Genomic DNA, 1,041,223 nt, shown 5'->3' on the forward strand with positions numbered 1-1,041,223 from the left:
ATCAACAGCCCGGGTCCCTCGGAGGACAGGGTCCGGCCCCCCGCAAGTGACCAGGCTGCGCCCTTCACCCACCCCCTCACCCTCAAAAAGCACATGCTTCGAATTCCACAAGATTCCCACAGCAGAGGAAACAAAAGCCAGCCAGGGGCCTGGAGGGTGTGGGGTGTGGGAGGGCCTGGGAGTGGGGGCCGGGGAGATGTCCTGGGGCTGCCTTTCCCTAAGACTTGCTCTTAGAGAGAAAGGGTGGCCTGTCCAGCCCCACTTGGAGCCCCCCACTCAGGGCCTGGGGAGGGAGGGAGGGAGGCCTCTGTGCCCCAGCCAACACACATGTGAGCCACAGAGCCACCCACACGCAGGTCTGACCACGCACGCAGGTGTACCCATGACCCTGTGTGTACATCTTGCTGGGATGGAACACGGGTGGACACATTCCCTAAGGGGTGCCTATCCAGGGGGAGCCTGGGTTCAGATCCCATGTCTGGAATCTCAGAGGAGTCACTCAACCTCTCTGGGCCTCAGTTCCCTCTTCTGAAAACTGAAATAGTAGTACCCACCCCAAAGGGCTGTGGAGAGGGGCAACTGAGTCAGTATACGTAAGCACTGGAAAGCCTGGTACACAGTAGGCGCCGTTTAAGTGCTACAGTGATTAGCATAAACTACAGGTATGTGTGAGGCTACCTGTGAATACACAGAGACACGCAAAGGGGATACATGTAATCCCAAAGACTTCATGCAAATACACACACGGACACGCGCACACACACATGCACACCCATACACACAGATGCATTCAAAATAGGACAATGCGTGCCCAGATGCCACAAGCGTGCACACAGTCCCTCCAGCCAGCCCCCCATCTGGGTCACTCCCTTTTCGGGGCTTCCCTTCCCCCTCTCCCGCCTCCCCCGGCCAGCTGGGTCCAGGACACATCCGGGTGCCGCCTCGGGGCCCTGGGAGCCTTCCCCGTCCTAGTGCGCCTGTGTCATCTCTCCAGTTGCAACACGCCGTCCCACGCATGGTGGTTGCTGTCTGACCACAGACACCCCACCACCCCCCTGCGCTGTCCTTCCCCCTCCCTGGGGCATCGCCTGGGGCCTGACACTGGGCCCCAAAGTAAGAAATGAGGCTGAGCCGGAAAAGAGAACACAAACCCAAACTACAGCAGCTCCTCGTGCCTCCCTCCTTGGATCAGGGATCAGCATCCCCAGCGGGACCCCTGCCCCTCGGAGTCCCACCCCTGACCCTCTGGACTGAAAGCTTTTGTGTGGGGGACAACAAAGGGCGTTTCTGATGAGGACTCAGGGTTTTCATTCCTTCAAGGCCTGCATTGTGGGCTGGCCTAGGGCATCTCCACCCTGGGGCAAAAGCGGATTCTGGGCAACATAAAGCCTCGGGTGTTTATGGGGGAGAGCGGGGAGAAGAGAGAGCCAGACGGTGGAGCCTTGCAGGCCGGGCTCCCTCTCCTCCCTGAGCCTCATTCTGCTCATCTGCATCGGGGCAAGAAAGGCACCATTGGGTGGCCCAGAACTTGCCCTTCCCACACTTGGAGAAACTCCCCCTTTATGGGTCTCCTGTGGGCCCGAGCCTTGCTTCCCGCTGGGAAGACTCCAGGTTCCCGGCAGCTAAGACACGGGCATGTGACCCAAGCTGGGGTATCAGGTCCACAGGTGCCAGACAGAGAGGGCCGGAACGGGGGCAGGAACACCCAGCTTCGGAAGCCAGACCTGCAGCCCCGCGGCCGCAACTTCACCTCAAAGGCTCCTGGCATGAACGCACTTTCTAGACCAAACTCTGACATGGCACTTCCTGTCTACCAGGGTTCCCAGCGCTTATGTACATTATCTCAGTTGACCCTCTCAACAGCCCTCTGAGATGGGCCCTATGATCTCCATCTTCAGAAGAGGAGACGAGGCACAGAGAGGTTGAGTGACTCGCCCGAGGGTGCAGAGCGGGGCTGTGTGCCCCAGCTGGCCAGCATCCCTCGGTCAGTCTAGAGCACAGTCTCCAGAGCTCCCAGCCCCCTCTGGGAATTTCCTGGAAGATAAGAGTGTCTTTTGTTCACATGAGGGGGCTCTCGGTGGGACCCCGGATGGGGAATGCTCTCCTAAAAGACCAAGCGATGATTAGAAGGAATTTTCAGCCCCATCCTTGGCCCACAGGGAGGGGAGAGGGGCTGGAGACTGAGCTCATGATCCATCGTGCCTACAGGATGAAGCTTCTGTAAAAATCCCTCAACCACAGGCTTCGGCCAGCTTCCAAGGTGAACACATTGCTGTGTGGGGAGGGTGGGGCACCCAGCTGCACGGGGTCGGAAGCTGCTGTGCTCGGGACCCTCCCAGACTTCACCCCATCGTAACCCTCCATCTGGTTGTCCATAAGCCATAGGCCTCCTTTATCATATCCTCGAGGGTACACTGGTCAACAGGGGTTCCCTGAGCCATGCCAGCAAACTCTCCAACCTGGGTGGGGTGGGGTATGAGGAGCCTCAGGGGCAGCCAAGTCAGACAGAAGTGGGGACACTCTGGGGACCTGATATTTGTGACTGGTGTCTCAAGTGGGGTCCTCTTGTGGGACCGAGCCCTTAAGCTGTTGGGTTAACTCCACATAGTCAGGGTCGGAACTGAATTAAATTAGGAGATACCTGGTTGGTATGTGGAGAGCTGAAGAAGTGGCTGGGGGAATCCCCACATATTTATTGTCAGACGTGTTGTGAGTAGAGAAACGCCTTTCTTTTATCCTCAGGGATTAAATAAAATAGAGCACGTGATAATACTCACTGTTTCTTGGTAGCATTTGCCTTAACATGGTAATGGCAGGATTTATTTGGGTTTCATGAGATAGAACTGAGTATGGGTCCTCAAATTCAGAGGATCTGTGGATTTGGAGAGGGGTAAAATATTACATCTTATTTCGCTAGCCTACAAGTGAAATTTAGTATAGAACTTCAATTCCTAATGTAGCAACACCCACGGGCCTGTGACTCTGTCACCAACAGGAATCACAGGATTTTTATAACCAATGATTGTCACTGTAGTTATACTTAGCTAGCTTCTTTTGTAAGCTGTGTATTTTATTTTGGAGCTATGGGGCACCGAAAAAGATCCTGAATACTCAACTCTAGTTACTGAAATGCATTTCCAAAACAAAGACAAAAGTGCCCAAGTGTTCAAGGAAAGGGTAGGGATGTTAGCAATTTGGAATGCATCAAAGATAGGAAGGCAAGATGGAGAGATGGCAAGATGGAGGGATGGATGGAGGAATGGATGATGGATGGATGGATGGATGGATGGAGAGATGGAAGGTTGGAGGTAGGTGGATAGATGGATGATGGGTAGATGGATGGAGGGAGATGGAGGGATGGAGAAATGGAGAGACCAAAGGATGGATGGATGGATGAGTGAATGGAGAGATAGAGGGATTGAGGGTGGACGGATGGATGGATGATGGATAGACGGATGGATGGATGGACGGAGAGATGAATGGATGGGTGGATGATGATGAGTGGAAAGATGGGAGATGGAGGGATGGAGAGATGGAGGGATGGAGAGGCCAAAGGATGGAAGGATGTGCAAGTGATAAAACAAATATAACAAAATATAATGAAGGTGAGAGGTACATGGCTGGTCGCTGGACAAGTCTTTCAACTTTTCTATATGTTTGAACATTTACACCATAAAATATTGGAGGAAGATATTTTTAAAAGAGAAGAAAGGATGACACTGAGAAAGAAAAGAACATCCAACGTATGGGCAAAGATAGAAGATTCACCTTAAGGATAAGCTTTATCAAGTTCTCGTCAAAATCAGATTACACAGAGAAGGAAAAGAACAAAAGAAGGGCAAGAACCAGACTCAGTGCAGGTCCTGAGTAACTGTAAAATGAAGGGGAAAAAAAACCCAGGTTTTCCTATAAGGAAATTTCAATGTCTAGAGCTGTGAACACGGTGGCTTCTGGTGACATGGGGACACCTAGCAGCTGAAACACGGCAGGTCGGAACTGACACGTGCTATAAGACACACACCCGGTTTTGAAGACTTGCTACAAACATGGAAACAAAAAAGGACGGAAAACACCTCAGGGATGTTTTTAAAATATGGATTACGTGTTGACACATTACTATTTTGGATATATTGGACTCAAATATACTGTTACAATTAATTTCCTCTGCTTCCTTTTCACTTTCCTAAACGCAGGTAAGAGAAAATTAAAACGGCACGCGTGGCCTGCATCACTTACATTTCCACTGGGTAACACGGGTCTGCGGGAAGTGCCCACCGTGGAAACCCTCAGTTGACAAAGACACTGCGCATTTCTCCTGTGTTTGCGGAATTGTTCTTTCGCAGTCCAGCCAGATGGGGGCGCCCTGGGAAAGGCATCATTGCTGCCCTCTGCTTACCTTCGAGCTACGTAGGGTTTTTGGGTTTTGGGTTTTGGGTTTGTTTGTTTTTTCATTTTTCTCATGGATGGCACCTCTGGGAGATACACTGTCCAGCTAGAGCCCAAGATATTTGGAAACAAAGTAAAATCTTTACATGAGGTCTGGGGGTTTCACCGGGCTGCAGAGCGGGTCCCCGGGATTTGGGGACACATCCCAGTTGGGTTCTCTGCCCTCCTTCCCCTTGAGGGCCATGTGGTTTCTGACCATTTCTGACCGGATGGCTGTGCCACCCAAAGGCGGTCACCATCCCCATATGAGGCACCGTGTGACAATCTCCTGACCCTTCTGTGTGGGCAGTGGCAGAGCCCCAACAGGGGCAGGAATGAGGATTGGCACTTCTGGTCCTAGCTTCAGATTAAGGAAACCGTGGGAGGAATCCGGCCAACGTGACAGAGGCCCCCCTCCCCGCTGCCGGAGCCTGGCATGGAGCTAAGTCAGGGCCCTGCACCCCGATATTTACCCCAAAGGGAGCCTGGGCGGTGGGGATACCTGGGCTCTGGGAAGTGGGGCCCAGGCTGGGGTAGTTGTCACTATTGTCAGCAACTCATCAGGAGGCATTTCCCGGAATGGGGACCTTTTGCTGCCCCCGCTTTTCAGAGTTGAGCCTTTTTCTTCCTTATTAACACATTTTGAGCAGGTTCCAAGAGCTGGCGCCAGACAGACATGACCTCATTTAATCCCTACAGACCCTCCAGGGAGGAGTTGTCATCCCATTCCCTATTTTACTCATAAGGAAACTGAAGCACAGAGAGGTTATGTGACCGGCCCAAGGTCACACAGCTCCAGGCCTGTATTCTTAACCACCACTCCATGCTGCCTCTTGGAAGAAAGGCCAGAAACCCAGGTAGAGCAAACAAACCCACCTCCACCCTAATACACAGACTCAAGGAGAACCCCATGCCACTGCGGGCATCACCACCTGCAAGTCACCCAGCCAGACTCCCAGGAGGTGCCCCCAGCCTCCCTAATCCTGACAACACCCGGCCCCTTGTTCTAACCCCTCCCCTCACTACCGAGCCACTAGATTTCGCTGTGCCTCAGTTTCCCCACCTTTAGAATGGGGATAATGACGGACCTATGTCAGAGTCATTACGCGGTTGAAGTGGGTTTTTTAAATTAAAATACACACATATCTACACTTATATTAATATCAAGGCTTACTGTGGTCCTTGGCACAGAGTACGCATTCAGCACTATTTAACTCCCTTACTTACTTAGTATCTGTATCTGAAGCCCAGCACAGTGGGTAGGACACCAGAGGCCCCACAGCAAATGTCACAGATCCAGCTGAGTCCCTCCCCAGCACAGGTTTTGGGGATGGCTTTCTCGGGAGCCCAGGGATGAAGCAGGCTGCGTTGGGGGCCCCACTGCCTCCACCTGCCCATAGAGCTCCCTCACCCTCCTCTGAGGGCTGACAACACAAACCCCATCCTGCCCCAGGGTCTTTGCACGTGCTGCTCGGCAGCCTGAAATGCTCTTCCTCTAATACCCTGTATAGCCGGCTCCTTCCCATGCTGTATGTTTCAGCCCACAGGCAACCCCTCACAGAACCCAGCACATGGCTCTCCTCCCAGGTGTTCCCAGCTGGATCCTGCCAGCTTAGCCCAGCACCTGGCAGGTACCCCCTGTAGGTACTCAATGAATGTCGGGGGGACGACCCCGCAAATGCATGAGCCAGTGAATGAAGCAAGAAACAAATGGGGTCTGGTTGCGATGCTTGTTTTGCAGCCTGGGAAACCGAAGCAGATTTGAGGTGACTTCACAGATCACAGGCATTGTAGGTGACAAAGCCAGAGTCATCTGCATAGCTGAGATTATTACAAGATGTTCTGTGAGGACAAAGGGACACACACACGAAGCAGACATGGTTCTAGCGGGCTTCCTCTTTGACTTGCCCTCAGCCCCCATGGGACAGGAAGCAGCACCCCAGCTGCTGAGTCACAATCAGGGGGCAAAGGACCTCATTTCCAACCGCAGCACCAGGACAGGCGTTCCAAAGACAGCTCCGTCCCCCGCCTCGGCTCAGCTAACGGCAAGGCTGCTCAGGGGAAAGATACTGCTGGGGAGGGAGGAAGCAAGAGGGAGAGGAGAGGACTGGTTTGTGGCGCGTTGTGGTCTGGACCAATGTTCATCCCAGGAGCGGGGGCTGGGCGGCAGGACCACATCATGATTCCAAGAATCACTGGGTGTACCAGGTGCCTACACGCTGCTGGGTGCCTCTTTTTTTTTTTTTTTTTTTTTTTTTTTATTTGACAGACAGATCACGAGTACGCAGAGAGGCAGGCAGAGAGAGAGAGGAGGAGGAGGCAGGCTCCCCGCTGAGCAGAGAGCCCGACTCGGGACTCGATCCCAGGACCCTGAGACCATGACCTGAGCCGAAGGCAGAGGCTTTAACCACTGAGCCACCCAGGCGCCCCTGCTGGGTGCCTCTTAATTCCTCATCGGCACCCCTGCGATGTGCACAGGACTGTTACCATCACTTTACAGGGGTAGAAACAGGGTTCGTAGAGGTTGAGGGCTTTGCTTGCAGTCACACGGCTGGCCAGAATTCCTTCGGGGCTGGACCTCCAGAGTCTCACCCACAGTGCTCTGGCTGCTCATAAACCAGCTCAGCTGCGTGCCAAGGGCTTAGACTAGAACACACCACGGCCTTTAGAGGCCACCTGGTCAAGCCGGGCTCTCAGGACGCTCCATCAGCCCACTGAGCCTGCCTCCTCTCCCAGACCCCGTGCTAGAAGCCGGGGTGTTTCTCCCACTTCTCCCTGTGGGTGGGAGCCCCTCCTCCTCCTCCTCTTGTCCCCCCTGTCCCAGGTTATTTTCCGGGATCGGGATCAGGACAGCACGGGGGGTGGGAAGAGGATACCTGACCCCTTTATTCACTGGTACGGTCTCCTGCAGTGGCCCCACCTGACCCCCAAGCCCCTTGGGAGCCCCTTTTAAAGAGGGACTGATGCTGAGAGATGGACAGACAGTCTTGGACGCAGAGGGGGGACCCAGCCAGGGCACCCCAACAGCTAGGCAAGCAGGCAGCACACAGGTGGGATGTGGACGCCCGTGGGGAACAGGGCACATACAGGACCTTATGTAACTACAGAGAGCAGAACAGGAATAAAAACGCTCTGATTTTCCACCTGCCAAACACGGCTCCCTGGAGGCCAAGTATGTTGCGTTTAAAGAAATACCAGGAAAACAGGCCTGGCTCAGCCTTCGGGAGCCTCGGAATCTTTTTTCTTTTTTTTAAACAGCTTTATCTGAGTACAATTCACATGCCATGCAACCCACCCCTTAAACACACACCGCAGTGGTTTTTAGTCTGTTTACAGAGTTGTGCTACCACCGTTGACATTAGAACATTTTCAGTACCCCCAAAAGAAACCCTGTAGCCATCACCAGCCTATCCCTTACTCCAGCTCACCGCAGCCTCAGCAACCACTACTCCGAATCCCCATCTCTATGCATCTACTTACTGGGGACTCCGTTCGTATAAAGGGAGTCGTGCAATTCGGGTTCTGGTCACGGAGCGGTCGGGGCACCTGGGCAGGTAAGACAGGGAAATGCCCACCCCAGGGCCCTGCCTGCTGGCTCAGATGTCCTGGGGCTGTAGGATTCTCCCCTCCCACCTCAAGATGCTGCCCAGGCCAGGAGGGTAGAAGAGCCCAGAATCCCAGGCCTGTCACCAGATTCTAACCTTCTGAGATGATCAGAAAACGGGACCCCTGTGGCACTGGCCTGTGTGCACCAGCTTCCCTGGGCATGGGCGGGTGAGCTAAAAAGCCATCCCCATCCAGGAGGAGTACCTAGTTGTGGTATGATCTGGACAAGAAACCGTCTCTCGGTCTTCTCATCTGTAAAGTGGGATAATCATCAAACCTTGCCCTGAGTGCTTGTGAGGATCAGGCGAGTGGACACATATAAAACACTTAGCACAAGGCGCGGCACATGGCAGAGGTCACACAAATGTTCCTCATCGGTGAGTATTACTGTTGTGGCTGCTACCCCCGGGGGTCGCCTGAGTAGACCCCCCTGGGGGGGGCAGGGGAGGAAAGTGACAGTGAGAGCTCTGTGCTCTGGAGAAATGAAGAATCATCAGATGGCCACTTTCTGGAAACTGTGTCCAGGGGCCAAGAAAACCAAGCTGGTAATCGGGTCCCATCTGTTGTCAGATGTCAGATTGTCAGATGTCACCCAACGCTGGTGCCCACAGCATGGTGGTCTTGGAGACGACAAGGAAAAGGCAATGCAGTCACACAGGGGACAGAACAAATGACCCAGCTTCAGCGGCTCTGGCCTAGGGGGCCCTCCTGGCAGCCCCTGGATGGCCAGAGGCCTGCACACCCCCTACTTGTCTAATGGAACGAAGGGCCCTGTCCCCTCCCTGCGGTAGACAGATGTCACAGTGGGGTTGGCCAGGGGCCATGGGCTCCCCACCCACACTGAGTCCACGACAGGGAAAGCCAGCCCACACGAGAAGAGAAGGGGCATTCCGGGCCCAAGTGGGGGTCTGCAGACTGCATGCCCCATATCAACGAAGATCAAACCCCAATATCTTCTAGAGCTAAAGGGAAACTCAGAGGGGATCTTGGTCCAGGGTCTCCTAGCATCAGCCATATGGACGTCTGGGGCTGGATCGTTCCCTGCAGTGGGGGCTGGCCTGGGCACCTGGTCTCTGCCCACTTGGTGTCATTCCCCCCCCCTACCCCGCACCAGCTATGACAACCAAAAATGTCTCCAGGGGGTGGGGGTGGGGTGAAATCAGTTGAGAACCACTGATCCAGACAAACCCTGTCAGACTACAGATGGGAAAACAGAGGCCTAGAGAGGTTAAGGGTTCAGAAGGGCTCCCCTCGTTGGGGTCCCTATGTGGTGCTGATGCCACACCAAAGGCTTTCTACACTTCATCCTGGAGCCCCGCCACCACCCTGGGAGGTAGGTATTACCACCTCCCTTTCAGATTTGCAACATCGGAAGCTCAGAGAGGTCAAGCAACTTGCCCCAGGCCACACAGCAGGAAGGCAAACATCAGAGCCAGACATCCCTGACTCCAACCAAGCAGTGCGTCTCCCCCACCCCTGTATACCCCTTTCTGGGAGCTGAAGGTGAACTTCGCGGCAGGAGTATTGGTAAACAGGCAACAAATGCTGGCAAATTCTTCGGTCACATCTGTCGACAAGTCTACTGTCAACAGCAAACATCTGCGTGTCTCTGCTGGGATCCCGTTGGCTCCTTCCCGTCTCTGCAGCCTGTCAGACAAGGGTGGGATGACATGCTTCCAAGCTGGTGGGCCACCCACGGCCCACGTTATCCCGGGTCTTGGTGGGTAGGCGGCCCTGGTGAATTCAGGACCATCTGTTGTGATAAAAGCAGCGACCAGAGCTGGAGGCGAACTCAGGACATACCTGATTCAACACCTGAGTTCTCCAGGTGGGAAACTGAGGCCCAGAGAGGGGGAGCACTTTGCTCCAGGCTGCACAGGGAGGAGGACGAGCTGTGTCCGTGGCTCGTTTGCTTTTCCTTAACAGCTTAATTGGAATATCATTCACATGCCAGACGATTCGCCCATTGACGGTGTCCAATTCAGCGGCTTTCTGCTGAGTTATACAATTGTCACCACCATCCACACTACAACGTCTTCATAGCCCTTCCCCCAAAATCCATACTCATTAGCAACTGCCCCCCCATTCCGGTTTTCCCCCAACTTCCCCTACCCCCTGCAACTACTGGCTCATTTCTGCCTGGATGGATTTACCTATTCTGAACATTTCCTATAAACGGAATCGTACAAGCCATGATCTTTAAGGACCAGCTTCTTTAAAGACTTTTTTTTTTTTTTTTTTTTTTTTTACTTGTCGGGGAGAGAGAGAGAGGTAGGCAGAGGGAGAAGCAGGCTCTCTGCTAAGCAGGGAGCCCGATGAGGGACTTGATCCCAGGACCCTGGGATTGCAACCTGAGCTGAAGGCAGACGCTTAACAGACTGAGCCACCCAGGCTCATGGGACCAGATTCTCCTTCACTTAGCACCATGATCTCAAAATTCACCTGTGTTAGAGCAGGTATAAGCGCTTCATTCCTCTGAAAGACTGAGTAATACTCCATTGTGTGCCTAGACCACACTGTATCCATTCACCCGGTGATGGACATTGCTGTGGTTGCCATTTGGGTGTTTTCTTGTTAATTCCCATTGATTGCCAGCTTCCCATGTGCCAGCCTGAGCACTTGCCTTGCAGACAGATCCCACAGCACTAGAGGAGGCAAAATGGCTCCCATCTCACAGTCAGGGAAACTGAGGCTCAAGGATGCAAATCAGAGCTACTCCCAGAGGACCCAACCTGGCCGCCTGGGGACTGATACAGAACACGTGATTTAGTTTGGCCTGGGAAGGATTCCTCAGTTGTCTGAATTAGCTGCCCACATTGGAAACTTGGAAGTTTTTGTGTTAAAAAACAAACAAACCAACAAAAAACGTTCTAGCTTCTTTTGAAAAAAACAAACAAACAAATAATAGGAATCACAAGATCGGGCCACACAGACACACTGCCTTTCCCCTTCTAGGAGGTTGGGGACAGCTGCTGAAGGCTGATGCGATCCCCTCAGGACAAAACTGTGTTCTCTCCTACTCCTCAGCCCACCTGGTTAGATGGGACTAATCAATGCAGCTCACCCAAGACGATCCTGGTTTCCAAAATTCTATTTTATTCTTTTAGCACTGTCCCAGTTATAAACTGAAGGCCTCGTGTCCAGGAAATCCCCTCCATCCCAGACATACCGGGAGAGTCGGTCACCCTGCTGTCTCTGAAGCCTTGTCATCTGCCGTCCCTGTCACCCAGCTCTGCCCCCCCACCAGGACCCTGCCCTACAGAACCTCACCCCTTCCTCTGTCAGGTGGCTGTTGTTCTCAGCCATGATCTCTCACCATCTCTCCTTCTGCCCACATCCTCCAGGGCTGACGCCAAGCCCCACCATCCTCAGCAAGATGAGAAAAATGAAGTCTGAATTCTTCTCTAACCTGGACTCTCCCCCTGTCCATTCATCCTTTCTCAGGAGACAGGAGGTCGTCCTGCTGGTGCAAATGTCCTTCCTTTTCTGAAACTGTGGGAGGGGGGTAAATGGCTTGGTGAGGCTTTTAACGTGCTCGTTAGCAAAAATAAGACATTAGCAGTCTCCCAGCCACCCTCAAAAAATTTTCTTAATAACCTTTAAATTTTAATAGACTCAAGACTTGGAGACTGTGAGTATGGTTCAGAAAGTTACACACTCACACCCACTTCTATTATTCCGTGGGACACAGGTCATGAATCAACACTGACTCACTCGTATAAACTATATACAGTCTGTGCTTTACTGGGATTTCCTTAGTTTTTCCTAATGTCCTTTTGCTGTTCCAAGATGCCAGCCAGGACATCATGTTACATGTAATTGTCATGTGTCCTTGGGCTCCTCTGAGCTGGGACGGTTTCTCAGACTTTCCCTGTTTTGATCGCCTTGACAGTTTTTTTTTTTTTTTAAAGATTTTATTTATTTATTTGACAGAGATCACAAGTAGGCAGAGAGGCAGGCAGAGAGAGAGGAGGAAGCAGGCTCCCCACTGAGCAGAGAGTCCGATGTGGGGCTCGATCCCAGGACCCTAGGATCATGACCTGAGCCGAAGGCAGAGGCTTAACCCACTGAGCCACCCAAGTGCCCCAACACCTTGACAGTTTTGAGAAGCATTCGTCATGCATTTGCAGAATGTCCCTCAATCGGGATTTGTCTGGTGTTTTCCTCATGATCAGAATGCAGTTGTGCATTTGCAGAGAAAGACCACTGAGAAGGAAGATCATTTTGTCACAGTGCATGTGACGATGGGTATATGTCTTCAAGATGACCTTGGTATTGGCCTTTACACTGAGCTGATTAAGGCACATTATTTGGAAATTTGCAGAGGAGACTGAGCCCTCTCCCAATTTAAAAAAAAAAGTAATGGTCAGCAAAGCCCTAAATTCTGGCTCTCACCATTGCAGACTCCAGCGGGACAAATGGGGTCCCCCAGAGGAGAGAGAGCCCCCTCTGTGAGCCGGGACTGTGTGGGGCATTTTCATTTCACACAAGAGGCTACCTTCTGGCAAAATGCGGCTCAGCCTCCCCAGTTTATGAGCAAGGCTCAGAGAAGCGACTAAAAAGCCCCGAGGTCACAGGGTGTGGGAGGCTGCTGTAGGGTCTGAATTCACCGGCTTCCCACCTGCCTCCCCCAGGTTGTGCTTGCTAAAGCTAAAGGCTGGCGAGCAGAAAGAAACCCAGGCCTCGGAAAGGAGGCAATTATACCAGCCCGGATCCTCTGTCACCTACCCATGGGGGACCATGAGTGGGGGGCTGGAACCCCATGGGTGTCTGACTTCAGAGGCCTCCCCCTGCTGCTTCTGCACCTGAGTTAGGAAACTAAAAAGGTCAAGAGATGAGACTCCGGGTGGCTCAGTTGATAAGGGTCTGCGTTCGGGCTCAGGTCATGATCCCAGGGTCCCAGGATCGAGTCCAGCTTCGGGCTCCCTGCTCGTCGGGAAGCCTGCTGCTCCCCCTGCTTGTGCTCTCTCTCTGTCAAATAAATAAATAAAATCTTAAAAACAACAACAACAACAAAACCTCAAGAGATGAGCAGCAGGACACCTCGCTCTTTAGGTGCCACCTGGCATTGCCCTTCCACCCATCCTTTATACAGGGTACACTGGGCGCTCACCCATGGGGAGAATCCTGGACCATTCGTTCAGGGAGGCTTGGCTCCCTCCCTGGATCATGCCCTGAGGCTAATCCCCATCATCCCCCCCCCCGCCCCCCGCCCCCCGTCTGCTCCCAGGCCCTCCGGGTCTCCCTTGTAAAATGGGGTAAGAACGGACTCCCCAGGACGTGGTCTTGCCTGCCTCCCCTCCCTGCGCCCGCCGCCTGTGACAGCAGCGCCCTCTTCTGGCCGGGTGCCTCTTGACACCCTCGTGATTCATCCCTTGCTCTCTTCCTCCCCCTGCAGGCCATTCCGGGAAGGGCAGCTCGGGTTGAAAGTCCCCAAGCGGGAGACCAGAACCAAGTTTCCGGATTTGGGCACTCCTGGGTTTAGATCTGGGCTCCTCCACCTACTAATGGAACCGTAAGTATGCCCCTGACCCTATCAAAAGTTAACCCAATGCTCTGTTCTTTGTAAAATGCAATATAACATTTTTTATATTTTTATTTGTGGTTGAGTTATAAAACCCTTACAGAAAAAAGCAAAGGCCCACATCTTAAGTCACAGTTCAATGAGCCTGCACAAAGAAAACACACGCGTGAGCTACGCGGGATGAAAACTGAAACACTGCTGGCATCCCAGAAAATCCCACCGTTCTCTCTCTCTCTGTGTGTCAAATAAATAAATAAAATCTTAAAAACAAAAACAAAAAAACCTCAAGAGATGAGCTGCAGGACACCTCGTCCTTTAGGTGCCACCTGGCATCTAAATCATGATGATCCCCAATCACTGTTCCCTTCTTTGTCCTCCCCAAGTGTAGCCCCCAGCCCAAATTCCAACACCACATCCCATGTATATAAAAATTAATTATATATTAATTTATATAAATATTAATGCCCTCCTCTTGGCTGTGATGTAATGTGCACTGCAAACCATGGGTCATGTAGGAAGGCACCCTATGTATGGCTCTGGGATCCTTTCCTCTTCCACACTCCCCACTCCTGGTCAGTGGCAGCGTCCTTTCCTCGTGGCTGTACTTGTAGTCCATGCTGAATGTGGTAGAATGACCAGCTAAATGACCGGTGACCAGAACATCTGGGCCTCTCTGTGCTAACATCTGCCCAGGAAATTACTGCCCCTGAGGCTTGTCCATTGTACATCCTCTATACGGTCATTTCCTCCCACCCACCCCTGGTCCCTCCCCGGGGAAGCCGCTCTCTCGAATTAGTGCCTTGTCCTCCAAATGGCCCACGTCTCCTCTCCAGTCTACCCTCCAAACTGCACTCCCCCGCTTGCAACACTCCATGGCTCCCTAGCACCTTCAGGATCAAGTCACACCCTCCCCAGCATTCAAAATAGTCTTACATCTGTTGGAATGGCTATTATAAAAAGGAGCGGGGGCAGAGATCACAGGCGGCGGCGAGGATGTGGAGAAAAGGGGACCCTCGTGCACTGCTGGTGGGAATGCAAGCTGGTGCACCACTGTTAAGGACAATACTATGGAAGTTTCTCAAAAAATTAAAAATAGAACTACCCCATGATCCAGCCATCCCACTTCTGGGTATTTATCTGAAGGAAATAAAATCACCACCTGGAAAAGATATCTGCAGCCCCATGTCCACTGCAGCATTATTCCAACAGCCAAGACATGGAAGCAACCTAAGTGTCCATCAGCAGAGGAATGGATAAAGAAAATGTGAGCTATATATATAGATATAATACCGTCCCACTATAAAGAAAGAAAGAAACCCTGCCATTGGTGACCACATGGAGGGACCTCGAGGGCATGGCCTTCAGGGAGATAAGTCAGACAGAGCAAGACAAACACTGTGTGATCTTGCTTATATGTGGAATCTAAAAATGCTGAGCCCATAGATAGATACAGAGGACAGGCTGGTGGTGGCCAGAAGCCAGGGCGGGGGTAGGGAGTACGGTGGGTGAAGGTGGTCAACAGGAACAAGCTTCCAGTTCTAAGACAAGTCAGTCCCAGAGATGTGATGTACTGTGCGGTGATGCTAGTGTTGTATATTTTGAAGCTGCTAAGAGAGTAGATCTCGAGAGTTCTCATCTCGGGGCTCCCAGGTGGCTCAGGCGGGTAAGTGTCTGACTCTTGATTTCAGCTCAGGTCTCGATCGCAAGGTCATGGGATCGAGCCCCGCTCTGGTACACGCTGAATGTGGATTCTCTCTCTTACTCTGAAAATAGAAGAAGACGACGACGACGACGATGACAAAGAGCTCTCATGTCAAGAAAAAGAAATGGTAACTAGGTGGGTGGTAGTAGACATTAACTAGATTCCCTGTAGTGATCATTTTACAATCTATGTCTTTATCAATCATTATGTCATAGACCTGTCCTCTCACCCTGTGTGATGCTTGTGTCTGGGCCTTTGCACATGCTGCCTCTGCTTCCTGGAAGACCTCACCTTTACCTCCACCCACTATGTGCCTTTTGGGACGCAGCTCAAATGTCCCCACTGCTGAAAAGACCTCTCCTTCCCACTCCTACAGGCCTCTCCTGTGCTGCCCAGAGAAGAGTGGGTTCCTCCTTCGACTTGTCCTTCAAGTCTTTGCCCAGGCTCCACCTCCTCCAGGAAGCCATTCCTGACTACCCCTACACCCCCAGAGTCCTTCCTTCAGTCCCAGCACTTGGCATGCTGGGCTAGGATATACTGGGTTGCTTTTGGTTTGTCTGCTTTTGAGGGCTGTGAGCTCTGGGAGGTCAGGGACTGTGTCTGAGGACCCAAGTGTCTCCCCCCACCCAGCCAGGGCCCGGCAGAGAGGAAGAAAGTCAGTTGGGGGTTAGTAGATGGACAGATGAATGAGTGAACAAATGAAGGATGGATGAATCAGTATGGCTAAGCGAGCCAGAGCTGACCGGCACAGGAAGGAGTGCTGAGTGCCATTTCCAGGGGGCTCTTGGCCTTATGGGACATGGAAAGGGCTTTGCTCTGACACATAGCTTGGCTTCTTTACTGCAGCCCAAGCCTTGGTTTCTCCATATGCAAGCTTGGGATGACAGTGATCCGTTTCTCAGCTGGTTGTGAGGATTGAGGGGGTCACATTGTTGTTGGTTCTACCTGCCAAGTTCTCACAGCCTGGCCCCCGACTGCCTGATGTTGGAGCTCATGGGCTGTTTAAAGTCGCCCCCATGACGGGATATGAGGAAGGAGTGTCTGGGACACACCATGCCCGGGGTCATCCAGCTGGAAGACCCATGCTCTCCGTCTCCAATCCCCTGCCACCACCGCAGGCACCAGGCTGCTCCTCTAGACCAGCACCAGGAAGCTTTGTCCTGGATCTGGGCTTTAGCCTGCCACAGGCCCTTGGACTCCCCAGCCCCTCCTGCATCCCTACTTCCCCGTCCTCCACCAGTGTCAGCCTGCTGTTGGTGGGGACAGCCACTTCCTCCACCAGCCAGCCCCGCACCCATCACAGCAGCCCTAGGACTGAGCTCAGCTGCAGCCATCGGGCCCCTGGCACCCCCTCCTGGGGTTCCCGTCAGCCTCTCCACTTCATCCCAGCTCTGAACCCAGAGCCCCCTGACAGCAGCTGGGTGGGGGGGGGGCCCAAGGAGCGAAGGAGACCCCCATACAGCCCAATGTTCCTAGGCAGCCCCTCCCTGCCATAGACACGCTAACAGAGCCCTTTTGCAGACATGGCTTCGAGGGGCCTCCCAGCCACCCAGGAAATGGGAACTCTGAGCCCTGTTTTCATAGCAATGACAGCTGACATCTACTGCGCCCTTACTATGTGTCAACCCCCCTGCGTCCACTGATTTAATCTGAAAAAACAAAACAAAACAAAATCCCCATGAGGTTGGTTCTGTTCTCCCACCTTCGAGGTGGGAAGACTGAGGGTCTGGGAGATGCTGTGACTTGCCTCCCACTGGGAAGTGTCAGAGCCAGGATTCAACCCCACCCTGGAGCCCACGCCCCATCCACCCATCTGACCTGGGAGTGGGGGGGGTACGTGGAGGGAGGGAGGGGAATAAGACCTGAGGCGTGGAGGGATTCCAGCTCTGAGAGATGCTCTTGATGTCAGAAAGTGTGCTGAGCAGGGGAGGCAGCGGGAGCAAAGGCATGGAGGTGGGAGTCAATGTCAATGTCTCTCTCTCACAGAGGGCATCTGAGGGACTGAAAGGCACCCAGATACACACACACACAGTGTGAGACCTGTCCGTGGGATCCATGCACGGGTTAGCGTGACTGTGTGTGCACACATGCCTATATGTGTGTGCGTGTGTCTGTGTGTGTGCATGCTGTCAGGAAAAAACGATGAGATATTTTGAAACAGGCGAGACAGATGGCTGGGGGCCTTGCTTAGTGCTTGGTTATCTTGGCCTCATCTTCAAGCTGTGCGAGGACTCAGTTAAGTTGTAGCGAACGGATTGTAATGCAAATGATCCTCAGCCACAGAAACACAAATAAATTGTATCCGGCACAGATACACTTGCTTATCGCCCTGTGGCTATTGACCAGCTTTGCACCTGCTTCTACATTCACACCGGCGCTCCTGATTGAGGACACACGTGTGTGATTTTTAATGCTCCTTTAAGTTGGCTGCTACGGCTTATTAGTTCTTCCATTAACGGATGAGTTAGACAGAATCTCAAGGATTCTATGTTTGCATGAGACTCATGAGTTTATAAACCTCTGTCACTGGGCTGCAAGTCCCCCGCCCTCCTGCCCATCGCCGCCTCTGACCGCACACGGCAGCCCTCTCGGGCAGGGATGCCCATGAGACATTGGTCAGTGCTTTCCACCTGCCCAGCTCTGGACTGAGCCATTTAAGTGTCTGAGCTTGTGACATCCAATGCTCCTGGGAGGGAGGTGTTCTCCTTACCCCCACCTGGCAGATGGGGAGACTGAGGCTCAGAGAGGGTGAGAACGTCAGCTCGGCAGGAAGTGGCAAGGTTGGCCTTTGAAGCTCAGCAGCCTGACTCCTGCACGTGCTGCACGTGCGGTTTCCTCCACAGCCTACAAGTAACGGGGGCGGTGGGGACCTCCCGCCTGACCTAACTCAGGCAGAAGGCAGTCTGGTTGTGAAGGATCCCGTGTGCTCGGGGTGATTTTCTGTCAACCTCTGGGACCTGGCACCTGTGACCTTTATGGGTGCGAGTGAGGGGCGCACTGTGGTGCCGGCAGGGGACCACCTCCTCCTTTCCAGCCCGACTTCCCCTCAGACTCGGTCCCACATTACCGGCCAGCACATCCCATTTGCTCCCCAGAGAAGGTGGGAACCAGGGCTCCCGAGAGCCAAGCCCCAGCACTGGCACGGAGAACATGGAACACGATCGGTCCCGAGTACTCACTGCCATCGCCAGCCCCATCCAGGACCATCGTCCTCACTCCCGGGAAGCACGTCCTGCCTCATCCCCACAGGACAAGGGAGAGGACTGAGGCCCAGAGAGGTTAAGTAACTTAGGGATGGTCACATTGCAGAGCTGGAATGAGAACTCAGGTCAGAGGGACTCCTAGTCCTGGGACAGATTCAGGCTGCCTTCCCAACGCCCACAGGGTCACTCTTATCCCAGCCAGAGCCCAGAGGGGACTGTAAGCAGTCAGCAGGGGTGGACATGAGTCCCCTGGTCTCTACCTGTTTCCTCCCTGGGGATATAGAGGAGGGGGTGGGGAGAGAGAGTCCTCATCAGGCTCTAGGCCCATCATGGAGCCCTGGGCTCAAGGGCCCAAGGGCTCAATCTCAGGACCTTGAGATCATGACCTGAGCTGAAATAAAGAGCTGGATACTTAACCGACTGAGCCCCCCAGGCGTCCCTAGGCAGTCCTTTCATGGGGAGCCGGCAGTGGGCGTGCCAGGAAGGCCAGACCCACCGCTGCGCCTTCTCCAAGTACAGTGTGGGGTCACCATGACTTCCCAGTCAGCTGCAACCAGAGCACTGCTGCTGGAGGGGTGCCCCTCCACCTCAGCCTCTGTCCCCCCAGCACCGTGACCATGCTCCCTCCACAAGGTTAGCTCATGGGCTAAACTCTGCGGTACAAGGTTAGAAAGAGCCACTCCCCTGGTGCTTCCTGTCTCAGTAAGCAGTACCTCCACCCACATGTATGCACAAGCCAGAGCACAAGGAGGCCTCCTTACTGCCTCCCTCTGCTCCCCTCCCCCACTGTATCCAAACCCTCACAGTGGCAGACTGCTGGCTGTGCCCCAACCTCCACCTGCTCTTCTCCCACAGCGATAGACCCTCCACTGTCTAGCTAGGCAAGGCCACTCCAAATTAAGACTACATCTCCCACGGGCACCTGGGTGGCTCAGTGGGTTAAGCCGCTGCCTTCGGCTCAGGTCATGATCTCAGAGTCCTGGGATGGAGCCCCACATCGGGCTCCTTGCTCAGTGGGGAGCCTGCTTCTCTCTCTGCCTCTGCCTGCCTCTCTACCTGCTTGTGCTCGCTCTCTCTCTCTCTCTCTCTGTCAAATAAATAAATAAATAAAATCTTTAAAAAAAAAAAAAAAAAAGACTACATCTCCCAGCCTCCCTTTTTGCTAGGGAGGCCACTTTGTGGCCAAGTGATTAAATTCTGGCAAATGGGGGGTGGCTGGGTTGCTCAGTTGGTTAAGCATCTGACTTTCTTTTTTTTTTTTTTAAGATTTTATTTATTTTTGCGAGAGAGAAAGCAAGCAAGCACAAGCTGGGGAGGGAGGGACAGAGGGAGAAGCAGACTTCCTGTTGAGCAGGGAGCCCAATGCAGGACTCAATTCCAGGACCCTGGGATCATGACCTGAGCTGAAGGCAGATGATTAACCGACTGAGCCACCCCTGAACTCCCAGCATCTGATTCATGATCTCGGTCTTGTGGGACCCACACTGGGGTCTGTGCGGGGTGTGGAGCCTCCCTGGGATTCTCTCTCTCCCTCTGCCTTTCCTCTCTCTCATGCTCTCTCTATCTTAAAAAAAAAAAAACCCAAAAAACAAAAAACTGGCAAATACGATGTGAGCAAAAGTGATGTGTATAAATTCCCAGTTCTGCCCTTACAGGAAAGGATATGTCCTCCTCCTTCACTCCCTTCCCTTCTCCTTTCTCTCTCCACTAGTTGTAGTGCAGGACACAGTGTGATCTATTTAGACTATAGGAACAAGGACAATAGCATAGGAATAATAGCAGAGCAATAAGGTAGAAGGACCCTGGGTCCTTAAAGCCTTGGAGCAACCAAACCAGAACCAGAACACGTGAACCAAGACTGCACACAAGAGAGAGAGAAGAGAGTTCTTTCCTTCTTTTTAAACCAGTACTTTGTGTCTCTGAAGTGGCAGCTTGGGATCTGTATTCCAACTAATAGAATCACCAGGTTCTGTGCATTTTACCTCCTAATTATTACCCATGTTTATCTACTTCTTTCAAATCTCCACCTGGAGATTCCACCAACTTCACCCCAGACAAAGGCATGACCCCCTCACTCTCCTCACTTTCAGAGTTCCAGCCTCATGGGCCTTCTGTCAATTACTTGAATGTATCATGCTCACTCCTGCCACAGGACCTTAACACATGCCACCACCTGGAACAATTTTTCCTCCTCTCGTCATCTAACCATCTCCCACTTATCCTTCAGATCTTGGCAGGACCACCACTTATTCCAGGAAGCTCTCAGTGACTGCTCTGACTATATGAGAGTCCCTTTTCTCTTTTTTTTTTTTTTTGAGAGTCCCTTTTCTGTACCCCCATAGCACCACAAACTCCTATGTGATATGTACTACAGTTAAAATTAAAAATCCCATGAGGTCCTCTCAATTTTGCTGAGAACCTAAAACTGTTCTAGAAAAAGAGTCCTAAGGAAAAGTTAACCAGAAAATTCCGTGAGATTGGGGCACCTGTGTGGCTCACTCAGTTAAGCACCCAATTCTTGGATTTCGGCTCAGGTCACGATCTTGGGGTCATGGGATCAAGCCCCGCGTCGAGTTCCACACTTAGTGTGGAGCCTGCTTGAGACTGTCCCTCTCCCTCTGCCCCTCCCCTGACTATGCAGGGGTGCTCTCTCTCTTTAAAAAAAAATACCTTAACCAAAATATGAAATCATGTATGCACATGAAAGGAGACAATCTAAACATCCACCAAGAGGAAATCAGTTGACTCAACTGTGGACTGCCACATAGGAGAGCATCACGCAGCTGTACGAAGGAGCGGGGACACTCTCCAGATACTGCGCTGGAGTGATCTCCAGGGTATGTGACTCATGTGAAAAAATAAAAACAAAATCCACAGAGCAGAAGTGTGTATGCAGGGTTTGCTGTCTTCTCATTATGTCTGGCGTATATACACATTTGCTTCTTTTTTTCAAAAATAAACAATGGAGGCAGAAAGCATAAACTAACAAAACTAGCTACCTATGAAGGAAGGAGACAACAAGTAAAGGGAACAGGAGTGGAAGTTAGACTTTCCTGAGGGTATCTCGTTTTAGAGTTCTTATTTTATAAATGTAAACTGTTTACAAAAGTGTAAAGCAAAGACAAGGGGAAAAAATCTCTTTAAATAAAATTTAAAAAAAAAAGGAATGAATAAACCTGGCTGAAAGTCAACTTGGCAACTACACTAAGAAAGATCATTGGAAGTATCTTTCAAACAGCCCTTCGTACATCCCTAATGGGCTTTATCCTAAGGACCGCAGAGCCACAAAGAAACAGAACCACAGGCAATCTTCATCTGCCCTCCATCATTCTGTAATAGGTACTAATTATATTAGTATCGTTTCTTGGAAACTATTAGCTTTATAAGATAAAGAAGATAAGAAATCACATTAATGTGTTAGAAACCAAGATTTTCTGTGTAAGAAAAAAAGAGATGCCAAACAAAATCAAAAGTTCAAGGAAGACCTTGTAATCTTAAATGTGAAGGAGTTCTCAGTTTCTCCAGCTTGAAGCCTAGATTCAACGATAACCCAAGAGCAGTGAGAACCGTGAATGTCTAGATTGTGGTCCCTAATTTCCACTGATCACCAGAAGGAACAAGACTCCTGTGAGAAACAGCTGATTCCAGGTAGAAAGCATGTAAGATGATCCTGGGCCATGCTGTCACGCAAAAATCAAAGAAACCGTCAAAGGCTATGGAGGTGAGGTCAAAAGGATGCAGGACAGGGAGCTAAGGGGCTCCCATTTAGTTGTGCTCGGCATGGTTCTAGGAAAATTACTTCACCTCATTTTTAGTCCTTACAACATGACTTATAAGAGGACTGTACAACTATGCTCATTTTACAGATGAGGAAACTGAGTCCCAGGGAGATTAAGTGATCTACCCAAGGTCATGCAGTGGGTAGGTGGCTGAGTAAGGATCCGAACCCAGGCCATCTGGTTCTGCAGTCCATGCCTTTAGCCATCCTCTCAGCTGCCTCTTCATTAATGTTAGATGTTCAGCATCAAAGCAGAAAAGGAAAATAAAAGGGTGCTTGGGTGGCTCCATTTGTCAAACATCCCACCCTTGGTTTTGGCTCAGGTCATGATCTTAGGGTCCTGGCATTGAGTCCCACATCAGGCTTTGTGCTCAGTGGGGAGCCTGCTTCTCTTCCTCTCCCTCTGTCCTTCCCCCTGCTCACTCTTTCTCTCTCTTAAATAAATAAATATTTTTAAAAGATTTTATTTATTTATTTATTTGACAGAGAGATCATAAGTAGGCAGAGCAGCAGGAAGAGAGAGGGGGAAGCAGGCTCCCCACTGAGCAGAGAGCCCAACGCGGGGCTCGATCCCAAAACCCTGAGATCATGACCTGAGCCGAAGGCAGAGGCTTAACCCACTGAACCACCCAGGCGTCCCGATAAATAAATATTTTTTAAAAAATAGGAAAATTAAAACAAAACAAAACCAGCCAGAAGCTTGAAAGAGCCCAGTCGTGGGGAGGGCCTGGGGGCTCAGTACCACGGACAGCACCCCCAATCCGTTCACAACCTCATCAGTTCAGATATGCCTAAACCCAGTGTGCTCGGGCTTGGATCAAGGACCAGCTGGGGAGTACTTGGACCCATATCTTGGTTAGCTGCTGCCCAAGCTGCCATCACGCCCAGCCTCCCTACTGGCCACTCCTCACATCCCCCTGGCCTGCTTGGGGCCACCCTGGCTCTTTCCAAGACCACCACTGAAGAGCAGGGATCACCATGTAATTCTTTGTGATGCCCAGCCAAGGGGCATTCTCACCACCCAGATGGGGACACTGAGGCTCAGAGAGGTACTGCACTGACTAAGGTCAGGAAGCTGGGAAGCAGTTGTTTCTGGTATCGTCCCCCTTGCTTACCCCTCTTTCCTCTTGTTGGCTAATTGTTGTTGGAAGGCTGAGCGTGGGTGCCGGTGGCCCATGCTGAGGAGTGAGTCACCCTCATTTTGTGTTTGTGTATGTGTCACCTCCCCAGCTGCAGCTTTGAGCTGAGGAGAGAGGGGTCTGGGCACATGAGCTGGAGGCAAGAAGGTCGCTTTTCCCAGCAAGAAAGGAGCCCCCTGGATGACTCCTGTCCTCCTCCACATCCACACCCAATCAAGTCTACGTGGGTGCTGTTCCCTCTTCCCCAAAGCCACCACCCTGGCAGGCCACCATCAGCTCTAAGAGGTGGGCAGATATGCTTTGAAGGTGGGACTGACAGCACGGTGACGAAATACAGAAATGGATATATTTAGCTACAGCTAGCTTCAATGTGCCTCTGTTTTCTACCCAGACCTAATTTTCTTTCTTTTCAGACAACCAGTTAAGATGGAAATCCCAGGCTCTCCACAAGGCCAGGAGGCTGGACCAGACCTCCCCCAATCCCCACCCTCTACCCTCGACCCCCACAACTTCTGCTCGAGGCCGTTAAAGAGGCAGGAAATCAATGATCACAAGCAAGAGCTCCACCAAGTCTGTAATGATCAAAACACGAGGAAATAAAGAGGGGAGAATCATTATAGCTTAAAAGGGATTTAAGAGATCCATCAGCCAGATGCAGTGTATGGACTCGGCCCACCGGTGTGAACCAGCCACCCATAAAAAAAACATATTTAGGAGACAATGGCGGGAAGATGCCATATTAGAGGACATTATACAATCATTAACTTCGTGTAGGTGCGAGAATGGCAATTAAATGAAAATGTGGATATTTAAGGGTGAGTTCTTATCACTCAGAGATACATTTGGAAAAATTTATGGATGAAATGACCTAAGGACGTGATTTACAGCAGGATAATCCAGTGGGGGTGGGAGGCGGGGGGGGGCAAGTGGGCGGGCCGGAGGGGGCACGGGATGGCAGTGAATCAAGGTCATCTACAGGAAGCCGCCCCTAAAAAGAAAAGAAAAGAAAAAAAGAAAAAGGAAAGAAACATAGGGGAAGTTGTATCTTGCCCAAAAGACACGTTTCACAGAATGGCAGAAAACGCGCCATGTCTGGAACTGAGCCATGCTGGCGGTTGACCGGTGCCCAGGGGAACGTGGCAGGACCTGCCCATTGGCCCACTGAACAGTGGTGACACCTGCTGATTATTATACTATTATTGTCTTCTTTCCTTTTGTGTGTCTCGGGGGAGGGGTGGGGATGAGGGTTTGGACTATAGGGAGTGGTTCAAACCCCACCTCTAACATTTCTTGGACCTTGGCCACTCACGCCTCCACCATGTGCCTCAGTTTCCCCATCTGTCAAACAGAGGATGAGAATGTCGGTCTGATGGCGGGGGGTGGGGGGAGGGTTGTTGTGAGCCACATGACCTGACACTCAGAACAGAGCCCAGCATGTCACCAGTCAAAAAGAAACGTTAGCTCTGATTACTGCTATTAGGAACTAGTGCCTGTGGCATTCTTTACTTCTCATTTGTCTGAGCAGATCTGGATTCGGAACCCCCCCCCAGGGTGGGGGAGGACACAGGACACCTGTTGACCCGCAGGACCTGTGGGGTTCCTTGGGGACACCAGGCTTGTCGACACATGGCACATACAGCAATCACGTGAGGTCTATCTTCAGAGAAAGTGCCCACAGACCTCAGTGTGGCTTTCTCTAGATCAATGATAACTTGGCACAATTTAATTTCCTCCCTTTTCCTCAAGATAGAGGGAGAGAGAACCACCACCTACAGGGTGGGTGTTAAAGCTGCCACAAGGCCCATCAAGGGGCATTGAATGACCAGCCCTGGGAAGAGAGGGAACAGTGACAGAGGATTCAGAATGGCTCTGGGGTGTCTGGATCAGATGCTGGGGAGCTGGTGGAGACATTTGTCTTAACAGGGGACATGAAAGGAGGAAAGGGACATAGGAATCTATAGCTCCTCCCGTTACAAAACTGTCCCCAGGCTCTGATGGGACTGGGCGAGCCTTCAGGACGGCTCTGAGCTGGGTTCAAATCCTGCCTCTTGCTTCCTGCCTTCCGAGCCACGGGGCCTTGAGTGAATCCTACTGTCTTCCTGGGTGTCCTGATCTGTAAAATGCCCCAGCTGGGAGGATCTGTGGGCCTCAGACCTGGTGCGCTGTGGGAGGTCCGCCCATGTGGACTTCACCGTGAACAAGAGTTCCCCTCTCTGGGGCAGGTCTCGGGGAAATCCCACCCTAGAGAAGACCTATAACCGGGGGAGGGGGAGGGGGAGCAGTCTCTGGAAAGACCCTGCGTAGTGCTGCAACGGGGCCCTACGGGTAAGGGGGTTTCCACGGTGGAGGGGAAGGGAGATTCAGGTGGCTTAAGGGAGTGAACCTCTCCCTCCTGCTCCAGGGTCACAGTCACCACAGCCTCCACCCTTGGATGGAGAGGCCTCCATCCTCTGGCTTCTTTGTTCCCACCTCCAGACTTGGCCATGGTGTATCCCCTGCCTAGAGTGCTCTCCTCATCAGCCTTCAGGCTTCAGCTCTATGTCCTGGGGGGCGGGGGGCACACCCCGACCCTTCTCCGACATAGCCCCCAGCCCACGTTGCCCCTTATTCTCCATCACTCCTTACGACACTGACGCTTCTCTGAAATTTTCATGCAATTACTTAGTTCACTTCCATGTTCCCTGCCTCCTCCTCAGAATGTCAGCTCTTCCTGTTGGCGACTTATCCCCAGGACTTGGCATGGGCCTCCTGAATGGCTGGAGGGACATTCGAGTGTAGGGCGGGGCCGAGCAGGGCAGAGGCTTCCTGAGGAGTCCCAGGTCCCCAAGGAAGCCTGGGGACAGCCGTGAGTCGGCTCCTAGCCCAGAAGGCAGGCAAGATTCCCTCCCTCCCCAGGGTCACCCAGCAGCACTCAGGGAAGGGTGGGGCTCAAAAGTCTCCTCCCAAGAGGGCCTGTTTCTGGGAGGGAGATGGGTGTTGGCTCCTGGAACGTGTTTTCCCTGGAGGACAGGGTCAGCACCCGTTGTGTCCCCCAGGCCCATGGCTCTGGTCCCGAGACTGTTGTCTGGCTGGTGACTGGTGGGCGGTTGGGCACAGCAGGCTTGTCAGACCTTGTTCCAGGCCTCACCCTGAATCCTCCCATCCCTCTCTTTGCACCGGGCTAAAACTCTTCCAAACTCCTCGTCTCTTCATCCCTGCCTCAGTCCAAGGGACTCAGGGGCTGTGGGAGCCTCCTCCCTGTTGGCCCAGCCCCTCTGATCTGTTTTCCATGAGGACCAACCAACATAATTAGCTTTTAACATTTGACTGGGGTCCCATCTCCCCAGGGATGCCAAATCCTTTCATGGCCTCGAATTTCTCTGAGGATACAGGTCCGCTGCCCTCTCACCTCTGCCCACAGCCTCTCACCCTGATCTGTGCGTCTCTCCGATATTCCCCTCTGCATCTTCCATGACCACTGGGCCTTTGCACCTGTGCTTCCTTTGGCCTGGTTGGTTGTTCTTCCTCAGCTTTCAGATTAGGCTTTAATGTCACTTCTTCCAGATATCTTCTCAGAGCCCTGGCCGGGTCACATACCTGTTACACACTCTCGTGGCACAGTATTTGCCTTTGGGGACTGTATGGGGTAGTTATATAACTATTCGTTTAACATGCCTCCTCTCAGACCTCGAGTGCCCCGGGCGTGGGCAGCCTCTCTTCCCTGCTTCTCCCAGGACCGCACCTGGTATCTCTAAGGTTGGGGGTCGGGAAGAACCCACTGTCTCTGGGCTGCACAGCTGGCACAGATTTGATCCCAGACCTCTGGGGCCTGCAGAGTAGGAGCTCAGGGCGGACTTCCTGGGCAGAGTCTTAGACAGTGGCAGGGGGAGGATCTGAAAGGCCAGGGAGAGACCCGGAGGCTGTGGGAGCAGCCCATGTGCAAAGACCTGCAGATGGGAGAGGACAGGAGCGTCTGTGGCTATGTGTACTGCAATGCAGGAGGGAAGAAAGGGACAGAGGGAACAAGGCAGGTGGAAAGGCAGAAGCCCCAGGAGACTCTGAGCAGAAACTCAGAGCATAGAGCCGCCTTTCTGCCTCAGCCACTCACTTCCCTCTGGCCTCCCAGCCCAGCAGCTCAGGACCTGTTGGAGACAGGCTTGCCAGCTCCCACATCTTCCCTCAGGAGCCACAGCAGCAGGGACAGGGCCTGGAAGGGGCCCAGGGCAGGGTGGGCAAAACGGGTTTTCTTCAGCGCGTCAGGAATCAGGGAGCCCTGCGCGGCCACCAGCTCTGCTCCGAAATGATTCTGTTTCTTGTGCACCCCCGTGGGCCAGAGTTCTTCCCAAGTGCTCAGGCGGCCCCTGGACCAAGCCCATGCTACCTACAGATGGAGAAACTGGGGCGCAGAAAGGTGGGGGCGTCAGAGTTGGGACAAGTCACCATCAGGCCTGAACCCAGAGCCTGTGTGGCTTAGAGCCCAGAACAGCATTCCCCGAAGAGCCCATTCCACGGGGGCAGTGTGGTTCTGGGCAAAGGCTCTCCCTGAGTCACATAGGGCTCGTCCGGGCTCACAATGCTCACAAGCCATCAGCTACCCAGCTAAGCTGCACCCTCACCATACCTAGGAGGCAGGCACTGTGGTCATCCTCTCAGCCCCTTCCTCTGACAAGGCAGGCACACTGCCTGGGGCCCCAGCACTGGCAGAGGCCCTGAGGATGTCCTGACAGACCCTGCTGGCTCAGGATCCCCCCCGAACAGGGAGGAGTAGCTGCCAGGGCCCAGAAGGTTCTGGGGCTTGGAAGGTGGGCTGTGGTGTAGGAATGTGCCCTCTACCCCTCTCTCATTTCACACGTGGGGGGCGGTAGGCCAGTTCTAGGTTGATTACTCGCAGCACTTTCCCTTCTGGAAGCTTCTTCCTTCCTGGAGTGAGATCTGAGAGGAGCAGAGTTCTGCCTGGACCCTTGGGCTCGGGTACCGTGTCCATAGTTCAGCCCCAGAACCAGCCCTGGCTCTGCTGGTCCTGGTCTCAGTCCCTGTGGGGTAACTTCTCAGTTTCTCCTGATGATAGGATATTATTGCTCATTTATTACTATATTATAACATTACTCTGTATTAATGAAATATGATAATACTGTACATTAGTATTTTATTGTTCTGTTAACCTCGACAGGGGAGGTCTTACAGACCCTACCATCTGGGAGTTCTAAGATCTAGGACTTGACATTTCCCTGAAAGTTAGTGGTTTTTATTTTCCACCTGTTTATAAGAGCGGCCCACGAACCTGCATTGATTTTGGGAACAGCACCCACCTTGTGGGGTTGTGGGGTCAATGGGAGGAGGTGACCCACCCTCGGGGCAGTCAGCGCCCCACAAACGCCGGGTTCTGTGACTCTAACTCAGACACATCATGCTTTGACATGTTTCAAATTAATCTTTAAAATCAAGAAATCAGAGGCACCTGGGTGGCTTAGTGGGTTAATCCTCTGTCTTCAGCTCAGGTCATGATCTCAGGGTCCTGGAATCGAGCCCCACGTCGGGCTCTCTGCTCAGTGGGGAGCCTGCTTACCCCCAATTCTGTCTGCCTCTCTGCCTGCCTTTCTGCCTACTTGTGATCTTTGTCAAATAAATAAATAAAATCTTTTTAAAAAATCAAGAAATCAAAAAGAATAAGGCATATCTGTGCGAGATGATGGGAAGCAAGTTTGGAGATCTATTTTCAAGTGAGAAAAGCAAAGAAAGGCATGTATGGAATATTACCATCTGTACTCTTAAAAATGGGGATATCTCATTCATACAACTCAAGAGCAAAAAAAAAAAAAGTGATTTAAAAATGGGCAGAGGATCTGAATAGACATTTTTCCAAAGAAGACGTACAGATGGCCAAGTACGTGAAAGTACGTGCCAAGTATGCATACAAGTACAAGGGACATGAAAAGGCACTCAATGTCACGGATCTCCAAGGGCATGGAAATCAAAACCATGATGAGGGATGACCTCACACCTGCAGAATGGCTATGACAAAAGAGACAGGATACGGGCGCTGGCAAGGATGTGGAGAAAAAGGAGCCCCCTTGCACTGTTGGTGGGAATGTAAATTGGTTCAGACACTGTGGGAAACAGTATGGAGGTTTCTCAAAAAAGTTAAAATAGAACTACCATATGATCCAGCAATCCCACTTCTGGGTGTAGATCCAAAGGAAATGAAATCAGGATCTTGGAAAGATATGGATTCACTGCAGCATCGTTTCCAACAGCCAAGACATGGAAACAACGGAAGTATCTATCAATGGATGAATGGATGAAGAAGATACAGTGTATACTTATGCCCAGGAATGCCATTCAGACATAAAGCAGAGAGAAATCGGCCATTTGCAACCACAGGGATGGAACTTTGAGGGCACTATGCTAAGTGAAATAAGTCAGACTGAGAAAGATAAATTCTGTATGATCTCACTTACATGTGGAATCTAAACACGCTGAATCATAGAAAAAAAAAGAACAGACTGGGGGTCGCCAGAAGCTGGGGGGGGGGGAGATGGGTGAAGGAGGTCCGCAGGTACAAATTTCCACTTATAAGATCAGGAAGTCCTGGGGATGTCACGCACGGCACGGTGACTACAGTTGATAATACTGTATCAACTATTTGAAAGTTACTAAGAGGGGGGTCAGAAAGAGAAAGAGAGAGAGCACAAGCAGGGGAGTGGCAGGAAGAGGGAGAAGGAGAAGCAGGCTTCCCACAGAGCAGGGAGCCCTGTGTGGGACTCAATCCCAGGACCCTGGGATCATGACCTGAGTCAAAGGCAGAAGCTTAACCAACTAAGCCACCCAGGTGGCCCAGTAAGTGAATCCTAAAAAAAAAAAAAAAAAAAAAGACTGAGAAAAATGGGGTGACCAGCACTTGAAACAGGGCTGGTTGGAATGGAGACGTGATTGGAGTCAAATACACACTGGGTTTTGAAGACTTAGTTCCCAGGTTGAAGCCCTCAGACCTCACGCTCAGTTCCTCAGAATGTGCCTGTAATCGGAGACAGGGTCTTTAAAGAGATGGTTAAGGTAAACTGAGGCAGTTAAGATGGGCGCAAAGCTGCCGGGTGTCCTTTTAAAGAGAGATTAGCAAACAGGGAGAGAAACCCACCCCTGTTTTCAACAGCACCTTGAGCTCAGACTTCCCATCTCCAGAGCCGTGAGAATGGACATTTCTGTTGTCTGAGCACCCAGCCTGCGGGATTTTGCTACGATGGCCCGAACAGACTACTTCAGTATGAAAAAACCATGTAAGGGATCTCATTAATAATTTTTAGATCGGTTCTATATCCCGGGTTTGGATATATGAAGCTACAGAAAATACATTATTAAAATGAATTTCACTGGTTTCTTTCTACGTTTTTTCCAATGTGGCTCCCTGAAAATCTCAAATTCCCTGTACGGCTCTCATTCGAGGCTTGTACCCTATTTCTCGTGGGCATCACAGCCCAGCATGGCATTTGGCACATAGGACGTGTTCAACAAACACCTGTTGAATAAATGAGTTAAATAGTTGTGTTTGGGGAGTGACTGGAAAACAGAGGGAGGGAGCCTGGCTTGTCCCTTTGATTTTACCATGAACAAGTATCTTCTTTAAAAAAAAAAAAAGGGGGTGGGGGCGCCTGGGTGGCTCACTGCGTTAAGCCTCTGCTTTCAGCTCAGGTCATGATCCCAGGATCCTGGGATCGAGCCCCGCATCGGGCTCTCTGCTCAGCAGGAAGCCTGCTTCCCCCTCTCTCTGCCTACTGCTCTGCCTGCTTGTGATCTCTCTCTCTATCAAATAAATAAATAAAATATTTAAAAAAAAAAGATCTAAAATAAAATATAAAAAAATATACCTCTTGTCTTCATATATTAAGAAAAAACAACACTAACATTTATACACTTCAAAGATGCCTCTAGGGGTGCCTGGGTGGCTCAGGCGGCCAAGTGTCTGGCGTTGATTTCAGCTCAAGTCATGATCTCAGGATTGTGAGATTGAGCACCACATGAGGTGCCACACTCACTGTGAGTCTGCTTAAGGATTCTCTCTCTTTCTTTTCCTCTGCCCCTCCCCCTGCACTCGATCGCTCTCAAAATAAAATAAAATAAAATCTTAAAAAAATATATGCCTCTCACCGGTATGGATATAATAGCCACCAGGTGCTCTCAGATGGATGGATTGCTGGAGATCCGTGACTCAGATGGCAGGGGAGATCCCTGCCCACATCCAGGCTCAGGCATGGAAGTAGGTCCCAGAGATCATGCACAATCCCCTCCCCCAGGATGAACAAAACACAGGTAGGGCCCCGGTCCAGCCCTACACACCTCTACTCATACTCCAACCCTCCTGCCTGCTTCTGGGGTTTGTCCACCTGTAAAATGGGCACATTGGGCTCACAGCATTAAAAAAAAAACTTATTATGGGAAACTTCAAACACATACAAAGCCACAGATGATAATAAAGGGAGCCTCCACACACCATCCTTCCCCTCCGCACAACCATCAACTCACGGCCAATCATTTTAACATAACCCCCCCACCTGATTATTTTATTTATTTATTTTTAAAGAGTTTATTTATTTATTTTGGAGACAGAGAGAGAGCATGAATTGGGGGTGGGGGGCAGAGGGAGAGAGAATGTCAAGCAGACTCCCCACTCCATGAGGAACCGGAGGCAGGGCTCGATCTCACGACCCTGAGGAGAAATCGAAAGTCGGATGCTTAACTGACTGAAGCACCCACACACCCCCACCTGATTATTTTAAAGTGTATCCCCAACGGCATATCACTTCAACTCTCAATAGTTCAATATGTTTCTCTAAAAGACACAGCCTCTTTTTCAAAATAGAACCACAATACCGTTATGGTATCATCACACCAAATAAATTGTAGCGTAAATAAATCCAGGATCCCTGTGGCATTCACATTTCCCAGAATATCCACACACACAAAAATAAATAAAGACCAATTAGTATGCTGTTCAAGTTAATATGTTCAAATCAGGATCCAAACAAGCTCTACACATCGACCTGGGTTTCCATGCTTCTCAAATCTCTTTATAACAAAGATTCCGGACTACTCCAGCGGTTCCTTCCCTCCTTCCACTCTTCCCTTCCCGCCCATACCCATCCCATTGGCTATGTATCTGCTGCCTAACAAATGGCCCCAGAACTTAGCGGTTTAAAACAACAAAGGCCATCCCACAGTTATTGCGTGATAGGAATCTGGGTGTGGCTTCCTCCAGCTCAGGGTCACATGGGCTGCCCCTCTGGGTGTCTGGCGGGGGCTGTGGTCTCATCCGTAGACTTGGCTGGGGAAGAGTCTCTTGGGAACTCACTCAGTAGATGCTGGTGGCACTCAGTTCTTGCGGTGTGGGTCCCTCCAAAATGGTAGCTCACAACATGGCAACTTGTTTCATCAGAGCGAGCAAAGGGGGGAGAAGGAGTCAGGGAGCTGTGGGTCTCAGGCACGTGTGCCCCAGATTCAGCTGGAGGAACTGCTGAAATGTGGCTTGATGGGCTCCAGCCCCGGAGCTCCTGATTCAGTAGGCCGGGGTGGGTCCCAAGAATGCACATTCCTAACAAGTTCCCAAGTGACCTGAAGACCACACTCTGAGAACTACTGAATTATAGGGACCTCTTCCCCTTCATTTTTAATTTCCTCATGACATTTTATCTGTTGATGGGACATTTAACATTTCCCAAGTGAGGACCCTGATTTCAAACCTGGCTGTGAATAAGAATTATTTGGAAAGCTTAAAAAATACACTTAAAGGTCCCATTCAAGACCTACTGGATCAGAAAATAGGGTAGGGGGTTCTAGAGAGTTTTTTTTTTTAATGATTTTATTTATTTGAGAGACAGAGGGATGCATGTGAAAGAGCAAGAGAGAGAGAGAGAGAAAAAGAGAAAGCACGAGTTGGGGGGCAGGAGCAGAGGGAGAGGGAGAAGCAGGGTCTCTGCTGAGCAGGGAGTCCGACTTGGGGTTCAATCCCAGGACCCTGGGATCATGACCTGAGCCAAAGGCAGCCACTTAACCAACTGAGCCATCCAAGCTTCCCTGGAGGTATATTTTTAAAGTTCTGCGTGAGATCCCTCCGGTGAAGCTACGGTTGAGACCCACTGAGCTAGGAGAACAAGGCGATGGCCCTGGAAAAATCCCTTTAATACCCACAGCCGTATCACCCTCTGATGGGGGTGTCACTCCCATGACAGGCTCTGCACTTGTATCTTCTTCTCTCAACTTCCCAAAGGCCCTGTGAGGTAGGCGCTAGGACTCAATACCCCCATCCCACAGATAAGGAGACTGAGGCTAACACAGAAGGTACTTGCCCAAGGTCACCCCATCTGGGGATTTTTAAATAGACCCACAAATTCCTTGACATCCCTTCCTTCAAAAAGTAGAGCCTTCCTCTGAGTGTGGGCTTTGGCCTCAGTGACCCATCTCCAGCGAACAGAATATGGTGGGAATGAGGGAGGGTGACTTGTGTGACGAGCTCATATGAGGTGTCCTTCTGGGTCCCCATCTGGAATCACTCAGCCATGTTTTAAGGACACTCAAGAACGGAGGCCTCCTGCCCAAAGCCAGGTGACTGAGCCACGTGGAAACGGGTCATCCAGCCTGTCAGCCCTTCCTGGGACCAAATCCCCGGCCAGCCTCTTGTCTGCAACCTCATAAGAGACTCTGAGCCAGAACCAACCAGTGGAGCCGCTCCTGAACTCTGGACCCACAGAACCTGTGAGGAAAAATGTTATCTGCTGAAGGTTGGGGTAGTTTGTGATGCAGCAATAAACTTAAACATGCCATAAGACAAAAATGGGTCTGCATGACCCCAGAGGCTCCAGGCTTACCCCTGCCCCCTCAGGGAGGGCCTTCCAAGGGGCAGGTGTGGGGGATGGGAGCTCTGTGCAGTTTCAGGCATGGGTGTGCATGAGTCCTCACCCCAGCCAGGGGAAGACCTGGGAGCCCTCTGGCCCCAGTCCGTGTCCCAGCCTGGCTGTAGACTGACCACCCCCCGAACCCCGGGAAGGTCTTCTCCTGGCAGGACCGTGTGTTTCCTGGGGCGCAGAACTGTAAGTGCCGTGGACACGAGGACATGATTGTTGGTCACCACTGAAGCTTGCAGGCACATAGTAGGTGTTCAGTAAACAGCTACCCTATGACTCATCACCCTCAGCCAGCTTCTACGGGGGGACGTGTTGGCTGATTAGAAGCCCTTTTTGCAGACAGCACACTGGGGGTCTGTCTCCTGTAGGAGACACACCATCTTGACACCCTCAGCAGGGCTGTGACACAAACTCCCAGAGGCAGGAATGTAATAATAGTAACTGTAGTGAGCAAGCTTGGTTGTGGGCTACTCAGGCCTCCCATGCGGATTATCTGCACACCTTTCAAAAAGCAAGAGCTAGTACTCCCACCTTATAAATAACGAACTTATGGCTCTGTAAAGGTGACTGGGAGGTGACAACGCTGGGCTCAAGGCAGCTCAAAGCCCTTCATCCACTGGCACACTACAGGCTTGGAGCGCATGCTGGAGTGTGCTGGGAAGACCCCAGCCGTCAGATCTAGGGAAGAGGGCTGCATGCGCTTGGGCTCAGCTGTAGATAAAAGCCCCTGAGAGCCGGGCCTTGGGAGTAATTCCTGCCTGACCCCAAAGCAACCCCGCCCAGGCCCAGGATGGCAGCTGTGAATAATGGATGACATGAGGTGGGGGGGTGGGGAACATTAGGGCCAGTGACTCATCTCTGTGGCCTCCAACTGCCCTTGAGGGAGAGGATGGATAGACGTTGCTACCAGCCTCTTGCCAGCTTCAGGATCAAAGGTAGGGGCCACAGGGGAATTGGGGGAGTGGGAGGGTTAAATGCACTGCCTGCCCCTCCTCCATTTCAACCTTTAGAAACTTCCTCCTGGAGAGAGCCATTCCCCTTCTCCAGGGACTGGATTCTGGAGGCTGGAGGCAAGGTAAAGAGATGGCTTTGATGTGTGATGGTGATGGAAGCATTCAAGTCCTCTGTCCCATGCTAGCTGTGTGCCCTTGGAGGATTTACTCGCTCCTACTGAGACTCAGTTTCCTCATATGTAAAAGGTGGGGAAGACATCTATTTCATGGAGTTGCCAGGGGCTTCAATGAGTTAATAACACAAATAAAGTCCTTGCCAACTTACCTGGCACATAGCAGGGGCTCAATAAATGCTAATCGGTGTTCTTATGCTACATACCAAGCAATGCGGGGAACATTCTGTATACTTTAACTCATGCAATCTCCAAACCAGCCAAGGGCATTAGCCACTAGGACTCCTATTTTACAGATGAGGAAACTGAGGCTCACGGACATGACGGGTAAAATCTCGTGGGCAATCCATGAGAGAAGCAGAATTTGAACTCAAAACCAGGTGAGCAATGTCTAGTATAGTCAAGAGTCCTAGTCGAGCGTCCTGGCCCACCCCACCCCACCCAAATACATCTGTCACCCTACAAAAGCTCCTAAGGTTATACAACCAATCCCTGCCTCACACCATATATACAAAAATCAACTCTGGATTGAAGACTTAAAGGCCAAAAACAAAAACCATTTAAAGATCTTTTGTAGAAATTACAAGTAAATATCCTTTAGAACTTGATATTGGGAATGATGATAGATTATGAACTCCTATGTCTAGAATGACGCTTCAGAACCTTAGGAGAAAGTACAGGTGAATCTATTTTAGACCTTGAGTTGAGAAAGACGTTCAACATCATGAGTGATCACAGAAATGCAGATCAAGGTCTCAACTGGAAACAGTTTTATACTCAACTGGCAAACATTTTCAAAACTAATAATACCAAGTGCCGGAGAGAACGTGGATCCTATGCCTTGCTGGTGGGAGTGTAAACAGTATGACGACTTTAACAAGCTATTTGCTATTGTTTCCTAAAGTTGAGCGTTCACATATTCTCAGTCCTGGTGATTCCGCTTCTAGTAAACACCCCAGAGGAACTCCCACATGCATGTAGCAGAGCCATTCACAGGAACATCCAAACAGCACTTCCAAGTAGCAGGCGCCTGGACACCACCCAAAAGGCCGTCCACAGGAGAGCAGCAGTACACTGATCTGGGGGAATACGACTGGACAGTTAAAACAAGTGAACTGGTATGGGTCGATCTTAGTTACGTACTATTACATGAAGAAATTAAGCCCCAGAAGGTTCCTACAACTCGATACATTTGTTGTTGTTGTTGTTGTTATTGTCTGGATGCTCTTGTCATGGATGGACTCGTGTCCCTCCCCTCCAAATATACTAAAGTCCTAATTCTTGGAACCTATAAATCTGATGTTATTTGGAAGTAGAGTCTTTGCAGATGTGATTAATTAAGTTTAGATGAAGTCTTATTGGGTAAGAATGGAACTAACCGATACACGGTTGACGAGTTTTTTTGATAAGGTTGACAAGAATACCCAATGGTAAAAAAAAAAGTCTCTTTAGTAAATGTTTTTGGGGGGCAACTGGGCATGTCAGATGGTTGAGCGTCCGATTTGATTTCAGCTCAGGTCATGATCTCAGTGTCCTAGGATCGAGCCCCATATCACGAGCCCTCCATTGGTGGGCTCCGGGCTCAGCTGAGAGCCTGCTTCTCTCCCCTGGCCCCTCCATTGACTCACTCATGCTATCTCTCTCTCTTTCTCTCTCTTAAATAAATAAATAAATACATCTTAAATAAATAAACGGTATTCGGAAACCTGGATATCTGCATGCAAAAGAATGACAACAGACCCCTGTCTTACACCACTCAAAAAAAAAAAAAAAAAAACTCAAAATGGATAAAAGACTTAAATATAAGATCTAAAACCATAGAACTTGTAAAGGAAAACAAAGCAGAAAATCTCCTTGACATGAGTCTTGGCTTGATTTCTTGTATGAGATACCAAAAGCACAGGCAACATAAGCTAAAATAAACAAGGGCGGAGGCTACATCAAACTCAAGAGCTTACACAGAGCAAAGGAAACAATCAGTAAAGTGAAAATAGAATCTACAGTGGGGGGGGGCACCTGGGTGGCTCAGTGGGTTAAGCCGCTGCCTTCGGCTCAGGTCATGATCTCCGAGTCCTGGGATCGAGCCCCACATCGGGCTCCTTGCTCGGTGGGGAGCCTGCTTCTCTCTCTGCCTCTGCCTGCCTCTCTGCCTGCTTGTGCTCTCTCTCTCTCTCTGTCAAATAAATAAGTAAATAAAATCTTAAAAAAAAAAAAAGAATCTACAGTAGGGGATCCTAAATATTTAAAGGACTCATACAACCCAAGAGAAAAAAAAAATCCAGTTAAGAAACGGGCTAAGGATCTTAACAGACATTTCTCCAAAGAAGATAGACGAGTGGCCAATGGATAGATGAAAAGCCGTCCAACATCACTCATCACCAGGGAAATGGAAATCAAAACCACAATGTGACACCACCACCCATCTGTCAGGACAGCTGTCATCAAAGACAAGACATAACAAGGGTCAGTAAGGATGTAGAGAAAAGGGTGCACTGTTGGTGGGAATGTAGATTGGTGCAGCCAGTATGGAAAACAGTGTGGAGGTTCCTCACAATATAACAAAAAGAACTTCCATAGGATCCAGCAATCCCATTTCTGGGTATAGATCTGAAGAAAATGAAATGACTATCTTGGAGTGATATCTGCATCCCTATGTCATTGCAGGATTATTTATAATAGGAAAGACGTGGAGACAACCTAAAGGTCCTTCAGTGGATGCATGGATAAAGACAATGTGGTACAAACATACACACACACACACACATGCTGGAATATTATTCAGCCGTACAAAAGAAGGAAATCCAGCCGTCTGCAACATGGATGAAGTCAGAGGGCATTACGCTAAGTGGAAGAGATCAGACAGAAAAAGACAAACACTGTGCGGTATCACTGATAGGAGGAATTAAGACAAAAGAGCGAGTTGCATAGAAACAGAGAATAGAACGGTGGTTGGCGGAAGCTGGGGGGAGGGGCAGATGGGGAGACATAGGTCAAAAGGTACCATCTTTCAGTTAGAAGGTCAAGAAATCCTGAGGATCTCATGCATACCATGATGAGGACAGTTTCTGGCTTAGTACCGTATACATGCAAATCGCCGAGGGGAGACCTTAGGCATTCTTACCACACACAAGCACACACACACACACACACACACACAGGGAAGCACGTGAGGGGATGGATTCATTATCTTGATCTGGGTAATCATTGCACAATGCGTATCACCTCATTACATTGTACACTATAAATATATATAGTTATATTTGTCAACTATTCCTCAATAATGCTGGGGGGGGGGGGGCAGGGCGCGAGGAAGAACTCACGTGACAGCAGTGGCAGAGACCGGAGTGATGCATCCACAAGCCAAGGATTGCCAAAGATGGCGGCCAGCCACCAGCAGCCGGGAGAGGCGGGGAACAGATCCTTCCCCGGAGTCTTTGGAGGGAACACGGCTCTGCCGACCCCTTGAAAGCGGACCTCCGGCCTCCAGGGCTGGAAGAGAAGACACTTCTCTTCAGTCAGAGCCGTCCAGTTGGTGGCCCTTTGTCCCAGCAGCCCCGGCAAATGAAGATCCCCTTCTGATGAAGTTAGTGGGGAGAAACTAAAATTAAAAACACAGAGGTAACGTGTTTGATTGCGCGTTGCTTCCCCTGCTTCACCGACACGGCGTTTCTCGCGAACGGAAGGAGGTCTGAGGGAATCGCGCGGCCAAGCAAGTCTACGGGCGCCATTTTGCCAACAGCATCTGCTGGCGCGGAGTCTCTGCATCCCATGGTGGTCTTTCTCGCAATCTTTCAAACTTTTTCATTATTTTTTTAAAATTTCTCATTATTTTTCATTATTATTCTATTTGAATAACCTCCTGATAACCTAATGATCCGACTCGGAGGGATGAAGAGTTGCACGAGGACGAGCAAAGGAAGTGGTTCCCGGAGATGGAAACTACTTCCGGCGGAAGTGCTGTGCGGACTGTTGAAAGGACACCAAAGGGCTGAGAATAGGACATAAACGTAGGGGATGAAGCAGCAGCGGGGCTTGGAGGATTGACCCCCGTTTGGAAGGAAGCTCTACGCTGAGGGAAATGGGATCAAGGAACATCACAGGCAACAGAGAAGTTGTTCATGAAAAGAAAAATCCCTCCATGTGGCAGACCTCCTTGCTGTTTTAAGAGCCTGCCTTGGGCAGCCACCGCCTAGATCAGTGGGCCACAGTCAACATTGAGGCAAGACCCTCCACCAGCAAAAGGATTACAATTCACTGAAGGCTCAGATGATGGCTAGCGTTTTTTTGGCAATATTTCCTTTTAATTAAGGCACGCGCATTGTTTTATAGACACAATGTTACTGCACACTCCATAGACTTCAGTATCGTGTGGACATAACTCTGACATGCACTGGGAATCAAAAAAAAAATTATCCGACTCGCTTTATTGCGTTATTTGCTTTACTGCATCGGTCTGGAACAAAACGGACCCTATCTCCAAGGTGTGCCTGAATACTTTTAGGAGGTACATATGAGAAAACTGCCCCCACAGGAAAGCAGGGAGTGATGAAGACAGGATTCGAGGCAGGGGTGGGATGGGGGTACCTCGGGATTAGATGTTGGCCATTGTGAGGGTCGTAGTTTTTGATTGACGGGCTATGGGGTATCTATTACGTGATTATAGTTCTTTTAATTATGGACATTTTTTTAAAAGAGCAGGTCATGCATAGACCAAAGAGAATACACTGTGGTTTGTATTACAGTGTACCCGTAATTCTATGTACCTTAAGTTCATGACCTGACTTGTACCTGTCCAGCTCATGCTGTCTCCCCAGCTGCCAGCACAGGGCTCAGCACATAGTAGGTGCCCAACAATGACTGGGTGGACGAATGATTTAGTGATTGAGGGATTACGGGCTCCAGCAGTCAAGTGTGTGGGGGGCAGGGTGAATGCCACAGATGGAAACATCAGGCAGCCCAGGGAGGGGTATAGGTGTGAGCTGATCCCCTTCCCTTGGTCTGGTCCTCATCACAGTGACACCACGGACCCCAGGAACGAAGACCAGAGCTGACCCAGGCCCTACGCAACCCATGACCACCCAGAGAGAGTTTACTTGTGGAAACAGGAGCCCGGGGGCTATCTCGGTCTCCCAGCCAGGGCTCTGCCAGGGCCCTGCAGTCTGGGGATGGTGGGGTGCCTGAGCTGTGAGCAGTACAGCTCCAAGAGGCGCCCCACCTCATCCAACCGTCTGCCACCGGCCCCAATGCTTCCGTATCCCCATACCCCCTCTACTCCCATCATACGCTGCTTCAAGGTAACTCACTTTTTTTCCCCCTAAATAGATTGATTTTAAAAAAGGAATGGCTATGTCACCACCATAAATGGAAAAGCGATACCTGTGCCACAAGTAGAAGGTGACTGTAAACATAAACAGGCAGAAAAACAACAGGTTGTGAAATTCTAGATCCAGAGTGTAGACAGAGCAAGATTCGGAGCCCAAGGCCCCCTCTCCCCTGGCTGGCAGGGGCTGAGCCAGCGCCCGGAGGGATGTCAATGCTGCAGAACAGTAAAGGAAGCTTTCTCCCCTTCAAGGAGAATTGCCGTGTGATTCAGAGCTAGGTGCCGCCTTCTCTGGCACCCACCCTAACCTCACCCTCCAGGACTCACCAGTGGGTCGACTCTCAGCCTCTGGGAGACTCCCCTCTGGCCAAGCAGTTTTCATTTTGGTTTGAAGCCTGGAATCCTTATTGAGATAAAGTGGGGGAGCCTCGGGAGCAGAGGCCGGCCCGGGCTGAGAGCTGTGGCTAGGCAGGGAGACCCTCCCCAGCAAGCCCCTCCTTTGCTCCAGCCCCTCCGGCCCCCCAGGGGAAGCAGGCACAGGGCCCGGCTGGCATGGGGCAGGCCCAGCTGGGTCCCAGCAAGCCCCAGGGAGCCAGGGTGAACTCATCCCTCGCCCTTAATTATCTTCCTGGCTACTGAACTTGTGAGACGCTCCATGCCATCAACAGGGAGGACCCCTGGGATGCTCAGGGCTGGGAGGTTCTAAGGGCCAGATGTCACCTCAGAGGGAGGTGGCAGGGGCCTGAGAGAGGAAATGGGCTTGGGGAGGGGAGCTCTGCTTCCTGCTTCTTCTCTGTAGGGGAGAAAGCTGGGGCCAGGCAGGCAGTTGAGAGTCGAGGTTAAGGGCAGGACTCTGCAGCCTACCATATGGGGATAAAACCAGGCTCAGAGCTCAGCACTTTGGGTGACCTCTAGTGAGTGCCATAGCCCTTCGGGGCTCCAAGTGTGGTTCACAAAGCACCAGGAGCTTGTGAGGAATGTAGAACCTCAGGCCTAGACCTACTGAGACAGAACCTGCATTTCAACAAGACCTCCAGAGGGTTTCTGTGCCTCAGTTTCCCCATCTATAAAATAGGATTAAAATGTGTTTGTGCCTATGTGGTGCTTGCTGTCTGCTATTATCACCACTTAGCATTCTTGTTATTGAAATAACTCACTCTGGGCAAGATGGAGGCTGGTCGCAGGTTGCCTACTCCCAGCCCCCCACACCTCAGCATCCCACAGGTGGGTTTCATGGGACAAGAAGCCTGGGGCTCAGACAGATGCAGTGACTTGCCCAAATTCTACATGGGGAAGCCCAAGTTCACTCCACACCTGTCTGACCCTGTTACTCATGTTAACAGTGAGTAGGGAGGATTGCGTCCTCTACACCAGGCACTTGGTGGGACTCCCAACCACCCCCTGATGGTGACCTTACTCCCGCCCCCAACTTCAGATGAAAATGAAGGACAGAGAGGGCTGGCTGCTTTTCCAAAGCTACTGGGCAGGAAAGGCTGGATCTGAGCCCCCTCTATGTCATGTGGCATTCCCCACCCCACCCCCCACCCTACCGCAACACACACACACACACACACACACACACACAACACACACACACACACACAGTATCCCTGCCTCTCCAGTCATCTGCCAATCCTGGCTCTGGGGTTCTGAGCCTGCCCCTCCCACGTCCTCACCACTAATGAGGTCTTTGCCAACCTAACGCTGGGAACTCGGAGAGCTCTGAAACTGGCTCCGTGGGAAGAACCTGCTTCCCCCTGCTCTGGGCTCCCAGGTGTGGATGACCGGAGGGGAGCCTTTGAAGGCAGGGCTGGGCAGAGCCAGGAGCGGGCACTGTACTGAGATGCTTGATCTGGCCTCAAGGATGGCCGGCCTGGAGCTGGGCTTCCCTCTGCTTCTCTGTCTCCCACTCCTGCTTAACCTCCAGCTCACTGTCGGCACTTGGCCCCACCTTGGCTAGGGTGAAGCTGGGCCAGGCCCGGAGGTCTACAGTGTGATCACTCATTCACTCACCATCCCTGGAGTCAGGATCTACTGTGTGTCAGATACTGTTTTGCAAACATGGCAATGCACAGAACAGACCCAAGCCCGGCGGGAGAGACACACCAGAAGTTAGTCACACGCCCTCACAGTGCATGGAGAGGGAGAATAATGAAGGGGACTGCTCTTGGGTGGATATCTGGGAGATGAAGGGCAAGAATGTTGCAGTGGGACTAAGCAGGGCTGGCCAAGTTCGGGCTGCAGGGCAGGGGTGGGGGAAGGGAGCGGCTTGGTGCAAGTGAGAAAGGAAAGAGGCCAGCCGTGCTGGAGTGGGGAGAGTAAGCAGGACCTGGCCACCAGGCCTTATGAGCTGGGCCCTCCAACTTCTCCTAGAGGCTTTGCTTGAGGCTGGGAAAGGCACTGACGGCAGATGAACACTCAGCTCCCAGGATGATGGCTCTACCTGTATTCCTCCTGCCTTCCTAGCTGTGGAGGACTTGGGCACAGAGGCCTTCAAAAGACCCATTCTCACCCCTCCTGAAGGCCCCAGCTGGCCACAAAGGGGCTGTCATCTCTCTGGACTGCCTTCCTGGGAGGACAGGTGGGGTTTGGTGCACTAACAGGCACCTTGGTGTGTCCAGGCTACAAGGCCTGGCCTGGAATTCTGCCTCCATTACGAGGAGGCTGTGGTACTTCAGCATTCTGGAGCCTCGGGTTCCTCATCTGTAAAATGGGTCGAGTGGATAAAATGTGTTGAGCCATAGTACAGCGCGTGGCGGTGGGGGGACATAATCACGGACTTACTACGTTAAAGAGCCATGATTATAAGCGGCCAAGGGGCTGCAAATTGCCCGCAGCCCCAGCCGGCACCTGAAGGAGAGCTCGGTGCTGGGAGGGTCCTTGTTGGTCCTGTTCATAGCTGTTCCTCGGCCACCGGCGAACCCGGCACCTGGTGGGTGTTCCTCAGAGTGGAGTGAACTGACGCACGAGTGTGGAACGAATGCATGAACGAACGAATGAATGACCTGCTCCGTCCCCAAACTAGGACGTTCAACTCCAAGGTCCCGCCTCTCCCTGCCCCCGCCCAGGGTTCCGCAGCTCCCCGTTTCCAGACAACACTCCTACCTGCGGCGCGCCTCAGTTTCCCTCTCTATGAGTGAGCGGGAATCACGGCAACCTCGGGGAGTTGGAGGGCGGGCTGCCGCCGGCGCCCCGCACCCACCGGCGCCCAATCCGCGCGCTGCCAGGCCGCGTCCGCCCCCCGCCCCCAGGGCCGCCAGCTGCACGCAGCCCCCGCCCCGCCGGGGCCGCCCCGGCCCCGCGCGCACGTGACCCCGCCCCGCCCCGCCGCCCCAGCGCGGGCTTCCATTGGCCGCTCCGAGCGGGCCCCGCCTCCGGCCGGGGCGGAACCGGAGATGCCCCGCCCGCCGCAGAGCGGGGCTCCTGCGTCCCGACGGTGCACGGCGGCCGGACCGGGCTGGCTGGCGGGCGGAGCCGGGCCCGCGGGGCTGCTGCGGGGCGATCGGGCCGGGCTGCGGGCGGCGCAATGGTGAGCAGAGCCCGGCGGGCCGGGCGCTCGGGCCGGGCGGGGGCTCAGGGGAGGGGAAAGAGCGGCCCCCGGTGGGCTGGGGGCGCGCGCGGGGAGGCTCGCCCGTGGGCCGTGGTGGGGGGTGGGGGGGTGTCTTTGCGGCGGGGGAGGGGCAGCCCGGGCGGGGGCGCGGCTTCGGGAGGAGGGTCTGTTCCGGGGGGCCGCGCCCGCGGGCGGGGGTTCTTTGTCCGCTGCGCTGCGGCGAGATCGGGACAAAGGAGGCGGCGGGGGGCGGCGGCCGCTTTGCGGGGAGCGGGTGTCTCCCCGCCCCCCCCCCCAGTGCCAGCCCGCCACCGCGGCCCGCAGTTCCGCTCCCCAGGCTGGACGCTGGAACGGGTCCTCGGGACGCCTCGGGGTATTTAAAATTAACGGAGGAGGCGGGCGTCCTAGCATCCCCCAGGGTGGTCCGGCGGACTCTGGGGATCAGGGGTAGGAGCGCGGGTCGTGGCGACGTCTGGAGCCCATTTCGCAGGTGGGGAACTGAGGACGGGCCGCGACGTTTGGTGCCGAGTTTCGTCGGCGATGACTGCGCGGCGTGGGCATGATTGGGTATCGTGGTACCCCGTCCTCCCGCCCCCCTCCCCGCCCCAGTCGGGCCGGCCGGAGTTGCTTCTCCAGCTGTCGCTCCCCCTCCAGCCATCGCCCAGGGGGCTGAGCCCCTTCCTCCCTCTAGCCTCGCTCAGCTCCTTGGTAGAGTGGGGGAGACGGCGTCGCCTGGCAGGGTTAAATGAGAGGGTGCATGGAGCTCGCCTGGCACCGCGCCTGCACGTCGCCCGCGCTCAGCACGAGGTAGCTGCCCGGGCGCCTGTCATCCCTGTGTCCCCAGCATCGAGCCCTTGTCACTCAGCCTGCCCCGGCGGGGGCTGCACCGGGGTTTACCAGGCTCCTGGGCCTGAAGCAGGGGAGTAGGGAGGTGGGGATCAAGAATATGACATTTTTACGTCAGGGTTGAAATCTGGCATTTGGAATCCAGGCTGCCTGGGTTTGACTCCCTGGGCGGCTACTTTTGAGCTGTGTGACCTTGGGCAATTGACTTAACTTCTCTGAGCCACAGATTCTTTATCTGCAAAGTGGGCTTAATGATAACCCTACGGTTGTTTGAGGGTGGAAGGAGAAAGGATCCGTGTGAAGTGCTCAGCTTCTCTGTGTTTGGCACATAGACTATCACTGGCAACTTTCGTTGGGCTTCTTCTGTTATTACCAAAGTTGTTTGGCCAAGTGGGTTGACCCTGTTAGAATGGCCAGTGGCTGATTCACAGGGTGGGGGCATGAGCCGCAGGCCTGGGCCCCAGGAGACCCAGACTGACCTTGGGGCAGTCCCTGGGCTCAGTCTGCACCAGCTTCCTCTTCTGCCTTCAGGGACCCTCGGGGGTTTCTGGTGCGAGCTTCCTCTTCTGGAGGATGGGGTGTGATTGGGTGGGTGATGGGAGGCGGAGAGGACCCTGGCTATATATATATATATAGCCTCAGCCCCGTGATGCTTTTTCCCATCTGCATCCGTGCTGTTCTAGGGCAGGATCCTTGTGCCATGCGTCCTTGGGTCCCAGCGCCTGCTTGGACCTGGCACAGAGAAGACATCCCATCTGCATCTTGACTGTGCCCAGCAGTATCCTGTCCACCCTCTACCATACTATGTTCCTAATCAGAAACCAGGCAGGAGATGTTTCTGGTGTGTGAACTGGGGTCCCCTGAAGGGGCAGAGCCTGGCTTGTTGGCACACCTGGCAGATGTCTTTGTTGCCCAAGGGCATGGCTTAACCCCTGGGGGCACTGCTGCAAAGCCCCGCTCCTCCGATCCCCGGGGAGGGGTTGGCTATCCTGTAAATAGGGTAGTTCCAGGTGGAGGGTGGGAGTGGTGAGGTGGTGTCCTGCTGGGCACGGTGACACTAGTGATATGCCCAGTTAAGCGGGAAGGTGGCAGGTGGCCTTGAGGAAGAGGTTGTTTGTGGTGATGGGCCTGGACTGGGCTCTCTACCCTCCTGGGAGGCAGGTCCTTGGTGGTGGGAGGCGGAGGTGATGCTAAGGGCTCACTGTCCTCCCTGTGGCACCAGGAAGGTGTGGCGCCTGGTGACATGCAAATCCAGTGCCTCCCCCCACCCATTCCATTTCCACATTTCTTATCACTGCGTATCCTCCCCGTAGCCTGGCTGGAGAGGTGAGGGACTGAGCACGTACTTTGCACACCGAGACACCAAGGCCATGAGGAGCAGTTTACTGGGACAGCCCGGAACAGCTCACTGTTCACTGTAGGGGCGGGAGGTGGGCTGGGGAAGTGGGGGGGAAGTGGGGGGCTTTGAATCTGCTCTCTTGCTAGCTGTGGTCCCCACGGGGCCTGAGTGGGTCATGTCACCTGTGGACTGGGGTTAAGGCTCAGTTTCGGGGTCTCATAAAGAGGAGGTAACTGGAACCCAGTGTTACACCGGGGAAGACCTAAGCTGGGAACTCTGAGGGTCAGCAGGCCAGTGGAAGGCATCTGTCTACCCTCCGCTGGCTGGTGGCTGAGGTGGGGACTGTCCTTTTGAACCCACTGGTGGGCAGAGGGGGCGGGGAGTGAGGAGCCCGGTGGGGCGGCCTCAGCAGACTGGCAAGGCTGGGCTATAAAGCTTGCTTCTCCAGGACCTGCGGGTGAGATCCGAGGTCAGGCCACCCTTGGCCCAGGGAGGCAGGACTGAGGGTCCACAGAACGGGGGGGTGGAGGATCGGTCCTGTATGTTTTGGGGATCCAGATGGCCTCGGGCCTCCAGTGCTAGCCTTCACCCTAACTGAGGGGCCGGCCAGGAGCTGCTGCAGAGGTTGGGGTGGGGGCATATGTTCTGTTGCCCACCCCAGAGCGCCCGGAGCTGCAGGCCCCTTCCTTTGCTCTTCTGGGCTGCACTTCTGGGGTCACATGCTGCATTCTGCCTTTTCACTCTCGGGCAATGCACACAAACTCTCTGTGCCTCAGTTTGCTTATCTGTAAAGTGGGACTGATACCAATGAGCAGTGTTCGCCACGGGGTTCTTGGGAGGATGAAGCAAGTGTATGGAATGAGTGTTAAGCGACTTTGATGTTCTCAGCGGGTGCTGGTTTCTCGCAAGCCATCCTGGGCGTCGACCCAGCCCGGAGCTGTGGCCGTCCCTGTCCCACCCTGGGCGCTTGCCTGGATCAGGGTGAGGGGGTCAGCTGACTTATAGGAGAAACGTGGCTCAGAAGGGCATGAGGGACATCAGGAGAGGCAAACCAAGTGGGTAGGTTCCAGCCTGGGCCACAGGGGGTCAGGGGGAACCAGCCAGCCACCCTCATACTTCAGACATCCCCTGGGGTCTGGTTCCCAGAGGCGCCCTCCTCTCCCTGCCTCCTAGCACATGGAGACAGCTGCCCCTTCATGGGCACAGGCCTGTTGGGAATCCACCTGCCCTCACACTCGGGCTGCCAGCTTTCTGGAGTCTCTTGGGACAGGTGTGCGGACCCTTGCAGAGGGGTCCTGGGACTGGCTTTGGGTTGGAGAGCGGGCTCAGGGGTCAGAGCTGCCGGCCACGATCCCCACGAGGGCTGGGGCTCCTCTAACTCATCACTAGGTCTCTGGGCTTGAAACACTCAGCTGTCATTTGTCGAGCATGATCACAGGGTTGGGGATCACCATGGTCACAGTGGTGTGCTGCAAGGCGATGGCAGGTGTGGGGTGGTGGGGCATCTGGAGCCAGGGTGATCTGGGAAGGAACCCCACCCCCACCCCCCAGAGGCACCCATGGAGAAAGTCCCGAATGATAGGAAGGAGCCAGTCATGGGACAGTCAGGGGATAACATTCCAGGCAGAAGGAACAGAAAATTCAGAGGGTTTGAGGTGGGAGGGCAGGAAGGGTGTGAAGAAGCCCGGGGAGGCAGGGAGTTCTGCTCCTCTGCTGAGGCCAGGGCGGGTTCTGAGCAGTGGATGATGTGAGCTGATTTTTTTAAACCATCATCTTGGGAAATACTTGCTGAGCAAATTCGGGGACAAACAGCGCACTTGGGGGCGGGGGAGGGTGGCGCCAACGGGCACAGGCCAGGCGTGCCCATGGCTCCGTGCATTTGGGGATGAGTGTCCTTCTGGCCTAGGGGGAAGGCAGCAGACAGGGTTTTGAAGTCACCAGTCCCCTCAGAGTGTCCCTTTGAGCTGGGTCAGCCTCTGCCTCAGTTTCCCCATCAGTCCTAGGACCATGTGGCTTCCCCCTGGACTGGTAGGTGCCTCCGAGGTTCTGTGGCAGGTTTGGCCCCTAGGGCTCCCCCCCACCTCAGGTCTTGCTGCTGGTATTTGATTTCCTACTTCCTGCCCCCCCCCCACACATACTTCCCCTTCTGAATTGATACTGCGTTGCCTTCCTGTCTGGGGGCCTGGTAGATGGGTAAGCACCCGAGCAGGCACTGGACACAAGAGGGCCAAGGGGAAGGACAAGGCAGGTGTCCTCCGTAGCAGGAAGAGAGGTTCACTGGGCACAACTGGCAGGTTGTCAGGGGTGTGGGGGCGTGTCAGCAGGCCTGAGGGGACAGGCAGAGAGAGGTGGTGGGACAGAAGAGGCCAGGATAGCCTGTGCACTTGGCAGCCTAGCAGAGTGCAGGGCCCCTCCAGGAGTGCACAGCCCGATGGGGGAGGCGGGGGCCAACCAGATGGCTGCCAGGGAAGCCAGGGTTACACACTGAAGCAAGTTTCTTGGTCGGTGGTGGGGAGCAGGTGTGGGCACAGGACAAGGACCCCCTCCTGGGCCCAGGTTTGTCGCCCTCTGCACTGTTGGTACTTGGGGCTGGATTCCTGTTAGTGGGGGCTGTCCCCTGCGCTACAGGGTGTTTAGTACACCCTTGGTCTCTGTCCACTCCATGCCACTAGAACCCCCCTCCCCCAACTGCCAGCTGTGACAGAGAGACCTGTCCGGCTAAAGGCCTGGAGGTCATTGTGGCCGGGGAGAAGCAGGGGATGGGGATGCGGCCTCTCGGGCCCCGTAGGACTTGAGGCTTTTCCTCTGGGCGACAGGGGCACTAGCTCCAGTGGACCCACATGGGTGGACCAGAGAGCCTCTGGAGAGGGACAACAGCAGCTTGACCCTGCAGGTGGTAAGAAGGGGGTAGACTTCAGGGATATCCCACCCCCTCTGCCCAGGACGTCTCTGCAGATGTGGGCACGGGTAGCAGGGCTGTACTCAGGGCTGGGGGCGGTGGTGGCTAGTCCCTGGACAGAGTCCAGGGACGTCGACTTAGCTGTCTTTGACCTTCAGGCACGCCTGGCCTTGGGTGGGCGGGGAGTCTCCTTGGTTTGGGTTAAGAATCACTTCTAATTAAGATGGTCATTGCTCAAGGACGCCGGGTTCCTTCCTGTATGGGCGGAAAGCCTTCCCTTCCACCGCTCCCTCCCTGGGTCGATGTCCGTCTTTCCAGAGAAATGAATTCAACAGCCAGCTCTTACGGAGTGCTGAGGGTGGCACAGGGTTTTCCCCACCCTCGAACACTTGGGTGCTCATTACTGTCATTTGCTACCTGGGTGGTGAGGAGGACAAGTTAGAAAGTGCAGGGTCTTGGGACCTGGGGAGCCTGGTTGCCTCAGTCACCTCGAGAGTCTGGGTGTTTTTCAGTCTGCCGTGCTGCCCCCTGCTGGCTCTCCGTGGCCGCTCACCGGCCCCGTCCACAGAGGAGGAATCTGAGACCCAGTGAGGTGCAGAGGCTTGTCTAAGATGGGCGGTCGTGAGAAGGTGGTGGTCTGGCGCACGCTTCTGGTGCTCCAGCTCCTGCATTGGCCAGCAGGCCCTTTCCTGCCTCTGAGCCTTCACAGATGCCATTCCCCTGCCAGGAACGCACCTCCCCAGGGGCTTGCTTGGCTCTTCCTGCTGGTTCTTCCTGCCGGCTCAACCTCGGCCTTACCTCCCCAGGTATCGCCTGCCCCGCCCAACGTAGCGTCTTGGCACCCAGTCCCCTGTGTTCGTGACACGGCACAGATGCATTTGTAGTGACAGGCGTTGGTGTATCGATCTGTTTGCAGTCTGGGTCCTGCCCCTGACGCTGAGCTCGGTGCGGGAAGGGGTCGGTCTGCCCCACTCTCGCCTGCCCTCCCCCACGCTGTCCCGAGTGCATCCTCGTTCCAGGACTGGGCTGCTGAGGGCTCTTCCCTGGCTGGTCACAGCTCCCTTGTGGACAAAGGCGGTCATCGGCTGCACCCTCTCCCAGGTGTTCCAGAAGACTTAGCTGAGTTACCTATGTCGCCTGTCGGAGCAAGGGGCTGAGGTCATGTCCCTGCTTTGGAGTCTCGCGGGTCTGGCCATCACGGAGCACGGGCTCCTCTTGGTCCCTGGGCTTCCGAACACCTCAGCGGGCTGGGCTTTCAGGACAATCCCCTCGAACAGACCCTCTTCCAGCTTCCAGCAGGGCTGCAGTGGGCTTGGGGGTCATGGGCCCCCTTTCCTGCATCTCTGGCTCCCTGGCTGGGCGAGGGTGACTCCTTTTTGGTGGCAGGAGCACCGACGGTGTCGGGGGTAGAGGTGGGAGTGGGCTGTTGGGAGCCAAGAGAACGTTCGTGACGTCCTGAGCTAGGAACGGTGAAAGCCGACCGGCATGTTTTTCGCTAGGACAAGGGCAGGATGGTCAGACTTACTGAAGACCTGATTAACAAGGTCCCCCAGTCCCGGACCCCCGAGCTTGGCAGCTCTCAGGGCCCCGCAGAACCCCCAGTGGAGCCTCACCCTGCTTTGTCTTTCAGGGCTCTCGTGTCCCGCCTGGGTTCCAGCCTCACTGAGCAGACAGCCGCACACGCTTCCTCCTGCGGAAGCCTCCCCAGGCGCTGACCATGTCTATCATGGACCACAGCCCCACCACGGGCGTGGTCACCGTCATCGTCATCCTCATTGCCATCGCTGCCCTGGGGGCCTTGATCCTGGGCTGCTGGTGCTACCTGCGGCTGCAGCGCATCAGCCAGTCGGAGGACGAGGAGAGCATCGTGGGCGATGGCGAGACCAAGGAGCCCTTCCTGCTGGTGCAGTACTCCGCCAAGGGACCGTGCGTGGAGAGAAAGGCCAAGCTGACCCCGAGCGGCCCAGAAGTCCACGGCTGAGCTGGGATGCGGAGGCCCTGAGGCGTGTCTGCCTCCAGCGGAGAGGCATGGGAGGGGCGACACCACAGATGAGCTGCTGAGGATGGCGTGACACCTGCTGGCATGGCCTCGCTGGGCTTCATCACCGCATGCACTGACTGCCGTGATCTTGGCTGTCGTCAGTAGCCAGGAGGCGGCGGCCCTGGGTGCCCCTCTGGCCTCCCGGTGGGACTGCCCATTGCAGGCAGTGGGCAGGCCTGACCTTGCCGGGGCTCATGACCCCGTAGCGCTTTTGTTACTTGAATGTTTAGCTGAGCCTGTTCTTGATGGAGCTACTACTGTAACGCCGAACTCACAAACAGAGCTGTAAATAGGCCCTGGAAGCATGTGCTTAAGCCTTTTTTGCTGATTTTTAAAAAGACCGTGTAGAGCACATGGGACTGACTGTAGTCATGATAAGCTGACTCAAGGCTGTGGGGTCGGGGGTGGGGGGTCTTAGACATGGAAGGCCCACACTGTACTTGGCAGGGGGCCTCTAATATATACGTGTGGGGGGCGGCGGGGGGGCAGAGGACGTGACATGTCTGTGTTAAGTCTCGTGGCTGACCAGCTGGGGTGCTTGGATGATTTCTGCTTGGTTAGCAATGGATGCAAGAACCATGCCCCCCCTCTCTTTTGGTCCTAAATAACCAGTTCCTGTTGAGAGTGGAGTTATTGCAAGGAAGCCACCGCCACTGCTTGAAAGCCGGTGAAGGACGGGCCAGGGCCCACGTCCCGAGGGCTGCCAGGTGGCCTGGTAGCAGAGCAGTTTCTAGAGCACGCTGAGCACTCCCCCCACTGCTGTCCACCCTCCACCCCCAGCCAGCATCACTTGGCATAGGCTTTGCTAGAAACACCAGCGCCTGTGGCTGCTACCTTTATCGGAAACCCAGCTGGCCCAGGAAAGAGGAAATCATGTTTTTTATTTGTTGTTGTATTTAATACGTTCTGCACTGGAAGGGCAGGGGAGGGGGCTTTGAGGGTCCCCCCTCCTCCTTTTCACACATTAGTTTCCTTTTTCTCTGAGCAGCACCCACTTGCTGGGTACTGGACTTCACTTTTCCCTGCGGGTCACCTAGGAGAGTCTCCTGACCCTGCTCGAAGAGCTCCGAGGGAATGAGCACCCAGGAGAGGCCCCCGGACGGCGGCCTGACAGCCCACCCTTAGTGGATCCCCGGGAGGGCGCATGGCAGGGGCAGTGAGTTTCAGGTTAAGGACAGGGTCTTCATGGTGGCTCTCAGTCAGGCCAGCACCCCCACGGCCTGCATCTTCAAGGCGTCTCTTGTGTACATGTCCGTGAACTCGCAGAGTTCGTTAATCCCACCACCATAAGCACACTCTCCACGGTTGTGATGAAAACGCGGCCTGTGTCGGCACCCTTGGTCATAAACCAGTAGCCAGCGTGGGCTTATCATGGAGCACCGGTCAGGCTGACAGGCTGACAGCAGCTCCTCTGGGCTCACCCAAGTCTCTAACGAGCATGTTGAATCATCATCTTCCTGGAACCCCAAGGAGGGAGCTGAGGGAACACTTCATTTTAGCAGCATACCCTTAAATTGGGGGTCAAACATGAAGAATTAGCTTGGGAGTTGGGATTAGGGTAGCTGGTAGCAGTCTGAGCTGCCCCCGGGGGCTACTGAGGAGCCCCGGTAAGGCAGCTGGGCTTTGGCACAGGAGAGAAGTCCCTGGCCCCTAAAACGGGGTCGGCTAAACCTAAGAATCATGCCAGAGACCCTGAGAGGGCCCGTGGGCCAGAGGGGGCCAGCACCTTCAAAGGTGCCCCAGGGACGATCAGGGAGAAGGCGGGTTTTCTGATAAAGGACCCTTGAGACCCAACATGGAAGGAGCAGGGATGTCTGATCCATTCCACTCGCATCTCAGAACTTCCAGGCTTTCTACCTCGACTTTCTGCAGCCAGCAACACGCACCCAGGCTGCCTTCACCTGGGGAACCCAGGACCCCAGGCTGGCCCCGAAACGTGATCGCTTAACTGTCAGACTTGCCCTGAGGTTTTAACCGGCACCGGTGAAGTTCTGTTTTTGACATGACGAACCTTCACTTTCTCCCAGGTCTTGCTCCTGGAGGTTCCCTCATCCCGCCTACACCCTGGTTGCCAGGGGCAACGTCTTTGCCGGGTCAGGGTCCCAGCGCACAGCGCCCGTGGGGGGGGGACCCATCGGTGGGGGTCTCTGCGAGGCAAGTGGGAGTGCCTGGAGAGGCAGCGAACAGCCACGCAAGAGCGCTCACTGTTCCTGTTGACCGATGGCTGCATTTTTAGCGCTGACGCCAGGGCCACACGCTCACATGGCTTAGTGAAGTTATGACCTCTCACGGAATTCTTTCTGAATGGCCCAGCTGTTGTGTTCTGGTCTTCTGACGGGTCAGTCAGGAATCAGCCTTTCATCCCGCATGTCATCACAGAAGCAACAGTCGGGGAGTGGGGAGGGAACTCTTTGACACTGAGCCACGAAAATCCGGACTTACTTTTCAGACAGATGTTCAAATGGGCTGTGCTATTGTTTCGGTCTCAAAGCTACCAAGTTTGTGCAATAAGTGGAAGGGATGTCATCCCTGTTCAATAAACGCTGAATGACATTCAAGCTGATTTTCTAGACCACTGAGAAAATCTTTATTTACAATAAATTTCAATAAAATTTGCATAAATATATTCCCAATGTACAGTTTTCACCTCTGATTTCTTCATGTCCTTTTAAAAGTTAGTCTGTCCTGTTCTCATTGCTCCTTTCGGACGCCAGCGTGGAGCTGCTGTTGGAAGGCGGGAGGCTGCTGCCTGGTAGCCGGGGGGGACCCGGAGGCTCGGGGTGGTCAGAGGCGGCCTCTGGGCGGGGTGGGAGGGCTTCGGCTCCATCCTTGCCCTCCAGCTTCCGCTCCATGGTTGCCACCAGGATCTTGAGCCGCGTGTTCTCGCTGAGGAGGTTCTCCGAGGCGTCGGCCAGCTCCTGGAGCTTCTGGGCCACCTCCTGGAGCTCGCGGGTTTTCTGCTCGTACAGGGCCTGCAGCTGCTCGCTGTGCCGCTGGAGCAGGCTGTGCTGCTTCTCCAGGGTCTGCTTCTGCCGAAGCAGCCGGTGCTCGTCCCTGCGAGCGCTGGACAGCTGGGCCTCCACCTGCACCTGTGCCCGCTGGAGGGTGCTGATTTCCGCCCTCAGCTTCTGGATCTCTCTCTCCAAGTGGGAGATGTGCCCCTGCTGGAAGACTGCCTCGCTCTGAAGACACTCTTTGGTAGGAGGGTTAGCTAAGTTCTGGGGGGCGGAAGCGGGGTCTGAGTGATGCAGAATGAACCTCAGCAGATTAGGAAGGGTGATGGGAAGGTCTTCGGGGTATTTCACACTGCGGTCCTTTCTGGAGACAAAGGGAAAGGGGTCAAAGGTGAGAGTCCCGTCAACATTCTTAGTCCAAAGCACACTGCTACCGAAGGCCGGGCTTCCCACCAGGAGACATGCCGAGGATTTTACTTAATGAAAGTCAGCAAGGAAAATGTTCTCTGGGCAAAAACTTCTCTACAAAGCTGAGGATGTCGCATATGCTCGTTCTGTAATTAAGGTGGCTTATCTCAAGTATGTGTCTTCCTAAGGACAAAGAACCCAGTTTCTGATAACCACCTTGGGAGAAAGACTAAAGCTCCTGGGCCCAAGCCTTGAGCCAGGGATGGAGGGCACCGGCAACATGTGGGCAAAGTGGCCTTCGCAAGCTCTGAGAGGCCCAGTGGCGTGTAAGGAAGGATGTGCTGGGGCAGGACATCACCTGCGTCACTCTGTGGCTGTCAACAGCACGTGATGCAATCGGAAAGACTGCACACTCAGCCAGATTTCTTCAGCCAACATTTATCACACATTATTCAAGGCAGGAGTTCTTAACTGGGTAACTATAAGCCCCTAGGGGCATCTGGCAACATCTGGAGTCATTTTTATTACCACAGTGGAGGAGGTATCACTAAAGCCTGACCCCTGAGAAAAAGACCAACCAAGGGACTCCGAGAAATTAAGGCTGCCCCACCCTGAGAACACAGAATAAGGAAGGAAAGTGACGTATGAATGGGGCTCCCCCAAAGCTCTGTCACAAGTCCTGATGTAGAAAATTCCTTTCTAGAAGTTGTCATTTAACTGTCTGATGACCAACATTTCTACCACATACAGGCCCCAGAGCCACCTGTTGGGCAGACTCACGAGGCTGCTGCTCACGGTTCTGAGCGTCCACACAGGTGGCCCCTCTGTGCCCTTGCACTGCCTCGTCTGTAAAAGGGGTGGTAAGAGCATTGTTGCTCTCATGGGACTGCTGTATGGATGACACCAATTAATCTGAACGCTGAGTGTTAGCCGAAAAACAATCATCTGATGCATTAGAAAACCTAACCAAGAGGAGCGCCTGAGTGGCTCGGTTGTTAAGCATCTAACTTCAGCTCAGGTCATGATCCCAGGGTTCTGGGATGGAGCCCCACATCGGGCTCCCTGCTCAGCAGGAAGCCTGCTTCTCCCTTGCCACTCTCCCTGCTTGTGTTCCCTCTCTCACTGTGTCTCTATCAAATAAAATCTTAAAAAAGAAAAAAAAACCCAACCAAGAAACCATTCATTAAAAGCTTACACACCCTCTCCACACACAAAGCCAGTGGTCAAATATCTAAGAAAAGACAAAAAGTGTTCTACTGATGGATAGCTCTTTCCCAAGGAAATAAAAATCACAGGGAAATTAAAATCACACATGCACCATTTTATACACTTACGGAGACTTTCGGATACGTGGAACAGTCAAACATCTGGAGTAAGTATATAGCCACACCCTCCTTTAAAGCAGGTTTTTCATCTGGAGAAGCTTGCTTCGAGTTGGGGCCTCCCAGCCTTTCAACAGACAACTGAAAACCTGGCCCATATGAGGCGCGGGCGGGACGGATGAGCAGAGGCCGGCTCTGCCGCTGAGCCATGCAGTGCAAACCTGGTCTCTTAGGACAGAGGAACTTAACTCCCCGGGAGAGAGCTGCCCAGGTGCCTTAGCATGTGTGCAGACGTTCCCAGGGCCAAGAACGACCCCTGTCAGCATGCTATTCTGGAGTCCTGTCCCAGAGCCATCTCTGTGAAGCTACCTACAGGGTGTGCTGACCAGCTTTCCGACTTTCTAGAAGTAGCAAGAATGCAAGGTATGAACAAACTTTCCAGAAAGGAATCATGTTGGAAGTGGAGCTGTAAAAGGCCCTGCGGTATGAGTCCACTCTAAATTCACTAGGAGTGCGTTCATGCCTAGCACCTAAACTGCTAGATATGAACATGAAGAACAGGGTGTAAGGCCTCTATCTAAAGAAGGGGGTAGGAGAGTGGGGGCAGGTGGGCTGCTCCCCTCCCAGGCCCACACTACAGTAAGCCACTGCACCCCAGGATGTCCTCAGCCAGGCCTGGCCAGAGCACCCGGCTTCCACAACGTGACGCAGAGCGGAGCGAGCAGAGCGGCTCTAAGACACTCCTGCACAGGAGAGCCGGGCCTGCCAGGGGGCACACCACGGGGAGGACAAGCCGTTCTGTGTGATTTCTCTCGTTCACGACTATAAAATATCTGCTCACCGGACACCAGCTGCGAAGCAAACACGCAGCATCCCGCCCATCACCGGTAATTCTCCTCCTAAGTAACTGTCAGGATCTTGACACGTCCCCTACTTACTGCACACATTTTAACCTAGTGGCATGAGCAGACTTCTATTTCATCGGAACCCATGCAGTCTCTTCACTAAAAATAACCTAAGCACACACATCGTGAAAAAGGCCTTTTCCATTTCCTCTCTTGTGAGCGGTCACAGCCTGCCCTTGGCCCATTTACGCCCTCTGAGCACGCCAACACTCAACTTGGACCAGCTGACAAGGAGCTTACTTCACTTCTGACAACTCTTTATTTTTAGGAAATAAGAAAAATTCCATTCCTGAGCAGTAAGGCTTTCGTTTCCCAAGCTCTGCGTGTTCACAAAGAGCGGGACACTCTCCTCACATCCGATATGTACCTTCTAGACTTTTCAGGGGTGCGGAGCTGCAGGGAGCACCCACGCTCATCCCACAGTGACCGCCTCCGCCGGCTTTCCGGCTTTCCGACAAAAGCTTCGTCCCCCACACAGCCCGACTCAGCCTCCCAGACACACAATTGTCTGTCTCTTTCAATGCGCACTCCCGAGTTCTAGCTGCTGAGAACGTCTCCATGCAAAGGCTCATGCTGGGTGTTAGGACTTTACCACCTTCCCAAACTACGTTTGAAATTCCAAAACCATGCTTCATTGAACTTCGTGCCTGACCTCCACCCCGCACAGATGAAATTGTCAGGATTACCGCCCGGGATCCCTTGAACGTGTGGCACTTTAAATGCTTCTTAGAAGGAAAGAGGTTCATCACGACAGTTAACAGAACAGGATGAGTCACACTCCGTTTTTAGTGTGTGATGTGACAGGACCCTACCACCCCAGGAAGTATTCCAGCAAAAATTCCTTGACATTAAGAGGAAAAAACAAGGAAATGATTCAATCTCTAGGAAGGAAGCACTCTCCTGGAGACACAGAAAGTATGGCAGTGGCTACAATGAATGGAAGAAGTGAGCGCAGGAGATGAGAACAGGAGACATCACATGCGGGACTTAGGAACCTCACTGAAATAATCCTGCAAATGCTTCCCCCTGGAAAGATACCGTCAGAGCCGCATGACTGGTCCCCGAGGACCCATTCTTTTATCAACAAAAGGGAATCTTTTTTTAAACAGGGAAAGTACATCTGGTTTATCAGGCTTTCAAAGGCCAAGAGTTAATTTCCCTTTTAGCGAAATATCCACATCCAACATTTACTAATTGCCAAGTCAAGCCGTCCCCTTTGCTTATGTCCCATCCCTGTCTGCTGGGCTTTCAAGGTAGCTGCTGTCATCACCGGAAGTTGGAGTCTGCTTAGACAAATGTGAAGACATCAAAGTGACAGCCCCAGGGCAGATATTCACAGAGGTCTGCACACTTGGGGAGAAGGCTCACACTTGAATCCCAGGAATGGGGTACGGTGGGGAGGAGAGTTTCCATTTCCAACTTGCACAAGAGGGACAAGGTAGTCTTCAGCAGGACCCAGCAGAAAATGATACATATGAAAGCCTGGGGCAGGCAGGGCCTGACATCTGGGGGCTCAACAATGAGCGCCTGTCCTGCCCCCCACCGTGAATGTGGGTCTTCGCTTTCCACCCACTGTAGGTTCTTATGGTCAAGAAGGCAAACAAGTTCTAATGGCCACATTCATATGCATGAGAACACACACTCTGCAAGGGGCAAAGTTCTTACCAAAACCACATCTGAGCTTGTGACCCCAAAGCCCTTTTATCCTTGGTCCCCAAGGGCACATTATTTGAACAATATATTTTATTCAAAACAGTTTAGTAATAGGTAACGATTTGCATTTCACTTCTGTGAAGTACCTTAAACACATGTCATTTTCGGCGAAAGAATCCCATCTGCCCAAATATAGAAAAAAATCAGCTTTACCTGTTGCAGGGAAAAAATAAGATAGTGGGAAGACGGTCAGCCATAACTTCCCAAGGAAGGTCGTTCTGAGACACATCAATCCTGGCAAAGGGAAAGATGAGAAAAAGTAAAGGATCAGCCCAAGACACTCCAACCTGAAATAACCTTCTCTGAGAATAGAAGAGCCCGGAACATTTTTGTGGCCACATTGACCAGCCCCTCTTAGTGGGTATAAGACCAACGCAAACTGGTTGCAATTCAGGCAAGAAGGACCAATGCTTCCAGAACATGCCACTTTCCACTTCACTTGTGGAGTGGAAGTGACACGTCATGAGAGTAAAAATGAGCTTCCCAAAAAAACCAGTACAAAACAAAATGCCTCACTGACACCTCAGGAGCAGTCCACCCACCTGATGGGGCCTGGTCAAGTACTTTAATCCCTGAATCAGCTCTGGAAAAAGGAAATCACTGTGCAAAATACATCAAGTCTCTGAAGACATAAGAAAGCTGGAAAATAAAGACTACACTCTTTTTTATATTTATATTTTGTGAATCTGGACAGGGCCACAAAACCTTTATTTTTTTTTAGCAGATTTTAGATTAATTTTCTAACACAGAAAATGATACCTTTGCTCAATTACCCACCCTGTGCTTTATTAATATTGAAGGAGGCAGCGGTCCCTCCTGCAGCCCGCACTCGGCTAAGTGCAGCAGCCCCCCACCCCAGCCCGCAGGGATCGCTCAGGCGGTGCAGAAGCAAAAAACAAAAAACAAAACAAAACAAAAAAATCCTAGAAGGAAGGAGCAGACCGTGTAGGTCCACTTGGCCAGGTGGCTCCGATGTCTGTCATCACAAACAATGCATACAAAAGATGGCAATTTTTTGAATCATTAACTTGACAGAAGTTTCTAGAAAGTATAATGGGGGTTAGGAATGAATCAGTGCCATGCATTTGTCCAGAACGATGGCCGAATTATAATGGTTTTAAACAACTGAACAAAACAGCACTCCTGCCTCTGCCTGGGACAGCCCACGTAAAATGTCAGAGTCCCATTTTTTAAACAAGTGACACTGAATGCTTTCGTTATCATCAAATACTTTTCTTCTCCTGAGTTTTACTTCAAAAAAGCAAGTACGATTGAAAGAAAAACATTATCATTAACATCCACTGGGCTGGTCGGGACCTCCTTTCTGGGATTCGCATTCAGGCTTGGTGTGCAAACCTCCACGATGTGAAGAGCAGCGCTCAGACGTTTCATATGCGACTCCTTTCAATTAATGATGTGAAACTGTGCACTGTTCTAATAAATGGGTCAATATCCCATCACACTGGAAGCCCCAATGTACTTAGCTGTTGCTTTCCTGCTACAATGACTGGCTCAGCTCCTCTCCAAGTCCTAGTTCCTTAATTCCCCAAAGTGAAATTAACTGGGGCAAAACTGTGTAACCATTTTTGTACTTTCCTACAAATGTTGCTAACATGCTTTCCAAAAAGGTTACACCCAATTCAAGAGCTAGGTCTGACATTGCCAACTTCACTTCATCAACACAAGATGCTGTCACTTAAAAGCAACTGTTAGTAAGTGTAAATGATACTCTGTTATTGTTCTAATTTACATTTATTAAACTGTCATCTCCACACTTAAGTTTATTTATACTCTCCTCCTCCAGAAGAAACCTACCCAAGTCTTTTCTTCCCCCAGGAGTCCCTCCCAGCTGTGACTCCCCCTGCCCCCCAGATGGTTTTTCACTGTGGTAAAATACACACAAAATGTCCCAGCCTGACTACGTCCGAGCCCAAAGCTGGCAGTGGTAAGTGCACTCATAATGGGGTGCAGCCATCCCCATCACCCAGCTCCGCAACCATTTCTTCATCCTGCAAAACAGAGACTCTATCCATTCAAGAGCCCCCCACTTGCCACCACACCGACCATCTACTTTCTGACTCTGACTTCACAACCTGGCAATCACACAGCAGGTGGGTTTTTTTTTTTTTTTTTGGAAGATTTTATTTATTTGAGAGAGAGAGAATGTGTGAACACAAGCAGGGGCAGGCAGGGGCGGGGGCGAAGCAGACTCCCCCCTGAGCAGGGAGCACTGAACCAGGCTTGATTCCAGGACCCTGAGATCATGACCTGAGCTAAAGGCAGATGCTAAACCGACTGAGCCCTCCACCCCCTCCCAGCGCCCATGCCCTTTTGTATCTCTGTACTTCATTTAGGACTGAGTCCTCAAGGTTCAACCACGCTATAGCAGGTGTCAGAATGTTCCTCTTTTCAAGGCTAAAAAACATTCCCCTGGGGGCACCTGGGTGGCTCAGTCGTTAAGCGTCTGCCTTCGGCTCAGGTCATGATCCCAGGGTTCTGGGATCAAGCCCCGCATCAGGCTCCCAGCTTGGTGGGAAGCCTGCTTCTCCCTCTCTCACTCCCCCGGCTTGTGTTCCCTCTCTCGCTGTGTCTGTCAAATAAATAAATACAATTAAAAAAAAAAAACAAAAAACATTCCCCTGTGCAGACAGACCACATTCTCCTCTCGGCACTTCCTTAAACCCTTGTTCCTTCTCAGGGTCTGGAGTATGAGCACCTGATTCTGAGTCCTGGTCCCTCACTTACAGGCTGTGTGACTCTGGGCAAATTACCTACCCTCTCTGTGACTCAGCTGCCTCCTCAGTAAAAAGAGATCCTAAGACCTGCTTCACTGAGTGCTCCAGCAAGCTACAGAGAAATCTCACGGCACACAGCAGCTCCTCAAATCTGGTTCTAACCACCACTTACAGCAGATCCAGTGGGTGAAACACAGATGCTGTAAAATATAGCTACTGTTCTTTTTCAAAGCCTACTTTCCTTATTTCTCTCACTGAGCCCTTTCCTAGTGGAATCTGTTCGTCTTTAATTATTTTTTGTAACTGCTTCACTTTGCAAAGTTTCCATCTCTCAAAGGAACAAGCAAACCCAGCATTCTTTGTTATTATATTCTGTCCTATGATTTAATCTTTTATGTTTAATTCTGTCTGGAAGGCTGAAGTCTAAACAAGCCCTGCCCCAAACAGTTTAGTACCTTTTCCAAAAATTCTTCATTTGATGCTTGTTTTTTTACAAAACAAGGATTTAAAAATTGTTTTGCTTAGTACAGAGGCCACATCCAGTTACCCACAAAATCAAAAAACTAGAACACATAGATATCAACCAATCCTTCCTCCTAATTTCAAGAGTGAGGAGGGAAACCAGACCTGGTGGAGAGATTTGCTCCAGGTCCCAGGGCTGGTTGGCAGCACATCGGGCACTGGGCCCCCTTCCCCTGTGCCAAGGCCTCAGCGCATGGAAGTCGGTGGAAGTTGGTGGGCACCATTCCCATGCTGTTCTGGAGAGTCGGCCAATGCGGGGGTTGTCCTAGCAACCAGGTCAGCGCTGCTCCCACACTCACCCTCCCTGAATTCAATCAGGGCTAAACACACTCGACACCACGGAAAGAACACTCAGAACGCATCAGGAAAGCTTCGGTCTCAATGAGGTTTTGCTCATGGCTTCAAACTGACAGTTCAATCGCAGCAAGCCTTACCCAAGGTTAACGAACAGCGGGCAGACCCTTGCAAACCATATGGCTAGGCCGTAAGGAGGGAAGACGGGCACAGGCCCGAAGCACCGCAGGCTCCCTTACCTCGCCACAGTGAATGTATCTGTCGGCAGGAGGCGAGCGAGCTGGATAAAGACATGATTGAGGGATGGACAGAAGCCGCACCACGGAGCGTAATAAAGCAGCAAAACGTCCTGGGGGAGGGAAAGATGGCTGTTAGTGGCCCTAGGAAATGGGCTCACATCCTCACTGTGCTCAGAACCCAGCAGGCATTCAAGAAATGCTGCTTATGCACCAATTATGAAAATTTTCATTTTTAGATCTTTCCAATTATGTGCTTTAAGGACTTTTTGCAGTTAGAAAACCAGCATGTAACTCATGCGTGTTGTGGGAGAAGACTGCCATGTGATTAACCTGCATATCAAACCTGAAGGCTCGCCCCACAACCGCGGCTCTGGGGATATTTCAATAGGGAGCGATGGTGTGATTTCTGCCTCTCCCCTGATTCCATACCTGTTTTTGGAGGACCACTTCCCAAAAGATATCAGTTGTCACTTCAGTGATTAGATGCTGAGAAGGGAACTGGGCAGAGTCACTTCCAATGAGATGCCTTTTCAAGGGACTGTAGAGAACGCTGAAGTTTTGAATAAAAGACTCTAAAAATAAAGAGAAAATGAGATCAGCTCTTCGCCAAGTATGGGGAGGGTAGCTGGCCTACTTTTGGGCTACATTTAAAAAACCGGGCTGGCTTCACAGGCTTACATTTTTAACACTTCACCTGCAGGTAAAACCCTGATCACAGCTGCCCGGCGTGGCACCGTGTGTAGCTTCGAGAGGACTCCCCAGACAGCGATTACTTAGGTAACAAAATGCTATGCAGTGTCAGATGCTCTGGTATTTACAGTCTAGGAATTCTCTTTTTTTTGCTCACGGGATCGGTCCACAGATAAGACACCCAAGACTGCAAAGATCATCATGCCACAATCTTTAAGAGATTTCAGCCTACAATCCCAAGACCTCTGAACACCACTACAAAGACAGCTACTACGCAAGCTGCCGCGAGTGGACAGGTGTCTCTCGTGCTCATTAATTCAAGGGCAGGGAGCTATGGAGCTGTGGTCTTTGTTTATTCGAGTTCTTCAAGTTTCCTTCTTGAAAGTTTAGGGAAAATAACTCAATTATATTTAGTGGGAAAACCTATAAATGAAACCCACATGCAATCCAAACACCTAACTTGACCCAACAGCTTTCCCCTCCCCATAAACTCCACTGTCCTCAGACTGCTTGCTTGTCTGTCCGAAGCAGGACAATCGGCTGCGTTCTCCCTTCTTTCTCCTTCTTCTAACTCTCTCCATCTTGAGGTCCTGATCAACACCGATGTGTTCCATACAGGGAGGAGGAAGTGTGAACGGTGGCACACACATACTAAAGACAGGTCACCGTCGGCATCGGAGTGACTTACTTGGCTAAGTTTCTGAAACTTAAAACCAAAAATTCTCTCCTCATGCGAACAAACCCTAAATCCCTAAACTGGCCCAGAGAAGGTGACTGAAGAGTCAACTCTGCAAACCAACGACACACAGGCATTTTTTAATGAGGACCCTTCAAATGTCACCAACTATAGGACAAAAAAAACTTGCGCTAGATGTATGTGGCAGAGTAGATACAGAAGATCACAAGAAATCTGAAGAAGCCCTCTTTGGGAAGACCCTAAATTCAAACTGAACATCATTATGGGCTCACTGAATGCTAAGTATATTACTGAATGGAATTATAAAGTCCAATGAACATCCCTCTAAAAACAGGCTTGTTTCACTTTAAGAAAACTCGGGGAGGGGGTGGTGCCTGGGTGGCTCAGTCCTCAGTCGGTTCTGTATCTGCCTTCCGCCCAGGTCATGATCTCAGGGTCCTGATCTCAGGGTCCTGGGATGGAGCCCAGCATCGGGATCCCTGCTCAGTGGGGAGCCTGCTTCTCCCTCTCCTCACCCCCACCCCCCAGCTTGTGCTCTCTCTTGCTATCGCTAATAAGCAAATAAAAAAACCTTAAAAAAAAAAAAAAAAAGGAACAGAAAGAAAACTTGGTCTACCAAAATGTAACTTTAGAAAACACAAATCAAGGGGCGCCTGGGTGGCTCAGTGGGTTAAAATCTCTGCCTTCGGCTCAGATCATGATCCCAGGGTCCTGGGATCGAGCCCCACATCGGGCTCTCTGCTTAGCTGGAAGCATGCTTTCCCCTCTCTCTCTACCTGCCTCTCTGCCTACTTGTGATCTTGGTCTGTCAAATAAATAAATAAAATCTTAAAAAAAAAAAAGAGAAAACACAAATCAGGAACAATTTGTAGTATCGATACAGAATGCAGTTCAGAGAGGGAGTGGTCACAGGGCCCCTCTGAACACTTAAGAGCATCACATTTATAATATATAATTTGACATTAAGTAAATCAACATTTACATAAGCTTCTCCAAAAGTGTCCAATATCAGAAACAAGCGTCACCTGGACTTAAACGAAGACGCTAACAGGACTATTATTTAGGGGTCTTTGAGTTTCCTCTTGCTTTCACACCCTCTAAAACTTGGAAATAAAAGGTTTCCCTCCCTACGGAATTCCTCCTGTCTCCATCTGGCAAACATTGACTTTCCCTGTGTTTCCACTGAGGCTGAACTAACACGGCTTTTGAATTCTCACTTCCTTGCATGGACATCAAGGATGTCAGCAAAGCCCTGGGAACGGGACAGCGTCGGTTGGTTTACTGCTGGCGCCAAGGGCAAGTTCGTGACGCTTTCCCAGAACGGACCCCCCACCCCCAAAGTGGTTTCTGCTGGTTTTGCAACAGACACTTGTTTATTGCACTTGACACTTGTCTGTTACAATCTAGGCACCCAAGGTCAGAGCAGCATTTCTCAAGGAGGCAAAAACAGCAACCGAGCAAACTGGGTTCTATAGGCCTTGATACTTGTACATCCAGACCTGAGACCAAAGGGAGGGCAGGCGGTTCTACGTTTCACCGCTTCCTGTTTAAGCTCTTTTAGAATGGCGCTGCCGTCGGGGTCCTGTTCATCAGCTCCCCAGGACGCTCCCAGCACAACAGCTCTCCACCCCACTGCCCTTCCTGCAGCCAGGGGCCCACCCCACACAGCTCCCTCCAACTCAGAAACGGGACAGGCACTGCCCATCTGGAACGTTGGGCTCCTATCTCCCCCAGGTGTTACATGACAAACTTATCCCAAATGGGGAGTTAGGAAGTTTCTGTTCCCTTTAATAGACAAAATTAGCTTCTTTTAAAATGGTGACCAAAGGGCGCCTGGGTGGCTCAGTGGGTTAAGCCGCTGCCTTCGGCTCAGGTCATGATCTCAGGGTCCTGGGATCGAGCCCCGCATCGGGCTCTCTGCTCAGCGGGGAGTCTGCTTCCTCCTCTCTCTCTCTCTCTGCCTGCCTCTCTGCCTGCTTGTGATCTCTCTCTGTCAAAGAAATAAATGAAATCTTAAAAAAAAAAAAAAGAAAAATGGTGACCAAACACAGTCTAAAGGTTTCAAGTGCGCCACAGAACTGACATCCCCCCAGGACCAAAGGTACTGAGATCCCTGGATGAAAGTTACCGGCATTAAGTTAAGCAATACTCATTCTGTTTGGGAAGGAAACTGCCCGCAGTACCTAGGGTGAGCTTCCTAAGGGCTTGTTTTGGATCCAAGATATAGTGAGATTCTTCTTTCACATCAACAATTGCGGCAAACTCCTTCACCCGAGTGGCGCTCGGGGCCCCCAGCCTCTCTGCATATAACCAAAATAAATTTGAATCCAAAAGGTAGATGTTCAGGGTCTTGTTGGTTCTGCAGCTCAGGCCTGTGAAGTCTGTGCTACTCACGTCCACTGCAGGAAAGAGATACCTGTTCTCCTCAATGTGAGGAACGGAGCCTGGGGGGTCGGCCTCACATTTCTTCTCGAGGGAAGAAAGCGCGATGGTTGGGGTTTCAAAGACACCGTGTCCAGCATCAATGAAGCCCGTCACGGCCCTGTTTATAGTCCTGCAACATGCAGTGTAGTAGCTGAAGGGGCTGTAGGAACTCAGAAAATTGCTGCACTCGATGCTGCCCGACGCCACGTGATAAAAGGTCTGCTCCTTGAGGTAGAAAGAATCCAGAGCCGCCGCCATCTCAAAAAAGCTGCACTGCGCCATGCCCACCGAGCTGGGCCGGACGCCCCCCGTGGTCTGATTGACACACAGCTCACAGACGTTGTGGGTCCTGGAGACGGAGTGCCAGTGGGGCAGCACCACGGTGTTACAGCAGGGGGACGCCGTGATCAGCGGTGGCTCCGGCAGCTGTGCGGGCGGCTCAGGCGCCAGAGGCCTGAACACCGGGCCGTCCACGCGCCGCAGGTGCTGAAGGAGCCGCTCCACCACCTGGTCCCCATGACAGTTGTTGTACTCCAAGGCCACTTCGGTGATCTGAAACACAGGGCAGAGCCATGAGAGGCGCGCCATGGCGGAAGGAGAGACCCACGGCCGCTGGGTTGGGAGAGCACCCTGGCCTGATTCACAAGAAGCCCCGGCCGGCTCTTCCTCTCCATGCATCCAAGAGGAAACCATTACACCAAGAGCTATTCAGGAAGAGGCCTGGATCAGCTTTCAGAATCATGTCACTCTCTTAACAGTGAGCCAACTGTGTAGAGCAGGAGGGGGCCTCAGAGGCAGACGTCTCCGTCCACCACGAGACAAGAACCAAGCTCCCCCTGCGACGTACCTCGAGGCTGAGGGGCCGGGGACACATTTTAAATCTCAGCTCCCAGGTGAGTGCGTTTACCTTCAGAGCTTGGTCACTCCCCCACAGGGATGACGTCTTCTTTCTTCACCCTCACTAACGGTCTGAACACGTCCCAAACAGCTAATGAGTGGGTCACAGTATTTCAAGCAATCCTGTTTCCAAATAAACACCCACCTCACAGGAGGCTTCAAATTCAACCTGCTCCAAACCACACTCATCCATCCTGCCTTCCCCCATAACTTCCCCTCCCGCTGTAGAAATCAGCATCACGCAGTGGGAACGGCTATCCCTCAAGCCCACCACCTTGGACTTCAGCAACAAAGCCGGCCCCTCCTGCGAGTCCCCACAGCCCAGTTCAGGCCGTCAGCTGTCACAGAACACCACAGCGTGCTCTCCCTTGCTTGCTTGACCTCCACACTGTCACTATTGATTTTAAAAGTACCACCCTAAGCACAGCACTCTTCTGCCGAATGACATTCGATGGCTCCCTACTACCCAGAGGATACAACTTAACACAGTCTGGCCTGCATCTGCCTTTCCGATGTCGCCCCACCCTCTTTAGAGAAGGCCGGGCCAGGACCTCCTCCATCCGACACACCCCAGTAATGCCCCCCAGGCTGAGCAGCAGGGTGGCTGCTTCAGGAGAGCTAACGCCCCTGCACCCTGCCTCACCTGGGAGCTCTGCTCTGTATCTTCAGGGCCCCAAAGCCCTTCCCACAGTCTCACAAGTGCCTGCTGAGACAGCCCTCCTCCCCCACAAGCTTACAGACCCTCATGGGTTGGGACCCTGCTGGATTTCTCCCGTTCTCCCCAGAGCCAGGGACAGAACAAATGCCCAAGATCTGGGGAATGAATGGCATCTCGGGGTAACACACATCCCCACGTCCTGGGGAGAGTAACCACTTTCCCCTCAGGTCAGTGTCAGCCTGACTAGATTGACATTTCATTCTGTTTCCAAACAACACCTTTCACTATCCTCCCCAGGTTCATAAGAAAAACAAGCAAGTCATTATAATCCAAAGGCATTTTACTCCATCACTCTCTGAAACAGAATCACGTGCTAACTCGGATCAAATCTTGCCACTTAGTTAAAAGGTGTTAAGTCACTCGGGATTTTGTTTCATGAAAGTGTGTGTGTGTGTGTGTGTGTGTGTGTGTACGCGTGCATGTGCGCAAAGCCATTTAATGAGTACTTTTCCAATTAAAAAAAAATTCCAATTCTATATATGGTATTCATAGACATTGTTAATTCAAAACATATGCCTTTGTACAGAAAAATGAACAGAATAGTTCTTAGGCATAAAAAAAGACCACTTAAGAAGATAGACCAGTGTTTCATTTTCTTTCCTCCCCCCACCCCCGCCACAAAAACATCTCAGGCCTTTGTGGCTAAGGCTCTGACAGCACACCACACTCACAAGGTCAAGCCCATATGATTCAGAGGAGCCCAGCGGCCCTCTGGCCCCATTGGGCACTGCCTGACACCCAAAGACACCATGGATTACCACTCCCACCCGTGCCCCCTGCTCCCCCCCAAAAATCCCACAAAAATTCAAGTATTTATGCAATTTTTTTTTTTTTTTACAAAAAGTCCAAGTAGGAGTATATTTACAACAGCAGGAGTCCTTAAAAGGTCTTCTCAGCTCTTTTCACAACATTGCTCATAAGCAAAGAAGCCATATAAAGGATATCTTTAATTGAAGAAACTATTTTGTATAGAGTAATGCTCTTAAAACGTAAGTAATTCTTATTTTTCTCCTATAAACTGAACTGGGTTTTACTTTTATGCCTCTTTCACACACTGGGCAGTTGTGGAAAGGCGAGTCCAGTTTCGTCTTCACATGTGAATCGCCAGAGGCCATACTTCATCTCCCATGAATTAATAAGGAAAATCTGGCACATAATTTTAAATGTGCTGTAAATGCTTTCTTCCATCTTCTTTCATCAGACAAATGTTTAAGTCAGAACAAGACAACCATGACTTTGCCCACGAGGCTCGCACACCGTGAGCACCTCAGAGCAGCGCTGCAAGAGGCACACGGACTCCTCACTGGCTGCAGGGAGCAGCTCTGCAGAGATGCAGCGATCAGTGGCCTGACGCTATGGTCTCCCGCGGGTGGGGGGCGTACGTGTGTGTCAGCAGCTGCCGGGCCCAGACCGGGGCTCACAGCGGAGCCAGCACACGGCTGTCCTCTGGTTGGTCCCCACCACACTCCCCACTAAGGCTGCCTCAAAACCCATTGCCTGGCAAGCTCCAGTGCTACTAACCTCATGTGACGCTGACCTCTCTCCACCACATCAGCTTCCTCAACCGCCTGCCCCAACTGGGCCTCCAGGTGGGCATGGGAAAAAGGCTTAAAGCGTAAACTCTCCTGTGGTTGAGGAGCTGATGAGTTCAGAACCCAGCCTGGGAATGTCCAGGTGCGGTGTTCAGGCGACCCAAGCCTGAGGGCTTCCTTACCTCTCTGCTCACACACCCCACTTCCCATCCCCACCAGCACCCAAGATCCAGACTTTACTACTTCCCACAATCCTGGAGCAGTGCTGCCTGGAAAACGGGAATCATGGGAACACACAGCTCAGCTGACATCTCTCCTCTGTCAGGGAGACTGTGCTAGCCATGATTAACCCTAAAGTCCTCAAAATCACACCCAACCACCTCTCCTGTTCAGGCTTCCAATCTGGGTCTTCTCCAGGCGGCCTCTCTGGGGGCCACGCAACCCACACCACTTCCTAACACCAAACTTGCAGGAACCTCCCCACCACCGTGCCTCTGCTCAGGCTGTGCCTTCCCTTATGTTTGCCGCAACCCATCCACATCCTGGCCACCCCGAAAGTCTGTCCCCCATACCTGCCCCGCCCACGGCCTCTCCTAATCTCGCCCCTGGCTGCCCTTAGCTTTCTGGGACACAGCCCTCTCTCCTCCAATTCCTCCTGAGTGGGGCCTGGGGCTGACCTTCCTCCACCTTGCATTAATTAAAAGCAAGCTGCAGCCGCCCTCCTGAACAAGCCTCTGAGACCGTGAGAGTAAGGCTGCCTCTTCTCCATCTTTCTCACCCACGGCTCCCTGACACAGTGCTCCATAAACATTTGCTAAAATGACCTCAAAGGAAGAGGGAAATGTACTGCACAGAACACTTTACTTGGCTAAGTAATTCATAATACTGCTGAGATGCCATCTGGTTTTCAACAATCTCAACCATACAGCGAGGTTCAGGGAATCCACTCATCTTGCAGAGACACTCTGAGCTCAGAGGAAAGGAGACACAGGAACAAAGTGGTTTAACAAAAAAAAAAAAAAGAAGGAGGAGGAGGAGGAGGCGGAGGAGGCGGAGGAGGAGGAGGCCTGGCCAGAGATGGAGGAGTTAGGACAGAGAAGAGAGATGCCAAGCAAGGGAAAAAGGCAGGAAAGCTAGCATCCTCCTGCCAGAGGCCCAAATCCAACAACCCCCTAAACAGGGGAACTGGGCTCCAGTCACAAAACACTACCCCACCCAGGTCCCTGACTTGCCCAAATTAGACAAGACAGAATTCTCCACAAAGAAATTTTTTAAAAGTCAAAGTAAAAACCCCAAACTGTAGCTGTGCCTTGGATGAAAACCCCACCTTTCCTACAAAGAGCCTTAAGGCCCTTAAGAGTAGATACAGTAAAAGCCTAGGAAATTTGGAGAGTGTCTTAGTCCATAAAATATTTGCGTAGTGAAGATTTTCTTCAGGAAGTAAGTCTTATTACTTCAAGTCATCCCTAATCAGAGGAAAAGAAACAAAAGCCATTTCATTTCTCTCCTTTCTTCCTTGAAACCAGGGTAGCAGCAGGGATAACAACTTTCACAATGAGGCTCCAGAGTATCAAAGTCAGGGGCCTGGCTGGGGAAGATCCCCGAGTCGCCTCCAGGCAGACCACCAGGCTGACACAGAGAGGCCCCGGGAGAGGCCGTGTCTGGTTAGCCAGGCCAGTGCTACACCGGCTGTCCGAAACTGGTTTGGGCCCATTAAGGGATCCTTGAGGGAACGAAAAAATAAAACCCCCCAGTAAATCCAATTTAGCAATCCCAGGCACACTCCAGTAATTGTTGTTACTCTCTCTAAGTGCCTCCAAATGATCCACATATAAAACAAACTCACACCCGGAGAGAGTGAGCGCACCAGCTGGAACAGGAAAAGCAGGAGGGGCAGACTCCTGACAGCTCTGTCTCTGGAAACCGCTCTGCTTATCTTCACAACAGGAAAGGCTTAGAGAAACAAGGGAGCCCAGTATCCCCACTGTCGTTCCCTGGCTGCCGGGTTGAGCGTGGCCACGGCTTGCCGTCAGGCCCCCTCATCCGACAACGGCGTCTCCAAGGCCACACTGAACCCTGCCTGTGCTGCTCTCCATCCCCTCTATCCCACTCCCCCAGTGGGCCGTGGCGGGACAAGAGACATCTGGTCCCACCCTGGGGAGGCGCAGCTTGGTCTTGCCTGTTCGCGCCGACTCCCCCAGACCTGAGCAGCTGTCAGTCAATGTGGCCAGCGAGGCCACAGTGGATCCCATCTGTGGCACACACTCTTCTTCTGCCCATTTATGGGAGGGAGTAACGCCACAGAAATGCAGCTGCCACTCCTCGCAGGCTCTTGGATCCTGGTGGAAATCACTCTCAACGTGGAGTGAGACACCCGAGTTCGTGAGGTTTTCCTGCTCCCTAGGAGATACCTTTGAACATCAGGACTCTTACCTCATCTATTAAAGGGTGGCTTTCGGCTAAAGGATTGAAAGGTACAAACACAAGAAGCGCGGGCCCCTTCTTCAGTTCATTGTTCAGCAGGAGGCTCTTGCCGCCGTGCGGCCGCAGCCATCGGAGGAGCGCCTCTCGATTTTCTAAGGCCCACTTATGGATGTTCTCTGCGGTGTAGGTGACCGCCTCCCTGGGAAAGACCTGCGAAGGACAACACAGGGAGGGCTGAAGGCAGGGCAGGCTCAAGAGGCCCCGACCACCCCACCGCCGCCCAGGTGCACGTAAGACGACTCGGGGCCGTCTCCTCTGCCCCGGCTCCTCCCGTCAGCGTTTCCTCCCAAGCGGCTGTGAAGAGCACGGGCAGCTCAGAGGGGCGACTCTCAGGTCACAGAGCCCTCCTGCTCCCTTCAGCAGATGCCTCAACCAAGGGAGAACTCTCCCGATCTGCTGCTGGCAACAATGGCCTCTTCCACCCTGGCCAAGGGGAGCTATTACATTTTAGTGGGTTCTTACAAAAGAATTATTGTAACAGGATCAATGAATACCCAAGGGAATGGAAGTTATAAAGTTGAGGATCACTTAGATTTTTACGCTGGTTCCTCAAAACCTGGCTCATCGTGGTGGGAGAAGCTACTCCTTAGGGCAGAGCTCTGAATCTGCATCTTCCCGTCACCCGTACCCCAGTGACTAGAGGAACACCTGGCACACAGCAGAACTCAGCAAATACTTGAACGAATCCATGCATGACCTAGAACTTGTACAAAGCCACAGATCACCCTCACGTGTATGGAATGAAGCAAAGAGACACGTAGATTTTGTGCTTTGCTTAAAGTAGGTCAACATAAAATTATGTTTGAAATTCCAATATGGATCACTGGGTTTCAAATGAAACTCCCCAAAAAAAGTGCTTTGGAGGGAAACTCCCCAAAAAAAGTGCTTTGAGATCTTTTATACTCTCCAAAACTGAGAATTAAATTGCCTCGTGACAAGGATGTCCACCGGTTTTATTTGTTAAAATACTGGAATCCCAATAGTATTTCATTTGATAAAAGGAATTCTGGGGCACCTGGGTGGCTCAGTGGGTTGAGCCTCTGCCTTGGGCTCAGATCATGATCTCAGGGTCCTGGGATCAAGTCCCTCCTCGGGCTCTCTGCTCGACAGGGAACCTGCTTTCCCTCTCTCTCTGCCTGCCTCTCTGTCCACTTGTGATCTCTCTCTGTGTCAAATAAATAAAATCTTAAAAAATTAAAAAAAAAAAACTTTTAAAAGGAATTCTGCTAAACCAACCACCAACCTTCAGAACTACAGACCTGAAGCAGTAAGCCCAGTGCGTCTACCAGGGCCATTCCCACAGCCCCAGCTTCTCTCTGTTTTATGCTCCTTCCTCAGTGCCCTCCCCTCTCAACCCATACGATGTATGTTGGTTGTACAGCATGCTACAGGAGGAGGATGGAGGAAAAAGACCAACAGTGAAAGCAGAGGAAGTAAGAAGCAGCTCAGAGGCACGAGGAGGGTGGGCGGCTGGCAGAGAAACCAGCGAAGCAGTGACTCTCAAAGTGGGGACGGCAGGAGTTTGAAAAAACAAACTCAGACATCATAAACACATTTCTATTTGGAAAACACAAAAATACATCTGACTGCTGGAATACAAATTACATGATATACAGCATGGCATCTGGGCTCCTAGGGATCTGCAGAAGCCAGGGGGACTGACGACCAAAGAGGCGCCCCGGAGAGGGCCTAACAGTCCTCCCGCAGGCATGAGACTTGCACGTCGAGTCAAGGGGAGCCCAGGTTCAGTGGGCGGGGTACAGGGGTTACACAGATACTGGTCTTCACTAAACCTGTAAGTCACACACACTGTCAGTGACATTAGAGACAGAATATACTTAAAAAAATAAACTCAGGGGCGCCTGGGTGGCTCAGTGGGTTAAGCCGCTGCCTTCGGCTCAGGTCATGATCTCAGGGTCCTGGGATCGAGTCCCACATCGGGCTCTCTGCTCGGCGGGAGGCCTGCTTCCCTCTCTCTCTCTCTCTGCCTGCCTCTCCGTCTACTTGTGATCTCTCTCTGTCAAATAAATAAATAAAATCTTTAAAAAAAAAATAAAAAAAGAATAAACTCAGTGATAGGACTGAAGCAGCAGCAATATAGCAGAGGCAAAGGGCTATGCGGGGCACAGGTCAGCAGCTCAGAAAGAGCTGAGCTGGGGCTGCTTCACCAAAAGCAAACGAAATCAGGGAGCAAAGACAATGGAAAACCAAGGCTCTATGGGGTGAGAAGCCATCAGCTTCTCACTGTGACTTAAGAAGAACCTCAAAATCCGTTTCATCAGCTAAGGAGAAGAGCATGCCACGTGATTACTCCTGATGAATGGAACAGATGAACGAAGAACATCGCCTAATGGAAGCTTCACCTCTGAGAACATTGCGCCCAGAGTAACAATTCTCCAACAGAATCATCCTGCGATTTCATCCGAGGAGGAAAACAAACAAGGCTGCACCAAAGTCGAAGAATAAAAACAAAGAATCGCTAGAAGTTACAGCTGAGAGCCCTCTAACGCATGGGTTTGCACACGGGGACGCGCGCTCTGGCGTGGGGTTGCAGGAACTCTCAATTTGGATATAAAAATCACATACACTTTCCTAGGGAGAGTGCCCATAGATCTTATCCAATTCTCAAAGAAGTCCATGACCTAAACAAGGTTAAGAACCACTGCACTAATATAAATGTGATTTCAAAATACTTACAAGTGATGTGTTGAAATGTCTATGTAAATACACACTTCCAGATTGTACTAAGGATACCAGTTTCGCAAGATGTTTATTTGTGATAACCCCAAATCGTATTGTTCCTAGGTAATCTGAAACAGAAAATTTGCCTTTATTAAAGAAAAAGCCTATGCCTTAAAACAACCACAAAATGCAATGATCAAGTCTTGATGCACAAATCCCCAGAGCAACGCTCTTTTTGGTCACCTAGCCTAGGCAGAAAAGGAGCTGGAGAACCCTCCTCCCGAAACAGACCTCACATATCCTCCTGAGTAACAACCCTGACAGTCCTGCACACTGTGTCTGCCTGCGATGATCTGACCTCATCTCCTGTGACCCCGTGCCCCTCTCTCATTTGCCCCACTGTGGAGCCTAGGGGTATGTTGTTCCATCTGGACACTTCCACTACTGGCTCCTCACCATTCAGACCTCAGCTCCAGCCCCACCTTCTCCAAGAAGCCTTCCCTGACCACCCCACCTTAAGGCAAATACTCCGACGACAGAGTCCATAAGGGGAAACTAGGGCTTCCTCTCCGCTCAAGCACTCTCTCTACCTTTACTCTATTTTTTAACAGCACTTATTAACATCTACATAATCTTGTTGATTTACTTTAATTTTCTTTGGTCCAACTTCCTTTTAACTTCTGTGAAGTTAGAAACCTTATTTATTGCTATTACCCCAGCACCTATCGTAGTGGCCAGGCATCTAAGAGATCAATAAATATTGGTTAAGTGAATGAACCTAAAATGTACAAAGAACTCACACAAATTAATAAGAAAAAGAAAGCAGTTAAACAATGCGCAAACCACAGAAGAAAAGTAAAAGGCTAATAATTACATGAAAATACACTCAACCACCCTATTTCAGAAGAAAGCAAATTAAAACAAAGTACCTCTCTTTACCTCAAACTGCCCCAAATTTGAGACACAGGAAATACCAACTATAGGTGACCAGCAGAGAAAGGACACTCTGAAGTGACGCTGGTGGGACACGTAAAGTGGCAGCCACTCAGGGGAACAAAGGGTTGCATGCTCACAGTGAGACGTGGGCAGAGGCTGCGGCCCAAACCCCACCGTGAGTCCGTGCCTGTGCGCCCAAGGTCACCTGTATGGACAGTCACCAAGAAACACTCTGCAGGTGTTCAAAACGGTGGAGTGGGGCTACTATTTGACATGAACATTTTTCCTGACACATGTGAGGGGAAAAAGCAAACTAAAGAAAGGTAAAGTGTATCTTTTTATGTTAAAAAAAAGAAAACTCACACCTTATAAAACAACATACTTTTTTTTCCTACAGGCATGTATGTTTTTAAAAAAAGTATAAGAAAAAAAAAAAAGTATAAGGACCCTGAAAGGATAATAAAAATAGTTTTGAGTGGGGGATAGAGATCAAAAGCGACCTTATCCTTAAGTGTATCCTTAAGTCTTTCCCTCAAGAAGCAAATGTAGTATGTGTAGCTAAAAATTGACTGAAATATCTAGTATTAGAGGCGAGTGGATAAGATGGTATAGGAAACGGTACCTTCTTTCCTAGCTCCATTCTGTTTTATTAGATGTTAAATAAGATACCGGTTACACTTTAGATGTAACAAGTTCTATCCAAGTAGTCCAAATATAAACTATGAAGGTACAGAACACACCAAGCTCCCAGCTTCATCCTCCGAGCCCCACTCTGCAGCAGGGGTGTGACCTTGCTCTCGGAGGAGCTGCCGGCGGGGAGGGCACCGTGTGGCAATCCCTGACACCACCTTTCATTCAAATCTGACTAGTTTAATATGACACAAAACCAAAGAAACACAGGAAGGATAAGCTAGAAACAACAGAGACTGGATACACATGGGGGGCAGGGGCAAAGATGGAAAGGAAAGGAAATGGGGTCGGGAGAACAGGGGTGAGGCAGCCTGACTCTCCTCCGGGGACACCTGTTCCTATGGAGGCTCTCAGAGCTTCAGCGATGTTTCACATCCGTCACAAACTCACAAACCAAAATCATTAAACCAACCAAGATGTGGGGGAGCCTAATGTGGAACACAAGCATTAACAAACAAGCTTCACTGTCACACCACAGAGGAGGGGTGGAGGGGTGGAGGGCTGGAGGGCTGGAGGGGTGGGGAGAAAGAGCTGAGTAACTGGAACAGTATCTTGACTGAGTATCATAAAACTAAGGACAACGAGAGCCAGATTCTCAGGGCTGGGTGGAAAAAGTTACACATTACGAGAGGAGAGCTACATGCTGGTGTTAGATTGGAATCAGAGGAAATTAATATAAACTTAGGGCTTTTCACGTGCACGCACACACACACACACACACACACACACACACACACAGATAACAGAAAGACAGCCTCTCACCTATGTCTACATGTGGGTGTAAATACATACATGTCCTGGCTCTACCTGCTCAAAGGGCCTACAAGTCATAACACCTGACACCAACCAGCACACCCAGCACCCTGATCTTGGTTTCTACATGCCTTTCCTCCATAAAAGAAACCAGGGCTCCCTGGAGAAGAGGCTGATTCCAGAGGTGGAGCAAGAGAAGTACAAAAGGAGGCGGGCACACCTTAGTGTCACAATAAAGGACGGAGCATCTTCAAAGGGTATAGGAGCTGACCCAAGATGCTCTAATGGCAAAAGCTGGAGCTCTTTGAGAAACAAAGTGAACAATGACCAGCCTTCCTACAAAATGTCAAGGTCACGCAAAACATGGGAAGACTACGGAGTTGTCACCAGTTGGAGGAAACTAAGGAGGGGGAAAAAAAAGAACTGTATGTGATGTGGGATCCCAGATTGGATCCTGGAACAGAAAAGAAAAACATTAGTGAAGACACTGGCAAAATTCAAACAAGGCCTGTGGTTCAGTTAATGATACTGTACCGATGGTAATGTCTTAGTTTTGACCAAAGTACTGTCACAAATGGTTGGTTACATAACATCTTAACACTGGGGGAAGCAAGGTGAAAGAAGAAAACGGAGGAAATCCCTGTCCTATTTCTGCAACTTTTCTACAAGTATAAAATTAGCTCAAAATTTGAATTTTAAAAAATGGTATAACATGTAAGGTCAGATCCCAAAGCCGTCAGAAGAAAAAGCAGGACATAAGACAGGGTTCGAAGGCACCACTCTCTCCAGAAGAAGGCTCAATCTTGGTGGACCGCCACCGCTAAAAAGAGAGGAGGAGAAGGAAAAGCAGCCAGTGAGGAAATGCATTTGACAGTTGGCCAATGTCACCAACATGTCTTATCAGAGCAGAAAATAAAAAGTGACAGGCTGATCCTAAAGTTGAAAGGGCCCTGTTCAAAAACCTGCTTAACTACATTAAGAATGGACAGCCTGCTGCACACAGTGGATTCAAACATGCCCAAACACATCAAAATTTTAAAACTTTACTTTTCACATACAGAGATATCTACGAAATTCACACATCTATTTTAAGTTCCTGCATATAGCGGAAATCTTGCTAGAAGAAGCCACTTAAATTTGCACTGTCATGTGTACAAGGGGTACTTGAATTAGCAGAGGAAGTTTATACTGTAAGAAAGACACAAAAAATAACACCTCTCACTCCACATCCAGAACATTCTCTGTTAAGCAGGGCTCCAAGGCTTTCTACAGTAGGGGTCTCTGCCATTTCTAAAATGAATAATTCAATCCTAAAAGTAATAAAGCTTCAACATTTTAATTAAGGACTTTGAATTTGTTGAATTAAAAATGAATTTGGGAGACGACTGGGTGGCTCAGTCAGCTAAGCATCTGCCTTCAGCTCGGTCGTGATCCCCAAGTCCTGGGATCGGGTCCCACATCGGGCCCCTTGCTCAGCAGGGAGCCTGCTTCTCCCTCTGCCTGCCGCTACCCCTATTTCTGTGCTCTCGCTCTCTCTCCTGATAGATAAATAAAAATCTTAAAACAATAAAACTAAATAAAAATTAAAATTAATTTAGAATAATGCTTTCTCCTTCCCCACCAAAATAAGGTCCAACAACGACATACGTGATCCTGTTCAATTAATTTTTTTTTTTGAAATCTCAATAAACTCTTGTTAGCCAGGTAACTGGCCAGTTACAAGTGTCTATTAACCATCCAGTGAAAAGAGTTACAAAGACCGCTGCCTAATGTACCAAGACCAGGAGAGAACATCAGGGGAAAGGCAGTAGTTATAACCAGTTTCTGTAGCTGGTCAGACCGGAAACTAACAAGGGCGAGGTGAGCACAGCATGAACACTGGCGTATGGGCCATTTGCTGCAAAAGGTGCTGAGCCCTGGGATCTGGGTCCCTCCGCGACGAGGCAGCCCACCACACACGTAGCCACCATCTATGCCCACAGGGCATCACGACATCACAGCAGAATGTCACTACTTGCGTGCTCTGAATAATAAAGAAGCTCGCTCCAATCTCAATCTTATCTACTTTCTGTACTTCTGCATAGTTCACCCCTGGCTGTCTTTGAGGGTGGGGTTCTTCTCCACCACTAACCAAAAGCTCCACCCCTGCTTCCCACACTCCCCCTAGGTAACATAGCTTCTGTTGACCTTCCTTACAGCGCCGTCACTGTTCACCTCGTTGCAACCACCAAAGGCGCATCCAGAATGGAAGAATCTGAAATTCCATCTGGTTTCTACTCAGATGCATCTGGCTCTCTTTCTGGTTTCACATCAAGATTTTTCTTTTGGGGCTTTTGCTTAACATTTTAATATCAGACTATTTTATTTTGCTTAAATCTAATTTTTAACATCAAGACTTCAGTTTACTGTTGAGGTAAAACACACACATACTGAGGCAATATATCAACTACCTCTGGGAGGCAAAATGTTAACATTCTCAAACATTCCAGAAAGAGTAACAATAGTTTCTTTGGTTAGGAAGGAGAACAGATTTTCAACTGTAGGGCGCCTGGGCGGCTGAGTCGGTTGAGCGTCTAACTCTCGATTTAGGATGAGGTGAAGAGATGGAGCCCCGAGTTGGGTTCCACACTCAGCATGGAGTCTGCTTAAAAATCTGTCTCTCCGGGTGCCTGGGTGGCTCAGTGGGTTAAGCCTCTGCCTTCGGCTCAGGTCATGATCTCAGCGTCCTGGGATTGAGTCCTGCATCGGGCTCTCTGCTCAGCAGAGAGCCTGCTTCCCCCTCTCTCTCTGCCTGTTTCTCTGCCTACTTGTGATTTCTCTGTGTGTCAAATAAATAAATAAAATTAAAAAAAAAAAAAAAAAAAGAATCTGTCTCTCCCTCTGCCCCTCCCCCTGACCTGGCTCACACATGTGTGCACACACTCTCCCCTGCTCTCCCTCTCTCAAAACCAAAAACAACAACAACAACAAAAATAAATAATAATAATAATAATGATGATGATAATAATAAAAATAATAAATTTGCCTGAAGCAAAATTACACAACTCACACTCACCACCTAACATATAACCAGGAACACAAATCTGAAACCATTTAACTCAGGGATGTGTTTGCAGGAGACTCAGTAGCTCAAAAAAAAATTGCTTTATCCTGGAACACTTGGATAATGAAGCCTATGTCGGTAGCTGCACGGTCCTATATGGTAGCCACCAACAACATACAGCTAATGAGCACTGTTACTGTGATTGGGGGGGGGGGGGGGCGGTGCGCCTGGGTGGCTCAGTCCTTAAGCATCTGCCTTTGGCTCAGGTCCTGATCCGAGGGTCCTGGGATCGAGTCCCACCTCAGGTGGTCTGCTCTGTGGGGAGCCTGCTTCTCCCTCTCCCACTCCCCATGCTTGTTCCATCTCTCACTGTTGTCTCTGTCAAATAAATAAATAAAACCTATAAAAAACAAAAAAGTGTGTCCCCTCCTGTCCTTCAGAAAGGAAAAGGTGGGTCCCTAGACCTTGTGCCTGTAAGTATAAACTGCTGAGCTTCTGAGATTAATTCTCTCTCAGAGGCCTGAAGCTAGCAGCACTCGGTGTACTGCAAAGTAAGACGGCCGAGGGTACACTGGAAGAAGGACAAGAAATGGCGCAGCTGAGCGGTGCGGAAATTTCTGTAACAGAACTAGCCATGTGCTGGCCAGGAGACATCCGTGGGAGCTAATCTCTCAAGGACCAGGGAACAAAATGGAGTATCAGGTCAAGACAAATTCTCATGAAGAGAACTGCTAATAAAAAGCATGATACTTCAAAACTAAATGCCACTGGGTTAAGTCATGTGGCTTCTAATCAGCATGGCTAAGAAGTCCCGGGTGCCCGGGGAAAACAGGTTTCACTTCTTTACCCTGGGAAGTAGTGACATTTCCAAAAAGCAAACCTGCATCGTGGCACCCTCCTGGAAACAATCCTCATTTTACTCTACACTCTGCCATTCTTACGAACTTCTGCTTTCCCACTCTTCTTTCCTAAGTTTTACACGAGGCAGAAAAAGGGAAACAACATGATTACACAAAAAGGGTAACCACCCCTCTCCCATGTTACTTAGCATTACGCAGTGATTCGTAATTCTTCAGTGGATGACCCCCCACATTTCCAATACGAAATACATTCACCCAGATGAAAAAAACCTTCAAAGAAATGTAACAGACCACAGAAAAGTTTGTTTCCAATACATGAACTACAGCAATTACTTGCATTTTGTTACCAGAACTGTGACTCTGAGGTTTGTGTACTTTCAACATTCTTAATATAAAGCACAAAGCAATTATCCAGAAACTTTTCCAGCATTTGGGCATCACAGAGAAGAACATGCACATTCTGGTCCTGGCCACAACACTGCTAAATGCTAAGGAAACACAGAATTCCTTCACTAGGACTTTTAATTTCTTGTGAATCAGGGAGGAGAGAAATGTAGTTCCAAATACATCATTTTAGGGGAACACAAACCACAGAGCTAACCATGCACGGTCACTACACCAACGCAACAGTAAATCCCTCACGCCGCCCGCCATTTCACCAAAGCACAGTATGAAAATGATCAAGTACTTCTCTTGTGTGTATTTCGATCAAAATTTTTTTTGTTTTTACACCTTCACGGAAGGAAAGACTTCAGCAAAGAAACCCATCCGTTTACAAATCCCTCCTCCATCCCCATTTAAGGCTGCTCTTAAGGTCTAACACAAAGGTAACACACCTTTTTTTTTTTTCTTGCAAACAACCCTTAACAAATATAAAAGCAATTCTCAGCTCCCAGGCCTACAAAAACAAGCCAAGGGCCAGTGCATTTTCAAACCGAAGTGTCTTTTAGAGGCGACTAGAGCACAGCTCCCTTATTTTCCAGACACAGAACCTGAAGACCAGTTGGAAGGGGTCATGAGTAGACCACCGTCACACAGGACACCAGCTACTAAAATGACTTATTAAGGGGACTCAGTCCGGGCCTATGGGAACTTCCTGTGAGGAAGATACTAATGAAGTTCAGGGGGAAATGAGACAACAATGCTAGTTGCTAAGTGGGGCCACGGCCAGCTCGTGCCGCAGGAGCTCCATCAAAGGACCAGTGGCATGGAAATCTCCATCTGACGTCCGTAATGTGCCAGACATTATATTAGCGGCACAATATTTATAAACTGGAAAATTAGGGAGGTGGATATTAACTAGGTAAAGGCAATCTAGTTAAAGCAGTATCATGGGCAAAGGCCAGGAGGCAGGAATGACCCCGCCGTCCCCTGCCCCACATCTGTGGAGAACACAGCAGTAAACGGGAGTAACGTGGTCCTGGGTTCCTATCCCAGCTCCTCATTTGCTGGTATGTGACTGCATTCGTCTGCTACCTCTGCTGTCACAAATTACCACAAACTTAGTAGATTAAAAAGAGCTATGTTTATCTCTCAGTTCTGGAGGTCATAAATCCAAAACAGGCCTCAGTGGACTAAAATCAAGGTGTCCACCTGGGTGGCTCAGTTGGTTAAGCAGCTGCCTTCAGCTCAGGTCATGATCCCGGCATCCTGGGATCGAGTCCCACATCAGGCTCCTTGCTCGGCAGGGAGCCTGCTTCTCCCTCTGCCTCTGCCTGCCTCTCTGTCTGCCTGTGCTCACTCACTCTCTCTCCATCTCTGACAAATAAATAAATAAAAATCTTTAAAAATAAATAAATAAATAAATAAATAAATAAATAAATAAATAAATAAAAATAAAATAAAATCAAGGTGTCCATAGGGCATGTTCCCTCTGGAGGCCTCCGGGGAGAATCCGTCTCCATAGGCAGTCAGCGCTCTCTGGCTTGGGGCTCCTTCGACCATCAAAGACAGCAAGGGCTGGACAAGTCCTTCTCAAATTGTGTCACTCTGACACTGTTCTTTGCCTCTCGATTCCAATTTTAAGGATCCTCCTGATGACACTGGGCCCCCTCAGATAATCCGGGATGATCTCCCATTCTCAAAGTCAGCTGATTAGCAACACAATTCCTCACGAAACCTCAACTGTCCCTTGCCATGCGACGTACTGTATTCATAGGTTCTGGTGATTAGAACACGGGCATCTCTGGGGAGCCATCCCAGTGACCTCGAGCCAGTTAACAGCCTCCTCACAGCCTGTTTCCAGAGACAGTCACAGGGCCATATTCACAGTTCCTACTTCAAAGAGGGAAGACTGGATCATGCAGATAAAGGGCCTGACTCCTGGAAAGGCTCAGCCTAGTATCAGCTTACCATACTCAGCTTTACATAAAAAATAGCTAAGTAGAGACCAGAACTGGGTTTGGTGCAGAGTTGTTTCACTATAAGCTTGTGACTTTATTATAGAAGGTGATCCCTGAGAGTTTTTAAAGATTTTAATGTTTTTAAGTTCTTTGCCTAGAGTCTTAGCTTCAAAAACATCAAAAGGGCAAGCCAAAAACCCTTAAGAAACAGGATACACACACACACACACACACACACACACACACACACACACACACCCTAAAAAGGACAATCCTCCAAAGGTAGAAAATATCACAAAACAGAAAGTGAAGATAGCATTATTTTTAAAATACACAGGTTCAAGGAATCAAAATATCTATAAATGACTAAATTTGATTCTGAGCTTCCTGCATACCTTTTGCTTACCCCAGCCCCTCTCTATGTTCTAGCTCCCTGCACTTACCTGAAGGCTAACACCTCATTCTCCTGGGAAACCCTCCCTGCGCCAGCACCACCTCCTCTGAGCAGTTAGTGATCTAATGTGAATGACCCGCCTCCACACTCCAACCACCGGGCGGAAACCGGTCCCCAGACTTGCCTGTAGGCAAGCTTACCTGTCTGCTATCCTATCTGGTGGTATTACATGTTGGGGAACTAGTTTTATTCAAAGTTGGAGCGCACAGTAGATCTTCAAATGTCTGTTCGATCAGTAAGTAAGTCGTGCTTCTGACTCTAACCTGAAGTGTGGGGCGGGGGTGGGGGGGTGGCCTTTGGCCTTAATTCTTCTCTAGCAGCATTTACAAGGCTTAAGAGATAAGTCGTAAGGGGAATAAAAATATCTCCTATGAAACATGGGGACATCCTTGCTGTAACTACAGCAACATCACAAAGAAGTCAGTTTTGGGCACAGGAACAAAAAGCATGGAATTTCTAACATACTCATTCTAATGTGTACTAATCAGTCCCCAGAGGGCCTCAGAACTCAAGGAGACAGCTAGGAAAAGATTTCCCTCTACAAGTACAGTGACAATGAATGTGATTATCCAAGAAAAACAAGTAATCCTGAAACCTGCTTCATTCACGGAGAACTGTTAAACCCAATGCCTCATCCAAACTCTCAAGAGTTAGACCCAGGAACTCAGGAAAAAAAAAAAATCTCAGAATGAACCTTCCTTATCTAAGAAATCAGTCCCCTGTTTTCTCAGTACCTCAGTACCTTTAAAAATGTCTGTCACTTACAGAATAAGATAAATCCTCCCCTCTGGACTTCTTGATATTATATAAAAGTTCACAAGCTAACGGAAAAGCGCTCCAGAAAAAGCTTTATTCATGAATAAGGATATGGAGGAAAGTGCTCTATATGCGCCCGGACTCAATTCTACCAGCAAAGCACAGCTCTGTCAGATGCCACCTGACAGAATGGGCGACCCTACACTGGAATTAGCGGTTCCTCCACTAATAAATTCCTCTTTTAAAAAATTCACTATTGGGTGCATGGGTGGCTCAGTGGGTTAAGCTTCTGCCTTGGGCTCAGGGTCCTGGGATTCAGCCCTACATCCGGCTCTCTGCTCAGCAGGGAGCCTGCTTCCCCCTCTCTCTCTCTCTCCCTGCCTCTCTGCCTCCTTGTGGTGTGTGTGTGTGTGTGTCAAATAAATAAATAAAATCTTTTTTAAAAAATTTTTTAAATAAAATAAAATAAAAAATTCATTACAACTACAGTTCCCAAACTGTTCCTTAGAAAGGATGTTCCTTAGAAAACTAATGCCACAAGGATCCATAGTCAACTAAGTTTAGGAACTCCTAACAGTGGCAGAAGAAAGTAGAAATGGCATCCTTAGTTAATGGTTTAGTGTATTTTCAAGGTTAACATTTAAGTACCATGTAAATTTCAGTTCAGCTCATTAGGATTCCAGTGTCAGGGGACAGTGAAACTCCAGCAGAAAGGCAGAGAAAGAAGAGTGCATTAGGCAGGGGCCCACGCAGTCCTGTCATAAGCGATGCCTACACTCTGGTCTGAGGAACCAGCAAGGCCAGGCAACAGAAGTGGTGGTGGGAAGGAATCCAAGGCGACTTAACATCTCACTGCTCCAATCGCTCTCACTTGAGCAATTTCAAGGTCAAGTGCCTTTATTATAGTCATTCATTCAACCTTTTAGCTACAACAGTGGTCAAGCAGGGTGTTGAAGCTGGAGGAGCAGGAGGATAAAACCTGGGCCTCAAGGCACTCAATCAAAATATTATCTGAACAAAGCAGCTCATATCCTGGTGGGAAAGTCATTTCCATAGTGAGAACACCATGCCACAGGAACAGAAAGTACAAGCAAAGGAAGGCCTGTGTCCACTGGTTGGTCAGGTTATACAATACCTTGCGTAGAATTCTTTAAGGAAACATACATGATACTTAAAGTGCTTTCAGCCAAGCGGCTTTCTAATTGAGCTGCTATGGACATGAAGACTATGACTTTATTCACAAAGTATCGTACAGAGGATGTAGCTATATAAAATAATCACTGACTCTTCTCTCCACCACCTTCAATCTTACAGATACACAAATTCACACAAAGAAGAGTTCAATATTTTCTTCAAGTTTATAGCTCCTGTCCTTGGCACACAAAGGGTACACACTAGGCAGTGCCATCTCCCAGACCACAGCTTCCCTCACTAGCCAGCACTGTCCCTCCTGTAGGCCAAAGGAAAAAAAGGACTGAAATTGGTTGCAAATTTTCTCTTTTCAAAAAGTCACTACATCAGGGATCCCTGGGAGGCTCAGAAGGTTAAGCACCTGCCTTCAGCTCAGGTCATGATCCTGGGGTCCTGGGATCGAGCCCCGCATCAGGCTCCCTCCTCAGCAGGGAGTCTGCTTCTCCCTCTCCCTCCTTCCCCTGCTGGAGGGCACTCTTTCTCTCTAATAAACAAAAAATCTTTTTTAAAAAAGTCGCCGAATCACAGCGGAATATAACAACATTTTACCAGAACACGTTTATAGCAAATAATGAAATAAGTATAAGATGGAAAAAAATCCAGTAAGCAACTTAAAAACACTGACCCCTCTACCAAATTTTCTTTAGGAAAAAAAGAAAACCTGCCTGCCAAGATCAAAAGTGGAAAGGTTCAAAGATGCTCTGCAGTCTGGGGAGAGGAGAGAACTCGGAGAGACTGGTTTCCCTCCCAATCCTGAAACACACACAGACTGCTGGCCCACAATTAATCATTCAGCACTTTGAAATGATCAAACATTAATGAGGAATGTGTAAGACCTATTATAAAAAATTAAAAGGTCTGAATAAATGAATAATCATGCTGCAACCCTAGAAAGGGAGGCGAAATGTTAGGAAGACATCCATCACCTCTAAGTCAATATATACCTTTAACACAATTGCTACCAAAACCAGCCAAATGATATAAAAGAGGATTCCACAGGACACAAGACTTAGGGGAGGCAAAGTTCAGACTTTACCAGGTAATAACTTACAAAGCAAGAAATGAAATTATATTTACTCATACAAAAAGAGGTATCTAGACCAAAAGAAAACATAGAAACAAACCCGCTTACATGTAAACTATTTTGAGATAAAGCCAGGCATCATCAAGATGAGGGAACATGGAAGCATTATTTTGTAAATGGTGCTGATTAGCCAATAAGAAGGGGAGGAAAAAACTACTGTGCTCTGTCCTCCGAAAAAAGCCAGAGAAATCCAGGTAGCATGAAGTGCTAAACAATTTTTAAAAATTAAAAAGAAAATGAACTAATTAGTGACCAGATTTTTAGGGGGGAAAAAAAGAAATCAAGAAAAAGAACCACAGATTAAACTACATGAAAATACAGAAGTGCTATATAACAAACAGTGACAGTAACACAGCTAGGAAAACAGTGGACAGAAACACCACAAAGCAGCACCGCCCATATCACCTAACAGGCAGGCCCCCGTCAATGGACAGATCAGCACCAAGACTGCGATCAAGGGGCAAAGGACCCAGATAACTGAGATGAAAGGCAAGAATTAAAACCACAAAAAGAGAAAGCAGTCAGTATTAAGTCCTCAGGCAAAAAGCCAATTTTCCATACGATAATGTGTAAAAGTTATCAAATGTTATAGAGATGGTCTTGAGAGGGACAAAGTACCACGGAACCAGATCTTAGAACTGAACTCACGCATTTCTGAGGCAGGCATGGACTCTCTTAGCACACTCCCCACACCCAGACATGAGGCTTCACATCAGTACATTCTCAGAAGACTTGTCCACTGAGGCCAGCTAGCTTCAAGAAAAATGTCAGAGACTGTCCTGGCTATTTCTAAGACAATTAAAAAAAATTAAGGCAAAGGAAAGAGGCGGATTTTGTAAACACTTGTGTGGTGCTGAACCAGGCCATCTGCTTTCTACAACAGACCAAGTACTTCTCCAGGTAAGCTCTCCATAAGCAATTGTTAAGTGAGGCAAATGTGTCTTAGGCCTCAATTTGTTGCACACAATCTAAACACAACCCTGACCTATAATTTGCATTCCAAACTATAACATTAAAAAAAGTGTGCACACGTTTCTCTTACTAAACATCTACTATTCACAAGTAAAATACTGTCTGACTTCTGGGTATGAGAAAGGAAAGTTGGGGGGGAAGAAACCAGATGCTCAAAGCAAGATTTTAGTGCACATATTATGTATGGAAAGTCATCATTCTACACTTGTCTTTTTCCTCTAAAAGTGCTTCATTAAACTTAAGTGAGAATTTACCCACAAAAATGAAGTGAAAAATGATGAATCAGAATGAATCTCAGCTCTTGCAAAGTTCATATACAGAAGGATTTTACCAGACCCCACTAGAGTCACAAGCTAGGGAAGAAGTGTAGCTAAGGTAATCAGAGACTAGATTTATTTTGACAAGAAACTGCCTGGGATCATTTGTCAGTATTAGGGATTTGACCAAAGAGGTTCACTTTGTTCTTTCAAATAGTTTTTACCCATTTATCACCTTTCCTTGCTTAAAAAAAGAAAAGAAAAAACAGGGGAGAAAAGATTACTATCTTATACTTGGAAAAGTTCTTCCAAAAAAGAAGTAATATTTTGGAAGCTGCTGCTTCTTTTTTTTTTTTTTAAAGATTTTATTTATTTATTTGACAGAGAGAGATCACAAGCAGGCAGAAAGGCAGGCAGAGAGAGAGGAGGAAGCAGGCTCCCTGCTGAGCAGAGAGCCCGATGTGGGGCTCCATCCCAGGACCCTGAGATCATGACCCGAGCCGAAGGCAGCGGCTTAACCCACTGAGCCACCCAGGCGCCCCTATTTTGGAAGCTTCTGAATGAAAAAGTAATTTGCGAAGAATCACTAGCACACAATACAAGCTAACCAGATAATAAAACATCCTTCCACCATTCCGAAGTGTCCTCTGCAACTCAAGAACTTGAAGGCTACCATCAGGTCAATGAGTGAGTGACTGCAGACTGGCCTTTCACGCACAGTTTTCACTTGAGATCTCTGGGGGGGCTTTCATTTCTAAGAACATTTCTGAGTATCGGCTTCTTAAGCTTTTTTATGCTGGCAGTATGCTGCTTTCAAAATTCAAACTTTAAGTCTTCTTAGTCACCTGAATCTGGGCAGCTCAGAGTCTTTCCAGTGGACAGACACATACTTATGTGACAGCTTGATTTCCTCTCGCGATGTCCCCAAGGTGAAAAACACAATTGCAGTAGATCCTCTATCCATACAACCCTAAGCCAGGGTCTATCTCAAAACGGCCAGTCATATGATTGTTTGATTGTACTAGTATACTATCTAATCCTCCTCCCCGCAAAATAATGGAAGCAATCTAATACCCAGTAATAGAAGGACAGTTATGTATTTTTTGGTTGATCTACTGGGGAAAAGATGGCACAGCCATCAATCTGATCGCTCACTTGGCAAAGAGTGACTGAACCCTGCTATGCGCCAGATGCTGGGGGAAGAGCATTTACGGAAGACACACAGGCCCCGCGCTCAGAAATCTCAGTCTAAGGAACAAGACAGATATTAAAACAAATCTCATAACTTCATACATAAATACAAAGTATGTTAAGTGCTATGAATGAGAACTGATAAGATACCCAACTGAGATCAGGGCAAACTGTAGAAGTGGTATCTGACCGGACCCTGTAGGATGAATCAGGGTCTGACAGGTGGAGAGCTGGACCCTAGAGGATGGGGAGAACAGACCCTAATGTGAGGAAGAAGGGGCAAGAGGGGACACCAGCTGAGGGTCCACTGGTCTAGTCCAGGGTCGAGGGAAGGGACCTGGAGCAGCACAGTAACAGAAGACACAGACAAGTGAGCAGATGAAAGTGTATCCAACAGAAAACTGACAGGAGGTCATGACTGGTACAGAGAAGAACAAGGAACAACATGAAAAGATGGGCAGGACACAATGTTTCATTTAAAAAGTAGGGACCTCAAATAATACATGATTCATTAAGTATAAATAAATAAAACAAAATTTTATTTATATATATATATATATATATATATATATATATATATATATGCTGTAATGTAACATGACTCTTATACTTGTAAAACTACTTCCCAAAGGAAATGTATTCCTAAATTATGGTATACCCAACTGGTAACATAACCACTAAAAGCTCTGACCACAACTTGTATCTATAGACTCAAAAAAGAGATCATGGCATATTAAATTTTCAGGTATAAAATACATATTTGCAGACACAGAACGATCAAGTTACAGTTTAAAAAGCTAAACATCTTAGAAAACTGTATTTGAGATGGCATAGTGTTTTGTTTGCCAATACAACACAAAACAGTGTATTTTATATACATACAGAGAAAAAGAATCGGGACAATTAAAATATGTAATCATAAGGGTAACACACATAAAAAAAGGTAACGATATACACACATCTGCCGCAAGTACTAATGTCTGGATAGGAACCACTCTTACCTTTCTTTAGCGAGTGCAGCGCTGACGTGAAGAAGGTCAGGTAACCAGGAGGCTGGGGCGAGCCACTGAACTCAAAGTAGCCGAGGACTCCGGGCTGCGGGAATAAGAGCAGAATAAGGTGACTGAGGAACCGGCGGCCACTGTGTCACAGGAATATTTTAAATCGGGACATGCCATTATTATTATTTAGCAACTGCAATTCGTTGTGTTTCATTTTTTAGGAAGCCTAACCACATGAACAAAATTGCGGGACAGGACTGAGCTTTCCCTCCATCTAGACAACCTGCAGGGTAAGGCAGGGAGACACAGAGCATTTAGAGAGGCACTGAGAGCTGAAACTTCCTTTCTTCTCCCTAAGTGGGTCTCTCCACCCTCAGAGCACAGTTCTCCTAGGTCCCTGACTAGAAACCTCACCGTCAAGTTCAAGTACTCACGCCTTTTATCTAAGTGTCTCCAGGTAAACGAAATCAGTGATTCCGGTTTTACGAAAGGTTTCTTCGTAACCTTTCTCAGATTTCTTCCTCAATCACTTCCTCCCATTCACACCACACATGCCTTCACACTTACGGAAATCAGGTTAAATGAGATTGGCTCCACTGGTGTTCCTGGTCATCCTTCCAGGGGCATTTTCCCCCCACATCCAGACCCCCGCCCCCATCCTGTACAATGGCAACCGTCCTGTCTGGTCGGGTCAGTCTGCAGAGGGTCCATCTCTTACCCTCTTGCTCCTCTAGTCCCACAAGCTTCTTTCCACCTGCCCATACCATTTCTCTAAGCTTTAGCACAGAACACTCCTGCGATCTGCCAAACCAATTAATTGTCCCCTACCAGACATATTCTGGCTCCCAGGTCAGGATAATTGCTTCCTTCTCTGAAGGCCCTGTGGCACAAATTCTGTCTGTGATAATCGCGTCTGTCCGAAAAGCCAAACCGTGAGATCCCTGGGGAAAGTGCTGGGCCTGGAGTCTGATGCTGAATGGGCTTGGGTGGACCCTTCAGTGGGAAGCCTCAGTCTCCTCCTCTGGCAAATGGGGACATTTCATCACAGGGTTATTGAGAAGAATGAGCTTGATAGGCACTAGGCAAATGTAAAGACTCCTTTCTGGCCCTAAAACACGCTCTTAGTAAGTAACTGAACTGATTTGATCGCTGGGACAAAATCAGATCCCAAAGGTAAAGCAGAAGTTTAATCTCTGGGTAAAATTTTACATCAGCATATTGCAAAAAAAAAAAAAAAAAAAAAAAAAGGAAAAAAGGAAAGTTCTGATCTCTAGTGGAACACACACTCTTTCAAATCTAAAGCACTTGCTTATTTTAAGATTCAATTCTAAAAAAATCAACTGGTTTTTAGAAACTGAATCAGAATGGTTAATCCTAACATCTAAAAAATGAAATATTTAGACATTCTAGTCAATCAGTTAATATTGGGCATAAAAGATAACAGAAATGAACACAACAGAAAGATAACAGACTCATTCCAGTTTCTTTAAATTCTGACCAATCTTCCAAACCAAAATCAAGTAGAATAAATTCACCCTATATATTAAGAAATGTTCCGTGGCTAAAAATTAAAGGAGGTCAATGTCAGCCCTCTTCCCACTTACGTTAACAGGAGGGGGCACTGGGCCCAGGAGCGTGCACCAGGCCCAGGAGCGTGCACCTGTCTACACACGTGGTACAGCTGTACGTCTCATGTATACATATGCACACGTGTACACACAGTAATGGAAGGAAGGGAAATGGGAATTCTGAGTCTTCAAGGAAAACCCAAATTCAACGTTTCAAAACGAGTATCGGGCGGACCGACTGCAGGGGTCCTCTGTGCACACCTCCCCAGAGTAAGGGTTTACTCTTGTTGACAGCTTCACAGCTGCGGTTTTTCAAGAGCCTTCGTGACTGGGATGAAGGAGCCACATCTTCAAGAGAACGGGCATTGCAATTTTCAAGCACTGTGGCCAAAGCAATCCCATAAAAAATAAGCAAACAATCTCATTTGCAAGGTTATATTCACTTCTCTCTGCCACAGAAATGAAGACCGTAAGAATCAACAACTTCAGCAGATGGTACAAAGCAACAGAAACTGTAAAAAACGAGCCATTCACAACACAAGGAGCACGCAAAGTCTATTTCAAGAGTTATTTTTCAAATATTGATAATACCATTAACGGTCTGTATTTAATTTTGAAAACTGGCAGGTTTGAGAACGAAACTTAAAATATTTCAGACAAGAAAGTGCATATTCATGCACAAGGACCTTTCTAGGTCCGGGCCCACAGTTTGCTCAGCAGCAAATAAACCCAGGGCCCACCGCCAGGCAGACGACACTGTCCTGGCCTCGAACACCTGTGAGGCCCTCTCAAGTGAGCCGGCAGGGCGCACAGGCCGAAGCCCTGCCTGCCAGGTACGAAGCCCGTACACGGGCTGTGCCTCCTCACTCGAATGCTCACCAACATGTGAAGGTCTTCTTCCCCTAGTGGCCTACTGGTCCACTCCTGGATGCTTAACTGGCCCCCAGGGGGAGCGCTCACAGGAGCTCCACTACCTGCACGTACTCGGGACCCACGACAGGAGGACGCCTGTGTGACCTCCTCTCCTACCACTCTGCCGTCTGCTCCGGCTCCACCAGTCTGAGTCCTTCCCTAGGACCTCTAACTTACTGTTCCCGCCTCCTGGAAATTTCCTCAGGGCTGGGTCACACACAGGCCTCACTGGAACTTTCTGCTGCAACGTCCTTTCCTCAGAGAGGGCTTCCCTCTCTTCTAAAACAGTTATACCATCCCTCCCTGCCCTTGTGCCTACCACATCACTCTCCTTGATTTCCCTTTGGGCATTGATCTGAAATGACCTTGTACATTAGTTTCCTAGAACTGCCCTAACAAATTACCTCGAACTTGGCCTCGATCAACAAATCTGTTCTCACAGTCCTAGAGGCTAGCATTCCGAAATCAGGAGGGCAGCAGGGCCGTGCTCTCTGCGGAGGCTCTGAGGAAGAACCCTTCCTTGCCTCCTCCCCAGCTTTTGGTGGCTCCAGACAGTCCGGAGCTTGTGGCTGCATCCCTCCCGTGCCTGCCCACGGTGTCACATGGCCTTCTGGCCTGTGTCTCTGTGTCCTCTCCTCTTCGTCTACAGAACTAGTTATTGGGTTTAGGACCCACTCTAAGTCCAGGATGCTTTCATCTCGAGATCCTTAACTAATGACACCTGTAAGGACCCTATTTCCCAATAAGGCCAATTCTGAGGTTCCTGGCAGCTAGGAATTTTGGGAGGACACGACTCAACTCCCTGCACCTTGTCTGTGCTCCGGTCTGGTGTTCATCTCGGTGTTTACCTCCAGGAAGCAGAGGGTCTCTCTAGTTCCTCACTACATAGCCGCTTCAGACAGTACCTGGCACTGAGCAGGCACAAAACAAACATTTGTTAACGAGTGACAGAATGGAGACAAAAAAAATAAATGACACAAAGCTCCTCCTACAATTTAGCAAGAATAAAACATGAGGAGTACCTACTTACAACGTGACCCAGTTTGCGTGCTTTTTTTTTTTTTTTTTTTTTTTTTTGTCAGAGAGAGAGAGAGGGAGCGAGAGCAAGCACAGGCAGACAGAATGGCAGGCAGAGGCAGAGGGAGAAGCAGGCTCCCTGATGAGCAAGGAGCCCGATGTGGGACTCGATCCCAGGACGCTGGGATCATGACCTGAGCCGAAGGCAGCTGCTCAACCAACTGAGCCACCCAGGCGTCCCCAGTTTGCGTGCTTTTAATTCCATTCTGTGGGGGACAGTATATTCAGCACCTGCTCTAATGAGGGGGCTGGAAACGGGCTATTTATAGGAGGCCAGCAAATCCTCGTCAGCATAAAATATTTCTCTGCTAAGTGAACACCATTCGCAGCGCGGCTTGAATTTTAGCAGATGGTATATACACCCTCTAGTGGCCAGAACAGTGAGCTCGGGGTGTTTCTACTCAAAGGCACTTGAAGTGTTTCTGTACTGATGTTAATAAACACCTAGAAAACTCAAAACTGTCTAATTCACAGTGCTCTAAAACTATGAGTTGGCAGAGGCAGAGCAGACTTTCACTAACAAACAAAAGGATAACAACAGGTGCCAGGCATTTTACTAGGTTTTTCTCCAAAAGGCTCAGGTTTTCTATCTCCTGGCAATTTTCCTAAGCCCCTGCTTTCCCCTCCAAAAGATTCCCAAGATTCTTCCCCATCCCACTTTAATTTAAAACAATGTGGTTTTCCAAAACCGCTAAGAATAAGGATTAATGGATGTATGCAGAATCACTGATCTTACGTGGATAAATTACAGAAAATTTGTGATAAGAATTAGAAACTATTTTAGCTACAAATACAAGATAAATGTTCTAAATAATACTGTTGGCATTTGGTGGGTAGGTTACAAGGCACAAATCAGATGATTCTGTCAAGTGCTTTAAAAAATAAAAAAGAAAACATTATTGATATAGGAGCTACTGATATCTAAGTCAAATAACTAAAAATACTAAAATGAGAACAGTCATAGAACTCATGACTTTGCAAGTGACATTCTCATCACTGAATGCTATTTCCTGCCCACTCGACTCGACATTCACCAAAACGACAATGACCCTGGCATGACTGTCTGTGTTGTCCACAAGAAATAAACGACACTTTCCTGTCCGTATCTTAAATAGGCAGGAAGAATCCTCGAGGAAGAGGGATTCTATGATTGGCATGAATGAAGAAAGAAGAATTTCTTAACATGGTTTCCAACAAGAGGACTTCAAGCTCTTCTTCTCCCTCTGCAGTGTCCACTGGCAAGTTTACTTTAGTTTTTAGCTGCATTCACTATGAGGCAGGTAGGATTTTACTTACTAACTTATTTTTAAAGAATCTCTACACCCACCATGGTGCTCAAATTTACAATCCCTGAGATCAAGAGGCGTATGCTCTACTGATTGAGCCAGCCAGGTGCCCCAAAGCAGATATGATTTCAGTGCATCTCTGAGAAGAAAAATCTAGACCTTACCCTGCCTCGATACTGTGATTATCACACATAGAACACCCAATCAATAACAGGAAATGGTGAAACCCTGCTGCTTTAACAGCAGGTCAACAGCCATGGCCCTATCCTCAATTACTATTTATTCTTAAAAACCGTTCCTAAAAATGAAGGGGGGAAAGTTACAGTCCAATTAAGAAGCAAACACCTTCAAAATTTTTCCATCCTGAAAGAGAAAAGGCTGAAAAATGACATAAAATAGCTAAATGCCCAAAGTTTTAACTTCTAGATCTACAGTGACGTTTCAACTCCAAGACCTTAAACATTTCTTCGGATACAAGCGAGAATTTGGGGAGCCAGAAGCCCTGGGCTACTGGCCAGTCTCCACTGAGGGTTAAATTACACCCCTTGTGTCCCCCACCTGCTTACTCTGTTCAGAAGGACCCAACATTTCTTTTTTTTTTTTTTAAAGATTTTTATTTATTTATTTGACAGAGAGAGAACACAAGTAGGAAGAGAGCAGGCAGAGAGAGAGGAAGGGAAGCAGGCTCCCCGCTGAGCAGAGAGCCCGATGCGGGGCTCGATCCCAGGACCCCGGGATCATGACCTGAGCCAAAGGCAGAGGCTTAAACCACTGAGCCACCCAGGCACCCCAGGACCCATCATTTCTATCTTGCACGGCTAGTAGGAAGATCAGAAGCAAAAGCACGTGAACACTGGAGGGCACTTTTGCAGTGCGGTTTACACATTCTTTGTTGGCTAATAACGAGTAATTTATGCTGGAATTTACAGAAACAAATATTTATAATATTCGTCCTGCAATGTATTTCTGTGATATTCCATAAATCAAAGGCAAAATCATTTTCCTAAAAATTGCATCCGGGCTCAGTGTCATCTTCTACATATAGAAAACTAGAGTTAATGATGAGCAAATGAGTTTGGGCAGGTTTGAGAGAGCAAGTCAAATACAATGTTTTACACTGGTTTACACATTTTAGTGCTTTAGGTAATTCAATAACAAATCATCTGAAAGAAGTTTTTGGAAGGATTCATCTGTAGGACTTAAAAAAAATTCAAACCAAGATAAAATTAGAGCATTTTTCTTTAAAACAGCAACATAAGCATATGTATATATATGGTCAGGATACACATAGTAAAATAAAAATTTATGTTAAAAGTTATTACTTTCAGATATCATCACTTCCCAAGTAATTAACACTAATGGCACAATTTTATGATGGTCCAAACTGCTCACGAATAAGTGGATTAGAGACAAATTAATTTACAATTGATCAGTATAGTTTTTTTAATGAGGGGACAATTACCAAATGCATTTCCTCAAGGTGTCACAAACACACCTAGAGACATAAGCAAAAAGCAGTGCCACTCTAACAAACCTCAGAAGTGCCACAAAAACATGAAATCATTACTTTAGCCCAATTCTGGTAAACTTAAATTTAAATACACTTGATACTGAAATCCCTATTTAAAAAACATATAAATTAGGAGATAAGGCTCTTGATCAAAAGATGTACCTTCTATAGTAAGATTTCTTTAAATTAGCAAGATCCTCAACATATTTAGGAAGCATGTTTTGCGGGGAGGGGCAGTAACAATTTGATTATAAGGCTGAACATCACGGACAGCTCTACTGATGACCAACCAACTCATTCCTGTCTCTAGTCCCCCAGAGATAACACTCCAGGATTTTCCAGTCAAGGCACTGCCTGATTTTCATATTGTCTCTGCCACTGTGATGAGCAGAAAAGCTTGCAACAATGAGGTTGTGGCATTCTGTGTGCTGCAAAAAAGATGTGTTTGTACTAACGCCTGTGAAGCATCTTCCTAAGGCCTCATTTGGGAAAATAGTAATTTACAACAGAAGTTCTCAAATGAGGCTATTTTGTACTCCAAGGGGATATCTGGCAATGCCTGGCTATTTTTGGTTGTCACAGCTAAGGGGGGGGTGGGTGCTACTGCTATCCAGTAGGTGGTGGCCAAGAATGCTACTGAACATTCTGCAAAGTGTGGGACAGCCCCCACCTCCAAAAAACTACCTGACTCCCAACGTCCGTAATGCCAAGGTTGAGAAACCTTAATTCAGAGGAATGTCCAGAAGCATACTGTGCTCTAGAGTGGGACCTCCAAAAATTCCTTTACCTCTCCTCTTTATTCAACTCTCTAAGCCGTGGTGGTGGTTTCATTTCTGGATCCAGAATTTCGCCATTAAGGTATCTTACAGAGAGTGTGCACGAAACCGAGACCATCTAGGCAGTGTCAGGATGCTTCACAAGATGAAGGGTTTCACAAGTGCCACACTGGCCTTGCCTCCCGAGTTCTTTCACCATTAATCAAATATTGTCTCTTGTCAACCAGACAATTTCATCTCCGTGAGAAGCAGCCCCGTGAAAGATAATACTAACATGATAAAAGCTATCTACCACTTCAGGAGGAAGCCTTCTAAAGGCTGACAGGCCATACAGGGTCCCATCTTGGCCGTACCCTCTTGGTCCTATTTTCAAGGCAGTCTAAACCTTGCTGCGCATCACTCTAACTCAGCGGGCCACCGAAACACACCCTTCAGGAATGTGACCAGCACATCAGTGAGTCTGATGGGAACTCAGTGTCAAACTCGGAGCATCATTTCTGAAAGCACCGCTGACAAGCAGATTCAGAAAATGCAGAGGCTAAAGGTAGGAAACCAGCCTTGCTGCTCAGTCATGAAAGGGAACTTGCCTCTCTCCTGCAGGCCCAACCACAGAGACACTACGGAGGCCATAAACAAAATAAGATCAGAAAGAGGGGCGCCTGGGTGGCTCAGTGGGTTAAAGCCTCTGCCTTCGGCTCAGGTCATGATCTCAGGGTCCTGGGATCGAGCCCCGCATCGGGCTCTCTGCTCAGCAGGGAGTCTGCTTCCCTCTCTCTCTCTCTGCCTGCCTCTGTCTACTTGTGATCTCTGTCAAATAAATAAATAAATAAATAAATAAATAAATAAAAGAAAGAAAGAAAGAAAGAAAGAAAGAGCGAGCTCTGATACGGATGTTATCGTGCATTGTCTCAAAAAAAAAAAAAAAAAAACAAACAAAACTTCCCCAACCAATAACTGACGAACCTTCTTCTTCCTCCCTCTTTCCCCCTCTAAACCTCATGGAAGCCAGAACAGTCAGGAGGGATTATATAAGCCAATTCCCTACATTCAGAGATGAGAAATCTGTGCAAAATTCAGAAGTCAGAGACTTGCCCACGTCAGGGCTAATATCCAGGCCCCCGAAGTCCTAGTCGAGTCTTACCCCTTATCACGTGTCCCCTGCTAAGACCTGGCTCAGAACTCTGGATACAAATCTCCAACAGGGCTGAAAAGAATACTGAAGTTGCCTTTCAGTGCTCTTATTATAAGGCTAAATGATCTCAATTTTTTGCCATACGTTTCTTTGAAAGGGTAAACACATAATATACAGTGTTTATTGATGTGCCATTGCTCCCCTGCCATTTCTCCCTTTATTTTTTAGGAAAAACTGAGTGAAAATGTAATGAAAAAAAAATAGAGGGTTTCAAGGAAAACTAAGCACAGTGTCCCACAGAACTCCCTACAGAGCACACCTGAAGGAAGACCTCTTCGTCCCTGCAGGTCATTTTTTATCATCTTAATTATAAAACAAAAGATTTCTTATGGAAGTAGGGAGTTCCAGCAAGCACTATGTCCATGTCGAGTTCTCTCAATAGTGCTAAAAATCCAGGATTTTCCTGTCATGCCATTTCTGTGGATAAGTTTTCCTGTATTGGGACTACATCCTGTAGGCATTTTCATGTCTTATTCAATCCCTGTCTATAGATAAAGGCACGGAGTCTTAAAGGGTTAAGCAGCCCATAGGCCACACAGCTAACAAGTGACAGAGTTCAGTGTCCAACTCCTGATTCTTCACCATTCTGCCGCACCGCCTCTGTGACCCCGTCGTCTACACAAACCTACGTGAACACCCACTTACCACACAACTACTGCAGCTAAGAGTTAAATACCCTGTTCCAGTCCCCTGACGCCACGCAAGTGAGTGATCTGGCCCATGCCACAGAAGGAGTTAGTGTTGCCAAAGGGACCGGGCCCAGGCCCCCAGGGTGGTTCCCAGCTGCCAGCTTGTCCCGGCAGAACGAGAGACAAGCCTGTGAAGGGCACAGAAATCCATCCTGTATCCACGTAAGAGGAAGGACACATTCACTCTAATGTACACTTGAGAACTTACAAGCAGGATAACTAGACAGTGACACTGCTGCTTAGAGAACCTACGTACAGTTAACACACAGTGTTTCTAACATGGCTGAAAAGCTGTAAATGACATCCCAGTGAAAGAAATTCATGTCCGATCTGCATAAACTCTCCCTAGTGCAAAAGGTAAAATCAGTGAGGTCCGAGATCATAGGATTTATGTCTCAGGTACCTACAATCCTGTGTCTAAGTATCATTTTTACATGCTGTACCCAAGTATGACTTACACTTGCTCCATTGAGTTTTTCTCTGGAACTGTACTTATAATTTATTTAGATTATTTTAAGCTTTACACTGGCCTCTCATTAATAAGTGGTCCTGAACACACACTGAAGCTCCTATAAAAATAACTTATCAGGAGATGAAGCTGGTGATGGGAAAGCAGCAGAGAAGCCATGTTAGGAATCTTTCCATTAATAAGACCTGGAAAGGGTTATGCACTTTATAAAACAGAAGGGAACATATTCCCAGTTTTTTTTTAAAAAGCTAAACTACAATGGACAAGTAAAACCAACTATTCCGTAGTAACATGCCATAAAGCATCAAATAAAATTTTTAGGAATCTGCAGATGCATATAACCTGTAAGTTAACTCTTACATGCTCTAAGCTCATCATAAGACAGACTGAAAGTCTTGGAAATTCCCAAACAAAAAATTCACAAGGTTTTACAAGTGTTCTATTCTCTTCAAACTCACTTGGCCAAACCATCCCTATGATCAAGTATCTCAAAAAGCATTTAATTGGGGCTTATCTCTCATGTGATCTTTTCATCGCTGTAAATCAGGAGGTATAAAAAAACCCTTCCAATATACACAATCCAACACAACCCAGTGAAACCTTGGGGATGGGAGGAGATATGAAAGACAGGTACCTCGTAGTTTGAGAGAAAATCTAGTAACTCTGATTGAGATGGGATGTAGAGAAGTGGTTTCATCACCCGGCGGACAAACTTCTCAATGTAAACAGCACTCATGGGGCCTTTGTATTCGATTGGTCCAAAACTAGTACCAAAAAAATAAAAATAAAAAAATAAAAATAATACACCATGCATTAAACCTGTAACGTATAACTGAAATCATCAACCACAAGACGATCCTGACTGCTTCACAGGTGAGTAGCCTTCTGTGTCCCGGGAGGTGAACGGGGGCCCGAGAATAGGCATCTTGTGTGCCAGGTGGCACACGCAGCCACGACTCTCCTGTGAGCTTAATTCAACTGCAAACCGAATTTCAAAGAACATTCATCCTAGCCTCTGGGGGGAAAAGAAAAATTCTCATAATAATATTTCTTTAAAAAACAAAACCAAACAGAAAGGCGATCCTGGCAACTGACCAAACGCTAACGGATTCCAGGATCTTACCTACATAATGGATGGCGGGGGGGAGGGGGTGGCAGACTTTCTTTTGCACATCATTCTGAAAGAAAAAACAAGCTGAGCAATTGGCCCCTGGTCTACTAACATGTACCTATTAATATTCCCACAGGCACTTACACAAAGGATCACTAAATAACCTGAAACCTATTCAAAACTTTAACAAAAAAAGATTATTGGAAGGGACAAAGTTAGGGACCTGCAAACATGATCTTATTTCCCTTCCAGGTGTGCTTAAGGATACACAGGAATATGATTTACATTGCTAAGAAATAAGACCGACTTTCAGTGACCCTCCTAGTAAGCTAATCAGAATCCTCACATGGCTTTCTTCAGTCCTGCACAATGTAGACGCTGCTCAAATACAACTGAATGGAATGTGGCAGGGTGGGGGAGTAAGGTGAAATTTAGTAACTCCATAACCATCCTTTTGTCTAAACAGAAACTGACATTAAGCTTCCTGTTAATAGCAACAATAAACAGAGCACAGTAAAGAATTACATAAATGCTGTTATCCCAATACTATATGCTAACATAAATGCACACACACACACATATAATGGGATGAGATATACACAATTCTTCTGGGTGCACTGAAAATATGATGCCAAACAAAAGAATGTTAGCATGAAAAAAGTAAAAATAGCGCTCTACATGCACAGCTGGAAGACAGAGTTAACAACTCTCTCAATTCAAGACTTACGTAAGTTTAAAAATTACCACCACCACCAACCCCATCAGCCACCAACAATTTTCAATTTAAAGGAAGAAATCAAGGAGCACCTGGGTGGCTCAATGGGTTAAGCCTTTGGTCTTAAGCCAAAGGTCTACCTTTGGTCAGGTCATGATCCCAGGGTTCTGGGATCGAGCCCCACATCGGGCTCCCTGCTCGGTGGGGAGCCTGCGTCTCTGCCTACTTGTGATCTCTCTCTGTGTGTCAAATAAATAAATAAAATCTTAAAAAAAATTAAAGGAAGAAATCAAAAAATCATCTGATAACATATTTTGTTCAGCAAAAAGGAGGCAACAAATCTGGAAATGTCATCTACTCAGGCAAGCAGACTCCTGGAGTGTCATTAGAAGGATCCCAGCGACTGGTAGAAGTTGAGAAGATATCTAGAATGTAGGTGTAGAACACACTTCACCAACACACCACAGTCACGACCACAGGACAAGCTGATCCAGGGCTGCTGAGCCTTGTAACAGAGTGTTAGAAGAAACCACTCCCTGCCTCAGAACCTTTTATAAACTTTCTGAGTGAGTGGTTATCAATACGAGCAAAAAAAAAAAATGGTATCTACTTAAAAGCAATACAGAAAGTCTATTAATTTCTCTAAGCAGCGAGTAGTAAGTACGCCATTACAAACACAGCAACAACAACAAAAACACACAGATGGGGGTTCCTGGGTGGCTCAGTGGGTTAAAGCCTCTGCCTTCAGCTCAGGTCATGATCCCAGGGTCCCAGGATCAAGCCCCGCATCAGACTCTCTGCTCAACAGGGAGCCTGCTTCCCCCTCTCTCTCTGCCTGCCTCTCTGCCTACTTGTTGCTGTCTGTCGAATAAATAAATAAAATCTTAAAAAAAAAAAAAAAAGCTTTAAAAAAAAAAAACAAAACAAAACCACAAAGACAGCAATGGTCTGTCTGCCCCGTGATGAGGCTGAGGGGCCACATTGGTAAGCACGATCAATCAAGAGAACCTCAACACCACTGAATGGTCACAAAAGAGTTTAGTTAAAGAAACGCATTCATTCATATGTGTTATGGATAAAACAGAGATTCTTAAATAGGATATGAAAAAGCTACCTCTCAGGTATCTCTGTGCCTTAACACTTGCTTGTTTTTGGTACACTGAGAATGGGGGATACTGAGTCTGAACGAACTGAAAAAGTAAAACCTAATGGGCAAAGATGAGGGGCGAGCACTTCGAGGAGACTATCAACCTCAAACTTCTCATCTGTGAAATGAGAAGGATGGACTAGATGTTTCTAAGGTTCCTTGCACGTCCTTTCAATCTTTCCATAAATCTAAAAAAACAAACAGTATAAGACAATATACTGCAGAGCCATATAACCCAAAAAGGTATTTTGTACTTGATTCAAGGGAACTTTCCTGATTTTAATATCACATCGAATCAGGCCCACCTCTGGGCAGTGGCTCGGTTATCTACAGTGGCAAGGCCTATACTAGGCACTCATGCCCTATTTCCTATCTCCAAATACTGTCTATTTCCAAGAAGAGAACTGCAGGGACCTTCGTAGGGCAAGCTTATTTATGCCATTACAGAGCACAGAGCTTCAGCATCTGCAAATGCAACAGTTCACACTCTGAGAAGTACTCTTGTATCCAGAAAGGACGTTGAAAGTGGAGATGGAGTGACAAAGTGCATTTCTGCTCAAATATTATTTAACAGCTCTTGAAACAATACTACATATGCCACACAACATTTTATGTTAGAAACATGAGGCGTGATGGAACGTGACAGATAACCCACAAATGAGAGGTTGATGTTTCTTATAAACCCTCATTGATTAAGGCCTAGGAAGTTCAGAGGGAGGGAAAAAATTAAGCATAAAGAGTACAGCTCTTACTAATGAAACATTCTTTACCCATTTACCTTCATTAACAAACTGCAAGCCAATTACATTGAACAAAGTCCAAAGTCTCATCTGTCTTCAAAATTCTCCAAGTCCGATTTCAGACATTACTTAACACTCACAGCAAGGTCTGGGCAAGATTCCAAAATCAAACACCAGTATTTCTGCAGCATAATAAACTGGCTCCTTAAGTGGGATAAAGACTAAAGGCAGCCTCTTGTCACTTCAGGCTAGGTGAGTGCACATGGGAACAACATTTATGAAAACCTTTTAGGTTTTCAAACCTCTTTGGATTTCAGGATTATGGGCATAGGACCGTGGACTCGTAGTTAAATTTTCTTCCCAGCTGAAAAGGTGCTAAAATTCCCTCCTGACTAGGTATGTTGCCAGGTAACAGGATAAGGACCTTTGTGCATTTTCATACAGTAAAATACTTCAGAACGTCTGAAATGTGTAGCCACACAAAGGGACAGGGGGCACTATCAAAAACAATGCCATACATTGTAATGGTATGAAGAGATGTTCACACAAGCAAGAAAAAGCAGTTTAGGAAATACCATTACTACACAATCCCATTTTTTTTATTTAAAAAAGAGGGTGGATCTGTATAGTCAGAAGAGGATATATCACAAAACACATAATGATTGTGTACTGCTGATAAAATACCCAGATCCTTTTATTTTTGCTTATCTGTATTTTCTTCATTTCCTACAGTAAATATTTAATACTTTAAAGCAGAAAAAAAATTCACTTTAGAAATTTACTGGAATTAGAAAACTAATTCAAAGTTCTTACCTCCGATGATACAGATATATCACAGGGAAATAAAAGAAGTGCTTCTGTTTTCTGCATTTCCCCTGGTTCCACCAACAGTTAATTGCCACAAACAACACCTGCAGAGCCAAAAAAAGGTTTCAAGTGACTATGAATAACAACTGAAAAACTACCAAGATTTTAAAGATAAAATCACAGGAATGGAACTGTTCTTCTCCGAAACAGAAAGCGAGAAAAAAAAATTATCGCCAGCATTCAAAGGTCATCATCTACCACCACAATAAACAAGACAGACTCTCATCTATGGTGTCTAGCTAGGATTCCAGTATTTTACAGTCTAGTCCAAGAGGGAAATGATTTGCTTTGAACTCTAAAGTGAATGAGCACGAGTGAGCTTTTTCTAAGCATGATTACACTAAGACTCAACGGAAAGCTATCTTTTGATAGTCCCCAACTGAGCACAGGAGAAGGGAAAAAATGTCAGCTACAAATAAAACATCACAAATATCAAAGGACCATTTTTAATGACCACACTAAAAACCAGTAACAATCCTCCTCCTCTCTCTCTCTGCCTGCCTCTCTGCCTACTTGTGATTTCTGTCTGTCAAATAAATAAATAAAATCTTTTAAAAAAAATAAAAATAAAATAAAATAAATAAATATAAAAACCAGTAACAATAAAGTAATTAAAGCTATGCTCTAAAATGTAGTATTAAGGGGCGCCTGGGTGGCTCAGTGGGTTAAGCCGCTGCCTTCAGCTCAGGTCATGATCCCAGGTCCTGGGTTCGAGCCCCGCATCGGGCTTTCTGCTCAGCAGGGAGCCTGCTTCCTCCTCTCTCTCTGTCTGCCTCTCTGCCTACTTGTGATTTCTCTCTGTCAAATAAATAAATAAAATCTTTAAAATAAAAATAAAAATAAAAATAAAATGTAGTATTAAGCAGCAAAAATACAAACTAAACACCTATTTATAGGTACATGCTAAAGTATTTAAGGAGAAGTGTCCCTAGGTCTCCAATCGACTCTGAAATGTACCCGAAACCAGATGGGTCATAGCTTAGAGGAGCGCTCTTCCACTTCGGCACTACTGCCACCTCAGCCTTCCACTGTTACAGGGCTTTCCGTAGGTTTGTTTTGGTTGTGAGGGGCCGTCCTACACACTGGATGGAGGCTTTAGCAGTATTCCCGGACTGTACCCCCTGCAGGCTAGCAGCTCCCCCGCCTCAAGTAGTGATCCCAGAGAACAGCTCCAAACACTGCCAAAGGTCCCCTGGGGGGAGAAAACTTCCTCTAGGTGAGAATCACTGACTAGAGGAATAGTAAGAGGAATAAATGACAATAAAATGTCAGTAACAGGGGCACCTGGGTGGCTCAGTGGGTTAAGCCTCTGCCTTCGGCTCAGGTCATGATCCCGGGGTCCCGGGATCGAGCCCCTGCATCGATCCCCTGCATCGGGCTGTCTGCTCAGCAGGGAGCCTGCTTCCCCCTCTCTCTCTGCCTGCCTCTCTGCCTACTTGTGATCTCTGTCTAATAAATAAATAAAATCTTTAAAAAAAAAAGTCAATAACATTTGATTTGCAGGTATATACAAAATTCCTTTACCTTTGCTATGTGAAAACATTTTCAGAATACTACTGAAAAAATATGAAGACTACAAATGAAAAGTCACCTTCAGAGGCCTTCCTTCCACGCTGGAAACAGCAATATTGCTCAAAACTTAGTGGAAGCTCTTCAGAGCTCCTTTTAGAGTCCATTTATGAGAAAAGAAAACAATATCTTTACTTAAGGTGACATCTCATTTTTTTACTCAAAAATAGGGCACAATCAACCATGTTTGCTAATTTTACTAAAGCCACGTGGCTCAAAAGATTTTTGCCTGTTTCCAAAAATAAACCCTCTCCTTTTCCCTAGTGAGAACACAGAATAATAAGCACTCAATTTGGAAGGAGCTGGAAAAAAAAATTTGAAAAAAGCAGTGCCCGTTAGCTGTGGATGGCACTATAACCTTCACCACTTATCCTGTCATCCTTGGCCAACGGCTCCACCATCTAGGTCTGAGGTCCTGCTTTCAAGAACAGGGATGCCAGAACCAGCGTGCAGAGCTGTCATGAGAAACAGCACAGGCCCCGGCATACCAGAACGCCACTCTTGTAATCACTTGTGAGGATACAGCCGCTTCAGAAGGCAACAAGTGACTGACTCCTGCCCTAAACACAGTAGATTCCCTCCTTGCTCCCCCATGTTCTCTTAATTCAGAAGACCTAGGGAATGCCTGAGGAATGAAGTGGTGACATCTTTTATGCTAACCTATTGCTTGCCTCCCAGTGCTCCACTGGAGTTCCTGCTTCCTCCCTCGAAGTGTCTGCCAGTTTGGTTATTATTAGCCCTTTTTTTTCTTTTCAAGTTAGCTCTACTGCCCAATGTGAGGCTTGAACCCACAACCCTAAGGTCGAGGGTCACAGGCTTTCCCAAACTGAACCAGCCTGGCGCCTCTATTGCGAGCCATTTTTAAAGGGGGAGGGAGTAAAGGGAGCACAGGGAACTGATCGATCCCATGGGTCCAAAGTTGGAACACAAAATATCAACCCCCTCAGAACCAATGTCCTAGGCAATGAAGAGTTCTAATGAAGAGCCAGATTTAAACAGTACTTTGCACCACATTCAGGGATCTATAATGGTTCAAAAGGCTTTGCTAGGTTGGGCAGAAAGCCTCACCAGCATTTATAACATTGTTTCTAAGAAAAACCTACCCAGAGTTCCAAAGAAACTTCTGGAACTCAGCTGCCTGCATCAGTTACCTCAGATGCGTGGTTTGCAGCAGCAGTATTTCAGAAATCTGGGGGATGCTCTTCTGGTTGCTGCAGTGACTGGGAAGCTACAGGGCACGGGGTGGGCAGGCACTGTGGGAGACAGCCCGCAATGCTGGAAACTGCTCTGCACGAGGAAAGAGTTATGCACAGCACCCGCAGAGGGGTCTGAAATGTCCTGCCCAACAATGAGGCTGGGGAAAACTTGTCTGTTATTATGCTAACCCAGGACCTAATTCCATTTTAAATGTGAATCGAAAGCTTGTTTTTGGTATTCACCGAATTTCGATTTCGTGGGAAGGCAACTCTTATGTAAACCTAAGTCAGAAAATACTTTATTTGGTTCCAGTCTTCACCAAGAGCTGTCCACCATTCAGGAAACTCAAATCAGTGAAAGCAGTGTTCCCACAGTACCTGAGTCTCTACCACAACACACCTTTACCAGTCTGCCCCCAGCAGTTCTCCATAAAGTGATCAGGACCTATTCTGCCTAAGCATTTACATCCTGAAACACACATGACCTGATTATATGTTATTTTTGTTTCCCCCCACCTTTATAATTAGTGGACTGACTCTTTAGCAATTATATGTGTACGGAAGTTTTATATCTATGAATTACTTTTCAGGACAGCAAAAGGCACCTCATAATGTAAAAAGGCAACTAGGATCCACTGGGTTGAAAACCACTGCCATACAGATGACCCATCGCCCATCCCTCTGGCCTAGCACAAAGGTATAGCTTCATTAAGTACTCGATGCATATAACTCTGGTCCATGTATTTTTAATAGGGCAACATGTTCCACTGTATTCGTGACACATAAATGTGTCTTACAGCAGAGTGCCTGGCTGGCTTAGTCTGACTCTTGGTTTCGCCTCAGGCTATGATCTCAGGGTGGTGAGAGCCAGCCTCGCATCAGGCTCCATGCTGGGCATGGAGCCTGCTTAGGATTCTCTCTCTGCCCCTCCCTACCCCTACCCCATGTTCATGCACGCAGACGCATGCTCTCTCTCAAATAAATGATACGAACATTAGAAAAAAAGAAAAAGAAAAGAAATCATCAACAAATATCAAACAGAAATTCAACTAGGCTTTTCAGCACTGAAGCCAAAGAGCATGGCACCCTGAGATGAATTGGTCTGCATCCGAAGGAAACACAGAATCTGCTCCCTCTCCGGTCTTTAACCAGCTATGACCCTCACCATCAGAAATCTTTTTTCTTTACAAAAGGCTTTACCATTTATAAAGTGAGGCTCCTGGCCTTCATCCTGGCTCAATCAGCCAGCCGGGTGAGGGGTCTCTGTGGGGGCAACCAGCCCCGCACACAGGGCGGACAGTCACCCGGGGCAGGCGGAGGGTCAGCATTACCTGGTCGGAAAGCTGGCTCGCTGTCTGCTCAATCTCTGGCCTGGCAGCGATGGACTGACCACACCACGGGGCGTAGAAGAACAGCAGCGCCACCTCCGAGTCCCGGCGAACATACTCTGCATAGTCCAGCTGCCCCTGGAAGAGGTCAAGAACCGGCGACCTCGAGGAGAAAAAGCTGACAGGTGGCTTTGCTGGTATTATCACGTCTTTCGCTCGACTAAAAAAGAGCAAACACAAACAAGTCTGCTAAGTTTATCTCCTTCTAACGACAGCTCTACGTGGAGGGGGGAATGCAGCTTAAAAGAAACAACTCTTGAATAGGAAAATGGAGTTCCCAAAATATCACCCTGGAGTAAAAACTAGGCTGTGCTAAGGCAGTATTTAGCTGAGAAAATGCAATACGTGCATACTGTGTTGAAAACGACTCTCTAATACTGTCTCCCCAGGTTGGGGCGGGAAGGCAGCAGACAGCAGAGGAGAAGGATTCTTTGAAGAATCCATGTTCTTGCCTCCTACACCCAAAACACCCCACCCTCATCTCTCAGCAACCTGGCTCTCCACAGGAGCTGCTGGTCTCCAGGGCTTTGGAACAACCAGTGAGCTTGCTCAGAACTAAGGGGAGGGAGCCCTCACGGCTACCACTAACATTTCTATGGGAAATTCTTACCATCGACTCAACTTTGCGAAAACATTATGCTTATGAGCTGGAGTTGGCCTGTACTTACACACGGCATTCAGGCAAAAGTAATGAATAATAAGGTAGATTTCTCCAGATATATATTGGGAAGCCACTAAAATGGAGTTGGGAGGCCAGAAGGGGGAGCCAACACTTCTCCATGTCAATTACATGAAAAAATGATCAATTACAGACTCTAAGGGAGAATCTTCAACAGGAGAAGGATTATAAGCCCCAACTGGAAAAAGATGTAACAACTCCTACAAAAATACTGATGACTTCAACAATCAGCCACTGAAAAACTGTCATCCCCCCCAAACTCCTGCATCTCTCCAATGGACTTTCACTCACAACCACCCCCTCCCATCTTCCTCCTCTGTAAAAGAATGTTGTTCTCATTTTTCTGTGGGACTTGCCTATGGTTTGCCACAGCCTGCATGTCCTGGATTGCAATTCTCTGCTATTCCTGAATAAATCCATTTTTCTGGTAAAATAATTAACTGTTTAATTTTTAAGATTAACAATGTCATGATCCAGAGGTTATTAAGATGACTAACAAAGTAACAGCCCATTTTACCTGGAAAACAGTCTTCCTGAGTACCTGAAGTTCCCAAAAGGGAGAGATCAAGAGAAGACAAAAAAGAATGAATAAGTGGTCTGAAGTCACAAAGTGGCCACTATTTCTCCCATCAAGACAAAAACATCTTGGCTGAGGCTGCATCCCACCAGGTGAAATGAGCTTAATGAACACCTTGAGCTGTTCACACATCTGCGCTAACATGGCATAAAACTGCTACAGTAGTTTAGCCAAGAAACCAATAGAATAAAAATAGAGACCCTAGAACATATTCAATTAATCCAAAAGGCGGAAAAGAACCAAGGAAGGAACAAAAACCAGAAGGTAAAAATAAAACAAACAGCCAGAAGGCAGGATTACACCCAACAATATCAATCATTACATTAAATATAAAAGGACTAAACCACCCAGTTAAGAGAAAGAGAATACCAGACTGGATAGTGAAGCAAGACTTACCAAATGCTGTCTAAAAGAGACCCAATTTACACATAAAGACATAGAAAGGATGAAAGCATAAGGATGGGAAAAGGTAAATTATCTAAATAGTATGCATAAGGAAGCTGGTGTGACTCATTAAGTGAAGAATAAACTGCTATATATTCTTATAATTAAATGTTACTCAACAATAAAGAACTGATACATACTATAACTGGATGAGTTTCAAAATAACTACACTGAAGAAGCCAGACAATAAAAAATACATATAACATGAATGTATCTATGTAAAATTCCAAAACAGACAAAACTAATCTATAACAAAATAATCACATCAGTGGCTGTCTAGAGTGGGGACTGGGGCAAGGAGACTGGCTGCAGAGGGGTACTGAGGAAACTTTCTGGGGAGAAGAAAACATTCTCTATCTTCACTGAAAGGATGCGGGTGGTTAAATTTATCAAAAATCATCAACGTGTACACATAAAATGTGTAATTTAACTGAATGTAAAATATACCACCATGAAGCTGATGAGAAAACATCTTGGCTGGTGTGTCTCCTCCTCTGACAACTCTACCCAAAGGATGAGACCTCATTTTTTTCTCTCAGCTCCCTGTTGGTTGCTTTTATACCCCCCCACAATTAGCAACTAATTTTACCTATGATCTATTTACTTTACCACAGCATTAATTCCCTGAGGGCAAGAACCCTCTCTTTTTCACTGTTAGATCCTCATTGTTTATGGTTCCTGGTCCTCTGAAGTTCAATAATTTGTGAAACCAACAAACCAACCCTCCTATCTCACCTGAACATATGCAAAGGCAGATATAATATAAACCCACACAGACAGACATAATTAAGAACACTCAGAATCAACGTGTCAGAGGCCCATTTGCTTTACTCGGGATGACCCTAAAGGCCACGTCATTATGTTCTATGCTCACATATGTGTTCAAACAAACCTGACATTCTGGCTTCTCAGAATACAGCAAGGTAGCAGGAAGGAAGAACAAGAAGGAAAGCGCTGCCAGCTCTGAGATACCCAGTAGACAGACAGGTACTTAGAACCCAAAAGGGAAATGTAAACACCCCAAGACCCAACCTCCTCTAAGAGGCGTGGGTCATTTAGCATAAAGGAAAGAATCCCATGCCCTCCTCTGCATCTAGAAGATGTTAGCGTCCTGAATTAAGACAGACTTAAATACGCTGCTTCCCTATTTTAACCCAAAACTATTAATATCATAAAGTAGCAGTAGCGAAAGAGCCAATCTCCTACTTATCCGCTCAAACTACCATTTTAACACTGCAATCAGGGAGCTCTGTCTATGCAAAAGATCTCCAGAACCTGAAAAACTGAGTCACTCATGCAGTAATTCGAAAAACGTTCACTAAGCAAATGGGAGTATGCTTCAGCAACCGCCCTGCAGGCACCCAGGTGACAGTAGCAAGCACCATAATGTTCTCAGGGGGTTACTTTCTCAAGGAAGACAACACGCACACAACAAACCAAAGCCCACAAAAGGATCACCGCTAAGTGGAGAATTTAACAGGGTGATGTGACAGGGGATCTTTTAAAACAGAAACCTGAATGACAGGCAGCCATGCAGAGAGATGAGGAAGGTCGTGCGTGACACGTTATTAAAAGCTCCAAAACTCCCCCTTTCGAGATGATTCTTCTCCCAGTCAAACTGCGTGTTGAGTGTGAAATAACACAGTCTGAGGGAAAATGGAGATCTGTGACAGCCGAAGGGTAACAATCCACTTAGTATTACTGCCCCGAGTGTTCAGAGCTGTTCCTCAAGTACACTGGCCAGATAAAATACGTGGCCCATGGAAAAGCAAATATTAACCAGGGAAAAGAAACACCTGCCTCTGCCCCACCAGAAACATTCACAAGTTTCCGTTTAACTCTTAAACTTGCCACAAGTTTTTGAGAAGCTCTACCTAGACCAAAGATTTCATGCAGCTTTGAACGCTCAGTCTGAGGTTTGAGAAACTCAAGAGCTGGTTGCAAGCAAAAAGGGCTGGTTGCAACTCCCAATTTTTCTGTGAAATGCATACCCTACACCTCCTTCTGAAGCGGACCTGAAGCAGCTTTGAATTCACAAAACGCAATAAAGCAAAATGAATATATGCACCATACATATATAGACACACACAACTTTTTCCCTCCAAAATCAGGGTGAAAGCAAAGGGAGTAGGATGCCATCAAGGAGATTCAATGCCTAGAAAGGCAGGTAAAATAAAGATTAAAGGTCCCAAACGGCACAATTACTGCGTCTCTACTCCAAATCAACCTCTTTTATATTATCTGGTTTGAACTCAGCTAAGCAACCAACACGGAAGAAAAATCCTATTGTCCTCATTAACGCAACAATCTTAAAAAGTAAAACAGAGGGGCGCCTGGTTGGCTCAGTGGGTTAAGCCTCTGCCTTCGGCTCAGGTCATGATCCCAGAGTCCTGGGATCAAGCCCAGCATTGGGCTCTCTGCTCAGCAGGGAGCCTGCTTCCTCCTCTCTCTCTCTCTGCCTGCTGTGATCTCTGTCTGTCATATAAATAAATAAATAAAATCTTTAAAAAAAAAAAAAAAAAGTAAAACAGAAAATGGGGGCCAGAAAGGCTCAAGTCTGTAACAGTATCATGACATCATTCAATCAAGTAAGAGTAAAAAATCAATCTCAGTCTATTGAAAGACTGTCCAGATTTGCCCAGGGCACAGAGAGAAGAGGGACAGGCAGTTCACTGGGTCACTCCTAAACCGAAGCAGGCAGGGATCCTGCTCTGCCTGCTCCAACAATTGGATTTACACTCCTCCTCCTTCCCCAAATCTCAAAGGAATTTCTTAGCTTTTTAAAGCCATATTCTTTCAGAACAAACACGAAGCATTATTTCTATAGGTGAACAAAGAGATGTCAGTAAGCCCTGGAGTGGGGTGGGGGGAACCTCTCTTCCTAATTTGAACCCAAAGACACCTGGCAATTGTATGCTGTAAAATCCTCTCTATATATTTCCTTTGCACAGTGAACGATAAACAGAAAGGTTAAGAGCCTTGTTGTACCTGACAATAAAGAATTCAAACTCCAGCTCAGCCACTTAACAGGTGGGTGTGATTTGGGCCACGTTTTGTAACATGACCAAAGCTCAACTCCTTCATCTATAACCTGGAAGGACTAGAGTACACCCAGACACTACTGGGGATTGAGATTTAAAAAGTCCATGCCAGGCTCTCAGTTTATGTATTAAAGGAATAAATGCACTGATGGAAGCTACAGTGCTCAAGGAAGCAGCTTCGTACCCCAGGCAGCACCTGGCAATGTCCGCAGACATTTTTCGTTGTCGTATCTAGGGCTGTGTGCTATGGGATTTAGTAGGTACGTGGTACAGCTCAACACTCCACCACGGGCAGGACGGCCCCTCTGCCCGAGTGCCAAGGATGAGCAACTTCCTGGTTCCTGGCAAGTGATCAATGACAGTTATCATAATTCTTTTCTCTTTCCACTAAAATTCCCAAACCTCTGACACCTCTCTGACAACAGAAGCCACACACTACGCCCGGTTAAAACGTTCCAGGCTGCAATCTTCCTCTTGGCTAATACGCCAGTCCGCTGCAACAGAGACTTATAAATTGGGGAGTCCCAGAAGATACACAGAGGACTTGAGGGACCAGAAGTACTCCTGAAGTTTAAAGAACATGTTGTATGTGGGTACCTTACCCCAAAGAGGTACAGTAACTTTAATTTTTTTCCTGTTCACTAAGGTCCAGCCTACCCAGGTCTTCTTTGCAGTTGCAGGAAAACACCCACCTCGTCCAGCCTTTGCACTTCTGGCTCCCTCTACCTTGGACACTCTACCCCCCAATCTTCCCGGCGCTAGGCCCTTCCTCCTTCTGGCGTAAGCTTCCTCTGTCTCTTGGTCACCAAGGCCTTTCTGCCCCACCCTCATCCCTTCTATCCCGGCAACATTTACAGAAGTCCTTTAAAATTAGAGTAAATTGTTTACTTAAGCCTGTCCCACCCACTGGAAAGGGGGGTGGGATTTTTATCTTCAACGCTCACCCGGAGGAGTGTTACCCACCACAGCACGTGTGGATAAATAATCGTTAGATCGATTCTCGGATTCTCGAAGGGGTCTGGGACTTTAACAGTCGTGAATCATCACACTCGAGGCGTAAGGGCAACAAGATGGGTGTTAAAATGAGGGTCCCGCAGCCTGGGCGCAAGTGACAGGTGCGCCCCCCATTAAGCCCCAACAGGTGCTCAGAACCTGGCCCACTAACTTCGATGCTAAAATGGGACGAAGGAAGGGTCCCGAGCGGCACCCGAAAACCTCGCCTGGCCGCTGGCTGGCTGGCTGCCCGGGAGAAAGTGGCGGGCACGGCCGCAGGCAGAGCAGGGTCCGGTCGGTGGCTCCAGGAGAAGCCAGGCCCCACTTCCCCCGCGAAGGCCTCTCCAGCCCCGGACCCTGTGGGCCCCGAGCCGGTCCTGCGTCGCCGGTCGGGGCCCCGGGGCTGCGGGCCGCCTCACCTGCAGGTAAACTTGAGGGCGACGAGCAGCGCGCAGCCGAGGGCCACGGCCCCGCAGAGCAGCTCGGGCCGCCGGCGCGCCATGAGGGAAGCGCCGCGCAGCCCGCGGCGGAGCCGGCCCGCCGAGGACCCTCCGGCCGGGGCCGGGCTGAGGGAGCCGGAGCCCGCGGGGCCGCCGCCGCCGCCACCCTCGTCCTCGGCGTCGTCGCTGCTGCTGCTGCTGTTGCCGCCGCCGCGGCCTCCGCATTCCGACATTACATGCTCCCTGTCGCCGGCTTTATACCGCCGCCGCCGCCGCTTCGGGCCCGAGGGCCCGGCCCGGCCCGCCGCTCCCCAATCCCGCAGCCCCGCGCGCCCGCTAACCCGGACCCTCCACGTCAGCCCCACCGCCGCCGCGGCGCCCGCCCCCGCGCAGGCGACTCCGCCCCCATCCACGGAGTCTGCGCGGACGCTGGCCCCTCCCGGCGGCCCCACCTCCCCGGAGATCCCGCCCCTCGTTCACGGAGTCTGCGTGGACGCCGACCCGCCTGACAGCCCCGCCCCCAGAGGGCCACGCCCCTCGCTCACGGATCCGGCGCGGACTGCCTCCCCGCAAGCGCCACCTGCGGCCGCCAGCCGCTGTCCCACAGGCCCCGCCCTCCGTCCGCGGAATCTGCGCAGGCGCGGGTTGAGCATCCGGCCGGTCCGCAGCGGCATCCTCCCAGCGCGGCTGTAGGGAAGCTCGGGCACCTGGCAGACGTCTCTTTCCCTGCTGAGTTTTAAATGCTGTGATGATGATGATGGCAATAGTGCCCTCGAGTCCGCACAGGCCCGGGGGGACATAGGTGCCGTGTATTATCCCCGCTTAACCTAAGGAGAATACGTGCAGAGACGAGAGGTGCTCGGGGTCCCAGGAGTGAGGCGGACGGGAGCGGTCCCTCGGCCTCGGTTTGCACGTCCGTGAAATGGGAGGTAATACCAGTACCTCTCACACACAGTTGTTTTGAGGATGAACGAGGTGATTTATGCAAAGTGCCGGGCCCACAGTGAGGTCTCGCTAAGTCTGTTACTGTAGTCTCCCAGCGCCCACGATCTGCTTCATTTAAGCGGCGTGTGCCCCAGAGCCTCATCTCCCACCACCACGGCCCTTGGGGGACTGTCTGTGCTGCCTGTACTCACCCCACAGATGGCAAGAAAACCGACGCTTGGAAAAGTCACCTAACTGAGGCTGCAAAGCCAGCAGGTGGGGAATTCAGGCTCAAAGGCAGGCTGCCCCGGGCGCCCGTGACTCACTGCTGACTCTCCGACGTCTCTGGTTCTAAACGAGAGGTCCTTCCTGAAGTTTTGTGATTATAAAGGACAAGCCAGTAAGGGATGAAATGCGGTTTGAGACTGACAGAAAGGAATTGCTTCCATAAGAGAGAGGGCCATGTGTACCTGGGGCGAAGTGAGGTCCATGATTACACAGCTGCTGGGGCCTCAGATGACTGTGAAAGGAGGCAAATGAAACTCGGAGGGGACCAGGGCAGGGTGAGTGCCGGCAAAAAACAAAAAGCACGGGCGGGGGGCACCTGGGTGGCTCAGTGGGTTAAGCCTCTGCCTTCGGCTCAGGTCATGATCTCAGGGTCCTGGGATCAAGCCCCGCATCGGACTCTCTGTTCAGCAGGGAGCCTGCTCTCCCCTCCTCTGCCTGCCTCTTTGCCTACTTGTGATCTCTCTCTCTTGTCAAATAAATAAATAAAATTTAAAAAAAAACAAAAAAAAACAAAAAAAAACCCCAGAAGCTCAGATAAGACCTCACCTGTGCCCCAGGGCAGCTGCCTGAGCCTGGTGTCTGGCTTCCAGGAATGGAAGGTGTGGCTATCCTTGCCTACCTTGTTAGGGAGCTAGGACATTCCATGTGTCAACGGCTGAGGCCCAGTACGCTGGCAGTTTATTGACACCTACCAGTTTTGCTCATTGTTTTATAGCTGTCATGTCCTTTTTGTTCCTTCTTTACTTTGTTCATTTGTATTAAGTTGGTATTTGCTAGTATCCCATTAATTAATGGTTTTAAACCTTTCTTTGGTTATATCCTTAGCAGTTGCTCTGGGGATCACTATATAAATTTTTTCCCAGACTTTCTACTTCAAATTATACTACTTTTTTTTTAAGATTTTATTTTATTTATTTGACAGAGAGAGAGAGATCACAAGCAAGGAGAGAGGCAGGCACAGAGAGAGGGGGAAGCAGGCTCCCCGCCGAGGAGAGAGCCCGATGCGGGGCTCGATCCCAGGACCCCAAGATCACGACCCAAGCCGAAGGCAGAGGCCCAACCCACTGAGCCACCCAGGTGCCCCAGACTATACTACCTTAAGTGCAGTAAGAGACAGAAGCTTCTCCAATGTAGCTCTGTTTCCTCTTCCCGTCCCTGTGCTCTTTCACTTTTTCATCTATTATATTACAAACTCGGTGATACAGTGTTTTCATACTGTTTTACATAATCTTGTTTTTATAGACACTGAGAAAAATTGTATTTGTAGGTTTTTTAATATTCACCCTATTTACCATTTCTAGTCCTTCTGGATTCGTCCTTGTACATCTGAGTTCACCGGTGTATTACTAAGGAAAACAAATACAGTCAAAAGTCACCAGTGCCCGTTCACTGTGGGTTGCGAGGACAGAATTCACCCTACACTTCTATGAGACACCTGTCACTGGCACAGGCCTTGATAAGGTCCAAAGAACTTGTGCTGCCTGGGGGTTCTCTCTTCAGACCCAGAATACCTTGTGGCAATGCAAGGTGACACCTCATAGGCCAGGAAATCGCCCTGGATTTTAAAAAGGCAATTCATTTCCTCTTCTCTATCTAGACATCTGGCTGCTGCTCTGACACCAGAATGTGCTTCTGAAACTGATAAGTTCATTTCTGAATACACCAGGCAGTCAGGGTCAGGCTGTACTGCCCTTCAAGGCCAAGTCAGCCATAACTTGTCCACATTGACCCATATCTGAGCTTTCAGGGTCACTTTTTATGCCATGATCAAGTTGCCGGAGTTTGAGAAGGGGGCGGGGAGAGCATATGTTACTCCTGTAAATCCTTTCTTAGAACCACAGAGAAATAATGCTCATTAACTTTTAAAGCTTCTAAGCATTTACTTAGCAAACAGGATGTGCCCCAGAAGGTACAGGTCGGCAGGTTCTGCAGGAGGGAAGCCTACGCCCTGAGCCTGGGCTGTCTGGACAATGGTGTTTCTGCTTCTTGGAAACCTTGTATCAGGAACCCAGAATTGGCCTTCTAGAAATTGGTATTCTTCCCCTGCAACAAATAATGAGAAATCTATATTCTGATCTCTCCAGGCCAACTAAAGTGATCCTTGACCACTCACAGGATCTCAAACTAAGTTTCTAGCAGGTATTCCAAAAGTTAAGACAAGCGACTTTTTTTTTCTTTTTTTTTTAAAGATTTATTTATTTATTTGACAGACAGAGATCACAAGCAGGCAGAGAGGCAGGCAGAGAGAGAGGAGGAAGCAGGCTCCCCGCTGAGCAGAGAGCCCGATGCGGGGCTCGATCCCAGGACCCTGAGATCATGACCTGAGCCGAAGGCAGCGGCTCAACCCACTGAGCCACCCGGGTGCCCCATCAAGACCACTTTTTAACATCTGCTTTTCTCCCTGGAGAAAGGAGTTTGGAAGAAAGTCCAAAGAAGAAAAAATGTAATGAAGGCCATCTTTCTAGACTAGACAGACCTAGTAGAAAAATAACATTACCAGTCTATTCTACAGAAAATGTCACCCATAACAGATTATCTATTTGGCAAACAAGACGCACTCCTAATGCATCCACCAAGTATGACTGGTCCCGACTGCCTTCCCACACGTGGAGAGAAACCAGTCTCTCATCTTCAAGGAGTCACAGGCAGCCTCTGGTTCTTCTAAATGTTCTCCTTGTCTCATCTCACTACCGGCAGCTACGGCCTCCTCTCCACGGTTGTTGGACTCATATACGGGAACAAAGACCCTTTTTTGTTACCCCCCAAACCCACCCATTCAAGGTTGTCACGAGGAAGTGACTTTGCGTGAGGGTGTGGAGGCTTGGCACATCACAGCCCAGCAGATCCCTGCCTTCCAAATCCATCCAGCACTCCCCCCGACCCCCATCCCCAACAAGGGCGCAGCCCTGGTAACATCCTCTGGATGTAGCAGACCCCGACCCCCACCCCACACCCTGCTGACAACTCTTCCCCCTAGCTCACTGCATCTCAGCCTCTGAAGCAGGTCAGGGTCCCAGGGGACATCTTAGCTCTGTCTCTGCCAGCCATCCTGACCATGCCATCTGTGGTCTCTGAACAACCAAAACGGCCCTACTGAAGAGTGTCGTGCCAGTCATCTGTAGAAACCCACGTCCCATGGCCCACGTCCTAGTTGGCTGTCTATCTCCCTGCTAATCATACATCTGAATGAAACACAGAAGAGCCCCAGGAGAGTTACCATGTCACTGAACAAGAGAAGCTGCTTATCAACCCAAATCTGGGAGAGAGCAGGACAGAGTGAAAAGTCACTTTCGTGTCTAATTTGCATACTATCGCTAATTGCTTAAGTAAAGGTGTCTAAAAACAAACAAAAAAAAAACCTTGTTTCAACAATTCTCTGGGAGGAAAGGACCACACCAAAAAATGAAAGACATCTATATAGAAAGTGTTTATTACAGGCGATATTGGTCCATACCATACACTACACAACACCAACAGTACAAGTGTAATCTCTCAAAATCATCATTTAAACAGCAAAAGACCAAGAAATAAAATTTGAGTCAACTGATTATTTTTCAAAATAGTCTCAATGCACATTATCCTTAGTTCCCTTATTATAGTGAAACATACAAATACAGAAAAATACCCCATTTAACATGTACTAGTGTTAAATGGTTATTTGGCTTAAAATCTGAGTTAAGAAAATCCTTTTTAGCAACCTACATACAGATAAGTAGCAAACTTTATTATATTAAACAATTTTGTTCCATTTAAAACGTGAAGAATTTCATCCATCATGTCTTCTGACCCCTAGCGCAAGTGTCTATGCTCTCTCCCCATGATGGTTCTTATCTGAAGGACCAACTCAAGGAGTCGTCTTAGACATAACCTTATCCTCTTCCCCAACACACTTCATCCAAAAGTCTGTTCAACAGATGGCAACTGGGTAGCGGTCACTTCGCCATCTGATGCCAGTGGTGCCACGAGAGCATATGGCCAGACCTGTTCAACAGCCCGTTTCCTACCTACTGCGGGGCTGCTGCTCAGGAGGTACGATAGACGCCGATACAAGCAGAAAGTCTGCGGCTCCTCTGCTATGTGCCTTGGAACACTTTCAATTTTTCTGGTCAATGCTTTGATTAGGTAACATACATAAAAGCCAGCATATTAGTTTAAATCTTTAAACAAAAAACTATATTTTCCAAAGTCATTATCATTTGGGGCGATTAAGTGATCTTTTCTTGCTTTGTTGAGTTTCATCTTTAGGGCATCCCTTCTCTCTTCCCACTCATGCAGTTCGGCGTTCCCGTGTGCGAACTTACAGCCGTTCCCTTCCGTGCAGGTGCCGTTCATATACCTGCGGGGCAAGTCAGCTTGGTGAGCGTCCGCGAGTTATTTATACAAATCCAAAAAGTGCACGCTTCACTGGCTTGGTGATTGGCATAAAACTTTTAGTTCAAAATCTTAAGCCTAGGAAAATGAATACTACATAGCTTTACATCTGCAATGGGAAATCAATCAGCACTTTTAAATATATGTCATGAAAAATACTGGTTGACTGGGGGAGGTGGCGGGGGGGAAGACCACAGTCCTTCCTGATGGAGGGGAAAAAAATCAGAAGTCACGCTCTGTAAAAGATGTCTTGGGTAGTATTGGGTATCACCTGGATCTAAATCGGGAAGTTACATATAGACCGTGATCTTGACAAAATGAGGAGCAATTCAAAACTCTGGTTTTTGGCTAAAACATTTTCTAAGGCAACTTAAAAAAAGGAGCGATAGTAACATTCTCCTTCGGCGTGAGCCGGGTCCATATACGCACTGGAACAGCCCACATTCAGAAGGCAATTTCAGAACGGCAGGGCGCGCTGTGGTTAGCCACTCACCCTTGACAGCTCAAAGACAGTTTGGGCAAATTGGAACAAACATTCCTGTCTCCTCGGTGATCTTAAGACATCTCACACCCATACGGGCAGACTAGTCAATCTTTTCATGTAACCACATGTTTTCATGAAGAAACACCCAAGGAACAACTAACGCTCGGAGCCCAAATCCCGGCATCCGCTCCCAGACCTCATCACCCCCATAACCGCTGCCCACGACAGAATGACTGTGAGTCACGTGACCGTAGCCGTTCTCAAGCGGGAGGTCGCGACAGCTACGTACCTATCACAAATACTAAAATGCCCTGTTGGAAAGCGGTGCTGCCAGCAGTACTGGTCGTCCTCGGTGTGAAAAACCTTCTCCTTGTGCTTCTCTGAAGAGATGTGGCCTTGCCACTGCTTCTCGCTGTTACAGTTCTTGCGGCACATCCAGCAGTGGAAGTCCGCCTAAAACGCACCAAAGACGCGCGTCCCTTCAGTGGGGGTCACCCGCGCCCCTTGACGGGCCAAACCCAGTTCAGGGAGGGCAGCAGAGCTAGAAACCACTTGACCTCAGACCCAGACTCGATTCTCGGGGAGCCCATCTGGTGGGGGGAGGTAAAGGTAAAGCTCAAAGTCAAAGTCAGAAACAGGACCAAGAAAAGGATCCCAGCCCCGGGAGGGGAGCCAGAGCACGGGCAGCAGAGGGCAGTGGTGATGGATTTGGCCAGGGTCCAGCAAGTCTCTGGCAGGGAGGTGACAGGGGCTGGTGCACAAATAAGCATGTCTGTGGGGAGGAGAAGGGGCCTGGTTCACACGAGGACCCTGGGAAGGATGAACGCTGTGAGGACGCGCAGAACGGACAGGAAAGCCCAGAGCTCTCCAGCTGCAGAGGACAAGCAGCCGTGCCTTTCAGGGCACACGAGATGAGCTCCTGCTATGGGTCCAGGACTCACACCAGGGACCAGAGAAGTCCAGATGTTGCGAAGACACTGTCCCCAGGGCACAGACCTACACAGAAGGAACTGCGTTCTGGTCAGTGGAAGGACCACCACAGACGTAAGCTACAGGTGTCTGGGCAGGGTTCCCCAAATGCCCCGGGTAAGAATCATTTGCAAGTGAGTAAGACAAGATTCCTGAGACTTGCCATGAGACTGTGACTTGCTACATCTAGGGGACAGAAGAAAATCTACCTGATTAAACAGCCCAGGTAAATCTCACAATAAAGCGGGACCCTGCTTTGGGAACACAGGAACACTTGAGAGGTGGCAAGGGAACCAGCGCTGTGCCTTGGCAGAGGAGATGGAGTTCAAAGGGCACATTCCTGGGACACACGTGGGGGCAAGGCCAGGCCAGAGATGTGACCCAGATCCAGCGGAATCAATTACGGGGAGGTACCAAAAAACAAAAGAAACAAGGAGCAGGGTAACGCACGCGCCTATGTCCTCTTTAAACACACAAGCCAGCCAGAACCATAGCTCAGGAAGAAATGTGTCAAAGATAGGTAAACGTAGCCTGGAAAACTCACGACAGATCTTGTCCCTCAGGGATGGGGGACAAAGGGGGTTTCAGCCCTATCTGTAAACATTCTATTTATTTCAAAAGAGCAAACACAATGAACTGTTAACATGGTGGGCTCAAGATACTCATTGTATTATCCTCTTTACTCTTGTAAAAATTTTTAAAAGAAAACCCAAACAGTAAAAAACCACAGGTGACTTAGTATCTTCACAGGACCCTGAGGCAGAAGTCAGACACCGGCATGTAAGGAGGGAATGGGGGGTGGTTAGCACCCACATTTCCGGAGCATCTTCTGAGACCCAGCATTGGCCTGAGTGTCCGGGTCCCACCCTCCTTCACTTACCCATCACAACCCCTCTCGGGGACGCTCAATGACCTGCCCAGGGCCACAGGCTGGTAAGGAGAGGCCCCAACATTTAGGTTCCAAATTCTCTGGCTTCAAAGTCAGCAAAAGGATCGAGGGAAGGATTTGCTAGCGTCGGGGGACTTAAGCTAACAGCCCAGGGCCACCAGAGAGAGGTGGAGAGACAGGAGGAGGGCAGGCAGGCAGCCAGGGAGCCATGCTGGGAGGAAAGGGACGGAAAGGAAAGGAAGGCTCCATCAGCGGAGGAAGAAAGGGGAGGAAGGGGGGTGGGGTGACCACCGGGACTCACGGTAACTTCAGCGTAATCTGTCGGCATGTGAATTTGTTTTCCATTTTCCTTGTTTGACTGACTGGTCACGTCATCACTTTTTTCATTTTTTTGACTCTTTAGCCAGAGTTCATAAAACTGCTCCATGTCTTGTACTAAAGAAAAACGAATCACTTTCAGCGGCGGAGATTTAACTACACTACTGACACACACAAGATCGTGCACAACTTTTCTTTCAGTCGGCATATATTTTTTGAGAGGAAAGCGAGAGGGCAGAACGGAGACGGACTGCATTAGGTGAGGGGAGGGGCCGTGTCCCAGCAGGAGGTGAACTCTCATGGCCCTGAACCTATTAACTCCCCGCATTGGCAAGACCCTTTGGGGGTATTAAAAAGTCAGAAACCATTAAAAGGGTATTGCTCTAGGGGCGCCTGGGTGGCTCAGTGGGTTAAGCCGCTGCCTTCGGCTCAGGTCATGATCTCAGGGTCCTGGGATCGAGTCCTGCATCGGGTTCTCTGCTCAGCAGGGAGCCTGCTTCCCTTCCTCTCTCTCCGCCTGCCTCTCTGCCTACTTGTGATCTCTGTCTGTCAAATAAATAAATAAAATCTTTAAAAAAAAAAAAAAGGGTACTGCTCTAAAAAGAAAAAAAAAGCACCTCCCACTGCTTCATGCTGCTCCCAGGAAGACCCTCACTATCACCCCCACAACCACATTGGCTACTTAACACAGCTCAGGGTCCTGCGGCAGATACGCTCCTGTCTACCGAAAAAGTCGAGAAACTCACTACCCCTGCGACCGAGATTCTGACCCTGACGGGAACCCATCAGTCGAGCCCCTCTCCCCGAGGACCCACATGCTGGGGTGCAATTTGTAACAGCACAGCTGGGAACAGGTCCGGGGCAGTGGCTACAACCTGCTTCCTACAGTAAGACCATATTCAGCATGACCGTCAAGTGCGAAGAAACCAGGTTTCTGAACCCCACCCCTGCTGACAATCTGGGCCAGCTAATTCCCTGCTGTAGGGGGCTACCCCATGCATTGGGGATGTTTAACAGCATTCCTGGATTCTCCACACTGGATGCCAGTAGGACACCCTGCCCAAGTCACGACAACAAAAACGTCTCCAAACACTGCCCAGTGTCCCCAAGGGAGGCAGGTGTGTGTCGGCAAAACTCATCCTCGTTTGAGAACCACTGTGCTAAAAAAATCTGGTAGTGAGGTTAAGGTCAAAAACCAGCTTTGTTGCCTACCCAAGTGTTTCTAACAACATGTCATCAGACTAAGAGAGATCACCTAGAAATCCTTCTCCATTCAGACCAGTGGGAGCAGGAACCATTGCTACAGCCCTGCTCTGCAAGGACATCTTCGGGAAGGCCCACCAGTATGCCCCTCCTCCAGGCAAGACAGCAAAGAGTCCCGTCTACACACGTCACCGACCGTGGACACTGGTCAGACCCGGCAGGTGACATGCTTCAGTCGGACTGGTTCTCGTAATTCAGAGACCGCAGATCGTCAACAGCTGGTAAATCCCCATCACTGTACTAGAGATTCAACAACAACGATCCCCGTCCTCGCAGGAAAACCTCTCTGGTCAAAAGTGAAAGGCTGTCTCAGGCTCCTCTCCAAGCTCCCACGGTAAACTTGCCGTTTGAGCGAGACAGACGTGCTCTCCTCGGGCCTCTACATCTGCGGCTGTCCTACCAGTAAAACCTCCTTGAGGAACTTCAAGTCCGACCTGATTTTTCGGAGGTGCCTACTCACAACAGGAGAAAGATTTAACTTCCCGGGCCACCTTTCGGAAACATGTCTGTGTCATACACATACACCTATGGATTTGTATCCAGCTCTGACCTACGCAAATACGGATCAGATGTCGGGCTGTCCCCTACTGACAATGGCACACCTGTTTCCAAGGCAAACTGCTTTCTGGGTTCGAGGTGAGCTGGCATATTTACATACAGAGAGAAAGGCAACTTCACAGCAAGCTCGACTGCACAGACCTCAAGACACAGTTAAGACGGCAACTTACTCCCATTCTCCTTCATGTAAGTCCACACTTCCCGCTCCTCAGGACTATGAGCAAAGGAACAGTTCCCGACATACTGACATTTTTTCCCAGAAGCAATATGATTGCACAGCTGTGTAAAAAAAAAATACATGAATAGGCTTTAAGACAAGGGTACAGTTAGTAAAACTGCCTACTTTTTACACTTAAGCAAAATGAGCGTCATTATCTGTGCTAACACTGAGTGACACAATTATTACACAGGATGACTTTGAATGAATTCAAACTGGCTCTAAGCCCCATAGACATGAGATGATATTAAGCTTTCTCTCTCAAAATCCTTCAAAGTAAAATCTCCAAAAGGGGAAAAAAAAGAAAGAAAAAAAGGATGGAACTAGGATATGGAATATTTTCTGACAAGAAAATGTCTACAAACGCCCTTATTTGGAGTATCTGCTTTTACCCAGCAGGGCAGTGGATCTCCACAGGGCAGATCTCTGGCCCCCTCTCAGTCTGACAGCTCCTGCTCTCCCTGCCTAATGCCCACGAGACCTCCCTGTCAGCTCCTGGGAGGTAGTGAGGAAACTGCAGACTGCTCCAAGGGTCCTAAACGGTGTCAGGAAAAATCTCAGAATTCAGCTTCCTCACATAACCCATACCGGCCGCTAACCGCAGCCGTCGTGCACTTGATATGCATTGTCTGGAGACAAGGATGACACGAGCCAGGCCATCTCGTTACACAGCGTTCAAATAACATCTCTTCTGCTTATTTGCCTTGTGTTTTTACTAAGCAAATGCGGTGAAACGGGGAGGAAAATAAGGTGATCGCCATCAGCCGAATGTAGACGGCCCTGAGAACCACAACGAGCAGGAATGAAGGAAACCTCCGTTACCAAGCTCATTCTCAAATAGCAATATGCTTGTCTTTATAGAGCATTCTAGTACTATTCACTGTTAGCTCACCTTGTGTTTCAACAGAGGCTGGCCCTGTATATCAGTTTATGGAATGTCAGAGGCTTAGCGTCAGTTTCTGCTATAAATCTAAAAGCGGTGCGGCCACCCTGAATACTACAGGTTTCCTCCCTTGGCCCAATGTCAATGCCAACCTCCCCACCACTTCCAATCCTCTGCAAAAAGTGAAACCCCATTAAGTTCTTAGGCAGGTATTACTAGGGAAACATTTACCACAGTCTCTCAAAGTTCAATGATAAGGAGCAGGGAGAAGAGAAGATAAAGGTAAAGGCCGGCCACTGTGCTGGGTTTTTACATAACACCATCTCATGTAATCTTCCCTAGGACATAATTATTCCCATTTACAGGTGAGCAAACTGAGGCTGAGTAACGTGACCAGGGCCCTTCTGGCAGATTCTGAAGCCCCGGTCTCCTTCCATCCACCTCACCATACTGTCTATACACACACACACACACACACACACACACACACACGCACACATACAGTATTATTTCTTCTTTTAGAAAAAGTATCCCTTAGCAATACCTAGTATGGTAGAAAAAAAGAGGATATAAGCTAATGGCACAGTGCATGGCAATGCAGCACGCCTGAGATTAAAGAATAATCAGTCGTCCCAGCAGCTGAACTAGAATCGCTCTCAGCTGCCTTTGTTTGAACAAAGAATGAGGATGGGGCGCCTGGGTGGCTCAGTGGGTTAAAGCCTCTTCCTTCAGCTCAGATCATGGTCTCACGGTCCTGGGATCGAGCCCCACATCAGGTTCTCTGCTCAGCAGGGAGCCTGCTTCCTCCTCTCTCTCTCTCTCTGCCTGCCTCTCTGCCTACTTGTGATCTCTGTGAAATAAATAAATAAAATCTTTAAAAAAAGAATGAGGAGTATACCCATCCTCTCCTCTTTTAAAGCCTAAGATGTCCGTGGCTCCAACAAACCTTCTTCCCCATCTACGAGGCCCACCAATTAAACCACTCCGATCCCCAGTGTAAAACCACCGTGGATGAAACACGCACACTGCCTCCTTCAGAGACTGACCTTGTAACCTGGGTACGTTCACAAAATGCAAGGTACCCTGGCTGATGGGGTATTAACCTGCTTCTTCCTCAGCTCTCTCGGGCAAGTCAGAGGGGGCATCGTTTCCAAGGGGACTCTGCAAGCCACCTGCACGGCTTCTCTAGGCAAACGGTTCTCTCCTCCTGTCCGCCATCAGGGCAAAAAAGTTTACTGCCTGTCCATGCTCCAAGTGTCTCTGTTAGCTCACACAATGACTTCCCTCCAGACCCTCTCTCGTGGAGAGTCAAGTCCAAGGCCGGCTCAGAGGGTCTGCTCAGACCTTCAAGACCACGGAAGGCAGCAGAGGGTATGGAGCAGAAACATGCCACCTCGTGAACGAAAAAGTACCCTAACTTTCAGCAGGTCTGGTACTTCCTTTCCAAAGGTTTCTGAAGAACAATGTGCCTCGAACAGTGACCATTTTTCCTTTGGGTGACTTTTAGAAAATCTTAACAAGTGGAGTATCTTTCAGCTAGTATCCACTGCTTGAGTCAAAGAAACTTCTCAATAGCATTTGTAGTAACAGAAGGCCTTGAGTTGGATGGCAAAGTCTAGGAATGAAGTTTAAATGAAATCCTTTCCCACTCACTCCCAAAGTAATTCATCTGAAAAATAAGGTTGGTCATGCCCGTGACTACTTCTGGAGCTCGCTGACTAGTTCCTTTTTTCCGAGTAACTCATACAATCCCAGTCAATCTGAAAACTGTCACAGAACCACACATACAAAAGGGGAAGGAAAACAAGAGGACCATTTAAAAATTTTGGTATTACGACGAGCATTGAAAGGGCTCCAAGTTTCAATCTGAATCACTACTACTTTCTAATGATTTGAAATGCCTAATAAAAAAAAAGTGGCTTAAAAATTACGTATGTACATCAAACTGTAAAGGCATTTGTTTCTTTGTGGGGAGAGGACGGATGTTCATCCACTTCTTACGTTCGATGGACATCACTCTCATCGCACGCCGATCTCTGGTCCACCTAAGAAACATGGAGTTCAGAAAAAACAAAGACACACTGGCACAAGGCATAATATAAAGGGACAGGTACAACGTTCGTACCTGAAGGACCAGAGATTTTTTTTTTTCTCAACCCTTCTAAAAGAAATGCCTTCCGATTCTGTCATTTCATTTCCTGTTCATATTTGTTACCAGACATTCCCTAGGAATCCTGAAGAACTGATCAAATTCAGAAAAGACACTACCAAATTTTGTTGAATTCTTCTCTACGAAATGGTAAAAATCCCTTTCACTTTGCAATTACTCCTACGTTATCCACTTTTGCTCTGTTCTCTTCAAAGTCAATCGTTTTTTCTTCTACGTTTGGTTTTATACCCATGTAACAGAGAATTATGAAATTCTTTGTTAACACACACTCTCACACACACACAGATACACTCACACACTACTTACGAGTGCCTTGCTTTTGCACTACAATATTTCCTGTTTTTGTCTGGTTCGATGACTTGGCCATTTCTCAGACACTGAGCACACACAAATTTTATCTTCATGTTAAGAGATCCTGGCATTATCTGATTGCCAAGCACCTGAAACAATTAAAACCCAAATTTTACTTTTAAGAGAGTGCCAGTTTTCGGAGAACAAAATACTGAATTGCCCTGCATCTCTTTTCTCGTGACAGCACGCAATTTCTGATACTCTCTGGTGTGATGAGTTGCCCATTACGTACACAACCAGAGACACTGAGTATATAACTAAATCTCCAACTCTCCCCCCAACGCAAGAGAATGGTAAGAGATTACAGATGCCAAAGCTCACTGTAGGAAAGCCAGCTCTGGAGGGTGATAATTCGGATTTTGTTGGGGGGGGTGGGGTTGACCTGGGGAGGCAGTGGACAGAGCAGTGTTGCCAGATGGGAAACAGCCACAGACACGGTCCATGTCCCTCACTCCCAGGTTCCCCACAGCCCAAGAACCAACTGTTATGCCAATTAAACTGAATAAGAGAGTTGACTCCTATAGGCTTGGCAGGTATTACAGGACACCTGCTTTTTTTAATGATGATCAACTAAAACTTGGGATTTTTTTCACGTTAAGAATAAGTCAGTGAGGGCGCCTGGGTGGCTCAGTGGGTTAAGCCTCTGCTGTCGGCTCAGGTCATGATCTCAGGGTCCTGGGATCGAGCCCCCATCGGGCTCTCTGCTCAGCAGGGAGCCTGCTTCCCTCCTCTCTCTGCCTGCCTCTCTGCCTGCTTGTGATCTCTCTCTGTCAAATAAATACATAAAATCTTTAAGAAAAAAAAAAAAAGAAAAAGAAAATACCTGAGCTCCAGGTACATTCGCTTCCAAATTCTGCCAATACCGTTTAGATTCTTGGGCGATAGCATCGTGTGAGATACCTGAAAATGTACAAGCCTTCCTTTAGGCTCCCCCTCTGCGCATGGACAGTCCACCAGTCCGACCACAGACTCGATTCCCTCCTTGTCCCCCACGTAGAACAAGCCCCCACCAGCGACGGATGCATGTCACGTCGCTCTTTTCCACCACGGAGTAATTTCAAACGCAGCTCCTGATGCCGTCGGAGGAATCGCTGTTCCTCACAAAAGCAGGCTACGTGAGTGAACTGGTCCCAGCAAGTCACCACACGGGGCTGTACTCAAAATAAGCCACTCCAGAAATGAACAGTGACAGTTTACAGCGAAGGACAAAATCGGCAGTGATGTGGCCACATCACGATGACAGAGGAAAATCTGTGACAGGGCTCTGCCGAAGCCTGCCTGCTTTTGAAGAGACCTTTGGGTTTCATTTAAGTTTTTTTTTGTTTTTTTTTTTTCCAATTCCAGATTTGTTTACAGGTTCTGTTATTTCCTGGCACAGCATCCAGTGATTCAGCACCTCATTCCATCCCCCTGCGCTCACCAAAAGCACGCTCCTTCATCCCCGTCCCCTTTTCCATCCGTCCCCCCACCCGCCCCCTGGGGACCACCAGTGTGGTCTTTGGAGTGAGGAGTCTGTTTCTTGGCTTGCGAGGCGACGTCTCTCCACACACAAACCTACCTGTTTCATTCTGTAATATCCAGACTTTCAGTTCTACAAGACTATGTGCATAAAAGCACTCATCTTCCCTTAAACAGCCATATCGAACCTCATGTCGACATAAATCAAGCTGACACTGGCCGTGAAAAGCACGTATTTTGGAGTATTTTACCGTTGTCTCTCGTAAAATGTGGACAAGGCACCTGAGATACAAATGGAGTGATATTTTATTGTTCTGCCATGGTTTCTCCAAAAGAAAACAAAAATATATATATGTACATCAGGTCAAGTTCTAGACTGAAAATACATCTTAAATCTTTCTCAAAAAAAATAAATGACTTTACACAACTGTTGGATTAATGGAGAGGGGATGATAACTACACATTAAGCCATAAGATACTTAAATCCTTGTCATAAGGGGCTACAAATCAATAATGCTTTTCTGTATTAAACATCAATTTAATAATCCCTTTAAAAATTCCCAGCAAATATACTAAGAGACATCTTTAAACAGTCATCATCTTTCAAAACAGCAACAACAAAAGCACAGGCCTAAAATGCCTATGGAGATACTACTCTGGTTTTATTTGGATCTAAAAACAGAATCTATTGCGTCACTATAAAAAATTAGAAACTACCAACATACTTATTGTCTTCAAACTCATGCTTTGTAACCGGGTGAGAACAAGAAGTAGAATTATCTTTATTTCTTTTACTTATCATTCTAGGCTTATGATCAAAACATTTCTGGAACAGACAGAGAAGAAGAGTTACCACAACAGCGTAATGCAAAACAGAACTTTTGTACCATACTTTTGCACATAGTTATATATTACACACTTCTACTGATAGATATTAAAATTGAGGGTTTTTTTGTATCCTTTTGGATCCTAGTCGTAATGGCCGGTGGCTGAGTGAATGGTCCCCATATGGCCAGACCAGCACTCAGTATTTTCTACTTCTGGGCTTGCGAGTCAGAAACTCTCACCGATTCTACAGTAGAAAATAAGGTTTGGAGACAGTACCTCACAAAGGAATATAAATTCCCCAAGATGCTCTTGGAGAAGTTTGAATACGGTGAGGTTGATCGTCCCATTGCCACCAAAGAAAGCCTCCCTGCTGAACGCCCCTTTCCGCTCCAGCGTCCAGATGTCGATCTCTTCTTGGCAGTAGGCGAACGTGCAGTGGCCAGAGTACCTACATTCCTCCTCAGCGGCCACATCTAGAAAGACAGACAAATGAAAGACCGAGAAAACGTGGCCACTGGTTTTTCAAAAACCAGTGACTATCAGACATGTTTAGGGTACCCTGTGAGTTTCTTGGAACAACTCACGGACAGCTTTAAGCAAGGACATGCATCTCACTGTTGGGTGGGGGGCAGGTTTTAACCCTAAAACAACAGCCCATGAGCCTGAATTACTGTTTAATCTCTGATGGGGGAAAAGGCTCTGATTCCCGCATGTGCTCCACCAAAGTTTAAAAAATCACTTAAGGACATCCGAAGCCCATTCAGAGGAAGTGATCTAACAAAAATGAATCCACGAACTTCTCTCAAAAGCAACCTAGAAGAGTAACCTTCTCAAAGCCTTAGTTCAGCGTTCTGATTCTGTTTACATTAAGTCAGGGAACTTCAAGTGTGAGATGGCTTTCTGTGGGGAATATGGTCAAAGCCTGTGTCCATCAACATCAAGAAAACTCGGCGCCTGATGGCTTAGCAGGTTAAGCAGCTGACTACTGATTTTGGCTTGGGTCATGATCTCAGGGTCATGGGATCGAGCCCTGTACTGGGTTTTATACTCAGCGAGAGTCTACTTAAGATTCCCTCTCTGTCTCTCTCTCTCCTCCCCCACCTGCCCCACCCCCCACTCACACCTGCTTACTCTCTCTCTACAATAAATAAATATTAAAAAAAGAAGTTAAAAACAAAGGTAAAAAGAATAGAAAAGAATACAAATGTCTCAACCCAAGGAACTTGCTGTTAACTCGACCTACACACTTCTGGTAACAGGAATATGGGAACCATTAGAATAAATGTAGCAAATAATTTATCACTTATGTCATGCATGCCAATTAAGTAATTATAGTACATTACCTTTACATATATAATATGGGCCTTCATAATTTGTTTTTGTTGGTCTTGGACGTATTTTTTTCCATGATTTATCTTCAACATTCTTTATTCTACCAATTAAAATATCCTTCTTACATTTATGATCCACATTAGCATGGTAAGTGAAATCCATTAACTTCGGGCCTGGAAAAGACGTGAAGAAGGATTGCGCAAAGGCACAAAAGTAACGTTTCATTTCACAGGCACATTTACAAGCAGATGCGAACAGATGGATACTGATTATTACATTCCCACAAAAATCCCATTTTTATAACTCCCAAATGTAAATAAGCTACTGAAGTAATTTGTGCCTCTTAACTGCTATCAGAGAATACAAAGTTTTATTCGACACCAGTGGCCCCAAAGCAGACCGTTACTTAACTATGAGGGCAGGAATTCTGATGGCTTCTTATGCTAAAGAACACCGTTAAATACACAACTAAGAAAGGAAATGAATTTGGGTCCAGTTTAGGATACTCTGTGTTTCTAGCACCTGACTTACGGGTAAAGATATGAAACAAATCAACGAAGACTTTAATTTTATAAACATTACATCAAATACTGGTGTTTGAATGCTTTTCCTCTAGTTCTTGCTTTATTTGAAAAGGATCACATTCTTGGGGCGCCTGGGTGGCTCAGTTAGGTTAACCGTCTGCCTTCAGCTCAGGTTGTGATCTCAGGGTCCAAGGATGGAGCCCCGCATCGTGCTCCCTGCTCAGCAGGGAACATGTTTTTCCCTCTGCCTCTCCCCACCCCCATTCCTGCTGTTTCTCAAATCAATCTTTAAAAAAAGAAAAAAGAAAATGATCACACTTTTTTTTTTAAAGATTTTATTTATTTAACAGAGAGAGAGAGAGAGCGAGATCACAAGTAGGCAGAGAGGCAGGCAGAGAGAGAGGGAGGCAGGCTCCCTGCTGAGCAGAGAGCCCGATGCGGGGCTCGATCCCAGGACCCTGAGACCATGACCCGAGCTGAAGGCAGAGGCTTTAACCCACTGAGCCACCCAGGCGCCCCAATGATCACACTCTTAAACATGTACGGGGATCAGATCATAAAGAATCTCATAAAAATTTCGAGATTTTCAAAATCAGGTAGATATTGCATTCCATATAATTCTATAAATGAAATCATATCAAATAACAGCAGACTTATCCTATTCAACTCCAATGGGCCCAAATCAGTAATTGCTGTTTGCTAAGAAAAAACTCAAACAGGGACAGGAGCGCCTGGGTGGCTCAGTCTTTAAGTGTCTGCCTTTGGCTCAGGTCATGACCCTGGGGTCCTGGGATGGAGCCCCACATCAGGCTCCCTGCTCTGCGGGAAGCCTGCCTCTCCCTCTCCCACTCCCCCTGCTTGTGTTCCCTCTCTCCCTGTCTCTTTCTGTCAAATAAATAAAATCTTTAAAAAAAACAAACAAACACAAAAACCTCAAATAGAGATGAAAGAATTACAGTAGCTGGTGTTTTCCACGCATATTTACTAATTCCTAAGAACTCACAGACTATGGACTAGCTTATTAATATCATCATCGCCTTTGTTTGGTCCTGACCTGATTTAACAAAACAGATCTGACACGCTTGTCTCAGTTCATGGGTTCCTTCGAGGGGATGTCGGGGTGTCACTGATGAAGGTGGTTTAGTAACTGCACTTCCAAAAAAGTTTCCAAAGTCATTTCTGGGGTGACTTGAAATTCCCAGGAAACTCTCAGAAGCAAACAAGTTGCCTGGTCCATTCATCTGCAAGAAGAACAAGAAAAAAAAACAAAAAACAGGGAAAAAAAAAAAAACAGCCAACAAATATTGCACTATCACTAAAGAAGGAAACAAATTTGTGAAAAAAAAAAAAAATTCTTCCTCCGCTGAAATCAGTGCTAGTCTGTCCTTGCTGCGCTTCTACATAAGAAAACGGTTTCTTTTGGTTTCCTCTCCTTGGGTCTCTAGGTCCCTCCCCCATTGCCTTTGATCCTCCTTGCGAGTTTTTAAAAGTAACAGGTAACAGTTCTGCTTCGACAGCACCACAGCGTGCAATTTTTATCCGCCCTGATCTCAACTCCCCTGTTTTTGATTCTGCTGAGCTACAGCCTCTTACAGGGTCTGCGACAGACCCAGCCTTAAACACAGAGCATTTACGACCGGGTGTCCCAGGAGAGTCTTATTTTAGCATTATTTCCCCCAGCACGTCCATTCAAGTAAGTCAGTTACTTAAGCAAAAGGCCTACGTTCAAGTTTAAGCAACGACGTATTTACAAAAGAGGAAGTGACACTTACAAGTAAAAGGGAGGAATTACTGCCGCTAAGCGCTGTTCCCTCTCTAGAAGTTGAGGTGGACAGATCTAAAATAATAAAAACACTTCAACAGACCTTCTCATTCTAATCATGTGATAAGAACATCGGCTCAGGGGCTGACTACGACTTCCCCGACTTCCCCGCGTTACTTCCCCATCCCCGTTCCAAACTTTCCTGCTCACTCTCGACACCCAGACTGGGCAGGGGACCTCCCTCTGGAAACCAAGGGCACACACAACCCTTAGACAAACTTAAATAAAGAGCTGTTTTCAGAGCCATGAGCTAAAGCAGGGCCTACAGAGCAGGACCAGTTAAAAAGACTATGAAAATCATTCATACTCCAAAAGGGAAAAGAGCCTCTCCTTTTCAAAGTACAAAGCCAGAACTCTTCACATTAAGGAAATTAGTAAGGACGCGATGACTTTCTTTGTCTCAGTCTACCACTCAATTATTCGCTCTCTGCCCTTCTGTTTCACACAAATTTAAGTTTTTCAGATATCAATCTCTTGAAATTAATCATTATGATTTTTCTCCCTTTAACCACGTAACAGCGCCTTGGAAAAAATATGAAGATTGTTATCATCACTGTTTAAAGTATATATCAAACCCGGAATTACAGAAACAGGAGTCAGACAGACCAAACACTCAGCAACCCCTTGTAAAAACTAAGATACCAGGCGGTCCGTTGACCTCTGAGAATGGAGTCTGAAACAGGAAACTCGAATTCTAGAAGTCTAATTCTGAAAAGTCTTCAGTGGAAATTACCGTTAACTATGTGCCTCGTTCAGAATTTAAAAGGGATAGCCTGTCTTTAAGGCTCTCTCAGATGGGGTACTCCTTCCTTGCCGGAAACAGTAAAAGTCATTCTGCGCCCTGTTCCCCCAAACAATAGTCACCCCACTTAACACGCTGTCTTGTTTAAGAAAGCAAACAAAAATGAGTGCCACGTACAACCCTATGTATTCCTATGCTTCTCGAGCTCCTGCATGGCACACGGTTCAGGCCAGGCCAGTTAAAACTGAAGACTGAGTTTTCAGCCACCCTGAAAATAATCCAAGTACCAACTACCCAGAGTCAAATCACTGCCAAACACGCGCTGTCTTTTTTTTAAAAATTAACTGTGATTATTTACATGAATGGCTCGATTCTTACCTCGCTTGGCATCACTCATTGAAAATGAATTTAAAGAAGAGCAGAAATCTTCCAAGGATGAAGTCAAAGGCGGGTACAGCTCTGAGAAGGAGGGCGGAGGAGCATACCTCGCACCGATGGGCAAGGTGCCCAAGAGAGATGCCGAGAAGGGTATGCTGGGGGGGACGCTGGCTGCTGGGAGGGCTCCTCTGACTAATGCTGATGGCTAGAGAAGAAAAAAAGAGTCTGTTAAAATCCAGGAAACTCAGTTACAAGTAGGCTGAACTGCTCTGAACGTCAGCACACAGACACAAAGTCTCACACTGGGCAATTACGTAACAAAGTTGAAATCAAAATCAAGATTCCGTAGAAGAATCTAGGATATAGAGCTTAGTTCTTTGCAAGACCACTTTTCTTTTCTTTATATATATGTAGATATATATAATTTTTTTAAGATTTTATTTATTTATTTATTTGGCAGAAAGAATCACAAGTAGGCAGAGAGGCAGGCAGAGAGAGGGGGGAAGCAGACTCCCCGCTGAGCAGAGAGCCCGATGCGGGACTCGATCCCAGGACCCTGAGATCATGACCTGAGCTGAAGGCAGAGGCTTAAACCACCGAGCCACCCCCAAGACCACTTTTCAAAAAAGATCAAGATGTGATGTCCGGTGCTATTTCAAGCCAGATGTTTCATTCCCATTTCCTTTCACTCTGATTTCCTTCCTTCACCCCACCGGGAGACTCCTAAGAAGAGGCCTTATTCCGGAGGAGTAGTGTGGGGGCTGGGGAGAAGGAAGGCTCTCAAGCGAAGGGAGCTGCAGAAGCCATCCTTCCTGGGGATGTGAAGGTACCATCTCACCAAGACAAATGGAAGGCTGCCTCTCCTCCCCACTCACTGCGACAGGTTACTGAGAGGAAAGTTACATACTATCCATGTTAACCGTTAGAGTTTCCTAGATACACCCTACCTGATGGCCATGGTAGAGACCAGGAAACCGAAGGTGAAGAAAGTTGCTGAAGACCGGAGTGGGAAGATGCAAAGCCCGGGGTGCCTGCCCTCTACCCTGTTTTTCCTCTACTTCAGCCGCGCTGAAACCGGCCCTGAATTTCTCCGCCTCTTCCCCCTCCTCTGTTGCTGCCGCTGCCGATATTTCAATAAACTTTATGGCAGAGATCAGTCAACTTTTTCTGCCAAGGGCTCAATGTTAAGTATCTGAGCCTGTGCCCACCACGGTGTCTGTTTCAACTATGCCACTACGTGGCTGCAATGCAAAGGCAGCCACAGACACTACTTCAGTGGACGGTCGTGGCTGGGTTCCAATAAAACTTTATTGATGTCCCTGAAATACGAAGTTCATATCATTTTCATGTGTCACCAGATACTGTTCTCCTTTTTTTTTCCTTCCAAACATTTAAAATTGGAAGCACACACCCAGCCCCCCATTCTTAGGTTGTAAGCCAGACAAGCAGCAGCCTGGGTCCAGATCTGGCCTTGGCTCTACAATTGTCCTGAGGCATTATCTCTTAAGCCCTTAATCCAAAAGACATATTTTTCTTTAAATATCAAATGCCGGGGCGCCTGGGTGGCTCAGCGGGTTAAGCCGCTGCCTTCGGCTCAGGTCATGATCTCAGGGTCCTGGGATCGAGCCCCGCATCGGGCTCTCGCTCTGCTCGGCGGACAGCCTGCTTCCTCCTCTCTCTCTGCCTGCCTCTCTGCCTGCTTGTGATCTCTGTCAAATTAAAAAAAAAAAAAAAAAAAAAATCAAATGCCTATTCTTTTTCAGGATTTTACATCTTTTTAAAAGGATTTATTTATTTATTTAAAAGAGAGAGAGGGGCTCCTGGGTAGCGGCTCAGTGGGTTAAAGCCTCTGTCTTCAGCTTGGGTCGTGATCCCAGGGTCCTGGGATCGAGCCCCGCATCGGGCTCTCTGCTCTGTGGGAAGCCTGCCTCCCCCCACCTCTCTGCCTGCCTCTCTGCCTACTTGTGATCTCTGTCAAATAAATAAATAAATCTTTTTTTTTTAAGATTTTATTTATTTATTTGACAGAGAGAGATCACAAGTAGACAGAGAGGCAGGCAGAGAGAGAGAGAGAGGGAAGCAGGCTCCCTGCTGAGCAGAGAGCCCGATGCGGGACTCGATCCCAGGACCCTGAGATCATGACCTGAGCCGAAGGCAGTGGCTTAATCCACTGAGCCACCCAGGCGCCCCACTAAATAAATCTTAAAAAAAAAAAGAGAGAGAGAGTGAGTGCATGTGCACAAGCAACCAGGGCTCCATCCCAGGACCCTGGGATCATGACCCAAGCTGAAGAGAGAGGCTTAACCAACTAAGCCACCCAGTCACCACTCTTTTTCAGAATTTTAAACACACCCTTTCCATGCTATGTGATTCCAACAGGTGTTGAGGAAAACTGGGTCATCACTAGATTAGCGTTCCTATTTTACTGAAAAAATAACCACATGAGCCTGGAACCACCAGAGAAGGACAAAAGTCATTTTTAAGGTAAGAGACCCAAAGTTTAGCCTACAGATAATACTGAAAATACAGTTATACGGCAATTTTTTTTTTTTTTAAATTAAGCCTGGGGCAACTGGGTGGCTCAGTTGGTTAAGCATCCAATTCCTGATCTCGGCTCAGCTCATGATGATCTCAGGGTCGCGGGATCGAGCCCTGCAGAGGAGCTGAACATGGAGCCGCCTAAGACTGTCTCTCCTGTTCCCTCTCCCTTCCCCCACCCAACCCGCTCACGCTCTCTCTAAAAAATAATAGTAACATGGGGCGCCTGGGTGGCTCAGTGGGTTAAGCCTCTGCCTTCGGCTCAGGTCATGATCTCAGGGTCCTGGTATCGAGCCCCTCATCGGGCTCTCTGCTCAGCGGGGAGCCTGCTTCCTGCCCCCTCCCCCACCCCACCTGCCTCCCTGCCTACTTGTGATCTCTCTCTCTCTCTCTGTAAAATAAAAAATATTAAAAAAAGAAAAGAATAAAAGTAACAGATAAATAAAAATGAGGCCTGGCTTCAAAAGAGAAGAGTAACGTTGACATTTACCAGAACAGTTTCATTGGCTTCAGGGGCTGAATCAAGAAGGTCATCTATTTCATCTCCAAGGACCATATCTCCATCATCCAAGAATGCTTCCGGCATAGCGAAGGGGGTCTTCCCTCCGTTTGCCAACACTGTCGATGGCAGAGAGCTCTCTTCCACTTGCAGCGGCAAAACGGAAGTTAAGGGCATAATGGGAACGGAGGCCAGCTCACTTCCAACTTGGTGAGAGAAGGTGGATGCAGGCACAGAGACAACGGGAACGGCTTCCTGCCTCGGAGTTAATAAATCTGTAACACGGACAGAAACGCACGCGCTCGCCCTCAGTGGACCCACAGAAGACGAGCGTCAAGAGGCAGTAAGAGAAAAAGTGCAGAGCTAGGTGACACTAGGAAAGCGATTATACAAACAAATGAAGAAAGAGAGGAAAAGCAATTCAAATCAAAGGGTAAAAAGAATTCTAAAAGTTATTTGCTTTACCCAGGAATAGACATATCCCGTTGTGAAAACGTATGCATGTTTCTCACGGTGCCCGGGCCCCTTCTGGCCAGGGCTGTGAGATGCGGGGGCGGCCGCAAGAGGTGCTCAGGGGCCGCCTACCGACTTCCAGTCAAATCTATCCCTTACCCGCACAGCCAGCAGCCAAAGTTCGTTTTGGAAATGATTCTCGCTTTAATACTAACAACCACACGGGAATCTTATCTGACGACACTACGAGGTACACAGTGTCTAAAGCTGGCACTTTCTAGATGAAGAGGATAGGTGAAAACGTACCTGGCTCGATATCTTCCACAGAACAGTTCAAAGCCTAGAAATTAAACCAAAGAGCAGATCATAGTATCGGCAGGGTTCTAGGCTACAAGCCGTCTTGTCCACGTCCCTCTAAGAAAGCAGCGCAAGTTCCCGCAGAAAGTGCACTTCCTTCCAGTTGAGATTCAAGAAACAAATGGGACGTTTGGGGCCACGGGCTAAGCAGGGCTGGTCTAGGGGCACCACTGCCTGCTGCTTGTGGACACTATTTCTCAACGGATGCTCAGGACCACGCCCGTTCCAGAGGGACTAGTCCCGCCACCGCTCACTCCCCAACTCACGATGGCATCCTAACTGCTCCAAGATGACTTACCTTTAAAAAAACAACTTGTTCATTGTGTTAAACCCAGTGACTCCCCAAATTAGTTAAGTGGCCCTGAGCCACTTTTTCTAAGAAAACCTAACATCTATGAACATCCTGGAAAACACTCCACTGGCCTTCAGGAAATGCTGGTTAAAAGATAATACTTGAGCTGTTTGTTTCTTTTTATAGGACAGGAAGCTCTGGCCAATTATGTGTCTGAGGAACAAAAAGCCCTCAAAAATAGACGCAAACCAAAAATATTAAAAGCAGAACTGCCAATGCTTCTTTTTTTTTTTTTTTTAAATAAAAAGCTATGAGTCTTACAGAAGGAATCACTTTACCTTGGCAGCCCCATTCCCAGGAACTGATTTTAATGAAAGCTGAAAGAAAATAAAGACATGAATTAAAAAAAAAAAAGAAAGAAAGAAAGAAAAGAAAATCAAGTTAAAAATAGAACTGGCTCTAAGTTACAAAATGAAATGAAAATCCCTCCTGGAGAGAACTCTGGCTTACCTCGGCCCTGACGTACGCTTTTCTTATCTTAAATCCCAATTTCTGAGCTAGTTCTTGAGTTAGTTTTATTACATGTTCATCCTGGGTGGGTGGGGAGAACAACAAAAATAAGATTAATGGAGGCTTCTATGTACTGACTATGAAGACGAACAGGCAGAAAAGCAATAAACCTATTTTGTCCAGACACTTGCTTTCTGAGCACTTTCTGAGTGCTCCAACTGAGCATGCGGACAGCTGGCTGGAAACGTTAACTCTTTCAATGCCACTTGTCCACACGGAAGCAAGGAGACGGTTATGATGTAACAACGAACTGAAGCACAAGATCCGTACCTGAGGTACCGCCAAGGAGCACTTCGCTACAGAGTCGTAAGCCTCTCTGTACCTTCCCAAGTCGCTGAGAGCCTTTGATTTCCGATAGAGAGCTTTGCAGTTACTGGCATTTAAACTGAGGACGGCGTCACACTCCTCTAAAACTTTATCGTGGAAACCCTGGGGTGTGAGACCAGAGAAAAGTTAGCCACAGCTCATTTCTTACACTGGTGACTTCCTGCAAATGCAAACCCATGGAGACCCAGATTACTACCCCCAACCCTTTTAAACTTTTGAGTCTGCTGTATCACTTTTCTTTCTGAAAATTATCTTCATTACGAAATTTCAAATATACAAAAGTACAAAGATCACTCCCCATGTACCCAACCTCCGGATCAGATAAACATGAACATCTGGCCAGAAAAGCCCCAGATCTTCAGGAAATAAAACTTCTCAGACACGGCTGATGCCCCAGGTGTCAGTCTCCTGTCCTACTCTCTCCACTAGTTACCCTTTGGCAGAGCTCTTGAAAATGTCAGCTGGAGGGGGCACCTGGGTGGCTCAGTGGGTTAAAGCCTCTGCCTTCGGCTCAGGTCATGATCTCAGGGTCCTGGGATCGAGCCCCACATCGGGCTCTCTGCTCAGCAGGGAGCCTCCTTCTCCCCCCACCTCTGCCTGCCTCTCTGCCTACTTAGGACCTTTGTCAAATAAATAAATAAAAATCTTAAAAAAAAAAAAAAATGTCAGCTGGAGGGGGCACCTGGGTGGCTACCCTGGTTAGGCATCTGGCTCTTGGTCTGGGCTCGGGTCCTGATCTCAGAGTCATGAGATCGAGCCCCACATCAGGCTCCAAGCTCAGCAGGGAGTCTGCTGGAGGTTCTCCCTCTGCCCATGGGCACGCACATGCCCCCCCCAACAAATAAATCTTAAAAAAAAACCCAAACATGTCACCTGGAAATGTAACTCCCAAACAGCTAGCCGATGAAGAATCCACTACAGAAAACAAATCTGTGAACACCTGTGTCTTCCATCGTCAATTACAGCAGACACAGCCCAGAAGCCAGACTCACACGGCAACTTCGAGGACCAGTCCAAGAAACAGAGTATTTCTAAAATCCCTAAACATTTAGCCAAAGCTGATTTTTCAAAGCCTCAAGCCACTCTAAAAGCGTCAGTATGTCTTTCTTCAAAACAGAAATTAGAAAATTGACTTTTAATGTACTATGTCATTGAGAACTTTTTTTCTCTCTAGAAACGCTGTTTTAAAAGAAATCACAACTCACCATGTTAGAATAGCAAGCAATACGATTTATATGCAGCTTTTCAATTATTTCTTTAGGGATGACAATTTCTTCAGACTTGGCATAACCAGCGATATTCAAAGCTTCTGTGTACTGGCTTATTGAGTTGTTCCAATCACGTTCCCGATAAACGTCATTGCCTTCATTAAAAAGATTTCTCACAAGAGCACGTAAATATACCTTAAAAAAAGAAAGAGACCACTTGAAGCCCTTTACGGAACAAGTCCAGGTTTAAGGAAATTTTCGTTTTTATACCAAAAACTTCCTGAGCCTTTGATGAAACAGAACAAGAAACACAGCTATAAGAAACTAGGAACCCAGAACCTGCCACCATCTCAGCGAGGGCTTCATCTTGCTCACTTTTTAAAGAGGAAATTCCATTTCTCATGGAGAGAAATGCAGCAAACTATTTGTTCACATCCCCAACTCTGTGCCTATGAGAAAGTCCTACAAGGGGAAACTCTAGGTCACAAAGAATGAGCATCGTAAGCTTCTGACCAGTATTTCTGAACTGCCTTCCAAAGGGGCAGGAACACTGAACACATCTAGCAGTTTCCTTCATGGCACCCCCCGCCTCCCAAAACAGGGTAGGATGTGTGCATCTGTGTATGTGTACACATAAAACCCCTACCGATTTCTAGGTGGAAAAACTGTCCCCTTTCTTATTTGCATGTCTGATTACCAACGATTTTCCACATTTTTTTGTTGTTGTTGTTTCTGTATCTTTTTTTGTTTCAGAGGTAGAATTTTATGATTCATCAGTTGCAAATAATGTCCCACATTTTTACAGACCATTGTATTTCCCCTTTTGTAAATGTTCACTCAAGTCAATTACGGATTGGGGAGTGGGGTGGTAAACCTTTTCCTCACCAAGGAATTGTAGTATGCACATCCTTTCGGTATGTATAAAAGTTCTGAAGTTTCAGTACATATAGAAGTTCCTTCGTGATTTCTATCAGTGCTTTAATGTTTTTAAAAGTCAAGACCAGGGGCGCCTGGGTGGCTCAGTGGGTTAAGCCGCTGTCTTCAGCTCAGGTCATGATCCCAGGTCCTGGGTTCAAGCCACACATTGGGCTTTCTGCTCAGCAGGGAGCCTGCTTCCTCCTCTCTCTCTGCCTGCCTCTCTGCCTACTTGTGATTTCTCTCTGTCAAATAAATAAATAAAATCTTAAAAAAAAAAAAAGTCAAGACCAGATAAATAGTACAAGAACAGACAAATATTCAAGTCTTCAGTCTCGTTTTGCAAAATTCCTGTCTAAGCTGACAAAGGTAGTAAAGAACACTGGACAGATCAACCTTTAACAAGGGAGGTGACTTGTGACCTGCCACTTCATCTCTCGGGAACCCAGTCCCAAATGTCAGGACTAGAAAATGAACTGTAAAATGAACGGATTGTTCTGGGTATTTCCGAGCCAAAATACTGATTCTACATCTGTTTGGAGAGAGGGAGGGAAGGGAGAAGGAAAAAGGCAGAGAAGGAAACAGAGAAGAGGGGGAGAGAGAGAGGCAGAGAGAAAGAAGGAACATTTAGAAGGATCAAAACCCACAGAGACAAGAAGCCACACGTGAACAAACAGTCCATACCAGGGCCTTTAGTCCAAGACCCAGAAAACCAGGCTTCCACTGTGTTTCTAACTAGGTTCATCTCTAGCTCTCCCCTCTTAGGATCCAGGCACCCTTTACTCCTGTTAGATCCTCTCTTCTCCTAAATTAAGAGCGTGTGTGTACTTTCCTTTGCAACATAATCTGTCCCCCTTATTTTCAATGAGCTAAGAGGTAGGCTCATGGTATTTTTCAAAGGTCTCAGAAGAAAAATTAGTGTACACTACCCTCATGGAGGAAAGACAATACAGGACAACTGTCCACCCGTACCAACAAATACCGTTGTCTCGTATGTGTATAAGACTGGCAAACTCTCTAAGCGCCCAGAGAGTAAATGTTTCAGGCTTTGTGGGCCAGATGGTCTCTGCCTCGGCTACCATATGTCATGCAAACAGCCACAGATAACATATTAACAAAGAGGTGTGGCTGGGCTCCAATAAAACTTTATTCATAGCAACAGACAATGGGCCACATTCGGCCCACAAAGCCGTCGTCGGCCAACCCCCACTAAACGTGATAGTTCTCAGGCTACTTGCAGAGCTTTTAGGCAGATGTTCCCCATCATTACCGCATACTGTTCCTGTGTTCCTGGGTATGACAGTGGTGACCTAGGAAAAAGAAACCAAGTAACTGTAATTATCGGGCTCTTATCAGGATTTCTTGATCCAGAAGTCATTGTAAAACAGGTTCTATTAGCTTGCCGCAGGTTCAAAGCACATCTGAAAGACCTACCTCTCTTTTAACACCACGACTCACATATAAGGTAGGTATGGGGAAAGAAGAATCTGTAACTCTTCCTTTATGTTCTCTTTAGTAAGTGTAACACTTTTCTTCTCCAACCTACCTCTACTAAAAGAAGGCTTAATTCCTCAAATACCAAAAAATCTGTGAAATAGCATCGAACCACTAAGAGTTGTGACTGAGTCGCTGTATACAGAGAAGGTGGTCTCCTTCCCGGGAAGAACATGGAGGCCCCTCTGCCGGGACAAGTCCGCCCAGGCCCCGGGCTGTACCATCCCGGCCACGCTCTGCCACCCTCGAGAAGGCTAGTTAAAGCCCAAGCTTCTTAACAGAAATGTTTGATTATAAAAGCCCTGCATACAAGTTCATTCTCAGTCACTTTCCAGTCTTCGGAAGTGTTCTGATGGGATTAGGTTCCAATTCCTCTCGGTTTAACATTTTCAGAGACACTGAAGGATTTTAGTTCTAAAAATCAGGGACAGTAAGATACACTTCAGGGGCACCTGGGTGGCTCAGTGGGTTAAGCCTCTGCCTTCAGCTCAGGTCATTTAAAAAAAAAAAAAAAAAAAAAAAAAGATACACTTCAGAACAAGAAATCAAAAGTACAAGAGCAAAAACTATTGCTGCATAAAAATATCTCATTTCAGACCTGAATTAAGGGCACTTATAAACCAGATTTAAGATTTCTTAATCTAGGGCACCTGGGTGGCTCAGTGGGTTAAAGCCTCTGCGTTCAGCTCAGGTCACGATCCCAGTGTCCTGGGATCGAGTGCCACATCGGGCTCCCTGCTCAACGGGGAGCCTGCTTCCCCGCCTACTTGTGATCTCTGTCTGTCAAATAAATAAATAAAATCTTTAAAAAAAAAAAAAAAAGACTTCTTAATCCAATATAAAAAGTACAGTTGACCTCTTAAACAACACGGGCTTCAACTGCGTGGGTCCACTTATAACTTTCTCTTTTTCAACAAACACAATACAGTACTGTAAATGTTATTTTCTCTTCCTTATGACTTTCTTACCACTTTCTTTCTCCAGCTTGCTTTACCTTAAAACAGAAATAATACATATAACGTACGAACATACATTAACAGTCAATGTGTTCATTGACTGTTTATGTTATTGGTCAGGCTTCCAGTCACCAGTAGGCTATCAGTAGTTACATTTTTGGGAGTCAAAGGTTATACGTGGACTTTAAATTGGCAGGGGGGGCGGTCTGCACCCCCTCGCCCCACGTTGTTCGAGGGTCAGCTGCACCATGTGCCACGAACGCAGGTACGAGTCAAGCCCTTACTGTATAAACTGCAGTCCTTCCTTAATGTTCTGCTGCCTTTTTCTTCTCTCCTCGGACACACTGGACATGTTACCCCACACATCCACGTTCTAAATGATCGATCTGAAAAGAAACAAGACATAGGGTTACATCAGGCTCCTGGACCCCAATGATAACACCCATAAGTGGTGGTCCTGCCATGCAATTACTTGTGGCCATGTCCCTCTCTGATGCCTTGACTCTGGGGTCCCCGACGCTGAGAACCCTGGCTTATCTGGATGGTCTGGGCCGCCCAGGGCACAGAAGCATCGGGTCCTCACTCTCTTTCAAGGTTCAACAGCCACACTGATTCGACATGCTCCTCCTGGACAATCACCGTGAAAAAGTGATTTTCCTCCACCCCCTCCACCTCCCCCGCTTCAGCTCCAAGTTTTGTTCCTTCCCTTTCTATACGCACGCACGCAGAAGCTGCCGCTAAAACAGTCCTGGCCTTGTTTGGCTTCTGGAAGCTCTCCAGAAGTGGAAAGGTTTCACATCCGCTTGCCTGGGAGGGAGTCTGACTTCCTGGTAAGCAGAGCGGAAACCCTATATATATTTTGTTGTACAAACTTCTGAAATAATCCTTGTGGATACAACTGATAGAATAAAAAATCTGAATGAAGTCATTCATTTGGAATTTTCTAGAAAGTAAGGGTTTACTGGCAAACGTCAACACCAGTCAAAGCTATTTGTGTCTGCCCCCCACCCCCGCCCGACCATCACTGTTCATTAAGCAATTTCCGGCAAGTTAAGGGAGAACCACAGGGAAGAGATCGGTGATAAAACACCATCTCCCAGCATCCTAAACCAGGGTTTCTCCAGCTCAGCAGTTTGGGCCAGACAGTCCTTTATTTTAGGGACTGCCCTGTGCACAGTAGGATGTTAGCAGCACCCCTAGCCAGCCCCCACTGATGCCAGGAGCACCACTCCCCCAACATGACCACCAGAAGTACCTCCAGGGTTTGTTAAATGCCCCCTGGCAGGGGTGAGGAGGGCGCACAGGTTTCCTGCATGAGTGCTGGGACCTAAGCCTCAGAGGACATCTGCTCACACAAACTGTGCACGAGAACGCATGTGGCGGATGAGGAACTTGTACCCAGGCTTTGTAGCAGAAATGTTTTAGTTTCACTATTGCTTGACATTCATAGTTTTATTTTTAAATCTACCTGTTTCAAAATGTAGGGGATAGGGATGAGCTCTGGAATGCCCCAAAGGTAGGTAACTGGTGATCACTTTTTTCATCTTTTAAATACTGTCAGTTCTAAATATTTTGGTCTTCTGCCCAAGTTGTTGCTTTACTGAAGTCTTTATATGTGAAATGATCTATCTGGGGTTGGCTTTAAAATATTTCAGCAAGGGGGCGCCTGGGTGGCTCAGTCAGTTAAGCACCTGCCTTCCACCCAGGTCATGATCCCAGGGTTCTGGGATGGAGTCGTGCTCCCTACTCAGCGGGCTCCCTACTCAGCAGACTCCCCACTAAGCCTGCTTCCCCGTCTCCGTCTCCCTCTGCCTGCCACTCTGCCTGCTTATGCTTTCTGTCAAATAAATAAATAAAACCTAACTTCCTTTAAAAAAAAAAAAAAATTCCAGCAGGGCACCTGGACAGCCTAATCAGGTGAGCATCTGACTCTCCATCTCAGCTCAGGTCCATTTTTTTTTTTAAGATTTTATTTATTTATTTGACAGCGAGAGACACAGCGAGAGAGGGAACACAAGCAGGGTGAGTGGGAGAGGGAGAAGCAGTTTTCTCGCTGACCAGGGAGCCCAATGTGGGGCTCAATCCCAGGACCCTAGGATCATGACCTGAGTTGAAGGCAGACGCTGCATGACTGAGCCACCCAGGTGCCCCTCAGCTCAGGTCCTGATCAAGTTAAAGCCCCATGCTGGGTGTGGAGCCTACCTTAAAAACAAATCAAATCAAATCAGTGGGTTAAAGCCTCTGCCTTCGGCTCAGGTCATGATCCCGGGGTCCTGGAATCGAGCCCCCCCCCCCCCCCCCCGTCGGGCTCTCTGCTCAGTGGGGAGCCCGCCTCCTCCTCTCTCTCTGCCCGCCTCTCTGCCTACTTGTGATCTCTGTCAAATAAATAAATAAAATCTTTTAAAAAAAATCAAATCAGGGGCGCCTGGGTGGCTCAGTGGGTTAAGCCGCTGCCTTCGGCTCAGGTCATGATCCCAGGTCCTGGGTTCGAGCCCCGCGTCGGGCTTTCTGCTCAGCGGGGAGCCTGCTTCCTCCTCTCTCTCTGCCTGCCTCTCTGCCTGCTTGTGATCTCTCTCTGTCAAATAAATAAATAAAATCTTTAAAAAAAAAAAAATCAAATCAGACCAAATATTCCAGCAACCAGGGAAAAAAAAAAGAAAAAGAGAGGTGAGAACGAAATAGCAGGACGCGGCCTGTGGGTGACAAACAGGGCTTCTTTCTACTTCGTCAATATGTGAAGTATTTCCAAAATAAAACGTTTCCAAAGCCCATGACATGGAAAGCAAATGGCATTACTTCTGGAGTTGTTTTTCAGGTAATCTAGCTGAAAGGGGGATGAGTGGGTGGAAATCAAACAAGACTGCCAAAAACAGGGACACCTGTCCCAACTGGCGATGGGAGTATACGGTGGGGGGGCTTCTCCGCTTCCACCTGTACATATCTGACCATTTCCTGAACAAAAAAAGTTTAAATTTCTACTTGCATGTACCAAGTTATTTAAGGAGGCACGACATGTAAAAGAAAAAGTTAAAAAATGTACTTGATAAGTGGATTGTGCCAGAAAAAAACTGCCCTGGAAAAAAAAAAAAAAGGTAAGATCCAAGTATCCACAATACAACCCAGTTGTGATTTTTTCAAAAAGGGTAGGGGGAGACTATATAGTCACATTTGCTCGTATATCCACGATACAGCTCCAGACGGAACCACCGCGGTGGTAGAAAACTGGGGACAGGCCCTTGTCATTGCGTACCTTTAAAACTTTCTTCCTAAAAAAAAAAAAAAAAAACTTTCTTCCTGAACCCTGTAAGGGAATTACGGCTGAGAAAAAAAATTTGGTATTTTTTAAAAGCCTTTGTAGCCTCTGAACCGTTCCTTGAAAAGATGACGTAAGGGACCACCAAGCCTTTTTTCTCTTTTATTTAAAGTGAGGCCAATTTTGGGAAGACTTGGTGGCTCATTCAGTTAAGTGTCTGCCTTCTGCTCAGGTGACGACCTCAGGGTCCTAGAATGGAGCCCCATAAAGAGCTCCATGCTCAGCGAGGAGTCTGCTTGTCCCTCTCCCTCTGTGCTCTCTTTCTCTATCAAATAAATAAATAAAATCTTCAAAAAATAAAAATAAAATAATAAAGTGGGACCAATTTAGGGTAAGAGCTTACCACTCAAAGGCACCCAGAATAACACCTGGCGGGGGGGGGGGGGCAGGGAATCACAGCAGTCAGGCCTGAAAGTCAGTAACAAAAGTCTACCCAAAGCAAGAACTCTTCCCTATCTTCAATGAACAGGACCCCTTCCTCCCAACCTACAGTGAAGGTGGGGAATTAGCCTGAGGTCCCTGTTGGCCTAGAAGGGATTCTGGGATCAGGATAATCCTCGGAGTTAATAGTCTTAGAGCTATTTCCCCAGAAAAGTGCCAGAAAACCTTGAACCTCGACCTCTTAAGGACAAAGGGCCGGTGGCAAAGAGCTGACAACCCAAGCAGACGATTAAGAAAAAGTAAGACGGCAGGCTCTTTTAATAGCGTGAAACACATGCTTCCTTGGGAACATAGTTACCAGGTGACAGTCAAAGGCAGTAGGATAGGGGATCTCATGTTCTTCTAGTTCTCTCCCCTGAAACTGCACTACGACAAACTGTACACAGAGCTGGGTTACAAATCTTTCTCAATGAACACCACATACCTATGTTCCACAGTGAATATTTTGCCATTTATCCCATCTGCCCATCTTTGTCCACCCGCCCGTCCCTCTGTCCATCCATCCATCCACCTTACTATTTTGATAAACTGCAAAGCGGCAGACGTCAATTATAATTCATCAGTACGCATGTCAGCACGCACATTATTACCCTAGATTTCAAAGTTTGTTTACAGTGTTTTTAAGGTAAAATGCAGAAACTTTTTTTTCCTTGTAAAACACACAAATTTCAAGGCAAGTTCTGAACAAAGGGTACACTCCTGTCATCCAGCCCCAGCCCCCCCCCCCCACCTTGATATAACGCCCTTACAGTCACTCTAGGAAGTTCCCTCAGGCCCCTTCCCCAGCCAATCCCTGCCACACCCCTACCCCTGGCAATCTCTGTCCTGATTTTCTTCCATTCCAGCTGAGTTTCACCTGAGAAATACACCCACTCCTTTCCCGTTTTTGAAAGAAAGAAAAGATAGGGTGCCAGGGTGGCTCAGTGGGTTACATGGCTGCCTTTGGCTCGGATCATGATCTCAGAGTCCTGGGACTGAATCCCACATCTCCCCCAGCCTACTGCTCCCCCTGCTTGTTCACGCGCTCTCTCTAACAAATAAATTTGAAAAAAAATTTTAATAAAAAAAGATAAACGTTTTATACATCATCTTATTTTGGGATCCAGCTAAAATCTGGCCTCGATTTTATTTTATTTTTTTAAAAGATTTTATTTATTTATTTGACAGAGATCACAAGTAGGCAGAGAGGCAGAGAGAGAGAGAGAGGAAGCAGGCTCCCTGCCGAGCAGAGAGCCCGATGAGGGGCTCGATCCCAGGACCCTGGGATCATGACCTGAGCCGAGCCCGATGAGGGGCTCGATCCCAGGACCCTGGGATCATGACCTGAGCCGAAGGCAGAGGCTTTAACCCACTGAGCCACCCAGGCGCCCCTGGCCTCGATTTTAAAGTGAGGAAGGATCTGATAAAGTTAATCCAATAGCTACTTTTCTTATTCAAACTCCGCAGAGCAGGACAGGCATCCACTCCCTCCTTGAGACTGGGGCTTCATCTCCCGCGGGGCCTCCAAACAGGAGAGCCCTGGGCCTTTCCTGGAGCCCCTCCTCTTCCCCAGCCGCACCCCCCCACCCCCGGACCTCCTCCACCCCCACCCTGCCCCTAATACTAGGACGGTGAAAAGGAATGTCTCCTCACCTGTCACTAGGCCACCCAAGCGCCCTTCCTCAGAGCAACCACCCACTGTTACGGTCTCTTCCACGTCCTGACAAAGAAATGTTGTGAAGCATGAGAGCATCTTGACTGCGGCGGTGGCTCCGTGAATCCACACAGGGGATAAAATTGCATAGACAGACACACACCGAAGTGCACGGACAACCTGGTCAGAGCAAGAGCCTGTCCTCTGGTTAACAGTATTCTCTAATCTCAGTTTCCTGGCTTTGATCCTCCACTACGGTGACATGAGATGGCACCGCTGGGGGAAATGGATGAAGGCTTCGTGGGCCTCTAGACACCACTTTGCAATTTCCTGTGAGCTTGTAATTATTTCAAACTAAAGAGTTCAAGCCACCCTGTGCGTCTGTCATTTTCTATACCATCTGGGGCTCCCAATGTGTTCTGCACTTGCTTCTGTCTCTCCGCACCTAACCTCAAAGGGCACTCCCTACCAGGGCACACGAGAAGCTGCTTTAACCGCCGGGATCCGGTTGTACCATCGCTTCTGATGATGCGCATTTGGGTCGTTTCCAGTCTCTACAGTTCACCAGGCACCCGGGACTTTTCATGTATGTGTCCGTGTGTGTGTGTGTGTGTGTGTCCGTGTGTGTGCAGATACACATACATGCGTATCTTCAAAGAAATGCCACGGGCTAAGGGCGGCATGCGTGTGTTTATATCACCAGCCACTGCCAAGGTAGAACACGACCCTGCCCCACATCGCACAGGGGCCCCGATTTTACCACTTCACGGACCACTCCTCTAGTGTTTCACTCCTGCCAAACCCCCGGTAAGAAACGTGTGACAGTGGGGTGACAATGTGACGAGCTTTCCGTCTCAGCCCTTCTGTCACTAGGGAGGCTGCTCTAAGAGTCATGTCACTTGTACTTCCTTCTCCATGAACTGTCTGCTCGGATCTTTTGCCCATTTTCCTTCCAGACTGCGCTTTGCTCATTCAGGAAAGCTCTTTACAGAGGGAGGAAAGCAGACTTTTGTGGTGTTGTTATTGTTCTTCCCCATTCGATGTCATTCCTTCCTGGTTTCCTATGCTTTCTGACAGAAGCTTTTATCTCTAAGTGGCTGAATGTTATCAATATTTTCTCTCATGGCACCTGCATTCACACACACTCACATACACCTTTGCCAGTTTGAAATTATAACTCTGCATGTTTTCTCTGAATACTCTTATTGTTTCACAAAAAAAAAAAAAAAATTTTTTTTTTAATGCAACCCACCAGTGGACTCTAAGAAGTGATGCAGGGATATGTCTAATTCCCTTCCAAAGAGCTACCTGGTCTCCAAGCAGCATTTATAAGACCACCATCTACGTCTATGCTGATATGCGTAAGGCTGTGACATATATGAATTTCTGAGCCGTCTATGATTTTTACTCAGCACTTCTGACTTGAACGGTCCCAATTCTAGGCTCTCCTGCCAATCCAAACCCTTTGCTCCATCTTAACTTTTCAGTAATGAAACCCACCTTCTCCCCCCTTGCTCAAATCAGACCCCTGGCACCACCCTCCTCTTTCTTTCCCAGCACACTTCCATCAGCCCCTTGACAAAGCCCACAGGTGACACTGCGGAGTATGTGCAGGGCCCCCCAAATCTGGCCATGGCGCAGGCTTCCTCCGCCACCCCAAGCCGGATCACAGATTCACAGATCGTACCACTCACTCACGTGGATGTCGCAATATCTTCCTTTCCTTGCCTCGGCTAGGAGCTCCCAGTCTTCTCCACTGTCCCCTCCCCCCTCCACTTCCCACACTAAACTAAAAGGAATGTTCTTTTAAACACACAAATCAGTTGTTACCGCTCTGCTTTAACTCCTTCAGGGGGTTCCCTGGGCACTTAGATAAAAAATCCAGAGTCCTTACTGGGACCTGTCATAGTCCAGAGGATCCTCATGACCTCTTTTCACCCATCTTCATGCACTCACACATTCAGCTCCCATCACACTGGGCTTCTGCGGGTTCACAGATGAGTCAAGGGCTCCATGTCTCTGGGGCATTGTGCTTGCTAATCCCTCCACCCAAAACACACTTCCCAGAACCTCACAGAGCTGGTTCCTTTTCCCCTGGAGTCCTGGCTTAAATATCACCTTTAAAGGCCTTCCCTTATCCCCTCAATTGTTGCCTTATCCCATGTTCACTGTGCTGTTTGCTTCTAGAGGTCCCTTGTCTTTCTTAGTACTGATTATCTACCAACATCTGGATCCAGGTCAATATATATTTGAATGGAAGAACGAAGGACGGGCCAAGCATAAAGGGAATGCTTCTTGGGTGGCTCAGTGGGTTAAGCCTCTGCCTTCGGCTCAGGTCATGATCCCAGGGGGTCCTGGGATCAAGCCCCACATCAGGCTCTCTCCTCAGCAGGGAGCCTGCTTCCCCCTCTCTCTCTCTGCCTGCCTCTCTGCCTACTTGTGATTTCTCTCTGTCAAATAATAAAATCTTAAAAAAAAAAAAAAGGAGAATGCTTCTTATAAGAGGCCCGAGAGTTAACACCCAACATGAAAGGGGAGGCGTGACAATGGAGGGTCCCAGGGAGGAAATGACCAGGCAGATAGAGCTGGCTGTGATGGACTCTGCCTCCTACCTGTTAGGGGAACAAGGTGGGGAGGAAATCAACACAACGGGGATCAACCAGAGACACCGATAGAGAGAAAGACCACAAGCGACCCATGAAGGAGCACAGTGATGTGTTTCCTTCCCTGCCAACAGCGGAGAAGCAGGGCAGACGCACTTCTCCCTAAATAAAAGGGAACCAGAATGGGATAGTGCACTTTAAAGCAAGAAACTCAACTAGATATAAATCTCATTGGATTATCTGAAATTTTACAAGCTGGAATATCCTCATCATCTCATCTTTCTTCTATCAGCTGATTTTAAATCTGTCACTCATTCCGAAGTTTTAGGTAAGGCAGAAAGGTGCCCTCGGTCTTCATTACAATTCCTTATTTACTCAGTGCCTATACAGTGAAACTGATCATACTAAAGTCTGGTACAAAACACAACGCTAGAAGCTGGACACTGTACTCTTACGTGGCATTTTAGCTTCACTAGACAACTTTAGAAACTAGCTCCCATTAAGAAAAGACACCGCGGTAACTGAATACGTGATTGCAACATAGTGTAGAGACAGAACAATAGCTAACACTTAGCGCCCTTACTGGATGCCAAACATTGTTCTATGTGCTGTGCATGTTTTAAATCATTTAATCCTCATAATAGTCTCAAGAGATAGGTACCGTGAGGAAATTTTGCATAGTGAAGTAACACAAGCAGTCCAGGATCACAGCTAGGGAAGTGGCAGAGCTGGGTTTCAGAGCCAGACAGGCTGGCTCCAAGCCCGAATTCTTATCCACCAGGCTATTCTGCACTGTAAGTGGCAGTGATGCCAGGAGGAGGGCGAGTAGTCTAAGTCAGCCCCGGGCTGGGCTCTGAAAGACAAATACAGCTCTGGCAGACAGGTGGGCATTTTAAGGACACTCTAGGGGGGCAGAATAAACACACCTCTGCGTACTCACACACACACACAGTGACACGCTCAAGGAACACCATTTAAGAAACTTAGAGCAGAGGGTTTCCATGGGGATGCAGCAGACTCAAGGAGGTAGGATAACAGTCCAGGGAAAATATGCATCTGGAAATATGCTTCACCCATAACATAATGTGTTTAAACACAAGAACTGAATACTAAACAGTCGTACAAGACATACACAGCAAAAGAGAAAGTGAGCAGGGTATACGCACAGTGTTTGTACTTTCTCCTACAAAGGTATTCCTAGGGGCGCCTGGGTGGCTCAGTGGGTTAAGCCTCTGCCTTCAGCTCAGGTCATGATCTCAGGGTCCTGGGATGGAGCCCCGCATTGGGCTCTCTGCTTGGTGGGGAGCCTGCTTCCCCCTCTCTCTCTGCCTGCCTCTCTGCCTACTTGTGATCTGTCAAATAAGTAAATAAATAAAATCTTAAAAAAAAAGATATTCCTAAATTTCAAGTGAAAAATTATAGTTACCAGTCCTGATTAAATTGTATCCTCAGACTCAAGCCTTTCCACAGAAAAGCATAAACAAAAAAAATGAAAAGTAGTTAAAGTAACCCTCAACCCTGCCTTGCAACAGTTAGCTCACTCTGTAACACTTACAGAAGTGTTGGGCTCCATTGTAACTCTCAGAGACTACAAACCCAGGCAGTGAAACATCCCAGATGTTCCAACACTTTCTTGAAACAATGACTCTTCTACTGGACACTTTGTTATGAGACAGATGTGAGCCCCCAAGCAAAAGTCACAATAACTCAGAGGAAGGCCTGGACTCTCCAGTTCGTTCTGGTGGCAGAGGGCCTGGAAATTAACATGCTCTTTACAGAACCCACCCATGAATACTGGAAATACTCATCCTCCATAACCGGCACGATCTCATTCTGATTCTAACCCAACCTGTTTCCAGACTCCAATACATAGCAGAGAGAGAAACTCTCTCAACAAAGAAAATTTTGAAACTTGTATTATTCTGCAAATTAGGACAAGAGCATCATTTGCAATCAGCTCAACACTTCAGTTCAGCTCAGAGTGAGAAGGACCAGGCGGGGGCTCCTGGAGAGCCTAGAGGACAGGAGGCCACATGCCATCAGGGAAGCAGGAAAAGATAAGCAGATGGTACAGGCTCCCAGCCGCCCTGCCCCACTCAGATGCTCGTTTAGAGCACTGGCCAATAGCAGTATAAGGCGAACCACATATGTAATTTCAAATTTCCAAGTTGCCACGTTCAACAAAAGTAAAAAGATACCCGTGTAAATAATGTCAACGATTTATTCTGGTTGACCGGATTAGGTTCAAAGTATTATCATCCTAACATTTTAACTTAAAATTATGAGATCTTGGGGCGCCTGGGTGGCTCAGTGGGTTAAGCCTCTGCCTTCGGCTCGGGTCATGATCTCAGGGTCCTGGGATTGAGCCCGCATTGGTCTCTCTGCTCAGCAGGGAGCCTGCTTCCTCCTCTCTCTCTGCCTGCCTCTCTGCCTACTTGTGATCTCTCTGTGTCAAATAAATAAATAAAATCTTTTTAAAAAATTATGAGATCTTTTACTGTTGGGTTGGTTGGTTTTTCCCATTCCATACCTAGTGTTTAAAATCAAATATGTCTTTTTCAGCCGGGGCACATCTCAGCTGGGTCCAGCCATGTAACTAAGCGCTCAGCACGCCCGTGTGGCCGGCGGGCGGCCACCTTCCCGCGCAGCTCGGGTCTCATGTAAGCAGATGCCCGCTCTCTCCGTACCTAGCACAGGTGCCTTCTTTAATCTCTAAGCACTTGGGGCGGTGGGCGGGGGGGGGGGGGACGACGGGAGAAATACCCGAGCGCTGAAGAACTCCCCAGCCCGGGCGCAGGCGCAAACTCTCGGGCCCCGCCGGCGCTCCCCGGCTTGACCACACCCCTGCGATGACCGTCCCCAGCCGGGCCTTCGCGCTAATGAGAACTGACAGGTCTCCATTCGTCACCGGTGGGGAAAGAAACCCAAAACCCGGCAGTCCCCATATCCCCAAGAAAGACAGGAAACCCTCCGCCGCGCGTCCTAGCTGGGCGCCCGGCGCAAAAGCAACGGTGGGGGGGGGGGGGGAGGGCTGGTTCCCCCGAAATAAACGAGCCACGCACTCGGCGCGCGTCCCTCCCGCCCCCAGACCCAAGACACTGGATTAGGGGACCCGCGGTGACCGAACAGACACAAACGACGGAAAAAATAAACTGGTGGAGGGTTGGGGGGAAGGAGGATTAAGTAAGCAGAGAGGAGGTGCGGGGCCAGCGGGAGCGCGTGCAGGCGTGGATGGCGGGGAGCGGCGGCCCTGGGCGCCCGGCTTCCCGCAGACTCGCCCCGAGGGGCGCCCCGCCGCCGGAGGGCAGGGGAGGGGAAAGGAGGGGAGGGGAAGAAGGGGCGAGGAGGGGAGTCCCAGGGACCCCGCCCGCCGGCGTCCGCCGGGAGCTGCCGGCCCGGGCGGCGGCGCGCCCTCCGACCTCCCCTCCTCCGGGGGCCGCGACCGCCCCCACCTCCGCCGCCCCGGCCCCTGGGCGCCGCCGCCCCTCCCCCGCCCGGCGTCCGTTAACGGCCGCGCGCGAGCACGAGGCGGCGGCGGGCGCGCGCCGGGCGGGGGAGCCGGGCGGGGGAGGGGCGGGGGCCGGGCCGGGGGCGCGCGGGGCCGGGCGGCGCCCACCTACCTGCGGGGACGGCGGCGCCGGCCGGCGGGCGGACAGCGGCGGGCAGGGGAGCGGACGGCGACGGCGACGGCGGGGGCCCGGGCGCTCGCTCGCTCGCAGCTTCCCTCCGCGACCCGCGGCGGCGGCTCGGCTGCGCCCGCGCGGCGCCCTCTGGCGGCTGGAGGCCGCGCCGGGCGCCCGGGAGACGCCGCCATTGGCTGCGCCCGTCAGTGTCGTTGCTGGGGGCGGCGGCGCCACGTCGGGCCGGGCCGGGCCGGGCCGGGCCGGGCGGCAGGGGGGCCCCGGGCTGCGTGACCACCGACTGCTGGACGCGCGGTTCAAATTCACGGGCGCGCGCGCGCTTCCCGCGGGCGGCGACCCCGGAGCGGAGGCGCGGGGCTTAGACCGGCGTCCGACCGGGAGCTGACCCACTTTCGGGGTTCCGGCAGCCTCCCCCGAGAGGCTGTTTACTTGTCCAGGCCTCAGACCTCCTCCGGTGCTTCGTACTCTGAGAGTGGAAACGGGAGCCCCGGAGCCACCATATTGTCCCCGGTCTTCCGGACGGAAGGGGCACGGGCGGCCCCGGGGGAGCTCCGGGAGGCAGGGCCCGCCTCGGCCTGGCTCTGGGTTGCCTGGGCTCCCCGGGGCCTGGCTCCCGGGCCTGCAGGTACCACCCCAGTGCCACGTCACCCACAGTACTGGACGCGGCCAGGTGCCCCTGTGGGCCAGGCCCGGCCCTGTGCTCCGGGGCTCCGCAGTGTACAAGGCAGAGTCCCCAGCCAGGCATGGGAAGGGGAGCAAGGTGTAGAACAACAGGGACCCAGACCATTTAGAGCAGTACAAACCAAAGACACGGAAGCCAGGTGACATGACCGAAATGGAGGGCTACACTGAAGGTGTGGGTGAGTCACTAGCAAAGGCCTCAGAAGGTGACCAGCACGCAGAGATGGGGAGTGTGCCCCGGGAGGAGGGAAGAACCAGTGCAAAGGCCCTGAGGCTGCAGCTTGGTGTCTGGGGAGCAGGAAGGGTCAGAAAGAAGAGCAGGGCCATGACCTGGAATTTGGAGTTTGTTCTGTGTGGCATGGCAGTTCCTTGACAGATCTGAATTGGGAGTTCCGTAATCTTGATTTGCATTCTAGACCATTCTCTCCGGCTACTGTGCAGAGCCTAGGTCATAGGAGGGACAGGACGAGGAACAGGGAGACTAGCTACGTGGCTCTCTCACAGTGTTCAAGGGGACGTCGATTTACAAATCAGCTGTATTAGTCTGTGTAGGCTATCCTAACAAAATGCTACAGACCTGGCGACCTAAAGCAAGAATTTTCTGCCAGTTCTGGAGGCTGGACATCCAAGATAAAGGTGACTGTACGGCTGGTTTCTGGTGAGAACTCTCTCCTTGGCTTGCAGGTGTCCACCTCCTCACGGTGTCCTCATGTGGTCTCTTCTCCGTGCACACGCATCCCTGGTGTCTTTTTCCCATAAGGATGCCCCTCCTGCTGGTTTAGGGCTCTCTCTCGTGAACTCTTATCGCCTGAATCACCTCGGTAAAGGCTTTATGTCCAGATAGTCACATGCGGGTCAGGCCTTCAACATTTGGATTTGGAGTGGACACAATTTGGTTTACAATACCAGGTAAACAGTGTGACGGAAACATTCAGGGAGAGCTGCCAGGGCCTGTGTGGCATCCGGGAAGTCCTTTCTAAGGAAGAGGCTCTTAGGGCCAGAGGCGGCTTACCATTTGGGTCTCAGCTCCAATGGCTGGCTGCTCTTGGAGAGGCCTAACCCGCAGCCCATCTAATGCTGCTCGGGAGTGTTGGGTGCAGGGTGCGGCTTGGTCCTTACAGCAGCCCTCCCTATCTGGAATGACTTGTTGAATCATCTGGGTACTTACAGCCTATCTCCACCCCACTAGGAGAGCAGAGACCCTGTTTTGTTGTGGATTCCCAGTCCCTCGTGGAGTGACTACCACTTCGTAAACCCTTCTTGAATGGATGTCTACAGGAACCTCGGAGCCAAGGTCTGTAGGTGCACAAGAGGCAACTGGCTGCAGGAGCATGTGGAGAGAATAGGAAAATTTAAGTCAGAAGATCCCGAAAGGCCATGGTGGCCAAACCCCAGAGTGCTGGATGGGGTACCAGGGAGTTGAGACCAGGGAGCTGAGACCAGGGAGCTGAGCAAGGGCCAGGCACTGAAGGCCATCGTAAAGCCACAGGAAGCTGCATGCTTTTCAAGGAACAACTCGACGGGATTGTATTCGTTTCCTGTTGCTGCTGCAACAGATCGCCACAAACTCAATGGCTTAAAACAACGCGTATTTATTATCTGACAGTTGTGCAAATCTGGAGTCCGAAGCGGGTTTCACTGAGCTACAGTCAAGGTGTCAGCAAGGCCGGTTCCTTCAGGAGGCTTCAGGAGAGGATCTCTCTTCTCACTGTCCCCAGCTTCTAGAAACCATCCAAATTCTGTGGCTCCATGGCACCTTCCCCCAACTCAATGCACGGCTCTGACTCGGCTTCTGTTGCAATTTCTCTGGCTCTCCTTCTTTCTCTCTTAAGTACCCTTACCTTTAGAGGAGTGACTAATGAACGGAGTAAGCTTTCCAGCATCATCATTGGAGTCAGAAGGGGCCCTTGCAAGCCACTGCACCCCCAGACACTGAAGCATATTCCCTGGTCCACCGTTACAGAAACTGTTCCCAAGGGCGTAATGAAGGGGTGACCCATCTCTTAGGGGCACTGAAGCAGAAAAATGCTTGAGAATCACTGGCTTAAATATGGAGCCTCAGGGGCACCTGGGTGGCTCAGTGGGTTAAGCCTCTGCCTTCATGATCTCAGGGTCCTGGGATCAAGCCCCACATCGGGCTCTCTGCTCAGCAGGGAGCCTGCTTCCCACCCCCCTCTCTCTGCCTATTTGTGGTCTCTGTCTGTCAAATAAATAAGATCTTTAAAAAAAAAAAAAAAAGTAGAGCCTCAATCTTGGGACCGTTATCACTATATACAGAAACGGACTGACCAGAGGGACAACATCAAATAAACAATAATGAAAATGAAAATGATCTGTTTGCTACCATTCCATACCTATATCAGAAAAGGAAAATTTTATAGCTCTCAGACATGAAAGACACGTGCTAAATGTTTGCTAAGGGACCACGTGATGATTGTACAAGCCACATGCGCTGACTTATGTCAACGCATCACATGAAATTCTGTGCTAGACCCTAAATGCACAGCATAAAGCAGCTAATAGCACATTCCTTCTTATGAATAATGAAGCGAATTGAACAATCCCCGTGAATCCCCCAGGCTATGCGGCTTCCAAATGAAGCTTTGATGAAATGCTGAAGTGTAAGAAAGTTACAAAATATCAACTAGATTCCTTTATTTCCGGTAGGCTGGTTGCCTGCACATCAAGTTTAATGTGTAACTAACTGCGAGCTAGCTACCAAACATGAGGTAAAGCAAGAGAACAGCAATTATTCAAGGGGAGAATAAAAAAAGCAGACACATAAATATTTGGGGGGATAATAAGAGTTTGTGTTGTTTCTTTTTTTTTTCCAGTAATTTTTAGGAGCCCTCCTGGAGGATACTCTGTACACTACTAGGAAAACAGATCTTTGCTTCTGAAGGACTTTCCTTTCCTTTTGGAATTGATACCGAGTTCAATGTCTCGGTGTATCACAGTTTCCTGCTTGTATTTGGGTAGACAATACATTTACCAGAAAAAAAGAACTCAATTCTTAGTAGCTTCTGAGAATGGAGGACCACAAGAAATCAGGAGAACTCCCTTCCTGGACTCAGGAAGGGTCCCTACTTTCCCCCGCTTTTTTCTTTTTTCCTTTCTTTTCTTTCTCTCTTCCTTTCCTTCCTTCATTCCTTCCTTTCTTTGGCCCCAGAGTTGGAAATATAGGATCCCTTTTCCATGTGTCTTTTTTTTTTTTTAAGATTTTATTTATTTGACAGAGAGATCACAAGCAGGCAGAGAGGCAGGCAGAGAGAGAGGAGGAAGCAGGCTCCCTGCTGAGCAGAGAGCCCAATGCGGGGCTCGATCCCCAGGACTCTGAGATCATGACCTGAGCCGAAGGCAGAGGCTTAACCCACTGAGCCACCCAGGCGCCCCTCCATGTGTCTGTCTTTCCTTGATAGATATTCCCAGCTGATTTTTCCTCCCTCAACTCTGATTATGGAGTTAATCCTGCCCATAGTCTCTACTGCCTCCAGCCTCTGGAACCGAGGCCACTTGGAACTGGTCCTTCTGGGACCATGGATAGAATCCAGGGAGCTTCCTGCATCTTTTCAACAAATACAAGTGCCAACTATGTTCAGGGCAGTTTGCTGGATTACCAAATCGGCCAGTCACGGTGCCTCCACTCAAGATTCTTAGAATTTAAAAAAGCTGTTTGAAGATCCTCCAAGATGTGGGTCTGGGAAATGGACTAGAGAACAGGAAGGAGCAGCGGGACCCCTGTGATGAAGCAAAACACAGATTAAGGGAACTTGATCTATTGGAATGCTGCGGCCAAGATCTTGGTCTTTTGAAATGTGAGATTGTGGGATGTGTATCAATGAGGAGAATTAACGTGACATCTGAAGGTAACTCACCACCAACACTGCAGTTGAAAAGAAACTTCCTGTCTCAATCCAAGGACACTGCTCTCAGGCTCCTTTAATCCAACTAATCTTTTTTTTTTTTAATCATACTCAAGGATCATAAATTTTGCTCATTTATATCCCTTGGCAGGGTGCCAAGGCTTATTAAGAAATTCGCAGAAGCCATAAATATAAAGAATGCACAAGTCCTCCCTTGAGTAAACAACACGAGTGTTTCCAAAAATATGTCCAAAGCCATTTTTTCCCTTCTGTGAGGTTGTTATAAAATGCACTTAGCACGAACTTACGTCTGCTGCCCTAGTCTGATTTATAGCAAAATTTAAATCACCGTATTTAAAAGACATTTGCCAAGAGGAATAAGTGTGAACACATTCTAAATCTAAATCACGGTAATCAGGTGGTGCTATAAATTTTAAATATTAATTAAAAAAAAAAAACACCGGAGCCCACTCTGTTCCCTAACATTTACCACCCACCGACATGATATTCTCCTGTCTTCATCAGGAGAGATGTTTTGGGGAACGGTCGCTGCCTTAGGTGTACAGGGAAACCTACGTGTGCATGTGTGGTCTTTTAGGAAGAAAAAAGAATTCAAAAATTTTATACATCACACACAAATGTGTTACAAAATATATATTTAAATCTGCTGCTGCTTTTCTAGAATAAACCTAACTCCCTGGGTTTTAGACATTCTTGAGTTCCATGTGGCTATGTAAGAACCTTTCACTTCAAATGCTCATTTTCCCCACCTGGTCTACATTATCAGCAAAGTCTCTGTTGCTCTTCTTGGATTAGGGGAAGTGGTTTCCAGTCCACTAGTTTACCCTCATTGCAGTGGCTTGGCACATTTTTAATTTTTTTTTTTCATAGAAGGGCATCAAAATCTAGCAGTGAAGTCCCAGCAGCCAGGAGGAACCAACCTCTTAGTGATTCAGATACCTTCTGGGCACCAGTTCCTTCTCAAGCACTTTACTGGTATTCTTTCTAAAGGTTTTGGTGGGTTGGGTCGAGAATTTTTTAGTTGCAAGCGATCTGTGAGTAGCGAACCCTACTTAAACTAGGTGAACGCAGAAAGCAAATGCATGAGCTCGTGGGATTTAATCAACCACGTGACGTTGCCCCGATGTCATCAGAACTCAGTCTTTATCCGTCTGCTGGTTGCATTTTTTTTTTAAGATTTTTAATTTATTTGACAGAGAGAGAGAGCACAAGCAGGCAGACCGGCAGGCAGAGGGAGAGGGAGAAGCAGGCTTCCCGCAGAGCAGGGAGCCCAATGTGGGGCTGACCGAGGACCCCGGGATCATGACCCGAGCTGAAGGCAGCCGCCTAACTGACTGAGCCACCCAGGTGCCCCTGATTCTGCATTCTTAAGCAGGCCGTCCCTCTAGGAGGCCAGAGAGCTCCCAGCAGGTTCAGGCTTACAGGATGTCTTCTCAGCGACCCCGTGAAGACTGGCGCTTAGAGAAACTGCCATGAATACCCCAGTCTGACTCTCATTGGCCAGAACTGGGCTGTACGTCCATCCGGAATCCACCACCGAGGCCAGGACGTGGTCTAAGATGGGTTGTATACAATCATGTTATACAACTGGGGCTTCAGTTTGGTCCTTGCAGGCCGTGGAGCTAGGGAGGGATGTCACCAAGGGACAGAAGGATGGCTCTTCCAAGCACAAGTGCTGGCACCTGTAGAAGGTTAAGGACCGAACACACGGACGTCCAAAACGGTGACTCTCTTTGTCGGAAAAGAAAATCACTGCAGTATGTCCTCTCCTGTGCCAATTCTCTGCCCTCCCTGGCAATCTTATACGTCCCACTTCCTCCGTCATCTATACTCCGGCGCTCTAACATGAGCATCCCTGGCCCAGATCAGCCCACTGAACCCCCTACGTTCGCCTACCCACAGAAGCATCTCTCCGTGGCCACCTCAGGGGCATTTCCGACATAACCAGTCACAGCCTGAACTCATGGCTTCTCCATGGGACACTCTCCTAGGGAAGTCTCCCTGACTTTACAGAGTAGGTCAACAGCCGCGGTGTTCAGCGTATCACCTCCTTCCCTCTTGGCCCTGGACACAGGTGCAACATTACATTTGTTCGCCTATTATTTGATTCCTGTTTCTCTCCCTCACTAGTCCATAAGTCAACGAAGATAAGGGTTCTGTCTGTTTTTCTTCAACACTGTACCCCACAGCGACAGGAACGCAGGTGTTCAATAAATTATTTTGTTGACTACTTTAGTATTTATTGATGAGTATCTATTTACGGAAAAACATTTTCCGCTACCATATAAATACTCTCTAGAGGCGCTGGCGAGGGGAGGCTCAGTCGGTTAAGCCACCAATTCTTGATTTCAACTCAGGTCATGATCTCACGGTCATGAGGTTGAGCCCCAAACTGGGCATGGCAACTGCTTAATGCCCTCTCTCTCTCCCTCTCCTTCTGCCCTCCCCCCCAAAAATAGAAATAAATCCTTTTTTTTTTAAGATTTTATTTATTTGACACAGAGAGATCACAAGTAGGCAGAGAGGCAGGTAGAGAGAGAGGAAGAGAAGCCGGTTCCCTGCTGAGCAGAGAGCCTGATGTGGGGCTCCATTCCAGGACCCTGGGATCATGACCTGAGCTGAAGGCAGAGGCTTAACCCACGGAGCCACCCAGGCGCCCAAAATAAATGCTTTCTTAAAAAGACCATTTGCTAATAAGAAACATCCAAAGTACAGCAGACCAGATGGGTGCTAGAGGATGAAAAGGAGTTGGTGGTGAATGTGTGCTCCTTGCCACCACTGGTCCGTAAGAGATTCTACAGGGAATTCAAAAGGCCATCCCTGGGGAGCCTGGGTGGCTCAGCCCTTAAGCATCTGCCTTCAGCTCAGGCCCTGATTCCAGGGTCCTGGCATCGAGCCCCCCATCAGGCTCTCTGTTCAGCGCAGAGTCTGCTTCTCCCTCTTCCTCTGCCTGCTGTTCTCCCTGCTTGTGGTTTCTCTCTCTCTGTCTCCCTCCATTAAATAAATACAATCTTAAAAAAACAATAAAATAAAAGGCCATCCTGATGTCAACTCTACTTCAGTAATAAAAAATGTTTTAAAAATTAAATAAGTAAAAGGCCATCTCAAAAGGATTCCTAAGTAGCCTGAGGCTCTTGGAAGAAACACAAGTCAAAGAGAATTATACTTAATTATGAAAATCCACCAACTGTCCGATAACAGTGTATCTGAACTGACTGAGATGTCAACGCGAGAGAAGGAAATAAAGCAGAGACTGATAAGATCAGAAAAGGCCAGGGAACAAAATGGAAGAACAGGGAAGGAAAAGTAAACAATGGGATATGGACTGAGCCAGGGAGCAAACCGTCCTTCACGAAACCCAGCCCTGAACAAAGTTCAGCTTGTTTACAAATGAGAGCAGCAGTGCCGGGGGCCAGTTTTGAACTATGAGCTTTTAGCACAATAAAAAAATAGAAGTAGGGGCGCCTGGGTGGCTCAGTGGGTTAAGCCGCTGCCTTCGGCTCAGGTCATGATCTCGGGGTCCTGGGATCGAGTCCTGCATCGGGCTCTCTGCTCGGCGGGGAGCCTGCTTCCCTTCCTCTCTCTCTGCCTGCCTCTCTGCCTACTTGTGATCTCTGTCTGTCAGGTAAATAAATAAAATCTTAAAAAAAAAAAAAATAGAAGTAGCAGTTCTGGGATGCCTGGGTGGCTCAGGCTGCCTTGGCTCAGGGCACAATCCCGAGATCCTGGAATCAAGTCCCGCATCAGTCTCCCTGCTCAGAGGGAAGTCTGCTTCTCCCTCTCCCTCTGCTGCTCTCCGCCCCTCCCACACGTTCTGTCTCAAATAAATAAAATCTTTAAAAAAAAAAAAAGATTAATGCTTTGGTCTGAGATTCTAAAATGAGTTATCCTGTCGTCATTGCAAGATCAGAACCAAAGTTTGATGTGTAATATTTAATACAATTTCTATGTTTTCTGTGTCTGCACCTATCTGCACAGGCATTATCTTGTGGGTATAATTAGGCAGGTTGCACAAACTATCAGCTTGTGATATGTAATCCAATCCAGGTAAAAATGGATGATTCTGATTTTGTGAGCACCGGATCAGGAAGATTTTATGGTAATGGCAGCAGCTGACATCTCCCATGGCTCCGTCCATTTTCTGGAGTCTCTTCTAGATTCTTGTCCTGCTCCAAGTGTGATCCACGTACCAGCAGCCTCAGCCCTTTGAACCTGTTGGGAAACTGATTCTGCAGATCAGGGGTAGGGGCTGAGGTTTGGCCCTTCTTTTTTTTTTTTTTTTTTAAGATTTTATTTATTTGACAGAGAGATCACAAGTAGGCAGAGAGGCAGGCAGAGAGAGAGAGGGGGAAGCAGGCTCCCCTCTAAGCAGAGAGCCCAATGCGGGGCTCGATCCCAGGACCCTGGAATCATGACCTGAGCCGAAGGCAGAGGCTTAACCCACTGAGCTACCCAGACGTCCCAGGTTTGGCCCCTCTTACAAATTCTCAGGCCATATCATCACTATCAGCCTGTGGACCACAGTTTGAGAAAGGATGTCCCTCTAGACAATGCCCCATTTGCCTCTTTAACTCCATTCCCTTTCTGAGGGGTTTTCTTTGTTTTCACCTAAAAAAGAATAGGGTACTAGGATTTCACAATGCTCCCAATCAGAAAACAAAAACAAAACTGTGTTTGAATACAGCAGCTTTGGCAGAGTCAGTAGAGCATGGAATTCTCTCTCTCTCTCTCTTTTTTTTTAATTTGAGAGAGCACACGGGAGGGGGTCGTGGAGGGTACCAAGGGAGAGGGAGACGGTAAGGGAGTGATTCTCAAGCAGACTCTGCCCTGAGGCGAGCCCCTCACAGGGCTCCAGATCTCACTACCCTGAGATCAAGACCTGAGCAGAAACCAAGAGTCCCATGCTTAACTGACTAAGCCACCCAAGCACCCCAAGCATGAAACTCTTAATCTTGGAGTCATGAGCTCGAGCCCCACCTTAGAGATAGCGATTACTTAATAAAGTTAAAATACATATATATTGCTTAACTTACTATATATGTACCTATATATATATAGTAGTTTTATATTCTTAAGTACTTTCTTCATGAATGACAACTCTCATTTAGGGAAAAGGGGGGTAAAAAAACGTTTCCATGGGCTGTGGCAGGCCACCAGTGACACCTTGTGGCCAGTTCTTATAATTACAATAGCATTTCTGAATCCCTTTCTCATGTAGTTCGGAAAAAAAAGACAATTTTTTTTTCATTTCAACAGTCTGTTTTAGTCCTATTTAAATGTTAAACTTTTCATTTTGAAATAATTATGGATTCACAGGAGATTTCTTTTTCTTTTTTTAATTTTTTTTTTAAGATTTTATTTATTTATTTGACAGGCAGAGGTCACAGGTAGGCAGAGAGAGGAACGGAAGCAGGCTCCCTGCTGAGCAGAGAGCCGGATGCGGGGCTCAATCCCAGGACCCTGGGATCATGACCTGAGCCGAAGGCAGAGGCTTTAACCCACTGAGCCACCCAGGTGCCCCTTACAGGAGATTTCTGAGAATGTATGGGGAAGTCCTGTGTACCCATGTCCCAACTTCTCCCAATGTTAAAATATTATATTCTCAAAAGCAAGAAACTGAAATTTTTCAGATTTCACCAGTTATATGTGGCAACAGCCTTCTGACATGTCAAGGGAGCCCCAGCAGACTTGTAAGTTTCTTTTATTTTGGTGGTTCAGTAATACTAAATTCAATACATACTGGAAATTCTTGAGAGTTATAACAAATGCCACAACCCACAATTTTATTGAGTCAAATGTTGTAAGAAGTATGATATAGTAAAATAAGTACTGGACTGAGAACCAGAAAGTTTGGGTTCCTCCCTTGGATTCCACATGGTTCAATAGCTTTGGGCAGATTACATCATTTTACTGGCCTATATTTTCCTCATCTGTAAAATGGGAGCACTAGTTGATTCTGATTTCTTCCAAGCCAATGATTCAAAATATATTCCTCAGTCTTTCAATTAACAATTATTTGAGTATCTATTATAGGCTTGGTGCTGAGATACATTGATGAATGGTATTTTCCTTCGAGGAGCATAGAGCCTAGGATGGTGAGACAGATCTGTAGGTGAAGATGTCCGGTGTGTTGATGGGTCTGGACCCATGCTCTCCAGGCAGAGGCTTCTTGCTGCATGTGACTATTTAAATTTAAATTTGTTAAAATTGCCTAAAATCAAGACTTCTGCTTTGGTTACAATGTAGCAACAGGGGTCAAATAAACCCCATTTCATGAGATGCCTAAAAGAACGGATAGAATACAGGGGCACCTGGGTGGCTCGGTTGGTTAAGCGTCTGCCCTCTGCTCGGGTCATGATCTCAGGGTCCTGGGATCGAGCCCCGCTTCAGGCTTCCTGCTCAGTGGGGAGTCTGCTTCTCCCTCTGCCCCTGACCCCAACTCCTGCTCTCTCTGGCAATCTCTCTCTTGCACACACTCTCTCAAACAAATAAATAAAATCTTTTTAAAGAAATTAATTAATTAATACAACAGCAACACTGCATCAAAGTTGTAACTGCCACTTTTCCTGCATCAGAAGCTGAAGCGGAGATCTATCAGCTATGGTCCCTACCTCGAAGTCGCTTGTAGACTAAAGCGGAAAACACAGGTGAAAGACTACAGAGCTGCATTTGCTAAAATAAAGGCTTACCTACTGGGAACCGGGGTGCATGGGGTGGGGGGGCTGGGGGGACGGTAGGCGTGCAAGGTCTAAGAGACAGGTGACATAGATAACACTGAATCATAAGAAGAGATGTTTGCAGGGCCATAGGAAGGAACCCAAACTCTAGCTGGGCTGAGGGAACACGCAGCTCTGAGACAAGGTCAAGGGAAAGGTAAGTCAGAAGGTCACTAAGAACCTATCTCCCCATGGCGCCTGACATTGCTTTCTGGTGACGTTTTGAATTCCATTCACTGTAAGCGAATCAAGTGACCTAATGGTATAAAACAGGGGCCCTGGGTGGTTCAGTCGGTTAAGCATTGGACCCTCGATCTCAGCTCAGGTCTCGGTCTCAGGGTCATGAGTTCAATCCCCATGTTGGGTTCTACGCTGCACATAGAGACCACTTAAAAAAAACAAACAAACAAAAAGCCTGAAAATGCTAATGGTGTCAAAGGGCAAGAGATTAGGATGAGCCCAGAAGGTCCCCAGGAAGTTAGGGATGGTTCATTTATATTCTTAATTTCCTTTCCATGTTCCTTCCAATAGCCACCATGAAGCAACCACGAACTTCTGGGAGCTTTCCAGAGAGACCCATTTTGAACTGGAGCATTGCCCCCAGTGCTGAGCTTGGTATAGGCACGTGTAAAGATTGTGGATACACACTGCATTTTATGGGACTGACAGCATTACTCGATGGTTTGTTGGAGGTTGTTAGACTAGCTCTAGTTCCGATGGTACTGGATATAATGGAATGGAGGCTGAGAGCCATACAGACAAGGATTTAAGATCCTTTCTATACAGAAAACATTAACAAAGAAATAGAAACAATAGAAAAACAGACAGTGTAACAGGAAACATCTAAGGAATTGCAGTGGTAATGAACCTCAAAAGGTATCCGTGTCCTCACCTAGTAATAAGAAAATGAGTATCCTTAATGACTTAAAACAGGCCACTACTTTTATATATAAAAGTACATATATGGATACATCAACATATAAATTGTAGCTAGCTCTCCCAGGCGCTGAAAGCAGCTTTCTCACAATGCCCAAGTCTGCGAAAACCTTCCAGGACAGGCTGGTGGGACTCTGTTTTATGGTAGTTATGGATCTGGGTGAAAACAAAACAAAACAAAACAAAACAAAAAAGCAGGAACTCCTCATGGTTTCCCCCTGGCTCTTGGCAGTGGTTTCATTTTGGCTTCAGCTTCCTTTGGTCAAGAGGAGAGAGGTTGGGCCCCCGAGTGGCTCAGTGGGTTAAGCCTCTGCCTTCGGCTCAGGTCATGATCTCAGGGTCCTGGGATCGAGCCCCGCATCAGGCTCTCTGCTCAGCAGGGAGCCTGCTTCCCCCCCCCCCCCTGCCTGCCTGCTTGTGATCTCTCTCTCTCTCTCTGTGAAGTAAATAAATAAAATCTTAAAAAAAAAAAAAAAAAAGAGGAGGGAGGTCTCCTTCTCGCCACCCCCCCCCCCGCTTTATATCCACGTCCCCTGTAGAAAGCACAGTTCACCCGGTATTTCATGGGGCTCCAGCAGCAGGACCAGGAGAGCAGACCTCCCCAGCACCCAGAGCTTTCTTAATCTATCCGCAAAGATGGGAAATGCTGCTCAACCTCATTTACTCTTCGCTTCTTTCTTCAGAGCTTTGTGGAGGTAGACGTGAGGGCCAAGACTGTACCAACCCCAAGTATACAATCGATGCCCCTGAGCCGCGTATATACGTATCAGTGAAAGCATCAGCACAGATAACATAAAAGCCCCCAGAAGTGTCTTTGTGCCCCTTGGGAATCTACACTCCTCTCTCTTCTACACCCTGGCAGCCACGGATCCGCTTTCTGTTACCGTAGATTAGTCTGTTATACATATGGCGTCATACACTTCTGTATTCTGTCTCTTGCTTCCTTCACTGAGGATAATCATTTTTTAAAAAGATTTTATTTATTTATTTGACAGAGAGAGATCACAAGTAGGCAGAGAGGCAGGCAGAGGCAGGGGGAGCAGGCTCCCCGCTGAGCAGAGAGCCCGATGCGGGGCTCGATCCCAGGACCCTGAGATCATGACCTGAGCCGAAAGCAGAGGCTTTAACCCACTGAGCCACCCAGGCGCCCCGATAATCATTTTTATATACTTCCCTTTGTTTTGAGTATCGGTAATCTGTTCCTTTTTATATGGTATCCCCATATTAGGGATTCCCATTTATTCCCTCGCTGATGGATAGGTAGATTTTCAGTTGGGGACCGTTACAAGTAAGGAAGATACTGTTATAAGGAGCGATGGCTTTTCTTTTTTCATTAGAAGTGAAATTTCATTAACAAAGACTTGAAGCATATAGAGTAAAAAAGAAGGGACCTGAAAAACTCTATATGGGAAAAAGTCAGAGAATACATGTTATCATGTATCATTTATCATGTATCAGAGAATACATGTAATCAAAGTGGGACTTTGATTCTGTTCTCTTACAGAGTTCAGTCACTTCAAAAACATGAATTTCTGTTACAGGGATGGAGAAGCCAAGGCAAAGCACTTAACAGTTGTTCCTAAAATAATCCCAATGAACTTCCTGTGGGACAGACTGGCAGAACCTGCAAACTAGCTTCCAGTTTGTTGTCACTGGTGGACACAGGAAGTCTCAGTTGGGGAAGGTATTTACACTCTCTATAACCTTTAACCAAGTCACTGGGATATTGACATATCGCCATTTTGTTTTTTAAAAAAATAGAGGACCAGTGCTAGGTGGCTCAGTCGGTTAAGCATCTGCCTTTGGCTCAGGTCCTGGTCCTGAGGTCCTGAGATCGAGCCCCGCATCGGGCTCCCTGCTCAGTAGGGAGTCTGCTTCTCCCTCTGTCCTTCCTCCTGGGTGTGCTCTCTCTCTCAAATAAATAAATAAAATATTTTTTAAAAATAAAAAATAAAGAATGCCCATCTATGTATGTTGGTGAAATTTTGTAAAATATAAGAACGGTTCAAGTAGAAATAAAGGTATTAATTACCCACCATTCAGTAATGACTATTGTTAATGACTTTCTATTGTATTTGCTTTTTTTTTTTTTAAACATCAAATTTGGGTATAGAAAAGTATTTTCTTGGGGTACCTGCCTGGCTCAGTCGGTAAAGCATGACATGACTCTTGATCTCAGGGTTGTGACTTCAAGCCCCACATCAGGTGTGAAGCCTACTTAAAAAAGAAAAGAAAAAATATATATATTTTGTGCGTATATATGCGTATTTGTTTAAATTCTCTATTATCAAACATTGTTTTCACTTTTCCCTATTAAAAAGTTTCTCTTTAATATATCCCTTCACCTTAATGAGAAAAATATTTTTAGAATTTTAATTTCTGCTTCATTTTTAATTTCTAAGATTCCTTGCTCTTTTTACTGATCTTTTCCCTGATAACACCCTATTCTTATTACATTTATACAATCTATGTGTTGACAAAATCAGTTACCGGTTGAAAGATGTTTTTGTCTGGCGCCTGGGTGGCTCAGTTGGTTAAGCATCTGTCTTCGGCTCAGATCATGATCCCAGGGTCCTAGGATCGAGCTCTGCTCACGGGGAGCCTGCTTCTCCCTCTCCCTCTGCCCCCAACTTGTGCTTGCTCTCTAGTGTTCTCTCCCTCTCAAATAAATACAATCTTTAAAATATATATATATTTTTTTCTGTTTACTGCTCCCTCCACTGCCTTCAGGCCCCATAAAATCCTTTGAGGTCCTAGTTTTGGGGGGCCCTCCAATCATTTGAAAAGCAAAGGGAAATGTTGGGGGCTTCTGGGTGGGGCTTGTGGACTGCTGTGTGTTTGAGGCTGAGCAGCTGGCATGGTAAACTGTCATTTTCTTGGTGGGCCACAAATGTTCATTGAGGGAGAACGAAGGACTCCTCTTGCGCTAGTTATCTCAACAAAGATTCTGGCAGTCTCTGGCAGGAGCTGAAGGAGCGAGGGACACATTAAAAGTTGGGACACCTGGGGCGCCTGGGTGGCTCAGTGGGTTAAGCCGCTGCCTTCGGCTCAGGTCATGATCTCGGAGTCCTGGGATCGAGCCCCGCATCGGGCTCTCTGCTCAGCAGGGAGCCTGCTTCCTCCTCTCTCTCTGCCTGCCTCTCTGCCTGCTTGTGATCTCTCTCTGTCAAATGAATAAATAAAATCTTAAAAAAAAAAAAAAAAGTTGGGACACCTACAGCTCTCAGAGGATGTGGCCTCTGAGGTTGGTGATCGTGATTGTGAAGGAGGCCAGGCCACATCTCTGTGTAGTTTGCTCCATGATCTGTGCCTCTGACAATTCACATGCACAGGCGGAAAGTTCAATGGCACCAGGCTCTCCTGTTAACAGGCATGCAGAGTTGGAAGGAAGCAAAGGTTGGGATTATCTCCCACGTTGCTCTGGGAGGCCCAAGAAGGAAGTCAAGGCACCGTGGGAAAGTAGGGACAGCATGGCATCTAAGAGTTGGGAGAACTGTCAGGTGAGGGTACAAGAGAAAGTTAAGGAGGGCAGTAGGAGACTGTGTGGTAAGAGAATGGGGCTTGGAAGTGAGGTTTCAGGGCATCACAGTGGCCATGATGAAGGTACAGGACACGCCCATGGAAGGGGGAACGGATTATTGGGGATAAGATCAGGCAGGACACTGCAGGTGCGGAGGGCCGTGAGCTGGGCATCTGTGAACATGCGTGGGTCATCTACCTGAGGCACTACCGTTACTTGAGGATACATTTAGATTTTCACATTGTGGATACAAGTGATCAAATTCAAGGTGAAAGGGGAAGTGGGGCCTGGGTGGCTCTGGTCGGTTGGGCATCTGACTTTTGGGTTCGGCTTGGGTCATATTTCATGGTGATGAGATCAAGCTCCCCCACCCGGTTCCATGCTCGGTGCTGAGTCTGCGGAGATGCTCTCTCCCGCTCCCTCTGTCCCTCCCCCAGCTCGTGCACGTGCTCTATCAATCAATCAACTGATCAATCAAATCTTTAAAAAAAAAGATGAAAGTTAATTTAAGAGGAAGGACTGGAGGGAAACTTTGGACAGTTGCTTGAGGGAACTGTGTATTTTCTGTGAGTGGGGAACCCAGTGCCAAGTGTAACTAGCAAGAAACTGAGGTCTAACCATACTTATTTGCTCCCTCAGTTCTCATTCTGGTCCACCACCTGTAACAGTGGTCTTCAAACTGGGGCACAGAGTCCCCAGGGACTTTCAGGGAATCACAGAGGCATGAGAGCTTAAAGGGAAGTTTCCAGGTCCTCAACTTTTATAGGTGCTTTATTTGTTTATTTTTGTTTTTAAGATTTTATTTATTTATAATAATAAATTTTGTTGTTGTTGTTTGTTTTTAAGTTTATTCTTAGTAATCACTACACCCAACATGGGGCTCGAACTCATAGTCCTGGGATCAAGAGTCACACACTCTCCCTCACTGAGCCAGCCAGCCAGCAGCAATGCCCAACAACCTGCAAAGTGTCCCCTTTCAAAACTGCCCTTCTGGGGCACTGGGTGGCTCAGTGGGTTAAGCCTCTGCCTTCGGCTCAGGTCATGATCTCAGGGTCCTGGGATTGAGCCCCTCATAGGGCTCTCTGCTCAGCAGGGAGCCTGCTTCCCCCCTTTCTCTGCCTGCCTCTCTGCCTACTTGTGATCTCTGTCAAACAAATAAATAAAATCTTAAAAAAAAAAACAACTGCCTTTCTCCCATTTAAGGGAAGAATAACAGTGTACAGAGGTTTGGTTTCTGTTTGTTTTTTTTTTTTTTTCTGTTAAAACTTCAGGACAGGGGCGCCTGGGTGGCATCGGGTTAAGCCTCTGCCTTCGGCTCAGGTCATGATCCCGGGGTCCTGGGATCGAGCCCCGCATCGGGCTCTCTGCTCAGCACTGAGCCTGCTTCCTCCTCTCTCTGCCTGCCTCTCTGCCTACTTGTGATCTCTCTCTGTCAAATTAAAAAAAAAAAAAAAAATCTAAAAAAAAAAAACAAAAAAAAACACTTCAGGACAGAAAACCTAGGAAAAGTTCAAAACATATATATGATACCTGTGCTAAGAAAATGAATGACTAGTGACTGGTAATCTTGTTAAACTGGTCCCACGTTTAACAATTTTTGCTTTCAAGACTTCCTCGTCCTCAAATAGAAGAATGAATAGACTTTTCAGCTCGATAAAAATAATTCAGTGGTGCGTCACTCTAAGAATTGTGCATATCTGAGCAGCTCTGAACAAAGCCAAAGAATGAGACACCCAGCAATGTAAGGTTTCTCTGAACTTAAATCTGTGAAAAAAAAAAAAAAAAAATAGCAAGCCAAAGCAGGCTGAACCGTGTCTCCTTGTAACCGTGAGGAACAGTCGTTCGTGGAAACATGTGCAAGAAAAAAGACCCAGCTCACCGAGAGAGGTGCTGCTAATGCGTACAAGTAGCAAAAAATGAAAATCTTATCAAAATACATAATATACACCATTTGACCAATTGTATACTAGTAACTAGAACTGTGTCTTAGACCAGAGTTAATAATTAGAGCTTTAGAGTCACAGAAAATTAAAATTTGAGACGCCTGGGTGACTCAGTAGGTTAAGCTTCTGCTTTCGGCTCAGGTCATGATCTCAGGGTCCTGGGATCGAGCCCCACATCGGGCTCTCTGCTCGGCAGGGAGCCTGCTTCCTCCTGTCGCTCTCTCTGCCTGCCTCTCTGCCTACTTGTGATCTCGATCTGTCAAATAAATAAAATCTTTAAAAAAAAATGGTACATTGGGGGTACCTACTGGCTAGGTCAGTGGACCATGTGACTCTTGATCTCAGGGTTGTTAAGTTAGAGCCCCACGTTGGATGTAGAAAGGAGGAAACAGAAGCAGGCTCTCCGTTGAGCAGAGAGCCCGATGTGGGGCTCGATCCCAGGACCCCGGGACCATGACCTGAGCCGAAGGCAAAGGCCTTAATCCACTGAGCCTCCCAGGTGCCCTAAAATTGCTTCTTAAAAATGAAGTCTTGGGTGCCTGGGTGGCTCAGCTGGTGAAGTGTCTGCCTTCGGCTCGGTCATGATCCCAGAGTCCTGGGATGGAGCCCCACATCGGGCTCCCTGCTCCTTCCTTTCCCACTCCCCCTGCTTGTGTTCCCTCTCTTGCTGTCTCTGTCAAATAAATACAATCTTTAAAAAATAAAATAAAGTAAAATAAAAATAAAACCCAAGGATTGATGAGGACCTCTTATTTTTTCCTAAAGTCCTACAGGGAATCTTGATGCTGTGTGTGTTAACACAGCCAAAACAGTATAGCGATTTTAAGCAGGCTCCACACCAATGTATAGCCCTATGTGGTACCTGAACTCACGACCCTGAGCTCAAGACCTGAGCTAAGGTCAAGAGTTGGATGCTTGAATAAGCCACTCAGGTGACCCGAAAACAGTAGCGATTTAAAGAGAAAGAAATGTAGACAAAGCAGACCCTTCACATGTTTAATAAAATGGCCAAAGACTCGTTTGCTATTTAAAACCCTTCCATACTTGATTAAGGCACTGGGCGGCACAGTCACTTAAGTGTATGATTTATGGTTTGGGCTCAGGTTATGATCTCAGGGTTGTGGGATTGAGCCCCAGGTCAGGCTCCACGCTCAGTGTGGAGTCTGCTTGAGATTCTCTCTCTCTCTCTCCCTCTGCCCCTCCCCCAGCTTACACTCTCTCCAAACTCTTTCTAAAAAATAAATCATTAAAAAAAAACAAAAACAAAAACAAAAAAAAAACAAAAGATAGCCACATACCTCTTGAACCCAAAAGCGTGACTCACTGTAGTGGAGATTTCCCTCACTCCTCTCGGCCCCTAGGGAGACCACGGACCACTCCCAACCCTGTCGGTCAGCTGGGATCATGCCTGAGCCTTAGAAACCTAGCAGCAATGACTTATGCCTTTTCATCGTGATTCCAAATTTTCACCAATGCCCCAACTGTGGCTTTCCCTTGTCAAAAAAAAAAAAAAAAAAAGCACATCCTGCTTAGGAAGTTTAAGTAAGTCTGCCATTTCCACTGCAGAGAACTTATGAGTGAAACCCGAGGCACAGGGGAGAGGAAGGTAAAATGCTGCCTTAAATTCAATCAGGGCCAAGCTGCAGACCGGAGAATCACTTGGTGTTGCAAAATCTTTATTTGGCTAGAGGTTGGGATGAAAACACCATACAGCTTCTCCCCTGCAAAATTACGCCCTGTAGAGAACAGACTAGCCTGACAACATTGAGTTTCCCTCTTCAAAACGGCACTTGAATCTCCATCTCTGAAGCCTGTCTGGCCGCGTCCCCACAGCACCTCGTTTCTATGGAAAACCCACTGATGACACTTGCCCTTGACAGTGAACGCACACTCGAGAGCCTATGAGGCCAGCGGAAATACAAATTCCGCATTTTAGAGACTTTTGTGATTTAAAAAGTAAATGTAACCGTCTACTTTGTGGTACCAAAATAGCAGGTGGTCTGGCTCCTGACTCGGGAGGAAGACCCACGGAAGCTTGCCTTGTTTCCGAACCATGTGATCTTTCTGGAAAGCACGCGTCACTGGCCATTAGGACAGTGCGTCCATGGCTTACAGCCAGGGATGTGGACCCCCAATCAAATCCAGGGCGAGGCTGAGCACCCCAAGAGTCACTTACTGCTTCAGAACACATCTACCGCACAGTCATGCAGAAGGTACACAGTGTACACGTGAGTAAATGCACGCAGGCGGACGACGGGTCTGGGGGAAGACGGGCATGTATTTCTTGCCTCCACCCACCGAACGCACACTGCCTCGGTGACCCACAGCCGTGGCGGACTGCCACCGAAATCAGTGATTTGGATCTCAAGGGTCCTTTCCAAAAACCCACCAAGACTCTCTCCGAAGTGCCAGAGCCGAGTGTCGGCAGCGGGACCATCCCGGGCCTGCGGACGAGCTTTGGGAGGGTTTGCACAGACGAGTGTAAAGGAGCCTCTGAGAACAGATGGCGGAAAGCGGGCGGGAAAGGATCACATCGGAGGGGTTCCAGGAAAACCAACAAGGTGGGGAAGGCCGACACTCCGCTCAGAAGCCTACGGCACGCTGTAGGAACAACCAGAGGGCACTGTACTCTCCCTTTGTCCTATTAGCAAATGCACAGAAGACCAACTTAAAAAAATGGATTTACTTCAAAACTACTGGTTCTCACGCGCACAAACGGATGTCAGAACTACTTGCGGAGGTTTTAAAAAATATTGAAGTCTGGGCCTCACTCCCGGAGAAGACTGCATGGTGTGGGGCTCAGGACCCTGCATTTTTAAAAAGCTCTTTGGGGAATGTGGATGCCCCCTTCTGCCTGAGTCTCTGGATTTTTAGGTCGACTGGGGTACTTTGGGCTTTTTGGGCCACTGTTTGGGAGTGCGGGGAGCTTTTTTCGCAGATTTACTAGCAGTGGTGAAGAACTTGGTCCCTGCCTTTTTGGTCATCTGTCTTGGGTCTTTTCTCCCCCGTGAAGAGTTTTTTTCTTTCTCTGCGTCGTCTTTGATTCTTGGCTTCTTCCCCGGGCCACTGCCTGGGGTCTTGGGCTCCACAGCCTTTGGGGTCTCCAAACCCGGAAAAGCCTTCCTCTTCTTCCCACGGGGTGTGCTGGGAGCAGGACTCTTTTTTGGAGACTTCTTTCCTGCGGTGTGTTTTTGCACCTAAGAAAAAGCAGAGTTAAGTCCAAGGGAAGACAAACCCTGAAAGTGCCCCTCTGAGAACTGATATCATGTCACTGTCATCTTTATCATGTCACCCCCCAAAGGGATACGACAGTGTGATAAGATGAGGGATGGCTTTGCCTTTTGGCGCGCATTTTGAAAGGTAACTGTTTTCCATCATTATGGATGGTAGCAAGGACCCTGGTGCTGCTCTCCCAGGTCTGGTCAACAGAGAACTGTCTTTGCCTTTTGTAGAGACGCCGAGAAGCACCCACTGGGAGCACCACAAGGAGCCTGTGGCCCAATCCTGACTCTTCTCCATCTTCAGGTGTACATTCCTTTCCTGTGGGTGAGGACAGGAGTTTCCCAAACTGTCTGTAAAAACCACGCGGGCTGCCTCTCAGGAAGCCCTGCTTCCCAAAGCAGAATGAGAAGGTCTTAGAGGGCAACATGTGCCAGGATCCTCCGGAGCCCAGATGACAGCTGCTGGACAGCACTCTAGTGACAGACGCGTCCAATATGGGAGGAAGTCAGAGAGGCAAAAACAGCCAGCAAAGCAAGTTCGCTTTTCAGTAAATATAAAACGGTAGGATTGTTACGGGAAATTTGGAAAACGTAAGAAATACAAGAAACAAAATTCTCTGACAACTTCAGCACATCATATTAACTACCTATCATTCACTACTTTCCCCCTAGAAGTGTGCATTCATTTAAAAGTCAAATGTTGGGGAACCTGGTTGGCTCAGTTGGTCAAGTGTCTGCCTTCAGCTGGGGTCATGATGTCGGGGTCCTGGGATGGAGCCCCATGTCGGGCTCCCCGCTCAGCGGGGACTGTGTTTCTCCCTCTACACCCCTCTACCCATGCTCTCTCTCTCAAATAAAAAATCTTAAAAACGAATGAATGCCAAATGTTATGCCCTTTCCCTAGTTACTTCATTAGCATTCCCAAGGGCTCTGTATTTTTCTTTTTTTTTTTTTTAAAGATTTTATTCATTTATTTGACTCAGAGAGAGAGATCACAAGTAGGCAGAGAGGCAGGCAGAGATGGGGGGAGGGGAGCAGGCTCCCTGCTGAGCAGAAAGCCCGATGCGGGGCTCGATCCCAGGACCCTGAGATCATGACCTGAGCCGAAGGCAGAGTCTTTAACTCACTGAGGGCTCTGTATTTTCTTACTGAACATCATCTCAAATTACTTATAAAAACGACCGGAAAGGCCCATGACATGTCCTCCTCTGCGCCTCGCTGGCAAACGAGAAGGAGGCTTCTGTACAAACGAATACACTTCTACAGCTCGAGCTATGCGCTAGCCAGTCAGCTATCCGCTCTTCCAACCCGCAACATGTCACATCCCGTCCCCTGGAAACACACACAGTGTGCTTTCTCCAAGAACAATTACAATGCTCCTGGGTACACAGATCCTTTGTGTCAGCCTCGAGCAGACGTAACAACTCAGAGGAACTCCAGGGACACCTGCATGAGGACTTTCACCAACATGGAAACTCCAACACCCTGACAATTCCAAGGACTGCCGCTACTGGACAAAGAACCCAATGGGTCAAAGGCAGGGCTAGCCCTGGGACGGTCACTCCCACCTCGTAAGTCCACACCTTATACCAGGGACATGCAGGCTGCACCCGTGGTGAGAACAGCCATCCGGGCCCTCAGCATCCCCTTTCTTCCTCCGCATGTTCAACAGACCTCCTCCTAGCTGGGTGGACACTGAGAACGAGGAAAAACTATACCAAGGAATCAAAAAGTTAAAAAATTCTGTTCCTTTAACTGATCCCGTGAAACCCACGCAGTTGGGATTTCCGGAGCCCACGGGGCTGGGGTGCTGGAGAGGTTTCGGGAGCACGCATGTGAGCCGCCCTGCCCTGCTAAGTTTCCTAAGGCTGATGACACGGGGGATCTAGGACTCTCCGTCAGCAACGAAACCACTGCCCACGTTTCTGCCCTGGCCTGCTCGTAAAAACCATGGGCAGCGTTTCCTACAATTACAATGAAAACCAATGACAGTACCTCCGCATTTCCTTTGGCTGGTGTCTCCCCTATCGGCACCAGCACAGGGATCTCGTCTTCGGATTCCTCCTGCACCTTCGACTGAGCTTTCCCTCGACGGCCCTCTTTCTTCTCACGGGCTCCAGACCCCTCCTTCTGGGGGGTGGGGGCAGGGGCAGGGGTCGGTGCTGTAGTTCCACTAGTTTTGGGGTCCACATCCTCCTTCTCCGGGCCCGACGGAGTCTTCCCAGCCTGTTTCATAAGCCTTTTGTTTTTCTTCTTCTCTTTCTGTTTTTCACGATACTCTTTTTGTTTTTGTTTTTTCTTTGCTTCCTACAAAAAATAAAACCGTACATGCACAAGCCCAAGCGTAACTTCAGTAAGGAACATGCTCGTTGGCATATAAACAGCAGAGACTCAGCACATGCAGCTCTGATGCACCCTATGCTTCTGCAAAGTGCCTCGATGTGTACCAACTCCAAGCAAACAAACCCCACAACCGGCACATGAGCCTCAACTCCAGTCTGGCTGTAACTCGCAGCCGAGGATGCCCGCTCTGGGAATTACATGCTGGGACTCCGAACCCGGGTGTGCAGCTGGAGCTTCCTTGAAAGGTGATCTCATTCATGGAGGAATTAAGAATTATCCTCAATTGTAGAGCACTCTGATGTGATTTATGTCTCAATGAAACGGTTTCCCAAAAACCCCCACAACTGATCACTTTTTCCTGACTTCAGGGTTTTGGCTTTAAGTGGAAACAGTAAAACGTTTCCACAGCTAGAGGTCTGTTGTCCTAACCAGAGTCCCGGTCAATAACATCCCTGACCGTGTCCGACCCATTTTAACCAGCGGTTCCAACATTTTAACCAGCAATCCCAACATTTTCTCCAAGTCCTCAAATGAATCGGACAAATGGCAAAAAAATTCAGATTTCTTGCTTCTGGTAACAGCAGTCAGTCTGTTATCCTGGGTCATCTTCCCAATGAAAATAAGTAAAAAAGTAGGGCAGAATATATTTAAAAAATTTTTTTTTTGCGGGGGGGACGCCAGGGTGGCTCAGTGGGTTAAAGCCTCTGCCTTTGGCTCAGGTCATGATCCCAGGGTCCTGGGATCGAGCCCCACATTGGACTCTCTGCTCAGCGGGGAGCCTGCTTCCCCCTCTCTGCCTGCCTTGCTGCCTGCTTGTGATCTCTCTCTGTCCAATAAATAAATCTTAAAAAAATAAAAATTTAAAAAAAAAAAATCTTAAAGGCATCAAGGAACCAACTACATACAAAACATTTAAAATAAGGATCCAGGGGTGCCTGGGTGGCTCAGTGGGTTAAGCCTCTGCCTTTGGCTCAGGTCATGATCCCAGGATCCTGGGATCAAGCCCCACATTGGACTCTCTGCTCAGCAGGGAGCCTGCTTCGTCCTCTCTCTCTGCCTGCCTCTCTGCCTACTTGTAATCTCTGTCAAGTAAATAAATAAAAATCTTAAAAAAAAAAAAAAGTGCTTAATGAACTTCCTGTTTTCTTTTAGCCTCTCTTGCCTCTACACAGGCCCCCACTGAGCCTACTCGGCCACTTAACTAACGTACCGATAAACCAAGGTACCTGTACCTCACTATGCTTTACTCACACCCCCGCTAACGGAGCTCATCTGTAGAGTGGGGACAACGCACGCAAAGCAGGACCACTGGGCAGCCACTGAAGGTCAGGCAGGAAGGGCATCTGCTCCTCTTCCTGGGCCATGTTTCTATCTGTGACGAAGCCCACTGGTATTTTAAACCCTACTCACCTTCTTCTTCTGACTGGGGGTGCATATGCCCTTGGCTTCATCCTGACAGCTGACAAACGAGGAAAAGATGGGCAGGGAAGCGGACCTCTCGGTTTTCACGTACAAGAGCTTCACGCTCTCCCACTTCTGCAACAGATAAGAAAGGTACGATCAGTGCGGGTCCCATTTCTTTTAAAGAGCAAGAGTCAAGGCATGCCCCCGTGGGACCGCACCTCTGGCAACGTTTGGGAAAGCCTCTTCGCCACGGTGATGATGTTATCGACAACGTGCTCAACCTCCATTCCAGTGTGGCCAACGCGGATAGTACTGAAATGTAATACAGCATGAGACAGGAAAGTTTTAAAAAATAATAGTAATTTGGGGCGCCTGGGTGGCTCAGTGGGTTAAGCCTCTGCCTTCGGCTCAGGTCATGATTTCAGGGTCCTGGGATTGAGCCCCGCATCGGGCTCTCTGCTCAGCACTGAGCCTGCTTCCTCCTCTCTCTGCCTGCCTCTCTGCCTACTTGTGATCTCTCTCTCTCTCTCAAATAAATAAAATCTTTAAAAATAATAATAATAATTTGTGTTTCAAAATACAGCACAGGAAGGTAAGCGAGAAACATAAATACATGATCCTGAGGAAAAAAATCAAAGGCAGAAGCGTTCAAGTCTTTGTGGTTTCACTATTTCTCTTTTTGTAGTTGTTTTATACAACTGTTATTTTGTTTAAATTCAATTAACATAGTGTACTATTAGTTCCAGAGGTAGAGGTCAGTGGTTCATCAGTCTTGTATAATGCCCGGTGCTCACAGCATCACGTGCCCTCCCTCATGCCTGTCACCCAGCTACCTCCTCCCTTACCCCCCGTCCCTCCAGCAACCCTCAGTTTGTTTCCTGTGATGAAGAGTCTCTTATGGTTTGTCTCCCTCTCTGGTTTTGTCTTATTTTTCCTTCCCTTCCCTACAATCCTGTTTTGTTTCTTAAATTCCACCTGTCAGGGGCACCTGGGTGGTTCAGTGGGTTAAAGCCTCTGCCTTTGGCTCAGGTCATGATCGCAGGGTCCTGGGATCGAGCCCCGCATCGGGCTCTCTGCTCAGCGGGGAGCCTGTTCACCCCCACCCCCGCTCTGCCTGCCTCTCTCTAATAAATAAATACAATCTTAAAGAAAAAAAATTTCCACCTATCAGTGAGATCATACGGTAACTGTTTTTCTGTGATTGACTTGTTTTGCTTAGTTTCATGTTATGTTTAAGATTTTATTTATTTGTCAGAGAGAGAGAGAGCATATGAGCAAGCAGGAGCAGCAGAGAGAGAGGGAGAAACAGACTCCCCACTGAGCAGAGAGCCCGACCCATGGCTCGATCCCAGGACCCTGCGATCATGACCTAAGCTGAAGGCAGACACTGAACCACCTGAGCCATGCAGGCGCCCCAGGTTCAATATATTGTAAAGGGAAATTATGATCTTTTGTTTTCTAGCAATGCCCTGCTCCCGAAATACCATGACCCGGAGATGGAGGAGCAGCCCTGGGAGGCTTATCAGCCATCAGCTGGAGGAAGTTCTACCTTCATTCTAGAAAACATGGGTCACACAGTTGGCCCTCAAGCTTTCCTGAGGAGGAGCTGTTCTGGAAGGAAAGACCGCTGGGAGGGATGCTTGTGTCTTTACAGTCCCGTGTCCTGACCCAGCTGTCATCATCGAAGACCAACAGATCTTGTCCCTGGTGTAACAGCGTCTGCGTGCCAAGGGCAACATGATCCCTTCAGCTGAAGCGGGGTGTAGACAGAAGCCAAGTGGAAAGCTCCACTACTGCTCAGCCACTGGGGCCCTGTTCCTGCCAGGCCCTGTCCTCCCTACCTCAGGAGCTGGAAGGCAAACTCATGGTCTGCTGGGAGTCGCAGAATGAGGATGAGACGGGGCTGCTGCTGTCACACCCCTCCAGCCAAAGACAGGGCTCTGCCCGCTGAGGGCTCACTGCCAGTGCAAGCACATCCCTGCTCTCCCAGACGGGAAGCTGACAAGAACTGAAGGGGACAGGAGAGGGGCAGGCGACGGGACAGGAGAGAGGAAAAGAGAGATAATGAGGGGAGTCGGGAGAAGAGTGGGTGTGAAAGGAGAGCAAAGTACAGCTCAGGCGTCTATACTGTCCGTCAGCTGCCCACAACTCTCCTGAAGGGAAAGAGGACACCGCTGCTCCTTCCTCTGCCTTCTCGGAGCCCTCTCCCTCTCGCAGCTGCCCACCGATCCCAGGCCCCCAGGCCTCTGACCTGCCCTCGGACCACCTCCCACGAGCCACGACTTTGATGTCTGCCTACAACCAGAGTCGGGCCCAGGCCTGACCACCAACTCTTCTCAGCAGCTTTACTACACCCAGTTAAGGGATCGCCCACCTGCAGACAGAAGACAAGCCCAGAACCATCCCAGGGAAGCAGAGTCTAGACATCCTGATGGTCACATTTTTTTTTTTTTTAAGATTTTATTTATTTGACAGAGAGAGATCACAGTAGGCAGGCAGAGAGAGAAGGGGAAGCAGGCTCCCTGCCGAGCAGAGAACCCGATGTGGGGCTCGATCGCAGGACCCTGGGATCATGACCTGAGCTGAAGGCAGAGGTTTAACCCACTGAGCCACCCAGGCGCCCCCTGATTGTCACATTTTACCATGGGCCCTGCCCTGGGCATGCAGAGGTTCCTGGGGTATCTGGAAGAGAGGCCCCAGAGCCCCCCAGTGCTGCCCTCCTGGCAGCTGCCTAACCCCACACCACAGATGCCCAGCCAGAAGGTAATTTTTCAAAATGATTCTAAATATGTTTAAAAATCCCCTCCTTCGGGGCGCCTGGGTGGCTCAGTGGGTTAAAGCCTCTGCCTTCGGCTCGGGTCGTGATCCTGGGGTCCTGGGATCGAGCCCCGCATCCGGCTCTCTGCTCAGCCGGGAGCCTGTCTCCCCCTTTCTCTCTGCCTACTTGTGATGTCTGTTGAATGAATGGATAAAATCTTAAAAAAAAAAGAAAAAAATCCCCTTCGTCGAAAGGGGAACTCTCCTACACTGTTGGTGGGAATGCAAATTGGTGCAACCACTCTGGAAAACAGCATGGAGGCTCCTCAAAAAAGTTGAAAACAGAGCTACCCTACAACCCAGCAATCGCACTATTGGGTATTTACCCTAAAGATACAAATGTAGTGATCTGAAGGGGCACGTGCACCCAAATGTTTATAGCAGCAATGGCCACAATAGCCAAACTACGGAGAGAACCTAGATGTCCATCAACAGATGAATGGATAAAGAAAATGTGGGATATATATATATATATATATACATATACATATATATATATATACATATACATATATATATATATATATATATATATATATATATATATATATATATGATGGAATACTATGCAGCCATCAAAAGAAATGAAATCTTGTCGTTTGCAACGAAGTGGATGGAACTAGAGGGTATTATGCTGAGCGAAATAAGTCCATCAGAGAAAGACAATTATCTTATGATCTCCCTGATATGAGGAAATTGAGAGGCAACGTGGAGGATTTGGGGAGTAGGAAAAGAATAAATGAAACAAGATGGGATCAGGAAGGAGACAAACCATAACAGACTCTTAATCTCACAAAACAAACTGAGGGTTGCCAGGGGGAGGGGGCAGGGAGAGGGTGGTTGGGTTATGGACATTGGGGAGGGTATGTGCTATAGTGAGTGTTGTGAAGTGTGTAAACCTGGCAATTCACAGACCTGTACCCCTGGGGCAAATAATACATTATATGATTTAAAAAAAAAAAAAAAAAAATCCCCTCCTTCTGCTCATCTGCCAAGTGCTCCAACTTAGCTGGCCCCTTGGCGTATTAAAAAAGGTGGAGCCACATTCTCTGTCCACCCAGAGAGCCACACCTCCCCAATAGGTCTCTCCTGATCTCAGAGGCCAGATGTGGGGGGTTCTACCCAGCTTGCCATCCTGATTCAGAAGAAATCAGTGTGAAAACAAAGAGACAACAGATAGCAGATGAGGCAGGACGGATGATGAATTCACTGAACAAGAAGTCAAATCAAGATTTAGGAGTCTTGGGCCGCCTGGGTGGCTCAATGGGTTAAAGCCTCTGCCTTCGGCTCAGGTCATGATCCCAGGGTCCTGGGATCGAGCCCCACATCTGGCTCTCTGCTTGGCAGGGAGCCTGTTTCCTCCTCTCTCTCTCTCTGCCTGCCTCTCTGCCTACCTGTGATCTCTATCTGTCAAATAAATAAATCTTAAAAAAAAAAAAAAAAAAAAAAAAAAAGACTTAGGGGTCTCTCCCCTGTAACGGGTAACATGATCCCGGGCAACAGGAGAGCCCAGAACCACTGACGTTCACTATGTGTTAGTTTTGTCCTCCTTGTTTCCCACAATACCTACAGGTGCCACCAGCCACACATGCCTATTTCAGTTTACATTACGTGAAATCAAGTAAAATTAGAAATTCAGCTCCTTGGGGCGCCTGGGTGGCTCAGTGGGTTAAGCCGCTGCCTTCGGCTCAGGTCGTGATCTCAGGGTCCTGGGATCGAGTCCCGCATCGGGCTCTCTGCTCAGCGGGGAGCCTGCTTCCCTCTCTCTCTCTCTCTCTCTGCCTGCCTCTCTGTCTACTTGTGATCTCTGTCAAATAAAAAAAAAAAAAAAAAAAAAAAAAATCTTTAAAAAAAAAAAAGGAAATTCAGCTCCTTGGCCACGGCAGCCATATACAGCTCATGACTCCTTTTTTTTTTTTTTTTAAAGATTTTATTTATTTATTTGACAGAGATCACAAGAAGGCAGAAGAGAGAGGAGGAAGCAGGCTCTCCACCGAGCAGAGAGCCCAATGTAGGACTCTATGCCAGGACCCTGAGACCATAACCCAAGCCAAAGGCAGAGACTTTAACCCACTGAGCCACCCACGTGCCCCGTGCTCAGGACCCTTATGCAGATCCCAGATACAGACCACTTCCATCACTGTACAAAGTTCTATGGGATGGCGCTTTTCTAGGGAACCAAGTACTTCTTAGGGATATACCTTACTTTTTTTTTTTTTTTTTTTAAGATTTTATTTATTTATTTGACAGACAGAAATCACAGGTAGGCAGGCAGGCAGAGAGAGAGAGGAGGAAGCAGGCTCCCCACTGAGGAGAGAGCCCAATGTGGGGCTTGATCCCAGGACCCTGGGATCATGACCTGAGCTGAAGGCAGAGGCTTTAACCCACTGAGCCACCCAGGTGCCCCGGGATATACCTTACTTTTAACAGAAGGATCTGGTTTCATTAACACGATCTTGTTAAAAAAAAAAATTTATATAATTATTATCAAGTGGATAGAAAAAGAGACACTGATAGCTTTGACCTACCTGCAGGAACCACTTTTAGAGATGTTTAAGACCGTTCCACCGATGCATTCATTGATCTCCCTGGATAAATTCTTGGACAGAAGGTTTACAGGTACTGGAACTCTGTAAGAACACACAGGCACTTGGAGCAGAATGTATACACATCTGCGAAGTTCACTCTGCTCAAACCCCGTTACTGGTAAGAAACCTACTTCTTTCTGTGGTAGAAATGTCTCCCCAGGTGGGACGGCAAGAGACGCCGGATTCTCGCGTCGGTAAGGAAGAAGTCAAAACTGCCCAGGAGGCGGAGCTTGGCTTCATAGGCTTTATACTCCTTTTTTAAAGTTCGGAGGGGGATAATCTAAAAAAACACAAGGAAGAGGAAAAACACAAAAAGTTAAGAACTTGAACAAGAAGAAGAAAACTGAAGCAATAACTTGTGTCCGGATCTTAAAATGTCCCAGGGCCACAGTTTAGGGAACACGTGGAGAGCACCGAGCGTGGGCCAGGCACTGGGGACACAGAGACTGATGAGCTGGGACGGCCCATAACGAAAGGACACCAGCAACTACAAACCACAGCGGGAGACGCCAAGTCACAGGCAAACCCAGGAACGTTCTGAAAGTGCTGACTGTGACCTAATGGAACGATCTTCTGGAAACTCTTCAAGATACGAAAGTTAAGGACGGGGCGCCTGGGTGGCAGTTGGTTAAGCATCTCTGCCTTTGGCTTGGGTCATGATTCCAGGGTCCTGGGATCCAGCCCGGCATTGGGCTCCCTGCTTAGTGGGGAGTCTGTTTCTCCCTCTACCCTGGCTTATGTGCTCTCAAATAAATAAATGAAATCTCAAAAAAAAAAAAAAAAAAAAAAAAAAAAAAAAAATTACTTATGTACACATTAGCTTTTAGGTCAAAACAAACAAACAAACAAAACCTTAACAGTTCATCTATCATAGAAAAGATGGAACATACCTTACTGAAGCCAACAAAAATTATAAAGAAAAAAATAAGATTAAAAATTAAATTCCTGGGGTGCCTGGGTGGCTCAGTTGGGTTGAGTCTCTGCATCAGCTCGGGTCATGATCTCAGGGTCCTAGGATCGAGCTCCGCATCGGGCTCTCTGCTCAGCAGGGAGCCTGCTCCCCCCCCCCCCCCCGTCTCTGCCTACTTGTGATCTGTCTGTCAAATAAATAAATAAGAAATCTTAAAAAGACAAAAAAAATTAAATTCCTAGCGGCGCCTGGCTGGCTCAGTTGGTGAAGCATGTGACTCTTGATCTCAGGGTCGGGAGTTTAAGCCCCACAGTGGGTGGAGAGATTATGCAAAAATGAAATTTTTAAAATGAATGAATGAATGGCTAAATAAATAAAAATAAAATCTCTAGGACAGAAATACTAGGTTAGCAGGTAGTACAGGAATGTATGACTTATCACTTTAAGGACTGACGCCGATCTTTTAATTGTCCTGAAAATATTAACCGCTCCTGACCTGAGAAATGGTTTTAATCCCATGCTTGTTCAAAAGCTTCTTGTAAAACCGTTCCGTCTTTTCAGGAGTTAAGTTGGGTTCATCCTTGGTAAGTAAACAAATATCTGTTAAATCTGATCGAATACTGTGAGGCAAGGACCTGCAAAACACAGAGATGGAACAGAGAAAGCAGGCGTTACAACAGACACAACACAATGTATGTTTCTATTCCACAGGACACAATAAATTCAGTCATTCCGACAAACTATGTCCACGCTATTTAAGCAAATACTCCACCAAGAACATTTAAAAATGTATGTAGTCTTCAATGATACGGAGAAGAGATTTAAGACCCAAGTAAACCATCACAAATACCCAGACTCCAAGATATCAACTGAGGGTGCCTGGGTGGTTACGGGTCCAACTTGATTTGGCCCAAGTCAGGATCTCAGGGTTATGAGATCGACCCCTGCACTGGGCTCCACCCAGGTGTGGAGTCTGCTTTAGATTCTTTCTCTGCTGGGCGCCTGGGTGGCTCAGTGGGTTAAGCTGCTGCCTTCGGCTCAGGTCATAATCTCAGAGTCCTGGGATCGAGACCCGCATCGGGCTCTCTGCTCAGCAGGGAGCCTGCTTCCTCCTGTCTCTCTGCCTGCCTCTCTGCCTGCTTGTGATCTCTGTCAAATAAATAAATAAAATCTTTAAAAAAAAAAACAAAAACATAATGAAGCCACCCAAGGTAATACACACGGGGTTATATTATTTTAAATATTTTATTTATTTGACAGAGATAGAGAGAGAGAGCACAAGTAGGCAGAGAGGCAGTCAGAGATGGTGGTGGGGGATGCTGAGCAGAGAGCTGGATGCGGGGCTCGATCCCAGGACCCTGAGATCATGACTTGAGCTGAAGGCAGAGGCTTAATCCACTGAGCCACCCAGGCGCCCCCGTGTTTTTGTTTTTGTTTTTAAAGGCACAATTACATGTTTCAACTCATAATTTGAGTTTGCAAAATTTCCACCAGAAACAAAAGCGCAACTGTTACAGCTCTACAGAATGACCGAGCAGATAACAAGGGCAAAAGTAGAAAATCAGAACTTACAATCTGACCCTCAGTTCTTTACTTGGAATCTTCCACAATACCACCATTAAAAAGAAATTTTCATTCTCATTCAAAAGCAATCCATTCGCGTTTTTCCTGGACTTGGAATGTGTCAACAGAGCTTCCACTGCCTTTCTAATCTGCAAAGTAGAGATATGCAAATACATTAAATCTCACTCTAATTTAGCATTTGCTCCCTCCTCTCGCCTTTTTTCCTTTTCTTTTTTTTTTTTTTCCTCCTCAAATTCTATTTGAATAGGGAACTCCACAACCCTCTGTATTAGGATCCTACAATTTGGGATCAGACTCCATCAGAAACGACCGAAGTATCCGCTCAGCACCCACTTGCCAAAAAGAGCCTCTCCCACGTGAAGGCATCGCGCCAGGTGGGAACGTGCGTCCCGCGGCCTCGATGATTGAGGCAGCGATCCCGGGAAAAGCGCAACACGCCATAACTAGCACCCACTGGGCGCTTACCAAGGGTCAGGCCCCTGGCTACAGCTCTTCACAGGCCTTGCCTCCTCTGATCCCGGGGAGGCGCCGAAGCCAGCAAGCAGAGGCCCTCTTAGACCCGAGGTCACTGAGGCTTGCAGAATTAAGCGACCCGGTCAAGCCAACGGGTAAAGAAGCAGAGCCAGGTGCGTCTCAACCTGGAACCCCGGCTGCACCTGCAATCTACCTGGGGGACCAGGCCGCAGGGCTGGGGGTCGGCAGGCGCCTCCCCGCGCGCAGGAAGGAGGCGGCAGGCTGAGCGCAGCGCGACCCAGCGACTCTCCCCAAACTCCCGGGGCGCCCGCGGGGGCGCGAAGCCCGCACCGGCACCCCGCGTCTCACAAGCCCCCAGCCACCCCGCCTTCCGAGCCCCAACGCCCCAAAGGGCCGCTCACCTGTCCTTTGTCCAGCTGCTCCACGGAGGCCGGGGTCGCGGGAGCGGAGTCCGAGGCTGCGGTTGAGGATGAGGGTGCGGTGGAAGCGGAACCCTCCATTTCGCTCGCACCTCGTGCGGCCGTGCGCGCGGTACCCGGTCTGGCTCCCCGTGCGCACGCGCGAGCTCAGGCCCGTAGCCGGAAGTTGGGGGGAGGGACCGGTCTCTCGCGTCACGTCCGGGAGCGCGGGGTCAAGACCCAGGAAGTCACAGCTGCGGCTCGAGTGAACCGGGCTAGCGTGCGGGCCTGGGGTCCCAGGGTCTCGCGTGAGGCGCGGGAGCCTCCTGGTGACTCCTGGCTCTCTGCGCGGAGGGACTCGAGCGAGCGCCTGGATGTGGGGGAGGGGCGCGGGGAGAGCGCGAGGCCTGGCCTGCCACCCGCCGCCTTCCCTTTCGGAGGCCGGGGGCGCGGGTCTCTCCTGGGCCTCCGATCGCGGGCGAAGCGTGCCGGCTGGAATAATCCGAGGCCGGAGAAGGTAGAAGCCCCTCCCACCCCGCGTCCCCCGAGGTTCCCCCGCGGCCACCTGGAGCCTTCCAGGGATGTTCCAGGCGCGTTAGGAAATACATACTTCTTCCTCTTTATGGATGGGTGGGATTAAACGTACTCTTTCCTTTTTAAGATTTTACGTATTTATTTGATAGCACAAGCAGGGGGAGTGGCAGGGAGAGCCGACAGAAGGGGAAGCAGGCTCCTCGCCGAGCGGGGAGCCCAAGACGGGGCTTGAGCCCAAGACCCTGGGATCTCCCTGAGCGGAAGGTAGACGCTTAACCGACTGAGCCTCCCAGGCGGCCATTAATCATCTTTTTTGGAAAGCAGATGGTCGTCTAGTGTACCCGCTGTTCTGTACGTTGTCTTTTCCTCCGAATGCATGTATCTTGGAGATTGTCCACGTCGGTACCTAGTGCTCTGCCTCGTCTTTAAAAACTCCCTTCTAGGGGCGCCTGGGTGGCTCAGTGGGTTAAGCCGCTGCCTTCGGCTCAGGTCATGATCCCAGGTCCTGGGTTCGAGCCCCACATCGGGCTTTCTGCTCAGCAGGGAGCCTGCTTCCTCCCTCTCTCTGCCTGCCTCTCTGCCTACTTGTGATTTCTCTCTGTCAAATAAATAAATAAAATCTTAAAAAAAAAAAAACTCCCTTCTATCGTGTAGGTGAACTGTTTATTTAGGAGCATTTTGATGGACATACAAGACGATTCTAGTCTTTTTGCAACTAGCTGTGGGCATTTTTGAGAGCTGAAAGAATGGGAGTAGGGGGAGCTTTCCATGTCTGTTGTTTCCCCCAAAATGCTCCTTCCATTTTGGCAAACCTGGAGGAAGGCTTGTTCTTCTGCTGATCTCTGATAGTGACTTTGTAATCAGCTTGTGGAAGGAATGTTTTTAAACCTTCAGCACCTGCTCTCACTCATCTGTTCTAGAATTTCATGTCAAAGGGTCTTCATTTTAGCACGGTATTCTGAATTTTGTGGGAGGCCAGGTGTGCCAGCGTTTTCTAGCGTTCTGAGAAGAGCGTTAGGGGAGTCACGTGTGAAATCTGAATTCGAGGTTGAGAACCAGACTTGTAGACCAAAGCAAAGGCATGCCTTAAAGGAGCAGGGTGGTGTTTGCAGGGAGCAAGTGGCTGGAGCAGGGACAGGCAGAGGGGAGGATAGGAGATGAGCTAGAATGGTAGCTTAGGGAATTAATTCATTGCGAGACTGAAGGTTGCTATGTACCTTGGAGCCCTCTGTAGGTATATGGTTTTTGAGCTGGTGGTAGAGAAGAAGAAGAGGTGGCCTAACTCATCTGTAGGCTTTGGGAAAGTTCATAATCTGGCTGTGATGTTGTCCTGATAAAAAATAGGACGCATGCCCAGAAATTCCTGGATATTTAAGTGATGGTGCTTCATGCCCTTCCCCTTGAGTGTGACTTGTTTCTATCAGATGGGACACAGCAGACTGTAGTTTCCACCTTGAGTATTTTTTCCCCTTGCATCTCTCTCGCCCTCCCTCTCTTTTGTTGTGTTCAAAGTGTTTGCTCTGGGTGAAGCCAGCCACCATGTCCTGACGCTCCTTGGCCTGCTGCAACCACGGGAGTGAGCACGGAAGTGGATCCTCGAGGAGTCGAACGTTGAGACGATCAGAAACTTTTTTTTTTTTTTAAGATTTTATTTATTTGAGAGAGAGAGAGTAAGTCGAGTAGGGGCCAGGCAGAGGGAGAAGGGAGAAGCAGACTCCCCGCTGAGCAGGGAGCCAATGCAGGGCCTGATCCTGGGATCCTGAGATCATGACCCGAGCTGAAGACAGTTGCTTAGTTGAGTCACCCAGGCACCCCAACCACAGACTCTCGAGAGACCCTTAGCCAGAACTATCTAGCTGTGCTGCCTCCTGACCCACAGAAACTGTGAGGCACTAAGTGTTTGTTATTTTAAGGCACCAAATTTGGGGTAATTCGTTATCCATCATACATAGCCAATGGGAATTTGTAGACCTTCTGTCTTCAAACCCATCCACTGTGTTGACGCAGAGGTCCTGGGGAGACCTCATGCCTAGCAGGTCCCACAGCAACTCATTACCTTCCCCACAGGCCTGCGTGTCCCGTGTTTTCTGTCTCAGTCGTTGGCACCACCAGCCACCTAGTTGCCGCAGCCAGCATATGGGAGCCATCCTTAACCCTTCTCACCCCCCACACACGGTCAACGGCAAAGACTTGTGTATTCCTTTTAAATGTCTCTTGTATTTATCTAATTCCTTCTACTGCCATCTTGTAGTGCAGCCGGCATCCTGTTTTCCTCCGACTAAGCTAACTCGTCTTCCTGTCTCCATTTGTGCATCTTACTCCGTTCCCTGCCCCCTTCAGTTTTCGTCAGAACGTGCAAATCTGACCCTATCAAAGCCGATCATGCTTGACCACCTCCGTGGCCTTACCGCTGTGAGGATAAGGTGCAGATTGCTCCAGACGCCTCACATATATCAGAGTTGGCATCTGTTATCTGGTATCCTATCTAGTTTAGTATTTGTCCTGAAAGAGTGCCTCAGTGTGAACAATAAATGACACGGTCATCCACACATTAGGTGGGCTTCATCTGGTGCCTCCCTCCCATGTCCTTGACTTCACACACTGCCCCCACTCCTTGGAGATCCTGCTTTCAGCTCCACACCTTCCACTCTGTCTTCATACCTTCCCACGTGCCCTGACTTCCTCCCCCAACACTGCCACCTCCACAGTTGTTGCCCCATAATTGGCCCTCCCATTAGAGGATAAGCTTTCAGAGGGTCGGGGAGAGCCAGTTAATCATAGGAAAATGATAAATGATACATGTTCACCACTGTGTCCTAGTACCTAGCACTTATCCCATACATGACATAATTAGTATTTTTTTAACAACTTTTTTTTTTTTTAAAGATTTTATTTATTTGACAGACAGATACAAGTAGAGAGGCAGGCAGAGAGAGAGGTGGAAGCAGGCTCCCCGTTGAGCAGAGCACCCGATGTGGGGCTCGATCCCAGGACCCTGGGATCATGACCTGAGCCGAAGGCAGAGGCTTTAACCCACTGAGCCAGCCAGGCGCCCCCATAATTAGTATTTCTTTAAAGAATATGTAATGCATTGGAATGGCTGAGACAGGGCTTACAGGAAACGACTGTGGTCGTCTAGGTACTGAAATCTGATGAGGGGAACAGCAGCGAGGACAAAGTGTAAGACTTGACACCTGGGTGGCTCAGTCGGTTGAGCATCTGTCCAGCTGTCGATCTCGGCTCTGCTTATGATCTCAGGGCCGTGAGTTCAAGCCTCGTATTGTGCTGCACACTGGGCATGGAGCTTACTTTAAAAAAAAAAAGAAGAAGAAAAAGGTCTGACCAAAAATTGGATATATTAGGAGGGAAATTCAGATTACTCCCAAATTCTGAATACCTGGGCACATGAGTGGTGGTGTTAGTAGAACTTGGGACGGCAGGAGGAGCAGATTTGGAAAGAAAAATACGAGATTCTTTTTCAGTATTTTGAGCTTGACATTCCAGGGGCACATCCAGGATCTGGGCCGTGGGAGAGAAGGTTCTTGAGGGAAAGAAGTAAGTTTGGAAGTCAGGGAAGGGACAGTTATAGCTGTGGACGGATGAGCGCGCACAAAGTGGGACAGGGGAAGAGCAGGGCTGTGCAGAGCCCACAGTTTGGGGACAGGAGGAAGGGAGCCACTGTCAGAGCCTGAGAAATAATCCAGGATGTCAAAGGAAACCGGGAGGGTGTTGTGTTCCCTCTGGAGGAGCGGAGATGCTGGGACAGGGTGACATCGCGTCAGTACTGAGGAAATTGGGAAGACGTACTGAATAAGGCCGTGCTGGTGGGCAGGGGGGTCACAGTGAGCTCACGGAATGCCGTTTCGGTGGAGGGATTATGAGCGGTAGCAGAGGCGGAGGAAAGATGGAACGTGGGGATGTGTGTCACCTTTACCAGGAGGGTAAAGGAAGTAAAATGACCGTGTTTTTGTGTCCCAAGGACTTCGTTAGGGTCTCAGTTGTTTTAGCACCGGGGATAGCGTGCTTAATGACACTGCCTCGTCTCTCTAGTGGCATTATTGAATTACTTGTTAGCATCTTTGGTTTCCCCACAGATGGAACCTGTGTGGCCTCACGGGACTTCGGGTCCCCAGTGCCCAACTTGTGTGTGCACGCCCGGCAGCGTGAGTTCCCAGGGTGAGCTGAGGCGGGGGAGGGTGTGAGGCCCACTGTGAACCGCGTTGTTGGTCCCCGAGTACCTCGTGGACGCGGGTTGCTCACAAACCGAGAGGACAGCAGTAGTGCGAGTGCCTCTCTAGAGTCAGTGCCCTACCCTTCCCGGGTAAGACCTGCTTGTTCCGCGAGAACTGGGGGTACACACAGGGCCCACCTGGCACGAGGGGAACAGACCGTGCTCCCAGCATGGCTCTTCCTGGTCCACTGTCTTCATTCCTTCCTCTGAAGTGGTCTTTGTGCTTCCCATGTGCTCTTAAGACAGTGCCAGCCTTCCTGTCCTTTCCCTGCCCCCTCCCTTTTGTCCTTTTGTAGGTGAGTGCTGGTTCTCCGGAATCGTTAGAGGATTCAGTGAGACGGCAATCACCTGCATAGCGCCCAGCACACACATAATAGCACAAGACTTGCCCCGAGCTGAAAATATGATGATTGGATGGATTGGAGGTGAACTATGCATCTTAGCCGCTGAAGGAGGGAAGGAGGTGCACCTGCGTTCAGGCAGGGGCGAACTGGCCAGTTAGTCAAGACATAAGACATTGTCATTAGGCCCAGTTTTCTAAAGAAGCCTGGGAGGGCGCTGGGGAAGAGAAAGCGGGGGAGCAGCGAAGTCTCGGGCAGTTAGGGGGGCCTCCAGCAGCGGTGGGGCCGGGTGAGCACCACAGGCACACTGAGTCACAGCCCTGCAGTGTGTACCAGCCCCTCCCTGGACACGAATTAGGAAGAAAACTTTGCAATCCGGCCAGCCTCAGTCTAGAGGAATTACATTCATTGAGGAATGTCATATTCAGGCCAATCTGAAAAGTGATTTCTGGACTTCGGCAGAACAGGTTCTCCGTACCACTTGTCTCCTCGCATGGAAGATCGGCAGCTGACAAGTTCTTGGAGGACCGCGTTCACACTGGTATATACCTGCTTGATGTCCTTAACAGTTCAGTACTTCTTTACTCAAATTAGGAAGCTTTTCAAGTAGCTGCTGTCAGGTGTATCATGGGAGGTCATCAGTAAAAGGTTAGTAAAAGAACTTTTAAAAGTTATTCATGAACATAATTCAAGAAAGTAAGTCAGCTGAACAAGAAACAACAAAAAAAGGACTTGGTCCTGAGGTTGAAGGAGTTGATGAGTAGAGGTATGAGTCCGGGTAATTTGCCCTGGCAGCATAGAAGTCTGTGGGGACAGTCCCACTTGGGAACAGGCATGGCTCGCCAAAGGGCACACAGTGGAGAAAGGATTTAGGATTGACAGGATCAGAAGGGAGCTCTTGTCATGTCACCACCTTTTAGGGGGACAAAATGATCTGTTTGGTAATAAAAGCAGATAAACAGAAAAGATGAAACTTTTCTGTCTCGTTTATTTATTTGTTTGCATTTCTTTCTTTTTTTTTAATTAATTAATTTATTTATTTATTTTTTTAAAGATTTTATTTATTTATTTGACAGACAGAGATCACAAGTAGGCAGAGAGGCAGGCAGGGAGAGAGGAGGAAGCAGGTTCCCGGCCGAGCAGAGAGCCCGATGTGGGGCTCGATCCCAGGACCCTGAGATCATGACCTGAGCCGAAGGCAGAGGCTTAACCCACTGAGCCGCCCAGGCGCCCCCTGCTGGAACTTCTTTACAAATAGTAATTACTCCTAAGAATCTAATTCTTTCAAAATGTCTTGATCCTAAAATTTAGTGTCTCTGCCAAGGAAATAACAAAGCTGGTCATGGAAATTGCTTTTATTCACAGACTTGTGAAGTCTGTGAGCAAACACAGAGGGCTTGAGTCCTACACTTTTATTCTATTGAAAGGGGTGAAGTCACCATAGTTAGTTTTTTGTTTTTTTTTTAAAGATTTTATTTATTTATTTGACAGACGGAGATCACAAGTAGGCAGAGAGGCAGGCAGAGAGAGAGGGGGAAGCAGGCTCCCCGCTGAGCAGAGAGCCCGATGTGGGGCTCGATCCCAGGACCCTGGGATCATGACCTGAGCCGAAGGCAGAGGCTTTAACCCGCTGAGCCACCCAGGCGCCCCACCATAGTTAGTTTTGATCTAAATATAATCATACAACAAATACTACACAAAAGTTAAATATCTCATTCACCCCATGATTTCCTCTCTAGCTCTTTTACCAGCAGACTCAGATGACCAGTAGCCTCTTAAACCAAAGAAAAGAACTTTTTGGTGAAAATGCCTAAAAATTAAAATGCACATAAATCGTAGGGCACCTGGGTGGCTCAGTTGTTAAGCGTCTGATCTGCCCTCAGCTCAGGTCATGATCCCAGGGTCCTGGCGTCGAGCCCCACATCGGGCTCCCTGCTCAGCAGAAAGCCTGCTTCTCCCTCTCCCGCTCCCCCTGCTTATGTTTGCTCTCTTGCTGTGTCACTGTCAAATAAATAAATATAAATAAATAAAATCTTAAAAAAAGCCAACCTATGTATTAGTGAATTTTAACTACTTTCACTGTTTAAATATTCAGGCATGATCATTTCCACTGAAATGAAATGTTTAAGAGCTCAAAGGTGGGATGGGGTAAGAAAACGCGCAACATTAAATGTGACTCAGTGCACACTGTGGGAAAAGTTTTCACCTAATTTTTAACAGAAGGATCATATCATAAAAAAATAGTAACTGGGCGCCTGGGTGGTTCAGTGGGTTAAGCCGCTGCCTTCGGCTCAGGTCATGATCTCGGAGTCCTGGGATCGAGTCCCGCATTGGGCTCTCTGCTCAGCAGGGAGCCTGCTTCCCCCTCTCTCTCTGCCTGCCTCTCTGCCTGCTTGTGATCTCTGTCAAATGAATAAATAAAATCTTTAAAAAAAAAAAAAGTAAAAAAAAATAGTAACTGATGGGGTACCTGGCTGGGTCAGTAGGCAGAGTATGCGACTCAGAATCAGGAACATGAGTTCAACCCCGCGTTAAAAAGAATTATCTTGTAAAAACAACAGTAATTGAATAGCAAAAAGTATACTTGTCAGCTGCAAGGTTCTTGTTTCCTTGTTTTAACTAATCTATTTCTAGCAGAAAACAGGAAAATACTTCATGCAAGGAATTTGGCTAGAACCTTGAGAAAAAGTTTAAAGGAAATACATAATCACAGTAACAAAAACTTCACTTTTAAGACTGAATTTAGAGGATGAATATAAGGAAACAAAAAATTTGCTGCTATAGTACGTGACTTTTAAAATTCTTCATATATCATCTGAATGGCCAGAGACTTAAAACAGATAACCTGTCACTAGAAAGGTTAGATTAAAAAATACTTTCTGGGGGCACCTGGGTGGCTCAGTGGGTTAAAGCCTCTGCCTTTGGCTCAGGTCATGATCCCAGGGTCCTGGGATGGAGCCCCCATCAGACGCTCTGCTCAGCAGGAAGCCTGCTTCCCCCCACCCCGCCCCACCACCCCGCCTGCCTCTGCCTACTTGTGAACTCTGTCAAATAAACAAATAAAATCTTTAAAAAGAAGTATTTTTTGGAATCTGTTTTTTTCCCATGGCCAGAGACTGGTGTTTTTTTCTTAAAAAGTCTTTTTAAATTTGGAAAATATTGTAACTTGACCATCATTTACTCTACTGGATCTGTAGTTCACTATAAAGCTACAGTGTCCGAGATATTGATGCTACTTTTTAAAGATGCATTGATAGAAACAACCTGTTTCTGAAATTGGCGTCTGTGGGCCTGATGTGTAAGATTCCTTCCCATCTTTTCCCTGCCGCAGTACAGTGCCCACGTGCGGCTGATGGCCAGACACGTTTCGAGTACAGGGTCAGATGGGCAGGGTTGGAGACCTAGTCACTTAGGAGTCGAAAATTCTGGTGAACTGCCATGGTCAGTCCCAAGCCACTTAGAACTTCCCTAATAGGAACCCCTGCTTTGACAGCAAGCTTGCTGACAAGTTGTAAGCAAAGACCGCGCTGAATGCCCGACACCTTTACTAGAGACCGATCACCAAAATCTGCAAACGAGTCCTTTCACCAACGAAGGCTTAAGAACTCAAACTCGTGGAGTAAAAGGGGGACCCAGGAATATACTGTTGCCAGGCAGCCCACTAGCCACTGTTTAATCCTGCCTCTGTTTACCATTCATGTCCCATCCTGGCACGTTAAGTTTGGCTTCTTGGTCATTATTAAAAACCCTGAACAGAGAGGGTAGTACTTCTGACAGAATCCCTGATGTCTCCCCAACTCCCCAAAGCCACATACTGAGATATAACTACGAAGCACCCCGACTTCCTGTGTAGTTGCTGCTGTTAAGCCTCAATCACCTGTGGGGTTCGGCCATTTGAGTCTGTCTCTGGGTTTCAGCTCAGGTTATGATCTCAGTCCTGCGATCGAGCCGTGCATCGGGCTCCACGTTCAGTGGGGAGTCCGCTTCTCTGTCTCTCCCTCCCCCTGCTTGCATGAGTTCTAAAATAAATCTTAAAAAAAAAAGAGAGAGAGTGACATACGACTGTACAAAGCTTTGCATCCCATGTGCAGGCAGACCACGCGTTTGTCAGGTCCTCGTGTGATTGGGCTCATCAGATCTCTCCAGATCTGCTGGGAGAGGGTGCCCAGAACCTGACCCAGAAATTAAGGACTGTACAGAGGACGGACAGACGCACTCAGAGCATGGGACAATACAGGCGATGGTAAACAGACAGACAAATCCTTCAAAAGGGAAGATGACAATTTTTATTGTTATTACAAAAGCAAATTCTTTTAACTTGAGTCATTTGAGTAATTGCAAGAGCGGCTAAGGGCTTCATCCTCACACAGGCACCAAGTCAGGCACAGTAGGTAGCTACAAATCATAAGAAAAGGTTTCTTTACCTTGGATTCCCACAGTTCCCACCTAGAGCATTCTGCCATGCTTTGGAATTGGGTTAAAAACACCAGCAGAGCTACTCAGTTCCCTTGAATTCATTGGTTTAAAAAAAAAAAGGCTAGGTATTGACCTACACTGTTCTAGTAAAAACTAGTCACTAAGTCCTGGCCTGAGAGAGATCCACATTTCCTTTACAACAGAAGAGCTAGTTAACTAAGGTGAGTCAATTTACGAGAGCCCAGTAGGAGTCCTTAAAATACGGAGACCTTCCTCTCGGGGCTCAGACCTGTCACGGAGAGCACGTGGAGATCACGAGGGGCTCGGAGCTCCGCACGCTCTTCCCCAGCGGCGGGAAAGGAGGTAGCAGGGACTTGGGCTGACATCTGGAGCACTAGCTAATGTACCTGGCAGAGGGGAGCCTCAGGAATCACAAAATGTCATTCTACCTTCGCTGTCCACAAACCTGAGGTTTCCGTGTTAAGTGTTGAAGGGCACAGTGGCATGTGTGGTGAGGCAGAAAAGACCGTTCCCATGCCGGGGGGGCTTGCTTGAGAAATGGCTCATTTTCTGCCTAATCAGACGTGGTGCCGATCTGCTCTTCCCTTAGGTTAGAGAACGTCAAGGTTCTGACCTCCACTCACATCTCCGGGCCCTTAAAACGTCCCCTGGTAAAACAACTTGGCTAGCGTAGTACGGTTTCAAGGAAGCATAGGATTAGAGGTATGTGAAATGTGTTATTTACTGAAGGGAAGACTCAGTATGTTCCAGGATACTGAAAATCAAGAATATCCTAGAGCCAAAACCATCACGAGTTGTACCACTCTCCCCAGCCTGAATTCTGGCAATAAACTGGTTCACATGGAATCCGCTGCGCTACTGCAGGAAAAGAAAAACTGTCCCTGTTCTGCTTACTAGGAAATCTAATATAACCGACTGCTAAGTTTAATCCTAGCTAGTATAGTGTCTTTTGAGTTGTGCACGTGTAATTACATGTATTTATTTAACAAGCTGCTGCCGTGGCAAGACCTCTAAAGAAAGGAAGCAGGAGTATCAGACGGCATCTTGCCGGAATCACTGAGAAATGGGCAGGAGGAAATGGAAGCCACGTTATCCGGAGACAGAAAATTGTCCCCTAAATCCTGCTGATGGTCTACCGCACGCGTGCCTGGGGGAGGATTCACGGCACACTTCACGCTGAGAAGCTAGGCCAACGCTGTACAGAACACTGAATCGTCCTACGGGCCGCTGGACGGCGGGAACCAGGACCGCGATGACGACTTCTCAAGGTTCGGAGCTGCCTGACGTTGAGCTGTCGGAAAATCCGTTTGCCCCTCGACCGCCTGAAAGCCGTCCCCGGAGCCGCAGAGCCCCCACTCACGGGGTGGCCGGCCGTCTGCGAGGAAGTCCGCGCCACCCAGGAGAGGAGCTGAAGTACCGCCCCGTGGGACAGTCATCACAGGCCGCGGGGCGGGGACGCTTGTGACCAGTCTTCCGGGAGACGCCAGGGAGTTCAGCGGATTTTTCTCAAGGGTCCATCCTGGAAGCAGTTTTTGACCAGAGGCTGGCCTTCTTCTTGGGCTGCAAAACCGCACTGATGGAAGGCGTGCGCCGCGGCATCTGTGGCGCCCGAGCCGAGGGTGCCGGGGCGTGGGAGGGCGCCCCCCGCAGAGTCCGTCCCACACCGAAAACGCGGTTCTTGTCGCGGAGGAACTAGCAGACAAGTCACCTCTTGTTGCGGGGAACCACCTGTACCTTTACAATTTACAAAGTGTTTACATTCAATTAGCACGTATTTCAAGACTTTCCGTTGAAAACAAACATACATGGGCTTAAGTATTCAAGAACACTTTACTACGCGTCACTTAATTTCACGGCAGTACATCCTCAGTCCAACTCTCCGGGTTTGATTTCACACTGATTTTCACTGGGTCAGTCCCTTTTGCGAATGAAAAACAAGAAACGGATGCTGTCCTTTCCCCTCCCCCACAGTAAGTGGCAATTACTTCAGATGTTCATTTCAACAACACCTTTTTCCCTTCGATTCAGTTCATTAATTTAAAAAACTATAAGTAGCCTAGCATGAAAGTTGTATACAGAACATTAATGTAAGAAGATGCGAAGAACATTGTGATCCTAACGTTATCTATGCGAAAGCTGGAGGAAAAAATGTTTGGGTCCGTATTACCCTCATCTGCAGCCAATGACCCTAGTACGTTCGCGTGGTCAGCCACAACCACACGGTCGCAGGGCGGGGACGACAGCACAGGGCCCTCCCTGCACGGCTCTGCAGAGCCCGGCGCCATGCGCGGCTAGTTCACACCAGACATTTCATTTCTTCATCCCAATCACTTAGCCAGGGTGATGAGAAGTTTAAAATGCATCAACTCTGGATGAACACTTCCCAAGGAACTTCCAAGTCCATATTTAACAGGGGGGTTTCTTTTAAATGCTTAGATCATTTGCACAAATGTGTAAAAAAATTCAATGAAATCTCTAGTTCACAATGACATTTGTGTTCATTATCTCTTCTGTTTTGGAGGTGGGCCCTTGACAGTTGGTATCCATGTCGTTCTGCTGAAGAGTCTTGGCAACATGCACATAATATCCTAAAAGTGTAAGTGTTTTAACAGCAAACAGAACTGTTTTTTTCTAAAATTATGCTCAATTTAAAAATGGAAATCTGTATTTGGAAATAATTTCAACAACTCTTGAGCTTTTAAAGATTCATTAAAATCCAAGCAATTGCTATTTTGTTCCTATTAACTTGGAAGTACAAAAAAGAGTCGTATGTACTGATTATGAAGCTCCCAGATTTCCCAGAGAAATAAAAGCCCAGAGGTTCGCTGACATAATAAAATTTAGCTAAACTTCATGCAATTTAATAGCCATGAGTATACTTATAAGAAGATGGAGGACATTAACTTTGCTCCGTCCATAAGATACAGCCTCATTCATGAAATGAATGGTAATTCTGTAGCTAAGAGAGCAGGGTTAAATTAAGTTTTACGTTTTCTGAATAGGCTTTTCTTTTCTGAGGGAAGGTATGTGCCATTAAATATACAGTTACGAAGTATCTTATTTAGAGATAAACCACAATCTAAAAGAGGCCAAGTCTCTGATAAATGGCAACAGCCCTCAGAATCAAGGGGGGGCTTTCAATAAACCCAGAAAGTAGCTTTTCATTTCCCATTTATTCTCATTAAAAACTTCAAAGTCGTGACAGTTACAGTAAAAAGTCAGCCTTTAAAAACCACCACAATGCTCCATTGTGGTTCACCCAAATAACAGTTGAGCAAATTTCAGCTTTATATTTAAGAAAACAGTCAATTTCAAATAACTGGGAAAAACTTTGATACTGTGCTTGATTCTACTTATCACTGTTAACTTTAGTCTGTGCAGATTCGGGTGGTTCTAAGTATGTGTTCCTGTTGTGGCTGGATGAGATTCAGCTTGGAACCAGCAAGGATCACCCAACCTTTAAAATTACTGATACAAATAGTAAACGGAGTCATCTGCAGAACTGGCACTTGCAATGGGTACAGTTTTCATACTAGATGCATGCAGCTCTTATGAATACTAAAGGAGGCATTTCTGCCAGGTCTCAACATGCTTTCTTTATTGCAAATCCCACTAATTTAACAAGTCAATGGAATTTTCCGTAGGGGTACAATTTCATTACGCTTTACTTATAAAAACTACAGCACGCTGCTCTTTTCCTTTAAAACAACTTACTGTGTTTAAGAAATCACGTTGAATATAAATTGGCAGCAAATAGCTGGCGGACCTACTACCGAAGCGGTGTCCCAGCTCCATGAAGGTATGTAAGTGGACGTATGCATTAACCATCAGAGGAAGGGGTCAAACTAATGCGTCCTTTAATACAAACTTGCGCATCGTTTGGAAATGCCTCATTTAAAGTGGTGGGGTAGGGAAAGAATTTAGAAAAGTCCAAGTCATAAAATGTGCTGTTACTTGGTAAGTTAAAAAGCTAATGCAACAATGTTACATCCAGATAAAAAACGTTATTCAAAAGCAATTCAAATACCGAAAAGGATTTCAAATTGAATATTTTATTAACACGGTAGTTGTCTGTAACATGTGCACACACTCGCACATTCAGAATCATCTGCCTGGGGGAAAAAAAGACTAAGTATGCCTAAGGGGAAAATGAAAAATAAAAAAATTCCTGTAAGTTTTCATTATTGTAGGCAATTATGTCCACATCACTTACAAAGCTATTGCCAAATCTGTCCGAGGAAGCCGAGTTTGGGAGGGGAGGGGAAAAAAATCTGGGGGAAAATTCAACAGTGGCATAGCAGAGCTCTCAATATGAGAAAGCTGACATAATGTGGACTTTTGCTGTGGATTTTTGTCTTTGCAAAATATGGGAAGAAGTTTGTCAATGGGCAGAAAATAAGAGAAGGCGGTGTGAAGTAGGCTTTTGCAGTCAATTTTCCTCACAGTATTGTGCAGGGTCATCAAGAAAATGCTTAGTCTTTCTCTGGAACCAGTTTCAGAACTTTCCCGATTGCAATGGTTTTACCTAGAAATGAAATAAAAAACCAAAACAAAACAAAAAACAGAAACAAAAACCCTTTTTCAGTAGTTAAGAGCAAAGCTATGTGAGGCATTCAAAACCATGAAATTATTTTTCACAAGGTAATTACTAAATAACCGGCTTTACCACCAGAGGCGTGACTTCCGATCAGGCAGTCTTACTGAGTGGGTCTTTAGAGAATGGCTAGACTTGAAAGGAAACATCATCTGCTGTATCATAAACCTAAGCCTGGACAAGGAAAATGTGCGATATCCGCACCATGGAATACTATTTGGCAATAAAAAGGGATGAATTACATTCAATACATGTTACAACATGGCTGGACCTCAAAAATATGCCAAGTGAAGTAAACTAGACACTAGAGACCACAAATTGTATGATTCCACTTATACAGCATGTCCCAAAAATGCAAACAGAAAGATCTGTGGTTTGCTAGGGACAGGAACACAAAGTGACTTGTAAACAGGTAGAAGGGTTTTTTTAGATGTTCCAAATGTTCTAAAATTAGACTGTGGTGATGGCTGTAAAACCCGGTAAACAGACTAAAATTCATTCAACTGTATACTTAAAATAAGTCAATTTCAAGATACAGAAATGAACTCAGTAGAGCTGTGAAGAGGGATTCTCAGTCCTATTATAAGGGGTACAAATCCCAATAGGTCACATGAAAAATCTTATAGCCAAGCTACTCTCCAGGAAAAAACAACTGGGGTTAAACATTCTTGCTACATTAATTTCTTCCATTCACCCTCTTGTCAGTTTCTAATTGGTAACTAAGATTCTTATTTTGTTATGTTATTAGGACAAAGCCAAGTAATGAGGTTCACTATTACCAGAAGAATTTAAGATAATGACTTAAAAATACAGTGAATACTGTCTTTTATACAGATTCCTCTGAATAAGGTTCAGAAGCTATATTCATCATGACATCCCCAGTGCTTATCACAGCTCCTGACGTGCAGGAGACACACAGTAAGTTTTCTGTCAAACAGAAGTGGAAGGAACTCGCAAGGTGCAGACGCTCTATTTCAAGTGAACCACAATGTTTTATGGAAAGTTTTCACACTCTTAAAATAGTTACCGGAGTTAAAAATATTAATGATCCACAGAGAAACATTTAGGAAGAACCATTTTGTTTTCATGCTACCAAAGAGTTTCATGGCCACAAGTTAAGATTTCCTCAGAACTAGGTAGAAATGGACACCCACAACAAAAAAATGACACCAAACCTCTATAAAAATCAGCTGCTGAAAGACCACAAGGTCTGTGTCCCTCTCATCCCCCCAGTATCAGCGCACTGAACATTTGTCATATTTGATTTTCAAGTGTCTCCTGACCACAAAAATGACAAAGTTTCTCTTCAGAGGCTCATATGGTGAACACCTGCCTTACAGGGTTAAGCCCTTCGACATGGGCTTTAACCACATGTACTACAAAGGGTTTCATCATAGAAATGTCTCATTTACGAAATAAAATCTCTCTCAGAGCCCACTACTTGCAAAGTATCAAAATTAAGATTCTTAACCTACAGCATATTGCTACATGGTTGGTTGTGTCTGTTCGACTCACTGAACTCATAAAATATTTATTATCGGAACATATTATAGGACACGCAACCAGGTTTTCTATGAACTTGTGATGCACGCCATACTCAGATGGAACAAGCTCCACATCCCAGAGATGCTACGAAGCATCAGTGTAAAGGCTTACCCTCATCTCGTAAGGTAAAGCGCCCCATCTGAGGGAAGTCTTTAAAGGTCTCAAGGCAGATGGTTCCCGCTGTCCTTAAGCGAGCGATGCATACTTGATCTTGCTTCACAAAACGGGGTCGAGTCTTACTTTTTTCTCCTGATTTTTTGTCTACCAAGCAGATTAAGGCCTATCCAAGGAGAAAGAATGAGATCAGTATGCCGAATAAGAGAATCTTTAAGACATGGAGTGCCAATAAATGAGTACATCGCTGTTGCCGATCAGAAATGATCAAGACAGTCTTCAAACACATACACGAACAAAACCCCAGTTAGCTTAATTATCAACTGATGAAGACTCACTGTTATTTCGACTTCCTCAATACAGGTGTGAATATGCAGCACCGCATTATAACCTGGGCAGATGATTGATTTGTGCTCTATGATCACTATCTGTCAAACAAAAAAATTCACATCTTTATCCCTGGGGTTAAAAAAAAAAGCACTGAATGTTCTCCAGCTCCATATAGTACCACAATAGGGAACTCACCGTTTCAAGATATTTTTGAGTTAGAAGTGCTGGGTCAGGTCGCCTGATCCAAGCTGGAACTCTGATATCCTCACCCCACTCCCCTTCTTAGCCAGACCCAGACTTTAGAAACAGAGCAGGTGGGACTACTTTTCTGCGGTGCCTTCCCTCCACCCCCACCCAAGGATTTACGGTAATCACTACCACTACAGCTGCTTTGGGTTTGTTCTATTCCAGATGTCAACTTCTCATAATTCTACCCAATTCTCAATATCTAAGGCCCAGTAAAAGTAAACAACCTTATATCCAGCATCAAAATCTAATTTATCATCATAGCTTGTAAGAAAACTCAAAAATTCTGTAGCTACACTGTCATTCTTCTGCGGAAGTCAGGTTGCCAATAACAGAGAAACTGTGTTTTCCTGTCTGGAAAGTTACTGACTCTGAATGAGCAGACACACCCTAATTTCCAAGGCAACTGCGCTCTATTTATGGGGAAAGACACTTTGGGCAAAATGTCTAAGTGATAATATGTATTATTAACAGGAGATTAAAAAAAAGAAGATGGGGCGCCTGGGTGGCTCAGTGGGTTAAGCCACTGCCTTCGGCTCAGGTCATGATCTCAGGGTCCTGGGATCGAGTCCCACATCGGGCTCTCTGCTCAGCGGGGAGCCTGCTTCCCTCTCTCTCTCTCTCTGCCTGCCTCTCCATCTACTTGTGATCTCTCTGTCAAATAAATAAATAAAATCTTTAAAAAAAAATAAAAAAAAATAAAAAAAAAAAAGAAGAAGAACTTGGGGCACTTGGCTGGCTCAGTCAGTAGAGCATGGGACTCAATTTCAGGTTCATGAGTTCAAGCCCTATATTGGGCATGATGACACTTAAATTCTAATTTCATTTAAAGTAAAGATCACGAAGACAGTGACAATAACAAGTTCACCTGGGCATCAAATGTACGTCCAGAATGACAAAGATTATTAAGATCACAAAGTATGAATCCTGGAAGAATCTCCTCCTCTTCAATTCCTTTCAGTCTGATTTTGAGGTTTTCACCTGGAGCTACAGAATCAGTTTCTACATCATCGGAAAGGATTCCAAGAACTTCCACATTGTGCTTAAGGAAAAAAAAAAAAAAGACAAATCAAACCCAGGACTGGGGGTTTCCTGACACATTCACTATAGAGCAGAACATAAAATGATCTATTCATTTAAAGACTTACAAGCCACATTTTTCTAAGTTTATGGATTAGCCAAAACACTTATTTGGATATAAAACTTTATTTATATGACATGAATTTTATGAAAATCCTATCCTACAAGTATAAACTGCCAATTAAAATATTAGTTCATCAGCTTTTTACTATCACATCCTAATAATTTCCAAAATGAACACAGTATTAACCAGCATTTGCCTTTTTTACCTTTTCTTTTCCTTTTGTAGGAAATCGGTTTCATTCTTTTTTTTTTTTTAAGATTTTATTTATGTATTTGACAGAGAGAGATCTCTCTGGTAGGCAGAGAGGGAAGGAGAAGAAGGCTCCCCACTGAGCAGAGAGTCCAATGCGGGGCTTGATCCCAGGACCCTGAGGTTATGACCTGAGCCGAAGGCAGAGGCTTTAACCCACTGAGCCACCCAGGCACCCCCTTTTTTTACCTTTCCAAAATTAAAACATTAAATCTAATACTTGGATTTTAATTTTATGAATGTCGTTTTGATTACTATGATTGAATTCTAGGGTTTAATGGGTACAGCTTCTATTACCTATCAAACCCAAATATCTGAAGAGTGTGCTTCACTCTTCAGGATATCTGAACAATTAAGCTTTAAAAGAATGCTATTTAGGGGCACCTGGGTGGCTCAGTGGGTTAAAGCCTCTGCCTTCGGCTCAGGTCATGATCCCAGGGTCCTTGGATGGAGTCCCGCATCGGGCTCTCTGCTCAGCGGGGAGCCTGCTTCCCCCTCTCTCTCTGCCTGCCTCTCTGCCTACTTGTGATCGCTCTGTCAAATACATAAAAAAAAAAAAAAAAAAAAAAAAAACCTTTAAAATAAATAAATAAAAATACTATTTAATGGGTACAGGGTTTGCTTTTGGGGTGATGAAAATGTTCTTGAACTTGAGAGTGGTGATGGCTGTGAAGGTACTACTTGTCCAATGGTAAAATCTACATTATTTTGCCAGCTACTGAAAAAAAGAGCATGGCAGAAAACATTAGAAGCAATACCCACAAGCATTCCCTTATTTTACTCCCTTCTGGCCTTGGAAATTTGTATTTTTAAGACACATACCACAAACCAAACAAAATAACAGCCCTCAAGACAAACCAAACTATCTCATGCTGGTAGATAAACGGTGGAGAATCCCGAATCTGTTATGTTCCACACCAGAACTCTACGGACTGTCACTTGCTAACTCTAGTAATCTCTCCCCTCTCTACCAATAAGGCAGCTTATACCTTATTGATACCTGTTTAAATTCATTCCAAGAAGTGAAAGAGAGCCATATTTGTTAGCTAAATTCAGGAAAAAAGTGCAGAAACTAGCAGTCCTACATATCCATCGTAACAATCCCTCTTCTCCAAATGTGGTTTTCTATGGCTAAATACAAAAGAGGAGCTAATCTAATCCTTAAATGAATCCATAATTTCAAAAATTAAGACTGAGACCAACAAATTCTCTTGGTTTATGAAAATAAGGATTTTGCCTGCTCTAAGTACCTCCAAGAAGTGGAATCATGGGGCCGCCCGGGTGGTACATTCAGTTAAACGACAGACTCTTGGTTTCTGCTCAGATCATTGTCTCAGGATCATGAGACTGAGCCCCATGTTGGACTCTACACTCAGCACAGAGTCTGCTTAAGACTCTCTCCCTAGGTGGATGGGGGAGGGGGTTGTAGGGTGATGGGTATTGAGGGCACGTGTAGTGATGAGCACTGGGTGTAACTGATGAACCACTGAACACTACATCAAAAACTAATGATGTACTATCCAGTGGCTAACCAAATATTAAAAAACTAAAAAAAAAAAAAAAAATCTCTCCCCCCTCCCTCTGCCCATCCCCAAAGTAAATAAACAAACCTTAAAAAAAAAAAAAGGTGGAATCATACATTATCTATTTTTTTATGACTGGCTTATTAATTCACATAGCACAATTCCCTTGAGGTTCATCAGGTTGTAAAATGTGTCAGAATTTCCCTCCTTTTTTAGGCTGAATAATATTCCACGGTATGGCTAGATCACATTCTGTTTACTACTCACCCATCCATAGAAACGATAGGTTGCTTCCCCATTCTAGCTTTTGTGAATAATGCTGCTATGAACACTGGTTCTTGGGACGACTTTCCATACTTTTGGGCATATATCCCAAAGGGGACTGCTGGATCATATAATTATTCTACTTTTAAATTTTTCTGAAGAAACCATAATGTTTCCCACAGCAGCTGTGCAGTTACACATTCTCACCCACAGTATATGAGGGTTCCCATTTCTCCACATCTTCAACAGCTATTATTTTGTGTGTGGTTTTATTTATTTTTTTTTTTTTGATGGCTGTGAGGTGTTATCTCATCGTGACTTTGATTTGCATTCCCCTAATGATTACAGATGAGATCTTTCCACGGGCTTGCTGGTCGTGTGCACATCTTCTTTGGAGAAATGTTTCCGTCCCTTGCTCCTGTTTTAGTTGGGTTGTTCTGTTTGTGGAGTTGCAGTTCTTGATATATTCTGGATTTAGCCCCTTATCAGATTTATGATATACAATTACTTTCTCCCATTTCGTAGGTTACCCAGCCATTAATTTTTTAACGTAAAATAGTCTGGCATCTGTGTCTTCTGAAATATTTAAGTCTGTTCCACGGAGACTCAGCAGGACTGACAGGAGTGGAGTCTTCGAGGCTTGCCTCCCAGCGGCAGGCGAAGCTATGCCGACCTGCTTGCTCCTCTGTATGAAGTCCCAGCTCCCGCAGACAAGCTGTGACTAGTCTAGCCTGGCCCCCAGTCCACTTGCTCGTCATGGTGAATTCTACTTTTCTTTCTACTACGGTAGAACACTCATAAATTTACCTTTTATAACCATTCTACACTGTACAATTCAGTGGCATCTCCTTGTCATTCACGATATTGTAAAGCCAACATCAGCACATAGTTCCAAAACATCCTCATCATCCCAAAAAGAAATTCTGTGCTTTCATTCAAGCCACTCCCCATTCTTCAAGCCCGTAGACTTTTGCAAGCACCAATCTGCCTTCCATTACCGTGACTGAACTACTCCTGCAATTGCTCTGAGCCAGGATTCACAGTGATGATTATTTTCATTCGACTGCTGCTGACATTCAAATTGTGTCGATAAATACCTTAGTAAAAAGATACTATGATAGGATACTCCAGTCTTCCGTGCATAAGGCATCAAGGAAACTCAAAGTATAATTTGTAAAAAGCCAATTACACCTGAGCATTATCCTAACAATGGATACATTTTCTAATCCTTTTTTTTTTTTTTTTAAAGATATATTTATTTCAGAGGGAGAGAACATACACAGCTTGGAGGGGGGCAGAGAGAGGGATAAGAAGCAGACTCTGTGCTAAGTGTAGAGCCCAATGTGGGGCTTGATCCCAAGATGCTGAGATTGTAACATGAGCCAAAATGAAAAATCAAACACTCAACTGACTGGGCCACCCAGATTTGGAGGTTCTGATGGCTGAGGCCCTAGTTTCCTACATAAACATCTTTGAAGGTGTCAGAGAAGGCCCCTCTGGAAAACAGGTAACATGTCTATAATGATCAGCAACCGAGCAGCCAGAAATAACACAAAAGAACAGTTCATGGAGACTTTATGCGTTTTAATGAAACCCATCTCAATAGTAAACAAATTACAAAAAGACAGGAAGAAAGAACTAAAGAAAAAACCCATTTATGATAATGGCACATTCTCTTCTCTCAAAATAGATTAGGAGTATAGATAGAGCACATTTTATAGTATCCAATGTAACAATACAAGAAAAAGAGAAGAAAGCAGGGATGCCTGGGTGACTCAGCTGGTTGAGTGCCTGACTTTGGCTCCGGCCCTATTTTCAGGGTCCTGGGATCCCAGCCCCACATCACACTCCCCACTCAGTGGGGAGTCCACGTGTCTCTCTCCCTCCTCCCCTCTCCCACACCTGTGTTTTCTTTCCCTCTCTCAAATGGATAAATAAAATCTTTATAAAAACTTTTTTTAAGAATTAAAAAAAAGAAAAAGATAGCAAATTATATCATGATTAAACTTGAGTTTTCATCCTGGGCTCACTTTGCTAATCCAATGTGTTAACAGAAACAAGTCACTTAACCACTCCAGAGCTCTACTTGCATCTGGTTAAAGAATGGAGGTAAAACTCTCTTGAGGATACATCTTTTAGCGCTAACGTGGTACTAATACTGGCTCTTTCCCATTTATCACTGGATAACTACAACACCTTATCTTCTGTACTAAACTGTGTACTTAATATTAATAAAACATAACCCTAGACTTAAAGTTTCTTTTAATGGAAATCCCTACATTTTTTAAAAGTTCTAACTCTTCGCTAATATTTTTAAGAGAACATCTAAATGAAAAAGAGCATTACTAATTCTCACCTTGTTTGGCATCATCACAAGCTGCTGGCCTTTACAAATAGATCCTGATTCCAGCTTTCCCAGGACCACAGTGCCCATATCCTATTTAAATGTGAAATTAAAAAAACCAAGTTAAAGACTTTTATTACTACTCTACAACAGTTCAACAACCCCAAGTGAAATCTTATGGAGCTTACTCAGAAAATCTTTAGCTCAAGTCTCAGAATTGTTAGGATTAATCCTAAACACAGGATAGGTAAAAAATATATTATCTGTCATTAGCATAAGCAATTAATTTTAGTACTAATAAGTATGCCTAAGATCTTTAAAAAAAAAAAAGCAGCACAGTACCAGAAACAGCATAAAATCTTACATATGAAGATCTCAATTATTTGTTTAAATTCCAGTTCTCTCAAAAATTTCTGAGCCAGCTTCCTCATGTATAAAATTGGAAAAATACTTAAGAAATTTAGCATGGAGCTAAAGAATCAATTCTTTGAGGAGGTCAAAGCATTACATACTGATAAAAGTTTTTAAAAAACCAAGCTGAAAATCCAGTTAAAAATAATAGTTTATTTTTCTAAAGATTAATAGCCAGTGTCGGTGAGGCTATGGTAAAAGCCGCGCTCACACACTGCTGGCGGTATTTTAGATGGCTATCGGTCAACATCCATCAACGACTGTGCAAATCCTTTGAGTCCGGAAGCTTTAGCTGTATGACTTTCTCTCTAAAAAAAATGCCCACTGGCTCACTGGGATAACAGCTTGAGTAACTAGGCCAGCTGATGAAATTATGATCCATCCACAGCACTAAGTAACATAAGGCCATTAAGAGAGAGACATCCATGCTATGTTGTCAATTATTAGAATTGTTTCTCAAAACACAAATCAATGACCCCTCCCATAATTTCCCTCCCAATCTCTTGAACATTCTGGGTACCTTGTACTTATCCACAATTGGCAGCCTGATTGGTCCATCAACTGATCTATTGAAGTTTGGCAAATTATCCAGGTAAGGAATAAACGGTAATCCACTGAGAACATAACAATATCCATTAAAGAGCATCAACATGAATATCATAATTTTAAGACTGTAATTTTACATGAAAAACACAGCTATAATACATTCTTTCCATCCACATACTCTTCTCATCCAACCCCATTTTATCTGGTTCCTCCCCTTCATTCCTCAGAAAACAAAAGTGTAACAAAACAGCCCTATAGATATAATGAAAGAGCTTCCCCATGAACTTAAAGATTTAGAAAAAAAACTTTATAGCAAATGGCCTATATCTTGAAATTAAGTGACTACATTCTTTTTAAGGAGAGACTGTGAGTGGAGGAGGAGGGCCAGGGGGAGAGAAAATATCTCAAGCAGACCCCAAGCTGAGCACGCAGCCCGACAGGTCTTCTGACCCTGAAATCATGACCTGAGCCGAAAGCCAGAGTTGGGACACTTAACCGAATGAGTCACCCAAGTGCCCCTGAAATGACTACGATCTATTGCTTAATTCTTATGGACTTTTCCAGCTCTCAAATCTGGGCTCTATAAAAATAATTTCCCCTTTAAAACTACAGTATATGAACTGGGAGGCTTACTATTGCTCAGAGAGCAATGCTCCTCAAATTCATTCACGGATTCAGTACAATCCCCATTAAAATCCCAGCTGCCTTTTGGCACAAAGTGACAGGCTGATCCTAATGTCCATACAGAAATTCAAGGGACCCAGAATAGCCAAAATAGTCTTGGGAAAAAAACAACAACAAAATTTAAAGACTCCCACTTCCTAATTTGAAAACTTAAAAAGCTATGGTAAGCAAGACTTTACCTGACAAAAAAACAAAAACAAACAAACAAAAAAGCTTTTAAGATACTCTTTCAAAATGAAACACACATCTAAACATAAGAACTAAGACTTTAATAACCTTAGAAGAAACTAATATGGCTAAGTCTTCATGACTGAATTAGGCGATTTTTCCCTAGGTCTGACACCGAAAGTGCAACCAACAGAACAAAAAATAAACTGGACTTCATCAAAGTTAAAACCTGTTGCGTCTCAAAGGATACCATCAAGAAAGTGAAAATACAGTAACAAAAAGACAACCCAATTAAAAAATGAGCAAAGGTGATGGTATTTTTAAAGCCACAGTTACTTACAGCGTTTTCTGAAATAACTTGGAAAGACAAAGTTTTTCCCCAAGACGAAAAGGTTACTTACGTGTACCAAGGACAAAAGTCTGAGTGCTCTTTAAGATTTGCTCCCGTCAGTCCTGAGCAGGGCATGAAGTGAATGTCCTTTTTGGGATTGAAGCCAACTTTTTTCAAAAATGGCACTAGTTTCTCTTTACATTCTTCGTATCTATAAGTATTTATAAATAACTCAATCATAATATAAAGCAAGTGGACTCTAGGCTCAATATTAAACAACTTCAGGTTTTAGAAAAACCCAAGGGGGCAAAAAAGCACAGGGTAGCAAAACCACCCTTTACTCCGTTCCCACGCCTGCGAACACTAGTCCCACGGCAAAAAAACTAGTCCGACAACAAAGCTCACCTCTCATTGCTCCAATTTACCGTCGGATCATCCATCTTATTAATAAGCACAATCAAGTGCTTCACACCCGCCGTCTTTGCCAACATCGCATGTTCTCTCGTCTGTCCGCCTTTCTCAAATCCAGTTTCAAACTCTCCTTTCCGAGCAGAGATGACCTATTCCAAGAAATCCACAGTTTATTCCTACATACTCAGTCAGGTATACCCCCTGAGCAGTGAAACAGCTTTCCTCTCAGTTGTCAGAAGCTTTTTGCAAAGAAAAACCAGTAAATGAGCTATAACCTGCATGCTTTTGGATGTCACAATGTCTAACTGGCTTAAGATTTCGGTAAATATTTCTTCTGATCCCCCGATCTTCCAAAATCTATGCTGCAGTTCAAACAAGTATGTGATTCAGCGCTGGTACAGTAACAAAACAAACAAAACCACCCCGCGAAACAACTGAGGCCTTAAGAAAACAGATCATTTCTTACTCAGTTCTGCACCCACGGCACACACGGTATGTACAAAGTGGACCCAGCTTGGCATTTAGTGGACACTAAACTCTGATACGGTCATAGGTAACAGCAATGGTAGAGAAAAGATGAAGCACGTTTTCCGAAGGGAATCCAATTACGAAGATTTCTTGAGCAGACAGATGAGTGAGCCGAAAGTGAAATTTGTCACTGTGCCTTACAGTGCACTCCAACCTCCACTTTAGCTTTGAGAGGATAAACTCAAACACTGAGCGGGGCTGCTCACAAATGGGCAGGTGAACCGGCAAGGTCGTACTTACCAGTACGGCCAAATCAGCTTGAGAAGCGCCACCTATCATATTCGGGACAAAACTCTTGTGGCCAGGGGCATCCAGAATTGTGAAATGTTTCTTTTCTGTTTCAAAATAGGCACGGCCCACTTCTACTGTTTTACCCTTGTCTCGTTCTTCCTGATTTGTATCTAAGGCCCAAGACAGATACCTGAAATAATTTGAAAATAAGGTTAACGTTGCTAAGAACGTAAGGTTTTAAGATATTCCTCTACCACTAAAGGCGTAATGATGACATCCAGCCTTGTGTTCGGCATACACTTAAATCATCAACAGGACAGGGGTGCCTGGCTCGTTTAGTCAGTGGGGCACACAACTCTTGAGTTTGAGCCCCACAGAGATTACTTAAGAATAAAAAAACAGTTTTTTTAAAAATCACAAACAGGACTAGGCAGAAATGAAAATCAAGAGAATGAAACTTGTATCACTGTGATTCAAACACCTGGGAACTTTTACAAATATCCAGTCAATTACTGGGTACCCCCTGATTTTTCAAAGTTCATGTGATGCCACTTCCCTTTTACAAAAGCCCTATGTCAGAAAAAATTTGGAAAATTAAAAAAAAATTAAATAAATACCTATATCAGTACCTGTTTTTGCTAACTGAAAGATTAGAGGCTTTTTGTTTTTTTAAGATTTTATCTATTTATTTTATTGAGAGAGAGTGAGCTGGTGAGCAGAGGGAGGGGAAGGGTGAGAGGGAGAGAGAATCTTCCGCAGGCTCCCCACTGAGTGCCGAGGCGGACGCAGGGCTCAATCCCCGGACCCTGTGATGGTGACATGACCCGAAACTAAGCGTCAGACAGGACAGTGTTCAGCGTGTTGAGCGTCTGTTCTACAACAAGCTGTCCCAGAGACAGTGCGGCACCCTGAGCAGTGAGAGCGGCACCCTCAAGCCCTTCCAGCTTTCCCCAGGAACTACACGCGGCATCTGCATCAAGAATGTCTGTGAGCATCTGTGTTACATCTCCATTTATTCTGTGCACCCATTATCAAGATGCGAGCCCTAGAGGGATCAGAAAAGCCTAATGGAGATTATTCTGTGGGTCTGGGGATACTCAAAAACTTCTCCATGTTAATTAATGACAACTGCTTCTTTGTTTTATGCCATTCTGGTTTACAAAAGGTTTCAAAAGAAAGCTTTACTCTCAGATGGGGGAAAACTGTATATATATACGTATTTTTTAAGTAAGCTCCAAACCCAGCATAGAGCCCAATGCAAGGTGTGAACTCACAACCACGAGAGGAAGGAAGACCTGAGCTGGGATCAAGAATCAGATACTCGGGGGTGCCCGGGTGGCTCAGTCAGTTAAATGTCTGCCTTCAGCTCAGGTCATGATCCCAAGCTCCCGGGATCTCCTGCATCGGGCTCCCAGCTGAGCTGGGAGCCTGCTTCTCCCTCTCCCTCCACCTGCCACTCCCCCTGCTTGTACTTGCACGTGTGCACTCTGCGTCAAATAAATAAAATCTCAACCACTGAGCCACCCAGGTGCCTCAAACCTGTAGAGATTCTTTTTTTTTTTAATTAATTTATTTATTTCAGAGAGAGAGAGAGAGCATGAGTGGGAGGAAAGGCAGAGGGAGATGCAGACTCTCCAATGAGCAGGGAGCCCAACATGGGGCTCGATCCTAGGACTGCGGGATCACGACCCAAGCTGAAGGCAGATGCTCAAATGAGTGAGCCACCCAGGAGCCCCGAACTATATAAGCAAACTATATTTATGAAAATAAGCTGAGGACATAAAGTCTACTTTGTACTAAGGCCAATGTGACTGTGAACTTTTATAATCACCTGGCACAAAGTATACTACAAATAAGGCTACCTAAGGATATTTTTCTTTTCTTTTCTTTTTTTTAAGATTTTTATTTTTTTTAATTGACAGAGACAGATAGCGAGAGAGGGAACACAAGCAAGGCGAGTGTGAGAGGGAGAAGCAGGCTTCCCGCTGAGCAGGGAGCCTGATGCAGGGCTCGATCCCAGGACACTGGGATCGTAACCTGAGCTGAAGGCAGATGCTTAATGGCTGATTCACTCAGGTGCCCCATACCTAAACATATTTTTCAAAAGTGAAAGTCAGTAACCACCACTTGGGAGCAAGGGTTACTTGCTAAAAATTATTTCAGATTTCCTGCCATTTGAAAATGCTTTATGTAAGTTCAGACCACCTAGAATAGTAGCTGTTAATCTAGATCACCTTATCATGTGTATTACATAGTATGTAATCCTTTTTTTTGGTATAACATTGACCATCTTTTCCCTTAATACAGAGGAATATGTTTTTTTAAATTTTTTAAATTTATTTGAGAGAGAGAGAGCATGAGAGGCGAGAGGGTCAGAGGGAGAAGCAGACTCTCCAATGAGCAGGGAGCCTAACATCCAACTTGATACTGGGACTCCAGGATCATGGCCTGAGCCGAAGGCAGCTACTTAACCAACTGAGCCACCCAGGCGCCCCAGAGAGGAATACAATTTAAAAATAGCAACAACAAAACAAAAAACCATGAATGTCCCAGTCAAATCTTAACTTTAAAAAGAGATCAGAAAGAAAACTGTCCCTTTCTCTCACCACTCAAAGGCAGCCCACTGTCAGTAATTCTGTCCATTCTTTTTATCGTTTTTGTGTTTCTTTACATCATTAATCATTCTATATTAAGTACTATCATTTCACCTGCTTTCTCCTCAAATTCCACTGTAACTTAAGTTCTACTTCTGGCTATAATAAATTCTATTAACGCAATTTTTCAGTGGTTAGGTGATGACCCTATTAAGTGAATGGTTTAGAACTTATCCAACAAGTCTATTACTAGATGTGTGGATGTTCCCAAACGTTCCCTGTACAAGTTGTGAGGTCATCAGGAGCCAATCTACTCTGTAATATAGGGGAAAGGAAACTTCTCCTCTGTTATGACACCACCTCAGACCTCACACACTTAGATAACTAAGTAGACAACAGCATTAAGCAGGCAGCGCTTCCCTAAAAGTAATTTATAGTGCCCTAAAAGTCTACTATACCAAGTTTCTCTGTTCTTCTCTTTAGCTTCTCTTTCATACTTCTCAAGTGTCCTTTTGTCAACCATTCCAGTCAAATACCTGGAAACAAAGAAAAAAGAAGTAAACAATTACAAATTATTCAGAAAAGTCAAGAAGCCCTTCAGGGGATTTCAACTCCAGAAAACAGCTATTTTAAAATAAAGGAACCACTGATGGATGCTGAAATCGAGGAAAGTATCAGAGGGGAAGATATTTACATGGTCTCAAATTCTCTCCTCCCAGATAAAGGGGAAAAATAATAACTTTAGTGCGGAGAATCCTGGCAGACAACACGTTCACCAAGCAATCCTGGCTAAGAGCGCCAGAAGTAGAGAACACACTGAGAACTGACATGAGGCACCCCTGACAGGATGCTCTGGGAAGCGCACAACATGGCCTGTGTGGTAGTCTTGCCCGACTGTACAACCTCAATCTAACCGTGAAAAAGCTCAGCTGAACCCACACTGAAGAGCACCGTAAACAGTGCTCTCCAGACTAATGAGAGTCGTGGAAAAGGAGACTCAGTGTCACAAGCCGGAGGGGACTGAGATGGAACGAGTGAAATGTAACAGTAAATCCTGGAAGCGAAAACCGACACTCACAGAGAAACTGGTGGAATTCCAGTGTAAGACCCACAGATTAGTTAACAGCACTGAACCAATGTTATCCTAGTTTTGAGGGCTGTACTACGGCTATTTAATGTGTTAACGCTAGAGGGAAGGCTGAATGAAAGGTATATGGGAACTCTGTACTAGCTTTGTAACCTTTCTGTAAGTCTAAAATTATTTCAGAATGAATTTTTTTTAAAAATTTTTCTGAAGATTTTATTTATTTGCCAGAGACAGAAAGAGAGCACAAGCAGGGGGAGCAGCAGCCAGAGTAGGCAGAGGGAGAAACAGACTCCCCGCCGAGCAGGAAGCCCCATGTGGGGCTCCATCCCAGGACCCTGGGATCATGACCTGAGGCCAAAGGCAGACGCTTTACCAACTGAGCCACCTAGGCATCCCAGAATAAAAATTTTTTAAAAATTTATTTGAGAGAGAGAGTGCAGTGTGATTGGGGGTAGGGTGTGGGGACGGCAGAGGGGTTGGGGAGTGGGGTGAAGAGAAGCAGACTCCTTGATGAGTGCCAAGCCCCACACGGGGCTCGATCTCACGACCCTGAGATCATGACCTGAGCCAGAACCAAGAGTCGGACACTCAACTGAGTCCCCCAGGCACCCCAGAATAAAACCTTTTTTAAGAGGCAAATATAAATATATAAAAGAAGTCTTGTCTAGGTAATTAAATCTTATTAATACATTTCAGTATTTAGTATTTTTAAAAAACTGTTCAAAATAGTTAATTGTAAAACAATTCCTTAGAAATACTGAACTGCTTCCCTTGAGTCAATCCAAACCAAAGCCTTCCTATTCAAGCTTTCATCTCTGTGTGTTCTCTGCAGAGTCATCTACAGCGCATGTTCCTACCCAGATGAGCACAGAATCCTAGTGAAATGCCCATGAAAATTACAGCCCATAAGGAAGACATATACATTCTCCTAATACACAAAATCTAAAGGGTCCAACACTTCCATCCATAGAGCCTTAGTTAAGGATCCTTACTTAGTAACTTAAAGGTATGTTGTTGAATTTTCAGAACTAACTGGGAAGATTACCAACTAAGATTACAAGGCAAGACAATGAAGATATGCCCTCTAGATCGTCTGATGATACAGTTTAAAGAAACAGATCTAATACAGCAGGGATTAAAATTGTAAAACCTTAAAAAAAAAATAATCTCTATCTCCAATGTAGGGGACTTAAACTCACAACCCTGAGACCAAGAGTCTCAAGTTCTACGAAATGAGCTAGCCAGGTGCACCGAAATTATAAGACCTGCTAATTTAAAAAAATTTTCTTCAATGCTAGAACCCACTGCCGAAGATCAACCATGGTGTTTTCATACTCGGACAGCTTCTGTATGTAATAAAAAGTTAAGATAACAAATTATCGGGCGCCTGGGTGGCTCAGTGGGTTAAGCCGCTGCCTTCGGCTCAGGTCATGATCTCAGGGTCCTGGGATCGAGGCCCGTATCGGGCTCTCTGCTCAGCAGGGAGCCTGCTTCCCTCTCTCTCTCTCTCTGCCTGCCTCTCCATCTACTTGTGATCTCTCTCTGTCAAATAAATAAATAAAATCTTAAAAAAAAAAAAAAAAAAGATAACAAATTATCTTAGCATGCTAGCCGGACTACCGGTCTTTGGTTAATCCACCTAGGATTTAAAGAGTTGATGAATAAGGAATAAGGAGGTTCCCCCCACCACCACCACATACCAGATTCATGTGCTGGTTTTCATTATTCCTAAGAAAATTATATTCAAAGAAAATTATGATTTCCTATAACCTGGGGTTCTATATTAGCTTTTATTTTCCTTTAAGAATTTTTTTTAAAGATTTTATTTATTTATTTGACAGAGAGAGATCACAAGTAGGCAGAGAGGCAGGCAGAGAGAGAGGAGGAAGCAGGCTCCCCGCAGAGCAGAGAGCCCGATGCGGGGCTCGATCCCAGGACGCTGGGATCACAACCCGAGCCAAAGGCAGAGGCTTTAACCCACTGAGCCACCCAGGCGCCCCCAAGAATTTTTTTTTTTTTTTTTTTTAATTTGACAGACAGAGACACAGTGAGAGAGGGAACACAAGCATTGGGAGTGAGAGAGGGAAAAGCAGGCTTCCCACTGAGCAGAGAGCTCGATGCAGGGATTTGATCCCAGAATCCTGGGATCATGACCTGAGCCGAAGGCAGCGGCTTGATGACTGAGCCACCCAGGCGCCCCTGTATTAGCTTTAATTTTTTAAAAATCTAAAATACAGCCTTCATAAATGCACTTAATGTTCCAGAAGAGTCCGACAGTGATAACAAAGGAATTTTAGGGAATATCTAAAATCTATCAAAAAATACTCGGCAAGGGCGCCTGGGTGGCTCAGTGGGTTAAGCCTCTGCCTTCGGCTCAGGTCATGATCTCGGGGTCCTGGGATCGAGTCCCACATCGGGCTCTCTGCTCTGCAGGGAGCCTGCTTCCTCCTCTCTCTCTCTCTGCCTGCCTCTCTGCCTACTTGTGGTCTCTGTCTATCAAATGAATAAATAAAATATTAAAAAAAAATACTGGCAATTATCACACTGCAAAAATACCTTCTTGACATCACCTTTCCTTACAGGTAAGGTCTTTATAGCATTTTCCGGAGACCTGTTTTATCTCCGTTGTAGGACTGTATGTTTACAATGCCCAAAATTAATTCAATCAAGTTAACTCTATTATTTAACCAAAAATACAGACTTACATTATTTGTCCTCCAATGGTTGACTTGCCAGCATCTGAAAGGAACAACAATATCAATAATGTGCAAACTACAGGCATAAAGGAAAAACAAAACAAAACAAACCCACAAGAACCCTGCTATGTGCACTATTACAATTAGCACATATAATTACATAATTTCAGCTGGAAAAGAAGCTGCCAAGACCCCTTGCGCCGACACTGACTTATACTGATAGAACTACTTTACTGATAAGCAGACTTGTTCAACAGACTGCGCTCTGACCTTCAGCTCAAAGCACAGCAGCAAAAGAATATAAATTACCCAAGGGGAATCTCAGGGGAGAGCAAAAGTAGCCAAAGGGCTGTGAACTACATTTAGGTAGTCTGCCTTTTACTAATTTTAGCAAATATAGATGTTCCTTTTCAAATTTCAAAGGAGTTCTTGCTACTAAAAAAGTAGTATGGTGTAGCATTATATTTAGGAGAAAGCAGAGACTAAGGGAAGCAAAAAAGGGCACATGATTCTGTGTTCTCTTCTCATGATTCTGGGGCTAAGTCAGATGGTCAGACAACATCTGAGCAAATTAAACAGGGTTTTGTTTTGTGCTAAACCAGTTATCTGACAAGTATCCAGAAGTCACTCCAAATTATTAATTTCCTTCGTCACACAAAATTAAACTAGGTTAGATGAAGCCCATAAAACTAACAAATTAACTGAAGTTCACGCAGAACAGGCCCGTTTTCTAGGATATTAATCACCAGATGTCGTAATATGCTTAGCTGCCATCGGGGGGTCTACAAACCATTGTGCATCCCATACAAATATACTGAAGCTTATTTTTTTCCAGCTTCCACGACATTACAAAATTATTCATCTGTCCAACAAAAGCGCTGGCAATATTTTGTCAGTTAAAAAAATCTAGCGAGTTAAAAAATCAAAACATTTCACATGAATTCTGTTCAGTTCCAATAAACATCTCCAGGTAGCGGTTCGATGTAGCTAATGATAGGTCATTGCTTCATTGCAGAGGAGGGCAACTTACCTACATGTCCGATGAATACCACATTTACATGTTCTTTTTTAGGAGCCCCAGGGGGTGCGACCACAGATTTAGGTTTTGGTATTTCCTCTTCCTCCTCCATCATTTCTTGGGTGCCCTCCTCTGGGGGTCTTCCATCTCCCAAGGAACCACCCCCTAACTCTGCTTCACTTATTTCTTCTTTGTGCTCCCATGATTCTTCCGGGGACATTTCTGTCTCCCCATTTTCTACTGAAATAAGACATGTAACTTAGTATTCTGAAAAAGACTTACAATCTGTACTGTAAAACACAGATGCCTTTAAACAAAGAGAACTTTGCATATTTAGTTCTATTTCCTAACATCTAGTGAAACATAAGCAGGAAAATCTCTTTCACAACAGAAAAGGATTACAGCTTTCAAGTCAGCCCCACTGCTGAATCAGAGCTGACTCAGAGACTCTGAGAGATTGCTATTTTAACAAAGCTTCATTTCCATAAGGACAAACTGGAAACAGGAGATGTCCCATTCCTAAGGGCGTCCCATTCCTAAGGGCCTGGTGACTGCAGTGTCAGGATGTCCTGACAAAGAAAACGGGAAAGTTTAAAATCAGAACGTGCGACTTACAATATCTTAGCTTTTCCCTCTGCAAGTCATTTGGTATCAACTTTATCAATGACTTGGGGAATCTGACACCCTTAAGAGTAACAAGGTTGCAAAAAGGAAGGAAATTTTTCACAAGGACATGGAATAAGCACAAGTCCTTCAACTGCCTTTAGTGCTCTTCCACTCAGCTTTCCCATCTGCGGTCACTCGGGGTATCGCTCGGGGTATCACGGCAGTGCTCATGGCCACCTAGTCCTGCTTTCTAAATCCCAAGAGCAAAGACTCAAAGTCAGTTTTAAATGCAGGCATTACTATAAACCATGACACTTACATTTGCACCTTACATCCTGAAAGGGTTTCATATTACTGTATTAATAGGGTCAGAAATTTTCTTACCAACAGGTTCTGAAAGTTCCATGCTAACAGCTGAATTTGAACCTAGACAAGAAATTGAGATATAATATGTATTTACAAAACAATTATCCAGGCTTCACACACCATAGACAACTTAATGTTTTCTCAATTAGACATTCAAAGGGTTGTATCATAGGAAATTACCTTCACACAATAATGACTGTTCCTCCTGAGAAGGTTCCACAGGTGCTGTTTAACAGAAATAAGTTCAATTAAAAATTAAGTCCTATACATCCATTTTCATCTATCTTTTAAAATACAGTAAAAATAGAATTTCAGTAACACAACAAAAACCTCAATAATGTAAACCAACAGCAACTAACTCAGGTGTTCAAATCAGAAGTCTCTGTTTAAAAATTCTTTTTAAACATCAATGACTACAACCGATTTTACATTTTCAGTAACTGAAATGTATTCATAAAGGTATGCTTCTTCTCTTAATTTGCTTCATAAAACTTTTCAAAGGCATTATAAGAGTAATCTGCAGCCCAGTGCAGATCAAATTACTAAGTTCTGCTCAACAGATACACATTATTACTTCTCTAAATTCTCTCTTGGTAGCTCTAGCCCAAGAAGGCTATGATTAGCTCTTTTTAAGATCCCATTATCACACATTATTACTAAGATCCCTGAATAAATTCTATTGCATGCCAACAAAATAAAAAGGACAGTCACATGAAGTCCTTGAAATGCAAAGGATCCTTTATGACATGTCAGAAATGATGATTACAACACCAGTTTTGCCCTGTGTTAGAATTCTAAGCTCAAGCAACAATCCATTTTCTACAGAACTATTTTTCCCTGCAAATCGACTTATGACATCCCCGGAAGAGAGGAATGAGAAACATATACTGATAAATTTACAAATTTGTAAATTTTTAAAAATATCTGATAAACCTAAATGATATTCCAATATGAAAGTGCCCTTGCTTCAAAAAAAAAACCTCCAAGATGCAAAAGGTATCAAAGACTCTGAAGTCACCCGAATCCTGCACACCAAATAATGAATAATGAATTCATAAACTGCAAAGCCCATATTTAAAATCACTGCACGGAAACACCTGTAAGTCTAGACAGTTTTGGGTCCAGTCTTCAACAAGGTGAAGTGTTGAAGAAAGTAATTTCCTGTTTCTGAAAGGTAAAGGGCGACCTAACTCTTCCAAAAGAAGTGACATGCTGAGTGTCCCTTGGGAAGGTCCCTGTAGAGTGGAAAGAGATAACTAGAGAGGGGGAAAAAACACCACCGGCAGAAAGACCAACATCACCACTACAGGCAAGCACGCCCCATGAACCTGTGACTGGTCCCACCAGAGAGGAGGGGCTGAGTGCAAAGATAACTGAGGCCTCATCTGGCAGGAGGAGGAAGTGCAAGGTTTAGGATGACCCCAGCCTACATCATTAGAATATAAACAGAAACTTAAAAAAAAAAAAAAAAAATCATTTGAACAAGGTCTGGGAGGAAACAGTAATTATATTTCAGATGTAACAGAGGTTACCTTTTTTTTGTTTTCCCATTTCAAAGAAAAGTTTATGGGTAGGGGAAGGACAAATTGCTCAATTTTCAGAGAAAGCCAGGCTGTGCTAAGTGAACCAAGTTCATAAGCCTCCCTCGGGCTGGAGGGGGCAGCACAGCGTTAGCGGTAAAGGGCTGACGCCTGCTTTAAATGCCGGCTTGCCACTTGGAGTTGTGAGATGCAGCTCCGTCCCTGGACTTCTGGAAACCACTTGCCATCCACCTGACAGGACCGCTGAAACAGCTACATGAGAGAATACATTTGCTTGGTGTGTCTATTAAGTAACTCCTGGCACCAAGCAGTATTCGACAGTCGACAGTCGAGTCTCTCCCCACTAACCCGCGCCGGGATACTCTCAACCCTACCAACCAGCACAACTGACTATCAAATGTGTGCCAGGCCAGACCGAGGCACCCACGAACCCACACAGCGCTGGAGGCGGGGGCAAAGTAACTCCAAATGGTTTTTAACAAGCCCTGATGCGCTGACTCATTCGATTCCCTCCAACCACCCTGAAGTCCGTAACTGCCATCACTCGCATCTAACATTCGGACAAACCCGACCCAGCTGGGCTTTTCCAACTTAGACAAGCGCCGTCTCGCCTGTCTTCAAACAGCCCCTGCTGAAAAATCACTCGATAAAAGTACACTGAGTCAGAGATGATGTAGTTAGTGTGTCAAGGCAGGAAAAAGATCATGTAGTAAGATACCCCGAACTGCGGCTGAGCTTTACAAAACCCAACAATACACATACCTGACCACCCAGTTCTAGAACCAAGTCTTAGGTTTACCAATACACAATACACACAGAGGACTGTAAGGCACTTCTCAGAATAATGACATCAGCCACGAGACCACCTCCGTGACTGCAGAATTCACCTTAATGAAAATCTGCTCACAGCTTTATTTTTCAAAACATCCTATGGATAATACGTCTGCCTTAAGTTTGTAAAGCTCACGGGGACAGAGAGAGTCAAGCACCAAAATCAATTAAGTGCTTAATATGTACCTCATGGTATTAAAGGGCCCCAAAATAAAAAGTTGACCATACCGTCCCCAAGGTGGAAAAAGGCTTTCCATGCATCCAGACACAGATCACATTATGAACCTGATGGCAGTGTTCTCGACATTTGTGAACTGGTATTTTTGCAATAATGAACGAGAAAAATCAGAGCAAAATATTCTTTTAAATTTAAACTTCTCAATGTAATTGCATCTGGCCTTCTCACATGCACACAAATACACCCAGAGGTAACCCTTTCCAGTTCATTCTACTCAGATTTTATTCATAATGCATATCACATCCTGACTCTACCAGCACCAAGGAGCCCAGGCTTAGAATTCTATTGGGGCCCAAAGTCATCTGTTCACGGTCAACAAACAGATGGCCGTGATTGCTCAAGTCCGGCACAGTTCATATTCCCAGAGAAGGAAAAGTCAGTAAACCTCCCAAGAAATAAGGAGTGACATTATGGTTTCATATTTGCCAATGGTGTTTCCATGTTCAGAAATACACCTTGTCAAGTATTCAAAAAAGGAACAAGTCTAATTAAGGGGGAAAGTAATCAGTGCGTCAGTGAGTAAACTGTCATATCCCAAATTAAAAGGGAAACTAATCCTCTGGTTCATGATAAAGGAAGATTAATGAACTAGGTGATACTGGGTACATCACCACAAATTTTAAATCCAGAAGTGAAAGATGTGACCAGAACACTGTCAGGCAATATTACCGCCTGTGCTTTAACACCGATGATGATCTGAATCTTAAAACTGTTAGAGAAGGTCTGATCCTGGTGAAATGAGGCAGACACAAAGGGCCACATGCTGTACAATTTCACGCATATAAAATGTTCTGAAGAGATAAATGGACAGACAGAAAGCAGGCTGGTGGATGTTGGAAGCTGGGAGGAAGGGAAGGGAATGAGAAGTGACTGCTTAATAGGCACGTGTCTCCTTCTGGGGTGGTGAAATTTTGGAACTAGACAGAGGTGGTGACTGCACAACACTGGCTGAATTAGTCACCTGAAAATGGTTCACGGGGGGGCGCGTGGGTGGCTCAGTCGTTGAGTGTCTGCCTTCAGCTCAGGTCATGATCCCAGAGTCCTGGGATCAAGCCCCTCATCAGGCTCCCTGTTTAGCAGGAGGCCTGCTTCTTCCTCTCCCATTCCCTCTGCTTGTGTTCCCTCTGTTGCTCTGTCTCTCTGTCAAATAAGTAAGTAAAATCTTTAAAATGGTTAATTGTATGTTACATGGATTTCACTGTATTTTTTGTTTTTAAAAGATGTATTTATTTGAAAGAGCGAGCAGAAGGAGAGGGAAAGAGAGAGAAGCAGACTCCACACAGAGCGTGCAGCCCAACACCAGGCTCAATCTCATGACCCTGAGATGGTGACCTGAGCGGAAATCGAGACAGACGCTGAACCAACTAAGCCACCCAGGCACCCCATGATCTCACCATAATTTTTGTAACAAGAATTTAAATATTTTTAAGAGATCTGATCATGGCTCTTTCAGTCGACAGAGCATGAGACTCTGTCCTGTTAGCGAAATGGTATGCTCATTAAAGAAAAAAATAAAAACATGTCAGTGCTGTCACAGAAGTCATAGTGTGTTAAACTGTATAGAAGTGAGAAATGAGTTTCTGCCGTGATGGACATGTCCTCTGTGCTGCTGACAGGACAGTCCCAGGCCACATGTGGCTATTAAGCATTTGAAAGGTGGTACCCCAACTGAGGGATGGAATTTTAAATTTGACTTAATTTCAATTAATTAAAGAGCCACAAGAAGGGGCGCCTGGGTGGCTCAGAGGGTTAAGCCTCTGCCTCCGGCTCAGGTCATGATCTCAGGGTTCTGGGATGGAGCCCCACATTGGGCTCTCTGCTCAGCGGGGAGCCTGCTTCCTCCTCTCTCTGCCTACTTGTGATTTCTGTCAAATAAATAAATAAAATCTTAAAAAAAAAAAAAAAAAAAGAGCCACAAGTGCACAGCTCTAGCTGAGCTCACACAGCTTCCTCCATTGTGCGAACTGGCCACACCTGACGCTCCACTTTCATCACACTCCAGGCCTGGCCCACCATCTGAAGGCTAAGGATCCCTCCTCAGAACTCCTCTAGGACAGGACCCTCCCTTCATTTTCAGGTGCACACACACAGATCTTCGTTCTGGTTCCCCAGGAGATCACAGACTTCCAGAACGACGGCGGTTTTCTGAAATATGGAGACTTTTTTCTCTACTCTTGTAGTCCCCACAGGCTGGCCCAGCACATGTACCACAGAAAAGAAACACACAATTGATTTTACTGAATTTTTTTCAGCTTTCTGTCTGTTTTTGCAGGGTTAGCTCCTCATGGTCTTATTAGTTCAGTTTTCTTTTTTTTTTTTTTTAAGATTTTATTTATTTATTTGACAGATAGAGATCACAAGCAGGCAGAGAGGCAGGCAGAGAGAGAGAGGCAGGCTCCTGCTGAGCAGAGAGCCTGACACAGGGCTCGATCCCAGGACCCTGAGATCATGACCTGAGCTGAAGAAAAAGGCTTAACCCACTGAGCCACCCAGATGGCCCTTGTTTCAGTTTTCTTAGCAGTCTTACGTTTACTACGTTCCCGTCAGGGCTCAAGAGAGTAAATGTGAGAGTAAATGCCATGTGCCAACTTTTTAACACGGGGTTAGAGAAACGATATCCAAGAGATGCGCAAGTACAGTGTGGTAAGGAAGGAGCCCTTCTCTGGCGCTCACGTGACCACGCAGTCTCACCAAAACTGCACACTGAGGTGTTTTTCTCCCACAAACAAAATCAGAGAACAGTAAAGGCAGACATCAGAAAGAGCCCACAGAACACGTACAAAGGCCCATGGTTTTGCTCTAATTACCTAACACTCTAAAAATAAAAGGCATGATGTCACAGTAGTGAACACAGCTGTTTTAATGATTTTACGTCATCGTTTCCTAAGACGTACGAAGACGGCAATTTCTAAGTAATACTTTAGAGCACTGTCTCCTTCTGAGAATGTTACTCGGCTCCCACTGAGACAGAACATGGAGACAGTGGCATAGCCCACACACTCGGGCTCCTTTTCTGAAAAAAACTTCTCGGCCAGAAAGATCTTTTAATATCAAATCACCAGGAAAGGGCTAGCAGAGTAACCATTACAAGAATAGCTTTGAAATCAGACCTAGATTCTGATCGTAGCTCCTCTGTTCAGTCACGGATGTCACCTTGCTAATTTCCTTAGCTTCTCTGAGCCTTAATTTTCTTATCTGTATAATGTGTTAACAGTACCTACAGTGTGGTGAAGATTCCACATTAAGCAAGTGGTAACTGCTCAGTAAATTTATGATTACAACAAGCAGTTAAAAGCCCCATAGTAATTACAAAAATTTAAGAATGAAATACAAGAAAGGCAAATTCCTGAGTGAGAAGACCCACGCTGTTTGGAGTATTAGCTCTAGGCACACCCTCCTTCCCATTATTAAACAGTGATATGTGCAGAGAGCACTGAACGAGCAGTTGGCAAATGTGGATTCTAGAATTAACCATGGCATTAAAGCTGTAAGTGACCTTAGGCCTTCACTTAGCATCTCTAGGCTTCAGCTTCTTTATCCAAAATGAGCTATTTTATTACTGCTGGGGTCACTCCTAGCCCTCACATTCCAAAACCCTACTTACTCAAGCACTTACACAACGCCACGTACCAGCCTCATCAGGCTTTCTGTAGAGTTAAGTCACACTGTATTCTTCAAACAACCCTACAATATTCATCTACGGTTTATACCCCACCTATGTCAAAAACAATTTAAGGTATACCTAAAATACATCAACCAAAACCATTTCAGGCTGCCCCAATAAGGTACAAAGAGAACAGGAAAACACGTATACGTAACCAAAATCAACCACCCAAAGGAGATGTAGACAGAACGCTTAGCAGTATGGAACACACTGGAATTCTGCAGAAATGGTCAATCAGGAAATTGCCCCAAGGACATGCACAAGTACACACTTTTTGTTTGTTTCAAGTGAAGTGAGCTACCATTACCCAGTCTGAATGTGGTCTGGAATTTGTGTCCCCACTCTCAGGCCAGGCTAATAACAGATGCTCAGAAAAACCTTAGAGAATGTTTTTCTCACCTGGGAACTAGAATTATGCTGGGAATCTGGTTCAACTTGGAGTAAGATCACAATTAGGTTTCCTCAAAACAAAGCCACTTATGAAAAAACCAAACACATCTACAGGCCAGCCATGCTTTGTTAAAATCTACTGAAAACAAGGATTCACACTTTGTATGAATCAACGATTGCAGAACAATGACTTCTCAGAACAATCAAGAACTAGGGGTGCCTGGGTGGCTCAATCGGTTAAGTGTCTGCCTTTGGCTCAGGTCATGATCCCAGGGTCCTGGGATCAAGCCCCCCATAGGGCTCCCTGCTTGGTGAGAAGCTTGCTTCTCCCTCTCCCATTCCCCCTGTTTGTGTTCCCTCCCTTGCTGTGTGTCTCTCTGTCAAATAAATAAATAAAATCTTAAAAAAAAAAAAAAAGGAATCTTCAACTTCTTGGCCAAATTCTTGCTTCCCAAAGATTTTAAGAACTGTGAAGTGAATGATGCAATCCTAAATTAGCAGGCAACAGATACACTACCAGGACTGCACTAACTCACTGCTGCTCATACAAAAGAGACAACAAGCAATGTAAAAAGAAAAGCCAGCAATGCTCATGGGGACCCGAGGCACAGCAGGGTACAGGGGCACAGACAGACAGGAGGGCTACTTGCGCTGGGAGGAACCACTACACTGTACACCTGAACCTGACACTGTGGGTCAACTGTGCTTCAAGTAACAAAGAGAACCAATGCCCTACTCCAGCAAATTCCTAGCAAACTTAGTAAAATAGAGAACATAAGGGTGGACTGTATATATAAATTAGATCTCAATTTAAAGAAAGTGTTCACAAAGAACACCTAGCAGAAAATAGCTGTGCAGTTTTACGATTCGGGGGACAGGACTGAAATGATTTACATAAGGAATCTGTGGGCAATTCCTCCTCTCAGCTTTGAAAACCCTCTACCCCCTCTGTATGGCCCTCTTACCACTTTGGGTCTCCCACAAGAGTAAAATGGGTATTTGATCCATCCCTTTCTAAGCTCCTTGAGGGATCACAAACTCTTAGTGGCATCCATTCAAGTACCCAGCAAAGCACTGTGTTCAGAAGGATATATATGTAGTGTATATATATCACTGTGTTCAGAAGGATATATATGTAGTGTATATATATAAGCAAAGCCACAGATTCGCATCTCAAAACATTCCACTAATTCCGCTAAATTCGCCCCAAAACATTATCAAACCTCTCTTTCATTCCCTTCTTTTCAACCAGAGAGACAATACTATTTTACACTTTAAGACTTTCCTCCCTGAGACACCTGGGGGGCACAGTCGGGTAAGCATCCAACTCTTCGTTTCAGCTCAGGCTGTATCCGGTATATGAGATCGAGTCCTACGTGGGGCTCCAGAGTCTGCTTGGAATTCTCTCTCCCTCTCCTGCGCCCCTCCCTCTTGTGTGCACACACTCTTTCTCTAAAAAAAAAAAAAAAAAAAAAAGATATTTCCTTCCCAGTGAACAAAAGCAGGCAAAACAAGGGTTAAAATCTGTTCTCTACATTTCTCTAACTCGCTTGATAAATTTCAACTGCTGTCTTTTCATGCAGTACGATTCCAGAAAAGGTGAAAAAAAAAAAAGCAATAGACAAAAGAATGCAAAAAGCTATGTACAGTAACTACATTAAATAAAACCTGCCTGGGCGCCTGGGTGGCTCAGTGGGTTAAGCTGCTGCCTTCGGCTCAGGTCATGATCTCAGGGTCCTGGGATCAAGTCCCGCATCAGGCTCTCTGCTCAGCAGGGAGCCTGCTTCCCCCTCTCTCTCTGCCTGCCTCTCCGTCTACTTGTGATCTCTCTCTGTCAAATAAATAAATAAAATCTTTAAAAAAAAACAACTCAAAACATTAAAAAAAATAATAATAATAAATAAATAAATAAAACCTGCCTGAAACAGGGTTTATTCCCAATCAAAATTCCTGACAGTGTGTAAAATCATGAAATAAGAGTCCAGACCCAACAGTCTGATAATCAGTAAGTCAAGGCAGGAAAAGAAATAACCAGGAAGAATAGAAAATTAGGTAGGAAAAGAAGTGATACTCCAGGAACAATACCTTCCCCTGATTTCCTCTGCTTACTCTATTCTTTTTTTTTTTTAAGATTTTATTTATTTATTTGACAGAGATCACAAGTAGGCAGAGAGGCGGGGGCGGGGGGAGCAGGCTCCCCGCTGAGCAGAGAGCCTGATGCGGGGCTCCATCCCAGGACCCTGGGACCATGACCTGAGCCAAAGGCAGAGGCTTTAACCCACTGAGCCACCCAGGCGCCCCGTCCTTACTCTATTCTTTACTGTCCCATGGAAGTCTGAGAAATCCTTGACAGAATTGTTCTTGCAAGCCTCTGGTCTTACAGAAAGAGAAACAAATCTCAAGAGTCTTATCTATTATCTATCTAAACTTACCTCTGAGTTTCCACAGGTATCGTTTAATGTAAATAAAGTCTAAGAGCCCTTCCGGACAAAACTAGTACTTGATTCTGGATCTTCTCTACTCTGGTGGCTCTGAAGAGGTCACCTTTGAGAGATGAGTGATTAACAAGCATTCACCAAATGGTGACAGCTGCAGAACTTTGTGAACACACACTAAAACCACTGTGTACTTCTAAAAGGTAAACTGTATGGGACAGGGGTGCCTGGGTGGCTCAGTGGGTTAAAGCCTCTGCCTTAGGTTCAGGTCATGGTCTCAGGGTCCTGGGATCGAGCCCCACATCAGGCTCTCTGCTCGGCGGGGAGCCTGCTTCCTCCTCTCTCCCTGCCTGCCTGTCTGACTACTTGTGCTGTCTATGAAATAAATAAAATCTTTAAAAAACAAAAACAAAAACAAAACTGTATGGGACACCCGGGTGGCACAGTCAGTTAAGCTGCTGCCTTCACCTCAGGTTATGATCCCAGGGTCCTAGGATCGAGTCCCGCATCAGCCTCCTTGCTCACAGGGGAGCCTGCTTCTCTCTGCCTCTGCCTGCCACTCTGCCTGGTCGTATGTGCTTGTGCTCTCTTTTGCTCTCTCTCAGACAAATAAATAAATTAAAATCTTTTTTAAAAAAGTAAATAAAAGGTAAATTCTATAGTGAGTTATAGCTCAATCATTAATAAAAAAAAAAAAGAAATCCTCTCCCACAAAAAGCCATTCAGCAAAACTCAAACACTACAAAATAGACCATTTCTCTTCAAAATTCAAGTTTCACAATACAAGTACAACACCTTGGAGACAGTTCTGAGGGCCTACTGAGGACTGCTGGTGTTAACTGTACTGCTTTCAATGGCACAGTTTTGAGAGATGTTGAGGGTGGGCTGGTGGAAAGAACACCACACTACTATTTTAGAAGCTCCAGCTGTTCCAAAAGTCCAGGTGCTGTGTTCGGTCTGAATACGTCTCTCCCATATCTCTATACTGAAATCCTAATGCCTAATGTGATAAAGTTGGGTGGGGCCTTTGGGAGGTCTTAGGTCATGAGGGTTGAGCCCTCACCAACAGGATTATCTTTCATTTAAAAAAAAAAAAAAAAAAAGGGCCCCTGGGTGGCTCAGCGGGTTAAAGCCTCTGCCTTCGGCTCAGGTCATGATCCCAGGGTCCTGGGATGGAGCCCCACATCGGGCTCTCTGCTCAGCAGGGAGCCTGCTTCCCTTCCTCTCTCTGCCTGCCTCTCTGCCTGCCTGTGATCTCTGTCTGTCGAATGAATAAATAAAATCTTTAAAAAAAAAAAAAAAAAGGTCCCATAGAGCTCCCCATTTACTGCCTTGAGACACCGGAAGTCGGCAGTTGGCTATCCAGAACAGGGCTCTCACCAGAACAGGCTGGGACCCTGATCTTGGGCTTCCAGCCTCCAGAGCTATGAGCAGTAAATTTCTGTTGTTTAAAAGCCACTCAGTCTGGAGTATTTTGTTACAGCAGCCCAAATAAACCAAGACACCAAGTAACCCTGATCGCTGCTAAATCTGTTTCTCATTTAACAACAGCAACAACAAAAAGACTGAACTGGGGTGCAAAGTGGAACGTCAAGTACATTCGATCACAGGAAATGTTAGTTCTAGTACAAGTAACCCATGTCTTTTGTTTTCATTCATTTCAGGACCTCTACTTTAAGGAGCATCATGTAGCCAATTTACTTGGATCTGTAGAGAATTACACTTAAATGTGTTCTACTGAATCATTCCTTTGGAAACCTTTATTAAATTTTCAAAGGATTCAAGGTCAACACATGTCCAAGTTCTGACATGGGACAGCTAAAAACAGCTAAAACAGGCATAACCAGCAGCCCTCCAGTAGGCTGAATGACACCTTGGGAAAAAGCATCTTCCTCCTCTTGTTCAAGGACCACTGAAACTACTCCCCCCCCCCCCCCCCCGCCAAAAAAAAGGAGAGAAGAAAGGAATGGAGGGAGGGAAAGAGGAAGGTGGGTAAGGAGAGAATTTTCCAGAGAAATGAGAGATACTCATTCTAGAGAGACACATTCTACAAGTCATTCATTCTGGTGCTCTACCTCTAGACAGACACCTTCAAGAGCTCTCCTGGTATTTAGTTTCCAAAACACACCCACCACAAATTTCAGCTATGGCTAACAAAAGGAAACATGCTTGCCCTACTGACTATTTCTTCACTATAAAAAACCCTGCAAATTTCATGGTTCCCCCTTTATGAATTTCAATCTAAGTGCTACTTTCAACTTTTCCCGGGCTTCTTCCAAGCACAGTTCCCTGATCTAACGGTGGTATTTTATGGACCTCAATGGGCCGGAACATGCAATTCAACATAACTCTGGACCTCAATTTAGAAAATCTATTCTTTTCTAAATAAACATCCTACAGAGGAGCTTTTTTTTTTTAAACATTAACAGGCATTTTGTAGAAGCATCTGATAAAGTAACACCAAAATAGGTTTCTGATAAAAAAAAGAAAAACCTGACACCATGTAAGGAATTTTCTTACCAACTACCGCTCCCCCACACACTTTTACAACTCCCACTTCTAGTAGTGTCACAGAGGAAAGGGTTAAGAGGAAAGCTGAAATTGGCAAATTATCAGGAAGAGAAAAGCAGTCCCCCCACCTAAGAGGTAGTGCCTAGCCACTCAACAATAGCCATCATTCCTGACCACTGCTCTAAGGATGACTGTCCTTTGATAGCTGACGGCTCCATAGGCTGGAAGCGGAGTTCCAGGTTAGACCAAGCGGTGCTGGAGCCTCCGAAGGAAGTAGGGGGGGAGGGACAAAAAGAAAATGGCTGGATAAAAGGGATAATGGACTAGTTTGGGCGGCCAAAACGGCTTGATCTAAGCGAAACAAAACAAAACAAAAAAACTGGGTTTCCTTATTCAAAAAGAAAACATCAAGTGCCTATACAAATAAAAGAAATACCAGTCAAAAAAAAAAAAACAAAAACAAAAACAAAAAACCAAATGCGAACTGTGTATCCACATATACACGGTGAAGTAGTTCTCCGAACTTTTTTTGCCTCTAGGGAGAAAACCACAGCACAAGTTTGATGCTCACCTACCTAAGAAATACCAACTTAGAACTTGAAAGAGAAATCAACAATCCAGTCTCACACACAAGTTGTTGGGAACATCTGGGACCCAGTCCCCAATACCCTGGGTAAATAATGGGAAGGACATTCCACCTTTGCCTTCCTTTCCTCTCTCTGAACTGAGACCGGCAGCTCCTCATATACGCACCTGTCTCTGCGAGGTATAAAGTTCTCTCGCTTGACATTCCTATCCATCAGTTCCTGAACGCATGCCGTCACTGAAGCAGAACACAGCACCATTTTTAAAGACTCACTTGAAACCCCAGAAAGAATGCCTACCAGCGCTGATGAGAACGGCCCAAGACGGCTACGGAGTCCTAACAAACGCTCAAGAGTGTGAACAGACTCGCTCCTGGCCCATCAACAGAGAGAAAGAGCGAGTTACACCAGGCGGCCTGAAGAAGGTACACGATTTTAACGCAAAGAAAACTCCGAACGTGTCACTAAGGAGAAAGGTCCGAGTCCCCACTTAAGAAAAAGGGCACAGACATCAAGGCAGCTTCCCAACCCAGGAACGTTTAGGGGAGTAACCCTAACTTCCTGACACTTGGCGAACTTCACAAGCCGACAAATGCTAAGGGTGAACAAGATCTTTGTATTGATGGCCAACAGTTTCTGCCGGATCACAAGGCTGCAATGCATCTTGGGATTCCTTCAGGACGGTTCCGTGTCACGGGCATTTAAAACGCAATTACAGCCTCAATAACAGAAACTGCAGCGAGAGGCTCTCCCTCCTCGGCTCAAGGTGAAGGGGCAACTCGCGCATTCGTCCTCACCAACTCCTCGGATCTCTCAACGCCCCCCTGACCCCCTCGTGGCTCCATCTGTCCTCACTTCCAGGCCTCGTGGCACTGACCCGCCGCGGCTCCCTCTCTGTCCCATACGGTCCCCACTTCCGGGGAAGGGCGGCCCCCAGACCCCGCGGGTGTCCCCCGCACGCCGCCCCCGCCCCGCCGGGCCCTCCGCGGCCGCCGCCCCGCGCAGGCCGCCTCCCCGGCCCCCGGCCGCCCCACCCAGGGCTGTCCGCGCCCGGCGCCGCTGTCAGCACTCCACGTGCCGCCGGGCCCCGCGGGGCGCGCCGCGCGAGCCCACCGCACCCCACCCCTACCCCCAGGGGTCTACGGGCCCAGGCCGGCTTCCTCCCGTGCCCAGAGGCCGCCCCGCGTGTCCCGGCCCTTTACCCGGAGGGCCTCCCGCGCCGCTGCCGGCTCCGTGGTTGGGGGCGGCGGCGGCGCCGGCTGGGGGCGGCGGCTGCTGGGCCGGGCCCCGCAGGAAGGACGGCACGAACTCGGCGGCGTGGACGTTGGGCACGAAGGGCTTGGCGTTGACGTTGAGTTGCCGGCTGAAGGCCGCACTGAGGTGCTCACGCTGGGCCTCGGTCGCCGCCGCCGTCGCCAAGGGGCCGCCGGCGCCGCCACACGGGCCCGGCCCGGGGGCTTCCATGTCCGCCTGGTCCCAGCAGTCGGGCGCCGAGTCGCTGCTGCTGCTGCCGCTGCTGCTCCCGCCGCCGCCGCCGCCGCCACCGCCACTGCCCGGATCCATGATCGGGGGGGCCGTGTGTGTGGTGAAGAGAGGGCGGGAAATGGAGGCGGGGGCGACGGGCCGGGCAGGAGCAGGCCGCGCTGACCCGGCGAGGCGGCGAGGTAGAGGGGCCGGGGGCTAGCGACACAATCCCCGGCGTCGTCGCGGCGAAGGCTCCAGTCCCAACCCCGCACTCGCGACGACAACGGCGGCAGCGGCTCAACCCTCCTCGTGTGTGCGAGCGGATCTCCTCCCACCCAACCCAACCACCTCGGACCGCCTCAGCGCCAACCCCACGCCGGCGCGGATTGACCCCTCCCCGCCACCCGTACCTTCGCCTCGGTAGTTCTTGGCTCTGCCCTTCCCCTTTCCGACTATGAAGCGCAGCAGCAGATGGAACTACGAGTTCCGGCAGCAACCGCGCGACCCCGCTGCGGTTTTCCCGGGGGCCGACGGGAGTCGGAGTTCGGAACCCCAGAGCAACCGGAAGCGGCTCCGGCTCCCGGCAGGCAGCGCGAGGAGGAGGAGGTCCAGTCGTCGCTCGGCTGCCCCACCTGTCACCGGGTGGGGGTAGGGGTGGGGGCGCGTCCTTGCGCGACACTTCAAGCGCAGGGGTAGTCCTCGCCATCCAGTTGGGCACAGGATGACGGGAGACGGAGTGCAGTTCTAAGGCCCAAGGCACAGCGGTCCCCTCCTGGAACCTCTTCCTTTCCCATCACCAGCCTGTGCGTTCTCTGCCTGCCAGGCTCCCTGCCTTGTGCTCTTTCCACCCTCCTCCTCCCCGCCCCCAGCCACATTTTGCCCTACATTTGAAAGCCGGCGCTGCGCGTCTTACATTTTATGTATTCATTTGGTAGAAGAGAATAAAGCCGTGAGACAGTACAACTTCAACTGCAGTGTGGCTCGTAAAGCGCTTGGGCCCAGGCTCTGCCCCGGTACAGGGGATTATTAACTGGAAACTTTGAATGACTCACCGTCTGTTTGACTAGTCATTTAAAGCCTTCACCCAAACTTTTCCATCCCTCCCTCCTTTCGGCCAAGGGCCTTGCAAATGAAACAGAGGATTGGCCTATTCCATGAAGTGTCCAGCTGTATCCAACTAATAGGGTTATTTTGGTGCTTCCAGCTTCTACATGCAGCATTAGGTGAAGTGGTTTTCTTCCTAACGCTGAGTATTCCCCTAGGGCTTTATTGACTGCTTCTGACTGCTTCTCACCTGGCTGAGTTTAGGTAAACATTCAGGGGGGGGGGGGGCGGGGGGAAGCAAAAGATAAATACTTAGACCCAATTATATGAAGTAGGAAAATAACGTTGTTCTGAGCACATGTTAAGTTTTCCCCGCAATTCACCCATATGGAGCCCCAGCGGGGGGCAGGGGGGAGGGTGGAGGATGGAGGGTTGGGTGGGGGAGAGATATTGTTGCTTTTTTTCAACAAGGAGTCTAGACAGAGTGCAACTAACGTGCTAAAAATTACAGAGTAAAGGAGTACACACAAAGAGAATAGGTGTTTCTTAACAACCGTATGTTATGGTCCAAAATCTAGATCTAGATGCGAATTTAAATTTTAAATACCTCTGTCTTCAAAGAGGATCCAGCCCATTAATGAAACCCTCAAAAACAAAGCTTTCAGGTACCTTTCAAAACAAATTCTATGCTAAAGTGGTTTGAAACTGGGTTTAATATTAAACTAGCAATTTTTATGAATGCTTTTTTCTTGAATTCTTAACACTTGGACTATCAAGTGATGTATATGGGAAGAAAACAGAGACCTCCATTATAACAAGCCTGGCTTTAAGTTTTTCTTCAGATCTGTGGCCAGTGGTCCCTGAACACTTCTGGACATCGATTTTTCTTTTTTCCCCTGATAAATACAAAGTTCAGATTACAGCCTGTTAATATAGTTCTCTGAAGACCCATTTAAATCTTTCTTAAGAGTGTCCCACTTTAAAGTTGGTATTAAGTGATTGCCCTCGGATTTACATAGTACTTATTAACAATCGAGATAAAAACTCAGGATCTTCCTTCATATAAGGGAGAACAGCATTGCCTTTTTTTTTTTTTTTGGACATGTAGCTTTTTGTTGTTGTTTTTAAGATCGTATTTATTTATTTGACAGATAGAGATCACAAGTAGGCAGAGAGGCGGGGGCGGCGGGGGGGAAGGCTCCTCGCTGAGCAAAGAGCCCCATGCAGGGCTGGATCCCAGGACCTTGAGACCATGACCTGAGCCAAAGGCAGAGGCTCAACCTCCTGAGCTACCCAAGCGCCCCCCTGCATTGCTTTTGAGATAAATATTTTTATCTTATATTCACAACAGGAAGAAAATACAGTGTGTCCAAAATAAAGTGCCTTCCCACTCAAGACTGGCAATCCCTAACATACTCCTTTAAAAAAAAAAAAAAGTCAACACACACATACACGCACACACACAAATGTCAAAACAAGCCGCTGACTCAAAGAGTGATCCACACTGTCCTTTAAATGCCTGATCCTGGGATGCCGTACTCCAATATGGCGCACCCATAGGGCACTGGATGACCGGTCCCTCTTCGGTTAGGTCTTCACATCGGATTAAATTAGCAGTGTCTTTGTGCCTGCGGTCTTTTTCTAGAGACAAACCCTGCTGAGACCTGCAGTTTAGAAAAGCGGTTGATGAGATTAACTTCCAGGTCCCTGAATAGGATAATCATGGAAATTCAGGGAAGGGTCCACTCCATTGGTTTTCAAAAGCCTTGACTTTCCAGGGTTGAGGCCCTGCTCCAGCAGGCAAGTGAGAAGTTCTTCTTCTTCTTCTTCTTCTTTTTTTTTTTTAAAGATTTTATTTATTTATTTGAAAGACAGAGATTACAAGTAGGCAGAGAGGCAGGCAGAGAGAGAGGAGGAAGCAGGCTCTCCGCTGAGCAGAGAGCCCGATGTGGGGCTCAATCCCAGGACCCTGAGACCATGACCTGAGCCGAAGGCAGAGGCTTTAACCCACTGAGCCATCCAGGCACCCAAGAAGTTCTTCTTGGTAATTGTTGTTGTGCTAAGATTGAACGACTTGAGGTCAGCCTCTTTTCATCTTTAGATTCCCAATGCCCGGTATCATGCCGGGCATAGAAAACAAAATGTTTCATCGAATGAATCAGTGCATCAACAGGGAATTTTCAACAATGCTGCCGTTTTATACTCATTTAGGGCTGTCGAGACACAGGACTATAAACTTTTAAGAGTTTTCCCAAGGACATCCTGCTCTGTTCTGTGACACACACACAGGGTTTGCCTGACCACTGCTTTACTTCACAACGCTGTGCTTATTCAAGGTCTAACCCTAACCATGACAGAGAATTTCCATCTTCTGCTGCAAGCCCCGCCAGCTGGCATTCCCAGTATGCTCTCTCTTTTGCTCTCTGCGGTCTTCCTCTCCTCCCTTAGTTCTTCTGCCTTAAAAAGTGAATCAGGGTCACTTGATTCCCCTTTTACTTTACCACAGGGTATTTTGTTTTGCTTCTTTGATCTAAAAGTTTGGCTTTGGGGCGCCTAGGTGGTTCAGTGTGTTAGGACTGCCTTTGGCTCAGGTCATGATCTCAGGGTCCTAGGATCCCTAGCAGGGAGCCTGCTTCCCCCTCTCTCTCTGACCGTCTCTCTGCCTATTTGTGATCTCTCTCTCTCTGTGTCAAATAAATTAAAAAAATAAAATCTTTTTAAAAAGTGAAATAAAAGCTTAGCTTTTCGGGGGTGCCTGGGTGGCTCAGTCAGTTAAGCATCTCACTCTTGATTTCAGCTCAGGTCTTGATCTCAGGGTTGTGAGTTCAAGCCCTGCATAGGGTTCCATGCCTAAATAATAAAGTTTATCTTTTATGCTTCGGAACAGGAGGCTGATATGAAAACTGGTGACCATCCCAAGGGTTTAGCAGATGAAAACGTGTGCACACAGATGGACACGGAGGTAGCAGGGCCGCTCCTGGAAATGCTTTCTGTAGAAATACAAATGCAAGTGTAAAAAGCTGTCCTTTCCAGCACTTTTGCAGCAGCTCCAAACCAGAAACAACCTAAATGCCCAACAAAAAGAAAATTCTGCTTAAATATGTGATGGATAAAGCGGTGTGGAAAAATACACAGCTATCAAAAAGGGTGATACAGACTAGGTGCTGATGGGAGGTCCCCCATCAGCAATGTATCTTGTATGTGTAGGATATATAATGGATCAGTGTATCTAGTGCAATCCTATTTCTTTAGAAGGGCCTAGATTTTTCCGCTGCCTGGAATGCTCTTTCCCTAGATCTTCACCTCTCCAGCTCATTGCCATCTAGTGCTGAGTCCTTTCCTAGCCCCCTTGGCTAACCCACATCACTCTCTACCCTCCTACCCAGTTTTATTTTTTCAGATGCCTTACCACAGTCTGAAATTCTTACTTGTTCCCGTGCTTACTGCCCGTCTCCACCTACTAGAAAATTAATTCCAAGACTCTGTCTTATTTGCTATTGTGTTCTCATGGCCTGCAGCAATGCTTGGCAGGGATAAAGTGCTCAGCAAATATTTGAGAGTAAAAGAGACATAGGTATCTCTTTGTATGTTACGAGATGTTTGAAAGCGTGAATAGTTACATATTAAATAGTTAATGGAAAGTGGATTTGTGGGGTGGAATTGGATATGAAATGGAGAGCAGCTACAAGAAGAAATTGCAATTTTTTTTTTTTTTAAGATTTTATTTATTTGACAGAGACCACAAGTAGGCAGAGAGGCAGGCAGAAGAGAGAGGAGGAAGCAGGCTCCTTGCTGAGAAGAGAGCCGGATGCAGGACTCAATCCCAGGACCCCAGGATCATGAGCTGAGCCAAAGGGAGGGGCTTTACCCCACTGAGCCACCCAGGTGTCCCGAAATTGCAATTTTTTACTACACTTTTATGTTTGGATTTCCCTACAAGAAACAAATTGCTATAAAAAATTCTTGCATCAGGGTCCTTGGTAGGCTCAGTCTGAAGAGCATGCAACTCTTTTTTTTTTTTTTTAAGATTTTTTTATTTATTTGACAGAAATCACAAGTAGGAAGAGAGGCAGACAGAGAGAGAGGAAGGGAAGCAGGCTCCCCGCTGAGCAGGGAGCCTGATGCGGAGCTCGATCCCAGAACCCTGGGACCATGACCTGAGCTGAAGGCAGAGGCATAACCCACTGAGCCACCCAGGCGCCCCGAGCATGCAACTCTTGATCTCAGGGCACTGAGTTCGAGCCCCATGTTGGGTAGAGAGATTACTTAAATAAATAAAACTTTTGGGGCACCTGGGTGGCTCAATCATTAAGCGTCTGCCTTCAGCTCAGGTCCTGATCCCAGGGTCCTGGGATCAAGCTCCGCATTCCTGCTCAGTGGGAAGCCTGCTTCTCCCTCTCCCACTCCCCCTGCTTGTGTTCCCTCTCTTGCTGTGTCTCTGTCAAATAAATAAATAAAATCTTTAATAAATGAATGAATGAATGAATGAATGAATCTTTTTAAAAATCCTTTTACTGGGCGCCTGGGTGGTTCAGTTGGTTAAACCACTGCCTTTGGCTCAGGTCATGATCCCAGAGTCCCAGGATCAGGTCCCGCATCGGACTCCCTGCTCAGAAAGGAGTTGGCTTCTCCCTCTGACCCTCTCCAACTCACGCTTTCTCACTCAATCTCTCTCAAATAAATAAATAAAATGTCTAAAAAATTAATTAATTAATTCCTTTATTGAGGTGAAATTCACATAATATAGAAGAAACCATTTTAAAGTAAACAATTCAGGGGTGCCTGGGTGGTGCAGTTGGTTGAGCGTCCTACTCTTGGTTTTAGCTCAGGTCATGATCTAAAGGTCATGAGATCAAGCCTCACGTCCAGCTCCACACTCAGCAGAGAATCTGCTTGAAATACTCTCTCCCTCCCTCTCTGTTCCTCCTGCTCTTGCTCTCTCTCTCTCTCTCAAATACATTTTTTAAAAATGTATTAAAAATAAATAAATAGGGGTGCCTGGGTGGCTCAACCGTTAAGAGTCTGCCTTTAGCTCAGGTCATGATCCCAGGATTCTGGGATCGAGTCCCACATTGAGCTCCCTGCTTAGCAAGGAGCCTGCTTCTCCCTCTCCCTCTACCCCTCCCCCCGCTTGTGCTCTGCTCTCTCTGGCTCTCTCTCAAATAAATAAATGAAATCTTTAAAAAAATAAATAAAAAGTAAAATAAATAAAAAAATAAAAATAAAGTGAATAATGCAGTGGTAACTATTCACAATGTTGTGCAACCACATTTGTCCAGTACCAAAGCATTTTTATCATGGCACAAGGAAAAGTCATTACTATTTTCAGAATGGTTCCCATTCCCATGGAAACATGCTCCCCATTCTCTTCTGCTTCCTGTCCCTGAAAACCACCAATCTCCTTTCTATCTCTCAGATTTACCTATGCTAGACATTCACGTGAAAGGAGTTACACAACAGAAAACTTTTTGTGCCTGGCTTCTTTCCTTTAGCATAAAGTTTTCAAGGTTCATCTACACTGTAGCATGAATCAGTATCATTCCTTTTTGTGGCTGAGTAATATTCCATTGTAGGCATGTACACTGCTGAAGTATCCACTCATTCACTAATGAGCAAATTGCTTTTTTTTTAAAGATTTTATTTATTTATTTGACAGAGAGAGAGAGATCACAAGTAGGCAGAGAGGCAGGCAGAGAGAGAGAGAGGAGGAAGCAGGCTCCCCACTGAGCAGAGAGCCCGATGTGGGGCTCGATCCCAGGACCCTGAGATCATGACCTGAGCCGAAGGCAGAGGCTTTAACCCACTGAGCCACCCAGGCGCCCCAGCAAATTGCTTTTGTACCTTAAAGACATTAAAAAAAAAAAAAAAGGTTAAACAGGTAGAATTCCAGTAAGGTGTAGAATCCTCAATTGCATTGTGGAATGTCAGTTACCTGTATTTGACGGTGTACCATGGAGACAGAAGATGTTACCACTGGGGGAAGCAGTGTGATGAGTACAGGGGACCTCTTGTAATACGATTTCAATTTCTCGTGAATCTCTAATTATTTCCAAATAAAAAGTTAAAAGTTTCAAAACTCACATACTAACAAAAAGCCATGCTTTCTAATCTCTCAGAGACCGCTTAGAGTTACACAGACTTTAACCTTGGTTCCCAGGTTTTACCAAAAGGCTTTTTCTACCTTCCTTAATTAAATTTGGACCAGGGGCAGCATTGGGGAAAGGGTGTTTTTTTTTGTTTGTTTGCCTGTGCCTTTGAGAATCCTATAAATATAAAATAGTACAAAGACTCACATTCAGGGCACCTGGGTGGCTCAGTCGTTAAGCGTCTGCCTTCGGCTCAGGTCATGATCCCAGGGTCCTGGGATCTAGTCCCGCATCGGGCTCCCTGCTCCATGGGAAGCCTGCTTCTCCCTCTCCCACTCCCCTTGTTTGTGTTCCCTCTCTCGCTGTGTCTCTCTCTGTCAAATAAATAAATAAAATCTTAAAAAAAAAAAGACTCACATTCACATATCTATATAGAATCCTGAGATTGGCAACTAGTAATATCTCATCACCTTGTCTCATGTTTTAAGATCAGAAATAAAACAATTCCCATACAGGGACACCTGGGTGGCCCAGTTGGTTAAGCATCTGCCTTTGGCTTGGGTTATGATCCCAGGGTCCTGGGATCAAATGCTGCATCCAGCTCCCTGCTCAGTGGGGGTCTGTTTCTCCCTCTCCTAACCCTCCCCCACTCTCATGCTCTCTTTCTCTAAAATAAATAAAATCTTAAAATAAGTCTAAACATATAACATACAAGGCAATAAAAGATCACTGTCTTGTTCCACAATTTACATAGATTATATAAAGCCTACTTTTCACTTCCTGGTTTGTCTTTTTTTTTTTTTTTAAAAGACTTTATTTATTTGACAGAGAGAGACACAGCGAGAGAGGGAGAGAGGGAACACAAGCAAGGGGAGTGGGAGAGGGAGAAGCAGGCTTCCCACGGCGCAGGGAGCCCGATGCGGGACTAGATCCCAGGACCCTGGGATCATGACCTGAGCGGAAGGCAGACGCTTAACGACTGAGCCACCCAGGCGCCCCCTTGCGCTTGTCTTTTATTTTTTATTTTTTATTTTTTAAAGATTTTATTTATTTATTTGTCAGAGAGAGAGAGAGGGAGAGAGAGCGAGCACAGGCAGACAGAATGGCAGGCAGAGGCAGAGGGAGAAGCAGGCTCCCCGCCGAGCAAGGAGCCCGATGCGGGACTCGATCCCAGGACTCTGGGATCATGACCTGAGCCGAAGGCAGCTGCTTAACCAACTGAGCCACCCAGGCGCCCCCTTGCGCTTGTCTTTTAACTGCTACTATGTTTATACTTCTTTGTTATTTGTCCCTTTTCCTACTGATGGGCTTTTAGGTTATTTCCAAACATTTTTTGTACAACAGTAGTTGTACAAGTATCAGGATCCTTTCAGAAAACAAGTTACAGAAATTTCCATTCAAACTAGATTTAGCCATAAGAAGTGCATTCTTTTACATAACTATGGTAAAAATTCAACTGGTTAAATTTTAAAGATCTTATCGTCTTTATTCAATGATTCGCGAATTAAACATCATCCCACCTGGCAGACAGAAAAGAGCTCTGAAGAGCTGAACAAAATGAAAGACTTCTATAGGCAGAAGGGAGTGGGACAAGGAAATTACAGTAGCAAAAAGGCAAATTGGAAGGATGCCTGGGTGGCTCAGTGGGTTAGGCATCTGCCTTCAGCTCAGGTCATGATCCCAGGGTCCTGGGATCAAGCCCCACATCATGCCCCTTGCTCAGCGGGGAGTCTGCTTCTCCCTCTGCCTCTGCTGCTCCCCCTGCTTGTGCTGTCTCTCTCTCTCTCTCTCTATCATAAGTAAATACATAAAATCTTTTTAAAAAGTGGGGGTAGACTTGCTAAATCATATGGTAATTCTATGTTTCGTTTTCTGAAGAAACTCTGTACTGTTTTCCACAAGGCTAAACCATTTTTTAAAACAGATCTTATTGGGCGCCTAGGTGACTCAGTCGGTTAAGGGTCTGCTTGCCTCTCAGGTCATGATGCCAGGGTCCTGGGATCGAGTCCTGCACTGGGCTACCTGCTGGATGGGGAGCCTGCTTCTCCCTCTCCCTCTGCCCCTCCCCCCTGCTCAGACACACTCTCTCTTGCTCACGCTCTCAAGTAAATAAATAAATAAATAAATAAATCTTTTAAAAAAAGATTTTATTTATTTGAGAGAGAGAGAGAGCACCAGCCAGGGAAGGAGCAGAGGGAGAGGGAGGAAACAGATTCCCCGCTGAGTGGGGAGACCCACATGGGGCCCAATCCTAGGACCCAAAGATCATGCCCCGAGCCACCTAGATACACCGAGGCTCAACCATTTTACATTCTCACCAGCAATGCTCCAGTGTTCCAGTTTCTCCACGTCCTCACCAGCGTGGATTACTTTCTGTTTTGTTTGCTTGATTTTAAAGATTTTACTAATTTATGTGGCAGAGAGTGAGCAGGACTGTGAGAGAGGAAATACAGGCAGGGGGAGTGGGAGAGGGAGAAGCAGGCTTCCCATGGAGCAGGGAGCCCGATGGGGGACTCGATCCCAGGACTCTGGGCTCATGACTTGAGCAGAAGGCAGACACTTAACCATCTGAGCCACCCAGGCATCCCACGGATCTTGATACATTTTAAAATATGAGGCCTCTATGTGAGGTCAAGCTTGAGAGCCACTGGTCTAAAGACAATCTAGTAAAAAACAAAAACTAGGGGCGCCTGGGTGGCTCAGTGGGTTAAGCCGCTGCCTTCGGCTCGGGTCGTGATCTCAGAGTCCTGGGATCGAGCCCGCATCGGGCTCTCTGCTCGGCAGGGAGCCTGCTTTCTCCTCTCTCTCTGCCTGCCTCTCTGCCTGCTTGTGATCTCTCTGTCAAATAAATAAATAAAATCTTTAAAAAAAAAAAAACAAAAAACAAAAACAAAAACTAAAACAAAAACATGTTGGGGAACCTATCATGGCATTCAGTACTGCTCAGAATGAAACTACAGAGGCTTGAGTTGGGTTTCTGTAGTTGGTACTACAGCTAACTCTAAATTATTCATAGAAATTTAGAAACAGGGTAGCATGTTAGCCCAGGTAATCATAATGGATACAAAATATGATTTACTGCTTAATTTCCTCACCCGGCACATGTTTTGGTAGAATTGGCAACCGCCACTATGGTAAGCTGACCTGGTTCTACACTTTGGCTGGACTTTCTCCCTTCATGTGGTTGGTTTTCAGTTTTTAACAGCTTGTTGAAATTCCATTCACATGCCTTACAATTCACCCATTTAGAGTTCCCTACAGGGCAGCTGGGCCAACCATCATGGTGTTTGTTTGTTTTTGAAGTCTGGATGAATGGAAATGCAGTTTGGGCTTTCATCAAACAGAAAAGCAGCAGAACCTGGGGGAGGGGGTGGGAGAGTGGGGGGGTGGGTCTCGATAAGTCACAAAAACCCATAAGCAAAGACGACCACAGTGTGCAAGGTAAGAAAGTTAATGAAACACTGAATGGAAAGCAGGGGACAGTGATGTTAAATTGGGTAATGCTGGCACGACAGCAATGACCTTGAGCGCCAGCGCTCTGTCTGAAGGAGTCCATCACGGAGTCCTGGTGCGGAATTTGGCTCCCTCAACCAGCTCCTGTGGGTTAACCGCCTGGTCGAGGAACTGCTTTGAAAACCAGTTGTTCTGGTTTTCCCAGGACTGGGAGATGCTTCCATGTGCCAATTTTCTATATCCCTTTGTAAGCTTCCCGTTTTCCAAAGCCATCCACCCAGAGGAAATGCTTGCATTCAGAGATCTTACCCAGTGTAATCCCGGTGCCCTCCTGTGACTAAAATACAGGAGGTTCAATGATTGCTCACCCCTGCTGGCTTTCCCTGTAAACGGTTTGTTCCCCTGGAGCAGAAGGCAGCTACCAGGTCACCCCTTGCTCTCCAGATCTGTGCATTTCCTCAGCCAGCCTGGCCCAGCTCTGCTCCCTGTGTTAGCAGAGCTTGGCTATCTAAGTGGCTTCAGTCCCCAGGTTCCCCTAGCAGATCGATTTACATCCGAAATAGCTGTCTCCTTACTAATGATTATTTCATTACATCCCCTTTGTGAGTGCAAAAGACCCATAATGGAGAGCACAGAGAAAGTCTGATAATGATCAGTTAACTCAAATGAAAAGTTGATTGATTCTGCAGAATTCAGGGCTCATTATTCCAGAAGTATTAGCATATTGCTTATTATGCTTTTTTAAAAAAAGATTTTATTTATTTATTTGACAGAGAGAGATCACAAGTAGGCAGAGGCAGGCAGAGAGAGAGGGGGAAGCAGGCTCCCCGCTGAGCAGAGAGCCTGATGTGGGGCTCCATCCCAGGAACCTGGGATCATGACCTGAGCCAAAGGCAGAGGCTTTAACCCACTGAGCCACTCAGGCGCCCCTTATTATGCTTTAAAGATTTTATTTATTTATTTGACAGACAGAGATCACAAGTAGGCAGAGAGACAGGCAGAGAGAGAGGGGGAAACAGGCTCCCTGCTGAGCAGAGAGCCCAATGTGGGGCTCAATCCCAGGACTCTAGGATCATGACCAGAGCCGAAGGCAGAGGCTTTAACCCACTGAGTTTATTGTGTTTTATATCTAGGAGCCTGACTAGCTTCATTCCAGGGTCCCAGTGTGTTTTCACAGACCCCTTATGGGGGGAGAGGAGGATTTATAAGAGGAATCAGGAAAACAGCAAACTTCAGTAGCTTTAAGCTAATCTAGTAAATAATGTATATATTTTGCAAGTATGTAATAATAGCAATTGTTATTTAACCGTTTTCATGGTACAATTTAGTGCCATTATATATATCCCTAGTGCTCTGCAACCATCACCACCATCCATGTCCACAACTTTTTCATTTTTTCTAACAAAAACCTTGTAAACAATAGCTCCTCATTTTCTTTCCCCAGTCCCAGGGAACCCCTATCTTATTTTCTGTCTCTATTAATTTGCCTACACTAGGTACCTCATATAAGTGCAAGCATACATTTCTTTTGTGCCTGGCTAATTTCATTTTTTCAAGATTCATCCATGTTGTAGCCTGTATCAAAATCTCATTCTTGGGCACGTGGGTGGCTCAGTTGGTTAACAACTGCCTTTGGCTCAGGTCATGATCCTGGGGTCCCAGGATCGAGTCCCGCATCTGGCTCCCAGCTCCACTAGGAGTCCGCTTCTCCCTCTGAACTTCTCCCCAACTCATGCTCTCTCTCTCTCTCAAATAAACAAATAAAATCTTAAAAAAAAAAATCTCAGTCTTCTGTAAGGCTGAATAACATTCCAGTGTGTGAATTGACCACAATTTGTTTATCCATGCATCTTTGGATGGATCCTTGGTGGTTTCCACCTTCTGGTTACTGGGAGCAATGCTGCAGGAACATAGGTGTACAATGTATCTGTCTGGGTCCTTGGTTTCAAATTTTGGGATATAACCCAGAAGCAGGAATTGCTGGAACATATGGCTATTATCTTTATTATTTTTAAGTTATTCGGGCGTCGAGGGGGGCTGAAACATTAAGCATCTGCCTTTGGTTCAGGTCACGATCCCAGGGTCCTGGGATGCAGCCCTGCATTGGGCTCCCTGCTCAGTGGGAAGCCTTCTCTCCCTCTCCCACTCCCCCTGCTTGTGTTCCCCCTCTCGCTGTGTCTCTCTGTCGAGTGAATAAATAAAATCTTAAAAAAAATAAATTATTCATGACATTTAAAAAAAGTTTTTATTTATTTATTTGAGAGAGAGCACAAGCAGGGGGAGGGGCAGAGGGAGAGGGAGAAGCAGGCTCCCTGCTGAACCGGGAGCCCCATGTTGTGGGGCTCCATCCCAGAACCCTGAAATCATGACCCAAGCCGAGCTGAAGACAGTCGCTCAACTGAGCCACCCAGGTGCCCCAGGCCATTATCTTTAGCAATCCCCTAGTACATAGTACTAGGTACATAGTACATAGTACATAGTACAGTACTAGGTACATAGTACATAGTACAGCAATCTGCCTGTACTATGTCCATTGTCAAGGGAAGAAAACAGTGCAGAGATACTGAATTACCTGAACCGGGGTCTGTCAGACTGCAAAGCTATGGCTCATTCTCTACATCCTCACACATAATCCCAACATCACCCGTGTGTCTTGATTAGGGACTCAATCCGAAATTGCACAAGTCAGTTTCTCTAAAGAATGCCTCTTAATGCTTTGCTTTAGCAAATAAGCTGTTTTCTCATCAGTTGGATTGGAAATGAATTTCTGGTTTAAAAATGTCACTGATAGGGGCACCTGGGTGGCTCAGTGGGTTGAGCCTCTGCCTTCAGTTCAGGTCATGATCCCGGGGTCCTAGAATCGAGCCCCACATCGGGCTCTCTGCTCAGCAGGGAGCCTGCTTCCTCCTCTCTCTCTGTCTGCCTCTCTGCCTACTTGTGATCTCTGTCTGTCAAGTAAATAAATAAAATCTTTTAAAAAATAATAATAAATAAATAAAAATGTCACTGATTCCGGCAGGATGGCCGAACATCCTAAAAATGTCACTGATTCAAACCCCTATTAACTTCCAAAGAAGATTGGGAGCATTTTATAACAAAAGTAGGAACAATAATGCTGAAAAGCATAAAAGGAGAGAAGAGTCAGAAACCAAGATAAACAAAAGGAAGGAGGGGGAAAGGATATCAAGATTTGTTCAGTGAATGGTATGAGGAATTTGAGAAACAAGGCAGAGGATCATAGGGGAAGGGAGGGGAAAATGAAGCAAGACGAAACCAGAGAGGGAGACAAACCTTAAGAGACTTGTAATCTCAGGAAACAGACTGAGGGTTGCAGGAGGGGAGGAGGGGTGAGAGGGATGGGGTGGCTGGGTGATGGATGTTGGGGAGGGTATGTGCTATGGTGAGTGCTGTGAATTGTGTAAGACTGATGAATCACAGATCTGTACCCCTGAAACAAATAATACATTACATGTTAATAATAAAGAAAATTTTAAAAAAAGATTTGTTGAGTGAGGAAGGCTCATGGACTCATCACAATATTTAACTCCAAGTTCCTCAGCACTCAGGGGAGATGGGTGAATTGTGTACCTCTCTTTGGTAGTAGAGTACACACTAGTTCGTTCATTCTTTCATTCATTCATTCATTTTACTTTGATTGCTCATGAGTCTACTGAGGACCTACCAGCTTTTTTTTTTTATATAAAGATTTTATTTATTTATTTGACAGAGAGAGAGCACAAGTAAGCAGAGCAGCAGGCAGAGAGAGAAGCAGGCTCTCTGCTGAGCAGGAAGCCATATGTGGGACTCGATTCCAGGACCCTGGAACCATGACCTAAGCTGAAGGCAGAGGCTTAACCCTCTGAGCCACCCAGGTGACCCAGACCTACAGGCTTTTTAATGATCCTAAAGTCATTTCCTGGAAACTGATATTAGCTCACCCAATGCAACACAGCCTACAGTGCTGGGGTCCCGCTTTCCTTCCTGGGCTCCTGACCTCCCCACATGTGACTGGCCTTCATTATTGATACCAGCTTTGCTGGGGTCCTGACAAGCCTTGAAGCACACCCGGGGAACACAGAATACATTTACTAGCATATGATGCTACGAAAGCCAACTACACAGTTTTCAGGACGTGAGTGACATTAAAGACTGTCCCTGCCCTCAGTTCATTTCACCTACTTACTCAACAGCCTCCTAGTTCTCCTGCACCTCCTCTAATGGGATTTCCTTACTCCAGATATCATCAGTCTCCTGAGAAGCAGCAAAAGATGAAAGAGAAGCTTGTACCAAGAAGGGCTGGTTGCCTTTCCGAGCTTAATTCCTGCCCGCCTGTTCTTTTCTTTATTCTTTACCCTAGAAAAGAGAGGGAGAGAAATAAAACGAGGCCACGGTTTTAGCCGTCTGTGTAACATTTTATTTAGTAAGTTAGCCTGTTAGTTATTTTTACAAGAGGCCCGATGCAAATGTTGCAGACTGTTTTCATTTGGGAACTCTAAGTGATAGGTAGGCAGGTGTCTGCTCAGCTCTTTCCCTGCAGCTCGTGTTTGAAATACTTCATGCTCTTTAAAAATCTGATTTGTAGGGGCGCCTGGGTGGCTCAGTGGGTTAAAGCCTCTGCCTTTGGCTCAGGTCATGATCCCAGGGTCCTGGGACTGAGCCCCGCATCATCATCGGGCTCTCTGCTCAGGGGGGAGCCTGCTTCCTCCTCTCTCTCTGCCTGCCTCTCTGCCTACTTGTGATCTCTGTCTGTCAAATAAATAAATAAAATATTAAAAAAAGAAAGAAAAAAAAATCTGATTTGTATAACAATAGAAATCTAGGCAAGACTTTTTAAATAGCTGCTTCTGGTTTTATCTTTCAGCTTGATTCAGGTATAATTGACAAATAAAATGGTAATGTGTTTGGGGGGGTAGGGAGATCGGCAGCAAGGTGAAGGTAGTGGGAGGTACGGGCTTTCAGGTATGGAATGTGTCAGTCGCAGGGGTGAAAATTACCACATAGGGAACATGGTCGATGGTACTGAGATAGTGTTGTATGATGACTGATAGTAGCCGCGCTTGGGGTGGGCCCAGAATCACATGCAGACTTGTCAAATCGCTATGTCATACACCTGCAACTCCTGGAATGTGGTATGCCGACTGTATTTAATTTCATTTCATTTATCTATATAGTTTTAAAGATTTTATTTATTTATCAGATAGAGATCACAAGTAGGCAGAGAGGCAGGTAGAGAGAGAGGGGGAAGCAGGCTCCCCGCCAAGCAGAGAGCCCAATGCGGGGCTCGAACCCAGGACTCTGAGATCATGACCTGAGCCGAAGGCAGAGGCTTTAACCCACTGAGCCACCCAGGTGCCCCATCATTTTATTTATTTTTAATTTATTTTATGTTTAAAAAAGATTTCAGTAACTAATTAATTTGAGAGAGAGGGAGAGAGCGCAAGCCAGAGGAGTACAGGGGGGAATCTGAAGCAGACTTCACGCTGAGCAGGCAGTCAGTCAGATGCAGGGCTCGATCTCACTGGCCTGAGATTAATACTTGAGCTGAAACCAAGAGTCCAACACTTAACTGACTGTGCCACACAGGTGCCTCTATACTTCATTAAAAAAAAATATATATGTATATGTATGTGTGTGTGTATATATATAGATATATATTTAAAGTACACAATATGATGATTTCATACCCATATACATTGTGAAATGTTGCCATAATCAAGTCTGCTAACACCTCACACAGTTAGTTGGTTTCATGTTTGCTTTGGTGAAAATGCTCTATGCAAAGTTTAAGGGCAGGGAATACTTAACTTTTATTTTTTAAAGATTTATTTATTTATGTATTGGGGATGAGTGGGAGGGGCAAAGGGAGAGGCAGAGAGAATCTCAAGCAGACAAGCCTGAGATCTTAATCTGAGCTGAAATCAAGAGTTGAATGCTTAACTGACTGATCCACCCGGGCACCCATATATGTAACTTCCTTAGAAGAATATCCGGGAAGGCTTCTAGTAGGAGGTGACCTGTTAGTTGGGTTCTGAGAGATGGATAGGAGTTCACCAGAGGAAATGATGTTCAATACGAACTCGAATAATAAGCTTATTCAATTACTAGAGACTTCGGGGAAATGTATGGCCCTAATTATAGCAGAATAAGGTTTTACTTATTTAAAATGGTTTTTGAGGGCACCTGGGTGGCTCAATTGATTGGGCGTCTGCTTTTGGCTCAGTCATGATTTCAGGGTCCTGGGATGGAGCCCCTCAACATTGGGCTCCCTGCTCAGCGGGGAATCTTCTTCTCCCTCTCCCTCTGCCACTTCCTGCCCCTGACTTGTGGTCACGTTCTGTGCTCGCTCTCTCTCACAAAATAAATAAATAACATCTTTAAAATGCTTATGGAAGGGTGGCAGAATATACCACCCCCAAATACGCCACTTTAGCATAAAGATTATTTTGAGCTAAGAACAATTGAGAAGAAACAGATTGAAGAAAAGTTCTCTCCCCTTCCCCCATTGGCCTACAAAAATCTGTGATGGTGTCTCCCCTCCCCCACTACCAGGAAGGACAGAAGTTAATCACTGGAGATGACTCTGGATGGTCATCACCAAAGGCATCCATCCGCATAGCAAACTCTGCTAATGGCCAGCCCTGACCACCATTAGTTTCTCTATTTACCTTCCCATGATTTGCTGCCTCTAGAAGTTCAAAGTCTTTATCCTTAGATTTATCACTTCTCCAAAAATGCATCGCTCTTCTGTTAAGATGCTTATAAGCCCAAGTTCTAACCACCCCTTCCTCTTGCCAGTGCCTCCACTAAATGCACAAGCTAATAAACTTTTGTTTGTTTTTCTCTTGTCAATCTGTCTTTTGTTAGTTTAATTTACAGGGAGCAATTTACAGCCAGAGAACATAAGGTGGGTAGAGGGAAAAGATTTCTTTTCTCCCCTCACTATCAAAGCAGCAGCCAGGGGTGCCTGGGTGGCTCAGTGGGTTAAAGCCTCTGCCTTCAGCTCGGGTCATGATCTCAGAGTCCTGGGATCGAGCCCCGAGCCCCGCATTTGGCTCTCTGCTCAGCGGGGAGCCTGCTTCCTCCTCTCTCTCTGCCTGCCTCTTTGCCTGCTTGTGATCTCTGTCTGTCAAATAAATAAATAAAATCTTAAAAAAAAAAAAAAAGCAGCCAGTTTGGATCCATCACATGATCTAGCATCACAGATCTAGGCTGATGGTGGGAGAAGCAGGAAAGTGGAAGAAATGTTCGTTCGGCAAGTTGACCTAGAACCACTTTGATCCTCCTAGGGACGTCATTCCTCACTCTCGGACCTCTAGAACAGAGTTCCCCTTTCTGCGGCTCAAGGACTGTTCTCAGCACACCTGAGGGCAGGGCTTTTCAGAGTTCAAGGCTATCAGCTCTACCTGCGGGCTTGCTGGGAATGCGCTCAGGCTCACGAAACGCTGGTGTAAAGGAGCTCATTCTAGGGACAGACAGAATGTCAGGGCGGGAGTGGGGCAGAGAAGGGGGTGGCATGGGAGAAAATGAGGGGAAGAGGCAAAATCCAACCCTGCAGAGCCTCAACAGTAGCAATAGCTCTCTAGCAGAGCTCCCCCCGCCCCCGTGGCCTTGGCTTCCTCCATCTGTTCTCTGCACTGAAGCTATTGTCATCCTCAGTTATTCTTATACTTAAAATGTTATGTGAGATGATTTCCCACTGCTCCCAGAGATAAAGGTCAAAGTCTTCATCATGGCCAATAAGGCCCTGCATCACTTGGCTCCGGGCTATCTCTCCGACCACTCTGCTCCCATCACTTGCTTGACCTTGACCATGCTAAGAGTACACCCACCTCAGGGCTTTTGCACTTGCTGATTTCTCGGCCTGTAGAACTTACACCCTCACTACCTACAGGTCCCTAAACGATGACAGCAAAAAGGCCTTCTCCATAGTATTTATTACTACCTAACATACAACTTATTTTACAGATTTAATTTCCTCATCATCCATCTTGTAAGGTGTAGATTTTTTTTTAAAAGATTTTATTTATTTATTTGAGGGAGAATGAGTGAGAGAGAGCATAAGAGAGGAGAAGGTCAGAGGGAGAAGCAGACTCCCCAAGGAGCTGGGAGCCCCATGCGGGACTCGATCCTGGAAGTCCGGGATCATGACCTGAGCGGAAGGCAGTTGCTCAACCAACTGAGCCACCCAGGCGCCTGTAAGGTGTAGATTTAATATCATGTCCCAGTTGCATGACGTAGTAGAGAGCTTCTCTGAAAAAGCAGACTAGAACTAGGAGTTCTGTTTATGTGTTTGTTTAGGAATTTTTTTTTAAAGATTTTATTCATTTATTTGACAGAGAGAGAGACCACAAGCAGGCAGAGAGGCAGGCAGAGAGAGAGGGGAAACAGGCTCCCTGCTGAGCAGAGAGCCCAATGTGGAGCTTGATCCCAGGCCCTGAGATCATGACCTGAGCCGAAGGCAGACGTTTAACCCATTGAGCCCAAGCGCCCCTAGGAATTTTTTTTTAAGATGTTTTTATTTTAGAGAGAGAAAGAGAGAGCATGAATGGGAGGGGCAGAGGAAGAGGGAGAGAATCTGAAGCAGACTCCATGCAGAGCACAGAGCCTGGCATGGGGCTAGATCTCACAACCCTGAGACTGCAACCTGAGCTAAAACCGATTTCTGGTTTTGTGTATATTTATACATAAAATATAATATTATATTTTATTAAATATATGCTATATATAAATATGTAATGTTTATATATATAATATAGTATAATATATAACAACATAAAAATATATACATTTTAATAAATATATATTTTAAGTAACTCTATGCCCAACGTGGAGCTTGAACTCATGACCCTGAGATCAAGAGTTGTGTGCTCTGCCAACGGAGCCAGCAGGTGTTCTGGAATTGTGTTTTTATAAAGACAACAACAACAACACCTGGATGCTTAAAATCTATAATATACTTTCATTTGCCAATCTTTTGAAGGAGGACCAAACCCTTTCCTCTAGGACAGGTCCAGGTGTTTTTTTTTTGTTTGTTTGTTTTTAATTTATTTTACAAAGAGAGAGAGAGATCACAAGTAGGCAGAGAGACAGGCAGAGGGGGTGGGGGGGGAAGCAGGCTCCCCACTGAGCAGAGAGCCCGATTCGGGGCTTGATCCCAGGACCCTGAGATCATGACCTGAGCCGAAGGCAGAGGCTCAACCCACTGAGCCACCCAGGCGCCCCAGGGGTTCTTGATCTAGTCTGAGAGCTCTAATATCTACCGCTGACTGTCTTATGCGCGAGGACATTGCTTGGAAGGCTCTGTGGTGGTGTCTGAGTTGAGGGGAGCCTGCAGACATGGTCTGGGAATGGAAATGCCAGCGGGCTAAGACCTGGGAAATGCCAAGGACAGCCACTAGCCACTAGCATGGCCTGGCCAGCACACCCAGGTGGCTCTCACCTCTGCTCAGCTCACAGTCCAGAGACAGAGCTGCGGTTGGCCAAGCTCTTGCCACATGCTTCCCCCTCCCGCCCCGCCCCAGTGGCCCTTGGAAGGCACTCATGGGGGACTGCTTGGCAGCAAGAGAAAGATTTCCCACAAAGGTATTTACTCCCACAGCCTGAAATGGATGTGTTACTAGAAAGTGGGATGGACGTAGAATAAGGAAGAATAACAAATGCCTGGACACGGGCACAGCAGGACGAATGCCAGGACACTTGTCCACTCGGCCAAACCGGCAGAATGTCACCCTTCCTGCTTGGCCCTTCCTGTAACAAATGTTTAACTCAGATCTACCATATGCAAGATTTAAAGAGTATCTGTGAACCTTCGTTCATAAGCTGGATTCACTCTTGCCGATAACCAACCTTGCAAAGAATAATCAGAATTTTGATGGGCCCTGTATATAGGGCAAAGTATAGAGAACAAGATAAACCACAGGATATCGTGATGATCCCCAAAGAGAAGTGCTGAGGTCTGTAGGTTTAAGAAGAGCCAGGGAGAAAAAGAACCTAATAGCAAGAACCCAACTTGGAGTCAGATAGACCTGAGTCTCAACCTTTTTGCAGCATTGAGCTGTGTGACTTGTCAAATTATTTAACCTCTCTGAGCCCTTTTCCTTAAAGCATATTGCTTGTGCTCAGACAGTGGTAATTAATGGACATGACCTTGATAGTAACTCCTCTATATTATTACTTAAGACAACAGAAAATGGATTGTTGCAAGACTGACTTGGGTCACGCAGGAGAAAGAACTTTCTACTTGTTAGCATGTAAATGTGTGGGACTGAAGCCCAGGGGCTCAAGCGAGAGAGAAGGCAGGGCCTGGGCTACTAGGGTAACCGGGGGGAACCACCTGACGTAGGGGCTGAGCTAGAGGCACATCCAGGTTTTATGTAGGTGATGGGCCAGGATCTCCGTGGGCCCTCGGCACCAACTCACCCCCATGCTACTTCTCCAGCTTCACCTCCTGCCTCTCTTCCCGTTGCTCTCTCTGCACTTGAGCAGCTCAGACCTCCTTTCTGATTCACCAGTTCTGCACGCTGGTTTCTCCTTCGAGTCCTGTATCCTTGCAGCTTCCTCTTCCCCGCCCGCGTGATGCCGGAGGCTCACACAGCTGGCTACTTCTCACCACTCAGGTTTCAGCTGAGATGTTACCTACCCCCTCCTCAGAGTGATTCCCAATCGAAAACTGTCCCATCCAGCCCCCCACTCTGCTGCGTTCTCTACCCCATCACCCTGATTTGTGGTCAGTTTGCAAATCCGCCTACCCGTGGAATTTATCTTTAACCCCCAGATCAACACTCAGAGCTTTTTCAGTCACTGGCGGACAGGCAGAGTGGCAACAGGTTTCAGTCTCCTCATATGCCCGTTCCGCACTGGTTTGCAGCAAGGCCTGTTCTGCCTTTTTGCTTCTGCTGTTGTACAGTAAGCAAGTGTCCTTTTCCAGAGAAGAAGGGGCTCAGGCTATCCAAAATTGATTCATGTCTATGGGTCTTCTTGGTTATTGTTACTATTATTTTTTTCAAAGATTTTATTTATTCATTTGACAGACAGAGATCACAAGTAGGCAGAGAGGCAGGCAGAGAGAGAGGGAAGCAGACTCCCTGCTGAGCAAGGAGCCCAATGCGGGGCTCGATCCTAGGACCCTGAGTTCAGACCCGAGCCAAAGGCAGAGGCTTTAACCCACTGAGCCACCTAGATGTCCTATTGTTACTTATTATTTAAAGATTTCATTTACTTATTTGGCAGAGAGAGAACAAGTGCACAAGCAGGGGGAGGGGCAGAGGGAGAGGGAGAAGCAGACTCCCTGCTGAGCAGGGAGCCCGATGTGGGGCTTGATCCTAGGACTCTGGGTTCATGACCTGAGTTGGAGGCAGACACTTAAGCAACTGAGCCACCAGGTGCCCCTATTATTACTATTACTATTATTATTATTATTGCTCATCTCTGGGCTTGGGGAGCATACGTGCTCTGAGAGTCTCACCTTCCACATTCCTTGCTATCCCCCTACCCTACCAGCCTCCTGCCTGGTAGGCCCTTAATAAGTACGTGTGGCATCAGTGAGTGAAACAAAAGAAAGAAAAGATCGGGCTGTCCCCATTCAGGAGGGAGGGTAGGAGCCAGAAGGGTCCACTGACGGGCAGGTCCATGGATGGGTGTGAGCAGATGGGAGCCTGAGTGATGAGATATGTGATGGGATAGGACCAGGTGTGGCAGGGAGGGGCTAATCCAGAAATATCCTTGTCCCTGTGGTTCTGCATACAGGGACTGGGATGGACGCCCTGCTTGGGTGGGCCTCTGAGCATTTACCAAGACACATAGGCTGTAGCTCAGAGGAAGGCGGGACCATTGTCCCATCACTAACATCCACAGAGTAGGCTGCTCTCAGGAGTCAGATGGCGTGCTGGTTTTCGCCCACATTTCTCTTTCAACTACACAAGTACTGTACAGGGATGGGATTATCCCCTCGGACAGGCGGAAATCACTGGTCCGAGATCACTGAGCCACCAAGAACCAGAGCTGAAATTCAAACCCAGGCCAGACTGGCCCCAAACTGGGACCCCTTAACCAGCCCGATCTGTTTCTCAACTTCAACCTTCCCCTGTCTGCCATCAACACTTACCATCTGTACTATTATTTGCTTTATGTTTTTTCTTTAAACCGACAGCCTTTCTTCATCAAATTTATTTTATTTTATTTTTATTTTTATTTATTTATTTGACACAGAGAGAGAGATCACAAGTAGGCAGAGAGGCAGGCAGAGAGTGAGGGGGAAGCAGAGAGCCCGAAGTGGGGCTCAATCCCAGGACCCTGAGACCATGACCTGAGCCGAAGGCAGAGGTCATGAGCCACCCAGGTGCCTCCATCAAATTTATTTTAAAAGGAAACTCTGTTACTACCATGGAGGGAAAACAAGTGTCCCTTCTTAGGGAGAGAAGATCATTCTGACAGCATACATAAAGGAAACAAGATACTGTTATCTCTTTGAGGCTCTCTGTTTACAGGGCAGGTAGCAAGCCTTGTTAGGTGTGTTAGGTGGAGGAGAATTCACCCGAGGCTGTCTTCTAGAACTGATCAAAGAGTATCTGAAAAGGGAATAATTGTCTCACTATGTGACTCTCTGTTATTCAATGCCACGCCTCTCCATTCCCCAGGATCTCCCTGTAGCCCTAAAATCAATTCAGGTGCCATCAGGCTTTGGGAAACCAGAAGGGACAGCACACACCTGTGGCCTTCTGCCCTCGGCACATCCCCTCTGAACAGCCTATGGAGGCAAAGTTCACATGATGGAAAGCTGCAGAGGGAATTTAAGGAGCCAGCAATGCAACTCCTGGAGCTGACATTTGATCCAGGCCCAGGGAATGAGCCAAGGGGTCAGTGGCGCCAGACAGTGAGTGTTCTGCTGTATTGGCTTTCCAGGAATGCATCGAGATGATGGATGGCTTTGAAAAGGGTTGTAAGGATCATCGGAGGGAATAACAATTCATAATAAGGGCAGAGTAGGGACACTGGTCATTAAGGACCGACACAGAGTCCTTAGTAGGAGAGCCAAGGTAGAAGATTGTCTTCTTGTTTTGTTTTTGTTTTGAGAGAGAGAGAGAGAGAGTGCAAGAGGGTGTCCATGAGCAGGGGCTGGGGGACAGAAGGAGAGGGAGAGAGAGAAGCCCAAGCAGGCTCCATGCTCAGCACAAAGCCCAATGCAGGGCTCTATCTCTTGACCTGAGATGATGACCAGATCTGAAATCAAGAATGGAGCACCTCCCCATCCCTAGACATTTTAGAATAAACGTACCCTCAGTTAATAGGTGGGATAAGGAAAAAAAGGGGCAGGGGAGATGCCTGGGTGGCTCAGTCGATTAAGCGTTTGCCTTTGGCTCAGGTCCTGAGATCAAGTCCCCCATCCAGCACCTTGCTTCTCCCCCTCTTTCTGACTACCTCCCCGCCTCACCCCAGCTCATACTCTCTCTTTCTCAAGTGAATAAATAAAAAAATTTAAAAAAATTTAAAAAAAAAAAAGAAAGAGAAAATGGGATAAGGAGATCCAAGGGGTCTCTTTCTGCATTCCATTTATATTCAATTATTCAGCAAGCGTCACTTGTCCCTTACTATATGCCAGTCTCTGTGCTGACCCTGGGCAGCCATACATGAATGAAACAGTCCCTGCTCTCAAGGGCCTCATGGCCTTGGTGGAAAGATACCAGTAGTGACAAGCAGATGACCGTACAATACAATGTAATAGTTGAGACCAACGGGCTTGGGACTAAACAGACCTGCCTGAGTTTGGTTCTTGCTCTCCTTCTTTCCAGTTATGCAAGTTACTTTACTTCTGTGCATCTTAGTTTCTTTATCTGTAAAATGGGGAAATCCAGAGAACTGCTTTCGTGGGTTATTTATGAGGCTTAAATGAATTAATGCAGGTCGCCCTTGGCACAGAGCCTGAGAGACCGTAAGAGCTCCATACCTCAAAATTATTATTACTGATATTTTAATCAACAGACAAGTAAAAGGTGCAGTAACATGGAAGAGGGAATAACTCTGTGGACAGCGAGGGAGGCTTCCTGGAAGAGGTGACAGTTTCTAAGTTGAGCTGTAAAGAATGACCAGAGGATGGGTGCCTAGGTGGCTCAGTGGGTTAAAGCCTCTGCCTTCGGCTCAGGTCATGATCCCAGGGTCCTGGGATTGAGCCCCGCATCGGGCTCTCTGGTCTGCAGGGAGCCTGCTTCCTCCGCTCCGTCTCTGCCTGCCTCTCTGCCTACTTGTGATCTCTCTCTGTCAAATAAATAAAATCTTTAAAAAAAAAGAATGACCAGAGGTTCTGCAGGGTTGCAGGGCATCCCAGGCTGACTGCATGGCTTGCACACAAATTCACACTCCCTTCTTAGGTGCCAGTAAAGACACAAAAAGCAGTGAGCCAGGGACACAAAATAAGTTGTTTAAATAGTTTCCCATAACCTGCTGCATTTCCTAATTACAGTGTGCGGAGGCATATAACTTCTTCAACTTTCCAGCTCTCATTTTCTGAGCTAGTCAGGGAGCCAAACCCCTTCCCCAGCTCCCTTTTTCTAAGCAGTGTTCTCAAATGTTAGTCTACAAGAGAATCACTTCAGGAATTAGTGGATACTGCAGGGGTCCAGGCTCCCATCCTGGAGATCCTGGCTCAGCAGACCTGATGTGAGGTCTAGGACTCTGCTTTTCAAATAAACGTCCTGAGTCATTCTGTTGCCACGGTCTACCCCAACACTTTGAGAAATCCTATCCTAAGGTTTCAGCTGTCATTAAAAAAATACTCACCTAGATCTATAATATAGATAGAAATTACAACCAAGCCCATAAGTGAGGAGAAAAATGATATAAAATCATTTTTAAGGTAATTTTAGTTGGCTTCAATTATCTACTAAGAACCATCTCTTTGAGTATCTATATACCCGGTGTAACTCTAAAACCATTATTTCCTTCAGCACTGGAAGTGTTTGCTGTTTCTTTGGTTCATATTTGGCTTATGTTAGGGGGCCATGATGTTAAAAAAAAAAACACAAAAATGCATATTTCTAAACCAGTACAATTTACTTTAAAAAAAATTTTTTTATAATCTTCTTAAATTTTTATTTATTTATTTATTTGAGACACACAGATAGAGTGAGAACACAAGCAGGGAGGAGGGGCAGAGGAAGAGGGAGAAGCCAGCTCCCTGCTGAGCAGGCAGCCAGATGTGGGGCTTGATCCCAGGACCCGAGGACTGTGACCGGAGCCAAAGGCAGCTGCTTAACCCACTGAACCATCCAGCCCCCCCATTTACTTTTTTTTTTTCTTTAAGATTTTATTTATTTATTTGACAGAGAGAGAGATCACAAGTAGGCAGAGAGGCAGGCAGAGAGAGAGGGGGAGGCAGGCTCCCCGCTGACCCGCTGAGCAGAGAGCCCAATGTGGGGCTCGATCCCAGATCCCTGAGATCATGACCTGAGCCGAAGGCAGAGGCTTAACCCACTGAACCACCCCAGGCTCCCTGCCAAATTACTTTTTTATTAAAAATTTTATTTATTTATTTGACAGAGAGAGTGAGAGAGAGCACAAGCAGGGGAAGCAGCAGGCAGACGGAGAGAGAGAAGCAGGCTTTCCACTGAGCCAGGATCAATCTCAGTACCCTGGGATCATGACCTGAGCTGAAGACAGAGGCTTAAGCTACTGAGCCCAGCACAGTTTAGAAACTAGAACTTTCTGCAGTGATGGAAATGTTCTGTATCTATACTATGACTAACCAGCACTCGAAATGTGGCTCAAGAGACTGAGGAACTGAACATTCCATTTTAATTAATTTAAATGGATTTAGATAGTCACATGTGGCTATCTCTCCGGACCACTGGGTTCTAAACACTGGAACCATGCTCAGCATGGAGAGCACTCACGCTGTGAAAGTCCCAGGGGCTGACACAACCTTGGGGATCAGTGAGGGCATGTCCCTCCTCCTGGGATCACCCTCTAGGTTCTGTGCTCTTTAAAGTGCACGGAAGGCAGACAGTCCTGCATTCTTTAAATGGTGATTCTCTCTCCTCCTCACATATAGTTGGATTTACCAAATTAAATACATGTATAATATGACTCCACTTTTCAAAGCATCCCTTCATGATCTTGTTTTTCTGTGACTTATAAAAAATTAAAAAACCCCAAAGGGTGGGAGAAAATATTAGCCAACCACATATCTGGTAAGAGAGTATATCCAGAATATATAAAGAACTTCTAGAACTCAATAGCAACCATGAAAACAACCCACCCAATTAAAAAACGGGCAAAGGACTTGAATAGACTGTTTCTACAAAGACGTACAAATGACCGATAAGCACGTGTAAATATGCTCCCCGTCACTAGTCCTTTGGGAAATGCAATTTACAACCATAGGAACCCTGCCTGACTGCAAAAAACAAACACAACAACCTCACGACAACCCCCAAGTCCACAAAATCGCAGAAAATTGCAAGGGTCGGGGAGCATGTGCAGAAACGGGACTCTTCGCACATTGCTGCTGGGAATGTCAAATGGTCTGACTGCTGAGGAAAACGGTGGGGCGATTCTTCAAAAATTACATGTAGAATTACCAGAGGATCCAGAAATTCCAATTCTGGGCATATACCCAGAAGAAGTGAAAGTGGGGCCTCAAACAGATATTTGTAGACTCCTGTTCCTAGCGGCACAACTGGCGATCGCCAGATGGTACCAGGAACCAAGTGTTTCTGATGGATGGCTGGGTACACGTGCTGTGGGATGGAATGGAGGAGATCTGGACACCTGCTACAACAAGGATGACCCTTGAAGACGTTATGGGGAGGGAGATAAGCCAGCGACAAAAGGACAAACACTGTATGATTCCCCTTACATGAGCTGCTTCGAGTAGTCAGATCCCACAGAAACAGGAAGTAGAAGGTGGTTGCCAGGGGTCAATGGGGAGGGATGGATGCAGAATTACCGTTAATGGGCGTGGAGTTTCAATCGGAGAGGGTGAAAACGTTCTGAAGAGGGATAGTGGTGAAGGTTGCACAACAGTGTGAACAAACTGAATGCCGCTGAGTTGTACACTTAAAAATGGTTAAAATGGTAATTTTGTTTATTTGTTTAAGATTTTATTTATTTATTTAACAGACAGAGATCACAAGCAGGCAGAGAGGCAGGCAGAGAGAGAGGAGGAAGCAGGCCTCCCCACTGAGCAGAGAGCCCGATGCGGGGCTTGATCCCAGGACCCTGGGATCATGACCCAAGCGGAAGGCAGATGCTTAACCCACTGAGTCACCCAGGCGCCCCCAAATGGTAACTTTTATTTTATGTATATTTTACTACTTAAAAAAAAAAAAAGGCAGGAAGATCTTAACACTATCTGCCCACCTTTTTAAGCCAGGTAGTTCACACACAACTATAAAAGGAAAAGTCCAGGGCACCTGGGTGGCTCAGTGGGTTAAGCCTCTGCCTTTGGCTCAGGTCATGATTTCAGGGTCCTGGGTTCAAGTCCTGCATTGGGCTCTTTGCTTAGGGGGAGCCTGCTTCCTCCTCTCTCTCTGGCTGCTGCTCTGCCTACTTGTGATCTCTCTCTGTCAAATAAATAAAATCTTCAAAAAAAAAAAGAAAGAAAGAAAAAGAAAAGTCCTGGGAGTGAATGAGAAAGAAAGTATCTCTGTAGATAGCTTCTCTAAGGTAGGGGAGGAAAGCAGTAGGGGGTGGGGTGGGAGGGTGAGGTGGGTGGAGGTGGGGGGATGAGGTGGGGGAATCCTAGCCGAAAAATTCCTCCAACCTGATGTCTGTGCAGCTCACCTTTCCTAGCCCTCCCCCTTGGTGGACGTTACCGATTTACTTTTTAGGCAGACAGAGTGCATTACTGAAGGTGAAACCCCTTGAAAATAACCCACAGCTTAGAGTGGTTATTGTTGACCCTCTTGATAAACTGCTCCCTACACAAGTAATATATGCAAATATTGTAGCTTGGCTCACAATTACAATGTAATCACCTTATAAATACATCAGTGCATCAAGTCGTTCGTGTGGCGATAGCCTCCGTTGGCACAATTTTTATTCATCCCTGTGGTTAGTCTGAAAACTTGATCTCTTTGATGAATCCAGTCACCTTGGTTTGGTCCTCTGTCTTACTCTGGTTTTGCTAGATTGTTTTCCTGAGCCTGTGAGTTTCGTAGTGCTTATGGCAACTGTAAGGAGTATAATATGAAAGATTTTACTTTTTACAAAAAGTATATCAATATATAGTAAAAAAGGAAAAAAAAACTATATTGTCAGTTATACTTCAGTTAAAAAGAAAAAGAGGGTCGCCTGGGTGGCTCAGTCGGCTAAACTTCTGACTCTTGGTCATGATCTCAGGGTCCTCAGATGGAGCCCCACGTAGGGGTCCGTGCTGGGCGTGGAGCCTACTTGAGATTCTCTTCTCCCTCTCCCTCTGCCCCTTCCCCTACTCCCTTTCTCACTCTCAAATAAATAAATAACTAAATAGACTAGAAGAAAAGAAGAAGAAAAAGAAAAAGTTAGCTTGGACCAAGGAAGTGAAAATCTGCCTTGCCACTCATCAGGCTGGAAAAATAGAAACAGAGAAAGCCATTGGAAAGTTTTATAACAACCCTCTTTCTTTGAGTAAGCACTGTCTTTTTACTAATTGAGAAAATTTGTACTATAAAGTCATTGGTAACCAGAAACTTTGTTGTTTGAAACTATACCAGTAAGAACATTCCAATGTTAATACCAAGGTCCCTTTGAAACAGAGAACTTGCCTTGATTATTTGATTTCTTATATATTTTTAAAACAATTTTTTAGAAGATTTTTATTTATTTATTTGACAGAGATAGACACAGTGAAAGAGAGAACACAAGCAGGGGGAATGGGAGAGGGAGAAACAGACTTCCTGCCGAGCAGAGAGCCGGTTGCAGGGATTGATCCCTGGGCCCCGGGATCATGACGTGAGCCCAAGGCAGACAGTTTATGACTAAACCACCCAGGCATTCCAAAACAATTTTTTAAGGATTTAAAAAAAAAATCTGAGAGAGATACACAGAGAGAGAACATGAGCAGGGGGAGAGGAAGAGAGAGAGGAAGAAGCGGACTCTTTGCTGAGCCAAGAATCCCATGTGGGGCTCCATCCCAGGACACTGGGATCATGAACGGAGCCAAAGGCAGACACTTAATCATCTGAGCCACCCAGGCACCCAGATATTTGATTTTATGCGTGCATCTACCCATCTATGCATCCATCCATCCATGCCAAACAGACTAAGATAACATTGACTAACGTTTCTTGAGCACTTATCTGCCAGTGACCACTCCAATCATTTTACAATTATCTACTTGCTTAAGTTTTATAAGGACTCTATGAGATACGTCGTAGTACTCATTCTTACGGATGAGGAAACTGGCCACAGAAACAGTAAACAACTTGCACAATATCACAACTCTGAAGTGGCAGAGGAAGGATTCAGGACAGACCCCAGACCCATATTCTCTTTTCTTTTTTACATTTTAGACTTACTGGAAAGTCGTAAGAGTATTATAAGAAATTCCTGGGAACTCTTTACCCAGATTCCTTAAATGTTAACATTTGCTACATCTGCTTTGTTATTCTCTATTTATTGCTATCAGTTCTTTTCTGAACTGTTTTAGAGTACACCACTTTGCCAGTAAGTACTTCAACATGTGTGTTTCCTGAGAGCAAGGACATAGCAAGGTCAGGAAATGAACGTTAATACAATATTACAATCTAAAATACAGATGTCATTCAATTTCACTAATTGTCCCCCAAAGTCCTATGTAGCAAACAAACAAACAAATAAATAAATAAATTCTGGGTTGTGTTGCATTTGGTTGTTATGTCTCCTTAGAATCTTTGAATTTAGAACAGATAGATCGTTCCTCTATGTGTTTCATGTCACTGACCTTCTTGAAGAACACAGTCTAGACTGTGATACAATAGCACAAAGGACACCGGCATTAACACCCTGAAGATCATCCCATCATCACAGGGATCCCTCATCTTACCTTTCATGTTAAACAATTTCTTCTTCTTTTCTCTTTCTTTGTCTTTGAATATCCAATTGCTCTAGCACCAATGTTTCCTCCACCGAGCTGTCTTTTACACCTTTATAAAAAAAAGAAATCAATCAGCCATGTTTGCGTGGGACTATTTCTATGTTCTCTGTTCTGTTCCATAGATTTCATGTTTCTATCCCTTCTCGAAAACCATACAGTCTTGATAACCATAGCTATATAGATGGTAGACGTATTCTTCCCACTTTAGCCTTCTTTTAAGAACTTGTTTGAGCTATTTTAGTCCCATAAGGAGTTTAGAATTATCTTATCTAGAACTATAAAAATAAATCTTACTGGATTTTGACAGGAATTGCATTATATGTTTATCAATTTGGGAGAACTGGCATATTTATTAATTGATATATTTTTAAAGATTTTATTTCTCTTTAATTGACAGAGAGAAAGAGAGTGAGAGAGGAAACATAAGCAGGGGGAGTGGGAGAGGGAGAAGCTGTCTTCCCGCTAAGCATGTTACCCCATGAGGGGCTTGATCCCAGGACCCAGGGATCACGACCCGAGCCAAAGGCAGATGCTTAATGACTGAGCCACCCTTGTGCCCCAAAATTGATATATTTACTATGTTGAGTCTTCCAATCCATGAACATGGTCTATCTCACCATTTTATTTAGATTTTCCTTGATTAGTTTTCAGTATAGAGGTCCTGTACAGTATAGAGGCTTTGTTAGAGTTCTACTATCTCATTTTTTAAAAAAACAAAGTATTATAAATGGTATTGTGTTTAAAATTGTGGTGCTCGGGGCACCTGGGTGGATCAGGCAGTGAAGTGTCTGACTTCAGCTCAGGTCATGATTCCAGGGTCTTGGGATCAAGCCTGCTTCTCCCTCTGCCCCTTTGCTCTTGCTTTCTCTCTCTCTTACTTGTGCTCATTCTCTCTCAAATAAATTTTTTTAAAGATTTTTATTTTATTTATTTGACAGAGAGAGATCACAAGTAGACAGAGAGGCAGGTAGAGAGAGAGAGAGAGGGAAGCAGGCACCCTGCTGAGCAGAAAGCCCGATGCGGGACTCGATCCCAGGACCCCAAGATCATGACCCGAGCCGAAGGCAGAGGCTTAATCCACTGAGCCACCCAGGTGCCCCTCAAATAAATTTTTAAAATCTCAAAAAAAATTTTTTTTGGTGCCCATGAGTTCACTGATGGTCTGTAGAAAAGGCTTTTAAAAAAATGTCTTGGTTTATAGCAGCAATGTCTACAATAGCCAAACTATGGAAAGAACCTAGATGTCCATCAACAGATGAGTGGATAAAGAAGATGTGGTATATATACACAATGGAATACTATGCAGCCATCAAAAGAAATGAAATCTTGCCATTTGCGACGATGTGGATGGAACTAGAGGGTATCATGCTTAGCGAAATAAGTGAATCCGAGAAAGACCACGATCATATGATCTCCCTGATATGAGGAAGTGGAGATGCAACATGGGGGGGTTAAGGGGGTAGGAGAAGAATAAATGAAACAAGATGGGATTGGGAGGGAGACAAACCATAAGTGACTCTTAATCTCACAAAACAAACTGAGGGCTGCTGGGGGGAGGGGGGTTGGGAGAGGGTGGTGGGGTTATGGACATTGGGGAGGGTATGTGCTATGGTGAGTGCTGTGAAGTGTGTAAACCGGCGATTCACAGACCTGTACCCCTGGGGATAAAAATACATTATATGTTTATTTTAAAAAAATAAATAAAAAATTAAAAAAAAATGTCTTGGACTCCAGGTCCACCCCCAGAGATTCTGATCATCTTGTTCTAGGTGGAAGCTGGCACTGATGTGATTTTAAAGCAGATGATTCTAGAGTGGAGCCAGGGTTGAAAACCACTGTTCAAATGAGTTTGGTTTCACATTCACTCTTTTCAACTCCCAGAATCCTCTTGCCTTGGTAGCTTTGGCCTCAGGTCAAATAACACTCCTCAGAGAGACCTTCCTTGAACACGTTATCTGAAGGAGCTTGTCTCTCCCCTAAGATACTGTCTACCTACTACTTAAAATATATATATATATTTTTTTACAGCATTTTTCACTGTCTGAAATGGTCACTGCTTTATTTCCTGGGAATCCACCCCCACTCATCCCCAAGAACAGGCATGGTTTCTAACCTACTCGCACAGTATCCCCAGGGTCTGAATTGTGCCTCGCACACAGTAGACACTCCATAAATACTGGATGAATCCATAATTAGGTTTCTTTATTCTTAGGGAGTAGCTAATTCCCTAATCACTTTGCCTGAACTTGGTATTCCCTATGTCTATATTGGTAACACATTTAGAAACGATCTTTTGAGGTTTTTATTTTATATCTAGCTAATTGCATGCTATATCTGTATTTTGAAAATGTTGAAAGTTGCACAAATATATGTTCATTATGGGAAAAAATAGAAGCAAAACCCTCAAGTTAAAAAACAAAACAAAACAAAACACCACAAAACTGTGCTAGAATATGCATAAGGGGCACCAGTCTGGCTCAGTGGGTAGAACATGTGACTCTTTATCTTGGGGATGTGAGTTTGAGCCCCAAGTTGGATTAGAGATTACTTAAAAATTACATACACACACACACACACACACACACACACACACACACACACCCAAAAGTGGTTTTGTCTCCTCTTGGTCATAGTATGTGTGTGTAGACATACACACACACACACACACATACATATCCAAGATTTGCCCGTTTGTGTATGTATATATATATATATATATAGGCAGTTGCCCATGTATCTGTACACACACACACACTTTACCATTTTAATCATTTTTAAGTGTACCGTTCGTTGGCATTAAGTACGTTCACACTGTTGTGCAACCCTCAACCATAACCACCACTCATTTACAGAACTTTTTCATTATCTCAAACTGAAACTCTATCCCCATTAAACAATACTTCCCTGTTTCCTCCTCCCTCCAGCCCCTGGCAAGCATTACTTTGCTTTCTGTGTCTACGATTTTGACTACTCTAAGTACTAAATATAAGTGGAATCATACAGTGTTTGTCTTTTTGGTCGGGCTAACTGCACTGAGCATCATGTCCTCAAGTTCACCCATGTTGTAGCGTGTCCAAACGTCTTTCCTTTTTAAGGCTAAACAATATTTGGATAAACCACATTTTGCTTAACTACTAACCCACCAATGGACATTTGGGTTTTTTCCATATTTTGGCTCTTGGGAGTGAATATGGGGCTATTGCTATGAACATTTAGTGTAAAAATATCTGTTAGTCCCTGCTTTTTTTTTTTTTTTGTATATAACCAAAAGTGGAATTGCTGAATCCTGTGGCAATTCTAAGTTTAATTTTTTGAGGAGCCGCCATACTGTTTTCCACAGTGGGGACACCATTTTACATTCCCACCAATAGTGCCTGAGGGGAGGAGGAGCAAGATGGCGGAGAAGTAGGAGACCTAAATATCACTGGGTCTCAGGAGTTCAGTTAGGTGGTTATTAAACCATTCCGAACACCTACAAACCCAACAGGAGATGGAAGAGAGGAAGAGCAGCAATTCTAGAAACAGGAAAGCGACCACTTTCTGGAAGGTAGGACTCGGGGAGAAGTGAATCCGGAGCAACGGGAAGACAGACCGCGGGGGGAGGGTCCGGCTCCCGGCAAGCGGTGGAGCAGCGGAGCACAAAATGCGAACTTGTAGAAGTCTGCTCCACTGAGAGATGTCGCTCCAGAGGCTAAGCGGGGGTGGAGCCCTTGAGGGGACACTGTGGCCTTGAGTCCCTCGGGGTTACAGAAAGACTGGGGGTGTCTGGGTGTAGCAGAGCTCGCAGGTATCAGAGCAGGGAAGCTGGCTGCAGAGACGGAGCCGAGAAGTGAGCTCTCAGCTCAGGATTACCTTAAACTGTGATCCGTGGCACAGTTGGACCACTGCTCTTTGGGCAGGGACCCCACAAGCGGCAGATCTGGGGAGACGCACCTTCCTTCTCTGGAGGCAGGAATCTGCGGGGTTTGGAGACTCCAAAGGCGGGTGTGTGTGTGCCGGAGACAGAAATGCTCAGTTGCAGGCCGGGTGAGCTGGGAGCGCGGCCGGAGACCAGGGAGACGGGAGGGACTGAAGGCTTTTCTCCGAGGACGCATTGAGCAGTGGGGTCGGAGCTCTTGGCTCCTCTGGGGCCGGAGATCGGGAGGCCGCCATTTTCATTCCCGTCCTCCGGAGCCCTGCGGAAAGCGATCAGGGAACAAAAGGTTCCGAGCGCGAACTGGAGCAAATTGCTTAGCCCGGCTCACGGCAAGGGCGGTACAATTCTGCCTCCGGCAAAGACATTTGGGAATCACTGCAACAGTCCCCTTCCCCAGAAGATCAGCAAGAACATCCAGCCAAGACCAAATCCACCCATCAATGAGAACTGCGGAACTCTAGAACCAGGGGAGAGCACACATAGAATTCATGGATTTTTTTTTTTTTTGTCTTTCAAAGTTAAATTTTTTAAATTTTATTTTTTTCTCATTCTATTCTTTAATTCTTCCTATTTCCTATTTAATGTTTTTAACTATTTTATCCTATCAATACCTTTTTAAAAATCTTTAAAAATTTTCATTATGATAGTCATAGTTTATCCCTTCATTGTATTTAACCTTAATTTTTGTATAGATATAGGTTTTTCTTTCTTTAAAATTTTGGGATACAGTTTCTTCTAATAGATCATAATATACCCTAAATCTAGCATGGCTTTGTTCTAGTCTCCAGCTTGATCACTTTCTTTCCTCTTTTTTTTTTTCCCCTTTTTTCAACCAATTTCTTATCTCGTTGATTCTTTTTTTTAGAATCTTCTTAATTTTCATCTACACTGTGATATTCCACCCCTTCATGGTGTTTACCCTTATTTTTGTATGTATATATACACATATATGCATATATATATATATATATATATGTATATATATATAGTATATATATGTAAGTTTTTCCTTCTTTAAAATGTTGGGAGGTAGTTTCTTCTAACAGACCAAAATGTGCCCAAAATCAAGTGTGTGGCTCTGTTCTATTCACCAGTCCAGTATATATATGTATACATACATATGTATGTATATGTGTATGTGTGTATTTATTTTCTTTTTTTCCTCCTTTCTTCTCCCCCACTCCCCCGCCATTTCAGGTGTCTTCTCATTTGGTTAGTGTATATTTTTCTGGGGTCATTACTACCCTTTTAGTATTTTGTTCTCTCATTCACTTATTCTTATCTGGATAAAATGACAAGGCGGAAAAACTCACTTCAAAAAAAAAAAAAAAGAACAAGAGGCAGTACCAATGGCTAGGGACCTAATCAATATGGACATTAGTAATATGTCAGAACTAGAGTTCAGAATGACGATTATCAAGGTGCTAGCTGGGCTTGACAAAAACATGAGATACTAGAGAATACCTTTCTGGAGAAATAAAAGAACTAAAATCTTACCATGTTGAAATAAAAAAGCTATTAATGAGGTGCAATAAAAAATGGAGGTTCTTACTGCTAGGATAAATGAGGCAGAAGAGAGAATTAGTGACATAGAAGACCAAATGATGGAGAATGAAGAAGCTGAGCAAAAGAGAGACAAACAACTACTGGACCACGAGGGGAGAATTCAAGAGATAAGTGATACCATAAGATGAAACAATGTTAGAATAATTGGGGTCCCAGAAAAAGAAGAAAGAAAGAAAGGGGCAGAAGGTATACTGGAGGAAATTATAGCAGAGGATTTCCCTAATTTAGTGAAAAGAACAAGCATCAAAATCCAGGAGGCAAAGAGAATCCCCCTCAAGTCCCCCCCCCCATCAAAATACCATCAATATTTTTCAAAGAAATGGAACAAATATCCTAAAATTTATATGGAACCAGAAAAGACCCCAAATAGCCAGAGTAATGTTGAAAAAGAAAACCAAAGTTGGCACAGACTTCAAGCTCTAATACAAAGCTGTAATTATCAAGACAGTATACTACTATCACAAAAGTAGGCACATAGATCAATGGAACAGAATAGAGAGCCCAGGGGCGCCTGGGTGGCTCAGTGGGTTAAAGCCTCTGCCTTCGGCTCGGGTCATGATCCCAGGATCCTGGGATCAAGCCCCGCATCTGGCTATCTGCTCAGCGGGGAGCCTGCTTCCCCCCCCCACCCCGCCTGCCTCTCTGCCTACTTGTGATCTGTGTCTGTCAAGTAAATAAATTAAAAAAAAAAAAAAAAAAGAATAGAGAGCCCAGAAATGGACCCTCCACTCTATGGTCAACAAATCTTCGACCAAGCAGGAGATAATGTCCAAAGGGGAAAAAACAATCTCTTCAACAGATGGTGTTGGGAAAATTGGACAGCCACATGCAGAAAAATGAACTGGACCATTTCCTTACACCACACACAAAAAATAGACTCAAAATGGATGGAAGACCTCAATGTGAGGCAGGGATCCATTTAAATCCTTGAGGAGAACACAAGCAGCAACCTCTTTGACCTCAGCTGAGGCAACTTCTTTCTAGAAACATTACCAAAGGCAAGGGAAGCAAGGGCAAAAATGAACTATTGGGACTTCATTAAGATCAAAAGCTTATGGACAGCAAAGGAAACAGTCAAAACCAAAAGACAACTGACAGAATGGGAGAAGACATTTGCAAATGATGTATCAGATAAAGGGCTAGTAACCAGAATCCATAAAGAACTTATCAAACTCAACAACCAAAGGACGAATAATCCAATCAAGAAATGGGCAGAAGACATGAACAGACATTTCTGCAAAGAAGACATCCAACTGGTCAACAGACACATGAAAAAATGCTCAACATCATTTGATATAGGGAAATACAAATCAAAACCACAGTGAAATACCACCTCATACCAGTCAGAATGGCTAAAAGTAACAAGTCAGGAAACAACAGATGTTGGCGAGGATGTGGAGGAAGGGGAACCCTTCTACATTGTTTGTGGGAATGCACACTGGTGCAGCCACTCTGGAAAACAGTATGGAGGTTCCTCAAAAAGTTTAAAATAGAGCTACCCTACGACCCAGCAATGGCACTACTGGGTATTTACCCTAAAGATACAAATATAGTGATCCGAAGGGGCATGTGCACCCGAATGTTTATAGCAGCAATGTCCACAATAGCCAAACTATGGAGAGAACCTAGATGTCCATCAACAGATGAAGGGATTAAGAAGATGTGGTATCTATATACAATGGAATACTATGCAGCCAACAAAACCCCTGAGGGGCGCCGGGGTGGCTCAGTGGGTTAAAGCCTCTGCCTTTGGCTCAGGACGTGGTCCCAGGGTTCTGGGATCGAGCCCCGCGTCGGGCTCTCTGCCCAGTGGGGAACCTGCTTCCTTCTCTCTCTGCCTCCCTCTCTGCCTGCTTGTGATCTCTCTCTGTCAAATAAATAAATAAAATCTTTAAAAAAAAAACAACCCTGAAATCTTGCCATTTGCAATGATGTGGATGGAACCAGAGGGTATTATGCTGAGTGAAATAAGTCAATCAGAGAAAGACAATTATCATATGATCCCTCTGATATGAGATATTTGAGAAGCAGGGCAGGGGGTTAGGGTGGGGTAAGGAGGAAAAAATGGAAACAAGATGGGATTGGGAGGTAGACAAACCAAAAGAGACTCTTAATCTCATGAAATGAACTGAGCGTTGCTGCGGGGTTGTGGGGGAAGAATAGGGAGGCTGGGTTATGGACATTGGGGAGGGAACGTGCTATGGTGAGTGCTGTGAAGTGTGTAAGCCTGATGATTCACAGACCTGTACCCCTGAAGCAAATAATACATTATATGTTAATAAAAAATAAAACAAAAAGAAAACAAAGCAGTGCACAAGGGTTCCAATATCACCACATCTTCATTAACATTTGCTGTTTTCAGTTGTTATTTTTGTTCCTATAATTGCCATCCTAGTGGTTGTGAAGTGGTATCTCATTGTGGTTTTGATTTCTAGTTCTCGAATGATTACTGATGTTGAGCATCTTTTCATGGGCTTGTTGTTCATTTGTGTATCTTCTTAGGGAAAAGGTCTATTTAAGTCACAATTCTAAGTGCCTGCCCTTCCTACCTTCTTAATGTCTTTATGTGTTGGGGTATCTAGTTTATATATATATATATATATAATATATATATATATATATATTATATATATATATTCTCCATTGTATAGATGTTCTACGTTGACTTTTTAATCAATATTATTCATTTATGGGGCGCCTGGGTGGCTCAGTGGGTTAAGCCTCTGCCTTCGGCTCAGGTCATGATCCCAAGTTCCTGGGATCGAGCCCCACATCGGGCTCTCTGCTCACCGGGGAGCCTGCTTCCCCCTTTCTCTCTCTGCCTGCCTCTCTGCCTACTTGTGATATCTGTGTCGAATAAATAAATAAAATATTTAAAAAAAAATATTATTCATTTATTAGGGCGCCTGGGTGGCTCAGTGGGTTAAAGCCTCTGCCTTCGGCTCAGGTCACGATCCCAAGGTCCTGGGATCGAGCCCCACATCGGGCTCTCTGCTCGGCAGGGAACCTGCTTCCCTCTCTCTCTCTGCCTGGCTCTCTGCCTACTTGTGATCTCTGTCAAATAAATAAATAAAATCTTTAAAAAATATATTATTCATTTATTTTAGAGAGAGAGAGCCAGCAGGAAAAGAAGCAGAAGGAGAGGGAGAGAGAGCGAATCTCTAGCAAACTCCATACTGAGCATAGAACCCCACACAGGGCTGGATCCCAGGATCCCGATATCATGACCTGAGTGGAAACCAAGAGTCGGATGCCTAATTGAATATACCACCCAGGTACCCCTTCATTATTTTATTTTATTTTTAAAGATTTTATTTATTTATTTGACAGACAGAGATCACAGGTAGGCAGAGAGGCAGGCAGAGGGAGAGAGGGAAGCAGGTTCCCTGCCGAGCAGAGAGCCCGATGTGGGGCTCGATCCCAGGACCCTGGGATCATGACCTGAGCCGAAGGCAGAGGCTTTAACCCACTGAGCCACCCAGGTGCCCAATATAGAGCCTTTCAATCCACTTTGCCCAAAGCCCCTTGGAGCAGGAGTAATATTTATATTGCCCCCACGATGTAAGAGAGAGATACATATTGCTTTTGTTTGGTGTTCAAAAACACATTTTAAGCCTTTATCCCTTTGAATTATAATTACGCTCTATTTCTTTGGGGGTTTAAATTGCCTTTGTCAGATTAGCCCAGCTGGTGGGTGCTAATCCTCATGGCTGTTGCTAAATGCTACAATGTTATAAGCTAATAAGAGCGACAAGCTTCAGACTTAGAGCAGGTCCGCTTTTCATTTCCAGCCAGGCGATTAGAATCTGTTTATAATTGCTTGGTCGAGAGACTGGCTGATTTCCAGTTAGCAAACCAGACAAATAGTATTCATTTGAAATTTTTGTTTGTGTACAAATTTAGTGTTTTCATAATTCACTTTCTAATTTAATATAAAGTCAGAGGATGATAATTTGCCGGATAGTTTCTGATACTATCTGGGTAAATATTTGCACCCTTGTTATTTAATAATTGTCTCTGCAAATGCATTTGGTTTTTGTCCCCACTTGCCCGTAGTCTTTCAGCCTTGAAGTGTTAGATGTAGCAGGGACACAAAACACCGATCTGGGAAATGATGTTCAAATCGGAATGGAATGGTCACAGTGCCTTGGCTGTCACTTTTCTTTTTTTATTTTAGGGAGGGCGGGGCAGAGGGAGAGGGAGAGAGAGAATCTTTTTTTTTTTTTTAAAGATTTTATTTATTTATTTGACAGAGAGAGAGAGATCACAAGCAGGCAGAGAGGCAGGCAGAGAGAGGGGAGGAAGCAGGCTCCCCACAGAGCAGAGAGCCCGACTCGGGGCTCGATCCCAGGACCCTGAGATCATGACCTGAGCCGAAGGCAGCGGCTTAACCACTGAGCCACCCAGACGCCCCAGGAGAGAGAGAATCTTAAGCAGACTCTGCACCCAGTGCAGATCCTGACGTGGGGCTCGATCTCAAGACCCTGAGATCATGATCTGAGCCAATCAACAGTTGGACTCTTCACAGTTTAAGCCACTAGGATCCCCCAGCTCTCGCTTTTCTCATGTCTACATGGCATTTATGTAATTCTGTCACATCACCTGTTACAAATGGATGGTCCCATTCTGGGAAAAGAGCATAAAAAATAGTGACCTAAAGCCTGAGACTCAGAGACATTTGGCTCTACCAGGTATGAGCTGAGTGACCTTGGACAAGGAATCGAATCTCTTCGAGCATCAGGCTCATCTTTAAAGAGGCATAAAAATAATAGAAGCCTCCCTCTAAGTGGGAAAATGAATGTAAAAATGCTTAGCATATACCAAGAATACAGAACTAGCTCCTCAGTAAATACTCAGTATTATTATCACTGCCATTGTTTATCACTGCCTTCAGGATCTTCCTGTGGAAATTTACAGTGGAACATCTGAGAATGAAACAGTGTAACAAGAACTGTATTCATAGTAACATTTGTTTCACTCGGTTAATGCTATTTTGGGTTCTAGCTTCCCTAGGTGAGGGACCATGGAACTTGCTTTCGTATCATCAGGGCTCTCGGCTCTTGCCAGGGATGTATCTTATCACTCCTCGTCCTTCCGTGGGTTGAAGCAGAATAGTTGAGCACTTGGCACTGAGTTTACTCTCTGGGGCAGTCACAGAGCTGGTGCTCAGTAAACACCTGCTGACTTGCCCAGGGACTTAACCATTGGGAGTTGGTGGTCCCACCATCACCATTTCATGTGTTCCCTTCTTCCTGTCTGTTTTGGGTAACTTCCCCCTTCTCTGGATGTCCCCCCGGCCATGTTTCTGCACTCGTTGATTCCATCCCCTTGCCACAGGTGGTTGGACTAACCCGATCACATCTGCAAGGACCCTATTTCCATGTAAAGTCATATTACAGGTGCCTGCGGTGGGGTGGGGTGTGAGGGCTTCAACAATTCTTATTTTGGGGGGATACAATTCAACCCCTAGGGAGGGGTTGTGTGTGCTGCTCTTTGGGGAACAACTGAAGGAGACCAGGGAATGAGGGCTCCAGTCCCAAGCTGATCCTGAAGAAGAGCATTTTGAGTCTAAGACTTGGCAGGTGTCTTCATTGGGAAGGAGCTGGGTGTGTCTGAGAAACAGCCAAGAGGAGAGCGTAGCTGGAACCGACTTCGAGAAGGAACAGAGTTCAAATAGGTTGTGGGGCGAGGGACCCAGACAGTGGAGGTTCAGGCTTCCCTGACAGGGTGGACCCTTCCCCTTATGTCCCCATCATCACGCCATGGGACAGTGTTGGCCAGGCAGGGCTACCCCAGTGCCCATTTAAACAGAGGCTAGAGATCTAGATTTTTGAAATGGGAAATCTCCCAATATTTATTTTATTTTTTTAATTTTTAATTTTTTATTAACATATAATGTATTATTAGCCCCAGGGGTACAGGTCTGTGAATCACCAGGTTTACACACTTCATAGCACATCCCTTCCCCAATGTCCATAACCCCACCACCCTCTTCCTACTCTCCTCCCCCCGGAATCTCCCAATCTTTAAATGTTAATGATAAATTCACATAGAAAGAAAATTCACTGGAGGCTGTCAGTTTGCAGGATAGAGTGGGAGGAGGGAGGGGAGTTGGAGAGGACATTTCAGAGAAGGTTTTGGAAGCTAAGTAGGTATAAAAAATAAAGGACATGTCAAAATATGGACTGAGGTGGCCCCCTGCCTCCTCACCACTAGTCTCCTCTGCTCTCCTTTCTCTTTGGAAATCTGGCATTTTTTCCAGCGTCCCCACTCACCAGCTCTGTGCTCTTATCGTTAAGCAATCCAGCTTCTCTGTACCTCCGTTTTCTCATCTGTGAAGTGGGGCAAGTCTCTTAACTTCCCTGGGCCTCCATTTCTGCTTTTAAAAATGACTGACCATGGTGGGGGCGGGGCAGGGCAGTAGTTGTGTAAGTTGTGTCAGTAAGATCCAGTGCCTTGTTCACAGTAAGTGGTTAATTACAAGCCAGTTCTTGGGATGCCTGGGTGGCTCAGCCATTTAAGCATCTGCCTTTGGCTCCGGCCATGATCCCAGAGTCCTTGGTTCGAGTCCTGCATTGGGATCCTTGCTCAGCGGGCAGCCTGCTTCTCCCTCTGCCTGCTGCTCCCCCTGTTTGTTCTCTTTCACTCTCTCTAACAAATAAATAAATAAAATCTTTTTTTTTTTTAAGATTTTATTTATTTACTTGACAGAGAGAAATCACAAGTAGGCAGAGAGGCAGGCAGAGAGAGAGGAGGAAGCAGGCTCCCTGCCGAGCAGAAAGCCCGACGCGGGGCTCGAACCCAGGACCTGGGATCATGACCTGAGCCGAAGGCAGCGGCTCAACCCACTGAGCCACCCAGGCACCCCATAAATAAATAAAATCTTAAAGACAAATGTGTGTGTTCTGTCGCTGAGTGGGGCCCTGAGGTGTGGGAAGAGGAACATGGAGATTCAACCACAAAAATGACAGGAATTTGGACGTTAAGTGCTTTTCAGGCATTAGGCACTCTGGGCTCTCTAATATCTTTGAAAGCTTTATCATTGATGGGGTCAACTTCATTGGTCAACTTGAAAGGGCACAGGGCACCCAGATATTTGGTTAAACATTACTCTGAATGTGTCCGGAGAGCGTTTCTGGAGGAGAGAAACATTTGAACCTGTAGAGAGATTGCACTGAATTGCCCTCCCCAGGGCAGTGGGCTCTTTCAATTCGTTGGAGAACCGAGGAGAACAAAAAGCAGACATGAGCGAGACGTTTTTGGAGCTGGGTCATCTGTCTTCCTGCTTTCGGACTTGGACTCACATGGGAACTTAGGCCATCCACTGTCTTGGGTCTCTGGCTCGCCAAAGTGCAGACATGGGGACTTGTCAGCCCCCATCATCACGTGAGCCAGTTCCTGATAGCAAATCTCCGTTTATGTGTGTCTCTTGATGTTTCTGTTTCTCTGGAAAACTCTGACTAATGCAACTGCTTCACCATAACTGAAAAATTTCCCCCTTTCCACCTGTCACAATCCACAGGGAAATCTTCCAAATGAAATGAGTCTGTGGCTGGTTTAATTTGGGGAGTAAAGCCAATTCATTCATTCCTTTATTTAGCCGATGTGGGTAGACTGATGCAGTCTCCTCTACTGTTCACTCCTTGGGGGTGAGGTTAATGGGTAGAAAATGCACAGGACACAGGTCCCCCGGAACTGTATGGCTTGGTAACCCTCTACCTGTTATGTTAGGTCATGGCTGTGTGCTGGGTTCTGGGGATTAGTCCTGAACAAATCTGACAGCTTCCTGCCGGTCAAGGAGTTCACCTTGACCTGTTGCGGAGTGCTGGAAACCAGACCAGTTTACCAGCCGCAGATGTGTCTAGCCTAAACATAAGGAAAATTAATAGTCTTGACCACAAACTGAAGGCTTACAGATTTGGGAGTTTGTAGGGAACCATTGTGCTGACCCTTGTACCCATCCCCTCAGCCTGGGTCGGATGCCCCTCTCCTTGTTCCTTCTGCATTCACTACTTCCCTGAGCACAGCATTTATCTTCCTGCTTGAACCTGCAACCAGACAGACCAGTTACCAGCACCCAGAGTAACTCTAGTTTTAGGAGAAGGCTGCCTGGCCAGAGCTGTGGCCTTTGGTGGAGGAATGCCATTAAGATGCTGTATCTGGAAAAGAGGGAGCTGGAGTATTAATACCCCAACCTCTTTCCTCTGGTGCTACTGTCCTGCTGGTGTCTCCCACTGGCTAACCCCAACTATAAGCAAGAGGGCAATGATGAACTAGTGTTGATGTAGCTTATACTCATCAGCTCCCCCTGGGGCAGAAAACCATGTAGAGGAGGTAGGAAGTAGATCTGGATGGGTAAATGGAGTATATGAAGCCCAGGAGGCAACTCCAAATGTCCTTTGCATGAAGGTAGAACTTCCTGACTATCTGAGAGATGGAATGAGCCACTAGATGGAAGCGCACCGTGTTTATAGACATCCTGGCGGGGTCAGGCATCACCTGGGAGACTGGGGTACTTGACCATTCAAGTCCTTTACCAAGGACTTCAAAGAGTCAATGACCTTGTGAGATCCCCTGCCACCAGCTGCCTTTCTGCTTTATCCTAAATGGGATGACAGTCATAGTAATGGTAGTAGTAGTAGTAATGATCATAATATTAGTATTAACAATCACCACCACCACCACGGCATGGAATTAACATGTGGTGGGTGTTTGGTAGGCAAGACTCAGTGCTATGTCATTTGCACATTTCATCTTATTTCTTCCTCATAACAACCCTACGAGATTTTACAGATTCCATTTTGTAGATGAATAAGTGAAGCTTCGAAAGAAGTTCAGTCACTTTCTGGGGGTCACACAGCTAGGAACTTCTAGAGTTGGGATTTGAACCCAGGCCTCTGCAGTGGGTTGGCATAGCCCAGAACCCAGGGAATAGGAGACTCTTGCAGTGAAGTGTTGGGAGGATGTACAAAGTGTCTCTGAAAAGAATAGAACTCCCTGGAATACACATCTCCAAGAGTGGGACCCAGTTTGCTGGGATCTCTCCTGGTGTACAGATGCATGGGCTTTGCTGGCTTCTAGAGTAGTGGAGGTCACCAGTTTCGGTTCTTCCTGACCATTCACGAGGCTCAGCTGGCTTTTCAGTCTCTGGCCGAATCATCGCAGCAGCTAAAAACACAGACAGAGCTTCCCCTCCAGCTGGGGAAAGGAGAACTATAAGTAATAAGCTTGGGGTTCCACGTGGAACCAGGGTCTCTTGGAAGGAGGACACTGGTGGCGGCCAAGGTCAGTCACTCTTCCTCTTTGCTGACTTCCAGGCTTGGTTTCTGCTTATCTGTGTATCTTGGCCCACTGAATGGGGATGATGCCCTCCAGGGGGGCTTCCAACAAAGATGAGCAAATTCTTTGTGCCTATAGCCCATGGCAGAGCTGGGGCTCTTGTTTTTCCGAGTGGGAATACGGGCTCTGGGACCACATGACTCACAGTGGGGAAGAAAATGATAGGATATACATCCATAAAATGGGGATCATAATAGGACATACTGCATATGGGGGTAATAAGGGCTAAAGATACCACGTAAGAAGCTTGTCTGGCACGTGCATGGTACATAGTAGTTAGTTACTCAGTTAGCATTGAATGAAAATGCCTCCCCTCCATTCCAGAAGGGGCACTGCTTTGTTATTTGACTTCCATGTATAACATTATTGATTGAATGATACCAAAAGCTTTCTCTATGTGAAGTGTGGTAATCATATGATTTACTCCCTTTAGCCTAATGGTGTCATGAATTACAATGATAGGTTTTCCTCTACTGAGCTATCCTTGCATTCCTGAGATAAACCCTACTTGATCACTTCATACTATTCTCTTAATACACTGTTGGGTTCAGTTGGCTAATTTCCTAGGGAAGCTTTTTCCCTTTTCCTACTCCCAGGTTTATTGACGCATAATTGACTATTAGAAATTGTATATACTTAAAGTGACTTGATAGACGTATACATTGTAAAATAATCACCACAACGAAGCTAATTAATATATTTCCTATCTTCTTGCATGTGTGTGTGTGTGCAGGGTTAGTAAGGACATTTAAGATCTACTCTTTTTTTTTTTTAAGATTTTATTTATTTATTTAACAGACAGAGATCACAAGCAGGCAGAGAGGCAGGCAGAGAGAGAGGAGGAAGCAGGCTCCCTGCAGAGCAGAGATCCTGATGCGGGGCTTGATCCCAGGACCCTGGGATCATGACCTGAGCTGAAGGCAGAGACTTTAACCCACTGAGCCACCCAGGTGCCCCTAAGATCTACTCTCTTAGCATACTTCAAGTATTCAATACGGTTTTGTTAACTGTAGTCAGTGTCGTACATTAGTTAGATCTCCAGAACTTATTCATGTTGTGTAACTGAAAGCTTGGATTCCTTGACCAGCATCTCCCCATTTCTCCCTCCCCTGAGCCCTTGCCAACCACCATTCTACTGTCTACCTCTGTGAATATGACCATTTTAGATTCCACATATAAGTGAGATCATGCAGTATTTATTTTCTTATGGCTGTCTTATTTCACTTAGTATAAATTGCTCCCGGCTTACCCATGTTATTGCAGATGGCAAGATTTCCTTTTTTAAGGCTGAATAGTATTCCAGTGTATAGATATATACCACATTTTCTTTCTTTTTAAAAGACTTTATTTTTAAGTCATCTCTACACACATCATGGGGCTTGAACTCAGAACCCTGAGATCAAGACTTGCATGTTCTACTGATTGAGCCAGCTAGGCATGCTATACCACATTTTCTGAATCAAGAAGAAATAGAAGTCCTGACCAGATCAGTAACAAATAGGGAGATTGATTAGTAATCAAAATCCTTTCAACAAAAAAAGCCCAGGACCAGATGGTTTTGTGGCTGAGTTCTACCAAACATTCCAATAACTAATATAAACCCTTCTTACACTCTTCTAAAAGTAGAAGAGGAACACCTCCGAACACTCCAAACTCATCTTATGAGGCCTGATACCAAAACCAAAGACACTGCAAGAAAACTGCAGGCCAATACTCCTAATGATCATAGATGCAAAAATCCTCAATAAAATACTAGTGAACCACATTTAGCCACACATTAAGAGGATCTCATACCATGGCCAAGTGGGATTTATCCCTGGACTGCAAGGATAGTTCAACACTGTGTAGGATTTTGGCCATCTACATTTATAAGTGAAATGGGCCATTGATTTTCTTGTGTTGATCTTCCCTGGTTTTAGAATCAAGATCACACCCGTCTCTGTTGTCTGGGAAGCTTTCTCTCTGTGTTTGTCTCATATTGTTTTTTTTTTCCTTTTTAATTTTTTTTTAAAGATTTTATTTATTTATTTGACAGACAGAGATCACAAGCAGGCAAAGAGGCAGTGGAGAGAGAGGAAGGGAAGCAGGCTCCCTGCTGAGCAGAGAGCCTAATGTGGGGCTCGATCTCAGAACCTTGGGATCATGACCCGAGCCGAAGGCAGAGGCTTCAACCCACTGAGCCACCCAGGCGCCCCTGTTGTTTGTTTGTTTGTTTGTTTGTTTAAAGATTTTTATTTTTTTATGTATTTGACAGACAGAGATCACAAGTAGGCAGAGAGGCAGGCAGAGAGAGGTAGAAACAGGCTCCCCACGGAGCAGAGAGCCTGATGCGGGGCTCGATCCCAGGACCCTGGGATCATGACCCAAGCTGAAGGCAGAGGCTTTAACCCACTGAGCCACCCAGGCGTCCCAATTAACTGGAGTTTAAATAAAATCTTAGAAACATGTGGAAATGGAATTTTGGGGCAATGGAGATCTTAGTGACTCTTCAGCTCCCTTAATGTTCAATTTATTTTAGCACTCTTTTTTCTCATGTCTCTCTGTACAAATTCATCTATTTTCCAAGCCATTGACTGTTAATGGTTGAATAAGAGTTCATCTAGTTCAGATACGTGTGTGTAACTCAGATATCAGCTGGAGGACTTCCCACCGCAAAATGCAAAACGTGAAACTGTCTTAGAGACACCTTCCATCCTGTGCCCGAGAACCCCCAGAAATCCAAAGTCCTGCCCTTGACTTTTGCGTCTTCCTGGGAGGTTTATGTTTTCCTGGCCACCCTTGCCGCTTGGGTTCCAGTTCACTTGTGCGCTATCTCTTTCGCACACCACGCCAAGCCCAGTGTGAATTCAGCTTCTTCAGTTTCTACAACAGGTCAAGTGGAGATTTTAGGAGATAGTGCATGGCTTTCCACTGTCCCACTGGTTTCTCATTTCCTCTCCTCCTCTTATCTCTCCTCCTCCTCCTCTCCTAGAATTCCCCCTGGGAGCCCAGTTGCTTCTCTTTCTCCTTGTCTGTGTGGCTGCCCCTTCTCTGAAGCCTGGGTACTGTAGGACCCTAAGGGCCTGGGGAGGAAGGGGAGGCTCAACTTTCCAACTCAAGCGCTTACTGAGTCATCTTGACTGACAGACAATTCCCACCCCAGAAGAAACTCTTATGTTGCTGTTAAAGCCACATAATTTTCCCCATTGTATTCTATCTAGCCAACTATTGGATATCATTTATCCAATATCCTTCCAACATCTGTGCTATTGGGACTTTACTGCGACGAGGAAAGGAGAACTGAAGAATGACTGAACCCGCGAAGATTCTATAATGTTAATAACTTGAAGAGAAAGGCATGTAATGGGTTGTATGTCCTGTACAATGGAATTCGTTCTGATACTAATTTCTTGTTCTTTCTCACAAAGGAACCATTGCAAATTGCTTAGTTTGGGCTAAAATAATATTTTGTGCTGTTGTTCAGGTTGGTGTCCCCTGGCCACTTTTAGTTCATTCTCTTCTCTCTACCTTCCTCCATTCTTATTCTTGGATGTCTGCGTTGGGGCCAGGTGTCTCCCTCCATCAACTCCTTTGTCCTACTTGAATTATCACCCCCCCACAAAGATTTTATTTATTTATTTATTTATTTGAGATGGAGACAGGAAGAGTATGTACAAGCAGGGGGAAGGGCAGAGGGACAAGCTGAGTTCCAGCTGAGTGGGGAACCTGACTTGAGGGTTGATCCCAGGACCCTGAGACCATGACCCCGGGGCGAAGTCAGATGCTTAACCGACTGCACTGCCCATGTGTCCCTCGAACTGAGTTCTTAGTCTTCCCTTGAGCAAACATGCAAAGTTCATTCCCAAGGCTCAGTCTCTGCACCAGCATTGATAAGGAGATTTGCCTCTTTCCCTTATACTCAACAAAGTGCAAGGAACAGAAAATCCAACTCAAACTGGCTTCAACTACACGAAGGATTTATTGACTCCTGTCACTGAAGAAGTCTGAAGATCGGATGAACTTTGGGTACTGTTTCGTTGGTACTCTGATGCTGTTCCTTTGCAGCCTTCTGTGAGTTCTTCCCTCCTCGGGGTCATGCCCCCTAGGCTGGCGAAAAGGTCCCAGACCTCACATCTGTTTAGAAAGATTGAGGCTGTTTCTTCATGCCTTGCTCTTTAGAGTGAGGAAATGTTTCATGAAGAGATGCTGAACAACATTCATCATTACATAAATGCAAATTAAAACCACAATGAGAGACCACTTCATATCCCCCCAGATGGCTATAATCAAAAAAACCAGAATAACAAATGGCAAGGATGTGGAGAAACAGAAACCGGCACACATTTCTGGTAGGAATGTAAAATGGCGCAGTCACTTTGCAGAAACAGTCTGGTAGTTTATTAAAAGTGTAAACAGGGGGCACCTGGGTGGCTCAGTGGTTAAGCCTCTGCCTTCAGCTCAGGTCATGATCTCAGGGTCCTGGGATCGAGTCCCACATCGGGCTCTCTGCTCTGCAGGGAGCCTGCTTCCTCCTCTCTCTCTCTCTGCTTGCCTCTCTGCCCACTTGTGATCTCTCTCTGTCAAATAAATAAAATCTTAAAAAAAAAAAAAAGTGTAAACAGAACTGACCATCTGATCCATCAACTACCATCCTAGTTATTTATCACAAAGAAATGAAGACATATGTCCCTATAAAGCCTTGTACAGGAATGTTCATAGCAGCATTATTCATAATAGGCAGATGTAGAAACACCACCGGTATCCAGAAACTGATGAATGGATAAACAATGATGAGTAATAAAAAGGAATAAATTATCAATACATACTACAACACAGGTGAATCTCGAACACATGCTAAGAGAAGAAGCTAGTCACAAAAGACACTATTGATTTCATCCCTACGAAATGTTCAGACAAGGCAAGTCCATTGGGATGGAAATTGGATTAGTAGTTGCTTGGGGCTTGGAGTGGGAACAGAGAGGACAGTAAATAGGCATGAGGTATCTTACTGGGGTGATTAAAAGGTTCTAAAGCTGTATTGTGGTGATGGTTGCATAACTAAATAAATTTTTAAAAAAATCACTGAGTTGGGGTGCCTGGGTGGCTCAGTCAGTGAAGTGTCTGCCTTTGGCTTAGGTCATGATCCCAGGGTCCCGGGGTCAAGTTCCACATCGGGGTTCCCTGCTCAGCCGGAAGTCTGCTTCTTCCTCTGCCCCTCCCCTTGCTTGTGCTCTCTCCTTCTTGAAAATAAATAAATAAAAATTAAAAATTAAAAAAGTTAAAAAAAGTCGCTGAGTTGTGTGCTTGACATGGCTTACGGTATGTTAAAGATGAAGAAGAAAAAAAAAATGAATGAAGAAGTGTTTTTTCAAATGCCACGAGCAAACCACCCCTTGTGACTCACCAGCCCAGGCTGTGGCTTGGGGAATGGCATGTACTTACTGGCCTAGGCCTCGGTTCTGGAAAGGGGGAGCCCATCCCTGGAACTAGGGTTGTGATCAGCTCCCTGGCAACACTCAGAGCATGGCTGGGGATCACTATCACTACACAAAAATCAGGGCATCATGAGAACATGGAAGTGGAAGGTTGGTGGGGAACCACTAAGGTGTCAATCACACCCAATATCGGCTGCTTAAAACCACAGCTCTATCCCAGCATTGTCTGATCTGTTACCCACATTTTGGCTCTAGGTTCTCCGTCCCATGCAGAGAAGCGAGGCGAGGGTTATGGGAAGAACCACATCTTGAAAATGAGGAACCTCAGTTAGGGTTCCTGACTGTCCTGGTTTGCCGGGGTTGGAGTGGTTTTCCTGGGATGCAGGACTGAAGGCACCAACACTGGGGAAAGTCCCAGGCGAAATGAGCAAAATGGGAGGGACTGATCATGCAAGGACTCTTCAAATAGAAATACAGAAGTACTCGTAATGAATTGGTGAATTCTGGGGTGCTGGCTGCTAACACCTCAGAAAGACAACGAGTCACTGTGTACCTCTCATGAAAGCACACTCAACACCACTTTTGAAAAAAAATTTTGAAGTTTGTTTATTTTTTTAGTAATCTCGGCACCCAACCTAGGGCTCAAATTCATGACCCTGAGGTCAACAGTCACGTGTTCTACTGAAGGAGCAGCCAGATGCCTGACAAACGAAGCTAGTTCTTCAACAAATAAACTGGAAAGGGGGAAAAACAGAGGTAGAAGGGAACCTGTCGATGACAAGACACTTAAGAAACGTTATCAACAATTGCAACATACGGATCTTAATTTGTATCCTGATTTGAACAAATTAGAGAGAGAAATTTGAACTCTAATAGTATATTAGGGGTTGTTAAGAAGTTGTTGGTATAGGGGTGCCTGGGTGGCACCCTTGGTTGGGTGTCTGACTCTTGCTTTCAGCTGGGGTCATGATCTCAGGGTCCTGAGATCAAGCCCTGCGTCTGGCCCCACACTCACTGGGGGGGGGGGGTCACCTCGAGATTCTCTCTCTCCCTCTCCCTTTGCCCCTTCTGCTTGTGTTGTCTCTCAAATAAATAAATAAATATTAAAAAATTGTTGGTATAATATGATACTGTAGCTATGTTTTCTCAGGACGAGTCCTTTTTAGAGATGCGTACTGAAATATTTACAGTTGAAATGATACGATGCCTAGGTTTGCTTCAAAATAATCCATGGGGAAGAAGGTGGGGGTAAAGATAAAGTAAACTTGGCCATTGGTGATCATTTTTGAAGCCAAATGACGGTATTTTAGGGTTTATTATACTATTCTCCTTACTGTTTGAAATGTCGACATGTTCCCTAATCAGAACAATGAAAAGAAGATACGTGGTATTCCCATCTTTCCTGGGTCCTAACCCTCCCTGCTTGGGATGGGAAGGGGTGCTGCCCTTAGTCCCAAGTAGGCCAACCCTAGGACCATGGGATCGAGCCCAGCATCCAGACTCCCTGTTCAGTGCGGAGTCTGCTTTTCCCTCTCCCTCTGCTCTTCCCTCCCCCACCCCCCCCACCCCATTCATTTTCTTTCTCAAATAAATACATAAAATCTTAAAAAAGAACCCACCATCTACTCTCAGCACCAATTCCTAAAAGCAAGAGCCTATGAGCACCGATGACATCATTTCAGAAAAGGTGCCTTTCAACTGAGGACGGTCAGCCTCACAGACAAACTTGCTTCGGTGACCTTATTTTCTCAGTTCACTTGGCACTGGCTGCACAAACAGCCTGGGGAGAGGAAGGAAGACTGGGGGGTGGGGGGCGGCTGCTCTCATTTCCCTTTTCTAGTGAGGGAAGGACTTGGATGCTGTAGGACTTAAAACCCATAGCTACTCAAGGAGTGCAGGGGAGGGTCCCCCAGTACTTGTGGACCCACCCCCCTTTTCTGAAGCTCTTTTTTATCTACTCCTACTTTTGTGTGCATGGGGGAGGGAGGGGAGTTGCGGATTCAAGGAGGGCTTTCCTGCCAGGGGCCTCTCAGTGTGGGATATTTGGAAATGAGATGTATTTTTGCCCAAGTGATAAGTAACAGCAGGCCCCCAGCAGCACAGGCCTTCTGTTGGTGCTCGGCTGACACCGAGGGCTCCTTTGGGACCACAACGTCGCTGTTGGCATAGCTGGTGCGTGTGTGTGTCCCAGACACCCGAAACCCCCATTTCAAACACGGTAACTTGCTCTTCTCCCAACCTTGCCTCCTCGCTCCTGTAGCCCACCTCCCAACTGCTTTTGATGTCTTCCTCAGGGCAGCGTATTTCGGGATCAGATATGAGCCCGTTTTCCCTGGCAACTCAGGGACGCGCGCGAGAGATCATTTGCGGTGATGAAAATCTTCTGGAACTAGAGAGAAGCTAGATAGGACAATGTTATGAACAGAGTAAATGCCACTAGTAGAAAATCATGTCATGTGTATCTTGAAATGAAAACAATAAATAGACAGACTGTCCCCTGGGTTCTTCTTGGGGCAAAGTCCTAAAGAAAGTTGCATGTGGGGGCGCCTGGGTGGCTCAGTGGGTTGGGCCGCTGCTTTCGGCTCAGGTCATGATCTCGGGGTCCTGGGATCGAGTCCCACGTCGGGCTCTCTGCTCAGCAGGGAGCCTGCTTCCTCCTCTCTCTCTGCCTGCCTCTCTGCCTGCTTGTGATCTCTGTCTGTCAAATAAATAAAAAAAAAAAAAAAAAAAAGTTGCATGTGGTTCACCCCTCATTTCTTAGAGGAGCGTCCTGAGGTCCACCCGGGGAAGGCAAGCGTTCAAGGACCCATCGCCTATTAGGCAGAGGAGGGGCAGGACTCCATATGTCCAATTTCACCCACTACCATGAACTTTAGGTCCTGATGAGACAGCCACTCGGGCCTTGTCTCCTTTCACAGTAACGGATTCTTACCAGGGGATCTGGTCGTCCTCGGTTCACAAGCAGGCACCAGACACGTTTCCTTTGGCTGTGCTGTGTCTAATAGTCTTCAAATTAATTGCCAGCATTGGAAATCAGGAAAGTTTACATAAAAATCCAGATTTCCAGCATCTTTCAAAGAGCAGCTGCTCCAGCAGCCTTGAGCCCCCATCCCCATATGGCGGTGATGGGAGCTGGGGGGGTTTCCCACTGCTCCCCACTAACTCCCACTTATCCCCAGGCCTCTGTTGTTTTTCTAATGCTCCCCTGGTTTATTCATTTCCACTGCCTGCTTCCTAAGGACTGGCACCCCTGCTTTGGCCCTGGGCTGGAGAACGGAGGGTCTCTGCACGTTTTTCCTGGGTGGCAGTGCAGCGACAGGGCAGGGTTCACACACCTGGGGTCTGTGTGTCTCAACCTTTTCTCCTCCACCTACAATGTGGTCCCGAGATGCCGCAGGCTAGTTTTGGCTACAGAATTTGCTTCTCTGCGGTGCCTGGCTTTTAAGCACCTTCCCCATTTTACAGATGGAGAGGCTATAGGAGAAAGAAACATAGGGATATGTCCAAAGAAAAAATTCTCCTGAAGCCTAGGATTGTGTCCGAGGGGGTGTGGGCATAGAGGGGCATCTCCATGCAGTGGAATGTACTCAGCCGTGAAAAGGAATCACGTTCTGATACTTGCCACAACAGTGGATGGACGTTGAAAACATTTTGCTAAGTGAAAGGAACCCGTCACGGAAGGGCACATTGTGTGTGACTTAGGTAAGGTGCCTAGAAGAGGCAAATTCAGAGACAGAAGGTATAATTGAGGTTAGGAGGGGATGGAGAGGCAGGGATGGTGAGCTGGTGTTGCGTGAGCACAGAGCATGATAAATTTTGGAAATAGTGATAATCGTTGCATCATACTGTGAACATAAATGCCACTGAACAGTTCACTTAAAAGGATTTAGATAGAGGTGCCTGGGTGGCTTAGTCAGATGAATGACTGGCTCTTGGTTTTGGTTCAGGTCATGATCTCGGGGTCCTGAGATCAAGTCCCGTTTTGAACTCCATGCCAACATGGGGTCTGCACTCAGCTCCGAGTCTGCTTGTCTCTCTCCCTCTGCTCCTCCCCTCCCCCGCTCTCTCTCCCTCTCTCCCAGATAAATAAAATCTTTAAAAAAAAGGTAAAAATGGCACATTTTAGATGCTTTAGCACAATAAAAGAAATAAAAGAAAAATGTTACTATCAACAGGAACTTGGACGAGCTACCTCTGCCCCCTCCCCCGGTAGTGCTGATAAACATAGAGAAAGGGGAACACAATGTTTAAAAAGTTCTATTGTCATTAAAGACACCAGGGACAGGGAGAGTGAGCCTTCCCTTTCAACTCTCAAGACTCAGTAACTCACGCTTGGTCTTCAGACATTGGCTTACGTGCGGCTCACGCGTCTACCTGTGGCTCACGTGTCCACAAGCTGGTCACGTGTCCACCCTTGGCTGGCTCTCCTTGGTCTTCCCCAAAACATCCACGGTGCTCAGCAGACTTGTACTGTGTCCTCCTTCAGGGTGATAATCTGATTCATGTGTGTTCTGTAAGCATCATGGTATCACGTGGGCAGGGATCATGCCCGGTGTTTGGTTCAACATTATATCCCCAGCACGTAGCCGGGGGCCTGGCACATAGTAGGCTCTCAACCAGTATTTCATGAACACAAGACTAGAAGTTCATAAGAGCGGTCAGCCAGACCCCAGTGTCTCCCAGTGAAGACCGGTGGTCAGCCTCCACCATGTGGCCCAGATGGTCCTTCCTTGATGATTTCTCCTGCTGGGGGGTGGGGGGGGTCACTCTCCCTTTCTGGCTTGCCTTATCCATTTCTGCTGTTTGCAACAACATCACCACCACCAACAAACCTTCCATGATGCAACCTCTCTGAGCCTTGGTTTCCTCATCTACGAGGTGGAGGTATCATAGCACCTTCCATTTATTCATTTTAATAAGGAGGACATGAGTGAACTCAGTTCCCCTTCACCATGATGAGGATGAAGAGGAGGAGGAGGAAGAAGAGGATGGGGAAGTTCATACCATGCATGTCTTCTATTGCTGCTGTAACAAATGACCACAATTAAGTGGTTTTATTTTTTAAAAGATTTTATTTATTTATTGGACAGACAGAGATCACAAGTAGGCAGAGAGGAGGAAGCAGGCTCCCTGCTGAGCAGAGAGCCCAATGTGGGGCTCCACCCCAGGACCCTGAGATCATGACCTGAGCTGAAGCAGAGGCTTAACCTACTGAGCCACCCAGGCGCCCCCATGCAAGGGTTCTAATTTCTCTGCATCCTCTCCGACACTTGTCATTTTTCACTCTGCGGTTGTGGTGGGGCTATTTGATTGTACAACCCCGCTGGGTGGACCAGATGTGGTATCTCATTATGGTTTCCATATGCAGTTTCCTGGTAGTTGATGAGCTTGAGCACCTTTTCAGGAGTTTATGGGCCATTTGTGTATTTTTCCTTGGAGAAACGCCTGTTCGGATCCTTTGCGTGTTTTGTCTTTGGGTGCGTTCACCTTGAACGGTCTCCATAACCGTTAAACACTGGAGGCGCTATAGAAACATGATTCATCGTGGACAGTCTGAAGTTGGTGACCTGGATTTGACTCCCAGCTTGATTGCTCATTAGTTCATGACATGGACCATTCTCTCTGGACGTGATTCCTACGTACAGTGGAGATAGAAATATTAGCTGATTCACAGGGTTGTGGTAAAGATCAAAATAGACAGTGCACGTCAAAGGTTTCGTAAGGACTTGCGTGTTCTCCGTCATGGTAATGACATCAACACTTACGAAGCTTTTCCTGCTTTATTACGTGCACACGTGATCTTATTTAATCTACACGGCGATCTCGCGAAATAGGTATCATCGCCTCCGTTTTACCAGTGAGAAAACGGAAACTCGGGGATGAAGGAATGTGTGCAGAGCTTCCTACCCAGTAAGAGGCAGGGCAGAGAGATTCCTACCTGGATCTGGCAGACCCTGGGGCCCTCGGAAAGCGTCAGTTTGGAAAACTTTTTAGCCTGAATTGCCGGTGTGTCCTCTTGTGGCTTCCGCTATTCAAATGCAACTGTAATTAAGCAAATGCCATCAGAAAGGAATCGGAGAAGAACCCAGTAATGAAATCGTCAACAGCTTCTGCAGCCAGAGAAAAACTACAGCAACCCCGAGAAAAATGGGCTCATTTCGCTCTGGGCTGGCTTCTGAATCAAGGAGTTTTTCACAGTCTTGGCAAGCGCTCCTTGTTTGGCAAAGGAGCTAGCTGGAAACCAGTGAAAGCCAAGGGTCCAGCATGGCCCACCCCCACCTCCCTGGAACCACGATTTGCAATTTCTGTGTAGTTCCCCTTGGCGACATTGGGTGTCACCTTCGAGTTGTCTGAAGCCAATAGCCCCTGGAAATGGACCAAATGCGTTGTTTTCCAAGGGTTTTGGGGTCTGTGGGATCCAGTTTTGGAGGTATGCATCCCCGGCACGCCTGCCCCCGACTCATCCTGGATAACCTGGTTTTCCTCTTTGGGGCCAAGCATTGTCTAGAAAGAAGTGAAAGCCAAGGATAAGCTTTGAGTTTGAAAAATGGTCTCCATGGTCATGACTTTTGCAACTGGCTTCTCTTCCGTTGGCGGAGGAGTGGAGAGAGTGAATTAGAAGCCCAGTAGGGGCGCCTGGGTGGCTCATTGAGTTAAGCCTCTGCCTTCGGCTCAGGTCATGATCCCAGGGTCCTGGAATTGAGCCCCGCATCGGTAGCGAGCCTGCTCCCCCCTCCCCTGCCTGCCTCTCTGCTAACTTGTGATCTCTCTCTGTCAAATAAATAAAATCTTAAAAAAAAAAAAAAAATCGAAGCCCAGTAGCTCTCAGAACCCTTAGTCCCAGACTTCTCAGCACCTTCCCAGAACAACTCATCTGCTCTTACATCCGTGTCCCTGCTAGGCTGTGAGTAACTGTGACAGTCTGGGGGCAGCAATTCTAATCCTCCCTCTCTCCCAGCCTCTGTTCCTCCTTTCCTTTGTTCCTGCATTCCCTGCATGTTTCCCGAGTAGGTATCCTGTGCCAGAAACTGGGGCAAAATAGCAAAGTTCTCTTTCTTCCTGGAACCGACATTCTAATTTCCTCATTATCGTCATGTTCCCAGCACGGAGCACACAGTAGGCACTTAATAACTGCTTTAATGGCTTGTGGATACACTTCTCTTCCTGTTCTGTCCTATGCATACTCTTTTTTAAAATTAATTAATTAATTAATTAGTTTTTAAACTTAAAAAAATTTTTTAAAATTTATTTGACAGACAGGGATCACAAGTAGGCAGAGAGGCAGGCAGAGAGACAGAGAGAGGAAGAAGCAGGCCCCCCACTGAGCAGAGAGCCTGATGCGGGGCTTGATCCTAGGACCTGAGCTGAAGGCAGCGGCTTAACCCACTGAGCCACCCAGAGCCCCTGCATATCTTTTTTAGAAAAGATTTTATTAATATATTTGAGAGAGAGAGAGCATGAGTGGTGGGAGGGTTGGAGGGAGAGGGAGAAGCAGACTCCCCGCTGAGCAGGGAGCCCCATGTGGGGCTTGATCCCAGGACCCTGAGATCATGACCAAAGCCCAAGGCAGTTGCTTAACAGACTGAGCCACCCAGGCATCCCGCCTATGCATACCCTAACACATACACATGATATTTAAATTTTAGATGGAAAGGAGATTACTTTAATGCTATCCTGTGACCTTCTCCCCTACCTAATAGTATATTCTGACCATCTTTCTATGTTAGAACATAGAAATCGACCTCAGTGTTTACATGTCCCCCAATGCTAACTGGGGTCTTTCTGCCCCTGGGAATCCAGAAGGGACTGGCTTGAACCCCAAGTCTATTCCCTAGAGAGTTTCGAGGTCAGGTTAGGACTGCTTGCGTTCTCCTGGTCACCTCCAGTCCCTGTCGTGGCTTCTGCTAGGTTTATCCCATCCAGGGTCCTTAACCAGTTGCCGATGGATGGACGCTTAGGTTGTTTTCAGTCTTTTGCTAACATAAACACTGTAGCAATGAACAACAACTTGTTCATCCTTCGTTGTATGCACATTGAATAAGTTGTTGAAGTACTGTTGGGTGAGTTTAGCAGTAGGTACTGCTGTAGATACAGATACAGCAGTATGAGCGCATATTGATGAATTCTCTTCACAGTGATGGTGCTAATTTTCATCCTGATTGGATGTCTTTGCAAATAATGGTCTTCGTTTATCTGTGCAAACACACACACACACACACACAAACTTATTTTTTTTTTTTTCTGGTGAGCTATTAATAGGAAGGAACCTTTTGTATGTTAGGGAAATTATCCCTCTGTAATTTGAAATACAAGTATCTTTTTGTTTATTATTTGTTTTTGCATCATTTTTCTAAATCGCTGGCTAGCATTCTATTAAATGGGCCTTTCTATTTGGTCTGTTTCCAATTTTTTGCTATTATAAAGATTTAATTAATTTATTTATTTTACGCAAAGTCTCCAACCGATGTAGGGCTCAAACTTACAACCCGTGACCAAGAGTCACGTGACCTACTGAGCCAGCCAGTCGCCTCCCAGCTCTTTGCTCTTATAAACTGCACAGCTCTTTACACCAATCTGCATTGTGTCTCTGAATCTAGGCTAAATTCCTAAAAGTGCAATTGCTTGGTTAAAGAATATGAACTTAAAAAAGCCTTTTTTTTTTTTAAGATTTTTTATTTATTTGTCAGAGAGAGAGGGAGAGAGAGCGAGCACAGGCGGACAGAATGGCAGGCAGAGGCAGAGGCAGAGGGAGAAGCAGGCTCCCCGCCAAGCAAGGAGCCCGATGTGGGACTCGATCCCAGGACGCTGGGATCATGACCTGAGCCGAAGGCAGCTGCTTAACCAACTGAGCCACCCAGGCGTCCCTTAAAAAAGCCTTTTGATATGTATTGCATTTTGGATAATACATTGAAAAAAATTTTTTGTTATTATTTTAAAACAACAAACGTTTGTTGGTTTATTAAAAAATCCCCCATGTGCCAGTCACCCATTCACCGGGACTGGCTGGCTGGTCTGATCCATACTCCCACCCACTTCTGCTTCTTCCCAGTTCTAGTGGAGCAAATCGTCTACAAAAATTGAAGGTTTGGAGAGAATCTATCTTTGGATGAGAGACTCACCACCTCTCCTTTTCCAGATGGTGGCAACGGAGAGTTACTCAATGCTGCTGTTTGGATGCCTTATGCACTAGGGGCTGGTCATGGGGTGAATGTGTAATCCCACCCTGATCGCCCCTTCTCTGGATCCCCACTCTGCTTTTGCAGTTGGGGGAGAGAAACGATCACCCACGAGGATGACTCAGCCAGCCCCAGGCCATTTTGGTCCAAAGCAGAATCCCCACAGACCCAAAGGCTTTGCTTCAACCATAAGTTTTCACTTACTTTTGATTCATCCCGTCCCAGACAGGCAGGAAATAGTTGGTAGTGCATGAATCATGTAGGAGACTTTTTTCTGTGCCCTTCCATAATTTTTTTTTAAAGATTTTACTTATTTATTTGACACAGAGAGAGAGATCACAAGTAGGCAGAGGCAGGCAGAGAGAGAGGGGGAAGCAGGCTCCCCACCGAGCAGAGAGCCCGATGCAGGGCTCCATCCCAGGACCCTGAGATCATGACCTGAGCCTTGTCCCAGGACCCTGAGATCATGACCTGAGCCGCAGGCAGAGGCTTTAACCCACTGAGCCACCCAGGCGCCCCATGCCCTTCCATTTCTACATGGCTTCCTTGAACAATAACCCACCCCGGTGATGGGCAAACTCCCCCATGCTGTCTCATCTAGATGGGCACTGACATCTATGTCCTGGCTGGGCCACTGAGACTCGGGGAGGGAAGGGTCACCCAGCCTCGTAAGCGGGAGTGCCTGCCAGGGTCAGTGCCTGCCTTTGTGGGCTGTTTCCACTCTTTCCACCTCACACTGCATCTCAGAAATGCTCCTCCCCGGGGAGGGGCTCCGTGTAGCCACCTGGAGGGGAAATGATGTCAGACACAGTCTTCAGGAGTGTAAAACCTTCTTCAGGGAGTTTGTGACATCACCCTTCATGCAGGCTCTCAAATGAAAAACAGGATCACTGGGGCGCCTGGGTGGCTCAGTGGGTTAAGCGTCTGCCTTGGCTCAGGTCATGATCTCAGGGTCCTGGGATCGAGCCCCGCATCAGGCTCTCTGCTCGGTGGGGAGCCTGCTTCCCCCTCTCTCTCTGCCTGCCTCTCTGCCTACTTGTGATCTCTCTCTGTTGGTGCTTCGGACAAGCCTTGGATCAAGAGAAGCTTTCCTGCCCCCACTGAGGTCAGCCCCATCCTTGGGCGCCCCAGCCGCCCGAAAAGTCGGAGGCGGATGCCCGGCCGCAAACCATCTCTCAACTCTGCTCAGGAAATGCTCCCCTGCACCGGGGCTCCCGGGTGGGCTGCATCTTAAAGGAAAGAAAAACAGGCTCATCGTCACTCTCCCCCACTCCCCACAGCCTGGCATTTGTCACTGCCCTCCTTCACTTTCTCTCTCTGACATTTCCGAACTTGCAGTGAGCCCTCCAAACACAGCTCACATCTTTTGATTCTTCTGCATGCCTGTGTCCCACGCTGGCCTCTCTTACTTGGGGAGTGACATACCCCTCTTAACTGTCGGTGGCTTCTTCTCCGTCTCTGCTGCAACCTATTCTCACAAAACAAGGCCGGAATGAGCTTTTAAAACCCACACCAGGTCTTCTCACCATTCTGCCTAAAATCCTTCAATGGCTATCTTCCCATCGTTTCAACGTAGGTAAAATGCAAACTCCTCTCCTTATCCTCTGTCAGGGAAACTGGTTACTGCCTGGCCACATGTCTCAGCTGCACTTTTTTTTTTTTTTTAAGATTTTATTTATGTATTTGACAGAGAGAGAGGAAGAGAGAGAGAGAGAGAGCATGAGAAACACAAGCAAGGGGAGTGGCAGAGGGGAAAGGAGAACCAGACTCCCCACGGAGCAGGGAGTCTAATGCGGGGCTCAATCCCAGGACCCTGGGATCATGACCTGAGCTGAAGGCAGAGGCTTAACCCACTGAGCCACCCAGGTGTCCCTCAGATGCATGTTGTTACAGGCATGTTGGCTGTCTTTCATCTCCCATCATTAGCACTGTCTGTGCAGCCCCAGTCCATTTGCACCTGTGGCGTCCTCTGCCTGGACTATTATGAATCCGGTCCTTCTCATCCTTTAGGACTCTGGCGAAGTGACTATGCCTCAGAGAGCCCTCCCTATCATCTGAGCAGATCATCCCTTCCCCTCCTTTTATTTTTATTTTTATTTATTTATTTTCTTTTTAAAGATTTTATTTATTTATTTGACAGAGGGAGACACAGTGAGAGAGGGAACACAGGCAGAGGGAGTGGGAGAGGGAGAAGCAGGCTCCCCATCGAGCAGGAAGCCCAATGTAGGGCTCGATCCAGGACCCTGGGATCGTGACCCGAACCCAAGGCAGATACTTTAATGACGGAGCCACCCAGGTGCCCCTGGTGTCTTGTACCCTTAGTGTCCAGTTGTGTGTCTAACACATAGGAAATACCCACTAGGGAGTTTCAGGGAGTCTTACCAGCTTCAGCTCATCTTGTGTTCCTTGTTCTGTGTCACGTCTATTGTCCCTGCTCTGGCTCGTCATCTCCCTGTCAATGACTGGAAGAACCTTCCATCAGTCCTCCTTGCTGCCTCACTTTTTGCCTTCTTTTTAACACAAATCTGATCTCCCTTTTCTACTTTAAACCCTTTGTTCTTTCCCTATTACTCCCTGCCAGCTATTGGACCTCGGGCCTGTTCCATGAACTTTCAGCCTCAGCCTTCGTCTTCCCATCTGTGGAATGGGAGTAATAATTGCACCTACCTGACCAGCTGGATATGAAGAGTGAATGAGAATCAGCGCAAAGTGTGGAGCCCAGTGCCCAGCCCTGAGAGCCCACCCAAGATGCTGGCCTTCGGGATTAATGTCACCTTTTTTTTCTTAAGATTTTTTATTTATTCATTTGATAGATCACAAGTAGGCAGAGAGGCAGGCAGAGAGTGAGAGGAAGCAGGCTCCCTGCTGAGCAGAGAGCCTGATTCGGGGCTCGATCCCAGGATGCGGGGCTCGATCCCAGGACCCGGGGCTCGATCCCAGGACCCTGGGATCATGACCCGAGCCGAAGGCAGAATCTTTAAACCACTGAGCCACCCAGGCGCCCCTTAATGTCAGTTTTTGTTTTGGATTGAGGCTAGAAGGCCAAGGCAAGGCAAAATGAGCCCTTTGTTAAGAGGGGGGAAATCACATATTCAAAGCTGGCTTGCCCAGCAACTGTTCAAAATGATGAAGAAGCAGTTTGCCTAGCATCTTAGCCTGTTGAAGCTTGGAGAAGTTTGAAAGCATGAGTGTGCCTGTCATTATATACACAAAACCAATACGGTAAGTGAAAAACTTAAAATAGGCTCACATTTATATTAAAATCATATAATTTGGGGACGCCTGGGTGGCTCAGTTTGTTAAGCAGCTGCCTTCAGCTCAGGTCATGATCCCAGTGTCCTGGGATCGAGTCCCACATCGGGCTCCTTGCTTGGCGGGGAGCCTGCTTCTCCCTCTGCCTCTGCCTGCCATTCTGTCTGCCTGTGCTCGCTCGCTCTCCTCTCTCTGACAAATAAAATCTTTTTTTTTTTAATTTTTTTATTTTTTCAGCATAACAGTATTCATTATTTTTGCACCACACCCAGTGCTCCATGCAATCCGTGCCCTCTACAATACCCACCACCTGGTGCCCCCAACCCCCCACCCCCCAAAATAAAATCTTTAAAAAAAAAAATCACATAATTTGGCCCATAGACATAATCTTAGATATAGAAATATAGGGATTCATTTTAATCATGGCTCGGAATTGGTGTTCCTCATTTCTGAAAAAACCTCTTAATCAGGAAATTTCAAAAAAAAATGTTTAAAATGCATGGGAACACATTTCAGAGCAATTCCAAAATTTAATGTGTGCAAATTATTCATATATTCATCATTTCATTATAGCACATCAGATTTGGGGAATCAAGTGCAGGGTAAAGAGAATATCCATTAGCTGCTTTAAAAAAAAAAAGGCCCTTAAAAGTAATGAATTTAAATATTGTAATTACCGTCCTATTGGCTCAGAACTCTCCCCAAAGCATTAGCCATTTAATAAGATTGGTACTTCTCTTTTTTTTTTTTTTTAAAGATTTTATTTATTGGGGCGCCTGGGTGGCTCAGTGGGTTAAAGCCTCTGCTTTCGGCTCAGGTCATGATCCCAGAGTCCTGGGATCGAGCCCCGCATTGGGTTCCCTGCTCAGCAGGGAGCCTGCTTCCCTCTCTCTCTCTCTGCCTGCCTCTCTGCCTACTTGTGATCTCTGTCAAATAAATAAATAAAATCTTAAAAAAAAAAAGATTTTATTTATTTATTTGACACAGAGAGAGAGAGAGATCACAAGTAGGCAGAGAGGCAGGCAGAGAGAGGAGGAAGCAGGCTCACCACTGAGCAGAGAGCCCGATGCGGGGCTCGATCCCACACCCTGAGATCATGACCTGAGCCGAAGGCAGAGGCTTAACCCACTGAGCCACCCAGGCGCCCCAAGATTGGTACTTCTCATTGATTTGAGAGATTGCTGAGAAACCTTTCTTTTCAAGAAGTCAGGCTTCCTGTAGAATTGAACTGAGCTAGTATGCTTTGGTAAGAGTCATGGAACCTGATAGGGGACTCGATCTCATGACCCTAAGATCATGATCTGAGCTGAAACCAAGAGTCTGATGCTCAACCAATTGTACCATCCAGGTGCTCCTTATTTGGGAAGTTTTCCTTTTTTTAGATTTTATTTATTTATTTATTTATTTGAGAGAGAGAGTGGGGGGAGGGGCAGAAGGAGAGGGAGAAGCAGGCTCCTGAGCCAGATGTGGGACTGGATCCCAGCATCCAGGGATCATGACCTGAACTGAATGCAGATGCTTAGCTGACAGCCACCCGGGCTCCCTTCCTTCCAGATATTTCTATGCATTTACAAACACACATGTACATATGGAAATGTACAGAGATAATGCCTGATTTCTAATTTGCATCTTTTAAAATTCAAAGTTATACATGCACACAGCCTAAAAACCAAATTGTTATACAAGACCGTTTACTGAGTCCTCAAGAGTGCCAGGTTCCGGGCTGCAGTGCCATTCCAAGTCCATTCTAAGTGGTAGCAGGAGGTAACTACTGCTACCTTTGTCCCTCGGGGTGTACCACACCCACCTCCTAGTCCCCAGCCCTGGTGTCTTCAGTATTATCTTTTTTTTTTTTAAAGATTTTATTTATTTTTTTGACAGAGAGCGAGCACAAGTAGGGAGAGAGGCAGGCAGAGAGAGAGGGGGAAGCAGGCTCCCCGCTGAGCAGAGAGCCTGATGTGGGGCTCAATCCCAGCACCCTGAGATCATGACCTGAGCCGAAGGCAGAGGCTTTAACCCGCTGAGCCACCCACGCGCCCCTCTTCAGTATTATCTTATTTGATCTTCACCACCACTCAAGTGATAGGTGCTCTCCTTATCGTCTGTCTTTTACAGACTAAGCAGTCCAAGCTCTGATCAGTTAAAGAACTTTGACCAAAGCCACATGACCCGTCACGGGGAGTTTACCAGAATCTCCAATCAGGCCGTCTGTCTCCAGGATGCGATGACACCAGAATGTCTCCTGCGGTCTGAAGTCGCTCTTGGGTCTACCTGAGGGCAACGCTGGGAGAAGAAATGTAGTGGAAGGTGAAGCAAAACCAGTGTGAAATGCTGCTTTGCATTCTGTGTCCCATGACACCTTGAATCGTGCCAGGACGTCACATGTCATCAGAGGCATGGGTCCTGCGGCTTTCTGTGCCGGGACAGGAAGCTGCCTGGAAGAGGTTCGTGCTGGAACAGCCATGCCCGTGGCATCCCAGAACCCAGCCGCGCTGCTCGGACCTTGGCTCCTTCTCCTCTTAAGTCAGTGGCCTCCTGCGTTTTGTTCTTGAATCTCCATCACGAGGAAAGCGAAGTGAGACAAGGGCGAGAGCCCCTCTTGCTTCAGACACTTCAATGATTTCACCACAAGAACTGAGGAACCCCGTCTCATTCTTCGAATCGATTCATCACGTCGCAAATGTGGGGATGTTTCCAAGTTATTTATGGCTTAAGAAAGACTTTTTTTTTTTTTAAAGATTTTATTTATTTATTTGACAGACAGAGATCACAAGTAGGCAGAGAGGCAGGCCGAGAGAGAGAGGGGAAAGCAGAGAGCAGACAGCCCGATGCGGGGCCCGATCCCAGGATTCTGGGATCATGACCTGAGCTGAAGGCAGAGGCTTAACCCACTGAGCCACCCAGGCACCCGAAAGCCTTTTTTTAAAAAAAGCTTATTTATTAATTTGTTTTTTCGTCATCTCGGCGCCCAAGGTGGGGGTCGAACTCACGCCCCTCTAGGTGGAGAGTCACGCGCTCCGTGGACTGAGCCAGCCAGGCGCCCTGTATTTAATTGTATAAGAAACTGCCCAACTGTTTTCCAGAGCGACTGTATACATTCTGCATTCCCACCAGCAGTGTATAAGAGTTTTATTTATTTACTTCCCTCACCAGTGCTTGGTCTTGCCAACCAATATGCTTGGAACGAGAGCTCACTGTGGTTTTAATGTGCATTGCCCCAGATGGCTAATGAAATCAAGTCACTTTCCATGTGGTTATTTGCCTTTTAGGTGAAGTGTCTTTTCAAGACTTTGCTTGCTTTTTAGAGAGGTGCGGAGGGGCTGAGGGAGAGGGAGAGAGAGAATCTCGAGCAGGCTCCACGTGCAGCGAGCCGGGTTCGATCAAGACATGGCCCCTTAACTAACTGAGTCACCAGGCACCCAAGTCTGCCCATTTAAAAAAAATTTTTTTTAAAGATTTTATTTATTTATTTGACAGACAGAGCTCACAAATAGGCAGAGAGGCAGGCAGAGAGAGAGGGAGAAGCAGGCTCCCCGCTGAGCAGAGCGCCCGATGCAGGGCTCGATCCCAGGACCCTGGGATCATGACCTGAGCCGAAGGCAGAGGGTTTAACCCACTGAGCCACTCAGGCACCCCCACAGCAAAACTTCTAATTGGAATGAGGTCCAGTATATCCGTATTTCCTTTTATGTTCTTTTGGTATACAGCCTAAGAACTCCTTGCTTAGCCTCAGGCCCCAAAGATTTTCTCCCACTTTCCCCCACCCCAGCTTCTGTAGATTTACACTTTACATTTAAATCTGCGATCCATTTCGAATTAATTTTTGTATCCCATATAAGCTTTAGTTTGAGGTACATTCTTTTCTTGCATATGGATGTCCAATTTTTTCTACAATATGTTAAAAAAGACTATCGTTTCTCCACTGAATTTCTCTTATACCTTTATCAAAAATCAATTGTTTGGGGGCGGCGGTGCCTGGGTGGCTCAGCTCTCCTAAACCCTCCATGGCTGCCCCCCTGACCTGGATCTGACTAATCCCTTGCCCTAGGAGTCCTGGAACCACCCCTGCAGCCAGGCCAACCAGCTAGAGGTGCGGAGTTTCTGGCTCCTCCTGTAATCTCTGTCATCCTCAGAGTCAGATGAAAACCCCCCCATCCTACTGGGCTGCCAAAGGGGCGACAGAAAGCAAACCAGCGGGCGCCTGGGTGGCTCAGTGGGTTAAAGCCTCTGCCTTCAGCTCAAGTCATGGTCCCAGGGTCCTGGGATAGAGGCCCGCATCGGGCTCTCTGCTCAGCAGGGAGCCTGCTTCCTCCTCTCTCTCTGACTGCCTCTCTGCCTACTTGTGATCTCTCTCTCTGTCAAATAAATAAATAAAATATTTAAAAAAAGAAAGAAAGAAAGAAAGAAAGCAAACCAGCTCAGACTACTTAACACCCTGTGGAGAACACTTTGCATTCTGGAAAACAGGAAGTGGGACGAATTCCTTCTCTTTCCTCCCTCATGGTCCCACAGACTGTTTAAATGTAGTTTCTCCTGCAGCCTGTATCAGTTTCCTGTGGCTGCCGTGACAAATTGTTCCAAAGGGAGTGGCCTGAAACAGCAGGAACTTATTGTCATAGTCCTAATCGTCCTAAATCGTGTTGCTGACATGGCTGCCCTCCCTCTGAAGGCTGCTGGGGAGAATCCTGCCTTGCCTCTTTCAGCTTCTGGTAGCTCTGTGGCTTCATCCCTCCAGTGTTCCTCCATCTTTCCGTGGCCTCTTCCCTCTGTGTGTCCAAATTGTCCCCGCCTTTCTCTTAGACACTGCTCATTGGACTTTGGAGGTCCTGAGCTAATCAGATCTGAAAAGACCCTACCCTATTTCCGAATGAGGTCATATATGGGCTTCCAGGTGGAGATGAATTTGGGGGGACACTACTCAACCCATTACATAGCCCTCCTGGAGAAGTCCTGCATGTGGGACAGACAGCACATGCTTTGTCTCTCCACAGTTCACCCCGAATCAGTAGCTGTTGAGAAACTGATGTATGGGTCTGCGAGGGCTGCCGCATTACATGTTATAGACCAAGGGCTTAAACTACAAAAGCTCCTCTTCTCACAGTTTTGCAGATGGCAAGTCCAAGACCAAAGCATCACAGATTGGGTTTCTCTCAAGGACCCTTTCCTGGGCTTGCAGGCAATTGTCTTCTTACGTGTCCTTATGGGGTCTTTCCTCGCTGTCCTGGTGGCTCTTTTTATATGGACACTGTTCAGATGGGATGAGGGTCCTACCCCGATGACCTCATTTTAACAGAATCACCTCTTAAAAGACCCCATCTCTAAATACAGTCGCAATCTGAGGTACAGGGTGGAGGGGTTGGGAGGGTCTCAACTCAGCCCATAACACTGATTACTCTCATTGCTTCACTCCCCTTGCCTCTCACCCTTGCTGGCTCATGGGCACGTCCCAAGTTCAGCATTAGCACCTTCATCCTTGCCTCGTGTTCTGTTTTCCAGGGAACTTAGGCCAATATAGCATCATTAGGAAAGAAGACAAAATCCTGCGGTTTAGCATCCAATCTATGTTCCCTGTCACATTGGACTTAGGTGTAATAGTTTCTGTGCTACATTGGATCAGAACACCACCTCCTGGGCAAATGCACCATTGACCTTCCCAATGACCTTGGTCTAAAACCCCCACTTCTACTCCTGCTGGACCCTGCCTGGTCTCTGCCCTGCTGACCTCCCTATTCTGAACACCAACCCGTGCCCTTTTTCAGGTCCTCCAGCTTGCCTACCCCCTTCCTGGCCTATGGGGCATTGCCTTTTGTCTTCCTTTCCCCAGAAACATTGTCCCCAGGTGGCTTGCCCAGCTGCCTTCTCTCAATCTGGTGGGTCTCAAACGGAATATTACCTTTTATATCCATTTCCTGGGAATGCTATAACAAAGTGTCACAGACTTGGTTGCCTAAAGCAAAAGAAATTGATTGCAATGTTGTAGGTCCCAGTCCCCACAGGGTGTGAGGTGTTCATGGTGGTGAGGGTGTCATAAGCCATGCCAGGACACTTCGAACACCTGTGCCCAGACCAGCAGGAGAGAAGGGGCATCACCATACTAGTGCGGGTCATTGGCCCAGTTGACAGGAAGAGGCGTGGGTCCTTGACTGTAATGGGGGCAGGGAGCAATATGCATGTAACCAGGGGGTCTACTTGGGGGCACTCCCCTGTCCCCTCTGAAACTGGGAATGAACACATGCAGGGATCTGGGCCTGAGAAAGGTGTGAGTTGCCAAGAGTTCACACCTATCAGGAGTGAAAGTTTGGGCCACGTCACCATGTAAGCCCTCCAGAACAGCTCAGGTGATGGCCAAGTTAGGGAGCTGTAGGATGAGAAGTGGAGGGAAGAATGGGACCAGGTACAGTCCAACAGTCCAACAGGTACAAGACCAACCGCAGTGACAAAGGCCTTCGTCTGAATCACTAACTTCCCTCAGGGAGAGAGGCCCATGGAAGTTGTGGCAGGCTGCTCCCCGAACATGCATGGCCACCATGATAGTGACTCTGTGATGTCCAGTAGGGAACACCATTGATTGATGGTGCTGTCTGCTGTCACTCACCACTGCTTCCTTTATATGTGTGTGTGTGTGTGTGTGTATTTATACTTACATATTTTAAGATTTTATTTAATTGAGAGAGAGAGAGATCATGAGCAGGGGTGAAGGGTAGAGGGAGAAGCAGACTCCCCGCTGAGCAGGGAGCCTGATGCGGGACTTGATCCCAGGACCCTGAGATCATGACCCGAGCCGAAAGCAGGTGCTCAACCAACTGAGCCACCCAGGTGGCCCTATATAATTTTGTGTGTGTGGGGGGGGATAGAGCACGAGCTGGGTAGGGGCAGAGGGTGAGAGAGAATCCCAAGCAGATTCCATGCCCAGGGCCAATCCTGACTTGGGGCTCCATCCCATAACCCTGAGACCATGATCTGAGCCAAAATCTGGAGTTGGATGCTTAACCAACGAAGCCACCCAGGCGCCCTGCCTTTATTAATTTTTGCTCTGTTTTCCCCACAAGACTGCAACCTCTGTTAGGGCAGGAACCCCACTGAAAAGGAACTCACTCTAGCACCTGCCGCCTGGCACAGAACCCAGCATGCCATGGGCATGTGATCTGTCTTTATTGGATGGGAGGACTTCCTCTGCTGCTCCCATCCCTCACCGAAGCCGATGGCACTGTCAGCGGACTCTGGGCCTTGTGGCTGTTGGTGTTTAAAGTAGGGACAAAAAAGCATCACAGGGAAGAGTCACTGATTTGAAAAACAAGAAACCCCCCTTCCCTGATGCCATGAGCCTGAGAATTCCAAGCAGCCAGGACCCTCTGGAAATCAGAGCGAAGCCACTTGGAGAAGTTCTAAAGAGCTGACAGGATGTGGCACTTCTGAGAACGCCGAGGGAAAGCAGGAGTCCAGAGGCAACCGACTCTTCAAAGGGAATCTGCACTGGCCTCCAGCCTTGGTCCCAAATCAAATTAGCCTTTTCATGTCCCTGAGCAAATAAGGCTTCTGAGTGATTTGCGGAGATCTGAGTGAGAGGAAGAGATGGAGGGAGGAGCATCTCTGCATTGGAATCTTCTGGTGCAGGGCTCCCTCCGGGGGGCTGCTGGGCTCTGAGCCCTTGAACCTCCTGCCTCTCCCCTCAGCGCGGGCCAGCTTCCCCCAGGCTCTGTTTCAAAGCGAAGAAGAAATGAAGCCATCGGGAGTTTGTGGGCGCTCCAGTGAGCCCATGATCCTGGTTTGGGGTTTGCTGTTCCTTTATGTCTGTGTTAGTTTTGTGTGCTTTTTGGGGTTTCTTTCAGTTTGGATTGTACAACTTGAGAAAGGGGTGGTTAGGAACAGTAGGTCTCATGATGAAGGTGTTAGCGGCAGTGAAGAGGCACTTCCGCCTGGTGGTTAATCCCATGGCTTTCCACTCTGTATCAGTCAGGAGAGACGAAGCCATGTTGCTGTAACAAAGACACCCAAATCCCATTCATGCCATGCATCTGGCCTGGCTCCGGCTGCTGTAACGAGGTGTCATAGGCTGGGCGGCTTCAACGACAGAAACTTATTTCTCACACTTCTGGATGCTGGGGAGCCCAAGATCAAGTTGATGACAGACTTGGTGTCTGATGATAGTTCTCTTCCGATTTGTAGCTGGCTGCCTTCTTGCCGAGGGCTCCCATGGCACGAGATGGTTTGAGAGAGTACATTCTCTGGTTCTCTTCTTATAGGGGCACCAATCCCATCATGAAGGCTTCTGCTCATGACCTCATCTAACCTTAATCACTGCCCAAAGGCCCCACCTCCAAATACCATCAGGCTGGGGGTAAGAGCTTCTACAAATAAAGTTTGGGCCCATTGGGGTTTTGCCGTTTGGTGTGGTGGAGGGAAGGGAATGTGATGACCACAGCCTCTGCGTTCAAGTGACACATGTTTCTTCTGCTCTCATGTCCTTGATCAAAAGCAAGTTACATGTGTAACTTCAAGAGGGATATGGAAAGTACAATCTGGTCTTGTCCTCAGAAGGAAAGAGCTGCATTATTGGCAACGGCTCTAATGATCACCAGAGTGACATGGTCTAGATGTTGTGGTGAGCGTAATTTTTAGATGTGACTAATATTTAAATCAACACACTTTGAATGAGGCTGATCACCCTCCATAATGTGGGTGGGCCTCATCTAATCAGTCGAAGGCCATAAGACTGAGGTTTCCTGAAGGAAGAATTTGGCTTTAGGAATGCCACATAGAAACCCTGCTCGGGTTTCCAGACTGCTTGGCTTGCCCTCTGGGTTTTGGATTCGAGACTGCAACAACACCAAGTCTTTTCTGAATTTTCAGCCTGCTGGCCTGTCCTGTGGATTTCAGACTTGCCAGCCCCCACGACTGTGGGAGCCAATTCCTTAAAATATCTGTCTTGGCTCTTTTTTGGTCTCAAGGCTGCCAGTTCTTAGACTGGAATTTACACCAACACTATGGATTCTCCTGGGTCTCCTGCTTGACAAGTGCAGATCTTAGGACTTCCCAGCCTCCATCATTGTGTGAGTCTATTTCTTATAATACATCCCCCCCTCTCTTTATCTATCTATCATTTATCTATCTATCTATCTACCTATCTATCATCTATCTATCTATATGAATAGATGCATATATTTGTGTACACACACACACACACACACACACACACACACACACCCTGCTAGTTATGTTTCCCTATAGAACCCTAATACAGGTGTAGAGTTCTCCTCCCAAGTAAAAAAATCTACTAAAGCCATTTGAAGAAATTGTGTACTTTTGTTTGGCGTTAAGAGCTAAAGGTCAAATGTTGTGCTGTGAAAACTTGATCATAGTTTGATAATGTGGGGAGAAGAATCATCTGGTTGGATGGAATTTTCCTTGCAGAACATGCTGATGGCTTTGGATGTCTGAGACAGTGTCTGCGTCTTCAGAGCTGTAAGCAGGTGCAGAAGCTTGGGGCTGACAGGGATTGGTTTTCTTCTTGTGTTTTACTGTGTTGAGTGAGGTCAGACCTAGCAGTGTTTTGCTGATTTTATTTCATTGACAAACTTGGTCATGAAACTTTCAAAAATCCTTATTTTAAATGTTGCTCTGCTAAGTCCCCAAATTACAGTCTTTGAGACCTGTGGGGAAATCATGGAGCTAATCTGGCCTCATTCTTCTCAAATTGTGTTCTGTGAAACATGCTCATAGGTGGTCCTTGAATAAAGGGATTCCATGGCCAAGTAGGTTTGATAAAGACGACATATGCTCTCTCTAGGATAGGAATTTAACACATTCAAAACCACAGAAGCAGATGAGATTACTCCGGAGAGGGCTTGGAAGGAAGAGGAGTGTGTGAAGTCCTCGGGTCCTGCAGCTTTCTTGTAACCATGAGGGGAGCCTGAAGGCATCACCCAGAAGACGGCATTGCTGAATCAAATGACAGAGAGAAACCAGAATCCTAAGACAAAACTCAAGACACTAAAGCTGATTCTACGGATGGATTTCTCAACTGGATGCCAGTAAATTCCTTTTTTTTCTCTTCTTTTTTCTATAGAGGGAGGGAGTGAGCAGGCAAGAGGCAGAAGGAGAGAGAATCTTAAGCATGCTCCACACTGGGGCTTGATCTCACCCTGAGATTATGAGCTGAAATCAAGAGTTAGACGTGTAACGGACTGAACCACCGTAAATACTTTTTTTTTTTTAAGATTTTATTTATTTATTTGAAAGAAATAGAGAGTCTCTCTCTCTCTCTCTCCCCCTGTGTGTGTGTGTGTGAGAGAGAGAGAGAGAGAGAGAATGAGTGAGAGGGGGGAGAGTCAGAAGGTGAAGGGGAAGCAAGCTCTCTGCTGAGCAGGGAGCCCGATGCGGGGCTCAATCCCAGGCCCCTGGGATCATGACCAGAGCAGAAGGCAGACGCTTAACTGACTGAGCCACCCAGGCATCCCAGTAAATTCCTTTTTAACTAAAATTTTATGTCATGTCTTTGAAAAAGAGTCCTGTCTTGTCTGACATCTCCCAACCTCTTCTCACTTATCTGTCTTCTCTTAGCGCGAATTTCCTCATCTCCTTACCTGTCCTGCGGGAGAACCAGCTGACCCTAAGATTCAGAATTAACGAGTTGCTCCCATCCCGAGGAGCAAAGGGAAATGCGTGACACCCCCCAGTCATGGTCTGTTGTTGTCATTTGGGCGTGAGTTGCACAATCAGCTAAACATCAGTTATGAGGTTCAAGATTTTACTTTTATTTTTGGATTGCTAGCAACCAACCCAAACTGACTGTGGCTCATGGAAGCCAGGAAGGGAGTTTACTGGAAGCATCACAGGCCTCCCGCCCGCAGAATCAAAGACAGAGCCGGGACAAGCTGAACACCGGAGCTGGCAAAGGTAAGAAAGCAGAGTTGTCCTGGGGAGCCTCCACAGGCTCTCCTCGAAATCCTCTCTGGGCTGACCACCGACAGGGTGCACTCTAGGTGCCGGCTTGAAAAGGCTGGGAGATGGATTATGTTCTAAGAATGAGAGGGAAGTGAGATGAGCCTCTTGGCCCTGGTCCCTAGGGGGCCACCCTGCAAATCAGAGAGGCTTGGTAGCCTGCCGAAGAGGGTCTGCCAGCCTTCTCTCAGGGTGGAGCCATCCCTGGGCACCTCCAAGCTGCTCGAGGCCCCTAGGGGTTGAGGGACAACCTCTGCAGGGCTTCGCAGCTCTTCAGGCCCGGGGCGGGGGGTGGGGGGAGCGGCGGAGAGGCTTCCCTGGGTGCTTTTGGCTTTCAGGACTCGCATCTGGCAGGACTCTGCCCATCAGGGATCTCTCTGACATCTTTAATCTTTCTCCCTTTCGCCGTGGTCTCTGCTGCTCATGCCTGTCACTCTGCTTTCTCTCCTCTTCCCAATGCCTCTTCTCCGAAAGACTGAAATATTGGCGTCTGCTGGAAGTTCATGTTGAGACCCAGTCCCCAGTGTGTCGGTTTTGGGACAGGGAGTCTTTGCCAGGTGAATTAGGTCATGAGGGTGAAGCTCTCTTGATCGGGATCCGTGTCCTTACAAAAGAGACTCTGGAGAGATCTCTTGCCCCTTCCGCCTTGGAGGATTGTAATAAAAAGGTGGTTGTCTCTCCACCCTCAACCCTCTTGGCATTTTAGCTTTTCCCTTAGACTTCCCTATTTCTGTCCAAATTCTGGGATTCTTCCTAGGTTCAGGAAGTGCGCTGTCACTAGACCCTGAATCGCTGAGAAATATATTTCTGTTATATCTGAATTATCTTCGGTCTGTAGTATTTTTTTTTTTTTTTAGAGATTTTATTTATTTATTTATTTGACAGACAGACAGAGAGGGAAGGCAGAGAGAGAGAGAAGCAGGCTCCCCGTTGAGCAGAGAGCCCGATGTGGGGCTTGATCCCAGGACCCTGAAATCATGACCTGAGTGGAAGGCAGAGGCTTTAACCCACAGAGCCACCCAGGCATCCCCAGTCTGTAGTATTTTGTGTCGCAGCCTGATTGGACTAAAACACCACCCTTAAAAAAAAAAAAAGCGGGTGGGGCGCCTGGGTGGCTCAGTGGGTTAAGCCGCTGCCTTCGGCTCGGGTCATGATCTCAGGGTCCTGGGATCGAGTCCCATATCGGGCTCTCTGCTCAGCGAGAAGCCTGCTTCCCTCTCTCTCTCTCTCTCTCTGCCTTCCTCTCCGTCTACTTGTGATCTCTCTCTGTCAAATAAATAAATAAAATCTTTAAAAAAAAAAAACTTAAAAAAAAAAAGTGGGGCGCCTGGGTCCCTCAGAGGTCCACCTAGGGCTCTCTGCTCAGAAAGCAGCCTGCTTTCTCCTCTCTGTCTCTCTGCCTGCCTCTCTGCCTACTTGTGATCTCTGTCTGTCATATAAATAAATAAAATCTTTAAAAAAAAAAAAAAAAAAACCGGAGCTGAGACCTCCTGTCCCACCCAGGCGCCCCCGCCTATTACTTTATTTGTAAAGACAGAAGAGCAGCTTACACACTTGCTTGGTGACAAGCATTTTCCACTCAGTGACATATCGTGCACATCAGAACACAGCTGGTGCATTCTTTTTGATGGCTGCTAGTGTTCTATCGCAAGGCCCCATGGATGGACGGGCTTTTGTGAATACAGACGATGAGGCAGCAAATACCCTTGACCCCCCGATGTCAGGCACCCAAGCAAAGCAAATCTGTCAGAAACAAGAGTGCTTCCTTTCCCAGGAGATAGCAAAGCTGTGTTCTTCCGGCAGACGTCCTAGGCAGGGCCTACCATGGCTGCTTTGCTCTCTCTTGACTCCTTAAGTACTTAGAATATGGCTTCTGCTCACAAACATACTCAAGGGGAACCAAGGACCTCCTTCCTTAGGGGATGGCCTCTGACTCTTCCGTAGAACTTGACCTCACTGCCCACCCTGTCCTGAAACTCACCTTGCTTGGCTCTTACGGGGGATGATCTCTGTCTTCCCATTCTCTAAGCGTGCTCTTCCTGTGATCTTTGTCTGCCTTATCACCGGGCAGGAGTTTGAGGGAGTGGAACCGGCTGGGTTAGCCCTTGGCCCACACCCATTTACCTCACTGCCTGGACCCCGGGGAGGAGTGGGAGGTTTTGATCAATATCTGAATTCACGACCTGTACCCCTGAAGCAAATGATACATTATATGTTAATAAAAAAAAAATCTGAATTCACATTCTGTCTTTTAAGCTCCAACCCTTCATTAAATTAAAATAATAATGCTTTTAGTTCCTGCATTTTATGTTATTATCACTATTGTAATATTTGCTATGTCTCGTTTTAAAAATATGAAAAGGTATGGGGGCATCTGGGTGGCTCATTTGGTTAAGCATCTGACTCTTGATACTGGCTCAGGTGTCGATCTCAAGTTTGTAAGTTCCAGCCCTGAGTTGGGCTCCATGCTGGGTGCTGGGCTTAAGAAAAACTACGAAAATTGGTCAATAATAACAAAGAATACAATGAAAGAGGTGCAGAACAAGTACCAATGTATAAACCATTCTGCTTAATAAAATGTGACCGACACGAGCTGAAGTCTCTTTTGGACCCCGTCTGCACCCCAGAGGTAATCACTATACTGAATTTGGAGTTTGTCATTTTCTTGCATTTTAACTGAGTCCTGAATTTCTGAGGGACCTTTCTGGATATCTCTGTATGGGTATCCCACTTGGGTTAATGCAATGTACGGTTAAATGCAAATGCAAGTGATTCCATTTAGGTAAAAAGGAAAAATATGCATGCCCTATCTTTCTATCCATCCTCAGAAAACCTTCCAGAAAGATCTATATTAGGGAGGGACCAAACAGAACACAGCAGCAAACCTGTTTGCAACTTCTGTGAGACATCAAAATTTAATTATTTCTGGAAGCTTGGACTAGGGATGGTTTTTCTATTTGCTCACTTGAGTTTTCTAAATTTTCAACGGTGGAGCATGGATTACTAATGCCCCAAACCTATCTTGCCTGATGAAGTTCTAGAACCTAGGTGAGGTTCGGTGGGCTGAGGTCCGGAGCCGATGACCAAGAAAGAATTCTTGAGACATCTTTGGTGCAAAATGGTGGTTTATTAAAGCACGGGGACAGGACCCGTGGGTAGAAAGGGCGGCTGCCCTGGGTTGTGAGGGATGGCAGGTTAAGTACCCTGCGGTTGGGGGAAGGTGAGGGAAAAGAGGGGCTTCAACGGAGCTTTCATATGCTAAAGAGGGCCTACAAGGTGCCAGGATACCAGAGGTCTTGCGGCCTGATCAATGTTGTCTTTTGGCCGGCCATTAACATCAAGATAGTGGGGAGATTCCGGTCCTGCGGGATTGTGATCTCTGCAAGTTAACTATTTGTTTCTCGTTTATGGCAGTCAGGGGTCACACATATTACCGAAGGGAGCGGGTGGAGAGGGGGTGCAAGGTGCCAGCTTTTGCTTTGTCCTCAGTCAACCTCCTGCTCCCTCATCATTGCCCTCTACCCTCTTACCAATTTAGCTTTTACCCTAGACATCCCTATTTCTGTTGGAATTCTGCTATACTTCACAGGTCCGAAACCTGGGAGGCATGCCTGATGCCCCTTTCCATTTCACTTTCCGTTGGTTCTTACTACACCTGCAGCTGGGTGGATTTCTACCTCCTCTGTTAGATTTGAAGTTCTTAGGGGGGCACAGACCTTATCTGTTTCCCTGGGGGCCCCTCATGCAGGACAGCTCAGACACAGATGGTCCAGAAGTGGTTATCGAACCTCTCTGCCTGATGCCTCAGGCTTGCCTACACACCTTGCAAGTGTCACCTGGCTTATTTATAGAAATTTCCTCTATAAATAAGATGTTTCTGTTTCAGGTGTGGTTTGCCCTTCATATTTACACTCCATCTCTGACTCTACCCCAGCCTCAAACTTAGAAACCGGAATTGGAGCTGGTATTCAAATCCTTAGCCACAGTACAAGCGGCCAGCACCCCCACCCCTCCCCGTAAGAGCTAAGTCATAGTGGTGAAATTCGTTTTTTCTTCCCTGGACATTCTAGCTGCTGTCAGTACCTTTGCTGGGGAGCGCTTGACGAGAGTTTACTTGTCCTTCCATGCTGTTCTTTCTGGGGTTTCCTTGTTTCTTTTTGTGATCAGCTTCCAGATGGCCCAGCAGTGCATCCAAAACGAGTATTTTGACAGATTGCTTACTGCTTGCAAACCGTGTCACCTTCGATGTTCTAACACCCCTCCTCCACCTTGTCAACATTATTGTGATGCAAGTAAGTAATACTGCTTAAACAATTAATTCATTGGGGTGACCTATTTTTTCTACATTGACTATTTATTCGAAGAATAGACATTCCGGAGGGGAAGAGGGTGAGATCTTTTCGAATCAAAAAAGAGAAAGGAAATAAGGCAAGTATTTAAATATTTAAATGCCAACAGAGCAAAGTAATTATTCAGAACTGAACTCAATTCTATTCAGTGCTATTAGCAACCGAGATTTTTTTATCAAGTCTTCTAATTCATTGTTATTTAGAATTTACAAGTCAGTGCTGATGAATTAGGGGAATTGGATGGCAAATAGCCCTTGCTTTGATGTGGATATTATGTTGTCAGTTCATGATCTCTCCAATACTCTTTAATTCAGTGAAAGGAACAAATGCGGTTCTCTGGACCTGTCTGGGCCTGAGCTTGATCGTTTCTTTGACGGTTTTTCTGTTGATGTTCTTGCTAAGGAAGATGAATTCGGAACCATCCAAGGACGAATGTAAAAACACAGGTTGGTTTGATGGGCAGTCTTTGAAATCTGTTTCCGAGAGGGGGCTGTTGTGAATTTCAGTTCCTTCAATCTCTCTCTCTATCTCACCTTTCCCCCCCACCTCCCATGTTGAGTAATTCATTTGGTTAGCGCCCTTTTGGGTGTGTTAGAGGACAGTTGTGTTAAATGAACTTTTGGGAAGGAGTGAGCTGTCTTCTTTTTGGTTTGTCTCTTTGCAGGTGCCCCGCATTCTTTCCTCAGTAATTACTCTCCTGAAATTCTGAGGTTTCTTTGGCAAACACCCATGTCTTTGACCAAAGTTAGCCATTGATGAAACATCTTACTCTCAGAAACTGCTAGCCAGGGGCGCCTGGGTGGCTCAGTGGGTTAAGGCCTCTGCCTTCAGCTCGGGTCCTGGGATCGAGCCCCACATGGGGCTCTCTGCTCGGCGGGGAACCTGCTTCCCCCCCTCTCTCTGCCTGCCTCTCTGCCTACTTGTGATCTCTGTCTGTCAAATAAATAAATAAATAAATCTTTAAAAAAAAAAAAAAAAGAAAAGAAACTGCTAGCCAGGTCTGCTGCTATCAGAAAAAATGTATTTGGCAAGATCCACGCGTATATTTTTAATACAGTTGTAAATGCTGTTTGCTTGGGTGATTCTTGAATTCTCCAATTTACTCGTTGCTAGAGATGAATTACCAGGTGTTCTTGGATGGATTTGAGCCGTCATTTTAAAGATTATTATCTTTATTAAGCAGCAGAGACCTAGTCTTGGAGAAGTGAATGTTCTTCACCTTTTTTTAAAAATATTTTTATAAGATTTTTTATGTATTTATTTAACAGAGAGAGATCACGAGCAGGCAGAGAGGCAGGCAGAGAGAGAGAGAGAGAGAGAGGAGAAAGCAGGCTCCCTGCTGAGCAGGGAGCCCGATGCAGGACTCGATCACAGGACCCTGAGATCATGACCCGAGCTGAAGGCAGAGGCTTTAAGCCACTGAGCCACCCAGGCGTCCCGTGAATGTTCTTCTTAAAGGCTTTTTAAGATAAAAATATTTTTGTAGCACCTTGGCCCGTGATCTGATTCCTGAACACTTCGCAGCCATTGGCCTATTTCTTGATGCTTTTATTTTCCATGTATAATCTATAAAGCACCTCATTTGCAGTAAAGTGAGGTAGATGACTGTTCCCCATAATTTACTCAAGTTTGTTTTTTTTTTTTTTTTTTTTTTCTCTTGTGCCTGGGTTCTGAGAGACAGGTGGGGAGTGATTTTAAGTGTGACATTTTGGAAGATGGAGTTATTCTGCGGGAGGCTGGGGAAGTAGTAAAGTTTACCTTCACCAGCATATAAATAGGGACATATAGAGACTACTTCCTTATATGATCCCAAAAGATTCATTATAATAGTGGTGAGCATAGCTGCCTTCCAAAAGATTCATTATAAAAATTTTTTGATTTGCTACCAAATGCTCTGTAAGGGAAGCATCTTTACTTTGAATTTTAAAGTGTCAGCTAAAGGCTCATTTTGGTGTGCTGTAACATATGGTAGTGGGTCATTTCACGGGTGTGAAGTAGGGTCAGTACCTCAATGTCTCCAAGCGCCAAGAGGGTAACCAGTGAATGCAATAGGCCAGGGGGAGGTTTTAACAGTAGAGTAGCCAATGCCCTTCCTCAAGGAGACAAGTGCTAGTGACTCCAGTGAATTGTTTCCACGTAGGAATGTCATCTACAAGTTGTCACATATTCTTTTTGTTTTTGTTGTTGTTGTTTTGTTTTTGAAGAGGCCAATTGCCTCGATTGGCTGGTGAAATCCCTTGAATTTTAAAAAAATCTCTTGGTATTTTTAAAATGCGGGCCAACATAGAACATGTAAGCAAACACTTAAAAACACTGTAGGGGCCTAAACAAAGTCTATCTTCAAATCCAATGTGGTCTGTGGTCTGTCTGTGGGTGACCTCTCGTGCGGGACATACTCATTTGTTTTGTAGGAAGAGCCAGCTCCCCACCCCAGCCCTGGACTCTCGGAGCCCTAATGTGTACTGCATGTGACTGTAAGGACCTCACCACCTGCAAGTTGGGGTTAATGGTTGTGTTTCTGTATGATCAGGCTTGGCTCTCCAGAACAAGGAGAACGCTGACCAGGAGGAGGGCTGTGCCGGCAGGAATGGCGAGGAAGTTCTGTCGAGGGGCCTGGAGTATACAGTGGAAGAATGCACCTGTGACGACTGTGTCAATTCTGAACCAAAGGTTGATTCTGACCATTTCTTTCCGCTCCCAGCCACGGAGGAAGGCGCAACTCTCCTTGTCACCACAAAAACAACTGACTACTGTCATAGCCTGCTGGCGAGCGTCACAGAGATGGAGAGACCCATTTTTACCAGATAATTAACCATTTCAATGGTTGTAGAGCGGCTTTGAAAAAACCGTATGATGGAAGGATGATGATGTATCAGATCTCGTTAGGATGATTGTACGCATCGACTGCCGATAGAGCTTTTTGTCCTGTAATTCTAGAGAATCTTTATGTTATATGGACTTCGCTACCTTATTGAAATTTGCTTGGTTTCCTGATTAAATTCTTGACTCACCGAAAAAAAAGCGCTGCAGTGTGTAGAGCCCGTGGTCCCACATTTCTATGGCTAGTTCCCTGGTCTCCTATATACACACATAGATACTTCAGGTTTTTCTCTCTCTAATGAAAGGAAATCAAGGTGATCCTATGTACTCCTGGAGATAGGAGATGCCTAGAGTCAGCTACACAAATGTAGCGTGCGATGCATGAGGGCAGGGCTCCTGACCTTGTGAGTGTTTAGTTTAATGGAGACATCAGGCATTATCAGTGTCCCATAAATAAATATGTAATTGCAAACCATGATAAAGGTATAGTACGTATCATTTTCAGATCCCAATGCAGGTAATAATAATGATAGCTAAAACTTAGCCTTACTAGGGGTGCCAAGGTGGCTCAGTTGGTTAAGTGTCTGATGCTTGATTTCAGCTCAGTTCATGGTCTCATGGGTGGTGGGATCAAGTCCTGTGACTCAGGCTCTGTGATCAACGGGGAGTCTGCTTAAGATTCTCTACCTCTCTCTCTCCCTCTGCCCACACCACCCCCCGCTCACACTTTCTTTCTCTCATTCTCTAATAAATAAATACATCTTTAAAAAAAACAAACGAGGGGCGCCTAGGTGGCTCAGTGGGTTAAGCCTCTGCCTTCAGCTCAGGTCATGATCTTGGGGTCCTGGGATCGAGCCCCACATCAGGCTCTCTGCTCAGCAGGGAGCCTGCTTCCCCCTCTCTCTTTCTGCCTGCCTCTCTGCCTACTTGTGATCTGTCTGTCAAATAAATAAATAAAATCTTAAAAAAAAACAAACAAACCAACAAACGACAAAACCCCTTAGCCTTACTTATGTGCCAGGATAGTTATTTATTTATTTGTTTATTTAATAAACATATAATGTATTTTTATCCCCAGGGGTACAGGTCTGTGAATCGCCAGGTTTACACACTTCACAGCACTCATATAGCACATACCCTCCCCCAATGTCCATAACCCTACCCCCCCCGACCCCCCCGGACCCCCAGCAACCCTCAGTTTGTTTTGTGAGATTAAGAGTCACTTATGGTTTGTTTCTCTCCTGATCCCATCTTGTTTCATTTATTCTTCTCCTACCCCCCTAACCCCCAAGTTGCATCTCCACTTCCTCATATCAGGGAGATCATATGATTGTTGTCTTTCTCCAATTGACTTATTTTGCTAAGCATGATACCCTCTAGTTCCATCCACGTCGTCGCAAATGGCAAGATTTCATTTCTTTTGATGGCTGCATAGTATTCCATTGTATATATATACCACCTCTTCTTTATCCATTCGTCTGTTGATGGACATCTAGGTTCTTTCCATAGTTTGGCTATTGTGGACATTGCTGCTATAAACATTCAGGTTCACGTGCCCCTTCGGATCACTATGTTTGTATCTTTAGGGTAAATACCCAGTAGTGCAATTGCTGGGTCATAGGGTAGTTCTATTTTCAACTTTTTGAGGAACCTCCATGCTGTTTTCCAGAGTGGTTGCACCAGCTTGCATTCCCACCAACAGTGTAGGAGGGTTCCCCTTTCTCCGCATCCTCGCCAGCATCTGCCATTTCCTGACTTGTTAATTTTAGCCATTCTGACTGGTGTGAGGTGATTCTCATTGTGGTTTTGATTTGTATTTCCCTGATGCCGAGTGATGTGGAGCACTTTTTCATGTGTCTGTTGGCCATCTGGATGTCTTCTTTGCAGAAATGTCTGTTCATGTCGTCTGCCCATTTCTTGATTGGATTATTTGTTCTTTGGGTGTTGAGTTTGCTAAGTTCTTTATAGATTTTGGATACTAGCCCTTTATTTGATATGTCGTTTGCAAATATCTTCTCCCATTCTGTCAGTTGTCTTTTGGTTTTGTTAACTGTTTCCTTTGCTGTGCAAAAGCTTTTGATCTTGATGAAATCCTAATAGTTCATTTTTTGTGCCAGGATAGTTCTATTGCTTCACCTGTACTAGGTCATTTAATGCATACAACAAATCACAAGGTAGGTGGACAATTATTACTTCCATTTTACAGATGATGGCAGAAACTGAGTCAGAGCAAGAACCAAAAACAAAAACCAGTAAATGGCAGAACCAAGATTTAAACCCAGACCTGTTTATTTATATTTTTTTCTATTTATTTTTTTCTTCTCACATCAGTTTAAGTTCACTTGAGTTCCCCATCTCTTTGGGCTACAATTTTAGTCATTAGTGGGGGAGATGGGGGGGTCCCTTCCAGGGATTGTGCAAAGGTCCTGAGGTGTTCCCTTTCTGGGGTTATGCAACAGGTGATGTTGCCCTCTGGTAATATGTTGACTTTGATCATTGCTAAGATGCCCACTGACACCACAGCACAGACCTCCAAGTCTTCGGGCTTTGTGGCCTCTGTGTCAGGTCTGGGATATGGGAAAACTTCGTGAACCCTTTTTACCCATTGGGGGCCATTCCAAGGTTCCATTCCAGGCCCTTGAGGACCACAGGAAACAATAAAGTACTAGGGTTAAGATACTGGCTCTTGGAGCCAGATTGCTTGGACTTGAATCTTGGCTTTGTACTAGAAGTTAGAGACTTTGGGTGACTGTGAGAGTTACTTTACCACTTGTACCTCAGTTTCCCAACCTGTAGAATGAGAATAATAGTATCTACTTATAAGGTTATTTTAAGGATTAAATGAACACACACAGACACACCCATTTGCATACATTCATGTGTATGTATATATATATAAGTTTTTTCATGAAAGTATCTGGTTCATAATAAATACTTTGAGTTACATTGCTGTAATGATTTTTATCAATCCACTTGAATTGTAGTCTGAAAGCAGACACACACTCCTTTCTTGTTCTACGGCTGTTATAGGAACGCCATATGGAATACTTCTCCTAGCTTCTCACATGCCCTTTTCCTGCTCCCCTCCCCTCCACTAGCATCTCCTCTCCTCCTCCAAACTAAATGAAAAAGTTTAGTTTTTTAAGGCTAACAAGAGCTGTAGACTTTCAGCTTTTGATTCGTATTCTTGGAGGACCAGGCGAAAATCTCAGAGGAAAGGAATTACAGTGTTTCAAGGGGGTGGTTAGGAATAGAATAGGTAAAACAAACTCGCAACACTCCACTTATCTTGCCTCAAGGGCCATGACGGAAAGGTACAGGACATACAAAAAGGTAGAACACATTATCCTCACAACAACTCCATGAAGCAGGTGTGTGATACTCCACCAAGAGTCACAAGGCAGGAGGATCTAAACTAGGCTTCTGGGGGTGGGAGAGGCTGGGGGGTCAATTTGGGCACATAGACTCTTTGAAGTAACAAATCAACAACAACTAGAGAGTATAATTTTGAAAATGGCAAAGAAAACCCACCAACTAAACACACAAATATTTTTATCTCTCCATTCTCTCAATCCCTACACATGGCCATGTTTTGACACGATTGTAATCATGGCATACAGACCATTTTGCATGGGTCTTTTTTTTTGGTACTTAATGCATTATCATTGGCCTTTCCCCATGTTTCCATCTTCATCATTAGCATTTTCAACTACTACAAGAGATTCCTTGTGAAGTGAGCAATGATTTGCTCAGCACTTCTGTAGTTGGGCTGCGGTGCTGTCCACTCCTTCGGTTTCATAAATAACGCTGCTGGGCAGCCTTTTCCAAAGAGCTCTTGACTTCTGTTGAATCCAAAAGATACATTCACAGGGGCCCAGAGGTTGCGTGTTGAGAGGCGGTGTAGTAGGAAGACCATGGGACTGTGGGTCACACAGAACTGGGCTGGAATTCTGGCTCCATTTCCCTGTGGGACCTGTTCCCCAATTCAGTGTTTTTGACTGCGGATCAAGACTTATTACCTGCATCAATCAACTGTCTCAGTTAGCACAAAGGAAAAAAAAAAAAGAAAGAAAGAAAAATGGAAGAGAGTACATTACCCATTGAATTGTTTTGTTAAACATCTCCTTAAATATACGCATGTGTATACTGGGTTGTGATGTAAAATGTATTTTTTTTTACTCTTGCAGGCAAAATGCCCTTTCAACCTTTCTGGGTCCCCTCTCCCATGTAGAAAGTGGGACAGTAATCTGAGCTTCCTATTACGAACAGGGGTTGGCACATCATCCATCCACCTTCATCTCTAACGCCACCACCCTAGCCCCAAACATAAGGCTTGCTGGGAAACTGACTGCAATGTCTCCCTAACCAGGTGCCCTTTCTCCACCCTGCCCCACTACAATTCATTCTGAACCCAGGACGAGTGACGGTCTTAAGAGCTAATTCAGATCGTCTCATTCCTCTGTTTAAATTCTTGCAATGGCTTCCCATTTCCTTATCCCACCACCCTCACCAGGCCCATAAGGTCCTCCATCCAGCTCTCCTACCTCCCCTCTCTCACCCTCCTTCTGGCTCCGTCAAGCCCTGAGGCAGGGCCTTTGCCCTTGGTGTTCCTTCTGGCACGCCGTTCCTGCGCATCTTCCCGCGCCCGTCTCCCAGCCATGGTCCAGGTCTCAGCTCAAAGATCGTCTTCTTAGGGGCGCCCTCCGGTACTGTCCATCTCCCCGGTTTCCACGCTTTGGTCCATTACCCTTTTTTATTTCCCTTCTCAGCTCCTGCTGCTCTCTGGAACGGTGTTGGCTCATTTCTCTTGGCCTATTCACGGTCTCCCCAATAGAGCTGTGGACCCAGGAGGGCACAGAAACGTGCAGTTCGGTCCCGCCCAGGCTGAGCCCACCAGCCCCGCGAGGGTCTCGGTCCTGCCAGGCCCCGGCCGCGCCGGCGCCCGTGTTTACCTTCCGGGTCGGGGGGGGGGGCGGGTCCGTGGCGGCGGCGCTCCACTTCCGGGGCGGGGCGGGCGGGCGGGGCGGGGCGCTGTCTCCCGGCCTGTCTGGAGCCCGGCGGCGGCAGTGGCGGCAGTGGCGGCGGCGCGGCGCAGGCACCGGCCCGGGAGCGGCACCATGAGCGGTGAGTGGCGGCTTTGCCGCTGTCACCCGGCCCGGCTGCCCCGGCTCCCGCCGCTCCAACTGCACACTCCGGCCCCCGAGTCGCGCTCGCTCGCAGACCCCGGTCGCGTCTCTCGCAGACCCCCGGACGCGCGGGAGCTGGCCCCCGGTCACCTGCACTTCTTTGGCGTCCCGAGTCCAGGCACTCCCAGTCTCCTGCGTTCTGTCCACCTCTTACCCCTGGCTCCTGGACACCTGTCCGCAGACCCCCAGTCTCTCCCAGTCCTCTGACCCCCTCGCCGGGTCACCAGTCTCCGCGTCCTCAGACCTCCCGACTCTCAGTCCCTCTTAACTCAGGGACCCCTCCCCGCCAGTCCCAGGTCCAGTTCCGGGCCCCCCAGCTCCGCCGTCATTCCCATTTCCCAGGCCCCTGGTGTGCAGTCGCTCCAGCCTGCACACGGGCAGGGTGTCGTCTCTGGGCACTCTGAGTTGGCTGACCCCTGAACCCCGGATCCCCCGTGGCTCTCGGTCCCCAGAGGACGGTGGGTTCTCCAGCCTCTTTGTCTTCCCCGCCCCTCCCATTCCCTCGTGCCCTGTCCCCCGGTGCTTTGCTGTTCCAGTCACCAGTGGTTCCCAGTTACGCTCTCAGTGTCCCTCTCTGGTCCTTGCTTCTTAACATTTTGGTCCTTTTTTTCATACTCCCGCCCCTTTGAGTTCTTTTCCTAACTCATTTGAGGTCTCCTTCGCCCGGTCCCGCACCCCTTCCCTCCTTGTTCCATACTGATCCCATCTGGGGACCATCGCGTGGCCCTTCCCGGCCCACCCTCCTCCCGCTCTCCGGGAGGGGTGTGGTCTTTGGTGGGGAGGCCGGGAGTGGGAGGGAGGTGGGTGTGGACAGCTTGTGCTCAGTGTTTCTGAAGTTTAGTCCCCAAACCTGGACGTGTATTCTCAGCCCTTCTCTGAAGCGATCTACCGGTGTTTTGGTGCTAAGTCATTCCTGGATGTTGTGTGTGTGTGCAGAGTGACTCCGGGAAGCCTCGAAGCCAGCCCTGACTGGGATCTGGATTTCCTTAGGAACACCCGCCTACCCTCACCCTGCCTACTTTCCTCTTACTGTGGAGTAGCCTCTGAAAAGTCCTTGCATCCAGCTCCCTTGGCCCTCGCCTTTCACCCAGGCGGTTCTGGAGGTTGAGGAGGAGCGGGAGGGCAAGGCGAAGGGGCTGTGTCTCTCTTAATTTTTAACTTTTGAGTTATCTCCATGGATTTTTTTTTTTTTTTAATTTACAAGTCATGCGCCTTTTGTTTTGATGTTCAAAGAGCAAGTTTTGTGAACTTTTTGGTCCTAATGAGGGAGCTGGGAAGGGGGTTTCCTGGGAGATAGTCCAGCTTCTGTTGTCAGAGCAAATGATTTTTGGCCTAATTAAATTTCTGGTCCTTGAACATTAGTGATCTTGCAACAAAGAGGTAATGAGCTGGTTTCCACCCAGAAGTTCCTACAGCCTGGTTTAAGTGCAGGCCTGGAGCCAGACAGCCTGAGTTCAGATCCTGACTCTACTCTATAAAACTGTGATACGGAGTGAGTTACTTGACCATTTTGGAAATCCCAGCAAAGTGGGGGTAAATAGTCGTACCTGTCACCTAGGCTTATTGCAGTGAATAAATAACTTTATTTAGGTAAAGTTCTTGGTACTGTTTTACATGGTATGTACATAGGGACTTAGACCAGTTGCTGTTTCCTTAAGTACCCAGCTGGGGCTCAGGTGGGTTTGTTTTCTGACTTAGCTCTGGGACAAGGGTTGGGGCTAAGTATGCCTCGAAAATTCCTTGCTTTTATTTTTTAAAAATCATTTAAATTCAATTAATTAGCATATAGTGAATTATTAGTTTCAGAAGTAGAGTTTAGTGATTGCATATCACCCCAATGCTCATTCTATGAAGTGCCTTCTTTTTTTTTTTTTTTAAAGATTTTGTTTATTTATTTGACAGACAGAGAGCCAGGCAGAGAGAGAAGGGGAAGCAGGCTCGCTGCTGAGCAGAGAGCCTGATGTGGGGTTCAACCCCAGGATCCTGCAACAAAGAGGTAATGAGCTGGTTTCCACCCAGAAGGTCCTACAGCCTGGTTTAAGTGCAGGCCTGGAGCCAGACAGCCTGAGTTCAGATCCTGATTCTACTCTATAAAACTGTGTGATGTGGAGTGAGTTACTTGACCATTCTGGAAATCCCAAGGCAGAGGCTTTAACCCACTGAGCCATCCAAGCGCCCCTATGAAGTGCCTTCCTTAATGCCCATCACCCAGTTACCCCATCTCTCCACCCCCCACCTGCTTTGGCAACCCTCAGTTTGTTTCCTATAGTTAAGAGTCTCCTAGGGAAAACCTTTTGCTTTTTCATATGACCAAGGAGACTCTGCCTCAAGCTCAGGGTTCTGGACCATTCTCCTGCCTTGATCTTAGGAAGAAGTGAAATTGACAAGCCAAGGGAAATTGATCAACGCCTGCCTCCAGAACCAACTGGACACCAACAATAACAAAATATTAAAATTTGACTTAAAAAACCATTATAAAAAAATCATTATGAAAGGAAACCAACAGATGGCTTTTTTAGGAAAAAGCGTTCAGGACGAAAGCCTTCTTTTGGAAAGTCTGTAATTGAGGACAGAAGGGAGGTCCAGGGTATTTTCAGTTTTTTCTTTCCCCCAGTTTTCTTGAGAAGTAATTAACATGCATCACCGTGTAAGTTTCAGGTGAACAGCATGATTGACATATATTGTGAAATGATTCCCACAAAAGGCCCAGCTAACATCCTTCCTCTATGGATGCAATAAAAAGGAAAGAAAGAAGAAAGGAATCTAAGTTTTTTTCTTTGTGATGAGACCGCTTAGGATTTATTCTCTTAACTCCCGTGTTAGTCATCATGTTGTATGTGACATTGCTAGTGCTTATTTATTTTATAACTTGGTAGTTTGTGCCTTTTAAACTTTTTCCTCCAATTACTGCCTTCACGTGTCTTAATACAGTTGAAACAGGGTCTCCCCACCCTTGGGATTGATGATCAGCATACAATACAATCATGTTGCATGGAGGTATTTACTCTCTTTCCTCTGTTCTTTTTTTCAATAGAAAATTTCAAACGTCTCCAAGGTGGAGAGAATAGTCTAGAGAGCATTTACCATCTCATGACCGTCCCTATATAACTATCTCTCTTACCTCTGTCCCGAATTTATTTTTAAACAATTTTTTCTTTTTAGATTTTATTTATATGACAGACAGAGATCACAAGTAGGTAGAGAGGCAGGCAGAGAGAGAGAAGGGGAAGCAGGCTCCCTGCAGAGCAGAGAGCCTGATGTAGGGCTCTGGGATCATGACCTGAGCTCTGAAGGCAGAGGCTTAACCCACTGAACCATCCAGGTGCCCTCCAAGTTTATTTTGAAGCAAATCATTGTATCCTTTCATCTATAAATATTTTCATATGTATCTCTAAAAGATAAGGACTCTTTTAAAAAAAAAAAGCTCAATTTCATTATTATACTTCTCAGAAATTAGCAGTAATTCGTTAATATCATCAGGTATTAAATGTTCAAATTTCCATAATTGCCTTATAATTTTATAGTGTGTTTTTTAGACTCAGCATCTAAATAAGGTTGAAACAATGCAAATTGGTTTGCTTTTTAGTCCTCTCTCTTTTTTAGTTTAATTTTTTTTTTTTTAAAGATTTTATTTATTTATTTGAGAGAGAGACAGTGAGAAAGAGCATGAGTGAGGAGAAGGTCAGAGGGAGAAGCAGACTCCCCATGGAGCTGGGAGCCCGATGTGGGACTCCATCCTGGGACCCCAGGATCATGACCTGAGCCGAAGGCAGTCGTCCAACCAACTGAGCCACCCAGGCGTCCCTAATTGTTATTTTTTAGTGTTTAGTAATATTCACAGAGTTGTGCACACATCACCATAATCAGTTTTAGAACATTTTTGTTAGTCCAAAAAGAAACCCCTGTACCGGTTAGCAGTGGTTCCTCATTCTCCCTCCTCTTAGCCCCAGGCAATCACCAGTCTGCTCTATCTCGCATTTACCTGTTCGGAATATTTCATATAGATTGAATCATACAATACATAGCCTTTTGCATCTGGCTCTTTTCACTAAGTATTGTGCTTCTAAGCTTTATCGTACTGTAGCATGTAACTATAGTTCATTCCTTTTTTTTTTTTTGAATACCGTTTCACTGTATGAATATTCTATATTTTGTTTAACCATTGTTAATGGTTGATGGACATTTGACTTGTTTGCACTTTTTGGCTCTTCTGAATAATGCTGCTGGGAACATTCACGGACAAGTGTTTGTGTGGGCCTGTGTTTTTATTTCTCTCGGGTCCATATCTAAGAGTAGAATTGCTGGCTCTGTTTGAGGAACTGTCAGACAGTTTGCCAAAGTGGCTGCACCATATTCCATTCCCACCAGCACTGTATGAAGTATGAAAGTTCTGGTTTCTTCACATCCTTGTCAACAGTCTTTTTGATTATAGCCATTCTAGTGGAATGGTCAGATGCTATCTTTTTGTGGTTTTGATTTGCATTTCCTTAATGATCAATGATCTTAAGAGTCTTTTCATGTGTTTATTGGCTGTGTTTAGCTTCTTTGGAGAAATGTTTGTTCAGCTCCTTTGTCCATTTTTTTAATGGACATTTTAATGGTCCATTTTTATTTTAAAAATAAAGTTTTTATTTTTTCATTATGTTCAGTTAACCAACATATTACTTTAAAATTTTATTTATTTATTTAACATATAGTGTATTATTAGCCCCAGGGGTACAGGTCTGTGAATGGCCAGGTTCACACACTTCATAGCACTCACCATAGCACATACCTTCCCCAAAGTCCCTACCTTTGTCCATTTTTAAATTGGGTTTTTATTGTTGAGCTGTAAGAATTCTATGTAATTCCTGGATATAAGTCTCTTAGATCTATTACTTATAAAACTTTTCTCCCATTTTTTTTTCTTTCTTGATTGTATCCTTTGAGGCACAAAGCATTTTTTTTTTAAGCTAATACATTTCCCTTTCATCTCTTTCTTTTTACCCCTTGGAGTTTTTGTTGAAGGAAACCGTTCACCCTCGTTGTTGCAGGATAGATTTGTTTCTTTGTGGGATTTTGCTGACGGCATCCTTTTGGTGTGGTTTGACAGGTGTCTCAGTCTCTTGTATTTCCTATAAACTGGCAGTTAGCGTCTACTCTATTTTGTAGTTGAAAATGATTGAGTCATCAGAGGTCAGATGGTTTCAAGGCCAAGTGCATTAAGTGCAAATAATCAGGAAGTGGAATGCCTAGGTAATGCATATATAAGATAAATGAGTATCCTGAGGCCAGAAACAACTATGATGACCATTAACAGGGGAGACGATGTGAATATGTGGTGTGATCACATGATGAAAAACCTCAAAGACGTTAAAAGGAATAAGATGGATTTATGCCCATCATCGTGGCTATATCTCAACATTAACCTTCTCTAAAAAGAAGCAGAGTGCAGAATTATACTAAAATATATACCTCGATGTACCTTCAAACATGCACATGAAACAATGTTTGTGTATTTGTACATGTTCGTAGAAGTAAACAAATCATCTGCTGGAAGGATACTTGCTACACGTGGGTGGTTGTCTTAGCAGTGATCCCCTTCATGATTTGTTTGTTTCTCTGTAAAGAATCCAGTAGGTAGGAATACTTGATTGCCAGCCTCTGTAAGCTAAGGAATTATGAATTTCAGGTAATGTTTTTGCTCTTACTTAGAAAGTAGAACTTGAAGGGCCGGAAAGTCATTATGATTCTCAAGCACTGTATTTCCTAAGACTTTAGATTTGAATGTCCTTGATGCTCACTTCCATCAGTAATGAGTCTGTCAGGAATTTTTAAGTTAAAAATTTTTTTAACTTTAATTTTAAGTTAAAATTTTTAAGTTAAAAACCCTGAGAGGTCAGATAATCTGTAGAACTGTCAAGCTCTAGAGGCCTGATAGATCAGGGTTGGGGACTTAGTGAATAATTTATTGCTGTTTCTGGCCTGATTTTGTGTACATTTTATTTTATTTTATTATATACAAATATAAATATATTTATAATATAATAATATAATTATATTATTATATAACATAATACATATATATAATACATGTTATATATAAAATATATGATATATTATAAATACATTTATATTTATATATACTTTATATATTATATATAAAATATATATTTAATGTATAAATATACATTTATTTAAATTTATTATTAAATTATTAAATCAGAATTATTAAAATATGTAAAATATATATTTAAAGATATATATTTAAAGATTTTATATGTAATATATAATATATATTTTATATATATATTTAAAGACTTTATTTGCTTATTTGGCAGAGAGAGACGCAGCGAGAGAGGAAACACAAGCAGGGGGAGTGAGGGAGGGAGAAGCAGACTTCCCGCCGAGCAGGGAGCCCAATGCAGGGCTTCATCCCAGGACTCTGGGGTCATGACCTGAGCCAAAGGCAGACACTTAACAACTGAGCCACACAGGCGCCCCGGTGTACATTTTAGCAGCTTTATCTTATTTTTCTGGAATGCTGAGAGTCATGGTTTTCTCTTTGGCATTGACTAGGTCCTTTCTAGCAGTAGCCTGTGTTTGGGATAAAGAATCAGCTGAAGCGAGAGAATGGAAAAAAGAATGTTTGTGGTTTTCATTCACAGCAGAAAAACTGATGATATCAACTTTTTTCCCCCCACTGAAGGCACTGGGTTGATCTGTTGTGGCAGATTGTAAGAAGTAAGTGTTCTACTGTCAGCAAATATTTGACCACGTCTATGCTAGTAAGTGGCAATGGACTGAATCTCATTCACGTCACCTCTCCTGCTTTCTTGTTGTAACCAGTAAGAACTCAAGTTCTTAGAGCTCTTAAAATATGAAACCAAAATCCAAGATGTTATGGGCTTCTCTAAGTTTTGGCAATGTGGACATAAGTCCAGATAAAGTCCTTCCATCCTGCCTCCCTCTTGTCTATAGGCCGTGCATTCTCAGTGGGAGCAAAAATTGGTTATTGAGGAAGAAAGAAATTTTAATGTTGTATGTAAAGCCCAGGTATATGTGCAGTATGTAAACAGATATACAACATACTTGTGTTATTAAAATTTCATGGAGGGGATGAACGCAAAAATGTCCGAAAAGGATCCTGGGGGGGAAGATAATGAGCAAAAACGTTGAGAAACACTGGTGTGAGCTGACGTCATGGTACCATTGCCATATAAACTTGTGTTTTGCTCTTACCCTTAGCATTTTGGGATAAAACTGCCACATTGCTATGTGGCCTTCATATTGATCACCTTTACAGACCCTGTAACCCATTATTAATCCATCATTGTTGCATGTAGTATAATTTTAAAACGATTTGTTTCTACTTGTGGAAATTTAGCTTATTTTCCTCCCTTCCTTTTTTTTTTTTTTTGGTTCCTATTAAAAGGAGTGATGCAGTGACATTTTTTTTTTTCTTTTTGTTTGTTTGTTTAAGGTAGTTTTCCTTCCTTTAGATTGATAGGTCTTTAGGATGATTTCCCTGAAATAGCCGTAACATGACACTGTTGAGAGAGTTCTTGGTTGCTCTGGCTTTCAGAGTGTTTGTAGTAGGTTAAAAGGCTGCTAGCAGGGGTGAGAACTCAAGTGGTAGCAGAGCTGGCCAGAAGTTCAGGGTTCAACATTCAGCATTTACTGAATGACAGTTCAGTGCTTCTACTATCACTTAGCAGAGGGCTGTGCCGTCGGTGTCTGTTGAAGCACATCGAACGAATGCACCAAAAAATATTTTGTTGGAGTGATGGGCGTGTTAGCCACGACTCTTCAGTTGCATGTGGCAGAGTGGGAGCTGGTTTCAGAACTATTGGAGTTTCAAGTGGCTTGTAATGGAAATGTCTGGGGGTAGGGCTGTCTTCAGGCTCAGTTGCATTCAGGTGCTTAGAGAGTCATGAGGTCTATGTTTCTGTCCGTCTGTTTTCATCTCCGTTGGCTTCATCCTCCAGCAGCCTCTTCTCCATGGAGGCAAGGTGGCTACCAGTAGCTCTTGGGGCTCATCCTACAATGTAGCAACCGCTGAGCGGAGGGTGGGCCTCTCTCCCAGTTGCTCCGGCAGAAGTCATGGGGCTGACTCACAGCAGTCTGGCAGGCTGCGTGGCCATCCTGGAACCCATCACTGTGGCTCTGGTTGCCCAGGTCTGGATGGCATGCCCAGTCCAGAGCCCAAGGGTGGCATCGGATTGCTTGTTGTTTGGATAGAGGATGAAGTAAAGGCGGAATGACTGTTGTCATTCTGAGTGGAGCCATCAGGGGAGGCCTCCCAGGGGAGGTGAGATTGAGCAGAGACCTGAGGGAGGGGGGTGTATCCTGGGTTTTGCTACTGAACAGCTGCAAAGGGTAAGAATCGCCTCTCCCTCAGGTGGGAGAGGCTGTGGGACGTCAGTTTGGGTGTGGGTGTAGCAGTTGGAAGCCTTCAGGGGGAGTGAGGACTCTTTCCCGGGTCCTGACTTCCTGTGCGCATCCCGGAGCCCTCCAGAGACCTGGTGATGCTGCTTGTCCCTCTTACCCCACCCTATTGGGCCCGGGCTCCCAGGCTTCCTACTCGGAGGGAACCTTGCCCACTGCATCTTATTTTTCCCTGCCTGTGCTGCATATTTTGGGATTTGCTCTTTCCTCCCCCATCTTAAAAAAAAAAAAAAAAGCAAAAACCCCAAAATGACATTAGAGATTATTATGAAAACATGGGACATCCCTATAAATATACCTCCCTAGAACATTAAATATTTAGATTTTTAAGTATTCCGCTTCTGTCTTTGCTCAGTGCATATGCATTTTACATAATTGCCTTGAGTCTACATCTGAATTAGTGTTTCCACTTACATTATAGCATTTATCCACGTGTCTTTCTGTCACAATTATTTAAAAAAGCGTGCATAATGTTTCACCAAATGGATATACCATTGTAGGAAGAGAAAGTAAATTCCATTTACAATGTCCTGGGATGGAATTTGGCAAACGTTTTCTGTAAAGACGCAGATAGTAAATAATTTCTGCTTCGCGGGCCATCTGGTCTCCGTTCCGACCACTCATCCCTGTTGTAGCATAAAGGCAGCACAGGCAATCAGTAAGTGAAAGGATGTAGCTATGTTCCAATGAAACTTTATTTAGGAGAACAAGCAGCAGTCGGATTTGGTTTGTTTGCTGACCCCCGTTCCAGAACACTACCAGAAAAGTTTGTGCGGCCACGATGCCGTGTTTCAGCAGTCATTGAGGTGTAGGGGAAAAAGTTTGGACTCCAACAGTCCTGGATTTAACTCCCCATGCAAGAGCCTAAGCGCGTTGTTGAGCTTCTCTGACTCAATTCCCTCATCAGAAAGCGGAAATGAAAGCAAGTGGTGGACATATAGCCCTTACTCAGTGCCTGGAGGATGGAGGAACTGTGAAGTTGGGGCTTATTCCTTTTCTCATTTCCCCCCTTCCTCCCTTCTAGCTTAGTTTCCCAGGTGTCAGGAAGGTGTTTGGATATTCTGGTAGCTTTCTGTCTGCACTGCCATGTTGCCTTTCAGAACCCACCACACTGGTGTGTTGTTAGCGGGGTGTGTGCGTGTTTGCCCCTAGCTCTACCAGCATAAAATGTTCCTTGGTGAGTTGAATAGTTATGTAAGGCTAACATGCGGCAGCTAATCTAGTAGGTTGATCATTCGCATTTTTCCAGCCTTGAGGGAAGACGCACTTCTCCTTCAAAATGTTTGCACGGTGCTATTTTAGTATTTTTTCTAAGCAGAGATTGACCAGCTGTGCCAGCCACCTGTTTTGTGAATAAAGTTTTATTGGCACACAGGCACATCCATTCATGGACTATTGTTTATGGTGGCTTTCACTCTACAAGGGCAGAACTGAGTGACCGAGACGGAGACCTTACGGCTCGCAAAGCCTATGATATTTACCATTTGTTCTTTACAGAAAATGTTGGCCCAGTTCTGCTCCAGAGTAAATTCTTTGCCTGTTGATGAATATGCTGTTGACTTGACTTAGTCTTTGATCCTAGACCTCATGAGGCCACTTGGATGGCCTGAGGCCATCTGTCTGCCTTGAAGCAGAGCCTGCCTCTTTCCATTGTGTGGCGGTGGACAGTCTTTCCTTTTGTCCTGGCCCAGCTGTGAGATTTACCCCAGAGTTCAGGGCACTAGCGCCTTGACTTTGGGGAAGAGTGGGGTCCGTCTTATCTGTTCGGGTGCAAACGCTGAGCAGAAAAAAATCACCGCTTCACTCAGCCCGTGACACGCACGCACAAGGCCGCTGCTGTGTCCTTGATCATTCTGGGCCTCTCCCTTAGGAGAAGCCTCTTGGGGAGCCCCAGAACCTAGCCCCAGAGCCTTGATTCAACAGTTGTTGAGCTTCTTCTGTGAGTTGGTGCTGTTAATGCTGGTCCACCCCGGAGAAGGCTCGCAATCTAGGATAGGCGTGAGCAGCGTGTTTATGATTCCCCATATGCTTTCTATAGGGGTCATACTAGGGGCATGATGTGGCTGGAGGGTCACGGGAGCGCCTTATAGAGACCACCGTATTGTGCCCGTGGCAGGAGGTTTTCTCACAGAAAGTGACAGTTGAGTCAGCCACTGGGAGGTTGGTTCATCTTAGTGGCCCTCTGCCATGTGGTCCCTGCCTGTAAGTTGGGCTGCCTGAGGTTAGCCTGGCCTTGTGGAGGTTGGCGGGCCTGGGCATTGGGGTAGAGTGTTGGGGTGCAGTTCCTGGGGCAAGTGATCAGTGTCTCCAGACCGCAGTTCCTTTAACTGTTACTCTGGTGCCGTCAGCACACACATCTTAGGGGTGGATATAAAGGTTTCATGTGTGCCTCAGGACAGGAAACTTTTAGCAGATCTGGCCCCAGGTATGTCATACTTGGTTCACGCAGAGTCGGCTGAGACAGTGCTCTAAAAAGTATAAGTAGAAAGTAGGTGCCAACGAGTTGACATGAACGTCCGAGTTTCTGGCTTCTCCTGAAAAACCACAAGATGGGACAACCGCTAGCTGGTGTGGCTGTGAGGTGTGATCCGCTGGAGCCCAGTAGCAGATTTCTAGAGAGACACCTGCCTTGACCTCTCAGTCCCTCCCTCACCCTGCTTTTCCGTTCTCTGCCTGATCCTAGAGGTGTGGGGGTGGGGAGCGGGGGGATAGTCTGATCTTGGTCTCGCACATGCCCCTGGCCCATGCAAGGCCCCCCTTCCTGCCCACACCTCTTGCTTCTGCTTTGGAATAGTGGTGGATGTGGGGTGGGGGGACGGTGGAAGTTACATAACAGAGCAACAGCACTGAACTCACTGTGGAGCCGAGAGCGCCAAGCATCCTGTGCCTGCAGATGGGACTGAGCATGAATTCTAGCAGCGATCACAAGTTTTATTTTGTTTTGTTTTTAAAAGATTTTATTTATTTATTTGACAGAGAGATCACAAGTAGGCAGAGAGGCAGGCAGAGAGGGAAGGAAGCAGGCTCCCTGCTGAGCAGAGAGCCCGATGATGCAGGGCTCTCGATCCCAGGACCCTGGGATCATGACCTGAGCCAAAGGCAGGGCCTTTAACCCACTGAGCCACCCAGGCGCCCCAGCAGCGATCACAAGTTGATGGTGTATCTGTCCCTTGTAAGGCGCCAGTGTGGGCTCCTGGTTCTAGGGTGAGGGAAGATGGGAACACGGTGGAGGTGTGGGTCTGTTTACGGTCTTCTGGGGACCCCAAACATGGAACTGTCTTACTACATAGCGGGTGGTCATAAAGTCTGCGGGCACAGACACTATTGTATTATTTTGTAAAACCCCTGTCTCATTAATTCTGCTAGGGCAGTGGTCGGCAAACTATGGCCTGTAGGATGAATCCAGCCCAAGGCCAGTTTTTGTGAGCAGCAATGCTCATTCCTTAATGTATTGTCTGTGGGTGCTTTTGAGATCGGAGAGCAGAGTTGATTAGTTGGGACCCTATGACCTGAAAGGCCTAAACTCTTTACCATCTGGCTCTTTACAGAAAACGTCTGCTGACCCTGGTCCTAGGGCATGTTGAAGGTTGAGGTTTGATTCAGTGAAAAACAGAAATACAGATCATCTGAGACAGCTCACTCTGCGCTTTGGACTTGGTAGAAACCCAGTGTTCACTACAGTTTTGCAGGGCGCATGGAGGAAACAAACCACACCATCATCGAGTGTATCATGTGTTTGTTACATAGTGTCAGTAAGCCATTTGCTGCCACCTGTGCTTCCAGATGCCATGGCTGCTTGTAGATGATCAGTCAGTGCAGGATGAAGGCGGTGGAGGCAGGAGGGCACCGGGCCAGAGCCCAGGGCGGCGGTCAGGGCAGCGGGGGCTCCCCCGGAGAGTCCGGCGGCTCCTGTGAAGGCAGAGCTGGCCAGGGCAGCCAAGAAGTGGGTTTGCAGCGGGAAGGGCTTGTGGGCGCAGATGTGGCTTTGAGTAAACTTGGGGGAGATATTACGACATCCTTGGGTGCTGTAAGAATTGCATAGATGAGAAGAAAAAAACGGATGGGGGGGCAGACTGGTGAGTGTCCTTGAGCAGACGAGAGGAGATGGGATTTGGAGCACCCCTGGAGGTTCAAGTTATTTAGCCTCTGAGATCCTCAGTTTTACCATCTCTGAAATGGGATAATCACATGTACTTTAGGGCAGAATTCCCTAATTGCGGCACTGCTGACATTTTGGGCCAGATAATTCTCTGTTGTGGGGGCCTGTCCTGTGCACTCGCGGAGGCATAGCAGCATCCCTGCCCGCACCCTCTCGAGGCGCCCTCCCAAGCTGTGCCAGAAGTATCTGCAGACCTTGTCAAATGTCCGTGGTGGGGACAGAATCACCCTGGGGAGAATCACTTATCTGTACCCTCATAGGGCCCGTCGTAACTACACCTCCCTGAACTCCCCTTATTTGAGTGTGTCCGTTGTTTCCTCTTAGTAGCTCCTTGATCAGAAGTTAGGGACCTCTTAGCATCCCACTGCCTGGGTGTAATCAGAAATACAGAAGAGAATTGAGCCTGGGGGCCGGGTGCTATCTGGAGTCCTCTTGTCCACCCCCCAGCCCCTCAGGGCGAATCCTACCTACTTGTCCCTTCCGCTTGGAATGTGCTCTGGGCCAGTATCTGCCTGTGGCAGCCCTTCCCATAAACACATTTTTAAAAAATTGAAGTGAAATTAAATAACATAAAACCATTTATGTTTTTAATGCTATTAAAACCATGAATAATTGCTCAGTTATAGAATTAACAGTTAATAAAACAACCATCTTAAAGTGAGCAATTCAGTGGCATTTAGTACATTCATAATGTCGTGGGGCCACCATCTCTGTCTAGTTCCAGAAGATTTTCATCCCCCCAGAGGGAGAGCCCTTTTCCATTAAGTAGTTGTGTTGTATCTGCATGGATTTACCTATTCTGGTCCTTCTCATTTTTTTAAAGCACAGCTCAAGTTCTCCCCTTTTCCAGCGAGCCTCCCTTGGCCTCAGAAGAAGGGCAGCATGGTGTGGTGGAGGGACCACTGGCCTAAGAGTTAGGCAGAGCAGGGTCTTAGCCTCTGACTTACCACTTGCTTTGTTGTGTGACCTTGGGCAGAATTCCTGGCACGCAGTGGCACCCAAAGAACATTGCCCTTTCTTTCCTTCCTTGCGCCTGCGTAGTGAGCGCATTGTAAGGGTTAGCCCTCAACCGGAGAAACACCAGAGATCACACCCGGGCAGTGGGATGCTAAGAGGTCCCTAACTTCTGATCATGGGGCTACCAAGAGGAAACAATGGACACACTCAAATAAAGGGACTGTGGCATGACTTCACTTCTGCCACTACAGAGAGAGGCAGGGAAATCCCACTGTGTAAGTGTATATGTGACCTTGATCAGGGGCCTAAGTGACCTCGTGGGTGGCAGCCGCATTTACTTTGACCTCCAGCGTTGTTGCAAGGATTAGAGAAGGAATATACATAGAGTTCCTGGTACATCTCGCTTGTTTTCCTCTCCCTAGATGCTACGGACCCTTTTTCATGTATCCCACCCAGCGTAGTGAGCACAGAGGCCTGACTGGGGAGCTTCCTTGTGCTTTAGGGAGAAAGCCAGTTGAAAGCATGTCTTAGAACCAGAGGTCTTACATCTCTGGGGTAGAGGGCTGCCAACCACAACAAGAACAATAATAAATAACACGTGAAAAGTGCTTGGACTGAGTTAGGTACTGTTCCCAGTGCACAGTCCACACTCACTTACTTAACAGACCCAGGAGGTGCAGAGGGGGTCAGTAACTTGCCCACGGTCATGTAGCTGGTGGTGAGGGTTTGAATCTGGGCTATCCCATTCTTAACCCCTGCTCCGTCTCCCTAGGAGGTCACTGAAGGCTGGATGTCTGTGGTAAAAAGGAACGTGTGGAGCCGAAGGATTCTAAACATGAAAGACAACGGGGATGCATGTGAGCCGGGTGATTAATTATTCACACTCACATGTGACTTCTGAGTTAGAGCCGCAGAGGATCACTGCATTTCTCTGATGGGTTTGTGGCCCCCTGGGGATGCTCCCGGGGGTGGGGGGGCGGGGGGGGCACTTTTACATTTTCTGCTTTCATTTAAAAAAAAAATATTTTATTTATTTATTTTGACAGACAGAGATCACAAGTAGGCGGAGGGGGTTGGGAAGCAGGCTCCCTGCTGAGCAGAGACCCCCCCCCCCCCCCCCCGATGCGGGGCTCGATCCCAGGACTCTGGGATCATGACCCTGGGATCATAAAACCGAAGGTGGCTTTAACCCACTGAGCCACCCAGGCGCCCCTCTGCTTTCATTTTGATGGTGATCTAACAAGAAATTCAAAAGAAGCCTGTTGTGGCACATGTGGTTAGTAGTGTGCACTGAGGGCCGCCTTTGGAAAAGGAAGAGGCCGGGAAGGCTGGGGCTTCCCTTCACAGAGAATTACCGAGAAATCATCCCTGGGCGGCAGTGGGGCTAGACTGGAGGTTTTTGCAAGGCTGGAGAGCCAGCAAGATTTAGCAGACGGCCGAGCCTAGAGCTAGTGGACTTGACACTGAATCTGTCCTTGGGTACTTCCCATGGGAATGGCCTTAGGTGCTCCACGCTGAGCCTCAATGCTCTGGTGAATGTGAGCCTCGTTTCCTACGTCAAGGGTTAAATGTCAGTCACTTCATGGCTTCCCCACTGTTGAGGCTCAGTGGGTAGGCGTTGCCTCCTGCTCCCCTCTGGTGGTTGCGCCATTTGAGACTGGGGGGTTCTTCCTGGCACTGGCAGGGGTGCTGTCGTGTCTCCTTGGTCACTGGAAGGAGGCAGGAAAGACCCTGGTAGCACAGATTGTTCTACCTGCCTGTCTGCACCGGGGCCCCATGTTCCAAACTGCAGAGCTAGGAGAGTGTGATCTCATGCAGAAACCAGTGCCCAGAGAAGGGAAGTGACTGTCCCTGTCACATGGCCAGCAAACGGCTTTGCTGGGATGATAACTCATGATGCCTTGTGACTTCCCACTGGTCCTCCTTCCGCTGCTCCTCATGGCCGTGGCCTCCCAGGCACCTCTTGCCGGGCGCACATACTCCCACGCCCACCTGTGCTCCTTGCATCTTCTGAGCCTCCCTTTTCTGAATCCCCAGTTAGGGCCAGGATGGCCACTGGTGCCTCTGCTGAGGTCAGGCATCCTTCTCACCTGCAGAGGGACTGCAGCCAGGGACGGTGAGTGGAGAGCTGAGGGCTGTGCAGCCTCGGATCATTCCTCTGTAGTGAACAGGCTTTTCTTCCCACCACAAGAGAGGCTTTGCCAGGTGAGGCAGGGGAGGCTGCTGACATCTCATCTAGAAAGAGCAGTAGATCAAGATACTGTAGACAAGATCAGGGATCATCTTGCGTATCAGGAAGGGTGGGGTGCAGAATCCTTGCTGTGAGAGGATGCGTCAGGAACCAGCAGCTTCAGCAGCATCCTGGAACTAGTGAGAAACACCTAGCCCCAGGCCCCACCCAGACCGCTGAATCAGAACCTGTCTTTAACAAGAGCCCAAGAGATTTCGTGTAAATGTGAAAATTTGAGAATCTCTGCACTAAAATTGATCAGTACTGAGATGATGGAGATTTTTCCTTTCTTTTTTTTTTTAATGTTTAAAATGTTTTTATTTACTTATTTGAGAGAGTGAAAGAGAAAGAGCGAGAGAGCACACAATCAGGGGGAGCCACATAGGGAGAGGGAGAAGCAGGGAGCCCGATGCGGGACTCGATTCGAAGGTAGACGCTTAACCGACTGAGCCACCTGGGCGCCCTGAGATTTTTTATTTTCATTGTACTTGTTTTCCTGATTCATAGTTAATTTTTTACATGAATTACTTTTTTATTGTGGTAAAATACACATAATGAAATTCTCTGTCTTAAGCACCTTAGGCACATAATACATTCACACTGTTGTGTGGCCAACACTGCCGCCCATCCCCTTGACTCCATCCTGTAAAACTGAAACTCTGTCCCCATTAACACTAACTCCCCATCCTCCCTCTCTCCTGTTGCCGGAAAACACCACCATAATTTCTGTCTCTGATTTTGACTACTTCTTACAAGTCGAATCATGTATTATTTCTCTCTTTGGGCACTGGCTTATTTCGCTTAGCCTAATGTCCTCAAGGCTCATGCATGCAGCATTGTGCAGAATTTCCTTCCTTTTGAAGGCTGAATAATAATGGTGCATCGTATGGACAGACCCCATTTTGCTTTTCCGTCTGTCAGTCGACACTTGGGTTGCTTTCACGTCTCAGCTCCTGTCAATGATGCTGCTGTAAACATGGGCATACAGTATCTCTTTGAGACCCCGTTTTCAATTCTTTTGGGTGTCTGCTCACATCTGGAATCATTGGGTCATATAATAATTCTACCACATAAATGACTTCTATGATAAAAAAAAATAGCAAAGCATCTCAGGGTGGAAAACCCTGTCAAGTTTCCAGCTGGCATTGCCCAAGGGCAGGTAGCGTTGTTGGATGCAGTGCTTGGAAGAAGGAAGAAAGCAAGCCTCACTTGCTCATCCTGGTGTTAGAGAGAGAAGAGCAGAAGCTAAACCCGCTGAACCAAAAAGTAGGACGTACTGATAGTCATGGGCGTCAGGAGAGGTTTGTGGGGGTTTGGGCATGGTGGAGAGGGGGAGTCTCCAACCGTCCTGAATGACACTCCAGTGTGGCCTTTCTCAAAACCCCTTTCTCAAAACCCCTCCAGAGAAAAATGGCAATGACAGCGTTCGGAAAGTCAGTTGTTATCACTGTGTGTCTGTGGCGTGTCTACACCCTGGTTTCATCTGTGCGCCTGGAGCGAGGCAAGAGCCTTGTGTGGTGGCCCCCACACAGACTTTCAAGGGGCACCGTCTTGAGTAAGGATCACAGTTCCACCAGTGAATATTCAGATTAGAACAAAACCTGTTATTTTGGTTCACGAGGCCCTTTGTGACTGGCCCCCGCCTGCCTGTCTAATCTTTCCTTCCTCATTTTTGCTTTTTGCTCAAGTCACAGCAGACTTAATTCTGGTCCTGGGAGACCAGAAGCCAAGCTCGTTCTTGCCTCTGGGCATCCGCCCTGGCTCACTGCTCTGCCTGGAAAGCTGGGCTCCATGCCTTTCCGGGGTTGCTCCTTCTCTTTATAGAGGACTCGGCTCACATGTCACCTGTGTGGGGAGGCCTTCCACCACTGCCCTGGTGAGTGGGGCCCTCTTCCTTCCTCCCTGTCTCATCACCCTGTTTGGTTTTTCTTCTTGGTATGACTCTGACATCATCTCAGTTTAGGTGACTCAGGTGCGATTTTTGCGCCTTGGGAGGCTGGTTCTTCTGTACCACTTCGCTCCCACGTCCCCAGCACTCAGCACATTGCCTGGTACACAGTAGAAGTCAAACAAATACCCAGTGGGTCAGTGCACACGCTTGCCGTCGTCTCCGGGCGTCAGGTTCCCATCTGCAGTGTGGGGATCCTAATACTTCGCTTGTACGGGGACTGTAGAAATGACACGACGTGATGCTGGCAGAGCACTCAGGGCCTGGCAGGACGTGCTCAACACGTGGCCACTGTTGTGCTCAACCGAGTGGCCCTGACATAACTTGGATGAATTGCTCACCACCTCTGCGGTGAGGCCCTGCTGGGATTCCCTGGCACAGCCCATGGTAAATTGTCCAGGCGAGAAGCAGCTTGCTGGCACTTCGGGGCTGTGGTCTGGGGCGTCTGCTCTTGCGCTCCTGAATTGAGTCTCCTTGGAAGTGACTGTGTTCTCTGTCCGGAGCCGTGTCTCTGTGGACTGGAGTCCCTGGGCCTCCTGTTGGCCCTCAGGTGTAGCTGTAGAGCGCTCTGCTTGTGCTCTGAAGTGTCCCTGCCTCACACCGTTTCAAATGGAAGTTCGGCGCATGCCATGTGTATCGACTAGGAATGCTTTTGGTCGCAAGTAACAGCCCGGCGTCCAGTGGTTTGAACAAACAGGGTTGTTTGCTCTGTGAGAGGCGGGAGGTTTCTAGTATTGGCTCAGCAGTGAAATGGTGTGTCTCTGCAGTTCTCTTGGCCTTCCCCGGGGGGCTGTTGCTCACGGCTGCAGGGTACTGCTCTGGCCACCCCCCCTGCCACCCCAACCACAGTTATGATGAAGATGTGAGGGATGGAAGGAGGAATGAAACCATTAGCGTGGTTTTTTTTTTTTTTTTTTTTTAAACTCAGGAAGGCATGGTTTTCCCCGAGCCCTCCCAGAGCCCTTCCGCTTACATCTCGTCAGCTAGAACTTCTTAAGGTCAGCCTTCTAAAAGAGGAGTAATTAGGCCTTTCAGCTTGTACCGTGGGAGGTGGCATGGGGAAAGGATGTCGGAGTTGACAGCGAGGTTAGCCGATGGGCAGTGCCGGCATGCTAGGGAACCGGCCTGGTAAGGCAGACTGCTGGTTCTCAGCTGGGGGCAGTTTTGTCCCCCAGAGGACAGCTGTGCAGTATCCGGAGACATTTTTGTAGCCACAGCTGTGGGGTGTGTGTGTGTGTGTGTGTGCGCGCGCGCGCGTGCACATACATGTTTTGCTAATGGTCTGGTGGGTAGAGGCCAGGGATGCTGTAGGCTTCCTGCACTTCACGGGGCAGCCCCCACCACAGAGAGTGATCTGGCCCAAACGTCAGTGGCGCCAAGGTTGAGAAACCCTGAGTTAGACCTTTCTGGACACAGTTTTCAGATGTGGGGGACATTCATTGAGCTGCTTTCCTGTGATGTAGCGATAGGCAGATGGCCAAACTTCACTGTAATGGTGTGGATTTTTGGTGCCTTCATTACAGAGGAGGCTGATGCCAGTTGGGGACAGTGGCAGGAAGTCTTGGCAGAAGGCTTATGTCAAACAGAACTAATGAAGCCTCATTGCATTTTAGGATCACAGAACAATGACCTGAAAAGACAGTTTCTGCTGGAGCGTCTGCTGGATGCAGTGAAACAGGTAAGAGGAAAGCTCCCATTTGACTTTGAGGTCCAGTAACAGTTTCAGGCAGTGCATGTCCAAGTCCTTTCTGCCCTTCCCTGTATGCATGGACCTACTTCCACTTTTCTTCTGGGAGCTGCGAGGCTCGGAGTGTCCCCCATGGCACGATGGAGCAGGGAGGGCAGTTGGAAGTAGTGACAGAGGATCGCCCCGTGTCCTGACTTTCTAATGCCTTTGGAGGACTCCGTCCTTCCTGATGTCCCTTTAAGAAGGGCACGGATGTCAGTTTCAGAGTCTCACTTCCACACAGTTGTGTTCCAGGGCGACTCTTCCAGGTGCTGAGGTGGTGGCTAGAGTTAGTGCCCTGTGAGCACAAGAACAGAGACGCGCAGGAGGAAGGAAGCCGTGCCCGGGGGCGCGTGGGTCCTCCGGGTGGGCTCCGCTCCGATTGCTTGATGTGATTTTTGATACTGGCTTTTGGCTGGGTGTGGAGGCAAGCTGGGACACGAGGCTGACTTTGGTGTGCTTGCCTGCGTGTGCCAGACGTGCATCGTTAACTGCACCCGCGTAAGTCCCATGCCAGGCTTTCTGCTAAGAGCTCGCCCTCTAACCCTTCCAACCGCCCTGTAAGATGGTTCCTGCATTTCTTTCCAGTTTGTGGACGGAGCGGCTGAAGCTCGGAAGGAGCCAACCATTAACTTAAGGAGTTGGAGGCGATAAGTAGCAGAGCTGGGATCGGGCGCTGGGAATTCTAGGTCGCCCACGTCTTGGAGGGCGTGGCTGACATTGCTGTGTGTGCGGTCAGCACACAGGGTCAATACTTGCGTAGAAACGTGTGTCAAGCGTTGACGTGAACTCCGAGAACTTGGCATCTCCCGGGCCTCTAGGCGTCCTGGTGTGGCGTGTGCTGGAAAGGACACAGGCTCTGGTGAAGCCGGAGCCGAGTGCCAGCTTCATCTCAAGGCTGTGTGTCCTGGGCCCGCTCCTCCAGCCTCTCTGGTCATCCCCTTTCTCTGTCATCGGGTCGCTGCTCTCCAGAGGGCTGCGGAGGGGATTGCATTTGTCCAAGGAGCTAAAGGGCCCAGCAGTTAAGTACAGAACCCACGTGAATTTCTTCGCCCCAGAAGCGGGAAATGGAGTAAGAAGATGAAGAGGCAAGTGGAACCGCTTCGAATGCAGCCATTAGACCGGAGTACATTGGAGCCTATGCCTGGAGCTGCTGCTGTTATCATTGTTGTTGTTAGGATTTGGGGAGATGAAAGTGTTGCACACAGACCTTTTAGAAGTCAGTCTTCCTGAGGAATAACTGAGGCATACAGTAAAATACACTGAAGTGTGCAGTTCCATGAGTTTTGACATAGGTATCATTTAAAATCATTCATTCATTCACTCATTCATTCATTCTTTGGAGAATAAGTTCTGGAATCTTGTGAGCCTGCCGCCCACAGGGGAGATGCCACACCTTTAAAAACCAGTGGTGGCTACTGCTGATGGTGACACAGTATTGCGAATTGAATGGTGTATAACTAAAAATGGTTAAAATGGTGAATTTCATGTTACCTGTTTTTTTTTTTTTTTTTACCACAATTAAAGAAGAAACAATGGTTTGCTTTTATCTGTACCCACCCTGGGTGAACTGTCATTCGGCTCAATTGGATGACATGGTTGAAGCTTGAATCATGCTGCCCTAATTTTATACACAGTCATAACAACTTTGGGGCCCTTTCCAAAGGCACCCATCGTCACAGACCATTTGTGTAAGTTTTAATTGTCCCTCTGGGAGCTCTCTGTTCAGCCAGCTGCTGACGTAGGGAAGAAGCTTCCTAGATAATTCGCAGAAGGCTGTGTGCTTTTGTTTTCCTCTTGGTGTTGTTTTCCTGCAAGGCTCCCCTCTGTACGTGTGGGAGATAAGGGCTTCCTGTAAGCAGTGGCTAGAAGGCTGGGTGGTCCACCATCTCACGTCTTGGCTTGACACCCAGGGCACCTGGGGTTTCTGGCCCCGTGTGTCCCAGGATCCTGAAAGCCTGTATGGGCTATGTGTGATGTCTCAGTGTCCCGTCCCAACTGCTGATCTCAGTGGCTTCTTTTTCCGTGCAGTGCCAGATCCGCTTTGGAGGGAGAAAGGAGATCGCCTCGGATTCTGACAGCAGGTAAATATGTCCCTTCTAAAACCATTTACTGTCAAGACCAAATGGCGGCCAGGCATGACTAGCTTCTGCGTTCTGCCTCTGCAGCTGAGCGGTGTGGTGATTCAGTTTGGGGGATCTGTTGTCCCATGCTGGGATTACCTGTCTGGAGTGTTTGCAGCTTCCTGTGATACTCCCTCCCTTGAGCAGTCCATTCTGAGGGAATTACCTGAAATACCTTTCTGCATAAAGTTATTTTCAGGGTAATTGATCACGATGGCAACTCTGGTGGGAGGTGGTTAATAAAGTGCAGTCTGTCAGTAGGACGGGATGTTAAGTAGCCATTAACACTGATGTCCGGGGGCGCCTGGGGGGCTCAGTCCTTAAGCGTCTGCCTTTGGCTCCGGTCATGATCCCAGGGTCCTGGGATCGAGCCCCGCATGGGGCTCCCTGCTCAGCGGGGAGCCTGCTTCTCCCTCTCCCTCTCCCCCTGCTTGTGTTCCCTCTCTCACTGTGTCTCTCTCTGTCAAATAAATAAATAAATAAAATCTTAAAAATAAATAAATAAATAAATAAATAAATAAATAAATAAATAAAATTTACATCCATACAACATTTGTTTTAAGCAGAGAAATGCGTATGTGGTAATTTACAAATTATGTATGTAGTTAAAATACAAAGTTCTGTGGATGCAGAGTGATGTCTGCGATGTTAAACCACCACTCGGGTGAAGCACCCACCGGAGTGGGAACAGAGGTAATCCTGGGGTTGAGAATATTGGGAATCCTTCTACTTTTTGATATTTTTCATATTTTTTACTGCGATCATGTGTTTCTTTTATAATTAACAAAGAAAAAAGTCCTGAAAATTGCCATTGACCTTCATGACCCAGGAAGGGCTGATGTAATTGCGTGAGCTTCTCACATTGACTGGGAGGAGCCGGAAATGTTTTGGCAAAGGTAAGAGACACAGGCGTTTGCTCTGTGAAGTCATTCAGGCCTGATTCATGGCGGCAGGAGGAGCATTCCCGCAAAGGAAGGGAATGAAGGGAACTCACTTGCTCAGCATCTGGCTCATCCTGGAGCCTGGCCACGGCCCCCACCCTGCCCAGCAGAGCCAGTCCCCTGTCTGTCCTTTCAGACCCGAGTCTGCCGTACTTGACCAGCCTCGAGCAAAGCCCGGAGTGCTACATGTTAGGATAGGCTGCCGGGACTGTTTGAACTGGTGCAGACTTAAAATTCTACCCCTCCTTTATTCTGTCTCTTTTTTCCTCTAGTTCTTCTCCCTAACACTTAGCACCAACAGCAGACTGTTAGGTTTTTTTATTTTATTGATTTCTGCCTCTCTGTGTCATAATGTCAGCTCTGTGCGGGCAGGGATGTTTGCTGACTTACTCGCGGCAGTACCCCCGGTGTCTGGAAGCATGGAGAAGGTGCTCAGGAAAGACTCACTGTCCCGGTGAGTGTGAGCATTGCTTTGTGCCGTGGTCAGGTGTTTAAATATCTGTGCCACCACGAGGTTTGAGCCCTGAGGGCAGAGGGGTGCCTCCTTTGGTGGGTAACTCTCAGCGTTTTGCATGGACATTTCATGCCCGTCACACGTTTGCTTCTCAGCACATGCTTGTGGCGTCAGATCTCGAGTCCGTTTACTGCATCAGTTTCTCCTGAGGCTCCACTCTGGGGCCTGGCCCCGGTCAGCACAGGGGTCCTGGTTTGGGGATGCAAGGTCCCCCTGCATCGGAATCATCTGGGAGGCTTACTAAACAATAATGCAGCACTCCATCCCATCCAAGACCGCTGCGTGTACGCGCACGAGCGTGTGAGCGTGTGCGCGCGTGCCTCCGTGTGGATGTGTGTGGGTATGTGGATTCAGGACTTCTTCCTCACTTTTTTTCCCCATGATTGTTCAGTTCTCTAAGTTCAACACTTAGAGAATCCATCTCTAAGTGTTAGATTAATGTGTTCTTATATAATGGAATTTACTACTAATATTTTTATTGGGTGCAGCGTTATGTTTTATAGTAGAAGTTAAAAAGTTAATTTCTTCAATGAGAGCTGTAGTTCAAGGCTAAAAGGAGTATGCTGCTTTATATTAATAGTAACAGCTATGGCTTCTTCTGGCCACTCCGGATTCATGTTGATGCCTCGTCTTTGGGACAGCACCAGGAGGAGTGGTGGTGTTATTCCTTCTTTACAGATCAGGAAAGAGACACAGAGAGGTAGGCTAATCCAGCCTCTGTGGGGCATCTGAGAAAGTTAGACCTGCAAGTGGGACCCCAGTTCCTAGGGCTCCAGAGTCTGTTCTCCCCATGTTACAGCACATTTAGTGATTTTGTTGATTTTGAAGCTGGGTTTAAAAAAATCAGTTCTTCCCCTCACCTTGAGGATTCCTTCTCAATAACAGTCTTGGTCTTATCTTTGAAATGTGTTTGGGGAAAGGTGGCGCGACCTGACCTTCATGTAGGAAAGGCCACATCACTGTCCTTATCCTGTGGGATAGCTCAACCTCAAGAGGGAAAGTCTGTGAACATTTGTTGTGGGGTCTGAAAAGATAATTGAGTCCCCTTTCTTCTCCACCACTGACAAACGTCCTGGCCCCACAAGTGATCTCAAATGGATTCTCTTCTCTCCAGCTCCCCTGCTGTCACCTTGTTCCAGTCACCATATCTCCCACAGGGCGGCTGCCAGAGATGGACTCCCTCTTTTCCTTCTTGTCCTGCTTCCTCTGCACAGAGAGTCTTCTGCAGAATGTATGAACCTTCCTGTCACCCCCGCCCCCCCCAGAGGAGAGCCTTCCCCAGCTTCTCTTTGCTCTCTGGAAAAAGACTCACATCCCGAACACAGTCTCGCTCTTTGCTCCAGCTACCCTGGCCTGGTCTTTTCTATTTTTGTCTTGTTTTATTTGTTTTTAAAGCCTTTTAATAATTGTTAGGGAAATCTTTCAGATCCCTGACACCAATTCTCCATCCCCAACCCAAGTTCTGGTCATTTGGATCTTTTTCCCTTGCGTTATACCATGGCTCAGGAAATATTTATATTTGTCCTTGGTCATTCTTGGCACTGTGCTCTAAAACCCCTGGAATTCCCAAAGTGATAAGAGCCATAAAGGTGTCTTTTGATGTGACTTTTAGAAACCTACTTTTAGAAAGTCCCAAAGGTTGGGGGCCGGTTGCCAGGAGAACCAACGCTGGGATCAGAGGGTTGGAACTTTCTTTCCCAGCACCCCCACCACTGGGGAGAGGAGGAAGGTTGGAGATGGAGTTCAGTTGCCAAAGGCCAATGATTTAATCGATCCTGCTTACGTAATGAAGGCTCCATAAAACCCCAAAAGGATGGGGCTCAGAGAGCTTCCGGGTTGGTGAGCATGTGGAGGCACGGGGAGAGGTGTTCCTGGGGAGGGCATGGAGGCTCCACGTTCTTTTCCCTTACCTGGCCCTATGCATCTCTTCCATGTGCCTGTTCCTGAGTTATATCCTTTTTATAATATACCAGTAATCTAGTAAGTACAATCCTTCTTTGAGGTCTGTGAACCACTCCGGCAAATTAACCCACAGAGGAAGTTGTGGGAATCTTCGAGATACATAGCCAGTTGGTGAGAAATACAGGTGATAACCTTGGCTTGCGACCAACATCTGAAGTAGGGGGATGTGTGTCGTCTTGTCGAGCTGAGATCTTCACCTGTGGGATCTGATGCTGTCTCCGGGTAGACGGTGTCAGGATTGAGGTGAGTTGTAGGACACCCAGCTGATATCAGAGAACTGCTTGGTGGCGTGGGGGAAAACCCACACATTGGAGAAGGTGATCAGAATCACATCTACCCTGCCAGTTGGAGGATTAAGTCAGATACTGTGTGTCGAAGTGCCAGCCAGGTGGGTGTTAGTTTCACTCCACGGGGAAGGAAGTCTGGTGGGGACAGTCATCACTCAGCTGTGACTCCTGCCCATGCTGCCTGGTGATGGGGCGAGCAGTCTGCAAATAGAAGGGAGGCTCAAATGTGAGTCAGTGAGCCTTATTGACGTTCTCTTTTGCTCTCAGGGAACAAGTGAAGATGGGAGATTGCTTTCCATGTAACTCTGGGTATAGTTCTCAGCCCCATTTGGAAGATGGAGCTCCTTAGTTTTGTCTTTTCCTGCATTGTTCTCCTGCAGGAAGCTAAGAACCAGTGTCCGCTGAGACATAATGGGTAATTGCAAGGGATTTTTTTTCTTAAAAGGCCAAGTGTTGTCTTTGAATGCCATTTTAAATTTACTGTTCTGGGCAAAGTTCTGTGCGTGACTGGGACTGGCGGCCTATGGTCACAGCTAAATTCCCACTGGTTGAATGAACATCAGTAGGAACCCTTGAAGGGATGGTCACAGCTGTTTCTGCCAAGGCTCTTTGGAAACAAGCAACAGAAATCCACTCCAGTTAAGGAAGTTGTGAGCTTACAGAGTTGAGGCCGGCCAGGTTTGGAAACAGGAAAGAGTCAAGACAGCTTTGGAAGGAAGCCTCCTAAGTTGGAAAACGGGAGCCCAGAAATGGTCTTCTGGCAGGAATGGTAAAAGTTCTGCTGCTGAAGTGACTCTCATTCTGCTCAAGATTGACTTTCTGGGGAGGAAACACCTGCTTGGCCGGTCTCAGGTCACATGACCCCCTCCCCACCGCCAGCAGGAGGATTTCCCTCCTGGCCACCAGCAGGAGGAGTTGGTGAAGGAGCTTCTTGGGACCCCACTGGCTTGCTCAGTGTAAGATGTCTACTTGGAGGGTGCCTGGGTGGCTCAGTGGGTTAAGCCTTTGCCTTTGGCTCAGTTCATGATCTCAGGTTCCTGGGATCGAGCCCCACATCTGCTCAGCCCTCTCTCTCTGCCTAGCTCTCTACCTCCTTGTGATCTCTCTCTCTCTCTCTCTAATATATACATAAAAAAATCTTTAAAAGAAAAGTTGTCTACTTGGGTTCACCATCTCAAGACAGGATCCACTGAGGAAGAATTAAACCTTCAAATGAAATCTGGGTGCTGTGATGAAGATGGCTATTATGAACATGGGCTGCCCATAGTGCCCAAGAGCTGTCCCCTATTGCTACTGCTTTGTAGTGACAGTCTTTCTTGTGACAGTACTGTGTGGTTTAAAAATGTTCATGTCTCAAAAAAAAAAAAAAAGTTCATGTCTCACTTGATCCTTGCAATGACCCTATAGACAAGCAGGAGTGGGGATGATTTCCCTACTTTTACCAGTGTAGAAACTTGGAGGCTGGTCATTTATGCAGCATTAACTTAGTTTCTAGTACACACTGGCGCTGCGGGCACAGACTTTGCTTGGGTGGGTCACGTGGTTTGTGGGTCACATAGTTTGTGGGTCGTGGAGCGGGACTGGAGACAGACTTTGTTTCTTGCTGCGGTGCTCATTCTCTGACACTACACCCCCTCCTGGTTTTCGAACACACAGTTTCCCTAAATGAGAGATTTGTTTCACTGCACGTGTAACATGATTTTAAGCGTTAAATGTCATGGTGTTAGATTCCTTTCAGTTGCCTAGTGGCTCAGTGGTTTGCCTTTTCTTTTTTTCTTTTTTTTTTTTTTTTAGATTTTATTTATTTATTTGACAGATAGAGATCACAAGTAGGCAGAGAGGCAGGCAGAGAGAGAGAGGAGGAGGCAGGTTCCCCGCTGAGCAGTGAGCCTGATGTGGGGCTCGATCCCAGGACATTGGGACCATGACCTGAGCCGAAGGCAGAGGCTTTAACCCACTGAGCCACCCAGGCGCCCCTGGTTTGCCTTTTCTTTTTCAGTCTCAATGATCTTGGTGATGAGACTTGGTTTGGTATTATCGTTAGGTAGAATTAAATGAAATTGCTCATATTTGATCCTTCTTCTTTTTTTTTTTTTTAAATTTATTTATTTGATAGATAGAGATCACAAGTAGGCAGAAAGGCAGGCAGAGAGAGAGGAGGAAGCAGACTCCCCACTGAGCAGAGAGCCCGATGCGGGGCTCGATCCCAGGACGCTGGGATCATGACCTGAGCCGAAGGCAGAGGCTTTAACCCACTGAGCCACCCAGGCGCCCCATATTTGATCCTTCTGACCTACGAAAATGACACTACCCTCCATTTCAAAGTATTATGTCTCCAGCAACCCCCTCCTCCCCTTTAAACAGGCTTCAGGCTCAGTCTTCCTCTGGCAGAGGGGCAGAGACAGAATTTAATACTTTAGTTGCATTTATATTTACTCTGTGTTTACCCACGATGCTGGCTTTCCATGTGCAAGAATGGTAGTTTCCCCCTTTAAAACAGGCTTCTTAGGGCGCCTGGGTGGCTCAGTGGGTTAAGCCTCTGCCTTCGGCTCAGGTCATGATCTCAGGGTCCTGGGATCGAGCCCCGCATCAGGCTCTCTGCTCAGCGGGGACCCTGCTTCCCCCTCTCTCTCTGCCTACTTGTGATCTCTCTCTCTAATAAATGGATAAAATCTTAAAAAAGAAAAAAAAACACACAACAAAACAGGCTCCTTGACGTGGAAAACACGAGGCAGACTCAAAACAAGTAAATAACAGTGCGTATCCTCAGGTGAAGCCAAAGCTGCTCGGCTGTTTGTGAAGAACTGGCCCGTCTGAAGCGGCGTGTGGCGTCTGGGTCTCCACGATAAGCAGCACTGTTGGGCTCACGCCAGATGCCAAGCGTAGAGTGTGGGAGGGAGATTTGTTTGATTTTCCGAGATTCCACAGCAAGAGGCACCAGTCCCCGTGTGAAGTGTCCATCACCCTTTCACGTGGGGACATTAGAGGCAGAGCTTGTTTCATCGGCTTCTGTTCTTAGAAACCTCCCCAGGAGGAAGTGGGGGCAGTCACTGGGCCCCGAAATGCATGCGTTTCTCCTGACCCCTCTCTCGGAGTTGTTCTCCTGCTCCGTGTTCCCCTAAGAGCAAAGACCCATTCCTGTGCTTCGTTACAATTATTTCGCGCTCCGCCCGTCACGCTGGCTGATGACGAGGCTGTGATGTAGTTTTTATATAATTTGCCTTTTAGAAATAATGGCTGAAGAACTCAGCAGGCACTGGAGGGTACCTCCAGGGCTAGATACGTTATTGTTCTACAGAAGCATCTTCTTCCCACGTGGGATTACCGAGCACAATCTGGAAGTTTCTCGTTGGAATCGTAAACAGTAGCCCCAGCTGCGGGGAGGCGGAAGGTGATGTGGGATTTGAAGCTGGGAGTTTGAATCTTGGTGTGGCCCGTCCCGAGTCATGTTGGTCTTTGGGCAAATTTTGACTTTGTCGTGCCCTGACGTCCTCATCTGTAAATGGGTACAGCCCCCACCATCTTGACTTGGGGGGCTTGTGAGTTAGTTTATGTGGAGCCTTTCCAACGGTGCTTGGTGGCTAGTAAGTTTCCAGAAATTGCTAGCTTTTGTTACTTTCGCTGTAATTTCATGTAAAGTGTCTCTGCACTTCGTGAATATTCTCTTCTCTGCACGCAGCGTCTCACTGCCGTTACAGGGAGGCAGTGGGCTGGTTTTGGGTGTTTGTTTCAGAACATTGAGGACTTGTACATTTTTGTGACCCTTTAGCTGACTGTGTCAGAAGAAGTCAGGAGCTTTCCCCCTCCTTTCAAAGCTTTCCAGGGAAGAGTGATTGGTTTTGGTGATTTTTCTTTACTTGTGAGGAATTAGAAACATTTCCGAACTTTTCAGGAAGATATAAAACAAAACCAGCTGCCCTTTGCGCTTCCCTAATGTTATTCTCAGCATAGTTGAAAACGGTCGTATGTATTCCCCTAGACACTTGTGAAACCAAATGGCTTTTCCAAGCATTCCTTTTCCTCTTTTAAATGTCTCTGCATGTTCATCATGTGATTTTTGTCTTCAGTTTGTCATAGGTTTCTTACCAACCTACTAGTCTGAGGTGTTGACTGGATATTCTAATTTTTCTCTTCCTGCAGAAGATCTTGGGGTTCATTAGTGGGATTCTCTCTCCTCCCTATCCTGACAACTTCATTTCCACTTTGAGGATCTGTCGTAGATAGTTCCACATTGCATATTCTTTTATTTTACTGTATCGATCAAATGAGTAGATTGCTTTTTTGGAAAAAGATTATTTTTAGCTACTGGGTAGTCTTGGGCATTTAGCAAATCTGAGCACATTTCCTGGTTTGTAATAAATAGTTACATTTGTCTGGTTTGTAATAAACAGTTATATTGTTTATATTGATAGCTATGGGAAATAGTGCTTGGCCCATGGGAAACAATATGTAAACACCCTCATTGCCAGGATCCTCATGGTCACTGTCCTGATGGTGGAGAGACTGTGAGCATGAAGTATGAGCTTTGATATCAGAGGCCCACTCCGGCCACAAATCACTAATTACCAGCTGTGTGATTTTGGACTTAGCTTCTCCAGGCCTCTGTCGTATCATCTGGAAGGCCAGACGATCATCACAGTCCCCACTTCCTAAGATGGAACAGTGTTTGATTGGTATAGCTGGTACGAACTTACCAAGACTCAATACTTTTTCTTCCTATGACTGGACATACCAGTGTTTTGGCTAATTTGGAAACTGAAGGCTAGACCCCTTGCTCATTAATTCCGCCCCGCAACAGATGTCTGTCTGTAGATCCCTACATTGGCACTGGGAATATAAACTGCATGAGTTGGGGCCCCTGGGTGGCTCAGTTGGTTAAGTGGTTGCCTTCAGCTCAGGTCATGTTCCCAGGGTCCTGGGATTGAGCCCCACATCGGGCTTTCTGCTCAGCGGAGAACCTGCTTCTCCCTCTCCCTCTGCCTGTTGCTCTGCCTACTTGTGCTTTCTATCTCTCTATCAAATAAATAAATAAAATCTTTAAAAAAATTAAAAAGTGAAAAATTAATAAACTGGGTGAGTTGGTTGGTTGCTGTCCTCAGGGAACTCAGAATTTAGTCGAGGAGATAGGCATGTACATTGTGGACAGTCTTGGTGGCCTGTAGTAATAATCATGTAGTCCAGACGTGAGAGGTGAGTGTCAGGTCTTTAGTGGTCGAATGGGTAGGATGGGAGTTCCAGGCAGCAGGTGTGGCAAGTGGGATGGTGTGAGAGGTGTGAGAACATGGTGTGAGAGGAGGTGTGAGAACATGGTCTGAAAAGTCAGGAGTTTCCTCTCTTCCTGTCATAGGGAAGTGTTTGAACTTTATCCATTAGGATATCCTTTCTTTCTTTTTTAGAAAGATTTTATTTATTGATTTGAGAGAGAAGAGGGCGAGAGGATGAGTAGGGGGAGAAGCAGACTACCCACTGAGTAGGGAGCCCGAGTCGACGTGGGGACTTGAGTTGGGGGCTCGCTCCCAGGACCCTTGGATCATGACCTGAGCTGAAGGCAGATGCTTAACCAGCTGAGCCACCCAGGTGCCCCATAGGGTATCATTTCTTAAACCATGGCTATTTGCATTTCATTTTCACAAATTTTGCTATTTCTGTATACCATCTGAGCCAGATATTGGCTTGCGGTGGAATGTGAAGGCCCTGTCTACTCTGGTCTTGTCATAAGTAATACTGTCAGTGAAATCGAAGACTGATGCTGATTATTGTCTTTCTTGGAGCACTGAAATGATTAACATGAAAACGTTCATCTCTGTTCCTCCTGAAATTGTGTCATGTCCTTTGTGCTGTGCGATGTGTAGTGTGAGAGGGAGAAAGAACAAAGAAGAACAACAACATAGTCAGGGTTGGATTTACGGAGGAGGGGCAGGGGTGGAGGGGGGCTGGGTAGGGTGAGATGGGGTCTGGCGAGCAGTGAGGGGTGGCTCTGTACAGTGGGCGGGCGGGCTGAGTGGTGGCAGTTGGGAGGAGAGACAGAAGGATTGAGAAGCCTTATGACTGAGCCTTGATAACGGGGATGGGGGGGGTGGGGGCGGGGGGGGCGGTGACAGGACTCAGAGAATGAGACATCAGTTCTCTGGCTCTAAGGTGTGGCCAGAAGTCAGACCAATTGTGTGTTGTTTTTCATTCTGTTTTGTTTGGTTTAAAGCAAGCTTTGGAGTGGAGTTTTCTTTCTCCCAGGCTGTGTCCTCTGACCAAGCTTTGAGAGCCTGTGGGCTGTGGCTTAGCGTCACTTCTGTTTCCTTGTTTCCCATTTACTCACTCCTAAGTCTAGGGACCTGTGTTCTCTCTGTTCTCTTCTTCCTGTTTGGTGAAACCAGCTCCTTCTGCTGATTCCTTCCCGGCTGCCAACTCCCATTCCTGATTCTCCGAGAGAACCCGAGGCAGTGTTTGCGTCTAGATGCAGAGCTGCTGGTGTGACTGGGCTAATACCAGTAACTTTGGAATATGGTCAGAAATTGTGATTTGACCCATTGAAGCGTTGCTTATTTTTTTTCATTTCTGACTCTTCTGATAGAACATTTATTTGATTTCTTTTAACACGCCTGTCTGCCACCTTCACACTAAACAGTGTCTCGAAGACTACTGCTTTGTGAGTTTTCACTGCTCCCCGGCTTGAGTTCTTTCTCGTTCTTTGTCAACCTTTTTTTGGCCTCTTTTTTTTCTATTTTATCTTCTTCTCCCTCCTCTGAGTACCTTATGTCCACGACCAAAAATTATTTGGTCTGGACACTCAGGTGCCCCATAAGCTTTCAGTGTTTTAAAAAGATCTTCCCAATGTTATATTGTGCATGCAATGTTTTTTAAATTTTCTTGTGGGGTGCCTGGGTGGCTCAGTTAGTTAAGCGTCTGCCTTCAGCTTAGGTCATGATCCCAGGGTCCTGGGATCGAGACCCACATCGGCTTCCCTGCTCATTGGGGAGCCTGCTTCTCCCTCTCCCTCTGCCTGCTACCCCCGCTGCTTGTGTGCCTACTTTTGCTCTCTATCCCTCTGTCAAATAAAGAAAATCTTTAAAAAAATAAATAAATGAACAATTTTTCTTATAACATTTTTATTGTTTACAGTTAAGTCTTTAATCCACCTAGAATTATTCTTCTGTGGCCTATGAGCTAAACCTAAAGCCAGTTTTAGTTTCTTCTGGATGGTTGCTGTCTTTCTCACAGATCTTTTTGGTCCTTTATTCCGGGCAGCAGCTCACTTTCACCCCATTTACTCAGCGCGGACGGAGCATGTTCTGGCCGCAGCACACGGCCCTCACTGAGAACGTCAGGCTGGCTTGATTCTCAGGTCCTGGGACCCCTGGCCCAGCAAGGGGTGGGGGGAGGGCCCTCGTATGCTGGTGCTGTCACACTGGGATGTGGGCCCTCAGCCTCAGTGCTCATGATTCTTGCTCTAGATGAATTTGCATGAATTTTCAGGGATGCTGAAGTCTACTCAAATGATGGTAGAAGGTTCCAGTGATTGAGAGAACATAATCTTTGGAACCCACTCCTTTCTCCTACTTCTGCACAAATGGGAGCCATACCATTTATATTACTCTATGACTTGCCCTTTTTTTTTTTTTTTAATTCTTTTTAGTTTTTTAATTTTTTTTTTAAGATTTTATTTATTTATTTGACAGAGATCACAAGTAGGCAGAGAGGCAGGGAGAGAGAGGGAGGAAGCAGGCTCCCCGCCGAGCAGAGAGCCCAATGAGGGGCTTGATCCCAGGACCCTGAGACCATGACCTGAGCTGAAGGCAGAGGCTTTGACCCACTGAGCCACTGAGGCGCCCCCCCCTTTTTTTTAAATAGAGAGCATGTGAGTGGGGGGAAGAGGTAGGGAGGGGCAGAAAGAGAGGGGAGAGAGAGAGAGGGAGAATCTTAAGCAGGCTCCACGCCCAGCACAGAAAGAACCTGATGTAGGGCTCCATCCGCAACCCTGAGATCATGACCTGCGTTGAAATCAAGAGTTGGGTGCTTAACTGACTGAGCCACCCAGGCACCTCAATGTTTTTGTTTTCAAACCTGGTATTATGGAGATTATTCCAGGTCAGTAAGTAACATAATGGTGCAACTTACTGTCAACGGCATCTTCATGACCGATGTCAATTCTAATCGTATAATTTCATCACTTATGAGGCACAGCTGGGTTTCAAAGATGTATGGTGGGGGGAATGTGGTGCTTCTTAGGGTTGATTAGATGTCACTTCTCATTCTCTTTGAATTTCTCTGTAGTGTTTTGTAGTGTGGAGGTACTATAACTTATTTACTGTTTGCCTGTTAATGGATATTCAGGTTGTTTCTACTTCTTTTTTTGCTTTTGCTGTTGTAAACAGTGCTGCAATGAAAATGTGTGTGTGTGTGTGTGTGTGTGTGTGTTTCTCTCACTGTCTCTCTTTGTCAAATAAATAAATAAATAAATAGCATCTTAAGGTTTTATTTATTTATTTAAGAGAGAGAGAGAGCCCAAGCAAGGGGAGTGGCAGACAGAGGGAAAAGCAGGCTCCCTGCTGAGCAAGGAGCCCTATATGTTGCTTGATCCTAGAACCCTGGGATCATTACCCGAAGCGAAGACATTTGCTTAACCCACTGAGCCATCCAGTCATCCCTGGTTTTCTATTTCAACAGTTTCCCATAGTAATAACACCTTATAAAACCCTAGCATAGATTTTCAGATTTCCCTAGTTTTGCTTGTCCTTATTTGTGTGTGTGTGTGTGCACTCATGTGTGTGTGCCTGTGTGTGTGTTGTCCTGTGCAGCATGGTCACTGCATAGGGGACAGCTGTCCACTACCACCGTCAGGTAATGGAATAGTTTCATGGTCACAGGATCCCCCTGCTGACCTTTTATACCACACCACCTCCCTCCTGTACCCTCCCTCTCCGTCCCTAACTCCTGGAAACCACCAATCTGTCCTCCAGTTCTCTAATTTTGACACTCTGAGAACATTATATTAGCAGAATCACACAGTGTGTAACTTCTTGGGATTGCATTTTCCCCACTTGGTGTGATTCCCTTCCATGGTATGGGGGCACCAAACTCTTGTTTCTTCATTAACTCATTGGAGGACATCTGGGTTGTTTCAGGTTTTGGCTACTGCAAATAATGCTGCTGTAAACATTTACGTACAGGTTTTTTGTGGGAACATAACTTTTTCATTTTTCTGAGATAGTCACCAAGAGTGCAGTTGTTGGGTAGGTGATATTTGCATATTTGGTTTTATAAGAAACTGCCAAAGTGCCATTTACCTTCCTACCAACAATGTGTGAGTGATCCAGTTCCTCTGCATTCTTGCCAGCATTTGGTAGTGTCGTGATTTCCTCTTTTAGCCACTCTTACAGGTGTACAGTCATACCTTATGGTGGTTTTAATTTACATGTCCCTAACAATGTTGAACATGTTTTCCCATGCTTGTATGCCTATATCCCCTTCGGTGAAATGTCTGTTTATGCTTTTTGATCCTTTTTTAATTAGTTATGCATTAGGATACATTCCTAGAAGTAGGATTTCTGAGTCAAAGTATATGGGCATTTAAAAAAATTGTACTGTCTAGGGCACCTGGGTGGTTAGTCGGTTAAAGCCTCTGCCTTGGGCTCAGGTCATGATCCCAGGGTCCTGGGATCGAGTCCATCAGGCTCCCTGCTCAGCGGGGAGTCTGCTTCTCCCTCTGCTTCTCTACCCTCTCATGTGCGCTCTCTTTCTCTTTCACAAAAATAAATTTAAAAAATCTTAAAAAAATTGTACTGTCTGATCTCTTTGCGGAAAGCTGAGCGATTCACATTTATATTTTGAACAATGCTTATTTACAGATATTCATGCTTGGTCTGTGATTGGTTTTAAAGCTTGTATTCCTGAATTGGTATCTTAATACTGTGACACTTTGCTGACCACTGGTGAGACTGAATATCTTTTCATCTGTTTATTGGCTACTATTTCTTCCTTTCATGATTAGTTTGTTGACTTGTTGAAAAGTTCATTATCATTTGAGTTGCTTGTCTCTCTCTTATCCGTTTGTAGAAGCTATCCATGTATTATGGCTTTTAATTCCTTTTCAGTAGTATGTGGTATAAGTATTTTCTGGAGAAAATTTATTGTTTTACCATGTTATGGTATTTTTGCCATATTGAAAGTTAAGAATCTTATGCAGGTAATAATATGAACATTTTTTCTTTTATGTAGGCTCCATGTCCAGTGTGGAGCCCAATATGGGGTTTGAACCTGTGGCCCTGAGGTCATGACCTGAGCTGAGACCAAGAGTCAGATGCTTAACTGACTGATCCGCCCTGGCACCCCAAATGAACCTTAAAAAATTTGGTTTTAGAGTATCCTGTCCTGAGGTTCTTTCGTATGTTTTTCTATTATTTTTACAGTTTTATTTTTTCCCATTTATATTTTTCCTGATCTGTCTGGAATTTTGTTCAGTTTGGAGTTTGAAATACAAGTTTATTTTTCTTTTCTTTCAGCCCTGTAGCTGGCCACTTGTGTCATTGCCCCTGCTTAAACAGCCCATTCTTGCCCATCGGAATTGAAGTGCTATTATTATTATATTTAACGTTTTCATATTTATTTGGATTTGGATTTTTTATGACAAGTTTCCCTATACTCCATCTGTATGTTTATCCCTGCACCCAAAACCACACTGTGCCAAGTAGTTCCTTGGAATTATTATTATAATCCTTGGGATTTTTATTGGAATTGTATTCAATTTATACATTAATTGATGTATGCACAGTTAACTTATGCATTAATTAATGAAATTTTTACTTTAATACATCTTATTCAGGAAAATGGTATTTCTATTTATTTTGACCTTTATACCTTTTAAGAAAATATTATGCTTTTCTTCATGTAGGACTTTTATCTTTCTTGTTTAAAACTAGGATTTATTTTACTTTTGTTGCTTTTGTAATTGAATTCCCTTGCCCCATTTTGTGTACTTAAAAAAATAAAATTTTAATGTTATAATTTCATATATTGCAATATTTTTTATTTGGGGGTTGGAAACACTTTCATATCTTTGAATAAGAGATCTTGAAAAAGATCTGCTTTTCTTGGCTTAACATAATCTAAATTTTTAATTTATTTCTAAAAATTTGTTTTTTAAAATGGGGCACCTGGGTGGCTCAGTGGGTTAAAGCCTCTGCCTTCAGCTCAGGTCATGATCCCAGAGTCCTGGGATCGAGCCCCGCATTGGGCTCTCTGTTGGGTGGGGAGCCTGCTTTCCCCCCTCTCTCTCTCTGCCTCCCTCTCTGCCTACTTGTAATCTCTGTCTGTCAAATAAATAAATAAAATATTTAAAAAAATTGTTTTTAATCTAAGCTTTTTAAAAAATGCTATTTCTTTTTTTTAAAGATTTATTTATTTATTTATTTGACAGAGAGAGAGAGAGAGAGAGAGAGAGATCACAAGTAGGCAGAGAGGCAGGCAGTGTGGGGGGAAAGCAGGCTCCCCGCTGAGCAGAGAGCCCTAATGTGGGGCTCGATCCCAGGACCCTGAGATCATGACCTGAGCCAAAGGCAGAGGCTTAACCCACTGAGTCACCCAGGTGCCCCTCTTCTTTTTTTTAATATAATTTAATTTTTTCAGTGTTCCAAGATTCATTGTTTATGCACCACACCCAGTGCTCCATGCAATACGTGCCCTCCTTAATACCCACCACCAGGCCCTCCTAACCCCCCACCCCCTTCCCCTCCAAAACCCTCAGTTTGTTTCTCAGAGTCCACAGTCTCTCATGGTTCATGATAAAAAATGCTATTTCAAATTCTCTGTAAGCATTTAAAATAGTTGTACACTTTTTCCTCACCATAACTTTTATTTTTAATTCATTTTTTAAATTTTTATATAGATTTTTAAAAAAAATATTTTTATTTATTTATTTGACAGACAAGTAGGCAGAGAGGCAGGCAGAGAGAGAGAGAGAGGAGGAGACAGGCTCCCTGGTGAGCAGAGAGCTTGATGCGGGGCTTGATCCCAGGATCCTGGGATCATGACCAGAGCCGAAAGTAGAGGCTTTAACCCACTGAGCCACCCAGGCACCCCATAGTTTAAAATTTATTAAAAAAAAAATTTTTTTTTTTAAGATTTTATTTATTTATTTGACAGAGATCACAAGTAGGCAGAGAGGCAGGCAGTGAGAGAGGAGGAAGCAGGCTCCCCGCTGAGCAGGGAGCCCGATGCGGGGCTCGATCCCAGGAACCTGGGATCATGACCTGAGCCAAAGGCAGAGGCTTTAACCCACTGAGCCACCCAGGCACCCCTGAAAAATTTTTTTTTTAGAAAAGATTGTATTTATTTATTTGTCAGAGAGAGAGAGAAAGAGAATGAGTACAAGCAGGGGCAGTAGCAGGCAGAGGAAGAAATAGGCTCCCTGCTGAGCAAGGAGCTTGCTTTGGGACTGGATCCAAGGACCTTAGGATCATGACCTGAGCTGAAGGCAGATGCTTAACCTACTGAACCTCCCAGGCGCCCTTCACCATAACTTTCAAATTGGATTTCTTCATTTGTTGTAGCGCAAGGTAGCAATATTTCTGGTTCTTGAGACATGAATACTTCTTTTTTTTTTTTTTAAAGATTTTATTTATTTATTTGACAGAGATCACAAGCAGGCAGAGATGCAGGCAGAAAGGAGGAGAAGCAGGCTCCCTCCTGAGCAGAGAGCCCGAAGCGGGGCTCGATCCCAGGAGACCCTGAGATCATGACCTGAGCCGAAGGCAGAGGCTTAACCCACTGAGCCACCCAGGCGCCCATGAATACTTCTTTAATGCTTGTTTTGGAAGGAAGCTAGGTTCAGAAAAGCATAAAGGCAAGAAACATCACCAGCAATACTTTCACCAAGGAGCTCTTCATGTTTTCACTTAATTCCCTTTAGGATTTTTTTTTTTTTTTAGCATAGTTGAGAGCATACTTGATATATATTTCACATCATGCTTATTTTGCATTTCATGTTACAAACTTGTGGGTTTTCATTGTAAGCTCTTGGTATGAGTTTTAAGGGCTAAATAGCGTTCGATTGTAAGCTGTTTATTGACCCAGTTCCCCCAATGTGAGATCCTTAGTGGTTTTAAACTTTCCCCAGGTGCAGATAATGTTTTGAGTATCTTCGTTCCTAAACCTTTACCTGTCTTGTAGACTGCGGTCCACGATTGGTATCTGCCGGGAAAATTTACAGGCTAAAGGAGGTGAACCTTTGGAAAATTTACTTTATTACACCTAAGTGTACAGCAGGGACCCCTGCAAATGGGTCCCAGTCTCTAAAGGCCAGTGGGGATTGTACTGTCCTAAGTCTGACATGTGGCTGATGCTGCTAATTGGCTGATTTTTATGGGTACAGTTGACTCCATTCCAGTTGACATCAGAGCTTTCCACATGAGGATAATCTGGTCCATTTCCATGATGTACTTAGTTTTCCCCCAAAAGGTTCCTGTAACACAGTGAAAGGAGCACTTTGAAATATGCCCTTTTTCGTAAGGTTAATTTGATGTCGTTCGGAAAAATGCAGCTTTTATTGCTGATCCTGTCAGTTGTTCTGACATTTGCCCATAAAAGGGTACAGGATTCTTAAGAACCTTATTATAGATTACTGTGGCAGGATAAGGAGTCTTGAAATACAGGTCAGAGCTCAGGAAAACCAATGCTTGCAGAATTTCAGCAGTAAACTAGTTAAGCTCACGCAGTTTCCACCTGGGCGGGTTTTGATAGATAGTTTTAAATTCAGCAGGAGCAAAGTATTTAATTTTCCATTTCTTCATTCCTGTATCAGGCTTTACTGAACACCTCAAGGGCAGATTTACTTATTTATAAGAGAGGGAGAGAGCATGTGTGCGTGATTGATTTTGGTGGGGAGGGGCAGAGAGAGAGGGAGAGAGAACCTCCAGTAGATTCCCCGCTGAGCGCAGACCACAGCATGGGGCTGGATCTTAGACCTTGAGATCACCATCCGATTGGAAACCAAGAGTTGGATGTTTAACTGACTCTGCCACTCAGGTGCCAAGTTTCTTTTTTTTTAATTTTTGAGAGCTTTATTGAAGTCTAATTTACATACCATTAAAAAAACTACCTCTTGTGAGTGTACAATGCAGTGATTTTGAAAATTTTTCATTTATTTTAGAGAGAGAGAGAGAGACAAGGGTGCACATAAGGCGGTGGGTGGGGAAGGGTCTTAAGTAGACTGTGCACTGAGTGCCGAGTCCACTGTGGGACTTGATCTCGTGACCCTGAGATCACCACCGGAGTGGAAACCAAGAGTCATCTGCCTAACCAACTGTGGCACCCACGCGCCCCCTGCGGTGATTTTTAAAATTCCATAAATTTATGGAGTTGTACAACCATCAACACACCCAGTTTGAGAACATTTTCCCTATACCTATTTTCTATTATGCAAGTTGACAGTTAATCCCCAATTCCAGCCTTAGACAACCACTAATTGACTTTTGGTTTCTAAATATTTACCTTCTCTCAACATTTCATGGACTCCTACAACATGTGGCTTTTTGGGTCTCACTTCTTTCCGTTGGCATAATATTTTCAATGCTTCTCTTTGTCGTAGTGTGTCAGTACCTCTGTTCTCGGTATTACCGAGTAATAATCCATTGTCTTGACAGTACCACATTTTAATTATCCGTTCATCTGGTCACCAGTTATGTGCATAAAAACTTGAAGTGATTTTCTTGACTGGTGCTTTTATTTATTTAAAAAAATTTTAAAAGAAGATTTTATTTATTTATTTGTCAGAGAGAGAGAGAGCGAGCGAGCGAGCGAGCGTATAAGTAGGGGAGCTAGAGGCAGAGGGAGAAGCAGGCTCCCTGCTGAGCAAGGACCATAGTGCAGGGCTCCATCCCAGGATCCTGTGATCATGACTTGAGCAGAAGGCAGATGCTTCACCGACTGAGCCACCCAGGTGTCCCTTGACGGGTACTCTAAAAAAAAAAGAAAGGAAGAAAGAAAGAAAGAAAGAAAGAAAGAAAGAAAGAAAGAAAGAAAGAAAGAAAACCTTTGCTGTTACATTCCCCCACTTGATTACAAACATGCCCAGTTCACTGACTCACAGTAGAAGTTAGCTGTGATGAAATGCCACGGAGGCGGCTGACCCATCGTAGCGTTGCCCGCATGCGTTCGCAGAGAGCATTCTGGGAAATAGGAGAGACCGAGGTGAGAAAATAGCCCCACCAATGCAGGTGCTCCTTTCACTTCGCAGGAATGATCAGACAACTGAGTGAAGATGAGAAGAAACGGAAACTTAAGCCTGACGAGGTTATAAATCAGTACCTCTCCTGTGCCCACCACGAGCTGAAGAGGTGTCGGTGCCTGTTGTTGCCAAGTGTGTTCGGTGTGATTCCCTGGTCTTAACTGGCTTGGGTCCGAATTATAAATTATACAAGATTTCCCGAGACGCATCTTTCCCCTAAATGTCCATAATGTCTGTATTCTGCATGCCCCCAGGGCAGCGAGCATTTCAGTCATCATTACTATGGTAGCCAGGCATTGTGCTAGGTGCTGGAACAATGAAGATGAATGAGGTACGATCCCTGTTATGTGGGAGCTCCGGTCAGCAAGAGGAGGCATCTCTAAAGCAGATTGTTAACGGGAGAGTTTGGTCAAGGGCTGCAGTAGAAAGAAGTTCAGAATAAGGAGGCACTCAGGAAGGCTTCCTGGTGGAGGGGACCCTTGAGCTAAGTCTCGAATGACCAGTATAAGCTCACATCCCATGGAGAAGTGAGATGGGGACATGGGAAGGGCGATAAATAGCATGGCCTTTGGCAGGGTAGTCATCATAATAATTATTATATGATTAGTACTCCCCCTGAGTTTTCTGCTGTGTTAGGTTGGTCATGACCTGTCTGCATCTAGAAGGTAATACTGATGATGTAACCCAAGCCTTGGGGGCTGGGTTTGTGCTGTTCACCTGCATTCCTTTCCCTTTAGGGGCCAGATATCTGGAGTTGGCAGGGCAGTTCCTGACTTGTACATTTGACTCAAGTAAACTAACAGGGATTGTTGATTCAATTTTTATTTTTTTAAAATTTTTTAATTTTTAAAAAAGATTTATTTATTTATTTATTTGACAGACCGAGATCACAAGTAGGGAGAGAGAGAGAGAGAGAGAGAGAGGAGGAAGCAGGCTCCCCGCTGAGCAGAGAGCCCGATGTGGGGCTTGATCCCAGGACCCTGGGATCATGACCTGAGCCGAAAGCAGAGGCTTTAACTCACTGAGCCACCCAGGCGCCCTGTTGATTCAATTTTTATATTTGCAGATGATTTGTTTCACGATCCAGGCTGTGGGTTTTTTTTTTTTTTTTTTTAATTTTAAAGATTTTTTAAATTTATTTGACAGACAGAGATCACAAGTAGGCAGAGAGGCAGGCAGAGAGAGAGAGGAGGAAGCAGGCTCCCTGCTGAGGGATGCAGGGCTCGATCCCAGGACCCTGGGATCATGACCCGAGCTGAAGGCAGAGGCCTTAATCCACTGAGCCACCCAGGCACCCCTTTTGTTAGGTGACCCAGCTTTCAGGAAGCCCTTAAATGTGGGCCTGTGTGAATGTGTAGAGAGAGTAGCATATGCACATCTCATATTTAAGAGTGACCTCTGCCTAAGAAAGAGGGACGTTTCAATATGGGAGAGTATTCTGGGACTCATGGCTCAAGATTACTCACTTAGCCACAGAAGAAGCATTTATGGAGTGTGTACTGGGTACCAGACTCTGAGCTCGGTGCAGGGGGCCAAGGGAGGAGCTGGAAACCAAATTGTGTTGTTGAGGACAGGTGTTAGGTTTGGGCTGCCAATTAGGCTTCCTTCCTGTGAGGGCCAGCTTTTCTCTGGCAGTGGTGGCCTAGAATGCTGGGATGGATTAGTGATGTCTGTCACGAGCACAGATTGGAGAGTAAACGTACTAGTGCTGGTTATTTGCTGACAATATGTTAGGGTTTTCTGGTGTACACAGATGACTTGAGTAAAGGTGGGGTATGGGAAAGAGAGGGCATTTGTCTCAGAATCAGCATGTTTGCCTTGGTATGTGGTGTATCTGGAAGCTGCTTTGGATCACTTTGGGGTTGGGTAGGGCTGGAGTACAGATGTTATTAATTATATAGTCTTACAATGCTGCTCATTATGTACTCAGGTACTGTCTCTTAAATGTCTGTCTGTAGCCTGTTTTTTTAGGTGTGAAATGGAGATAATACCTGCCTCACCCATATATAATAATGTTGATGGGAGGAGCTAATGAAATAATGGGTATGAAAATAGTTTACTGCCCACAGAGCAGTAAACCCTTGGAGTATTATTACTACAGGTGCGGAGGTGAGTGGAACAGGAAATGCCTGAAGTTGGGCAAGGTTGAGCCAGATGGTGATGGCATCAGGTCCTTTGCATTGGGTCCCTCTGCCTAGTCTGCTGTGTCTGTCACATCCAGGTTATGACTCCAAGTTACCTCCACTCAGGCCCCAGAATCTAAGCCTGTTCCTGCTGTGTCTTCACTTACCACCTCATCTGGTCTTATTTTCTTCAGAATTCCCATTAACTGAAATGGTCCAGTTAGCATCTTTGTGTATCTCCCTCTGCTAGAACCATGCACATGTGGTGAGGCAGAGACCATGCTCTTTGTATCCTCAGAGCCTCGAACAGTAGTGCCTGGTACATAGGAAGAGTTCAGGATTTATTGTTAATATTTTTTGAGGGGAGAGGGCATGGGAGAGCACTAGAACAAGTGGGGTGGGAGGGCCAGAGGGGAAGAGAATCTTCAGCAGATTCCACGCTCAGCGTGGAGCCTGATGTGGGGCTTGATCTCATGACCCTGAGGTCATGACCTGAGCCCAAATCAAGAGTTGAATGCTTAACCGACTGAGACACCCAGGCGCCCCAAGGATTTAACGCAGGTTGTGTGAGCAAATGGAAGGGCCTTAAAGTCTACAGACTCAATGGGCCTAGGTGCCCAGGAGCCCTGGGAGGATTGTAAAGAATAGAAGGTAGAAAAAAAAAAGGAATAGAAGGTAGTAGCTCTGACTTCATCTCTTTGCCAAGATGTTTGTGAAGCTCTTATTTCTTTGGTTATTGAGAAATACAATTAATTGAATCCACAGTAGTAACTTAATTGAAAGTTCATTCCATCAAGTCTGGATCTGACTTCACACTATAATCCCTTACAACAAAACAAAGAACAAGAATCAGAATTCATATACTTTTTTTTTAGTGTATGTAACAGGGCATGAAATTATACAATGTTTCCAATTTGGCAGGCTGCTGCATTCAATCTCTGGAAAGATAATCTGGTTCCTTAAACTACATGCAATATGAATTAGAGTTGGAGTTTGTGAATTGAATACAATTAGCAGCCCGCCCCTCCCCACACCAGACTGATTTGGTTTTAAATTGGCTTTCAGTTTTTTCTCCTCTGCTGGCTGGCACCAATTCCATTTTCCCTCCTTTCTCGTGAGTTGTTACTATGCTTTCAAGAGTCTGATGAATATAGCTAGGCTGTGTAGGGCTTTCTGCAGGTATGTGAAATGAACACACATGGAGAGGGGTGTGCTGAGGGGTCCAAGTCAATTCCATGTCAGTTACCGGCCCATAAATCCAGGTGTCAGGTGTGTGCACCTACCGGAGGTTTAGAGCTGGTGACTCACCCCCTTCCAGGAGGTGCCAGGGCTACCCTGGTTGTCTCTCTCCCTGCACAGGTGGACTGATGAATCACTGCTTCTCTCGCAGGGTAACCTGTCTGTGCGCCCAGTTTGAGGCCGTCTTGCAGCATGGCCTGAAGAGGAGCCGGGGATTGGCACTAACGGCAGCCGCGATCAAACAGGCAGCAGGCTTCGCCAGCAAAACGGAAACAGGTACTGCTTGGCCTGCTGCAGGGTGGAGGATGTAGCCTTTTCTAAAAAGTTTTTATTTGGTTTTTAAGAGCAGGCAAGGCAGGCATTGTGTGGGATGGGGCAGCCTGATGGTGCAGAAATCCACATGTGAGGCTGTCTTACCTGTTGTCCTTTGCAGAATCCTCAGAGCCCCGTGTTCATCTCTGGGAGCTCAGGGTCCTGCAGCCAAGGTGCTTATGTCACCAATGCCATGTGGCAGTTGCTGGGAGATCGATGATGAGTTTTAATTCCAGGCATGGGGATAGCAAGACATTTTGTAACTAAATCTGCTTTCAACACCAGCAGCAGGAAGAGCAGAATCAGTAGGTATCTGAGTGGACAGCTCTGCTACCATCCGTTTTAGTGTCGTCCAAGTAGTGTGCCGTGCTCCTGTGTGTCTGGAGGACAGGGACAGTGCTGATAATCTCTGCTAACACGTAGGAGTGCTTTGCACAAGACTGGAACTTCGTTAGTCTTTCATATAAATAAACTCATTCAGTTTTCATGACAGTCTTATGAGTAGTAGGGCTTTCATTTTCTCTACTGTACAAATGAGGAAGCTTTTTAAAGGGATGTGCTCTGGATCTGGACCTAAAAGTGTATCATGTCATATAAGAAACATTCTATGTCCTTCTTCCCCAACATTTTTTGTTTTTTTTTTGTTTTTTTTTTTTGAGAAGGAGCGTGAATGGGTGTGTGGGAGGGGGGCAAGGGCAGATGGAGAGGGAGAAAGAATCTTTTTTTTTTTTTTAAAGATTTATTTATTTATTTATTTGACAGAGAGAGAGAGAGAATGGGAGAGAGAGAGCGTTCACACATGAGCAGGGGCAGGGGAAGAGGGAGAAGCAGGATCGCCAGTGAGCAAGGAGCCTGATGTGGGACTCGATCCCAGGACCCTGGGATCATGACCTGAGCCGAAGGCAGGTGCTTAACCGACTGAGCCACCCAGGCATCCCAGGGAGAAAGAATCTTAAGCAGGCTCCACACCCAGCTCTACAGCCCAGTGTGGGGCTCAATCACATGACTGAGATTATGACCTGAGCCAAAACCGAGAGTCAGATGCTTAACTAACCGAGCCACCAGGTGCCCCTCTTCCCCAGCATTTTAAAGAGCAGGCTTTGGGGCGCCTGGGTGGCTCAGTGGGTTAAAGCCTCTGCCTTCGGCTTGGTTCATGATCCCAGGGTTCTGGGATGGAGCCCGCTCTCTGCTCAGCAGGGAGTCTGCTCCGCCCCCCCCCACCCCCGCCCTCTGCCTGCCTCTCTGCCTACTTGTGATCTCTGTCAAATAAATGAATAAAATCTTTAAAAAAAAATTATAAAGAGCAGTTTTTTTCAGACCCTGCTTGGGATTGCTGTGCCAAATTCCTGACTCTTGTTACTGTGACGTCCGTGTCACTGTTAGTGCCCCTCGTTCCCAGCTGACCAGCCCTCGCCGTGTCTGGTGGAGGTGTCTGTTGGGCATTGTCTGCCACACGAGCCCTTTTTGTTGCTTGGGACTGGTAGTCCAAGGAGCACCAGCACGTCTGTGAGGCACCGCCAGCGTTCCCATTCTTGCCTTTTCCTGTCTCAGCACGGTTTCAGCACCACCTCCTGAAGAGAGACTGGCCAGCGAGCAGAGTCTCTTCCTTGTTTTCTGCTGCCGAGAGGTTCTGGGCGGCTTCCCTGCCAATTGGAAGCAGGGGAAAGGCCAGGCTAGCTTTGCTCTCGAGGGGGTTGCCGAGGGCTTCTGTGGATCTTTCCTGCGGTGCAGTTAACCATTCACTGGTGCTGGACGGTCCTTGGCTAATGAAATTCCCCCACTATGGAATGTTTGATTAAAAACCTCCTACGGGGAAGGGGCGTGGGTGGGTTTTCAACTGCTAGGAGTCGGGAAAGATCAGATAAGTGGCTGCTTGGTCGCTCTTAAAGCCATCAGAGAGACTGTGGCAGGCCAAATGAGAAAATGAAATCGGAAGAGGAGGCGTGGATGGGAATGAGCTTGCCTGTTTTCCCTTGTCCCTGCTGGCTGCTGGCCTGGGCCCTTTCTGTAGCTTAGGACTTAATACCAAGCCCTAGAGTTGGGTGATGGGGTTGAAATCCCTCTCCGTGACTCGTCACACATGAGCGCTCTGGGACCTCCCCTCTCTGAGCTTCTGGTTCCTCATGCATAATAAAATAAGGCCATGCACAGGACTGGCTCCCAGTGTTGTGCTGAGGGCTTCCTGAGAAAGCACCTGCAAAGCCCAGGCCTCAGTACAGAGCTCCCGGGGCTGGTGCTGGATAACATGGCAGCAACTGGCCAGTTCTTGGATCCATTGCACTGAAGCCCAGATAAGTTCCTACGTTGTTCAAGTTCCCAGAGCTAGTAAATGGCAGAGCTGAGGATTCTAGCCCAGGTCAGACTGATGTCAGAATCCTGGCTCTTCTCTGAGCCCCGCTCCGCCGGCCGTGGCCCGATGCCCACTGCTGTTCCTCTGTAGACCACTCTCGCTCAATTAGCTGGATTGAAAGTGACAGGAGACCATAAGTAATGGTGAATTAATCCACAGGGCTGTTGCAGTAGCTCTGTTTAGAGATGGGAAACATTACCCTTAGAAGAGAGAAGAGCTGAATTCAAAGTAATGACTGAGCAAACGAGATTGTTGGAAATCACGCTATAGTAGATAATACCGAGCCTGCCGGGGCGGGACTGCGGTTGGTCATCTTGGGTGAGGGTTGCCTGCATGGCTGAGTTCGGAAACTGGTGCCCTTGTACGGTGTCCACATTTATAAATTAGGATATTTCCTGTTGAAATATGAATTGCTAGTTTTTGTTCACCTTGAGGATCTTGTGGCTCTGAGCCCACGTTTCCTGCTCGCTGTGGTTGGAACCCACCGCCCTATGCAGAGGGGCCCCATGCTCTAGTCCCCCATGCTCCGTACCTCTCCCTCCTGCCCCTGACAGCTTAGACAAGCGCTGTTGTCATTTTTGTCCCGCTGTTGTTCTTCCCGTTGTTCTCATGTGAAATTTAGCAGTTTTCAAGTACAAACACCTCTCAGATGATAAGCCTTTGAAGTCCATTTCTGGAGCGTGGAAATGGTTATCACTTTTGTCCACTTTTATAGTCGCTTTCTGGGGAGAGGATCTGTTAACTTCCTCCTTGGCTGTATAGCCAGGGGTCCCTTGTTTTTGTTTCTTTGTTTGTTTTTTGCTTTCGTCTTGATTTTGAATCTGTCCTTGTCTTTGGCATGTGCCTGGTGGCGGAGACCGAGTACGGTGTGTGAAGAGATGGGTGAAGCTTGCGATGACTCATCCTTCTTCAGAGGGGGGTCACTCCTGCCGCTGAGGCAGATGAGGTAGAGGAAGATCAGTTTACTCCCATCCAGGATGGAGCCTTTCACGCCTGGGCTTCAGCATTTGCAAGAGCTGACGTATTTCTGCTTTTGCCTTATTGCCAGGACGTAGTAATTTGGGGTTTCCCAAGTGTATTCATTTCTTGGAGCTGCCATGACAAATTTACACACCTTCATGGCTTAAGACCGCAGGAGAAATTGGTCCTCTCACATTTCTGGAGGCCAGGAGTCCAAAATCTAGGCGTTGGCAGAGCTGATTCCTTCTGGATGCTCTGAGGGAGAAAGCCTTCCCAGCTTCCGGTGGTTGTCAGCCGTCCTTGGCACCCCGTGCTTGTGGCCGCTTCCCTCCAGTCTGGGCCTCGGTCTTCTCATGGCCTCTTCCCTCTGGGCCTCTGTCTTCATGTCCTCTTTTCAGAAGAACAACAGCCCTGCTGGATTTCGGCCTACCCTCCTCCAGTAGTCCCTCAGCTTAACTAAGTACATCTGCAAAGAGCCTTTTTCCAAATAAAGTCGTACTCTGTGGTTTCAGAGGGACATGGATTTTCGGGGGACGCTTCAATCCTGCACACCCTGGATCCCTGAGCTGTTAACCAGTTTCCGTCCTCCTCTGCTGGTTCTGAGCTCACAATTTTTCCCTTCCAGACCTCATGGGAATTCTGAAAGCCCTGCTTCACTTCTCATCAGACAAACTCTGTAGCTGGAAGAAGCCTCGAGGGCCAAGTAAGGCTCCGAATGTAGGACTCCTGTCTGTGGGCTTGCCTTCTCTTGGGGATCTGGGTTCTTTGTTACTTGCCTTTGTAGCGCTCCCAAGTCCCCAGCTTTATTTTAATAACTGTTTAAATAACTGCCCAGCTTTTTCCCTTGTTTTTGCGGGAGACGTTGTCTGATCTGGATTCATCTTCCAAAGCTGAACGCGGCCCTTCGAGGCCACACTCTGCGTGCCTTTTCCTCTTGCTGCACCGCAGCCTGCGTGTGCGGCCATGTCCGTGGCTTGTCTGGAGATCAGGTGGCAGGTGTTCCTTCCGTGATAAACGGTAGCCTGGGCAACGGAGCTTACAGGCGGAGTCCCTCCAGTTCTGGGAGGTTTTTAGCCGGTGCCTGCATCCATCCCCCGTTCCTGAGCTGGCTTGTTTGTCTGTTTGGTGTTTTTGTTTTGTCTTTGTTTTCGCCTTAGCATTTGGGTTTCATATGTTTGTTTGTTGATTGGTTTATGTGTTTTTGACTTGGGGTATTTTGTGTTTTGACCTAGACATCCCTGAGTTAGGGAACATTGGTAGAGTGGCTGTGATTACAAACAGGCCACCAGCTCAGCTTTGTCAGCATTGTCGGTGGGCTTGGGAAGTGGTGTCCCTCCCCAGCTGAGATCCCCTTGAGTCGATGGTGCCAACAGCTGGGGTACGCAGGACCCAGAGAGGCTTGGGATGAGGTTATGCAGTGTGTCTCCTCTGGGATTCAAGTGCCAGAAGCGAGAGTCTGCTGCGTCCTGGGGTGCTTTTTCCTCTTAGTTGGACGAGTGGCTAGATTTATCTCCGCAGGTGGTCAGATGGGAGTCTGCATTTCCAGAGTCTGGTCCTGCCGTCTGCGTCTCTCTCTTCGAGTTATGTAGGTTTGCGTGAATAATTACAGCAGGAATTGGTCATTCCTTATCCAGCAGCTCTGTCCCTTCTTTCTTGCTAATGGAATTCTGATTTTGTTCATATGTTGGGCCGCCAAGAGCTTGAGGCTTGAAGCTCGCTCTGGGGGGAGTGAGTCTAGATCAGATCAGGCTAGCCATAATAATTATCAGCCTGCCAGTAGTTGCTTTCAGAATAGACACGAGACAAAATTCTGACCAAAGGGAAGGGAGAATTCTGCTTCTTTTTTATTTTATTTTATGGTGCTGGGTTGTTTGCGTGTGACTGTGATGTTTGGAGCTGTGGCAATGATCTTGTGACTGTGAAGGAGGACAGGTCTGAGGACAAAAGCCAGTACACGAAGGATAGCAGCTCAGAAAGGTAGAAAGTACCTTGGTAGTGGCACTGAGCTTCTGAATTAACCACGGCTAGACCTGCCCTAGCTCTGGACTGAATGTTGTGTGGGGATAGTAAATTTCCTAATGTTGGAAGCCATCTTGAGTTGGATCTCTGCTTACAAGCCTCCTAAAACAACCTAACTTAAACAATAGAGAAAAGCAAGACAACTTTAATAGAAGTCAAAGGCCTGTGCTCCAGAAATGAGAGGACAGTCATGACTAGCATGCTAATCTTGGATGTTTTCTGCTCCTTTTTGGTAATTTGGCTGACCACAGGCCTGGCTTCCCTGTTTGCTGATGACTCACACTGAGAAGCTCCCGTGAGCCAGGGCCTTCGTTAGACCCTTTGTTCGTTGTTCGGTTTTATTTCTGAAGTGACTATGCTTCGGGAATGACAATGTCCCCATTTTACAGATGAAGAAAATAAGGCTCAAAGAAATGAAATACTTTTCTTAATGCTCCAGCCCTAGTAATTGTGACAGAGCCAGGATTTTGACTTTGGTCTCCATGATTGTGACTCAGAAGCTCTTCCTTTTTTAGTCATGATGGCATGTTGTTTCCAGAAAGAGGGCTCTCTGGGAGACCATGACCCACTGCCCCCCAACCCTCCAGTTTGAATTCATGAGTAAATGAAGCAGCAAGTATTTTTTTTAAAAAAGATTTTATTTATTTACTTATTTGGGAGAAAGAATGAGAGAAAGAGAGAGCATGAGAAGAGGGAGGGTCAGAGAGAGCAGCAGACTCCCCACCAAGTAGGGAGTCTGATCCTGGGATTCCAGGGTCATGGCCTGAGCCGAAGGCAGTCGCTTAACCAACTGAGCCACCCCGGCGCCCAGCAGCAAGTATTTTAAGTTACGATCACTTAGAGCAGAGGTCAGCACACCATGTCCTGCCACTTATTTTTATAAAGTTTTATTGGAAGACAGCCACGCACATTCATCTACGTACTACGCATGGCGGCTTTTAGGCAGTTGTGACTGAGACCATTTTTCTCGTAAAGTCTGAAGTATCTAATATTTGGCCCTTTAGAGAAGAAGTTTTCTACTCCCTGTCTTCGAGAACAAAGGACAGGGGATCCCACTTTACCTTATCACATCATGCTCCCTTGTCAGTTGCCTGCCTACCTCCCTCCATGATAAGCTTTGGGACTGCAGGGCACCATGTCAATTTTACTTCTCCTGACTCTCCCGCTCCTAGCGTAGTGTCTGGAAATACATAGTACTTCAGTAGAAGTACATTGATATCTCATGATTTCAGTTGGCACAGTATTGTATTTCATGGTTCCTGAGGTACATTCTACCAGGGTCACTGCAGAGTGCTATAAAGGAAGTGATTAAGTGTGGGGGGAAAAGAGCAGAGATTGATTTTTAAATTTACTAAAAATGAATTAAAAGTGACGGAAAGCTACATAGGCTTGGCTTGGAATTGGAGGGTTTTGCAGACATTGGATGCCCAAAGCAGTCAGTACAGAATGCAGTGTGGAAAAATGAATGATTTTCCTTCCTGCTGGAGAAAGGAGAAAGAACCACTACAGTCAGTGCCTGTCCTCGTCCGTTGGGGACTGCTGTAACATGATGACATGGACTTAGGAGCTTATAAACAGCAGCCATTTATCAGGTTTCTGGAGGCTGGGAAGTCCAAGGTCAAGATGCCAGTGTGGTTGAGGGAGGACCCCTTTCCTGGTCCATAGCCAGTGCCTTCCCTGGTGGAAGGGGACAAGGGATCCCGCTGCAGCTGCTTTCTGAAGGACACTAATGCAATTCCACGAAGATACCACCTTCATGACCTAAGCGTCCTCTGGAAGTCCCCACCTCCTCATACCATCATCTTTAGGGGTTAGGATTTTAACATAGGAATTTTGGAGGGACACGTTCAGACCATAGTAGTGCCATTTCATGAGAAAACCTCATAATTGGATGTTCTTGTTAATAACTAATGGATCGTCATGCGGTGATGTGTGGGCAGTCCATTACAAGGTCATAGGCTGGTTCAGAACGGACCAGAGACACACCTGCTGTTACCGAGCTCTCTGTCCTGAAAAATTTAAGTCTGTTCAGCAGCCCTTGGCACCAAGGACCCTCTGACGTTGAAACACTGTTTCCCCCTCTCCTGGGGGGCCACAACCTCCTGACATACTTGCTGGTACTTTGTTGATCCTTCTTATGTATCATTTCTGCGCCCCCCCATGGAACTATCATTCACCTTCAGATTCTTTTGTTGCCTCTCGCTTCTACACACACCTACTGTCTGAGTTCTTTGGTAAAAATTGCTCTCCCTGTGTTGATTACTCGAAGTTCTGCCTGCAGCCCACATTACTCCCCGGGGCCCTTTCTCTGAACGCGTCTCTATCCAGATGCACCGCAAGCTCCTCACAAAGACTGAATCCTCCTCTCCACCCCCGTTTTGCTCCTGTGTTCCTTGCTTCGTGAATGGCTCTGTCTTTCACCTGGTTTTCCTGGACAGCCCTCGGGTTTCCTCGCAGCCTCCTTGTCCTTCCCCTCTGCCCTGTTCTGTCCTTTTGCCTTCTATCTCCATCCTCCTCAACCCACTCTGCATATTATGCCTGTGGGGAGTTCTTCAATGACCAGCCTGTTCCCTGCCCCCTACTTAAAGCTCTGTCGTGGTTCTCTTTAGAGTTGGGACAGGGGACATACTCCTTGACATGGCTTTCATGGTCTGTCCCCTACCAGCTTTGTCTGTCTCTGCTCTTCCTCTAAACCCTACCCCACACTGAGGGCTAACAGGCAGTGGGCTGGCAAGACATTGCAACACTTCTGTCCAGTTGATAAATAAATCATGACCTGAGTCCTCTGAGTTCCCCTCTGGCCGCAGCCCCTGCCTGGGGAACTCCTGGGACCTCTTCATAAGTCAGCAACTAAAGCGTTAATGCTAGATGCTCTTGGGGAGAAGGTCTTCAGTACCTCTATTTTGTCATTGCTCAGGGACCAGGTTAGGTGGCTAAGCCCTCAGTGTTGAACGGCGTGCCTGGTTTGTAGAATCCTGAAGCTGTCAGGTCTGGAAGTGCTCTTTGTTCTTACCCTTCTGCTGCCCTCCTTCCTCCTCAGCCCTCACTCATACACTAACTACTCAAACGTCTGTTCTCTCTCTTTAAAATTGTGGCAAAGTACACACAACATAAAAATGACCATTTGAGGGGCGCCTGGGTGGCCCAGTGGGTTAAGCCGCTGCCTTCGGCTCAGGTCATGATCTCGGAGTCCTGGGATCGAGCCCCACATCGGGCTTTCTGCTCAGCAGGGAGCCTGCTTCCTCCTCTCTCTCTGCCTGCCTCTCTGCCTGCTTGTGATCTCTCTCTGTCAAATAAATAAATAAAAAAAAATCTTAAAAAAAAAAAAGACCATTTGAACCATTTTAAGTGTACACATTAGGCGACTAACCCCACCATGCATCTCTAGAATGTTTTCATTTCCCCATGTTGAAAGTCCATCTGCATTAAACACTGACTCCCCCTCCTCTAGCCCTAGGCACTTGCCATTCTACTTTCTATCTCCATGGTTTGTCTTGTTTAAGTACGTTGTACAAGTCAGGCTTACTTATGTGCCACATACCTAAGGCTTAGTTCCTTTACTCTAATGTCTTCAGGGTTCATGCATTTGTAGTATGTCAGAGTTTCCTTCTTTTTTAAGGCCGAATAGTAGTCCATAGTGTGTACACACACCACTTTGTTTATTTCCTCCTCTGTGGATGGACACCTGGGGTGCTTCCATTTATTAGTTGGCCATGAACATGGCCATATTGCCGTGTCATACTGCCATGGACACGGGTGTACACATAACTATTCGAAACCCTGCTTTCAGTTCTTCTGGGTAAGTGCCCAGAAGTTGTATTGCTGGATCAGATGGCAGTTGTACATTTCACTTTCTGAAGACCCGCCAGACGGTTTTCTGTGGCGGCTGCGCCATTGTCCGTCCACACCAGCAGCACACAGGGTCCCCAGTTCTCCACATCCTTGCTAACACTTGTTGTTTTCATGTATTTCTTTTTGAGACTAGCCATTCAAATGGGTATGAAGTGGTGGCTCATTGTGGTTTTGATCTCTTGTCTCTTGAAATTTCAGATTTGCCCCTCCAAAAGTCGTTCATAAGCTCCTCACCTGGTTTGGCTGTCCTGTGCTCCTCCTCTAGGTGTCTCTTTTCTGCCCACCCTCCCCCACTCCTCAGTAGTCCGGATCCTTCTCTCATCAAACTGATTTATGGCACTTTCTGCTTTCTTGACTGTCTCTCTTGATGGTCAAGGCCTGGGTCTATTCTTGGTCTCCTCTGTAGCTCCGGTGCATTGCAAGGTGCCTGGCCACCAGAAAGGACATTCAGAATAATGACTCCAGGACCCAGACTTGAGGACATGCTGCTTCTGGTCCTGGGAAGCCAGACCCCACCCTCTGCTGTCTGTCTGTCTTCTTACAGTCAGCTGAGAGCAGGTGGTATTAATATACATCCAACTATAAAATTAGAGAAACTGACTTCCTTGATTCTCAGTGGGGATTTTTGAAAACAGTTGATTGCATTTAACTCAAAACAGAATTTATATTTTGCTTCATTGGGTCACTTTGGGTAACAATTTCATTTCTGTAGAAAAGTATTTTTGGAGGAAGCTTCATGTACCAGGAGAAGACCGGGCCCATCCTTTTGCTTGTGAGGGGAAGTCCGCTCCCCTACCCTGCCATCCCTGTACAGCTTTCAGTTCCCTCTTTGTGTTTCTCTGTCGAATTCATGAACTTGCAAATCAGCTAGTCCTGGTACAAGAGACCTTGGAAGGATGTCGGTGTGAGATCCAAAGAAAAGACTGAGCTCTGCCCAGGGGTGGTGATCAGAATGTTGAACAGCCGGTTGGGGACTGCTGGCTTTAGGGAGAGAGCCAGAGCCACAGTGCTATCCCCCTCGGGCCAGGTGTTAACCTGTGAGTTCCTAGAGTATGGGGATGTCTGCAGGGCCCTGGGGAGGGTCCTTGACTGCTGGGGTGGCCGAGGGCTTGGGCCAGTGACAAGAAACTGTCCCAGCATTTTAGGATCTCATAGAGCCAACCTGTTGCCTCTTGGCCAAGGGTGACCTCTGGCTGTTTTAAAGGTGTTTGATCCTAAGGTCTAGTAAATTAAAACTAGTAAATTTGGCCTCAAAGTTGTCAGTTTTTTTTTCATAATTGTCTGGCTTTTTGGATTCATGGGTCTTTTGCTTTGTTCCCGTCAGCCTGAAAATGACTCGTCAGCAGAGGATGAGGTACATCCCTAAAAGGAAACCAGACACAAGCTTCTAAAGTCCTTTGTTTGGCACTAGAGAAGGTTCCTGCTTCGTAATAAAGGCGGGCTGTGGACTCTTTTAGACCAGGGGTGCATGCCAGGTGTGCTATGCTGAGTTGTTAGAGCTCAGGACTCCAACTTGAGGTGCTCACAGGGGCCAGGCAGACGACAGAGACGAGCGAGGCAGGCCTGCGGAAGGCCCCTGGGTGCGTGGAGACCGTGAGTCATCTGGATGCTGCAGGGCAGGCTGGGAAGCATCCGGGGGCTCAGGAAGAAGAGAGATTTTGATGAGCAGTGGGGTGGGGGTTCACTCTTTTGCACAGAGTGGTAAGAGATCGTCTTTGTGGGACTTTTGAATAGAGACCTCAGAGAAGGAGGGAAGTAGCCATACGGTCACCTGGGGAAGGAATCCTGTTCTGTTCAGTGGGTGGAAAAGCTTAGAGTCACTTGCCTCTTTTCTCAAGTTTATTCTCTGTCCTTCCCGGCAGACTGTTTCCCAGGCTCCCTTGCCCACTGTCTTCCTGCTTGGCCAGAGGGAGGTGGTGATGAGTTTTGAAGGTGGGAGGCAGAGGGAGGCTGGAGCCTTTCCTCCCACCTCCAGTGGCATGTCTAGCAGTGCCGTGCTCCCTCTGTGGTCTGTGGACGTCCTGTGCGGCCCGCAGGTCAGGCCTCGGTCTTCTTGTTTTACTCTCCTCCTTGGTGCTTCTGCCGCAGTCTGGCTGTTGCCCATCAGGTCTGCATTTAGGAGTGGAATTGCTGGATCCTGTGCTAATTCTCTGTTTACCTTTTTGAGGAACCACTGAACTGTTGTCAACAGTGACCGCACCATTTTACATTGATACTTTTTTTTTTAAGTAGGGATGGAATTGCCTTTATTTCTCTGCAACTGAAACGAATTCTGCTATTGAATCCCCTTTCAGTGAGCTCTCACATGCTTGAACAGCACCTTTTCCTTCTGTTCCTCTGGCTTCAGGGAGGGGTGGCTTTCTGACACTGGTAATCTCTGGGTGGTCTCATTATCTCCTGTTTGGCTTTGTAGCTCTTCCTAAGTCTTTGTAACAGACGCCCCATGTTCAGTTCCTTCAGTGCACTGCCCGGTGTGGTTTCTGTTCAGGGCTGGGCAGGCGGAGCATGCTTGGCGTGTTGGAGCAGCATCAGGGAGATCGGCAAGGCTGGAGCAGAGGGAGTGAGGCGGAGAGCCGGTCGGGGTTAGAAGGCCACCGATGGGCAGCGAGCGGCGGTGGATCTTCCTCGGCTGCATTTGTTTTCCTGCTCTCCACCCACCTCCACCAAGATAATTGGCACTGTTCTGTGGAGCCAGCAGGGACATTTCGTTTTTAGATTTAAATAGACTGGACTCTTCAGAGATCACCCAGTATCTCGGATTATTGTGCATTTATTCATTCTTTAAAAATGTACCAATTTCTGAATCGTAAACTTTAAAATGGTGGATTTTATGTTATGCCAAGTTTACCACAATTAAAAAATGAACCTGGAAGTGCCTCATTGGCAAGCATAAAGTTTTTTTTTTCCCTAACTGAAAGGGAATTTAATAGCAGAGTTAATTTTAGTTGCAGAGAAATAAAGGCAAAAAAAAAAAAAAGTATTGATGTAAAATGGTGTAACCATCATTGACAAGAGTTTGGTGGTTCCTCAAAAAGGTAAACCTATAATTCCTGTATGATCCAGCAATTCCGCTCCTAAATACTGACCTAAAAGAACTGAAAGCAGGGAGTCAAACACACTTGGATATGAATATTCTAGAAGCATTATTCATAAGAGCTAAAAGATAGAAAAACCCAAATGTCTGTTGACAGATGAGTGGATGAACAAAATGTGGTATATACACGTAGTAGGACAGTATTGAGCCACAGAAACAATGAAATACCGATAAATACTAAGACAGGGGTGACCCTTGAAAACATTTCTGCTAAGTGGGAATAGTGAGACACAAAAGGTCCTATGTTGTACAATTCGACTTACATCTAGTACCACCAAAAAGTGGAATAGAGGCCCCTGGGGGTTGAGGGGGGAGGGGAGAATGGGGGAGTTACCATTTCCTGGGTATGGAGTTTCTGTTTGGGATGATGGAAAAGTTCTGGACATGGGTGGTGGTGATGGTCGCACATCCTCATGAATGTACTTACTGCTACTGAATTATGCACTGAAAAATGGTTAGCACGGTACATTTTATTATGTCTATTTTACCTCAAGTTTTAGAAAGCAAAAAAAAAAAAAAAAAACGTCAAGATTACAGACTTTTTACAAGTCTTTATTATGTGATATTTAAACCACACTTCCTGTCTTCTGGTTTCGGGAGGCAGTCCTGTGGCTGGTTGGGAGATGGCCAGGGGACGAGGTTACAGCCCCTTCTCGGGAACTCTGCTTTGCTGATCCGTTTGTGTCTCGTAGTCAGGCTCATCCAGATTTGGAAGTGACTGGGACTTGGGGGCACTTGTGCTCCCCTGTGTCTGAGGCTGGAATAGGGGACCACTTGGTGGCCTTTTGTTCCTGGAATTGCTGATATCCTGTATGGGTGATTCTGTTAGTTTTTTACTTAAAATCCCTTCCCCTTTTCTTCTTTGGCTTAACAGAACCTTGATTTTGCTCTGGGCCGCGGATGTCCTCTAGGTAATGGATTGTGAGTGATGAAGCCAGTCTTGACATTCTCTATCTCTATTCCTCTTGGTTTTCTGGGATTACTTACCCTTGCCTGAAAAAAGGGGTAACAGAGCTGGTTTTATCTTGTCCTGTTTCTTCTCCGATTGTGGCTGTGATACCCAGGGTGGTGGCAGTCCTCTGGGACGGGGATGAAGGTCAAGAGGTTGGAGATTCTGCCAGGGACAGTGCCTTTGAGGCAGCTAACCTGCAGACTAAGTCCACGAGAAAAAGAAGCCTTTCTTTGTTTACAAGGAAGGAGCCTAGTTCCTTGTAGTTGGGTTTTCTGTTTTCTCATTGAGCAATGCTGTTTTGTTTTTATTTCTTCCTGAGGATGCATTTGCCACTTGTACGCCCGTAGGCACTGCCCAGTGCCGGGAGCGTTGCCCCTCCTCTGAAATGACTGTCAGGTAACAGAAGAATGCACCCTATCTCACTGCTTCAGGCTTCTGGTCGCAGGTGACAGCAAGTCACTTGGAAAACAAGGAGCATTTCCTAACTTAAGTAACTAAGAAAACTGGAGGGTGAACAGGCTTCAGGGGCTCAGCATCCCCTGCATCAGTCTCTGTGTCTCTGTCCTGCCTCTGACTGGGTGGGTGTCCTGTCCAGGTGGGAGTGCTCTATAGGAAAGGGAGGAAAAGGGCCCGGTGGCTCCAGGCTTACATGTTTATCTGAGCTCCTACTTCTAGAACAGTGGATGGCAAGCTGCCTCCTTAAGGGATCAGATGGGAAGTATTTGGGCTCTGTGGGCCATGGGTGTCTGTAGCAGCTTCCCAGCGACGACTCTGTAGTGGGAAAGCAGCCGCAGTCAGTGTGTCTGCAAATGGCCATGAGTCTTCCGATAAAACTTCACTTACAAAGACAAGTCGTGGGCTAGGTTTGGCCCTTAGACTATTGTTTGCTGACTTCAGTTCTCGAGGGAGCCAAGGTCTCCCCTTTAGTGGTTCAGGTAGAAGTTGCGGGAAGAACCCTGTGGTCTGGGGCGGGGACCAGGCTGAGACCAGTGAGGCTCTCAATGCAGCCACGGAATTTATGGGAGCACCAAGAAACTCAGCAATCAAGAGACCTAACGTTTTCATGCAATATTTTTAAAAAGTCAAAATTAATGCAGAAAAAAAACCGGTGACACTCAAAATAACAGACAGGGTCAGGGGAAGGGTAGGGTGAGCGAGGCGGGTTGCCGCAACACCCCCTGCTTGGCCCGGTGACAGCCCAGAGTTCGGTGGTGCTGAAGGCAGCTTCACAGGGAACCAGATGGAACGTGGTTCTCCTAGGAAGGAGGGACACAGCTACTGGAAGAAGGGGGAAGGGTGCTGTTTGCTGGCTGTGCTGCCTCAGTGCGAAGCACTTTACCACGTATGTTTTCTCACTTCCTCCCCCTCATCACAAACGTCAAAGGTAGATACTGCAACCCCCATTTCACAGATAAGGAAAATGAAGGACAAAATAAGTCGCCCAAGGGCACACAGCGGCCGAACGAGAACTCGAGTCCCAGTTTTTGTCCTCCAGAGTATGTCGGCATCTGTTATGGCCAAGGCCTGTTAGAAACTTCGCCAGAAGGCCTGTGGTGTTAGTCCCCCTCTGTGAACAGGTGCCCCTGGAGTTGACTGGCCTCAACAGCCCCTTCACGGCTCTCGTTCGTGTGGGCAGATGGCGTTCGGGCATCTGGAGAACCAGAAGCCCTCACCCTCTTCTGGAATGAGCCCCGGTTTCATAGCAGTAAGAGATCGGTTTATTGCCCCAAATTAAATTACGGACACTGCGAGTGTTAAGTGGCAGGTGAGCTGCACTTGAAATAGACCCCATTAGTGCTGGCAGTGGAAGTGGAGCCCTGCTGGGATAATTCTTATCATCGCCAGCATCGCTTTGGCAGGCTGTAGAGGGATTCTGTGGCGCTAAGCAATTGGCGAAATTGAAAGGTGAAAACACACGTTAAATGTTTCGGGTGCATTCAAGGTCCGAGGGAGGTCACCCTGGTTCTCCAGAAAGACCCGATGCAGGTGAGAGTCACCTGCTTTGAGTCACGATGGAGATACAGGTGGTTGTTCGGCATGTTTTGAAACAAAGCCCCCGTCCTGGTTTCTGAGAAAAGCACTGAGTGGAAAAAAGGCTGTTCCGCATTTGTGTGGTCTCGGCTGATCTCCTGGGCCTGGGAAGAGGATTCGTGTGGCATTTCGGGATTGAGACAGAAGGTTGTCTTGAGTGAGCTGCCTTGTTGGCTTTCCCAGTCATTCCCGAGGTGTAGATTCAGACCCACCCCGGCGGCTGGCTGGATCCGCAGACGCCCGCACGCGTGCATGCAGTTGCTGTTAACAGGGAAGGGAGAGGAGGAAACAGCACAGCTGCTCTCGTGCGAGACGGTCGTCAGTAAGCTGATGGCGGCCGGTCATCATGGCCTGGCCTTCGTGCTCAGGCTCTGCTTCCCATTTCTCCAGTCACCCCAGTATCTCTGGGTGGTTCTGTACTTCAGGGCTCATTTGGAGGGAGAGGAATCTAGAGCATAGCCCGGCTGCCAGGGTCATTCTCTGGATTGGTCTCTTCACCCTCGCCCAGCCCGCTGCAGTGGAAGCTTTGTTACGGACCGACCCTCGCTGTCTGCCTGGTAGCCCCCAGCTTTGCCCAGTCTGTGGCCCCCATGAAGAATGCAGTCCATGCTAACTGAGCTGAACTGACTTATTCGAGTGAATTTACTAACCAGGTATCTAATTTATGAAGATGTGTGTGTTTCCGTTCTTTTAGAAGGAAGGTTGAAGGGTCTGTGAGCCTGTATAGCTTCTGGATTTGAATCCCCATCTGGCAGCAAAGACTCAGCAGTGTCTCTCCCTTGGGATATTGAGCAGTTGTGAACACGATCATCTTGAAGAGGGTAGAGCCCTCCGTCCCGGCACAGGCTGTCCCAGTTAGTGCTTTGCAGTCAGGCAGCTCCCAGGTCCCATGCTGCCCTGCTGCTTACTAACCGCCCGTCACTGGGTGCAGTCACCCTCCTTGGCCAGGCCTCGGCCCTGGTCTTTGATAGGGGCTGGCCTTGGTGCTTATGAGGACTGAGGTCTGATGTCAAGTCTTGAGGGCAGGGGAGGATAGTGGCTAGTGCTCCGCCCACAGTAGCGGGGCCTGCTGGTGGTGCTGGTGTTGCCGGTGATCGTTGGGAGCATGGGAAAGGTTCGATGAGCATATGTGAAGAAAATAGGTCACAAGATGAGGTATATACTAGAGTGAAAATTATGAAGATCTCTGTGCGTGTGGATGAAAAAGGTGGGATGTGAGGAGATCCAATAAACTACCTTTTGGATAAAAAGAAACTTTTTTAGCTTTCCCTTAAAGGTTTAAATCTGTTCCTATTCTCAGGCATATGGACATCTTTTCTAAGGAACTAGAAATGAGGACAGTTATGGACAAGGAGGTTCAAAGCAGTACATAGGGAAGGTTGGCAATACATCGTGTTCCCAGAGGTAGAGAAATGGTTAAAATGTGTTTCATTGGGAGGCCATCAAAAGTCATGTTTTCAAACAGCTTTACTTTTTTAGAAAATTTTCAAAAGATTTTTTTTTTATCTGAGATAGAACGAGAGTGAGAGAGAGGGAGCACGGATGGAGGGGAGGAGCAGAGGAGAGGGAGAAGCAGGGAGCCCGACGTAGGGCTCCATCCCAGGACCCTGAGATCATGACTGGAGCCGAAGGCAGATGCTTAAAAGACTGAGCCACCCTGGTGCCCCCGTGTTTTCAAAGATCTTTAAGTGTTACAGGGAAACGTTCATGATCTAGACAAGTAAAGAAACAAACCTGGATGCAAAATTACACTCTTTCTATCTTCTCTGTGCTAAAGAAGTAACTTTTTTACGCTCCTGAAAAATGCCTCAGGACTGTCACTCTACAACGACGTGCATCCCAGGCCAAGAGCCACCGTGCCCGTCCCTCTCTCTGCAGAGCCCGTGTTCTGGTTCTACGTGAAGGAGGTCCTCAGCAAGCACGAACTGCCACGCTTCTACTCCCTGCGCCACATCGCGTCGGACGTGGGCCGCGGCCGGGCCTGGCTGCGCTGTGCCCTCAACGAGCACTCGCTGGAGCGCTACCTGCACATGCTCCTGGCCGACCGCGGCAGGCTCAGGTACCGGGGTGGGCGTCCAGGGGGAGGCGCAGCCGATGGGCCAGAATCGCAGCGTCTGAGCGCCTGTGCTTGTATCCCAGTCTCCTTGTCGGGGGCATGCGGGTTCCCCTCTTACAGTCCCAGCATGTTCGGCTGTGCTGGGGGCACAGAGGGTTCGAGAATGAGCGAGGGAATGAATGCTTGTAAAGGGCTCAGCGTGGTACCTGCATACGGCCAGTTCTCCATAAGTGCTTGTGATTGAGGTGTGGGCTGTGGGGAGCGCTGCCGTCCCAGGGTACAGCCTGCTCTCACTTGGTGCAATTTTAGTTTGGCCTCCTTTCAGACCCAGTTTCTTTCTCGGTGGAAATTGGGTGTTTAGAGCTCAGTTTTGTGTCTGTCTTAACTTTGTGCTGGGTTCTTTACAATTCCTTCTGTGTTTTTGAGGTTAATTCAGTCCCAAACTGACTGAAAGAAATAGGGAAACTTTGCGCTGGGGAGTGAAGTCAATTGTTATTTAAAAACAACAACAACAGTTTTATGACGTTTCCCTTTTTTTCTTGATCGTAAACATACAGCTCACCCTATCTGTTAGTGGAGGTCAGTTTATGCTGCTACAACAAACAGCATAAAACCCTCCGTGGCTTGCGACAGCCACCTTTTCTTCTTCCTCCTGTTACGTGTCTATCACGGATGCGTCGGGCTTTCCCGTCTCAGGGTCCCAGGCTGACAGAGGTTCCGTCTTGACAGATGCTGTCATGATTGCCAAGGTAGGAAGAGGGACGTGGTTGAACTGAGCACTGGCTTTTGAAGCTTCTGCACAGAGAGATCCTTCACTTCCACCCACATTTCACTGGCCGCGAGTCACATGGCCACAGCCCAGCTCCGCAAGGTGGGGGTGTGTGGCTGTCGCCTAGCCGTGGGGGAAGGGCGCTGATTATGCATCAGCCGTGGTACTGTCAGCCACGTTCCTTTCAGAAACGTGACAGTGCTGTCATTTTCCTGTATTCGTGATGTTAGCAGTGACTCTGTCTCTGTCAGTGGCTATTACTTACTGCGCGAGAGTAGTGGACTAGACATGTTGCTTTGTGTCACCCGACGGTGCAAAGGGACAGTGATCAGTCCTGTGCTGGTTCCTTGAGTAGCTTACACATTAGCAGTGCCCGGATCCTCAACAGTGAGGATTTAATTTCAGCGAATTAATTTAATTTAGTCCAATAAGCTGGCATTTCATTCGTGCCATGATGCAGTCCCATGATTTTAATGCTGTTGTGCATCCCCTGGTTTGTCTCCTCTTCTGTTTTTTGTGCTGCTTGTGGTCACCTGGCTACCAGCAGCTTGTTAGGTGTTCTGGATTGTGCGTGAGGACTCCTGAAGTTCTCCCATTGATGGTACCTGTGGTGCCCTGTCCGGCTGCGTGCTTGGACTCTGGGTCTGACATGAAAGGCATGGGGGCCGGGACTGCTGTGCTCACTGCACCCCTGTGCTATTTGGATGTCTGGGTGCACCCCCCGGGCCTTAGGCAGTTTTAGTTGACGAGAACATTCTCCTGAATCTTACAATGAATTTTTTTTCTTTCCTTGTTTCTTTTAAAGATTTTATTTATTTGACAGAGAGAGAGAGAGAGAGGGAGGGGGAGACAGTGAGCACAAGCAGGGAGAGTGGCATAGGGAGAGGGAAAAGCAGACTCTCTGCTGAGCAAGGAGCCTAATGTGGGGCTTGATCCTGGGACCCTGGAATCATGACCCGAGCTGAAGGCAGACACTTAACTGACTGAGTCACTCAGGCGCCCCTACAGTGAATTTTCATGAAGCTCTTTCCAGTAGATCATTTGCAAGTAGTTCAGGGATGTACAACTCAACACCAAGGTCAACTAGAACAACGAGCCGTCAAAGTGAATCCAGATATTATCACAGTAGAACTCACCCAGATCACTAGCCACTTACCTACCAAGATGTGGGAAAACCAAATTCATTCACATGCATGGAAATGGGCTCCGATTCTGAAAGCATCCCAGTCTTGGGAATTGGAGGTACAGTGGCAGTGGCAGTGGCAGTGCCAGCTTTAATGTGTAGTCTGCACTCGGGCCGACGCTCTGCTGGGTGAGTGCATTGGAAGTGGGGCGTTCCTGTTCTGTCAGTTGCTCTCAGTCACTTCTGCAACGAATGCGTCCCGTCCCCTGCTGCACTGCAGGTCCCTGACCACTGACTGTGCTCTAGCCATGTGAGCTTTGACTGCATTGAGAGTTCTTTGACCTGGTAGGGAAGTCAGGGGTTGAAGATGCTTGCTTGCTACTGCTTAGCAGGTGTCGGATACAGAGCTGGGGAACCGGCCGGGGGCCCCTGCCTCAGAGCCCTGGCCAGACCATCATTGCCGGCGAGCTTGGACAAGCCCTGTAGTCCTTGCTGACCCCTTTCCTTCTACTGCCCTTGAGATTCATGGGCCCCTTTTAGCTCCCCAGCCCTTTCCAGGGGTAACTTGGGCTTTAGGTCTGCAGCCCAAGCAAGTGTTACACACAAATGCTCCGGCTGATGGAGCCATGGAGCTCTGTCGTTGTTTCTGAGATTGTCTCTTGTGGTAGCCCAGGCATGGCTCCCAGGGGTCAGCTCGGATTTCCTGCCTGTGTCTTAGAGACCTTGCTAGACTGGATGCCACCTCTCTTCTCCTTTGCTGCTTCGTCAATAACTGCATTTACATTTCATGCCTGTTTCAGTTCACTCAAGCTCGGGACCAATGAGGAGGTTGTAGGATATATACTTTCAATCCTTTGTTTATTACCGGAAGCTTCCTCTGGGCAGAGACCTTGGATCTCCATCTGGCTGACTAGGCATGGCTTTTCTAGGGAGCCGCGTGAGGGAGCTGTCTGGCTGATGGATGCTGAGAACCGCTGCTCAGAACTTCCACCTTTCTCTTTCAATTTGCAGTGCTTTTTATGAAGACTGGTCCTTTGTGATGGATGAAGAAAGGTCTAGCATGCTTCCTACCATGGCAGCTGGTAAGCCTGGTGCAGGCCAGGAGTGATGGGTCCTTGAAGCTTGGAGAGCAGAGTCGGCTGCCTGGGAGGGAATTTTTAGCTCCAGGAGAGGCTGTGATTTTCCCTGTCGCTCCCCGACTCAGTGAGTCACTTGTCACTGTCCTTTTTTTAGTGGCGTGGGTCACTGAGTCCACTTATCTTGAACTGGATACCCTGGCAGGGAAAGCATAGGGTTGGGGGTTTTGGCTGTGGCTTTGCAAGACCTGGGGAATTGGAAGCGGGAGGCCTGGCTTTGAAGCCTGGCTCTACCCTTTCCTGGTTGGTGACCTGGGGGCAGGTCCTGTGAACTCTGTCACCCTTATTTCCCTCCTCTGCCGAGTGGTGACCCTGTTAGCATGGGACTCACTTTTATAGGGCTATGAGAGAATCAGGTGTGGTGAAGAGTCACGTCCATGGTTTGTCAGTGTGGAAGCCCCTGGATGGATGTTAGTCGCTGAATCGTTCGGTGGTTTATCGTTTGCCTCTCACTCAAAGGGTGAGCCCAACAGAAGTGGGTACCTCGCTTCTTTCTTTCACGAAAGAAAGAAAAAGCCCTTCCCTGGAGGTTTACACTAAGTCCCACATATTGAGAGTTACGTTCGTCTTGTCCACTGAGGAGAAGTGAGGCTTTGATAGCGATGTCCTGGGTAGGCCAGTGCAGGGTTTTGCCCGAAGTAATAATAGTAATGATATTGGTGCCCACGTTTGAGTGCTTACTGAGCTGAGTGTTTTGGTGAGTGATTGTCTTTAATACCCTGTGTAAGAGACACTCTTGTCCCCATTTTACAGGTAAGAAAACTAAAGCTCAGGTTGTACGTGACTTGACCCAGGCCTCCTAGAAAGCGGCAGTGCGGGGATCCCACCCAGGCCGTCTGAGCTCAGAATTTATGTCTTAACCTCCCTGGGGTTGACTTCTTATTTGTCTTTGACCGAGAGGGAGAGAATTGGGAAAGACTCACCTGCTGTGATAGCTGGTGTCTCCTGACCCCATTTTGTGGGAGGTGTTTTTTTTTTTTTAATTTATTTTTATTTTTTAAAGATTTTTTAAATTTATTTGACAGAGAGAGACACAGCGAGAGAGGGAGCACAAGCAGGGGGAGTGGGAGAGGGAGGAGCAGGCTCCCCGCTGAGCAGAGAGCCCGATGCGGGGCTCAATCCCAGGACCCTGGGATCATGACCTGAGCTGAAGGCAGACGCTTAACTGTCTGAGCCACCCTGGCGCCTCTTGGGAGGTTTTTAAATCAGGGCTTCAGATCAGGGCGTCCCCTCTCGTGTATTGTATCGTTTGCTGCTCACTTACCGTGTTGGAGGTGTGACTTCTCCGTGGCTGACCCTCCAGACTTTTCCCTCTTCTGGGCAGGTCTGAACTCCATCCTCTTTGCCATCAACATCGACAACAAGGATTTGAACGGACAGAGTAAGTTTGCTCCTACCGTGTCAGACCTCTTAAAGGAGTCCACGCAGAACGTGACGTCCTTGCTGAAGGAGTCCACGCAGGGGGTGAGCAGCCTCCTCAGGGAGATCACAGCATCGTCTGCTGTCTCCATCCTCATCAAACCCGAGCAGGACACCGACCCCCTGCCCGTCGTGTCCAAGCACGTCAGCGCCGGTGAGCGGGAACAGGTGTGGGAGTTTGAACCGAGGGGTCGGGTCGAAGGATGGCAGGCCGTGGCCGAGCGGGACACACCTCGTGGGCTGAAAGCACCAAGGGAAGGCTCATGCCCTTGGGTTTTCAGTTTGCACTTGTGTTTATTTTTCTTCTCCTCACTCACTCCGAAAGGGACTGAGAGCCTTGCTGAGATGTGAAGACGATAGGGCTGGGAGCACATTCAGCTCACCGATAGCAAAATGACAGTGACGGTTTCTTGGTCACATGAAGCCCCACGAGCCTGATCTCCGTTCATTTGTTCCTTCCTCCATTCATTCATGTGTTCGTTGACTGCAGTCTGTGTGCTGGGCAGTGAACTAGGAAGATCTCTAGCGTTTAGCCTGCAGGCTCTTCTGGGTTGGGGGACGATAGATATTTAATGACAGATTATACAAATAAGTAATTATCCTTCTGATAAATGAGATGCAAGCCAAGCACGGGGTGCTGTGGAGATCGTGCACTGTGGGGGGGCGGGTGACATTTCAGTGGAGGCCAAGGGGAAGGGAGGAGTTGTCAGCTTCGACTCTAGGCTGGGGACGCCAAAGAAAGTTGATTTAGTTAAGATCCATTTTGTGACAACTTTGTGATATGCTTTGAGCCTTCTGGGAGATCCAGAATGTTGCTATAGCAAAAGAGGAGATTTTGGGTTTAAGTACGTAGTGCTAGTATTCGCAGATCTCTTTAACAAGGCAGTCATCATGGTCGTCTCCTTGGAATTATTAGTGATGGTGAAAACTCAGAGTCTTGTGGGGTCTTTATCCATCTTGTCCTCTCTTCCTCCAGTAGAGACGCCAGGCAAAGGACACAGGAAAGAGGACTGTGAGGGCTTTGGTGTGACAAAGATGTTGGAATTTGTATACCCAAGGAGTGTCCTTTTCACCGCTTTTGACACTGTCTCAGAGTCTGATACGCAGGCGAAGCCTCACTGTGTCACAGCTTGGCTTCGATGGAATGCAATGTCTGGAATCAGCTCAAAGTGTCTCATGGCCAAGTTGGACGATTGCGATGGGTGAACTGACTTCTATAAGTACTGGTCACCAAAGCACCATTGATTTCGGTTTCAGTTTAGTCTTTATTGTGTAACAGCTCCAAAATGTAGTGGCTTGAAACAGCCACGATATATTATTATTTTTTTGATCAGTCTCTGGGTTAGCAAGATGGCTCGCTGATTCCCCTGGAATCCCTCGTGGGGCTGCCCTGAGCTGGTGGCTGAGGCGGAAGGTCCAAGATGGTTCTGGTTCCGTGGCTGGATCGTAGTGCTCACTGTCAGCCGGATGTCTGTTTGTCTGCACCTGACCTCTCATGCTCCAACAGGCTAGACTGGCTTCCTTCACAGGGAGTTTCAGGGCCGCGTTCCGGGGGATCATCCCCTCCTCGTGCCCGGGCTCGTGAGCTCACCGTGAACTCTGCTGCGAGCTATTGGTGAAACCCAAGCACTGAGCCAGCCCACAGCCCAGGCTGGAGAAGGAGGTGCTACCCTCAGTGGGAGCAGCAGCGGCGTCCCTTTGCAGGCAAGGATGGACTGTGCCTGCTGAGCCATTGGCCGCCACCCCAAACTGCTGTTGTTGGCTCCATCCATCAGCCAGGAGGGTATTTTCCCAAGTGAAAGCCACTTCCGGAATGGGAACTCCCTCTGAATCAAAGTGCTTGCAAGGGACAATTGTTATGTACGCTCTGTGGCACGTTGGTTTAAATCAGAAGCAGAGTCCCACATCCATTTTGCTCAGTGTCCTGTAGACAGGTTTTGTGTGTGTGTGTGTGTGTGTGTGTGTGTGTGTTTTCCCAAGAATTAAAAAAAAAAAATCTGAAATTATTTATTTTTCAGGAGAGTAGTAGAGGATTTTCCACAATCTAGAGGCAAAACTGGCTCAATCATGGCTTCGTCTGCTCCTCTTACACCGTATCTTCTTTTGCCAGATGCCAAATGTAGAAAGGAGCGGAAGAAGAAAAAGAAGGTGACCAACATTATCTCTTTTGACGATGAGGAAGAGGAGCAGAACTCTGGCGATGTTTTTAGAAAGATCCCCGGGGCCGGGGAGAGCTCAGAGGAGAACTCCGACCGCTCCTCCGTCAATATCATGTCGGCGTTTGAAAGCCCCTTCGGGCCGAATTCCAACGGAAGTCAGAGCAGCAGCTCGTGGAAAATCGACTCTCTGTCCTTGAACGGGGAGTGTGGGTACCAGAAGCTCGACGTGAAAAGCATCGACGACGAAGATGTGGATGACAACGAGGATGACGTGTACGGGAACGTGGCGGGCAGGAAGTGCCCGGGTCACTCAGGCTCACCCGAGAAGTGAGTGTCACTTGAGCTTCTAATGAAGGCTGGCGCGTGAATGGCTTTCTATTTCTGCAGCAGCGGGTGAAGTCCGAGCCCACGGTTCATGTGTGTGTCGGGCGTTGCTCGCTTTTCTGATCGTGACTGAGGCGGAAGGAGCCTGAGCTTATACTGCCCCTCCGAGAATGAGCAGGAGGGAAGGGCGTCTGTTGGAGGGTACCGAGTATGAAGTTGGTGCCAAGATATGTGCCTTGAAATTCCTGCTTTCTGTGTTTCTTTGTTTTTGCTGCTTGGATATTCCTTGTATCTCCGCTGCTCCTAGCACGGGAAGCTCTGGCGAGAGGCAGGGTTATTCTAGAGAACAGCGGCCCCCTGGCACTTTCTGTTTATCATCCTGGGTGTGCACAGCAGGAACTCGCCTGCGTTTGCTGCTTTAACCCTGGTGGCGCAGTGGATGGTGTTCATGGAAGGGCCTCGATGCGCGAGAAGGCCGAAGGAAGAGCACAGTTTAGAGTGTGGGTCTTGGAATCAAGACAGCCTGGGTTCTTGCTGCCTAGCTCTGTGGCAGAACCTCATCGGAGACCTGGGAGAAAAACAGCACCTGCTTTCCGGAGTCGTGGTTGAGTTGCTGGCATGCCGCGGGTGGGCCTTCGGCAGCACGAAAGAACACAGGTTGGTGCTGCCGCTCTTGCTGCTCTGTAAAAACTCCTGTGCTTGTCTTACTCGGAATGCCACGTGAGCGGCTGCCTCTTTGCCTGGGCCTTGCGGTGCCCAGTGCCATCTGTCACGGCCGGCGTCAGGCGGGCATCAGGCCTGCGTCAGACAGACCCAGCCGGAGACCCTGAGGCAGGATGCAGGGCCCGGTGTCTCTGGCCCTAAGCTTCTGATGTCCCGTGTGTTCTCATAGAAGTCTTCTTCTTCCTCATGAAGCGATGCCTGTTTCTGATTCCTGCTGTCGTCCTCGTTCACACGGGTACCCGTATTGGCAGCGTGAGCTCATTGATCTTCTGTGGGAGGCGCTGCACATACCTGTGGCGACAGTGGGAACTGGCCTGGGGGGTTAGTGAGCGCCCTGTCTTCATGGATGGAAGAAGGGGATTCCTCAGAGAGCGGAGATTTGTCCGAGCAGGGGGCGAAGCAGGGATTGCGGGTAGCTTGTGCTGTGCTCCCGGGCTTCTGCTGTTAGAGAGTTGCTGTGTTTCTACATAATGGGGACTGTTGGTTGGTGGACAGATCAACACGTCACGCTTTGCTGACCGCGCCCCCCACCCCATGTTCAGTATGTAGCTTGTTGGCCTTTGCTGTTGTTCTCATTTTTGGTTTTTTGTTATCAGCCATTCTGAAGTGAATGTTTTCATGCACAAGGCTTTTTCCTACTCCTGACATGTTAGTCAGTGTTGCTTCCCCTGAAGCGTTGGCTCTGGCTCACGGGGTGAGTGTTTTCTACTGGGACCCGCATGTCGCGACCTGCCGTGTGAGTCAGGGCCTCCAGAGAAGCAGAACCAACAGGGGGGACTCCCCCCCCACCCCTTATCCATGGGTCCACTTGCCATGGTTCCCTTTCCGTGGTTTCAGTTATCCGTGGCCGACCTTGGTCCTGAGCAGGTGCTGCTTCTCCTCGTGGATCATCACAAGGTCGGTGGTAGCCTGGCCCATGTCATTCACCCCACTTTGTCCCACTGATGCCAGCAGGCGGGGTCCGAGGACCCAGAGGGCTCCCACAGGACCAGCCAAGGGGGTCCCCAGCTGCATGCAGGTTAGAAACCCAGCGCGAGCCAGCAGGACGTGAAAGCAGAGTTCAGTGAAGGCATAGAGTGTGCAAGTACAGAGTGTGAGACCCAGAAAAGGTCTGGGGGTTTTTACTGAGGACGGTGGTCTGGTGTCTGCCATCTCTCAGGCATCCAGGAGCCAGTGAGAACAAAGATGAGGACCCAGGTGTTATTCCTGGGAGCCAGGGGGTCATGGCATCAGGACGTCTAGCGCCCATGGTGTGGATTACACAGATGATGACTTCCTCCGGTCATCCTCACCAGGTCCTTCCTTAGATGTTATCTGCGCTAAAGAAATCATTAACTCCTTGTCTCCTACAAGGAAGACGTGTGCTGTTGCGTTGGGAGGTGTGCGTAAAGTGGAGACCCAGGTCCAAGCAAGAATAAGAGCAAAAAGCAGATTTTTTAAAAAAGAAGACTTATTTATTTGAAAGAAAGAGAGAGAGAGAGCACAGAAAGGCAGAGAGAGAAGCAGATTCCCGGCTGAGCAGAGAACCCAGGACCCAGGATCATGACCTGAGCTGAAGGCAGACTCTTAACTGACTGAGCCTCCCAGGTGCCCCCAAAAGCAGATTTTTATGGAGTCCTTCAGTTTCCCTGTCTCATCATCTAATAGGCAGTTTGTCATCTCATGTCATCACAAGAAGGGTGACTCCAATACAGTATGATATTTTGAGAGAGAGAGAGAGGCCACATTCACATAACCTTTTATTGCAGATTATAGTTGTAATTGTTTTATTTTATTTATTTTTTATAAGTTTATTTTATTTTATTTATTTTGTTTGAGAGAGAGAGAGAACATGAATGGGAGGGGCAGAGAGAGTTGTTTTTTTAAAAAAGATTTTATTTATTTATTTGACAGAGAGAGACTACAAGCAGGCAGAGCAGCAGGCAGAGAGAGAGGGAGGACTAGTTTCCCCATGGAGCAGGGAGCCCAATGCGGGGCTGGATCCCAGCGCCCTGGGATCATGACCTGAGCTGAAGGCAGCTGCTCAGATGACTGAGCCACCTAGGCACTCCGGGGCAGAGACAGTCTTAAGCAGACTCCACGCTGTGTGGGGCACCTGAGACGGGGCTTGATCCCACAACCCTGAGAACATGACTCAAGTTGAAATCAAGAGTCAGGCATTTAACCAACTGCACCACCCAAGTTCCCGTTCTATTTTATTATTATTGCTGTTAATCTTTAAGGTGCCTAATTTAGAAATTAAAGGTTATCAGAGGTGTGTGTGGATAGGAAAACACAGCGTATGTACAGGGTTCAGTACTTGGTGCAGTTTTAGGATTTTAGGAATCCCCTGGGGGTCTTGGAGTGTATCTCCTATAGATAAAGGACAGAACTACTGTCTGTCCATCCGTACCTGTCTGTCTAGATTTGTTTTAAGGAATTGGCTCACGTGATTGTGGAAGCTTGATGGGTCTGGAATCTGTAGGGCAGACCAGCAGCCTGGAGACCCAGGGAGGAGGCCGGCTGCTGGCAGAATTTCTTCTTTGGGGGACCTCGGTCTTTTCCTTTTACGACCTTTAACTGATTGCATGAGGCCCAGGTGAACTGGGGAGAATGATCTGATCTACTCAAAGTCTAGTGAGTGGAGTGTTCATCCCATGTAAACGTACCTTCACAGAAATGACTAGAAGGACGTTTGGTTAGACATCTTGCTACCATGGCCTAGTCGAGTGGACACAGGCAGCCTCCGCATTCTTTGTGTCTGTGGGTGAGCACGTCTCTGAGTCTATTCGCTCTGTGTGTTGTGGCTTCAGACACAGTCATTTCTCTTCCTACCAGACTATGCCACTGAGGGAGGCCTGAGGGGGAGGCCAGCTTGCGAGCCAGGGTAGCCGCTGCGGGCATTGTGATGTGTGACACACAAAACAGTGCAGGGTCACCTCTATAGGGCCCTGGGCCCTTCAGGGCCACTGGGCCTTCTGCAGATTATGGGCAGCCTCTCCCTGGCGTAAGGGGGAATCTTGATTGAACATTCTGCAGAGCGTCTTGGGGAGGAATGATGACATGGCCTACTGAGTAATCCTTTCATTTTGATTCTGAGCTAACGTTCACACGAAAGGTCTAGGAGCCTGGAGGGGCCAGAGCCTGAGCAGCTAACAGCACCACCAGGTTCGTGAGGGACAGGCGGCCTGGCCAGGAGACACCCGCTGTGGATGCGACGGCTCTGGCCACTGCAGTGCTCTGATGGTCTCTGAAGTGCTCTGTTGGCCTAGAGCTGGGTTTACGTCTCTCTTCGCTGGCAATTAAAGCCCCTCCGATGACCGAGGAAAATCTAGTCCCTCCCGCCTCAATACTTACCAGTGTTTGCTTTGCATTTTGTTTTTGTTTTTCTTCAAAGGGGGTAATATCTTTATTATAGAAAGAGGTTTTCACTTCTTATGTGACCTCTGACACCTGTAGGGAAGTGGGATGAAAACATAATTCAAACAGAATCACAAACATAGGGACAAACGTTACACCTCACTAGCAACTGAGCAAGTGCACAGTGCTTCTGGACACTGCATTTTGCCACGATTTAGAACTGGATGAAAGGAGAGCGCCCGGTTAGCACCTTGGGGGAGTGCTTGCTCTCGGCGGGTCCCAGTTGTGTAGTATGTTTGGGCACACAGCAGGTGCCAGGGGCATCCTCACGATCCTCCCTGCTGGCCTGTAGTGTTGACAGCCCTCCGGGAAGACCGTGTGATACAGAGTCTGGAGCCTCAGGAATGTTTATCCCACTTGATTTTGCCCTTCCCTGCTGGGACTGTGCCCTGAGGACAGAGTCTCGGGAAAAAGGTGACTGGGTCTAGATACCAAAGTCCACCTTTCAAGAAGCAATACTCGGGAGCCGGGAGCCGACCTGCCTTAGACCTGCCTTAACGGCCAATGATGTGTAGCTCACTTTGGAACATCTTAACATTTCAGGTGGCAGACTACTGTCTTTTTAAATTAAATTTTTAGTTTAATTTAAATTTTTAAATTTTTAAGTGTTGTATTTATTTGTCAGACGATAGAGAGCACAAGCAAGGGGAGCGGCAGAGGGAGAAGCAGTCTCCCCGCTGGGCAGGGAGCATTAGGCAGGACTCATCCCGGGACCCTGGGATCAGGCAGACGCTGAGGCCTCAGACCTGAGCCAAAGGCAGACACTTTACCAACTGAGTCCCCCAGGCATCCCAAGTTTTTAATTTTAATCCCAGTATAGGTACCAGAGTGGTCTATTAGTGTTGGGTGTATACTGTAGTGATTCATCAGTTCCCCGTGACCCTGCGGGGTCTTGAACATTTGTAGTGACCTTCTAGAGTATCTCAGTAGTGTGAAGACCAGTTTAGGAATGAATATTGAATGACAAAAGCCAATGATAAATCCTTCATTGAGTTTCATTAGGACCTCCTAAAGAAACGTATGGGGTCGCCTGTGTGGCTCAGCCCGTAAAGCGTCTGCCTTCACCTCAGGTCATGACCCAGAGTTCTGGGATCGAGTCCCACATCGGCTTCTTGCTCAGCGGGGAGCCTGCCTCTCCCTCTGCCTGCTGTTCTCTCTGGTTGTGCTCGCTGGCTCTGACAAATAAATAAATAAAATCTAAAAAAAAAAAAAAAAAAAAAGAGGGAAGTGCTAAGGACAGAGTGTCTAAGTCAGTTTTGGTTTGGGTAGTGTGGTTTTTGGTGTAGTCCCCGCCCCTCTCCTCTTTTTGGCATTTTCTGGGTTTTAAAATAAGCATCTCTTTTTCCTAATGAAAAGCAACACCTGTTATCACTAAGCCGACTGTGGCACCCGGCTCGGAATCGGTCTTCACCTTAGGAATCACTTCAGTGTAAATCATTTTGGGGGTGGCCTCGGTCACTTTTGCTTGGGTTCTCAAACCTCCGCTGCGGGGCCTGGCTTCACCTGCGCCCTGCCTGTGTTTCTGGGACGTGGCAAAATTTCCCCTTAGAACAAAGGGTGGAAAATCCCATCTGCCTGGAGCCGGCGTAGTGGCCCCTGCAAGGACGGGTGGTTTTGCTGCTTTCTCCCAAGGGGCTCACTGGGGAGTGACCTGTAGGATTCACCCAGGTCTGTCAGGGTTATTTCCCGTTTCTTGCTCACGTCTGACCAGAAGCTAGAGAGGGCTGACAGGAAGATCTCGAAGTGGCCTCTGGAAGGCCCTGACAAAGTAGCCTCAGGCCAGATCTGCCCCCAAGCTAAGAATGGTGGTTACTCTTCAGAGGGCTGTCAACAACAACTCTGGAGAAGAGTACTTGTAGCCCCGAAGCCTACACTCTTTCCTGTCTGGTCCTTTATGAAAACAGTTGTGTTGATCCCTGCTCTAAACCAAAAGAAACACGACACGCACCATGCCACATGGTGAGCAGCAGCCACGAAGCCCACTGTAATCGGATTTGGAAGGCATGGTCTCAGACCCTGAAGCCTTGGTCCCATCCAGGATGCTGAACTTGGACAAGTCCCGTAACCTCCTACACCTTGCATCTCCCGTTTCCCTCCCCTCCCTTCCCTCCTTCCCTCCTTCACCTCCCTCCCGTCCTTCCCCTGTTAACTAGGTAGGACTATGATCTGCTTTGGACTTTTTACAGCTGAGTTGCGGAGTGATTCTATAAACTTTAATGTCCCCTGCAACTACAGCCTGGTATTTATTAATGGTTCCTAGTCGTCTAGCGGCAAATGATACAGTGGGCAAATCCTTCCCAAACACACTGAGCTGAAGCAGCTAGCGTGACAAAGATAGTCTAGGTTGCCTTTGTCCTTCGTGGATAAGGTGATGATGTAACAGGTCATATGAGCCAGGGTAATGGTTAACCGGACCCCCTTTCTTGGAAGGGAACCAGACACGATATGGTCTGATTCTGCTGTTTTACTGACGAGGTTTTGAGAACCAGCGAGATGATGGGACACTAACCCCAGGTCACGTGGCTGACATCATTTCAGAGCTGGGGACGCCGTGCTTTCTCCTGCTTCAGAACTTGGCACCTGCTGTCCCCTCACCAAGCATCCCCCTTGTCCATCCTCCTCTTCCCTCTGCTCATCCTGTGCCCTCACCTTCAGCTTTCACCTCTAACCTGTGGCCTTCCTGACCAGCTCCGCGACTCTGAACTGCTGTCTTACATCTTGCAGGATTGTGTGATTCACGTCCGGGTCCCCCACCAGACTGTAAGCTCCCAAGGGCAGGATAAACCCCATTTATTTGCTGGGTGTTTGGGCAGCACGGGATATATGTGAGCACAGAGCCTGGTCCGTAGTAGGTGCTCAGCAAACTCTGGCTGGAGGAATGAAGGCATGCTGTCGGATCTGGACCGCACGCTCCCGCTCCCAGCCTGGGCCTCCCATCTTCAGTCCCGTCACGGTCTGGTTGGTTCCCAAGAGGGAACTTAAGGGAGGCCTGGCAGATGCTTGTGGTGGTCTGAGCCCTCGGAGGCTCTTCTGTCTGTCACGCAGCTGTATTCTCTCATCTTAGGCCGCTGGATGCGGACACCCACCTCTCCCAGATGCACAGCTGGGCTCCCCTGCAGGTGCTCCACGGTGACGCCGATGTCCTCTTCCCGGTCAGCGGAGTGGGCTCCTACAGCCCGGCAGGTGGGTGCTTCCTGATTCCTCCCTCCCTCCATTCATGTGCTTTGGCTGGAGTGTCTGGGTTCCCTCTGCAGACAGGAGGGAGCAAAGAGGCACGGGGCTCAGGGCAGGACTGAGGGTTTGGCTTCTCTTCTTGCTGACCCTGAGTGTTTGAGTTGCTCCCTCCCGAGGGAGGATTGGGCCAAACCAGCTGACAAGTCACGAAGGAGCCCCTGAGCCTATTTGTTTTCCTTACCAGTAGGTTTTGGGGAACTGGGCACGTACAAGCTGACCACAAATGGTAACCATTAATTTTGCCTCTTAGGGAGAAAGTTAACAGAACTCATAGCTCGGAAGGCCCCTGTACCCTTTGTAGCAAAGTGCTGGAGGGTCAGAGAGCAGCCTGCTTAGAACCTGCCGGTGGGGTGGTAAGCGTTTCCAGCGCCTTCCATTTGGTTGAACGTGCTCTCGTGTGGTTTGTTGTTTTTTTTCCTTGAGCTAGAGCAGGTCGCGGGGAGTGGTGGAGGTGGGGAGGAACGTGCGTGTGGATGAGCCCGGTGTGCCCAGAGGGCGAGTGTGCAGTGCAGCCAGTACGGTGAGTGGCACGGTGCAGTGCTGGTGGCCGTCCCTGGCCCACGGCCCCCGGCCCCCCACCCCTACACAGGCACTGCCTCCCCCTCCCAGGGCCAGGTTTAAGAAACCATCACGGTTTCTAGACGGCTCAGGAAGCTGTTGACAGTCTGATCACCAGACTCTCTGTTGATGGACTGTTGTTTTTGTCCCAGGCAGGGGACGGAAACTCGCTCAGAGAGCTGGGGTGCAGAGCAGGTGGGCCGCTGACCAGCAGCCCTCTCAAATGGCGCTCAGATAGCCCTGCCCCAGGAGCCGCAGGAGGTGGGTTACCTCTCCCGAGTGGCAGTGTCCTCTCCGGACACCGGGGCTCCTGAGCATGCAGGGCGACGTGACTCCGTCTGCTGGGCACATCTCTGGAAGGTGCGGCTGCTGGTGGTATGGCAGCTGGCATGTAGCAAGCCCGTGGAGTGAGCCCCAGCCTGGAAGGTGGCCCATTCGGACCAAGGCATCCTCTCTCAACCATAGCCTGGGAGGAAGGGCAGAAGGCTCCCCAGGCTGGCATGGGGCCAGGTGCCAGGCTAAGGCCCTGTGAAGCCTGCTGTCAGCCCTGCGGCAGTGGTGGGACCCCTGCTGTGGGGCGTCTATGGACGGGTGGTCGGAACAGAGGGTGCTCCCGTGTCTCTCCTGTTGTGCGCCCCACTCTTCCTTAGGGGGTCTGCCCCATCTCCTCTTTCCTTTGAGAGGCTGTGCTCTATCTTGCCACTCTTGACCCCTCCCCATTTGGCCTCGGCTGGATGGCCTCCTGTACTGGCAGGAAATTCTTCCTGGGTCTCCACTGATGTCCCCTAGGGGGGCTGAGCTGGTGGCTCGAGCTGGTGTCTGCAGGCCAGGCCAGCGCCAGCTGCTGCATTCCCCAGGGGACCACATGTGGCCCAGACAGCCAGTGGGCGGGCTTGGTTACCTTGCCAGGGCCCATCAGGGGCACTGCTCTCTCGGACAGGGTGTGTGAGAAGAGGCGGGGCTTGCAGAGAGCAGACGGTCCTGACCCAGCTCTGGGACCACATGACTTCCACCTGCTGACCCAGGGCCCCACTCGCCTTGTCTCCCTCCCCACCAAGGAGGCCACCGGTCGCTGGGGTGTCAAGGTGCCTGCACTTGGTGTTCGGTTTTGTTCCCAGTGGCCCCTTCCTTTCTCAGCGGGGCTCCTCTCGACTATCAGACCTGGGGGTGAGGGCTGTTCTGTTGGGTTTAGTCTTACGGAGCTCAGCGCTCTTCCTCCCTCTGTGGGCTCTCCTTCAGGGAAAGGAGCTGCTGGCTGGCCTCCAGCGTCCTCGCGGGAAGGCGTCCTCCTGGCCGCTTTCCTGCGGTCCCACCTCTGCCTGTCACCCTTCCAGACCCAGAGGCTTCATCTTGTCACTGTCTTGGGACCCCGAGCCCCAGCATATCTTATCCTCATCAGATATGCTGTGTGTGAGCCGGTCTGCCAACTTTTTAATTTACTGTAGTAACAAAGCTGCCAGGAGTCCTGGAAGCTGGTGACAGCCTCGGGGGCAGAGTCGCTGCGGGTAAGAGTTGCATAGGAAGACAAATGATGTGTGCGCTGCAGAAGATACTAGAATCAGAGCCGGGGGAGTCTGCTACCTGATTGGAAGGCCAGGTTGCTTCAAGTCCCTCCTGGCCTGATCCCCTTTTCCTTGGGGGGCCTTTCCCTGGGCAGCTGTGGGTGCACTGTCAGCATGTCTCTTTCAGACTGCTGCTCTTTTGCTCATCTCTGACTGCTGTCCCTTCTGAGCGATACCCTCGCACTCGATCAAGGTTAACAGCTTATTCTCTCTCACTCTAGCCGGGGAGCCATTTGTGTCTCACAACAGCTTTGCACACAGAGGGCTCTACCCTTAGGAGACCTTCCCAGCATCTCTGAAAGTGCCGGTGGCCATGGTGTCGCTGCCCTGGGGGGCTTTTAGCGGGAGCGGGAGGGAGGCCCGTGGTGGAGAAGGAGGAGTGATTTGGTAGCTAAATCTGGGAGGGAGAACGTGGCAGAGAAAGGGGCTCTCAACACACAAATTATACTTCTTCTGCTTCTTGGATGAGGAGGCTTTGTGGACAAGGGGGCCAGGCTTTGGAGCTGCGTTTCTGGGGTCCGAGGCTCGGAGCAGGATCACACCCATCAGGGTCACACGAGACCCGGGTGGAGGGTTCGCTCCAGTCACTCCTCTGGGCGTGGCCGTTACCTGCACACAGCAGAGCACCTACACCGTCATCTCTCTGAAGCCGCAGGGGAGCGCACCCCCGAGGTTTCTTTCCACACGAGCACTCGCCGGAGGTGGGAGGACACCCGCCTCTACCCGCTGCACGCGTGAGAACGTTACAGCTCCTCTCCTCCCCGAGGGTCCTGGGCTTAGTGTTGGGTTTCCGCAGATTCAGAGTCCGTTTCTGAGGGCGTGTTTGTTCATTTGAAACCTTGGGTCCCCTCACCAGGTGTAACGCTCCTCAGCTCCGTGTCCCACCGCGGGGCCAGCGGGCTTCCTTGGTGACGTTGGGGCAGCTCTGTGGCCGCGCTGCTCCACTCTGAGCTGGTTGATCTGGGCGCGTGGCTCCTGGAGGGTGCTGGAACCGCCTTCGGTGTCAGGGGACTGTGGTGCCCACCCGGCCTGCGTGCTGTGTGGTCCCCACCCCTCAGGTGGGTCCTGTGCCTCTCAGGGCTCATGGTTTTCTGTACGCCACTGGCGGGTGGCCCTGCTCTGCGCCAGCACCGTGCTGGGCTCTGGGGGGATCCAGAGGTGACCCCCCCCGGAGTTTTGCAGGCAAGTGGGGGGCCAAGGCACATCAACAACTCTCCCTGCTCCTGCTCCTGCCCCCACCCTGGCTGTTCTTAGAAGAACTGGAGGGATTTCTTAGAGCACACATCAAATTGCGTCATGCCCTTGCTCCGAACCCTTCCAGCTCAGTGAGGATAAAATCCAGAATCCTCATGGCTGCTCCCCCAGTCCTCAGCTCAGTGCACAGCCTGATCTCCCGTTTCTCTTTAGCTCCAGGCCCCTAGCCACGCCTGCCTGCTTCCACTTCTAGTCTCTCTCCTCCTGCCCCCTGCACACATCCTTTAGGAGGTAGCCCATGTGGTGGTGGCTCATTAAGGGCTCCTCTGTCCCCTCCTCTGGCAGGCCAGGTCTCACGTTCACACTGCCAGAGACGTCCTGTATCCCCTGTGCCCTTACCTCAGCTTGTAACCGTGTGTGTGGGTGTGTAACCACCTGGTAAGTCCTGTCCCCCTGCTACTCTCTGAGATCTGTACGGTCAGGTCCATGTCTGCCTGGTTCCAGTGTGACCCTGACCCAGGCCAGAGCTAGGCGCACAGTGAGGCGCTCAAGGATCCTTTGCCGAGTGGGTGAGTGGTGGGTGTGCAGAGTCCATGGGGATGGGGCATGCCGAAGGGAGCGGACATCTGGCAGTTGGAAAAAAATGTGGTCCAGGTGGAGACGCAGTGTAGGCAAAGGAATAAGGCAGGGAGTGCAAGGACCCGTAGAGGGAGAGTCACGTAGCTCAGATCTGCTGTGAGAGAGACCGTGAAGTGGTGAAGGACTCAGCTCTGCCCCTGGGCACAGTGCGGATCAGACCCTCGCATGTTAGCTTGCGATCTTGGGCAGATCACTGAAGTCCTCCAGGGCCATCTCCACATCTGTAAAATTAAGGTAGTAGCGCGCCCCTCAGAGGGCGCCTCGATGGTGAGTGACACAGCCTGTGTGAGCACTTGCTCTGTGGCCCCAGTGTGTCAGGCCCACTGCCGCCTCCCAGCTCACGGGGGTGTGTTCTGGTGGGACATCCCTGGGGCCGAGTAGGCCTGGGATCTGAAATGCTGGTGGGTAATGGCGGCCTTTCCTCCAGCTATGGAGTGCTGCTGTGGATGTTGGAGTCCCCGTTTTTGCTTCAGGGAGAGGAATCCGAAAGCTGTGAGTTGGATTAACAGGTGGGACAGGACTGCGGGGACCCTCTGTGGGAGACCCCTAGAAGGTATGGAGCCTCAGCACTAGGGTGGCGGTGGACACGACTGTGGACAAGGAATGGCGGATACGGGGCACCTCGAGCTCTGTGATGGAGGGAGGTGACGGCCCCGTGGAGAGGGTGTCAGACGGGAGCGCTCTGGACAGTTGTGACCAGGCCGTGGGCCCTGCAGGCGTCCCAGTAGAGCTTCCAGGCAGGCAGCGAGCCCCGTGGGACGAGGATTCAGGATTGAGGTCCCAGCCACAGGCGCGTGTTTGGGACATTGTCCTCTTCAACCTGCTGGCAGCTGGGGCCAGGACCTTGCTGGGTTTGCCGAGGGGGCAGAGGATTCTGAGCTGCGATCCAGAGATGTCTTCATAAGGGAATCAGAGGAAAGGCTGTGAGGTGGTGTGTGTGCATGTGCGTGTGTGTATGTGATGAGGGCGAGAGCCTGTGGTAGGCGGGCGGCGTTCCAGAGCGAGTTGCGCTCAGTTGCGCTCGCAGTCAGCGAGTGTTCCCGCTGAAGCATGTTTGTGCCACAACATGAGTTTAATCACGCGGTTGGTATTAAGATGTCGTATGGTAGCTGCTGGTGTTAGCCCTTCCCTAGTCGAGGAAGCCGAGTCACAGAGAGGCTAGGTTTAACGCTGGAGGCAGAGCCTGGCCCGGTAAACTCACCACAATGCTCAGAGGAGGGCAGGGGAGGCCGAGGGGGACACACTTGCTGTTTTCCTCTCAAACTTCTTTAAAAAAAAGAAAAAAAAAAAAAGAAGAGCAAGTGGAATAGCTTAACGGGGACAGCAGTGTCAAAGAGACATTTTCTCTTCAGGGTTCCCTGAGTAGACTCCCTTAAGAATGGGGAATCTCAAGCAGGAGGAGGAAACTCAGATGAAAACAGGAATGGCAGGGAGGCGGCCTCGGAGCTGTGGGCCCTGTGGTGTGCCCCATCCCCCATCATGGCCTGGCTCTGCAGTTGGCCTTGAGAAGCGGGGAGTGTCTCCAAAGGGCACGTGTTACCATGGCTGACACCGGCCTTCATGTCACCATCCAGCCTAAGGGCCGTGGCTTTGCACTTTTTTCTGGAAAGAGAGCTGAATAGCCGCTAATACGTTTATGAAGATCTTTAGTGCCTCTAGAGATTATCTGTGGGCTCCCTTCTTCTGAATGCCTTCCCCACACACCCCTCAGTGTGGGGAGGCATCTTTCTAGAAAGCAGCAGGGCACTTGGTTTTGATGCACACAGACATGGTCAGCGGTTGGACTGTGCTGCCCCCTTGCGGCTGTCGTGGGCCACTACAGCGAGAGCGGTTTTGTCCATCAGAAAGCTGATTATTATTCCCTGATTCTGAGGCTGGCTCTCAATATGGACTTCACGCACAATTCCAGGTGGCTCAAGGTCAAAAAGGTTAAGTGGGAGGATGGGGCCTCGTATCAGTGACTGCTGTCACATCTGAGATGATGGCCAAAATCACGAAACAAGTAGCAGATTAAAATCCATTGTGCAGGTGAGGAAACATTTTAAGTCGACTGATTTAGCAGATGAGGCAGTGTCTGCACTGTGTCCTTGCCTCACGGAGAGAATGAGATGAAAACAGACAGCTGACTTTCTCTCTGCGACTGCTCTCTCTGCACAGATGCCCCCATTGGAAGCCTGGAGAACGGGACAGGACCGGAGGACCACGTTCTCCCGGAGCCCGGCCCCCGGTACAGGTCAGTATTCTGGAGCCAGATTGCCTTTGGGATTGAGTTGTCTTGTTCACAACTGTGCGTTTTATTCTCTTTTAAAGATCGGAGTGCACCTGCCGGGTTGCAAGGTCAAGGCCTTATTTCACGTGTATGTCCAGGTTTAGCTTAGATCATAGAACGTGAAGTTGCCAAGGGCGTCAGAACGCGAGAGACGGTGTTTAGCAAACTTCATTTGTATTCCGCCTTTACTTTTATGGTTTTGGGGGCCATGCCTGGGTGCCTCCTCTCCCATTATGCTTGATGTTAGCATTTGATCACAATAAGGCACGATTTGATTATATAATGTCTGAGCCACTTAGCTCTTCCTGTATTTGAGAAGTGCTGAGTCTGGCATATGGTAGTATGCCCCGTATGGGTTTTCTGCTTTTCAGACAAAAGTGTCTCAAAGGGAAACAGCTGCTCAAAGTCCCTGGATGTTGGGCGGCAGAGCTCAGATGGACACCAAAATCTCCCCGATACCCCGGGAGCCTCGTTACTCTTCCAGTTTTTCTCTCTATGCTTTTAATTTGGTGCAAACTTGGGTGAATAGGGATAGATCCCATCTGCATTTTCAGCCTTAGCTCCGGGGTGGGAGTCCCTGATGACCCCGAAGCATGCTTGGTGTTATGGACAGGGCTCTGCTCCCCGATAGTGACAAGGCCTATAGGTTTCTGCATAGTTTGTACACAGTCAGGGAGGACTGGGGTTACCAGGTCCCTCCAGGATGCGGAGTCTTTTTTGCTGTTTATTTTAGACAAATACTGAGTATTGATCTCGGGGATACACACAGACTTCGGCGAGAAGGCAAATTTGCAAGTAGGGAATCCACACATGATGAGGGCTGCCTCCCGGGCTTTTAGCAGGTGCACCTGAGTACCCTTACACCTGCTCGGTTTTTGAATGGTGACGTTGTATATTTTGAGCGGCCGAGCGTAACTTCCTTCTGTCTGCCTTCTCCCAGTGTGGAAGCCAGTCCTCCCGGCCAGGGAAGCCCTCTGAGCAACCTGTTACCTTCCGCCTCCGTGCCAGAATCGATGACAATTAGTAAGTACTTTCTGAGTGTCCTCCACCAACACTGGGTGAGCCTTGGGCCTGCACATCAGTGGAGTGCCTTTGCCCTTGCTTCTGTGTGACTGCGGACTTCGTGCAATGCGGGGTAGAGCCAGGTGTGTGTGTGTACCTGGTCGTGGAATCGAAATGTGGTGTTCGGAGCTAAGCTTCCTGAGCTACAGCTAATACCCGGTGCTTGGGTGTGTGCACGCTCTAGAGGACAGGCTGCAGAGATGGAGCAGCACTGAGCCAGAGGGAAACTTGTGTTGTTTAAGGTTTGGGGGTTTGCATCCTGGAAGGTTGTCAGCTACAGAGGAATTGTGCTAGTTGGATTTCCTTTGTAGCTCTGGAGGAATCCTTTTTGTGAGGAAGGAAGAGTATGTCTCTATGTTCATTAGACACTGGGACTCCTTCTCTCTAGCCTCATGGTCCAAAATGGCTGTTGTGGCTCCAGCCATCCCATTCTCCTCCCAGGTAGCAAGAAAGAGGAAGGAGCAAAGGAGAGACTTCCTCCATTTCCTTAGGTAGAATTCAGGGTCTGAACTTTCTTAGGGAAAGAAATTACAACTTTTTTCTCTAGCTTTTGCCTGAAATGTACATTGCCTTCAGTTATGAAGGTAGAAGCAAACCAGAGAAACCATAGCAGTTTAGCAAAATGGGTGATCTTGCTTTGTGAAAGTCACAGGCGCCTGTGAGAACCATGACATGAACAAAATCTCAGAATGTTGTTTCTCCTGGACAACAGTTTTCAATGCGATAATAAATAATTCTATGTATTTCTCTATCACTTTTATTTTTTTACATTTTGATAGTTCTTTTTCAATAGAATCCATTTCCTTTGTAGTCTGGTGTGTTTTATGTGTTTTGAACTATTTTTTGAGAAGAGGCCCATGGGCCTCACTGAACTGTAGAGTGGGCCCAAACAGGTGGTACAGAACAGGTGGCCCCGTCCCAGGAGGTGCACACAGTAGCCCATCGGCATGGCCAGAATCAGCCCCATGGCCTCCCCTGGCTGCTAGGGAGGCAGAGTCCTGTCCTGCTCCCCAGTAGGGTTTTCACTGCTAGGGAAGGAAGAGCGGAGTTTGGGAGCTAGCTGGCATCCTCTGAGTAGGGGACGAAGAAGGAAGTGACCAGACTCTGTAGGGTGGGCGCTGTGGGAATGACCAGTCTGTGTCTGTAATGAAAGCGTGTGGTTCGTCACGGCTGGAGTTCAGCCATGTGGTTATCTGTAGATTGACGCACGTGGGGCACCCGGGGTAGGAGAAGTCGCTGGCTTCCAAAGTTCTGTTACTTAATATTTCTTTAAAGATTTTATCTATTTATTTATTTATTTGTCAGAGAGAGAAAGAGAGAGAGCACAAGCAGGGGGAACGGCAGGCAGAGGCAGAGAGAGAAGCAGGCTCCCCGCTGAGCAAGGAGCCTGATATGGGACTCTATCCTAGGACTCTGGGACCATGACCTGAGCCGAAGACAGCAGCTTCACTGACTGAGCCAGCCAGGCGCCCCAGTTCTGTTACTTATTTACTGCTGTATTAGTTCTTACCCTGCAATGTGGTTTTTTTTTTTTTGTTTGTTTGTTTTTTTTTTTTTTTAAGTGGGTGCACTTAAGAAAACCTGAATGCCTTTACTGGAAAAGGGAACTTTGCACGAGTATAGTAAGTGGAGAGCCACTGTCAGTTGACGGAAATGGCAGGTAGCTGAAAATTAAGACATTGGAGAGGACCCAGTATGGAGTCGGCCTAGATGTCATTGCCTGGCCCAGCTTCTGTCCGAGACCCCCTCCCATTGCTGTAAGGAGAGGCGAGTGACTGAGCAGCAGCACGAGGGGCTTGGAGATATCCTCGTGCTAAACTCAGACCTTTTTCTGGGAAGAAACCAGAAGGATTGAGAACACCCAGAAGCCCTCTTGTTGGGGGTCCCTGATCCTTTCTGCCTCGTCTTTCTGCGTCTGCAGTGCTCTCTTTCTGAGTGGGTTACACCTTGTGTAGAGATCCCAGACTTTTCTCTGGCTCCAGGTGTTTCTGCTCCAAAGAGCACCGGGTTTTGCCTTACTTGGGTCTGTCTCGTAAAGAACAGCGCCCCCGAGCTTGCGGGCTCGCACACCAGGCCTCGCCCTTGTCAGGCGCAGGAATCTTTGGGCGCCCCAGCAGTTGCGCAGCGGCATGCTTCCAGGCGGGGTTCTTGCTCCCTGGGGAGGCGTCCCCTCCTGCAGTGTCCCACCATGTCTGGTTTGTCAGAGGCTCTGGGGCCTCCTGGGCCACGTTGGGCTCGAGGAAGCAGCGGGCCCTGCTTCCACCAAAATCTCCGCCATCAGCACGCAGCGGATGACCACAGTGCTGATGGTGGAGATTTTGGCTGTTCGTCTGTCTGTACTCGTATATACCATCTTCCGGCTAGTTTTATTATTTGGTATCTTTGGCAAGTAGGGACCTACCCAGAGTTTGTCACATGAATCTCCAGATGTGTTACCACACCCACATCTTGACCCTTGATACTCTGTGCTAGTGGACTTTGTGGGCGTGATGGTGCGCTGCCTGGGGCAGGGGCTGGTGGTGCCGTGTCACCTGTGTGTGCTCTGGATGAGAGACCTGGGTTCTTTTTTTTTTTTTTTTTTTTTTAAAGATTTTATTTATTTATTTGACAGATAGAAATCACAAGTAGGCAGAGAGGCAGGCAGAGAGAGAGGAGGAAGCAGGCTCCCCGCGGAGCAGAGAGCCCCATATGGGGCTCGATCCCAGAACCCTGGGATCATGACCTGAGCTGAAGGCAGAGGCTTTAACCCACTGAGCCACTCAGGTGCCCCGAGAGACCTGGGTTCTTAGAAATTTGGGGTGGAAGGTGACTTTGATGTGTGTCCGCCTCGTCCTGCCTTTGCCCCTGTGACATCCCAGAAAAATAAGAAGAGCGAGCCTGTCTGGGGTCCAGGGTGTCAGCTGGGGTGGCCGTGACAGTACCACAGGCCGGGAGGCCTGAGCAACAGTCTCTCGTGCAGTTTCAGAGGCTGGAGGTCCAGGTGACCTCGGTGCTGGTTCCTGGCGAGGCCGCTATCCCTGCCTTGCAGGTGGCCTTTTCTGCCTGCTTCCGCGTTCCTGGTGTGTCTTCTCTGCTTGTGAGGACCCTGGCCTACTGAAATGCGGTCCCACCCTCAGGACCTCATTTAACCTTAATTCCCTCCGTAAAGGTCCTATCTCCAAATACAGTCCCATTGAAGGTTAGAGCTTCCCATGGGAATTTTGGCTGGCGGGGGCTAGGGGCCTCATTCAGTCCTGGGGAGTCCCGAGACTGTGTCCCAAGAGCTGTGCGACTCCAGATGAAGAATCCTATCCCAGCACGGGAAGCACATGGGCTTTGAGTCGGGAGATGTGTGACTCTGAGAAACCCTGCAGAGCCTGGCGGAGGGGCCCCAATTCTCTGCGACACAGAGAACCCTCCCTCATGTCCTGCCGGGTGCCTTCCCCAGCTGCACCCAGTCCTGGGTGCGGGGGCCGCCCGGCACTGTGGTGGCACTAGAGTGGGGCTGTGTCATCCTCGGTGCTCGGGGATGACAGGCGGGTCCTCTGCCGGCAGCCTTCCCCTCCTGGGGACCTCTGAAGTGGCACAGGGTGTGGTCCTGGGCTTTGTGGGTGTATGTTCTTGTCATGAAGTGTCCAAGAGAGGTTGGCGTGGTCAGGCCCACATTCCCACTCTTTCTCCGACGCCCTTTGGTAGTTAAGACCACGCAGAGCCTGTTGGGAGGAAGTAATGATTTAGCAAAGTAGTGAAGACAGTTGGCGCTCAGGAGATCACCCGTGCTTCTGCCTCTGGGCACTTGCCATTCGGGCAGGTGTGTGTGTGTGTCTGCGTTCGGGGTGCGCAGGGCCGTCTGGCGGGGGGGCGGCTGCAGCCCGCCTGTTGCCGTCTCGGCCCGGAGGGGCAGGCTGAAGGCCGGCTGCCCAGTTTCCCAGGCTTCCCCCAGGTCTCAAACCTCTCACGGCCTGTTTCCGTATCCAGACACCAGGATGCCACAAACGCCCGCTTGCCGAGAAGAGTATCTGCGTCAGAGCGGGGTGTAAGTTGTGTGAATAGCACCGCTTACCAATCTGCTTATCTGCATTCTGCTTTCTTAGCATCGTTTTCTAGCACTTTCCCCTCTTCATCTCCCTGGTCCTCCCGCCGAATGGCTGTGTAATAGTCCAGTTTACTGGGGATTTGGGGGGAGGGGATGCACCAGCCCCGTTACATTGTTTTCTCACTGTCTCCTCTCATTATAAGGAAAAATGAGAATCAGCGCCAGCCTTGGAGGAAATTTTTTTTCTGCTCCGTGTTCCTTTGTGGTAAATTCTTGGGGTGTGGGGCGAGCAGGCCAACGGGGAGTCCCATATTCATGGATTTGTTCTCAGCTGTCTCATGTTCGGAGGGACCGTGTTGCCAGTAGGATGACAGCTGCCAGTTTCCTTATCCTCCACCCTCCGTAGTCACTAACATTTTTTTTTTTTTAGTTTTTTAAAAAAGATTTTATTTATTTGAGAGCGCACATAAGCAGGGGGAGTGGCAGGCAGAGGGAGAAGCAGGCTCCCTGCTGTCTGATGTGGGGCTTGACCCCAAGACCCCGAGATCATGACCTGGGCAGAAGGCAGATGTTAGCCGAATGACCCACCCAGGCGCCCAGTTGCTAGCGTTTTCATGCATCTGCTACTTTGAGAGCCGGGAAAATGGCACTCAGAGGCTGGGTGGCTGTGCGCTCCCTGGAGGGGCTGTCCCCTCCAGGCCTTTAACATTTGTAACCTCCCCCCACACCCCAATTACATGGGTTGCTTATATCCTTCATTTGGGATCTTCAGCCCTCCCAACCTCCCAACCCTGTTCTTCCTGGTGTGGAGACCACATGGGAATGGGGTACAGAGTGCTACTTGCTGCTCCTGGCGCTGGTCGTGTGGCTCGGGGATGAGAACCCCCCCCCACCCCTCCGTACTTACCTTGGCCAGTGTGTTAGGCAGCAAGAAGCCAACAGCCTGCCCCGGGGAGCTGCCAGGCCAGAGGGGAGGACAGACACCGGTGACATGGACAGACTCGTGAACTTTGCTGGTACATCGCAAGGGCTAGGAAGGTGGGGCACGGAGGGGGGTGTCTCGGTGTGTGTCATTAAGACAGGTTGGTGCGGCAGAGCTGAGGGTGAGGGGTGAGGGGTTTTGGCGGTGGATAGTGACAGTGGAAGCGTGGCTGGGCAGAGGGGAGAGTCGAGCCGAGGATGCTGGAGAGGGCCCTCCGTCTGTTCCGATCCCAGTGGGATCGAGCAGTGGGGAGCGGGGTGAGGGTCTTAAGCCAGAGTGCTGGGGCCATGGCCACTTGCTCTTATGGCAGGTCCTGTGGCTTGTCTGCTACCTCAAGTGTCCTCAGGAGCCTGCCTCCCAGTCCTTCCTGGAGGCCCCGGTGGCCCTTGCTTGCTCCAAGGCGCTTGAAGGCCTCCCTGGGCTGCACAGGCTGGGGACTCCTGAGTTGACATGGGTGTCCCTACTCCTTCAAGCTGCCAACAGCTCCCAGGCAGTGCCCTAGGCCCCGAGCCCTTGCACCCGTCATGCAGGGGCATGCTGAGTGCTGCAGGAGAGCAGGGGGAGGACTGTTTCATGTTGAGGGGGGGTGCGACCTGGTGCAGCCACCCTGGGGTCTGGCCTTGGCTCCAGGGCTTCCTGGCTGGGTTTCCCTTCCTCTTTTTTTTTTTTTTTTTTTGCCTCCAGACTCTCTGGGACCCTGTTCTTCATATGTAAAATGTCATATGTAAAGTAAAGACACTTACTTCTGGAGACCTTTGTGGGGGATCAGTTTGGAGCCCATTCGGCAGCCCCAAGGGTTTAAGCTGTAAACCGCAGTTAGAGCCGAGACCCTTAGGATTGTGGACCTGGTCCCTGATGTTCCCATCCTGGTCCTTGGCCCGTCCATCTTCAGGTAGCAGGTCAACTCACGAGTTCAGACCTTTCTCTGGAGCAATTCCAGTTTCCTTCAATGAGTGCCTGGAGGAGATTAATAGTATGCTTATCTCCATCGTGTCGCCTGTTGTGACCCAGACTGTACACATGTTATCGCTCAGTTGTCACAGCATCCCTGCAAAGTGGGTGTGTTGGCCTTGTCTTCTAGCTGGAGGAAACAGGCCGAGGGAGGCTGTGGAAGGTCCGAGTGCCAAGATGTGGTGGAGCTGGGGTTTCCTTCCTCTCCTCCTCCTCACTGTTTCTGGAAGCCCTCCCCCCCTGCTTCGGGAATGACTGGCCCTCAGAGGGAAGTATTTAGGTCTGCAGAGATATCCATCTTTTTTTTTTTTTAAAGGTTTCATTTATTTATTTGGCAGAGAGACACAGAGAGAGAGGGAACACAGCTGAGGGAATGAGAGAGGGAAAAACAGGCTCCCCACGGAGCAGGGAGCCCGATGTGGGGCTTGATCCCAGGACCCCGGGATCATGACCTGAGCTGAAGGCAGACGCTTAACGACTGAGCCACCCAGGTGCCCCGAGATGTCCCTTCTTAAAGAAGCTTTCCTCCCCTGACCACACATCCCAAAGAGCTTGCTGGCACCACCCACTCTGTTCCTCTACGTCTGCTGATTGCAGGTTTTCGAAACGTTCCTGACCTGAACATACGGTCTGTTTTCTGTGTCCCCACAGGATGTGAGTTCCTGGAAGATGGGTGCTTAGCCTGCTCATTCACGCCTGCACCCGATGCCTAAAATCCTGCCTGCCATGGCGTTGTGGCTCAAGAAATTTTAGTTGAGGGGGTGAAGGAACGATCCAGTGTTGATTCGAGTTCTAACAAGCCTGAAAACTTTTATTTATTAATTTTTAAAGTTTTTATTTTTTTACTTGTGTGAGAGAGAAAGAGCGTGTGCAAGCACCAGCACGGGGAGCGGGAGACGGGGAAGCAGGCTTCCCGCTGAGCAGAGAGCCTGATGCGGGGCTTGATCCCAAGACCCTGGGATCATGACCTGAGCCAAAGGCAGAGGCTTAACGACTTAGCCACCCGGGCGCCCCCCCCAAAGCCTGGAAACTGTTAAAACATTTTTTTAAACTTAAAACAAAACACATTTTTAAAAAATTTTCTAAAACTTTAAAAAGTGTTCTGCAGGAATGAGCTGCAAGCCAGTCCCCTGATCACCACTACATCTCTGGCTTGGTCTATGGCATAAGCCCAGGACTGTGAGTTACACGTGGGGGCAGGGGAGCGAGTGGATCTTCTCTGTGCCCCACACCAGGGAGCAGGCAGCTGGTGCTAGCAGAAGGAGCACTAGCTTGGGGATTGAAAACTTGGTGCTGACACTGGCTCTGATAGCAGTGGGTCCCTTGGTCACTCTATGCCTCAGTTTTCCCAACTTTGAAGTGGAGGAGACCACCCTCCAGGATTCCTGGCATTTCTGACTGTCTGTCCTGGGAAAGGGGTCATCATCCCGACGTTCTCCTTTGCGACCACGAAAGAGCCAAGTCGTCAAAGTCGGGAAGTTTCTCGTGTCTTGCCTGGTCAGGCTTGTTGCTGTGTCCGTGCAGGCCTCTCCTTCTCTCCGCGCAGACGGCCTCCTTTGCAAACGTGTTGACTGTTGAGCTGACTTTGCATGACCTTGGCTCGGGAAGCTAGTAAGCATAAACCTACTGATGCTGACATTTGGCCCGTAGTTTTCCTTCTCCAGGCCAGGTGTCAGCCGATGCAGGAGGCATGGCCGTTTGGAGAGAGGCAGGGTGGGGTTTGTACGAGTGCCCGGACGCCTGCGGACTGCTTGGAAGAGTCGCTGTCTTACAGAGTTGGGAAGGGCGAGTTAACCTCTGTGAAAGGCAAATGCCACCTTTGGGTTTGGATTCTGGGTGGCCAGCAGTCCTTATCTGCACGGTTGCCGCCAAGTTTCTCTCACCAGTGCTGCTCGTTGAGACGTATACATTCTTTACGCGTCCTTTGTTTTCATAGTATTCTGGCGTGGGTGGTCGCAGCTGAGTTGAGTTGTGAAGGACGCCTTTTGGGGTGGAAAGAACACTGAGCTCAGGCAGACTGTCGTGTTGCTGTACACGAGCTCTGTGACCTTGGGCAAGTACTTTACCTGCTCTGACCTCGGTTTCCCAGTCCTGGAAAGGAAATGAAGTGTTAACCTGCTTACAGCATTCTTCACGAGGTCTGTGCAGTGTCTGGCTTGGAGCCCAAAGTATCTTGGTGTCGCATGTTTCCCTGGGAGCCGGCGGAGAGCTTCAGAGCCCGCAGAAGCCCTGTGATCGTGTGCAAAGTTGTTTTCGTGTGTTCGTGCTCACACATGGATCTTCCCTGGGGAGAATTCCTTTGCTTTCATCATTCTTCCTCAGAGGTTTCCGGACCTTGGGAAACAGTGAGGACCATGTGGATGCTTAGTTTGCCGTAACGGCGCATTGTGAGTCTGGGGCTGGTTATCCTTGCTGTGGGTCTTCCACGCCGATGTTCCTACCGGGTCAATCGCTGTCTTCTTCTTTTTTTTTTTTTAATATTTTATTTATTTATTTGACAGAGAGAGAGAGAGAGAGATCACAAGTAGGCAGAGAGGCAGGCAGAGAGAGAGGGGGAAGCAGGCTCCCTGCTGAGCAGAGAGTCCCATGCGGGGCTCGATCCCAGGACCCTGAGATCATGACCCGAGCCGAAGGCAGAGGCTTAACCCACTGAGCCACCCAGGTGCCCCCGATCGCTGTCTTCTTACCCGCCTCCCTCCACAGCTGAGCAGTGGGAGCTCGGGCACGTTATGGGGCCTGCCTGCACCTCCGTATTCTCATCTGTAAAATGGGGTGAATGATAGTCCACATCTAATAGGATTGTGAGGATGCAGTGAACTAACCCAGGACAAGTCCTGAAGATATTCCATGTGAATCATACCTTGGTAAGAAAAACTGGAAAAACATGTCGCGGAGAGTACCTGGCATGTCGTACGTGTTATTGTTGTGAACCTCGCTTGAAGGTTACATTGCTGGCCGACCATCGAAGGCAGTACCTGGGCCTTGTTGAGCTGCCAGCGGGTAGACCCGATTTCCTGTTTCACTGGCGCCCTCCCTGCTGCATAGGCCGAGACAGTTCCCTCTGCCTGGCTCTTACTCCTTAACGTTTCCTCCTAGTTGAGAGGTCGTCAGCGTGTACCCTCTTTCTGTGAGGCCGTAAGAGTGGAAACGAGGGTCAGATAGGACAGTGGTTCTCAGTGACGGGCACTTTCAGCCCCTGGAGGACATTGGGCAGGATCTGGAGACATTTTTGGGTGTCCCATGGGGATGGGGTGCTGCTAACATCCCACTGTGCACAGGACGGCCCCACAGCGGGGGATGGCCCAGCCCCACAGGTCAGTAGTGCCAGGGCCGAGACACTTCATGATAGGACAGGAGGAGGCAGCGGGGCTGTTTTCCAGGAACCAGATTTTATTTTAGACCTTTTTCATTTTTTTGACCACTTGCCTCCTGCTCAGCTCAGGGGATTGAACTTAAGAGAAGGAGGAAGCCCAATGAAACCGATGAAATGACGGCCCCAGAGAGCATTTGCTCTTGGGTCTACCTTTGGGAGCCGCCTTGTTCCGTCATTGCAGCGGGATGATTTAGGGGGGCTGGTGCATCAGAAGAGCACCTGCACAACGCGCCAGAGTACATGACAGCCGGGTCATCGTCCCCATAGCTGCAGAGACCGTCACGGGCAGCACGTGCGGCTCCTTGGGACCCAGTTTCCTAAGAATTCCTTCAGTTGGTACTTATTGGTATTCACGTCAGCCCCACGTTCCTTCGCTCCCTCTCTACGAAAACGAGTATCTACCCCTGAACTGAGTTCTTTGTTGGACCGTATGATCATTTGGGAGCTGGAAGGTGGAAGCAAGGGGCTCCGCCTTCCTTCGGGCGCAGTGCAGGAAGGGCAGCCCCGCGGCCACCAGGGGGCGCTCCGGCTCTTTCTCTGCCTTGCCCGTCCGCGCTCTCCTGCCGCCGTGGGTTGCTGGGGTCTGGGTTTTTGATGCCCAGCGCTGGGGCCTATTTTAAAGGCGAGGTGGGGGTGGTGCTGGCGGCGGGAGCAAGGGCCCTCTCTAGCTGGAGAGCACTGAGCATGCACGGAACGGTGTATCGGCCGTGAGTGCAGCGACGGTTGCCAGTGGCTTTCTGAGGCGGTGTAGGTGTCTAGCCCTATTTCGCAAAAGGAAAATAGGCTAATTAGAAAATATTTCTCCTTTGTCATTGCTTCTCATGAAATAGGGTGAATTCTCCATGGAGCTGTATTCATCATCACAGTCCTGATCATTGCCTCCTTTTCCCTTTTTGGGGGCTTGGGGGTGGGTTGGGGAGTGGTAGGTGGTAGAGAGAGGTAAGCCCAGATGCTCAATGTGATTATTTCTTCTTGATTTCTCCTCACGTTTGATACCGAGCTGGGGCAGAGGGCAGGAAAAACATCCTTGGTTGTCACTAGGCCTTGCTGAGCGGGTCCTTTTTTTGTCCCAGCTGTTACTGGACGGGATTCTCAATGCGAGTGAGGAGGTCTGGCTCATTGCCTGGCAACGCGATTCCAAACATTCCGCAGCTTGAAGAGTGCTGTAGTAACGATTCCGATTCTGAGGAGGTGGCAAGGCCCCACGGCCAGCCGGTGGCTTGGTCCAGGGCTGGACGATTCAGTTGGAGGCAGGGAGGGGGGTGGCCAGCAGGCCGCTGCTTTGCCTGTACAACGAACCCCTTGCCCCCTTAAGCACAAGGAGTGAATCCAGCTGGTAACGGCTGTCACAAGTCCTTGAGTTGGGCGAGTTTCTTTAAAGGGGAAACGCCTCACTGAAAGTCACCCGCTGGACCTGCAGTCATGGTCTTGGTAGCTAAAATGTTCCCGATGACATTTAGGCACGCCTCACTTCTCTGTTGATTTGTTTATTCCACTCACAAACCTTTACTGAGCGCCTCTCACACACTGGGCACTGTTCTAAGTGCCGGGGAGTCAAAGGTGTGGGAGATCCAGCTCTGCCACGCAGAAGCTCGGTGCCTCAGTTTCCCCATCATGAAAGTACAGGTTACAAGAGTCCCAGCACCCTGGGTTGCTGTGGGGCGTTCAGTTCACGTTACGTGCTTATGGCAGTGCGTTCAGCATGTGTGAGTTCTTGTTCCGTGGACCCTGCCCACAGGAACTTCAGAATCTCTTGGAAGTAACCGTGGTGAGAAAACCCACAAGTGAATGAGAAATGGCTGCGCGGGGGACAGGAAGGCGGCTGGGTCACGCGGGGGGGTGTATTCGTTGAAGCCTCTGGGCAGTGAGTGACTGCCCCAGTGCTCGTCCCTCTCCACTACCTGGAATGAGCCCCTCCAGAGCGGGAAATCCTAATCCGAGTGTCGGATCAGGTAGTCCAGCTTCCCCTGCTTACCTGGAACTGGAGGGTCCTCCAGCCCAGTGCGGGATGGTGTCCGTAGTGGACAAGCATGACTGTTTCCCTGCTGGTGCCTAGGGATGGGGGCTGCCGTCCAGGAGGACAGAGGAGGGAAGGGCTGAGGGGTGGGTGTGCGGCTTTGAGGCAGCCTTGGTGAGGAGGGGAGGGCTCTCCAGGGGAAGGGCAGCCATGTGCAAAGGCTGTTGAATGGGGCATCGAGGAGCCCTGCCTCCGAGCCCTGCTCAGCGCTGCGGGACACCCTGTGGGTCTGGAGGGCCTCTTCCCGCTGTCAGGAGGCCCTTGAGGAAGTGATGGCGATGCTACCTAGTCCTCCGTCCTCTGACCACACGTACTCAGTCTTTGCAGGATCTTGAGGGTGGGGCTGCTGTTAGCCCACGTTATAGAGGGGAAGTGACTGGCCCAGCAGGGGGAGGGGAGGAAATGACTCACCGCGTGCATTTGGCCCACGTAGGCTGTGCTTCAGCTGGCCTGTGTCCCAGGGCATGTTCAGGAGTCTGTCTTTCGGGGTGACCTCCTGCTTTTGGCCGGCGTCACTCCGCTGGGAAGCTTTCCCTTACCCATCGTAACCACAGGCTGCTGTGAACTATCGGGACTTTCCAGGTCTCAGTATCATGCTCCTGGGTCTTTTGAGCCAAATGTGATTTTTGCCCTCTTTTGGAATTTCATCCTTCTAGTCTGAGGTCTCTTGTGTTCCTGCCGGCTCCCTTCACAACGCAGTCTCCTAATTGGTTTATAGACTTTCGGCGTGGGTGCTCTTGACCCTCAGCCAGGAATGATCCTTGGTCTGGAGGCTCCTAGTGGGCTCTCAGCTGGGCCTGACAGTGGCTTCTGTCATAGTCTGTTGTCTTTCCGAGCTGGCCTGGGCTCTTTGCTCAGGGGATGCAGCCCCAGTCAGTCTTGTTTGAGGTAGCAGCTCTGTTCGACCTGTGCCACGGGAGAGCCGGGCCAGCTCAGTTAGTAGAGATGTGCCCCGTTACCGGGTTTGAAGTCGGGGTGGAGGTGACAGGTCACCGGAGCACTGGGCCCAGAGGACATGCCACGCCCCGGGGGCTCATGTCCTAAAAGGGGGCGAGCACCCACCCGTGAGAGGGCCTGAGCAGTATAGGGGCAGAGTACTTATGCTCTGGCTCTGGCTCATTTCTTCCTTTTCTTCCACCTCGTCTCTCTCCTGTCCTGGATCTTATGTTACCCTTATTTATTAATTTTTTAAAAAACTTTTATTTATTTATTTGACAGAGAGAGACACAGCCAGAGTAGGAACACAAGCCCGGGGAGTGGGAGAGGGAGAAGCAGGCTTCCGGCCGAGCCGAGAGCCCGATATGGGGCTCGATCCCAGGACTCCGGGATCATGACCTGAGCCAAAGGCAGACGCTTTATGACTGAGCCACCCAGATGCCCCTTAAGTGTTACCTTTAAAGAGAACTATTAAAATTGGTGTTATGTATGTGAATACGTCTGCTTGGAAAAGCCTAGAAAGTGGTAATGGGACACAGCAAAGATTTTGCCTTCCCCCTTGCTCCCACTGCAGCCTCCTCAGCCGCCCCCAGGCCCCAGCCCCTAACCTTGGTGGGGTTCAGCCTCCGGAGGGACACACTGCTGGACTTGCTCCTGGCTGGTTCTGATGGGGGATGGACAGGGCTGGCAGAGCGTCTGCCCCTCTCTCTGACATGGCGTCAGGTTGCTCAGCAGCACCGGGCTGCCTCAGGCCCCTGTACCCAGTCAGCTTTCAGGGGCAAGGGATGCAGTCCCTGCTCGTCCTTCCCTTAGGAGCAGCCCCCTCCCCTGGAATCCCCTTTGTGGCCTGGGGAGCGCCTGTTCTCCTTTAGGACTTTGCTTAGGAGTCACCAGACAGACAGCTGCAGATCAGAATGGTGGTCTCGTGGGCAGTAGAGCTGCCTGGAAATTTGTTTTAAAGCTGTGAGCTGAAGGACTTGCAAGGATGTCAACCCTGAGTTCACGGGTCAGGCGGAGGCCCCACAGTGCGGGGTCCTGAGCGTAGCCCATGGGTGAGTGAACAGCCGGTGGGCAGCGGGAACCTGCAGGGGGCTGGGCCGGGCTTGCCCATTGCCTCCTGTGTGACTCCTGAGCGGGTCGTCGCCTGCCCCTTGGGGGAGCTGTGCACGAGGGGCAGAGAGACGGGGGCGGGAAGCTGGGGGCACCTCCTCCCCACGGAGGTGGTCGCTGAGAGACCCGGCATCTCTCCAGCACAGAGCCCCTGCCTTGAGAAGAGATACAGGGTTCGGGCTGTGTTTAGGTAGGCGGTTGTGGGTGGGTGACTTCCCTGAGGCTCTGTTTCCTCTTCTGCAAAATGGGATCAGGAATCTCTGCCTCACAGATCCATGGACAGCCTTCATGAGATGGAGCCTAGAGAATGGAGCCTGAGTGTGCTGGGCGACTGGCCGGGTGTCAGACCCACGGCCCCTCTCACTGGTGGTCAGGCTGAGTTCCAGCGTGCCACCCTGTTCCCTGGTCCTTCTCTCGATAGGCACCTCTCCGGTTCTCCCTGAAGCCGGGAAACGGGAAGCAGCCATAGAAATGGGGTCCATGTGTAGCAGGGAGGTTCGGTTCCACTCCTGGGGTGACAGGCCGTAGCTCAGTATTTAGTGACCCTGACTTGGGACTTCCCGTGTGCTGGTGGTGGGGGCTTGTGGGGGGCAGAGCTGAGTGTGTGTGTATGTGTGGGGAGAGCGCCGTGGCCCAGGTGGGTTTTGACCTCTCCCGCTGAGTTTTCTGATTTATTTAGCCATGAATTCAGACCTTGGGGGAAATGAGGCTTCAGGGAACAGAAACGGATGTAGCCCATCTTGGGGTGGGTTATCTCCTGCTGCTGGGTTCCTTCTGCAGAGCTCTGCCAGTCTTGGCTCCCAGTGTGGGTGGAGCCCTCTTGGCCCCCGCCAGCCCCTGCCCTCTTGTTCTCAGGCCTGCACTGGGGTCTGGGGGAGTCGCCCTAGCATCCATGCCCTTCGGGTTCAGGGCACGCTTATGGGTTGGGCTCTTCTGAGAAAGCAAGCGGGATGTCCAGATGTGCCCGAGCCTCCAGGATGTGGCACAGACGTCGTGCAGCCCACCGCTCTGTGCCCTCAGAGCCTTGCTCCTGGCGGGTTCTGATGGGGGCTCAGAGTAGAGGAGCCCGGATACCTACCGTTACGGACCGCTGAGGCCACGGGGACTCACACAATCAAGGTTGTACTCCGAGCGCTCTGTGCAGTGGGCTCTGCTCTCGGCATGTTCCGTTTCTTCCCCTCATCCCTGGCTGCTCTTCCCAGCAGCTCCACAAGGCCGCTGTGTCGTTACCCCCATCTTACCGACGAGCAGGAGCTAGGTGTAGGTGAGGAAGGGGCTGCCTGTCCTCACACAGGTGGTGAGGGCTTGCCGGGAGCGCCTGCGACCACGAGGGCCCGGTCCCCAGCCAGGTGTCCTGCTGCCCCTGGGTGCTTGTCGCTTATTCAGGCTTTCATTCAACACGGTAGGGGGCCGACTGCGTGCCAGGTGCTGCTCTGGGCTCGGGGGCAGGTTCCCTCGGGTGGTTCTCTGTTGTGGGGGCTCTGCTGGGCCTTGGAGGACGTCAGCAGCAGCCCTGGCGTCCCCCACTTGAGGCCAGCAGCACCTCCCCCCGGTTCTGACGGTCAGAAGTGTCTCCAGACGGTGCCGGATGTTCTGCGGGTGGGCACCCCCCACCCCAGGTGAAAACCACTGCCCTAGGGGGATAGCAGGCAACACGGAGCTTGTGTTTTAATGGAGAATTTCCGAGACCACAAACATAAATAAATCTATTGGGAGGCTCTCTCCTCGGAAGGAAGATGCAGCCGAACAGGACCACAGACGGCCCATGACCGGAGGGGCTCTGTGGCCTACTGTCTCTGAGGGCCCTTCTGATGAGGGGCTTTCTGAGGAGTGGCCTGGCACGGTGAGGAAGGGAGCCGGGAGCATGCTGAAGGAAGAGATCCAGCAGCAGGGACAGCAGGGCAGAGGCCTTGGAGTGCGAGGGTGCTGAGTGTGGCTTAGGCAGAATGAGCCAGGGGCAGCGTGACCGTGGGACAGAGAGGGCGGGGGTGGCTTTTGTGGTCACTCTGCGTGGAAGGGGACTCCGGAGCAGAGGAGGGCCGTGCTGGCCACTGGGTGGAGAGTGGATGGCAGGCGGACTGGGAGGCCAAGGAGAGCAGCCGGTCAGGGTCCAGGTAGCAGAGCCTATGGGCTCTTTTGAAATTCAGCCCATCGATGTCATTTCCGCCCTAGGTTGAAAGCCCGGGCCCACTGCTGCCCGCTTCTCCCCACGTCTAGTCCCGTCCCTCCTAAACCGAGTGTGTGTCTCTTCGTCTTTGAGCTGTTCCTTCTGCTGCTCAGGCCTCCTCTTTGACTGTTTCTTGAATCAGCTTCCTGCTCGGAAGGGCAGGGATCGTGTTTCCCTATCGGAGCACCCCGCCAGGCTGAAGGAAGCGGCCTGTTCTGTTCTTCCTCCTCCAGGCCCCTGTTGCTTTCTCTTCTCGACATCCAGTTGCTCTGAGGGACTTTTCTGCTTCACGTTGCCTTCTGAGCCTTTCGTTCCCCTCGCTTCCCCTCGCGTTGTGTTTCTCTAGCTAACCACCAGATTATTGACCCCCTAATTAATTTTAATCATTTTATATTGGCAACGTTGTTGAGTCACAGCTGCCCCTTGGTAATAATGAAAGAGGAAAGTGTCTTAATGTGTCCTTGATTCCATTTATCATCTCTCCATGGTGTTCTTGTGATCATCAAATTATCGCTTAGCCCCAGAGGCCTGTGTGATCGGGGCCCTTCTGAAATTCACGGATAAAAAGATGAACTAGGAAAAAAAAAAACCCCAAAACAGTGACCTCTGCTCACTTCAGTTTCCTGGAACTGGAAACCCACATCTAAGACTATCATTCAGGATGAGGCCACAGGAAATTGGAGTGCCTTGTCTCCATCTGTGCCTATGACTTGGTCCCAGCCCTTCTGACAGGGGCCCGGTTTAAAGAATCAAGGGATGGTTTGGTGCTTGTGGGCACGTGGATGCCAGAAGAGTCTTTTCAAGGGAGACCAGATGTCGAGATCACCCTGGCTGGAGTTCTCTGGGGCCAGGTCTTTCTAAAATGTCCCCGCCACCCATGTTTACCTGGTCGTGTGGCTTCAGAATGGCTCCAGGATTCGCTTTGGGTTGAGGCCATCACTGTCACGTGCTGCCGTCGAAGTGTTCTTTGTCGCACACGGAAGAGTCGACTCACGGATCACCATGAAAACTGGGAATCTGGTGCATTTTCCTGTGCCAGTCTTTGCTAAATGTAGTTGCTGGTTGTGGTCTTTCCTGCTGTCCGCTGTATTCAGAGCATCCTCTGCCTTCCAGACATAGGTCCAAGCGGCAGAGTACGATGAGGAAAGGAAACTGGGAAGGATGCCAGAGGCTTGCCTTCTGCCACATCTGGGTGTTGGTGGGGAATGCCGGCCCGACTCCCGCAGGTGGGATGAGCTGGCTCTGAACTTGGACCCTCTTGTGTCTGAGCCCCGATCCTTTTTGCCAGTTCCCGGCTCATCACTGTAGGAGGGAGGTTGAGGCTGGCTTTGGGGGTTTTGGGGAAGTCAGCCTCCCTCCCCAGAGTGTTGGGAACAACACAAAGGGCAGGTTTTCCCCAGTTAGTTAAACTCAAATACAAAGTTGACTGCTCTAACAACATGACTTGAAAAGAGCATTTTGGGGGGAAAAAATCCATCAATATATCTTTAATGGAATTTGACCCTTTTAGTCTTTTTTTTTAGAATTTTTTCTCTTCTGAGTAGCCCTGATAACTTAGAGCAGCAGATTTCTTTTTTCCCAGGTGATTGGTGAGCCATGAAAAACTCAAACACTGTTGACAAGCGCTGTCTGTCCGGGGCTCCCTGTCCCTTCTCCCCTCTCTTCCTGAAGCCTTCAGATTCTTCGCTATGGTCCTGTCACACAGATGAGTCACCGTCCCTGAAGTGACGAGATGGCTCTGGAGAGACGAGTTTGCAGAGTCCTCTCCGTGTGGATATTAGGTTCAGGCGTTTGAGTTGAGAAGTTGGGCAGAAGCTGGGGCCAAGGGACACCAACCGTGTTTAACAGAGAGCTCCGCCGTGGGCGTGCTGCTCGGTCTAGCGTGCGAGTTGATGAAGAGCGACTGCTTTCCAGAGGCGGCCCTCCACCATCCCTCTGCACGAAGATAGCTCCTCTAGAGGGACGGGACTCCGTCTCCATCTAAATCACACTGGGGAGGAGAGAGAGACATGGAAGCAAGATTGCCACAGCTTAATGCGCACTGCTCTCAGCAGGGCCCCGGGAGGTCCGGCTTCTGTGAATCTCCTCTGCTCACTCCCACTCCTGTGGGCTGCGGGACTGCACTGAAAGGCCACCTTGCTAATGCGTTGGTTGATTCATCAAGAAATGCGCATGGTAGCACACTGGGTAGGAAGTCACCGTGGCTGCTGTGACAAAGCCCCGCAGTAATGCTGGTTTAAACCAGAGGGAATTTCGTGTCTTCCCAGGTAGCAGCTTGGGACCTGCTTCCCCTTTTATGTGGCTGCCCCTGCCGTCTCTCACGCGCTGCCCTTGTCCACGTGCCCGTGACATTCACCTTTCTTCCAGAGAGGGGGCATGGCGCCGCACTCCCAGCGTGCCTTCCCGCTCCCCGCACTGCGGCTAGCATGGGTCCTGGGGCCGTGTCTCACTGAAGGAGAAGGTGGGGCAGGTTTCCATTCTGAGCCATCATGTGGCCAGCTAGGGAAGAAGAGGAGAGGGGATTTGGGACAGCTGGTGCCCGCTCCAGGTGGAAGGTCCCAGGTGACCATGGGACATTCCTTTGGTTGGCATTAAAAAACTTTGTCTTGAAAGAATTTAAACCTCACAAGAAATGGTAAAAAATAGTAGATGATGACCATGTGCCCTTCCCCACCACAGTGTCCCCCAGTGGTGCCATCCACGGAACCTGAGTGTGTTGTCAAAACCAGAGAACTGACGATGCTTGTGTGATCTCACCCGTTTCTCGGGGAGCTGGTGTGTGTGTGTGTGTGTGTAGCGGCGACACGTGTTCTCACGTGTGTGGACCTGTGTGGCTCCCACGCAGGTGGTGCTTACCCTTCGCAGGCTGCCCGCCCCCCAGGATCAAGTCCGGGATGCTGCAGGAGCCTTGGGTCCCTGCCCAGGCTTGAGCTTGGAATGTACACAGCTCGCGGTTTGCGTGTTTACCGCGTGGTTCCTTCCCTTTCTGCCCCCACTTCTGCCGGTAGATTTCACCAAACTGGCCATCCACAGAGCGGTTTCATTAGGGCGGCACAGTGCTGGAAATATCTTTTTAATGAGTGGCCAGCATTTAGTCACTGGGCGATTTTCTTGTTTAAAAAAAAAAAAAAAAACCCAACAACAAACCAAACAACGTAACCTCAGTGGGAGAATCAGAACATCTCGTGACCTCGAGGCATTTTTTTTTCCAAAGCATTCAGCTGGAGCCTAATGGTGGCTGCGTGGCTGCCTGTTAGCAGTCCCGCCTAGCCCCACCTGCCCGCTCTGCTCACGCGTGCTTCCTGCCTGGCCGCGAGGCAGGTGCGGGTCCGACTGCTAACAAAAGCAGCTTCCTCTCTTACGGGGGGTCTTACCTAATTTTGGGGAGCCAGCTGCTCTCTAGTGGAAAGCCCAGCACCCCAAGATGAGGAGGCTCCTGTAAGATGAGCATTCTTACAGGGCCCAAGATTTAACCTCTTCAGGTTCTAATTTCTTCATTTCTAAAATGGGAGTGATCTCACCTGTTTGGTTTCTTCCAGTGAATGTCAAGTTTCAGGTGCTTTGGGAATGGTGAAACTCATTCCCGTGAAGCTGGAGCTGGCACCGATTGTGGAGCTGGGGGGAAGCTTCTCGTAGCTGCCGCTCGTGTGTTTCCAGCTGCTCCTGGTCCCGGATGGTGCTCTCCCCCCGTTGCTGCTTGGGGGCGCCCCCCCATGTCAGTTTCTATGGCAGGTGGGAGATGGTGGTGTTAGGGGCCACCGGTGCTCAGTCAGTCAGTCCCGGCCCTCTTGGGGTCCCGCAGCCCCCACCCCTGCCCATGTCTCTTGCTACCCATCTTGGTATCTGAGCATTAGTCTCAGAGAAGACTAGTTTTTCATCTCCTAAGGTAGAACCTGGCACAGATTTCTCCAAATGAGTGGGCTCTGCCCAGATGCCCCAGGCTGTAGGCCGTGAGTAACAGAGAGGTGGTGTTCAGGGCTGGTGCCTCCCTGTTCAGGGCTAGTGCCTGCCTGCCGGGCCCAGCGGCCAGGACAGGAGGGTGTTTCCCTGAGGGACCCCGTGGGAGGGGTTGGGCTGCTTAACACACCCTGGTTTCCAGAAGGCTTAGGAGCTGGGCTTCCGGCACGCTTACTGCCCAGGCTTTTGGAAACGTGCAGTGAGAGCTGACCGCCATTGCTTCCGAGGAGAAGCTAGTGTGGGAGGCCACGGCTCTGCTGTCAGGCCCGGCAGCCACGCTCTGACGTCTGCGGCTCCAGCCCCTTTACGACAGGCTGGCGGCTGAGGAAGCAGATGGTTCACACAAGGAGGCGTTTCCTCTAGGGGCCCAGGGTTTTAGTAAAATGGGACGGGCACAGGGACTCCTAAAAAGACAGACCACACACCCTCATTCTCTTCACGAGATGGTGGTTTCTCTGAGCAGAGGGGACGCGGGCACATCCAGACCTTCCTCCGCTTCTGAACCCTGCAGGGCCTTTTTCTGCACTTGGGGCAAAATCCACATTCCTGTCAGGGCCTATAAAACCCTGCTCTTTTTTCCCAAGTTCTGTGCCTGTCGCTCACTCTGCAGCCAGTCCCTCTGCCCTGCATGCGTGCCTGCTTGGGGGTCAGGGCAGGTGACTCGGCCCTTCCTTCCTCCTGGATGCGCCCCCCACCATCACCTTTCGGTTATCACCTTGCTTTCCCTCAGACTTGCCTGCCCACTCCCTCCTCCCAGACTAGTTCTCCTTTCTGTTCTTTCCCTCCCCAGCCTTTTGGTGGCGATTTCCTTCTGGGCAGGTCTGGAGCTCTGTGAAGGGGATCCAGCCCCACTCCGGCTAGTGTGGTAGGGGGCGCATAGCGGAGGCTCGGGAATGACTGCTCAATGAGTGAATGATTGGTCTTGCGAGGGGCGGGCGCTGGACCAGGTGTGGGGTGTTGTGAGCTGCCCAGTGAGGGACCTTGGGGCCGTCTGGTCCCCGAGGAGCTGCCCTTCCTGGAGTAGGTGGCTGTGAGCGGCTTCTGGCTTGTTCTTGTTGGAGGCGCAGGCGCGGGTGTAGGGGGGTTGAGGCAGTCAATACAAGGGTCTCTTCTACCTGGCTCTCCCCACCTCCTGTGGTTTTAGGAACTGTTGGCAGGTGTTTGGAAAGAGCCTGGATTTGGGCTCAGAGTGCTCAGTTCTATGTGGTGCTCATTGTGTGATGGCGGACCGGCCCCCGGGCCTGGGTGTGTGCATGGTGGGGGTGGGGGGGTGGGGGCAGCATCTCTCCCCCTCCCGCAGGGCCTGGGTGTGTGCATTGGGGGCAGCCCCGCCCTGGGTGCTGTTTGCTGGGGAGAGTGAGCCAGCTGCTTGGTGCCCTCGGGTTATTCATAACACCTGGTCCCTGCCTCGTGCTCTCAGGTCATTCACGTAACACCCAGTCCCTTGCTCACCCCCCCTTTTTTTTTTTTTTTTTTTTTAGATTTTTATTTATTTATTTGACAGAAATCACAAGTAGGCAGAGAGAGAGGTTGGAGGAAGCAGGCTCCCCACCGAGCAGAGAGCCCGATGCGGGGCTCGATCCCAGGACCCCGGGATCACGACCTGAGCCGAAGGCAGAGGCTTTTACCCACTGAGCCACCCAGGCGCCCTTGTTTTTTTTTTTTTTTTTTTTTTTTTTTTTTAAGATTTTTCATTTATTTATTTGACAGAAAGCACAAGTAGGCAGAGAGGCAGGGAGAGAGAGAATCAGGCTCCTCACCAAGCAGGGAGGCCCACGCAGGGCGCGATCCCAGGACCCTGGGATCACAGCCCCAGCTGACGGCAGACGCCCAACCCGCCAAGCCACCCTCGCGGCCCACCGCCCGCATTCTTAAGCCAGGAGAACGCTGGGCTTCTGGTCTGCGGTCTGAGTGCACCATAGAGATCCGGGGTGTGCCCTTCTCTCTCGGCGTTTCTTTGGTGGCGACGTGGCGTCCGGACTGCAGGCATCCCCGTGAGTAACTAACACGTGGGCTCAGCATTTGGAACTCCTGATACAAAGAACGGCCAGACTGTAGGTTCAAATAGAGGGAGCTGCGGTTGGGGGGAGGGTGGAGGTCATTCAGCCCCTGGAGGAAGTAGATGATGGAGGTGGTGGTCCTCATGTTCTGTCCCCGGGGACCTCTGGGGAGGGGGCCCCAGACCCAGCTGTACTTTTGAGAGTAGGCGGGCCTTCCTTCTTCGGCTTCTTAGGTCTTGGGTGGTGGGATTTTGGAATATAGGTGAGGTTCAGTGCCTGAGGTCCGGAGCCAACAACCAAGGAAGAATTCTTGAGATGTCTTTGGAGCAAAAGGGTAGTTTATTAAAGCGTGGGTACAGGACCCGTGGGCGGAAAAAGCTGCTGCACCGGGGTCTTGAGGAGTGGCCGATGATATACTCAGGAGCTGGGGGAGGTTAGGAGAAGGGAGGTTTTTGTTTTTGTTTTTTAAGATTTTATTTGTTTGATACAGCGAGACAGGGAACCCAAGCAGGGGGAGTGGGAGAGGGGGAAGTGGGTTTCTCTGTGAGCAGGGAGCCTGATGTTGGGGGGGCTCAACCCCAGGACCCTACCTGAGCTGAAGGCAGACACTTACCGACTCAGTCACCCAGGCACAGGGAAAAGGGAGGTTTCAAAAGAGGTTTCATGGGCTAAAGGAGGACGAGCCCACAAGGTACCAGAGGACTTGCCGTTGTCAAGTTAAGGTTGTGTTTCCCCTAGCAAGGTGTCAACATGAAGATGGTTGGGAGACCCTTGGAAGACCGTCACACATGTCTTGCCCAGGAGTGGGGGGTGGGGGGAGGATGCAGGGGGTCAGCCTCTGCTTTGTCCCCAGCTTGCCTTCTGCGCTCTCATCACTGGGGACAAGGATTCAGCAGGAGAGGAGGCAGGGCGTTCTGGGGCTGCTTATCTCCCGTGCAAAACCCCCAGACTCCGCAGGGGGAGAAGGCAGAACCTGCCCGGAGGAGGTTCTCCTCTGTTTGCTCTGTGAGTCTTTTCTTCCTTCCTCTTCCCTGCTCCTGTGGGGAAGGCAGCCAAAAGAAATTTGGCTGTCCAGATTTGGCTACCCCCAAGGGAAGGTGGTAGTCTCTCCTCTCACATCCTTTAGAGGATTTGATGTGGGGTGATTCTGCCCCAGGGCAGAGTGGGGGGGGACGGTTAGATGGGGAGGGGGTTGGCTTTCCAGCTCCTCCTGCCCCCTGGTGTTTTCCCACAATCTCCTTTAATCTCCATAATGGCTGCAGGAGGGGCCTACTGCTCTGGCCTTTTTACAGGCGAGGAAATAGCTTGAGAGGTTAAATCCCTCACTTGAGGTGACAGCTGGTAACTGATCTAAGCTCTTCTGACCCTCTATCTGGAGGGTTTTTTTTCTTCTTTGTTTTGTTTTTGTTTTTTTGGCTATGTTGCGCTGTCTCCCAGGGACACTAGTCCTTACTGAGAACCCACTATGTGTGAGTGATTGTCCCATCCTACCAAGTACTTCATCTCCCTTAGTCCCCAAGGCCAGCCTACAGCCTAGGTAGTGTGATCCCCATTGTCCTAGACGGCGACTGGAAGGCTCTGAGAGCATCACTAACTCCATTCTCAGTGTTCAGCGCGGGGCTTGGGCTCCGGGTGGGGCAGATCCCAGAGAGGGTGGCAGAGGCCACGAGGGCGTGTGTCCTTACTGAGCTCGAGGCGTGTTTTCAGCGCAGGGTACTTGAGCTCCCCTGTCACCAGTGTAAGCAAGCTTCCTCCCTTCCTAGAACAGGAGGAGGTCGGGCGGTCGGTGGTCGCTGGCATGGCTTGGGGGCTCATTGCCACCATGGATTCCGGTTCTTTCTGCCTCAACCTCTTATTATCGTTAAGACTAATAGTGTCCTATTCATTTCGGGTGTATAATATTCAACCATTTCTTCGTGCTCCTTCAGATAATTGTACTCCTAACCCCCTTGATCTGCTGACCCCCTGCCCCACCTTCCCTGTGGCTACCACCTGCTCTCGGTTCCCAAGAGTCTGTCTCTTTCCCTTTCGTTTGGGAATGCAATGCAAATTGGTGCGGCACTGGGGAAAAGAGTGTGGAGGTTTATCGAAAAATTAAAAGAAATACCATGTGATCTACTAATTCCACGATTGGGTATTTATGCAGAGAAAATACAGACCTTAATTGGGGAGGAAAATACACACCCCCCTGTGTTGATTGCAGCATTTATCTGTAACAGCCGGGAGACGGCAGCTGCCCCAGACTTCCTCAGTTGTTGGTTTTCGTCCCAGCGTTTGCCGCCTTGTCCTTACGAGCTGGTTGCTGCTGCTCTGAAGAATCGCCTTCATCTTGTAGAGTCCACGGGGCTTCCTGCAGGACAGGGTGTAAAGCTGAACCAGGAGTGAAAGCGCCCTCCGTCCAGGAACGTCCGAGGACTCTGATGGTTCAGTGTCTAGTTGCGCTCTTCCAGTCTGGCTGGTTCTGGAAGTCCTCCTGCTCGTAGCTCACTGGAGTCTCCATTATCTGCCCCGGGGACAACCTTCCTGCATTCTGCCTGCAATTACGGATGACCCCTTGTCGGGAGCCCTCTCGGGGCTCGGGGAGGCCTGCTTCCCCACAGCAGCAGCCGTGGAAGAACCTGGTACTCGGGACAACGTGTTTGAGGTGTCAGGGGAGCCCATCGATGGCCGTTGCTCATCAGAGTCTTGTGTTCTGAGTGTCTCTTGTCCCTCTGCCTGTTTGGGCCTCCTTTGCCTTGACTGTAAGATTCTCGAACATCCCCGTGCTTCCCCTCCCTGCTGTCCATGCGGAGGTGGCGGGTGGGTGGCTGCTTAGCTGGACCGGAGTCTCCCACCCTGTGTTCGCGGAGGGCCTCCTGTCTGCTCTCCCATCAAGTCACCGCACTTCAAAGGTGGGGAAACCGAGTCTGGGCCGGTGGAAACCCCGTGGCTGCGCGGGAAGTAAATGGTGCTGCTGGGACCCGGCGACAGGGAGCTCGTGTCCTGCAGAGCAGACCTCAAAGTGTCAAAGTGCGGGGCGGGACAGCAGAGAGCCGCTGGACCGTCTGGTGTGAGATTGGCCCATGTCCTCTGCAGCTGCGGGCTTCTGGTTAATCGCAGATGATGTGTGCGGACTGTGCGGACTGAGAATTGGCCGTACACAGGATATCACGGCCTGAGGGTGGAAGGAAGCTGTGCAGCTGATGTCTTAATTATTTGTGGGTGTTTCACATGCAATTAATCTTCCTTGCCCTCAGTTAACCCCACCACTCCGCCGTGCGTGAGGCCAATTGTGGCACATGTTGGTGCGGCCGCCCTCGGGGCCACGGCAGGCGGGCGCTGCAGACCAGCCTGGGGCCTGTTGATGCTGTCCGCATGGGGCGGTCCGGCCAAATGCAGCTAGCCGGCCGAGAGGAGCAGAGGACAGGGATGCCCGATGCTCTGTATTTGTCGGCAGGAGGCCCCTCTGTTGTTCCCGAAGAATCCCAGCCTCTCAGAGCTTGGCAGAGTCTAGAGGAGCAGCCTGTTGACCAGCTCGTTTTATAGACGCCGACTCCGCCGTGAGATGCCTCACGCACCTTGCTCTTAAGCTGAACCAGCCCAGGACCTGGAATCCTTACTCGTTCCTTGTCCTGTCTCCCATCTTTGCTGACATCCTTTTCCCGTCCCATGTGTTTCCCGGCTCGCTGGCCACTTTGTCTCCGGTGCCAGCTTGCTGTAGGTCCCAGATGGCGGCTTGTGGGGTCGGACTCCATTGGTCGCAGGTGCCGGGAACCAGCTTCGGTCCAGGAAGGGAGTGTTCCTTCTCTCCAGCCTCCGGCGGCACCGTGGCATGTGGAAAGCACTGGAAGCCCAGGGTCTGGTGGTCCGGCCTCCCTCCTCCTCTGCTGGGAGAAGAGAGCTGAGGAAGGGGGGGCAAAGCATGTCCACAACCTCTGGCCCAGCCGACTCCGGCCAGAACCTGCTGAGGCTTTGCTTCTAAAAAATCAGCAATGTTGGCCTTTTTTGGGGGCGTGTGTGTGGGGATGTAGACCAGAGCTGGTGTGGAGCCCTGGCCTCTTTCGGAGATGCGCCCCAGGCTTGGGGACCCATAGGTATCACAGGGTAGTTCTGGTTGTGGGTCTCCTTGTCATGTGGCCTGGGTTCTGGTCTGTGTCTCTTTGCTTATTGATAAAAAATGGGTTTGATTCTAGACCTTGCGTCACGAGACTGTTTGGGGGGCTTAATGGAACAATTTTTACAGTGTTTCACCCAATGTCTGGTATGAGGAGGCGTGCGTTCTGCTGGCTGCTGTTACTGGCAGAGCCCTGCTTGGTTTTCCCACCTGTAAGATGGGGGAGGACCCCACGAGCCCCATGAACTAGGGACTCATTCATTGCTTTAATATAGCCCATCCTGGACCTTCGCTCCAAGGTTAGCAGTAGATACAAAATTACCATGTGCAGGAGAAGGCTAGAACCTGGGGCCCTGTCTCCTGCGTGTCTGCTGTTCCCTTTTGGCTTGCTCCCTGTCGCCCTGAAACCCCAGGCTGCCTCTGGGGGCGCTGTGTCTCCTTCAGTGTCCCAGCGCCTACATGAACACCTGAGAGCAGGCTGGACTGGCTGATAGGAGTTGTGTGAGTATTGGGGCACATACATACCCGTCACCTTTCTCCGAAGTGGCAAAGCTGCCACAAGCTTCCCCAGAGGAACCATCATGATCTTTCGGGACAAAGGACCGAGCCCTCCCCATCTGGCCCGGCGGCCTCGTGATTGGGAACACAGGCTCCCAGCACCACAGGCTTCCCAGTGGCTTGGCTGCGGGACCCCAAGCAGGTTATTTAACCTCTGAGCCTTCATTGGCACATCTGAAAAATAGGAATGGTGACCTCTTAGACCTAGGGGGTTTTTGGGGGGCGTCTGCAAAGTTCTCTGGACAGTGGCTGGCCCCCAGTGGGAGCGTTTGAATGTTGGCATGTGCCACTTCCACATGCCAGGGCGTGTCCACCGGGGGGCCTGCTGCTGCCCAGGGTTGGCCTCAGGGTGACCCGAGGAGTGTCACGTGGGTACTGATGACCGGGTCCCACCCCTGGAGATGCTGGGCCTGCTGGTCCCGTGGTGTAGTCACAGCTTGGTTGGGGTGTGTGTGTATGTATGTGCATTTTTTTGGTTTTGTTTTATTTTTTCGGTTTTTGTTTTTCATAGCTTCCTAGGTGCTATGGTGAGTGTAGCCCAGCTAGGCTGGCACACCATTACCCCCCAGTATCTGCCATCATCTGCTCTGTCCTGGGGTGGCCGAGGCCATCTTCCCTCACTGTGTGGGTGCTGCCTTACCCTGTCTAGGCTCTGCCGGGACCAGGCCCTGGAGAGTGACATCTGGGGACGGAGGATTTGCTTTTCCCAGGGGCTGAAGCCAGGAAAGCTGCCTCTTTCAGCAGAGACTTTATTCTCCATCCACGCGCATGACTTAGCACCAGGGCAAACCTCGTGGACCCGTAAAAAAGCTGTGCAGGACAGAACAGAGTCAGGGTGTCCTCTTGTCTCTTCGTTGAAGGCAGTGCGTGAACGTCATGGAGACTGACTGGATCTGGGTCACTCCCTGGCCACCGTTTTCCAGAGAGGACCTACTGTTTTCTACATATGTGTGACCTTGTGGGAACAGAGAATTCTGGCAGCCCTGTCTCGGGAGTAGCGGGGAGGCTGCTGTGTGTGCTACCAGCATTGTGTTCCTCAGAGTCAGAAACTTCTATGGTAGGGACTGTGTTCTCCGCATCAGAGGGAGAGCGTGGTGTCTCCGTTTATCTGGGCCTTGTAGGCCTCTGTGGCTTCAGGAGTCAGGCCGGTAAAAGCTCGGGCAGGGTGAGGTCCAGCGGGAGAGGACGTGCTCTGTCCAGAGAGCTTCAGAGGGATTCTAGCTGGGCCTCCTGTGCAGCACAGGGCGCGGGGCAAGTGGCTCCCTCGGTGTTACGGTAGGATGGCCCATGTTCTCATGCCCGTGTGGGCACCTTGGTAGAAGGTACAGTCTCTTCATGGGCACCTGGGCACCTACTGATGGCGATGTGGGGCCGGGAAGAGCAGGTAGGCCCTGCTTCGTAAGCTTTGCATTTATCGGACACCGTCTAATTAACACCTGCCTTTCACTCTTGCCTTAATACCAGGCCCTTGGCTGGTTTCTGCTGTTTCTTACTGGGCCTTTCTCTGTAGAAACACTCCAGCCCGTAAGCAGGGCTGCCTGCCCAGCGGAGAGGAGCACAAGGTCCATGTGGACCACGTGGACTGTGGACCTGCCACACCCCACGGTCCTCCCCGCTTCGGGGGCGGCCGTCTTCTGCCCTGTCCGTCTCCACCGCCTGCCGGACCCCGCAGTCCCCCCGCTTCGGGGGCGGCCGTCTTCTGCCCCGTCCGTCTCCACCGCCTGCCGCACCCCACGGTCCTCCCCGCTTTGGGGGCGGCCGTCTTCTGCCCCGTACGTCTCCACTGCCTGTCTCCTCCGGAGTCTGTTTTTGAACTGGATCTGTAGCGATTTCTTGTTTTTAAGTCTACTTGCCCTGAATGAGGACGAAAGTAGGAATGGTAGGAATTGACCAGGCTGGGAGGTGAGGGCCTGGCTATCGGTCACACACATCTGAACCCCTCCTCTGTGAGATGCGGTGAGTGTGAACTGCTCTGCGGCTTCCCCGCGGGAAAGTGGTTTGGCAGTACTCCAAAAAGTACAGTAGAATCAACCTGCGACCCCACAGTTCCACCCCCCAGGTGTCTGCCCCAAAGATCTGGTAGTCGAGACCCTAACAAGTACGTGTACGTGACCGCTCGTGCAGCGCTGCTGGCCATGCGCCAGGGTAGCAGTGGCCCACGCGTCCCATCAGAGGATGACGGGCGGAAGGCTGTGCGGCTGTGCGGAGGAATGAGGGCCAATACACGCTCCGACGTGGGCAGACCTTGGAAACCTCCCAAGTGGAACCGAGGAGGACCAGAAGGTCACCTGTTGGAGGATAGGCCTTGCGGCCTGGCCGGGAGACGAAATGGCCTGGAGCCAGAGAGCAGTCTAGGGGCTGCCAGGGGGCGGGGGTGGGGGAAACTGCTGCTGTGCGGGTTTTACTCCCGAGGGGGGATGGGTCTCACGGCTAGAGCGAGGTTCCGGCTGTGCTACCAGGTGTGCGCTGGGCACAGCCGGGGGGGTCACTTTCACACTGGTTTCACGTTCTAGGAGTTTCACCTCTGTACTTGATAAAGACAAGCGGTGACTGGACCCACCCCCACCTCCCTTCTCGCCAGATACGCCCCTCTGTTCTGTGTCTTCTCCTTAAAGCAACCTTTAAAACCGTGTTTAGTTCTTAAGGCAGATACACCTCTACAAGCTAAATGCTGTGCTGACGGCTTTTTTTTTCTTTTACCTTAATGTACAGACTGTTCTTTTGTTCCTGCCTTTGCCCTTACTGTTTTCTTGGGAGACCCTTCCCTCCCCACTGGCTGAGTCACTCCTCCTGTGACTGGTGGTGTGTGCTCTGGTGCTGTCTTGTCCAGGTATGGCTGGGTGGTGAGCGACAGGGGCACTAGGACCCTTGTTGGTTTCCAAGTCGATCACTTTGAGGTTCCTGGGGAGTTTCTGGGGGGGGGGTTCAGCTCCTCTTCTGCCCCCTTCCAACTCCTTACTTCTGACCATCTCTAGGAGACCTTTTTTTTTTTTTTAAGCTTTATTTTTTTTATTTTAATGGCTCTACGGACGTGCCCTACTTAGGCGGTTTGCCTGCTAATGGCGGTCAGGGGTTCTAGCTTTGCAGCGGGGGTCACAGAGTGGTGACCCGTAGCCGTGGTGTGTTGGGCCTGCTTGGGGAGAGCCTTGTCAGCTGCATTTAAAATCAGATGTACGTAAAAACGTGGTTGCTGGCTTCTCTTGACAAGTCAGAAATGGTGGTATCCTGGGATGGTGGCCTGGAGGCAGGGGCTGCTGCCTTGCTGGGCCGTGGTCTCCCCTCCTCCCGCTGGCCCCACACTGCGGTGTGTTCACTGCCATTACTCGTAGGGCCCCGTCTGCATTTGCTTTGGGGACGCTTGCCTTAAAGTTCGTATTGAAGTCACTGTAAATACACCGTGTGTGTCTAAGAATGTGTGTGTGCGTACACAAATGAGAGAGAACCCCCACGTTTCACATGGAGAAGGTGACGAAGATCTAGAACTTGATCGTTGTTGTGTTTTTCTTCCCCTTGTGACCGTATTTCTCATTTTGTTCCCATGGGTTCCTCAAACCTTTTTCTTTTCTCGGGATGATGTAGAAACCCTGTTAAGGGTGGGGTGGGGTCGAGATTTTAATCAGATTCCTGACTTATTTTTTTTTTTTCCCTAGTAGGCAGAGGTCGGGGGAGCGGAGGCCCTATGTGGGGGGCGTGAGTCTTGAGTGTGCTCCGTCCTGCGGGCCGGCTCGGCCTGGTGCTGCCAGTGCAGGCTGGGGACACGCTTCCCAGGGACGCTGGCCAGGGTTGGGCCTTGTCTGATTGGGTCCAGGCTCTGTGGCCTGTGGCAGGTGCCTTTTCTTGGGCCTTTGTTTCCCCATTCATGGAATTGGTATAAGCCTTGGTTCTCTGGGGGCAGTAAGAATTCCAGGAGATTGTGGATTGGGGTGCCCGGGTGGCTCAGTGGTTAAGCCTCTGCCTTCAGCTCAGGTCATGATCTCAGGGGCCTGGGATCGAGTCCCACATCGGGCTCTCTGCTCTGCGGGGAGCCTGCTTCCTCCTCTCTCTCTCTCTGCTTGCCTGTCTGCCCGCTTGTGATCTCTCTCTGTCAGATAAATAAAATCTTTAAAAAAAAAAAAAAAAAAAAAAAAAAAAAAGAATTCCAGGAGATTGTGGATAGAGCATGCTGTGTCCTGGCTGGGCACACGGGGGATGCTGCGGGGTCCCTGCTGGCCCTCCGAGCGTGGCAATACGTCTGGGGGCATCCCCCCGCCCCCGCCCCCAGTCTTAACAAATTGCAAGGTAGAAACCCTGGGTTGACAGGGGAGAGGGGGAGGCCGGAAACAGAACAAAAGGCAACAAGGGCCGGATGGATTATAGAAGTTACGGAGGAGCTCGATATAGTTTATCCTTTCTCCTGGAGATGAGCGGGAGTGGGTAGGCAGAAAAAGATATAAAAAGCAGTAAGTTAAGTTTGAAAAATGACGGTGTAGGTTAAGTATATAGCCATAGAAGCATATTATTTATTTCTGTGCCTGTGCCCTCGTGAGCTCTCTTTAAATATAACTGAGTATGGGCCCCAGGGGAGCATTTGTAAAGGCTCTTTGAGGTCTTTGGGAAGAGCTGCTATATAAAGGCAAATAATTATCATACAGATCTACGTATATGGGAGAGCGTGTGCGCGTCTGCACCCATACGTCCCGACAGCGTTTAGTTATCCTGTTGATTGCGTTTGCTCCCTCTTAAAATTATCTTTGACTCCTTTGGCAAAATTAATCTTAAGATCATTCCCCTGGACGCCCAGGGCCTTCAGTGGCTGAGCATGGGCAAGTGCTCCCCCTCCCGCCACCGTCCCTGCCCCCGTACTTGACATTGGGGCCTCTGACTCCCATCATCCTTGTGTGAAGGGTGTTCTCTGTACTGTGTGTCTGCCTCTGGGTTGGTCCCTGCTCTGTTTGAAATCTGGGGTTTGCGAGGGTGGATACATGTGCTGGAGGAGGAGGAGGAGGGTCCGATTTTGGGTCCTGGTGGTGATCGAAGTATCTGTGCCCTCCCTTCCGTTCCCAAGACCCAGTGGAAAAAACTGGGTTCGATCCTGAATCCCCATCCCTGGGGCAGAAAATTACAGCTGTGACTGCGGTGGTTAGTGTTTTCTGGGGAGGTCTTGAACTTACAAAACGCAGTTGATGTTTCTACCTGGCCCATCCCATACTCGGTTCCTGGAGATGGGCAGCTGTGGGAACCAATTGCTCGTGAATTCATCCCACCTTTCACTCCTTCTTAAGGTCTTGGGTGTACTGTGGACAGGGACTGGCACCGGTGGGGGGGGCCCTGCTTCTGGCCGCCCCTCCCCTGCTCTGGGATATGTGGGGGCTTTGCTGTTTTCAGGCTGGTATGGATAAGGTGTGATGAGACTTTAGGGAAAGGCCGGTCTTGGTGGCTTGGTTGGCTGTGCAGAGTTGGGATGGCGGAGGTTTGGGACGCAAGGGCGGGTTAGCAGGGGCTCCTAGGGCCCTGGAGTCAGGCGGGAGCTGGGGTGGCCCTTCCTCCATGCCTGTGTTATTCCTGTGGCTTTGTGGTTTCTGCAAGTCTCTCTGAATGGTCTTGGCTACTACATTTGTGCACTTAGAGACCAAGTCAGCCAATGGTAAATTTACCGAGACCATAAGGATTCTTCTTAGAGTTTGGGTTTCTCTGTGGCTCTTCCCCAGTGTCAGGTGGCAGGGTTCCAAGGCTCATGTCTGACACTTCAGACACCAGCGCCTTTGCAAAACTCTGCATTTTCTCTGCCCTAGATTTGCCTGGATGGGTTTTACTGGCTCTTCTCTTTGGCAGACTTCTGCCCCTGTGTCTGTTTGCTCCTTTGTCCCAGGCCTGGCCAGCTGTCCTCAGCTCAGCTTTTAGCACATGGGTCTTGGTGGAACAACTTAGATTCGTTTGTTCTTGGCCAGATGCATTGCTCCTACCTACTTCCCCCGCCCCTTTATTTTTAGTCAGAAACTGGCCTATTCCAGACTTCTGGAGAATTCCCTCTGATGGGCTCATTTGAAGGTAAGCAGCCACCCAATGTCTCCGTGGCTGCAGCTGGAGGCCTCTGTGGGCAGAGTCCCAAGCAGGGGTAGGAGTACGACTGGGCCGGCCCCCTGGCTCTTTGGCTGCCCCTGCTGGTGGGGGAGGGTCTTACAGAAGAGGTGATCCCTGGCCACGCTACCAGAAGGAGGCTCCGAGTCCCTCAGGACAGCCTGTGGCAAGACCCAGAGGCATGAAAGAAGGGGAGTGGGTCCGCCGTGTGGCAGACAAAGCGGGGAGGAGGGCGGGAGCCGGTCAGGGTGCCAGTGTGCGAACCACACGAGGGGCCATTGACTTCGTGCTGGAGTGTCGGACATCCGTGGGGGGCAAGCGGTGGTTGAGCCCTGGGTGGAGACGCAGCCGCCCCTGGGGAACCCCTGGAGGCAGATGAAGAAGATCCAGGGCAGGAGGCTGAACAGGGACAGCTGGGGGGGGGGACCAGTGGCAAAGCCGAGGACATCCCCAGAGTGTCTGAGGCAGCAGCTGCTCCCCTGCCGGCTCACCTCTCTTGAAGCCTGGACGACAGTCTGCCTGCAGTCTGGCCGGTGAGCTCCACGGCCGGGCGTGCGTGTCCCATGGGTCCCCTACCTAACCCCAGACCCCTGCCTCCAACCCTGGACTGGAGGAGGCTGCCAGTGGGAGAGCGGAGGGCAGAGTGTCGGGATGTCCTCCTAAGTCAGGCAAACCTTTTCTTTTCTTTTTAAAGATTTTATTTATTTATTTGACAGACAGAGATCACAAGTAGGCAGAGAGGCAGGCAGAGAGAAAGGGGGGAAGCAGGCTCCCAGCTGAGCAGAAAGCAGGATGCAGGGCTCAATCCCAGGACCCTGGAATCATGACCTGAGCCGAAAGCAGAGGCTTTAACCCACTGAGCCACCCAGACGCCCCTCAAACCTTTTCTGTAAAGGGCCAGATGGCAGATACTTCAGGCTATGCGATGGGACCCTCCATTCCGGTCGCGACAGCTCAGCTCTGCTCTTGTCATGCAGAAGCAGCCGACCGGTGAGTGTGGCTGCATTCCAGGAAAACGCTGTCGTCCCTGCCCTGCCCTGTGAGGCCGCCGGTGTGAGCAGCAGTGTGGCGGCTGAGGGGTTGACCAGGGTCCCAGAAGGGAACTTGAGTGGTCTGGGATTTGAAGAGGGAAACCTGTGTCTTTTTCCTGCTCTGTTGGGTGCCCCTGAACAGGGTCAAGTTTCCTGGATTAGTTTTTTTGTTACATGGGCCCTCTATGGGCAGAAGTTGGAAAAAAACAAACCAAACCGAATAGAATTTCCTTCATGTACTTGCTTTCATGTCAAGGCCTCTGTTGCAAGATGGCGTAAATGTTTGTTCCCATACTTCTAGTGTTTTAGGGCCGCCTTTCATAGTTAAATGATTCCTTTGGATATTTATTTGGGTACATAACAGAAGCGGGGATGTACGTCTTGTTTCTTGCTCCCCAAGTGGTGACATTTATGGACCAATTCGCCCTTCCCACAGTGATTGGAAATGCTGCTCTTTATCCCAGGTCGATTTCCAGCGTTGGTGGTGTAGTGGTTAGCATAGCCGCCTTCCAGATCAAGGCTGTGACTGTGACTACGGCGACTATTCTTCTGCGTCCTTGGTCAGATTTGCTTGTTGGGTCTCTGAAGCCAAGCAGGGGACTGGTTCTGAGGTGGACGGTCCTCTGCCTTCAGCCTGGGGCGAGGGAGACCCCGGCTCAGCCAGGCTCAGCAGAGGCCGCACCGCACAGAGGCCGCTCTTTTATCCCTTGAAACGTGCGTTGTGGCAGGTGATAAAGAGGAAGCAGGTGATAGAGACTAAGACGGTAAGGAGATGTGCGGTGCCGGGGAGAGGAGAGGAAACTACAAGTTCGGGAGTGCCTCTGCTGGCGCGTCACCGGTGCTCAGAGAAATAGCACGTTTACGTGATCTGTGAAAACCAACCCCGGTGTTACGCTGGCTGTGCTGCCCGAGAAAAGTCAGCCAGGTGCACGCATGTGAAAGTAAGGCCTGTCCCGAGCGTTTGCTCGTGGGGCGCTGCCAACTTGGGGCATTTCCTGTGTTATTGTGACTGTGAATGTGCAGTGGTGGTGGTCCGGGGAAGGCCAGGGAGATCGTCTCCCAGCCTCGTTTATCCTTCTGGTTCCTGGTGTCACGGTGGTGAGCTCAGCCTTGGTCATCGCACTGTCTTCTCATGGGTGGCCCCTGGGTGGTGTGGTCGGGGTCCCTTCAGGGTGAGCCTGTGGCCCAGCTCTCTCATTTCAGTGACTGTGGCTTTTGGCTGGAAGAACATTCATGTTTTCTGGGACTTTCTGGGGACTGCTGCCTCCTCCTACTTGTCTTCCCCCCCCGTGGAACACACAGTTTTTAGCTGTCATGAGGGGCAGTATCTGGGGATTCCCTTCATGCTGTGTCCCTAGAACCCAGCCGCTCCGTCTCTTCCAAGTGACACCTCAGTCTTTGGGTCTGATTTCCCACGTTGTCCATGGTGATCTTGGTAGACACTTAAGAAAGTTCTATTACCTAGTTTGCTGCTCTAGGGCTTAGACCCCTTTAAAAAAACTTTTATTTACCAAGGTTGAGGTACCCAGGAACTCTGTAAAATCTCCTAACTCCTGAAAATGTGCTTGATTGAACCAACTCCTGCTTGGGTCGTCACTGCTACCTCGTCCCCCTCTTGCTGTCCCCTGCTGTTGAAGGAAGTGCCACTAATTACAGTAACAGGTAACATGTTGAGTGTCGACTATGTGCCGGGCCTTTTCTAAGCACCTCGCTTCCATATTACAGAAGGAATCCTCAGGACGCTTGTATGAACTAGTGACTCTCGGGACTCCATTTTGTAGACAGGGAGCTGATGTTCAGAGAGGGTGGGTAAGTTGCCCAGAGTTAACCAGCTGCAGAGTCAGAATTTGAACCCGGGTCCTAGGTTTTAAAATTCAGGACGCTGAACCCCTTCTCTGCATTTGCTGTGGTGTGTCTGCCAGGCCGGGAACTCGGATTGCCTCCTGAATTCCTCTGCAAGGAATGTGGCGTTAATGCCCCTCTGAATTTTGGCAGAGATGGAAGCCCGCTTGAGGTCACCAGGCAGGAAGTGGCTGTGCTGGGGCTTGAAGTTGGATCTGCCCAGCCGGGGAGCCTGCTGATGGCAGCTCTTCATAGATCCCTGCCCCCGGCCCTGGAGTGGAAGCTGCTGCCCCTCCCAGCTCCCCACTAAAGCGACTTCTCTCCGGCTCTTGGTCCTGCCAAAGGCCTTTTCCACCATTCTTGGCTTTAGGGCGTGGAAGGTGACTTTAGACCCTATGGCCTTATCCCAGTGTGGGTTTCCGCTCTGTACTGAGCGTCCTCATCCTGTGGTCGTGAAAACGGACAAGACTAGGTACTGAGAGTTTGCACGTCGAAGGTGCTCGTTACAGGGCAGCTGTTGCTCCTGCTATTAGTTTCTGTGGTTTTGTAGTTGGGCGTGAATAGTTTGCATCGCTCATTGTCCGTGAACCAAGCACCAAGCACCCAACGTGCTGGACTTCTGGGGACCCAAGGTGCCTGACCTGTAGTGTACCTTTAAGGAGTTGTAAGCTAATAGTAAGAGAAAGGTGGTTCATTATTGCACATTCTGCTGTTTGTGAGGGGTGGGGAAGTCCCGGAGGGCTTCCTGGACGGTGTGCCTTTACAGCTGGGCCTGAATGAAAGAGCAGCATTTTATCAGACTGGACGTTGGGCGTGAACATAAGAAAAGACAGGTTCTGACCATGAAATCCAGCGGTTTGTGGATAGGGTCAAAACAGTGCAGTTAAAATCATTCCGGAGAGTCTCTGAGGACGGCCTCTGGTCAGAAGCTGCTGTCTCTGCAGTTGAGGCCAGGCAGAGGGGCTGGCGATGCCTGGTGACCCCAGGAGGGGGCATGACACACGTGTCACAAGGCTCGTGCGTGTGGGTGGTGAGTGCTCCCTCCTGCAGAGGCTTGGCAACGGAGTGTGCTGCCTGGAGAGAGCCCTCCACGCTCCTCCCTCTGCCCGGCCCTCCCGCTTCGTGTGGCTAGGAGGGGATGCGCTGCCCCCTTTGGGTCTTGGAGACGGCACAGGGATTAATTTTGACAGAGAAAGGGAACTTGGCTAGACAGCCTGCCCTAAATAGCACATAAACCAGCTCGGTGAGGGGACAGTGAAACAGGTGGGATCTGCCGATGAATCTCGACTTTCTTTCTTCCCTCAGGTGAACTGCGACAAGCTATTGTGGCCATGATGAATAGGAAGGACGAGCTGGAAGAAGAGAACAGGTACTTGCTGACTTTTCAGGCTCCAGGAGGAGTCTCTTGGACTCAACAGCTCTGGGACAGAGTCTCACGGATGCAGGAAATTTTGCTTTGACAGGGTTGTGACCAGTGCTGTTTATGTGGGATGTACCACTTGAGGACTGGCAGGGACTGAAAACCTCGCAGTCGTGGCTCTGCCTTACAACACAATAAGAATTTGGTAAAGCAGTACTCTCCAACATCTTTTTTTAAAAAGAGACTTTGAGATATAATTCACACATTATATAATTGACCTGTTTAAAGGGTATAGTTCAGTGTCAGCAGACGTGCAGCCATCACCAGGGTCCTCTTCTAGAATGTTCTCACCACCTCACAAAGACACCCCCCCCAATACCTGTTAGCTAGCTTCCTCTGAATGCCCCTCTAGCCCCCACCCCCCGAGCCCCCAAGCAGTCTTCGGAGTAACCTTTTTTTTTTTTTTTTAAAGATTTTATTTATTTATTTGACAGAGAGGGATCATAAGTAGGCAGAGAGGCAGGCAGAGAGAGAGAGAAGCAGGCTCCCTGCCGAGCAGAGAGCCCAATGCAGGACTCGATCCCAGGACCCTGAGATCATGACTTGAGCCGAAGGCAGAGGCTTTAACCCACTGAGCCACCCAGGCATCCTCAGAATAACCTTTTATTTGAGGGCCTATCTTCTTACCATGTCACAGGCACTCAGATACTTAGTTTCCTCAAATCAGGGATACCTAGGGCAAAATGATATTTCGCTTCTTTTTGGCATGTTCAGAAGAAGCCCAGTTACAGACCGTGAGAAGGTAAAGGGCTTTATTGTGCTGGGTTCCCCGTTGAAGACAGTGGTAGCTCTCTGCCCCGCACTAGCTATGCTGCTCCCATCTGGCTGCCTTCAACGGGAGCTTCTCGACTGACTAGGGCTGTTAGTGGAGGGATTTGCCTGCGGTTGTAGCTTCCGTGAGCCTGATCGCCCTGCCTCCCTGGGGGTTAGCAACGGGTACGCGTGTGCCTGTGGGCAAGTCGTCATGTTGCTTTCTTACTCTTTGACTCAGAGCTGGAATTAAGTGTCCATGGTGACAGGCAATCACGATTGTCTTTTTTAAGCCTTATTTTGGGCTGTGCTTGACAAGCTTCTTCCTCGTCCTTAATGGAAACATGTAAAGACAAACAGCATGATTTCTAAAACAAAGGTAATTTTTTAAAAGAGAAATCTGAGCACAATTTTCCAACTAAAATAAACTTTGAACGAAGGGCTTGTAGACAACACAGGATTCTTTTTCCTTGCTCTAGCTGGAGCTGCTCTCTTGGCAGAAGCCATGGGTTCCATCTTACCTTCTAAAGAACAATAGTTCTGCCTGTCAATTCCTCCTAACCGATGGGGGAGATAATTGCACCACGTTTGTGTCCTGGGGTTCCAGGCCCCAAGAAGAGAGTTTTTCAAAGCTTGGAAGGAATGTGGGCCTTTGAGTTGAGTGAGTGATTGGGGGTGGGGGTGGGTGTCTGCCAAGTTCACAGTCACACTTCTGTTTCTCTCCTGATGTCACCTGGCATATGTGCACTAGATTTGGGAAGTTAGGTGCCCCAGAGTAAGTAAATGTTCTCTAGAAAGAGCCATTTGAGGTCCAGAAGTAAACGGGAAGTCCGAACCATGTTTGGCACACACGGTGGCAGCTTCCGGCTCTTTCTGGAAGAGCTGCCATCTTGTCTGCTTTTCAAGACCAAGGATGACCAGTGGATGTGTTTTGGAGGGTTAACTCTGAAACATGACACAGAGCAGGATCCCTGTGGTGTGAGACCGGATAAGGCTATAGAACGCTATGTCCGCTTGTGGAGATGCTGTGACCGGACGCCGGTGTGCTTGGTGGGTAGAAGTGGAAATGAGAGGAGATGTCCATCTCCGTCCACTGCTGCTGCTCACGGGACCCTGGCATCCCTGCCCTGGTTCCGTCTCTTCTTGCGTGGCTGTGACAAAAAGGTCTCCTTTCACGCGCTGCTCCTTGCGGTGGGATACCTTGAAAGGGGCTTGCCTGGGGGTCTCTCCACTGCTTGTTTGCCTGTGACTGACGCTGCTCATGGGCCATGGGGCGGGGAGGCACAGAGCCTGGGCCACCTCCTGGCTCTTACTCAGAGGCTCTTGAGCAGACTTCGGGGTCTCTGGGTCCCCTTCCACAAGACAGACTGGAATGAGGGCTGTGCAGACCCTCATGGGAAACAAAGGGGTGCGGACGTAGATGAATCTGTGTCGTGGTGTGGCGGGCTGTGCTGACTGTGTCTGAACAGATGGTCCCTCTGCTCAGGTCTTTGCGGAACCTACTGGACGGGGAGATGGAGCACTCAGCGGCGCTGCGGCAGGAGGTCGACACCTTGAAAAAGAAGGTGGCCGAGCAGGAGGAGCGGCACGTCCTGAAGGTCCAGGCGCTGGCAAGGTAGGCGGAGCAGGGGGGCCCCCGACAGGGAGACATGGGGCGGGCCATGGCTTCATGCAAACCCCAAGCACACCCTTTGCCCGCGCATAAAATTAAACAACAAAAGGCAGTGGAAATCTATGCATTTGAAATGTTAACTTAATGGATAATTATTGCATAATCTGTATGCATATGGTTTGAAATCCAAAGGTGCAGTCCCCTAGAGGGGGGGGTGGGGTGGGGGAGGTGGGGGGGTGGGGTGCTCGCTGTTCTGCAGCTGCTCCTTCGCCTCCCTCTCTCTTCCCTTCCTTTGACCCCGTGAACGATGGTCATGTGTCCCACGCCCCCTCCCCGGACAGTGTGGAGATGGTTCCCTACCGGGCTACGTGGGGCCGCCCTCTTTCTAACAGCTCGTGATCAGGATTCCTGGTCATTGTCACCAGGGGGGTTCAGCGAGGGTGCCGGCAGCCAGGCGTCCAAGGTTCGTGAGGATGCACTAAGATAAGAATGTTGTTTGTAACGATGCCACCGTGCACAGCCTTTGCGTTCATCACTTGGTTCTCCTAAATTCATTGGAAAAATTCCTGGAGGTAGAACTGATGTGTCAAAGTGCAGTGGTTTCCTAAGGTGCATAAAGGTCAACCCCTCCTCTGCCCTTTCCCCCGCACCCCCAAACCTTAGAGGCCGAGCTACTGTGTGTCCCGTGGCGGCGGGTGGGAAGGCCTGCTTCTGCCCAGCCGTGCCTGCTGGGGTCTGGTCCCACTTCTGGGTCCCTGATAACCTCACAGATGGTTTTCATCTGCATCTTCCTAATGAAGAATACAGTTAAGTCTGTTCTTAGTAAAGAGCCATTTTATTTCCTTTCCTCTGATTGAGTTTATATCCTATTAAAGAAAACTCACAATCTCAAGTCCCATAAAAATGTGGCTTTTCCTGCGTTTCTTCACATGCAAACATTTTTATGGACTGCCCTTAAGATCTATAGCCTGTCATTTCTTAGTCTGCTTCTCTGAAGCACTAAGATTTCATCTTCGTGGCTTTTATGTGCCTGGATGTGGCATTTCATTGAGGAAGTGAACTGCATGAAAATCACTTCCATTTGTTGGACATTTGAGTTTGAGTTTTTTTTTCTGTTTTAGGTAGGATAAGCAGTTTATTGGTGGCTCTTTAAAGCTACTTTAAAATAAGACCAGGAGGGACGTGTGGGTGGCTCGGTCAGTTAAGCAGCTGGCTCTTGATTTTGGCTCCAATAATGATAATCTGGGTTGAGATCGAGCCCCGTGTCGGGATCTGCGCTCAGTGGGGAGTCTGCTTGAGAGTCTCTCCTCCTGCCCCCTCCCTGCTCGCGTGTGCTTTCTCTCTAGGAAAAAATAGCAAAAACCAAACCACCCCAGGAGCTGGGGTCCTGTGGCTGTGCAGGGCAGTCCAGAGCTCGGGCGTTCACGCAACCTTACCGCCCGGGCACTGTCTGGTGACATGTGTGGCACTAGTGGCATTGTTACGTATATGTAATCGAATGTGGTGCAAGGATCTCGTATCTAGTTTTAGTTGCAACTTCTCTGCATTCCTCATACTTTGAAACGCCCTCTCGAGAACGTCAGAAAGTTGAATGACCGTGATAAGTACGGTCCCCAGTGTTTTCCCCACGGGACCACCGTTCTGTCTGGCCATGCCAGGGTTCGGGTGTAGAATTGTGCGTGTTTACGATAAAGGCTGACGTCTGCCGAGACTGGTTCTGAGTCACAGACGGCTGGTCTCGGCCATTCGGGATTGTGTGAGGAGGCTGCTTAGCCTGGAGCCCCCGCTCCATTGCTTGCCGATTGTGTTTCTGGGTCAGGGCAAGGTGAGCAGGCGCGCATTTCCTCGTTTACGAAATGGGGAGATGATCTTCTGCGCCAGAAAGGACAAAATGAGAGCTGTATCGGAGAGGATGGGAGGCTCTGGAGAGAAGCGGTTCAGTGCAGCTTATAGTAAACGTGTTTTAGTAGATGGTAATTCTGAGAATTTTAGCCCGTGAATGGAATAGAAAAAAGCAATCTCTGTGGTGGTTTTTAGCATCTGGAGTGTCCCCACTGGAACCACAGGTAGCTAAGAGTGGAAGGTGCATGAAGGTTTGCAGTCAGCAGGTACGAGGAACCTGTGTGAAATGGCACATACTCGAGCAGGAGAGAACAGGAAGGAAGCCGCTGGAGCTGCTGAATGTGTGTGTACGTTCTGGCACCGCCCAATTGCTGAGCCGTTCCAGAGAGTTCCTGTACCAGTTGCCGGAACTTTGATCACGAGGCTGCAGTCACTTGAAGGCTTGGTTGGGACTGGAGGGTCCACTCTTTTTTGTTTGTTTTTTGATTTGTGTGTTTGAGAGGGTGCACATGTGTGCACCAGAGGGGCAGAGGCAGAGGGAGAGGACCCCAGGCTGATTCCCTGCTCAGGAGAGGGCTCAGCTCCAGCATCCCAAGATCATGACCCAAGCCGAAATCAGGAGTCGGATGCTCTACTGATGGAGTCAGCCAGGTGCCCCTGGAGGGTCCACCTTCAAGTTCACTCGTGTGGGTCTTGGTTCCCTGCCACGTGGGCCTCTTCAGGGGGGCTGTGCACAGCACAGCAGCTGGTTTCCTGGAGCGTCAGTGAGCTAAGAGCAAGCGCACACGCCACACGACCTGGTCTCAGGAATGAGACCCTGTCCGTTTCCCTGTTTCCTGTTGTCACACAGATCAGTCCTGACTTAGTGTAGGAAGAGGCGGCACAGGGATGTGCCTTCTGAGAGGCAGAGATCTTTGGGGGTCATTTGAGAGCCTGTCTCCCGTGGCCACCAGGATTCTCTTTCTCCCTGGGGTGGACACTATCCCGGTCCTGATGAGGGGTTCTTCCTTCCTGTTCCGTGGGATTTGGTGGGACTGAGCCTACCACCGGCTACCTGGGCTCCAGAGCGCGGCAGTGACGCCGGCGTGGATCGTCAGCTGCTTCATTGCTTGGTCACGGCGACTGGGTCACAGAAGGTGTCAGCCACGTTGACCGGCTAAGAGGCAGTAAGAGCACTGTTGAGAGCACGGGGTGTAAGGCCGACACTGTCGGGAGCAGTCTTTGCCGCTATGTGGGCGGATCCTGACCTCAAATGGCAACAACACAGTGGAGAAATGGATGGGGCAGGGGTGGGGGGAGAAACAGGCCCGTCCTAGTTCTGTGTACCTTGAGCTCCTGGATCCAGTCTTTTCTTGAGCCGTTGTTCCTCTGGACTTAGCAGTCACGGGAACTAATAAATTACCTTTGTTACTTGAGTCAGTTTGTGAATGGTCTTTGCTGTTACAATCCTGAATCCTAACTAACCAGACTTCTTCGACTGTGTGAGAGGGGGGTGGAGGGAATTGTGTTTCCTCGGTGCCCAAGTAAAATTCCTCCCTCAGCCATCAGCCTGCGGGGTCCACGAGGACGTGTGCAGCTGGTCATGATACGGGGCGAGCGTAAAGAGTGTGTCCTGCTGAGAACACCCTGGGTTGCTCCCAGAGCCTCAGTCCAGGCCTTAGCTTCCTGTCTCCTGTTGGGACCAGCCTTAGTTTACTGTTGGTCACATCGTCATCTCCTGTTGGGGAGCTTGGGTGTGCAAAGGAGAACAGACTGGTTGTGTGATGGAACCATATCTCTGACCCTCCCGAGCCTCTGGAAAATTTAGAAGGTCGTGGGTCTTTTCTGTATCTCCTGGGAGATGACAGAAAGCAGGCCATGGTGTGGTGTGTGCAGTGAGTGCTGGCTTGTAAGGGCTGTGTCTAACCGTTGGCTGTGGAGGTGGCACAGTGACTGGTCCTGGCTGGGCCACCTCCAAGTTTCTCACATCTTCCTTTCTCGGCTCGTGAACTGGTGCATAATAATCTGAACTAATATTAATAAGCTTTTTGCTGCAGAAATCCAAACCAAATGAGCTTGGCTCAAAGGGGGAATTTGATGGTGGTAGGACCGGTCACTCTCCCCAGATGTTGCTGGACCGGGTTCTCCAGTGAGGTCATTGCTTTCTCTCCTCTGCTCTTGGCTCTGTGTGTGTGTCCTTGGGTAGGGCCTCTGCACGTAGCTGCAAACTGGTCTCTGGTAGTGCCAAGCCTTGTGTAGAACCAGAGAGGAGAGACTTTCTTCTTTGTCCATGTATATCCTCTTAGATCTTCACTGTGGCCAGGAGTGAGCAGAAGGCCGTGATGGGCTGCCTGGCCAGGTCTCCAGGGCAGGCAGTGGGCAGATAAATCTCATCTGTTACACTTCCTCATAGGTTTATGGGGAAGGTGACAGGAGCTAATGCTCCTGAAGCCCTCAGCAGATCTCAGGGCTCATCATAAATGCTCAGTGGATGTTCCCAGATTTTGTGTGAGCTGGTATATTGGCCGTAGTGGCTAGGGCTGCTGAGGCCTGGCGAGAGCTTGCGGGGCTGTCCCTTGTCCTAGTTTTCCCCTGGTAGTGAGCATCTGGGAGCCTTTGGCCACTGGCCTTCACTTGAGGTTGAGCTTCTCCCAGTGTTTTTTTCCAGCCCTGTGTGCCTAGCAAGTGTCCCTTTGAGTTGTTGAGTAGTTACCTGCTGTGACCACGTTCTCTGTGTGAGACAGAACCATACTGCTCAGTCTATAGGGGAAGGCTCGCTAAGGCTCTTGGGCACCCACTCCCATCATTCTGTCTGGCCCCTGGGGAGACCTTCACTGGCTTTCCAGTCTCTTCCTTTTGTTGTTTTTCAATTAGAGAAATGCGGGAGGAGAATGCTTTTAGTGAAAAAGGACAGTAAATGTCTCCATTGATGATGGTTTTCATCCCAACAATCCAATGGTCAGAGTGGAGAAGGTCAAACACAGTCTGTGTCCTCTTTTCTGTCTTGCCTTTGTTTGGATCTTAGTGTCCAGTAATAATTTGACCTCCTTAGCAAGCACCGAATCTTGTAGACTTGCAGTTCCCAGGCTCTAGAAGAGTCTGTATTCTTTTTTTTTAAATAAAAATAATTGGGGGAAGAAATTTGGGTCACATGCCCTTTATTGTACTGAAACAAAATGCATTAGCTATATAACCCTCGTGTAGAAGTAATTCTTAAACGAGAGTAACACTGTGATGGCTACAAAGGAGAAAGAAAAGGAATGAATCCATGGTAAAAAGTAGATTTTAAAATCTATGGGCTGGGTATGGCTTTGCTGGAAAACATGCAGTTAAGTGCTTGCCCCTACTCAGAATGCATGAATTTGGATTAAAGGCACTAAGAAGATCACAAAACATTCTTTATAAGAACAGAAAACGGAAGAGCAGAGTATGGTAAGTTCTGGGGTAAAAACTAGTGTGTTGTGTGGATATTGAACTAGATTGGTCAGACTAGAAACAAATTTCGCACCTGCGTGAAGGGCCTAGGATAATTGCAGGTGCGACAGGATGTAGGTCACTCCTGGGTGCGGGACCGCCTTGTCTCTCTGGATAGCCGGTGTCTCAGGCCCCGCTGGATAAATGCTGGGGACGGCCGTAAGTGTCTCCACACTTTTGTGTTGCGCCAAACATGAGTCACTGGGGGAGCTTTAGAAATGACGATATGCACACCTCTAGGAGACGGTGGTATCCCGGTGAGAGTCCTTAACTTAGCCCTTACCCCGTGGTTCTCATTTTCAACACAGTTTGCAAATATGCCATCAGAATTGGGTGGGAGCCTTCTGGCCTGTTTTGAGTTGGTTTAGTCTCTGATTGGCTTTGACTGAGAACTAGACCCTGACCACAGTGAATTGCCTGTTGAGCTCCCACTGTGTGTCCTGGCCTACTCTGGTGCTTCTGGGCCTCACTCCCCCCTTGGACACGAAGCTTGCTTTCCCCAAGGTCACTGGCTCTTGCTCTTGGCTGAGTCTTTTTAGCTGAATGAGCTGTGCTCTTCCTTATTCTGCATGCTGTCCTTGTCAGCTGCTGGCAGGTCCTTGATGACTTACACCAGAGCAGTCACGGATTGTTGAGTGAACGGGGTGGGACGAGGAGGAGTAGAAGACGTACGTGTCAGGGCGGGAGATAAGATGCTTAGGGGGAGTTGGGTTCCTGAAGCTTAATGCTACTGAAATTGGGTGAAGGGTGGTTTGTACTTGTGTGTTCATTTGTTGGGTTGCTCCTCTGGCATGTGTTCTGTGTTAAGCATAGGCAGTCAGATGAATAAGACCGAGCTGACTTGAACCTGTAGGTGTGAAAATTGAGGGAGGTGGGATACGCATAAACCAAGATTTTAACCTTTGGCTGACACTGGCCTACTTTGCAGCTGAGTTGGAAGGAAGTCGAGGGTAATGGTTATGGGGCAAGCCTTGGTTGGATTGGAGCCCTGCTTCTCAAGGTCAGTTGTAGGGGAAGGTGAGTAAGAAACCCATTCTGAGGGTCCTGCCGGTGCTTCTGCCACTACTAGTTGGGGGATTTCTGGTGGGAATTGTACCCCTAACGCTTCTCACCTAGAAAACTGGGACAATCGTCTCTCCCTTCTAGATGCTGTCGAAGAGATAATGCATGGAAAGCGCTAATTAGGCACATTGAGTGCCCTGAGTGAGTACTGGGTAAAAGCCAGCCGTGGTTGTTCCGGGTTTCTTGCAAGTAAATTATTCCTCCATCCAAGCTTGCAAAGAGTCATTTTTTGGAGTTAATCTAGCCTGCTGTTGCTCAGATGTAACTAACTTTCTAGTAAAGAATTCTTTGGGTTGAAGAGCTGAATGCCTCACTTAGACTTGGCTATATACTACATTCACCCGGGGAGCTTTTTTTTTTTTTTTTTTTAAAGATTTTATTTATTTTATTTGACAGAGATCACAAGTAGGCAGAGAGGCAGGCAGAGAGAGAGGAGGAAGCAGGCTTCCTGTCGAGCAGAGAGCCCGATGTGGGGCTCGATCCCAGAACCCCGGGATCATGACCTGAGCTGAAGGCAGAGGCTTTAACCCACTGAGCCACCCAGGCGCCCCACCAGGGAAGCTTTTAAAACCGTGTCCAAAACCCCAGAAGACCAACGTCCAGGCTGCCCCTGCAGACTAACTAGGTCAGCTTCTGGAAGTGAAACCCGACCTGGTGCAGTGATTCTCGTGCTCAGCCTAGGCTGACCATCCGGTGGTTCTCAGAAGCTCTCCTCCAACTTCAGTGTCTCCCCCGGGTGCCCCTGGTGATCATGGTAGACTGTAGACTCGGTTTTGGCAGCTCTGGACAGAGCCTGTTAGCAGGTGCTTCTCGAAAGCTCCGGGTGATGCTGATGCCTCTGGTTCTTCAGGACTCTGCACGGGGAAGTTCTCTGAGACCGCCTGGGCTTGGCCGCAGCTGATGGCACCTGTAATCTGTCTTTCACAGCCAAGTTAGGCATTAGTTTTATATGCTGGTTTGAAAAACAACACAGTGATCCACTAAGGATCAGCACCGGTAACATCTGTGTTTGCTTCTGATGATATTTTTAAGGTTGATTTATTTGAGATAGCATGGGAGGGAGAAGGGGGAGAGAGAAACTCAGGTGGACTCCACGCTGAACGTGGAGCCTGATGCAGGACTGGGTCCTGTGATCCGGAGATCAGACTTGAGCCAAAGTCAAGAGTCAGGCACTTAGTTGATGGTTGTATCCAGGCGGCCTGATAAACATTTTAAAAGACTTTATTTTAGATGAGGGTGGAAGGGCAGAGGGCGAGAAAGAGAACGTGCCTTAGGCAGACTCCACGCTGAGCACATAGCCTGACATGGGGCTCGATCTCCCAACCTTGAGATCAGGAGCTGAGCCAAAACCCAGCGTCGGTCACCTATCCGACTGTGCCACCCAGCGCCCCTTTTGCTGATCTTACTTTAAGCTGATGATCAGTACCATGTAGGCTGGCTTTGGGTGGGTGTCAGAGGCTCTGCGTGTGTGGTATTAGCATGAACCCATCGTCCTGCAGCTTGACTTGCTCTCCTGATGTTGACTTCGATGCTCTCATGTGCAGATGGACGCATGTGGGGCTCCAGGGCAGAATTCTGCCGTGACTAGTCAGCTGGAGAGCTCCTGAGAAAGCTCCTGTTTCTGTGCTGTTAAAAAAACAACCCCCCTCCCAAAACCACAAATACCTTTTTAAGGTGTAAAAGCAACATAACCCGAAATGGGAAAGAGCATCCCAGATCTCCCAACCCTAGCATAACTATTATTTCCCTTCAGTCCATTTAAACAATTGTTTCATAGTCCTACCGCCTCAGTGTGTGCGTGCAGTTTTTTTTTTCATAACGTTTTCTTGTGTTGCTCTGTAGATTTCAAGTTACGTTTAGACATTCCCCTCCCCCGCCCCTTGGAATATAAAAATAATTTACAAATTACAATCCTTGAGTCTAAGAGCAGTTTAAAGGAGGAAATCCCCTGGACACGAATACCATTAATGTGTTTTATTTCTTATTTATGAGGCATTTTATTCCAGTTCATTTTATGGATGTATTCATTTTACATAATTCAGATCATTCTGAATCTGTAAGTTGGTCTGCTTTGAAAAGCAATTAGCGTCCCACCATGAATACTTCCTCGTGTTATTCCCTTCTGTGGATATCCCTTTCAAGGGCTGCGTGGAGTCCTGTGTTGGGTTGCGTCCTTGTTTCTCACACCACTTCCTTAACCATGCCTCTCCACTATTCTCCCTCCTCGTATGAGTAGGATTTCTGTGAACATATATTTTTTTGGGTAAACCTTTTTGTCTTTTTTGTTTTGAAGTCCTTCGTCTAGATTTCTAGAGGTGGAATTCCCATGTTAGAAGGGCTCTGTAAAGGGACGTCTGGTGGCTCAGTGGGTTAAGCATCTGCCTTGGGCTTGGGTCATGATCCCAGGGTCCTGGGATCGAGCCCTGAATCGGGTTCCCTGCTCCATCTGCTTTGTTCTGTCACTCCTGCTCTCTCTCAAATTAATAAAATCTTTTTTTTTTTAAGATTTTATTTATTTGACAGAGATCACAATTAGGCAGAGAGGCAGGCAGAGAGAGGAGGAAGCAGTCTTCCTGCTGAGCAGAGAGCCTGATGCGGGGCTCAATCCCAGGACCCTGAGATCATGACCTGATCCGAAGGCAGAGGCTTTAACCCACTGAGCCACCCAGGCGCCCCTCAAATTAATAAGATCTTAAAAAAGGTGGGGGGATCTGTAAAAGCTCTTTATCCATGTTGCCAGAATTCTCTCCAGGGAAGAGGTGACATCTGAATGTTGGAGGGCCTGCCTCTTTGTCCTTTGTGACGGCTGTAAAGGTCTGTGCACTTGACTTGATGGTTTCCACATGGGCTCCTGTTTGGGCTGCTTCTAGTTCTCTGCGATTCTAGATGCTGGCTGAGAAGGTGTTCTTGTGCTTGTCACTTGTTTTCCCCTCCGTGAACATCTGTCTCTGTCCGTACTGGCAGGAACAGGATCACAGGGCAAGGGATATGGAAGTTTTCATGGCCAAAGTGAGGGGTTGCTGTGGCTGCAGGGTGACGCGGGAGGACTTGGGAATCAATTTTTTCACCTTTCATCACCACTCGGCTCCTGCTGTGGGGAGTGTGGAAGGTGAAGGTGTCCTTGGTATGGGTGATTTCCCCGGCTGATTTTTCTTGAGGGAGGAGAGACATGGGGATCCTCCCTCCCCCAGACACAAAGGTGGAAAAGCCAAATGTGTTAACAACTAAATTTAAAACTATAGCAGTACCTTCTGAGACAACAGGAGCAGCGGAGAGTCTGCTGATTTCCTTCACGCCCCTTTCAGAATTGCATGACCCATGCGAGTTTCCTAGATACCTATTCTGTTTGAAAACCACGGACGGGGAACAGGGGAGCAGGAGCATCATGGCATTTGTGCAAGCAATCACGGCACTAGGGAGAAAGCCATGTGCTTGTTTATTTTCTCTAATGCTTCCAGAATCCAATCAAAGACTCAGGTTTTGTTGATGAACTAAAATTCTTAGGGGGAGTAAGCAGCAAGGTATATTTGCACGAACAGCTGCATCTTGAAGCACGTGCCCACGTTGAGTGGTTACGCGTTAGAGCCATTAGTAGTCGGTGCCAGATGTTCCCCGCAAAATGTGCTTGGATTTGGGCGGTTCATTAAGATGCGAAAAATCTGCAGCTGCCCGGGGAGTAGGGAAGAAGGTTGCGTCCAAAACATTGCTGCAGCCCAGCCCATCCCTTTTCCCATCAGAGCTCTGGAGCAGGAGATAAAAAGTTACCCAAACCAATAAATATGAAAGAACTCTGATTTAAAGGTTATGATAATTATCCACGGCAGGGGGCAAGGTCCCGCCCCCCCCACCATTCATCAATGCTCTATTTGCTGCTATATGCTAATGAGAAGTAGGTAGAGCAATCTAGAGAAGTGTATAAAAATAACAGAAGGAGTTTGAGGAAGACAGAAGAGCCAGGGAAAGGAGACTGATTGGAGGACAGTAAGCACACTATCCAAAGTGAGCGCAGGCATTGGTGCTACCAGAGAGAAGGGGTTGAAATGAACCAGTCGGACCTGGCTGGTCCTGGAAGCTGGAGCCCGTTGCTCCGCTGAACGCCCTGGCGTTTCCTCTTTGTCTTGAGAGAGGCAGAGCTTGGAACGTGGTTAGTTGTAGGAAATTTTCGAACCTCGCCTTTCCGGTATGGTTCACAAGGTGGCAATTTCCATGTCACTGAACATGAAGCCCGGGTCTTAAATAGAGCCAGCGTGCGAATGCCGTAAAGGCAGTGACAGTGGCGATGACATCACTGCCAAGCTCCTTCTGGTTATTTTGGAGCTGGGGAGGGGAGCAACAGGAAGCTCAGCAGAGGGGAGATATTCTTGGCAGTGGCAGAAATGCAGTTTAAAGAGAGACAACTGTCAAGTTGAGGGATTCTGGAAGTTGGCGAAGTTTATTTGCTCGCTGCGCGAATGAAAGTTCGCAAAGTTTGTTCAGGGTTCCGAACACACCGAACAGACGGTCACCTGCCATCAGGCGGCTCCTACAGCCAAACCACCGTCACAAAAACATTTTAAGCCGAAGATCTCTTTCTCCATTTTTTTCCCCCTAGCTTAGTCAGTTAGCCAACTTATACATCATTAGTTTCAGATGTAGAGTTCAGTAATTAATCAGTTGCCTATAAACCTAGTGCTGGTCACATCATGTGCCCTCCTCAATGCCCACCACCCAGTTACCCCATCTGCCACCCAGCTTCCCCCCAGCCACCCTCAGTTTGTTTCCTGTAGTTAAAAGTCTCATGGTTTGTCTCCCTCTCTGATTTCTTCCCATCCCATTTTTTCCACCCTTCCCCTGTGATCCTCTGCGCTTTCTTATATCCCACATGAGTGAAACCATAGGATAAATATCTTTCTCTGACCGATTTATTTTGCTCAGCTCAGTACCTTCCAGTTCCACCCATGTCAGTGTAAAAGGAAAGCTTTCATCCATTCTGATGGCTGAGTAATATTCCGTTGACCATATACACCACATCTTCTTTATTTTTTCATCTGTCAATGGACGTCTGGGCTCCATCCATAGTTTGGCTATTGTGGACATTGCTGCTCTGAATATTGAAGTGCACGTGCCCCTTTGGATCATGACATTTCTGTCATAGGGGTGAATCCCTACTAGTGCAGTGGCTGGGTCATGGGATAGCTCTGTTTTTAATATCTTGAGGCATCTCCATGCTGTTTTCCGGAGTGGCTGCACCCACTTGCATTCCCACCAACAGTGTAGGAGGGTTCCCCTTTCTCCGCATCCTCACCAACATCTGTCATTTCTTGACGTGTTAATTTTAGCCATTCCGACTGGTGTGAGGTGGTATCTCACTGTGGTTTTGATTCGTATTTCCCTGATGCTGAGTGATGTGGAGCGCTTTTTCATGTGTCTGTTGGCCATTTGTATGTCATCTTTGGAGCAAGGTCCGTTGATGTCTTCTGCCCATATTTTGATTGGATTATTTGTTCTTTGGGTGTTGAGTTTGATAAGTTCTTTATAGATTTGGGATACCAGCCCTTTATCTGATATGTCATTTGCGAATATCTCTCATTCCCTAGGTTGCCTTTCAGTTGTGCTGATTATTTCCTTTGCTGTGCAAAAGTTTTTTTTATCTTCTTACTTGATTAAAACTCTCCACAGTGTAGGGATAGAGGGAGCATACCCCAGTATCCTAAAAGCCTTATGCGAAAAGTCCCCAGTGAGGATTATTTTCAATGGGGAAAAACAGAGCTTTTCCCCTGAGGTCGGGAATACAGCAGGGAGGTTCACTTTCAGCACTGCTGTTCAGCGTAGTTACTGGAAGTCCTAGCCTCAGCACTCAGACAACAAAAAGAAACAAAAGGCATCCGAATTGGCAAAGAGAAAGGCAGACTCTCAATCTTTGCAGATGACACGCTACTGTAGGTGGAAAACCCAAAGGACTCTACCCTAAAATTGCTGGAACTCACACACGAATTCAGCAACGTGGCAGGATATAAAACCAATCCACAGAAATCATTTGGATTTCCATAGACCAATAGGGAAGCAGAAGAAAGAGAAATTAAGGAATCGATCCCATTTGTAATTGCACCCAAACCTGTAAGATACCTAGGAGTAAACCTAACCAAAGAGGTAAAGGGTCTAGACTCTAAAAATTCCAGAACACTTACAAAAGAAATTGAGGAAGACCTAAAGAGATGGAAAAATGTTCCTTGCTCATGGATTGGAGGAATAAACGTTGTGAAAATGTCTATGCTACCCAGAGCGATACACACATTCAGAGCAGTCCCTATCAGCATTTTTCACAGAGCTGAAATAAATAATCCTAAAATCTGTATGGAACCAGAAAAGCCCCCCTGGGTATCCCAAGGCATGCTGAGGAAGAAAACCAAACCTGGGAGCATCACAGTGCTGGACTTCATGCCGTTACAAAGCTGTAGTCCTCAAGACAATATGGTATTGGCACAAAAAACCTAGGTCAATGAACAGAAGAGAGAACCCAGAAATAGACCCTCAGTTCTCTGGTCAACTAATCTTCGATAAAGCAGGACAGAATATCCAATGGGAAAAAGACAAGTGTCTTCAGCAAACGGCGTTGGGAAAATTGGACGACCACATGCAGAAGAGTGAAACTGGACCACTTTCTACACCATGCACAAAGATAAACTCAAAATGGATGAAAGGCCTCGATAGGAGACAGGAATCCATCAAAATCCTGAAGGAGAACACAAGCAGCAACCTCTTCAACCTCGGCTGCAGCAACTTCTTGCTAGACACGTCTCCAAAGGCAAGGGAGAATTGGGACTTCATCACGAGGAACTGTTTCTCCCAATGCAGCATGTCTAAGGCGCTCCCAGTGCAGCCTCACCGAGCGTGAAGCTGTGTGGGCTAGGGGTTGGGGAGGCCCGGGACACCCCCTACTGAGCTGTGATAAAACCCGCTTGTGAACCATGCCGCCTGAAAAGGCAACTTGAAGATGAACACTTAGGGTAGAAGAGGTTCGCCGTTGAGTCTAGTTCTGCCTTGTTTCTGCTCTGTGATCCACACGTGGCTTCTGCATCTCTTCCTCACCTGCTGGGGCCCGTAGCCCAGCGGGGTTTCCTCTGGAGCCGAGTTAATGGCATTTTTTTCTTAGTTACCGTTTTCCCTCTTCGTTGACTCCTCTGTGAAGTTTCCTAATGCGGTCTCTCTCTTGCCTGTCTTCTCTGCCCCCTTATTAGCTGTTTATTTCCCCATGGCATTTGGCACCATCTAGCCCATTGCTTACTATGTTCACGACGCTGCCTTGTTTTTCTTAGGTTGCAAGCCTCGCAGGGTAGGGACCGTTGTCTCATTCGTTCATGGATCTGTCTCAGGGACCAGCACAATGCCTGGCATGTAATAGGGCCCAGAAGTGTCTTGAAAGAACAAATGTGTGTTGGTCAGTTGTTTCTATGTTGTTGCCCTGCTGCAGTTGGCTTGGCTTTCTCAGGTCCTTTCTTGGGCTAAGAAGGCTGCCAGAGCTCCAGCTGTCACATCTGCATTCTAGGCAGCAGGAAGGAAGAAGGGGAGTGGGGGGGCGCAGAAAGTGTGTTGATGACTACTTTCTTTTTCTTTTTTTTTTTAATGTTTATTTTAAAGAGCTTGAGTGTATGGGGAGGGGCAGAGGGAGAGGGTTAGAGAGACTCCTGAGCAGGTTCTGTGCTTGGTGCCTTGCACATAGGCCTCCCTTGTTGGGAAGTCACTTTTGTTCTGTAGAAGGTTTAGAAGGTTTAGTTTTGTGGTTATTGGTATATTTCCTTACCCCCATGGTGTTGAGTAAAATGGCTTTTTTAAAAAAACGTATTTATTGGGGCGCCTGGGTGGCTCAGTGGGTTAAAGCCTCTGCCTTCGGCTCAGGTCGTGATCCCAGGGTCCTGGGATCGAGCCCCGCATCGGACTCTCTGCTCAGCAGGGAGCCTGCTTCCCTCTCTCTCTCTGCCTGCCTCTCTGCCTACTTGTGATCTCTGTCTGTCAAATAAATAAATAAAAAATTAAAAAAAAAATGTATTTATTTTAGAGAGTGAGAGAGTATATGCAAGTGGGGGGGGGCAGAGGGAGAACGAGAGGGGAAGCAGACCCCTCACTGAACGGGGAGCCCAGTGTGGGGCTTGATCTCAGGACCCTGCGATCCTAACCTGAGCTGAAACCGGGAGTCACATGTTCAGTTGACTGAGCCACCCAGGCGCCCCGCAATGGCTTTTGAGTCTGAAAGACCTTGGCTCAGAACTCTGTTCTGAGCACCTGCGTAACACACTAGCCGTGTGATATATGGCAGGTAACTTTATCTCTGTGAGCCTCAATTAAAAAAAATCTATAGAAAGGGATAATAAAGAGCCTTTTTCATGGGTGATGGTGAGGACTGAGGAACCTAACCAGGTGCGGTTTGGTGGCAGGACATGGTTTAGCAAGGTCATGGTTGAAGGCTATTCTGTATCCTCCTATGATCTCTCTCTCTCTTTTTTTTTTAACATTTCATTTATTTATTTGACAGACAGAGATCACAAGTAGGCAGAGAGGCAGTCCGAGGTGGGGTGGGGAGCAGAGAGCCCGATGCGGGGCTCGAACCCAGGACCCTGAGATCATGACCTGAGCCAAAGGCAGAGGCTTAACCCACTCAGGCGCCCCCCTCCTCCCGTGATCTTGATCACCATCGTAGCCAGTGATGGATTCCACACGCCAGGGATCCAAGGATGACAAAGACATGATCTCCATGTTCTAGAAGCTCATAGGAGGGTGCGCTAGGCAGATGAGTCGGTGCAAGGGGAGAGAGGCACGATTCTAGGCGGTAGGTTGAGGAAGCTCCAGATAGCTCGGGGGTAGTCTGGGGTCCTGAAGTCCAGGGTATATTTGGGGAATGATGAAGGGACAAAGAAGGACCTAGAGACAATTCCACACGTCCCACGGAGGGGTCTGGCCCTGATTCTGTGAACAGGGAGGAGCTGGCAAAGGCCCTGAAACAGGAGGTTCTTGATCAGGTCCGTCCTGTGGGCCGTTGCCTCTCCCAGGCCCTGTGGGGAGCTGGATCGGAGAAGCCAGGTCTTGGAGGGATGAATGTGGGCCAGAGCCGCCCGGGCAAGTGGTGATGGTGGCCACATCTACGTAGGGCCAGCGATTCCGGAGAGAAGACGCAGCGGTGAGGCCACGGTGGGGTCAACAGTGAAGGGTAGGAGGCTGGTTGGCCTGCACGTGGGTTAGGGCCTGTCTGCCCCGCAGCCTTCCTTCCCCGGGGCGAGCGGGAGGAGAAACAAACCATGAAGGAGGTACAGCAGAGGACCCTACCCTGCCCCGGGCCTGGCTGGAACCAGTGTTTTCACTGCGATGTTTAGCTCACGACCGAGCATCCTTTCTAGTGGCGAGTGAGGCAGCGTGGGAATGCCAAGCCCCGTGCCCTGTGCGGATGCCGGCCTAAAGCCTCCACTGACGAGCCCGTTACCGTGCAGTGAGGACGTCTTGAGGTGGGGTGTGCCAGCCCGCGTCGTCTGGTAGTTTCTGTGGTCCTGATATCAGCAGGCCTCAGGCCCACAGGAGGAGGTTGTTCCTTGATCACTGGGGCGGTCACAGCTTGGGAGTTGGGCTCACTGGTGCAGAGTGAGGCTAATGTGTTTTTGACTCATTTATCTGACTTGAAAATGGCTCAGCTGGGCAAGAGATGTGGTCCTGTAGCAGACGGACGTGCTGTGATGGTGTGCGTCAGGGACGTGACCTGGATTTTCTTTCCGGGTTGGCTGCTGATGAGGTTGTGACCTTGGCTTTTCAAGGACCTAACCAGGCCAGGATAGCCCTGCCCTTCTCTGCCACATGGTGACGGAATGAAACTTCATATCTGTTTGCTCCTGTTTCTTGCTTAACTGTCTGATCTTGTTATTTGCCAAACACAGAGGAGCAGAAGAGTCTAACCCACGGCACCCAGCCTCAGTGGTTACTAACATTTTGTCGCTCTGCTTCTGCCCATCCCTTCACGCTGTTTGGTGTTGATGCTGGAGTGCTTCAAATGCTAGATATTAGATCACCTGTGAAATTGGTTGTATATGAGTCTCTAACAGATAGGGACTTGTGAAAAAACGTAGCCATATGCAGCGCTGTTAACATCTTTAATACCATTAGCAAAGGTCTGTTGGTACTCTCTAGTTTCCAAATTCAAAGATACTTGGTTGTCTCTGATTCTTAGAGTGGCTTCGTTTGAATCCGTTTTGATTTTACTTTTAGAAGTATAAATCTGCCCACGCCCTTCTCATGATTGAAACCCTCTGCATTCAGGAAAAAAAAAAAATTCACACCCTTGACCATGGCCTGCCAGCCCTACACGATGTCACCTGTGCCTACCTGCCTCCTCTAGGGATCTTTGCTGTTTCTTGTGCCTGGAACATTCTGCCCCCCCCCAGGTCTTGGCATGGCTGCTGCTCCTCCCGATCTCTGAAGAGAGGGCAGCCTTGTCTAAGCAGGCTTCCCCCTTTCTCTGGACCTTTTAATCCCTTCAGGTCCTAAACTTCTGTACACGTGTTCTTGGACATGTCCTTGTGTCCTCTGTTTGATGTTGACCTCCTTCCTACTGGTGTCTGTCCCTGAGGGCGGGGGCCAGGCCTCTCTGACTGCTCCATTGTCCCTGGTGCCTGTTATGTGAGTGGACACTTGTCTGGCACAGCCCCTCTGAACAGCGTGGCCAGGAAGCCTGCCGCCTTCGTCTCTTAGCCGGGAGAAGGTGTGTCTGTCTCTCTTTCTGTAACCGTGTTGGGACAGGTTGCTCAGGCCTTCAGAAGCAGATAGTTATTCATTCTGTAATAATACTCTGTAGATAACACATAGTAGAATCTTTGGTTTCTGTCACTCTTTCCTGTTAAGAGGAGGGCCTGAATGCATATTGAAGCCCTCAGCTCCCACGTCGAGTCTGGGAAACTGGTTAACAGACCGGGAAGTCGGGACCCCTGCGGGTGAGCCTCTCAGGATTTTGTCTGCCGGTATCGAGAGGAGACCATCTAGCCTGGTGGCTTGTGCCCCAGACTTCAGAGCAGAGCTGTTTGGGAACCCTGTCTTTCCTGTGCTACGTAACTGAGTGCATCCCTTCCCCGAACCTCAAGTTGCATGAGATGGGGTGAGCCAGCATCTCCAAAGCAGTGGGCAGCAAGGTCTTCCTTGGTCTCTTCACTTGCTGCTTGGAGACTGACGTCTGCTCACAGCATCAAATTTGCTGACTGCTAGGCTGGGAAAGGAACAAGTGCGCACTGCTGAACACATAGATGCTGCCCGTTAGTTAGGGTTAAAACGTGGCTTAACATCTTTTTTCCTTTTTGTGGTTTTTTTTTTTTGGACTGGGGATTGCTTGTTTGGTTTCTTAGCAGCTCACTTACGCCCCACAGTGGCCATCGTGTTGGGTCCTGTGCTTCTGCGTTGATGGGAGAGAGAGGGGCCTGCATTGGGCAAGTTGCCCAGGGTCACACACAGACAGCAGGTTGGGCCCAAGGCCAGATACATAACTGGTGGGCTGGGCTGTGATTTGAACCTCTGCCTGCCTCCTCACTCTGTCAGGTCTCCTTGACCTCCCTCTTCACGGTCATCAGGATGGTGTTACTACCGTGTGATGGTCACAGTGTGTCTCTTTGGTGGTCTACTTTTTGTGTCTGTCCCAGCCCAGGCTGCTTGCAGTCCGTCATAATGACGGTTGACAAAGGGGTGACCTCCTGCTTTTCTTAGTTCCCAAATAGCATCTCATTCTGAACCTTCATCGTTTTGCCCCTCGAAGTCTCCTGGCCGGTCTCCTGGTATATGTGGCACAGGCTGGAAGCTCCTGTTGCCTGTGCCCATGTATTGGTTTTCTCCGGATCTTCATGGGGAACTTGAGAATGAAGCTTTCTCAGAAAGTTCTATGTAGCAAGACAGTGTGACAGGAAGACAAATTGTCGGGCTTTAAATGGAAGAAAAACAGGAGGCAATTTGTCTGATGTGTTCCAGTTCTGTTCTTTTTACCTTCTTCTAGCCTGAGTTATGGAGACAGTTTCTTTTCACTTTGAAGGTTAAACTGCTGGGAGGTGTTTTATCAGGGAATGTTCTATTAAAGCATTAAGAACAATTAGACATGGAGTCCTTTTTTATTTTTTTGCAGATTTTGACATCTAAGTTATTGGAAACTTGGCTCTCTTTTGCTCTTCCTTAAAAGAATTGTGAGAACTCTGGAATGAGATGTATTTTGGTGGGGGAGTTTGGCAGTGGGCTTATTGTATTTGCCCAGAAGGAGAAAAAAACATTTACTTCTGGAAGTGGAGTATCTTCCCCGGGCCTGAGGGGGCTTCATGGGGCAGCTGTGCCCTCTCCTCTGAGACCTTTGAGATGGATCAGGCTGGTCTTCTGTAGATCTGGGAGGCTTTTCTTCCTAGCCCTGACTCTGCTTTTTAATGAAATATTTGGGGCCTCTCTGAAGATGATCTGTCTCCTACGGGACTCCGACTCCCTTGAGAGAGGGGGTCCCGGTTTTGGCCTCCTGTCTGTCTGTCCAGGCCTGAAGCCTGTACCTAACTGAACACAGGAAATGATTGGCATCTGGAGTATTTGAGGAATGAATGAGTGTAGCTTGACTAACCCTTGTCCTCTTGCTTCCTACTCCCTCACCCCCTCGTCCTTGTACCTGTGACACCCTCTGCTGGATGCCTCGGTCCATTTGGAGCTCAGCCCCTTCCCACTGCAAGGCCACTCTCCTGCCTCTTGCATCTGTGCTGAGCAGAAGAGAAAACTCTATCCCAGGAGGAAGTGAATTTGGTGGGAAGCCTTGTGACAATGAAATTAGATGTCTGTGACTGCCTGGAAATATTCTATACATTATGTTGATAGAAGAATACTGTGTTAAGTCAGTGAATTCAGAAGAACACACGATTTAGCAAGCCTTTGGGAGCAACAGCTAACAAGAAGAGCTCCTGAAAGTTTCTCTGCTTGAGAGCACGGGAACGAGGCGAGCCAAGGACACGGTTGCTGCCAGGTACAGGGAAGGATCTGGTGTGGCCTGGAGGACATCAGATCTCTCTGATGGGCTTGCTGTAGAGACTGGTGCTATGCTTTACTGGAAGAGAAGAGGGTTGACTGGGTTGGGTGGCTGCTGAGCGCGCTGGAGGGACCCAGAGCTTATCTGATTGCCCTCGTGGAGGGGCCACACCAGCATGAAGACCCTGAGTGATCACCAGCCCTTTGACCTCTCCTGCTGTTCTCCGGGCAGCGCTGCAAGGACGGGACTTAGACCCACAGGCATGACACGATGTGGCACTCAAGAGTTCAGTTGACCTGGGTGTAGTCATGTCCCTTTGCTTCATGCTGCGTGACCTGGGGCACCTTTGAACCTGTTCCTTCGTTTGTAATGTGGGGGTGTGAACAAGCCCTTAGCCTCGTGCTCAGTGCATGGTTTTTGCCTACGAAATCCTGAACTCCAACCTGCTTGGCCCAGTGAGTGCCCAGGATGTTGTCTTCGAACACCTGCTGCTGGGTTGGAACTGTCCTCCCGGCAGGGGGACTCCTGTTGTGGGTGTCTGCAGAGACCACCTCTTGTTCGCTGTCACAGTAATTTGGACAGATGAAGCCGCCGATGACCTCTGCCAAGGACACTGGTCCGACAGAGCGCTTCTTTGGCTCCCAAGAGTGGTTGGCATCTCCACAAGTGTGTTGGCGACTCCCTGCCAAGTTCATCCCCAGCTCTGCCAAATTTCCAGGTCCTGGCAGAGCCTACAGAGAACTCCGGGGAGCTGGCTGCCGTCCCGCTTGGTCCAGGGACAGTGGCTCAGCTCTCTGTGGGTCTGAGCAGTCCCCGAACAGGAGACCTGATTCCTGGCAGTCTCTGGGCCCAGTATGGGGCAGATACGAGAGGACCTGGAGAACCCCAGTCGTTTCCGGGGCAAGGCCTTGGCTTCAGATGTTCGACTACACTTGTATCCCTGTGGAGATGAGGAATTTTCACCAAGTTGGAGACTGCCTCTCCTTGGAGCCAAGCGGAGTGTTAATTTGAGGTGGTAACCTCACCAGTAGGAGGAGGGTAGGAGCGCACAGCTCCAGGGTGCTGGCCAGGAGGGATGTAGGCACGAGTAGCTTGCTGCCACTGCTGTATCCTTTGCTTCTGGCAGACGTGAGCCCTTAGTCCCTGCCCTCCTTGATGTAGCCCCACGATCTTCTTAGTCCCATGTCTGGGCATCCATTCTGATCGGAGTTGGTTCTTTAGGGAATATCTCTTCTTTATCTTTCCTGTCTCTCTGACACCTAAGAAAGGCCCTTTGCAGAAAAGGTTGGAGTAGCCAAACATCTTTAATAAATGGGTCCAAGTCCACCCGGGGATGAAGAGCTTGACCCGAGCCCAGAGGAGCACCGACCTTGTCATGATGGGCAGGCCTGGTCCCAGGGCCACGGCACTGGTCGAGCGGACGGTCCTGCTGGCCCCTGCACGTTGTCTCATGTGCCTTCCTTGCGGGGTTCATGCTGTACGTGGCCGCCGTAGGAGAAAGTGTCTAGGCTTAACGTGAAGAAACTTGCCTGGGTGGAGAATGCTTGACTTTCCCTTGTTGGGGTTCATGACCTGTAGGAACCTGTGTCTGGGGGCTTCCATGTCCTGGTGAGCAGCCCAGCCCACCAACTTCGAAGGGTCCTAGCCAGAAAAGTGTCACAAACAAAGCTTTTAACAATCAGAGCTATTACAATTCTATATGTAGGTCATTTCCAGGAGAGGCAAATTTGTCAAGACAGGAAATAGGTGTCTGGTTGTTGTCGGGTAGCGGTTGGGAATGACTGCTAATGGATACAGGGTTTCTTTTCAGGGGGATGAAAATGTTCTGGAATGAGTGCTGACGGCTCATGATATTTGAGCATATTTATGAACTGCGGAACTATACGCTTTCCAGGGGTGAATTGTGATTTGTATCCTAATGAAAAATGCGGGACAAGTGCATGGAGATTTTAAGCAAAACAGTCCACTTTTACTAAGAGCTACTGTTTAGTGAGTACTTAAAACAGTAACTTGGTGATACAAATGCTGTGCCATTCCCTATTTCTGCTTCTCTCTGGACCCTCCCTGGGGAAAGAAAGGTGGTGGGCTTTCCCTTTGCGGCCACAGGTAGTAGAAACTTGAAAGCTTTCATTACTGACCATGCACACAGAGCAATTACTGTGTGTGTGGTTTTGAATATGCAAACTATCCTTTCCTCTCTTGAGTCCTCTTAGGAATGTTGATGCATTACAGCTGATCAAAGTACACACTGGTTGCTTTTTAGACAGAGCAGCCATCATAACTTCCATCTTTTGTTCCCACAACCCTTATTTCTGCCGAGGAGTGCATCTGTCTGTCGCCTCTGAACATCTTGTGCAGTTGAAGTTGTCCCCATGATGGCCAGTGGAGTCCCATTTTCACCTTCCGACATCCAAGGGCTTCCATATAGATGATGTCCTTTCCTGTGGCCTTAGCATCCACTCTTCCCTCCTCGTTCTGCACTCCAGAAACTGCACGTGGATGGACTCCATCCCTGCGCTCCTCTGCCCCCCACCTTCCAGTGGGGGTTCGGTCTGCTTGGTGGATGGGAGGTAGTGGCATGGGGAAGACGAGGTGGGGGCACTTATTCCTCTGGCTCCCTCCCTGCCAGGCCTCAGGCTGGCGGTGACCGTGTTCCTGTCCTGGAGACCACAGGTCCTTAGGTGTCTGCCCATGTCATTCTGGGTTCTGGTCACGGCTATCTCCCGTTGACCTTCAGGCCTGTAGGAGTGTGGCATGGGGGTGCTTCCCACTATGGCCAGCTCCTGAGTCTGTCACAATCCCTTGCTGGTTTCTTTTCACCTTGCCCATGTAAAGAGCTTCTTCATTAAACCCCACGGTCTCCCCCTTTTGACTGTGCTATCGTCTGCTGGGCTGTGACTGAACTGAACCAGGCCAGGTTTGATCTAGCTGCATGGCTTGGCACTTGGTTGTTCCTCTCCCAGAATCCGCTGTGCCCCAGATCATGGCAGATACCCAGGCTCATGGTAGATGTTACCACCTCGAAGGGGGACTCATCTGTCTACACTCCTACCCCTTCTGTTCAAGGGCCATGACGGACATACTTAGAGCACTGAGACTCCTGAAATCATCTTTTATTTCATTGGTTGGTCTTGCCCAGGGTATTCTGGCTCTCCCAAGCAGACAAGGGAGTAGCAGACTTTTCCTGTAAAGGGCCAAAAAGTAAATATTTTTGGCTTAGCAGGCTGGATGGTCTCTGCGGCAACCACTAAAGTCTGCTGTCATAGCAAGAAAGCAGCCAGAGACGAAATGGATGAGCTTGTCTTTGTTCCTGGAAAACATACTAAAAATCGAGCAGAGACTTGTGGTGGGTAAATGACCTCTTAATACAGCTATGACAGAACAACACCAAAATAAGTGTGATGAATTTGGCCAGTGGGCCATTGTTTGAGAACTATCAGCTAGACTGAAATCTCCACGAGCATTGGAACCGTATTTGTCATGTTCACTTTGGGCCCCAGGGGTTTGAGTGTGGACCGACATGTAGTAGGTGTGCGGCAAACGTTCACCAAATGCAGACACTTAACTGAATGCCTGCTCCGTGTAGGTCATTGTGTTGGACAGTGGGATCAGTGGTAAAGGAACACAGTCCTTGGCCTTGAGGTCCCTGGGAGACCGACAGATGTGCTTTATTGTGTAACCTACCTGTTGGTTCTGATGGAAGGAGATGGCTGATGGAGCCCGCAGGTCACTGAGCTCACTCTGCTGGGAAGATCAGGGACCGGCCTCCATGTGGAGGGACCCTCGAGGTGCAGCTGGAAGGATGACAAAAGGGTTGGCAAGGGGTCAAGATGTGGTGTGTTTGGGGGACAGGGCAGAAGCCAGGTCATAGAGAGGCCCATTGTGCTGTCATTTGGTCGTTGTCTTGTAGGCTGCGGAGAGCCACTGGTTGAGGCTAAGCTGAAGGAGTTCCGTGATGAGAGGCTGCCGTTGAGAGCAGCGTGGAGGCTGGGTTGGAGGGGGCTGATGACAGCAGGAGGAAGCCTCTTGCCTGAGAGTGGGTGTGGGTCTGGGGTAGGGTTTCAGGAGGATGCCTATGTCTTAAAGCTGAAGTAGATGCTTAGCCAGGTCTGGTGACTGGTCCCTGCCTTAGAACGTGGTATAGGAGGGAATGGACGGTAGGCTGATGCAGACTGTTTCTGGCTTGCAGGACAGTGGTACTGCTCCCTGGTGCCAGAGGTGGAGCAGGTGTGGATGAGGCGGGGATGTGTTCAGAGTTTAGACAGTGGTTGGGATGGGGAGAAGAGTGACAACAGGAAAGACATGGAAAAAAAAAAAAAGATTTGTGGTAGTGCACGTATCAAGAAGACAAAAGATGGTTGAGATGAAGCTGCTGGGGATGTTTGGGGAAAAGCTTCCACTTTCCTAGTCAAAGAAAGCCTGTTGGTGGTTGGAGGGCGGGGCACAGAGGAACTGAGGTTGGAAGGATGAGAGGGAGCCAGTTCTCTAATACCTGGGGGCAGCCGGTTCCAGTTAGAGGGAAGAGCATATGCAAAGGTCCGGAGGTACTAAGGGATATGTAACCTGTGCGAGGAATGGAGAGAAGGCCAGTGTGACCAGAGCAGAACACAAGGAGAGTGAGATACGAAATGAGACTGGAGTCACCACTAGGAGTCCCATCATGGAGACCACTGTGACCTGTCTGGGAAATAGAATTTCTAGTTAATGGAGACTTGTGGTTTTAGGCCAGCTTCAGGAAAACCCATGCAGCAGTGAATTGTTGTGTAACAGATTGATAAGATGTGCTTGGGAAGCCTTGGCTGTGTAGGCTGGAGGCTTTCAGAAGTTTAGCCGCTACATCCTCCCTTCTGGCCCAGCGTGACAACTTTGAGGAGATTCAGTACTGTTTACAACTGTGTTCCTTCCTGGTTGATAATATTTTTTTAAACTTCTCACTTGAGAATGGGCTGGCATTGGAAAGCTGTACGAGCAGTCTGAGCACTTGGCTTGTTTTTAGTCCTGGGATTTTCTTATTCGGGCAGTGAGACTCGGATGGAGTGTGTTTATTCATGCTGCCTTGACTGACTTCTCCCACGGCTCTCAGTGAATTTGCATCGCCACCGTAGGACTGAACCAAGGATTTGTCACATTCAGGCTTTTGAGGAAACAAATAAGAAACATTTACCAGAACTTTGGGGAAGGTACGAACTTTTTGCTAAGTGCAGAACAGATAGTTCTGCAGAGAAGTGAGGAGAACCGAGCAGGCCTCTGTTGTGGCTTCAGAGTCATTGTGAGTCTGCCTTGCAAACTTGGTTTCTCTAGGTGATCGTCCCGAAGGACAGAGGAGCCGGGGCTGCGGCCCATCCTCAAACCTCTTTTCCTGTATTGCACAGTGCTGGCTAACCGTTCAGTGGCACACACGTGGCTTGTCAAGCCATTCGGCAATTCAGTGGCCTAAGAAGATCCCTTGCCTGTCATTTTCGGTCTCGGGTCAGCTCCCTTACGCCTAAGGAAAGGGACAAAGTGATGTATGCAGGAGAAATTGTCGACCCTTCAGTTTCTGAAGGCTTACTCCGCTAAATGCTTTTTGTAAGCTTTCTTTATAGACCTATTTTTATCATTCAGACAATAAGAAGGAACACTGATTCCCTGAGCACTTCTGGAGGGGTTGTGCATCATTTGGGGCTCTTGATGGGAAATGTCAGGAAATCTAATGCAAATTGACCAGAGCAGAAAGGGGATTCCTGGACGCCTATGACTCAGCTAGATTTTGTCTTCAGGCATGGCTGGATCCAGGGTCTACCTCTGTTCCCCTCCCTGGATGGGCCTCATTCCTAGACCCAGTTGCCACTGGCAGGCATGGGATGGTCATAGCAGCTCCAGACCTCCCACGTTCTTAGTTTTATGTCCAATGGGCAGGATAGAGCTTCTTAGGTTTTAGTAGTCAAACAAAAGTCTTAGGTTTGACTCTGGTTGGCTCCTACTGGGGCTAAATGTGTGCCCGTCTCTGCGACAGTCCCTGTTACTGGGGAGACTGAGGAGCCAGCTCTGAATTTGGTCTTGAGAACGTGTAACCCATCGAGTGTGTGACGTTTCAGATTCTATCGCTTACGACAAGATGCTGTTAAATGTGGGTCAACTTAAAGACATTGAGGAAATACTAGCATGGGTGTCCTAGAACATGGTAAGACGTTACGGCAGAAGCACAGTAATGGTTAAGAGTCGGGGTCTTTGAGCCAGACTGTCCAGAGTCAGCCAGCTGTGCTGCACACTGGCTGTGTGACCTTGGGCTGGTTGCCTCACCTCCCTGGGGCCCCATTCCCAGCTGTGGACTGGGGCTGCCCTGGAGGGCTGTTGGAAGACATGTGGGAGAATTGCAACAAGTGCTTAATCACAGTGTTGAACACGTGGCAAATGGGGAGTTGCTCTCAGCTGTTGTTCATAGCCGTAGCACAGACATGGCTCAAGGTTAAAAATGTATCGTGGATATTTAGTGAAGTACAAATGTGAATCAATGAAGCATTTATTGGGCACCTACTGTGTGCCAGGCCCTGAGCAGAGTACTTGGGATAGAGAGTGAAGAGAGGCAGGGCCCTCGCTTTTGAAGGTCGGCTAGGCTAGTGGGAGAGACCCATGGGGAAACCATGCTGGGAGTGCTCCGAGGGCATTGAGGGGAGGGTGCTGTGTTAGCTCAGAGGAAGAAGTTTACCCAGAGGGGCAAGGGCTAGGGAAGGCTTCCAAGCTCTGCCTTGAAACTGCAGGAGCCAGCCAGGGAAAGACGGTGAGGGAAGGGCACTCTGCCTAGAGGAGCTGGTGTGTGCCAAGGCATAGGGCCTCGACAGCCGATCTCAGGATGTGCTGGGCAGACTCGGGTACCAGGGGCAGCACAGTGGGGCACTCCGTTTAGTTGGGGCTTTGTCCTTTGGGGCATTCCTTCATTACATTGCTCCCTCCCCCCTGACTTTGCTGGTGACTGCTTCCTGTTGGGGGAGTAGAAAGGGGACAGACTGTCACATAGCCATAACTCACAGAAACTCAGAATAATTCTGTGTGCCCTTTCTCTGTTGGAGACCCGCCACCAGTTGCTTCAAACCTAGAGTGTGGTGTGCACGTACGTCTGAGAATATGTGTGTGTTCACAATCAGGATATGGGATATGGCTTTATCGTGTGGATCCAGGGAACCCCTGGTCCATCTTAACTCTGTGAATTTAATAACTGTAATTATTGGTCTGTTTGGGCTACTTAATGATTTTGCAAAACAGAACTAAAGCCCTACTTAAAAAAAAAAATTATTTATTTAGAGAGTGTGTGTGAGCTTCGGGAGGCGGGGGAGAGTCTCTGAGTTTCTGCTGAGTGTGGAGCCTGACAAGGTGCTTAGTCTCACGACGCTGAGACCTAAGAGTCAGACGCTTAATGGACTGTGAGTCCCCCAGGTGCCCCAAAGCCCTGCTTGAAACAGTGTTTCCATCCTTGCTTTGGGTTGCTGCATGTGTCTCCCCTTACGTGCGGGGTCCGCCAGTAGTCCGCGATGGTGGCGAACCAGGACAATCTGGTGCAACTTTGCACATGGCTCGTGAGCACTGTCCCTGTCTCATTTGCATCCCAGGGATTTTTTTTTTTTTTTTTTTTTTTTTTTTTTTTTTACTTTGTCGGGGACCGTGTGATGAAGTCTTAGGTTCGAGGGCTGTACCAGGAAAATGGATTTCCTGGCTGGCTCTCAGCCAATGAAGTCATTGTCCAATTTGGAAATGGAAACACCATGGCCTTTGTCCCTGTCTCCCTGCCTCTGGAGAAACTGGATTCCTGTGGCCTGGGACTGCACCTGCTGATGGCCTGGCCCAGATGGAGGTCCCCAGTGGTGCTTATCTGCGCTGTGCCACTAAAGCAGGAGGGTCAGTCGCCCAGAGGGGACTGTGGTGAGCCACCTGTCTGGCGTCCATACTGTCAGGGGGCCTGTGTGTCTGAGGAGATGTCTGGGAATCCTTCCCTTCTCCGAGCTTACCTAGTCGCCTCTTTCCTCGTTATGGTCGGCCTTACGATCCTCCTTGTTAATGGGGCCACCATCGTGGCAGCCGTCATTCCTGAACCGCCGAGGGTGGGAGGCACGGGCGTTGATTCTGTTGTCCCTAGCACGGTTAGCGATGACCTTACTGACGACGGGGGCTCCCATTTGTGGAGGGCTTGCTGTATCCCGGGCACTCACGGACCCCTCCCAGAGCTCACTGAGGTAAATACCAGTATCTGTGCCACTTGACTGGAGACTGAGGCACAAAGAGGTTCAGTGACGTGTCTTGGGGGCCATTGCCAGGGAGGGGCTGAGCCAGGATTGGAATTCGGATGCTGACTGTAGAGCAAGGACTGGCAGACTGTGGCCCACCGTGCTGCCCTCTGTTTTCGCAAACACAGTGCTCCTGTCACACAGCCACACCCCTCTGGTGACAGACTGTCCCCGGCAGCATGGGGCCCCACAGCAGAGCTGAGCAGGGGCAGCACAGCCGGCCAGCTCACGAAGTCCGAGGCATTGACTCTCTCACCCTTTACGGGGGTAGAAAGCGTGCTGACCCCTGTTCTAGAGCCCAGACTCTCCATCACCAGCCTGTACTGCCTTTCAATTTGGAAAACAAAACCCAGGAGTTCCTGCTGGGTGCGGGGAGCCCTGGGAGTCCGCGATGAGCTGGCAGACACGTCTCACGTTCTGGTGGGGAGGCAGGCGGTCATCAGGCACTCACCTCAGTAAGAGTCTGCTTGCAGGCAGAGTCGTGCTCTGAAGGGAGAGTTCAGGCCATGTCAAGGCTGGAAAGAGACTTTCGTGCTTGTAACATCCGCGATGGCGGGCCACTTCAGGGAGGGTGCTCTTGGGAAAGGGATGCGTGGGCAGATCAAGTCAAATCGAGGAATCCTCAGAAGGAGGCAACAGGATGTGCAAAGGCTTGGAGGTGAGCAACAGGAGATAGGATAATTCTGGATGATTCTCCTTTAGATGAGGAAACGGAGGCTCAGAAGCAGAAGTAACGCTTGTCCAAGGTCACACAGCAAGGTCATGCAGGCAGTTGGACCGACTTTGATTCTAAACTGTGTGTAGTTGCTTCTCTTCTGTGTTCCTCTGTGTTCCTGTGAAGTGTCCATCTCCTTATGTGCCTTATCCCGCCTGAAGCCTCTTCCCAGAATGGGATAGAGTGAGGGGCGTCCCAGTGACCCTGCAGTGAGGCTTGTACCCTTAGCGGGCAGCCGCGTGAGTTAACTGGGGTTTGGAGACCCTGGCGTGCCTTTTCAAGCCTTGTCCACTTAACATCCCTGGTTTCCTCCTTAGGAACAACTTCTTGGGGCTTCTTTTCATCCCTTATCACAGTGCGGCAATTTGAACACTTTCCTGAGTTCGCCTTTGCTGCAGAATTTTTTTAATGATCCATCTTGAGTTATTATTAGATTGTTACATAAATTCTTATCAGTGGGTTCTGGTAGGTTGCCCTCTGAGGAGATCCTTTAGGAAGATAACAGGAATTCATAGAAAAAGGATCTGAATGAGTTCCAGTTACTTGAATGCTGGTTTCTTCTTACCCCAGATTCTTGCTGGAAGAGGCCAAACATGGCAGCTGGGGGCTGAGTGGGGAGGCGCTGGCCCACTTCTGACCGGGGCCAGTGGGGGCGGGCATTCGCGAGGGAGGGCCCACATCCGGAGGGCTGCAGAGGTGACCTTAGCACCGTGGCCACCACTAATGAGTGTGGCTTTGGGGGTGATGACCTGCCCAAAGACGGAGCGTGGTGCTGCTTGCACTAAAAATCATGGATTGTATGTGGGCAATGGGTATGTGGTGTGCTAGGTGACTTGTATCTCAGTAAACCTTTTAGTGGAAACAGGGACTGGGTGGGGTGGGGGGGGTCCCCTTGAACTCATTCAGGCTCAGAAAACAAGAACTTAGGGGGGCGTCTGGGTGGCTCAGTGGGTTAGGTTAAAGCCTCTGCCTTGGGCTCAGGTCATGATCTCAGGGTCCTGGGATCAAGCCCTGTATCCTGCTTTCTGCTCAGCAGGGAACCTGCTTCCCTCCTTTCTCTCTGCCTGCCTCTCTGACTACTTGTGATCTCTGTCGAATAAATAAAATCTTTTTATTTTTTACTTATTTATTTGACAGAGAGAAATCACAAGTAGGCAGAGAGGCAGGCAGAGAGAGAGGAGGAAGCAGGCTCCCCGCCGAGCAGAAAGCCCGATGCGGGGCTCGAACCCAGGACCTGGGATCATGACCTGAGCCGAAGGCAGTGGCTCAACCCACTGAGCCACCCAGGTGCCCCGATTTTTTTTTTAAAGATTTTATTTATTTATTTGACAGAGAAATCACAAGTAGGCAGAGAGGAGGCAGGCAGACAGAGGGGGGAAGCAGGCTCCCTGCCGAGCAGAGAGCCCGATGTGGGGCTCGATCCCAGGACCCTGAGATCATGACCCGAGCCGAAGGCAGAGGCCCTAACCCACTGAGCCACCCAGGCGCCCCTCGAATAAATAAAATCTTAAAAAAAAAAAAAAAAAAGAAAGAAAAGAAAAGAAAGAAAACAAGGAGTTGAGGGCACATGAGGTTAGGGTTGGAGCCCTCATTGCCGAGAGGGCTTGTCAGGGACCTCCGGTGGGCTTAGAGCCCGGGCCAAATGCTGTGTACACAGGCCTTCTGAGGCCGCTCGGATGTCAAATACACACATGGGTGTCTCCCATGTGTGGAACCCTTGGGGCATTTCCTCCCAGGAAAGAGCCCAGTGGGCACAGACTCACTGGGTCTGGACTGGGGCCTGGCTTCTCCGGCCTCCTACCCGAGAAACCGTGGTGCAGTCCCTTTCCCTTTGGGCTGGACATGTGGTGAGTGGGAGGGCATAGTCAGTCAACAGTGAGGGAGTCTCTCTGAATTGCAAGGGCCCCCTCACCCCATGCAGAGAGGGGCAGCTTCCCTGTGCTAGAGGATGTGGGGCAGCACGTGGGGGAGGGCGGCGGCCTGCGGGTGAAGGGCAGCAGGGCCTCGGGGAGCTCCAACACTCAGCGTGCAAGATGGCCACTGGGAAAGCGAGCCATGGGCGCAGCGGATGCAGGCCCCGGAGGGGGGTGCCCAAGGAAAGCCTGGCTCCCCCTGTTGTTTCTGGGGCCCCGGGAGCCAGTCTCGGCTGTGATGTGGAGGGGCACCGTGTCTGCTCTACTGCCATGGGAAGCATAGGGCTGTGAGTGTGTGGCGCTCGGGTTGCCTGCCCGTGCCATGTGCCTGAAGCTGGCACGTGGAGGGATGGGGCCCCTCCAGCATGGGGGAGCTCCCAGCAGGCCCAGGGCTTGGGAGAGTCTTAGGAGGACATGACCTTCGATGGATGGGAATGTGGGGGGATCGGAGGGAGTGGTGTTTACTTGCGTGTATAATTGTGTATGTGCGTGTGTACCCATACGCCCCTGCCTGCTTGGTAGAGCCTTAGGGGAAGGCCTCTCAGGCACACGGGTCATGTGAGGGGTGCCCGAGCCCAGAGGGACCATGGTGTGTTCGAGCTGCTGCTTCTGGCTCCCCGCGAGTGAGGGTGGCCTGCTCTGCTCAGTGGGACGAGGCTGGCGTGGCAGTGGGGTGGACACAGGGAATCCGGGGAGGAGAGGGTAGTGGTGATCCTGGGGGTCCCGTGGGCTTCCCCTGAGAGGTGCTGGTGGGACATAGAGGGTCCTGTGAGGAGCTGAGGAGGCAGGCTCCGGGAGCTGGGTCAGTTATGAGGAGGGGGAGGTGGAGGTTAATGGGGTCTCTTAGGAGACGGTGTATGGACCTGCGTGTGTGAGAGTGCATGTGCTTGGGGGTGTGTGTGTGTGTGCGTGTGTGTAGGATACCGGCCCGGGACTTCACAGGGAGATCTCCAGGACACCTTGATTTCCAGGTAGACAGTGGTGGGATCTACTTACGGCTCTGGAGCTCCAGAGAACAATTAGGGTTTTGAGATGCTTTTAGGGTCTTTGGGGAGGTGATGTGATTTTTGAATCAGAGATTAGTCTGGTAGTTTGGAGGAGAGCTGGGAAGACCTTTCACTTGGGCCAGGGTGCATGCTGGTGGTCTGTGGTTCCTTCTCTAGCTCCTGATAGACCCCATGGGAGAAATCCAACCCTCTTCCCTGCTTCATAGAGGCTCTCTGACAACCTGGTGGTTTCCTCCAGAAATGTGTGACTGCTAATCATCAATGAGGGTTTCACAAAGTTGCTTACATGGTCATCACATTATCAGTAAGAGCACCAAACTGATCCCGGTTCTGGAGCCTGCTGTAGTATCACTAAAGGCTTGCCAAAAGGCTAAAATTTATTTAAAAAAAAAAAAAAAAAAGAAGAAAAGAAAAGAAAAAAGAGGGGGACTGCTAGGAAACACTCAGTTACTTTCCTCTTGTAATCATCCTGAATCAGGTAGAGGTAAATGTATACTTTAGTTAGGTCTCTGCCAGAGCATGGGTTTTCTCCCTGCCCCCCACCCCAGTGTTTCTGGGGGACTCTGGTTGTGAGCCTGTGCATTTAAAACCATCTGCTGAGAGAGAAGGCGGGAGCACCCCAGCTCTGGCTGTGGCGGTATTCCAAAGTCTCTGTGGTTTCTTTGCCAAAGAAGAGTGTATGGTTCGGGGCAGTAGCTTGTGGGTGCTGTCTCTAGGAATGGCAGACACAGAGGAAGCGCTGTGTGTGAGGGTTCTGTGGATTGAGATTTTAAAAAAAGAAAAAAAAATCCAATTAGTTTACATACAACAAAACAAAACAACCCCCCCCCCCCCCAAGGAATCTATTGGTTAATGTACTTGGGAAGCGCAAAAGGATGGTGTCCATTTCTGATCTGGATCTGGGACCAGGATCCTGGAACTTTCTCGTTCTTGGCCTCTAAGTCTTAGCCCTGAGCGTTCTCTCTGGATTCACAGCTTCCTCAGGTGGGTGTTCTTGAGAGGTGGTAGACGTGACCTTGAGCAGCTCGCTGCTTTCATTCTTCTTGAAGGATCTCTACAGAGTGAGGAACACTGTTCTTCCCCCGAAGGACCCTGGCTCAGTCTGTATGGGTCACTAGGACCTCCCCTGGCTTGGTTTTCAGTTCCAGAGGGATGGGCTAGCCAGGGTGGGGTGCCCACCCCTGGTAGGTAGGGAAGGTGGGGCTACAGGATTGATAGACCCACTGGAATCTCAGGAAGGGCATCTCTAGAAGGAAGGGAATGGGGTGATCCCCAAAAGTGGGAGAGTTTCTTCCACCTGGAAACATTGGGAAGTAGAGGATCCTGGATTTTTGGTCTTTAAAGTGAAGAGTAGAGGAACTTGTCCTGGTCACAGGGCAGGGAACCCAACTTTTGAGGCTTAATTACAGTCTTCAGGTCAAATTCACGTTTGTCTAATAATCATCACAGGTGTTCACTGTTGACCTCAGCCTCTACTATGTCCACAGCGCAGGGAATGGTGGTCGCCGGTGTTGAATCTGGCTGAGGACGTCGTTCTAATTCTCAGCTCTGCTCCTTATAGGTTGTGGTACCGCAGGCAAGTCTCTGGCTCTCTCTCTCCCTCAGTTCCCAATGAATGCCAGAGCCTACCTACGTCACGGTGCTTTTGTGAGGACCGGATGAGAACCCTGACTTGGTGAACCCTGAAGTTGCTGGCAGACCCTTCCACGGCTGCTGCCTGCTGGTGGCGCTCTGGTGCCCACATGGGTTTTCTCCCCCCTCACTTAACCCCCAAACGGCAAATTTTTCTTCTGGAAATATTACACTTCCTGAGAAGTTGTGTGTGCATGTGTGTGTTTGAAATTTTACTTTTTACATACTTAACACTGTGAATGTTGTGCAAGAGTGAACTTCCGCTTGGTACCTGAGAGGGCTCTCACACGGCTTGGCTTTGCTTACCGGCTGAGGAGAAGTAGGTCATGTGTGTGTCTTAAAATAAAAGGTGGCGTATTGTTCTTGGCAGTTGAAGGGGGGGAGGGAATGGAAGGAGAGAGAGGGGCCAGGCGGAGATGGGGCGGAGGCTGTCAGGGTGGCCTGGGTGCGGCTGAGCTCTGTCCGTGCTCTGCTCCGGTGGGCAGCACCTCCACCCCTGGCCCCTGGGCCTGAAAGAGAAGGGGGTGGCACGTGGACTGGGAGCTGGGGCTGAACCTTGGTGTCTAGATAAGAGGTGTCACCTTGGTCACCATTCTTCTCTGAACCTCTTGTTCTTATCTGTAACATGGAATCATACCATGATCTTCCTCTTAGGGCTGTTGTATGGTTTAAATAAAGTAATCGGAAGCAAGGCCTTAGAACTCTACGGCAGATAGTAAGGGCTAAGAGTATAATGTTAAGAATGAAAATGAATGTCATTTTTAGACGAAGGACAGTTGACCATGCAGTTCTCACTTGAAGGGTAATGGACACTGTGATCTGGAGATAGAGAGTAACTTAAGTGAGGCGTGTCGCATGGCTCATGAGGCCGTAAACTTCATCTATAAAGGACCAGATAGTAAAGACTTTGGCATCTGTTGGCCACATGATCTCTGTCGGAACTACTCCGCTCTGCCAGTGTGCTATAAATATAGTTGTGGCTGTGTGTCAATAAAACTTTATTTACAAGATACTGTTACTAACAAAACTTGATATGTGATGGTTGTGGCTGGTTTTGGCCTGACGCCTCATTTTGCCCTCTCCCCACCACTGCCTTCCCCAAGGGGTATGTTGCAGGTGCTGAGTTCGCTGGTCGCATCTGGGTCTTGAGGCTTCAAATTCCAGCCGTGTCCCATTGTGATGTGCAGCTGCCTCCTTGTGCTTATTGGGAGAAGCTTGTCTGCCAACCAGGAGCCAAACACCTGCTTTTGGAGCCGGCGAGACCCTCTGGGAGAAGGGAAGGGCTTCATTTCCCAACTTGGGAGACGCTGGTAGAGATGTGTCTTCTCGAGTGTTTAATGTATTTTAATTCCTTGGGTGCTGGCCATGCTGCTGCAGGTTGATGGCTCAGCAGCAGTGAATGGGATGGATGGGAGTCTTCATCCGCAGTGGCAGGCTCCTGCCAACTGTCCCTAAGACAGCGGAGCCTCAGACTCCAGGTCAGCATCTCCCTGATGTCCCATGGCTACGCGTGCGTCTCCTGGGATGCAGCGGGGCCATTGGCTTTGTGCTCCTGAGCTGCCCGAATGACCCCATCGGTGGGGTGGTGGAGCTGAGCCCCTCGGGAGAGCCCCCGGCTCCCGGTCATCCTGTGACTGCTCCACTCAAGGGGCGAGAAGTCATTGGAGATTTTCCAGCCCTGACCTCCACTCAGAGGAAAGGGTGGAAAAATGGGTTGCTGCTGCCAGAGTCTGCTCTGGGCACATGGGCAGTAGAGGGGGCTTGTTGTTGGAGTCCTGCTAACTCCACTGCAGGTTTGGGCCAGGTGCCCCCGCCAGGTGAGAGCAGGACAGAGCGGTGACAGCACCCTGCCTCCTGCGGCATTCACCAACGGGCAGGGCAGCCTCAGGCCCAGCACAAAAGAATCCTCAAAGCTCATTTAAAAAACGAGGGAATGGGTGTATTTTCCACGTGATGACACTGTTGGCGCTTTATTAATAATGAATAGTAGGAAGATTAGGAGGTTACACAACGAGATGAACATGGCATCTGTGCTGGGCGCTTGTTGGAAAGGGGCTCAGTTCTCCCTCTTCGTCATAAACAGCGCGTCGAAGGAGATTGTGTGTTCGGCGGTTGAGCTCTTCGAATTTTTGGAGGAGGAAAATGGTTCTATAAATTGCAAATATTGTTCATCTATGGCAAATCTTAATTCTTTGTCCCTGAGCTAGGAGGGACATAGCTTAGTGTCCTCTCCTGAGGAGCCTAACAGGAAATGTTAATTACATTTCATTTACCGCTTAGGTAACGTCCAAAGGGAGATGGGGTTTGGGAATAATTATTTGGGGATTTTTCTATTTTTAAGGCTGATGTGTGGGGATTATTTAAATTGTTACTAATCTCACTGGGCTGCATGTTACTCCCTGCCTTGCTTATAAACTTGCCGTGGCATTTCCCCTGTCAGAAGTGGGTCATTATTTCTTAAAGACTGAATTAGGTCCTTCCAAAATCCATATATTTGGAGTCCTCACCCTTGATGCGACTTTATATGGAAACAGGGTCTTGAAGGAGTAATAAAGGATAAATGAGGTCATAAGACGGGACCCTGATCTAAAACGATGGATGTGGGTTCTTAGGAGAGGAGCAAGAGCTAGCAGGAAGGAATGCAGGCACAGAGAGGAAGGACGGTGTGAGGACACTGGGAGAAGGCGACCATCAGAAGCTGAGGAGAGTGGCCTTGGGAGTGAACCAAACCTCCTGCACTTTGGTCTTGGTCTCCCAGCCTCCAGACTGCTGGGAAATAAATGTGTATTTTGTAAGCCACCCAGGCTGTGGTACTTGGTTATGGCAGCACTAATAGACTAAGACACAATTCACTGATGGCTCTTGTCCCAGCTTCTAACAGGCATGGGTTCAAAGCCTGGGTCCATGGCTTCTTAGCTGTGAGTACTTGAGGCAGCTTAATGAACCATCCTGTGCCTCATTTTCTGTTTCTGTAAAGTGGGGATATGTCCCGGAAATGGTATATTCTGTGATTGTGTGTTGTAGTAGTGTGGGGTGTGAGGGGGTTTAACTCCATCTGAGCCTTGTTTTCCGATGGTAACCCGTATGCTGGTATTCCGTGTCCCCTGGTTTTTTATTTGTTTTGTTTTTTTTTACGCTGGGTTTCCTTGACTCCTATCTGTCGGTGATGGAGGCAAATGCCTCCCTAGCATTTATGGCCACAGTAGTGCGGTATGGGGGAAAATCAGCTGGTCCTGGGGTCAGGCCATGTGTGTTGGGGAAGGGGCCCATGCTGGCTGGCCGGTGTCTGTCTTATGGCTACAGTCGGCTCAGCTGTGTAATGGGGCCAGCGTGGAGCTGGGCTGGCGTTCTTGGGTGTTACACAAACTAGGATTCTGTGATGCCATTTTAATCCATGCGGGGCTAGATCCCGCATGGCTGTCCTTGCGGTTTTTCTCCCCCGATTGAGGGGGGTGGGTTGTATTAGTCTGTGGAGGGTCTTAATAAAAGACTTTATTGATCTTCTCTTGAGGCAGACCTTGTGGGTTTTATTCCTGCGCGTCCTCGGTGCCTGGTCTAAAGCAGGTGCTCATTTATCTTTATTAAGTTGTGTCGATACGCGATTCCCATGTGATGGAATTCATCCGCCTCAAGAATACAGTTCAGTGGTTGTTAGTACATTGGCCACATGGAGTTATTTTCCCGGTTTTTATCAGGAATATGAATGCATTCGCAATCTGGTGCTTCACTTGGAGCACTCACTCATTCCGTCAGCGTTTGCGGAGTGTCTGGTACGTGCCCGGTGAGGGCTAGTTTCAGCCCTGGGGATCCAGCAATGTCCCGGGCAGATGAAATTGTGTGCCTTTATGCAGTCCACATTCTTGTGAATTTGGGAGGACACATGCCAGGATTTGGCATTGGTCGGCCTTCCCTCTCTAACTGCTGGCTAGCTCTTGAATAGGGCTACCTAGCGATAACTCTGTCTTCCTGACCTTAGACTTCCTCGTGTCTGCCATTCCAGAAGTTGCTAATGTGGACTCTGTGTCATTGTTTTCATCTGGTCAGTAATCACTGGATGTGGGGAAGAGACCAAGGTCAGGAAATACCAGGGTGGAGGTTCCATGCTTCGGTGAGCTCTGGAGATGAGCCATGAAGGGCCCCTCCAGATGGACACCTGGTTACAGGGCATGGCTGCCATGGGGGGTTGATGATGCCGGTCTGGTGGTGATGTTCTCTTCCATCTGCTGTGATCTGTGGGTGGTTATTGTTTGGAAGGGGCTGCGGTAAGTCATAACTACAGTGGGAGATGATGACAGGCTTGAATAGGGCTCATTTGAGAGCAGGGCCCGAGATTGCTCTTGGTGCTATGGAACGCAGAGCTCAGGACACAGCAAGATCCCAGATTCCACGGACTGTCCTGGCTCTGCTGTCTTCCTCTTTCAAGTCAACCCAGGACCACAAAGGGCCAGACTCCTGCCGAAAAAGGCCTTGTGGTCCTGGAAGCAACATGGAACCCTCAACGATCAGGATGCTCATTTAGTAGACCGTTTTGTCATTTTATTTCAGAGAGGGGAATGGTAGGTTAGGGTCAGATTCACCCGACATGAGTCAGAACAGAGCTTTCCATTGTAGACCATGGGCTCCTTTCCTCCTTTTTGAACCCTCTACTCGTGGCCGTGGTCACTTGTCTTTGTGGGTCCTGAAATAATATCCAAGAGCTTGGAATTTGAAGAGTGCAGACGAGCTGGAAGGGTGTTTTGTTTTCTTTGTACAGTTGTATAAGCATGTGGACTCGGAAGGACAGTATTTGGCTAAATGGACACAGGGGCTTCTTGAGTCCCCCCCGGTGGTGGCGGTAGTCTGGGGCTCTTGTGTGTTTGCTGTCTTAGGAAGCACAGGAGTTACTGTGGGCTGTCCTAGTTCCATCATCCTGTGGGTCCTTGACATACTTTGTATGAGGAGAAAAGCATATACAATCTAGAAGAAGGTAAGTAAACTCTGTAAAACTGAATTTGAATTGGAAATAGCAATATAAGTAACGAGCTATTTTATCTTAAAAACGTTGGTGTGTATATGTATGTAGTCCTATGTGTAATTTGTGAAGGCTCAGAATAACACCAGTACTAATGCCACAGTATGATAGTTGAGAACACAGGAGACTTTGTACATATACTTTCTTCATTCTTGGAAAAAAAAAAATCCTTCTGCATCTGCATTACCTGAGCTGATAGCCAATGACCTGGTTTTTCCCTTTAATCCTTATTTAGTCTTAGTTCTGTAAGTTGTTGTGAATTCCCTAAGTTTTTCCTCCAGCCCTTTGGCTGTCTGGCTAGTCATTTGGGCTCTTGCAAGTTCTCCACGATTTTGTCGGGGGCTGGGTGGGATGCGGTGGTGTTTCCAGGAACAACCTGCTCAGACTTCCTGCATGTTGCTACTAGTTTGTCTTCTTTATACTTGAAAATAAACTTGGTGGATCTGAAAACCCTTAGATCACGTTTTCTTGATGATCTTAAATAGGTTACTATGTCTTTCGGAAGGACTTCTTTGGAAGATGGATGATAACCTAATTTTCTTTAGAAGTCACTTGTCCGAGGTGGGGGGGGGGTTCTTCTCTTCAGCCCATGCTCAGTAATTTCACTAGAGTGCATCTTGGTGTTAGTCCCTCAGAATCCACATTCCCAGGTACGTGGCATGCTCTGGTGATACGTAATAGCAAATTTCTTGTGACAAAGATTTTTTTTTCCTCTCCAGGGGCTTCTGTTTTCTCTATGTTGGATCTTATTTGTCCTGAGTTTTTGTCACTTTCTCTCAAATCACTTTGATCCCTTTATTTCCTTTTAGTTTCTTGATTTTTTTTTAAGTTTTTTTTTTTTTTTTCTTTTTTGACCTTCTAGGTGTTCCTTCTAGGTTGGTCTTCATCTCTGAAATGTTTTCTTGAGTTGACTGTGTTCTGTCACCTCATGACTGACTCGAATTCTGCTTCATGTTGTTGTTTCCTGTGTTCTGTCATTTCTGTGTGTCTTTTGAGTGTAGTTCGAAATAGAAAGTTGCAGTTATGTGGGTATTTCTGGCATGCCTTCATTACCTGTAGATACATTCTGCTTGTTACTCTGACTTCCTAGAACTTTGGGATTTTATCTAGATCCTTCTCTTGCTCTTCATGTATAGTCAGGAAAGTAAACTTCTGGAGGGAGGGGAGTTTGAGGGCTGCCTTTCCAACTTGACAGCACTCCCTCTCCCGTTTTGATGGCGTGATTAGATGCTGCAGCCTTTCCCCTGACGCTTCCTCCCCTGTCCTGCTACCCTGCCTTTACCTTGGTTGTCTTCTCTCAATTCTGGTGTGTCTCTCCTCCATTATGATTCCACTTTGGTGGGTGGTGTCCTCAATGCCGGGCCCTGCCTGGGGAGGAGTCTTAGTGGGCCAGTTTCCAGAAGGAGTGGAGGCTAGCCTGCATGAGCCCTGCCAGCCTCTCTGTAGGTCCCTTGTACTCAGCTGCTGCTGGGAGGAGGGAAACTCCCCGTGTTTCTGTTCTTGATGGTTCAGCGCGTTTCCTTCCCAGGGAGCACCCTGTGGGTGGTTGAGGGTTTTCTTGTCATGGGGTATCTTATCAGATGCCCTCGTTGCTTCCCTCCACACTCTGCTGTGCAGAAGCTGATGCCGTTGTGGCTGATGGTTTGTCCTAACCTGCTTATTAGTCACCCAGCTTTACGTGATCCGTAGGCTCGTGGTTGGGGTATTCAGTTATTATTTATATGTTTAGAGAGACTTAAGAAATATGCTGCTGTCCCTACTGTTTTCCTAGAATCTCTTCCTGAGTAGACCTTTAAAAGAATCCTAATAAACCTCCTCCCCTCTAAATAATGATTCCACCAGATAAAGCACGAAAGAGGGAAGTTGCCAATGGATGTGAAATTGAAGGTAAATAGTCAGCTGGTAACAGGCTGATTGATGACAGTGGCTCAGAGCTCATTTTCCTTCACAAAACGAATTGTTTTAGGTCCTGAGCACTTTCATTCATTCCCAGCAGTGCTTCCCTGTTTTGCACAGGACTTCCAGGGGCCAAGGCTGGGCATCCTTCAGCCCGTGACATTGCCAGAGGGACTGAGGTGCCAGGAGTCTCTGGCCAGTCACCTACAACCTGAGTGGCATCATCGGTTCCTCCTCAGTGGGGCATAGAAAGGTCATTTTGAGTTCTGCTGAGTCACTGGTCACTAGACTGACCAGTCACTAGAGTGACCAGTGGCTAACACTTATCACAGTTGTCTTCATTTCCACTTTTTAAAATTTAAATTCTAGTTAGTTACCATCCAGTGCGATATTGGTTTCTGGAGTAGAATTCAGCGATTCATCACTTACAATATAGCTGCTCATCGTAACAAGAGGTATCTTTAATGCCCATCTACCCATGTGGCCCATCCCCCACCCACCTCCCTCTATCAACCCTCCATTCCCTCTTGTTAAGGGTCTCTTATGGCTTGTTTACTTCTCTCCTTCTTATCCCCCCTTTCCCATAAGGAATTTTTTTTAAATGCCATGTATGAGTGAGATTGTAGGTTATTTGTCTTTTTCTGATTTATTTCACTTAGCATCATATACTCTGGCTCCATCCATCTTTTTTTGATGGCTGAGTAATATTCCATTGGATATATATACATATACACCACATCTTCTTCATTCATTCATCAGTTGATGGACACTTGGGCTCTTGCCATAGTCTGGCTGCTGTAAATAATGCTGCTGTGAACATCAGGGTGCATGTACACCTTTGAATCTGTATTTTTATATTGTCTGGGTGCGTACCTAGTCGTGCAGTTGATGGATCGTAGGGTAGTTCTATTCTTAACTTTTTGAGGAACCTCTACACTGTTGTCCATTAGTGGCTGCACCAGTTTGCATACCCACTAACAGTACAAGAGGGTTCGCCTTTCTCCACATCCTCGCCAACATCTGTTGTTTCCTGTGTCGTTAATTTTAGCCATTCTGACTGGTGGGAGGGGACATCTCATCGAGGTTTTGATTTCTGGTTCCCTGATGATGAGTGATGTTGAGCATCTCTTTATGTGTCTATTAGCCAATTGGATGCTTTTTTTTGAAAAACTGTCTATTCATGGCTTCTGCCCATTCTTTGACTGGATTATTTTTTGGGTGTTGAGTTTGATAAGATCTTTATATATTTTGGATAGTAACCATTTATCAGAATGTTGTTTGCAAATATCTTCTCCCATTCCATAGACTGCCTTTGGTTTTGTTCATTGTTTCCTTCACTTTGGGAAGCTTTTCATCTTGATAAAGTCCTAATAGTTCATTTTGGCTTTTTTTTCCCTTGCCTCCAGTGATCTGTCTACCAAGAAGTCATTATGACTGAGGTCAAAGAGGTTGCTGCCTGTGTTCTTCTCTAGGATTTTGATGGATGCCTGTCTCACACTGAGGTCTTTCATTCATTTTGAATTTATCTTTGTGTATGATATAAGAGAATGGTCCAGTTTCATTCCTTATGTGGCTGTCCAGTTTCCCCCACGCCATTTGTTGAAGAGACATTTTTCCCATTGGGTATTATTTCTTTTTTCATTGAAGATTAGTTGACCATATAGTTGTGGGTCCAGTTTTGGCTTCTCTGTTATGTTCCATTGATCTATCTCTGATTTTGTGCCAGTACCATACTGTGTTAATGACTACAGCTTTGTAATAGTGCTTGAAGTCTCAAATTGTGGTGCCCCTAGTTTTTTCTTCTTCAGGATTGTTTTGGCTATTCCAGGTCTGCTGTGTTCCATACAAAGTTTAAGATTGTTTGTTCCAGCTCTGTGAAAAATGCCGAGGGTATTTTGATAGGGATTACATTTAATGTGTAGGTTGCTTTGGGTAGTGTAGACGTTTTAATAATATTTGTTCTTCCAGTCCATGAACATGGGATGTTTTTCCATTTTTTGGTGTCATCCTCAATTTTATGTGTTTCATGGTTTCCAGAGTACATCTTTTAACTCTTTAGTTAGGTTAACTCCTAGGTATCTCCCTGGTTTTGGTACAGTTGCAAATGGGATTGATTCCTTGATTTCTTTTTCTGCTTCTTCATTATTGGTGTATAGAAATGCAACATATTTTTGCACATTGATTTTATATCCTGTGACTGTGCTAAATTCATGTACGAGTTCTACCAATTTTTTTGTAGAGTCTTTTGGGTTTTCTGTATAGTGTCATTTTATCTGAAAGTTTGACTTATTCTTGGCAATTTGGATACATTTTATTTTTTTTTTTTCTGATTGCTAAGGCTTATAATGGTGAGAATGGACAGCCTTCTCTTGTTCCTAACTGTAGGGGAAAGTCTCTGAATTTTCCCCCGCTGAGTATGATATTACCTGTGGGTGTTTTGTATATGACCTTTATGATGATGAGGCATGTTCCATCTCTTCCTACTTTGTTGAGTGTTTTCACAAGAAAGGATGCTGTATCTTGTCAAAAGCTTTTTCTGCATCTATTGAAAAGATCATACGATTCTTACACTTGGTTTGTTAATACGGTGTTCCATGTTGATTGGGTTTTGGAGATAATGAACCACTGTTGGAACCCAGGAATAAATCCCACTTGATTGTCGTGAAGGATTCTTTTAATGGACTGTTGACTTTGATTTGCTCCTATTTTATCGAGAATTTTTGCCTCCATGTTGATTAGGGATAATGGCTTGCAATTCTCCTTTTCAATGGGGTCTTTGTCTGGTTTTGGAATCAAGGTAATATTGGCTTTGTAGAACATGTTTGGAAGTTTTCCTTATATTTCTATTTTTGGGAACAGTTTGAGAAGAACAGGTATTAACTCTTCTTTAAATGTCTGGTAGAATTACCCTGGAGAGCTATCTGGCTCCAGATTTTGTTTGTTGGGAGATTAAAAAAAAAAAAGATTTTATTTCATTGATAGAGACAGAGAATAGGGGAGGGCGAGGGAGAGAGAATATGCAGCAGACTCCGTGCTGAGTGCAGAGCCTGAAGTGGGGCTCGATCCCATGACCTACAAGACCATGACCTGAGCTGAAACCAGGAGTTGGGCGTTTAACAGACTGAGCCACCCAGGCGCCCCTGTTGGGAGATTTTTGATTACTGATTCCATTTCTTTGGGGGATATAATCTGTTCAGATTTTCTGTTTCTTCCTGTTCCAGTTTTGGTGGTTGGTTAGCTTCTAGCCGTTTGTCCATTGCTCCCCAGTTGTCCAGTTTGTTGGTGCGTAGTTTGTCATGGTGTCTCTTAAAGCTGTATTTCTCTGCTGTTGGTCGTGATACCTCCTCTTTGATTTGTGTTTTTATCTATTTGGTCCTTTCTCTTTTCTTTTTGATAAGTCTGGCCAGGGGTTTTATAAATTTTATTAATTCTTCCCAAGAACCAGTGCTTAGTTCACTCATTTGTTCTACTGGTGGTTTTTTTTTTTTTTTTTTTTGGTTGATGTTGTTTCTATATAATTTATTTTTGTTGCAATATTTATTATTTCCCTTCTTTAGTTGGTTTTGGGCTTTATTTCCTGTTCCCTTTCTAGCTCCTTAAAGTGTCACGTTAGGTTCTGTATTTAAGACTTCTCTTGCTTCTTGAGGTAGACCTTGCAATATACTTCCATCTGAGAGCTGCTTTGCTGCATCCCAAAGGGTTTGGACTGTTGTCTTTTCATTTGCATTCATGCATTTTTAAAATTAATTTCCTGGGCAATCCATTTTGGTTGTTGTTGTTGTTGTTCATCTCTTCCTGTCTTGTTACAGTCTTCAGTTTATATAATTTCATTTGTCTGATTAACTATGGCTACTCCAGCTTTCTTTTGATGATGTCCATCGGCATGATAGATGAATCTCTGTTCCCTTGCTTCGGATCTGCAGGTGTCTTGGGTCTAAAATTAGTGTCTTGTAAGCAGCATATAAATAGATCTTGTGTTTGTTTTTTTTTAATCCATTCTGATACCATGTGTCTTTTGATTGGAGCATTTAGTCCATTTACATTCTGAGTGAATATTCAAAGAGATGAATTTAGTGTCATTGTGTTGCCTGTAGAGTTGGTGTTTTTAGGGTTGTTCTTAGGTCCTTTATTTTTTATTTTTTATTATTTTTTTTAATACCTTTTTTTAAAAAAAATTTATTTATTTATTTGACAGACAGAGATCACAAGTAGGCAGAGAGACAGGCAGAGAGAGAGAGGAAGGGAAGCAGGCTCCTGGCCAAGCAGAGAGCTCGATGCGGGGTGCGATCCCAGGACCCTGGGATCATGACCTGAGCCGAAGGCAGAGGCTTTAACCCACTGAGCCACCCAGGCGCCCTCAGGTCCTTTCTAGTCTTTGTTGCTTTGGGTCTCCCCCCCCCCCCCCCCCCCCACTCACAGAGTCCCCCTTAATATTTCTTGCAGGGCTGGTTTAGTGGTCATGAACTCCTTTTTTTTTTTTTTTTGGTCTGGGAAACTCTTTATCTCTCCTTCTATTCTGAATGACAGCCTTGGTGGATAAAGAGTTCTTGACTGCATATTTTTCCCATTCAGCATGTTGAATATTTCCTTTCACTCCTTTCTGGCCTGCTGAGTCTCTGTGGACAGACCTGCCACAGACCTGATCGGTCTTGTCTTATAGGCTTTGCTTTTTTTTTTTTTTTCCTCCTCTTTCTGCTTTTAGGATTCTTTCCCTGACCGTGTATTATGTGAATTTGGCTCTGATAAACCTTGGTGGTGGTCATCTTTTGTTGAATTAGTAGGAGTTCTCTGTGCTTAGATTTTGGCACACGCCCGTGCGTGCGAACACGCACTTCCTCAGATCAAGGAAGTTTTACTTGTAATCTGCTTGAATAAATAAACCTTTGCTCTTCTTTCTGTTTTCATCTTCTGTGACTCTTAAGATAGGAACCTTAGTCTACTTCAGTAAGTCACTGAGTTCTCTAATCTGCCTTTGTGATCCATTACCTTTGTTTCCCTCTTTCTTTCAGCTTCATTACTGCTCATGGTTTTATCTTCCTTATTACTGATTCCTCTGATTTCTCCATCCTCTTTTTTATGGCATCCATTTGAGTCTACATCTCGGTTGTAGCATTTTTAATTTCGGTTTGACTAGATTTTAGTTCTGTCTCTGCGGTAAGGGTTTCTCTAGTGTTTTCCACGCCTTCTTCAAGCCCAGCTAGTAGCCTTAAAATTGTTTTTAAATTCTAGTTCAGACATCCTACTTAGATTTACGTTGATTGAATCTCTGGCTGTCCTTTATTCCTGTTCTTCCTTTTGGGGTGAATTCCTCTGTTTTGTCATTTTGGAGGGGAAGGGAAAGGCAAAAGAAAATAATTTAAGAAATTTAAAAAAAAAAGGGAAGTACAAAACAGAAGTTAGATCCTAGGTGTGTTTTGGTCTGCTTGTTACAAGAAGCTTGTTAGATAAGTAGGAAGGAAGAAAACAGGAAAAAAATTAAAATATGTAATATATAAAATTTAAAAATGGCTTTTTCTGTATCTAATAAAAACAAAACAAACAAAAACCAAAGACAAAACAAAAGAAACCAACCCCCAAAATGCTAGATCCTGTTTTCCCTAGAGCTGAAGCTTTGCAGCCCTCTGTGACCAGTAGACTTAGTGTGGGTGAGGGGTTTGTGCTGGTCTTCTGGGGCAGATGCCTGCTGTTCTGATTCTCAGGTGGAATTGCCCTATACAGTCTATTGCTTAATAAAAGCATAAACAGACACATATATTGTATATAACATTTTTTTTCTGAAATATTGGAAAAATGGCTTCAGACATGGTGATTCCTTACCCCAACTCCTACATTTATTTCCCAAGAATAAAGACCATATCCTATATTACCATAATATTATGATACCTAAGAAGATAAATTCACAATATTTAACCTGTAGCCTGATGTGGGGAAACAAAGACAAAAGGAAAAATTAAATTTTCCTCCCGTAACCTATCGACAAGCTTGAGACAAGCAGAGTGACATTTCTTTAGGAACTCAGATGCCTCGAGGTTGGTACATTGCTAAGGGCCAGAGGCCATTTTAGCCCGCCCCCCCAGGACCCTTTGAGTCTTCTTTAATATATAAACATTCTTTTGGGGACTTCTTTTATCTCTGCCCCCCAAAGGTACATGTTGTAGCCATTCCCCAAGCCTATGACCCACTGATCTCCATCTGAAGGGTCTCATGACTAAGGTTTTATTAGACAGTTATAAATGACTTTTGCTAGCATGACCTTTGGCTCCCTCCAAGTCCTGGAAACCCCACTTCCAAAATTCCGAGGAGAATTTTGCCAACTTTAAAGTAGTTAATCAGTTAATCAGCCGCCCCTCCAGAGCCACGTGCAGCTCTTCCTGCTCACGGGTCCTGTCCCTGTGCTTCAATAAAAACATCTTTTTGGGGACGCCTGGGTGGCTCAGTTGGTTAAGCGGCTGCCTTCGGCTCAGGTCATGATCCCAGCGTCCTGGGATCGAGTCCCGCATTGGGCTCCTTGCTTGGCGGGGAGCCTGCTTCTCCCTCTGCCTCTGCCTGCCACTCTGTCTGCCTGTGCTTGCTCTCTCTCCCTCTCTCTCTCTGACAAATAAATAAATAAAATCTTTAAAAAAAACAAAACAAACAAAAAAACACATCTTTTTGCACCAAGGACCTCTAAAGAACATTTTTCTCGGCCACCAGTTCCAGACCCCAGAACACTCCAAAATGACATCACTCCCCATAGTTCTAATTCCTTTATTGTTCCTAAAATGTCTTCTTCTTTTTTTTTTTTTCCCAAGTAATTACACCCCCCACCGATTCAGGCGTTAAATGAAGTGGATGTGTTCATGACCTTGGGTTGTCGTGTTGTCAGACCCTCTCTGAGCCTGAGTTCCGTGCTGTGGGTTCCGTGCTGCATCTTGTACAAGGCCAAGTTCCTGCTTCTCAGGAACCCCTGCCTACATACAGCCATGTTACAAATAAAAGCAAGGAGGGTTTGGACCTCTTAGAGTTTCCTACTGGTTGCTGTATTCCTGAGTTGCAATCCCCTTTATAGCAAAAGGCCTCCAGTTCCCTCCTGGTCTGGAAGACCACGGGGCCTCGTCCGCTTCCTGAAGGGCACAGGATTTCATTCACCTGTGGGGACTGACCTCTATAAAGCCATCTTCAGAGCTTTGCAGGCACATTGTTCTGGGCTTCTGGAATTTTCTGGGAACCGGGAGGCCAGAGGACAGACACTGCTTATAGTGTCCATCCTAGTTTCTCCTCCTCAAAGGTGTGTGGTGGAATCGAACATAGTAGGAAAATGTTGTCATCACATGAAGACAAGCAGCAGTGACAGCCAACTTGAAGGAGCCTGTTTTGGGGTTTGTTTTGTTTTCTTTTCTGCTCAACTCCGGTCAACTTGCAGTCATTATCTGTTCAGGGAGAATAATTGTGTTTCCTCGGAGCTGTGTTTTAGTTGGCCACACCCCGTGGACTGACTCTGCGTCCAGGTGAATGGGCCTGTTGGAGCAGGCCAGGGAAAGTTGTGCTGTGGTCATGGAACCATAAGCCATCGCGTAGGGAGAGCTGTTGGTAGGAACCTGGATGTAAAACTCTGTGGTAACCTAAGTTTTAGATCCCATCTTTGCTTTGACCCAGAAATTGCTGTCCTGCAGTGGTCTCTGGAATTGGTTGGAGTGCCACTATTTATGGGCAGTGGGGCTGGGAGGGGGGCGTCTCAAACTGGAATTCCTACAGGGGCCAAGTGGATAACGGAAGTGAAGAAAGCACGGCACAGGAGAGAATAGGGAGCGAGGGGACCCTGGGACCCTGGAAAGCACTTGCCCTGCCTGAGGGGGGCAGCCAACTACTCGTTGCCACCCACGAGTGGCTCCGAGTGCCCGCAGGCCATCTGTGGTCACACACTGGCCTTTTTCCAAGATAAGTTGAAAACCTAGATCTTGGAGGCGGAATACCTTGATTTTTAATTACTTGAATCTAATAAAACCACATTGTGCACATACGCACACGTGCACACACAAACACACACACACACACCCTCTGATTGTCCCCACACCCCAGCCCCCTGAGGGTCTGCAGAGCTGGTCTTCCAGACACACAGCCCTGTATAGTAACCTTTGTCTTTCTCTCTGCTTCTTGGCCTCCATGGTTGTGTTTTGTTGTTCCTGTTACCTTTGGCTTTGTTCTGTATTTCCTGCCTGTGGTCTCAAGAGGCTGGGGTTTGATGAGACCATTGTGACTTCCTCACCTTGGCATTCAGATGCAGGATGCGTGTGCCTCCCAAGGCTTCAACAGTGACAAGAGATCCTCCAGAGCCCGTAAAACCCCCAGACGCCACACCCCCTCCCTGAAGGAGGGCAGCGTTCTAGGCCTCCCCCCATCCCCCATCATAGGCAGGCTGCACAGTAGTGGTGAGCACTCCTGCCCCCATGCCCAGATGCCATTGGAAGCCTTGGCTCCGTTCAGCAGCAGTGGTCCTGTTGGCGTTGGCACGAAGGAGGTGAGCGGGTTTCCTGAACCACGCACCCCTCTCAACTATGATATTTATCAAAGTAATAGTACTAGCTGGGCCATGTTCCTCTCAGATCCTATTTAATGGGCTGTGTTTATAAAGCACAATTGTCTGCTTTTCAGGGCCCAGTATGAGCTACTGAACCATTTCAGCCCTACTTACCGGGTTGTTAATATAAACCTATGTTTTCATTGGTTGCAGGCCTGTTTCTTCTTCTTTTTTTAACACGTCTTTTTACTTTGAAAAAAATATAAAATCTGCTGAAAAATTGCGAGAATAGTGGAAGGACTCCCATGTACCCTCCAGCCAAATTAACTAGTTGTTAGCATTTTGTCAATTTGAAGCAGATTTCTCTTTATCTATAAAAATGTTATCCTGATCATTTTTAAATGTTTGTGTTTCCTAAGAACGAGAGTATTTTCATGGATACCTATTGTGCCAAGGTAAAATTCAGGAATTACATCCCTGATCATGATAGTACGTGATGCTCCTCTTCATGTCTAACCGGGGAGGCCAGTTAAGCCCTTTATGGTCATTTTCTTGGCCTGATCCGGAATCTTGTCCAGAATCTGGCATTGCTTTGAACTCTTTTTTTTTTAAGATTTTTTTTTTTTTAATTTATTTATTTGAGAGAGAGACAGTGAGAGAGAGAGCATGAGCGAGGAGAAGGTCAGAGAGAGAAGCAGACTCCCCATGGAGCTGGGAGCCCGATGTGGGACTCGATCCCAGGACTCCCAGGATCATGACCTGAGCCGAAGGCAGTCGTCCAACCAACTGAGCCACCCAGGCGTCCCTGCTTTGAACTCTTGAATCGATTAGATCCCTCTTAATCTGGAGCCCTTCCACACGGTCTTTGTTTTTCATGGCCTTGACTTACGCATTCCTTTTCTGGCCAGTTGCTTTGGCGACCGTCTCTCAGTCTGGGTTTGTCCGCTGCTGCCTCACGATTAGAGTCAGGTTATACATTTTTTTTTTTTAATTTATTTATTTGACAGAGAGAGATCACAAGTAGACGGAGAGGAAGGCAGAGAGAGAGAGAGAGGGAAGCAGGCTTCTTGCTGAGCAGAGAGCCCGATGTGGGACTCGATCCCAGGACCCTGAGATCATGACCCGAGCCGAAGGCAGCGGCTTAACCCACTGAGCCACCCAGGCGCCCCAAGTCAGGTTATACATTTTTGACAGGGTTTTAAATTCATTTCCTCTTGGTCCGAGACACGGACACGAACTGGCACAAAGACTTACAGTCTGATGGAGGGCAGAGCGTGATACGGAGATGTGAGCGTGAAGGAGCTCTGGGCCTGGCCAGAACTTGGCTCACAGGTGGGTCTTGTTGGGCATGTGAGCTGTTTTGTTTGTTTTTTTTAATTGTGAATCAGTGTTTTAAGACCTTAAAACTTGACAGAGAAATCCGGATTCCCAGCTACTTTTGAAGGGCTTGAAGATCTGGTGACACCAGGGCCCCTGTCCCGTGTCCCTGTTGTTGAGTCACGGATGCCCGGTGCAGACAGGTGTGTGCGCTCTCCTGAGACCCCTGCCTCCATACCACGTGTGATGGATGTGCAGTGAGCATTGTCCCTGCCTGCCTCCCTCCTGCGTGTTCCTCGCTTGGCTCCTGTGAGTCTGCCATCCGAGGCATCCAGAATGGCCTTGCAGTTATGCTCTGTCTGTATTCTGTACATGGGCAAGTGTTCTTCCTGGGACCTTCTAAAGGGAACGGTTGGCCCTTTCATAGCTGTTCCTTTTGCTTGTTCTTCTCTCTTTTGGGAGGTGGTCTTACGTGGCTCTATTTACTGTTAGTGGGGCGGTTTGCATTCACTCTTACTGAAGGTGGCTAGTCACATAGAGGACCTTAGGGTGTCCTGGCCTGGCTCCCAGGGAAGCCAAGCTCAGTGAGAGCCTCCTTCAGCTCCCAGGTAATGTGGGAAAGGCTCCAACCCTAGAGGGGCCTGCACCAGCCCGGGACGAGTATTTTCCGAGGGGTTGAGGTTGAACTGGTGATTCTTCCAGTTAGCTTGGGGGAAGAGGACTTGCTGTTGATGCCTGACCTTGAAACACTCCAGGGTGGACTTGTGTGTTATTGAAGGTCCTTCCCTTGCTTGTCACATCCACGGAGAAATCCTTTTTTTTTGGGTTAGGAGACAGTGATGCTAGAGCTCCCATGTATAATTTATAAATAATGATGACAGACAAGAACAACTAACATTTACTTAGTACTTATGTACCATACACTTGATAGATAGTTGTACTTACACGCACAAACACACACACTTAATTTAATTGTGCCTTTACTATCTGAAGCAGGTGTTTCTGTTCTCCTCTTTTATAGGTGATAAGCCAGGGCCCAGAGAGGTCAAGTGACTTGCCCAAAGTCACACAGGGGCAGGGCTAGTGTTCATGTTAGGCCTGTTGGACCTCCAGGCAAATACTTTAATGACTTAAAGAACTGAAATAAACAGTAAGCTGCATTAAGTCCGTGCCTTAAAGAAGTACTCGAAAGGGTTTTTGAGTGAGTGTAAATGACAGTCAAGTATGATTCTGGCTGTTAAGTTTGGAGCCCTGTGATTTTCCTGTTGTGCTCAGGATATTTTGGGTATGTGTCATCTGTAATTAATTATACCTTCATGAGTTGCTGGAGTTCTTTGGGCTGTTTCCCTGGCTCTGGATATGAATGTGGGGCCAGTGTGCCATTCTGAGTGGAATTTGCCAGGTGGGTAATGAGATGAGGCTTATAAAAGAAGTAGTGAATGGTGGGAACAGGGAGAGAGCACAAAAAATCAAACAAGCTTTTTACGACTCCTCTCCTCCCTCCAGCTGGCAGATGAGACACCACAGAGCTCAAGTCAGAGAACAGTCCAGGAGAAACGCAGACTTCCTGGATTCGGGGCCCCTGGGGCGGTCCTGGCCCTGTCTTATTAGAGAAAATGGCTGGAAAGACCGAAGTAGTCAGATTTCTTTCTTTAACCTTTTCCCATTTTTTATTAAGACTTTATTCATTTGATAGAGCACACGAATGGTGGAAAGGGGCCAAGGGAGAAGCAGGCTTCCCACTGAGCAAGGAGGGCGACATGGTGCCTGATCCCAGGACCCTGGGATCATGACCTGAGTGAAGGCAGACTCTTAACTGACTGAGCCCCCCCAGGCGCCCCAGTAGTCAGATTTCCTGTGCAAAGTAAAGGACCACTGTTTTCTGAACTGCATGCACTGGGGGAGTGTGATGGTGCCTTGGTGGGCTCTCGCTCTGATGGGGGTTGTGCTGGGACAGTGCAATGTAGACCGTGCAGCGCAGGGAGTGGTGTTTGGGCTCAGGTGGGTCCCAGAAGTGACCTGGAAGCTGGTTAAAATGCAGATCCCAGGCCTCCTCCAGAATGCAAATGTTGAGTTCTACAGCAGGGCCTGGGAATCTGCCTCAAGGCAACTTTTTTTTTTTTTAAATTTTAAACTCCTGAATATAGCTGTTTGCTAGAAACAGAAAATTCTTCTCCATAATGCATGCAGTCATCCTAATCAGGAAATTTACATTTCTACCATCTAGTTCTTTCTTTGCATTCAGCCTTCACCTATTGTCCCAATAATGGCCTTTCTTATAAAATGATTGATTCCAGAATGACTTGTTGCATGTAATATCTCTGGACATTAAAATCTGGAACAAGAAAATCTGGAACAGATTTTTCCCCAGGATTTCCATGACCTTGACAGTTTTGAAGACGACAACAGGTCAGCTTACGGGGCAGAATGCCTCTCGGCGCGTTCGTTTGTTGTTTCCGAGATGAGGTTTGAGTCCGTGCATCTTGGTACTGACATCACCGAGCCGGGTGCGTTTTCTTCTCTGTGCTGCACACCTTCCATTTGTGCCGTAACTGATGATGGGAATTTTGATCCCTTGATCGCTCTGGTGTCTGCCACCCTTCTCTGCTGGGAACATCTTCCCCCTTTGTGGCTGTTCAGTATCTGTGGAGAGGTAGTTGGAGTCTATGTAAATACCTCATGATGCATTTAACTTTCCACTTACTGACAGGTTCTCAGATTTCTGTTTTATCAGTGGCTTATCTATTATATCAGCATTCTGATGGTCCAAGTGTCCTGGATTTGTCTAGTGGCAACCCTGATTAGTTGGCTTCTGTTTCCTTCAGAAATGACCCCATGATGACATGGCCGCCCTGAATTCCAATCCAGCACCACACTCTTGACCTCCAGTCTCCTGACTTTATGGATTTGTTACTCCCTTCTCTGAAGCAAGAACCCGGCTCCCACTGTCAGTATGTTTAGGTATTCATTTACTTTCAATTAAGATACCAGAGTTTTTATTTCTGTGTATTTTATTTTTCACTTTAAGTTTTTACTTTAATTCCAGTTTCTATACACTGCAATAATTACTGTTCAGGTGGACAGTGCCGTGATTCAGTGGGTCCACACATCACCCTGTGCTCATCATGACAGCTGTACTCCTCAGGCCCTTTACCCAGCCCCCCGCCGACCTCCCCCCTGGTGCCCGTCAGTTCTCTCTAGCTAAGAATGTTTCTTGATTTGACTTTTCCTCCTTTGTTTCCCTTTGGTTGTTGTTTCTTAAATTCCGTGTGAGTGAAATCATGGGGTATTTTTCTCTTATTTTGCTTAGCACTCCACTCCCTAGCTCCATCCACATCATTGCAAATAGCCAGATTTCATTCTTTTTTACAGCTGACTAATACTCCATTATATATCCACACCACACCCTCTTTCTCCATTCATCAGTCCGTGGACACTCACGCTGCTTCCACATATTCGCTACTGTAAGCATTTGCATCACTGAATGATACTCTTTGTCTGAATGTATCAGTTCGCTGATGCAGTCACTTACGGAAAGATGGCTTGTTTGCTTCCATGCTCTGGCAGTTAGGCATAGGCCGGCGAGGTTTTGTGTGGACGTAAGTTTCAGCTTGTTTGGGTAAATACCACGGCGAGTGATTGCTGGATCTTACAGTAGGAGTGTGTTTCCTGCTGTAAGGAACTGCCAGACTGTTGGGGAGCGGCGGTTCCATTCTGTGTTCCCACCAGCACCGAAAGAGAGTTCCTGTTGCTCCACATCCTCGAGGGGCATCTGCTGTTGTCAGTGTTGTGGGTTTCTGCCATTCTAACGGGTGTGGCTCGCTTGAGCTTTTATAGTCCTCGTTGTCTCTGAAGTCTGTTTGGTGATTGGTTTGCACACCTCCCCTGTGTTGAATCTTGTTTTCAGGAGGGTAGAAACCTAGTCTGTCTTGTTACGGCTACATTTCCGTTGCCAAAATAATGCCCAGTACGTAGTAGGTATGTGGGAACGAGTTGAATAATGATAGGCTTTCTACGACATTCTGGGTAAGTCCTCAGTATTCTTCCGTTGTTGAGGTGAGTGAGCTGAAGTGCGGAGAGGGTCATCCATGTTGCACACGTGTGGTTAGAGATTCTTCCTGTGAGACTCTCACTTGGACAGATGAAAGATGGGTCAGGAGAGTTGGTTGTCTTGGGCACGCTGCTCTTGTCACCTCTCACCTTGCTCTTACCTCTGTTTCTAGGCCTAAAATTGAGGATTAAAGTACCTTAAAGAATGGTTAGGATTAAATGAAGTAATACTGTATTAGTTCTCAACTGTTAATAAATTGCCCCAAAATGTAGCAGATAAAACAACATTCTCTCTTTTTTTTTCTTTTTAAAGGTTTTATTTATTTATGTGTGAGAGAGTTATAGAGAAAGCATGATTACGGGGAAGAGGTAGAGTGGGAGAAGCAAACACCCTGCTGGGCAGGGAGCCTGATGTGGGACTCGATTCCAGGACCCTGGGATCATGACTTGAGCCGAAGGCAAATGCTTAACCAACTGAGCCACACAGGCAACAGCACCATCTTGTCTCCTAGTTTCTATGAGTCAGGAATCTGGGCACCACTTAGCTGGGTGCCTCTGGCTCAGGCTGTCAGGAGGTGGTGGTCAGGGGTTGGGTGGAACTTTCATCATGTCAAAGGACCCCTGGGCCTGGATGGTCTTCCAGCCTGACTCACTGGGCTGCTGGCAGACCTCCTCCCTCACGAGGTGGGCCTCTGCACACTGCCCTTTAGAGATGGCCTATCGTAGAAGTCTTGAGAACAGAACTGGGTAGTCAGGGAGCACTGTGTGAGCTACCGCCCTTCCACCACCACCTACTATGACCACCACCACCACCGGGACTACGACTGCTGCTGTCCCCACTACTAGCTGTTGCCGCCACATCACCTACCAGTGCTACCGCCTTCCTTCTGCAGGTGTTGTCAAAGAGCTGGTCAGAACCGGAGCTGAGAGTTGAACCCAGGTTTGTCTGATTCTAGGTGTTTCCAGTTGCCTCTGCTACGCCCGGGAGTTGACTTTTCTGCTCTGTACCATGGTTGCTGGGGCTGGTCTTTTTGGGCCCCCCGGATTGTGAACTCCAGGGGGGTAGGGAGTCCTTGGCTCTTCTGGGCACCCTCCTGCCTTCTGCACCCAGCCCTTGTGGAGTAGATGCTTTCTGATGACCTTGTTAGTAGACCTCCAGCACCCTGTCACATGGAAAACTAAAATTGGGAAGTAGAGGAAGCTCCGAGGGGGGTTGTGTCATTTTTGTTGACTGATGCCTTCCCTTCACCAACCTCTTGCCTGACAACCAGCGAAGTTCTGCCGAATGAATGAGAATGGATTGATAGCTTTCGGACGCCGACACTCCAGCCCCCGTCTGGAAGGGGGAAGCGATTGACCGGAGCTGCGGTTGACCCAGGGCCATGCTCAGTTGCCCAGCGATGTGCACACCCTGCTCTGTGCTGTACGGAATGGAAGGCAAGTGATGCTCTGAATGTGAGCAATTTTCAAAGAATTAGAAGGCGGCAATGAAGTAGTTGAATCTAGAATTGACCTTGTTCTTGGATTCTGAAGTCAGGTCGGGATGTAAGAAGGAAACCTCAGTCTCCCATGCAATCCAGCAATAGTGACGGTGCTGCTCTTGGGAGACAATGTGGACCTCTGCGTGATGGGAGCCTGACCAAGACGGGCTCCACTGGGCTTGCCCTGCTGAGAGGTCCTAAAATGACTCTTGTCCACGGGTCACTGAGTCTTGGGAGCCTCATTTCAAACTCAAGCTGTGAATCGGCAACAGACGGCCTCATGCCCCAAAGAGATGTTCACACCTGTCGCCCTGTTGATACTGACATTTGCCTGGTCTCCTTTCTTCAAACAGGAAGGTATTCATCACAGAGCCCAGGAGGAATGCAGTTCCAGGGGCTGGCGGGGCGTGCGGTGGAGGGAGGAATGGGGACTTTTTGAATGGGTACAGTCTCCACCATGCAAGATGAAGAAAGTTCTGGAAATGGCTGCACAACAGTGTGAATATACTTAATGCCACTGCACTGCACCCTTGAAAAAGAAGGCAGTCGATCTCAGGTGTATTCTATTAAAAAAATAGACAAAGGCTGAAGAAAAGGTACAGAGAGATAGTGGCAGGACGGCAACTTTGTCACTGTTGGTTTCTTTTCCTGTCCCCTGCCTGCAGTTGGCAGATTCTGGCTTTATGGTGTCTGTCTGTATTGTGGACCCTGGTCAGTGGGGATGCCTCCCAGGTGGGCACAGCGGTGAATGTGGCCCTATCTTCTCCTCTGTAACTTACTTTACCTTTTTTTTTAATTAACTGTTTTTTTGGTTTAATGTACATGCAGTACAATTCACTTTTTAATTATCTGTTTTTAAAGATTATTTATTTATTTATTCAACAGAGAGAGGGAGAGATCACAAGCAGGCAGAGAGGCAGGCAGAGAGAGAGGAGGAAGCAGGCTCCCCACTGAGCAGAGAGCCCGATGCGGGGCTCGATCCCAGGACCCTGGGATCATGCCCTGAGCCGAAGGCAGAGGCGTGAACCCACTGAGCCACCCAGGCACCCCTACAATTCACTTTTTAAAGACGTTAAGTTATAAGACTTAAGACCTGCACAGATGAACGGAACCCCACTATCGCAGTCAGCGTGAACAGCTGTTGGCTCACCTCCAGAAATGGTCACCCGCCTCCCCTTTGCAGTCAGACCCTTCCGCAACACCTCTTGCTTGTCTCCTGGTGGTCTGTTCCCACCCCCGTCATTTGGTCTTTCCCAGAACACTGTATACATGAAATCCTAGAGTGTGTAGCCTTTGGAGACCGGCTTCTTTAATTTAGCAAATGTTTATGAGCTTCATGCAAGTGGTTAAGCATCAACAGGGCATGGATTTTGTAATGATAAGTAGCGTTCCTTTGTATGAATGTGTCCTGGGTTGTTCAACCCTTTACCCACCGCAGGGCACTTGTTCCCGATTTTGGGGGGATCATGAATAATATTGTTACAGACATTCATGTAGATATTTTGTACGAACAATACATTTTCAGTTTTCCACGAAAACCCCACAGGAGTGAGTGGCTGGGTCATTTGATGAATGTCTGTTGAACCTGATGGAAAGCTCTTGTACTGTTCCCCAGAGTTGCTGAGCATTTCTGCATCCCACGCAATGTCTGAGAGTTTCAGTTTTGCTGCATTCCCCCCAGCACTTCATAGCATCAGTAGTAAGTTTTTTGTTTTTTGTTTTTTTTTTGGTATTTTAATAAGCTTCTAGGGCTATCTCACTGGATTTGATTTGTATTTCCTTAATGATGAATGATGTTCAGCATTTTTGGCTCTGTTTACTGTCTGTGTATCATCTTGGGTGAAATGTCTGTTCAGATAGGTTTCCCCTCCTTATAAGAGTAGGCAGTGGTATTTCCTTGAGTTTGGAGAGTTCATTATATATTTTAGACACAGGTGTTCTGTTGTCTGTATGATTTATAAGTATTTTCTCCCCGTCTGCGGCTTGTCTTCTCATGCTCTTGACAATGACTTTTGCAGAGCAAATCTGGTTTAGCTTGGTTTTTTTTTTTTTTTTTTTGCTATTACAAATCATGCTTCTGCTGTTAAATGTGAGAACTGTGTGCCTAACCCAGCTTAGGCAGGCAGAGTTTCTCAAACATTGCAGGCTTGTGTGTTTTGCATTTATCTGTTGTACAGTTTGGGTTAATATTTGAATAAGGTGTGAGGTATTAGTTGAAGTTCACTTTTCTGCTTATGGATGTGCAGCTGTTCTGAAAACAAGCATTGGAAAGACCATCCGTTCTCCTGAGTTGCCTTTGTGCTGTAGTCAGAAATACCCTGTCCAGGGGCACCTGGCTGGCTCAGGCAGTGGAACATGGGACTGTTGGTCTTGGGGGTGTAAGTTTGAATCCCATGCTGGGTACAGAGATTACTTAAAATCTTAAAAAAAAAAAATTTTTTTTTCCACTTGGTCAGATTTGTGACTTTATTTCTGGACTCTTGGTTCTGTTCTGTTGGTCATTGTCATTCTGCAATGCTCCATTCCCGGACTGCTGTACTCCTCTAGAGAAAGTCTTAAAATTGGGTAGTGTACATCCTCCACAATTGTGCTTCTATTTCAAAAATTTTTTTTTTTTTCAAAATGGTTTTGATTATTGTAGTGTCTTTGCCTTGCCATATAAATGTTAGAATCCACCAGTGCATATCTATGGAAGAAAAGCTGGCATTTCGATAGGGCTTGCAGGATATGTGTGGATCAGTTTAACTGACATCCTGTTTCGAGTCTGCCAATCAAGGAACCTGCTAATTCTTGCATATGTGGTTGTGTTTTGATTTCTTCCATCAGTGTTTTATAGTTTCCAGCATATACATCTGCACATTTTTAAAAAAGATTTTATTTATTTATTTGACAGAGATCACAAGTAGGCAGAGAGGCAGGCAGAGAGAGAGGGGGAAGCAGGCTCCCCGCTGAGCGGAGAGCCCAATGCCGGGGCTCGATCCCAGGACCCTGAGATCATGACCTGAGCCAAAGGCAGAGGCTTTACTGAGCCACCCAGGCGCCCCTGCACATTTTCTTATTTATTGGAGTTACACCTACGCATTTCTCCTTCTGGAGCTAGGATGAACGACTCTTACGATTTTGCTTTTTAATTGTTCATTGCCAGCGTGTAGAAATACAGTTTCTGCCATCTGACCTTTAAAAACTCATTCTTGGAGATGTTTGTAGATTCTTGGGATTTTGTGTGTAGCGTAGTCTGTCATATGCTAGCAGGGGCCAGTTTAGGTCCTCCTTTCCAATCTGGATGCCGTCCTTGTAGCCTCAGCGCACTGGGTAGGACCTCCGATGCTGTGCTCAGTGGGAGTGTTGAAAGTGACTTCTTTGTCTTGTTCTCCAATTTCTGGGAAACCATTCAGTCTTGCACCACTAAGTATGATTCTAGGTAGAGACGTTCTCTCCCCCCTCCCTCCTCCCCTGCCCCATGTTAGATCTAATCTTACCTTTTTTTTTTTTTTTTTAAATTTTTAAAAGATTTTGTCAGAGCGAGCGTACAGTCAGGGGGAGTAGCAGGCAGAGGGAGAAGCAGGCTCCCCGCTGAGCAGGGAGTCCGATGCTGGGCTCCATCCCAGGACCCTGGGTTCACAACCTGGGCCGAAGGCAGATGCTTAACAACTGAGCCACCCAGGCGCCCTGATCTAACCTTACTCTTAAATGTACCCCCTGCCCCCCATTCACTGGTAAAGTATATTGTTGGAAAACTTGAAAATGTCTTCTAATTCCATCATTCAGAAATGAACACTGTTAACATTGTGGTTTATATATTCCTATCGTCAATCCGTAGCAAACTGTAAGTAAGGGGCTGTCTTAGGTCTGCTACCTTTGTACTCTGCTGCACTGACATAATGGCACCTCACAGATGTTCCTCCACTGAAACATATGCACTCCTCCCAGCTGTGCCGCTCCCTAGTGTCCTGCTGTAGGTGGATGCACAGGAGTGTACCCAGTCCCCCTCTCCCACCGACATTTAGTTTGTAACCAGTTCTTTTCGGATATATTCACAACACCCTCATGTAGGTGTTTTGAGACTTCTCATTCACGGGCTTTGGCTTCCTGGAAGTGGACTTGGTGTCCCGTTCTGGAGGCTGTCGAGTCATGTTTCCTAAAGCTCACCTCTGACCTGTGGTCATGGGTGGCAGAGGCTTGCACTGTGTGACTCTTGGAAGGTCAACGTCCCTCTGGACGAAGCTCGCTGGTCGCATTTGCCCAGGAGTCTACCCAGCCGAGGGACTCTGCACACCCAGGCTCAGCCGCCCTCATGATTCAGTGGGGTCTTTCAGGGCCTTGCATTTTTGACTTTGTACCTGTGCTTAATTACTTACTAAATGTATATGGAACAACGTGAGACTTTGGAGTTAATGGAAATGGGTTCGAATCTCTGGTTTGACTCCCTGGGCCACCACGTTCCCATCTGCAAAACGGGCACAGTAAAACCAGCTTCCCGAGGTGCTGGGGACCACGCTTGTGACAGAGTCAAAGAACATTGTGGCCCTGCCTCGAACTCTCCCATGTGATCCCCCCCACCGCCCCCAGGCTGCTTAACCTCTTGCAGACTCCGTTTCTTCATCTGCAAAGTGAAAGGTAATAAAATTTGGGGATAATACCAGCCCTTCCTGCAGTCTGCCCAAAGAGCCTGTGTGTGATGTCCCTGACGTGGCATCCCCCCACGCAGAGGCAAACCCGATGTGTCGTAGAGAGGAGAGGGGCTCGCCATTATATGTGTAGGCCCAGCTTTTACCTGTAGGAGGCCTTGGCCCCGAGCTGCTTCTCCCTTCTTAGCTACCACGGAGGAATTTCGAGGAAATTCCTAAAGCTGCCAAGTGCCCACCTCTGCCAAGGTGCATGCGGGCCACATTTTTGTAACAGAAACTTGGTTGTTTGCCGCTAAAATTGGTCTCCCGGTCTTGGGGGCTGTGTCCAGTCTGAAAAAGCCGCACTTCAGTAGCTGTAGGGTACCCAGTGTGCATGAACACATCGGCAGCCCTGGGAAGCCCTGGGGCGGCAGTGGGGTGCGGGGTAGAGAATGAGGCTGGTGAGCGCATCTCTCCCTGACTCTGTCCACCTGTGGTCCCCCGTGTTCTCTTTCCATGGCCTTTTGTCACCCCCTCAAATGCAGTTTAGGAAGTGCACTCGAAAATACCTGCTCTTCATACCTTTATTTTAAAGTGTAGATTCTCTGCCCCAGATTTTGGTCACTGTGCACCGGCCTCAGGGTTCGGGCCATGCCTGTGTCCCAGCTGCATTATTCTCTCTTTGGTGTTCTTTTCGTCCACTTTTGAAAACCTTTGAACTTCTTTTCAAAAGATTCTTTCTGTCACAGCAATATATGGAAAATCGGTTTCTAAAAAATCTACTAGAAGAATATCTCCGATAGGTAAACCTCTAAAATGATCTTGGGAATGTACCACATTTGGAAGGTTCTGTTTAAGTTCATTCTCTTTGTGTGCTTCTCCTCTTTGATGGAACTGTGAGGAAAGTTAGGTCCCACTGCCCTTGAGAGTGCAGAGAACTGGGTAAGTTCTCAGGGGTGAGTGGGGAAGGGGGATTTCTGCAGGTTTGTGTCTGTGAGGTTGGTTTTCCACTGCAGTTGGCTTTGGCCATGACACACCGGGTTTGCCTGATGGAACCCCTACCCCTGCTCCTCCTTGATCTATGGTTTTCTCGCTGCTGACATTGTGATGGCTGAAGGTGCCTCCCAGCTACATCTCCTCATTGGAGGCAGGTGCATGAGTTACAGCCGGAAGGCCAGATCCTCCGAGAGGCGCTAGTGTTAATGGGTGGATCCCTGACAGGTCGCCAAAGGGGTGAAGCCTGCAGCTGACCTGGAGCCCCGGTTACTGTGCTCAGGACTCGGTTTCCTTGTGGCCCACGTTCCTGGAAGGTCTGAGTGTGGGCGGTTCATAGCAACAGTAGCATCCTGCCCCTGTTTTCTAGGTGGTCTGTCAGGGTTTGATATTAAATCAACTCTGTTGGTTACAAAAAGAAGCTAGATATGGGAGGGCGGTCTTCAGCTGGGCAGCAGCCTCCTAGAATCAAAGAAGGGGAAAGGAGAAGAGGGAGTTGCCCTAAGCTCTTCATGGATGGGGTGGCAAAGGCCTCGTGCGTCCTTCTTCGGGCTCTCCTCCACACAGGCTCACGCTGCACATATTGGCAGTGTAGACGGGGTGGGGGTCCCCCCACCCCCCACCCCACAGGTGACAGGTGGCCTGCTCCGTAGCAGCTTCAACTTTCCTTCTCAGCGTTGTCTTTAAATGCTCTTAGTAAATCCTTTAAGTCTTTTTTTTTTTTAATTTGTTTGACAGAGAGAGAGAGTAGGCAGAGAGGCAGGCAGAGAGAGAGAGAGAGGGAAGCAGGCTCCCCGCTGAGCAGAGAGCCCGATGCGGGGCTTGATCCCAGGACCCTGAGATCATGACCTGAGCCCGGAGGCAGAGGCTTTAGCCCACCAAGCCACCCAGGCGCCCCGTAAATTCTTTAAGTCTTACCAAAAAACAAAACAAAACAAAAAAACCAAAAACCCCCAAACCTGAGAGACTAGGCTGTAGACGTGTTCTTTGTCTGCAAACCTCACTTCACTGTAGAAGATTAGGGAACGTAGCTGAGTAACCAGAAGAGAAAAGGCTCAAAGTAAGACCTGTGACCTCATGGCTCAGAGGAGTCTGTTGGGATACTGCCCACGTGCACAGCTGACAGGGCTCTGTGGTGCGCACACTCCCTCATGTGTGCCACACTTGGGGGGGTAATGAAGAGGGGAGGCCCCGTGGTTCTGAAGACCCAGCCTGTGAGCGGGGGCACCCAGAGCCCTGCTCATCGGGCCCCTTACCTGTTGAGGCAGACGGGTACCTGGCGAGGGGACCTGCGGTGGCGTGAAGGCCCTTGGTCGGGGAGGGGAATGAGGGAGGCTGCACCATCCTACCTGTATTTTTCACCTGCTCAGAGGGCCTCGAACCTCTCTACAGTCAGGATTCATTTAGTTAACTAATGCATTCTGTCGTCTCATGAGGTGTCAATTGAAAAGGCATTTTTAGGTTTGGTCATCATAATAGACCTGTGTAATAAGAATGAGGAACTCTCTTTGGCTCTCCTAGCCGCAGATTAACATCCTGTCGGCTGCTTGCAAATCAGTTGTCCAGAGGCTGGGAAGTATTTTGCTGGCCTGGTAACGTGCTTTTTAAGTTTATTTTTGTTAGCAATCTCTCCACCCATCATGGGGCTTGAACTCATGACCCTGAGATCAAGAGTCCCGTGCTTTTCTTTTTTTTTTTAAAGATTTTATTTATTTATTTGACAGAGAGAAATCACAAGTAGGCAGAGAGGCAGGCAGAGAGAGAGGAGGAAGCAGGCTCCCTGCTGAGCAGAAAGCCCGATGTGGGGCTCGAACCCAGGACCTGGGATCATGACCTGAGCCGAAGGCAGCGGCTTAACCCACTGAGCCACCCAGGCGCCCCATGAGTCCCGTGCTTTTCTGACTGAGCCAGCCAGGAGACCCAGTAATGTGTTAAGTTAAAAAAATTTTTTTTGGCGGGGCAGGAGCTCCCTGATTTTCATAGCCTCCTGCCCGCTACTCACTCTTAGTCCTGGTTGGCTCTTCTCCATGGCCTAGGCTGTGTGACTGCAGTGGCCGCAGCCTTCTGCATTCCATCTTAAGAGACACCGTGTGGGAGAGGATGCTTAGGAGCCTCAGTGAAAGTAGTGGGCTGGACGGGACTACACACACACACACACACACACACACACTCACACTCATACACACACACACACACACACACACACTCTCACACACACACACACACACACTCACACACACACACACACACACTCTCACCACACCACACTTTGACCCTACAGACTTCGGATTTCGCTGCCGCCGCATAGTGAGGTAAGCTGCAACCATCGGAGAGCCTGGGCCAAGGGCGGAGAAACTCTTGCTATCATCCTTGCAACTTCATGTGAATCTCTGATCATTTAAAAAAAAAAAAAACTGAATGTAAAGGACCTCAATTAGGTGTGTTGAGTTTCTTTCATAAAGCGTCCAGTGACCGGAAAGTGTTAACTCTCCCCAAAAGACAGACAAGTTCATGGGTACGAAATTGTCTGGGGTGAATTTATGGTTCCCAGAGGTGCGTATCCAGTAGTTTGATGTACTCTGCAGTTTCTCATCTTGATGGAGATCAGTTTATATTAAAAACCTTTTAATCTGTTACATCTCATTTTGAGATAGAATCTCTAAGACATTATTGAAAAATCCAAACCAGAAGGAAAGCAGCCGCTGGAAACCTGTCCATGGCAGCTGCAGAAGCGTGGAGCACCAGGGCAGCTGAGGACTGACCCGTGTGCTGTGAGCAAATCAGAGCCCGGTAGCAGACGGCACGGCTCACCTGTCAGTCTGCCTCAGTGAGCCTGTGTGTTCCGATGAGTGGGAGATGAGCTGCTGGGAACCCTTGTTAAATGAGGCCATATAGAAATGCGGAGAAATTGCTTTCCATCATTTGCAGGCCCTATGTGACTTGAATTCACACGTAGAGATGAAGAGTAGGTTGGGATGAGTGACAAGACTCTGCTGAAGGAATCCAAGAAAACAAGCTGTACGAGCCACGTGTATCGGGGAGCATTTCCCTCCCCCCAGTCTTTCCAGGACTTGTTAGTTGCTTGGCTTCAGATGTTTGCTATTCACATCACAGATGGAGGAAGTTGCAGACAGCTTTAAAAACGTCCGTGAGAGGCTGTCTAGGAGGAGGGAGGGGGTGATAAAGGGGCTCCTCCGTGGCTCATTCTCTAGGGCTTCCGAGATGAACGTAGCATTCTCAGGTGACTCCTAAGTCCTCGGGAGAGTCTGCAGCTGATGATGGTCTTTGCCAAAAGTGCAGAAAAGCAAAAGGGCAAACAGGGCTGAGGTGTTGTCAGATGCGTGGAAAACAGTACTGACGATGGGCAGTCAGAAGTTCATACCCTGAGTAAGTGTGTGGTGCACAGCCGTACCCAGGAGCGGCGTACGCATCCATAACTAGATGGAGTTAGAAACTGCCTGTGTGGTGAGTTGTTCAAGGGGACAGCCCAGCTGCGGAAAAATGTATAATACCCGGTTTTACAAAGTAACTGATATTCGAGTGTTTTGGGTTTGTAGTGATGATATGAGTATGGAGGAAGGCTTGAAACATATATACTGGGTTTTCAGCATTGGTTACCATGAGAAAGGGGGGATGGTTAGTGGATCAGTGAACAAAGCAAGAGAAGATTTCAAACAAAAAAATGAAAGGAGTGTGAAAAATGTTTCATCCAGGGAAAACAGATTTACTTCACATGTGTGGGCACATGCCTGGAGAGAGGTACGATAGGATCGCTATGAAAATGTTGCTGGGATGGATTTCAAGGTGTTGGGCTTTCAGCTGACTTGTACATTCCTGCTTAAATGTCCTCGGACTCTTTTGCAATGAGCATTTAAATTTTTATGGTTATAAAAGAAACCCAGTCTTAAAGCTGTTTTCGTATTGAGGAAGTGTTCTTTCCTATTTAAAGGCACTCAGACTCAAGACCTACGGGTGGGAGTAGTAGAATCAGAAAATGTGGAAGAGGCAACTCTCCCTGGGGACAGTGATGAGAAACCAAGTTTGAATCCCAAAGGAAACTGAGCAAAGCTCTTTGCGGCCTTGAGTACAGAGCAGCCTGGGTTGGTGTCTTGGCATTGTGCCTTTCTTATGACCTTGACCTTGACCATGTGACCTTAGTCACAGACATTAGCTGTGCCCCAATTCCTCTTCAAAACTGAGAATGCTAATTGGGTCATTGTGCCTAACACACGACAGGCATTTAAACCGTTTCCCAACGAATGAAGAATGAACGAATGCTGCTTGACTCAGTGAAGTCAGGAAGGCAGAGTCTCAGCTGTGTGGTCCTCAGTAACTGGTTGTTTTCTCCTTCTGATCCTTGTGTTTTTTTCCTCACCCTGTGTACCTGGGGAGTGAATTGGGTAGAGCAGGGCTTTGATGGGGCCTTGTATAGAGTAGAGAGTCTTGTGTGGAGGGGGGTGTGGACGAAGCTGCTGCTTCTCTTTATGACTCCGTTTCCTCATCTGTAAAGTAGGTGTTGCCACATGATGTCTGGCAAATACCAAACGTTCAGTGCCTGTGGCCATTAATAAAAAAATGAGTATTCCCCAGGCTGAATAGGTGGTTCTTAGTGTGTTTTTCCGTAAATGGAGAGAATATTGCCAAGTGCGTACCACCGAATAGGCACCCAGCAGCTTGACAGATTCAGATAATCAGAGCACAACCCGTGTCCGCATCCTGACTTGCTGGGAACTGGAACCAGTCAGGACTCCGTTACAGATGAGCAGTTTTTGCAGGCATTCTGCAAACGTACCTTTGCAAGTGTAGTCTTCTCCAGGGAGGATCTCTAAAACAAAAAATGTACTAATAAGGTGAGCCCCGTGTGTTTTTCTTTACAAAGATTGCCCCCCCCCGCTTCAGTCTAAATTGCCAGTTTTTAAACATGTATTTTTTTTTTTTAACGTTCTTGTACCTGCAGAGAAAACGAGGTGCTCAAAGTCCAACTGAAGAAATACGTAGGAGCTGTCCAGATGCTGAAAAGAGAAGGTCAAGCAGCTGAAGGTGAGGGGGAGACCGAGCCGGGGTGCGGAGGGGGCCGAGCTTTTTAATTCTTATTAGCCCGCATGCCTGGTGCACAGGAGCCAGCCACGCAGCGCGGGATGAGTACTCATGCCGATGAGGTCGAGAAACCGTGCTGGTCACGATTCTGGAAAACAAATTAGATGGAACATCCTGTTCTGTGTTCTTGCTGTGTGCAGCACTAATGTCGTAAGACTTACTTGCTGGGTCACTAGCAAGGGTTGTGTTAATTTGCGTACACAGGAAGTTCTATATCTTGGGTCTTGAGGTACTTGCCAGGGAGAGAACCTTGCGGCATGGTTAAGTCCCATCAGACCAGGGGTGAAAGCAACAGAACCCCAAAGTGGTGGAGAAACCAGGGCTGTGGAGTTGGGCTGACCTGGTTCCAGCCCCAGTTCTGGTTAAGCCCCTTCGTCTCTCTGTACCTTAGTTTCCTCATCCGTAAATGGGCTTAGTTGACAGTCCCTACCTCGCAAAGTAATCCATCTAGACATCTTAGCATGATGCCTAGTATCGGTAGTACTGAATACATTTTAGCTGTTGATACTCTTAGTCAGAAATACAAGTATAGATAGAAAAATGATCACTTGACCAAGATTGCACTAAAGGAGGCGATAACATATGCTTCCTCTCTCCGCATTTGGACTACAGTGTAATCAACTAAAACGTTCTCGGTTTAGCTGCAAGAAAGGGTATTTCCCTTTGCCTGAAATGTCTTACAGCCTTCAGCCAATTTGCCATTAAGAGATTGACTTAAACACAAATGAACTCTTAGGGGTGTAGACACTGTAACAAAGGGATGGACCCTCCAGGCTTACAGGTCTTGGGAGTCCGCCAGAACTGCTTCTGAATCCAGGCGCACCCAGGGTAATTTGAGGTGTTGGAGTTATTGGCATCTGGAAGTGGAAACCTCCCATCAATGGTAGTGGCATGGATTGACCAAGACAATGAACGTGAAGTTTGCAGTGTGGCACCTGGCCTGTCAGGGGCGTTCAGTAAGTGGTAGTTATGTTTCTGTGGAATAGAAGGAGACAGCATTGGAATCTGGATGTGGGTTGCATACTATAACAGAGAGGCTGAATTTTGTTTAAAGCTTTTGTGTTGATTACGGTCTCTGTTTGATTGGCTTCAACGTGTTGGTGATTATTATCACTTTTTTTATTACATGCCTTGCTTCGTTCATAATTGGTCTATAACTGTTACTGATCTAGGGGTTATCATTGCAGAATTAATCTCGTCTTCCTTGTCCCTTTTTCAAACAGATGTTGCTATTATGGTCCTGAATCCGTGTCACGTGTGTTCTGTGGGTGTTGGTCTTTTGACTTTCACTCCCCATCTTTGTTTCCCCAACACCTCACTTTTGTAGGCGCTCATTCCGTCTGTGATGTGTCTTGAATGAGCAGTATTTGTGTCCCCTTTACCCTTCCCAGGCAGCTTCTCGTCTCTTTGGGGCTTTGTCACCTGTGAAGAGTAGGTATTTTTCCTGTATTTTAATTTTTTGATTTTTCTGTATTTTAGAAAGTTCATTATTGGAGGCTTAGGAGAGCTTAAGGGACTCATACGTGTTATCTAGGGTAGAAGTGAACTCAGGTCATTTTCCTCCGAATCCCTGGTTCTTTGCCTTACAGAGTTCTTAAATTAGAGTCTGCTGAGGCCATCACCTGGGCAACCCACTCAATAGGACTGTTCTCGGGAAGAACGCTGCTCTTGCCACCAGTGGTTCCGTGGATCTAGGATGGGCCCCACAGTTGCACTTCTAGATACGTGACTCTAATGCCGTGATCCGTGGATGGCACCCCACTGCCTCCTGAGAAATCCATACTCTGCCTTCTCAGAACTGGGGTTCGGCACAGTAAGGATATTAAACCTCGGAAAAAAGAAGCACTGTTGGGCTTGTGTTTGAAAAACCTCAACATTATAAAATACCTTTTGGAGTATGAGCATTATGGGAGTCCTTACCCTGTGGGTACACATTTGGATCTCTTTTATCCCGGCGTGTGCTGTCTGCTCCCTCTCCGGCCTCAGTGTGATGGCATGTGGGCCGCTGTGTCCTCAGTGAACTGGCCTGACAGTTGAGCTCGCAGCGCGGCTCTTCCTGGGTGTTTGCTGAGTTCTTTTGCGCTCCGGCATTTCTGCTCTTTAGCTCTTTGTCCAAGGGGCCACTTCCTCCTGCGCGTGGCCCAAGAACAAGAGGGTCACGGCCACAACATCGGGGAGACCCAGCACGCCGTGTGATCTTAGCCCACTGGATGTGGGCGCATGAATGACTTCCGTGGAAGGACACCAAGGACTGCCCTTGCATGACTGATTTAGGGGCCACTTGACCTTTCGGTGACTCCATTTCTTCCTCTGTAAGAAGGGAATTGCAGTCGTGGCTTGCTCACGGGATTTTGGGGAAGGTGGAGGTAGGTTATACACGTGAAGCACTTAGCATCCTGTCCGACACAGGGCACTCAGTACATACTGACCACTGGTGCTACTGGTTGCTAGCTCTGCCTCTCTCAGCCCTTCTGTATGGTCTGAAAGTGAGGAGGGAAACCATATGTGCTTCACAGGCTCTTGCAAGGATAAATATTAATTAAGGGAGGTAGTTGAGAGGACATGTCCATGTCTGAGTCTGGGATCTAGAAGATGCTGTGGTGGACAGAAGGATGGTCCCCCCAGCGACATTCATGTCCTGGTACCCGGGACCTGGGGACATGCTTCCTTAAGTGTCAGGAGAGACTTTACGAATGTGGGGGAGTTAAGGATTTTGGTAAGGAGAGATGATCCTTCTCCACCCAGGTGGGCCCCAGTGTAATCACGAGGGTCCTTACAAGAGGGAAGAGGGCCGGGGAGGGAGAGATGCGGCACTAGAGTGTGGAGTGAGGCATGGCCCCAAGCCTAGGAGTGCGGGCATTTTCCAGAAAGTAGAAAGACCAGGAACTGGGTTCTCCTCTCAAGCCTCTGGAAGGAGCGCAGCCCTGCTGACTATAGTCTGTCAGATCCTCAAGACTCCTGGCCTCCTGAGCTCTAAGAAGAAATTTGTGATGTTCTAAGCCACCAAGCTTGTGGTTGTTAGAGCAGCTGTGAGAAATGAACACAGATCGTAGTTGAACTGAGACATTAATTTCACCCCTGATGGGCATGGGGACCATTGTTGTGAACGCCTTTCTCCCCTGTGTAGGCGCTTGAGGTTTTGAAGGTAGGGTTTTTAGTCACAGGTCCTGGGTGGACAAAACAGGACCTCAGGGGAGATCTGTGGCCTTTGAGTGGCTGCACACGCGGGACAGGAGAGCCCACTGTCCCTCGTGCATGTACACGCACGGTGTGCTTGTCTGGCCCAGCGTGGGTGTTTGCCATCACCGTCTGCTCCGGACTCGGGAGGTGACGCCTCCAGGCTCTATGGTTGGGGCCTCGCTGTCTGGTGGACCCTTGGTGTTCGTCTTTCTGTGTGGTCACTGGTTGTGTGTGTAGCTGTGGAGGCCGGTTTCTCAATGTCCCACAGGAGGAGTTCTTAGCGTGTCTGCTGCCCAGCACAGGCTCAGCAGAACCTTGCTTGGTGCTGGCTTCTCTTGGCCTCTCCTGAGGAGCATTTCCCCGGGAATTGGAGCTGGCTCTCGGAACAGTTAGAGAGCTGGTCCTGCCAGCGGCACATGTCTTTCCTGTAGGGCCGGGAAGGCTGGGACTGCTGTCGTTCTCTTGTGTCCGAGTGAGGCCGACGCATAGAGGGAGGAGCCGAGCCGGGTGGCAGACAGGAGCTGAGCTATTGGAGTGCCTGAATGCAGCCGTGCTGGACCTGATGGTCTAGCCCTGAGCTTTCTGTCACTAAGAGCGCTAATTCCGCCGATCTCCCCTGCCTGTTTGCAAGCTTGCATTGGGTTTCTGTAGCTCCTGTGCTCATGGCAAACTGGTAGTTCTTTCCTGGCTACGGAGTCCATCCTTTCCTCGTGAGGGGCTCTTCTTTGTTGGAGTCCGTCTTTCCAGATGATGCAGTGTCCGCTGTGTGGTGAGGCTCTTGCTCCCACTCTCCCCCTTGTTACGTACCTTCCACTTGCTGTCCTCCTCTGCCTTGGCCCTTGTATCTTACCCCCTAGTGATGGATCGAAGGTGGCATGCCCTTGTCGGGGGCTCCATTTAAGTAATCTATCGCGGGTTCAGGGACAGAGGGAGAAGAAAATGGCCCGTTGCTTGTGGCCATCAGACTCATCAGCGGCAAGGCAGGAGGTATAGTGGAAGGAAATTGACAGATGAGGGATGCTGACTAGCAATTTTAAAAAGCTGACTCTAAGGAACAGAAGAAGTTTGAAAACAAAAAGCCAGTGGCCCACTCACTGATCCCCTGTTCAACACTGTGTGCTTCCTGTTCTCACGGGTCTCTGTTTCCCGGGGCTCCCAGAATGTAGGGCAGGACAGTTGAGACCCTCTGATTCTATGGAGATGGACGGCCACAGGCGAAGGGGATTCCTAGAGCCTGCATGTGCCTTGGGCATGTGGGGCGTAACTTGGGTGGCCACATGGGTGGCCTCGAATTCCTGTCCCTGGTGTGGGAGGCAAAGCTGTCTTGGTCTGAGGCAGGCTTCTTGGGTTGCAGGGAAAACTGGCTTACGACTGTGCATGTGCTCCTGTCTCATTGGAGGAGGATAAACATGGAACTTCATGGAAACATACATCAGATCCCATCACTCTGCCTTAAAAACCCACTGCAAACCTTCTGATGACGGCTTCCAGTGCTGGCTGTGGTCTGGCTCTTGTGTTCCAACCCCACTTCCTCCGGCCCCAATCCTCCCCCTACCCCACGGTGCCACCCTGGCTGTCAGGCTCTTCCTCGGATGCACCAGACTAGTTCCGACCTCAGCGCCCCTGCAGTGAGTTGTCCCTCTGCTGCAATGCTCTTTCCCAGTGTCTAGACGGCTGATGCCAGCCTGTCGGGCAGGTCTCTGCTCAGCAGTCACGTCCTCTGACCACCTTGTGTCACACTGTTTCTTTTCCTTTTTCTCTTTCTTTCTTTTTCTTTTCTGCTCCATTTTTATTCTGTTACTTTGTCTTCCTCACAAAGCTTATCCGTACCTCAGAGTGTCTCGATGGCTCATCGCCTGCGATGTTTGCTGTCTGTGCCCCCACACTGCCCTGTGCAAACCACAAGAGTGGGGACCTGGCCTGCTCATCGCTCTGCTCATCTGTATTCAGAGTGCCTTGAGCAGTCCTTGACCCGTGGTGTGTGCGCCACGAATGTTCATGACGTGAATGACGAGAAGTGTCAGAGGAGCTGTTAGAGGACCTGGCCTCATGGCATGTACATGAGGGAAGACCCATGGCAGCTCTGGAGAGCGTGGCCGGGGGCAAGTGGAAGGTCTTCATTCCAACGCCACGCCAGCCGTGTGCCCGACCCCATGTAACCCTCCTTACGCTTGCACCTCGAATTGGGTTCTTCTCATCACTCATAGTTTGGTTTTCTCATAACTACGGTTCGCATATGGCTTCACCTTCCCTATGGTTTTGTCATTCAGAATTCTTGACTGCAGGAGTCGTAAAATCCAGTTTTATCTGGCCTAAACAACATGTCACAGTGCCTGTCTTCAGAGATGTCTTGATCCAGGGGTTCCAGCAAAAGCAGGAGGTTCCCCCGCACCCCCATTTCTCGTCTGTTTTTTTTCTCTCCCCAGTGTTGGCAGTGTGTACGGGTGTGTGTTGAAGCACCAGCCCTCTAGGGAGAAGGGTGTGATTTAGGGTGCTTGCTGATGCTCGTGGTATAAATGCCCCCACTGTGGCTGACTCCCGGCTGCCAGCACTGTGTCACTGAGGCCCGCGTTGGGAAGAGTACGCAGAAGAGTACGCACGCTGGGCTCCTGTGAACTGCTGGGCCCCAGCCCCTGTGCCCCACCGGGTGCCCCCTCTTAGGCAGGCATTCTCATGCTGGCAAGGGGCTGCCTGAAGCTCTGGGTTTAATCATCTCAGCAAACCAGCCGAACAGTGTGCTTTTCTGACCCACCCGTTTCCTTGTAAACGTCTCCACCATCTTTCCCCACTTAGAGCACAGCAGTGGTTCTCCATCTGGGCTTTACACTGAATCCCCTGGGGAGTTGTAAAAACTCCTGTGCTCGGCCACTAGGAACCACTGCCCTGGAGGACACTGCTTTCAAGTTAATGAACTTCAGGATCCGCCAGGGTGCTACAGATGTGCCAGCCGTCTGATTCCTGGCCAGCGGGAGATGTCTCAGATCAACTGAGGCTCTGTCTTTCATCTCCGATCCAGGTTTGGCCACAGAACTGGTCTTCACAGAGGCTCCACCAATTGAGAAGATGGCGGGTGGAGGGGCGAGGGGCGCGACAGAAGGTTCTTGCTACTGTTGAGTTAACATGGTACTCGGACCGTACTCACCCCTGACTCCCCTCAAGAATCCACAGTGGGTGTCAGGCACATCTCCTTTCTTTCTCTAGCCTTTCCCTTCCCCTGCAATCTTGGCTCTTTCTCTTCGTGCGCAGCGTGCCCACCCTCTGGGCGCTGCTCGTGACGCTTCGGTGTCGTCTGGCCATGCGTCCCCATCCTAACCACGTCCTGGTGCCGGCTCTTCACCCAGCCAGTCTCCCTCTTCTGGGAGTGCCCTTTCCCTTCCACCGGGTCAGGCCAGATGCTGCGTTTATTGTGAGAGCCACTCCTGTCACCAGAGAAATTTAATTCCACTGATCCTTGAGTTTGCCACACTCCTGTGGCACTTAATAAGCAACAACTGAGGTCTGGCATTGGATGGCTCACTCTTGGGGGCCTGTCATCCTGTCTTTTGGGTATGTGGTCCGTCTGACCGCACAGAGCATCTGGGTGGTCCTTGTAGACTTAGTTTTGTTTTTGTGTGTGTTGACCAGGTGCATGGTAGATGTGTGAGGAAACTTGTTGCCAGACTCCGTCCAAGTAGTCCTAGGAGTGATTTCAGAGGAATAGGCAAGTTGGTATAGACGGGAACAGCATTATCTGAGAAAGAAGAAAAGTTGGGGGAAGTGATTTTCCTTAAAGAGAAAGAAAAGAATTGTTGTTCTCCCTTTTTCCCAGGAGGGACTTACACCACTCTGCTTGCAGCCCGTAGCTGGTCCCACCCACATGCAGAGGGGTCTGGGGACTGTCGTCTCTGGCTGGTGCCAGAGGAGCCAGCAGCCACCTGCTCAGGGGAGCAGATGCTCGTGCCACTCATGCTGGGTGCACATTTGACTCAAGTGGTATCTGTCTGCAAAGCCAGTTGTGTGGTTCCTTAGAAAGAGATCTCATACTCTATGGGCTTATTTTGGGACTTAAAACCTTTAGAGTCTGGGAAGGAATGCTTGGTACCTTGTCAAGGTCTGTGGTAGAAAGACTATCCAAGGGTGCCTGGGGGGCTCAATGGGTTAAGCCTCTGCCTTCAGCTCAGGTCATTGATCTCAGGGTCCTGGGATCAAGCCCCGCATCGGGCTCTCTGCTCAGTAGGGAGCCTGCTTCCTCCACTCTCTCTCTGCCCCTCCCCTTGCTCATGCCCTCTGTCAAATGAATAAAATCTTAAAAAGAGGGTCCAAAAATGTGGCAAAGAAGTGTCTGTAGGAAATACTGATTCCATAGGAAATACTGATTCCATTGTCAGTCATTAATTGGGATGAAGAGACCATGTTGTACATACCCATTGTTGAAAGATGTTTCTGGTGTCCCCCGCACATCTTGGCTTGTTGATGGTAAGAAAGGATGCCCTTGGATTCACTCAACAGATAGGAGTTGAACACTGCCCATGTGCCAGGCACAGTTCTGGGAGAACTTGAGTGAATGAGAGATACGAGCTCTAGCCCTGAGCTGACCACTTAGTGGGGGAGACAGTGAGAAGGTAGACAAACAGATCATTGCAAATGGTTCTCTAGGAATCACCTGGAGAAATCTTTGGTTGACAGTGAAAGAAAAGGTCCCGTCCATTGGGTACCTGGAAGGTGCTAGATCCCGTGCCAGGTTCTTAGCTACAGAACCTCTCTGCAGGATTGGTGCTCTTGTCATCCCCGCTGGATACATGTGGAGAAACCAGGGCTCTGAGAGATGGAGTGGGCAAGGCCACTGTATTAGGGTGCCCCAGAGAAACGCCGGCACGCACACATACTCTGCAACCACACGTGTATGTACAAACAAGCATATGTAGAGATGTGCGTCTGTGTATACACACCTGAGTCCACGGGCCTGCCTATACCTCTGTCGAGATGGGACAGATTTAAGGAATTGGCTCCTGCTGTTGTAGAGTCTGGGAACTCGCAGGGTAGACGGCAGGCTGGAGACCCGGGGAGGAGTTGGTGGTGCAGTCCTAAGTCTGAGACCATCTGGAGGCAGGAGTCCTGGGGAGCTCAGTCTTTACTCTTAAGGTCTACAGCCTAAGGCCTGCTCCCCTTCCATCGAATGAGGCGCACCCATATTACGGAGAGGAAATTGCTTCACTCAAAGCCTACTGTTAAAATGTTATTCTCCTCTAAAAAAAATGAATACCTTCATAGTGGCATTCACACTAGGGTTTGGCCAAGTCCCTGGGTGCCGTGGCCCAGGCACATGGACATGTGGGATGAATGTGCCAGTCCTCTGCCTAGGAAGAGGCCAGGCCAAGGTTCTAGCCAGGTCTAGGCTGAGAGCGTGCTTTTCCCGCCAACCCTCCAGCTGTGTTCTCCCGGTGCTGTCGTCCGTGCTAAGGTCCCTTGCACCATCTTGGGCCCCAAAGGTGATGGTGTGCAGCGGCCGGCCAGGTGCTGCCTGCCTGTGTGGGGCAGCCGGTGTGGGGGGCAGGGGGGCAGCATCTACCCCTTCACTTTACCCAGGGAAAGCTCTGCTCCCCTTACCTCTTCTCCCTGGAAGACTGAAACCCGATGGTGTGCTGCTAGCCACGGAGGGAGCCGGCTCAGAGCAGGGGGGCCTCAGAACTGACCCTCAGACTCGGGGAGAAACCACTTCTTAGTAGCAGTGGAGACCACACGTGCCGGGAGCATTTCTTTTCTTCCTCCATGAAGGCGGTTCCTCCCACAGTGAAAGGAGAGGAGGCTCATGGAGGGAGGCCGCCCTAGAGCACTGAGGGGAAGGCAGACTTCGGTTTTCCAGCTGGTGGGATCTGGCTTGAACCTCTGTGCTTTTGACTAGTTCCAAATTCTTGGAATAATTGTGGTGGGTTTTTTTGTTTTAAGATTTTATTTGTCATCACAAGCAGGGGGAGCTGCAGGCAGAGGGAGAAACAGGCTCTCCACTGAGCAAGGAGCCCGATGCGGGACTCCATCCAGGACCCTGGGATCATGACGGAAGCTGAAGGCAGACGCTTAACTGACTGAGCCACCCAGACATCCCTGGGAATAAGTTTTTATCTCAGAGTTTAAGTGTGTTCATTTGAGGAGCAGAAATGATACTGTTGGCTTGATGCAAGCCTTTGAAGTTTCAAAGGGATCACATATGTCAAGTGCCAGGAAACTGTTGACGTCATTTTGGATTGGAGATGCATTCTGAAGGGCGTCCAAGCTGAAGGTCAAGGCACATTAGCAGAACACCTGTACATAAATTTCTCAAAGTGGGTGAATAATTGTGATAATCATGGAGTAAATGTCCTTGAAAGCTTTATGGTGTTGGTAAAACAAAATTTGTCTGATCAGCTGGTTTTCCGACCTTTAAATAAATAACTGAACTGGTAGCTCAGGGTCCATCCCCAGGGCAGTGCTCAGTATGGCAGGACCCAGGGAACCATTCCTGGGACAGTGGCCCGAACTCAAGATTTTTTTTTTTTTTTAAATGACAACTTACTGGGAAAGTCTGGGAAATAACGTACCCAACACCTAGTGTGCTCACCACCCAGATGAAACTGACACTTTTCCAGATTGATTTCAGATCAATAAAAAGAATTAATTTATAAATGTCGTTTAGAATATTCTTACTGATAACCTCTGCATGTTTCCAGATGACCGCTGGTGGCCCAGTTTGGGTGGCCTGCCTTGCTTGAGCTAATCCTGAGGATTTCAGGCGAGGGTTAGAACTTGGTTGAGACAAACCAGGCTCCTCACGTGCCCCCTCCTGAAAGGGGGTGAGGTTGGAGCAGTGTCTCCCAATGTACTGGACTGAGAATGGGAGGGGGCAACAGCCCTGAGATAAGGATGGATAGTGATGTTGGAGGTCAAAAACCCCAATGGCTGTGCAGCTAGAGTGATGTGGGAGATGGAGCACCTCTGGAATTTTTGTTGAGGAGAGGTTTGGTGGTTTTGTTGGGTATAGGGGTTGGCAGACATTGTCTTGACCCTGAATTTGCACAGCATGCTCTCTGTTTTCATTGAATTTTTATGTTCGTTTGGGCTCGTGTATAAGGTGGACTAGGTTTGGCTGCATTAAAACCAAACCAAACCCAAACAGTGACTTCCACAAGATTTTTTTTTTCCTAGTTAACACAAGTCTGGAAACAGAGTCTCATCTAGGGCTAGTGTGATGCTTTTATGATCATCAGGAATGCAGGGATGCAGGCTGCTTTTCCTTTGTGCTCCGCCATCTTCAGGACACAGTGTTTTATCTTCTTGATTGCCTCATGGAACCCAGGTGGTGGCCGGTGTTCCAGCCATTACACCTGTATTTCAGGTAGGTAGAAGCAGGAAGTGGGGAAGGGCAGAGCGGGCATTTCACAGCTGAAGTCTATAAGGATTTAAAGCTTGCAGGATAATCTTGCTTTAAAGAGCTTCTCAGGAAACCCCTCCCCCCCATAACTTCTACATACAGCTCTTGGGCCTCCCCTAATTGCAAGGAAGGCTGGGAATCTTGACGGCTTAACTGGCACATAAAGGATGGATCATGGATATTGGGTAGGCAGTCCCTGCCCCAGGTGACTTTGGGGAAGGTGAGGCTGATGGAAACTCTGGGAGAAGTTGGCCGGGGTGGGGGCTGAGAGGGTACCAGAGCTCCTCCCACCCCCCAAAGCAGCCCTCAGTCCTGTCAGTATTGAGGAAAGCTTCATCAAAGGTACAGGGGTCGTCACTGCCAGGAGATCTGGTCCCGGTTACTAGAGGTGCCTATGTGTCTCTGGGGACTGCCATCAAGGATAATGTTTTATTTGCTCGACTGGATTTCATCTTCTGCCGGATACTTTCCCCTCCTAAGTCATTGCGAGAGCAATTGCCTGGAAATGCCAGGGATCGATTCGTGAGTTTTGTTCATTTCTTTTTTATTATTTGGTGGGAAACAAAGGCCCAGAAACAGAGCAGAAGCGCTCCTGGGGCCTCCGCTCCCCCTGCCCAGGCCAGACGTCTCTTTATCATTGTCGCTGTCCCTTTTCAGGGCGGCCTCGGTGTTGTGATTGTTGTCGTGCAGTTTGTCAGTCAGTGTCTTGTTTGGTGTCTGTTCTCTCTCCTTCCAGGACGCTGACAGGGGGTTTGTCGTGTTAAATGCCACTGCGGTTCTGAAAGCTGTTGTTGTAAGTTTCTAATAATAGCTTTCATCAGGCATCCGGTCACTGTGCTTTGCTCGAGGGGGTAATGATGCCTTGTACCTCAGATGAGAGTGACTCGTCGAAATGTGTTTTTCTCAGACCGAATAGAAAAACAGACATCGTGCGAGGAGTTAAAGCTGATCTCTCCGTCTGGGGCGATTTCACTGGTTACAGCCTCAGTTTCACTCTGCGTTTCCTTAGAAATACACCTACCTCGGTGGAATACCTCCTCGGTGGAATGCCTTCTCACCTGTGTGCCTTCTGTTGACTCCGTCTCGCCCCTCCCTGCCGCCCAGCACACCCCCATTCCCAGGCACCTCTGCCCCCGTCATTCCGTCCAGCTCTGCAGTGTTGCTGCCCATTTTGTATTTTAGAATTTTTATTTCTCCCTTTCTTTCATGAGCTACTCAGTAAACACGTGTATCGGGACGTGTGCTTCTCCAGAGTAGGGACGCACTGGGTTTTGACGCTGCTGTGATCCCTGGGGGGTGGGGCGCAGCTGGCTGTTGGGCGAGGGAAGGAATGCAGGTGGCCGAGCCCTGGAGGAAAGTAACACGCATCTCCACAGGATGCGTGTGTGGATGGGGTGGCCGGTGGCAGGCCCTGCTCTAACGTGGCCAGCAACCCTCCTGTGACGCCGGTACTGTTACGGGCCCCCTCCACGGGGGCAGGAAACCGGAACTTTGAGACGTCAGAGCGTGCCCGCCGGGCCCGTGGACGTATTTGCTGTTCCTGGTAGCAGCATGGCCCGGGGCTTGGCTCACAGTGCGTGGCGGCGAGATGCTGGGATGGGCGTGTGTCCCGACACAGAAGTGATTGACACACAGTGTGTACCCCGTGGAGCCACAGCCTGGGGTGACTGGGCAGCTGCAGGAGAAGGAGCGCCCAGATTTCTCCCAGCCAGCCAAGCCAGGGGCACAACAGGCTGGGGTCCGGACATGGAGCCATGCGCCGGGCTTCCTGGGCGCCCTCGACCAGAGTAACCGGGAGGCGTTTTGCGCACGGTCTCTACCTGAGACTTCTCACCGCGCCGCTCTTCCCATTACGCTTCCATTTCTGTCTCACTCACCAGCTCCCCTTTCCTGGGACCCAGTCTCTCCAAAACGCACCCTCCTTCCCCCAGGTGAAGCCCATTAGGCGGAGCTCCGCGCTCTCTTTAATTACTTGTGCCTTCGCGCGCATCTGGTTTGTCTCATTATCCTGCCATTAGCCAAGTGCGGGGGTCCTGCTGCTGGGCAGCTGGGAACGGTGCCTGCACAGTTGGAGGCCTTGCTTCTGTGCTCTTGGCTTCCTCCTGAGGAGTAAAATGAAGCCTTTGGAATCGATAATAAGCAAACGTATACCCATGGGCCAAGAGCAGTCTGCTGACCTGGTAGCTTGCCTAAAAATTGTTCTTCAGCAACTTTATGGTTGAGCAGCAGTTTGTTTTCTTGTTAAAAAAGAAAGTGTATTCATTGTAGAGAAAGAAGAAAAGCTAAGCAGAAAGGGAGCAGAAAAATCACAAACCGTCAGGTGTCACCAAGAATCTGGAACCTTTCCTTGTAGACGGGTGCTGTGTGACCCTCCGTGGGGAGAAACCCTCCCCCACCTGAAGAGCCCAGTGATCTCTGACCCCGCTTGACACACGGGCCGCATGGGCTAAGAGACAAACTGATGGCATTAAAAAAACCACACATGGGGACGCCTGGGTGGCTCAGTTGGTTAAGCAGCTGCCTTCGGCTCAGGTCATGATCCCAGTGTCCTGGGATCGAGTCCCACATCGGGCTCCTTGCTTGGCGGGGAGCCTGCTTCTCCCTCTGCCTCTGCCTGCCATTCTGTCTGCCTGTGCTCGCTCTCTCTCTCTCTCTGACAAATAAATAAAATCTTTAAAAAAAAAAAAACCACACATGATAAGTAATTTAATAGGAAAGCCAGGCGGTGGTACAGTACCGCCGTGAGTTACAGCAGGTGTCCGTCAGCGACCAGTCACGTGCGTGCGAGTGCCCGGGAACGGGCTGGCTCTCGGGGTGCAGGCTGGCTGCTTGCTGTCTTTCCTCCTTTCTCATTCTTCTCCAGAGTAGAGTGGGACAGCGTCCATGAAGGCAGCCTCAACTGGAAACTATTAGAACGTGAGAGTGAGACCATGGGTTTGGCCTGGGAAGTCCTAGCTTTGCCCTTCGCCAGCAGTGTGACCACATTTGCCAGCCATGTGACTTGGCCTTTACTTTTCTGTCCTTGTGTTTCATTTTGGGTAGTCTCTGTTATGAAGTCTTCAGGTTCACAAATATTTTCTTCTGCACTTTCCTGCGACACGTTCATGGGGCCGCACCGAGCCGCAGGAGATACTGGGAAGTAGTTTCGGTTTTCCATCCCGATGGCTGGGCACCCAGCACAGAGCATTGGTGTTCTTCTTGCTGAGGAAGAAAGAAAGGCTGTTAGGGGACACAAGCCATTTCTGCCCCGCTTCTGGACTAGCAGCCACTGTGCTTGGGCACGAGGGGACTGGAGGTGCCAGCTTTGCCAGCTGCGGCCGTAATGGGGGCAGTACCAGTGGAGAAACGGGAGAAATAAAAAATGTGACGGAAGATTTCTGCTGAACACTTTTGAACTGTCACCCTAGGAGTCCTCCTTCGCTTGGTGGTTAGGCAGTAGCGCACTGATTTCTTTGTGTCCCTGCTTATTTATGCTGTGAATCTTGGGTGGCCTTGTGGTGTGCAAGATCGGACCGACCCATGGACAGATGGCCTGTTGACCAGCTACTGGTCAGTGCCGTGTAAATGGGGTTAAAGTAGGGTTGAGACCCAGGTGTGAGTCCTGACTTAATGCTCAGCTGGTGTCAACTTTTGGGACCGTATCCACTCGGTCACTCTATATGTAAGATGTAGACAGTGACCGCCTGGTACAGCGAGCGGTTGCATGGGCTGGAGTCTGAAGCTAGTCTTCCGATATTCTTCCGTCTCTCGTTGGGAGGGGAGAAGCAAATTAATCCGCTCAGTTTCCCATGACTTGGTGTTACCCTTCCCACCTTTTTCTTTCTTTTTTGGGGGGGAGGGGCGTGGTTTGTAGCTGGAGAGTTCTTTGTAGGACACTTGGCATCCAATTAAACATGAATAACATGTTTAAGAGTCTCTTTTCTTGCAGTAATAACAAATGGTTAAATGTGTTAGAGAATTGATTTTAGTGAAATCATGACATACCTTGTACTTCATACCTTGTTTTTTAATAATTGAATATTTTGTTGGAATCCTAAAATTGAGTAATACATACTTTCTGTAACCAGGCCAGCAATACAGAGATGTACGGAGTTAATGTCACGCAGCACTACCCATTTTAAACAACCAGAATTAATTGACGTATGTCCACTTACACGGATCCTGACAAAGGTGTATCCCTTCCCACCAACAACAATGCGATTACAGTCTCTGTTGGAAATTGGCACACTCTGGTCCATGGGCATGCCATCTGTTGGTGTAAATAAAGTTTTACTGCGACACAGCCACACCTAGTTTTTATGTATTTTCTGTGTGATTTTTTTTTTTTTCTGTGTGATTTCTTGATAGAACAGCATGTTGAGTAATACTGTTCTATCTATTGAGAGCAATAAGGTCTGAAAAACTGAAAATACTTTAAAGAAAAGGTTTGCTGACCCTTGATCTGCTTGGCCATTCTTAGGTAATCTTGTATCATGTAACAGTTGAGAATCTTGCTCTAGGTCCGTTGATGCAGATCTAAATCTTTTTTTTTAATTATTTTTATTAACATATAATGTATTATTTCCCCTAAATCTGTCTTCTTAATAACTTCTGGTTACAGTCCAGATGAAAGTCTATTTTTTTATGTTCATTTTTTAATTTTTATTTTTTCAAAGATTTAAGAGAGAGGGAGGGAGAGAGAGGGAGCACGTGAAGCAGGGTGGGGTGCGATAGAGGAGAAGGAGAAGGAGTCTTAGATGGACTGTCTCCTGAGCGAGGAGCCGATGTAGGGCTCCATCCCAGGACCCCGAGATCACGACCTGAGCCAAATCTACGAGTCCGACATTCAACCGACCATGCCCCCGGGCTCCCCAGCTGTGATAGAATTTTAAAGCCCATTTTCCTTCAGATGGAATTTAGGTCATTTCCAGGTTTTTGTGTGTGTGTGTGTGTTTAAAGATTTTATTTATTTGACAGACAGAGATCACAAGTAGGCAGAGAGGCAGGCGGAGAGAGAGGAGGAAGCAGGCTCCCCGCCGAGCAGAGAGCCGGATGCGGAGCTCCATCCCAGGACCCTGGGATCATGACCTGAGCTGAAGGCAGAGGCTTTAACCCACGGAGCCACCCAGGCACCCCCATTTCCAGGTTTTTGCTACCACCAGTGGCAACCCCGTGTACGTGTCCTTACGTCCAGGGGGCTCCATGTTGACAGGAAGGATTTACAGAGGTCCAGTCACTAGGCGTAAGCCTGAGTTCTAAGCCGGCCAGTTGCCTTTCAGTTTAAAACCAATAACAGGGGCGCCTGGGTGGCTCAGTGGGTTAAGCCACTGCCTTCGGCTCGGGTCATGATCTCAGGGTCCTGGGATCGAGCCCCGCATCGGGCTCTCTGCTCAGCAGGGAGCCTGCTTCCTCCTCTCTCTCTGCCTGCCTCTCTGCCTGCTTGTGATCTCTGTCTGTCAAATAAATAAATAAATAAAATCTTAAAAAAAAAAAAAAACCAATAACAGAAGAGGTTTTTCAGTCCTTTTCGACTAAGGCTCATAAGAAGGATGCGTGTGAATGCACACGTTCATGTATTAAGGAATTGAAGCAGTATGTTCCTAGAGCAACACTTAACCTTTCCTGTGTTTTAGCTCATGATGTCTTTATCCTTAGTTAAGGAAAGCACAGACCAGTTTCCTATGGAAGTGGGAATCGTCCTTTGGTCTCCATGATGCCCTGAGGAGAATGACTTCGGGGCTTTCCTGTAATGCACTGTCGGTTCCTGTTAGCCAGGCCATGTCACAGGCAACTGTCCTTCCCTGGGTCTTGCCCAGTCCCTCCTGCAAGGATCCTGACCACTGTCTGACCCCAGCATTCACACACACAAATATCCCCACCTGCGCCTCAACTCCCTGTGTGCCCCCCGTTGAGTACCCTGAGTTTTGACCCGGATCCCCGTGAGCGCTGTGATTTTGCTCTCGTCTCAGGGTCTGCAAAGGTTTCCAGCCTTATTGTAGTAATAGAAAATTCCACCCCCCCCTTTGGCAGACAATAGAAACCAACCGAAGCCAGTAAGGAAGTATATTATCAAGTCAAAATAGGTCTACGGTGCAGGTCTGGCTGGATCCAGATACACACAGAGTTGACCGGGAGTGTGTCTCTCTCTGCCCCTTGGTTCCGCTTGCAGGGTAGGTCTATGTCATTTCGGTCAGGTGTTTTCTCCTGGAGGCAGGAAGAGGTAAGAGATAAATGGGGGTCAGAGTCAGGAGCACTCGTCTGACTCGTTTAGAGGTATGGAATTTATCCTTAGGCTTGGGGGGCCTGGTGAAAAATTAAAAGTGGGAAGTGACATCAGCCAATTTCCCTGTTTTCCTCCTCTCAGATGAAGATCTGCCCCACGTGTTGTGTTGTTTCTGTGCATGACAGAAATGATTCTGCCTTTAGAGGGCTGGTTACTTTTAGACACCTAAAATATTTTTCTTTTCCCTTTTTTTTTTTTTTTAAATTTTCTGACATTGTTTGAATTTAATGATTCATATTACAAATTATTCATGAAAATGATCTTTTAAGCTTCTTATAATAGCTGAAATTATCCTTCCTTAGATACTGACAGGTCCTGTGATGGGTGTAATTATAAAAAAATATTCTTAGGCTAGCTATATTCTGCAGTGTTAAAATTACGCAAATGAGCGGGGGATAAGAATAGAAGCGGAGTAGGATGGTCAGATTTTATGGGAGCCGGAGGGGGGGAGGTGGCAGCTTTTGCAAATTTTCTAAAAAGGAATAAATATGTGCTGTACACATTAAGTGCGTTTCTATTACAGTCTGCCTCTATGCTTACCCTTTCCTCATCGGCAAGGGAGCGAATTAATTTTAGCGCCTTGAATTGTTTGTAGCTCCTGCCCATATATGAATCGCACGAAGGAGAATTTTTTTTTTTTCCCCCTCCCCTTCCTCTTTCTTTCTACTCAGCATTTTCTGCAGGGCACGCTGTAGTAGTCTGACGGCTGTGAGGAAAGGCTTGTCGCCGTGACAGAGAGCTGAACGGGGAGGGGGCAGCAAATCTTGATCTTGGGCCCCGGGGCGGACCTTGGGCTCACGGGGCCTGAGAAATCAGAACCTCCTCTGATTCAGGCCCCGAGGACGGCCACATGGGATGTTCACGCCTTTTATGGGGGTCCGCCTGCTTCTTGGAACTAACTGTGGCGACTCTGTAGGGAAACACTGGGCGGGAAAAGCACCAAGCCATGTTGAATTTGTTTGAGAACCGTGGTGCCCCATGTGACCTGGTCCTGCCTGCCTCTCTGAGGACTCTGTTGGTAAGACCACCTTTCTACCTCTTCCTCGGGTGGCCCCACCTTTGTGGGGGGCTGTGTGGCAGAACCCCCGAGAGAGGGGGTGGTTAGCAGGGCATCGTCGCGGACTGTACGATCTCCAACCAACTCGCAAGGAAAGCCGATGGAGTGAACCCTTAATTCCGCATCTTTGAGCTGGATCATTCGACAAAATGTTGGGTAGAGAGAGTGATTAAAAAAAAAAAAGCAAAAAGCAAACACTGAAGTGGTGCTTTTGCTCTGTGTCAGGCACTGTTCGAAGAACTGGCCGCTTATTCCATCTTATCTTAGGTGGTAGGTGGTGTTCCCATCTTTGTTCGGCAAATGAGGGGAATAAACAGCGCAAGTCGCTTGCTCTGGGTCACACAGCAGATTAGGAAGGCTAAGTTACGTTGGGGAATTTCCACTGATTCGGGGGTGGGAGCACGGGGAGAAACGCCTGATTTACCCACCCAAGAGGTTTGCGGCCAAGCTTGGGTTCTCCCTTCTCTGTTACCTCTCTTTTGTCCGCATCCCGTCTCCCATCTGGGCGGTGAGCACCCGCTGTGCATGTCACCATAGGAGGCACATGGCGCCATGTTCTCCTCACTTTGTACCTGCGCTCCCCTCCTTGCTGTTTGGGTTTCTTCCGACATGTGCACAGAACCTCCTGCTGTCAGCTGACCGGAGGTGCGTGCTCACTTCCTGCTGTATCTTAGGCCAGAGCTAAAGGCCCAGAAGCAGATATTTTAGGGCCTGGGGTTGGTCAGTCTCCTTGTCCTCTTCCTCCTAAAATGTGCGGTGTTTGCGGCACAACAGACTTCAGGCTGGATCTCACCCAGAGGGTGTATTTGTCAACCTTTGTGACAGACATTGGTGCTAAACTGCCTCTTTAAAAAAAAAAAACAAAAAACTGAGCTGTCCTTGTCCTTGCGGGTCTGATTTTTGCCTCGGGTTTTTCTTCTCACCCTTATCGTGTCGCCTTTTTTCCCTGAAGGGCCGTGGACCCACTTTTATGGTTCCTCCATTACACCCCCCCCCCCCCCCCCCCCCCCGATCTCCTGCCATTCGGGCCTGTTCTTGTTTTGCTCCAGCCACACTGGTGCTTTGGAAATTTCTCAGAGATACAGAGCTGGTGGCATGGAGGGTGATAGTGATTTGCTTTCTCATTCTTTTCTTTCTGTAGTTTCCATGGTAGACGTGCATTGCTGATATCAGAAAAAAGTCTGCTTGATGAAAAGAGACACCCCCCACCCCCCGCGCCAAGCCTCTGTGTTGGCATCAAAGGGATATTCATTTGGGACAGCTTCTCCCCAAGCTTCCAGTGCATATGCCGAGAGCGGAGTTGGGCCGGCCAGTTCCCTGGGGAATGAAGCTTTACGGGTTGTAGAGTGTTGTGCTGTCCTCGATCCTTCGGCAGCCTGGTAACATCGTCAGCCTAGGTGTCCTTCCTCCGAATCTGTATGTGGGAAGACAGAGGCACAGCTCATGCTTCTCCCAGCTAGCCAGGGGCACAGCTGGAAATTGAGGGGAGGTCTTGGGATTCCACATCTGGCATTCCTGCCATTGTGTCCTCGAACCCCGAGTAGTTCTGGAATGTTCTTTCTCAGTGTGGCTCAGGGCTGAGAGGAGGGTTTCTGGAGTCCCCCTGTGTGGAGGTGAGCCTGGCCCTTCAGCTCAGCAGCCATGTGATGTTGGTAAAACCACTTCCCCTCCCTGGACCTCTGCTTTCCCATGCCTAAGGTTCGAGATGATAACAGTGCTGCCCTTATGGGCTTGTTAGGACCATAAGATAGAAATCAGTGAGACCATGCCCTTGAACAGTACTGCCACTGCTATTTCCTTTTATAAAAATTTTCAATTGTGTAAAATACGTGTAACAAAATTTACCATCTTAACCATTTGTTAGGTGGGCACTCGGGTAGCATCAAACACAGTCACGCTGTTTCGCAACCAATCTCCAGAATTCTCTTCATCTTGCAAAACCAAAACTCTGAACCCATTAACCAACTCCCCATTCCCTCCCCTCCCCCCACCATCCTTGCTGTGCTTTTCTTATTTTTATTTTATTTTTCTTGCTGTGCTTAAAATACACACACACACACACACACACACACACAACAGGTAGAGCAGGGTGCCCTTGATGGAATTGAAAACAGCTCTGCGGGTGGACGGTGGTTGTGCTGTGGGGTGTGCTGTGGGGCAAGGCAGTGGCCGAGAGGGGCCGCTCCCCCCTTGGCTGCCCTGGTGCTCCCCTGGATCGAGGGCCTGCCCTTCCCCAGGCTGTGGGCTGAGCCCCTCATGGTCTGCCCTGGCACAGGCCCTCACACAGGACTTCCCAGCGTGTCCGCCCAGTTGCCTTGCTTTACCTCTGAAGAAACGGCCTCCCGCAGGGATGGAGCAGCTTACTTGTGGTCCTGGGGCTGACAGGGGGAGAGGGACGGAGGAGTAGAGCCTGAGCTCTTCACCCTCACCTGGGGAATGGCTTTGCTTTTGCTGGCTTCTCATCCCCACCTAGTCTCTTGTTGGAGAGCTGTGGTGAGGTTTGTTGCTCAGTTTCCCCCTCAGCCTGTGAAATACCAGTCCTCTTGAGTAGTAGGTGACGGGGGCATGTGTGTCAGACTCAAAGACTGGAGAGCTGAGTAGGTGTGGCGAGGAGTGGGTCTCCCTCCCTGCTGCTCCTTACTCCCTGTTTCCTCCTTCACTGTCCTTCGTGTTCCTCTGAGCCTCTGTCCTCGCGTCACTGAGCGCTCTGACATGTGTACCTGGGACTAGTAGGTGGGGGGGACGACTGCCACACACCAGGCCTAGTGCGGGTGTTGGGCCGCAGACACGAGACATGGTCCCTGTCCTCGGAGCTCACAGACAAGAAGTGGGGAGGTCACGGTACGGCAGGCCATGTCCCCTGAGGTGACCCCGAGAAAAGGCCAGGTGTGACAAGGGTTCCTGGAGAAAGTGCCGTATGTTTTTTGTTTTGTTTTTTGTTTTTTAAAGATTTTATTTATTTATTTGACAGACAGAGATCACAAGTAGGCAGAGAGGGAGACCGAGAGAGAGGGGGAAGCAGGCTCCCTGCCTAGCAGAGAGCCCGATGCGGGGCTCGATCCCAGGACCCTGAGACCATGACCTGAGCCGAAGGCAGAGGCTTAACCCACTGAGCCACCCAGGCACCCCAGAAAGTGCCGTATGTTTTGAGTGTTGAAGCTTGAAAGAAGTTCTGCAGATGGAAAATGGAGAGATGAGGTGGACGAGGAATTTTGGAGAAACTGCAAAATGTGCAAAAGTGGGAGGATTATCGCAACTTCCCCGTTGATCGGTTTCTCGCCAAAAGATGAATGTGTATGTGTTTGTAATGTAGCCAACAGGCACGGAACCAGACCAGCTTAAGGGTGTCCAGCTCTGCATCCTCCTAGATGCTCCACGGTATTTCGTGAAAGAGCCCAGGGACTGTATCCTGGGGGGGGGGGGGGGAGGATCTGTTAACATTAACCAGGGATTCCAATCGGGTGCTGTCCACGAGGCCAGTTCAGAGGCCAGCCTGGGTGCCTCCGGAAGGGTGAGTGCTGTCAGGTCTCCAAGATGTTCTGCTCTCATTAGCACCGAGTTTCTAGCTAATTCGTCAACTTGACCCCCACTTTCTTCAGTGAAGAAGCTTTACGAACACCCATTATTCTAACTCACACAGCTGTAGGTGGTGGTGAGAGGTGAAGATGGCCTAACGCTTAGTACACCTATCTTGAAAAGGCTTCTTTTGTCCGTATTCGTGGAGGTGTCAGAACCTTGCAGTGGGCATCCAGGGCTGCCCCTGCCTGGTGCGGGAGGCAGGGTAGAGGCCGCGTGGGACGTTGAGGTTCCTTCCCCTGAGTTGTCGGAGCATTGGAGGAGCTGACATAGGTTCTGCCCAGATCTCAGCCAAACTGTCAACAAGTCTTGTTCTTAGGTCTGAACTCTGCTAGCTTTCCTTGATCTACGACCAGCATTGACTCTCCAGCATCCAGCCCCTCATCTGTCTTGCCATCTTGATTTTAGTTAAGCCGACAGTAACACACTGGAGCTAATGAAGAGGGCCTCCTGCCTTTTAACTAACGTTCGTTAGACAGATGAAGCACTCGAGCCCTGCATTTTGCTCTTGGAAGCTGGCCAGCATCTAGCCCTCCTCCTCCCTCAGCCCGGCGCGAAGCAACTTCATCCACAGAGCGAAATCCCTCGCATACAGACGACTTCGTCGTCGTCCCACCCCTTACAGACAATTAATTCTGGTCATGATTAATCTTTTCAGTCTTGCATTATCCAACAAGCAGTCTTATTCCGTGTTTGGGAGGGCTGAAGAGTGCTCTGTGGGTTTAACGTTAATATGCAGCCACTCAGAAAGGTGCAAAACAAACGGGATTAATATTGTCAGAGAGTTTGGGATGCTGGAACCGGCGGAGGCCCAAAGTGAGGTGTGTGCTGGTGGGAAGCATGAATCACCTCGCAGCAACAGGAGAATGTTCTCATGATTTTTTAATGGCCCTCTGAAAATGAATGTGCACTATTAAGGTAAACTCTTTAAAAATTAAGGCTTTTTTAATTTTGTGAGTTTAAAAGGGAAAAGGAGAGAGAGAAGAGTCTGTAGACTGTATGAAGTGTGAGAGGCAGCCCTTAGGGCTCCCTGGGACTGCACAGAGCCGTAGAGGCTCTGTTTATTTTAGAAAGGGGCTTTGGTTTCCAGGGAAGCTGAATGCCTTGGACTGAGCCCCTAGGTTTGGGGAATATTTATATAACACCAAGTCAGCTGGCCAGCTTATTCCTTCTGTACACAGCTGGGTCTGGCTATGACTCCTGATTCTGAGCTGATTTAGAGCTGCCTTCAGGAGGGAAATTTGGACTTTAGCTGATGTTCCCAATAGGATTATGGACCAGGAGTGTGCCTGGGTCCTAACCAGGGATGCATGCTACCACCGTCTGGGGCTTCTGTAGGAGCTGGCGATGCTCTCACCGTGCAGTGCGGCTGGCTGTCCAGCAGGGGGCGCGGCGCCGCTCCTCTTTGTTGGCTTGCTGTATATCCCGGCATTCGCCGAGCGCAGAGTTCAAGAATAACCCTGCCTTTAGAATCATTCGTGTTAGGCAGATTTCTAGCCTTGCGTTTTTTGGAGCCCTCTCCCCCAACCCCAAGCAAACGATCGTCCCCTTGGTAAGGGAGCAGTGGCCCCACAGAATATGGACCCTACGTACATGCAGTGCTGGTCATACCCAAGGGGGCTGCTTTTTGGGGTCAGCTATCCCAGGGATCTTGGGGCGTTCTTTTTGTAGCAGTTGAGGCCTTGAAAGTCTCTCTCTCTCTCACACACACACACACACACACACACACACCTCAATTCAATCAGCATTTCTCAAGGGTCCCGTGTCAGGCCTTGTTGCCGGTGCTCAGTCCGTATAAATCCTTGGGACAAAAGTGAGTAAGTCATGTGGATCTTTGGTGTTCACAGTGCGGCCTCTGGAGCAGCAGTACTGGCATCACGGGGGGTGGGGGGGCATGTCTGGAATGCAGGTGCTCAGGCCCTCCCCCCACCCCCATCCTTCCAGAACCTGCACTTGCACTGACGCTCTCTAGGCGAGTTGCCCACAGGTTACAGCGGGAGAAGCACTGCCTGAAGTTCCCGTAATTGGAGGATGGATACTGACCTGTGTTGCTCTCAGTCCTCCTCCCCTGCCTGGTACAGGCATCACTCGTCAGGCTGGATGCTGCTTCCCCGTGAATCCTGTCCACACTTCACGTTCCTTCTCACACAGTGGTCCGGGCTGCGCTTGGAGCTGCGCAGAGCAGGCCCGGGGGATCAAGCTCGGCCGCTTTAGCCCCCACCAACCCCAGTCCGCAGTTACCTCTCACTGGCTAGCGGCCACATCCCGTTCCCCCTGCTTCTGCTCTTGCCCCTCCTTTCCCTCTTCCCCGCAACACAGTTCTCTTCTCAAAACACAAAACGGCCCCGCCTACATACAGCCCTTTAGTGCCGTCCCATTGCAGTTGCAATCAGACCCTGCCCGACTGGGCCTTCTGGCCCCGTCTTGTGTCCCCTCTCCCCGCTTGCCCGCTCTGTACTGCTTTCTGGCCTTGTCTCTGTTTTCTGGAGCATGCCCCACTCTCTGCACTGCAGGGCTGGGATGTATGGAATGTTCTGTCTCCCTTCGTCTCCCTGTTGTTCATGTGAGAAAGCCGAGGAGCCCAGTGCTCTGGTCCACCTGGGGCCGCCGAGCCTAGCAGAGCCCCAGCAGGCTCCTTTCAAAGCCTGAGCGAGCTGCTTATGGAAGTTAGCCCTCACAGCTGACCGCACCAGGGAGCTGTCAGCAAGCTCTCTGAGTCTCCTGTGTTCGCAGTGTTGCGAACGCTACTCTCCACCACCCCCCCTGTGTGGCTCACTCCTCCTCTGGCAGGACTGGCCTGGGGCCCGTCACCTTCCTACAGATGCCCTCTCTGGCTCTTCCCGTCAAGGAGCCGCCCCTGTCCTATCTCAGCATCCCAGTTGTGTTCTCCAGAGCACTTGTCATAATTCGTGATGAGTTTTATTTATCTGTTGTTTGGCTTGTTTTCAGTCTCTCTGTGGTGGTAGGAATTCTGTTAGTGTTATTGGCCCAACACCCAAAGCAGTGTCTGGCACACAGTCACTATTCAGTAAATAGAATTTGGGCTTAGGCTTGAATGAATTAGGGAAGTGGGAGGAGAGCCCTAAAATTTTAGCCTTGGTCTGGACCCAAGAGTATGTCTAAGCCAGTCTCTGCATTATGCAGACGGGAAAGCTGAGAGACAGAGGTCTGATCTTCCTGAGGCCAAATGGATCTGAGCTCATCAGATCCAGAGTGATTTTACTTAAATACAAGGACCGTTTTGAAAGTTACCTACCCCCAGTGGACCATACCAGCCGCAAATGCCCTATTCTTCATGCCCTTTTGAATTATTTATCTTTACAAAAAGCTTGCATAACACTTTAATTACCACATATGTGCAGTTTATTTATGTAAAGATTGCCACAGAGGCAACAAAACAAAGCATTTATGTAAATATTATCTGGTGGCTTGGTATCCCCTAGACAGGGACGTCTCAGACCTCACCGAGAGCCCCAAAAGAACACTCATCCAAAGGTAAGAAGTAGTTGAAAGCTTTCGGGTATATTTCATTATTAAATAGATCTGCTGTGAAATTGCTTCATACCTTTCTTCCCCCCCCCCCAAAAGATTTATTAGAGAGAGAGCATGTGAGTGAGCACGAGCAGGAGGGGCAGAGGGCAAGGGGGAGAGACCCCTCAAGCAGACTCCAAGCTGAGCACAGTGCTGGGCTCGATCCCATGACCCTGAGGTCACGATCTGAGTTGAAACCAAGAGTTGGATGCTCAACCGACTGAGCCACCCAGGCACCCCCAGGCCCTTCTCATCTTATTTCCTTTGAAGAATGGTGTCTTTTTAGACTCTCACATGACCTTTTCCTCAGTCAAGTAAGATACTTTCTGTGTTGTGCAGAGATGTTCCATCAGTGAATTATGTAGCAGTTGAGGTGGGGGGATTGCTTTTCCCCAATGAACAGACAGTCTCCATAGGGTGGTGCCCTGAGCCAAATCGGAAGGGGTGAACTGTGCTGCCTCTGACTTCTGCAGTCGTCCCTGTGTCATACTGAGATCTTGACAGGTAGCTCAGATGTGTCTCATACGAAGTCTCTTTGGACCCATAAGGTGAGTCACATGAATTACCTTCATTCTTCGTATGACAGGGTTCAGCAAACTTTTTCTACGAAGGGCCAGTTAGTACATACTTTCAGCTTTGTTGGCTACATGAACCTCTGTGAAAACTACTCACCCCTGCTGTTGTAGCACTGAAAGAGCCCTAGACGTTCTATAAATGTGTGGTCGTCGTTGTACATCAATAAAACTTTATTTATAAAAACAGTGTCAGCCCAGATTTGGTCTGAGGGCTGTAGTTTGCAGATGTCTGTTCTAAGATGTCCAAAATAAAAATCAGAACCAAAGAACTTCCAAAGTTAGCTTTTTTTTAAAATTTATTTTTTTTTTGATGGAGAGAGACCCACTGAGAAAGGGAACACAAGCAGGAAGAGTGGGAGAGGGAGAAGCAGGCTTCCTGCTGAGCAGGGAGTCCGATGCGGGGCTTGATCCCCAGGACCCTGGGGATCATGTCATTAGAGAAGCAGACTCAGCCTTTGGCTCATGACTTAACGACTGAGCCCCCCCAGGAGCCCCTGTTAGCTTTCATTTGTTCAAATCTGTGAAGTACCTTGAGATGGCTTTGAGGCTGCTTTTGGATCAGGACCAGGTTCTAAAACTTGAGAAACAAAGTTGTTTTTGGCTTTCTGTTTGGGCAAAGAGTCAAGCAGTGATTTATCAGGTGCAAAAATAGTTTCATTTTTCAAATAAACAATCTCCTTCTCCTCATTAGTAACCCATCTGTCGGGCCCTCAGCAGTGTTGAGGAAAGATTCCTTCATAAGCGTGGTAGAGAGCAGGATCCCATGATCCCACGAACCCTCATCACTGAGCAACAGCCCAGTTTCGGAAACCGGACTGCTCTGCAACTGGGTCCATCATCCTTGCCCAAGTGCCGGGAGGGCCCATTCATCAATTAGCGGAAGTGCCAGTCTCCTTTGAGATAGAACAACAACAACAACAAAAAAGGCTGCACCAATAGACAAATGTTGGCAATTGTGTTTTTGACTCAAGAGCAGTTGGCAATCCTTGGATGCCCCAAATGCCTTTGCGTTAGGATGGAGGGAAAATAGCCTTTCAAACCCAAAGTGGGAATTATTGTTACTGGTTCCCCTAGAAAAGATTGGGGCTGTCAGTAACTGTGTTTTTTGTTTGTTTGTTTGTTTTTGTTTCTTTTTTTGTTTTGTTTTAGAATAAGGGTTTATTTTCCCTTGGAGCAAGTCATTGAGAAGTTACACTGGCCGAGGAGGACACTGTTTAACCACATTGCTTAAATAGGGTCCAAAGTTGACTCCCTTGGGCTCCAAAGCTTGGTCTCTTTCCACCACACTATGCCAGTTCATTAGAGAAAATAAAACAGGGTTTCCTTCAGATTTTTCCATTTAAAAAAATGTAGAACTCAGGCCGTGTATGCATTTTTGTACCTTGCTTTTCCCAGTAATTATCCATCTCAAGACTTACAATCCTTTCAAGGCAGCCTAACTCCAGTTTGTAACAACTGCGTGACACGATCTAGTCCATTTCCCATTGTTAGCCTTTTTAAAAAAATTTTTTTAAAAATATTTTATTTATTTCACAGAGAGATCACAAGTAAGCAGAGAGGCAGGCAGAGAGAGAGGAGGAAGCAGGCTCCCCTGCTGAGCAGAGAGCCCCATGTGGGGCTCCATTCCAGGACCCTGAGATCGTGACCTGAGCTGAAGGTAGAAGCTTAACCCACTGAGCCACCCAGGTGCCCCTCAAATGTTATTTTACTGAAAGAGGCAGAGAATGTCTTTTGTATACAGAATTTTCCCATGTTTCTACTTACTTAAGGAAAATGTGGTGCCGTGAATATATTTGTGGTGTGAAGTGCTATGTTTTTTCTGACTTCCGTGATAGATTACCATGTTGCTTCACAGGGTCACGTCCATTTGAAAGTGTCCCCAAGCCAGCAGGACTGGTTGGCCACTCTGTCCAGCATTAACGAACGGCTACCATTTAAACACCACTAGGCAAAAATCTAACTGGTTGTATTTGATTTGTATTTCCAGAGTTGCTATGGAGATGGAATACTTTTTTTCTATATTTATAAATTGAATTTTCTTTCAGTGAATTATCAGCTCCGTCCTTTGGCATGTGTGAGAATTTCTCCTATGGGTTATATGAGGGCTTGGCATCAGTAAAGATGCTGGCTCTGTTTTGTCACCAGCTGTGCCTCCTCTGTTCATTAACCCTTTAGCACCACAGTAGCTGGCTTTGTTTTGGTGCATTCCCAGTTCAGACGTCTTGGCATAGTTCTAAATTCTCCTCCCTTTCTCGAGTGTCCTGGGTTTGGGTGTTGAGCAGCTGGCCCGGTACAGGCTCTCTGACAGTCCATACTTTGAGAATGGAACCTTCAAGCCTTGGTTGGAAGGTACTTAGAAGAGCTCAGGGTCATGAAGGGGGAAAAGCATCTGTAAAACCACGTTGAAATTTCCCTGCCGTCTTCCCTGTGGCATAATTGCTTTGATAGTGGATGTGGTTTACAAACTTGAGTCCTGGGCTTACTTTTCCTTTGGTAAAGGAAAGAACAGCTCTGGTTCTTAATCTCCCCAAAGCCTCACAGTGGGTAGCTGAAAGTTCAGGAAACCTCCCTAAGCTTCTCCAAGCTAAGCTGGGAGGAGGCGGTAATCAGTTACTGGGTGGAACCCTTTACCCTGGGAACGAAGCAGGGCTTTGAGCAGCCTCTGCAGGAGTGTGGATGGCTGATGCTCTTTGATGAGCCCTTGCTGTGTGAGCCCTGGAGGTGCTGGAAAAAGGGGCTCCGGGGTCAGGCTGGCTGCCCAGTGGGTCCTGGCCACACCCCCTTCCCCTTTTTTTGTAAGAGCAAGACAGTGAGTGTGTGAGGTGGGGGGGGGCAGGGAGGAGAGAGAGAGAATCTCAAGCAGCAGGGTCCGTGCTCAGCGCAGAGTCCAACATGGGGCTCGAGCTCAAGACCCTGAGATCACGACCTGAGCTGAAATCAAGGGATGGATGCCTGGGGCGCCTGGGTGGCTCAGATGGTTAAGCGTCTGCCTTTGGCTCAGTTACAGTCTGGGATCCTGGGATCGAGCCCCACACCAGGCTCTCAGTGCTTGGGGGAGCCTGCTTCTCTCTCTCCCTCTGCCGCCCCCCGCCATGAATACTCTCTCTATCTCTCAAAAGTGAGTAAATAAGGGCGCCTGGGTGGCTCAGTGGGTTAAAGCCTCTGCCTTCAGCTCAGGTCGTGATCCCGGGGTCCTGGGATCGAGCCCTGCGTCGGGCTCTCTGCTCAGTGGGGAGCCTGCTTCCCCCTCTCTCTCTGCCTGCCTCTCTGCCTACTTGTGATCGCTGTCTGTCACATGGATAAATGAGTGAAATCTTTAAAAAAAAAAATGAGTAAATAAATCTTAAAAAAAAAAAAAAGTCAGATGTCCGACTGATTGAACTACCCCGGTGCTCCCGCACACCCTTTTTGGAGCTGTCTACCTCAGGCGAGCCGCTGTTCTCAGCTTTATATTCCTCGTCTGCAGGGTGGGCACCAGTAATGGTTGCCTGAGGACTGTCCTTGCCAAGATCCAGTGAGGGGGACCGCTGTCGGCCCCGTACCGCTGGGAGGGACTCTGCTCTTCCGTTGCCTTCCTTAGTCCATCTCATACCACACGCCTGGAGTTTATGGAGTCCTTCGCATCTACCACCTGCTCAGGTTGTGCAGATAACCTCATGGGTTCTGGTCTTTTGAACCTGCAGGTCGAAGCAGACTATCTTGTCGCTGTGTCAAAGCCTTCACGGCCCCTTATTGCTCTTGACGGCCCCTCTCCTCAGCAGAGGCCGGCCCATGGTGTCCGCAGCGCCCTCCCCTCATCCATGCCCTTCTTCCCTTCTCTCTCTGCTCCAGCCACCCGGGCTTGTCCGTTCCTCCAGTTGGCAGGAGCACGTCCTTTTCCTTGTAGGGCCTTTGCATTGACCACGTTCTTCACTTGAAAGCCCCCCCCCACCCCCTGACCCCAAGATAAGAAACCGCCAACTCCTTCCCCTTTCTGATTCGCCTTTAGGCCCCGGCCATGGGTACAAGGCCCAAGGGGCACGGGGACAGGGCAGTGAGAAGGTGTGGGGGCAGATGATTTCTCTTACCCTTAGCTGGATTGTGGTTAAGCCTTTTACTCCCCTTCTCCTCCTTCCTCTGTGTCTCACTCTCTTTAGGTCCCTCTGGCTTGGTCTCTTTATTTACCTCAAATCTCTCTGTCCTCTCTTCATTTTTCTTCTGCTTTTTCTTCCGATTTACCCCATCCCATGGATCTTGGCAGGTGATTGGAAGCAGACCTCTCTCCCTTTTTGTCCTTTCTGCCTTGGATTTTCTCTACTATTGAAATAAGTTTGGGGAACGTAGATGCAAACTGTTGAACTCATCCTGGCTCCGCCCCCGGGTTGGTGGGTGTCGCTTGGAACCAGCTGGCACAGTGCTCAGGTCGGCAGCGGGCCATGGGTGAGCCGGTCCCCTAGGCCTACGTTGCTTAATTTGAAATTTGGTTAGGAAGCCGCACTGAAGCCTTGGCACACTGCGAGGTCCATCTTTAGTGTGTCAGACGGGAACAGTGCAGGCAAAGCTTCCCCTGGCGCCACTGCTGGAGTAGGGAGCTCTATGATGGAAATCGCTAATTCTGCCTTTCCGTTTTCTCGAGTTACTCTACGGTATTGGTGCATTTTCACCTGCACAATGTTGGGATATTCTTTGGGGCTCTTGCTTTCTGATTGAGTGGCAAGCCTCAAAATAACACAGGGGAAAGAAATGGAAAAAACCTCTGGGTAACACAGATTTGCACTCCATGCTTCTCTTATTGAAAGGAAAATTAATCAGTGTTTGGAATAGGAAAACCTTAAACACAATAAAAGTGGATGAAAACCCAGGTTGTAAATTTGATCTGGGTGTGTATGTATATGTTTGGAGTATAGATTTTGATTCATAATCACAGTTCTTTTCGGCAGGATATAGAAGCCTTAGGGAACTAAGGAGAAGCAGGTAAGGGTTTGGAAATAAATAACAATTAAGGGGTTATTGGAAAAGTACAGTTTGCTATTTCTATAGGACTTGTTTCTGCTCTGGGGAGTATGGGAGGGGGACATGTGTGACTTTTAACGTGATCTTTCTTTTTAATATATGCTGCCTCTGGTTGCATAGATAACCCAGAACTGCTTTACATAAATATTTCCCAGTGCTGCGGGTTTTGATTTTATATGTCTAGTTTCTTTACATCAGTCTGACACAAATCTCATTAAATAAATGTCCATCAGCTGTGTTCCAGCAATTACTGCACACTGTTGGTTTAACCGAAAGACTGGACGAGAGAAGAAAAGGCAGTCAGTTTCAGTCTGCGAGTATTTATTTAGAAAAAAAAAATCTTCCTTTGAATACGAGTCTGCATGAACAGGGCTGACGGCTGCTGTCTGTCCTTTGGTAAAGGATAGCTTTCTTCGAGGCCCCATCTAACAGCTTGGGTTTACAGCTTCCTGTCTGGTCTTAGGTGAGGGAGGAGCGACATGGTCTTTTGGCCTGGAGCGTGGCCTTCCTGCGTATGCCTGGGCTTCCGCCACGAGGGAAGGAGGAGGCAGTGGATGCCAGGCAGGCTGCCCTGCCTGGGCTGTAGAGCTCATGCTGGTGGTAGGTCGTGTTCATTGAGTGGTGCTATACGCCAAGAAGTCCACCAGACGCAGGAGACGTGTGGCATCTCAGTCACCAGATGGAGCCAACATCTGCCTCTGCATTTAGGGTTTGGTTGGCTCGTAGCCTTGTTCATTGTTAGCATCATCTCCTGGGTTGTCTCTAGCTCACTGGACTGGAAACACCCTGAGGACAGGAGTCCTCACACTTGTTCTGCAGAACACAGCGAGCTCAGTGCTGTGTGTCTAGGAAGTGTCCGCCGAATGTTGACACGCTAAACCAAGGCTATTTCTACTGAAGTTTGTGTGGATTTTCTTCCGTCCTTTTTTTTTTAAGATTTTATTTATTTCAGAGAGAGAGAATGAGAATGAGAGAGAGAGAGCATGAGAGGAAAGAAGCCAGTGGGAGAAGCAAGACTGTGGGACTCGATCCTGGGACTACAGGATCATGACCTGAGCTGAAGGCAGTCACCTAACCAACTGAGCCGCCCAGGTGCCCTTGTGTGGATTTTCTGACTATAAAGAGCTGTATGTTTATCAGAGATGAATTTTAAAAGCAGGCACTGGGATGGAGAAAGGAGGAGAAAAACAATCTCATCACTCCGATGTAGCCACTGTTAAGATTTTCAAAGTACCGGTTTTCAGTCTTTAATCTTTGTGTGTCTGTGTAAAACAAATTTGGATCATTCTATGAATATCATTTTGCGTTCTCCCATTTCACTTGGGATTACATCATGAGCTTTTTTGCAGGTTGTTAAACACTTTGCCTTCTCAGTCTTTGTGGCCACATAATGTCCCCTCCTTGCTACGTCCAGGCATTTTTCGTGTTTCATTGTTACACGGCTGTGGTGACCATCTTTATGTGCATGTATGTTTTGATTCTCATGACTTCTCTAGAGTCCGCTCCTACAAAGAAAATCACTAGGCCATTTCAGGCTCTTGGCAGTGATGGCCAACATGTGTCTATTGTGGCTTTGTGGATGCCCCCGAGGAGCTTCACCCCCGCTGGTACTGAGTGGTAGCATCTTTGCTCTCTGCTAATTGCATGACAATTAGAAACATGGCATGTTTCTGTAATGGTGGGATTTTCCCCAGGTTTTAACCATTTGTGCTTGGCTTGTTGCTATGAAGAGTCCATTTGTTGTCAATCTTGTTATTTTTTTTCCCCCATCAGATTTTTAGGCTTTCCTATTTTTGTTTTGGTTGTGCTTCTTGTTTATAAGAATTGTAACACTTGGCCGTATTTGTGGCAAATATTTATTTTCCCTTCATTTTTCCATGTAGTGTTTTTTGACCTATAGCATTTTTTAATTTTCACCTAATAAAATTGGTTGACTTCATTATTTTGTCCATTGATGTGGAAAGTTCTTAGAGCTGCTGAGAACGAATGTTTTCTTCTTTGACTTGCTTTAAGTTTTTAAGTCTTTTTAGTACATTTGGAATTTATGTTAGTTTAAGATGTAGAGAGAGGTTCCTACTTTGCTCCAGTCTCCCACACCCACTCGCTAATTAAGCAATTGCTTAGTTCTGCTTTGTTTAGTAACACTTATGCCTTAGGTGACTTTTAAGAAGATTAATGATTATTGACTAAAATTCTCATATGGACTTGGCCTGGTGGTCCTGTAGAAGTCACTTTTGTAAAAAAAAAAAACAAAAAACAACTGGGGGTAGGAGAAAGGAGAGGACAGTTGATTTAGTAATTGAGGCAAGGAATCCTGAAAATAACTAATACTCTTTTATAATAAGAGGGAGTTTATTGATTTAGGTAAAAAATTTCTCTGGCTTCAAGCAATGCGTGATCAAGGTCTTGGTTATTATTAGGGCCTAATCTGTCTGTCTTTGCTTGTATATCTGTTTGTATCGCTCTGTTTCTCTCTTTGTTTGTCTTTATTTCTCTTTCTCTCTTCAATCTTCAGACAGGTCAGGCTCCCCACATGGCAGTAGGATGATTGCAGGAGCTCTGGGACTTGGATCCTTTTTAGTTTGGGTCCAGTCTGGAAGACGGGGGACAGCCCCTGCTTCCATGTCACAGGACCGTGTCCCTCTTTCCTGGGGTTGTGCTGACTCCAGCATGCCTATTTGAGAACCAGTAGCTGGTGAGGAAGACTGCAAGGCTCTTGTTGGCCCAGCCCTGGAGCCGGGGCTAAGGTCAGCCCTTGGGTGGAGTCCATGGTGAGTGAAGGCTGGGGGAGAACGGGCTTCCCAAACCAAAGTTGGGTGCTCTTTCCCAGGCCGAGGAAATGGAGTCTAGGCTTCTACTTTGTAGCGCATGTCTACAGTAATTCTGTGAGTGGTGGGGCGTTCACCACAAGGGTATCTTGAGAGTGCAGAGGGCTGGCAAGGGCCCATCGGAGGGAGCTAGCAGTGCCCTGACTTTTTCAGGAGAGGGGGTTACTTTCAGTCCTAACCCCAAATCCTGTGAGCACTGATACTTGGCGCCCCCTTGTCTCCTCTCTAGAAAGCTGCTGTCTCTTCCGTGGTGCTGGCTAGAGGAGCACGAGGCTGCTAAGTTTCACGTAGAACAGGATGGATCCCAGGAATTCACTTAGGTCTGCTGTGGCTGCCTTCCGTCAGTACCCGAGAGTCCACATCACAGGTAGCCCACCAGAAACTGCAGACACTCCTGGCATTTTTGGAGCTCTGCAGCAGCTGATTTCACAGAGGAGGGGAGCGGAGCAGACATGAATGATGGTGTTGCCGCAGAGCAGGCTGCCCGTGGATGGTCAGCGCGAAACCCCACCATGCCCTGTTAGGTTACCCGCGTACTCAGGAGGAGGAACAGGCGCTTTGAAGAAGGCAGTCAGTAGCCAAAGCAAGAGGTTTCATGGAAATTTGTCACATTGTCAAGAAGCAAAGCTAATTGTTGGGCTTTTTTTCTTGTCCTTTGTGTTTCTCCAACACATAGTTCCATGGCCTTTGTGCTCCTGTGACGGGTCTTGCCAAGCTTCCCAGTAAGGGGCTTTGTAATTGAGTCGTCGGGGGGCTCAAGGGATGCCTCTTGTATGTTCAAGAATGATGATACCCTGTTCGGACCTTCATGCTGGCCTGGACACTTACTGGGCATTTAATTGAGTTAAATAATTGTGTGGTTGGGTTTCGGGTCCATCCATTTAGAGTAACCAAAGGCCTTGGTTCTGTCCTCATGGGATCTGGGCAGGATCTCCAGCATCCGTAGGTAGTACTGTTCGGCTGCTCGAGGAGAAGGGCCGCTGGAGGCGGGCTACCATCTGTGGAGGCTTTGGATGTGTATAAGTCCAGCAAGTCCGCGTCTGATACCTGGTGTCACAGAGCTCGCCGTGGCCCTTGTAGAGGCTGGGATGGTGAGAGCCCCACTAATTAGACTTACTCTGGAAAATTCCTTGGGGCAGGTACCAGTTCATGGGTGCTCCTGCTTCCAGCACTGGAACCGACTGTTGCTTGTGAGGTCAAACCTCGCCCCCAGAGGCTGGTGGGCACGGAAGAGCGAGGTTGCTGATAAACAGCCACACTCTTTGTTAAACCCTCCGGCCTGTCTGTTGAGCAGGAGACCCGAATCCTGAGAGGCACGTGGCTGGCGACACTCCTGGGGAGCGGCAGTCCGCGTGGGCTTCGTGGGTGTCCTGGCCTGAGGGTTCGATGGGTGGCATTGTGGGGGTGGCACCCGGTGTTGGGCTGGTTTTCTCCTTTATCTTTCAGCACCGGCTGGGTATCGCACGTCCACACTGGTCCGCGCACCGAGCTGAGCGTGGATGCACTAAATGTGCACTTGCTGCCCCTCTAGTGGCACGTGCTGCACGGAACCAAACCTGGGTCCCCGCACCCAGGTGGTCACGCAGCTTGTGAAGTGAGTTCCCGGGACAGGTTTCCTGTCTGGGCCCGGCTGACCTCCCAGTCCCGGCTTCACCTGCTCTGCCGCCTGGCTCTTGGTCTTATGTGCCTGGTATCTCCTTTTGCAGTTGGTGACGCCCTCTGATGCCCTGTGTGGAGTTTATCGAAGGGTAAAGGAGGGGACATCAGGCTAAGTGTCTTACGGGATCACTGGGTAATGGAACCGTGAGCCTGGTGCTCCGTCTTCTTCCCTCAGGGTGATAAAGTGGGTCTCGAATTCTGAGAATGGAAGAAGTTTCTGTTTTTTCCCTTCGTATCCTCACACAAATCACACACACTAAACAGAATTTCTTACGCTTCTTAGAAGCAAAGTCCTCTTCTCAGCACGGATGGGGACAGTGTTACATAAATGGAAGATGGTGTACGTTTTTGAGAAACCGTTCCACGGCTCTGGGAACTGTCTGCGGCCCACGGGTTAATGCGGAGGATGCCGCTTAACGTTCTGCGCAGGTGTGCCTAGCTCCCGCAGCCCCGTGTCTCACCATTTGTTGCTGTTACTTAATTTGAAATGACAGTTTTGTGTTCTCCAAAGAACAGTCACGTTTCTCCCTCCAGGTCTGTTGTGGCAATTTATTAGCGGATCTAATTATAACGTTTTATTCCGTGCGGCCTCAGGTATCGACCCACCTAAGTGGTAACAGCACGGCTTTAAAACTAAGTCTGAAAGGGCATGTTTTTTCTTCCAGTGATACAGAACAGTGATTTTATTCCCCCTCCAATAAGAATTGCTGGTGGGGACAGAACTAATCATGATTGGTTACAGCTAATCCCTCCTCCTTTTGGGATGGGTCACAGCTCAGAGGACCTGCACCGAAAACAATGCTAAGCTTGGCCATTAATGACTGAGTCCCAGAGTCTAAAGGTAGCCTTTCGGTGTCACCAGCACGGAAGGGCCAATTTGTGGTTTCTGAGAAGGATGACCCCAGCCCACTGGGGTCACTGTCAAAGACCACAGCTGCAAAGCATCTGTTCGGGTCTGGGGGTTGGGGTGTGGGTCAGGCCTGGCTCCTGTGAGGAAGACATGTTGGAGCTCAGGTCTGAAGGGAGGAAGGCGTTGCCCTTCCCACCTTCTCTAGTTGCCTCCTAGGTGGAGAAAGCCCCAGGCAGGAGGGGGCAACAGGCATCAGAAGAACTGAGGAGAGGCTGGTGTTAGAGCCGAAAGTGGGGGCATTGGGGGCGGGGGCCAGAGCACTTAGGGCCTCCCTCCTAGGTCCCAGGAAGGGGTTTGATCTTTATAAAAACCAGAATGTCTTTGAAGAGTCCTAAATAGGGCTCCGATTTGCATTTTAAGTTTGTCACCCCCTCCCCACTGCGGAGAGAGAATCGAGCAGGGCGGAGGCCTGCATGGGGTGAGCCGTTGGCCGCGGTATAGCTGTCAGCTACGCCGGCTACCGCGGTCGGCACTCGGGGTGAGGACGAGGGGAATGAAGGGAACATGAAAGGGTTTGGGAGCGGGAGAGGACAGGACCAGGAGTCCCCGGCTTGCACGCTTAGACAGAGCTCTCTCTGACCAGACTGTATTCTTCCTTTAGTCTCTCTGCCTTTGCTTCATTTCCCTGTGGCCTGCGCAGTCCATTTCTCTCCGCTTTGCCCTGGAAATGATTCTGTGGGTAAAAATAACCTTCCAACTTCGAGCAGCTCCTCTTCCCAATGAAGCGAATCAATGAGTGACTGAAATGCACAGTGATCTGTAACGAGGAAGGAACCCATGGCCCGTGCTTTGACACAGGTGCAGCCTTTCCTCCCGGAGGGCCGTCGGGTCCTCGACCCCTTTACCAAATGCGCAGCAGGGCCCGCGTCCTATAGCGGCCTTCCCCAGCCGAGCTTTACAGTATTGTTTAGTTTTCTTTCAGTCTCAATTAAGCCTGAAAAAGTCCCCCTTGCAAGCGGTCTCCAGACTAGATAATGTTCCTGAGGTGGTGTGCTCAGGCGGCGCCATTAGAGCCTGGCTTAAAAAAGAACGCCACCTGTGACGGCCACATACGTTTCCCGTTCCAGCCTCATGGCTGTGGAAGAGTGACAATCTAATTTTCATCTCCAAGGAAGGCAGACGAGAGCGAGACCACCAGCTCTGGGCCTGCTTGGCTCCTCATAGCAGCTTCTGCTGGGGCCCTGCGTCTGCCCTGGTCCCCTTGTCCTGATGGTTGCATCTTTGCTGCCGCCAGTAGAGGTTGGGTCCTGTCCCCCAGGCCTCTCGGGCTTCCCTTCCTACTTAGGACACAATTAGGCCCTGAGCACGGCCCTCACAGCCCCGCACGGTCTGGCCCGTCCCTCCTCTTCCTGTCTTTCCTTCCACCGTCCTGCCCCAGATCCCTCCCCTCCTCCCCTTCCGCCATGTTTCACTCTCAAGACACTTGTTCTTGCTGGCCCTTTGGCCTGGAATGTTCTACTTCTGTGTCCCCTTCTCCCCTTTTCCTTCAGGTCTTCCTTTAGGTATCACTTTACCCAGAGGCTCTTCTGTCTGTCCTAGTGCCCCTGACACGGCTTCATTTTCCTGTGTAGCTCTTGGCCCTGCTTGACCTGAACACGGATTTATCTGGTGGCTTGTCTGGCTCCCCCACTGGAATGTGAGCTCTCCGCGACCTGGGGCTTTCTGTCTCTCCTCCTCTGCCGGCTCCTGGGCCCAGACCGTGCCTGGCGCACAGTGTGCTCCGTGAACATTCCCGCTGGGGACTGTGTGGTCACCGCACGATCCTGTCTGGGAGAGCAACGCAGTGTTTCTGTACTGGTTTTTGCTTTACAAGTCACCCCACAAGTTAGTGGCCTGAAACAATCACCCTGTTATTTCCTCCCATTGTGCGAGACGGATTTAAGCAGGTCGTGGCCCAGATGGCTCATCTCTGCTGCCCTGGGTCTCAGCCTGTGTATCTCAGAGGACAGGGGTCAGGGTTGCGGGGGGCTGGCTCTGGGACAGTACCGCTAAGGCCTGTGTGTCGTTGCCAGCATTCTGGCTGGTGGCTGAGTCCCTTGGTTCTGCTTCACCTAAAGCCTCCACGTGCCTCACTGGGGCTCAGGCACACCTGGGCGTCTCAGACTTCTAGGGGAGCATTCCCAAAAGCCCGTGTGCAAGGCTGTCGGGCCTTTCCTTGTCTCATGCCTGCTTATGCCCTGTTGGCTGGAGCAAGTCTCGTGGCCAAGTCCAAGTGTGCGTGGAAAGTGCCCGCACAAGTGCAGGGATATTGGGAGGGGTGGTTCGTGGGGGGGGGTCTCTGCACATGGTGTGCCATTGGCCGTGTCATGTGCAGCTGCAGGGACAGAGCTAGAACCAACCTGCTGGCCTTGCATCTGTACTTATCTCCTCTCTAGTGGCGGGACTTTAGGTAAGTCACCTGATTTTTCTGTGCTTGTTTTTCTCATCTGTAAAATGGGGCAGAGGCTCCTTCATTGGGTTGTTACTGTTCTGAATATGTCTCCTGAGCTGTAGTCAACACCAGGTAAGCCACCAGGTGCCCCTGCTCCCATCTGGTGCTGGACTGTTCTGTGCTCCCATGTCCCCGTTTTGTTCTTGGCTCACTCTTCATTTTATTTCTCAAAAGTTTATTAAGTACCTGCGGGTACCAACCCAGTGCCAGAGCTCTGGGATGCAGGAGGTCCTCGTGGAGCTTGCAGGAGGGCAGGGAGGGCCGGTGAGGAGGCCACGAACCACTTCAAAGCATGATGTGAGCCGGGTGGGCGAGCTCCAGAGCTCAGGGAGCCCTGAGTGGGAGACCCCCCCCCCCCACCTGGGCAGTAGTAGGGATGGGCAGGGACGGCTTCCTGCGGGGAATCACATAAAACAGTTTCTGCAGGATAAGGTAGACATGGGCGGCAGGTTCAGGTAGGTGGAAGGGTGTGTGCGAAGGCCCAGAGACAGGAGGAAGCAGGTAGACAGCAGACCTGAAAGAATCAGAGCAGGGGGGGCCGCTGGTCCTGTCCCCGCACCCACCTACGGTTCGCTTCTTCGCCGCAGTCCTCGGAGGCTGGGCGGCAGAAGAGATGGCGAGAGCCCCAGGAGAGAAGCTGCAGTGGCCAGTTGGCTCTCAAGCTAGAAGGCCTTGCAAAGCGAAGAGGTTTCTAGAAGGAGTGGAAGTAGATGTCAGCTGGCCAGGAGCCAGCCTGAAGTACAGATGGGTTAGGTGGCTGGGGGCTCGTCGTGTGTCTCGTTGTGCCTGCTGGTCTAGGCCTGTAATGCACGGCCTGCTCGCTTGGTCTGCTGGGTGCAGGCTCTTAAGGGAACAGCAAAGGGCCTTACACACGTCCTTGGGCTGTGTTTGGGGATCAGATTATTGTTTGTTGCCATTCTGGACATCCTGACTTGCGATAAAAGTGGATCCACGTACAGATGGTTGGGTTATTGGGCTGCTACTGAGCCAGTTGTAGCACACGGGAGGTGGAGAGGGCAGAGAGATGGGCTGCTTCCTGGGTAGGTCAGGGCAGGCTTCCTGGAAAGGTGACATCTGGGAGGCCAGCTTGTATCCATTGACACGGTGGGAGGTTCTCTTCCACGAGCACTCAGGGTCACTCTTGGCTTGGCAAAGCGCATGGACAGGAGAGCTGGGGAACTGCAGGTACTCACAGAGACGACAGGGTGCTGGGGGAAATGGTGCAGTGGGGGGCTGCCCACTGCCGCTTCCTGAGAGCTGCCGCGTCCCTGGCCTGACCTCTAGGCCCTTGCCCATCTGTAACGTGGAGGCAGTAATAGTTCCTGCCTCGTGGAGCTTTGCTCAGGTTTAAATGGGAGAGCGAACTTAATATAGTTGTTATCCTGACTGTTGATACTACACATCCTCAGCAGACTGCTTTTTTTTTTTTTTTTAAAGATTTTATTTATTTATTTGACAGATCACAAGTAGGTAGAGAGGCAGGCAGAGAGAGAGAGAGAGAGGGGGAAGCAGGCTCCTTGCTGAGCAGAGAGCCCGATGTGGGGCTTGATCCCAGGACCCTGGGATCATGACCCGAGCCGAAAGCAGAGGCTTTAACTCATTGAGCCACACACACACGCCCCCAGCAGACTGCTTTTTAGGGCTTTTCATACCTAAACTCGATGATGCAAAAGCCATTAGGTAAATATTTTGAAAAAATTGCAGCCCTCCCCCAGCTCCCACTTGTTCCAAATGATCCGTAAGGATTTCCAGAAATAGTTCAGTGACACAGAAAAGTGTCCACAAGCCCCCCATCCTCAAACCTGGAAGTGACAGATGTCAAGGAACCTACTCCCACCAGGTCCCAAGGTGTTTGACCTTCCCGGTTGTCAGCTGGCAACCTGGGAGCTTCCAAGAAAGACTGGAACGTGGGTTCCCATTTAGCAATCTTATCCAGGGTCCCCTGGAAGCCTCAGCCATACCTGGCCCCCTTCCCCACCTGCTGGCTTCTTGACTTCTTGGGAAATGCGTCTTCCAGTCTCCAAGATGGGGGAATGTGCATCCTTGAGAGGAGCGATGAGAACGTTAAATCAGGTAATGTAATTGCACAACAATTTGTGCTTACTGGCTGTCTGTGAACAGGGGCTCCCCTCTGGTTCCGCCAGTGCTGTTTGTCTGTCACGCCTGTCCATGGAGGGCGACCTGCCACGCCTGCCTCAGAGCTGCCTTCAGGTGCTGGCGGCTGTGCCTTGGTCCTTCGGCAACTCTGGGAAAGCTCTCTGCTTCCCTGGCTCACACCTCTAAGAGGCAGCAGCCACTGGAGGGGCTCTGGGCGCCCAGCCACACAGAGCCTGTGGACCACCTACCAGCTGCTTCTCCGAGTGGCGTGGTGCCCACAGCGGGGAGCAGCTGCCTTTCCAGCTGTCTAATTGCTCACCAGATGCACTTGAGCGCCGGCATAACCAATCTTACTCCTTCACCCCGGCCGTCTTTCTCAGGACCTGAACTGCCAGCTGGGAAGGAGGGGTGGAGGAGGGTTTGTGTGTTGGGTTTGAGGAATTTTCAGACCCAGATGGAAAGCTGGTGGTGTCGGGGTCTCTGAGTCTTGTCTCTGGGTCTGACGATACCAAAGAAACTGCCATGTGTTCATTCAGCTGGGGCCCTCTAACCCTGCCACGTGCTGGGCATGTCGTGGGATGAGCGATAGAGAGATGGTGGGACACAGTCGTTTGGGTCCTAAGCCCTTGGTGACCGAGCACTTGCCTAGAAGTACTCGTTGATTGTTTTATTTGTCTTTCATTCACTTACTCCTTTTTTAAAAATAAATATTCATTAGCTGGTTATCATAGGCCACACTCCTCTTGGAATTGGAGCTGATAGTGAACAAAGCAGATTTCCAGACGCTGACCTTGTGGAGTTACATTCTAGTTGGGAGGAAACACCCAGTTATCAAGAAATAGGATAGAAAAGGTATGTCAGAACGTGATAATTGCTATGGAAGAAAAGTAACACTAGAGCACACAAAGGGGGCCCGGGAGTGTGGGAGAGTCTGACGTTAAACAGGGGAGGATGAACTTCATTGGGAAGGTGGTGTTTGAGCCCCGCCTTGAAGGAGGGAGCAGTGGCCAGCAGGTGGGAGAATGTGTGAGGCCGAGGGGGTGACCTGGTAACAGCCTAGGGCGTGAGTGTGCCCGGCACGCCCAGGGGCAGTGAGAGGTGACTAGGAGGAGGTGAAGGCATAGAAGCTTCCAGCGGGTCCGATCCTGTAGGGACTTATGTGCTGCTGTGAGGAGGTTGTAGTTTTTCTCTCTGTGGAATGGGGAGCCACCTGGAGGATTTGGAGAGAGCATTGTCATCTGACTTAAGTTTTTGAGGGTCATTTTGGCTGCTGAGGAGACTAGAGTGCAGGGGAGCAAGGAGGAGTCCAGGTGGGAAGCGATGGCCGAGAGCTCGGTGGGCGGTCAAAACGGTAAGAAGTGGCTGGGCATTGACAGCAAACCTAAAATGGTTTCTTTCTTTTTCTTCTCTTCCCTTCTCTTCTCTTCCCTTCTCTTCCCTTCTCTTCTCTTCTCTTCTCTTCTCTTCTCTTCTCTTCTCTTCTCTTCTCGTCTCTTCTCTTTTTTCTTTTCTTTTCTTTTCTTTTCTTTTCTTTTCTTTTTTTTTCTTTTCTTTTCTTTTCTTTTCTTTTAAGATTTTATTTATTTGACAGAGAGGGTCACAGTGAGTGTGGAAACACATGCAGGGGGAGTGGGAACGGGAGAAGCAGGCTCTCCGCTGAGCAGGGAACCTGGCGCAGGGCTCGATCCCAGGACCTGGATCATGGCCTGAGCCGAAGGCAGACGCTTAATGACTGAGCCCCCCAGGCGGCCCCTAAAAGGATTTCTTGGAATTTGGGCTGTTACATGTGAGTGAGAACAGCAGAGGATGGATGCCATTGCCGTTCACCAGGATGGGGATGGCTGTGGGCAGGGCAGGTTCTATGGGGGCCAAAGAGGAGTTCTGGTGCAGAGGTGCTGAGGTGGAGATAGCAGGACAGGCTAGAGGAGACAGGAAGGAGGCCTGTCTATCCTGGGCTGCAAATACAGACATGGAAGGTGTGCTTGAAGCCCCAAGACTGGAGGAGATGCCTGGGAGACTGAATGCAGACGGGCGGACCAGCCCTGGGGCCTCCCACATTTGGAGCTTACAGGATGGAGGAGGAGGGACCAGCAGAGGTGATGGAGAGGGGAGTGCGTGGGGAGGAAGAAGGACACCGAGAGAGAGTGGGGGGTCGTGGAAGCCCAGGGAAGATCGCGCTCGAAGCTGGAGACTGATCAGCAGTGTCAGATGCTGCTGACAGGTCCGACGAGATGGAAATAATCCAGCGCACTGGAGAAATGCCATGGCCTTTGGAGTAATCTAGTGGCAGCCGGTGGTGACATTGACAAGAGCCGGTCAGTCAAGCAGATGGTGGAAAGCCTGGTGGGAGATCGTTGAAGAGAGGAACTGGGAACAGCTGGTGCAGGCAGCCCTCCAGAGGAGGCTGGCCACGGATGAGAGCAAGGAGTGGGGGCAGTGAGGGCAGGGATGAGGAACCAGAACTTTCTTTTAGTAGTCACCACAGCCAGCGTGGAGCCCAGTGTGGGGCTCAATCTCACGACCCTGAGATCAGGACGTCAGCTGAGATCAAGAGTTGGGCGCTCAATGGTCAGAGTCATCCAGGCATCCTGAGAATAGTTTTTCTTTTTTTTTTTTCTTTAAAATACACCCCACTGTTGTGTGTTCATTCCACCTGCCTTGCCGCTGTTTGACTTAGAGTGGGGAGCAAGACCCACTTCCAGAGTATGTGGGCTTGACATCCACTGAAGTTGATGGTGGAGGAGGCAGGTGTGACCCTTGACCTCTGCATGTGTGCATGACCACCCGCCCGCTGGTCCGCTGAGCTGGGGTCCTGCTCACTGAGCCAGAGTACTTGCTCTCCCCACCCGGCCTTGAATTGCTCCTCTGTCTTCCCAGTTGTCTTAGTTTCCTCTTGCCATGGTAACAAAAGGTCAGGACCTTGGTGGTTTAAAACCATGCAAATGTATTAGTTCACACTTCTGGAGGTCAGAAATTTGACACCATTTTCTGGAGCAAAGTTGACATTTTGGCAGGATTGTGTTCTTTTCTTGAAGCTCTAGGGGAACCCATTTCCTTGCTCATTAAGATGTTGCAGCCATCACTTCCGAGTGGTTGTAGGACTGAGGTCCCCGTTGCTTTGCTGGCCGTGAGTGGGGGCACCCCTAGCTCCACAGCCGTCTTCCAGGTCCTGCACGCGGCCCCTGCATCTGCAGACCAGCAGTTGCCCACCGACTGCTTGTCACGTTTGCAACCTGACTTCCTTCTGCTGCACCTCCGCTGTCTTCCAGCCAGAGAAAGTTCTCCTCTTCTGAGGGTGTCTGTGATGAGAGGGTCCCGCTCAGGTCATCCAAGATAGTCTCCTCTCTTGAAGGTCTGTAAGGCGCTGTGCTGGGTAACGCATTCACTGGGGCTGGGGATTCACCTCCCATTTCCACAAGGAGGTCTTGTGTGTTCCACAATACACATCGAAGATAAGCAGTGGTTTCTGGTCTCACTGCCATGAGCCTGGCTCAGGCCACCACCAGCCCTTGCTGGAATGTTATAATAGCTCCCGAAGAGAGGGTCTCCTCTCTTCCAGTTGTCTTCTTTTACCGTCCGTAATTCACATGGCAATCAGAGTGACTTAAATATAAGCAAACAGATCCTGTCATATGACCTCCCTGCTTGGACTCCTCCACTGGCTTTGACTGCTCATGAGAAGATGATGGAACATTCTTCTTATGGCCCCAGAGGGCCCTGTGGGATCCAGCTGATACCCACCTTCTGTGCTTCTGTCCCTGTGCTCCTTGTTGATCATACTTCAACCACACCAGCCTTCTTTCTGTCCTTGGAGAGGCCCCCTACATCCCGTGCCACAGCATTCGCCATTTCTTTGCCAGAATATTCTCCCCTGTAGTAGTTCCCAACTGATCTTGTCTCCTCCGAGGGCCTAATCTCCCCTTGTCTAAAGAGCCCTTCCCCCCAAGACACTGCCTTCTGGTTATTTGATTGTGCCTCACAGTTGCTACCGTTGGAAAAATATCTCCTTTAATTGCTCATTGGCCACAAACCAGATGTTAGTTCCTGGAAGGCAATAGCCTGCGTGTCCTGCTCCCCATGGGGTCGAGAGCTCTGACCCACGGCCACCACTTGGTGTGCATGTGTTGTGTGAAAACATGTGGTTGCAGCATTAGAATTCTAGAACGCTTTTGGAGAGTGAGTTGTGTCTCTAAAAGAAAAAAATGCTTTCTTCTACTTGACTCGCAACACTTCTACTCAACAACACTTCTAATGCCGAACGTGTACGGACTTTCTCTGTTCCAACCGATCCCCAAATCTGGGGTCCTACAGTGTCCTACAGTGCAGTTCAGTTCTGATAGACTGGAGTTAGTGCGGACAGCACAGCCTAAGGGCACAGTCCCAGCACATGGCCTCCATTTCAGACACTGGTCTCCAGCCCTAGGTCTCTGCCTGTGCTTCTGACCAGCCGTCTCTGAATTGGAGTTCTACCACCCCTTCCTCGGTTTCAGCGGTTTGCTCATAGGATGACTCCTAGGATTCACGGAAACTTTTATTTACATTTACTGGTTTTATTATAAAAAGTATTACAAAGACTATAGTGAACAGCCAGATGAAGAAGTACATGAAGTGAGGTTTGCTCAGGTCCTGAGCACAAGGGCTGCTGTCCCTGTGAAGTTGGGGTGCACCCCCTTGCTGGTATGTGGACGTGTTCACCAACCCTGAAGCTCTCCGAACCCTAAAGGTTAGGGATTTTTGTGGATAGTTGATTGCATAGGCTTGATGGACCATGAACTCTGTCTCCATCCCCTGTCCTCTCTACCATGGATAGTGGGTGGGACTGAAGGTTTCACGCTTCTAAGCATAGCTTGGGCCTTTTGGTGGCCTGCTCCCATCCTGTAGCCCACCATGCGTCACTTCATGAAAACAAAAGATAATTCTGTCGGGAAATTCCAAGGGAGCTCTGTGTCCAGAACTAGGGTCTAAGATGTGTGTGTGTGTGTGTTTGTTTTATATTTCTTATTATATAATTTATCTGTCTTTCCACTTTAGTAGCTAAGAGGAAGAACTACTCTTTATCTGCCCATGTTGCGTGGGACTTGTAATAGTTGGGGAGTTAGTTCATGCATCCGGCATCTCCTCAGAGGTACCAAGTGTGGAGAGAGTGGCAATTTTTTCTTTTTAATCTAATATACGATCAGACACCCTTGGGGACTTCTAATTTGCCTTGGGAAATTTCCTTGACTCTTGGGAAGGGGAAGGACTTCATTCTTCTGTCGTTCTATGACTGTAATAGTCAAGGTCAAAGAGACAACCGTAAGCAGACCAGAAACATCCCGTCAGTACAGAGAGGTGGATTCAGCCCTCCGGCATGGAATGTTCCAGTTCCTTTCCCAGGTTCCTCCTCCTCTCCCTTCTGTCCTCTGCTTCCCCCAAATCTTCCTTGCTTTGGCTTCTTAGATATAATAAAGATTTTCTGGGAAGTTGTCAGGGTTGCAGAACGTCTCTGTGGGCCTTTAGAAACAGCCTCCTGGTTTGTCATGTATTATCATGTTGTTCCAGATATGTCAAAGTCTGTTTTTCACGTGGGAAGGATCCACACTTAGCTTCCAGGTGTCCAAGGACTTGTTCAGAGCACAGAGTGATCACAACTGAGCCACCGGGTCCTTCTGCCATCTGAGCGGAGGCCGTGTGGACTCCCTCCCAGCTTGGGTTGGGTTGGTGGGGTCACTGGTGGGCATGGCACCCTCTCTCCTGCATGCCTTCAGCTAGAACAGGCCTGAATTAAGCTGCCTGTGGGGAGGGCCGTGGTGCTCTGGCTTCCCTCCCCCAGCAGCCATGCTGAGAGCTGTGACCGAAGGCCCCCTGCCTGGTGAGCTTCATGGAGCCCTGGGGAGCCGGGTTACGGGGACAAGCCCTAGAAGGTCACGTGTGGCCCCTCAGGGTAAGCACTTGGATGTGCTTGTTCTCCCGTTTCCTAGTTAGTGTCTATAGGACATTCTCTCATGGCTTAAGGCATTGGTTGTCAGACTTAGTGTGTGCTTTGAAATCCCCTGAATATGTATTAAAATGCAGCTTTCCAACCTTCCCCTCAGACCTGTTGAATTAATTCTGGGAATGGGGCCTTGGACCCTGTGTTTTAATGCTTTCCACTCCCCTCCCATCCCTGTCCAGGTGATTCAGAGGAGGGCGGACCATGGTCCACCCTTATAGTGGGGCCAGTCTAATGGACCTGCCTGGGAGGTCACGACAATGTCCGTGAGCAAGCCCCTCTCCCTCCTCCCTCCGGGGGTTAGCAGCCTCTCCTGCCCCTGCTGCGCTTGCCTCTGTCCCACGTGGACCTTTGCTCTTCGCCACAAGCATCCATTTTCCTTGTTCTTCTGTCCCCTTCAGAGGTGGCCACCATGTTGAGACCTTTCCTGGGCTTTCTTTGTGGCCCCTTTGTTCTTTTCATAGTGACTTGACCTCATGGCATTCTTTAGAATTCATAAGGGACATGAGCTTTCAGCAGGATTTCTCTTCTCAACCAACCAGTCATGTCCCCCTGCTCCCCCGCCTCCACCTCCATTCTCAAAACATCAGCCATGACCTTGAGTCTTAGGGATAAGGATTTTTCTCTTATGCTTGTATTCTGGGCGTCCCTGTTTCAGCCTTGACATTGTTCTGTTGTGGGTGCTTGGAGCAGAGACAGATTTTGAGCTTTCAACATAAATTGTGTGAGCTTTAAAAAAATCTCCGCTTGACAAAATTCTCTTCCTTAAATCTTCTGTTATTACGGGCTTCTGTTGACCGGCTTTGTACTTCGGCTTCAGGTGTGAATGTCCTTGGACCCTGCTTGAGGTGCCTGCTGGCGTTACCTGTGGGTTGGATAGGTCACTGCTGAGAGCCCGGCCTTAGGTGCCTCACCTTGGGGATGTGGGTCTGTCGGGCAGCTTGCCAGCCTGGCGGCTCGAGGACCTGGCTCACTGAGCACGTACGCTCCAGCTCTCTGGCGTCTCGGTCCTCTGGCTTGCCTGCCTTGGCCTTTCTCGGCCAGGTGCCCGGCTGCAGTGGCTGTGGGGTGAGCTCAGGTTTGCCATATGCTCCAGCCCCCGCCTCCGTTTCTGTCATGCGTCCTCTGGATTTTGTGGGCTGCAGAAAGATTGGTAGAGCTGAAACTGACACCGAGTCTCCTGCTCAGTTTCACTCCCCCGGATACTGAGGCCCATGGCAGTGAGGTGGCAGTTCCAGGTCACAGAACACTCTGGCAATCAGGGGGAAGGGGATGCAGAACCCTTTTTTAGGTATGACAGTGTAAGCCACGCTTACTCTTCCACCCAGCAGCTCTGGTCCCAGGAGTTCGAAGAAAAATCTCTACACATGCCCAAAGACAGGTACCAGGCTGTGGATTGTGCCCTTACTGGACGTGGGGTCTATTCAAGAGACTGGTGGAAGCGATGGCTTTAGTGCCCTCTGGTGTCGCGGTGAGGAGGAAGGAAGCCGGTCTGCCTGTGCTGGCGGATGTGGTCACCTAGGTTGGCTGTGGGGTGACAGGTGGCTCTGCAGCGACTGCCATTTAGGTGATAAAAATCCAGCCCTGTTGGGGCGCCTGGGTGGCTCAGTGGGTTAAGCCGCTGCCTTCGGCTCAGGTCATGATCTCAGGGTTCTGGGATCGAGTCCCGCATCGGGCTCTCTGCTCAGCAGGGAGCCTGCTTCCCTCTGTCTCTCTCTCTGCCTGCCTCTCTGTCTACTTGTGATCTCTCTCTGTCAAATAAATAAATAAAATCTTTAAAAAAAAAAAAAATCCAGCCCTGCAGGGGTGCGTATGTATGTGTGTACCTGGGTGTGTAGTGTGGGGACAACAGCGAAGAAATGGGCATCGGTGGGGTGGGAGGTGCAGGACCCTCGCGGTACCCTCTGCTTGGGCACTGGAATTTTTTGATTGACCTAGAATTGATGTCACATACAGTTCGCCTGTCTCACGGGCACGACATACTTGCAGTATATTCACCAAGACATGCGACCATCGCTACTCTGAAACTCTGGAACGTGTTCTTTGCCCGGAAAAGAAATCCTTAACCTGTTAACGGCCACTTCCCACCCATGGCAGCTACAGAACTACTTTCTGGTCTGTGGATTTGCCAGTTCTGGACATCAAATTTACCCGCTACCCACCCCCCCGCCCCCCTGGCCACCAATATCGGAAAGCAGGATGCTCTGGGGAGCCTTCTGTAAGTGGAAGCGGTGTCAGGTGCAGAGCTCACCCTGCCTTCTAGAAGTTTGTGTCGTGCCCGTTGGCATTCACAGCAGATCTGCATTTGTACAGCAATAGCTTTTTTTTTTTTTTTTTTTTTTTTTTAAGGGAAGCCCTATGGATTTCTTCTACTTAGCAAAAACAGGTGGTAATTTAAATCTTTTGTGGAAGCGAAGTGGCATAATGGAAACTTGGGGAAAGCAGGGGTACCTGTGGACAGAAACGTCCTGTATGTGGATCTGGCCTCTGGTGTTTTCACTTAGTGCAATGTTCCCAAAGTTTACCCTCGCAGTGACATGTATCAGTACTTTAATTCCTTTAACAATTTTTAAAAAGTTTTTAATTGTGGTAAAATATAACAAATTGACCTTAAAGCATCTTGAAAGGTACAAATGGATGCTATTAAATACTTTGAATTGTGTCATCTCCAGATGACACATTGGGTGCCTCCCCAGACTGAATCCTCCCAGAGCGGAACTCTGTAATGCCCCACGCTTCCTCCTCCAGTCCCTGGAGACCACCTTTCCTCTTTCCGGCTCGGCGAGTCTGACAGCTGCGGGCACCTCATGTAAGCGCACCCCGGTAGCATTTGTCTTTTTGGACTGCGGCTGGCCTCTTGCCCCAAGCTCAGCGTCCCCCAGGGTCATCCGCGCTGTAGAGTGTTAGGCTTAACTTCCTTCTTACACTGGATGTGTAGACCGTATTTTGCTCACTGTTCGTCCATCGGTGGACACTTGGGTTGCTTCCATGTTTGGGCTCTTGTGAATAAGGCTGTGGTAAACATACGAGTTCTCTTGGGTTGCATTTTTTTAAGCAACACGCCTGTACTCATGTATCTTGAATTTATAAGGAAATGGGAAGTAGAAAATCCATGGTCACATCTAGAATTTAAATGTTTGTGGTTTCTGAGTGTCTCTGCTGGTATGGGGGACTGGCATGAGGGGAAAAAACCATCTTAGGGAATAGCATCCTTAATTTGTCTGAAGCTTCCTCAGGCCTTCCCTCTGGAATCAGGAATCCTGTCAGTCTCTGCCAGGCCAGAGTGATGGGGTTGCAGGGAGAGGGGCTGGAGTTTCTGTGGGGTGGTGTGATGTGGGGTTAAGACTGTGCCTCCCCTGCTTGCAGATGGGGAAGGAGAATGAAATATGTTAGTGCTTGTGACACGCTCACAATAGTGCGGGGCCCTCCATAGGCATCCCTACCTGTTACACCTGCTGTGAAGTTACTGGTGTGTCTTCCCTTCTTGCATAGTTGGCCGTCCATGAGTAGAGAGTGGGAGTGGGTGTCTGCACTCCTTTGAGAGAATTTAAACTTTCTAGAAATACAGCGGCTTAGCCTATGACCTGCTGGCTGGGTTGGGATTTATTCCGTCCGTGTTCCTGTTTCTTAATTGGCTGAGGTCTAGTGCATCTACCACAGGGGTGTGAAACTACAAAAATGGATTTTTTACCCCTGCAATGGACATGTGTTACTTTTACAATTTGAGAAAACAAAGTTATTGAAGAAACAGAGAAAACATGGAACAAGACCTAGGAGCCATGCTAAAGGTGCCTTGTCAGTTAGACGGCTTCTCCAGTAAGAGTGGCCAATGTTGGCTGACCGAAAGTCTTGGTAAGTTGGTACATTCAGACTCAAAGACGTGTTGGCCAGCCAGGCAGGAAGTATTGAGAATCTGACTTCTGCCCCATCTGACTTTGAACATTTCGTGAGTTGAGAGGAACAAGTTGGAAACTTGAAGGAGCTTCTAGTCTAGGTGGACAGACAAGATACACACCCTTGCCACATCCAGAGCCTGCTTTTGGCAGCCTTGCTGGCTGCTTCACTTGGCTCCTTGGATCCTCCCATGGTACCCTGCAGGGTGGATGGGATGATCCCGTTTACCGACCAGAAGGCCGGGCTTCGGTCAGCTAAGTTCCTTGCAGGAAGTGGCCAGATTGGGGTCGGAAACCAGCTGTATCTGACCACAGCTTCTGGGCCATTTGCTCTGTTATGTCTCTCTAAGCTGTACTGGTATGTTTCCTAAGTGCACAAGATGGAATGGCTTAGGATACGACACTAAGTCCTAGGATTGAGGCAGTTCAAAGAAATTGTCCACATGGGCTTTGGAAATTCCAGGAGTCCCTGCTAAAAACCGGGTTGTGCAGTGATTACCCAAGGATGTTTCAATCCCCGTGAATCCAGGGTTTACAGGTAACCCATTTCTGCCTTTGAGGTATATAGCCATACTGTTTTAAGAACAAATTGCAGAAGTCTCACTTGATTGTTTGAAATAAGATGATTTAAAGTCAGAATGAAAGTACTGATTGCTCTCTACTGCCCCTACAGCCCAGGTTTCCAAGCCAAGGTCGACATCTTGGGTGTGCCTTTTGTCCTTGCTCGGACAACCACGGATGCACCTCCTTGGGGTCCTTCCGAGCTGTTCCTTCTACGAAAACAGAACCACACGAATTCCTGTGACTCAGTTAATGCTTGAACCTCAACACATTTGCATTTTTAAAATGAGCAATTTTAAAGGTTCTGGAGCCTTCCATGTCACCTTGTCTCATTGCTGACAAGCTGACTCTCGATGAACCTCCACAGAGGATGGTCTGGCCCAAAGCTCTGTTGAGCCAGCACTCACACCACTTAGATCAGGGCGAGAACTCATTGTGTCTGGCCTGCCTAGCCACGTGTTTCACTCCAGCAGAAGTGGTTTCCACTGTCAAACTGCTTTTCACTTAAGGGGAGGAAACACAACTCTCACGTTTCTGTCCGAGCCTCTGCTGGACTCCACCACGTGAGCAGGTGAAAATGTGCTTGGCGAAGGGTGTGAAGACAGTTCTGGTTCCTGCCGCCGTCGTCCCCAGCTGTCCCCGTGCGTGTGATATATATTTAGATGATCTCTCGGAAAAGAGCCGAGGCTTCTGAACAGGTGAGCGTCTTTCTCTGGAAAGACCTATGCGAGATGGGAGCTTCTGCTGAAGACCTTTCTGCCTTGAAAGAAAAGGCACCCTATTTTTAATGCTTGGGGTGAGAATATAAAACACTTGAGCCTTTTCTCTTGTTGAATCTTTGCAGGAGGTACCCTTCCCATTTTACAGAGGAAGAGACAGAGACTTATAGAAATGAAGACCTAAGTCTAAGGTCTCGCTCTCCTTGGTGGCAGAGCCAAGATTTGAACCTAGGGCTGCCCTGTGTGTCTGCCCACTCTTCTGATCACACATAATTCCTCGTCTGATACTAGAAACAATAGCCCTCTCAGTCCCTTGGCTCCTGGTCCTTATGTTGAGGGTGCAGAGAACTCTGTCCTCTTTTGATAGATCTCGTTGGCATGACCATCCCATACGAGGCCGTTCTTTGAGTAGCATTCTCTTGGCTTGAGTATCACCACACAAGCCCCTTGCCTCTTTTTCTTTCTCTCTTTCTTTCTTTTTTTTTTTTTAAACCAGCGAATCCTGTCTGTAAGGTGGGTGGGTTTTTATCAAGTGTTTGAAGAATTTGGTTTCAAGTTTCTGGAGAGCTGGAAATTTACAGTATTCTTAGACCATCAGGCAACCAGCGGTGTCTGGGGGGTGCGGTTGCATGTAAGATGGTAGGTCTCCTTGCGAGTTTTGGCACAGAGTCTTGGAATTCTGGCATCCGTGGGAATTGGTGCCGTGTCAGTGAGGCGGCCCTGGAGGGCAGGGAGGCAGGTGGTGAGTGGGGAATGGTGTGGGAACTTGACACCAGGGAGACTTTGGTCTGTATAATTGGGTCCATCATTTACAGTGTTTAAAAAAAAAAAAAGGCAAGAAAGAAACCCACCCAAACCTCTCTTTTCTCCTCTCTGAAATGGAATTTGGTGCAGTGGTGTTTTGAGCCTTAAATGGCTCTCCCTCCTCTGGGACGCAGGGTGTCATTAGGGCTCAGTTCTCAGGAGCCCGTTCGGTTCCTGATGGCTGCCCCACAGGTGTTCCATGCTGCAGCCTGTGACAGTGACCACACTGTAGCGCTGGCCCCTGCTCCCGTACGGAGCAGCCATTCCTTCTCAGTGCACCATCGCCTGTCCGTCTGCTGCCACCTTCTTCCCCAGGCACTGTGTCCCGGAATCTCGTTAGAGACTCTATATTACATAAAGGTTTTTTTTTGTTTTTTTAAGCTTTTGGGGACTTTCTCCCCGCAAGAGTGAAAGTAGCTGAATAGCAGCTGTGGTCATCGGTTGCCCCATTGCTGGAAACCATAACATGTTGAGTGCCGAAGAGAGCCAGCCCGCCATGGAAGCTTTCTGAGAGATTCCAGAAGCTTGCTGCCCAGGCGGCACCAGTGTAGTGATGCTGGAGTGGGGTGGGGGCTGGTGGCAGTGCCCCTGTCTCCTGTCTGTGTCACAGCCCTGGGGCAGGGAGAGGAGCACTGTCCCCTCCCAACCCACCCCCCGCCCCCCGCCGCCGCCACCATCTGGCCTGAGTTCTCCTTAGCTTTTGGACCCCCTGAATTCCTGCCGGACCAAGATCTGAGCAGGGAAGTGAGGGATTCTCCATTACTCAGCCGCTGACGGGCGCGGGCCTTGTTCTGATTCTGTCACTTGATAGCTGTCTGCCCTTGAGCAACTCCCGAAACCCCCTGGGAAGTCAGTTTTGGGGGCTGTCACTCTGTCCCTCACTTGTGTATTGTGAGGACAGGAAATACTATAGTGGAGCTTGAGCTGCGTGCGGGCTGGTAAGCACCGCGCTTAGCTGGTGAGTGCCCCCCGGTCCAGCATCTTACTTCCAGCCGCACCGGGCCGCGTGTTCGCCTGCGTCGGGTGGCTCATCCCATAGCTTGTGGAGGTTGGCCTGTTACTGTTTTACAACCGGAAGAGTCTCTGCTTCCAAAGGATGGGTGATCTCACCCAGTCCTGCGGTTTCATCATCGCTGCCCCAGTGACTGCTAACTTGATATCCCCAACTCCCCTCTCCCTGGAACTCCAGGCTCCCATGCTACTGTGTTCTGGCTGCTTTTCCTCAGACGTTGTGTCAAACCTCGCTTGTCTGAAAACCAGACTCACTCCCTCCTCCCTGTCACACCGCCCCTTCCCCAGCTCAGTACAGTGGTAGCTGTGCTCTTTGAGGTTCCCGAGACCAAAATTATTGGCGTTAGTGTGACTCCTGTCTTCACCCCAATCCCACATCAAATACGTTCGCATCTTTTACACATCTGGGGAGTGCTCTAGCTGGAGGTTGTCTGCTAACTGCACTCCTTGCAAAGAACGGGAAGTTCTTTGGTGAAGGGAGACCTGAGCCCTGCCCCCTGCCCCCAGCCACCACACCTGCCCTCTCCGCTTCCTTGCTTATGCCACCTTCGTGTGGCTGGTAGAATGATTTTTCAGAAAAGGTCTGGTCATCCTGCCTTTTGTTCTGAACCTTTCAGGGGCTTCCTGTTTTGCTCAGAATAAAATATCCTAGCCTCCCACCCCCTGCCATGTTCTCACTCCCTCTTCTCTCTTGTATCCATTGTCCTTCAGCCTCGGTGCTTCCTTGCTGTTTCCGGGGCACCCCAGGGCCTTTGTACTTGCTCCTCCCAGGAATGCAGTCCTTCACCGCCACTTTATTTTGGTCTTGGCTCAGATGACATCTCCTTTGTGAACCTTCCCTTGCATGAATTAGCACTCATGCACCCTCAGTACTCGTGTTTTCACCGCCCTGTTAGCACTTCTCACAGCCTGCTTGATTAGATAGTTCTTTATTTTCTGAGGCTCCACTCAAGGGTGAACTCCACGTTGGCGTTCATGGTTTCCTGCATAGTACACTCTCTCTGTGGTGCCTAGTGCCTGGTGTAGAACAAATCTTCAGTTGCTAGTTGTTGCGTGAGTAAATACAAGACCCGTTCAAGGTCACTCACGGGGCAGCGATGCGGCCAGACTTGGCACTGGGTCTGATTGCAGAGCCCACGCTGCCTTCTCGAGCGTGCTCTCCCCTTGCCGTAGCCGGCACATGGAAAATTCTGGACGCTGTTATTATGAAGAGTGTTTCCTTGGCTGGAACAACTGTGGATCCCTGCTGTCTGGTAGGGATCGTTGTCACTGCACCCGGGAGGGACCTTTCTTCTTTAGAACCTTTGGGTGTCCCAGATTTCCCCTCCCGCCAGACCGGGGCTGCCGTTCCGGGACCTGGCACACAGCCTTGTCAGGACGTTCAGGGGAGCCATCTCGGAACTCAGAGTGGGTCTTTATCTTTAGCCACTGGCGTCGCTCTCACACTGTTTGCATCTGGGGTCATGCTAAGCTTGTTGAAATTGGAAGCAGAACAGTAACCTTATCATACTGTTTGCCATGCTGCTCTCCGTGGTCTTTGAAATTTTGCTTAAACTAATTGAGGCAGAAAACCCCATGTGTTCTCTGGTGCCTGCCTGTGAGACCAGCACAGTGTCTGCTGCTTTCAGATGACTTACCTCAGACACCCCGGACAGAAATGGCAGGCTGCAGGGAGGTGAAAAACTGTGTCATGCTCGCTAAGTTTAAGTGACCTGCCAACGCAGCTGACAAACCCACAGCTTTTCTGGAACATGAAAAATCGTTCTGATTGAAAGTAAGTGTTTCTGTGCTCCCACCAAACACAGTTTCGGTGTCTGTTTGGATTTAAAAAGAGAAGGCCTCCAGGTTGGGCCAAATTTTCCCGTTTGGAGTCTAAGCTACACAAAGGCCATAGCCCTCTTCCCCTCCGGCCCAGGCTTGAGACAGCCAGACGGAGTTGTGGATGGAGGCCGCAGTGAGATGGTGCCTTTGAAGATTCATGGTGAATTCTCTCGTGCTGGGTCCCCTGCAGGGCTGTCGCCGTTGCGTCTCTGCGAGCTCCTGCTGTCCGTGGATGCCACTCTCAGGTTTTGTCCAGCACGTTAAACATGACTCTTCCTTTCATGTTTGGGCCTGTCTCTGCACTTGGGCTTTCTCAGTACAGTTTCAGTTCCTTATCCGAAATGGAAGTACCCAGCCCCGTAGTGGAAGCTTCTGTCTTGTTGGGTCCTGCCCACTGCTTTTGGCTCATGGGCCTTGACCAGGGCAGGCTGTGGAGGTGCGGATGCCGGCTGGTAACTCCGATCATGGGACGGAAATGTCAGCGATGGGACTGTAGGCCGAACACTGCCCTGCGGACCGGTTTTCAAGCCTTGCGTTCTTGAACTCAGGAGCAGCTGTAGCTGATAGGAATACTGAACCTCGTTTCCCTCTTGGGCGAGTAAGTTGGCGTTCTCTGCATTTCAGACCAGTAGATCCCTCACAGGAGACGTGCGTCTTTAAAACCCCCATCACCGCCTTCAGCTGGATCCATCACAAGTGTTTGTGTTGGCTGTGGAGACTGGACTTTCCGCATTCAACCACAGCTGACGCTCGCCCCGAGGAGGGGTTGGTTGGGGGATGTGCACAAAGTGTGGGATGGGGGTGTCACGTGCTGTTTTTGGCTCTCAAACAACCGGATGTCACTTGGGCTTTGACTGCGTCGCCTTCCTTGAGCACTCAGATGTTCCACTGTTCCCACGGCAGGTGAAGTCTTCCTGGCTGAGAAATGAACAGTTGAGACGAGGTGCTTGTAACCTTTCAACTAATGACATGACTGGCCTCTCCTGCCTCACCACGTGCTCGCCTTGCCAGTGGAGAGGTGGAAGGTGTCTGACCAGTTAAATGGCTCCTTTCAGTTTCCTAATAACCCTTACGCCATGGAGATAGTTCGGCCAAGTGCAGCTCTGTGTTGTCCGTTTCATAAGCGTCATCCCTGCGGCACTGTTCTGTCATCCTTGCAACTCCGGGGCTGAGTCAGGGTCCCACCCACAGTGCTCTCTGGGGAAGTACCCGTTGAATGATTAAAGGTACTGTGTTGTTAATCTTCTGCCGTGTAACAAATGACCCCCAAATTCAGCTACTTGAAACCACAAACACGGACTGACTTCCATTTGTGAGGGGGAGGAACCCCGGGGGGGCTCGACTGCGTGCTCGGACTCTGAGTCCCTGCCAGAGCTGTGGTTATGCTCTCAAGGATTGATTGGGGAGGGTCCGTGACCACTTGGGGGGTTGCTGGCAGACCCCAGACTGCGGGTGGATACATCGTCGGTCTCTCCATAAGGCTGCTCCCGAGATGGCAACTGGCTTTGCTCACAGAGCGGTGCGGGCACCAAGACAGAGGCTTGTAAACTTGATCTTAGACGTGACGATTCATTTGCGGTAAGTGAGTCCAGCCCGTGCTCACAGGTGGAGACCAGGAGGGAGGGATCACTGGGAGCCGTCTGAGAGGCCGCCTTCCAGAGGGGGAAAGACTGGTACAGCTGGGGTTCGTTACTTAGCATTTTATACACGGGATGGAAGTTTCTGGCCTGCTTGTTAAAGCTGTGCGAACTGAACCCGGGCAACAGGAGGTCACATAGTTGGGGGCGAAGGTCGGCTGGTTAGTTTCTAAGAGACCTTTTATAAATTCATGACTATCTGGGGTCTGTTCCCTCATCTTGAAGGTTAAAAAGCTTCCTCACGCATCTGCCTCCTTCGGCGCGGGACACTGTGGCCTGCTCTTAGATGTGCCTCCAGAGGGCCTGCTGGTCTGAGGGGCGAGGGCCCGCGGCTGGGTTTCAGACCACGAGCGGTGCAGACGTGAAGCAGGTTAGATGGCCGTGTCTTGCTGATCAGCAGGATCTCCTGGTGGAGGAAGGCAGCCTCGCTCAGGCACAGATCAGGTCATTGGGAGCGCACCGGCCGGCAGGCCCTGCTGTGCACACATCTGTCATGCCTCAGATGTGTCCTAGCGCCGGGCTTCGCGAGTCAGCCTCACACAGCTTCGTGCTGGGGTGTCCGCCCTGCCTTGGCGGGCACTGCTGCTATCCGGCGGCACTTTTCTAAGTGCAGCCTCCTGTCAGATTCTGTTTTCTTACTTAGAATCCAATGCGGTGTTCTGTTGTTGAAATCCAGCACTGACACGTAGCCTTGCCGTGGAAGACCCGATGCTCCTAGCCGCCACACCTCTGCCGTGTCCCTCTCCCCGCAAGCAGCTGCTTCCAGCCTTGGAACAGGTGGTTCTGGGAGCTCTTTTGATGTCGCTGAACAGTATCGTCTGCTGCTGCTTGTTCTTTGCTCAGCTGGATGTGTTCTCCATTGATTTCTCGCCGTGGAACGTGAGGGATCGCTCCTCTGTCCCTCCAACCCCCAGCACAGGCACACCATCTTTTTGGTTTGATTCCTGGGCCATGAATACATTGCTCGGACTTGGAAAACGCCCTCCAGCTGAGCTGGGAGGTGTGTGATCACTATTTTCACACAACTTTTAAATTTCTTTTGAGTTAATATTTGAAAAAAACATTTTGGTTCATGCTGTATGAACTCATTGGTAACCCAAATGCAGGTGCTCTCTCACGGAAATCTCTGTTAAAAACAGGGCACCTGTCCGTTCGATCCTGAGACAATCTCTCCTGCAGTCCTAGGACCACTGTGGCTGGAGGAGGTCTGGCTGCTCCACAGGCTGGTTCCTCTGGTTCGTGGCTCCCACTGCTGCTCCTTTATTTAGAGAAAGTTCATGGGCCCTGGAGTGCACGATCTGCACAAGGTTGTGCCACACCCCACCTCTCTCTGAATCCAGTGTGTTCTGTCACCCCAAAGAGCAGCCCTATCCCCATGAGCGCCCCATCTCTCCCCCTTCCCGGTTCCTGGAAACCAATACGTGTTCTTGACATTGCACACGAATGGGGTCCCGCTGTCTGTGGCCTCTTGCAGCTGTTGTGGCATCTTCCCCTTCTCAGGATGCTTTTCGGGTACAGCCACATTGTGGCAGGGTGCCGTGCTTTGGTCCTTTTATGGCCGAGTTCTAGTCCATGGTAGGGACAGACCGCAGCGTGCTGACCTGCCTGTCCTCTGTGATGGCCTTGTGGGTTGTGGCCACTTTTTGGTTGTTATTAGCAATCTTCTCACTTTCATGTTGTATCCTCTATTTCCTAGAACATCTATTTTTTCTTAGATTTCTTCTGTTTTGTTTGGGGGGCAGGTGAAGATTTTGGAAAGTTTGCACGTCTGAGGATGTTTTCACCTTCTTAGCACTGGGCTTGGCTTGGTACAGAATTCGAGGTTGGAAATACTTCCCCTCCTGACGTTGACAGGATCACTTCCTTGCTTTCTAGCATATAGCGGTGGTGTTCAGAGACCCCATGTCCTTTCTGGTTGTGCTTTGTGAAAGGGCTCCTCCATGTGCCCCTTGTCACTCGTGTTCTGACACTCCCCTGCGAGGCCCGAGCGTGGCTCCCCCACTGCGCCGTGCGCTCGGTGAGCTTCTCTGTCTCCACACGCCTGTCTCTCAGTCCTGGGGCGTTTTCTTGAATTAAATTTAATTAAATTAAATTAAATGTCTGTTAACTCCCCGCCTCCCCCATTTCTTGGGTTCTTCTGAAATGATAACTCTCCATTTACGTTCTTTGTTTTCTGTCTCGGTATCCTTTGGCTCTCTTGAAATTTTCTTACCTTCTCTCCTTTGTATCCAGTGTTCCATTTCCTCTATCACAGTTTTGCTTTGCAGAAGAGTGTTTTTTTTTTCTTCACCCCCTCTGTGTGTCCTTCTTTTTTTCTTTTTAAATACCTCTCTGTACCTTTTTCAACTATACCATCTTCTCGCTCTGGGATTATTACCGATAGTTTGCTTTTCGAGTGTTCTTTTTCCCTAACTTGGGTCTTTTTCTTAGAACTTGTTTTCCTCTCTCTGTTGATTCTGGTCCCCGTTTTCCATCTTAAGAGCTCATTGCAGCTGTGAGGTGCTTTCCTGCCAGCCACTCAGAGGTAGGCGTGGGACGCTAAGAAGCGGATGGGAAGCGGTGCTCAGCTCCTGGTGGGGCGAGCCGGCTCCGCCATTTCACTGGAGAGCCCCCATGGGTCCCTTTGGGCCTTTTTCTTCAGCCTCTTACGTTCCTAGGACCACGTTTTCCCCTCCCTGCTTAGAGGTAGGTGTGTGCGGACGGACGGCTGCTCTGGGCATTGGCGAAGCATGCAAACTCAGCAGGTTCGTTTCCTCTGTTTCCCGTCGGGTACCCAGACCTTTAGCTCAGTCCGGTGCTACAGGTTTACTTTCTCCGGAGAATAAACCTCTTGTTTCCTGCAGATTGCTTCTTAAACAGACTTTGTATCTCTTCACTTTGAGCTCCATGTGTATCTCCACATCTAGAAGTGCCTCGTATTAGCCGTTTACCTGCCGTTTGCCAGTTGTCGCACGTTAACCAGGCCAGATGTCGCTGTGGCCCCACTGGAGCCGAGAAGGAGGCTTCTGCAGGCCTGTCACACGCCTTTCACCAGTGATCCACCCGCTTCTCAGCTTCTAGAATTTTGTTGTCTCGATTCCTCTCTCATTCTTGTTTTTCTCAAGGGTGATGCTGCGAGAATTTTAAAAATGGGTATTTTAATGGGACTCTGAGAGGATGGGAAGGTAAATTAATGTATCCAGTCTGTCAGCTCTAATGGGAAGCCCTTGAAATGTTCTCTTCATACCTATTTTGGGTTGTGGAGGGTCCCTGGGTCACACTCCGCAGCCATGCCTGCAGCCGTCGGGACTGCTGGGGTGGGAGCGTCTTCAGGTTGGTTCCAGCATGTTGGATGTTGTCATTCAGGGCTGTGCTGCTTTTGGGGTTCGAGCTCATTGTGACCTGATGGAGGTTTAGCAGAGGGAGCTGATGGCAGAGCTGCAGGACCCCCACTTCTGCTCAGTCTTGGCCCGCTTGCCCGTTCTCCCCAGGCTCTCAACTCCCTGTTGCGGGAGGGCCGGCCTTCATGACCATCTGCTCACGCTCTGGGGGGCATCCGGGACTTTCCTCTCCCGGAACACACAGGGAATGGAATCTGCTTAGTTGATGCTTGTTTCTGGACTGGGGGCTAATCCCTCTTCCTGATACATGCCACTGGGGGACTTCCTTCCTGCCCTTGTTCCCCTGATTTTCTTGGAATTTGCCTGCTCATTCCCGGTCCTAACTTCCTGCTCTTCCCCACGAAGTGAGCATTTGCGGATGTGTCCCTGAAAGGAGGAACAACCACCCACTGGTGTCTACTGTGCTAATAATTCCCACATTGATCTGGGAGCCAGTCTCTTGTTAGGATGTCCTTGTGTTGTCATTATGCATTGATTTTAGAGTTTCTCCTGAAGCTGCCTAGCTTCCGCTCAAAGTACGGTTTATAAATGGCAGTTCTTAGAGACTCTACCCGTACTCTGACCCCCTCTGCCATTGACATCTGCTGTGGACAGACAATGCTGCACTGGGGAACTTTCTCGTTAGAGAGAAAGAAATTGAACCACTGCAAAAGATGGAAGCGTAGGCTCTTCTGTTAATGCGTTGTCTGTTTTGCCCTGGAATGGGAAGTATTAACAAGATTATTCCCCAGACTCACGTGCATCTGTCTCTGTGACCGTTCTTCCATTTGTAAATACAGTTTATTATTCACTTCATTGTACTTGGGTAAAAATGCTGCTGAATTGAAGTCATTAGTAGCTGTGATCGCTGGGCTCACACCCCCCGCTCTCCCCCCTGCCCTAAAAAGAGCTTTCTCATTGGAGAAGCCATTTGGCAAGAAGAAAAAAAATTTTTTTTTACTGGGAGAATAACTTCCAATGACTGCTAAAATATTTACGGGGTTTCTTTCTTTCCCTAAAGTTGTGCCAAATCTTTGGAGCGTTGATGGAGAAGTTACAGTCGCCGAGCAGAAGCCAGGCGAAGTGGCGGAGGAGCTGGCGAGCTCCTACGAGAGAAAGCTCATCGAGGTAAGGCCGGCGCTGGCCCGTGTGTGTTTGCTCCCAGGGTCGGCTGCCTTGGGGACGTTGTGGGAACAGGTCCAGCCTGTTCCGCAGATGTTAGCAGTAGAATCAGACACTAGTCCCCTCGCACTGCCAACGAGACAAAACACAACGAGGTAGAAACATGAAACTTGGTGAAGAAAACTAAGAGCTGGTTCTTCAGAAAAATCTTAAATTAGACACTTTCGGTGCCTATGGCAGGGGAATAGAGAAAACACAAACATGTCATGTTAAACAGAGGAAAACAAACGCACTCTTGGATTTGGAGGAGATGAAAAGCGGGAGAGGCTGTCACAAACAACTTTGATGCAGATGAAAGTACAAATATGGGTGACATGGGCTGTTTCCCAAGACAGTGTTTATTTATCAAAATTAATTGAGGGTGTAGCCTACTTACCTGGAGAGCATCCAGAAACGGGAAGGAAGTTATAAAAATAAAGGTGGTGCCCTGGGAGGTAGCAAACCTGAGTGGTTTCATAGCGGTTTCTAGAAAGCCTTTCAAGGTATGTACAAACAGCCCGTTGCTCTTTGTACCTCCCTCAAAGCCTTCTCTGTATCTTTATGTGTATCTATGTCTCTGTATCTTGGTTCCAGGGCACATTACTTCAAAAGAACAAAAACTGCCAAAGAGCCTAGAAAAGAAACCGTGGACCAGTCTCACTCGTGCATCAGGGCATAAAAATTCTAGCAAGGTATTGCCCAGTCAAATCCAGTTATGTATGGAAGGACCGATCCCCATGAAATAGGGATTAATTTAGGATTTCAGGGATGACTCAACGTTAGGAAATTCATCAGGTCAGCTCCGTGATTGATTAAAGGCTGAACACCAGATAGAGATCTTCTGGTACCAAAGAGTCATTCGATAACATTCCTCATTCGTACCTAACAAAATACTTTGTATTGAAGTAGAGCTGACACACAGCGTTGTGTTACTTTTAAGCACACAACATACTAATTTGCTAGATCCCTGATAAAAATATTCTTGACAAAGGAGAAGGGCACTTCTTTGATAGGATAACTTTTTTTTTTTTTTTATCAGAAATCGTTAATCGCTGCCGCAGTCCGTGGTGAAGCTACCATTTCAGATAGGCAACTCATCGATAGGACGTATATGCATACGTCGGGGGTGTGTGTGTGCGTGTGTGTGTGTGTGTGTGTGTGTGTGTGTGTGTTGTGGTCACAGGTGTGGCATTCACGATGAGTCGTGAGTGTTTGTACACGTACGTGCATGTAAGTGTCTACACCTGAGTGCTTTGTGAATATTCTGCAGTGCGCTTCATGTGTGGAATCAGAAACATCCCTGCCGTTGCCGTGGAGACATAGCTGACCTCAGGGTAGGTTTTAGAGGCCGGGCCCTTTGCGGAGGAGCCCCCAACGCTTGTTCCTGGTTCAGCCTCACAAGCTTGCCGTCTGTTTCACTGGGTTCCTGGTGACCTCTAAGGAAGGGAGGTGAGAAACGATTTGAATTCTAACTCAAGGGAGCCCAAAGGGGCATGAGCTGGGGTTTGGTCTTAGCATAATAGGCGGATAGGGGAAGAGTGACAGACCAGGATGGAAGGACCCCGGGGCTGGGGTGGGGGACTCTCCCCTACTGGCCTGTCCTCACCCCCATGCCAAACCTCACAGGCTTACCCAGTGGGGTCATTGACCGCAGTTGACTGGTGGTGGTGCCAGGTGCTGGATCAACATTCCGTTCTCAGAAAGCCTGCGTAGAGGGAGGAATGGGCCGTGTACCCTCAGGGTTGTGTCAGCCTGTGTGTCTCCCCTGGGACCTCTAGTCCCTGGAAGGCAGAGACCATGTCCTTTTTGGCTGGGTATACTCCGCGATTATTTCTTGGCAAATGGTAAATGCTAAATAACCTCGAGTGCAAGTGTTTTCATGTTCCCCTAGGACACGGATGACTTAGGTTTGCTGAATGAGTGCAGAGCTGATGAGCTCCCATGGCTAGGTGCTTGGTTATAAGGACTTGGTCAGGCCTGCATGTAGTTTGGAGGCTGGTGCTCATGGCCTGGGGCTCCTGTGAGCATGCTGAGCCCTGGGTGAGGGTGGGAGGGGCAGTGATCCACATGTAGGTTCCCCCAGATAGGAAGCTGACAGGCTCATCAGCCACTCTGGCTCTGGAGGGCTCAAGAAGACTGTGACTCGCCCCTTGACCCACTGAGCAAAGCACCATAGTTCATTGGTTGGGTGGCAGGTGCGTCAGATGATCAGGTGTTTTTTGAGTTCCTGCTTTCTGCACGGGGAATGGCAAGGACAGAGGTCCTGCACAGGGAGAGTTGGCACGTTCAAGGACCAGAAAGGAGACCTGCTAGGTCTGGAACAGAGCAGGTGGGGAGAGCGGTGGCTCTGTGGCTGCTGACGTGCGTGGGCCAGATGATGGTGCCTTGGAGGCTGTGTCGTGGCCGTGCCGCCACCCTCTTTAATCGTGACAGAGTCTCACTATTTCCCTACAGACTTGAGTGATGCAGGGAGGATGATGGCGTGTTGTGAAGTGACTGTCCTATCCCCGTGCATTGGTGTTCTTGTTAGCTGTCACATCAGAGGGAGTGGTGGTTGGGGTCTCTCCTGTTAGCCTTCCTGTCTGGTCCTCTGGGACCCCCTTTCCCAGTAGTAGAGTGGGTGGCTGTTGTCGAGGAGCTGAGAGAGATGGGAGCCTGAAGCAGAGGTGTTCTCCTTTGGCATTTACTACCCTGGGCTGATTTTTCATTGCTTCCTGATGGCAGAGTGAGTGGCCAGTGATCTTTCCTCTGTCACTGTCATTAGCATCTCATTATCCGGAGACCTTTGTGGAACCCTTCAGGTTGGCGGTAATCAGGCGCTTTCCAACGTTTTTTGTGAGGCTTATCTGTCATTTAGTCAATTGTTGGTTTTTACCAAGGGCTTCTAAACACATGTTGGCTGGAGTAATGAAAGCCTGTGGGGTAGGCATTGACACACTTCTTCCCCTAGCAGAAGGGCAGAAGAAGAGGCATTGCATTTTATGTCATAGGACTATTCAAAGAACCCCAGTAGTCAAATTACTCTTTTGTGATTCATCCCAATGAAGACAGAGTTCCTGAACATTCCTTCCCTAGATGCCTCTCAGAGCCCTAAAACCACCTCGTGTGCCTACACACACATAAGCTGCACACGCCACACGAGTGTTCAGTGACCTGACCCCTAGACCCCCGACAGCTCGGTGCCCAGAGTCAACACTGTAAGCCATCCTGTAGTGGCTGGAGATCATCGGGGACCAAGGACTGGAGGTGGAGAGATTGTTCTTGACGCCCTATGATGGTTCGCTTTTGAAAAAGAGAAGGAAAGCGAAATGCTGGTAGGTGGAGGTTCATCTGGCAATAGCCACTGTGTTGGGGCAGCCAGGCGTCCAGTGCACACCCGTTTCCAGGTCCTGCACTCGGGCTTTCAGGTAGATCAGCTCACGTGGTGGTCAGCAGACTTTCTCAAGGAGGGTGCCGTTGCCAGATGGAGCTATGAGAAACTGAGTAAAGTGCCCAAGTTCTCGGCTTGGGTAGGAAGCAGGCAGGGCTGGATTTGACTCGCCCAGGCTGTCCAGCAGCATAGCACGAACCTGTATTCTGTCTGCCAGCTCTGGAAGGCCACGCTCATGGGAGAAATCAAAGGTGGACCTGGCAGAGAAGGGACCAGCACTGGTCACGGTGGAGGGCATAGGTGCAAGGAGGAAACCCAGCAGAGAAGAGGGAGGCTGCGGCCCGGGCAGAGGGCAGCAGCGCCGGGAGGGGCACACCCCACACTCTGAGTTACAGCAGAAGGGAGTCAGCTCCCAGAGGCCGGAATTACCTGCTTCTGAAACAAACGTAGTAGAATGCCAGGCTGGGAGCTCCTCGAGGGAACTGTAGATGATAACTTTTAAATTGTGTGTTAATTGCCTAACACAGTTCCAGCATCCAGTAGGCGCTCAATAAATATTGAACAGAACGACCGTCTGCTGAGAGGTTCGGCTCTTCAGTGTCCTGTTTACAGCGAGTGGAAGATGGGAATTGGGAAGTCCCGGACGGAGCATGCGTAGTACGGGGCCCCATAGCTCAGGGTGGAGGGCTGGTGGGAGTTCGCTGGGTTCTTCAGAGGAGGCAGGCTCTTCTAACACTCAATTTCAGGAGGAGTTTTAGCCCAGAGAGTCTGGAGAGCACCCCGAGGGACAGATGGACAGTTCCAACAACTTGAGCATGTGTTTACGGAGGACCTTCTAAGTTAGCCCGGCTTTGTCTTCCTTGCCCCTCTTTTCAAGGTTCACCCACCCCCAGGAGCAACAGAGTTGATGCTTCCATGAGGTGAGTCATGGAAGATGGGAGTCGAGGCAGCGATGGTCCTGAAAGGGCATTTACCTGCCTAGATTGACTTTTCTTCTTATTTAGTGGTAGTGTCATGGGTGTTTCATCGGTGGGTAGCATTAGCTCCTCATTGCCCCCAGGCTGGATGTAGGTCACAACGCTGGGTGAGAGGCAGTGTGTGTCTTGGGGAGGCTCCCAGCCCAGGGGGTGGGACAGACCTACTGAGCAGCGTCACGCAGCTGGGCTGAAGTGCAGACGTCCAGTGAGGCCTCGTGGGCTCCTAGAGCTATGTCCTCGCTGTTCTGCCGAGCTCAGGCCCTTTACAGGAGCTTCTAGAATATGTTCCTCGCTTTTTCTTCAGGGCTGTTAGTACTGAAGGTTGGGATTTCTGCTGTAAACTTCCCCATCTGTCTTGAAGAGGGAGACATCAGGGGAATTTGTTGTCACCAAGGGTTTTGAAGAGGAAAGATAACGGATGTGCCCATGAAAGACCTAGGATTCTTCTTTACCTTTTTTAGTACAATTCCTTTGGTTTAGACTTTGGCAGAGATGTTCCCATTCTCCTCCAGCAGTTGCTGTCAACAAAAACGTAAGGCAGTTGAGGGAAATTGGAAGGGGAGGTGAACCATGAGAGACTATGGACTCTGATAAACAATCTGAGGGTTTTGAAGGGGCGGGGGGGGGGTGGGAGGCTGGGGGAGCCAGGTGGTGGGTATTAGGGAGGGCACGGATTGCATGGAGCACTGGGTGCGGTGCAAAAACAATGAATACTGTTATGCTGTAAAGAAATTAAAAAAAAAAAGATATTGGAAAAAAATAATAATAAAAAGTTAAAAAAATAAAAAACCCGTAAGGCGGGTGGCATTTGGACTTTGATCCTGCCTCTCTTCAGCCCCGCCTTCCACAGCTGTGGTTGGGCCAGGACAGCTGTCCCCATCAGACAGACTGCATGCAGATCTGTCGGTTGCTGCCACGTGTTCTGGGGGGCCCTCTGGTCTTTACACCTGCATTTCTCCATTAGTAAAACGCAGCCAGTGATACCTGCTGGCAGGGTCACGTTGAGGATTGAACAGAAAGAATGTAGTTCAGTGCCTGTACTAGATGGGAGATATTTCTGTGCCTTCTTTCCTCCCTTCAGATTTTTTTTTTTTTTTTTTTGGAATGACCCCTCACCACAGCTTGCTGTCCTAGGGTGAATAAATCCAGGTTCCCCGCCCTTCTCTGGCCCGGGGGCAAGAGTGTGCCAGAGCTGAGGCCCACAGGGCTGTTAGTCCTGTGTTCTTCTAGTAGCAGCCTCCTGATTGCTCTTGTGGTTCCTCTTGAACTTGCCGGAGCTGTTCTGGTTCCAGTCCTTTCTCTGAGCCAGTTTCTCCCAGTTCTGTTTACAGTAATTATTGTTTCATTGTTCTCATCTGTTTTCTTTTACTAACATCCAAGTGCCCTAGCTCAAAGGAAGCTTTCTATCTACATACAGTTAACCCTTGAACAAAATGGGCTTGAACTGAGTGGGTCCACTCACAGGGGGATTTTTTTGATAAATACAGTATCGTACTGTATTTTTCTCCACACTTTTTCTTTAGATGACTTTAAGTATACAGCACATACAACATAAACAATGTATGTTAGCTGACTCTATGCTTGATAAGGCTTCTGGTCAACAGTAGGCCATCAGGTTTCAGGGGAGTCAGAAGTCACCTGCGGATTTTTGATGGTGCGGAGGTTGTACCCCAAAGCTCCTCATTGTTCAAGGGTCAAGTGTGTATGTGTCGGGGGAGGGGAGACAGAATATGATCAGTAGATGATGTCATTTCCCCATCTGGCCTCTGCGTACCAGGGCTCCTTTACACCTGCCTTCTTTGTACCTAAGTTTTGATCTACAGCCGCATGTCCGCGCTGTTGAGTCACCCTGGGGGCCCCGTGTTGCAGTACTGCCAGTTCATCCTCTGCAAACAGATCTGTGCTTCCTCCCATGTGCCCGGACTCGGCGAGCTGTTGATTGATTTTTCAAATTACAGGATACTTATCATTTACTGTATGAGTGTAGTTAGTCCCTGAATTTTTGCTCATGGGTGAAATAAATGGTATATTAGCAACATTTATTCTCATTATAATGGCAGGTTACTATTAATGGGAAAGTAAGCTCAAGCTGGTAAAGAACACATTCGTAATCACACGCTGCCGATAACTGTGAATGTGATCATCATTTCAATAAAATGTAAAAGGTCCTGAGGCAGCCGGGACCTTGGGAGTGGTAACACCAGCAGCGCTTGCTTCATAAATTGGCGCTAGTGGCATCCATCGTGCGTGATGTATCAGAGTCATCTTTATACAAAAGAAAGATGAGCTTTTGAATAAAGTATTGGATTCCACGTAAGGACTCAGGCTAAAGAACTCAGAGTTGAGATCGACATTAAACTGATGCTCAGAACGAAAAGCGCGGTGTGACTTTGTTTTCAGTATTTTAGTCACAAGGTGCTGAGTGATGGAGACCAGGCTCTCACCTCCTTGGGCAGGGGTTGGGCAGGGGGGAGAAGTTTGTGAAGTTTCACTTCACAGTTGAAGTGCTTGTTAGATATGAGTGAAAACTGGTGAGGAGTTGGGGGTAGGTGTAATTCTCACTAAAGTATGAATGACTAACAAGACGAAACCTCCAAGGAATTCTTAAAATCTTCTTATGGAAAAGTCGAAACATGTACAAAGCCAGAACAGTCTCATGAGCCTCTGTACTACTTCTTCTTCTTCTTCTTTTTTAACATTTTATTTATTCATTTGACATGGACAGAGAGATCACAAGTAGGCAGAGAGGCAGGCAGAGGGTGGGGGGGCCGAGCAGAGAGTCCGATGCGGGGCTTGATCCCAGGACCCTGAGACCATGACCTGAGCTGAGGCAGAGGCTTTAACCCTTTGAACCACCCAGGTGTCCCAAGCCTCTGTACTCCTTACGTGGCTTCAACAGTTAGATGTAACTGCTGACCATTCTTCCCTCATCGTGATCCCAGTCTGCTCTGCAGTCTCTCATGGTATTTTGAAGCAAACCCAATTTCATTCTGAAGTATTTCAGAATATACTTGTAAAAGCTAAGAGCTCTTAAACAGACCCACACAGTCCCATTAAAAAGTCTTTAAAGGAGGCCTCTGCCAGTCCTGGTGAATCTCAGATGGAAATATCAGTAAAGGGACTTCTTTGAATAGGGCACCTTATAGGGGGCCTCTTGCTTTTATAGATCACCTTCTCAGGGGAGAAGGAACCTTAGCCTCTAGGTCATGCCAGGTGGCCCTGCCCAGCCCGTTTCTTCCTCTCTATTCTGCCCTTGACGTGGTTTATATGGTGCTCGCAGTTGGTTTTAGCCGTAGCTGTGTCACCAGCACAGCTGCCCCGGCCCTTGGGGGTTGAGGAATTTGAAGATGAGGACGAGTGACCACGGCTCGCAAGTTTTCACTGGCGCCATGCGTTCCCAGGCCTCCGGTGTGCTGTAGCTGATAAGGGAACTCCTTGCCTCATGATGGTTTCGGGAGAGTCAGGCTGTCTCTCTCCCACAGGCGGCTCCATCAGTGGTTTTTTAAAAGGATGTTTTTACCGTGGACACTTGAAATAAAGGTAAGAGTAGACAGAGCAACATACGAGCTTCCGTGAACCCATCACCCAAAACCGTCGTGAATCAGGGCAAGTCTTGCTTCATCCGAACATCTTTCTGCTTTCCCAGCTTCTCATAGTCTTGGAAGCCAATCTGAAGCATGACCTGATTTCATCCCAAAGTATTTGGGGAGGTATCTCAAATGAAACATAAGGGCCCTTTATTTTTTTAAAAGGAAAACATTCTATAATATCTCTATCGTACCTACAAGCCAGCGATAAGTTCTTGATATCATCAAGTATCTGCTGAGTGTTCACATTTACAGTCCAGATGGATTTAAAAAAAAATATATTTATTTATTTTATTTCTTTATTTTTTAATATTTTATTTATTTATTTGACAGAGAGAGGTCACAAGTAGGCAGAGAGGCAGGCAGAGAGAGAGGAAGGGAAGCAGGCTCCCTGCTGAGCAGAGAGCCCGACGCGGGGCTCAATCCCAGGACCCTGAGATCATGACCTGAACTAAAGGCAGAGGCTTAACCCACTGAGCCACCCAGGTGCCCCTCCAGATGGATGTTTGAGTGAGGTCCACCTGGGGTCCGTCCACACACTGTGATTGGTTCATACACCCCTGTAGTCTCTCAATCTACAGGTGTCCCACCTGTATCTTCCCAGCCCCTTTCCTTCTTCACTTGTAATTCATTAATTGCAGAAACTGGAGAGTTTCTCCCATCAGTGTTTTTTTTTTTTTTTTTAAAGATTTTATTTATTTATTTGTCAGAGAGAGAGAGGGAGAGAGAGCGAGCACAGGCAGACAGAATGGCAGGCAGAGGGAGAAGCAGGCTCCCTGCCGAGCAAGGAGCCCAATGTGGGACTCGATCCCAGGACGCTGGGATCATGACCTGAGCCGAAGGCAGCTGCTTAACCAACTGAGCCACCCAGGCGTCCCCCATCAGTGTTTTTTGAGGGCTTATAATGTACCTTGATTTTTCAAATTACAGGATATTTATCATTTACTGTATGAGTGTGGTTATTCCGGGAATTGCTGCTCATGGGTGAAATAAATGCCGTATTAGCAACATTCATTCTCATTATGATGGCAGCTTACTATTACTGGGAAGTAAGTTCCAGCACAAAGCTCACGCAAACCCTCTGCGATCTGTCTGGCTTTTGGTGACATTCTGGTACAGAAGAGCAACCGGCAAACGATGATGATGGCGGTGACGGCTAGCATGCATTGTGGGCTTACGCTTGTTTCTAGGCCGTGAGCTGATGGGTCATCTCGTGTGCGGGGCATCCTTAGAGATGAGAGCGCAGGAGGCTTAGAACAACCTGTCCAAGGTCACAGGGCTTGTGTGCATAGAGCTAGCATGCGACCCTGGCTGTTGGACTCCCCACGTGCTTGCTGTGATGTGTGTTTCGTGCCTGTCACGTGGCTCCAGTCTGCTCCTGTGTGGGCTGGATGTGACCCGGTGCAGATAGAGAAGTTCTACTTGTCTCAGCACTGCTTCTCGCCTGCAGATCTTCCTTCTTCCCTCCCTCTCCTTGGCCTTCTGGTCACCCATTACTCTAGCAGGGGCATGTCTAGCCACAGGTGACACTGGTGTCCCCGTGTGGCCTGCGCCTGCTCCAGACTCATTAGCGGCTCTCCTTGCCCATCTTCTCATCTCTCTGGCAGACCTCTCGATCTCTCGTTCCCATTTCATGGTGGGGCTGCTACCCTCTGGTGATGGCGCTGTGGGCCCTGCCGTGGGCTCAGCGTTTCCACCCTGCGTGTTCCTGTCGTCTCCCCCCTGTGTTTAAGCCTCCTTCCTGCTCGTGTCTCTGCTCTGGGAGCCTGGAAGACCAGACAACCAACAGATGAACTTCCGTAAACATCAAGGAGAATGATCCACTGGTCCTTTCTGGGCTGTAGAGAAGAACAGTTGTAATTCGGGTGGCTGGTTTTTAGCTTTTCAGAGGCCTCTTTTATATTCGCTTTCCTCTTCAGAAGTGGGAAGTGGCTTCTTGGAGCTACTTCTGGGTCTCAGGAAGAATGTTCCCGTCTCTGGAGTGGTGGGTATGGGAGGTGCTGTCCTGTCGGGGCTGGCTCAGTGTTGAGAATACGCCAGGTGAAGGCCCAGCAGTGTCCCAGCCCACCCAGAACGAGGAGGAGGTGTCACTAGTCGATGGAGCCATAGCAGCGGGGGAGGGGGTAAGAGGTGGGAGTTGAGACCGGGAGGAGGGAGGCGTTGACTTTAATGCTCGCGGACGGCATGGGGAAACCGGCTATTTTCCTGCATAGACTTGAATGGCTCACCGTTGCATTTAGATGCGTGGAAACGTGACACTCTTCTTTTGTATGTTGACATAACACACTGCATGTTCTCGCTCCCTCTCCAGACACAGGTCTCACCTCCCTTCTGGTTCGTTGCCACGTCCAGATGCACATGTTCTCCCCAGGCCCGCCCGTGGGCTGGTCTTACCGGGGATCCCTGTCCTCTCTCCATCTTCCCTCCCCGTTTTCCCGGCTGCTGCCTTTGATCCTTGAGATGTGCCCCCACAAGCTTTCCCCGGGCACCCTGCTGCGCTGCGGAAGGCCGGGTTCAGTTCCCCAGGTGGCTTGTTGAAGCCCGTGTCCCCGCTCCTCGTCCCGTCAGTGCCGTGTCGTGTGCTGCCTGGCCTGTCCATGTCTTTGTTGCCCTCGTTCCTCCTCGTTTGTTCTTGGTCATCCTGGCGTGTGCCGTGAACCCTGCCACCTTAGCGCACCGAGGAACCTTCGGGCTGCAGGCGGCGGCATCTCTGCCATGCGTTCATCAGGCCTGTGTCACTGCTCTTGTCTGGGACCGAAAGGATGGAGGAGGCATTTCTCTGTCTCCCTTATGGTCGGGTCGGGACCCTGGGACTGCTGCTGGCCGCTGGGCTGTCAGCAGTGATGAGTGTCATCTAAGAAGAGGTGGTGTGAATTTTTCTTCTCGTTTCTCCTGCCGTGGTGACCTTGGAAGCAGGTGACCAGAGATGCGTATTCTGTGTGGCCTAGCTATAGGATGACATGAGCCAGCGTCCCCGAGTCCTGGCTTGGAGGGTGCTGCCGTGTCGTCCTGCTGGGGCCACTGCAGGTTGCGTGACAGCAGGAGCAGACAGAGATGTGTTCAGTCCCTGAGCTGTCAGGGTTTGCTTGTTCACTGCATCAGAGCCCCGTATACCTGGACTGTTCCCTGGAAGAGAAGTCCTTTATCGGAAGGACAGTCTGGCTTTAGGTGTGGCTGAATCGTGGGCTGTGTGTTACCAGGCTCCTGTTATACTCTCTGGCCCCTTCTTGTACCATTTCTGGGTTGACAGCGTTTTCCTTGCCCCTGCTGCCCTCTGCCCACTCACCCCCGTCACACGAGGCTGTGATGACCCCTGGATAAATGTTTTTCTGCCCCGTCCACATTCGGAGCACAAAGCACAAGAGTCTGTTTCCATTCCCTGCAAGAGCCTTGAGCTGACTCCGAGACAGCCGGCTTGGATCCCAGCCTCCCTTTCCAGCCAACTGTGGGGTCTCGTTCACACGTGGAGAATGAAGGAGGGTTGGTGGGGGGCAAATGAACACCAAGATCATTGCTAGACAGGAAATGGGTGCCGGAGAGGCGAGCCAGTACCTACGTCAGTGTTCAGTGAGGGTTTGTGTGAATGTATGAAAGAACGAATGACTGAGCGCGGAGGAGTGGACGCGTGGTTGAGTAGACCCTGGCTCTTCTCCTAGGAGCTCGCAGCCTGTGAAGGGGGTGAAACAGTAATTTCTAGCAGCAAGGGGTCAGTGAGCCAGAAGACGTAACACAGAGAAGAGGGGGTGAGCTGTGAGATCCGCTGGTGCGGGGGATGTGGTTTGCCATATCCTGGGGAGGGCACTCCGCAGCTCTTCATTTCTAAGCTGGGTTTTAAAGGCAGAGCAGGGATTTAACCAGAGAGCCAGAGAGCGGAAGGGCAGCCCAGGGCCATCTGAAAAGCTAGTACAGAGGTCTGAGCGGGTTGCGAGGAGGACATGGAGTAAGAGGTGATGGGGGCGGAAACAGCATGGGCAGAGTTTCTGTACCAGCACTAGCCATTGGTCATGCCTATTAGAGCCGTCCTTCGTTCAGTTGCTACAGCGAATGTTTCTTTTCTTTTCTTTTTTTTTTTTTTTAAGATTTTATTTACTTATCTAACAGAGAGACACAGCGAGAAAGGGAACTCAGCAGGGAGCCCGATGCGGGGCTCGATCCCAAGACCCTGGAATCACGACCTGAGCTGAAGGCAGACGCTTAGTGACTGAGCCGCCCAGGCATCCCGAATGTTTATTTTTCTAAAGCAGTGTGATTGGAAAATGTTCTCTTTTCTTGGCCTTCTCCAGTCTGCTTCCCCTGACACAGGTGTCCATGGGCTGCCACACCTCCCACCCCTTGGCCACTCTTGGCCCTTGGATAAAAGCCCCTTATGAAGCCCAACCAGCCATGACTTGTTCAGGAAGATGGTAGTTTTATGGGTCAAGTCAATGCTGTCCGAGACTTCGGTTTCATTAAAAAAAAAAAAACCCTGACATTTGGTCCTAAGGGACGATACCTAAGACTCCTAGCTTGAACAGTGCATCGTGGTCTGGCTCCGTGGCAGTAACTGGGAAACATTTTGTGGAAAGTGTTGCCGGAGGGCGCCTTGTCATTTTAGAAGCGGGACTCAGCTTCTGATGGCTTGATGTTCTTGTTTGTTTAAAGCAGCTAAAACTGTGTATCACCGGCTTGCTGTGTCCGCCTGAGAGGCTGACCCAGCCCCGTGACTCTGGTGATAGGTTTGCAAAAGCTAGAGGTCTGGCCGTCTTCGTTTGTGTGTTAAGTGCTGCTAACGTTTATCTGAGCACTTTCCCATGTGGAATGAGTGGAGATTTTCCCCAAAGTGGCTCACTCATCTAAAAATGGAGGAGTAAATGAAAGAAAGATTAAATACAAATGAATACAATTGTTACCACTGAATAAACTCCTTTTACTGTGTCAAAAACCGGACTGGGGCATCACACATATCCTTTCATTTAACCAGTAAGCAGCAGGTCAGGAACAGGCTCAGGAAAGGTGAGCGGACCGTCCCGAGTCACACCACTTGGGAAGTGGCAGAACTGACATTTTCACTCTGTTCCAAGGCCAGCAGGGGCTGCGACCCCCCAACCTCACCACTCAGAGCGAGCCTTTATGTACGAAGGTATCCCTGGGATTCGACGGCCCTTGTTGGAGGCTTAGCTTGCCATTTGTTTCCTGACCCATTTTATGACTGTCTTCTAGTGGAATACTTTCCTGAAACTTGAAATAGACCCAAAACTGGACTGGGAGCGGCTTTGAGGTTTGCTGGCCACTTCGTGCTCATTACAGTGCAAATTAATCAAGTGAATTATGTAGCTCAGCTAATAACTTGCTTTGATCCAATAGCTCTATAGAAAGAACGCTTTGAACATTTTTATTTAATCCACTTTGGGGGCATAGTTGACTGGATTTAAAAAATTAAAAGCACAAAGAATCCTTTTTATCCATTAATTTTGAGCCTTTCTGTTCTTCTGGGCGGTGTCTTCCTTCATAATTGCTAAGATCTTTGTCAGCCTGGCTAGCTTGTATGCATTCAGTGTCCATCCTGTGCTGGGTGTTTTTCTGAGCATTTTGTCTCATTCAACCCTTAGAGTCGCTTGCTGTGATGATAATACTCTCACCCACATTTTCCAGAGTAGGAAACTGAGGCGTGGTGAAGTGACTCATGTTAGAGGTCCAATGGACACTTGGTGGTAGAGTTGGGATTTAAATTCCAGACCTGAAGCTTGTAACCAGTCCCTACTGGAAAGAATCCTTCCTGAATATTCATTACAAGTGATGGTGGAGGTGGTCTGTCCCCGGGTTGGCCAGAGTGTGAGGGTTCCAACATGGCCTTGTGTGTGTGCCTTGGCTCTTTTACCTATAGCCTCTGGGAGCCTTGGCTGTCCTCATCTGTGGCCCGGGAATCATCATGTCTGATGTGTTGCATTTACACCTTGAATGAGGAACGGTGGGCATTGCTTCCTGCTGGTCCTCTTCTCCGTGGGTGGCGAGGAGGAGACTGGTCTCATTTACCTGCTGGGGGATCGACAGTGTCCCTCCTGAGTCGAACAGCCTTGAGCTCTACCAGTCAGGGAGTAGCTATGGGTCTAGTCTTCGCAGGCCTCTCTCTACTGATGGGCTGAGAATGACCCGTGTGCTTACTCAGGGACCATGAGCTGTTGCCGGTTTCTGAGGATGCACCCGTCCCCCTGAGGCCAGGGACATCCCCAGGGCTCACCTCCCCGCAGTCTGTGCAGGATCTGGTTGGCTGTGGGTTCCTGCTGCAGCCACTGCATGGCAGAAAGCCTCATCTCTGCACCCTGAGAGCTGGTCCTGGCTTCCTGCCCTGTCCTCTTCTTGGACATCATGGCTGGTCTCCAGGCTGACTCCTCCCTCCATCCCAGCTTGCCATCTCATAGCTGAGGGCCACTTGTTCCAGCCCTGGCACTGCTCTGTGGCTCTCTGGGTCTTCAAATCCAGGCCCAGTGCAGGCGGAGCCCCTGGGAGAAGACGTCTCTCCGTTCCCACCTCCTTAGTACTCCACTTCTCCTGTCCGGACGTTGATGAATGAGGATGAAGAGTGGTGGGGTCTCTAGTTCCCTTCAGGGAGACCCCCAGCCTCACAGGGCCACCTGCTTCTCTTCCCGTACTGTTCCCTGTTATAGCTTCCCCAGAGCCCTCTCCAGGCTTGCTCCGGGACAGGCTGCCCAGATCCCTGGCCACTCCTCCTCTTCCTACCAATCTCAGCGTGTTTGCTTGCTGAGCTGCCCGGCACTCTCTGTGTTCTGCTTTGGCCCCAGCAGCTCTGTCTCACAACTTCTCTGGGGGCTGATGTCACCTGTGAGGTTATGAAGGTAAATGTTACCTGTGGTGTGGGTGCAGCGAGGAGCCTAGTGGGCCCTACCTGCTGCCTTCCTCCGTGTGAGGCACATACTCCGTTTCCAGGGAGGCCAACTGAGCTCAGCCCGGGTGGACTGTCAGCCCTTTTTGCACAGTGACAAGTCCTTTTTAAAAAGTCTTTTTTCCCCCTTCCCAGAGCCTTCAGAATGCCCCCCGTTCACTTCCTTCCCTGGGCCACGTACTCAACTCCGTGGCCTGCTTTGCACGATCAATGGTACTTGAGCAAAGGAGATTGAAATAGGGTTTTGTTGTGTTTGTTTGTTTGTTTTCCCCTCCCACCTTCTCAGGTGGTTTAGAAAAGGGGTTTTTAACAGCCTGGAGAAGGGAGATCAGTCTGAGAGAAACTTGGACTTTTTTCCTACAAGGAACAACTTCTGGGCACCAGCTCTTTAATTTCCACGCACCCAAGACGAATGCTTCCAAAAAGCAGCCTTTAAAATTCAGTTCTCCTCCTCTAAGTGGGATGCGTTTGGTGGGAGCGGCCCCTTTGCTACCATGTAATATGTAGAAATGATTTTCCCTGTGCGAGGAAAACCACATTTAAATGCTGAAACATTACCTTTTTGTTTTCTTGAAAGATCTTCTCTGCCTTTGGTAGGAAAAGCTTTTAAAATTAATGGAAAATTCCTCCATCCATTTGTCGGAGCTCAGGAGGGGAGCAAGATACCGGCTTCTCTGTAAGTAATGACTGTCTTCCCAGCGTTTGAGGTTTGAACTGCCTCAGCAGCATGGATTTTAAAGCAAGGTGGTGTCCATTTGGGGGAAAGTGATCAAACTGAGTGGGTTAAATTGGCCATCAGCCGTTAAAATGCCAGTTCGCGTCTGAAACTTGGTGCCGGTAGCCTTTTTGGATGCAGGGAAAGCAATGTAAGGTGTCCACAATTTTTTTTTTTTTTAACCCATCAGAACTAGAACTCTGTGTGTGTGTTTGTAGCACTTGACAATTTCTAGATCATGGGTCCATACACCTTTTCGATAAAGGGCTAAATGAGAAGTATTTGAGGCATCACAGGTCACATGGTCTCTCTTGTACCTTCTCAGCCCTGCACAGGGGCACCCCAGGGCAGCCCTACAGGGTGTGTGAGCAGGTGGGTGTGGCTGGGCTGGTGAAGCTTGATTTAGGAAGTCAGGTGGTAGGGTGCTAGTCCCTGATCTAGAAGGTTCTGCTCCTTCACGGTGGTGGGGCTGCCGTGATGCAGAGCTTACGTGTTAGCATTGCCTACCGCCATGGGTCAGGCAGTGGACGTATTTAATGCTCTTAAATGCTTGAAGGAAGGAGGTGGTTATTGCCACTTTACAGAGGAGTAACGGGAGGCTCATCGATGTTCTAATAAAACTTAATGAGTGCCACGAAGAAGTAAAAATCTACCAGTGCAGTTCAGAGACCTACTCTTGGAGATCTTGTGCATGGACCCTGTAATTTTCCATTGGTGTGGATTGTGTTGTCTGCTCTGCGGTCATTCTGGGACCTTTCCGTCAGGTGTAGTACCTTTGGCCCAGCATAGCAGACTGTCTTGGAGACACCCAGGGTGAACACATTTTGAAAGACCTCTCACCATTTTCTTAAAAAGTGTTTCTTGTTGGAGAGGATCCATTTTGGGCTCTGGAGGAGAAAAGCCATCACAAATGAAGGGTAATTTGATTAGTCCCATTTTCACGTCACCAGAAGAGAAATAACATGATCGATCATTGGGGGGAAAAACCCACAGATGAGTAAAACTTGAGAAAAAGATAATCGACTTGCAGTTCATCTCAGAGATAGTCACTATAGACACTTGGGGGTTCGTTAGGACAACATTTTATTTCCATGTATAGATATAGTTACCTGTATCCATGTATAGATCTATAAATAGAGGTATTCTTGGTCACATAATACACTTATTTTTGACTGGAATATATTGAATTTTTCAAACTTGGAATCCTCCTCTCTGCAGAGTTGAATCACTTTAACATTGAAATCAGATCCCCTCTCTGGAGGCGTTGGTAACAGTCGGTGTATTAATAGTGCCATTTCTGGGCGCATAATGTGACCCCGCAGCAGCCTGTCAGATTTCCTTCCAGCTCATTTGGCTTTGAAAGGGTGTCAGGGTCTGTCCTTGGTCAGTTGCACATATTGTCTTCCCTCTGGGTTTGTGGGAATGAGTATAAGGTCAGACTTTCTGCTGTCTAAAAGTCTTCAAAAGCTCATTCTTTTTTTTTTTTTTTTTTTAAGATTTTATTTATTTATTTGAGAGAGAGAGAGAGAGTGAGAGAGAGCATGAGCGAGGAGAAGGTCAGAGAGAGAAGCAGACTCCTCATGGAGCCGGGAGCCCGATGCGGGACTCAATCCCAGCACTCCGGGATCATGACCTGAGCCAAAGGCAGTCGTCCAACCAACTGAGCCACCCAGGCGTCCCTCAAAAGCTCATTCTTAAGAAGTGGTATTCACCAACCCTGCCCGAAGGTCATACGGTCTATCCACGTGAGACCCTTTTGTCCTTGAGTTAAGCTAGATCATGGGCAGGAGCAAATGGGGTCTGAATAGCTTTACTGCTTAGAGGATTGTCTCACAGTTCACCACGGAGCTTTCTGCTGCGCTGAAGACTACAGGCACGCAGCTGACAGTGTCCAACCCATAGAGAGTCAGTCTATATAATGTTCTTTTTTGATTGGAAGTCGTTCGTCCATTACTAAAACCTAGATTTTAGCCCACATGTGCTAGGAAAGACACATACGGCCATGTCCCTTGTATTGCTTATAATGGCAAGATGTTCAAGGCAACTCAAATATCCATCAACAAGAGGATAAATTTAGAAGTGAAAACTTGCCTAGAAATCCATGTAGCAATGAAAATGGATGATCGTCAGCTGTGTACCTCATGAAGGTGGGTTTCCTGAATATTAGTGGCCTGAAGAAACCAAGTTCCTGCAGAGCTTGTTTCTAGAAAGATGAGAAAAGTGTAGAATGGAACAGGAGATAGGTTAGGAATTCACACTTTGGGGTAAACTATACAGAAAACCGAAGGGAGGACACATTTTAAAATCAGGGCATGGATAATGGGGAGAGGGTTTCCAAAGTACCAGAAGGTTCTGGATCTTAAGTGATACAAGCAGGGAGTTGGTACACTGGTGTTTGCTTTATTACAGGTCCTGTTTCCTAGAGCTCTGTGTTCTCGTACACTGGAAACATTCCATAATTGAAAAACTGGGTTCTCTGGAAGCTCTGAGCCCATATTCCTATACAGTGGCAGTTGGCTGGAGTGGACTTAGACTTTCCTGTTTCAGATGGTACACAGACTTCCCAGCAGTTAGTCCCTAACTACCTGCTGTCCCTACTATTCCCCTGGCTCAGTGTCCCCGGCCTGTTTTCAGTGGCACTTGAATTTTAATCTGTGTCCTTGTTTTGGTGTTCAGAGAATACAGTCTGCTGAAAATCATCATTTTTTCTGCAACTTGTGGATAAGGATGTTGTGGGTCGCTCACATTGTGTGTAATTTCTATGTCACAGAAATAGCTCTTGGTAGAAGGTACCAGGAATGATTTTCTTGACTAAGTAGTCTGTTCTTTTGGGTGCTATGAATGTCATTGATGATATTTCCTTCTTTGCCTTGGCTTCTAGGAAGCTCAGAGGCAAATGTGGGCTCATCCCTAGATAAACTGGAAGTGTTGAGGCATGTTTTCGATTCTAACCTTACTATTGGCTCCGTCTGTTTTCCTGCCTCCTTTATCTCCTCACTTAATGTAAAATTATGATTCCATAATATGCCTGTTCATAAGTGGCCGTATTCTTTTTTTGGGGGGAAAGGGGGATATAAATCATAAATTCTCACTTAGAGTGATGGCAGAATATGGGTTTGTGAGAACATTCTGGAAATCTGAACTTTATCCCGAATGTTTTATTCACAAAGCTGCCTTGATGATCTATTTCAGCCGTGTGGGTTACTAATTTTCCACGAATGAGAATATAATTAAAATACACTTAACGCTAAAATGCAACTGAACGTAATTTGATCTCCGATAATTTAGAAGGCAGTTAAGGAACTTGCCTCGCCTCAAGGCCATAATTACAAACATCCATTATCATAGTGTGACACTACCAAAAAAACCCTGGCTATTTCAGCTTTCTGATTATTGGAAATCTTTCGGCACTAGAGTTGAGAGTCCATGTGTGGTGTATGTGCAGGTCTTTTGAACGCCCACCTAGGGAGAGTTCCTATGTGATTTCATGCCAACGAGCATTAGAAAAGGGGAGGTGCGTGGGTCACAGTGGAAAGGGTTCAGTTCTCCACTCATACTAGGTAGTGCCTCCCTGAGTGCTGGGAAAAATCCTCGCCTTTTGGTTGGGTGCAATATTTGAGAACATAAATAGGGGTATGGGTCAGAAGCGGTGAGTGCCTTGACGGCACAGGTTGCTGTCCTACCTGACCATGAAAGGAGTCACTGTCGGGAAATAGCACGTCCCCTGGGAGGCAGAGTGTGGATGGGTTGGGGGTGTGGAAGGATCTACGAAGGCCTAAAACAACCTGGTTTGTTTAAGGGGCTTGCCTCTTCTTTCCTCCTTATCCTCATGGTGACAAGGGGGTGGTGGAGGGGTTAGTGCTGGGGAGGGGGTGGAGAGGGCCATGGGGAGGCTGGTGTCAGTCTTGATTGGGCACTGCTGGGCCAGGCACTGGGCTGCGCGCTCCACACTTACTGTCGCATTCAGCCCCTGTAGTGACCCTGTGAGGTTATGTATTTTTTGTAGTCTCCATTTTGGAGGTGAGGAAGCCAAGTCCATATCCCGGGAGGTGGGAGTGACCAGGCGGTGGCCAGGGGCTCATTTTCTCTTCTCCTTCGGCTGGTCACTCAGGCCTCCACACTCAGAGGGCCCCTCTCAGAACACCTGGTGTTGCCTTGACTTCACCGAGGTCACAGTGACGTACGTAGACCTTAGGTCTGGGTCAGAGGCCTATAGTGTGACGATTCGCGGCACGTGTGTATCTTGCAATGGCCAGCACAATAAGGTTAGTTCACACCTCCATCCCCTCATGTAATTACTGTGTGGAGGGTGGGGGGGACTTTTAAGATGGATTCACCTAACACCTCTCAGGTAGGTAATACAGTGTCTTAATCATAGCCACCGTTCTGTCCATCGGTCCTGAGAACTCCTCTTACAGCTAGACGTGTGTAGCTTGGGTCAGCGTGTCCCCGTTACCCGCGCCCCCAGCAGCCTTTACTTCTGGTTTCGTTGAGTTCGGCTGTTTGAGATTCCACAGAGAAGTGAGACCGTGTGGGCATTTGTCTTCCGCTGTCTGACTCTTTTCACTTAGCATATTGCGCTCAAGGTAGATCTGTGTGGTCACACGTGCAGGGTTTCCTTCTTTCTCGGACTGCCTGTTTAAACCTGCTTCCCTCTCCCCCACAGACAACCGTTCCTCTCTTACCCCTGCTTTGCTTTCTTCCATAGCCGCTATCTTCTGGTTTACTCTCGGTCTCCCCTCTTCCGCGGTGTTTTCCCCCTGGAACGTGAACTGCGGTAGGCTGCACGGTCTCTTCTGTCCCCTGCCGTGTGCCCAGGGCCTTAAGGAGCGCCCTCATGCGGAGGGGCTGATGCTTGCCGCAGACCTCTTGTTTCCCCCACCTCCTCGTGGGAAGGTGGGCGCGCTGTTGCAATGACACTTCTTTAAGAGGACTCAGACACATCTGGGCTTTTTCTGAAAGCTTAATTTCAAAATGCTGGCAGCCGATATGAATTGTAAGTACCAGGGAGTCCGACAGAATCCAGTTGCTTGCTGAATTCGACTTACAGGCTGCCCGCGTACCCCCGCCTGTCAGTCTGGGAGAGGCACCTGCCGCCTGGAGGCAGGGCTGCCCGGACAAGGTCTGTGGGCAGCGCTGTGACATCCGGACCGGAGTGGGGGCAAGGAGGCTGGGGCAGTAGCCCCACCCTTAGTGACGGGGCTCCTGAGAACACCATGCAGAGGGCCTCGGGACCTGGCCATTTTAGTTACCACTGACCTGGTGACTATGTCAAGTCCCTCCCCTTTTCGGGGTGTGTCTTGCCGTCTGCAGAAAGAGGAGCGGTGCAGAGCCCAGCTAAGTCACAAGCCGGAGCTTAGCCAGAGAAGACAGCAGTACTGATCCTGTCTGTGTTTATAATTCGGCTGTTTTGTTCATTAGAGATTTTTTTGCATTAATTTCGGTTCTTCAGAATATTGCATTAAAACATTATTTGTCATGATGAGCGAGGTTTTCGGCACCCCCTTAAGTGTCGCACCCGGCCCCTGCTCACCCCAGTCCCACCCCAATAAGCCAAACCAGATTGCTTTTGACGTTGGGGCCCATCTGGGCTCTGAAACCTCGGACACGGTACAATTACAGTTTTCTAATTGTGGCCCTCGTGGCTTTCAAGAGGAAGAGACAGCGTTTCCACCTAGAATTCTGTGGACTCGCTTGTCCTGTGATGTGGCGATGCCGGGTACCAACGAACCTTTCTAACTGTCCCTATTTATGGTCGGCCTTGACATACGCTTTGTGATCTGTTGAATGAGCCCAATCTTCAGCTGGGGAATTAGATTATAATGAGTGTTTGCAGTTTGTCCTGTCCGGGCAAAGGCTGAGTGTGTGAATATCTTTGAAGGCACATTTTGGCGCCTTTACAACCATGTTCCTTTCAGCCGAGATTGAAGGCAGCTTCTGTTTAATGACGATTGCTCTGAGTTAGCCCACTGCTAACGGCAGAGCTTCTGCTGCAGTGGCCTGGCCTTTGGGGATAATGGCAGAATGTTCGATTTCGCTTCCCCAGCACTTTGGAAGTTCTTCACAAAAGTTATTACGGATCTGACAGCCAAGGGCAGACTTGTCGGGCGAGCCGTCCTGTTGAACTCACTGGGAGTGGGAGCCCCTAGTTGAGGCAGATGGTTCGTTGTGGTTGGGGTTAGGTAGAATCCCTGCTCTGCAAGGCTTTGTCTTAAGACAGCATCGAGGGATTATGGGAGCACGCCCCATGGGCCCCCTGTGTCTGTGGGGGGTGAGACGGGAGAAGCAGAGTGGTGTCCTAGAGAGAGCATGACATTCGGAGGGACCCAGGCTGGATTCGAAGACCTGGCCCTTTCGGGTCGGGGTGCAGGTGACCGGAATCCGGCCCCTCCCTTCCCTGCACCTGTTTCCTCATCCTTCAATAACTGATGAGTGGGCTCTTCTAATAATGGACTGCAGAAGGGAGCTCTCTAAGCCGTAAAAGAAGGATACAAGTTCAGATTCTGGATACCCTGAACTGCTTGGAGTCGGAAGTTTCTCCTCCATGAAACGGAGTAGTGACTCCAAGTGCATATTGTCACGAGGATGAGTGAGTCTGTGTGTCAGGTGCCTGGCAGGTGTGGGGTGGACAGTGTGTTGTTGGGACTTAGGGAACTGTTTGCCCTTGGGTGCGATGAGGATGCCTTTCCTGTCACCGCGTGGGGTAACGTCATGAAGAGCAGTGCCAGGCGTGTGCAGTTACCCTGCATGCACATCGCGTGAATGGGGGATGGGGGAGCGGATGCGTCAAGTCCCTGCCTCAGGGGGCCGGTCTGGGTCTGTCTTTGTCCTCTGTCTGTTCTATCCGGTGGGTCTGGTACAGAGTGGGGCAGCTTTTAGTAGGTATAAGCGTCTGCCAGATGTCATCTAGGCCAGGAGGAGACCAGAAGCCATCAGTGTTGGCGTCCCCGGAGGCTTCTTGGGCTCCTGGGTGGTCTCAAGTGTATTCGAGGGCGGAGTTGCTCTGGAAGCCCGCAGGCCCGGCTGCATGTAGTCTGCCTGGCGGCTTTTCGTCAGGCACTGATGGAGCCGTGCTGGTCGTTAAGATGGTGAAATACATCCCCCACCTGTTGGCAGAGTGCTCCCACGAACTCCCCATGTCATCCCTCACTTCCCCAGCGACCTTGACTCTCTGGACTCCTGGCCTACCAGACACCTCTGCTCGGAGGGATTTTTACAGCTAGCAGTGGAAGTGCCCCTCACTGGCCACGCTGGCCCCCAGCAGGCCGATGCCTGTGGCTCCTCTGTCCCCCCAGCTGGCGCCTCCTTTTGTAGCAGCCTTTGGCACCTGTAGCCTCTGCTCTGTCCCATACCGATTGTTCCCCACAGGGACTGGGATGGTCCCAGGTTTATTTTTTTAAAAGATTTTATTTATTTGACAGAGAGAGTGCATAAACAGGCAGAGCTGCAGAGGGAGAGGGAAAAGCAGGCTCCCCGCTGAGCAGAGAGCCCGATGCGGGGCTCGATCCCAGGACCCTGGGACCATGAAGCAGAGGCTTAACCCACTGAGCCACCCAGATTCTTCATCCCAAGCACCCCTGGGCTGGGTGCTGTCGTCGACTCTTCTTTGTATTCCTTGCCGTTCTCTACAGGCTCTTAGTGCTTGTGGTGTGCAAGTCTCTGTTCTGGGTGTCAGGGATGGAAGGAGCAACACAGAGAAAGATCCTTGACTTCGTAGGTAGAAGGCAGATTGTTACAATGCATGTATAATATTCCCTGTTGCTTTTTACACGTAAGTGATGTTCTAGATGGGCACAAATTGTAGACCGTTCCCTCAGTTTCTCAGCTGGAGAGTCTTGACAGTATGTAAGGACTTATTTACCTAATGAGCGGAAGCAATAAAGAAGTCTACAAGGTATGACAGTCCTAAGCGCGATTATGTAAGCTGTCGATTATGTCAGCATACATGAGGAACCTATTAAACCTGTTGGACACAGAGAGGAGAGGAGTGAATCAGGGATGTGCAGGTCACGGTTGGCTGGGGATAATGGGACCAACATGAATGCTTATAGCAGACTATTTAAGAGGAAGCCTCGCTGTGATGGAAAGGTTGTCTGTCTTTAGGGGCTTAGCGTTGACAGAAATTTCTCTAAGATAAGATTATCCACCAAGTGTGTTTGGGAGTGAACTTGTTTTCGGAGGCCCTGCTGTGATTTCTGTACCTCCTGAGATGGGGATGGGGGGATGGGGGGATGGGGGGAAAAACCAGTGCTTCCCCCAAGAGTTGAGGGGCTCTTGGAGTCGGGTTCAGCTCCCAGGGCGTTTGGTATGAACAAAGGGTATGTCACCCTCTGAGCAGAGAGACTCCTCCTGCCCCCGCGCTCGAATGGGGGAGATGCGGAGATCCACACTAAAGTCCAGCCATTTCTGGATGACAGAATAACAACAGGTGCCTATAGGCATTGCCTGGTCTCTCCCCAGACGTCTGCCTCTCAGCAGGTCCTTCTTGATCCTCCTCTCCGAAGTAACCTGCCTTCTCCACCCTCCACCACAGACTTGTTTTTTGTCCCCACACCTGGCACATATGTTTAATTGTGTCCCCTGTGTCTTCATCAGCTTGCCTGTCTGCGTGGTGCACGTGGGGACTGCTTTGCTCACCGGGGTGTCCCAGAGCGCCGCCCCCCCACCGACCAGTTCCCAGCAGGTAGTAGGTACTTGGTAGATGTGGACTGAATGAACACACTCTCACAAGGACTCCCCTGGGGTGGGTTCCAGTGTCTGCAGTGACACTGGGGCCTGGGAGCTGAGTCGCAACGTCGGTCTCTCTTCCCAGTGGTTATGGGGCTGGAGGTGTTGTGCGGTATGGAGAAAACTGGAAGATTGCCCTTAGAAAGGCAGGGGGATAGAAGGCTCTGCCGGAGTGTGCCATTGGCCTGAAACTGACGTGCATCCCCTTCAACTATATGGCCTAAGTCACAGCTCAGTGCCAGTTGATGCTTTGTCTCCATGCGTCTTGAGCTTAATGTGGAGGAGTCAGGGTTTAGTCGGAGAAGCAGAACCACTAAGAGATTGTCCACATATTAAGCATTTGATACAGGACCTTGGGCTCACGCACTTGTGGGTACTGTTGTCTTCCCCTCTGATGCTGGAGCGGGAAGTCCTCAGGACAGGCCATCGGGGAGGGGAGAGGGCTATACAGTGGGGACAGCGAGAGCCGCCTGGAAGCCACACACTGACATGGGCTGAAGCCCAGGCCAGTCCTCATTGCCTTCCCCTGGGTGCTGTGGGTGTCCTGAAACAGCTGGCCCCTTCCTTCAGGGGGTGGACACAGGAGAGGTAGACCGGAAGGTGGAGGACTTGGAGGGTCACCGCACTGAGTGCGTAGTGCGAAAAGAAGAGAAAGCCCTGAGAGGCAGCTGAGCATTTGCTGGAGAACGTGGCCCCACAAGCCAGGTGGTGGGTTCCGATCCTGCCTCGACCGTGCGCACCTGCTGTGTCCGTCACCAGGAGCAGGGTCACTCCAGACCGGCCTCTCCTTGTCCTTAGTGTGGCTACAAGAGTCATGGCTCCTCACAGGACTTTGAGAGGATTAATTCACGTAATAACCGGGAGGTGCTTAGCATAGCCTGAGATACACAGGAAGTGCTCAGAATGTCAATACCACAATGAAAACATTTACCTTTGCGCTCTTCTCAGATCCAGCCTCCCTCTCACGTCCAAGATCATAGTTGTGCTGCATTTGGGGAGAGTCAGCTAAATGCTAGTCCCAGTACTGGAGCCTGAAAAGAAAGACGCACCAAAGGGCTCCGGCTCTACCTGTAAGGACAGGGCTGTCTTTGCGCTCTGAGGTTTTTATCCATGAGAAAAGGAAGTAGGTGTCCGTGCAAAGACTTGTGCACCAGTGCTCCGAGCACCTTCCCGTGTGGTAGCCTGAGGCTGCAGACACCCACATAGCCATCATCAGTAGGTAGATACACGAAGTGTGGTTCTCCCCTACAGTCAAGGGGAACGAACCAGTGGTATGCTCCAGGAACATGAGGGGTCCCAGTTACACTGAGTTAAAAAATAAAATAAAATCAGACCAAAAAAGAGAATATACAGTATGATTCCATTTGTAGAAGATTCTAGAAAAGGCCAACTAATGTGAAGAGTGGGAAAGCAGGTTAGTGGTTGCTTGTGATGAGGGCACGGCAAGGGGCTGGAAGGGAGGGATTGCCAGAGGGACTTTCTGGAGTTCACTACCTGGGTTGTGGTGGTGATTCGCGTGTGTCAACATAGGTCAGGACTCCCTGGTTACACACTAGGTTGACGTGTTGATTGTCAGATGTACGCCAGTAAAGCTGCTTTAGGGGAAGACACGGCGAGGTTCGTGTGGCCTCGGCTGTCCTCGCGCATGGGGGAGCAGCGGCCCCACTGCAGGAGAGCCTTCCTCAAGAGCCCCAAGGGTCGAGGGGACATCTCGGGGAGCCAGCGGCGTACTCCCCAGAGGAAAGCCCGTTATTCCGTAGCCGCGGTGTGAGGAGGGAAGAGGAGGAGGATAACAGGATGAGGCATCCCTGGGAGGACCGCAGGCTCGTTATAAATTGCAGCAAAAAGAAAGTGAACAGGGCTTCCTCCAGAAAGCTGTGAGGGCTGGTCATTAATAATCCCCACTTTGGGATGAAGCTCTGTGGCTACCAAACCAAGCTGTCCATCTGAAACGCTGCGGGGGATGTGGAGGGCTTGTTTTTCAAACTGCTGCTGGGCGAGGTGGCTTCCTTCCCTGCTCTTCAGTGTGGGTTCCCAGAGCTTGCTGGACCTGTGTCACGGCATCGGCCACCGGTTTCTGTTACAAGGGGGACAGGAGCTGAAGGCTCAGGGGGCGTCCCCCGCTCGCCCTCTGTGACTCGCGGCGTACGCTGGGACTGCGCCCGGCGTACCTCTCAGGGTGCCCTGTCCTTTCCGCTCGTGCATCGTCTCAGGTCTTTGTCGCTGGTGGTTTGCGGGAGCGTTTGGTTTTCTGTCCGTTTTCCTGCCGGACCTCAGAGCCCCACCTCGCCGAGTCCCCGGCCACTGCTCGTTGAGGGAACTAGTCCCTGTGCTATGGGTATTCAGTAAACGGAGCCACGACAGTGGAATCCCACAACCGTGGCTTCCCGTAACACAGAATATTCGTGATCTTACGGCAGTGGAGGCTTGGGGGCCATCGACGGCCGACCCCAGACTCACGCCTGTCCTCAGTGTGCAAGCTCACCCTGTTCTTTCACACCTCTCTGCCATACTCATTCTGGAAATAGGTGGTGTGATCCAGAAGTGTGAGCTGTCCACGTCAATTGCTCCTGACATGGAGGGAGGAGTGATGGTTGGGTCGCTAGCGCCGGAGAGCCTGGGTTGGCATCTTTGCTCCTTGAATTCATAGCTGCGTGACTTTTGCTGAACTACTTAGCTTGTCTGTGTCTCCCTCTGCTCAGCTGAAGGTGGAGCTCAGGACAGCGGCCGTCTCCGTGAGCTCCAAATGAGCTAGTGGACCTGAAGACGTTTAGGGCAGTGCCCGTGCCCAGGAAGCGCTGGGTCTTTGCTTAAAAACAAAAAAGTCTTTGCTTTAAAAAAAAACTAAAATCAGGTCTTCAGCATCTTCCCTGCGAGCTTTGGAAGCCAAGGCCCTTTGACACTAATTGAAATTGTGGTTGAGTAGAAAAAAAAAAAAAACCCACGAGAGGTCTAGAAGCCAGTCATGTCTGCAGCCTGAATAGATCTTGGTGGAGAAAAAGTGACACATAAGACATCACTCTGTCTGGCACCAGAAGGGCTGGAACAGCAAAGTCTCTTGTCTTGGGAACAGTCCTTAAGTGGTTTCTAGATTATGAGAGGGCTGTTAGCAAGCCTTTGTCCTGTCAGCCTGCGCTGGGGCTGGCATCTGGCGGGTGACTGAGTTCCCTAACCCCCTGGGTATATCTCCTTGTGACTGTGGGCTCGAATTTATAATCTTGGGCTGTTTCAGAATCTCGGGAGCCTTAGTGGCTGACGGCGGAGGGACACCGCTCCCAGTGATCGTGAAGCAAAGTGACAGCACCTAGGTGCTGTGAACGGTGTCCTCTGATGGAGAATCCTGGGGACAAAGGAGGATCACTGTGACATGTTGAACTTGATGGGACTGTGTTCGGGACCGGAAGTCCACAAACTTCTATGAAAGCCCGGGTAGTAGACTTTTCATGCTTTGCACATCGGATGCTCTGTGTGGCAGTGACTCAGCTCTGTTCGCTGTAGCATGAAAGCAGTCAGCGACCATATGTAAACACACATGTGTGGCTGTGTTCTCTGTGGACTCAGCTGTCTCAGTTGTGTAACCTCCTGTCCCCCCATGTGCTGATGCTGAATCCCTAACCACCCCCGTGTGACTACATGTGCAGCTAGGGCCTTCAGGGAGGTAATGAAGGTGAAATGAGGTCATAAGAGTGGGGCCCTAAGTCAGTAGGACTGGTGACCGTAGGGGACATTGGGCTACGGAAAGAGCCATCAGGGCTGTGTGCTCACAGACGAAAGGTCACATGAGGACCCAGCAAGAAAGTGGCCATGTGCCGTCCACAACGAAACCAACCTTGCTCATACTTCTGTTTTGGGCTTTGAGCCTCCAGAGCCAGGAGCAATACTATCAGGGTGTGTAACCCCCCCAGCCTGTAGTGTGGCAGTCAGGGGGAGGCCTCCTGCGGGTCCAGTAAAGCTTGGCCAGAACAGACGATGAGCTGCATTTGGCCCATCCTCTGTAGTTGCCTGGCCCAGCTCTAGAGGACGGTCCGCACTAAAGAAATCAGTAAGAAGGTTTTGAGCACACGCGCTGAGCAAGATGCTGGGGACCTAGGGAACTGAGAAATTAAGCACAAGTTCTTTGCTGGAGTGGAGTTGACATTCTCAGGGGGAGACCAACAGCACAGCCCACAAATGCACAAAAGTAAACCCAAGCTTTATTTATTTATCGGTTGATTTACCAAGTTTGTTCCTGCTCCTGAAGACAATGGGTGGTGTGATCAGGTGACTGCTAGGAGGTGGGGGTGGAGGGAGGATGGTCTGGGGGCTCTGAGGAGGTCATGCGTCAAGTGCAAAGGTCAGGAGTAGAGTGTCGCAGGCACAGAGGCAACCACAAAGGCCAGAGGCAGGAACGAGCTGGTAAGCTGGAGGGACTCGCAGGAGCCTCAAAGATGGAAAGATTAGGGTGAGCTTCCGTGGGGATGAGACTGACCTGCATCTACACTCGTGTCACAGGGAAATGGTGGCCCGTTTTACCAGAACCCAGGCGATATTCTCTGTCACCTCAGGGGCCATCTCTGCCTACCTTGGGGTGCTCTGTCTCTGCCCCGTGGCCCCTCACTGCTGCGTCCCGTTCCCCACCTCAGATTCCTGCTCCCTGTGGGCTCAGAGCGGGCGCATCTCCTTCTCTGCCTTCCGTGCCTGCGTTCTCCCCGTTGCTCTGCGAGCTTTTCCCTCTTGGTTCTTCCCCACGGCCCTCATGGGATAGAACGGTGAGGACAGGCCCGGTGCCCAGTAAGCTGGGAAGGCGGCGGAAAGTGAGGTCTTCCAGGCCCTGTGGGAACTCACTGGAGTGTTTGGAGCAGAGGCAGGTTTTAAAAGGCTCATTCAGAAAGGATGAATCCCCAAGTTTTGTAGCAACATGGACGGGACTGGAAGAGATTATGCTGAGTGAAATAAGTCAAGCAGAGAGAGTCAATTATCATATGGTTTCACTTATTTGTGGAGCATAACAAATAGCATGGAGGACAAGGGGAGATGGAGAGGAGAAGGGAGTTGAGGGAAATTGGAAGGGGAGGTGAACCATGAGAGACTATGGACTCTGAAAAACAATCTGAGAATTTTGAAGGGGTGGGGGGTGGGAGGTTGGGGGCACCAGGTGGTGGGTATTGTAGAGGGCACGGATTGCATGGAGCACTGGGTGTGGTGCAAAAATAATGAATACTGTTATGCTGAAAAAAATTAAAAAAAAAAAAAAAAAAAGGGCTCATTCAGGCTGTTGGATTGAACACAGACTCCAGAGAGGTGGCGAGTGCAAAGCCCAGGTCCCTGGGAGTTAGAAAGGATGCATTTCATTTTTTGATTTTTTTTTTTTTAAATTAAGGAATTTTGACTTTTCCTTTTCTTGTCCAGCTTGTTTCCTGCCTGCTCAGTTGGAGGAAATCTAATCCGTCATTTTCGTTCCTTTCCCCCCCGAGAAGTTGGTCTTTCCACTTGGCCTTCTGCAGGAACCCAGGGCTGGTCTAGAGAGGGCACTGGCAGGCAGGCTTCTGGTCGGGAGTGCAGGGAGGCGGCTGCTCCCAGTGCTCCATGCCCAAGCCATTTGCAGGCAGGAGCTCTGCTGGGGACTACTGCTTTCTCCAGGCCACTGGGCCATAGGGACATTACCACAGGCTGTTAGTACGTGGGGCTTCCCCTGCATTCCCATCTCGGGGTCCGGCCCCCTGAGCTCAGGGGGAGGCCTTCGCTACTATCCCCTTTTCCTTTCTCTTGGTATCTGTCTTGGTTCTATCCCCAAATCCTCACAAATAACCTATCTTTTCTGGCCATGTCCCTTCTGTGATGAGGCTTTGTGGCTCATCCCGAGGTGGGGAGTGCCAACAGCTGGGCTGCGGAGCCTAGGACCTCTGAGAACCTGGTGGCCTTCCTGGGGTTCTGTCTTCAGTATCAGCCGCCTCTCCTCCCCTAAAGCTGGGAGCACACTGCTTGTAAAGCCACAGAGAACAAACCACAGGGTTTAGATGCCCACACTGTGCTGTATGACCTGCCGACTTCCTTGCCTTGGGAGCAGCTCCGTGTACATTTAATTTCTTGATGGGGTCCGCGAGGGGCAGGGGACTCAGTGTGTATCACGCACCATCGTATATATGGTGACCTGCAATGGTAAACGTGGAGTAACTGTGAAATGAGTCAAACATGCATCACTAACTGGGCAACCTTGGACATGGTCCTTAGCTTGTCGAAGCCTTAGCTGCTTTATCTGCAAGATGATGATGCTCCCAGCACACCCCTCTCCATGCTCAGACCCAAGGGGGTACACCGGGCACAAGTGTTCTGCAGGAAGAGAATGGAGTTTACGTTCTAGTGGGGGAGACCGACCGCTCCTCCCGGGTTGAAATGAGGTATTGTAGATGAGGCATCTGTCCCAGGACCTGCTTCTCCTTATCAGCACCGGGTGTTTCTAGCTGCTGTGGGTGGACCACATGTGGTTTCCATAGTAACAACAGCTGGGTCAGCTGTCAACTCCCCAGTATGGCTGTGCTCTGCCTGGAGTTCTGACCTCCTGGGAGGCTCTTGAGCTGGCCGTGGGCGCCCTTGGCTCTCAGCAGTCCTGCGATGGAGGCGTTGTCAGCCCATTTCGCAAAGGAGTATCTGGGGCTCTGAGAGGGTGAGCCACTTCCCTGGAGCGTGCCCTCCGAGTGGCTGGAAGGCAGTCCCATGTGGCAGAGCCAGGACAGGAATTCCCATCTTGGAGTGTGCGCACACTTGGTAAGCGTCATGGTCTTGCCGGAATCAGCAGCCAGGTGGGCCCTGGCTGGACCGTAAGCGCAGCCTGGCTCAGACGACTTTCTCTGCCCTGAGATCCTTGGATGTTGTTCCTCTTGGTTTTCTGTGGGTGACAGAGACCCCACGCACACTGTATTTTGTCCAGGAATGTGTACATCGTCTGCTTGGGGTGGAAGGGAAGTGGCAGGTAGAGAGCATCTGCTTTCCTTCTGCCTCACGTGGGAGATGACGTGTAGTTGAGACTCCACGTGGAGGGAAGGCAGCACTGTGGAGCTCTGGTCCTGTTTCGTTAGCTAAGGCATGGGATCCAGCGGTTAGAATTTGATTTCTCAGGATGTGCACTTTCTCCCAGGACATTTCAAAGGACACAGAGTGTAAAAGTTTAGGGATCCCATACCACTGCTTTGGAGGGTCCCTCGTCACAGTAACAACAGTGTTTTAGCTGTCCCAGGTTGAGTGCCGTTGTTCTGAGAATCAGGGGGACAGTCGGCCTGTGATGCTGCTTTTACCCATCCCGGAACCAAGAGAGGTAGTGATCAGGTACCCAACTTATAGATGAAGCCGACGCCGCAGGAGAAGAGGACATCATGTTGGTAGCAGGCACACGATGGATGGCTCTGCTCCGCTCTTCCCACATGGGAGCTCAGGTCTCCGCAAGAAAGCTGAGAGATCTGTGTCCTTCCTTGCATTGCGAATGCTGGAGGCATCAAGTCAGGAAGAACCTTCTCTTGGGAATTTCCTGGACAGCAAGGACTGCTAGGGCTCAGCCATAATTAGCTTCTCGGTGCGGGTTTCTTTAACCTCCCCCATAAGAGAACTCAAAGCGTAGGGTGACGGTGCACCTTCCGGCCAGCTCCAGGCCTCTCTCTCCACCGGCCTCCCCTGCTCTCCAGGAGCAGAGACCTTTCGTCAGTACCCGCCCCCGACACAGTGGGTGTAACCCCGGGTCAGCACAGTGGCTCCAGGCTGACTCATTGGTGGGAAAACCATTCTTGTATTTAATGGAGTATTTGAGGGACCAGTGAATAGAGCAGATGGGTAGAGCGTACTTTTTGGCGGAGCAGACACAGAGGACGAGTGTCTATCCCTACATTCCCAGCGGAGGAGCTGAGATAGGTCCCCTAAGGCTGGTCATACTGCTGGTGGCCGTGGGGGAGATTCAGGAACATGAACATGAACCTCCATCCCACCCAGAGCTGGGTGGGGTCACTAGCCCAGAATCACACGGGGTTCCTGCTGGAAATCAGAGCCATCCCTAGGAAGGGCAAGGAATGGATGCCACCAAGTGACCACTATAGGTCCCCTGGGGTTCTGCCCCCTGGGAAAACGCAGGCAGTCTTGTCCTGGGGTAGACGGGCTTCCTTGATCGCAAATCCCACTCGAGACTAGGAATCTGCAGGATACGTGTTTGTTTGCAATCTACCTCGTTAGATTATTTATAACTTATAAAACAAAAACCAGAAACTTAAAGATGATGAGTAAGAATAACTCTACATTGGAGCTCTGCTACTTTTCAGTGCCCTGGAGAGCTGTCGGGAGCACGCTGCTCTGCGGGACCCCGGCGTGGTGCCGTGACGAGGGCTGAGTCGTTCTCACACCCCCGTGTGTCATGCCATTGCCTTGAGTCATTCCTGAGCTCCCGTCAGGGCTTGCGCTGTCTCTGCCCACCAGCGCTGATGGAATATTTTCCTTAAATTGGCTCCTGTTTTTTTAACCTAAAGTCAATTTATTTATAAAGAAAAGCAGTATCGTTTGCCACTGGGAGAGAAATTCCTGCAGAAGCACCATGATGAACACAAAACAATGGTTAGTTTCCAGCCAGAAGCTGTCGGCTGCCCCAAGGTGAAAAGGGAGACAAGCACTGAACCAAGACCGTGTTCCTGAATCCTCAGGCTGGACACGTCTGAAGAAGAAAGGGGCTTTGTCTCTGGGACTCGGCATGGCCTCTGGTGTCCAGGTAGCACCGTGTGCTGTCCTCCATCCCAAGATCTGTCCCAGGGAGGGGGTGACACTTGTGCCGTTAAGAGTGTGGGGGAGGTTAAGAGCCCTGGAGACGGATGGACAAGAGTTTGAGTATCACTTCCCTGCTGTGCCTCAGTTTCTCCATCTGGTACATGACTCTCCCTCACAGTGTTGTTGGAGTAAATGGATTGTATTTTGAAGTCTCTTTCATGTTGTATGCAGTTGATAAACACAAGCTTTTATTATTATTGGTTTGAATTATTTGTAAGTAGCCCCATGCTGTTTAGGAACCACTTTAGTTTAAAAACGTTAAAATAGGGAGGGATTTTAAGGGCCCTTTGAGCAACCTGACCTCACCGAAGAATCTAGTGAACTTCCTCAGTTTCCCCATGGGGTCTGAGATCACACTGGTCTTCAACAACCCGACTCAAGCCATCACTGGTGTCTGTTTTTTTCCCGTGTAAGTATAACTTTCTCAGGGGAAGCCAGCATTCCGTGGGCTCTTGGGGGTGCCCACAGTTACTTGAGAATGACGTCCAGGGAGCCTCCGGAAACGAGGCAGCCCCTCCCCAGCCGGGCGTGGGTGTTGGCAAAGCAAGCCCCAGTAACGCCCCGAGGGTCCAGGCTGGCAGCATTCAGGAGGGATGGAGAATAGGGGGGAGATAGGAGGGTCGCAATCCATCTGTCTGGGAAATGACCCTCCCCCCCGCCTTCAAGCAACCTAGACACCTTTTTCTGAAGTCCCAGTAACTCCATCAGGTGGCGAAGGACGCCGAAGGAAGTTAGAACACCAGAGGCAGCAGCAGCAGAGTCTCACCCAGGACACAAGCTCAGAGTGACTTCACCTAGAAGGCTCTCCCCTCCCCACCCCGCCTCTCCTGGCCCTTTGTATGACCCCCCTGTAACGGTAGCCAGATGACAGCACATTGCAGAAGGACTGCCTTGCAAGGTACCGAAAACACGCAAGGACTCCAAAGTTCGGACTGCGTTTCCCTTCCCGGATTTGCCCTGCACGGGCTGTTTGTCCCGTCTCCGGTGGGAAGAGGGCAGTGGAAATCTGAAACGGTAGCCATTCCCATCTGCCCCCTCTGAAAGGCGTTCCAAGAAGGAGCCGCACTGCTGGAAGGCCGCTTGCGGTGTCATAGCAGATCTCAAGCTGACAAGGCGACTGTGCCTACCAGGAGGGACTGGAGAGCCAGCATGAAGTGATTCGGAGGTTTGCTTTGCAACAATTAGTTAAATGCATTCTGGCAGCTCTTCTTTGAAGGGTAATTGTAATACTGACTGTTAGGGAAAACCTAATTAATAATAACAGGAAAAAAAAACTACATTTAAGTAATATTAAGGTTGTGACAAGCACTTTATAAAACCAAGAATTCAACATTAAGGTTTAGACTTGATCTTCCAACCTGTGGCCCATTGTTCCCAGGTGGTGAAGCAGATAAAATGGTTTAATTAAATATTTGGAAGGCACTTTGCTGGTTCTTCTTATTTATTATCTTGTGCAAGGTTGACATCTTGGCAATTTCCGAGAACAAAAGAATCCACAGAGAAATTGGTTTGCTCTTTGTTTCATCAGTAGGATTATATTTAAATAGAATTTTTGTCTTTTTTTTTTTTTTTTCCTTCTCTTTCTGGGTGAGGGGGCAGGCAGGGTTGGGGAGAGTCCAGAAGCATTGAATTGGATGGGCAGGGTATGGGGTCACTTGTCTAGAATGAGGTGAGTGGACTTCGTGGAAAGGGCCAGATAATGAGTACGTTCGGCTCCGTGGACAAAAGGTCTCTCTCGCATGCCCCTCATTGTGTGGACGTGGCTGTAGACCGCACAGAAACAACCAGCCACGTGCAAACACAGGCAGCGGTAGCCAACCCCAGCCGGAGAGTCTGGACTCTGGGGGCCTGGGTTAGGATTGAGGTCACTCCCGAGTCTGTGATCCTGGAGAAGTGCTTTTGGTTTCTTGGTGGAAAAAGAGGTTATAATAGTACCTAGTGTTATGGGGGGTGCAATGAAGGGCATGGAGGCTCAAAGTAGTGTGGGGGGCTGTGTGTGAGTGACTGTGCCTGCTGGCAGGGGACTGGGGGGCAGCCCCATGTAGGTGGAGCTGAGTGCATTTGTCACCAGGAGCCATTGGCAGGGACACTGGGGAAATGCTGGACTGGGGGTGGCAGTGGCCACTGAGGCTGGGGGAAGGCCTTGCAGCTCCCTGCTGGGCTGTCCGAGCTCTGGGCTGCTGTGTTAGAGAACCGGAGAGCTGGTCCTGTAGGCCAGGCCCCAGCAGGTGGGCCCAGTAGCTCCCGGGTGCAGGATTCAAGCTCCTCTATTGGTGGCGATTTCCCTTGGTTGGTGTTGATAACAGAACAGACCATTCCTCTACAGGAGTTCAAACACGTTGGGGTCTTTCCTGGTTTCTGAGCGGCCTTCAGCCTTCACAGCAGGATGGGAGCTGCTCCAGCTGAGGAACTGGGTTGATAGATTCGTCTGCTCAGGCCGCCATGACAACGTATCAGACTGGGCGGCTTAAACAATAGGCTTCGTTTTCTACCAATTCTCGCGGCTAGGAAGTCCAAGGTCAAGGTGCCGGCCACGCCAGCTTCCTCTGAGGCCTCGTCCCTTGGCTTTAGACGGTCACCCTCAGAGGGATAATCGTCCCTCTGTGCATGCTCGTTTCCTCATCTTGCATAAGGACACTGGTCATAGTGAATTAGAGCCCAGCCGGGTGATCCCTTTCTCTTTTAATCCTCTCTTCTGCAAACACTTACTTTCTGCAGTTACGGGACTTAGGATTTCAACATGAGATTTGAGCTGAGGGCACACACACTCCAGCCCACAACAGGTAGAATCATTAAGTGCCTGGAAACAGTAGGGGACAGGCTGTGCACGGAGATCTGAGAATGTGGGCCCATTCATATGTGCAGGGAGGATGAGGAGGAAAGGTCTTCAGCGGGGCCACCTGCTGGGCTCACTCCAGTGAGGCGATCATTTGGGATTGGGTCTGAGTGACACTCATAGAATACCAGGTAGACTGAGCCCTTCATGCCACCTGCCTGGGTAATGGCATCATTCTCCCGATTTACCCAGCGCCTCCCTGTGGAGTGCACCCCACCCTGGCGACCTTATTTGGATCGTGTCACGTGGTGGCATGAGCTGCGAGCATCCTGGGGTCAGAGCGGCTGGCCTGTGGCTGGCTGCATGCCCTGGGGCAGGCCACCCATTGGCTGAGCCTCCCGTCCACCTGCCTTAAAGTACTGGGGATACGGAGGAAAGCTGCCATGGGAAGTGTGTACCTCTGTGCCTCCCGCTGAGAACCTCCATAAGTGTTAGCTTTTGTTGTTGTAATTACTGCTTTTATGGTTTCACTAGTGTTACTGTTTCTCTCAAGCAGAGACGTTTCTGGCTTGTTGGTGTACCCTTGGTCTTTCAGAAAAGAAGTGTTTGTTAAAGCTGCTAACCCTAGAACGGACTCAGTGATGGGCCCACGTGTCTTAGCAGGGGTGAAGGAAGCTCTTCGAGACACGGAACAGCAAGCCCCTCATGTCCCCAGTGACTGTGACTTCTGTGCTGGGAAGGGCTCTCAGAAGACAAGCACGGGCCATGAGCCCAGCCCCAGAGCACTTTGCTCTTGGCCAGGGGGAAGCTGCAGCCAGCAACACTCCGTGAAGCTGACTGATTCCCTGGTGCCTGTCCCCAGAGGACCCAGCTCTCTGACTCATCTGTCAGTCCCCCTCCTTTGTCTTGCCACGCTCAAGCCTCTCTTGAGAAAGATGGTCGGTCCCTTCCCTCGGGCACCCTCTGAATCAGAATCCCTTTCTAAAACCGTTCAGTCGAATGTGCTTGTGTCTTGCTCTGTACGGTTGCATCTCAGACCTTGGGCTTCTTTTTTGTTAAGATTGCCCAAGACCCGTTTTAAAGTGATTTGGGCCTTGTTTTAGCCCTCTTGATTGGCCCACGAACAGACTCCTGGAGGGGTGGTGGCTGGCCATGGGCGCTAAGGGGCTGGATGAGGACGCTGCTGCCCCGCTTCTCTGCCAGCTCCCCTGCCCCAGCTTCGTTCTCAGCGGGCTTCCCTCCTGAAGCCCAGCAAGTCTGGCTGATGGCCCAGGGTGGGGTCTCAGTGGCCCCTTGGTGGGAGGGGGCAGGGCTTCGTGGACGGGTGAGAGCCTGGAGCAGGTGTCCGCCCCTGGTGTCACACACACTGGAGGTGGACAGATAATGGTTTCCCCAGGCAAAGTCTTTGTCCTGTTGGAGCAGACAGGAAGGAGATGCCGGGCTGCCGCAGCAGTGGACATCCTCTCCAGCCCCTCAGGAGCAGGGAGCTCGGAGCGTGTGGCTAGTGAATCAGAGGCATTGAACAGAGTGGTCGCATGAAGATAATCGGGAGCCTCTATTGGACCTCGTTCTGCCAATGGCTTTTGTGATTATTTCAGTGGCATAAATGACCCGAGAGTGATTCGTGCCGTCAACAGGCCTGCGCAGTAAACAGGGATGTGTATTATGTTAGCGTCTACGCTTGCCAGACGCGGAGCACATTTCCCGCCTTCTCAAGTTCACGGTTCACTGGTACGGAGTCCTGCTTTATGTCCTTGGAGAGGCGGGATAGACATGTTTGTACGTGGGCAGTGGCCGTTCTCCGTTCAGCCAACATCGAATGACTTCGCTGGTGTTTCTCCTTTGTCCTTCCTGCCCTCCGACAAAGGACTCTCTTTCCAAAGGGAGGGAGCTGTTTGCAGTCGTGTGTTTCTGTGTGTGCCGTAGGGCTGCAGTTTGGGAATGGATTGTGTGCCAGGGGTCGTCTGGAGTCGGGTTTGTAGGCTGTTGTGTAGGCGGTGCCTTTTCCCACAGACAGATGTAAACGTGTGGTCCACGTAGACAGGCCTACCTCGCCCCTCGGACCCGAGCAGATTTCCCTGAGAAGCATGAGCACAACTGCGAGAAAATACATCTGCTCTGTCTCCCAATGAAAAGGGATAAAAATGCGCCCAGTCGGTGCCTCCAGTGGCCTCGGCTTCTTGTCCTCAGATGCCACCTAGGCTAACCTTTCCCAGTCACGTGCCACCACTTATGAAGCACCCCAGGGTCAGGGCATGTGTAGAGGGGCTCCAACCCATCCCGAAACCTGGGACAGGCCAGCCTGGGGAGTCTGCATGTGGTGGTGGTGGTGGTGGTGGAGACATCGGGTAATGCTGGGACACAATTTTGGTTGTCCCAACTCGGAGGGGATGCTGGTGGCAACATGAGCGGAGGCCAGGGGTCCTGCTGACGTCCTGCAATTCACAGGGCACCCCCGCAGCAACAATTTATCGACCCCCCCCCAAAGTCTGTGGCGCCGAGGCAGGGACCCCTGGGCCTGTCTTATCCCTGGTGCACATGTGAAGAAACGGTGAAGGACGATGAGATGCTCAGAACCCCAATGGGACTCAGGGGCGGCCTGGTGCCCGAGTTCCTGCCGTCCCCTGCTGTGCTGGCCTGGGTGCCCTCGTAGTGGTGAGTGTTCCAGCCACTTCCTTGAGGCATCTTAGGCTTTGTGGGCCCTCAGGTCTCAGGCATTGTGATGCAGAAGCAGCCGTAAACCAGATGTAAAGGAAGGGCCATGGCCCTGTTCCAGAAAGGCTTTGTGTGGAGAAGCCGGCCTTGGGCAGAGGGCTGTGGCATCATCCCCCAGGCTCCCACCATGGATCCTAGGCTCATGTGAGCTGGGTAGGGGTAGGTCTCACTTGCCCAGGCCTGCCCGGCCCTTCCCCAGGAAGAGAGAGCATCTTGGCCTCAGCCGCTCGGGGCCAGCTTCCCAGGCAGCTGGCCTTGGCTCTGCTTCATTCTTGGGACCTCCTGCTTGGAGATGGAGATAACAGGACCAAAGAAAAACTAGCACCGTCTCCCTGTGCTCTGGGTCGGTCTCCTTGGGCTCAAGTTGCTTTGGCCTTGCTGTGCCAGAAATGGATTGGAGGCTGCCCAAAACTTGATTCATTCATTCCTCCTCTGTCTTGTCCTGAAAAGCACTCGGAGCAGCCTGTCTTACATACGGGTGCCGGAAGCCTGAAGTGTCACGTCACGTATGCTGTGTCCTCGTGGACATGTTGCTTCGCTTCCTCCAGCCTCAGTTTCCCTCGCTGTGAAAGGGGAACAACAGAAGACCTGAGGGTTGTTCTGAGAATTACGTAATTGGTAACACAAGTTGTTTTTGCTGCTGTTACTGCTGCTGTCAACGTCATTACTCTTCACCTCCAAAAAGAAAATGATGGTCAAGAAAAGTGAACTTCTGTTCGGCTCAGAACAAGGGGTGTGTGTGCGTGCATGTGTGCTCGCGTACGTGTGCGTGTGTGTCCCGACCTCATTGCCAAATGGTCGCATCTAGTTTTTCTTTGATGAAGTGCTGTCATCTTCCTTGGATTCTGAGCAACACTTAAGTTTTGCTTGTAGTTGAGGTGGCTTGTTAGCAGTCATGCTTGTTGGGGATGTCTGGTTAAAGCAGCTTTATGGGTGACACTTTAAATGTGTGTTATTCTCCGTGTATCCCTTTGGCCTGTTGGAGTGATGCCCTCAGATCGTCTCCTGTCCTGATGGTGTTTAAGGCCGTGGTCTCAAAGCTTGAGAAAGACCTGGCGCTCAGTGGGACGGCCGTGGGCTCCCCCAGGATCCATCAGCCAGTGCTTTGGGCAGGCGAGAAGCCCATCTTGAGGTCCGCCTTCCGGATTCCTCTGCATCGGCAGCCCCTGATGGACGCCCTGCCTCTGATTGCTCACCCAGCCTGACCTGTCGCCCTTCCCTGTTGTGTTGCTTTTTCCCGCAGATGCTTCCTCTGCCCTCACAGTCCTGTCTGCTCTCCTGTGATCTTTCCATTGGCTTCCGTTGTCCTCCTTCCTCCTCCATATCCACTCTGGTCGTTCAAGCTTCAGCTCCACCCTTCAGAGCTCCTGTCCCAGGCCAACGCTGAGACCCTCCTGGCAGCTCTGCTCCTGGCAGAGTGTGTGCTTATGCGCGTGGGCTGCTGGCGTTCACAGGGGAAGGAACAGAAGGCGGGAGGCGGAAAGGAGGACCGGGAGTCCTCAGAAGGAAGGACCGGGTGCCATGTTGTATAGTCACCAAACGTTACAGCCTCTCGGAGTGCAGGGGCGGCATTTTTCCTGTTGGAGGAGAAGAAACCCAAAGTTCAGAGAGGACATTGTTTGGCCAGTGACGTGAGATGATGAAGCGTTGAATTGAGGCTCTGTTCATTTGCTCATTCGCGTGCAGCTTTTCGTCAAGCACCTTGGTGGGTCTGGCCTTGTTGCAGGTGCTGGCTTGTGGCTGTGAACAATGGCTTCTCTCCCCGGGGGGCTTACGGTCCAGATCCAAAACCAGTCTGTCCGAGTCCGTGTCTGCATATTTTTGTCACTGGGTCGTCCGGTGAGGATTTCTTCCCAGCCAGGTGTTAAGGTCCTTGTTGGGACACTGTGTGCACCCTCCAGAGCCTGTATTTGGGGGACGGCGCAGGAGTGGGGAGTTCCCAAGATATTTCATGACAGATCGAGGAGAGAGCATGGCTAGCCAAATCCAGCCTGGTTGTGCCCAGGGACCTGCCTGAGCATAGTGGCAGCAGCCACTGACCTGGATGTGTCTGGCCTTTCTATGTCCCATGTTTTTGTCACATGACTGCACTTCACGTAGCTTCCTGGGATGCTGGTTTCCTTCTGGAGCTGGTTGGTCCATTTCTTCCACATCTGGGAGATTCATTGTCTTGGGTCACCTTTTAGGAAAGATACAAACAAAGGAATCCTCCCTTTCAGTGAAATAAGGACAAAATCACACTTTAGAGGCGGTGTCCCTTCTAAAACCGCCCCTTGCAGATCTTCAAGTTGCGGCTGAAGGCCACTGTGCTGAGATGGTAAGTGTGGATTTACAACCCTCATGTGGAGTTATTTGGATGGGTTGTTTTAAAACCAGGCACAGTGGTGCCTGGGTGGCTCAGTGGGTTAAGCCGCTGCCTTCAGCTCGGGTCATGATCCCAGGGTCCTGGGATCGAGTCCCGCATCAGGCTCTCTGCTCAGCAGGGAGCCTGCTTCCCTTCCTCTCTCTCTGCCTGCCTCTCTGCCTATTTGTGATCTCTGTCTGTCAAATAAATAAATAAAATCTTTAAAAAAAAAAATAAAACCAGGCACAGCGCAGGTGAAACCTCTTCCCTTGCGGCATCTCTAGTGGTAGGTGCTTGTCGACGGGCTTTTTGATGGAGAGACGTTGGAGACTGAGGTCTGGGGCTTTTCTTCTAGCAGGCTTCATCATCTACCGTGGGGAGTCCCACCTCAGGGACAAGCAGGACTAGGCTGGAGTTGAACGTCACCGTGTGCTGGGCACCGTGTCAAACACTGTGTGGACAGTCTTTTCCATCCCCGTGGGCCTGCAGACGGCTGAAGAAGCAATTGCTCTGATGACAAAGGGTTCTTCCCCTTCCAGAACCTGATTTGCAGGACCCTGTGCAATCAGAGATTCCAATCTGGCAAAGTCGTCTGCATCTGGCTCCCAGATCTGTTTCATTTGACTGATACATTTTTTAGATTGATTTTATGGACAGTTTTCAACAACCAAGACATTCCCCATAAAATCTTTGATTTCCAGTTTGTCTTAAGAGAAAAAAAAAGGAGAAAGATCCGTCAGCACCAGGTCTGTGCTTGCCCGGGGCTGGGTAGTGGCCACCCCTTTTCCAGGAGATGTGTCCTCGCCTGGCCTGTCTCTCTCACGGTTTAGCTGCCTAGACCCTTTGGGCATTTGTGTTGGCCCTTCTGCTTTAAATGATCAGCTTTTCCAAGTCCTTTTAAAGCAACAGTTTCTCAAATTCAATTTAGTATACAGACTTGGAGGTGCGTCATTCATTCGGCATTCATTCGGCAACTATGTTCCAGAAAACGGAATCTGCCAAGATGCTCGTAAGGGGAGATGGACTGTTGCTGGCTGACTTTTTCTGTGGGGAATGACTTCAGTTGCAGCGGGAGAGGCCAGTGGGACCCGCAGCAGCACTTCCCATAGTGATGTCCCGTGCAAGCGTGGTTTCTGTGGGCATCTCTGTATTTCTCTTTGGCTGTCGTCTTACATGGGCTGGGTCATAGGTCATAGATCCCAGAGAGCCTAGGACTGCAGGCAGGGCTGGGGCGCAGTGGGAAGCTGCTTCCAGACGTGGAGAAGAATCTGCAATTTTACTTGAAACTGTCATTGTGTGGAGTAAGAGAATTTACTTCATCCGTCAAAAACGGCTCAGTGCGGTCGTGTTCAGTAGTAGCTAATGCTCCCTGCATTTGTCCTGTGTGCCCAGCACCATGCTAGGTGCCGTACCCCGGTTGCATCCGTGCCTTCTTAGGGCCCCGTAGGATGCGGACTGCGATGATCCAGGTTTTACTAGTGAGGATGTCAGGGCCCAGTGAGGATCGGTCCTGCACAAGCTCATGCAGCTTGCCGCTGGCGGGATCGAGGTTTAACCCCACAGTCGGACCTGCCGCCTCCACCTTCTCCTGCCTCCAGAGGCGTGGGGAATATCCAAGAACACCACACCGTGGTTCTGGGTCTGTGTGTGTAACAGTGGTCAAGACACTTTGTCTTCATTGGACCATTAAATCCCAAGAAAAACCAGTTGGCATTTCGGAAGGCAGAAAAGCAATACTTAGATTTCAGATCAGGTCAGTGAGCCCATCACCAGAGACCCAGAGGCACTGACTGTTCCTAGCAAAGGCAGCAGAAGGTTGAGATTACTGAATGTTGCCATCTTGCAGCTTTCAGGGAGAAAGTTTTGGTTTGGAACTCACTGTCACACAGGTCGGGGCAAGCTACTCATAGCAGAATCTCTGCTCAGCGTCCCATGATGGCCTGGGACCCTGCAGAGCTGTTCGTGGCAGGACTTTAAAACACACAGACACACACAGACACACACAGACACACACACACACACACACACACACACACACACACACCTTGCAGCAGGGGACTGAAGCTCTGTTCGCACTCTCCTGTATCTGTCGCGACGCTGTTCAGATGGACTTGGGCACACTGGCACATCCCCCTGGCTGCTCCCGTGTTGTGTTTCCCATTCCCTAAGTGGAAAGTGATGGGGATACTGTGGTTTCTCTGTCCAGGTCTCGCGTTAGAACTGGTGACCTTTTACTACTTTGGGTCTTTGAAAGGGTGGCAAGTGAGCAACCCTTGCTTCTCCCATTCTAGAGATGGAAGACCAAGGTACAAGGAGGCTCCGTGTCCTGCAGCCATTCCGAGGCGGGCGCTAGAGGAAGCCATAGGCGGCAAAGGGGCTGAACATTAATGGAATACGGCACCAGCCAGGGTCTTGAGAATTTTTTTCTCAGTTTTCCCTTCTATTTCCTCCTCTTCTTCCTCTTCCTCCCTGCTTCCTTCATGCAAGCATTGGGGGAGGGGCGGGAGAGGGGGAGAACTGTAAGCAGGCTCCACACCCAGGGCAGAGCATGACATAGGACTCCATCTCCTAACCCTGATTACCGGAGCTGAGATGAAGAGTCGGACCCTTAACCGACTGAGCCAGCCGGCCTCCCCAACCAGGTGTTGCCTTCTTGACTGCTCCCTGCTGCCCAGGGTGGTTGGCTGTTGTGCGGACAGGAGCAGAGTCCGTGGCGCTGAGCGTAAGTGATGTTAGCTGTTCAGGGTCAGCTAGTAGGTGATGCAGCTGGGATGCAGATCTAGATTTTCTTGCCTCTGTGAGTGCTTTTCGTGGCACAGGGCCACGTTGTCCCTAAAGCTATTCACCGGAGATCTTTTAAGGGACCCACCGAGGGTCCACCTTTGCCAAGGCACCAGTTTGACTCTGGGATTTCACTGCGGTCCGGGAAAGGCAGCTGCAGATGAGGCCCGGCCCAGCAGCTCACAGGTGGTCACGAAGGACCACATCCTCCCTCCTGCCCCTCGAGCTCCCACGTGTGCGTCTCTGTCTCCGTTTTGCGCCCCCTCGCCAGCTCAGGAGCTCGCAGCCTCCGGTCATACCCCCACAAGGAGGCAGAGCCAACCTCTCCTTCCAGAAGCTTCTGCAGGCTTCTCCCCGCCCCGTCTTGTACACGCTGATGCTGCTGTCCCCGAACCAATCACTTGGGGTGGAGGGGCATCGATCCTGCCAGATGCATGTGGTGTGAAATGGGAAAGGGACCCTTTCATTTGATAATTTATAAGAGCCCGTTGTCACCTGTGTTATAGAACTATTTCCCTCACATCTGTCATTTGCCTGTCGCGTGGCTGGCTGTATAATTTGCAGGGCCCAGCGCAGAATAAAATGCTGATCTTTGTTGAAAAAACAGGATGAAAGCGTCTTCCTCCCTTCCGCAGTCTCTCACTTGTCAGGGTGTTTAAGAAAATTTTTATTTGCTCTTGGATGTCATGTTCCCTTGGGCATAGAGATAGTCATCAGCCAAGTATGTCCCCTCGCAGGCACCAGGAACCTGGGGCGTTGACTTGACCTGTGCGGGCACGTGCATGCCCAGGCCCTGGTCGGGAGAGGACCATGGAAACACTTCCTCAGTGGGTACAGGGAGGCAGGCAGCCGAGAGCCTGTGCGTTCTCTCTCCTTTGCCCATCAAACCTCACTTAGAAAGCACTGGCTCAAAGGAAACGTTACGAAGTATTTCAAGATGGTGAATATGGAGCGTTTAGCCCCACTGGCAAGGCCACCCCTTCGGGGCACAGGTCTGTGTGACCACACTGGTCACACACCCGTGAAGCTGGCCCTGGACTGTTGGCTTTGTGTATCTGGTCATTTCCATGCAAAGCTAAACACGGTCACCTTTCATTTTAGTTTCTGGATTTTGCAAAGGCAACTCGAAGGTTCTGTTGTAAGGAGGAGTCTGGGCTGGGCAGTAAGTAGCAGATTCCTCTGCAAGGAGATTGCTTTGGAAGGTCAGAGGCTATGTGTGTGTGTGTGTGTGTGTGTGTGTGTACGTGCGCACGCATGCGCACGGTATTGTCAGAGAAGGGGTGAGACACGAGGATGTTGGCTCCTGCCACCGTACTAGCTCAGATGTGCCTATTTCAGGTGAATGTGGTCCCCTCAAAGGCTTGGTCTTTGCACAGTGAGTATTTTCTTCGACTACAGCCTGCTCTTTTTACTTGAGACTCTCCATCCTTTCAGGGGAGAGAGGCTCCTACCTCCCTTTGCAACTGAGCAGGTAGACAGCCAGCCCGGCCCCGCACATTCCCGCGCCCCTGAAACACCTTCCCTTCAGGCAGGGGCCCCCATGGGAAGTGAAGAACAGCGAGTCCCATCCTGGTGAGAGCTGCTGCAGCCACATCCCCACCCCCAGTCTCTCCTTGGGATGATTCCTTTTGGCTGTCCTGAAGGCAGTGAAAGTTTGTGTTAATGCTCCTGGCAGAGCAGCGAGTTGTTTTTAAAGAGCTGTTTTATTGTTAATTTCCGGCTAAATTTACGAAGCAACGTATGCATAATACTAGTCTATCAGGACTGAAATCCCATGCCCGCTCCTTCCCGGGAACGAACGGCTCAGAGACAGGGGACATCTGCAGAGCTGTCCTGACTCTTCAGACTAACTTGACTGAGGCAGTCGTTTGACGGTCGGGGTAGTGTGGCGGGAGGAGCCCCATTTTGGGAATCAGATGGACCTGGCTTTGTATCTGAGCAGTGGGGTGGCCTTTGGCCAGTTCCGGCAGCAAAGCAGGGTCTCCCTTTGCTCATCTGTAAAGTGAGGGGGAGTAAGGCCTACCCGATGGCGAGAGGGTAAGGTGAGCCAGCTCCTGAAGACCCACGTGTTACCAGCGGCGTCTGCCGGTCCCACTGACTCACCATGTACAAATGTTCTCTGCAGCGTGTGCGGCCCCCCGAGGAGGCCCTAGCAGACAGTGTCCCAGTGTGGCTGATGTCATGGAACCCTAACACTGGAGGGAGTGGGATGCGGAGACCTGCTGCTCTGGCCCGACTCGCGTGGAAATTCTGTTGATGCTGTGGTTTTCGTTTCACAGACACCGAGCGCCTTTGCCAGACGTGGGTGTGTGTGCCCGGGAGCACGCGGGACTGACTTGGTCCTGCCCTTGTGGAGCTTATGTTCTGGCAAAGGGACCAGATGAAAAAGCTGTCAGTGAAGAAGCTCGTGTAGACCCGTGAGTTGTGGTTACTGTGTTTTAGGGAAGAAAATACCTCCTAAATGTGGTGGTTTGAAACAATGTTGTGGGCATTTGTGGCAAAACTTGCCGTCCCAGGTGTGGATGTGCTGGTCTGTCAGTGCCACATCACAGGCCGTTTCCACTCTGGGCCTTAGGTACGCACTGGTCAGGGGCCGCAGACATCCCCCAGTTCCTTGTCACCAGGTGTCTCCTGGGGACGGCCCACACATGGCATCGGCGCCCCCCGCCTCAGCTGAGGGAGCCAGTGAGAAGCAGAGAGGGCAAGGGACCAAGGGGGCGTCTTTCTCTTCTCAACCCCGTGTCTCAGTGTTTTTGCCGCTTGGTTCAGCTGTAGTCATGGGGTCGGGCCCACACTAAGGGGAAGGGATTACGTGCAGGCAGGAGGTGAACAGAAACGGGTGCTGGAAAGAGCCTCTGTGGGCAGGGTGGTCAGGGAACAGCATCCTGAGAAAGCGACAGAGCTGAGCTCCCGGTGAGGGGAAGCAAGAGAAAGGAAGGCCGAGGGCAGGGCTCCTCGGAGGGACTGGGAGACGGTTGCACCAGGGAGGAGGGAGTTTAAAACTCAAAGTGTGAAATTAGGCTCAAGGGGTTGGCGGAAATCAGTCTTTGCTTGTTGAGATCTTCTACTCACAGGGAGCTCATGACCTTCCAGAATGGCCCGTCCTGTTGAGGGTTAAATGTCAACATCAGGAGTTCTGCTGGGACTGGTCTTCTGGCCCTGGCCCCCAGTCCCTGGTCCCGGTGGCCTGTACTTGAGCCGTGAAACTTCTGGACACAGCAGGCTGCCGCCGTGTGGTGCAGTGGGCTGGGCGTCACGTCCTCCCTGAGCTCAGGGAGCTCACAGGGCTGGGGAGAAGGGCCCGGGCTCAAGGCAGGGGTGATAGTAGCCGTTCTGTTGGAGACACGGCCCACTGAAGGTTGAAGGGACTAATGATGGCCGTTGGATGGGTGTGTAGAGGCTTCTGGAGCAAAGTGCCCTGAAGGCATCTGGCGGGCGGTGTGCCGGAGGGAGAGCCTGTATGGGAAAGGAGCGAACCGTGACCTCAGGAAAGCCGTGCACCGGCCACTGGTACAGAGGGCGATGGAGCCGGATGTGGTTTGTACCTGTGCAGGCCCGGGTCCGTGATCTGGGGTTGGGGGGCAGTTTGCTCAGCTGTGGGGAATGCCTCAGAGGTGATGTTGTATTTGGAAGTTCAAGTCACGTCTGTTGAAAAGCTTTCCTTGAGCTTCAGAACTGACCTCTCTTAGTGTGTGCCCCTGGGGAAGCCAGCAGCCAGGGGCTAGTGACCCCTGTGGTGTTTTCTTCTTCCTTCCTCACTCCTGCCAGGTGTGTGCTTGCCATATCCCAGGAGTTCCCTGGAGCCTTCTGTGAGCAGTTGGATTCTTCACACCCAGTGAGCGGGCATCAGTGCCGTCTTTTCAGGGGGGACCCGAGGCCCAGAAGTTCAGTCAGCCTGCCCCAACCCACAGTGGGCATCGTGGAGGTGTGCCCACCCCGAGGCCCCCTGTCTCCGAGCCTGCCTCCTTTCTGCTGGCCACATACCTTCTTTCCCTTTTCCAAAGACTGGGGCCAGAAAGCGTCACTGGTGTCCATATAAAACATCCCCAAAGACGGTGCTGGAACCTAGGAAGCAGGCATAGAGGCGGGCTTAACTTTTCTGTGGAAGAATGTCCTATGAGCAGATAGGAATGAGGGCAGGCATTTCCTTCACTTCTAGATGGTTCCACTCTCTGGGCTGTTTGAATGACCCACCAATCGCTTTGTTGGTGATTTCTAAGCATGAACTGTGTCAGGCACCACGATTTGTCCCAGAGATCCAACAGCAAACGAGACCATGGTCCTTTCCTCAACCACACCACCTCTGGTCTGGCATGAGACCTCAATGCACAAGAAGGGTTAAGGTTGTAGGCTCAGTGCTGTGACCAAGGACAGTGGAGTAGAGCCACCATCTGCGTTCCCACTGGTGATTCAGTGAGCTGAACTGACATTTGGCGAGCCGGACAGGACCCAGGAGCCCCAGCACCATCAGCGGGCGCAGTGTGAGCTGGGTCAGCCAAGGAGAAGTCTGGCCATGGCCTGAGGCTCGTGGTTCTCGTCACCTGTGAGACCCCCCCTCCTGTGCCCCTGACTGAGGGGTCTGTCTTGGTCTGTTCAGGCGGTTGGAGCAGTAGCACTGTGTGGGCAGTGGACACCGGAGGCTGGAAGGTTCCAGATCTTGTGTCCAGCAGATCCATGTCTCAGTGAGGGCCTACCTCCTGCTTTGCAGATGGCTGTCTTCCTGTATCCTTACAAGGTGGAGAGAGTGAGCAGGTGTTCTGATCTTCTCTTAGAAGGGCATTGCTGTGGTCTGAATGTTTGTGTCCCCACCAAATCCATATGTTGAAAACCTTGTGCCCGAGGTGATGGTATTAGAAGTGGGGCTTATGGAGGGTGGTGGGGTCATCAGGACAGAGTCCTCAGGAGTGGGGTTAGCGTCTCAGTAAAGGAAGCCCCAGCACCTTCCCCCATGTGAGCACACAACTGTAACCTCGTGTAGGGCTGTCACCAGAGCCTGACCATGCTGTCACCCTGCTCTGGGACTTCCAGTCTCTGGAACAGTTGAGAAAAACATTTATTTTTGATAGTTAACCTAAATTTTGTTAGAGCAGCCTGAAGAGACCAAGATAGGCACGAATCCCGTTCATAGGGGCTTCACCCTGGTGAGCTGACCACCTCCCAAAGGCCCGGTCTCATAAACGCATCATGTAGTGGGTAGACTTGAATCTGTGAATCTTGGCCAGGGGACACATTCACTCCACACACTGACTTGTATCACGGCCAAAGGTTCTGGGTGCAGATCACTCACTGTGGAAGTAAGTCTGGGGCTCTAATGTTTGCTTTTCTAACACATGAACATTTAATATAACATTTTAAAAATGCTTGGAGGTGATTTCTCTTCCTCTCTCCCCATGTGCTCTATACACTTACTGAGCACTTACTGTGTCTGAGCCCGTCTGGGTCACTGGGGTTATGGCAGTGGACATTATAAGACCTAAATTGCTGCCCTCCTGTTGCCTACTTCTGGTGGGCATGAAGTGAGTGTGAAGAAAAGTAGTCAGCTGGTGGGAAGGTTATACTGAAGTCAGAACAAGGTTGGGGAGCCTTGGGGGTAGGGAGAAATAGTTTGTACAGTGTGGAAATGCAAGTTCATACTGACACTAGCCAGGAATAAAGACCCGTGGGCGGGAGAGAGGATGAGCCAGGTGTGGTCCATCATCTGGGGGAGGAGAGTCCTGTGCAAAGGGCACAGCAAGTGCAAAGGCCCTTGTGTTTAAAGAACAGAGAGGAGGCAAGTGTAAGGCTGGTGATGGTGTTGAGGGCCATGGTAGGAGGCAAGGGCAGAGACGGAAGGGGTTGGTCACGCTGGGCTTCCTGGTCGTGGGCTGTGACTCTGAGTGACATGGGAGCTGCTAGTGGATTTTGAGCAGGGACAGGGCAGGTGCACTGGCTGCTCTGTTGAACACAGGTGGATGGTGGGCAGGGCAGAAGATAGCGAGCTGGCCTGGGGACTCTCGCAGGAGCCCGGGTGAGACTGCTTGGTGGGTTGGACCAGTGTGCTGGTGGGAAGTGGTGAGAGGGCACGCGGGTTCTAGACTCACTGTGGGAGGAGGGCCATTGGATTTTGCTATAGGATGCATGCGGACTGTGAGAGAAGGAAGGTCTGGGAAGATTCCAGAGTTTCTGGCCCAACCAAGCACATGGAAGGCAGTGAATTGTCATCTGGTGTAAGGGGGACAGCTGCAAGGGGAGGAAAATCAAGTTTGTTTTTCAGGCCGTTTACCTTGAAGTAAATGAGTGAGCAGTTGAATATGTGCGTCTGGAGATAGACATTCATTGGTTCTCCACGTACACATGATGTTTAAAAAGACAGGACTGGCTGAGGGCACGTAAAGAGGTTTTAAATCTGGTCTGAGCAGAAAGCTTGCAAGCATGTCTTCACCCATGCACCAGATGTCGAGCGGGGGGGTCGATAGCCCCTCTCTGTGAGGTGGTGAGGGCGGCCTGGCTCCCCAAGGGCCCCCGGGACCTGGCCTTCCCCAGCTGGCAGCTACCGTGTTCAGCCCCTTCCCTCGCCATCCCGGCTCTGGCCCGGTCCCGTCCCGTCCGGTCCTGGGAATGAAAGCACAAGTGAGCACGTGGAGTTTGCCCTGGAGCCGACACAGAGTGGAAGTTTTGGAGGGGGTGGGGGATGCTGAGTAACTGCTGAGTCACGCTTCCCTGCCCACCCTGGGCTCTGTCAAGTGGGACAGGCTGCATCCTAGAGCCAAAGTCTTGTTCTCCCCGCAGCGCTTCTCCTGGAGCCGGTGAGGCTCCTGCCCTTGGAGAACCTCCAGTCCATCGCGTGATGAGTTTTTCTTCTTGGCATAGTCAGAACTCGCCCAAGGTATTTGCAGGCACTGAGTCATGGTGAGGGTCGGAGGTGGATGAGTTGTTCGGGCCAGACGTTGCCTTTTTTATGTGCTGATGGCAAGGCCTCTGTTTCCTTTGAAAAGAAGAGTGTTGGTGTGCAGGCTGCGTCCTTACCCGGGTTGGAGGTTCACGTGAGGCCAGGGGTTGCAGGGAAGGAGGGGTGCCCTCTTCAGAAGCTGGCTCGGAAATCCTGAAGCTGTTGCGTCATTTCCGGAACCCGGCCAGCCGAGAAGCCATCCTGCGTTGGCTGCCTGCCTGCTGTGACAAGTAATGACACTCTATGTTTTTACACCATCGTTATATATCAGGTGCTATGCCCTGGGCCTCACGTTCTGTTCACAGCTCTGGATAATCAGTATCATTGACATCCCATTGGACAGATGGAAAACCAAGGTTCAGAGAGGCCATGTAATTTGTGTAGGGTCTCATGGTATGAGGACTGCCTGAACCCCCAGCCCACGTTGTACTCCCATGGCTTCTTTCTGAATAAAGGACATTGTCCTAAACCTCTCGATTTACCCAGTGGCACGGTCTGGGAGATGGGACTGTATCTAAGGCTTTGTACCCCAGACCCTTACCTTACACATGGGAGGCCCACGTGTATGGCCCAAGACCATACAGCATTTCCCAGGGGAGAATTTGTGATGCTGTCCCGTGGCCTAGCAAATCCCCTTAAATAAGAAGATACTGTGGTTGGAGGGATGGTGCTTGTTCCTAACCTGATTCTCAGGGGCAGGTCCTAGGACTGTAGGCAGAAAGGAGGAACATGCCGTCATCACTGTTTGGAGATGAATGGTAGCAAATTTCTTGTGATGGGGGAGTTTAAGCAGAGACTAGACATTACTTGGTGACTCCGGTAGTCAGGACTCTAACAGGCAGAAAATCCAGTGCAAACTGGGTTTTAATAGAAGGTGAAGTCTTGTGGTTCTTGGAAACCTTGGGTGCATTTCACCCAGGGGTTCATCTGACCTTGGACCAGGCAGTGTCCAGGTCAAATGATCAAATGTCGGTGTGCTCTTCTTCTCTTGCTTGTCTTTGTTTTCTTCTTTATGGTGTTTGCTCTCACGCAGGCTCGCTAGCGCGCTCTCTATCGCTCTCTCTCATATGGTTTCTGGCAGGTCCAGCTTATAACCTGTGAGCTTAGCAACTCTGGTGATGAGAGTTTTTTTTTCATTATCTCTAAGATTCTTGGAATTGAGCCTCCCACTCTCCCTCAAGCAATCACCGTGGCCAAGGGGGTGATATGTACTGATGGGTACCGTTGGGGCACATGCTGACTGGGACCAGGGGTGTATGGTCAGCCCCCCAAAGCTACTTGAGCTCACAGCGGAAGAAGGGTAGTTTTCCAAGAAAACACAGGGTTCCATTAGCTGAAGAAGAAGGGAATGGATTCTGGATAGAGAAAACCAGGGACCATTCAACATGAGGGCCTCTGGCAAGAGGTCTTCGAGCATTAAATGCGGAATATTGGGGATGATCGCTTTTGAAAGAACTTTTTAATCTAAGATGTAATGATCAGCTTGATTTCTTAGCCAGAAAGTGTTTGCTGCTGCTGCTGCTGCTTTTCTGAGTCACCTCCGTGTCCTTCTCCTTCCCTGGGATCACTAACGGGAACAGAGTCCAGCAGCCGGGGGACCTGCTCATTGCTTCCGATGTGCAATCAGGACCCTGCAGGATCCCGCTGGGAGCTGGATCTCTTGTTTGCAGCCCCGTTCCCCATAACAGGGCACAGACACACTGTCCCGTGGTCAGTAAGCGCTTGTAACCTTGGGCACTAGGAGGCAAGCTTGTGGGAAACAGATTTGGGGGCAGTCTTTTCACTGCTGTGTCCCCAGTGTCTAAGACAGTGCTTGGCACATAGTAGATGCTCTGCAAACACAGAGCATCTCTGGGAGGCAGAGTGGGAAGAGCATCATTTGAAACTGGACAGATCTGGGTTTGAATCTGGAGTTTTGGTGGAGGTGATCTTGGATCCACCTGATAATGAGTGACGACTGGGGGACATGGCAGCTGCTATCATCCCAGAAGGCGAGGGAAGTCGCATTTGACGAACCCCTCTGTAGGGGTCGATCGTGGAGAACCACTGTGATACTGTTGCATTTATCCTCACTTAATTTGTGTGGGGCTTCAGTGACCCAGAGAAAAAGTTACATCCTTGGCCCTCTGTGGGAGGAAGAGGGGAGAGTGATGTTTGCACAGTGCTGCTGTGGGCCGGGCTGTGTTCTTAGTATGTACCCACAGTGTCCTGGTGACATGGCACCGTGCCCCTTGCAGGAAAGAGAGTACAGCTTCAGGAGTGGGACTTAGAAATGTTCAGAACTGGGGAGAAATGATAACTGCCTCTGTTCGCGAAGGGTGACCCCAGGATCAGACCCAGTCTGTATGCTTTCTGTTGGTTTGTTTTCTAAACCATTCTACCCTGTTTTTGTATCCTGACGACCCTGGGACTTCAAGAAATTTTACCAGTACACACATTTTCGTGTGTCACCAGGAGCTACAAGAGTCAGAATCCTAGTTGGGGCACTGTCGATTGAGCCCTCATTGTGTAGGAACTCCGTTCCTAGTGGCCCTGGGACATACGTGCTTTTTGGCCAGCATTTTAATGACGCACAAGTTGAGGCCCAGAGAAGCTGAGTGACTTGTCCAGGGTCACCTGACAAGTCACTGGCAGATGGGGTTCCCCATCCTGGATGTCCAACTCCAAGTTCATCCTCCAAACCACTACTCCACACTGCCTCCTTCAACGTGAGCCTGACCTTCCTTCCATACAGGTGTCTGTGTCCCCAGCTCACTGCTCGGCAGGGCGACGGTTACCCGAAGGGGGTCCCTCTTGGCTTGAGGCGAGTGCTGTGTGGTACGAGAAAGGGACTCTCTGGGGAGAAAAACATTTTTTTGATGCTCATAAAATGTAATGTTTTTCGTTTACTGTCTTTCTTTGGAAACTTGGGCATAATATATTGAGCCATGTTTGAAATATTCAGGAGGTCTCTGTATTCCTTCTGATGGAACATGATTAAGAATGCATGCTGGCCTCCCTTCCCTTCTAGAAGACATTGGAATATGACAAAGAGCCATATAATTTCAGAATTTACATCTTTATATGAAATTCTGTGCTTTCCAGCACTGCACAATAAATGTAAAAGCAACACTCCAGGGTGAAATAATTTCTGAAGAAACCTCTGGAATGGGGTGTGGATGTTGGGTACGGGGTAGTCTATAGCTTCCTGGGTCTGGCAACCAGTTCTGCGGAATAAGAAGCAGCTGTCCCCTGGTGAGTGCCTCCGTGTGCCACCCTGGGTGCTCTGAAGTCTGTTCCTGTCCTGCTTGGTCCTCCCAGCAGCCCTGCGTGCTCTGTGACAGATGGCCACTCAGTAGCTGAGGAGACAGAGTGCAGGGTGCAGGGGCTTGGAGGTGGGGCCTAGGTTTTACCTGGTTTTCCTGCCTTCTGCTCCCTAACCTCCTCCCACCCTACAAGCTTCAGCTTGGTAGAACTTCTGGAACGCTCCACTGGGCCCAGGCTGAGTCGGGGCCTCCCCTCCATCTTCCCGCTGCACCACAGTGGCCACACTGTGTGGGGACTGTTGGAGTCTGAATCCCGCGGAGACAGGGAGCTCCCTGAGGGTCCCTGCTGATGCCCAGCACCCAGGACAGCCCCTGGGACACCCACGAAGGGCCAAAGACGCAAATGTAGGGACGCACACCGGACCTCAGGAGGATCTTTGTAGAACACGGACCCCGGAGCTGCGAGAGAGTGTTCGTACCCCATGGTAGTCACGAGCATGGGCTCTGAGCTCAGATCCCAAGTTCTCTGTTGGTCAGTCTTAATGAGCACTTAGCCCCTGTAAGCATCCGGGTGCTCACCGGTTCTGGGGACGGTAGCTGCAATGCGGAGTCCCCCAGCGCGGGGGTTTTATCCTTTCGGTGGGCCACTGTATCCGCAGTGCTGAGTTATAGGCCTTGGGGGAGGGTAGATGCGCCGCAGAAACTTGTCGAACGGATGAGTCCGAGCGTTCTTGACTCTAGCAGAGGAGTTTTCAAAGAAGGGACTGTGCTGTGTCCGGGCCTCCCGTGCTCCCCGCGCATGAGCTGGTGATGGTGGGTAATGCTGAGAACTGGGTTGGCGCAGAGCACGTGCCCAGTAGATGTTCCCTCCTCCTGATGAGGGCTTCCCCTTCTCCTCCTCCTCCACTGCCTTCCCTGCCCTCCCTGCAGGCTGGAGAAGCTTTCTGTGCTGGGAGGTGGGTGAGGCCACCGTACCGCTGCCTTCCCACTCTGCGGTCCTCAGGAATCAATAGTCTCTGTGAGCCGGCCTATACTAGTGAGGCTTTTGAAAGGAGAGGCCAGCAAAGCTTTCTAAAGTAATTCTTGACCCATTTTCACAAGCTCAGCCAAACACAGTGTTTTGTACTCGTAATGGGTTATAATTACAACCATTGTGTGATGTCAGGTAAACTGCATTATCTCCTGTGTTAACAGAAGGGAGACTTTGTCCTCCCCTCTACCATTGACCCTCCCGTAATTGATCCGGCAAAGAAAAGCCCGGAAGTGTCAGGTTTTGTTGCTGACTTTGGCAGTGATTGCAAGTAAGGTGTGTGGAGATGGGTGAGATCCTGTGCTTGGTTCCAGGACTGTGAACTGTGTGGGAGACAGCATTGTCTGCTGGGTGCACGAAGGCTGGCCATGGCATTGCCACACCACCTTCTGTGGGAGCTCTGTGTAACGAAAAGAATGTGGATCTGTGTGTTAGCTATTGCAATAACCTCTTGGTGATTGTGGGCAAGAATTCTAGATTCTTTGGCTCTCATTTTCCTCCCCTGTGAAATGCCAGGTAGCACCTGGCAGAATGTGTAAGGCCACTATGTACAGTTGTGCAGGTTGTTCACTGCATAAGGCTCAGTGTCCAATAAGAGCTGTATCCAACCCATGCCCCACTCACTGAGCTTAGGCCCTGTGAGGCTGTAGCTACCCAGACTGCACACCTCTATCTGTGGCCCTGCAGATGTTTGATCTGTGTTAAGTGTTCAGAAAACAGCAGCTGCTGTAGCTACTGCTGATTCATCCTTTATGGAGACGACGTATGAATGGATCACAGGAGTTGGGGAGGGCGGTAGACTGAGATTGGAGTTAAGCTTTGAAGGGTAGCTGGGGTTTTAGGAGGTCTGTGCGGGGAGGGAGTTGGAGGAGGAGCCCGTAGTCTCATTTGGTTGGTGTCAGTCTTTCCCTTGAAATGTTTCCTCCCTCCCCTTCCCTCCTCATCCCTCCTTCTGCCTCACCCCACCTTCCATTGCTTGAATCCTATGTCTGGAAATGAACGGGAGGCCGCTGAAAGCTCGTTATAAATTTTGGGTTCTGGAGAAATTTCGGTGTAGACCAGAATGGTGTCCCATATCTCCCTGTGCCCATTCCAGGCCCCGCCCCCCCCCCAGCTCCTCTCCTGCACCAGTCCTTCTGTGTGCTAGTCCTCCTTTGCCCCCTCCTCCGTGTTATCTTGAGGTCACTTGCAGATGTAGTGTCACTGTGTGTGTCAACGTCGTTGACAGGTGTCAGGCTGAACAGGGTGTGATCTGGTTTGGGGCTTTGAGGGGGAGCTGTGGGAGCATCAGCTTGGGAATGGGGTGGAGAGCAAGACAGGCAGTGGGGGCTGTCGGGTTTGTCCAGGTGGGAGATGGGGGCGCTTCTGACCCGAGGCTCGGCTCACCGGTTGGAGGAGGGGGAGCAGACCTGAGAGAGGTCAGCTCTGTACATGGTCCAGGGCCGGGGGCACAGATGCTTCTGTTGGCGCCCGGTTCACAGCACACAACACCTGTGATGGCGTGGAGTTCTTCGTGCGTGCGGTGCTCTAAGCTAAGTACGTCTTACATCTGAACTCCTTTCGATCTCATAGAAGCCCTGTGAGATTTACACTGTTAGCAGCCTTGTTGTATGGATGAGAAACTGAGGCCTGGAGAGGTAAGAGCGATTTGGCCATAGCCTCTGCTAGGAAGGGGGTGGCAGGCTCCTGACACCAGGCACACACGTGGACACTGCGCCGGGCGGCCTCCCTGCAGAGGCTCCAGCAGGAGGGGGACAGGTGACGGGACCTGCTGGACAGCCTCGTAGCTGCCTCACGCCTGTGTTGCTCACGTGTGAACGCGTCTTTCACAGACGGCTGGAGCTCAGGGTTTTGTTTCGCTGTTTCTTTTTTTTTCCTCTCGTCATTGCTCATTTGTCTCAACCGCTGGGAAGGTGTTGGGTGCGCCTTGATAATCACGCTTCCTGTATATCCTGCCTTTGCTCTTTAAGGGCCATTAGCAAAGGCAGGAGAGAAAAGGTGTTATCTGGGCTGTTCGTGGCTGCTGCTTGGCGTGACCTTTCTGCACGGCTCGCCGCGTGTATTCTCCGAAAGGTCACGCGTCAGGAGAACCAAGGACCAGCACTGGGGACTGGGAGCCAGCAGCTCCGTGCCGGGGCTGTCACAGTTACCGGAACATCTGTTTCTCACAGGCATCCCATTATTAATGGAGGTGTTGTTTGTTCTGGTGTTTCTTCCCCCCATTGAATCGTAATCCCAGCCAAATGTTTGCAAGTGTTACTTCTCTCAAGCTCGGGGGGTCGGAACACAGAGGCGCGCTACAGAGGCGATTAAGGGAGGCTCTTTCAAGGTGAACTTATCAGCAGGGTTGCCTTACAAGCCTTTACTTATCTCCGAGCCCACACAGCCCTATCTCCGTGGCACTTGAGGATGGGTCTGTCTCAGGCTTTGGCTGAGTGTGTCACTTGACAGCTTTATGATGTGACGTCGAGGGGGGCCAGCCCTGAGTTTGCAGAGCTGCTGCCTCATCAGGGGTGGGAAGGATTGTGGGGAGCCTGAGCAGCTCCTGGGCTCAGCACCGCCCCCCCCGCCCCCACTCCATCTCTGCCCAGCAGGATCACAGCAAAAGCTGGCCTGGAAGGAAAGAGGAGACTGGAGAGGCTCGGAAGACAGGAGGCGCAGGGTCATGAGCTTTAGGGTTACTGACCCTCCACCCCCTCCTATTGACTTCGGACAGTTGCTTGCCCTTTCTGAACCTTGGTTTCATCTTCTGTGAAACGGGCATAGAGCTATACTTCCCAGATTGTAGTATGTGCAAATGAGGAGATGTCCTGGAACACCGCCTGACCCTAGAAAGGGCTTGTCATGGTTACTAAAGAGTTGTTCACCAGGGTCGGCCTGGTGAACTCTTTCTTTGCTCCTGATGACACACCTGAACAATGAGGGACAGTGTCCTCATTTAACAAAGAAGATAGTATGAATCAGAGATGTGAAAATACCTTCTCACGGTCACACGGCATGGAGTAGACGGATCCTGGATTGGGCCTCCAGACCCCTTGTTTTTCTGTACCCTGTCCTGATTTTGACCGTCCTGAAGTAATACCTGACAGTTCCTTGGGATGTCTTCATATTGAAATTGTCACCTAGAAACTGGTTTCCAAAATGTCTTCACATGAAACAAAAACCACTTTGTAGAAGGCCCCTCCTGGTGCCTGCATACTGCCAGAATGTTCTCTGGGCTTCTCCTTTGGACCCTGAATGCCACAGAAGGGCCTGCCTTAGCAGAGGGTCTTGCTTGTTCTGGGGACTGAAGATGGGTGTCTGTACAAACAGCCTGGGGCTGGGCCTGTGGAGGCTCCGAGGGCCATGGGAGCAGTCGGAGCCCAGACGGCTGTGTTCCACTGCCCGCTGGTGGCAGCCGCACCCTGTAAGGTTGACAGGACCTTTTCGTTGGTGTGTCTGTGCTCACATGCATGCACACCTGTGTACCTGCAGTGCTGCCCCGTCCTCGGGGGTGTGTGCACCTGTGTGTGTGACTGTCGCTTTCCTGGCATGTGTGCACGTTACTGTGTGCACCAGTGTACGGGTGACCGTGCGTTGTCCTGGGGACGGGGAGGGAGTGTGCTGTTGTTCCTCGCCTGGGGCAGTGCTCTGAGTCCTTGAGCCCAGGTTGGTCAGCCCTGGCAGGCCCCGTGCCGTTGAGACAGCGGCTCAGCATCCTGGTAGTGGTGGGTGGAGAGGCCTAGTAGAGAGTCCGAAACATGGCCTCAGAACTTTGACTCTTGCTCGCAGTGTGGCCGGGGGAAGGTGCTTATTAGCCTTTCTGGGGGCTCCGTTCCCTCAGTTGTGATATGAGGCAGAGGAAGAGCATTCACCTGCTGGGGAGCCTCAGTAGGGCTTCCTGGGGAGAGCGGGGAGCAGCCCTGGGGCAGAGTAAGTACCGTTGTTCTCCACCTCTCCGAGCCTAGGCTTCCTCTCACCGCAAGCGGTCCCAGTATTTCCCTCGCTGGGTAATTTATCCATCACCTGAGGGGTTGAGTGATGGAAAGAGTATGGGGTTTGGAGCCGGGAGAACCGGGGTCAGATCTCAGCTGTCACTCATGAATTCTGTGGCCTGAGACTTCCTCAGCCCCCGAACCTCACCTTCCTCCCCTGGGAGATGGGCAGGGTCAGGAACCATAGGACAGGGTCAGCCTACCAGGGTCAGAGAGGGCGACGGCCATGAGAACTTTTCCAGGACTTCTGAGACCTGTGTGTTCTGGGCTGGGGGTGGATACTCAGTATTTTACTTACTTTTCCTAATTGTCTTAGTTTTCAAGTCCAGATTGACACTATACAAGAACATGATGTACATCCATCCGAAGGAAGGACAGATATTGATAGCATCGGTGCTGTCTCGCTTTTTAAAAAATCTCTCAAGTCTTAAAACGATCCTATTTTGGCTTTCTTTTTTCATCGTCATTCGTCACTGTTTCTGATAATTAGCCCAAGACGTTGTTTCAAATAAAGCATCTGTGTTGTAGATGGGTGCCTTTCAAACTACCTGCGATGAAGAGCTGGGTTTTTAAAAACATTTAAAACATTTAAAAACATTTCCATGTCATTGCAGACTGACATGTATAATTAAAAAATAAATCTAGAAAAACCAAGGAATTCGTGGATTTCATAGCAGTATGAAATTGTGGTAAATGTTTGTAGATCTTTACTGTCAATGCCTGGTCGTCCTTTGTCCCAGATTGGTAGCTCCGCCCACTGTCTGCATCTTGGCAACCCCCACCTCCACCCCCGTTAGCCTGGCTGCAGATGGGCCGCACCGTTCGGAGCACCCCGCCGCACGTGGCGATGGCTGCTGCCTGTTGTCAGCCAGTGGCTTGAGGTAGTTTGTCTCTGGCTTGTGGCTTTGTTCATCTCAGTGAGAAGTTGGAAGCAGACAGCTGACAAGTGGAGAAGCTTCTGTGGCATCACTGTTTTGCAAATTTGGGTTGAAACCCAAATAACTTTTCTATAACTTGGGGACTAGCCTACCTGCACATCATAGCTTAGCATGTGCAATGCTTCCCCTTGGTCTGTTCTGGTGACTCCCAGATCTAAGTGAATCGTGGCCAGTGGGTCTTTTAAAAGCATTTCTTTGGACTCCCTGCCCCACTGAGTCGGCTCTTGAGAGTGAGGGCCGGAAATCTGTACTTTTCGAAAGCTCTCCAAGTGGCCAATGATGAGCTTGTTTTGGGAGCCACTGGTCCACACTGCACTACTTGCCTTCGCTCTATGGGGTACACTCGTCTCCTTAACCCCCGAAGGGCTCAGCTTGTCTCCCATAGCCCAGGATGGCGTGCAGAGAGCACAGACCGTGGCCATCCCACCCCGCCACTTCCTGACTCCCACACCTTAGTCTCAAAACCTGGCGCCTCGGAGCCTCGAGGCTCATCCTTAGGGAGACAGGCCCAGCCTGCAGGAGGGATGCGAGCGAGGGTCCTATGAGTGGATGGGTATAATCCCGGGAATAAAGGGCTGGAGCATAGTTGGTGCTCGAAAGTGGATTAAGAAAGATGGGCACTGACAGGGTCTTAGTCTTTACCTGGTGCCGTGTCCTCATCACGGAAAGAGGTTCTACACCCCTCCCTGCAGCTTATGTATGTGACACCAAAGAGCAGCCTGTGCATTTTATAAAGCTTAACGATGCCAAGACCTCGATGGGAATGTTCTCGCATAGTTTGGGGTATGTGACCAGAAGGACCTCACTTGCCATTAGAATTTGGGGGTTGTCTTGGTCTAGTTAATCAGGGAAGTGTCTAATTAGGTAGCTGAGGGAGGGAGAAGCATGATTTGCTTGAATTTGATTAGATAGAACATTCCGATATCAAAGGAAATGCTAGAGGCTTTTTTTTTTTAAATTTATAATTCTTTCGTGATTTGGCAGGTAATTATGATAATTCCTGGGATTTTCACAGACTTAAAAGCCTTTTTCACAGCCACATTATTTTTGGAAATCGTCTTCTCTGATGCTCCAGCTGGAATGGATTGCTCAGTCTTCTGAACTTCCAAAGCTTTCGTCTTCCAAAGCCCAACTCAAATGTCACCTTCCTGATGACGCTTTCCCTCATCCCTTATGCCAGGGATACCAAGTCTGTGTCATCCATGGGCCAGGTCTCTGATCACCTGGGAGTGGCTGCCTGAGCGTATCTTTGAGGAAGGAGTGCGGCAAGCAACTAGTGATGTCTGCCACGGGCCAGAGGTGGGAGAGAGGGGGGTGAGTCCGATCAATTTTCCTGATCCCATGTGGCTGGGCATTTAGGTGGGTTCAAGCCATTTGGAGCTAAACCAGTGCTTTGGGCATAGGTGCAAGTGGAGGGGCTGGGTAATTCCCCAACAGAAATTCGCCAAGTCACAGGGGAGTGATTTTAAAAGTTTGATCGATGTTGCCAAACAGCCTGTGACTTAGAAGGGTCAGAGGTCTCCTGTCTTCTCTCCAACCTCGGAAAGTGACTGAGAAGCACCAGGGTCATGAGCTGTGCACTTGGAGAGGCCGCGTCTCCAAACGGCCCTGGGCATCATGCGAGGGGCTGGGGACTGGGGCCGGGGGAAGCTGCCAAGGCTGAGGGGAGAAGTGAGGGACTCCTGAATGTTCTGTCTGGGGGAGGCCTTCTGTGATGTCTTGTCCTCTTTCCCAGTCCTCCTCTCTCAGTAAGCTCTAAGTTTGATCTCTAGGAGCTGAACCCCATGATTTGCCTGCCCTGCTCCCACACCCCCAACCGAGGGCCACACCCCCAACTGGCACATGGTTAGCAACTCTCTTGGTGACATTTCCTCACTGGGGGACAATGAGTCTGTCTCCACAGCGGAGTTCCTTGGTAGGCACCTGTGGCCCCTTTCCATCTGGCTGCTATAGACATCCCTGTCCTCTACTCCCCTTTGACGTGACCGCCCACCCTGTACAACCAGCTCTCCTTCACCGAGCACTTGTCACACCCAGACACAGTGCCCAGCCAGTTAGGTGCGGCCGCTCATGTCGGGCGCACAGTGGCCCCATGCCCCAGGTAAGGTTTTGAATCCCCGTTTTGTAGGTGAATGGCTCTAGGCTCTCCAAGGTTGAGAGACTGGTGCCAGAGCATGCTATAAGTGATCGAGTGCAGGCCTGTCTTGCACCAGAATCTGAGCCCTTAACTGCCTGTCTCAGCTGCTCCCCTACCCCAGCCCCAGCAACCTCTGGGCCTTTGCACCTGCGGTTTCCTCTGCTGGATATGCCTTTCTCTCCCCCATCTCAGGGTGACCTCCTAGAGCTCAGCATGTTTACGGAACATAGAAGACCTGTGACTGAGTGACTTTACATGCGGGGGCAGGGGGCAGGTGATGGGGTCAGAGAGGCTGGGTGATCACGAGGGTGTTTGGGTTTTACTTATCCTTAGGACAGTGGGAAGCAGTGAAGGTTTTAAACAGCAGGTGATGATACCAGATGTTGCTTTGGGAAGATCACTCTGTCTGCTTGGCCGAGAATGGACTGAAGGGTAGCTAGTGTCTGTCTCTCTGTTCCATTCCCTGCGACTCTCCGTGGCTGCTGAAAACAAGGACTGGTCAGGCGAGACCTGTAAGTGCCCCCAGAGCCTAGCAGAATCTCCAGCCGGCAGTGGTGGTGCTGCCTGCCTTTGTTTCTATAATCTCCACTTCCTTTTCTGAGGCTCTCGGAGTCTTGAATCCATTTCTGGTTACACTAGACTTGGGAGGAGTTATTCAAGGAACAGTAAGCTCAGCATGGGTTATGTAAGGTCAAAGCTGTTGGTCTCAATGGCTTCAGTAGGGGTATCTAGTCTAGAAACTCAGCTTCAGAGCCTCGCTGAGTAACAATGAGTATCGCAGTTTTAATGGTTACTTGGAATTATTTCATCAGTTTATCTCCTCCCCAGCCCAGCCCCGCCCCCTATTTTCCAGGGAAAGGAAAGCTTTGTCGGACGTGGTCAAGTCACTCTTTGGCTGCAGAAGAGAACCAGGGTTTTGACAGCTCATGATAAATACCATTTCAGGCTGGGATGTTTCGATGTTTTATGCATTTACGGAAAATCGTTTTAACACTCTGGCTTCCGCTACAAAACAAAGAAAAACAAAAACAAAGCAAACCGTTAGCTTTGCTTTGGAAATGCCGGTGGCATTTGTTGAAAGCTCTGTCTCATGGGAGTCCGTCCGGTAGCAGACATTCAGCACTAATACTGGCAGTGGTGTGTTTCCTGCTTACCGTGTGGTAAAAGGATTCTCTGCCCCGGGGAGGCTCACGGCGGATTTGGGTGGTTTCTTTGTGAAGGATCCGCACGGGCATTATTAGCAATATTGTACTTGTTTGTGAAAGACCCGAAGAAGATCGTCTTAAGCTTTTCCAATACAAAAGGAATAACACAACTGGGAAATATTAATTTGAGGTCTGTACCAAAAGCTGGTTAAAAGCTCAGTGACTTATTCTCCTGTTGTTAATTGCACAGTACTTCGAATATCTTCTGTGCCGTTCTCACTTAGCATTTCACATGGGTTTGAAAGAGGTGGGCAGCTGGGGGGCGGGGGGCTGCCACCAACAGGGTGGAGATTCACAGAGCAAGCTGAAGGAAGCCTCAGGATGTAATTGGGAGCCCGTGCACTTTGTGCTGATAGTACCACAGCTGCCTTTAGTTTCAGGTGAAGAATTTTCATTCCTTAAAGGGTCCCAGTGGTTCTACCCACTGATAAATGGAAGAATGTTCATTATTGGCAAACTAAAAAGTAAGGAAAAGTAGAAAAAATGCAAAGAAAATCTGTCCCTTGACTGTTGTTAATATCTTGTGTATTTCCTTTTATGCCTTTTACCTTTTATATAACATATCAAAAAAAAAAAAAAAGGAGCCCCCCCTTTACTCCTCCTGAGGCCCCAAGACTTAGGTTAATGATCCTTTCTTTTCCCACAAAACGTCTCCCTATACCCCTTCTTGATTCTGACATTATGTTTTATATTTCATATGTAGTACTTATTATAAGGGTCTGATATTAGGTTTGTCTCAAATAGGATATAAGGGAGAAGTGTTCTTTTGGGAAAAGCAGGGGGACAGGGCTGGGGAGACTCTCTTTTTTTTTTTTTTTTTTTTAAAGATTTTATTTATTTATTTGACAGAGAGAGATCACAAGCAGGCAGAGAGGCAGGCAGAGAGAGAGAGGAGGAAGCAGGCTCCCTGCTGAGCAGAGAGCCCGATGCGGGGCTCGATCCCAGGACCCTGAGATCATGACCTGAGCCGAAGGTAGCGGCTTAACCCACTGAGCCACCCAGGCGCCCCTGGGGAGACTCTCTTGACCTCTAAATTCTTGAGGGATTCTCTTTAAGATGGTAGCACGATTCTTCCAAGGTTCCTAAAGAGCATGGCAAGATGACATCACATCTCTCCAAAATGTTTAAATAAATTGTAGTCGAATTTGATCTTAAGCCACAACAAGATCAATCATGTAATCCGAGAAATTACTCTGTTTTGCCCATATAGGTATCATCGTTCTTTCCGTAAGTTGATAGGTGGAAAGACTTGGGGTTCATTTTGTACCTCAGTGATAGACTACTTTATGCTGGCCTCTTTTTATTTTGTTGGGATGAGCCAAAAGTATTGAATAAATGTGCCCAAAATCGAGGGCTTACGGCAGGCCCGAGCGGGCTGCACGTGGGCAAGGTGTAAGGGGTAGAATTGTGACGTCTGGCCCGGTGGTTGAGACCCAGGTCCCCGGAGTCAGCCCTCCATTGGCGGTATGACCTTGAGCTAGCTGCTGCTACTCTGTGACGTCGTTGCCCTTCTGTAAGGCAGGAGTACTAGCACCTACCTCACGGAGCAGCATCTTGAAGATGTGGGGAGCACTCGGAGGGGATGTCCCTGGCAAAGATGAGGCGGTGACCGAGGGCTCATTATGCTGCTGCAGCAGGCTCTGTCACCATCACTGTCACCATCGCCATGAAGCTCTGGCTCTGTGTTCCCAGTTTTCAGAACTGAGGTCCTGAGGAACAGGAGCATGCCATTAACTGAGTAATTCTTGGCAGGCACAACTCAGATGAGGAAGAGAGCCTTTGCTAGAGAAGTGTCCATGAAGGATAAAAACTGAAGGCCCCAAATGACCTAGTAGGGTCCTCTCCTGACCATGAACTTCAGACCATTGGTTCTATAGTAGTCACATCAACCCAGTCACAGATATGTTCGGCCTAGAGCCAGGTTTGCACAGTTCATAGGTAAGCAGTCTTGTGTCTCCAGCCCAGACAGCTTCCTGGGGCCTCGCTGATGAGTGGCAGCCCTGGGGAAGGTGGCACCCATGCCTGGGGGTGGGGCGCGGGTCTGTCCTCTGAGCCTCACCGTGTTTTGCTTGTGTGTTCCAGGTGGCGGAGATGCACGGCGAGCTGATTGAGTTCAACGAGCGCCTGCACAGGGCCCTGGTGGCCAAGGAGGCCCTCGTGTCCCAGATGAGGCAGGAGCTCATTGACCTGCGGGGACCGGTGAGTGCTCCCACCTGGGAAGGTCCCAGCCTCGCTCTTCTACCTGTTTTCCACAGTGACACTGTTAAGTTTGCCAGCTCGGTGCTGGCAATGTCAAGGAGACTGAAAGAGTGAGCTGTCATGTACCCACCATCCAGATTTTGCATGCATTAGCCTTCTCTGCACTGGGTTTGCTTTGGGCCGGAATGGGAAGAACAAACACGATGATACCAATTCTGTTTGGAGCCTCCCCTTTGCGATGTTTCATGCCCCACCACGTCCATCGTCAATATTCTGAAATCTGTGTATAGCCTTCTCCTTCCTGTTTTTTTTTTTTTTATTTTTAAAGATTTTATTTATTTATTTGCCAGAGACAGAGGGAGAGAGAGCATGAGCACAGGCAGACAGAATGGCAGGCAGAGGCAGAGGGAGAAGCAGGCTCCCTGCCGAGCAAGGAGCCCGATGTGGGACTCGATCCCAGGACGCCGGGATCATGACCTGAGCCAAAGGCAGCGGCTTAACCCCCTGAGCCACCCAGGTGTCCCCTCCTTCCTGTTTTTATATTCACTACATGAATTTCCATGAGCAACAGTCTTGGTTTTTGGGTTACCTGTACTAACGTAATGGCTACTAATGTTGTCACCGTTACTGACCTAATGCTACCTGTTTATACCTCCCTGACCCTTGTTTTTAAGTCAGTATTGTGGTTTGAGGACTGTCTCACACAGATCTAGTAGAGGATTTTAACACTGTAACTCCCTTCATTCTTTGGGCCCCTTAGGCTGGTCCCCCATATCTGTGGTTCCACTTGCCACGATCTGGAAGCCAATGACCCTCCCTCTGACGAGTTGTCAGAAGGTCATCATTAGCTGAATGCTACGTGACAACGCCTCCGTCACTCACCTCCATCTCCTCACGTCGGCGTTGTGTCCTCTCACGTTACCACGAGCAAGAAGGGAGAACAGAGGACAGTAAGATATTTTGGAGACAGGCCTCATTCACATCTTGCATTACATATATTGTTAAAATGATTCTATTCGCTGTTGTTGCTGATCTCTTAGGTGCCGAATTTACAAAGTAAACTTTGTCATAGGCATCAAATAAAGGAGAAAGCAGGTTGTACGTAGGGCTCAGGGCCGTCCACAGCTTCAGGCATCCACTTGTGGGGGTCGTTCTCTGCTTTCTCTAGATGTTCAGCAGCACCCCTGATTTCTACCCACTAGAGGCCAGTAGCATCCCACGCCGTGATGACATCCAAGAATGTCTCCAGGCATTGCCAGACGTTCCCTGAGCAGCGGGGCCAAACCCCCATGGTCGGCGGGGGTGGGGGTGTGTGTGGGGGGGTGGGTCCGGTCTCGTTCATTCAGTTCCTTGACTCTTGAGTTCTGTCTTGAAGGAAGTACCATGAGAACCGAAACCCAGTCCCGTTTTAATGGACAGTCAGGTTGTTCACGTAATTTTGCTATTGCAAGCCATGATGCTGAGAGCGTTTCATCCTCTTCTAGAGTTTATAATACCTTCTTCATTTCGAAGCTTTCTTGTGTGCTGGGTCAGACGCCCAGAGAGGAAAGAATCCTAGGCAGATTTGTTGAGTAGAGCTGTCCTCGGTGGTAGTCTTGTTTGTATTACCACACCTGCTTCTCCCCTCTGTGTTGTTTTCATTCACATACTAGACGTTACTTCCTCTATAGACCACTCTGTGTAGATCTTAAAATCTTTAAAAAAAAAAAAAAAAAAAGGAAACCATAAATAGATCACCATCTCTCCATTACCCTCCATTCTTTTATACCATCGGATATCTGTGCTCAAACTTCTTACTGTTCCATAACTTTTTATAGTTTCTTAAAAATTAGGATCCACGTGTGTTGTCATTGGTTATGTCTCTTGTGCTCTGTGTTTCATTTTAACACAGTTGTTCTGACTTGAGTAAAACAGAGGCTGCAATGTAACATCCTAGCCAGTCTTCAGTGCGAGGTGGTGTGGCCTTAGGTGTGACCCGCATCGTCCCTCCTGCCTCCTGAAGCTTGTCCTCTGCCCCTGATGTCCCATTGCCCCCTCCTCCAACCCCTGTCCACCACCATCACAAACCGAAGCACTCGCTGATGTTTCTGTCCGTGCGCCCTCCTCCTGCTCTCCTTCCACTCTCTTTCTTGCCACGTGTTTGTGGAAGACCCTGGGTCATGTCACCACCTGGAACTGGCCGATGGCATCTCACTGCCTTCTTTTCACGCCCTGCGGTTGTGTCTTCTTGGACTGGCACTTGCCAGGGGGCTGGGATGGAGCTTTAATTCTCCTGTGAACATCGCTGTCTCTGGGGCGGTGTTTCTCTTGGGAAGCGCATGAGCTCTGCCTGTCTCTTGCCCATTGTGGCAGTCCTGTACTAGCACTTCTGTGTCTGCTGCGTGGCTATTCCCTTGACACCTGCGCCCAAGGGTGAGCTCGCGCTGAGCTGCGCGGGACGGGATTTTAAGTGTTACTGAGCTTTACTTGTTTTTTGTTTTTGTGTTTTCTTTTTAAAGATCTGTTTCTGACTCCTCTGTCAGCATGCAGGGGTTCCTGCCAACACTTCGACATCCCTACCAACACTTCTGGGTGTGAGGCGGGTTTTAACTTGTGTTTCTCTCATCGCGAGTGAAGCGGACCACCTTGCCGTTTGCCAGCGCGTTATTTGGGTTCCTACCTCTTTTACTTGCGGCCTGCTCCTTTTTCCTGTCGGGTTGCATGTGTTTTCTTGCCGATTTCCAGAGGTTTTTTACCTGTCTTTTCATTTATGCATGTTTTGAATATTCCCTACCAGCCTATGGCTTACTTGCAGCCTTTTAATAAAAGGGGGACATTTTAAGCCTGTGGAAAAGGAGACAATCATTAAATGAAATCCCATCATCACTCAGCTCTGGCAGTAATCAACTCTGGGTCGTTCCTGACTCATTCTTACTGAGGTCAGTCCCTTCCCATCTCAGATTATTGGGACGCATATCCAAGTTATATTATTTCATCACAAATATTTCAGTATTTATCACTAAAAGATATTTATAGTACCATCATCCTACCTAAAAAGTTAACGATGATTCCTTAATATTCTCAAATGTCCCATCAGTGTTCGGTGTTCTTCATTTGTCTCAAAAAATTTTTTATCTGCGCTCATCGGGGTCTTAGCGCTGTGCAAACAGTGCAGTTGGGTGATAGGTCTTTTTAGCTTCCTAATTGGTACCGTACCCTCCATGTCCTCCTTCCGTTTCTGCTAATATTGAAAAACCTGGCCTTTTGAACTGTTTTCCTATTTAGTATTTTGTTGGCTGCAGCCCCATGGTAATCCTTACCATGTTCCTCTGTCCTTTGCCTTTCCTTTGAATTGCTCATTAGCTGTAGAATCTGGATCCGAGTCAGGTATTTTGGGCGGGGGGTGGGGGTACCTTGCCCTCACAGGTGGTGGTGTGTACTTCCTTTATGTGACATCAGCATGTGACTGTCACCGCCTGTGCTTACAGCCCTGCGGTACTGTCCCCGACTGAGTTGGTTTCCGTCACCCCTCACATGTCCAAAGTGTGTACAAGAGCTTTGTGGATTTCTTTCATTAGAGAGAAACGCATCTTCCTAAGAAGGAAGCACATTTCCTAAGTACCTGTTTTGCGCAAAGAACCCTCCGTGGGAGTTATTTCATCTTCATCTTAAAGCTTGACTAGGGCTTGGAGAGGTCCCGAATCTCCCAGACAGATTATGGAGCTGGAGTCAAACTCTGCTTGTCCACAAAGTCTGTTTTCTTTCTCCAGTTCTACCGGCTCTGGGGGGATGGGGAGAACAGGTATGGGTGGGTTCCCTTGGGTTACCCATTGCCCTGCCAGTCAAGGTCCCGAGGGCCCCTCTCTGTGTCCTTCCCAGCTGTGTCTCATGTAACAGACGTGGGCAGTGTGGCTTCTTACTTTCCTGCCATCTGTGGCCCCTCGCTGAGAAGGGACAGTGGGGTGGCAGGAATGGGGAACTCGCTGTGCTGACTTGTGTCCGACTGTGAGCGGACCTGGTGTGGGGGGCAGGCAAGTGGCTCCTGTGTGTCTGCCTCCCGGCATACTCCAAGGCCCGCCTTACCGGAGGGGGACTTGTTGGCAGGCGAGGACCAAGGACTGGTCCCGTTCCTGAGGATGGGTTCAGTGTGGATCCTGGAGGAGTGCCTGTGTGTCCTCTCTGCTGGAGGAAGGTCAGTGACTCCTGGCAGGTGCGTTTCCAGAAAGTGCCTTCAGTGCAGCATTCTGGCATTCTCCTTGCAGGCAATGAAAGCGGTGAACCAGCAGTTCTAAGTCAACAACTCCTGTTTTAATAGGTTGCATGTATTGACCTCTGCCCCAAATTGAAATACTTTTAAGGTTTTAGTGCTCCATTTAATCATCCATGACACTAGTGGTGATTATGATTATGATACTCTTTCGGGTAAGAGGAAACTGAGGCTCCGATATGGATTAACTCAGCCAAGGTCCTACAGTGAGAGCTGACAGATCTGTGTGCCTTCTAAGACTGGAGTTTCCTTTAAACAATTGCAACTTGGAAAATTTTGGACACTTGACAAATCCTGGTAGACCCGTGCAAAAAGGCAAGTAACCTAAAAGAGCTTGTAATGAAAAGTACATGAATCTCTCTCCTATCGCTGGCCCCCCCAGTGTTCCCCCGAGAGTCAGTAATGACCCCTAGTGTTGGGTTTGTCTTTCCAGAAATGAGGGATGCCACAGTGAGTTGTATACAGGCTCCCAAATGTTTTAGTAACTAGTTGCCTATTCTATTCACTGTTTGGAATATGACTCCCCCCTCCACCTCCAGTTAACAATGTAGTTAAGACATCTTTTTATTTTATTTTACATACAGGTCCACCTCATTGTTTTAAAGAGCTACACTGTGTTCCTTTGAACTGGCAATCCCGTAAATTTATTTAACCAGACCCCTATTGATGGATACTGAGTTTCTCAATCTTATTTTTATGATAACGGGGAGCATGACATTCTTGTGAAATCCTGCATTTGGATTAGAAGGTTGTCTGGCAGTCCGTGGGACTCCGCTCAGCTGGGTGAAGCCCCAGAGATCGTGCCTTGGGATATTTCCAGGGCCCTGGAGAGGATGATCACCACCTTCCATTCTCCTCCACCTATTGGAGGAAACCCTTTGGTGGGGCGGTGGGGGAGCCAGCATCCATCGCCAGCTCACGATTTATCAAGTTCCTGACAGTGTGTCAGGTGTGCCCTGGGTCTTCACGCTCATTCTGTCACTTAATTTTGGTGAAGAGAAGCCTGTGACAAGTGGGGGTGTTACTGTCTTTTATAAATATGGTAACTGGGGGACACCGGGTGGCTCAGTGGGCTAAGTGTCTGCCTTCAGCTCAGGTCATGATCTCAGGGTCCTGGGATGGAGTTCCGCATTGGGCTTGGAACCTCCTTCTCTCTCTGCCTGCCACTCCCCCTGATTGTGTGTTCTCTCTCTCTCTCTGGCAAAAATAAAGTCTAAAAGAAAACTATACAGCAGATGAGACAGAAGGGTTGAGGGCCCCCCCATGCCTCATTATGGTATACCACATTGATTATTATCTGTCTTCTCTGCTCCATGAGAGCAAATTCTCTGTCTCCTGTGCCCTTTGAGGCCCAGTAATTCCTGTGCTGGGCGCAAGGTAAGGTGGGCTGGCTCACCGAGTAGAGAATTGGGTGAATGAATGAAAGTTGCAGGTAGGAGGTGGTTGGAATCCAGATTTTTCCTGGGCCCCTTTGACATGCACGCTTACCTTCTCTCTGCCAGGCCACCCTCCTTTTGCTTCGAGTCTGAATACCCTTCAGGACAGTGACGTCCCTTCACACAGAGGCGGCCCTGACTGTCATCCTTTCCTGCAGGCAGGTTGTGATGGCCACAGGGAGGAGAGAGGAAAGTGGTCATTAAGGGCCTGAAGGCTCTGGGAACGGCATGCAGTTTGGTCAGTGAGCCCCAGAGGACACCTTGACCTTGCCATCATTGCCTCAGGGCCCTTCTGCTTAGCTCCCTAGAGTCAAACAGCAGGGGCCAAAGACAGAGGAATTTGGAAGCTGGGTTTCAGTTCTGGAGGCTTCTCTTCGTGAGAGGCATGTGTTAGGGAATCTCAGCCTCTCCTCCATTTCCATGGGGTCTGGCTCTCTGCTCCCCCCGGGTTAGACTTCCTCCCACACCACCGGGGTGTTGGAGGGCCTCAGGGGCAGCACGGAGTCGGCTTTATTTGGAAACTCCTGTTTGCTCTTCTCTGAAGTGAGGAGTAATGTGGCACCCCTGGGTGACTGAGCCGGAGACCGCTGGGGCAGGGCCCAGGCGTTTTCAACTTCGAGTGCACAGCGCCTGGCAGCACGGCGCACCCAGTAGGTTCTCCGTGACGGCTCGCTGCTGCGCGAGAACTTTCATCCGCGCAGAGCCCGAGAGCACTGCATGGACCAAATCATTTTTTGCAAAGATAGGAGCCAGGGACATGGTTGCTCTCAGCGCTATCTTTTTGTGATATTATAGACTTCTAAGCCAAGTCACTTATTTTAAGAATGAGTTTGGGATTAGGGGTTGAAGTTTTTTCATTTTCTTTTTTTGAATGTAAGTATTTTTAGGACTCTGCTCATTATTCTTTCTCCCCCTCTGGTGTAAGATGTGAATGAGTGCCGGAGTTTTTTCTCTCTTTCTTTTCTTTTTTTTCCTTTAGCAGGATTTGATTACAGCCCTGAGAATTCTCTGGGAGCACAGCTCCTGTTTTGAATAATAAATGGAGACAGAGAAATAGAACCTTGTAAGATTGTAAGGCAGGGAGGTCAATTAAAGTCCTCAGCGGGGAGAGCTGAAGGCCAAGCGACTCATTACCTGCAAGTTTGTCCCCCGCTCAGGAAGCAAACTTGGTCTCACTTTACATAATTGAAGCTGGATTCCTCTTTTTCCTGCCCCCACGGCGGCAGAAGCACCGTTTCTCCGTCCCAAGCACCGTTAAATTAGATCCCCTCCCCTGAGGCGGAAGAAATGACTGTGGGGTCTGACTCCAGGTGTGTGACATCACTGCCCCGTTCCCCCTCTCCCCCATCACCTGCACCCCATTACTGCACTCTTACCCGTACCCTCTCTGTCTGTTTGGAGAGGGGACTCCCCCTTTGTTAGCCGTTGACCTTGTGCTTGGTGTTCCCGTGCATTTGTATCCTCTGCGCCAGAGAGGTGCAGGTTTTCCGCCCAGCTAACAGCAGCGGGCGGGGTCGGGGGGCTGGTGTGGGCAGAGAGGTATCATGACTCAGCCCTGGGCACGTGGCTCCGTGGTAGCCCCAAATGTGGATCCCATCCTTTGTCATTTTTTAAATACCATGCCGCTTACTCTTTTATTTTATTTTACTTTTTTCCTTTTGTTCGTTTCAAACAAAATGTAGTGTCTGTTGTGCTCTAGGCCAGCACACTGGGTGGTTTTAAAGACTGCCCGTTCCTCTGTGGTTGAAGCTATCACACATTGCCACTGCCTTCCTGCAAAATGGATCTCTCCCTTTCTTGTCTCCCCGTCTCACTTTGTACATCAAAGTGGTTTTCTTTTTTTAAGCCTCCTAATCCGTTTATCCTGATATCAAAAGGGCTCTTTTGGAAACTTGGAATCGAGAGGAGGCAGTTTCCCAAAAGTAGAACAATGATTCAGAGGGTGTGCAGAGTTGGTGCTTATAGGAAAGGGGGGCATGGTGATGGAATTACCTTGAAAAATGTTAGCCTAGAGCGTGTTCCACGGGTTTCTCTGCTGTAGCACTTCTCACCATGGGGCCTCCTAGCTCTCCAAAGGGGGTAGACAGAACATGCGCTATAGGCGTTATTTCCTAGCTTTATCTCCCCAAGGAGCATCTTTGCCAAGATGTTTTTGGAGGAATGCATTTGGGAAGGTTAGGGCCACTTTACCCACATAGTAGCTAGCGAGGGGATCATGGACGCATGGTTTGTCTCATGGGACTTCCCCAGGCAAGGAGTCTCCAGGGGCTGGAGGGGAGGCGATGACGCCGTGTGGCTGTGGGGTGCAGCGGGCTGGCTCCAACTTGCCTTCCATGTACCCCCAGCTGGCCGGGCCCTTGGCCACGTGAGCTGCACCGTAGCCCGGACACCCACGGCCTCCTCCACCTGGCCCTCCAAGAGCAGGTGGTCCTCACTCTTGCTCTCCTGTTCTTTCCGTTTCTTCTCCAGCCCCCCTCTCTCTGTTCCTTCTTCTGTCCGTTGTGCTTCTCTCTCTCCATTCCTGTGCCTGTGTCTGCCGCTCTGCCGGCTTCTCCCTCTCCCTCTCTGCTCCTCTCTTTGTCCCTCGGCCTCTGCCTTTTTCTGCAGCTGTCTTTCTCTGCCCCTTCCCATGTGTGCCTTGGTCTCTGTCTGCCTGTCTGTCTCATGCCCATGCCTGAACCTTTGTCTGCAGCTGGCTCGCGCTGTCTCTGCCTTCCCTGCTCCTTCCCACGTGTTCTCCTCCCGTGAGCACTCACGTTGCCGTGCAGCGTGGAGAAGCTCGCTGTCCGTCGCAGCCGTCTTGACAAACATTCCACTTCCTCTTCCTCGGCCAACTGGTGTTCTTTGCCCAGGGCCCCCGTGAAGCAACTTGCCTTAGGATCAAGTTCCCTGAAAACCTGTGTGAGCTCTTCCCTCTTGGTTGCTCCCCTCCCAACCCCCTATTGAGCCCCTAATCGGTCTTTCCATGGCTCTTGGGGTGCCAGCATTTGTCACGTTCTCTTACCACTTTGTGCTGAACTTTGTTTCCCCTGGAGACCGCTAGCTTCTCTGAGACAGGGGCCCTGTGTTCCTCTCCCTCTTCTTGGGCTTGTGCACGGTGTCACTCCTGGTGCATGTGGTGTGTAAATCTGACCGTGTGCCTGTGGTTTCCATGGTAACACTGTTAACCAGGAACCTTGATTATCCATTAAGGTGCCTTCCTGGCTCCTGCTGGATAACAGACTTGCTCTTAATCCTTGCTCTAAGCTGCTTGGTGTTTCCACAGGACACCTTCCTCTACTGTGGAAATGACTGAGCCAGTGGGAGAGGAAGACAAGTAATTTAAAATTCAGGGGCGAGATGGATGGAAAAAAAAAACTCATCCGAAGTTTTTTAATATGGCATACTTTGAAATGAAATGCTTCCTGGGACTTTCTTGGTATCGTTAAAGCCTTCAGAGGGAGTGATCTCATTTGGGGGCTGATGCTATTTAAGTAGAGAAGCTTAATAAGAAATATATTTTTCAGCTGGGTGGCACTTGCAGAATATCTAATGATCAAGTACCAAATTGTCTGCAGCCCCACAGCAGCTCTAAACATCGTGTCCCAAATTATAAGAGGCTTTTAAATTCAGTACTTGGACCATCAGTGTTTTAATCGTCTACCGTCTTGAAGGAGATTATTTTTAAAAGTGCCATTTAAGAGAGGCTACTAAAAATATGTCTCACATAGAGGCTTAGCTTAGAAATGTTAGTTTTTTGACACAAAATCATCCAGAAAGATGCTTGCAGAACCTGCTTTAGACCTCTCTGGGCCCCAGAATAAAAGCCCCTCTTGGAGCCCAGCATCTCTGTCCATAGGCAAATGCCCTGAGTGAACACGCGCTCCTTGCTCTTAAAGCAGAGGGCCTTCCAGAGGGCCAATCTGTATCCCCTCAACGTGCCGGGGTTAAACGCTGGGCCCTGCATTGTGGCTGGCTTGCTTGTCCCCATGGGTGGTTGGGTTTCATGGGGGAGCCCCCAGCGGCTCCAGCTGACGGTTCAGGCAGTTAGCGCCTGGCTACCCAGGGCTTATGGGTGCAGAACTTTGAAAATACATTTTCATGAAGACGAGAGTTTTGTGTCTCTTGGCAAATGCAGCATGTGCAAGCTTTGCCCCCAAACGGGTCTCTTAGCGATGCAAATAGGAAACACCGGCGAGGTACAGAACAGTCCAGATTGATACACCTCGTGCTCTGTGATGATTTCAGCTGTGCATCGAGAGGGGGATTGGCCGCCCTGGCTTAGGCTGCTTGTCGGTTGCTCATGTGCCGTGTGGCTGGCTTACACGGAATGTGGCCACGTGGCAGGGCTGTGGCGGGTACGCAAGATGTGGGCTCTGCCCTTGGGAAGGTCAAAGACGAGAATCTGTTTTACCTGATTTGCATCTCTGTGATTTGACTGCTTTGTGGTTTGGTTGGAGATCGAGGTCTAGATGGCATAACTGGGCACCTTTCCTGGCCCTGATTCTGAAGGAAGAGAAGCCAAGGTCAGGAGGCAGCGGCAGGCAGTGGCAGCCAGGATGCTCTGGCGCCCACGGGACCTGTGCCCTCTTTTATTTACCACCAAGCCCTTCCTGAGGTGAGCCCGTTCTTCCATGTTGGTTTTCACGTGACCCGGATGCTCATGTTCGGGCGAACCAAAGTCCCGTGCTCAAGACCGCACACGGTATTGGTGCCAGCAGTGCCCGTTCTTATTTATGTCTTAAGGTAGCTGTGATCTCACTCCGCCTTCCATGGAAGCTGCTCCCAGGCTACACTCGTGCTTCTCCCGGGGGTGAGGGGTAGCAACCTGCAGACCCTGTGTTGCTTTATTCCCGACCATTGTGTGTTTTATTGGCTCGTAGGTTTCTCAGTGTGATGTCATTAGCATGGAAAAGGTGTTCCTGTGGTCAAGGCACTCAGTGGGGTGCTGTGATTGATCTGTGGATGTGGGTCTGGGCTGGGACTTCTGTCCCACGTGGTCAGACCGTAGCACTGTCTGGACCGCTTTTTGTCATCCTTGAAATGTACACAGCTCTGACCTGTTCCGTTCTGTCACTCCCGTGTCTTTCTAGTCTTTCCCATCAAGACGTATCCATTGATTCCTAACTTAATCTGTTCCTGCTAAATTAACACATACAGTATTTCTAAGGATACCTAACCACATGATAATACTTGTACAGACCCTGTAACTAGATAAATTATATGGACTTATTCCTTAATTTAATAAATTTTCCTCTGTGCTTCTGATTAGTTCTAACTTCCCTTCCAATTGCATGTGACTTTCTCCTTTTTTTTAAAAAAGCCTTCTTCTCAATTTTGATAATCTCTTTCTTTTTTTCTTTCTTTCCTTTTTCTTTTTTCTTTTTTTAAAATAAAGGCCTATCTCCTTTTCTCGTCTCCTGGCCCTTTATAAACTCAGGACTGCTGCTTTGGGCAGTAAGCAGTTTTAACTCAGGGGCATCTAGGTATCAGAATGACCTTACGGTTTCCTCAGAAAGCTTTCCCCATCTTATTCAAGTAGATTTATGTCCTTCCAGAAAAACAAAATACTGTTTTTGTTGTAGGTTTCATGGAAATTGAGTCCCTGGCTGGTTGGTTTATGGGATCGAGAGTATCTTTTGCCCAGATAGGTTGTGGAGTCTCTCTTCTGGGATACCAGCAGATTATGTGATTGGATTAACAGATGCATCTTGGTTAAAGGGATCCCTGATGAATTTGAAAAAAGTGGAACTGCTGGCTCCGTTAGTCTGTTCTTCTGGAAATGACCTCTTCTTGAAGGACAGGTGCCATCTTGGTCTTGCCCACCACGTTCCTGAGCCCCTTTGCCATGGGGACTGCAGAGTGGCTGTTCTTACTTTGCAGGAAAACGATCTTATCCACCAGGATTCAAATGGTTTTCTACCAGATACTCAAAAACTTGTGCATACCAATAGGGGTGGTTATGGTTTGAGGTGTCCCTTGTGTTGTCAGTTGGACATTGAAGATCTGACTTGGCCGAAGTTTCTGATGACATTGGAAAAGCCCAAGTCCCCCCTTGGGTTTTTTTTCCCCTTGGGAAAGTGGTTTCCTTATCTTCTGGCTGTCCTGGGAGCATCCCTCCCGTTGACAGCATAAGTGTATGCACCCCTCCTGGGCATCATCTCCCTTCCATCACAGCAAGGCCCACGACCATCTGTCACGCCCAGCACCCTGATACGGTGCTGATGTCTCTTTCAGCTTTGTTGTAAAAAGAATCTGGCAGATGCTGAAGCAGCACCTGACTCTCACCTCCTTCCTCGCCTCTGACTGTTGGCTCTTGGCTCACGGAGCTCTGCCCCTGCATTTATGTGCACCTGCTCTTCAGACTCTGTGCCCTGCCTTGCTTCTCCACCTTCTGCCTTTCAGAAGACATGCTTCTAATTTTTTTTTTCTAACTTACATAAACAAGAATATATTTGGGAAAGAAATGAAATAATACAGACGTAAACCGTATGTTGAAGAGAGGACAAAATACAAGTGTCCCTCTCCTAGAGATCTTTCCTAGGAAGTGGTTTGGTCTCTGTCCTTCCAGATGCACAATGCGTTTACACAAAGACAGAGGTATATACAGAAGCTTCTCTGTTTCTGACATCTGGCTGAGACATGGCTTTCTCCACTCATGAACATGAGTTGGCGTCTCTTTCCTTCCCTCTCTTCTAAATCTTTCCCTGGGGGTCCAACTTGTTTTCCAGCCCTTTGTGGCTCTGTCAGGACTGAGTTGTTTTTATCCGTCACTGCCTCTGAATTCCTATAATTCTTCTTTCCCCACCGGACCACCGATTGTATGTCTGCCTTTCTGGTGCCCTCCTGCATTTCTGAGTTGGTCCTGTTGAACTCGACCCAGTTAAATTTTCTGCCACTGGATGCAAGTTGGTTGTGCCGTGGAGGGGACCCAGAGACAGCTCACAAGTATTTGTGATGGAGTATGATGATGTGTGACAGGTGGTTGGCTCCCGAGACACATTGATTGAATGAATGAGTGAACAAAAGATGGAGTTCTGTAGAAAGGCCATTGGTGGTAGCACAGTGGTGAGTTAAGTGATTGATGGGGCTGGTAGGGAGGGTTTCAGAGGGGAAATGTTGGAGTTGGGGTTTGAAGGATGAGTAGGAGTTGGTCAGGAGGACAGGCCTGCTAGGCAGAGGGAATGCTGGCGTAGTTAGCATGGTTCCTTTATACGTCTTATGCACCGGTTTGGTGGGGAGTGTCTTCCTACTTCGGCATCAGATAAAGAAGTCCTTAAAAAAAAAAAAAAAAAAAAGAGTGGCAGTTATACTCCAGCCTACAACAGTAGGTAACATTTATTGAGTACTTAGTGTATACCAGATTCTTTCCTAAGTATTTCGTGTGCGGCAGTCAGCCCACGAAGGTAGGTACTCTCGTGTCCATTTTAGGGACGAGGAAACCAAGGCACCCGTACAAGAGGTATTGTCGCCAAGTGCTTGTGACCAGGAAGTGATGGGGTAGGCAAGTAGCGTCCTTTTCCAGTCTTCACATGCTCGTCTGGAAATGGGACTGGGGGTGCCCACCAGAGAGAGTTGTATGAGGTTTAAATTAGATGAGCTACTGTGTCTTAATTATCCACAGTAGGGGGTCAGATACCATCTCATCCTGCTCCCATAAAATAGCACCCCCGTGCTTTCTTCTTCCCAGCACTGACCGCTAGTTGGCATGGAGGTGCTGGTGTGCCGTCTCCCTCCTTCATCCTTTTATGCTTGCCTGTGTCCCCAGTGCCAGGTGCAGGCTGTGGGACACTTGCTGCACTAATGACTGGGCGTTCCCACTTCTCCCTGGAGCGTCCTGTGCATGGGTGCCCAGAAAATACTGGGTGAACGTGACCGACACTACACAGTCTGTGCCGGTTCCAGACTCCGGTGAGGGACCACGCATGTCGGTGTCAGAAGACGATCAACATTGCTGTTTTCTTTTTTTATTTGCTGTCATGTGTAAGGAGCTATCATATGTCTCCCGCCCCTGATTTTCCTGATGTCTCGATTTAAACGGTTTCCAATTTGAGTATGAGATTTTTCGTCCGTCACAGAGAGAACTCGTGCTTTCCTTGGGGGCTGTCAGAAGAAGCCAGAGCTTTGTTGGAGAAATAGTTGTTGGGAGAGCCGGGGCTGGCTGGAGGAGACGGGCCCCCTCCGTCCCGGGCCGGCATGGAGAACACCGCCCCTCCCCTGCCCGCTGGTCTCGGTTGTGCCCATCCCCCCGATCCAGCGTAGGTGACTCCTCGTTGATGGGTTCCCTGGATGCATGTCCGCATTCCCTGTGTGTCAGGGGCTCCCTGGGGCACTGGCAACAATGGGCCCTGGGCTATCCCCTGGGTCCTCTGTCTGTATTATGGAGGGAATCCCGTGTGAGACACCCACCCCATGACCCAGAGGTGTCTGAGGCTCAGAGATCCTGTGATCTTGTGAGGAGCTCCCTGGGGAGGACTGCCCAGGGAGGAGCCCTGGCGCCGTCCTCGGATCCACACTCCCCACGGTGGGGGCCTGTGGACGTGCTGTTGGGCAGGGTCATTTCCGATGGCTCGAGTCAGGTGTTAAGCTCGGTGGGCCTGCAAGGGAGGGGAGTTGTTTTCTTTTCGGGGGGTTGGGAGGCACTTTCAGCAGCACTGGTGCAGGGTCCCTGTTGCAGTAGGTGTGGGCCTTGGGTCAGGGTGCTGGTCAGCCACTGTAGCTGGAAGTCTTGAGGCTGGGGCTGTGCCGCCAGGCCGGCTGGAAGGGAGTCTCTAGACTGGGGCCAGGGCCTCCCATGGGAGTGTAACGCAGGCAGCGCTCAGAACCACAAACACATCGAGTGTCCTACAGCTCTGCACCCGTTGGCTCCGTTTTGCTTTCTATGTATAGCCGGTAGAGCTGGTCTGCTGTGTGCTAGAGTGGTTCCATTTTTAAGTAAATCTTCTAAGTCGAATAGGTACGTTGATTTAAGATAGAACATTGGTAAACACCAGAGCAAGTGGTGGATGGACGGAGCCCCCCAGCCTGGAGCTGGGCTGATGTGCGGGACACCCCCGGGATTGACCTCAGTCTCAGCGTGTGACAGCCCGGGACGTCGGCTCCCACAGGCCCCTCGGGGCTGACTTGGTGGTGTGCCAGCTCTTCCTTAAGGGTCGGCACCAGCAGCAAATAGCGCCCACAGCTCACCAGCCCATTTGTTCAGGGATTGTCCTGGTTCTTTATTTCTGCGTAACAAATTGCTACAAACCTTAGTGGCAGAAACAACCTTCTGAAATAACCGTCCTGACGATCTCACAGTTGCTGTGGGTCCAGAAGCCGCTGGCTTCCAGGCCGCAGTCAGGACGGAGGCTGGGTCTGCAGGCTGCTCAAGGCCCGGCCGGAGCAGGCTCTGTGCCTCGCTCACCGGACTGGTTCTTGCACAGACGCCTCCGTTCCTCGAGGCCGCTCAGTCTGGGAGCTTCCGCCCCTCTTGGGCTGTTGGCTGGAGGCTCCTCTTTTCTTTCTACCTCATTTCATAGCAGCCGTTTGCTCAATCCCAGTGAGCCAGCTATGAACGCGCAAGAGGCCGGCAGGGGCGGAGGAGCTGACCTCTGGAGGCGGCACCCCATCGCTTCGGCCCTCCCCGCTCAGTAGGGCAGGCCACCGGGGCTCTCAGTGCACTCAGGGCAAGGGGACCACACCAGGGCAGGAAGGCCGGGAGATGGGGACCACCGGGATGTATTGGAGAAGGCTGCTTAGCACAGGGGACTGGCCGAGCACATGTACTCCTTCACCTGGCTGTCCCCTCGCGGGGCACCGTGCGGAAGCTCCCATCGGTCCAGCGCCAGGAGAAGCTGCACCACTTCTGAGCAATCCCGGGCTGTTTTGTGGACAAACAGGATCTTATAACTGGTTCTGGTTTACTCTACGGTCACGATGCATCGGAGTCAAAATTACTGCTTCTCTCGAGTCGATGGTATAGAACACAGCGGTCGAGTGTGTAGGAATGTATGATACGGGACTTCTGTGGCAGGACTTGACTTCTGTACGGGACTTCTGTACTAGGACTGTACTAGGGCCTCCCTGGTCCGGCCCTCAAGTCCTCCTTCTGGCTTCATCTCTTCCCTCCATCCTTGTTGCTTGCTGTATCCTACCCCCTTGGAAGTAGTCTCCAGCCTCTGACTTCCCACCTATGGGGGTTGCGGGGATGTTGTCTGGTGTGTTGCCCTGCGTTAGGGCGGACTGTGGGCTTCTGAGACACAGAGGTGACCAGCCTCTCTGTTCTGGTGCCTACAGCTTCCAGCCAGGAGCGCTGTGGGCCCGGCTGGCAGGGAGAGCCCCATGCTGCCTGGCTAGGAGGGCAGTCACAGCTCCTCAGAGCCTGAGGAACAAAGGCCAAGGCTTCCCGTCTTCCCACACCTCTCTGCTTCAGTAACAGCATGGTTTTGGGCAAGGTGTGTCCCCTCTTTGAGCCTCAGTTTTCCCATCTATAAAATAGGGGTGGGTGTGTAGGATTCAGGAGTATGCTGGGTTATGTGGCAGTGACCAAAAGCTCCAAAAGGTCAACACAGAAAACACAAAATAGCATGTCCCGTTCGCATTACGTGTCCCTTCCGGGGGGCCTGGGCTTCTGCCGTCTCTTCACCTTCCACACCCAGACCCAGACGGTTGGGTAGAACAAGAGAGCCAGGCCACGCACTCTGTCTCCATGCCTCCACCCAGATAGGACACGCATTGCTCCTCTGACATTGCAGTGGCAAGGTAAGTCCCATAGACACATCTCACCACAGGTGGAACGGGGAGTGCAGCCTCGCCAGGCATCTGGAAAGAGCAGAGTTCTTTGTGGGTGCCCCTGGTGACCTCCAGAGGTGGCACCTTCCTTCTCAGAACGGTTGTGAGGATTCCATCAAACGGTATGTGCCGAGCTCGAAAGCCTGGCACCTCCTTAGTGCTCCCGGGCAGTGATGCCCGGACGTGGTCATGGCCGTGGCTGCGTTGCTGATCACAGAGGTCCAGCTTATCCGGGTGCCCATGGATGAAAAGCCTTTGTCTTCGTGATCTGGTCCTTCAGTGCCTGTGTTGGGAGGATTTGGAGTTCCCGAGTTCCGGGTACTGTGCTTTGAACTGGGAATCGGGGTGACTCTGCCGTGGTCTGTGTCCCCAGCTAGTTCCCAGTCCCTCCGTGGCAGCAGGGACGGAGGGATTTCCTTTGGGTTTTCCCTGTTAGGGCCGGACCTTCGTAGGAAGGCAGACAGAATAAAAGAAATGCTGGAACCTGGAAAGGTCCGTTGTCTCTGTCTCAGGATGCTTTCAGTGAGAGAAGCCCAGACCCTGAGCCAAACCAGGGTCAGCAGAGCAAGGACGTGAGCTGTCAGGTAACTGAAGAACTTCGAGCCTGGTGAGCAGTGGCGTGGGGCTGCTCACCCTCCCAGCCGTCGTGAAGAGAGAGAACGCGGCTCTGTCCAGTGTGGCCCCCCGAGCCCCCTGCATTCTCTCCGATGAAGGTGACTTTGTGCATGGGCCAGTGTTGAGCCAGGCACTAGCACCACGAGGACAGGGTCTGAGGATGGAGCTGAGGTACTCGGTGCTCATCCTGGGGCTCATTCCACACACAGCTCTCGGTAAGGGGGTACCCCAGGCCACCAACAGCCACAGTTTCTCCCTCTATCTTGCCCCTTTGTTTCCTTGGGGCAAAAACGAAGCCCAGCGCAGAGAAGTGACCTGGCTGCTGTCACCAGCATGTGAAAAGCAGAGATGGGGGCGGCTGTGGGTGCGGGGCTGTGCGCCCTTGCTGCTTTGACTTACCTCCAAACACATCCTTGCGAAAAGTCGTCCACTTCAGAGGGTGTTGAGGAAACAGCCCATGTTGCGAAATGGGATTGTAAAATGGCTTTTAAGTGGCCCCGTGCCTGGCGTCTGTTCATTAGCAAAACTTCATTATTTACTGCCTATTGATACAAGACAGATTGAAAATCAGGCTGATTTCTTGCTGGCAGCCCTGCTCCTTGTGTGCGATCTCTGTGGTGACAGTTTAGGGCTCTAATTGAGGGTTTCGCTGATTGGCTTCCTCAGTCATCAGCACCGGCGAGTGGGCGCTGCCCAGTGGTAATGAGGCCATTGTGTGGGTGGTTGTGGGAGGCCCTGGTGTGTGTTGGGGAAGGAGCGGTGAGATTTCTGGAAGGTGCCGCTCTGGAGTTCTGGCTCGTCTCCAGCGTTGACCATCACAGGGCAGGCTGTCCAGGAGGCAGGTTCTGGAATGTGCTATTTTGGTATTGGTGGACAGAGAGCTCAGTTTCAGGAATTCGTTCTCACTTTCTGCTCTCAGTGCTGTAATCCCTGGAGTCCTGCAGCCTGGACTTCGAGGGCTTATCTGATGCCTTAACTGTTCTCTGGGACTGATTTACTGCCCCCCCACCCCACCCCTTTCCTCCCACCCATCTGGCATTTCCCAGAGCTGACAGCACAGCGGGCTGGCTTGAGTGGGCTGAGGAAGTGATTTGCTGCTGTAGTCATCATGTTCCTCGTGGACAAGTATGTCTTCCACCAGCCCCCACCCCCAGGCTTCTGAAAGGGCTGTCCCTAGCAGCAGATGACACCAGGACCCTCTCTTATGTATTCCTTCAGGCGCTACTTGGGAGCGCCGCGTCTGCGTTGGGCCCCGAGAGACGACCCTGCAGGATTCAGTTCCTCTCACGGACGCCGTGGGGAGTCTGGCAGGGTGCTCGTATCCGCCTGCTTGGTCGCGATGGAACTCGAGGCTGGAGAGGCCCGGGCTCTGGGCGGGATGGCAGGGTGGCGGGTGCAGGCTTGGGCCTGTCTCACCCCACAGCCGTGCTCTTTGGGGACGGTGTCCTACCCTGCTGTGGACTCCGGAGCCCACAGTACCTGGTTCCCCTCCCAGCTCTGCCGCCTACAGCCCTGAGCCCTTATGCAAGTCAGGTCGCTTCTCAGAACCTGCTTCCCCATCTGTACGTGACATGTGTCACACAGAGCCTGGCACGGAGCAAGGGGTCCCTACATGTGACACATGACCACAAGTCTGGTGACTTGCAACAACACAACACATGCTTGTCCTGTCACAGTCGTGGAGGCCAGAAACCAGAAAGCGAGGTGTTGGCACCAGCGGGGCCTTGCTCACTCTGGAGGCTCAGTGGGGTGGGGGCATCCTTCCTCAGTGGGTCTGGCATCTGGCGCTGAAGGGGCAGCTGGCTCTCCTGTCCCTGTTCTTCATCCCTTCGGCTCCACACTGAGCCCCTCAACCCGCGGCCATCACATTGCTGTCCGGTCGGGCAGCTGTGGTGCTGCCAGTAATGTTGGGGTTCTCGGTCAAATGCTATCCACGGGGCTCCTGGGGCACGCAGTTGGTTAAGCGTCTGACTCTTGGTTTTAGCTCAGTTGTGATTTCAGGGACGTGAGACCAAGCCCCACGTCAGTCTCTGTGCTCAGCGTGGAGCCTGCTTGGGATTTTCTGTCCTCCCCTACCCTTCTCCCTGCTTGCTTTCTCTCTCTGTCTCAAATCTTCAAAAAACCCACCATTCAGGAAGTGGGGTCTGCTTTAAAATCAATGGAAACCATGAGGCTCTAAGGAATGGAAAATGCATGGGTCCATTTGTAGCCTGGGATAAATCATTCCCAAACGTGTGGCAAATGCAGATGCCGGCTCACTGTAAATAACAGAGATGAAGGCTGAGAAAGAAAACAAAAAGCCTTTGTTCCAGAAGCAAGGACAGGTCAAAGAAAAGGGAGCGGTGCCTGGGTCTGCATTCTGAGGCTCAGAGAGTGTAATCCTCCGTGCCCTGGCACCCACGGGGGAAGCTGGGCGGTGTCGGGTCTCTGCTGCTCACCGCAGGGCTGAGGGGCTCTGGAAGACGCAGGGACCAGGGAGAAAGCCGGCTGCCTGCTGGAGCATCCCGACCTTCCCACAAGGGCCAGCGTGCTGTGTTTGCGGTGGCTGCTGAGCAGGCGTCAAGATGTCCCAGAGAGAGGAGGAGACGGGGTGGCTTCTGGATCCTGATCAAACACGCGCTAAAGGGGCAACTGTAAAGCATGGAGCCGCCTGGTCCTGCCTTCCTGCTGTCCTAGTGGCAGGGAGCGGGGAGAGCAGTGTGGGGTGGGCGGGGGGAGCAGTGGCAGTTCCTGAGCGTTTACTAAGCTGCATGGGCAGTATGCTGGGCAGCTTGCAGACCTGACGAGGTTGTGAGCACTGGCCCCATTTTATAGACAAGGAAACCGAGGCATAAGGAGTCACTGTTAGTACCTGGCGAGACCCAGGACCGCCTGACCTTAAGACACCAGGCTCTCTGTCTTTCCCTGAGGACCTCTGCAGCCAAACTCATCAGTACAGAGCAGACACTGTGGCTTTCTTACTGGTAAGCAGTAGAAATCAAAACCCTGCAAGAGTCCTGGGAGGAAACCGTCCGGAGCCATTGCGCTTTGATTTGAGACGGAGCACGCCTGCTCATCTGCAGACGTGATCATCGCACTTGAAATAGTGAAAAACCGTCCGTGTGTGTTGTTAGCAGACAGCCCAGGCCGTCCCGTGGTCTGAGGGCCTGAGTGACCTCTTCTCCAGCCCGATCCGGGGCCTCCTTTTGTTCTTCAGCCTCTGGACCTCATTTCACAAGGCTGTGGAACTCAAACATTTCTTCCTCCCCACCAGGAAGAATTGAATGTTACCCTGAAATCACCCATAATTTCTCTGTAGCTACTCCGCCATCCGTTGGAGCAGGAGTTGGCCAAGTTCCTCCGCGAATGAACTCCAGGTCGTACATGTTTGAGGAAGGTGGGCCACGCTGTGGCTGTCGTGCACCCTCAGCTCTGTGGATGGAATGTGAAAGAGCCACGGGTGATAAATGATATGTACGTGTCCCTGTGTTCAGTGAAAATCCACTCACAGAGGCAGATGGATTCGGCCCCTGGGCCGTGGTTTGCTGACCCCTGATCCTAGAGTAGGCGAGGGGCTGAGTTCAGGGCTGGAAGTGCTCGCGTGGAGGATTTCCCCAGCGACACCCCTACCTTGCATGCTCGCGGGGTGGGGGGTGTCCCGTTTGCAAGGAGACCATATTGGAGGTGACAGACAGGGTGGGTCCTTCCGTTTGCTTGGCAGTCTGATGTCTCCAGCAGGTGAACCCTGATGCACCCACGTCCGTTCGCATCGGTGGTAAGAACTTAGACCTGTGACTTAAACATCCGTCATACCTTTTCCTGCTATTAAATGCTGTGTGGCAGCCCCTGGCAGGGTGCCAACTGGACATTGTGGTGGTGTCAGCAGGCACTTTGGGAGATCCTACACGGGCACCCCTCTTAGACCGTGGTCCCAGGGAGAGTGGCTCTGAATGCTAGGGTTCGCACAAACCCCAGATGGCTTTGGCATAAATGCTGTTGCTGCAGAAGGGGGTGTGGGGGCAGGGGGGCCTGTGGCCACGAAGCTCTGGGGACGGCTACTCAAATCCCAGGAACCTTCCAGGGCCGGTAAGAACCCCGTGTGTGGTGTGAGGTGGTAGGAGCCTGCAGCCAAGAGACACAGCCCCCGCGGGGCCGTTCCTTCCTCCTCAGGCCTCTTGGTCCTCGTCTGTAGCAGGAGTGAGCTTGGGTTAGTTGGTGCTTCTGGCTCGTGGTGACGGGCCTCTGCCTTTCCCTAGAGTTTGGCTGAGGATTCTTGAGAATTGCTTCACATCTTAGTAAGCTAAGCCTAGAGAAACCGGAGACCGTTGTCGATTTGTACTTGCCCACGTCTGTGGGTGGAAAGAGGTTGCATGCCGTCGAGATGGGGTGTGTGTGTCCGGGAGAAGTGTGCGGCTCCTGGCTCTCCCCACTTGCTTCCCTCCCAGGCACTGCTCTGCAGCCGGAGGGACTGAGCAACATGCCAGCTAGCCCGGCTCTCCTCTGCTTACCTCCCCTCGGGGGCTTCTCGCTATTTGCGCAAGGACCTGAGTCGCGCTGTTTTCCCTTGTTGCTTCAGTCCTCCTGTCCAGCAACCTCCTTCCACGTCCCTGACGCTGTCCGCCTCCCAGACGCCGTAGCTGTCCCTTTTCTTCTCCACGGACTTGCACACCGTAAGTGGTGGTAGATTGTCTGAAGACAGTCTCCCCTGCTGGACTGGATGCCACGTGAGCCCCAAGCTTTGTGTCTCCTGTGGCTGCCGCCCCCCTGGTGCCGAGGTGTCTGACCCTTAAGAGGAACTTAGTACAGTTTGTGGACTCAGTGTTTGGACGGCTGGCAGGTGTTTGCCTCCATGGGATGGAGCAGTTGGCTCACTCGTGGGGCAGAGTCTGCTGGGTCCCAGCCTTCTCTCTGTGGAGCACCCTTGAACTTCACCCAGGACCGACGGGAGCAGCAGCCGCTTAGCAGACTCTCTTTCTCTGCCAGGCACTGGCGGGGTGGGTCTTGAGAGGGCCCCTGGGACCCCTCACAGCTGTCCCATGGGACAGCCTCGGTTGCCCATTGTACCAGAGGAAGGGGGGCTCAGAGAAAGGCGGTGGCTTGTTTGAGGCAACACCGTGAAGTCAGAACTCAGTCCCAGCCGACCAAAGTCCCGATCTAGCCCTTCTTAAAAAATTATTTATTGATGAAGAAATCACAGCACGTTTTCATCTCTAAAGAGCTAATAAATACTGCTATAACTCAGAATCCAGAAACACAAAGTAGTTTTCCTAAGCCTCTGACACACTTCTCTAATGCTGCTTCTCCGATGTGGTTTTTTTTTTTTTTAAGATTTTATTTATTTATTTGACAGAGATCACAAGTAGGCAGAGAGGCAGGCAGAGAGAGAGGAGGAAGCAGGCTCCCCGCTGAGCAGAGACCCCGATGCGGGTGTCGATCCCAGGACCCTGGACCATGACCCGAGCTGAAGGCAGAGGCTTTAACCCACTGAGCCACCCAGGTGCCCCTCTCCCACATTTTCAAGCTGGATCCTGTGATAGCCTCTTTGTAAGACAGGGACATAGTGTCATTTTTCTGGGCAGAGGCTAGAGAAGTATTTCAGTCATTCATTTGATCATTCGGTTGATCAAAACTTATTTTTTCCAACATTCTACTGGAAAGTTTTGAAACAGCGCTGTTAATTTCACCATGAACACCTGCACACCCACCACGAACATTCCGCCATTACCAGCTCACTGTCCTTGCTTTCTCTTGTATCCCTCCGTCCGCTGCTTTCCCTCCCCCCCTTTATACCCCACCAGTTCATCTTTTTTTAAAATGCATCTCACAGCAAATTGCAGGTATCAGTACATCCTCATTGCACGTTCTCTGCGTTCTGACAAGTGCCTGTACCTGTGCGGCCCGAGACCCAGACCTTTGCCATCACCCCAGAATGTTCCTTGATGGGCCTTCCCAGTCGGTCCCCACCTCCTACCTCAGACTTAGTCACTGTCCGGCTTTTCCCCCCATCACAGACAGAATAAGTTTCCCCTTTAGTTTAAAATCTCCAGGTTGTGGGACGCCTGGGTGGCTCAGTTGGTTGGGCAACTGCCTTCGGCTCAGGTCATGATCCCGGAATCCTGGGATCGAGTCCCACATCAGGCTCCCAGCTCCATGGGGAGTCTGCTTCTCCCTCTGACCTTCTCCTAGCTCATGCTCTCTCTCACTGTCTCTCTCTCAAATAAATAAATAAATAGAATCTTTAAAAAAAAATAAATAAAATCTCCAGGTTGTGACGTTTATTTTTGAAAGGGTAACTACTCTTAAACATAGTAAAACTTGATAAGGTATAAAGTTGTACTGTGAAAAATACCTCTGTCTTCCTCACACCCTCGCGTTTCAGAGCCGTCCCCGTACAGGCATCCGCGGTTGGCCGTTTCTGGTGTCTTTCTGGAAATGGTTAACGCAAAGGCGTGTCTCTCTTCAGCTTCTTGATGAAAACAGAACTTTATCTGGCCTGTTGTTTTGGGTCTTACCCTTGTCACTTGCTGTCATATCCAGGAGGTCGTTTCATATTAGCAGAGGAGGTCCGTGCCGTTCTAGTACTTGTGCTGCCGGGCTCTGCTGGTACCATCTTATGGAGCCGTTTCGCTGCCAGCCCCCTGGCTCTTACTGCCGTCCGTGGTGCCGCCGTGTCGTCCCAGCAGAGCTGGGCTGCTTCTGTCGTCTGCGCATCTCCGTTACTCACAGAGAAACTTGACGTTCATTCTTAGTCGACTGGGTACTTTCCTCTCCCTGAAATTCCTTTTGCTCCAACATTTACTGAGCAACTAGTGTGTGCCTGATACCGCCGTGGGCTCTGGGAATACTGTCCTCGAGACCCTCATAGTCTTTATGGAGAAACTGACCCATCAAAACCTAATTCACAGAAGTGTCGCAGTCCACACTGGTTCACGTTTCCAGGGCTCTCAGACGAGAGTCTCGAAAACTCCTAAAAGGTCTTGTAAAGCCAGTGGTTTACTCACAACAGAGAGTCTTGGACCTCAGCTGATTTTTAAACCACACGAATGCCTCTCATTGTTCATAGAACAAAACAACAAATGAACAGATAAATCCAGAAGCCTGAAAGTGGTCCAGACCCGGGCTGGGTATCTCCTACGGGCCCAGAAAACCCAGGCTGACCCAGTGCTCAGAGCACAGGCTGGGGCCCATCTGTCCTCTGCCATGGCCGGCCACGCTGGAAGATAGCCGTGCCACTGCACATTTTGTTCCTTATTTTAAAAAATGAGAAATTGGGGTGGGGGAGCTGGGAAATAGTGGTCATTTTTGGCAGTGCAAAGTGAGGGCTAATTGCTTAAGGAGAGGCTATTTGCAAAGAGCGATGAGGGAGAAAGTGACCCTGGAAAGCATAAATCATGGGTGTCATTTCATGATTGGGACAGAGATTGGTTGCTCTGTGATATCTGCGTTTTGCCTTTTTTTCTGAACCGTAAATCTGAGAGCCGTGTAATTAGAAGAGAGAGATGACAATTCTCTTCCTTTGATTTTTCTTATCTTCAGACCGAGTTATCCTTCTCATGCGTGAAGATGGTGAATTTGCTACAAAGCAGTTTCAAAATAGATGGACATTTCAGTGTGGAAATACAGCTTATATCATCATTCATTTCATCTGTCACAAATACTGATTCCGTGTCTGCGCTGGGCCAGGCGCTGGGCCAGGCCACTGTGTGTCCCGGGGCGTGCATCCTCCTGCTCCCAGGGAGGGCGGCTGGCTACACGGCACGATCAGGAGATGATCGGAGAGGTGGCTATAGGGAGCACTTAGTTTTGCCCATCGGGGCAGCTCTCTCCTAGGAATGTGTATTTTAGCTGAGTCTTGAAGGGTGAGACAAGGGCCGGCTGTACCGACACGTTGGGAGAAGAGAGTATGGGAATGTGACTTGAGAGAATTCTTGCTTCCCACGTTATCTGAGGATTAAAGTTGTGAATACGTTGGCACATGGTAGGTGTTGAACACACGTTGGACGGGGGTCCCCTCGTCTTTGTGGATTCTTTCTAACAGGGCACTCAGAGGTTGTCAGAGACGAGTAAGTGAGGAGGAAACCAGGGTTTGTTGAAGCCGGTTGACATCATGATGGTCGGTGGGAGCCTCCCTCATGGTCAGAATGCCCGATTTTCTGTTAGTCCATGGAGACGTGATGGGTTCTGCTTGGAGTCTGTAGGCTGACGTGTATATCCAAACATGGGGAAGGACCTGGGCTTTCCTGGGGTGAAAGCCAGCCACCTTGGACTGGGTCAGGCCCGGGCCTTGTTCCTCTAGGCCTGGTGCCTGCCCAGAAATCACCCTGTGGTATCAAAGAAGACAGGCAGTGAGAAAAGCGTAGGGTTTTAGACGCATGTGTACACCTGTTCACATCTACTCTTCTTTTTTTTTTTTTTTTTTTAAAGATTTGTATTTATTTATTTGACACAGAGATCACAAGTAGGCAGAGAGGCAGGCAGAGAGAGAGGGGGAAGCAGACTCCCTGCTGAGCAGAGAGCCCGATGCGGGGCTCGATCCCAAGACCCTGGGATCATGCCCTGAGCCGAAGGCAGAGGCTTAACCCGCTGAGCCACCCAGGCGCCCTGTGCACATCTACTCCTGAGCGGCTGAGTCTTCGCGGACCTTCTTCACTGCATCAGAGCTCTCTGCACCAGCAGAGCCTCCTCACTGTGGATCTGGGTTAATTCAGTTTCTGAGCTTCCCAGAATGCAGAAGCAAAATGCAAAGACCGGGGACTTTGGAGCGGGAGGCAGCATAGCTTGGTGACAAAAAGTGTAGACTCTGGAGCCAGACCCACTTACATTTGACACCCACCTCTGTCACTTACCAGCTGAGTGGCCCTGAGAACGTTACTTTTTGGGCTGCCTGGTGCTCTACTGAGTGGTTTCGCTCTGACGGCTGGGGCTGCCGCCATCCGGGGCTCCACTGCACCGAACACCCAAGATGGCGCACCCGTTCTGGCAGTTGGTGCTGACCTCATGGCATCTCTGATTCTTCCATTTATCCACACCAAATCCTCTTGTCCTTGCCTGGGAAATGGGAGGGACGCCTGTGCTCACAGGGCTGTGAGGATTAGGATGTAGGAAGAGTTGTGTTGGGAAAGCACTTTGTAAAGCAGGCAGCCTTTGATGATGCCTGGTGGGGGTGTGAGTATGTTTGCAGTCTCCAGGCCTGGGAGTGAGGGCAACTCCAAGGAAGGGGAGTGTTCTGTGTCTACCTTGGCTGCTCCTGCTCTGATCTTGATTCTAGAAGTAGAAGGAGGTAGACTTTCTCCTGTGGTGCTGGCAGTTGCCTGATTAGTTCTTACCTCTCTTCCTCTTTCCCTTCCTATTTAAATAAGCATTTACTCAGCACAACTGTCATTTTTTTTTAGCAGAATCTCTGTTACCTGAGCTCTTATCCTAGGCTTGAAGAGTTCCCAGTCAGAAGACCAGGGTAAACCAGTGTCTGAATTCCATGTTGGCATTATGAGGGGCTATATGGTTAGCTTTTCCCACCATCCCCCCACCAGAGACCCAGGAAATCCTGAGTCAGGAGAGATGGGGGAAGCTTCTTTGCTGATGCACCCCAGAAGCGGATTCTCTGCGAGTCTCACCTGTCCCTCCCCATCCATGTGTCTGTAACACCTGAGTTATTTGTCCAGGAGGACCTGGGAATCATGGCTTCTTTGTTCCTCCCAGAATGGACTCGGCCTTTCCTGTCCCCGCATACTGCTGTGTGAGTCCCCAGGCCACAGGCGGCATGGGGACCTGCCTTGCCTGCGGGGAGGAGGGAAGGAGGGCATCCATGCTGCTTACCACTTTTTTATGTTCCCAGCTGAGGGTGAAGCAAACAGGCTCAGTCCCAGGTCTGTCCTCCAGGATCGCCTGCAGCTTCAGGGCTATGACAAGGGGTATTTGTGGCCAGTGGCCATAGAAAGTTGATTTTTCTTACAAAATACTCCCTGGCCCACACTTTTTTCCTTCCAGACTGTGGAGTAAAATGAGCTTTCTGGATGAGGACTGTAAACCCCAGAGACAGGTGGTACCGGGCCAGACAGACAGCATGAAAAGACAAAATGTTAGAATCGCTCTAAGTTTGGGTATCAGTGAATCAGCACGCAGGTGCTGTCGAGCTTGGCCTGATTTGCTAGATACATTCCAGAGTTTGGAAAGGTGACAGATTCTGTTCCAGCCAGCCTCCCCGGAACCCACCGAGACACGTCGATGTCTCCTGGCCTGCTGATGCCGGTAATGCCGCGTAATGAGAAGAAAAGCTCCTAATTCAGGAGGGTTTAATGCCTCCCAGCCACACAGATCCATTGTCCAAAATGTTCCCTAAAAATCAGCACCCCTGAGGGTTAACTTCTCTGTGAAGAAGAAAATGCCTTCTGAGAATGGATCGTTTTAGAAGAAGCTTTTTTGTTCTTAGCATCGTAAAATGATGTCTGTCCTTAAAACCCTCACCTCTTGAGTCTTCCTGGTCACCCTTTCCCTTCAGTTCTGTGGGGTCAACCCAGTCAGAACCTTCCCTGTTCCCTCAATCGATTCCCTGTGTCCAAGCTCTGTTCACGTCCAGTCTGAAATGAGGTAGAGCTAAAGGTGGTGGCGTGATGTGTGTTAACAGTGCACAAGGTGTCTTCAGAGCCCCGGAGCCCCTCCCCCAGTCTGCTTACCTGCTTCTCACATCATGCACAAACAACCTTCCCCAGACCCGGGTGCGGGCAGGTAGGCTCAGAGAAGAGAGGCCAGGAGCCGCCCCACAGCCATTCAGGAGAAGGTGCTAGAGTCCTGGCCGCATCCACGGGGCTCTGCGAGGAAGCGCGAAGGGGAAGGTGATGTCTGCTTCGTGACGTGCCTTCCAAGCCTCCCCCTTGTCCTTTTCCATCCTGCCTGAGTAAGAGAAGAGCGTTGGAAGGCAAAGTGTCTATTTTCTGGCTTTCTGCACTGCAAGTGCATTTTTGTGGCGGGGGCGGGTTGGAAAGAGTATCTTGTTTACTTTACACAGTAATACGAGAGATACTTAGTATATAATAGATGTCTGTTTATGGTTACGCGAGTCAGGCAAACAGGCACTTTCATCCGAGACAGCACAGGAAAGTTCAGGTACATCCCACACATCCGTCTGCCCTCTCTCTCCTGAGCTCTGCCAGGGTCATCCTTCCGACCTGCTTCCTTCTCACCTCACTGATACGGGGACATCCTAAGTCACACTGGTACCCACACTGGGCATGTGCAGCTCCCATGGAGACCAGGGGCTGTTTGCTGTGCCATTAAAAATGTATCAGAAACCCTCTTTTGGTGAGATAATAGGTTTTTATTTAAATGTTTAATTGGCAGTACATTATTTCAAAGCTCCAGTGATGCAAAGCAATGCTTAATAAAAAGCTTCCTTTCCAGTGTGTGCACCCACTGTGGAGGCTGCCACTCCCACCCCCTGGTGCCCACATGGTGCCCCTTTTCTAGGTGTCTTCAAGGTCACTGCTAATGCTTCTCTATGTAAAAATAAACACAACTTGATAGTCTTAACTCTCCGCTTTGGCGCCCCAGGTAGCGTGTTAGACTTGCCATCTGCACCCTGCTTAGGCTCTCACTTGATCTCTCCTGGAGATCTCATTACAGCACACGGAAAGCTGTTTTGTTCTTCAAATCACATTTAAAATTTTTTCCTAAAGCAATTGATTCAAAAGATACACTTTTTAAATCTTAATGGAAATAGAGCAAATGTAAATTCAGCCTCTTTCTCTGCATTCCCACTCCTACTGCATTAGCAATGATGGGCTCTGTTGGTTTTCTTATGTATTTCTCCAGAACTATAATTATGCTTGTATCCTCATGGGTGTGCATGTGTAACTCCTTTTTTTTTTTTTTTTAAATCTGGCCATCTCATACAGACATGTTATAATTTCCTGAATCATTTCTCTATAGTTGGACCTTTAGATTGTTCAAAAAGATTTTTTTCAATGTGTCTGAGCCACGGAAAGAGGAATGGTTTTTGTAAATCCTGGTTCGTGTCTTGGATTATTTTGTGTCGATAGATCCTGGGAGTGAGCTGTCTGGGCCAGAGCATGTTGATGTAGGGACTGTGGATGCGGCCTCACGGCTTCCCTGGTAGATGAAACCGCCTCTCGCGCCAGCCGTCCACGGGAAAAATGACACTCACCCTCACAGCAGAGCCACACTCAGCCCCGGCCCAGTTTTTTTTTTTTTTTAAACTGTGCCTGTTTTTGTTTTGTTTTGTTTTGTTTTTTTAAACTGAGCTTTTCTCAGGCTGGCGGTAGGCAGGTTTTATCCTTCCTGGGTTTGGAGGAATCGCTCAATAGGGGCTCGCTAGCAAAAGCTGCTCTTGGAGCCCATTTTAACTGCTTAGCTCCACACACGAGGGGCTCGGGTGGGGTGCTTCTCACTCCGGGCTGCCGTATGTGGGGTGAGAGATACCCCTTGGGCTGATGGGACAGATTCTCTGTTGGTGTCAAGGGTAACAGAACGCCCTGCTTTTCTCAGTAATTGCCAGGTGATTTGTACAGTGCGCAGTTCCTGAGAACGTCCCACCTGCCAGGCTCTGTTGTGCATAATCTATAGGTGGCATGTTTTATGTTCAGAATGATCCTATGACGTGTAGGACTGTCCTGCCTGTTTTCCACGTGAGGACAGTGTGGCACAGAGCGGGCAGGTGTTGTCTCCTGGCCACAGGGCCGGAAACAGCTGGAGCAGGGGTTGACCCTCAGTGGTGTGCCCCCTGAGCACAGCCTCCATGACAATGGCCTTCTCCTGCCTCAGAAGGGGGTTACCTTCTGTGTCTCCAGCCCCCTGGGAAGGGTTCAGGTTTTACCACCTTCTACCTTATAGCTGGTTTTCCCTGCCTTTGCTGAGGGTTTGGAGCAGAAGACCCTTTGAAGTTGGGCAGACCTGAACTCAGATCCGCTTCCTACAGGTGTGGCCTTGGGCAAGGTCTCAGCCTCCCTGAGCCTGTTCCTCATCTGTGAAGTGTGTTTGTGTGTTGGGGGGTTGGGGCCCTGCCCCTCCCTGAGGAAAACGGACAAACATGGCAGGTAACACGGAAGCTCTGACAGGTGCGGAGTGACGTGCGTGCTCTTGCCCTCGAGAACCCCAGCCTCCCTTTGGTCCTCCCAATTCCCATCGCCATCCTTCCAGTTGATGAGAAGCTCCATCCCGGGACGTGACTGTAGTGTCACCATTTCTGGAGCAGCCACTAGTGCTGAGCATTTGGCGATCTGCCTGACGTCGTGCCTGCCATCCGGCCAGACGGTGCCTCGTCTTTCACCCAACCCCGCTCCCGTGGGGCCCGTCTGAGTCAGCAGCCACAGCTGTGTGCTGCCTTAAATTGCTCCTGCATCACGGGCGGCAAGGGGAGAGCCGCCTGGAGCCGACATTGGCCTTTCGTGTTGACGTCCTAGGTGTGTCTGTGTGTGCGATGTTCATCATGGTGACAGTGGATATTTTTTCCACTGCTCATTTGATCTCTCGCATCTCAGATCCTAATCAGGCCTTTAGAGCTCCAGAATTACATGCTTCTGCAGGCCTACTATTATCTCAATAGGATTAGCGGTCCTCTCTCCGTGAAGAGAACGGGGATCCCTCACCGTGCCATGTTTCCATTACCAGAACACCGTCTCTAACCATCCTTCCACAAAATCACTTGTGCTTTCCCAGTGACTGCGTTTTCACCTCGGTCTGAACAGGAAATGTTCAGGGAGCACTGAGAGGCCGAGTTCTTGCGTGATGGTGCAAAACCGCGATAACCAAGATGCGTTTTTCTCTCTCCCTTCCCCCTCTCCTGATGGCAGGTTCCCGGAGATTTGAGTCAAACGTCCGAAGACCAGAGTTTGTCGGATTTTGAAATGTAAGTCCACGGCATCTGCTCACCAGGGGCCTTTAGAAATAGGACTCTGTTGTTTGGCTTGTGTCCCAGAAGACCACAGGGGGATACTAAAATCACTGTTGCAGGGTACACGGGCTGATTTGATATCTTAGAGGTGAGAGGTGGTTCGCCTGCAGACTGAGTCTGGCCTTCAGATGTGTCTTACTTCTGTTGCTGGGTATTGGAAAACAATTTTTTGGGTCAACATTTAGGATTTGGAAACTATCATATAACATGTACATTTAACTTTAAAAAAAAAGTCTCCGCTCCTTAGCAGGCCACAGTGGGAGCTGAGTCGTGGCTGAGTCCCTCACACAGGGACACACTGTGCTGGGGAATTGGAGTTTACAACCCCTGAGTTACTGGAAATAGCAGTGGTTCGGGGCATGGGTCTGATCTGTTACTGGATGTGATTCTGTCTGGTGTGTTTGACGGTAAACTCCTGAAGTACTCAGTTGGTCTTCAGATGGGGTTACCTTGGGGTTTGTACAGGTAGTTCCCTTGGATTGATAAAGCCAGCCGAGCGGGTCCCAGGTTAGGGCCCAACAGAGCCTCCCTCTGCTGTCACTCAGTTGTCCCGAGCAGAAGGTGGCCCAGCCTGAGAGAAGGTGTCATCGGGGCTAAATCTGCCTTTGGAGGGCTAGGGGCAGGCCTCGGAGCATTGACCAGAGCCAGGCTGACCTTCCCTGCTGTACCGGCTACAGGTCTCACACCAGCATGACCTTGGGCAAACCTCTAGACCTTGGGCCCTAGTTGCTTATTCATACAGTGAAGGTCACGCTACCCACCTCACAGGGCAGTGGTGGCAGTGACAGGGAGGTACTTAGGGTTCAGGAGGCCGCTCGGTCCCTGGGCGGCTGTCAGGCTGGTGTAGGGCAAAATTAGGGTAAGGGGGTTGATGTGAGGTGAAGCCATGAAGGATGGAAATCGGGGTGAGCTTGCCTCCCATGGGCCTGTGGTGGAGGGTACAGCGTGAAGAGGATTATGGGATGGCAACCCGGTGAGGGGCTGGGGTCGGGACAAGCTGGGCAGAGAGGTGAGAGCCGTAGAGGAGGGTTTCAGAGACCGTTGTGAGGCAGAAGGCTCGCCATTACAGCAAAACCCATCAGGCACTTCCTGTGGGGAGGGGTCATGCCAGGTCCCTGATGGAAGACATGAGCAAGCCACAGCCACAGCCCCTGCCCTCAAGCAGCCACTGCCTGGTCCGGCTCCAACATCTCTCTCCCGGAGATTCGCAGCCCCCTCCCTTGGGTTTGTACATCTCCACTAAAGCCAGAGGCAAGCGCCATTTTCCTCTCTCAAGATGGAGGCCAAAGTCCCTCACGTAGTTTGCACAGAGGCCACTGTGACTCCTCTGACTCATCCTGTCTTCCCTGCTCAGGATTGTTCCTCCCAGACCAGGTCCTCTGTGCCGGGCATTGTTCTCACCCACCAAATCAATCCCCTTGACAGCCCCGGGACATGGGTGTCATCCTCCATATGACACATGGAAGCCAGGATTCCAACCCATGCAGACTTGATCTGGGCTGTGCCCTTCACACACGTCAACCCCCCTGCCCGAAGCACCTGAAACCAAGAGTCAGACATTTAACCAACTGTGCCCTCCAGTGCCCCCATCATGGAAACAATGCTCTGAAAGGGAGAGACGCCTAAGGCAGCCCAGGGTGTCTCGCCCTTGCCAGTCAGGAAGGTTAACGAAAAGCAGATTGTTTGGTACATTTTTGCACTGTACCCACCCCCTTGACAGAAATGTAATGGGAGCACTTAGGCCCTGGTACCATCTGGGGGACCTTTCCAGGAGGAAAGCCATTACAGGTACAAGCCAACTTGATGGCTCAGAATTGCAGTTTTTACTTGGAGCTCTGAGGAAGTGATGAATTATTTTGTCCCCTGAAGGAGGTCTGCACCTCGTCTCAGAGCTTAGAAGGAAATGCTGCTTCAGGGGAGAACCATTTCTTTGTGAAACTAAACTGCTCCCCACTGTAGAGATGGGGAGGCCACTGAGTCACGGCATCTTTCACCATCTCAAATTGTCTTCTAAGCACAGGAGGCTGGCGCGTGGCTCTGGGCTGCTCTTGAGAGAGGAGGAGAGTTCAGGAAAAAGCATTTAGCCCTGGAATGACTCTAAGTAGAGGCCGGGACTGGAACCTCCCAGCCCTCCCAGAATTGTGCAGTACCATTTTGATGATCGCCAGGGCTGATTTTCAAGCGTTAGCAACAGTCGGTGCATCCGTCCTCGAGCCTTGGATTCCGCTGGGAAGATGAGCGGTGGTGGGTGCGTGGACCCAGAGACTCACAGTTGGGTGAAAGTCATCTCATAAGACAAAACTCGCAGAACTGACAGAACCAAAGTGACCCTTGAAGACCCCTTAAATATCCTGTGAGGACTAATGAGGTTACTGTGGGTAAAAGCGTGGAGTCCTACATTGTAGGTTCTCAGTAAATGATTTGCACTTGAATTTAAGTCTTGGCTTACTGGAGCCGTACACAGTGTTTCTGGAAAGTTGCAAGAGGAGTGTTTGTGCCCGCCCTCCGGGTTTCCCCTTCCCCACCCCGAATAGCTGTTGCTTACCTAGCCATGGATGTCCGCCTCCTGAGCCTTTTTGCAGAGTCTGATCTTAAAAATGGGTGGCAGGGTCTAGATCGAGCACAGGCAGGAGGGGGTTCGACTCCTCTGGGGGTCATCAGCGCATGTGACCCTCATAGCCGCCTGGGGGCTTCCAATTATCAGCCCCTTTTTCAGATGAGGAAATGGGTTTAGGTAAATTCTGAGTCACGGTGACTCGGTTGTAAGAATGGAAGGGCAGCCCTTGCTCATTTGGAAGTTCAGACTGTGAATGTAAAGAACACACGCGCGCGTGCGCGCGCACACCGTGTGTGCACACACACCCACACACACAGTCCCCGCAGAACAAGGCTGGGGGCTGGCTGCGCATGCTCACACTGGTCCCACGGACTCCTGTGCGCACTGGCCGTTGTCATCAGTAGCTTGTGGGTAATGCCTCTTAGAGAAGATGGTTTCCTCTCACTTTCTCGGCAAATTAAAATGACAGCTTTGGATCTTTCCTTTGGGCAGATCAACGCGGGCACTGATCAACGTGTGGATCCCGTCGGTGTTTCTCCGGGGCAAAGCGGCAAACGCCTTCCACGTGTATCAGGTGAGTCCCCGGTTTTCGGGTGGGTGTCCCCGCTCTGGCGGGATGGACAGCTGTTTGTGGCGCTGTGGTGCGACTGCCTGTTGGTGGCGGAGCGCTGTCCTCAGGCAGCATTCCGGCCACCCTGGCTCCCTGAGGAAGTGGTCCTTCCCTTGTCCATACGGGAGGGCCTGGGTGCGGCTCCTTCCGGCCGGTCAGGCCTCTTGGTGTGGCCTCTGCAGATCTGAGCTCAGACTGCTGGACCCAACATGGGGTCTGTCAACTTGTGTTGCAACCACGGGGTCCAGGTATCGGTGCGGCCTCAGGCGTGCTAGGACCTGTGGCCGGACATTTGCCACTTGGATCCCACTTGGATTTGCCACTTTGGTGTCCTCTTGGAGCCGGCGCTCTCTGCAGCTTGATGGATGGCACTCTGCCTATCTGGGAGGTTTCAGCATCTCTCCAAGAAAAAAAGCAAACAAACAGTGAGCTTGAAAAGAGGAGTCCCAGTTTCCATTTTGTAACCTTAAGTGAATCTGTTTCCTCATCTGTAGGTCGGAGACAGTCCTTCCACTTAGCTTGCAAAGCTCTTGTCAGGTTGAGGGACTTCTGGTACCCTATGTAACCTCCGTGTTCTCGTCTTGATGCTTCTCAGTTCCCAAATGCTCGGCCTGTGTGGTCTTTGGGGGCAGGCCTGTTGGCGGGGGTGTGATTTCTAGGCACAGGCACCAGCCTGACGCATGCATCTCAGCACCTCACGGACCGATGTGCTGGGGTAGGGCAAGGCAGCTCGCGCCAGAGTGACCTTAGTTTGCGTGTTGGTCTGGGCAACGGCAGTTAGCAAGTAGCAGGGTCGTGAGTATTGGAGAATCTGAGTGTTCGTGATGCTCTCAGCTCGGGCTTGGAAAGAGAATTAGACATGACAGACTTCCGTGTGTCCCCTTTGTTGTCTTTCTTCTTGAATGCCAAACCAACCAAAAACCTCTTCCCTGAGTTCTCACTTCGAGTTCTGCTTTGTGGTCATCAGAAAGCTGGGAGGCGTTGCCTGGAGGCTGGAAGGGGTGAAGCCGACAGCTTTGTTTCGGAGCAAAATTAAGATGCGATCTTGGGGCGCCTGGGTGGCTCAGTGGTTAAAGCCTCTGCCTTCGGCTCAGGTCATGATCTCAGGGTCCTGGGATCGAGTCCCGCATTGGGCTCTCTGCTCAGCAGGGAGCCTGCCTCCTCCTCCTGTCTCTCTCTGCCTGCTTCTCTGCCTACTTGTGATCTGTCTGTCAAATAAATAAAAAAAAAATCTTAAAAAATGTGATCTCACTTGAGAGGTCTCCTTGACCTTTCATGTCTGACTCTCCCCACCCCCACCCTGCCCCTAGCCCAGGATGGGGTCTGGCAGGTTGTAGCGTCTAGAAGTCAGTTATGAAATGAGACGGACACAGCCCATGTGCCGTTGCCTGGGAGATGGTTGCCACGATGGTCACGGTGGCATCTGTGCCCCTCTGCCCCTGTCCTTCATGGCTTCAGAGCTTTCCTGGGTGCAGTCCAGGAGTCGCCCGCATCAGCCAGAAAGCCACTTTGTCTCACACAGCAGGCTCTCCGAAATCTTTCCCGATGTTACCTCTGGAATGCCGCTGTTTCTCCTCTTCGCTAACGGTGCTTCTGGTTGGTCCCTTAAGAGCAAAACCCGAGCTTGTGTTTGGAAACATTGGAGAAAGCTTTTGGTTTGTGGTGTTTTTTGCTTTTTGTTTTTTAAGATTTTATTTATTTATTTGACAGAGAGGGAGATCCCAAGTAGGCAGACAGACAGGCAGAGAGAGACGGGGAAGCAGACTCCCCACAGAACAGAGAGCCCAATGCGTGGCTCGATCCCAGGACCCTGAGGTCATGACCTGAGCTGAAAGCAGAGGCTTTAACCCACTGACCCACCCAGGGGCCCCTGCGGTGTTTTTATCATAAGCGATATTGGATAGAAGGTGACTCATTTAAAATGAGAGTACCATTGGACATTATTTTTCTTAGTTTAAAAAAGTGCATTCTGTATATCTCTCCTAAAGATTTGAGATAATTTTCAGAGACATTCCTGTAAAAGAATGATAAAATAGAAGTAAAAAGTGGAATAACGGGGTTCAGGAAAATGCGAAATAGGAGAATATGAATTAAGGAAACTGTGAAAATCGCACATGTCTGTCATGAGCCCCTATGTGATTATTCTCATAGGCTGGTGAATTTATTGTGGGCTTCCTGGCAGTCTGTGTGAAAATGGAAAGGTGGCTCTTTTGGATAATACCATGGCTAATGAGAAGAAACTAAGTCAGTTCCTCAAAGGGAGCTCTGAGAGAACCTTGTGCTTCAGATTAAGCAATACTGAAGGATGTAGGAGACAGTCCCCCATTACATCCGTGTGAAAAATCGCTGTCACACTTCATCAGATCCCCCTCACAGGGGCCAAGGGCATAACCTACAAAAGGAAGCAGTTCATTTGATGAGCCAAGAGGAAAGGCTCCTCCGCATGTGTGGTTCCCTCGGTAGATCTGGGCTTTCCAGTACAACAGCCACGGACTACGTGTAGGCATTTAAATTTACGTGAACTAAAATATAACAACATGAAAAAGGCACTTCCTCACATCTGCTGGTCACATTCGAGTGCTCAACAGCCACACGCGGCTCGAGGCCACTGTGCAGGGCAGCACAGACACGGGATATTTCTATCACTGCAGAAAGTTCTCTGGGGTGCTGGGGGGCTAGAACAGTGTCTCCGACCCGAGCGTGGGGAGGCAGGCTACATCGATGTGTGCTTGGTCAGGCTTTAGAAAGACAGAGGCTGGACATGAGCTACCAAATCCTGCAGGGAGGAAGCCACTTCCTTTTCAGCTCTTCCCGGGCTTGGGGTTCCTGGGCGGGGTGGGAGGAGACCCCGAGTGTGGCCCCCATGCCTCCCGCTCTCTTCAGTCTTGCTGTTGAGCAGAGACTGGAAGGCCCCAGAGGAGAGCCTTGGCAGGAGCAGACTTGAGCCTGATCGTACACGTTGTTTTGTTTTTACTGTGTTTATTTATACATTTGCCTTCTAGTTATGGCACAGAATCCTGTTTTCCACCCACTATGGTGATGCATGCAATTTTAAAATAAAGTTAAGAAGAAACAAAGCGAGTCTGGTTTAAAAGAAAAAACAAAAACCAAAGCAACACTATAAATGATTATGCAAGCAGCAAGGGTTCGGGGCAGCGCTATGTGACCAGTCGTGTTTAGGAAACGTGAAGCAGAGGGAACAGACAGCGTACGGTAGCTCACGAATGGTGACAGTCCCCCCAGGAAGCCACAGCGGCTGCTGCCTCTGGCTGGTCTGTGTGCGTTCTGTCCAGGAGCTCACTGAGCCCTCACACCCGCCCCGTGCACAAACGCCTCTTACCACCATCTTATCAAGGAGACAGTGAGGCATGGAGAAGCATCTCCCTCAATAACACGTTTTTCGCCCAAGTAGCATTTTCTCCAAAAAGGTCCCAGTTGGCAGAGGTTCTGAGAACGAGGGTGGAGCTCTTCAAAAATCCAAGAGGCGAGGGGACAGGTAGCATCATGCTGGAGAGCCCGTCCTGAGGTTTGGAGAAGGAGCTTATGGGTGCCAGTGAGCTAAGCTAGCTCCCCGCTTCGGGTGGCACCGGGGCTTTGTTGGGAAGGGGTCAGGAGTTGTGTTTTGCACAAGGGTTTCTGGGGGAGAGGTGCCGTCCTCGGACAGGGTTGAATGTAAGATCTTAAAAAACGGTTTGTGCCTTCGAGTGCTGTGCTTTCCGCACTTGGCCCCCACGTCCGAGATGGGGGCCAGGCACGTTCGGGCACTTGGAGGAAATGGCAGTATTTGAACAATTCTCAGAACACCAGTAAAATCCATGTCCAGAACTTTCATCCATGAATATTTCTGACACTTCTGGCCCCTGCTAACGCTTGGCTGCCAGCGGACACTAGCCAGGGACAAAACGACTGAACAGCAGCAAATAAAACGGCAGAAACCGCTTACTCACTGGTCTTGCTAGGTCTTTGTCTTTCTCGCTGTGTTAACACCGCGTTGTGCTTGTGCGCCCCGTTTCCCGTCACTTCTGTGTGGTAGTTACGTTGATTGTTAATCAGTTCCTGGTTTATACCTTTGTGATTATTTGATCTTGTTCCCCAAATGGCCTGACCTCCAAACAAGATTGAGGTCCACTGTCTTTAATATTCTGCTGTTGTGTTTACAAAGGGAGGTTAGGCCTTTAAAAAAAAGAAGAAGAAGAACCTGCCTATTTTTCTCCTAAGCAAATATTACAGCCACTAAACCAGTAGGAAATAATCCACGGGTACCCTTCCTTTCTGAACCCTCAAGTCTTCGCCTTGGAAAAGAACTGTGAGCTCGAAGTACAGCCGAAACCGGTCCTCTACGTGGGACTAATTTCAGCCTTTGAGCTTAACCACCAGCAGCACTGGTTACTGGACAATGTTCCGTCGGCGCCGCCAGGCTAATTCGGTCTCCTTTGTATTAAAAAGGAATGTCGCTTTGTTTCAGCAAAGCTCTTCCCTTCTTGCCTACGTCCCCTTTCCCGGAGACCCCAGGGTGTCCCTTGGCTCAAAGGAATGGCAGTGCCCAGGGAATTCCCATCCACAAGGAAACCGTGTCCCCTGGGCAGCCATTCGGAAGGTTTCTTCCCGCGGAGTGTGGTTTTCACACGTGACGCGGGGAATCCGTTGTTTGTCCTGTTAATACTAGATCACGGGGCCTGGGAGGGCTGCGGAGGCCGCAGGTGGTGGGGAGGAGGGCGACATGGTGGCTCTCGAGGCGCTGGGCTTCTCAGCCCTTCCTTTTCATCCTCTTCCCCCAGAGGCTTCGCCCGCGGGTCCTCGGGTTCCGTGCCTGCGGCTCTGTGCTTAGGCTCCCTCCGCGTGCGGCGGTGCAGACGGGGGTTCGGTAAGCAGAGGAGCGTGAAGCAGAAACCGGACCCCCAGCCGCAGCGTCGTGGGCTCTACGGAGCCCCTGCCGTAGCAGCACCGTTCCGGGACCGGGGAGACGGGGATGGGTCCCAAGGTGGACACGCTGCTCTCTCTTGGCCTCTGGTCCCTCCTGCCACACCCGCTGTGCCAGAGGCCGTCGGGACAGGCAGCTGGGCACTGGATTGCCTGGGTCCTCCCAGCCCCCGGGGGCTTCGTGCTGTGTGCTGGCAAAACCCTGGAACCGCTGGCCTTTGCTTCTGCCCACCCTTTCCCGGAGAACTTTCCACTCCACCAGGTCCAGCACCCGCACGCCTCTGAGGTTCACAGCACGTTAACCTCCAGCTGTCAGTGGACGCTGAGGCCTTCTGACAGAGCCCGGTTCAGGCGACAACAGAGCCAAGCCCAAACAGGCTGTTTTCCTCACTTTGGACGTACGTGTCACCATGATTCTGTTATAGCTTCTGTCTTCCCATGAAGGAAGAACTATTTTTTTTTTCCTTTGACGGTGTAATTCCTTTCTTCATCCCAAAGCTATTTTACAGAGGGCCTGCTATATGCTGGGCTCAGCTGTTTAGGGAGCGCCTGCTGTATGCCGGGCTCGTGTAAAACTGCAGAGCCAGTGGTGGGCAAAGCTGCACACTAAGGTTAGCTTCTGCCGTCTCTGAGCGGACAGTCTAGTGGGGCAGAGGGATGCTATCGAGTAGACCGAACATCTTTTTGCAGGAAGGGCTGAAGGGAGGGGTGCGGATGGGAGGGACGAAGGCCGCTTGCCTAGCAGAACGATAGACCCGTTCGGTAAAGTGTTGAGCGCCGTGCCCGATGCGCCACTATGAGAAAACCCCCTTCAGTGATCTGAGAGCACTTGCCTGGGATAAGCTGTTACACCTGGGAGCAAATATGGACTAATCCTCCCTGTTCAGTGAACGTCTCTGGGCATGTTCATTTGTTCAAAAAAGCCTTTCTTTAGCATTTCCTTGATCAAGGGCTCCACGTCAGCTGCCCCAGGGGCCACAAGGAGCAAGACAGCTTTGTCCTCAAAGTTTCTGGGTCAGCCACGGAGGCAGGACCCCCATGGAAGCCCCAGAAATGGAAAGTGTGGTGTGTAATGCTCCATGAGGCTCCGTAGCATGTGCGCTCTTCTACCCGAGGGACCAGTGCTCAGAAAATAGTATGTACTGTCAGAATTGTTGATGTAAGACTCCATCAAGGCCTGAAATGTTCAGTGCCCAGACCCCAGTACCCAAGAGTTCGGCCAGCTGGGGACTGCCTGGTTGATGCTGGATTCAGTCCTGTTTTGGACCCTAGTGAGTTACCGGATTGGACCAGTGGCATTATTCACACACGTATGTCCTCGGTTTCTGTTGCCGCCGGAATCCAGGAGGGGCTAGCTTCTAGGTGCTTCCCCCCCCCCCACCCCGCATTCTTATCCTTCTGTTTGCTGGCTCACGGGTGTGTTTCCATGGGGAACCGTGTCTTGGTCAAGGGCGGTCGTGGAAGCTGAGTCTGAGCAGGCCTGGAGACTTGAATGGCAGAGCCCTCAGGGTACTACCCTCGGCTGGACCCAGCCTGACGCTCTGATGTGATCCCGGTCACATCCCCACTACAGCTCCTCAAACTGGGACAGCGTGGGGGAGGAGCCGAGAGCCCTTGTTCTGACCAGGACACTAAATCCTGAGATACACTGAGACTGAAACCAGCCCAGACTGGAGCAGAACTCTAGGGCTTCGCCGCTTGGGTCCCTTACATGGAATACAACCCAAAGAAGTGTTGAAAGCAAAGAACTTGTGTTGCTTGTCACAAGTAAGGAGGCCGGGGAACAGAGCTCAAAGCTCTGTGTCTCTCTGGTGTTCATGCCAGAAGCTTTTGTTCAGGACAGCGGAGTCGGGGGCCAGGGATTGTGACACATAAGCCATCTCTACGTTTTCTGTTACATAAGCCCTTTGCTTAAGAACACGCTTCGCACATACATGTATTATATGTTCAAAACCAGTGGTGGAAAACCCCACCTGTAGGAGGAGATCTCCGTGTTGTCGCACCCACAGTAACGGGGTGGGGGGCATCTCGGGGACTTGGGAGCTGCTGTTTCTGTAAAACAGACACACTGTTTTTCCGCTTTTGTCCCTGTCCCCTCCTTCCTCCTGCTCATAGCTTTCGGTTACTCAGAGGACGGAAACTGCTTGGAGTCTTAGCGAAATGTAACAGAAGGCATTCATTGGCTTGCCTCACGGGAAATACCAAGGGCAGACGTGCTTGAATTCCAGGGACTTGGTGTCATGAGGATTCCGTCTCCCATCTTTTGAGGAAGTAGCTTTTCCCCAGTGTTGGCTCTGTCTGCGCGCACAGACGTGCTGACATCCCCTCAGCTCAGCAGAGCCCAGCAGTGGAGACCCAGGTCTCTTCCCTGGCCCGAAGCATTCCTAGGACGGGTGCAGACGTGTGGTGGTGTGGCCCTAGCCCTGTCGGGGGTGGGGGCTGTGTCCGAGCGGATGGCGTGCTTTCAGGTTCCATACCTCCTTCTAAACCTTCGATCACTGGGATTTGGGGTATTTCTCCCAAGGGCAGTGAGGACACTCTTACTAGCAGAAGAGGGCCCAGTGCCAGCACACATCCTCGGGAGCCTTTAGGCTGTGCACGGCATGGGCTCGCCTCCAGACCCAGCTGTGTGGAAGACACCTTTATACCAGAGTTTCTCCGACGGGATAATTCTTGGTGCGTGGGGGGAGCTCGCCTGCGCCTTGAAGGCTGTTGAGCACCGTCCCTGGCCGCTGCCCAGTCACCAGCCATACTGTCCCTCCAGCTGTGACAGCCCAGGAGCTCTCCAGACATTGCCAAACCTCCTCTGGGGGCATCATCGCCCTAGGCTGACAATTGCTGCTCTACGTGGATCCCTCGAAAGCTGTTACTTTTTCTGTTGTTGATCATAAATGGGACCCTATGATGCATGCCTTCCTCCTGAGTACACAAATCTCTCCCTCCCTTCCTCCTCTTAAACTTCTGCACGTTATTTCCTAGAATGAGGGAACCATTACTTACTATTCTGATGCTGGACATTTCGATTTTCATTTCCTGGCCATAGCCAACAACGCCGCCAGATTGTTCTAGTGCAGATGTCTGTGTACATGCTGTAGGCATGTCTTACGGAGAAGTAGTTAGAAGGGAATTTGCCGAGGAGGAGAATGTATACATTTTTTTATCGTAATAGGCCTCGGTAAATTGCTCCTCCGAAGGCTGAATCAATTTTCAGTCATACCAACAAGGTGAAAGAATGTTCTGTCCCCATGTCCTTGTCATCATCGGGTGCTCGCAATCTCGAAAATTTCACCCTTCTGATAGAGGGGAAAAAATTGCATTTCCTTGATGTTTGAGTTTGCATTTTCCTTACTGCTCAGGAGGGTGGGCTCATGTCTTTGCTTTAATTTGCCCTTCGTGTTTTGTGTGCGTGTGAATTGTCTGTTGATGTCTTTCCTGGTTGTTTTGTGGCTTCGTTCATCACCCATGTGTAGGGGTGCTGTGGATAGCAATCCTCCGCCCTCTACCTTTCAGTCTTTGGCTTGTCTTTTTAGCCTGACGAATGAGATTTACTGAGTGTTCTTCTGTTACCTGGTCTTCTCATCTTGGGAAGCGAGGAGTTCCTTGGTTGACTCGCTGGGGTATACTCTGCCTTACTCTGTTGTTACAACAGCCCCGAGATCTTTCAGATGTCTTTGCCCACCTCTAAAATGGAAAGAGCATGTTCAGAATGGTGAGTTAATAACTCGTCCAAGGTCTGAGAGTAGAAGCATCAGAGCCAGGATCACTACTGGTCTCTCTACTCTGAGTCTAGGGCTTTTTCCTAGACTCCCAGGCTATCTCCAGAGGACAGAATGGAGACCAGTGAGCACAAGTTGGAGAGAAATAGGTTTTGGCTCATCTACTGATCCCTTGAACTGCCTGTTCATCTCTCTTTTTCCTCTCCGGCCATCCTGCAGTAGGCTGGGTGCTGGGGATGTTGTGAATGACAGAGACCTAGTCTTGGTCACTGACTTCTTGATGTAAGGAAGATTGAATGTGGAGAGCCGATCAAAGGCAGAGTGGTCTTACCAAGTACTGATCTTGACAAAACCCTTCCCCTTGCCACATTTGACCCTGTTCTATGCTAGAGAGACCAGATGACCTCTGAGGCCCCTTTCCAAGTTTGTAAGAACTTAACTGACACATATATCTGGTCTACATGGGCAAAAAGGACTTTTTTTTTTAACTGTCATGGCATGAAAAGTGGATACACAGTTACTCCTCCATCTGACTCCATTACTGCCCGCAGTGCAAGAAGTAGCCAACGTACTGACTGCCCCCAGCCTTGGATTTCTTGGAGGAGGCTTTGTCTGGGCCCCTCGCTGCCGGCAGAGTTAGGACAAGAGACCGAGACTTGCCCCCAGAGCAGGGTGCTACTCCATTCCACACCTCGGGGGCTCAGCAGAAGCCAGGGGCCTAGGTTCTCGCCAGGGTTCTCCTGTGGTCGTCGTGGCCGTGGCTGCCATGTTTACATCTCTAGTCTGGATCTTGCCCTGAAGCCTAGACCCAGGTGCACAGTGGGCCCTCCAGTCCAGGCTGTGACCTGCAGCTCTGGGAGGCACTGCTGCTCACCGGAACACCGGTTGTGCACCTTCCAGAGGGTCGGCTCCACGAAGCCACAGCTGTATCGTTTTGGCTTGCTGTTGTATCTCCAGTGTTTAGAATAGGGGAGCAGGCTCATTGCATGATGGATGGATGGACGGACGGACGGACGGACGGACCGACGAACCATTTTGACTCCAGTTCTCCACCCGAAGTAAGATTCTGCTAGGCCCCTGTCATCAAAGTGAGAAGTTCTCACTGTGTTGGTTCTATCAGACTCTTCTCTAAACTCCCTGGTCCTTCCGGAGTATTCTCTTGGCATAATTTCAACCCTCTCTCCATTTTCTCACCTCCATGTTGATAACTGGCCCAGTCGTGGCTGAGGAAGTTTCACCTGTGGCAGGTACTGTGCTGCTTTGCCGTGGAGTAGTGGTTTAGTCCTCGAGAGCTCAGCAGCCAAGGATGGCCTGGATCTCCAGCCGTAATCCCCAGACTCTCCCATAATCACCCGTACGCCGTCAGGGCCCCCGTCCCGGCACCTGCCCCAGGATTTCAGGTACTAGGAGCAAGAGTTCAGGTTTGGCGATGTGGGGGCCTTTAAGAAGGTCAGACAATAAGGATTCATTGAATTCTTGTGAATCAGGAACTGTGCTAGGCCCTGAGGATACATTCGTGAACATTATGTACATGATACCCACCACCCCACTGGAGTTTATAGTTCTACCAGAAAAGACACCTTGAACCTGTTAATGTACATATAACACAGAGATAAATATATCATTACAAACTCTGGATGTGCGGTGAACGAATACTACACAGGGTTCCAGAAATTATAAGAAGGAGCCCACTTAAACTAGGGGTAAGAATGGGGTTCTTTGAGAACATCCGCTCATTGCTAAAGGACAGTTCAGACTTAATGAAGTAAACAGAAGAGGGACAGTCCAGGCTGGGGGGATTGCCTTGAAGCAGGAAAGAGCTTGGTGCATTAGAGGAGCTGGGAGACTGGTATCGTTGGGGTGGGGAGAGGCGGGATGAGAAGGCAGAGAGGCTCAGGGTGCGGCAGCCAGCTGGGTCTTCCAGGGCTTTCTAGTGAAGCCTGCCTGCCTGCTTGCCTGTTCGTCTACTGCCCCATCCATCCATCTGTCCACCCGCCCGACTATCCAGACAGCCACGCACCCACACACGCAGCTGTCTGTCCACCCGTCCACCCACCCGCCTACCCGTCTCTACCCCAGCCTTCTGTGCTCCCACCGTCCACCAGCTCCCCCACCCCCACCTGCACACCTAATCGCTATTGCAGGAGCCCAGGGGAGAGGGAGTGCTGGTGGAGACCTGCAGATTGGCCACGGAGAGCAGAACAGGTGATGTGTCTGAGGTGTGAGTTCATCCGGCTTTTTGGTACCTGGGGTAGGTAGCAGGTCAGATGTGGACTCTAGAGTCAATCCCAGTTTAAACCCCCGTGTGCCTCTTTGTTTCTAGTTGGATGACCTCTTACGGTGGGGTCTTTTTTTTTTTTTTTTTTTTTAAAGATTTTATTTATTTATTTGACAGAGAGAAATCACAAGTAGGCAGAGAGGCAGCCAGAGAGAGAGAGGGAAGCAGGCTCCCTGCTGAGCAGAAAGCCCGATGTGGGGCTCGAACCCAGGACCTGGGATCATGACCTGAGCCGAAGGCAGCGGCTTAACCCACTGAGCCACCCAGGCGCCCCAACGGTGGGGTCTTTATCATTCTGCTAAGGTCCCAGTGTTCTCACCTTGAGAGATATTATTTCCTTCATAAGGTTGTTGAGAGCTTTAAATGAACACACGTCTTAGAAGTACTTAGCGCAGTACTTAGCCTACTCGGTGAATGGGAAGGACCCAGAGAATGCAGCCAGTCTTTTTTGTTGTTGTTAACATATAATGTATTATGTGTCCCCAGGGGTACAGGTCTGTGAATGGTCAGGCTCACACATTTCACAGCATTCCCCACAGCCATACCCTCCCCAGTGTCCATAACCCCACCACCCTCTCCCTGCCCCCCCCCACTTCTGGCAACCCTCAGTTTGTTTTGTGAGATTAAGAGCCTCTTACGGTTTGTCTCTCTCCCAATCCCATCTTGTTTCATTTACTCTTCTCCTACCCCCTTAACCCCCCACGTTGCATCTCCCCTTCCTCACACCAGGGAGATCATATGATCGTTGTCTTTCTCCGATTGACTTACTTCGCTAAGCATGATACCCTCTAGTTCCATCCACGTCGTCGCAAATGGCGGGATTTCATTTCTTTTGATGGCTGCATAGTATTCCATTGTGTATCGATACCCCATCTGCTTTATCCATTCGTCTGTTGATGGACATCTAGGTTCTGTCCATAGTTCGGCTATTGTGGGCATCGCTGCTGTAAACATTGGGGTGCGCGTGCCCCTTCGGATCGCCGCATTTGTATCTTTGGGGTAAGAACCCAGCAGTGCGGTTGCCGGGTCGCAGGGTAGCTCTATTTCGAGGACCCTCCGTGCTGTTCTCCAGGGTGAAGCCGTTCTTACATCGCCTCGCCGGACCGGTGCGTGCCTCGGGCTCACGCCTGTGCCTAGGATTTGAAATACACGTCTGTGGTGTGAGTCTTCACGCCCGCACGTAGGCACTCTAGACACACGGTGGCCCACAGCCATAGAAATCTGTTCCTCTCCAGGAGGGACCCAGAGCCCCTGTCACCCTCTCCTTGATTGCGCCTGGTTGAGCATCCGGACTCAGGGTCTGCCCGTCCCTGTTCTGCTGACACTAGAACACCCGAACCGGACCTTCTAATCTGGGCGACGCCACGCTGCGGGCTCCTCGCTGGGAAACGGCATGGCGGTGCCTCCCCCCACACCCCCGGCACCCCACACTGAGGTGGAGGGGAGGCAGTGCGGGGAGACCGTTGATGAGCAATTAGACAGCTGCTCAAATGTCAGCTGTCATGATTTATGTTTGTGTGATGAATGTGTTCCCAGGCCCTAGGGCATGGGAATAATAACTTTTTTATTTCTGTGTTTAAAAAAAAACTCGGGGCGGGGGGAGCCCAACTCTGTGCATTGGTGAGTAAATGCCTTTCCTAGCACGGGTGAGCCCTCCTGGGATCTGTAGGACTTGAGCTGTGCTGGTGTGGGAGGGCTTTCCCGTCCCCGTAGGTGTTCTCCGGAGCAGCTGCACCGACACCGGCGGGGCTGCTGGGTTTTGCCCATGAGCTGGGCTTTCAGAAGCCCTGGGCTCCGAGCGAAGTACGAGGAGGGTAGGGGCTGTTGCTTGAAGCTTTGGATTTTTTTTCCCCCCTACTCCTCGCAGATCCAGAAAAGCATTTTGAATCCAACCTTTAAAGGTTATCTCCTTGTGGCGCCGGCAGACTCATCCCGAGAGACTGTGAATTCCAGCTCCTTGCCAGACTTGCCCGCAGAGTGAAATTCTGTCAGACCGCCCTGGCTGTCTGCGGCAGGAAGCAGCCCCGCAAGCTGGCGGCCGTGTGGAGGCTGCGTTTTGGGGCCGGGGGGGAGAGGAATGTGTGACAAGTGGGTAGCGCGCTGGTGGGGGGTCTCAGGAAGGCTCGAAGGATGGTGTTAGGACTGTGAGCATAGCATGGTGGAGACGGAGAGCCAGTTAAATCTTCCCTCTGGGGTTGTGTTGCCGCTGGTCCACTGTGGCCCAGATGACAGGAGGCCAGTGTGGAGGCAGAGGGCCTGCAAAAGATCGACAGGGGGACGAGCTTCTGACACCCCAGTTGCCAGAATCCTGGAAAGGAAAACAAGCTGCACTTGGCGGCGTGTGATAGAGAAGACGCCACATGCTCGACCGTGGAAGTCAGTGCGTCATGTTACCAAGTCTGCCCCTCCCCTGCCTGCTTTTACTTTATTTATGAGATGCTAAATACGGAAAACATACAGAAGGCCACTGTGAAAAGTAAGCACTGGTACCTATTACGCCTTTCCCGTACCTCATTCTGATCTGAGAGGAAGCTTTTTCAGCACTGTTGACAGATGGGGACATTGAGGTCAGAGAAGCACCGTAAAACTGTCCAAGGTACCACAGTTGGTGGCTGTCAGGGAAACACTGCAAACCTGAATGACTCTCCAGCTCTGGGTTGTTTAAGAGAAGAATGCCGCTTTATTCTTGTTAACTGAGTTTCCCAAAGAGGGAGAATGTGAAATAAAGAAAATGACAATGACGATAGTGGTGATGGTGTTGGGATAGTTGGTGGCTCATGATGGGATGATGGTGGTTGATTGTTGGTACTGAAGGTTGGTGAGGATGATGATGGTTAGTGAAGAGGGTGGTTGGTGGTTGGTGAGGATGGTGGGTGATGGTGAGAATGGTGGTTGTGAGTTGGAGGAGGATGGGTGGTGAGGGTGGTGGTTAGTGAGGGTGATGGTTGGTGAGGAAGGAGGACGGATGGCTGGTGATGGCAGCAGCTGTGTTTCCCATGTACTAGACATTGTGCCAAGTTCTCTCCATGTTTTGTCTCCTTAAACTCACAAAACCGATGGGAAAGTTCTAATTATAGCTGTAGGAATAAGAAGAGGCCCTTGTTTTCCTTGAATACCCCATTTGTGTTAAGGAAAAGCATGTCAAGAAAGATCCTGGAATCTTTTCACAGCTGAGAGAAATTTGTCTACACATTACAGCTGGTTTTCAAATATTCTTCATTAAGGGCCTGGCAGTGCCTGGGGGACTGAAAACCGTGGTAAGTCTCCAAACTCCCTGACTAGATGTTTGCCTGGACGTGCTGAGAGCGCAAGTAAGCTACTCCTCATTTCCATCCCCTTGACTTTTAGGACTAACACTCAGCGCTTTGGATTTTTAGCTCTTTTAATGACAAAGGAGTTGTGACTGGCTTGGCTTCCATCAGTCCGTTTTCCAAACACCTTGGCCTTTGCAGCCCTGAGGATTGGAACGTACTGTACCCACCTGTGTTACTTACCAGCTGTGTGTGCCCACCAGATGGCTTCCTCATCTGCACGGTGTAGCTCCCGAGCATCTCTCGTGTGGGACTGAATTAAGTGAGATACATAGGAAAGGTGCCAGGCGCTGTTCCTGGCCCACAGTTGATGCTCGAGCGACCTGTGTCTTACTATTGAAATGCGGTGCTTAATCTTCACGTGTGGGCGTGCTTGTTTCTCTCGCTCTTTCTCCGTGAGCACTAGCTTCGTTTCCTCCTGCATCCCGGGGCCTAGACCAGTGCCTGAACTTACTGGCTGTTTCCGGGGACTGGTTGGTCAGGGAGGAGGACCACAGGCAGCCTCAACCATGCGTGTATCTGAGCTAGGGCCTCGTGGGTCTGACGCTTAAAAGGAAGGAGGACATGCACTTTTCGGATTATGGGAGCTAGTTTCTGCTCCCGTTTGACAGAGCAGTGACTTCCTCCCTTCGGTCTCTACCAGAGGTAAAAGCAAGAGCCCTTCAAGACCTGGTGTGGAGACCATTCAGGGTGTGGTGGCTGCCCAAGGCCTGAGTCTCACACCAGGAGGCCCCGTTAGCACAGCACGTCTTCTTCTCCACCTTAGACAGCAGTTTGGTTTTGTGCTTTTAACTGCCTGCCAGTGTGTATTTTACAAAGAAAACTGAAGCGGTAATTGAATTGTGAATGGTTTTATCTCTTGAACGTGCTGATAACATGAAGATGATAATGTTCTGTCTTAGGGCCTGTCCTCAGGCAAATAGAATCTTGATAAGCTCCCTATTTTAAGAGCCCGAGTCATCTGGTATCTGTAAATTTTTACTAATAACTAAAAATCTTCATTGGCAGTAAGGGCCAGGAAACATATAAGAGCCTAGGGGCTTAATTTAATGTGAAATATGTAGGGAGAGAATTTTTATAGCAAGCAGGAACTGGGAAATTATTTGATTGTTGAAACAGACCTTGTATCAGGGAGTAGGGTCCTGTCTTTGGGCGCACTTGTAACTCGTATTCCCTTCCCATGTACTTCCCTCCCTTGCTCCCTCCTTTCCTTCCTTCCTCTCCTCTTACGGATCCGGCACTGTGCTAAGGAATGAATTATGGTAATGAGAAAGTGTAGACCGGCCCCTTGTCATCACGGGGTTACAGTCTAGGGAGGGGAAAACAAATACTCATCAACCACACAAACAAGTGCAAAATAACAGGCATGACCTGTCAGTCCACGGAGGAATGGCTCAGTAGACCATGGCGTGTTCTCATAATGGGACAGTGGTCAGCCAGAGCGAAGCTGTCCAGCTGCGGCCGCGCAGAGCGCTCTCTCAAACGCTGTTGAAGGGAAGAAGCTAGATCGTGAAGAATGGAGGAGGTGTATGTATCAGGCGATTGCGTTCATCTGAATACCAAGGCCGGCGAGATGAATCCGTGCTGTGGGAGGTGCAGGAGAAACAGACTGGGCCGACTGGGCAGACTGGCCATCCTCCCTCCAGCTCCCGGACCACCATCGAATCAGCCGTGAAGACGACAGAAGACAGCAGCCTGCTCATGCTCCCTGTGGATGTCGAGGCCAACGAGCACGTGGCCCCGCAGGACGTGAGGGAGCTCTGAGACACTGACCTGGCTGGTCCGCCCTGTGGTAGGGTCTTGTTCCACCCGGTCCTCCCTGTGCTGCTTTGGGTGTTTCCAGCAAAATCGGCATCATCTTAACACAAAACAAAGCGGGGCCTATGGTGTCTTGGCGGTAAGGTGTGGCTGATGGGGGTCACTTAGGTGAGTGGGGCTCAGGGTTAAAGTGGGGGCCCTAGGGAGAGGAGAAGGCTGGATCACTACGCACATGCCCAGAGACCAAGACCAAAGTCTGGGCGCGTCCGATTTCAGAGAGGTAAACCGGAGTGAAACGTCTGGTCGACTGATCCTCATTAGCTTAACAAATGCCCTAAGGTTACAGGGTCTCCTTGAGGACTCCAGCCTCTGGATTACCACTGTACAGTTATTATTTCGTCAAGGGAGAGCAAGTCGTTTTGGCTCCAAGACCAGAAGGCCCATGGAGAAGAACCACGGGGCTTGATGCCCCAATGCATAAGTTCAGTTAGATGAAGTTCATTGACAAAACCATTAAAAAAAAAAAAAAGGTGGGGGTGGGATAATGGAAAATGTAAGCCGGTGTACAGCGGGGAGAGAGAGAGACCTGGTCCAGTTTGAACCCAAAGCAGGAGGCTTCCCCTGCCCTGAGAGCGTGGGTCCTGGAGCATGTGAGCAGGCAGGCGTCTGCTTTCCCCTTGGTCAGTCTTACTTCTGGGTTCTTTTCATACCATGAGCATCGTGCTGCTTCAAGGTACTTGCTTTTGTTACTGCTTTCTCATACCCTTGGACACAGTGACCCATGGCCACTGAGACAGATAGCTACCTCTGTCTTGGCCATGCGCCCAGCTGTGTTCCCTGCAGGGCCGGCTGGCTGGTCCCGGGCTACAGCAGCGGGGGGACATGGAGCCGCTGCCCCCGGCCGAATCCTGCCACTCCCCGCAGGACAAGGCTTGGGCACGGGCCAGAGACCTTTGTGAATGGTTGTTGGGAGTTACTTTCAAGAACATTTCAGTACTTGAGTGCATCAGTCAGCTGAGGCTAACTTCTGCGGTTGTAACAAACGATCCCCAGATCACAGCACCTTATAGTGTTGTGCTTACTACATGTCTGCGGAGGGTCCCTGACTCAGGATGGTTTGACCTGGGAGTTTCCAACTTCCTGATGGTGTGCAGGTGACACGCACTCAGGAGAAGCCGTACTTTGCATTTTGTGCTAGCATCTTTTCTTGGGCTGGTGGTCGGTGGTGTGATCCTTTCCGTGTCGCAAGGCAGCAGCACCTAGCACAACTCCCAGTCAGCCCTACAGTCAGGAAGGTGAACTAGCAATACGCTGAAAATCATTCTGTAGCCATACAGTTGTCCTGTCTGTCACTTTCAGTGCAGTGTGCAGTAAATCACCAGACAACAGCCAACACTTGATTATAAAGCAGGCGGTGTGTTGGGTGATGTTGCCCTGCCGTGGGCCGGTAGAACTGCTCTGTGGTTCACGTAGGCTGTGCTAAACTGCGGCGTCCCGTAGATGAGGCGCCGTACACGCATTTTCCACATGAGATACTGTCGACTTAGACTGGGTTTACTGGGGCCTAACCCTATCCAAGTTACGGAGGATGTGTATGTCCATTTGTGCTGCGTGCATAGGTCAGCGATGGTTAAGCTCCGTGTTGAGGATCCCAAGCAGAGAAGCAGTCCTGAGCTGGGACGTCCCTTCTTCTCATGGCAGGGGGAGGAAGTGAGGCCAGCAGACCATGCTTGCTTCTGAAAGCTCATGCTTGGAAGTGACAAGACACAGGACAGGGCAGGAAGAATAATCCTCTTACAGAGAAGGGACCTTCAGAGAGGACAGTCTGGTGGAGGAGTAGTAGGACAGACCTCAAAAAGTAACGCTACCTCGTTATGGAAAAAATCAGGAAAGGTAGATAAGTACTATATAACCATGAAAAATGATAATGCAGATTTTGTGTCTCAGCTTGGAAGGTTATTTTTTCTATGATAAACTAGGGAAAAACAGGTAACTAAATAGAATACATAGTGCCTTTAAAAACCTAACTATGATAGACTGTGGAATCCAGGAAACAAACTGAGGGCTGTAGAGGGAAGGGGGGTTCAGGGGATGGGCGAGCCTGGTGGTGGGTATCAAGGAGGGCACGGATCGCATGGAGCACTGGGTGTTATATGCAAACAATGAATCATGGGACACTGTCTCAAAAGCTAACTGATGTACTGTTGGGTGACTAACTTAACATAATAAAAAAAATTTTTTTAAATCCTAACCAAAAACTTGAAAAATGTATACATTAGTTTAGAAACATGAAGTGGAAAGATCTAGACAAATTGTAGCAAACCTCAGTGTCTGCAGAGCCCAGGCAGGAAATGAATCAGGTCAGCTGCTTCTCAGTGTCCACTGGTGGTCACTACACAGGAATTGGGGCTTTGTTTCTCCTCATTTTCCAGGCTTTTTAATTTCTGGAACTCTGGAGTTAGATGTTAAAAACTCTCATTTTTAAATGTTGGCAAAGGAATGAAAATGTTTAACTTGCATACATTATCAGTTTTGCAGTTTTCCACTATGAACCAGAAATGATTTTCTTTGGGTGGTGGGGATTTTGTATATTTTCCCCCTTCCTCCTTACCTGTTTTCTAACTTTACCTCAACACTGGGCCATTTGTTTGTGACACATCATGCGAAAACAAAATAATTACTAGAAGGAGAAATACATTGTAGTTACAGGAATTGCTCTTGACTTTGTAACTCTTTGTTCAGCTGATAGGTGGTGGTTAATTAAAAAAAAAAACAAACATAAAGCACGGGTCATCCTTGGAGCTGCTCCAAGGATATAGTCTGGGGACCCACGTCTGTGATCAGGAAAAGTGAAGCCCCAGGAGGAGGTCGCAGGAAAGAAAGCTTGCGTCCTTCTTGCCGACCTTAAGTATCAGGAATCTCTGCACTGGCTTGCCCAGACTCAGAAAGATGGCAGCTGTCTTACTGGGAGGAGGGAGAGCCACTGCGAGGACCAGCTCCCAGAGCAGTTGCTGAAGGAAGTCCGTGAAACCCTTAGACTCCCGCCTGGCAGGGATTTCAAGTACAGAGTTCCTCCCCGCACCACCCACCACCAAAAAAAGGAGATTGGCTGGGTGTGGGCCTGAATGTGGTAGGAGGCTGGAGGTTCCGAACCGGCTGCTGAATATTCAGGAGCAGTTTTCATTTCATTTTCCCCAACTGTGATTCCCTGCCTCACCACCCATCATGCAAATGTGATTCTCGTGCATTTTCTAGTGTTACTCTTTTCCTAAACAAGTAATCAAAACAAGGTTTTGAGCTGTATTTGAGCTGCAAATAAGTTTAGTATAAAATGCAATTATTCGCCTCAAAAAAATCAGAGACAATTTGGACATTTGAAAGGACTGAATTACCCTTAATCAGAACTCAGAATGGCATCCATTCCAAGGATTAAAATAAACTAGGACTCAGCCCTAGTTGATAATAGCCAGTTTCTTTAAAAGAAAAAAAAAATTTTTTTAAATGCTTAAAGTAGTATATGCTCATTATAGAAAAATTGGAAAATAAAGTTAGAAGGAAGGAAAACAAATGACTCTTGGCTCCAATATACAGATGCAATTAATGTGTCTTTTAGTCTTTCCTTTATGTATTCTCTCTTTAGATGGAAGTAGCCCTTGTGTGAACTGCTGTGTCCCGCTCTTTAGCATAAATTTTGCCCACATTCTTCTACACTTTATGTCAAAACCCGCTCTCACCGCTGTGTAATTCCACCACGGTGGTGACATACACTTTCTTGGATCCCTCCCTTAAAAGATAAACCGTGTCCTGTGAAAAGTTGCGAGAGTTTCTTGGAGCAAATGTGAATGCCCACTGAGCAGCACCAAACCGGAAGGGGTCAAGAGCATCCCACGGACAGGAACTGGGACAGAGTTTTTATGGGAGAAGACGTAGAGGCAAAGCAGGGAAATGACTTGGTCAGCTGTAATTTGAGTTATTTGCATTGTTCGGGAAAGCCTGGTTGGCTGTTTGAGATCGGTGGTTCTTAACCTCGCAGCTTTTTCAGGAATTGACTCTGGCGTGGGTTTTGGTGTTCTTATTCAGGCTACCGGGGCGCGACAGCCACCTCCGTCTCCTGGTCTCCTTGTTTCCTGAATTTAACAAATGCTTCTGCTCAGCGTTCAGGTGTTTTCTAAATTCTCACTGTCCTAAAGAGTGAGGGAGAACCATGTTATCCTTCAGGCATGTTAGGTACTGTAGCTTCTGTTTTCTAAATGGGTCTGCGGTTGGAGGAGGGGTGTAGCCTCTCTGGAGTTGTGAATTCGGGTGGATTCAGATTCCAGTCCTGACTCTACTATGGGCGTGCTTTGTGACCCCGGGCAACTTCGTGCACTGCACGTTGGGGGCGCTCTCACCGAGCCACTTGTGGGGTCATCATGAGGTTGAGAATAATGACTATGAGCCACTGGCCACCTAAGGGACACTTAGGTAACTTGATATGCTATCGGCCACAAGGAGCAGAAGACCTGATCGGCTGTGACCTTGAAATCAGACGCACCAGCTTTGGAATCAGATCATTCGGAGTTTACATCTCAGTTCTGCCCGGAGAGAGCAGCGACCTTGCGCAGGTTCCAGGACACTCCTGGGGCTCAGTTTATTTTGTGAAAGATTTTTTTATCTATTTATTTTAGAGAAGGAGAGAGACAGAGAGAAGGGGGGGTGGAGCTGAGGGAGAGACCATCTCAGGCAGACTCCCCGCCCAGCACGGAGCCTGATCATGGGGCTCAGGCTCACAACCCCCAACATCATGACCTGAGCCGAAATCAATAGTCAGACGCTTAACATCCTGAACCCCTAGGCTCCCCGGCTCTGTTTATTTCTTTGTAAAATGGGAATAGTGGACCAGAGCTCACAGAGGGCTTAGGAGGATGACAAGGAACTGAAAAAATGAGATTATGTGTATATTTCATATTTTCGCTTGGATCCTGCCGGGGGCACGGTGGCCATTAGAACTGCTCTCATCCTCATTCCTTTCAGCACTGCGAGTGACCTCTGCAGAGACTCCTATGGGAAAATAGGGACACCCTTCAGTCTCTTTGCAAAGGGCACATGGGAGGTCACAGAAGCTTCCAGAGCCAGTCCTTCGCACTGAGCTGGGACAAGCCGGGTGGGCGAGAGAGGCTCCCAGCCCACAGATGAGAGCCGACAGGGGACTGGCCGGGAGAACGGGTCCAGATGACAATGTCCAGGACTCCCCCCACCACGCACATGTTTGATCAGTGCAGACCCCAAGAATGTTACCCCAATGCACTGAGCCAAGAGGGCTTTGAAGAAGAGAGTATTCTTAGGGTTTTATTTTTAGGGGCCAGAGCCTTTCTCTGGTTCTTTTCGCTGTTACTAACCCGCAGTGTATGAGTGATGCTTCCCAGCTCTGTGCTGTAAGGAAAAAAACTCAACTTCGAGGCAACACATTTGGAAAGTGAAATACTCCTGCCCTCCTTAAAGAGAAATCTGGTGTTTGGCAAAGTTTCAGAAAACAAATCTCATCTGCGTTACGTAAAGTGCCCTCCGATTTTCTCCCTCAGTTGGACAAAGTCACAAGATAAGGACCTAAACCATTTTCTGCTTCGCAGTGTTGGGATTTCAGTGCCCAGTGTCTTCTGAGCTGTGACCTAAAGTCTGCCCCATGAGCGCCATCGGCGCTCACAAGCTCCTTTACGGAAGCTTGTCCTATTCGTTCATTGACTCGTTGATTCCGTGAAGCAACCAACCGAGGAACCGACCAGCAGTATCTGTGGAGCCCCTTCTGTGCCAGGCTCTGTCCTAGGCACATGGATTTAGGGGATATACTAAGGAGCCCAGCCAGGTAAGATCCCTGTGCCCACAGAACAACACATTCTAGCGAGGGGGTCAGTCAGCAAGTAAGCAAGTCCTATAGCACTGGCTTATTTGTTCAGTGAGCGCTAGGAGGCGAATAAAATGGATGTTTGGGGGAGGGGATGTAGAAGCTGCTTCACATAGGGTCAGCCCAGAAGGCTTTCGTCATTGGTTGGCATGGAGGATACGTCCTTAAGCCTATTGGCAGCCAAGGGAATTGGTCCTCCCCATTCAGTAATTCAGCAGATGGTTATTATTACTGTGTCCTTCTGTATTCCTTCTTCCAGGCTGGCAAAGCCAGTGGGCAGGGAGCTCTCGCCTGTGCTGTGACTGTGTATCACTTTAGGGAAGGACTTAGTGGGGGCTCCTCTTGGGTGAACGTGGCTGGCCTCCGGACATAGGGCATGGGATGGTGGGCCGGGCCTGGGGCCGTGTCCTGGAGGCCAAGTTGTGGGTGGAGGGGCTCTGCTGGTGCCACCGGGATGATGTGGAACAGTGTGGAGGTGGCTCTTGGAGGAAGGGGTGCCAACTGGTCAGAGCTCACCATGCTCTTCTGAAAAGAGCGTTTGCACCATTCATTTTGGACCATTGCAGAGATCTGCTCCCGCCGTGAAGGATGGCAGGTGTCCCATCCTGGTTAGCCATGGCTCTGGGCAGCTCTCATCAGTTCGGAAAAAGAAAGAAAAAGGAAAGATGTGGGGTGCACTGTCATGAAGGGAGATAGCAGTCTACAAAGTGAGCCTCCTCCCTCTGCGGTCATGTGCACTTGTTGGAGTAAATCCCTTAGTGGGTCTTCTAGGACAGACATCACGAGAATGGTAGGGCTCGGAGGCCCCGCCCAGCTTTCTGGCGTTTGCATGAAAACATTCCCACATCCCGGAACAGAAACCGACGTTTAGCAGTCCCCGTTGCCCACTCTCTTAGGACTTTGATTCCAATCATAGCTGCTTCGCTTCTGAGGATTGTCTCCTCTGCTGGACTCATCTGTCAGGGTGGGTGTCCCCCATCTCTAATTTTGAAGTTCTCTTACTGGGCATCCTTTTTATACCTCTTATACTCATTCCCCAGTCCGGGGTGATGGTCAAGTCTCCCAGGTGCCATTTCCTTCCTGTGTTTTGAGATGCTGGGACAGCAAGACTGGGCTCCGGAGGCAGACACCTGCTTTCGAGTCCTGAATGGCCTTGGGAAGCTTATTTGACTGCTCTTGGTCTCAGTTTCCTTCTCTGTAAAATGCGGCATGGCTTTGGTTTCTCCCATTTTGGTGGTAATGAGGACAACTTTGTAAGATGGTATGAAGTATTATGTAAGATAACGTATAACGGGGGTGCCTGGGTGGCTCAGTGGGTTAAGCTGCTGCCTTCGGCTCAGGTCATGATCTCAGAGTCCTGGGATCGAGCCCCGCATCGGGCTCTGCTCAGCAGGGAGCCTGCTTCCTCCTCTCTCTCTGCCTGCCTCTCTGCCTGCTTGTGATCTCTCTGTCAAATAAATAAATAAAATCTTAAAAAAAAAAAAAAGATAACGTATAACTTAGTTTCTGCAACGTGGTAAGCTCTCAGGGACCACCTTCATTTCTTTGTCCACAGTGAGAATTGGCGAGCCCCAGGATCAGAGACCTGGGCCCTGGGTTCTGCCTGCACCCTGAGGACTGCTGAGTAGGGTGTTTGGTGGCAGGAGGGGGTAGGGCCAGGGTGCGGGGCAGCTAGTGCTGTTACTTAGTCTTTTGTTCCCTATCTCTGAGCTAGAGCAGCATGCCCTGATGTGCCCTCCAGCCCAGGTCTTAGGATAACCCCCTCCCAGAGCTGACCCCCACTGCTGCACACCCTTGAACGGTTCCGTGGTGTGCTGGGAGCTTTCTGGGTCCTTTGCCCTGTGACCGTGCTTTCTACATCTGGCGTCAGGGGACCTGCTGACCTGACCCTAAGAGAGGAGGGGGTGTTCCATTTGCTCTAGGCCTGTGAAAACATCTGTCTGAACCTATAAGAAGGGGCTAGAACAGGATGTTCTCCTGGGTTGGCTTTCCCACAGGGACAGCGACCTTTTTGTTGGAGAACTCCATTGGGCCCTGGTGGTCCCCGGAGAAGGGAGCCATCCCTGGGTGTCTTTGCCGTCCACCCTGTTGGCCATAAAAGACAGGTGGGGTGAGCCTTTTGAGGGAGAGAGACTGTGTGTGACGGGGTTCCAGTCCCTCGGCCCGGGTAGGGTTGGAGGAGTCCTCCAATCTGTCCTGGGGCATGTGCAGCTCCTCTCTAACCATGCCGGCCTCTCAGCCTTGAGGTCCGCTCTGGGAACCACCGGCGGGACTCACCTTGTAATAGCTGGGGCCCAGAATAAAGGCCCTCGGTGGGAAGACCGCCTGCCTGGCACATTTCTTAGAATTCTGAACTGTTCACGCTCTAGCTTAGAGAAAGATCCCACCTACTAATCTGATGAGTGCCAAGCTGATGGTCAGGGAATTGATTGAGGAATTTTGGGAACTGCCCATTCCTAGACAACCCTTGTGGAGCCTCTACAGCCAGAGGCATAGACGAGGCCCTGGGAAGGGTGCTAGAGACCTTGAGCATGGCTTGGATTTCTTCCGTTTTTGTGAATACCTTTTGCCTTCTGTGACCCAGCCGATTCAGGACACTGTTCAGAAGACACTGGTTGAGGCAGAGATTCCCCCGACCCCCAGCACCCCCTTGACTGACAAGTTCTCTCTAGTGGCTCATCCAGGAGCGAGGGAAGCCGGGAGATGGAGCGTTTTCCAGTTAGGCACATTGCCCTGGGTCCTCTGCCGTGAGCTTCTCACTTCCTTTGTTCCGGGAGGCTCTGGATGGAAGAGTAGAGGGCCCTTGGCTGCCGCTGTCCCCCTCTCCTGGGGCTCCCTGCGTGAAGTCTGCTGTCTTTTGAGGACATGGGAGTCCAGGCCCCCAGGCTAGTCACGGGGTTGCAGATTGGCCTTCTTCATTCAGCAGCTGGCAGGCTTAGAAGAAAAAGGGGTCCCTGGTGCTCAGCCAGGGCTCACATGTCACCCCACGACTTGTATACTGAGACGCAGCCTCTCTCCAGACATGTTTTCCAGAGGAGTCCGGGCTGTTTGTTGGGAAGCGGCTGAGTGCGCCGTCGTGCTCAGCCCCAGCTGTCGCGAGCGGCGTAGGCGTGCTGGAGGGCCCGTCTCCTGCCTGGGCCCAGGCATCGGGCTGGGGGCAGAAGGCGGCGGGTTAAGGAGCTTACAGACCGATGTTTCTATTCAGAGAGTGGGGAAGGAACGAAGACAGGAACGAGGCACCATTTTTAGTACAAGGAGACGTGACAGCTTGGCGTCAGCATGGTGCATGACAGCCCCGTGCGTACGGTGTACCGCTGTGTGGCGGAGTGCGGAGCGAGCACCTGGCTGCTTTCCTCCCTGCCAGCTGCCACTTGGGGAAGGCGCCTGTGCTGCTCAGACAGGCGTTCACACCCCCGACTGCTCAGCCGCTGACCTGGCTGAGGGTTCGGGGAAGCCGAGGGGGCCTCTCCGAGCTCCTGTTGGATCCGGAAGGACTCTGGTGGGTCCCGGGTCCCTGGCCCCTGTCCGCTGTGATGTGGCTCTTGGCCCAGGCTGCATTCTGTTCGGGTGACCTTGGCCTGGCCCTTCCACTTCTCTGGGCCTCACTCTGCTTTCCTTGTCTGTGAAGGTGAGGGTTGGCCCAGGGTGACATCTATGAATTCATGAAAAGAAGGTATCAGACATTCACCTTTCTCAAGTGTACGGTCAATCACTTTGTAGTAGATTCACAAGTTTGTGCAAAACTGTCCCACCGTTGATCCCAGAACATCTCATCAGCCTCCAGAGAAACCCGGGGCACATTAGTGAGTACGTTAGCAGTCTCTCTCCGTCGCTGATCCCCCCGCCGCTTCCCTGAACCCCTGGAAACCAGGAGTCAACTTTTCTTTCTTTTTCTTTTCTTATTTTTTTTTTTTAAGATTTTATTTATTTTAGAGAAAGTGCATGAACAAGCAGCGGGGAGGGGCAGAGGGAGAGGAAGGGAGAATCCCAAGCAGGCTCCACTCTGCTGAGCACGGAGCCTGACGCGGGGCTTGGTCTCCCACCCTGAGATGGTGACCTGAGCCGAAACCAAGGCTTTTCTTCATAGGTTTCCCTTTCTTGTGACATTTCACGTTCATGGAATCACGAAAATCATACATCACGTGCCTTTTGTGTGTGGCTTCTGTCACTCAGTGTAGAGCTCGCAGGGTTCATCCCCATCGCAGCCTGTCAGGCCCCTGTGCTTGTTACAGCTGACAACCCTGTGGGTGTGAAACCTCTGTGTGGACCCAGTCACCCGCAGATGGGCTTCCGGGGTTCTCCTCTTCAGCTGCTGTGAATAACGGACCCGTGTTCGTATTCAAGTTTTGTGTGGGTGCTGACTTTAGTTCCATTGGGGCGACACAAAGGGCTGGAGTTCCCAGCTCATGCGTCACTGTCGTCGGTTGTAGCTGTCCTGGCGGTCGGAAGTAGCCTCTCGTCGCGTTGGCGACGTTCAAGTCCTAAAGGTCGACGAGGTGGAGCGCCTTTTCACGTGCTCGCTGGCCATTTGTGTCACTCCTTTAGAGGAATGTCTGTTCCGGTCCTCTGCTCATTTTTAAACTGGGCCATTTTTTAAATTTTATTTTTGAGTTGTAAGAGTTCTCTATTGTGGACGCGAGGTCCCATCAGGTACACGTTTTGCAAAACATTTTCTCCGTTCTGTGGTTATCTTTCCACCTTGCTGATGGTGTCCTTAGAAACACAAAAGTTCTCAAAACTGTTCTTAAAAATGTCCAATTTAGCTGTTTTTTTCCCCTTCTGTTGTCCAGGTAAGTAAGAATTGATCCATAAAATATTGATTTGAGTCTTCAGGGTGTCCAGGACTAGGCTAGGCCCCAGGAGAGCTTTTGTTCTTGAAATTCAGAATTCCACTATCAACAGACACCCACTAATGCAGACTTCGGGCCATTTACAGAAGAAAGCCAGGCAGAAAGGTCCCTGCAGTTCTGCTGATGTCTCGTGGGACTCCTCGAACTCCCTGAATGCTTCAAGAATCCTAGATTCTGTTCAGGGAATGGTGCTGGGCTGTGGGGTTTATCTTCGGTAACCATTGGAAGCACGTTTTCTAGAAACCTTCACACAGTCGCTTCCTGACAGCTGTGCGGCCAGCAGAGACCCTCCTCAGTCTGTCCGGAGGGGCAGGACACAGGGGACGGAGGTGAGCATCAAAGTGCCCACGTATTTCGCACTGTCTGTGGTTGCTTTCCTGCTGCAGCACGAGAGTTAACTCTTGGCGACAGAACCTGTATTTGTCAGAAAGCCTAAAATATTTACTCTCTGGCCCTTGACAGAAAATAACCCCCTGCTCCCTGCTCTACATGTCCCCCTTCAGGATGCTCAGACAGCGGGAGGCTACATCCGTTCTGTCCTGTCCGCGATGTGCGCTGAGAGTCTGATCCCATGTGTCTCCCCACCGAGCAGAAGCTCCTTGAGGGCAGTGGTTCTCTCTCATAGACCCGGATGCACAGCAAGTGCTCCGTGCCTCTCAGCTTTCTCATCTGCAGAAATGTGGCCTCCGTGTAGACGTGGTGCAGAAATTCCCTGTCTGCTGCCCATCAGCTCCCTCCCCGGCTCTCAACATGAGTCGATGTCCCCATGGTACCTCCTGTGAGCCTGACCCTGTACCGAGAGCCCGATGGACATTAAGCAGCCCCAGCCTCCGGAGCGCCCTAGGAAGGAGGTGCTATTACATCCTTCTGTTCTGCGGGGAGGAAATTGCACACTGGGGTGGCTCAGTGGCTTCCCCAGGGTTGCCAGCTAGAAGATACGTGTGTGGGGGGGAGGGGGCTTGCGTTCCAGTCCACGTTGGGGGGGCTCTGGAGGGCACGCTCCTTGCAGGGCTCATCCTGCCTCTTCCGCAGCCCTGAGTGTGCAGCTGAAACCGTAGCTCCTCATTCTGTTTGCTTTAGGACAAGGAGCTCCTTTCAGCTTCTCGCCTTCAGTTCTTAACCGCATACACAGTTGGTAATTGTTCCTCGTCGTCTGCTGGCATATTTAGCGCATTAGCCTTCTTTAATTGAACGAGTAATTTAGGATGGATCTAGCGCTCCGAGAGGCACCCATTGTGTGCTCGATGAACAGAAAGGGGAGCTAGAAGAGCTTGTCAGGAATATTCTCCGAGTAGGAGCTAACAGTCAGTGCTTGCCTCTGAAGGAACCGGCCTAGGGAGCGGGTTCCTGGCAGGCTCGTGTGGTGGGGAGCCCCTCGGATTCCTTAGGAGCTCTGGTCTTGCCTTTCTGGGGGTGTCGTCGTAGGCTGGCTGCAAGTAAGGTTAGGGGAAGGGACCCTTAAAGCGAGATCAGGATGCTGTGGCCCTAAGAACATAGATATACTGGGAAGGAAAAGAAAAGTCAAACGGACGAGAACATGGGCTCCTGTGGTTGGTGACTGGATCGGAACTGAACTACTGTAGTGTGTGCGCGCGCGCATGTGAGTGTGTGTGAGCGTGCACGCGTGCGGTCTTACTCCTTTGTTCGCTCATTCTCTCACTCAGTCAGTAAATAGGCTGATCACCGTTAGGTGCTGAGTAGACACTCACAAGTGGAAGACTCCCATCTGCGGTTTTCGTGGGACACCTGGCCCAGGAGGACACCTGGTGGCCCGGGGAGCCGGCCGCTAGTTAGAAGCTGCTCCATATTCCAGGGCCCCGGGGACTGCGGGAGGAATTACGTAGTGACGGGACTAAGTTGGGTGGCCGGATGTTGCCATCTCCCAGTAGGAGCGGTTTTCCCAGTGCAATCCGAGGGACATCCACGCTGGTGGCAGAAAGTCTGTCTGCCTGGGACGCTGGCGAGAGGGGCAGCGCCAGGCCTGCTTCCTAAAGCTCCGCATCGTACCTCTTCCACAAGGATCTGGATGAATGACATGAAAATGCTGTTTTGGTGCCCACCTTCAAAATGTGACCCAGCCTTAACAGACACCTCTATTCAGGTTCCAGGCTGAGCTCACAGGCTGGTGTCCCCTCCCTTTCTAGAAGGAGGTGTCCCGTGTTTGGATCCGTTAGGTACGGCTTCTGCCCTTGAACTTCTGAGGAGAGCCCCCTCCTCCCCGCTCCAGGTTCCTGAGGAAGAGTAGCTCATGTTGCCTTCGCCTGCCAAGTAGTGACAACTTCACTGGCATTTGGTAGGCTGCGTGTGCGCGGCGGTCTCACGGACTTGCTGGGAGCCAGAGCCCAGGACACGTCCTCCCCAAATCCGTGTGAAACATCAGTGCCACGTTCCTCCGCATTTTAGCCAAACTGTTCTTCAAACAGTTCCTCTCACCTCTTGGGTCTCTTCAGAATTCAGACATTTATTCTGCCCCCGTTTTCTTCTCCCTTGTCCCTCCCTGTCCTCCACCCGCCCTGTAAGACTCCACTGACAGCCTCTTGCCCGGCAGGTTGTCACTTGCCCTCCTCTCCACCCCCGTGGGACTACTGGGACCTGTCTCATAGCATGACCCACAGTCCATCTTCAGTGGCACTGATTGGGGCAGGTTTGTCAGGACAAGGCCGTTCGGGCTTTGGGGCCTGACCGCCAGGGTTCTCTAGCTGTGTGACCTTGGACAAGTGACTTCACCTGTCGGTGCCTCTGGTTGTGAGGATTAAGCTGTGGAAAGTCCTTTGAATCAGGACTGATGTGGACTAAGCTTTCAGTATGAAATGGTTCTTTATGACATCCTGCTTTATTAAATGTGCCCCTGCAAGTTGGCCTACATTCTTTATTTTAATCGGGCAGGAGATAAACGCTCGAAGTACCACAGACTAGGCTCTTTCTTTCAGATAATGACTGTGATTCATTCCCAAAGTATTCAGGTAGGTGAAGAAGGCCCCCACGGGCGTCAGCGTGAACCTTGGGTATCTTTCTACTGGGCCTTTTTCTAGAAACGCACAGAAATACAGATTCGTGGCTGTTTGTTGCTAGCGAATTCTAAAAATCAAAAACGAAAGCCTGGTGCCCAGCCTGGTCCTGGACACCCTGAAGACTCTCAATCGAGAATTTATGGGTCAGTTTTTACCTCCTGTCAAACTTCATTTTTAAGGTACAAAAATGAAAGTCTAGAGAAGCCACTTGGTCGAGGCAGAGATTTCGTAAATGGGGAAGAGACGCTATAAACCAGCAGCCCTCTCTCCTCCCTCTTAAAGCAAAATCAATTTCCTCTTATTGTTGTAGCAAATTCATGGAAACCAGTTGGTCAGGAGGCCTAATGGAGTATGTTTTGGAAATTCTCCATTCTGAGTTGAAATGCAGGTTAACCGACAAGGCTGTCAGCTCCCGCGTGGTTTTTCAGAGCTCACTCCGGAGATTGTTTTTGTGATGTGACTAATTAATAGCGCTTGCTTTTACTGCACAACAGCTAAAATGGCACTGCCACTCAGAGAGCCTGGCCTTCCCTGCCCCACTCGACAGACCGCAGAGAGTCTCCATGGGTGGCAGGGGTGTCCCGAAGGGACTAGGGGAGGGCTGTCAGAGAGCGTGCTTCATGTGCTTTCCTAAGACGAAAAACCCCTCCAGCTGGGGGACAAGTGCTGAGGCTGCTCTCACGTAGCCCAGGGAAGCCCCGAGGCTGGGCCCGGGGGACATGAGGACGACAAAGCTGTTGTTCCTGCAAGTGTGCTGGCCACCCTGAGCATATGATCCCTTTGCCTCGCAACAGCTCTGCAGGGCACCGACAGTGAGAACGTCGTTATCTCCGTGTCTAGAAGAGGTCTAGAGAGGTCAAGTGAGCTGAGCAAAGCCGCACAGCTTGTGGATGACCAAACCAGGGCTAAAGCCAATCTGTCTGTCTTCAAAGCCTGTGCATTTCCTGTGAACCAACCCCAACCTCAACTCTAGTGAGGCACCCCAGTTCCTGTTGCTGAAATCCCACGTTGGTTAGAGGTGATAGCGACCATAGCAGATGATGTTTTTCCATGATTCCTCAATGCTGCAGAACAGCTTTCTTAGAATGCAGATTATCAAAATTGTTCAAGGCCATTGGGCACTCCTTTCTTAAACCACCAACCAGTGATCCCCCTTGACTGCTGGGTGTCCTCTACTGGGGCACGCTCTGTTTGTGTTGCAGCTCCTTATCTGGGATGTACTTAAGGTTCTGAGCTAATGATGGGGAGAAAGGAGGTCATTTTTCCAGATATTGCTCTGGCCACAATGCTACCTAGCAAAGCCTCACCCCACCAAGGACCTCATGCCATTCATTTGGGCTTTGGTACGTGGTGCTAATTACAGCAGTGGCTACCCAGCGCCCAGAGACAGAGCTGAGACTTCGCATTAAGTGTCTGGTTTAGAGTCGTGTCTGTCTGTCTTTCTCCAACACAGTAGGCCATTCCGATAGGGTGCTTTGCATATTCGACCCTTGTACCAACCCTGTCCGTCCTCTCACTTCCAATTAAGTATCTTCCTTTCTCTTTTAGACAATAATGATTTGCTGGGCTTACACAATCACTGGACTGTACCCAGAGTTTGCTTCCCTGTGATCAGTAACCCAAGGTATTAAAATGCTTCCTTGCTGCCTTGAGGTTTCCAGTCTGTTCACATTCAAAAGACAATGTCTGAGTAGCCTCCTTACTGCTAAGGGTGATGCTCAAAGCAAGGGGTAGAGAGATGAAACATACCTCCTTACCCTGGGTGGTGCTCAGTCCAGCTAGGGAGACAGCACACAGGCCCAGCAGCAGATGGGGGGCCGGGAGGGTCACAAATAGAGGGTAGCCTAGAGCATCATGGGAAATGGAAATGGGGTACTCCTGGGAGTAGGAGGAGAGGAGGGCAGGTTATTCCAAGGAGATGATGCTTGTGGGCAAAGCTAGCAAGAGGAGTAGGATCTCACCAGGCAAAGAAGGCAGGGTGGAGAAACGTGGGGAGCATAGGCTGAGTAGAGAGGATGTGGCCCACATGGGGATCTTGAAATTAGCTGGTTCAGCTAGATAATGCAGTGCAGAGTGGGTAACAAGGTTTATATCTGGCACTCCCCCTTAGAAATGGCAGAAAGCTCAACCCAAATTGGCTTCAGCAGAAAGAGAATTTATTAATCCCTGTAGGTGAATCACCTTGGTGTAGGGCTGGCTTCAGGCACAGGTTGATCAGGGGCTCAGGCAAGGTCTGCCTGCTCTCAGCATCTCTTGTGTTCTCTCTGGGCATGTTCTCAGGCAGGCTTTCCTCTCACCAGCAAAAGTCAACTGTGGCAGCCTCAAATCTATTCTACTTCAGGTCAGTGATAAAAGAGAAAGAATCCCTTTCCCATTGTTCCCAGCAAAAGCTTCAGGAAATCATAGGCAGTCATGTGCCCATTCTTGAACCATTTGCTGTGGCCAGGGGACTGAAGGCATGAGCTGAGGGGCTTACACTTGGGTCACAGGTACGGTCCAGAGCATGTGGCATGAGAAGGCAGGTGGCAGCTTATGAAACCATGGATGGGCCACGATAACCAGAGGGAGCTGTGTGAACCGGGTGGCCTGAGGCAAGCCACCTGCATGGGCTGGCGAGGGCACTTTATCTGCCACACTGGACAGCTTGGACATTAGCCAGCATGTCAGGAGGGCCCTGGGAAGTGTTTTAGAGGGGAGTGACACGCCTGACTGGTGACGGAAGCCAGTCCTTGTGGCAGTGGAGAACTGGGGTTGATGGCGTGCCATTTGGGGGTCCTGGCAGGAGTTGATGAAGGACTGAGCTCTGGAGTGGAGAAGAGGGAGTAAACCTGCAACACACGAGGAGGCAAAACGGGCCACACTCAGTGTGCTCCTTTGTCCAGGGAGAGCCCAGAGGGGAGCTGTCCCGAGCAGTCCCATGGTGGACGTAGCCCTGGGAATTAATTAAGGCTTTTGGTCTTGGAATTGAAGCTGATTGCTTAGCTCATGCAAGCAAGGGGGAGAGTCCGTGTGCTGTCAACACCGTGGCCTCTTCCTCCTTGAGCCGAAGGTCTCCTGAGAGACTCAGTGCTATTTTTGTTTATCCAACAATCCTCTACCCGGCAGCCCACCAACTCTCGAGATTTATGTCCACGTCAGTCCTCATCGCATTGGTCTGAAGTACATACTAGGTTCATACACATGATTTCAGGGCTCCGTGAGAAGAAGAAGATGCGCTGTAAACAGAAAATTAGCCTCCCCACCAGCTCTGTCGCGGTTCAGATTCCATTTCCTTTGATGGCAGTATTGTTGGTGGGGGGCAGGAAGGCGCCCTTGGGTGAGAAGTATCAGGGACAACTCACCGAGTGGTAGCCGCCTCCTGTAACCCGTCATTTACCCGTGTGGCGGTGGCCCAGTGTGCGGGACAACCTGTGACCCTCCGTGTTTCACTTACCAACAAAAGCTCTCCCAGGCAGCAGCCTTTTGGCGCTAGGAGACTTCCCAGAGGCCGTCATGCGGCCATCATCTTGCTTCAAAGAACAGATAAGGTTTCCGACCCAAAAGGCCTTGCTGAGCATCCCCCACTCTCCCTGCCCTAAAACAAGGAGCTCATGTATCTGACCACGGGCCAGCAGCTGTAGCCGTCCAGGTCTTTTGGATCCAGTTCTGGGGAAGGGCAGTTTTCAGCTGTGTGGGCTACCCTTGAGCCCCTCTGAGCCTCAGTTTTCTCATCTGTAGGTCAGGGGTAGCTGCACCCACTGCGGCCAGTTATTGGCAGGAATGAATGAGCTTTAAGAACAGCTGGGAGGAGCTTTGCCCTAGCTTAGTACTAGTTGTAGGTCTCTGGGCGAGTTGCTGGATTCCTCTGGGAAAATGGCCTTCACAGATGACCGACCAGGAGTGGACTGGCCCTTAAGGCAGCTTTTGGCAATGCCTGGAAGCACCTTTGGCTGTCAGAGCTTGGGGGCTGCTGCTGGCCTCCAGCGGCTCGTGGCTGGAGATGCTGCCTGTCCTGCGGCACATGGGGTGACTCCCTCACCGGAGAATGATCTGGGGTTGCAAAGCTCTGATGTAATAAATGAAATGCTTAGTATACTATTGGCTGCAAACATTTCGGTAGCGAGTAGCTATCCAGTGATGGGTGCTAAGGGCCAGTGACTGTGCTAAACTTAGCCAGCCAGAGATGGAAGATGGACGTATACTGGATGGTGGTGAGGACAGTGCCAGAGCTCGGAGGAGAGTCACCCAAACCACCCGGGGCAGTGGAAGGACTCAGGGATCCTTTTTGGAGCAAGGACACTTGAGCTGAGTCTTGAACTTGGCATGAATCCTTTTCTCTTCTCTCCTCCATTTGGCCTGGCTCATGTCAGAAGAGGGACACCAGCCCTGACCACTGGGGTGTGGGGGCAGGTGGCCTGCCCAAGCGACTCCTGGCCCCCTGAGTGTCTGTCCCATGGGCCTGTGGGAGTGAGAGGAGGGCCCAGGCGGTGAGGGCATCAGCAGGCATGGCACGCCAGGATAGGAACTGTTCCAGTTGAAGATCGTGGCTCTGTCCTTTTAAAGTTGGGTTTTAAAATAAAATAACATCTTGTTCCAACTGTAGCTGTCACTTCTGTTGTTACTTTTGACACTGTTAGTAAGAGACATAATTTAGGGCTTGGCGGCGGCCTTCATTTTGGCAAATTGCTGAGCACCCACTTTCTCGAGTACAGGGGCCCTAGATGCACAGACGATTCTTAGCAGCAAGACCCGGGGCCGCCTCCCCTAGTGGCCGCGTGTGCATCCCCTCTCATCCTCTGCAGATGGGGATGTCGGAGTACAAATGCCGTGTTTCTGCAGTACCGGTAGCCTTTCAAGCAGGAGCCTTGAGCTCAGGCAGGCCCCACGGCACCCCATTACCATGTCCATGGCAGGCATAGCTAATCAATCACCACCTTGCTCAGTGCGCTCAGTCAGCTCAGTCCCGTTCTTAGAATCTGTCACAAAGTACCCGCCTGATCTAATGGATCAGAGTAGGCAGGCAACTCTAGACGAGGCAGATCTGCCATCCCTGTTCTAGCTCCTTACTGGCCAAGTGGCCCTGGGCGCATCACAGGACCGCTCCACGTTTGTCTCCTCTGCAAAATGTGGATCCTATTACCTAACGTGCAGGTTGTTACAAACAGTAGAGAGAGGTAAAGCTAGATTAAAGTGCCTAGCATAGCCCCCTACTCTATAGTAGGTACTCGGTAATTATTAACTGCTTTCCTGTTTGCATCAAACTTACCCTTCACAGACTGCAGTAGGACTTGTGGCCCATTTTTTTCCCACCTGATAATTGTCTTTTATCTTTTCAGCTGTATTTTTTTAGTTCTCAGACTGTGGGCGTTCACAGAGCGGGGGAGCTGTCTTAGGATTCGTCTTGTCTTCTGGCCTTCCATCAAGATGTGGTAGTTAAATTACAGGACTATGGCAGAGACTGCTTTTTGTTTTTCCACAATAGTCCTTTCTCACTTCCCTCCTAGTAACAGAGCCCTGGACAGTGTGCCCAAGTGGGAAAGACCGAGTTCCTCTGCTTCCCTTGTGGCTCCAGGTGGCCATGTGACTGAAATCTGTCCAGCCAGATAGAGACAGACATGTTGGGTGTGGCTTCCCGAGAGACTTGCTCAAAGGGGGGAGCCTCATCTAGATGGTTCATGCCTTGCCCTTCACCTCTTCCTCCTTCCTGCTGCTTAGAACTCAGACGTGATAGCCGGAGCTCCAGCAGCCATCTTGGCCCAGGAGATGATCTTGCAGGTGGCAGAGCAGCAGGATGGAAGGCACTTAGGGACTTCGTGGATTAGCCGTAACAAGTCCTGGACGGACATGAGAAAATAAACCCAAGATGATACTCCTCTGCTGTTTGGGAGCCAAATGGAATTCCTAATTAGCTACAAAGATTTCTTAAAAGAGGTTGAGAGGATTGCATGCCCAGAACCCTAGAGGTGCTAGGCACATGATATTTAGGGACCTTGAAGTTTAATTAGTTTGACAGCTGTTTATGAGTTCCCACATGTCCCAGGCGCTGCTGGGCAGTGTGGCTCATTGCTGGGTTTAAGGGGGAAACAGAAGAATGTGGAAGGAGAGGTGGGCAAGGGAAGACCATGCTGTGCCCTTGAAGGCATGGGCAGGAATGTAGACTCACTCTTGAGCATGATGGAGAGCCACAGAAGGACCTCTATATGTGCTCTGGAACTGCCGGTCTGGCTGTGGCATGGAGTAGGGGTGGGAAGGGAGAGAGCTGACCTGATGCATGCTGACAAGGGTTCCTTCTCCCTCCTCGAAGACCTGAGCCCCATCTGCCGTCTATGAGGACCCCTCTCCCCCCGCCGCCAATCTTTCCACACTGGAGCCCCGAGTCTGTCTTTAGTGACCGGTCAGACCTTGGTATATTGGTATATTTCTGGCATTTTCTAACACACCCACAGCTCTAGACATGGTGGGCTGGGCCTTCTAGACCTTGGGTCTGGTCCCATCAAACGCTTTTTAATTGAGAAGCTCATGGTTTCCTGGGCAGCCACAGGCAGTGGCTGTTTGCCCAGGCTCCGCTCTGTCGGTGACTGACCTCTAGGTGGCGGTGGCTGTCTGCTGCTGCTCCAGCTCCCCAGGCCCTGGCCACCGGAAGTCCTCCTTCCTCCCCATGAGCCAATGTTGCTTGTCTCTGTCCTCCCTGAGTTTTGGATCCAGACACCTGTTTCTCTCTGTCTTACATGCTGTCCTTTGACTTCACAGTTTCCAGTGCTGTTAACATCGTGTATCTTCTTTACAAAGTCTCTATTTGTCAGGAGGGCTAGACGGGGCATCACACGCATCTCACAAAGTTGCCATATGTAGACTTTGGTCCTGCCTGTTGAAGACCTCCAACCGTTGCTCACTGTCAGACAGTTGCCAGCGAGTCCGCGAGGGTGGGCGTGTTTACCTGTAGGTGAATGATGTGCCCGGCCCCCCACCTGCTTTCCCTAGTCTCCTTCTCCTTCTTCTGCTCATCCATCCATCCATCCAAACGTCCAGCCCTCTGTCCATTCACTCTTATGTCCTTTGAACACCTCCTTTGAGCCCTGAGGATTCCCAGGAGCATCTCAATCATGGATTGTTGCCCTCAAAAAAATGTATCCCCTGCTAGAGGTAGAAGGAGTTGTAAAGGTCCAAATGGAGGGAAACTTTCAGGTGACGTTCATTTGTCCCTTCAGTCACTGAGCACAGTTTCCTGGGCATCTGTGTTCCAGGCACGGGTCTGGGTACTGCGGCACAGTGAGTAAGATGTGGGAGCTTCCCTTCTCGTTGAGAGGAGACGGAGAGCAGTCAGTAAGTATGCAGAAGGATTGCTAGTTAGGCCACATGCTAGAAAGAAACCAAATAATAAGGGTAGAGGATGAACTTCGGGTGTGCCATTAAACCTCTGGAGTCCAGCGGGGGCACCCATTGGGGAAGGTAGCGAGTTGGGTGAACTGAGTCTTGGGAGATGTGTCGGGTTTGCCAGGCAGACTGACAAGGGAAAGGCATTGCAGGCAGAGGGCCTGCCGTAGAAGAGACCCCATGGGGAGGCGCACCTCTGTGGGGGAGGGAGAATCTCGGGGGGGGGGGGGGGGGGGAGTCTCCGGGGACAGCTGAGCTTGGTGGTGGCCCAGCCACCAGATGCCTTTTTCAGAATTTCAGGATGCTCGCAGACTAACATACTGGAAGGTCTCGGAGTTGAGTGTAGATCTTAGCCATGTCAGGCTTTCGCGCTCAGATCTGGCTTGCCACAGCTCCGTTTGTCCGTCAAAGCAGGATGACAGTAGTACTTCCTCTCGGAGTTGCTACGAGGCTTAAATATGGTCCACAGTCAGCCCCGGAGGCGGGTGCAGGGCCAGTGCTTGGGACGTGCTGGCTGGTGTTGCCGGAGCTGGGGCATTACTTTTCCAACACCGCTCAGAGTTCGGGAGACACAGTCGCCACTCAGAACGTTAGTGTCGGTTGTCTCCTCTCATCCTTCCGCCCACAATCCTGTGGTGACAACAGAGATCATCTCTCTGCTCCTCTTGCACAGCCCCCGTCATGGAGGCCGAAGGGAAGTCAGTATTCCACGGTGGCTGGAAGCTCAGGTTCTGAAGCTGGGACAGACGGAAGGAGCATCTCGGCTCTGCAGCTCTCTGGCTGTGTGGGTTCGAGCAGGAGCTCATTCTCAGACCTGGCCAGCTGCCGCTGCCTGGCTGTGGTGGCCGGCTGGGCTTCTGGACTCCGTGGAATGCCCTAAGATGACTTGTGCAAAGTGCGTGTGCACCTCGTGGGGATACGTGTGATTATCTTTTCTCAGAAGAGAGTCCATAGGCCTTCATGAGTGTTTTCGGGAGGGTCTGTCCCCAGGAAATGTGGAAAGATTCTGAATGCTGGCCTGCTGGGACACAAGTCCGGATCGGAGAGCTGCTCGGGAGCTCCCCGCCCCCCAACATGCAAACTCCTACAAGGCAGGGCGCCTTCACCATCTTACTGCCAAAGGTTTCGAGAAAATGCTCTGTATGTCCCCAGGCCAAAGGAGTGTTGGACTCATGTTGCTGGAGTTGATTGTGACAAGTCCTTTGCCCTCTTGCCACCTTCTTGGGGCAGTGCACCGAGACCCGCTCTCCCTCTTCTTCCTCCCCAGTTTGCAGTGCAGGCCTGGAGAGTCTGGTCCTGCCTGGGTCCCTCTCACAATCAACAAGAATTCAACCCCTCATTGGATTGCTGGTGATATGATAGATGTGTCATGCACTGTGTCACTGGGAGGTGACAATAACCAGGGAGGAGATGCGAGCGTATCCCCATTGTACAGATGCTAAGACCGAGGCTCAGGGTGCCTAAGGCACCCTGCTGGAGCTGGATAGAGCCGCGGGGCTTTCACGTCTGTTCCCCAGAGAGGGCCCACCCCACTCTGGGTGACCAGGAGGTGTTGACCTGGTGTCGCTCTCTCTTGAAACGTTGAAGAAATGTTCATCCCAGCCCCATCTCGGATATCAGGAACTTTTTTCTTTTAATGCCTTCTTATGGGTGCCATTCTGAGAGAGAAATGAGGACATGGAGCAAATTAACTGTGTTACGGTGTTTGCGGCCGGCATGCAGGCAACATTCGGTTGTGTGGGGAGCTAACAGAGGGTTCCTCTTAACGACCCATGTGTCCCCTTATGCGTCCATGAGAGAGAGGTGCACAGAGAGCTCACATCACATCGGAGACGTTCTATTGTTCTGTTTGTTTTTCATTACTCTGAAATGATTACTGCAAAAAATTCTTAAATTGGATGCTTTTCAAAGAAGAAGATTAAAGACCATAAGCAGAGGCTTGCAGCTGTGTGGAAAGGAGGCTGCATCTGTGTTGCTCAGGGAGGCTCTGGGTGGAGTCGGGCGGCTTCACCTTGGGCTCTCTGCGGGGGCTCGGGGTGCGCCTGCCAAGCCCCCCCACGACCCCTGGGCCTGCATGGAGCTTAGGTGGCATGTTGGGCACTTCTTCCCCAGCCATCCTTTGGCATGATGTAACTAAATGCATTTCAGTGGGGGATGGGTCCTCATGGTGCCAGTAAGAAGGGTGCTGAGACGACTTTTGCTTCAGCAACTGCCTGAGAATTTGTAGCTGTTTGACTAAGGATCGGTTCCAATTAGAGAGTCCAGTACTCATCATCCACATATTTTGGTGGTGGTTGGAAGGTCTTGTTTCTTGAGTGAGGAGAGACGTGTTTGTACTCCTGGGGTTGGCTGCAAGATTGTCCCTGGATGGCGGGGCTAGGGTACTGGAAAAGCTTTGTATTGTTGTGCAAATGAGTTAAAGGGCCCTTTAAACTCAGAAAGGGGAATACTTGGGGGAAAGGGGAGGCAGTGTCCTTTAGAGTGCTTTATCAGTCTCCTTCTCTGAGAATTGCCCCTTCCTCCTACATACACAGGGAACAGATGACCAGAGGCAGATGCTCACCCGCTCATTGGTCCACAGTGGACGACACCCAGCTAGGGGAAAACTCTCTGGATAGAGGCCTAATCATATTCTCTTTTGGTCTGAATTTTTTGCATGTGGGTGGCAAAAACTTCATCTTAAAATGACTTAAACACAACAGTTGGTTTATGGGATTCTGTAGCTGAGGAGTTTAGGTATGGCTTGATCTAGGGGCTGTGCCCGCCCCCCCCCCCACCACTACCACCCTGTTCTGCTTCCCTCTGTGATGGCTTTATTCTCTGGTAGGTTCCCCTTCTGTGGTCAGCAGCAGCTCTGAGCTTATGTCCTTCCAGGGAAAAAATAACTAAAAATAAACCTCTCAGTTCTTCCCTAGTCACACAAACCTCCAGATTGACCTGGCTTGACTGAAATGCCTGTACTGTGGTGCAGGTGGGGCTTTGACTGTCCATGCCTGCCTGTAGGGTCAGAGCTGGCATGGGATTCACAGGAAGCCTAGAGACGGAGGTTGGCTGGGGCATGGGTCCTTGGAGGAGAATGAGTTGTTGAGGCAGGCACAGGGGAACAGCCATGTTCACGTGCGCTCTCTCCTGGAACATTTGGAATTGGGGAGGCTTCACTGGTCTGGCCTGAATGTCTGTGGGGCTGGGTTTGAGAGGTGTCCCATTTGGGCCATGAGCTTGGAAGTCAAGAAAGAAGCTGTGGAGAGAATGAGCACAATGGAGTGGGCACCCAGAGAGCAGCCACCTGTCCCCTTCTACGGGGCTTTGTGGCTCCAGATCCAGCCCCACAGGGGCCCCAGCAGCATTGCCAGCCCATGGCGCTCTGAGATGCCCTGTGTCCTTCCAGTAAGTCCACATTTCCTCGAAGGCATCATGAATTGGATTCTCTTCCTGGGCATAAAGAGTCCATGACTAGGAAGACAAGGGCCAGGGACACCGATAGAACAGTGTACGGGCTTTCTGTGTAGGAGAGAGGCACCCACCCAGCTCCTGATCTCGGTGGGGACAGATGTGCCCAGAGCAGAAGCATGATGAGACAGACTGAGTGTGGTATGAATATATATTGGAAGAAGCTGTCAGTTCCCTAACGGACAGTTAGCATCAGTAGGAGAAAGAGGGTCATTCTTAATCACGTTAGAAAGTGACATGTTTTCCTTGCTGAATTGATGGCCTCCCTACCCCATTCGTTTCTACAAGAGCTGCTGGCCTGTGTGACACATGGTCACGCGGCCCACATCCTAGAGGCCAGATGCAGGGGACTAGCCCCAGCATAGCTGAAGCTCTTGAGTCAGAAGCCCTGAGACCATCTCTGGGGGGGCATCCGTTTCTTTGCTGCCTTCAGAGTTGAGTGTGCTGCTTGTTCAGGTGTCCAGTTCTCTTAAAACCACTTCTGTCTTACCCATGTCCTCCAGAATATTTGATGTGGAAAGGTCTTGGTGTAGGAATCAAGCAAAGGTGAAAACTCATCCTCTGGCTTTGGCCTGGACAGCTCCTCCCACCTCCCTCTCCCTTGGGCCAGCTAGCCCTCTTCCTTCGAGGCTTTACTTAGACATTATCACCCCCTCCAGGAAGCCTTCCTTGATGCTTTCTGCACTGATTTATGTGCCCCTTCTCATCCCCTGGCCTCCTGTGCTTCCCTTTGTCATAATTTCCTCCACAGGACTGTAGCTTTGGTTTGTTTTTCCATCTGCCTTGCAAACGTGTGACCTCCTTGAGAGCAGGCACCTAGCTTTCGCTAATAACAGCTAACTTTTATTAAATATTCACATGCCGAGCAGAGCGGTTGATCTTAGGCACAACCCTAGAAGGAGGGTGCTAGAATCGTCCTCACTTTACATTAAAGAAATGAGGGCACACAGAGAGGCTTACGAAATTCCTTACGGTCCCATGGCTCCATGGAGAAGGTGAAGTCAGTATTGAACCCAGGCCGTCCTTGTCCCCAGACTGTGCTCCGAATCATCACTCCAGCTGCCGGGCCACATCTACTCTGTGTTTGCAGCCAGCGCAGGTCCTGGACGTAGTAGGTGCTCAGTGAGCTCGGGGTGACCCGCAGGAGCTCAGAAGGCCTGGAGCTGGATGTGTTGTGAATGCACTGCTCAGCGGGAGGTCAGTGTCTGGGGGGGTGAGGGGTGGGGTGCGCGGTTTGCTGCTTTTATCCATAAGAGGGAGAGGCCGGTCGGGTGCCCACTGAAGCAGAGGCCGGCAGGCAGAGAGCCTGTTCTCACCACGGCCCTTCCCCTCATCAGGGCAAAGAGAGTGACCCTGGCTTTAAAACTGATTTCCCCCACCACCAGCTTTCTGCAAGGCTTTAGTTCTGAGCATAGAGTAGGAAAAAAAAAAAAAAAAAACCCTTCCAATCTATCATAGCAATATCACAGCTGTTGGGGACCAAACACAAGTTTGGAGCCTCAGATCTTGCAAAAAGGCTTTTACTTTAAATTAGCCTGTATTGAATTCAGGCATGTGTGGCGATCAGTAGGTAAGTCCCCAGACCCAGCTCTGGATTCCCACAGGAATGGGCCCCTCCGCTGGGTCTCCTGCCCTGGAACAGCTGCCCAATCCCCAGTCTTCAGTGACTGTCCCTGCCTGGCTCTGTAGCCCAGCTCCCAGCCCCCCTTCCCTTGTTGCCTCGGGGAGGTTTCCTCTTTCTTCCTCGATGAGATTGTCCTTTTGTTTCTGGAGGTGGCCATGCACGGCAGAATGTGTCTGTACTTAAAACCCTGTCCCTCTCCTGCCTGCCTCTCTGCCTACTTGTGATCTCTGGCTGTCAAATAAATAAATAAAATCTTTAAAAAAAACAAAAACAAAAACCCTATGCAGTTGTGTTTGGAGAAGACGCAGGTCAGCTCTGCGCTGTCTCGGGGTCCATCAGAAGGCCCGCTTACTTGAAAAAGTCACTGAATTTTTCTATTACCAAAGTCAGTATTTCAGTAGAGGCAAGAAATCTGGAAAACTCCGAAAACAGTAAAGAAACCATAAAGGTAATAAAAATCCATCACTGTGAAGGAAAAACCACTGCGGATGTTTGGATTTGAATCCTTCTGGTCTTATTTTCGGGGATGTAATTGCACACATTCATACATGTGATTGGAATCTTACTTTTCAATACATCATAAGTAGGCCCTAAATGAACTTATTTCAGAATAAACAGATATCCAGCTTCTGCTTCCGCCTCTCCCCCACCCCAGGAATACTTGGCTGGTATTAGTATCTGGGAAGAAGGAAGCAGAAGACTTCGCTACTTTCTGAGTGGGTCTAAAATGTTACCCCCTCATTTCGGTGCTACCGAGTAACCAGCTTTCAGCAAGAGACTGTGTCTGGCAGAGCACACGGCTTAGGGGGGTACACTGTGCATGACTCAAACATCTAGGCTACAACATGTGACCAGCGGATGAAGTCATGCTTCCTTTTAAAATTCCCAGAATATGATCACTGGAGCCCCCCATGGCTTGATTGCCGGAAATTAGCTCCCATCCAGATGGCTCCAGCTGTTTCTGACTTCTCCAGGGACTGCTCATGTGCACGCGGGGACTCGCCCCTTGTGATACTCTCTGTGGTCCCTGTTGTCACTGCCCGTGCTAAAGATGACCTTCCTTAGGCGGCCAGGCTCCACACCCAGCTGCCCACCCAGGATCACGGCCCCCTCTGGCTTGGGGTGGGGAGGGGGTTTGCAGGGCTTTCCCTTCCCTGCTCTTCAAACCCAAGCATGGCGGCTGGGGCTACTCCTTTGTTCCTTCGGCACATGCAAGACCAGGCTAGAACTTTCAGTAAGACCCTGTCAACACTGGAGGGATCGGGGCCGAGAAATACGGCATGAAGGGGGACTGTCAGTTCCGGCTCCTAGACGTAGCTCTCCTCATGTCCAGGCCCGTCTTCAGGGGTTCCCGAAGCCCATCTCCCTGCTTTGTTTCTGGTGCCCAACTTCCTCGAGAGGGCTGGCTTACCGCCCCACCGAGGCAGGGTCGCACAGGGCGCCCAAGGCCCACCACCAGGAATCCGAGAGCATGGGCAGCTTTATGCCAGTCTCCTCCTTAAGTCTCTGGCCAAGGCTGGGTTTCACAGTGGTTGGAACTGCCGGGAGCTGCAGGGGCCATCTTGCCAAGCGGAGGGTCCTCGGTGGGCTCTGAGGGAACTGGAAGGTCCGTTAACTTAGCAGCGGTGGCAGGACGTGGAGACCGGACTCCTGAGTCCTCCGTCTGGCCCTCATCGGAAGTGGTCCCGCCCACAATTCTCTCTCGAGCCAGGCTTTATTTTTGAGACGAAGTTGTGAGTTGGCGGGGTCAGAAACTCGGTCATGGGAACCAGAGTGTGCCTTTTTCACCAAGGGAGGGCAGGGGCTTGAAGGGAGAGTGAGTGCCCTGAACCCTGGGTCCAGTTCCCATCGGCACAGAAAGATCTCAGAGGCAGTCCGGTGGGAAGGCTGACCTTTGGGCACTGCCAGCCCTTCCGCTTGTGGAACTGTCCAGACTGCTGTCCTCTGTCAGCAGAGCCTGGGCTGGAGCGTAGTGAGCAGGGTCTGTGCTCCACGACTCTCTACCTGAAGCAAGCCGTCCGCTTCCTGCCGGGGTCTGTGCTCGTGGGGTCATCACGTTCCCCATAGCGCAGAGACTGGGCGGGGTCCGGTCCACTGGGAAGGTGCCCGTTCACTTTCCTTCTTTGAAAGGCATGTGGGGGGTTTGCGCCGGCCACTCTCAGTAAATACTGCTTCCCGCTTGACTGGCCCGCCGCCTTTGCATAACCTCCTGAACTAAAAAGTCGTTTTTCTCCTGCTAAGTTATTCATCTTTTTCTTGGCATCGGGGTGCCGTGATATCACTCCATCAGTGTGGTCATATGGTAATTCAGGCATTTGGTTCCAGCAATGAGGACACGTAGAGTTAATAACACATGAAGCCATTTCATTAAAACGGAAGTTTTGTTAGGACACATTAACACAGGCCACCAACCAAAACACAAATCATTTCATTCCTTGGATATTAAGGAAGCAAAATGAACTACGAACCTAAGGCCGTTTTTTAAAAAAGATTTTATTTATTTATTTGACAGAGATCACACGTAGGCAGAGAGGCAGAGAGAGAGAGGGAAGCAGGCTCCCCGCTGAGCAGAGAGCCCGATGCGGGGCTCCATCCCAGGACCCTGAGATCACGACCCGAGCCCAAGGCAGAGGCTTAACCCACTGAGCCACCCAGGCGCCCCCCTAAAGCCGATTTTAAAAGAAGCTTTGTTATCTGAGCGTCCTCTGACTGTCTTTACATTTAACCATGTGCCGAAGGGGCGTTGAAATTCAGAGTGGAGGGGCGCCTGGGTGGCTCAGTCGGTTAAGCATCTGCCTTCAGCTCAGGTCATGATCCCAGAGTCTGGATCGAGCCCCACATCAGGTTCCCTGCTCAGCAGGGAGCCTACTTCTCCCTCTCCCTCTGCTCTTCCTTACACTCATGCTTTCGCAAACGCGCTCTCTCTCTCTCTCTCTCTCTCTCGATCATTCTCAAATAAATAAATAAATGATCTTAAAAAAAAAAAAAGAATCTGTTCGACGCCATCCCATCCTTTGGTCACATTAGGCGTTAGGTGAAATCCATGGCATGTGACAGGTGTCACTAAATGTTGCATCATTTCCTATAAGTCCAAGGAAGTTCTCCCCACGAATGCCAACTTTCAGTCTTGACTAGCACCCAAAAAGAAGTGTTTGGTGGCTTGGCATGAGAGTTGGGCACATTAAAATGTGGCCTGAAGTTGGAAATGGAGAGGCCCGCCTTGGGCTGATGCTGAGGAAGGCCGGGCCACCTGGCATTCTGTTTCCCCAACCAGCTGTGTGTAAATAAATGTGCCTTCATCCCCAAGCTCTCCCTGCCCTCCCATCTGCAGTTTCTCTGCAGGGTCTGGGGCTCTCGGTAACCATCAAGTAGCTCCTGTGAGGTCCTCCTCCTAAAATAGCGCCGTTGTGCACGACCCCTGGTGCTGGCGTGAAAGGGACCGTGGAGATGCCAGGCCAGCCCACAGCAGGGCAACGTCCTGAGCTCCGCCTGCAGTGGCAGCCCCAACATCGCATCCCCGGCTGTATTGGAGGACTTGAACACCCACCCGAGAGGGTCGGGCGCTAAATCTGCTGTTCCTGTCGGCCGTGTTCTGGAAGCAAAGGAGAGGCTTGACTGCCCAGCCCACAGGCTCTGCATTATGTTTGCGTTTCCTCGCCTGCCTAGCATTTGACAATTAATTAGGCATGGTAATTACCTGCTGTAATTTTGTGATTGCACATCCTATAATTACCCCTAATTCTGTAATAGGGAAGTTCATGTACACAAAGGCAGACAGCGACGAAGGTGATGGTGTCACCGTACGAACAGCTGCCACTGCTCCCTGCCTGCCAGGCCCAGACCGGGCCCTGCGTCGCACAGCCACCCAGCAAAATTGCTCTCGTCCCCATTATACAGATGGAGAAGCTGAGTCCTGAGATGGAGTGCCACCTCCTGGGGCACCGCTGACCGGGGGAAGAGCCGGAATTTGAATGCAGGCACCCTCCCTGCACAGCCGGGGCCCTTCTATGCCATCCTGCCTCTGCAGGGGAGGCCCCGGGCGTCCCTGACGTTTGCATGTGCCGATGCTCGGCAGAGTCTTGAAGTAGATCTGGAACCCCAGGCCGCTGAAAAGCAGCTTTTAAATCTTCATTCTCCCTGTGCCCTAGTCCTCCTTTGCGTGTGTGTGTGTCCATATATCTGTATATACGTCCACACGTGTATGTGTGTGTGTAGACCGTTCTCCACATATAATCAAGGCTTGACTATGTGAATTAACCCACCCAGGATCACTGGGCTAGCAAGAGGTGAAGCTGGGATTTGAATCCATATCTGCCCAAGGCCAGAGTCTGCTCTCCAGACCCCTCCCCCCGACACTGACCTCTGATTACTTGTCAGGTCCTCGTGGATGCTCCCCGACCACAGTCTCACTAAGACATCCTGGGAATGTGAATTTGGGTAAAAGCTCGATCTCCTGAGAACAGTGAAGGCATGGCTTTGGGTGGAAGGGCTTTCGTTTTTGAATTCTAGGCTTAGTATAAATATCAGGGGCATAACTCCTAAGTTTACAGTTCCGTGAATCGAGACTTCTGTATAAACCTGTGTAACTACTGCCCAGAGATATAGGCATTTCCAGCGCCCAGAAGGTGCTTTGTGCCTTTTTTGGGTCCTGCATAGAATCCTTGCCGACCTGTAAGGTCTTGAGGGCACCCTCGTAAGTTCTCTCCTTGTATCTTTATCGTTTTACCTTTCCCATTGAGATCCGTGATCCCAAAGGGCAGGCGCGCCGAAGCCAAGTGCGTGCGCGCCCACGCTGCCTTACCCATGACAGCCCCAGCGGGGGACACCCGGAGCGCCCGCCCCAGCACGGCAGGTACACAGACGGCGCTGCGTGTTCCTGCAGCAGTACTGTACAATGGGGAACGACACGTGGGTGCTGTGCCCCGTAGCATGGATACCACACAAACACCATGTGCAGCAAAGAGACCAGACGAAGGAGCAAGCTATGTATTAGATGAAGTTCAAAAACTGGTGAAAATCGAGGGGGGTTGCCGTGTGCAGAGCGTGCTCCGCAGAGGAGGGGAGTGGTGTTGGCTGGGTGGGGGGGGCGTTTGCCTGCGGGGGCTCCAGCAGATGTTGCTAATCGTCTCAGTGGAAGAGTTTCTGGAGGCTCCGTCTACGCAAGAATTAGTTGTGGGTTCAGTTCCCTGAGGGCCTGAGGTCCCCAGCCCCTCCTTGCCCCAGTTTGTTACAGGCATTGCTAGGGTAATTCCTCCCCATAGAAAAGAAACCTCCAGAATCAAGCTTCCTCTTAAAACAGAGAAGACGGGGTTTGCCCTGATTCCCGATGGCAAATATTACCCTATTTTATTTTCCTTTTGCTGAGCCAAGATTACACGTTTTGTGGCTTTTTATTGCTTAGTTTAAAAGGGAACTCGCTTTTGCTGGAAGAGGTCAATTCTTGTTATTCCTCTAAGGAATTACTATCTTTGCAGCTCAAGCAGAAGGAATTGAGACCTATCAAACTTAATTTGGAGGGGGGAGCCCTTAAAATAAAAACTAAAATCCGAGCGGTTCGGGACATAAGCACTTTACATTTTTTTTTTTTTAAAGATTTTATTTATTTGACAGAGAGAGATCACAAGTAGGCAGAGAGGCAGGCAGAGAGAGAGGAGGAAGCAGGCTCCCCGCTGAGCAGAAAGCTACATTTTTTTTTTTTAAAGATTTTATTTATTTGACAGAGATCACAAGTAGCAGAGAGGCAGGCAGAGAGCCTGATGTGGGGCTTGATCCCAGGACCCTGAGATCATGACCTGAGCTGAAGGCAGAGGCTTAACCCACTGAGCCACCCAGGTGCTCCAGCACTTTACATTCTTGAGTGAAATAAATGAACAGTTGGGTTCAGTGTAATTCAGGGACAAGTTAGTTTTCAGAGAAAGTTTTCCAGTTGTGGATGCTGAAAGCATTGCTGTTGAGGATGGACCAGTGAGGTAGGTTGGCAGTTTCGATGGCATTCGATTTCTGAAGGAGGCGATATAGGAAGGCACAATGGGAGCATCTGGTACCAAAGGGCCTGTTCCAAGGACATCTGGTCTGCCTAGGAAGGGGCATTTGGGCCACAGAGCCATTGAGTAGGGACCTTCCTTGCCAGCTGCTGTTCCCAGCTACCTGCATGACTGGCTTGGGGTTCCTGGGATCCTGGGGAGCCTCGAGGACTATAGAACATGCTGCAGCAGAGAAGTGCCAGGCCTCAGTGTCAGGCAGACCCGCGTTCTCCCGGGTGAGTGACGTACCCTCTCTGAGCCCATGTGCGTATCTGTACAAGGAGCACGTTCCCCATCTGCCTTGCAGATTGAGATGAGGATGGAGGGTGAGGCCTACACAGTGCCCGGCTCAGGACCCGGCTCAGGACCCGGCTCACAGTAGGTGCTTCATAAACGACAAGCGGTAGTGTTGGAGATAATTATATTTTATTGGAGTTCTGGGGGGGAAAAAAAAACAACTTCCTTGGGTCTGGCAGTGGGCCACCCCACTCTTGCTGAATTTCTCATAGAACTCCATCATTCTGACTGCCAACCAGGGAGGTTGGGATTTGACCAACGTCCAGACAACAGCAGAAACGGAGAATGGTGCTTCTAGAAGAGTACCTAGACACCCAGTGCAGTGGCCTAGGCAGAAGAGTGGGTTGGCAGGTCCTGTTGTTCAGTACGTGCCCGTGTGGGTGAAAACACGACGGGTTAAAGGTGATGCCCAGGTTTCCTGCTCAGACAACGCGGGTCCATTCACCAACAGAGTGAGGTCCCAGGAAGAGGGAGGAGCGGGTTTGCAGTGCAGATCATGGGTTCAGATGGAGACATGATGAGCTTTGTTGAGACTGGATCTGGGGTTCATAGCAGAGGCCCAAACTGGAGAGACAGATTTGACCTAAGAATGAAGTGTGCAGACCAGAGTTGGATGTTCGTGTGGGCAGAGTGGGCAGTGGGTGAGAACCCCTGTCTCTGGCCTGAGCAGAAGAGAGGGCATGCCCACACGGAGGAGCAAGGAGGAGCCGTCGGAGAAACAGGGGCTCCCCACTTTGATGGGAGGAAGCCATTGGCTCTTGAATGTATTGGGAAGAACATAGAGCACAGTTTATTACTCATCACGTTAGAGATGCATGTTTTTCCCCATTATGATACAGGCCTTTAACATGTGCATTGATACTTTCTCCTTGCAGATTGTACTAGCTCTCTGTCATCGGAGATTCTACTCTCCAGGCCCTTCTTAACTCATACAATTCTTAAAAACGCATGCATCCACTGTTTTCCCTTCTAGTAGTTGCTCGGTGTTTCTGGAAGGCGTTAGGGCCTGTGAAAAGCAGAAGGAAGGGCCCTTACAATGTGTGCCCCAAGAATGTTCTCCCGACAGCCCTGTCTTGGTGAAACTAAGGAATTTTTATGCTCCTCTTGTGCCTATCCCATCTGGACGTGACCTTCCCTCCAGTTGGGTTGATGTCAACCCTGGGCCCTCGCACCCTCCCCAGATGGATTTCTTCCTCCTCCTCCATGTGGTGTGGTCTGCGTGATGCCAGGCAGAGCTGAGCTGTCCGAGTGTGCCCGGCACACCTGGGAGGAGGCGCTGTCAGTCGGTTCCATGTTAAAGGTGAGGAAACCCATAGTCCGAGAGGAGGCGTGGCTTGTCTGACCCTAAGTCTGTGCTTTACCTCAGGGTTCCCCCAGGGGCCCGCTGTCTCCATCCATTCAGTGTGCTCTCGCAAACCCTGTAGCCTGAAGGGCTTAAACGGCATTTTATTGCTCACAGTCTGGAGGCTGGGGAGTCCAAGATCATGGCATCAGCAGGGGGTTTGGCTTCTGGTGAGAACTTTCTCTCTGTTCAAACACAGCATCTTCTCACTGTGTCCTCACATGGCGGAAGGGGCGAGGGAGCTCTGTGGGGTCTCTCTCATTAGGGCACTAATCCCATTCATGAGGGTGCCACCTTCATGACCTCATGACCTCCTGAAGGCCCACCTCCTCACACCGTTCTGTCAGGGGTTAGGATTTCAATATCCGAGTTCTAGGGGGACGCACATTGAGAGCATAGCGTCTGCTCATTAGAATCACTAGGGAAGCTTTGGAACATGACAGATTCCCAGGTCCCAGGTGGCTAATGCACCCGCCAGCAGCGGCTGGTCGTATGTGGAAAGCATTGCCCCCTTCCACACCAGATCTTGGATATGTCCGTGGGAAAGTAACAACGAGTACCAAGGATCTAGTTCCGGGGTTGGCAAAGTGCTTTTTTGTAAAGGGCCAGAAAATGAATATTTTTAGCTTCGCAGGCCGTATGTCGTCTGTTGGAACCACTCGGTCCTGCCGTTGTATTTCAGAAGCGGCTATAAACAAGAGGTGAACAAACGGATGGGTCAGATTTGGCTCGTGGGCCGGAGTCGACCTCTCCTGATCTAGGTGGTTCACCTTGTGCATGACGGTCAGACAAGCAGTTGAACTTGGCGCTCTCCAGCGGAGTCTTGGATTTGGGCAACAGTATGCTAGAGGCAGATAGAGTCCATTCGAGATGGGGCAGGCTGGAGCTGCGTTCAGCCGCCAGGACAAAGAGCTCTAAAACAGGAAGCTGGAATGAATTCAAGAGGAGTAACTCTCCTTTGTTAAAAAAAATTTTTTGAGTAGATAGTCTAGTAATTGGTGTGGTGGTTCCATAACGACATCAGAGACCCACAGTCCCTTCTGTCTTTTCCCATGACCGAGATGATCTCGTGATCACAAAATGTCTGTTGGAGCTCCAGTCGTCACATTTGTGAGAAAGAAATGAGAGAGGGAGAAAGGCAAAAAGGCGCTATTAGCTAAGTCCGATCCCTCCTAAGGGCCTGCTTGGAAGCCCCAGTAATTTTTGCTTCCATCTCACTAGTGCTCTCACCTGTGAAGCAGACAGGAAAAGGTAGTTAAGTTTTTGTTTGGTTGGTTTTTTTTTAAGATTTTATTTATTTATTTGACAGAGAGAGACCCATCAAGAGAAGGAACACAAGGAGCGGGAGTGGGAGAGAGAAGCAGGCTTCCCGCTGAGCAGGGAGCCCGATGCGGGGCTCGATCCCAGGACCCTGGGATCCTGACCCGAGCCGAAGGCAGACGCTTAATGGCTGAACCACCCAGGCGCCCCTGTTTTGGATTTTTGTTGTTTGTTGTTGTTGTTGTTCCTGAACACAGAGCTATACCCAGAGGTGCTGAGGGAAGATGGAGACTGGCTGGGCAGCTAGTCCTTGATGTGTCCCAGGAGAACCCAAAGAATGCCCCAGGTGTGTGCAGGAAAGTCCCCTGAGCCCCACTGGGTTTATTTGCCAACTGATCTGCCGTGTCTCTGCTTATAGAGATTGTGAATGCCTGAAGTCCCTTTTCCCCACAACTAGCCAGGCCTTTCCAGATGCTTCTGGAGTCTTACAAATCATACACTTAGATAATCCGGATAACAGTCCCATCCGTCGTCATACCACGGCTCGGACACCCCGTGCCAAGAAGCCTTTTGAGCTAAACCTTTTCTTCTCAGCAGCTTTTCCCCTTTGAAATCTGTCTTCTTCTCCTTTGTATCTGCCAGGAGTCTGCCTCCTCGGGTCATTCAGAACGCATCACGGTCTAACCTCTGAGATCTCTGCCCCCTGCACCCTGGGGCTCAGATGGTTAACCTTCACTGCCTGAGTTATGATTTGGCTGCAGATCTGCTCGGACTTATTGTGAACCACTTGGTTCCGGCTCTGAGCCGTGCGTCTGGGTAAAGCCTGAGAGGCTGCCTTCCTGGGATGCCGATGCTGCTGGCCCGCGGACGGCCCTTGGAGTAGCACGTGACCTAGATCTTCCTGAATGTATTTCCATTCATGTTTTAGTAGGTGGCAACCGAAACCTAAGCAAGTTGGTATGGTCGATGTAGAATAGAGCAAGATTTTCAGCCCATTTATCCCAGCAGTTATCCTGTACCTTTCAATGAGGTCTAAAGATTACTAGGCCTTGTTGGTGCTCTCCCACGTTATTTCCTTAGCTCAGAATTACTAAAGTCTGTAAGTCTTTGTCCCCCAGGCCTCCCCTGTGCCATATTTCCCCAGCTTTTACTTACGGTGTTGGTTTTTCAGATTCTCTGGTAAAACCTGACACTCCTTTTTTTAAATGTCATCACGATGGATTAGATTCATCCCTCAAGACAAGTGGGATCGCTTGGTATCTGTCATCCAGCGTATGTATTGTCTCTCTCAGCTTGGAGGCTTCCGACTGACTCGACAGGCCTCTGTTTCTCTATCTCATTCCCCTGGAAACTTCCCATCCATTCACTGGAGCTCTTCATCCTTCCTCTTGTTGACAAGAGTATTACAGGAGACCGTGATGGTCATCTTGCCGAAGCTCAGATACGTGACGTCTGCATCTGGGAATACTGGATGGTTTTCTCATAGAGGCAGAACTCCCACTCACATCACAGACGCTTATTTTTATTACGCTGGAGGCTTTTAAGATGGGTGTCGGCATTTACCGATCGCAGATTGCAATAGCTGCTTATCGGGGAACCTCACACTCTGGGATATACTTGTGTAATTTTCTACAATGCATCGATCTCTCTCCCACTTCCGTTTTCCCTTGCGATACAATTGCGGTGTGTCCCTGGAGGGTGTTAGGGCCTGTGAAAAGCTGAAGAAACAGCCCTTACAGTGTGTACCCCCAAAGAATGGTCTCTCGAGAGTCCCATCTCAATTGAAACTGGGGAAATTTTATGCCCCCCCCCCCGTGCCTATTCCCATCCAGACGTGACCGTCCGTCCAGTTGGGCTGATGTCGACCCTGGCCCCTCCCTCCCTCCCCAGATTGATTTCCTCTTCCTCTTTGTGATGGTCTGCGTGGTGCCAGGCAGAGCCAAGCTGCTTGTGTGTCCGAACGTTCCTGGGAAGAAGATGCTGTTAATCAGCTCCATCTTACAGATGAGGAAATGCGTAGCCTGAAAGGAGGCAGACTCTTACCAGCAGTCTGTCACCGCTGCAATGGGCATGTGACGGAAGTGTGAGGACCGTCTCTGAGATCAGCTGGACGGCTGATCTCTGCGGATCCTAGGAAGTGGCACACACTGTGCTCTTCCCGTCACCTGCCTGTTTTGTTTTTTTTTTTCATGTACCTCTTTGTTGACTCAGTACCGCTGAGGCCCTTCTCTGCTAGGCACTGGGCATCTGGCGGCTTCGGAGATGGATGCCGCCCCTTCCTCTTCTGTGGGTGGAACATGACCCAAATCCCACGCCTTTGTAATGAGGGTTTCTTTAAAAAAAAAAAAAAAAAAAAAAAAAAAAAAATTATTTTAGAGAGGTTGGGGCAGAGGGAGAAAGAGAATCCTGAGCAAACTCCATGCTGAGTGCAGAGCCCGCCGCGGGGCTTGATCCCACCACCCCGAGATCAGGACCTGAGCCAAAATCAAGAGTTGGATGCCCAACTGACTGAGCCACCCAGGTGCCCCTGTGATGAGAGCTTTGAGAGAGATTTACATTTTCTCTCTCTTTCCCTTTCTTGCCAGGTCTACATCCGGATAAAAGACGACGAGTGGAATGTCTACCGGCGGTACACAGAGTTCAGGAGTTTGCACCACAAGTTACAGAACAAGTACCCGCAAGTGAGGGGCTACAACTTCCCACCCAAAAAGGCCATTGGAAACAAGGTATTGTCACCACGGGGAAACGGGGCAGCTCCCACGCCAGGGCCTGATTTACACACACATGCTTCTGTAGACCTGTGACTCAGAAGTTGGCTAACACAAGAAAAAATAGGGACAAAGAAAACAGTCATAACTCCGTCACTCAAAGACAAGCAGTTGTGTTTTGTTTGGGCGTGTCCCCTTAATTCTCTAGGGCGGGGGTCGCCAAGCATGTCCTGTTAAAAGGGCCAGAGAGGAGTTACTTTTGGCTGTTTCATGAACCATAGCTCCTTAGCTGAAAATACCCGGCTGTGCCCTTGGAGTGTGGGCGCAGGTGGGCGTGGCTGTGTGCCAATAAAACTTTATTCGTAAGAATAGGTGGCAGCTCGATTGGGCTGATGTTTCATGGTTTGCTGACCCCTGTTCTGGACCAAGGAGGTATTTTCCGGTTTTTGTCTGTAAGTTGTCCTGATGCTTATCTGGACTCACGAATGTGGGGTTATTTCCCAATAAAGCTTTCTCAGAGGACCTTATTTTCAATACACGGTTACTTCCCTTAGGAAGGTGAAGAATTGATGGTGGCGTAATTTGTTTCCAGGGAGTCCCGCAGGCACCTGGAGAAGGGAGGTGCTAGCCCTCTCCCAGGGGTTGATGAGTGCTCGTTCCTCCAGAATGTGTTTGGCAGCTTTCTGTATCACGGTACCGGGTGCTGGAGCCCAGGGCCCTGGAGGACAGGCCTGGGCCTGGTGTGGAGACTCACTGTGTGCGCAAGCCCGTGGGCATCATTTTGTCATCCCTCACAGTTACCCCTCTTGGCCGCGCTAGGAATCATGTGGGACACTTTAAAAGCTTCTGAGATCTGTAGTCCCCCCATTGCTGTTAGGATTTAAGGTCTGCAGTGAGGCAGGGGCCCTGAGGAGTCGCAGACATCTCCGGGGGTTCCAGCATGCACCCCAGCTGAAGAACCCCTGGCTTTGAGCCCGGGACCAGGCGGTGACAGGTGCATAATTCCACTATGTTAACGAGCTCAGCAGGGACAGTTTGGCCAGAGGAGGTAAGGTCTTGACCCTGCCGAGGACCGGTGAGAAGCTGGGCCTTGTTGTAAGGGGAATCTCTGTACTACCGCGCTTCGCAGAGTGTGGGCCCTGACCAGCAGTAGCAGCGTCATTAGAAATGCTGATTTCCAGGCCCTGCTCCAGACCTACTGAAATACAAGCTCTGGGGCTAGTGGCCCAGGAATCCGGGTTTCAATGTGTGGTGCTGGTGCCTGAGCAAGCATGAGGGTCAGGGTGCTCCCACGTTGATGGAGCTGTGTAGCTGCTTCCATATGTGATGCATTTCCTAGATTCTTGAAAGAGGCACCTCGCTACGGTCTCCTTGGATCTTTATTGCTGAAAACCAGACCATGAGTTTCCATAACCACTCCCAACACTTGGCAGTTCCCCAGGGAAGACTCTCACTAACTGTTCTGTTTCCATGTTTGTGGATTTGTGGGCTCAAACCAGATTAGAAACCTGATCGTGTCAGGGTCTGCTAGATCTTAATTTCAACAGTTAGAAAGCGGGTTTATCTGAGGCCTAGAATAAATGTGTCCTGCCATTTTGTTTCCTGCAGATAAGTAGAGTTCAGCCCATAAAAACAGACAACTAAGAAATTCTACACTTGTTCATAGCAAGAAGGACAATAATTCTTATGAAAAGAGGGGAAAAATTTTTACTGATTTAATCTAATGACTTGCGAGCTCATACAAATCTTGGGACCCATCCAGAATGTCTTAAAATGTCATAAAACAAAACTCTGCCTAAGCAACTTATTATTGTTATAAGATGCTCTCGTTTTCAGAAAGCATTATACTGAAGCAGCCTTTCCGTGACACCTTCTCTGGGGAACACGGCCTGTCTCCATCTTACTAAAGGAGATAGCACAGAGCTGAGCTGGGAATATTCTGGTGGTGAGACCTCTTTGTTTTTGCCTCTAGTGGCTGCCATACAGCAGTGGCAGCTACCGAGTGGCCTAAAACTCAACTTTTATTATCTTACCATTCGTGGAGGTTGGAAGTCGAGAATCCGTCTCACTGGGCTGAAACTCGCAGGGTGTTGGGAAGGGCCTCCTTCTTTCTGGAGCCTCCAGACGGGAATCCTTTCCTCTTCCAGCTTCTAGAGGCTTCCCTCATTCGTTAGCTCGTGGCCTCCTGTGCCTTCCAAGCCAACAACCACGTGACTCTGACCTCGCCTTCTGTCACAGAGGCCCTCTCCTTATGTGACCCCTCTCCCTCTTCTTAAGACCCTGGCGATGACAGTGCGCCCACTGAGATAAGCCCCAGTAACCTGCTAGCTCAGGATCCTTAACACATCTGCAGAGTCCCTTTGGACACGTGAGGTGAAATACTGTCAGGTTCTGGCCTTAGGCGCCTTTGGTGGTCACACATTGCCACGTGCTCTCTCTGTAGAACAAAGCAACTCCCTCCCCACCTGGGATGTCGAGGCAAGCCGTAGAGTTACTGCAAACTTACTGAAGACAGACCTCCCCACCACCACCATCTGAGAACAGGGACTGCGCTGACTTTCCCCTCTGGGGTGGACCGTTCCCAGCCCTGCTTCAACTTCTCCCATCCTTGTCAGTCCTGGGACTGACTCTCAGCAGCAGTGGGCCTTTGCCCTGTGAAATCCATGTCAAAAGGTCACTCTGTTCCCCCCTGCCCCTGCCCCCGCCCACCCCATACCCTGTTTGTGGATATGGGAGCTTGGGAATCAAAGGTACGGACATGGTGGGCGTGGCCCAGTGACGGCCGCCTTGTACAGGTGTGCCCGCTAGCTGGTTCCTTACCAGATTGGGTCCTGCTCCCCATGGTCAGGGGTGGACCTGATGGTTTCCTCTGTGGCTCAGGGACCCGACAGCTCATGAGCAGTCCTGGGGCCTCTGCCTCTTGTCTAGCCCGCGCGGCCGTTTGCCTTTGAATTGGCTGCTTGGCGATGACTGTGCTTTGATGCCTTCTCTCCCTGCGCATTTGGCTGACTGAGACGTACCCGTTTCCCTTAAGTGCACTTTGGCTGCTGCCCAGGACAGATCTGAGGGTTTGTCTGATTTTCAAGGGCAGATTAGTCAGCATTCAGGACTACAACATCCAGCAAAGGATCTTGATGAAGTCTGTTCAGAGTCAAAGCCCGCACTGGCCCCAGCTGAGCCTATGGTCTCAAGGTACCTGCCTTGATAGTCCGAGGGCATGTTTTCTAGCGAGTTTTCATTCTAAATCGGTCCAAAAAAGTCAACCATGTCCGCATCTTTTCCTTGACTGGGTCACTTCAAGAATGTCTCACTTGCCACTTGTACCATTAACGTACACACACATGACTTCTTTGTATGGATTGAGTTATATCCATACAGAGTTACAACCTTGCTACTATAAACCTTGGACCCATTAAGTGATTCAATCCAGAATCCACAGAGCTGGACAGTATTCAAGGAAATACTAAGCAGAGTTTAGTTTTTTCATGTTTGCCATGTGAGTATCTTTCTAACCTGAATTTCTAGGTATTTCCCTAACACTGCCACCATGGTACTGTTCAGCTCTCGTGACTCCCACAGGGATGGCACGCGTCTTGAGCCACATTTCTGAGTGGGGTGGGGATAATAGGAGGGGAGAGTTATACCAGTTCAAGACCAGTATGCCAGGTCCTGTGGGTCTCCTTTCTTAGAGTCCCAGTTCAGGTGCTCCCCACCATCCCAACGCCAGCCTGGTCCTTCCTGGTGTGGGCATCCGCACCTTTCTGCTCTTGCCTGCCTACCCCTCCACTCCCACGTGGTGGCCACAGTGAGGTTTGTGTGACATAGACATGGTTAAAACCCAGCAGCTGCAGCCGTGGCGGTCAAGAGTCTTTGTGACCTTGGAGACGTCCCCGGGTCTATCCCACACTTCTCTCCTACTTTATCTCCTGCCCCGCCCTCCTCCTGTGCACCCAGTCACACCGACCCCCTGAGACTTCCATGCTCTTCTCACTCTCTGGGCTTTGCACCTGCTCTTCTCCCTGCTGGATGGCTTCTCCCCCATCTCTGCATGGACGGCCCCTGTGGTTCATTAGATCTCAGCTCGAACTCCATCCCCCAGGGCCATCTTTCCAGACCGTCCTCATTAGTGCTGCCCCTTTAGTCATCCTCTGACCCACGACCCATTAGTCTGCTTTAATTGTCTCCTGGCACGTACCATCCATCCAATTGATTGGCTTGCGACCTTGAGTAGTGTTGTGTCTGCCCTGGAAGTGGAAGCTGAGGACAGCAGGGCCTTGGTCTGCTCACTGCTCTCTCTCCAGCTCCCAGGATAGCACCTGGTGCCCCAGAGAGACTCGTGGCCTGAGTTAAGGAATAAGTGAACAGGCATTAAGTGGAAAAATTTCCCCTCTCTTCTCTTTTCCATGTCACTGGGTCTCGGTGCAAATTCAAAAAAAAATCTGTATTCCCAAAGTAGGTAGAATAATTTCGAGGGTGACTTGGCAGGTTGCTCTCACCCCACTTGGAGCGAATGTGTTTTTTTCCGCAGAATGGGCCAGAAGCCGGCAGGCCTTTGCAGACCAGAGAGGTGGCTCTCTAACAATTTGGGGGAGTTGCCCGGAAGCTCCCCATCCAAATGGACTTCACCAGCATGAGGGCTCGGGAAAAAAGACTCGTGTTTGGTGATTCTGCTCCAAGTCTGCATGACTGCTCGGTGAGAAATAGATTTGAGAGGCTGTCATTTCTTCTCAGGATAATGGAGTCAGTCTCTGAAAGTTCATTTGGCATTAAGGCAAGGCAAATCGCTTTCCCCGGAGCCGCAGATAATTCGACTTGTTGGAGAAATTATGCATTAAAATCCTCATTAAAAACACACACACCAGTGTGTGCTGGTGGAACCGACCGTGGCTCACCGAGCCACTGAATGCACCTTTGTAGCTCGAGAGAGGCAGACTTTCATGCAGCCCTGAGGAAAGCGGGCCCCCAGCAGGAGGGCCTTGCAGTCATGGGAACCAGTGGGGATTTGGAAGAACGTCGAAGCTGCTAACTTTTCTCCATTTAGAAACACTTCTGGAATGTAGGGGTGTCACGTTAGGTGTCAGGGGGACTGCTATGTGTAAAGTAAGGTCTCAGTCTTCCCAAAGTTCATGGCCTTGTGGGGCCAAAGACCAGTAAATGGGTTCTCGAAGAAGAGTCCTGTGATGGAGGGGAGGAGGGTCCCTCGTGCGCTCTGGAGGGGTTGGCGAGCGGGGCTGCCTTCTGCAGGGGCAAAGTGCTCAACAGGCCAGCAAGACCCTGGCAATGTCTTCCAGGTGGGAAAGCATGGTCAGTTCAGGGGCTAACCTTTCCTTCTCTGGACCCTGTGTCAGCTTTGTGCTGCTGCCGGCAGAAATTACCCCAAACCTGGCAGCCCTAAGCAGTACACACTATATTATATTACAGTTGAGGAGGCCAGAAGTTGACATGGGTGTCACTGGCTTGAGGTCAAGGTGTCAAGGGCTGCGTTTCTTTCTCGAGGCTCTCAGGGAGCATCCCTTCCCTTGCCTTTTGTAGCTTCAAGAGGCTTTGCACCTACATCCTTTGGCTCTTCCTCTCTCCAGTGCTGTGACTCTGTGACCATCCTTGCGTTGTGGGGAGGGAGTGGGATTAGTCTAGCCACACTACACTGAGCATGCCAGATCTCATTGGAAGATGTGGGATTAGGTTGGGCATGTCTGGGTAACCCAGGGTAATCTCCACGTTGGGGGACCCTTCACTGAGTCACCTTTGCAGAGTCCCCTTTGCCCTGTGCGATAGCTCATTCACAGGGATTAGGTTGCAGAAAGGGGAGGGATGTTTCTGCCCACTTCACACTTCTCTTTCCTTGCCTAGGGTATGGGAACGATTAGCGTTACTTTACAGACAGGGAGAGGGAGGCGCAGGGAGGTGAAGTGACTTGCCAACTCTGAGAATCAAACCCAGAAAGGAAAAGGTTCCTCCTGCTTCACTAGGTGTATGGCCTTGGGCACGTTACTTCATCGCTCTCTGCCTCAGTTTCTCCCCTCCATACCACTTCTCTTTAGTGGCATCGTAAGGGCTTGCAGTAACCTTGGCAAAGTACTCGTGGCAGTGCCCGCGCAGGGTAAGAGCTCGGGCGTGTTTGTGGAAGGGGCGCTCAGGCTGGCAGTGAGGCAGAGCTGGCCAACAGAAGCAGGTCGTTGGCCCCAAGGATGCCGTGGGCAAGGCTGACACAGGGGCCTGTCTAGAGCCTTCACCTCCCGCTCCTCCCTATACAGTCTCACCAGCCATCGCGTGCCAGGCGTGTGCACTGCGGGCCCTTGGTATTCAGTCCCATACCATGGGACTCCTGTCACGTCCCATCCCAGATACCTTCAAGATGAGGAAGCTGGGTGCACAGGCTGGAAGCATCCTGCCCGAGGTCCTGTAGCTGCCATCAGGAACGGAGCCAGACGCCTGCTAACGAAGCCCCACCAAGCCGTGCCCGGCTCTGGGAGGTGGTGATGCACGAGGAACATGTGACGACGGCTCTCTCTGGGGAGATGGAAGACGGCAGGGGACTCAGCCGCAAGTTCTGTCCTGGGGCAGAGAATCCAGAAGGCACTGCAGATTTGGGAGAAAACGGAAGCTCCAGCCGATCGAAACCCTAACCTCACCCTTGTTTCTCATTTGACACTCTGCCAAGCACTGTGTAAACAGTCCTGGTACTTACTGCATTAAGTGAGAAGAAGAGGGAAACTAGACTCATTATACATCACACATTTGTGTTCCTCTTTAATACAGTCAGAGCCCCTAAAGATCTTTTCCAGGAGAGCAGTTGCTGAAGTCATCTTGCCGGAGAAACGGTCTCAGGAGAGGAACCTCAGAGAGCCGTGGACTTAGACTGCGTACCTGCATACATACGCAAACACGTCTGTGTATTTAATAAGGGGGGGCTTCCTTGGGAGTACTTCTTTGAAATATCAGATTAAAATCCAGTAGCAAAATCAAGGTCATTTCATGAACAAATAATCCAGAGCCGGCAACGAGAAGTCTATTTTCTCTCTGTTCCCATCCTGCATGTTCTCTGCAGGTAACACGCGAAGAAGTTGAATCCAAGCTAATCATTCTAGTGATTGGGGCCACAGATCTTGTAGATGCCACTGTCTCCAGGAAGCCCTCCCCAAACTCGAGTGTTAGCTGTCCCTCCCGAGGCTGCTTAACGAGGCTGCTTAACGGCAGCCTTCTCTTCCCCACCAACCCCGTGGAATTAGAGCAGCACCCGGCCTAGGGAGTCTTTGTCTTTCCAGCATCTCACGCGGTGCCTGGTGCACAGTGGGTGCTGAGTGAAACGTGTTTGATGAACACCAGAACTCATGCCACCTAGAAGCTGCGGGGCAGTGCCCGAGTTGTGCAGTTCCCAGTTCCCTTTCTCGCCCCTCCCCTCCCTCCCTCTCACATACCTGTCTCTCTGGTCATTGTTCAGAGGAAGAGTGACACAGCACAGCAAATATTTGCATGAGACTCTGAAGAAACTTTCCATTCACCATGCCTGGTGACAAAGATGAGTTATTGGACCCATCAGGAGTCTGGCCTTCCCCGTTCACCAGCCGGACGGGGCGGGCTCCCTGTCCTTTGCCTGTCTCAGGCTGAGCACAAGGCCTGCCTCCAGCACCGCAGCGGGGAACCCACTGGTTTGGAAACTGACACAAATTACAAGACCCTTGACTATCTGCTGGGCACTAAGTGTTGTCCAAACTATTTCTGGGGCTGTTAAGTTATTCGTATGTCATTATTTAATCCCTCTTTCTAGCTCTGAAGGCCTTCTGATGATACTTAACCCCACATTACATCTTTTATTTCCCTCACATTTTTGGACAACTGATTAAAATCGCAACCTAGAAGAGTACTTGTCAGCTCTTATTCTTTTCTTGAATAATTGAGAATAATTGCTACCTCCCCCTTCACAGTTGCCATTAACATGTGATAACTCTGTATTACGGTCTTGATTCATCTTCAGCAAGCTAGAGAAAACCTTTTTAATTTTTCAAGTTGCCACCATGGGTCTGCAGGGTTCCAGAATCCCTTGTGTATGGAGGAAGCGGTCCCCTTCCCCTTGACGTCCTCCCAGGCTGTTTGCATTTTTAGGAGGCCCCCAGCACAGAGGTTAGGTGTTTGGGCTTTGGCATTGCACCGGCCTCACTTGGGACCCTGTCTCTGGTACACACCGACCGTGTGACCTCTGCATGTCATCCTGCCCCCGTGACGCTCTGTTGTCACAGCTGTCACGTGGCTTGAGGTTGCTTGCATCCTGGGATCTCATGATAATCCACCTGGTACATCCTAAACCCTCAACTTATGGCTTTTTTTTTTTTTTAAAGTCTGCAGATAAAGCTCTTCAATTTGGTTTCCATTCTGTTGTAACTTGTGATAACTCAGGCATGGGCATTCTTTCTTCCCCTCTCCTTCCTCCCCTCTTCATTCTTCTTGATATTGCTTTGTTTTCTTTCTTTGTCTTTGGTTTCTTCCCTTTTTTTTATTATTTCAAAAATTGCATTATAAATGCCTCTATCTTCCATGAACAGCACGGTGGATTTGCACAAAAGGAGCGCACCTGTGTGAACAGCACAGACAGGAGGAAATAAATCACTGGCAGGGCTCCAGGCCTCTGTCTGTAACTCTCCCCACCAGGGGGGCCATCCTCCTCCTATCCGATCCTTGAATTAGTTTTGCCCATGATAGGACTTGACGAAAACGAGATCATAGAGCATGGACTCCTTTTTGTCTGGCTTCTTTTTCTCAGCGTTTCATCTGTGAGATTCAGCCACATCGTTCCAAGTAGCAGAGGGTTCTGGCCTTTTTCACTGCTGTGTGGTATTCCATCATAGGGCTCTATCGCAGTGTATCTTTTCCACGGATGGGTGTTAGACGGCTTCCGGTTCGGCTCAGTTACACATACCGCTGTAGTTGATGTCCTCTCCTGGATGTCCTCGCTGGCTTCTGTGGGTCTGTTGGCGGGAACGGAATTGCTGGGTCCCAGGGTGCCTGTTTGTCCTCCGTGTCTCCAGGCTGTGCTCCGATGAAGGTGGCTGCCGCCTCGTGGGGCCTGCTTGCCTTCTTTCCCAGCTGCTGCCAAATTGCTCTGGAAGGGGGTAGCCCCAGTTGTTCCCTCCCAACCACATGCACGAGGGATTGTACAGTCTCAGCAATATTTGGCATCATCAGACTTACAACTTCCTTATATTTTGCTAACACGACATGTACAGAGTGTCAACCCATGGCTTTCACTCCCGTTGGCCTGATTACAGACAAGGTTGATGATGGGTTTATGTCTTGTGGCCCCTCTTCCCTTTCTTGCCTGTCTGTACTATGTGGGCTTTATTCCTCTGGAGATTTTGTTTCACCAGTTTTAGGATCTTGTTATGTTTTCCTGATGCTAACCTTTGTGCATTGCTTTAAAAAGATGTAACACTCGCTGCCTCCTCCAAGAAGCCCCTCTTGCTGTCTGCCTCTCCTTCCATGTGCTGCTTCTTCCCTTCACAGTCCCCCTAAGGCTTCAGGGCATCCACCAAGTGCTGGCTTTCCTTGCTGGACCAGTTCTGCGGAGCCGCAAAACCCATCGTCATATGCCACACAGCAAGACCCTGGCATGGCATCCTGCATCCATGATGGCCCCATCCATGGTTACTTCCATGAGAGAACACTAGGCCCCAGCTTGTGTTCCTCAACATGGCCCCACAGTCCCCCCACGCCAGGGCTCCTCTCTCTGAGCTTGGGCCCCGAGAGCTTTGAGCCCTGCTCCTGAGAGCTGCTCATCCCTGCCAGTTACCAACTACATTAAGCTTAGCTGCCCCCTTGGAACTTTGTCACTGTTTAATTTCTCTGCTCTGCTGCCTTTGGAGGGAAAGGGAAGTTCTTTTTTGTAATGAGTTTAGAAGCTTTTTTGAGTTAAGTGCCTGATCCTCATAAGCTCATGAAAATGGAACTGTTTTGTATAATAAAGGAGCCCTTGATACTGGCTTTTAGCTCTCCCTGGCGAGCTGGGCAGCCCTCTTCCTAGCAGCAGGAAATAAACAAGCCCTCCTTGCCATCAGCACTGCTATCTCACTAAGAATAGCGGCTGTTCATTGAGTGCTAACTACATGCCAGGCGAGGTGCCAAGGACTTTGCCTGCGTGCTCACTTCATCCCCCAGCATCCTGGTGGCCGAGCAGTTATCATCCCTTTCTCACCTCCTGCCGCTGTGCCTGTCCCCGTCTTAGATCTTGAACCCTCGAGCTCCTTCTTGCCTGCGGGCTTTGCTTACACAGTTCCTCCTGGAATACTGCATCGTCCCACTGTCCCGCGGCAGGGTCTTTCCCATCTGGCCAGCCTCAGCTTCAGTTCTGCCTCCTCAGAGAACCTTTTCCCAACTACCCACATCAGCGCCCCACCCTTCCCCGCCAGCCCCCCATTCTGGGCTTTCCTGGCCCCTTCGTAGTATCCGCTGTAGTTGTTTGTTGAAGCGTGTCAGGGGGAGGGGGAGCCACTGAAGGATTTCAAGCACGGAGTGACAAGCTCTGTGTTCTGGAGAACTTCTGTGTTCTGGAGACCTTCCTGCCGTGTGGAAGATGGCTTGATAGGGGGTAAGTAGGAAGACCCTTGCCGGAGCGTGCGTGGAATATCTGTACCCGGTGCCAACAGGTTTGGGTTCGCGCAGTGCCATCCAGTCCTGTGAGAGCATCATTAGCGGACCTGGCGAAGTGGGCTCTGACCAGAGACAGCGTCTTGCAGAAAAGACAGACATATGTATAGGGAACTGTTCTCTTTGGTGTCGTGATCCTGTAATCCCGCCGTGGGCAAGGCCCCATCCCCAAAGTGGTCAGCAGGCAGTCCACAGGTCTCAGGCCGCCTGAGACGAGATAGGTGTTTGGTGATGATGACAGTCACAGTGACAGCAATAATAATAAAGCCCTATCTGCAACTTGGAGTCCATATGCTCCCCAGCAAGGGGAGCCTGGTCTCTCCCTTTATCTCAGATTTCCCTGTGGCAACAGCTGATGGGAGCCAGCTGGAGGCCGGCCCTTATGTGGGGCATGTGAGCCCCAGGTCACCGGCCTACCTTGCTTCTCTCATTTCCTAGCTCCTGAAGCCTTTTGAATTTGTCACCCATGAAGCTGAGGGTAGACTCCCTGGAGGGGATGATTTTTCATGTGAGCTTTCAAGAAATAAGTAGAGAAGAAAGGGAGGCATGTTCCAGTTAGGAGACAAACACTGGCAGAGGAGCAGAAGCATGAGAAGTTAATGGGTTCAGGTGTGTGTTGGATTCTTTATGTCCCGGTGCTCCAGCCCATTACCGAGGCAGCATCAGGGTCCAGCAATGACTTTGGCCTTGGTTGAGGTCAAGGTGAGCGAGGTGCAACAGTAGTTGGACCCTGGGTCATGTGCTTTCTCAACACCTTGGACCTGCCCCTTCATGTTACCTCTAGGATATCCAGCTTTGGAGAACTGATGAACAAGCATTCAGGGGAGTAGAGCATACTGGCAATGGTCAAGAACCTGAGGAGTGTGAGTTCTTAGGAGAAAGGCCCTTAAAGTATAATGAGGTACATGGAAAGTTTCATTAAATCCCAGATAAGTGTTCTTTTCCAGATAGATGTAACTTTATTACTTTTTTTAAATTTCACAAATCCATTTGGGTATTTATGATACAAGAAGTCTTGGGACTGCTGAGGCAAATGAGATGTGAGATGTGTTCCTTACTCTCAGGGAATGCACAATCTAGTAGGGCATCTGGCAGATCACCCCATCCCTCATTAGGTGCTTGAGGAAGGTTAAATCAGGATTCTGTGAGAGCACAGGGAGGAGTATATCATCTAGGATGCTTTCCCCTACAAATTTTAAAAACCAGAATCCAATTATTTTTACTTTTAAAAAAGAATTAACTGGCTTGTATAACTGAGAAGTTTAAATCTGACTTCAGGAGTGGCTGGATCCAGGAGTTCAGTGACATCATAAGATGTCATTATCTCAGGCAGTCTCTTTATCCTTTGCTCGCTTACTCACCTCTTATTTGCCTGCCTGTCCATTTTTCTTTCCACTTACCATTTTTCCTGAGCTGGCTGCGTTCTCAGAGATGGATCAAGGGGTGGAATCCGTTCCATCCCAACCTCATGGTCTGAGAATGGGAAAGGTTGATTGCTCCGTGGAGGATGGTAGTGCTGTCACCATCAGAAAAGAGAACGGGGTGCTGAGTAGGAGAAACAAGGGGAGCCAGCCTGGGCTGTGGCGAGGGGGAGAAGGGAAGGAGAGATACCAGAGAAACCTAAGGAGGGAGGTAACACCTGAACTGAGGGCAGAGCCGGATCCAAACTCTTGTGTGAGACGGGGAATTCTAGACAAAGGAGACAGCCCTTTGGGGGCCAGAGTTTGTGGAGCAGCTCTACCTCCTCAGGCCCATGATGCCTCCTGAGAAACGGTAGGCCCTGCATGCTGTGGGCGCACGTGGCACAGTGTGTGGTCTGTGAGGGACGTGCTCAGAAGAGCCAGGTAGGGACAGTTACCTCTCTTGCTGGGCTGAGGCGTTCAGATTCTCATTCCAAAAGCAAGTTACTTGGTTTTTTGGTTTGTTTTTAAAAAAAATGGTTTTGCCATTTTTTAAAAAGCCCACTGGGGAAGGAGTATGGAGGATAAATACCAGTAGGAGAGACTGGCCCCAAGGGCTACACACCTACCAGAGGGACGTCATTCACTCTGTCATCCATTCATCCTGCAAGTGTTCCTTGAATGTCTCCTGTGTACCAGCCACTGAGCAGACAGCAGGGAGCTAAGTGGGTCAGGTCCTGTTTGCATAGCGCTCCCAGTCTGTGACTGTGGTGGGTGGCTGGTGGAGCAGACGATGTGCACGTAAGCTGACAACCAGCCAATTTCTAACAGTGTCGACGAATGTAAACTAGGGAAGAGAGTTGACTCGAGATCTGTCCTGGATGGGTGACCCCGATCACAGGAGGTTTCAGCTTATGAGGTGAAATTAAGAAAAAAAATTTTTTTTTTCTCCATGCCACCAACCAAAGTAAAAGTATTCAGCTCCCTTTGAAAGACATGGGTAAAGACAGAGAGGTGGTGGGTTTTCAGCGCCATGAACCATCATTTGTGCTTGACCTTCTGCCGCTTGATGTTCGAAAATGGCTTTGTGTGCTGGGTAATGGATCTGTAGTTGGTTTTGGACAGGTGCATAAATCTTTGAGGGAAGTTAGAAGAATGGGCTGGCCAGGCGGACCTGGCATCCTGCTTCATCTTCATTTCCACCTTTAACTTCTCCCCCACCCTCTCCCTCTGTTCTCTCCTCCCTCCCACGGCAGGAAATCCCCCACAAGAAGCACAAACCGCACTCTGGCATAAGCATTTTTCAAACGAGAGCAACAAATAAGAATGGTTTTGCTATCTGGGGCCTTCCCCTCAGTAATTCCATTAGTGTTCAAGCAGGTCTGGAGAGCCGTAAATCAGGCCTTTCACCATCCACTTCAGGGACTCTGCCAGATGCCTCAGATGCATTGATTTTGGAAATAATTGGACATAACTATTTTCCCTTTGCCAATGGGTTAGGCTTCACGGCTATGCTACAGGTGACTGGTGGGTATGCCAATAATGCCGGCACCTAAGCAGAGCAAAAATGTCTGCATCTTTTCCAGATTCTCAAACAACGTGGTGAATTATCTCCTCCCAGGGATCCCCAAGGTGTGTTGAGGCCACATTCCAAGTCACTGGTCAGCACCACGGACAGCTCCACCACGGCTGCCCTTTGTCTGACGGTTTCCTGGTCTGGATGCAGATGGGAATCTCTGGGTTTCAACAGAATGAGCCTCTCAGAGCACACCCCAGACCTGGTGAACTAAAATCTATGGGCAAAGCCCTGGAATCTGTGTTTTTGAAGAATTCTTGGATAATGCTGACAGCTGGTTTGCATACCAGTGACTGGTGGCACTAACCCCAGGCCCAGGAAGAGGAAATGACTTGCTTGGTGAGGTATTCAGAGAGCCAGGACTTGAGCTCTAATGAGTGTACTTCTTCATGATCTCTGCAGGCTCATTTCCTCTCAGTCTTGTCCTGCTAGGCAGAGGAGCGAAGAACACGGGTGGAGGTTTTTATGAGTTGGTCCTGGGCTTTCCAGCCCAAATCTAGCTTGAAATTAACAATATCAAACAGGACCTCAAAGGCTTGTAAATTTCTGTCTGTCTGTTCTTTCCCAAGGTCTTCCCACTTCAAGTGTGGTTTGGACAGGCCCAGGAGCCTCACCTGAGAGCTTGTTAGAAATGGAGATGCTCAGCCCCTCCCCTCGCCTCTGCCATCCTTCTGAATCAAATTCTGCGTGCTCCACATGAGTTGTACACATGTGAAATGTCAAGACGTGCTCTTCTATGTGCTTTTTGTGTTCCTCTCTAAGTGGATGGAACAATACGCTTCCCCCTCTCCTCCTTGTGCTCACCCTGATCCCCTCCAGGGGCCAACGTGGATGCTCAGGCTGTCAGGTAGTCAGGCTTTGAGCTGCACCTGTGGGTGGACAGAGTCACCGTGTGTTAATTTGGTCCATCAGGGTGTGACCCTGTCTAGGCTCAACCTCCCAGGCTGCAGCAGGACATGCCCCAGCAGCCAGCTGGCTCAGTCCCTTGTGGCTTTCTTTGCTTCCCATCTGATACTTAATTCTGTTTATTCAGTTCATGCAAGCTGTGTTTAAGATGGTGAGGAAAAACAGATGTGGGTCCTGCCCTCAGGGAACTTTTGGTTTAGCAGAGACAGACAAATCAACCGAAAGTAACCTTCGAGGGGGGCCCAGTTTCCAAGTAAGCACAGTTTCTATGTAAGCCCCGAAGCTGTAACACAGAGGACTTGACACAGGGAAGGAATCCAGGTAGGGACGTTGAGACTGATAGGGGGAGACTGTGCAGAAGCTGGTGCAGAAGGGGTGTTCTGGGCCAAGGCAGGCCTGCGGTCAGCTCCACACTGCATATCCAGCCAGAGGCTCACTCGCTTGCTCTCCCTGCTTCCTGGGGCCTTTCATCTCGTTCACATGGAAAGGTGTTCCTTCTCGGTGCCAACTCAGAGTCTGCTTTGTCTCCAGGCTCAGGACTGCCTCTCACCCAGGCAGAGCACAGGTTCCGTACAGATGTGCAAGGTTTGGAAGGGAGACCTCTAGCTCAAAATCAAGGCTGACTTTGCTTCCCTTTGCCTCCTCTGGGCACTTACCTCGTTTGGGACTCTGGGGTGTGTCAGGAGGTGGGGGGCTGGAGTGAGAGGCAGTGAAGGACGGCAGGGATCCTGGGGTTAGTGTACTTGGGTTTGAGTCCTGATGCCAGGGTATGGTGGCCTGTCACGTCGCTGTGCCTTGGTGCCCTCCTATGTGCATATTCTGGCATCTTTCCCAGGAGCTTGCTGTAAGGATTCAGTGAGGAAATGCAGGGAACAGGCTAAGAATGCAGCCTGTCTACAGTGAGCGCTCAGAAGCCACTGGCGGTGGGAGGAGGCCATTTCCTGGACCACACTTCCCTGTGAACGCCACCCCACCTCCTCCAGCTTCCTCCCCTCCCCACAGTGGGCAGTGCGCCGTCCTCAGTCCCACATAACAGCCCAGAGGGGCCTGCTTGAGAGCTCAGCCTGATGCAGCTCTCAAGTTCCTATTCCAGGGTCTCGGGGTGAGCCCTGGGGGTCGCTGAACAAGAATTGCACGTTCTTGCTGCATCTTGTAATTCATGGCCTTCAAACATGAATTTCGGCCGCAGTCTGCGACAGTCGTCCTAGAAGGTGTGACTTTGCCCCCACTAAACGTCAGTCTGCTTTTCTTCGTATCCCATGACAGTCACCACAGATGGCTCCACATATCCTCAGAGGAGATCTGGCGCATTTGGGGTGGTGTGGCCGTGGGCGCCGGCTAGCCCCAAAGCTCATCACTGCCTTGAAATTACAGTCACGATAAGACCTGCCACTGGGTCTTGTTATCTGAAGCGTCTGCAGAGAGAAGCATGTATTGCTTCATCATCATTTTGATAACTGTGCTTAAATATAAGTGCTTTTCTGTCTGATCGTGTGTAGCTCGTTTCATGCATTTAAAAATGCAGCTCTGATTAGGAGATGATAGCCTTCAGCAAGATCACACAGAGAACCCTGCCAGCGCCCCTCCCGGGGGTCCCCTTTTGCCCCATGTCACATGGCTCCCTGCCCTGGCCGGGAGCTACTGTGCACCACTGCTGTTTTTGGCTGCCTTGCTCTTTCCAGACTTTTTTTTCTCCCTATTCCCCCTCTGCCGAGTTCCTTTTTTTGTGAAGCAGATGCTAGATAAATAATTAATAGGGTGGGAAAACTTACTGGAAATAACTCAGCTCGTGTTTATTTCTAAGCAGCAGAGTTCAGGTGTATTCCAGGTCGGGAAAGTGTCTCCAGCTGAAGGCAGCTGCTGGGACGTTGAAGGGAGACCTCTGCCAGCGGGAGGGAGAGGATTTTCAGAAGAGCCTATGCCCTGGGAAAGATGGGGTATTGGGCAGGGAGGTGCCAGGCTGGGAAGCCCAGCGAGTTGGGGAGTGGTCTGTGACCTGAACAGTGAGTGGAGGATGCCACGGAAGAATTAAAATTTGAGTGGAAGAACAGACCCAAAATGCTCCCACACTGGCAGAGTTCTGAGAGGAATTGGATTTATGTGACTGCAAAGAGCAGGGATGGACAGCAGCTTCAGGCATGGCTGGCTCCAGGGCTCACAGTCCCATCAGAGCTTGATCTCTCCCTCCTTCCCTTCCTCCTTGGCTTTCCTCCCACAGGATGGGCTTTTTTTCACAGGACAGAGCCTCTGCCAGTCCCAGGTTTCTGTCACCCTGACAAGCTCCAGAAGAAAGCCCTGCCTTTCCCAGCAGTTGCAGTGGACGTCTGAGAGTAGATTTCACTGTTCTGCCAGAGTCATGCACCCTTCTGTTTTCATGCTGTTGTTTGAAACAGCTGTCATCTACTTCCTGTGTCTGTAGACTGGCCTAGTCTGGAAATTTCCTGTAAGTGGATTCTTCCACTGTGTGGTCTTCCGTGACCTCACAAAAGCATGCTGTTTCCAAGGTTCATCCGTGCTGTAGTCTGTATCCAAACTACATTCCTTTTTTATTGCCAAGAACCGTCCCATTATACAGGCAGACCACGTGTTGTTGGCCTGTTGGTCTGTTGACGAGCCTTTGGGTTGTTGCCACTCTTCTCCGCCGTCCTGCCCTGGACATTTGTGTGCAGTCTTCCGCGTGGACACACACTTCTCCTTTTCTTCCAGTTCATTCTTTTGTCTGATCTCATCCCATCTAGGAGTGAAGTGTCGGGTCATGGGGTAACTCTTATGTAGCATTTTGAAGTACTGTTTGTTTTCCACAGTAGCTGCCCCATTTTCTAGTCCCATCAGCCAGGTATGAGGAGTCTGATTTGACCACATCTGGTTACTGCCTCTGTGTGTGTGTGTGTGTGTGTGTGTGTGTGATTACAGCCACCGTAGTGGGTGTGAAGTGCTGTCACATGGTGGTTTTCATTTTTTGTTTCCCTAATGACAAACGATGCTGATTGAACATATTTTCATGTGTTGATTCAGATCCTTTGTCCATTTTAAAACTGGGTTGTCTTTTTATTGTTGAGTTGTAACCATCTTTTTTTTTTTTTTTTTCTATTCTGGATACAACACAAGTCCCTTATCAAACAGATGATTAACAAATATTTTTTCTCATTCCCTGCATTGTCTTTTCACTTTCACGATGATGTCCTTTGTAGAAGCAGAGTTTTTAACATGGATAAAGTCCATTGTACATATTTTTTCTTCGGTTCCTTATGCTTTCTGATGTTGTATACGAGAAAGCTTTGCCGAATACAGGGTCGCTGAAATGTATTCCTGTTTTCTTCTAACCGTTTTACAGTTTCTATGCTTAGATTGAGTTCTGGGATGCATATGGAGGTAGTTTTTCTGTATGTTATGGAAGAAGAGGTCTGATTTCCCTTTGTACATGTACACTCTTTGTTGAAAAGGCTGCTCTTTCCCCACTGAATTATCCTGGTGGAAAATCCAGTTGTCCATCAGTGTGAGAGCCTATTTCTGGACTTGAAATTCTTTACCATTGATCTAAATATCTACCCTTAGGCCAGTGCCCTTCTGTCTTAGTTACAGTAGCTGTTGCGGTAGGTTTTAGAATTGGGAAGTGAGTCTTTCACCTTGGCTCTTTTTTCAAGCTTAGTTTGGAGTTTTAGGATATGAGTTTTAGGATAAGGTTGTAAATCATGTTTAAAAAAAAAACAACCCACCAGCAACTGAGATTTTGATAAGGCATTACATTGAATTGTAGGTCAATTTCAGAAATATTATCATTTTTATAATACCTTCCCTCTTAAAAATGTTTTTCCATTTTTTTTTTTAGATCAGCTCTAATTCTTTTAACAATACTTAGTAGTTTTTAGAGTTTTGTGCTGTCCATATGTTCATTCTTGAGCCGCTTTCTGTGGCCACGGGAATGGAACATTCCAGAAGGGGGCCTGACTCATGCGTCTGCTTCTGCAGCTGCAGGGAGTAGCCTCTCCCCAACTTTATGGACTGAAAACGGAGAATGGAGATTTTTGAAGGGATTAATATAGTGCTCCTAATAGCGGCACAGAGGAATTGGCTCCTGGGCAAGCAAGAATATGAAAGAAATTGTCTGTCTTAACATCTTCCAATCAAGCCTTTAGGAAAGGCGTCAAAAGGGATGTAGAGGCACCAGAGCCATGGTTTAGAAGGCTCTAGTCCACTTGGTTGCCCCATAAAAGAAGAGATAAAAAGAATTCCCTGAGGTCTGCAGCATCTTAGGTTACGGGAGTGGGATCGTAGAATCTCATTATTACCAAAGGCAGCACATGAGGGATTTCCGGCAAGGCCGGTTTGGGAACGTCAGGTCTGGTCGGTGAATGGAGGTAGCAGAGGCTTAGCTGGGGAAGTGGGATCTCTCTGCCTGGACGACCAGGACTGACCACACCCCCTCCCACCCAACCCACCACCTTCACTGGAACCCCATGCCTCAGGAGCCTATCCTGGGGCCTCCTTAATGCAGCCCGTGTCCGTTCCTTCTCCTCTTCAGTTTTGTGTTCTCTGTTTGCAAAGCTGTGGAAAAGCCAGTACCATGTCTTGTGTGCGTCTCAGCTGGTGGAGATGATGACTGTTGGAGGCCCACAGGTGGTGTTCAGAGTGAAATGACCTGGCCAAGGGGTAACGATGATGAGAACAGTAGCCCAGACTGAGTGTGTACTCTGGGCTGGCGCCACAGCCACTGCTGCGATCCATCCTGTAGGGACTATAAATGAAGTCACTTTCCCAAGGCCCCAGCTCTAGTAAGTGATAGAGCTGGGCTTCACCCAGGCGGTCTGACTCCCCAGCCCCGTCTCTTTGACAGTCAAAGTGTCTAGCACAGTGCCTGGCACACAGCGAGTCGTCAGCAAGTGTCAGCTGCCGTTTGCAGTTGGAGAAGACTTGACCATGTCAAGTAGCTGGTACTCGGCCCCGTTGTCCCAGGTCTGCACAACCAGTGACCGGTGCGGGATGGAGTCCTCTGCCTCACCCATTTCTCCACAGGTTAGTTAGGGTAGAACTAGCCGCTGCCACAAATTTACACCCCAGACTTGTAGTTTGCTGCTTGTTGATGTTGTCGTTGGATGTTTGTGGTCAGTTAAGTGGCTTATGTGTGAGCCGAAGCCCTTTATGTCCTGAGCGTCCGCCATCCCTTAGGGCAGAGGTCAGCAAATCTTTTATGTAAAGAACCTGATGGTGAATATGTCTGTCTTTACAGACCATACGGTCTCAGCGGCAACTACTCCTTTCTGTCACTGTGGCGTGAAAGCAGCTGGACGACCCATTAACAAATGGGCGTGGCTGAGTGCCAATAAAACTTTATCCACAAGAACTGGGGGACCAGCGATGTCAGGCTGGGTTTGGCCCTGGGGCCTTGGAACACTGTTCACTGAGGGGGAGAGAGGGAAGGAAAGAGCGTGAAAGAGACACTCCACTTCTCAAATGCCTCAGCCTGGAAATGCAGCCTCATGTCTTAAATTTGACCGGGAAGATGGAGTCTTGCTGAGATGCAGGAGGGTCTCGGAAACAGAGCCTTTGCCTGGAGCCTTTCCCTGTAGTCCGGGAACACGTCTGCTCCCTGGGAGGGGACCATGCATGTGGGTGTCAGCCTGCGGGGTCTCTGCCACATGCCCTCGAGGTGCCATCCTGTGGTGCCATGAGTGGACTGGGAGTGTCCCTGGGCCCAGGTTTGAGGTTGGCCTATTTGCTCCAAGTAGCTTGACATTTTTTAAGCTATTTCGCATCACCCACTCACTTGCTGACTGGAGATGGGAGCTCTTTTTGTAGAATGGCCCCTTGGACATCAGCTGCCTCAGCAACTGAGGTGTGTTCCGTGTGATCTGGTGGAAGGAATTCCAGGCTAGCGATCAGAAGGAGTAACCATGCTGGGTTTTCGGTTCTTCCTCTCTCAGGCTGGGGTGGGGGTGGGCATCACAGTTGGATTCCGTTCATTTTGGCAGTGGCACCTCCATGGGACTGGAGAGCATAGTGGGATCTATGGACGCTGAAGTCAGGGGCCAGGGTTTGACTTGTGGCTCCATTGTCCAAAGGATGTTTGACCTTGTGCAAGTTTTTTGCCTCCGTACCTCAATTTCCTCATCTATAAAATGGATAAAGGCCCAAAGACAGCTGCCACTCTCTTACAGATGAACCTGTGAAGACCCCTAGTTGGGACATGTCTTGACTCTAGCTCCATTGGACTCTTATTTGACTCTGATTTTATTTTTACTTTCCTTCCTACAGAAAAACTCCAGGGTCCGTGGACAGGGTAGATAAGTTCGAGTAAGAACTTGAAAATAGTCTCTTTATTTTCCTGCTTAATCTTATCCATTTGGGTTTTTTTGATATTGTGATATAATAGCAAATAGATGTTTAGTCTTTGTCCTTGGTTCCTGGCACAGAGGCCCTAAAACCCTTGGAATTTCCCAATGGGGTGAGAGGAGAATCTTTTGGATACACTCTGGGACTAAGTCTTGGCTCCTAATCCCGGAGCTTCTAAGACCCTTGCAGTCTCCTGAGACTGATGAGCTGAGTGGTGGCTGGGGTCCCAGATGGCTTCAGGATGGGGCTATTCTCCAGAAGGGCCAAGACACGATTAGAGGGTTGGAATGTTCAGCCCTAACCCCTGACGTCTGAGGAGGGAGAAGGGCTGGAGATTAAGTTCAGTCACCAACGGCCAGTGACATACTCAGTCATTCCTCTATAATGGAATCTCCCTAAAAATTCTAAACTATGAGACTCAGAAAGCTTCAGGGTGGGTGAACACGTTGCGGTCCTGGGAGGGTGGGGTTGCCTAGGGCAGGGCCCCTCCCTCTCACATCTTCTCTTCCATTTAGCTCTTTTTGAATTGTATGCTTTATGATAAACCAGTGATGTTAGGTAAACTGGTTTCCTGAGTTCAGTGAGCCATTTTGGCAAATTATGGAACCTGAGGGACGGATCATGGGAACCCTGATGGATAGCCAGTCGGTCTGAGTATAGGAGGCTCGGACATGGGATTGGCATCAGACCTGAGGGCAGACACAGGGGACAGAGCCCTTAACCTGTGTGGTCCAATGCTGACTTCTGGCAGTTAGTGTCAGAACTGAGCTGAATTGCGGGACAACTGGGTAGTGTCTGGAAGGCTGGAGAGTGCTTATCAGTGTGGGAAGAAATCCTTGCACACTCGGCATCAGAAGCATTGTAGATAACCACAGTTCAGGCTTGTGTTAAACTCAGGTGTCCTAAAAGGTAGGTCTCCTGTCCTCGGTCGTCCCTCCGGTGCCCAGTGTGGCGTCAGGCACACTGCAGAGGCTTTCTGAGTTGAGTGGAATTTTTATCAGCTTCTCCTGTGTAACCTGGGGACAGTGAGGGACAGCAGAGTAGCCGGGCCTGGACATTGGATGGACCAAGCTCACATGAGCATGGACAAGTTAACTCATGTCTCCAGGTCTCAGTGGCCCTGGCTGTCCAAGGGAGATCCACCCCCTGGCTGGGAAGGGTGTTTCTGAGGATTCGGTGAAATGCCACATTCTGAACACTTGGCCTCCGGTGGGTCTGCTTACTGTTGAGTGTGTAACACTGACGGTTGAGGGTGGGAGTCACGGGAGGGGAGCCCTGTGATAGCCCCAGCCTCAGCCCTGCTCTGGTGGTTGAGCTGGGCCCTGCCCCCGCTCCCAGGGCTCCTGGAGTGTTTGTGCAGAAATTCGCTGCGTCTGGAGAAGCCTGGAGCTGGCCCCTTGCGTGAGCCTGGCTTGATGGACTCTGATTGGGGGTAAGGGGATGAGCCCGTCTTGCGGAGATCTGTTTTTGATGACCTGTTGACTTTTTCCTGTTGTTTTTGGATGGCTTGCAGATCTATTTCCTTTGGTCTGCAGCGTGATATTCAAGCATTGGAATTAGCTACCGGCTGATTTGGGAATTGAGAGATTGCTGCCTTCATTATGCTTCCCTTTGCCCATCCAGCCGTTTCAGCCCATGCCACTAGCTGCTGGGAGTGGATACTCATCACAGAGGCTACAATTAAGACAGAGATGGTCACGCATAACGCCACCACCACTGCTGTTAAAACCTTGGAGCATCTCGAAACCAGAGCCCATGTGGCCATCACACTTGCAACAGACCATGACGTGACCCAGAGTGTTGGAAGGGCACTCGCTTGCTGGTCACAAGGGAGTGGCTGTGTGCATGGGCCATGTGTCAGCCTGGCATCACCTGGCCAGTCCGGGGCTGGCACAGCCATGGGGTTGCATGGAGGAGTGGGGATGGGAGTAGAGTGGGGCCTAGGCGGTGCCTCCCATGGGAAGCGAAGACCGGAACATAAGGGACAGGAGAGAGGACTCTGAATTTCCAGTTGGAGTGTTATAGCTCCGGCTCCGCGTCTGCAGCTTCTGGACTTGGAGCTGCTTCAGGGCAGAGCACTTGTGGACCCAAGGTTCTGCTTGGGTCTTTGAGTCTGATGGAGGGAAGTCCTGGCAGCCAACAGGGGCAGACACAAAAATACTGCTGCTCCCCTTTCTGTGTTCCGTCCTTGGACCTTGGGTACAAAAAAAGCAGGTTAGCGCTGTTCTTCAGCCCCGACAAACTGACCCCATCGGTCACCCCAAGCCCTCCAGCCCTGTGTCGCTCATCTCTTTTCCCGTCCGCCTCCCCTTCCCCTGCCTGTCACAGGCTCCTGGGTTTGGCTGGAGCTGCAAATAGGTTTGTTTCCTTCTACACTGTGTTGTGTTGCTGTGTGTATTTTGCATTTATTTCCATGGTGCTGTACTCTAGTCTCTGTTCCTTTACTTTGCATACTCAGTGTCCCATGGGGTCGTGTCCGTCTGTGTCTCTGTAACTGCTAGTTGTAATTTCGGGTGTGCCTCACCACATCTCACTCCTCCTCTCCCCCAGAGGAGCCCCCAAGTGGCTCCTGACTCCAGAACCTTGCAGCAATGAATCTCCTTGTCCGTGATCCCGACGGTCCCGCGTGAGCATTTCTCTGGACTAGACGCTCAGGATGGAATGGCTTGGTTGTGTCCTCTACCATATGTAATTCGACCAGATATTGCCAGATTGCTCAAAAAGAGAGCCCTTCTACAGGCGGGAGGGAGCAGAAGGGGGCTCCGCCGTAAAAAGGAAATTCGTTGTGTGGTGAGTGTGCGCTGTGCACAGAGAGCAGCCCCAATTTCTGCTTTACAGGCACGACCTCACTGGGTCACACAGTGATCTGCCATTCTCCGTATCTGCAGCCGCAGAAGCCGCGGGCCACGGGCAGCTAGTGCCGCGCTTGCGACCCCGCCGCTAAGCGGTGGCTAGAGCTGAGCCCGGCTCTGAGGGACTCTTGGGAACACATCGTGCCGCTTGCCTAGAGTCCCAGGTCCTGCATGGTGACTAGCGTAACATAAATAATAATAATAATAATAATAATAATAGCAGCATCCCGGGTCCTCGGGCTGGCTGCTGTGAATCGAGGAGGTGCTCTAAGAAGTTAAGGAGGGTCTGATGAGCTCATATGCGTCACGTTGCGGCTTTGTGGCCTGCTCCTTATTTTTACAAATCTCTTTCAGCATCTTAAAATCTGAGATCTCACGTAAAAATCTAGGTGGTCTGGCCGTGGGGGCCAGCTTCTGCACCAGGCGAAAGGGTTAGAGACGCGCTGCCCCTTCCCAGCTGGCCTGTCAACGCCGCCCTCCAGTGGCTCCTGTTACCTGTGGCCCGCATGTCGCTGCTGTTGGTAAAAGAGACATTTCTGTGGGTGGGCGATGCCCTGTCTTTCCCCTCGGAGCTCTTCCCGATAAATGCACGAACCAGCCTTGCACCCTGCGGTTGTGAATCCTGACAGGCAGGGGTGGCCTCGTGCTTCTGAGCTGAACTCGGACACGGGTGGCTGCGAAGCCCAGCTCCGTCTCTCACCGGCGGGTCCCCGTAGGAAAGGCACTTCATCTCATAGAGCCTCCATTTTCCGATCTGCCCAATGGGGCTGTGAGGGCCCGGTTCCTAAAGCCCTTGAGGGGCGCACTAAGGTTACGCAAGCAGACGTCTCAGCCAGCTTCAGCTGGCCCGTGCTGAGCTCTCAGGAAGTTGTTGTTGTTACCGTTGCTGTGAGAAGGGCAGAGGATGTGGCTGGGGCCTGTGTGGGTTTACTGTTGCTTCTCTGAGAGAGGGAGTGGCTTTCTTTCTGGAATTGGCAGTCAGGCGCTGGCGTGGGCACGCCTCCTGCGGGTAGCATTGGGGTTTGCTGGCCCTTCTATCGCTCGGTGTCACCCACCGACAGCGTGTGAGTGCGGACAGATAGCCTCCTCGCTGCACCTGCTGGGCTCCCCCTGGAGCTGCCCAGCCCTGGGATCTGCCTCTCCGTTTAACGTAAGGTCTCGCCACGACAGGGCTTACTTACCACAGCCCCTCTCAGCCATGTGAGCGGGGGCAGGAGGGTCTCTGGGACCCAGGGGAGGATCGAGCTTGCATTTGGTATGGGTGCTAAGCCTTGGCCTTCTCCATGAACAAAGCCATGGAAAGGATCAGGTCCGAGAGGTCCTCTTTGGTCCGTCCTTTCCCACCATAAGCAGTATTTCACCCCGGGGCCGCCAGAACGCAGCCTTGGGCTGCCGACAAAGTCGTAAATCTGCCTGTACCTCGTGCTGGAAGTCCTGACTCAGATATGGTGGGGCGGGGTGAGGGAGAGGGGGGCGCATCAGGCCCTTGGCCTTTCCGTGTGGGTGGCAGCATACACTGTTGGTGGGGTCGGAGGACCTGGTTCGAATCCCAGCCGTGTAATTCACTGAATCCAGGAGCTTGGGCATGGCTCTTCATCCCCCCTGCTCCTGATTGCTCATTTGAGATGGGCACATGATAGAACCTACCTCGGAAGCTCGATTTGAGGGTGAACCAGGTAACGGGTACAGAGGACTGACCCCAGAGCGGCCCAGAGGATGCGCGGAGAGGCCTGCTGTGATGTGTTTTATCTGCTGCGCAGACATTTGTAGTTTCTTAAGAGTTCGTGTTACCTGTCAGGCCAAGTTCACGGTTTCCTTTGCCTTCCCTATGTGAAAATTCTTCACAAAATGGGGGAGGGGCAATTTAGGACAGTAGCAATGTAGTGCAAAGACAGAGAGTACAGATTCTAAATTCCGGCACTCCATGCTTTGAGTGGCTTTGGGAAAGGAAATGACCCTGAAGGTCCCCAGTCCCCACCTCTGCCGTGGGGCTCGGCCCTTCGGTGGTGTCTGCGAGCTCCCAGCTGTACATGGGCCCAGCTCCCTGCCTCTGAGACCTGATGCTTTCCTTCTCCTTCAGGTAGATCTGGTTGAAAATACTGCCAGGTGGTTGGGAGCCGGGCTCTGGCATTGGACAACCCAGGTCCAGATCCCAGTATCACTGCTTTCCAGGTGTTGCCTTTGGGCATGGCGAGTGACATCTCTTGGTTCAGTTTTTACCTGTATAAGGGGTGATGATGATGGCAGTGACCCCACCTCGCCACATGCCCGTGAGGACCGAGCACATGCCTGGTGCTCCTGCCATCTGATGACCCTGGGCTCCTTGTTGCTCTCCCTCAGCCTTCCACTTCCTCTCCTCCCCAGGCCAGAGCAGCAGAGGCCAATTTCCCTGGAAGCTGGGGAGAACAGTGTGGGATGGGTACCAAGTACGGAAGGGCCTCCTGGGCGCAAACACTAAAATAAGCCAAATAATGAAAAGGCACCGGGAGATGTAAGGGTCACAGGAGGTAACGGAGTGACAGATGAGCTCGTGCCCTTTGCTCTCTGAAGGCGGACCCTGCTACGGAGCCCGGAAGTGTTGAAAGGCCTGCGGTAACGCAGGATCCCACGGGTCTTCGCTGCATTGATTTTGGAGGCTACCGGACCGTCATGCGTGTTCCCTTCAACCCAAGCTGAGTCGCCTCCATCTGGGGCTGGGCGTCCGCTGTCCGCTGTGCCATGGAGAAGCCCCGTCAACTGCGGGGAGTAACGTGGGATGAGATTACTTAGGGAAGTCTCTGTCTTCTCTAATTAGTCTCGTTGCTCGGAATGAAAGGAGCTACCGCCTGCCTAGAGCAGGGGTTCTCACGTGTCCGCCCAGGAAGGAAGCTGAGGGCTCCTCAGACCTGCCCACTGCCTTTGCGAGTGAGAGCACTGAGGCTCGGATGGGACCCGGCTTTCCCAGGAACACACACAGGGTGGGCAGCAGCAGCAGACCAGGCCCCAGCCCGTGGCCTCTCATCTGCACCCAAACCAGGTAGCACTGGACGGCTGTAGGCTGAGGTGAAGAAACTGGTCTGGTGTCACCTCATCGCTGGAGAGGTCTGGACACTAATTTTTCATGCCCGTTAACTTGGAGGATTTGCCATGCCCCTTCCTCTAGAGCTCATGCCAACTCCGTGCTGTGGGGGGATGGGGATGTGGGGGGAAGGGGTCCTCTCTGAGAACAGCAGGGTCTGCAGAACAAATCCATTCAGAAGTACAGGCTGGAGAAAAGGTAGAGCAGAGCTTACCCAAAAGGCAACCCAGAATCCTACGAGAATCGAGCTGGGGGTACCTCTACGTGTGGGTAGATTTGGCATCTGGTAATATCCCCACCAGGGCCCCAGGAGCCTGTCCTTCCGGATAACCTAGGGGGCAGCTCTCACGAGTGGCCACTGCCTACTCTTCCAGGAGTAAGATCTGCATTTTAACAAGGACTCGGAAACCCCAGCTAAGTGGTTCGGGGCCTGGGCTCTAGAGTGAGCCACGAGATCGGCCTCAACTCCGCTTCCAGACTGCTCATCACCAGCTCTGTGAGTGCAGGCAAACTCCTCAGTGTTTCTGTGCCTCAGTTTCCCTAGCTGTGAAGTAGGAGAGGAGCAGAAGGGACCACAGAGGGAAGAGTGTTCAAGCAGCATCCGTTCAGTCAGGGAGCACTTACCAAGCACCTGCTGGATGCCAGGCACTGTCGCCAGGCATCAGGGACATATACGGTCATCACTGCGAAAAGTAAAGGGGTAGGGAGGGCGGCAGAGTGGACCGGAGGGTCTCTTGTTGGAGCAGAAGGGACTCCGGGCAGAAGTGGGGAGACAGGAGTGTCGTGAATCATGCAGGTATCTGGAGGGAGGGCATTCCAGACCGAAGCAGCAAGTGCAAAGGCTCGGGGACCGAAGCCGTCCGCCTCCCTTCTGTCCAGCTCCCTCAGCCCTGCTCACCATCCCCCAGGCCCACTCTCCCAGTGCCTCCCCGCACCACCGTCTGCAGAAATCCTGCTCACCACCCCCTGCACCCCAGACCAAAGCCCATCGTGCCTCCTGCTAACGCGCTCCCACACTGGCCTGGCTGCAGGGGCCGCTTTACACTAGAAGCCCTGGGCATGGTCTGCCCTAGAGCTTCGTTGGTGATGTGCCTGCCTGTCATCCACTCCCAGACCGAGAGCTGGTGCTGTGATTTGTCATTGGTCTCAGGCACCCAGCACGGCACCTGGCCCAGCAGCGTCCTGGAAACGTGGCCTCCTCTGGGGCAGCCCTCATGGTGCCTTCCTCTGGAACCTATACCCACAGGCCCCAGTGCAGCCTGGCATCCCAGGAGTGCAGATGGCGAAGGGACTCTACCCTGGTGCCTGCTGGCTCCTTGGGTCCGTGAGCGACATGTGTAACGTACACGATTCCCTGGGCTCCGTAATGTCAGAGGGGGAAACCGTGACCTCCGAACGGTCACTTCTGTTTCTTGGTTTACTCTGTCCTTCCCCGTTGATGACCGACTACGTGCTTGGTAAAGGGGGACGGGCTAAGCCGCTGGGGTGAAATCATGACAGGACTTTGCTTCCCTTGTCCCTTCAGAAGGGCAGTGACTTTGGCTCCTGAATTCAGGGGTATTTGTAGAGACCTAGGGCGTGAAATTCTCACTAAGGGCCCTTTAGAGACCCAGCTCAGCCTTCCTCTCCCGCCCCTCCCCAAACTCTGCAGACAGTCCCCCCTCCTCTCCCTCCTCCCTTCACACGCGGCGCATTCCAGCTGTGAGCACCCAAGAGAAAAGCTTGTCCCGTGAGACCTGTTGAAACCAGCCAGTCACTCGTCCAGCTGCCCAGCCCTAAGTGTGCACCTTTATTATTTCCCCGCGTTAATTAAGTGAAGATCTTTGAGCAGCTTTGCCAGAATTACCCCATCAGAAGTTTAGACAAGGGGCTCGGTGGTGTTTGGGAAGTGGACAAGGGTCCATCGTGCCTGACAATTCATTGCTCTCAGACGCCTCCGTGGAGAGTGTTGGAAGCGCCAATTGCCGTAATTGTCTCTCCTGGCTTCCCAGTTTGCGATTACATAACGGTCTCCCTGGAAACAAGGGCTCAGGCATCACACCCGTGAGGGAGCACGGCTCGCGGAGCTCACCAGTGTGCAGCATGCGTGCGGTGTGGGGCGGCCTGTCCCCATGTCCCCGGAGGGCGGGCCAGGGCCTGCGGCTGAGATCAGTGGCATCCGTGCCTCGCAGCTGACCCATCCGGGAAGGAGGAAAGGCTGGTTTTCAGTGCTCCGAGACAAAGCAGAGAGACAGGGCCCGAACAGAGCTCTTACACTCAGGAGTCCGAACTCCTTCTCTGTCTTAGGGAAGGAACAGCCGATTGCGTCTCCTGCTTAAAAATACCCATTGCCCCGAGGGCAGAGTCCACGTTCTCTGAATGACCTCCCCGGTGTGCCCCCGCCAGCTGCGCCTGCTCTGCTCCTGCCTCTGGGCTCCCTCCAGCCGTGGCCCTTATGCCTCCCGGCCCTTCCCTGAGCAGCGCCTCCCTCCCCGTCTCAGAGCCGGGGGACGCAGGCACTGGCCCAGGCTGCAGGCTCCGTCGCCGTGAGTGTGTGGGCCCTGGCCCTTTAGCCTCTGCCTCCGCTTCCTCCCACGCAAGTGCCTCAGTGGGCTTCTGAGACTGCAGTGAAACCGTGCCCAAGTGTGCGCAGCCTGGGGCCCGGGGAGGAGTGGCTCCCTGCATGTGCGGAGCGCCAGCCTCTGGGGAAGCCCCCCGGGCCCCACAGGAGACCCGGTGCACCTATCACAGTGACTGCCTCACTGACCTCTTCCAGCCGACTGGAAACCCCATGAGGTCAGGACCCAGGCCTTGTCTCCCTGGGTATTCACGGTGCCTGGCTCACAGTAGGCCCCGAGCAGTCTGTTGAATGAATGAATGAACCAGGAAGCAGCTGGATCATTGAATCAGGAAGCGAATGAGTCCAGCCCACCTACATGTCTGACCGAGAACTCAAGTGCATTTGCTTCCCTTTGCCCGTGGCAGCCTGGGCCACGCCACCAGCACTCTTGCCTGGGAGACCACAGCAGCCTCCCCGCTGGCCTCCCTGCCTCTAGATCTCCCCTCCCCTCTCTCCTCCGGCCTTACCTTTGAAGCTACCTGTCCCAGGGGCCTTCCTTTCCCCACCACCACCAAGTCCGTCTTCCTCCTGTCTGTCCCACACCCAGCTCTCCTGTAGCACTTACCGTGACGGATTCATGTACCCACTTCTGGTGTCCTTCCTCTGCCAGCCTGGAAGCTTCTCAAGGGCAGGGGCCGCGTCTGTTCACCAGTGTACATTCTTTCAAGGCACACTGCCTTGGACACGGGCAGGTCTGCAGCAGATTGCCAGGAAGCGTGCCCGGTGGGAATCCGCAGAATTAGCAGGAGGACCTCTAACAGCACATGGTGGAAATCTGGAAGCCTCTGGCTTTCGGCAGAGAAATTAATTTCTCATTCAGCTAATACCCAGTGCAGGCGAGGAGTGTGGGGGAAGGTGTCTTCCTCTCCAGTGGCTCTCCTGCCTTCCTGTAGAACCACTGCACTCCCAGAGGAAGGGAAGAGAAGGGAAAGGGGAGGGTCACAGGGTCCGTGCATTCTCCTGGCAAGGCCTGGATGTGGTTGGCTCATGTGGCGTCTGCCAAGCCTGGCCTGGGGCTCCCACCTCACAAGGATGCTGGGAAGCTCATCCTCCTTGTTCCCAGGGAGAAGAAATGGGGCGGGTGAGCCAGTCTGCTCAGAATTGGGCATGGGAGGGGATCTCATAGCCAGGGTCCTCCTGCTGGGCTCTGTGGGGGTCTAATCAATGTTCCAGAATTCTCCGGCCAGGGACAGTGTGACAGGTCACCTGACTCTGCAGTTGCTGTCCTTCGAAAAGGGCCTGAGCAGTTTGCCGCTCCTGATGGAAGCAACCTCCTATTTATTTTATAAAACACCATGATGTTCTTCGATGAGAATGAAAAGGAACTCAGAATTACAGAGTCACCTCTGCCCACCAGCAGGCAGCTCGCAGGAAGGCCCGGCCCCCTGTCAGCGGGGTAGGGGCTGGGTGGGTCTGGGGCTGAGCGTTTGTTCTAGGAAGCACACCTCACGGTCTGGTTTACAGTATTGCATCATTTGTAAAGCTGCTCTTTTTTGTTTTTTAAGATTTTTATTTATTTACCTTAGAGAGTGAGCATGAGCAGGAGAAGAGGGAGAGGGCCAAGCAGCCTGGGCTCCCCACGTTGCCCAGCTCAGTGTCCTGAACCCAAGATGATGCCCTGAACTGAAGTCAAGACTTGGTTCTCGGCCAGCCAAGCCACCCGGGCGCCCCCTCACGGTTGCTGTTCCTGATGTGACGGCGCCTTTATGTTCCTGAGGCTCGAAACAAAATTCCCCTTTTCTGGAGGGAAGAAAATACAACCATCCCGGGAGCCCTGGGTGTTCTTTCCCGAAGTGAGACCTGACCCCCCGCACTACTAGTGGCCCTAGACGCCAAGTGACGGTAGCATTGCGACGGGAATGCCGCAGAAACGACAGCGGGGCCACGGCCGCGAGGGCTCACAAGCAGCCCCTGGACAGGTCCGGCAGGTTCCCTGAGCTCGGCTTCCATCCACTGCGGCTGTTTCTTGTGACATGTTTAGGCTGCAGCCTGGAGCCCAAACAGTGAACTCAGAAATACCTCGGCCCTTTCAGCACTGACCCGACCCTGTGGGGCAGGCTCCCAGCTGGGACACCCGTCTCCTCCCGGGCACCCCATGTGACAAGTGGGGTCTCTGAAGGACCAGCTCCCTGTCCTTGTGCATTTTATTACCTGTCTTCCGCTTGCCGCCCGAGGCCATGTGGAGCCGGCCTCCCCTCCTCCATCCCACTCCTCTCAGGGGTCTTTCTCTTCTCCTGTTGGACTTGGCCACAGCCTTCAAACCATCTGCCTGGTGCCCTGCCTTTCCTCCCCTGAATTCGTCCCCTGCATTTATTCAGTCTTGCAGTAGGTGTTTATGGGGTCTCTTGTGATCTCCAGGCACTGCGTTAGACTCTGATGATACCGGGGGGAAACTAGACAGGGAATGACCCGCCTCTCTGGGACTCAGAATCGATGAGGGGACATGGGGGAGCAAAAGGCACGTGATGAGCCGGCGAGACCATTCCAGGCAGCGGTGAGGACGGCAGAGAAGAGAACCAGGCATCGCTAGCTAGTGTGTCTTGGAGGGCTTCATGGAGGTGGTGGCAGAAGAGCAGAGACCAACATTGTGAGGTACTCCAGGCCAAGGGAACAGCTCTGGAAAGGTCAGAAGGCTCCAGGAGGGTGTGTGTGTGATGCGGGGGTGGGGGCAGACAGGTTGACAGTGTTGGGTGGGTGCTGGAGGGGGAGCGGGGAGACGTGAAGTGAGGTTGGCAGGGCATGCTGTGGCGACATTGTGCTGTTCCCTCTGAGCCATGCTAACGGTTTAGCTGCGCGTGTTGGGGGATGGATAGAGTTTACCATTGTAGAATTCTGAGCTAGGACAGTGTTGTGACCGTTGAAGGCTGCCTGTAGCCTGTGTCCCCCAGAGCGGTCTCCCTAGATGCCTGTGAGATCACGCGTCTCCTGCATCCGTCCTCCGGCGGCTTCCTTCTGCGATGGTCTGCAAGGCTGTGCACGACCCACCCCGACCGCCGCTAGTCTGCTCTCGCTCAGTCGGCTGAGCCCAGCTGCGGGGCCTGCCCTCTGCCGCCCGCCCCACCTCCTGCCTTTGTCCTTCGCATCTGCTCTTCCCTCTCCGTGGCTTGTCTGTTCCCCACCTGAGGGTACCCACCTAGACCCTCTGACGGACGTGTCTTTTCTCCAAGAGATGCCAAAGGACTGTTTTCAGGAGTGACTTCCTCTGACTCCAGCCCTCTCTCCGTCCCTCTTGCAAACTTCCCTCGAGCTTCACTGAGCCCCCGTGGATCACAGCTTCGTAGCACTTGCCGCCTGCCTCGACACCCACCGTCTGCCTGCCGGTCGTCACCCCGTCCACACAGAAATGCCTTGAGGGAAAACATCCTGGTGGAAACCCACAAATCTTCATCTCTCGCCGCCCAGCCAGTGACGTTCGTTACCTGGGGCTTAGCCCAGGTTATCACGGATGAGGTGGGCTCCATCCTTAGCCCCACTTTACGGATGAGAAGCCTGAGGCTCCTCCTCCCCAGTTTAGCCACCTGACGGTGGAGCTGGTAAATGGCAACGCAGGGACGTCATCAGGTGCCATCATCCCACAGTGTGGTCTCTCGGATGGTTTCATAGGGGCCAAGGAGGCCAGGCAGGGGCTCGGACTAAGGGGGGCAACTAATGAGGGCAAGACCGCTCAGTTTTTCAGGGGATGCCGGAAATCTGGGTTTTAGGCTGAAATACCTTGGTCTTAGTATTTGGGGCCGTGCAGACCGCAGTAGCTTGTGGGAGAAGTAGGACTGTCTTCACCAGCAGGTCAGAACGCGGCTGCTCCCCGAGTGGGGGAGTCTGTTCTGGACAGTGTTGCTTTCAGCCTGCTGGAGTCACCAGCTCCCTTCTGGGATGGACCACAGCCTCTCTTTAAAATATTCTGGAAGCAGTAGGCACACTTGAAAACTGGGATCTTTTTTTTTTTTTTAATTTATTTGACAGAGAAAGACCGTAAGCAGGCAGAGAGGCAGGCAGAGAGAGAGAGAGGAGGAAGCAGGCTCTCCGCTGAGCAGAGAGCCCAATGCAGGACTCGATCCCAGGACCCCGAGATCATGACCCGAGCCGAAGGCAGTGGCCTAACCCACTGAGCCACCCAGGCGCCCCGAAAACTGGGATCTTTAAACGTGGGCTACATATGAGATCACACCAGCAAATCAGCGTTCGTTTTTTTTTTAGAGGTGCTGATGGAACTGTGGTTAAATAGGAAAATGTTCTTCGGGTTTCGGGAAGGCGTGCCACAGCCCCCTGCGGTGAGATGTCACGATGACTATAATTTACTGTAAAAGACCTCAGCAAAAAGGTAGTAGTGATGAAGTACATACAGAAAGGGGTTATGACTTTTTTATTAGAGGCTTATGGGGATTCATGATACGATTTGCTCTGCTCTTTGCCATATTTGAAATTTCCATAATAAATTAAGAATGAAATGACAGACGGGGAAAAAAGGCCATCTCCCACAGAGAGCTCTGAGCTCCTCCTGCCCCACTGCAGCCTCTGCAGGGACTCTGGGTGCCGGCACCCCCGAATCAGAGACCCGCAGGACAGTGTGGCCCCGAGGCACTGAGGTGACATGGTGACGGGCTTCCTTGTCATCGCATGGTCACCAGCTTCTGCTAGTGCTGACCCCGAGTGAATCCTGGTTCAGGGAAGCCTGTGGTTTGGAAGACTCGCAGCTTTTTCGTCTGTGAGTTGCAGAATGTCTTCCGGGTGGCGGGTGGCTCCCACTCTGGGCGGGTTAAGGACCCAGGACCCTGCTGGTCCACCTCCGGACTCTGAGCCCTCGGGCACGTTCCTTCCCCTTTCTCAGCTTCTGCTTCCAGCCTCAGACGGGCTGTAAGCGTGCGAGGCAAGGAGCGCACTGAGCACAGGGCATGAGTAAAGATTCCACAGATATCTTCACTCTGAATCGCTCCGGGAGAAGTTGCCCCCTTGTCAAAGCGAGATTGCTGCCGCGTCGGGTCCTCACGGGGCTGGCCGGGTTCCCAGGCAGCGGCCCTCAGGAGGAATGAGTCTGTGCAAGGGGGTCGGCTTCTCCCAGGGTGATAGCCTTTCTGCCACGTCACTGCTGCCCATGGGACCTGGGTGAGAGGAGGCTCTGAGACAAGTGAAAATGGGTGCTTTTGACCCCCAGGTGGCATCCCCCCACCTCCATTTTGAGTGTCCTCGCCCCCTGGGATCCCGTTGCCCGCCCAGCCCCACAGGCAGCACGAGGAGTCACCTCCCGTCTCCATCTCTGCGTGTTGCTTCTGGAGTGGCCTGACCCTCTGTGCGGCAGGAGGGGAGAGACCTCCATGAGCTCAGCGGGGGCCGATGGGCTCCTTTGTTGTCCTGCCTCTTGGGCTTTTGTGCCCATGAGAACTCAGGTCTCAGGAGCTCCATGGGGCGCTCACCTGGCACGTTCTCTGCCTTCCCAAGGAGGAGAGGCTCACTGCTCGGTGATGCAGGATGGCAGAGCAGCACCTGGTGGTCAGACCAGGGAGGGAGCGCAGGCCCAGGGCGCTCCCCTCCCCCCACCCTGGTGGCTGCCAGAGATCAGAGTCCCTCCTGGGGGCTCGGCAGTGGTCAGTGTTCTCACCCTCCGGAGGAGGGGAGGAGGGTCACACTGAGGCAGCTTGCGGGGGTGGCCCTGGGTGAGACCTCACTGTGGCCAGGAAAGGGGCAGTGGGGGCACTTGCCACCAGCCGCAGCTCTGTGACCCTTCCTCCCGCTGGTGCACCAGGAGGGCTGCCAGATGAAACACGGGCTGCTGGTGAGATCTGAATTTCACATAAACGATGAATAATTTCTTAGTTCGAGTATGTCCCAAATACTGCACGGGAAGTTTTATTGTGTGGTACGTAGTTGAATATTGAGAAATTATTGAGTCATGAATTATTGAATATGGAGTTATGAATACTGGAAAATTCTGCATTGTTTCTCTGAAATCCAGCTCTCACCCAGCATCCTGTAGTTTTGTTTGCGGAGTCGAGTAGCACTTAGAGACTCTGCCTGCCGTGCTCAGGGTTTGGCAGGGCTTTGTGGGCGCTCGTCTCTCAAGATCAGGGCAGGTGCTGGGCAGGTCCGTGGGTGCCTCTGAGAGCAGCCTCGTTCAGCACACTGTTGCCAAGCTCCTACTGGGGTGAGCTCTGTGCTGGTGGGGGCCGGGGGGAGTAGCCCATTCCATCTGTGGGACCTCATTCATGCCCACGCTTCCCAGACCCTCTCTACATGCCGCTCCCTTCCTCTGTCATGTAACATGAGTCAGAGTGTGTCTCCTCTGGTGTTCTCATGAGGACGGATGACCCCGTTCCCCCTCCTGCCCTCTCTCTACTCTTCCCTTACCCCCACGTGGCTCTGAGTTTCCCATCTCTCCCAGTGCTGGCCAGGGTTTCTGCGTGGTAAGCCAGGGCCCCCAGCACAGATGGGAATGAGCAGGGTGGGCTCCAGAAGTGGTGGGGACTCTCATTTCAAAATTCTTAGGGATGTCGACCTGGGGACAGTAGATCGTCACACAGGTCCAAGTCCTAGTGCCCAGCAGGCACATGTGGGAGGCCGGCGCTACAGTGCCGAGAGGCAAGAGGACTCGGGGCTGGGTTGGGGAGTGGGAGCGAGGACAGTCAGGTGCACTGAGCCCGGAGGGCTGGAGAGACTGCATGGACCTGGGGACCCGTGCCTGCCACTGGAGCCCTGTTGCCCAGCCACAGTGGGATGTGGCCCCCTGCAGCCACGTAGCCTAGTGTTGTAAGAGAAGGCACAGTTTACCAATAAAACCTTTCTTAAATAGCGGCGACTGATTCAGATTTCGGAAAATTCCCACGTTGGCAAATTAAGCACTGTCTCTGGAAGGTGGCATTTAGTGGGACGGACAATTACCTGGGCCTGTGTGGTCACAGGTATATTGGTGCATCCCACTCTGGCCTGTGACCTCTGCCAGCGACACAGCAGTGAGCGTTGGGTTCATGGTTTGGTCCCCAGGCCCCATCACCATGTGGTAGGTGCTCATGCATAACAGCCACAGTGGTAAGACTTCATTCATTCATGGGCACACCGTAGGTGGTCGTAGGGACCCGCTGGGCCCTTCTTAGTAGGAATATCATGAACACCTTCCCTGGTGCTCAGCGTGATCGCCCAGGGGAAGCCTTAGGCACCGTCTGCACGTGGCGGTCGCTCCGTACACATTAGCTTGCTGCCCGGTGGTGACTGACTGCTGGGTCTTCTTGGGCTGTTTTTGGACGGGCGAAGAGAGCACACCTGAGCATGCCGGCATGTGTGTGTTTTCTCAGGATGCCAAGTTTGTGGAGGAGCGGAGGAAGCAGCTCCAGAATTACCTGCGCAGTGTCATGAACAAGGTCATCCAGGTGGCCCCCGAGTTCGCCGCCAGCCCCAAGAAGGAGACCCTCGTGCAGCTCATGCCCTTTTTTGTGTAAGTACAGTTTGCGCGGGCCCTCCGTTGGCGCTTCCTCCTTCCCCTCCTCTGTGGCGGCCAGCGAGGTGTGTGCGTGTGCGTGTGTGTGCGTGCATGCGTGTGTGTGGGGATGTGTGTCCTCGCCACGCTGGGGCCTAGGTGCTCCCGGAGCCATGGGCCACGGTATTGCAGACTGCAGGAAGGGCTTGGAGACCGCGCGTCTGCATTCGAGTGTGGTTGAGCTGAGGTCTGCAACTAAATTAGGCCGGTGCGGTTTTCTGCTTCATGCCTTCTGATCAAAGGAGAGACTAATTTTCTCTGCAGCTCACAGAATGTTCCAGAACCAAATAGGTCCGTCGCTGTTGCTTCGGTGGGTAACGGATGCAAGGAGACATTCTCGGACTCCCACTGGCACTGATTTAAGTCATGTTAATATGAAAATAATGTAACTGTGACCTAACTTAAAATCGGGTATAAATTTCTTGTTCTTCTATCTCATGAAATTGGAAAGAAAGTGGAAGGCGTTGTTGACGTGTGAAGCACTTACTAAATCATGACGCTTCTGAATTGTCAGCACATCTGAAGCCAAAGCTTTGCTCCCAGTGGCACACGGCACGTTCTTTCCGCTCGCCCCGTGTGGCGCCCGGGTGTCCTCTTCTCCGCTCCCTCTTCTCCGCTCCCTCTTCTCCGCTCCAGTTGCTGGGAACATCTGTGCCGCACCTGGGGGCAGGCGGTCGTCACGTGGCATCACTGGCTGATTACCGATGAGTCTGCTCTGTGCTGTTAAGTCTGTCTTTAGCCTGACCCGCTTACACCCTGGGATCGGGACCGAGGTGACGGAGCAGACTGGTTTTTCGTTGAGCCTTCAGATTCTATAGAACATAATCATATCGTTTCTAGAACATTAGCATCATATGGAAACACGAGATGGAAAATCCCGTATGGCAAACCTGTGGATCCCTTAGTTGAGAAGCGCTGGTCTGGGTCTGTGTGATGGGTCGGGGTAAATCAGAGTTTCTTTGTAGTCTAGCTCGCGGCCTCGGTAGGTCAGGGCTTGGGGGCCTGTCCTCGGGACCAGTGATGCTCTCACTTCAGGCCTGGAGCTTTGCTTCTGTCCTGGGGCACGCCTTTGGGTCACACTTGAACTCCCAACCAGACAGAGTTGGCCTGACTGGCCCCCTTAATGCTTGCAGCTTGCTTTTGTTTTTCTAATTGTTTTCAGGGCTTTTGTGAGAAGACAAAGCCTATATTCTGCCTCCGGCAAAAGGCACCTTTGTTTCCTGCATGCATTGGATGGGAAACTGCATTTTTCTCTCATTCCCTTGTGATGCTCGGGCCTTGGCTTTGGTGTTTCAGAAGCGGTGTAATAGCTCACCGGTGGGGAGGCGGGGAGCTCCCATTCTTCTGTGGCAGCCTCCTGGCTGGGATGGTGTTGGAGATTAACCTGTCACTGAGTCCTGTGAGTTTGGGCTAAATTTTCTGATGAAAACCGAGTCAGAGTCAGTGTTAAGATCCTGATCTGAGAAGGAAGACTGCTCACAGCAAGCTGGTGTCCTTCCTGCTGGGTGCGTGCAGCCCCGGCGTCTCTGGCTGAGTGTTTGCCAAACAGTGGCCCGTGGGATGGTGGAAACTGTACATGCATCTCAGTGTGGGGCGAGCTCAGCCGTGCCAGTTTCCATTCACCGGAGCAGAGGGAGAAACCTTTTATGCCTAATCAGCACAGAGAACGTAGGGTTTGATGTCACAGGCTTTAAAAAAAATACAAAGAATTTCAGTAAGAGACTGTAGCCCATGACACACCATTGACAGCAGGCGTTTGAGTAAACACTAGTCTAGACCCCGCCTGGGATTAGGCATTTCGGTCCTTCGGCTTCTCCTCGCCGTCCATGTGATGCTGCCCCGGCCTCCTCCGTCTTTATTGAGTTGGGATTGCGGGTCAGAGTCTGCCCATTGGTTCATTTTGGGGCAGTGGAAGCCGACACTGGCCAAGTGCGCCCGTGCCGGTGGCTCTCCACGTGGGAATTTCCTGTTTGTGTGTGCCCGTAGAAAGCGGCGTCTGGCCTTCTGCTTGAGAGCTCGCCCTGAGAAATTTCTAGTTAAAAAAAAACAACAACAACAAAACAAAACAAAAACCACAACTCTCTTAGCTCAGGAAACAAACCCCACAAAGTGTAATTATTCTTATAAATCTTGGCACATTTCCTCAGTTCTTTCAAATGCCGATTCAAGACTCGAGAAACCCCCTTCGGCTACTGAACGGAGGTGGGCTTGTTGACGAAGGACGGCCCCGCCGCCTGTCCCTTCCGTTTCCTGAGCGCTCACACAGGCACCAGCTGCCTGTTCCCCTCCTTGATCTCATCCACTCTCCCTGAGAACCTCTCAGGAGGAAACTTATAAACTTGCCGGTAACCTGGCAGTTTGACGAGGTCCCCCTTGGAAGTGCTGAGGGAAGTGAGGCCCAGAGAGGTTTCCTCGTGACCCCAGGACTAGCCAGCCAGCGCATGGGGAGCCCGGGCTGTCTGGCGCCATACCCCATGTTTCGGGACAAACCTGCAGCCTGTGGACCACGCCTGCCCCTCTGAGCTGTTTCATTTGACCAGCGCAGTGGGCTTTTGTTACCTGTGTGTCTACATTGACGCGACACCAACATTAAAATATTAGATGGTGTCAGGAAAGAAGTCGAGGTGTCAGAATCGGTCATGTCCTGTTACGGGCTGAACCCTTCTATCCTCCCAGAATTCCTGTGCTGCAGCCCTAGCCCCAGTTTGATTGCATTCGGAGGTAGGGCTTTGAGGAGGTCATTAGGTTTGGAGGAAGTTATCAGGGGGCCAGGATGGGGTTAGTGCCCCATAAGAGGAGGAGGAGGGGAGGTACTAGACTCCTCTCTCTCTCCGCCGTATGAGGACACAGCGAAAGGCAACATTTACGAGCCAGGAAGAGAGCCTTCACCTGGAACCCAGTCTGCCAGCCCTTTGATCTTGGACTTGTCGCTCCAGAACAGTGAGAAATCAGCGTCTGTTGCTTAAGCTCCCCAGTCAGTGGAGTTTGGTTGTGGCAGCTGGGGCAGACGGATCCCCAGCCCAGCCCAGCCCGCTCAGCCTCACTTGGCTGGAGTCGAGCAGTGCCGGCCCGCCCTCGTGGAGACCCCCGCGCCCGTCGTCTTCCGGACTCTGGGCGAGCCTCCCCTGCCCTGGCTGTCAGCGCTGGGCTGTTGACGTCACACACTCGCTTCTGTTACCTGCCTGGCCCCCGCGGGAGGCTTGAGTTCGCAGTCCTGCCTCTTCGCCACCACTCAGATGGCTTCTCCGTCGAGGCGGACGTGGGACTGGACTGTCACTCACGATGCGTTCCTCGCACACTCTGCTCCCACGCGCGTTCCGTGAGCTGGTGCACTGCTGAACTTCCGAAAGGCGGTCCTGCTCCATCTTGGGAGGGAGAGGGCTGATGGGCAGGGGAATGGGAGCGAGTGAATAGCGTTGGCCCGTTTCCTTCATCAGTCTTCCTTAAAACCTCGGGGCTTGTGCAGCCTGGAGTCCAGTATCCAACGGGGCCTGCCTTGGCACGCACGTTGCTATGTTGTTGTTTCTCTCTAACGTGTCCGGATTTCGCTGTATTCTGCGAGGGCCGTCATGACTTCCAGGTACTCTGCCATCTGCACAAACCCCAGAGCCGGAGAATCAGCTGGATGAATTCGTTCTCCAAATCTCTCCGCCTGCCGCTGCCCGCCTCGTGAATGCCGGCAGAAAGCAGGATAGTAGAAAGCGGGTCCCCCTTCTTTGCCACTTTGAACTCTGTGCATCCGGTGGGGGCCAGAGGGTCCCCCAGATGGTGAGCATATGAGGGGCGGCCCCCGTAGCGGCCTCCTTCGGAGCCCCGTGTTGTTTGCGTCCTCCCCGCATGTCAGGGAAAGGTGGGCGCCAAGATGCGGAGCGTGGCAGGTGTCACCCCGGACACCCGGGCCATGTCAGGTGCTCTTTTGAAAGTCCGTTAATGAGGGAGGCTCGGAATCCAAAAATCCATTCCACAGACCTGGACCACAAAATCGGGGAAGGCTTAAATGATTTGTTGTGCTGTCATTTAGCGCATCATTAAAATGTTTTCTGCAGAGTAATTCATCCCTGGGAAATGCCTCATGTTCTGCTCTTCCTGAAGGGGAGAGGAAGAGTTGTGGGGGCCGAGGCTGCGGTTAGAGTGTGGGTCACAGCACAAATTTCCAATGGAATTTTCAGCAGAAAAATTGCCCCACTCCACCTCCCACCCCATCTGCTGCTGCGTTTACTCATAAAGCCGTTGCACGTATTTCTGGCTGAAATTCAAGTGGCCGTGAGCAGGGGTTTAGCTCGGGGAGGAAACACCACGGCCTGTGCCCCAGCAGGGAGAGCCTGAGGCTCAGGTTGAGAGCTGGGACTTTGCGAGTTGAGCATCCCCAGCCTGGCACCTTTCCGAACACCCTGTCTGGCCTCTGCCCTTGGCCGGCTTCACGATGTACATCAGCTCGGGGGCCCTCGAAGGCAGAGGAGTTTGAAATCGCTGATCGCCAAATACTAAGGGCAGGGAGTTTGGAGTCCGTGATATTCCCCGGCTCTTCAGCGGGGGAGGATGGTGACCTCGGGCAAGGATTTGGTCTTGTGTGGTAAAGGGAAGAGTCGCACCAGGGCCGCTGGCCCGTGGGGGTGTTCCTTGTGGGCACATGAGAGCGGCAGCACCGCATCTGCTCTGTGACGGCTGCTGTTAATCATGAGACTCACGAGAAAGAGGAGAGAATCCTGATAAAACCCCGGGGACATTTCCCTGTTTGTCTCTTCACACAGCCAGCCATCCACCCATCTATCCCTACAAGTAAAACACTGGAGGCTCGGAAAATTTAAGTGTTTTGCCTAAAGTGATTCTGAATTATTCCTGAAGCCAGCCTCTCCGTCCCTCCTTCCCCTGCTGGGGACCTGCCCTGGGGAAACCGGGCGCAGTGGCTCAGCTCTGGGTCTTCAGGGAGCCCGAGGGGCTGGCCCGGGTGCGGGTGGCCGTGCTTTTCTGGAGGGGTCAGGCCTGTCCCACAGGAAGGCTCCCCGTTGCGTGGAAGCTCATCACCAGAGGCCCCTCCCTGGGCGCACCTGCTACCCTGTCGCTCTGCTGGAGAGATGATGGTTAAATGCCATCCGGTCCCCTCTAGCCCAGCTGGGCCACTTCCGGGGCTGCAGTTAAGGGAGGTAGAGGAAGTGGTGGCCTGGGGTGCTGGCTCTTCCGATCCTCCATGCTCTGGCCCCAGGAGATGGGGAGTAGGTCCCTCTGTCTGAAAGTGACAGGGCCACCAGCTGCTCTGCTCTAACACTCAGATGGCCTCTGTGTCCTCCAGGCATCCCACCCCGAAATCATGTTCCTCCTCTGCCATCTCTTTCTGCTTGGTGGGAACTGGGGAGAAGTCACGTTCAGAGAGGAAGGAGAAAAGGGAGGAGGAAGAGGATGGTACAGCTTTAACGAGTTCTAGAGAGACTGGGGGACCCGGGAACACCTGCAGGACAAACACTCTGCTGAGTGGATACATAGAACGTCCCTGTCCAAGGACACTGCATTCAGCAGACATTTTCTTTGAGTCACTGAAACAGAGCGCCTACTAAGTACTCAGCAAGCACTGAGTCATAATAGAGATATTATGCGGCCATAATAGAGATATAATAGGTCATAATAGAGGATATTATGGGGTCATAAAGAGAACAAAACAGAAAAAGATTAAAACAACAAACTTCTGCCTTTATGGAGGGAAGTTGAAAAATAGACAAATGTATCTGCTATGAAGGTGTTTGAGAAAAGGTAGTGCAGAGTCAGAGCCTAGAGTCACACAGTGTTGTTTTCCATCAGATGATCAGGGGCCTGAGGGAAGATCTTGCAGATTTCCGGGGGAAGGGTTTGCAGTTAGAGGGAAGAGTAAATGCAAAGGCCCTGGGGTCGGAGCAAATTGGATGTGTCAGATTAAGGCCAGAGTGGCTAGAACAGAGCAAGCAGGGGAATGGGGCTGAGAACTCCAGAGAGCCAGACCGCAAGGGGCCTTGGAGGCCCTAACAATGACTTTCAGCTTTATTCTAAATGAGTTGTGAACCTGCTAAAGGGCTTAGAGCAGAGGTGTGATAACGACCTGGTTTGCATTTTCGAAAGCTTCACTCTAGATGTGGGGCAGAGAATAAAATTGGAAAGGGGAGGGTAGTGAGGCTTCCGTAGGGTCTGGGCAGGAGGAGTTGGCATCTTGGCCGGGGTGGTGAAGGCAGGTGAGGAGTGACGACACCCCGATGTGTCTGAGGACTGGCTGTCAGGTAGGAGAGTTCTGGATGACATGCCCAGCATCCCTCCAGGCTAGGCAGATGCAGAGGTGCCCTGAGTCGACTCTGTGTGGAGCATCTCCGTATTCAAGTCAACACACGTTTACCGAGTGCCTCCTCTGTGTAGGCAGGCCCTGGGCCAGCAGAGAGGTTGGCAGGGGTATCACACAGATGACTGGGACATGGGCCTGGGCTCGGGGGCCAACACGTGTGGGGCATGACATCACCAGGCCACATGTCTTTCATTCATTCATTCATTCAACAGGAGCTCGTCCCGTGGCCCACTGCCCGGTTTGTGTCCCAGCTGTGCCACTGACAGGCTGTGTGGTGTTGAGCAAGTTGCAAGCTCTCCCGGGCCTCCGTGAGCTCATCTGTACAATGGAGGTATTTGTAGCCTCCATGTAGTCGGGGGTGGGGGCCTGAGGGCGCCAGGAGCGCGTGTGTGTCAGGCCCTTAGAACAGTGCCCGGCGCGTAGTAAGCATGTACGTGTGTCCCTATTTTTACCAGCAGAAAGGAAGCACGGGGGAAGGAGAGTCTGGGGAGCAGACGTTTTGGAGGAAGTGATAAACTTATGGTATTAAAAAAATGAAATGCTACAGAAAGCTAGGAGATGAAGAAGTACACGTCACTGGACGGAGTACTGTGCCCACCCCCACGCCCCGCCCCGTGGTCCTTGTCAAGCTGCTTACGCAATCTTGTAGGAACCGTTCATACTTCCGTAAGGCAGAGCCAGATTCCGTGCAGTGTTCCGTGGTTCGCCTCTTTCATTGACTGGAGCTGCCTCATTCCTGGTGAAAGCCACGTAGCATCCCCCGTGCCGCCTCTTCCATGATTTATCCCACCCCTGCCCTCTCGGAACACTTCAGAGGGTTCCAGAGCTTTCCTCCTCCCGCAGTGCTGCCCGGAGTGATGCAGTAGGGACCCATTTCGGCACGCGGGTGTGCAGGGTTGACTTTCAGAAGCCACGCTGCCTCAGAGGGCAGGCGCGGTTACAAATTTTGACAGATGTGGCTAAGCCCCGCCCTCTTTCGCCAGTTGGGTAGGCAGAATTTCTCTCGTTTAAGAGAATGATGCCCTCGAGGTGCGACCTCAGAGAGGGGTGTGGGTCCCGCCTGAGAGGGTCAGCCTCGGCTCTCCCGGGCGGTTATTAGTGTGTCCACTGGCCGGTGGCCACATCTTCGAATTCTACAGATGACAGGCTCCCTGCGCTCAGTATAAAATCTGAGTTCAAAATTAGCTCTCACCTCCTTTGTGTGGTGGCCGTGGGCGGCCCGTTGTGTATCAGGAGGCTTCTAGGACGGACCTGTGGGGCACACGAGGAGACGCGGGGTGGAAGGAGGTGGTCAGCCCTTTGATCCCAGGGGACGATGATGGCCACATCCTGACCAGGGTCACTCTGACAGCCGGCCCTCAGGACACAGCAGCCCCCACTGTCCTGACGGAGGTCCCCTCAGGATGGGCCACTGGAACAGTCCACAGGCAGGGGATGCCTGCCCAGCTTCCAAGTGCAGCCGCCTTCCCCCCCGGTGGCAGGTTCTGGATCCCCAGGAAGGGCTCTGCCACCAGCCGTATGCTTGACTCTTGCCAACAGAACACCTGCCCGTCTTCCCCACCTTCTTTGTGGCTGTCTGTCCTCGTCGTCGCTGTGTTTCTGCTGGCAGTGTGCGCTTACCTCGGGAAAAGGGACACAGCCAGTCAGGAGGGGTTTCTTCTAGAAGCTCACCAGGAACTGTGGGTCCTGGGAGGGCACTTGTGTCTATTCTGGGGGACTGGACACCAGTTATTAGGGTCACAAAGGAAGTCTGTGTTCACCTGTGAAGTTCAAGGACCCGCTCTTGTTCACGAGTCGTACTGGCCTCAAGGGGTTTCAGGCCGAGCAGCCATGTCCTTCCTCCCTGGCCCGCTCACGGGCCGCAGCCCCTGCTCATCCTTCATGAATCTGATAGACCCGGGCTGTTCAGCTGGACTGGAAGGGAGAACCCGTGTCCTGCTTCGGCCCCAGGAACACTGTCCCCAGAGCGCCCAGACCGCTGGCTTAGCGAGCATCGCTCAGAGGGCAAAGCAGGTCATGGATGGACAAAGAACAGTTCCTTGTTTTATTTCTCTTTTTTACACAAGAGAACTCGCTGTGATGAGGCCACAGATGGTTTTCTCTGGGAAGGCAGGTTGAGAAATGACCGATGCCCCAGGAAACAGGGCATATTGTTGGCGTCTGGGATGCGCCTTGTTTTAGGACTTTCACGTTAAAGGTAGGAGCACAGCGGCATCATCGTTAAGAGAAACGGCTGCAGGCCCAGAGGCCCAGTGGCCCGGCCGTTTACCAGCTGGGTGGTCTCGCATTAGGCATTTTAAGGACTCTGTGCCTCGATTTCCCAGTCTGTAAAATGGGAGGGTAAGAGATGCTCCCTCAGAGGGCTATGCAGAGAGTCAACAGGACGGGGCTGACGCGCTGAACGTGGGGGGCACAGGTGGCGCTCTGGGCTGTGGCTGCTGGAAGACTCGTCACGGCGTCAGCCCCTCGCGCGGTCTACGTGGCCGAAGCGTGCGTCCCCTAGAACCGGCGCAGGCCTCGGAGCTCCGGGGCTCTCCGAGGCGCACCCAGCAAGCGCACTCACGGAGCGTGTGGGGCGGCGTGGGTCTGCCCGAGTCTGCCCGCCACAGTCACTGCCTTTCTTTGCAAACACCAGTCGAGCTGATCTGAGGAGCTGAGGCTCTGTGTCCTTGTTGGCATGAAGGTGGCATCCCCGTGACCAAGCCCCAGACCGCCGAGACCAGCTGCCAAGTGCCGTCCTCCCCCAGAGCAGCGGACCGTTCCAGTCCTGTAGACTGTGTGTTTGATGGGCGGAAGGGTAAGCCCGCGCTCTGTTGGGAGTTTCTCACCGGATGAACAAGAAAGAACAGGAGCTCGGATCAGTCAGTCCCGGTTCACGTGTCAGCGGTACTGCCTAGCGGGCTTGTGCCCGTGACTGCTGCATGCCTCAGTTTCCCCACCTGTGCACCGGGGCCAGCAGCACAGACCTCGAGGGTTTGGCAAGAGGATTCCATTCGGTTTCGCCCAGTAGGGGCTTCTCCGAGGGGACTTATTTTAGCTGTGGTCGCGTTTCACTTAATCCTTTGTTCAGACTCTCACTTCCGTCCCCAAAATGATTTCAGTTGGCGGCTCGGATAGTGTTACAGTCGCCTGTCCTCCTTCCTGTCTTTTATTTTTAAACACTGGAGCATCTGAAAATTCAGTGTGGAGCAAGGGAAGCAGATTAGGTTATTTTGGGCACAATAACCTCCGTCCTATTTTAGGGTTAGTGAAGAAATAACAAGTATTAGAAGTTCTCAGATACGGGCGAGGCGAGACGGCAGCTCTCGGCCCAGCCCCCGCCCCGCTGTCTCGTCGCACAAGTGCGGTCAGGCCGCCGTCCCCGTCCTCAGTGGGCCAGCGCGCTGCTCCCCGCGCTCTGCCCACACTCGTTGGGGAGGTCTGTGAGGGATGCCTGGGGATGGAGACCATTGGGTGAGGTAGCCCGGATCTGCGGCCGTGGGGATGCTGCGTGGCGAACCCCCCACGGTCCCCTGGTGGCGCTCAGTGAGCCTGGCGCGCTGGGCGATGGGCCAGGAGACCAGCTGATCGGGGCCACGTTTGCTTCCACATCTGCGGATCAGCTGGCTGGCGGCTGGTCCAGGATGGCCTCGCCTGGGAATAATGGGACAGCGGGGGCCGGGGAGGTTCTGAGCCAGAACAGGGAAAGCCCAACCCCCGTAGCACTTTCCAGACCCTGACTGCGTCCTGTGGGCTGACAGCCCTTGGCCACGGCATTCCCCACCCGGAGGCCAGGGTCAGCGGGAAGGCCCTGCAGAGGCGCAGGGCGAAGGGCAAGGCAGAAAGCAGTGGATAATCAGGGCCATTTTTGCAACTAACCCAGATGAAGAACTTGTTCTAGGTAGGAGGTGGCAGTGCGTGAGGGGGATGGGGGGGTGCAGGATGCACAACTGTGAGATTTTGAGGAGGGGGAAGGTAGAAGGAGGCCAGGGGTGACCTCCCCGGCTGGCCATGAACCAGCAGGGGGACTCACTCCACTGTGCTCCAGGAAGGACCACATTAGGATCTTCACTGCATTGATTGGAGTCCTGCTTGCCTTGACTTTGCAAAAAAAAAAAAAAAAAAAACTTTTTTAGAAAATCAGCATACAGTGAAAGCTTTTTTGTTTAGAGCCAAAGTCTGTGATTTCAGCGCACATATGCATTTGCGCTCCCAGCGCACGAGCGCACACACACACCCATCACCGACACAGACCGTTGCATCACTGCCAGACTCTCCCTCATACTGTTCCTTCATGGTCACACGCTCTCCCTGGCCCTAAGCCCTGGCCACCTCCGATCTCTTCTCCATCACAATGGCTGGGTCTTTTCCAGAACGTCCTCTGTGGGGACTCATGCGGTGACCTCTGGAGACTGGCTTCCTTCTCTCCTCGCTGTTCCTTTGAGATACGTGCAGGTTGGGCGCACCGACGGTCTGGTCCGTCCAGTGCCGAGCGTCCCACTATGTGGACGTGACACACTTGATCTGCTCACGAGACGCTTGGGCTGTTCTCAGCTGTTGACAGTTTCGAGCTAATGTAAACTACGGTTTTCGCTCCTTTGGGGTCAGTACCGAAGAGGAGGGTGCATTCCCGAGGGGCTGAGTTCCGGCCCTCCGCCCGCTCGCGGGCTTGTGCTACCGGCCGTTGAACAGGAGGTGTGGGTCTTGCCGTGGTCTGAGGGGGCATTGCCCTCCCAGCGGGTGCTGGGAGCACCTTTCCATGTGCTGACTTGCTCCAGTATCTTTGTCTGGGGAAGGTCTCTGCAAGTCTTCGGTCCATTTTTTAAAATCGGGATTTTTTTTTTTTTTTTCTGTTGAGTTTTGACGGTTCTTAATATATTCCGTGTGTAACCCTTTGTCAGATGGGTCATTTGTATGTAATTCCTTCCAGTCTGTAGCTTGTCTTTTTGTATTTTTTTTTAAGAATTTTATTTATTTATTTGACAGAGATCACAAGTAGGCAGAGAGAGGGGAAGGGAAGCAGGCTCCCCGCTGAGCCGAGAGCCCGATGCGGGGCCAGATCCCAGGACCCCAGAATCATGACCTGGGCCGAAGGCAGAGGCTTAACCCAGTGAGCCACCCAGGCGCCCCTCTTTTCATATTTCTTAACCTTGTCTTGTAACAAATCTTTTTAATTTTGATAAAATCCAGTTTTTTGGTTTTTCCATTATGCTTTTGGTGTTATAAGAACTCTTTGCCTAAACCAGGGTCATGAAGATTCTTTCTGGTTTCCTTCTAAAAGTTGTATCATTTTACACTTAAATCTGTGATCCATTTTGAGTCAACTTTCCTGTAAGGGGTGAGGGTGTGGTCAAGGTTAACAGACTCTGTGTCCAGAGCCGAGGGGAAAGGACACAGAAAGGAAAAAGCACTGGGCATTTACCCCACTGTCTTGGGACCTCGGCGCTTCTGACACTAGAGGAAGATTCTCCCCTGTGTGAGCATCTGTGTCTGCTGAAACTAGTGACCATAGACCCACAGATTTGTCCTCTTGCGGTCCTGGAGGTCAGAAGTCTGGGATCAGTCTCGGGACACTAAAGTCAAGGTATCTGCAGGGCTGGCTTCTCCCCAGGGCTGTTGGGCAGAATCTGTTTCCTCGCCCCTTCCAGCTTCAAGAGCCGTCGCTTCAGGGCCCCTCCTTGCACCACTTCTGGCGTTTGCTCGGTGACTGTGCCCTCCTGCCTCCCTCTTACAAGGACGCTTGTGATCACTTTGGGCTTCTCCAGAAAATCTGGGATCATCACTCATCCTGAATCTGGAAATGAATGCCATCTGCAAAGTCCTTCTTGTCCTACGAGTAACAGGGATTAGCACGCGGACATGGTTGGGGTGACTCTTCTCTTACCACACCCTTTCTTGGAGTTCTGGGTGCTTGAGGACGGCTGCAGACTTAGGCGCGAGAGACCCGCTCCCCTTCCCCACCGCTGTATCCAGCATTCAGTGCCGCTTTCCTGCTCTTTGGCCGGAACCAGAGGGCTCACCTGGAGCCCTGTCCCATCCCGCCCATTCTGGGGGTCAGTCTCTTGACTCCGGGAGGGTCCTAGAGGGAATGGCAGTAAACTCACTACAGTTTTGATGGTGCATCCAGTTCTGATTTTCTTCCCCAACGGCCTAGTAATTTCCTTTCCAGAGCCCCTTAGCAGCTGCCCCATGCATCCTCCACATGGTGCCTCACCTCATGTGGCGGCGGCATTGGTGCCATCTTACCCGGACCTGGGATCCCTTGTTCCGTGTCTCCTGCAGCAAGCATTGCTGGCTGGCTGTGCATGCAAACAAGGGATATGCTATGGGAACAGGGGTTAGGTGGGAAGGGAACGCTCAGGAATGGATATCGCCAGTCATTACGCTGCTCAGCATTTCTTGAGCACTGTCTGCCAGCATTAGCTCACTAATTTCTATAATTCTCACTATGAGAGTAATTGCCGTGTCGAGGCATGTTTATAGATGACGAGACTGAGGCTCAGAGAGGCTGATGGACTTGTGAGTGACGGTGCCCGGTTCTCAGACCCAGATCATGTGATTGGGGGCGTGGGGGCGGGCCGTGACCCCAAAGTCTTTGTTGTTTTTTTTTTTTTTTTTTTTTAATTTATTTATTTATTTGACAGAGAGAGATCACAAGTAGACAGAGAGGCAGGCAGAGAGAGAGAGAGGGAAGCAGGCTCCCCGCTGAGCAGAGAGCCCGACACGGGACTCGATCCCAGGACCCTGAGATCACGACCTGAGCCGAAGGCAGCGGCTTAACCCACTGAGCCACCCAGGCGCCCCAAAGTCTTTGTTTTTAAGCCCTCTCCTGGGTGTAGACCTTGGCTGCGTCTCTGAACTCACGGAGTCTCCTTTGGCTCCTGACGGCTCATTACCACTGGCCTCAGATGGGAACGTACATCCCTGTCTGGATTCCCATCACCACCCGCGCGTCCCTCTGTGACGGAAGCCAGGGCCCTGTGCTGACTTGACATGTGGATGTGTGTTTCTTGCTCCCCCGAATGTGACTGTCCAGGGGCCAGGAACCCTGCCTCCTCCCCTTTGATCCCTGCATGAGGCCCAGTGCTGGGAAATGTTGGATGACCGGTGAATGCCCAGTGAATGCTTACTGTCCTGAACCACAGCTATTTTCCGTGGATTCCCCACGACAGGGATGGCCCCTGATGGGACATTTTCTGACCCATTTAAGGAAACTTTGCTTATCTGAAAAAAGTTTGCAATTCTACTTTGGTTTTCTTTTCCTTTTATTTTTTTCTTGAATCAGTTAAACAGAGCTAGACCTGATCCCCAGTTCGCTTCAGCCCTGCCCCCTTCCAGACTGTTCCCTAACCTAAGCCACTGTTTTAGATTCACCCACAGCCCATGGCACCTGGGTTCCTCTGTGTATCAGGCCTTTCCACTAGCATTTTAGACACAGAGCCTCCTGAGTCGGCAGCTCTGAGAGGGGGGACATGTCTGTGCTCCTACTTCCTGGAGGAAAATTGGGGCCCAGACGGAGGAAAGGACTTGCCCAAGGTGGCAGAGCTGGCGGGTCCCACAGCTGCTGGTGGAACGCGGGCTGAGCCCTGCGCTCCTGCTGTTGGAAGGCGTGGTGTTGGGGGGGCAGCCTTTGAGCCCAGAAAGGTCTCAGTCCCAGGTTTCTCTGGCAAAAGTCCACGCTTGTAAGCACTCTCCTCTCCCCGCTCCTCTAGAAAATAAGTCATTAGCTAAATGGCAAACTTTGGGGCAAAGGCACCTAGTAAGCCATCAGGGCCCCTGAGAGGCATGCAGAGTGCTACCTGTCGGAGTCCCTGATGGTCCCAGAAGCATTGTGTATGTCAAGAGGGACTCTGGTTTGTGGAATCTCAGCGAGCATAAGCTGAAAAGAAGCATTTACGAGTTGTTGTCACTGTAAAGACGGGGGAGAGTGGTCACTGTGGAGGCGGTGCCTCGTCTTGTTTGAAGAGGCTGAGTCCCTCACGGGGCCCTCGACGGACTTTTTTGTTTTTTTTTTTTAAAGATTTTATTTATTTTATTTGACAGAGAGATCACAAGCAGGCAGAGAGGCAGGCAGAGGGAGAGAGAGAGAGAGGGAAGCAGGCTCCCTGTTGAGCAGAGAGCCCGATGTGGGGCTCGATCCCAGGACCCCGAGATCATGACCTGAGCTGAAGGCAGCAGCTTACCCCACTGAGCCACCCAGGCGCCCCTCGACGGACTTTTTATGTGGGGAGCTCTGTAGCACAGAACTCAGTCCCGAGATATTCCATTAAGGGATTCCGTCATTCAGCCGGCTCTGTTTTGTCCTCTGCCATTCCTCATTCTGTGTCAGATCCCGGGGTCGGTGGCTCATGACAGAGCCCATTGATTTGTCCCGACAACTCTTAAGAGAGCCTTGTCTATAATGATCCTCACCAGCCTTCCGATGGCGCCCAGAAAACCAAGTCCAGAGAGGTGGATTGACTCACTCTGGGTCACACAGCTGAGGAGTGGCAGAGCCCAGATTCCAGAGCTCCGGCTCTTCTCCACACCAGGGCCTCACGCCGGGGAATGCCGCAAGCCCTCCTTGGTGAGATGCCCACAGCTTCGGAGGGAAGGGCCGTAATGAACCCCTTTGCATTCCTTGTGAAGAATTTCAGAGCTGCACGAGTCCCAAGGATTAGTTGTAGCAAGGGGTGTCCGTCGGGCTCAGAAATCCAGACCGTGGGGAAGGTCACAACAGATGGTTCCTCAGGGAATAATCCTGGTGTGACGTGTGCGGACGGTCCCTGGCCCATCAGTCAACAGCTGTTAGATATCCCCACTGCCCTCTTCTGTGGGTACTATTTACAGAGGAGACAGAAGCTCAGAGGAGGTGAGCCACTTGCCCAAGCTCACACAGCTAGGAAGCATCCGAACTGGGTTTCAGTAGCCAGCTCGGAGACTCCGGGGCCCAGGCGCACTCTCCCCCACTCCCCGTAAGAGTTCCTAAGTGCAGATGCTCCGTAGCCTTCAGAGAAATAAAAATGAGCAGAACAAGAAGGGGGAGATGACAAGGAGGTGGTCCCATGAAGATGGCTTCATGGAGTTCCAGTGAGTAACTGGCTTGCCGCGCGGATCCCGTTAAACATGGACGACCTGTAGCCTTCTAAGGAGGGGGCTCCCCCTGCACGCGGGGGGTCAGCCCACTGTAACACAGCCAGTGCACCGTCCTCTTCCCACTGGGACCTTCCCTGCCAGGGCTCATGGACTCATCTACGACCTTGAGCGAGACCTTGCCCTCCTGGAGACTGTTTTGAGAGAGAAGTGCTCAGTTCCCAGTTGGAGCAGGTGACGAGCCTTTGCCAGCAGGGGATTTTTGGAGAAGCTTGTTTTGAAACAGACTGAGGAGCCCCTTTCCTCTAGAGTCCATACATACATAAAGCAAAGATCAGGCTGCTTCCTTCTGTTCTCTGAGCCCAGACTGGCCCTTACCCAGCTTGTAGCCTCCAAAGAAAAGAGATTGGACGGTTCAAAAGTGGCCCCATTATTGTCTAAAGTAGGAAATCCACAGATTACAGCCTGGGCGGCAGACCTGGCTTGCTCCTTATTTAAATAAAGCTTAATTGGAACACAGCCATGCCCATCCGTTACGCGCTGTCTGTATCTGCTTTTACTTGGCAACAGCAGAGTTCGGTAGCTGCTGAGCCTGTGTAACCCTTAAAACCTAAAATATTTACCGTGTGGCTCTTAACGGAGAAAGCTTGCCAACAACCTCTGCACTACACAGGTCGCAACCACGTCCTCCTGTGCGGTCAGTATGGGGAAGGACAGCTTTGTAATTCAGACTGGAGTTAAAGACGGAGGTTGGTTCCCACCTTGGCAGACAGTATCGGCCTGTGACCACGGGCCTGGGGACCCTAACTAGCCATCAGACTTTGAACAAGTTACTTCACCTCTTCCGGACTCGGATTCCTGGTCTGTCGTGTGCAGTTTACGGTAGCGGAGGCCTTGTTGGGTGGCAGTGAGGATTGCCCCGAGACCAGTGCCTGGCCCGCGGGAAACCTGATACACACTCCCTCCCGTCTTCGGTGGCCACTTCTGTGATTACTGTTGTCTACCTCGTGGGTGTGGGTCCAGGGATGGTCCAAGTCCTGGTTCTGTTGCTTAGCAGGGGTGTGAACCTGGGGACCTTACTCTGGGTCTCAGTTACCTCCTCTATCAAATGGGCACAATGTCATTCCCTCCTTTTGGGGTTGCCAGGAGGATTAAGTGGGACACATGCTGCAAGGTGCCTGCCTCGTGGCCAGGCCCAGGGTCGTGCTCCAGAAGCCAGGGGAGCAAGGGTGTTTTTATGGTAAAAGCATTGAATTTTGTGGAGTCCTTTTTCTGCATCTCTTGAGAGGATCTCTCCCCCCACCCCCCTTTCATTCTGGCAACATCGGCACAGTGATTTTGACATGTTGAACCATCCTTGCAGTCCAGGAATAAATCCCACTTGGTCACCCTGAATGATCCTTTTAATACGCTCTTGATTTTGGTTTTCCAGAATTTTGCTGGGGGATTTGACACCTGTGTCCGTCAGGGATTTGGGGCTTATAGTTTTCTTGTTGTGTCTTTGGCCTGGTACCAGGGCAATGTTGGCCTCATAGAATGAGTCAGGATGGATGCCCTTCTCAGATTTTTGGGAAAAGTTTGAGAAGGATGGTCATGACTTCTGTAAATGTTTGGTAGGATTCACCAGTGAGGCCATCGGATGCGGGCCTTTCTTCTGTCAGAAGACTTTTGATCCCAGACTCAGGCCCCTTACTAGTTACAAGCCTCCTGAGATTTTCTGTGTCTTGGATTCAGTCTTGGTAGGTTTGGGGTTTCTAAGAACTGGTCCTTCTCATGAAGGTCACCCAACTTACGGTGTACACTCGTTCACAGCGTCCTCGTGATTCTTTCTCCTTTCTGTAGATTCTGTAATAACATCCCCATTTTCACTTCTGATTTTAATAATTTGAGTCTTGTATTCCTTAGTCCGTCAAGCTAAAGGTTCATCAGTCTGCTCATCTTTTCAGAGAGCCGGCTTCTGGTTTCATTCATTCTCTCTCTTGCTTCTCCGTTCTGTTTTCTCTCTCCTCTCTCTCATGTCCTTCCTCCCGCTCACTTTGGGTTCAGTTTGTTCTTTTTGTAGCTCCTTATGGTATAAAGTTAGGTCGTTGATTTTAGAGTTTTCTTAAGGTAAGCATTTACAGCTAGAAATTTCCCCCTTAGCACTGGTTTCACTGGATCCCGTTGGTTTTCATCTGGTGTGTGTTCATTTTCGTTCGGCTTGAAGTATTTTCTAATTTCCCCTGCGATTTCTTCTTTGATCTGTTGGTTGTTGAATAGTGATGTTAATTTCCGCAAAGAGGTGAATTTCCCAGCTTTCCTTCTGTTAATGATTTCTAACTTCATCCTGTTGCAGTCAGAGAAGATACTTTTTTTAAATCTGTTGAGACCTGTTTTGTGGCCTGACACATGGCCTATCCTGGAAGGTGTCCCCTGGGCACAGGACAGTCACGCGTACACTGTCGTTGGGTGGAGTGTTCTGCGTGTGTCTGGTTTGTTAGGTCCTCGATTCCCTTACCTCTCTCTGCTGGTTCTGGGCATTATTAGGATCAGGTAGCTAAGTCTTCAGCTGTAATCCCAGAACCGTTCTTCCTTTCAGTTCTGTCCATGTTGCATCATATATTTTGATGGACAGTTAGTGGCAAGTAAGTGCTTATAATTGTCTGATCTTTCTGCTGTATTAAACCTTTAATATATAACATTCTTCTTTGTCTCTTGTAACTTTTTTGATTTAAAGTCTTTTTCTCTTGTGTATTAGTACAGCCGTGCCAAAGGTGCCAGAGTGAAAATGAGACTTGTGGTTCCCTGCTTTTGAGGTGCATTCCTTCATTTAAAAAAATACTTGTTGTGCCTCCTCTCACCTTGCAGGCCCCAGGCACCGTGCCAGGCTCTGGGAAGACAAAACCAGCAGCCTGTGGCCCTAGGGAACTTGCAGCTCAGCTGGGAGGCTTGGCTGGGGGACAAGAGGAGCCGTGAGTGAAGGGCTCTGTCTCGTGCTGACACTACGGGGGAGGGGGTCTTGTGGGCTGGTCCCCTGGGACAGCCAGCATCACAGCAAGCCACGAGCCCCACACCTAGAGAAGGGTAAGCTCTTTTCTCCAGTCAGTGCACAGGGCTCTTTGGCAGGTGTCCTCATTGGATGTGGGGCCCCCGCTCTGTGTGGCCTGCAGCTGGCAGGGAGCCCGCTGTCCGCTGAGCCAGGCAGGTCCTCGGCCAGTCCGCCGGGCTGTCCCCTCGTGCTTCCTGCTCCTGCAGTCTCAGCAGGATATGGGGCTCCTCGGGTTCGGCTCTCCAGACTCGGGTTGCCTGGAAGCAGAGGTGGGTGGTCTGCGAGCACCTTAAGGGGCTGGGGAAGGGATGAGTCTCGGGGGAGCCTGAGCGTCCCAGATGTCGGGAGGAGTCTGGCAGCTAAGGGCAGGACCTAAGCTTTGGTGGGGACATCCAGACACTCAGTGTGCACTGTGGGGAGCAGGAAATCTCCGGGTTCAGGTTCGCAGTCTGTCTCTAAGCTCAGGGATGAGATGTTCTCTTCTCTGCCCCTGCTAGTTCTTCTGGCAGAGAAAGGAGCTCATCCCCCAGGCCCACAGCGTGGCAGTGGGGAAGGACGCAGGGAATATGGAGCCGCTGGGCACAGACTAGGTGCTCAGCGCTACAGCGGACAAACGCTGTTCCCCTCCACGCTTTGTTCAACCCAAGCAGCATAACACAGTACAGACTGATCGTTATAAACAGCTAGAACAGAGAGTATTTCTTCCTCCACACAGAACCACTGCAATTAAAGCTGTTGTGACTGGAAAACTAAAAACACGATGAGGAAATTAGAGACATTTAAGGACCTACCTTCTACGTATGTACATTTTTAAAAGGAAATTTTAAATATAAATGATTAGGATTGCTTTCAAAATACATAAAAATAAAGATTAAAATGAGTCTAAGCACGAAAAAGTGTGATCAGGCTCAGGCGGTTCTCCCCCGGCTCTGTCGGCAGCCCAGGGACAGGCACCGCGGCGTCATCTGGGGCGGGACCGAGGGACAGTCCTCAGTCCCTCCGCCCACCCCCCGCGGCAGGTACGTGCTGTGCACCTACTATGTGCTGGGCATAATTTTGGATGGTGGTTGCATTTATTCAGCAGTGAATAGAGTCTGTGCCTTCTGGAAGTTCTGCTGGAGGAGACAGACATTAAACGAGCAAGTAAATGTGTGCATGGCAGACGGTGGTTGCTGTGGAGAAAAATGAAAGAGCAAATGATACCCTCTGGGGGGGGTGGGGGGGGGAGGGGCCAAGCAGGGGTTGTTGATGCCTGGGAAACGCCACCGGGATAGTGTGGCACAGTGTGTGGAGACCGGAGGGATGTGTCGGATAGGGGAAGCAGCAAGTGCAAAGGTCCGGGGGCAGAGCTGGCTCAGCCCACTTGAGAAAGAGCAGGAAGCCAGTGTAGCCGAGGCAGCGAGGGAGGCAGAGCAGAGGAGGGGAAGTTGGCAGGGGCGGCGAGGAGAGTGGTCCTATCCCAGAGGGCACTGTAGCCAAGGGAAGACTGCGGCTGCTACCATCAGAGGGAAGAGCTGTGTTGGAGGGTCAGGGACTGGGAAGGAAGCAGAGAGGGCAGGTGGAGGATAATGTCACGAGGTGGGAGGAGAGTGTGGCTGGGTCGGTGTGGGTCTGATTCCAGATGTACTCTGGATGTCGCGTGGACAGGTGTGCCGCAGAGTCCATGTGGGCATGGACAGAGGAGTCGGGATGGTGCTCCTGTGGTCAGTATGAGGAACAGGAACGAGACAGTTACTATTTATAAAGGGGGCACGGCCCAGGGCAGTGGGGGAAGCCAGAGGTGGCCTTGGATATGCTGCCGCGGAGCTGCTGGTCACACATGCCGGCAGAAAGCGGGAGGGGCCCTGAGCCGAAGAGCCTGGCCTTCAGGCTGGAGGTCTGGGCTGGGACTAGGCCAGTCGGAGTCCCCATGAGTTGGCCGGTCTTAAGGCCAGGAGCCTGGGCCAGGTGCCTGGGGAGTGAGGACAGAGAAGGGCACAGAGCCTGATCTACCCACCTTGTAGAAGCTGTCCTGAGAGGGAACAGCAGAGGAAACGAAGGAGGGAGAGTCAGGAGATCCGAGAGGACTCCCAGCGTGGAAGCCCTGGGAGGGTGTGTGCCAGCCAGGAGGGCCGACGAACAGAGATGGAGGCACTTTGGCCAGGAAACAGCCTCTGAAGTCCGTCCACAAGGCTCTGAGAGCCTCTCCTGGAACAGGATGCTGACCGCCTTCTCGGGGCTCTGGGAACCTTCCTCACTTCCTCGGTCCTCTCTGACCATGGCCCACAGCTCTTACTGTCCAGGATCCATGCAGGGGCCATCTCTGACCCTCTCGAGGAGGCGGCAGCCTCCAGCAGATGCTTCTTGGAGTATTGGAAGTGTAGCACGAGGGCCACGCACCGCTCCTTCCACCCGCCTCGTCTTTGGTCACCTCTGCAAGGAGCTTGGTCGGCCTCAGCCTGGAGTCCTCCTGTCCTTGTCAGATCAGTACCCTTGGTTCTGGAAGGGTGGCAACGGTGTCAGTAAGGCGAGGTGGTGCCACCAGCACCGGCTCTCGGGGGCCACATGACCCCATGAAACGTCTCTCCCCCAGCCAAACCCCAGGCACCTTCTGCCACAGGTGTTGTGCTCCCCCAGACCCCCTGATGTCAGGCAGAGAGCCCTGGGCTTGGCTGAGACCAGGCAGCAGCAGGGAAGACGGCTCCAGGCTAAAGGGAAGGCTGGCCTTTGCAGCAGGGAGATGGAGCCCCATGTGCCCACCCTGAGCCTCAGTTCCCCACCTCCAAAATGGGTGTGCTGCGCTTGGGAGCTCTGGGACCCTCCCCACAGCCCCACCTGGAGCAGGGGCAGGGCTAGGGCTTGTGGTGGGTGAGAGGAAAGGGCTACATGTGGGCTGGTGCACCAGTTTGGCGGGCTCCCTGGAGGTGGCGGCTTCCCCTCAGCCATGTGGACCAAGCACGCAGAACGCTCCTCCCTCGGGGGCCCGCTGTGGTGGACATGGGCCAGGCCTGGCTGCACCTTCCCTGCTGCCGCCACAGCCGTGCCACCCCTGTCCGCTCAGCCCAGAGGGGATGGCAGCCTGCATGTGCTTGGAGCCCAGGCTCGGGCCACCTCTTCTGTGGGAGCGGGGTTGGGGCTGAAGACGGACCGCATGTGTGGTGCTCACCAAGTCATTCCAGCAGTGATCGTGGTCCCCCTGGCTGCCAGTTAGCAAGGGCCCTCTGCCCTGACCTGTGAAACCAGGGGAACCACGTGATAGGACGGCTCTGGTCCCCAACCCAGAGAGGTAGCTACCGTTGTTCCTGATGGATAGGGGAGCAGGTTGTGGACCCAGAGAGGAAGTGACCTGCTGAGATTCCCAGGCAGACCTCGTGCCTGCTGAGTCCAGGCCCACCCATTTTAGCTGCTGCTGCCCTTCCCAAGGGCCACCCCAGCAGCGGGGAGGCCTGTCATGTTGCATCAGGCCCTGCAGCATCGTGGCTGTACTGTTATGCCTGCTCTGCGGGGTTGGGGTGAGGGGGTGCGGGCAGGGACACCTGAGCACAGAGAAATCCACTCCTTTCATGCCTGACCTAGAAAGTCCACTGGGGTCGGGGTTCCTGCACCGAGCATGCAGAACGGGGGCTGGGGGCTGCTGCTGGACGGGACAGTGAGGCTAGCGTGCACCTGTCCTGGCTGCTCACGGGGCCAGCTGCTCTGCTTGCTCTCACAGAGGGCATGAGGCTTTGTAATCCCCATCTGCGAGATGAGGAACCGGAAGCCCCGGTTGCAGGAATGACTCGCGCTGGGGTCCCTCAGCAGGTGTCAGGTCTGGGATCTGGACCAGGCTGGTGGCTGCTCTCCCTGGAGCTGTGTTTGGCTGGTGCTGTGGCCTTGGTGCTGCCAGAGGAACGGTCTGAACAGGGAAGACCAAGTGGGGAGCAAAGGAGCTGCACCCAGATGGACGCGGGCGTCAGTTTCAGCTCTGCTACGCGCATGGTGGGTCCTCGCTGACCCTCCATCTTCTCATCTGTAAAATGGGCTGATTCCTTTCCTACCTTAAAGGGTCAGAGCCTGCTCTCAGATGAAGGCACAGTAGGCTGAGGAGCCTGGCCCAGGTCCCTCTGTCACTCCATGGAAGAGCAGGCCATTTGCTGTCTCCCACTTCCTCAGTGAGGCAAGGTCTGAGGATGAGGCCGGGTACCAGCCGCACCGCAGGGCCTCGGCTCAATTTGCTTCTCTCCCACGAGTGAACTGAAGAAGTGACTGAAGATTGGGGGAGGGGAAGGGGAGGTCGCCTGTCCAGGGCCGAGATTTGTCTCCAGCAGTGGTCTTACTCCTGTGACACTCCTGTCCCTTGTCGTCTTCCCTCACGGCCTTGGGCCTGGTTCCTCATCTCTCTGTGTCTCTGGGGCAGGTGAGGCACTTCTGGCCCACACTGTCACGATCTGGCTCCCAGGGGATGGGGACAGGTGCGTGCCGTTTGTCTCCCCTCTGACTTGTGTGCCTTCAGGAGGCTCACCAGGCAGCCAGGGGCGGCCCTACTCTCCTGGCGGTTTGCTTTGGCCGGGGGTCGGGGATGGCAGAAAATTGAACAGGTGCTTCTAACTGTAGGCAGGGGGACAGGACAGACGTCCCTGAAGGAGGGAGGTGGACCACATAAGGGCCCCTGGGCAGGTGTTCCAACATGGAGCAGAGAGAGGATAGGGGAAGGAAAGATGGGCCCAGAGGGGCAAGTGATCATGGAAAGTCCTAGAACTTACAGCCTCACTTGGAGTTGAGTATTAATCACAGCCTTTGGCTTTATGTTTAAAAACAAGGTCAAAATTCTTCCCCAGGATTTTCCATCTGTTCTTTCCCCAAGAAACCATCACTTAACGATTTGCATCATCGTATTTGCCATTTGAATGTCTATGTGCCAGGCCCCCTCACCCTGCTTCGTGTTGGTGTCTTCTAGACCCCACACAGCCGTAAGGGATGGGAGCAGGGCTTAGCTCTTTGCTCCTGGACCCCAGCCCGAAGGCCTGTGCCTCTGCCACCCCCTCCCTTCTGCAGCTACAGCGTCCTTGACCTCCACCCACATCTCTAAAAGGAAACCAAGGGAAATAAGTCAATCAGAAAGACAGTTACCATATGGTCTCACTGATAGGTAGAATTTAAGAACCAAGGCAGAGGATCAGAGGGGAAGAAAGGAAAAAATGAAGACAAAACTGGAGAGGGAGACAAACTGTAAGAGGCTCTTAATCTCAGGAAACAAACTGAGGGTTGCTGCGGGGGAGGGATGGGGAGGCTGGGGGATGTGTTGTGGTGAGGGCTGTGTGTTGTGTAAGGCTGTCGAAGCACAGACCTGTACCCCTGAAACAAATACACTGTATGTTAATTAAAAAAAAAAAATAGAACAAACAGTGCTGCTTTAACTCCCTTGACGTGACCCAGGGCATGGCATTTGGTGTCCTGGATGCTGTTTTGGGGAGGGGGGGGTGGTTGGAGGGGGCGGGAGAGTCACCTGTGAGAATCGGTCCCAGCATTTGGCTTAAGATGGGCTCGGGGATAAGCAAGAGGAGGATTTGTGTGTGCCGTCAGCGACTCTTGGAGCAGCAAGCCCGGGTCTGCTCCCTGTATAGGCCTTGGGCCCACGGGCCATGCTGTCTGGCATCACGTAGCCGTGGGCAGATACAGCAGAGGTCAGCCCCCTGTGGTCCACGGGCCAGATCCCACCCACTGCCTGTTTTTGCGAATCGTGCTGGAACACAGCCACACGCATTTCCTCGTGTGGTCTGTGGTGTCTTCATGCTGCGAGGGCTGAGCCGTATGTGTGCTCTTGGCCCCTTCAGGAGTCTGGTCCCTAGACTAGAATATGGGCGCTGACCTGCCTGGGTGGTGTGGAGAGCTCTCCACGGTCACCTCTACGAGGAAAAAGCAAGATGCGGCGCAGTGCGTAAGTTTTCCACTTTTAGAGGAAGCAGACAATACGGACGCGCACACATGCACACCCGTGTTCGTGGAAATGCTCTGCGTGCAATGGAGAGGCCTAGAAAGAGACGTCGAAAAATCATCCCGGTTGCCTGGAGAGTGGGGGGTGGGGAGACTCACTGCGTACGTTTTTCTCTCCCCACTTTATCTTACACCACTTTGTGTTTTCTACTGAAGAAAATAATTCAGTTCACAAAGTGCACGGATGCTGAAGACTGGAGAAAAAAGAAGACGGAGAAGGGAGTGTCTTCGGCCTTATTTAACTTCCGCAAGAAGATGGAACTGCTGGCTTTTTATGCATGGGACCCTTCTCATTTGAATGTTAGCGTTGTAAGAATTACTTGGGGGAAAGCCGCAAGAGAAACTCCAAATTGCCTGTGATAGCCTGTGATATTGAAAGAGAAATAAATTTTCTGTTGAATCCTAGAGGTAGAGAGGTTTGGGGCGCCATGGAAAATGATGAAGCTTGTCTTCATCTTGAGCCGAGTGAGCCATGCTTATAAGTAAGATGCCATCCTAGTGAGGGGAGCAGCACTTTTAAATATTCTGCTAGTCGCCGTCTGTCTTGGATAAGGCCCGACCTGGTCTGGAATGGTGAAACCAGGACACGCATTTGCCAGGAAAATACTAGAAAAATCTTCACCGTCATCCATGCAGATCCCACAGCTGCCAGCCTCCACAGACTGGGCTCAGATCTGCCCTCCTCCAAGGAGGGTTTAAAACTATTTCCCTAGGGGCACCCGGGTGGCTTGGTCTGTTAGTGTCTCACTCTTGAATACGGCTCAGGTCATGATCTCACAGCCGTGAGGTTGAGACCCACGTTACACTCCACAGTGGCTGTGGAATTAGGAGTCTCTCTCTCCTCTCCCCGCTCTAAAACATCGGATAAAATTGTTTCTCCAGAAGGTCTGATACAATCAAATGTTCAGCCACTTGGCCAGTCCACCAGAATGCCCGCCTCCGAGCGCAGAGATTAATGGAAGAGGTCTCCTTTTAACTGGTCTTCAAATTTGCAGAATTGCCCGCGAGTGATACGGTTGCTTTAAATCCTTTGGCCCTCAGCCTGGACTTACACACTGGATCTCCTGGCGTGAGTCTGAGAAGTACAGAGGCCAACCCCTGCCCGGTGCAGTAGGGCTGCTGCTTTTTAAGTCCCACTGGGGAGTTTAAAGGATACCCAGGGCTGAGAACCCCAGCTTTGAAAAGGTATTGGAGAGGCTGGGAAGAGGAAGTAAGGGAGACCCCTCAGCTCACCCTGTCCCATGGATAGAACTAGACAACACTCACATCAGCATAACGACCTGAAGACCGGCAGAACAAATTTCACAGGTTCAGGCAGAGAATAGGATACATGAAGAGGGTAGGAAGGGCAGAGAGGTGGCGGGGAGGAGGACGGAGCATGGCTCTCCGGAGTTAGTGGCTACAGCAGCAGAGAAGGGTGAGAACTCACACCCAGAACCTGCAGGAGCAAGACAAGTTCCCGAAACAGGGGCCAAATTTCCTGCCTTCTTAACACCAGAGGGACTTAAAGCCGGGCATTCTAAAACCAGCAGGCTCAGCTCCACTCTGGGAGTTAGTCCCGAGCCCCCGCCCTTAAAGAGACAGCAGGACACATGCCCACGGAGACTTGGCATAAAAGCAGCAGTTTGCAAACTGCCTGAGAGGCACTGCAGGGAGAGTGACTTACTCGCCTCAAAGCCTGTCCCAGGGAGCCTCCTTGAGGAACATAGGAGCTCCCCACCCCCCAGCATTAATTCCGGGTCACCTGCTAGAACCACTGCAATGCCAACAGGTACTACCACCTTGCTTACACCAAGTCCTGCCCCGAGCATGACAGTCACACTTGCCTCAGTCCCCATGCTGGGGGTCCCCTCCCCCAGAAGACCAGAGCAGACCTTGCTAACAACCTCCCCACCCCCATGTCTTGCTGGGGCCTTGTCCTGGCGGCCATGGTGGCCAGTCCCTGTGGAAGCCAAAGGCACATCCGGGGACCCAGCACTGCCCACGGCAGGCAAAGAGACGCTCTGCGGGTGATGGAAGGACAAGCAGCAGGGTACAGGGAGACGCACAGGACACAGTGCCTGAAACGCCAGGTTCTGGGGATCAGGGGACACTGCCCTGCAGGGCACTACAGGATCTCTTCGTGAGGCCATTACTGTCAGGAGTAGGAGATGGAGCTGACTTCCCTAGCACACAGAAACAGAGGTAAGCAAAACGAGAAGAATATGTCCTCAAAGAACAGGTGTCTTTCTCTGTGCCCGGAGACCTAGGCAAAATGGATCAAGTATAATGTGTCCGTGGAAAATTTAATGATCATAAACAAACTCACCAGACTTGCAGAAACAGCGGAGGACAGCAGTGAGACCCTTAACAAGGAGATGAAAAAGAACCAGTCACGGATAACACAACATGAAATTAAAAATACACTAGATGGAATGAACAGCGGGCTAGAGGAAGCAGAGGAGTGATTTAATGACCTGGAGGACAGAGGAAGGGAAAGTCATCAAGCTGAGGTGAGAGCAAAAAAATGTATGCAGAATGAGAATAGACTTACGGGACTGTGACTTCATCAAATGGAATAACATTCGTATTATAGTGATCCCAGAAGAAGAAAAGAGAGCTGAAAACTTTCCAAATCCGGAGAAGGAAACCGAGACCCAGATCCAGGAGGCTCAGAGATCCTCCAGCAAAATCAACCCTAGGAGGTCCATACCAGGACCTACAGTCATTAACTTGGGGAAAAGTAGTGATAATTGATTTTTTTTGTTTGTTTTTTTTTTTTTAGAGATTTTTAAAAGCAACAAGACAAGAGACAGTTACACACCAGGGGAAACCCCCTTGAGCTATCACCAGATTTTTCAGCAGAAAGTCTGCAGGCCCGGAAGACAGTGGCAAAATATATTCAAAATACTAAAAGGAAGAAAGTATGCAGCCAAGAATGTTCTATCCAACAAGACTATACCATTCAAAATAAAAGAAGGGAGCATCTCAGACAAAAGCTAAAGGACTTCCTAACCACTAAGCTAACCCTACAAGAAGTGTTCGAGGGGGCGCTCTGCGTGGAAAGGCAAGACCATAAGTACGAACAGTCAGAAACACAAACACAGTAAAAATAAGTAAAAAACAGTAAAAATAAGTATATCTGTAAAACTCCGTTCGGGGACTCACACAATAAAAGGAGGTAAAATATGACACAACACACCTAAAATGTGGTGGGAGAGGAATAAAGAATGGATTCAGACTTAAGCAACCATCAACTTAATATATTCAGAAGACGTAGAGATAAGCCTCCTGCTAACTAGAAATCAGACACCAGTAAGGGACAAAGAATAAGGAGAAAGGAATCCCAGTATATCACTAAAGAAAGCCGGTAAGCCAAAAAAGAGCAAAAGAAGGATCAGAGAAAAACTGTAAAACCACAAAACAAGTAACAAAATGGCAATAAACATGTATCCATCAGTAATTACTTTGAATGTAAATGGATTCAGCATCCCAATTAAAAGACAGGGTGACAGGATGGATTAAAAAAAAAAAAAATAGACCATCTATATGCTGGGTCTATAGGAGACTCCCAGCAGACCTACAGACACCTGCGGACCAAACATGAGGGAACATGGAGAAACCTCTCTCATGCAGACAGATGTCAAAAGAAAGCTGGGGTCACGGTACTTCCATTGGACAGAACAGACTTCAAAACAAAGCCCATACCCAAGAGAAAAAGAATGCCATGTAATTAAAGGGACAATCCAACAAGAAGATATAACAATTTTATGTGCCCAACATGGACCACCCAAATATGTAAAAAAGTTAATAACAAACATAAAGGAACTAATTAAGGATAGTAATACAATAACCTTAGGGTCTTTAACACTCCAGTGATGTCCACAGACCTATCATCCAAGCAGAATATCAAGAAGGCAACAGTGGCTTTGAATGACACACTGGACCAGATGGCTTTAACAGATACAGTCAAAACATTCCCTCCTAAAACAGAAGACTACACGTTTTCTTCAATTGCACACGGAACACTCTCCAAAACAGATCCCATATGAGGCCACAAAACAAGTATCAACAAACTCAGAAAGACTGAAGTCACACTGTGCACCTTTTGACCACAATATTATGAAACTAGAAATCTGCCCAGGAAAAAGTCCAGAAAGACCGCAAGTACAGGGAGGACAAGTAACACACTACCCAACAATGAATGGGTCAACCAAGAAATCAAAGACGAAATCAAACATTACATGGAAAGAAATGAAAAGGGAAACACAACAGTCCAAAATCTCTGGGACATAGCAAAAGTCTTTCTAAAAGGGAAGTTCATGGCAATACAGGGCTACCTCAAGAAGCAAAAAGAATCTCCACCAACCTTACTTACAGGACCTAGAAAAAGAAAACCCAAAACCAGCGGAAGGAAATAAAGATTAGAGCAGATCAATGAAACCAGAAGAGCCGGTTCTTTGAAAGGACCAATGAAATTGATAAACCTCCAGCCAGATTCATGAAAAAAAAAAATACCTCAAAATCACAAAGGCAAGAGGAGAAATTAACACCACAGAAATACAGTCAATGTAAGAAAAATTATATGCCTGGGGGCACCTGTGTGGCTCAGATGGTTAAGTATCCAAATCTCAATCTTGGCTCAGGTCATGATCTCTCAGGGTCATAAGATCAAGCCCCATGTCAGGCTCTGTGCTTGGCATGGAGTCTGCCTCACTTTCTCTCCCTCCCGCCTCCCCGTTCATGCTCGCTCTAAAAAAAAAATTATATGCCAACAAGTTGGGCGACCTAGGTGAAATGCATAAATTCCTAAAAACATATAATCTACCCAGCCTGAAGCAGGAAGAAATAGAAAATTGGAACAGACCAATAACCAACAGTGAAAGTGAGTCAGTAACCAAAACCCCCCAACAAACCAAAACCAAAGTCCAGGACCAGGACCAGATAGCTTCACAGGTGAAGTCCAACAAACTTCTCAAGAAAAATTAAGACCTAAAGATACCACAATACCACCCCCCAAAAAGAGAAAACTATAGGCCAGTATCTCTGATAAACCTAGATACAAAAATCCTCAACAAAATATCAGCAAACCAGATCCAACAATGTGTTAAGTCATTTACCACAATCAGGTGGGATTCATTCCTAGAATGCAAAGGTAGTTTAATGTTTACAAATCATCATCAACAGGATCCGTCACACCAATAAGAGAAAGGATAAAAACCACATGATCGTCGCAGAAGATGTGGAAAAACCACGTGACAGAGGACAACATCCATTCATGATAAAAACCTTCAACACAGTAGGTCTAGAGGGAACAGACTTCATCAAAATGAAGGCCAAGCATCAAAAATGCACAGCTAACATCCTACTCAGCGGGACAAAACTGAGAGCTTTCCTCCTGAGGTCAGGAGCAAGACAAGGATGTTTACTCATCACTTCTGTTCAACATAGTCCTGTGCGTCCTGGCCACAGCAATCAGCCAGCCAAAAGAAATAAAAGGCATCCAGATTGGTAAGGAAGAAATAAAGCGTCCTGCATTTGCAGATGACATGATACTATATCTAGAAAACCTGAAAGACTCCACCAAAAATGGCTAGAACGGATACATGAATTCTGTAAGGTTCCAGGATACAAAACAAACAGAAATCTGTTGCATTCCTACATGCTAATCATGAAGCATATCAGCTTCATTTTCAAAAAGAAAAAGAAAACAATCCCATTTACGGTGGCACCAAAAAGAGTAAGTTACCTAGGATTAAACCTGACTGAGGAGGTGACAGACTTACTCTGAAAACTAGGAAACACTGCTGGAAGAAGTTGCAGAGGACACTAAGAAAGAGAAAGACATTCCATGCTCATGGGTTGGAAGAATAAATATTGTTAAAACCCAAAGCAATCTACCGATTTAATATAATCCCTGTCAAAATAACAATGATGTTTTGCACAGAAGTCGAACAGACAAATCCTAAAATTTGGATGGAGCCACAAAGGACCCCAAGTAGCCGAAACAATTTTGAAGAAGAAAAACAAAACTGGAATTCTCATCATTCCAGCCTTCAAGTTATATGACCAAGCTGTGGTGATTCAAACAGTATGGTACTGGCATGAAAAGTAGACACACAGGTGAATGCATAGAAAACCCACAACGAAACCCACAATTATATGGTCAATTAATCTTTGGCAAATGAGAAAACATGCAGCGGGGAAAAAAGTCCCTTCAACAGATGGTGTTAGGAAAATTGGACAGCGACGTGCAGGAGTATAAAATGACCATTTCTTCACACCATGCACAAAAATAAATTCAAAATGGATTAAAGACCTAAATGTGAGACCTGAGACCATAAAAATCCTAGAAGAGAACAGAGGCAGTAGCTGCGTTGACATCGGCCATGACAACTTATTTCTAGATCTGTCTCCTGAGGCAAGGGAACCAAAAATAAACTATTGGAACTCTATCAAAATAAAAGCTTCTGCACAGCAAAGGAAACAGTCAACAAAACTAGAAGACCACTTGCTGACTGGGAGAGCACACCTGCAAATGACCTGATAAAGGGTTAGTATCCAAAATAAAGAACGGAATGCAATTTAAAAAACGGGCAGAAGACAGGAGCAGACATTTCTCCAAGGTGACATACAGAGGGCTCAGCATCACTCGTCACCAGGGAGATGCCCGTCAGAACCACAATGCGGTGTCATCGGACACAGATCAGAATGGCTAAAGCCGCCAACACGACACACACGTTGGCGAGGCTGTGGAGAAAAAGGAGCCGTCGTGCACTGTTGGTGGGAACGCAGACTGGTGCAGCCAGCCCGGACACGAATATGGAGGTTTGTCAAAAAGTTAAAAACAGAATTACCCTATCACCCAGTAGCGGCTCTACTGGCTGTTCACCCCCAAAATACGAAAACACTCACGGAAAGGGATGCACGACCTCTTGTGTTGACAGCAGCACGATTCACGATAGCCGGGTTGTGGAAGCGGCCACGTGTCCATCCCCAGGGGGCAGAGAAGGAAGAGAAGGTACGTGTGCACGTGTACACACACACACACACACACACGATCATCATGCAGCTGTAAGAGTGGAATCTCGCCGTTTGCAGCAGCATCTATGGCCGCACAGAGTGTAATTCTAAGCAAGACAAGCCAGTCGAAGAGAAACACCGTATGATTTCCCTCCTGTGTTTAAGAAACAAGTGGAGGAGAAAGAAAGACACACCAAAAAACAACTGAACTTAACACACGGGGGGTCGGGTGGGGGTTGCGGAAGGGGCGAAACGGGCCATGGGGGTGAAGGACTATGACGCACCCTGGGCGACAGGTGGAAGCGATCACGGTCTCGTACACCAGAGATTAAGGTGCATGTTAACGACGCTGGGATTAAAATGTTAGAACAATCAGATGCTGACTCTGATCGTTGGCTTTGCCTCCTGCTCTGTGCCGTGGGCCCTGTCGTCGTCTCTGAGCCGCAGTCTCTGCTCTGCGGTGACAGCAGGACCCGACCTCTGCCAGACCCCTGCTCTCCCAAGCCCAGTAAACCGACTGCCTACGGAGCAGCCGACCCCAGAACCCTCTGCCTGGCCCTCTGGCCCCCAGAACCACGGGCCCCGCGTTCTGGGTCTGCCGTGGGGTAGCACGCAAGCTTTGGAGTCACACTAGCAGGTCCTCATCCCAGCTGGGCCCTGCAGCAGAAGCCACTCGCCCTGCCTGAGCCCCTGGGATCCTTCTGCCCAGCAGCGCGGAGACTCGGGGGAGCCCGTGCCCGGACCACGCCCAGCTGCCCGCCCCGCAGCCCCTGTGGTTCTGCCTGAGCTCTTGCCCGGGTCTGCGGCTCTCGAAGGCTGCGAGTCAGGGATGGCAGAGTGGAATGTTCTTGGCTTTGCACTCGGGCCGCTCGTCTCCGCAAGGGCTCCCTCTGCCGTGCAGCGTGAAAGCACCGCAGGCGAGAGCCACAGCCCTGCTCCGTGTCCGTCCCCGAGTTTCGCCTTTCTCTTTAGCTTCAGCCTTGCAAGCTAGGGTGGGAGTTTTTTTTGTTTTTCTTAAGATTGTATTTGACAAAGAGAGCACAAGCAGGGGGAGCAGCAGGCAGAGGGAGAAGCAGACTCCCCGCTGAGCAGGGAGCCTGATGTGGGACTCGATCCCAGGACCCCGGGATCATGCCCTGAGCTGGAGGCAGACACTTAACCAACGGAGCCACCCAGAAGCCCTGGGGTAAGAATGTTCTGCGAATTTTACGGAAAGGGAAAGAGCTCCAGGATGAGGAGAGTACAGTACATGGCGAGGGACGGGAGCTGGGGACGCAGACAGCTAGGATCCTGTCCCCTCTGTATCCTTAACCCTGGGCCAGTTAACCTCTCCATGCCTCCGCTTCCTCCCCTGGAAAGGGGGTACGCATGGGCCTCCCTCCCTCCCTGGCTGTGGCGTGGATTACCGCACACGTGCAGGGCAGTGAGGACCGTGCCCGGCACACAGCAAGCATGCGTAAAGGTCCACGATTGCACTTTGAGTACAGAAGTGAGACCTCTGGCCGAGCTGCCTTAGCCTCGGGGAGCGCACCGTCTAGTCGGGGAGGCTGTGACATGGAACAGACGGAATTCCTGCCACGGGAGATACACGCCTGGAAGGGGATGTAGAAGTCAGGGACCGTGGTAGGTGAGGAACACTCTCTCCAGGGGGACAACTTGCCAGCAGCCATCGGAACCCGTGAGGAACAGATGGGGCCACATGCAGAGTCTCCCTGGTGGGGGGAGCCTGGCCTCGGCCGCAAGTCGTACGGATCGTGAACTTGATTCGCTGTGCAGCGGCCGCCTCTGGAAGGCTGGGAGTAGGGGCCTGTGCTGGGATCAGCTTTGTATTTTAAGACACATGAAGGGAGACCATCCAACACATTCGTGCGGTCCCCAGAACCACCAAGGAGTCGTTAAGGCTTGGTGGCGAACGGTTGGGGAGCCTCAGATGCCCGGCTCACAGCTCCGAAACCTCTCCCGGACCTGCACTCCCTGGTCCGCGCAGGAGAGCGCTTCCTTCCTGGAGCGGGTGCAGCGGCTGGACCCAGACTTGCTCCTGCGGGGGGACCCTGCACCGGGCGCACGCAGACCCAGCCTTGGTGGCTTCCCACAGGCGAGCTGGTGTGTGCGTGCTGTCACCGGGCCGCGGAGAGGGACCCAGGGAGGCTGCGCCTCGGGGACCTCGGACAGCAGCAGACGGGCTCCTTCCTGCAGTGTTCTGGTGTCTGGTGTTGCTTTACTGAGCGAGTAACACGGGAGGAGTCCTAGCTACTGACGTGTAATCCACAACGAGCGCGCTGTCCCGTGGCTCCTGCTGTTCTCTGCGTTTCCACGCACGTGCTCATTCTCTCGCGCGAGGTTTTGTTCTTAATGGCGGTAGGATCCTACCCGGTCTTCCGTAACCTGTTGTCTTCACTGACCGTTATGCCGAGGTGCGTGCCCGCGTGTGTGTCCTCCTGGGTGACGTGGGCAGCCGTGCTCATGCCCAGTCAGCCGTGGATTCGGGGAGTCGCCCAGCCTAGGGGCGGGTACATTGTTGCCAGGCTTCCCGAGGGGAAGCCTGTGTGGACCGAAGGGACCCCCGGACGTGGAGCTCCTGAGGCAGGACTCACGGAGGATACGATGGAACCTTTGCCCGCAGCTCCCTCGGTTTTCCTAAAACGCGTCCCCTGTTTGTCCAGCCACCCCTCCGACCACCATCCCAGTGCTTGCCGATAGCCTCTCCGGCCAGCCTGCATACTTTTGGGGCCTCAGAGAACGGTCTGGGGCTGCACTGGATGCCCTGTGGGCTCGCTCATTCCACGCGTCTTCATGGAGTGCCGGGTCTGGGACACCCCCCGCCCCCCCAACCACTGTTGTTCTGTGAACCAGGCTGACCACAGCCGCACATGCTGAGGGGCTCCTGCAGGGGAGGCCGCACTGAGTCCAGAAGGGGAGGAGGAGAAGGGGAGAAGGCCAGGTGGCCTTTCTGTCTTTGGGGACCGGCAAGCACAGAGGCACCCGTGCAGGAGTGTGCCCAGTGCCCACTGAGGAGCCTTGAGGCTGGGGGAGGGGGGGGGCGGTTGGCAGGACCACCTCAGGGGTGGTCGTGCGGAGAGCGGAAGGGCTTCACTCCGAGGCCGGGCTTGGAGCCAAGGCCGGTCCCGATCAGCTGGTTTAGCTTGGTGGTTCCAGCCGCGACTCCCCTCCCAGGCTCAGCAAACACTAGCAGCATCACCTACCTGTTTATCGTCCCCCATGAAGTGTCCACCGTGTCCTTCCCCTGCTTGTCTGTCAATCTGTCCTCTCGCTCGTGGTGGTTCCCAGGAGCCCTTCACCCGCTCTGGGCCCTCCGTGATCTGCTTCGGGACGCCCGTCTCTTGGTGCTTCTGTGCTCATGCACGGGGCTGTCTGTCTGCCCACCTCACGCCGCCTTGAACCACCACCACCATTACCGTTTTCTAGGCTTTTATTCTCTGCACACACAATGTTAAAACCACTGAGCTTTTACCGACGGGCAGATCTGGGTGATGGCTTTGGAGGGTTACCTTAAGAGTCTCGGAGGTCCTATTACCACCACTTTCTCTAGGAGAGACGTGAATATGGGTCCTTACTCCTGTTCTCTCAAAGTAAACCTCAAGAGCGTTCATGGCGCTCTCATTCCAAGGTCCACGTTCTGGGGTCACGCACGGCCACATCCACTAAGCTGGGCGTGGCCACGCTACCGTCCGACCAGAAGGACAAGGCTCAGTGCAGGTGAACTTGCTGTTGGCAGCTCTGTGGCTGTACCTGAACGACTGAGTGTGCCAGATGTAGTTCTAGGTGCGGGGCAGGCGGTGGGGAAGGGGACCGAGTGGCAGTTGCCGTAAGGAAACCAAAACACAGTGACTGGGTGGCCCATGAGCAGAGGCGACTTTGGAGCTCAGACCTGCGCTCAGGGACAACTGAGCAAAGCCGGAGGGGGCGTGGGCTGGACCCGAGGGCAGCCGGAAGCTGTAGGGAAGGGAAATGGAGGAGGACTTGGGACGAGACGCAGAGGAATCCACAGACACAGGGAGACCCTTTAGAAATCTGTCGGGATCTTAGGGACACCTGGGTGGCTCAGTGGGTTAAGCAGCTGCCTTCGGCTCAGGTCATGATCCCAGCGTCCTGGGATCGAGTCCCACATCGGGCTCCTTGCTCAGCAGGGAGCCTGCTTCTCCCTCTGCCTCTGCCTGCCACTCTATCTGCTTGTGCTCACTCTCGCTCTCTCTCTCTGACAAATAAATAAATAAAATCTTAAAAAAAAAAAAATCTGTCGGGATCTGAACTCGGAAGCTAAGCAGGGTTGGGCCTGGTTAGTACTTGGATGGGAGAAATCTGTCGGGAGTCCAGGCCAGAGGCCACGGTGTCTGGACCTGGGATGTCACTATGGGCGGGGAGGGCAGTGCCGGTGTTGCACACGTGTCCAGATGGAGACCCCACAGGGCACTTCGGTGAGTAAGGCGTGGAATGTGAAGGGAAGGCCAAGGCGGTGGGTTAGGGTTTGAGCAAGGATGCAGAGAGTTGTCCCATTTACGAAAGCTGAGAAGACCAGAGGAGGAAGAAAGGTGCGATGGGGAAATTCAGAGTTTCTGTGTTGGACAAGTTCAAGATCGGGAGATGGGCATTGGTTACAGTCGAGCCCAGGGTCCCAGCTAGGAGGAGCGGTGGGGCTGAGACGGGGCAGTGGCAGGGTCCAGAGAGCGGGGGCTCGAGGTCTCATTGGCCGGGGGTAGGGGGCCACAGAGGTGGTGCAAACCATCCAGCCTCTATTCAAAGCAGCCCTGCGGGGGGAGGTCCCAACATAGTGGATGGGTACAAAGCTGGAAGGTGGGTCTCAGTCTGCTTGGGCAGCCGTGGGACAACCACTTGGGGTAATGAACTCTACTTGAGGTGCCCAATGTCACCCCAGCAGCATCGGGGGTCTCTAATGATCAGAAGCCCGTCCACGGGGGCACCTGGTGGCTCAGCCGTTAAGCATCTGTCTTTGACTCAGGTCTTGTCCCAGGGTCCCGGGATCAAAGCCCTGAATCGGGATCCCTGGTCAGCAGGGAGCCTGCTTCTCCCTCTCCCTCTGCTGCTCCCCCTGCCTGTGCTCGCTCTTTATCAAATACATAAAATCTTTAAAGCAAAAAAGCCCATGCGTGGTTCCAGCCCATGAAATAGCGCAAGCCGGCGTCTCCGGGGGCAGCAGTAGACAGAACAGTGTTTCTGTGGACTGACTCGCACCTTGTACGCAAACGAGACCTGACACCATCTGTACTTTCTCGCGTAGCGTCATTTACCACAGGCACCCGCTCTACCTTCCCCTCCAGCTCTGCTGCTCCCCCCACCCCCGTCCAGTGTCCAAACACAAATGGAACCTGTTTTCACTCCTTCCCCTGCCCCGATTGGCCGCTGTGTCCGCAGAGGCTCGCCCTCCAGCACCCCTACTCCTGCCCCGTGCCTGCTCCCCCATCTTCGCTCTGACCTCAGGATCCTTCTCCTGGGGGCCATACCAACCCCATGGGGCTCCCTGGGCCCGGGGCTCCTCTCTGTCACTCCGGCCCCACTGTTAGCTTTAGAGGCTGTACATCCGAAGTGGGTGACGCTAACAGGGCTCCCCGTGATCCTCGGGGTGAGGGGCTCACATGGCAGTGCACAATCCAGCCTCTCCAGCCTCAGTGCCCACCTCCCGCTGTCCCCCCGGATCCTGGAGGTCTTTTTCTCTGTAAGTATCTGTCACTTGCCCCTTAGCCCAGAGGATAAGAAGAACTGGGTCTCATCAGATGGGCCCAGGCTTGTGTCCTACTGTCACACGGGAGACACGTGCCCTCTGCTCAGTCCCTGTACCTCCGCGTGCCACACCGGACACTCCCTTCGCGCCCCCGTGCATGCAACAGCACCTCCACCTCCCAGCAAGCACCCTGTGACTGTCGCCGTAACCTCCACAGACCGGCCCAGGCCCCTCGGCTCTCCCGGCCTCATCAACAATGTCCGTGGCGTCCCAAGAACAGAAGAACGCAGCACCACCCATCCCCCTTCCCGCCATGAGGCCATCGCGCCAGGATTATATTCAGAATCATTCTATCACAGAGACCATTCGGGGTTAGGAATTGGGATCTGAAGAACCACCAGAACCATCTGTGGGTCATCTGCAAGGGCAGAACCACTGGGCCCCAGATCTAACTAGGGGCAAGAAACCGAGGAAGGGCACGGAGGCCACCTTCCGTCAGGCACAGCCATGGCACTCCCAGAGCGAAACCTTCAGGACTGGAGTGGAGTGACTGGTACATGGGTCCAGCTGGGTCCTTCGGATCCCCATCATAGGACCTGGAGCCCTAAAGTCTGCCCACAAGTGAGTTCAAGGCTGTGTAGCTGGTGCACCCGGACCAACCCAGCCGCTCATGGCCCTCCCTCCGCTGGCTGTGGGCATGGAGCAAGGCCTCCCCCGCCCCCACAGTTGGAAGGCAGCCCTTCTTCCTGGTTGCACACCGTGCAGGCAGAACGCAGTCCTAGCTCGTGCACACATGGCCCTCCCCAGTCGCTGGCTCTCGGGGGACCATGGTCTCAGCTTCGGTAGAAGAGAGCTCAGTCCTGTGCATGCCCCGGGGTCCAGTCCAGCAGCTGGCATCACCCACGTGCAGCCCCCTCCAAGCTACGGGAGGCGGCTCCCAGCAAATGGGGTATCGACCGGCTCTCTGCGCCTGGTTTACGAGCCAAATGAAAAATAACTCTCTCCCTGTGGCCATTTTTCACTGCTGAGTGGCTGAGACCTTTGGATCGATGTCACCCACGTGCTGGGAACTGGGGTGCCACGGGGGTGCACCCCAGAGGTTTAGTAAATAAACAGTCTCCCCAGGGCTCCTGGCAGGTGCTGCTTACACAGACCTGTTTCCTCGGGTGCCCCAGTGGTAGCCAGCAGCAGGGACAAGGGGAGTTTCTGTAAGGGCTGCCAAGCTGGTTGCCAGGGAGAGAAGCCCCAAGAGCTCGAGGAGAAGGGACCTGTGGGACCAGTGGGACATGTGGGCTGTGTCCTGGGCGAGTGGCCGTGCTCAGGAGGCTGCTTCTCCCACCACCTTCCAGCTGAGGGCTCAGGCCAGGTTCCAGCCGTGCTGAGAACCAGTGCCCAGCATCGGTCACCGGGACGTGTCGTCCCCACAGGGTTCCCTGTGGGGCCCTAGAGCTCGGGAAGTCCGCATCTCATGGCCTAGGGGAAGGAGGCCTCTGCATCCGTGTGTCCCTTGCTTCCTGCCCACTGGTTCAAAGCCTGAGACCATCCCCATGTGGACCTCGAGGAGGGGAGAGCCATGTGGGAGGGGACCAAAGCCAAGTTCAACAGCAGGGGGAGGACACTTAGCAGGCCCCCCCACATGGGCCTGCCGGCGAAGACCTTGCAACGCCCCTCGCTGCCTTGGCTTGGGCCACTTCCTTCAGCAGCCTTGAGGGTAGAGTTCCCGCGCACACAGTTCCACGCTGAGAGCACGCCCGCTTCAGCAGCTCCGAGTCCAGAAAGAAATACACACGGCCGTCCCCGCGCTCCGATGTGTTTCCATCACGGCAGAAGGGAACCCTGGGTCTCCCCTGCCCCAAGCAGCCACACACTTCCTGTTCCCCCAAACCACCCTATTCCGGACCTTCCCATGAACAGAATCAGCAGGTGCGTGGACTGGGGAGCCCGGTGTGTTTCTGCCAATCCGGGGTTCACAAGGCTCCCCCACGCCGGCGGGCAGCAGCGGTCTCCCCGGGAGCCTCCAGAGGGAATGAGTTGTGCCAGCATTCCGCCTTCAGCTCCGTAAGACCCGTTTCAGACTCAAGACCCCACAACTCTAAGATGGTATGTTTGCGTTCAAGCCACTAAGTATGGGGTCATTTGTGACCAGAACCGTAGGAAATCAGACAAGAATTCAACTCTGCCTTCACAGCCCCAGCCCGGCCGACGACTACGTCTCCCCCACCAGCAGCCCGTGCCTGTCCCCTGCTCAGAGAGCCTTCGCACCCGACCCACACGCCGTCTCCGGCACCTTCTGCCCTGGGAGGCTCAGGCTGCCTTTACACCAGGTCCTGCATATGATGTCATCTCGCCAGTGGCCTGTGAGTCTCCACCAGGCCTGGGACAACCGGTTTTGCTCACGACTGTTTCCAGGGGCTCCAAGCGGGCTGGGCCCTCCCGAGTGCTCAAGAACGTCATGGGATGAAGGGACACACCGCCCTCTCCCGCAGGCTTTTCCGAACACCTGGAGGTGTCCCCACCCCGTGTTACCTTCGCTTCTCACCGTCTGTCCTCCCGGGGTGCTCTGTGCCCCCTCCCCCACAGCCTGCCACGCTCCCGCCGTCCCGCTGCGGAGACACGGGTAACCCCCTCGGTGGGACTGCTGACTTGTGCTATTTCTGGCTCTTTCGCACAGGAAAGTCCTAATTAGCCGTTGGCCTACATCCTGGTTATTCTCTTAGGACGAGTTCCACAGGCAGTCCCCCATTCCTGCTACACCTCTTTTGACCTTAAATGCAGTGTTCTCCACAGCGTTTTCTTTTCTTTCCTCTTCCAGCAAGGGCACGTGCCAGTGACAATGGGGGAAGAAAGCCACGGCCCCCGTGCGCTCGCCCCTCAGAGCTGGAGAGCCGCGGTCCCCCCCCCCCCCCCAAGAGCGCTCCCGCCTGCTCCCGCCCCTGCTGGATGCCCCGACTTAATCCGCCTCTTCCCTGCTCTGTCTTACAGTGACGTCCCCCCTCCTGGAGAACCGCTGACCAAGAACACCCGGCCCAAAGTGGCTTCCCGCTTCCCCAAGCTGTCGTCCCGCGGTCACCCCAGAGAAACCCGCAACGTGGAGCCCCAGAGCGGCGACCTCTGACCTCTGCTGAATCCCAGACTTGGGCCCTATGTGCTGCGCCAGCTGCCTCCGCCCAGCCACTCCGTGTCCGGCCCCAGCAGCCGGCCCCTTAGCCCCCCGGAGTGCGCCCCCCCATCACCTGGTGAAGCCCTGAGGGCACCCCCCACCGACCCCGAGTCCCGGGACACTGATTAAACTGGGCAGTCTCAGAGGGCAAGGCAGCTGCTCGCAGGACAGACTCACACGTGGACACCCTCCCGGGGCCTGCCCTTCCCCTCTCTCCAGTTCAGGGGGCTGGCAGGAGGGTGGGCAACCAGGGGCCGTGCACAGCCCCTTGCCGGAGAGGCACAGCTCTGAGGCAGGTCAGAAACCGCCTCCTAACTCTTTCCCATGTGGAATTAGAATGACTGTTACCCTTTTTTTTTTTCCTTGTAACGTAACTGCCTGCTGTAGTCTACAGACACGTGGGATCCAAGGGGGGAGGTTGTGTTCCTTCCCCTTCAACTCTCTCCCAGTGGTCCTAAGACCCCCTGGTTGTACAACCCGTGGCCAGCGGTAGCTCATGTGGCCTCCTCGAGGGAGACATGCCAGTGGCCTTCTTGCTAAGGAGCCACTAGGGACGCTGACCTGGGGGGGCATAGAGCACTCCCCACCGCCTTCTGAGGTTGGCTTCTGGAAGAACTAGCCCCTGTCGGAAACCGGAGTCCGCCTGGGCCCACATGCACACTGTGAGGCTTGGGTGGACTGGGGCCATGACCTCCCAAGCCAAGAGGCCTCAAGGTCGTGTGAGAGATTGTTCTGGGAACTACGGGGGAAGAGGGCCCAGGCCCTCAGGCTTGCAGACCATTCTCCGGAGCCCTGCAGAGCTCCATGGGGCTCCCTGGTACCTGGGACAGTGCCCCCGCATCCAGGTCACGGTCATTCCCTTAGGATGCATTCTTGCTGTGCCCTCTGCCCCCGCCGTGCTCTCGGTGTGGCCCCCGCCGCCCATCTCGGAGCAGGCCCCCGTGGCAGGCGGGAACAGGATGGGGATGAGCTGCCCTCCTGCGTCAGGTCACCTCCCAGAACCGGGGCCGTGGGCCGGCTCGGACCTCCAGAATCACGGACCCGGCGTCAGCTGCGGTGGACAGATACGAAGGGCTCGCTCGGCCGGGGGAAGGACGGAGGAGCTAGACCCACGCGGGGCGGCAGAGCACGTGGGGCCAGACTGACGCGAGGAAGCGGGAGCACGTCGGGGGCCTGCGGGCGGCTGAGCACACAAGCTTCCCGGAGCCGTTTCAGCCGCCCAGGCTTGCTGAGCCCCTGCGGGAGCACTAGGCCTCTGCTGGACAGACGGACGCTCTACACGGCGTCACCCGGAAGGTTTCTGCCGCGAGTTCCCCGCCGCCAGAGGGCAGCGGAAACGACTCGGGGCCCCTACCGAAGGCTGAGGCGCAGCCCACCCCGCCGTCCGGGGGGAACGGAGGCGACCCGAACCACCTCAGAGGGAGCCGTCGGCCGGGGGAGCAGAACCAAGCACCGTTCCCCGTGCAGGGGCCGTGTCATCAGCTCGTGGGGGTCAACAGGACCCGAGACGCTGTGTCCCAGGAAAGCGACCCGGGGCTCTGCCTTGTTTGCCAAGGTCCCCACGGCACCTGCGCTTCCTTCGAACTCGAGGCCCACGGGACAGCTGGCCGCCGCCACTGGCAGTGGGGGCACATTCGTGCCAGATTCACAAAGCTCGGGCTCTCCCAGTCCTGCCCGCCTCGGTCCTTGGGAAGTGGGGTTTGCAGCGGACACGGAGGGGAGCTTCCCACGGCCGACGTCACCCGGGGCCGAGGGCTCTGCTCCACCAGCCTGTTTGGACACCGAACCCAAAACACATCGGAGTGTGAACTGACCTCACCTTCTCCAACGTCCCCAGCAGGAGCCCGCCTGGACATTCTGTGGCCGGAACTAGCCTTGAGAAACAATTACGCACTTGGCCTGTGTTTACAGAAGGAGAAACTCTGCCTATTTTTTAAAGCTTAATTATTCATGGAAAACTTGCCCTGCTCTCCTGATACACCGACGGAAAAGCCCATTCCTGGGACCACATGCGACCCATCCCGGCTGCCTCCTCTGTGCACCCCCTCCTCGTGACACGGCAGAAACCCTGGAGCCATTGTTGGCATACGGACCCCCTCCCCTCATTTCCACTCAGATCCGCACAGGACCTACACATGACAGCCACTCCTCAAAGCCTTGACTCCGGTGTCCCCTAGAATGTTCCGTAGTGGTTCCCCACCCTGCCGCTCCAGATCCTTGCCCTGCTCCCCGGCGTGCTGGGACGGATGGAGAAACAGTGGGTCTCCAGTTCCTGGAGAAGGAAGCACAGGCCCGGCCAGGTGCAGACAGAGACCCGAGGCACAAAACGCCACCTCCTGGCCAGAGCCGTGTCCTCTGCTGCCCTTCCGTCCTGTCCTGTTGAGAGGCCTGGCCGGCCCCTGCCCTACATGACAGACACCCACTCAGCCCCAGGACCCACTGGAGAGAAAGGCAGCACGACAGAAAGAACCAGTAGAAGGCGCTCCTGTTCTCCTGGACCCGGTCAGATCCTTTGGCACCTCCCTAGCTGGCACCCGAGGAAGTTGGGGGGCACGCCTGGGAGAGGGCATTCTATCCCGTGACGGTCACCTTTAGCAGCACGACCCGGGTGCACCCAAGGGCTTGGGTTACAAAGGGATCACTTGAGGAGTCATTGAGATAGGACCCGAGAGGGAGGAATGGGGATGAGGGTCTGTGGACGAGAGGCACTTAGAAGCCGGGCTCCGCTCCACAGCGGGGAGCCTCCTGCGTGCTTGGCTCAAAGTGCTCACCCGTGGCGGGGTGGGGGTTGTGCTTCTGAAACCGAGGGACAGTCAGAACTGCGGACAGCTGTCAGTTTGACAGCATGGCCAGAGCTCGTGCCAAGAGCCAACTGGCACGGGAGGCCTCACACGAGTCCCATGCTTGGGCCCCGAGTCAGGAGACGGGAGCGGAGAGCTGCCAGCCAGCCTCGTGCTTGCTTCCCAGCACCCTGCACCAGAGTCCCTGGGCCCAGGCTATGCGAACCATCCTTTTCTCTCGGCTCCACATGGGCAAGTTCACCCATGAACTTGGCGGGGGGGCTCTAGGCCTCACTTCCTCCCACACCTGCTCACCTGCACGGGGGAACCGGCCCGCCCCACACACGGAGGCCAGGCCTTGGCTTCTGGGGTCCCCACAGGTAGCCCTCGCCAGTCCCCTCCAGAGGCCTTCATGCCTCCCCTGGCACCTTGGCACCAGCCCCAGAGCCCGTTCCCGGGAAGGCGCTCCACTCCAGGGGGACCGTCTTGCCTGGGCACAGACGTGAGGCGGAACACCAGGCTCCATTTTCAGCCTGGAGCGACCCTGCCAAGCCCCCACCCGCCCAGGAACAGCAGACCGGCGCTGAGGCGTCCCAGGAGGGGCACACATCCCGCTCCATTTCAACCCCAACGGCAATAATCCTCTCGGCCTTCCCTCCAGGTTTCGCGCGGGACTGTGCCCCACATGCTGAGCTCTGTCCCCAGCCCGGGCTACGGCAGACAGAGGGGTGCTCCTGGCAGGCAGCCCTCTGCTGCGGGGCGATGCCTCCTACAACCATCCTTTTTCTAAATATTTTGCATTGTTTCATTAAAGTGAACATTAAATATTTGCTGTCGGGCTTGGCTTCTGGGCTAATTTTGCACAATTGTAGCACTGTATATTTTATCTAACGTTTCTGTGCCAAAAAGTTCATTGTCATGTTTCTGTAACAGGTGGTTTTGATTAGGTTCCTCAAATGGATCAGTAGGGATGGGGTGGGGGGGGACACAGGTGCACTTGGGCTGCCCGGATGCACCGCTCAGCTCAGCCCCGAGGGGCTCCCCTGCCCTCGGCCGTGAACCACAGTGGGGTGCGGGCCAGCTTTTGACGGCTCTCAGTGAGGGCCGGGAGCCTCTTCTTGTGGGTCTACATCCTCACAGCCACCGAGCATGGGCTTCTGTACCCACTGAATCCGTTTCCTTAGGGGAAAGTACCCAATCTGATTTCTGGAAAGGACGGTTGAGCCTACAGTAAGGAGACCAAGTTCACTGCTGCTTTGAGGTCTGGGGGTTCCGTTCGTACGGGCCCGGGCATGCTTGTCCATCGTGACTGGAGCTCCACTCACAGACCTGCTCAGGTCGCACCCTCCTCCTCCTCGGGGCCTGATCAGGCCCGCTCCCTGCCTTCCGGACCCGCAAGCCGGGAGGCCACTCTTCCCACTGCAAGACTCTTTGCACCATCAGAAACCATGGAGGGGGGGGCCTTTGCCAGAACGGGGATTGCGGCCACAAAGGACACAGGCCAGCAGACCGCACATCTGCACCCGGAGTTGCTGGAAGGGGCCTGGAGAACACGCGCTTCCAGGAGTGAGGGGGGCCGGAGCTCACTAGGGCATGTTCTGAGCTGGCATTTGGCCTGGACTTCCTGGAGGAGGGGGACCTGTGAATGCAGGAGCTGTGGTGTGCGGCGGGGAGGCTACCAACCCCCCATGAAGAGTCCCCCTGGCCTTGCCGGGGGCCGCGTGAGCCCTCTGCCGGGAAGGGGGGAGTACGGCAACAGATGCGGGTCTGGTCGACCGCTGGGATGGACGTGGGGTCGAGCAGGCCGCAGATTCGCTCTGAAGCGTGTAGTATTACGTTAACTGCCCTCTTATGTTAAGGTTTACACAATAGAATTTTTAAACAAATGTGTTTAATTTTCTAAAATCTCTTGTATTAAAGTTTTCTTTTGGAATAAGCTGTGGTAATTTTGTTACGATCTGGTTGAGATACACCTCTTTACAATGACAATAAAAACAGCCACGTTTTATAAATTAGTCCAGTTATGGTCTTTCTGTGCATTCTTTTGCTGCTGACTAGCGCAACTGGCATTACACACATTTTAAAGATTTCCGGAAAGCTCACCCACCATCTCCTGGAAGAGCGTAGAGACCAGCATTCCCTGAGCCCAACCTCGGTGTTACTGGAGCTGAAACGGAGCGGAAATCCCACTGTGCGCTGCGAGCCCTGTAGAACTGGGAGACGTGCGCTCAAAGCGCCACCAAAATCCCCTTGGTCCAGGTTCCTATTCACGTCGTTATTGGGCACCTACTGTGTACCAGGCATCTTGCCCGGCATGGGCACAGAGCAGCAAACGGGACAGAAGCGCCCCAGCCGTCTCACTCGAGTCCGGGTGCCACAGGTGGACCGTAGGATCTGCGGAGGCCGCCATCCCCGTGATTACGACCTGCCGTAGGTGCCGCGGAGCAAGCAGCTGGGTTCGGGAGCCTAGAACGCCAGGGTGTCTCCCCTGCGGCTGTGCGGACACTGGGGAGCAGGTATGGCTGCGGGTGGCGGGGGGGCGCACACACAGGGTGTTCACAGTGTCCCTGGTTTCGATCCACGCGATGTCTCTAGCACCGTGCAGCTGTGACAACCAGAAATGTCTCCAGACATAGCCACGTACCTCCTGAGTGACAAGACACCCCGGTTGAGGACCGTGGGGTGAGGCTAAGAGATACTTCTGGCAGAAATGATGTTTAAGCTTCAGCTGGAGGAAAAGAAAGACCTGGACGCTGTCCTTCCCCGCCCCTCCCAAGTCCCATTGCCTAGAAAACCCACACCACACAGCCAGGGGCTTTGCCGGTGTGACGTCCTTACGGGTTCTTGCGGTAAGGGCCCGGGCGTGAGGTCATTCTGTGAAACTCCTACCATCATATCTGGCGGGGGACCAGACCAGGGCCCCGAGGAGGGTGCCCTCCGGGCTGAGGATATGGGGTGGGGGGCGGGACAACCGCCACTCGTTCAGGATTCGGGAGGACAACACTTGCCGCACACACTATGGCCCCCACCTCTCACCCAACCCCATGAATCCTGTGCCTTCCGAGCATTTGAACAGGTAAGAAAACTAAGCTCGGGCTGCATGTGGGCCCCGGCTCCCCCAGCTCAGGTTGGAGGAGAAACTGGGGGGACTGTGTGCATCAAGCCCACAGCCTGGACTATCCCAGGGGTCCCTGCCTCTTGTCCACGTGCCACTGTCCTCAGGGAGGGCTCAGCTTCTGGGCCGCCTCCAAGCACAGCTCACCCCGTTTTTCCCTCGAGGGTCCTCACGTGGAGGCTTCTTCTCCGTTTCCCTATTTCCAACCACTTTGCCTCCTCAAAACCAATTCCTGGGGTGCTCAGACAAGCTACTGGTAACAGCTTTGCACGGAGGCTGGCCTCTCTGACCTCCATATGCCTTCTCCTCAGTCCCTGGTCATTAACACTCCAGTGGCGTCCCCACATCTCACTCCTGAGCTACTCCCTCCCTGAAGGCTTTTCCTCTTGGCCACTTGTGCCTCTCCCAGACTCACGCACCAGCCATGACCCTGCATCCTCTAGAGTCTTGGCTTGAGGTTCTCTGCTCTGACCCGCTATCCTCCCGGTGCATTGCTCCCATGTCCCCGACAACGGTTCTTACAATACTTTCAAACCTGAAACCTGTCATTTTCTTAAAACCCTGTCCTCCTCACTTTCTGGCCAAGGCCCCTCCTTTCTAGCACTGGTTCCTTGGGCATGACGGTCCCCCCTCCCTCCCAGACATCCGTTCGCTTGCCCTTCTTCCTACTTGCTCGGCAACAACACACCGCTGGTCAAGCCCAGTCAACAAGCCAGTGTTACAGTAACTTTGCTTTGTGACTCCACACTTCGTTTTCTATTAATTTGAGACGAATGTATTTGAAAGACTTACTGGTTTATGTTTGGGGGCACACAATGCATATAGATCCAATTTTTTAACATCAGCAACTAAAAGGGGTGGAGACAGCTGTAGCATTTTGTAGGTTACTGAAGGGGAGCTGGATAAAAACACATTGGAGTGTGCTAAGTAGAGGATGTTCAGTGTAACCCCCATGGTAACAGCAAAGACGATCACTATATACACAAAAAGAAAGGATAAAGGAATTTCAACATTTCACAACCCCCCCCCCCCCGGAAAAAAAATTAACACAAAAGACAAGGAAAGCAAGAAATGGGAGACAGAAAGCTGTTAAGGTTTATGGAAAACAAATAGCAAAATGACACAAGTCCCTGCTTATCAGCGATTACTTTAAATGTAAATGGATTAAACTCTCCAGTCAGGATAGAGATTGGCAGAATGGATAAAAACATAAGATCCAACTATATGCTGTCTACAGGAACTCACTTTAGATCCAAAGACACAGACAGTGAAAGCCTGGGAAAAGATATTCTAGGTCAATGGTAACAAAAGGGATGAGCAGCTATACTATCAGACTAGACTTTAAATTTTAAAAAAGGTTGCATGAGACAATATAATACAAAACTTGACAGAGCAAGAAGATAAAAATATAAATAAATGCACGCTTAATGATGGACCACCAAATTATAGGAAGTAAAAACTAAGAATTAAGGGAGAAATAGTTCAACAATTAGAGCTGGAAACCTCCACCTCCTTGATAACGTATACAGCCACCACACAGAAGGAAAGAGGATGTAGACACAGTAAACCAACTATATCTAACACATGCACAGAACAAACACTCCACCCAGGGACCATATGCACACAATTCTCAAGTGCACAAAGGACATTTTTCTGGGACACTATACGTTAAGCACACAACCAATCTCATATTTAAAAATACGGGTGTCATACAAAGTATCTTCTCCAACCGCAGAAGGATAAACTTGGAAATCATTAGCAGAAGGAAAACCGGAAAATTCACCTATTTGTGGGAACTAATACATTCTTAAACAACCAATGGATCAAAGAAGAAATTACAAGGGATATTAGAAAATATTTCAAGATGAAATATATTTCAAGATGAATGAGAATGAAAATATACGATACTGAAGCTTACAGGATCCAGTGTAACCGGCTAAGGAAGAAATGTATAGCTATTAATGCTTATGTTGAAAAGTAAGATCTAAAATCAATGACCTAACTTTATACCTTAAGGAACTAGAAAAAGAATAAACTGAACCCACAAAGTGAGCAGGAAAAAGAAAATACAGCTTAGAGCAGAAACAAATAGAACAGAAAAGAGAGAAAAGTAATGAAACCAAAAGTCGGTTCTTTGAAAAGATCCAGAAAATTGACCAACTTTTAGTTAGGTAGACTAAGAAAAAAGACTCCGTAAATTCAGAAATTAAAATGGGAACATTATTACTGATCCCTATGAAACAAAAAGATTTATGAGCATCTGTGAACAACTGCATGCCGTAAGTTGAATAACCTACATGAAACAAATTCTTACAAACACAAAACCTTGAATCACTAAATTCTGCACCTAAAACTAGTATTACACTGTATCTTAACTGGAATTTAAATAAAAACTTGAAAGACAAAGAAGAAATACACAAACCTACCAAAATCAAATCCAAAAACAGAAAATTTGAAGAGACCTATATTTGAATCAGTGATCAGAAGTCTCCTGACAAAGGGAATTCTGCCAAACATTTCATGAACAAGTGCCAAGCCTCAAGCTTTTCCCAAAAAATGAAGAGGAGGGAACACTTACTAACTCATTCTATGAGCACAGCATTTTCTTGAAATCATGACACCACAAGAAAACTACAAATTGTGCCTGGATAAATGTAAACACATGAAAAAGTGTTCCACATCACTTGGCATCAGGGAAATACAAATCAAAACCACAATGAATACCACCTCACGCCAGTCAGAATGGCTAAAATTAACAAGTCAGGAAATGACAGATGTTGGCGAGGATGCGGAGAAAGGGGAACCCTCCTACACTGGTGGTGGAATGCAGGCTGGTGCAGCCACTCTGGAAAACAACATGGAGGTTCCTCAAAAAGTTGAAAATAGAGCTACCCTACGACCCCACAATCGCACTACTGGGTATTTACCCTAAAGATACAAATGTAGTGATCCAAAGGGCTGCGTGCACCCGAAAGTTTATTGGAGCAATGTTCGTAATAGCCAAACTATGGAAAGAACCTAGATGATCATTGGCAGATGAATGGATAAAGATGATGTGGTATACATATATATATATATATATATATATATATATATATATATATATATATATATAATGGAATACTATGCAGCCATCAAAAGAAATGAAATCTTGCCATTTGAGATGACGTGGATGGAACTAGAGGGTATTATGCTGAGCAAAGTAAGTCAATCAGAGAAAGACAATTATCATATGATCTCCCTGATATGAGGAAGTTGAGAGGCAATGGGGGTGGGGTTTGGGGATAGGAAAGGAATAAATGAAAGAAGATGGGATCGGGAGGGAGACAAACCGTCAGAGATTCTTAATCTCAAAAAACATACTGTGGGTTGCTGTGGGGAAGGGGGGTAGGGAGAGCGTGGTTGGGTTATGGACATTGGGGAGGGTATGGGCTATGGTGAGTGCTGTGAAGTGTGTAAACCTGGTGATTCACAGACCTGTATCCCTGGGGCAAATAATACATTATATGTTAATAAAAAATTAAAAAAATTTTTTTAAATGTAGACGTAAAATTCCTCAACAAGATACTAACAAACATTCAGATGCATATTAAGAGAACTATATACCATGACCAAGAGAGATTTATTCCTGCAATGCAAAAATTGTTCAACACATGAAAACTGACCTATGTAATGTGCCACATCCACAGAATAAAAGGAAAGACCACTGGACCATCTCAACAGGTGCAGAAATAGCCTTTGGCAAAATTCAATACTCCTTTTATGATTAAAAAAAAACAGGAAGAAGAAACTGCCTCCTTATAATAAAGGCCACAAATGAAAAATCCACATAAAATCTCCTATTTACTCCATGGTGAGAGACCAAAAGCTATTCCTCTAGGATCAGAAACAAGAGAAGGGTGCGCATCTTCACCCTTTCCATTCAACATGGTACTAGCAGTGCTAGTCAAAGCAACTAGGCAAGAAAAAAAATAAGAGCAGCCAAATTGGAGACAAAGTAAAATTATCCCTGTTCACAGATGACAGAATATATGTAGAAACCTACAGATTCCACACACACACAAATAGACCTGTTAGAGCTAATGAACTTCAGCAAAGGGCAGGGTATGAAGTCAACATGGGAGTCAGCGGCATTTCTACACCCTAACCGTGAACAACCTGAAAGTTATGAAAGCAATCCCATGTACAAAAGCATCAAAAAGATTAAAATACTGAGGGATTAACCTAACCAAAGAAGTGAAGGACAGGTAAGATAAAAATAAATAGAAACAACATGTCTGCAGATTGGAAGACAATATACTTACATCGATACTACTATTAAAGGAAAAGAAACCCCAGGCTCAGAATGGTGTGATGAAGACAGAATTCCCAAACCAGTGCTTAATAATCTAATTGCAGTTTCAACCTCCCCCAGAAATGTAGCCTTCAGCAGTCAGCTAGGAGTTTTTCAGTCGCTGCCAGTGAGTCTGCCACCTGAGCCCTCTCCATCCTCCAGAGAAGAAGTTTGTCTGCAGTAAGGCACCATGCTCTTCTCCCTAGAAAGAAGTCCTCACTGGAATAGCCCTTTTCTTTTGCTAGTGACTTTCTTGCCCCTCCCCTCCTTCTAAAATCTTTTCATTTTGTGCAGCTCCCAGGAGCATCTCTCTCCTTGCTCCATAGGGTGCCACCTGACTCATGAATCATTTAATACATCCAGTTAGATCTTCAAATGTACTTGGTTGAGATTTATTATTTTGCATTACCCACAGCAATCCACCAATTCAATGCATCTCTTCTTAAAATCCCCATGACCTTTTTGCCGAAATAGAAAAACCCAGCCTAAAGTTCATACAGATTCTCAAAAGAACCCGAAGAGCTACAGCCATGTTCAAAAAGAACAAAGGTGGGCGACTCATACTCCCTGATTTCAAAACTTACTATAAAGCTACATTCATCAGACTTTTATACTCTGGCATAAAAACAGACACAAAGAGAAAACAAAATGAAGAACCTAGAAATATGCTCTCGTGTGTACAGTCAAATGAATTTTCACCAGGGTGCCCAGCCCATTCCACAGGGGAGGGACAATCTTTTCAACAAATGATGCAAGCTGGGCCAACTGGATATCCACGTGCCAAAGAATGAAGTACAACCCTTACCTCACACCATATACAAAAATTAACTCAACATTTACTAAAGGCCTAAATGTAAGACCTAAAACTATAAAACTTTCTGAAAAAAAAAAAAAAAAAGGCAAAACCTTAAGGACATTGTGGTAATGATTTCTTGGCTATGATTCCAGACACATAAGAAACAAAAGCAAAAACAGACATCATGGATTTATGAAAATTAAAAAGTTAAGCACCAAAAAACAGAATCACCAGAATTAAAAAAAAAAAAAACACACCAAATAACAGAAGATATTTGTAGGTCATACATCTGGTAACAGATTAGTATCCAGAAAATACACAGAACTCCTAAAACTCAACCAAAAACCAAGGCGTCTGATTCAAAAATGGGCAAAGGACTCACACATTTCTCCTAAGAAGAGACACAAATGGCCAAAACACACATGAAGAGATACACTGCACCTAAAGATGGTTAAAATACTCGATTTTGTTATGTGCTTCACCACAGTGACAAACGGATTGAAAATAAACAGGAGCTTGAAAATCACAAAGACTTGAGATCGCTACAGATGAGCTGTGGAGACATCGATCAGAACACCACCCCACCCCCGCCTCTGTTTCCTCATCTGTGAAAGGGACACCTGAGCTCAGATCTGCTCTGGGCTGGGACAGGTCAATAAGGCACCCGGCCCTGTGGGGATCACACAAGGGGCCCATCACTGCCGTCCTGCCCAGGTCACTCGTCCTTTCAGGAGCCGCCCGTCAAGGCCGGGCCAAGGCTGCCCAAACCACTCAGACAAGACCAGCTTCTCCGAGGTTGGAGGCGGTGTTCAGGGAGGACGCAGGCTTGGTCCTTGTGTCCTTCCAGCCTCTGGGCACACGAGCACAAGCTCCGATCCCTGTGGGCCCCCCACATCTTCACCCAAGCTCTTCGACTGTTCCCTCGGGCCATAGGGGTTCTGAGTCCATGAGGATTCTCGTGGACTGAGCACCTGCTGTGAGCCAGGCCAGGGCTGAACACTTCAAGCTTTATGTCCTGTAAGCCTAACAGCAAGCCTAAGAGGAAACAGAGGACCAGAGAGGTGCTGGAACGTGCCAAGGTCACACAGCACCGCAAGGCAGATGGAAGCAGGAGCACAACAAGCTTGGGGCAGGAGAAAGCAGGGGTCGCCGTGTCCAGCCGCTCCTCTGCCCCTGACGCTCTCCGTGAGCTACTAAGCACGTGTGCAAATGAGCGGAGATGTGCTTTCTCTGGAAAAAACAAATTTACACATCTCACTTTACTCCGTGACTGCGTGGATTCTGCATTATTTGTCCACCAACCACGCGAGACTGTTCGCTTTCCCCACGGTTCTTCTTACTCCTGTCTTCACAGATCGGTGTTCTGGGAAAGAGCAAAGGGATGCACCCAGCAGGGGAGTTGGGGGGGCCCTTTTCATGCAGTTGCTTGAATTTGTAAGCTCCTGGAGTAGCCGGACAAGTGGTCACCCTGGGACACCAGCAGGACCTGAGATTCGGCGGCCTACTTGTGCCCACAGGAACATCCTAGTGGTGCCTGGCCCGGTGTGGGCCACAGGCACCAAATCATGCCACTGGGGATCCAGCTCCTGGGCCCTGGAAAAGGCAGCCATGTGGCTGCGGCCCCAGGAGTCTCAAACCTTCTGTCCCACCAGCAGCAGACCCTCTGTTCCCGTCTCCCATGAATGACGCTCAAAACCACCAGCACCCCTGTCCCAGTGCTCTCGACGTGGGGTGGCAGGGAGGGAGGTTTCTAAAGGGAACATTGGCATCACACGGTGGGCGAGTGGCCCCAGGATCCCTGACCCTGCGGTCTGGATGGGGCCTGAGACCATGCCTCTCCGCTCAGCTCCCACCATGTCCCTTCTCCAGACCCGGGCACACACTGGACAAGCCCGGCAGCAGAGGTCACAGCAGTGGTGACACAGCGCCTGCAGGCACTGAATGCCGCTGAGATCCTGACTGTGTGGCACACTTCTGCATCAACACCCTCTCCGCTGCCCCCCACAGCCCTCAGGCAGGCTCCAGCACTAGCCCCAGCTCGCAGATGGGGCAAACCGAGGCGCTCCATGGCATTACTGCAGAATCAAAGAGTATTTGCATCTGGGATTTCAGACTTTCCAAACCAGCAGACAGAGGGGCTTCTGGGGAGGAAGGGCACTCATGCTTCCTTCCTCCCCAAAGGCACCTGTTCCAAGGCAGTGGGCCACCTTTCCCAGAGTGGTGTCCGCTCAAGTTCCTTGTGTGTTTCTAGTCCCTGTTCACAGGCTCTTCTGGCTCAGGGGCCAGTCGGCTCCCAGACCATGGGGGTTAGGGAAGGGAGATCCTATTTGGTCTCTCACCTTGAGCTCCTCCTTCCAAGCCTCCTTCATTGGAGCTCGGCACTGGGGAGGGGCACACCCCAAAGCCAAGGGTTACCTTGTTGCCCACAGGCCAGGCTCTTGGAGAGGGATGTCCCCCGGGCACTGGAGCTGGACAGTGAGGACGGGAAGGAGGGTTAGTGTATGGCTGGGTTCCGACCCAGCCGGCCGCCCCCACCAGTGCACACTTGCTTTCCGTTTCTGTGACACAAAGGATTGAAGCCAGGACGTGGAAAGTCTCCTCAGTGGCGATATTTAAGCTGAGACCCAAAGGGGAAGCAGGAGTCGGTCCCCTAAAAATGAAGGGAACAGCATTCAGGCTGAGGGAACGGTGTGTGCCCAAGCAGAGGCAAAAAATTTGGCAAGGGCAGAAGCCTGCTTGTAGACCTGAGGTGACAATGTCTCCTCTTGGCTTTGAAGGCTGTCAGGGTTTCAAAGATCTTGGCTTTTGTCCAGCTCGCTCTAGTCCGTGTGCCAAACCCCGTTCTTAGCTTCACATGCGGACTCTGTAATTTAGGCCTCCAACCAACAGCTGAGGTAGGCACAGTAATTCCCATGTTCGGGATGAGCCAGCGAGGCCCAGAGGGTTTAGACGCCTTACGAATCCAGCCCAGGAAGACGAGGCCATAGAGAAGGAGCTGGACTCCGATCTTGAGGTCACCCAACCACTGAGGGCCCTCGTGTCCGACATGGGTTCAAGGGTCCCCAACGTGTCCTGGCGTCATCACAAGGTTCTGGGTTAGAGACTTTCCATACATGGTCATGGGGGCCACCCCACCCCTCCACCCCACCTGCAGGGAGGGGAGAGGGCCTGAGGGGCCTGAACTGGGGCAGCCGGTCCGAGGAGCCCGCAGGTAAGCGGATGCTGGGGCAGCCGGAAACTGGCCAGGTCAGGGGACAGGCCACCTGGAGAGAGCAGGCAGCTGGGGGCACTCCTGGATGCGCCAGGAGGAGGGAGGGGGGACGGATGAGGGCCGCGGCTGCGTGGGACGAGGGCGCAGCAGAAGGCCCAAGATCAGAGCCCAGAGAGCCCCCAGGTGGTCGGGGACTGGGAGTCCATCACTTGGAGTTGGGGGCTCCCAGGCTGTCATGGAGGGGCTGTGCTCAGAAGGCAGTAAAGCCGGGGTTTCAGTGCTGGGAGACTAGCACCCTCTCCCTTTCAGAGGGGACGCAGCCCTGCCCTAGGTGACAAGGACAGAGCCATCACTCCGTGCTGGGAACAGGCACGTGCTGGGGACGTCGCATCCACCATCTCCTAATCCCTCCACATGCCCGCAGGCACCATTCCTGTGATGGGACAGGTTAGGGGGACTGTCTAAGGTCACCCAGCAGCCAAGGGATGAGGCCGGGACTGGGCTCAGAGACTCCAGGGCCTGTGTTTGCATCTTGGAGGCCCTCTGACCTTGTGACTAGGGCTCCCACTTTGACTGGTGGCCCGAACCTCCCTCGTGCCCGCCCCCCACTCAGTCTACTATGTTCACGCTCTGGTGCAAGCCTTGTTTTCCGAGCCTGACTGTGCCTTTCTTGCCTTCCCTGGCACCAGCCTTCCAGACCTTTCCCTAACTTGTGTGCCAAGCCCTCACCTGCCCCCAGCCCTTTGCTCATGCCAGTCCTGCGCCCCCAGGACTGCTCTTCCTGCCTTCTCTGCCCGGCTCAGTGCATTGAGCCCACCTGTAGCACGGCTTTCCCAGAGAAGCCCTCCCCAACTTCCTGGTCCCTCTCCGTTGCGCCCATCAACCTGGTGGCCGGTGTGCACTTTCCTCTTTGTAAGTTTGCTCACTCCGAATGGCAGTGCCACTGCTCTAGAGAGAAGGGACTCTGTGGGGGGTCATGTAGCAGGTTGCATCCCCCTTGCTAGAACACCATCGGCACCGAGGAGATACTGGTTAGGCCAATGGTTAAATGAGTGAGTGACCACTTCCCCCTTAGGACTCTGCATCTCTCCTAGTTACAAGGCACAATCATCAACTTCCTTCCCAATTTCTCGGAAAACTGGCCAAGAAGACTCTCCTGGACCCTTATCCCAAGATGCAAGAGGGTGAGAGTGAAGGCTCTGACTCAAGTCTTATTTATGGCTCCGTCTCAGCTCACACCTGCTGCTCCATGAGTTGGGGGGCGGAGGGGCAGGGGAAATCAGGCTGCTTTCTCAAGCGCACAGGCCTTTAAGTACCTTGTTCCGGTGGTCGCGAACCCTGATCCATGCATGGAGTGCATCTGGGCCCCCAAACAACATCACTGGGACCATGAGCCCTCTCTCACCCCCATGCCCAGAGTCCTCCAGAAAGGCCCCCTGGATTTTGTCCCAGGAGCATTCTGCGTCCCATGCAGCGTGGGTCTCCTGGAAAGTTCTTGGGTGGTTCCTGGTCCTGGATAAGAAGTACACAACCTCCATCAACCCGAGGCTGGAAATTTTCTGATGCTGACTAACAGAACAGCTTTTTCATTCTTGGAAAAACACAAGCGTTTCCTGGTCCCACTTGAAATGAATTAGATGAATTTAAGTGGATTGATTTGTCAAGTTAACATGAATGTGTAGAACATAATTCTGAGTTATCTCCTCAACGCAGATGCAAGGTCTTAACATTCCCCTTTTGCTTATTCTGACTTGTATTTCTGCATCTGTAGATTTGAGGGTTCACAAATGCTGCTTGTACCTCTCCCGTAGCTCCCAGTGTTAGAAACCCAAGGACGGGTGGCCGCCCCTTGCCCAGGGGGGTCTCAGTCGGTGTTTAGGACATTGTCTACACATTCATGACTCCCCATCTGGCCCATTCGGAGTCTCCCATGGGCATGTCTAACAGGCATCTCAGAGTCAACATGCCCCCAACAGAACCCCGAGGACACCCCCAAACCTAGACTCGGACCTTCAGCTGCCCCATCCCGTGATGCAGGGCACCTTCCCCCAGTTGCTCAAGCTAGACCTTGAGTCACACTTGACTTTCCCTCCCACCGCCTTCAGTGCATCAGCGAGTCCCTTCTACTCAAGCTCCTAAAATCTAGCCAGACTGGTTGATGAGTTGAGTTTTCTCCTAAAAGCCGGGTCTACCCAAAGCATAGAAAATGGCCTCATTAAGAAATAGGGTCTTTGCAGGTGTAGTCAAGGGTGTTCCTACTGGGTTAGGGTGTTCTAAATCCAGTGGGTGATGTCCTTCTAGAAGAAAGGGACACACCAAGAAGGCATTGGAGAAATGGAGACAGAGGTCAGGGGGCGGGGGGGTTGCCAGCAACCCCCAGAAACTAGAGAGGTGAGGCATGATTCTTCTCCAGAGTCCTCAGCAGGGGCCTGGGGCTTGGGAGGTGCAGCCTCCAGAGCTGCTGGAGGAGGAACTGATTATTTTAAGTCATCAAGTTTGTGCAATCGGTTGTAGCAGTCCCGGGAAAAGAAGAGTGCGCTCTCCAAACGCGTTCTCTAAGCTCCCGCTCCGTCACCCGGACAGCCCCCAACAGACGGCCAGCTGACCACCATGCGATCGCCCCCAAGACTTTCTCCCCATAGTAGCCCTGAGCATTCCTTATGTAATATGTACATTGACTTATGTGTACAGCTGTGTAAGTGTGTGTTGGTCTCCTGCACTGTTCCATCCTCAGCCCTGGGATATACACACGCTTGTTCAGCCAATGAGTCAGTCAGCAAGGCAATGAATGCCGCACAGCCCTTGGGCGTGGCCCCCAGTCCTACCGCCCACCCTGGCCTCAGGGACCGAGCAAGACCTGCGCTGCCCTCCTGCACCTGCTCCGCTGCCCAGGGGCCTCCTCCCTCTTCCTTATCCATACTCCGCTGGTCCTGGCCAAGAGCTCCTGTCCCTGACCCTTCTCATCCTCAGTCCTCAAGTCCTAGGCCGTCCCATCTGTAGTAGCACCACCAGCCCCACACACACACACACTGCCACGATCCTGTTTGTTCTCCGCTCCCTTATCGTGCCCGCATGTGTGAATTGCCTCCAGCTCACCCTCAGTGAGGAGACTCAGCTGGGCCAACCCCTGCTTCTCGCCCTGAGAGGAACATCCACAACCTACTGATCGCACACAAGTGCAATCAAGTAATCTGCGAGAAAGTTCGACCCTAGCTTACGCCTCTGTGTTACCCGCTAGCATCATTCTGCCACATCCCTGCATCCCTTCTGGGCACTCGGAACACTAGGCACAGCCATGTAACTTGCTTCGGCCAGCGAGCTCAGAGTGGAGTCCAGTGCACTGTCCGCTTCCCTTTCCCGCTGCGGGGTGACCATCCAAGTTCACGTTGCAGGAGACCCCCTAGCAGCCTGGGCCCCAGGGTAACTCCAGTGACTTGCGCCCTCTTGCTAACCTCTACTGCACACATGCTGTGAATGAGACATCAACATATTGTGTGCAAACAGGGACATGGGGGGGGGATGCTTGTCACCACAGCACAACCTGCCCAATCCTGACTAGTGTCATGTTCTTCTTGTATGCCCTCTCCACGTTCCCCTCCCCCCACCCCCTATCTGGCAGCTGTCCAGCCACTGTCCTGAAAACATGCTTTGCGAAGACCACACGGCAACAATGAACACCCAACACCCATGTGACCTGACCACAGGCACATCTGGGAAGGCTGCGCACTCTGTCTCTTTGCAACCCTTCTTCACCTGGGTTATGGGATGCCATGCCCTCCCGCTTCCTCCCTACTGCTCTGCACTCTCCAGTCCTATCTCTCTTGCTGGTTCCTCTTCATCTCCCAGAGTCTCCCCCACGTCTTGGCGGCTTCATCAGTCTCCAGGTGTCTGGTACGGGCCGCGTGCTGGTGACTCCCGGCATGGGCGTCCAATCCCTCCCGCTCCTCTGAACTCCAGCCTCTTATTTTCACCCACTCACTTGACCACCACTTGCTGGACCTTCGACGTACTGCACTTGACACATCCCAGCAGAGCTCCTGATCTTCCCCTTAAACGTGCGTCACCCAGTCTGTCCCCACTTAGTGTCCTTCCGTGACTACGATGAGCAGAGGTTGGAAAATCTGGAATGATCTTTCACTCCTTCCTTCTTTTCCTGCCTCACACATTCCATTTGTCAGCAGTCCTTGTCCGACTACACCCAGGAGCCCACCACTTCTCACCATCTCCCTGGCTACCTGCTTGCTCCAAGCTGCCTGGAGTAGGGATTAATCTGCTCGAAGGCCACTCCCCCAAGGAGGCCTTCCCAATCCACCCCATGTAAGGTTTTGAATGGCACCTCACTAGGGCACACAGTCTCTCTCCTCCTGCTACAATGTCAGCTTTCACAAGACTGTGATCTCAGTCTATTTCTTCTCTGCATTTGTAGCCCCCTAGAACAGGTGCTCAACCAACATTTGCTGGATAGATGGAGAACAGAGTAAATGAGAGGAAACAGCCCAATTTTTACCAAATGCTCAGCCATTATATTGGCTCTCCTATATTGACTGGGGAAATTAAATTAGAAGGTAGGCAGGCCACTATTGCTAAGACCCCAATAAACCACACAGAAGTCTTTGAAAGAAAGGCTTCTCCTCTGCCTATATTCTCCTCGTTACGAGTCATTTGCTTTCAAGGTCTAGTACGCCTCTGTATTGAAATCAGACCGTACTTTCGATTCAAGGCAACTTGTTCTTATTGTTCATAAATTCAGGGATAAAAGGGAAATGCAGAGGCAAGGACCACACGTACCCGGGAAGCCGATCGAGACCCTATTTGGATATAAAAACCTATGATGGCCAAGAGGGGAAATGTCAGGCAGGATGGTGCGATCTGACCACACAGATGCTTTTGTTTCTAACGCTGTTCATCCTGACTCCCTGAGAAGGAGCTAAATCAGCACTTCAGCCCTGGAATGGAAGTCAGACACCTCCATGGCTCGGATATGTGAGCTCTAGGGAAGGGGGCTCAGTGAGAGCCTGGGCTGGCTCTGAGGGACAAGAGGAGGGGTGGGGTCTAACGGGGGGTGGGGGGGCTCAGGATGAAAAGCAAGACCACGACGTCGACTTCTCTTTGGTGCAGCGCTTCCCACCGTTCTCAATCACATGACTTGTCTGCGTATTTCTGAGCACGAACTTGCAAGTTTCTTCCCTTTAGAAATGATGAAATACACACGTTCTGCTATTTATAATCCATATCCCAAGAGCAGCATCTTAAAAGAATGAGATTTTCAGAAGTGGTACTTTTATTTCTATTTGTTCTTCCTCCCAGTGACTCGTCTTTACTGCCCTCGGGGGACACAGACTCCATCTTGGCAACCACCGCATTAGATCAAAGTTCTCCGCAACTGGGTCCGTGGGCGCTTTCCTAGCCAATGAAGGAGGCTGAGCGGCCCGAGCTTTGTCCTGAGAGGGTTATGAACCTCTGCTGTCACCCGTCACACGCTCTCCTGCCAGGCATGGACTTTGGAACTAAGAACAAGAGAACGTGGCAGCAGTCATCTGGGACCATGCCCATCCTTTCTCTTCATCTGAACACCCTTGGCCTTTTCCTGCCCCCTCTTCTGGAGCTTTCTAAGTTCTGGTCAATAGGAGGTAAGCATCAGTGAAGTTCACAGTTTCCTTAAAGGGAAAGATACTTGCCCTCCCTTTCCCTCTTCCCTCTGGCTAAAATATGGCCATGAGGCCAAGAGCAAGACCCAGGGAAGGCAGAGCAACAGGATGAGCAGAGCCAGGGCCCTTGCCTCCTTGGCAGAGTTGCCTCAGTCTTGTTTAGGCTCCTGTTACTCAAGGTCTCGTTCACAGCTGAACTTTCATAACAGGATCTTAACACATGGGAGAAAATCCTGGAAAGGTCCCCCAGATAATGTGGGGTCAGGGGCTTGTGTCTTAAAAAAAAAAAAAATCAATGTTTGAAGGCCTAACTGATGCTCAGCCCAGACAAGAAGATTAAAACAAGACATGGCAACTAGCTTCCAGACACCCAAGGGCTGTCCCCAGGGAAAGAGTGGTCTTGCTCCGGTGGTCCCAGTTACGTGCTGAATTGGGTAATGAATGAATAGATAAGACCTGATGTGTGGAAGTTTCAGGAAGCCTTCTGGAGGTGCCTGGGTGGCTCAGTGGGTTAAAGCCTCTGCCTTCAGCTCAGGTCATGATCCCAGGGTCCTAGGATCAAGCCCTGCATCGGGCTCTCTACTCGCAGGGAGCCTGCTTCCTCCTCTACCTGCCTCTCTGCCTATTTGTGATCTCTGTCAAATAAATAAATAAAATCTTTTAAAAAATCCTTCTGAACAACCGAGGTTAACAGGGATGAATGGGAAAAAAGTAATTTTTCACTGAGGAGCAACCATATGCCAGGCAAGGTGTTAGGTGCTCAGAGTCCTGCTTCTGAGGCTGACCGTCCGGTGTGAATTCCCCAGCCACACGTTCATTCCCCATGTTCACCTTAACCCACAATCCTCCTCCTTTTCTCTCAGTTAGACCAAGTAGACAAATGGTCAACAAGCACATGAGAAGATTCTCAACATCATCGATCGTTAGGGCAACGCAAACCGTAGCCATCAGGAAATCCCACTCCACGCGCCGGAGGACAGCTCAAGTAGAACCGACAGACAACAGCAAGTAGGGACAAGGATTTGGAAAAACAGGAACGCTCACGCATTACTGGTGGGACTGTGAAACGGGCAGCTCGGAGAACAGTCCGGCAGTTCCTCACGGGGCTGATCACAGCGTCTCTATAACCCAACTATTATCACCTACGAAGTGCCCAGGAGAAGTGAAAATACACGTTCATACAAAGTTTGCACACAAATGCACATAGTGTTATTCCTACAAGCCAAACTCAAAAGTAGAAACAACCTACGTGACCATAAGCAGATGAACATAAATGAAACGGGGTCGGACCATACAACGGCACGTGCGTCAGCCGAGAAGGAATGAAGCAAGGACACAGGCTACCGCACGAGTGAACCCTGGAAACGAGCCGAATGGAAGAAGCCGGATGCCGAAGGACAGACATGGTAGGATTCCATTAAGTGGAATATCTATGAGAAGCACAGAGAAAAATTACTGGCTGCCAGGGGAAGGGGCGGGCGAGGGGGAGGGACAGGTAGCGAGCGTCAGGTGTCTTCTTGGACTAATGAAATCATTTTAAAATCAGATGGTGGTGACTGCACACGACGGCGCGGCCAGCTCCTGAAATGTACAGAGATGGTTTGTAGTTTCTGTGATTCCCTCCAATAAAGGGATTTTTTAAAAATCCCGTAGCAGCCCTGTTGTCTAACGCTGTATCCAGGTGCACTATTATTTACTCGACATTTTCTTTTAATGCCGCTTCAAGTTGTTAAAAGGAAATTTTACAGACGTCTGGGAAGACAGCGAAACAGAAGATCCTAAGCCGACTTCGTGCCGCGGGCACGTGGAGACAACACCCCATCAACACAACTCACTCAGAGAACGACTTGAAGACCCGCGCAGTAGACTTTCCACAGGGAATCACAGGGAGGAGTCCAGACTGAAAAGGGCAGAAGGGGCAGAGGACATAGATGGGAACCAAACTCCTAGTGAGACTCACCACAAATGGGCAGGACACCACAAACACAGAAAAGGGAGAGGAACAGACTCAACACCAGGTCCCCAGACAGGCGGGACCTACACTGGGAAGGGTAGTCCCCGTAACGTGTGGCTTTGAAAACCAGTGGGGCTTAACTTTATGAGTTTTCACAAGCGAGAGGGCTTACCCTCTGGGTATTTTAAAAATCAGTGGGCTCTCCAGGAGAGCTGAAGGGTGATGGGCGCGGGGGGGAATGACAGGGACTCGGTAAAGATTACTGATATATTTAGGGAGAGAACATGCACTTGATCAGAGAGAGTGGGAAAGGGAGAGAGAATCTCGAGCAGACGCCACACTGAGCTTAGAGCCCAACATGGGGCTCGATCCATGACCCTGAGATCACAACCTGAGCCGAAATCAAGAGTTGGAGGCTCAGCCGGCTGGGCCACCCAGGCGCCCCTTTTCTGTTGTTGCTTTTTTGAGTTCCCGTCAACCGGCGTAACAACTAAGGTCAAGAACCAGCATAACATAGAACCGGGCTGAGCCTGGAAGCAGGGGTTTGCGGCTGAGGTGCACGAGAAGGAGATTTATTTACTAATCTCAGCACATGTGATGGAGGGCAGGTGTCTTTGGATTTCTCTGAGGATAAGAGAGTCGGCAGGCCCCATTTCTGCTCCCACCAGCCCCAACCTGGACAGCCTGACACTTCCAGGAACCAGCATGAGCACACCCCACCCACCTTGCTAACACTACATACACCCCTTCCCTACATTCCCCTGCAGATCTGCCCCACCCACCCCACCCCGCTCAGTAGGAGTCCCTCTCTAGAGGCTCCTTCAGCACCAGATCCTGTAAGCAGCCCTGGCTAGGAAAAGCACAATTCTGAAAATACTCCTGCCCCCAGGAAAGGGGAAGACAAGGATACAGAGCAGGGCACCCACAGTCCTAGCAGCCACGCCTGAGAGCTGGCATTGCAGAGAAAGAGTTAGGCTCATTAGGGACGGGAGCCCCAGCAGACGGACGGGGGGCAGGTGTCTGGGCTGGCTGCTGGCACCCCCAACTACAAGCCCAGAGCAACCCCATACTGGCTACTTAACAGCCCGGGGACCCAAATCTGCCCAATGCCTCAACAGAGTGAGCCACTGCAGGCGATTAGACAGAAGGCAAAAGACAGCTCGGCCACAACACTAAGTCACAGGCAATGCCTCAAGTGTCTTCAACTGGGGACCAGGGAACATTGTGCCAAAGGACAGGACAGGATCACTTCTGAAGGTCAAGAGATGTAGGAGACTTTCCTAGCACATAGAAACACAGACAAAGTGATGAGACAGAGGAATAGCTCCCAAGTGACAGGTGACAACAAACCTACAGTAAGTGCAATCAATAAAACAGATCAATAATACACCTGATTAAGAATTCAAACCTATGGTCTTAAAGATAACGGACTGACGAGTGGGGAAGAGCTCAGTGAGACTTTGAACAGAAAGGAAATATAAAAAAGAACCAATCAGAGATGAAGAACTCAGTAACTTAAAGAGACAGTAGATGGAATCAAAAGACTCAAGGAAGAACTGTGGGTCAGCAAAGGTGGAAGAGAGAACAGAAAGCGACTAAGCTGAACAGCAAAAAGAGAGAATACAAAAGAACAGATTAAAAGAACTACATGAACACTTCAAGGGGAATAATATTCACAGTATAGGGGGTCCCAGAAGAAGAGGAAATAATTTTCTTATATGAAGAAACAGCAGCTGAAAACTTCTCTAACCTGGGGAAGAAAACCAATGTCAAGATCCAGGAGGCACAGGGAGACCCCCAACAATATCTACCCACTAAGGTCTACACCAAGAAACACACTCACTAAAATGGCAAGAGAAAAAAAAGTGATAAGGAGAACTTTAAAAGCAGCAAAAGAAAACAGTTACATATAAGGGAAAGGCCATATCAGGCTGTCAGAGGACTGTTCAGCAGAATCTTTGTAGCTGAGAAGGGAGTGGCAAGATATAGTCAAAGTTCTGAATAGGAAACCTGTAACCAAGAATGTTCTACAGAACAAGGCTACTCTTCAGAATGGGAGAGAAATGGTTTCCCAGACGAAAGTTAAAAGGAGTTCATCACTAAACCAGTCCCATAAGCAACAAAGGGAATTGCTCGTGTGGAGAGAAGGCCATACAAAGATGTAAGAAAATTAGCAGAGGAAAAAACTTCATGGGTATAAGCAAACATAATGTAGACTAATTGCTTACAAAACCAGTAAGTACATAGGTTAAAGCACAAAAGCAATTCACTCTAAAAAAAAAAAAAAATCACTCATAGGATTTACAAAATGAAAGGATGTAAACTATGATGTAGTAAATGTAAAATGTGCAGTGGGGGTGGGTGGGTGGTGGTGGTAATAATTTCGTGCTTTTAGAATGGGTTCAAACTTGGGCAACCATCAGCTTAAAGACTGAAACATGCCTGAGATGTTGCATGGGAACCTAATGGTAAGCACAAATCAAAAACCAGTAATAGTTACACAAAAATTAAAAGGGAACCCAGGCATATGACTGAAGAAAGCCACTGAACCATGAAGGAAGGGAACGAGAGAGGAAAAGAACACGAGAAGAACTACCAAAACAACCATAAGAGACAAGTAACACAATAGCCACGAGTATGTGCCCATCAATCTGACTTTAAATACAAGGGGATTGAATGCGCTCATCAAAAGACATAGGGTTATGGACATTGGGGAGGCTATGTGCTATGGTGAGTGCTGTGAAGTGTGTAAGCCTGACGATTCACAGACCTGTACCCCTGGGGCAAATAATACATTATATGTTAATTTAAAAATTTTTTTTAATTTAAAAAAAAAATTTAAAAAAAAGACATAGGGTGACTGCCTATATGCTGCCTACAGGAGACTCACTTCAGACCTAAAGACACATGCAGACTGAGAACAAGGGGTTGAAAACTGATTTATCATGAAAACAGAAGAAAAAGAAAGCAGGGATAGCAATACTGAGATCAGAAAAAAATAGACTTTAAAACAAGGATTAGGGGTGCTTGGGTGGCTCAGTGGGTTAAGCCTCTGCCTTAGGCTCAGGTCATGATCTCAGGGTCCTGGGATCGAGCCCCGCATCGGGCTCTCTGCTCAGTGGAGAGCTGGCTTCCCCTTCTCGCTCTGCTGCCTCTCTGCCTACTTGTGATCTCTCTCTCTGTCAAATAAATAAAATCTTAAAAAAAAAAAAGGACTATAACAAGAAACAAAGAACGAAAGTACATGATCATGAAGGAAACAATCCAACAAGTTCTAACAATGTGAACACGTACGCACCCAACATGCGAGCACTTAAATACATAAAGCAACTCTTGACCAAGGAAGAATAACAAAATAGTAGGACTCCTTCACGTTGCACTTCCGTCAGTGGAAAGACCGTCCAGACAGAGAAAACGAGGCACAGGGACACTGAGCAGTACACTGGCCCAGGTGGACGGAACACACTCAGAACGTTCCGTCCACAAACAGTGGTAGACATTCTTTTTGAGTGCATGTGGAACTTTCTCCAGAAGGGACCACACATTAGGCCACCAAACACACCTCAACTTCAAGATTGAAATCATATCATGTGTCTTTTCTGACAACGGCATGAGACCAGCAATCAGCCACAAGCAGAACACTAGGAAGGACAAAAGTATGTGGAGGGGAAGTACCACACTTGTAAATGATGAACGGGTCAGCCACTCTATGCTACTGCTCTCAGATTATTCCAAAAAAAGAGGAAGAAAGGCTTCCAAATTCATCGTAGGAGGCCAGCATTACCCTGTTAACAAAACCAGATAGAAACACCACATAGAAAAGCAAACCACAGGCCAGTAGCTGTGATGCACACAGATGGGAACAACGTCAATACAAAAACAAAAACAAAAAAATAACAAAAATAACAAAAAAAACCAAAACAAACAAAAAACATTAGCAAACTAAATCCAACAGTATGTTAAAAAAAAAAAAGAAAAAAAAATTCACCCCAACCAAGTGGGATTTCTTACAGGGATGCAAGTGTGGTTCAATATTCACAAATCAATGTGATACATCACATCACTATGAAAGGATTAAAAATCATATGATCATTTCAATATATGCAGAAAAGTCATTTCACAATATCCGTTCGTGATTAAAAACTTTCAACCAAGTGGGTTTGGAGGGAATATACCTCAACATAAGTCCTTATAGGAAAAAAGGCACCGCTAACATCATACTCAGAGGTGAAAAACAGCGCCGATCCTCTCCTGTCTGGACGGAGACAAGGTGGTCTGTTCTCACCACTTTTATTCAACACAGTACTGGATTCCTAGCCATAGCCATCAGGCAAGGAAAAGGGATCCAAATGAGTAAAGAAGAAGTAAAACTTCGGCTATTTGTGGACAACATGATACTGCAGACAGAGAACACTATAGACAGCACCAAAAAACCACAGCTGACAAACCAGCCCAGTGAAGTCGAAGGCTACAGAGCCAAGACACAGAAATCTGTAGCTTTCTGATGCAGTAATAATGAAGTCACGGAGGAATCAGGAGAAGAGTCCCATTTACAATTGCAAAAAGGATTCAGATGCCTAAGAGAAAACTAAAAGATGAAAGATCTATACTTTCAAAACTGTAACACTGATGAAAGAAACTGAAGACAACACAAACAAATGGAAAGATCTCCCATGCTCATGGATGGGGAGGATGTCAAAACATCCATACTCCCAGAGCAATCTACAGATTTACTGCAATCCCTATCAAAATACCACCAGTATTTTTCACAGAACTAGAACAAACAATCCTAAAACTCGTATGGAACCACAGAAGATCTGGAGTAGCCAAAGCAATCTTAAGAACAAAAAACCCAGGGGCACCTGGGTGGCTCAGTCTTTAAGTGTCTGCCTTTGGCTCAGGTCATGATCCCAGGGTCCTGGGATTGAGACCCGCATCGGACTCCTTGTTCATCGGGAAGCCTGCTTCTCCCTCTCCCACTCCCCTTGCCTGTGTTTCCTCTCTCTCTCTCTCTCTGTCAAATAAATAAATAATCTTAAAAAACCAAAAACCAAAAATTCTGGAGATATCACGATGCTAGACTTCAAATTCTTAAGGATTTTATTTATTTATTTATTTGACAGACAGAGATCACAAGTAGGCAGAGAGAGACAGAGAGGGGAAAGCAGGCTCCCCACTGAGCAGAGACACCACCCCCCCCATGCAGGGCGTGATCCCAGCATCATGACCTGAGCTGAAGGCAGAGGCTTTAACCCACTGAGCCACCCAGGCGCCCCTAGACTTCAAGTTCTATTACAAAGCTGTAGTCCCTGAAGCAGTACGGTACTGGCATGAGAACAGACACACAATCAGGGGAACAGAACAGAGAGCCCAGAAATAAACCCAAGATTATAGGGTCAATTCACCTATGACAACGGAGATAAGAACATACAATGGGAAAAAGGTTCTTCAGCAAATGGCGCTGGGAACACCGGACAGCTCCATGCGAAAGAATGAAACTGGACCACTTTCTTCCACCATGTGCAGAAATAAACCCAAAATGGGTTACAAAACTAAATGGGAGACCTGAAACCATAAAACTCCCAGAAGGGAACATAGGCAATAATTTGCCATTACCCCCAGAAGCGGTTTTCTAGCTAGGTCTTTACAGGCACGTGAAACAAAAGAAAAATTAAACTGTTTAGACCAAAATGAAAAGGTTTTGGCTCAGTGAAGGGAACCATCCACAGAACAAGGCAACCTACTGAACAGGTGAAGATATTTGCAAATAATATATCCAGTAAGGGATTAATATCCAAAGTACACAAAGAGATTACACAACTCAACACCAAAAAATTAAAAAAAATTTTTTTAAAAAGGGCTGAGGACCGGAATAGACATTTCTGCAAAGAAGACATCCAGAGGGCCAACAAACCCATGGAAAGATGCTCAACATGAATCATTTTCAGGGAAATGTAAATCAAAACCACAATGAGGGCGCCTGGGTGGCTCAGTGGGTTAAGCCGCTGCCTTCGGCTCAGGTCATGATCTCAGGGTCCTGGGATCGAGCCCCGCATCGGGCTCTCTGCTCAGCAGGGAGCCTGCTTCCTCCTCTCTCTCTGACTGCCTCTCTGCCTGCCTGTGATCTCTCGCTGTCAAATAAATAAATAAAATCTTAAAAAAAAAAAAACCACAATGAGATCCCACCTCACACCTGTGAGAATGGCTGGTATCAACGAGACCACTAACTGTTGGGGGAAACTGGGAGAAAAAGGAACGCTGTTGCACTACCACTAGGCATGCTAGCTGGTGCGGCCACCGTAGCAGACAGTGTGGAGGCTTCTCGAAGAGTCCAACAGAATGACCGTATGATCCAGAAACCCCATTAGGGGGTCCCCGAAGAAAACAGAAACATTAGTTCAAAAAGAGAATGTGCACCCTTACATTTACGGCTGTGTTATATACAAGAGCCAAGGTACGGAAGCAACCCAAGCATCCACTAACAGATGAATAAAAAATACAGAATGGAATCTTCCTCAGCCGTAAAAAATGAAACCTTGCCACGTGCAACATGGATAGACCTCTAGGCATACTGGTAAGTGACACAGGCAGAAAGAAATTCTATGAGGATTTCCCTCCTCCTCTGTGGCATTTAGGAAACAGAGCAAATGAACTTAAGACACAAAGAGAAACAAACAACAGGAAAAAAAAAAAAAACACAGACTGTTAAACACAAAGAACAAATTGGAGGTGACCAGAGCGGAGGGTGGGCGGGAAAAGGGGTGAAGATTACACTTGCAGGAAGCACTGAGAAGAGTAGGGAACTGTTGAATCCTGTTGTACCCCTGAAACTAGCAATGACGTGGTATGTTAATTACACTTGTGTCAAAGAAGTTACCCAGACGGAAGCAGAGAGCAAAGGCCACCTCGGTGACCCGTGCGAGAGCGTCAGGACAGCAGACGCAAGCAGGGGTTCCGCTCTCAGGAACCGCTCAGGCTGAAATGTACACATAACTCACAAGGAAATTGGTGAAATGATTTATGTCTCTCTCTCAAAAAAAAAAAAAAAAAAAGAAGACTAAATTAAACTGAAAGCTAGCAGAAGGAAGGAAACAAGAATGGAAATCCGTGAAATGCAAAAACATACTGGCCAAAGGTTTTCAAGTTGATTCTTTGGAGAAGTATACGTTGATATGCCATTAGCTCGGAAGGATTCAGAAATCTAAAGGGAATGATATTACAAAGGAAAGACATTACCACAGTCTTATAGACATTAAAAAGAATTTTATGAACCGTTATTTCAGTAAGTTTGACAAGTTTTTAGAAGTCTATAACTCCCTGGAATGAAATGAATTACCAAAAGTCACCAGGAGGAAATGGGTGATCTGAGCAGTTTTGAGTCTATTAAAATAATTGAATTCATAATTTAAAAGCAGCGCTCCCCCCCCCCCCCACAAAACCAAAACCCTCCATTCAGAGAGGGCTTCACTGGTCAATTTTATCCATCATACAAGGAGTTTTATCAAACAGTAGGAATGCCACACCAACTCTTTCATAAAAGAATATGCCTGGGGTGCCTGGGTGGCTCAGTGGGTTAAAGCATCTGCCTTTGGCTCAGGTCATGATCTCAGGGTCCTGGAATCGAGTCCCACATTGGGCTCCTTGCACAGCAGGGAGCCTGCTTCTCCTTCTGCCTACTCTGCCTGCCACTCCCCCTGCCTGTGCGAGCTCTCAAATAAAATCTTTAAAAAACAACTAAGGTAAATTTCAACAAATAGGAGAAACCTCACTAAAAATTAGAAAACATCAATGATTCTAAATCAATCATTTAGAACATCGAAATGAAGAGATGTGTTACACTCATGGATTGGAGGAGTCGATGTTAAGATGTCAATTTCTCCTCAAATTCACCTTCAGACTTAATCTCAAAAACTTCAACATTTTATTGTGGAAACTGACAAGTTTTATATGAACATACAGACACAGTCCAAACCGTTTTGGAAAGTAGGATTTTGACAGAGAGAACAACAGATCGATGGAATAGAATACCAAGCCTTAAAGTAGACCCACACTTACAAAATAAAGTTTCAAAAAAAAAAAAAAAAAGTTGCCACACAATTTATTATGGAAACTTAAGTGATTCTTGAACACCTAGATGTTTATATCAAACAAAAGTGAACTTTGAGGGCACCTGAGTGGCTCAGTGGGTTAAAGCCTTTGCCTTCGGCTCAGGTCGTGATCCCAGGGTCCTGGGATCGAGCCCCGCATCGGGCTCTCTGCTCAGTAGGGAGCCTGCTTCCTCCACTCTCTCTCTCTGCCTGCCTGTCTGCCTACTTGTGATCTGCCAAATAAATAAATAAAATCTTTTTAAAAAGTGAACTTTCATACATCATTTCATATACAAAAGTTAGAATAAGATGATCAAAGACCATCTAGAGAGATTAAAAACAAAAAAAAAAAATAAAAACAAACCACAGGAACATACCTTCATCATCTTCAGATAGCCAAAGCTGTAGACAAGAGGCAGAAAGAATCACTGAAGTTTGATACAGTATATTTTAACATCTAACCAGTAAATAACATCCATACATCAAAAGACATCAGTGAGAAAAGGGTAAGCCCCTAACCAGAACAGAAAGTCCTAATGCACGTAACTGACCAAGGACTTCCATCCATGGTATGTCAATATTACATCTGAATAAAAAAAGAGGAAAAAAATGGAAAAAAGACCTAGAGGATTCTTTACAGAAGATCTAAGGTCCATCAAACCCATGGAAAAGCACTTAAGATAATACAGTATCAGGGGAAAGTAAAGTCAATGAGCTACCACCGTGCACCCCTCGAACGGCTGAATTCAAGACAGTAACCGTCGCGTAGTAGCAGGGACGGGGAGCAGGTGCGGAAAAGGATCCTAGCAGAAACCTTCTCTGAGACCAGAGATCCGCTCCAAAATGAAACTATGTATCCAGAATGCTCAAAGCGCTTTACTCTTACCAAACCCGAGAACATAAACAAACTGGTAAGTTACGTTCACACACTGCAACACCGACTAGCCATAAGAAGAATGGGTTGCCCATACCCTGCCAGCCGGGAGTCTGCTTCTCCTTCTGCTCCTCACCTCAGTCTTATCCTCTCTAAAATTAAAAAAAAAAAAAAAAAAATCTTCAAAAGCATGGATTGCCCGTAAATCGAACATGGAAGGACCTCAGCAAACTGCAGTAGGGAAAGGGCTAGACTCCGACCAGGACACACAGTTGGATTCCAACGCACGCGGCTCTAGAGGAGACAAATCCAGCCTTCAGAGAAAGGCATCCGCATGGTGGCAGCCCCTTGGGCAGGGGTGGAGTCAGGCAGGCAAAGAGCATGAGCATGTCTTTGGGGCATGAAGACATTTTGGGTGGGTAGGGGTGTGGGTCATACGGAGGCAGGCATAGGGACGTCCTTGAACCAGAGGCTTAAAGATCTGTGCATTTCCTCGTATACAGGTGTCTCAATTGTAAAGACTTGTGATTTTAAAGTCAATACTGTTGTCCCTCCTAAAATTTAGGGTCGTCTTGAGCAGAAATTCCGGCACAAAGCATGACAGAGACTAGGCTCCTCATCCCCATTGCGGCAGGTCACACTCACTGAGCGCTATGCACGAGGCACGCTTCTAAGTGCTTTAGGTAAATTAACCACCCAATATTCTCAAGTCGTCTTTGAAATACTTTTCTTTTACGGATGGAAAAAGCTGACCCCCCCCCCCCCCCCACTGTCACTGACGGCTTCACCTGGGAGTTCCTTAACACGACCCTTCAGGTAGGGACGGTAATTCTGCTTCCTGGGGGGGACACGGCTTTGCCGCTGGCAAGGTGAGGTCACACTTTCTATTTTAGACCAAGTTCATACCTGAAGGCTATAGGCTTACAGCTGATCAAGCCTAGACAGAAATCCAGGTTTTCTGGAGCCCGCGCTGGGCTGGACCCTGTGCTTGCTGCCTCCTGCCTGCGGACCTTAGGGGCCACGTTGGGGTCCTGCTGAGTCTTCCCACAACCCCACCCAGCCCAGGATGGGCCAACTCCAGCCAGAAGGAATTTAGGGGAACCCTCAAGTGGGGTGATCTTGATACGTCAATTTTCCATTTCTCTCTGGGAAGAGATAAATTACGAACAGAGACCTTTATTTTTAACCATGTTACATCCACGTCCACTGCTACATGCGGACAAAAATCAGAACCACAGTGCTCTCGGGTCCCCGTTTGTGTAGATGTAGGACAGGCTTGCTTTCTACGTTTCTGCTGCAGATTGGGAGGAAACCTGATCTCTCCCTACCCCACACGCATCGAGAGCTTCAGGTGCCCGTAACCGGTCTCTGTGCCAATGAGCAGAATACTTCCCTTGGGCAGAGGTAGCCCAGCCTCCCCCCACACCCCAACGCACATGCACAAGCTTGGCAAGTAGGACACAGGCTCCATTTCCCACCTGCCATACCACAGCATCGTGGGGTCACGTGTCATCTCCCCAACCACACAGGGGAACCCTTAGAGGCGCCCCCGATTTCCATCCAAGGGAAGCAAATGAAAAGGATCCGGACTCTGTGTCCATCCAGAGCTCAGCTACGGCAGGCGAGTCTCTTTGGAACTGCACCTCTAGGGGCGCCTGGTTGGCTCAGTGGGTTAAGCCTCTGCCTTCGGCTCAGGTCATGATCCTGAGGTCCTGGGATCGAGCCCCGCATCGGGCTCTCTGCTTAGCAGGGAGCCTGCTTCTACCTCTCTCCCTGCCTCTCTGCCTACTTGTGATCTCTGTCAAATAAATAAACAAAATCTTAAAAAAAAAAAAAAAGAAAGAAAAGAAAGAAAAAAGGAAACTGCACCTCTAGTAAGACCCCTGTGTAGACAACGAAGAATTCCCTTCAGACTAAGGGCTACGGGTGGCTGTGGGGTGGCAGGAGTGAGGGCTAACTCGTCCCTCTCCAGCTGTCCTGGCACTCCATCCCTCTGTGCCCAGGATCCTCAAAGGGACACCAAACTCAGGCAGAGGAGCTGGCCTTGGTTTCGTGGGGTTGTCAGATGCGGGATGGCTTAGCTCGGGGACCTTCTCCCCTCAGCCTCGCCCACAAGAGGCCGACCTGTTCCTGCCCATCTTCCCTGTTTCAACTAACTCATTTTAAACACACACACACACACACACACACACACACACAACTTTTAAAATCACTCCACAGGTGAACAAGGGAGACTCCGTAAGCATGTGTCCAGGGTTCCAGAGCGAATGGATCCAACTGCAAACCCAGGACCGCCTGGGCTCATGGGGCTCTCTTCCCATGTGCTCACCACGCATGGGATCCAAGCCAGGAAGACGCCCTAAATGTCCGCACCACGTAAGAGCAGGGTATGGCTGACTCAGCCCAAAACGTGCCTCCAGGGAACCCACACTAAAGTGATCCATCTCGGGCAGGCTGGGCGGGGAAAAAAAGTCTAGTAACAAACTGTGATGGGTTGAGGATTTCAACATCCTAATCCCTGAACCCAGGGGTAGGTCCTGCCACATGGCAAGGGACGGTTACGTGTGCAGACGGAATTAGAGCTGATTGGAGGGGGAGCCCAGCGTAACCCCCGGGTCCTTCTGAGCCGAAGAGGGAGTCAGAAGAGGACAGAGGTGCCCTCGGAGGATTCTACCTGCTGGTGTGAGCTGTGGAAGAGGACAGGCCACAAGGCAAGGATACAGATAGCTTCTAGAAGCAGGGAAAGGCAAGGAAACAATCTCCTGCTCCCCCCCACCCACACACCCCTGGGCCTTAAGAACACAGCCCTGCTGGCACCTGGATTTTTAGCTTGGTGGGACCTCATTTCAAGTGTCTGAGAAACCCAACTGTAAGATAAGAGTTTTTATCGTTCTAAGCCACTAGGTCTGGTGGGTGGTTGTTCCAGCAGCAACAGGACATGAACACACCCTGAGCCTGGCCTGGCCCCAGGCGCTGAGTGTGAAGGGAACACAAGATACTGGAAGTCCTGCGGGAGAAGGCAGGGCAGGTCAGGGGGACTTCCTGGAGGCGGCAGCATCTGAGCTAAAGCTGGAGGAGTAAGGCAGGGGAGGGACTGTGGTTTGCACATCTCCCTGGGGAGCCAAGCCAGCACACAGTGCTTGGAGAAGGGCCTGCAGTCGGTCCTCCGTAGCTGGGAGAGAGCAGCAGGCCCGGGCAGTAAGAGTCTTGGACTTTGTTCCCAAGCAGTAGGGGGTGAGAGAGACAGAGAGAATGTGTGTGTATGGGGGGGAGGTGAGGTATAGTTGGGTAACACACAGTGCCTTCCCATCTGCCTTGAGGAGCCCCCCTTCCCCGGCCCCACCATGAGGGGCGCAGGGGAGGGGACCCTGGAGGCAGGCAGGCCACCCAAGAGGCCGCTGCAGCATCCGACCAGAAGAGGACAGGTCCTCTTTAAGGACAGGTCCTCCCTCTTTAAGAGGGAGACGCTCACGGAGGGACTGGGGGGCAGGCACAGTGACTGCTGTAGGTGGGGTCTGGTTCCAGGTACCGGACACGCCCTCTGCCCGCTTCTCGACCGTGTCCTACCCTGAGTCTCCAAAAGCCACTCTGTCCTCCTTGAAGCACACGCGCGCGTCCCAGGCCCCAGAGGAACACTGAGCGGGGCACAGGAGTTGTCATTTACCATCTGCTGAGCAGGCGCCGGCGGGAGAGGACACGTGTTAATGAGGAGGGACGCGGGAGAGGACGACAATGACCACCATCTGCTCGGCGGCTTTGGGGGAAAGGGGGACAAGGACGAGGACATGGAAGTGGTGACCCCAATTTAGTTCCAAATATAGCCGTCTCGAGGTTGTCCTTGGTGATGCCCTTGGCTGACAGCATGTGGTCCCCACCTACGAAGTGGCCTTGGCCTTCTCGCCCAGCAGGATCCACCTGCTATAGCCCATCTACATTGGGCGGCTGTGGGAAGGGCTCCCAGGCAAGGACCTTGATCCAGCAGGGGCAGGACCGTGGGACGAGGAGGCTGATGGCTGAAGATGGTAGGTACAGGGGAAAGGAGGGAAGGCGGAGAAGCTGACTCCAGGACAAATGGATTCAGCGTGGGGGTCCTTCACCTTCTAAGCAAGACAGACACCATTTCCAGGCACAGTCGGGAGTAGAGGGGAGGAAAGGCCTCATGTAGCTCAACATGGTGTTAACCTTGTTAGTTAACCTTCTTAGGAAGAGGAGATGAGTCACAAAAACCACACGAGGGGAGACGTTCTGGTACGGCCATTTGATAGGTAGGGAAACTGAGGCCCGGGTAGGTTAACAGGCCAAGGGTAGTCTAAACAAACCTAAACTCAAGTTCTGGTCCCTGGCTCATGCGTGTTCATCCTCCCCTTCTTGGGCTGGGATGACAGGTCTATGACCACCCACAAGGGCATCCTCTCCCCCAACCCTGAGGCCACAGCAATGAATCCCCAGTGGCCACGTTGGTCCATTGAAAGTGTTCCAGCTCTGACTAAGCCAAGAGCACAGAAAGAGATGGTCATCAGCCAGGGGTTGGCAAGCGTCTTCCCCTGTAAGGGCCAGTCTGGTCACGTTCTGGGTGTCACGGGACAGATCTTCAATTCAACTACTCACCTTAGGTGCCTGGGCAGGACCGTTAAAATCAAAATTTAAGAAATAGGAAGGCAGCCAGATTTGGGCCCCAGGTTAAAGTTTGCTGACCCCCACCGCACTAGAAGCAATTTACTAGAAGATGACCGTAGAGGCTGGGAATGGATATTAGGTCCTAGAAAAGAAGGTTCACTTGCTTCTTCCTTCCTTCAAGACAAGGAATGAACTCTGGAGGCAGGAGAATAAGGTTCTCTGCCTTTAATGTGGGGTCTCCTGCTGGTGAGGTACCTTTTAAGCTGTGATCCTCAAAAACCACTCAAGAAGATTTTAGCCCCATTTTCCAGGTTAGGGGGAAAAAAGAGACACTCAGAAGGAAGGTGCCCACAGTCATGCAGCACTGAGACAGCCCTCCAAGGTCCCTGCTGGCCAGTTAGGGCACAGACCCACAGGGACAGGGGACACGAGCCAGTCTGGGTTGCCTGCTGACCACATCAGCCCAGGGAGAAGGTAAGAGGAGAAAAACCCGGAGAGCTTGTCCTGAGCCCATACGAAGCCTCTGGAGACGTAGGGAGGGTTGTGTGGGGTACTCTGACCTTCCCAACATGGAATGGGGTTGGAAAAAAAAAAATCTGACCTAGGTCTTAAGGGGCAAAGAGACTTCCAACTGACTTCAGGGGCCACACCAAAATATTTAAGACTGATAAGGGGACTGCTTGGTGGAAATAGGGGACAGACCAGGAAGCTGCCCCAAAAGTCATGGGGTAGATGGTTCTTCAGGTTCAAGTCTTTTCACCTTGAGATGTGATTGTTGGGATACAAATTATATTTTAGATGACCATCACCTAGAGCCAGGGAGGAAGGAAAAGACCACTTCTATCTTTTGACTGAGATCAGGGGAAGCGGGAGAGGCAGGAGACAAGGAAGGTCATGCTCCCAAGGAGAACAGGGTAGACCAGATGTTAATTCTGTAACCCAACAGGGACTAGGGTGCCTTTGCCCTCGCCCTCAAGGATGGAGAGACAGGAGGCCCGTTTTCTTCCCACAACCTGCACCAGTACTTCCTTGATCCCAAACCTTCCTATGGCCACGGAGTCTGGCGTCCGCTGTCCAAGGAGGAAATTCAAAGCAGCGTGGGGACTCAGGAGCAGAGCTGCAAGCGGGCTTACTGGTGTCCTCCTGGGGCAGGCACGAGGGTTGTCGCAGAGTGGGGAAATACCAGTTTGCAGCTTCAGAGGACCCGGCTTCTGACCGTGCCCGCACATGTCACCGTAGGTTCTAGGCTCCCGGTCTCACCCAAGGCCACCCCGCCCCCACAACGTGCTCACATGGCCCTTCTCCTGTGGAGCACACTCCTGGGTACCTTTCTTCGGACACCAGTGGTGCCGATTGGAGCCACACTCGCAAGACCTCACTTAGCCTGAGTTCCCTCCTTCGAGGCATCTCCAAATACAGCCCCATTGGGAATTAGGACTTCAACCCTGGGGTTTGTGTTGGGGGTGGGGGTGAGGGAGACGGTTCAGTCCACAGCACATGGATTCACCGACTCATCACTACCCTACAGGGAGGTCTAGGATTTATTTTTCTAAAGATTTTTATTTATTTATTTGACAGACAGAGATCACAAGTAGACAGAGAGGCAGACAGAGAGAGAGGAAGGGAAGCAGGCTCCCCGCTGAGCAGAGAACCTGATGCGGGGCTCGATCTAAGGACCCTGAGATCATGACCTGAGCCGAAAGCAGAGGCTTAACCCTCTGAGCCACCCAGGCGCCCTAGGATTTATTTTATGTTTCACAGATGTGGAACCTAAGGCTTCAGGTATGCAGTGGGTCCTGAGCCTGCCTTTCCCGGGCAGTGGCACTTCCTGCCCGCTTCCTGCCAGTGGACTGTCCCTCGTCCCAGCAGAGGGGAGCTGAAGAGGTTCAGTGAATCCACCACATGGCGGTCACCAGTGGAGCTGACGTTAGGTCATTTGTCCCACAAAGAACAAAGGCCAAAAAGCAAAGGAGATGATGAGTAAGGAAGGAAAGAAATTAGAATGGTCCTTAGGACGGATGGTTTTCCCGAGAAACTAGTAAAACACAATTTAACGCTGCAATAAACAGAGCAGTGGGAGATCCACATGAGAATGAACCTTCCACTCAACGAGACTGAATTAATAACATTAAAATGGGCTCCAGCAGCATTTGTCAAAGTTAGGACCCTTACAAAGGTTCATGCTACCACGGTTCTTCAGACTTGTGCGGGATGTCGCAGCAAATGTATCAAGAATAAGAAGTAGAGGGACGCCTGGGTGGCTCAGTTGGTTAAGCAGCTGCCTTCGGCTCAGGTCATGATCCCAGCGTCCTGGGATCGAGTCCCACATCGGGCTCCTTGCTCATCAGGGAGCCTGCTTCTCCCTCTGCCTCTGCCTGCCATTCTGTCTGCCTGTGCTCGCTCTCTCTCCCTCTCTCTCTCTGACAAATAAATAAATAAAATCTTTAAAAAAAAAAAAAAAGAATAAGAAGTAGAAATAAGAAGTGGAAAGAAGTGGAAATAAGAAGTGGAAACAGATGCAAAACTATGGATCACAGAACACAAAGTATTTCCTAGAAAACGAAGAAGAATGGACCTACCGTTTATAAATCAGAGCAAAGTGGGTGGACAGTAGATACACATAAAGGATGTAATGGGAAATTTAAAAACTGGATAGCAACAAAACTTTATAAAAAAGGAGGTTGAATATACCTCTTTCCAGATTCATAAGAGACTCATTAACGGGATGTTGCAAGTTCATGAAATAGACTTTTATAAAAATGTCAATGTCATGCACTCCCTTGTCCAAGCCCCAGTAAGAGTCTTCATAGAGTTTGACAAGATTACTCTAATATTTAAAACAAGAGCTGGGACCATTTTGGGAAAATCCAATGAGACTTGTCTCACTAGTTAGCCGAAATGAATTACAAAGCCCTGGGACACCGAGCAGAAATTAACACGGCTATGAAGGACAATCCAGAGGCAGGTAGAGAAGAGGGTTTATTGTGTTAAGGGACAGACCTCCCATGGAGAACATTGTATGGTTCCTACTGGCACAACTGGCTGTACATTTACAACAACAACAAACCACAAAGGTTGGAGCCCTACTTCATGACCCACAGTCATGAAATTTTAGTAAAAATTTCAGTAAAATGTAGTTAATTTTAGTAAAAATCAAAACTACTAAATTATGACTATAATATCTATACAAACAAACGTTTGACCTGGGGGTTTTATTTTTTTTATTTTTTTTTTTAAAGATTTTATTTATTTATTTGACAGACAGAAATCACAGAGAAGCAGGCAGAGAGAGAGGAGGAAGCAGGCTCCCTGCTGAGCAGAGAGCCTGATGCGGGGCTCGATCCCAGGACCCTGGGATCATGACCCGAGCCGAAGGCAGAGGCTTTAACCCACTGAGCCACCCAGGCGCCCTGACCTGGGGGTTTTAAAGGGCTTCGCCAAGTAAGAGGCTTTCAAAGCCATGAAAGACGACTGGCGAATGTGAGTGACACTAAGATATTAGGGTTCCACGTAAGAAAAGCAAAGTTCATGGTGGCTGCGTGGCACAATCAGGAGAGGGTGCCACTCGGGATTTTGCTCATGATCTTAAGGTTGTGAGATCCGGCCCTCTGCACCCCACCCCCAGCACCGGTCAGTGCTGGGCGTGGAGCCTGCAAAAGATTCTCTCTCTCCCTAAATATATATAAAAAAAATAAAGGTTCAGGGGCCCCTGGCTGGCTCAGCCAATAGGTGTGTGACTCTGGATCCCTGGGTTTGAGTTCAAGCCCCACATTGGGTATAGACATTAAAAAAATAAAACCTTAAGGGGTGCCCGGGTGGCTCAGTCACATAAGCATCTGCCTTGGGCTCAGGTGATGATCCCGGGGTCCTGGGATCCAGTCCCCCCATCAGGCTCCCTGCTCAGCGGGGAGGCAGCTTCTCCCTCTCCTGCTCCCTCTGTACCTCCCCTTCCACCCCTTCCCCCGACTTGTGCTTTCTAATAAAATCTTACTATCTTACAAAGTTTAAAAAAAAGAAAGCAACCAAGTTCAAAGACAAGCAACTTGCCAGGAGACATTACACATGTGACATGTCATCTAGAACGATTATACATAGATTCACTTGAGAGGGGTAAAAACCTTCTGTGGTAAAAGATAAGCCACAAGGAAAGTGGGTAGTGGTGATAAATGTGCAATTCAGAGAGGAAGGACAAGTACCCAGCGATCGTATGCAAAGGCGTTCAACCTACTCGGCCATCAGAGAAATGCAAAAGGAAATAAAGAAATAATATCTCTCCCTATGAAATCACCAAGACCTGAAGTGCAGTACTTCACACGCATGGCTGCTCAGAAATTGCCAGAACCTACTCCAGAGACGATGTCGGCAGCAATCTACCTGTCTGCCTTGGATGGAGAGATTCTACCTTTCCCCGTCCTCTCCCCCACCCCGCCCCCAGGAAAAGCATTTGCCTGCGTCGGCAAGAAAGCCTGAACATGGTGTTCACCGCAAAAATCATCAGGCAAAACTAATGTATTTTACGGTAACTAACATAACACAATAAAAAAAAAAATAATCAGCAGACAACACAAACTCCCAGGGCTCAGCAAACAGCTAGATGAACCTCGGGTATCTGTGCCATTATCTACTGTGGAGCAGCTGGAAAGAAGGAAAGTAAGTGTAATGGTATCCCTCCGATACAAGTGGTTAAAAAAAAAATTGAATGATATAGGATGGTATTGTTGACACGAAAACCAGGAACAGTCTTTTCTAAGATTTTCTAAGGGGACTGATATTCCTGTGCAGAAAAAGATCTGGAACGGGACACACTTAACCAGGGACAGAGGAGGGAAAGGAGGGAGGTCCGGAGAGCGGCTAGTGGTCAGAGGGAACTTTGTAACGTTTAGGTGATAAAGCATGTCGGTGCCTAAAAGGACTGAGAAGAACTCACACTTGGTCAGTAAATGTAAGACCTTGCCAAAGACCTCCAGAAATACCTACTTGCATCCTAAGAGAATGGGCAAGGGAAGGGAGCAGGGAACCCGACTGGGAGATGCCCAAGGTGGGGTCTTGCCTCACCCCAGTAAAGCAACATCAGGAGTAGAATGTTCTGCTTGTGCAAGTTCATGATTGAAGAAAGTGCCATTTCTTCTGGCCCCCAGGGACACAGTGTGTGATCAGTCACTCCGTATTCAGCATTTCCATGTTCAGGTCCCAACCACACTACTTCTAAACTGGCGATCTTTGGGCAAACCGTTTGATATCGCAGAGTTTATGATTTCTTTATACACAAAAAGGGCATGTGATGCTACAGAGTCAGACAAAACATACACAGAAATACTCTAAAGCCTACAAAAAACTAAAGATCTACAACATGATTCCCTCCCCAACACACACACACACACACACACACACACACACACTCTCACTCTCTCTCCCTGACCCCCCCAGGATAATGTACTTATCCATTGAAATTTCTCATCCATTCAATACCTCACACCACATTCTCAAAGCCCAGATGAAATAATCCAATCACATCAAAATGAAATCATTAAAAGACCCAGATCCAAACAGTGTCATTCCTAGACAAAAAGGGGTTCCATCCCGTGGTATTTGATCAAACAAAAATTTTAAACTTCTTCACGTCAATAGAAGCGAACATAAGGCAGGCCACAAACCTCAAAAGCAAATGGCAGCACATTTGGTACAGAAGGACCTTCCACAAACCGGGGTGAAAAACAGAAATTCTCTACCAGAAAAAGAGGTGTCAGCAGCATTCTAAGCCAGTAATCCCAGGAAAATGAAAAAATGAAAAATCAAGGAAAAAAAATAGAACAAATGAGCTACTTTTTTGGCTGCCATATTGGCCAAAATGAAAATACCAGAAATATTTAATGCCACCAAAAATCAAGCAGGACAGACCCCCCCCCCCCCCCGCCTGGAGCGATACCATTTGGGGAGGTACCTGCCAGCCACACACGTAATTTCACACTTCCCAGGATCTGTGTTAAAAGCAAGTGAAATTTTAATATCTTTAACCCAATATATCGGAAGTGTTATTTTAACTCGTTATAAAATTAAGATACATTCTTTTTTTTTTTTTTTTTTTGGGAATGGTAGTACTTTTTTGCCATTTGGGATTTTCGACTTCCAGCATCCCTCAATCCAAATGCCAGATTTTGTTGGAAGGTTTTTAAATTTCCAAAGATTTTCCGTTGAAAAAAGCAGTTTCGCATACCCACTTTGTCTCCAGTGTATTTAACTTTTCCAAGAATTCTAGATGAATTAAAATTCAAACCATTGCTTGGTCCCACTAGTCGCGTTTCAAGAGCCCGAGCGCCAGGCATGGCTGGGCGCAGTCACCCTGAGCAGCACAGTCCTGGCTTTTGGGAAAGAAGTCGGCCTGACTAGCTTCCTGTCCCTGCAGCTGGGAGGGGCATCTCTTGGCTCCGCCTCCTGAAACTGCTCACCTGGACAGGGAACCCCATCCTTCAAGTATTTCAAGACCTGCCCTTCAACAAACGTACCTTCCACTCCCCACCCAGGACGATCCGTCCCACTGTCCTTATCTGTGCCAGCCCGGATGGGTTTTCTAGGAGACCCCTAGCCCCGTCCCTAAGTGGTGGGCACATCTTACGTTCTCAGGCTAGAGTCAGTAATGCCGGGAATAAGAAGGCCAATAAAACAAAGCAGTAGGTTCCGTCTGTTGACCTGCTTTCTGTTTTCCATCAACAGTCTGCACACCTCCAGTTTGCAGACGGGAAGCAGGCACAGAGCAGGTCACAAGCTACCCATTGTGGGGACGAGAGCTAACAGCCCCCAAGCCTCCCCAGGCTCTTCCCTTGTCTGCGTGTAAACACCCGCCCACAGTCACCAGTAGGGGCTCCCAACTCTCCCGACAGAATGGGGGATGGTGGGCTCCCCTTGGGGGCATGGCTGCTTTCCAGAAGATCATTAGGCCAACACAAAGAAAGGAACCACTGCGAGACAACCTATTCTGTGCTGGGCACTGTGCCAAATCCTTTCCAAACAATTCTCACACCAATTTGTGAAACGGAATGGTCCTTTCTACCATTTTACAGAAAACCTATTTGCCCAAGGGCAAGCAGGAAACGGGAGGGCTGGGGATTGCACTGTGGAATGTGGGGCCCACGCTCTCCCCCTGTGACTGGTGCTGTATGGGCCAGACTCCCGGGGACGGGGCTCGCCCGGTTAACTCAGTCCCCACCTCGGAGATGTTGTAACAGTCTCAGGGGAATGAGATCAGGGCTGAAGAAGACCTAGAGTGTGTCAGACAAGAGCATTCTCATCGGTTCTGTACATGTCCTACAGAGGACAGGCCATCGCGAAGGCCAGCGTGTTGGGGGTGCGCCAAGGCTCTGGGCTTGCTCTGTGCTAAGCCTTCAGGCCTATTTCACATCTAAGGCTCTTTGTCTGCAGGCCAGGTCCTAGCACCTGCGTTCCGTAGAAAACAAAGGTATGAAGGTCAAGAGATGCATCTAAGACAACAAAGCAAGTCGGGGTATGAAACCATGTCCTATAAGCAGGGGTACCCTCTGAAGGGGAATTCTGCAGGCAGGCATCATTTACCAGACACCTGGGGGTCAGGCAGGATGAGGCACACAGGACGTGGAAAGGAGTAGGACCAACGTCGTGCACGGTACCAGGTGTTCAGCCGGCCCAGGACGGGGAGGGACAGTCTTCCATGGAGCCCACATTTCCACCTACCACCCCCCCTCACGTGCAATTTCCTGGCCCCTCCAGAGTTCGGTGGCTGGGACACAGTCACTGGTCACAGCCCAGAAGCGCTCCAGGGGGAGGTAGGACACTCTGCTCTTCCTGGTCATGTCCCAAGCGGGTGTAGCCAGCCTGGATCCGGGGCCACCCCGGGACGAACAGCTGAGGGTCCCCACGCACAGGGAGGGTCAGGCTTTCAGGTGCAAAGCCACGGAGAAGAGTTAGTTGCCGGGGAAGACCCAAACACATTTTGAGGAACCCCGTGAGAAAGGATCAAGTTCTACACAGAAAAGTCCCATTGGAACTTAGCTAAGAACCAAGGGCACAGTGAGAATTTAACAGACGGGTTTGGTCTTGCCAGTGATGCGGGGGTTGGTCCCGGGAAGACTGAGCGGGGCCTGGACGGGGAGGGAGGGGGGAAGGTCAAGTTTGTTCACATGTCAGGCACCGTGAAGCTTTGCCTCCGGGTGAGCAAAAGCCGTGCTCCCAGAAAGCGAGTTTGGGAGGGGGCCGCGGCCTAGGAGGTCGGCCCCAGAGTGTGGGGCACAGCGCGATCTCACCGGTTTCACCCCTGGGAGGAGAAGGGGAGTTCGTGGAGACAGAATGTTCAGGAAAGCCTCTGAGCAGAGTTAACAGAGAAGAAAGCTGGAGAGGATTGGGGAGCTCCAGGCACAGGGACAGCTGGGGGGCCAGGGGAGGCCAGTCCAGAGTGGGTAAGAGAGAACGAGAGCGAATCAAGATCCAGGCTCGGGCTGCTACTAAGTCTCCAGGGAGCCCTGCACGCAGGAGGAACGGTATGCTTTTCAGGCTTCCAGAGGCTTCCTGGTGGCCAGGCTTCTCAGCCAAGGGCAGGGGGGCCTCCGGGGGACATCTGACCATGGCGGGAGACACTGGTCCTCACTCCGGGGAGGCCGCTCCATGTCCCGGCGTGCCCAGGATGGCCCCACAGCAGAGGACAACCCAGCCCCAAGCACAGTCAGGGTTTGCCGCACCAGAGACTGCAGACAGACAGCAGGAGCAGCCCCGGGAGGTTACCCAGTAATTCAGACCAAGTGGTGGCTTGGACGCAGGGGGCGAGAACTGGGTTTGGGATGCTCTTAGAAGGAGCTGCGGATGGGATTTCTGCCGAATTAGAATGAGAGGAAGAAGTCAAGGATGACATCAAGGGCCACAAGGTAACAAAGGAGGCTTTTTATATGAAAAGTGTGAGTTGAGCACCTAGTACACGCCAGTGAAACTGGCATTAAAAATCCCTACCCTTGTTGATGCTGAGCATTGAGTGGGAAGAAAACTGGCAGGGAAGCCACCCACCAGTCACTTCTGGTAGCACTACACCCTCTTACTGCAATTCGATGGGGACCTTGATCCGGGGTAGCCAAGGGGCTTCTCTGAGCAGCAGACCTCTGACCTCCAGGCAGCCAGGAGACCAGGTATGAAGGCATGCCAGCAGGGGGTATGGTGGGTGCAAAGGCCCAGGGGCAGTAGTGTGCACGTGTTTGCTGAGCTGCAGGAAGACCTGGGGGGCTGGGGCGAGGCAGTGGAGGAAGCTGGCACCGGACAGGTAGGAAGAGGTACAGGATTCAAGGGTTCTGTGGCCACGTGGGAGCTGAGATTTCATTTTCGGTGCAGCTGGCTGCCGCTTGAGGGCCCACCACTTCAAGGTCTCCAAGCCGCGCAGGGGGAAGGGACAAAGTGGGACATCAGGGGAAACACAGAGACCCATGGGAAGCTGTGCACATGTCAGGAGAGGGGAGGCTCTCTCAGCTCCCCAAGCCTGGGAGTCAGATGAGCGTGTAGAACCTAAGGAAATGAGATTCTAACAGCTGTGCTGGGGCCCTGAGCCTCCAGGGGACCCCGGGCCTCCTCTGCACCCTTGCTGGAATATCGCATCACTGCCTAAATACTGACCATCACCAGCCACAGCGCGCCCTGCTGCTGGGGGCTCAGGAGGCCAGTGGCCTGGGTGTTGGGTTCCGGCCACCAGATACCACTCAATTCTCGGAGTTCCAACAGCCACGGTGCTCGGGTGGGACATCCCCAGGGCTGCGCTAGGGGGCTGCTGCGGACCCCACCAGCCCGTCCTCCAGCTCTGAATCCAAAGTAGTCCCTGCCCCCTAGCTGAAAGCATCCTGAGTGCCCGGCCCTTGGCAGGTGCCCTGGAAATCGGCGGGATCGTCTGCGGGGTGGAGAATCGGGTAGTGGGTGTACGCCCTGCCCAGCCCTTGCCATTCATCAGCTCGAGGCCAGGAAGTGTGTGGGTGGGAAGCAGTCAGCGCGTCGTGGGTCCCTGGTGCCAGGACACCCGGGCCGGGGCCTCACTGTAGGCTTGGGCTGCTGCTTTGATGTTGCTGAACCTCTCTCTGTTCTCATCCAAAAAGAGGGAAGAACACAGCACCTGCTTCCCGGGCTGAGCAGCGCGCGGGACCAGGGGACCAACACTGGGGGTGGGCACAGCCAGCTGGGTTTGAAAAGTCAGATGGACCCTGCTATGGGGAGACCCATGGCCTGCTGCAAGCCGGAAGCAGGGGGCTTCTTCCCAGCCATCTACACACCCCTCGGAGAAGGTCTCCCTTCGAGCAAAGCCATGGCCAGTCCGAGGGCCGGCGTGGACCAACTGTCCAGCACTTAAAGCTTCCAGCCCCCGCTGTCCCTCTGCAAACAGCACGGAGGACCAGCTGGAGATAACCAGGGAGAACACCTCCCTCCCTTGGAAGGGCCCCTTCCAAGACCCAGTCACCGATTTCATATCCATAGTAGCACTTTTTTTTTTTAAAGGGTCAGTAATTTCTGCAAGAGACCCAGCAGGTTGGGTCAAAGTCAGGCCCCACAGCGCCCCCCCTTGCTGGTGTCTCAAAGGGCAGGTGACGGGACCTAGGCACTGATATTTCAGTTGCTCAACAACCACGTTTCTCAGACTTCTCCCGGGGAATCAGCATCCCCAGGCGTGGTACCCAAATTTAGCGGACTGAACCCCACCCTTAGGGTTTGAGGCCAATGCGGGCAGACCCTAAGCAAGCGTATTTGCACAACCTCCCAGGTGATGCTGCCGCTGGTCCCGGATCAGTGTGAGAACCACAGGTCCAAGACCGTTCTTCCTACCTCCGCCTGCCCCTACCGCCCCCAGTTCCCCAGTTTCACTTAGCTAGAGAAGCTCCCTCAGCCCGTAATTGCCCTTGACTTCTGCCTCCAAGGGTGTAAGCCCTCCTTGTCCGCCTCCTTCCAGGAAGCCCTCCCTGACTTCCCAGCTGGGCTTGGGGCCCCTTCTCCGGGCTGCCCTAATCCCCGCCTTGTTTCCAGCCATAATATGGTAACCGTCAGTTACTTCACAGTTGCCCGCAGCCAGATCAGGAAAAGCCATTCTTTCTCAAGTTCTCCCGTGCTGCCCCAGGCCCCTCTCCTGCCCTCAGCTGGGCTCCTCCATGCTGGCTGAGAGACCCAGTCCCCCCTCAGGGTTCTCCCAGGAGGACATTCCAGCAAGCAGACTCGCCAAGACCCACCGGAGAGACCACCACAGTTCCTGGGTCCTCGTGCCACTGGAGCTAGGACATGGACACCTGTGTCTCCTGGGCGGAGTTATGACCGGGTTGCTGGTGGCTGCTCCTGGCACGGGCATCTCCTACCCAAGCCTCGGTCCTCGCTCTCCAAAAAGAGGATCTCAAAGGTGCAACCAGCCATTTTTACAAAACTTTGTCCAGCACCCGGCAGCCGGTCCTTCCCCCGTCACCTAGCGACGCTGTCTGTCCCTGCAGCCCTCACAGGGGCTCCTGTGCACGCTGCCCCATCCCCCCACGAGCCCAGCCTCTGTCCCCCCCCCCCCCCCGCCCCCGGCCATTCTGCCTCCACGCTTCTCCGGTCAGGCTCAGCTAACCCCCTCCCCTCCCCAAATCCAGCAGCAAGGGGACTCCCCAGAGTTGAGCGAAGCCTCAGAGGCCTGGTCCAAGGCTGGTCTGAAGCCGACGAAAGAGAGAAGAAAGACGCCACTCACCTCCCTGGTTCCCGGGGACGTCCTCGCGGATCTGCAGGAGGGCCGGAGAGGGTCTAGGTGGGGAGCAGCGGCGCTCGAAGGCTGGCGGGTTAACATGGTTGCAGCTGACGACCCCAGGCAGAGCCTTGGGCAGACTCGCTAAGGGCCCCTTGGGACCTGGGGGTGGGGGGAGCCTCGATCTCCTGCACCTGGTCAGACTCACCCAATGCGGCCCCACCCCAGCACCACGAGTCACAGCTGGCGTGGGTGGGGGTCTGGGGATCTGCTTTTCATAAGCAAACTCTAGCAGGTGCCTTTGTGTACTCACACCCAGACACACACACACACATAGACACAGACAGACACTCAGGAAGGCAAGTCTGAGGACCGCTGCTCCTGGATCTGGATGGCTAGGTGTGTATTTTCAAGGCTTCCTTATTATCAGGGCATCTGAGGGGCCTCAGCTGTGTCGGGGGGGGGTTCTGCCTCTTTCCGCACCTGCGTCCTCTTAACGAGCTGAGGCCCGGACCACGCTCCGCTCTCACTCTGAGCCAGACACTTCAGACACGGAAGCAAAGCTTTATGATGACGAGTCGCCCCATTTAAAAATACCATCTCCCCCACCCCGTTTATTCAACTCTTGCGTGGCCATTATAAGGCGTTGAGAAGCCATAAAAATTTATTGCAAATTATAAACATCAAAATGATCATCACCTGTAATCCCACCAGTGACAGAAACCAATACCCATTGACATCGTGATACGTTGCAGCCAGCACTTTTTCTATACGTGTATTTAACGCAATTGGGAGCTCATCAAGTGCTTTTTAAAGATTTATTTTTGTATTTTAAGGAGAGAGAGAGAGAGAGCACATAAGCTGGGGGGAGGGGCAGAGGGAGAGAGCACTCCTCGCCGAGCACAGAGCCTAACACGGGGCTCGACCCCAGGACCCCGAGATTCACGATCTGGGTGAAATCAAAAGTTGAACACATAACTGAGCCACCCAGGGGCCCCTAATTTTTCTTAAAAAAAAAAAAAGCAGCTTAATTAAGGCATAAATGACATCCAATAACCTGCACGTATTTAATTTATATAACTTAATATGTTTTGACACGTATACAGTCGTGAAACATCACCACATTCAAGGCGATGAACAGATCCATCACTCCCAAGTCAGATTTTTTTTTAAAGATTTTATTTATTTGGAAGAGAGAGAGAGAGAGAGCACGAACGGGGTGAGGGGCAGCGGGAGAAGCAGGCTCTCTGCTGAGCAGGGAGCACGAACGGGGTGAGGGGCAGCGGGAGAAGCAGGCTCTCTGCTGAGCAGGGAGCCCGACGTGGGGCTCAATCCCAAAACCCCAGGATCATGACCTGAACTGAAGGCAGAGGTTTCACCAACTGAACCACCCAGGCGTCCCCCAAATCAAATTTTTTAAGTGGACTTTTTATTTTGTAACAATTCTGGATTTACAGAGAAGCTGCAAAGAGAGTTGCGGTATAACCCAGACCACTTCACCCTAATGTGCATATCTCACGTACTATATACACTTATTAAAACCAAGACTTCAATTTTGGTGCGTTACTATGAATTCAACTATGGATTTCATTTGAATTTCACCACTGAATTTGTCACAGTGCTCTGTTTTCTGTTCTAGGATCCAACTCAGGACGCTGAAGTGCATTTGGCCAACGAGGCGTTATAGTTTATCTTTGGTTACTTAATCTCATCCCTCTTGAAAAAAATGAACACTTCAGAAACATTGTTTTAAATGACTGCTTCACATTTCTCACTATCGATTTCTCCTATTGCTTGACGTAGGTGCTCTTGTAAGTGATGTTGCTGTGAAAATCTCTGCACCTGAATCTTTGTTCCCATCCTGTCTTGTTTCCTTGGGATTTCTTCCTCCCCCTCCTCCAGGTCGGTGGAGATGAAACTGACACGTTAAGATTATTTTCCTTGAAATATAACTGGGAGGTCAAAGTCCTTTGATACATACTTGCTTCCGGACTTCTCGGGCAGTAAGATTTGACAACAGTCATACTTGTCATCAGTGTCGGTAGAAGCTAAAATTAAAGTGTGAAGGTTTGACGAGAAATAGGATATTCACTTTGTCTCAAAAATAACTCCCCACAAATGACTCCTTGATGACAAAGGGAAGAAATAGCCGCTTTAAGTGGAGAAACGCGGCGGGGATCATCTTAATTGAGCGGTGGGAGTTAAAGACATGGGAATGACACAGGCCAGCACCCGAGCCTCCCCGTCTGATGTGCAAAGAAAACCCCAAGATCGATCTGTGACTTTCCTGCCCGAGAGGCATCACCTGAATCTAATATCAAGGAAACTTCAGGCAAACCCAAACTGAGGGACACGCTACACGATAATTAGCTGCACTCTGCAAAAATGTCAATGTCAAGGTCATGAAAGGCAAAGGGAAGCTGAGGAACGTTCTAGATGAAAGGAGATGAGAGAAACACGACCACCAAAGGCAGTATGTAATCCTGGCTTGTTGGATCCTGAACCATTGAGAAAGAGGTTTTTTTTGTTGTTGTTGTTGTTTTAAAAAAAAAAAATGTAAAAGACATTTGGGAAAAACTGATCCATATAGATTAGAGTACTGTATCAATATTAATTTGCTGACTTTGATAAGTATTTTTTTTTTTAACGGAGGAGGCAGTGGGGACTTCCACCTGTAAGGTGTTTGGAGATAACTGATATTTGACTTTTTTTTTTTTTTTTTTAGGTGCTAGGAGGCATATTACGATGCCTTAGGATTCAAGCATCAGAAAAGCATTATTATCTCTCCAAGGTGATGATGAGCTGGTTCCATGAGGCCTTGAAGTTTCCAGTTTCCAGGAAAGTTGCAAATTACAACAAAGAGCTCCCATATGCTTCTTAACCAGAGACCTTATTCAAGTTTTAACATGCTCTTTGCTGGGAAAACACCCAGTCCGCAATGATGCGCTGAAACCAAGTTTAATGTTATCTCCAGTCTCCTTCAATGTGGGCTGAGTTAGCAAGCACAGAAGGAAGGAGGGAGAGAGGGAGAGTGGGAGGGAGGGTCGGTCTAGATTTTTGGAGGACACTCTATTTTCTCAACATCCAAGTTTCTGAGGAGGAAATGCTGGGAAACACAGCAAAGCACACAGAAGAAACTACTCTCTGATTCACTCCACCCAGACCGGCAGTGCTCACTCTTGGATGAATTCCCTATTTTTTTGTTCTTTGATCATGTTTCTCTTTCTTTAAAAAACATTTTATTGGGACGCCTGGGTGGCTCAGTTGGTTAAGCAGCTGCCTTCGGCTCAGGTCATGATCCCAGCGTCCTGGGATCGAGTCCCGCATCGGGCTCCTTGCTCGGCAGGGAGCCTGCTTCTCCCTCTGCCTCTGCTCCTGCCCCCTGCTTGTGCTCTCTCTCTCCCTCAAATATATAAATAAAAAATCTTTTCTAAAAAAGGAATCATCTTTGTATTCTGTATTTGTCATTTAATATTACATCATAAACATCTCTCTTCACACGAGGAGGTCTTTTCAATCACTTACATGAACATTTCTTAGTTATATCATCCACATGATTTTAAAAAATCCGCTAAAGGCCAGCCATCCTCAAGATTTGGGTTTATGATTTGTGTCCCAAGAGAGAGTCTACCTGGGGTGGGGGTGTCTGCCCCAGAGACTACCACATTTGAAGGGAAGAGCGAGCCGGGGCCTTACAAAGGGAAGCGGTAACTGCTGAAATGAAAATTACATGTAGCCATGGACCCAGCATTTCCACGAGGAGGACTCGGGTTCCTGCGGACATCCTGCTCAGAGAGCAAAGCCAGATGATCTAAAGAGCTCGCTTCAACATTGCTTGTAATAATAGGACATAAACACCCATCAACATGAGACGGGGGCCATTCCATGGATGGCCGGGCAGCCGTGAAGGGAATGTGCCAGATTCACATCGAGTGATGCTAAGGGCTGGCCCAAATGCCCAAAGGCCTTAGCACTGGACAAAAAATGCGTGTGCGTGCGGTTTAAAGGACTAGAGGTCACTGTCCATTCGCAGGTTTATAGATGTCTGAAACACTTTGGAAGGACACAGAGAGATGGTTAAAACAGTTGTGGCTTGTGGAGAGAGAGCCTCCAGGGTCTGGGGCAAAAAGATCTGTTTTTTTGTTGTATATTTTCTTATGCCATTTGAAATTTTTACCTGGTGGATGTATTACCTGGTTCATTAAAAAAAAAAAAAAAGAACTGAGTAACAGAGAAGTAAATAAACATTAATGAGATGTTAACTACAGGGGGTGGCAGCGACCAGCAGCGTGTGTGGTGTGGTCTGTGCCCTGCGTGGTATTTCCAGGTGATGCTACTGGGACCTGACACCTCCTCCCCATTGCAGTGGGCTGGCGGGGCTGAGATGCACCTGTCACCCATCCCTGAGGCAGCCGGAGGTCTGCGTGCGGAGCATGTGCAGAGCAGGGCTCCTGACGTGCAGGCTGGGAAGCTCCAGTCCAATCCACAGGCTCCCAGGCCTCTGAGCTTCTTCCCAGGCTTTCATGGGGCCCGACTGACCTCACAGCTATGGGGCCTCCTCCTTCTGGGTTTATGAAGTGGCTTCTGGGCCTGGGAGCCCAGCCTATGGCCAGTTGAAACGGTGTTTGGGAGAGGCTGTGCAGAGGGCAGAGAGCAGGGTTCAAGGCCTGTATTCACCTCTTACTGTGTGGCCTTGGGAAACTTACTCAACTTCTCTGAGCCTTCCCTTCCTCATCTCTGAGACGGGGTTGATAATCATAGCTATGCATGTCGTGGGGCTGTGTTAAATGAGATAGTCTATATTAAGAGCTCACCCAGATATCAGCAATTTATTTCATTCACAAACATCCATCCAGCCCCCTAGTCAATATCAAATCCTTGGCTAAGAACGGGGGATTAAAAATGTCTTCAAAGGTCAAAGAATCTTTGTTCTTGAGTGACTCAGAGTCCAACAGGAAAAGGGGACCACGTGTTATTTAATCGTTATTTTTCAAAATGCTTCCACACTTACTACCTTCCTGAATGTTTATTCTAACCCGATGATGTAGCTACTGGGACTCCGATTTTGTAGAGGACACCATTAACGTGCACAGAGGGACGGAGCAGTGGGCTGGGGTAACAGGGAGGCTGGGCTGCTGATGCGTGGCTCTCGCGTGCAGGCAGAGCTCTGCCACAGCAGCCAGGCGTCGGGCAGGTCAGGCCTGGCCCTCCTCAGAGTGAGCGCAGAGCCCATGGGGTGAAAGTTCCATCCCACAGGACGTCCCATCTCGCTGGCCAGAGCTGGGTCCCATGCCCATGCCTAGTCCAGTCACTGATGTGATCTACAAGGCTCTACAAGATCTGGAGGCTGCCACCCTGGCCAGCCTCGGCAGATGCCACCCTCCCCACAGAGGCTCCTTGAATGACATGGTTCCCTATGGGTCTCCCCTGTGAATACCAATGGGCCTTCCTACCTCGGTTACGTTTTTTAAAGACTCTGCTGAACGTCTCTGCCTTATTTTCCTCCTCAGCAAAATGCATTCATATATTATCTTTCACATGTCTGTGGGGAGCCTGCTCGGCTGGGCGGTTCTTTGACTGGTCTCACTTGGGGTGATAGGAGGCTGCTACCAGGTGGTGGCTGGGGGTGGCAGCTGGGACCAAGATGGCGTCACTCCTATGGCTGGTGCCCTGGAGGGGTGGCTGGAAGGCGGGGCCTCACGGGGTCTCCTCACAGGACTTGGGTTTCTTTACACGGCAGCTGGATCCCAAACTCATACAAGTGGAAGATGCCAGGTCTTCTGAAGCCTTTTGGGTTCAGAACTAGCATGACATCAGTCCTTCCCTGATTTCCCTTGGTTAAAAGGAGTCCCAGGGCCACCCCAAAGTCAAGGGAAGGGGGTGTCTGTGGGTCCTGAACACTGAGCAGCCTGGGTCCCCGAGAGCTATCTTTGAAGACGAGCTACTGAATCATTTTTACAGGCTCCCTAATCAGCAGCTTCCAGAGCGGATAAAAAAAACACAATCCCTTAAATTCACTGGCATCATAAGACACACGCAGCCAAGTGAATAAGTCTGCTAAACGCACATTTCTTTTAAACCTAGACAATGCTCTGTTCCCACTAAGCCCATTTTATATAGGAAGACAGCTAAAATAATAACCTTTTCTTTACAAGGGCTCAACATCTAAAATCTTACTCAAAGAACTGGTTTCTCTCTCTCTTTTTGGCGGGGAGGGGTGTGGTGGTGCAGGAGATCTCGAGGCCCAGCAGGGACAGTGGAAGAGCACTGGAACAGGAGTCTGGAGTTGCGGACTCTAATCCCAGTTTGGCAACTAAGTAGCTGAAGCTTTAGGAAACCTCTTCCCATCTGGGCACAAGCCGTCCCTCTAGGAAAGCGAGAAGGGTAGGACTATGTAAGGGGTGGAAATAGGTTTCTTTTACGACAGCTGTCCCCACGGTAGGGGGCGTGTCCTGCCACAGGGGCAGGAAATATTCTCTCGTCCCACATCTCATGATCTTAGGTGGCACTCACGTGTGACATGACATAACCACCTCACTTACCAAGATAAGTGACTGTTTACCACTTCTTCCACTCACACCCAGGTGTGGCGCGTCACTAACCCGGGACACGTGGTCAACCCCGGACACGTGGTCGGGTCGTCAGGATCGGGAAGACTAGCGGCAGTAACAATTCCAGAATCTTCCTGTCTTGCGTCCGGGTGGCCCCCAGACACGAGGAGAAGCTCGGCATCACTCATCACCAGGGAAATGCACGTCAAAGCCACCGATTGGAATGGCTAAAAGCCAATAACTCGGGAAGCAACAGGGGTTGGCAAGGATGCAGGGAAAGGGGAGCCCTCGTGCACCGTGGGTGGGAATGCCGACCGGTGCAGCCACTCTGGAGAATAGTACGGAGGTGCCTCAAGATGTTAATAATAGAACTACCTTAAGACCTAGCAACCAGACTACTGGGTATTTGCCCCCCCGCAAATATGAAAACTCTCATTCAAAGGGATACATGCACCCCTATGTTTCTAACAGCATTGCTTACAATAGCCAAGACACGGAAGCAGCCCAAGCATCATGGCTAGATGAATGGGTAAAGAAGAGGTGGCATATATATACAATGGAATATTAGTCATAAAAAATGATGCAATCTTGACATTTGCAACAACAGGGATGGAGCTAGAGGGTATAACGCTAATCGAAATAAGTCAAAGAAAGGCAAACACCATATGATCTCACTCATATGTGGAATATTAGAGACAAAACAAATGAGCCAAGGAAAAGGGAAGAGAAATACGCGAAAGAGACTCTGAAGTGTAGAGAACACACTGATGGTCACCAGAGGGGAGGGGGGTGGGGGATGGGGGAAAGGGGTGATGGGGATGAAGGGGGAGTGCACCTGTTGTCCATGAGGACCGGGTAGATCGTCAGCAAGGGATGAGTCCCGTATTGTACGCCTGACACTAATGTTACACTGTATGTTAACGGTACTGGAATTTAAATGAACACTTAGTAAAAAAGAGAAAGAAGAGAAAAAAAAAAAATCTTATTGTCTTAACTCAATACGGGCTTGTTCCTTGCTTCTTCTTTGTTCCACCCAGTCATTCAGGCCCCCGACCTCCGTCCAGCCCACTGGCGCCATCAAACCCCAGGCCTCTTCCTTACATGCCTGCCCCCAGAGGTATCTTACCGCAGCGGACAGACAGAGGGAGAAGGACAGCACGAGGGGAGGAGGAGGGCTTGAGGGTTTCAGAGCTGCATGGAGAAATGCCATGGGTTGCTGCTTTGCACTTTCCATCGGCCCAAACTGCCACGGGACCTCCCCTACAAGCAAGAGGACTGGGAGGGAGGGCCTCACAGTGAACACTGATAACTGGTGAATCACTAGCAAGTCAAAGACCATAGGCTGGTCTTTGGGGCCAGAACATTCTGGAAGCAACAGTATCTATGCACTGTGTAGTTACATTGTTTGGCTTTCAGAGTGGCTGTATCTACTGTTACCTCCTCTCTTATGGTAAGCATTGCTGGCTTTCCATTTCCGTTGGTAATGCACAATTCCCATATTAAATATCTCTTTATTATGTATTTGAGAGAGAGCACGAGAGCACGGGGTGGAGGGCAGAGGGGGAGGAGATGCAGACTCCCCGCTGAACAGAGAGCCTGACGTGGGGCTCAATCTCATGACCGGGGCTGAAACCAATAGTAGGTCACTTAACGGACTGCCCCACCCAGGCACTTGATTGCCCGACGTTTGGGAAACAGTGATCTAGAGAGTATTGTCCGGTGGAACTTTCCGCAGTGATTGAAAGGCTGTATTCTGTGCCATCCAATAGGGTAGCCACCGGCCACGTGTTGCTACTGAGTGCCTGACATGTGGCTAATGTGAATGAGAACTGTATTTTAATTTAATTTTAAATTTTGCTACATAAGACAATGCAGACGTAGGGTGACAACCAAGAGGGACAGTGAGGGCCTGGGGCATGTCTCCGGGGACAGGTCAGAGGGCAGTAGTGGTGTGATTGATTACTGATGTCTGGTGTGGGTGTGATAGGACAGTGATGGTGGGTCATGGGTACGCTTGATTTTCCTAGAGGCTCTTTCTAGCTTTAACATTCCAGAATTACGTATTCTTCCCTAAACCTTCAGTAGAATTTAGTACCCACTAAATGATCTGCCTAACCCAGGATGTAATGGAAATATTTCTCTCCGGTCTCTGTGTTCCTTCTAAAACCTCCTACCACCTGCTCCTTTCCCGATAAATGTGGAGACTATTGATTAGAAGGATTAACTTGAAAGTACTCACCCATATCTACATGCCCTGAAATTAATGATTTCAGGCTTCTGAGATGTGAGTCACCTTCTCTTTTTCTAAAGAAAAACATCGAAAAGCCACCTCTTCAGAGGCAAGGGGTCATTACCAATGGAAAAGGGAAGGACCCCTTCGGCTTAATGTGCAGCTAAGAGTGGGATGCTGGAAATAACCTTTCACCATGTGACCGCAGAGGTGGGACAGGCTGTCAACAGGCCTGTGGTTGTCTTGGAGAGGAATCCACAGGTTCTGCTGCGGGGGAAGGGGAGTGTGGAGCAGAAGCCGAGGGTCAGGAAGACTGGCAGCTTTCCTAGAGCCCTCCCCAGCATCCCCGGCAGGCCTGGAGGCATGGGGCACGGGGTTGACCCTGGCTGGCATTTCAGACAGCTTTATAATTACACTATCTATTCTTCAACGTACCAGTAACCTTTTGATCTTGTTTGAACACTTGTGTGTTTTTCATGTGACTTTTATCTTAGCCTAATATTCTAATCATCATTTTCTTTCCCTTTCCTCTCTGGTTTTTTTTTTTTTTTTAATTTTTATTTTATTTATTTATTTGACAGACAGAGATCACAAGTAGGCAGAGAGAGAGGAAGAAGCAGGCTCCCTGGTGAGCAGAGAGCCCAACGCAGGGCTCGATCCCAGGACCCCGGGATCATGACCTGAGCTGAAAGCAGAGGCTTCAACTCACTGAGCCACCCCAGGTGCCCCTGGCTTTTTTTTTTTTTTTTTTTTAAGATTTTACTTACTTATTTTAGAAGGTGGTGGAGAGAGAGTGCATGAATGAGGGGCGGGGGAGAGGGAGAGAACCTCAAGCAGATTCTCAGGTGGAGCCTAATGGGGGGCTCGATCTCACGACCCCGACATCATGACCTGAGTTGATACCAAGAGTCGGATGCTTAACCAACAGAGCCAACCAGGTGCCCCCTCTCGGGTCTCCTTTATCATTCAGACCACAACCCAGACCACAACTCAGTTCTCCTGCCTTCTGCTTTTTCCTAGGATTGAATTACCTTGAACAAGCCCCATCACCTCCTGACCTGTTTCCTATTTGCAAAATAAAATATTTTTGATGGCGTCCCAAGAACTGGTGACATACAACTCTTGACCTGGCTCACCACGTTTCTGTCACCTGCTGCTGTCACTGCCTCAGTCCAAGCCCTCATCCTCTGCCAAAGTTAGAACCGTGGTCCCAACACACCAGAGGGGCGGCCCCATAGGCGTTTGGGCTCCCCTCCAAAACGTTCTCCAACCTGAGCCAGAGTGATCTTCTCAACGTGTAAACTAGGAGGTGAGGAGGTCACGAGGTTGGAGCCCTCATGAACGGGACTAGTGCCCTTATAAAGAGACAGGAGAAAGCTTGCTTCCTCTCTCCGTTCTCTGCCATGAGAGACACCAGCAGACGGCTGACTGCCAACCAGGAAGGGGACCCTCACTGGATACCAGATCTGACAGCCCCTCAACCATGGACTTTCTGACCTCCAGAAACGTCAGAAATAAATCACTGTTTAAGTCCCCTAGCCTATGGTTCCAGCAGCTCAAGCTAAGACAGCGAGCAAGCTGGTACAATTTCAGTGCAGCCAGTTCCCAGAGCTGTCCACGGTGGGAGAGCAGAGTGCGGACAACTCTGGACTTCGCGGTTTCGATACTTGCTCTGATATATGCCATCTGTAGACTCTGGACACATTTTCATCAAAAGCCTGTTTCTGTCCCTGTACCCAGAGTACAAAACAATGCGTGCATGGCATTCTAGGGAAAATGAAGTAAGATCTAAATGTCAAGTTCAGAGGACAGAGCCTGCCGCTCCACACGTACCTACCGACGGCTGGTAAGTTTCTTTTCTTTTTTTTTTTTTTTAAAGATTTTATTTATTCATTTGACAGACAGAGATCACAAGTAGGCAGAGAGGCAGGCAGAGAGAGAGAGAGAGAGAGAGAGAGAGAGAGAGGAAAGCAGGCTCCCTGCTGAGCAGAGAGCCTGATGTGGGGCTCGATCCCAGGACCCGAGATCATGACCTGAGCTGAAGGCAGAGGTTTAACCCACTGAGCCACCCAGGTGCCCCCGGCTGGTAAGTTTCTTAATTGGGGTAAAAGTGATTGTTGAATTCTGTTATCTTTTTCCTAATATTTTTATTTTTAAAAATTTATTTATTTGAGAGACAGAGAGAGAGGGCATGAGTGAGAGCGAGGGACAGAGGGAGAGGGAGAAACAGTCTCTCCACTGAGCAGGAGACCCCGGGATCATAACCTGAGCCAAAGGCAGATGCTTAACCGACTGAGCCACCCATGCACCCCTTCGTAATATTTTTAAATGACAAATTTCAAATATAATGAAAGGTTGGAAACCTACCCACCACCTCGATTCTATCTTTCCTATCACCCCGCTGCTCACCCGTTCATTCCTTTACCCATCCACTGACACATCTTATTTTTGTTACGTTTCAAAGTGAATTTCAGGCGTTACCTACTTCATATACTTGACCCCTAAATACTTTGGCATGCCTACCATTAACTCGAGTCCAATGTTTGTGTGCAGTCTTTACCTCTTGTGGTGTACGATCTACATACAGGGGAGTGCACAGATCTTGATTGTACATTCCCTGAGCTCTGACAGATATACACACCTGTGTGATCTAAAGCCCTATCAAGACAGGGAACATCATTATCCACAGAAAAGTCTCTCCTGCCCCAACCCAGTCAATTCCTGGCCCCACCCCCAGAGGCACTATTGTTGCAATATTATTCTGCCTTCTAGATTCGTTTTTGCCTGTTTTCCAATTCCATACCCATGGAATAATAAAGTGTATGCACAACACATACTCCTTTGTGCAAGGCTTATTCTCTTGATATAACGTTTTTGGATTCAAATCAATATATATGTATATATTTTTTTAATCACAGCATACGTTGGTCAGCTTGGGCTGCCATAGAAAACACCTTGGAGTCAACGACTCAGACAACAAATTTAGTTCCTTAGAGTTCTGGAGGTTGGAAGTCCGAGATCAGGATGCCAGCGTGGTTGGTCTCCTGGTGAGGGCGCTCTTCTTACTGGTTCCCAGATGACTCGATCACCTACCAAAGGCCCCACCTCCGCATGACGCCACTTTGCATGTTGGAGCTCCCAACATGTGAATGTGGGGGAGATACAGGCATTCAGTCCACAGCACAATGCTGAGGTTTTCCTTTTCGTACCTACACATCTCTTGAAACTCAACTGCCTGCCTAATCCATCCAGCTCTCCCCAGATGGAGGAATGTTATTGTGCTATCAAATAGCTTATTATGAGCCAGGGCAACGGTTCAAAGCTGTAAATGGCATAGATTTTGAGAAATATAAGAGTGCCTATTGTATTTGGCAGAGCAAAGGCCACCTGACCGGCAACCTTGTGGCGTAATTAAAGGACCTGCGGACTTTTATCTCTTTTTAGTGCTTGAGGAGGACGGGGAGGCACTTCAGCAACTGTTGCATGACATGAGGGTTTTGGTCAGACATACAAGCCAGTGGACTTGACGTGATAAACATTCAGGGCCGGGATTCCATCTTACTTTTCTTCTGGTATAGCCTGGACCTGGACGTGGGCCTGGGAGAGTCGTGGGCCATCAGTAAATATTCGCAGAATTAATTGAGCATCGCCAATGTGCATCCAGGAACCGCTGGCTCGTCCTCCCAGACAGGTTCATCCTGAAGTCCTGGTAACTCTCCTGTGAGTCTACGTGGCCTTCTGACTGGTCAAGATGCGTTACTCCCTTGCAGTGCTTGTAATCCCAGCCTTCAGCCTCCAGCTCTGGTTTATGGGAACAAACTGCAGAGTTAGAATGCAGAAGGCAAAGGGAGTTGAGGCCTGCTTGTGGGATGGTATCTCAATCAGGTCTCTTTTGGTTTGTAAATAATAGGAAACAGACTTAAGCAAAGAAGGGAGCTGCTGGCTCATTTAACTGAGCAGCCAGGCACTGACTGACCCCAGGCATCAGCTGGTTTCAGGCATAGCTGGATCCAGGAGCTCATTTTTGGTTTCTTCGGTCTTCTTTCTTGTTCTCTCTACCCGTCCCTGTGTTTCTCTGCTCTGGGCTGCTTTATGATGTTTCATTGCTGGTAGGTTCTGTCACAGGTGAAGCCTCCAGCAGAAAGAGCCTCTCCTCCTAGTAATTCCAGCAGGAGTCCTGGGATTATATCTCCGTGATCTGATCTGGGTCGTGTGGCCTTGTCTAGTGCCCTGGCACCACAACCGTGGTGCTCCTGCTTCCACCACGGGCAAAGCTTAGGACTGGGACTAACCCCACCTGAACAACATAACCTAAAGTAGGGGAGAGGAGACCCCACCAAGTAAAATCAGAAGGGGCAGTGGATGCTGTACAGGGTAAGTGACAGGTGCTAGTGGCAGGTGGGTGGTTCACTGGGCCATGAAGTCACCCTGGATGAAGGTCACACTTGGGGTGGACAAGAAGGCCTATTAATAAGGTCCCAGAGTTTTCCATAAAAGAGGGATGGGTCGCCAGAAGATTGGCAGATGATTTCACTGACAATGAACCATGAGGCAGGTATCTGGAACAGAGCGTGTGGCCAAGAATTTGTGCAATGAATGAGGGAAAGGCCACGTAGGAGCAGGGGGGTTGGAGCAAAGTGGGTAACTGGGGGCACACTGGTCTCAGCTGTGGGAATTGAAGCCACTGGAACCAGAGGGGAGGGGACAGCGTAGGCTAAGAGGGAGCTGCAGGCAAAGCCAGGTCCTGCTTGGTCAGCTGTGGCCGAGGGGATGGGGGGGTCTGAACCCCCAAAAGTGGTTGAAAATGTAGGCAGATTTACTTAAGAGAAACAGGAGCACCAGGGGCTTTGACAAAAAATATGGACAGGGAGAGGGAGAGGAGGTACAAAAATGATGGCAGGGATGGGCTATGGAAGGGCAGGAGACAAAGACAAGAGTCAAAAAGGCAATGACATTACAGCAATTAAGAAAACTTGGAATGTGCCTTTTGGTCCTCTGACAGTGCATGGCTTCTCTCTGAACAGATTCCCTGGGGCTGGATAACATGCTTTGTTGCCAGACAGACATTTTCAGACTGTAATTAATTTTGTTAAAAATCTTTACTTCTCCAACGCTCAGTGGAATCCTGCCACTGGGGAGATCAAATTATTCCCCTACTCTTTCTCCTTTTGAAACAAAAGCACATCGTGAAATTTATCAGAATCAATTATTATTTGTACCTGCTCTAATCCTTTAGGTACTGAACCGATTCGCTTTCTGCTGGGTTTGATTTCCTGACAATAAGTGGTGCTTGGGGGCATAATGATTGCACTAGCGGTTCAACCATAATTTCTGCAGCTTGGCAAAATTCATCCCAATGCAAACAAACAGCCTCAGGGCCTGTGAAGAACCCAACGGTGGCCAAGAACGGCGAGGGGTCCAGGACAGAGGGCAGCAGAGCTGCGTTCCAAATTTCCAGATCCCTAGGATGTAGTGTTGTCACTTTTAGAAATGCCCATCTTGCACCAAAACGGTGTTATAATTATCAGCCCTGTTGGGAAGATGTTGCTGAACTGTCTGCACAACATCAGAAAGCTCGTTTCCTTGAACGATAATTAGAACATCTCCATGGGAGGGCTAGTTCGTAAAGATGCTCCCTATGAAACTGCTCCATCCACACAAACAAGCCAGACGGGGTACAGCGACCAGGAGGGCAGAGGCCGCCGCTAATTAGACGTGACATCAGCGTCCATACTAAGCTGGCCAATTATGTCAGGAGAAGTAAATAAAGCTAATGAAACTTTCTTTTCTTCTGTGCCAGAAGCTAGAGACTCCATAGGTGAGGTTGGCCCGGAAAGCCCTCTGCCGGAGATCTTGTAGGGAAGAACTTGGTTGCTGAAATTCCTCGGAGACAGAAGAATGTGATCGAATAATTACATAGATAAAATGCATTCTGTTTGTTGGAGGAGGTGTAGTGTTGGGATGGAAGGAATTTGCCTTCCAGTCTGTCATTCCGAGAGGAACAAAGTGGGGGGCACCACGTTGGATGGAGGACAGGCCGGGATCCTGGTTGGTAACATGCTCGGCCCTGTGCTGATATGGGGGCTCCTGTGTTGCTTCCACGCCTTCCAGCCAAGGGGCTGGGGCCTGCCCCGTGTCAGAACCCGGCAGGCCCCTTTGAGGCTGGTACAGAGTAGGGGTCCCGGGCTCCAATTGCATGGCTGGGGTTTGACTTAGCTCTGCCACTCTCCAGCTGTGTGACCCTGGGCAACTTCCTTAATGTCTCTGTGCTCCAGTCTCCTCCTCCATAAAACGGGGATAAAAGTACTTACTGTGGGCGGGGGGGGGGGGGTGGGGGGGTGGGCGCTGTCGGCAGTATTCAGTGAGTTCATGCACGAGGAGTGGCCGGCGGTGGAGCTGATGTCCCCCCCACCCCCGTGCCTCAGCTTCCTGCCCCCACCCACACAGCTGACCAGAGGGCAGTTTCTTATTTCCTTTTGAGGATGAACCCTAAAAACAGCACCTGCTGCTCTGCTCCCCATCACACCTGCCTTCCTTTCCCCCTGCTCCCGCTGCCAGACTCACCACCTGTTGTAAGTATCGGCAACCCTGTTACCCCAGAAATTCGGGAATATAAATCTATTTTTCTTAAGATTTCATTTATTTTATTTGAGAGAGAGAGAGGGAGAGAGAGAGAGCACAAGCACGGGGAGGGAGAAGCAAGCTTCCCACTGAGCAGGGAGTCCGACATTGGGCTCGATCCCAGGATCCTGGGACCGTGACCTGAGCCGAAGGCAGACGCTTCACCGAGCAGGGGTGTCAAGCCACCCAGGCGCCTCCATAAATCTATTTTTAAGGAGACAATCTGGGAGGCAAAACACATGAGGGGTTGGGGACGGTGGGCCCCTCGTGATGCGCTGCCAGGACCTGGGTGGGGGTGGCAGAGGGAAATCAAACATGTGGTGTTTGACGACGATCAGCATGTTGTCATCACCTACTGTGTACGGATTCTGCACCCACGTACGGTATGCCCATGCATCAAGGACTAATCTCCTTAGTACCCATTTTATAGGTCAAGAAACTGAGTCCCCCAAAAAGGACATGACTTGCCCAAGGCCTCAGGGTTTTTGGACAACTTTTCCTCCCTGGCCTGGAAGGGGCAGGACATTTTAGAAGCGGGGAGACGGGCGGGAGTCTGTGACGATGATTCGGGGACCTGAGTGGCAGCTGCGGCAGTACGGAGGACATTTGCTGATGGCATGCCTGGCCTTTGGCTAATAACTCCACACACAGTTTCACTTAATCCTCACCCAGGTACCGCGGTTGTCCTCCTTTTGCAGGTAAGAGTGGGGGTGAGGCTTGTGGAGGTTAAAAACACTGAAGTCAGCCCACCATCGGAGGCCCGGATGGGATCTGGGTCCGGAGTCTGCCTGAGGAGCCCCTGGTGTCACCCACCGTGCCAAGGACCCGGGGGCACAACTAGCAGTTGTGAGAGAGTGGACTGGGGCCTGGGGCAGAGGGAAAGGTCAAGGCTTGCTTTCTGACTCAAGGCCGATGGCTGGGGAATGTTGCTACTTGCCAAGACAAGGAACAACAGAAGAGAAAGTGTTTGCTGAAGGAAGATGAATTTGATTTTGGAAAAGGGCTCTGAGTTGCCTTGGGGACACTGTTTCGCTGTCCAGTTGGTTTGGGCAGTATACGGTTTGGAGGCTCAGGCGTTCCTCTCGTCTTACAGATGGTGGGTGTAGGGATGGTCATCACAAAAAGTGATAACGGAGGCTGTTGGTCCTTGATGCTTTCCAAGGACAGAAGAGGCTGGGGACGCGAGGAACATCAATATTGAAACTGTCTTGCTCACGTTGAAGGCTGCTTTCTGTTTGTGGGTGCTTGGTACAGGGCGTGGTCCCTACTTAGCAAATGTCTTTGGGAGGGACGAATAGTTGGAGGGAAGGTTCGTGGTACGGAAGCTGCTGAGTGGAGTACGTAAACACATGCGTACAAGAGGTACCAGGTCCTGGGCCAGGTGGCAAGAACACAGTGTCTCGCTGGCCACTGTTCCTGTCCTCAAGAGCATGTGATCTTGTCTGACAAACACTGGAGATCAGGAAAGTACAGGACTACATGGTAAGCACAGTACAATTTCATTTAAATGGATTTTCAAAATCTGTGACAGCTAAAACAGGTGCTTAAGGGACACGGCATTCCAGTTTGGTTGTTTTTAAAAAAAAGCAAATCCAGAGTCCTTCAAAGATGTTACACCAGATGAAATCATCTAATTTCTTCGGGAAAGCTGGAAAGAAGAGTTTCAAAACCCAAGGAGAGATGTGTCTACGGCACGGTTGTAAGCCGCATCCTGCACATGCTCTCCTTCGACGTCTAAAACCCACCCCATATGGCCCAGCTGGAGGCCGGATGGCGACTGGTCCTCCTGAGAGGGTGGGTCTCGCCTGACAAGACGAAGGTGAACGGTGCATCAGTCCAGAAGAGTCTCCCCCACTTCTCAGGGAAGCACACACAGGGAGCCCCTCTGAGATGTGCATCAGCGGGAGGCGGGATATGCCTGCTGGTGGGTCGTCCCGTGGCCCCATCCACACTCTCAGCCTTATCACCCGTCCCGTCCTCCCCATTCTTCTCTCATGGCCAAGGCTGTGCTCCCAAGCCTGTTTCTTTGCCCTTCCAATGTCCTTTTCCATGTCTACGTCCGCCCTGTTCTCGCTTGAGACTGCTTGACCCACACACCTTTCTCCACTTGCTCTCAGCCTACTCGCCTCCAGAGGAGTCTCTGCTGATTCCTGTTCCTTTCTCACTACTCATTTAGCAGCTTGTAAAGTGGCTTTAGTGTACCAGCGAGATGCTTTTTACAACTACCGGTGGGCCTGAGCCCTCATCCTAGGGTCTTTTTTTGTGACTGCAGAGGGTGTGGGTTTGTATTGTTGGCATTTCTGGTTCTGGCATTATGGGACTTATGATGGGATGGTCTGTTGGGGGCCTCTGGGAGATAATTTCCTCTTGACAGAAAAAGTGACTCTGGAGGTAGAGACCCACTCCACCAGCCTTTTCTTCCCATCTTGGAACACACTTCCGTGAAGACATGATGCTTGGAGCTGGGCTGCCATCTTGTCGGGAGGTACGAATCACGGAGCTGTTGACACAGAGCTGACCTACTGAGCTTCTCGAACATCCCAGAACCACCAAAGTCAGGACTCAGGACCAATGTTGTGTGAGAAAAATAACCCCCTTAGTTATCAAGCCCCCTGATCTGATAGTGTTACCATTGGCTACATGCGTTCCAACCAATGGAATGTGTGCTTTTACTGACGAGGAAACTGAGGTATCGGGAGGATAGCGAGTCTTGCGAGAGAACCCATGTCCACAGTAAAACCCGAGAGCCTGGATTCGAACCTCGGTCTGTCTTCAGAGGCACAGGAGCTCTGGAGACAAGTGTCACCCATGACAAAATGCCTCAACTTTGTGGTAAAACAGTTTATGTAAAATAAACTGAGCTGTACACATTTAAAATCTTCAGTGAGTTTTGGCAGTTTATCCACCTGTGTAACAACTACGCAAAAGGGCACAGAACACTTCCATCCCCCTGAAACTTTCCTTTGGCCACCTTTACCGGCCATCCCTTCCTCCACCCGTTTCCAAGCAACCACTGATCTGCTTCCTGTCACCATAGGTTAGTCTGCATTTTCTAGACTTGATGTCAGTGGAACTGACTTAAATGTATGGACAAAGTGTGACTTCTTTTACTCAGCGTGGTAACTTGGAGTTACGCCCACGCGATGGCATCAGTAATTCCTTCCTTTTTGTGCTCTGTCATATCCCATCGTATGAATGTGCCGCCTTTGGCTTGTTCATTCAGTTCCTGATGGGCATTTGGGATGTTTCTAGTTTGGGGTTATTATTATGAGTGAGCTGTTAGGCTCAAGTTTCTATATGGAAATAGGTTCACATTTTTCTTGGGCAAATCTCCAGCGGTGGAATGGCTGCATCACAGGCGGAAGTGAAATTTTATTTTTTAAAGATTTTATTTATTTGACAGAGAGAGACACAGGGAGAGAGGGAATACAAGCAGGGGGAGTGGGAGAGGGAGAAGCAGGCTTCCTGCCGAGCAGGGAGCCCGATATGGGGCTCGATCCCAGGACGCTGAAATAATGACCTGAGTTGAAGGCAGAGGCTTAACCTACTGAGCCACCCAGGCGCCCCAGTGAATTTTTTTTTTTTTAAAGAAATTGCCAAACTATGGTCTAACACGGTTGGACCCCTTAATATTTTCAACAAGAAAGTATTTGAGTACAGTTGTAGGAGACGCTCTTCCTTGGTTCACCACTCACAGAACTCATCAATCCTGAAGCTTCTTTTACGAAGTGTGTGGGTTCCCCACCTCGTTCCTCTGCCACCCCTCTCCTGCTCCCCATGACCAAGCAATTCTGCAACACCAGCTGGGTGTTCTACAAATCACCTCAATCCCGACACTCTGTACCTGGAGATGGTTCAGATCCCACAGCCTAGGGCTCTCAGTCCCACAAGACTGTCCCCTTTCCCACTTCAGCTGTGAGTCCAGCTTGTCCCCCGTGCTTCTGACTGGTCACTTACAAACTAGAGGTTCCAACAACCCGCTTGTGGGTTTTGGTTATTTTGCTCAAATGGCCCCTAGAACTCAGAGAAGTATTTCACTTACTAGATTACCAGTTTCTTAGAAGAGGATATAACTCAGGAACAGCCACGTGGGAGAGGCTGTGAGGCTGAGCATTTGTCACGTGCTTACTGGCCATTCATATATTTTCTTTCATTAAGTAGCTGTTCAAGTGTTTTTCCCACTTTTTTTTAATTAACTATTTTTTAAATTGAACTGTGAGCACTTTACACATTCTGGATACAAGCCTTTTATTTGATAAATGTGTTGCAAATGTCTTTTTCAGCCCATGGCTTGCATTCCATTTTCTTAGTGGTGTCTTTTGAAGAGTGGAGTCTTTATAAAATCCAGTTGGGTGATATTTTGTCTTACAGTTCCTGTTTTCTGTGTTCACGGACTTTTTTGCCTTTTACCAAGTAAGGGAAGTTGCTGGCTTTAATTTTTTCAAATATTTTCCTGCTCCATTATTTCTCACCTCTCTGGGACACATATGACCTGTATATTAGACCTTCTGACATTGTTCCACAGGTCCCTGAGGTTTTTTTCCCCCAACTCTATTTCTCTTTGCCTTTACATTAGTTAATTTCTATTCATCTGTCTTCACGGTCGCTCATCCCCATTCTGGATACTAAGCCTATCCAGAGAATTTTAAAGTTTCAGATCCTGTATTTTTTCAGTTCTGAAATTTCTATTTGATTATTTTTATACATCTATTTTTCAGAAGAGATAGACTTCCTTGACACTCAATCCATTTGCTTTGGAAATGTAAGCATACATTCCACTGCCAAGTGAGCAAGAGCATAGCTGCTTCCTGTTCTAGTGCGGTAATTCCAGCATCTGGGGTATCTCGGGGTTGGCTGTCTTTTCCTTTTAGAGTAACCCACATATTCTTCTTGTTTTTGTTTATTTTCCACAAGTGATTTTGGATTGCTTTCTGGGCATCATGCACGTTCTGTTGCAGGGAACTGGGATTCTGTTATATTCCTCTGAAGATTGCTGACGTTTTATTTTCACATCAGTAGGCAGTTAACCTGATTAGACTTCCGTGCTGAGCTCTCTGTTGCCTGCTCAGGGCAGCTGTCTAAATCACACTCAATTCTTTGGGCTTTGCTGCCCTGTTAGTTCTGCTCGTGCACACTTAGGGGTAAGCCAGAGATATGTGTGAAGTTCACATGCAGAACTAGGGGATTCCTTATCAGCTGTCTTCCCCTCTGGGATTCCTCCCTCTCCAGCAACACAGGATTCTCTGGTTTCTCTGGTAGGTAGATGGTGAATTTTTTTTTTTTTTTATAACAAAGATATCCATCCATAATGTGCTGCTCTACAAAGGACAAAAAGTGTGGGGTGGAGGAAAGAGGGAAAGGTTTGAGTTCCCTGTTTTTTTCCACTCTCCAACTCAACAGGTAGATTTTTTAAGAGATTGTAGTTGTGTACAAGAGCGTTGGTCTGTGAGGAGCTGTAAGCACTAAACTGCGAGTAAAGCCAATTCCTTTCCCTGTTTGTTCAGTGTGCAGCAGCCTGAACTGTTCAGCAAGATTCCCCTTCACTCCTTGCTGGGTTCCATCTTTGCCTCTTTTGCTGAAACCAAAATGTTCCCTAAAAGTCTACTTTTTTGGAGTAGGTCTACTCCAAGGTGGCCAAATTTGGTCAGGAATGTCATTCATAGAACATAACCTCTTCTGGTAGCACCTCCAAGAGGCACTTTCACTTCTTCTGAGTCCCAGACTTCTATTTCCAGCCATCTCGTTCACATTTTCCCATTTAACCTTTCATCTAGAATCAGACCCTTCTCTGGGCTAACTTGCTTTGGTTACTAGCACAGTATTCATTCAATGAGCTGGGCTTAGAATTACTCAGAGTCAAGGATACTTGATCATTACCCCCAATTCCTTCACTGTGAGTGGGGAACCAAAGAGAACAGTGATGCTGCCAGTTGTTTGTGGCCTTATTGACAAAACCTGACTTTAAGGACAGTCCCAACAGAACTGCCACAGGCTTAGGAATGTGGCTTCCTCTCCCTCCTTCCGCCCCTGTTGAGTGTTGGCATTGATGATGATATCCTTGCTCACCTTATTCATTCTACATTCACTGCCAAGTATTCACTGAGGCACCCCACGCCCCAGGCATGGCTTTAGGCATTGGGAGAAGAATGGCTAATGAGTCGGACTGGGCCCACAGGGCTCTGGAGCTTGCATGCTGGAAGGGAAATGCTCATGAGGATCGTGAAGCCAGAAAATCTCGTGTGTGCTACAAGGAGCACAAGTAGGGCCACGTCCAGGGATGAGGGGATAACCACAGAGAAGGTGGTGAGAAGAGAGCACTGTGGGGAGTGATGGTGGAGCTAAGATCAAAATGTGATGGGAGCCAGTTCCTGGGAGAGGAAACACCCAGTACAAAGGGTGTGGGATGTTTGACAAAGTGGGATGTACAAAGCTGAAAGGAGGTCTGGGGCAGAGGGAAGGGGCCCTGGGCAGTCGTAGGAAGGAGTCCGAACTTTATTCCACAGAGGTGCCAAGCTTCTTTCGTGAAGAAACAGACTTCTTAAATACAAGGATCAGAACAGATAATGAAAGGTGACTTGTGATTATTCGACTTTATTTACATAGGTTGTTTTTTTTTTAACCTACATAGGTTTTTTAGGTTTTATCCAAAGAAAAAAATAGAATCTGTATATATCTGTATAATATCTAATGGTAAAGAAATAACGGCAATAAAAAACCCCATTGAAGGAAAGAATTTAGTCAGTAAATTCTTTTCTAGAAAGATGTTAGAAATCATTATTATTATTCTTCCAAGAATCCTTATACACATACACACACACACACACACACACACATATCCCTATGAACTCTCTCATAAGACAGTATTTTATGAAGTTATAAAAAAAAATCAATATTGCCTGTCAAGTACTATCTCTTGCATGTGTAACCAAAACTGTAAGGTTACGTGAACAAGAAATCAAGAAATCCCTGGTGTCTATTACAGAAAGCTTTTAATAGAACTTGCCTTGACAATTTACTCCTAAATCTTCCTTTTCCCCCCAGCTCAATACTGTATTGCTGCTTAATTTCACGACGGCACAGAGCTGTTTTTTAGGCACTACTTGGGGAATAAGTATTAAGAGTTCAAGCAAATGCAAATGATGTTTTTGGCACTTTTTCTCAAAAGATTTCAATGAGAATACAGACTATAATGTTCAGCTGTATTATGTGTATATAGGTCCTACAGTTGTATGTAACTCGGTATCCTTTGTAGCATGTAAGGGAAACGGTCCTAGTGTTATTATTTGGGCTTAAAACTAGGGTTTGCCTTGCAAGTCTCTATCAGGGATTGATAACCTTGTAATGCTGGAAACCACAAGATATTATGAAACATTGTTTGCTCAGTTCCATAACGTTTACTACCCCTATTCTCCAACCTCAGAGGAAACATGACTAAATTCTAGAGATAAACTTACTTATTGTTAGATGTGAACGCAGTTAGGAATCTCCCCACCTCTGTCTGAAAACCTACTTGAGTCTTGACAACTCAATTTTAGGTCTCTTTAAATAAACTTCCTTTTAGCAGCCTCCCTATTTCCACCCCTAATTAAAATGATGAACTGGAGGGGCACCTGGGTGGCTCAGTGGGTTAAAGCCTCTGCCTTTGGCTCAGGTCATGATCCCAGGGTCCTAGGATCGAGTCCCGCATCGGGCTCTCTGCTCAGCAGGGAGACTGCTTCCCCCTCTCTCTCTGCCTGCCTCTCTGCCTACTTGTGATCTCTGTCAAATAAATAAATAAAATCTTTAAATAAAATAAAATAATGAACTGGAAGGGGAGCGCTGGGTGGCACTACTTGACTTGAGAGAGATGTGGGGGTCCTACTCCCCGGGATGGGAACTGTAAACAAGGAGCAGCATCATGGGTCAAAGTGTTTACGGACATGGGCAGAGCCAGGTCCTGTGGTCCATTACCGGTTCACCTCAGTCTTCCAGTCTCTGCTGCGGAATATTTTCTGCCTCCAACCATCTGGATGGGCTTTGCCACCCTGGACTGGGTGCGTCTGGGCTTTGCAATCCCAGGGATCGAGTCCCAGGGCTCCCAGTTCACACCGGGTTGCCGGCCAGTCAGGTTGGTCAATGGTGCCGAATACTGTAATACTGCCACAGGCTGAGCTGGTCCAAACCTCTCATCCACGAAAAAGGTTTTCTAGGAAAGAGATGATCGTATTAAGGAGCATGGGCTAGACGTCTGGACTGCCGGCATCTCGAGGCTGGACTGCCTCGCTTCCCCACTGATGAGGGGTGTGATCTCAGCCAAGGAGCCCCGCCTCTCCGAGCCAAAGTACTTAAAAAAGTACTTAGCTTGTAATAAGCATTCAACACCACAGTGCTTAGGATCATGGAGGATTTTATTGATTTCTACAGCATAAGGCACTTATTATTTAATGTGCTTTTTTTTTTTTTTTAAAGAAAAAGCAATCATAAGTGAATGCCTTGGTAAATAGCTATTATCAGAACAATACACGCTCATCTCCAAAATAATTTTTTTTAAATATTTTTATTTATTTATTTGACAGAGATCACAAGTAGGCAGAGAGGCAGACAGATAGAGAGAGAGGTGGAAGCAGGCTCCCTGCAGAGAGCCCGATGTGGGGCTCGATCCCAGGACACTGGGATCATGACCTGAGCCGAAAGCAGAGGCTTTAACCCACTGAGCCACCCAGGTGCCCCTCCAAAATCATCTTTCTGAACCAAAGGACATCAGGAAATACCGCTGGTTACTTTAAAAATGGTGAGAATTTCGTATGGTCCCCTGTTCTTTGCGTATCTTTGCCGTGTTTTGAATCACTTCTTTTACGTATCAGGTTTGTGGGGAAGGGGACTTAGAAGTTTCATTTCCATTACTCTGAATTCTCTCCACTCTGCTCCCCGCAACTCAAGTGCCCCAGTCTGCTGAGCCCCTTGAGTACATCACTCAATGCAGAGGGCCCCATTGGTCCTTTGGGATTCCTCTTCCCTGTGCCCCCAGCAGCCCCACACCTGCACAGACGACTCTGGCGTCTGACTCTGAAAGTCAGCACAAGCCAGGCCCCAGACGTGTGGCTTATTACCTTATACTGAACTCCTGTTCCTGACCTCTTCGATCCACACCTGTTGTCAAGAAAAATGAATGGGAAACCAGACTGCGGCAAAATACTAAAACAGGGGCGTTCTAATTTTGAAATTTTAAAAAAATTTTCCTGTGCCAAACACAATGAGCTCGGGCGCATCACTGACCTGTCGCATAATTAACTTCCTGTCTTTTGTTTCTTAGGAATTTACATATCCAATTATCCTTCTATTTCATGTCTCACGGTTTTGCTACATCGACGAAAACTTCTTAACAAGGAAGTCTTCTGATTTAATGGACTTTGAAAGTTCGTTTGTAGCTGGTCGTTTGGGTCTGACGGCGCTGTCACGGCCTGGTGCTGAGATGTTCCTGGCAGGAGGGAGTGCTTGAGGGTCCCCGCCGGGTGGGGTAACAGGGGCACTCACACGGCTGTCTGCAGACGCAGAGAAGTGGCGGCAAGGGAGCTCCCATAACAACGGTGCTGACTTTAAACCACCCCCGCTCCTTTGTCAAGGGGCACTGTACCCCCTCGTTCGTATCATCAAAGTCGGTGCTAATTTAGGTCACGGGGCTGAACGCACCATTTCTGCCCCCACCAGGGTTTCTGCTCTGTTTCTATTCAGAACTCCGCCTTGATGCCCCCTTTTCTGTCCGAGGGGACATGGCGAAGAGGCCTGTAAGTGGAGGGCCATTTCCACTGCACAAGAATGCCCACCTGTGGACCTCCTGCGCTGCTGGACGTGACCGTGAACAAACTCAGATGGACTGAGAGACGGCTCTTGGGGGGCTTCAGTTCTCGTCTCTGGGGGAGGCTTTTAGAGACGGCCAATGTGTGGGCCAAGGAGGCTTCTTGTCTCCCGGAAGGCAGATTCAACTCGGACTAGCATCGACGGCATCGTGACAACAGCAGGAGGGTCAAAATTTAATAGCAAGTGTTGTCTACTCAGCTCCTTGTACAAAGAAACCCACGCGGCTCTGCTAACGGGACACAGTGATCTGTTTCATCAGGAAGGAAAGGCGATGACCTTTGTTTTTGTTTGGCATTCTGGGAGTCGTGGACACAAACTAAGACAATCAGACGTGGTTTGTTCACGGAATTATCAAACACCACACCTGGATACCAAGGTGGGATGGAGGGCGACAGGCAGATTTTTACCACACTTCCCAGTAGCGACTGGGAAGCGATCGACTTCCCAAGCGGAGCTGAGAAACACATCATTAGGAGGATTGACTCAAACACCGAGGCAGCGAGACTCTGACTCCATTTATTCCTTTGTTTTCAGGCTTCCCCCACTCCCCACTTTTTAAAAGGGAGGGCAGCTCTATTTTGAATATAACTTAGGGTAGGATGATAGGACTCAGCTCTCTGAATGATGCAAAAGGACACAGATCTGCCTAGAATACTTTTATATTTCAACAGGGGGCCATGCGCAGTGGCAATTCCTGGCAAAGTAAGAAACCAGTGGAAGTGAACCGTGAACAGACTGTCAGTGGCAGTCACTTTTCCTCCATCAGGCCCATGAGATCGGCTTCTATCCCCTTTTCACTCAGCTCATCCAAACTGTAGTATCGGTGAATGATCTTCTCTGCGGTGACCACCACGACTCGGAGCCCGTGGGTGTCTTGGCCCAGCTGGCATCCGATGGCTGATGACACCACCATGTCGAGGTTCTGGTAGGTGCCTCCGGCATTCCGGTGGTAGTGGCCTGAGAACACAGCTGTGACACCTGTGGGGGAGGGAACAAGACATTAGGGGGCCAAGGATTTCCATTTTGGGAATTTGCGGGCTCCGCGAGGGCCTTCCTTCTGAGATCAATATGGTATGTTGTGCAATCAAATGCATTAATATCACTCAGTGCATAATAAGCGAGGAGACTCCATATGTGACGTCCAGAATCCTCTCAGGGATACTTCATCGATACAACATCCTAACACATTTGTCATAAGTGGTACAAGGAAGGGCTAAGGGAACGAGAAGAGAGAAGATAAAGGGACTGACTTCGGGAGAGATACAGGAGGCGGAAGGAAATATTCTGAGGCCTGCGTAAACAGCCATCTGATGGGAGTTAAATGTCTACAAAGAACGACGTTCATGGAGCTCTAATCAAGACAGCACAGCAAGCTCTGCACTTAACGTAACTCCTCCACTCCACACTCGAGAGCCGTGATGGCTAAAATCTACACGAGAAAACCGAAGGACAGAAGTCGCCTCGGAATCAAAACCAACAGCTCCATGCATGAGAAACAAGGCAGAAAGGCAGGGTAATGAGCGGGGTCACGGTGCTGCTGGGAGTGAAGCTCCTGGAGGGTGAGAGAGGCTGCCAGCAGTTTCTGTGACAGAAGGAAATAAAGGCCGGCCCCTACTGAAAGAGGGCAGGCATGGGAACCTGTGTTTGTGGAAAGGGAATGCAGGAGACCCTGGCGGCCGGCTGCCTGGGGCTAGGGCTGCGGTAGGCGGGGGTTTCTTACAAGTCCTCCAGAAAATAAGCGAGAACCAATTTATAATGTTTGCTCATCTCCCGTGATTAGCCCTCTGAGGGCGGCTCATTTTAAACTGCCAACGTGGGGCGCCTGGGTGGCTCAGTGGGTTAAGCCGCTGCCTTCGGCTCAGGTCATGATCCCAGGTCCTGGGTTCGAGCCCCACGTCGGGCTTTCTGCTCAGCAGGGAGCCTGCTTCCTCCTCTCTCTCTGCCTGCCTCTCTGCTTACTTGTGATTTCTCTCTGTCAAATAAATAAATAAAATCTTTAAAAAAAAAAAATAAATAAATAAACTGCCAACGTGATGTCACTGCCCCAACGAGGGAGGGGATGGCTGGTAGCATGCTGTTCTATAGTGCTTCTGCTACACAGACACAGAGGCTGCGAGCTGCCTAGCCAGCAGGGTAATGGCAACACGTAGCAAGAAAATTAGAAAATAATCAGTTTTCAGTATTTATTACCGTTGCTTTTTAATATAATTTATTTAATGGTGATTTTGTAGAATTTAATGCTTACTACGGTTGTTTCACAAGGAGCTCACAACATTCCTTAAAATTTAGTAACTGGTTTTCGTGAACCGGGCAGGAACTGTCTCCGGCAGAGCACTGGGCGAGGGCTGGTAGCGATCTGTGGGTCTAGGAATGAAGGACAGACACAGGCTCAAGTCTAGGAAATGAGACATGTTTTCTCAGTGTTACTGTGGGCAAGGGCCCTCAAGCTCTACTCTAAGACCTGGTCCCGGGGAGGGGTTGGGGTGAAGGAGACCCAAACCACTAGACAAAGAGAAGTTATTCAAGACAGAAAGTGAAGGAAAAACCAAAGCTGAAATCACCTCTTACTCAACTGAATCTGAAATAATAATAATAATAATAATAAAATACCAACACCTTGTGAAGAAATCTCATACTAAGACAGTCTACAGACTCAATCAGGAATATGAATTCACTCCAGAGGAAATGAATGATATGAAATTGCCTGTAAAGTATTTAAAATTACTATGTTTAGGGCATCAGGAAGTCCTTAATAAAAGACTGATATCTATAAAAAAAAAAAAAGAACCAGGTGTTATGAAACAAAACAGGCACAATTTCAATGAGAATAACTGGTAATGAAAGCTGAGAAACAGTGGCCATTAAAGATAGCCATTAAAACAGAACACAAAGACAACTCTCAATAAATGGGATAAATTCTAAACTGGACACTAATCAGAGAGGAAATCAGTGAATTAAAAGACAGAATGGAGGCAACTGAACCAACCAAAAGACAACATGGAGACTCAGACACAAGCAATAAGAACATGTGGTTCAAAGAACCCAAAGAATGGATAAAGACGTATCAATGTATGCTTCAGAGGAGGTGGAACAGGAGAAAGGAGGATAATAATAGGAGTAACTTGAAGAAACAACTCCTGGGGATTTTCCAAAATGAAGGAATATATGGGCCTTCAGATATAAAGTACTAGGTAGGATAAATAATAATCAATTTGTACTGATATATATATAATATATATATTATATGTATATCATGGTGATATTGTGGAGCATCCAACAACAAGAACAACAAAAACCCTAAAAAGATATGGCAAAAATACTATAAAGGAATGACAATTAGACAGCAGGCCCCCCAGCAATAACAGAATGAAAGAGTAATGTCTTCCAGTGCTGAGGGCAAGCGACTGTGAACCTCCAATTTTATACCCAGCTAAACCATCATTCAAGTTAAAGGGCAAAAGAAATATATTCTGGGGCATATGAAGACGAAGAGTTTACCACTTCCAAACCTTCACTGAATGAATGATTACAAGATACGGTTCAGCAAGGAGAGGATGAACTATTAAAAAACAGTGATGTGCTAACACTGATAAAAATATTTTAGTAAATTTAATTAACTACTGATTATCTTTGAAAACCTCTACTTTTTAAATGTAAAACTAGAGCTCAAGAACGTCAAGATGGGAAGTTCAATGGATAATTAAATCACATAAAAGCTACTGTCACGTTTGGAAGGGAAATGAAAATAATGAAAATAATTATATTTTGCTAGAAAAAATGCATAATTAACATGCTTCTTAAAAATGTACGGGCACAAGCAACCAAATTAAAAAGAGGCAAACTGTACTTCATCAAAATTTTAAACTTTTGTGCATTAAAGAACACCATCAACAATATGAAAAGATAACCCATGGAATGGGAGAGAATATCTGTAAATCACCTATCTGATAAAGGTCGAACATCCAGAAAATATGAAGAGATGAATATGAAAAATATGAAAAAATGTTCAATGTCACTAATCATCAGTCCAATGAAAATCAAAACCATAATGAGATTTCACTTCGTCTCCACTAAGATGGTTATCATCAAAAAGATGGAAAATAACAAACATTCACAGGGATTTGGAGACTTAGAATCCGTGTGGAGGGCTAGTGGAAATGTAAAATGGGGCAGCCATTCTGGAAAACACTTTGGTGTTTCCTTAAAGTGCTAAACATACAGCGACCAGTGACCCGGCAGTTCCACGACTTGGCATCTACTCAGGAGAAGGAAAATACACGGCCACATACAAACCTGTGTGTGCTGTTCACAACAGCATTATTCATAGCAGCCAAAAGAGCAGAAACAACCTAAAATGTCCATCTGAACTGATGAATGAACAAAATGGGGCACATCCCTATGATGGAAGCTGATGCAGCTGTCAAAAGGACTGAAGAGCACTGACAACGTGCTCCAATGTGGACTGACCTTGAAAACCTCACGCTCAGTGAGAGAAGTCAGATGCAAAGAGCCTCACACTGTAGGATTCCATTTATAGGAACTGTCTGGAGTAGGCAAATCCAGAGACGGAAAGATTATTGCTTGTCAGGGGCTGAGGGAGGTAGGGGATAAGGGGTGTCTTGCTAGGAAGGAAGCAGTAGTGGCTGCTAATGGATATATTAAAACCACTGAATATTATGCTCAGCCACAGCAACTTCTTTCAAGATATGTCTCCAAAGGCAAAGGAAACAAAAGTGAAAATGAACTTTTGGGACTTCATCAAGATCACAAGCTTCTGCACAGCAAAGGAAATAGTCAACAAAACAAAGAGACAACTCACGGAATGGGAGAAGATATTTACAAATGAGAATACAGACAAAAGGCTGATATCTAAGATCTATAAAGAACTTCTCAAACTCAATACACACAAAACAGATAATCATGTCAAAAAGTGGGCAGAAGACATGAACAGACACTTCTCCAATGAAGACATACAAATGGCTATCAGACACATGAAAAAATGTTCATCATCACTAGCCAGCAGGGAGATTCAAATTAAAACCACACTGAGATACCACCTTACACCAGTTAGAATGGTCAAAATTAGCAAGACAGGAAACACCGCGTGTTGGAGAGGATGTGGAGAAAGGGAACCCTCTTACAATGTTGGTGGGAATGCAAGTTGGTGCAGCCACTCTGGAGAACAGTGTGGATTCCTTAAGAAATTAAAAACAGAACTTCCCTATGACCCTGCAATTGCACTACGGGGTATTTACCCCAAAGATACAGATGTAGTGAAAAGAAGGGCCATCTGTACCCCAATGTTTATGGCAGCAATGGCCACGGTCACCAAACTGTGGAAAGAACCAAGATGCCCTTCAATGGACGAATGGATAAGGAAGATGTGGTCCATATACACTATGGAGTATTATGCCTCCATCAGGAAGGATGAATACCCGACTTTCGTATCAACATGAACGGGACTGTAAGGGATTATGCTGAGTGAAATAAGTCAAGCAGAGAGAGTCAATTATCATATGATTTCACTTATTTGTGGAGCATAAGAAATAACATGGAGGACATAGGGAGATGGAGAGGTGAGGGAGTTGAGGGAAATTGGAAGGGGAGATGAACCGTGAGAGACTATGGACTCTGAAAAACAATCTGAGGGTTTTGAAGGGGCGGGGAGGTGGGAGGTTGGGGGAGCCAGGTGGTGGGTATTAAGGAGGGCACATATGGCATGGAGCACTGGGTGTGGTGCATAAAAAATGAATTCTGTTACGCTGAAAAGAAATTAATAATAAAAAAAAAAAGAAAACAGAAGTAGTGGAAAAATATAGTGAATACCCAAAAGCTATAGAAAAGTCATTCAATAAATAATCAATATTTGAAAAAAAATGCGAATTTTATGGTATAGCTCAATAAAAAACAAAAAACAAAAAAATGGGAAGGGGAGGAAGCCAGAATAACCTATGTGGCAGAGATCAGAGGTGGAGACATCAGCACAAACTCATGTTTACCTTAATACCAAGTTAAAGACAGAGAATGACCCAGGGAAACATTTACAGATGTGTACAGACACAGGTTAGTATGCAGACCCGTATCCTCGCTCAGTCCGCTGTCAGTACCAAGAAGCAGGGGCACACACAGGCCATGAGCACCCCCGGCGTCCAGATCTTGGTTTCTAATACCATTCTCCAGTAAAAGGCTCCTTGGAGACCTGGCTGACTGTGGGGCCGGGGTGGGAAATATACAAGATGAGCCTGGAGCATCCTGATGGGCCAGAAAGGGAGGACGTGCTCCAACACTCGCACTGATGGGGGTATGTCAGAGGGACACAGAAATCAACCCACAGCCAAACCTTAGTAACTGAAGCACCAAAATAAACTAGTGTTGAATGATAACCCAAAGTATAAAAAATAAATCCACGAGTCCAAATTTCTGAGAAACTGTCACAGAGCAGAGACCAAGGAGGTGGGATGTCTCAGTCAGGTGTGCTATGCTAGAGGGGACCCCAGAGCAGAAAGAGGACATTAGGTAAGAAGCAAGGGAACTGGATTATGCACTTTTGTTAATGAAAGTGTATCAGTATCAGTTCATTACTTGCAGCAAATGTACCATACTGGTGTAAGACACTATTAACAGGGGAATCTAGGGGCAGGGTATATGGGAAGTCTCTGTATTGTCTTTGTAATTTTTATGTGGATTTGAAATTGTTCTAAATTTAAAAAAAAAAAAAGTACAGATAATTTCCAAAAGAACGGAAATGGAATATGTAGCTTTCAATCAGCAAAGCAGTGGGGGAGGGGGTGGGAATCAGAATGACTACAACAAACAAAAAATCAAACACGAAATTTTAAAATGGCCCTGGCACCAAACGCTGGATCTGGGGCCGAGAAACCACATGGCTCCCGCAGTGCCAGTGGGAATTCCGCAAAAAACTAAACTTGCATTTACTGTATGACCTGGGAACAGAACGCCTGGACATTTATCCCAGAGAAATGAAAACTTAGGTTCAAATATCTGTACGTGGATGTAACAGCCAGGAATAGGAGGCAACGTCAAGTTCTTTAGTGGGGTCTACAGTGACACTGTGGTCCGCCCACGCCATGGAAAACCACGCAGCGACGATGGAATGATGCAGACAACTGGAAGAGATTTCAAGGACATGACACCCATTTGAAAAAGCCAAACTCCAAAGTTTCCATCCTATAGGATTCCATTTACGTAGCATTCCTGAAATGAGAAAATTCTAGATGCGGCTGCTAGGAGTCAGGCATGGTGGTGGAGGGGGTCGGGGGTGGGAAGAGCTATAGGAGGCTGGCAGGAGGGACCCTTGTGGTGATGGAATGGTTTGCATTTGATGCGGAGTCAAATGTACGTGTGCTGCGTTTGAGGGCATAAATGCAGGGTACGGCGTTCACCGAGCCACTGGCGGTGAAGGTCATTTATGGGAGGAGTGGATAAATTACAGCAGGTGTGTTTTTAAAAAGAGGTAGATTTATGTGTACTGGCTTTGAAAGGCACCAAGTATATTATTAAATACCAACAAGAGGTTACAAAAGTATTGTGTGATCCTGGCTTTGTAAAACAAAGAGCATATGCTTAAGAAGGTGTGTGCACATGCGTCTGAAGCCCCCCCAGCTGAACTCAGATACATGCCCTCTGCTCCCACTGGTGATTTCATGGGGAGCGTGGGCGGCTGGGATCAGCGAGGGGCATCACTTTCTCCTCTTTTGTACTGTGATATAATGTCACAGTCAGCGGTCACGGACACGAGCATCAAGGTGCTGTGAACAGTGTGGAGGGGACGTGCCAGATGGACGGGGGGTGGCGGGGAGAAGGGATGGAATGGCGGTGCCACCATGCCAGGGCCCGAGCTGGGCAGGTCAGCGGCTTACAGCTGAAGCCCCGGGGTGGGCGCCCAGATGGTCCTCATCACAGCTGGTGAGCTGAACAGCCCTGACCACACAGACCAGAGGACCGTGGAAGTGACTGGTTCCTCCATGGCCTTCCTGGGGTTTCAGAGCTTTATGGCTGGTGCCACCGGAGGCTCAGTGGGAGCCTATGCGTTAGATGGGCCTCAGGGATGTCCTTGTGGCGAGACAGAAGCCACTTAGTATTGTTATTATTTTGTTGTGTACTAGATTATGTGCATGGAATTTGGCTCTTTATTCCTAATTCATAGTTGCGAACTAATATTCTGGAAGGAATGTTTGGCAATTTTGAAAATGGCTCGCATTAGCCGTAATTAGCTGTAAAAACTCATTTATGTCCAAATTTCACGCCATATTTATCGGCGTCCATAGAGACAGGGGCATTAATGGGGCTGTTCAAGTGACCTGCAGAACTTTCAAAGCAGATCTCGGGGGACCCGGGACAGCTGCGCTGGTCCACCGTGTGCCTGCTATCTGTCTTCCCGCCACAAACCCCTCAGGGCTCACTGTTTATTGTTAATGTCCCAAGTCACAGCAAGTGTGACCAAACGAGGACTGTGGAATTAACAAGGATACCTAAGAAGACCGGCAATAAAGATGAAAGAGAGCAGGGCCACTGTGTTCAGAATGGGCTCCCCTCTGGCAAGAGAGCCCCGCTCGTCCCCACCATTACAATCAGGAACTTTACATCTTGGGGTCCTGAGCAAGACACTGTGGAATGGCCATGGAGTAAGTGTACTAAGGGACGGTCAAATGGAGGAGGGTACGAATAACTCCATTCTGAGGAGTTCTAGGGCAGAGTTCGGGGCTCTGGGCTATTCCTGGCTGGCCCAGTGAAAACCGAAACCCAAGGTATGAGACTTGAGGAGGGACATGAGGGAGCCTCTTCCCGGGCTGGAGCCAAGCCAGAAGCAGCCTGGTGGCTGACAGTGGGAGCTTCTACTCCCACCTCCTGGGAAGTCCAGCAGTTCTGAACCACGCATATGTCCTCCAAGTCCTCCTGCACGTAAGGGCAGAATTGAGGCAGAGGGGAATGGGGATAGCTTGGAAGGAGGACAGAGGTAGGATGCTTGGGACTTTCCAAGCATCATCCCGCAGAATCCTCCCAATGGAGACTCGAATCACCTGTTTTACAGATGAGAAAACCAAGGCTGGGAGAAGGAACAAAGTTACGCATCTGGAAAACTCACCCAAGGGCTGAACCGGCTTTGCAGACTCTGACTCTTGTCCTTTGGGGGCCTCGGGTGGGCCGCTGCCCTCTGTGGGCACTTCCACCCTTTTGAGATGAATAATCATTAACACCTGTCTCACGGATGGCAGAGAGGTCTGAAGGAGAGCACAGAACTGGGCAGCAAGCACCCAGCACCCAGTACCCAGCACTCAGCAGGTGCTCATCAACCCCGGGTCTCCTTCCCGGTATTGCCCGCAGCCGACTGCTGGAGGGGGACACAGACACCAGGGGCAGACCTGGCGATGTAGTCTCTGCCCAGGTTACAATCCTGCCCTTTACACGCCGACAGGCCACGAGGACCCATCTCTGCTTTCTATGAGGTTTTGATGGGGATGCATTGATTCTCAACTCAATGCAGGAAAGGAATGCATTAATAAACTACGGTTTCCCTGACGGGGGATTGATTTTAGCACTGTTTTCAAGAGTTGTGCAGAGTTTCCATTCTGGCTGTTCATCGGTCATCTGGGGCCGACATGCCTCTATGGTTCCTTAATTGAGTATTACGTATAGATTGTTTCTGAATTACGAACCGCTGTAAGGAGATGACAAGCATCTTCTTAAATTACTCCCAGAAGAATTCCCAAGCCAAAGACAGCCCATGCGCATCAACAGAGGACTGCTTCTGTGGCGTGAGCGTCGGATTTATTCCTCCATGGTATCAAGTCATAAAGATGCGATAAAAGCTATTTTTGAGCTGTCTTGATTCAAATTCATTTCAAATCAATCAGAGGATAGCCATGCAATCTCCATATAATTTAATATTCTAATACTGGAAGCTCGCTTCGAATCAATCAGGAAATCGGGAGGGGACCCCAGTGCAATTTTAATATTAAAAACTGGCTTCCTTAATGCGTTAGTGTTACTTAAGCCCGGAAAGTGCACACAAATTTGAATTGGGCCGCTTTTGTTTTTACCCTGAGTATACATTTATGAAAATGGTATGCATCTTCACATCGTCAGCTGTGACAGTGAAACCTGGGTTGTAAATCATGAGTCACTCAATTTATTCTGCTTCAGTGGTAAGGGAAAAAAAAAAAAAAACATGACTCATTAAAATAAAAAAAAAAAAAAACTGGTGTGAACGGAGAGAAAACAGGTACAAATAATCCGTGTTGCAGGTAAAGAAATTCGCAGGCAGGTCGCGGAGAGGCAGGGCCCTGAGATGGCGGTCCCTGCCCGCAGCTCCAAAATCAGGGTACAGCCCACGTGACCCATTAAGTAAGAGGTTCTTCACTACTGGGTTAGGGCTTTGAGTTGGTTGCCACAGAGAGGTTAAGGGACTTGCCTGGGGTCACACAGCAAAGATTTGTACCTGGATCAGGCGGACTCTATCCATTACCTTAGAGGTACAAAGTGTCAAGGATCACGACTCCGCAGGGCCAGTAAGAAGGCCTCCTGGAGGGGGTGGCTTTGACCTAAGGGACACCCTGCACTTCTGCCCGTTCTGTGTTCACATCTGCCCTGGGTCTTGAAGCAGGGTAGTCTTCTTGTGGTAGTAATAATGGTAACAAGTGATATTTATGGAGTGTTCCCTATCGGACACTGTTCTGAAGAAGAGCACATCACAGGTTTTTAAATCGTGTGAGCCATTCCATTTCCCTATGAAGAAGGCACAGTTACTACCCCAGTTTGGCAGATGAAGAAAACAGACGTAGACACATGCCACGTTTGCCCCGCTCGGCCCCTCCCTGGCAGGGCTGCGATCAGAGCCCAGGGGTCTGGCCCCGAGTCGGTGCTCTTAACCAAACCCCTGCCAAGTGGAGGGAAAGTGAAAGCCCAGGAGAGACGGGCCACGTGAGTGAAGAAAGTCACCACCAGACGGCTCCTGCTGACCCATTACCTCCCACGGGTACCCCCCTGGTCCTTCTCCGTGCTTCTGATCCTCGCCAGACGTGTGACATGGGAGAAATTCTTCTGTGAGTTCTCCAGGGGAGCGTGTGGCAGTACTAGGATTCCAAATCAGAGTCGACTCAGCTGGAGGGCAGGGGGGCCAGACCGACTGGCCAGAATGGAGACAAGCGAAGGGTCAGGCTCAAGCCTGCATCCTCCTCCTCCTCCTCGTGGTGGGGGCCTCCAAGCATCCCATCACTGCCAGTTTTAGCCTTTCACCAATTCAAACCTTCCCATCCCCAAATTCCCATTAACTTAAGTGGGGTCTTAAAGGCATTTTCACGGAACTTCTCTCAAGGACGGCTTGTAACCTAACTGACCTAGGGTCTACAAACATTCTTTGTAAGGGGTCAGAAAGTAAATCTTTTAAAGCCACGCTATCTCTGTGAGCTACTCAACTGTGCCTTCCTTCATAGCATGAGGGCAGCCATCATTCACAGTTACGTAAACCTGTGGGCATGGCTGCAATCCAATAAAACTTTATTAACAAAAAGGAGAGGTGGGCCACCCCTAGTAATTGCAGAAAAAAAAAAGTCATTAAAAAAAAAAAACATTTGGGTGCTCAAAATTCAGCCACAGTTTCTCAATTCCTCAAAAACTAGAAGTTTCTTTCTGTACTTCTCACAAATAAAGAAAACAGTAATGTGTAGTCTGTAAAACTATGAATGCCATTTTGACCAGGGGAGACAAGTGTATCTGCCCAACAGAGAACAATGCTCTGATGAACACAAAATTATTCCATAAACAATTACTCAACTATAAAATAATTCAAAGCATTTGTACCAATGGTCAGAAAGAGAGTTCTGTATTTACTTGAAATTAAAAGTGTGCATATCCTTCCATCTAAAAAAGTAACTCTGATCTAAAACATTTAAAAAAAAAAAAACCGTGTGCTGACAGTTTTTGCTTAAAATTAAATGTCTAATGGGCTTATAGAGTTAACACATGTACCAAGAAGAGTATAAAATTCAACCACCATACAGTGTGCACTCAATAAATATAAATCTACATTGCTCAATTAACGTTCTAGTTGCTTTTTTTTTTTTTTTTAATTTATTTGACAGAGACAGAGGTCACGAGTAGGCAGAGAGGCAGGCAGAGAGAGGGAGAAGCAGGCTCCCGGCTGAGCAGAGAGCCTGATGCGGGGCTCGATCCCAGGACCCTGAGATCATGACCTGAGCTGAAGGCAGAGGCTTTAACCCACTGAGCCACCCAGGTGCCCTCTAGTTGTCCTTTACAGAGACGACGTGAAATGGAAAGGGCTCTGAGGTGGTCTTGCTCAAGAGAAACATAATGTGAGCCTCTTGGGTAATTTTAAACCTCCTAGTAGCTGCCTTTAAAAAAGGAAATAGTGAGAGGTGAAATTAGCTTTAGTTATGTGTTTTAACCCACTATTTAAAATATTATTTCAACATATAATCATATATAAAATATTACCAATTTTACATTATTTTCACACCAAGTCTGGAAAATCCAGTGTGTATTTTATACTTCGAGCCCACGTCAGTCTGGACCAGCCACATGTGGCTGCTACACGGATCACAGCCATTCTGGAGTGGGGCAGATGTGGAAATCCAATCCCAGCGTCAGCTCTTTGTAACTGCATGGCCTTAGTTTCACTATCTGTAAAATGGGAGACAGACACAGCTACCTTGCAAGGCTGCTGCTCTTGGAAACAGCTATACTGTGCCTGGCACACAGTAGGCTCCTAGTGAATGAAAGCCATTATAATATCAATTATTAAATCACTGATTATCTCTTTAACAGAAACACTGAATTATTAATATCATATGACAAACACAAGGCCCTTTTGCAGAGCAAAAATAACCTCACCACATGTACAAAGAAGGTAGCTCTAGGTTCAACACTTTCCACATTTTACAAGGAAGCTGAACTGCTTCTGGGTCAAAGAATACCTCCACTTTTTTGGTACAGCATCAAGTATAATTAAAGAAGCATAAACTTCATATATTTGGTCAATTTTAACACATGTACGCACCTGGAAACCATCACCAAGATCAAGATCATGAACACATCCTACCATTCCCAAAAGTTTCCTTGTGCTCTTTGGGAGTCACTCCCTTCCTCCATCCTGGCCCAGGCAATGTCTGACCTGTTTTCTGTTGCTATAGATTAATATGGATTTCATATACTAGAATCATATAGTACGTGCTCTTTTTTGGCCTGCCTTCTTTCACGTAGCATGATTTTGAAAGATTTTGAAATTTTTCATGAAAGAATCATGAAGGCATGATTTTCAAAAATTCCTCCATATTACTGGATGTGTCAAGAGTTCACCCTTTTGGGGTGCCTGGGTGGCTCAGTGGGTTAAAGCCTCTGCCTTCAGCTCAGGTCATGATCCCAGGGTCCTGGGATCGAGCCCCACATCGGGCTCTCTGCTCAGGCAGGGAGCCTGCTTCCTCCTCCCTCTCTGCCTGCCTCTCTGCCTACTTGTGATCGGTCTGTCAAATAAATAAATAAAAAAATCTTAAAAAAAAAAAAGAGTTCACCCTTTTTATTGCTAAGTAATATTTCATTGTATGGATACCCTGTAATTTGTTTACCCATCCGACTGCTGATGGGCCCTGGGGTTATTTCCAGAACTGCCTCAGCACGTGCGATGAAAAGTAATTAACCATATATGTTCGGGTTTATTTCCAAACTCAACTTCCTGTTCCATTAATTTGTTTACCTTTTAATACCAAATGTTAGCTTTGATCACTGGAGGTTTACAGTTGGTTGTGAAATCAGGTAGGATAGGTCTTTCAACTTTGTTCTTCTTTTTCAAAATCATTTTGCAATTAGGTAACTTACATTTCCACAGAAATTTTAGAATCAGCCTGTAGTTTCTACCCAAAATAAAACTACAGGAATTTTGATGGGGATTATGTTGAATCTACAGATCACTTTGGGGAAAATGCCACATTAACAACAGTCTTCCAATCCATGAACATGGTCTATCTTTCCATTTACTTAGATCTTCTTTAATTAATGTCGGCACTGTTTTATAATTTTTAGGGCAGAAGCCTTACATGTCCTTTGGGATTCCTCGGTATTTTATGTTTTTTGTTGCTATTGCAAATTCATTTAGTTTTACAATTTCATTTGACAAGTGTTTACTGGTGGTATATAAAAATATACTTGACTTGTGTCTATTAACCTGATACTCTGAGATCTTGCTAAATTCATTTATGCTAGTAATTGTTTTGTAGATTCCTGGGATTCTCTAAGTTAATAATCACCTCATCTGCAAATAGGGACAGTTTTATTTCTTCTTTTCTGATTGTTATGCTTTTTCTTGCACTTTGTAATGACTGGAACCTCCAATATGCTGTTATAAAGGAATGGTGAAAACAGACAAGGTCTCCTTTTTCCTGATCTCAGGGGAAAAATTTAGTCTTCCATATTCCCATAGTTTAGACTTTGGATCTGACTGTCAAATTATCCTTAAGGAAAGAGAGCAACTAAAATTCCCACCAAGGGTGTGAGAGTTTGGTCACTGAGATTTCATTCCTTGGTGAACTTATAAGGCAGAACCTTTCAAAGATTAAAAGGGAGACAGTCTGTCCAGAACAACACATTTATCCAGAAATTCCAAGTAACTGCTCTCCTTTCTCGTTGTTGTTGTTGTTGTTTTTTAATCATGCTGGATAATCCCTGTCCTCTTACTCTTAACTAAGCCCTCGCACACGATTTATGCTGGTGGCTGCTGTTGGTATCCCTGCTAGGCCACTTTCCATGCTGGTGCACCAGCAGCTGGTGCTGCTGCTGGGAGGGTTGGCTGCTAACTGCTCGCAGCCTCGCTGCTCCTGAGACCCGAACAACTGAACCAACACACAGCCAATGAATGAATGACACGCGAGTGCAGAAGGTCAGCCCCGAGACCGTGTAGCAGAGGACTCCTATTCTACGAAATACCCCAAACAGATAGGCACATCTACGGCGAGAGAAAGTAGATTTCTAGGGCAGGGAGGGAGGAATGGGGAGTGGCTGCAGAATGGCGCAGGGTTTCTTTATAGCGTCATGCACATGTTCTAAAATTGGCCGTGGCAGTGCATGCACAGCTCTGTGAACAGACTGAAAACTGCTGAACTGTACACTTTGAATAAGTGAACTGTATGGTACGTCGATGGTAATGGTTTGTCAGTAAAGCTGTTATGGTGCAGTTGGGGAGGGAAAGAAAGGGAATGAGGACCCTAATAGAAATAGCTCCCATGTTCTGAAGATCTGAGATGGGCCAGGCAGGCATTGTAAACCAGGCTCATTGTGTGCATTACTTTTAATTTTTCCACACCCCTAACGGATTATTGTATGTATGGGTTGGAGGATGTGGCCCCTCTGCCTCAAGGTTGGGGGTGTGTGTGGTGTGATTCGTGCCGTGGAGCTCCGGCGGGATCAGGCTGAAATCCTGAGCACATACCCTTGCTTATTAGCTTTGTTTCCTGGCCCTGTCCTGTGTCCTCACTTCCCTGCTCCAGGGAGCCTCCCTCAGACACTGACCTAAGCAGGTCATATGGACCCAGACACCTCTATTACTCTGTGAGTCCCAAGGCCGCCCAAGGGCTCCTGGGGGCTGCCCTCTCCCACGGCCCCACCCACTTTACAAATAACAAAGGCTTTCTATTAAGAGCTGCTGCTTGTTCTTCCCGTGGTTTTAAAGTCTCCTCTCCACTCTTTATCTTTATTGTGCTTCTACCTTCCAAAGTAACGGGCCTCAGGAAAGCAGCTAAATGAGCTACGGTACACACGGCGCAGCTGGGAGGGGAAAGTCAGGCAGAGCTCCACGAACGCATACGGAATGACATCTAGGAAAAATTATGTGAATGGAGTGCAAAAATCTTACACAGTAGTCCTCCTTTTGTGTAAGAAGGGATAATAAAACAAACACACGTGATGCGTGCGGTGTACCCTCAAATAGATCAGAAAATATATATATATTTGCAATATCGCTCACAAATGATATAAATGATATTTACCTGGGATAAAACACCAGATAAATCTGGGTAAAATGAATATAGGTGTTCTTTTTACTTGCAACTTTTCTATAAGCTTTGAAATATTTCTGAATAAGGTATTTCTGAATTTCAGAAGAAAGAAAAGCAGGGATGCTTGCTAAAATAAGGTCAGATGTTAAAAAAAAAAAAGATGAACTTTCTCTTCCCATTTTGGTTCTGTGTGTATTGTCCAGATATCTTAAATTGTCTGTGCTAATAACACGGGTATAAGATACAGTCTATAGCAACAGACGTATGTACAAATATAAACAATTTCACAAAAAACGGGGTCTGCGATCTGCGGATGTGCTACCTGCTTTTAGTCACTCAACACTATCTTTTCATTGTTCCGCTCAGAACATACAGCTCTATCTCAGAACCACCCCATAAACTCCGGAAAAACTGTATTTCCAGTATGTCAAAATCCAGGCTGTCAGATGATCATTCGACACTGGGAGGTCAGGCAGGTTCCGCGCCTTTCAGCTAAGCAAAGTGCTCGGGTACGTGGAGAAACTCAGAGTTAGCAGAGCTTCTCAAAGAGCACCGGGGACCTGGGAGGAAACCACTCCTGGGAGGAAGGAGTCTCATGGCCCAGCCACTCCAGGAGGAGCCCACCTCTATCTGTTTGCTCAGCAAGAGACTCCCAGGTGTAGGGAGAAGCTGACCTGGGCGCAGGGCTGCCTCGTCTCCGGCAGGAGCGGGGACCCAGCCAGCTGCTGGGGGTGAGCGGCCCTGGACTGCTGGTGAGGACTTCATTACCGGGGCACAGGCGTTCATGGCCGGGGATGCTGCTGGAAGCCTGGGTTCGTGTCTCAGCCTCTCCTGGGGGCCCTACGGAGCTCGCAAACATCTGGTTACCTCGGGCGTCTTCCCAGACATCTGGTTCACGTGATGTGAAACATCTGGCTTGTCTGAGGATCCACAGCCTCCTCTTGGGATTCTTTCCTTTCTTCTCTCTTTCCTTTTGGATTGGGTAGGAATTAATGGCCCGGTTGGTGAACTGACCTTCACCCAAGGCCAACTCATTCATAATCTATAACCACAAGAGAATTTTCTTTCTCTTTAAAAAAATTTCCTCCCCTCAAGAAATTACACTTTTCTTAGGGCGCCTGGGTGGCTCAGTGGGTTAAAGCCTCTGCCTTCGGCTCAGGTCATGATCTCAGGGTCCTGGGATCGAGCCCCGCATCGGGCTCTCTGCTCAGCGGGGAGCCTGGCTCCTCCTCTCTCTCTGCCTGTCTCTCTGCCTGCTTGTGATCTCTGTCAAATAAATAAATAAAATCTTTAAAAAAGAAAAAGAATTTATATTTTTCTTGCCTCCACTCCATAATAATCAACAAAAATTATATTGTTCCCTGTTCAAGGTTCCTCTTAACTGAAACTACAAGAAGGTTGGGGGGGGAGGGGACTATAATTTTCGATGGCACAGATGTGGCCCAGAGAGGACCAAGGCTGGGCATTTTCAGCTTCATCAGGTTGGAAGTGGTTTGGCCACATTAGTCCCGAAGAAGAGCAGACAGGGAGAGCCGCCGGTCAGAGTCATCGTGCCAACAGCCAGCGGAGTCGAGGGGGACCTGGGTCCCATTTATAACATGATGTTTCCACTTCCGCCCACAGGACTCACTTAAGCCTTCTATAGGACACGAGCCTCCCCTGCCTTTGAGAGCACCTGAGCTTGCACAATCCAGGGGATGGAGCAGCTCTGCTGGGAAACCGCTCCTCTCGAAGGCCTGCAGGTGCCCAGCTGCCTGCACAGCCAAAGCCCGGGGAGGGGGACGGCTGCAGTGGAGCCCCACTTCCCGCCTTGAGCTCCAGAATTAATGGTGCTCCTACAAAATTCAGGCTCACTTCTTATTTATCTACCGGGGAGACTCTGTATGCTCAATGTTTCAATTTTTCCCCTTCCTGATGACGCAGAAATTCCAAAGCCTCTGTGGCATATGTGAGAAGAGGGCTGTGTTTTATTCATAGTAATATATGGTTGCCAAAAAAGTGGTGGCAGCTGGGGGTAAGGGTCAGGGGAGTGCGGGCTTGAACCACAGTCGGCTATTACCAAGCTGTGTGAGCGCAGCATATCCATCAACCTCCCTGAGCCTCAGTTTCCCCATGTGGAAGGTAGGATTAGTAACAATCACCCTCTGGTCACTGTGAAGGTCAAGGGTGTCACTCAGAGTCATGGCCAAGGTTGTGTGGCAGGAATATATCCATGTTCAATAATTAGTCCTTCCTCTCAGCCTTCTCTAAGCATCTGATCAGAAGATCTTTTTTTTTTTTTTCATTTGCACAAATTACATCTTTTTCGCTATTCATAATTTCCTCTTTATTTTTTAAGAGAAGATGGCAGGCTTGTGTGTGAGATGCAGCGTGGGGCACACATTAAGGTTTCAATCCAGAATGGACAATTTTCTAGATTTCCAGTACCCAGTTTCCATGCCCTATCTTAAACACAGCTGTCAGGACAAGAGGCTCATTAAAAAGATTGTTTTGACTGACGGCATGTTCATGTATCAAACTGGAAATCTGTCCAAAAATAATTGAGGGAGGTAGACAGAGGTGGCAGTGAGCTGCGGAAGGGAGATGTTCTGCAGGGTGTCGGAGATGAAATGTACTGGGGAAAGAGGGCTCGGGCCTGGACTCAAGCCGGGGAGGTCTTGGAGGGTAGCTGTTGCCACTGAAATGTGATGACCTCAGAAATGTCAGCTCCCACCTCAGGAACCAGAGAAAGAAAGGCGGCAATTAGGCAGACTGCAGGACGGCACGTGCCCAATAGAGTGCTTTTCCACGAGCATCCTAGTCGGTGGTCTGCCCTGGGCTCTGTCCACACCCCTGTCTTCCCGAGGGATGTCCACTGCCTGCACCTGACCTTGACCACGCCACCTGTGACGATTCCGAGCGATTTCCCAGCCTGAGTTCCCGGACTGCTTCAAGCCCTCTCCTCCAGACTCACTCATTCCTTTCGCCCCTACGGTCTGCTCCTCCTGTGGGCCTCCCTGGGCCAGTGCACCGGTCACCAGCTCAGGGATGGAGGCCATACATCCCACTGCTTTTCTATTAGCGCGCTCACGGCCTTTTCAGCTCCCCGTTCTCAGGACAGTCTCTGTGACTGCCCACTCTTCTCATCCTCCTGCCCTCCCAGCTGCCCTACTTTCTACCCCCCGATGCATCAGGACAGCAGTCAGCTGTCAGTGACTTGAACAAGTATACACTCGTACTGATCTATGATTTATCCACCCCATATAAAGAAAGCAGACGGTGGTCAGGGTGTGTAGAGATCTGCTCAAGGATTTCACCAAGAACGTTGGTTCCTTCCGTCTTTCTGCTCTGCGGTCCTCAGCTTGTAGCTTTGTCTTTAAGACTGCAAGGTGGCTGCAGGGCTTCCAGCCACTGTGTCCAAGTTCCAGGCAGGAACAAGAGAAAAGGGCCAACCAAAAGCTCTGCAGGAAGCCCCACTTGCTAAGTCCCAGTGCTGGGACCAGTGGCCACACCAGGTGTAAGGGGGTCTGGAAAGGAGTGTTTCCAGCCTGACCTCCTGAACAAAACCTGGTAGGGAAAGAGAAAATGCATCCTGGGTAGACTGAGCAAGGTTGTTCTCTCTAAAATGCAAAACTTGATGGAGAAAAAACCTTTCCATACTTCTGTAACACCTTCTGTAACAGCGACCTGGCTCCTGTTTCCTGCCATCGAACCACCCGAGTCCGGCTCTGCTCATGAGTGGCTTTCAAGGCTGGCTCTGGCTCACGCTCCGCCCCATGTCTCAAATGCTACCCCCATCCTGCCCACATCTGCCTGGTGCACTCCTATTCATCCTTCAAAACCCTGCCTGCTCCTCTCCGGGCCCTCCTCTCCCTGGCCCAGCTGAACTAAGTTGGTTCTCCTTCCTCCTCTGATTCTCGCACACTTGTCTACTTTTGTCCTGGGGTTCCTGGCTTCCCACCTTGGCATCCCCGACTGGTCTGTGAGGGCAGAGAGCAAATCTATTTAACTGGATGTCCAGCCTCTGAATGAAGAGAATAGAACCGCTGCTCTATAAATGATGGCTGGCAGATGGATGGACAGGCAGATGGACAGATGGACAGTGAATGAGTATATGAAACTTGAGGCAACTCAGAAGCTCTATGCCGGTACGTGCCGTGGAGGAGAAACTGATCTCCCCATTTTGTCAATTATTATCTAAGGCAAAGGAGAGTTCCAGTATTTTCTGATACTACAAAAGAATTACCACGTTCCTTGTCAATGAAGGCCTGGTTATTGCTAACAAGAGGGTGGAGGAGACAGAGAAATGAGCCCTGATTCTGAATCTTGTCTGTTACTTAAATGCCACATGACACACTCCTCTATCTCCCTGAACATCCGTTTCCTCAATTTTAAGAGGAGCAGATAATAGATCCCTTACAGAGTTGCTGTGAGTTTCAGAGATGACGTGTGTAACCCCCCAGCACAGGCTCGGCGCAGAAGGGGAACACAGCGCTTTTCGGCACTGTTTCTGAAATAAGGCGTGAATATGGAGTTCTTTATTCCTGGCCCGCAGGAGACAATGCTGGCTACCTTCTGATAGCCATGCCCTTCCTTTTTGTCTTTGCTGAATAAAACCCCAATTTTGTTCTGGGAAATGTCCTGCTCTGAGAGGTCACAGGCTTCATCCCCACAGCCAGGATCGAGGCAGTTGTGGCAATCCTCCTTTTAAGGCCACCAGGATTATAGGCTGGGAACAGGTCTGTGGCTCAGGTCTGGCTATGGAACTGTGGAAGGACAGCTGCTAGGGTCCTGGGAAAGGTTTTATTTCTTAAAAAAAAAAAAAAAAAAAAAAAAAAAAAAACCCTGTCAATTCTGAGCATCAAATCCAGGACTGTGGTAGCCATGTGAGAAGGTCCAATGGGAGGAAAGGGACATTTGGAGTGGTGGGTGGGGGGCGGTGAGCGGAATCACATCAAGAACCTGATCCCCGAGCTGGCCTGAGAGCCTGAACCGTACCTCAGCTTCTGGGACACGAGAGGGTAAGTTTCCTTATTCTCTGCACTGGGCGAGTTGAGTTTCCTGTTATAGCCAACAAGAACTAATATTACCCTAAGCATTTTTAGAACAGTAACTCTCCTTTTGGGGTGACCAATAATCCACTTTTAAACGCTACATAAACTAGCTCGTGGAAGCTCTTACAAAATAATGGACTTCTTCACTTGCTCTCCAACAGGTCCCAGGACGGTTCCTTGATAGGGCAGGACTCCATCAGAGCACTATCTTGTCAGTGACCTTCTCGACATCCCTTCTCTGGCTTGTGAAATTGCTTTCCCAAGCATCACGCATTCAGTGGGACTGAGGTGTGGACCCAAGGCCATGGCGTGGCACAGAAGAGGGGACAATGTGGCTCGGTCGCCTCGGGCCATGTCTGTCTGATGACTAAGAAGCCATTTGGAAGTGAGAAACAGGCGACAAGCACTGGAGGCACGTGTGTCATTCCAAGACCCAAAACGCCGTCAGTCAAAAACAAAGAAGGGGGGGCGCCTGGGTGGCTCAGTGGGTTAAGCCACTGCCTTCGGTTCAGGTCATGATCTCAGGGTCCTGGGATGGAGTCCCACATCGGGCTCTCTGCTCAGCGGGGAGCCTGATTCCCTCTCTGTCTCTGTCTCTCTCTCTGCCTGCCTCTCTGTCTACTTGTGATCTCTCTGTGTCAAATAAATAAATAAAATCTTTAAAAACAAACAAACAAACAAACAAAAAAAACAAAGAAGGGAAATCTCCCCTCCCTTAGATTTCAAGCTTTGCACATTTAAGCTTAAATGTGGAAAATGCTAAATGGCGCAATTTTGAAACAAACCGATGGCTCCGTAACTATTATCCTTAAATGTAAGTGTCAGTGGTGATCGATCTCAAGCACCTAGACCACGGGCTGGAAAATTACAGCCAACTGTCCGTTCTCCCAGAAGATGTATGCAGTAAGAAAGCTTCTTCGCTTTTTACACGCCTCTAGGTAGGTTTACATAAGCACCTACGTAATATGCTTAATTTTGCCTCCTTGCCCACAAAGCCTAATAGTATGTACTATCTGGCCATTTACAAAAACCGTCTGCCAACCCCAACCTAGATGTCATTGTAGAGATTCTTTTTATTCTTTATTCTTTTTTTTTTTTTTTTTTTGGAAAAACTTAGACGATTCAGATGAGTACAGAAAATAACATTTATATTCCCACCGCCCACGGGTAACATCTTGTAAGATCTGCTTTCACAGTTTTTAAGAATGAAAAAATTGTAATTATAGGATTTTTTTTTTATAGGATTTTGACCGCCACCTGCTACACCAGAGGCGCCTGGCTTTAGCTTTAAGGATGGGCACCTCTGGCCAGAGGATCACCGACCTTGGCAAGGCTAAGATAGCTGTTCCTTCACCTTGATGGGACTCCAGGAAATGGGGACAGTGGTCACAGCACTTCCGTGTACTAATGGATTGATCATACAGAAAAGACTTCTTTCACTTAAAAGCCGTCTCTGTGATCATATATGGGCTTGGCACAGAGTAGCCAGCCCCCAGCATCTACTGGATGGAATGGGGCCCCCAACAAAGCAAACGTCTGATGGAGTGATTTCATGAAGACGCAGCCATCAAGCAAAGGTAGTTATCAAAGAAAAGAAGGAAGAAAAAAGAGAAAGGGATACGGAAGAAGGGTAGAAATGCCCCTGATATGGAGGCTATCCACGGCAACAGGAATGACACAATTCTCACGTTCTTATGGGAAACCATGCCCCTATCAAACAGGTGGCAAGCCGAGTATTTGCACAGCTGCAAATGTGAACTACGGAGCGAGGAATATAAATATTGGAAACAAACATCCATGCGCCATGAAGTCCCCTCCAAGTCACCTAGGTTGACTGTAATTCTCCAGTAGCTTCCCTGACTTTTTTCCCCCTAGACTGAGCTTCTGGAGGGTAGGACTGATGCTTACTGTTCAGTGTTCCAGTAGTTGCAAACTCTGTGTAAAGGTGACCGTGACAACAGGCAAAGCATCCGAGCCAGTGTCAGGAGCTCCTGTCACTCTTCCAATCAGAACGCTAAACACCTTCAGCAAAATGGAACTGGAGGTCACATCTGGTTTTACCAAGACCGATTTCAGGCATTGGTTTCATAAATAAAAAAATGGACAAGCGTTTTTAGGTGAAGATTGGGACGTGTTTGTGCACAAAGAAGTGTGTGACGGGAGATGTTACCACAGAGAAAAAGTGAAATGACTTAAGTGTTCAGTAATGGGAAAAGAGTTCAATGAGCACGGTATGTCTATGTGTAGTGTGAAATAGCGGTGGTCTGGGGGACATTTTTAACAACCCACGATGATGCTGTGTATGACATCATCTGCTTCTAAAATGTTCAGAGGATAAGATCTCAGCTGTATGAAAAGAAGGAACTCCTTAGTAACAAGGAAACGTTAGTGAATAGGCTGTTTATAAACCAAGCCCCCTAGGACAGGAAAACAAAAAACAAAACAAAACCCAACTTGTACAACCCGGCAGAGGCCCCTTTGTGTTGAACCACATATTATGCTAAAGACAAGGGATTTCATAAAGCCTATGAAAGGACACGTGGGGAAGGGCTGGGATTGGGAGAAGGGGAAGCCATCAACATGGACGGCTCTGGCAGAAGAAACGCACAGATGTACACACAGGAGAGTTCCTGAGAAGGGCGATAATCACATTACTGATGGATTCAGAAAGACACCCTTAGGAAAACTGATGAAACCTGCAATTATTTTTCTGTTGTGCAGAAACGACCCAAGGTGGTGCCGCTGTCAAGCGCACAATGCTGTTGAACAATTATTCTAGACTTGTTTAGACCAAGGAAACCAAGTTAACACCTGATTCATTCTTTATTCATCGTAAGAGCTGGTGCACGCTGCAGTAACCACAAGCGTTTTATCAAATACAGGTTGATATAAACGGATTGCCACGATTTCTCTTTTTGCAAGGTAATGTCTCAAACCAACCTTTATTTTTTTTAAAAGATTTATTTATTTGAGAGAGTGTACAAGCACGCCTGCGCTCAAGCTGGGGGGAGGGGCAGAGGGAGAGAATCCTGCGCAGGCTCCCCCCCACAGCGTGGGCTCAGCCCCACGACCCTGAGCTGAAATCGAGAGTCACACCCCCAACCGACTGGTGTACTGAGCCACCCAGGTGCCCCAAGCCAACCTTTCCTTTCATCCCTCTTTGCTAAGAGCTACAGTCCCCACATTTTAAGTAAGCTTTTTTTCTGGTGCCCATGATCCTTGGCTGAGAGCTGCCTTGGACTTGAGTCTACAGGGCGGGTCCAGATCCCTCCCTGCGTTCCAACAGCATCTCTATCTGCAGAAGGTGTGGTTCACACACTCAAGATCAAAGGACCAGCTGAGGGGCTCACTCTGTAAGAAAGGCTGCCGGTGGCTGAGGCCTGAGGGGCTTTCCTCACCCTGCGGGCGCTCCTGTACCCTCCCTCCGCAGACCCCGCAGACACGGTGGCTCTGAGCCTCCTTGGCAAGGTGGACCAGCTCCTTGCTGAGGCCGCCGGTGCAGAAGGACAGGGTGGGTGAGCAGGTGGGACCCACCCCCACCCAACCCTGCCTGGCAGCCTGCACCTTGCCATAAGGTCTACACCTGTGCCCCAGGCGCATTCTACTCATTACCCCCACAGCCGCATGGCCAAGAGGTCAGGGCCCTAGAGCAGGAGCCCCGCTCGGCTGCTTCCCAGATGTGCATCTCTCCTTCTTGTCTATAAATCAGAGCAAGGGACCGGGCCTGTTTATTACTCCAACAGTACTGGACTGTAATATTTAGTAAGTAGTCATGTTATTACAGGAGTGTTATGTCAATTACGTCTTAAACAGCTCAGGAAGTAAAACTGATACTGGAGGAGGTCGGGGACCCTGTGGCTTCTAGCACCCGCCGGTGGCATGTCATGGGGGTGACTCAGGGACACAGGACCCCGGCGTGATGGGCAGAGGAGCAGTAAAGACAATGTGGTCAGGAAGACGAGGGTCCCAACTCAGGCGACACTCCAGCCACCCAGCCGTAGGTCTGAGGCGTGAACTTGCAGAGAGCAGGAAGTATGTTCCTCACGCACCCACTTCTTTCATGTCATGTCACCAGGTTTTTAGGACAGTAACAACAGTGGCGGGAAGACGGGTAACACCAGCAGCACTGTTCGTACTGGGCACGCCCCAGGAACCAGACCCCGTGTCATGGTACTGCCTTATCTTGCCAGATCCCCCACGAACATCGGAGACTTTACCATGCCTGCTCCCCAGCTCTGTGACCTCAACAACGGACCCCAGGCTACACGTCGGGTTGCCTGTGCAGAGGCTGTGCTGACACAGAGCACAGCCGCTGACAGACCATAACAGCAACACTGAACCTGAATCACGGTTCTCAAAAACCTCGTTCAGCTCTTCCCTTTTTCAGGAGAAAGGCCGCTCTGTGTGGTGTCTGTGATGTGGCATCTGGGAGGGAGGAGGCTACAGCCCTGATGGAGAGACAGGCACAGACCATGAGGCCCGACCCAGGCAGGGTGGCCCTGCTGGAGGCTCCTGGGCGAGACAGCATCGCACCTGCCTTTGGACGTGACCCCTTCTACCTGGGCAACGTTCCTGCAGGGACCTCCCCACCTGACCACCCACTGTGCACAAAAGAGCACCCTGTGGAAAAGAAACAGCCGCGAGAAGTTCTTTTCTCTCCTCGTACATGTCTATAATGGACCCAGAGCCAGAGAGCGTCTGTGCACTGGTCTCCTCTCTTAGGTGGCATGCAGGGTCACGGGCTCCTTGGCGTTGTGCCAAGGGGCACGGAACCCCACGTCTGCACTAGGAGGCTTGCCCAAAGGGGCATCATTCTTTCATTTCCCAGTGAATCATCCACACGCAAACCTTTTTGTTAAGACAAATTAAAAACAACAACAACAACAACAAACTACAAAACTGAAGCAATTTCTAGCTTACTTTAAAGAACAGTATTCTAGATCCTCACTTAGATCGTTGGCCATAGGGGAGCAAATGCCTCTGAAACAGAGCAGTTCAGAAATACCTGAATAGTATAGGAAGTCAGAGGGTTTAGCTAAACGAGGGATATTTCAATTTTTTTTATCATTTTTTTTTAATTTTCAGCATAACAGTATTCATTGTTTTTGTACCATACCCAACGCTCCATGCAGTCCGTGCCCTCTCTAATACCCACCACCTAGATATCTCAATTTTACAAAGGAATCCCACTGCTCATTTTAAAGTGACACCAATTACTATTTTTAAAACATGACCTAAAAAGAGAAGACGTAATGTTGTGATTTTGTAAACTTAAACAGTCAATACGGTTTCCCGTGCGCTGGGCCTCCTTTTTGCAAAGTCGCAATGGGAGTGTCCAGCGGGACCGGTAATTTTCAGCGGGAGCGTGGGGTCTCCGATACCGGCGGGACGGGGTGGGGGGGAACCTCTGCCTGTCCCGCTCCCCCCTACCCTCAGTGCCTCACCCAGGGCCCGTGCTCCGCGTGCAACGGGTGAATGTTGACTTAACACTGGGAACCGGCAGCACACAGTGACACGTGCCAGATTCTCGGTTTATAAATATTTACAATCAGAACTTGATTTCGACTTTAATGAGCCCAACTGTTAAGGATACCTCCGAAGTGAGAAACGGAATCCGTCGCTTCCCGCCAGATGCAGCTTTGGCAGTTGGTCTCTTATCTGGCTTCGCAGGGAGGGAGGCACAGGCATCGATCGAACGGCGAGAGCAGCTCGTTTTACCATGGACTGGTCAAAAGGGAAAACAGACCCAGCCTGGGAACATGAGTTCGGGACCAAATGGAAATTGAAGAGGGTGAAACTCCTCAGGCAGATAACCTCCCAGAAACTCCAGAGTCTACAAATGCTTCGAGGAGAGCTTATGAGGTCTCACTTGAGAGTTGGTTGAAAAACAACCACTAAGATAGCATTTCAAAATGCATCTTAAACAGAGGGCATCAGGGGTGCGTCGGGGTGGCTCAGCCGTTGATCATGTGACTCTTGATTTCGGCTCTGGTCGTGATCTCACAGTCATGAGATCAAGTCCTGAGTCGAGCTCTGCGCTTAGCACAGTCTGCTTGAGATTCTCTCTCTCTCTCTCTCTCTCCTTCCACCCCTCCCTCTGCTCAAGGGCTTGAGCTCTGTCTCTCTTAACTCTCTCAATAAATTAAAAAAAAAATCTTCAGACAGAGGGCATCATAAGACGACCGCCACTGTCTCGCAGACACACTGGCTAGCTTCAGAAAGCCGGACTGCAATTATGTCCTCACTGGTGTGTTTCCCAATACACAATCTCACGTGCTCTGTGCTTTAGAAGAAGTAATGAGGAGTCAAACGCTGTCACCAAATTCTGCAGGAATTTTCCATCTAGTTGAGCACTCGCCCCCTTTTAAACTAGTACCCTCTTTTGATACAACTAAAAATAACGTGTATTCCTCATCGGCGCTGAAAAATCTCAGACTCCTTGAGACACAGTCTGTCTCCCAGCACATCCCAGGAGCTAAGAGATGTTCTGTCTGGCTTCACTTCCTGCGGTTAGCTAACTCCTTTCTTTCTCAACTTACAAACTCCCGTTAGCGGACATGCCTCCCCTTGCTTGGAAATTCTGGCGCATCCCCTTTCGAGAAGACGCTGCCCCTCCTGCCGGCGCCCCAGGGTGGAGAAGGGCTTCGGGAGAAGAAAGCCAGACCCACGTAAAGCAGATCTGCCTGCTGTGGGCTCGTGATCTGACAACGGGGTCATCTAACGACCACCAGCCCTGCCCAGAGCACACCCCACATCCCCGCCTCACTGTGTCTGCTTCTCACGCCAACCCTATGAGGCTGGGACCCAGATGCCCCACGGAACAAGTGAGAAAACTACGGCAGAGAGATGCGGAGCAGCTTCTGCGAGGTCATTGGCTGGGGGAGCGGCACCAAGGGATCTGAACCAGGTCTGCCTGAAGCCCAGGCCTGCCCGCTGCGCTGTGATGTAACAGGGCCTCAGCCCTCCCGCCCATCCGCATGTCCCCCTGCGCCACGACTTCTGCCTCGCCCACAGGCTGCCAGTGCTATCGCTTCCTGAGTATTTTTCTTCAACTTGAAGAGCTACTTACATTTTTTTCTAACGCATGTAGAAAATAGATCTTAGGGTGAGATTTTAAGTATTAGATTCTAAGCGCCCCCTTATCCCCTCCCACCCCATATCCCCACGTCATGTCATGGGCCTCCAGGGGAACATGCCTCTCCCAGGCGTACCCTCTACTGAGGAGCCTGAGGCTTGCTCTGGGCAGAGCCCTCAGTAAGTCAGGCAGCTGCCGCCGTGGGGTCACCGGGAGCATGCTGGAGGGAGACACACGCACAGTGTGGACAGGGTTTCAGGGGAGGGCACGGGCGCTGCATGGCAACAGGAAGACTTCTCTAAGCCAAGGGCAGGAAAAGTAGGGTCTGCAGGCCCACGCTTGCTTTTGTAAATAGAGTTTTGCTGGAACACAGCCATGCCGGTTTGCTTACGTGTGTCTGTAACTGCCTCTGCCTTCCAATGGCAGAGCTCAACGGTCGCTACGGGGCCCACAGCCCACCCTGTTCACTGTGTGACCCTTCGCGGAAAACGGTTACCGACCACCGCTCTAGGTGATACGTTTCCTATCCAAAAGCCAGTTGGCAATCACCAATCCACAGGTAATCCAGACCTTACCAATGATTCTGCTGGTAAGTATGTAAATCAAATTTAATTCCATCCCACTTAACCAACATTTATTTATTGATGGGGCTATACAGCACAACAGTCTTGGCAAGGGGATGGGCTCACAGAGGCCAAGGAAGCTGGGGCGGTGTCTCTTAGAGGAATCAGGATATAAACAAATAATTTCAATACAACTCAGGAGACATTAGAGTAGGACCTGAGGTTTTATTTTTCCTGTAAAGTGGACCCTGAAAACCTGACCTTTTGTTCTTTTAAACTTTGACATTCTAAAACCATAACCACGGGCTCTTTCTCTCTAGTTGTTTTTTGTTTTTAAGCATCAATACTGGAGATGAAGCTATTTCTGTGAAATTGCTCATTAATTTTTGTAGGCAAGATCAACTTATTGGAAGTTACCGTAATTGCCAAATTCGCTCTGGGCTCCCGACTACACGGTTCTCATCTCTGTGTTGAGAATGGAAAAAGGAAAAGGTATCGAGACGTCAAGGGAGATGGGGTCCATTAAAGAGCCAGACTTTTGTTTTTCAAGATTGAGTTTTTAAATTGGAATCTGTATTAACTGGGTCACATATTAACCTTTTGCTGAAAGAGGCTTGAGGGACAAGAGACAATGGCCTGGTTCAGCCACGATTTCATTATCTACTATCTGTCTTTGCAACTCAACTAGGTATCAGGTGAATTAAGGGGAAAACCAATTTCTACATCCCGTGGATGTGATGAAATTGATTATCCTCGGGCAGAGGAAAGGAAGAGCGACAAGAAGGGGTACAGCATCTGCGCGCCTGTCCTGCCCTGATAACTGTTTCTGTCCCTTGACGACCGACGATGCCTTTGTAGCCCACAAACACGGTTTCTTACCGAGCTTCACAAGCGAAAACAGAATGCGTCTGTTTCTAGGGAAACCTGACCGGGGAAGTGCACAGGCTCCGATTCATAGAACGTGTCCCCATGCACAGAGCGGCCCGTTTGTACGGTAACACCCTCCTCCTCATTTACCTCCTCCCGTTTGAAAAATTAATGCAACAATGAGAGATGATTGTTGATGCTCGTTATTAAATCATTTATTCATCCCACACGATGATTCAGAATTATTCATGAAGCTTGCTGGAAGGAAGCTGGGTTCTACCTCCACGGTGGTTTGTGGAGGGAGGTACTCTTTAAAAGGATATTTTATAACAACACAATTATCATAATTAAAAGCTACCCTGATATTCTGATGAGCTTTTGACATATTTCTGAGCGCCGGCATTTTAGCACGAGGAGATAAATGAGACCGGAGCAGGACCAGGGACTAACAGCTGTGGGGGGAGAAGCCGGAGGCCACACGAAGCCGCGGCATCACCCGGTTCTATCCTGGTCTTTTACTAATGAATTTTACAGAATGTCACCAGAACTTCTGGCTTTCCCGAACGAGTCCGAGAATTACATTCTGTCACCAGAGCAACTGCCTGCGTTACTGAGTCGCGGGTGTGCATACCCCCGACAGCCCACCTACCCCTGCGGCCAAAGCAATCAGGTCGCTCCGCCTGCCACCGAGCCGGTCCACATCTGGTCTCTGATCTCTTCCCAACATTGCCCTTGGTCTGTTCTGGGTCTGAAAGGCCACAGAGCAAAGGGCCTGGTTTGAGAAGCCACTAAAACTGAGAGGCGACAGCAGGAAGGGCACCCATCTCTCTGCTGCAGCCTGGTTAAGCAAGCTCAGATGAACATCCTGAGGCCAGAGACCGAGAGGATGCCTTCTCCAACGTGAAGGTGCGTTGGGGGGGGGGGGGGGAGGGGGGCCGCGTGGGAAGAGGGAACAGGCTGCTGTGTGAACCTGGACAGCCAGCACGTGGATCAGGGCAGAGGCACACAAGTGGCTTTACCCGAGAACGAGGGGCTTGGATGCTACGGGACTTGGAGCGCACCTTGGAAAACCTGGCCTGGGAGCCCCGTGAGAGCGCGGACCTGGTCTGGTGCTGCATCGATAAAAGGGCCATGTCAGTCTTTCACTGGCTTCACAAACACCGATGCGGCTGATGATGAGCTAAGGCCCGAGCCAGGTGTCCTGAACGCAGAGCTGACCGCAGCAGCATCCCCACGCTCCAGGAGCCGAGCCTAGCGGGAGACTGAGATGGGTCAACGCGAACAAGTCCGCCGCGATCAAGGGAAGCTGAGGAAGAACCGGGTGGGGCTGCCGGCCCCTCCTACGGAAGGTGCCGGAGTTCAGTAGCCAGACTAGGTGAAGTGGAGGAGGTGGAGACCAGGGGGAGAGTGAGAGCCTGGCCTTGTCCTGGTGGTTGGGGGAGGACCCCAGAAGGGAGGGGCATTGTGGAGCTGCCGTGATAACCCAGAAGTTGGCCCCAAGAAGCAGACAGTCCCGAGAGATGCTAAAGGCACTAGAAATATCAGAGTATCCTGGGCAAGGAGGCCCTCCTGGAGATGGCTCAGCCAGTGTTCCGGAGCCTGGTGCCACGGAGAGCCGCATGAACCGCCAGTTCCTCCCTCTGTCTCACGCTGAGCAAGTGAGCTCCTGATCACTGCTTGGCTTCCCAGACCGCTCTGCCCGTGGGAAGAGACTCTGCCCCTGGGGCTGAGGGGAGGGTCCCAGTCTCACTCCAATCAATCACTGGGCCTCTGGGTGGTGGAGATCCATCCGTGGGCTGAGCCCACCTCCCAAGACACAGGCCGGCTCTGGGTGTGCAGACGAGTCCGTCCTGAGGCTGACAGGGAGGGGGCTGGTGCATCCCAGATACAAGGCCAGGTCCCTGGTGGGTGGGCAGCGGGCGTCCCCCGAGGGGCTGCCCTGTTAGGGCTGTGGGCTCTCTCTTTATATGTGTTTATAGGTCTCCGTATCTGGTGGTGCCTGTGGGCTGCATCTGCTCCTCCGACGAGGGGAAGCCCAGAACCACGCGCCACTCGAGAAGGTGGCCAGCAGGAGCCAAGAACAAAGAGCAGTCACGGGGATGGCATTTGCATCACTTAACATTTGATATGAAAGGACTCATTTCATTGGCATTAAATGTTCTCTCTGGCATTATTCTGTTACAACTAGTCTCCACGGTGGCACTGACGCCATCCTGACACTTTATTTCCTTGTCATCGAAACGGTTTTGTGCACCAGCTCAAGCATGGCACGAAATTTCAAAGACCTCAATAGAAGTTTCCCAACTTCATCTCCACGGAACAGTTGGAAAATGTCTCCAATTATGCAAGCTTTTTGTAAAATGTCTCAAAAATACAAAAGGGCCTATTGTACATTTCACAAGTAAATGCGAACACATTGAACGCTTGAAGATGAAAAGAAGAGTGTCAAGATTTTTTTTTTTTTTTTTTTAAATGAATGCTTGCTACCAGGTCGGGCCACCACCTCCCTCTCCCTATCTCCTAACAAATAAACTGATGTATTTAAATGTTAGAAGCGTATAAGGAGGTACATTCTGGAAAGATCTGAAAGGAGGCACTAAAACAAAAACAAGAGACACAACAGTTGTCAGAACTGGAATCCTGCCAGTCACTGGCCGTGCATGGAGTCAGCGGAGAAAGACCCATTTCTCATGACCCCGTCCTCGGCTGCCCCCCGTTAACTGCACACCCGCAGGACCCCGTCCTCGGCTGCCAGCAGCTGCCACAACTTCACTACTTGGTAGGCTAGGGGCTAGTGTAATGACCTGCAGGCCCCCCTCCTCTAATGCTAATGACCACTCTATGTGAGAGCTCCTACTGCTACTCCCACTTTACAGATGAGTACACTGAGGCTGGGAGGGCTAGGCAGCTTGCCCAAGACCACACTGTCCATGGGGGGCGGGGCTGGGGACAGAACCCAGTTCGGTCCAAATCCCCATCTTCTCTACCCTTCGCCAGGCTGCAGGAGGGGGAAGAAGGATCTGGAAGCCTTCCCTCCAGACGGCCCTCCCAGCCAACCCCTGGGGCCCCGGGTCTCTACCTGCTCTGGTGAGCTTGTTGGCCACCTCCTTCCGCACGGACTTGGTGAGGTTGAAGTAGTCGTCGTCCTCGTCGATGCTGCGGAGGAAGAGCGGGATGTGCTGGAAGACGACGGCGTGCTGGCAATGGCGCCGGCCTGCGACGCTCAGCTGCTGGTCCAGCCACTGGTCCTGTGCCTGCTTCAGGGCGGGGCACTGGGAGGCATCGTACCAGAACTGGGAGTTGAGGACGAGGAACAGGACGCCCCCGACCCAGAAGCTGAAATAGTCGTCCCCCCAGGTCTGCTGGAACTCTGCCACAGTCTCGGGCGTGGGGGTGTTGCCTACGTCGTGGTTGCCGCTGACCAGCACCAGCGGGATGTCACGGTCCACGCGCGCCAGCACCCGCTGCAGGTCCGCGGTCTGCTCCTTCCGCCACGGCGTCCCTGCAAGAGGGAGGGTCACAGCTGAGACGGCCGGGGCTTCCCGCGTGCTCACCAACGTAAGGTAAGAGAGCACAGTCTAGAAACACACTGAACCCGTGCGTGGGAACTGCAAACGGCAGCTGTGTGTTAAAAGCAAATGAGTAACTTCGGTGGGAGCCTCTGTCTGTCCCCCTTCCCTCAGGATGTCTTGGAAATTCAGTGTCCAAGTGGCCATCTGACCCGGCGGTGCTGACCGAGTGGTGACACGGAGTTACTCTAACACTGAATGTCGGCGAGGCTTCCTTTCTTTTATGCAGATGAAAAATAAATATAGAGTTGCCGCTTTTCTGTCCCATCTCAGTGGGTCATCATATGCACCCCTATCGTGTATGGACCCGGCTTTGAACACCAGTACCAAACCAACTGCTATTATAGTTATTCTTTTTTTTTTTTAAAGATTTTATTTATTTATTTGACAGAGATCACAAGTATGCAGAGAGACAGGCAGAGAGAGAGGGGGAAGCAGGCTCACCGCTGAGCAGAGAGCCGGATGCGGGGCTCAATCCCAGGACCCTGGGATCATGACCTGAGCTGAAGGCAGAGGTTTCAACCCACTGAGCCACCCAGGCGCCTCTATCCTTACCACACCTATGGCCTTGCAGACCGTGTGAGCACCCTTATGGGGAAAATTCTTAGAATCCGAAGGGCCAGATCGACTGGCACACGCACCTTGCCACATCTCCCCCGCCCCGGCCCACACAGGGGAAGACGTACTTTGTATTCCAGTAACGGTGTGTAAAAATGCAAGGGCTCCATGTCTTAATATTAAGTGTGTCTCCCCACACACCCCCACACTCCAGACACACAGGCTTCAGTATGGAGATAATGTATTAAAACTTGAATGGATGGGATCTGAAATGACCACTTCAATTCCAAATCCGGTTTTTTGGCCTTTGTTTTGCTTTTTGAGCTCCTCTGCGCTAATCTACCCAACAAATATTTATCGGGTCCTGACTATGTCTAAGGCACTGATTTCGTTACTGGGGCGAGCGGCGAGCCAGACACACAGACCCTTCCCTCCCAGCCGGGGAGTCAGATAACCGACTGATCCAGCAAATGACGTGCAGCCCACTGTCCGTATCAGACGCTAACGGAGCATTACTGACAAACGCAAGGTGGGGAACCGACAGGATTCCTGCACCATGTTAGTCCCGAGGAACATGCTTAACGTTATGCACAGACACAAGGAAAAGGACGAGAGGGGAGAGCAGCCCTGCTTCCCTTGGGAGGATGAAAACTCACCTGAAAAACCTTGCCATGAGCAGACGAACATTATACCTAACAGTCCGCATCTGCCACGAGTGTAAAAGACGACAAAAAAGGTCCTTATGGAACAACTGTAGTAAGGAGGAAGACCTAACGCAGACGGGCATTCAGTTGAGATGGTCATAAAATGGGCGGGCGTGAAGCAGGAACAGGCAGAACCAACTCAGGAAAGAAACAGGCGAGAGACAAAACTCTTTCAGAACTTACAACTGGAAGAAACCAGCAGTGGCCAGATCTCCTTTACAGCCAAGTCTCTGCCCCTCTCTGTTCTTCTAAATGGCCCGTGTGAGCCTGTAGAGGAATGTGCATTCTCTGATGTACCCTTGCATCTCCCCTCTGTCCCGCCTGTGTACGGTGCAACTCAGGTCTCCTGTGTCACTTGTCCTTGCTCGTGGCCTGCTGACCCAGGTCCGTTTCGGGGAGCCTTGGTTAAGTCCCCACTGTAACTGTGAACAGATCCATTTCTCCTTGTAATTATGCCAAGTTTGGTGTGCATTTTACTTTTTGCTGTGGTTATTAGGTAAGAGGTCAGAATTTCCCTATCTCACTGAAATAGTTTTATAATTAACTCTAATAAAATAACTCTAATAAAATAAATAAGATAAATGAAAAGAAAGAGGTAGATCTACACTGATACTCTAGAAAAATCATTAATATACTAAGTTGAAAAGGTAAGACATGGAGAAAAAAAATCATGTGTAAATTTTTAAAAGGCTTATAGATAGTCATATACTGTGAATAAAACTTCTCCAAACACAAAAAGAGAATGATAACTCTGGTTAAATCTGGGAAACAGGAGAGAGGGGGAATTCCACATTCAGTTTAAAACCCTTTATACTACATTTTGAAAGTTCCTTCCTTCCTTTTTCCAAACTTATATATTTCCATTGTTTTTTTTAAAGATTTTATTTATTTACTTGTCAGAAAGAGAGAGAGAGACAGTGCACAAGCAGGCAGAGAAGCAGACAGGGGCTGAGAGAGAAGCAGGCTCCCTGCCAAGCAAGGAACCGGAGGCAGAATTCGATCCCAGTACCGTGGGATCGTGACCCGAGCCGAAGGCAGTGGCTTAACCGACTGAGCCACCCAGCATCCCTATTTCCATTATTTTTAAAGGTGTTTTCTTGTTGTTTTTTGGTTTGTTTGTTTAAAAAGGAGGTTTTAGCCCAAGGCTCCCAAGGTTTAAAGAAGATTCGGGAGGTCAGTCAAGAAGCTGCATTTCCAAGTGATCCCAGTATCTCAGATGAGTGGAATCTGGAAAAGGTGTTAGCCGGCTGACTCAGGAAGAGCTCCTGAGGGGAGAGGCAGGGCAGGTCTGGCCTGGCACGAGGAACCAGGAACCCCTTCCCTGGTGGTGCTGGCCATTTGCCCACATCCAGTGTCCACCTCCTCGCTGGTCTGGGTCGGCCCAGACTGTGGGCATCTGTGTTGACTTATCTTATCCCCTCTAAGACCCCGCTGGCTAGGTCTTTTCCCATGTCAACAAACAGGGAGGATGAACTCTTTGTGGCCTTGAGCATGATAAACCATTTCAAAGGGACTCCATAATAAACCAAGGTGAATTCATCACTACTTTCCTTAACCAGTGTTCTAAAAACCCCAAAGATGCCACCAATGTTCCCATCTTTCCATTCATATCTACTTGGGAGCAGCCAACACTAACCTGGCACTTACCATGGGCGGCACTGTTCTAAGAGCTGGACGCATATTAATCAGTCTGACAGCCAGTGAGGGCATTAGGACTTGAACTCACTGTTCCAGCTCAGACTGCTGCCTCTCATTCCAGTGCCCTGGCCCCAAACTAAGGTCCTAGCTTCCTGGGTGACCCCTCTCAGCTGTCCTGATCCACAGGACATGGGTTTACAACACACTGGGGTGCACAGCGTCTCCCATTCCTGATTTTCAAAGGGCATTTTACCATGACGCTTCATATACTGACTGAGCAGACATAAAGAACGTTCAATTAGCTAATGACCATCTAGAAAAAAGCATCTTAAAAGAAAGGCTTACTCAGAACTCGGAAAGGAGACCTTGTCTACAAGCAAGCTACAGGGTGGAACTGTGAATTACACAAAGTAATAGGATGTTTGTTTCCAAACTTCAGAGGGATCCTGCTTTGGAGGAAATCACAAATATCCCCCAATAACCTGTTTAAAAAAAAAAAAATGAAACCCGTGGCTTTGCTAGGTCCCCTCAGTCAAATATCAGCCTCTCTTTTGAAGCTTTTCTAGAACTTTCTGAACCCCCCCCCACATGGAGGCATGGTGTGGGGGGGCAGTCTAGGACACTTGGGCTTGGTCCTTGCCTCTTGCGCCTTACAGGCCACGTGACCTTGGTGAGTACCTTAGTTCCTCTGAGCCTCCGTCTCATCATGCGTGCGATAAGGATGATAGGCTCCATATCTCAGAGGGCAACTGTCAGGATTCATACCAAGATAATGATTTCCAGAGTTCGGTATGAACAGGAATGCAAAAATGTTAGCTGTCTTCCCTCCACCCCCACACCCGAATGTACTGAATTCTCCCTTTTTTGACCGGTGACTCATAGTACGCACATAGCAATCAATAAATCATTTCTGAAGGAAAGAAAACATTCCCCAGGGATGTAAATAATTTTTAGGTAAGAATTTAAAAGTGAAGGAGTAACTTCTCAGCTGCAGAAAGCCAAGTTTAAGGAAAACATTTGCATTATTTTCAACACACTTTCATTTGTGTCGGTCAGAATTTCTTTAGGGTCAGAGTATCAATAATCCCTTAGTATTATTAGCATAGCTCATAGGACACCTTAGCACAGCTTCCTAAGGAAGTCATAATATTACAGCAAAGACCAAAGCCAAACCTACCTCCGTCAGGAATAGAAACAATGTTAACTTGGCCAAGGACAGAGTCTCCATGAGTTTCTTATGGATCGAGTGGGGCTCTGTACTTTAAAGGAAAGACAGAAAGAGAGGCAGGGAAAGAAGAGACGAGACTTTGGTGAAGGAAGAAAAACTGCAAAAACCGACTCAGAAGAGAGAAGGGGAATCCATTAAAATTTTAGAATTATATGTTCTAGTTCTGTGAAAAATGTTGGTATTTTGATAGGGATTTCATTAAATCTGTAGATTGCTTTGAGGAGTGTGGACGTGTTAACAGTATTGGTTCTTCCAATCCATGAGCATGGTATATCCTTCCATTTGTTTGTGTGAACGTCACAGAATTAGAACAAATACTCCTAAACTTTGTATGGATCTACAAAACACCCTGAAGAGCCAAAGCAATTTTGAGAAATAAGAACAAAGCTGGAGGCATCACAATCTTGGACTTCAAGTTATATTACAGAGCTGTAGTGATCAAAACAGTATGGAACTGACCCCAAAACAGACACACAGGTTAATGGGACAGAAGAGAAACCCAGAAATAAACACATAACTTCTACGGTCAACTAATCTATGACAAAGAAGGAAGGAATATACAATGGGAAAAAGACAGTCTTTTCAACATATCGTGTTGGAGAAACTGGACAGCTACATGCAAAAGAATGAAACTACACCCGTTTCTTAACACCAAACACAAATATGAACCCGAAATGGATGAAAGACTCTAAGTATGAGACCCGAAACCAAAAAAATCCTATAACAGAGCACAAGCAGTAATTTTTTTTTTTTTTTTTTACATTGGCCATAGAAACATTTTTTTCTGGATATGTCTCCCGAGGCAAGAGACACAGAAAGCAAAATTAAACTACTGGGTCCACATCAAAATAAAGACCCTTTGCACAGTGAAGGAAACCATCAACAAAACAAAAAGGCGATCTACAAAAAGGGAGAAGATACTTGCAAATGATGTATCTGATAACAGGTTAAGATCCAAAATTATATGAAGAACTTATACAACACCAAAAAACCCCTCCAGGGACGCCTGGGTGGCTCAGTCGGTTAAGCCACTGCCTTTGGCTCAGGCCATGATCCTAGGGTTCCTGGGATCAAGTCCCGCATCAGGCTGCAGGGAGCCTGCTTCTCTCTCTACCTCTGTCTGCCATTCTGCCTGCTTGTGCGTGATCTCTCTCTCTCTCCCTCTGACAAATAAATAAATAAATAAAATGAAATAAAAAACCTCCAAATAATTCAATTCAAAATGGGCAGAGGACATAAACAGGCATTCTTCCAAAGAAGACATCCAGATGGCCAACAGACACATGAAAAGATGCTCAGCATCACTATCATCAGGGAAATGCAAATCAAAACCACAATGAACTACCACTTTACACCTGTCAGAATGGCTAAAATAAAAAAGACAAGCAGTAACAAGTATTGATGAGGATATGGAGAGAAAGAAACTCTCCTGCACTGTTGGTGGGAATGCAACTGGTGTAGACTCTGTGGAAAAGAGTCTGGAGGTTCCTCAGATAATTAAAAATAGAAATACCACACAATCCAATAATTCTACTACTGGGAATTTATCCAAAGAAAACAGTAATTCAAAAAGATACATGCACCCCTAGCTTTATTATAGCATTATTTACAATAGCCAAGATATGAAAGCAACCCAAGTGTCCACTGACTGATGAATGGATAAAAAAAAGATGTGGTACACACACACACACACACACACACACACACACACACACACACAGAGGAATATTACTCAGTCATAAAAAAGAATGAAATCTTGGCTTTTGTAACAACATGGGTGGGCCAAGAGGGTATTATACTAAGTGAATGAAGCCAGTCAATCAAAGACATATACCATATTATTTCACTCAAATGTAGAATTTAAGAAAATAAGTGAATAAACAAAAAAAGAGACAAGTAAAAAACCATATTCTTTTTTTTTTTTTTTTTTTTTTTTTTTTTTTTTTTTTTTTTTTTTTTTTTTTTAAATACAGGTCTTTTAAGAATTACCTGATGGTAACTAATTTTTTTTTTTAAGGTTTTATTTATTTATTTGACAGAGAGATCACAAGCAGGCAGAGAGGCAGAGAGAGAGAGAGGAGGAAGCAGGCTCCCCGCTGAGCAGAGAGCCCGATGCGGGGCTCGATCCCAGGACTCTGAGATCGTGACCCGAGCCGAAGGCAGCGGCTTAACCCACTGAGCCACCCAGGCGCCCCAAAAAACCATATTCTTAAATACAGAGAACTGGTGGTTGCTGAGGGGAGGCTGGTGGGGAAGAGGGAATGTGGGAAAATGAACACACTTACCATGTTGAGCACTGAGAAATGAACAGAACTGTTCATTCATTATACTGTATACCTGAAACTAGCATAACATTGCATGTTAACTACAAATAATAAAAAACAAAAAGATGAGAGGAGGAGGACTGCTCTGGGCAGGTCTCAAAGGTGGAGGAGGGGCATCTGCAGAAAAGTGGGTACTGAGAAAACACGGACCCTGATGTCTGCACACACCTCTTGACTGATGAGAAGTCTGGATGGGACTAAGGGGGGCAGGGTGGAAAGCTGTGACCCGTTCAAAGTATGTATTTTTTAAAAAATTTAAAATGTGAGGAGTTTAAGATAAATCCAGGAGGTAACAAACATTATCGAGAGAATTACAAAATAGTTATTTATATCATTCATTAATTTTGAATTTTGAATAAGATGGGATACCGTGGAATGCATAACCTATCACTATTAATATGTATTAAGGCAGGGATAGTTATCTTCTTGTTTTGAGAACAGCATTAAAATACACTGCCAGATAAAAATCTCTCAACAAACTTGGAAGAGACGTAAACATGCTTCACCAGATAAAGTACATCCACAAAAACCTGGTAGCTAATGTCACGCTTTGTGGTGAAAGACTGAATGCATTTCCCCCAGGAGTGAAGACAGAGCAAGGGTGTCTGCTCTACCGTTTGCATGCAGCACCACAGCAGAAGCTGTGGCCATTGCACTAAGGCAAGAAAACAAGCACACAGACTAGAAAAGAGAAAATAAAACTGCCTGTTCTCAGAAGACGTGACTGTCTTCATGGAACCCCCCCCCAAAATCTATTTTTTAAAAAAAGTTTCTAGGGCGCCTGGGTGGCTCAGTGGGTTGAGCCGCTGCCTTCGGCTCAGGTCATGATCTCAGGGTCCTGGGATCGAGGCCCGCATCGGGCTCTCTGCTCGGCAGGGAGCCTGCTTCCCTCTCTCTCTCTCTCTGCCTGCCTCTCGGTCTACTTGTGATCTCTCTCTGTCAAATAAATAAATAAAATCTTTAAAAAAAAATTAAAAAAAAGTTTCTAGACTAGTAAGGGGGACTGACTTAGGGGCTGGACGCAAGGTCAATATATAAAGATTGTATTTCTACAGACTAGCAATGGAGAATTGGAGGTATAAGGAGAAATATTTGAAAGATACTTAGGGGGTAGAAACAGAGAGGAAGGACTTGAGAATCATTCTCCAAGGGTGCCTGGGTGGCTCAGTGGGTTAAGCCTCTGCCTTCGGCTCAGGTCATGATCTCAGGGTCCTGAGATTGAGCCCCGCATCGGACTCTCTGCTCAGCAGGAAGCCTGCTTCCCCCCCCACCTCTCTGCCTGCCTCTCTGCCTACTTGTGATCTCTGTCAAATAAATAAATAAAATCTTTTTTTTTTAATTTTTTATTTTTTCAGCATAACAGTATTCATTATTTTTGCACCACACCCAGTGCTCCATGCAATCCGTGCCCTCTACAATACCCACCACCTGGTGCCCCCAACCTCCCACCCCCCACCCCTTCAAAATTCTCAGATCGTTTTTCAGAGTCCATAGTCTCTCATGGTTCACCTCCCCTTCCAATTTCCCTCAACTCCCTTCTCCTCTCCATCTCCCCTTGTCCTCCATGCTATTTATTATGCTCCACAAATAAGTGAAACCATATGATAATTGACTCTCTCTGCTTGACTTATTTCACTCAGCAATAAATAAAATCTTTAAAAAAAAAAAAAAGGAAAGAAAATCATTCTCCATGTCTCAGGAGTTGGGAGGCCAGTCATGTCATTTACGGACATGGAAAAGACTGGGGAACAAACAGATTAGAAGTAAAAACTGAAAACTCTGTTTCAATATAAAACATGCTGTACTGACAGAGATACAGGCGACAAAAGGAAAAGGCAGACAAAAAGACAAAATGGACTTCATGCCAGTTAAAAATTTTTGTGCAATGTCAGACGCAAGTATCAACCACAGAGTGGGAGAAAATACTTGCAAATCCCACATCAGGTACGGCATTAATATTCAGAATATACAGAGAACTCCTAAACGTCAACAACAGATTCGGGCTCCATCCTCTGAAGGGAAAATATCATGGGGCTTCCCTCTGAGTCCGTCTCTCAGCCAGAAGTGCAGGCACAAACCACAGAAGCGGAGTGTTTACCTGCCAAGCACAAAACACCATGAGAAACCTATTTTGTTTTCCCCTTTGGGGATTAAGGAGAACATAAGCTGCCTCTAAGCCTTGGAGATTATAACCGGCTACAGGAAAAAAAAAAAAAAAGAACAAGAAACAAATAGCGAACCCACGTGTTTCTGTTCCCCTTCAACTATCCTCATCCTGGCGAGCAAAAACGCAGTGACGGCAGAATTCCATCCAGAAACTACTGGTGAGAACCGTCCACCTCGGAGACCTTCTCAAAATCTTCTCTTCTCTGTGGAAGCTTTCTGAATAACAGATGCTGTGCATAGATTTCAACCGTGCTATGAATCTGTTTACTGGTTCAGCAAGAAGATTTCTTTTTTCTTTTTTCTTTTTTTTTCCCCCAAGAAGCAAACCAACGCTCTCTGTAGCAAACCGACCAGGAAGGACGTTGCTTACACAAAACAAGACTTCCACGCTCTCTGGTCCGTGGAGGTACAAAGACTTAAATGAGAGCTGATGATAATACACTCCACCGCCCCAGGAAAATGTAAAATAAGTAGCAGGGCAACCTTGGCCGGCACAGAGCCCAGTCCAGTGACTGAACGGGCTGCTCACTCTGGGGGACCTCGAGGGGACTCCCTGGTCCGACCAGGCAGTGGCGAAGAGAACAAAATCAGTGTTGCGCTCTGGTAAGCAAACGCTGAGCGGCTGCTCGCAAACTCAGGCACTTCCCCAGCTGAGGCCGGGGCAGGAGAGGAGGGTGAACCAGGGTGTGACGGGGAAGGATTTCAGCCTGCTAGCTCAAGTGTCCCCAACTATGCAAGAGCATACAGTTTCGCATTGACTCATCACCAGCTCTAAAAGGACATGATTCCTGACAAATGTTTAATTTGAAGGGATGTGTATGACTTCAAAGCTAAAGCACAGAGAGGCTTTTCTTTCTTTCCTTTCCTTTTCTTTCTTTTTGGGAGGGGGGTAGCATGCTCTTTTGGATTCAAAGAGCATCAGTTCATTGCTCTGCTACCACGGTTTACAGATGGGCACACCAGGGCTGACTGCGGTCTAAGGGAAGCGAGCGGGGAATGGGGACCCAGCGCCGAACTGCATTGGAGCCCCAGGCTCCGCCCTGGAGGGCTGGTCTGAGAACTGGGAACTGGCCTGTGTGTGTGGGGGGGGTGTTCCCAGTGAGGATTCGGGGAGGGGGGACACAGGGGTCTTAAGCCTCACTCTGTGACCAACCAGCTGTGCTCTTTTGGGCAACAATCAGTTACGAACATGCCCCTTGCCACCATGAGTGAGTTTCTACCTGCCAGGGTACCAACGTAAGGACCACAACACGACCATCGTCCTGTCGCCATGACACTTCGTACCTAACGATGCACTGATGTAATCTGTCCAGGTATAAAGCAGCAGCAGAAACTTGCTCTATTTTCAACGAATGGAAAATGAAAATGATGATGTCCCACATATGGGGCCGGGTACCCGGGGTAGTGTGCTGAAGGGGACACACAGTTCCTTCTTCACAGAGCTTTGAATGCATACCCAAGGCTTCTGCCGGTGCCGGGAGAGGGAGGACACCTCCACTCGATGCCACGGACCACCCTCCCAGGACCCATCAGGACGTCAGGACTGGTCAGGGAACCACTGACCGATGACAAGGAGCAAAGAACTCTCAGAGCCTTATGACAACAAATAACGTGACCCCTGGGTTTAGGAGGTACAGTTAGGACATTCAAAAGTGTGTCAGTTATCAAAGAGTTCTCGACTTGTTGGAAAGTATCCAGGGCAATCACGCCGACAGGCATTCCAGCGGGTGGTAAGAGGGGGGGACACAGCAGCAGACTCTTGGACCAAATCATCAGAGCTGCCAAAGGCATCAGGGAGGTCACTGCAATGGGAAGGGGGACTGGATAGCAACGCCACTTTTTTTCAAGCCTTCCACTCGGGCAGAGTGACGTCAGCTCCTCAATAAAGATGATGCTCTACACTTTTCCGAGTTCATCCCAATACTGTACTTAAAAACATTACAATACAGGGGCGTCTGGGTGGCTCAGTGGGTTAAGCCGCTGCCTTCGGCTCAGGTCATGATCTCAGGGTCCTGGGATCGAGTCCCGCATCGGGCTCTCTGCTCAGCGGGGAGCCTGCTTCCCTCTCTCTCTCTCTCTGCCTGCCTCTCCGTCTACTTGTGATCTCTCTCTGTGTCAAATAAATAAATAAATAAATTCTTAAAAAAAAAAACAACAAAAACATTACAATACAGATACATTCACCTGCAAAGTTTTGCTGCTTGATAAATTATCCCCCTACTAGCATCCAGCTGTATTTTTTTTTTCAAAGGGGAAAGACATTAGAGTTATAAAAATTTTTAAACTTCGGGGACAGTTTTCACTTTGCCAATGTATTGTGCGGAAAAAGCTGGTTTGTACGCGAGCTGCTTGGACTGTAACTAGGATCTGCCACAGAAATAACATAATATGTAACTGGCGATGAGATCGCAGGGCTACGCACAGTAACCTAGTTAATCCCCAACACAGATGAATTTACTCACTGAACTCTGCAAAAGTTACAATCATGCTTCCCTTCCCACCTGCAATGTTTACCTTCCCAGCAAAATATTTGGGATTTCTGTTAGTGTTGTCAGTTTCTGGGTCTTTCCTTCCTTTCAAAAATGCTGCTACCAGTTAGCACAAGAACCTAACCATTATTTATAGCCATAGGTAACAATGATTGCAAGGGAATTTAATATACTAGAAGAGAGGAATATATGATGTGAAGTAATGAGTACACTGACTGCATCTGATTAGAGGTTTGGCAGAGGAATAATTGTGTGGTTATCTGTACTTAGAGATATTACTGGTTACATTAATAGAAGAAAAATGTACTAAATTGAGTGGGGTTTTGGGGTAACACATCTCTGATAGATGAAGAAGCAGAGGAAATAAAGATGAAGGGTCTTCAGGCTGAATATATTCTTGGGACCCCAAAGAAAGAGTGAGGTCAGCCAAGGTCAAAGTTTGAGTTTGACCAAGTAAAGCAAATAACTCTCCTAGGTGACTCAGAAGCTCACTCTATGAGAAGAAATAATAAATATGATGTCCGCTATCCCTCACAGAATTCTTACCATGTGCTAAGCATGGGCAATACTGCATCCTGATGCACCTGTTACTGTACTAAACCCCCACTATGTGACCAGTCGACCTGCCTGGCCAGGACACTGGGGCCCCTCCTCATGCTAATGCTCTTCTAATGAGTAAAACCACATCAAGTGATGTGAACTATGGCCTTGCTGGTTCTGTGATGCAAGAAGGTTAGGTAAAGGGGGTAAGGAGAGGATAAAGGGTCAGTCTGCTGCGGAAGGGCCTGAGTGGTGAACGGACAGGACATTCAAGGTCTGGGAGCTCAACAGCGTCTCAGGCATTGAGATGCTGCCATCCTGTCTGCGGGCACGGTCACCACCACTGGGAGCAAAGAAGGTGTGTGGGACTCCTCACCGTCATCTCCACCCTGCCTACTGTCATCTCTGCACTGGAAGGCAGCCCCAGAAGGAGCCCAGGGGGTGGGCGGGGGCCAACACGCATCCTTAGTTCTTTGGGGGAAACATAGTCTAATTCCCAAGCCGGGGTTCCACTGTGTCTCTAGACCAAAATGCTGAGCAAGTGCCAGGGGTATGGGAAACACTTGGAACACGGGCTTGGGAACCTATAAGGTTCAATGTTAGGGTATTCAGATTGGCCTGGACACGAAATCAGAATCATCTTGTCATTTTGCTGGAAATGAGGAATGCAGAATACAATGTCTGGGGTAGCTATGAAAGGTTGAGAACAATGAAACCTTGCTTTTCTCAAACCTTTCGGCAGAAAGGACTTAGAGAAAACATGAGAGTGATCATGTTTGGTGAGACTGAGAGCTAAAAGCCATCTTTGAGCCCTAAGAGCTAAAGATGGCAGACTGGAAACCCATACTTAGCTCTGTTGCTTCCACACACCGTACTGCAAAGACAGTAAATGCTCCAGGACTAAGTAAGAGGAGAGGAAGAACAGCCACAGAAATGCGGAACCTGGAGAGCAGGTGAACAAGGGGGCTTAGCTCACTCAGAAAGCTAAATAATCAGCTCAAAGTAGGAAAAGTTAAGAGAGCAACTGGCTTGGTGCAACCCTACAGAAAACACTCTGGAGAGATTTACTGAAGCTCAACCTCCATTTTCCTGATGACCCAGCAATTCCACGCCCAGGACTGTCCCCGAAGAAGGGCGTGCACCGGTCTAACGAAGACACGAGTTAAGAGCATTCATAGCAGCGTTATTCACAGGAGTCCCTGAAGAGCAATGACCCGGGTACCCACCAGCAGCAAAATGGGTGGGTATATTGTGATACAATCATTAGACGGGATACTGTGTTGCAGTAACAAAGGGCAAAAGGTAGAGGAACCGCAGATATCCACACAGCGCAAGAAGCCAAAAGAGTACATGCTGTACGATCTCATTGTTACAAATTTCAAGAACAGGCAAAACCAACTGGGACAGACAGACAGGTTTCTGATGGAGAAGAAGCACGAGGGAGCTTTCTGGCAGGTGGCAAATGTTCTCTATCCTGATGTGAGGAGTGGTCAAGGTTAGATTTGCCTGTTCAAGCTCTTTGCCTCTGAATAACTACATTTTTTTTTACATTGTACCTCAATTTTTAAAAAGAAGTAAAGGAAAATAAATGAAAGGGGAGAAGAATCAGATTTGTATTAGAGATACTCTGAAGGCTGAAGAATGTGTAGTAACAGGTGTCCTTGGAAATGAGAGTAAAAGAGATCCAGAGTGGAAAGATGCCCTGAAATTCCCCAGGGCTGGACCACTGCCCTCCATACTTTGGTAGATTGGAGGGGGGTTGGTGGGGAGGCTTCAGTTTTTGTAAAGAGTAAATAGGATTCTGAAAGCCAACAGGTACAGCTGGGGGAAGGGGTACCATAATGAAGGCGGGAACATTAAGATAAAAGGTTTGACCATAATTTTGTGAGCAGAGCCTTTTTCCTTCATGTGCCCTAAGAATGAGAGTGGCCAGGTGGGACCACCCCCCTCAGCAAGAGTCAGGAAGAAGTTACCAGAGGGCATCTGAGAGCCCAAGAGAAAAGACCTAGAGACACTGGTTTGGGGGAAGTTGTTGGGGGAGGGGGGCTTTGCCACCCTACGGTGAAGATCATAGGACACAAAGGATCGTAGGACACATGATCATAGGACACATCAGCTCCAAAAGGTCCATTCAGCTTTTCAGGGCTGCACTGCTGTGCATGTGTGATGTACTCAAACAGGCATGGGCAGCCAGGGATCATTATACACAGCCAATATGAAAGACACCCCAGTTGGACAGGCTGTGGAGAAAGGGGAACCCTCTTACACTATTGGTGGGAATGCAAGCTGGTGCAGCCACTCTGGAAAACAGTATGGAGACTCCTCAAAAAGTTAAAAATAGAGCAACCCTATGACCCAGCAATTACGCTACTGGGTATTTTCCCCAAAGATACAGATGTAGTGAAAAGAAGGGGTACATGTACCCCAATGTTCATAGTAGCAATGTCCACAACAGGCAAATGGTGGGAAGACCTGAGATGCCCTTCAACAGACAAATGGATGAAGAAGATGTGGTCCATATATACAATGGAATATTACTCAGCCATCAGAAAGGATGAATACCCAACTTTTGCATCAACATGGATGGGACTGGAGAGGATTATGATAAATGAAATAAGTCAATCATCGTATGGTTTCAATTATCATATGGTTTCACTTACTTGTAGAACATAAAGAATAGCTGGGAGGACATAAGGAGAAGTAAGGGAAAATGAAGGGGGGAAACTGGAGGGGGAGATGAACCATGAGACATTGTGGACTCTGAGAAACAAATAGGGTTTTAGAGGGGAGGAGGTGGGAGGATGGGTTCAACCAGTGATGGGTATTAAAGGAGGGCACAGATTGCATGGAGCACTGGGTGTTATACGCAAACAATGAATTGTGGAACACTACACCAAAAAATAATGATGTACTGTATGGTGACTAACATAACATAATTTAAAAAAATAGAAAAGAAAAAATAAAGTGTCATTACAGAAAAAAAAAAAAAAAAAGAAAGAAAGAAAGACACCCCAAACAATCAAAAAAGGGGAAAACAGATATTACTTGGAGAAGGAAAGAAAAAAACCATCTTCACTATTCTCAGGGAAGGAAAAGATATTGTATCCCCATCAAACAATTATAGGAGTAATGACCAAAACAGCTCTTGAAAATTAAAACTATGGCAGTGGAAATAAAAATCTCAACAGAAGGCTTAGAAGATAAAGTTGAAGAAATACCTCAGAAAGTAGAGTAAGCAAAGAAGATGGGCAGGGGAAGAGGGGAAGGAGACAATATTTGAGGGCCAGTATAGGAAGTCTAACTAATCTAAAGAACATAAGTGCAGAGAGTATAGAAAAAAAAAAATCTCAGGAGGAAAATCATCACTGAAATAATTCAACAATATTTCAGAACCAAAGGCCGTGACTTTAAGTAAGTAAATAAGGCAGATTCACGCCACAGTATATCACACTATTATATCCAGAACCCTGAATACCAACAGAAGATCCTACATATATCTGCTTTCATATAAGGGATCAAGAATCAGAGGGGAATTGAACCTCTTAAAATCCATACTGGATGGCAAAGGCGAGGAAGCTGAGCTTTCAAAATGCTGAGAGAAAAACGACTGCTTACCTAACATTCTATACCCAGCTGAACTACCACAATCTCCAATTAATGTGAGGCTACAATGAGGGTATTTCAAATATAAATTCTTCTCCAGAAGCTACAAGAGCCTGTCACCCACCTAACAAGGAAGGAAACAGGGTCCAACATGAGAGAGGTGAAGGTAGTCAGTTTCTAGAATGAGGGCGGGTGTTTGCAGGCTTAGAGGAACCAGACACAAAACAGAGAACTTTGTCCTAGACAGAACTCAAAAAGCTGAAGCTGACAGAGTGCCCAATATTTTTAAATTTACTGACAGGAAATCTGTGCACTTTCACCTGAGGTTGAATTAGCACATTTAAAAAATTAAGAGGCGCCTGGGTGGCTCAGCCAGTTAAGTGTCTGCCTTCAGCTTAGGTCATGCTCTTGGGGTCCTGGGATTGAGCCCCGCATCAGGCTCCCTGCTCAATGGGGAGTCTGCTTCTCCCTCTCCCTCTACCCCATACCCCACTCGTGCTCTCTTGCTCACTCACTCTCAATAAATAAGTAAAATATTTTTAAAAATTATGACATTTTGGAACACCTGGTTATCTCAGTTGGTAGATCATGTGACTCTTGATCTCATGAACCCCACCTTGGGTGCAGAGATTACTTAAAAAAATTAAGTAAAATCTTTAAAATAAAAAATTAACTGTCTTAATTTTAAAATAAAATAAAAATTAAGACAGTCAATTTTTTATTTTAAAGATTTTATTTATTTGATAAATTTTATTATCAATTTATTTATTTATTTGACAGAGAGTGAGACAACGAGAGAGGGAATACAAGCAGGGGGAGTGGGAGAGGGAGAAGCAGGCTTCCTGCAGAGCAGGGAGCCCAATGCGGGGCTCAATCCCAGGACCCTGGGATCATGACCTGAGCCGAAGACAGACGCCCAACAACTGAGCCACCCAGGTGCCCTAAGACAGTTTGTTTTAAAAAAACAAACAAACAAACAAAAAGAATCTGCAGGGAAAATCATCATGACATACAAACGTGGCTCGTTGTGAATAATGTTTAAGGTAATGCATAAAGAGATGAACTATTATAAATACCAAATACAGATATAACTAAAATTAAAATTTAATCAAGATGTAGATTCGATAAATAACAAAGGGCAGATCCAGAAATGGTAACACAAGCATGTTATTTAGAACTATAGAGTGGTTATCAACATCATTAGCCAAAATCACTGACGAGTGCTGCTGCTGGGAAGGGAGCCACGGCCAGGTGAGGAGTCGTGAGCTGCCCCTTCTCATAACAGTCTGTGTACAATGATATGATTCACTAATCCGCATGCCTATATAATGTTGACAATGATGAAAAACTGAACCAGAGAAGCAAGACTTTAAATCACAGCACTATTTGGGTCACTGTAAAACAGCAATTCCATAACCCGTATAAACTATTACACAATAATTTTTGTAGTTAAGAAAATCACTTTCCTGTCCCAAAGGTATTTCCATGTCTAGAACCTAGTTCATCCCCTCCGAGTGGCTACAGGGTTCTCACGAGGCCCCGTCATCAGAGCAGATGAGGTAGTGGGGCTGAACACAGGGGATCACAAACCCTGGTGTGCACCCCACGAAGACGACGAAGCGAGAGACAGCCTCAACGCAGAGATCAGCCAGGGCCAGAGACGAAACGGCTCCTCTGCCCTACCTTGTGCTCAACTGCTCTCCCCTGCCCGCCACCAGACTTCAGACACCGGGCAAGGCAGGAAGATGCAACCAAGAAATGGGGTGAGCCCTGCCAACAGGCAGAGAAGTGGGGAATGTCGTCTGGAGGGACAGCTGGGGAGACGTCGGTCACTGCCATTGCAAGTATATGGACGTCTGGGGGATCCGGGGAGCACCTCCTTTTCAAGGGCCTGAAAATCTGCCCCTCTGGCACGCTCCACTGAACAAATACTATTTCTCCCGCTCCATCCCTTGGGCAAAGAGACAGAATGAGCAGGCACTGACTGTAAAGCAATGTGTACCAAGACCCAGGTGCCCCTTCCCCAAAGATGAACTGCACACGGTCAAACAGTATGTATAATTATACTGCCTGCTTTATACGGTCGTTAGGAAGATGGACTGACTTCATCTTTGCAAAGCACTTAGAACAATGCCTGGCACACAGCAAGCCCTATATAAATATTAGTGATGTTAGTAAAGGAACGGAAGAGAACATGGTGTTTGCAGAGGCACAGTGGGAAGTCTCTCTCTGTCCAGAAGCTGTGCTCCTACAACAGACTTAAAAGGGACCTGCCCCTCCTTGGTGCCCCACTGAGGAAAGGAAGTCGCTTGTAGATGAAACTGCCCCCAGTAGTGGGGGAGACGTAGGCCTGGATATCCTTACCAGCAGTGTTTAGGCCTTAGGGGACGTGTAAACGGACCAGAGCACCTGGCATCTGGGACAAGAGATGTCCTGGGCCCTTGTAGTGTGCCTGAGCTTGCTGCTGGTGTTCTGACTTTGTTGCACTGAGCTGGGCATATGGGGTGGAGGGTGAGGGGGTCCCTGTTAAGTCTAAGGTGGCTTGGACCTTCAGAGAACCAACCCCGATGCCAGCTAAGGTCTGAAAACTGGGTGCAGCACAAGCAAATAGTGCTTAGCACTCTCCCCACATGAGGAGAAGGTTTAAATACCTCTAGATCTTGGCCCTCAGTGTCTGGAAACTTCCAGCTACTGTATTAAAAGAAAGTGAATTGTAACCCGGAGAGAAAACTACAAAGGAAACAGGGCAATGACTTGGGCTCAGTATTCTTCCCATTGGCTTAACAAACATCTCCTGGACACCCACTCTGTCTGGGCACTAAGAGCACAGATGAATGCAGAACACATACACTGCTAGCCCTCTTGGAACTCACCCACTAGCGCAGAGAGACTCAGTACAGTTAGGACAGACGGTGTGTTGGATGTTACCAGGCACTAAGTGTTATGGGGAAATTACCCCAGGGTGGGTGTTAGGGAGAGGATGGGAGGAAAGGCAATTTTACAATCAGGGACAATCTCGGTGAAAAGGGGACATGCAAGCTAAGGCCTGAGGCTAGGGTGACAAGTATCCGGAGGGTCAGCAGCAGCTCGGGTACAGGAAGAAAGGAGAGAAGGTAATGGGAAGAGGAACAGTATGTGTGAGAACAGAAAGGAGGCAAAGCCCACTCGGAGGAAAGCGACAGGAGACGGGGCAGGCAGGGTGGGATCAGGCAGAGCCTTGTGGCCCACGGTAGGGACCTGTCTGGACTCTAAGAGCAATGGGGGGTCCCTGAAGGGTTTTGAGCAGGGATGGGCATGGTCAGGACGGAGGTTTCAACCCACCCCACTGGCTGCAAGGCTTGTATTGGCCACAACTTTTCGGAAGAATGAAAGAAGAAAGAAATGAAATGAAGAATGAAAGGGGAAGTCTGCAGAGCCCGCCCCCCCCCCCCGCACCTCACTGAAGATTTCTATGAACCGTGTTGGGCTGTACAGGCTGCCCGGCTGGCCAGGTGGTGAGAAGAAAAGGGACACAGGAGCTGGGCAGCCAAGGGGCTCGAGGCTACCGGTGTGGTGGCCAGATACAGAACAGCAGAAGGGGGAGGCTGGAGGAACACCTAAATCATGTTCTGTCTTCCTGGTATTCATCCTCTCAGTGTCAGGGGACACCTGCCGCAGGACTGAAGGACCTGGTCATTTTTTAAAATATAAACATTGCTGGCATCTCGTTCTACCAAGGAAAAGTCACCGTGACAATAAGAATGACTGATGGTCGTCGATGATAAACGGGGAACGTGGACTCTGATGCAGGTAGAAGGCCTGTTAGCAGATGGGTCAGGTTTCGAGTGGCTCTTCCTCTACAGAATGTTAGCAATCCTGGGGTGCCTGGGTGGGTCAGAGGGTTAAAGCCTCTGCCTTCAGCTCGGGTCATGATCCCAGGGTCCTGGGATCGAGCCCCACATCGGGCTCTCTGCTCAATGGGGAGCCTGCTTGTGATCTGTCCGTCAAATAAATAAATAAAATCTTAAAAAAAAGAAAAGTAAAGAAAGTGTTTGCAATCCAAGGCTCACATCATGATATCCACAAGGTGATCCACATACCACCCTTCAATAAAGGATGTACTGGTGGGAGGTGGTTCTCGAAGCCATGGACATGGAACGCTACTCTTCCATTACGAGTAATTTTCTAGAAAGAGCCCAATGTAGAGGTAAAAGCAGGGATAAAGGAATGTGCAAGTCAAAGGCTGTGCTCACTTGCAGTAAGGACAGCCTCAGACTGTGCTCCTCATCACACCACCGGCCGCAGCCCCTGTCCTGTACCCCTAGACCCACAGCCTCCTCCTCCCCACAAGAGAGGAATGCAAGGCTGGTTGGTAGTCACAGGAGTCTCTAAGAGACCAGCCTCCTGGAGCAGCCTGTGCATCCTCACACCACAAGGCACACAGAACAAGACAGGGAGGGGGTCCTCAAGTTCCTGCCAAGGCTTCGTCTGTCGTGGGCCCACAGACTGGACTCCCACACACCACGCCGTTCTAAGACCGACAGGCCTCCTGGGCACAGACAAGCCAGTTAATCACCTGCGGAGAAATTGTCAAACTCAAGTCCCGGTTGATTTCTGTGTTGGGAACAGCCATGTGCAAACCCCAGAAGCATTTTAGGCTTTTTGACAATCACAATGCAATCACATGCAGGTTCATATACATATAGAGAAAGAAAATGAAAGGTCCCAGGTGAGTGCTTGGAACTGGAAGGAGAACACAGGGTACCAGTTCTCCGTTCTTCTTACAACACAGAGCTGGAAGACACCTTGCTGGGGGGAAAAAAAAAAATCACCCCTGAATTATGCATTTGTGGGGTTTTTTTGGGTTTTTTTTTGTTTTTTTTTTTTTTTTTTTATAAGATTTTATTTATTTATTTATTTGACAGAGATCCCAAATAGGCAGAGAGGCAGGCATAGAGAGAGGGGAGCAGGGAGCCTGATGCGGGGCTCGATCCCAGGACCCTGAGATCCTGACCTGAGCTGAAGGGAGAAGCTTTAAGCCACTGAGCCACCCAGGCACCCTGAATTATGCACCTGACTTAAGAGAAATGATGTCTTCTGAAAAAAATACGCAAAATGTATTTTTCTAAAAAATTAAAACATCTAGGGGCACCTGCCTGGGTCAGTCAGCTAAGCGTCTGCCTTGGGCACAGGTCATGATCCCAGAGTCCTGGGACGGAGCCCCACCTTGGACTCCCTGCCCAGCAGGAAGCCTGCTTCTCCCTCTCCCTCTGCCCGCCTACCCCTCCTTGTGCTCTTCTCTCTCAAATAATAAATGAAATCTTAAAAAACAAAATCCAAACCCAAACTCTGTTCTGATGGTTTCTTACACTTGTAGCACACGTTACCTGAGGGAGTAGAATAATTATTCCCAGGCCTTGAAATGCAAAACCAAAACACACACAACAAAAAAATACCATCTCCATACACACTTAAGCATTAGACCTGGCCACGGAAGAAATCACGGTAAAATCCCTCCCCAAACACGTGTTGCGGTGGCTCAGACTTCCAGATGGAAGCCTGGCTCTCTGCATCTCCTGGGGAGGAAGAAGGAATGGGGGTGGCCAGAGAGAACGCAAACTTTCACACTGTGGTCTTGGTGAATCTGGACTTGAGGCCAGCACCCGAGTACTTGCTGGGCAGGAAGAGATCAAGCCCCATAAGAATAGCCCAGGAAACAGAGACCAACCACGTGAGCCAAAAAATGAGGAAGACCCCGGGGGCATTCAGAAAGAGAACACACACTGCCAGAGTAAAGAGGAGATCAGCAAAATGGGGAATATACTTCGGCAATGCGACACCACAAAACACTCTTATAAAATCTTAAAATTAAGAGACGGATGCTGAAGCCTATCTATCAAGAAAATGTTTGTCCTAAGGCACAGAAAATAATATTCAGAGTATTTTTACTCGAGGGGCTCTATTTTATTTATTATTTATTACTTAAGGGGCTCTGTTTTATTTTAGTGCACATTTAAAAAAAATGAAAGACGGCGTATACTTAATGAAGGGACATTATCCAGCCATTCGCAATGACGCTTGTAATGACAAAGAGGCTTATTTACATTACGTGAAAAATCACCGTGCAGAAAACTGCAAATAATGTATGAACTCAGCTATGCAAAGAAAAAAAAATTTTTTTAAAGATTAGAAAGAAATATGCCAAAAATGTTAGCAGTTACTGCCTCTGGGTGGTACAGAATTATGAGTAATTTTTCTCATTCTTCTTCCCTAATTTCTCTCAATTGAGCATCTATTACTTTTACAATCACACACACACACAAACCACACACGCTATTAAAAAGCACATTGCAGGGATGAAATGTCTGAGTATTTGAGTTCATAAATGCATCGCTCTAAGCTGAGGGCATGAATATGATGATCACGGTTTCATTTATTCTGAAACAAGAACGCTGGGATTTTCGGGAATAATGAAGGGCAAAAAGCTCCTGGTAAAGGAGCTCACCTACTTAAACGGCAAGATGATACAAATGATTCAGAGTCCGAGAGTATGGACAAGTGCCGGGTAAAGGCCTATTAAGGAGGCCACCATCCCAGGCCCCGTGCTAAAAATTCCAACCCTGCTCAGGGAATGAAAGTCACCTTATCAGACCCCAAAGATACAATCACCCCACATTACTGTTGCAATATTATTAACCAACTGTTTCTGCCAATACATGTTTAATGTAGAAGCCAAACTCTGGCAAGCAACAGTCTGTGCCCCACAGCAGGACAAGGTCAAGCGCAGGAGATCTGCCGGAAGGACTCCAGCAAGTGGGGTGTCGCTGTGGACAGCAAGGGGGCTCTGTTGGGAGGGAGGTCTGGCTTCGAGGCTTGGTCCTGCCCCTTATTGAGCTGCACAACCTCAGGCAAGTCATTTATTCTTCCTGAGATTCCGTTTCTAATTGCAAATTAAGGGTAATAATGTCTATTTGCTAGGGCTGTTATGAGAATTAAAAAAAAAAATGTGTGTATAGGGTACGAGTATAGAGACTGGCTCACACCAGACAAGGGATGAAGGAATGTACAAATAATCAAAGCAAGTGAGTTTCTCCTACTTGTCCACTAATACCAAAGTACTTGTTCAGGTAAATGTGGGTGGAAAGGAGTGGGTGGATCACTATACGTAGGCTGGCCTAACTCCTATTTCTTCCCTTTCTCTCTTGTTCACCTCCAGTACAGAGCCTAGAAAAAGCTACACACCTGGTTTCCAGGCTCCTTTCTGGCTAGAAGGGGCAAAGTAACAAGGTGATCCAAGAAGAAAGTGCCTGGTGGCTGTGGGTGGGGGGATTCCAGGGAAACTTCTGCTTCCTTGATGACAGGGTCACAGGTCAGTGGTAACGCCTCCTTCTCTTAAATGTGGAGGGGATGGCTGGGCCACAGCAGCCATCTTGCAGTCATGAGGAGAGTCACAGGAACACAGCAAAGACACGGATCGTGACGGTGTTAAGCAACATTAATACCAGCAGGTCTCGACTTTTTTTAGACTTGTTATTATGTGAGGAAAATAAGCCCTATTTTTATTTAAGCCACTTTTTCTCAGAACCCACAGCCAAAAGCATTCGTAAAGAATACAAATCATGAGTATAACTCTGTCTGGTCCTTGCTCTTGTGGAGCTCATTGTCTACTGATGATAAGGACAAAAAAGGGGCTCACACAGAAATGTAAACTTAGAATGCTAATGTTCTAAGTGTTATGTTATTAGTGTTATGAAGAAGGGGGTACTTGAAATTCTGTCCTTTGTACTTACGGGGTTTTGAGCCTGTGGAGAAGGTCAGGGGTGAAGGGGACAAAAGAGAGAATGCTCAGCAAAGTGAATGGCAGGTGCACACCCCCGTGGCAGGAGAGGAGGGTACAGAACAGGACCATGGGCTGGCGCAGAGGATGCAGAGAGCAGGGACGGCAAGAGCAAGATTGGGCCGTGGGAGGCATGAAGGGCCAGACCTCTGGACCTTGTATTTCTTATAAGTAGATAGGGTTTTACCCATAAGAGCAAGGGGAAGGTATACGAGTGAGTCTGGCAAAGGGCAGGAATGTTCAGACGGAATCCTGGTGGCTATCTGATATCTACCAGTTTGGGGGGTGGGGTGTGGATTACGAGAGAAAGAGACCCAAAAGTCCTATCTGTGGCATATGGTATACGCAGGACCCCTTCTCCCTTGCCGACAAAGACCTAATCTTGGTTGGGGCAGTACTGGTGCTGGGCCCTGGTGATGGACTCTGACTGCACCATGCCAACGAGCACTTTCTTCTTCCCTGTTTTCTAAGACTCCCTGGAGCCCAGGATTCCTCCTGCTGGCGGGGGTGGGTGGGGGCGTGTGCTGAGGGTGTAATCCTAGGGACACATTCACTTTCCTGGTAAGAGGGGAACCCTATGCGGAGACCAGACAGTAACAAGCACGAGCATGAAAGCCGGCGTGCTAAGACTGATGGGGCTTACAGTGAGAAAGGGGAGCCAAAGAGACAAATCTTCTTTGGACACTTTTTTTGTAGAGTAAGTGAATGGAGAGAGACCTGTTTACGGAGAGCTGTTGGACTACAGAATCTTGTTTAAGCCGCCGACACTAGGGAGGCCCTGTAGCTGAACGCTCTCCCAAGTGATGCACCTGCTGTCTACAGAGAAAAGGCAAAGCGTCTGTACCCATTTAACATGCCTGGTAAGTCATCTGCTTCATCAGTCTAAAAAGCTGTGCACTAGGAAACATTCCTGCATCCACACCAGGAGAACCGCCCGACACGGGAATATTAACGGGACCCGATGATGACAAAACGTGGCAATAACTCATAATAAAGTGGACACGAAAGCAGACAGGAAACCGTGGATGGCAGCAGCGATCCTCTGGAGAGTGTGATATCAGACTTGAAAATGTGAACAGAAAAGACAAATCTTCTTTGGACACTTTTTTTTGTAGAGTAAGTGAATGGAGAGAGACCTGTTTATGGAGAGCTGCGGAGAATTAAGGGCTGGAACGAGATGGCAATCGTCATGACTGATGAAGGGATCTCCGCTCCCTGCGGGTATGGTTCAAGACGTTATTGCTCAATGGCGCCTGGTGGCTCAGTGGGTTAAAGCCTCTGCCTTCGGCTCAGGTCATGATCTCGGGGTCCTGGGATCGAGCCCCGCATCGGACTCTCTGCTCAGTGGGGAGCCTGCTTCCCCTTCTCTCTCTGCCTGCCTCTCTGCCTACTTGTGATCTCTGTCAGATAAATAAGTAAAATCTTTAAAAAAAATTACGCTCAGTTTACAGCAGTCTTTGAAATCTGCTTCCCTTCAAGAGGGGAGAAAAGTTAGTCGGACCCTTCTGATCTGTTCACAGAAACCACTAGAAAAACCCACTGTGGAAAAGCTGGTCTGACACATGAATTTCTAAGGGACAAAGACACTGAACAGACAAACTGGACAAGTGTTCCAGCATTAGGGGAAGATTCACAGTTAACTGTGTGGCAGCTTACAAGCTCTAGAGCATGGGGCCAAACATTCTGTGTGCATTTACCTTGTGTCTAGGTCAAGTTAAGTCAACAGGACTTAAGACACGACAAAATAGAGACATTCTTAGAAACACATGAATAGAGAAATAGAAATGATAATATTTGGAGAAAAAATATTTTAAATTACCATAGACAGGTCTTTCAAAACATTATGAAGCATGGAATCACATGTGACGTAAGCGATTCACCGGTAATGAACCGCTCCCTAAAGGAACGGTATGAATGAAAGCAACTCGGTTGAAGAGTTGGCGTGCTGTGTTAGAAATCACACGGTGACCTGTCTCAGTGTGGGCTGCTCTAACACAGTGTCACAGACTGGGTGACTTAGAGACAACAGAAACTTCTTTCTCACAGTTCGGGGGGGCTGGAAGTTCAAGATCGGGGTGCTGGCATGGCCAGGTTCTGGTGAGGCCCTCCTCCGGGTTGCAGCTGGCCGACTTCTCACTGTGTCCTCGCGTGGTGGTAAGAGGGGCCGGGGAACTCTGGGGGGTCCCTTTTATCAAGCACTAATCCCACTCACTTCCCAAATGGGATCTAATCACCTCCCAAAGGCCCCACCTCCTAATACCATCCCATCGGGGGCTAGGAATTCAAAACAGGAATTCTGCAGGAGATGCAAACATTCAGGCCATAGCACGACATGACGGTCGGAATGCCAGACATGCTAAATGACCTTGGGATTTTAAATTCTCAGACATGAATGAAGGAGGTAGAAAATTGTTAACTGAAAATATTAGAAGAATTATAAATATTCCAAAATGATTAAAAAAAAAACAACCTTTTTTCCCATATCTATTTACGGTCGGGAGTCGTAATTTATGTCACTAATTGCAAAAACATAAAATATACCTGCCTGAAAGATTTACTGCTGAATATTTAACACCTTCCTCCAAGCTACCATAGACTTTACCTGCTCCTTTCTTAGGGTTATTAATTACCATTTATTGAGTGGCACAGTGTACGTGCCAGGAATTGTATGAACCACCTGAAAGGGAAGGGAGCTTAGGGGCTTCGATGAAGAAACTAATGTCCAAGAGTGGTTACGAACACTGCCCAATATCTAGTCCTGAGAAGTCCCCAAGACCGCTCCCAGGTCTGAGGACTCTAAGGAGGGCTCACAGGATGGAACTCTGCACACAGTCATGCTACGGCTGGGACTTTATCACAGCAGAGGAACAGAAGGGCAAAGCAGCAGAAGGGCCAAGGGCACAGGTTATCAGCCACCAGCTTCCCAGAGACCTCTCCCAGGGCAGGCACAGAGGACATGCTTAACGCCATCGGCAGTGAGCTGTGACGACACATGTGACATGTTGTCTATCAAGAAAACACCTTAGAGACCCCGTGTCAGGTCCTTTCTTGGGGCTGGTCATGCAGACAGCCTCTGCTGGGCACATAAAACATCCCAGACTCACAAAACAGAAGTGTAAGCCATGTGATCTACACAGTCAAGGCACAGGGAGGACCTGCTCAGTTCTGGGAACCCCCCCTCTGAAATGCCAGTTCCTGGATGCCAGCCAGGCATGTGGCCAGGCCTTCCTGTGGGCAAGTCTCCAGCCCTAACTCTCGTCTGCAGAGATAGACGAACCACTACATGGGGCTGGGACAAGTGGCGGTCACAACGAGAAAAAAATAAGATAAAACTGGATCCCTACCCCACCACACACTAAAATCAGTTCCAAATAAATTACAGTCCAAAATATAAGGACCCTATTAAGCTTTTAGGAGAAAATATAGTAGAATATCTTAATGACTTGAGGGTAAAGAATGATTTTTTAAAACAAAAAGATGCACTGACTGTACAGGAAATTGACAAAACTGGACTATACTAATGCTTAAAACTTCGGTCCATCTAAAATAGCATCATCTTTTAAATGAAAAGATAATTCAATCTAGGAAAAGACAGCAACGACCGATATATGCTGACAAAAAATTAATCTGTGAAACACATACAGGGCTGTTCCAAGTTACTAAGAAAAAGATATATATATACACACACATATATATCTCAATGGAAAAAACCAGGCAGACAAAAACAGACAATTCAGGGAGGAAGAAATCCACGTGATCCGAAAAGACGGCCTCACCTCTCCAGCAATTACAAAGAGGAAATTAACGAGCACACGGGGCCTACTTCTGCTTCCAGGCGAGGAGGAGGAACACACACGGGACTGACCCTCCTGCCTGGAATGAGTGAAACACTGGAAAACCCCACAAAGCTCTGGTGCTCAGTTCACCAACCTGGAGGCCACGGCCCCCGGTGAGCACGCGGGGGTGGGGGTGGGGGGGTGGTCCGAGCAAGTGACCAGATGCCGCGGGCACAGTCTCCAGGCGGTGCTGCGGGCGGAGAGCAGAGAGCCGCGGTCTTGGGGCTAAGAGTCCGGGCACCGGGGTCCGAGAGTTTGAGGGCAGCGAGTGAGCAAGGGCAGAGCTGCTTTGACAGAGAACTCCAGGGTCCCCCTCGGAGCAGTCAGTGAGAACAGATCGGCGCAGGTGAGGAACCATCTCAGGCCAAGGAAGGAAACACCTGAAACACGCAGAGGGAACAGTCCTCAGTGTCCACACAGGGCCGGGAACAACTCCCATCCCCACCAGCTGGAGGGGGAAAGCATTATAATTCAGGAGCTGTCAGGAAAAATACTCGAAGGGGTTTGCATCAATGGTGGGGAAAAATGAGCCCCAAACCAAACTCGGCTCGGGCCCTGCCCATCAACTTAAGAGCAAGACTGAAAAGGCTGAACTGTTCCAAACTGCTGTGCCCCAGAACAGCTCAAAAATATTAATAGGAAGACAGAAATATCTAGCATCCAACAAGGTAAAATCCACTAGGTCTGACGTCCAACCCAAAATAACCTGAAATGCAAAGGAGGAGGAAAATAACCCCCGCGGCGAGGAGAAAAATCGCCATTCTGGCTAACGGAAGGGGAGAGAGTAAATGCAGTAACCAAACCCCTTACCTGTCAACCAAGAGCACAGCGGGGGAGGGTCAAAGCTGTACTGTGCTCGCCCACGGGAACACTCGCCCACAGTGGACAGAAACAGGCCAGCGTGCTTCCCGTCAATCCGGAGGCCTCCCACATTCGGCTCAACGCCACACACAGGTCATGCTCCCATCTACACTGACATCAAGTTTTAAAATAAGCCTAGGTCTTCCGGGGGTGGGGGGGTGTCATACGCACAGAGGAAAACCATGAAGAGATCCTGTTTTTTTAAAATAATTTTTTAAAAGATTTTCATTTATTTATTTGAGAGACAGAGATCACAAATAGGCAGAGAGGCAGGCGGGGGGTGGGGGGGGGGGAAGCAGGCTCCCTGCCGAGCAGAGATTCCCGATATGAGGCTCCATCCCAGGACCCTGAGATCATGACCTGAGCTGAAGGCAGAGGCTTAACCCACTGAGCCATCAGGTGCCCCAGAGACCCCATTTTAAAACGCTCCTAACTCAGGCCAGTGTTTCCCTCAAGGGCAGAAGCTGCCAGCTGCCCACCTCATTACCCTTCTCTCCTTCCTTCCTAACGGCACCTGCAAGACCATAATTCCCAGGCTCTGAAGTGGACGTCGGTAGGAGACCCTTCTTGAAGAGCCCTGCCACACTGGCCTCCCTCCTTCCCGGATGTCCCATGGGAGAGCTATGCAGCCGGGGACAAGGGCTGTCCCCTGACGACGGAGGAGCACGGAGCTAGAGAAGCCTGGGTCCCGGGAACGCTCAGCCCCAAACTTCTCTTCGCTGGAGACGGAGTGTCCACGCTTACTTGGGATTTTGTGTCACGGGCCCTTAATCCCTAACAAAAGTGGCACGCAGGCGGCTTCAAGCGCAGTGCTCACGTTTTCCTTCAGAAGCTGGCTGGCAGACGCGTGTACATGCCTTATATTCATCTTTGGGCTATTTCTGGCATTCTTTATGCTTTTCGGGTTTTTGTGTTTTTTTTTTTTTTTTTAAGGCTGGAACATCGAAAACATTAAAGATGTAGAGCCCAATACCTAATCCTCGGGAAGAGTTAAAGACTCGGGGATAATGAGAAATGTCTTTTGAGGCAACTCAACACAGAGTTTGGAGTCAGAAACAAAGAGGAGGGTTCCCAGAGTCCTCAAGCCTGGAGACGGGAGTGCCAGCGTCCAAGGTCCGAGCACTGCCCGTTCGGTGGCTCTGCCTTGGAGATAAAGGTCTCTCCTAATAAAGCGGCTCTGGTTCATGAAATCAAACGCAACGGGAGAGCAGAGGCAAAGGGCTATTATGAAGAGGCTCTCTCTTTAAGTAAAACCCTACCAGCAGAAGGTCACAGGTTAGAACTGGATTTTTGGTGAGAAGCGCCCTGTAGGTCTTGGAAGGCCTACCTGATGTTGGTTTGTAACACAGACGTGCACCTGAGCCACTCGCTGCTCGGCTGGGAAGGGGCTGCCGTGCTGGGTGACTCACAGCTGCCTGTTCTCTACCACACGCACGGCGAAGCTTTGCTCACCCCTGACAGCCCTCACGTGACTCTCCCTGACCCCTTCTGGTCAACCACATCGGTCTTCCCGTGGGTGAGAATCGATCCGTTTGGTCGGTTTCAAGTCAATCACATTTATTAAACTCTAAAAATCGGTTACTCAAGGGCTATCCTGGCAGGTAAACAAATGAATAAACAGAGAGAAAGTGTATGCAATGGTATGAAAATTACATATATGTGTCTGTCCGTCTCTCTCTATTGGGGCAGCGCTATCAACTCCAACCTCTCCCGCCCTTGAGATTTGTAGGCGAGCTTGCATCCTCTCTCACCGCCCTCCGTGCGAGCACACCCCGAGGAGTGGCCTGCAAACCGGGAAGGGCCCCTCAGCAGACACCAGATTCTGCCGGAACCTTGATCTCGGACTTCCCGTGAGAAGGAACTGCGTGGGGTTACAGCTGCCTGTCTGGGGCCATCTGGTACGGCAGCCTGAGCAGACGAACACACACATCACAAATGCAGCGCTTTCGAAAACTCCACTAGGGTTAAGAATCCAACAAAGGAAATCATTTGGATGTGGTGAGAGTTACCTCCTGAAAACTCTCTCTGTAGGACAGCTTTTATTTCTGTTTTGTTCAGGGTTCTTCCCCCCTCGATGCTTACCACCGACCCCGAGTCGGACCAGAAGGACTGCTGCTCCCCACCCCACAGGTACACAAGGGCCCCGGGCTGGCAGTCACGGGAGCGCTGGTGCTTGGCACAGGGTGAGCGCGGAGGGCCGGGGGTTGTGAAGGGAGCAAGCAGGACTACCGGAGAGTGAACCTGTAGACCAGCCGGACACAGACACGGCTTCCAGTGTCTTCCCTGCACGGCCGGATTCCCTGCCTTCACTCTGGGTGGTGGGGAACGGGTTCCAGAAGGCAGAGGTGTGTTACTGCTAGGGAAGAGTGGGCGAGGTCCGTGCACCTTCTCCCCAGCCCGTCCGACCCAGCCAAGCAGGTCTTCGCGAGTCCCCTAGCTCGGGGCTGTCCTGTGCCTGCGTCTTGTTTTGGAACGGGCCTCTCTGTGGCGGCATCTGTCGATGCCACCTGCCCTGCATCCCATCTCTCCTTCTGACAACTGCGCCACACCACGATTCACAGAACCACCTTGAGCAGCTGTTCACAGACCCCGCTGGGACGGCCATTCAGGACGACGTGCTCTTCCTCGCAGAGGCGTGGGCATCAACTGGGCCGCTCCGACTCCCCCTCGACTCCGGCACCGACTCTCGAGTGGAGCGACGGGAGGATGAAGCCTGGCAGCCGCGGATGCACCTGGACAGCGGTGCTGGGGGAAGATCTGGCGGTCAGCTCTGCCTGCCCAGCCCCCGGGGCTGCTCAGGGCCCTCTCCTCTCCAGATGCCTGTTTTTCAGCTTCTCTTTCAATCCCTGAACCACCTCTAATCCTTTCAATTAGTCCAATGCTGTTGCTTGCATCCAGAAGACCCTCCATTCCCCTCTGGGAGAGATGCATCTAGAAGATTCCTGCCCCCACTCGCACACACAGAGAGGGATGAGACCAGCAGTCATGGTTGTACAGTGTGACCCCCGCCACTGGCAATGGCTGATGGTCTCAGGAGACACCCGATCCCGCCTGAGCCAATCACACGCTCTCTTCTGGGTGTTGGAAATCTTGGAAATCGGACCGTTTAATATCTACGCATCTCACTGACGAGAGGAGCTATGAGACGACATGAAGGCCGGGCGGGGATCGTCCTATATGTGTGCCCAGATCGAGAAAGCTGGTCTTCGGACAGGGGAAGAAGGGCGGGGAGAATGCCATGGGGACCCAGGAAAGGGCAAGTCAGTGGCTGCTGCCTTTCCCGGCTCTGTGCCCATGCATCTCCCTCTCCTCAGCTCTCAGTGCACTCCTACCCTCCCGTTCGCTGAAATGCTCCTGACCACCACCCACCCCCCGACATACTTTTTTTTCCACCCTTAAGTTTGAGTAGATCTCTGTTTCTTACAAGAGAACTGCCTTTCTTCAAGATCCTCATAAACCCCCCTTTCCTCCAGAAGCCCCTTCCCTGCTCTGCGGGGTGATTTGAACACACTTCTGATTTTTCACAAGAACTCTGCTTCCTTCCTTTTCCCTGGACCACATTCCCAGTGGGAGCCCCCCACCCCCCCGTGCTACTCCTGCAGAGCCTAGTCTCCTGGAAGTCCAACCCTATTTGGTGACCAACCCAGGAAAAGAGGAAGAGCAGCTGTTGCTCCTGCGCAGGCTGTGAAGATGCTAGACAAGGACAGACCAAAATGGCCACGAACAAGGCTCTGGGTCACTGAAAAGTTCATCAAGCTCGTTTCCCTACAATGCGTGCAAGCTCCCTGGGTTCCTTTCCAGCTGTCCCCCCTGGCGGCCCGTCAGTCCCAGCTCTGGCTATTTCCTCGGGTGGCAGGTTTGTCAGGCGGGAGACTGAGAGGTATCTGGTCCTCAGAGAGCATCTCGGTAAGGAAGAGCCACACCCAGGGGCCCTGCGGTCTCTGAACCCACCCACGTGAGGTTCGCAGTCTCTGGAGGAGGGACAAATGAACTAATAAAGATGGGTTTTAAGACCCACATTGTCCCTCGATCATTCTGACGGGACGTTTTCATGCCAAACCCAAACCTCGTCGTTCAAGGCCACTTTCACAAGCAGCTGCTTGTTGGTTTTGGGTCCACTGTGCACGCACATGGGCACACACGCACACACCAGGGATGTTCCTCCTCCCACCACACTAACAGCTACGGTTCTCAATACACTGCGGGGGCGGGGGGGCACACAATTTCTCAACCGAATCCACAGGCACCTGGTTAAACCGAGGGGGTGAGTGCACACGCACACGGACTCCTCGCCCTACAAAAGGAGAAACTGTAGAGACCTCCAGGACCCTCTGCCGCACACAGTCTATTTTTAAAAATCTAATTTGCACAGGACCTTCTCTACTGCCGGGAGGAAGAGGCCGACGGGGAGAACACCAGCTTTTCCTGGACCTTAGACCGAATCAGAGCAAATGTTAACATACAGCAGGAACTGCGGGGGAGGGGGGTGAGACTCACGATGAAAGTCCTGTGCCCATGAAGCTGCAGGGCAAGGGACAGATTTCCCTCTCTGAGGTGGGAGACAGCAAACAATGGGGTGAAATCCTCCTGAGGGGTGTCTCTGGACAAAGGAAGTACATCATTTCTAGGACTGCGATGGTGACCCTCGTGGGTTAACCGCTGGAACTCTCTCAGGGTGACCCTCCTCCTGCGAGCATTTCAATCTATCTTTTCATGCAACCACAGGCTCAGATATTAGATCATTCTTACGACAGACATCAGTACGTTCGAGAAGGCTCCTATCCGTATAACGACATGAATTCATTCTCTGCTGCCTTGTCATAGGACGACAGCTAGACACATTCAGCAAATCTGGGAGGTATGTTTGGGGTGGTGTGACATACAATCCAGGTTAAGTGACATATTTAAATTGCACTGCAGGCTCTGCAGGGTGTCTCAAAGAAGCGGATGCTGGTTCAGCAGCAGAGCCTCTGAGATGGGTACGATGCTGTGTCCATGGGACAGGTGACTGGACAAGCTGCGTCCACAGACAGCTGTGGTTCTGAACAGGAGCCCCCGGACAGGAAGTCACAAGGGCGGTGACCGCAAGTGAGGGGGTGGTCTGCGACAGAACAAGGTGATCTGCAGACTGCTCCAGGGGAAGGAGTCACAGGGACGTATGTATTTAGCAGCAGCAGGTGGTTCTCCTGAGTGATACCAGGAAAGCCAGGCAGCAAAATAATAAATCAGACAAAAGTAAGCAATGAAAGGGTGCTTAGCTTAAGTTCAGGGTACAACTTTAACCCTCGAGACCAAAGCTGTAGACCCTGACTACAGCACTCTCCCCAGATACGTTCCTGGTGGGTTGTAAGTATTTATATGAAATGCACATATGAACAATTTCCCATGTTTCCCGTCTATGATCTTTCGTTACACTGCCCTGAAAAGTGTTTATGTTCACAAACGACAGGCTGGGGACAGAAAGACTGTATGACAGCACGCTGAGGGTAGCCAACCATCTCAGTCTGCCTAGAACTCAGGGGTTTCCCAGGACATGAAACGTGTTAGTGGTGTAACCAGGACAGTCCCAAGCAAAGCAGACTGGGCGGCCGCCCTAATCTGGGGTAACACAGAACCCGAAGTCTAGCTACAAACATTAGCAGATGGAAGGGCCCCATGAGACACAGGCTGCCTAAAAGGGGTGCCTACCTGACCTGTATGGAAGGGCCTTCAGACGCTTGCAAATAAAACCCACAAAACTGAATGCCTTGACTGGTCTCCCTTTGAGCATTTGATATTTTATAGACAGAACCCCAGGCCCGAGGCATTAACATTCCACACGGGGGTCTTAGAAGCAGAGGTCCTGTGAGCGAGTAACAGTTTGTATCCATGATGGGCTTCATTCCTTCCAGATGATCTACCAAACCCAAGCCCAATGGCAACGTGCTAAGAAAGGATAAAAGGTCTCCTGAGCATGCTCTCAAATGATACCAGATGAAAACACTGTTTAATTATTTACAGGAAATGGCGGTATGTCAGAGCATTTGGCTGAAAATACCATGTTTTCAAATAAATTTGGTAGACAGCTAGGACTGCTCTACAACAGAGCAAAATATACGGCAATGAAAGGCGGAGGAGGAGCTCGTCCCCTCGGTCCAGCATGGTGTCAAGTGAGGACAAAGGGAAAACCAGCAAGGACATCACTCCATCACTGCCACCACCAAGGTCCGTCACAGGCCCTGTAAATTTATGACCTCGTTCAATCCTCCAGACAATCCCAGGACAGAGACGTCCCCACCCTCGGCTTCCAGGTAGGGAAGCAGATGCTTAGGAAGGTCTAGGGACTTGCCCACAAACAGCTCCTAAGGGACTCAAGTTTTAGACTCAGGTCGGTCTGTCTCCAAAAAGCATCTATGTTCTGGCACCTACTGTGTATCCAATACTGTGTAGGTGCTGGGGTGCAAACGGATGCCTGGCAGAGAACCTCTCGTCCAGAGGCTCCCACGCTGGGAGGGGCTATGCGCAGCCGCACCGTAGCAGGTGGGACACCTACTGAGGGCTCCTCAGGTGCCAGAGATCGTGCAAAATGTCCCCCAGGCATTACCTCGGCCACTCCTGATACAGCTCTTGCTTTCCACTTTTATTATTTCCCACAGCTGTCCAGAGTCTGAGGCTTACAGACGTTAAGTAACCAGACCAAAGTCACGGGTTAATTAGTCATGTCCCCCGACTCCAAGATCCGGAGTCTTAACTAGACCACGTGGGTCGGATGAGCGCAGCCGGTGACAGGCTAGGCTCCGCACGGTATTCGTGAAACAGGCAGAGCACCAGGTTTAGTTAGAAGGAACCACTAGAAACTGGTACTTCCGGAGAAGTCTTCAAGAAGACCGGAACGGGAGCAGAACTAGAGCTGCATGGTCCGACGTGCCGACGACGATGAAGGGCAAGGACAACGAGACCAGCAACAAGACGGAGGGAGGAGGCTCAGCCACCACGTACCCAATGTGTGCTTCGTGCCAGCCCTTCCAGGCTCTTTACCTTGCCCCTTCCCCACAGCAAGCCCCTGGAAGCAGGTACCATAATCAGCTTCATTTTCCAGAGGAGGCCCAAGGTCACGGGGCCACGACATGAGGCAGCGGGGGCTGGGACCCAGGCTGGGAGGATGGCTGCTGTGGCCTGTGCCATTAGACCGCCTCTGCCAGCAGAGGTGAAGGAACACGAGAAACACACTCCGTCTCCCAAGGGGAAGAGCAGCAAAGTCACACTGCAGGACGGGCTGCTCGGAGCGGCGCAGAATGGAGGCCATTTGTAACAGGTACACTGCTCGGGTGACGGGCTGAGCACATGATGGGCTGAGCACGTGACCCGGCAGTGGTGGACCAGGTGGCCCCTGGAAGGGGCAAGCTGACCCCTCGGTCAGACTGTTGGTAGAGAATTCCACCAGGGAGATGCATAAGTCCTGGAATGGGCACCTGGGGCGGATACAACAGAGGTCAGGCAAGGCTTTGGGGAGAAAGGGCCGCACTGGGTGGGGGGCTGGGTGGGGAGGAATGATGGCTCAAGAATGAATCCAAAAAGTTCACATCCTTATGAATGAAGGAACAATGAGATACCACCAAATGGAAAGGAAGCCCTAAGGAGAGCGAGTTCGGTTTTCCCGTGATGAAAGTGAGGTGTGAGGGCACCAACCAGGCAGACACGCAGGCAGAAGCACAGAGTGAAATCTGGCCTGGGGGCAAGTGAGTAATTGGGAAGCACAGAGAAGGGGTGATGTGCAAGCTTCCACCGGTCAGGCTCTTTGTCACAAACAAGTGATTCTGGCTCCTTTAAGCAAAGAAGCAATTTACTAAAGGGTACCAGGTAGCTCTGAATCAAAGAAAGCTGGAGAACCAGGTTTCAAGGCTAAGAGGGTAGAAGCAGCTCAAATCACATGCAAAAATGCTTCCAGGGACAAACACTGGGTGCACCCGGCCCCTGGTCCCCGCCTGCCTGGTGACACTGCCAACGGTCACGCTGGATGCTGATAACATGAGGACCTTGCCCAGCGCTGCCCCTGGAAAGTGGGTGTAGCTGCCAACCCCGCACCAGGACAGACCCTGGGTCTTCTGTGTCTACAGCTGAAGATTCAAAATCCACTTCAGGTGAGACTGAGTGGCTGACACCGGGTCACATGCCCGAGTCCTTGCTACAAGGGAAGCTGGAAAGAACATTAGGGCTTCTGGGCCTCTGGCTTTAGTCACAGCAGGTGGTTTCTGCCTCCCTCCAGTGCACTGTGAGGCCAAGCAAAAACATCCCCTGAAAACATCTGGTTCTGTCTTTTCTAAGTAACCGATTGTTATGTTTGCCCTTCACAGGCAGAAGAACCTTTACCTGTCTCAGAAGAGAGTTTAACACGGTGATGCTAAGATTTGGAAGAAGACAGTCGCATTCATCTTTGGTGAGTCTAGGGGCTGCTCTAATGATGTGGTCGTTTTTTTTTTTTTTTTGCTGCTGCTGGGGGCTCAATGGTCCCGGGGCGGGCTGTCAGCTGGCCCCGTCACTGGGAATAATAAGGAAGCTGTCTTCTGTTTGGAATTGCTGCACATCTCCCATAGCTTGTGCCAAGGGTCTGGAGGTCCCTGGGTTATAGACTCTGGAGACCATTTTTAATTTACTGATAAGTGAAATTTTAAAATGTGACATCTTTGAGTACCGCTGCCCTGGTCTATTAAACAAAGAAAAGCAATTCCCATGACAATATCATCCTATTAACCTAAAGCTGATAGTGTTAATGTGGCCCGGGGCTGGCTGGCGGGATGGCCTAAATTGCAACCAGACCACACCTGTTACTGCCTGCGCGCACCGCATGGCCTCGCCCTTATGTGGACACAGAGACAGATCATTCCGTATTTTGTAGGTTTAGATCCAAACCTGAGCTGTTACCATACTCAAAGTGAAGAACACCTGTGTCCCACCTGCCTTCACCCTTCCCCCGAGTCTTTATGCAGCCTTGGCCCACCGGAGGATGGCAGATAGAAGGGCTGACTCTAGGACATCGGTGCCCAGTGAGGGTCCAGAGAAAGGAGCCTGCCCTCTGAGTTTGAGAACGGGGGTTGGCACAGTATCCCATACCAGCTGCGCAGTGCTGGGAAGGCTGTCAGACCTGACCGTTTGGTCATGGGGAAGAAGGGAGACCACCTCCATGATCTCATAATAACACAGTCACCCTGGTGGCTCCCCACTCCTGTGAGTACGACTGTTTCCGATAACAAGCTCTTCCCAAATTTTTGGCCACTTCGGTTGACCTAATGATATGGAATGAGTCAGGACAGACCACTTCTGAATTGATTATTTTAAAAGAAAAAAAAGACAAGAAAAGAAAGCTACAGACACCAGCAACTCAACTCAACTCAACTTAGTGAACTTGCTATTTAGTTTCTAAAAGTTTGGGTTTTGTGTCCAGACAAAAATTTCCTTAAAGAAAACTGTGGAAAAGAGTTAGAGTCTTATAATAAAGAGACTGATTCTCATCCATTTCAGATGGCAAACTGGGGTTGGCCTGAGGCATAGAGTTGGGCCACTCTCCACGTCCTCCCTTGCACGGAGTGCCCTGGACTTTCATTTCCACATTACAAACACCCTCTCTTTTATTTTACTTTTCTGGGAGGTGGGGTGAGGCTCAGACACAGACGACAGTAAATTTGATCTTTTGGGCTGCTAGGGTTACTATTCAGTAACAGGATAAAAAATACCAAAATGGACTAGTTTGTACCATATTATTAGGATAAAGGCCCAATTTCCTTCTGAGTATCACCATTTGGTTCAACAATCTACTTCTAGGAATTTACCTCACAGATGAACAACAAAAAGCAGATCAATAAAATGTGGTAGAGACATGCTGTGGAATATTACTCGGCTGTGAAAAGGAATGTGGCACAGACACCTGCTATGATGTGAGGGAACCTTGGAAGCACGATGCTCAGTGACAGCCACCATTCAGAGGAAAGGTCCAGAACATGCAAACCCACAGAGACACAAGGTGCACTGGTGGCTGTGCAGGGCTGGGGGCGAGGAGGGGTTGGAGGGAACCAGGAAATGACTGCTATTGGGTACAAAGCTTCTCTGGGGGGGGGGTGACAAAAACGCTCTGAGATAGACAGTGGTGACGGCTGCACAGCTCTGTGAAGGTCATGAAACCAATAATCTGTCCACTTCTAGTGGCTCAGTCATATGGAACGACTCGGATTGAATACAGTTACACGGAAGGAATGTATACGGATTTCATCTCAACAAAAAGCTCTCATTTAAAAAACCCAACTATTAGAAGTCATTGTGGTTATTGTACGGTACCAAATTCCAGACAGCATTCTACACACTTCTGAAAGTTTCCGGAGAAGTACCATGATTACCTGCACTTTACAGATTAGGAAATTCGGCCACACAGAGATGGGACTCACCGGAGGTTACCCAGCGGGTGCACAAGGGATCTGGGGCTTGCGTTTCGGCCCCTGACTTCACAGCCACATCCCTAACCGCACATGCACCGAGGCGCGGTGTCTCACACGGGCCCTAAGTACTGGTCATGACGGAACGGGGGACACAACAGAATGTACCCCAGCTGGGGACAGTTGACCAACGGTGCGCACTCTAGTTAATCTCGTGCATAAACACCAGGATAGGAGCCCCTATGTGCTGCCACGAAAGACAACAAAAATGACACACATAAACGCTGTGTCTTTGTGGCTCCCCTTCTGCTTTTTTACAAAATGCTATGTGTGCAAGCGTACATAAGCTTGACGATGTTCTCTCATTTTCATGGAAAACTACTGACGTGTTCTCCGAGGAGAAGGCCATCTGTGGTGGCAGGAGGGCAGACTTTTTCTGCGTACCTTCTGACCCTGCTGGATGGGATCTGCTTGGTGAAACCATGTGCATGGAGGGTCACCGAGGACCACTGCAGCTCCGTGAAGGCCACTGTAAGCCAGCACACCAGACCAGGGCTGCGTGCCGTGTTCCTTGACGGAACAACCTCCCTCACTAAGACCACCAGTGCAGCCTCTCTCCTCGACCTGCCTGGACGCCTCCCGAGGCCGGGCACTGAGCCTGCTCCTTGCTAAGGAACCGTGCACAACCGGGGGCCTCCATGCTCGCTGCCGGGACTGATCAGACAAATGAGTAAATGAACTATAGTCGGACCAGACTTCCGACAGCCGACGGTCAAGGCTGGAACACACCAGGCGAGCAGGTGGACGCTGCTCTGGGATGTCCCAGAACTGGGGACTCCGTGGCACAGGCTGCCTTGCGTGGGGCTTAAGAAAATGATTTATTCCTTCAATTAAAAACATTTAGTTTCATCTAGTGCCAGAGAATTTATAGAGCCATAATCCTTTGCATCTCGAATCCTTTCCATTATCTTTCGCTAATTAATTGAGGTGCGTAAATTCATTGATCTAAAACTTTGCAAGCCTAGGCATTACTCATGTAGTGAACCAGCGTCATATTGCCAACAGATCAAGCTTAATCAGGTTCTACCGCTTTTTAAATTACACATGTTATTAGACAAAATTCATTTAATTTTGCATCTAACAGCTACAGCCTATTACACTGGCTGCTTCCATTTCCTGCAACTCACTGCTGAATACGTACTATAAGGCAACTTGGGATATAATTAATAAAACGTCTGACGTAACCGGCGGCTTTGGTACAATATAGAATATGCCTTACAGTGTTTTGGGAAAGGAAAAAAAAAAAAGATGAAGGAAGGTATATTATCTACGTGAAATTTCTGAGGTTGCTACCTTACTGATCAATACAAAATATCTTCCCAAGAATATTTATGGATTATGGCAGCAGTATTTCACCCAAATAACACATAAAGGAAGGAAGGAATAGTAAATTTTGTATACAACCCAAATAATACGTGTTGAAAAGAACTTACCACGGTTTTCCAATAAGCTATTCAGGAACTAGTGCTGAATATAAATGTTCAACAATCTAGAATTCCAACCATGCAGGTTTGAGTTTCTAAATTCTGAGGGTTACAGAACAGGTGCCCCCTCAGCAGCCTGGCACTTAAACGTGCCACATTTCCAGGCTCTCGTTATTTTTCTGCATCTCACGTTCTAATCACTTGACCAATTAGCTGATAATTGAACGCCTCTGGGATCATGCTCCTTTTTAGTATTTCATTTAGTGGCAGAAAATAGGCCCATCCGAGAGGTGAAATGTTCCAATTCCAGGAAATGAGTGTTTAGAGCAAAAAACAATGAAAGGAAAGATATAAATATTCCAATCAGCAAAACACGAGCTAAAAAGACACTGGTTTGGCCTCTACGATACCAAAATGCTAGGGAATTCTGCCCGTCTCTGCAGCATCCCTCCACCATCCCAGAAAGCCCCCAGCATGAGGCCGAGGGCAGAAGAGGGCCCCAGAGCAGACCGCCACAGGTTCTTGGCCTAATGGCGTCTATGACCTCGGCGGACAGGAGAGAACGTGTCCTCAGGTGGAAGCTGAAGGCAGGAGCACGCAAGTCCTAGGTTCCTTACCCTTGAGTCACGGAGCCCTCCAAAGGATCTGATGAAAGCTACAGACCTTCTCCCCACTCTGCTCCCCAAGGCACCCAGGCAAACACACCGGCTCTCGCCCAGTTTGACGGGGCTCACCGCCTGGACAAAGCCTTTTCCCAGGCCTCACTCCCAGGGTTAGGTCCAGACGTACCCCTGTTGGACACGATATTACTTAGCGCCCCAGAAAAAAATCCTCAAAAAATTTTTCTTTCAAACCCAAGACATTCTAGAAAAAGCTGTGCCCCTCTCAGAGATAGGTTTGGTTTTGTTTCTCTGACAACTGTCTTTTTTCCTCTCTGGCTAATCTACCATCTTATCACCACAGTGGTCCCAGACTCCTGCCTATTTGTTTCTGCCCCTCCCTCGGGGCATTACTTCCGTCAATGAACTTAGATTTTCTTTGGTCCTGATTGGTCATTTCTTACTTTAATTTTTTTTTTTTTTAATTGTGTGATTCTGTTTAAGTCTCCTCAAACGCTTCTGGAACAAATGAACCAATATGACAAGGCTCTCAATTTTTACTTTTTGATCCTAACACTGGAAACCAGGGAGAAAGACTACAGAAGGGTTGGTTTCTTTATTTTTTTTTCCCCCTTAATAACGAGGCAATTGTTTACTGGCTCTTGTTATTCCGCTCCAGCCATTTCGTTTCACCAAATAATCAAACATTCACATTTTCCTAGCCACAATTAACCAGCCTTTTAGCCTCTAATTAAATGTATAAACTCTTTGGTCAATGATAATATCCACATGTCGACTAGGACGGGACAGCTCCGAAGGGCAAACAAGAGTGCATCCATACCTGTGCACGGAAAAGGGCTCTTCCTCTGGGGCCCATGAGCCTGTGAGCCTATGAGCCTACATAGGGAAACCCTACAATTTTGCTCACCTCTGTCATTGAGCATTTCCTCCTACTATTAAGCGGAAAATCACAGAGGTATTATTAAGCCTCTTGTGACGACGGTCTCACCAACAGAAACCACAAGGACTTTTCATATCCTGTTATAGTTGTGAGCGATCCCTCGTGAAACCGTTTAAGCTCAGCACCACTTTGAAATTACAGTAGTGATTAGCCCTGTTGGGACACTGGGTTGTATAACACATCAACAAAGAAGTATGTATTTTACTCTATCAAATAATTGAAAGATATTTTAATAAGTGTATTTCAACACACTTGGTTTCCTCTGAAATCCTATGGCTTTTATTTTAGGTGTTTAAAAACATTATTGAGAGGTGGTCCAGAGGTGGTCTGCCAACCTGCCAACACGGCACTGAACAGGTTAAGACGCCTTGAGTGGGGACAATCAGCTGACACAGCCGGCAGCGAGGAAACCCCCCCCCCCTGCCAAGACACCAGGTCGCAGCAAGTGCTGGGGGGCTTGCGGGGGGGGTACGGCGGGGATGATCACACACCTAATCAGAAACAACTTTTCAGGTAATGCTCCAAGCTCCCTAATTAGTAATATTAGGTAAATTAGTTCAAACCACTTTCAATCAGCCGCAGCAGAAGGAAGGTATTGTTGCTGATCGCCTGGAAGCCTTAACAGGCTTCTAATGGATGTGAAGGATCTAGGAGCCATGGGGCCCGGCTGATTGCTACGGGTCACCACTGCCCCGCGCACAGCCACAGGCAGCCGGCTGGAAGCCCCCGCCCATCCCCAGGGCCTGGTGATACCGGCACCCAGGCACGTCACTTCCCAGCACTCACATCACCCCTTTTATGTTAAGCTGTATGGTAAAGCATCTTCAAATCTTGGCATTTCTTGAAGCCTGGAGTAAGCACTTAAAATTAAAAACTCAAGGCTAACAAATCACACAGGTGAGGAAATGAACATATGTTAACTGAGCTTTAAAAAAAACAACAACAAACAAACCAACAACAACAAACCCTACTGTGATAGGGACAAGAGGGTGTCTGTTCAATGGATACCTTCTGAGTAGCTACAGTGCAGTGGGCAGTGCAGACACTTACACGTGTATGCCAGGGACTGAGACACTGGTGGCACAAAAGAGGTAATATGGAAGTCGATCCCTGAGAGATGTCCTCTGGGGAACCACACAGCAAACTGACTGGAGCAGATCCCAAACCCAGACAAAGCATCTGACTTCGAGAAAAACTGACTGGTGCACCAAAGAACATCTGATAACAGCACTGTTTACATTAGCTCCAACCTGAGGAGATTACTACTCCTCCTTTTGGCTGGGGGGGGGGGTGTGATTAACCAATTACGATATCTAACCCACGAATGCAATGCACTTATTAAAAGCCTGGCAGAAACCTCCCTGTACTAAAGGATTTTCTAGGTACGTGGAAGGGGAAAAAGTAAGGCCCAAAACAATGTGCGCAGAATAATGACATTTACGAAAGACACAGGTGCTCACATATGGAGTGACCCCAAGGGCGAGACTTGGGCAAGGTCACACAGTTTATTCTAGATGCAGATTCTAAATCTTTACAAAGGAAACATATTGACATATTATGTAATTTAAAAATCTAATAAGAATAATAAGAAAATAATAAAAAATCTAATAATAAGAATAATAATAAAATCAATCCCCACCCACCCGAGGTTTGACTACCACAAAAGATCGGAATGACACAAACACATACACAAAAAAGAATGTCACGTTTCCATGCGTCCCTGTTTCTTTTTTCTAGGTCAAGCAAGGACTTTTGTCTGTTTTATCCACTGAGGTAGCACAAGCACCCACAACACGGTCTGGCACAAAGTAAGCTACTCAGTAGAGCGCTGGTAAAGAAATGAACTGACCGTTGTTCACTGAATCCAGAAATGTGTGCTGGTGCCTCCCGTGGCCACTTGCTATGCATCATGGGAAACACGGGAGCAACCCATCGGACCTGCATTCGGGGAACACCTCACCCAAAGGCGTCGCGCGAGGGGTGAAAAGACGCACGGACCCAAGCACAGCCCCCACTGCCCGGGAGGAACTTGAATTACGCTCCAAGGAAGGAGAACTTGTAGAGGTTGCAGGGATGAGATAAGGCGTTTGCCTGGCCTGAGCCTTAATCCTGGCTTTGATTTTCAGTGCCTCCGAGGCTTTGCTTATCCTAGTCTGTCCTGTACCAGAATTATGTTTCCGTGTTTGGTGCCTACCCAGCTGGGGAAAAATGAACACTAGCCCTCCTGGATTACGTGAACACCGGAAGGACAAATGGCTTATTCTTTGCCTGAAGCCCAGCGCACCAAAACCCTCCAACTTTGCTCGATATGGCTTCATTTCCCAGTTCCATCCCTTCATCCTAGAATGAGAAATCTCTAAGTGGGGAAGGCATCTCGATGGTCATTTGGTCATGGCAACTCCTATGTGGACCCTGGCCCAGCCATTAACATCTCATTTAAGGGAAAGTGCTACCAAACTAGATGAAATGGGATTTTCAAAAAGCCACCATCCCCGTTTACTAGTAATTCTACTTTATGGTCCCCTAGCATCCCCCAATCCCTAACCACCACTCTGCTGATTCCTTACTTTCCAGACCTTGCCAGCCCCATCTGCAGACGCCCAGCCCTTTTCTGCTGCAAGTTAAGACTTTTCTTAGTGGATGATACCGCACTTACCTGCAGCAAACATCATCGTGGTGCACAGATCCTCTCCTTCAATTTGTCAGAGTCATTTCTGAATTCAAGTCCACAGTCATATTCGGTCCCTTTGGTCCCAACAACAACGGTGCCCAAAATTCAAATACAAGATGGCTGGGGTCATTTTTTTTAAAATTTTATTTATTTATTTGACAGACAGGGATCACAAGTAGGCAGAGAGGCAGGCAGAGAGAGAGGAGGGGAAGCAGGCTCCCTGCTGAGCAGAGAGAGCTTGATGCGAGGTTCGATCCCAGGACCCTGAGATCATGACCTGAGCTGAAGGCAGAGGCTTTAACCCACTGAGCCATCCAGGCGCCCTGGCTGGGATCATTTTAATGGTGAAACTAAAATGTGATTCCTATGCAATGGTGTGAGTATGTTCTCTCGAGAGAAAGTTACACAGGAAGGAGGAGAAAGCCTTCTGCTTCTAGTGATAAAGGGCTTCTTCGTCCATAAATCCAAAAGTATCAGTACTGCAGATCCGTATGTTCTTATCCCAAATCCGAGGGGCCAGGCCTCCTTGGAAATTGGGAGGTTTGCAAATTTGAAAAGAGCAGTACTGGGCACGGGGCACCTGTTAAATGACACCCGGAGCTGGGTCTCAGGTGACATCCCATTTTGGAACACAGTAGTACCTCACTAGCGAAACAGATGAATATTCTAAGTAGGAATAAAGGGAGATTATAAATCGTGTCCGTTCAGGTCAGCTCTGCTGCCAACTGAGTTAGTTTTCAAACTTGAAAAAACTCTTAGCTTTCAGAGCTTTCTGGATCTTGGAATAGCAGACAAGGGATGGACATGACCCAAGTCAAAGGAACCTGTTCTGCCTCTCTTGGCCATTCCACATAAAAGCAGGCATGTGTGATTGTTTTCCTGAATATTCTGGACAAGTTCTGATCTGACCCTGCATGGCACAGGTCACTCCACTCTCATTGTTCAAACTATTGTTTGGAAAGCAAAATAAGGGGCACCTGGGTGGCTCAGATGGCTAAGCGTCTACCTCCAGCTTCTGTCATGGCCTTCATGTCCTGGGACTGAGCCCCACATCGGGCTCCCGGGTTGACGGAAACTCTGCTTCTCCCTCTGCCTCTCCCAGCTGCTCGTGCTCTCTCTCTCTCAAACTCTCTCCCCACTGCCTCAAATGAATAGATAAAATCTTAAAAATAAAAAAAAAAGAAAGCAAAATAAAAGCCATAAAAACATTTCCCTTTGACAATTGAGCATGGTAAGTCTAAAGTAGTAATAGTTTCCTTGTTAAACACCATTGTTATTAACAGTTGAAGGAAATGTCCACAGACTACTAGTGTACATACAAAAAGTGCACCTAATGCAAAAAAACACAGGGCCTGGCACATTCTTTTCTAGTAAGAGCTTCTCAGACTTGATCGTCCATAAGTTTACCTGGGGATCTCATCAAAATGCTGATTCCGTGTCATCAGATCAACAGGCCCTTGACGGTTGCTCTGGGGCCAACCCTTAGAGGAGGGTGTGAGGTGTACGTGAGGTGTGAAAACAGCAGGATCCATGTTAAGATCCTGACTCCACCACTTACAAGCCGGGAAAAGTACTTAACTGCTCTGACCTAGTTTCCACCATCGGTTAAAAGGGAAGTAACAAAGGACTCTCCGGGGAGCTAGGAGCACCAGTCCAGGCAGACACACACCTTCGACCACACCCCATGCCATCTGTGACAGGCTGAAAATGCCCCCCAAAGATGTCCTCACCCCAACCCCCAAACCAGTGACCATGTTATCTTACACAGTAAAAGGGGAATGTGCAGATGTGATAAAGTTATAGATACTGAGATGGAGAGTTTATCCTGGGTTATCTGCGTGGGCCAATAATCGCAAAGGTGTTTATAAGAAAGCAGCAGGAGGGTAGGTTTAATAGAATATGAGAAGATGAATCAAAGGTCAGAGGAGAGAGAAGATGCTGCGCTGTTGGCTTCGAAGACAGGAGGAAGAGGGCGCCTGGGTGGCTCAGTCATTAAGCCTCTGCCTTTGGCTCAAGTCATGATCCCAGGTTCCTGGGATGGAGCCCTGCATCGGGCTCCCTGCTCAGCGGGAAGCCTGCTTCTCCCTCTCTAGTTCCCCCTGCTTGTGTTCCCTCTCACGCTGTGTCTCCCTCTCTGTCAAATAAATAAATAAATAAAATCTTTAAAAAAAAAAAAAAAGAAAAAAAGAAAAGGATGGGAGGAAGAGGCCATGGCCCAAGGAACATGGGCAGCCTCCAGAAGCTGGAACTTCTAGAAGGATGGACCCACTCTAGCCTTCTAACCTCCAGGACTGCAGGAGAACAAATCTGTGTTTGTTTTAAGCCACGAGGTTCACAGTCGTTTGTTAGAGCAGCCATGGGGTACTCATACAGCATCCACTGGAATAATGCTAACACGGGCTTGCCTCAGTTAGCGTAACAGAGGACTTCTGGAGGCTAATGACGAACTGAAACGAAATCACGTAACCCTGATTCTGCCCAAGCGGAAGTCAACACACAAAGAGCTCTTCAAGGAGCCTTTATACCCAGGGAAGAATTGGTTCTGTACTCTATGTTTTGTGTGCTTGTGGCAATTTTTCATCAACAGGCCAGACGTGCACATTAAGAGCAAACCAAATCCTATGGTGTGAAAGGAATTCTTGTACTCGGACTGCATCACCACATTCCGATCTGTCAAGTTCTCATGCGACCTGCTGAAGACTCAGAAATGGGTCAATGCCTCCTCAGAGCGACCGACCAGTCACCCTGGGCTTCAATGTGAAGGACTGAAAATCGGTGGGCTCGATATTTACACAAATCTCCATTTTCTCTTTATGTGGTTTAGCCCATAGAGAAGCTTTATAAAATAAGAAGAAAAAAAAAAGAAGGTAACCAAAAAGACATCTGCAGAATGAAAACACATTGTTTCAAAACTAACTAGACTTTGTCCTACATTTCTGGCATCATCCCTGCAGGGAGTGGTACCAGAAGGGCCCCTCGCCATCCCTGGTTTCACACTTCCCTTACCAGACTCTAAGCTCCACGGACGGGCCGCCCTTTCATTTCCAACCATCATACCCACAGCGCCTAGGGCTTTAAAGGGCACTCAGTGGGCACACGGTAGGCATTTGTAAATGAACAAATTTTGTGATGAATATGTATAATGGAAAAGTGCCATTGTGACTTCCATTAGAAAGAGCATAATTCATGAAGTTTTTTTTTTTTTCCTCCAGTTTGAACTTAAAACTACTTGGCCCAGGATATTATTTATGGCAGAATTAAAAGTATGCTTCTGATTTTATTTGCCTATTAATACATGCATCTGATAATTAACAATGTGCTAAGCAGTCAAAGCAAATAATTACTTTTCTAGTGTCTGCCCCTGTGTATGAGCTAAATGGGGAGGAAGCCACTAATTGCATATTAAAAAATGGTAACTAGCTTTAAAACAGTCTGTTTAATCTCAGACCACAATATTCAAAATAGTTACAGTCCTTCCACTGGCTCAGTTACAACCCCACCAAACAGTCCAACTCTTCAGAACAGATGTGAATTCTGCTCGGGTCACACTGAATATAAAATTATGTGTTCAAAAGACTGCCGGTTCACATTTACAAGGTCTTCTGACCAATGGAAAAAGTTGATCATAAAAACCGTATCTTTTCATTTACTATGCTCAGTATCTTTTATTCAAGAAGCAATGAAACTGCATAGAGAGCTTTCATTTTAAATCTTATTTTGAAATATGACTGAATACATTAACATAATTCAGAATGAGTCGGTAAACAGCTACAAAAACATGTTATATAATTTTAGTGAGTCCTATAACATTTCTTTTTTTTTTTTTTTAGATTTTTATTTATTTGACAGAGGGAGAAGAGTGCACAAGCAGGCAGAGCGGAAGAGGGACAAGCAGGCTCCCTGCTGAGCAGGGAGCCCAAGGAGAGGCTTGATTCCAGGACCCTGGGATCATGACCTGTGCTGAAGGCAGACATTAAACCAACTGAGCCACCCAGGTGCCCCTATCTTTCTGTTTTCAAAGAAAAGAAGCCACTGGACATAAAAATCATGAAACTGGAATCTGACCTTCAAGTGTCCAATAAAAGCAGAAGTTTGCTCACTGGACGGTCCAGAGTGAGAGATCTAGCTGATGCTACAGTGCATATTGGGCCAAAAGATCCAAAAGAACCTAGCTAGCAGCAGATCAGACCATTTGGAAGCAGCATTAACCTGGTCAACTAGCAGATTACCTTGGCTTTACCAGGTAAACCAAGACTCCGAGTCCTGCTATGATTTCTAACTCCTTTAGAAACTGGGGCATTCTGTGCTCCCTTTAGCAGTGTACAATACCAGCACCAGGAAACCCTCGGCTGAGGGTGACCAAGGATGGCCCAGTTCACAGGCAGCTAAGATTTTACCTCGCTACAAAACAAAACTCAGCACCACGCTGTGACATGTGCTTCTGTACCAAGCTGCTGAGACGTGCACCACCCGCACAGAGAGACAGGGCTGTCTGAGCCTTCTTCACTGTGATCAAGGTTTTGAATGCTTACTGCATCAGTGGGCTCCTGGCTCAGAAACGAAGGCTCTGAGAAGGGAAGGGGTCTGTCCAAGTTCACCCAGCACATCAGTGGCAGGTGTGGAGGTCTCTGTCCACTGCCTTATTTTCCTTCTTCCCCACCTTGCCACTTTGGCACAAGCCCAAGAGCAGGAGAGGTTCTCCAGGGATGTCCACCCTGGGTTCTCTCCAGTGGTACCCAATGAATGACATGGGCACGTCCACATTCAGGACTTTGCATTAAATATGTATAAACAGAGAATGAGAGCAGGTCTGAGCAGTCACTGGACCTTGGGGACTGTGATTCTGGGCAGCCCCTTTCCCACTCTCACATCTTCATTTTGGGATTCTTCTGGAGAGGTAGGCTGCCAGACAAGTGAAGTCATGGAGAAGAATGAATGCACCCCAGCCTACCATAGAGTGCCTCAGCTTCTAAAGGCACTGGAAATCACAGGACTCAGAGCGCAGGTTTACAGGACAGCGTTAGCCAAAGCAAACATGCATGGCCACTGTGGTGTTTTCGGCAATGGTCTTCAGGCCCACTACTGCTCCAAAGGAAGAGACCACTGGTCCACTAAGGGTGGCCATGGGGGTCTACTGGTCTACTCTACCTCTCTGATGGGCCGGCACAGTTCTACCAGCTTTATACGTGGTCACTGGGCATTACTCTTGCCTGGGGGAGAATGTATCAGAGGAGGAAACAAAAATGCAAGAGAGTTCTAGAAGGCATCGGTTATCTTTACATTCTATGTCCCTTGAGGGAAATCATCCTGCTCTTTAGACCACACTGCTGTAGACCCCACCCACATCCTGGCTTTAAGGGGACACATGAGCCAGAAAGCTGTCAGTCTGGGACTTTGAATGGACCACCAAGAATAAGATACTTTCTTTCTGTTGTGGTTTCTGTGAGAAGGATGTAAACCTGGAGCTCCCAGGAACCGCCATCTAGAGAGAGCCTGTGTAAGAAGGAAGTCAACCCAGAGAAAAGCAGGGCTGAGCAAGAGAGACCAAGTCCTGTTAACAACCTCTGAGCCTCTGGATCCAGCCATACCTGAAGCCCACCTTTGCCCCTGGATTTTACAGTCCCATAAAGGAACATGTACCTTTAATTTTAAAATAATAATAATAATAATAATAATAATAATTCAGTTTAAGTTAGATTTCTGTCACTTGCAAGTGAAAAAGCACAAATACAGGTGATACTGAAGTATAAGAGGAGAGGAAATAAGAGAACATTACACTTGTGGATATGGCATCTGAAAGAAGTTGAAGTCTGTCCCCTGGAAATAAAGGTGACTTGTGGGAGTCTATTCCACTTTTCAGAGTAAGTTCAGATCATCAGAACTGTAGCTGCGCCTAATTACTGTGATTAATCTCGCCAAAGTCTAAATGTAAAAATGAGGGTGCATTTTCTGATGTCCAAGGATACTCCAGTGGCCACGGAGAGAAGGAATGGGCCATTACCAAACAAAGACATCTCTTAAGAGAAATGTCCCCCCCACCCCGGCCCAAATGCAGTCATGACTGGAAGGAGAGAAGGTGACATCAACAGCACGAGTCTTACCTGGCATGGCATGGATGAGGTCCCCACAGAGAACAAAGAACTTGGGTTTGGGCTTCAACTTGTTGATGGCCTCAACAGCTTGCTCAGTGAGACGGATCTCCTGCCCCCACTCGTCACCACCACTGTCACTGTCCCCAGTGGACCAGGCCTTCATTAGTCCAAACTGTGGGTCTGCGCCTTGGATGAAGTAGAACGGGCCTTTCCATTCCCTTTCCTTTTCTTGTAAAAACAAAGAAGGAAGGGGCAAAAAAATAGGAGAGGGAAGAAATATTATAAAATCTGTCAGGGAAAGCATCCAGGTTATTGTGCAAGTGGATACAATATTTTTCTTAAATTAAGTAGGTCATTTTAATAAGCTGCTCTTCAAACATACCATTTTCCTGTCATAGTCTAGAGGATTGTGATTTATACTAATTATGCCTGGGACCTGGTGATTCCCAAAGGCCAGGAAAGACCACGTGGGCCGCAGCAGCCACACAGCCAAGCTGTTTGTTTAAAACTAGCCGGCCAAAGTGGAGCGCGGAGGCACACCAGCAACGCTGTACGGAGGATAGTAATGCTCAATGATAGGTTTTTAATTAGAATTAAAAATACCAGAAATTGAAAGCTACCAGAAGTATTATATTTAAATTACTAGGTGAAGTGCTTTCAAATCTTTTATGCCAGGCGTAATGGCACAATTTGCACCGTTTCGGGGGATGTGACAGAATTTTAATTATAAAACTTGGAGTTTGGAAGCTCTGGCTATCTGGTAGGAAAGGCAGTGCCAGAAATGAAATCTTGAAATGAGTTAGTCAACGAGGGAAAAAAAAAAAAATCGATGCTAACATTTCAAAGGCTGCATGATGTGGGCTTAAGCGAGGTGTGAGGCAAGGGGGTGGGAGGAAGCGGGAGGGAAGGAAGAGAGAGGCGATCTTTTATGTTCTTGGAAAGGGCGCTAGATCACTTGCACCAAAATTATTAGCCTTCCTATGGCCCTTCCCACTGGTTCTGCTAATCCTAAATTCTGTGGGCCTCAGGTCTCTACCCCTTATAGCCAAAAGGACTGCAACCAGGAATGCTTTTGCAGAACTGGAATGGCCACTGGTGGGCATGGAAGCCCTATGGGTGTCAACCACCCCCCCCCCGCCCCACCCCCGGGGATAGCATCCTTTCTTCAAACAGAATCTTCTATGGTAGACCAATGTTGACAACCAGAGCCTCCTTGGCTTGAGCTGGATCTGAGGACAGAGCCGTCTGAAGACCCAGCCTATAGCCCCTGCTTGTATCCGCTGAGAAAACGGAGGCCTAGAGAGGGCACATGACTGGCCTGACGGCCACGAGTCATCAGTGGCAGGGAGAAAACTACCCCACAATTCTGAGACTGTTTTCTTCTCTTTAACAAATTAGTATATTTTGCATGTTAACTGAATCAGCGGCATTTCCTTTGGAAGTCATGAAGATATTACGATTTCCAAAAAGCTCCTTGGAGTCATTTCACGTCTGTGTGCCCAATTCATTCATTGATTCGGGAAGTATTTACTAAGAGCCTACCGTCTGCCAGGGCCCATACGTGGTGCTGATGGTACACATGGCTGGACCTAGAGAGACGAGGCCCCTGGTCCCCTGGGGCTTAGTCCTCACGGGGGAGAGAGACCGTGAACAACAAAAGAGCAGGGAATGGTGCCAGAGCACCAGCTCTAGAAGGGGGAAGGGAGAACAGACAGCTAATTTCAATGGGACGCACAGGGAAAGCCTCTCCCTGGGGCATGTCACCTACACTGAGATCTTACTGGCAAGGAGCCAGCCTAACCTTTCTCCATTTCATCACCACCCTCCCACCCACCATGCCTCGCTTGCTGTCATCTTAGAGGGGCTCTCTGGCTTTAGGCCTCCCTTCCTTCTCAATTCCTTTTTCAGAACCTAAAAATGCAAACGTGCAAACTCCCGGCACATCCTCTACAGAACAAACTGTAATGCAAGTTAAGCCACCTGTTCTGGGCCCGCAGCTCAGACTGTTAGCTGCTCAAAGCACAACCAATCTGAACTCAACCCGGACAAGGAGTGCATGACGTCTTGGAGGACGCATCTTAAGGATGGGGATCGAGCGCGATGACAGATGTGAACTCGTAATTATGGAACCCTCGCTACGTGCGGCAGAAAGACTCTGAGAAGGCCCCAGAGAGCCCTGCATTGTGGTATTCATGTCCTTGTGCTATCCCCTCCCCTTGAGCATGGCCTGTACCTACAGACTTGGTTCTCATAAGCAGGATACAGTGATGGGATGTCCCTTCAGGGACTAGGCCACATCATGACATGGAAACAACCAAAACATACTTCGATGGATGCGTGGACAAAGACAATGTGGTGCATCTGGACAATGTAATATTATTCAGGCTTAAAAAGAAGGAAAGCCTGCCATTTGAAATAACATAGGTGAACTCAGAGGGCTGAGCCACAGAAGCCAGCCCCAGAAAGGGGCTGGTCTCACCCCCATGTGGGTTCTAAAATACTTAAACTCCTAGAAGCAGAGGGTGGAGTGGTGGTTGCCAGGGGCTGGGAGGAGGGGGAAATGGCAGAGGTGATGGTCAAAGGATACAAAGTTTTATTTCTACAAGATAGAGAAGTTCTGGAGACTTCCTGTCCACATAACATCCACAACTAACAATACTGTACTGTATACTTGAAATTTGCTAAGAAGGTAGAATCTATGTTAAGTGCTCTTTCCACACACACACAAATTATAATTATTATAATTATCATTATAATATATTATAATATGATTATTATTATTATTATCAAGGGGTTGCTGAAAACTTTGGGAAGAGACGGGTCTGTTTATGACCTTGACGGCAGTAATGGTTTCACAGGTGTTTACTTATCCCCAAACTCATGGGGTTATACACATTAAATATTACAGCATTTTACATGTCAATCATGCTTTAACAAAATGGTTAAAAAGAGAGAGAGATTAGGCTAGAAAAAGACCATGCCTTTCATCTTGTGCGCATGCTCTCTTTCTCTCTCTCTCAGAGCCCTCCCTCTGGAGGTCAAGGTTGCCGTGCTGTGACTCACCTACTGGAGAGGCCAACATGGTAAGGAACAGAGGCGACAGCCCGTGAAGAGGAGAGATACTCCACGCGACAACCAAAAAGGAGTGGAATCCTGCTAACAACCACGTGAGCAGTCTTGGGAAAGGGCTCTCCCTTAGTTGGGTTGTCAGATGAGACCACAGCCCCAGCTGACACTGTGCCTGAACCCAGTGGGGGACCCTACAGCGAAAGCATCCTGCAAGGCAGCACTCAGATCTGTACAGAACCTGTGAGATAGCCGTTTCCAGCTGTCAAGTTTCAGGGAACTCTGCTACAAAGTAATAACTGATACTCAGAGATCAGGCATTAAAGATAGAGAGTCAGCAAGACTTCTACAAGAGTTGAAGGCCAGTGTCATGAAAAAAAAAAAACAACAAAAAACAAAAAACAAAAACAGAATTCCAATTTGTGTTTTACATTTAATTGTTAGCATTATTCATTTATTTTACTTGCATAATGACCTTTTTACACTGAAGGCTTTTAGCGACATTCCTATTTCTGAGGCAGTGTGCAGAGCTGCTTAAACCGGGTAAATTAATCAGAACCAGATCAGGGAGGTGATCGTCACCCCAAGGCTGGCACATAAACCAATCTTCTATGACCAACAGAATTTATGAATCGTTTTCCATGGCAAACCTTTTAACGAATATAGCTCCCTACAACAACCAGTCATCGTCTCAAAAAGTCAATAGTCCTTGGGGGTATTAAAATAAATCTTTCCTTATTATTTGTTCACTTAGTAAAATCTTAGACAGAATCTCAATTTTATGACGACAGGGTACAAAATAAATAGATCTGACCTGAAATAAATGCCAGCTCGCATATCACTATTCCGCCTGCCCTATCCATGTCGGAAGAGCAAGTTGCTGACTTGGAGCTCAGCCTTCTCAAGAGCACCTGGGTCCTCTTAAAATTCTGCTACAGAAGCTCGTGGTCTTCAGTCTCATCTTAGTATTAATCAAGGCTGAATTACGGGTATTTGAGACTTCTGGTGCTGAGCTGCAGAGGGAGGAATCTTCTGTAAAAGTACACCTCCCCCATCCCTCAAAATATTATGAAAGCGAATGCTTAACCATGCTTGCCTTACACTATTTTGCCGAAGTCCAGAGTCGCAGCCAGGGTAGGTCACAGGCATTAGGTGACACCTGTGAGAGCCAGGGAGACCTTGCTGTGCCTTCCCCTGCAGGACGGAGCACGCGTCTGATCCTGGCACAAGCCAGCTGCTTTCTTTAGGCTCCCTGAGAACACGGTTCTGGCCCTTGGAGTCACAGAAGTTCAGAATGCTGAGGTCACTCCTGAAACACCCCAATACATAATCACGGCATTTTTTATTATGGAAAATCAGAAAGACACCTGGGCATCCAGCAAGCTTTTTTGTTTATCATCCTAGTCAAAGAACTTAACTATGGGACTGCTTGGTTGAATGGCAAAGGCCTGATAACCCCCCAGAAACGAGCGGAATTGCTGAAAGCGGAGGCTAAGGGAGAAGCTGCATATGACAGGAGGGCATCAGTGAAGCCCGCTGCACTGGGAGGAGCGGGGCTGGGTCTACACCTCAGGCCTCAAGGTGTGGCCTCTGCACCAGCATCAGCATCACCACCTGCGAGCGCAGCATCTCAAGCCCAGCCCAGACCTACTGGGGCACAGTCTGCATTCTAACAGATGCCCACGTGATTGGTATGCAAATCCAAGTTTGAAAAGCACTGACCTATAAATAATCAAGGAACTGCTTAAACGGGTTTGATCAGAAACAGGTGCAAAGTGATTCTTGTTTCCCTAAATTAAAATAATGGCTTGGAGGACTCGTTGTTTTGCATATGTTCCTACTGATGTTTTTTTGGGGGGCGGGGGTCGGTTTTATTTTTGTTTTGTGTATGTTCATTTCATTTTTAGGTCCCTGTGTGTGTCCAGCCCCGTAATTTGCAAAACTGATAAAAGAACACAGTCAGGGACCCTAACTGGTGATATGATAAGGCCAAGGTCAAATTTTGAGATAAACCAAGTACTTGCAGGGACGCCTGGGTGGCTCAGTTGGTTAAGCGGCTGCCTTCGGCTCAGGTCATGATCCCAGCGTCCTGGGATCGAGTCCCATATCGGGCTCCTTGCTCGGCAGGGAACCTGCTTCTCCCTCTGTCTCTGTCTGCCTCTCTGCCTACTTGTGATCTCTCTCTCTCTCTCTCTGACAAATAAATAAATAAAATATTTTAAAAAAATTAAAAAAAAAAACCAAGTACTTGCAGAATGAATGCATTAAAGCATAAAGTGAGGTTGACGAAATGAAGACCTCATTTCTGACCTACATGGAACAAAACAAGACTGCGATCTTTTGAAACATTTGACACAAACTTCCGTTAATGTCTACAGAGTACGTACTGTCAATACCTCGTTAATACATCATAAAGCATGCAGGTATTTCACGAAAACACCTTCAGTCTTCTATAAATAAGAATGTCCACAGTGAACTGAATTTTTTCTATGTTAATTTTTGTAACAAATTCCCAGGACGGTGTGTTAGCAATCTATCGCTATACAACAAATGAACACAAATGTAGTAGCTTGAAACAATACACGTTTACTATCTCAGTGTCTGAAGGTTGGGGATGTGAGCATGACTCAGCCAGGTTCTCTGCTCATGGTCTCTCCCAAGCCCCAAGGAAAGTGTCCACCAGCGCTGAGGTTGCACAGGAAACTCCCAGGGGGCAGGATCTGCTTCCAAGCTCACTTAACGAGGCTGTTGACTAGGTTCCTCGCTAGCTGTGGACCAGAAGCTACCCTCCATTCCTTGCCATGTGGGCCTCTCCAACAGGGCAGCTCGTAACATGGAAACCTGCTTCATCAAAGCCAGCAAGGGAGAGTGTCCACTAGCAAACTGAAGTTCTCATCTCACGTAACATGGTGATGGAAGTGATATCCCATTGCTCTGCCGTGTTCTGTTCACTATAATCGAGTTGGTAGGCCAACCCATGCTCAAAACAGCAGCAGATCACCCACGCCATGGATACTAGTAGGCGGGGATCACCGGGACCATCTGGGAGTCTGTCTGCCACGGAGGGTGCTATGAAACAAGGCCTAGCGTCTCATCCTTAACCACACCACTTACAACTGACCCTCCCGGACTGAGCCGAGTGAGCCCATTTATTACTGCCCGTCCCAGGGAGGCTGAAGGCTTACCTTATGGAAGCCAGCCTTTTCCCACTACACCACTGGAGATTTTCAGTGTGGGAGGGATTTGCAGAATGACTAACCCCCCTATTTAACCAAAAGGGGATACCGAGGCCTGGTTAGGGATCTTAGTTATACTCAAGTTCAAGATCACACAGTTAATGAGCAGCGGCTTCTACTGTTCAGAATCTCCATGCTGCTGGGCTGGCCTGGAGGGGAGAGAGCCATAAAGGAGACAGAATGTGCCTCAGGCCCGCCTGCAAGTTGTCCACAGTCATAAAGACATTTTTATCTCCAAAAGGTTTCCTTCGAATGGAACATCTTGGTAAATAAGAAGATTGTACACAAAGATAATGCTGGCAAGGCCCAGAGCTTTTCCCCAGAAGGCTGTGATGCTCCCAGTCCCTGCCAACAGCACAGGGCTGACTCAGGGGACAGGCGCGAGAGCCCAGAACACCCGTCTTCTATGGGATGCCAACTAGTGATCTTCTCCAGAAATTTCACATTCCAGGCCTCTGGCTGCAGTCTGGACAGCAGGGGTGTTTTGTTTGGCCCACATAATAGTTATAAAATTTTGAATTTGTTGCCAACATTTTAAATTCATGAGTTTCATACAGATACCTGGTTTTCTAGATTCTCCTGGAGAATCCAGCCAAACCAGGCCCAGTTGGAGTATGCTGATTGGCTGTGCCGAGCAGCAGCTGCTCCTCGAAGGGGGCATGTGGTCTCAAATTCACCATGGTCCGCGACTGGTCCCATGCACCATGGGACCCTGTGGACATGTGCGGTGACAAGCAATACCTATAGTAGCACTTCCATTTTGCTTAGAGGTGCAGAAGAAGAAACTCAGCAAGGTCAAGGTTAAATATCCTGCTCAAGGTCTAACAAGGCCTGAAGGGCAGAACCAGGCCTATTATTCCCCAGAGCCCTGACCTCAGGGCAGGTGGTCCCACAGGTGAGACTGTAGAGAAGACCTATCTAGCTAGGACTGTCCAAATGATGTCAGATATATATTATAATATATAGAGTCTATCTATATTTATTGTATATATTATCTATTATATTATCATATATATTAAATTACGGTAATTTATTATGGTACCATAGCCTGAATCAAATTTTAAAATTTAGCTTTTAAAAATGTAAATCACGGGCGCCTGGGTGGCTCAGTGGGTTAAGCCACTGCCTTCGGCTCAGGTCATGATCTCAGGGTCCTGGGATCGAGTACCGCATCGGGCTCTCTGCTCAGCAGGGAGCCTGCTTCCCTCTCTCTCTCTCTCTGCCTGCCTCTCTGTCTACTTGTGATCTCTCTCTGTCAAATAAATAAATAAAATCTTAAAAATAAAAAAAAATAAAAATGTAAATCAGGAGCGCCTGGGTGGCTCAGTCAATTAAGCATCTGCCTTCGGTCATGATCCCATCAGGTCATGATGTGCATCAGTGCATGATCCCAGTGTCCTGGGATGCAGCCCCATGCGAGCCTCGAGCCCTGCTGAGCCCCACATCTCCCTGCTCAGCGGGGAGTCTGCTTCTCCCTCCCCCTGCTTTTGTGCTCGCACTCGCTCACTTGTGCTCTCTCTCTTCTCTCCCTCTCAATAAATAAAATCTTAAAAAAATTTGTTTAAATAAAAATAAAAATTTAAACCAATTTTAAAATATTTTTATAGAAGAAAAATTGGCCTTAGAAATCTGATTCAGGGGGCGCCTGGGTGGCTCAGTGGGTTAAAACCTCTGCCTTCAGCTCAGGTCATGATCGCAGGGTCCCGGGATCGAGCCCCATATTAGGCTCCCTGTTTGGCAGGGAGCCTGCTTCCTCCTCTCTCTCTGCCTTGTGATCTGTCAAATAAATACATAAAATCTTTAAAAAAAAAAAAAAAGAAAAAAGAAATCTGATTCAGGGGGCGCCTGGTTGGACCAGTGGGTTAGGCCTCTGCCTTTGGCTCAGGTCATGGTCTCAGGGTCCTGGGATCGAGCCCCGCATCAGCTTTCTGCTCCGTGGGGAGTCTGCTTCCCCCTCTCTCTCTGTCTGCCTCTCTACATACTTGTGATTTCTCTCTGTCAAATAAATAAATAAAATCTTAAAAAAAAGAAAAAAAGAAAGAAATCTGATTCAGCCCTTGTATAGAGAGTATCGGGATCTGGCCACTCGCAGATTTCTACTAACTGAGAGAGACTGTCATAGAAACCATCTTTCAACACTGAGGAATAAAAAGACAGTGGATTTGGGTGGTATTAAACCATAGACAGTAAAGGCCCGTGAGTCTTCTTTCAGCATTTACTGGGTACAAAGCAACTATACACAGAGAAGAACCTTAAAAACCTTTAAAAACTCACACAACGCCTTACTACTAATCCTTCCTGCGAGACTGTTTACATGCTGATATCCTGCCCGAAAGACAGAGGTTCGGATGACAACTGTTCTTTGCAGTTCACATCAGGAACTACCTGTTTTTGGAAATCTCTCTCTGTCAATACATGGCCTCTCTCTCATTTTTCTTATACCTTTCAGGCATATCCGTCCCCCTCAATGAAAGCTGACTTCTTACCGTAGACCAAGAATTGGAATTTCATCGATCCTTTCACTATTACCAGTTAATCGATGGCTAATTATAATCAATGCACCCCCCACAAGCAAATGAGTCCCTGTTTTCATCACGCAACCAGGAAAAGGCCTACGCGAGTCCGTCATGCCATTAATTACCGCCCAATACTGGGACAACGTGTGCTCTCCTGGTGTGCCAAACCGGTTTCTGCACAGGCTACCTCAAACGGTTCAAGGTGAGAAACGATGATAAATGGTTCTCAGCTTAATTCTTATAAGGTGAAGTCTCATTTCCTAAATCTCGTCTGCTCTCTGGAAGATACTGGTTACGAAGTCGGAGGAGCAGGCAGTCTGCTGAACCAGGCCCCATCACTACAACCGCACATTGCTACACTATTTAAAAGTTCAGTGTTTGGGCTCCTGTTAACTTCTCTGACTCAAAATCAGGCAGGAATTGGGACTGGCGGGTCCACATGCCTCCATGTGACTAGAAGGGTACAGAAACGACTGAAACTCCAGCAGTGGTCCCTTCTTCCCTCATTCAGCGAGCTGCTTCTGAGTACCCACCCCGTGGCAGGTGCCGCCCTAGTCACTGGACATTTGACAGTGAGCAAAGCCACAGGTCCCATTCCTTAAGACCTCACACAACAGTGGGGAGATGGATGATGAACAGGTCAACCCCTAAGCTGGCCGCACGCTATGCTCGTTACCACCGCAGTAGCAATCACAGCAGTCACGGACAGGGTGACAGGTGGGTGGGAGCTGGCACTGGACAGAACCGTGAGGCGACGTGAGAGCCAGGCACAGAGTGGCTGTGGGGACGCACCCCAGGCAGAGGGCACAGCAAGGACAGGACCCTGCCACCAGAGGCAAGCGTGAATGGAGGGCAGAGGAGAGATCAGGCTGGCACATGTGGGCTTGAGGAAGACTTAAAGTCTCCATCTCCCAAAACCCTCACCTGGTCCCAGGACAGCCTCGACTCTGAGGCTTGCATGCCAGGCTCCAATCCCATGTCCCCCTTTCATGAACCACGTGACATGACCAGGTTAAGAACCAGATTCTTAACCTCTCGGGGTGTCAGTGTCCTCACCCCTAAAGTAAGAGGAACACAGCTACCCCAAGAAGGACTGCTGTGAACAATGACTGAGCGCATACACATAAAGCATTTACACGCTGTAAGCACACAGTAAGCAGTCAAGCCTGAGCTTCTAGGATCAGAACTCTCAATTATGGTAACTCCTACCCCTGTCTGAGCAGAGACGAAGCCCCCAAAACCTTTCCCATTTATTTAATCTGCACCGCTCATAGGGCGTGCAGAAAATACTGGATGATACAGATACACGCACACAAACACACAATTACCGTCTTTCATCCTGACACCCTTCCGTTCACATACGGGGGCTACTGCTTTGGATAGAGAATGTCAAAGACAGGGAGCCTTTCAGCTGCTGGGAGGCTTCCCGGCTAAAGGGCAAATGCCAACGAAATGCAGTTTTTTGCGGGTTCTCCCAGGAGCCATCTGCACAGTGAATCACGATCTAAGTGTCTTCAGCACTACCCCTCATCTCCTCCGGGGACTAATCTTATTTTAGGGGTTAAAAACAACAACAACAGTAGCAAAGCAATCCTCACCACTCTGGGACTCTTTCTGGTCCAACCATCCAAAAGTCCTGACCCTAAAGCTGCCAGATCTTATGCCCCATTTAATAGTGTCATTCCTGAGCACCTGCCCAGGGCTGGAGTGGTGGGGGTGGGGGGTGGGGTAGGGAGGGCAGTGATGACAGCGAAGGGGTGCCAGGCTTCTTTCTGGGGTAATGAAAATGTCCTAAAAGCGACTGTGGTGACGGTTGCCCAATTCTGTGAACAGACAAAGTGCCACTGAATTGTACCCCGTAAAAGGGTGAATTGTATGGTGTGTGAAGCTGTTTAAAAAAAAAAAAAAAAAAAATAGTGCCCTTCGGGGCCCTTTCCTCCCCCCAAATAATTAACTTCGACAGCAAGAGCCTCAGAGTCTCCATACTGCTTTCCCTAAGTAGCAAACTGAATTCATCCGACCTCTCTTTTCTTTGCCTAAACGCATCCAAAGGTGGTTTGTGAGGCGCACAAAAGCTTCTGAGTCATAGCTTGGCGGCCACGCTGGCCATTCGGGGATAAAGGACCTGCCAAAATCGTTATCTGCAACCCTTCGGAGAAGGAGCAAGGCAGACAGGCCAGGGCTCCTTGGCCAGGCGGCTTTCAGCATCATCAGCTGTCCTGATGCTACTGCAGACAACAGCAGCGGGGGGTGGGGTGGGGGGACACATTTCCTGAAACTCTCTCTTGCTTTTCCAAAGCAGAACTCCATTTGGGGTCTGCCTCTTTGGGGTGGATGCTTGCTATGACTTGTTTCCCACCATCAGCCATGCTCCCCTGCCAAGACAGCAGATGGCTGCTGGCCCAGATGGTGCTTCGGGGAGAAGTGGAAGAAGGTGCTGTCTCTGGGCAGAGGTGCCCTGCAGGTACTAGGCTGGGCTAACAGAGGCCCTGCATGCAAGGAGAAGACACCCCCTCCCCAGGGCAGATGTGGCCCGGAGAGGGTACCCACCTGGTAACAAGAACCTCCTTCCACAGACACCTCTGAGCAGTGCATGAACCCCAGGGCAGTTTGCAAGGGATCCTACGGATTGATTCAATACCTTGGTTTCTGTTTTGTTTTGTCCAGAGGCTTCATGGTGTAAGCAATGTGTTAGGCAGATACCGAAATGTGATCACATTTACTCATTTCTTTCTATAACAAATGGCCACTGAGGGACAACCACTGCCAGACACCGTCCTAGGGGTGGGCTTCCTGCCCACTATAATTTCCTCCAGGAATTTATAGTCTGGGGTCACGAAAAGGCATAAAAGTCACAGGAATAAATACACAACTATAAACTATAGTAAGTGTCGTAAAGGAAAGAATGAGTGAAGGGAGTAGGTAACAGGGCCCTAACTGTGGATGGGAAAATGAGCAGAGAGAGAGAAAGAGAGAGACAGAGAAAAGCCACGTCGAAGGAATGACGGGCCCAACTTTTGTCTCAAAGAGATGGCTCTGAATGCTGTCCTGGGAACAGACCAATCGCAAGAGTGGATGCAGAAGGCTGCTGGGACTGTCCAGGTGAGAGATGCAGGTGGCTGCGGGGGTCACAGTGGTGGGGGCTGGCAAGGGAACAGATGGACAAAACCAAGGTGAGCTCTGGAGGTTGAAAGGAGGTGGCTGTGGGAAGAAGGGGAGGAGGAGAGGTCTGGGTTGACTCCTGGGCTTCTGGCTGAACAGGAGTTGGGGGAAGATAGGAAAAGGAGCAGACTGGGAAGAAGATGAAGAGTTCTGTCCTATTCCAGTATGTTCCGGTGGCAAGGCCAAATGGCCACGAGCCAGAAGAGCTGCGCTCCCTTCTTGCCTCCCACCCAAGTGTTACCAACTGTCTAGACGCCCTCACGTAAATGAAGCCACCATCATCACCATGGCTGCATCTTTTTTTTTTGTAATTTTTTTATTATATTATGTTAGTCGCCTTGCAGTACATCATTAGTTCCTGAGGTAGCGTTCCATGATTCATTGTTTGCATATAACACCCAGTGCTCCATGCAATCCGTGCCCTCCTTGATACCCATCACCGGGCTCACCCATCTCCCTACCTTTCTCCCCTCTAAAACCCTCAGTTTGTTTCTTGGAGTCCATAGTCTCTTATGGTTCATCTCCCCCCTCCGATTTCTCCTGCTTCATTTTTCTCTTCTTTCTCCTAATGTCCTCTGTGCTATTCTTTATGTTCCACAAGTAAGTGAAACCATATGATAATTGACTCTCTCTGCTTGACTTATTTCACTCAGTATAATCTCCTCCAGTCCCATCCGTGATACAAAAGTTGAGTATTCGTCCTTCCTGACGGCTGAGTAATAGTCCATTGTATTTACCCCAAAGATACAGATGTAGTGAAAAGAAGGGACACATGCACCCCCAATGTTCGTATCAGCAATGTCCATGATAGCCAAACTGTGGAAGAAGCCGAGATGCCCTTCAACAGACGAATGGATGAAGATACGGTCCAAGTACACAATGGAATATTACTCAGCCAGCAGAAAGGATGAAAACCCACCATCTGCATCGACGCGGATGGAACTGGAGGAGATGATGCCAAGTGAAATAAGTCAAACCACAACTGCACCTTAGACAACTCGAGCCAACACTCTGCCTTCATTTTACAAAGGAGGAAGGACCTCCGGCATTAGTGGGACTAGGTTTTTTTTTTTTTTCCTTTTTCTTTTAAACAAGGGTACATGGGGACTTTGGGCATTCTTTCACTCAACAAATATTTCCTGACTGTCTGGCTACATATCAGACCTGGTCCTGAGAGAGGCTGAGAGTGGTTCTCGGGCTCCCGGAGGCTCCAGTTGCCAGGGCCCCATGCTATCACCTGTAACTAATTGGGAGGGCTTGGCAAAGTGAAAAATCCTATGCTTCACAATTATAAAAAGCTACCAGTTAGTCCTCTCTGTGAAAGAGACACTCTCTTAACAAACCTCCAGATCCACCAACGCTCTCCACGCCCTCCGCAAAGGCATGCACTGTCACCCGAGGTTCCTCAGGGGTTCTGTTCTGCACATCCATCAGAAGTTGTCCCCGAACCTGTTCATGCTAACGCTTATTTTTAAATCAACCAATTGAACATGTAAACCAGGGAAATATGAATTGTAAAAAGGGCTGCTTCTGATAAAACTAAGACAGACGCTTCCGGAACACTCAATAAAAGGCAAGCTCGTGAAAATAAAGTACTGTTGAATTAGGTGTTGTGGAGACAAGCGTAAAAGATTAGAGGGAAAAGCAAGTATAAACCTAAAATTCTTTACCCGGGAGTGCTTTCCAAGTGATTTTTAACTGACTACTCCATTGGAAAAAACCCAAACTGGAAAGGATTCATTATGGGTGTTGTTTATGCAAGAAAGGCTCCATGGCAGGCCCATCTGTAAACCCAACACTCCAAGACAAGTCCTTGGCCCGACCTCAAAAGAATGGTAAATGAATGTACATTTATCGTTTACATTAAAAGGAAATGTTAAAAGAATGTGTAATTTTTTTTTAATTCCCTTCTTTGGCTAATTTTTTTCTAGTCATTGACCAACTACAGGTTTCTACTACTGTAATATAAAAAAAGAATGTTTTTTCTAATAATTAGACCCTTACCCCATACCACACATAAAAATTAATTCAATATGGACCTAGACCTAAATGTTATCAGCTTAAACTAGAACACTCTTCGAAGAAACGCAGAAGTCAATCTTCACAATTTGTGAAGGTTAGGCAAAGGTTTCTTAGGACATTAAAAGTGCAAGTGATAAAAGAAAAATGTGGTAATCTGGACTTCATCAAAATTTAAAATTTTGGTGCTGCACAGGATATTATCGAGCAAAGGAAAGGAGAATCCACAGAACAGGAGAAAATTTTGCAAACCATGGATTTGATAAGGGATCTGTGTCCAGTATATATAAAGAACTCTTAACAACTCAATAAAAAACACGACCCAATTAGAAATGGGGCAAAGGACCTGAAAAGATATTTCTTCAAAGACATACAAAGGGCCAGTGGGCACATGAAAAGATGTTCAACTTCACTAGCCTTTAAGAAAATGCAAATCAATACCACAATGAGATACCAATTCACATGCATATGGTTGGCTATAATCAAAAAGACATATGATAAGTGGTTAAGTGTTGGCAGGGACAGAGAGAAATGTGGACCCACGTATCCGAATGGTGGTAAAATGGTGCAGCTGCTTCGGAAAACAGTTTGGAAGTTCCTCAAAATGTCAAACGTAGTTACTTATACGACCCAGCAACTCCAACGTCAGGTGTCTACCCAAGAGAAATGATACGTATGTCCACGCAAAGATCTGCATGTGGATGTCCCTAACAGCTTTATTCTTAACAGCCAGTGTCCAAGTTGGGGAACGTCTGCCAAAGTCCAAAAGTGCATCAATGGGTGAATGGATGAACAAGATGTGGTTTCCTGTACCATGGAATACCGTTCAGTAAAAAGGAACAAAGTGCGATTATCCGCTACGACAGGAGAAACTCTTGAAAAGATGATGCTCCAGGAAAGAAGCTAGGCACAAAAGACCACAGATTATGGGATTCCGTTTATACGAAATGTCCAGAAAAGGCAAAGCCATGGAGGTAAACTAGTAGTTGCCTGTGTAGGGAGTGGAGACAGAACAGACTGCAGATGGGCACAAGGTTTCTTTTTTGGGGGGGGAGACAGAAAGGTTCTAAAATCCCAACACTGTACGATTCTGCAAACTGATTAAAAATCACTGAACTGTGAACTGAAAATGAGTGAATGTTATGGTACCTCCATAAAGTTATAAAATAGAGAAAGGCGGGCGCCTGGGTGGCTCGGTGGGTTGGGTTGCTGCCTTCGGCTCAGGTCGTGATCTCAGGGTCCTGGGATCGAGTCCCGCATCGGGTTCTCTGCTCGGCAGAGATCCTGCTTCCCTCTCTCTCTCTGCCTGCCTCTCCATCTACTTGTGATCTCTCTCTGTCAAATAAATAAATAAAATATTAAAAAAAAAATAGAGAAAGGCAAAAAAAGAAAAAAAGGCACTCAAAAATAAAAGTTGTCTCTTAGAAATGTTAGGACAGGAACGTTTTACATGCTAATTTTGACGATGATGATGGTGATAATGAGATGGGGATAAGTAATCAAAATTTTTGTTTTGGTCACAGAAGCCCTTCTCAAATCAGAGATGATTGGTTTGGCCTAAATATACGGCATAATTAATAGCATTTATTTCATTTTCATTTTTTTCACTGATCTGTTGCAATTTTTCAAACTATAGTATTTTCAACCCCGTTCAGACCTGGATACACATTTCCAGGTCTACTAAGTCTAGAAGAGTTCTTAGGTGAAACCTGGAAGAGACAGGGCAAGTTTTTTGTTTTTTTTTTTGGAGACTCCAATTATTTTCTGCCACATGAGAGGATTTCCAGAGGGGACTGAGAAATATTCAGGTTTGGCAAAATCTCTGAAACAGCTTCAGAGATTTAAAACGTCCGGGGAAATCATCTTTTTAAGAAAACCAACGAAGAGCCCTATTCCTCAAGGGGGAAAATATTCTGGTAGTAAAATGAAACTGGAAAAAAGAACAGTTTAGGATCCAAAAACAAATTTAAAAAAGGTTAATTTTTGATGCCTATTTTACCTTGATATTTCTCCTTTTTTAGAATTTCTTCGAAACAGATGTTGCCAACTTTTTAGAAAAACAATTATTTGCTGGGAGAAAGTAGCTTGATTAGGGTATGTGTCAAGGAAATATAATTATCAATTTGCCTAATTAAAATGAATATCTGAACACGCCTGAGGAATGTGAACCCTCTCAAATGAGACAAGTACAACTTACTCTGTATAAACATGTGCAGATGGATCCTCACAGACAGTGTTAACAGGGAACAGATGACTAAGAATACTGAAGAAGTACAACGCAGTCCTGTCACTGCCATCCGTCCCCAGGGGGAAATGGTCTTAGGGTGTTCATACCACCCACTGGATGTCTATGTGCCCCCCGAATTCTTACGTTGAAACCTAGACCCCAATGTGATATGTGGTGTTGGTGAAGCCAGGAGGGCTTCGTGGTGAGAAGAATTAATGCCTTGTGAAAGAGACCCCAGAGTGCTCCCTCCCTGCTCCCACCGTGGGAGGGCAGAGCAAGAAGATGGTCATCTGTGAACCAGGCAGCTCTGCACCACACACGCCTTCCACGGGCGCCTTGATCTTGGACGTCCAGCCTCCAGAACTGTGAGAAGGGTCTGCTGTCTATAACCCACCGGGGGGTGTGGTGCTGGGTTATGGCAGCCGGAACAGACTGAGACAGCGCTCTTCCCTTCACTTGCCAGGCTTCGCTTGAGGAAGAAACTTCCGCAACTTCAGGAGGGGCTTCGAGGAGCGAGTGTATGAGGGTTATCACGGCTGTCATTCTGGGCAATGCTGCTCGAGTTAACCAAAGACGACAGGCAGCATGTATTTTAGCGAGAGACCGGGAAAGGCCAGTGGCTTCCCTTTTTCTCCCCGCCCGGCCTCTAGAGCCTCCCTCCCAGCTCCAGCGAGTTCACCTTCCCACAGGGCCGGGCCTGGCAGTGGACCCCCTACAAGCAGCTCTCAAAGCTGCCAGCGATGCCCACAGGAGATGCGCCCTTGATGAAGACCAGGTGAGGGCAATGGAGGCACCTTGGCAGTGGACTAGGGCTTCAGCACCCAGGGACATGAACCCTCCAGACTGGGTGTTCTAAGCCCGACCCGCCAAGGCAGGGCCTCTAAAATTTTGCCCTGCGCTAAACGGCCCACACCACGCATTCCTGCTGGGGACGCTCCGCCCAGAAAGGAGACCCGGTGTGGGCCCCACTGCTACGGGAAGTCCAAGGTCACCCTCCCTCTTCCTAGCTCAGCAGGGTAAGCCTCCAGTCCTTTTATCTTCCCAGTCTCTCTCCCCACCTCCCTGTTCTTGTCCAGGAGTGACTCTCCTTTTCTCTGGACCCCATGGCAGACCTGTGGCAACTCCAGGGGGTTCAGAAGTTTTGACACCCTCCGTATCCCTCCCTATAATCTCCATCAGAAGCCCTCCCCACAATCACCTGCACCTCTGGCTACCATGAATAAATACACCCGAAGTGAACAATGCGGGGCATGGTAATGTTGCTTCAAGACAAGTTCTTGGGCTCTAGCTGGCAATCGGATTGCACCCCAAATTCCTCCGATGTAGAAATGCTTTTGCCCTCACTGCTACTGCTAGACGATTCCTTCCAAAATGGAAATCTGATCTGGGTCCTGGTTTCCTCACACATGCACCTTAAAACTCTTCCATACTCTTTAGAGACAAAAACTCCTCAATTACTCCCCCCACCAACCCCCCATCCTTCCCTTTCCCAACCCACCCAGCTGCAGACTTTGACGCCTGTTCCACCCACCCACCGTCCACAGCGCTCTTTCCTCCCTTCAGGGCCTGCTGACCTCACACTCATCCTTCACCATCAGATAACACACCCCTTCCTCGCGGAAACTGCTCCGCATATCCAGCAACAGAAGGTATACAGGAGAATATCGCCCAGGAGAACTAGAGCTACTTACATCGACACAGATTAAATCTCAAAAACCTCATGCTGGGGGGGGGGGGGGGTGAAAAGTCCTATTAAAATATTTAGAAAACGGGCACTACTGCAGACTGTATTTTCCCAAATCTGCCACAGCTATATTTCTGGGCTCCCACGGGCTCTTCGAGAGCCTTGCCACTCCCCACCAAGAACTGCAGAGAGAGAAAAGGAGGAGGTTTGAGGACAGAGACCTTGAGGAGGAACCTGCTTCTTACATTAGGCTAGCCACGGAAAAAGACCACCCCGGAAGGGGCCCAACTTTAACTAGGGTTGGAAGGTTGAGACAAGGCAGGGCCCTATCAGCCCAGCGATCAGCTATGGGAGCTGAGAGAAAAGAAAGGCCTTGGAGAAAACCAGCGCGGCAGGAACACAGGGCAAAGGGTAGGATGGCAGGAATGAAGGAAGAAAGGTGATGAGCAGGAGCCAGATCGTGCAGGGCATCTGGGTGATGTCCCCGGGGGGCTCACAAAGCTGGTGAGTGCCTGGGAGGGGATCTTTACTCCAGGCAGCAGCAAAAAGCCAGGGAGGACCCAGAAACCAGGAACGTGCCTCCCTCTTGACTTAGGGCTCGGCGGCTAACCTTCATTTAGCCCATGCTGGACACTAGGTTAGAAAAATCCTTTTAAGCTGTTCACGCTTCCCCCGGAGGAAAACAAAAAACAAAACAAAACAAAACAAAAAACCCAAACACTTTTGCCACGAGACGGACTAAAGCCAAACCCCAAGCACTGAACTCTGACCCGGGCCTGGCTGCCCTCCGGCCCCGCTGTCCCGATGGGCACAGGGCACATTCCGGGGGATGACCCCACTTGCTAGAAGTAAGCGGGCCTGGGGAGTAGAAAACACATCCTGGGGAACCATCGCCATAAAAATAGCCTCATCTCACACGCAGCGAGCGCCGACGAGCGCCGCACACAAGATCACGGTTTGTGTCCCCCGCGGGCAGGTGGGGAAACTGAGGCCGAGCCCTCCTGAGTCACGTGCCCAAGGCAGGGCTGAAAGCAAGTCTAACGCAGCCCAGGCTCCTCTGAGGCACGGTTTGCTGCCTGACTCCTCTCTCAGACAAATTAGGTCACGGCCAGCGACGCCCCACCGCCAACTCGCAACAGCGCCCCTCGAAGCCCTAAGCGCGGGCGGTGAGGCCGCTCCTGCGGTCCTCAGGTTCCCCATCCCCCGCCCCCGGGTGCAGCCCCCGAAGCGGTCCGGCTGGAGGCGCGCGCGCCCCCAGACCGACGGTTCCCCCTGCGGAAGGTTCCGCAGCCTTAAAGTCATCCCCTCCCCGAGCGACAGGCCGGCAGTACCTGAGAGAAACGCGTCTAGGGTCCTGCCCCTGGCTCGGCGGAAAACACCCACCGCCTCCGCAGCCGACATGGCGAGCGAGTGTCTGCCTCCCGTGGGACGGAGCGGCTGGACGCCACACAGCCCAACCGCCGGGCCTGTCCTGCCCCCCTCGGGGCGGCGCCCTCTGCTCAGGGCGGGGCGGCAGGGCCGGCGCGTGGGGCTCGGCCGCTCGGGGCGCCGCTGGTGCTGCCTGAGCGGGGCGGAAGCGTGAGCGGCCCCTCTGGGATCGATTGGGGCGCCTGGCCAGTGGAAGCGCCTAGACTGGAGCCCACGTGCATCCGCAGGAGGGCTGCTCTGGGGCTCAGGCTGGGGGGCCCTTTCTTTCCCCTCGGGTGGCCTTATGAGATCCCACAGGTAAAAATACAGGACACACCGTTAGGTTGGAATTTCTGATGAACGATTCTGATGAATGATTGTTTAGTATAAGTATAGCCCATGCAATATTTGGGAGATACTTACACTCAAATTTTTGCCTTGTTATCTGAAATTCCAGTGTAACAGGGCTCCTGTATGTCATCCGACAACTCTCGTTTGAGGTCAGAAGAACTGGGCTCTCCCTCAGGACAGTCCTCCAAGCCACCAACCATGATCTAGGACAACTGATGACGCAGCATTTCATCATCATCCTGTTAGTGTCGTCATCGTTCACGAGGGATCTTAGCTCGCCTGATCTTCATACCAGCGCCAGGAGATGGTGCTGTCATTGGCCGCATTTGTCAGAAGGGGAGACTGATGATGCTCAGAGACGTGGAGCCGTTTGCACAAGGCGACTGCCAAGGAGTGAAGTTGCCACTGAACCAAACTGGGATCTGTCCAGGAAAAAGGAAGAAAATAAAAATAAAAAAATAAAGCCATTGTGCTACACTGCTTTAGGCCAGTGTTTGTTAAAGTTGTTAAAAACACAAATTCCAGGAGGAGTTGCACCTATTTAATCCAAATCTCCAGGAGAAGGGTCTGCTTTTAACTCCTTAAGGAGTTCTTTTGATCTGCCAAGTTTGGGAAATTCTCAGCTAGCTGCCTACATCCAGGAGACTCTGCCTCCAATCTTGGACAAGAGTTCTAATAACGAATAGTCAGTCCTCAATGAGCATTAGGCGTTATTATCATCATCACTATTAATCACCATATCCCTATTCCCTGCATATTATCTGGCCCAGGGGAGGATTCTCAGGAAACAGAGAAGAGGGATAGACAAAGTAAGAATTAAAAGTGCCAGTGGGGGCTTCAAGACCCTGCAAGACACCGCCCCCCCGCCCCCCCGCCCCCCCCCCCCCCCCCCCCGTAACTGTCCTCCTTTGATTCCTTAAACATGCAAATCAAGTTCCCTTTTTGCACAAATGGTTCTTTCTGCTTAGGATGCATGTGCCCATTTAAACATCAAAGCCTCTACTTAATCACATTTCCAAGGAGAGGCTTTACCCCCCACACTTGCACAGATTCTTCCTATTTAAACCAGGTATCCTCGTTCTTTTTATAACACTCTGTTCTTGTCTCTTAAAATAGGTAGCCCTGGGGCGCCTGGGTGGCTCAGTGGGTTAAGCCGCTGCCTTTGGCTCAGGTCATGATCTCGGAGTCCTGGAATCGAGCCCCGCATCAGGCTCTGTGCTCAGCGGGGAGCCTGCTTCCTCCTCTCTCTCTGCCTGCCTCTCTGCCTGCTTCTGATCTCTCTGTCAAATAAATAAATAAAATCTTAAAAAAAAATAGCCCATTGCACAGTTGGTGCTATCACCACACATGGTGATTATTTACAGGTGTACTTGTTTGTTTCAGGTGTCATTATTTATTTCCTGATGTCTTTCCCGACTGTCTTGCTCACCAGGCAGTGTGCTTAAGGCATAGACACCCCTGTGGCTGCTGCATGAATAAATGGATTATGGCTATCCTGACAATATAACCCTGATTTGAACCTGGGCAGTGGTTGGGCATAGCTCTGTTGGTAATGATGATGAGTAACTTCAGAACTACAAGGGAATCACTGAATGATAATAATGGCGGGAACCAGACCTGCACTGGGTCCCAGCAGCCTCTTAGCCTCATTACCTGTCCCATCTTCCCCTATCACTGTACAGATTGGTGGTTCCATTCTCCTCTGACCGTGCTCTTGCAGCTCATACCCTCTTTCGTGCAGCTCTCTGCCTGGCAGCATGAGAAGAGCATATTTTTAGACAGTAGGACGTGTTCTGCTGGACCTGTTCAGTCCATTTCCCTTCTGTGCAAACCTTGAGCAAGTCATGTAATCTTTCTGAGCTTTAACATCTTCATTTAAAATGAGATTATAATAGCACCAACCTCATTTGCTTTTGTGAGAAGTCAGTGAAGTTCTGGGCAGTTTCTGGAACATACGAGATGCCTGGTACATTTTTTTCTGAGTCGATATTGCTGTTATTATTGTCAGACTATCCCTTCAACTCATTCTTTTCTAGTCAAAATTCTCTTTTCTCAAGACCAGGTGTTCTATCGGTCAGGTATCATGTACTAGTAAATAACTCAAAATCGGTTCAAATTGGCTCAATCAAAAAAGGAATCCATTGGCCTATATAAATTAAAAACCCTACAGCTTCAGGTAAGGTTTGATCAAGCTGCTCATAGGATGTTATAAGAATCCAACTTTCTCCATTTATCCTCTCTGCCTTGTGTAATTTTGGCTTTACCTTCAGTCTCCATGTAGAGGACTCCTTCCCATCACTTGAAAGCTCCAGGCTCCCCCTTCACAGGAGCAGAATGGTTACAATCATTCTAGACCACACCCTCATGAGATACCACTAGAGAGGAGAAGGTGTAAAAAATCTTTTTCTCAAAAGCTCCCCAACAAACATCCATTTGCATCACTGCAATGTCAGTTTGAATATGTGCTCCTTCTTGAAGCAAGGTCAGAAGATAAATGGTATGCTTAGACTGGCTGAAGCTAGAAGGACCACCCCTGGAGAAGAAGCGCTATCCATATCACTCAAACCACCTGTCTGGGGATGAAGAACATAGTTCTCTTAAAATGAGATCTGGATGCCCCAGTTGTCCTGAGACAGGGAGAATGGCTAATTTTTTTTTTAAGATTTTATTTATTTATTTGACAGACAGAGATCACAAGCAGGCAGAGAGGCAGGCAGAGAGAGAGAGGAGGAAGCAGGCTCCCCGTCGAGCAGAGAGCCCGTTGCGGGACTCGATCCCAGGACCCCAAGATCATGACCCGAGCCAAAGGCAGAGGCTCAACCCACTGAGCCACCCAGGTGCCCCCAAATGGCTAATTTTTTTAAAGAGCCAACAGAGAATCCACTGTATTCCCCAGGCACAGGTGAGGGTTGGGAGTGAGAAGAGGGAGAGCATATCAGCCAGTGACTACCATGCCTCCTCCCCACCCTTTAAAAAATGGCCCTTTTCCTTCCATCTTACCCCTTGTAACAGCTAATCCAAATGTGTTGTTACTTAGAGACCCAGGTATATAATGAAGATTATCAGTTGCTATACTAGGCTCTATTGTAGCCTCACTCCATGAAGCAAGTAGAACAATTTGTCTTAACGCTCAAAGGCCCTGTGCTGCTGAACTTTTATCGTTCCTCCATCTACTTTTTAGAGATCTTCCATCGCCTCCTCACTGTCAGGCTGTGTGCTTTCACTTCTCCCTGTTTCTAGAATGTGCCTGTGGCAAGTCTTCACTCTACCTCCTTCTCTTGTTTCTTGTTTGCCCACATTTGGGAAACCAGATGACAAAGGTTGTTGGGATTAGGAGCCAGGTTGGTTTACGGATTTGAGCCAGTAGGCTTGGCATAAGGCTCAATACCTCATTTGGAGGAAAGTGCCTGGCCTTGATGTAGTCATTTCTGGTTGGACTGTGTGATGTGAAGTTTTATGTCCAATTGGCTGGCCCCCGGTGTCAAGATATTTGGTCAAACATTATTCTGTGTGTTTCTGTGAGAGCGTTCTTTAGATTGGTGGACTTTGAAGAGAGCCCATGGGCCTCTGCAATGTGGGTGGGCCTCATCAAATCAGTTGAAGAGTGAATCCTCAAGCATGATGGTATTCAGCCAGCGGATGGCCTTTGGGTTTCAACTGTAGCACCAGCTCTTCCTAGTTCTGCAGCCTGCTGGCTCACCTTCCAGATTTTGGACTTGCCAGCTCCCATAACTGTGTGAGCCAATGACTTAAAATAAATCTCTTTCTCTACATCTACACATTTTTGCTTCTGTTCCTCTGGAGAACCCTGACTCACACAGATTGTCAGAGGTCTTTTTGGGAAGTGTTAAAGTCCCAGAGTGAGGCTTTAATTCAGGCTGGTATCATCATTCTGGAAGGATGGAGAGTATCCTAGTGCAGCACATTTGAGATACGTGGAAATGTGAGACACAATATAATGACTCCGCAACGTGAGCACCAGGTACCCCTCACCTTTACCCACTCCTGACCTAAACTTCTTCAGGCGGGACTCAGGAGTGATAGACTAAGAAATGGGGTCAAGGTGCAGGGTAATCCATGAGGATGTCAATTTTACACACCTGATCATTTTTTTAAAACTGAGAATAAATAGCTTGGACCTGGTCAACATACCACGTGTCCTTCAGACCCCCAGAGTCAGTGTGTTGTTGTTGTTTTTAATTTATTGACCTCACGATTGTCATAGGCTTGGCATTAACAGAACTTGCACAATTTCTCCCTTTTCAAGGTGTTAGATAATTTCTGAAATGTTGCAGGTGTACCTGTGTTCTCCAGCATAAAAATTAAATCGTGTCCTTGAGACCTTTTAGACATCATCACAACTCTTTTGGGTGAGCCACATAGCTCGTAGATCATGTTTTCGTTATCAGAAAGAAAATATAACTGTTATCTATGTTACCATGTATACTGATCATTTATGAGTGCCTGCCAGGTCTTTACACATAATCTCTGCTGTTATCCCTCAAAATAGTTTCGCCTCATTTTAAAAATGAGACAATGGAACTTCAAGGAGGCCACATAACATGCCCAGAGTCATCTCACCATTTACCAAAATACCAAAGCCTACACCCCTCTTCCCTGCCAATCACGGTCAATTTCCATGTCCTTTTGGTGCCCATCCTCCTTGCTGCCTACTGTTTGGTTTGACGAGTCTCTGTTGGATGCAATCTTTTACCCTGTTCAGTCATGTAACCTGAATGTAAGCTCATTCTACTAGCAGCTCTGTGACCTTAGGCAAGTCACTTAACCTCTCTGAGCCACATACATGTTCCTCACCTGTGCAGTAAATGTAATCATGTTCACCTGCAGAGTTGTTGGTAGGAATCAGGGACATAGCATATTTAAACTATGTCTCGTGACACATAATAATTGCTCAATAAATAGTTTGTTCTTCTTATGGTCATTACTCTCTCAGACATGCTCCTGAAGATTTCCCAGCATGACAGGACCCTTGGGGGTGCTTCTTGGACACAGAGGTGGGACTTCCTGACATGTAGAACCCAGAATGAGGAATTTGAGTACAAATGCCATCCCCAGGGAAATCTCATGCTGGTAAAGTTCCTCTCACGTACCCTATTTTTTCAAATCGAGCTGGCCGCTAGCCACACGCAACTACATCCATTAATCAAAATTAAATAACATTTCCACGACAGTTCTGCAGGTACACGAGGCACATTTCAATTGCTCAGTAGTCACATGTAAGCAAGACACACTGTTCAATCTGAATTTCTGATAAAATATGTCCCAGCATCCTTTTTTTTTAAAGATTTTATTTATTTATTTGACAGACAGGGATCACAAGTAGGCAGAGAGGCAGGCAGAGAGAGAGGAGGAAGCAGGCGTCCTGCTGAGCAGAGAGCCTGATGCGGGACTCGATCCCAGGACCCTGAGATCATGACCTGAGCTGAAGGGAGAGGCTTTAACCCACTGAGCCACCCAGGCGCCCCTGTCCCAGCATCCTTACAAGAAAAAAGTCATATGTTGTCTCTCTGAATTTACATTGAACTGGGCATCATATCTGGCTAGGGCTAGGAGAGCACAGGAGCATTTCCATCATTGTAGAAATTTCTAACAGACAGCACTGCTTCAGAACCTTCAGGAGGAACTCTAAGCTGATGAACCCTACCCCATTCCTTGTGGTTTTTCTGCCCACCTGCCATGATGCGCATGCAGGACATGAACAGCCAGAAGTGTCCCAAACTACTATAATAAAGTTCTTGGCCTTTGAAGCAGCTAATACTAATTACTCCAGTTTTGTTTTTTTTTACCCAAACGCTTGAATTTGATTTCCTCATTTAAGCTTTTGTTCCTCCATTTTCTTTTCTTTTCTTTCTTTCTTTCTTTCTTTTTTTTTTTAATCTCCCCTACATTGCTTCACATCCCTTGAAAATAATCTTCTGGCCTGATTGTAGGGGCTTACTCTTCCTTTCCAATCTTCATTTTATTCAACTGTATCATGAACTCAGCCTCCTGAACCATAAATATTTCACAATTACTCGGTGCCATGAAAGATCCTTTTTTTCCTTTCTCAACAAGAATTAGCATTCTCCCAGGTGTCTGAATGGTTCCATGGGTTAACCATGTGCCTTTGGCTCACATTATGGTCCAAGGTCCTGGGATGGAGTCTTGCATTAGGCTCCCTGCCCTGTGAGGAGTCTCCTTCTCCCTCTGCCCCTCCTCCCACTCATTATCTAAATCCCTCTCTCTCTCAAATAAATAAATAAAATCTTAAAAAAAAAATTAGTGTTTTCCTGAAAGCTCCAAACCTTGCAACTCAATGATACAGTGTGCATACAATCTGATCTCCTTGCATTATTGGCAGATGTCATCAAAACAATGTGACTGCTAGTTGACCCATGAGCTAGACCTGGGCACTAGGAGGCTTCTCACTTGCTCCCTGTCCTTGGAATGCGGGTTCTGCTTGCCTTTCCTGCTCTCAGAGGCTGCTCCGAGAGCACAGCCTTGAGATAGTGATGTGGTGTGGAGAATACCTGCACTGTATACGTGACCCCAGTTAGGGCTTATTTATAAACCTTCAAAATTTGGCAAGTGGGTGCAGGGACCCACTCATCTTGCCACCCAAAACAAGCCTTGAATGTAAGTAAGTTCCCTCTGCTGATGAAAATTTCCACATACCAACCTGGACCGGCCTGCCTTATTTTCCCATGTCTCCCTGCCCTCTGAGAACAGCGGTCAGTTTCAGATTACACCCAGGAGGCTCGCAAGAGGATTGGGAACCAACACAGAGCTGTAAACTCCCCAAGGTGCGTATGTATCTTCAGTGGGATAAACCAAGTATCCAGAACAGGACCGAACACACAGGAAGCCTTCAACTGATGCGTGTTTAATTGAATCAAACTTGCTTCTCAATTAAACTTACGAACGTTGACAGTCCTGAAGGCAGATTTCAAATTCTGTTATTGATCCATGTGTCTTCGTATTGGGTTGGTTGGCAGGGAGTGATGACAACAACAACACGCTTCTACCTACTTCAACCTCTGCCTCTCCCCCTGCTGCTTTTCTTTAATTTATAATGTGTTCATGCAATGTCACTGCAAGGGGGTTCCTGGCCCTGTCCGGGTAACATTTCTACCACTGGAGGCTCAGGACCAAATGGAAAGTCATCGGAAAATGTTGTCGACACCTGTCCCTTCCTCTGCTCTCATTTTGTTTTTCCGCCTTTATCCTGCCGGGCACCGTTGGAGTGAATGGAATCCTGTGTGTGCTAATGTCTGTCGTAACAATGCTCTGTTTCCCACTGACGATACAGGAGTCTGAATCTGATGGCGTCGGTCCCCTGGGGGGGCTTTTAAAGCACACATTCCCAGACTTGCCCTGGAGTGTCTGATCGGATAAGTCTTGGTTGAAGCCTGAGAATTGGTCTTAAAAGTGTCCCGGGGGAAAGCCTGGGTGGCTCAGTCAGTTAAGTGTCCGACTCTTGATTTTGGCTCCGGTCATGATCTTGGGGTCCTGGGATTGAGCCCCATGTTGGGCTCTGCAATGCCGTGGGGAATCTGCTTGTCCTTCTGACACCTCCCACCCCGCTGCCAAGCTCATGCTCACACACTCTCTCTCTCTCTCTCTCTCTCAAATAAATCAAGAGTCAGATGCCCAACCACTGAGCCACCCAGATGCCCCCCTATTTCTGTTGTTTTAAGCTACCCAGTTGGTAGTAATTTGTTATGGCAGCCCTAGAAAACAAATACAGATTTGCACTACTGCCATTTGGCAATGAGAAGACAGAAGAAGTCGGAAAGACATAGAGAAGTTAGACATGGGCCCAGTCACCATCATCTATCCCAGGGGCTGTAGGAAAGCACCGTGCGCAGATTGAGAGCTTGGGCCTAGGAGGAGACAGACCTGATTAGCATCTCAGCTCCATCACTGACTTGCTATCTGACCTCAGGCAAGTCCCCTAGGACCCACGGAGCCACAGTTTCCTCATTTTGAAAATGGAATACTTCATAGAGTTTGGGGGAGGATTAAATGAGACACTGTAGGAAAAACACCCCAACTGTTATGGGACTGGCTCTCCAAGAAACGGTATCTGTCATGACTGTCCATGTTGTCAGTATTCATAGTGATTGAAGTTGACCAGGATGCTTCTGAGAGGAGAAGGAATCAGAATTTAATTCTGATTTTGTGCTAAAGCTTAAAGCTTCACCCTTTAAGGTGGCCTTGTTGGCTTTGGGCAACAAAATCAAAGGGAGGTGAGGGAGGAGAGTCTTGGGCTCCCCCTAGAGGTGAGCGTGGGTTACAAACCATGGGAGGGGAGGAAGGAAGGGGATGCATCTGTGGAAGGGGCAGTTTGGAGAAAGACTGGTCAGGTAGAAGCAATTTGGGGAAAACCTTGAACAGGAGGCAGACGAGTTGCTTTAAGATAGACGGGCAGACTATGGTTTTGGTTGGAAGGAACTGGATGTGAAGAGAGCACTATAAATTGGAAATGGCTAGGCAGAAAGTTCTGGCAGTCAGAATGGAAAAGGGAAAAAAAATGTAGGACAGAGATGCTGTGAAAGAAAGAACCCAGCGACGGGTTGAACACTTGGACTCTAAGGCAGAAATCAAAGGTTTGGGTTTCTAGCCTGAGCAAATAGGAAAAAAAGTGATTCTGCTTTCAAAAACAGGTTAGTTGGAGGTGAGAGCCAATTTTGCTGGCAGTGGGGAGATAATGAATTAGTTTTTGAACAAGTGGAAATTGAGGGAATTTTTTCTCCTATGATGACCCTTTTTGGCTGCTGTTCTATTCACACGTTTTGTCTGTTCCCTGGAAAGTCCAGTGTTACGGAAGACGGAGATGGTAAGCTGTGAGATTTAAGGCCCCTCTTTAATTTCCCAGGAAAAGTCCAACTACCTAAAAGAGCTATGGTCTTTACAAAACGGCAAAGCAATGAAGAGAAGATGAGAGTTTCTGTACTACTATCCTTCCTAGACATCCGTATAGCAAACAGTTTTAGATATACAGATATTAATACTGATGTAGATACAGCTCGACTTTATAAGGCTTACGGGAATGGTGTGTATTAGGGATTTGCGGGGGCGGGGGGGGGGTGTCCAAGAAATATCTTCTTTGTTAGCTATGTAAGGGTGTTTTATTGGATACATAAGGAGATCAAGCGATCTCTTCTCACTGATCAAAGCAAATCTGGAAGACATGGCTGATGTAGGTAACCAAGTGAGCTTTCTAATGCTTTCTGCCTCTAAATGAGATGTACTCGCTCACCCCGTCATTGCTCAGCTCGACAACGATCAACATCTACCTGCAGAACCGGCTCCCCTAAACTTGCCTGGCGTAGTGGGGAGCAGATGACCGGAGGCCAGCTCTAGAACCAGGCTGACCCAGGAAGACGAAGGGCCCAGTGTGCATGCCCAGTTCATCCTTGACAAGTGACCAATCAGAGAAGTCCTCCCTCCTCCCCTGGCCTGTTATAAGGGGTCGGTCGGAGAAGAGTCAGGAAGTCCCTCCACCAGGAAACATGGTGGAGGGGGGAGCGAGGGCACAAAATATTAGCATTCATACGCTTGTTTTTGAGCCTTTTTCACTACCCTCAGAACTCCATGAAAATACTCAAGGCAGGGGGTGTCCTGGGGGGATCTGCTGTTTTGTAAGCTGCTTTCTTCACTCACTATGTTGACGCCATTCATACACAGAGAGTGTGTGTTTGTGTGTGTGTAAAACTCCATTATTTCACAATTCCATTTGGGTTCTGTTCTGGGGTGGTTTCATTCTCTCTTTCTCAATAGAACTATGTGAAATTGCTGTTTTCGTACATCAAAATGGTTAAATATCATCCATTTTTTATGTTTCAACCTGATATTTATCGGCAATGCTGCAACGATATTGGTACACTTCTCCCGATAATTTCTTCAGAATAAATTCCTAGAAATGGAGCCAATAGACTAAAGAGTACACCCATGTGAAACGTTGATGGGGTTTCTCAGAGTGCCTTCTGTTCCGCCAACACATACGAGACTCCCCAGCTTCCCTGACAATTGCCAGACAAAACCATGGGTAGATTATTTCACTCATATTAAGTATGTATGCACTCATCTTTGTTAGATTTTTCTGTGGAACTTTTGTTTCCGGTTTTCTTCCTTTGGGGGTCTTCTTTCCTCTGGCTTACGGATACCCAACTGCCTCCCCCAGCCCTCACTGCCCAAGATTCAGGAGGAAGAAATCTGAACGATGCTTTCTTCCATGTCAACTGTAACAGAATTTCTTGACGTGTGATTTCTATGAGAAAAATCGACTTAGCTATTTTAATCTCCTGTACATTGCATTAATTAATTTCCAAGATTGGTGTGCATGGTGATTATAAACATGTTGTCAATAGGGGCGCCTGGGTGGCTCAGTCGGTTGAGCGTCCGACTCTGAATGTCAGCCCAGGTCAGGATCTCAGGGTCATGAGATCGAGAACCCTGTTGGGTTCTGTGCTCAGCATGGAGTCCCCTGAGATACTCTCTCTCCCTCTCCTTCTGCTCCTCCCCCCACTCACACTCTGTCTCTCTCTCTCTAAATGAATAAATAAAATCTTTAAAAAAATAAAACGTTGTCAATAAAATAAAAGTAAATTTTAAAATAAGCTCACAAGGTACCAGCTATAATATTAAACATTTAGCCTATGGAATCTTCACAGCCAACCTGAGAAATAAATATTGGCATCCCCAATTTACAGTTGAGGGTCTTGGGTTCAGAAAGGTTTAATAGCTAACCCAAGATGGTACAGCCCCATATTAGTTAGTTATCTATGGCTACATAACAAATTACCCCATGCTTAGCAGCTTAAAAAAACAACTATATATTATTTAACATTGGCTGAGGGTCAGAAGTCTGGACTCAGCTTGGCTAGGAACTCTGCACGTGGGCTGTCACAGACTGCCACCAGGTGCCAGCAGGACTGGGGTTTCATCTCAAGACTTGACTGGGGAAGGTCCGCTGCCAAGCTCTTACATGGTTGCTTGTTGGTCGGAGGGCCTCAGTTCCCTGCTGGGGTTGCCCTCAGTCCTTTGGCACATGTCCTTTCCAACACAGCAGCTCACAATATCAAAGCCAGTGAAGGAGAGAATCTTCTAGTGAGACAGAACTCGTAGTTCATTGCCTCATCAGAGAAGTGGCATCCTGTCACTTTGGCAATATTCTGTTGGTTGGAAACAAGTCACCAGACCAGTCCATACCCAGAGGAAGAGGGTTACACAGGGACATGAACATCAGGTAGTAAGACTCCTTGGGGGACATTACCGACCCGGCCTATCAAAGCAAGTAGCAGAACTAGGATCTGAAGTCGGTCTTTTCAGACTCTGAAGGTCCCCACAGTTAACCACTATGTTTACTGCCTTCCCAGACAAATTAACCAGGTTACACCTCAGGAAGATTAATCTGGTTATTCTAACATGGACTCTAGTGTGTTTTTTTCTTAATGTATTATCCTTTTTATTTTAATCTCCCAAGTTGGAAACAGAAAGATCCAGGATGGATAAATGAGCTAGTTGCATGGATTTTAGTTAGGGGTAACTTGAGAAAGTCTAATGACCACAAGACTTCCAGTGTGAAATTCTGACCCCTAGATATTAGACTTGGCCTTCTCATATGATTTTTAGAACATCCAACCAATTTACATAAGGATAAAATAAAATAGGGCAGACAATTAGATTCAAAGCAGATAGAGCACAGGTTCCTTGGGAGAAATCACTTACATTACTTCTCCAATCCTTTCTCCCCTCCCATGTGGTATCTTGAATCTGTAACTAAATTCAGAACTGAAATGACTAGGTTTAATAAACATCCTCAGACATAACCATACATCTGTGTGTAATTTGGTTTGGGGGAGAACAGGAGAACTGGTTCAGGGGGCATCTATGTGGGCAGAGAATGTCTTCATTTATTGAAATGTTCCTAGCAACAGAAGTTTGTTTTCTTTTTCGCCCCCAAATTCTCAAACTAGATACAGGCAAAATGATGATAAGATATTTAGAAAATTATAGAATTATTTTTGTTTCTTTAGAGTGGAATTGTGTTATAAGGATGTCTCGTTGCATTTGCTAACACAAAGTCAAAATCTTTTTTTTTTTTTTTGTAATTTTAATGCCAAACTTGGGTTAATGTGGATTTTTTTTTCCAAACCTAAATTATACAACAGCAGGTAAATGCTATTATATTAGATTGCTTCAGGACTATTTTGGCATTTCCAATGCCTTTCCCTTGCATGATGATTTTTCTTTGGCTGTTTTCATATTATTCAACCCTGCACACATGTAGACCTTTGCCAGCTCAATCCCTTCTGGGAAGTAACAACAATAATAATGTTTATTAAAAAATTATATCCATCATGCCACACTCTGCATTTTCCACACATTGTTTCATTCTGTCTCTGTAATAACCTAAAAAGTAGGCACTTACCCTAATTTTACAGATGAGGAAATTGAGGTTTGCCACTCAGAGAACTTTAGAGAAATGCCCGAGGCCATAGAGTTAGGAATTGGTGGAGCAGGATTTGAGACCCTGCTCTTTAGGACTATGCTATACAGCTACCCCAATGTTTAGGCATATATGATGTATGCATGTGTGAATGAATGAATGAATGAATGGACGATCAGTGAGCTTAATTACAGCAAGACTTGCTTTTATTTTATTTATTTATTTTTTATTTATTTGACAGAGACACAGCGAAAGAGGGAACACAGCGGGGGTGGGGGTGGGGGCAGGGAGGGAGAAGCAGGCTCCCTGCTGAGCAAGGAGCCTGATGCGGGGCTCGATCCCAGGACCCTGGGAACACGACCTGAGCCAAAGGCAGATGCTTAACGACTGAGCCACCCAGATGCCCCAGCAAGCCTTACTTTTAAAATCATATTTTCTCAGGGTGCCTAGGAAGCTAAGTTGGGTAAGCATTCCACTCTTGGATTCGGCTCAGGTCATGATCTCAGGGTCGTGAGATGGAGCCCCCATTGGGGATCCACGCTCAGCAGGAGCGGGCAGAGTCTGCTTGAGATTCTCTCCTTCTTCTTCTGCCCCTCCCCCATTGTCTTTTTCTCTCTCTCTCTCTCTCAAATAAATAAATAAATCCTAAAAAACTTTTAAAATCATATTTTGTCCATCCCCCCCCCCCGGGCAACACATGTCCTAAAACAGAAGCTCCCCCAGAAGGTCAAGAGTGTGCACTGTGACGTCAAACGGTGCTTCATTCTAGTTTGAATTTGCAGCTTCTTAGCTCAATGAACTGGACCAAGTTGTACAAACTTGCCAAGCCTAGCCTGCTCCCATGTCAGAACAGGAATCCTACCTGTGTCCACTGCTTCCCATCACCATCTGGATCTACAAAGATGGAGAGATCTCCCTCAGCTTCTGATGCAGTGACATCTGGATAAGCCCATCATAAGCTGAATATATCATTTCATGAAGTCGAAAATGCATTCCCTGAGTGGCAGAGCTTAGCCTCGTCCCCACCTTACACGTGCTTAGAACACATGCATTAGCCTACCGTTGGGCAAAATCATCTAGCTCAAAGCCTATTTCACATGCAGGTGTTAAATATCATATGTCGTGTATTGAATATAGCACCAAAAGTGAGAAACAGAATGGTCATGGTCAACAGATGGAAGGGTCATCAGCTCATTGGCTGTTTACCCTCCTGATTGCATCACTGACCGGGGACTGAGGATCACGAGAGAGGATCCTATAGCGTGTCCCTACCCCGGGCAAAGATCCAAATTCAAAACTCTGAGCACAGTTTGCACTGAACGCATCTCACTTTCACACCATTGCAAAGTCAAAAAATAGTTAAGCTGCACAGTGCTAAGTCGGGGACTATTTGTACGAGTAAAGAGCTTCATGCCGTGCCTGACAAGGGTAAATGTTTACTCGTGGGCAGTTACTACCCCATGGAGTTGTGGGGAATCTGGATTTAAACTCTGCTTCCGGCACTTAACCTGCTTGTCATCTAGAAGCACGCACTTCACCTCTCTAAGATGGCCATCGTAACGTCTCCTTTGTCGTTGGGGATTTGTAAAAGGGTTGGATGGCACTGGTTTGCAGAGGTCATCAAGCAGACAGGTGGCCACGTCTAGAGATGATTTTGGTTGTCATGACTGAGGGGGGATACAACCGGCATCCAGTCAGTAGAAGCCAGGGATGCTATGAAAACAACCTAATTGAACAGAGAACAGCCCCCCCCCAGAACAAAGAACCATCTGGACTCCAATATCAATAGTTCCAAGGGTGATACCTCCCACTATGTGGGCGTATGACCGATAGCAAGTGCCCAATGCATGTTCACTAGTACAATTTCCTATCTCTTTGAGCTCCCACTTCAATCAAAGCGTTGTTGCTGGGAGGCTTGTCGGTTTTAAAATTCTCTGATTTAACATATGTGAAGTAGCTACACCCACATATATGAGACAAGTAGGACACAGACACTGTTTCTGAGTGTTCTCGGGAAGACCAGTCGAAAACAATGATCTAAGTTGGCAACACGGAAAATTCACTTGTTTGTTATTTGAAGTTTTGTAGAAATCTTACTTTAGAACAGAAATGGAAAGCAATCCTTATAAAAACTCATTTTTCTCCCCATTTTATATTAAAAGAACAGCCCCCAGAGAGAAACGATTTGTGCTATAATCCCATGCCTATTTGCAAGGTTTGGGCAAAATCATCTAGCACAACGGTTTTCTGGGACAGGCAATGTCCATTTATTACTAATTTTTTTTTCTCTGAAGAGTTATAGTAATGAGCATATTTGCTCATTTATGTTTTAGAAGTTAAAGTTGACGTATCAGGTCATCCTTTCCCTGGAGATCAGCCTTTTTTAAGTGTATGCTCTTTTCTTTTTAAAATAGCAACATTTAATCATTGTGGCGAACTTACAGAGTCTAAGGAAGTATTATAGAAAAGGAGAAGAAAACAGGCATAATCTCATCACCCAAATATACCCAAATGAAGTACTACTATTTTGGCATACCTTTTCCTAGCATTTCTTTCTCTAAGCGTTTCTTTCGACAATTGAAATGAAACCACATAAAGGAGTCTTCTATTACCTTCCCCACTTCACATCACACATAAAAATTTCTGCACGTTATAAAAACACATCCTCAACATTTCTAGGGCTGCTGCCTATTTCATCGTATTAATGTATACTTTAAAAATTTATCACCCACTTGTAAAAATATTTCACTATAAAGCAAATTAGTCACAAAATGTCAAAAAATACAGTATACCAAATGAAAATTAAAAGTTAACCCCTCCATCCTCCTCTAATTCTCTTGCTTCAGTTGTAACTATCTTTGAACACTTCCATGGGTAGTTCCGATGTGTCATTTGTGGTCTCTGCTGGAGAGTTCCAACCAGTTTCCCAAGCACGTAGTAGGACCGCACCTGCTGGCTCGCAGATGGTTGGGTTAGACCACGTGACTAGTTCTTCCCAATGAGTCACGAGTATTTAATTCCTCCAGGGCCTTTGTTCTTTTCTGCCATCTCAACTACCAATGTTCCAGTTAGTAGCTTGGTTTAATAACCAAGTACCAGACAGAAGGTGATACAGAGCACGGCTCTCAGACGACTCAGAGTGAGGAACAACACAAATTGTTTCATTCAGGGGTTGTCTGTTAGGCAATAACATAAAGGAGCATAGCCAGCCTATCCTAATAGAGTGTAGTGTTTATACACGTGCGCACACACACGCAAACACACACACACAAAATTGACTGTAATGTATGCATTCTTTTGTGGGTTTTTTTTTTTTTTTTTGCTAAGAAATAGATTTATTATTCAGAAGCTGTTCACTGCACATCTATGTCTTGGTACTATCCTAGACATTGATGCTGTGTCAGTGAACAAAACAAGAAAAAAAAAGCCTACCCTCCATGATGTTTCCATACGTGGATATCTTCCCATATTTATACATGTATACTGACCTTATTATTCTGCTGTTTTTAAAGTTTTTAAATATATTTATTTGAGAGAAAGAATGAGAGAGCATGAGAGGGGGGAGGATCAGAGGAAGAAGCAGACTCCTCACTGAGCAGGGAGCCCGATGCAGGCTTTAATCCTGGGGACTCCAGGATTATGACCTGAGCCGAAGGCAGTTGCTTAACCAACTGAGCCACCCAGGTGCCCTGACCTTATTATTTTTAACAGTTGCCTCTTATTCTATCGTAAGTACGCACCAGACTCAGTAGCCATACTCCTACTTCTGACTTTTGAGGTTCTTCCCATTTTGTCTGTTCTTGGAAAGCGAGGGTACTGTAAATATCCACGTACCCAAGTGTCTCACACACACACACACACACCTGTGTGTGACCACTGCCCTTGTGAATCCCCCTTAGTTCACTGTCCTGTCACCACTGGGCATGGAAACCATTTTCCATTTTTGGTTAGTGTCCATGCAGTGGTTTTAGAATTAACACCTGTTTGAAGATCTGGGGGCGGTCAGAGTGGATCAAAGAGTCTGGACGTTCTCCAGGCTGTGTTGACAGCTCATGTTGACATGATTGTCTTTCATAGACTTCCTATTTCAGCAGGAATCCTGGGATCTGGGGTTGTTCTACACATAGGAAGTAAGAGGATGTGAACAGCGCCATCACTAACCATTCTTTCTCAAGGTCATCTGAGACACCAAGAAAAATCAAGCCAGGGAATGAAAAACTCAGTTTGATACAGGTGGACAGACTATTTTTATTAAGACTATTTTTTTAAAGATTTTATTTATTTATTTGACAGAGAGATCACAAGTAGGCAGAGAGGCATGAAGAGAGAGAGAGGGGAAGCAGGCTCCCTGCTGAGCAGAGAGCCTGCTGTGGGACCTGATCCCAGGACCCCGAGATAATGACCTGAGCTGAAGGCAGAGGCTTAACCCACTGAGCCATCCAGGTGCCCCAACGTAGTGGTTTCCTGAAATAAGGATTTTTTTAAAAGATTTTATTTATTTATTTGACAAAGATCACAAGTACGCAGAGAGACAGGCAGAGAGAGGGGAAGAAGCAGGCTCCCTGCTGAGCAGAGAGCCCAATGCGGGGCTTGATCCCAGGACCTTGGGATCACAACCTGAGGCTTTAACCCACTGAGATATCCAAAGACTATTTTTGAAGCTATTAGCATTTTACTTTTCTTTTCTAGGCATTAAAATATTTCTTTGTTTTTTATTTTTTATTTTTTGTGGTTTTTGTTTTATTTTTTGTTGTTGTTTTATTTTTTATTTATTTATCTTTTTAAACAAAGTTGCTCTAATGGATGGTTTACACAGATGACTTCACACGTACATGGACCTTGAGCCCAGTACGGCACACCTCCTGGGCTTCATGGTGAGCTCACTTTTCTATCCTCCAAGACAATGACTCCTATATTTTTACCTTATCATCCCACTATCAGCCCTGCCTGTGGCTGTACCACTTTCCCACCTCCCTGCTTCCAATGATCACGTAGGACAGACAGTGATATCCACAAAAGACACTCCTAATCTTGTGCATGGCGTTCTATTCCCTCTTAACCTGCCCAGGAGATAGTCACGATACCTTTTGCTACTTTCTCATTCACTTTAACACACAACAATACATAGATTTTGTTTCAGGACAAGGTTAGCCACAAAAATGCCCGCTCTTCCTCTCTGGGAAGGGAATAAAAACAAGATGTAAAGGGCAACATCTGATCAGGTTTCCTAACCACATTAGAAGTCCTCTGAAAATGATGTGGGTTGCAACTGTGCTCTCCTGAAGGATTTGCCTGTGGGACAAACCAGCTGCTGCCCATATTGGAAGATTGTTCTGGACATGCTGTGAATTTTTAACTGCCCAGGGCTACCCTCTTTCCAGCTCCCAGGGTTGTCGGTGGTATGACATTCAGGATCCCTAGCTTGCATGCAATCAGGAGAGAGAACTAACTGGAAAAAAAATGAAATCCTATTGTCTCTCTCTTTATCCAGGATGGTGACAGGCTTTCCCAGTTAAACAAATAAAGATGTCGAACTCAGAGTTAGGTTGATGGGCTGGGGGACTGGCCCGTCTTTGGGACTTGCATTCATCTGTTCTACAAATATGTATTGTATGTCTCCTTTGTGCTGGGCACTGCCCTGGGGACTTGGAATCCAGGAGTAAATAAAACAAAGATATCAGTCCTTGTGAATCTTACATTCTAAGAGGGGAGTTCAGATGATACATATAATAGACAGATGATAAAATGTGATGGAAGATGATATTCATGGTATATATATATATACACTTAAATTTATAAATATATGTGTGCGTTTGTGTGTGTGTGTGTATATATATATATATATATATATATATATATATATATTTTAAGATTTTATTTATTTATTTGACAGAGAGATCACAAGTAGACAGAGAGGCAGGGAGAGGGAGAGGGGGAAGCAGGCTCCCTGTTGAGCAGAGAGCCTGATGCGGGGCTCAATCCCAGGACCCTGAGACCAAGGCCTGAGCCGAAGGCAGAGGCTTAACCCACTGAGCCACTCAGGCGCTCCCCCCCTTTTTTTTCTTTTTTTAAGACAAAGAGCAAAGAAGTCTGAGCATGCCAGGGGCTGAGAGAAGGCAGTTAGTTTGCACCATCATGTAATCATGTAGCATGGTTAGGGTGTCCCTCTCGGAGAAGACCAACTTTCAGCAAAGACCTGAAGGAGGTAAGGGGAGTTAACCAAGTAGGTATCTGGAGGAAGAGTGTCCCGAGTTGAGCACAGTTAGAGCAAATTCTCGAGGAGATGGGAGGGGGTGCCTGGAACATCAAGGAGCAGCAAAGACACCCTTATACCAGGAGTAAATGAACGAGAGGTCTGGAGTAGGAGAAGCAGCCAGGAAGGGACGGGAGCAGATCATGTCAAGTCCTTTTACACCATTGTAACAACTTTGAGCGAAATGGGAGCCAGTGCACGATTTCGAGCAGAGGCGTGACACGATCTGACTTACGTATTTAAAGGATCACTGTGTCTGCTGTGTTGAGAATTGAGCAGAGGGAAAGACAGAAGCCAAAGGTCCCATCCAGGCCAGTGTCAGCATCAGGACCAGATGCCGGATGAGGAGACAGAGAGCAGTGCTTGGACTCTGAATGCATTTTGAGAATAAAGTCAGCCTAATTTTCTGAGGGCTTGGATGAGAAGGGAAGGCTTGGGTTTCATCCCGAAAGATGGACTTGTTAGGAAACAGACTGGGAACACTGGTGGAAGAAACAGATTTCGGGGGGCGGGGGGATCAGGGATTCATTTTGGGGCACGTCAGGTTTGAGATGCCTGCTAGATATCCAAATGAAGACGTTAGTAGGCAGTTGGATAGATGTATCTAGAATACAGGAGAGAAGTCTGGGTTTGATGCTGGCAAGTGCTCAACTTTTTCTCCCCCTTTTTTAAAGCAGTCTCCACACCCTACGTGGGGCTTGAGCCCACAACTATGAGATCAGGAGCCCAGATGAGATCAAGCGTCAGACGCTCAACCGACTAAGCCACCCAGGGCCCCAAGTGCTCACCTTTCTTTGGTCTATTTCTTAGGAGTCAAAATTTCTGTTATGCAAAATCGTTATTAACCACTTTTTTGTTTTGGTTTGCCAGCGCTTCCACGAATCTATCATCCGTTACGCTTGATGTTCTGAATGCTGAACCCCAGAACCCTAAGACCCTCAGATACCTTCTGATTCATCAATGAAGTTGTAAAATCAAGGTGAGAGGACCTTTGGGTTTAATTTATACTTGACAGTTGATGTCTTTTTGCAGGATGCTTATCTGCATTCGTTCATGGGTCCCTTTTCCAATTCTGTCTGCACAGAAGGGAATGGGGCAGGAGCAAAACACCTTTAGAACCAAATATTTGAGTTAGATCTTAGAGCTGGAATTTTCTGTTGTGAAAATGAAAGTTTTCAGAATCCCTGAATCTTCACTGCACAATGAGGGTAACACCCGTCTTGGAGGGCTGCCGGGGGAAATGTTGTGCCTGATCCCTGATAACTTTGTGATTTTTGTGATTTCTACCTGGCCCATCAGGTGGGTGCCCAGTAAAACTTTCATTCCCTCTATTCCTCCCACAACCACCCATGAAAGGCCTAGCACATAGTAGGTGTTCATTAAACACTAACTGATTCACCACTCAGGCTGGTCTCACTTCTCTCCCTGTTCTTCCAAAATATATTTGTTTGTCTCTGTCCCTACCGCGTTATCACTGTGTGGCATGCCACGATGTGTTTATCTGTCGACTCCGCTCCCAGGAATCACAAGCTCCAAGAAGGTAAGAAGTCACATTCCTTCACTCCCTAGAGCACTAGTGCCTAGCATTCTCTCTGGTGCACTGTTGGGACCCAATACATACTTGTGGAATTAACTGGGAGAGGAACGAATGGCATCACGCAACAAACCCACTCTACTATTTCACATACAAGGTGAAACTTCAAGGACCATAAGCCCAAATCACCTTGAAAAACCTGCAGCCCAGAAAAGGACGGACCTGACATTATTTCCGGCAGGAAGGTTTTACAAATTAATTGATTTTTTCTGACTCACTTAGTGTGGGTTTAAACCATTTATCTGAAAGTGCCATAATGTATTCTTTGAATTAGTCTAACAGTAAGAGACATAAAAGCTGAACTAATGAGTTAAACACTTAGCCGAGCTATCTTCATTAACTCCGAGCCGTCTCTGATCTCCGCATCACCTCTGCCGTGCTGGCTTCCAAACCCTTTTGGTCCTTGGCGGGGGGGGGGGGGACCAATTCGGTGAGCCTTCCCTTCCAGCCAGTTGGAGACGTTGTAGACCTGTCCTTTGGTGACCTCACTTCCTCCCAGATCAGGAGCCTTTGTCACGGTTGCGGACCAGACCCACGGAATAAAGCCACTGCCTCTTCCTAGCCCTCATAGGCCACCCACCCCTGGGGGAGTAATATTTAAATATTTAATAACACCAGGGATACAAAGCCCATCTTCATGAGTCACTGTTGTGAGTGACCAGCCAAACCAAAATCTCCTTTAACAAAAAGGCCTTGAAATGCAGGAAGAAAATGCATTCCTTTAATTTCCACTTTTAATAGGCCCATTTATGCATAACCAGGGACAACACCTGCATTTTCTTCCTCCGGGGGTCTAACATAAAACCCTCCTGAATTTAAGCGAGGTTCAAAGTTCTTCCTTAATGCAGCGTTCTCTAAATGCCAAGCATTTCTCCCACGTCTCCTCTCACTTTCTTCGCCCTCTCTGCAGACCACCTCCTGGTTTTCTCACTGGAACTCACCTCTGCTTCTTAAATAGCTTTGTTCAAAAGAAACTTTTTTTTTTTTTTTTTTTTTTTTAAATCTCACGCCTCAGGATTCTGGGAAGCCAGCATCTCTGGCCACAAACAGACATGTATAAAACTGGAGGGGAAAATAAAATACTAGTTGTACAAAGAAGACAGCTCCCGCTGTCCGCTGAGGACTCCAAGGCTGGGACGGGTGAGGTCTCCCACGAAGAGGGAGAGGAGAAAGGGTTTGGTGTTAAAGACACAGAGACTGCAGATGGGGACCGTTGTCTCTGGAGTCATGAGGTGACTTGAAAGAGAACACAGACGGCTGGGGGTTGCTCCTTTGTAGGAATCTTTCCTGTAGCAGTATTGTGGTGGTGTTTGCAATGAAGCTTTACATGGGATCCATTAAAAAAAAATTTTTTTTATAGGAGTACCGCCTCCCTTCTGTGGCCTGTGTGTGTGTGTGTGTGTCCTCATTGCCTAAATCCACAGGTACACAACCAGCTGTCCCATGTCCTGCTTTGGGCCAAAACTGGCTTATCATTCTGTAGAGGTGAGATCTAAGAAGAAACACCATTTATCAGACTTCAAAGCCCTCGAGAGGTTTAGGCATGGAATAAAGCCCCTAGTAAGTCCTTGATAATTACTTATTTCTCTTGTCTTATTGATGAAGTTCTAGAACATAGGTGAAGTCTAGAACATAGGTGAGGTCCGGAGCCAATGACCAAAAAAGAATTCTTGAGGCATCTTTGGTGCAAAATGGTGGTTTATTAAAGCACGGGGACAGGACCCGTGGGCAGGGAGAGCTGCTGCCCTGGGGATGTGAGGGGTGGTCTGTTATATACTTGTAAATCGGGGAGGGGATTAGGGATGATGTAAGTCTCTAAGGAATTTTGGAAGCAAGGTATCTAGGACCTTGAGGGGCTAGCTATTGTCTGGGGAAAAGGTTATTCATTACCAGTAATAAAACCTTCTCTGAGACCCTTTAGATGTCTGTCAGTGGGCCGTATGCTTGGGAATGATTCTCGACACTATCTTGGAGGTTTAGAGATAAAGATTCCTAAAGGAATTGTTAAAGTAGACTTATAGGATCCTGGTTGGGGGTTGGGGGTTGGTCAGGCTAGGATTGTCCTTTGCCCTCAGCAAAGCCTTAAGGTGGGGGTCACTCTGCCTGTTTCAAGGGCTTGTCAGGAGGTAAGGAAATTTAATAATTATTCTTCTGCCTCTGTGTCCCACATCATTATCATCATCTTTTTTTTTGTTAAGTTTTTATTTATTTATTTGACAGAGAGAGAGAGATCACAAGTAGGCAGAGAGGCAGGCAGAGAGAGAGGAGGAAGCAGGCTCCTGGCTGAACAAAGAGCCCGATGTGGGGCTTGAACCCAGGACCCTGAGATCATGACCCAAGCCAAAGGCAGAGGCTTAACCCACTGAGCCACCCAGGAACCCCTGATCATCATCTTCTTTCTCTTATTCTTGCTTTTCTTCCTATCATCATCATCATAACCACCGTAGTGGATTCCCCCCAAATGATGTGTTCAAGTCCTAACCTTCTGGGACCTACGGATGTGACCAGATTTGGAAATGTTGGGGTCTTTGCAGATGTAATGGAGTTAAGATGATGTCATGCTGGAGAGGGGGTGGGCCCTGACCCAGTGATTTGTTTCTTTATGAGAGAAAGAGGGAGATGTGGAAATAGAGACACCATCAAGTGGAGAAGAAGGCCACTGGAAGATGGAGACAGATAGGGAATTATGTAGACATCAGAGAAGGACTTTGAGGGTTCCAGTGACCACGAGAAGCTACCAGAGGCAAGGAAGGATTCTTCTCTAGAGCCCCCAGAGTGAGCATATCCCTCCCAACATCTTGATTTCAGGCTTCTGGTGCCTAGGATTCTAAGATAACAGACATCTGTGTTTTTAAGCCACATAGTTTGTCGTAATTTGTCATGGCGCCCCAGGAAACTAATATAACCATCATCATCCTGGTCAACTGTTTTATGCCCAGCATCTCAGCATCTATCATATTCTCATTTAAAAGACTCTGTGAGGTTCCACAGAAAGAAGCCCATTCAACTTTCTTTGCTCTGTATTTTCCAACAGTTTGACCAGAAACTAGCGTTGGCTCGTAGACAGAGGAGCGAGCATTTGGGAAATACGAAAGTCATCTCCTCTTACAACGAAGAAAACTAAGAACCAGTGAGAGACATTGACTTGCTCTCAGTCAAAGAGTGAAAACAATGGAATTATAACTCAGTCCTTACTGCTCCTCTCCATCCTAATCACAATCAAAATAATCATCATTGAGCCCCACAATTCTAACTGTTAAGGTCTCGGAGCTCATCTAGTCCAAAGCATTGTTGAGGAACCTGAGGCCCAACAGGAAATGGTTTCCCCAACTCACAAAGCAAGCTACAGTATTTTTTCTGCTCACAGAAAATGTACACCCCAAATTACCAAGCGAACAACCAAAATAATAGATTATGCTGCCCCTAGTGGCAGAACTCTGCAATGAACGCTATGGCCACACCTATTTTTGAAAGTAGTTTCCTTTTTTTTTTTTTTTAATTTTTAAGACTTTTTTTTTTCACCTAATATCATGTTTCTTTTTTTTTTTTTAAAGAAAGTAGATTCCTTAACAAAGATAATCAACTACAGACCACACAGCTTATCAGAGGAAAAGTAAGGTTAATTCCTTAACATATTAAAGTTTATGATTACACTGACTTCACAATGGAACATTAATCACTGATACCAAAATATTTTTCTTAGATGATTTTATATCTTTTTTCTTTTTTTTTAGGTTAGTACAATATATGGAGCACATCTGGAGCTAATAATTTTCTACTGAATTTTAATACAGAGTAAAATGTTCTTAAAGCAACCAAAAAGTAATGCGTTCCCTCTAACAAAAAGTACTTTAAAATCACTTTCAATACATGTACTATGTAAAAATATATATTTTGTCCCCCCCAAAATGTAATGCAGAATTGGGATATATTTTATATAACCACACAGGTTATGGGCCAGAAAAAATGGTGGTAACACAGAAAAACTGTTTTTTTTATATATTATGTCCCAATGGAAAATCTTTTATTTTTTTTAATTTTTTTAAAAGATTTTATTTATTTACTTGACAGACAGAGATCACAAGTAGGCAGAGAGGCAGGCAGAGAGAAAGAGAGGGAAGCTGAGCAGAGAGCCTGATGTGGGGCTCGATCCCAGGACCCTGGGATCATGACCTGAGCCAAAGGCAGAGGCTTTAACCCACTGAGCCACCCAGGTGCCCCTTTTATTTTTTTCTTTTAAATCATCTTACCCTTCACTTCCAAGTCAGTGTTTACATGAATTTCAGGAAAAAGCTGACTGGTTGGGGCACCTGGGTGGCTCAGTCGGTTAAGTGGCTGCCCTTGGTTCAGGTCATGATCCCAACATCTTGGGATTGAGTCCTGCATCAGGCTAGTTAGGCGACTGCCTTCAGCTCAGGTCATGGTTCTGGAGTCCTGGGATCAAGTCCCACATCAGGCTCCCAGCTCCACGGGGAGTCTGCTTCTCCCTCTGACCTTCTCCTTCTTCATGCTCTCTCTGTCTCTCTCTCAAATAAATAAAAAATGTTTAGAAAAAATTTTAAAAGGTGACGGGTAAACATGTTACTTATCCCATCACCCCCCACTTAGACGAAGAGCCGTTCTAGACATACAGGCATATGATCTATTTTTGGAAGACTGCATTATGAGAACAGGTGTGAAGAGGTGCTTTTCTGTAAAGATCAGAAAGTGCTCATTGGCTCCGCTTTCTCAACTGTAGACAGACAGGGTTAACCAGGATTAGTAGATGGGGTATTTGGCAAAGAGCTTCAGAAACGAGCACAGCCCTCCCTGAGATCTTGCCATATTCTCAGAAATAGAACATGATGACACCAGGCCACAGGGAAGAAAAGAACTAATTCATGATAGATGCTACCTTGTCTCTCTCTCTCGCTCGCTGAGGAAAGCTGAAGGAAACCAAAATTTTTGTGCAAAATGAGCACTTGAAATCCTTCCTCTTTTTAAATCCTCACTGGACATGTGAGAAAGATGCTGATCCTGTTTAATGAAGAAGGAACCTGAATTTCCAAGAGGCTCATTTGTCCTTAGTTTTCCATTGTCACCGAGCATTGACTGAGGACCCGTCACATGCCAGGATCTGTAGAATTTGCCTATGCATATTATTTCGTTTCATCTTCAAAATTGGTGTGGCATCAACCATCTTTCTCAGAGAAAGAAACTGAGGCTAGAAACTGTTCAAACTTTTACAGTCTTGGAGGAGCCATCGGCAAGTTTCCTTGGAACAAATTGAGAGACAAGAGACAAGAGTCAGGAACACAAAGATCAAAACACCATGTGGGAGACCAGAGGCCAAGTGAATGAAGACCTCCTCCCCGAAATGTCACAAGTCCAAACTCATACAGCTTGTAAGCAGAAGAGGTGGGATTTGAACTCTATTCTGTGTAGCTCCAAAGCCCAGAATATTACCCATCACACTGTCCTATCCTTGGTCTTTCTCTCTTTTAGAGAAATAATGGGGTAACAAGGACATCTTACAAAAACAAGTTTTGTCCATTCACTTCTTGGGTGGCTGTAGGGGATTCTAATTACTGTCAGTAACAGGTTAACTATGGGCTAATGAGTACTTCAGTTCTTTGGGCTATCATCCCTGGAATGAGAAGACCTTTTGAAAAATGGTCCTCTGCCTGGTTGGTAGAGTTGTCCCTTCATTGCAAGTACCAGGAGCACAACTCCAACCAGCTTAGACAAAGGGACGCATTTATTACAAGGACACCTGGAAGTCACACAAAGGAGGCAAAGATTGAATCAAACCAGGAGAAAGCAGAGCTTCCACGTGAGGATGACAAGAGACAGAATCTACCAGAAGGAGTGGCTTCTCTAGCAGCCAGGGACTATGTTAGAGCCCTGTTGCTCCCACAGCATGTGACCACAAACTCAGTGGCTTAAAACCACGCAAATCTATTGTCTTACAGTTTTGGAGGTCACAAGTCTGACCAAGGTCTCACTGGACTGAAATCGAGATGTTCACAGGGCTGTACTCCTTTCTGGAATTAAGGTTGTTCATGATAAGACCTTAAAATACAGAGATTATCCCGGATTGTGGGGAAGGAGCAATGTGATCATAGGATGCTTATGAATGAAGGAAGGGAGGCAGAGGTGGGGAGGCAGAGGGAGATGTGAAAAAACATTAATTAAAACCTTGATTTTTGGGGTGCCTGGGTGGCTCAGTCAGTTAAGCATCCGACTCTTGATTTCAGCTCAGGTCCTGATCTCAGGTCCTGGGATCCAGCCCAGAGGCAGTGGGAGTCTGCTTGAGGATTCTCTCTCTTTCCCTCCCTCTCCCCCTCCCCTGTCCCCTGTTCACACACACTCTTTCTCTCAAGTAAATAAATAAATCTTAGAAAGAAAGAAAGAAAGAAAGAAAGAAAGAAAGAAAGAAAGAAAGAAAGAGAGAGAAAAAGAAAACACTGTAGGTCAGGCCATATAATTCCACCTTGTTCTTTGAAGTAGATCACTGTGAGGTCTTCTGAATGTTTTGAGAGAACCCAGAAATTGAGATTTTTATGGGAAAGGTTCCAATTTTTTAAATGTTGGCAACTAATTTAAAAACGTACTGAGCAGGGGCACCTGGCTGGCTCAGTGGGTTGGGCCTCAGGATCCCAGGATCTCAGGGTCTTGGGATAGAGCCCCACATCGGGCTCTCTGCTCACCAGGGAACCTGCTTCCCCCCTCTCTCTGCCTGCCTCTCTGCCTACTTGTGATCTCTGTCAAATAAATAAAAAAAAAAACTTAAACCAGCCCCATGGGCATGGTGTTGGTAGAACCTGCCAAAGTCTGGAAGTAGAGGGATAAAGGGGGACAGCGGACTTGATGGTCATGGTTGAGATGCACATTGTTTGCCAGTATAAGGGATCATACTTCTCAGCCTCCTTGTCATTGGGCAAAGCCATGCAACAAGTCATGGTCAGTGGGTTGTATGCGGAAGGGGTGTGAATCACTGCCAGGCCACTGTGATACACTCTTACTCTGCTCTTTCTGTCCCAATCATGGAAGTACATCCTAAAGATGTACTTTTTAAAAAAAGATTTTATTTTTTATTTGTCAGAGAGAGAGCAGGAGAGCACAGGCATAGGGAGGGAGAGGGAGAGTCAAGTCCCCTGCTGAGCAGGAAGCCCAGTTGGGGCTCTATCCCTGGACCCTGGGACCATGCCCTGAGCCACACCCAAGGCTGTGGTTTTTAAAATAATTTTAAACTGTAGTACAACTTGGTTTATCCTAATATGGGGCATATTCAATTTCCGTTGCTGTGCAACAAATTACCATAAATTGAGCAGCTTAAAATAATGCTCTTCTCTTTGTCCAAAGGTCTGTAGGTCCAGAGTCTGGCACAGTGTGGCTGGATTCTCTGCTGGAAATGCCTCAAGGATGAAATCAGGGTGTCCATTGATCTGCATCCTAAACTAGAGGTTCGACTACAGGAAATTCTATTTCTGAGCAACCTTGGGTTGTTGGCAGAATTCATGTCCTTGGTGTTGTAGGCTGAGGTTCTCACTGTCTTGCTATTTGTTGACCTGGGACCATTCTTAGCTTCTAGAGGCTGATCTCAGGTTCTTACCATGTAGCTTCTTCTTCAGCAGCAAAGAATTCCCCTGAAACTGAATCCTCCTCATGGTTTGAGTCTTTCTGATGTTCCTTTCTAGGACCAGTCAGAGAAAACCCTTTGCTTTTAAAGGCTTCTGTGATTAGATCATCCCCCACTGAGAGAACTCCTTATCTTAAGATCAACTGTGGCAAAGTAACATAACCTAATCATGAGAATAAAATCCATCATTTTTATAGTCCTGGGGATTATGCAGGATAACTTACACCAAAGGGGCAGGAATTCTTGGAGTCTATGTATATATATATATTTTAAAGATTTATATATTTGTCAGAGAGTGAGAGATTTGAGAGAGAGAGCATAAGCAGGACGGGCAAAAGGAGAGGAGAGAGAGAATCTTAAGCAGACTCCATGCTGAGCACAGAGCCAACATGGGGCTGGAGCCCAACCTGGGCTCCCAGTTCCCTGAGATCATGACCTGAACCAAAACCAAGAGTCCAGTGCTTAACTGACTGAACCTCCCAGGTGCCCCTCTTGGGGTCTGTATTAAGAGTCTAACACAGGGTTGCCTGTGTGGCTCAGTGGTTAAGCCACTGCCTTTGGCTTGGGTCCTGGTCTCAGGGTCCTGGGATCGAGCCCCACATTGGGCTCTCTGCTCAGCAGGGAGGCTGCTTCCCCCTCTCTCTCTGCCTGTCTCTCTGCCTACTTGTGATCTCTCTCTCTCTCTGTGTCAAATAAATAAATAAATAAAATCTTTTTTAAAAAGAGAGAGAGTCTAACACATGGCCTGTGAGTAAGATTCTTTGTTGGTCTATTTTTGTATGGGGAAGGATAAATACACCTACCTCTTGTTTAATGACTTTAACTCATTCCTAAAAACTTTGCTACTAAATCAAAAGCCATTGAATGGGCGGGGGGGGGGGGGACTTACATTACTTTTAATGGGAAAATTATGATGCCTTCCATCTCAACCAAACCATCCTCACAATCTTCAAAGGTAGAAAAATACCTCAAATGAACAATGAAAACAAGTTTATTGAAGAACTAAGGAAAAAACAGAAAGTAAATCAACACAGCATATATGGAAACTCTAATGCAAAGAAGGCGTATTGTACTTGGCAAAGGTGGAAGATAAAATTACGGAGGGATGCAAGGTAATCATTTCTGTAAAAGCTGCATTTTTCTTTCTTTGCCATTTTCTCCAGTAATTTCTGAACCATCTGGGGGGCTGGTGGGTAGGTTGGCTCACACTCAAAGTGCTTGAGAAAATAACAGTAGAGCTCACATAAGCACCTTTAGGACAAAACAAGCCTAAGCATGAGAGCACTCATGGAAATAGTCCATGTTCAGAACATGCTGAATGCTATAGAAGACACTGCCTCCTTACCCCTTGATCTTGGTGGGCACATGAAGAGAAATTCCTTTGGTCCATCCAAATAGGGCTTGCGATTCAAATTGGTTCCACTTGATATTTTCTTTTCTTTTTTTTCGTTTTTGAAAGATAGAAGATGATCTTTATTCACAGTCCACTTGGTATTTTCTGACTTGAAACTGTTGTGTTGGGTAAATTGGAGAGTTAGTCTTTGCCTGCAACCATAATGTCAAACTATCACTTCTTATAGCACATGTCTCCAGTGTGTTTTGGGGAAAAAAACATTGGGTGTATATTTTTTTAAAGTGTGGTTGTCCAAAAAGTAGCATACTTTTCAACAGCCATTATGGCAGAAATGGATTGAACAGTTTTCCTGTGATCTAGTATTTAGGTCTTGCCCAAGAGTACATGGTTTTGGGACCCTCTGAGACATATAGGCCCATAGCTGGTTTATATTTATTACCTGCTGTTGGAGAAATCACTCTTTTTTCCCACCATAGTTACACTGAAAATTAACAAGTCAAGTATCATAAAGAGAAAAAAATTGAGATTGAATTTAAATCAAAATGATACCAATTTTGGAGGTTACCACTAATTAGGAATTGCTGGGTGAGCCATGCTTAAAAAAATGAATGTAGAGCTGTGAAAAAATGGAAGTAGATAGTTATTGGCTTTTGTAAATCTTTGTATTTAAATTTTCAAAAAGGAAATTGCAAACTTAAAGGTTAATTCCATATTTCAGGGTACTATTTCCTACAGCACAAAAACATGATAATGAAAATATAATTTTGAAAAATCAGCACAAAGGCAAAAATAATGAAATTCTGTATCTTCCTTTAAAAGACTTTAGTAGAAACTGACTGTTTATGTTACAATATTATACATCTATTTCCTAAATGCCATGTAGGATACTTTTTTGGGATTCTGAATAAGGTAGAAAGGCTGTAAGCCTCAGCTTTTCTCTTGTTATTTCTCTGAGTTAGTCTTACTTAAAAAATTCCTGGGAGTGAGTTTAGCTTTATCGAAAATGGACAAAAACGTATTTTAGTAAAGTCCCTTGACAGTTCAAGAGGAGAAAAATACAGTTTTAAGCAAATATTATATAAATCTAATACACTTGAAATAATATTTATGAAAGATGTTTCATGGGTGTCCTCAAGACATTTATAATCTGAAACTATTTACTCTGCTACAATTCTAATATTTTTAAATAGGTTTATTAAGAACTAGCCCACACACTGTACTTGTGGAGAAGTAGGTAGAGAGAACTTTCTCCTGACCGCTCTTTCTCACATTCCATCTTGGTTTATTGCTTTGAGCATGAATGTGGAGAAAAGTGAAGGAGAAGTCAAAATATGATTTGGGGAGCATTGAATCTCCATCACCAATGGCTTCAGGAAGAATTCCATCGTGCACCCCCCTCTTTTTTGGGGAGAGAGAGTGTGTGGGTTGGCAGGTTGGGAGAGGGAGAGAGAGAGAATCTCAAGCAGGTTCCATGCTCGGTGCACAGTCAGCACAGGGCTCTATCTCACAACCCTGAGATCATGACCAGAGTCAAAATCAAGAGTCAGACACTAACTGACTGAACCCCCCCCAGGTGCCCCCATCATGCATTCTCTTTGAATAAGCTATACATTTATGGTTCTTGCCTTAGGTAACCTAATGCCCTCAAGAGTTTTTTGGATGGAGTGGCTATTGGAAGTAGTTTTAGGGCTTCTTCCCCCAAAGTGAGGACAAATTGGAGGGCATTATGTTCTAACAGTTGAATAGGATGAGGTTCGACTGCAATAAAATCCTGATTTAATAGAAATACATTTCTTTTTCATATAAATGACATCTAGAGGCAGTCTGGGACTCCAAGGAAGCTCCATAGTTCTTGGGTATTCATGCTCTTTCTGTAATCAGTACATGATTTTGACCTCCTTGTCCAAGATGGCTGCTGATGGTTCAGCCAGTAGGAAGAACAAAGGAAGGCAGAAGAGGCCAGATGTACATGGTAGCTATCTCTTAGGAAGGCTTCCTAGAAGACAAAACAGATTACTTCCTTTCCCACTTGGGATTTAGTTATATGTCCATACCTAATTACTGGGGAGTCTGAGTGGCTACATGTCCTGATTAAAAATTTGAAATTTTGTAATCATGACAAGAGAGGGGAAGGGATGTTGGTCTCTGACACTGGAAGAAAGAGCATGGTCTTTGAAGTCAGACACATCTAGATTGTCAATCTAGCACGTATTAATTGTGTGACTTTATGAAAGGGACACGAGTGAACCTCCATTTTAAAACCAAAGACAAGGATGATATCACCTGATCTTATGGTTATTATGGCCTGCTTTCCTAACTTCCATGAAGTCTGTCTCTAAAATAATAATACTCTGACCCCTGACATGTGAACACTTGGACACTTAATCTTCCAAAATATTCAGTCATCTTTGGAAACAACTCTTTGAAAAACTTCCTTCAGGGATGCCTGGGTGGTTCAGTGGGTTAAAGCCTCTGCCTTCAGCTCAGGTCATGATCTCAAGGTCCTGGGATGGAACCCTGCATCAGACTCTCTGCTCAGCAGGGAGCCTGCTTTCCCCCTCCCCCCCTCTGCCTCCCTCTCTGCCTACTTGTGATCTCTGTCAAAAAAAAAAAAAAAAACCAAAAAACCAAAAACAAAAAAAACAACAAAAAAAAAGCTTCCTTCAAAGTCACATAAATCTCATTAAATTAGAATCCACTGCTTAACATGGAGTGTTTGTACAGCAAAGGTAGACGGAAAGAGTAAATACATTTGAAGAACATCCCACGAACCCCATTACCCAACTGCATAATAAATATTGACTGAATGAAAAGTGAAAGAAAAACTGAACTACTCAGCTTCTTTCTTTCTTTACTTCAACAATAATTTTAAGTTAAATTATGCAGCTTGGGGGTAGCCTTTCCCTGTTTCCACCCCATTGTGAAGAGAGGGACTTTAAAAAATTAATTTTGTAGAGGGGCACCTGAATGGCTCAGTGGGTTAAGCCTCTGCCTTTGTCTCAGGTCATGATCTCAGAGTCCTGAGATTGAGTCTCGCATCGGGCTCTCTGCTTAGCAGGGAGCCTGCTTCCCCCCTCCTCTCTGCATGACTCTCTGCCTATTTGTGATCTCTGTCTGTCAAAAATTAATTTTGTATTATGAAAGTGTATTTGTTAGCGCTCTCTGGAAGAGAACCAATATGAGATAGATGATAGGTAGCTAGCTAGCTAAACAGATAGATGGAGATACAAACATGTCTCTCTATATAGATACATACATCCTTATATCTACATCTATATCTAAATATCTAAAATTAAATTTATGATAAGGAATTGGCCCATGAGATTATGAAGACTGAGAAATCCCACAATTTGCCATCTGCAAGCTACAGACCCAGGAAAACCAGTGGAATAGTTTAAAAACCTGAGGTCAGGAGAGTCAGGGTGTAGAATCCATTCTGAGTCTGAAGACCTGAGAACTAAGAGTCCTCAGGGCAGGAGAACAGACAGGCAGGGAGTGAATTCCCCCTTCCTCTGCTTTTGCATTCTATTTGGGCCACCCATATTATGGAGGGCTCCCCACTTGGCTCAGTTCACCATTTCAAATGCTGCTCTCCTCTGGAAATACCCTCATAGACACACCCAGAAATAATGTTTAACCAGGTATCTGGACCCCCAACCACATCCCAGTCAAGCTGACACCTAAAGTTAACCATCACATAAAGCAACAACAACAACAACAACAACAAATCAGTTGCAAACAATCCGGAGTACAGAAAGGTTAAAATAAAAACGTAAAGCCCATCATTGTCTTCATCCCCCAAGATAACTGCTGAGTATAGTATAGGATTTTTCCTTCCTGACCTTTTTTACTATCTATATGCAAACAAACATAGGGAGAATATGAAACACATGATTCTGCAACTTCTTTTTGTGCTTAAGAGTGTGTCTTGGACATTGATCCATACCAGTGTGTAAAAGCTGACCCCATTCTTTTTAACTGCTGTATAGCACTCCACAGTGCAGATGTTCCATACGTTCCTTAAGCTATGCCGGAGTAAGGATGTTCCAACTGTGTCTGTCTGGGTTTTCTCTATGACAAACAATGTTGCCAAGAATGTCCTTGTGCAAGTATTTTTGCTTATGCCCGTGGGAGGAAAGTCCTGGAAATTAGATCCTCTGGTCTCAGGATCTGCTCATTTGGCAGTGGGACACAGACTGACATAATGCCAGAAATAGCCATTAGACGTCGTTTTTTTGCCTGATTGGTATCTGGACCGAAGAGGAACTCCCCGATTGGGCTCAGATACAGAGTCCTTCACATTTTCAATGCCTGCATCCCCCAGCAGCTCAGCAGGATGTTTTAACCCTGAATGAGCCCTCTCAGGAAGGCAAGAGAAAAACAAGCCTGTCTAATATCTCCCTAACAAACTGATAGCGTTTTCCAAAGCAGAGATGATGCTTCAAGCAGACCTGCTTGCTGTAGGTCCGTGGAGAACCAGCTATGACCTGCGAGCCAAACCTAGCTTCCATCCCTTTCTGTACAGTCCGTGAGCTAAGAATGGTTTTAATGATTTTAAATAGCTGTTGCGGGGGGGGACAAGGAATATCATCTTGGTGATGCACAAAAATGGTATGACATTGAATTTCAGGTCCGTAAGTAAGAAGTAAGGAAGAACCCAGCCCCCCCTCATTGGTTCACAGGTTGTTGGTGGCTACTCTTCCCCAAACAAGAGTAGAGGGAGGCAGCTGCCCCAGAAACTGTATGGCCCAAAACATTGAGTATATTTACTATCTGGCCTTTTGCAGAAAATATTTTCTCAATGTTCCTTTGTTTATTTTGTTTTTTTTTTTTGTTTTGTTTTTAAGATTTTATTTATTTAGTTGATAGAGATACAGAGAGAGAGGGAACACAGCAGGGGGAGTAGGAGAGGGAGAAGCAGGCTTCCCGCTGAGCAGGGAGCCTGATGTGGGGGTCGATCCCAGGACCCTGGGATCATGACCCGAGCCAAAGGCAGACACTTAACGACTGAGCCACCCAGGTGCCCCCTTTGTTTATTTTGTATTAATGTATAATGAACTTACTGTGCTATATGAGTTCTAGATGTTCCCTGGACTCAACAATTCTATACATTTCTTAGTGCTCATCGAGATAACTGTGTTCTTCATCCCCTTCACCTGTTCCCTGAACCTCCCTCCCCTCCCCCTTCTGGTCACCCACCAGTGTGTTCTCTATTGTTGTGTCTATTTCTTGGTTTGTCACTTTTTTCTTTGTTCGCTTGTTTCTTAGCTTCCTTGTATGAGTGGAATCATATGCTATTCGTCTTTCTCTGACTTTCACTTAACATTACACCATCTAGATCCATCCATGTGGTTGTGAATGACATGATTTCATTTTTTTTGGCTGAGATATTCTGTTTTGTGTGTGTATGTATGTGTGTATGTGTTTATCTCACATCTTCTTTATCCATTCATCTATGGATGGACGCTCAAACCTCCCAAAACATATAATCCAATTAAAAATAGTCAGGGGTACCAGGGTGGCTCAGTTGGGTTGAAATCAGTCTTGATTTTAGCTCGGATCATGATTTGGGGGGCATGGGATTGAGCCCCAAGCACAGTCTGCTAGGGGTTCTCTCTCTTCTCTCCCACTGCCCCTCGCCCTGTTCACACACTCCCCATCTTTCTAAAATAAATAAATGAGGGGCACTTGGGTGGCTCAGTCATTAAGCATCTGCCTCTGGCTCAGGTCATGATCCCGGGGTCCTGGGATCAAGCCCCGTATAAGGCTCCTTGCTCAGCGGGAAGCCTGCTTCTCTCTCTCTTACTCCCCCTACTTCTTTTCCCTCTCCAGCTGTGTCTCTCTCTGTCAAATAAATAAATAAAATTGTTTAAAAAAATAAAAAATAAAATAAATGAAAAAAAAATGATCAGAGGACCTGAATAAACATTTTAACAAAGAAGACGTACAGATGGCAAACAGACACATGAAAAGATGCTCAACATTGCTCATCATCAGGGAACGGCAAATCAAAACCACAGCGAGATACCACCTCACACCTGCTAGAAAGGCTAAAATCAAAAACACAAGAACGACAGGTGTTGGGGAGGACACGGAGAAAGGGGAACCCTCTTACGCTGTAGGTGGGAAAGCAAACTGGTGTAGACACTCTGGAAAACAGTATGGAGGTTCCTCAAAAAACTAAAAATAGAACTACCATACGACCCAGCAATTGCACTACTGGATAAAATTTACCCAAAGAAAATGAAAGCACTAAGTTGAAAAGATATATGCACTCCCATGTTTACTGCAGCATTAATTACAACAGCCAAGAGAGGGAATCCCACTGTTCCTTTAGGTCTGAGGAGCTATTTTTTCTCTTGTGCTTGTCTCATGTTTTCTTTTCCAAATTCTTCCTATCATTCTGTGTGCTATTTCTTGTTTTCCTCCACAATTCTCCAAAGATAATACTGCAAATTACCACAGCCCATTTTAATAGTGAACTCCATTTTCCCACTTGCCAAGTTTCTGAAGGTAAAATACATTTTAAGGAAAATGTAGAATAATGGTTTTGACTCCGGTCTAAAATTAATTTTGGTCACAATATTAACACAAAGCTAATGAAATTCAGAATGAAGGGAATTTTTCTTAATGAATAACAAAACATAGCTCTTAATCTTTTCTAGAACTACCATTCCCTAGAAAGACTGATTTAATTGTAGGGTTGGAACCAGAGGAAGTGTTACCCTTTTACGTTTAGGGTCCATCAAAACAAACAAACAAAAAGACCATTAATCCTTTCTGAACCAGGACTGGCCAGAGGCTGAACAGCTGCTGACGTATTATTGGGAAAGTCTATTTCTAGGCTCATGGGTAGAGCAAAGGGCTTGGTCTTTTTAGATGAATCCCCTGGTTCTTAGGTGATGGCTTGCAAGGTGACAAGGTAGTAGTAAGCATCAAAAGAGAGGGTAGGAGAAAGAATTCTGCCAGCCCCTCTCTAGGTAACTGCCATTTTGAGGAGGCTGTTGGAGCAGTGAGGTGGGGCTGTGGGTAATGGACGGCTCATGGAGTCAGAGCTTGAAAACAAGATGGCTCCTTGAGAATTAGACCATGACATCCATGTTCCCAGAAGCAGCTTTGTCTGGGACTCATTACAGGTGAGTCATTATCAGGCCCCTACCACAGATCTACTGAATCAGAAAACCCTTGGTGGGGGGAGGGGACAGTTGAGGTTTTACAATTTGCATTGTCACAAGCCTCCATGGGGGCCAATGCATCTGTGCAAGTTCAAGAACAGCTTCATTCAATCCCTGCCTCAGGGTTCAGTGTGGAAGCAACACTAGCGAACTCTCCAGAAAGTGTTCTGTTTGAAGTTACCTGTTTGTGGGCTGGCATCTGAGGTGATGGCTACAATTTATCTAGCGTGAGTTACTATGTCTCAGGTTCTGTAGTACATTTCAATACCAAGAGTTAGTACATATATTGACTATATTCCAAACACTGTTGCAAGTGTGCTTTCTCCTACCACCTCACTGAGTTCAGAAAACAACCTAACCAGGCAGGTGCTGTTAACACCCCCGTAATACGGAATACGTACCGTAATACGGAATACGTAATACGGAAAACTGACTACTCGTGTCCTCGGGGAAGGGTCATTCTGGTGGCAAAGGGAAGACCCACGATGTGGATCAGGTGGTCGGGCTCCAGAGCCGTCACTGGTAACCACGACGGACTGTTGCTGATACTCTGAGATGCATTAATTAATCCAAGGCACCATTTTATCCACCTTACGTAGAAAGTGAAATGCATGAAACACATGTTATGGTTGGAGAGTCAGAGGCACTGAGAGGTCAACTAACTTGCCTCAAATCACACAGCCTTTTAGAGGCTCGGCTGGATTCGGACCCTGGGCTGTCTGCTTCTGTGCTGGGTCCCTTGAGCTATCGTGCCACACTCCGTCCATCCTCACAACTCTGGTGGTGCTGGTATGTCAGGTGGGTCATCCATCTGCAGGGATGACCTTGACCCTGTGTTGGGACAGCCTGACCCCTTCTTAAGGGAGTACAAGGCACAGGACCTCCATTCATCCGCACACTGAGCCCTACTGGAAAGCACAGTCCCTAGCATTATCCTGGGAGCTCACCAGAAAATGCAGTGAAGGTGAGACCCAGATTCAAGCATGACTCATGGGAACCATTTTCCTTAGCATATAAAAGGTGGGGCTAGGGGGTCGAGGGACATCAGTTAGACTACGTAGTTAAATAATCAGAAATATGCCAAGAAAACTCTTGGACATCCAGGAAGTCAGCATAGTCTATGAACATTAATTAAGAAACAGAATCTCCTTTTCAGAATTGTTGGAAAGAAAACCACTAGACTAACACAGTGTCACTTCAGTTAGGACCATAGGTCAGTAAACCAAGAACATAATACCTAACCAAACTATGGTTTCAATCCCCCCACCCCCATGAATGTAAGCTTTAACCAGTCCACATGGGATTTCCTGGTCAGTCCTAGGAAGTTTAGTGATAGTCACCTTCCATTCCCTTTCGGAGGGCCACCTTGTGTAAAGCAATGGATTCTTAGCTAACTCCCTTTTTTTCTGCTGTCTCTCTCCTTTTAAAAGATGCTTTGCTTTTCCAGAGTCCTTTGGAGCGTCCCTCTACCTGCTAACTGGGATGCTACTTAATTCACGGATCAATTAATAAAGCCAATTAGATCTTTACAATTTACTCGGTTGACTTTTTCATCTAATGGACTAAATGAGGCTGTCAAGATTCAAGAACAGTGCAGTGACATACAAAGCATGGTCACGTTCAAGTCTGAGAAATCTGGTCTTGTCACACCGGCCTTCTCTTTGTTCTAACTTGCCAAGCTGGGTCCGAACTCAGGCCCTTTTCCTGCTAGTCCCTCCCTTCAGGATACCCTGTCCTCAGTTCTTAGCTTCATTATCACATTAGGGTGGCTGTCAAGGGAAGTCACTCAGATAAGGGGGCTGAAAGCTTTGGCAGGAGGGAGGAGAGGAAGGTATAGAAGCAGGGAAGGAATGTGTTTTGTTTTGCAGAAACAACAAACCAAGGGTTCCAGCCAAGGACAGGGCTTGGGTTGTCACCTGACATCTCCTTATCTGAGCCAGTTTGGGCCAGCTGGGAGCCAAGTGTCAGCTCAGAACCCCCCACTCCCCCAGCGGACCTCAGGTTACCATTAGCTCATTACAGTACTAAGATCTCCTCTTCTGGGTAGAGTTTTCTGCCATTTTTTGAACCAAAAATGCCTCTTCAAGCTCCCTGCCTCTGGCCTCCCAGGCACTGAATGAAAGCTTCACATACTAACCTCAGGAGGAGACGATGCCTTGAGACCTCTCTCCCTGTCACCTGCCTTGTAACAAGTAAGGGCAAGTTCTTTGCTTTCAACTCTTAAAATTGTGTTCAATTTGGTATCTGCCAAGCAGTGAACCTCTTGAGTTTGGTTACAACAACATTCAGGGTGTGGCTGGGGGGCTCTTATCCTTAGAGAGGACTTCTCTGGTCACTTTGTCTAATGATGCCCTTCTCCATGGTCCCCTACTCCGGGCCAAGCATTAGCACCTCTTTCTACAACGTATTCCCTCCACTTTCTAAAGTCATATTCATTACTCATTGGTTTCTGTGGCCTCTCTGTCCCCTCCTGGGAACCTGTGCTCCCTGGGAGCAGGGCCTAGCCCCTTAGGCTCACGATAGCCTCCCCAGAGCCTGCAACAGGGGCTACTACCCAGGATGTGAACCCTACCTACTACTGGCCTCAAGCTGTCCTGGGCGGATATCCCAGATGCCTTGCAATTTCTCCCCCATTCTGCTATTTGGACCTGATCTGAAATCTGACCCTGGGTTTGTAGGAAGCCCTGCCCCTCTGTGAGCATTATTCACAGCGCTAAGCCCCGAGTGTTCACAGCCCTGCCCTCTGCCTGGAGAAGGAAGGCGGAGAAGCTGCCTTGCTCCAGGCTTGCCCAGAACGGCAGCCCGAGCTTATCTTTCCAGCCCAGAGGCCTTTTTGGTTCTGATGGTGATTATTTGAAGAATAGGAGGCATTTTTAACTGCATAGTCCAAGGGCTTCTCGTCAGGGGACCCATTAACACTGGCCTAAATGGGAGTCACCTAGAGGGAGTGAAGCCCCAGGGACTACTCTGAAAGCCTTAGCAGAGGGCGGGTCCTCTGTCGCTGCTGTTGCTGCGGCTTCCCCAGGCAATCAAACGGGCTGGCGGCAGACTGCATCCCTCACTTAACATCTCCGGCCTCCCATCTCCTGAGGCTGCCAATGGCCCAGCTGCCGGGAAATCAACCATTCTCCTCCCAGCCTCCTTCCACTTCTCCCTCCCCCCCTCCCTCCCTTCTTTTCCTCCTTCCTCCTTCCTCTCTTCCTTTCCTCTTCTACCCCCTTCATTTCCCTCCTTTCCTCTCTTTCCCTCTCCTTCCAGACTTCCTTCCCTCTCTCCCTCCGCCCTGTCCTGGGTAAGGACTTTACAAAGATTCTCTTGAGTTCTCTTCGTTCAGCCTCTGATCCCTGGCCATTGGCCCCATCCACTCCATCGCTTTCCCTTGCATCTGGCCTGCCTCTAAAATCTGAAATATGAAGGTGACCTACTTTGGCTTTGTAGGTGGAGACCATGCGGCTGGGGCTAGACGAATGAGAAGTGGACAGAGGTGTCCAGCATCCGGGAACCCTGGGCCCTACACTGGTGGGGCAGTAGAGACGGCGTGTGGGTGCAGATTTTCAAAGCCTGGCCCCTTGGGCAGCATTCATGCACCTGAAGTTCTTCACCTGGGCCATTTCAGGGCACTTCTTTTGACAGCAAGTTGGACAGAGCTGGGATTTCTATAGCCAGAGAGCGATGTTGGATCCCACATGAACTGAGTACTACCACCACTGTGCTAATAAGCCCTTGTGAGAGGGGGTAATTTGTGCCCATTTTTCAGATGCGAAAACTGAGCTGTAGAGGGGTTAAGTTATACTGCTTCTCTAATTACAACTCTGTGAGGTGAGAATTCTAATCTCCATTCTATTCAGGAAAAACCAGAGGCTCAGGGTAAAGATTCCCACAGCAGGTAAGTAGGAAACCCTGGGCAGAGCTCAGCAGCAGTCCCCAGGACATGCTAGGCTAGGTTGCCGTGCACAATTAAATACCAGGTGGAAAATTTTAAAATTAGGTTGCTAGGAGAAACATTTACTCTGGCAGCGAGGGTTTCCCGTGCAGTAGGTGGGTATTAGACGGAGCGGCGGTGAGTGGTGGTGAGTAGATGGCAAAGACGGCCTCACTTGGCTTTCTCTTTAGCCACGCCCCCTTGCAATGTGATTGCCCGCCCCCCCCCATGAGGGGGCGGAGTCTAAGGCCCTGCCTCTTGCATCTGGGAGAGAGAGAGAGGTGACCTCCTCATACAGGCTTCCTTATTTGTCAGCCAGCCACGCCCCGCCCAGGAACAGTAGTGGGGCTGACCAGCAGCTGACCGTGGGTGCCTGAGGGGAGCACAGGTGAGAGCAGAACTGCCCACCTGAGCCACGCCCCAAAGGCCAACCAAGGGATGGTGAGCACATTCAGCATCTCTCGAGTGTACTCTCCAGCCCAGCCGCATCAGCAACCCCCCCCCCCCGCCCCCTACCTGTTAGAGGGGCAGATTTTCAGACTCACCTTAGAAGTGGTGGATCATGCACTCTGGGAGCAGAGGCTTTTTTTTTGTTGTTTAAAAAAAAAAAAAAAATGGGCGCCTGGGTGGCTCAGTGGGTTAAGCCGCTGCCTTCGGCTCAGGTCATGATCCCAGGTCCTGGGTTCGAGCCCCACGTCGGGCTTTCTGCTCAGCAGGGAGCCTGCTTCCTCCTCTCTCTCTGCCTGCCTCTCTGCCTACTTGTGATTTCTCTCTGTCAAATAAATAAATAAAATCTTAAAAAAAAAAAAAAAAAGCCCTCCAGGTGATTGTGGAGCAAGCTAAAAACTGAAGACACACTAAGCTTGTGGTTTAAGACACTAAGGGATACAGGTGTAGAAGATGAACTCACCCATGCCGTTGTGATGCTTGGATTTCATTAGGGGAGATATCATATTCTTTTTAAAAAATATTTTATTTATTTATTTGACAGAGAGAGAGAGAGAGAGATCACAAGAAGCAGACTCCTCGCAGAGCAGAGAGCCCGATGTGGGGCTCGATCCCAGGACCCCGAGATCAGGACCTGAGCTGAAGGCAGAGGCTTAACCCACTGAGCCACCCAGGTGCCCTGAGATATCATATTCTTAAACATAAAAAGTCTGCAATGTATGAAGTCAGATGTTAAAACTATAAACCAATATCAGATTGCATGATCCTAACAAGAACTATTATTTATTTATCTTTAAGATTTTTTTTTTTTAATTTTTAAGCAATCACTGCACCCAACATGGGCCTCAAACTCACAAACCTGAGATCAGGAGTTGCAATTTCCACTGACTGAGCCAGCCAGGCACCCCTGAGGACTAATATTTAAATGAATGCTTACTCTGTGCCTAGCTGTGAATTGCTTTGCATTCATTGTTTTACTAAGTCCTCATAGAAACTTTTTGAGGTTGGTATTATGTTTCTGCTCATTTTATTGGTAAAGAGACTGAGGCCTAAAGAAGATAAGCGTTTTGCCCAAGGTCACTTAACCGGAGCATGGCAGAAAAGGATTCTAACCTAGGTGTGTGCCAGACCCTCAAGGTCATGCCCCTGGGTGTTGTAGGATGCAAACCCCAAGTGTACTGCACAAAGCAGAAAGCATGCTGGAAACATCCAGAGGGAGAGCCTTGCCATTCCCCCAGGGGTGGGGTGGGGGGTTGCAATCAGGAAAGGACTGATGGCAGAAGCAGTCCCTGGGTTGTCTTCAAAGGCCAGACATCTGAAGAGAGGAAGAATTTCAGACAGGGACCAGCTTGGGCAAAGGTGAGGGAAGAAGTGAGCCTGAGGAAGAGGCAGTCATTTCATTGACAGAAGAGAGTGTCCAGGAAAGGACTGCGGCAGAATTTTAAATTCAGAGACTTACAAAGATCCAGCATCAATAATCTTGTTGGACACGAGGTGTGGAAAGGTTATTTGAAATATTAAATTATTAAACTCAGCACTAACTGAATGTCTTCTGCATTCTGGGAAGTGTGGGCTCTGAACTGGTTTCCCTCCACCGTTGAACTCTCCATGGTTGGAAGGTGTTGGACTTGAAAGCATAGGAACAATATTTTGTTCTTGTTTTCGTCTGATCTCTTGTGCACATTTTTACATAGATTTTTCTTTTTCCCTTGAAGCTTATGGAGAGAAAAAGACCTCTCTCTTTCTGCTGTCCTGTCCTTCCAGAGCCAAAATCAAAAGAGGGAATGCCTAAGTGAACATTTACTATTCTGATCAGAATTCTGTTATATTCACCACCAGCGAAGATGCTGTCCCCATTTGCAAGGAATTAACAACCTGTTTTCATGGATCCAACTAGCTGAACTCTTTAATTTACTGGACTTTGTGACGTGCTTTTGACTTTTAGGACAGAGCCACAGAAGAAAAATGAAACATATCAGATATTGGAAGAGAATCTTCCCATACATTTCTGTTCAGCCAGTTAAATTTTAAACTGATATCCTCTACTTTATTTAGAATACGGTAAGCTGATTCCTTTATATTCTGAAAGATGACCGTGAGGTACAAAAAAAAAAAAAATCCTGGATTATTAAGGATAAACTGTATATTTGCATGAACACCAAGCTATGTTCTGTTGGAAACATGTGTCCTTAGATGAAAGTCTGTTTGCTTTAAGAAACGCTCAATTAAGGATATAGTTATTTGCCACAGTGGTCTTAGGTGATTCTGAAAGTATTTGGTTCTAATTAATGTTAGATAACAACTCTGCATTGTGAGGATAGAAATCAGGAGAAGTGGGTCACAAGGAGATGATTTCTTCATGATTAGACAACAACAATAGCAAGAGGAATAGGGTGGGGTTTAGTAGGGCTCTGTACTGCACACCTCTGGGAGGGCCATTTCTAACCTTTGATTTGCAACACAGCCAATGGACTTCCTGGCTTTCCATCTGAGCCAAGTTCAAGTTCACATGCCAATTTTAACTCAGCTCAACAAATATTTATTTAGCATTTACCAGGTATATTAGGGTTCTCCAGAGAAACAGAACCAGTAGTATATAGAGGAAATATATAGATATAGGATGGATAGATTAATGGATTAAGAAAAACTGATTGATTTGAAGACTGAGCCAGGGAGAAACCCAAGAAGGCCATTGATATAGTTCCAGTCTGAAGGCCTGAGAACCAGGAGTACTTATGGTGTAAGTCCTGGTCCAAGCTCAGAAGATCAATGTCTCGGACCTAGGAGTCAGGTAGAGAAAGCAAATTCCCTCTTCTTCTCCCTCTTTTAATCTCTTCAGACTGTCAGTGGATTGGGTGACGCCCACCCATGTTAGGGAGAGCCAGTCCGGTTTAGGCAGATGCTAACCTCATCCAGAGACACCCTCACAGACACATCGAGAAATACTGTTTAGCCAAATGTCTGAGTACCGCGATGATCTGGTCAAGTTGATACATATTAACCATCACCCCATCGAGTTTAAGCCTGAGAATACAGAGGTTAGTAAGGAAGGGTCCCTCATCTGGAGGAGCTCTCAGCACAATGGGGAGGGGGACCGACCATTATAAGACAGTGTAATGAACATTCAGGCCGAGAGAAGTGCCCAGTGATGTGGGGGTACAGGCAAAGGGCACCCAGTCTGGCCAAGGATAAGGGAGCAACAAGGAGTAGGGCTGCCTGGAGGAGATGATGTTGGAGTTGAGTCTTAAAGTATGGGTAGGAGCTTACAGGGGAAACAGGTTTTGGGAAATTTGCTCCAGGCAGAAAAAAAAGAGTGTGGCCAAGGGCATGGGCATGTGAACAATCACACAGTGTCCTGGGAACAGTAAACCATCAGGTATGGCTCCCAAAGGGAAGTGTAGGATTGGGTATGGCCGGCAATCACACATGGAGCTCAGAGAGGTCTCTTCACCAAGGGTACCAGGGCATCACTGAAAAGTTTCTAATGGGGTCATATTTTCCTTTTAACTAGTTCATTGACATGAGACAAAAGACCCCCTTCCTCCTTGGTGCAAACACATGGGGAAGAATGGAAAAAGTTCAGGAGAGAGTCCTTAGGACTTTGATCTTGATGAGCATGGAAGGCTAAACCTTGGAGGTAGAATGAGGTTTAGGTACCTTTGAGAGTCTTTATGAAAACCACGGAACAAAAATGGAGCCATTTAGGCTATGTAACCAAACCTGGGCTTAATACCTAGCTTGATTGCAGTTCCAATGTCCCCCAGGAAGTGTCGAGAATTTTCTGGTCAGCACCAAGGAGGTAATCTGTCACAGGGACCCTCTCTATCTGTTACCCCAAAGGAACAATCCACCTAAAAAGACCTTAGCGTTCCCCCTAAGGAAAGGTGACCTTGACTGGAAAAATCCATCCATCCATCCATCCATCCATCCATCCATCCATCCATCCATCCTTTCTTTTCTTTCCTTTCTTTTCCTCTTTCTTCCTTTCCTTCTTCCTTTCCTTCTTTCTTTCTTTCTTTCTTTCTTTCTTTCTTTCTTTCTTTCTTTCTTTCTTTCTTTCTTTCTTTAATTTCCTTGCCCTACCTTCTTTCCTATTAAAAAAAAATATGCTTCCATTTTCTACAACCCCTCGGAGCTCCTCTCTACTTGGTAGATGGGCTGCCATCCAATTCATGAGTTGCTTAATAAAGCCAATTAGATCTTCAAATTTACCCCGCTGAATTTTGTTCTTTAACTTTCTAGTAAGAGAGTCAGAAGAGTTGCTTTTACTTCACCTCAGGCACAGATGCAGAATTAGATTCCACAGAGGTTTTTGAATTAAAATTTGGTGAGAACCGATCCTAGAGAAACCTATGCACGTGAGCTCAACATTCATGTTCTCGGATGTTCATAAGCCCATTGGTCAAGATAGCCCCAAAGTGGAAACAGCCTAAATGTGCCTTATCAGCAGACTGGATAAATACATTGTATATTCATGTAATAATATAGTATATACTATATTACATGACATTATTACAGGAATATAGTATTCTACATGACTACAGCAGTGCAAATAAACATAAGGCAGCTAGTGAAACTAAGGATGAATCCAAAGAATTAATATTGAGCAAGAAAAGCAAGATACAAAGAATACATACACGTGATTCCATTTATATAAGGCTCAAAATTAGGCAGAATGAAATGATATTGTTAAGGGACATAGCTATATGTTGTAAAACTACCAGGATATCAAGAAATGCCTACCTCAAAATCCTAGGGGAGTGTTGGTTGGCAAACTGGACCCACACAGCGAGGGCAAAGAGAGGGGAAGAGGCAGACCATTCCAGATGGGTAGGTGGTGGGGTTAATAACCCAGGGAACTTAGGGGCGGCTACAAGATGAGTCTGATCTCAGCAGCTGCCTCCTAGAATCTTAACAGTTTATATAGAAGTTTTAATGCAATTCATTCATGTATATTACCTAGATGGTCCCCACAACCCCTTACTCTCTCAAGGCTCTGTCCTTGGTATGGCTACTAGCTCGGGAATGGTGGCTGGAAGCTTCAGTACAAGGAAAGGGGAGGGCATGTGAGTTGGAGGGGGGTGGAATGGGGAGGGGGGTGAGGATGATGTGTGTCGGGGTAGGGTAACCTCTAACTGCCTGGGTCCAGCTCACAGGTCAACTGGAGGTCATGTCCTCTCTAGTACCTCCTCCACCAGGATCTCAGCTTTGTCAACTATGCAGAGAAATCTAGAAACCACCTGGGGGCAGCTCCATTAATTCCAAGGTGTAATGCCTAAGAACCTCTCAAAGGTTGGTCCAGAAAGTTTGAACTTCTGAAATGATGATAGATTCAGAACTATAAAAGGAAAACTCATTTTTGTTTGGCCCATGTCTTGGGAGGGGTGCAAAATCACCCCTACCTCAGAAGCACTGTTCTAGAATAGTGCTATTCAATGGAAATATACTGCAAACCACACATATAATTTTAAATTTTCTTATAGCTACAGCAAAAAAAAAAATAATAAATAAAGAGAAACAGATGAAATATATTATACTTGACTTAATATCTAAAATGTTATCATTTCAATATGTAATCAGTATAAAAATTTGATAAACTTTCCACTCTTTTTTTTTCAACACTAAGTCTTTGAAATCTCACATTTTGTATTTATGCCACAATTAATTTAGACTAGCCACTTTTCAGGGTGCCTGGCTGGGTCGATCAGTAGGGAATGTAACTGTTGATCTCCAGTTGTAAGTTTGAGCCCCACATTGGGCCCAGAGATGACTTGAAAAAAAAAATAGACTAGACACTTTTCAAGTTATTAACAGCTCATGTAGCCCATGGCTGCCATATTGGACAGTATAGTTCTAGAACATAAGCTCCAAGAATGTAGGAATTCTAATCTGTTTTTATACATAGTGGTATTCTCAATGCCTAATACCATGCATAGCACATTGTAGACCCTTAACAAATATTTTTCAATAAATGATTAAATGAATAACCAATTCTATTTGTAAGAGAGAGGAAGGACATTCTTTTTTTCTTTTTTTCCAGTTCTGTTGAAGTGTAATTGATGTACGACACTCGACAAGATTGAGGTGGGTAGCCTAGTGAATGACTTGACATATAGATAGATAAGGAGAGAGACAAAGATATAGGTATCACGTGAAATGATTACCACAATAAGTTGGGTTAACATCCATCATGGAAGGGTGTTCTCATATGGAACAGGACACTTTAAGAGTAGTAAGGGCGAAACCACAGCAAGTCAGAATAATAAACTCCCATCTGGTGAGAGTTTAAATCTTGCACGAGATGAAATTCATTAAACCCCTAGTAAAGAGGCCAGTTTGCTGTTAGCTGGAGGAGCGCGCGCGCACACACACACACACACACAGGCCCTGATTTCCTGCTGTCTCGTGCACTTCCCAACAGGATGCTGAGTTCTCCCCTTTTAAGTATCTTCCCCTGTCACACCCCTCCCAGAAACGTGATTTCAAAATCCAAGTCATGGCCATCTCTGTTGCAACGCTGTTTTAACAGTTCACATACTGTATTAAGAACTGCAGATTTCTTCTAGCCGTCTGGCCTGAAAAATATTGGCTTGCTGTACCTGCACTTGGGATTGAACTTTTTTAATTGGCGAACACCGTGATCCCCTGTGTATGTGTGGGCAGCTAAGTGTGTTATTAAAACAGGATGGTGTTTTGCTCTTTACCTATGACATGCTGATGTGAGCAAACTGGCCACCAAAGATACAATCATGACCTTCTCTCAGCAACTTTCCCCCCCCCATCTTCTCCCAACATCTTGATGTACTTTTCAGATTAGACTCCAAGTCCTTTTGGGTCTTGCCTCCATGTTTCTTTTTCTCCTCCAGCAATAGAAGCATCACGATTCTGGGCAATCAAGTTGTGCAAGATGACACTGAGTATATTTTGTGGACTTCTCCTCCTCCAACCCCTCCCTGGCCTTGATATAAACAAACTTGTACAGACAGACTAGATTTTGTTTTTTTCATTTCAAGAAAGAGTGTCTCCGCTGTTGACCACTATCAGGGGAGAATCTGACTCTATTAGCTGAAGTACACTACCTTCTCATCAAGAAATCATCTATATTACAATTGGATTTTCCCTTTTCAACAAGTCTGCCATTTGGTCCCTGTTCCTTTCAAGCACATCTGCTTGGTAGATGTTACAGACAACAGATGTTGCCTCCCTGGAGGATAAGCAGGAGACATCTTTCCGAAAGTTCCTTCTAATGTCAACCTTTTTCTCTCTGCTAAATGGTGACAGTTTGGGCTTGCATTCTCTGGTTAACATGGTTTATAGAAGATTAACCCCCAGCTGAAGCAGAGGGACCAGCTTTCCACCCTAGTCCCTCACTTTGGAATCTCCCTAGGCAGGGAGAGACAAGACTTGAACTCTCCAGTGAGGACAGATTTTCCAACTCATTTTAAGGTAATGCATCCCCAAGGTTCACCACCAACAAATGTGGGTGATCAGTGGAATCATTTGGAAAAGTTTTAAAGAACAGAGATTCTAGTGCAGCTGCTCTGGAAAACAGTATGGAGGTTCCTCAAAAAGTTGAAAATAGAGCTATCCTATGACCCAGCAATTGCACTACTGGGCATTTGCCCAAAAGATACAAACGTAGTGGTCAGAAGAGGCACCTGAATCCTAAGGTTTATAGCAGCAATGTCCATAATAGCCAAACTATGGAAAGAGACTAGATGTCCACCAACAGAAGAATGGATATAAGAAGATGTATATATATACATGGAATACTATGCAGCCATCAAAAAACCCCCAAATCTTGCCATTTGCAATGACATGGATGGAACTAGAGGCTATTATGCTAAGCAAAATAAGTCAATCAGAAAAAAGACAATTATCATATGATCTCACTGATATGAGGAATTTGAGAAACAAGGCAGAGGATCCTAGGGGAAGAGAGGAAAAAATGAAATAAGATGAAACCAGAGAGGGAGACAAATCATAAGAGACTTAATCTCAGGAGACAGACCTAGGGTTGCTGGAGTGGAGGTGAGTGGGAGAGAGTGGGTGGCTGGGTGATGGACACTGGGAAGGGTATGTGTTGTGGTGAGTGCTGTGAATTATATAAGACTGATGATTCACAGACCCGTACCCCTGAAGCAAATAATATATTATATGTTAATTTTAAAAACAGGAAAAACAGAACACAGATTCAGGGGGACCTGGGTAGTTCGGTTGGTTAAGCATCTGCCTTTGACTCAGGTCATAATCTCAGGGTCCTGAAATCAAGCCCCACCTTGGGCTCCATGCTCAGCAGGGAGCCTGCTTCTCCCTCTGCCCCCCCTCCCATTGTGCCCATGTGCTCGCACTCTCTCAAATAAATAAGTAACACAGATTCTGGTTTTAGTGAACAGGAGATCAGTTCTCTGGCAAGACTCCTGGCAATAGGATACTAATTTCTCAGAGGAAACCCATTTATATGGTTTAGTTGGAGTTGCCGGTTGATAGCTCTACCCCAGGAATGGACAGGTGACTCAGGCCCCACCTATTAAAGCACGTCATCCTTCTGGCTAGTGATTGGTTCAAAGACGGGCATGTGACCTTAGGTAGACCAATCAGACGTTTCCCAGGGACTTTCCCTAAAACTACCAGGAAAGAGATGCCCTCCTGTCTTTGAGGATCACTAGCAGAAAGGTGGTCAGTACAAAGCTGTTGGTGGCTATCATTTTATCCCTCGAGGAGCTCATGAGTGGATGAGAGCCAGGAGATGGAGAAAAGAGAGACAAGGCACCTGAAGGCAGCATTTGGGTCCCTAGAACTAGCAAAGCCTAAGTCTAATCCTGGACTTTTTAGTTTTTGTAACTCATAAATCTGTCTGCTTCATTTTTCCTTAGCTTACGTTAGTTTCACTTGAGTCTCTGTCATTTTCAGATAAAACTATACCTGTGAACACACTCATATTCTCATGATCTCTCTAGCTGGAAATGACTGAGTCAGAGATACTGATATTTTAACTTTAGAATGCATAAAATTAAAAAAAAAAAGAGGGCTTTAAAAAACGCTGATTTCTGGGTCTTCCCCCAAGAGTCTGATTCGGAAATACGTAGCCCAGGAATCTGCATTTGGTGAGCACTACAGGTGTTTCTGACATAGGACCACACTTGGAGAATTGCAAAATTAGAATATCCTCGTGGGTCACAGCTTCAGAATGAAGGAAGGTGACCAACTGGGTGCCTACCATGAGCCAGCCATACTCCTGGGCTAGGTTCTCTACTTACCTCCTTTCATCTCCAGAACCACCTAGTGAAGTCCCAGAAAAGAGAAATAAAATCTCTCCCTCTAGATTTGCAAAATGACTTTGCATAGAAGCACAACAGCAATTCCACTCTTTTAACCCAGAGAGATGCAAAACAATACAAAGAAACCAAGAAGGTTTTCATTGATTTTTCAGATGTTAATAATTCCAAGGATATCTGTAATTAGGAGAAGTTAATTAATTTCTTAAATAAAACCTGCTGGTCCTGTACACAGAGGCACGAGAAGAAAGTGCATCTTTCAGCAGACAGAATTGTTAGCCTGAGTAGTAGCGTCTGAGTAGTAAATACTAGAACTGAAGCTTTGAGAGACTGTCATTACATCAGCCATAATCTGAATTGTCCTGTTCGACTCTGGACTTTTCTGAAGCTCATCTTGGACTAATGATGTTTGTGCTTTCTGTTTCTGGTTTTAGAGTTTCAACTTGCAGAAAAGATCGTCTGAGACTGAGTTCTTCTGCAGACCCTGAAGATAAGGATTCGGGTGTAATTAATTTATTAAAGAAGCTCTTGCAGGAGAGACCTGGTGGGGGGAGGATGAAAGCCAAGCAAGTGTGATTTAGGCAAAGCTCCATAGCGGGTAACTTCAGCCTCATCTCACAGGGGGCTCTGGAGGGCAAAGCGTGCCTCTGACTTTGTTCTGACCCCAGGGAGGGAGCTGGAATTTCAGGCTCTTGTACCCATATGTCTTGGACCAAAGGCTCCTTGGAGGAATGTAAGCCCCCCCCAAGCATTTCTGGCTCAGAACATCCAAGCAAATTTGCTCCACTGGCCTGAGCTAGTGCTTCCCTTTGAAAGGCTTAATCGTGCATGCTCATAGAAGCAAAAGCACATCAAATCTGGCAAGGGACACAAGTCAGAGTCCAAGGAATCCAAGGGAATCTGGGTGGAGGACAAGCAGTGCCTGCTCCAATAACATGGATTTTATTGTCAACTTGACAAATCTAGTAATTTGCGTGCATTTTATGAACTCACCAACGGACAGCTAGTGGATGGCAGACATTGGTTTTTTAACACCGCTCCGATCTGACTTCAGAATGCAAGATTAGGAAGTGTCCCTTCCGGTTGTCATCTCTCAAACATGCTCAGCTTATAACATTTTTTGTGCCCCCAATGCACATAAACTAGGCATAGACTGCTGTCTTCATGAACAGTGTTCCATTCAATAAAGTGAGTCATCTTCCAGTTGAAGAATACACATACTTTCCATGGGACTCAATAAAGCCATGTTGGATTAAAGAAAACTTGTGGATTAATTAAAATTACAAAACTAAGGCATGCCACAAGAAATCAAATAAGAAACCAAAAAATAAAATGGAAAAAATCTCCCTTTTAAATAACACTACCTAGAAGTGACCATGTCCTAGCCATGTGTCCTGTTGACGTTATTTAATTTTCTTTTATTTAGCTTCCTTTTATTTAACTGGTGTTCTAAGGACATTGAGGTGGTTTCCAATTTTTCACTAGTACAATGTTGCAACACAATTTCTTCTCTCTACACCCTTGTGTAGGATCTGAGTATTTTGTGTGCAGGGATAGACCCCTTGAAGGAGAATTGCTGATGCCAAGGTTTGTGCATTAAACGTTTTGAAAGATGGAGTCAAATGTTCACCCCACACCCCTGTCCCACAAATGGTCCTACTAATATGTACTCTTACCAACAGTGATTAAGGCCCATTTCCTTGGTTATTTGAATTTTAAATGAAATAAAATGTTGTCTTTTATATATATATATATATATATATATATATTTATAATATATATATTTATATATAATAAAATGTTATAATTATATATAAATATTATAATTATATATAAATAGAACATATTTATATATAATAAAATGTTGTCTTATATATATAAGTATAAGTGTATATAAATATAAATATATAGGGGCACCTGGGTGGCTCAGTGGGTTGAGCCTCTGCCTTCAGCTCAGGTCATGATCTCAGGGTCCTGGGATCGAGCCCCGCATCAGGCTCTCTGCTTAGAGGGGAGCCTGCTTCCCCCTCTCTCTCTCTCTGCCTGCCTCTCTGCCTACTTGTGATCTCTCTCTGTCAAATAAATAATAAATAAAATCTTTAAAAATATAAATATCTATAAATATCTATATCTATATCTATCTATCTATATCATTGTATTTCTTGATTTGGCCCTTGCATATAAAATGGCACTCACCGTCCCCACCACCCAAAGCCTTATCCCTGTGGGTATGATCTGTATTAGAATTATGTATTAGAATATGACCTTGTGGGGCGCCTGGGTGGCTCAGTGGGTTAAGCTGCTGCCTTCGGCTCAGGTCATGATCTCGGAGTCCTGGGATCGAGCCCCGCATCGGGCTCTCTGCTCTCTCGGGGAGCCTGCTTCCTCCTCTCTCTCTGCCTCCCTCTCTGCCTGCTTGTGATCTCTCTGTCAAAAAAAAAAAAAAAAAAAAAAGAATATGACCTTGCTCAAACGAAGGCTTGGGTCATTTTCACCCCAGCCACTTTAAAGTGAATAATTCATAACTTTTAGTACATTAACAACGCTGTGCAGCCATCCCCCCTGTGTAGTTCCAGAACACTTCCATCACCAAAAACATAATCATTCTTTTTTTTTTTTTTTAATTTGACAGAGATCACAAGTGGGCAGAGAGGCAAGCAGAGAGAGAGAGGAGGAAGCAGGCTCCTCGCAGAGCAGAGAGCCCGATGCGGGACTCGATCCCAGGACCCTGAGATCATGACCCAAGCTGAAGGCAGAAGCTTAACCACTGAGCCACCCAGGTGCCCCCAAAAGATAGTCATTCTTAATGATCTTTGTACTGAGTGAGCATGCACTGCTTATGGGATGTTTGGGGGAGGGAAAATACACACTTCAAGTGGAAAAAGTACTCACCACTGAGATTAGAGTTCTGATCATCTTTCTTCTGTCATGGTGTTTCTAGAACATCACGGGCTCCTTTCAGTGCTTGGAGACGTGCCAAATGTGCTACTCAAAAAAAAAAAAAAAAAAAAAAACCCAAAAAAACAAACCCCAAACCCTATTTGCCTGAATAATTTAAAACACTGATCTGGGATCTTGGTAAAAAAGCAATGTAGGGGCGCCTGGGTGGCTCAGTGGGTTAAAGCCTCCGCCTTCAGTTCAGGTCATGATCTCAGGGTCCTGGGATTGAGCCCCGCATCAGGCTCTCTGCTCAGCAGGGAGCCTGCTTCCCCCTCTCTCTCTGCCTGCCTCTCTGTCTACTTGTGATCTCTGTCTGTCAAAAATATAAATAAAATCTTATATTAAAAAAAAAAGCAATGTGGCTCACTGTCCTATTCTCCTCTTGTCTGGTTAGCCAGTTTTCCTCTTCATTCTACTATGTAGCTCATGGCTCGGCTACACCAAAGACCAGTATTCCCAGGCTCTGTGCCTTTATCTGAAGTGATCTCGGATGTTGAATCAACCTTGCAGCCCAGGAATAAATCCCACTTGGTTGTGGTGAATAATACTTTTAATGTACTGTTGGATCCTAATGGCTAGTATTTTGGTGAGAATTTTTGCATCTATGTTCATCAGGGATATTGGTCTGTAATTCTCCTTTTTGGTGGGGTCTTTGTCTGGTTTTGGGATCAAGGTAATGCTGGCCTCATAAAATGAGTTTAGAAGTTTTCCTTCCATTTCTGTTTTTTGGAACAGTTTCAGAGGAATAGGTATTAATTCTTCTCTGAAACATTCGGTTCAACATCCGCAAATCAATCAATATGATACACTACATTAATAAAAGAAAGGACAAGAATTATATGACTCTCAAGAGATGCAGAAAAAGCATTTGACAAAGTACAGCATCCTTTCTTGATTAAAACTCTTCACAGTGGGGGCGCCTGGGTGGCTCAGTGGGTTAAGCCACTGCCTTCGGCTCAGGTCATGATCCCAGGTCCTGGGTTCAAGCCCCACATCGGGCTTTCTGCTCAGCAGGGAACCTGCTTCCTCCTCTCTCTCTGCCTGCCTCTCTGCCTACTTGTGATTTCTCTCTGTCAAATAATAAATAAAATCTTTAAAAAAAAAAAAAACTCTTCACAGTGTAGGGATAGAGGGTACATACCGCAATATCATCAAAGCCATCTATGAAAAACACACCACAAATATCGTTCTCAATGGGGAAAAACTGAGAGCTTTTCCGCTAAGGTCAGGAACATGGCAGAGCTGTCCACTATCACCACCGCTATTCAACGTAGTACTAGAAGTCCTACCCTCAGCAATCAGACAACAAAAAGAGATTAGAGGTATGGGAATTGGCAACGAAGTCATCAAACTCTCACTCTTTGCAGATGATATGATACTTTATGTAGAAAACCCAAAAGACTCCACTCCAAAACTGCTAGAACTCATACAGGAATTCAGTAAAGTGTCAGGATATAAAATCAATGCACAGAAATCAGATGCATTTCTATACACCAGCAACAAGACAGAAGAAAGAGAAATAAAGAGTTGATCCTATTTACAATTGCACCCAAAACCATAAAATACCTAGGAATAAACCTAACCAAAGAGCATAGAATCTGTATCAAAAAACTAGAGAATACTCATGAAGGAAATTGAGAAAGACACAAAGAAATGGAAAAACATTCCATGCTCATGGATTGGAAGAACAAATATTGTGAAAATGTCTGTGCTACCTAAAACAATCTACACATTTAATGCAATCCTTGTCAAAACACCATCAATGTTTTCCACAGAAATGGAAAAAAATAATCCTAAAATTTGTATGGAACCAGAAGAGACCCCAAATAGCCAGAGGAATGATGAAAAGAAAACCAAAGTTGTGGCATCACAATTCCAGACTTCAAGATCTATTACAAAGCTGTATTCATCAAGACAGTATGGTACTGGCACAAAAACAGACACATAGATAAATGGAATAGAAGAGAGAGCCCAGAAATGGACCCTCAACTCTATGGCAACTACTCTTTGACAAAGCAGGAAAGAAAGTCCAACGGAAAGAAGACAGTCTCTTCAACAAATGGTATTGGGAAAATTGGACAGCCACATGCAGAAGAATGAAACCGGACCATATTCTTACAGCACACACACAAAATAGACTCAAAATGGATGAAAGACCTCAATGTGAGACAGGAATCCATCCAAATCCTTGAGGAGAACACAAGCAGCAACCTCTTCGACCTCAGCTGCAGCAACTTCTTCCTAGAAACATTGCCAAAGGCAAGAAAAGCAAGGGTAAAAATGAACTATTGGAACTTCATCAAGATAAAAAGCTTTTGCAGAACACTGGAAAAAATAAAATAAAATTAAGATATTAAAAAAATTTAAAAAAAGACAAAAAGCTTTGGCACAGCAAAGGAAACAGTCAACAAAACCAGAAGATAACCGACAGAATGGGAGAAGATATCTGCAAATGACATATCAGTTTTCAATTAGCAATAATCGCGCCTCGGATAAACCTCATTGGCTACGATACTGCCACTGCGCAAAGCTTTGCAAATGACATATCAGATAAAGGGCTAGTATCCAAAATCTATAAATAACTTATGAAACTTAACCCCCAAAGAACAAATAATCCAATCAAGAAATGGGCAGAAGACATGAACAGACATTTCTGCAAAGAAGACATCCAGATGGCCAACAGACACATGAAAAAGTGCTCCACATCACTCGGCATCAGGGAAATACAGATCAAAACCACGAAGAGAAACCACCTTCCACTAGGCAGAATGGCTAAAATTAGTAAGTCAGGAAATGACAGATGTTGGAGAGGATGTGGAGAAAGAGGAACCCTCCTACACTGTTGGTGGGAATGCAAGCTGGTGCAGTCACTCTGGTAAACAGTAGGGAGGTGCCTCAAAAGCTGAAAACAGAGCTACCCTATGGCCCAGCAATTGCAATACTGGGTATTTATCCCAAAGATATAAATGTAGTGATCTGAAGGGGAACCTATATCCCAAGGTTTATAGCAACAATATCCACAATAGCCAAACTATGGAAAGAGTGTAGATGTCCATCAACAGATGAATGAATAAAGAAGGTGTGATATATATACACAATGGAATATTATGCAGCCATCAACCCCCACCCCCCCACCCCCCGCCGAAACCTTGCCATTTGCAATGATGTGGACGGAACTAGAGGCTATTATGCTAAGTGAAATAAGTCAATCAGAAGAAGACAATTATCATATGATCTCCCTGATAAGAGGAATTTGAGAAACAAGGCAGAGGATCCTAGGGGCAGAGAGGAAAACATGAGACAAGATGAATCCAGAGAGGGAGACAAACCATAAGAGACTCTTACTCTCCCGAAACAAACTGAGGATTGCTGGAGTGGAGGGGTATAGGAGGGATGGGGTGATGGACACTAGGGAGGGTATGTGTTGTGGTTAGTACTGTGTGTTGTGTAAGACTGATGATTCACAGACCTCTACCCCTGAAATAAATAATACGTTGTATGTTAATAATAAAAAATTAGAGGCAACTCAATAATAGGAAAATAAACATGATTGAAAAAAAAAATAAAGTGATTTGTCTCTGTCCCAAATCCCCTTTCCTTGGGACATCATGCTTATTCTTCAAAGCCCATCTTTGGGTCCTCTCCTCTGTGAGGCCTTCCCCAATATTGATCACTTTCTCCCATTTATACCCACAGTGCATTGCCTAAACCTTCTCTTTCAGAGGCACCTGGGTGGCTCAGTGGGTTAAGCGTCTGCTTTCAGCTCAGGCCATGATCCTGGGGGTCTTGGGATGGAGCCCTCTGTGGAGTTCCCTGATCAGCGGGGAGTCTGCTTCTCCGTCTCCCTCTGCCCCTCCTCCTGCTTGTACTCTCTCTTGCGCTGTCTCAAATGAATAAATAAATTCTTAAAAAAGAAAACAAAACACCTTCTCTTTCAGATAACCTACTATTTGAATGGTTTGACTGTATGCTTGTCTTTCTCCATCCGAATGTGTTATCTGGGTGGCAGGGACAATTGTCCCATTCATCTTTGAGCCGTCGCATAGTTTCTAGCTCAGTACACGTCTGCTGAAGTGAACTGAACCACGGAACACGTTACTGTGAATTTTGATAGTATTTAATTAAAAGAAAGTAATCTCAAGAAAGAAAATGATTCGTATGTCTAGAAAAAAAAAAGAACACCCATCTTAAGTTCTTTTGGATGAAGAAACCAAATCTGTTCAAATTAGCTTAGCTGTAAGGGTTTTTTTAATTTATTTTTAAATTTTATTCTATTTTCATTTTTTATTTTGTAAGTAGGTTTTATTTTTTTTTAAAGATTTTATTTATTTGACAGACAGAGATCACAAGTAGGCGGAGAGGCAGGCAGAGAGAGAGGAGGAAACAGGCTCCCGGCTGAGCAGCGAGCCCGATGCGGGGCTCGATCCCAGGACCCTGAGATCATGACCTGAGCCAGAGGCAGAGACTTTAACCCACTGAGCCACCCAGGCGCCCCTGTAAGTAGGTTTTAAAAGAAAGTTTAAAATCCCACAAAATCCCAAGACAAGCTAAAAATCTACTTGGGTCAAAGGAAAGGAACTGGGTGGTACCAGGGAATCTCCATCTGTCAGAGGTTACAGACCCTCCCTCTGGTGATTAGCTTTTCTTTCAATTAATCTTTATTGAACACCTAGTACGTGCCAGAATGGTGGTGAGCGCTGGGCATGGAGCGTAGACTACCACAGTTCCTGCCCTCATGCAACTTTCAGTCTGGTCTCCTCAGCGTTATCAATGCAATGGACTCTTCTCCCGCCTCATCTGTGTTTCTTAGCTCAAGCTCCTGAGGAGAAATCTAACTGACCTTGGGCAACGTGATGATTGACTGGATCCTCCTGGGTCAAGCCTCTGGGTCCAACTGAGGACTTCTCTCTCAACAGGGTGCAGGGTTGATCAGGCACCCAAATGCGCCTCTTATAAAAAATCACCTTATTTGGGGCTCCTGGGTGGCTCAGTGGGTTAAAACCTCTGCCTTCGGCTTGGGTCATGATCCCAGGGTCCTGGGATCGAGCCCCACATCAGGCTCTCTGCTCAGCGGGGCTTCCCCCGCCCCACTCTGCCTGCCTCTCTGCCTACTTGTGATCTCTGTCTGTCAAATAAATAAATACAATCTTAAAAAAAATCACCTGACTCGACATGATTTTCAAATATGTTATTTATGATTCATTTTATACCGTGTAAGGCGCCAGATTCCCAAGATAACTCTAATAAAGAGGAAGCCATCTCATATTATGATGGTAACATCCTAGGCTGCTGTGGGAAGCCAGGACAATTACTGCTTTCATTTGAAAGAAAGTTCTGCCTGAGCAATTAGCTCTGTCAGCGAATATTGCAGACGGTTCTTAGAGCTGGGGACCTCAGAGAGCATCGAATTCTGCTGACCTGTTTTCCAGATGAAAACACCGAGGCCCAAAGAAGGGGAATGATTTAGTCAAGGTCAAGGATTCATCATGGCGGTGCTGGGGAATGGAGCTCAGGTCGTGATTTCTGAGCTGTCTGAGGCTCTCTCTTTTCTGTTTCATCTGCCCTTCGTCCATCCCCCCTTCTCTTTTTCTTTGCTTTTAAAGACACTTTAATCAATTACTATCCTTGAATAGTTGAAGCATACAGATGGTTTAAAAAAACAATACTCAGAAGCATACAGGGAAAAGCAGTGTCTCTCCCCTGCCACTTCCTGTTCCGGAGGGTCATGAAGGCTTTGAACACATCTTCCCAGAAATCGTCTGTATGTTCTTAGCATAAGTGTGCCTTTATTTCTGCTTTGCTTTTTAAAAAAAGTTCTATTCTTGTTTTTTAAAGATTTTATTTATTTATTTGACCAACAGAGATCACAAGTAGGCAGAGAGGCAGGCAGAGAGAGAGGGGGAAGCAGGTTCCCTGGTGAGCAGACAGCCCGATGTGGGGCTCGATCCCAGGACCCTGAGATCATGACCCAAACTGTAGACAGAGGCTTAACCCACTGAGCCACCCAGGTGCCCCTAAAAAGTTCTACTCTGATTAAAGATCATTTGAGATACACACACACACACACACACATACATACATACATACAGGGGATGTAAAATAGATACAGTATATCTATTTTGAATATAAATTTAAATTTATATAAGTTTAATATTTGCATTTACATAATATTATGTTTATATAAATATATTAAAAATAAATATATTCAAATAATATATATTAGATATAATAAATATAGTCAAATAATAAATATATTTATTACATATTTTATAAATAAATGACAAGGTATTTATTTTTATAAAGACATTTAAAGGTATAATATGTTATGATTTATTATAATTTATAATATGTTTAGAATATATTTATTTATGTATTACAAATATATGTAAGGCAGTAACACCTAAACTGAGTTCCAGATTTTATTTAACTGCTCATTCTTATTTTTAGAGAAAGAGAGAGAAAAAAATGGGGCAGAGGAGAGAAAGAGTCTTAAACAGGCTCCACACTCAGCCTAGACAGAGCTCAATGTGGCGCTCGATCTCATGACCCTGAGACTGTGACCCTGAGGTCATGCTCTGAGCCAAAATCAAGAGTGAGACACTTAACTGACTGAGCCACCCAGGCGTTCTTTAACTGCTCATTATTTTTAACTGCTATATAGTATTCTGATGTGGAAGGACAGAGAATTTTTTAGCCGGTATCTCGGTGATGGGGAGATCTCTCCAGGAGATCATTAGTCCTCTCAGTGATGGAAGTTTTCCATACTTCACTCCTACAAGCAATGCCATGAAGAGCACTTGTCTCTAGCTTTGTGTATGGATGCAGTAACACCTTTCTCCCTCCTCCCCTCACCTCCTGTCCTCTTCTTGCCTCTTCTCCCCACCCCTGCCCTCCCCTGATCTCTCCTCCTCCTCTCCATCTGGCCAGCTCATGGCATCAGGGAGGAGAGACACAAAATGTAACACTTGGTGGTGATGTGACGAAGGCCCAACTGAGAAACTGGAGACAGAGTATCTCGGTCAGGATTATAACAGGAATCAACTTGAGTTAATTTAGGCAAAAACAGGAGGAAGGTAGGAGGACTTTATTGGAAGATTCAGGAGTATCACACAGAACCCCCAAATCTTAGGATCCAGAAAACCATCGACAAGGTAGTTAAGCTTCTTTTTGTCTCGTTTCTGCTGCTGTCTGGAATCAGACCCATTTCTGTTTCCCTGCCCTCTTTGCTCCTATCTGTGCATGGAGGCCAATGGGAATTCCCCATAGGACTCAGTGTCGAGGTTCTCAGCCAGGAATGGTTGTTTTTTCTCGTCCCAGATGGGTGACGAAGACCAGATTAAGCTGGTGAAGGAATCTACGTAAGATGCAAATCTGAACGAATGTGTCTCTCTTTGTTTTACGTTGTTAGCTGACGTACCATTGCTATAGGAAACAGTCTTGAGCATCTCAGCAAGGCACTGAAACACTTTAAGCTGACCCCCTCCTTGACCTTTATTTCCTGTCTTTTCTGCTCAAAAGCTCCAAGTTCCGGCCATGCCAGACATCAGATCATTTTCTGTCTACACCAAGAGGGGCATGACTTGGCTGGAACAATGCAGGCTGGGTTTCAGCCCCGGCTCACCTCCTGGCTAGGCACCCCTGTGGGGCACAGGATAGCTGCAGAAGCAGGAAATCAGAGTCCGGAGAGATTAGGAGAACTATAAACCCTTGATCATGGCGTGAGTGGTGATGAAGGTTAATGCTAGATTTCCCTTTCTGTAGGGACGCCGCTTGAACCATTTTGCTCAAATTACAAAGGACATGATGGTCTTGGCAACTATAGGCTTTGGAAGGAGACATCCAATGGATAGTACCTGGGTTTCACAGGTAGCTTTCCCGTTCCTATTTTGTCTCTAATCAGGAGAGGTGGTGAAGCAGGGTCTGTCCTCTGAAGGTACCACTGACCATCAGAATTGGTACGGCTGATGGTGGTGGTGGAGTGGACATCTCTTGTCAGACAGGCCATCACCGAGTCCTGCTGAATTCAGTCTATATTGCCATGATCCTGGATTAGTGCCTTTCTACATTCTCCCACAATAAAGCCAATGAGAGCCTTTGACCTCAAGCATTGGTTTCCCTGGTCTGTTCTCCATAGAGCAGGCACAGGTGTCCTGCAAAAGTGCAAATGTTAGTCAAGTCACTTCTGCTTCAATGTCTTCTGGGTGCCCTCGGGTTTAAATTCAGCAACCCCCCCCCCAAAAAAAAACCCTGTTTGTTCTGGACCTTGCCGCCCCTCAGCCTCTACCTCTAGCCTCGACCCTGTCCTCCTGTCTGTTTACCAAAGTCACTGATGAGTGATCCTTAATCTGGAACCCAGTGTGGTCATGACTGCTTATGTGAGTTTCCTCTTGCTGTTGTCACACGTTAGCACAAATTCAGTGTTTTTAAGCAAGAAGAAATGTATTCTCTTATACTTGTGGAGGCGGAAGTCCAAATTGAATCTTTACAGCCTAAAATCAAGGTGTCAGCAGGCTGGATACCTTCTGGAGGCTCTGGGAGAGAATCCCATCCTCGCCGTTTTTTAGCTTGTGAGGCTGGTGGGACCCTTCCTCCATCTTCAAAGAGTGTCAGTCCAACCTCTGCTTCTGCCATCCCATCTCCTGTTCCTCTTCCCTAGCCAAATGTCCCGCCAGCTTCCTCTCATGAGAACACTCATGATTCTGTTGGCCCCCCCTTGGATAATCCAGGTTAATTTATCTACAGATCCTTAATTTAATCACAACTACAGAGTCATTTTTGCCAGGAACTCGGTTTGCAGTTCCAGGGATTAGGACTTGGATATCTTTGGGGGCCATTATTCAACCCAATCCCAGGATATATTAAAAATACATTAGGGCCTCCCCTGGTTCCCACAGGATGCTCTACTTTTCTAACCATAGTGTCTATTATATGCATTGCAATGATCTATCAAGGAAAGAGCTGGTATGTTCTCACGAGTTCTCTTTCTTCCTCTGAGCACACAGGAACACTACATTTCCCAGACTCCTTTCTGCTGAAGTCAGGACCATATGACCAAGTTCGGCCAATGGAATAGAGTGAGGATGATGTATGCAACTTCCAGACATGGCCATAAATTGCCTCACTCCATCCTTCTGCTCTTTCCTCCCTGGCTCCATATGGCCTCCTTTTATGGCTAGAAGTAAATGATTTTGTGACGGCAGAGCTGCACAATGGGAGGGACTTGGATTCCTAAGTCACTGTGTACTGGGTTAAGCCACAGAGATTTTGTGGTTAAATAACATAGCAAATGACCTTCCCTGACCAATAAATTTGTCTTTTTTTGTTTGTTTGTTTCTTTCCTCTACCAAATGATAGGCTCTATCCAATTTCCTGTTGTATTCCCCCACCATTAGCACAGTGCTTGGCAGGAAGTGAACATTCCATAAAGTCTTGCTAAGTGAAGGAACGGCGATCGGATTCAGGATGAGGACATGGGTGGGGGGGTAGGCAAACAAGGGGGCCTTATCATTGTCACTGTGAGAGATCCTGAGAGCGGAACTGAAGCAGGTACAATAGGGATAACAGAAAGGAAGGATTTGATGCTCATTCAGGAAGGAAAATTGACAGACCTCGATGACCAATGGGATATACAAATTGAGACAAAGGATGGCACCAAGGACCTCCCAGTTAACTGGTTTGGACACATGGCGGGCTATTGGTGCACTGATGTTTCAGATGTGGGGGTTGTTCTGAACACATGGGTGAAAACACAGCTTATATAGGTCTGCATAACTGTTGCTTCTCTGGCTGTGTAGAAGTTTCTCCTGGAATACTGTGGGTGGGGCAGTCTTGGTGATAGGGAGATTTTCATTTTACTGTGGTTGATAGGAATGGGATTTGAACCGTGTGGTTAGTCGATGCACGTTTGTGCATATGAATGTTTGTGTCCTCTCAAAATCTGTATCCTGAAATCCTAATGCCTAGTGTATG

General features: G+C 49.0%; 8 protein-coding genes, 5 long non-coding RNA genes and 1 pseudogene across 23 annotated transcripts; 4 read left to right on the top strand and 10 right to left on the bottom strand.

The window, feature by feature from the left end:
* Nucleotides 1–35,993: 35,993 nt before the first annotated feature.
* LOC125090593 (uncharacterized) lies at nt 35,994–43,944 on the bottom strand. Its single transcript, XR_007124391.1, has 3 exons — nt 43,800–43,944; nt 38,695–38,863; nt 35,994–36,453 (listed from the first exon to the last, which is right to left on the bottom strand). It is a non-coding gene; the product is annotated as an uncharacterized LOC125090593 (long non-coding RNA).
* Nucleotides 43,945–44,103: 159 nt separating this feature from the next.
* Nucleotides 44,104–53,995, top strand: SNN (stannin). Of its 2 annotated transcripts, none has more exons than XM_047712688.1 (2): nt 44,104–44,223; nt 50,959–53,995. In XM_047712688.1, exon 2 carries the CDS (start codon nt 51,046–51,048, stop codon nt 51,307–51,309), a length of 264 nt encoding a protein of 87 aa, XP_047568644.1. In that variant the 5' UTR covers nt 44,104–44,223; nt 50,959–51,045; the 3' UTR covers nt 51,310–53,995. The 2 variants fall into 2 exon arrangements, with proteins under 2 accessions (XP_047568644.1, XP_047568645.1); XM_047712689.1 differs by lacking the exon at nt 44,104–44,223 and adding an exon at nt 44,506–44,734.
* On the bottom strand, nt 53,933–114,854 carry TXNDC11 (thioredoxin domain containing 11). Of its 2 annotated transcripts, XM_047712686.1 has the most exons (12): nt 114,481–114,854; nt 108,271–108,487; nt 104,121–104,218; nt 100,229–100,358; nt 90,116–90,209; nt 74,601–74,713; nt 71,853–72,053; nt 66,032–66,824; nt 62,891–63,033; nt 62,462–62,571; nt 58,825–58,905; nt 53,933–54,687 (listed from the first exon to the last, which is right to left on the bottom strand). In XM_047712686.1, exons 1-12 carry the CDS (start codon nt 114,732–114,734, stop codon nt 54,045–54,047), a joined length of 2,877 nt encoding a protein of 958 aa, XP_047568642.1. In that variant the 5' UTR covers nt 114,735–114,854; the 3' UTR covers nt 53,933–54,044. The 2 variants fall into 2 exon arrangements, with proteins under 2 accessions (XP_047568642.1, XP_047568643.1); XM_047712687.1 differs by lacking the exons at nt 100,229–100,358; nt 114,481–114,854 and having other exon boundaries at nt 108,271–108,407.
* Nucleotides 114,855–119,125: 4,271 nt separating this feature from the next.
* Nucleotides 119,126–156,626, bottom strand: ZC3H7A (zinc finger CCCH-type containing 7A). 3 transcript variants are annotated; one of them, XM_047713152.1, is made up of 23 exons: nt 156,490–156,626; nt 145,164–145,265; nt 143,700–143,739; nt 141,512–141,709; nt 140,250–140,408; nt 139,920–140,000; nt 139,748–139,786; nt 139,067–139,100; nt 138,299–138,582; nt 135,271–135,475; nt 134,101–134,165; nt 133,383–133,569; nt 131,816–131,977; nt 130,749–130,945; nt 130,370–130,470; nt 129,745–129,926; nt 129,010–129,086; nt 128,142–128,275; nt 127,605–127,710; nt 124,736–124,844; nt 122,728–122,861; nt 120,858–121,021; nt 119,126–120,049 (listed from the first exon to the last, which is right to left on the bottom strand). In XM_047713152.1, exons 2-23 carry the CDS (start codon nt 145,229–145,231, stop codon nt 119,860–119,862), a joined length of 2,916 nt encoding a protein of 971 aa, XP_047569108.1. In that variant the 5' UTR covers nt 145,232–145,265; nt 156,490–156,626; the 3' UTR covers nt 119,126–119,859. The 3 variants fall into 3 exon arrangements, with proteins under 3 accessions (XP_047569108.1, XP_047569109.1, XP_047569110.1); XM_047713153.1 differs by lacking the exon at nt 156,490–156,626 and adding an exon at nt 155,400–155,846; XM_047713154.1 differs by lacking the exons at nt 145,164–145,265; nt 156,490–156,626 and having other exon boundaries at nt 143,668–143,733.
* Nucleotides 156,627–175,849: 19,223 nt separating this feature from the next.
* Nucleotides 175,850–190,098, bottom strand: RSL1D1 (ribosomal L1 domain containing 1). Its single transcript, XM_047712610.1, has 9 exons — nt 189,933–190,098; nt 189,046–189,185; nt 187,970–188,108; nt 186,695–186,843; nt 186,504–186,605; nt 181,377–181,470; nt 181,165–181,290; nt 179,407–179,718; nt 175,850–177,387 (listed from the first exon to the last, which is right to left on the bottom strand). The coding sequence occupies exons 1-9, from the start codon at nt 190,029–190,031 to the stop codon at nt 177,061–177,063; spliced, it is 1,488 nt and encodes a 495-aa protein (XP_047568566.1). The 5' UTR covers nt 190,032–190,098; the 3' UTR covers nt 175,850–177,060.
* Nucleotides 175,850–197,954, bottom strand: LOC125090142 (uncharacterized). The gene is made up of 2 exons (XR_007124212.1): nt 197,912–197,954; nt 175,850–177,015 (listed from the first exon to the last, which is right to left on the bottom strand). It is a non-coding gene; the product is annotated as an uncharacterized LOC125090142 (long non-coding RNA).
* On the top strand, nt 190,162–195,755 carry LOC125090141 (uncharacterized). The gene is made up of 2 exons (XR_007124211.1): nt 190,162–190,446; nt 194,991–195,755. It is a non-coding gene; the product is annotated as an uncharacterized LOC125090141 (long non-coding RNA).
* Nucleotides 197,955–203,508: 5,554 nt separating the features above from the next.
* GSPT1 (G1 to S phase transition 1) lies at nt 203,509–237,594 on the bottom strand. Of its 2 annotated transcripts, none has more exons than XM_047712609.1 (15): nt 237,571–237,594; nt 223,683–223,727; nt 223,521–223,562; nt 222,543–222,770; nt 221,522–221,555; nt 218,188–218,265; nt 215,145–215,325; nt 214,371–214,525; nt 214,036–214,176; nt 212,757–212,850; nt 211,838–211,918; nt 207,170–207,343; nt 206,064–206,153; nt 205,723–205,891; nt 203,509–203,997 (listed from the first exon to the last, which is right to left on the bottom strand). In XM_047712609.1, exons 3-15 carry the CDS (start codon nt 223,540–223,542, stop codon nt 203,945–203,947), a joined length of 1,500 nt encoding a protein of 499 aa, XP_047568565.1. In that variant the 5' UTR covers nt 223,543–223,562; nt 223,683–223,727; nt 237,571–237,594; the 3' UTR covers nt 203,509–203,944. The 2 variants fall into 2 exon arrangements, with proteins under 2 accessions (XP_047568565.1, XP_047568564.1); XM_047712608.1 differs by lacking the exon at nt 237,571–237,594 and adding an exon at nt 236,899–237,531.
* A 77,856-nt stretch (nt 237,595–315,450) lies between these two features.
* TNFRSF17 (TNF receptor superfamily member 17) lies at nt 315,451–325,397 on the top strand. 2 transcript variants are annotated; one of them, XR_007124214.1, is made up of 5 exons: nt 315,451–315,686; nt 316,058–316,189; nt 318,274–318,640; nt 320,594–320,595; nt 325,387–325,397. XR_007124214.1 is itself a non-coding variant. In XM_047712613.1 (3 exons), the coding sequence occupies exons 1-3, from the start codon at nt 315,569–315,571 to the stop codon at nt 318,549–318,551; spliced, it is 528 nt and encodes a 175-aa protein (XP_047568569.1). In that variant the 5' UTR covers nt 315,451–315,568; the 3' UTR covers nt 318,552–319,032. The 2 variants fall into 2 exon arrangements, 1 of the variants encoding a protein (XP_047568569.1); XM_047712613.1 differs by lacking the exons at nt 320,594–320,595; nt 325,387–325,397 and having other exon boundaries at nt 318,274–319,032.
* Nucleotides 321,505–323,576, bottom strand: LOC125090145 (uncharacterized). Of its 2 annotated transcripts, none has more exons than XR_007124216.1 (2): nt 323,122–323,576; nt 321,505–322,595 (listed from the first exon to the last, which is right to left on the bottom strand). It is a non-coding gene; the product is annotated as an uncharacterized LOC125090145 (long non-coding RNA). The 2 variants fall into 2 exon arrangements; XR_007124215.1 differs by having other exon boundaries at nt 323,108–323,576.
* SNX29 (sorting nexin 29) lies at nt 323,594–803,488 on the top strand. Of its 2 annotated transcripts, XM_047712612.1 has the most exons (23): nt 323,594–323,687; nt 343,084–343,148; nt 345,228–345,280; nt 367,754–367,878; nt 385,051–385,231; nt 388,132–388,202; nt 389,581–389,829; nt 391,786–392,161; nt 399,345–399,463; nt 405,625–405,700; nt 406,677–406,759; nt 443,193–443,256; nt 445,544–445,672; nt 511,346–511,428; nt 572,765–572,871; nt 638,091–638,207; nt 669,038–669,093; nt 672,188–672,269; nt 725,965–726,105; nt 762,727–762,866; nt 775,713–775,717; nt 780,166–780,168; nt 783,470–783,507. In XM_047712612.1, exons 1-23 carry the CDS (start codon nt 323,681–323,683, stop codon nt 783,490–783,492), a joined length of 2,355 nt encoding a protein of 784 aa, XP_047568568.1. In that variant the 5' UTR covers nt 323,594–323,680; the 3' UTR covers nt 783,493–783,507. The 2 variants fall into 2 exon arrangements, with proteins under 2 accessions (XP_047568568.1, XP_047568567.1); XM_047712611.1 differs by lacking the exons at nt 775,713–775,717; nt 780,166–780,168; nt 783,470–783,507 and adding an exon at nt 802,923–803,488.
* Nucleotides 638,106–640,119, bottom strand: LOC125090147 (uncharacterized). The gene is made up of 3 exons (XR_007124217.1): nt 640,109–640,119; nt 638,913–638,916; nt 638,106–638,221 (listed from the first exon to the last, which is right to left on the bottom strand). It is a non-coding gene; the product is annotated as an uncharacterized LOC125090147 (long non-coding RNA).
* Nucleotides 803,489–874,439: 70,951 nt separating the features above from the next.
* CPPED1 (calcineurin like phosphoesterase domain containing 1) lies at nt 874,440–977,992 on the bottom strand. 3 transcript variants are annotated; one of them, XM_047714079.1, is made up of 4 exons: nt 977,790–977,990; nt 958,558–958,776; nt 908,086–908,508; nt 874,440–876,424 (listed from the first exon to the last, which is right to left on the bottom strand). In XM_047714079.1, the coding sequence occupies exons 1-4, from the start codon at nt 977,857–977,859 to the stop codon at nt 876,195–876,197; spliced, it is 942 nt and encodes a 313-aa protein (XP_047570035.1). In that variant the 5' UTR covers nt 977,860–977,990; the 3' UTR covers nt 874,440–876,194. The 3 variants fall into 3 exon arrangements, with proteins under 3 accessions (XP_047570035.1, XP_047570036.1, XP_047570034.1); XM_047714080.1 differs by lacking the exon at nt 874,440–876,424 and adding an exon at nt 905,213–907,057 and having other exon boundaries at nt 958,558–958,771; nt 977,790–977,940; XM_047714078.1 differs by lacking the exon at nt 874,440–876,424 and adding an exon at nt 905,221–907,057 and having other exon boundaries at nt 977,790–977,992.
* A 55,623-nt stretch (nt 977,993–1,033,615) lies between these two features.
* Nucleotides 1,033,616–1,033,786, bottom strand: LOC125091198 (uncharacterized; annotated as a pseudogene).
* Nucleotides 1,033,787–1,041,223: the final 7,437 nt, after the last annotated feature.

This window comes from Lutra lutra, chromosome 18, assembly GCF_902655055.1.
Source record: "Lutra lutra chromosome 18, mLutLut1.2, whole genome shotgun sequence".
In the NCBI taxonomy this organism is placed as follows: Eukaryota; Metazoa; Chordata; class Mammalia; order Carnivora; family Mustelidae; genus Lutra; species Lutra lutra.

What these genes read in the sequence shown, in the direction of transcription:
- SNN (XM_047712688.1), top strand. Translation starts at nt 51,046, where the DNA reads ATGTCTATCATGGACCACAGCCCCACCACGGGCGTGGTCACCGTCATC.
- TXNDC11 (XM_047712686.1), bottom strand. Translation starts at nt 114,734, where the DNA reads ATGTCGGAATGCGGAGGCCGCGGCGGCGGCAACAGCAGCAGCAGCAGC. An exon ending in GCCACCCTTTAATAGATGAG is followed by an intron (nt 66,825 to 71,852) that starts GTAAGAGTCCTG and finishes CCTGTGTTTCAG; the next exon opens with ATCACCGAAGTGGCCTTGGA. An exon ending in AAGTGGTCCTCCAAAAACAG is followed by an intron (nt 62,572 to 62,890) that starts GTATGGAATCAG and finishes TCCCTCCCCCAG; the next exon opens with GACGTTTTGCTGCTTTATTA.
- ZC3H7A (XM_047713152.1), bottom strand. Translation starts at nt 145,231, where the DNA reads ATGTCCAGTGTGTCCGAGGAGAGAAGAAAAAGGCAGCAGAACATTAAG. An exon ending in AATGAGTGATGCCAAGCGAG is followed by an intron (nt 134,166 to 135,270) that starts GTAAGAATCGAG and finishes TTATTATTTTAG; the next exon opens with ATCTGTCCACCTCAACTTCT. An exon ending in AATTTATATTCCTTTGTGAG is followed by an intron (nt 130,471 to 130,748) that starts GTACTGTCTCCA and finishes TGTCTGTTCCAG; the next exon opens with AAATGTTTTGATCATAAGCC.
- RSL1D1 (XM_047712610.1), bottom strand. Translation starts at nt 190,031, where the DNA reads ATGGAGGGTTCCGCTTCCACCGCACCCTCATCCTCAACCGCAGCCTCG. An exon ending in AAAGAACTGAGGGTCAGATT is followed by an intron (nt 188,109 to 189,045) that starts GTAAGTTCTGAT and finishes TGTGTTTTGCAG; the next exon opens with GTCCTTGCCTCACAGTATTC. An exon ending in TCTAAAAGTGGTTCCTGCAG is followed by an intron (nt 181,471 to 186,503) that starts GTAGGTCAAAGC and finishes ATTACATTTCAG; the next exon opens with TACTATCCGCGTTGGCCACA.
- GSPT1 (XM_047712608.1), bottom strand. Translation starts at nt 237,259, where the DNA reads ATGGATCCGGGCAGTGGCGGTGGCGGCGGCGGCGGCGGCGGGAGCAGC. An exon ending in GGTATTCATCGGACATGTAG is followed by an intron (nt 221,556 to 222,542) that starts GTAAGTTGCCCT and finishes TGTTCCTTTCAG; the next exon opens with ATGCTGGCAAGTCAACCATT. An exon ending in GTAAATTGGAGCAATGAGAG is followed by an intron (nt 214,177 to 214,370) that starts GTGAGCTTTGTT and finishes AAATACTTATAG; the next exon opens with ATACGAAGAATGTAAAGAGA.
- TNFRSF17 (XM_047712613.1), top strand. Translation starts at nt 315,569, where the DNA reads ATGGCCCAGCAGTGCATCCAAAACGAGTATTTTGACAGATTGCTTACT. An exon ending in TCAACATTATTGTGATGCAA is followed by an intron (nt 315,687 to 316,057) that starts GTAAGTAATACT and finishes TCTTTAATTCAG; the next exon opens with TGAAAGGAACAAATGCGGTT. An exon ending in GGACGAATGTAAAAACACAG is followed by an intron (nt 316,190 to 318,273) that starts GTTGGTTTGATG and finishes CTGTATGATCAG; the next exon opens with GCTTGGCTCTCCAGAACAAG.
- SNX29 (XM_047712611.1), top strand. An exon ending in TCATTGACCTGCGGGGACCG is followed by an intron (nt 638,208 to 669,037) that starts GTGAGTGCTCCC and finishes TCCTGATGGCAG; the next exon opens with GTTCCCGGAGATTTGAGTCA. An exon ending in AAAAGGCCATTGGAAACAAG is followed by an intron (nt 726,106 to 762,726) that starts GTATTGTCACCA and finishes GTGTTTTCTCAG; the next exon opens with GATGCCAAGTTTGTGGAGGA.
- CPPED1 (XM_047714078.1), bottom strand. Translation starts at nt 977,859, where the DNA reads ATGTCGGCTGCGGAGGCGGTGGGTGTTTTCCGCCGAGCCAGGGGCAGG. An exon ending in CCTAGACGCGTTTCTCTCAG is followed by an intron (nt 958,777 to 977,789) that starts GTACTGCCGGCC and finishes TGTTTTTACAAG; the next exon opens with AAAAGGAAAGGGAATGGAAA. An exon ending in CCTCATCCATGCCATGCCAG is followed by an intron (nt 908,509 to 958,557) that starts GTAAGACTCGTG and finishes TCCCTCTTGCAG; the next exon opens with GGACGCCGTGGCGGAAGGAG.